The following is a 1134103-nucleotide window of genomic DNA, read 5'->3' on the forward strand; positions in this document are numbered from 1 at the left end:
CTTCTCCACTTTATTGGCCCTTGGGCTGTACTATTTCAGGTCCCATCCAGACTTTTTCTTGACCTCAGCTGGGTTTCCTGGGCTTGTCTGGGTTTTCTGGCAACGTCTGGGGATCAAGGAAAACCTAGTCCCAAAGTCACATGCATGAACCACGTGTGGCAGATGTCTGCAGTGTTTCCCATCACATCCTGTGGCCTGTCTCTCATTTTGGGCCAACCACAGTGGTTAGCTTCATGCAAGCTTATCCTTACCCTACAGGGACAATGCCTAACTTCAAGCAGGAGCTGGCATCTGTCAGCTTTGCTTCTCTGCCAGGACCTTGTTGGGCACCATGGTTATCTGCCCATCCCTTGTGTGAGCACAGCCTGAAGCACCTAGGAATTAGATGGACCTTTCTGTCTCTATCTTATGCTTTGTTCTCACACATCAGTCAGCCACATCTGAGCTTCCCAATCTGTCCCTTAGAATATCACACTCAAACGCATATGCTCTGTCCTTCACTTCTTCCCTATCCACCTGGATGATTCCTGTGTATTTTTCACACCTCCACTCATGCTTTGACTCCTTTGAAGAGCCTTTCATCATTCCCCTACCCACTTCTATCTCTGTTAGGTCCTTCCTCTGTGTTTACATTTCTTTTCTGAATTTTGCCAACATAGAAGTACTTATCATTTTTTCTTATAATTGTAGAGGAGAAAACATAATTTATTTCCTTTCTTAAGTTCTAGTTTTGGTTACCACATACTAGTCAGAATTTTAATTCTTAACTTTAATTCATAGTGAAAATCTAAGCAGTAAACAATTTTTAACTCAGTCATATACTAATAATTTGTGAATACATATTTTATAATTCTCAGAAACATAAGCTTTCTAATGGAGTCATTTTTCAGTGGAACAGGACGTACTTACTAATAGGTCTAGATATCTTTTGTTTCTCTGAAATAAGAAACCTAAAGTAAAAAAGGTTACACTCATTTTTAGTAATATCTTAGCAATATATCTTATTTGGAAATGATCTAGATATTCAATGAATATCAATTATTTAATTTAGCTTAGCAAAAAACTCTAAGGGTATAGTTACTAAAAGATTTGAGAGACTTTTTAAAGTAAACATTAAAAAATTATAATTATTTTTAAAATTTTACTTATAAACTTTAATTTAAATCTATTTTATTTAATTTTAACAATTATGTTTGGAAAATTTTATGAGACTTTAGGCAACTCTGATCATCATCTCCAGTTAAATTTTCTATTAATCATTTTTGTTTTATTGTATGTTAGATTAGGCAAGTATCAGAAAAGCAAGAACCTGAAAGCTAAACATATGAATAGTTTGCTGATAAACTCAGAAGACATACTTATTTTTATTAAACCAATAATATTAAACTAGTCTTATTTACCCTTATTTATCCCAAATGATTTACTCAAGTCACATGAACTGGAAAAATATTTGGGCTTATTTATTTAATTTATGAACACTCATTTATCTTTAAGTTAATTTGGTATCATGTAGAAAATATACAAATGTATGTATAGACATATACATACATGTAGATACAACATACAACCTACAAATGTACACATGCATACATATAAAAGCCAGATAAATCATAGAGTTCAATGTAAAAGAAAATAAAGCTTTACAGCTGACAGGAACCTGTCCATTCACAACTCTTGGGGTTCCAGGAGGAAAAACAGAGGTTCCTCCCCAAAAGAGGAGCCTGTGGTGCCTTTTCTGTTTTCCTCCCAGGATCCCAGCGCTGTTAGAAATCTTTTTTAGGTCTACAGTATTGCAGTCTTTCCTCTTGCAACATTGTGGGTGGCAAGAGGAAAGAAGGACAGACAGAAGTAAATGGAAGAACAAGTCTTAGAGGCAAAAATTACATCAACAAGAGGAGAAACAGACAGAAGTGCATATAGTTGTCATAGAGAAGAAGGGTGTCTTAAAAATATATGCATATACATATAGCCTAAATATCAGCTTTTAATCAAGGTGACTTTTGACTATAGAGCTCTTAAAATCTTTTTATCAAATTTTAGCTGGGCAAATAGCAAACATTGCTGTTTCTTGCCTTTTCCTTTCTTAAATTTACATAAAGAAAGAGTCTTGGAGGTGGGGTATATTTGTTTATTAGAGGTCTAGTGCAATCACTGTTTAAAACTCTTTGTCTTTAAAATGTTTTAATAAACTGTTTCTTTTGTTTTTCTAAGTATGTGGTTCCATTGAGCTTAGGAAAGAAGACTAAAAAAAACAAACAAAAAAGTTCCTATTATGCTCTAAATGTAAGCCAAAATTTAAATCAAAGGTATACCTTGATTGTTTAAAATGAGTAATTTTAGAAATGTTTCTCTCCTGAGCTAAAGGTACCCACTGAGGAAAGGAATTTTGTGGTTGGTTCAAAGCACTTTAACTCTATTTCAAATCCTATCTCAGTTGGAATGCTGCTTATCTAATTCCCTAGACATTTCAAAGTCATGGTTAAGATTTACATCTCCTGGAGACTAAGAAGAATCCCTTAAAAAAAAATACTTCTAGATACAAAAGTCCCAATTTCCAAAGTAAACCTACTATAATTGTTACTTAAAATCAGTAAGTCTTTTTATGGCTTACAACCAGACACAAAAATTACATCCCCTAAGAGGGTGCAAAAATGCAATCCCCTTCAAGATCTGAAGTTTTTCCAAAGATGGCCTAAGAAAGTAAAGGCCTTTATTATTAGCAAGGCAATGAAGGTTGAGACAATTAAGACAAATCCTGAGAGCCAGCACATTTAGACAAACAGACATTTTGGGCCCAGTGGGACTCCCAGCTGGCTACCTGACATAAGCCAGACAATTTATGCCCTCAAGGTGGCACAGACCACAGAAAAAATTTGCTGCTTACAAAGCCAAGCTTCCCAAGAAATAAAACAAGATGAAAGAGGAATCTTACTGTGATCCTCCTACGACAAACCACTCGGAAAGTCAGAGACGAGGAAAACAAAGATCATCCTTACAAAACTAAACATCAATAACCAAATAGGTACTTAAACAAATCTACAAGAGTCACAGATTCAAAGAATTAATTTTATTATTATTTGTAAATGTTTTCCTCCTATCAATCTGAACCTGGAAAGGGAAGGATGAGGAAAATGTTTTACCTTCTTTCTTGGCCAGGTACAACAGATAGAGACCTGGGAGAAGCTGACCTTGGTGAGAAATCTTACTCTTTGCTGCTGCAACTGCCAGTTCTCCCAGGATTTCACCTATAGGTCCTGTAGCAGTCAGGGTGTCTCTGTGGCCCCATCTTGGGTGCCAAATTGTAAAGGAGGAAACATAATTTCTGTCCGTTCCCTTTTTAGATTCTTAAAGAGATGCTGTTGAGACACTCTCCTGAAAACAAAAGTCAGATTAAACAAGTGAGGAAAACAAGCAGAAGTTTATTAACATGTGCTGTACCCATGATGCTCCTGATGAGACCTTTCCTAAGGTCTCAGTTCAAAAGTATTTCTTTCTCAAGGCAGTGGCTTAGGGTCCTTGCTTAAATAATATTTTAACAAACAGCCATAAATCCTACATAGTGACAAGAAAAAGAAGAAAGCATCTTCAGGCTTCCAAAAGGTGGGAAAATATGGGAAGGTAAATTGATGGGGAGAGTGAAATCTGCTCCTAGATCCTCTGGTGCCATTGTCTATGGGCTCTGTCTCTGAGTGTGTTGTTGTGTTCTCTTCGGCAGCACACGTGCTAAAATTGGAACAATACAGAGAAGGTTAGTATGGCCCTTGTGCAAGGATAACACAAAATAAAAAAGCAATAAAGAAGTAAAAGTCTAGTTTAAATTTAAAAAACATATGTATTTTTTTAAAAAAAGAAAGTGTGTTGTAAAGGAGCTTGTCCTTAGGTGGGAGAAGCAGAGAGGAGGGGCAGAGTCTACCTCTGTGTTTTAAACTTTTAACTTTAATTAAAATCCCCAGCATGTGAGAGAGGCATATTTTGCTTATAATTCCTCTTTCTCTCACACATATATTGAAGGCTCTGTAAAGGATGGAAGACTTGTCAATCATCTCTGTGTTTGCATTCATAGTGTGTGACAAACAACTGGCACTGAGTAAATATTTGTTGGATGAATAAGTGAACACATGAATGTGTGGTTTACAGTATGCTCAGTATCCTACTGGCACCAAATATAACCTTTTGCATAAGACCAGTATCAAAATTAGTAAATACTTCATGGGAATTTATTTGCCACATAGAAATCATTTAATAAATGCCAAACCCTTATTTGAACTACAAAAAGAAAAAAAAAATCACTCAAGAGGGTGAGGGAAATGAATATAAATTTAACAAACCTGACCATAAGGGTTTTAATTATTTCATGATTTAATGAGTCCGAGAGTGGGTGAGTGCATGACTGATTGCTTCATAGAACCCATGGGGTTATGGGAAAGGACCAGAGTTAGCTACGGACCAATACTGTTAATTTGAGAAATACTTAGGGGGTGCCTACCTAATGCCAGGTGAAGTATATAATAAGACTGAGCTTATGATGAATAGCTCAGTATTCACCAAGCTGTAATTGCTTTGGAACGTAAAAGAATGTTTACCTGGTTTGAATAAAATTTAAAACTTTAAATAGTATCCTAAAGGGTAAAATTAGAATTTAGGGCAATTGGAGATCCTAGCAATGTATGTTCTCTACTTCCACCTTAGGTTTTGATTGAAGACACGCTACTCGCACCTAATGTCTCTCTGGATCAATTGAATCCTAAGTCTAACCATTAAGGATAACTATGAAAACTAATTATTAGGACCAATATCAATTTTGTTAATGTATATAGGAGGAGGGGGTATCAAAGCACTTAGGAATCTTTTAGCCAAAATCTTGAATTTGTTGCAGCCCAGTCTGAACCCTAAGGTCCCTGTGACAAAGGTAGAATTGCTCTTGCTCTAACGTTGATTTTGTTACTTCTCATCACTGGTCCACCTTTGCAGATGTCTGGAGAGCCAGCTTTATAACAGAAATGTCATGAGCTTTGGAACCAAACTGAGTCTGCCCTTTATTTAAATGTTTCATAAACTTGAACAAATTGGCTTTAATCTTGGAACCTTGGTTTATTTACCTGAAACGTCAGGGCAAATTGTACCACGTGCAGAATTTAATGAGGTCACAGTCAAGTTGGCCTGGCATGGTCCCAAAAGCAGAGGACTGACAAAGGGTCCCCCTTTTCTCTTCCTCAGAATCAAGAGCCTTGCTGTTAGGATTTTTCACCTTAACTCCTGAGTTTCTTGATACTTCTCCCTCTCTGCTCCCCTGGTCAAAAGTTCAATGTTAGTAATCATTAAGAGGCAAAGTAGTTGGGAGAAAAGAACCCAAAGGCAAGAATTCCTTGTCTCTTCTTTGTACTTCTAAGGTCTCCTGAGCTGCAGTTTCCTACCTGAGCTAAATGTGGCTTGAAAGGATGTTGGATGTAGATTCTGGAATTTTCATGTCTGGTTATGTAAAATGAAAAAATCTGAAATGGATGTGGAAATGTCCATTTGTTATTATTATAATCTCACACTTTATCTTCATTTCTGATTGCTATTTAGTCAGCAATAGCTTAGAACATTTCAGCTTTCAGTATCTTCCTCTGTTAAGCAAGTAATGATCTGTAAACAAACACTGCACTAAGTGCTCTTTAAAGGGAACTTTTCACTCTTTTGTGATGTAAGGAATCTTTTATGGCACAAATGAGTACACCTTCTAATTTAGTTTTTAAAAGTAGGATATTTGGGGACTCCATTTACCTATTCTATTTAGAACTTAATTAAATGTGAAAGAATGTGTATTACTTTTCTTCTGTTAGTGTAAAAAATTACTAGAGGTTGGCTGGGCATGGTGGCTCACGCCTGTAATCCCAACACTTAGGGAGGCCAAGGCGGGCGGATCATCTGAGGTCGGGATTTCGAGACCAGCCTGACCAACATGGAGAAACCCTATTTCTACTAAAAATACAAAGTTAGCCGGGCATGGTGGTGCAGGCCTGTAATTCCAGCTACTCAGGAGGCTGAGGCAGGAGAATCACTTGAACCTGGGAGGCAGAGGTTGCGGTGAGTCGAGATCATGCCACTGCACTCCAGCCTGGGCAACAAGAATGAAACTCAGTCTAAATAAATGAATAAATAAAGTAATTAATTAAAAATAAAAAAATAAATTGCTAGAGGTTTAGCAGCACAAAACTTATTTTCCTTAGCTCACACTTTTATAGGTCAGAAGTCCAGTTCAGGAGGGCTCTGCTAGGTTCTATACTCAGAGTCTCACGGGACAGAAACCAAGATGTGAGCAAGCTGGGCCCTTTTGTGGAGGCTCTGGGAGATAAATAGTTTTTAGTCTTATTCAGGGTGTGGGTATAATTTAGCTCCTGTGGTGATGGGACTGAGGTCCTCCTTTCCCTGTTGGCTGTCAGCTGGGGCCACTCTGTGCCCCTAGACACTGCCCACATTCCTTCTCATATGCTCACCTCCATCTTCATACCAGCAACAGTGCTTTGAGGTCTTTCTTTTTACATCTAACGTTGCCTTCTGCTTTCTTCTCCTGTTAAATAAAAAATTATTCAATGACACTTATTAAAGCACATTAATGCAGACTTTATTCGGGGCCATCGCAACAGATATGGGGACTGCAGCAATGAGTTTTCTAATGAAGAGAGATTGGACTCATCTTTGAATACAACATGGGCAAGGGGGAATTTATAGCCAGAGAGCAGGGTGGGAACAGTGGATGAAAAATTATGAAGAGGAAACATCAGGGGTAAGGGAAATTCTGGATGAACTGACCTAACAAGATTCTTGCTGAAGACAGTCCAGGATGTTCAGACATCACCTGGGAGATGGTGGAGGTTGAGGAGTCCAGTCAGATATCGAGGGTGGGGAGTTCTTGCTAAATTCACTAAGCAGGGTTCTTGCTAAAAGTGGATTTTATAAGGAAGTGCATAGATGGGCCTGGGAGAAGATTCAAGACACTGACTAATGTTTGGTCAAGCAAAGAATCTCTGTCACACCAGAGAAAGCTTTGTGCATTTCAGGACTTATGGTTAGATTGGGTCAACCCAAATAATCTCCCTTTTTCAGGATCACCTGTACTATATAACATAACAGAGCCATGGCAATAATATCTTTTCATAGTCACAGGTTCCAGCATGGAATCTTGAGTGCCATTTTTAGAAATTCTGTCCACCACAGGTACATCTCTACAGAAAAATAGTTTTCCGCTCTGTCTCCTCCTTCACGTACCATTCTCCTGAGCGTTCTTCAGAAGGATACTGATATCCCTAGGCAAGGAATCCTGGGAAGTTGAATAAAAGTAGACAAAGTAACAGAAGCAGAGGAGACATCAGATAAAAACTGGGATTTCTCAGCAATTTTCTTGAGTTAACATCATTGAAAAATAGGAGCTTCTGAGGTTGAACCAAACCCAAGTTCTGAAGTATCTCACTAAGACTGAAGAGGAATGTATACCAACTCAAAGTTTCCTTGAATTAGACAGAATAATTTCATTGAGCTGCTAGATTATATAATAAAGCCTGCCAAGCCCCATTTGATTAGAGTGAGCACTCACCATTTGTCCATGGACTGTTAGATTGATAAGTGATACCAAACCAGGCTTATTCTGCCCACACACAGCAAGCCAATCACTGATATGAGTTTTACAAAAGGGAGTTTATTCATGAGGCAGCCAAGTGAGGAAATGGGAGAACATGTCTCCAGTACGTCTCCCTGAAGATGGGGTTTTAGCGATATTTATGGGATAGAGGATTAAGGTGGTCCAGGCATGGGGAAAAGTGATTGGCAGTGGGGAAAGATGATGTAATCGACGGTCTTTGCAAGTGTAGCTGGGGGTCATGACTCTTCATAGGACGCATGTTCATTAGCATGATCTGAGGAAGGAGTTTTGTCCCTCTAATGACAAAAGATAACATTTTAGGCATTTCTGCAGGCCCAGTTGAAGGGTCGGTGGTCTCAATCAGTTGAAACCCGACAAGAGCTGTCCCCCAGCTCCCAAAAAACAAGTTAAAGCAACCGTTACCATAGTGACATACACATCAGATATATTATCTGTAAGGAAGCTAGTGAGAGTTGAGTTACATATTGTTTGGCTACATGACTTTTAGCTATAAGGGTTTAAGATCAACTAGAAGTAAGCAGTTAAAAGCAAGCAAGGCAGGTTAAGTTTGGCTAGCTTAATCAGGTCAGCCTTCAGTTTCACAAGGACCAGAGTACACAGTTATTGAGAAGACTGATAGGCAAGAAAGTTCTTAATTAAAACAAGATGTTAATTTCTTTATAGATTGATTTATATTTTTTTCTTAATTACCCATTTATATTAAACTATATAAAACAGTTTGTCATAGCTAAAGGTGAAAAAATTCATTAAAATCTTCCATGTGCTGTGGGCAAACAACACCTTCACAAAACACAGGATGAGAAGTATCTAGGCCATCATTCCTGATTGTACTCACTCATTTTTCAGTAAGTGCTGAGCACTTACCATGTGTCAGACACTGATGTGGGTATGAGAGAGACAGCAAAGAACAGAATGTGCCCAGATCCTGTCTTCACGAGATTTACATTCCAGGGCCCTGAAAAGTGCGCTGCTGCACAGGTGCTCCTGGGCATGAGAAGCAAAGCTGCTTCCTGCAGAATAGTGACTCTGCAAGAGCAGAGCCCAAGGCAGACACCCATCTCATGCCTGAGATCATGTGTCAGGGCCAGAGCTTGGTCAGAGTGAAGATTAAAAACGAGCTACTATCCCTGGTATATGTAAGAAGTGATTTATTGCCTTCTGCAAATTCCAGAGTCCACCTGAGCCTGCTCTGGGAAAGTGGATACGTTCAAACAGGAAGACTTAACCTAGAGACTCCAAGGTTTATCTAGGGGATATAGGCACTCCATATCATTTAAAATATGTAACAAAATTTTTCTTTCATAGGACTTTGGGTAAGATAGTGCAATTTGAGCACAGGGTTTAACTGCCTTTCTCTCTATTAATTCCATTGGAAAGATTGATAGGTAATAAAAACGGGAAATTTTCATCAGGCCTGTGTTTCTATCAAAAGTGAAAAAAATAAACTGAGGGATTTCTAAATTATACCTTATTTCCATCCAGGGGAAAATAAAGAGGCATGACTGAACCTCCAGAGGGGCATCAATAGGCTGATAAGGCATAGTCAAAAAGAGCATTTGTTCATATACAAACCTCACAGTGAGTTTGGAATAGCTTCCTGGCTGACTGGGATTTGCAGATGCCCAGAGAATGTACTGATGAAGGAACAGTTGTGAAGTGCCATTATGAGCAGAGCCCAGGAGGGAGAAGAATAAAGAAAGCCCCTGCCCCCAGGAAGAAAGCACATTTGCTCTTCTGAGACTGGAGTATGTCCCCAAGAGGGAGGTTAAAAAAAAAAAACCTCTCCATAGTTACCGCAATAGAAAGGGCAAGGACGGGAGGCAACATCAGCTTCGGGCAGCTCTTTTTCTTCTTGACATGGGCAGCCAGTATTTAAAAACAACTGCACTAAGTTCCCTCAGGCTCATGAGCTTGGAGAAAGCAGCCAGTGCAGCCAGCCCAGACTCGTCCTTGATATAGTTAATGGCAACAGAAGCTATCACCCAGCACACACTGCATATATCTCGTTTTTGTCCCATTTAACAGATTATAAAACTGAAGCACACACACAAAAAAACTTCCCTGTAGTACAAAGTTACAGAGCTAGGATTCTAAACACAACAATTAGATAAGGTATCATTTAGAAATACCTAATAGTGAGTTACAGAGCTAGGATTCTAAACAGAGCAATTAGACTGCAGAGGCCAAATTCTTACTGATTATATCATATTACCTCTTTCAGGAAGAATGTTGGGCAATGCTATGACTTTTAGCCAGGTACAAGCAGAAGTGATTGAACAAAGCTGGCTGCATGCTACTCGCCAGTCGAAGATAATGAAGGGGAATATGTTACCCCAAAATATTCCACTTTGGTATATGGATAATTTTGAGCTGAAGGCAATTGTGAATCAACAGATGCAGAAGGAAGCCTTCTTGGAGCTTCCCTTATCTGACTAAAAGCAGAAACTTCTGAGAAATGAGGACCACCATAAATCCTTTCTCCAGGGAAGTTTTATGGTCACGAAAAAGATGGAAAGTCAGCACCAAGATGAGTCTGCCCAAACCTCCCTAAAATAACACTTATCTTCCGTTAGTTCTGTCATATATTTACCTTCACATAATTTACCGCCCCTAAAAGCCCAAAACTCCCCTTTCCTTTATGTAGTCACTTCCCCACAATTTTTCACCTTTTGTTTAAATGGTATATAACTTTACAATTCTACCCAATACTTTGGGTTTTCCTTGCTTGTTGCTGTTTTGCTGTTTTTGTAAAACCCTATACTTGTAAAAATATTAACATCAATAATATTTGTATGTTTTTTCTCCTGTTAATTTGTCTTTTGTCAGCTTAATTTGCATACCCCAACCACTAAACCCAAGAGAATAGAGGAAAAGGGGAAAGTGTTTATTTTTTTCTCTGCTACAATAGGAAGAATCACGGAGATGATACGATCCTGAAAGAATTTCACAAGGTGGTAGCTTCCTCCCCATTCTTCTCGAGCTGAAAAATTACAAAAACATACCTTTCCTTGCCCCCTTGTGTGAACTGCAAGGATTTGGTTAGAGATCATCATAATTTTCTTTTCTTTTTTTTGAGATGGGGTCTTGCTTTGTTGCCCAAGCTGGAGTGCAATGGCACGATCTCAGCTCACTGCAACCTCTGCCTTCCAGTTTCAAGCCATTCCGCTGCCTCAGCCTCCCAAGTAGCTGGGACTACAGGCATGTGCCACCATGCCTGGCTAATTTTTGTATTTTTATTAGAGACGGAGTTTCACCATGTTGTCTGGGCTGGTCCTGAACTACTGACCTCAGGTGATCTGCCCATCTCGGCCTCTCAAACATCATAATTTTCTAATGGATTTCATATTAGTTACCATTTTGCTGACAGACAATACCAGCTAATTTCAGAATTTGGGCTCTAATGGTAAGCAAACCTAGGGAAATAGCACTTCTTGGGAAGATAGTACTGGAGAGTTAAGAAGAGAATCTCTGCCTGTGTCTGGTGTTTTAAACAAGGGAAGTGGCAATCCCAGATGGGGAGGAGAGTGTTCACCAAGGGCCATACTCACTTGATCACGGCAGTGTGTTTTCTGATGCCACCTGGGAGGGCACTGGCAAATGGAAATGTGGAGGGATAAATGGGATCTAAACTTTAATCATAAGGGTGAGACAAACACATCTGGTCTCCATTGCCCAAAGAGGAAACAGAATGGATAGAGATAAGAATGCAGGGGCAATGACCCTTCCTGGCTCTCAAAAGCAAGGTATCCGCAGCCAAGCTGTTTCTGGGATAAAAGGAGAGATCAGAACTGAACCACCCCTGGGTTCAAGTGCCTGCTTCCTGTTTATTGCAAGAGTAAACTACAGCAGTTGCTGAGTCACAGACTATTCCGTCACATGGAGATTATTGTTACCTATCTACTGCATTGGTAGAATTTCATAGGAATGAAATGTAATGGGTATGTCAGCCTGGCAAGTGCTTGTCATGGACACACAGACTCATTCTTATGCTCACCTATCCCTGTTTATTCTCCACACATTAGCACAACACCTAATGTAAACTTTTAAAATCATGAACAGATTAATGCAGTTTCCCCATTTCAACCCTTCAATGACTTGCTATCACCCAGAGAACAAATTCACCATTTTCCCCACAGTCTACATGGTCTGCCCATGGCTGATGTTCCAACCTCATCTTTAGCACCCACCCCCCACCCCCGCTTTGTCTCCTGGGCTTCAGTCCCACTAATGGATCACCGCCACTTCACTTGCCAAGAGTAAGCATAACCAGGGCCTTTGCATGTGCTGTTCTTTCTTACTCAAAGCCCTTCTCCAGATATTTACATGGTTCATTCCCTCAGTTCATTAAGGTCTCTGCTCAAAGGACATGTCTCAGAACATGCTTCCCTGGTTTATCAAAAATAACCATCTTTTTATGCTTGATCTCCTTACCCAACTTCAGTCTCCTTCTGAAACATTACATTATATATTTATTTATTCATCTTTTGTCTGTTTTTTGTAACATACTATGGGTTCCAGTCCTCTCTATTCCAATGCCCAAATCAGTGCTGGCACATAGATAATAAATGTAAGTGATCTTTGCCTTCCTGCTTTCATTCCCTATCCTCTCTGAATGAGACTGCAGAATCTCATTCAGAATATATAAGAATCAGAGTTGTATTTTATAACTAAAGGAGTCTTGCTCCCTCTTCTACTATTATAGGCACCACCACCTTCGCCTATGAAACCCACATTAAGAGTGCATTCTCTGTTCACTTCCTCTTCTGTGTCCTTACAGCATGGAGCTTCCTGAGCTCTGCAACCATGTCCCCTGCTAGGGGAAAGCTGGAAGGAATCAATTGCTCCCCGGAACTGCCTGCTTCATCTTCAGATCTCCTGCTGCATCTCTCTAGTAAGTGCCTAAGTGCAGCTGTGTGCTCTGCAGCCAATGGCTGGTATCCTTATAGGTACCTGGTAAGCTTTATGCGCCTTTATGGCACTCGATACATAATAAATAATAATATACTGCCAGATGATTACTCTATGACTGCTGCTATAATGAACCATTCAGGGGGAAGTAATAACCATGAGCAAATAGAAAAGCAAACAAAGAAACAATCTGTTTTGCTGGACCTAAAATGAATCTAGGAACACAGAGAGATTCATCAGAAATTGAAATATTTTGTTGACAAAGGCATGGAGATAATAGGTGTGTTTAAATGTGCCTTTTTCTGAACAGCTCCACTGTGGTCTGCCAGCACACTGTTCTCCTGACCTCACACTCATGGAGGTGGCACAGGGGGACAGGGGAAGAGAGGAGACAAGCGTGGTCTCCTCATCATAGTTTGTGACCTGAAGCCATGAGTCCAGTGAAAGCTAGTTTTTCTCTGACTCCAACAGGCCAGCAGTTGGGCTCTCAGAAATGAACAATAATGAGGTATGTGATCCTTTAACAGAACCTAGTCAATAAATATATCCTATACTATAATAACTCTTTTTTCAGCCCCTGTACTTGTCAGAGGGACTTGAGGTACAGTGTTTTACAGTCCTTGTCCCATTGAAGGAATATTGCTGATGTCTGAATGTTTAATAGCAATAAAACACAAGGTGCCAAAGATCGGATTCTGTTAAAAACTAATGGCTATACTGTATAATTCCATTTATAGAGCAACCTTGAAATGAAAAAGTTACAATAACGGAGAACAGATCAATGGTTACCAGGGGTTAGAATCAGAGGAAGAGTGTGATTATACAGAGATAGCAGCACGAGGGAGTTTTTTGTAGTGCTGGAAGAGTTCTAGATCTTGATTGTGGTGGTGTCAACAGAAATTTATACATGTGAAATTCCACAGTACTGCACATCATCATCAACATCACCACCACCAACAAAAGCTGATAAAAGTCAAATAATTCCTATGGTTTAATTAATAGTGTTGTAACACTACCGATTTTCTGGTTTTGAAAATGTTACTCTTGTATATAAGATGTTGTCATTGGGGAAAGCTAGGGAAAGTACACACAGGAACTTCCAGTATTATTTTTGCAACTTCTGTGAGTCTTAAATTAGTTCAAAATAAAAATTTGAAAAAAATGCAAAAAACAACAACAACAACAAAAAAAACCCTAATGGATATATTCCAGTTCTGTGTCCTTTGGAGTAACTATGTTTTTGTTGTCTTTCCCATTGCTGTGACTGCACAATCAGGAGAGAATATATGGAGGAGATATTTTAGGACAATGAAAAGTAAATAGTAGCAAATGGGTTGGAAAGAAGACCAGAATTCAAAGCATCACCACATGGTGGTGAGTTTATGCATTTTTTCCCTATGTTATCCCCTAGGCTGAATGCAATTCAAACTGAAACCAAGAGGTGGTTATTGGCACAAACAGAGAGGCCTCCAGGAAAAACTCTCCCATTCTGGCTCCAGGAGGTGAGAAAGGAACTCTGAAATCTCAAAAGGAATGTGGAAATCCTCTGTTGTCAATGTTGTGTTGCTGTTGTTTATCCTCCAAGTAATATCACAGCAGTAGTGGCAGAAGCCTCGCTATTCAGTGGGGTTGGGAACCCAGGAGTGTGGAGAGAGCTACCATTGCCTTTTTCCTCATATATCATCCTTCCACTTGACCCCAGACGAAGTGTAGTCATGGAAGTGCATGGCAGGGCAGAAAAAATAAAGTCACAACACTTTCTCTGGAGGACCAAAAAGAGGAGTGCTAGGGACCCTTTGGAGTCTGTAAAAAGCCACTGGATATACTTTACCTGAGAGACTGTGAAGAGGGAGGACACCAAGAAGACATCCCCCATAAGAAGTGTAAGAAATCCTGGGTTCACTTTCAGTCTGCACATGCATGGATCTGATTCTACTGAGCATATAAAGATTTAGAGGACAGAACTAATAACGAGATCATTGACCAAGTCTCAAATCCACCACAGGGTGGCACACATGTGGGCAAAATCTGAATAGCACTGTGAGTCACTGAGCAGTGAACTGAGATTGAATTCACAGCCCACAGAAGGCAAGTTGAAACTTGTAGTCTGAACCTATTCAGGTTGCCTTGCCACTAAGAGAACCATATCAACATTTGCCATAGAATTTAGATAAGAACCAGAGTACAAAACATAATATTCAAAATATCCAGGAATTAAGCCAAAATTACTTGCCATGGGAAAAAAAAAAAACACAAGGAACTTTCAGTTTGCATGAGAAAAGACAATTAACAGTCAGAAATGTCAAGATGACACAGATGTTGGAATTACCTGATAAAGACTGCAGAGCATCTATTATTCGAAGGGCCTGAGAAGCAATAGTAAACACTCTTGAAAAAAATGGAAAAACGGAAGGTCAACAAATAAATAATATATAAAAAGAAGAATCAAATAGAAATTTTAGAACTGAGAAGTATAGTAACCAAAATGTAAAACTCACTGGATGGGCCTATTAGCAAAAACAGAGAGGGAAAAAATGAAGAGAGCCCCAGAGATCTGTGTGACAATAATAAAAGATTAAAATGCATGTCATTGGAATTTTAGAAATAAAGGAGAATCTTCATAAATATAATAGGCTATTTTCCTCTTCTCTAGTTTTTAAAATTTATTACGTTTGAAGCAAAAATTATAACATTCATCTGATAACGTTTTTAATGTAAGTTGTTGTAATATGAAAACTATAACGTAAAGGAAGGAAGGTAAGGGGACCTACGTGATGTTAAGTTTTCTATATAATGTACTAAAATTCTTAGAAGTTTACAAAAAAAGAAAGTGTATATATTTTAATTATAATAGCAGCCAGTAATAAACAGATAAAGTAAAAACCATAATAGATCAATTAAAACAGAATAAAAGAAACTTAAATGTCAATGAAAACAAAAAAGGAGAAACAAATGACAAATAGAAGTGACAGAAAGCAGACAATGAAATAGTAGAGTTAAATACAAATCTGTTAATAATAATCTTAAACACAGCAATTAGAGAAATTTTCAGAATGGATTTTTAAAAATTACTCAACTATACGCTGTCTACAATAAACTCACTTCAAAGATAACAAAATAGGTAAATGAAAAGAAAAAGGATAGACAATTATGTCCCATGCAAACATTAACCCACAAAAGCCTGATTGACTATACTAATATGAGAAAAGGATATTTCAGAGCAGAGAAAATTACAGGGAGTCCTTGCATATGAAATAACAATAACAATCCTACATGCATGTGTATTTAACAACAGAGCTTAAATATGCAAAACTGACAGAAATTAAAGGACAAATACAAACATTTGTGATTATATTAGGAGATTTCAATATATCACTTAGTAATATAGAGAACTAGAAGGCAGATAGTCAGCAAGGACATTGAAGAATTGAATAAAACTATCAACCAATTGCATATAATTGATGTTTACAGAACACTACACTCAATGACAGCAGAATACCCATTCTTTTTAAGTCCACATGGTACATTTACCAGGATACTCCATAACCTGAATCATTTAAAAAACTTTATGGAGTTTAAAATAATTAAACTCTACAATGTTCTCAGACTTTCATGGAATTAAACTAGACATCAATAATAGAAAGATGACTGAAAAATCAGCAAACATCTGCATATTACATACCCCACTTTAAAATAATCTGTGAGTCAAAGAGAAAGTTCCAAGATAAATTAGAAAAAAAATAGAACTTAAAGAAAATAAAAGCACAAATAGATCAAAGATGTTGTGTACAGTTAAGGAAGTGATTAGACTGAAATTCACAGCAATAAATGCATTTATTAATTAGGAAAGAAGAAAGTTCTTAAATCAATATTCTATGCTTCTAACTTAAAAAATAAGAAACAGAGCAAAATAAATTCAAAGCAAGTTTAAAGAAGAAAAGAGTAAAGATAAACGATAAGAGTAAAAAATTTTTTGTTTAATTCAGACAACAAATATTAAGTATCAATGAAAGTAAAAGCTGGTTCTTTGAAATAATAAATGAAATGGATAAATATCAAGATTGTTAAAAAAAGAGAAAAGATATAAATTACCAACAGTAGAAATGAAAGAGGTGCTCTCACTAAAAATGACATACATATAAGAAGAATAGAGAGTGAATAGCCAGCTCAACTCTATGCACTCTCTTCAATAATTTATCTGAAATGATACAATTCCTCAAAAACTGTAAACTACAAATTCAGACAAGAGGAAATAGACAAATATTCTTACATATATTAAATAATTCGAATTTGTAGCTCAAGAGTCTCCTGAAAAAGAAATTCCAATCTCTGATGATTTCCCAGTGTAGTTATATCAAATATTTTAAAAAATAACATCAGGTGTCGAAAATGTCTTTCAAATAATAGAATAAAAATTTTGTCTACATAATTTCATGAAGCCTGCATCACTCTGTACCAAAACTAAAGCAGGACAGTAGAAAAAAATGAAAACTACAGACCAATATCTTGCATTAAAAGATGCAAGAATTGTCAACAAAATATTGTTAAATTTAATGAAGCTACATAAAAATCATCATAATGACAATGATAATCCACCATGATCAAATGGAATTCATCCCAGTAAAATATGACTTGGTTCAATGTTCAAATAGCAATCAATGTGATCCATCACATTTAGAGTTCGAAGAAGAAAAAACACATTATCAGATCAATTGATGAAGAAAAATAATTTGACAAAATTGAGCATTCATTTATGATAAAAATTCTTTGCAAACCAGGAACAGAAAGGAACTTCCTCAATTTGATAAAAGGTATCTACAAACAAAATCTACAGCTACTATCATACTTAATAATGAAAGTGTGAATGTTTTCTTCTTCAGATTAGGAAAGACAAGGAATCCTTTCTCACTATCCCTATTCAACATAGTACTGGAACTTTTAGCCAATGCAATAGGCAAGAAACAGAAATTATTTTTTAGAAATAAATTAGACATGAATAAATAAAACTGTCTTTATTCACGGGGACATGCTTGTCTGTATAGAAAATCCCAAAGAACAAAGAGCAAAAACAAATAACAGATGTTGGAGAGCATGCAGAGAAAGGGAGTGCTTATACACTGTTGGTGGGAATGTAATTTAGTACAGCCACTTTAGCAAACAGTATGGAGACTCCTCAAAGAACAAAAAATAGAACTACCATTTGATCCAGCCATCTCATCATTAGGTATCTACCCAAAGGAAAAGCAATCATTATATCAAAAAGGTATCTGTACCTATGTTTATTCTAGCACTATTCACAATAGCAAAAATATGGAATCAACTTAAGTATCCATCAAAGGATGATTGGATAAAGAAACTGTTGTATGTATATACAATGGAATACTATTCATCCATAAAAAGAATGAAATTATATCTTTTTGCAGCAATATGAATAGAACTGGAGGCCATTAAGTAAAACAAGTCAGTAACAGAAAGACAAATACCACATGTTCTCACTTCTAAGTGGGAGCTAAATAATGCGTACACATGGGCACAGGGTGTGGAATGATAGAAAATTGAGACTTAGAAAAGTGAGGAACTAGGAGGACATGGACAATAAGAAATAACTTAATGGGTACAATATATGTTATTCAGGTGATGGATACACTAAAAGCCCCGACTTCACCACTAATCTATCCATGTAACAAAATTACATTTGTACCCTATAAATGCATACAAGTAAAAAATGTCTAAAATAACAAAGTTGACAAGGTTGCAAAAAGTAAGTCAATATTGAAAAATTAACCATTTTTTATATACTAACAATGTACAATTAAAACCAGAAATTAAAACAAAAACAATACCATTTATAATAACTCCAATAAAAATGGAAACACTTTGGCATAAATCTGGAAGAAAATCAAATGGAGAATCTGTATGTTGAAAACTATAAAGTACTGTTGAAAGAAATTAAAGAAGACCTAAATAAATGAAGAGACCTACCATATTCAGGCATTACAAGATTTAATATAGGAAAGATATTAATTCTTCCCAATTTGATCTGTAAATGAGTTCAGTACTAACCAAAATTTCAGCAGAATATTTTGTATAGACAAGCTGATTCTAAAATTTATAAGGAAAGGCAAAGAAATTTGAATAACTAGAGTAATTTTGAAAAAGAAATATAAATTCATTCTGAGAAATCATACTGTCCGATTTTAATAATTACTATAAATCAAGTAATCAAGTAATCAAAGCTATGTACTATTGGTGAGGATCAAACATGTAGATCAATGCAACAGAGTAGTGTTCAGAAATTAACCCACACAAGTGTGGCCAATTTATATTTGACAAAGCTACAAAAGCAATTCAATGAATAAAAGTATCCTTTTCAACAAATGATGATAGAACAATTTGACATGCACAGACAAGAAAATAAACCTTAACCTACATCTCATACCTCATATAAAAACTATCTCTGAATTGATCATACCTCTAAATGTAAAGTGCAAAACTAAAAATTTAGGAGAAACTCTTCAGGACCTAGGGCTATGCAAAGAATTAGAATTCTTAGATATGACAACAAAAGCCTGAAACATAAAAGAAAAAAATGATAAATGGGGTTTCATCAAACTTAACAAACTTTGCTCTGCACAAGACATTATCAGAAGGATGAAAAGACAAGCTGCAGACTGAGAGAATATATTTACAAATCACATATCTGACAAAAGACATATACCAGTAGTAAATAAAGAACTCTGAAAACTTGACAGTGAAAAAACAAACAACACATTTTTTCCCAATGGGCACAAGATGTTGACAGACACTTCACCAAAGAAAAAACATGGATGTCAAATAATCAGAGGCAAAGATGTTCAACATCATCAGTGACTAAATGAAAAATTAGGATCGTGATGAAATATCACTGCCACATACTGAACGTCCAGACTATACACTATTGTCAATATCAACTCCTGTCAATGATGTGGAGCTTCTGGAACTCTTGCACATTGCTAATAGGAATGTAAGATGCTGCAGTTGCTATGAAAAATGGCTTCTTTAGTAGCTTCTTCTAAAGTAATCATATGCTTATCATATGGCTTAGCAACTCACTCCTGGGTATTGACTCTACAGAAATGAAAACTTATGTTAACACACAAAAATCTATACAGGGATACTTATATGTCTTTATTACTAATTGATCAAAACTAGAAGTAACCCAAATGTTTCTCAATTAGAAAACAAATAAACAAATAGTGACACATTCATACAGCGTGGGTATCCCTCAGCCATAACAAGAAACAATCACTGATACATGCAAGAACATGGATAAATCTCAAAAGCATCATGCTGAGTGATACAAGCCAGTCTCAAAAAGTCATGTATTATATGATTTCATTCATACAGTAGTCCCCAGAAAAAAAAAAAACTATCATGATGAAAATGGATCAGTGGTTGTCAGAGGCTGTGTGTGAGTGAGAGGTAGCGTATAAAGAGTGTGCGTGAGGGAATTGTTTTAGAATAATAGAATGGTTGTGTATGTTAATTATGGTGGTGGTTACATAGATCTACACATGTATTCAAATTCATAGAAATGACAGTAGTAAAGACAGTGTGGTACTGGCAAAAAAAAAAAAAAAAGACCGATCAATGGAGCAGAATACAGAACCCAGAAATAATTCACATAAACATAGCCTACTGATCTTTGACAAAAGAGCAAAGACAATTCAATGGAGAAAGGACAGTCTTTTCCACAAATGGTGGTGAAACAACTGGACAGCCACATACCAAAAAAAATGAATCTAGACACAGGCCTTACACCTTGCACAAACATTAACTCAAAATGAATCGAAGACCTAAATGCAAAACTATAAAACTTCTAGAGAATAACATATGAAAAAATCTAGGTGACCTTGGGTTTGGTGACTTTTTAGATATAACACAAAAGCACAATCCATGAAGAGAAACTGGATAAGCTGAACTTCATTAAAATTAAGAACTTCTGCTCTGTCAAAGACACTGTTAGGAGAATGACTGAGAAAAAAACAATTGCCTATCAGCTATCCAATGGCTAGTATATAAAATATGCAAAGAACTCTTAAACTTCAAAAATAAGAAAGCAAACAACTCAACTAAAATGGGCAAAAGATCTGAACAAGTAATTCACCAAAGATTTACAGATAGCATACAAAAAGATACTCAACAACACATGTTATTAGTTAATTACAAATTAAAATAACAATGATAAACCATTGCTCACCTATCAGAATAGCTAAAATTTTAAACTCTGACAACATCCAATGCTCACATGGACATGGAGCAACAGAAACATTCATTCCTTGAGAGTGGGATTTGCAAAATGATTCAGCATTTTGGAAGACAGTCTGGTGATTTCTGACAAAGCTAAACATCATTTTACCATACAATCCAGCAATCACCAAGTAAATTTACCCAAATTATTTGAAAACTGATGTCCCACAAAAACCTGCATACGGACGTTTATAGCAGCTGTATTTAGAACTGTCAAATCGTAGAAGCAGCCAAGGCATTCTTCAATAAGTGAATGGATACACTATGATACATCCATACAATGGAATATTATTCAGATTTTTTTATATGAGCTATCAAGCCACAAAAAAGACATAGAATAATCTTAAATGCATAGTACTAAGTTAATGAAGTCAGTCTGCAAAGGCCATATTCTGTACAATTTTAACTATATGACTTCAAATTAGAAAAAACTATAGAGGCAATAAAGAGATGAAGGGTTGCTAGGAAAAGGGTGGATGAGAAGAAGGTAGGCATGAGTAGGTGGAGCCCGGGGGACTTTTAAGGCAGTGAAACTATTCTGTATGATATCGTAATGGTAGATACATAACATTTATATTTGTCAACACCCATAGTACTGTGTAACACAAAGTGTAAACCCTAATGTAAAATATGGAATTTAATTAATAATAATATATCAATATTGGTTCATTAACGATAACAAGTGTACCACATGAATGCAAGATGTTAACTGGGTGCAGGGTATGGGGGAGAGGAGTAGTATATGGAAACTCAACTTTCTGCTCAATTTTTCTGTAAATGTAAAGCTGCTTTAAAAATAATGTATATTAATTTTAAAAGCATAGAACTGTACACTCTGAAAGAAAAACTCTACTGATAATTTCAAAAACAAACTGAAAATAAAAGCAACCTAGGTGTATAATAACAGGTGAAAGTTTATATGTGCACACAGAAAAATCCACTCGTTCATCATTCAACAAATATTTATTTAGATCTCCGTGGACTCTTTATGTCATAGTAAAGTAAAACATACATGCTCAGGATATTACCGTTTTTTCTTCTTCTTCTCTTAGTCAGTTAATTACTGTTGCTTAATCTGTATCTCATGCAACTCTCCGGTCTGTGGAACTGTTTTCCTTCTTTCATAGTCAGCTTAGGTTTTCTGGCTGAGCATTTTCTTCACTCTCTTGCTGCTACCCTTGCCTCACTTATCCTCTTGCCAAACTCATGTGATATGTGTGCTGTCATTCACCTATTTTCCGTCTTCACCTTCTCACATAGCTCAATGAGCGCTGTGGGAGAAAGCCCCGAAGCAGCCCTTGGCATGGTGGTCACTGCATCAGCTCTGACTTCAAAGAGGCGCACAGCACTAGGCAGTATTCCTCTTCTATCTTTCTTGAAAGATTTTACTTCACAATTGTGATTTTTAAATTTCTCCATTTAAAAATAATAGCTGATCCCACCACCCTGTTTGCTCTCAGCAGTTAAGCTTTTGTCACAAGTAAAATAGGAGTTGTCCCATGAGCTCTACCAACAATTTCCACTCTAAACTGACAAACGTAGACTCATCCTGATTCATTGCTCTTTGTTACTGCCTGTTAAAATGGAAAGCTTCTTCCTCAAGGAGTGTTCTTGCTTTCTTGGGACCTCATCCTATCAATTATTTCTCCATGATTTGCTCTACTATTGTCAAAAAATCTCTGTCTACAAACTTTTCCTTAAAAGCATTCATACTTTATTAAATCTTTCCCAGCTTTGGAAGAAAAAAAAAAAAACTTCAAATAAACATTAGAGCTTACCTCCTATCTCAATAAGGGAAACCTTATTGAGAGCCCTTTTCATTTCTCACTTTCTATTCACTTCCTGATTCCAGTCATCTGATTCTTTGCCATGCAGCCATAAAATTGTATTCAAAAAGATACTAATGCTTTCTTTAATACCAAATCTAATTGACACATTTTTATCTTTATTTTCCTTGATCTTTGATCTGCATCTAAAATTTTCTTCCCTTGGTTTCTGTGACTTCATGCTCTGTTCTCTTCCTCATTTTTTTGTTTGCCCTTTCACAGACTCCATTGTCAGCTTTTGTTCTTTTATATTTCATTTATATGTTGGTCTTCATACTGTACACATAGTCCCTGAACAACTTCTTTCTTTCATTCTTACAGATCTGATTATGTATCTTAACTCCAGAAGTCTCACTCTTGAATTTGCTTTATAACCAACCCCCATCAGCATCCTCTACTTATATTTCCAAGAATACCTTAGAATTGAAATGAAAATCAAAACTCTTTATCTTCTCCCCTTCTTCAGTAGTTTCTGCTTTAATTGTCTATCCAATTATCTAAACCAGAATCCTGGGATCTAGCCCTAACATATTCCTCTAATGCCTCATATCCAATCAATTTCCAAGCCCTCTTGGTTTCATCATCCAAACATCTCTTGAATGCGATATGTTACTCTGCAATGTCAATCACAGCCTAAGTCAAACTATCATCATATCTCATATAAATTATGAATTTTGTCTTTTAACTGGTCTCCTGGCTTCAACTTTGTTTGCCTCTGGTATATTTTTTCACACAGCAACCAGGGTTATCTTTCTCAAGCAGAGTTCCGATTAGATCACTCCTATGCTTAAAATAATTCAATGGCTCTTCTGGTATTTAAGCTAAAATATCATCTCCTTAGCAGAGCTCACACTCTTTCACAATTTGACCCCCATCGAACTCTACTGACTCAGCTTTCACCACTTCCCATCCACACTCTATTTCCCAATCAATCTGAACTATGTGCAATTTCCAGGATGCACACAGTTCTATCTCATGTCTACAGGTTCTATCTCAATGCCCTATTCTCAAAGAATGGAACACTCTTGAACTTTTTTTGCCATGCTATCTTCTATTTATTCTTTAATTCTCAGTTCAGATACCATCTACCCTAGATATCTTTTTCTGGGTAAGGACTGCCACAGTACTCTGTATTTATTTCTATCACAGCGCTTGTCCCACTATTGTAATAATTGGTTACTTGCCTACTCTTACACTAGTGGAACTTCTTGAGGGCAAATTTAAAATGCTGCACCTAATTGATCTCCATGTTGCTGTCCAGACCCACAGACGATCAAGGAATGTTTAAAGAAGGAAGTTAGAAAATCAGAAAGGAAGGAAGAAAAGAAAGAAGGAAGGGAGAAAGGGAGAGAGGGAGAGAGGGAAATGATGAAGAAAAAAAAAGGAAAGCAAAGAAGGAAGTACATGCCCTTTAAGATTACAGCTATGTAAAGGTGCATCATACTAACAGATATTTTGTTCCGGGTATGAGATTATGGGTGATTCACTCCTAGTTATGAAACTGTGTTTAAAGTTGTTACATTGTTTCAATAATTAAAATGTTACTGATTTTTGTTCTACAAGTATGTGACAGGTACTCCTGGTATGACAGAGACTGCTCTCTGTTCTTCAAAAGGTGTTTCTTCTTCTTCTTCTTCTTCTTCTTCTTCTTCTTCTTCTTCTTCTAGGCGCAGGCCTAGACTGGGTTTCATAGCCTTCCTCTCTGCCAGTAGGGCCATAGGACCAAGTTCCAGCAAAGAGACTATGAACAGTAGTGACATGTACCACTTCAGGATTTGATCCTCAAAGTCCTCTCACAGTGATCCTCTGCTCTTTCTTCCTGTCTGGAAGGTGGCCAGAGAGAGCATCATGAACCTAAAGGTGGGGAGAAATACAATTTTAAAAAGTCCAAGTCCTTGAGTGATTGCTTGAAAAGTCTCCCTACCAGAAACACTCGATTGGGCTTTATTTGGGTGAGATTGAGTTTCTATGGGGTGAAATTATTGAAGTTTGAGAATTTATCTATATGGCAGTTAAGCTAAAGTACTATACGTGGTGAACAGTTTAACATGGAACCACCTAGATACTGAGATGACCTTGATTTATAATTGGCTTGTTGTAGAGCACATGGGAAGCTGATATCACCAAACCTGATTCCTACAGCTATGGAAGGATAAAATGTATCAGTTAGTAAAAATAATTCTATCACGAACAATTTGAATGTAAGGGAATACTAGATACAATATTGTCCATCCCTCCATATTACACGTGGGAACTCGGAGGTGCAGAAAGGGAAAGCTGAGTCATGTGTTGCTAAGTCACGCACTGCTTTCAACTTTCCCAACCACATGTCAGGATGCCTTGTCTGGGACAACTCACAGTTCATTGATTGTCTAGATAGCAACATGTGTGCTCTGGCTGCCTAGACGCGACACTCCCTTTCAAGCCTCCATGGGCACTCTTCCTGAAACTGCCTCTGTGGTTGAGGAGGATCACCTTCTCAGAGAGAGGAGAATAGTTCTTTGACGAAGAGCATTCAAGGAGCTGAAATTCCCTGCTAGAACATTTAGAACACTTAGTCCTCAGCCAAGAGGGTTCTTGTGACCTTGGACTAAGAGCAAACTTGCTTAACGAGATATGAAAAAATAAAATAAAATAGTATGAGGTAAAAATGAATTAATTAATTTTGTTATATTGTATTTTAAAATTTCTGTTTAGTAAAGAATGCTGTCGATTTTATTAACCAATGACAGACTGGGAAGTGATTGTGGAAAGATATAATCCCTTATTCATTTCTGGTAGAAGTGCAAAATGAGATGCCATTTGGGGCTATCCGATTTAGAAATACCTGGGAGTGTGCATGGAAGTTACGTATGTGCACACTCTATGATTCATCCATATCACAAAGAAAATTTCTGCATAGGTCTACAAGAGGTTGAGTAGAAGAACAGAAGGCATTCAACTGTCCATTGCTAGAAGAATAAAAGTAAAATGGGAAGGATGAATACTGTAATAAAATGGATCACTGAGAATTTATCAGAACATTGATGATCTGCATAGTACAACATAAATAAATAGAAAACAAGCAAGCAAATCACTGAGGGAATTAAGTATAAAACTAAGCTGTATATTTTGTGTAAACAGATATATGTATGTATGTATACATATCCACATATATATCTGCATATAATGTACACTTAAAAACATACAAAATAGCATAAGATTATTTTTCCTTTTTGTCAATAAAATGTTCAGGCATAGAAAAATATACATCATTTAACCAAAAACTTATAAATGTTTCCCTTGGTTTAAAAAATAAAACATTTCAAATAAAATTCAACCCCGTAAGTAATTGAACATTAAACCTCCAAGAACATATTCTCTTATCTCTGGCAAGAGTTTAAAATTAGTCTGCCCTTGCTTATACTTTTATGCTCCTCCTACATATGTATTTGTGCAGAAACAATATACAGTATTATTTTATATGTTTAAAGCTTTCTAAAAAAGATATCATACTGCATGAATCCTTTTGCAACCAGCTTGATTTATTTAACTTTGTGTTTTTGAGTTTTCTCTCTGTTGTTGTTTGTACATCCAGTATGTTTATTTGACTGTACAGTATTTCATTGTGTGAATATACTACCTAGTACTTTCCTTGTCATCATGGGCAGATCATTTCAATTTTTTGACATTACAAGTCATCTTGAAATGAGCATTTTTGTATATGTCTTCTTGTTCACATGTGTATGAATTCACCTATGGTATAATACTAAATCTGAAATTCCTATAACAGTAGTGTTTGCATTTATCTAGATATTGTCAAATGATTCTCCAAAGTGGTGACTCCAATTATATTCTCACTGCTACCGCATGGATGTACCTGCGGTACATCCTTTTTCTTTACTGACATCTCTGCTAACATGTGGCACATTCAGATAATATTGTTAGTTGTTGCCTTATAAAATTTATTTATCTGATGAATGTGAGAAGTCTTCTGAGGTTGAGAATCTTAACATGTATTTATTTACTCTTTGGGGTTTACTTCTTCATATCTTTTTTTTTGTTTTTCAATTTTCATCTATTTTCTTATTGATTTATAGTAATTCTATATACACTACTGAATGCTAATTCTTTGTCAGTTTTGTGCACAGCAAATATGCTTCCTGATCTGTGGGTTATCTTTTCCATTTGTTTGTATTTTTGATGCAGAATATTTTTAATTAAAAGTTTGAAATCCATCTTTTCTTTATGTTCACGTGGTTCTTGATGTATTTGAAAAAGCATTCTCCAATATCGAGGTCATAAAGATATTTGCTATATTTTCTGCTAAACATTTTAAAATTTTACTTTTTACAATTATATCTTTAACCGACTGGAATTGATCTGTTTTTACAGTATAAAGATGGGATTCAATTTTTTTTTCATATGGATAAGCTACTATGTCAGAACCTTTTACTGGAATGATCCCTTCTTCCCAACTGCTTTGTAATGCCAGCTCTGTTGCACGTCAATTTTCCATCTGATCCATATGTTTTCATTGTCTACCATGTATTCAACTGTGTTCTAAGCACTAGTTACGTATCAGTAACAAAATAATTACACCTGATTCTCATTCTGCATTTCCATCCTGTTTCTTAGAGTTGATATCACTGTGTCTAAAACACTGTTTAATGACTATAAGGTTTATTTGGTCATGTTATCTAATAAAAAAGTTCCTCTCCTCTTATTCCTCTTTTTTTCAAATTATTCTGCCATTCTTGCTGCTCTTATCAAAATACACATATACCTAAAATATTAATATATATGAGTACAAATATAATTTCTATAACAAACCTGTGTCTTAGGTTGCTTTCCCCAAAAGCAGAGCCTGAGAAGAATTCTTGTTGAAGTGCTTCTCTTAAGAAAAGAAGAATGAGAGAAGCAAGAAGCAAGGTAGATGGAATACTATCCATCTGTAAAAAAGAATGAAATCATGTCCTTTGCAGCAACATGGATGTAGCTGGAGGTCATTATCCTAAGCAAATTATTAACACAGTGACAGAAAACCAAAATACAGCATGTTCTCACTTATAAGTATGAGCTAAATATTGGGTACTCATGGACATAGACTTGGGAACAATAGACACTGGGGACTACTAGAGGAGGGAGGTAGAAGTGGGGACAAGGGGCAAAAAACCAATTGTTGTGTACTTTGCTCACTAACTGGTGACAGGATCATTGGTACCATAAACCTCAGCATCACACAATATACCCCTGTAACAAATCTGCACATGTACTCCCTGAATATAAAATAAAAGTTGAAATTATTGTTTTAAAGAAGCAAGGTAGGGGTATCTCTCATACAGCTAAGGGCAATAATTCAGTAAAGGGGATTATCGGGGGTCTTACCAGTCAACATTCACGGCAGCTAGGGGATGTGGTGGGGCACCTGCATTATCCACCATAATCTGTAGCACTATTTTTTAAGAATAAAAATATGCTCCAAAACATGTAGATTTTACACATTATGGATAACCTGATGGGAGAGAGATGGAGTTAGAAATAGGTGAAAATTAAAAAAAAAAACTAAAAGAATTTTCCTCTAGATTGTTGAATGATGAAGTTCTATTGCCCATTTCTGTATCTGTGACACAATAAAATATTGATATAAATAAATACGTAGTGATGAAAAAAATACACAATTCCATCCCCAAACACACTCTTACCCTTTAAAAACACTGCTTTGCCAAAACTGAGAAAGCCTTGTGAATAGCTATGGTCTATAATTTAGGAGGTTTTTGTTGAGCTTTTGTAAGTCTCTACTAATGAGTCAGTGTTCAGCCACTGTTCAGTTGTAGCTTTTAATTGCAAACTTTGGGACACTCTAAATTAGGGGTATATGAAGCCAAATTCACTAAAACCCAATGCATGCTGATGGGCTTAGTTATTTTTTCCCAGTGTGGACTTATGCTCAGCCTCAACTCTTACGTATATTTGCATTGTGAAGAAGAAAAAATTTTGCATTTTGATTTATTGATGCTTAAGTCCACAGGCACATTGTTTGCTAAGGCTTGCCTGATATTGAGGCTGTCTCAGGAGTAGTATTTTTATATGCTTGCTATCTTGCAAACAGAATAAAATTTATGTTACACAGTTTAACCATTTTGTCTTGTTTCCTGATCATCCAGATGCATAGTTACCTTACTATAATATCCAGGCTAATATTGTTATCCTCACTACCTCACTTGAAACACACAAATCAGACTCCAGTCTAACTTTCATAAAGGTAGACTAGAATCAGGAGTCCAACAATACTGTGGAAGCAGTTAGCATACATCTCTATCACAATGTAGCATCCAGTATCCAGTACCCAACATACTGCAATATCCAATGCAGTATTTTAATGTCTAAAAGAAAAGGAAATCTAGAAACCATGAGTAAAATTAATGAAACAATAAGCCCTACAGATGTCTCTGTAGAAGTCTGGTGTGATAGCATGAAAGATTCAGACCTCAGAGGGAAGGGCTGGGGGTCTTGGTGCTGCCTCAGAAACAGAACACTTAGCTTTTGGCTTGAATTTACCAGAGGATGAGCTGAGCAGCTCTGCTCAGAATCAGAATCATATAAGGATTGTACCTAAGTGATAGGAAGAAGAGAATACTTACACTCTCTCCCCAGGACAATGAGAAATGAAAAGTAAACATGCTTCTGCCTAGGGCTTTGGGTGGGTAAAAATGTCTTCTGTATCTCCTGTGGAATTAAACTCATAAACTGCTTCATGTATGCAAATGAAATCAAAAGTTTGTCTAATCCTATGAATAAAAAATAATTCACAAATAAAAAAAGGTTAAATCTAGCTCCAAACTGTTGAAACTCGTAGGCTATCTAATAAAAATAAATCAAAGCTATTCATATTAACAATTATAAAAATTAGAATGTATAATATGTCTATAGACAAAAATAGCCTCTTCTGAAGATGTGCTTACATAAAATAAGATAATAATCTACCATGAGAGTCAGAAGACATAACAAACTGAAAATTAAATCGAAAAAGGAAGCACAAAGGAAGTATATGAAGAAAATCAATATGAGATCAAATTAATTAAATAAAAAACAAAATATGATCAAGAGGATTGACAACAAAAATTTATACTTTAAATAGAATTCAAAATTGATTTAGAAATTTGTTAATGCTAATGAATAGAAAAAAGAGAGGACAAATTTCCAAAATCAGAAATAAAAAATAAAAAGACATCAAATTTAAAAATAAAGGATATTATGGTCAACTTTTGGAAAATAAATGTAAAAATTTGAATAAAATCAAAAAGTCTTAAAAATTATTACAACTGACCTAAGATCAAAGAAAATATAAATTGTCCTTTCTCTATTAAAAAACTGCATTCTTAAAAAAACACATAAAAACCTCTTCACAAATAAAAGAGCAGTTTCAGATGGCTTCAAAGCACAAGATTGGCAAACTTTAATAAAAGAATAACACCAAGCTTATAAAAATCTTTCTAAAGAAGTAAAAAAAGTCAGAGCACTGACTATTTTATTTTAAGAAACCAGAGTTAACATGGTATTTAAACATGATGAAGGAATTATAAGAAAAGAAATGTACTGGACAATCCACGTATAAAAAAAAATGAAAACTCTTAAAGATAATATTTCTTAAAAAGTCAGTAATACATAAAAATTATAACATACTACGTCCAATTTAGGTTTATTTCTGGATTGCAATTTGCTTCAGTTTTCAAAAATTAATCAACATAATATATCTTGTTAATGGAATAAAGGATAAAATATATTATCTCAATAAATACCTAAGTATAATTTGATAAAATTCAACCTCTATTGATGATAAAAATTAAAAAGAATTTGAAAATCTAGAATATAAGATTTTTCTTAATCTTTTAAAAAAAATCATCTGGTGTTTTAGCAACCAGAATGTTAACTCTCGTGTGTCCATTCAATTTTATACTGATTTTACCACATTTCTGTGTGATAAAATAAGGAAAGGAAATGAAAACAAATGTATATGAATCAGAAAGTGACAAATAAAACTAATTATTTGTAGATAATATGGAATTTTAAAGTATAATGACTAATTGCAAAATCTATGAAGAATAGAGTAGGAAAATAAATTTCATGATATTCCTATAATGGAATATTACATGACTAGACAAAATGAATGAACTAAGACTTTACATAAAAACAGAGTTGATTCTTTTATAAATACATTGTTGAGTAAATAAACCAGACATAAGAAAGTCTGTATAATTCTGTCTATAAAATTTCAAAAGTTGGCAGGACTAACTTGTGATGGTAAAAGTCTGGATAGTGGTATAATTGAGGAAAAAGAAAAGTGTAATGATTGAGAGGGGACATGAAGGAGGATCATGGGTTCTAGTAACATTTCTTGGAAAATGCAGTGATCATGCCAATCTGTTCATTTATAATTATTCACAAGGTATATTCTTATCATTTGTGTACTTTTCTGTATAATAGAATATGTTTTTAATTTTTTGAGTTTATAATCAAGTCACAGAACAGATATTAGAATACTACTTTCTGTATAAGAAAGGATGATAAATTAATACCTATTTATGTAATCTATCTACACACACAAAACAGGAAGCAATGCACAATTGTTATTTTTAAGAGAACAGAGTTAAAACAAAATTCTCACAGTATAATTTTTATACACTTTTGATTTTGAACCAAAAAAAATTTCACATATTTAAAAATAGACTTGAAAAAGTAAGCCTTAAAAATAAAAAAATCAACTGAAACAGACTTTCTTCTTTTGTTAGTATTTAGAAAATAGAACAAAACCATTGTTTGTACACTATCAACCAAAACAAACTGGTTAAGCAAAAAAAATTGTAGGTTTTATTTTTTTTTCACCAAAGCCTATCAGAAACTTATGAATGCAAATACACTGCATTCCAGAAAAAAAGATAAACATATTATAGAATAAAAGAGACCGATGGCTCACAGGGAAGTGTGAAGAGGAAAATTTCATCACTGGTGAGTTTTAAGAGAAACTGTAAGAACTTTTACAAACTTGCCAGGGCCCAGCGTGAGCCTGCATGATGGTGTGAAATTCTGAGGCACCTGGGCTGCAGAACAAGTCTGCCCCACACACCAATTCTTTCCCAAGTGTCTTCACTGAGTGCTCTTGGGTAGTGTGTGTCAGTGGCAATGCAGGGCAGTTGCTGAGATGCCATTGAGGTGCATGGACCCTCCCCCAAGGGCAAGGCAAGAATACTCCATAAGCAGAGAGGCAGGAAGGGAGCTGAGAGACATGGATTTATCAAGGCAGCCAGGCTTTCAACAACTGAACAGCTGAGGGCAGAGAAAGAGCTGGGAGAAACTATAGTTGGATATTTTACACTCCTCTCTGAGTAATTGATAGAGTAAGTGTATAAAAAAGTAGCAAAATACAGAATTTGAAAAACATTGTCATGGAATTTGACCTAAGTGGTATTTACAGAACACTTCACCTCAAAACTGCAGAATACCCATTATTTTCAATTGCATATAGAGCAGTCACCAAGATAGACCAATATTCTGGGTCACAAAGCAAGTTTTAATCAATATAAAAGAATGGAATCATGTAGAATATATATATTCTCCCACCTCATTGCAAACCAAAAATAAAATGCTAAGCCCCCTACCCCAGCCATATGAATGGATGCCTCCTCTAGGCCAAAGACATTCCAAATTTAACCTAAAAATTTGTTCAGGCCATGATAGAAGGGGCAGTTGGACACGCTTCATTATACCCTCCCCAGTTTTGCAATTCAGGAAAAGCCAGCCAGCATTAACATCAACACAGATCTTAAATCTGATCAGACAATCTATTCTCCTTGAAGCCTGCTACTTGGAGGCTTCATCTGCATGATAAAAACCTTGTTCTCCACAACCCCTTGTCATAACCAAGATATTCCTTTCTATTGATAATAACTCTTTCAACCAACTGCCAATCAGAAAATTTTTGAATCCACCTATGATCTGGAAGCTCCCACAAAACCCCACACCACACCAGATTGGTTAGATCTAGAAGCTGTCCCACCTTTCTAGATTGAGCCAATATAAATCTTACATGTATTTGACTGATGTCTAATTTCTCCCTAAAATGTATAAAACTAGGCTGTGCCACAACCACCTTGGGCACATGTTCTCAGGATCTCCTGAGAGTTGTGTCACAGGTCATTGGTCACTCATACTTGGCTCAGAATAAATCTCTTCAAATATTTTACAGAGTTTGACTCTTTTGTAGACAATAAGGATTTTAAATAAGAAATCAGTGGCATTAAGGTATCCAGAAAATTCCCAAATATTTGACAATTTAGTAATACCACTTTAAATAACACATCAAACAGGGAATTAAAAAAATTAAAAAGTATTTCAGCCTAAGTTATAACTAATATCTAATTGTGCGGCTCATATCTAATTGTGGGACATATCTAATTGTGTGGCTCATAGCTAAAGAAGTGCTTAGAGGAAATTAAATGGCTTTAAATGATTGTATTAGAAAATAATAAAGGTCTCAACCAAATTACCTTAGTTTCCAACTTGAGAAACTAGAAGTAAAGCAAATTAAATCAAAAATAAGTAGAAAAAATTAATAAATGTTGGAATCAATAGAAAAATGACATAAAAAATTGATAACTCAAAACTTTGAAAATAATAAAAAAATTAGTCAAAATCTAGCAATATTAGTTAAGATACAGTGAGAAAATGCAAATATCTAACAACAGAAATAAAATAAACATAATTATAAATTTACCAACATTGAAAAGATAATAAGGGAATAGCATGAAGAATTTAATGATAATAAATTCTTTGACATAAATTAAATGAACAAAGCCTTGAAGAGTAAAACTTACCACAGTTGATACAAGAAGAAATATAAAATAAAAAAATCCCAATATCTACTAAAAAATTCAACACATACTAAAAAATATTTCCACAAAGTATATCCTAGGCCCAGATGATTTTTTTAATAATTCCATGAAATTTTGAGAGAGATAATGTGAATTCTAAACAAATGTTTTCAGAATAAATAAAAAATTCTGCACAATTTTTTGTAGTACTAAAAAGGAGTAAATGGTTATTCTAACACATTTTGTGAAACTTATAAAATACTGATATTAGTACCTGACAAAGACATTGGAAGAAAAAGTTACAGATCAATATCTCTCATGAACATGGACATAAAATCCTTAATAAAATGTTAGTAAACCTTTCCCAGCAATATATAAAAAGAATAATAAGTCATGACCAAATAGAATTTCTCTCAGGAATGCAAGGTTGTTTTAACATCTGTGAATCAGGCAATGTAATTCACCACATCACCAGAATGAAGAGAAAAAAATGATCACTTCAGTAAATGCAGAAAATCATTTGATTAAATTTACAGCCCCTTCATAATAGCTTTCAGGAAACTAGGAACATAAAAGAAATTCCTCATTCTGAATAAAGGACATTTACAAAACAAAACAAAACAAAACAAATCTAGCTAACATCATTCTTAACGGTAGAATATTGAATGATTTTCCACTAAAATCAGAAAAAAGAACATATCTACTCTCTTAGTTTGTATTCAGTGTTGTACTGGAAGTCCAAACTATTGAAAAAATAAAGAAGGAAGGAAAGAAGGGAAAAGGAAATAAAGATTGGTTGGGAAAAAAAGAAATAAAATGTTGACTGTTATTACTTGTAATAATGACTGTGTATGTAAAATACTCAATGAAATCTAAAAATCTACTAGAAGTTAAAATTACATTTAGCAATTTTACAAGAGGCAATGTCAATATACAAAAACCAATTATATTTTTAATACTAACAAATAATTGGCAAAAAGTTATCAATAATATAACTGTATTATGTAAAATAGGAAAAAACAAGTAATATTCAAGTCTCATAAATTGAAGACTATAAAATGTTGACTATAAAATATAACTTAAAAGTTAATATTATATCACTTTGCCATCAATATGAGAGCCTTATTTTGATATAGTTTGATATTTATCCTTGTCCTTTGCACTGTTATTGCCTATATATATATATATATATATATATACACACACATACACACATACATACACACAGGTATATAATTATTGCTTTAGAAGTTATGTCTTCTAAAGAAATTGAGAAAAAAATTATATGGGCTGTCATATTTCTCCATATGTTTTTTTATTTCCTGGGCTCTTTATCTCTTTCTGTTAATCTGAATTTCCATATGGTATCAATTCTCTGCAGTCTGAAGCAATTTCTGTAGCTTTTTGTGTGAAGACATGTAAAGACAAATTCTCGCAATTTCTTTCCCTGGAAATATTTTTATGCTGTTCTGATACTGAAGAATAGTTTTTCTAGTTGTATAAGTTGTGTGTGTGTGTTTGTGTGTGTGCACTTATACACCCATGTACATTTCCTAGCACTTTAAAGGTGGTCTTTTTCTATCTTCTGGCCTCCATTGTTTCTTCTCACAAGTCAGCTGTCATTGAAATTGTTTCCTTGCATGTAATGTACATTTTTTTCTGGCTGCTTTACAGGATATTCAATCTCTCTCTTTCTCTCTCTCTTTCTGTCTTTCTCCCTCTCTCTCTCTCCCTCTCTCCTTCTTCCTCTCTCTCTCCCTCTCTCTCTCTTTCTCTCCCTACCCACTCTCTCTCTTTTTTGCAGCTGGACTATGATCTGAATAGATGTGGTATATTTATCCTACTCCTTAGTACTTGTCATTCTGAGGAGTCAACTGATTAACTAAAAGCTCAGGATTTTCAACAGGATCCTTTCACTCTAGCTGTTTGAACCACTCCCTTTGACGGCCATTACATAGCCAAAGAAATCTCTATTCAACCCACAGTTGCCCAGCAACTTTTGTCTACCTGACTGTGTTTCTGCATATCAGCAATGTAGTATTTGGCCAAAACCTTGAGACCTGCTGCTGATTTTTGAAGTTCCTTCTCTACACAGCTACCTTTTCTCCAGTACCCTGCTTTGCTGTCTCTAGCTGCCTTGAACTTTCAGATCCTCTGATTTCTGTAATCTCAGTTCCTCTAAGCCCCTGAACTTTCCTAGATCGCTACATCCCTGCAAAGCAGTGCAGAGCGTCCCTCTGCAAAATGCCAGGGCAATCACAGGGCTCACCTCATGTGTTTCCGTCTATCTCAGGAAGCATATTGCTGTGTTGCAATGTGATTCCATAATCTAGAAGCTTTGCCTAATATACTTCTTTCCAATTTTTAATATTTATTTACAGCAAGAGGGATTATCTGGTACCAATTGCTCTGTTATAGCAGAAGGAGAACTTTACAAATTTTTGTTTTTCAAGTTTTTAAACATTCAGAAATTGTGAAAGAATATTAATAATTGTTAGCACTTTTCTACTTCTAAAAAATTCTTTTCGTGTACAATTTTTTACAATGACATTTTAAAATAAGTTGCAGGCATAATAATAATTCACTCGCAAATGCTTATATATTTCCTCTGAATAAGGACCTTTTCCAACATAACTGTAATACCATTAGTATAGTTAAAATTAATAATCCCATAGTAACATATAATATGCATTCTATATTCAGATTTACCCATTTGCCTTCAAATTGTCTCTGTAACTGATTTAATTGTTTGGGAATTACAGAAAGGCCTTGTTTTACTGATTTAATTATTTATTCCGGATCCAAGGCCCAATCAAGGCTCATGCATTACAATGCATTTGTTCTTATTTTTCTATGATCTCTTTTAAACTAGAATAGTTTATTGTTTATTGTTTGTTTATTTGTTTCCTTTTAAAGAGTCAGGTTACAGTCTTCTAATTGAATTTTCCACAATTTGGACTTTTCTGATTGTTTACTGATGCTATTGCTCAAAGCATTCCTCTATTTCTGAACTTCAATTAAATTTAACCTTAGGGCTAATGATTTATTTAGATTAAGATTAGATATTTTTGTCAAGAATACATCATAGGTGATATCATAACTTCAAATAACATCTTATCAGAAGTCAAAAATGCCAGGATGTTTCACCATAAAGGATGCTAGTTTGGATCATTTGCTTAATGTAGTTAACACCATCTCTCCATTTTAAGATAATATTTTTCCCTTTATAATCAGTAAGTAACTGAGCAATAATATGTGTCACTGTGAATTTTTTTTCCAAAAACATTTCACCCACGGGTTTTTGTACCCATTGCTAGTATTTTCTCGAGTAAGTTTTTATATTAGGAATTGCAAATTCATGATTTTTAAATTATACATTGATTAGCTATCATTTTTGTAAATACTTTTTAAAATTCCCCATAATTTCTATACTTAGAGAAATTGAAAGCTATTGAATAAGAATTAGAAAAATGTCATTTTAAAAATCAGCATTTACAGGTCATTTGTCCCTTTTGGAGGTATCATGTATAAAATTGTAAGGTTGGGTGTTATGAGGCCAAGGGGAAAGTTCCACTTAGCCCTCCGAAAGTTTGCTGAAAAATCAACTTGCAAACAAATTTGTCTGATCATAGTTTTCTATGACACAGGAGCCTTCAGAAGAAAGGGCCAAAGATACAGGGAAATTGTCCATTTTTGTGGTTAGGTTTAACAAAATGAGGACAGCTGTGTAGAAATATAACTGGACTAAAAGGGTATGATCTAATGCTAAGAGCCTGAATGGGGAGGCAAGGCCTGTCTGTCTAGATTCTTCTGGGCCTCTCTGCACAGCATTTCTTCCTTCAAGGCATGGGGCAGGACCTTCTCTGGAATGGGGTCTTATGACTTACAGTAAAACATGGTAGATCACATAATTTCTTCATAGGCAGTTTTTACACAGAAAGGCGGAGGGAAAATTAGAGTAATATTTCTAGGTTTCACGGCTGGCTTTGAGGAAAAGAGGTTCTGATTTCTATGTCCCACCTCGGGGAGGAAGGATTCTGGCTTCCATGGCTAGCCTCGGGGGAGAAAGAGGGGCCAGAGGTCAGGGAGAGACCTGTGCTTCTGAGGCTGCTTCTAAGGCCTTCATTTTGGGAGTTTGTTTCCTGAGTCCCAGCAGTGTCAAGGTCAGGCCAGTCTGGCTGGAGTTTCCTTCCTCAAAGGTGAGCTGGTAGCTCCAGGCCTCTGAAGCTCCAAGAGCCATTGCCCGGGGCTCTCCCATGGTCTCTGCACTTCCCATGGAGCTGGTTCTGGAGAGGGCCTTTCCTTGTTAATTTGGTTAAAAATGGCCAATTTCCCAGTGGGGACATGTGGGCTTCTGGTTGCAGTGGAGACTAAGGGGTATGTATCCCCAACTGACTAAATGCTTGCCAACCAGCTTCTGTAAAAGCAGATTTCATACCCAAGGGCACCTTGTCTTTTTGGGGCTGATTATCCTCTTTCAAGCCAAGGAGAAATAATCCCTGACAAGCACTCATGAGCATAGCTGCAGCACATCCTGTTCCATTTTATCTTTGCCTTATTTGCTTGGAGTGGTCAATTCCCTCCTTAACAGAAATTGAGAGGAATCAATACCTTCCTTCTTAAAACCAAAACAAAAAACAAAATATCAGGTAAAAAGGTCAGCTCTTCTGAAAATTACTCAGCACCCTGAAGCTCAGACAGCTTAAACTGGAGGAATGTCATCCTCAGCCATTTTTCCAGGCAGAAGGGACTCACCTGTTACTGTGAGCGAGGTGTGTAATGAGGCTTGGAGGAAAAGGGACAAGGAGCTAAAATTATAAAGCATTTTCTCTGAACTTGTTTGCACTGAAGCGTCTCCTTTAATAGTCATTTGCAATATTCTTATTATTTGTCTTGCTTTAAAAATTAAAAAAAAGAGAGAAATTGTTGACAGACCAGGTCACTTGTCCCAAGTTATATGGCTGGAAGGCAGTGGAGTTACATTTGAAAATCAGTTAGCAGAGATAAGGGGCAGTGGGACTTCCAACCCTAGATTTTTCACAGCCCCACTGACAAAGACATTCTTTCAGCTCTATCTAACTCCTTACCCCTACCACCTGGTTTTCAAATGTAATGCCACTGCCTTCCAGCCATATAACTTGAGACAACTGACCTGATTGCTCAATAATTTCTCTTTTTTTCTTATTTTTAAAACAAGATAAATAATAAGAATATTGCAGGTAACTATTAAACGAGACGTTACAGTACAAACAATTTCAGAGAGAATGCTCTATGATCTTAGTTCCTTGTCCCTTTTCCTCCAAACCTCATTATACATTTCACTCACAGTAACCATACAAAAGAGAAATCCCTATTCCTACTTCATATTTAAGGATACCATGGCTGAGAGAGCTAATTGCCTACAGTGACAGGCACTAAGTCACCTTGCCCTCTCTCCTGACCCTTGTCATGAGCCTCTGATGGACTCTGCACTGTTAACTCATTCCCAACTTACTACCTACTGAGGTATTTTCCAGAAGTAGGACCACCAGTGCTAAAACCAGGGCAGTCTAGGGCAAACTAAGATGGCTTTTCACCCTAAATTCCCCCTCCTGGATGAAACTATTATTCCTTTTTTTGTTTATTTTTTTCTTGCTGAGAGGGCATCACATTTACTCTACTGGTTTATCTCAATTAAGTCCTTATTCTTCCCAGAGATAATCCCTGCTACCTTCATACACTCCATCCTGATACCATCTTTGTGTCCTCCTGGTCCTCAGCCATGGTCTCATTTAATTTTGGGTTGTTTAAGCCAAAGAGGAAGATGGATATTTTTCCTGACACGTAGCAATCTCCTGTTAGATTCAAGACTGATTGACCTTGCTCTTTGATCTTCTTGAAACTTGTTTTCCCCAGCTTTATTAAGGTATAATTGGCAGATAAATGCGTAAGGAAAATACGACATATGTGTACAATGGTATACTATTCAGCCTTAAAAAGGAAGGAAATCTTGTCATTTGCAAAAACATGGATGAACCTGGAAGCTATGCTAAGTGAAGTAAGCTAGGCACAGAAAGATCAATACCACATGATCTCACTTACATACGCAATCTGAAATTATGCTCTGTATGATTCCTCTTCATGAGAGGTTTCAAACCCAGGGGACCACGCACCCTAGCAATATGCATCATTACTATCCTGATAGGCTTTGGGCCCCTGAATACTCAGTGCTCTGCTCTGACGTTCCAGAATCTCACTTTGGTCTGGGACATTCCACACATCGGTGGACTGTCAGGCTATATGTCATTTGCTCAGATTTACTAATAAACCCTGAACAACAACAACAACAAAAAAAACCCAACACTGGAAGAGCACACAGAACACACACACACACACACACACACACACACACACACACACACAAAAGAAAGAAGAAAGAAAAAGAAAGAAAGAGTGAGAGAAAAAGAAAGAAAGAAAGAGAGAAAGAAAGAGAAAGAAAGAAGAAAAACCTACTAGCGGTACATGGAGCATGTGGGCCTTATATTTCGTATCAGCTGGGTTCCTGTCACTTTGTGTGATTTTAGACAAGGCATTTACTTCGAGTCTAGTTCTCCTTGCTATAAGAGGGAGTAATGATTAAATGATTTGCTCTCAGGAACAACTTAGAATAGTACCTGCGATACAACAGGTGCTTACTAACACCTAACTTCCTTTTTTCTGTTAAGCTGAGAACCATGACTATTCTTCCCCAGAACTTGCAGGCTGTGATGGGCACACAGAAGTGGGTTTTACTGGATTTCCAGCAGGGTTGGATGGGCCCTCCCGGTACGGATGCAGTTGGTGCCTGTAGGGCCAGCATGAATGCCATCTTGTAGAAGCCAGAGTGTCTCAACTTCTTGTGCAAGACACGTGGTGACCAGACACCCCTGGGAAGAACCCAGAGTCACTCCCAAGTCCACCCGAGTCCTCACTGACTACATAGTGCTGAATGCAAACATGGGTACTAATTGAATAAAGCTTCCTCAGGATCAATATGGCTTCACTCCAAGTAAGCCTACTATTTAAATAAGTGAAACAAAATGCTACTTACTGGCCTCTGCTATTTATCTCCTAATTACGAGCATATTTGGCTGACTCAAAACCAATTTATGTGTAGAAGTCAAACAAAAAGGTCTCATTACTAAAACGTGGACATCCTTTTATGCAAATGAAGTGCTATGATATACAAGGATTTACTATGAACAAACAAAGCTGAACTTGGATGCACATGTGCTTCCAGTCAAAAGAAGTTCCCAACTGGGTAGAGCCCTGGACTGCCTTTGCTATGTGTCTTTTGTGGAGAGGGAAGCCAACAGCACCATCTCCAGCCTGCAGCCTGGCACACACAACAGCAATGGAGGCAGAGCAAGGATATTACACTTGATCTTAGCCAAAAGACTGAGAAGTGATAGAGAGCAAGAATATTGTTGTCCACCAAAACAGCCATGTGAATGACCCTTCCCAATCCCTGGTCTCAGTTGCAAAATCTTCTCTACTCAAAAACCCTGCACATCTGCACATTTTCAGCCACTCACAGTCACAGCCACATTCTGAGGTCATATGTATCATAAAAGTAAAAATATCCACCTACTCCTAGAGAGCTTACCATGTTCTATACTGTGCTAAGTGCTTTATGTGCACTACTACATTGAATTCTCACTACAAGCTTTTGACATAGGAACTATTATTATCTCCACTTTATAGATTAGGCAATTGAGTTCCAAGTTCACACAGCTAATAACTAAGAAACAAGACTTATACACAGATGTGTCTAACATCAAGGTATGTGTTTATATCAGTTGCACAATACGTTTCTTTTCTACAGTCTCTGTTTAACCTTTCAATGTCTGACTAAAGTGTGTCCCTTCACCTGTCCCAATAAAACTGCCCTGATGTGAGCTCATGGAGAACTCCAGCCTTCCAGTCCTGCTCTGTCTTTCCAGCCCATCAACCCCAGACCGACTTCACTTCTTTCCTATCAACCTGGCTGCTGTTGTCAATCATTTCAACTACGTGTTTACTAACTCCCTCAATTCCCCTGAGCCCTTAATCTTTTTCTGCACAGGTTCTCATGATGTACAGGTCTGGATTAATACAATCACCTGTTTTTCCCTTTGCGGCCCAGGGAACATGGAGGCCATTGGACAAAATCTGCTACATGTGTTTGAATTCAACCTTTGTGGAGCTTTCAGTCTCACTGCAAACCCTTTATCCTGCTCAAGTTGTCTCTCTTTCCTCTTCCCTGCAGTGATGACTCTCAGCCTTGTCTTTGTCTTCAGGCTCCCCACCAGGCCCCTGCCCTCATTCTCTCAGCTGATGAATAAGTGGTCTGTGTTGCTGGGAAAATTGAGATCCTTAAGGGTGAACTCCTTCAACTTTTCTCTGAAAATATCCCTTTATCGTCCCTCATTTTTTCCCCACCTGTTGCCAAGATTTCAGATATCACAGTTTTCAACAAGACCTTGCTTTGTCAAAAAGCCTCACCCAAACCTGTGTTGCCACTGAGTGTCCACTGTGTCTTTATGTTTACCATCCAATGTTCCATCGTTCCTCTCCTGAGTCCCCTACAACCTCCCGATGGCCCCTCTGAGAAGAGTCCACTCCTTTTAATGGAAATTGGAAGTTGCTGATAGTGCTTATCATACCTCCTTCTGAAACATCCTCCTCCCTTGATTTCTGTGATAACACACTCTTAATGTTTGGGTGGCTACTTGGGGTATTCCCTTTGACCCTTTTCTTACTCCACTCTCTCTTCACTGAATAGATTTCATCCAAAGACATGAATGCAAATACCATCCATACTCTGATGATTCCAAAATCAATTTCCGAATCTCAGATCTTAACTAAAAACTAGAGATGTGTACTTATATGGCAAAAATGATGTGCCAAGAAATAAACCCAGCCTCCTCCTTCTAAACCTAGTTTTTTGGGGCTAATCCTTGTTTTAAAGACATTAAATTTGATCGAATTACCCAAGGTAGAAACCTAAGAATTATATTTTAAGCCAGGAATGGTGGCTCATGCCTATAATCCCAGTGCTTTGGGAGGCTGAGACAGGAGGATTGCTTAGGCCAGGAGTTCAAGATCAGCCTGGGCAACGTAGCAAGGCCCCATGTCTACAAAAAATAAAAAATAAATATCACATTTTATGTCTTCTTTTCAATTGCTCTCATACATATGCCCAATTGATATTAAATCCCACTGATTTAATTTAACTTATTAATTCACTCGAAAATATTTATTTGAAATTTCCTCCATGTGAAGTAAGTAATTTCAGCTGTAATAATGCACAGTACCAGGGACACCATGCATTAGGTGCAACATAATGACCCTGTGAGTCATGGTGCTACACCATGACTATAATAATAAAGATAATAGGGATATAGAGATAATAATAAGGATAATAATAGGTAATAGGGCCTGCCCTTATGGCTCTTAAAATGTACTGTAGGGACACGACCATAAACAAGATCAGCATTGAACAAGTGAAAAATTGCAAGAAGACATCAGAAGATGATGATTGAGCCAGGAACTGAAGAATGAGGGAAAGAGAAAGAATTGAATAGAAGTCAAATGGCTCCTGCACATAGTACTGTAGGCAAATGCCTTAGGCAGAAGCATCATGGGGCATAATTGCCACCGAAAGACCAGTGTGGCTGAAGCAGAAATTGGAGGAAAACTGTGCAAAATGAGACTGGAAATTAGGAGGAAAGCAGACCATGCAGAGCCTAGACCACATAAAGGAGCTATGTCTTTGTCTGTTGTAACAGCATTGGCAAGACGGTGAAAGCATTTGCAGCTATTCAGCATGAGAGAGAGAAAAAGAAAAGCGAATTTGAATTTTGAAAAATTTTACTCTGGTTACAGTGTGGCAACCAGCTTGGTGAGGAGCAAGGGTCGAGGCAGGAGAATGTTGAGGCAGCAATGGCAATATCTCTGGCAGAAGGGGTGGTGGTCTCTTGAATGAGTAGGAAGGCAACTGGGCAGAAGACAGGTGGATGGGTTGGTGAGTTATTTAGGAGATAAAATCAACACAATGAAGTGTTGACTATGGAAGATTAAGGAGAAGAGGACATCATGTCAGGTTCCTGGCTTTTCTAAGTGGATGGATGATGGTCTCCTTCACTGACTTGGAGAATAGAGAAAGAAGATTATGTGATGGAGGACAGCACTGGGGACTGTATCTTAATTTCAATTTTGAACACATTGGTTTGCAGGGACTTTCAGCCTTCCAAGAAGAGATATGGATTACAAGTTTGAAACTCAGAGGAAGATGATGCTGCATATGAATGCGTGTACTGTCTGTATATAGATGATAAATGATGTCATAATGTAGATGAGAATGTCTAGGGAGAAAAACTTGAGTGAACTGAGAAGACAGACAGCCCGTGACCAAATTCTGAGAACTCCAACCATTCACTGGTTGAGTGGAAGAGAACAAGCTCAGAAAATAAATGGAGAAAACATGGTAGGAGGAGTAGAAGAAAAATGAGGAGAATGCTGTCTCATGGAAGACAAGGTAAGAGAGCATTGCAAGAAGCAGAGAGTGATTATCAGGACCAAAGGTGCTGAGAATTCAAGAAAGAGGTCATATGGGAATACCTCTATTCAGTAGAGCTACTTGGATATGGAATTATGAGAATGAAAGCCACAGTAGAGTGGTTATGAAATAATGTAAAATGAAGAAATAAGATTTTCTTTAAGAAGCTCAATAAAAGAAGAGAGGAAGCGGAGCAATAGCTGGGGGAATGAGATTAGGATTTTTTGTGTATTTAATGGAAATGGTTTGAACAAATTAAAGGCTAATAGACAAATCTAGTTAACAGAAGGAATCTATGTATAAGGGAAAAATAATTAATACCTGTTTCACTGCTCCTGGGAAAGTAAGGGTGGATAGGATCTGGTTTCCAGGATGAGATGTGGCTTTAATCCCAGAAGAAAGTCTACTTTATTATTACAGCAAAAAAAGGGGGAGATATTGAGGACAGATGCAGGTCATTCATATATTTATAATTGGGGAGATAAGTAAATTCTCATTTGAAAACTTTTATTTTATTTTTTATTTTTCTGTAAAGTGGATATGAACTGACAAAAACCAATCCTAAAAAAGCACATAAGGTATATGATTTCATCTATATAACATGCTAGAAATGATAAAATGATGAGAATGAAGAACAGATTAGTGGTTGCCAGAGGCTAAGGAGAAGCAGAGGGAAGTGGATGTGACTATAAAACAGCAACATGAAACATCATGTCGTGATAAAAACATACTTTATCTTGGCTGTATTCACGTCAGTATCCTGGATTTGATATTCTGCTACAACTTCACAAGATGTTATCATTGGCAAAAACTGAGTAAAGAGTACAGGGAAATTCTCTTATTACAACTCCATGTGAATATGTAAGTATCTCAAAATAAAAAAGTTTAATTAAAAAATGTTGAGTAAGGGAGAGGAGGCGTGTTTATGCATTTAAAAAGTGTGAACAGTTTCTGGGGAAAGTAAAGAAAGAATTGGCCAAAAAGTCCTAGTAAGATTTCCAGGTCTCTTAGAGATTGGCAACCATGAATTTGCAAGGACAGCAATCAATCTGTTCTGCTGTGTAGCTTTCATCACCTGCACTCCACCATCTGGGGATAAGAATAGAGAAAACAGGTGGTTGGGTTGTTCAGGATACAGGTGCACCAAGCCAGTGCAATAACAACAGCAAGAAATCAAGGACAATTTTTCTCAGATCCATGTCTGTCCTTTCCATCCTCCCTGCTGGTGCTTTGGTTTAGAATCGTGCTTTTGTATCTCCCTCCTCAACATGTTCAAGCTCTTTCCTGGGCTACTCCCACACCAGCACTGTAATTTAAACAGCTTATCCTTCAAATTCTTGGGCCCAGAAGTGACAACAACTGCAACTATGCCTTCATAGCTTCTTATACATTAGTATATTTTATTTATCAGTGTTCCCTAGAGAAACAGAGCCAAAAGATTGTGTGTATAGATAGACAGACAGATAGACAGAGAAACAGAGAAAGAGAGAGGGGACGGAGGGTTGTGGGGGAGGGACAGAGAGAGGAGAGAGAGAGAGAAGGAGAGAGATGTATTCGTTTATGTATTTTAGGGAATTGGTGCACATGGTATGGATCCCAGCAAGTCCCCCTCTGCAGGTCAGGTGGGGATCCAGGGAAGATGCTGGAGACCATGTTACAGCTCCAATCCAAAGGGACTCTGAAGGTAAAATACCCTCCTTTCGGGAAAACTCAGTTTTTTTTCTTAACACCTTCAATTGATTGAATGAAGCTAACCCTTAGTACAGAGGTTAATCTGATGTTCTCAAAAATCTATTGATTTAAATGCTAATTTCATCTAAAAATGATACCTTCACAGCAACATGTAGACTAGTGTTTGACCAAATACCTGGGCATCACGATCCTAGCTAAGTCAACACAAAAAATTAACCATCACATCCATTATAACTAGAGTGATCACACCATTCATCATTCTAATGGAAGTTATTAATAATTGTTAGAACAATAAGCACAAACTGGGGCTGTCTCTGGCAAACCAGGACATAAGACCATCTTCATTACAGTCTCATCACAATGTGTTTTGATAGCTCCATGGGAGTTCCCATAGATCTCTGTGTCCCTAGAAAAAGTTGGTGCCCTGCACACTGTTGTATTCGAGAAATGTTGACGGCCCCTCCTGGCCCATCTTGGTTTTTATTTGTCTGTGGTCTGTCCTTACCACATAGTCCATTCCAGGTACTCCCACCCATCTGAAATCTCTCGGGCTTATCCAGAAGAGGATAGATTCATATTTTGTTAGCCTCTGCTGACACATCTGAAATGCCTGAAAAGGAATAGTACCCAAAAACAAAAAGAGAAGAAACTATTATCTTCAACTTAAGTGTACACAGGACATGTCCCTGGGCTCAAGACTAGCTGCCATTGGGCTGATGGCCACTCCACTCGGGCCCTGATCTGAGTAGGGTCTGAGAATCACACTCAGTCCTAAGACTCATAACTTGGGGTACCTGTATCCTGCCTTGGCATTGTTCCAGGCCTGCTTAGTTCTCAGTATTCTGGGTGTCCCTCCTCTCCCAGCTTTTAGGTCTTGGCAGGGATTTCTCCGTAGCTAAGAAACTCTACCCCTCTACACTGCAGAATCTTTGTATAATCGTGAGTTCTGTTCTGCTTGTTCTATTCTGATCAAATTGCCTCTTCCTGAAAGCAGGAACTCTGGATCATCACCAAGTCCCAGACTGAAAAACCCACCTAGAACCTAAATTCCTTTGACAGATATGCATAGCTCTTGGAAATCACTCACTGTGAGTGCAGAGAACTGCCGCCAAGCCCCACGGGCAGGTTCCTGCTACTGCTGGCATGTGGCCATGTCATATTGCTGGTTCTAGTTTCCTGTGTCATTGCACTATGCCCATCAGCCACAGATGCATCCAAGACTGGCTACTGCCTCCCAGCTTATTTGAGTTTGCTTTTCTGCTCACTGGGAACCTGTAGGCCCTGCCTCAGGGTCTGTTTGCATTGTCATATGTAGGCTTGCTATGTGCTCAGTTCCAACACCAGTTCTTGGACTCTGCCATACTATGTTTTCTGCCCTCAGTAACTAAAAACCTCCCAATCCATTTAGTCTAAGGTTTGTCCTCCCATTTTGTGCAGCTGCAGGGAGAATGTTTAGTGCAGTAGTTAAGAACAAAGATGTGAGGACCAGACTGACCTAGGTTGCTCTGCGGTCTTAAGCAGGTTACATAAAATCTCCTACTCTCCATCATCTGATCTCACAGTTTTATTGTGAGGATTAAATGATGGAACACGTGCAAAGAGTTTGACATGATGCCTGTTACTGAGTCAGCCCTCAGCATACAAGCCTAATATAGGGTTTGAAATCTGGCCCTAGTGTTCTGCCATTCATCTCCTCTGGGTGGTAACATGCTGGCTAATGTTTTATAATCAGCTCTCTGAGTAAAACAAGGCTCTGATTTATAGTGCTTGCTGATTTCCATGGTGTAAATATTCCCATCATGGCCAATTTCATGGTGCTAATGTGATGTTACTGAAAACAGAGTTGAGAAAAGATACACACAAGAGGTTTTCATGAGCTGGTAAGAGCAGGACGCAGCACACCAGTGACATTGGAGCTACACTGGCCCAGTGCTTATGCTCTGACCTGGATCTTTTATGAGGAACTCATTTCTGGCTCATGCTCAAGAAGCTGTCTCTCCATGATGTGTTAAAGAGCTGTCTCCTTCACATTCTTGGGAGTGATGCTGGATAAAGCATGTAGTCATTTCATCTCTTCAAATAAGATATTACAGATGATTCTGATCTGCTGAGATGCAGCAGCCTCTTCAATTGCAGCCAAGGGTCAGCTCATGATATTGATGGTAAGGACTGCCCTTCTGGGAACTTTCCAGAGTTCTCTACAGCACCTCTGCTTATCTCATAGGTTGCTATGAACACCTGCCTGAAACTTTTACTTCTTACAAGAAGTAGCCCCAGGACTCTCATTTCTGTCTATTAATACCAATACTTCCAAGAGCAACAACTAGAAAAGCTGAATGAAATGAAAGTAACATTTGTTTGCAGGTATTAGGGAGCTACTGAATAACCAAGAGTTAAAGGCCACAGTCTTGTGAGGAACTGCATGAGGCTTTTCCTATTGGTCATTGTCACTTTGGTGTCTATCATGGAGATAAGTGGCTGCCAGAAAATGGAGAAGAACCCAACAATGAATCAGCAGCTAAGCAGCGCTTTCCATGTATCACGAAAGTGGGGAAACGAAGGCTAGAGTCTGGGCCAATCAAGGCAACCCAATCTTGAGGAACCCAAATCCTGGATAGTGAAATGGGGATACTAAGATGAGAGCCACACTGTGTGCCAGTCTTCCTATTGAGGGATTAGGCTATTTGTAAGTTGTTTCGGAAAAAAGACTAAGAAGCAGAGGAATAAAGACACTAAAATGATGAGTAGAGTTTTTGGCCATTTCACTATGCTGGGGAGAAAAAATATGGAGATGAGAATAAGTCATAAAGAGGGGTGTTGGTAAACATAACAGGTGTTCAGGTGTGATCCCTGGAGGGCTACAGTTTACTAGTGGGGATAAAACAGAAGTGAAACAGGAAATTTTCCTGGACCCCTTCATGGGTGGGAACTAGAATGTGGGTGCTGGAGCTAGCCAGTGGCTTCAGAGGCTTCACTCACTGGGATCCACTGCATTCCACCCCTTGTGAGAGGAGCAGTACAGCTGAGCTTGTGCAGGAAGGAGCCAGGGCAAGTGCTTCTGGGCACTGTCAGGAGCAAAATGCTGTGCGGGCCCCATGGCAGCATCTATGGGAGAGTACCCACAATCCCCAAAGCCCCAGAAGGAGTGTTACAGGCAGTGCTCTTTTAGCTTTATCATCCACAGATGGCTTAAATGATTAACAGCTTAGTGGACCCTCTGCCTTTTTGCAAGGGTAGAGGGTCAGCGTGACAGCCTTCTGTATCTTGAGCTCTTGTTCAGCATCCAGGAAAAATCAGGTCACATGAATGAATTGAAGGATAGCAAATGTGGGCGATTTTATTGCCTATGGAAGTGGCTCTTAGTGGGAAGAGGAGTTGGAAAGGGGATGGAGTGGGAAGGTATTCTTCCCCTGAAGTCCCACCATCAAGCTGTCCCTCTGAAGTCAAACTGTTTCTCTCCAACATTCAGCCACTTCCTCTCTTCTCCCCTTCTCTGCTCTCTGCCAGTGGAGCTTGGAGTTTTTATGGGTACAGGATGGAGTGCAAGGCAGTCCAGGTGTGGCTTTGGAAAAGGCAACATTCGAGCAGGAAAACGGGCATGTAAAGTTCTCACTTTGGGCTGTGGTTCCAGGCTTGAGGATGGGGCCCTCGCCAGAGACCCCACCCTTTTCTGCCTAGAATTTCTCTGCTTCCTGTCCCTATCAGAAGTAGGCAAAATCTTTTAAGAAGTGAAACCAGCCTGTAATCCCAGAACTTTGGGAGGCCAAGGTGGGCAGATCACCTGAGGTCGGGAGTTCGAGACCAGCCTGACCAACATGGAGAAACCTTGTCTCAACTAAAAATACAAAATTAGCCAGGCGTGGTGGCTCATGCCTGTAATCCCAGCTACTTGGGAGGCTGAGGCAGGAGAATCAGTTGAACCCATGAGGCAGAGGTTGCAGTGAGGCGAGATCGCACCATTGCACTCCAGCCTGGGTAACAAGAGCAAAACTCCATCTCAAAAAAAAAAAAAAAAGAAAAAAAAGAAAGAAAGAAAGAAAAGAAAAGAAATGAAAGCAGGCTCAAGTCAGTTCCATTCCTGAATAATTGAGATTATCTTTCTTGTTCTAGTTGCCCGCTGTATGATAGAGTAAATTATCTCTGGGAAAAGAGAATGCCATTCTGAGCCTACATAGTGTTTCATACACAATATCTGATGCTCCATAAAATATTACCAAGCATTTTTTAAAGCCTCTTCTGGATTCTAGACCTGCATGTAAGGAGCTTTGAGGTCTTCACTAACAACAAGTAAACAAAAGAAAAATACATAAACTGAAAAATCAACTCTTCTTAGATCTGTCATAAACGTAAGGTCACAGGATAAACCTCCTCCCCAAAAAAAAGAGAGACACACGAGCGTATACAGAGAATCACAACTTGCCAGAACAGAGACCCACAAGCAGAAACCTCTGTGGGAACAAATACTGGGGCAGGAAAACCCAAACTGTAACTGGTGAATTGCTGAAAGCTCAGTGTGGATGAATCTGAGAGTTAGAAACTCCAGTGGGGGCAGGCATACAGAGGCCCCTCACTTTTTATGAGTTTTACTTCCAGGAGCTCTCTCAGGTTCTCAAAGTGAGTATCAGAGAAAACTTTCCTCATGTATTTGAAAATAGAAGGGAGAAGTAACCATTATGAAATATGCCAAAGCATTCTGTTCTTAAAAAGGCCTGTGGTCAATAAAAAATATCTTACCAAAGCCTACTCTTTTGTGGTTTTAACAGAGCCTAACCAACCTGGAGAAAGAGAAAGACCCAACTCTAGCCCCCTCTAGTCAACCTGTCCTACCTAGAGCAGGGGTCAGGGAGACTGAGAAGCCCTTGTGAAGTTCATATTCAAGGGGCATAGGATCACAAAAGGACGAAAGCCTAATAATCACAGAGTGATAGAACACTTCACCTGCCCACCACATTACTAAAGATCTGTTATCAGAATTCCTTTTACTGAGTATGTCAGTCAGGCTTACAACAAAAAGTCACAATATATACTAAAGGCAAAACACAAAACAAAACAACAACAACAAAAAAAACAGTTTGAAGAGACAGAGCAAATATCAGAACCAGACTCATATATTTCAGACATGTTGGAGTTATCAGGCCGAGAATTTGGAACTATCCTTAATAAGCTAAAGGCTCTAATGGAAAAAGTAGAAAATACGCAAAGCAGAGGTAAAATGTAAGCAGAGAGATGGAAATTTTAAGAAATATTCAAAAAGAAATGATATAAATCAAAAACATTGTAACAAGAAGAATACCTTTGATAGAGTAATTCGTAGACTGGATATGGCTGAGGAATGAATCTCTGAGCTTGGGCATATGTCAACAGAAACTTCTAAAACTGAAAATCAAAGAGAAAAACATGAAAAAATAGAACATAATATCCAAGAACTGTGGGACAACTACAAATGATGTAACAAATGCTTAATGGGAATATACGAAGAAGAAATAAAGAAACATAAAATACTTGAAGTAATGACTGAGAATATTCCCCAATTAATGTCAGACACCAAATCACAAGTCCAGGAAGTTCAGAGAACACCAAGCAGAACAACACGACCCTGCTTCTGAAATGAAGAATCAAAACAAGACAAAAATACACTACACCTAGAAAATTTATATTCAAACTGTGGGAAATCAAAAATTAAAAAGTCTTAAAAATAAGACAAATGTAAAAAACATCTTACTCATAAAGGTTCAAGGATAAGGATTAGGGCCGGGCGTGGTGGCTCACGCCTGTAATCCCAGCACTTTGGGAGGCTGAAGCAGGCAGATCACAGGGTCAGGAGATTGAGACCATCCTGGCTAACAGGGTAAAACCCTGTCTCTACTAAAAATACAAAAGAAAATTAGCCAGGCATGGTGGCACACGCCTGTAGTCCCAGCTACACAGGAGGCTGAGGCAGGAGAATCGCTTGAACCTGGGAGGTGGAGGCTGCAATGAGCCGAGATCACACCACTGCACTCCAGCCTGCTGACAAAGCGAGACTCCCTATTAAAAAAAAAAAAAATTACGTCTGATTTCTCAGAAAAACTTCAAGCAATAGAATGAAGTAAAATATTTAAAGTGTTGGGAGAAAAAAACACTAGCCTGGAACTCTGTAGGTTGCAAAATTATCCTTTAAAAGTGAAGGAAAAATAAAAATATTCTCATACAAACAAAAATTGAGGAAATTTGTTGCCCGTAGACCTGCCATGAAAGAAATGTTAAAAGAAGCTCTTCAGAAAGAAAGAAAATGATATAGGTCAGAAACTCAGATCTACATAAACAAAGGAAGATCACTGGAGAACGAAAAGTAAAGATAAAATAAAAACTTCTATTTTTCTTGTTCTTAATTGTTCTAACACATAACAGTTTGTTCCAAATAAGGAACAATTAGGAATATTTTGTTATTATAAGGTACTTGCACTGCCTGTGAAGTGGTATAATATTTCCACTTTCAAGTGGACCTGGATTAGTTGTAAATATATATTGCAAACTCCAGGGCAACCACTAGGAAAAAAAAAAGAAGTATAAATTATATGCTAAGAAAGCAGAGAAAATAGAATTATATAAAATGCTCAAGTGAAGCCACAAAAGACCGAAAAGTAAAAAATAAAAACAAAGGCAATAAATAGAAAAGTTATTAATCCAACTATATTAATAATCATTTCAAACATGAAATATCTAAATACACAATTAAAAAATTGTGAGAGTGGATCAAAATCCCACAAGAAACCCACTTTAAATATAAAGAAACATCATATAGATTAGAAGAAATGGAGAAAGGTATATCATACTAACACTAATCAAAACGAAAAGGAAGAAGCTGCATTAATATTAAACAGAACAGACTTGACAGCAAGGAATAAAATCAGGGATCAAGAGGAGTAATCATAAAGGGATAGATTTGCAATAATATGCAACAATCCTTAACGGGTGTGCACCTAAAATGAGAGCATCAAAATATGTAAGGCAAAAACTGATAGAACTTCAAAGAGAAGTAGATGAATCCACTATTATATTTGTAGACTTTAGCACTCCTTTATCAGAAATGAACAAATCCAGCAGGCAGCAAATAACTAAGGACATAGTCGAACTCAACAGCTCCATCAATCAAGTTGATATAATTCACATCTATAGACTACTTCATCCAATAAAAGTTTAGTACAAATTCTTTTTAAGCTCATGCAAAATATTTACCAAGATAGATCAATATTCTTGGCCATAAAAAAACAACAATTTTTTTTTTTTTTTTTTGAGATGGAGTCTCGCTCTGTCCCCCAGGCTGGAGTGCAGTGGCGCGATCTCGGCTCATTGCAAGCTCCTCCTCCCAGGTTCACGCCATTCTCCCGCCTCAGCCTCCCGAGCATCTGGGACTACAGCTGCCCGCCACCACGCCCGGCTATTTTTTTTGTATTTTTAGTAGAGACGGGGTTTCACCGTGTTAGCCAGGATGGTCTCGATCTCCTGACCTCGTGATCCGCCCGTCTTGGCCTCCCAAAGTGCTGGGATTACAGGCATGAGCCACTGCACCTGGCCCAAATTTTTTAAAAATAGAAATCATACAATGTTTTCTCTCAGAACAAAATAGAATTAAACTAGAAAACAATAATAAAGGTAGGTGAAAAATCCCCAAATACTTAGCAATTAAACAACGCATTTCTAAATAACATATTGGTGAATGAAAAAAATCTGAAGAGAAATTTAGAAATATTTTGAACTAAACAAAAATAAACAGTTCATCAAGAATTGTGGGATGCAGCAAAAGCAGTGCTTTGAGAGAAATTTGGAGCAGTCACTGTATATATACTTTTATAAAAAGAAATATCTAAAGTGAATAATCTACGCTTCCACTTTAGAAAACTGGAAAAAGAAGAGTAAATTAAATCCAATGTAAGTAGAAGAAAGAAATAATAAAAATTAAAGCAGAAATAAATGAAATTTAAAACAGGAAATCAATAGAGAAAATGAACAAATCCAAAAGCTGGTTCTTTGAAAGATGAATAAAATTTATAAAACTCTAGTCTGCTTACCAAGGGAAAAAAAGAAGACAAAAATTACTAATATCAGAAATGAAGAAGAGACATCAGTACGGATCTTATGAACATTAAAAGGATAATAAAAATACTATGAATAACTCAACGCCTACAAATTTGATTATTTAGATAAAATAGAACAGAAAGGCACATGTGCCAAAACTCATACAAGAAAAAGTAGGCAATCTGAATACACCTATATCTACTAAATAATTTGAATCAAAAATTAATAACCTTTCAAAATCCAAAGCCTCAAACCCAGATGGGTTCATTGATCAATTCTACCAAACATTTAAAGAAAAAAATTACAATTTCTACAATCTCTTCCAGAAGATAAAAGCAGAGGACAAACTTCCTAATTCATTCTGTGAGGCCACCATTACCCTAATACCAAAACCAAAGACATTTTACAAGAAAATAAAGGTACAGACCAATATTTCTAATGAACAAATATGCAGAAAATCTCAACAAAATATTTGCAAATTGAATCCAATAAAAAAATTATACATTGTGACCAAGTGTCATTTATCCCAGGTATGAAATGCTAGTTCATTCTATCAAAAGACTAAACAACAGCAACAAAAAGTTCATGATTATATCAATAAATGCAGGAAAAGTACATTTTAAAAAACTTGATGCCTATTCATAATTAAAACTCATGGCACACTAGAAATAGAAGAAAATTTCTCAACTAGATAAAAAAAACCTACAAGAACCTATAACTAAAATTTTACTTCATGGTGAGAAATTAGAATGTTTCCCACTAAGATCAGGAAAAAGATGAGTATATCTCCTCTTACCATTCCTTTTCAAAGTGTTAAAACTATGCAATAAGCAAGATAATGCAGTAACACAAGAAAAGGAAATAAAAAGTATATGGATTGGGAAGAAAGATATAAAACTCTTTCATAGGTGACAGATTTCTTTATGTTGAAAATCTGAAATAACCAACAACAGAACTCCCAAAACTCAAAAGCAATTATAGAAAGCCTTCAGATATAAGGTTAATATACAAATTAAATTGACTTTCTATATGTCAACAATAAATGGAATTTGACATTAAAACCACAATACCATCTACAGTAGTGCCAAAAATATTAAATTACTTGGCATAAATCTAGCAAACTATTATAAGATCTATATAAAAAATGAAAAACGTTGATGAAATAAATCAAAGAACCAGATAAATAGAAAGATATTCTATGTTCATGGATAGAAACACTCAATATTGTCAAGTTATCAGTTCTTCACAACTTGATCAAGAGACTAAATACAGTCTCAACCAAAATCCCAGTAGTTATTTTGTGGATATCAACAAAATGATTCTAAAGTTTATATGAAGAAGCAAAAGACCCAGAATAGCCAACACAACATTGCAAATGAACAAAGTCAGAGAACTGATACTATCAGACTTTAAGACTTACTATGAAGCTACAATGTGTTATTAGCAAAAGAACAGACAAGTAGATCAATGGAAAAGAATATAGAGCCCAGAAGTAGAACCACATAAATAAAGTCAACTAAATTTTGATATAGAACCAAAGGTAACACAATGAAGAAAGATACTCTTTTCAACAAATGTTCTGGAACAACTGAAAATCCACATGCAAAAAAAAAAAAAAAACCCACAAAGAATTTAGACAGAGACCTTATACCCTCACAAAAATTAACTCAAAAGAAACCATAGACCTAAATGCAAAGTACACAACTATAAAACTTCCACAAGATATCATAGGAGAAAATCTACATGACCTTGAGTATGATGATGGCTTTTTAGACACAACAGCAAAGGCAAAATCTATGAAATAAAAACCAAATAAGGTGACTGTATTAAAATTAAAAATTTCTGCTCTGCTGAAGACACTGTCAAGAGCATGAGAAGACAACCACAGACTGGGAGAATATATTTTCAACAGACATATATGATAAAAAGACTATTATCAAAAATATACAAAGAACTCTTATATTCAACAATAAAAAATCAAACAACTCAATTTAAAACATGGGCAAAAGACCTGAACAGACACTTCATCAAAGAAAACATACAGATATCAAATAAGCATATAAAAAGATGCTCCACATCATATGCCATTAGGGAACAGCAAATTAATACAAAGAGATAGCACAACCTATCTTTTAGAATGGACAAAGTCCGAAACAGTGATAGTATCAAATGAGAAACAATAGGAACTTTCATTTATTGATAGTGAATACAGTCACTTTGGAAGACAGTTTGGTAATTTCTGACAAATTCGGTAAACTGTGACAAACACAGTCTTATTATCCAAACCACCAATTGTGCTTTTAGGTATTTACCCAAATGATTTAAAAACTTAATGGCCACCAAAAACCTTCACATGGATGTTTGTAGCAGCTTTATTTGTAATTCTTAAAAGTGTTTTTTCAGGTAGAAGAAAAATATCTCAGAAAGAAACAGAGACATAGAGGAAGAAATAAACAGACACAGAAAAAAATAAATATATTGAAAAGCCCAAATGATTCCTTACTGTATGTAACAATAGTTAAAAAATTATTATTGAAGTTTTGTTGAAAATATATGTAAAATTACAATTATAAAAAATGGAATGGGTTAAATGAAGTTAAGATATTTTAAGATCTTGATTTTGTCTTGGACATGGTAAAATATATATTTATATCTATAGGATAATCCCTTTAAGAATATAAAAATGTACAACCAACAAACTAACAGAGAGAGGATATTGAATAACAAAGCATTATTTTAACTACTAAGAAGGCAAAAAGGGGATAATTAAAATAGAACAAGAGGGAAAAATAGAAAAAAAGACTATAGATCTAAATCCAAATACATCAGCAATTATGTTGAATGTGAATGCACTAATTAAATATTTTAAACACCGTATTAAAACACACACACATACAGACACACACGCAGAGCCTCAAACTGCTTTCAAATGTCGCACCTTAAATATAAGAACACAGAAAAGTTGAAAGTAAGAAATGGAAAGGTATTAATTTTTTCAAAGTTTATCTGTGGATTCAATGCAGTTTCGGCCAAAATCTCAAGAGTAATTTTCCAGAAAATAGCATGATGTTTTAAAATTTATGTGTAAATGCAAAGGACTGACTCACATAACCAGATAATCAAGATTGATGACAAAGTTACATCAACTAAGACAGTAGGACATTAGTGCAAAAACAGACAAAGGGATCAACAGAATATGATATGAAAACAGGCCTACACACGTAAGATCACTATATTCATGATAAATCTGACACTGCAGTGTAATGAGAATGGGACTTTTTTCTATAAATGATTCTGTAATAAACAAATGTCCATATTAAAAACATGTTGTAACCTCTTTCTCATATCATACTAAAAAATTGATTCCAGGCAGCTTGCAGATGTAAATGTAAAGGCAAAACAAACATCAACACAAAACACCCAGAAGAAAACAAAAGAATATCTTTGTGGCCTGGTTTAGGCAGTTTTCAGAAACAGGACATACCTAACACTGAAGGAAAAAAAAAAAGTTGAAAATGAACTTACGTTTAAATTAACAACTTCTGTTCATCAAAAGATACCACAAAGAAAGTGAAAAGGTAAACCATGCTATGGAAGAAAAGAGCTCACAAAAGCAATATACAAATCGGCATACGTAAAATGTGCAATCTTATTAATCATCAGTAAATGCAAATTAAAATCACCATTAAGTGTACCACATTCCCACTAGAATGGCTGAAAATTAAAATATATGATAGCACAGGTGTTAATGAGGATGTGGGACAACTGCAGCTCTCAAACACTGCAGGTCAACTGCATAAATCAGTACAACTATTTCTGAAAACTGTTTAGCAGTATCTACATAAAATTGAACACATGCATACTTGTGACCCAGCAAACCAACAGAACAGCATACATAAATTCACCCAACATGTCCAAAAAATGTTTAATGGGATACTGCTTGTTATAACCCAAAATGAACACAAATCAAAAGTCTATTGACAGTAGAATGCATAAATTGTGGCATATTCATACAAAGAAATCCTGTAAAACAATGAAATGAACTTCATGCAGAAACATAAAGTCCCTAAAGCCAGTGTTGAATTAAAAAAAAAAAAACAGAAAAAAGTATAATTGATTCTATCTCAACGTATATCTAAAATAGATGAAATTAATCAACGGTTCTAGAATTTATAGTACTGATTACCTTCAGAGTTCCAGAGTTGTCAACTGAGGATGTATACAAGAGGAAATTCTATTCTCATTTTGGGTTAGGGCCTACACAAGAGCACTCACACTGTTAAAATTAACCAGCCTCTATACTTATGATTTGTGCACCTTTCTAAGTAAATTTTATAATTTTCTGAAAAAGTATATTATAAAACTGTGACCTTGTAATTGGGCCTTCCATGACCATTTTCCTGTACTGCTAATGGTCATCATTACTGAGCACTTGCTGTATGTCAGCCACTGGCACTAGGTGCTTTAGTCCGAGTTTTCTTTTCTTTTCCTTTCCTTTTCTTTTCTTTCTTTCTTTTTTTTTTTTTTTTTTTTTTTTTTCCCGAGATGGTGGTTTGCTCTTGTTGCCCAGGCTGGAATGTGATGGCGCAACCTCGGCTCATTGCAACCTCCACCTCTGGGGTTCAAGCAATTCTCCTGCCTCAGCCTCTCGAGTAGCTGGGATTACAGGTGCCCACCACCACACCTGGCTATTTTTTTGTATTTTTAGTAGAGACATGGTTTCCCCATGTTGGCCAGGCTGGTCTCGACATCAGGTGATTCACCTGCCTTGGCCTCCCAAAGGGCTGGGATTACAGGCGTGAGCCACCATGCCCAGCCTCCTGGTTTTCTTAGTTCATTATTCAAAATAAAATTGCTGCTCACATTGTTTAGATTTCATAGATATGGAAGCTGATGCTCAGAGAAGTTAAGAGACTTACTCATGGTCATGTAACTAAAAACCTCCCTCCAAAATCACACCTTTCTGATTCCAACACTGACTCCTGTGTAATTCTGTGCCTTAGTATTCTTTAGGGATCCATTCAGAATAGTGGCCTCCCACAGCCAAATTAGAATTATGCAGGATACATTCACACTACCCCAACTGCAAAAAGGCTGACTAGTGTTTTCTCCCTAAATGCCACACCCTCCACACTGCCTGCCCTCACCTGCAAGCTTGCAGTCCTTGGTGGCTGAGACCAAGATCTGGGGAGGTGACAATCTGTCTGATGTGTCTTGTGTCTCCATCTTCGGAACATGTGGGGCAATTCAGGGCAGAAAAAGCATGAGCTTTATTTAGGCTGACAGACAAGATGAATGACCTTGAGCAAACCACTCAATTACCCTGTCTCATTTTCTGCATTTATCAAAAAGAGATTTCTTTAATTTTCCAGGGGGAGAAGGAATTAATTCTCCTGGGACATGCTAGGCATATGATCCATGTGAATTCCTTTTCTTTCCCCTCTCGACTCCCCTAGAGGAAATATATTTTATTTCTTCCCTGCCCCACACCCATTTTCCATCTTTCTCTACTCTGCCTCAGTGGACTCCCTTGCCATCTGCTCTAGGGATTGGCAGGAGATTCGCTGGCAGGAGACCAGTGAAGTCAGAGTATGCACTCCCGCAGCTGGCTGCTTGTAGAGTCACCATTGAATGGCTTATCTCTGGAGCTGGGCTCAGCTCCTGTCAGGCAGTCCTGACCATAGTTAGAACATGTGCTCCCTCCTTCCACCTTGTTGGGCCATCCGCGGGTAAGGGTGTGCTCACTTTTTAACAGAAGTGAGGGCTGCTGTTACTGCCAGCTCCCAGTGGGAGAGTGAGACCCAATACACTCAGGCTTCTCCACTATGGAAGAAAAGAGACAGCTCACAAAAGCAATATGCACATAAGCATGTGTAAAAGGCTCAATCTCATTAATCATCAGTTATCCTTGTGACTTTGCTTTGCCTGTGCACATCTTTCCAAATAGTCTCTCTCCCCAAATTTCTCAGTTTCCCTGTGCCATCTCTTTCTTACCATGCAGGATCCTTACTGACATAGCAGCTCACTGGGTCATTTTCTCTAGAATACAACAAGCACCTTCTATGTGAGATTACTTAGCCTAGTCAGATGACAAGTTGCCAACAAAAGAAGATTCAACTACCTTTGGGCTTCAGGCCTAAGGTAGAGGCAGAAGCTAAAAAAAAGCAGACATGATGGAATAGATGTAAAATAATCCCAGCACATACACAGCTCATTGCTTCAGGTGTGTGCATTTATTTCCCCCATAAAACACAAGGGGTTTGATGCTACCTGAAAAGCACAGGGCCATCACCCCAGGAATCTCTGAAGGTCTTTGTTTTTTGAACTATATGGCCATAAACCTTACCTCTCAAACTATATTCTGGAGGATGCATAGATATCTCCACCAGCTTTGGAGAGCTAATTTTGCTAAAGTTTGCTTCTTTTCGGCTGCAGTTCATCATGAGCATGTCTGAAAGTCAGGAGCTGAGAGGGCACTGACTGAGCCTCTCACAATCAAATCACTCCTCTCTAGGTAAGCCAGGCTGCTTTTCATTTGCTTTCTGATAACAATCAGAGTGATTACCTGAGAGGGTCTCGGGAACAGAAGTGAGGGCTGCTGTTACAGCCAGCTCCCAGTGGGAGAGTGAGACCCAATGCAAGCATTCCAGTTCTAGGGACGAAAATGGAAATGCTTCCTTCCTCTGTCTCAGCAGACAAGCTGGAAGGAAGTGGTCTGTACGTGAATGTTACAAATGAGATGCGTGACTAAGCTAAAAGCCTGAGCAGTTCACACCCAGAGGCAGGATGCTGTAGGTGTGCAAATCACAAGAGCTGCTATTTATAAGAGTGTGTTTGTGCAGGTACCTTACCCACATTATCACTGATCTTCAAAACAGCTCAGGACTCAGAATCCATTCTACGGGTGAGGGGGAGAAGGAAGGCTCAGAGACATTGGTAATAGGATCAAGGATACCCATCTAGTGAGTGGCAAAGAACAGATTTTTAAGCCAGATCTGTCTTTTCCTACTCTGATCTACTGAATCAGCACTAGGCCATGCTGTTTTGCAGGAAAAAAAGTAATTTGCCACAAAGCAAAAGGAAGCATGGCTTTGCTTGTCAAGAGCCAGCTCTGGTCTTTGGGAACTGTATAGGTTCTGCAAGAGGCTCAGCTGGCAGAAGAGGGGAGCTTATGAACTGGGAAAACATCATTTCAGCAATCATGAATCACACATATAGCTCTGTGAATTCATTCTTATCACTTCAAATCCAAAATCATACAACTGTAAAGTCCAGAGCCAAAATGCAAAAGCAGGTCTCACTTATTTTATTGCCATAGCATTTGTCTAGCATTTGTCTCCATCTAAGGTGCACGAATCCCTTCTCCCTGCACCCCTTGCCCAGGGAGCTAGGCCTGGGAGAACAGAGGAAATGTGGATATATCCCAGGCAGGGCACTGACCCTTCCCATCCAAGAAAGCCACAGGGAGGGAAGGGGTTGAAAGCAGGAGGCAAGGTGAAAGGAACCCTCTCTACTTAATGCCAGGGAAACAAACATGAGAGCTTCAGGGGAAGACAGACCAGCCAAAATCCTCTGAAGGAAGATGTGAGCGAGGGAGGTCTCTGAGCAGGTCGACTTCACCATTAAAGTGCAAGCGAGAGGATGCTGGAGGGTGGTGGATTGTCAAGTGGCAGGGCACAGGTGCCAAGCTGGAATAGTAAACACAGTGTTGGGGAGTGGATCAGGTAATACTGGAGCATTTAGAACCAAGATCAGCCCAGGGACTGAGTGTGGAGACAGCCAATTCCCTGCCAGTCTATTATTTCTGAAGGAAGAGCTTGAATAAGTTTATTTCACCCATTTTTTTTTTTTTTTGCTTGCCTCAAATTAAGGATGGGTAAAGCAGTTCTAAGGACTGCAAAGCTGTGTTGTGGGAAGCAACTCCCAATTGCAGCTTTTTTTATGATTACTAACTATGGAATTTTCACCAAATAGAAGATATAGGTATTATTGTCACTAATATAAGAATGAAACAGAGACTCTCAAAGAAGTAAAAAGGAATGTGCTCAAGATGTCACCTCCAATAAGGGCCAGACATAGGAATCCAGTCCAGACCTGGCCCGTTTTAGTGTTCTTTCCTTTGACTTATCTTGGGCACTTTCCTGGGTGCCAGGATCAGGGCACCAGCCCTACCCTGTTGCCCATGTATCTCATGGTGCCCACGGTGCCCTGCCAGTGGGATTTTCCCACCTCCTCTTAGTCAAAGCCACAGCGCCCCCATCTGCAATGCATTTTCTACACTCCCTCCTCGGCTACTGTTCTGCTTTTCACCTCAGATGAGCACCAAAATAAGATTGCACCTAAACACTCACCTTGGAAGAGTGAGATGCAGAGGCTTGCCTGACTCACAACTCTTAACGGAAGTGGCTTAGAGCTTTTATATGAGAATTTTAGGAATATGTGGAAGATATGAACCAGGTTCCTGGAAAAAAGGCACATACACACATGCATACATACATGCACAAGCAATTTGGCAGATAATTTTTGGAGGTTTTCAGGCACCTCTGAGGTCTATCAAGGGACTTTGGTGAAGGAATTCCTGCCCGGGGGAGAATCCTAAAACTCTTTAGAGCACTAGTTAGTCTCAGAGTTTCCCTTAGCTTGATGCACACTTTACCTTCGGCAGAAGGAGGATATGCCTCTTGGGGAGTCTAGGGGAGGAAGGAGATACCCATAGAGGAACAGCCCAGCTTCTGAGTAAACCTGACAGACTGATGCCCTGCCTGGCTTAGGCAGCTTCAGGGGAGCAGATATCCAGCCCAACTCTATGGTTACAAATGACCCTGTTAGCCCAGCCTACCTACAGCCACTGCAGGGGTGCACAAGCGGATACTCACCGACTGCCCTGAAGCCACTGGAGAGAAGGCAGCAGATGTGGAGGCTGAGGTACCTGATAGGCTGGTGACAGGGAAGGTCAGCACAGGTGCAGCAGCTGAGGCACAGTGGGTATGCTCTCTGGGAGGGAGAGCCAGCTGTACTGGCAGGAGTACGCACTAGGGACTCAGACAGACAAGAAAGTGAATCCCAGCACTGTCTCTCACCAGCTTTGGAACCATGTCTTTTTGAGTTTCAGTTTTCCTATCTATAAATCTATTTATAATATTTTTTTACCTTGCATGGCTGATCTGAGAATGAGAGAGTGTTTGTATGTGAGGAGTATAGTACAGTCTCTCAAACACCACACCTGATCAAGAAACGGTCACTGATATGGATGATAATGGGTATTCTTATTAGGAAGCAGGATGTTTTGGAGAATGCTTGGGGCTTCTTTGCATATTTCAGGGATTCTGGTTGCAAGTCAGGATTTTAGAGCAAGGGACTGATGACACAGGAGGGTTTGGTGAGCACACCAGGCAGCTTTGCAGACAGCAGGCCACATTGCAGGAGGTGCTCCTCCCTCCTTGGCAGCTGATTGCAGAGCACCGCTTGGCTGATTGTTGTACTGAGACTGTGCACTGGGCAGGGAAGCCCTGAAACAGCCTCTTTTCTCCCCTGGGTTCTGTTTCTGATGAGCCTATCTCCATTTGCTTACATCACCCAAGCGCATTGCCATGTGCTTTAAAACTCTACATGCATGTGCCTGATATGGTGACTGTGTTTGCATGGACTTCGGTGTTTGTGCATGAACATGTACATATGTGTATATGTGTCTGTGTGTACTTATTTTAGATGTACAAGTCTCCATATGTTGGTGAATATTTTGTTTTCCTCTGAGTTTGGACACCCCTGAGCCCCTGGCAACTGTCTACTTGAATCTGCCAGCAACTGAGCTCTCCTTGGGTCACATTTGGTTGCTCACCCTAAGTAATCCAGGTCTATCTAGTGCCCTCTCTTCCAGATCCCAGCCATTGGCCATTGTAAACTTCTGTGCCCATCTTTTTTGTTTTTTGTTTTTCCTGCAGACAGAATTTCTATTATCTTTTGAGCTCAGTGCTCAATGTCAAGTTCAGAGGTGAGACAATAAAGACAATAAATGCTGGCAGGGGAGGGATGATCAGACATTACAGACAATTGTTCCTTCCTCTTTTGTAGGAGGTGACTATTAGCTCACCTGATTTATCTGGAATAGGTTCAGTTCTCTCATAAGTAATCTCCTCTGACTAAATACCACCACTGAGAGGCAAAAAAAAAAAAAGACAATGATTAAAGTTATTGGCACAGAAGAGGGTTATTTATGTGCAGTTTCTTGGTACAAAGGGTGAGGATAATAAAAATAAACAGTTTTATTAAAAACAATTAATGGCATAAAAGAATATTTTAGATACTAAAAATGTTACATTAGGAACAGAAATGCTGCCTCTTTTATTGTGTCCACAGCAAGGAAAGGTCAGTTAAAATTGTCTGGAGCTTTTATCTCATTTTCTTTTGCCAAGGCTAGGAGTACAAAACAAGCCTCTAGTTAAGACACAGAGGCTAATTCATGAGCAGATACTTTTGGGAGTGAAAGTTTCCTGAAAACGAAGCTGGAGGCACTCAATTAAGTGACCCCTTCACCTTGGGAGCAGAAGGTCACATAGAGACCTGAGTTATCCATTAGACCTTGCCCATCTCTGTTATTTAATAATATTTAAAATATGTTTAATATTTCAATTTTTTATATTTCTATCATCTATTATTAAATGGAATGACTTTTAAATGAAAACGCACAGGCCATAGACTGCGTCCCTCCATGTCCTCGTGGCCTTTAGGACCACTGGTCTTTTCTTCTTTAATGTGTCTGCTTCTCCTTTAGTACTTGAAAAGACAAACATTAGGTATGGAATTAGTTTTACCTTGGCACTATTCAGGGGATTTCTGATTTAGGAACTAGGCAGCAGCTTCTTAAGAAAACAGCCCTTTGTGGTTCCCTGCAGCTGCTCCTGTCCACCCATCTGCTCACAGAATCCAGCGGTGTCTGTTGCCCGCCCCTCAGCCCCAGTCTGAGGAGTGGCCCCAGCGTGGAGAAGCCTGTCCTTGGTTCAGGGCAGAAGAACTAGGGCTGGGCATCCTCCTTTTGGTTTCTAAAAGAAGAAATTTTGATCATGTCAGACAGCCTCCTCAGATCAGCTTTACTGAGCTTGAGGCCGACAGTGGGGCTGTCCCCCACAAAGTCACTGAAGCCAGGGGACTTTTTCAGAGGTCGGCTGAAAAGCACACACATCTGGGGGTGGAGGATCAGATTGATGGCTTGAGGCCTGTAGGATGACTGAGGGCATAAGATGTTCATTGGAGAAAGGTCTCCACAGATCCCATAAGGGCCAAACTTTGAGAAGCCAAGCTGGGGGTCCAGCCAACTTATCTGAGGTCAGGGTGAGTGCAGAGATGAGAGTGGCAGCACAGTCAGCTGACAATTAAAGGGGTGTTCATTCCTCCAGGCCATGGGAACACTTCTCTACGCATGATGATGACCCAGTTCTCTCCTAAGACACTTCCAAGAACGTAATATTTTAAAGAACACTGTTAGGTTAACCAAAAATTAGACTTGCTGCTCAGCCTCTCCCTCACACTGTACCCTGGTTGGTTTCAGGGAACTCTGGATATGCACTGGGTGAGGAGGGCCTGCCCCCACCTCCAGGCATATCTGAGACCCCCTTGAGGAGAGGAGTTTTCCTCATGACTGTCCCTGCCGATAGCACAGAATTTACTTCATGATCTCAGCATGCCCAGAAACAAGCAGACAGTATTTCTTCACCCCAGAGAATAAAAGCATAGGGAGCAAAGACAAGATTTATTATTAAACAACTTTAATCCAAATGCTGATTATTATTTGCAGTGTCTGAAGGCACAAAATATACCTAAAATGTATGGAATAGTCTAAACAGAGTTATAAATCCAAAGAGCAAAGCATGAAAAAAAGATACATTCTGAGCTGACACAGAAATCTGAGTTGGGAAGTTTTTTTTTTCCTAGAGAACTTGCTTGAATATCAATCATTTCCCCTCATGCCAAGGGTAGAAAATTCTAAAAAAAAAAAAAAAACAAAAAAAAACATAAACATGGTGAAGAATAACACCATGAGGTGTTAAGGATTTTGTATAAGCAGAATACTTCTCTTGAAGATGCTGGTCTCTCTCTCTCTCTCTCTCACACACACACACACACACAAACACACACACACAGGCGCACAAACACATCCTCCATCTCCCTCTCTTTCCTCCTTGACACTCATTCTAAGCAGAACCATCCAAGAAGACATCCACGCTATCTATACCCCAGAAGACAGGCCATCTCAGGGGGCGATGAGGAAACAGAGTTGGTGTGAGATAAGGCAGTGAGACCAGAGTTTGATTAAAAAAATAGAGAGATATATATGTGAAAAATTGACCATTCAGGGCAGGGCCCCCAACGTGCTGATGGAAAACAAAGCCTGCTCTTCCTCGGGGTCATGGTAGCCCACCTAGGCTTCTCTGAGCATGCCTGGCTCCAAGGTCCACATGCTCTGATTGGAGAAATGTCAATGGATTGCCTAGGTAGCACGAATATCAGACCATTCTCAGCATCCAGCAATAAATAACATAATTATAAACACTCTCTTCCCCACAGTGCTTTTAGGTGACTGTGTGATTTGGCCGTTCTTTACTGCTCAATCATGTCACTAGGGACTTTAGGAAAGAAATCAATCCTGGGCTAGTTATCACCCTCATAAATACATCTCTCTAGAAACTCTACAAGGCTATAGAAGAAGCAATCAATAGGACTTTGTATTTCTCCATGATCACAGAACCAGGCTCTCAGCTCCCTGATTACTGCTGGCTGCGGGAGCTCCACCTCCTTCAGTGACAGATGTGGGCTGTGTATTCCATTCTGACGGGTCTGGAGATCAGACTAATCTTTGTCTTTAGGAGAGGAACTGAAGTGACACAACTCAGATTCCCCCAGTTCCACTCCTAATGGTTCTTTCCCTGATTCTGTAGTTTAGTTGCCTCAGAAAGGGCAACTGAAGGAGGGGGCGCTGTTAGGTGGTCCTAGGCTTAGAAAACTGGGCTTCCCTGCAGCTGTACCTGCACAGGGATAGGCCTGGAATCTCAGAGGATATCAGATGCCTGAGTGGGGAGGGCCCCTGCTCTGGGTTGGATTGCTGCTTGAAGAGGACTCCAGGTCTGGTCTGGAGAGGGTCGTAAAGCTGGAAGGGAGGGTTTGTGCTGGAGCCAGCCCTGTTTGTTGGACTGCCTACAGGATTTATGACCCAGAGATAGGCCTTTACTTTTGGGGCTACAAGCAACTTCCCTGGTGGATGGGAGTTACACTTATGCTTCTCACCTAAGGGGCAAGACTTCCTCCTACCCAAATAAACATGGTCTCTTTTCTCTATTTCTCAGCATGCCCCATCACCTGGAGTACTGGTCCACCCACCTGGGCACCTCCCCCAACTCTTACTAACAGAATCCGTTTGCCTGACACCACAAAGCATCTATGCCTGACTCCCTGCATCTATGGCCTCACTTCCTTCTCTCACCTGGGACCATGGGTCCAAACCCAAGGGAATATTCTTCCTCTACCTGGCCTTTTGTTCCACCACCTCACCTGGTCCATGCAACTAACCCCACCTCGCAACTCCCTGCCCCCATGGACCTTCTTCCAGACCAACCCCACCTCTGCCCAGTCTCCCTGAGGAAACGATGGAGTCTGCCCTCCTTCCCCCAATATTCTATCACTTTTTGATTCTTCTAATTTTGAAAAGAAAATGAAAAACAAGGCCAACAGGATGATATGAGAACAGCTCAGTATCAAAGCCCTCAATTACCTCACTATGGGTAACTGTCAGCTTCTCTCAGGCCCATGGGGCAGAGGCACACTGCAACACACAGAGCGGTGACCAACTCGTCCCGCAAGATCCAAGACAGGACAGGATAGCCCTGAGTCCAGGGCACCTCCTCAGCCCCAGGCTACCCAGAACAGCCGATCACCCTACAGCACAGCAAGCCCAGTTGGGCCAGCCCAACGCGGGCTCCAAACTCACTCTTTATCAAGCTGAGGGACTAAAAGGGACGAGGGGCCAGGAGCAAAGAAATGGGGCAGCAAGCTGTGGGACAAGGCAGCGAGTGGCATGTGGGGCTCCTCATCTTCCCTTCTCCCCCAGCAGAGAGGGGCTCCTTATCTGGTCGCCCCTCCTGCCCTCAGAAAGGCCCAGGAATGGGGGGGCTCCTTTGGCACTTCAGAATGATCACAAGTAATTTGCCTTTTTATTCATATAGAACAAAATTTACAAAGTCATTCATACAGTTTTTGTGTTTTTTTACTGACTTCGAAAATTGGGAATATTCAAAATACACTTTTACCCCACTCCATTCTGTCATTATTTACACATATGTACAAGAAAAATGAAAGAGTCTCTGTGTATGTGTGTGTGTGCGAGTGTGTGTGGTTTGTGTTGTTGTTTTCTTGTATTAAAAAGCTCTGCTGGTCGGGTGGGTGGGAGGGTGGGCAGGAGGGCAGGCGGCGCGGTCAGATGGAGGTCCCGTGGGAGGTGTCCAGAGCCTCTGGAAGGACGCCTCCAGGCACGGGCTGGAAGGACATGGGGATGGGGGTCTTCACCGGGCTCTGCCGGAACAGCCCCCCGTTGGGTGACCTGTGTTTGCACTGCATGGAGGGCATGGTGGCCGAGCTGCTCAGCGGCAGCGGCAGGTTGCTGCTGGGCCCTGATGAGAGTGTCCGGCTGGTGCCATGGCTGCTCTGCTCTGGCAGAAACGTGCTGACCGAGAGCTGGGTGTTCTGGTACTCCCGTGTCGGCTCCAAGGTCTGGGTGGGAGCCAGGCCCCCCATCTCCAGGGCCGAGAGCTCAATCGACGCTGGGGAAATCTGCTTGTGAGCAATGTCTTCATCCATGAGGCTGTTCATGCGCCGGTGGACCTGCTCCAAGTTCACTTCTTTGTCCTGGAGGGAAGGCACAGGAAGGTCAGGTGGGGTCTTAACAGTGAGTCAAGGCTGGCTTGCTACAGCTCTGGATGTCTGGAGTCACCAGGCCTGGTCAGCCTGTTGGGCTGTGGGCGAGTATCCCTTTCATGTGGCTCCCACCTCCCCTCAATTATATGGACAACCCTCAGTTATCTGGGGAAGCCAGGGGGGAGACATGATCCCTATGTAGCAAAGAAGATGCCATCAACAGGCCTTGGCTGCATCCTACCTTGCCTCTGTACTCAGTTTAGAGTCACTGCCATACCCAGAACCAACCCTTAGGACAAGATGCTTTCAAGAGCAGGCAGAGACAGGAGAAGAAGAAGTCCCACAGGAATAAAGGAAATAGTCCTTGAGCCCCTAAGGTGCCCCATGAATTTGCCACTTAGAGTTCAAGACGATGAAAAGACTTTGTATGATCATCCCCACCTTGCGCAAAAGGAGGTTCAGGCTCAGGAAGTTTCAATGATTCATCAGAGTCACAGGCCCATCAGTGTTAGAGGCAGCTTGGAGGCCTGGAGCCGGAGAGAAGCCCTGCCTCACCCAGTGACCTGTGTCCTCCCTGTGCAATCTCTTCAGGCAGCCCAAGGAGGGGGACATATCCCTGTCTGGAAGGGCAAGGGGGCATGGGTTCCTGGGTGGAGATTGTGAGGAATGGGACTTCCCCAGGGTCAGCTGACCCTCCTGGTTTCATGAGGGTTCAAGGCTATCTAAGTGGGTGATCTCACACCTGATACTGTCTCACCACAGTGGGTGATATCACAGGAAATTACTTGGCTTGTTTATTTGCTTAAGAAAGAAAACAAAACAGAACAAATATTGTTCCTTTCAAATAACTTGATGATTTGCCTACAATGTCAGAATAATTAAAGGCAGACAAACTGCCTGAAAGCTCAAGGAAGACGTCATCTCCTTCCTTGACTTCCCCGCTGTGAGGTGGGCACAGGACCTGGTGCTCAGCAGAGGAGCCATATGAGCTTCCCGGTGAGGTTGAGGCTGCAGGGACTTTGTAAGCAGCATGGGTGCTGATGCGCCAGGGAATGTGGTGACCTTTCCCTCATCTCAAACTCCTAGAGAAATACAGTCCCAAAGCTCAGCTCCCAGGCAACCCTGCAGGTGGTCTCATGTTGGCATCTTGTATTGGAGAAAGGAACCCATCCCCTGTCCACCTTGCAGGCGAGTTAGAAATATTAAGAAATGTAGAAGCCCTGAATATGCCTTCAGAAGGAAAAAGAAGGAATCACATGAATCTAAGAGCCATTCCAGTGACTGCTTTGAGCTTCTGTGGGGATACTGGGAGAGGATTTCCACCCCCAGAAGTTCAACTGAATGATAGGCATGAGCCCTGACCAGATGAGTGCATGAATCACAGGGCTAACCCCCACAAAGGGTCAACTCAGTGTTCCTCAAGCAAGGAGGTGAAGTGCTCTGCAGTTCACTCCTTGCCTCAATGTCCCCTAGCATATAGAAGGTGGGACCACTGCTCTCTCTGCACCTTTATGAGTTCATGGTTGGCACACATGGTTTGGCTTCTGATGAGACACCTGCTGTCAGTCCTAGAATCTTTCCCAGGACAAGAAAACTGACAACACCCATAGGACAACTGACAAGTCATTCCAGGGCAGGAGGAAATCAAGACAGCCAACTGGTTTGAGAATAGAGTATGCTATGGGATGTGGCTCGCTGTCATAGGTGAAAATGACATCAGAAACCATTGGCACAGCCTCACAGGCACAGTCACAACTCCAGTGATCTGAAGCCCACCCACACAAGCAGAGCTCAGCTCATTGGTGCTGGGAGACCATCTCTGAGTTAGGGTCACCTCTGCATGGCAAGTGTCGTCGGGAAATTGGGGGAACTGGCTGGAGAATGCCAGGCTTCTACTTGTCCCAGCTAAATTATTCATGAAATGTTTATGCTGACTCCTTCAAAGGTTTGTAAAATATAGAGCAAACCAAATTCAAGTTATTTTCCTAATTACCTTACACCATGGTGGAGCCAGTTCTGTTCAACTTTGCTACTTTTTGTGTATTCTATTTTATTTGCTTTGTTTTCATTTTGCATGTAAGACTACTTTAGGAATATTTTATAACCGTTATACAGTGTGTTAGTGGCTTAGCGCCACTCAGCGTCAATGATCTTTTCCCAAGGAAGTCTATGGTTTATTGCTTTTAGGGAGTTACTATCCCCACTGGATAACAGTTTGACAGGCTATCAAGAGACAGGTTACCTAACGAAGAGACAGGACCATGATCCAAATAAGGACAGTAAGACTGAAGCTGAATCCGGAACAAAGAGACAGAGAGACAGAAAGCAGCAGGTGCTTCACCTGCTGCAGCAGTGGGACTCTGCCAAACTTTCTTTTCCACAGCCATCCTCCTAGTGTTCTGGGCCTCCAGACAAGCCCTGACCCTTGCCCAGCATCAAGCCTGCATCTCTAGCATTCTTGAGGCTGCTATGAGCTCCTGTTAAACTGTGGATACAGTGTCATCTGTATTAGCCAGAATCAGTGCTACAATCGTTTTGGCGAATATTTGTATCTATAAGGCATGTTCATTTCAAAATGTATGAAGGGCACAAAACAAGTACCAGGGAGTCTGGAAGCTGAAGTAGTTGAGAGAGGAATTCAGGTACTTTTAGGGTTTAATAAGATAACCTTCTGTCTTCTTTGCAGCTAGCAAAGCTTGGAGAAGCCTGAACAAGCTGGTCACCCTCACTGGCAAAGACTTTCATTTCCACGGAAGGGAAACTGATGACCTGGGACCATTGGAAGAACTAGTTAGTAATTAATCAGTTGCATAATCTTCCCTTATCCTCTTTTCTAATTTCCCTTCAGGACTTTAAGGACCCCTTTGAAGATGAAAAGAAAGAAAGTTTGAGTGGACTCAATTAAAGTGGGAAGCAGGTGTCTAGGTTCCAGGGCTGCTGAACTCTGGATTCTGGCAGTTGATAGAGGGCCTGGCCTTTTTTCTCAGTCAATTGAGCACTAGCCCAGGGTGTTCAGGAGATGCTCCCATTTTGTTAGAGTTTGGAGAGGGGGAAAGATTAACTTCCTGTCCAAGAAAGCCACAGGGAGGTAGGAGGTTGGAAGTAAGGGACAAGGTGAAAGAACTCTCTCTATTTAATGCCAGGGAAACAAACATGAGAGCTTCGGGGAAGACAGACCAGCCAAAATTCTCTGAAGGAAGATGTAAGTGAGGGACGTTTCTGAGCTGGATGACTTCACCACTGAAGTGCAAGTGAGAGGATGCTGGAGCATGGTGGATTGTCAAGTGCCAAGCTGGAATAGTAAACGCGGTGGTGGGGAGTGGATCCGGTAATACTGGAGCATTTAGAATCAAGGCCAGCCCTCAGACTGAATGTGGAGATAACTAGTTCTCTGCCAGTCTATTATTTCTGAAGAAAGAGCTTGACTAAGTTTATTTTACTCACATTTTTTTTTGCTTGTCTCAAATTAAGTATGGATGAAGCAGTTCTAAGGACTGCAAAGCTGCGCAGCGGGAACCAACTCCCTACTGCAGTTATCATTCGCCTTTAAAGTCTCCGTGTCAAGACACACAGAAAGTGTCTACACCAAATGGACAAACGTTCCAGGGGGTTTCCTTCCCAACTGCGTATTAAGAAATCCATCCTCTTCACATCAGTGGGACTTCATTCTACTCAAATTCCATCAATTTCCAATAGCTCCAACACGAGGACAAACCCTGGGAGATGAGGGTGCCATCTCAAGTCTCTTATTTTGGTTATTTAACTGAATAAGAAAATGTGTATAACTGTAGCAAATGACTCCTATCTTTCCTGGAAAACAAACGCAGCCATTTGCTGTGTCTCACTATGTGTCCTTTAAGTCGCCTGCTCCTGCTGCTGTCTGTGGGAGCCAGAGCTGAGGTGCGCAGGACAGACCACCTGGTTTGGAAACCTTGGAAGCATGGTCTGCTTGTATTACCTGGGGTCATAGATTTAGCACTCATAAAGTCATGTCTGTCTGTTCCTTCTGTGTCTCCAGCCAAGGAAAGAGGAGACAGGAGTAATCAGCCTACTCAAGGAAAGAGGCAGGAGTGATTTGAATAATTATCTATCTTTTAGACAAAATACTGCATTCTATTATGTTATGCAAATTCAAATAATGGGCTTTTTTATGTGAACTACATCCGTTTACATCCTCATTATCCCAAGGTTTCGGTATTCGGCCAGGTAATGACAGCTGTGAAAACGGACTTGGAAACTTACTGCTATCTTCATTAATTTACTGTAGGTAACTGACCTAGTCAAACATCCCTGAATATGATAAAAAATTCACAGACTGTGTTTACTCGTGAATCCCACTGAATTCCAGCTCTGCGTTTCTCATCCCATATTAAACATGACGACAGATGCACCAACAGAGGTTACTGGGGAACCTCTCCCAGGCATTGTCTTGCAGAGATAAAGTTCTGTAATTAAGCTGCTGTTCACCAATGTGGAAATAATACAGTGTATTGGAAAACGGTAATTAACTAAACTATCATCTTTGTAACAGCCTGTTACACATGGGACTCCTTAGAACAGACTTTGCTTGGAGTCCAACAGCTCTTATTGTAAGTTGGGCAGGAACAAAACTGGGGATGAGGAACTTCCCCCTGACTGAGCTGGCTGTTGGTGGCACTATCCTGTTACCACTGAGACCAACCAGGTGCTAAATGGGACCCAAGGGCTGGGAGAAATGCTACCAACACAATCTTCAGTGTTGTTCCCAAGACTTACCCAACCCCAACGGGCCGGGCTAGGGGTCTGAGAGTATTGGCTGGGTAAGGACAAAGGAGCTCAAGTACATAAGTGAAATGGTCTCAGGAGATGGTGGGCAGTTTTTCAAAGCATCAGGAGAAAGAGTTCTGATCAGTTCAATCGCGGATGTTTTAGGGAGGGCAATGAGAGCGAACCGACAATGACTTCACATCGTGGGTGGTAGCAGCAGGTGCACCGAGGAATGACTGAGGCTAGGGGTACGGCAGCTTGCTGAAGCTCAGGCAATTCCACAGTAAGTGGAAGGTCAGGACGAGAACTCACATCTACCAGGTTCCCAAACCTGGGCTCTTTCCTTTTCCTTTTTTTTTTTTTTTTGTTTGTTTGTTTGAGACAGGGTCTCCCTCTGTCACCCAGGCTAGAGTGCAGTGGCCCAATCTCGGCTCACTGCAGCCTTGAACTCCTGGGCTCAAGCAATCCTCTTGCCTCAGCCTCCTGAGTAGCTCGGACTACAGTCACATACCATCTCACCTGGCTAATTAAAAAAAAAAATTGTAGAGACTGGGGTCTAGCTTTTTTTGCCCAGGCTGGTCTCCAACTCCTGGCTTCAAGCAATTCTGCCTTGGCCTCCCAAAGTGCTGGGATTACAGGCATGCGCCACTACACCCAGCCCAAAACCTGGGCTCTTTTCCATGACACCAGTGTGTCAAGAAATTCATCCTCCCCATACCAGTGAGACTTCATTCTACTCAAATTTCATTACCCCAGTAGCTCCTCACCTTGGAATGTTGGCGTAAATCAGTGGTTTTCATCCTTGGCTGGATATCAGAAGCACAGGTGGAGATTTTAGAAATTATGGCAGTCCAGATCTCCCCAATATGACCCTTTGGGAAACAGGGCCCAAGCATCTGTATTTCTAAAAAGCCCCAGAATTAATCACCTCTGACATGCAGCCAGAATTAAAAGCCATTGATCCAGCTGCAATGATTACACAACAATTTAACATCAGTAACGTCTTCTTTACGGGAGGTCTTGACTAGTTCATTCATTCAATAAACGTGTTTGAGCTCCTACTACCAGATGAGCTAATGTTCTTGGTAAAGCATCTATCTTGGTCCCTGGCACATAGAAAGTGCTCAATACTTGAATTATATTCATCACCCCTTAATGAGAGCTTCCACTCTTCCAGAGAGAAGGCACATTGATGTGAATGCAGAGGTGAGGAGGCACTGGTGGATCTGAAGCAGAGACAGGCAGGTAAACCATTACTGGCAATGTGGAGCACACTCAGCAAGGGGGGCTGCTAGTGGTGGCAGCAAGCAGAGGAGGCTTTGCCAAGTGATCTGGTTTTGAGATACACAGCGGTGTATGGTAAATGTTCCATGGCTTCTCACTGGAGGCCGTGGGCTGAAGCATGCACACTCACTATTCTTACTCTCATGCTAAGCCATTTGCTCCTGAGCATAGTTCTCAGGCCAGGCTGTTTCCAGCAGAAGGGAGAGATTGAGGTTCAGATAATGTAAATGTGTAGCCAGAAGCCAGGAGCCAGGAGCCTGGCCCCAGGTAGAGCACCGAGTCACAACCTTCATTCCCAAGTCCTCTGGAAAATGCTACCTCGGAACCCAATGGGCTCATGCACATACCCAGAGGAAAGGACAGTGCCCTGGCCTTTTGACAAGCTTGCGCCTGGGAGGCAGCAGGGGTACAGAGGTAGACACATCGTTCACATCCCATCTCTACCCTTCTCACTTCTGAGATGGATTTCATCAGGGATGAGGATGCCTTCTTCAACTACCGAAGAGGGCTAACAAGATTGCTCAGCACAGGAAAGGAGCCCTAAGGTGTCACTTGTCTCTCCCATATTCCTCATTGCCTAGCCCAGGACCTTTGGATAGAGTAGCCCCTTGGCCACCAACAACCAAGCATGTCTCTGGGCCAGGCATATCTTTAATTCACTTTATATGCCTTCCCTTGTTGAATCCTCAGTGCAACGCTGTTGGGTTGGCATAAATGAAGAAGAAAAATGTACAGACTGGCAAACTCTTTACATGCAGTTGAAGAAGACATCAAAGGAGTGGAGGCAAGAAAGGGTGTGGAGTTGAAGAAGTGAGGGCCCCTGGGATCTAATCTTTCACAGTGGGTTGGGGCATGCAGACAGAGGCTGCCCACAGCCAGAACAGAGGGGCCATCTGCTTCTCTGCCCCCTGCTGCCTGGCCACCCTGGCCTCAGCCAGCTCCTGTGTGTGATGGAAACCAGGCCAGGGGAGGGCAGGCAAGGCAGAAAGCAACAAGAATTCCAAACTCTGAGCCCAGTGATGGATGACTCATCCGTCACTCCTCATGTCTTCTCCCATTTGTGCAGTTCTCATCTTTATTTCATGAATATTTTATTCTCAGAGCAATGGCTCCACATCCCCCATAAATCTAGAGAGTGGCTCTTTACTGCATCCATGGAGCTTGTGCATTCACCTGCATTGGGTAACTACATAATCATCTGATTCCTTAGAAAAAATATGAGCTGAAATCTACATGAATATTAAGGGGTTGAACGCACATTACTACTCTTCTTCAAGTAGGTGTCTAAACTGTGACGACATCCTAGAGCAAGCCATTAAGCACAACTTGGGCTCCACCCAAAGACAGGTTTCTGGCTCTTAAGAAATACGGCCAATGCCTCAAAATGAAACATTCAAAGATTAACCAGACACTCTCACCTAATTGCAAATGCTGCCCCATTAAACACAGGCAACCAGTAGCACAAAGTAGTTCTGGATTAAATACCATCATTATTTTTTGAAGGTTTTAAGAATATGCTTCTAAAAGACTGTTGTTTTGAGCCGTTTCCTGCCTATTCCCTGCATGATAAAGTCAAAACCTCTCAGTCTGGCATTTAAGTCCTTCAGAGCAGGCCCCGTATCCTTCCCCAGCCTCCCCTGCCAGCATCTCCTTCCTCACGTTGACACTTCAGCCCTTGAGCTCCAGGAGGTATGATGACTTTGTTCACCTCCAGCTGTTCACCCTGCCCAAAATGCAACTTCCTATCTCATCTTTAGTACCAGGGTTTGTATCAATGCTTCAAAGCTCAGTTCTAACAGCTCTGAGCCCCAAGTAGTCTTCAATAACCAGCACCCCTAACCCCTCTGACCCCACCATGCCCTGGCTGGGCTGGATGTCCTCGGTGCTTTTGTGATACCTGCTGATCACTGCAGTACAGCCTGCTCAATGAGTGGAGACTGCTGGGCCCAGCTCTCTGCCACATCTGTGCATGAGGAAGTAAGCTCCCTGAAGGCAGGGGCCAGGTCTCTATAGGCAGGCTTATTAAAGGAAGAAAGGGAGAGAGGGAAGAAGGAAGGGAGACATTGCATTTGAAATTTGGAAACCCATAAAAATATGAAAAAGATGGAATATTTCCATGCAACCCTTCTTAGCAACACCAGAAGGGGTTGGAGGACAGGCAGCTGCTGTGCTTTTCCAACCTGCCTCTCTCCATGTGTCCTCATTCCTATCTGGAAGCAGGTTGGCAACAGGGGCAGGAAGTCCCACATTCTGGAAGCAGGGCTAATGTATTCATCATTTCATAACTGAGATCCTGGACTTATGCAGAAGCCAGAATAAAAGGTAGGATGTTTTACCGGCAAGAAAGGAGCTGTTCCTCACAGCTAGGTTATCCCTTGGTCTCCTGGTCTCTCCATTTTTTTCTCTTTTCTTTTCTGTCTTCCTATCTATGTCTCTTTAACAATCACCAGTCTCTCTCTCTCTTTCTCTGTCTCTCTCACACACATAGACCACAACAATTAACTGTGGGTGGTCCAGGCTGAAATTGTCCAAACCGTCACTAAACTAGGCATTGTGAAGGGACAAAGCTAAAAGCAGACAATGACTTCCCATCCAAAGGACAAGCTCTCCCTGCATGTAGCTCACAGATGATAGGCTAGAGGCTGGGGCTGAGCCTGAACCTGTGTCTCCAGGCCCCCACCCTTGCCCACAGCTGCCCAGAAAGACAAATTCCTGACAGTGCAATTTTCATCCACCTGGAGACCCTCCCCTGCTCCCCTGACACGAGGAGCCTTTGCACAGAGGAAACCAGGCTGAAGACTTAGGGAAAACAAGCAAAACCCAAAACAAACAACACGGAGCGGGTGCAACGTGTGCCAATTTGGGGGCCTGGTCTTTCCCATCCTTCTCATCCTTCTTGGTTCTACTGGGGGTGGCTTTGGGGCCACCCCACCACAGCTGCCCACTGATGCTTCTGTGCATAGAGACCTGGGTGGTAACAAGCAGGTGAAGGGTGCACACTGGTCATGGCGTGGAGGGGCTGACATGATAAGGAGAGGTCAGATATGTGTAGCCTTTCCTTACAACTGCTAGTCAGAATAATTCACTGTCCTTCCCACTGACTTCTTTATACAAAATTTTCCAGTAGCCAAAGAAGCTTGGGACAGAACCATCAACTGTTCCTTTCAGTGCCTTTTCCTCAAAGGTCTGTCTTCCTTCCCTTCTGAGCTCCAGGGGTGATAGGACAGCCACTGAGGCTGCAGCTGGCCCCAGCTTCACATTCCCTTACATGGAGATACACAGAAGGCCGGAGAGGAAGACAGATGTCCCCGAACATTGCAGATGTACTGAGTTAAGCAGTGTCCTTCTTCCAGGGAAGAGACAGCATAAGGACACAGAGCTCACTACCTGGTATAATGCAGAGTCCTGTAAGGAGCGAGGGACGCCCACCCCTGTCCTCACCCCTGACCTGCCAGGAATGCCCTTATGGACCAATGAATGGAGGGTGCGATGTGGCCAGACACCCAGGCCACAGACATGGTGGACCCAGCCTTCCTGTCCAGAGGTGCCAAATCCCTTCCCCAAATCAGTCTGAGAAGGAGCCCGCCGGCTCTTACCTCCTCCTGGCTGTTTTTCTTTCCTGCCCCAGTTTATTTTTTGTGCTCCTTGGACCTTCTACCTCTGAAACCATTTAATGAACTGCCCAGTACTATCTGAGCCTCCAGTAAAAACAAAAACAGGCAAAAAACAAAACAAAACAGAAGTGCTTTTGGGTTTGATGCAGGTTGCTTTACCACTTCCTGTTTGAGGTTTATATCCATCTGCACCCACAGAGTCTCTAAGCAGAGCTGTGGTTCTAGACATAGCTGAGGTCTATGTGGCAGAGAGTGACAGCCCCACGAATGGTGTGGCTGGGCATGTGGAGTTTCTGCTGGCAAAGCATCACCACCAAATGACACTCCTTTCCACCCTTCCTTAGGGCAAAGGTCTCCGGGGGACCTTGGTGAAGGCTTTATTTCAGAAAAAAAAAAAAAATTTTAAAAAAGAGCTTGCAGAACACAAACCCAGTAAGAAGGAAGTGTGGAGGGGCAGAATCAGTTTGCAGTTGGCACACACGGGGAGAAATGTGTGCCCAGAACCCGGAGTATGGACAGAGCTAGTGTCCCCCAGGCTGGGTGCACCCAGGAGGGACAGGGGCAAGGCTGGGCCCTGCAAGCAGGAGGAATATAGGGAGAAAGGAGTGCTGGGAGGGACAGGGATCCCCTGATGTGCTGGGAGAGCAGCGCCCTGTGTCCCTTGGTGAGAAGTAAAAGAGAATCAGGAAGGAATGGGCTCCTCTCTTACCCTACAGGTGGTCTCTCCAGGTCAGGGTGGAGGCACATGGGCAGGGCAGGGTAGGGAAGGGCTCTCTGGCGCTGCCCACGCTGTACCTGCTCTATAGATAAATACAGGACTTTAGTGGCTAAGGCTGGTACTGCAGCACCTTGTTCAAGCATGAAAACATCCCCTACATTTCTTCTCTAGTTTTAAGAACAAAATAAAACAATAACAAAATCCCCCAATATAAAACACTGCTGCCTCCAGACAAGATGACTCAGGTAAATACTAACTAGAAACAACCTGCCCTCCCAATGGCCCAGTGTGACACTCCTGCCTCTAGGTTGCGAAAGGGAGGGCAGGCCCCAGGGTGCTGACCTCCTTGGGGGTCTCCTGGTGGCACCGGTTGCTGTTCCACCACAACTCCAGGGCAGCCACCAGGCAGGCCAGGAGCAGGCCAATGGCCAGGATGCAGAAGACCCCGGCGAAGCTGTGCAGCTTGAGGGATTTGCCGTCGGCCTGGGCGCTGGCATGACTGGTGAGGTCACAGCGGCCCATGTGTGGCCACCACTTCTGCTTCAGCACATCCAGGTCCCCTGTGTCCTGCAGCTCCAGGATCCTGCAAGACACAATCAAGGTGAGCTATAGCCACTGACCTCATCAACTCAGCCACCGGGGCCCTGGCCCCTGCCCCACCATGCTGGCCCCACCACAGACAACATTGAGCCATCCTAGCAGCTTTCTGCCTTAGCTCTTCTCTTCCCAGTCTACTCTCCACACTGCAGGTAAAGTGTTATTCCCAAAACGCACATTAGGTTTTGTCACTCCCCTCCCCAACAGCCCCTCTGCCCTCTCCCACCATATCCCACTGCCCAAGGATAAAGTCTAACAGCAAATCACATAAGGCCCATTACATGGATTCTGTGGCAAGAGCTCAAGATAAAACTAGGAAACAGACATGAAAGAGGCAAACATTTAGGTTGTGGATTTAGGATATTCCTGATCATGAAAATGCTTTCTTTTGAGCTTTCATTACTATATCCTAAGTCTCTCCCACTGGGATTCACCAAATTATTCATACAGTCATTTGATTTGAGGATCTTCTGTGCTTTGCCTAGTATGATGTTCAGCACTACTAAGCTTATGGTCTAGAGATACAATCACTGACCCTAAAAAAATTAGCTCAATCAAAGTGCAGGCAGAGCTGTGATTTAAAAAATGAATGAAAGTAGAGGTTCCAGGAAACACCACATGGTGAGTGCTGTCCACTGGAGGACTAGAGAAATCCTCACTGAGGAGCTAACATGTAAGGGGAAGCTTGAAGGATGACTAATCATAAAACAGCTCACATGGGTCTAGCATGTTCTAGTGCCAAGGAGTATCCTCCATGCTTGGCAAATAGTGTTGAATCCTCATTTGCATGCCAGTCCTTTGAGATGGTTATTCCTATTTTCTCATTTTACAGAGAAGGAAATCAAGGCACGGAGAGGTGAACTGTCTTGCCAAAAGTCATCATGAGGCTGCCAGGGTTGGCTTTCAACTTGGGGGAGGAAGAAACTTCCTAAGACTAAAACACCATGTGAAAGTCATGTCTGGGGTAGCACTTAGCACATTTAAGAAGCAGAAAAATGGCCAGTGAGGCTATTGGGTGGTATGGGAGCAGGCATCAGGTGAGGACAGGGAAGAAGGCAGAGCCCAGAACACAGGCTCTGAGGGGGCATGAGAGGCAGTTTCGATTTCATCATGTGTGCAATGGTGGGACAACCCATGCTGCTTCTATACTCCCCATTGTGGTTTTCTTTGGTTGTGGTATTTTGTCTGTAACTCAGAAGTCTTAACAGAGAGCCAGTGGTAGCTGGTAGTACCCAGACCCCAAACACCCAAGCTTTCCATTGGGGAGTGGAGCTCTTTAAGCCTGATCCATGGTGATATATTCGACTGATATCATCAGTAGAGGTCCCTCTGTGTTCTCTGGGTGTGTGTCGTTAGAGAGCAACAGTTGTTCATAGCCGGGAAAAATTCACTGCCCACTGGACAGTTGTGTGATCTCTACCCTGGACCTGCATTCCAGGTCAACTGTGACCACAGACATGAGGTCTTGCTCAATTCCCACACATGGGCTTGTGTCTGGTGGAGACAAGAGCCACAACCCTGAGGGGGTCCCAAGATGTGTCAGCATCATGGGCCCAGTATAGCATGGCCTCCTGATGGCTGGGAATGGCCTGGCTCAGTGCAAAGATTGGCTTTGGAGGCACCAGACCTCACCTGCACCAGGGACTTGCTCCTACTAAAGATCAGTGTTCTCATCTTTGCAACAAAAACTGTTGACCCCCACTTAGATGAGCAGATCCTTCAGGACAGGAGCTGTGGGTCACTCTGTTTTCCCTGAGCAAGCACAGTGGCTGGCACCACTAAGGCTGTCTGTTGTGTCAATAAATGTGTGAATGTACTAATGAGTAATGAAAACTTGACTAAGATGGCTGTGGTTAGATATTGATATAATGTCCTTTAAGTGCTTAGGGCACTGATCAGCATGTAAGACACAGAATGTGGCTGTGCATTCAGTGACTTAGTTGTTAAGATACATGTGCGTTTATGTGCTTTGGGGTCATGCTTAGATTGCCCCAGAACACTACGGACCTCTCTCATGACACACCACATGGTGAACTGGACAGCCGCAGTGTTGCACCACCTCATATGGATCATGTCGGGCCAACTCCGTGGCTACATGTCTGCCTGTTCACTGGCCTTAATAAGTCTCTGCTGGTAGGGGTGAGGAGGCTGAGCCTCCTGGCAGTTGCAGGAACCGCAGGGACAGATAGGCAGGACCTCAGGGCCTTTGAGGATGTCAGCAGTTGAAAAACTAGCTAGCTATGGATAGACAGTAGAGCTTCGTGTTCATGGATATCCATTCAAATCCAGGCTTGGAGCCTCTCAAATTTAGCTATCTCATCACTAAAGCCTGAGGTTATAATAAATGTACCTACCTCACAGGATATTGTGACAAAATGAGAAGAGGGAACACATACAGACCGTTAGCTCGAGATCCAGCCAGTAATCAGAGCTCCATAAAAGCTGGTTAGTAGTTGTCAGCCTGATGGCCACATTGACCAGTAGCCTTATCCTGCCAGCACTGACATGAGCGACCTTTTATAGAGAACACAGTAGGAGCTGATCATATTACACTGTTTGAATCCTCATAACAGCCTGCAAAGTGGTTCTTATTATGTCTATTTTACATCTCAAAGACCTAAAGCTCAGAATCTAGATGACTTGCCCACTGTTGTAATTAGAAAGTGGTGATGCTGCTCATCAGAGCTGGGTCATTCTGACCCAGGAGGCCATGCTCTTTCCAGAACAGCAGGCTGTTCTTCCGGGGCCAGCTTCTGGCCCAGGGGATGGTGAGGCTCTGGCCAGATGGTGGTTGTGGGGTCAGATCCCCACTCCTCCACTCATTAGGCAGATCCTGTGCAATGTTAGGCAAGTTGCTTAATTTTGCTGACCTTCTCTTCTTCCTGCTCCCTATAATTGTATGCATTTTTTATACCCAATCTTATCCCAGAATGATAGTAAGGCAATTTATACGAAAGCATAACATAAAACAAAAAACCTAAACAAACAAAAAGGAAATTTAAGTATGGAAGGGACAGAGGAAAGCTAAAACAAGTCACGGGTACAAAATGACTTTGAAAATGAGGCTAAACTAATGCACACCATAATAATCCATACTCCCGCTTACGAGGAAGCCAGAGGGATAATAGCCACTTCCTGAAGCCAGTTGTTCTATTTTCCAGACAGATATAATTGCAGGTGCTTTTTTTCATTCAATAGCTGTGGAGCCTGCTACACAGTAGGTGCTCAATAAATGGCTATTAAGTTGCTAAACATTTATTGAATGCCCAATCTGCATGCTGTGGTCTGCAAGCCTGTTTATAGCACATAAGCCCTGCCACACACACACATACATCTACATCCTGTCCTCTGCCAAAGCAAAGGAGCATATCTTTATTGAAGGAAATAGTTTAGTTCCCAGGATGAAGGGAAAGACAGTTATAGCAGTTCCACATAAGGCTGGGACCTGTCATTTATACCAGAACCTGTTTTCTGCAAATGGCATGAGGCATTGCTCTCAGGACCTATCCCTTCATTCCTCTGAAGCTAGAGGCAGCTCACAGTTCTGCATGCACCATACAACAAAGCCCCCCCCCTTTTATTTTTTTTGAGAACAGGGTCTCGTTTTGTCACGCAGGCTAGAGTGCAGTGACATGATCTCAGCTCACTGCAATCTCCACCTCCTGGGTTCAAGCAATTTTCATGCCTCAGCCTCCCAAGTAGCTGGGATTACAAATGTGTGCCACCACATCCACCTAATTTTTTGCATTTTTAGTAGAGACAGGGTTTTGCTATGTTGGTCTGGCTGGTCTTGAACTCCTGGCCTCACGTGATCTGCCCGCCTCAGCCTCCCAAAGTGCTGGGAGCCACTGCACCCAGCCCAACAGAACCTTTTAAAGAACCACTGGCATCAGTAAGTTGGCAACCTGAGGTCTGAGTGTCCCCACTCAAGGGATAATTCCAGCCCAGGAGGAACTGTACCCTACAGGAAAATGAGGAAACTGTGGGAGGCCAGCACAGGCCACTGGTGACATTTCCTTATAATCACAGAGCACGTGCCTTCTGATGAAAGCAAATAGTAATCAATCACTACTTGCCAAAATGACATGGAAACTGGACTAGCCACATTTGATTATGGTGACTATTGGAGTCAGGAGAGCAACCCATGGGGTCTCTGTTGGGAGGTTTCGCACAGGGACCTCACGGTCAGTGAGTGGACAGGTAGTGGGCAGGCCTGTTTCAGAAAGCCTGGTCTCTGGAATCACACACCCCATGTTGGCCCTGGCCCTGGTCCTCTGAAGCCACACAAAGGACATCTCACTCCTTCTGCCCCCAGCAAGGCTTACGATATTGGAGGTGAGCAGCCACACCCCTCCCCACTCATCTCCACCTTCTCCAGGTTGAGTATTCTCAGGTTCTGCTCTGACCTAATGGGAGCCCCCTCTGCTCTGACTCCATTCAGCAATCCAGCCAAGACCTGGGTTCCTGGACTAATGTCTGCTGCCTCTTCTCTCCAGTGTGTCAGTGTTCACTTCAGCAGACTCTCAGGAGCCATCTGAGCAGTGTGAGCACACGGGGACTCTAACCTTTCCTCGCTGGGGCCCCTGTGCTTCCATGAGCGCTGCCTTGGGGTACATGAGCAGTCTTGGTGCTGCTGCTGTGTTGGCCCCATGGGATCTCTTACCATCTGTTCTAGAGAGATGCTCAGAGGTTGATGGTCTGTGGAATCATCCTGAGCCTCCCATCTCAGAAAACCAACTGGTGCGAACCTCAAGAACACCAACGTGTTATAAATCCTGGAGAGAAGCCATTCTTTCTTCGTGCATTTACTCTGAGCAATTGATAAATCACTACTCCTCCTTCCCTCTTGTCATCTCTCTCTGCTCCAGAGAGCAGAGGGAGGAAAAGAATGTATACTTGATTAAATTTAAGGGAAAACCCAAAAGCCTCATTTACCTTAATTAGGCCTATTCTTTTCCTTAGTTTTGCAAAGAAGCCACTGAATGGACTGGTTGCAGGCCCTCCTCCTCAGCCTTCCCTTGATGGGGCTGAGGTCCAGGTACCCATGAGCAGAAGGGCACAATCTGGACATCTAGAGTGTGAGAGAAGGGAGGTCGTGGTGCTTGGAGATCCAGCAGCCACATGGGCATAGCACTAGGGTTCAAGAGACCTGGATTCTACTCCCAGCTCTGCCAGCAGCTGGCTCAGCAACCCAGATATCCTAGTTGCCCTCTTAACTGCAGGATGTTAAAGAAATGGTTTATAAGGACTCTCACTTCTCCAAATAGAAGTTCCTTAGTACTGAAATTCATGCATTAATCAGTCAATGAGTGTTGCCCCTGAGCCTGGCACAATGCCAGCCTTTCCATTCAGATGCTTCTGCCTCATTTTGGATTTGGGTGGACTCTGGCAGAGCCTGCCCCAGGGCTTCTGCACTAGGCTCTGCAGATTCATCCCTTCACCCAGCAAAATGCCCTTCACAGATATGTGCAAGAAGATGGCCCAAGGCTTAGACACCTTGGCGTCAGGAGCCCCTGTTTGCAGGCTGACTATTGGACAAAGGCCACTGAACTACCCATGCCCCACTTCCACCCTTCCTGGCTAAGGCCACATCCCTTCCCTGCCCCAGCAGACAGCATCTCCTTGGACCAGGAAAGTTCTGCCCTACAATCAGAGGCCCCATCCAGCCATGTGCAAATAAATATGGAGACATTCTGCTTCTCTGACCCTACTTTTTTAAAGTCTCCACATTGACTACTGCCACATTACAGGTACATTTCTCTTTAAAAGTGATTAGTAGGCCCTTATCAGATCCTGCTAATTATTCATTTTTCTGGCTAATTCCTCCTCATTCTTCCAGCTTCAGGGGTATCCCCTCCTCTGGGAAGTTCTCCCAGATATCCTGGGTCTGGTGAGATGCCCTTTTCTCCCTGCCTCTACCCTAGCATCCTGAAGACGTCCTTGCCATGTGCTAATATGCCCTAGGCTGGCATTACCTGCTCATATCAGAGATCCCACAGAGACTCTGAGCCTTCCTTGCAGGGACCATATACTTCCACAGGGTCTGAGGGTAGGGGAGGAGGAAGCAGTGGGACATAGTATGTGCTTAGGAAAATGTGACGGACAAAGATGTTTGCACTGGCTCTTATCTTCTAAGAGGTTATTCTCCTACCCTCGACCACTAGAGTCCTGAGGCAGCGGTAGTCACCTCGCTGCCCAAGCCTACCTCTGGGAGAAGAGGTCCCTGTAGGGGCTGCCATGCTGCAGGGCGATCCCGTAACCCTTGCTGCTGATGCTGTTGCCGATGACAGTCACCGAGCAGTCGTCATCCGTCAGGGCTGCGTATTCCACCACGGCCACATCCCACAGGAAGGCGTAGTTCCCCTTCTTTGCCTGAAAGATCAAAATTACCATGAAGTCAGGCAGGCCTGGCCAGCTGTGTCAGCTTTGATTGATGAGCCATCTTGATGGTGGGATTTGAGGGACCCATCCTCAATGGTCTTCCTACCCACCAGACAGCACAGCAACTCTGCTACTGTTTTCTGGCCTACAAATGCCAGCATTGGTTGAGGCCACTCACTTTGACTAGACATAAAAGGTGTGCAGGCCAGCCACAAAACATCTCATGGAGAGGGGAAGGGCAGAGGAGCTAGAGGTGGGCTCTTAAGACGAGCTTCCTGGTCACAGTGCTATGGGCCTATGTCTCAGATTAGAGGGCTCAGCCATGGAAAGTGCAGAAAATCTAGTGCCAGGTGACTGAGATTCTCAGATCAGAAATGTTGGGGAGAATAATAGTTGGGGATGAGGAATAGGGGAGAATAGAACTGTGGCATATCTTACCCACTGATATTTCTACTTAGAACTTGTCTGAGCTCTGCTTAGGGTGAATGTGGAAAATAGCCCTGAATTCAGTGCCGCGGAGTAATGGTGACTTAATATCAAGCACAAGCACATGTCTAGAGCCCCCTGTGCACGAGGAAAAATCCATTAGGGACAGGGCTTGACTGTTATGGTGCCACGCCAGGCTTCTGCCACTTGTATTTTACTGCCCACATATGAAGGTATGCACATGCCTGCACACACCCCTACACATGCACACACATGCCTGTACACACATGCCTGCACACAAACACACCTGTGCACACGCACATACATGTGTAATAAGCACACATACATGCACCCATAAATATGTGTGCACATATGCATGCACATACTCACATGCATATATGTTTGTACACACACATAAACATATATATGCACACACAGGTGCAGGTTTCTGGTGTCACTATCTCCACATCAGTGCAGTGGTGGCAGATTCTTCCATCAGGAACTTGCCTGCAGCGACAGCTAAAGCCCTACTCTGTCGCACTCATCCACAGCAGAGGTTCTTTTCTATCCTGAACAACAATTCTAACTTCGCCTGGAGTTTGGGCACTCGGAGGGAATGCAAGCTGCTTTACTTTCTGGAAGGAGATGCAAACCTGACACTGCCACCTGGCCATCTTAAAACAAAGTAGAATGTTCTTAATGCAGCAAAGTGCCTGCCTTTAATGCTATACTGAGCACACAGACACCCCTTTGCCGCTTCTTTCCTTTTTACCATGGCTCGCACCAGATGATGGGGGCCTCATTATGGGCTTAGTGACAGCACTGAAACATCACAGACAATAATAGGCCATGCTAGCAAGCTAAAGGCTTCTTGACATTGTTGAGGACATTGTCCCTGGCTCCTGCCTTTGTTCAGTTGAGTCTTCATGTCCACTGAGACTTTCCAAAGAGTGTCGTAGCTACTTAGATGAAGTTAGTCAAGATTTTATTTCTTTCAAGACCCCAAGTGCTCGTGGCCCAAGACAGCTTATTTCCTTGTCAGAAGTTCTCCATTAGAAGGATTTGTGGGCAGAGTGTGACCTCCTGCAGTGGGAAGAGCCTGTTCCCAGACATTCAGACAATTTTGCCCAACAACCTTGTAAGAAATGACACACACCTGTGCCACTCATTGACTTTCACCTCGAGGAGCAATCCAAATATTACACCAAGGCTTCAGTCCCCAGCCAATCCAATTTCAGAAGTCCTAAAGGACTTTGACCCAGGTTGCAAAATTACACACATCTCTCTCCTTCCTTGTAGGAAGATAACAGTCCTATAAATTTTTCCTGCTGGCAAACAAGTTTTCTCACAAAAAGATAGACATTTTCAACCTCTTAGTAACCAAGTTTCTCAGCAAAATGTTGACTTATGACCTAATATTTGGCTTTAGTCAGACTTTGGAGCATTTCACATCCATGCTTGCAATTCAACATGACAATCAGACATTGTTATTTGTATGATTTCAAAAGGGTATGTCACGTTGAGGGAAAAATTAAGATAAAGGTTTGTTTCTACATTTCAAGTGATGCTCCAAGAATGAAAACAAAATATGTTGGCTTAGAGAGAATGGAAAGGGACTCCAAGGAAAGCCTGATGTGGCCACTGTAATGGGGCACTTGGCTTCCTTCAAGCCATTTGAGCATTTGTGACTCAGTTTGGGCTCAGGGACAGGTGAGCACAGCTGCATGAAAGCACCCACATTTATAGTCCTGCTGGCCTAAGCTGAGAAAGAGGGAACATCCAGAAGGGATGCTGGCAATGGCTCAGCCTCAAATCCCTGCTAACCAGGAAGGAAGTCCGGAGGAGACAGTAGGAGCTGCCTTCTGGACCTACTGAACACTCCATCTCCCCATCTGCCTATTTGTAAACAGGGACTAAGTTCATCATTATATTTATTTTTCCTTTTTTTAAAAAAAAATATAGACAGTCTTGCTATGTTGCCCAGGCTGAACTTGAACTCCTGGGCTCAAGCAATAGTCCTTCTTCAGCATCTTGAGTTGCTGGGACTAGAGGTTCACGCCACTATGCCAGGCTGCCAATATATTTCTTGTGTCTGCTTGAGGAAGCATGTGGCTGGATCCTGAATCTGCCTGAAAATGCCAAAGCAGGAGCACCTGGAGAGGGTGCTATCCCACGTTTTGTGATGGGAGCTGGAGGTAGGCTCTAGGATGAGCTTTCTCATCATGGCATGGGCTTATGTCTCAGATCAAGGGGCTCACCTTTGGAGACGGCAGAAAATCTAATGCCAGGGGATTGCAATTCTATGGAAATGTAGGGGAGTATAACAGTGTGGAGATGAGAAAGAGGGGAGGATGGACTGTGGTAAATCTTACCCATTTGATATTTCTACTTAGAACTTGACTGAGCCCTGCTTAAGGTGAACACAGGAAATGGCCTTGACTTCAGTGCCTCCAAGAACTGGTAACAATATCCAGCACAAGTACATGCCTAGAGCTCCCTGTGCATGGGGAAGAACACTTTATGAACAGGACCCTGACAGGGCCAAATCAGAAGCTCCAATAGCGGCAGGACAGGCCAGATTCTAGCTCTGTCCTTAGGAAATACCCTCCATTCCTAAATGTCGTCTTCACTTCCTTGGCATCCTAGAGCTTCCTCAGCCTTTCTCTTTCAACTCCATGCTGAGTACAAGGCAGTGCTGAGGCTTTCTTTGGGTCCCCAAGTTCATTTATTTCCAGAACTTTCTGGACTTGCAGACATCTCCCCAGTTTCCAGTGTGTCACAGAGCCTGTCTGAGACATAAGGCCTCTTAGGTCTGACCATACTGTCAGGAACATTGCAGACGCCAGCTCTAAGAAGTTAAAATATCCCACCCATCATGGCCCTGTTGTCTTTATACAGACCCTCTTCTTGTTTCCTTGCAGAATGAGCTCCATCCTGCCCCACAAAAACTCTAAGCTTTGCTTCCTCCTTGTAGGGTCAGAATCAGTTTTCCACGTGGCCCCAAATAATGATGAATTCACCCCCTTATTCTGTGCTACTTATCCACAGGTCTGGCTTCCCCACTACGGGGGGCGGGGGGGAGGACACCAAATATATCAAACATCTGCCTCCAGGACAGCCAAGCAACTCCTCTCTTCCCTGCCCCTCCTGTTGCAAGTTCACCCTCCTCCTTCCTTGAGTCTCAGCATTTCCTCCAATCCCGCTCCTAGGTTCAGACCCCTCCTCTGTGGGTGCAACCTCTTATCTAGCCTCTAGTTCTATTAGGAAAGCATGTCTACCCCTTTCTTGCCTTGCTCCATCCCTTCATCTCCATTTGAGAGATCTTTCACATTAGGAAGCATTTGTCATTTCCTATTTATATTAACTCTTTTCTGTTGAGGATGTTTTTCAGGCTCTGGAAAGGACAGAGCATCAGCAGGAATCTAGCTTCCTTTCAACCTTGTGCTGTGGTCTGGTGCTTGTAGAGGGAGGAGGATGAACCCAGCCATCTCCTTGCAGGTGTCCCAGAGTCCCTTGACCAAGTGTCACAACAGATATTTAGATCTGCTATTTTTTGCCACTTCCTATTCAAACCAACTCCTTCTTCCTGTATCTCCAAGTACTGTCTTGTCCCTACTTACAGGTGGCTGTGGGGAGTGGAGGAGGATAATGTCTGAGAACAGGCATGATAGGTGGTGAGCTGTTTGCAAATAGATTATTGGCATTTATCTCATAATGCCTAAAAGATAAAAGGGATGCCACTGATCTGAGTTCTGCTATTAAAATAAAACAAAAACAAACACTGTATTTCACCTTTCAATGGGTTAAATTACCTTTATCTGGCCTGGCTAGTCCATTTATAATATGAAATGCATTCTGAATTTCCAATCGCTGACTCACCATGGATCAATGCCTTAGCATAAGGCTGGTGGAAACTTAGGCTGGAGACAAGGCTGTGGATACAGCCGAGCTTACTCCAAGCCTTCAGCTGCCTGCAGAGCCTAGGTGGGCATAGACACCCAACACTCCAGGCCCTTTTGACCCCACAGAGCCCTTCAGGACTAGATACGGGGTCCTGGGACTCCAACCACCACGTTTCTTCCAGGAGCTATGAAATGTATTTGCAGATCATCCAAGAAAGTAGAGGTCTGAAAACTAATATGTGTAAGTGGCCAAATTACATTTCTAGCGGTTTCTTAAAAAATTGATAATATCTAGTGGTAAAGAAACTGTGAAAAAAATGTGCGTAATCCTTCATGGCTACCGGCACCACAAAATGATGCAGTCCTTTGGAGAGTAATACAATAATACAGAACACAAATGTTTAAAGCTGCTCATGTCTTTCACCTTTGCAAGTTGGGAATTTAACCGAAAAAGGAACCTAAATATATCTAAAATGCATGACAAATATTCTAAATTAAGAGTTGACTCTAAAGTAAACATAAGGTTTAAATATTTACTATTAGGGAAATAACAATAAATTATGATTCATAAATGTGATAGCATTTTATGTAACAGATGGTAATATAAAGACTTTACAAAAACACTATATATTTATATATATACATATATATGAATACTTAAGGAAAGTGGCAGAAATAATAGGATGAACAGATTATTATTGATAGATACGGTATTATTACTGTTGTGTGTACATGTGAAATGTAATATTCTAAAAGATTGATCATCACCTAATAGAGTGGGATAAGTGATAATTTTCTAAACAAGTGGGTGAAAGTGTTGTGTTTATTTAACCTTGTTTCACAGTTTGTTCTATCATGCATGACACAGACAACTAATCCAATCTGCATACCCCGTGTGCCCCTGGCTCCACTGGAGCAGTGCCCTGGCCCATCAACAGGACACAAAGGCCTGGGAGAGCTCTCAGACCTCTCCAGGACACTGGCTCCCTGATAATACCCAAGCACTTGGGAAAATCTCCTTGACATTTTTGGCCTACTTCTAAACATTTTACTTCATTTCATTCTCCCCTTTTCCTAAAAGAAAAGCAAACAAACAAACATGGTCCAGACAAAAAAAGAATAGATGAGGAACTTTAGTGAAAGGAGGAAGAATATCTTGGCATGAGAAAAAGTCAAAGGCATGTGAGCATCCATCCCTGGGATGCCAGGACAACAGCAGCTAGAGAGACCACCCAGCCTTGTCCCCCAGCAAACACCTTAGCAAACAGATTCCCTTCTCAGTCTACCTGCTCCCTGGGTTGTTGCAAAAGGAAAAAAATTGACATGGTGAGGGAGTCTGGCTCTAACACTTACACATCCTCCCTAACATTTAGCAGAATATGATTGGCCTCTATTTGCTGGAGGAAGGTTGGGCTCTATAAAAGAAGCCACAAGTGAGCTGATTGGATGACTTGCTTGTGTTCCATGACTTCACACTGGCAGTAAAATGAGATGGCATTGCCTTTTGTTGCTCCACTGATTCCACCCCTTTTGGAACTCACTTGGAGCACAACCTTTCAGAGACATCAGCCTTTAAGGCAAGAACCTCATTACGCTATTCCATTCCATCCTAACTGCTTTGGAAAGGGACAAGCAACCACACTGCTCCCCCCAAATGAGAATGCTGGTGCTGCAAACATCAGTCAGAAATGCTATCTGAAAGGAAGCACAGAAGGAAGACAGGTGCCTGTAGTGCCAGGTGCAGGGTAGGTGTGGGGCACCCACTGGGTACCAAGGCCTTCAGAAACCTGATCCCTTTTTTATCCATATAATACTTCTCGAGGGCAGAAGATTCCACCCCATTTACAGACAAAAAGACTGAGGCTCCAAAAAATTAAATGACGTGTCCCAAACAAGCCTGAATTATGAACAGTGGAGCCATGTCAACCTGAGTTACATCTGGCTCCAAAGAAGTCTGTGCTGTCTCCTCTGCCCTGGTTAGACTTATGAAGAATGGACTGGGGAAAATTCACCTACTGTCTTTGCTCTTGGACCACTTCCTAGGGAACATTGCTGGTGACAGACCACACACAAATGGCAATGCCTGTCTTTCCCTAGCTTTAGAAACAAAAGTGTTTCATGGAGTCACTGAAACTCTGGAAGAAGGGAGGACAGGGGGTCTGCCCCTTCTCTGTACATCAGGGACTCTTTGGAAACCTGACACATTCTCATGTACATTCACCATCCGTGCAGAGTGCATTTTGCCTCTGCTTGCAGCCACCATTTATCCTAACGAAGCAGAGTTCAGCCTTTTCAAGCGTCCCAAGTCTTAGTTCCTATAGTCACGTTCATTCAATGGCAACACATTACCACATGCAGCCTGAACCCTGGCTACAGTGTTACCTGTATTATGTATGTACCATGCCAAATTGTAAGATTCAACAGTAAAAACCCAGACCATCTGCAGAGAAAAAGACAATTTTGCAGTCGGCTGGTGGGAGTGTGGCTGGCATGATATTTCTGGAATGGCAATTTGGTGGGGAGAATTGAATGTTTTTAAAATGTGTACATGCAGTGATTCTACCCGTGGGATTTATCCTAAGGAATTATTCAATTTTCAAAAAATGTTTGCATAGAGATTCTTTCAGGGCTACACTGTTTAAACTAGTCAGAAGTTGGAAGCAACCTAAATGCTCAATAATTGGGAATCAGATAGGTGAATGATAGTATTAGATGGTGGAACATTATGTTACCATTAATATGGTGCTTTAAAAGAGCATTGATTGTTAAGGGAAATTTCCATGGGAAAAAAAAGAGGCACCCCTGAGCTATGAACCAGCCTGGGTTACTGAGTCCAACTGTATGAGTTTAAATGCTAGCTCCACGCTTGCTGCCTGTGCAGACAAGTTGTTTAACATCTCTGAGTCTCAGTTCCACTGGATAAACTGGTCCCTACTTCACAGAGTCCTGATGAGGATTAAATTCCTCAATATGTGTGATGTGCTTAGGATCTTGCTTGACATATGGTAAACGCCAAATAAATAATAATCTATCTTATATTGTTTAGTGGAAAAAGAACCTGTTACACTAGAGTATTGACATTGTGACCGCCTCTTAAATTATTATGTAAAACTTTATGTTTGTGAAGAATCAAAAACAAGTGCCAAATACAAGCCATGGTCATCTTTGCGAGGTGCCATCATGGGTGGCTTTTGTTGGTTTTGAACATCTCTGTGTTGCCTATGTTTCCTGCAGCTCAGCAAGCCTCACCTTTTGTGATTACGGATATCGAGGCTCGGCCTCCTTCCTTCTGCACAGTGCAGCAGAAAAAGCAGGGTGCCCATTGTCACAGCCCAGCTCTCCAGTGACCCTACTGTCTCAGGGGCTAAGAATTGTTTCCTAAAAGGACGGTTGGGAGTGGGAAATTCCCGAAGGCAAAACACTGTACCTGGCACAGCATGAGGGCTCAACGCGAGTTCCGTTTCCTGCTCCTTCCTTCAGTTCCCAGATGGTCAGGAGATCCCTCTGTCAGCTGTGATTGAAGCATTTTTCCTCCACCTACTCCCCTCCTGCCAGTCACTCCCCCACCTTCACCAAGTCAGCAACACACTCTGTGTGAGTAAGCAGTGTGTGTGCATGAGTGAGTGCATGCAGAAGAGTGTGAGCATGTGTGTGTGCATGAGAATTGTGTATGTGCATATGTGTAAGTGTGAGGGAGATGTGTATAGATGTGTACATGTGGATGCACGTGAGAATGTATGGGTGGGTGAGTGTGTGTGCATTCAATAATACATGTTAGTGTCTATAGGTATGTATTTATGTGTATGTGTGCATGGGAATGTGTGTGTGTATGGGTGTGTGAGTGTGTGCATGTTGGAATAATATATGTGCAGGTATGACTGTGTATGTGTGTGAATGTATGTGAGGATGTGAGAATTATGTGAGTGTGTACATGTTAAGTGTGAGGGAATGTGTGTGTGTGAAGGTGTGTGTATATATATGTCAGAATTGTATAAATGTGTGTAGGTTGATGAGTGTGTTTATGTGTGAGTGTATGAGTATGTGTATGATTGTGAGCACCATTGCCCCCAGGGAGGCAGCAGAGAAGAGGACTCAGGTACCAAGCTGCTGGAGAACCATGAAGGGTTCAGAAAAAGTGGACCTTCAGCTGGAGATAAAGAGCCCATCTCTAAAGAGAGAACAATGGAGAAAGGTGATGCAGAATCAAAATGATGTGAGGCTGTGAGGCAGACCATTGGTGGGCCCAGCTAGGAGGTTGTCAGGAAACCTGCTACCCAAAGAATGAAAGGTAAAGACTTTTTATCCAGATCAGACTCTGGACCAGCAAAAGGAGGCAAACCAGGACAGGCTCAGTCGGGGGACAAGAGATTGCAGCTGAACTCTCCACAAATACTGAAAAAGCTGCTTTCCTGAGGGTCCACAGGGCGCAAAGTTAATTTGGCTCCTGGCTGCAGCCCAGAGTGAATAGGATGGGAGTGGACAATGAGTTGACACAACCAAAGGGGAGCAAGGCCATCTGGCAGTGGGAAGGCCTCTGGCTTGTGTGGCATGCAGAGCACAGACATGAGGGCAGCCCTTAGCTTTGTCATGAAAGTCCCAGAGAGGCGGCCCATGACCTGGGCAGGACAACCGAGAAGATGGAGGTGTCCCCAGGCTACAACAGTAGGACATGGCTCCTGATGGCCAGGCCCCAGGATTGCTGCAAATGATTGCCTGTCTCATCCTGGTATTCCTGTGTCCTAGAGTAACATAGTCAATAGTGAGGAGGACAGCAGTGGATAGAGAGAATGAGAGTAATTTTGCATCTCAAAAAGGCCACCAATCCCTTTTTTTCCATGAGTTCCTTTTCTTTGTTAGAAAATTTGTATGAATTTAAAGGGTACAAGTGCAGTTTTGTTGCATGGATGTATTGCATAGTAGTGAAGTCTGGGATTTTATTGTAACCATCACCCAAACAGCCTATATTGTACCCTTCATGTAATTTCTCATCCCTTACCCCGATCCCACCCTCCCACCTTTCCAAGTCTCTAATGTCTATTATTCCACACTCGATGTCCAGGTGTACACATTATTTAGCTCCCACTTAAAAGTGAGAACATGTGGTATTTGATTATCTGTTTCTGAATTATTTCACTTAAGAGAGTGACCTCCAGTTCCATCCATGATACTGCAAAAGACATTATTTTATTTTTGTTAATGGCTGAATAATATTCCTTTGCATAAATATACATATATATCACATTTTCTTTATCCAATCAACAGATTGATTTCATATCTTTGCTATTGTGAATAGAGCTGCTATAAACATATAACTGCAGTTATCTTTTTGATATAATTTTCTTCGAATAGATACCCAGTAGTGAGATTGCTGGGTAGTTCTATGTTTAGTTTTTTGGGAAATCTACATACTGTTTTCCATAGAAGATGTAGTAATTTACATTCCCACCAGCATTGTAGAAGCATTCCCTTTTCTCTGCATCCTCACTAACATCTGTTATTTTTTGTCATTTTAATAATAGCCATTCTGACTGGTGTAAGTGATATCTCACTGTCGGTCTAATTTGCATTTCTCTGATGACTAGTGATGTTGTGCATTTTTTTCATATGCTTGTTGGCCATTTGTATGTCTTTGTTTGAAAAATGTCTACTCATGTCCTTTGCCCACTTTTTAATGGAGGGACAGATAGCCAGAATTTGTAAGACACTCAAACAACTCAACAACAGCAACAATAGCAGAAATGCCTTTTCTCTTATGTTATCTGCCCTTTGATTTTTTAACTTCCTTTATAGAGTCTTCAATCCCACTTCACAGACAGCACGGCATGGTATGTTGGCAAGAACAAGGGTTTGGAGACCGGTGGACCAAGTCTTTCTTTAGCATCCTTGGCCAGCTATCTAAGCCCTCTGAGCTGAATGCCCTCATCTAGAAGACAGGAATAGCATGCCCACCTCACACACTTGTCACAGGAAAAGACAGTGTGGAAAGTGCCTGGTGCATTGAAGAAACGCAAACAATAACACGTTATTCTCATGGTCATGACAATCATTACCAGCATTACCTTACAGCTTAAAGTTTGGATCCTGATAACAACGCGAGTGCCTTGCAATAAATAGCACGTGAAATTGTCCTCAACCATCAGCCTAGTAAATTAGAAAAACTGTTAGACTAGGCTGGGTCACAGTCTTGGCCCAATTATTCATTTCATATCAATTTATAAAAATGGAAGAGGGGCACAGATGGTCCTTCAAGTCTTCTCCAGATCTGGTATTCTCAAAGTCTATGCTATAGACTAGTGATTCTCAAAGTGTGTTTTCTGGCCAAGCAGCATCAGCTCACTGAAGAACTTATAAGAAATGTAAATTATCAGGTCCCATCCCAAGATCCACTAAATAAGAGACTCTTGGAACGAGGTCCAAAATGCTATGTTTTAATAACCTTTACAGGTGATCCTGATGCATGCTAAAGTCAAGATGTAATGACTTAGACCAGGGTCAAATAATTTCTGATCTTCTCTTGAACACAGGTTTATAAAGGGAGATAGTATTAAAGCTCTAGGGTGTTGAATTGGAGTACTGAATGGAAGAAGGGAAACCATAGAGTTGAGAGACCAAGGCTACTAAAAACAAATTTTAAAGGAAAGTCACACTGAATATCTTCCTGAAAAGAACTCTACTACTTTATGCTTTACCAGCTATTCTCTTCCCTTACCATCAATTCTGTTCCCTGAATTTCTTAGAAAGTTCAGGATAAACTTCCATAGTCCAAATTGTGTACATTTTCCACCCAGGGAAATTGAGGCTCAAAAAGAACCAAGGCCACAGAATTTGCTATTGGCAGAGCTTCAGTTCCTCCTCAGATCTCCTTGACTGCAAATTGCCTTCCTCTCTGTCACATCAAAAGTTTAATATCAGTAGCCCCAAACAGCCACATTGAGCCCCCTGACCATCCTGTCCTCATGCTGGTTTTTTCCCCTCTTCTGCTGCCAGATTCTTGTCAAGCTTTTGTTAATGACATCTGCCTCCAGCATCTGACCCTGTGGAGACATTATGGCTGCATTCCCTTTTGGGGCCTCCAGCACTTTGGGGAGGAATAGTTTTGTTTATTGAGCCAAAAATTGTCCTAGTAAAATAAGGTTTCTTATATTTTCAAGAAAAAAGAAGCTGGTTTGGTATAAAGGAAAAAGAAAAGTCCTAAGTTGGACAAATCAATGCCTCTTTTCTCAAAATCTGAAATTGTACACTATCAGCAAAACTAGGGACTATAAACAACCTTGTCAGTAGGGCAAAGGGACACATTGATTTTCAATGATTTGTCAAAATTTTAAATTGTCCAAAGACCATGATAAACAATAATCTAATCTGAGTTATTCCATGGGAAAAATTAAGAATGACCTAAAAGAAAGAGCAAATTGGTGTGCCTAGATACAAAATAGATTACAAAGGGAAAAGAATACAGAATGAAGAATGCCATCCCAGGAAATTGAAACAACTTAAGAATACATGAATTCAGGTTACACAGATGACAAGCATACATGTGGTCAAATAGCCCATAAAGCACAGGAAGAGGACTGTGCAGATACTCCCTGTGTGCCATGTAAACACATATGCACACACACACACACACACACACAAGAATGTAAGCTTGACCATGCATGTCCTGTTTGCTCCCCTAGCATGATGTCTGGCATAGAGTTGGTGCTAAGTAAATATGTGTAAAGTGATTGAATAAAAGATGAAAGGATGGCAAGTAGAATCTGGGAAGCCAGGAACCTTGGTCTTGGCTTGACTGAGCTGCTGAATGGGGCACATCCTGTTTGCCCCTCCAGGTCTGCCCTCCACCCTTTTCCACCCTGAAGTCTCTTCCAGAGGCTTCACGGACAGCATCAATGGGCACCCTTGGCCTCAGTTTCTAAAATTCAAGAATAAATAAAATACTAACAAAACAACAATCATGACAATAAGCACCATTTGTTCAAGCAAATGTTCTTAAATTCAGAAGCCATAAGGATCACCTGGAGGGCATTTTAAAACACAGACTGCAAACCTCCCTGTTGCCCAGCTTCTAATTCTTAGATCTGGAGGAGAGTCCAAGAAGGTACATTTCTAACAAGTTCCCACATGATGCTGGCGGTGTTGGAACAAGGCCCACCCTTTGAGAACTACACTGTTAAAATATACTTTTTAAGGTTTTTTTGTTGTTTTGAGATGGAGTCTTGCTCTGCCGCCCAGGCTCACTGCAACCTCCACCTCCCAGGAACAAGTGGTTCTCGTGCCTCAGCCTCCCGAGTAGCTGGGACTACAGACATGTGCCACCACACCGGGCTAATTTTGGTATTTTTTTTTAATTATTTTATTTGAAGGTGTGGGATACATGTGCAAGATGTGCAGGTTTGTTACATAGGTAAACGTGTGCCATGGTGGTTTGCCATACCTATCAACCCATTACCTAGGTATTAAGCCTCACATGCATTAACTATTTATTCTGATGCCATCCCTCCATCCCCCAACAGGCCCCAGTGTGTGTTGTTCCCTTCCCTGTGTCCATGTGTTCTCATTGTTCAGCTCCCACTTATGAGTGAGAACATGCAGTGTTTGGTTTTCTGTTCCTGCGTTAGTTTGCTGAGGATAATGGCTTCCAGCTTCCTCCGTGTCCCTGAAAAGGACATAATCTTGTTCCTTTTTATGGCTGTAGAGTATTCCATGGTGTATTAATTTTTGCATTTTTAGTAGAGATGGGGTTTCACCATGTTGTCCAGGCCGGTCTTGAACTCCTGACCTCAAGTGATCCTCCCGCCTCAGCCTCCCAAAGTGCTGAGATTACAGGTGTGAGCCACCATGGCTGGCTCTTTCACATCGCTTCTAATCTTTACAATAACTCTGATAAGACCTGGTATTATTATTCTTATTATTCAGGAGCCCATTAATTTTCCCAAGATCTCACAGCTGGTAAAAGATGGATACGAGAGCCAAATCCAGTTCTTTCAGACCCAAATCACATTCTCCATTCACTATGCTATGTTGCCTTTAACTGAGTGTTTGACTTTACTGAAACAAAGTTTGAGACCCATGAAACTGTACCCCGAGGCCAAGGTGGCTTTGCTGTCTGAAGCAGCTTCCTCTTAAAGTCTCTTTAGCCATAAAGGGTTGCTGGGAACTGGCAACACGAACTGTGCTGTGAGGACAGAGAAGCAAAATTGCATGCTATCCCAATTAATATTAACGAACATCCCTTCATGTGCTGGGAGACTGTCTCCAGGGGCTTACGTGGAAGAGCCTCATCCTCTAACTCCATTTGTGGCTAAGTATTCCTTTATAGCCTTTGCTAAAATGTCAGAGCTCACACAACAGCCTTGGAGCACTTTGAGGAGCTATAAAGGAGGTCACATTCTGACCAAAAAGATACAAATAGACTCTCACTCCTCACAGCTGAACAAGCTGTGGGCTCTACCTGTTGGAATTTACAGCTTTGTAAAGTCAAAAGAACCATAAAAGTTTACTGGTAGAGGGCTGGGCGAGGTGGCTCACATCTGTAATCCCAGCACTTTGGGAGGCTGAGGTGGGCGGATCACCTGAGGTCAGGAGTTCAAGATCAGCCTGACCAACATGGAGAAACCCCGTCTCTACTAAAAACACAAAATTAGCCAGGCGTGGTGGTGCATGCCTATAATCCCAGCTACTTGGGAGGCTGAGGCAGGAGAATTGCTTGAACCCAGGAGGCAGAGGTTGCGGTGAGCCAAGATTGCACATTGCATGGTAGCCTGGGCAACAAGAGCGAAACTCCATCTGAAAAAAAAAAAAAAAAAGTTTACCAGTAGAGGGGCTTTATAGGGGTAGTGGGGGAATTCCTGCACAGCCCTGATGGGGCACCTCTCTCTCTCTCTCTCTCTCTCACACACACACACACACACACACACACACACACACAGAGACTACAATTTCAAAATATAGGACCCAGAGCAAATCTTAATATCCTCATGTTGTAGAGTGAGGAGACCTATCAGCTGTTTATTGGAACACCCCATCCCGGTGGAAACCACTACTTCTACCCAAATATGTTTTATCTTATTGATGATGACAATGATAATAACAGTAGTAATAACAAAAAGACACAAAAATGGTAGAAAGAGACAGCTAATTTTCAGGAAAATAATTTAGTTTTTTGAGTTTTGCATTCCTTATTTGCAAAATGGAAACACGCCACAAAAGGTCCTCAATGGTGAAGATAAAGTGCATAAGCACAATGCCACACATATTAATTTCTTTGTGAATGTTATTTTCTTCATTTTCTCTTCCTTCTTGCTCCTGAATAAACATTATGCCAATAAAGTGGAAATAAAAATAAGCTAAACAAAAATTGCCAACAATCTGGCTGACATAATAAATCAAAATTATTTTCATCAGAAATTTCTTCTTGATTTTAATGTAATCAAATAACAAAACAATTCAGTTCAAAATGTAAAAACTTAAGTCATAAAACCCAAAGCAATAATATTCAATGGAACAAACAGAATGGAATCAGCCCACATTTACAGCCAGCACTAAGGTGAAGCGTATCAGACCTGGGTACAAAGCAAATTACAGGGCAGAGGAAATCTGAAAAAAAAAAAAAAAAATCAGATTTAAGAGAAGTCAACATCCTCCCACTTCCTCTAATAAGAAGTTTGAAAATAATCAAGGTTAGCATGGTGGCATGGATATTGGTTTGATTCCAGAGCTTACTCTATCAAATTATAAAAATCGTAAAAGAAAGTAATTGAAGAATTCATAATGAGATTTGCTTGGCAATGCTCAAAACCCAAAGCAGAATAATTTAATAAGGGAGGCACAGTGGGGGCTTTCCTTGATATTTGGACTGTATTATCCCAAACCAATCATCACCAAACAGAATTAAACAGCAAGGAGTTATAAAGGGGCCAACTCAGTCAATTGTGTGGCAACTGGCTCTAGTAACTGGTGACTCTGCCACCCAGGCCCAGGGCAGAGGACCCCCTGCCCTCCCCTGCCCCCTCCTTGACCTTACTGCAAGTGGACCCCAGCAATTTTGCTGCTCACTCATGTTTAAGAAAGATGCATATGAATGCTATTTCTATCCACTCTCATTTCTTACTCATTGAACATTTACTTTGATTTTTGAAAGGTTAAGAGACATTGAGTAAGTGCTTTATCCATGCCTACCTCTGCCCTCAGCCAGCCCTGAGGACAAATAAATAAGAGGCAGGCCTCACTCTAGAGAAGCCCCAAGTCTAGCAGGGCTGTGACAGAGCAGGGCACTGAGGGTTGGATGGCATCTGGTGAGGCTGCACTCTGGGATGCACTGTGTGGTAAGGGGAAAGGGAAAGCCCAGGGAAGGCTCAGGAGACGTTAATGCTTCTGTTATGGCCTGAGGGATAACCAGGAACCAGCCTGGCAGGCAGAGAAAGAGACTGGTGCTCCAAGCAGTGTGGGGGAGCTGAAGTTTCATTCTGATCACGAGTTCCTTCCATTTCTGCAGACTGTCACGGGGTAACGACAAGGGCGCTGGAGTGAGAAGAGTTCAATACTGACTCAAGCTTGATTGTCAGCAAGTCCCTTGCCCTCTTGGAACTTCAGTTTCCTCATTAATGAACTGGTTGTGCTGAAGCACAATTGGCTTGATGCATAGGAGAAACTTAACCTCACACCTGATCCATGCCAGGTTTCTCTCGTGGTAGCTGTTGTGATTAAATTAATCTCCTGATTGTCCAAACATTGACATAAGGCCCCAATGGAGGAAAGGAAGACCCAGGGTAAAATAAGAAAGGATACAAAAATCTTTTACTTTTGAAATAATATACTGTCCCAAGTCGGTTTTTGTCTTCTCTTCTAACTCAGTTTTAGGAGGAAAAGTGTCATGTCCACTTTTACATATTAACTGAGTTCAGCACTAGTAAATGAGTTGATGAATAAATGAATGAATAAATGGATAAAAGACAAAATACTTCACAGAGTAAATCACTGCAGAAATCTATATTTAAGGAAGAAATTTACATGTCCATCACTTCTGATTATTGAACAACCACAGACCGCTAAACATTCATGATCTTATTCAATTTCCCCAATTAGCCACAGTTTATAATGGCAACGCTCAGGAAAAAAAGATTGAAAAGAAAATGATTGCTGTTCCACTGTAGTCCCCAGAATTATAAAGCAAAATAAAGCAAAAATGCATGCATACACAAATACCTATGTACAAATATAAACAGAAAAGGGAACAAAAAATCACAATGAAAGATATGAGAAAGTAGAAAAATACTAATTTATTTTTTAAATCTTAAGATAAGTCACAAGGAGTTGATGAAAAAAAACCACTGACAAATAAATATTCTTTTGATCCCAAAACTAATAATGTAATTCATTCAAAGCCCTGCTTTTGGTGATATTCAGTAATACTTCATCAAGGGCTTTCAATGTTTATATCCTTTTTGGCACCATAATTCTACTTTTGAGAATTAGACCTACAGAAATAAATGTAGTAACTGAAAAACATTAGGCATAAAGATGTTCATTACAATGTTATTTATAACTGTAAATAACTGGTAATGACCCAAATGGCAATCAAGAAGGGAATGTTTAAATAAAATTTTTATATCAATTTACATCTATTTGATAAAATACTAGTCACTAACTTTTATAAAGTTTTACCACATTGTCAGAAAAATCTTTTTTATAAAGTTTTACCACATTGTCAGAAAAATGCAGGATGAAATATTTTTATAGCATTATAATTATATAAGACGTTTGTAGAAATTCTAAAAAGGCTAGACAGAAATATACAAGAGGATTCCTGGAACTGCATTTAGGTGGTGAAAAAAGAAATATTTTAAACTTTTCTTAATGGGAACTTATTACATGTAAATCATAAATGTATAACCTAAAGATTTCCTCTCAAAACTGCTTATTATTTTAAAAGTTGATATGGACTGGGGGAGATTTGAGTGGATCTGCCGTTGGGTGGACTGCAGAGTCAAAGAATGTGAAAAAGGTTTAGGCACATTTTAATTGGTCAAGGCCTATAGAATTCAGGAGGCTGAAGCCCAAGACCATGGGAGGCATATTGAAGACAGCAACTGTGAAGCAGTGAAAAGACCACTGCCCTCATTCTCCTACAAGGAAGCTACACATTTAGTAGAAATAAACTACTGCTAAAGCTACACATTTAGTAGAAATAAATGTGGGTTTTGTTCACATGGAGTTCAACTGCTTTTTCCTGCCTCTCTAATTTCCTTTATCTTTCTGTACCTTTTATTTCTTGCTTGCCATTTTGCTCTCACATTCTCACACTTTTATCTTCAAATCAGAAAAGGAGTTGAGGCTTATAGATTATAAAATATGTGTTCCTAACATGACTATCTTGGAAAGCTTCTTCTAACTTCACTAAGCAGAATGTATCCCCGCTCTGGGCATCCATATTCTTTCCCACATTAAATCAATTGCAGCCATTTGCTGTCCTCTAGAACTTAATTCCTTGACAAAAAGATTAAGTCTGGGACTTCATATTTTGAACTAGGTGATAATGAATACACAACATATAAAAATTCACAGGGTGGGGTTAAAACAGTGTTTAGAGGGAAGTTTATAGCTCTAATACTTATATTAGGAAAGAAAACAAGTGTAAAATTAATGATATAACTTTTAACATTAAGAAGCTAGAAGAAGTAAGATAAAATTATAACCAAAGTAAAATAGAAGAAAATATTTTATGCACAAAAAAGTTGAAATCAATAAAATATAAAAACAACAGTGAAAATCAGTGAAGACAAAAGTTGGTATTTTTGAACAGAAAAACCATGCTCATAGATTGGAAGATTCAGTATTATAAAAATATAAGTTTTCCCTGAAATGATCCTTATATTAAATTAATAACGATCAAAATCTCAACAGGCATTTTTGAAGAAATTGACAAAATGATTCTAAAATTCAAGTGGAAATGTAAAGAATCTGAAATTGCCCAATCTTGTAAAAGAAGAACGAAGTTGAAGGACTTACAATACCTGACTTCAGGAATTATTTTAAAACTTCAATAATCAAGATTTTTTTATTGGCATAAGAATAGTTATATGGATCAATGGAACAGAATAGAGAGTCCAGAAATAGACCAACACATACATGGCCAGTTGACTGTCAATCAAGGCATGTAGTCAATTGATTAAATACAAATTATTTTAATAATGGTGATAGGTCAATAGAATAAAATGAATAGGCAAGTTACAGACTAAGAATTATATTTATAGTACTTACATTTGATCAAGGACTTCTATCCAGAATATATAAATTAATGAATATAAATCAGCAATGAGAAGATGGAAAACTCAATAAATATTAACAAAAGACTTAAGCACACATTTTATGAAAGAAGATACATGGATGTCCAATAAGCACATGAAAAAATGTTCAGCATCACTAGTCCCCAAAGAGAAGCAAATTAAAATAATAATCAGATTTCTGTTCATACCCACTAAATTGGCTGCAACCAAAAATACTGGCAACACTAATGCAGGATAGGACATTCAGCAACTGAGACTTACAAGTATATAAGAAGTATATTACCAGAGGTGATGCAAAGTAGCATAACCACATAGGAGGTAGTTAGACAGTTTCATAATGACCCAGGAATTTCACCCTTTCAAATTTAGCAAAGAAAAATGGAGACATATTTCAACAAAGTACTTGTATAATATTGTTCATATTGTCATATTTATGGTAGCCCTGAATTGGCAACAACTACAATGTATGTTAATTGGAGAATAAATAAACAAATCAAGGTTTATTCATACAATAGAATATCATTCCCACACACACAAAAAAAGAAGTACTGATATGCACAACTCCATGAGTAAATCTCATACACATTTTGTTGGGTGAAAGAAGGAAACACAAATACATATATTCTGTATGATTCCATTTATATTAACTACAAGAGCAGGTAAATGTAATGTGTGGTGCTAGAAATCTGCAAGCGGTTGTCTCTGCAGATGAGGAGAAGTGTCTAAAAAGTGACAAAAGAAAAGTTTTGCAGGTGATGGAAATAGGTATCTTGTTTTGGGTGATTATTACAGAATTGCATAAATTGTCTAAACTCATGAAATAGACACTATATGTGTATTTCAATTACACTTCATAAAAGACTAAAGGCTGTTGCCTTTTTAAAAAATCTTTTTCATGGTGGCTCACGCCTGTAATCCCAGCACTTTGGGAGGCCGAGGCAGGCAGATCACCTGAGGTTGGGAGTTTGAGACCAGCCTGGCCAACATGGAGAAACTCCATCTCTACTAAAAATGCAAAATTAGCTGGGCATGGTGGCACATGCCTGTAATCCCCGCTTCTTGGGAGGCTGAGGCAGGAGAATCACTTGAACCTGGGAGGCGGAGGTTGCGGTGAGCTGAGATCACCATTGCACTCCAGCCTGGGCAACAAGAGCAAAACTCCATTTCAGAAATAAATAAATAAATAAAATCTTTTTCTAACATATAGTAGATGCTAAGATAGTTTGCTGATGCCTGCTGAACATATACCTTGTGCTACAATCGACACTGGATGCTTTAGACCCTATACATTGGTATACTTGCAACTAATCTGGACAGACCTTCCGCAAGTATCACAGATGGTACAGAAAGGTGAACACTTGTTCAAAGCCACAGACTAGATGGAGCATAACATTTAAACACACATTTTCTAACTCCTAAAAGGAAGATGCTACTCAAACTACATTTCTTGAATGGATGAGTAAGTTCATAAATGAATGAATAAAGAGAAGATAGTATCCAAGTTGCAAAATAGATATAGGGTCTTTTGAGCAGGTACAAAAGATATAGAGATGAATGATTATCCAATGTGAGTGGCTGAGAGGGAAGGAGGCTTACAAAATCCCCAATCCATACTCACATGGAAGCAGAGAAAGAACAGAATTTCTTGGATCATGGCTACAAGGGCTATTGCTGTTATAGAGAGCAGTATTTTTGCTTTGCACTACACAGGGCTATCTAGTCTACATCCCCTTCCATATCTTGGTCAAACTCTCTTGATCTTTGAATCTAGCATCCCAAAAGTGCACAGAAGTGCCCACCCATATAAGCCTCGCCCTACTTCTCAGTAGGAATTTCCAGCATGCCATGGAACCAGGAGCTGCCACATATGAGGCCAACTTCCTCACCTTGCCCTTTCCAAATGGAGGGTTATCTGGGTGCCAAAGTTCCTGATCGTACTGTGGAAGACTGCCATCCTTCTAGGGATCAGCTTCTCTGCCACAGGTGTAGTCCCTGACACTAAGCAGAGATTGTGTGCAATGAGAGCAACCCTGTTATAGAGCAGAAAGGAAGAGAAAGGGAATAAATGTTGGTGCTAAGAGGTGATGCCCACATGCAATCTAGTGCAAGAGCAAGCATTAGACCAGGAGTGGAAATAAGATTTGTGGGCCCATTTTCTTCCTGCATTTGCATTCACACTTTATGACTTCAGCTATATTTACTGAGAGAAAAACACCACCTTTTGTTACCACCAAATGCTGGCCTAAAAAGATACTTCCCTCTGAAAAATACTATCTCCAGCCACAGGGTCTGAAACAAGCTACTCATCTATTTATTCAAAGGACTGAATAAGCTGTGAAGATTGACATTTAAACTATTAACGCTATATTCTATTTGACAGTGTTATTAAATATTAGGTCTGATTTATGGAAAGGCTTAATCAACTGGTGATCCAGGTCAGCCCTGGCACTGGGCAGAAATTGGGTTATGCTGGATGTTGCTTGATGAAGTTGATCAAGCTAAAGAAAAAAAATCCCATCAGCAATATTAAAGTCTGACTTCATGTGATGAAGTTATTATCATATAAATTTGAACCATTTGCCAGGCCAATTCTGCATCTCCAAGTTTCTGTAATGGATATTTTAATAGTTTGAAAATCAAAAGATAAAGTCACAGACTTCAATAACCTTTGCTATGACACATGGAAGGAGCAGTATGGCTGCTAAACATGGAAGTCAGGCATATATCTTGCCACTTTGGTGTCAGAGAGGGAAGGAAATAAAGGCACAAGCAAAATGTACACAAGGGGGTGGAAACACATTGAGGTGTAGAAAAGACGAGATTACCACCCCATGGGGAGAGGCACGAGTGGAATGAGGTTTTGGTGACCATGCCACTAATTACTCACATCTGTGTGAACCTTAGCCAAGTCACTTAGTTTCTCTGAGGCTCAGGTCCAGTTTCTACATCTTGGAGATAATAATCAAGTAGTCGGTTTCAGATGAAAGTATGAATGCATGTAAATGATCTGGCCCAGTGCCTGGGATGTAGAGATTGCTCAATAGATTTCAGAGGGAGACCAGGCCAGACCAGCAGTAAAGCTGGGTCTCAGTGCAGTGAGGGAGAAGTTTCTAGGCCACCAGAGACAGACCTAGAGGACAAAAAGGGGCAGAGCCCGGATGCTATTCAATGGTGCAGAGCTGGATGATGCACTACTAGAGGCACCTATGAGCTGTTAAATGGTGCAGAGCTGCAGCAGGAGCTTCTTAGCAGAGATGCCTGTGCACTATTTGATTATATAGAGTTAGAGGATATGCTCCCTACTAATGGTGCCTGTGTGCTACGAGATGATGCACAGCTACAGGCAATGTCCCTGGGTTGCCCCTGTCTAGACCAGGAGTCCTCAAACTTTTTCTATAAAGGGCCAGATAATAGATATTTTAGGCTTTGTGGGCCACATATCTTTATCACAACTACTCAACTCTGCTGAAATAGCAGGAAAGCAGCCATAAACAGCATGTAAATAAATGAGTTGGGCTGTTTTCCAATAAACCTTTATAAAAACAAGCTGTAGGTCAGATTTGACCAGGAGTCAGAGTTTGCCAATCCTTGGTCTAGTCTTTCCTTAGGCCTGATAAGTGCATGTGGCTGAGAGAAACGGAAGCAGCCTCTCTCCTCTCTCTTTGTGACACATCTTTCAGGACCAGGAAAATCTTCTCCCTTACAGAAGGTTATCAAGAGACAAGCCTGACAGGAACCCTGGAGCTATTTCTCTTGTCCCTTCCACCATGAAATCTAAAGGGGGTAACCTGCTAACTGATGACAGGAATCTTGTCTCCGATTTATCTGCCTCTGCTCAGTCAGACAGCAAACAGATGACTCATTCAGGAACAATCCTGTATTTATTGAGACTTACTGGGTGCCAGGAAGGTTTGTTGTGAAAATGGTGTGTTGTCGTCTCTTAATAAATAAAAATTCCCTCCCGTTCCAAATTCTTTCATATTTGCCTCATCAAAGCCTGACAAGGTCTCACTTGTCCTTATCTTAGTGGCCACTGGCATGGTAAATCCTTTATTTGCATCTTTTGCTACTGATTTTTTAACATTATTGTATTCATGAGTAAGACTCTATTTCCAGAGGGTTAGTGATTTCCTAAGTGCCACCAATGGACAAGGAGTAGCTAGAAAAATAAGGAAGTGTTTCTCTAATGACTCATCTCCAGGTTTATTACCCTCCAGAGGCTCAATGATGTGTATTGGCATGAAGGAGTGGATCTCAGAGGTGAGCCAACCATGACATGACCCTTCTCCAGTTCTGATACCGTGGACAAGTGATCACTCTAAACAATTCCCCACCTAAATTGGTTTCATGTCATTAAAAGCCTTAGGACTCCCAAGGAGAAAATAGCAGCATACCATTCATACCAACCTCCTTGACTTTTGCAGCAATTAGACATTGCTCCACTACCAAACACTCCCTGAAAATGGAGCTGAGTCATCAAGGAGCAACTGAAAATCAGAAGTGTGATTATCTGTCAATTGCTAAAGAAGTTTCCAGGAGAAGCCCCTCGGTGGGCTTCTCCTCACCTTTGCCAGGCTGCCTACACTGCATGGCAGCAGACTCTGTTTGGGATTTGGAGAGGCTGTTCCTCCCTGAATACTAGGCCCATAATACCCTACTTGCTGGATTTGTTCTGTAGTTTCTGGATTCAAGTCGTCATCCTCACTTAGGGCACAGCCATCTCCAGACTGGTCTGCTCTCTGGGCTCAGGGATTCACAAGGTTACTGAAGCTATAGTCTGGGGGCAGGGAGCAGAGGGGCCGCTCCATAGGAGTAGGGAAGAGGACAGATTTCAGACAAGCATTTAAGTCCAGTAGTCATCCAAACAGGCACACGAAGAAGGAGGATTTGAGAGTAAATCTGAGCTTTTCTTCCACTAAAAAAAATGCAGCACACTTCATTGTCTGACAATACTATAAACTCACTTTTATGACACTAGTTATAAAACCCTTAACATTTGTCTAGTGCTGGCAGTCAGTTTTTTTTTTCTTAGAGATCCAAATGCAAGAGAGAGATTTGTGATCCCAAAGCCAGCTTGGGGTTCATAAAATGAAGGTATCATAAAACTAATCCATCCTATGTACTAACAAAGATTAAATTCTATACCATGAAGTGATAGGCATTGATAAGAAATCCTTTGTTTGCATCGTTTGCTACTGATTTTTTAACATTGTTGTATTCATGAGTAAGAATAAATATCACCAGACGGTGAGTGGTTTCCTAAGTGCCGCCAATGGACAAGGGGTAGCTAGAACAATGATGAGGTGTTTCTCTAATGACTCATCTCCAGGTTTATCACCAACCAGAGGGCTCAGTGGTGTGTGTTGGCCTTTCTGAGGCATAAGCAGGCACATGTCGCCTGCAAAGAGGGAAGGGGTGGGTACTTGTGAGGAGCCCAGCACTGCCTTGCTTGGTCTGGACTTACGCATTTGGAAGAGTAGGGAGGTGAGTAGAATGAGATTAATGACAACCTTTGCTTCAGGATACCCATACATTTCTCCAGGAATGGCTCACTTTTTGAATTAACTCATTAACTAATTTTCTAAAATCTCCTGCTAATCTAAACCTAACACCAACTCTGACTTACCAACAATGTCCTTCTCTCCTCTCTGCTGCTCTGGCTCTCCCACCTGTAGCAACCACTGTGGTGAATCTTGTATTTTATCATTGCTTTGGATGTGTATGTGTATATTTTATACATTTTTAAGAGGGTATAATATTCTGTGCTACCTTCTATTAGTTGACCCGTATGAAATTGCCTTAATGTTTTATTTTACTCAATATTATTCTGCTAAGATTCATCCATTTCATTGTAGACAACATCTTTCTTTATATTGTTAATGGTCATTTGGATGGTTTCCAGGGTTTTGGTTCTACAGGAAGTGCTACTATGGCCTTTCTTGTCTCCAAAAGTGCATGTGGACATTTATTTTGGGTGGATACATTGGAGTGTAATTGCTGGGCCATACAGTATGTAAGTGTCCCATTTTATAAGAGAATGCTAAGCTCTTCTCCAAAGTGATTGTACTGAGCACACCCCCATCAGCAATTAACCAACTGTTACTCCACGTCTTCTTCACCACCTCTCATTTTGTGCCAAACTAATTGGTGTAAAATGATATAATCTTTATGGTCTTGATTTGTATTTCACAGATCACTAATAATTTTGAACATCTCTTCATTTGATTACTGGCCATTTGTGTTGCCTCTTCTGTGGAAGGCCTGTGCAAGCCTCTTGCCATTTTTCTATTAAGTTGTTTGAGCTTTTCTTATTGATATATTCTTGACAGTAATCTTGCATTGGTTATATGTATTGTAAACATCCCCTCCCAGTGTGTGACTTACCTTTCTATTTTATTTAAAGTGGCTTGTAATGAATAGAACTTTAACAAAGTCAGAAGTAGCTATCTTTTTTTTTTCTAAGCAGTGCTTTTTTTTTTAGCATTATGCAATGAATCTTCTTAAGACCCTGTGTGGATGACAGTATTGGCTCTCTCTGAGAGTCAAAGAAAGCCAGGAAAGGGAACGCGAAGGCCATTTGGCCCAGGCCTCACATGCACAAAAGGCCTTAAATCAACATTGTGTTCATTATCTTCAAATGAGGTCACCTACAGCCACAAAGATTCACTGTCAGGGGTGAAAGAAGATCCTTCAGCTTAAGGCTAGAGCACCATCCTTTGCAGTGCAGTGAGAACTACGAGGTTTTAATAAATCTTGTAAGCATGAGAATAGCACAGTTACACTGCATTCTATTGTTATTGTCAAAGTATCACTTTGTTAAATCTAAACATTCAAAATTTATCATGATATGTGTTTTCAGATCATTTAAGTCTCTAAGGAGACCACCAAATGGAAAGTTGCCCAGGCCTTTCTCAAATCCAAGAGTTCCCAAACAAGGAGAATGGTGTGCTCCATTTCACAATGTTGGTAACTTACGAAACTGGAATTCACACCTAAATATGTCAAGCTCCAGAGCCTAGACATCTGCTGTTCAATGTGGCTAAATGGCAATGAAAAATCATCCTGAGCATGGGATCCTGTACAAGTCATCCTGTGAATGACCATCTTCCCAGTGGGCCTCACTCCACATGGCACCACAGCTAGGTGCCCCAGCCTGTCATGGGATAGAGGCTGCACTCTGCCTGATGCCCATGTGTTTCCAAAGCAAAGGGGGACTCAGGCCTCTCTCCCTTGACCCCTCTGGGGCACATCAGGGAGGGGCTGGCAGATTGCTGAGGACCATGAAGGGCAGGGCGGTGGGCTTTACTGGCCCCAGAGCTTGCCCCAGGCTGTCCTGACATCCACTGCTCTCTGCAGGAAGGCCAAGAAGTCACTGGAGTGGCTGGGGGGGCAGCACAGGGATGAGTGTGTGTGTGTGTGTGTGTGTGTGGCAAGGTGTTAGTGCACCTGTGAGGGTATGCATGAGGAGACTCCACAGAGGTGGCAGGATGGGTCTGGGAGGGAAAGGATGGGAGGAGACACTGAGGCAGCCAGTCTGCTCAGAGAGGCAGCGGTCCTGGCCAGGGGGCTGTACATGTCTCTCGCCCCATTCTCTAATGACCTCAGGACAGTAGCCATTGCATGTGGGGTTCACTGGACAGGAGGACCCCACCACCAGCAGCAAAATCATAACACCTGCCTTCATCCCACCACATTCTTCTTCATTGACCTCCAAGGGCTCTACAGCTGCACATGTTGGATAAATGCCAGTTCCCCAGCTTGGAACCCAAGGAGTCATGAGTCAGAGCCACCCGATCCTCAGCTGTATAAGAGGATAATGCTGAATTCGAGTCATTGTGGGAAATTGACTGAAACAAATGAGCAACATCTAACAATGCTGAAGAGCATCATGGCCTTTCTTCTCCCTTCTTCCCTCTGGCACTGGTATCTTCCCATCTGGCCTCCTAAGGCTTTGCCCGGTAAGGCTCTCTGCCCTTATCCCCATCTCTGAGGTACAACTCTTCTCACAGTACGGCCCCAGAGATGAGCCCAGGCCACCTGGCTGACCCTTTCCCCCTTTCCCCGTATGCAGACTTCCTCAACCAGACCCCCAAGCTAACCACAGTGGGCCCACCCTCTCCCCAACACCCTCCCTTCACTCCTGCAACTCTCGCTTGGCACTCTGCTACTGCTTTTGCCAATTGTTCTCACCTCGGGTGGACAGGCCTCTCTGTGTCACCCTCCTATGAGCCCATGAGGAGGGTGGGCCAAAAGTCAGGCTTAATCTGCCTGCTCCTCCCCAGCCAGCACCACTCTGCAAAGTTGGAAGGTCCATAAGAAGCAGAGCAGCTGCTTCTGAAAGGGCATCCACCTAAAGAACGTGTGCGATGGATCGCCTTGCAGGTAACAGGGCTGCTCAGAGGCAGATGCCCCTGGAGGTGTCTCCCACCTGGGGGCTGACCACCCCGTGGCCCTGTTACAGTGCACGTGCCCAAGCGCCAGCTCCTGCCTACCTTCCTGATGCCTTCTGAAGGACTGGACACGCAGTTGTCAGCCCCTCCGTTCTTGCTGATGGTCCGCCAGAGTTCAGCAAATGTGCTGTCCTGCTCCAGGGGGTTGGTGCCCTTGGCTCGGAAGTACTCATATACAGCAGAATCCCGGACAGTGCCATAAGACATTTCCACTTGTTTGGACAGGTCCTGGAAAGTCCTGAAATGCAGAAAGGCAGCGAGGCATGAGTACATGCTGTGCATTGCACACTGCAAGGATACAAATGGGCTGCAAGGCCCTTCTGAACTCCAAGCCCGGCATGGCCCACTATCCACATTCTTCATTCCCCATCCCCCAAAGTTCAAGTCCTTCAGCCCAGAGTGGGACTTGCAGGGCCTCATTCAATTACAGGTGTGTTTTCTCAGTGTAGATTAATTCAATAAGATGACTGGGCACCTAAAACCAGGTTCTTTACTGAACTGGAGGGATAAAAGGATGAGTAAGACATGATTCCTGCCTTCAAGGAGTTTATAGTCCAGCTATAGAAGCAAACATATAGACAGAGAATCATAGTATCAAAGAGTCAGGGCAACATGGGAGGCTGTATGCTGAGGATCTCCAACTCAGATGCCTGCAGAGGCTGGGCAGGAAAGAGGCCTATGTTGGCAAGATGAGCGATAATGATGGCTGGCCTGTGACACTCAGAGACAGCATGAGGAAGAAACGCACTCAGAGACCAACTGACTCAGGGTAAATTAAGAGGCATCCCCTCCAAAGCTTGCAGCTGTGCTGGGGTCTAGCCAAGTATTGACTTCGAATGCTCCCCTCCCCATGACCTCCTCAACCAATTTGGTCTTTGAAAAAATAAAAAAATTGGATTTTTATATCTCTCCTGATTTTAAAATGTTGATAATTATTTAAAAGATGATGAAAAAAAACAAAGCACTTCTGAGGGCCTTGGGTTTGCTCTCCTTAGGGGAGTGGCAGGTGGCTCCAGCCAGGTGCACATTTGAGGGGGGATTTCACAAGGAACGGCCATCAGCAGCCCAAGAGCAGACTTCTGAGCTAGGGGCAGAGGAGGAGACTCCTCTGGGGAAGGACAAATAGTCACAGCAGGAAGGACCAGTCGCTATGAAGATTTTACTTGCCTCAGAAGAGCGTACTTGGCTCAGCGTGTTGACAGAACGTCATGTACCAAACAGAATTGCAAAATAAAAAAAGCCCAGTGGGGAGCCAGCCTCTCTCTCCAGGTTCCAACTTGATCACTCTTTACTTATTTCTCTTCTAGAAATCTCAGTCTCTCCTCTTTAACAACCCACATCATCATCCCTCCCTCTCTCTGAGTCACCATTTCCACAGGAAGAGCCAGTCTTCTCAACTGGATCTACACAACCCTCCATCTTCTGGTCTCATCTCTGGCTGTTCTCCCCACCTGCACACAGCACCATAGCCAACCTTGAAATGAGAAATCCCACACACTCCCCATCCATGGCACCAGGCCACAGTGCTCCCTCTGCCTGGAATCCCTTTATCTCCCTCCTCTAACAACACCTCTACAAGCCCACTGAAAATCCAACAGCCAACAGCTGCCTCTTTCCTTGGGGAGCCATCCGCACCCCAGCCTCCCTGTGCCCTCTCCACACCTTGTGGGCTTCTATGGCAGCATGAGCTCACCGGGACTTCAGAGGGCCATGTGCCAGAGCAGAGACAAGCAAGGGCTCTGGAGTCCAATTGCCTATCTTGCCTGTCTGTCCCCCACAACCAACACCGTGGTCCAGAAAAGTTAGTTAACTTATCTGTGCCTCAGTTTCCAAATATTTTAATAATGGATATAGAAGCAGAGCCTGTAGCAGAGGATTGCTATGAGGATTAAATGGGATTTGTGTTCAGCTCTCAGAGCAGTTCCTGATGGTAACCAGTAGTGATTATTCTGGGTCCCCAGTAGACTATAAGAATTTGGAGGACTGGAGCTGAAGGAGCCCCATTTTTGCATCCACTGCCCTGGACCAACGCTGACAGCAGCCTCCCCGGCCAGCGCACAGAAGGCCCAGCTGTGGATGCCTCCCCTTGCTTCGGAGACACATGCCACAGCACTCCTTAGGTCCCTGCTATGTGGCCCAGAAACAGAGCTCAGTATTCGTTTCAATACATTACAGATGAAAGGAAACATAAAATAACAAATTCAATGAAGAAATCTTTCTAATTATTGTTCATTATTTATATCTAATTGAAGCAAGATGTTCCTTTGCCTGAAGGGCCCCAAGGGTTGTAACTCTGACGTAATTTGCCTGTAATGAAAGGAGGGGGATCTTTTTTTTTTCCACATTTTTAAAATTTTTTCTCATGGTAATACAAACAAACACGAGGCTTTGATGAATGAGAAACATCAGGATAAATTACACAGTTGAGTCTAAATACTGAGCTGCTCTAAATTGCTGCAGTTTTCATGAGTGTGGAATGAATGGGTAACTGCCAGGGATCTCCAAACACTGTTTCATCTCCACATTTGAAATGGAGATTTTCTCTCTCCACTTGGTATTATTCATTAAGGTGCCCACGGCCAGAGGCTCAGGGAACGTCTCTGGTTAACAAGCAGGCAGCCCAAATGTTTATGGCTTCATGTTCATTTCTGTTTTAGTAGACCTCACTGTTCCCACCCCAAAATGCCAACCCCATCTTCTTTGAATCTTACTGCTCAGACCCACGGCCACAGCTTTCATCCATCCATCACCTCTAATAGCCACAAATTTGTGCAGAGGAATCTCTCCCATCTCAGACATGCACTCGATCTTTCAACAAAGGTTTCCAGGCTCACTAATGCCCAGCACAGGGGGCACTACCATCTTATTCCAGGGTGAATAAACTTATGGAAGGCTATCTGGGGCGTTGAACACAAGGGCCCAACTATTCATCCACCAAAGCCATCATCTCCCTGAGGAAGTCATCCTCTTGTCACAGCACCCAGTTTTAGAGGGGACACACAGGGAGGAATAAAGGAGAATGGGGACAGCCAGGCATCCAGACTGCCAAGCCTACACTGGTAGTCAGCGGAAGACAGATGTTGAAGTCAGATAGGACGCCCATTCAAGCAAGTAAGGGAGGCTTCACCAGGAGGAGGCTGTGTTATCAGCACACTCAATTTAGAACTTTTCTGAAGTCAGTCTCTTCAGCAATAACTGCTACAAAGTGTCCAGGTACCCCCACCACAGAGAGATGAAGGAGACATGCCTATCACAGGTGTGGTCTCTATTAACCTCACATGCACGATGCAACTTGCTGATGTCATTCAACCAGTTATTTCACCAACAGTTCCTGAATGTCTACTAGGTAAGGCACAGTGCACACCAAGCAAGGAATACATGGCAGGCATCATCAAGGGGCGAGTGGTCAGAGAAGTAAAGCAACAGTGACCAAACAATATGAGATACATTAAAATACAGGTCTGTATGGGGGATCCCAGAAGCACAGAGAAGTAGCTAACCCATGGGTAGGAGCTAAAGAAATGCTTCCTAGAAGAAGGAACATTAAGCTGAGTCAGAAAGGGTGAGTAGAGGCAGTGAGATGGAGAACCAAGGGGTAGAATGTTCCTGGAAGAGAAGATATTACCTGAGAAGGCATTTGGGTAATGAAAACACATGGCTTATTCTGGACACATACCAGGGAGCAATTCACATCAGCCAAAAAGACGTAGGTGATGGAATTTGACAGTCCTGGGTGTGGATGCTGCTTTGAATGCCTTCACTGTTTGACATAGACCAGTAGCTCTCAAAGTGTGATCCTCAGAGCTGCAGTGTCAGTAGCACCTGGGGCCTTATGAGAAATGCAAATCCTTGGGCCCCACTCCAGACATACTGAGTCAGAAACTCTGAGGGTGGTGCTCAGCAGTCTATGTTTCCACAACCCTCCAGGTGATTCTGATGCATGCAAGCTCCAGAACCATGGACTGGGGCAAGTTCTATAATCTCTGAGGCCTTAGATTTCATAACTCATACCCAACTCACAGGGTTGTTGAAGATTAATGATCACAGACATATACCTGGTACACAGTTAATGTTTAATAAATGCTAGCCCTTCTAGTAGACTGCTTATCAGTAGTTCAAATGGTTGGAGCACTGTGCTCATGTGAAGGAGTCATGGGTAACAGGCCAGAGTAGTCACACCCAGATGGAAGCAAGCATGGGCAAGCCGCATGTCTAAGCTTCCAGGCTCATGTGATTGGAGCCTATCTCCTCAACTGCCCATCTGTCTCCCCAGTGAGAAGCCTATGGCCCATCTTGTTTCCATCTTGCTGCCAAGGTACATGCAAATGCTCCCCCATCAGCCCCCAGTCTACTGCCTTGGCAACAACATACTTTAGGCACTCAGGATACCTAAAAGGATGACTTGCAGAAGTCTGAACCCAGGATGAGCATAGAGACACCAAAACTCCTCTGGCAGGCAATCTGGACTTTTGTTTTGTGGATCGTCATAGTAACAGCCTAGCAGAGGCTACCCTGGGAAAGTAATGAACTCCTAGGCAAGGAACTGCTCAGGAAGAACGGCCTCAAAAGCATCAGCCCCAGGCTGCCAGCCAGAGTCTGCACTGGCTCATGAAATGTCATGGTGCAAGCATGTGTATCACTTGAGCCTCACTTCTGTTTGCTGCCTATCTTCTTACTTCAACTTTTGATAATATTTTGTGTTGGAATCCTCCCCTGACAAAGCCTACCCTCTCCTCCAATCTTACGTTTAAACCAATATCTTCTACTCAAGTGTGTCCTACCAAAAGTGGATTTGGGACCAATGCAAGCTGTTTCTCTGTATCTCCTGACTTGGATTACCGATTTTTGAAATTTCCACATGCTGAAAGCATAGCTGATACCTTTGAGCACATCAGATTGTCTTGCAAAAGGACTTTGTAAGCATCCCTTGCCTCTGAGAACACTGTCCTCTAATTAAACATGCACCTCTAGGGAAGACCCACCATGCATCCTTCAGCTGTGGCTGAGGATATTCTCCCCAGCTTGGTACCACCTCCTGTCCTCCCCACACCTTTCTCCGTAAATCAATCTTACTATTTCCTAGATATATGTTCATTAACAAAGAGATAAATGTGTTTGCAGTATGAGAAAAATCAATAATACAGAATTTATAAATACATCTTTGCATGTTACAAAAATATTTACATTGGCAATGGAGATAAACACTTGCAACAAGAGCAGAATCAATATTCAGTATATGTAAAACGGATTTCAACAATGGTGGGGATGTCATAAGCATGGGCCTGATACATGTGGATCTGGAAGTCCTATTATTCTTCCTTAAGGAGAAGAGAATGTGGTGGAGTGGCTCAAAAGACACGGGAGGGTGGGGATATCCATCCTGGTGACTTGAAACTTTCATAGCTACAGCCTACAGATGCCTTTACTATCATTCCAGCAGTCTTGATTTTCTATCTCATGTCTGGCTCTACAAGAGATGATGCTGCAATCATCAAAGCAATCTGGAGTGCCTGGCTAGGGCTCCACAACTGGCTTCCAGAGGGCACCATGATCCACCCTGCTGCACACTGATAAGCCTCTCCTGGGTTTCTTCCCCAGCGCCCCCCAGCCTCTCTAATCTGTCACCCATGCAGGGGAAGGCTTCCTAGGTGTCTTCCTTCTTTCATTCACTCGTCATTCAAAAAACCCTATTTCCTGTGCATCTGTCTGCATTAGACAGAGCTCTATGTCTGGGGATAGGGCAAGAATGGCACAAAGTTCCTACTTTTGTGGATTTTACATAGTTGAGATGAGACAAAGAAACAAACATCAATGACAACAGCAACAATACAATAACTAGGTAATGCCAGGGTCAGCAAACTTTCTGGAAAGGGACAGATAGTGCCTATGTGGTCTCTGAGGGCCACACAAGACTCAGTCACATATTCTTTGCTTTTGTTTTTGTTTTGTTTTCCAACGCTTTAAAATGTTTTTAAAAAGGAAAAGCAGTCTTGACTTGCAGGCTGTGACAAAGCAGGCTGCAGGCCCTCTGAAGGCCTGTGGGGCATCGTCGGCTGACCCCTGCTGCTATGTAACAAGTGATGAAAAATGCTATGAAGATTAATAAAGCAGAGCAAGGGTGAGCCAAAATGATGGAGGCATTGATTACATAAAGTAGCCAGGGTGGATTTTGAGCCATTGGAGTTGACATCTAGGGCATGTGTTTCTCTAGTATGTCCTCGCACTGGACTAAGAGGAGCAGAGAGGAGTGAACTCGCAGAGGATGGGGCTGAGGCCTGCTGGGGCTGTCCTGCCAAGGAGCTGAGACAGGGTGGCCAAGGAGCCAGCTTATGAGCCTCTCCTACCTTGCAACATTTATCTGGGGACCTTCCAGGAAGTCTGGGAAAGGGGATGCTGGGGTGTACACAGGAGCTGTGGTTAGAATACTGTCTCCGCCAAAACTCATATTGAAACTTAATACCCAATGTGGCAGTATTGAGAGGTGGGACCTTTAAAAGGTGATTGGATCATGAAGACTCTGTCTTGATGAATGGATTAACCCAATCATGGACTAATCAGTCATCATGGGAGGGGAGATGGTATTTTTATAAGGAGAAGAAGAGAGGCTTTAGCTGGGATGCGAGTAGGCTTGGGCCCCTGTCCGTGTGATGCGCTGCACCACCACATGACACTGAAGGGAGAAGGTGCATACCAGATGCAGCTGCTAGACCTTGGACTTCTCAGCCTCCAGAACTGTAAGAAATAAATGCCCTTTTTAAAAAAAATAAACTACCCAGTTTAAGGTATTCTGTTATAAGCAAGAAAAAAAAGACTAAGAAAACAGTTCTCTTTTGTATCCAAAGCCTAGTCAGTGTGATTCTGAGTAGTGAGCAGAGGGACTGCAGATCCAAACACTGTATGAGGACACTTAGTGACCCACAGGGTGAGGGTTTCAGGGCCCACAGCAGGAAAATGCACGCTTCCATAGGTCACAGAGCCCTTCTTCAAACCTATGCCTGAAAGCCAGCCTCGGAGGGCCAGCTGAGGTGTCCTCCCTCCTCACCTTCCTTCCCTCCATGGCGTTTTCTCTCCAAATCCCACTTCTTCAATTGCTATTGAAATTAAAAGACACCCAAAATAAACTGCTAAAAACTCAAAGCATTTGTATATATTTACATACTTGTAAAAAGTAACAATTAATAAATGTAAATAAATATAAAAACAAAAGTAAAAGGGATAAGCAGTGAATGCCTGCAAGACTTCCACTTCTTACAAACACATTTTTGTAAAATTTGCATTTTTATTATGTTATAAATAAAAAATGTGATCTGAACGATTTTAAATATCCTGCTGCTGCCCAAGCATCAGTTCTGGGCCTTGGGAACTGAGCTCTGTGCTCTCTTCTATCCTCTATGTCCACCCTTCCTCCTGGGTTAGCCTCCCATCAGCCAAGATCCATTGAGAGGCAGGAGGTCTCTCTACCAGCCCTATCAAACACCCTGTCCACCAGCCATGAGGAGGCTGTGATAGTTGTATCTTCAGTCCCTACAGCAAGACAAACATGTGAGACTAATTCAAAGTGGTCCGAGGCCATCCCAGGCACTCAGGGCCCATCAGTACTGAGGCTCCCACACCAAGGCAGGCTGGAGTTTCCTCACTTCTGCACCTTCTGCCTGGATTCAACCGAGGCCTGGTGCCCTGGTCCCAAAGCAGACTGTGAATTCCTAAACATAGGCATATGTTATATGTGTTTCTGATTTGCCAAACTCAGCCTAGATCCTGTATGTAAGTAGAGCTCAGTAATAGGAGCTGTGAAAATCATCCTGATGAGGTCAAATAACTGTGGGCCAGGTGCTAAGCCAAGTCAGGAGCTCAATGTCCACACTATTCACTGGGTTAGTTCTGGGGCTTCTATTTCCCCCAGCAAAGGAGGCTTAGTGTAGAGCCTTCAGTGCTTCAGTGCTGCCTCCTCCAGCTCTTCTCGGCGACCCTGCTTTTGGGGTGCCAGCCTGGAAGACCTCTTGCCCACTCAGGCCTCCAAGTCTTCACTCAGGTTCATTACCTGCCTTCTCTGCTGTGCCCTGACTAAAACCTACCCACCCTGAAGGAATCAGCTCAGCTGTCATGTCGTATTGAAAGAGTGGATCCATGCCCACTGGATCCAAGTCCCTGTGTGTTCTGGGCTTGGTCCTATCCTAATGTTTTCCCTTTTAAGCTTCCTGTGCTGTCTGCCCACCTCAACCTTGAGCTCCCCCAGGGAATGGACTCTGTGTCCATCTCTGAATTTCTATCACCCCACATACAGTCTGACAGACATTAGGGGCTGAGTTCATGTTTTCTGGAAGAATGAACTCTGTTTTAAAACAATTTTGTGTTTAGAACTGAATGGCTGAATATGGCTGGGAGAAGATCCAAGCTAAACACCAGCATGGTGATTCTAACTTTAGAATCATGACCACTAGCCTCCAGGAGACCCTTAAAGCTGCTTGAGATCTTCTAAATCTCCCTGTGCACTTCCTCCTCCCACGCTCTCAGATGACTCTCAGACAATGAGGCTGCTTCTTTTTTCCTAAGAAGGGAGAAGCCATCAGTGGAGAACTTTGCTTTTCTAGAGAACTCCCTTCTCAAAAACTAGTGAATAGTTGCCTTCCATCCTTTTAAAATGACAGCTTTGTTTTTACTCCTATGCATGTCTAACTCTGTTTGTCTCCTAGATCCCAGACATTCTTGCCTTCTCAAAGTACATTGCTCTTCCAGTTGTCACCTCTATCTTCCTCACCATGAAATTATTTCTCTCTGCAGATCATTTCCATCGGCTTGAAAATACATACATACATCTTCTCTCTCTCTCTCAAAAAAAAAAAAGTCCTATGAGATGACATCCTCCTCCAACCACCCTTCCAGCTCTTCTTCCGGAGAGTTATCTATGATTACTGCCTCCATTACCCTCTTCCCGTTTCTCAGGAACCTGGCTTACTCCAGTTTTCATCCCTCTGCTGATCTGAAGCAACTTTCGTCAAGGTCATTAATGATCTCCCAAATACAGTGGCCAATTCTCAGTCTTCACATCCCTCCAACCAGTAGCATTTGACAGGTAGCACTCTCCTAGATGCCCTTCCTTCATTTGGCTTCCAGAAATCACTCTTGCTCAGTACTCCTCCCACCTTGGAGGACCTCCTTATCCATTTCCTAATTCTTCTTTCTGTTCTCAGACTCTGAATTTTGGAATCTTCCAGGGGTCAGACCACTGATCCCTGGGTTGCAGGACTTTTGCCACAATCTCATCATGTCAGTTGTCTGTAGATGCATCTATACATTGATGACCGCAGTGGGACACACCAGCCCTGACCTACCTCATCCACTCCTGGCAATCACCTATCTGACCACTTCATTTGGATGGCTAATAGATCTTCACACTAAACATGTTCACACTCGAGCTCTTAAATCACTAACCCCTAAACCATGCCTGCTCTTCCTCTAGTTCTCCCATGTCAATCAAACACTGCTCTATTCTTTGAGATGCTGTAGCCAAGAGCCTTGAAATCACTACTGACCCTTCTCTTTCTTATGTATCGCACATACAAATTTCAGCATTTCCTATCTCTTCTATCAAGATACATCTAGAATCAGATCACTTATCATGACCTTCACTCTGCATCTTATCTGGACATTGAGATAGTCTCTCTAAGAATCTCCTTGCTTCCACCTTTAACCGCTACAGCTATTCCCTGGGAAGGCCAAGCAGAGTGATCCTTTAAAAATCTGTGCCAGATCATGTCACCTCATCATTCAAAGCCCTCCAATGACTTCTTGACTCCAAAGTCAAAGTGTGCATCCAAAGTCCTCACATGGCCTGAAAGGTCCTATGTTATCTGGACCCCAATACATCTGCTCTCGCCATACCAGCCTCCCTGCCCTCCCACCTTGGGGTTTCTGTGGTTGTTTCTTAACCTTATCCTGGTTTACTCTTCCCTCAGATTTGTAATTGGCTCACTCTTTCAGTGTCTAGGTCGAATCAAATGTTACCTTCTCCAGGACGCCTTTGCTGACAATCTTTTACAAAACACAGCACCCCTTACATTATATGATAAAAATACAAAAAAAAATCACAACTTGACATATATGGCTGCTTAATGTTAGTTCCCCTCCTAGAATAGGACTTGGCTGTTTGTTTTTTTGCTGTATCACCAGTGCCTACAACTTGAGTGACCAATCACCCCAGTTTGCTTGGGAACTAGAGATTTCCTGGATGCAGGACTTTCAGTACTCCAGATAAGTTCTAGCCAAATTGTGATAATATGACCCCTACCTACAATAGTGACCAGCTCATGGTAGACACTCTAATGAACATAGGTTATATGTATGAATCATATATGAATGAGCTGGCCTTTAAAAATATCTAGATTTGATATTCTGTTGGAAAAGTCTTCATCTTGGGTTGACTAGTCTCCCTTCAGGACAACTGTGAGTCAATCATCTGCAGAGAAGCAGTCCTAGTAATAGTTTGAGGTGCTTGAACCAAAGAACTGTGGCCCTGAGCCAGGAGGCACAGCACAAAGCTAGGTGGGTCCAGGCTGCCCAGGAACAGATTGCCAAGGAGTCTGGGAATCAGATCTAGTTCTTTGGGCTCCATCCTCAGGGTGCTGAAACTTCATGATCCAGGTTCTTTGTGGGTGCAGTGGAAATCAGCATCCACCAATTGGGAGAATTCTCCTGGGATACAGCTGTTTTCTGCTCCCCTGGCTCCTGTGTGCCTGCCATTCCATGGGAATCCTGCCAGCCAGCAGGACCTGCATGCCAAGAACATGGCTAGCTCTCAGCTCTCAACACCCGCAAATATTTGCTGCCACAAATCAAGACAAAAGCAGGATGCACCATTAACCTTTAATATATCAGTGCTGGGGCTCTTAATCAATTATGAGGCTGTCACAAATGTGTCTGAAATGCAAATCAGGGCAGCAGCCCTTCGGGAGGCTGTGAAGGTGCCTTCTTCCTCTTCTGGCACAGCCTGTGTCATCCTGTGCTCCAGACAAACAGCTTGAGTCTCTTCTCTCCCTGCTAATATTAGTTTTCACCATCTTTCCTTCCCTCTTCTCCTTCCTTTCAAATGTCTGTCTGAACCCTCTAGTGTGTCAGCTTCTCCAGCAGTCACTTGATATACCAGAAGAAAGATACAATGAGACTAACTTCCAGACCCTCTGCTAACACTTGCTTTATACTGCTTCATTGAACCCTGGCAATAGCCCCTTCATAAAGTTATTATTTCTACCCCCCTCATTTTACAGATTAAAAAATCAAGGCTTCAGGAGATTAAGGAATTTATGGAAGGTCACAGAAGCAGCAAGTACAAGAGCTGTCTTCATACTCAGGACTGCTTGATACAAAAACCTGTCCATATTAGTATCATCCTATGGTGATATTAAGTAGCTCATAGCTAAGTGAGGAGGGCGAACAGGCACATGGATCATTAGAAACATCATGCAAAACACAGTGCTAGAATGAAGCACAGAGTCATGGGAACATGAAGTTGAACCTGTCCCAGCTTAGCAGACAAGGAACTGGGGCTGTGGGCAAAGAGGGAGGGTTCGTGGGAAGGGTGAGGCCGAGGCTGAGGCTTAAGGAGAAACAGGAAATGGACATATAGAAGAGAGAAATTAAAAAATGTTCTGGGCAAAGATAACATTGCATTGTTTAAATCATGGATGTGTGTGAGAAAGAGAAATCTTCTGGTAGCTAATAACAGTTTACTAGGAGACAGCAGAAATGGTATATTACTAAGCACTAAGAATAGGATTGCAGGACAATTGTCCATAAAATACTCAGAGGATTGTTATAACTGAGTTTTTGTGGAAGTGCAAAGATAATGGAAAAATGATAAGCTATCGATGTTCCTTAGACAATTATGGGGCCGGAGAATGTGTGAGCTGAGTGGGTGGAGACATTCTATACTGTGGACAGTTAAGGAAGCCACTGCAGAAAGTATGTCACACATGTTTTAGAATGCAGAGCTGAGAAGCAGCTATGAATCCATGTGCTTGCACATGTGTGTGCATGCATAAATGTGCACACCTGTTCAGGCCTGGGTGTGTTCATGTAAGAGTGTATACTCAAGGGCCCCAGGGCAGGAAGAAGAGAGGAAAGATGGAGGAGAGTGCTGCTGGAGGGCCAGGACAATTGGATGAGGGTATGCCATTTGCTATGACTAACTTTAAAATAGAGGAGTGGTTGTGAGTTCCTCAGTGGTTGGATGGGGACCCCAAAGGAGGTGGACTCATGTGGCAGAGAACCCAACCAAAGCAGCTGGTGAAGGAATCACAGCACACAAGACATCTGCCTGCCTGAGTTTGTTTGTGGATCTGAGCAGTCAGCACTCATGGTGCAAGAAAACAGACTGAGGCTCTTCCCTTGTGGGACAGCTGGAGGGAAAATACTAGCACACATGGGCCAGTGATTGAACAATGCAAAACCAGCTGTAATTAAATGTGAAGCTATAAGATGCTAGCCGTTCTGAATCAGTTTGCAGAAAAATCACATTAGCAAGGATATAGACTCTGATGGGAAGTTTAGGAAAGGGAATTGGGAGGAGAAGGTGTGCTCTATCATTGATGAGTCTTGTCTGAGTTCAGAGAATGGGAGGATTCCTACTCTGTGCCATGTGCTGTTACATGGGCTAGCGCATTTCATCCTCAGAACCACCCTCTGTGATAAGCTATTCTTCCCACCTTATGGATAAGGAAATTATGAAGTTTTTGAATCTGGTCCACGCCAGAGCCAAGTTGAGCTTGTTGAGCTGTTGATGCTAAGCTGTTCCAGGCCTGGATCTCCAAGATGCCTGAGCTATCTTCCCAAACCAGCTCCAATTAGGGATGATGTCCATGCCATGGAATGTTTGGTTACAGCTGTTTTTATCTTGGACACCATTTCGCTTGTGGCACCATTAGCAATGCCAGGTGCCAGCCACACCACCCCAAGAGCTCCACATGCCACATAACTTTCACCTGGCATGCTCTCTGGCCAGTGACAGAGACTATCTGCTGCAGGTGCCTGCAATGCCTGCGGGGCATCAATGGGAGCCCACCTATGCCCCAATTAGGACCAGGATACTGGCAGGATAGAGCATGGTCCTGTTTTTCATTCTTTGAGGTAATTATTCATCCCATTGACTTTTTAGGGTTCAGGCAAGACACTCAGGATAACTCTGCCAGTATTGAACAGTGTTTGTCCAATGGGAGCAAAACATCCTGCTACAGAACACCAGATACACCACCATGGAAAGGTTGTTGGAAAGTACACAGATGGACACAAACATCTGGGGATATCCAAACATATCCAGACCTGGTGCCAGTCCCTCTTTCATGGGATCCTTGTGACAGCCCTGGGAGAACAGTCCTAATTCTTAGGACTCTGGGAGGTAAGGTGAATTCCCCAGAGAATTAGAGACTCATACCAATTTATGCAGGACCCTACAGCGGGTCATGAGCAGAGCTGATCACGTATGCCAGGCTGTTCTGGCTGAAGTCTGGTTCTAAACATCAAACCTCTTAAGCAGAGAAAACAAGGGAAGCAACACAGTGCAGTTCAGGTGCTATCACACCAGGAGTCCAGGGCCTGGATTCTGGACCCTGCCCAGGGAACATGGCACTTCCTTGCTTTTAGGAGAACTCATGCTGGAGTGGCAGGGCAGGGAAGGAGTTCAGAACCTAGGCAATGGAGTCAGAGTGTGCTTTCAAATATCACTCTACGTCTTGCTAGCTCTGTGGCCGTGGATAAGCTACCTAACCTCTCTGTGCTTCAGTGTTCTCATCTACACAACAGGAATATTCATGGATTGAGTGAATTCAAGCAGAGCACTAAGCATAGTGCCAGTCTGTGGGAAGCATCCACTAAGTGTTAGCTATCGTTATGAGCTTCAGTTTCCCCAATGATTAAATGAGAGAATGGTGCTACGCCAGTGCTTGTAAACTGCCAACCTGCATGGCCAGTCAAGAAGTGGCTGGTTTGGCTAGCCTCCTGTTTGCCTGCTTTGAATCTGCATTTTTTTTTTTTTTTTTTTTTTTTTTTTTTTTTTTAGCCCGGGCCTGTGATTTCTGGGTCATCACAGTCTCAGCACTCTGGTCTTAGACCGACATTTACATTCTCTGCTTAGCCCTGTAAACACTGTGACAGAAACCCGCTGGACAAGATGATCCGTCAGGCCTTTTCCTGCTGTGATATTTCATGATTCTATGGCCTGGGCTGGAACTATAAGACTTACTTTGTTTAGGATTCTCTCTTCCAGAAAAGCAGCATCATGCACTTTTTTCTCTGAAACACAGCTGTTTTCTCTGAAAACTAGAATCTCATTTTGCAGTGTCTGTTGAGACTCAGAGCTACCACAGGGAGGATCTCACAGAGAACAGACCTCTCATGATTAAAATGTAGTGTGCTCAGACACCAGGAGCTTTGCCTCTGCAGAGTGCTGGCAGCCACCTCCTCAGAAGCAGGGACCCAGGGAGCTTGTCCCCAAGTCACACCAAGGCTACAGCCACAATGCACCCAGTGGGGCAAAGCAAAACAACCACCTTCAAAGACACTAGCTCAGGTCACTGTGGGCTTTTCTGACTCTTAACAACATAATAATGTCCCCATAGTGCCTCGGGATGAAAGGTAATGCACAAAATTTAGCCACAAACCCAAAGCAAAGCCAATGTCTTCCTCCGTGGGAGAAGAGAGACTTCCAGCAGGAAAAGCCAATGATTAATTTTAGGTGGAAGCTGCTTGCCATTCTTCAAGAGAAATGAGCATTCCAAGGGAACCCTCAAAGGACTGTATTATTCCAAGATGGTGCTCTCTTTGCCTGCTGTCTCTCTAGACTACTAGGTCTGCCAAAAACAAGGTTCTCCCTGGAATGGTTTCCTTCTGCCATGTTCACAGGGCATCCAGGCCAGGTAGGAGGAACACAGCCATCTGTGTTTCCTGGATTCAGAGCCGGGCACATCAGGACCAGGCTGTACCTGAATCTTTGCACTGAAATCCCAAGAGTCACTCAGCAGATGTTGCATCCTGATTTGTTTGAGTGGATGAATGATGTATAAGACACACATCTCACTGTCTCATCTGTGTTTTACTCTCCTTTCTCCTATTCCAGAGACAGTAGTCAGGTCAACAAACAGGGATACCTACAGGTCTCTGTACAGGTATTTCTGATGTTCCTTCATGGGTTTGGCTAAACAGGCTGGAAAAGTAAAAGCAAAAGGACCAGAGGGTGCTTGGCTTGAGGAGACCCCCAGGTAGGAGAGGGCTCCAACGCCAGGATAGGGGGCTTCATGGACCACATGACTGCAGTGAAAGGAGCCGCTGGGCCAGCAACGCGGCTGTGGGTGGAGCCATCTCAGCCGAACCCTGTCTCCCTCCGCCCTGCACACTGGATCCCCAGCTCCCTCCATAATACTCCTCCCCACCCACAAGGCCAATGCCAACCGGAGAGAGGCTCCCTTCTCCTTCCAAACCATAGGGCTCCTCTCCCAGGGAAGAAGCCATGTTCCCCCATGCCTGAACTGAGCCTTGTATGACATTTTTCCTGATGCCAGGGCCTAATGGGTAATGTGGCCTACCAGAAGAGGGCTGCACTGTGTCGTAGGAAGCACCATATCCACCATGCCGCCATGACAAGGTTCTCTGTGTGAGGTTGGGATGAATTCTGACCATGAAGCTGTCTGGACAAGCCGTTCATGGGTCCCCACTCTCCTCAGGATGAAGGGACCCCTCCAGATCTGACTCTTTAGGCCTCGAAGGACTTGTCCCACTTAGTCCTCCAGCAGCCGCTCCGATACTTTATGTTCTGTCCTGTGCAAGATTTTGTTTCCCAAGCCCACAGTGCTCTCTCCTGCCTCTGGTCCCTCTCGTATGCCACATGGAACAGTTCTCCTTCCTAAACATGCGGACAACTCCTCACATTCCACATCTTGGGGAACACATCACTACCTTCAAAATTCTGTTCAAGACATTTCCCCTGTGATGGGTTGGAATGCATCCCCCCAAAGTAAATATGTGGCATCCTAACCCCTAGTACCTATAAATTTGATCTCACTTGGGGAGTCCTTATCAGAGGTCATCAAGTTAAATGAGGTCATTAGAGTGGCCCTACTCCAGTACCACGAGTGTCCTTATAAAAAGGAGAAATTTCTACACAGATACCTACACAGGCAGAATGCCATGTGTAAAATGAAGGCAGAGAGCAGGGTAATGCATCTACAAGCCAAAGAACACCAAAATTGCCAGCCACTGTCAAACGCTGGGGGAGAGGTGAGAACAGATTCTCCCTCACAGCCCTCAGAAGAAATCAGCTCTGCCCACATTTTGATCTTAGACTTTCAGCCTCCAGAACTGTGAGACAATAAATGTTGTCTAAACCACTCAGTTTGTGACACTTTGTTCACAGTACCCCTAAGAAACTAATACAGCCCCCATGTGCCCTGACAATCACAGAAACTTCCCTAATCATGGTACTCGTCTTGCTGTGCTGTACTGAGTCACTTCTCTGCCTGCTCCTCTGAATTGCCAACTGCCACTCCATGAAGGTGGAGACCATGCTTTCTCACCCACTTTTTATCTCCAGAGCCTGACACAATGTTAGGTGCATGACAGGAGCAAATGATCTCTTTATTATAGAAATGTAAGAATAAATGAGTGAATAAATGAATAGGATGATTTCTGGTCATAGACAATTGTTGCAACATGGTCATTATGTTGGTTACAAGGTAATGTTACTGTAGCACTGTTACTCCACCAATGCCCAGCCCAATCCAGGTATTGAATGTGCTCTATACTCCCTGCTGGATGAATAAATGAATAGATGAGTCAATTAACCTGTAAAGAGACACCTCCCAGAGTATAAAAGGCACAGTGTCCTTTCCAGCATGATTTCATTCCTGGCGCCATGCTTCTTGAGGGGAACCTTGCCATATGGAATAGTCACTCAATGTTGATGTGCAGCAGAGCATGACATGAAGGCACTGAGAGGCCCGGGAGGGAGTTCTTGACTGGGAGTCAGAGGATCACAACCTCCTTGGGCAATTAGTCTGAGAGTCAACATGTGAGAGCCTCCAGTAAGAAGAGTCATGCTTTAAAAGAATGCCTACTATGTGCCAAGCTCTGGGTAGAATCCTCATGAAACCCATGAAGGACAAGTATGAGCATCTCTATTGTCCAATGAGGAACCCAGGCATATGAGATAGGTGACTTGTCTGTGGTCCTGTAGCCAGTAAGGGGTAGCAAAGATTTCTGCCTAGCAGTGCCTACCTCAAAATGCTCTTCCCTTAGAATCAGAGAATTACTTTAAGACTAACCTTACATCTCAGACTTTTCCATCTCTGTTTCCAGTTTTTTATCTTTTGTAATGTCTGAATGTATTTATGTCTTATTATCCTGCATGGTTTGAGGAAGCATTGTCAACATACCAGCCAACATTAGCTGTGCTTGGAGAACACAAGCAATGAGCTCAGTCTCTTCACTGACAGCCGAGCTTGAAGCCACAGGCATGGGTACCTTGGAAGTGGTAGTGGCAGTGGCAGCAATATTAGAATCTGAAGTTTCATTTCGCACAAAGGAAATGAAATCCAGGAGGGCGCAATAGGTCCCCTCTCTACTTGAAGTCTTTCCTTTCAACTTTTCAACAGGAATGTTTTATTGAGTGATGTATGTTAATGACAAGCATTGGATTTGATTCAAATAAGCTTACATTTGAATCCAAGTTTTGCTTCACACTAGGTATGTTAACTGTTTTCTGCCTCAGTTTCCTCATAAGCAATCAGAACTTAATGTGGTAAAAATTAAATGATGTAATTTGTGGAAAGCACTTAGGCAGTTTCTAGTACAGAATATATTGTATAACACAGTATATATTCACACACAGACTATACAGTATATACTGTATATTAAAATGCAAGTAATTCCTCAATAAATGATACATCATTATTAGAACTATTATTATTAGTGCTACTGTTGTTGTTAAGGTAATTTCCCTTACAGGGTTGGGGAACCAGGTGTGACTGATATTTAAGTAGACTCCTTCTCTATTGGACAAATATATTCCAGTTTCCTTTCCGCACAAGCAAACCCCAACAGCCCCACGGTCACACCTGGGCAGTGACTAGCCCACCACACATGTTTACAGCTGTGGGGTTCAGGATGAAGGGCGTCAACCTACAGATCCAAAGTCCTCTAAAGAGCTACCCTGGTCCACCCTCCCATGTTTCCCTCCTTCTTCCCATGATCCTAAAGGGTTAACATGATAATTAAAGCATGGGATCCTAATTCTTATTATATTAATTAAACTGAAAACTGCAGATGGTGTTTAATAACAACTTAGTCCCAGCAGGTTCCAGGCACTTCACCTAAATCAAACATATCATAAAGCTGGCATGAGACTCACAGAGTCTGGCCCTGCCACATCTGGCCAGGGACACATGTTTTCACCTAGAGCAAAAGGAACACACCATCTCTATTACTTATGCAGATGTGGTCTTAAATTGCTTGACAGTCTGATTCCACCCCACCATCTTCTGGAGCCAAAAATAAAGGAGTATTGATTGCAAAGATTAATAACAGAGCTTAAGAAGAAAAATGGTGCAAAACACCTTTTTTCTCTCCCTTCGTGATATAAACGCCTGCCACCCCTGCAACCTAATTTTGTCACCCAGCACACGGGAGTGTATTAATTAAAGTGACACCAAGGACAGGAAAATCTGAGCTCTTGGGGTGATGACTGGAAATACATAAATATGCATCTCCAAGCTGTCTCGGGAAGGGAGGCACGTTGCCAGGCAAGATCAGCATAATTCCACCAAGGCGAGGGTGGAGAGGAGTGTGCACAGCTTGCACAGCTCACCCCTGGAGGTCAAGGCACTTATTCTGGCAAATGTCTCCTAAACCCAAAGAAAGAAACTAGACAAAGAGCAAATATGTGATTTTTCTACCTGGTCTGTAAAGAACTACACCACCACTTTTGTAAACATCCTCTGATATGGTCTGGAGGGAGCTAATATGAAATGAATATTTATTATGCACTAAATTTCCAGACTATACTGACAGAGATAGAGTGGTGCCATTTTATAGGCAAGGACACTGAGGCCCAGCATGGTTAGTCAATGTCTCAGCCAGTATTGAAAACCAGGTTTGACTAAAACCACACCCCTACACTGATCTGCTGAAACAGAAAGCATGAAAGAACAGGGTGAAATGAACAGACGTTTCTCAGGGGCCAGCTCTAGAACAGTTCTCCTGGAGGGTGTGGATAGGGACCTCCCTCCAGGGTCAGCATGTCCTTTGAAAGGGCCATTTCTTGCTGCCATCCCTCCCACCGGCAGAGGGTGCACTGGGACTTTGATGCCTCTCCCCAGCGGGGGCAGGTACCTGCAACCTTGGGTGGAGAAGTAAGAGATTTAGTTGAGGTTGGCTTGTAAGGCATGAGGGGATGGGGGATGATTTTAGAGGTGCTCATTTTACATTTTTATTTAGGTGAACTTCATTGTAGTCAATAAACCAGTTTCAACAGCCAACTGTACTTTGTGACTGATTTCGGTTACTACAGGGGACGTGACTTCAACTCATCCCGAGCTTCCCCACTGTCATCATTACCTGTTGGGCATCTCCACCTGGACATCTATGGGCATCTAACACTTACGTAGTCTCAACTGGACCTTGTTCTGCCTACCCAAGCTGGCTCCTCTCCCATACAGCTCACATCAGGTGCAGGTGTCCCCATCCACCCAGGTCTCGCACTAACACCTGGGCTGCCTCGCCCCTCACTCTGGCCTTTCTCCCACCTGTCATATTCCAACAGGCCTGACCGAGTTGAGCCCCACAATATTTCGCAGATCTCCCTACTCCTCCAACATCAGTGCTACTGCCCTACTTCAGGAAATGCAGAGAACATTCATTAGGCTATAAAGAGAGGGAACTAAGCAGAGGCAGAGAGGAGCAGACACACAGAAGAGAACCCAGGATCACTGATAACAGCAAAGTAGTGAAGACCTCGCTCTCTGCGGTTATGTGATTGGCGTGACTGTCTCCAGTGTAAATCTGCACCCACATCTAGCACATGGGAAGCCCGTCTATTCTTTATCTGCTCTTCTTCCTGGGAAAAATTTCCCCCGCATCCTCTGGGACTTTCAGGTAGAGGCAGGCATTCTGATATGTAGCAACTCTTTCTAAAATCACACACACACACAGAGAGAGAGAGAGAGAGAGATGAACAATGTCTTTTATTTGTTAGCCTACTCCCCTAGTAGGCTGTTTTAAAAAAAAGAATAAACACAAACAATAGAAGATTATTAGTGAGTTCTTACTCTGTGTAGGGCAGTGTTATGAGTATTTACAGAAAAACCCTTTTAGGTTGTCCCTATTATTATTCTCAGTCTACAGAGGAGGAATCTGGAGCCCAGAAGGTTAATTAGCTTGCCCAAAGTCACACGTCCATTCAATATCGGATCCAGCATGTGAGCACAGGCTGTCTGGCTCCTGCACATGGACTCCTAACCATGCTCCTGCACTTTAAGTTCATGAAGACATGCGACAGGTCTGGCTTCTTCCCCAGTGTGCCCCCAGAACTGAGCACAGCCCCTAGCACATGGTAGGTGGTCAAGAAAAACTTTGTGAGTGAATGAGTGGATGAGTCCAGCCTGTTCGTGTATATCATTGCTTTAAACCCTGATAACTGGTCTAGTAGTATTCTGTTCCCAGCTGTCTGACTAGGCTTCCCCGCTCTGCAGGAAATGACAGCTCCCCTTGCCCTCCATTTCTATGGATTCATGCTGAGCCAGTGCTCTCCCTGGAGGGCACCCACCATTCCCCATCCCTAAGCCCTAGGCAAAGGCCAGCCATGCAGAATCACATACCATCTCACCTGCTGAGTTCTCCCCTTTGTCAGAGGAAAATCCCTGGCTAACCTGCTACGTACTGTGGCTGTTGTTATTATGAGATAAGGTGCATTAGCCATGTGAGGGCATTGGCACGTGCATTCCACAGTCTGTCAGACACAGGAGACTGGGGATGCTTCCACAGGGAGGCTCGGAGAGGGATCCCAGGGAAGGAAATGCAGTCTCAACCTGGCCCTTCCTGGCCAAAAACAAGAACCAGAGTAAAAGAAAGAAATGCACATAGACAACAGTCAGATTCATTCCATATGTGAGCAACGGAGCATCTGCCTCTGACTCTGTGTGTGTTTGTGTGTGTGTGTGTGGTTGGCTACCCTTGTGGGCATCTGTGGGCTGATGTGTGTCCTCTCTGTGTGGAGCTCTGAAGTGGAAGCAGGAAAATGTGCCTATTCTTGACTCCAAATCAAATTTGTCCTGCTTTTCTTAGTGTGTAGAGCCAAGAGAAGCCACTTCTGAGATGTTCTTTAGACGCTACTGTTTAAGGTGAGAGTTTGAACTAAGTTGTCAATAAGCTCACAAACTGTCAGAGTGGGAGGCAAGTTTAGAAATCTTCTTATAAAATCCCTTCATTTTATAGACCTAAAAAATGAGACCCAGAAAGCAGTCACTTTCCAAGGACACACAGCTAATGAGTCTGCCAGGACTCTCTGCCCACACTCAGTGGACTTTGCACAATGCCTGAGGGACTGCTAGAAAACCTGCCATTGCTTAAAGGAAGAATTTATCTCACAGTTCAGCAATGGCAGTAAGACACTGCTTCTAAAGGCAGGTCACCAATATTCAGGCTCTACGCTGCACATCAAAAAGTCACATTGGTTGCTGTGTTCTCAACAGCTCATGATCCTTCCTGTGAGTCCTCTAAGTCAGGACAATGGAGTGTGCTCAAGGGGTCCAGATCACAGGAAGACAGAGAGAAAAAAAGTGACCTGCAGGACACATTGGCAACCACTGTGGACTTGCACTGGCAAAGCCAGGTGTTTGAAAAACATTATCCAAGTTAGAAATCCCCTTGGTTCCACCAGAGGATGACACATGGGCTAATCACAGGATTCCCCATTCTAGGCCTGAGTAAGCATGTGGCCCAAACCAGGCCTGACTTGTCTTCCATGTCCAACGGCTATTTCATAACCATTACCCAAATGCAGGGCACCGTCTTCTCTGTTGATTCCTCCAAGCCCACTCCAAATGGGCAGTGGGTTAAGTAAGTAGGGGTGAAGGATGATGGGAGTTTCCTATTTATTGAGGGGCCCCCATGAGCCAGGCAATGTGTAGAGCACTTTACAGAGAGCATCTCTTCATAATCACCACCTGTGGGGAAGTCAATATTATATCACAGAGGAGTGAACTGGGAATCTGAGAGGGCTCCAAGGGCCCCTTTGGGGTCATGAGGATGGGCATAAAAGGCAGATGATTTCAAATGTGGACAAGTTGGCTGGGAAAATTAGAAGCAAAATACATCTACAGAGAGTGGAGTTCACACTTTCTGAAGCCCCTGGCTTCCTCCTCCATACCCACACCCTCACCCTGGCTCCGGACCCATTTTTCATCCATGACTTCCTCTTGAATCTCGTTTGACTCCCAGCCCCACTTCTCATGACTTGCCCTGCTCTGTGGGTCCTGATTTGGCCCATCCTTAGATCAGGCTGTCTAAGGAAGGACTGCTAGCTCCCATCCCCAGACGGATCTTATCCTGAGGCCCCCTTCTGTGTCCTGCTCCAACTGGAAGCCACCTTTAATATTTTAATTCCATGCAGTAACTTAGATTACTAAAATGGAAGCTCTTTCAACCAAGTTTACTGTTTAACATCTGAGCCTGAAGTATCAGCAATCAGTGAATGGAGCTTAGGGAAAGTAGACTGCTCTGGCTTGATTCTGCTTTTCATGCAGCATCATATTCTGCTGTGTTTTGGCTTACAGTGAGGAACGCTGACACACCTGCATCATAACAAGGTATTTTGTTTTCTTTAAAAATGTGATACAAATATGTTTTTCTAGTTAGTTTATTGAATTGTCTTTCTTGACTTTTTTATTCAGAAATACATATTTATGATTTTTCAAAAATAGTTCATTAATAAATACATCTGGGAAATGCTGGACACGACAGCCCTTCTTGGAGACTTATGGTTCATAATAACACAGGAAAGACTGAAAAGCCCTTTAAAGAAAACTTTCAACTTTCTTTCACCCATCTTTTTCCATCTTCAGAAAACAGAGCTACTAGGAATCCACTTGGAAAATGATATTGTGTAGACGATTCAAAGACCAAAATGCTCTGAAATGGCACCAATGCTGAGACTTGCATTAGAAACAGAGCAGTGAGGATTCTGCCTGCCCCCTGAATGGGATTTCAATGGGCTTTTTAAACAAGCCCACTGTATTTCTATCTTGAATAATTAGCTGAAGGAACACTGCTTTTCAAGAAAAGGAGACCAGGGAAGAAAGATACCTCAGAAAAAGGGTCAGAAATGATATCAGAAGTTTAAAATGGCACCTAGACCCAAACAAACATGAAGGCACAGTCTCTTTCGTCTATAAAGACAAAATTGAGGATGACTGCAAGGGGGAGAAGAAACTGCGAGTTGCTTGAAGCCCCCTCATCTCAGGCCCTCCATCTTCATCTCCTGCTCGTGGCCAACTGGCTTCTGTTCCCACCCTTCAGCCCACAGGGTCCTCCATCTTGCTGGGTCACTAGACTACACAGACCACCACCTCTGGAAACTGCCCTGACCTACATGCCCAACTTGACAATGCTTGACCATGGTTCACCTCTTCATTTTCATTGCTTATTGCAAATTATCTTCCCTCCGCTTTGCCTATGTGCATCCAGTCATAGATGGTTTGCCACTCCTCCCTTAACCTCTGGCCTTCTTACTTGCACAGGGCTGAGATAAGCACCTCCAGGATGCCAAAATGGAAATCTCCTGCTCTGAGAATGCCATCAGGCAATCCTCTTTTTCTAAAACCAGCTCACCTCCTGACTTCCCTATGTCCTATGAGGACACTGCCACCCTCAATCCCCCAAATATAAAGTCTTAGGACTCTTTAATCCTTTCTTTTCCTACCTTTGCCTTGTTAAGTCAACAGAACTCTACTGCCAACACCCTCCTTTCTTTTCATTTCTACTGACACTCTCAGCTCAGTTTCTTTCCCTGTCATCTGACTATGGTAGCACAGGCTTGCCACCTTTTACTGCACTTTGCAGTTACTGTGTTTCTTACAAATTGAAGACCTGTGGCAAACCTGTGTCAAGCAAGTCTATCAGTGCCATTTTCCAATAGCATGTGCTCACTTCATGTCTCCATCACTTTTTGGTAATTCTCACAATATTTCAAACTTTTAAAATTATTACTATTATTATTATTATATCTGTTACAGTGATCTATGATCAGTGATTTTTGATGTTACTATTGTGATTCTTTGAGGGCCACAAACTGCCCATATAAGATGGTGAAGTTCATCAGTAAATGTTGTGTATGTTCTGACTGCTCCACTGACCAGCCGTTCCCTCATCTCTCTCTCTCTCTCCTCAGGCCTCCCTATTCCCCAACACACAACAATATTGAAATTAGGTTATTAATAATCTTAAAATGGCCTGATTGAGTGAAAGGAAGAGTTGTACATCTCTCATTCTTGATGAAAATCTAGAAATGATTACACTTAGTGAGGAAGGGATGTTGAAAGCCAAGAGAGGCCTCTTAGCCAGTCAGCCAAGTTGTGAATGCAAAGGAAAAGTTCTTGAAGAAAATTAAAAGTGCAACTCCAGTGAACATATGAATTATAAGAAAGCAAAAGAGCCTTATTACTGATATGGAGAAAGTTTTAGTGGTCTGAATAGAAGATCAACAGGACATTCCCTTAAGCTAAAGCCTAATCCAGATCAATGCCCCAACTCTCTTCAATTTTAATGAAGGCTGAGAGAGGTGAGGAAACTGTAGGAAAAAAAGTTGGAAGCTAGCAGAGGTTGGTTCATGAGGTTTAAGGAATGAAGCTGTCTCCATATCATAACAGTGCAAGGTGAAGCAGCAAGTGCTGATGGAGCAGCAAGTCATCCAGAAGATCTAGCTAAGATCATTGATATAAGTGGCTATACCAAATAACCAATTTTCAGTGTAGATGCAATGGCCTTCTATTGGAAGAAAACACCTTCAAAGCTTTGAAGAGCAGGTTGATTTCTTGTTAGAAACTAATGCAGCTCATGACTTTATGTTGAAACTAATGCTCAGCAACCATTCTGAAAAGCCTAGGACCCTTAAGAATTATGTTCAATCTACTATTTCTGTGCTTTTTTTTTGGATGGAGTCTTCCTCTGTGGCCAGGCCGGAGTGCAGTGGTGCAATCTTGGCTCACTGCAACCTCCACCTCCTGGGTTCAAGCGATTCTCCTGCCTCTGCCTCCTGAGTAGCTGGGACTACAGGTGCCCACCGCCATGCCCAGCTAAGTTTTGTATTTTCAGTTGAGATTGGGTTTCACCATGTTGGTCAGGATGGTCTTGATCTTTTGACCTCATGATCTGCCCACCTCAGCCTCCCAAAGTGCTGGGATAACAGGCATGAGCCCCCACGCCCGGTCTCTGTGCTCTGTAAATGGAACAACAAGGCCTGTATGATAGCACATCTGTTTACAGCATGGCTTACTGAGTATTTTAAGCCCACTGTTAAGACCTACTGCTCAGGAAAAAAAAAAAGATTCCTTTCAAAATATTATTGCTCATTGACAAGCACCTGGCTACCCAAGAACTCTGATGAAGACGTACAAGGGGATTAATGTTGTCTTCATGCCTGTTATTACAACATCCATTCTGCAGCCCATGGATCAAGGTATAATTTTGACTTTCAAGTTTTATCATTTAAGAAATACACTTCATAAGGCTGTAGCTGCCATAGATAGTGATTCTTCTGATGGATCTGGGCAAAGTAAATTGAAACCTTCTGAAAAGGATTCACCATTCTAGGTGCCATTCAGAATACTTGTAATTCATGAGAGGAGGTCAAAATATCAACATAAACAGGAGTTGGCAAGAAATTGATTCCAACCCTGATGGATGACTTTGAGAGGTTCAAGACTTCAGTGGAGGAAGTAACTGCATATGTGGTAGAAATAGCAAGAGAACTAGAATTAGAAAGGGAGCCTGAAGATGAGACTGAATTGCTGCAATCTCATGATCGAACTTAAATGGGTGAACATTTGTTTCTTACAGATGAGCAAAGAAAGTGGCTTCTTGAGATAGAATATACTCCTGGTGAAAATACTATGAACATTGTTGAAATGACAACAAAAGGTTTAGAATATTCCATACACATAGTTGATGAAGAAGTGGCAAGGTTTGAGAAGTGTGACTCCAACGTTCACAGAAGTTCTACTGTGAGTAAAATGGTACCAAACAACTTCACATGCTACAGAGAATTCTTTCATGAAAAGAAGAGTCAATTGATGTGGCAAGTTTCACTGTTGTCTCATTTTAAGAAACTGCCACAGCCACTCCTACCTTTAGCAATACCACTCTGATCAGTCAGGAGACATCAACTTTGAGGCAAACCCTCCACCAGCAAAAAGATTACAACTCACTGAAGGCTCAGGTGGGGGTTAGTACTTCTGAGCATAAGGTACTTTAAAATTAAAGTATGTATTTTTTTAGACATAATGCTATTGAATACTTAATAGACTACAGTATAATATAAACATAACTTTTATATGCACTGGAAAACCAAAAAATTCCTGTGACTTTATTTATTGCAATATTTACTTTATTGAGATGATCTGGACTTGAACAAATTCCTCTCAGATCACTCTTCTCGATTAATAGATCCATTCTTTTAACCTTAGGTTAAAATGAGTTTGCTCATCTTTCACTTTTTCCACCTTTCTCTACCTGACATAGCAGGTTTAGATGGGACCAGTTTATTGCAATATTCACTTTATTAAGATGATCTGGACTTGAACAAATTCCTCTCAGATCACTCTTCTTAATTAATGGATCCATTTTTTTAACCTTAGGTTAAAATGAGTTTGCTGGTCTTTCACTTTTTCCACCTTTCTCTACTTGACATAGTAGGTTTAGATGTGGCCAGTTCAGATGCAATGTCCTTTGTGTTTCCTTCTATCCATATTTCCAATGGGATGGGTAAGCTTGCTTTTCTCTCTGGGCTTCTTCTTTGGCTTGTGTGCTGTGACTTGCCCAAGAGTTACAAAGCTGTGGGCTCATATGTTCTTCTCCTGTGTTCGCCTAGGGAACAAAGCCTGCCTCTTTCTCCATTTGGTTCTAGATGTCCCATAGAAAGCCCCCCTCAGAACGGGTGCCCAAGAAATGTGTGTTAAGAAGAAATCCGATGAATAAGAGCAGCTTCAACATACCCCACTGCACATCTCAAAGTTCAAGACAGAAAAATTACAGTCTTATTTGAGAGATTAATGGATTAGAAAAGCTTATATTATATCTTTTGTGACATTTTAGAATATTCCAGGAATCATCATATAGATTACATTGATTGATCAAGATGACCATCCTATGAAATCAACTGCAATTAACTATCCTCATTTGAAAGATGAGGATCTGGAGGCTCTGAGAGGTTAAAGGTTATTCAAGATCACATAGTTAATATTTTGTGGTGCCATATCACCTGTTCTTTCTGTAACACAACTTAGTACAAGAGAAGTTAAGAGTGAAAATTGCAGGTTTTTTTTTTTTTTTTGGTGTGCAGCATAAATCCATCCATAGCAGAGTCAAATGGATTACCTGACACTGACCTGCCCAGTGTATGCTAATGAGAAGCTCAATCATTATTAATGCAAATTATAACCAAAGACTCACTATGTCCTTTATCTCAGGAGGAGACATATGTAGGACAAACTCTGGGCATGAAGCTCAGAAATTTAGAGTATCGTTCTGCTTAAACTGCTCATATATTCCATTGGAGTTTATTGGAAATTATTTTTTAGGGCTCATTTCTGGGTTCATGTTCAGTGCACTATCAATAGCTTCACAGCTGTTTTGGAGAAGATAAGAGACCGTCCATCAGGTTCAATGCTGCTGGTTTGTGTCATTTCCTCTTAGGAAAACATTTCGTCTTAGGAAAATTGCCCAGAAAAAAAGAAACCTATTCCCAGGGAAAGTTTTAAGAAATTATTCATACTCTTGGAGGGTCTAGAAGATACCTAGTGATGCTGTCTGCTCTGGGGCTGCACACACGTGAGCTATGCAGCCAGGAGGGATTGATGAGGCACATTAGGGCTAGCAATGAACTCTGCATGATAAGTCTAGAATGGCAGTGCCCTTCTCCTCTCCTTTCTTTTCCCTCCACCCACCAGCTATTCTAGATCCTCCTAGGCTAAAGGACAATGAAGATCTCAGCCTGGGGCAAAATAATGCAGGAGGAGCTTGAACCTACCACAGGGATCCAGGATGACTCCTGGTGAGAAAGGCTGCTTTCAGGAATTCATTGATTCAGTCCTTCAGACTATGCCTCAAGTTCCTTAAGGGAGGTATCTGAGAAAATGACAAAGCAAGCTACTTAAAATGTGTTCATGTGGTGGAAAATGAGCTTGTACCTTTCTTCCCATCTTTATCTCTCTCAAACAGAGGGACATCATAAACACAATGAATTCAACATTCAAACTTCAGAGAGAAGAATAATGTTCTTTCAATGTCCAGCAGGACCCCTGGTATAAAATTGCCATGCAGCCTGGTGTGACATTAACCCACATAGACTAAATTGGAGGCATCAGCTTCAGGTGTTCATGAGAAGGACAGGTTTGCTTTTTGACAGATTAGGCAAAGTCATAGGGCAGGGGTGGTGTCCATGTTGCTTTGGGTGTTCCATGCATTTTGTGAGGGCTGGGACCTGCATGTGAAGATGTAATTGGAAACTGAAGATTCAGTCAGGCCCTGGGGTCAGAATCCCCAAGGCCTTTGGCAAATTCTGCCTCCTGTCCTGCCTGTGTGACCAAGTGGTTTTCGCTAAAAAGGCTGTGCAATGCCACAGGGATCACCTCCAGCAAGGAGATTTTCATGGCAGCAAAGAACATGGATATATCTTGAGTTTCTTCTTATGGAAGGGAGGTCAACCAGACCTGTAGTGGATACTTTTAGTGTTTCACCTCGAATCTTTTTTGGAAGGTTGAGCCTATTCCTTCTGTGAGTGCCAGCAGCTAATGGGGCAAGGACACTGCCCTCCATGGAGGGACCTGCCTCCCCTGGAGATGACCCCCGTCTTATCTCTTCCGCAGCCCACAGCCAGCAACTGACTCACATGGGAATGTCAAAGGCAGCCTCTTTGCCTCAGGGTAGGATCAAATCTGTGGGGCCACTTGGAATCCAGAGTTCTTGCGGGATCAGGCTAGAGCTAGTTTCCACCTGATACCATATTCTTGCTTAGCACATTTTCCCTGCCTCACTCTATTTCCCTCATTCTGCTTCTCCTGAGGTTCCCCCTCCACCCAAGAAACCATTTGTGCTAGAGTCCTCAGCTTAAGTTCTGTTTGTAGGAATCCCAACTACAGGCAAGAAAGCTTCGCAGTCAAACACACCACAATGGAGATGCAGCTTCCAATGAGCCTGCCCTAGCCCTAGAACAGCAAAGGGAAGCTGGGAAGCCATGGACTTTCAAGTTGCAGAAAGCAATGAGGCACAGCACTGAGCACCTTGGAAGCACCCAATAAATCCTGGAGGTCTGACTTGATTGATAAAGCTCCATATTTTCACATGCTTGGTTATTTGCACGTCAGCATTTCTGTTCTCCTCTAAGTCCTCAGGGACCAGTCTCTGCAAGGACAATTAATTTCACTTGCTTACCAGATTTAAGCACAATTAGTCACTGGGTTTGCCATTAGTTAATGGCAGGCAGAGCTAGCAGAACCATCATTTTTATGTTTGGGGTAGTAATAAAATAAATAAGGCCTTAAGAGAAAACCTGACCCTACAGTGGCTGCTGTTTGCAGATGAGCTGAGAAATTAATTTTTCAGCCCCTGTATTTGGACTGAAGATTCTAAACTCTCTTGATGATTTGGGAATGTGTGACAGAGCTCCTCTGATAAACTCAAAATGGGGCAAACTGATCCCCAAAACAGCCAGAGCCTCCTTAGTGTTAAGCCTGGAATCTATTTCTAAAACAAAATCTCAAGGGCCAAACTACTCAACAGGATAAGAGATAAAGTGGGACTCAGGTAGGTAAGTTTTAATTAAGACCAGGGTCTGGGTATGAGGGCTGCTGGCAGGCCAATAATGCACACCCAGCCAGCATGCCTGGCACACAGTGGCCAGCAAGCAGTGGGAAAAGGGACAGGCATGAGGCATCCTTGTGATTCAGTTGAGGGGGAGTAGGGATCAGAGCTCACTTAGTTCCTGGATGCATCAATATGGGGAATTGAGAAGAGAGAAAGGAAAGAGAAACAGTAACTTCAATGGAGCACCTATCATGTGCTAGATACATTAATATAGTTGTCTCTATTAACCTTTTCAATAGCGTTGTGAAGAAGGGATTGATATTTCTATCTAAAACCCAGGGGAAACAAAGCTGAGAAGATACAAACCTACATCAGATGAATACCCAAGTCTACATGATTTTCAGCCCACCAAGGTTGTACTCTCAATACTTTTCTGGAATTGTAGTTAGATGGGAACTTCCCTGGAGAGAATGGAGTCGTAAGTTTGACCGGAGTCTCCCCTACGAAGTAGTGTTTATGAGCTGAGCAGTGAGTGAAAAGAGGAGTGTTGAAGGAAAATAACCTCTAAGAATATTCACGGAAGTGAGAAAAGCATGCACAATGGGGGGAGGTGAAGAGAGACACGCTCCATTTTGTAGCCTGGTGAGATTAAAGGGAAGTGAGTTCATAGAGTGTATCTTGAGACACTAGGGACAGACATGGTGCCAGAAACGCCCCAGACACCAAGAAAGCACCTGTGTCTACAGAAGAAGGGATTTAACTGGCACATATACAGGCAGGATGCTGTATCTCATTCTTTAGTGACTTGGCACTAAAAAGGCAGGAATCTCATTTCTTCACCACCAGCATTCTGCCCCCAACAACCCTCAGACTCTAAGTTGGCCAAAGCTAAGGCAAGACATGGGGTGGCCTTCCTGGCTCCCTAAGAAGCATTTCAGTTGAGGCCTCAGTTGAGCAGGAAGGTCAGGGTTCTGCTGGGAGGAAAGGGGAATGATCACCTTCCTGCTGGACAAGGTGCCCCAGGAGAAAACCTCAACTGGGATGCTTCAGCAGAGGAGTGATTTTTTGTTGTTGTTGATATCCTGAAGGAAAAGACCAAAGGCTGGACATAATTCGCTAATCTCTCCTCCACCGGCCTCTTTCAAAGACACATTCAAAGAGAATTCTAGCTCTGGGCTGTGGTTCTCTTCAGCCCTTTCTCATGCCCTAGGAGCAGAAATTGTTAACTGGGAAGAGTGGACTTCCCCAAGGTCCAATACCCAAAGATGAGGTCTAAAACTTGGCTGCTGTAGTTGGTGGCCCAGGGAGAGGTCCCATCCCCTCATGTGGTCTCTGCACCATATCTCTTCTCTACTTGAGTCTCAACATTATTTTCATTTTCTCTAGTCTCTTAGAGACTTTGCCCCATACATCAGCCCTTCTTTACCTTGCCTCTGGCTACCCTCTGTCTAAAGACATGATAAGGTCCACCTCATCCTAAAATAATTACTGTAACATCCAGATCTCCCTGGACACCTCCCTTAGCTCTGCCACCACCGCCTCTACAATCCTCTTCTCTCCCTTTCCTCTCACCATTAAAGTTCTCAATAATAATATGCCCTCACTTCTGCAACTTTGGTTTGTACTCCTTGTAATTTAAATTGCACCCTGAGCATGCAACTAAATTTTTCTCTCAATGGATAAAGGAGAGGGAACTAAACTCAGCCAAGTCCCACGCTGCTGCTTAACATGCACCATTATAGGTAATCTACACCTGACATAAAACAGACTCTCAAACAACACTGATGATTTAATTTGTCATTTAATCCAGTACTCTTTCTAGCTTCACATGCCCCATCACATCTAGGGATAGAACATTCTTCTGCCATAACTACCATGGCAGTAATTCTCAGTGGTGGTGGGAGGCAGAGTTTCAGAAGCCTCCAGGGAATTCTGCTTATCAACCCCAGACAGACACATCCTTGAAATACCTACTCATTGGAATAGCACAGCATCTCAGCTCCCAGGCTTCTGACCAAGCTCCCAAACCACGGATCTCTCTCATCTTCCTCTGCCATACCTTAAATATGACTCCTGTCGAAGGCTTTGTCTGAGCCCTCCTGATGTCTCAGTCTACAGTATATCCAGTAGGAATTCACTAACTCCCACAATGAAGAATGCATATTTTTGCAGCAGACTTTGAAGGCTCTGAGTTTAGCAGCCCTAACTTTTCCCCGACCAACAGGAGCACATTTCCAGCTGTTCCTCAACCCAACCTAAATGGATCTGGGGAGGCCTGCTGGAGGAGGGAACAATTGAATTGACACTTGCAGGACAGATACAGATATCAATGCCCTGGAGAAGCAGAGGACTAGGGTTTTCCAGGCAGAAGGAACAAGGATGCAGAATATAGGATATGGAGGTAGGGAGCCCTGGTCTGTTAGACTAAATGTCTTACTGGCAGGAGAATGGAAGTGGATGAGGCAAGAATGTTTCCAGAGAAAATACCACCCTACTAGCTGAGAAGAAGCAACAAGAAGCTAGTGATAAAACCAAGGCAGAAAGTATTTAAAAACCAACATCAGGACCCATGACAAACCATCTGTAACAGTCAATGGGGGGATATTAACACACTCCAGTGCCTGCCCTGAGGCAGCCCCACCCCCTGCAAGATGCAGCATGACAGAATTATGCAGGCAGTGACCATGATGGGCCTAGGGAGAGGTGGTGGCCAGTGAGTGCAGGCAGTCACGGAAAGAGTCCTGAGGCCGTGGGCAGGGCATCTCAGGCTCCTATGCATGCAGCACAGTCCCACGTCAGGCCTATACTAACAACCTGCTCCTGCTTTTGATGCCCAAGGCTTCCTCCAGCCATTCCAAGGAAGCCCTGGAGTTCCTGCAAAATACTGAAAGGTAAACATGAGTACAGAATAAGTGTGTGTGCAGTGGCAGGAGGTGCAGAATGAGGCTGCAGGCAGACCCAGAAGGGCCCAGCTTAACACCCTTTGCCCTCCTCCTCTTTCCAGGTCACCTCCCACCAGTGTCCAACTCCACCAGTAACCCTCTGCTGTATTTCCTTCCTCCATTCCAGCTGCCCCTGGCGACTACACCCTCACTCCTTCCCTAGCCCAGGAGTCTACAGCTTCCTTCTCCAGCCTATTCATGCAGCTCATCTTCCCAAAGTGCCACATGATCATGGCCAACTCCTGATGGAAACTCTCATCCATCTGCCATTCAGCATAGAAATCCCTGACCTAAAAAATAGCAGATGCTGGTAAGGATGCAGAGAAAAGGGAACGCGTATACATCATTGGTGGGATGTAAATTAGCACAACCCCTATGGAAAACAGAATGGAGATTTCTCAAAGAACTAAAAATAAGACTACCACTTGATCTAGCAATCCCACTACTGGTTATCCACCAAAGGAAAAGAAGTCATTATATCAAAAAGATATGTGCACTCATGTTTATCACAGTACTACTCACAATAGCAAAGATACAGAACCAATCTAAATGCCCATCAACACGGGCATTATCTTTGACCAGATAAAGAAAATGTGGTACATATACACCAGGAACTACTACTCAGCCATAAAAAATAATAAAATCACTTTTGCAGCAATGTGGATGGAACTGGAGGTCATTATCCTAAGCGGAATAACTCAGAAATAGAAAGCCAAATACCACATGCTCTCACTTACAAGTGAGAGCTAAATAGTGTGTATACATGGGCATAGAAAGTAGAATACCAGACACTGGAGACTCAGAAGGGTGGCACAGGGCTGAGGGAGGAGAAATTACCTTATGGGTACTATGTATTCTATTCGGGTGATGATTACACTAAAAACCCAGACTTCGTCACTACGCAATATATCCATGTATCAAAACTGCACTTGTACTCCCTCAATCTATAAAAGTAAAATTTAAAAAAGAAAGAAATCTCTAATCTCGTATTGCAGGCCCTCCATGATGTGGCCCAATCTCATGTTCAAGTTGGCTCCCCCCATGAGCCCTGTTCTCCACCTAATCTAAACCCAGGAAAAGAGCAAAGGAACTCTGAATCGGGTTCTCTGGCACCTTTTTCATGTCCAACATTGCACCAACATTTTAAAATGTATTATCTATTTTTTTCTAATTCAAACAACACCTATGAAGCAGATATTAGTATTCTTCATTTGTTTCTAGAAAAATAACAAAGAAAAGAAATAGGTTTGGAAAAGTTAGGTTGCCCAAAGTTTATTAATTCTCAAGGCTGGAGCTCAGACCTTTGTCTGACAGTCTCTACATCTTCTCTTCTTTCCCACGACCCGAGGCTTCCCCAGAGTTCACTGTGGGTCCCCACCCAGGTTTACCCCACATGCACTGCCTCTTTACCTGGAATGCTCCATGCACTGTCACTTTCTAAATCTTGCACCTTCTTCACAGCCCAGCCCCTTTCTGCCACCGCAGCTGAGGGTAATTATTCCCTCCACACCACCTTCAGCCCACGCACCTGACACATCACTCCAGGTTGTTCTGCTGGCATTTCCACATCTCTCTCACTTCCCATATTAAACAGCAAGCTGCCCGATGGAGGGTCTTTTGCAAGGACCACAGTAGATGGCCTGCCCTCCCCAGACATGCTCAGCACAGTGTCTGTGCAGAGTGGATGCTCAACCAGAGTTGAACCAATGCTGGGGTACCTCAGGCAATTCACCCAACATGTGCACTCAGTTTCTTCCCCGGCACAGCACATGCACCAGCAAACACTGAGAGAGCACCTGTCCCACCCCTCATGTCTTGGAGTGTTCACTGGGTGGGGCAAGCAGCAGACAGCCACAGATCCTGGATAATAAGAACAAGAAAGACAGACATGCCTTCTCAGAACCAGCTGGCTTCTCTGCAGCAAGGGACAAGGGTCCCAGGGAAGGCCTTGCAGATGGAAGGAAAAGGCAACACGCTGATATGAGAAGGGTATAGAGATAAGTCCCAAGACCAGATCTTCCAAGAGCTGTCATATAACAGTGAGAAGTCTCTTCATTTCCTAGATCCTCTGTTTCCTTCAGTGAAATGGAAAAAATTGCAATCCCCACATTCCAGAGAGTTGGGAAGATGATATGAGATTTGTTTGTAAGACACTTACTACAGAGTCTAGTGCAGTGTGCAGCAATTATGGTCTATGATTAGTAGACCATAGACCTGGTCATAGACCATATGCCTGTTCAACAACAGGCCCTCCAAAAATAGGTAAATACATAAATGAATAAAAAGCTCTGATTTCTGTGGTGTCATTACTCCCACCATAGACAACTTTACCCTAGCAATGTGATGTCACTGACTTGTCACCAGCCAGCAGCACATCACTGCTTGCAGATCACAAAAAATTGCCAACTCACTTTGCCACTCTCTCCACCTCCCTATAAACACAGACAAACATCTTTGGTAGGTGGAAAAATAAGCTAACAGCTGTAATTTCCAACTAGGGTGTGGAGAGGAGATGGAGGCCTCAGATACCCTTCTCCAATGGAGGCCAAGGCCTTCCACAGGCCTGCCTGTGTGGCCTCAGCAACACAGCCTTGGACAGATTGAGTCCCTGTATCTGATGTGCAGCCAAGCTCCTGGAATGTAGCTGCTTGGAAAGAATCACAAGCCTGCCTGTTGTGAGAATCCTCTTTAGATGTGCAAGAAGATTCGCCTTCTGGCATCCCTCCCCAGGGAAGATGGCACATGGCTAGGAAGCCTTTCATTTGTGGTCAGTTTTCACTTTCCAAGGATGTGAAGAACATCCTACATTTCTACTTTTGTTGTTGTTGTTTTTGTTTTTCAATCAGTACTTAAGTGATACCCAATTCCCATGGTGACAGCCTGGGCCAGTAGCCCTCGCACTCAGCTTACCATCACTCTCAGATACACAGAAATTATAACAGAGCTTCCTTCTATCTCTGTCTGAAACTTACTCACCAGGAGAGACCTCACTTTCTAGCAAGTTCTAGAGGCTTGTTATAGGCATGCAGAGAAAAAAAATAGAAACATAAAATTTCACTGGACAAAAATGAAGATGATTATCTCTTACAGGTGGTTTGAGGAATGTGTGAGTGTTAAAGTGAATAGGGAGAACTCCATGTCTCTCTCAGTGACAATATGCCAAAACAATTGACGAGATCTCTAGGCCTTAAGAGTGGAAATTTTTAAAATAGTGCTCTGAAAAAGAAAATAGAAATGAATCTTCACAATACTGTTTTAGAGCTCTTAGATTTGGCATGGGACATAGGCAATGCCTTGAGGACTGGTGAGCTGAAAGATGGCACTGTGGGACATACAAAGGTCATGAAGTCAACTTTGAAGCAAACTGTTTTTCTCCTTTCCTCATTAAAAGCAGCAGTTGTAAAGAAAATTGCCATGAAATCCTTGCAACTTTAGCTTTTCATGCTCACTGGCCATGAACTGCATTGAAGAACTCTGGTAAAATCTGACCTGAGAATAAAATAGAAAACATAAATATTCCTATAACTATTAAGAAAAACTAAATCCATATTTTGAAACCTTTCTACATTGAAAACTTTTGGCCCAGATAGCTTCACTGTAGTGTTCTACCAATTATTTAAGAATGAAATATTTCCAGTCTTCAACACACTCTTACAGATAATAATAGACAATGAAGGTTTTCCCTGTGATAAAGAGTGTCTAACTGCTCATCTATTTTCTCTCGCTGGGCACAAAGGAACACTACATTCCACAACCTTTCTGGCAGTTAGATTACAGCCATGTGACTAGATGCAAATTAATAAAATATGGGCAAAAATTATGTATAAAAATTCCAGAACAGGCCATAAAGTGTTATTTCCCTTTACGTGGAAACTTCAGAAACCATCCATTTAATATGGGAGCCTCACAATATGTGCAGATTCTGGATATCTTAGTCATTTTTATGCCAAGGGGGCAACCTAAACTATAATGGACTATGAAGCAAGCCAGAATTAATTGTGTTAAGATATTTTGGCATTTAATTGTTACCACAAAATAGCTTAGACTAACTTGACAAATATACATGCCCCTAAAACAATGTATACGACTATCATAACTTTCATAACAAAATCTGATAAAGGTGATAAAAGAATGAAAAACTACCAGCCAAACTTGCTTGTAAATATAGAGATAAAAACCCTAAACAAAATATTAAGAAAATTAATATAGCAATTGTAACCTGAGTTTCTTTCAGAAATGCAAAGTTGGTTTAAAATTAGAACTATTTATGTAATTTGTTATATTCATATATTAAAGTAGAAAAAACTATAATCATCTTCACAGATATAGAAAAAGCATTTTATAAAATGTAATATTCATCTTAAGGGAAAGAAAATCCTCTTAGCTTCATAGAAATGAAAGAATTTCTTAACTTAGTAATGGATATCTGTAAAACATATCAAACATCATCCTAAATGGCAAAATACTAAAAGCTTTTCCTTTGAGAGAAGAAACAAAATGCGTAAGTCCACCATACTATTTAGCTCAGGCTGCCATAATACAATATCATAGACTGGGTGGCTTAAATAACTGCAATTTATTTTCTCACAGTTCTGGAGGCTGGAAGTCAAAGATCAGGGTGCTAGCCTGGTGGGGTTCTGGTGAAGGTTCACTTTTGGCTTGCAGACTGCCATATCTTCACTGTAGCCCACATGAGAGAAATCTCTTTCTCTTCTTACAAGGCCACAGTCATTTTGCATTAGGGCTCCAGCCATATGACCTAATTTAATCTCAATTACTTCCTAAAGACTCTGTCTCCAGATATTTACCACACTAGGGGTTAGGGCTTCATCAGATGAGTTTTGGGGAGAGATGTAATTCAGTCTACAGCACCCACGATAGCTTTTATTCAACATTGTACTGGAGGTATTATTTCTTTCATTAAAAGGGGGATAAAATGCTAAAGATTGTAACAAGATCATGATTTTCGCAAATGATATGACTGTGCACACAGAAATTCCAGGAGAATTTATAGTTAAGTTATTAAAATTAATAAGCCTATTCAGAAAAGTAACTGGATTTAAAATCAATACACAAAATCAATTGTTTTTCCATACACCAGCTATATAAATGTAAAACATAAAGTAAAATTTACAAGATATCATGAAAATGTCAAATGCCTTGTAATAAATCTAACACAAGGTGTCTATATCTTTACAGTAAAAACATGAGATAAGTTAAATTGAGAAAAAGAATGCTTCAATAAATAGACTACCAATTACATGGGTCAGAAAACTCAGTATTATAATGTAATTTATTTCCAAGTCAATCTGTAAATTCAATATAATGAAACTATCTACGGTAATTTTTGGTAAAACTTAAAACACTGATCCAAAAACATATATGGAAATGAAAAGATCCAAGAGTAACCAAAATACTCTTGGAGACAAACTAGGTTGGAGACGTGGATATAACAGTTACATAGATTTACTAGGAAGTTAAATAAATTAAAACAGTTTGGTATTTTACAGAGATAGACAGACCAAAGGGAGAGAAACAGTAATTCTAGAAACATGCCTACATACTTTATTTATGACAAAGATGACACTGTGCTGAAGGAAAGCTGTAATTTTCTGATAGGATAGCAATATAGTGTATAGAAAATGTAGCAGAAATAAATATACTATTCATATTAACAATACAGATGTTATGATACATAGTGATGTATTTAATAAAAATGTGCAAGACCTTTATTGAAAAACAATATAAAAGTAACTAAAGAGGTCGGCGGAGCCAAGATGGCCGAATAGGAACAGCTCCGGTCTACAGCTCCCAGCGTGAGCGACGCAGAAGACGGTGATTTCTGCATTTCCATCTGAGGTACCGGGTTCATCTCACTAGGGAGTGCCAGACAGTGGGCGCAGGCCAGTGGGTGCGCGCACCATGCGCGAGCCGAGGCAGGGCGAGGCATTGCCTCACCTGGGAAGCGCAAGGGGTCAGGGAGTTCCCTTTCCGAGTCAAAGAAAGGGGTGACGGACGCACCTGGAAAACTTGGGTCACTCCCACCCGAATATTGCGCTTTTCAGACCGGCTTAAAAAACGGCGCACCACGAGACTATATCCCACACCTGGCTCGGAGGGTCCTACACCCTCGGAGTCTCGCTGATTGCTAGCACAGCAGTCTGAGATCAAACTGCAAGGCGGCAGCGAGGCTGGGGGAGGGGCGCCCGCCATTGCCCAGGCTTGCTTAGGTAAACAAAGCAGCCGGGAAGCTCGAACTGGGTGAAGCCCACCACAGCTCTAGGAGGCCTGCCTGCCTCTGTAGGCTCCACCTCTGGGGGCAGGGCACAGACAAACAAAAAGACAGCAGTAACCTCTGCAGACTTAAATGTCCCTGTCTGACAGCTTTGAAGAGAGCAGTGGTTCTCCCAGCACGCAGCTGGAGATCTGAGAACGGGCAGACTGCCTCCTCAAGTGGGTCCCTGACCCCTGACCCACGAGCAGCCTAACTGGGAGGCACCCCCCAGCAGGGGCACACTGACACCTCACACGGCAGGGTATTCCAACAGACCTGCAGCTGAGGGTCCTGTCTGTTAGAAGGAAAACTAACAAACAGAAAGGACATCCACACCGAAAACCCATCTGTACATCACCATCATCAAAGACCAAAAGTAGATAAAACCACAAAGATGGGGAAAAAACAGAACAGAAAAACAGGAAACTCTAAAATGCAGAGCGCCTCTCCTCCTCCAAAGGAACGCAGTTCCTCACCAGCAATGGAACAAAGCTGGATGGAGAATGATTTTGACGAGCTGAGAGAAGAAGGCTTCAGACGATCAAATTACTCTGAGCTACGGGAGGACATTCAAACCAAAGGCAAAGAAGTTGAAAACTTTGAAAAAAATTTAGAAGAATGTATAACTAGAATAACCAACACAGAGAAGTGCTTAAAGGAACTGATGGAGCTGAAAACCAAGGCTCGAGAACTACGTGAAGAATGCAGAAGCCTCAGGAGCTGATGCGATCAACTGGAAGAAAGGGTATCAGCAATGGAAGATGAAATGAATGAAACGAAGTGAGAAGGGAAGTCTAGAGAAAAAAGAATAAAAAGAAATGAGCAAAGCCTCCAAGAAATATGGGACTATGTGAAAAGACCAAATCTACGTCTGATTGGTGTACCTGAAAGTCATGGGGAGAATGGAACCAAGTTGGAAAACACTCTGCAGGATATTATCCAGGAGAACTTCCCCAATCTAGCAAGGCAGGCCAACGTTCAGATTCAGGAAATACAGAGAACGCCACAAAGATACTCCTCGAGAAGAGCAACTCCAAGACACATAATTGTCAGATTCACCAAAGTTGAAATGAAGGAAAAAATGTTAAGGGCAGCCAGACAGAAAGGTCGGGTTACCCTCAAAGGGAAGCCCATCAGACTAACAGCGGATCTCTCGGCAGAAACCCTACAAGCCAGAAGAGAGTAGGGGCCAATATTCAACATTCTTAAAGAAAAGAATTTTCAACCCAGAATTTCATATCCAGCCAAACTAAGCTTCATAAGTGAAGGAGAAATAAAATACTTTACATACAAGCAAATGCTGAGAGATTTTGTCACCACCAGGCCTGCCCTAAAAGAGCTCCTGAAGGAAGCGCTAAACATGGAAAGGAACAACCGGTACCAGCCACTGCAAAATCATGCCAAAATGTAAAGACCATCAAGACTAGGAAGAAACTGCATCAACTAACGAGCAAAATCACCAGCTAACATCATAATGACAGGATCAAATTCACACATAACAATATTAACTTTAAATGTAAATGGACTAAATTCTCCAATTAAAAGACACAGACTGGCAAGTTGGATAAAGAGTCAAGACCCATCAGTGTGCTGTATTCAGGAAACCCATCTCACGTGCAGAGACACACATAGGCTCAAAATAAAAGGATGGAGGAAGATCTACCAAGCAAATGGAAAACAAAAAAAGGCAGGGGTTGCAATCCTAGTCTCTGATAAAACAGACTTTAAACCAACAAAGATCAAAAGAGACAAAGAAGGCCATTACATAATGGTAAAGGGATCAATTCAACAAGAGGAGCTAACTATCCTAAATATTTATGCACCCAATACAGGAGCACCCAGATTCATAAAGCAAGTCCTGAGTGACCTAAAAAGAGACTTAGACTCCCACACATTAATAATGGGAGACTTTAACACCCCACTGTCAACATTAGACAGATCAACGAGACAGAAAGTCAACAAGGACACCCAGGAATTGAACTCAGCTCTGCACCAAGCGGACCTAATAGACATCTACAGAACTCTCCACCCCAAATCAACAGAATATACATTTTTTTCAGCACCACACCACACCTATTCCAAAATTGGCCACATAGTTGGAAGTAAAGCTCTCCTCAGCAAATGTAAAAGAACAGAAATTATAACAAACTATCTCTCAGACCACAGTGCAATCAAACTAGAACTCAGGATTAAGAATCTCACTCAAAGCCGCTCAACTACATGGAAACTGAACAACCTGCTCCTGAATGACTACTGGGTACATAACGAAATGAAGGCAGAAATAAAGATGTTCTTTGAAACCAACGAGAACAAAGACACAACATACCAGAATCTCTGGGACGCATTCAAAGCAGTGTGCAGAGGGAAATTTATAGCACTAAATGCCCACAAGAGAAAGCAGGAAAGATCCAAAATTGACACCCTAACATCACAATTAAAAGAACTAGAAAAGCAAGAGCAAACACATTCAAAAGCTAGCAGAAGGCAAGAAATAACTAAAATCAGAGCAGAACTGAAGGAAATAGAGACACAAAAAACCCTTCAAAAAATTAATGAATCCAGGAGCTGGTTTTTTGAAAGGATCAACAAAATTGATAGACCGCTAGCAAGACTAATAAAGAAAAAAAGAGAGAAGAATCAAATAGACGCAATAAAAAATGATAAAGGGGATATCATCACCGATCCCACAGAAATACAAACTACCATCAGAGAATACTACAAACACCTCTACGCAAATAAACTAGAAAATCTAGAAGAAATGGATACATTCCTCGACACATACACTCTCCCAAGACTAAACCAGGAAGAAGTTGAATCTCTGAATAGACCAATAACAGGAGCTGAAATTGTGGCAATAATCAATAGTTTACCAACCAAAAAGAGTCCAGGACCAGATGGATTCACAGCCGAATTCTACCAGAGGTACAAGGAGGAACTGGTACCATTCCTTCTGAAACTATTCCAATCAATAGAAAAAGAGGGAATCCTCCTTAACTCATTTTATGAGGCCAGCATCATTCTGATACCAAAGCCTGGCAGAGACACAACCAAAAAAGAGAATTTTAGACCAATATCCTTGATGAACATTGATGCAAAAATCCTCAATAAAATACTGGCAAACCGAATCCAGCAGCACATCAAAAAGCTTATCCACCATGATCAAGTGGGCTTCATCCCTGGGATGCAAGGCTGGTTCAACATACGCAAATCAATAAATGTAATCCAGCATATAAACAGAGCCAAAGACAAAAACCACATGATTATCTCAATAGATGCAGAAAAGGCCTTTGACAAAATTCAACAACCCTTCATGCTAAAAACTCTCAATAAATTAGGTATTGATGGGACATATTTCAAAATAATAAGAGCTATCTATGACAAACCCACAGCCAATATCATACTGAATGGGCAAAAACTGGAAGCATTCCCTTTGAAAACTGGCACAAGACAGGGATGCCCTCTCTCACCGCTCCTATTCAACATAGTGTTGGAAGTTCTGGCCAGGGCAATCAGGCAGGAGAAGGAAATAAAGGGTATTCAATTAGGAAAAGAGGAAGTCAAATTGTCCCTGTTTGCAGACGACATGATTGTTTATCTAGAAAACCCCATCGTCTCAGCCCAAAATCTCCTTAAGCTGATAAGCAACTTCAGCAAAGTCTCAGGATACAAAATCAATGTACAAAAATCACAAGCATTCTTATACACCAACAACAGACAAACAGAGAGCCAAATCATGAGTGAACTCCCATTCACAATTGCTTCAAAGAGAATAAAATACCTAGGAATCCAACTTACAAGGGATGTGAAGCACCTCTTCAAGGAGAACTACAAACCACTGCTCAAGGAAATAAAAGAGGATACAAACAAATGGAAGAACATTCCTTGCTCATGGGTAGGAAGAATCAATATCGTGAAAATGGCCATACTGCCCAAGGTAATTTACAGATTCAATGCCATCCCCATCAAGCTACCAATGACTTTCTTCACAGAATTGGAAAAAACTACTTTAAAGTTCATATGGAACCAAAAAAGAGCCCGCATCGCCAAGTCAATCCTAAGCCAAAAGAACAAAGCTGGAGGCATCACACTACCTGACTTCAAACTATACTACAAGGCTACAGTAACCAAAACAGCATGGTACTGGTACCAAAACAGAAATATAGATCAATGGAACAGAACAGAGCCCTCAGAAATAACGCTGCTTACCTACAACTATCTGATCTTTGACAAACCTGAGAAAAACAAGCAATGGGGAAAGGATTCCCTATTTAATAAATGGTGCTGGGAAAACTGGCTAGCCATATGTAGAAAGCTGAAACTGAATCCCTTCCTTACACCTTATAAAAAAATCAATTCAAGATGGATTAAAGATTTAAACGTTAGACCTAAAACCATAAAAACCCTAGAAGAAAACCTAGGCATTACCATTCAGGACATAGGCGTGGGCAAGGACTTCATGTCCAAAACACCAAAAGCAATGGCAACAAAAGCCAAAATTGACAAATGGGATCTAATTAAACTAAAGAGCTTCTGCACAGCAAAAGAAACTACCATCAGAGTGAATAGGCAACCTACAACATGGGAGAAAATTTTCGCAACCTACTCATCTGACAAAGGGCTAATATCCAGAATCTACAGTGAACTCAAACAAATTTACAAGAAAAAAACAAACAACCCCATCAAAAAGTGGGCGAAGGACATGAACAGGCACTTCTCAAAAGAAGACATTTATGCAGCCAAAAAACACATGAAAAAATGCTCATCATCACTGGCCATCAGAGAAATGCAAATCAAAACCACTATGAGATATCATCTCACACCAGTTAGAATGGCAATCATTCAAAAGTCAGGAAACAACAGGTGCTGGAGAGGATGTGGAGAAATAGGAACACTTTTACACTGTTGGTGGGACTGTAAACTAGTTCAACCATTGTGGAAGTCAGTGTTCTAGATTCCTCAGGGATCTAGAACTAGAAATACCATTTGACCCAGCCATCCCATTACTGGGTATATACCCAAAGGACTATAAATCATGCTGCTAGAAAGACACATGCACACGTATGTTTATTGCGGCATTATTCACAATAGCAAAGACTTGGAACCAACCCAAATGTCCAACAATGATAGACTGGATTAAGAAAATGTGGCACATATACACCATGGAATACTATGCAGCCATAAAAAATGATGAGTTCATATCCTTTGTAGGGACATGGATGAAATTGGAAACCATCATTCTCAGTAAACTATCGCAAGAACAAAAAACCAAACACCGCATATTCTCACTCATAGGTGGGAATTGAACAATGAGATCACATGGACACAGGAAGGGGAATATCATACTCTGGGGACTGTGGTGGGGAGGGGGGAGGTGGGAGGGATAGCATTGGGAGATATACCTAATGCTAGATGACGAGTTAGTGGGTGCAGCGCACCAGCATGGCACATGTATACATATGTAACTAACCTGCACAATGTGCACATGTACCCTAAAACTTAAAGTATAATTAAAAAAAAAAAAAGAAAGAAAGAAAAAAAAAGTAACTAAAGAAAAAAAAAATAAATGGAAAGATAGATATACTATGTTCATGAATAGAAAAACCCATCGCATAAAGGTGCCAATTATCCCCAAGTCTATTTTGATCTTGTTTATGTGAAATGTAAGAAGCTGGTTTTCAATACATATAAAAGAATAATGCTTCAAGGAAGTTCTGGAAAAAATAAAAAAGTGTGACAAGCACAAAAGTATTATAGTGCACAGGAAAAAACAAATAGATCACTGGAGGAGAAAAGAATGCCCAGAAGGAGTCTCAGTTACATACACAGCCCGCTTATGTGATTGAAGAGATACTGGAAATCAGTGGAGATTGTCAAAGTCCATGGACTTTACAGCACAAAAAGTAAACTTGAATGCATATATTTTTTTAAAAAAAAGGCCAGGAATTTGGGGCAACCCAGGATATAATGCAGACTGTCTCATGGGAATCTCACGGTAGTATAAATGAATGATGTGACCACTAAAGGGCATGGGGAAAATGACCTAACCCATCACTTCAGAAAATAGTGTTTTGACTGGAAATTATAAAGCTAAAAAAAGAAATTGTTCATAAACATTGTTCTAGTTAGTAAATTTGATTCTCATGAAAGTAGGGGTTATTATTTTGAAATTGCTTTCCAAATACACTAGGGTCAAACCAATAAGTAAATGGATGATGCATAGTGGGATCCAGGTTTCTGTCTGTTGGAAAGGGAAGTTACAGAGAAGCAAGAGGAGAAAGCAAGAATGAAACATGCAGTACTGGATTAGAGTTGGAGGTGACGGTATAAATTCATATTTAGCTTGGTGAAGGTAACACATGACTGGATAAATAAACAAGCAAGTGTGTACATGTGTATATGGGTCAAGATATATACAGCTACTTCCTAGCTCCACCCTCTGAGAGGACCCAGTAGCAGTGATGCCCCAGTAGCAATGAATACACCCAGAGCCCATGTCTTAGATTTATTACCATTCTTAAATTTAAAAAAAAAAAAAAAACTCCTTGGAAAGACAACATATTCTAGGGCTGGGGCAGGGAACATGCAGAATGGGTTTGGAGCATCTTGTGACAAAAAAGAAGAAAATGGACAGAAAGAAAGGAGAAGAAAAGAATGTGATTGTGGTCAGGCGCGGTGGCTCATGCCTGTAATCTCAGCACTTTGGGAGGCTGGGGCAGACGGATCACAAGGTCAGGAGTTCGAGACCAGCCTGACCAACATGGTGTAACTCCGTCTCTACTAAAAACTACAAAAATTAGCAGGACATGGTGGTGTGTGCCTGTAATCCCAGCTACTCAGGAGGCTGAGGAAGGAGAATCACTTGAACCCGGAAGGCAGAGACTACAGTGAGCCGAGATCATACCACTGCACTCCAGCCTGGGTGACAGAGCGAGACTCTGTCTCAAAAAAAAAGAAAAAAAAAAAAAGAATGTGATTGCACCAAAGGGACCCAGGAGAGCCAATCCAAGAGTCACCAATGGCCAAAGCGAAAACAATTTGAGCAACAACATAACAATGGTACTACTGGATAATAATTTGAAGAATAAAATATTCATAAATCTATACTATTATAAATTAATGACTGAATAAGTACATAAGAGAGAAGAGATAAAGCTTTCATAGAGGAGAATTTTAAATAACTTATGTAGATACTCCCTCCTCTGGGAAATAGAACTTAATATACCTTCAACCTTGAGTGTGGACTGTGCTTAATGACATGCTACTAAAACGCAGAATATGGGAAAGAGGTATACATACCCTTAAATTGGAGAAACCCAGAAAAAGCTATTTTGCAGGTTTTACTTTCCTAAGTATTGTAAATAAAATGTTTATTTAAAAATAAATAGTGTATTGTATTGTATTGTAAATAAAATGTTTGTATTGTAATTACAGTATATTGTAAATAAAATGTTTATTTAAAAATCAGAGGAGGAAAGCATGGACTATTCATTCAATAAGTGATAGTTTAAAAATATTTATCCATATAGGTTAAATGATATTCTCCAAAGTAAATTCAAGATGGATAAAAGACCTATATGTGAAAGTCAATACTGCATAATTTTTTAAATAAATCATATGACCTGGAGTTAGGGATATTTTTAAAGAACATACAAATAGAACAAATGCTAAAAGGAATAATTTATAAAGTTGACTACATTAATATTAAAATCTTTTCATAATAGAGATGCTACAAAGGAAATAAAATATAAGCCACAGACTGGAAGAAAATGATTGTACACATGTAACAGATGTGTAAGATTGATAAGCTTAAAGCAAATGTTATAATTTACCAAAAGCAAAAAACATATGAATAGAAAATGTGCAGAAGAAGCCCAAATGGAAATAAACTTATGAAAAAATACATAGCCTCACTCGTAATCAGGAATCTGGAAATTAATATAGTTAGAAAATAGCATGTGATACCCACCAAATTTTTGAAACTGAAAGATGTGAAATCATCAAATATTCACTGCATTGATAAACAATGTGTACTCTCATACATAGCTACTGGCAATGTAAATTTGCAAAACCACATTAAAGAGCAATTTGGCAATATCTAATAAAATTAAATAGGCCTATACTGATGAGCCAGTGATTCTATTTCAAGGTATGCATTACAAAGAACACATCCATGTGTTGTTCACAAGACATATATAGGAATGCACACTGTAGCACTGTCAATATTGGCATACTGGCAAAATATTGAAACAATCCAAATGCCAGTGGTGAAGAGATAAACATGATATGGTTGTATAGTTAAAATAAACTTTACTATATGGTATCTAAATAAATGGACTAGTCCTATATGTACCAAATGTTGATTTTAAAAGTCAATACATAGAAGATTTCCTACTATTTGTAAATTACATACAGTTCAATACTACTTATACACATTCTGAAGATATTAAAAGTAAGATGATACATATATTAAATATATTTCTGATCTAAAATATCAAAGATATTAAGAAATTAAGAGATAAAATATTTAAAATAATCCTATATTTTATTTACAGATGCATATTATATCTATTTTTGTTTGTTATATTACTTTTAATTTTTTTCACATTAAAGTGTTTTCTACAAAACATACAAAGATAGTTAATGAGATGTGAACTATGATAAAAAATACAGGTATTGAACAAGCACTGAATCTGTTTACACATAGGACCTAATATTTATCAACTCTGGATGATTATGGTTACAAAGAAGAAATATACATTCATAATTTTTGTAACATAAATATAACACCAAACAAAAAATGGAAAGTAATACTTAGGGAAATAGGAAGCTACTTGTTTATGTGTATAATAATCTTATCTTCCACAGTGGAGATTAAAATACTTGAAGCCAATAGTTGAAAGTACTGCAACTTCTTCAGTTTTTCAGATGTGACTTTATAAGTACAGAATAACTTAGGATAATTTAGGAACTAATATTTCTTGTAATAAAAAATATTCAAACTTCAGCAATATCTTTAGTTTTACTTCTATTAATTGTTCCTCAAAGTCAAGTAAAAAAAAAAGTAATGATTTTATTAAGAACAGGTTTATAAGATGACACTATTTTATTCTCTAGATTACCTCTCTCTATCCATCCATAAATAGGCAGAGCCAGACACCTGAAATGGTTTTCTCCAAACTGAAAATATTAATTACTTGGAGAGAGGGAAACATGTTAGTAATTGTTATTTTTTAAAATTTGAATTTGTATGGTAAGAATAAAAATATTTGCAAAAAAATAATGTAACCAGGACCAGGCACGGTGGATCATGCCTGTCATCACAGCACTTTGGGAGGCTGAGGCAGGAGGGTTGCTGGAGCCCAGGAGATTGAGGCTGCAATGAGCTAAGATGGCGTCACTGTACTCCAGCCTGGGTGACAGAGCAAGACTCTGTCTCAAATACCAAAAAAAAGAAAAAATAGTACAATAATTATATTACAAAATATTTAAGGCAATAAAGTACAACATGGCAGAAACAGAGAGTATGAGACAAGGGATTTTAAAAAGAACACAAACGAAGTGGGAAAAGTTCAAGAACAATTTAAGGAAGAGCAGGCTTTCACCTGGAGGAAATATGAAATTTCAAAAAACAAACAAACAAACTGAGGAACTGAATGTGTGTTTTGGGGGAGAGGGGCTAACCTGAAAATAACTGGTTCACTGAGAGTGAAATGACTGTGTTTAAAAGTGTGGGGAATACAGTATATGATTTCAAATGAGGGAGCTGGCTGTGATTGCTGGTATGAGAATAGTGCTGGGAAATCCCAGGAAAATAGGATTGTTCAGTCTATTAAGTCAAAACAGATTCACAGAGGAGGGAGCACAGATTATTGAATGGAAAATTCAAGTTTTCCAGGAAGATGAAGTGAGTAAAGTATTCCAGGATAGAAAAATAAAACAACAAATGCAAAAGCACAGAAAGGAGACAACTTGTGATTGAAACATCAGGTGAGTGAGAAGGACTGGGAATGGGAAGGGGGAAGCCGTGAAGGCAGGCAAGGCTGTCACATCATTGCCTTTAGTGTCTACTGCAGCAGCTTGGACTTCTCACAGGAGATCACAACAGACTTTCTCTTGGGGAGAAAAGGGGCTGCTGGGAAATAACTTGATTAGTCATTAAAAAGATACTCAGAAGGTATTGGGTGAATTTTTTAAAAAGAGACACAGCTGGAGTGCAGTGGCACAATCACAGCTCACTGCAGCCCTGGACTCTTGGCCTCAAGTGACCCACATGCCACAGCCTCCCAAAGTGCTTGAATTACAGGCACGGGCCATCACACATGACCTAGAAATGGATAGATTTAAACACCCCCGAAAGCAGGAAGGAAGCTATCTAGGTGTGTGAACACCTGCTTCAAAAATGAAACAAAGAGGAGACTTTGAGGCATATTTATGAGGCATTCTGCATCTCTAGATGGCAAACGATGTCCTGTGGGAAACAAGGACAGGCTGGGGTTAAGGGTGAATGAGTGGCCAGGTGGATGGTGGTGCTCTTCCACTAATGAATAATGTTGGTAGAATGGTTTAGGGTCGCGCTAATGAGCTCAGTATTGAACAAGTTGAGCCTATGTATCTGGCCTGGACCAGGACCCCACATGTCACACCTTCAGCATTTGGTGGTAATTGAAGCCTTCGGAGTGGGTGACACTGCTCAGGAACCACAGAGAATGGGCTAAGCAGGGAGCAGGATGTGTAAGCCTGGAAATACACATCCCCTGTCCTGTACTTAGGTGGCTGATTATTTTCAGGCAGCTTGTCAGGTTTCATTTATCCTCTTGGTTTTAGCACTTTGTTCCACCCCGTTGATATCATTTAGAATTTTGATTCTATCAGTCAACATATTAACCATCCCAGGCTTTTCAGTTTAAAATGTCTCCATCGAGCATGCACAACTCTCCCAACTTCCTAATACAATAATCATAAAAATGATAAAATATCACACCATCATTCAAAAAATTACAACTTTGTAGAATAGCAAATGTGCCATTTCTTTATAAGCATTTTGGAACTGGTACAGATAGGCTAATACGGAAAGAGCCAGGAACAAAAAGTCAACAAGATAAGATGTAAATGGGAATGGTTAATAGAATGAATTGCAAGGGAAAAATTGAAATTGCTCAAATGAATCCACATGGAAAGTAGAGAAAACAGGATAAATTGTAAGAAGGACACATTTCAAAAACTAGCTCTGAATCCAGAATAAAATAACAAAGAAATGGAAAAAAAAAGCAATAATAAAAGGTCTATAGTTATAGAGGCTAGAGAACACAGCACCACCCTCAAAAACATTCAGAAGTTGCTGATATACATGCAAACAACTATAGTAAATATTATTAAACAAAGCTATAATTGGAAAAAAATCCTCAAATACAACAAAAACCAAAAGATAGCATGGCAATTGAAAGAAGCCACCACATTCCAAGGAAAACCAATGGAAAGAAACAAATATTACTGGTACCCATGCTAACAAAAACCTGTCAAAAAATCCTGTAGGAATATTATTTTTAAAAGGAGGAGGAAGGACACATTCAAAGGAAGAAAAATAACTCAGGTCATTTCTCTCTTGTGAAGTCTTACATGCTAGAGAATATAAACTTGAATTCTACCAGTCAAGTTATTCTTCATATGTAGAGAACCAGAAATGAAACACATCTTCAGAAATGTAGGAGTTTAGAAAATAAAATATCTATGTCCTTTTGTTGAAATATCTAGTGAAAGCACAATTCAACCAATCAAGAGTTAAACTGACAGTAAGAACCTAAATGCAGAAAAGCTGTATGTAAAATGATTCTCAGATTTTCCAAAAAAGATATCAGAAGGAATAACACCCAACTTATCAACATTATCTTATGGAGAAAGGTTTTAATACACCACATCTATTTGAACTGGCTATGAATTAAATCTGCAATAAAATAATATGTTAAAATATAGTCTTATATTTTTGTACTTTGATTTGTGCATTTTTCTTTTGCTTAGATTTAATTGTCTTTAAAGAATATGTACTTTTATAGCAATAAAATTTACATAAAATATATACATCCTTAAAATTGTATATTATCTGTGAAATTGATAGTATGTCTTTGCTCTATTAATCTAAGCCTGATTACTGTTGAATACAATGGTTCTAAGGTCAGCACTTTATGACATTCAACTAAGCAATAATCTGCCAAGTTAACCCAAATATATGTTATTAATGCACTAGGGTAGTTTTTAACCAACTACAAATCTATTTATTCATGTGCCACATTTTCCTTTTTATCCACAGGATCACTATCTAAGACCACCAAACAATGTACTGCTGAAATCAAGACATACCAGGTCTATGAATTATTCTGATTTGCCAGTCTAAAAAGTCTATCAAAAACAAAGAAAAACAAATTGAAAGAGGTTAGCCTAACTCAAGATGATCTGTTCTTCGGGAATTGGTACCACCTTCTAGGGATCACTTTTTCCTTTCTAAGTGTTCACAGATCTTCTTCCAAATAAATCATTTGTAAATGTTGGCACAGTTGCACATCAAATTCACTGGCATATCAAATAAAAAAATTCAATAATTCAATGGTTTCTCAAAAAGTTAGATATAAAACCATCTCCGATACTCTAATAAGCCATTCTGATTTTCAAATATTATCAGCAGTGCAGACACACACACACACACACACATTGTTCCAGAGTCTTGGAATAGTTTTCTAATTGAATCTGGAAGCAGGCTTTTACAAGGCATTAAGGGAAAGATAGATTTATTCATTTATTGAGGACCAAGTGAATGCCAACACAATGCTGAATCATATGATGTCTAATTTAATTAATTGACATAATCCACCACTAAACTAGTTAATTCTATTTTGGAGGTGAGAAAGCTAAGACTCAGATCCATAAAGTGACCATCTAAAATCACACAGCCAGCAAGCCACTGTGCTAACACACAAAAAAATGAACCAATGGTTTTTACATGACAGCAGTGATTCTGCTTCACGTTATTGTCTGTTAATGCCACCCAGTATTCCTTAAACACTGACCTCCTCTGCCAACGAGAGTTTAGAAAGCAATTCTGCCATAACTTTTGTTTTCTTTAGCATTTTTCACCAATTGAAGTTCATTCTTTCACTTGGCCCTATTTACACACACTTTTGAGTGAATATCCCTGTTTTGTTTTATTATTCTGTGCATTACCTCTCAATTTCCTTGCTTGTCTCTTATCCCTCTGATTCCCCAGATCCTCGTAGTGAGCCCCTGGCATCTGCCTGCTGTCCCTCCTCACTGAGATAATTTGTGATTAGACCACTCACACTGCATGATTTAAAGACTTTCCCCTCTTGAATCATAGCTGTGGACCTCAAAATGTTCCTTTTTCTGAAAAATTTGGAATTCTGCTTACCTGAAGAATTAACTAACTACCAAGTTGTGCCTAACTCTGCCTTCTAGTTCGCATCTATTACAATCAATTTCAATAAGACAGTTTCTCTTTCTCCCAAATTTCCCACTACTTGCATTATCAACAAATTATTTTCTTTCCCTCATTTTTAAAATGTGAACAGCTCTGCATGGCCCCAAATGTGCCATACATATTCTGGCTGTTTTCCAAGACACTTGCCCTGGGCTTGTCAGAAGATTGATGGGTCCACAGTCACTGAACACCAAAAGCAATGACCAGCTCATCTAAACTACCTTGTTTCCACCTCAGAGGTTTCTGCAGTCGGGGTCCCACTGCACACTGGGAGACTGTCACTGTAGCCCTCTCGATAGTTCTACATCACACTGTGCAATGAGCTGCCAATGGGGCAGCTTGTTCTCAGCAGCAGTTATCCTTCTTGGTGGTTTCGTCAGTAGCTCCATTTATGCAGCTTTCTCTCTACATCTATTCTTTTCTTCTCACAGCTTTCACAGTATGTTTTCATTATTATTTATTCACCTACTGACTCTAGGGGATCTGAGTCTCTCAAGCTCCACTGTCCATTCATTTATGAATTTACCCAACCCTACTATGTGCTAAGCTGAGTGCCAAGCCATTTGTTTAGCATGGAGAACTATAAAATGAATGGAACACAGTTTCTACACTCAGTGAAGGTATGGTTTAATGAAAGACAGAACTTATAAATGAAGAGTAAAAATTCAATTGAATAAGTTCAGTGATAGAAACAAAAGGAGAGGATGGGTGCAGTGGCTCATAGCTACAGTCCCAGCACTTTGGGAGGCTGAGGTGGGTGGATTGCGTGACCCCAGGAGTTTGAGGCCAGTCTGGGAAACATGGCAAAATCTCATCTCTATAAAAAAATGCAAAAATTAGCCAGTTGTGATGGCGTGTGCCTGTGGTCCCAGCTACGCAGGAGGGAGGCTGAGGTGGGAGAATAACTTGAGCCCGGGAGGCAGAGGTTGCAGTGAGCCAAGATTGTGCCACTGCACTCCAGCCTGTGTGACAGAGTGAGACCCTGTTAAAAAAAAAAAAGAAGAAGAAGAAGAAAGAAACACAAGGAGGACAAATAAATAGTCAAATTTCCAATTAAAGAAGTTATATAGGAGCTGTCATAGAAAATCATAAGAAAAAAACCTACAAAATAAACAAAACTGAATCCTGAAAAATTCAAACACTTGACTAACAAGCTACAGGAAGTAACTGTACTTTGAGATATTCCCCAAGGCCTAGCATTTGAGACATCACAGAACATGCATGTAGCTGTAAAGGTAAGGCTGTAAAGGTGGCTATGATCAAGTGAAGATGCTTTGCTAAGAAAGCTGAACTTTAATCTGAACACTAGAACCACTAGAGATGAATAAGCGATGACTGACCTTATCAGAATTTATTTTACAAAGAATTTTGTACTTACAATATGGAGAAAGACTTGAGGGAGTGAAAAGAGGAGAGAAAAAGATAAGTCAGGAGGTTGGTATAATAAACTAAGTAGTCATCAAGACATAGAAATCACATGTATTTGAGAGATTTAGGGGGTAGAATGGATAGACTCTATTAACAGAGTAGTTCTGGGGTGTATGGAGCAAGTGGATATTTAGAATTATCCCAGTTTCTGCTTAGTCAATAAAATATTTGGGGAGACGGAGAGTGAGATACATAGGTAGAACATAGAGACTTTTTGTACAGTGAAACTATTATGTATAATACCATAAAGATGGATATATGTCATTATATATTTATCAAAAGCAATAGAACATACAGTACAAAAAGTGAGTCTTAAGTAAACTAAGACCTTAAGTTAATAATAAGGTATCAGTATTGGCTCATCAACTGTAACAAATGTGCCACACAAAGATGTTAATAATATACTACAAGGCTATAGTAAAAAAAACAGCAGGGTACTGGTATAAAAATAAATACACAGGTCAATGAAACAGAATAGAGAACATGGAAATAAAGCCACATATCTACATCCAACTGATCTTTAGCAAAGTCAACAAAAACATGCACTGGGGAAAGGGGACACTTATCAATATATAGTGTGGGGAAAATTGGATTGCCATATGCAAAAGAATGAAATTGGACCCTTATCTTTCACCATATACAAAAATCAACTCAAGATGAATCAAAGACTTAATGTAAGACTGAAACTACAGAAATACTAGAAGAAAACCAAGGGAAAACCAGACATTGATCTAGGCAAACAATTTATGTCTAAGATCGCAAATGCGTAAGCAACAAAATCAAAAGTAGACAAATGGGAATTAACTAAAAAGTTTCTGCAAAGCTAAAGAAGTAGTCAATATTGTGAACAGACAACATGCAAAATGGGAGAAAATAAATATTTGCAAAACATGCATTCAATAGGAGACTGATATCCAGAATTTACAAAGAACTCAAATTACTCAACAACAAAGCAAAGAACCTCATTAAAAAGTGGGTAAAGGAAATGAACAAACACTTTTCAAAAGGAAACATACCAATGATCAACAAACCTGAAAAAATGCTCAACATCACCGATTATCAGAGAAATGTAAATTAAACCTACAGTGAGTTACCATCTTACACCAATCAGAATGGCTATTACTAAAATGACAAATGTAACATGTTGGGGAGCATGTGGAGAAAAGGGAACACTTATACACTGTTGGAAGGAATGTAAATTAATTAGTACAACATCTATGGAAAACTGTATGGAGATTTCTCAAAGAACTAAGGATAGAACTACCATTTGATCCCACTACTGAATATCTAACCAATGGAAAACAAATCACTATATCAGAAAGATAACTGTTCACTGCAGCACTGTTCACAATAGCAAAAATATGAAATCAACTTAAATGTCCATCAACTGGTAACTAGATAAAGAAAATGTGGTGTATGTATATATATATATATATATATATATGAATATTATTCAGCCATAAAAAAGAATAAAATCATATATTTTGCAGTAACACTGATGGAAACAGAGGATATTACCGTAAGTGAAATAACTCAGAAACACAAATTCAAATTCCTCATATTCATTTTAGTTATAAGTGGGAAGTAAATAATAGGTACACATGGACAAAGAGAGTGAAATAATAGACACTAGAGAGAGACTTGGAAAAGTGGGAGGGTGGGAGGGAAGTGACAATGAGAAATTACTTAATGGGTACAATGTACATTATTTGAGTGATGGTAAGACTAAAAGCCCAGACTTCACCACTACACAAGATAGCCATGTAACAAAGCTGCACTTGTACCCCTTAAATTAATACAAATAAAAAATAATAACAATAGAGGAAAGTGGAGGGAAGAGAAGATGAATATATGAGAACTCTACTACTTTCCAGTCAATTTTTCTGTAAACCTAAAACTGTTTAAAAAAATAAAGTCTACTAAATTTTTAAAAACATATAGAAGACAAGAGAAATCCTAATTTGGGACTTTCCAGCACCTTGAATATGTCAACTTTAGGTTAGTCCTCAATGAGAGTCATCTTTTCAACAGTCTATAGAGTAAGCCTGTGGAAATGCTGTCTCTTGCCTTCCTTAAGAACTCAGCATCTACTGCAGAAGGCTGGACTCAATGCCCTTGATGTTTCTTTGACAACCAGATGCTGCAGTTCTGGATGTGACATGAAAGAAGTGGGTATGCACCCATCATGGGAGTTATACAACACGCTTGCCCCTTTGGAACCTAGCTTTCCTGAATTATATAATTCTCACTGCTATATTGTGTATGCATAAGCATGAACAGGAATACAAATTTTACAGCCAGGTTGTGCATATGGATGACTTATCACAGCTATAAAATGTGGATGCTATCAATTCATGAATCTCACTGTTCAAAGTGAAACAGTACATAAACTGCAGACTGCATTTCACACAATTCTAATGGATCTCTGGATACAGGAGGAATAGAAGAATAAAAAGAAGTAAAAAATCAAAAGATGTGGAATATCTCCAATTTGACCTTAAGAAAAAGATGTCCTGGCAACGCTTTGCCCAGTAGGATACTGATGTGTATGATGGACACAAACAATTGTCCTCAATCTAAAAATAAATAAGAAAAACCAAAACCAACCAAACAAACAAACAAACAAAAAAAAACAAGCCAGCTGCTCTTTGCATGGCAGAGCTGTAAAGAGCATGTAACCCAAGGAATAGGGAGCACAAAATACATGAATTCAGAATTTATAAGAGACATTCGTGGCTTCCTAGCTATTATGGACACAGCTCAGGGATGCACAATTTGTCACCTTCCAAGGGTGTTTATTCATCTTCAGACATGTCTGACACCAAGAAGGGACTTTATTTTATCCACTGAGCTAAGCTTTATCTTGAACTATTCTACCCAGTGTTCCTAATTCTTTATATATGGACCATAAAGCACAAGTCTGCCTTTAGTAATTAAGTAATCCAATTAACGTATGTATAGGGTATATACACTGTCAGGCACTGTGCTAAGCATTGGTTCTACAATAGGGGAAATACAAATTCAGTCCTTAGATCCATGGATTTTATTGCCTATAGATATGAGTGAATGTTAAACAAAAGTAAGCACATAAGTACATAATTGCACAGTGTAATAATTGCTATGAAATAAAAGTATAGGGTCTATGACATTAAAAAAAATAGAGAAAGGTGATTTAAATTAAGGTGTATCTAGGAAGGCCATTCTGAGGAGGTGACCTTTGAGAAGGATGAGTGAAATTGGCTAGGTAAAAAAGCAGAGAGAAAGGTGCTCTAAAAATACGGACTAACTTACATGAAGAAGAGCAGAAAACTATTCATGATGTTCAAGGAGCAGACAGAAGCTACTGGGAGATGAAATTAAATACACCTAGACAGAGACAGGGCATGCCGAATTTCCATTTTCTCTTATTTTTCTTGGTTAGTCTTGCTTGGGGTTTAATACCTTTATTAAAATTACCAAATAACCAACTTTAAGCTTTGCTAATTTTCGATGTTGTTATATATATTCTAATTTTTTCTTTCAGATTACATTGAACTAAACTTGTCTTTATTTTTCTCTCCTCTTAGGAAGGAAACTAAGAATCCTGAATTTAAGCAAAACTCTTTTTTTGTTTCTAATATAGGCATTTAAAGCTATAAACTTTCCTTTAAGCACTATTTTAGCTGTATTAGATAAACATTTAGCTAATACTTTAGCTAAATATTTATTATTGATAATATTTAGCTAATACTTCAGCAATATTTTAACTACATTATGTTAGTTATATTTCCTGTGAAGTTTCTAGATTGTTTATTTTTATTGATTTTTAAAGTAATTAATTGTAGGGATAGAACATGTTATGTATGATTTTACTCTTTAAATTTACTGAGATTAAACTCTATGGCTCAAAAACTGGTTATTCTTGGTGAATGTTTCATGCACACTAAAAAACTGCATATTCTGCAATTTTGGGGTATAGCGTTCTATAAATGTCAATTATGTCAAGTTAGCTGAGGGTATTGTACAGATTTATAAAGCCTTAATAGTTTTTTGTTTACTTGCTGTATGAGTTTTTAAGAGAATGAAGTTAAATTTTGACTATGTTAGATTTTTCTACTTATTCCACTAGATTTGTCAGATTTTACCTCATAAACTTTGTTGCTCCATTATTAAGTGCATAAATATTTAGACATGTTGTCTCTCTGGTGAATTTGTTCCTTTTATTATTATGCAATGACCCTCTATCCTCTGTAATACTCTATGGCATAAAGTCCATTCTGTCTGATATTGATATAGCCTCACCAGCTTTCTTATGCTTACTGTTTACATGGTATATCTTTACCTTCTCTCTCAATGTATCTGTGTCTCTTTGTGTTTAAAATGCTTACATACAGCATATTTTTCCCATTTTATAGTTATTAATAATGAGAAGACTGGTCCTGTTCCTTTATCATAACAGGGAAGACCTGTTCCTTTATTATAACATGTAGAGAAATTTACACAATTTCTTTTTCATGAGTCCCATTAATATGAACCACCTTCCTTTACAAGTTTATGGTGGCCTGAAGGCAAGAACTGATATGTAGCTCCGTTAAAATATATTTTGTTAGATGCAGCCAATCACTTCAGGCTATTGAAATTTTATAGATCATTTTTTTTATAACCAGAGGCACTGCTTTCCAAAAATTAATGTGGATTAAAAACACTTAGAGATCTAGTCATATACAGATTCTGATCCAGGATATCTGAGGTGAGGTCTGAGACTTCACTTATGCCAGCGATGCTGGTCTATATGGTCCACTTTGAATAGCAAGGATTTACAGTACCCACTAACTTGCAAAGAGTCATTCAGATTGTCTATGTCAGAAGTTACTAACTTGAATGGCTTGATGGTGTACGGTGAGTATGTGAGGGTATAAAGTCAGCAGGTGACAAAAAATAAAAAAACGAATAATACCAAGGGTAATCTGGAGAGTGCAGGTACCACCGAAAATATCAAATTTACAAATTTAAAACATTGTGCTGTCAAAAAACCAAGGATGTCAGATAAATTCAGATCATATCCAACTGTTTATGATTCCTGTTCAATGTCACTACCCACATATCAATTAAAAGAATGAAAGGCTCACATGCAAAACGGCAATGATCCATGTATAAACAGAATTTAAGTTCAGTCTCCAAAGACTGATTTATCCACAGTAGCCCTGCCCAATTCATATTTTCCACACTTTATCCACAAATACATCTTTTAAGACCTTGACACAGGTGTTATTAAAAATCCATACATATTTCTTTTTATCATAAAATGTTCACTTATCAATGGGCATTCAAGTATCCACCATGTTTTTTCAACCTGATAGCTCATTTTTTTTCTTTTTAGCACTGAATCATATTCCATTGTCTGGATGTACCAGAGTTGATGTATCCATTCACCTGTTAGAAGATACCTTAGTTGCTTCCAAGTTTCGAAAATTACAAATAAAGCAGCTATAAACATTTATGTAAAGATTTTTGTGTGGGCATATATTCTTAATTCTTTGGGCTAAATACCAGAAGAGTAACTGCTGTATTATATGGTAACTGTATGCTGTGTTTTGTAAGAAACTGCGAACTGTCTTCCAAAGTGGCCATAACAGCAATGAATAAGACCTTCTGTTGCTTCATATCCTCACCAGCATTTGGTGCTATTGGCGTCTTGGATTGTGGCCATGTTAATAGGTGTGTAGTGGTATTCCACTGTTGTTTTAATTTGCATTCCCTAATGACGTGATGTTGAGCATCTTCTCATGTTTGTTTGCCATCTGTAAATCTTTGATAAGGTGTCTGTTCAGAATTTTTGCCCAATTTTTAAACAGGTGGTTGGTATTTTTTTCATTGTTGAATTTTTTTGTTTGTTTTGGGGTTTTGTTTTGTTTTGTTTTTTTGAGATAGAGTCTCACTCTGTGGCCCAGGCTGGAGTGCAGTGCCGTGATCTCAGCTCACTGCAACCTCCGCCTCCCAGGTTCAAGCAATTCTCCTGCCTCAGCTTTCCCAGTAGCTGGAATCACAAGCATGCACCACCACACCTGGCTAATTTTTGTATTTTTAGTAACTATGGGGTTTTGCCATGTTGGCCAGGGCTGGTCTCGAGCTCCTGACCTTAGGTGATCCTCCCACCTCGGCCTCCTAAAGTGTTGGGACTATAGGCATGAGCCACTGTGCCCAGCCTAATTGTTGAGTTTTAAGAGTTCTTTGTATATGTTGGATACCAGTCATTTATCTTACATGTGTTTTGCAAAGATTTTCCCCCAGTCTGTGACCTGTCTTCTTGTTCCCTTAACAATGTCTTTCACAGAAGTGTTAAATTTTAATAAATTCCAACTTAACAGTGTTTTATTTTATGGATCACGCTTTCGGTCTTGTATTAAAGAAGTCAACACCAAACCCACGGTCATCTAAATTTTCAGTTTATTAGAAGACTTTTAAAAATAATAATACAAAATTAAAAATCAGAGGCTTATAGTAAATTTTCTATTAATAAAGTTTATTTCTTTACATTGAGATAATTGGAAGGAATTCTACCTCAGGATAAATTAGGCTTCTGGTGAATTCAGTCTTTTTATTTTCTCTTCTGAATCTGTGCAGATTTGTGGACACAAGACAAATCTCTAATTATAGATTGCCTATCTTTCCTTAGTTTAACGCAATAATTTATCTTTTCAGAGTATTCGCTTATTTTAGTTTACAAATGTGATGTTTCCAGTGAAAATACGAGCAAACATCTTAAATTGCAGTTTATACCAACATGCCTATTTTACATATATGGAAACTAAACATCAGAATAGTTTCTAATGCCATCCAGCTATGTGGTGACAATTTCAAAATGGAGCTGCCTACTTTCTAGACTACAATCTTCTCTCCCACATCACCCAGGCATGCTGGCATTCTTCAGCCCAGGACTCCAAATCTCAGAGCTGTTCCTTTGACTATGAAGGACTTTTTCAACAACCGTAATGATAATATCTAGCAGATGTATGGCCCTTTCTATGTGCCAGGTAACTTTATAAACTCTAACATAGATATTCTTCCCAATAAGCCTGTGAGATAGATGCTATTCTTATCCCTACATATAGATAATAAAAGAGAAACACAGACAGGTTAAGTGATTTTCCAAGATTACACAGGTAGTAAGTGAGAGAGAAAGGATTTGAAACCAGTCAGTCAAGCTCCTGTGTCTATGCTCATGACAACTATGCCTTGTTGTCTTTCTTAGTCATGCCACTGTCCTCCTCAGGCCTTCCGACCTGAGCCTCTGGGCCAAATATGATCTTTCTGAATGTAGGATGCTACTCACATAGGATTTTTAAACAAAGTATTTCCTAAATGCAGACATTAATGGGTTTAATGATGCATTTCCTAAAGGCACTATTAAAAGGTGCCTGTAGTGTTCGACCTCATGCCAATGCTGCCTTTTTCAAATGACTCTGCTGTCATCATTATAGCAGGTAAACATCTATTAGTAATTGTAAAGGAAATGAAAGTAATTACAGCAGCTTGAGACTGCTTAGTGAACAAAAATGAGATATTCCCTCCTCAATGAACATACCTCATACTCACCCCCAAAGAAAAAGGTAAAAATTGCTTAATGTAATTGATAAGTGAATCTCTGCTCTTTAGAAGCAGAGATTTAGATTTCAGTTCTCTTGGATGCTGGCATTGTCCATGTCTTTTAAGGAATGTATAGATTCCTAAGACTAAGACAGTAATGATGAACATTTATATGGACAGAGTGGATTGCAATCATTATTGAATGGTTTTACATTAGGTTGAAAATTTATAAGTTGAAGATAACTAAGAAAATATGTTTGTAAAGAGAGAACAGGTATTCATCCTTACTCTTTTCAGGTACCTACTGAAATGAACAGGCCATTTTTTTAAATCTGGGGCATCATGTACCATGAACCAGGGAAGGTTGCTACCTACTTATTTAAACTCTTTGGGAGGTTTCTAGGGGAGAAGGAAAAAATTAATGGGAGACAGCAATGGGAGATTCAAATTCTTCTCACTTTGAAAATGCATCATCTCCGTTGATTTCTTCTTATATCTACAGAGACAAAGTAATTCAGAGCAGTAACAATGGAAAATGCCTAGGTTCCTCACAGCTCTGCTGGGTACAGTATGCAGAAATCCTCATTTACCAGCATTTTCCTCTGAACAATAGTAATTTGTCAGTAAATAGCAGAGAATATGGATGCCAAGAAAAAAAAAAAGGTTACAAAAAGTTACACAGTGGTTTCTCTTACTGTTGTTGAGGCTGTATCAATCCGAATGCTAGAAAATGAAACTTTGTCACTGGGGCAAAAAACTCAAAAGAAAAAATTCCACTAAGGCACAGTTTTGATAATGGGGCTTTAAATTTATATCACAGTCTCCACCTGTACTCACAAGCCCAGGTTAAGACTTGAAAGGATGATTCTAACTGCATCCAGATGTACTATTAGGAAATCCAAAGAGAATCAACCCACCTGTTTATGGAAAGAGCTCTCCACATTCAAGGAAGAGTAAACTAAACAAAAACTGAGTAACTCAGGAATGAAAAACCAAACATCATATGTTCTCACTGATATGTGAGAGCTAAGCTATGAGGAGGAAAAACATAAGAATGATACAATGGACCAGGGGACTTGGGGGGAAGGGTGGGAAGGGGTTAAGGGATAGTAAAGTGCAGTGTATACTGCTTGGGAGACAGGTACACCAAAATCTCACTAATCACCACTAAAGAACTTACTTATGTAACCAAACACCACCTGTTCCCCAACAACCTATGGGGAAAAGGACATGAAGATATTTCCAAATTAGAAAACAACAACAATATGGAGACATAAAGGAAGCTATCATTATGAAAGAAATAATACATAAATATGTTTATATAATATTGTGTTAAAGATACTAAAGAATATATTGTTAGAAAAGCATATGCTAAGGAAAACAAAGCTAAAATTTTAAAAATACTATAATTTACTACAGCAAGGACTCTTTATAACAAAACTATAAAATGAAATCCATAAAACATTGGCTGAGAAATGAAAGAAGTACTAGCAGAGTCAAAGCAAGAAAGAATGAAGGGGAAATAAAAATATATAAGTAGAATTTATATAGTCATTAATATTGCTAAAAGGCATGTGAAAACTAAAGAAAATCTAATCTGAAATATGAAAGACAAACCAAGGAACTCCCCAGAATGAGCAGGAAAAGGAAATGAATTGAAAATGATCAGAGAATGTGACAGATGTGGAGTAATCATAATACCAACATATGAAAAATCAATGTTCCTGTAAACAACATGCAAATAAATGGGATATAAATAATAAGGAAATATTTAATAGACGACAAAATTATTGAACTAAAGTGCAAGTTTCTGTTTGCATATACAAAGACCTCACTGAATCCTGAGAATAATTAATGGCATATCAACCAACTCCGGAAGTTTTTAAGTTGAAAGACATTAGTAAGGATAACTACAAAGGAGAAAGCAGAAGAGAGGAGAAGAAAGTGGAAGAGGAAGACGGAAAGCAGAAAAAGGAAAAGGAGAACAAAAAGAGAAGAAGAAAAACAGCAGCATGAGGATAAATGGAGGCGGAGAGGAGAGATGAGAAAAAAGTGGAAAAGGAAGGGGAGGAAAAGAAGGAGAAGAAGGAAGAAAGAGAAAAACAGGGATGTGGTAAGTGAGAAGAAAAAAGGTGAGGAGAAGGAGACGGAAAAGAGGAAGAAGACGGTGAAAAGGAAAGAAAGAGGAAGAAAGGGAGCATAAGGAAAAAGAAGATGAATAAATGAATCAGACAGAAGGAGAAAGGAGGAGGAAATAAGGAGATGAAGAAAAGAGGGGAGAAGAGAGAAAGTTGTGAGGGGGTAAGAGAGAAAGTAAAAGAGGAGAGGAAAATCAATAGGTGAAAGTTTCTCCATTGTATGACACACAGGAAGAAGGCAATCGAGCAAATTCTAAACAATATTAAAGAGGAAAGCTGTGACACAAGAATATTATATACAGATATGTTTTAATTAATGTATAAAGGCAACAGAAAATGTTCTCAGATATGCTGTGTCAGAAATCATACTACTTATTATATTGCTCAAAAAGCTACTCCAGCTGATAAAAAATCCATCAAAATAAAGAAATGAACAGAGGCTAAATCATAGTATAAAGAAACATTCAACAATCATTAAAACAATTGGAGCATAGAATTCAGTCTTAATTGTAACTATAGATATGGATGGGAAAAAATAAAAGAATGTGAAAAGCAAATATATATCTTAGAGAAGCCATATAGGATGTTAAGAAGAAAAAAGGAAACATAGTAAACTGGGTCGAAGATTCTGTAAACAAAGATTAAGTAGGAGGAAGAAGGAGAGGAGGAAAAAAGGTATTTTAGTATTACCTTACATAAGGAGAGATATGAATATATAGTTTCACTGTTAATTCTGAAAGAGAAATGGAGTTGCATGTATTTTTAAGCCTAAAGAAAACCACTGGAGATTAAAAGAAAATGCTTAACTTCAGATAGGAGGTAACTATAGTAATAATAATGGTAACAGAATGCTAAACACCATAAAAAATTTGAAATGCACAAGTGGACATGAGAAAAATAAAATCATATATTTATACTATGATAACTATCGATAGTTAAAAATTCTCCTTTAAAATACAAGATTACAATTTGGCATGCTTTTGCAGTGGCTGGTACTGGTTGTTCCTTTCCATGTTTAGTGCTTCCTTCAGGAACTCTTTAGGGCAGGGCTGGTGGTGACAAAATCTCTCAGCATTTGCTTGTCTGTAAAGTATTTTATTTCTCCTTCACTTATGAAGCTTAGTTTGGCTGGATATGAAATTCTGGGTTGAAAATTATTTTCTTTAAGAATGTTGAATATTGCATAAACTAATGAGCAAAATAACCAGCTAACATCATAATGACAGGATCAAATTCACACATAACAATATTAACCTTAAATGTAAATGGGCTAAATGCTCCAATTAAAAGACACAGACTGGCAAATTGGATAAAGAGTCAAGACCCATCAGTGTGCTGTATTCAGGAAACCCATCTCACGTGCAAAGACACACACAGGCTCAAAATAAAGGGATGGAGGAGGATCTACCAAGCAAGTGGAAAACAAAAAAAGGCAGGGGTTGCAATCCTAGTCTCTGATAAAACAGACTTTAAACCAACAAAGATCAAAAGAGACAAAGAAGGCCATTACATAATGGTAAAGGGATCAATTCAACAAGAAGAGCTAACTATCCTAAATATATATGCACCCAATACAGGAGCACCCAGATTCATAAAGCAAGTCCTTAGAGACCTACAAAGAGACTTAGACTCCCACACAATAATAATGGGAGACTTTAACACCCCACTGTCAACATTAGACAGATCAACAAGACAGAAAGATAACAAGGATATCCAGGAATTGAACTCAGCTCTGCACCAAGTGGACCTAACAGACATCTACAGAACTCTCCACACCAAATTAACAGAATATACATTCTTTTCAGCACCACATCACACTTATTCAAAAATTGACCACATAGTTGGAAGTAAGGCACTTCTCAGCAAATGTAAAAGAACGGAAATAATAACAAACTATCTCTCAGACCACAGTGCAATCAAACTAGAACTCAGGATTAAGAAACTCACTCAAAACCGCTCAACTACATGGAAACTTAACAACCTGCTCCTGAATGACTACTGGGTACAAAACGAAAGGAAGGCAGAAATAAAGATGTTCTTTGAAACCAGTGAGAACAAAGACACAACATACCAGAATCTCTGGGACACATTCAAAGCAGTGTGTAGAGGGAAATTTATAGCACTAAATGCCCACAAGAGAAAGCAGGAAAGGTCTAAAATTGACACCCTCACATCACAATTAAAAGAACTAGAGAAGCAACAGCAAACACATTCAAAAGCTAGCAAAAGGCAAGAAATAACTAAGATCACAGCAGAACTGAAGGAAATAGAGACACAAAAAACCCTTCAAAAAATTAATGAATCCAGGAGCTGGTTTTTTGAAAAGATCAACAAAATTGATAGACCGCTAGCAAGACTATAAAGAAGAAAAGAGAGAAGAATCAAATAGATGCAATGAAAAATGATAAAGGGGATATCACAGAAATACAAACTACCATCAGAGAATACTATAAACACCTCTACACAAATAAACTAGAAAATCTGGAAGAAATGGATAAATTCCTCGACACATACACTCTCCCAAGACTAAACCAGGAAGAAGTTGAATCTCTGAATAGACCAATAACAGCCTCTGAAATTGAGGCAATAATTAATAGCTTACCAACCAAAAAAAGTCCAGGACCAGATGGATTCACAGCCGAATTCTACCACAGGTACAAGGAGGAGCTGGTACCATTCCTTCTGAAACTATTCCAACCAATAGAAAAGGAGGGAATCCTCCCTAACTCGTTTTATGGGGCCAGCATCATCCTGATACCAAGCCTGGTAGAGAAACAACAAAAACAGAGAATTTTAGACCAATATCCCTGATGAACATCGATGCAAAAATCCTCAATAAAATATTGGCAAACCGAATCCAGCAGCACATCGAAAAGCTTATCCACCATGAGCCACCACTTGGGCTTCATCCCTGGGATGCAAGGCTGGTTCAACATATGCAAATAAATAAATGTAACCCAGCACATAAACAAAACCAACAACAAAAACCACATGATTATCTCAATAGATGCAGAAAAGGCCTTCAATAAACTTCAACAGCATTTCATGCTAAAAACTCTCAATAAATTAGGTATTGATGGGACGTATCTCAAAATAATAAGAGCTATTTATGACAAACCCACAGTCAATATCATACTGAATGGGCAAAAACTGGAAGCATTCCCTTTGAAAACGGGCACAAGACAGGGATGCCCTCTCTCACCACTCCTATTTAACATAGTGTTGGAAGTTCTGGCCAGAGCAATCAGGCAGGAGAAAGAAATAAAGGGTATTCAATTAGGAAAAGAGGAAGTCAAATTGTCCCTGTTTGTAGATGACATGATTGTGTATCTAGAAAACCCCAACGTCTCAGCCCAAAATCTCCTTAAGCTGATAAGCAACTTCAGCAAAGTCTCAGGATACAAAATCAATGTGCAAAAATCATAAGCATTCTTATACACCAATAACAGACAAACAGAGAGCCAAATCATGAGTGAACTCCCATTCACAATTGCTTCAAAGAGAATAAAATACCTAGGAATCAAACTTACAAGGGATGTGAAGGACCTCTTCAGGAAGAACTACAAACCACTGCTCAGTGAATAAAAGAGGATACAAAGAAATGGAAGAACATTCAATGCTCATGGGTAGGAAGAATCAATATCGTGAAAATGGCCATACTGCCCAAGGTAATTTATAGATTCAATGCCATCCCCATCAAGCTACCAATGACTTTCTTCACAGAATTGGAAAAAACTACTTTAAAGTTCATATGGAACCAAAAAAGAGCCTGCATTGCCAAGTCAATCCTAAGCCAAAAGAACAAACCTGGAGGCATCACACTACCTGACTTCAAACTATACTAGAAGGCTACAGTCACCAAAACAGCATGGTACTGGTACCAAAACAGAGATATAGATCAATGGAACAGAACAGAGCCCTCAGAAATAATGCCACATATCTACAACTGTCTGATCTTTGACAAACCTGACAAAAACAAGCAATGGGGAAAGGATTCCCTATTTAATAAATGGTGCTGGGAAAACTGGCTAGCCATATGTAGAAAGCTGAAACTGGATCCCTTCCTTACACCTTATATAAAAATTAATTCAAGATGGATTAAAGACTTAAATGTTAGACCTAAAACCATAAAAACCCTAGAAGAAAACCTAGGCAATACCAATCAGGACATAGGCATGGACAAGGACTTCATGTCTAAAACACCAAAAGCAATGACAACAAAAGTCAAAATTGACAAATGGGATCTAATTAAACTCAAGAGCTTCTGCACAGCAAAAGAAACTACCATCAGAGTGAACAGGCAACCTACAAAATGGGAGAAAATTTTTGCAATCTACTCATCTGACAAAGGGCTAATATCCAGAATCTACTATGAACTCAAACAAATTTACAAGAAAAAAAACAAACAATCCCATCAAAAAGTGGGCTAAGGATATGAAAAGACACTTCTCAAAAGAAGACATTTATGCAGCCAACAGACACATGAAAAAGTGCTCATCACTGGCCATCAGAGAAATGCAAATCAAAACCACAATGAGATACCATCTCACACCAGTTAGAATGGCAATCATTAAAAAGTCAGGAAACAACAGGTGCTGGAGAGGATGTGGAGAAATAGGAACACTTTTACACTGTTGGTGGGACTGTAAACTAGTTCAGCCATTGGGGAAGTCAGTGTGGCCATTCCTCAGGGATCTAGAACTAGAAGTACCATTTGACCCACCTATCCCATTACTGGGTATATACCCAAAGGATTATAAATCATGCTGCTACAAAGACACATGCACACGTAATTTTATTGTGGCACTATTCACAATAGCAAAGACTTGGAACCAACCCAAATGTCCAACAATGATAGACTGGATAAGGAAATGTGGCACATATACACCATGGAATACTCTGCAGCCATACAAAATTATGAGTTCATGTCCTTTGTAGGGACATGGATGAAGCTGGAAACCATCATTCTCAGCAAACTATTGCAAGGACAAAAAACCAAACACCACATGTTCTCACTCATAGGTGGGAATTGAACAATGAGAACACATGGACACAGGAAGGGGAACATCACACACCGGGGACTGTTGTGGGGTCGGGGGTGTGGAGAGGGATAGCATTAGGAGATATACCTAAAGTTAAATGATGAGTTAATGAGTGCAGCACACCAATATGGCACATGTATATATATATAACAAACCTGCACGTTGTGCACGTGTACCCTAAAACTTAAAGTAAAATAAAAAAAAAATACAAGATTAGCCTGTAATCCCAGCACTTTGGGAGGCCGAGGTGGGTGGATCACAAGGTCAGGAGATCGAGACCATCCTGGCTAACACAGTGAAACCCCATCTCAACTAAAAATATGAAAAATTAGCCAGGCGTGGTGGTGGGCGCCTGTAGTCCTAGCTACTCGGGAGGCTGAGGCAGGAGAATGGCGTGAGCCCAGGAGGCAGAGCTTGCAGTGAGCCGAGATTGTGCCACTGCACTCCAGCCTGGGGCACAAAGCAAGACTCTGTCTCAAAAAAAAAAAAAAATACAAGATTAATAAAATGGGATCAGAAATACAATACATGCTGATTCCAAGAGAAATACCTAAAGCACAATGATTCAAATATGACAAATACTTTTCAGGTAAACACATAAGAATAGTAATCAAAAAGTGTCATGCCAATATTCAATAAAGTAGATTTAAGGTATACAATGTTAAATTGGAAAATGATCATTTCATATTGGCAAAATATTGAGCCCTAATGAAGTTGTGGCTTATATAAGTGCATAAAGCAAAACTTAAGAGAAGATGGCCAAGCGTGTGCCCAATTCAGTGTTGTGTATGTGTCTGGGTAACACATACACCCATTGCAGTCAGTCACTTGTTTGCAGAAGCAATTTTCAGAAAGGTTGCAATGATCAAAATGTTTCAGATATTTTGGAGGATAGACTGTGCAGTGACCTCCACATATGAAATAGGAAACCCTCCAGATTACAGGGAGGAAAATTGCATGAAGAAGCATGGTATGCCCATGAATCACATGGCTCAGCAGATTATCAAAGAAGACTTTACCACATTTGATTATATACCATATATCAATGAAAGCAACTTGAGAGATTTGAATAGAAAATTTCCTCAAGTTAAAAACTGCAAAGCTAAAATTGAACTACTTGGGTGCTATGATCCACCAAAACAACTTGTTATTGAAAACCCCTGTTAAGGGAATGACCCTGACTTTGAGATGGTGTACCAGCAATGTGTCAGGTGCTGCAGAGCATTCTTGGAAAAGGCCCACTGAGGCTGGGCTTATGCCCTGCTGCAGCCAACAGTGACAAGACCCCACCTGAGGTTCTGCATTTCTCAGTAAGTGTGCTAAAGTGCAATAGTGTTCTACAGCTTGATACCCCAGCTCTTCCTTCAGTTGACTTACTGTTTCTTATCTTAAAAAATAATTGTAGATGGAAATCAGTTGTGTTTGGCTGAACAATAAATAAAAATATTTGATTCAGACAGTTTATGGGGTATATTAAGCATTCTTGGACTAGTTGAACCTTTCACTTTGGCCCAATTACAAGAATAGTGGAACATACAACATATAGGGCAATAAATTAAAGCAAAATAAAGTAAAACATCACTTGAAGACCTATGTAACATCTAAGCCCATCAAGACTTAGAGAATTTAGTCTACCTCTTCAATTAATTTGTGTGAATAGCTTGATGAAGGACAAGTGCCCTCCACTCACCTATGCTGTCTCTCTCTTTTAGCCCATGGAGCTCATAGTCTGGATTAGAATTATTTTAATTCACTCACACCCATAGTGCACAATTGTATATTTAAAAGATAAGAAAGAGAGGAAAATGTATTAAATCAATATTTGGCACTTTTCATACCTCTTAATTTTTGTCTAGGTTATTTCATGAGGAGGAATATAGACCATAGATAAACCAGAATAGAAGTATTCTTCTTTGCTGTTCTATATGTCTGTTGAGTGATATGTCTATATTTACATCCACATGTAACCCAAATGTCAAATACAAATTTACTTTGGTGATAAAAAACAATTTAAAAGTTGAAAAAAAAATACCACAAAACATTGCTAAAAAGAAATTAAAGGCACAAATAAATAGATATCTTATGCTAATGGATTGGAAGACTTAATATTTTAAGATGGCAATACTGTTCAGAATGATCTACTAATTCAATGCAATCTCTAACAAAATTCCAATGACATTTTTTGTAGAGATAAAAAAACCTAAAATTTGTACAAGATTTCAAGGGACCCCCAAATAGCCAAAACGTCTTGGAAAAAAACACAATTGAAGGTCTCACATTTTATGATTTCCAAATGTAATCCAAAGCTATGATAATAAAAAACAATGTAGTATTGGTACGAAGACGATATATAGACCAGTGGAATAGACTAGTGATCCCTGAAATAAACCCTCTTGGGTATGGTCAAATGATTTTCGATGAGGGTGCCAAGACAATTCAAAGAAGAAAGGATAGTCTTTCAACAAATCATAATGGAAAAACTGGATATCCACATGCAGAAAAATGCAGCTGTACCCTTACCTTACACCATACACAAAAATTAACTCAAACTGGCTCAAAGATTTAACACTAAAATCATAAAACTCCCAGAAGAAAACATAGAGGAAAGCTTTATGACGTTAGATTTGGCAATGAATATTATACCTAAAGTACAGGCAACAAGAGACAAAGGGATAATCTGGACTTCATCAAAATTAAAAACTTTTCTGCATCAAAAGACACTATCAGCAGAGTGAAAAGGCAACCTGCTAATAGAAAAATATTTGTAAATCATATATATGATAACGGATTAATATCTGGAATGTATAAAGAACCCCTTCAACTTAATAACAAAGAAAACCCATAAATGATTCAATTAAAAATAGGCAAAGAACTTGAATAACATTTCTCCAAAGGAGATATGCAAATTTGACAATAAACACATACAAATGCTCAAAATTTTAAATTGTGGAAATGCAAACCATAACCACAATGAGATGCTACTTCACATCCATTGAAATGACTATTTAAAAAAACAGACAAACAAACAAAAAGCAGATAACAACAAGTGTTGGCAACAATTTGGAGAAATTGGATTTCTTGTGCATTGCTGGTGGGAATGTAAAATGATGCAGCTGCTGTAGAAAACTGTATGGTTATTCTTCAAAAAAATTAAACATAGGATTACCATATGATCCAGCAATTTTACTTCTGGGTATATACACCGAAGAATTAAAAGCAGACATTGAACAGGTATTTGTACACCCATGTTTATAACGGTAGTATTTACAATAGCTAAAATGTGAAAGCAATCCAAGATTCCACTGATAGATGAATGGATAAATAAAATATGATATATACATTCAACGTGATATTATTCAGCCTTAAAAAGGAAGGATATTCTTACACAAGCTACAACATGGATGAATCTTGAAAACAAGAAAGTGAAATGGAAATAAGCCATTCATAAAAAACAATTGCCATATAATGCTATTAATATGAGGTACCTAGAGTAGTCAAATTTATAGAGACAGAAAATAGAATGGTGGTTTCCAGCATCCAGAGAAAATGGGAAATTAGTTCTTTCATAGGTACAGATTATTAGTTATGCAAGATGAAGTTTTCTGGAGATAGATGGTAATGTTGATTGTGGCAATGTGAATATACTTAGTGCCACTAAACTATACACTTAGAAATTCTTAAAATAATAGGTTTTATGTTACGTATATTTTACCAATAAAAATTTAAATCAGAATAAACAAATAATTTAGTAATATCTTCTAATACCTAAAGTTGTTCTTAAAACTTGTGAAGTTTATTCAACAAGTAAAAAAATAACAAATTTAAAACTAAATATAGAAGATTATCTACTGAATCAATTAAAAGTATTAAAATTAACTCCTAAAAAAGAGCACATCAAACAGTTTTATAAAAGAATTAAGGTCAGGGTGTGTAGGTGGAACAGAACTATATAAGGGCATAACTTTTGTATATTATTGAACTAAGGTTGGTATTAATCCAACACAAACTGTTATTAATTAAGATGTTAATTGTAGTGTCCTGTGCAACTACTAAGAATATAATAATAATATATATGATGTGTGTACATATACATATATATATCAAGGGAGTTAAAATGGTAAAGAAAAAATATCCATTTAACACAAAAGAAGGCAGTAACAGAAAACATGAGGAACACAAATGATGTAAGTCATATAGAAATCAAATAGCAAAATGGTAGAGCTAAGTCCTTTCTTAGAAATTATATTAAATATAAGTGGATTAAACATTTACTTAAAAGTAGAGATTAGCATAATGATTTTAAAAACATGATCCAACTATATGCTCTGTACAGATGCCTCACTGTGGATTCAGACAAGCACATTGAAAGAAAAAAGATGGAAAAAGATATTCCATGCAAGTGGTGATAGAATAGGTTGACTATACTCATATCCAACAAAATAGACACACGTGTACATACACACATATGCACTCAACATTACAACACATAAATATGTTATGTAAATTTTGACAAAACTGAAGGGAGAAATAGCGATACAAGAATACTTGGGGATGTCAATGCCCCACTTTCGACAATGGAAAGATCATCCAGGCAGAAAGTCAATAAGTAAAAGCAGACTTGCACAACAATATAGACCAGATGGACCTAACAAACATATACAGAACATTCCATCCAATAACCACAGAATACACATTCGTTTTAAACTTTCATGGAACATTCTCCAGGATATATTACCTGTTAGACCACAAAACAAGTTTAACAAATTTAAGAAGACTGAAATCATATCAAGTATCTTCACCAGCCACAATGCTATGAAACTAGAAATCAATAACCGGAGGAAAATAAGAAAATTTATAAAATGTGGAAATTAAACACATCCCTGAAACAACCAGTAGATCATACAAAAAATCAAAAGGGATACTAAAAAAATTCTTGGGGCAAATAAAAATGGAAACACAACATACCAAAAATAATAGGATGCAGCAAGAGCCCCTCTAAGAAGGAAGTTAATGTTGATTAAAACTACATTAAAAAAGAAACCTTTTAAATATTCTAACTTTATATCTCAAGGAACTACAAAAAGAAGAACAAACGAGCCCAAAGTTAGCAGAAAGAGGAAAATAATAAAGATCGGGGCAGAAATAAATAAAATAGAGACTAGAAAGACACTACCAAAGGTCAATGAAACTAAGATTGGCTTTTTTGGAAAGATAAACAAAATTGGAAAACCTTTAGCTAGACTAAGAAAAAGGTGGGAAGTTTCAAATAAATAAAATTATAAATGAAAAAGAAGCAACCAATACCACAGAAATAGAAAGGGTCATAAGAGAACACTATAAACAATTTTTCAACAGCAAACTGAATAATTTCAAAGAAATGGATAAATTTCTAGAAACGTACAACCTACTGAGACTGATTGCTGAAGAAATAGAAAATCTGAGCATACTAATAGTGGGTAATAAGATTGAAACAGTAATCAGAAACCTCCCAAGAAAGAAAAATGCCAACCCTTCTCAAACACTTCCAAAAAAATTGAAGGGAACACTTTCAAACTCATTTTACAAGACCACCGTTACACCTTTATATCAAAGCCTGACAAGGAATCTTCAAGAAAAGAAAACTACAGGCTAATATCCCAGATGAGCATAGATGTGCAAATCTTCAACAAAATGCTAACAAACCTAATTCAATAGCACATTAAAAAAAAAAACATATCCCATGATCAAGTGGAACTTACCCCCAGGATGCAAGAATGGCTTAACATACAAAAATCAAGATATGGGATACACTACATTAACAAAATGAGGGAAACAAATTATATATTCATCTCAAAAGATGTAGAAAAATCATTAGAGAAAATTTAACATCTTTCATGATAAAAATTTTCAGCAAATTAAGACTAAATGTCATGTACCTTAACATCATAAAGGCTATATATGAAGCCTATGGCTAACATCATACTCAACAGTAAAAAGCTAAAAGCATTTCCTCCAAGATCAGGAACAAAACAAGGGTGCCCACTCTCACCATATCTATTCAACATAGAACTGGAAGGCATGGTCAGAACAATTAGGCAATACAAAGAAATAAAAGATAAAGAAAATGTGATACATATACACCACGGAATACTATGCAGCCATAAAAAAGAACAAGATAATATTCTTTGCAGCAACATGGATAGAGCTAAAGGCCATTATTCGAAGCAAACTAACAGAGGAACAGAAAACTAAATACCACATGTTTTTACTTATAAATGGAAGCTAAACAACAAGAACACATGGATAGATACAAGAGGAACAACAGAACTGGGACCTATTTGAGGGTGCAGGTTAGGAGGAAGGAGCGTATCAGAAAAAAATGGCTATCAAGTACTATGTTTATCTGAGTGATGAAATTATCTGTACATCAAACCCCCATGACATACAGTTTATCTATAAACAAACCTGTACATGTACCCCTGAACCTAAAAGTTTTTTTTTAAAAAAAGAAATAAAAGACATTCAAATCAGAGAGAAAGAAGTAAAACTGCATATATTTGCAGATGACATGATCTATAAAGAAAATCCTTGACCTCACCAAACAAATGCAGGAACTAATAGTGCAGTAAATTTGCAGGATACAAAATAAACATACAAAAATCAGGAATATTTCTATAAACTAACAACAAAGTATTTGCAAACAAATCAAAAAACAATTCTATTTAAAATAGCATAAAAATAAAATTCTGGTGTATAAATTACACCAAGGAGGTGAAAAATCTGTATGCCATGCTGTAAACTATAAAACATTGGTGAAAAAACTGAAGAAGACACAAATAAATGGAAAGGTATCCTATATTCATGGATTGGAAAAATTAATACTATTAATATGTTAATACCACCCAAAGTGATCTATAGATTTGGTATAACCCATACCAAAATACCAATGACATTCTTCACAGAAATGGAAAAAAAAATCGTAAAATTCCTGTGACCACAAAAGTCCTCTGAATACCAATGCAATCTTAAACAAGAGAAGCAAATCTGGAGACATCACACTACCTGATTTCAAAATATAGTATAGAGTATAGTAATTAAAACAATATAGTATTGGCATAAAAACAGATATATAGACGAATGAAAGAGAATACAGCCCAGAAATAAATTCACACATTTACAGTCAATTGATCTTTGACAAAGCTGCAAAGAACACACAATGGGGAAGACAGTCTCTTTAGTAAATGATGTTGGAGAAACTGAATATCTGCACAGAAAAGAATGAAAATAGACTCTTATTTCACACCATACACAAAAATCAACTCAAAATAAATTAAAAACTTAAATGTAAGAGCTGAAGCTGTAAAACTTCCAGAAGAAAAAAAGTTTTTTGACATTGGTCTGGGGCATGATTTTTTGGATGTGACCCAAAAGACAGGCAACAAAAGCAACAATAGATAAATGGGACTGAATCAAATTTTAAAATCCTATACATAGCAAAGTAAACAATCCACAAAGTGAAGAGACAACTTGCAAAATGACAGAAAATCAAATAATGTGCTAATATCCAAAATATATAAGGAAATCAAAAACTCACTAACCACAAAACAAATAGTTTAATTTTAAAATGGGCAAGGACCTGAATAGACATTTCTCAAAAGAAGACATATAAATGACCAAAAGATATATGAAAAAATATTCAACATAACTAATCATCAGGGAAATACAAATGAAAACTACAATGAAGTATCACCTTACACCTGTTAGAATGGCTATGATTAAAAAAAAAAAAGACAAAAGAAAACAAGTGATGATGAGAATATGGAAAACAGTATGGCAATTTCTCAAAAACTTAAATATAGAAGTACCATATGATCCAGTGATCCCACTTCTTAATACAGAGCCAAAGAAGATGAAATCAGTATCTTGAAGAGATATTTGTCTGCACTACCATGTTCATTGCAGCATTATTAGAAATTGACAAGATATAGAACTAACCTTTTTTTTTTTTTTTTTTCTTTTGAGACGGAGTCTAACTCTATTGCCCAGACTGGAGTGCAGTGGCATGATCTCGGCTCACTGCAACCTCCACCTCTCAGGTTCAAGTGATTCTCCTGCCTCAGCCTCCTGAGTAGCTGGGATTACAGGTGCCCGCCACCATGCCTGGCTGCTTTTTGTATTTTTACTAGAGACTGGGTTTCACCATGTTTGCCAGGCTGGTCTTGAACTCCTGACCTCAGGCGATTCACCAGTCTCAGCCTCCCAAAGTGCTCGATTACAGGCGTGAGACACTGCGCCCAGCCAGAATCAACCTAACTTTTTATCTGCAAATAATTGGACATTATTGTCCCTTTGTAGGGACATGGATGAAGCTGGAAACCATCATTCTGAGCAAACTATCGCAAGGACAAAAAAACCAAACACCGCATGTTCTCACTCATAGGTGGGAATTGAACAATGAGAACACATGGACACAGGAAGGGGAACATCACACACCGGGGACTGTTGTGGGGTGGGGGGAGGCGGGAGGGATAGCATTAGGAGATATACCTAATGCTAAATGATGAGTTAATGGTGCAGCACACCAACATGGCACATGTATACATATGTAACAAACCTGCACATTGTGCACATGTACCCTAAAACTTAAAGTATAATAATAATAAAATTAAATTAAAAAGAAAATGTGATATATTATATATGTACATATATAATGTATACAAATGTGATTATATATTATATATACACATATATAATGTACATAATGTAATTATTTGTATATATTATATATACATATAATATATAAATGTGATACATTATATATAATTAATATATATAATATATAAACAAAATATATTTCCATTGTGACAACATGGGTGAACCTAGAGGATATTATGTTACGTTAACTCAAATATTATATTATGTTAACTCAAATAAGCTAGGCACAGAAAGACACATACTGAATGATCTCACTTATATTTGGAATCTAAAGAGTCAAACTCATAGAAGTGGAGAGTTTATTGGTTGCCAGAGAATGGTGGTTGCCAGGGACTGGAGTGTGGGGGAATTATGAGCTTTTTGTCAAAGAGTACAGAATTTCAGTTAGGTATGATGAATAAGATCTGGAGATATAATGTACAGCATGGTGCTATAGTTAATAAAATTGTGTTATACATTTGAGATTGGCTAAAACAGCAGATCTTAAATATTCTCATCACACGCAAAAAACTGATAACTGTGTGAGGTAACAAATATGTTACTTGGCTTCATTGTAGTAATCATTTCGTAGTGCACATGCAAATGGTATATTCAATGGAAGAAGAACAGTCTTTTCAACAAATAGTGCTGGAGGAATTAAGTGTCTGTATTAGTTTGTTTTCATGCTGCTGATAAAGACATACCTGAAACTGGGAACAAAAAAAAAAAGGTTTAATTGGACTTAAAGTTCCAAATGGCTGGGGAGGCCTCAGAATCATGATGGGAGGCAAAAGGCTCTTCTTACATGGCGTAGGCAAGAGAAAATGAGGGAGAAGCAAAAGCAGAAAGCCCTGATGAACCCATCAGATCTCGTGAGACTATTCGCTATCACAAGAATAGCATGGGAAAGGCCGGCCCCCATGATTCAATTACCTCTCCCTGGGTCCCTCCCACAACACTTGGGAATTCTGGGAGATACAATTCAAGCTGAGATTTGGATGGAGGCAGCGCCAAACCATATTATTCCACTCCTGGCCCCTCCAAATGTCATGTCCTCACATTTCAAAAGGAATCATGCCTTCCCAACAGTCCTCCAAAGTCTTAACTCATTTCAGCATTAATCCAAAAGTTCACAGTCCAAAGTCTCATCTGAGACAAGGCAAGTCCCTTCCACTCAGGAGCCTGTAAAATCAAAAGCAAGCTAGTTACTTCCTAGATACAATGGAGATACAGGTATTGGGTAAATACAGCCATTCTAAATGGGAGAAATTGGCCACAACAAAGGGGTTACAGGGCCCATGCAAGTCCGAAATCCAGTGGGCAGTCAGATTTTAAAGCTCCAAAATGATCTCCTTTGACTCCAGGTCTCACACCCAAGACACACTGATGCAAAAGGTGGGTTTCCATGGTCTTGGGCAACTCCGCCCCTGTGGCTTTGCAGGGTACAGCCTCCCTCGTGGCTGCTTTCATGGGCTGGCATTGAGTGTCTGTGGCTTTTCCAGGCACACGGTGCAAGCTGTTAGTGGATTTACCATTCTGTGGTCAGGAGGATGGTAGCCCTCTTCTCACAGCTCCACTAGGCAGTGCCCCAGTAGGGACTCTGTGTAGGGACTCCACACGACACATTTCCCTTCCGCATTGCCCTAGCAGAGGTTCTCCATGAGGGCCTCGCTTCTGAAGCAAACTTTTGCCTGGGCATCCAGGCGTTTCTACACATCTTCTGAAATCTAGGCAAAGGTTCTCAAACCTCAACTCCTGACTCCTTGATTTCCACATAGGGAGTCCACACCCCAGTAGGGACTCCAACCCCACATTTCCCTTCCACACTGCCCTAGCAGAGGTTCTCCATGAGGGCCTTGCCCCTGCAGCAAACTTCTGCATGGGCATCCAGGCGTTTCTATACATCTTCTGAAATCTAGGCAGAGGTTCCTGAACCTCAATTCTTCACTTCTGTGCACCTGCAGGCTCAACACCACGTGAAAGCTGCCAAGGCTTGGGGCTTCCACCCTCTGAAGCCACAGCCCAAGCTCTATGTTGGCCCCTTTCAGCCATGGTGGGAGCATCTGGGACACAGGGCACAAAGTGCCTAGGTTGCACACAGCACAGGGACCTAGGGCCCAGCCCATGACACCACATTTTGCTCCTGGGCCTCTGGGCCTGTGATGGGAGGGGCTGTCATGAAGGTCTCTGACATGGCCTGGAGACATTTTCCCCACGGTCTTGGGGATTAACAGTAGGCTCCTTGCTACTTGTGCAAATTTCTACAGCTGGCTTGAATTTCTCCTCAAAACATGGGTGTTTCTTTTCTACTGCTTTGTCAGGCAGCAAATTTTCTGAATTTCTATGCTGTTTTCCTTTTAAAATGGAATGCTTTTAACAGCACCCAAGTCACTTTTGAATGCTTTGCTGCTTAGAAATTTCTTCCACCAGATACCCTAAACCATCTCTCTCAAGTTCAAAGTTTCACAAATCTCTAGGGCAGGGGCGAAATGCCGCTAGTCTCTTTGCTAAAACATAACAAGAGTCACCTTTGCTCCAGTTCCCGATAAGTTCCTCATCTCCACTTGAGACCACCTCAGCCTGGACCTTATTATTCGTTTCACCAGCATTTTTGTCAAAGCCATTCAACAAATCTCTAGGAGGTTCCAAACTTTCCCACATTTTTCTGTCTTCTTCTGAGCCGTCCAAACTGTTCCAACCTCTGCCTGTTACCCAATTCCAAAGTCGCTTCTACATTTTTGGGTATCTTTTCAGCAATGCCCCTCATTCAGTACCAGTTTACTGTATTAGTTTGTTTTCACACTGCTGATAAAGACATACCCAAAACTGGGAACAAAAAAAAAGTTTTAATTGGACTTACAGTTTCACATGGATGGGGAAGCCTCAGAATCATGGTGGGAGGTGAAAGGCTCTTCTTACATGGTGGTGGCAAGAGAAAATGAGGAAGAAGCAAAAGCAGAAACCCCTGATAAACCCACATCAGATCTCGTGAGACTTATGCACTGTCATGAGAATAGCACAGGAAAGACAGGCCCCTATGATTCAATTACCTCTCCCTGGGTCCCTCCCGCAACACGTGAGAATTCTGGGAAATATAATTCAGGTTGAGATTTGGGTGGGGGCACAGCCAAACCATATCAGTATCCATAGACTGAAAAAAAAGCCCTCAGCCTATGCCTCAAACTTCATACAGAAATTCACTCAAAATTGATTGTGGAATGAAATGTAAAATGCAAAAATATAAAAATGTTAGGAATTTTAAAACGAGAAAATCTTAAGGATCTCTGGATAGACAAAGACTTAACATCAAAAGAATGATCCATGAAAGAACAAATTTCTAAATTTGACCTCATCAAAATTAAAACATTTTCTCAGTGAAAGACCCTGTTTACATCAAAATATCATGTTGTATACTGTAAATTTTTATTTGTCAATAATACCTCAAAAAGAAAAAAAAATAAGTAAACTTAGCAAAAGATCAGCATAATAGTAAATGGTTACTTGCTTTATCAATGTTTTAGAGGAAAATATTTAGCCAACTAATTATTGAGCTGGGTTCAAACTCAGTCCACTATTAGAGTCACTGATACTTTGTTATTTATTAATTATTAAATGGGAAAATTTTAATTAATTGTGTTCTGTTAATTTTTCAGTTAGTCAATTTGCTCTGAATACAATTCTGAAATCCTTTAGCTGATAATTTTGAAAATAACAAAAACTACAAATGAGAAAAAATTTATATATATAGATGCATGTCCTAGAATAGCTAAAATAATCCTAACAAGATTAAAATGGGAGGAATCACTCTACCCTATAGTAAGGCTTACGCTATAGCTACTGTAATCATGATAGTATGGTGTTGGCAAAGGGACAATCACATATAACAATGGAACAGAATAGACAATTTAGATACATACAAATATGTCCAACTGTTTTCTCACAAAATACAAAAGCAATTCCATGGAGGAAGGATAGCCTTTTCAACAAATAGTATTAAAGCTATTGGGCATCCATAGACCAAAACAAACAGACAAAAAAAAAAGAAAGAAAGAAAAGAAGAGAAAAAAAAAACCCAAAACTCTCAACCTAAACCTCAAACTTTATAAACATCTCAAAATTGATTGTGGACTGAATTGTAAAACGCAAACGTTTTCAGTAAAAAATAAAAGTAGAAAATCTTCGGGGTCTCAGGCTAGGAAAAGACTTGACATCAAAAGCGTGATTCGTGAAATAAATAATTCTCTAAATTGAACCTCATCAAAATTAAAACCTTTTCACGGTGAAAAGACAAGAGTTTGAAAAGACAAGCTATAGAGTGGCAGCAAATATTTGCTGACTGCATATCTGACAAAGAACTGGTGTCGAAAATATATGAAGAACTTTCAAAACTCAAAAGTAATAAGCAATCCATTTAGAAAAGATAAAAACAGATATTTTACTGAAGGGGATATATACATAGCAAATAAGCACAAAAAAAAAGTGTGCAACATCATTAATCATTCAGGAAGTGCAAAATAAAACCACAATGAAGTATGACTCCACACCTATCAGAATGGTAAAATGAAAAATAATGGCAACACCAAATGTCAGGAAAGATGCAGAGAAACTGGATTATTCTTACATCACTGGCAGAAATATAAAATGATACAGACACTCTGGAAAGCAGTTTGATACTTTCTTACAATACCCAACATGAACTTGCCATATGATCCAGCAATTGCACTCTTGGGTGTTTATCACATGTAAATGAAAACTCATGTTCACGCAAAAACCTGCACGCAAATGTTCATGGCAGCTTTTTTCATAATTGCCAAGAATTGGAAGCAACCCAGATGTCCTCCAATGGGGGAATAGTTAGACAAACTGTGGTATATGTGATATTACTCATATGTGGTATATGTGATATAATCAAAGCAGTGAACTACTAATACACACGAAAATGTGGACGAATCTCTAAGGAATTATGTTGAGTAAAAAAACCAAAGCCAAAAGGCATTATTCCATTTATAACACATACTGAAATGACAAAATTTTAGAGATGGAGTACAATTAATGGTTGCCAGAGTTGGGAACAGAGTGTCAGGGGAAGAAATGTGAAAAATATTTGGGTGGTTATAAAAGGACAACACAAAGGATCCTTGTGGTGATAGATCTGTTCAGTATCTTTACTGTGGTGCAGATACACAAGTTTATAAGTGATAAAATAGTATAGACACGAATGCACACATACATATACAGAGACACACAGAGAGATGAGTACAAAAGGGGAACTGTGAATAAAATCAGTCAACTGTATCAGTGTCAATACCCTGGTTTTGATATAATATTAGACTTTTGCAAAATGTTACCATTGAGAAAACTGGGTAAAGGATCCCAGGAGACCTCTCTGCATTATTTCTTACAACTACATATGAATCTATAATTATCTCAATAAAAATGTCAATTTAATAAAGATATTAGACAATATCATACTGAATCTTGAATCCTAGTCAAGGAGTTTAAACTCTTTTCAATAGCTAGTTGAGACCCATAGAGGCTGGTTGAGTATGGACGACTTGATTAAGAGCTATGGATCAAAAGAACCAATATGATGACAGTGAGTGTGATGAATTAAAGGGATGTTACTAAAGGCAGTGAGTCAAAAAACCATAATCAGAGATCAAGTTAGAGGCAATATTGAAGCCAATATTGTACCCAATGAAGTGTACAACAGATCCATGCCTATGACCACTTCAGCAACCACACATCCAACCAAATTCACTCTGTCCAAGTTCTTTTTTTTGTAATTTACACTATTTTTGGGAAACTGATCATAAAATACAGTCACTTCCAAGAGTTATTTCACTATATTGAGCTCATTCTTTTATGCCATAATCTTAACATTTTGTAAACATGAAGACACGTTTTTAGTCTTGGTTTCAATAATTTTATAATCATATAAATGTGCATGAAATATGTTTTCTACTTATTGTGGCAACTGGCATTTTTGAAAAAAATTATTTTAAGGTGTTCAAAGATTGAAAAAAGCATATATTAGACTTCTGGTTTAAATTAATTTTAACTAAATATTTATAAAATTTTGATTAAATAAGTTTGTAATCAATGTTTAAATGTCTGAGAAAATGTAATTTGTTAATTGATTTCTTAGCTTTGTAGCCAGCATTAAATTTTCAGGAAATATTATTTAATGAATTTATACATTTATGTAATTGTGCCTGAGATAAAATACAACAGAAGTGAAGCTCTTCTCCATGGACTAAAGATTCCAGGAGACCATCAGTTTGCAGATCAGGGCTCTCTCCATCATACCACACTGCCCTGGAAAGGTTTACATCCTCTTTAAAGCCTCTCTGAGCTGCTGGCTCCAGATCAAGGAGGAATAGGCTTACCTTATGGGGTTGTCCATCCTGGACACTGTGAGGAAGGCAGCAAGGTTGGCTGTGTAGGAGGAGCACACAATGAGCGTGAAGAGCCACCAGCTGCCCATCACGATGCGCATGGCCACGGAGTTCACGGAAGATTCGCCACCTGCGGGAGGCAGACAAAGTGGATTGGCCAGTGGCTTCTGCTCTCCCTCCCATCCCCAGGGAGGTGTTCTGCCCTGCAGCCAGGCACACAGGCCATCACTCGTGATGGGCTGGAACCAGGGAGGTGACTGTCAGCTGGGTCTGGGCATCTCTGCCAATTCTGGGATAGGATCCTAAAACCATGGATCTTGGACAAGGTCAGAGGACCACAAAATATGAAAAAGTTAGGACTGGGCTTCTAGTGGTGCGAAGTTTGTCAAAACACCAAGGGTTGGGGTCTGAATATCAAAATCTTTCAGTTAGAAGATTCTACCTCACAGTGGCAAGAACTTCTAGGGCTGCAGCCTTATGTAAGATCCCTTTCCAATTTCAAATTCATATATAGCAGACTCGGGAATTCTGTAAATATAGAAATAACTCCTACTACATGGAGGGATCCCTGGCTTTCTTTTAAACCTGAGAAATGAGATGTCCCATATCACTTTTATTAGTATTGAGCCCTCATTAGATGGCTTTTCTTCCCCCAGAATTCTCAGAAATCAGGGCATGAGACTTTTAGTTAGAAGTTTAGCTTCTTTGAGGCCAATTATTTCTCCTTGGTCTCTAAAGTGTTAGGAGAAGAGAGCTTCTCACTGCTTATTCTCCTTACATAACCTCACAAAGCATTTGCCATGGTGCAAACAGGACGAAGACTCACATTAGAAACTTTGCAATTTGTTGCTCCAGTCAAAATGGCACAATCCTATAACTCACTACTGGATAGAAGTACCATCCAGACCCCTCAGAGGTAGGAGAATTCATACCTCAAGAATGGCTGAAGTACTGCTTAAATGATTGCAATACAATTGGGATTTTTTTTCCCCATTAAGTCATCAAATTTAAGCAAGATTCACAGTTTCATTGACAACCTCATGTGCATAGCAATCACTTTAATGTAGGAGGAGAGAAAAGTGCAAAGCAGAACTCCAAAGTTAATTTTATCTAAAGTGGAGAATCAGGAATTGAAGTTGAGCTCCTTATTGTTGTTTCATTTAATTTCTCTCTGATATTATTCAGAGAAATTGGGTGCAGCATGACATTTGTACTGTCCTAGAGATTAAGTAAAATTGCATTTCGAATGACTTTGGTAAAATGCACCTGAGAACTTTGCCAATGGATAAGTTCTTCCAGGCCCCTAGAGCTATTCAAGGATCAGGAAACCAGAAAGGTACCTTGCTGTACGAAGGCTCCATAGACAATCCAGATGGCGCTGTGCAGAGTGGCAGAAGCTGACGGCCTGGGCTGGGCAGCACTCTGAGCCCTCACAGCCTGTATCCTGTTCAACACAAATATCAGCACACCAACCACAGGGATGGCTGCTGCAATGCAGGCCCACACAGCGAAATCAAATGGAGCAAAGAGGGAGAAGATGCTGATTTTCTCCTCAGGCTTCTTAATTAGAATCCCCACTGAATAGTCCATGTACCGCTTGCTGAAGTCCACAACGCTCTCCCTCTCTGGGGTGATGGTGATGGCAGAGATGGCCAAGTCTGCTCTCTGAAAGGCAAAGCCATCTCATTTAGACGGCAGTCCTCAGCTTACTGCTGGGTTCTGCCCTGGGTCAAGGTCCACCCTCTGTCCTTTGAGTTGCTCTGTTCAGAGGAATGGATTTGAGAGCTGGCACCCTGAGAGTCTGAATATTATAAGGAAAATCCAACACTAAGTTGTCTGTTACTATTTCCTTCACCTTACAAGTTTCTCTCCTCTAAAAACTTCAGGAAACTGCTTCTACAGAAAAGAGCCGAGTAAAGTATCTTCATTTCTCTACGAATTATAGTTTATCTTCACTTTGTTGTTTTCCTACCAAACTTTAGCTATCTTCTTTTTATTTTCCCTATGTTTCCCTCTACCCTCCACCAAGAAGGCCCTTCTATCTTCTAGGCCTGTGTGCATCCTCCCTACATGTTAAGACCAGAGGCACACTCCATTTCTTGATCACACCTCTCAGACTCTATTATCCCACATTGATCTTTCTCTTTTCTAAAACACTTCAGAAGTTATATGGTGAGTTCTACAACTATGTTAGACCTCATTAACATATTAGCCAGTGAGTGTTTCATATGTAGACTTCATGCCAGAGAGTAAAATACTGAAAGAATAAAGGGGTCATATATTTATTCCTATCTTCTACCACCCTTAATTCATGGCTTGCAAACCCACAGGTTTATTCTTCCATGGTAAAGCCATGGTGTGAAGAATCTCTCTGGATGTGCCCTACTATGACCTCAAAATTACCTCCCAAGTTGTTTGCTTTCCAAAATGGGCTTCATTTTAAAAACAGATAGAAACCCCATTAAGATGGATCCAGACTGTGAGGAGAAAACTGCCAAGTTTGGGGCGATTACGAGTTTCACGTCCGGATGGGTGGATGCCAGGTGACAATAGGGCTTAGAGTCCTCCTTTAGTCACAAGAGCACTGAAAGGCAGTCATCATAATGATCTGGCCTCTTGACCCTCCAAGTGGGAGGCATCAGCAGAACCAGTTTCTTTTAGAATGACCAATAGTGACAACTGATTCAACCTCCAAGCTCACACTGAGGAAACACACGTGGAAGGATTTTTTCAAGGTTTAATATGTAGGCTAGGGACAGATATACTCATGTCCTAAACAGAAATCTAATACTATACCTTGAGTAAAGGCAGAAAATAGGAGGTGACCCTATCAACACTCTCCTCTTACACTTGTCACACTGGCATCTCTGGTTCTTGCCTCTCTTCTAAAAACTCTAGCATCCAGGGACAATTTTTAGGATTAGGGAAGTTTGGAGCATATTTAAGGGCTTAAAAAGAGATTTAATGGAGCAGGATAGGCTTACAAGACAAAATGAAGGGAAACTAATTTATGAAGCAAGGTTCAAAGGAGGCACAAAGGAATCAACTCATGACACAGGTGGAGGGGTTGTCCTGTGACAGTGGGACAGACTGACAGGGGACAGGGGACACTCCCTTCTGTGGGAGATGGCAGGTGCCTGCAGATGTAAATTTCATGGGAATTAGAGGTACAATTTTATGCCCCAAAGTCTCAGTTTATTTCCCCAGCATAGAAGTACAATCATTTTTTTTTTTTTAGTTGGGAAGGATAGAAGATTCTTAGGTAGCTCAAGAAGAAAGGTAAACTTCTTAAACAGTCTCTGAGAGACATAGCCAAGGAGCCCAACAAAGGACAAGTTAAAAGATTCTGGCAGTACTGAAGGGCCCAGCTGATTTTGGAGACCACACAGGGTTTCTAAAGCAATCTGGACAGATTCACAATTTCCTTCTCTAATTAAGTGCAGCAACCTGGATTTCAGAGTGAAGAGGATAGATAATAGAATCCATTCAGGCTTAGGATGCAACAAAAAAATCAAGAACAGAGGGAGTCACAAGGGATGGAGGGAGGAGGGGTTTGTCTGGCCACCCATAGAGGACGCAGTATCAGAAAGGCACAGAAGCTGCAGAGAAGGATGGGCCTCAAATACACACACTACGTGGAAAGAACCAGACACAAAAGACCACATCTTGTGTGACTCCACTTACACAAAATGTTCACTGAAGCAACTCTATAAGATAGAAAGTAGATTAATGGTTGCCTAGGGCTGGGGGTGGGAATGGCATTAACTATAAGTAGGTATGAAAGATATCAATGGCATGACGGAAGTATTCTAAAACTAGATTATAATGAAGGTTGCACAACCCGGTATCTTTACTAAAAATCATTGAATTGTATATCTAAAATGGATAAATTTTATAGTATGTGAATTTATCACAGTAAAGGTGTTTCTGAAAAAGATTAATAGAAATCGGATGAATGACAGGCCTAGTGTCTGCCTTTACAGATTTAAAAAGCAAAGGGTCTGTGCTGTGAGAGTAAAAGTTCAAAAGAGTCAGAAGGACAACTTGTTGTGGTCATGCAGTGGGCTAGTGATGGTGACATGTAAGATGCTAACAAGATGCATGGGGGTGAACACTGGAGTGGAGTACAGCAAAGGTCCCTGGAGGCAAGGAGTTCAAAGTACTGGGAGTCCAGGGTTGTCCACAGGGATGTCAGAAATTGTCAGAATGGTGGCAGGAGAAATAATGGAGATGGAGGATTTGAGTCAGATGCCACCATGATAAATGATCATGGGGAAATGACCCAGTGTCATGAGATGACAAGAATGGGGACATGGTAAGTTGGCCTCATGCCACGAGTTTCAATGAAGATGCAGTTTCTACGGGAGGGAAGAAGAGTACAATTTAAATAAGTATGAGGACCTGGGGGATGCCACACCATCAACACATAGCAATGTAGACATACACACATGTGTATGAATATCTAACCTGTAGTCTATAAGGGATAGGAGAATGAGCACTCATCAGTACCCCTGGTAGGAACTAGGTTTCTGCTTCACCCTAAACGTGGGGTAGGTTCCTTGAAGGGTGTGCTACAGAGTAGGCACAGTGGATGATAGACTTCAAAGGAATGACAGCAATGGGCAGGGAGGTAACATAGAGTGTCAGAGACAAGGAGATACAAGAGCAGAAATGGATGTAGCAGGGGATTTGAAGACAAAAGAGCCTTTGTGTGGGGAGAATGGTAACTGTGGTCTGTTTAGCTGGTCCCAAGGTTTCCACTGTGCAATTGGTCAAGTTTAGATATTACCCCAGAGGAAGGCTAGGGTGCCCCTCCCCCTGGATCTGCTTTGGGGACCTACCTTGCTGATGAGCTCCCCGATCATCCCGTTCCAGGAGGTGTTATGGAGCTGGTGACCGTACCTGCCATCAGGGGCTTGGTAAATCTCATATTTAAAGCCCAGAGCCTTGGCCAGTGCATCCAGGACATCTATGGAGAACCCTTTGTAGCGCTTGGGCTGTCCTAGGATGTTCTCAGCCACCATCACGAAAGGCTCTTCCTGAGGACAACAGAATGAAGGTTCTCCAATTAAATAACAGGTTCATCAACACATATTTCCAGTGTAATGTTAGAGAGAAAGATCTGATTAGAACATTTGCAGTTCCCCAATTTAGGACTCGAGGCTCAACTTCTCTGCCTTTTTCTAAAAGCAGTTTATGGACACTCAAGGAACAGTGCACAGGATGATCACTCCAATCAGTAGGTCCATACAGAGGAGTGGAGATTCATTTGTCCTGTGTTATGTCATCCCAGGCTCTGCCCCAACCGCTAGTTCCCTGAATAACATGGTTTGTTTTCCTTCCTCCGTTTGTAACATCCATGCAGAGCTAGGACTGTATCCTTAGAATATGCCAAAATTATATGAGGCCCACATAAGAAACATGCAACTTCTCATCCAGGATAGTAAGTGGCGATAAAGCTCTGTGACATTAGGTTGAGAGAAAAAGCATTATATCTACTGGCTATACTAGAAAGTGGATATGGATATGGATTAACTGACCAAGGCCAGACCAGAAGCCAAAGGGTAGGACAGAATTCAAACCCAGAGTTCCGAGTTCAAAGCCATGCCATGCTCACACCTGCACATGTTGTGCTATGCCACATGTGAGCGAGGTGGTCATCTGAAAAATGTCTTGGCACTCCCCACCATTCCCCTTCCTTCTTGTGTGAAACTGAACAAGGGGCCTTTGGCAAACAGCTCCAGGGAGTATAGCTCATTAATTTAGTTGTGTTGGGAATTAGGGTGTAAAGCTTATCTGTGGTGTGCAAACAGAGAATGCAGAAATACTGTTGCCAAAGGTTTCTAAGCCAAGGGAATGCTAGTGTCTGCTGGGAGAGAGGGGACGTTTGGGCACGTGTGACTCAGCCAATAAGAGGCAAGTCTATAACGTCTCCTGCAGTTTTTATAAAAATGTGAAAAAAGCAATTGAAAGGAAGATGTTTTTAAAGTCTCTTACAAATGCAAAAGTCTATGATTCCAGGACACCCATGCAGAAAAGTTGCAACCACCAAACAGTCTTCATTCTGAACTTGTGTCACATGAGCCCATCACTGGTGTTGGGTGCTAAGAGAATGTCCTCCTCCAGTATCTATCTTGGGGTTCTGGCTACCAGAACAACTCTCCTAAGGACCAGTAGTGGGTCTAGATCCATTTTACATCCAAGAACAAGTGGAGCAGCTTGGCCCCCTCTGGTCCTCAGAGGAAGCTGTGAATGAGAAGTCCTTTTCTAGAGCAGCTCAGGGACTTCCTTTGGAAGGCACAGAGGTCCTGGGGCAGAAACTTCAATCTCACTCTTCCTTTCATTATTCACACAATTATTTGAATGAAAGGCATTATGAAAGCTCACAACACTCCTCAAGACTCTCTTCTCCCCAAACCCAGCATTAAACAGAAAGCAGCCTCTGATTCAACAGCCTGGATGGTGTAGCTCCCAGGATGTCCCCATGATCCTACCAAGACAGTCACCACTTTGAGAGTCAATCCTTGGAGGCGGCTGCCCATGGGCCTCTCTTGCAAGCTGCCATTCAAGCCCTTCTCTGAGTCCCATGTCGCCAACTGTGAAGGAAAAATAAAGATTGTGAAGGATGGAACTGGCACCCGTGCACATCATAGGACCTCGGCTCCTACACTGGGATCCTGAATTAGGCAGGTAGGTGAACAGTAGTCCCCTGGAGTTCCCAGAGACCCAGAGCCATTTTAAAACCCTAAAGAGAATAGATATATGGTAGACAGAGTTACATGTCCTCCTTCAGCTCGCCTGGATCTCTATAGAGCTCAGCACAGCCCTAAAATGAAACCAACTGGTGAGAACTTGTCTCTAGAACAAATGTTTATGTCCAGTTTTATTCTGTTCACCCACAGAGGCCATGTCACTGTGATGCCTGCAAAATACCCTCTTTCTTTAATTACTCCTTTGACTTGCCCAGGCCACAAGGCCCTTGAGTTCAGCCATTGCTCCCTCCATGGGTAGGATGAAGCTCAGCAGTAAAGCAAGTAGCAAACACTCAAGTGTACAGCTTGTCTTGCACCCCGGTGCCTATGGCAAGCAGGGTCAAGAGCTTCCTGCCTGTTTTCACTGTGGTGCCAGCTCCCTCATTTTCCTTGATAGGCAGGTAGAGGCTAATGGCAGAGTAAATGTGCTCTGAATCTGCTACATTCTCTTAAGCCTGCAGAGTATATCCAATAGCCAGATGCATCTCTGATAGTCACCCTAAGGTGGTCAAGGAGAACCTACCTTGGCTCAGAAACAATGAGGAGACACAGTTGTTCATGAGACTGCTTCCCCTCCCTGCATCCTTGCAGGGTCTATACAATGACAAAACTTTTGTCTGGGAAACGATTCTCGACTATTAATGGGGAAGACATAACAAAATGCAGATACCCAGCCCCATCTCAAGTCAACTAAATCAGGATCTCAGGGCCTGAGCATAGGAAGTGTTAATGCCTCCTGAGTGCTCCGGATACTGCAGCCAATGTTGAGAACCCCTGCTCTTCTAGGTCACTGGGCCTCCAACTTGGCTGCATATTAGTATCTTTTAAGGGGGCTTTATAATGAAGTGTACTGAAAGTTGGGCCCTACCCCCAGAGCCTCTTATTTAATTGGTCTGTAGTGGACTAGAGATGGATATTTTAGCTCCCCAGGTGATTCTAATGCACAGCCAGAATTGTGAACCACTGCTGTAGATTAAAGCCATGATGCTCAAACTATGATATCCACACAAATCACCCAGGGATTTTGTATGCACTTTCTGATTCTGGGGCCTGAGATTATTCATGTCTAACAAGCTCCCAGGTGATGCTGCTGCTGCTGCTGCTAATCCATGGACCACAATTTAAATAGCAGGGGGCTAAAGGGTCAAACTGCCACAGGCAGTATATACTGTTGTCAGGGAAAATCCATAAGACCCCCTAGTTAACCTGAAGAGAAGAAGAACCCCAGTGGAAAAGTGCTACTGGGGGCCCTAAAGTAAAGAATGCTTCTACTCTGTCAGCATTTCCCATGGTCCTGACATCTGCAGCAGGGTCTGCACACTGAGCCCTGACTATAAGGCCATAGAACCTGAGGAGTCATTCCTCCTGGAAGAGTCAACAACTCTGAGATGTAAAACCATCAGAATAAGAGATGGAGTTCTAGAGTCAGTTTTAAAGAAACCTGGAATTTCCTGTTGTCACCTTGGACATGATACCCACCAAGACCCACTCCATCCTAAATAATAGGGTGCCTTGGTGTGATGAATAAATAAATTAGTAAAAAAACATGGCCATGTACCCCAAAGAACCACCCACCGCCACCACCACTAATTAATTTGGGGGCATTGAGATAAAGAACAAGTGAAGATCTACCCAAAATTCTGCTTAAAGACTTCGAAGATACCAAAATACCACACTTTGGGTAATGATACAGTTAAAAAAAAAAAAAAAAGCAAAAATCATGGCTATTTCTCCATTGGACCTTAAAAAATAGGCTGGGAGCTGTGGCTTATGCCTGCAATCCCAGCACTTCGGGAGGCCAAGGTGGGTGGATCGCTTGAGTCCAGGAGTTCAAAACCAGCCTGGGCAATGTGGTGAAATACTGCCTCCATAAAAAATAAAAATAAATTAGCCAGTGTGGTGGCATACACCTGTAGTCCCAGCTATTTGGGAGGCTGAGGTAGGAGGATCAATTGAGACCAGGAGGTCAAGACTGCAGGGAGCCACAATTGTGCCACTGCACTCCAGCCTGGGCAACAGAGTGAGACCCTGACCAAAAAAAAAAAGAATAAGGAAGGAAGGAAGGAAGGAAGGAAGGAAGGAAGGAAGGAAGGAAGGGAGGGAGGGAGGGAGGGAGGAAGAAAGGGAGGGAGGAAGGGAGAAAGAAAGGGAGGTAGGGAGGGAGGGAGAAAGAAAAAGAAAGAAAGAAAGAAAGAGAGAGAGAGAGAAGGGAAGGGAAGGGAAAGGAAAAAGGAAAGGAAAGGAAAGGAAAGGAAGAAATTGCATTAAGATACAGAATTGGTTCCTACAGCTGGATTAAAATGCTTGTCAGAGGGAAGAGGACAAATTCAGACAAATGGGGTCAAGGGGTTGATTGCCTCTATTCTTTGGATGTTCTACTATGGACTCACTGGGGCAGGAGTGGATATTTATTTGGGGTGCCTGCATCTGCACTCCCATAACTGCTTAGCCCAGGTGCTGGAGCTGCTTAGCCCTGATGTGTGTCCTGCTACTTCTCTTGGGTGTAGGTGGAGTTATAGAGGTCTTCTTGACCATCCCAATGGCTCACAGAGTCATAACAGAAGACATCTTGTCCTAATGATGATGTGACCATTCCAGACACTCAATACTCTTATCCTGCACCAGGACCCAGATTCCTAACATCTGCTGCCAAACCTTCCTGGTACGGTGAAGGGGCATCTTAATTCTCTACTGTCTTGGCTTGGATGAGTGTTTGGAATGGAGCTCTGTGCATCTTGATCAACAAGGCTTTACCTGTCTTTCTAGTGGGATTATAATCAGAAATTAGAATGGAGGATGGAGGCAGGAAGAAACAGTTGGGATGAAGCCCTGAACATCATTCTCTGCTTCTGGCTCACTGCTTGGCTCCAGGATGCACCACCTCAGTCCCCCTAGACCTTTGCAACAGCTTTCTCATTGGTTTTGCTGCTCTCAACCTCTCTTATAGCACATCCTTCAACAGGCAAGTGGGTAGCTTTACAACAAATAAACTCAAATATGAACTATATTAATTAAAATATTCTAATGAATTCCTTTTTCTTACAGAATAAATCCTAAGACTTTTCAGTTTGGCCTAAAAGAAAAGCCTTCCTCATCCAGAGCCAATCCTGACTCTCAACCTCACTTTAGTTTATGTAGTTACAGTACACAAAAATCCCCAAAATCCCTCCTTCTTTCTCAGGCACACCACATTCCCTCCTGATATTTGTATCTAGTTTTTCTCTGCCTGGAATGCCCTTTCTCCTCTTCTGGGTCTGGTAAACTCTTACTTGTTTGTTGAAATAAGATTTCACTTTAGAATGGTTTTAGATTTACAGAAAAGTTGTAGATACTGTACACAGAATGTCAATAGATCCATAAGCCAGTTTTTCCCATTAAGATATAACATTAGAATGACACATTTATCACAACTAATGAATGTTCAGCCCAAAATCCATGATTTATGCAAATCTGCAATAGAAATGAAACAGAAGGACCTCCAGTTCCTTCTACTCTTGGCATAAGTCAGTGAGTCAGCTGTGGCACTGGGGTTTCTTGCCATGTTCTCTGGGGTCAAAACTCTGTCTTCATAAGCTGTCTAGAGCCTCAGGCTCTTAGGCTAGACCTGGCCTTGCTCATTCCCATCTCAGGATCTCCAACCTTGCCTCGAATTCCAGGCTCTCCTCTCCAACATTAATTTCTGTAACTGGAGAAGAAGATGGGAACTTGGAGGTGTGAACTTAGCAGACGTTCATGAGTCAGTAGACCTATGTTCTAATTGTTGTCACCACTTACCTGAGTGACCTCAGATAGCACTTGACAGCACAATGCTTGAAACATAGAAAGAGTCAACAAATATTTTCTCAATAAAGTAAACTTTACTGAGATTCCATCATTTTTTTTCTTTTCTTTTCTTTTTTTAGACAGGATCTCACTCTGTTGTCCAGGATGGAATGTAGTGGTACGATCATGGCTCACTGCATCCTCCGCCTCCTGGGCTCAAGTGATCCTCCCACCTCAGCCTCCCAAGTAGCTGGGACTACAGGAGTGCACCACTACATCCTACACATTTTTCTGTATTTTTTTTGTAGAGATGGGGCTTTGCCATGTTGCCCAGGCTGATCTCAAACTTCTGGGCTCAAGAGATCCACTGGCCTCAGCCTCCCAAAGTGTTGAGATTACAGGCATGAGCCACTGTGTCCAGCTGATTCTATTTTCTTATCTATGAAATGGGAAATAAAAATCTTCCTTGCCTACCAAATTGAGGGGCTGTTCAAAGAAGAAAATAACTTTGAAACAGTCTATTATAAAATAGCTTAATTAAGAATCACAAAGTAAAGAACCAGGATATAAAACCGTATACAATATGACCTCAATTATGTTTTTTTAAAAGCAGTGGTAAAAACGGGAGAAGACACATTAAAATGTGATATGTGGATATATGTGTTACATATAGGTGATGGAATTATAAGTAATCATTATTACCTTCTTTATCCTCTTCCTGATTTTAACAGGATTTTCACTAATAGGAAGTAAAATAAGCTTTTGATAAAAATGACTAGAATGGATGATTAAGCAATATCCTATCACGTGCACTTGTATGAATCAAAACTGCATGATGGGGGAGCAATTGGAGTCAAATTACCTGTCAGTATGTCAAGGCCAATCTGAGAGTCAGAACCCAATAAATCAGTGCTTTGGCTGTAAGGAATTTTGGTCTAGGGGTGCCTCATCTCCTAGAGGGGGCATATGGCTAGTTTGACCAGCACAGCATCTCATATTCTAGGATCTCTCCAAGATGGTGGGAGCTCTGTAAACTGTTGAGTTGGGAGATAGGAAGTGGCCACAGCTGAGGCCCAGATCCATGAAGATAAGCACTCCAAGTAATCTTTCTCTGCTGAGAAAGAGGAGCAGCTTCAAATCATTTTAGTTAATATTCAGACAACCTTAATACGAGAAGGCCATGTAAATTAAAATGGAATTTCATGAAGGAAAAAAAATTCTTCCAAGCCTATTATCATGCTTCTTTCTTTATCTAAAAGTGGTTAGGAATTAAAAGTATTTTTGTTTTGTTTTGCTTTAATACAGACTTCTGTCTCCCTGGCCTTTAGGCATCCTGTACCCTGGTAAAGCAAGAAAAGAAAATACTTCAAAGCAAAAAATCAAAATTCTGCCTTTCAAACACATCAAAGTGCAACTATGTTCCAGGATTCAGGATCCTTCATATTGGGTAGGAAAGTTTATTATTCCCTCACATCAGACAGAAGCCAAGTGCCCCAGGCTGAGTGAATCTCCCCATTTCCACAAAACTGTGTGATCTTGCCCAAATCTTAAGACAAGAGTGGTAAACCTCCATCATTACTGGTCAAGGCCATCCGTCTGCAATCCAAAATATAAGGCCAGAACATAGAAAAGCACGGTTCACAGAAATAATCCAGTGGAATTTTTTTTATGTAAATGAAGGCTTTAAATGGATCACCAGCCTTGTAGTCACCCAAGATTAGGAGAGACATGCATCCCTCCCCCATCCTGAGGGGGTCTGGCGCTCGCCGCTCTGAATGCTCAGGAAAATGTTTCAGTCAATAAAAGCCAAATGAGGCTGATGGGCTTGATAAGTGGGAAGCCAGGAAAAGCTTTTACCCAAAGAAGTCCCAACACTTAGTCATACAGCTCCAGACCATTTCATTTGTACATGAGTGAGTCTACTCTGACTTCCCCTTGTATTTTGCAGACAGAATTTTGTTTACAGGATCGATGAATTTATGGCCGCAAACACCCACTTTTGACAGCTGACCTGTCAAGATCAGTGCCTGAAAAACTAATTTCCAGCACTATTAAACAAAACAAGTACTGCTGCTATTTGATAAGACAGCTACGGTTTTCATTCATTGCTGAGATCTGCTCTACCCAAACCAGAAATGTGGATGGAGCCAGAGGTTACAGCACAATCATCACTTGAAAGGAGATATATGGCCTCAAAATCTGATTATGACAAACAACTGTGCAAGAGATCAGCCAATTGGAGAATATATTTCACAAACCACTGGTCTCAGGAAAATATATTTCCCAAGTCAACCAGGATGTTCTTCAAGTTAGTGTGTCTGAGTTGTAAGATGTGGGGATTTGGGACTTTGTGGCCCTGTCCTTAATAAATGCAGGGTTATTAACCCTAAATGGGACGGGCATCCTTTGGAAGATTGGGCTTTGTGTTCTGTAGACTAGTTATAAAGGCGTCTTAAAGTGTCATTCTCTTTTCATGGGGAGGAAGAATAGAAACGGGTGGCAATCTTACTGTTTTACAGCCCAGAGACAAAATATAACCAATTTCATATAGAGAGCATTGTAAATTCCTGTGAAGGGAAGGAGAGAGGAAGGGAGGAAGGAAGGAGGGAGGGAGGGATGGAGGGAAGGAAGGAAAGAAGGAAGGGAGGAAGGAAGGAAGGAAGGAAAGAAGGAAGGAAGGAAGGAAGGAAGGAAGGAAGGAGGGAGGGAGGGAAGGAGGGAAAGGGAGGAAGCAAGAGAAGGAAGGAAGGAGAGAAGGCAGGAGGGAGGGAAGGAGGGAGAAAGTGAAGAAGGGAGAGAGGGAGAAAGGGAGGGAGGGAGCAAGGGAAGGAAGGAGGGAGGGAGGGAGGGAAGTAGGGAGGGAGAAAGGAAAGAAGGAAGGAGAGAGGGAAGGAAGGAGAGAAGGAAGGAAGGAAGGAGAGAAGGAAGGAACGAAGGAGGGAGGGAGGAAGGAAGGAGGGAGGAAGGAAGGAGAGAGGGAAGGAAGGAGGGAGGGAGGGACACAGGAAGAAAGGAAGGAAGGAGGGAAGGAAGGAAGCAAAGAAGGAGGGAAGGAAGGAGAGAAGGAAGGAAGGAGAGAAGGAGGGAGGAGGGGAGAGAGGGAGAAAGAGAGGGAGAGAAGGAAGAAAGAGGAAGGAAGGAAAAAAGGAAGGAATGAAGGAAATAACCCAAAATCTCATGCTTAATAATATCCAACAAGACAATGGATCAATAAGCTACACTGTCACAATTTTACAGCTCAATGACAAATACTCTGTTGGTAAGCTTGTCTCAAGGTAGTATTGGAAGGCAAAAGGTGAAGATTTTATGGCCATGTCTATCAGACCTCACAACCACATCTGAAATCCCATAAGAGCTATGTTCTCATCAACCAGTGACTGCCATGATCTGAGTGCAGATGGCCCCAGCCTCAATGATGATGGCCATAGTGGGTCTGTCATTATGTCAGTGCATGGGCTTTTCTAAAACAATAAGTCATCTATTAGGGTTTTTTTTTTCTTTGTTTACTTCTATTGGAAAGCAAATGGGCTCAGAGTATGTTTCAAAGGATCACAGCCTTAAATAGGGGTAAGGTGAAAGGGAACTCACTATCTTGAATCAGCTTGATTTGGACATTCGGCCGGCACTGATGTCAGATAATCCATTGCAAGCCTTAACCTTCAGCTAAATGCAGGAACAACATGTTTAGATACAAACACAGCACGTTGGAAGGAGAGCGTGAACATCTGAGGGTAGAATATTAATATTGGTAGCCAGGATTCCTGAAGTAAGGTATAACTTGAGAGTTCATTTTGGGAAGCCCAGCATATCAGAGCCAATGAACCTGGGCCTTGGAGGGTATGGGTCACAGGAGTTGGCAGTCAGAGCCTAGTTAATACACCCACTGAGGAAGAGGCTAGGACCACTCTTGAACATCTCAGGCATGTGTATAGGAAGGAGTGATTATCGCTGTCTGAGATGGAGAGAATTGAGAGTATCCATCTCAGTTAGGACCTTTGCACAAGGAATTGAGCCTTTGGTGAAAGACATACTTTCTTAAAAACAAGTCCTAGAAGGATGTGTGTTACGTGTCCAGAGGACAGAGCTGTAAGAAACTAAAAGAAGAGTGAAATGGAAAGGAGAGCTATCATATACAGGGGCTTTTGAAAAACCTTTAGCAAGGATGGGGAAAAGATACTTCCCAGTGGTGCTGGAGAGAAAGGCAACGAAAACCAGCAGAAATACCTTCTGCACTGGCAAGAGATCACTCATAATGAAGGCAATGGAAATGCTCAAGCTCTAGCTTCTACTACCTTAAAGCCCAGGCCACAATGGTCTGAGTGGGCTCACACAGGATAAAAGGACTGACCAACTCCAATAATGCCATCAATGGAGACTTTTGTCATATTAAGAGCAAGGATGGAGGCAGGCAGTTCCACTTCTGCTTAAGATATAGAAAGGCGTGAGAGGATTTTGGAACAACAACAACAGTATGATATATATACATATATATATATAACCATGTATTATATTCATATATATACAACCATATATATATGTATAACCATACATATATACATATATATAAAGTTAGCCTATAAGAAACTTGCAATTGCAAAACCACCCTTTGAACTGAATTTCAAATGGTACAAAACCACTCCAAGGAGAGACAGGATGCAAGAAGTGTTTCTGCTCTATGGCAGAGCATGGAGCAAAAGCAGGTGGTAGTTATTAAAGTGGGTAAGAAGAAAAAACCCTGGAATTTTAACAATCTTAAAGGTCAAATGTGGGCCAGCAGGACAGTCAGGATCCCCGGGCCCTAGACTCAAGGGAGGCCACATCTACTCATCAGCTCTTCTCCACCAAACCTCCACTGGATGGAGCAGGAAAAAGAAAAATATAAGCTACCATCCAAAAGTTATAGGAAAATATCAAAGATGTGTGTACCCAATAAAGGATATTTATCAGGTATACATAAAGAAAACTTACAAACAACTCATTTTTAAAAATACATAAAGGACTTATTTTTCCAAAGAGGAAGACATGTGATAGGCCAATATGCACATGAAAACATACATGCTCCATATCATGAGTCATCAGGGAAATGCAAAGTAAGGTCACAAGGCAGTACACTAAACCTCACTAGAATGGCTAAAATCAAAGACTGATGTTACCAAGTGTCACTGAGAATCTGGCAGGCAAAATCTGCAGCCACATTGGAAGACACTTCAGCAATTTCCTATAAAGTTAAACATATGATGTTAAGCCCAGCAATTCCACTCCTAGACATTACATAAGGGAGATGTAAACCGTGTCCATACAAAGGTCCATATGTGAATGTTCATAGAAGCTTTATTCATAATAGCCAAAAAACTGAAACTCTCCAAATGTGGATCAGCTGGGTGAATAGATAAACAAAGTGTGAGATATTTACACAACAGAGTACTACTCAGCAATAAAAAGCAACAAGCAACTGACACACACAACAACATGAATAAAGCTCAAAAGCATTATGCCAAGTGAATGAAGCCAGACATAGGAGACTGCGTGCTTTGCCGTGCTGTTAATATGGCATTCTCGCAAAGGCAATATTATAGGTACTGGAAATAGATCAATGTTTGTCTGGAGGTGGGGATGGGAGAAGGGTATCAAATGCAAAGAGGAAGGTGGGACATTTGGGGAGTCTATGGAACATAGACTATGGAACATAATGGAAGTGTTCTATATTTTGAATGGCCTGGTGCTTACATTACCATATACATTTGTCAGAGCTGATCAAACACCCTATACCTCAAATGGATAGATTTATTGCACATACTAAATAAACCATATGGTTTATTTAGATACAAGTATGTGCAATAAATCCAGCCATTTGAAATCACTATATATGTAAAATCATTATATATATATAGCACATACTTGTATTTAAATATAGTTAAGGTTTATTTAGATACAAATATGTACCATACACACAAACACACACACACACAATGATTTGTTAAATGATGGGCCATGTGCTAAGGAGGTAGGTAGTGGCACTAACCTGTCACATGACTAAACTATGACCTATTGGCAAGGATGATAAGAGAAAATGATTGCCAAAATAACATTATAGCCGGGCACAGTGACTCATGCCTGTAATCGTAACAACTTGTGAGGCTAAGGCAAGAGAATCACTTGAGCCCAGGAGATTGAGACTAACCCAGGCAACATGGCAAGACTCCATCTCTAAAAATAAACAAATAAAAAAAAACAGCCAGGCATTGTGTCATGCACCTGTAGTCCCAGATACTCAGGAAGTTGAGGTGGGAGGATCACTTGAGCCCAGGAGTTCCAGTCTGCAGTGAGCCATAATTGAGCCACTGTACTCAAGCCTGGGTGACAGAGTAAGACTTCAACTCAACTCAAAACAAAACAAAACAAAACAAAAGAAAACAAAAATAACATTATGATCAATTTTAGTACTCTCAGGTGACTGTGCTTTAATTACGTGGAGCTAGATGGTATCAAGTGGCCAAAAAATTATCGATCTCAAAGAACTAGATGCATCATTATAAGGGTTTAGGAAGAATATAAGTACAGTTTTAACTGCAAATAGTTCCATGGTGTGTGGGGGGAAAAAATAGATTACATAACATTATATATAGTATGATCCAACTTTTTAAAAGCTTATTTCTCTTTGTGAGATGGTGCACATATAAGCTTAAGCTCAAAGGTAGTTATAAGTAGCTGTTTCTGGCATTGGGTAGAGCAATGGGATTATAAGGAATGTTCATCTCTTGCACTACACAGTCCTATAAGGTTTGAACTGTTTTACCTAGAGGAAGCATTGTTTTTATAATCAGAAGAAAAATGATAAAGCAATTTTCATTTTGAAACTGCAGTGCAATCTAGCTTATGACTGTAATGTTGATTTCGTACCTCTCTTTAATTGTTTCAGGTGTGTTGGTTTTTTCTCTCTAAATAAACTGCAAGTTCCAGCAAAGGCATTCTCTATAGTGGGACAAGCCAGGCTGGAATTCTGTTTCTTCCACAGATGAGCTTGGGGACCTTCGGCAAATTGTGAACTGGTCATATTTGTTCTCTGGGCTCAAGTGTCTTCATGTGTTGCAAGTTCCATCAGATATTAGTTATTGTTATTAATAATATGATCTCTCCTCTTAAGTCTCTATTACGCTCAGGCTCATACTAACAGATTAGGAGATTCTTGTTGGTTTTAATTGACCCAAATTAATGACCCTATGTACACTATACCTCAGTCTGAAGTCTGACAAGACACTTCTGACAGTCAATTCTATGAGTTCTTACATAGAAAAAAGTGGCAGGTGTCTCCCATTACACTCTCTCAAACTCTGGACTGGCTCCTCTCTCTGGAACATCCTTCCCTTCCTTTGTCCTCTGCCTCCTACTCATCCTTTCAATATCATTCTAGAGATTTTTCCTTGTACCTCCACGAAGTACAAGGTAGTTATAAGTAGCTGTCTCCCTTGGGTGAGCCCATGATATCCTGACCATACCCCTGTGGAAATGCCTTTCATAATATATTAAAATTTTACATCTATCTGTTCACAAATACACTGTACTTTTTTTTTTTTTTGCAATGTAGTCTCGCTCTGTCACCCAGGCTGGAGTGCAGTGGCACGATCTTAGCTCACTGCAACCTTCGCCTCCCCAGTTCAAGCAATTCTCCTGCCTCAGCCTCCCGAGTAGCTGGGATTACAGGTGTGTGCCACCACACCTGGCTAATTTTTGTATATTTTTAGTAGTGACTGCGTTTCACCATGTTAACCGGGCTGTTCTCGAACTCCTGACCCCAGGTGATCCACGCACCTCAGCCTTCCAAAGTGCTGGGATTACAGGTGAGCCACTGAGCCCAGCCCACATAACTTTTTGTTAAGGCAGAGACCATCTCTTCTTCATTTTGATTTGCTCAATAAAATCTTGTTTGAAAAACTAATAATATTGATCATCTTCTGGGTGCTTCCTCATTAAATGGCTGGAATTTCATTCTTTTCTTAGACTCAAGGTCCCAGATTATGCCTCATATTTGAAGCTCTGCAAAAGGTTTTCTCACTCAGTGCTGATTTATTTAGAGTGGTTGAAAGTTCCTGGGTTGGATTTTGTCTTTTGCATGATTTTGTGTTGGAAACTTACTTTAAGACTTCTAGTCATGGTAAAGTATTTGAATAATAAATATATATATTTTTAAACTCGCTTGATATGTCTTTACCACTAGGCCCCTGTTAGTGTGTGGTCAGTGGGCCAGGAGCATTGCAGCATGTCTCCATCCCACATCTACTGAATTAGTTTCTGCATTTTGACAAGAGTCCCAGAAGAACATAGGCACAGTAAAGTTGGAGAAGAACAGTTTCTATATCAGGGTACCATCATTTTTTGCTTGGGACCTTTATGAGCTGCCTTAACTATCCTTCAGTTTCTTTTTTATGCACTCCCTATCTAAGCCTCCCTCAATCCAGCTGCCAGTTTTCTCTTTTTCTTTAAGAAAATTGCTTTATTTCATTCTTCTCAAAATTCTCAAGTGGTTTTCAATTACAGTTGGGTCCTCCTTTTCATGGCCTGTAAGACTCACCAAGACCTGATCCATGTCTGCCTTTAACCCCAACCATCACACTTTCTACCTCGCTCACTACACCCCACCGACACTGGCCACCTTTCACTTTCTCTTTCAAGCCAAGGTCCTTCCTGATTAGGAACTTTGTGTATATCCTTCACGTTCCCAATAAATCTTATCTCTGACATTCACATCTCATGGTTGGCTCTTTCTCATCTGGTGGGTCTTGCCTGATGAGTTTTAATCTTGATAAAGGCCTTCTCAGGTTCAATCTTCCTAAGTATTTTAATATTTTTAAACACAAGACCTTGCTATTTTCTTCATACTTCTCAAATATTGAAACTGTGAAAAGCACCTTCCACGATAGGGAGGATGTCTATTTTGTTCACCAGCATACACTAAACATCTGACACACTTTCTGGCACATGGCATGCACTTAACAAATTATTTGTTGAATCAGGAAATAAATTAAAGAACTAGTTGATGGATAGTTCTTTAACTATTCCATAAAGGACCTTGTTTACCATACAGTAAATATTTTAAGTTGTCTGGACCATATGGTCTCTGTGGTCAACTACTCCACACATTGAGTAGTGGAGTTGGGTTCTAGTAGACTTTACTTAGAAATTAAGCGGCAGGCTGCATTGGGCCCAAGGGCCATAGTTCGTTAATTCCTGAATGTTGATACCTTTATTATATTGTTCCCACTGCCTAGAATGTTCTTGCTTCAATTACATATTTAAAAGCACTACCTTTCTTTCAAGGTTCAATTGTCACTTTAAAAAAATTGTTTAATTGCCCTGTTTTCAGGAAACCCCATTTTATCTCTCCAACTAGAAGTGACAGATCCTCCTGCATCTTTAACGCATTATGCTTACCCCTTTTCATGGCACTGATCACATTCATATTTCCCTGACAGTTCCTGCAGCAGATTGTATTTTCTAAAGATGGTTGTGACAATATTCCCCATCCCACATGCTCTTCTGTAATGTGACTTCTCCACCTCCTATCAGGAAGAGAAGTCTAATTACTCTTCCTTTAAATCTGGTCTGAATCTGATGCTGTATGTCTTTGGGACTAGGTCAGAAAGGGCCATACAGTGTCTGCTTAGTTCTCTTGAGATACTTGCTCTAGGACAAAGCTTTTCAACCTGACACTATTGGCATTTGGGGCCAGATAATTATTTGTGGGTTGGGTGTGGGGGCTATTCTGTGCATTGCAGGACGTTTAGTGGCATCCTTGACCTCTGCCAACTAGATGCCAGTAGTGCCTCTCCCCCGACTCCCCGGCCCCCCACCAGTGTGATAACCAAAAATATCTCCAGACATTGCCAAAAACCCTTGGAGGATAGAATTATGCACCCCCCACCACCACCACCACCCATTGAGAACCAATTATCTAGGAGAATCCAGCTGCCCGCAAAAAGTACAGTAACCCTGAGACCACCATGCTGGAGAGACCACCTGTGGGTCCCACATGGATCCCATATGTGTCCAGCCTTCCAATCACCTCTGCCAAAGCACTAGACATGTGAGTGAATCCATCTTAGACCCTTAAGACAGGTGCATAAACTAGCTGAGTGTCATTGAGTGACTTTAGTTAACATTAGAAGAATCCCCAAGACAAGCCCTGACCAAATTTCTGACATACAGAATCCATTAGACATTTATAAATTATTATTTTACAAAATTTGGGGTTGTCATGCAGTAATAGTAACTTGAAAAGAAGTTGGTCCTGGAAATACAGTGTTACTATAAAAAAATATAAAATATGTGGAATTGGCTTTGAGACTGTGTCTAGGAAGGAAGATAGGAGAACCTTAAGGAGACTTTTAGTGGAACCAAAACTCAAGAAAACTACTGTAGGAGTTTAGGGGAAAATATTGGAAGCTGAAAAAGAAGCTACTTTTGTTATTAGGTTGATGAGAAAGTAATTGTGGTTTCTGCCATTAAAGTAATGGTAAAAGCCACAATTAATTTTGCACCAACCTAATATCTAGTGGCAGAAAATTTTAGAAATTTTTCACATGCAGTAATATGGAAAGTAGAAAATCTATTTAATAAACTGGTGAATCTAACTACTGAAGTGTCCAGGCAGAAATTTGAATGATCCTTTGGTTTCTCTTAATTGCATGTCATAATGCATGCATAGGTGCATAGATAGCTCATAGATTAAGTAAAGAAGGGATTCTGTTTTCAAGCAGAATTTAAATAAAGTATATAGAAGATAGAAGTCAAGATTTGTTGGATTCAAAAATAAAACATTTTTTATTCTCAGTGTTTTCTAGCAGAAAATTCCAAAATAAGAGAGGTTCTCAATGCAAAGATCAACTCCTGCAGACTAGCCAGAAAATGTGGACCCATGAAAGGAAGGGTATACCTGTAAACCCTTTCTTAAGACTTCATACATATTTAAAATGCTGCCTTGAAGACTTCTCAGAAAGACAAAAGACCTTCTATAGTCTTAAAGATGTACCTCACAGACCTTCTCTGTTAGACAACAGAAATTCTAAAAATCCCTAGAAGCCTGTTTGGGAATTCAAGCTAAAGAAGAGACTGTCAGAAATATTTGCAAGTGTGGCTTTTATCTAATGTGGTCAACAACTGATAAACTTAATTTTAAAACCCACACAATTTTTAAAGTAATTGTAGTGTCACAAACATGACCAGGTTAGACAAAATGGGTTAGAGACAATGCAGAATAAGAGAGACATTTAGATCCCTGAAGTATGGGAAGGAAATCAGCTGCAAAAAGAATCTACATTTTTTTTTCTCGAAAAGTAAGGATGATTTGGGAAGAATCAAGAGCTCAAAGAGTAGAGTGAAGAAACAAAGAAGCAGTAACAAGTTTTAATTGAGGAATTAACGACATGAGACATGAATAGCTGGATATGAAAATTGGTATTGACCAGTGATCACTATGTGCTTTCCAACTCCTCCTCCTTACAAATGGTAATCCTTATTGCAGTTATCCTATCACTGCCTTACCTTCATATATTGATTGCAAGGGAGTTATATCATTTGTCTCTTTGGATTTAGGTATTCAGGTTGAAAACCATACTTGGGGAGATGTATCCAAGAATCTGTACTCAAAGAGCTTCATCTGTACCTCAACCTGACTTAGATGATAAGATCCTAGACTTTGGGTCAATGCCCTAAATGGTACGAGTCTTTGGGGTTCTTTTAGACAGGGAGTTGAGAGTATTTTTTCCATTCGAGAGGGGTGTGAACCATTATAGCCATCAGAAGCAGGATAGCAGGTTGCATGTTCCAAGTCTAGCAATAACATCATCCTATGCTCTTCTAGAAAGTGACCTTGTCGCTTCCACATTTACATACAAAGCCTAACCTCACCCCTCTCCCTTCAATATTGATTGGTTTTATTTGTAATTTCTAATTGTTGTGGAGGTAACATTTTGTGACTTCTGAGTCTACATTCTAAATGGCCTTCAATTTCCACTTATGACCGTTGCACTGGGGCAAGCCAGCCACCATATAAGAGATTCAACAGCTTGAGATCAGCATGCTGAAGAGGCTACATGTAGATGTCCTGGAATATAGTTCCAGATGATCTCAGTCTTTCAGTAACTCCCACCAAGGTACCAGGCATGCAAGTGAAGCCCTCTTGAACCCTCCTGAGTACAGCTAAGTGACCTCAGTTAAAGTCACCCATCCAATCCTGCAGAATCTATGATATATAATAAAATAAAACATGATGAATATTATATAAAATAATATAATAAAATTATTGCTCTCTTAAGCTGTTAAATGTTGGGGTCATTTGTTAATGCATCAATAATAACAGTTTCTCATGCATTTGCCTTTATGCTCATCTTAAAAGCCTGGGCTGGTTTATTCCTCTCTGTATTCCCACAGCATCTAAAATGCTGCCTCCCATACAGTAGGTGAACTTGTTTACATTCTACAAAGTATTGTCACACATAATATCTCATTTGAGTGTCACCAACACTTTGTGAGTTAAACAGAACAGAAATTTTTATCCTCAATTTTGCTGGTGGAGAGACTTGAGGCTCAGAACGGTTAGGTGATTTGTGTCAATTAAATAATCCAGAGAGCCTGTAAACTCAGAACTTCTGAATCAAAGCCCATGGGGTTTTCCTCACAAAATGCTTCCTATGCACATAGCAGTGACTGTATAGGCATTTTGTTATTTAATGGAGGAAGAAATAAAGGAAAGGCAAGCAGGAGAGAAGAAGGAATAAAAGAGAAAAATGTTCCAAAGGTGGTTAACTTCCACAGTGATGAAATCTCATCTGGACTGGGACTGCTGATGAAGCCCAGAACTTTGACACAATCCTGAGGTCAGCATTTTGCAAGCTTCCATTCCCCTTACATCTTACTTGACATTCTAGGAGCCAGATCATTGCACTGGCACAACCTAGAAACCTCATAGGGCTCAGGCCTCCTTCCTCCTGCCCCTTCCTCTTAGCCCCATACTATAGAGGTTTCTCCAACTGCACAGAAGGAAAATGACTCTCATTCACCCCCAGCACCAGAGTCAAAGAATTATTCTTACCCAGAAAATGGATATAAGCATAACAATAATAAAGCCTACACCAGAAAGTGATTAGTCTATGTAACCTGGGAGTGATATTAGGCAATAGGAACCAAGAGATAGAGATTTTGAAAGCATTTTCTGTTACGGGATAGCAGAAGCCTTGAGCCCAGATGATCTAGCTACCAAGACAGTGTAAGGGGTAAAAGATAGGTCTTCCCATATCTAATTTTATCTTTCATAGTCCATAATCAGAAGGTGAATAGTACTTGCTTTCAGTACCAGTAAGTCTTCTTTAGTTTATACATGTAACTGAGATATGAAGATAACCAAATAAATCACCTTTCTTTCTACAACAGTTAAAAGAGAAAATGATCAGTACATTACTTTGTAAGATTAGAGGGGACTCTGTTTCTGATGAGCTTGAAGGCTGTGTTCAGGGAAATGAGTCATAGGAGTGAGGTGCACCTGCCCACCGTAACTGTGTACATCTCAAGGTCGGCAGCCAAGAGTGTCTGCCTCTATGTGGCCTCCAAAGACCCTGGGCTCAGACATTCAAACATTCAGTAAGAACATCTGCAACTGAACTGAAAGAAATGGAATGGAATGGAGTAGAACATTCACATAATTCCACACTGATTGAGGAGCAGTACAATATAGTGTAATGTGCTTCCACTAAAAAACCTGAGGATCAAGGGTGAGATGCCTGAGAAACATCATGTGGCCTTAGTCAATTCATGTGACTATCCTATGTTTCACTGTCATCCCCTGAAAACCAGGAGCAGAAGTTCTTAATATCTAACCTCTTCACCAGTGAAATCATATGGGTAAAAGAGGGTTGAGAGCTATAAAACTGACCAAAAATTGATATCGTATTAGCAATATTAAAATAATTATTATCTTTGGCAGAATGAATTTGGGCAGACTTCAGTTTGAATCCTACCTCAATTACATACTAATTATGGCTTTAAGGAAGCTAATTAACCCTTTTTAGCCTCAAGTTTTGTTTCCTTAAATTAGAACACATATTAACATTGATAGCAGGTCCTCATGAATTTCAATCTTCATCAATGCTCTAATCGCTTTGAAATTTATATTTCTACATCAGGTTTCTTCCCTGAGCTCCAGACTGAAATGGCCAGGCTCCAGCTTGACATCTCCACTTGAATACCTAATAGACAACTCAGAGTCAAAAATTTCAAATATACAACCTTCCATCCCCAAACTCCTCAAGCACATCACACACTAATCTTTTATTTTCCAAATATTCCATCATCTCAGTTACAAACACCTTTATCTACCTCATTACTTAAGCCAAAGATTTCAGAGTCATCCTTGATTTCACCTTGCACACAAAAGCCATCTGCTAGCCATGTTTACTCTACTTCAGAACTCTATCCAGAAACTGCACCATATCTATTACTACCTCCCAAATCCCAGCCACCATTATCACTTGGATCACTGAAACTGCTTTGTAACAGATATCCCTATTTTCACTCGGGCCTCAAGGTGACAGGCAGTTACTATTCATCAAATATCAATATGTTCTTCTAAATTTCTCAGCTTCATTCCAGTGAGTTTGGGGCCATGTGCCTGAGTTCTAACAAATGGGAGTGTTAGCAATGGGGTCTCTTGCTTCTGGCTCAGAGCACTTAAGAGCCTGTGTGCTTATCCTTCCATCTCTTCTTTAGTGGCAGCCATATAGTTCACAAGTTGATGGGGTAGAATAACAGGATAGATGTTGCCTGGATCCCTGAGTCACTGCATGGAGAAGACATTCCCTAGAGAAACACCTGGCCACATCAGGCTTTCTGTGAACAAGAAATAAACCTCTATTGCATTAAGCCTCTAAAAATAACAGTCTAGCCTATCCTGACCATAATACATCCCCTACATAGGATACAGAGTGACATTTCAGAAACATAAATCATGTTATACTACTCCTTCATTTAAAATGTTCCCTTGGCACCCATTTAAAATAAGATCCAAATTCCCAAGCATAACCTACAACATTCTATACGATCTGACCACTGCCTAGCTAATAATATCCTATCACTTCCTCCTAGTAATCTAAAACAGCCACACTGGCCCACTTTCTGTTCCTCAGACAGTCCAAAACTATTCCCAGTTTAGAGCCTTTGTACATGCTCTCCTTCTGGAAACATTTTCACCCCAGAACTACTCTTAATAGACTTCTTGCATTAGTCAGTTATCATTTTCCCTAAAGGGATTCCTTATCATCCTAAGTAGACTCCCCTACTAAGTCCTTCTCTGTCCTGTATTCCTATTGTGGTTTTCAATAGTATTCATAACTATATAAAATGATCCAACTTATTTTATTATTTAGTTTCTAAACTTTTATAGATTTCTTGTCTATCTCCCCTCACTGGAATATAAGCTGCATGAGGACAGAGTATTGTTTGACCTATTTTCAGCAGGTCCTTCAGCACTTATTAAAATGCCTGGCACAGAGCAGGCACTCAATAAAAATGAATGATTATTACTATCATTACCATAAATTATAAAGATATGCATACCTATTTTTATAGTTAGCTGAATTCCAACAGGAGCATCTATTCTTAGGTGACTAGGGTGTAGATCTGGAAGAATCTTAATACATGATCATACAGCGCTCTCCCTCAACAAAAATTCAGAGAAGATTCAGCTGTGCTCAAAAGCACACAACTCTTCTGACCCATCACCAGGGAAGAATTTGGTCACCTGATCATCAGCTGTGATTGGCTGAAAGATATGATTACTCCTATTATAAGAGCAAGGCTTCTGCCCAACCTCATAGGCAGAACAACTTGCAATGTAAAATGTGAATAATTGAAAGGAAAGAAAACCAGAGCAAATACTTTCACAAAGAGAATAAGTAATTAACTAGCAAGCATGGAAATATGTCCAATCTAATAACATAAAAAGCAAGTTGTCATGTTATGCTATTTCTACTTCGATTTTTGCTTATAAAATATTTTTAAAATGAAATACCTAGCAATGATATCTAGAAATGAGCACAATGACAATACAGGGTAAACTGATACTCTGTGGAAGGTAACATAGCACTATGCATCAAAAGCCTAACAAATATATCTCTTGATCAGTAATTTAAATTCCAGGGAACTATCCTAGGGAAGGACTCCTACAGCTTAATGACAGAAACAAAAGTAATGCACAAAGATGATCATCAGAGAACTAAACATAATGGCCAAAACAAACAAAAAAGGAAACTACCCAAAATCCAATTATATGAGAATTGTAAAGTAGTTACGGTCCACCTCCTGGATATAACAGTAGGCAGCATTAAAAATAATGATCAGAGATTGTATTAACATTAGAAAATATTACGACCCACAATGTTGGATAGTAATTGAATAGGAATCTTGTAACAGTTGAAGAAATGTTCAGGTTGATAGAAATAGAATGTGTTGGATAGGTGGGCCCAGAGGGGGCTCTGGGAGAAAAGGACATGAGATGAGGGAGATTCTAGGTGTTTACATTCTTGCAATCTCAGGAGAGAAGAGAGCCATGAACGTATAAGAATCTAACTAAACGGAGCAGAAAGTCTGGCTGAGCCAGAATTTCGAAGGCACCTCTTCTGGTTGCCCTGGTTACAGGCCCCCTTCTCTTGGTAGTGTTATTATAAATGAGACAAGTCACATGCAAATGAAATGAGCAGATATTAGGGTAGCGCCAGGTTGGCTCTAAGAAGCTTTGCCTTGGGACCAGATTTCAAGAAGAGTTTGAGAAGGGTTTGCACAGGAGACAAAGGTGATATTAGAAAGAAAGCATCACATCAAAGATAAGAAAAGACTGCTGCTGAAAGCTTGAGAAAATCATGTCTTCTGTAATCCCATTGAGATAGCCCTCATCACATCAATGGGTCCACATGGCTTCCCTTGTTCAGTCTGGTCCCTTTCGTCACATGGAAGAGGAAGCCTCAGGACCAAAACTTAGTAGAGCTCAATCTCCCCAGTGGCTTTTGAGGGCCCGTATAGGTAAAAGGTGGGGAATGAAAACTACATTATTTAAAAAAGAAAAACATATATTCTTATTACAACCATATACACATTTAATATTACACATGTATGCACACATATATGTATGGTATGTGGCATGAAGATATATAATAGATCCAAAAATTAATGATTTAAGTAAAAAAATTATTGTTAAATTTATTTAAAATTTAATGCATTTTAAAAACTTTCCATAATGAGCTTGATGTGCTTTTATAATAAGCAAAATTAAGTATTATTTTAAATAAAGTGAAATTTTAAATAATTTTATGCAAGCCCAGGGTTGTGAACTTGCTATGGCCAAGTCAATGACTAGCTGAAAGTAACCATCCCCACATTTCTGCTAGTCAGCCTACTCTGACTAGTCAGGATAGAGCCACATCTGCCTTCCCAAAATGGCCTTTCTTTAATCCACATTATTTAATGAAGCTTGGAATAGACAAACTGTAGAAAGAGTCGATGACCCTCTTGAGTGTATCTTTATGAGCCTTGTAATTGGTATAAGACCAAAGCACATACAATCTCAGCCCTCCGGCCCTTTATGAGTTAGAATTGGTGGGAAACACATCCCAGAGCTGGCCCTGAGTTCACAGTCTTGGAGACACACTCAAACTGGAGAAAGTCCAGAAATGATGACTTGCACTCACAAGGTAAAATTTGAGACATGACTGACTACCTTTGGGATGTGGAAGGCCTTGGAGGTGACCTCATGCCAAGGTCAAAACATTTCCTGTACATGACCCCTATGAAAAAATGCTAAGCCTCACACCAATATACGACTGCTTATTTACAAATGATATGCATATATATACTAACATATTGTGTATATTACAAAATAGATATAAAATGGAATTTTGACAAGTGGAGATACAGATAAATTTTGTTAAATGTCTTGCCTGACTTGAGAGATCATATTGTAATTAATGAATATTTCAAGACCCAATATATACTTATGGCAAGGTTCATTATTAACCACTATAAATTTGATTTGATATTTTAAATATTCTATTGCTAACTTGGAATTTTTAACCAATTTCCTGTAATACCAGAATATACTGTTATTTTTTCTACCTCATAATATGGCTGACAAGGAGCTGAGACTGAGAGTTAAAGAAATGTCCACTCATCCATTTTCATATTATAAGCTATGTTTACCTTTATTAATATTTTCAATCTGTCCATTACTAAAAGGTAACTTTTAAGTTTTTTTCAAATTCCTCTAAGGGTTATTTTAGTTAAAAATCAATATTATACATAAATTCCCTACCAGGTGGATATAAATTATAATACATTACAGCTTATAGAAATCAAATAAAAACTTAGGGCATTCTGGCAAACCATCTGTGTTCTGAAATCCTACTTTTCCCTCGGGTATCTCATGTCCCACACTTCAGTGCTGCTGAGAGTGTGATCCACAGATCGGTGCCAGCCTTCAAACTCTTCCTAGTCTTCAATGAGATAAGCAGAGAAATCAAAAGTGTTTATAAACATCTAGCAATTTCACAGATTACACTATGTCATCTGATTTAACTAGAAGAGGGAGGGACTTGTATTCTGTGTATCTTTAATGTTTTAGAAATTCATTTTATTATACTCTATAAAAATATGGGTTGGTGGAAGGTTGAAAATTAAAATAAGTGGTCCTTTACTGCAAATAGTTGAGAAGCACTGCCATGTGTGGCACATGGGCAGACTGACATGTAGACAGTGAGGGCACTGTCAAGCACACAGCAGGCAAGGCCAGGACCAAGGCCTAAATGATTCGGCTGGTAAAGAGATGACAAGCCACTTAAGGATTCAGAGAGTTTATTACTTACATGGACAGAGAGGAAGAATAGCCAAACATGCCCACTCCCTGTGTCTTCCTACATGCCAGAAAAGATGACACTAAAACCAAAGGGTCTTGGTGACTGTAACTCCAGCTGTGAGATATCCCATTGCTGGGGAGCCAATTCTAGACTTTATCTGGTCCAAATTACTATAACTTCAGTTGTGGGATACTCCATTGCTGAGAAGCCAATTCTAGACTTCACTTAAGCACTTTTATAGCCTACAGCTATGTCCTGATAGGTGTAGGGCAGAAAGCCTCACACCTCATAAAGTGTAATGAAAAACTGTCTCAGGACAGCCTCCCACGGGGAATAGGAAGGGGAGTGGGAGATGGCCTCATAGCAGCTCCTCAGAGGCCTCCCTTCTTCTTGTGTTCCGGAAGGATTGCAAGGTGATACACCAAGACTTTCATTAGCTGTAGTTTAAGCCTTTGCTTGTATGGCCCTTCTGGACACATACAAGGTCATCAGGCAATCATGGCAAAGCCATTCCCCTATAAGCACCAGTGCTAATGCACATAGCAAATATTGTAAAGCTTAAATTCTTAAGTTTTAAGAAAAAAAAACTAAAAAGAAATTTCTAATTTTATCCTCCATCACCCAGTGATGTGACAATTTCACTCATGAGAGCACTGATCTTGTGAAATCTTCATACAAAGCCAGAAATCACATGCCACCAGCCTAAATGACTACCCAGACACTCAACAGATGGGGGGAGGGGACTCACTTCCATCAGAAATGTCATTTTTCAAATGTGGGCAATAGTTCACAGAGTTGTTTCTTCTATCAAAGCATCAATATATTCAGTAATTAAACAAACATTTATTGAAGGCTGCCACATGCCAGAAACTGACAGGCACAGGTCACAGAAATGAAGTATAGATCGTGTCCTAGAGAAATGTCTGGTCTAGAAGGGAGAAAGATAGAATAAAATAAAGTAATTAAAATCATGAGTTACATATGAGAAAAAGGTTTGTAGAATGCACTGAGGAGAAACAGAGAAAAGAGTGATCCTCTGAGCATATGAGACTAGGGAAAGGTATGACAAAGAGAGTGAGATATGATTAAAGTTAAAGAGTGAATAGAATTTCCCCAAACAGAGACTTACATAAAGCTCATTACTGATCAAAGAAAGAGCATATGAAAAGCAATGGTGGTAAAAAGAGAGCATACTATGCTCAGAGATACTCTTTTCCCCAAAAACTTCTCATTTCCTTGACTTACATCCAGTGGGCCAAGAGAAAGACAACAAGGCATAATAAATAGAGGCTGGGTTTGGGAGTCAAACTTTGGTTCAGATTCTAGTTCCTCCCCTTGCAGACTGTGTGACCTTGGGCAGGAAACTCTTTGATTCTATTTCTTCACCCACAAAATAATGGAATTAATGCCTACCTACCTTAAAAAGTTATTTATAGGATTAAGAGTAGGCTGCATATAAAATGACTGGCATATTGGAGGTACTAAATTTATTTTTATCATTGTTATAATTTTTCTTAAAGAGCTTGGGATGCTTTTGAATCAGCCTAGTCTTTCTGGTACAGGATGGCCCTCTTGGAATATGAAGCAGCCCGATCATGAGCCTGTGGGTTTTTAGTCTTTTCTTCTCCCTAGTTCCCCCCACTATTCCTTATGAAGCCTGTTTTGGCCGGCCCTTTTTCATAGGCTAGTAGAGGGGCTGCTAGAAAGGGTCCTAGGACTCCAGGCCTGGTCAAACTTGCGCAAGCATTTCAGTTACCTATTGAAGCAAAACAAACCACCCCCAAACCTAATGACTTCAAGCAGCCACAATGTATTATTTCTAACAGTTCAATGAGCTAATGGAGCCTGCTCCTGGGATTTCATTCAGCTGGAAGATCAATAGGTCCTGGGTTCAGCTGAGCCGGCTGAGATGACTTGGCCTTTCTCTCCACGTGGTTTCCGTCCTTGGTTCTTCAGCGCCTGCCCAGTTCAGGATGGCGTCCAAGGGAACAAAACAGAAGGTGCGTGGTCTCTTGAGGCTCCAGAACTTCTGCAACGTCACTTCTGCCACATGCTAGCGGTCAAAGCAAGTCGCAGGAGTGCCAGGATTCCCAGAGTAAAGCAAAGGACTCTTCTGAAAGGTAAGAGCATCAAATTCACATTGCCAAGGAGGGCGCTCATGCTCTGCTGGCGTGAGAGCGTGAGAAAAGCTGAGGCAGCTGGTACCACTCTCACTTCTCAGCCCTTGAAGTGGCACTTCCGCTCGGGCACCCCTGGGCACTCTGCTGGGGCCATAAGCACACGTGTTGGGGCCCTGACACCCTTGCCCAAGAACCCCATTTCCTGGTGACCTAGATGGAAAAGGTCTGGAACAAACTTGAATTACACAGGCCTCTCCCCTGGCCCCTGAACTTCCCTCATCTCATCCCTAAAACAAGGAGGTGGGACTCATACCTATCAGAGCCCTTCCCACAGGCCAAAGACATGTTGAGACCCTGCCATGTGCTGGACGCCACTGGTAATAGCTCAGGAACCTTCTCTCACTGTGGTCATCTCTCTCCTACCCTCACCACCCATTCTCCTTCAACCCCCACCCACATGCAATAGTCCTCCCTTATCTGAGGGGGATACATTATGTTCCAATACCCCCCCTAGTGGGAGCCTGAAACCACAAATAGTACCGAACCCAATTGCCATCAACTGGAACACGTTTCTGTTCATGTTCTTCTCCCATAAATTTAATCCCTTTTTCATCTTAACTAAGCACTTATCATGCACTGTGGCCGTAAATTTGCAGTTTGAGCTGTGAAGAATAAATTTCTTTTTGCTTCTTCACAATTTCATGGATAGAAGATTCGTTCTCGCCGTAGATCTTAGCAACCTCAGCATACAACTTTTTTCTTTCCTTATTATGTCTAGAGCTTTCACCTTTTCACTTAAAGGAAGCACTTTATGGCCTCTCTGTGGCATATCTGAATTGCCAGCAGCACTAATCTTGTACTTTGGGACCATTATTAAGTCAAATAAGGGTTACTTGAACATAAGCATTGAAATCCTAAGACAGACAATCTGATAACCAAGACAGGTACAAAGTGACCGACTGGCAGGCATTATCTACAGTGTGAATATGCTGGACAAAGGGATGATTCATGTCCTAGGTAGGATGGAGCCAGATGGAGTGAGACTTCATCACGTTACTTAAAACAGCACTGCAGTCTAAAACTTACAAATTGTTTATTTCTGGAATTAACCATTTAATATTTTGGGGCCATAGTTGATTGGTTGACTGTGGGTAACTGAAACCATGAAAACTGAAACCGCAAATAAGGGAATACTACTGTATAGACACAGGCATTTGGCCCTCTGTCCATTTGTCACTTACACTGAGCTAACAGTTTTATAGGTTATGCCAGGTATTGCTCTGAGCACTGTACCAATATAAACTCCTCTAATCCTCAAGACAACCTAATGAGGTAGGCACCATTACTGATTCCCTGTACAATGCAGAGACTGAGGCAAAGTGTAGTTTTATAGCTTAAGGATTAATGACCGCCTTTTGGATCAAAATGTTCTCATAGTCTGTCAGCTGCTTTTGTATAGCCCCCCCAAGGATCTATCTTCTAAAATGTACCTGAGTTAAGCATAGGATCTAAGGCATGGGAAGCAAACCAAGCCAACAGGGGGCAAACTTGGGGCGGCAGGGTTCACCCACTCAGCAGATGCTCCTCTACTGAGCTCAGGCACAGCCTCAATGCCTTCAACTCCCCTTCAAGGTTCTACTACCTAATCTCGCTTGGAAGAGCAAGCCTCTCACTGAGGAACACCTTCCTGGTCATTATCTGTGGATGAGAAGGAAAGTTTTCCCTATGGCCCAACCCAAGCCGAATGCTTATATGGCTACTGCTGCTGCTGTTGTGAGAACTGTCTTCAGGATGCTGAGAGGATCTGATGCCCAATCTGCACATGGGTGGAGTGAGGGCAGAAAATTCTCCCATCTGTCCATTCTGGGAGTTGGCATGCACAAGAAAACAGACATAATGATCTCTGATCAGGGAGGCAATAAGAGACCAGCAAATCTGGGTGGTCTTACAAACATTCAAAGCATCCACAGGATTGTGACTGACCTTGTTGTTAAGGGAAAGTGGGAAGAAACTCACTTTGAGCAGAGTTCAGCAGCATCCTGAATAATGTGACAGAGCCTACTGGGGAACACTAAAGACTAGGAACAGGAGCTGAAGTTGGTCCATGTACTATGTATGGCGGTTGAGCTGAACCAGGTCAAATTCTAGCTGCATCCAAACACACTGTGTGAACCTAAGGATCTTACTGAAATCTCCAAGCCTGCTTTCCCAACTCCAAGGTGGGGACAGTCATTCCTACCTGCTATAAGATTCAATGATAAGCCAACTAAAAAGGGTCTGGTACATTCTTGGAGTTCAGTAAATATTGCAGCATGCTGCTACACTGGCAAGTATTCTAAGGGAAGTGTAAGCTCCAACCAGAACAGAAAGGCCGGGTAGGCAGGGGCCAGGAATTTTATATTGTAACGCTCCTGGCACAGCCTCACACAGGCTGACCTTCCTTGGACATTGAGGCAGTCCTTGCAGATACACCAACAGAGGGAGTAGAGCATGGTGGTTAGAGTGCTCCTCTGCACTTGCACTCCTTGATTCCATTTCTGCATCTGTTACTATCTAGCTATAGCATTTGAGGCAAGTTTTATGGCCTCTTTGAACTTCAGATTTTTCATCTGTAAAGTGAAATCTATAACCATTTTAATTATCTTTTGCTGCATTATCAAATAATTGCAAAACTTAGTAGCTTACAACAACAATCACTTTCACTTGTTTTATTTATTTGCTCACTCTTTTGCAGTTTGGACAGAGTTTGACAACAGCTCATCTCTGCTCCACATGCCATCAGCCAGGGAAAACCACTAGGGGTGGGCAATTTCTTTCCAAGTTGACTTCACTCACATGGCTGGCAAGTTGGTGGGGCTGTGGTTTAGGAGCTCATCAGAGGGTAATTGTTGAGGCCTCAGTTTTCCTCCACATAGCTTCTCCTCATTGTTGAGCCTGGTAGCTTCAGGGTTTTCAAACTTTTTACATGGCATCTGGGTTTCTCCAGAGGGCAAAGTGCAGACTGCCAGGGATCATAAGCACTGTCTCATAGTGTCTCACCATCAGTTCTACCATATCCTGTGGATTAAAGCAGGTATAGCCCTGCCCAAATTCAAGGGTAGGGTACTGCAAAAGTGTGTGGGTACTGGGAGGTATGATTTGATGGGGACCATCAGAATAATAGCTCACCACAGCCTATCTTCCTTATAGGGCTATGGATAGGATTAAATGTACTAGAGCATCTATGGCACTTGTCAAGTTGTGAGTGACCTGCTAGTACTGAAAGGCAGCACAGTGGAGAGCCTCCCACTATAAGCTGGTGGAACAGACTCAAGACAAGCTGCTCCATTCTCACTGCTCACTAGAGGACAAGCTGCTTAACCCCTGTGTGGTTCGAATTCTTCATCTATTAATATAAAACAGAGATAATAATAGCACTCGCCTTGTAGAATTGTTGTGAGGATTAAATAAGCTGATGTTTGTAAAGTGTTTAAAACCATGCCTAGGACATAGTAAACATGATGGAGATCCCTGCCATTATTATAATCCTAATCAGAGCCAACTCCAGTCTCTGAGTCTTGGTCATGAATCAAGTCCCTGGCATCAACACTTCCCATGAAGCAAAGTGATGACTACAGAGGTGTTGTCTTCCACCTTGTTCCTGGCTGCCTCTTGAGGTCACTGAGGGCCTTTCCTGTTCCCTGCAACCCTGGTGCTCCTTTCCAGGCATCCCAGTCTGATGGACCATAGACATTTACTGTTGGATCCTGGACCAGTCCTTGGGCAGCTGCACCGTTAAAACCCTAGAGTCTGGTCAGGTGCTGAATGCAGCTGCTCTTGGGAAAAGACCTGGAGCCCCACTCAAGCTGATCCCCACCACTCTGTCTTACTGAAAAGGATCACACTTGTTGTCTTCTTTTGACTTTATGAACAACCAACTCCCTCTTGGAATATATCTCTCTGACTTTTCCTTGACTGATCAGTGCATGGAAACAACTCTCACTAATCAGAGAGAACTGTCCTCCTGGGTGGTAAAAGGCGATTTGCACAGTGATTGGAAAATAACTTTTTTTATATCTAATCCATAATTAGGTCTTGGAGAAACAAATTAAGTGAAGGCGAAATTATGTTTCTTTAAAGCATGAATACTGATCTGCATAATTATGTACATTTAATGGTTTTAATTTCCAAGGGAAACTATTTTTAAAATGAGTTCGGAAAATGTATTTTTCCCTTCAATTCTATGTCTATAAAGTTAAGTCCCCAGGCTTGATACTGCATTGACCCAACCTGCAATCCTAGCTAATTAGTGATGACATTTTAAACCTAATACAGCAAAAGTATCTTCCACCTCTGAGGGCATCCTGCCATGCCAGGTAAAGAATAAATGCAAGAAAGAGAATCCCCAAAGTGTGGTGCCTGGGGACTTGCTCTCTCTCGCCCCATATCACCATTACATTCTCAAGTCTCCAGGCCTAAGTCTTCTCAGTGGGGCTCTTGATGGTAACAGTTGCGTTATTATGAATATATAAGACAGCATTCTGACATCCATTTTTGTTAGTAGCACCCTATTTTACCTCAGTGAGAGGTGGTGTCATAACAGGAAACTTGCAGTCAGACAGCCCTGCTGACTTAAGTTTGTTTAGGCACGAATAAGATACATGAAAAGTGCTGACCATCAATTGTTTTTGACCTATATAAATGGCAATTTTATATTGTTCAGCTTTATTAGATGCCTGACATATGGCAATAACTCAGTAGATTTTAGGTGTTATTATTATTGTCATTGGCCTGATTTGTGCAACTCACTGTAAGTGGAAATAGTGCTACTGCCTACTTTCCAGGTTGTTGGGAAAATTAGATTAAAGTAGATAAGATAATGTGTTTGTCACTCCCCCTGGCACACAAGCCAGTTTCAAAACAATTTAGCTCCTTCTTTTTGCCCATTTTGGGTTTCCACCATTCATTTTCTGCCAGGTAAACTATAACAACTCAACAGAAGTCACAAAGAGCCCTGCATCCTTTAATCATCAAACCTTTCAGTGTCTTGGAAAAACATATGAGACTGGTCACACACACACAGTATTGGCTAGTGAGACAGAAGTCAACAATGTCAACAATAAGTATACATTTGCAACACATTCTATAGTGTCTCAAGCACAATTTCCTCAATTTTCCTGTTTTATCTTCCCTAAGGGCTCCAGAAAGTGAGAATTATGCCTGGATTTCCTGTTCAGTAGCCATTCTGCTCTACTGCAGCAATTTGAGGTTCCCTGGCTTTGGTAAAATGTTGTTGCCAGAGCATCAGCAGGGCCATCAAACTTTACCCAAAGCACCAAGATTCTCAGATGATAACACAGGTCAGAAGGCATTTCGTCAAAGTGGACAAATCTGCACTCACACCCATGAGCTGTGGCTTCAGCACCATGCACTGAGAACCCAATAACAGCACCTCTAACCTGAAGTTAAAGGCTTTGGTTTTTCAGTCCTTGATGAATTCTTGGCCAGCTCTTCAAAAAACAAAAAGGCTCTGAGCTCAGCTGAGTAAATTAAAAAGTAACTTTTTACGGGTATCCCAGGAAGAAGGAAGCACCTGCCATGCACTATTTCAATTTTTCCACTCAACAGTGCCTGCCTCCAGTTTTACAATTCTCAATGAGCCCCAAAGAAGCTAACCAGTTAGCTCCTGGTCATATATCAAGTGTCATGTGTTAAATACTAATGGTTTTATCTCACGTCCCCAAGCCAAAGATAGCAGCTTTAGAAACAGCTTGTTTGGGCTTCAGCACAATTAGGGATGTGTAGAGAGGAGAAATTGACTCCTGGAGTTCTTTCCAGTTTCTGATCACCCATTCAAACAAGTATTTACTGAGCCCTTTCTATGCAGGTGCTGCATTGGGGACTAGAGAGCCAATGCTAAGCCAAGGACAAGGTCACTGCTCTCACAGTGCCCACGGTGTGCAGAGGTAACAGGCATACAAATTAGCAATTACACCGTTGTGCTGTGCAAGTAAGTGCAGGGCAGCCAACCTAACCCAGCATCATCAGGGGAGGCCCCTAAAGAAGAGGCAATGACAAGGAGTTCTAAACGGTGCTAGCCAGCTTAAGGGAGGAAGCTGGGATAGAGGCCGGGAGACAGATAAAACCACTATGGGTCCCCAGTTGGTCAGCATCCAACAGAACACACTCTGAACACTTTAGGGTGCAAATTGCCATGGTGGCCCCTCTGTCTGCCAGACAGTCCCTATGCCATGCTCCCCCCACACCCCCCAAAATACACACACACTTTCAAAGTCTCATTTGGCAGTTTACTGGATTATTCCAAACCATTCTGCAATTCAGAATTGTGAAGCTACCACAGGAACAGAAAACAAAAGAAATGCTTAAGACAGGGAAACATTGTTATCAGCCTACTTGAAATGTAGTTTGCTCCTCTCCAATATGTTGAAAACATTGAAAAGCCTTCCCAAATATCTCAAACATCTGCTGAGTGGGCCAAATACTTCCTCCCATTTGCTCCACCCACAGTCGCTGTATCCATCATGCTTCAGATTAAGTGACACTCAATTACAACATGTACAATTTTGCACCGCATTCCTCCATCAAGGGCTCATGCTGGAGCAGTCCTTTCCCCACTGTCTCCTGGGTGTGCACAGTGATGTCGATGAAATGCATATGTATGATAATTAAATTTGACATAATTACTTTTCCAAATGATCACTGACACTCCATTGTTCCAAAAGGACTAATCCTCAGAGCTTCCAAACCCAGTCTGGAAATTTCTGGATCTAAATGAGATTTCAAATAATGTAATTTATAATAACCAAGATCCCCAATGAATATTTTAATATATCCTTTCTTTGTTACAGTCATTTGATGGTAAATCCAACTGAATTAGAATTCTCCTAGGGTGTAGAGCTTCCTGTCTGGGGGTGCCAGCTGGGATGTCCCAGACATTCTACTGTGGACCTTGAATGTGTGAGTTGCTCCCCAGTCTGCCCCAATGTGGGAACTGTGCCTCAATCAGCTTCCTCCTTTCAGATAAGCCCTAGACTGCTGCGTGTGCCAGAGAGAGGGCAAAAGGCTGCCAGCTCCCTATCCCTACCTGCTGACCAAAAAAGCGACAGAGGCTTTCACAGACATGAGAAACCAGGAAGAGAGAGGGCAATGGGGAAGAGAAAAAAGTCCCCGTCTTGAAGTCGTAACAACGCACAAGTGATCAACTCAGTTTGGAGCGTGGGAAGAAGTGAGTGCCTGTTGTGAGCCAGGTGACTTGTCAGGTGCCTGATACACATTTGCTCACTGATTTAGCAGAATCATCCTAGGAGACAGACAGGAGGCCCCTGAGTAGCCTCAGCGTTAAAACCTAGTCCAAAGTCACAGCTAGGATTTGCAACTGTGTGTATAAGACTAAAAACCCCACACTATTTCTGGCAACTGGGAAACTGCAGCAGAGCACAGCATCCAGGGAGAATGGAGGGGTGGACAGCAAACAGGCAAAGTCCTCCTGTGGTCACAGCAAGAGTGACGTCCTTCTCCAGAAACTGAGACTTCATTTCTGGGAGAATGGGCATGGCGGACTAGAGTCTTGGTCTTTTTGCCAGTGACCCCAAGTCAGCTGCCCACCTTGCAGTCCTCATCTCATTTTCTTAATTTTCCTACTTGTGCTCTCTGTATTTTACATCTTGGAATAAAGGAAGGCACACCCATCTGCCCAAGGATGCCCACTGAGATAACAGGTCCCAGATACATTTTCTCTTACGAGGAAGAGCAAGCAATACCATCAACTTTTGTGAGGCTGTGAGAGGGCAGGCTGTAGGGGGACCCTTTTGTTCTTCCTCTCACCAAAGCCCCTGGCACACTGATGTCTGACACTCCATTTTCTCATCATACTCTATCCCACTACCTTCTGATTTACATAATGCAACTTATCTCAGGAAATGTTTTCCAAATCCTATGTTGATTTCTCATAACTGTGACAATTTATCTGGTTAGGAAAACTTCAAGTGACAAAACATGACCTGCAGACATCACCAACATGGGTCTCATTTGTAATGCGCATTTTTACCTTACTCACTGGAAATGGACAGCACAAATGGCACTCACATGGTGATGCAGGTATCCCTCCTATTTTTAAGCAGTGTCCTCTGCATTTGTTAGAATCGTCAGTAGACAGATTTGAGTATGTATAACATTTATTAACTGTAACATTAGCTCTGACATTTCAGTTTAATCAGTGTTACTACAGACAAGTAAAGTAATTCTCTTGTACTCGCACATAAACAGTATTATCTTTTCCTTTCCAAAAGGTACCAATTCATGATCTAAGGCACTTGGGAAATAATTTCATCTCTGTGTGGGGAGGCAGATGAAAAAAATCCAGCGAAGTCTCTGAGAGACTCCATTTAAAGATTAAATAATAGATAAATTACAGATGAGGCCACAGAGAAGGAGCCCTCTGGAGACTGCTGGATTTTTCAATATTAGTTCTTAAAAGTCAAAGAGATGTGTTTTCTGCCTGTAAAACTCCAGTTTGTTCAGGAACAGGATGATGAGCCCCTGAAGTGGTGAGTCTTTCCATGAAGAGTGACAGGAGGTGACCAAAATGCTCAGTAAATCCTTCCCAGGCCAAGCGGCAACTGTGTTCAATAATCAGAGGGATCCAGTTTCATTCTAGGCTGCCAAGCACTGACTTCCCTGCAAAGTGATGGTTCTCAAAGGGCAGCACAGAATCCCCCTGAGGAGTGGAATTTTAAGTAGGGGCACATCTGGCAAATGAACTCACCACAGGGCCTCAGGATAAATTCAGAGCCTTCGAATGGCCCCGCATAGCACTTTTTGGTAGCATTCACAAGTCCTCAGTGAGGCCCAAAGTGGGCAGAGAGAGTAAGCCCAGAATGGACAAGGTTCCCCTGGTCCCTTTAAGAACCAGTCATCTTGATGTGGGGAAAGTCAGCCACCTGGGCTGCTGCAGGTGAACCCCGTGCCCTGCAGGGGTCCAGCACAATACAGGGCCCAGGAAATGATGGTTAGACACAGGCACATGTTCTACAGTTATCCGAAAGCCTCACAAACACATGTGGGCTTTATTTCTGAGTCTAAGTTAGTAAACCCATGACTTCAAGTTTATCTTCCTCTCCACTAAGTTAGTACCTTCATGTCACTCTCAAAAAACAGCTGTTTGTGAAGCTACAGTTTACTCTGCACATAGCTTGCATTGTGTTTAACATTGCATGCATGTCAGCCATAGTACAGGCCCATACACAATTCAAGGAAAAGAGAATGGGAAAATTGAAAACAAAACTCAGGGTTACTTAATTTAAAATTCCACTTGTCTGAAAATAGAAAGGGTCATCAGACTATATAACAGAAATGCAGCAGAGATTTTTCTTTGCCCCAAAGAGGACAAAGCAAGTGGTTAGATGGTCTCTTTGAGGATTCCGGTACATCTTTATACCTGATATTTATTTAGAATTTAGGATGGTTGCAGGTGCTGAAAAGAGTAACTGATGTATGAATATATCCCATTTAATCCTCAAAACAACCCCATAATTTTATATTATGTTGTATTATCTCAATTTTCAAGCAGATGAAACTGAGGCTCATAGAAGTTGAATAACTAGTCCATGGTCACACAGCAAGAAAATGGGTCAACTAGGACATGGTATTTGCTTCTGAATTCCATGTGTAAGTGATCATGATTACCCTTAGAAAGCTCTGCATCCAGAGGGAGATTTAGCTGCACGGGCTGGCTTAGGCCTCAAGACCCTCCTGTTGCTCTGGCAATGCTGATTATCAGGGAAGGTCCTAGCAATGTGTTCCCATGTGTCTCCAGTTTAGTAATATTTGAAAAAGTAGGATACAAGTTGAGCACCTCTAATCTGAAAATGCAAAATCCAAAATGCTCCAAAATGTGAAACATTTTGAGCATTGACATGACACAAGTGGAAAATTCTATACCTGACCTCATGTAACACATTGCTGTCAAAATGCAGTCAAAATTTTGTTTCATGCAGAAAATTATTTATGATATTCTATAAAATTACCTTCAGGCCATGCATATAAGGTGTATGTGAAACATAAATGAATCTCATGTTTAGACTTAGGTCCCATCCCCAAGATATCACATTATTTATATGTAAATATTCCCAAATCAGAAAAAATCAGAAATCGAAAACACTTCCGGTCCCAAGCATTTCGGATAAAGAACACTCAATCTGAACTTAACTGGAATCAATTCAGACCACTGTTCCACCCAACTTCCTGTTAGCCACACTTTCTCTTGTATCTACTGCTGTAGGATCCACTGTTAGAAATTTTAGGAAGCTAAGTTTTGGGTCTGAGTTTAGTGGGATACTTTCCCATGGTCTAGTTTCACTTCCATGCATAGAAAACATATTGCTGGCTGCCAGAGGGGGACGATTTTAACTGCTGTCATGCTGACTCAACTGGTCTCATACCACAGAGGTGCACAGGTGAGGTTGTGTCATGGCAGTACATGTGCTGCAGCCCTGGCATCACAAGTATGTGGTGGTAGAGGAGAAACAAGGTTTGAAATAAACCAAGTAAGAAGCCAGCCATGGAAAAATCTTCCAAATCTTCCACCTCACAAAAGAAACTTGGAAAGGTTTCCTTAAATTTGACAATAGGGACTGGGCACAGTGGCTCACGCCTATAATCCCAGCACTTTGAGAGACTGAGGCGTGAGGACTGCATAAGCCCAAGAGTTCGAGACCAGCTTGGGCAATGTGGTGAAACCCCATTTCTATAGAAAATTTAAAAATTAGCCTGGTGGGGTGGCATGTGCCTGTTGTCACAGTTACTTAGGAGGCTGAAGTGGGAGGATCAATTGAACCCAGGAGGTTGAGGCTGCATTGAGCTGTGTTCACCCCACTGCACTCCACTCTGGGAAACAGAGTGAGATTTGTCTAAAAAAAAATGACAATAGTTTTAAATTTACAACACATTACCAATGATGAGAAACCAAACAAAACTTTTCTAAACAACTACTAATAAAAAACTTTCAATCAACCATACCAGAGGAAAGATGAAATAATCTTGCTCTTCTCTCTATGGGACATTAAATTCAAAAGGATTATCATATGAGGAGAGGATCAAAGAGTAGCCAAAAATGACAGGGGAGAAATTATTATGGAACTGTGTGAAAGGCAGATGATTGTGTGTGTGTGTGTGTGTGTGTGTGTGTGTGTGTGTATGATTTTGTTGTATCTGTCAGGTTTTTCATGTTTTTTAGTATATTTTATTATAATTTTTTCTCATTAAATATTCACTTTCATACCTGATTTTACATTCACAATTTCATATTCTTTTCCTTAAAGTAAAACCTTTGAAACTGCATACACTTCAAGTCTTAGAAAGCCTGGATCTGCCCTGCCTGTGTGTAACTAGAGGGCAAGAGCCTTCCTCTGTATATGCCAAGAATATATCCATGCCCCTCTTGTTTCCTGTAGTCAAATCCATGTCTGTCATTGTCAAATTCCAATAAGGTTTATAATTTCTTGGGAATGAACATTAGCACATTTGGCAGAGTTATTCCCAGAACTCAAGATCAGGAGAAGCTGGGCCACTCAGGCACAGCTATTTGTCTTATGAAAGTTATAACTAATATTTCCCTTTTTACTTTGATCGCTAGGAAATGTAGAGCCAAGTTGGCGCAATGTAGCAATTGTATAAACTCATATAAGTTACACTTCTATGAGCCTATCCTCCTCCCACACCATCACCCCCAATCCTATCCCCAACTTTATTAATTTCTTGTCCTCCATTACCTAAGGCTGCAATTCCACCAGTTATTTTTTCTGATCCATTTTTGGGTGTGTTAGCTGACTCAAGTTCTTTACTGAATCATATTCATTAAAAATTCAAATAATTTAAATAGCATATCTAATATACAAGCAGCATGCTTATTTTTATGATGGGAAAAAGAACTTTGTTAAATGAATAGATAGACAAATACAACCTGAAAGTTCTGAGTCATTTTCATTTTGCTGAAGTTTTGGGCCTGTTGTTAATCATTCCATGGGCAAGAGTCACTGGGTCAGGGAGATGGAAAAGGGGCAAGGAGGAATTCAAGGGAAAGCGGTGGGCATTTCTTCAGTTGTCTTTTTGTCTTTTCATATGCTTGACAGCTGGCAATTTCCTCTGACTTCATGCACACACTTCCCAAATGTGGCTCCTATTCCACCTTTGATATTTCTTTTGGCTGCTGCACCCATCCCGTCCTGATGCAGAATCATTTGGCAGAAGTTGAAAAGCATGAGATGTTTGTTGAGAGCTCTCTGCTCACAAAAGGCTATGGCTGGTGCCACAGCTATAGTGACTACACAGGCACATTAGACACATTGAGCCTTTACATTGCTGTTTGCAGAAAAAAATCCTGTTGACAAGGGATGCAAACCACAAAAGCTTGGAAAGCAAAATCACAGAGTTAAGAGATGCATAGTAATCCCCAAACAGAACAGGAAATGCAAACCCCAGAGACTTTGGTGGAAAGTTTTCTCACCTTCCCAGGAAATCCCGAGCTAAAATTGATTAAAAGGAAATGAAAGCTGAGAATGTTTTTTCCATGACCAACCCCTAAGGAAGTGTGGAAAATATGAAGTATTCAATAAATGGTGTTGGAATAACTGGGTGACCATCTGGAAAAATATTAAGTGGAATCCATTTTTCACACAACACACAATACACCAGGATGAATTCCAAAAAATCAAGGATTTAAACACATCAAATTGAAACTATAAAATTTCTAGAAGGTAACATTGAAAAATTATTTAAAATGTAGAGAGCATAAAAGAAGAAAATAGTAATTGGACTACGTGAAAACCTTCCACGTGGTAAAAAAAAAATGATAATAACAAAAAGAAAATCCAAAAGACAAACAATATTCTGATGAAAATATTGGCAATGTCCAATGCAAAGGGTAATCTCTTTGATGCATAAAACTCCTATAAATAAACAAGAAAGGCACAGATCAACAATTCAGTTTTTAACCTGGAAAAATTATAAGACTAGCCATTAACAGAAAAGGAAAACAAATGCCTCTAAAACATTTGAAAAGATACACAGCCTCATACAGGATAAAGAAAAATACATTTTTCAATTATTCTGTGTTACCATTTTTCACCTAACAGGTTGGCAAAAATCCCAGTTTGGTAAAGCACTGCAGTAACAAGGCTATAAGGAAATTGGAACCCCAATGCATTGTTGACAGATATAGAAATTGACCCAACATCTGTGGAGGCAACTTGGCAATATTTAGCAAAGTCACAAACACACATATACAAATCCTTTTAACCAGTAATTATATTTTTAGGTATTTTTCTTAAAGTTATTCTCACACACTTGTGAATTAATATATGGTCAAAGTCAGTTATTCAATACTCTTTTCAGAAGATTGGAAATAGCTTAAATGTCCATCAATTGGGTGTTGGTAAAATAAATCATGCTGTATTCACTCAAAGGAAAGTACTGTACTTGTAAACAAACAAAAAGACTATAGTAATGTACCTGTAAAAAAAGAATCAAGAAGTTCTTTCTGAACTAGTATGAAAATAACTGCAAGAAAAATGGTGAAGAGGCCATGGAATATTATGCAGCCATAAAAAGAGAATAAAATCATGTCCTTTGCAGCAACATGGGTGCAGCTGGAGGCCATTATCCTAAGCAAATTAATACCAGAACAGAAGACCAAATACTGCATGTTCTCACTTATAAGTGGGAGATAAATGTGGGGTACGCATGAATATAAAGATGGCGGGAGCTGGAGCCAAGATGGCTGAATAGGAACAGCTCCGGTCTACAGCTCCCAGCGTGAGCGACGCAGAAGACAGGTGATTTCTGCATTTCCATCTGGGGTACCAGGTTCATCTCACTAGGGAGTGCCAGACAGTGGGTGCAGGACACTGGGTGCAGCACACCATGTGTGAGCCGAAGCAGGGCGAGGCATTGCCTCACTCAGAAGTGCAAGGGGTCAGGGAGTTCCCTTTCCGAGTCAAAGAAAGGGGTGACAGACGGCACCTGGAAAATCGGGTCACACCCACCCCAATACTGCGCTTTTCCAACGGGCTTAAAAAATGGCACACCAGGAGATTATATCCTGCACCTGGCTCGGAGGGTCCTACACCCACGGAGTCTCGCTGATTGCTAACAAAGCAGTCTGAGATCAAACTGCAAGGCGGCAGTGAGGCTGCAGGAGGGGCGCCTGCCATTGCCCAGGCTTGCTTAGGTAAACAAAGCAGCAGGGAAGCTCCAACTGGGTGGAGCCCACCACAGCTCAAGGAGGCCTGCCTGCCTCTCTAGGCTCCACCTCTGGGGGCAGGGCACAGACAAACAAAAACACAGAAGTAACCTCTGCAGACTTAAATGTCCCTGTCTGACAGCTTTGAAGAGAGCAGTGGTTCTCCCAGCATGCAGCTGGAGATCTGAGAACGGGCAGACTGCCTCCTCAAGTGGGTCCCTAACCCCTGACCCCTGAGCAGCCTAACTGAGAGGCACCCCCCAGTAGGGGCAGACTGACACCTCACACGGCCGGGTACTCCTCTGAGACAAAACTTCCAGAGGAACGATCGGACAGCAGCATTCACGGTTCACGAAAATCTGCTGTTCTGCAGCCACCGCTGCTGGTACCCAGGTAAACAGCATCTGGAGTGGACCTCTAGCAAACTCCAACACACTGGCAGCTGAGGGTCCTGTCTGTTAGAAGGAAAACTAACAAACAGAAAGGACATCCACACCAAAAACCCATCTATACATCACCATCATCAAAGACGAAAAGTAGATAAAACCACAAAGATGGGGAAAAAACAGAGCAGAAAAACTGGAAACTAAAAAGCAGAGCACCTCTCCTCCTCCAAAGGAATGCAGCTCCTCATGAGCAACGGAACAAAGCTGGACGGAGAATGCCTTTGACAAGTTGAGAGAAGAAGGCTTCAGACGACCAAACTACTCCGAGCTACAGGAGGAAATTCAAACCAAAGGCAAAGGAGTTGAAAACTTTGAAAAAAAACTTAGACGAATGTATAACTAGAATAACCAATACAGAGAAGTGCTTAAAGGAACTGATGGAGCTGAAAGCCAAGACTCGAGAACTACGTGAAGAATGCAGAAGCCTCAGGAGCCGATGCGATCAACTAGAAGAAAGGGTATCAGTGATGGAAGATGAAAAGAATGAAATGAAGTGAGAAGGGAAGTTTAGAGAAAAAAGAATAAAAAGAAACAAACAAAGCCTCCAAGAAATATGGGACTATGTGAAAAGACCAAATCTACGTCTGATTGGTGTACCTGAAAGTGACAGGGAGAATGGAACCAAGATGGAAAACATTCTGCAGGGTATTATCCAGGAGAACCCCAGCCTAGCAAGGCAGGCCAACATTCAGATTCAGGAAATACAGAGAACGCCACAAAGATACTCCTCGAGAAGAGCAACTCCAAGACACATAATTGTCAGATTCACCAAAGTTGAAATGAAGGAAAAAATGTTAAGGGCAGCCAGAGAGAAAGGTCGGGTTACCCACAAAGGGAAGCCCATCAGACTAACAGCGGATCTCTCGGCAGAAACTCTACAAGCCAGAAGAGAGTGGGGGCCAATATTCAACACTCTTAAGGAAAAGAATTTTCAACCCAGAATTTCATATCCAGCCACACTAAGATTCATAAGTGAAGGAGAAATAAAATACTTTACAGACAAGCAAATGCTGAGAGATTTTGTCACCACCAGGCCTGCCCTGAAAGAGCTCCTGAAGGAAGCACTAAACATGGAAAGGAACAACCGGTACCAGCCACTGCAAAATCATGCCAAATTGTAAAGACCATCAAGGCTAGGAAGAAACTGCATCAACTAACGAGCAAAATAACCAGCTAACATCATAATGACAGGATCAAATTCACACATAACAATATTAACTTTAAATGTAAATGGACTAAATGCTCCAATTAAAAGACACAGACTGGCAAATTGGATAAAGAGTCAAGACCCATCAGTGTGCTGTATTCAGGAAACCCATCTCATGTGCAGAGACACAAATAGGCTCAAAATAAAAGGATAGAGGAAGATCTACCAAGCAAATGGAAAACAAAAAAAGGCAGGGGTTGCAATCCTAGTCTCTGATAAACAGACTTTAAACCAACAAAGATCAAAAGAGACAAAGAAGACCATTACATAATGGTAAAGGGATCAATTCAACAAGAAGAGCTAACTATCCTAAATATATATGCACCCAATACAGGAGTACCCAGATTCATAAAGCAAGTCCTGAGTGACCTACAAAGAGACTTAGACTCCCACACAATAACAGTGGGAGACTTTAACACCCCACTGTCAACATTAGACAGATCAACGAGACAGAAAGTTAACAAGGATACCCAGGAATTGAACTTAGCTCTGCACCAAGTGGACCTAATAGACATCTACAGAACTCTCCAACCCAAATCAACAGAATATACATTCTTTTCAGCACCACACCACACCTATTCCAAAATTGACCACATAGTTGGAAGGTGAGCTCTCCTCAGCAAATGTAAAAGATAAGAAATCATAACAAACTGTCTCTCAGACCACAGTGCAATCAAACTAGAACTCAGGATTAAGAAACTCACTGAAAACCGCTCAACTACATGGAAACTAAACAACCTGCTCCTGAATGACTACTGGGGACATAACAAAAGGAAGGCAGAAATCAAGATGTTCTTTGAAACCAACGAGAACAAAGACACAACATACCAGAATCTCTGGGACACATTCAAAGCAGTGTGTAGAGGGAAATTTATAGCACTAAATGCCCACAAGAGAAAGCAGGAAAGATCCAAAATTGACAGCCTAACGTCACAATTAAAAGAACTAGAAAAGCAAGAGCAAACACATTCAAAAGCTAGCAGAAGGCAAGAAATAACTAAAATCAGAGCAGAACTGAAGGAAATAGAGACACAAAAAACCCTTCAAAAAATTAATGAATCCAGGAGCTGGTTTTTTGAAAGGATAAACAAAACTGATAGACTGCTAGCAAGACTAATAAAGAAGAAAAGAGAGAAGAATCAAATAGATGCAATAAAAAATGATAAAAGGGATATCACCACCAATCCCACAGAAATACAAACTACCATCAGAGAATACTATAAACACCTCTACGCAAATAAACTAGAAAATCTAGAAGAAATGGATAAATTCCTCGACACATACACCCTCCCAAGACTAAACCAGGAAGAAGTTGACTCTCTGAATAGACCAATAGCAGGCTCTGAAATTGGGGCAATAATCAATAGCTTATCAACCAAAAAGAGTCCAGGACCAGAAGGATTCACAGCCGAATTCTACCACAGGTACAAGGAGGAATTGGTACCATTCCTTCTGAAACTATTCCAATCAATAGAAAAAGAGGGAATCCTCCCTAACTCATTTTATGAGGCCAGCATCATCCTGATACCAAAGCCAGGCAGAGACACAACCAAAAAAGACAATTTTAGACCAATATTCTTGATGAACATTGATGCAAACATCCTCAATAAAATACTGGCAAACCGAATCCAGCAGCACATCAAAAAGCTTATCCACCACGATCAAGTGGGCTTCATCCCTGGGATGCCAGGCTGGTTCAATATACACAAATCAATAAATGTAATCCAGCATATAAACAGAACCAAAGACAAAAACCACATGATTATCTCAATAGATGCAGAAAAGGCCTTTGACAAAATTCAACAACCCTTCATGCTAAAAACTCTCAATAAATTAGGTATTGATGGGATGTATCTCAAAATAATAAGAGCTATCTATGACAAGCCCACAGCCAATATCATACTGAATGGGCAAAAACTGGAAGCATTCCCTTTGAAAACTGGCACATGACAGGGATGCCCCATCTCACCACTCCTATTCAACATAGTGTTGGAAGTTCTGGCCAGGGCAATTAGGCAAGAGAAGGAAATAAAGGTTATTCAATTAGGAAAAGAGGAAGTCAAATTGTCCCTGTTTGCAGATGACATGATTGTATATCTAGAAAACCCCATTGTCTCAGCCCAAAATCTCCTTAAGCTGATAAGCAACTTCAGCAAAGTCTCAGGATACAAAATCAATGTACAAAAATCACAAGCATTCTTATACACCAATGACAGACAAACAGAGAGCCAAATCATGAGTGAACTCTCATTTACAATTGCTTCAAAGAGAATAAAATACCTAGGAATCCAACTTACAAGGAACGTGAAGGACCTCTTCAAGGAGAACTACAAACCACTGCTCAATGAAATGAAAGAGGATACAAAGAAATGGAAGAACATTCCATGCTCATGGCTAGGAAGAATCAATATCATGAAAATGGCCATACTGCCCAAGGTAATTTATAGATTCAATGCCATTCCCATCAAGCTACCAATGACTTTCTTCACAGAATTGGAAAAAACTACTTCAAAGTTCATATGGAACCAAAAGAGAGCCCGCATCGCCAAGTCAATCGTAAGCCAAAAGAACAAAGCTGGAGGCATCACGCTATCTGACTTCAAACTATACTACAAGGCTACAGTCACCAAAACAGCATGGTACTGGTACCAAAACAGAGATAGCGATCAATGGAACAGAACAGAGCCCTCAGAAATAACGCCGCATATCTACAACTATCTGATCTTTGACAAACCTGAGAAAAACAAGCAATGGGGAAAGGATTCCCTATTTAATAAATGGTGCTGGGAAAACTGGCTAGCCATATGTAGAAGGCTGAAACTGGATCCCTTCCTTACACCTTATACAAAAATTAATTCAAGATGGATTAAAGACTTAAATGTTAGACCTAAAACCATAAAAACCCTAGAAGAAAACCTAGGCATTACCATTCAGGACATAGGCATGGGCAAGGACTTCATGTCTAAAACACCAAAAGCAATGGCAACAAAAGCCAAAATTGACAAATGGAATCTAATTAAACTAAAGAGCTTCTGCACAGCAAAAGAAACTACCATCAGAGTGAACAGGCAATCTACAAAATGGGAGAAAATTTTTGCAACCTACTCATCTGACAAAGGGCTAATATCCAGAATCTACAATGAACTCAAACAAATTTACAAGAAAAAAACAAACAACCCTATCAAAAAGTGGGCAAAGGACATGAACAGACACTTCTGAAAAGAAGACATTTATGCAGCCAAAAAACACATGAAAAAATGCTCACCATCATTGGCCATCAGAGAAATGCAAATCAAAACCACAATGAGATACCATCTCACACCAGTTAGAATGGCAATCATTAAAAAGTCAGGAAACAACAGGTGCTGGAGAGGATGTGGAGAAATAGGAACACTTTTACACTGTTGGTGGGACTGTAAACTAGTTCAACCATTGTGGAAGTCAGTGTGGCGATTCCTCAGGGATCTAGAACTAGAAATACCATTTGACCTAGCCATCCCATTACTGGGTATATACCCAAAGGACTATAAATCCTGCTGCTATAAAGACACATGCAGATGTATGTTTATTGTGGCACTATTCACAATAGCAAAGACTTGGAACCAACCCAAATGTCCATCAATGATAGACTGGATTAAGAAAATGTGGCACATATACACCATGGAATACTATGCAGCCATAAAAAATGATGAGTTCATGTCCTTTGTAGGGATATGGATGAAATTGGAAATCATCATTCTCAGTAAACTATCACAAGAACAAAAAACCAAACACCACATATTCTCACTCATAGGTGGGAATTGAACAATGAGAACACATGGACACAGGAAGGGGAACATCACACTGTGGGGACTGTTGTGGGGTCGGGGGAGGGAGGAGGGATAGCTTTAGGAGATATACGTGATGCTAAATGACGAGTTAATGGGTGTAGTACACCAGCATGGCACATGTATACATATGTAACTAATCTGCACATTGTGCACATGTACCCTAAAATCTTAAAGTATAATAATAATAAAATAAAATTTTTTAAAAAGATGGCAACAATAGACACTGGGGACTCCTAGAGGAGGAAGGGAGGGGAGAGTGGCAAGTGTTGCAGAACTAACTATTGGGTACTATTCTCACTACCTAGTAATGAGATCCATCGTAGCCCAAACTTCAGCATCACACAATATAACCATGTAAGAAACCTGCACCTATACCCCCCGAATCTAAAATAATAGTTGAAATCATTTAAAAATTTTAAATTTTTTGTAAAAGAATATTGTTGAAAAGGGGGTTGAGAAATATGTATTCCAATTTATTTGGTTTAAAGAACTGTATATGAGAAAATAACAACATTAGGCATCTCTTCAGGCAGGGAGGAAGTGAGGACTAAACACAAAAGAGTCACTCTCTTTGTGGGTGGGGAGCAGGACTTTCACTATATAATAGTTTTGTTCAAATTTTTGCACCACATGAATATATAATATAATCAAATAGTTTAACAATCAAAACAGATTTAACCTAATGAATTTTTTTAAATATATGTAACTGAGATCAGAAAAAAAAAACATACTCAAAAAAGCATTGGTGGTTTCATTAGTTAGCCAGATGGTCTAGTTAGAAGCCATGCACTGAAGAGACTTGGGTTTGTGTCCCAACCTAGGCACAACACCTCCACGTTCTTAACTACGATGCCCTTGCCTGCTGGAGGAAATGGTTGGTGTAAGGCCTTTGCTGCTCCAAGAGAAGACTACAAAGATAAGCAAGCAGCTCTTGATGTTATGGGCCCAGGAATAAGCACTTCACCTATGCAATGTCAAATAAAAATTAATCCTAAAAACAACCCTTTTTATAAGGGACAGAAGTGAGGCTCAGATCAATTTCATGCTTTCCACAACAAAGAACGTAGAGCAGACAATTGATAGCAGAGAAAAATATAAAAGGTTACTAAATAAATATGAAATACTCTCCCACCTTCTCCACTTAGGAGAAAAATAGAAACACACGCAAGACAGTGCCAGGGTCCTGGCTGGGGCAGAGCTGAGGTCACCTCTCCAGGGAAGTGGCAAGAACTGGGGTGGCCTGTGTTGAGACCTCCACATAGCCAGTAGCCGAGGGGAGGCAGCAGAAGGGGAGATCACTGCTTGGAAACCACACCTTAGAATGGAGGGCTCTACCAAGCGCAGCGACCACAGCCCTAACTCAGATTGTCAAGCCTCTATGTCAACAAGCAAATGCTACCGGTGATCCAGGTGCCCAACATCCTCTCCCAACGCAGAGGAGGTTGGCCTGCAAGGGCACTGGCTCTCTGAACTGAGTAAAGTGAGGCAGGGATGAAGCTAACAGCCATGTTCTGGCATAGTCCTCAAATCTCTGCTGTGTCCACTGAATCTCAAGTCTGCTAGTCCTTGTGTGGCTTGCTCACTAGCCAAACTTTCTAGGGACACAGGGAGGCAGAAAGCAGACCACAGTGAGAGGCTAGCAAAGAAATGCATTTGCTACCTATAGCTACAATAAACTGTGGTATTGGCAGCTGAAATCATTATCTGGATAAAAACAAACAGCAAATTTTACAATAAAATGCATTCCTTCCCACTGTAATGGGAAAGGGTCCTATATCAGCACAAACCTCCACCTTCCTCTCTAATTCTCCAACCTAATGTATAATTACAGCTGGGCACCTTCTTCTCTGGCCTACCAACCATGCCCTCTGCCCTAATAAGTGGGCATCTAAATCAGGGAGGTGGGGATGTTCCCAGAATTAGCAGTGGGCAAAGGCCAATGCTACAAAAACCTGGGGTCCACTCTCTCCCCTGGGCCCTCCTTTCTCCCAGCCTGTAATATTTCCAGAAGAGCTTTGCCTACCTCCAGCCTACTGTCCACTCAACAAATCCATTCATATCTGCTAGGAGTCTCCATAATGCCTGTCAACTTTGCTGAACATTGGTATCCTTGGAAGACTTTAAAATAGACTGATGCCTGGCTCCCACACCTGGGCTTATGATGTAAGTAGAATGGGGTAGGACCTGGGCACTGGGATTTTTAAGAGCTTCCAGGTGATTCTAACATACAGCAAGGACTGGAGACCCATGTCATATTGTTGTCTTGTTTTGTTTCTTTGAAGTTCTCATCATGTGTCTTCATAGAAATTACAATCTAATGGAGAAAACAGCCATGATTTCATATAAAAGGAAATTGCCAATTTACTTGCTTTTTGCCTACTAAAGAGACTTCTCAACTGGTCATAGCTCAGGATAGGAGGATGAACCGACCATGGGACTCTCCCAGTTTTCGCAGTGAAAGTCCTACCTCCCAGGAAATTCCTTAGTCCTGGGCAAATGAGGAATGTTGGTTACCACAGCCAAGGACACAACATCACTCAGCAGTGATAGACAGGCATTCAGCAATCATCAGACACTCTTGTATGCAGAAATTTAGTCCTAATTAAAACTAGGGGGATGATATTGAGGAAAGAATAAATCCACACCCCAAATGTATTTCTGTACATGGTCTATCATCTCAAGACTCATTAATTAACAATTCTTGGGCATCTTGGTGTCAGGTTCTGTTGTCCGTGGGATCTGTTGGAAGACACTATGTCCTGTTGTGGAATTCAAGAGATAAATAAAAGACGAAGCTGGAATCAATGGGACTAGAACTACATGGACGAGAAAAGGGGTTCTGAGGAGCACACACAGGGAGCATTGGCACTGGCCCTGGAGGGGCTCTGGAAGTGTCAGAGCAGCTGTGAGAGCTCAGGGGCATGAGATGAACCCGTGTCTGGCACACCTGCTAGACAAGCAGAAACTCCAGTGGGAATCATGATGGGGACCAGGGCCATGCAGTGACAAGGTGAGGAACAGGTGGCTCAGCAAGGTAAGAGGTAGGCCAGAGCAGGGGTTGGGAGGTGGGGACAGCATTGGATGAAGTGTCACTGGGAATGAAATGCCACTCCAGGGCTAGGTTGTCAGGAACCATGTGGTATTCACCCCCAAAAAATATTCATTGTGCTTCCCTTTTCTGCTCATCATTATAGCACCCCAGGATAGTGTGATAAGCAAAAAGATACAGTTCCTGACCTCGGAAAACTCACTTTCTAGTGCATGGGAAGAGGAAAAAACAAAACAATTTCAGGGCAAGGAGACAAGTTTGACCTGTGTGCTGTGCTGATGATTTGTATTTTAACTTACACTCAACAGAAAACCAAGAATTCTCAGCAGTAAAAACAACATAGCAAGGTGTTTTAGAGAAACTTCTGAGACAGAAAAAGTATACGAAAAGCCTTCAAAGCTTCTGAGCCAGCTTCCTGAACACCCAGCCTGGAGGCAGATAGTACAGGTCAGACCCTATTTCCAGTCTGCCATGCTGTGGGATCCTGGGTGAGCTATGCCTCCCTTCTGCAAAATGGGGCCAATATCAGTGCTTAATCATGGAAGACCAGACAGATATAGCTGGGAAGAGTGTGGAATAAAGACAGCATCTCCAGGAAATAATAATATTTAGAGGAGGATGAAGGAGAAGGAAGCAGCTATGAAGTCTGAGAAGCAGCCAAGCCTTTAAACAAAAAACAGTTCTGGAAATGATTTAAGTTGTCATTTTTCAAAATGTTTTCAGTGAAGTTAAATACTTTTCTTTCTTCATGCTGTTCATGCAACCAAGCTGCTGTTGGAGAAAAGTTGGGTGAAAAAGCTCTGCTGCCTGTCAAGGAAGGAAAATGTAGCTCGGAAGCCCCGGCCCAGGAGGACCTTGTCGAATTTGCTGCTGTTTCTCACTCTACGAAGGCCTCCAGGCAAACACATAAAGCACATCAAATGGGAACAAGACTCAATTTTTGTTCCCCTACTTCACTCTACTGGAAAAATCCAAAACCTGCCTTAGGAGAGTGAAATCTCTCTAACTTGATGGGAGTCTTCTCAGTTCTCCTGCCAGGGTTTCATCCCTGCCATGTGGTGCAGGCATCAGATGCTCACTGAGTACCCACTGGCTACTGCATGCCAGGCCCTGTGCTCCCAGCAGACATCACCACTCCCGGATGTTTCAGAAGGACAGACACCCAGGTAACGATAGACTCCTTTGCAAATCAGAAAGGACAGGCTCAACTGATCCTCTCCCGGCCCAGGCTGGGCTTTTCTGTTTTAATCAAAATATGTTGAATACCAGAAAGATTGGACAGCATTTGACAGCATTATCCACTCTACAAGCAGAAATGTGACGAGGTTAATTACATGCCCCTTCCAGGCATGTTCTATGAGTTTGCCCCTGAATGAGCAGTCACTAATACCTCCTAATCTCACACAACAGGCACTGGCAATGCAGCCCTGTGGAGATGAAGACGGAAAGGGAAAAGGAAAGTTACACATGGAAATGATGGGTGCTTTCTACGAAGGCACCATGTGCAGGGAAGCAGTCCTTTGCATTTGGACCTGGTTGGCTTTGCATGCGAGCAGAGTCTGTGGGATGTTGGAAAGATGCCTGCCGGAGAAAGGGAAGGGGTAAATGACTAGGGCAGGTGTAGCACCATGCAGATTCTCCATCCCACCTTCTTTCCAGGCACTAGCCCATGTCATGTGCTCCCTTAAGGCTCAGCAGTGCCAAGTCAAGATTGGATGAAACAAAAGGGGCAGAGCAGCTCTACCTTGCACCATGCTTGGCATTGGGAGGACATCTTGAGATCTTTGTCTAATCCCAGCCCTAGAGCATCAGAGCAAATTTACCAGAGAGGAGAGGAGGATCTGCGAGGCCACTGTCCACTCAGAGCCTTGCTGCCGTGGGCACTGCAGTCCAGATAGACCAGAACCACAGCCATCAGCAGCTGGGATTCAGAACATGCCCAGATGCAATGGCCACCACATCCCCCACAGATTTACAAACCCAGGCCTACCTGGAGGAGGTAGAGGAGGAAGTGGGGCTGGAGTGAGAAGAACTGGTATAATCTGGTGTTACAGAGAGCCCTGTTTCTCATCCTGCACCACTGGGCAGAAGTCCTGTTTCTCCTAATTACTATTCTGTGACCTTGAGCACATTACTTAACTTCACTCAGCCTCAGCTCCCCCATCACTAGGATGTGGATGATAATCCCTCGTATGGGGCTGCTGCTTACCAGTACTGAGCCGATGTTTTCGAAATGCCTGGCACACCGTGGGCCTCATACAAGGTTAGTTATGCCAATGGCACTTCTGAGCCAGCTTCCTGAACACCCAGCCTGGAGGCACATAGTACAGGTCAGACCCTATTTCCACTCTGCCATGCTGTGGGATCCTGGGTGAGCTATGCCTCCCTTCTGTAAAATGGGGCCAATATCAATGCTTAATCATGGAAGTCAAGTCACAGTGGTGTTCTGAGGATTAAATTAGGCATTTGATGCAAAGCCATTCAAAAACTTCCTGGCACATAGTGCTTTATAAATAGCTGTTGCTATTATAATTGCACAAGTGTGGTCTTGTAAAGAGAGACCAGAAAATGCCCTGCCTGGCCCAGGGGTGTGTCCATGGTGAACACCAGAGTGCTTGGAAACCCAGTTTCCAAAGGAGGGCCAAGCAGCCACTGGGCTCAGGAGCCCACTCCTGGGAAGGAATGATTTTCTCTATTACATGAAGTTTCCTCCAATCTCTACAGAGTTTTGGAGGGCTCGCCTGATCTCCCCAACCAGAAGGGGAAATGAAGTAGGTGCTTCTAGGATTAAAAGCTGGCATTTGAATCTCTGCTCACAGATGGAAAGTAAAAGTAGCAGAACCCAATTTTAAAAAATCAATATCAAATTAAGGATAATTTTTCCTCTGCTAGAAGGAGACTAAAGCTAATTCCCCTGGACTTCTGAGTCATAATATCATTTGGGGAAGAACATTTCCCTTCAAATATTGAGACATCTCTGCGTGCTCCCACTATGCCACATAAGCATGATTAGCTCCATCAGAAATTAATCCTTTGTTCCCTGAAATCCATATAGTTACTTTTTTGTAGTATGTCTCTGACAAATGAATAATCTACTTTTGTAAAATACAACATTATTGATTACATGAGCTGCAGTATAGCAGTGGCTGGCCAGTTGCAAACGTGGTGGTTGAGATGATAAAATGCCTGTGTGATGCTGGAGCGTAGGTAACAAGTGGGTGACTGAGGGTCAAACTTTCAGACCACAGCATGTGACTCAGGAAATGCTAACTCATTCCCTCAAGCCTCCTGAGTAAAATCTGTATTTAAAGAGCACCTACTACATGGCTGGCCTCATGTTGGGCATTTTACACAGAGGACAGTGTTATATAAGCCTGTGAAGTAAATATCATGGTCTTCAATTTCCAATGAAGAAAGAGAGATATATTGTACATTTGAAGAAAAAAAAAACAAAAACTAGTTCAAGATCACACAGTCAGTAACTTGCTGGGCCTGGATTTATACACAAAAATGTCTGGGCTTAGAATCCATCATCTTAATCACTAGGCCCTGACAAGCTCTTCCAGACCTCAATGGTTATTTAGGAGGCCAGGAATTCTCAATGGTTTAACATTGGTTTGATCTATTTTTGTTAGTCTTTTTTCTCAAAATTAATCTTCCTAAAGACAAAAAATTAAAAGTTTAATTACAATAAATCCAAATTAATGTTCTCATAATAATTTCATAACATTTTTAAAATGTTTACAAAGCCAGCCAGGTCTGGGAGCTAGTGCAATTAGCCCAAAATCACAATAACAGCAATAATACGAATTACGACACTTAACAACTGACCCTCAGACAAGAAATGTGAGTGCACATGCACACACACACACACACACACGCACTTACACACACAGTAATCAGAATCCACATTGTAACATCATGCAAGGAAATGTTTGGAAAATTGACAATCAATGCCTTTTATGAGATCTCTATAGGACGGGCAGTATCATTGTCTATTGACAGCTTGAAAACAGAATTTCTTCATTCATTCAGCAAATGTTTATTGAGCATGCCAGGCCCTGTTCTAAACCTTGGGGACCCAGCAATTAAAAAAAAAGTAAAAATCACTGCTGTCTTATATGCTGCAATTTAGTGAAGGCAGTCTAATACAGGTGTTATATGGGATGAGCAATGGGAAGTGTTAGAGTTGAAATGTTAAGTGAACAAAAGAATCTCATTGAAGAAGAGTTATGAGTAAAAACCTTGAAAGATAGGGGGCAGTAAGGCAAATGAGTATCAGGGAAAGGGCATTCTGGGCTGAGGGAGCAGCGAGTGCAAAGGCCCTGAGGTAGATGCATGCCTGGTGGGCATAAAATGAGTGCAATACTGCCAGGGCAGCTGCTGTGGAGCCAGGGATGTCACAGGGGACTGGGTCACATGGGCCTCAGAGACTATTCTAGAAAAGATGCAAGTTCAAATTAGTGTACGTGCATGTCTAAATCTTCTTCCAGGAGGAATTTTGGGAAGCTGACCCAGTTAATTGCAATAAAAGACACACATTGACATGGGATCAAAAGAAGAAAGAAAATGAATAAGGATGGAAATAAACTACAGCCAGAACAGCACTAGAAATGCCTAAAAAGATGATCTCTCCACGTCTCCAACAGCTGGGCCTCACTTTTCTTCTCAGCCTCCTAGGAGTCACAGTTGGCACAAACAGGGAAATGCTATTCATCACCAAATGCACCATCCCCAGAGAATAAGTGCCAACAACTCAATCTGAGGGATTAAAACTGTTTTTGGCATTGTAATTAGAAAAGACTGTCTCCCGGGGGATCATATATCCAGACTCTGTGAAGCAAAGTGGACAACAGCATCGCTAGCAGCACCCTTGCAATGAAGGCGACAAGAGGCTTCCCAGACCCTGTTTCTTAGGTAAAGTGCAAGGTGCTCAAACCAGTTCTGCCAAAGGTGCAGAGAGGGCTGGGCATCTGAAGGCGCTACTCTCTGACAGAGAGACTGACCACACACAGGTTTATAATATCAAGAAGCGGGGCAAGACCTCTCATCCTTCATGTAATCCTCACCGAATGGAGTTCCTCGAATCTGATTTTATGGACAGAAAGAGAGACAGTGAGCTCAGGACTGTCGTGGCACTGCCCAGAAACCCACTGAATATAGCTCTTGTGGTTGCCAGGGGAGGACTAACCTCTGAGGCTTCGCAGAAAATAAACCAGAATGGAAATGACATACCTTTGTAGGAGCCAAGGATCTTGCTAAAAACACTTCGTCCTTGTGTCATGAGGTGAGCTGAGGATTACCACTGGTGGGAACAGGGATCACTTTAGAAAATTGCCACAAGTCTGCTTCAGTGCACAGACAAATAGGCAATCAGGGACCTGCCCAAAACTCCCTCTCATCCAGCATGGCCAGAATTGTTTTACTCCAAAAAAATATATAAAGCTGTTGTCACCAGAAGCTTACTTGAGCCAAAATAAAACCTCCCAAGAGTACCCAGAGAAGAGCATTCTTTGAGATAGCCTGGCCACTCCCAGGATGCCACATGTCATGTGGGGGTTATTGGTTAGTTGAGGTTGGGAGATATCGCTGGCATCAGGGGGCCCAGGGCCTTTTAAGAACAAGATCATGTAATGTTCAGCTTCTTTGTGATTTCCTAGGTGGGGCTGTGATGTAACCACTCTCCAACATGTCAAACCTTCAGCAAAATCTGCTACAGATTAAAGAGGAGCTGGGGAACATCTTGCAAAGGAAATAATGTAAATATTAAGAAAACTGAAACATGGACCTTCTCTTGCAAGAATTATTTTGAGGGTCTAAACAGGAATCATCTAGCTCAAGATGTTAAAAGCATGCCAGATGTAAATTAAAGAACTTTTACTTTCAATAGTGGGGTCTTTGCTCATCTCTCTGAGGCTCTGACTACATAAACCAATCCTCAAGCCCATAAACACTCCACAGCATGCACCTCAGGTGTGTCCAGGAGGCTAATGGGTAGTACAGACCTCTAGACAGAGGATCAGAGGCCACAGAGGACAATGGGTCAAGGGAGTTCTTCCTAGGGGACAGAACTAGAGTCTGTCCGGGGCACTCTGTCCACCGCCATGGCTAATGTGCTCATGGGGCTTCCCAGGAATTCAGCAACGCCCTGAATGATGGCCGTGCATCTCCCTTTCCCCCTTCTACCAAGTGGGATGCTTACTGCATTTATCCTGTCCCAATTCTAGGACCGTGTCTGGTGTGCTTTGGGAGCATGGACTGCGGACAACCGTGAGCATCAGTTTGCTTGTTTAAGCTCCTGAGTCACAGTACAGCAAGGAGCCCATCTTAAGCTAATGGAGTCCAGAAGTTCTGGGCTTTTGAATGGATCCAGAGGCTGGGTGGGATTTGAAGGTTGTCTGCTTTAAGGACGAGGTGTGCACGCTCTATGTGAGCGAAAATAAATGAAACATTTGGTAAACACAAGGGCTAACTACGGAAGAGTGTTTTCAGTGGTTATCAAGATTCCTTTTTTTTCTCTGAGCACACAATTGGACTGCATTTTCAGCCTCACTTTCCTGACCCCATGGCCATGTGACTGAGTTCTGCTCAATGAGATGTGACAGGTGACACTTCTAAGTCTGGCTACACAATTGCGGAGGAGATCCCTGATGCTCTCCCTTGTATGTAGATAGCATAATGTCACCCAGCATGGCTTCTGAACCAGTCATTTGATCTGGGGCCTGGCCTGACTGAGAGGCGCATGCACATGCACACACTTGTGCACCCTAGCAATCAGGAACACTCATTTTGGATTTTACACGAATGAGAAATAAACTGGAATGGGATGGAGATGCTTTTAAACTTACAGGCTAAATATTCAGGTAAAGAATTCACTATGCTGGTCTCTGAACACCCCAAACCTTCACTGAAATTCTGCTGTTGCAGCAGCCCTGTGTTAGAAGCTCCTTTACAAATCAAAGGAAAAGAGTTTGGTTCCACAGTGGTTCAGAGCAAAGCAGAGGAAACAGACCCACAGCAGGAAGCAAAATAATCACGAGATGAATTCCATGGATGCAGAAAGAGACAAGAAAAGTGGGGACTAGGATGGGGCTTCCCTGAGAATGACCACAGCTCTGCTGTGGCAGGCTTTGGGTTCCCCTCCATAAGCTGAATGAAATCTCAAGCTGTTTTTAAATATTGAAGGGATCATGACTTCTGGAGTCTAAGGCTTCTAGGCTAGACTGAAATATCTGTCTCCCCCAGTCGCCAAGGACGGGCACTGACTTCCTTTTTCAGTGTTCCAGGGACCTAGTAAATTCAGTAAAGCAGCCTCATTGGACTTCATGGTGAAGCCCCGGTAATAAATGGTTTACACCCAACTTTACCACCACAGCCATCTCCACCCCCAGACTCCCAAACCTGAAATCAGGAACTTTATGTGACTCAGGATAAAACCAAAGACAGATTGGCTCTCCTCCACCGGAAGAACAGGCAACAGCAGCCCAAAGTGCATTAAACAAATGCACACACACACATACCCCCACACCCACACACTACACACACCCCACAGACACAGACACATCACATGCACACACCACATATACACACATGTACATACCATACCCACACACTACACAGACACACACACGTACACATACTATACACATACACATACACATACCACAGACACACACACCATATACATACATATGCACACACAATCTCTAGCCCAGCTACATCATGCTGTATAAAATGAATTTTTTTCATGATATTCCCCCAAGTAGTTATCTTTCCAAATTACAGAGGCAGTGAGACCTGATTCATGAAGGGAAAGCTGCCTGAATCAATAGCCAGCCTAAGTGACACGATATGATTTTAGTGTGATTTCTACATCATTCACCAAGCACTCATTAGGCACCAACCACACACCAGACACTGCACTTGGCATCTGAGAAACTGGGTGCTGAGGGCATGATCCCTGTTCCCAAAAGGGTTTGTAGCAGCTGCCATGCTGGCTCTAGGATTCAAGATAACCTCTTCCAAGGGAAGTCACTAAACTCTAGCATTGATGTGACAACCCCTGCTCTTTCCTGGTTGCTCAGTGGTCCACCCCCTGCAGGCATGCCAGACTCCACAGGGCAGCAGGGTGCCTCAGGAGGGCAGCAAAGGGCTGGAGAGGAGCACATTGGAACCACGTGGGCCCGCAGGGCACAGCTTTCTCCCCGACATCCCTCCCACCCTGCTGCCTCACCCAGGGGCTTATTTCTATTGGCAATCTCAGTAGTGCACATCCACATTTAGATAAGTGGCACTAAAATAAAATGGACTGTAATTATTGTTATAGATTACAGTAATTACAGATGGGAAAGGGCCGATTAGATTAGCGTGCCCCACCCCCCGCCAGGACCCGGCTGATAGGAAGGAGATTTGTGCAGAAGGCAATGAACCTGCTGCGAGCATTGGATGTCACTATGGCCTCCCAGGGCCCAGGCTGCAAAGGGCAGGGCGTGGAGGAGGGGTAGTGGGAGGGAGAAGCTTTCAACCTGAAAATAAACCAGCCATTAAGAAATGGGGCCTCTCTCCAGCCTGCCTGGAGGTCACACCTGTGAGAGCTGGGGGCAGAGCCATGGCTGGGGCTTGCCCCAGGGCTCCCCCTCTGCCTCCCAGCTGCCATCCACCATCTCCCATCAATGCCTTGCAGCCCTGGTTAGAGCACAGCACCCATGGAAGACGACTGTGACATTGAGTGAGTTACTTATACACTCTCTGAGCCTTGTTCCCATTGGTAGCTGAAGAGACCATTCCCATTCATGCAGTGTGGTGGTGAGATCACAGACATAGTGAATCCAGGACAGTCCTGGAAGGGTTTGGTAAATGTGCCTGCCCCTGCCCTGGCCACTCCCAGGTATCCAGTTGGGCCTACTGGTGCTGACATCCTCATTGCCTGGATCTGAACACTCTGTCCTCAGGTCCATCTTGGCCATGCACTCTGCTTTTTCCTCTGAGTCTGCTGTCCACCCGGACCCAGTTCATAAGAGGTCCTGTGGGTGAAGCTAGTGGCCTGAGCAGCTCCTGCCATGTCCCGGGGCTGGGCACCCACCTCCCTGCTGGATTTGAAAAATGTAGGCCTCATTCCTCTCACTCATCCCTCCCACAGGAACTGGAGCTCTGCTTTGAATCCTGGGAGGGAACAACAAGGGGCTGATGTCGTGGGTATCTCCTGCCCAGCCAGCTCCATTTCCCTTCCAAGAGCCTGCCCAGCTCTGTGACATCCACTGCTTCTGAGACACACAGGACCACCCACTCGTGCGGACCACAGTGGAGCCAGGTAAATCCTCAGCTCAGCACACTGCCCAGTTGCATCCCCACCATCACCCAGCCAGCCTAAATGGGTGGGTCTGCTGCCAAGCCCACCCCGCCTTGCCCCTCTCTGCTGCTGTGCCCTGCTGTCATCTGACAGCCAGGGGCCCCCACACCACCAGCCACTCCCTCTCTCCGGTTTCTTTCTACTCCCGATGCTTCTGCTCCTGGGACTGAGAAGGTCCCCAGTAGCTCACAGAATCCATTTCCAAATCCCTCCCCAGGGTCTGGCCCTGGTTCCGCTCTTTGCTCTTGTCTCCTGTTACCCCTGCAAAATACTGAGCACATCGCAAGGATCTGCTAACTCATCGGTCACCCTCTGGAGACTATAAACTTCACAAAAAAAAAAAAAAGAAAAAGAAGTTATTTTGCCTTTTAATTACCCCTTAGCAGAATGTCTGACACACAGCAGACACCAATTAAGAGCTGATGAATGAGGGGGAAAAAAATCAGGAATTATTGACTGCCTAGATGCTTGCCAGCCTTTTCCTTTCATGGTTTGCTCTTTCTCTGTGGGAGAAACTTTTCTTATAAAATATGGCCAAGGCAGGGAGGCGCAGTGAGCCTGGCCAGAAGAGGCTCACGGTTGTCCGCAGTCCATGCTCCCAAAGCACACTTTGGAAGCCCCTCTATTCCTATTAGCACTTAATTATTATGTTTAGGTGTGTTCTTTCTTATGGTCTTGTCTCCCCTAAAGAGTGGGGTCCCCATTAAAGCAGGGATGAGTCTGTCTGCCCACGGTCTTATCTGTAACATCAACCAATGTGGCTGGCCCACAGTGGGGCCAGTGAAGTTTTCTTGGCCAACCTCATGAATTTACTCCACAGTGACAGGCAAACCCTAATTGTTACCACACATAAGTCATTACCCACAGACTTTTTCAGGCCTGAGTAGAGGTCTGGGAAGTCTCGTCGTCTTCTGGGTCACTGATTTATTCTTCCGTTAGGAAAGTCTTGCACTGTGAAATGGGACCTGTTTGCCTCCTCACTGTGGCTAGTTGGAGGTGCACAGGCACATATGGAGTGTCTGGAGCTGACCTCTAGCAACTAATCAAGTCCTTCGCAGATGAGTTGCTGAGCACCAGACTGCACCAGCCAGGAGGGCTTTCAGCTGCTTTGGAGATGTCAGCCCAAGTTAGGACTTGGCTGAGAAATAAAACTAAGCTAGAGAACTCGGGGTCAGTGGGAGGTAGGGTGGGCACATGCATTTGTATACTTAGCTTTCCACCAGTTTCATCTTGCATCTCTGTCCTCATTTTCTCTTTGCCCTAATTTCCCCCATTTCTTGATTAAGAGGGAAAAAAAACAAAAGATACCTCCCATTGTACATTAAGTGTTTCTGTAAACTGTCAGAAATCCTTTTCGGGAAGGAGGCAGAATATAAATAAGTAAATATAAATAAATAAATGAGCTTTGTCTTCTTCCCCCAGGGTGCCCCCTCTGCTTGGATTCAGGTCATCTACATGTCTATTTATGATCTATTTTCAAATTTCAGGATTGTGACTGTGTAAGCAGGAACCACAGAGCTGGCTCTGGAGCCAAGACACCTGCCAAAGCTGACACTGCACAGAGTACCGCCATCCGTGTGCAGGCTGGTGCCCACCCAGAGGGCCCTGGGGAAGATGCCAGAGCAGCCGCAGTGTGGAGAGGACCTGTGAGCACTCCAGACTGGGCAGCACTATCCAGGAGAATCATGGATAATATAAAGGTGTCTCTCTCCCTGGGTCTCAGCTTTAATTTATAGAACATGGCAGCTTGGAAGAAAGACCACCTCTTAGGGTGAAAATGGGTCTCAAAGCTCCCTGTGCAGTGCCCAGATCCAAGTATGCTTCCTATTATTAAACAACCCCTCTGGTGACACAGGCAGGCTTCAGAGGATGCCCTTTCAGCTGTAGCTTTATGAATTCCTTTGCCACAATTAAAGCAGCAAACACTTTCAGGTTTCACAGCTGAGACGAAGGAACCAGGCTGGCTTCAGAACTGCCCATGGATGGGAAAATCCCCCGGGAACCCAGGAGATTTAGGGGCCTCACAGTCAGGGTAGCAGAGGCCAAGAGCAGGGGGTGGGTCCTGAACATCCCCACACTGTGGCACTGTGATCTCATTCAATGCAAACCTACAGTCCAAACACAAGTGCAGTTTGCAAGTCTGAGTGATCAGGCCCTGGGACCCTCTGGCTTCCCCCAGGCTGAAGAGCCCCAAGTTCTGCAGTGGCAGCACCCGCCCTCATGGCTCTTGGCATCCACACCTGCTCTTCCATCTCCGGAGAGCCCTCTCCCTTTTCCTGACTCTGCCTCTGGCCTCAGCTTAGATTTACTTTGTCTGGAAGCTTTTCCCAGTGGGCAATTCATCCTCCTCCAGCCAGGCTGGGACCACTGCTGCATGTTCCTGGGTCCACCCACCTCTCCTATCACAGCGCTCCAGCATGACTGAGCCTGTCCACCAAAGCAGGTGAGGGCCAGCCCCAGATGTGGGAGGACAAGGCTGTGTTTCCCTTCGTCCTCTGTCATTCCCCAGCACCTGACTCCATGACTGGCAGATACCAGGAACTCAATAAATATAGATGGAACAAGAGAATGATTAAATGAGATGACACAGAGGCTGCCAAGCCCCAGCAGTTTGTCACTAGGCAATTGTCCTCAGGGGACCTGGCTCCACACCCAGAGGCCATTTCAGGCCTTGGGAAAGGGAAACTGGAAAGAAACAAACAAGGTCTGCATCTGTGAGGAGACTGCAGGACAGGCAGATGATGAGGGAGATTCAGAGTGGGGCAAAAGGATGTTTCTATCAAAGGAAGGTCCTGTCTGGGCAGAGGGAGTGGGGGGAAGGGTGTGGAGTTCAGGCCGTGTCAGTATGGGGCACCAGGGGATGCTGGGGTCACTAGGTTTGGGGCAGGCCCTGTCCTGAGTCAGACCAGGAGCCTCCTGGCAGGGAGCAGCCAGGCCCTTGGTCCCCTCGCCTTCTGTCTGGGTCAGGTGCATATGAGAATGGTCACCCCCCTGCTCCATGATTGGGCATCTGAGACAGAGAACAGCAGTGGCTGACTGTGCAGGGCCACCCGGCTTCTCAACCACCCGCTCCTCACAACCTCTCAAGTGCCTCGACCAAGCCCTTGTCCTGGCTGCACAGGACCCTCTCTCCCCAGCTCCTCCGCTCTTTAGAGACCAGGCACAGCCCCACTCTCTCTGAGCAGAGTAGAGAAACTTGCTGGGATTTGGTTCTAGCCTTCCTGAGGGCCTGGGGGCAACACACTCTACTGCCCCCATGGTTATCTACTCCCCTTCTAATCCTGCCTTTCCCAGAGACAACGAGTAACTTCACCCCTGGCGATGGCCACCCATGGCGACAGAAGCACACCAGACAGGCAGTGACACCCAATATCGATACCCACCTGGCAGCTCAGGTCCGAGCAGAACACAGATGTCCTCAGATAAGAGCATTTCAGGGAGCCCACAGACAACGTGACTGAGTCCAGGTTGGCCCCCAAATCCAACAGGAGGCCAAGCAAGGCAGAAACTGTGTTGTGGTTTCCAGCCACACCCAGGCCATGAAAGATGCCCCATGGTGAGATGGAGCACAGGACCTGAAGGCAGAGGCCAAAACCCTGACTTGCGCAATGCAGATCTTAGAAGAATTTTCTGAAAGTTCCCTTCCATTTTGAATCCTGAAAATTATGGAGAGATACACATCCAGGACAAAGTGAATCAAAAACTTGGAAAGAGAGAACTCACCAATTCTCACAGAAGCCAAGGACGGCCCCAGCAAGCTCCTGACCCTGGTCCCCAGTCCCTCCCTACACTTTCTGAAACAGGGAGCCAGCTCTCTTTGAAGGTGAATGATAACCAGAAAGAAAGTGACAATACATATATGAACAGAATGTCCCCAAATCATGAGTAAGGGAGGGAGAAGCCAGCATGGGGAGAAAAGCAGATAAAGAAAATGTAACAATCGATCACAAGGAATTATCTCTTAGGGGAAAAAAGATTAATAGTTCAGGCAAATATTCTCCCCAGTCTCAAAAAAGTTACAGAGAACATGGTCTCTTGAAGGAAAAAGAAATCTAAGAAGAGATACAAGAGTTCAAAGAAGAGATTATAAAACAACAGACAGAGATGAAAAGCAAATAGTTCAGCTTAGGGAAGAGACAAAGCCAGGGGACCCTGGGCTTTTGTGCAGGGGGCATAGGGAGAGGGCTGGGCTGTGGTCCAATGGGGAAGATGCAGTGTCAGAAATAAGAGAAGCAGCTGAGTCCCTGGGGCCCCCAGGCAGGAGGCCAGGGAGCCAGCCCAAAAGAATGTCCTCACCTTAGGTTCTGGAAGCCTAAGTGTATTCATGAGCTAGTGCATAACTTAGTTATCTACCCAAGCTGGCCAAACCACAGAGCATGGCTTTCCCCAAATCCTCCTGCCACAGGCCTGGGACCTCAGCCTCCCTGAAACCATCATCTACTCCATTGAAGGATCATGCCTCAACTGCCAGTGCCACCAGAGATCCGCCCTGATGCTCGAAGCTCCTGACGGTGGCAGCAGTCACAGCCACAGCAGCAGGAAGAAACAAGTTGTAGCTGTCAGCTCTAAAATGCAGACAGTGTTGTCCCCATCTCTGGATGATGCCACAGCACTTGGGGCCTCAAATAAATCCTGTATTCATATTTCCACCAGTGGAGGGAGCCCTGGCGAGGTGCCTTTCAATATTTTTAAAATGATTTTCCCTCTTGGCTGCACTTCATAAGTCATCAGACACTGGAAGCCAGAATCCTCTTTCTTGCTGGAATGATTTGTTCTCTGGCAGGATATAGGGTTTATGACTCTGGAGGAATCCAGCTTGAGATCTGAGCTGAGAGGTGCTGAAGGCCTCAGGATCCTGGTCTCTCTCTCTCCACTCCTCACAATGCTGGCTAAATGAAGTGACTGCTGCAGCTCTGTCCAAGCACCCAGATCCATGGGGCAGGTTCAAAGGCAGGGCCACTCCAGACCTCTCAGGAAGCTGTGTTCTTCCTCTCAAGCTCGAAGCCTCTTCCTCCTGGTATCCCAGTGGAATGATGGAAATGACACCCAGAGTCCTGCAGGGAGGAGGCCACAATGACCCTTATTCTGAGTTCCCGTCAGACTACTTACAGGGCTCTGAGAAGGTGGGCCAGCAGAGCAGACAGAGAAGTGTCAGCAGGGGCACTTGCCTGTCACAATGATGGCAGTGAGGAAGGCATGAAACATTTCAGATTAAGTCAGATGCCTACTCCGATGTCATCAGTACCTGCTTCAGGGCTCTGCCACACCCTTGTCCCATCCCTCCCTTAGCTTTTTCATGATACAACTTCTGGCAAGTGCCACATATTAGCTCCAGAGTGCAGGCATGCCTCCTTTCTGGAGCTCAACACTCTCGATGGGCTTTGAAGCCTTTCCACGTCCAATTTCCATCTTCCTCTCCCAAAGGGTTCCATGATCCAGCCATGCGAAATCCACTGCCTCAACCAGAAGCAACTCCTGGCACTTCCATGTGCACTCCTTGAGTGGCATCCTGCAGGGACTCTGCTGGTGCATCTTCTGCTGGATCCTTAGCCTGCCCCCACCTGGCAGCTGCTGTCCATCCAGCAGCACAGGTGTGCTCTCCACAATCAAGCTGCACTTGAACCTCCACTAAGCAATCACTTTCTCTTCTGGAGTCTCTTACCCAGCTCCTCTTACATGCATTGTCTGTCACTGATCTCAATTTTAAGCTCTTGGAGACAAAGACCGTATTTCTTACTCATAACTTTATCTGCATAACCCAGCCCAGGCCTGGAAGAAGGTCAGGAAAGACATGACTGGAGGAATCCAGTTCTGCCCTTGGACCAACAGCTATCATGTGAGTTTTCCACCCTCTTCAGGGTCTGATGGTCTCTGCAGGGCTTCACCATTTGGCATCTCTGCTATGCTCACTGATAGTAACGTTTACAAGGTACGGCACATACAAAATACTCCACAAATGATAGCTATTACTACCACGGTAAAGGTAATGAAAACTATATGAAAAAATAAAAGCATTATTATAGTGAGAATCAATCAACAGTGGGAAGGAAAACTCACTGGTCTTAGGTTGAATGATTTAACCTGGCATTTTTTAAAATGAACTCTGCAGAGCATTCCTGGTATAGTCCTGGGTCCTACCAGGAATGACAACAACAACAAAAGCCCTGCATTAAATGAACTTAGGAAGAAAAACTGGAAACAACAGAATTAAACAGATTTCTTTACTACAGACTTTTAATATGCTAATGTGTATTGTGAATCATGATAAGATAGATTTAACATGCAGCATTTCCCATACTTAGTTCTCTCCGGGGTCTTTCCTTCAAGAAGCATCTCCTTGAAGGACAGCATCTCCGAGCACAATTTTGGAAATGCTGAATTAATCTCTCTGTCAGAACAGGTGTTTCGATGGATTGTTTTTACCCAAATGAAGGCTGTAGATTTTCCACTGCTGAGGTTATTTGGTTAGCCTCTACCCAGCCTGCCATAATGATTTAAATATCAACTCTGTTATCCATCATTTTAGCTGCTTAATATGATCAGTAACCTAATCATTTATATGATTTATAACATAGGACAAAAACAAACACAGCTATTTCCATCCCTGATATTGAATCTCAGAGCATCGGTGCTAAAGAGAAAATGTGTGTCAGGCAGTGAACGTTTTCAGGATCATGTTCACAATAAAGTCAATAATGAATTTTATAAGTGTGTTTCTAATCATGCTCTTGAATGAAAGCCAGTGACATCACACCAAAAATATTTGATGAAATGGATCTTCACAGAGGAAAGCAATTCTCACTGGAAGAATCTTGCTGATTATAAACGTTAGTGTCCAAAGGATTGACAGATTGAATAGCTTTCAGGTAATCTACTAAAAGTGTTGTTTCTCTCAATCTACCTTTGATGGGGGTTAAGTAATGGCAATGGCAAGTTCAAAGTTTTACTTCTAAGCCAGTGCCTGCGGTGCAGCCAGTAGTATTTACCACTGGGTGCTAATAGACCCAAGTGATGTAAAGGCAGCTGATGTGGAGATAAGACCCTGCATTTGCCTCCTGTAATCATAAGACAGTATAGCCATGCCCTTGAGGTCAAACACTGATGTAGAAGTGTGAAGCTGACATACTGCCAAGTGATTGCTTTTCCTGCCTGAAAGACACAGCAAATTCAAGGTGGATTACTTACCAACCTCTTGCACTATTTACATAGGTCTCCAGTTGAAAATGGCAGATGACACATTCTCCCCCAACTTCTAACTAAATATTTATAAAGACACAGAAATGATGAAAATATAGAAAAAAGATGAAGACAATACTGACAGTCATCCCACTGTAAATATTAGGAATTTCCCTTGAATATAGGTAGATGGATATGGATCGAGAAATATAATCACTGGACTACCTATGCTTTTGTTCAAAAGACAGGACAGCCTCGCCACTCTGAATCACCACAGAAGGATATTCTAACATCATTCATTCCTTCTTTGCTTGTTCTTGAAATTGGAGGCCCAAGGTTTATGTCAAATTGAATAGTACATAGCAATTCCTCTACTGTGTGCTTCCTGTTCCTGGGGCAGCCAGACCATTTTCTGCATCTCCCCAAACATATGACAGCAAAAGATTCTAAAAGGTGTTCTGCAGCATGTCAGTCTTACAAGACGCACCTCAGAGAGCTTCATCTAGTCCTATCTCAAAAAGCCACAGTCATCAAAGGCTCTCAGAAGCCATTTAGTAAACAATCCTGTAATGATTTTGTTTAATTCAATATTTCTTAAATGCACTTGAATACAAGGCATTTTTATTTTTCATTTATCATCTATACACATCCTGAAGAACTAGTGTTCCCTGAAACATATTTTCAGAAAATGCTTTAAATTAATTTAGGGAAAACAATTACCAGGAAACAGGAAGACAGAAAACAGGAAGTGGAGGAGAAAGGAGACAGGCAACGGCACGTCGAATCCTGGCACCCATAATGCCCACCAGCAAAGCACATTTGGCCAAGACAGATTAGAAAGAATCTCAACATCTTACAGCAGGGCTTGCAGTTGCTTGCTGAACAATCTAGAGAAAGTGACCATGGGTAGAACAATGCACACAACAGTAAACAACATCTTCCAAATGATTCAGAGGACATGTTTATAATGAAACTGTTATGAAGAACTGAAGGAAGAAAACAGACTGAGATGGAGAGTCACAGGAAGAGACAGAAAAAATGACAAGCTGAGCTTAAAAGGGGAGCTGGGGAGTTAAGGGAGGGTTGCAAACAAAACCAAACCTCTAATCCCAGCATTGGAATTGATGAAGAAAAGACTGGATCAGTCATGGGAAGCCTTCTCTTCCTGACAATGTGAAAGGAATGGTCAGAGATAGCAATGACAAGGACAAGGGGAATGATGTGGAGAGAATAGAGAATAAAGATCAAAGCTGGAATCACAGATAATTCTGGGAAAACTAATGCACAAACCAGAAAACCCACAAAACTTTGACAGGCTCAAAGAAGACACCATTGGAGAAATACTTTTGAATTTTAAAATAATCAACTGTAAGCCAAAGGGACTTATCACACTCTAAACAAAGTTCTTAAAATAAACCTAGACACATTGTGATTAAAATATTAATTGGACAAAGAATACATACTATAACAAATTCTTACAGAGAAAAAATGGTATTAACTAAAAATCTGCTTTATTTCAGACCTTCCATTTTATACCCTAGAAACAACAACAGAAAGGAGTAAATGTCTCCAACTTATGTAATGCCACAAGAAGTGCATTCCGGACTAAGAAGCCCATTGCAAGATATAAAAGGCTCAGAAATAATCAAAAGTGGCTTGCTTGGAAAAACAGCGTGAATATATAATCTAGCCACTCTGAAAATTAAGAGATCTAGATGGGCAAATCATGGTAGAAAAGCAATGACTTTGAACACTGAAATAATTTAAGCTCATAGTTAAAATGATCTAACTCAAAAAAAAAAGAGCAAATAACCTTTCAGAACAATTTGACATCAGACTTTTCAACAGCAACAGAAACATTAGTTTCAATAAGACAATGGAGTAAGGTATTTTAAGGCATTTTAAGTAAAAGAACATTAAATCTGAAATTTTATATCCAGACAAATTGCCTTTCAAACGTCATAAAAATATTTTCAGACATACAAGGAAGGCTTCATTGGTTTTGTCTAACAATGACCCATTTTAGAAAGACTTTGTGATAAAGTATCCAAATAAGAAAAGAAACAAACCTAACAAATGCTGCAGGAGATACATGAAGTAGGAGTGATAAAATACCTGGAAAATTTTATTTTGTCTTTTAAAAGGCTAAGAGCACTCCCAAATGGAAAGGATAAAGTGTATATATAAGAAACCAAAATGGGAATGAAAGAGAATAGCAGGATGATATGGTATGAAGCTGTTAAATTTCTTATTATTGAAAAAGAGTTTTTAAAAAACCTCAAAACACTGGATAATTTAAATCAAAATTTCAAGTTTCCTTTTTTTTAAATTTCAACTTTTATTTTTAGATATATGGGGTATGTGTGCAGGTTTGTTACATGGGTATTGAGCTCACTACTCGGGTACTGAGTATAGTACACAATTGTTGGTTTTTCAATTCACATCCTCTTCACCACCTACCAACTCTAGTAGTCCACAGTGTCTATTATTTATTTCTGTACTTATTTTTATTTTATTTTATTTATTTACTTTTTTGAGACCAAGTTTTGCTCTTATTGCCCAGGCTGGAGTGCAATGGTGCAATCTCAGCTCACTGCAACCTCCACCTCCCGTGTTCAAGTGATTCTCCTGCCTCAGCCGCCTGAGCAGCTGGGATTACAGGCATATGCCACCATGCCCATTGGGGGCTAAATCTGTATTTTTTTGTTTGTTTGTTTTTAGTAGAGATGGGGTTTCTCCATGTTGGTCAGGCTGGTCTCTAACTCCCAACCTCAGGTGATCCACCCGCCTTCGCCTCTCAAAGTGCTGGGATTACGGTGTGAGCCACCACGCCCAGCCCACAGTGTCTATTACAACACATGTTTCTTTCCATCTGTGCTCAATGTTTAGCTCCCACTTATACATGAGAATATGCAGTATTTGGTTTTCTGTTCCTGTGTTAGTTCACTTAGCATTATAGCCTCCAGCTTCATCCATATTGTTGCAAATGACATGATTTCATTCTTTTTTATGGTTGCATAGCATTCCATGGCCAATGAAATACTTTTTAGTGGTGCATAGTATTCCACAGTATATACATATACCACGTTTATCCAATCCACCATTGATGGGTACCTGGTTGATTCCATGTCTTTTCTGTTGTGAATACATGGTGATGACCATATGAGTACGTGTCTTTCGAGTATAATGATCTATTTTCCTTTGCGTATATACCCAGCAATGGGATTGCTGAGTTGAATGGTAGCTCTATTTTAAGTTCTTAACAATCACAATAAATATTATTGTCAGTTTGAAGGCAGTGATTGGAAAAAATATCTGCTATGTCTTCTTTGCAAATTTTGCTTTAAGGAGGCTGAGGCTTTAAGAGTGAAGGTAATAAGAAGAGATATGCAAAGCAATTCTAATAAAAAGAAAAACTAAGTCACTATCAGACAATATAGAAATTAAGGCAAAACAGTATAGAGAATATATAGACAGTAGTGGAATTGTCGGATTATATGGTAGTTCTATTTGTAGTTTTTTGAGGAAACACCAAACTGTTTTCCATAGTGGTTGTACTATTTACCTTTCCACCAACAGGGTAAAATAATTTCACTTTCTACTCATCCTCACCAGCATTTGTTATGTTTTTTTTGTAATAGCCATTCTAACTGGAGTGAGGTGATATCTCACCACGGTTTTGATTTGCATTTCCCTGGTGATTAGTGATGAGCATTTTTCATATACATACTGTCTCTTTGCATATCTTCTGAGAAGTTCATATTAAGATCTCTTGTTCATTTTTAAATCAGATTTTTTTTGTTATTGAGTTGTTGAGCTTCTTGTATATTCTGCATATTAACCCCTTGTCAGATGCATAGTTTATAAATATTTATTTTCTCCTATTCTGCAGGTTGTCTCTTCACTGTTGATTGTTTCCTTTGCTGTGCAGCTTTTTAGTTTGATTTAATCTCATTAGTCTATTTTTGTATTTGTTGTCTGTTTTTTGAGGTCTTACATAAAAAGTTATTGCCTAGACCAATGTCATGAAGTGTTTCTCCCATATTTTTTTCTGGTAGTTTCATAGTTTGGGGGTCTAACATTTTAGTATTTAATCTATTTTGAGTTGATTTTTATAAGAGATAAGGGTCTATTTTCATTCTTCTGCATGTAGATATTCAGGTTTTCCAGCATCATTATTGAGAAGACTACTTTTTCTAATGTCTGCTCTTGGCACCTTTATGAAAACCAGTTGGCTGTAAATGTGTATTTATTTCTGGGCTCTCTCTTTTGTTTAATTGGTCTACATGTCCATGTCTACATTGGTACTAACCTGTTTGGTTACTATTGCTTTGGGGTATACTTTGAAGTCAGAAAGTCCAGCTTTGTTCTTTTTGTTTAAGATTGCTTTTGCTATCTGGGATCTTTTGTAGCTCCATACAAAGTTTAGAATTGTTTTCTTCTATATATGAAAAATGATTATGTTGAAGGAATATCTGCACTCCTATGTTTATCTATGCTTATTACAACACTACTCACAATAACTAAGGTATAGAATCAACCTAAGTGCCTACCAATGGATGAATAGATTTTTAAAATGTGTTATACATACAACACAACATAATATTACTTAGCCATAAAAAAGACTTAAATCTTGTCATTTTCAACAAAATGGATGAACCTAGAGGACATTACGTTAACCCAAATAAGCCAAGCACAGGAAAAATGTCACATGGTCTCACTCGTGGAATCTTAAAAAAGTCAATCTCATAGGAGTAGAGAGTAGAATAGTGGTTACCAAAGTTGGGAGAGTAGTGGGGAGGTGGAGAAGGGCAGAGGTTGTTTATTGGGTACAAAATTAGTTAAAGAGGAGTAATGACTTCTGGTGCTCAGTTGCATAGTAGGGTGACTACAGTTAACGATAGTGTGTTGTATATTTCAAAATAGCTAGAAGAGGGAAGTTTGAATGTTCTCATCACAAAGAAATGACAAATGTTTGAGGTAATTAATATGCTAATTATGCTGATTTGATTATTATACAATGTATATATGTATCAAAACATCACACTGTACCCTATAAACATGCACAATTATTATGTGTCAATTAAAAGACAAAATTAAAAAGTATAGGGAATATAGAAAATCACTACAGAATGTTGAAAGCGTTTAATGAATCAAAAACACATATCTAATTCATGCATGTCTAAACAAGTATGTGCCTAATAAATTAGTCACAAGATATACACATATAGAATTACAAAAAAAAACCTCTAAAACTCTATTAAGTGAGTAATTTCTAAGGAACTTCCTCATTGGTCAAGCAAACCAATGGCCAAAATTATAGAAGATGTGAACAACACAATTTAATGAGCATATAGTTGCGTATCAGACAATATAAAAACACACATCATTCTCAGGCATTTATAATACAGTCCCGAAACTGGATTACATACTAAACAAGAACAAACTATGTTCTTAACCAAAGGTTACAAGATAGAAACAAAAACATAAGATATTGTTACATAGAGAAAAATTTTAAAGTACTTGTAAATAACTCCAAGATCATAGAAAAATCCATAATGGATAGTTCAAAACCATCTAGAACTATAACAACAACAAAACCCCAAAACAACGACCACATAGCTAAATTTATAGACTATAGCAAAAGTGGTAATTCGAGGAAAATATTTAACTTCCAATTCTTATATTAGAAGAGAAGCAAAACCTAAGAATCTATAAAGAGAGTAACATTAATTTCAAAAATATACAAGAAAGGAGATAAGGACAGAAATTAACACAATTATTTATTTACTTAATAAATCTTTATATATTACTTTCTATGTGTCAGGCAGCACGAGTGCTTTGCAGTTATTAACTCTTCTAATCATCATAACAACCTATGAGGTGCATATAATTCCCACTTTACAGAGATAGAAACGGAAGCACAGAGAGTTTAAGTAATTAACACAGAACCACATAGCTAGTAATTGCTGGAGCCAGAATCTGGCTACAGAGTTTGAGCTGTTTCGTTAAAATAGAAAGACTCCAATATACATAAAAGTCAATTATTTAAAAAGAATAACAAAATAGGCAAACCTCTGGGATTATTGATTTGGAGAGAAAGAGAAATAAAGAGAACAAACAAACAATATTATGATTAAAAAAGTGACATAATTAACAACAGAGTAAAAACTAAAATATGAGAGAATATTATTAATTCCTTTATGCTAATAACTTTTAGAAGTTAGAAAATTTGTTTGTTAAAGTTAATGTAAAATAATTCAATAAGAAATAAAACATGAAAATTCTGTTAGCTTTTGAAAAAAATTAAAAGAATTAAAGGTTTTCCCACAAAGAAGTTCTTAACATTTTCATAGGCAATTTTTACTAAATTTACAAGATGCATGTTCTTTTTAGAAATATAAGCAAAAGGAGCATACTGTAACTTGTCTTATAAATCCACTATAATTTTGATCTGAAAAGGAATAAAAATTATTCAAGAAGAAAATTTTACAGGACTATTCATTTTATTTGTCAATATAAATGTAAAATGTCTAAATAAAAGTGTTAAATAAAAATCTTTAAAACAAATTCTAAATAACTAAATACAACAGAATTTATGAATTTTGTTAAACAAATTAATAGAGAAAACCCATGTCATCACCTCACAGAGACAAAGAAAACTTTCCATAATATTTAATATCTTATTTATGATAAAATTATATTAGGAATGGAAAGAAAGTGCTTTATTTTGATAAAAGGGATCTACAAAGTACATTTAATAAACATAACCATAAGTGGGAAAATGTAAATCAACTGCTTTAAAATCAGAACATAAAATGATGTTCAATATTAACAAATCTATTCAACATTATACTACATGTTCTAGAATATACAATTATAGGGAAAAAAACCTAAGAATTAGAAATGTGGAATTAAGAGATATTATTTTCAGATTACGTGTTTATATATAAAACAAACAAAAATAATCTTGAGAAAAACTATTAGCTATAAGAGATGAATTTAGATAGATAAACGAATATAAAATCTCTCTATAAATATTACTTGTTTTTCTATACACCAAACAATTAGAGAAAACATCTTTAAAGGACAGCATTTACAATAGCAAATAAATCTAACAAAAATGTGCAACATCTGTATGAGGAAGTTATAAAAATTACTGAAAGTCATTAAAGAATTTTAAAATGAACTGTTAACCCATGATCAAGGAAAACAAGACATAATATGGTAAACTGTCGCTGAAATTGTTCTATACAGCCAAAGAAATGCTAATCAAAAAAGCAACATTTCACAAGGAACTTGGAGGGAATAAAGAGCCAAGAATAGCTAAGACATTTCTGAAGAAGAACTGGGAGAGAGAACCCAACTTAACAGATAATATGATTTATATGATTTATTATTAAGCCATAGAAATTAAGATAGTTCAGTATTGGTACAGTGATAGATCAACTGACCATCACAATAAAATAGAGAACCCAGAAGCAGACCCACATATATATGAATATGAAAATTTGCCTATAGAAAACAGGAGGCATGATAAATCATTAGGCAAAGGACTACTGGATAAATAGAACTGTGGTAAAATGCTTATTCGTAACCTTTTAAAAATGAAATTGTATGCCAACTCATATTATGCACAAAATTTATCTCCACATAGATTCAGATCTTACCTTTAAAAGGAAAAAAAATTAAATTTTAATAGGAAGAACTCCTAATCCTGGTCATAACAGAGGAACTGGTACTAGCACTTCCACCAATAAATAACTTAAAAGCAGAAATAAATATACAAAAAAAACTGTTTTCAAACACTGGACAAGAGGCAGGGCAGAACTGTGACCGTTGAGAGAAGAGAGACAGATGAAGAGAGTCCTGCAATCTCACCAGAACTCCAAGCAGAATAAACACACACACACACACACACACACACACACACACACACACACACCAAGGAACATTCAAATCAAATTGCTTATTTGCAGGATCTAAAAATCAAAACAATTGAACTCATGGAGACAGAGAGTAATTGGTACTAGCACTTCCACCATAAATAAAAACAGGAATAAATATACAATAAAAACTGTTTTCCAACACTGGACAAGAGGTCGGTTGCCAGAAGGATGGTTACCAGAGGCTGGGAAGGGTAGTTGGAGGGTAAGTGGAAGGTGGGGATGGTTAATGGGTACAAAACATATAGTTAAAAGAATGAATAAGAGCTACTATTTGATAGCACAACAGTGTGACTATAGACAATAATAACTTAACTGTATATTTAAAAATAACTAAAAGAGTATAATTGGATTGATTTGTAACACAAAAGATAAATGTTTGAGAGGATGGATACATTCCCCATGATGTAATTATTTCACAGTGCATGCCTGTATCAAAACATCTCATGTATCCTATAAATATATACACCTATTATGTACCCACTAAAAATACGATTAATTTATTTTTAAAAACCCCACACATACAAACTTAACCTAACTGACATTTATGGAACACCACATCCAACAACTTCAGTGCAAATGAACTACTCACCTAGATTAACTATTGTTTTTCTATCAGACAAGTCTCAATAACTTTAAAACAACTAAAATCAAGCAGAAAATATTCTGTGACCAAAACAAAATTAATTAATAAATTAATAACAAAAGCATTTTCAAAAAAAAATCTCTAAATAAAGAAATTTAAGCAACATACGTGAAAATAACCAATTGGTCAAAAAACTGTAATGAAAATTAGAAAATATATTTTTAGATTTTAATTTTTGTGGGTACATGGTAAGTGTATATATTTGTGGGTTACATCAGATGTTTTGATACAAGCATCAATACATAATAATCACATCAGAGTCAATGGGGTATCCATCACCTCACACATTTATACTTTTTGTTATATTTTGAGCTAAAAAATAATGCACACCCAAATAGCAAAGTTTATGGGACACAGCCAAAGCAGTACTTATTTAAAAAGTTATAGTTCTGAATATTTATATTTTTTTAAAAGAGAAAGGTATACAGTCACTAACCCAAGCTTTCAATTAAGGAGCTAAGAAGAACAAAGTAAGCACAAAATAAATAGAATTAATGGAACACTAAATAGGTGATATCAATGAAATTGAAAAAAAACAGAAAATATATAAAGACAAATTCATTCTTGACAGTAACAATAAAAACTGATAAAACCCTATTTAGACTAGTTAAGGAAGAAAAAAATGAAAAAAAGCATAAATTACCCATCTAGGGAGTAAAAGACAGGGTATCACTACTGATTCGACGAACATGAAAATGATAATAAAAGACTGCTATAAATAATATGCAAATGAATTTGAAAAAATAAAGTGAAAAAAAAAGTTTTGAGATCCAAATGACCAAAACTGACATTAGAGGAACTAAGAATTCTAAATAGACCTGTAACAATTAAAGATATTGAATTCATAATTCAAAAGCCTCATACAAAGAAAATACAGGTCTACATGGCTTTACACAACCATATGGGAACAAACAATACCAATTTCACACAAACAACTTCAGACAGAACAGGGGAAAGGGTACTTCCTAACTCATTTTATATGACCAATGTTATACTCATTCAAAATCAAAGACATTACAAGAAAAAAATCATAGATTAATACTCTTCATCATAATAAATCTAATTCACTTATATATAAAAAAGATATAGCATTATGACTATGTACATATTTGTCATAGAATTGCAAGGTTGTTTTACCTTTCAAAAAAAATCAATCAATATAATTCACTCCTCATTAACAGAATAAGACAACAAATTACCATAACAATCACAATAAAAATTGTATTACATTCAAAGCTGAATTATGGTAAATGCCTCAGCAACAAAAAAACTGGATAAAGCCCATGTTCAAAAAAGCCTTCATTTCACAACATGCTTCATAATAAAAACTGAATACTTTCTAACTAAGTTTGGGGACAAGGATGTCAGCTCTTACCACATCTTTTCAACATTATAGTAAAGGTACAAAAGAAAAAACCACAGAATGAAAAGAAAAGAAAATGAAGGAAAAAAGAGGGTGGGAGGAGAGAGAAGGGAGAAAAGGAAGGAAGAAGTTGACTGCCCTTTTGGTCATATATCTAAAAAATGCAAAGAAGATAAGAAAAATATACTAGAATACAGGAACATACTATACATAATACATAGGAATATAATAATCAAATATAGAAATAAAATTCTAGATCTAATACATATTTAACAAGTTCACAGGATACAAAAACCTGGTATCTGTCTACGCACCATTAGTTAGCCACTGAAAAATGAAATTTAGAACAACTTTTGAAACTGTACAAAACATAAACTACAGAATACTAAATTTAATAAGATATATGCAAGGGCTGTACACTAAAAAACTATTGATGAGAAAAATGAAATAAAACCTAAATAAATGAAAAGATTTGGCATGTTCATGAGTGAAAGACTCAATATTGTTAAGATGTCCAATAAACCCTAAATTGGTCAAAAGATTTAACAATTCCCCCCAAAAAATCCCAGATGTTTTCAGACAATTTGACTCTAAGAAATTATGTGATTCTAAAAATTTAAAGGACTAAGAATAGACAAAATAATGTTTACCAAGGCAGTAAAAGTGAAGAATTTACATCATGTGACTATAAAGCTTCAGTAATGAAGAAGGTGTGGTATTAGCGTAAAGATAAATGTATTTTAAAAACTAAACAGACTAGAGAGTCTGGAAAAAGATCCACATATACATGCTGAATGCATTTTCAACAAAGATCACAAAGTAATAAATTAGGGCAAGAAATGCCTTTTCAATAATTAGATATCATATGATAAATAAATAGGTAAATAAATACCTCACAACACATACAAAACAATAATTCAAAATCAATCATAGCCAGAAAAGTAAAACATAAAACTATAAAATTTTAGACAAAAACATAGGGAAAAATATTTGTGACTTTGGGATGGACAAAGTTTTTTTAATAGGAAACAAAAAGCCATAAAAGAAAGATTGATAAATTGGACCCCATAACTATCATGCTTTAAAAAAGAAAAGTCCATTAAGGAAAAGACAAGCAAGCTATGGTCTGGGAGAAAATATTCACAATACATACACCTAATTAATGAATGGTATCCAGAATATTGAAGAAATTATATAACTCAATAAAAGAAGACAAGCAATCTAATGTTTTAAACGGGCAAAAGATTTGAATAGACACTTCACAAAAGAACACATTAAGAGTTACCAACCAGCACATGAAATGATGCTCAATATTATTAGTCTTTATAGTAGAAGAATTTGAAAACACAAATACCACTATATGCCCACCAGAATGACAAAAATTAACACAGTCATGCCAAGTGTTGGTAAGAAAGTGGAGCAACTGGAAATTCCATACATTTCTGGTGAGAATACAAAAGGATATAGCCAATTTGGAAAACAGTTCAGCAATTTCTTAGACTGTGTTCTTAGACTATGGCTAGACATTTATCATAACCCTAGATATTTAATTAAGACAAATTAAAGCATACGTCCCCATCCACACAAATAATTGCATGTGAATGTTCTCAGAAGCTGGATTTATAATAACCCAAATTTGGAAAAAAAAACAAATTTTCATAAAATTGTGATAATATTCATATAATGAAATGCCACTCAAATAAAAAGGAACAATTCAATAAAAAGGAATAAACAAAACAACGTGGAAAACTCAAAAACATTAGGCTAATTAAAAGAAAATTGATATAAAAGATGACTGTGTACTTTATTTGTATGTTCTAGAACAGATAATATTTATAGTGACAGAAATCAAATCAGAATTTGCCTACAATGAAGGGGGCATTCAATTCAAAAGGGGAATGGGAGAACTTTTTAGTGTCATGGAAAGGTTCTAGTGCTTAAATAGGGTGGTGGTTACCTGTATGAACATATTTATCATTACTAATCTAATCATGCAATCAAAATGGGTGCACTTTAATATTTGTAAATTACATCTCAACAGATTTTTTTAAACTTTACAAAATGTAAGAATATATATTTTACCTTGGATTCAGACAAATAGTACTGCTTTTAAAAGTAAAAAATATATATATTGGTTTATTAACTGTAAAGAAAAATAATCTTGGGCTGGGCATAGTGGCTTATGTTTGTAATCTCAGCACTTTGGGAGGCTGAGGTGGGTGGATCATCTGAGGTCAGGAGTTTGAGACCAGCCTGGCCAACATGGCAAAACACTGTCTCTACGAAAAATACAAAAATTAGCCAGGTGTGGTGGTGCGCACCTGTAGTCTCAGCTACTCGGGAGGCAGAAGCAGGAGAATCACTTGAACCCAGGAGGCAGAGGTTGCAGTGAGCTGAGATCACGCCACTGCACTCTGGTCTGGATGGCAGGGCAAGATTCCATCTCCTCAAAAAAAAAAAAAAAAAAAAAAGGAAAGAAGAGAAAAGAAAAAGAATCTTGATTTATTAAGATTAAGAATTAGTAATTTTAGACACCTTAAAAATATGGAGGGAAGAATGATACAAATATATGAAAGATAACCATGTGACTTAAAATCAAAAAGTTAGAAGCTTCAGAAACTACATAAAGAACTCTCATTAATCAGTTAGATAAATATTCCAGTATAAAAATGAGAAATGGAAATGAATATTAACTGGAAAAAAACATATGTTAAATTAACATATGAAGAGCTGCTCAGTTTTCATAGTGATCAGGGATATGCAAAACATGATCAAAATGTGATACTATTTTACATTCTCTTGAGTGGCATAAATAAGAAGTCTAAATAATAGTAAGGGGTGAAGAAGATGAGGATCAGTGGAATATTGTATTCACTGCTGGAAGTATAATTAATATAACCACATTGGAAAACAAATAGATATTATAAGTTGATTTTTTAAGTTTATTATTCACAAGACTCAGGAATTCCATTTCTGTACATAGTCAAGAAAAACTCTTGTACATCAGTAATATAAATTAAACAACATAGTTGCACATATAATAAACTTTATTAACATAACAGTGTTGAGTTTAAAAGTAAAGCCCAGGAGATACCTTTATTTGAAAGTTCAAAACTATTTAAACTGAACAACACTTCAGGGAAATGGCATGAATAAATATATAATAGAATCATAAAAATAAGGGAAGTTCCCATAGTAAATAATTACAAAATCTATCAAAATGTATAAAATAACTGATTTCAGGCCTTAGATATAAACAATTACAAGGTTACTTCTGCGATAACAAGAAAAACATGGCAGGAGGCCCATATTCACACCAGACATTATTACCTGCAGATATTTTTAAATCAGTTTTGCATGGAAATCAAACACAAGCATGGAATGAGAGTCTCACTAGGTGAAGGGAATAGAAATAAGAGTTCGTGGTACCAAGGTGAGAAAAATTTGTGAAGTACGTTAAGAGAAAGGAACAAGTTGAAATTAAAAAGAAGTCCAAAATATCTCTGTAAAAATTGCATTCAAACTCTTGGATGACTCCTATGACACGTATCTAGCTTGCAAAAAGTCTAAGATGATGTCACTGACCAACTAGGAAAATGGAGAAATGAGCACATATTTCAGAGGTCACAAAGTTCTGGAAATATGTTAAACTTTAGGCCCAGGCAAAGTATAAACATCTCGATGAATAAATGTCAATGACTTTTAAGTGACACATAAGGGAGGTTATGCCTTCAGTGTAAGCATGATCTAAGTAAGAGTGAGGAAAAGGCTAAAATAGAATCCCACAACAAATTGAAAATCATACCTCAATAGGACCAAGATGATTTGTTAGCAACGAAGATGACTTTTAGTACAGCATTTTACAATAATCAGACAAAACTAACATAAACCAAAGATGGTACAATGTATCTCCCACAATGCCCAGGAAACATAAAAATGTACTATTACACATATTAAAAAACAGAAAATGACTGATAATCAAGAGATAAAATAGTCAATAGAATTAAGACCTTAAAAGGTAAAGATATTGAGCTAACAGACCAGCATTTAAAAATAAATATTATGTCTATATTATGCCTGTATGTCAAAGAAAACAGAGGAAATGAGAGACAACCTGAATGAAAAGTTAAAAAATTTGAACAAATAATTTAAATCCACAAAAAATTATAAATACAGTCGAGAATTGTAAAATAAAATATAAAATCGAATATTCACTAAATCGGAATAAAATGGACTGGACACAGCAGAAGATGTGACTCGTTAACCTATAAATATGTTTATACCCGATATTCAACTGATTCACAGAGAAAAAAATAAAATGAGGAAAAAAACAGAGCATAAAAGATACAAGTTCCTGTTAAAAACGTCTAATAAATGTTTAATTGTTGTCTCAAAAGAAGAGAAAGTATCACAACTTAAATTATTAAATTTAATAAAACACATCAAACCAATCCCTCAATAACTTCAGTAGGATAAAAGTAATAAAAGCCACACCTACTTAAACACATTATAGTCATACTCCCAAAACCACACCTACCTAAACACATTATAAACATACTCCCAAAACTCAAACACAGAGAAAATTTTAAAAGCAGCTAGACAAAAAAGTATGTTCCCTTAAAAGGAGCAGCAATAGGATGGATGACTTTCAGAACAAAAATCTGCCTAGACAAAAGGAGTGCTATCAGCAAGATGGGTAATTAGAAAGACCTGCCACACATTTCTCCTTATAAAAAAGGACAAAGTAAGTGAATTAACAACTAAAACTTTTACTGAGACTTCAGAGGGAAAGTGCTGAAGTGTAACAAAGGAGTAGTGAAGTCATTTCAGTGTTCAGAGACTCAAGAGGGTAGCAGAGAGGGGAGCAAGGCACCCTGCCTCTGGCTGAACCATCTCTCTTATTGAGATCAGCTCAGAGTTAAGAGGGACTTCTTCCTGTGGGAAAGGGAAAGCAGAGGACCTGCAGCAGCCCTCACTGCCACTATAGCCCCCCTGTAGTCTTTACTACAGAAGAATCCCACAGTCCTCACAATCCCTCAGCTCAGTCTGGGAGCTGTCTGGAATTCACATGGCTGCATTTCACTGGATTAGGAGCACAAGTTTTGTACTTCCATTATCCAATTACCCAAGCTGCTGGGGTGTGGTGCCATCTTAAAACCAGAGCCACTACTGGAGTGTGCTCTGCCCTGGGGGCCAGTAGCAACTTTGGGCCTCCAACCATGGGATTCTACCATCTTTCTACCCACATGGGTGGCTGTAACACCATGACCCCAGCTGCTCAGAGCCTGGGCCCAGGAATGGCCCTTGCTCCCTTACCACACTACAGGTAAGCCATCCTGGGTCAGCTGAACTGCTGTGCCCCCATGTCCCTGGCCAGATAAACAGTCCAGCAGACCTGACCCTGGCTAGACGCACCCTTGAGCTGCTAAGCAGCTGTGGCCAGAGTTGGAGAAACAGTCTAGCAGACCTGACTCTAGCAGAGAAGGCCCCAAAGCAGATGAGCAGCTGTGTGCCTGAGTCTCTGGTAAGAGAAACACTCCAGCAGACCCATTCCAGGCAGACCTGACCTTAAGCTGACCTAACTACCATGCACCCTCACTCCCAACTGGAGATGAAGCCAGGCAAACCTGCCCCGGCAGACATGCCCCTAAGCTCCCAAGCATCTGCATCATCATATTCCCCATCAGAAAAACAGCCTAGTGGACCTGCCCCAGACAGACATATGCCTGAACTGGCTTAGTGGCTATGCACCCATTACCCTGACCACAGAAATAGCTGAGTAGACCCAACCCTGGCAGACCCACTCCAAGCCAGCCAAACAGGCATGACTCATGTCTCCAGTTGGAGTAATAACCCAGAGACCCTGACCCCGGTGAGCCAGTCCCCAAGCCAGCTGACTCATCCTGAGCACCTGCACCCAAAGTCCAAAATACATCCTGGTGGCACAAACCTTAGTGAACCAGCCCTCAAGTTGGCTGATCCACTGTGTTCATGCATACACCCTAGCCTGAGAAACACTTCAGCAAGCCCACCCCTGAAGAAGCTGTGTCATCACCACCACAAATCCTCACAACCTAGGCCACTGAGGCACTATCAAACATCACTAACATGGATTACACCTGAAGAAACTGCACTACTTTATGTACCAAGAACAAAAGTCAGTACATCCCAGCCAATCGACATATAAAAACCCATCTATAGGAATAAGGCTTTTCCTATGAAACCTATTCTATAAAATTGGAAGAGGCTACTATTCCCTCAGGTGCATAAATATCAATGTAAGGACACAGCAAACTTGAGAAAGCAAGGAAACATGACACCTCCAAAGTAACACAATAATTTTCCAGTAATAGACCCCAAATCAAAGGAAATATACAAAATGCCAGTGAGATACAAGATAATATAAATAAACAATTCAATTAAGTTAGGAAGCCAACTTAGCATCTGCATTAAAAATTCAACAAAGATAGATATTATTTTTAAAAAGAACCAAACAAAAATTCTAGACCTGAAAAACTTAATGAATGGAATAAAAAATACAATCAAGAGCTTCAACAACAGACGAGATCAAGCAAAAGAAAGAATTTCTAAACTTCAATACAGATCTTTTGAAATAACAAAAGCAGACAAAAAAAGAGAAAGAACAAATAAAGAAAGCCTACAGAATTTATGGAAAACCATTAAGTGAATAACTATTTGCATTATGAGCAATCAGAAGGTGAAGAGAAGGGAAGAGGTGAGGAAAACATTTTTGATAAAATAATAGCAGAAAACTTCCCAAGTCTAGAAAGAGAGAGATGGACATCCAGGTCCAGAAAGCTCAAAGGACCCCAAATAGATTAAACACAAACACATCCTCTCCCACGTACATTAGAGCTAACTGTCAATCAAAGACAAAGAGAGCATTCTAAAAGCAGCAAGAGAAAAACAGCAAGTCAGGTATAAGAGAATTCCAATTAGACCAACAGTAGGTTTCTCAGAAGAAATCTTACAGGCCAGAAAAGAATGGAATAATTTATAGAAAGTGCTGAAAGAAAAACATACTGCCAGTCAAGAACTAGGCAAAACTGTTATTTAGAAAGGAGGGAGAAATAAAGTCTTTCCCAGATAAGCAAAAACTACAGGAATGATTCACAACTATACTGGTGTTAAAAGAAATGATTAAGGGAGTCCTACATCTGGAAGTGAAAAGATGATAACTACCATCATGAAAACACACAAAATTACAAAAATCATAGTTACAACAGATACACAAAGGAGAAAGAAAAAAAAATCAAATCTTACTATGACACGAGAATAAGATTACATACATAAAGTATTAAAATAAAGAAAATTACAAACCTGGAACTTGATAACCTGTGGAAATGTGCTTCAAAAAATGATGATCAGGGTGTATGTACAAAGGTGACATATATGTTGTGATAATGGCAGTGATGTATAGTGGCTGTAAAAGCCCTCTTGGAGATAGCAATGATTAGCATTTTATTATTTTTTAATCCTCTTAATTTACTTAAAAGACATAACTGGAATTCCAATTCCGCTAGGCTGGTAGGAATCCATTGCAGCCCAGCCCTTCTGCTAGTTGGAGCTATAATTTCTGGAAAAAAATGCAGAAAATAATTACCTGAGGACTCTAAAGTGTGAGGTGATGCAGGCAGATTGTGAATGAAAGTCAAAACTAAACAAGCAAACAGAAGTTCTCTTTCTCTCTCTCTCTCTCTCTCTCTCTCTCTCTCTCTCTCCCCCCAATCTCTCTCTTTCACTACATATTTGTGTGTGTCTATATATACATATGTATGTGTATGTATGTGTATTAATATGTGTATATCTGTGTGTATATTATATATATATATACACACATATGTGTGTATATATATATTCCCCTGCTCTCTTTCAACTTAAGAGGGCTCTTGCTGTGTATCAGCATGGTGGTAATGGCAGCATTGGTACCTAAAGTTAGCATGGAAACTCATGTATTGCTTTATATTTGGTGAACTTGAATAGAGCAATAGAAACAATTCAATCTGAAGAGAAAAGAAGGGGGAAAAGATTGAAAAAGAAAGATCAGAGCCTCTAGGACTCTGCATTAAATGGTTTAATTGATGTGCCATTGGAGCCCCAGAAGAAGAGAAAAACATTTTCATGCAAAAATATGTAAAGCAGTAATTATAGAAAACATTCCAAATTTGATAAAATATATATATATATTACAGATTCAAGACAGTCAGTGAACTCCAAAAAGTATAAGCACAAAGAAAACTATGTCTACATACATCTTAATCAAATTGCTGAAAACAAAATAAAAAGGAAAAATCCTGAAAGCAGCTAGAAGAAAACAACACATTATACACAGGGGAAGCAGGGTTGGAATCACCATTGATTTCTCATCAGAGGATATGGAAGTCAGAATAAAGTGGAACAACATCTTTAAAATGTGAAACGCTGAAAAAAAAAAAAGAACTGTCAAACCAGAATTTTATATCCTATAAAAATATCCTTCAAGAACAAATGAAACTTACAATCTTCTCACAAGAAGAAAAACAAATAGAAGTTTTACAGCAGGCCTACAATATTAAAAATGTTTTTTAAAATTTGCTTTAAAACATTTTTTTAAAACTTATGTTTAAAAAAATTCAAGGTAAACAATACCAGAGGGAAACTTGCATCTTCAGAAATTAAAGAATAAAATAAATAGTAAATATCTAGGCTATTTTCTTATATCTTAAGTACTTTTAAATGTGTGCAACTGAATGTTGAAATAAAAAATTATATCATCTGTTAGAGCTTTCAGTGTATGCAGATATATATGACATCTATAATGCAAAATAGCATAGCGGTAAGGGAGGAGAGTTATAGGGACCTACATGCTAGAAATTTTCTAAAGTTTACATAAAGTGATACAATATTAATGCTACATAAATCCCTTAAATATTGACAGAAAATACATACCCAAAATGTAAATAAATAAAATGAAAAATTTTTTTAAATTTAAATAATTCAAAAAAGGCAAGAAAAAGGATATGGAGACTGAACAACCAAAAAATTAATAAGAAAATTGTAGACATAAACCCAACTCTATCAATAATTACACAAAATTATACAATGTGCCAAACACTCCAATTTAAAGGCAGATATTGATAGAGTGGACAAAAAGCAATACCCTGCCATGGGCTGCATATACAAGCAACAATTTAAATATAAATGCCAGGCAGATTGAAAAGAAATGGATGGATAATTATGCAACTTATGTAATGTTGTGAAATGTAGCCAAAGCAGGACTTAGAGGGAAATGTGTAGAATTAAATGCTATGTTAAAGAAAGAATAAAGATATAAAATAAATAACCTAAGTTTCTAACTTAAGTAATTAGAGAAAGAATAAATTAAAGCTAAAACAAGCAATAGAAGGAAAATAATAAAGGTAAAAGCAGAAATGATTGAAGTTAAAAACAGAAAAACAACAGAGAAAAATCAATGAAACCAAAAGATAATGTCTCTGAAAAGATGAGTAAGGTTGATAAACCTCTAGTCAGTCTGTCCAAGTAATGAATAGAAATAACACAAACTACTAACATCTGGAATTAAAATAGGACATTACTACATACTTTTAAATGATATTAATGGAATACCATTAATAATTCTATGTCTATAAATTAAACAACTTTGATGAAAATAATCAATATCTTGAAACATACAAACTACTATAAACTACTTAAGAAGAAATAGATAATGAGATAACCCTCATATCTATTAAAGATATTAAATTTGTAGTTAAAAACCTTTCAAAAGGCCCCTATAGTTTCACTGATCGATCAGGAAGAAATAATACCAATTCTGCACAATTTCTTCTAGAAAACAGAAGAGGAGAGAATATTTACCAACTCTTTTTATGAGGTCAGCATTATGCTCATACCAAAACCATTACAGAAAAACTGGAGACCAACAGTTCATGTGAACATAGATGCAAAATTGTCAACAAAATACCAGCAAACTGAAAGGAGCCACATATAAAAAAGATAATACATCATGACCAAGTGATGTTCATGCCCAAAATGCAAAACTGCTTTCACATACAAAAATCAATTGCTGGAATTCACCATATGATCACACTGAAAACCTGAGAGAAAAAAATCATAATCATCTCCATGAACCATTCAACAAAATTCAACATCTATTCATGATAAAAACTCTCAAGGAACTAAGAACAGAAGGAAACTTCCATGACTTAATAAAAGACATCTTTTTAAAAATCTGCAATAATATCTCATTTAATGAAAGACACTGAATGCTTTCTCCCTAAGAGTGGGAACGAGGAAGGAATGCCTTATTTCAGAATTCCTAATCACCATCATATTGGAAGGCATGTAATAAGACAATAAAAATAAACAAAAGAAATACAAGAAATATAGATTGTAAAGAAATAAATAGAACTGTCTCTATTCACAGATAAAACAATTCTCTATGTAGAAAAAACTAAACAGTTATATTAAAATCTACTAGTAAGTAGTAAGTTAGTAAACTAATAAGTAAGTTTAACAAGATCACCAGATACAAACTCAAATTGGACCACAGACTTAAATGTAAAACTTTAAAACTTCTAGAATAAAACATAAAGAGAAAAATCTTCTTGGACTTAGGTTTCTAGAAAGTTTACATATGACACCAAAATCACAATACACCAAAAAAATGTAACTTGAAATTTATCAAAATTTAAGTACTGATTGTTCTGCAAAAATACACTATTAAGTAATGAAAAGGCAAGTCAGAGATGGGGAAAGATATTTTAAAACTCTTATCTAATGAACACCTTCTATTAAGAATACATCTATAGAAAATTAATACTTCAACAATAAAGCAAAACAACTCCTTTTTTGTAAAAAAAAAGCTTACATCATTAGTCATTAGTTAAATGCAAATTAACACTACAATTAGGTATTACTATATATTTATTAGAATGGCTATATTTTAAAAAAATATATTATGATAATAAATTGACAGCACCAAATGCTGGCAAAAATGTGGAGCAAAAAGAACATGAATTCATTGTTGGTGGAAATGCAAAATTATACAGCCACTTTGATAAAAAGTTTGGCAGTTTCTTATGAAAATAAATTATCTACTTATGACATGACCCATCAATTCTACTTCAAGGTATACATCCAAATGAATTAAAACTTACTTTTACATAAATATCTTTACAAAAATTTTGATAATGCCCTTATTCAGAATTGCCAAAAAGTGAAAATAATCAAGATGTCCTTCAAGAGTTTAATGGATAAACAAACCCTGGTACATCCAATGATGGAATACTATTTAGCAAGAAAATGAAGAAACAAATTACAGAACAGCATAAATGAATCTTAAATAGATTTTGCTAAGTGAAAGAAGACAGACCCCAAAGGCTACATACATATCATGTAACTCATTTATAAAATTCTTGTAAAGTCAACCTATAGAGACAAAAATTTGACTAGTGGTTGGTTGCCTGGCTGGTTTTTTAAGGATGTGGGGTTGAATAGAAAGAAGCCACACAAGACAATTTTTAGGGTGATGGAACTATTCCACATGTTACCATGTTGGTGGATACATGACACTGTGCATTTGTCAAAATCTATAAAACCGCACACCACAAAAGTAAACTTTATTGTATCATTTTTTCATGCTTTTTGTTATCATTATTATTTTAACGTTTATTTGAGGTTCGGGTGTACATGTGCACGTTTGTTATATAGGTAAACTGTGTGTCAAAGGGATTTGGTGTTCAGATAATTTCATCATCCAGGTAATAAGTATAGTACCTGATAGGTATTTTTCTCTGATCCTCTCTCTCCTTCCACTCTTCACCCTCAAGTAGACCCCAGAATCTGTTGTTCCCCTCCTAGCAGCCATGTGTTCTCATTGTTTAGCTCCCACTTATAACTGAGAACATGCAGTATTTGATATTCTATTTCTGTGTTAGTTTCCTTAGGACAATGGCTTCCAGCTCTATGTTGCTGCAAAGGACCTGATCTCATTATTTTTTATGGCTGGACAGTATTTCATGGTATATATGTACCACATTTACTTTATCCAGTCTGCCATTGATGGGTATTTAGGTTGATTCCATGTCTTTGCTATTTTGAATGGTGCTGCAACAAACACACACATGCATGCATCTTTATGGTAGAATGATTTATATTCCTTTGGGTATATATCCAATAATGGGATTGCCGGGTCGAATGGTAATTCTGTTTTAAGTTCTATGCCTGTAATCCCAGCACTTTGGGAGGCCAAAGTGAGAGAACTGCTTGGGTCCAGGAGTTCCAGACCAGCCTGGGAAACACAGTGAGACCCATCTTTACAAAAAATACAAAATTAGCCCGGCATGGTGGCATGTCCCTATGGTCCCAGCTACTCAAGAGGCTGAGGTAGGAGGATAGCCTAAGCCCAAGAGGTCAAGGCTGCAGTGGGCCATATTTGTGCCACTGCACTCCAGCCTGGATGACAGAGCAAGACTCTATCTCAATAATAACAACATTAAAAAAAAATTATAGCCAGAATGTCAAAAGATTCCAGGATGGAAAGTTGGCTATAAAAAATAAATTTCAGAAGGCCAGGTGCAGTGGCTCACGCCTGTAATCCCAGCACTTTGGGAGGCCGAGGCAGATGGATCACGAGGTCAAGAGATCAAAACCAGCCTGGCCAACATGGTGAAACCCCATCTCTACTAAAAATACAAAAATTAGCCAGGAGTGTGGCATGTGCCTGTAATCCCAGCTACTTAGGAGGCTGAGGCAGGAGAATCACTTGAACCCAGGAGGCAGAGGTTGCAGTGAGCCGAGATCTTGCCACTGCCCTCCAGCCTGAGTGACAAAACAAGACTCCGTCTCAGAAAAAAAGAATTTCATTGTAGCACAAATGAAAGGCATAACCTCACTGAAGGCAGTGGGGGAAAGGGAGTTGACCTAAGTAGCTTTCGGAAACAGTGATTTGCTTGGATACTCTGAACCTAAATACCAAAAGAATTGTATTTAAATGCTGTTCTTTAGTTGGTAAATTTGGTTCTCACATGCATGCTGATTAGCAGTTCTGATACTCCATGTATCCAAAGGTTGGACAAATAAGTAAATAATTTGTAGATAATGGAAGCCAACTTTCTCACTGTCAAAGAGTGAAGTAACAAATAAGTAAAAAGAGAAGACTAGAATGAATCCTTCCTGATGGATGAGTTAGAAATTGTGATTATTTATACATACATGTATGTGTGTTTATATCTACCTATGTTCCCATCTATTTGTATCTACAAATATACATCTACACACACACGGATGGATGAATGGATAGATAGACAGACAGACAGAAATAGAGATGTGTGTGCATACATGAGTTAATACACATGCATATACTTCCTCACTTTGTCCATTAAAAGGTCCCAGAAGCAGTGATAGCTCAGTAAAAGCAGATACATTAATCTCCCATATTTTAGTTTCTAAATACCACTGAAATAAGCCAGAAACCAATAAAATAAGCCAGAGCTCCTTGGAGACATGGCTAATTCTAGATCAGAGGCAAGGAAAATACAAGATGGGAACAGAGCATCTTATAGCATGAGAAAATAAAGAAGTCCTCAAAAAGGATGAGGGAGGCATGTCCAAAGGAGATAGGAGGCTACTTGACACAGTTCCCGGTAACCAAAGCCAGAAAAATGTAGCAATAGTAATTTTTTTTTTGACAGAGTCTCATTCTGTCGCCCAGGCTGGAGTGCAGTGGCACAATCTTGGCTCACTGCAACCTCTGCCTCCCCTGTTCAAGCGAGTCTCGTGCCTCAGCCTCCTGAGTAGCTGGGACTATAGGCACATGCCACCACACCTGGATAATGTTTTTGTATTTTTTAGCAAAGACAGGGGTTCGCCATGTTGACCAGGCTGGTCTCAAACTCCTGAGCTTGAGTGATCCGCCCGCCTCAGCCTCCCAAAGTGCTGGGATTACAGGAGTGAGCCACCATGTCCTGCACAATAGTATTTGATTATAACTCAAAGATTGGCATAAAAAAATCCATGAGTTCATACTGATATAATGCATGTTTGAACAAATAAATAAATGGGAGGGAGGGGAAGAGTCAAATCCTCATTACGTAAGAATTCCAAGTAAAGTAAGAGGAACAAGGGAAACATCAAATCACCACAAAAAGCACAACAGCAACGATTGCTGCATGCAGGATTCGCTGATAAACACTAAAATTAGTGGGAAAAAATTAAAGGAGAAATAAGATATTTGCACCGTTTCAAAGCATATTCCCCCAGAAGTTTATTAATTATTGTGATTTTGACAAGTACCCACAACTTTTTGTTACTCCCCACACCAAGTGATGAATGTTAACTCCCCTTTCCTCAACATCTCAATATGATCTGGACTTAGTAACTTGCTTCTAATAAATATCATATGAAAAAAACTAGTAACTTTACACTGGGGAAACCTCACAGACACCACCTTAAACAGGCAATCAAGGTTAACATCATATGGATATCATGTATCCCCTGATATGATACAATGAGAAGGGTACCAGGTGGTGTTCTTCCCCAAAATTCATAACCTCCGTCTAATCATAAGAAAACTTCTGGCCAGACATGGTGGTTCATGCATGTAATCTAATCCCAGCACTTTGGGAGGCAGAGGCAGGCGGATCACTTGAGGTCAAGAGTTTGAGACCAGCCTGGCCAACACGGTGAAACCCTGTCTCTACTAAAAATACAAAAATTAGCCAGCCATGGTCGTGGGCACCTGTAATCCCAGCTACTCGAGAGGCTGAGGCAGGAGAATCACTTGAACCCGGGAGGTGAAGGTTGCAGTGAGCCAAGATCACACCATTGCACTCTAGCCTGGGCGAAAAGAACAAAACTGTCAAGAAAGAAAGAGAGAACGAGAGAGAGAGGGAGGGAGAAAGGGAGAGAAAGAGAGAGGAAGGCAGGCAGGCAGGCAGGCAGGAAGGAAGGAAGGAAGGAAGGAAGGAAGAAAGAAACAGAAAGAAAGAAAGAAAGAAAGAAAGAAAGAAAGAAAGAAAGAAAGAAAGAAAGAAAGAAAGAAAGAAAGAAAGAGAAAAGAAAAGAAAACTTCTGATACACTCAAAATGAGGAGCTTTCTACAAAATACCTGATGAATACTCTTCAAAATTGACAAGGTCTTTAAAAAAAGAAAGAAACTAACAATTTGTTATAGATTGGAGGAGGAAAGAGCCACAATGACTAACTGCTATGTGGATTCCTGGAAAAGATCCTGAAAAAGGAAAAGAACATTAGTAGGAAAACAGGCAAAATCATAATAAAGTCCATAGTTTACTTCATATGTCTAGTGTTCCACTATTGGAACGCTAAGGATGTGGGAGTTCTTCATATCCTGCTGCTCAAGGTCATCGCCAAGGTCTGATTTTTCAAATTCAAAAAACTGCAACCTCAGGAATAAATGGGTTAATATATTATTCCAAGGTTAATTTCCCAGATTCGATATATTTATAATTATTGTGTGAGATGTTAAAAATAAAGGAAGCTGAGGGAAGTACATCAAATAATTATTTGTGCTGTCTTTTCAAATTCTAAAATTATTTTTTTAATTATAAAAGCCACAACAAGATACCACTATTATACCATTATACCATTTATAATGGCTGAAAATTTTTAAACTTATCTATACTACACGGAGGCAAGGCTGTAGAAGAATTGAAATGTTAATACATTGCTGAAGGAAATTAAAAATCAAATATGCAGTGTGGAAAACAGCATGGACGTTTCTTTAAAAATTAAGCATCAACAATATGACCCAACCATTCTGCCTTTTTGATATTCATTCAAGGGAAATATAAATATATATCCACATGAAGACATTTTTTACACAAATGCTTGTATCAGCTTTATTTAAAATAGCCAAAATCTAGAAACAATGCAAATGCTCATCAACGGATAAGCAGATAAAGAAATATGGTTTTCCCATATAATGAAATTACTCAACAATAAAAAGAAAAGACCTCTTAACAAACATTAACAGTGTAGATTAGTCTCAAAATCACATTCTAGAAGAAAGAGTAAAAAAAAGCACATTATATATTATATTTACATAAAATTATAGGAAACACCAAATAAACCATTGTAACAGAAAACAGATCAGGCCGGGCACGGTGGCTCATGCCTGTAATCCCAGCATTTTGGGAGGCCGAAGTGGGCAGATCATTTGAGGTCAGGAGTTGGAGCCCAGCAGACCAACATGGTGAAACCCCATCTCTACTAAAAATACAAAAATTAGCTGGGCATGGTGGCAGGCGCCTGTAATCCCAGCTACTCAGGAGGCTGAGGCAGAAGAATCGCTTGAACCCGGGAGGCAGAGGTTGCAGTGAGCTGAGACTGTGCCACTGCACTCCAGCCTGGGTGACAGAGCAAGACTTCATCTCAAAAAAAAAAAAAAAAAAAAAAAAGCAAACAAACAAAAAAGAAAACAGATCAATAGTTAACTGTGGGTGGTGTTAGAGGGAGACATGGATTGCAAAGAAGTACAGGCAAATTTGAGGGTGATCCAAATAATTGTTTATCTTGATTGTAACAAAAATTTGGGTGTCTGTATGCATATATATGTATATGTGTATATATCCTGAAAATTATTAAAATGTGCCAAGTCAATCCTAAGCCAAAAGAACAAAGCTGGAGGCATCATGCTACCTGACTTCAAACTTTACTACAGGGCTACAGTAACCAAAACAGCACGGTACTGGTACCAAAACAGACATGTAGACCAATGGAACAGAACACAGCCCTCAGAAATAATACCACACATCTATAACCATCTGATCTTTGACAAACCCGACAAAAACAAGAAATGGGGAAAGGATTCCCTATTTAATAAATGGTGCTGGGAAAACTGGCTAGCCATAAGTAGAAAGCTGAAACTGGATCCCTTCCTTACACCTTATACAAAAATTAATTCGAGATGGATCAAAGACTTAAATGTTAGACCTAAAACCATAAAAACCCTAGAAGAAAACCTAGGCATTACCATTCAAGACATAGGCATGGGCAAGGACTTCATGTCTAAAACACCAAAAGCAATGGCAACAAAAGCCAAAATTGACAAATGGGATCTAATTAAACTAAAGAGCTTCTGCACAGCAAAAGAAACTACCATCAGAGTGAACAGGCAACCTACAGAATGGGAGAAAATTTTTGCAATCTACTCATCTGACAAAGGGCTAATATCCAGAATCTACAAAGAACTCAAACAAATTTACAAGAAAAAAACAAACAACCCCATCAAAAAGTGGGCAAAGGATATGAACAGACACTTCTCAAAAGAAGACATTTATGCAGCCAACAGACACATGAAAAAATGCTCATCATCACTGGCCATCAGAGAAACACAAATCAAAACCACAATGAGATACCATCTCACACCAGTTAGAATGGCAATCATTAAAAAGTCAGGAAACAACAGGTGCTAGAGAGGATGTGGGGAAATAGGAACACTTTTACACTGTTGGTGGGACTGTAAACTAGTTCAACCATTGTGGAAGTTGGTGTGGCGATTCCTCAGGGAGCTAGAACTAGAAATACCATTTGACCCAGCCATCCCATTACTGGGTATATACCCAAAGGATTATAAATCATGCTGCTATAAAGACACATGCACACATATGTTTATTGCAGCACTATTCACAATAGCAAAGACTTGGAACCAACCCAAATGTCCAACAATGATAGACTGGATTAAGAAAATGTGGCACATATACACCATGGAATACCATGCAGCCATAAAAAATGATGAGTTCACATCCTTTGTAGGGACATGGATGAAGCTAGAAACCATCATTCTCAGCAAACTATCGCAAGGACAAAAAACCAAACACCATATGTTCTCACTCATAGGTGGGAATTGAATAATGAGAACACTTGGACACAGGAAGGGGAACATCACACACCAGGGCCTGTCGTGGGTTGGGGGCAGGGGGGAGGGATACCATTAGGAGATATACCTAATGTAAATGATGAGTTAATGGGTGCAGCACACCAACATGGCACATGTATACAAATGTAACAAACCTGCACGTTGTGCAAATGTACCCTAGAACTTAAAGTATAACAAAAAAAGAAGAAAAAAGTACATTATCAAAATCTCAATTATTTTACTTCAATCATCTCTCAGTAAAGTTGCTAAAAGTCACTGAAATATACACTTGAAATGGGTGCATTATGTGATTTGTAAAATATGACTCAATCAAGTTATTGAAAAATCCATGATATGTTCAAGAAACTTTTTTAAATTACAAAAAAGAGAAAAATAAAGATAATTTGAGAAATAATTAGAATCTAATTAAAACATATATAAACAAAAATAAACAGAAAATTAAAAATGCATAATGACTAAAACCAAAGAGGGGGTAAAACAGTAACATGTGGGTCATGCTTAAAAGCTCCAATGTGTGTAATTAGCATTTCAGAGAGAAGAGAGAGAATTCACCAAAAGCAATATAAGATTAAATACAAACTGAGAATTGTCCAAAACTGATAATATATTTAAATGCAAATAATTAAATAATTCTGTGAATATCAAGCTTGAGAAATGAAAAAAAAACTATATCTAAATACAGTAAGACTACTGAAAACTTTAAAACAGTCAGGGGAAAAAATGTTACCATTTTACTTTCAAATGAGAAATGATAAGACTGACAGTCCCAGGAATGATGGAATCAAGAAGAAAGTAGAATAATACCTTTTAAAGTTATAAAAGATAAATAACTACTAGCTTAAAATTCCACACCCAGTAAAAATAACCATCATCAATGAGTGCTGGATAAATATATTTTCAAAAGAATACTGAGAGAATCCACTGGTCACCAATAAACCTGCATTGAAAGAAACACTAAAGAAAGTTCCTTGGGTAGGAAAGGATCCCAGAGAAAAGTAGAAAGGACTAAGAACAATTGAAAAATTAAGTGTGTGAATAAGTATAACTAGTGATTAAATGATCATTGTTCAAACAATAGCAATGTATTAAGGGTTTTAAAATATGCACAATGAAAGTATATTACAACAATAAGGCAAAAGAGGAAAGGACTTAAAAAGAGTTGATTTTGTTTGTTTGTTTGTTTGTTTTTTGAGATGGAGTCTTGCCTTGTCGCAAGAGTACGATCCAGCAAGAGACTGGAGTGCAGTGGTGCGATCTTGGCTCACTGCAACCTCCACCTCCCGGGTTCAAGCGATTCTCTTGCCTCAGCTTCCCATGTAGCTGGGATTACAGACTCACACCACCACACCTGGTTAATTTTTGTATTTTTAGTAGAGATGGGGTTTCACCATGTTGACCAGGCTAGTCTCGAATTCCTGGCCTTAAGTGATCTGCCCTCCTTGGCCTCCCAAAGTGCTGGCATTACAGGCATGAGCCACCATGCCCAGCCCTTTTTGGTTGTTTTTTAATTCATTTTTTCACATTTTTGAAAATTGCAATAGCTTTTCAGGTACAAGTGGTTTCTGGTTACAAGGATGAATTGTATAGCGGTGAATCTCAGATTTTAGTGCATCTGTTACCCAAGTAGTGTATATTGTACCCAATATATAGTTTTTTATCCCTCACCACCCCCCCACCACCAACCTTCCAGTCTTCTGAGTCTCCAATATCTATTATACCTCTCTGTATGCCTTTGCATACACATAGTTTAGCTCCCACTTATAATTGAGAATGTATATTTGGTTTTCCATTTCTGAGTTAACTTCACTTAGAATAATGGCCTCCAGATCCATTGAAGTTGCTGCAAAAGACATTATTTTATTCTTTTTTGTGGCTCAGTAGTATTCCACACTATATATATACCACATTTTCTTTACCCACTCATCAGTTGATGGATACTTAGGTTGGTTCCATATCTCTGCAAATTGTGTTGCAATAAACATGTGTGAAGGTGTCTTTTTGATGTGATGACTTCTTTCCCTTTGGAAAAAAAAATCCAGACATGGGATTGCTAGATTGAATGATAGGTCTACTTTTAGTTTTTTGAGAAATGCCCATATTGTTTTCCATATAGGTTGTACTAATTTACATTCCCACCAGCAGTGTGTGTTTCCTTTTCACCACATCCATGCCAACATCTGTTGCTTTTGACTTTTTAATAACAGCCATTCTGGCTGGGGTAAGGTGATATTTCGCTGTGGTTTTAATTTGCATTTCTCTGATGATTAGTGATGTTGAGCATTTTTTCATGTTTCTTGGCCATTTGTGTATCTTCTTTTGAAAAGTGTCTATTCATGTCATTTGTCCATTTTTTGATGGGATTGTTTGTTTTTTTTTCCTGCTGATTTATTTGAGCTTCTTGTAGATTCTGGATATTAGTCATTTGTCAGATGCATCATTTGCAAATATTTTCTCCCATTCTGTGGTTTGTGTGTTTACTCTGATTATTCTTTTGCTGTGCAGAAGCATTTGAATTTAATTATGTTAAAATAGGCTAATACTGAAACTTTTCAGTGTTAGTGTGGAAAAGGTAAAAGAATAATTTATGCTAGATTGTAATGAGTCAAATGTATTAGTTAATCTCTAGGGAATTCACTAAAGGAATAGCAAAAGGTAACAAGTTAATAGAGGGGGCAAAAGAACTAATTTTTTAAATGATCAATCAAAAATATGGCAAGAGAGAAATGCAATAGAAAACATAATCACAAAAAGAGAATGGAAAAAATAGCAAAAAACAACTGGACAAAAAATATGTGTGTAATGCACAGAATATTGATTCACAAACTGATTATCAATAACTTATATTTTCGAATATATGTAAATTTAAGTTATGAAAGAGAAAACGGAATAATATTCTTCAATAAATTAAGGTAAAAAAGAAGAGAAAAAAGATAAAATAACAAATAAAAAAGAGAAAAGTGATAATCATAAACCCAAATAAATCAGTCACTATATTGACTGTAAGTAGATAAAATACCCACAATCAGTCTAGGCGCATTGGCTCACGCCTGCAATCCCAGCAATTTAGGAGGCTGAGGCGGGTGGATCACCTGAGGTCGGGTGTTCCAGACCAGCCTGACCAACATGGAGAAACCACCCTCATCTCTACTAAAAAAAAAATACAAAATTAGCCGGGCATGGTGGCACATGCCTGTAATCCCAGCTACTTGGGAGGCTAAGGCAGGAGAATCGCTTGAACCCTGGAGGCGAAGGTTGCGGTGAGCCGAGATCGCGCCACTGCACTCCAGCCTGGGCGACAGAGCGAGACTCTGTCAAAAACAAAACAAAACAAAACCCAAGCAAAAGTCTAGAATTGTCAGATTAGACTTGATTTTTAAAAATCAATAAAATCACTAGCATCCCCAATGACATAACTTCAGACTAAAAAGAAGGGAAAATCCCTGTGAACATGTTCACAGATGCCAGCAACTGTGACCCTCCCCCGTCCCCCACCCTGCTGTGCCGCCAATGTTGCGGGCGTAAGCATGTGCCGGAATGCTGTTACTCCATTTGTGCCAGTGCCCCACACTTGCCAACACATGCATCCTGCCACATTCACCCTGCCACACTGCACCCTACACCCTGCCACACTGCTGTGGCTACTGGCAGGCACAAGTGAGCAAGGATCCTGCTGCCACCATTTAGATGAAGCACTCTGGCCAGCATCTCCCATCAGATCACTGGGCCAACAGAATGGGAACACCTCAGTTCCTCCAGCACAGCAGGTTCCTAACTTCAAGGGGCCAGAGAACAAAGCTGGGGGCCTGGCACCAAGCCTCAAGAGTTACAGCAGGCAGCCCAGGAGTGCTGAGCTGAGGCTTGATCCCCTAAAATCTTCCCAAAATAAAGCTAGTTGACTGAACCCACATTATGCCACAATCAAATCCCCAAGGGCATCAAAGAAAATGAAAGCAAAAAATCTCATTCAAAGGACAACAACTTCAAAGATTGAAGGAATATGAGTCCACACAGTTGAGAAAGAACCAGTGCAAGAACTCTAGCAACTCAAAAAGCCAGAGTATCCTCTTACCTCCTAATGACTGCACTGGTTCGCCAGCAATGGTTCTTAATGAGGCTGTAATGGCTGAAATGACAGACATAGAATTCAGAATATGGATAGGAATGAAGATTATTGAGATTCAGGAGAAAGCTGAAACCCAATTCAAGGAGTCTAAGGAATACAGTAGAATGATATGGGAGCTGAAAAATGAAGTGGCCATTTGAAGAAAGAACCAAATTCATCAGATAGAGCTAAAAAACTCACTTTGAGAATTTCATAATACCATCACAAGTATCAACAGCAGAATCGACCAAGCTGAGGAAAGAATCTCAGAGCTCGAAAAAAAACAAGTTCTCTTAATTATTTCAGTCAGACAAAGACAGACAGAGAGAGAGAGAATTAAAAAGAATGAACAAAACCTCTGATAAATATGAGAAAATGTGAAGAGACCAAACCTATGATTCATAGGCCAAATCTATGACTTGGAGTCACTGAAAGAGAGGAAGAGAAAGCAAGCAACTTGGAAAGCCAATTTGAGGATACTGTCCACGAAGATATCTAACCTTGCTAGAAAAATGCAGGGATTGCTATTTTAACTTCAGACCAAACAGACTAAGCCAACAATGGTTAAAAAAAAAAAAAGATGAAGAATGGCATTACATAATGGTAAGGGGTTCGATTCAACAAGAAGACCTAACTATTCTAAATATATATGCATCAAACCCAGAAGCACCAAGGTCTTCCAAGACCTTGGAAAGAGACTGAGATAATCACATAAGAATAATGGGATAGATCAACAGCCCACTTATAGTATTGGACAGATCGTCAAGGCAGAAAACTAACGAAGACATTCAGGACCTGAACTTGGCACTCAACAAAATGGACCTAACAGACATCTACAGAAATCTCCATTCAAAAACAAAAGAATATACATCCTTCTCATTTGCACATGGCACATACTCTGAAATTGACTACACAATCAGCTATAAAACAATTCTCAGCAAATTAAAAAAAAATGAAATCATACCAAACACAACATTCAACCACAGTGCAATAAAAATAGAAATCAATACTAAGAAAATCATTCAAAAACCATACAATTACATGGAATTTAAACAACCTGCTCCTGAATGCCATTTGGGTAAACAATGAAATTAAGCAACAAATCAAGAAATGATTTGAAACTAATGAAAATAAATATATAACATAGCAGACAGAATCTCTGGGACACAGCTAAAGCAGTGTTAAGAAGAAAATTTATAGCGCTGAATCCCACATCAAAAAGTTAGAAAGATCTCGAATGAACAACCTAACATCATACCTAGAGAAATGAGAAAAGAAAAGAGATCAAAACAACTCCAAAGGGAGTAGAAAACAAGAAATAACCAAAATCAGAGCTGCACTGAATGAAACCGAGATGTGAAAAACCATACAGAAGATCAACAAATCCAGGAGTTCATTATTTCAAAGAATAAATAAGATTGATAGATCACTATCTAGTCTAATAAAGGAAAAAAGAGAGAAGAGCCAAATAAACACAGTCAGAAATGACAAAGAGAACATTACTACTGAACTGAAATGCAAAAAAAAACCCAGTGACAACAACCCTTAGAGACTACTCTGAACACCTCTGTGCACACAAACTAGAAAACCTAGAAAAAAATGAATAAATTCCTGGAAACATACAACCTCCCAAAATTGAACCAGGAAGTAATGGAATCCTTGAACAGACTAAAAATTAGTTGCAAAATTGAATCAGTAATAAAAAGCCTACCAACCAGAAAAAGCCCAGGACTAGATGGATTAACAGCTGAATTCCACCAGGTGTATAAAGAAGAGCTGGTAATATTGCTACTGAAACTATTCCAAAAAATTGAGGAGGAGGGACTCTTTCCTAACTTATTCTATGAGGCTGGCATCATTCTAATACCAAAACCTAGCAGAGACACAACAAAAACAGAAAACATCAGGCCAATGTCATTGATGAACATAGATGCAAAAATCCTCAGCAAAATACTAGCAAACTGAATCCAGCAACATATCAAAAAGGGAATCCACCACAAATGGGTAGGCTTTATCTCTGGGATGCCAGGTTAGTTCAGCATATACAAATTAATGTGATTCGTCACATAAACAGAACTAAAAACAAAAGCCACATGATTATCTCAATAAATGTAGAAAAGGTTTTCATAAAATGGAACATTCCTTAATGTTAAAAACCCTCAACAAACTAGGCATTAAAATAACATACCTCAAAAAAAAAGTCATATATAACAAACCCAGAGCCAACATCATACTAAACAGGCAAAAGCTGGAAGCATTCCGCTGAGAACCAAAACAAGATGAGGATGCCATTATCATGACTCCTATTCAACACAGTATTGGAAATCCTAGCCAGAGCAATCAGCAAGAGAAAGAAATAAAGGGCATCCCAATAGCAAGAGATTGGAAGTCAAACTATCTCTGTTTGTGGATGATTAATTCTATACCTAGAAAACCCCATAGTCTCTCCCAAATGTTCCTTGATCTGATAGTCAAATTCTGCAAAGTTTTAGGATACAAAATCAATACACAAAAATCCGTAGCATTTCTATACAACAAAAATGTCCAAGTGGAGAGCCAAATTAAGAACACAATTCCATTCAAAATATCCCCCAAAAGAATAAAATACCTAGAAATAAAGCTAACTAAAGAGGTGAAAGATTTCTACAATGAGAATTATAAAACACAACCCAAAGAAATCCAAGATGACACAAACAAACAGAAAAATATCCTATGCTCATAGATAGGAAGAATCAATATTGTAAAAATGGCCATACTGATGCCATGCTACTGTGCAATTTACAGATGCAATGCTATCCCTATTGAACTACCAATGGCATTCTTCACAGAATTGGAAAAAACTATTTTACAATTCATATGGAACCAAAAAGAGCCCAAATAACCAAAGCAATCCTAAGCAAAAAGAACAAAGCTGGAGGCATCACATTACCTGACTTCAAACTATACTACAAGGCTACAGTAGCCAGAACAGCATGGTACTCAAACAAAAACAGACACATAGACCAATGGAACAGAATAAAGAGCCCAGAAAGAAAGCCATACACCTGCAACTATCTGATCTTTGACAAAGTAAACAGAAACAAGCAATGGGGGAGGGCCTTCCTATTCAATAAATGGTGCTGGGATAACTGGCTAGTCATATGCAGAAGACTGAAACTGGACCCCTTCCTTACATCATATTTAAAAAATTAACTCAAGATGAATTAAAGACTTAAATGTAAAACCAAAAACTAAAATCACTGGAAAACAACCTAGGATATACAATTCTGGACATAGACCCTGGCAAAGATTTCACAAAAAAGACACCAAAAGCAATTGCAACATAAACAAAAATTGACAAAGGAGACCTCAGTAAACTAAGGAGCTTCTGCACAGCAAAAGAAACTATCAACAGAGTAAATAGACAACTTACAGGGTGGGAGAAAAATTTTGCAAACTATGCATCCAATAAAGGTCTAATATCCAGAATCTGTAAGGAACTTAAATGAATTTACAAGCAAAAGACAACCCCATTAAAAAGTGGGAAAAGGACATGAACAGACACTTCAAAAGATGATATGCACATAGCTAAGAAGCATATGAAAAAGTGTTCCATATCACTAATCATTTAAAAAATGCAAATCAAAACTATAATGATGTACCACCTCACACCAGTCAGAATAGCTATTATTAAAAAATAAAATAATAACTGATGTTCGTGAGGTTGTGGAGAAAAACAAATGCTTCTACACTGCTGGTGTAATGTAAATTAGCTCAGCCATTGCGGAAAGTAGTGTGGTAACTTCTCAAAAATTAAAACAAAATTACTATTTCACCCAGCAATTCCGTTACTGGGTATATATCCAAAGGAATATAAATCATTCTATTATAAAGACACATACACATGTAGGTTCATTGCTGAACTATTTACAATGGCAGACATGAAGTCAACATTAATGCCCATCAACAGTAAGCTGGATAAAGTAAATGTGGTACATATACACCATGGAATACTATGTAGCTATAAAAAAAAATGAGATCATGTCCTTTGCAGAAAATTAGATGGAGATGGAGGCCATTTTCCTAAGCAAACTAACAGAAGAACAGAAAACAAAATACTATGTGTTCTCACTTATAAGTGGAAGCTAAACATTGAGTACAAATGGACACTTGAGTACATGAGGGTGGAGGGTGGGAGGGAGAGGATTGAAAAGCTACCTATCAGGTACTATGCTAATTACCTGGGTGATGAAATAATCTGTACACCAAACCCCCGGGACATGCAACTTACCTATATAACAAACCTGCATATATACCCCTGAAGCTAAAATAAGTTTTATAAGATATAAAATAAAAATAAGAAAAAACAGGTAAATCCACAACCACAATATGAAACAATAAAATGAGATACCGTCTTTTCAAGGGCACATGAAATATTTACCTCTATGGTGGTTATATAGTAAGATGACTGTATGGTGGTCATATAGTAAGCCAAGATAATATTTAAAGACCCAAAATCATTTACAAATTTGCTGATCACAGTGAAAATAAGTCAGAAACTATTAAATGACTAACCAAAAAAACGACTAGAAAACCTTCTATGCTTGGAAAATAAGCAATATGCCTCTAATAAACCCTGGGTCAAAAACAATTTTGTTTAGTAAATGAAATAATGTTTGAGCTGGATAATATTGAAAGTAAAATATGTCAAAATATACGGAATTCCGCTAAAACAGTACTGTAAAGTAAATTCATAGCTTTAAATGAAAGAAAAATAAACACAAAAATAAATTATCTAACCACACATAGCAGGAAGCCAGAAAAAATAACAAATCATAATAAAATATATTGGAAAATAAAATAAATAAGAACAAAGATTAATAAAAATTTTAAACAAAACAAAGTAATAAGGCCAAAATTTGTTTTTTGAAAAGAATAAAGGGATGAAAACAACAAAAATCAGGGTAAGAAAACAATTTTTTTTGTGCCATGATATTTGACAATTTAGATGAAGTGGAAATACTTATTGAAAATCACATCTTAACAAACTGACTCAAGAAATAATATAAAATCTAAATGTATATACTAGCATGTGTGTGTAAATATACATATTCAATGACAGTTTGCTTCACTAGTGAATTATTCTGAACATTTAAGAAAGAAGTTGCAGCAACTTCATACAAACTCGTTCAGAAATAGAGAAAAATACACACTTTTTATCTCATTATAAGAGCCCCAGCATCCAATAGTCTTTTTTTTTTTTTTTTTTTTTTGAGACGGAGTCTCGCTCTGTCGCCCAGGCTGGAGTGCAGTGGCGCGATCTCGGCTCACTGCAAGCTCCGCCTCTCGGGTTCACGCCATTCTCCTGCCTCAGCCTCCCGAGTAGCTGGGACTACAGGCGCCCGCTACCACGCCCGGCTAATTTTTTGTATTTTTAGTAGAGACGGGGTTTCACTGTGTTAGCCAGGATGGTCTCGATCTCCTGACCTCGTGATCCGCCCGCCTCGGCCTCCCAAAGTGCTGGGATTACAGGCGTGAGCCACCGCGCCCGGCCCCAATAGTCTTAATAATAAGACTATTGAATACTAAAACAGAAAAGGACATTGCCACATAAGAAAATTTCAGACAAATTCTCCATGAACATAAAGAAATTATTAACAAAATGTTAGAAAATCAAATGTGGTGATACACAACAAGGATAATAAATTATTACTAAGCATAATTTGAGCAATGAAAAATGGCTCAACTTCCAAAAACCCATCAATGTGAGAGTTTCTGAAGAAGATGATGTAGACTCATTTCTCCCTGCTCTTCTCTGCTATGTACAACTACAAACCCTGGAAATAATGCAAAACGCAATGAAAGGAGAATTCTGAAAGATGGGAAGAGGAAGACAAAATAGTAATGGAACTCAGCGCTAGAGGAAAAACATAGTGACAGGGTGTCTTACGGCCCCCAACAACATAAAAAATGCAACAAACACAGACCTAGAATTTTCTAAATTCCAACCAAGCAACAGAAGATGGTCCAGGTAGGCTCATTCTTCTCCCAGCCAGACCAGACAAGCAATACCAAAAGGACAATCAATCAGAAGTCCTGCTGAAAAGAAATGGCCCAGCCCCAGAAGCACTACCCTTCCACACCAACTACCCTCCACAGCAACCTGGGACTCCCCTGAACCACCATGAGAAACCAGGCACCATGAGCAGCACTGGCAAGGAGATCTCATCATTATTGGACACAGCCCAGGAATCCTCTCTGTCATTGAGGGTCCAAGACTCCACACCCCCACTGAGAGACACTCAGGCAGCTGGGCAGGACCAGCAAGGGTGATTCCACCTAGCCCATAAAAACTCTTCATCCCCATAGGCTGGAATCTTTTCTCCTCCACCCAGAGTCAGCAGGTGGCATTGGCAAGGGGGATCCTGCCACAAGCAGTCCCCAGCCAGGGAAGTGCCCTCCTTTCCCTAGAGGCAGGATAGTCTTGTCACAAGTGCCCTGCCTGGGAAGTGTTCCTCAATCTCACAGGCCATTCTTCAACTACAGAAACCAGGCGGCCCAGCCTGGAAAATCCCTGTCATACTTCTTGGGCATCACAAAGAAAGATCAGAGGAAGCCCCAACAGCACCAGATAAACTAAGTAGACCAAAATACTACCACAAAATAACACCAGCTCCTAAAATTAAGTAGTCACTGAAAGCACAGCAGATAAAAGTAGGCCAGACATGTGTGCTAAAACTAACCAGGATATAACTCCCAACAACAACAACAAAAAAAGATTTAAGCAGAACACACAGCTTCCTAAGACAATATCACAATGTTCAAGATATAATCAAGAACTAGGAAAACCACAACTTGAATAAGAAAAAATGATCAACTGATGCTAAGACCAGGATGGATCAGATGTTTTAATTATCTGACTATAATTTTAAATAAATAATCATAAAAATGCTTCAACAAGCAATTACAAATTCTCTTGAAACAAAAGGTAGAAAATCTCATCAAAGGACAAGAAGATATAGAATAGAACTAAATGGAAATTATGGAACTGAAATATAGAATACCTAAAACGAAACACTCACTGGATGAAATCAATCATAGTGTTTAGATAATAGAGGATAGAGTCAGCAAACTGGAGAACAGATGAATAAAATGTACCCAATGTGACAAACAGAGAGAAAACAGATTGATAAAGAAATGAACAGAGCCTCAAGGGTGTATGGGACAATAACAAGAGATCCAACGCCAACATTAATTCCACTGAAATTCCAGAAAGAGAAGAGAAAGAGACTGAGGCTGAAAGACTATTCAAATAAATAATGATTAGCAGTTTGACAAATTTCGTGGGAGATGTAAACCTGGAAATTCAAGAAGAATTCAAACAAGATAAGCCCAAATAAATCCATGTCAAGACATATCATAATAAAACTTCTGAAAACTAAATTTTTTAAAAGAAATCTTGAAAGCACCTAGAAAGAAACTACCCAGAAGAATACAAAACTACAGTGAATTGAGAATATGAAACTATGGTAATCAGTAGAAAATGGCATAACACATTTAAATTCCTGAAAGAAAAGAACCCTCAACCATAAATTCTGTCTGTCTTTCTGACATAAAGAGGAAATAAAGACATTCTCAGATGAAGGAAGACCAAAAGAATATGTGCCTAGAAGACCAATCCTTCGAGACTGGATAAATAACATTTACTAAGCAAAAAGAAAATAAAAGCATTATTGGAGCTTTAGGAAGTAAGTAAAAACAACAGAAATATGAGTATATACTATCCTTCTTCTTCTGAGTTTTATAAATTTATTTGATAATTGAAACAGAAACTATAACACCATTTGATACTCAAGACAATGACATTTAAAATATGAAAGGTAAAGGTACCTAAATGGAAGTAAGATTTCTACACTTCACTCAAAGTGGCAAAATGTTAACACCAATAAACTGATGTCACATATGTGTATTGTAATAGTCAGAGCAACCACTAAGAAAACTACACAGAGATATACACTAAGAGAAACAGAAAAATTAAAAGCAGAGGAAATATACAATTATGATTTAGCACTTACTTAAATGCTAAAACAACAATATTTATCTTAAGGATGTAAATACGCCAATTAAAAGGCAAAAATGGGAAGAATAGATTTTTTAAAAATCCAACTAAATGCTGTTCGCAAAAAAAAAGTTACTTCAAAGGCAGTAACATGGGGGGTTAATGTCAAAAAATTCAAAAATATACCATGCAAACATTAATTTTTAAAAAGTAGCAGTGACTATATTAACATCAGGTAAATAAAATCAACAGAGATAAAGAGGGACATTACAAAATTTTAAAAGGAAAAATCCATCAGGAAGACATAATGATCCTAAATGTGTATGCTCCAAACAACAGATCTTCAAAATGCATGAAGAAAAAACTGATAAAGCTGAGAAGAAAAATAGGCAAATCCACAATTATAGTTGGGGACATCAACAACCCCATCTCGGCATCTGATAGAACCAATAGATTAACAAGGATATTGAAACTCTGAACAACACAATTGATATGGTTTGGCTGTGTCCCCACCCAAATCTCACCTTGAATTGTAATAATCCCCACATGCCAAGGGTGGGGCCAGGTGAAGATAATTGAATCATGGGGGGCAATTTCCCCATACTGTTCTCATGGCAGTGAGTAAGTCTCATGAGATCTGATGATTTTATAAATGGGACTTCCCCTGCACAATCTCCCTTGCCGACCGCCATGTAAGATGTGATATTGCTCCTCCTTTGCCTTCCATCATGATTGTGAGGCCTACCCAGTCATGTGGAACTGTGAGTCAATCAATTAAACCTCTTTCCTTTAAAAATTACTCAGTCTTGGGTATGTCTTTATTAGCAGTGTGAGAACAGACTAATATAACAATCAACCAATAATATCTAATTGACACATATAGAACATTTATCCCAATATCAGCAGAATATACATCTTTTCAAGTGTCCACTGATTATTCACAAAGATAGATCATATCCTAAACAATAAAGAGACTTCAGTAAATTTTAAAGAACTGATATCATACAGAGTATGTTATCTGATTATAATGGAATCAGACTAGAATTCAATAAGAGAAACACAAAAGGATGATCCTTAAACATGTGGAAAGTAACAATAAAGTTTTAACCTAAGCCATAAATCAAATAGTAAATTTCAAAGGAAATTCTTAGAAAATATATAGAACTGAATATAAATGAAATGCAACATATTAAATTATGTAAAATGCAGCCAAAATAGTTCTAATAGGAAAATTTATAGCACTAAAAGCTTACATTAGAAAAACGTAAATGTCTCAAATAATCTAAGGTTCTACTTCAAGGAGTAAAAAAAAGCAAAATAAATTCAAAGCAAGCAGAAATAAAAAAGATGAGAGCAGAAATTATTAAAATTGAAAATAGAAATATAATTTTTAAAATGAAACAAAATATTGTTCTTCAAAAAATCAATAAAGGAGGGGAGGACAAGATGACCAACTAGATGTAGACAAGTGGAACAGCTCCCATGGAGGGACGGAAATGACTGGTATGCTTTTAACAGATCTTCAGAGGGAAGGCACCGAGAGTGGTTGGAGGAAAGACACACAAGCTAGATTGAAGAGGGAGAAAACTGTTAACTCCACAAGGGCTACTGAGCCCTGGGATTCATTTTTGACCTCAACAGCTTTAGGGGAATGGATGAATTGAACTGGCAAGGAGCAACCCACTCTCACCACAGGCCTCTGGATCCCAGGCAGGAGAGGACCCCTTGACCATCATGGACACTTGATATAGCAGGGATAGCTGATTAGAGAAGTGGTGGGGCAGCAGCCAGCTGATGTAGAGTATAGAGGCTTTGGTATAGGTGCAGCTGTAGTGGAGCATGGCCAGGTACAGCTATTTCCCTAGGCTCAACTTCCTCCTAAATAAGAGACTTTACCTTTAGGGGAACTGTCAGACTTGATCTCTGTAGGGTGGTCTTGCACATCAAACAGGACTGGTCCAACCTGAGCACTCCTTGGCCTGCTTACCTCTCCTGGGGCCCCAGCATCACCATGCCTGCTTATAAGGCAGCGTCAGGTGCCCTGGTGGCACACACCATAGCTTCTGCACCAGAGGACCAAGCCTGACAGGCGGAGAGCTCCAGTGAAGTGGCTCCTGTGGCTGCACACCAGCCCACATGCCACCTCCCCATACTGCAGCTTTCCCTGAGCCCACAGCAACTCCACATATCACATTGTTAGCATGTGTCTGCACAGGTGGGTTTTGCTTTACTTGCCCTGCCAGCATGTGGGAGTGCAGTTTGTCCCCCACCCCACTGCCGACTGTCACTGCAGACAGAGCCTTCGTGGCACACAGCCAGAAAGCCCTGCCTCCACTAGTGTCCCATACTTGTGCTAATGCTGCACAGAGAACAAAGGATCCTCCCACAACCTGAGCAATCACTAGCTTATGGGGGCACAGAGAAAGCACCCAGACCTATGCCAGCCAGCACCTTGTCCCAAACCAACTCCACCTCCAGCACAACAGTGCACATAGTCTACATCAGGGCCCCTCCTACTACCAGCTGCCTTGCCTCTGCCACTATGGTGAATGCCCACAGTGAGACTGGCACCCCTGCACATGCTAACACTCTGTTGCAGCTGTCGCACCTTGGCATCCCCAGCACAGTGGACTCCAAACCTATAGGAGTCAGAGAACAAAGTTGGGGCCCAATACAAGTTCTCCAGAGTTAGAGCATGCAGTCCAGGAGTTGGGAGCTGAGCACTGGCCCCTGAAAATCTCCCAGAAATAAAGCAAGTTAGTGAATCCACCTTATACTACAATCAAGTCCTCAGGGTCATCGAATAGGACAAAAGGAAAAAAAAAAAACCATCCAGAGGTCAGCAACCTCAAAGATTGAAGTTAGATAAGCCCACAAAGATGAGAAAGAATCAGCACAAGAATGCTGAAAACTCAAAGCCAGAGTGTCTTCTTTCCTCCAAATGACCGCATCATCTCTCCAGCAAGGGTTCAGAACCAGACTGAGGCTGAGGTGACTGAAATGACAGAAATAGAATTCAGAATATGGATAAAAACAAAGCTCATGAAGCTACAGGAGTAGGTTGAAACCCAATGTAAGGAAGCTAAAAATCATGATAATATATTGCAGGAACTGACAGACAAAATAACCAGTTTAGAGAAGAATATAACTGACCTTATAGAGCTGAAAAAACACTACAAGAATTTCATAATGCAATCACAAGTATTAATAGCAGAAGACAAAAGGTGGAAAGAATCTCAAAGTCTAAAGACTGCCTTTCTGGAATAAGACAGGCAGATAAAAACAGAGAAAAATGAATAAAAAGAAATGAACAAAACCATCAAGAAATGTGGGATTATGTAAAGAGACCAAACCTATGACTGACTTGTGTACCTGAAAGAGATGCAGAGAATGGAACCAACTTGGTAAATATATTCCAGGATATCATCCATGAGAACTTCCCCAACCTAGCTAGAGAGGTTAACATTCAAATTCAGGAAATGTAGAGAACCCCAGTCAGATAGTTCACAAGAAGATCATCCCCAATACACATAATCATCAGATTCTCTAAGGTTAAAATGAAAGAAAAAATGTTAAAGGTAGCTAGAGGAACAGACCAGGTCACCAACAAGGGAAGCTCATCAGACTAACAACAGACCTCTCAGCTGAAATCCTACAAGCCAGAAGAAATTGGGCACTGATATTCAACATTCTTAAAGAAAGAAATTCCAACCCAGAATTTCATATCCAACCAAACTAAGCTTCATTAGCAAAGGAGCATTTTCAGATAAGAAAATGCTGAGGGAATTTGTTACCACCAGAACTGCCTTACAAGAGCTCTTGAAGGAAGCACTAAATATGGAAAAAAAGACTTACCAGCTACTACAAAAATACACTGAAGTACACAGACCAGTGACACTATAAAGAACCACACAAACAAATCTGCATAATAACCAGCTAACATAATGATGACAAGATCAAATCCACACATATCAACAATAACCTTAAATATAAATGATCTAAATGCCCACAATTAAGCACAAGTGGCAAGCTGGATAAAGAACCAAGATCCATTGTTATGCTGTCTTCAAGAGACCCATCTCACATGCAGTGACACACATAGGCTCAAAATAAAGAAAGGAAAAAAATCTACCAAGCAAATGGGAAACAGAAAAAAGCAGAGTTTGTAATCCTTGTTTCTGACAAAACATACTTTAAACCAATAAAGATAAAAAAAGACAAAGAAGTACATTGCATAATGGTAAAGTGTTCAATTCGGTGAGAAGATCTAACTATCCTAAATATATATCCATCCAACACAGGATCACCAAGATTCATAAAGCAAGTTCTTAGAGACATTCAAAGAGACTCAGACTCCCACACAATAATAGTGGGAGACTTTAACACCCCACTGACAATATTAGACAGAGCACTGAGAGAGGAAATTAAGATATTCAGGACCTGAACTCAGCACTGGATCAAATAGAACTTATAGATATCTACAGACCTCTCTACCCAAAAACAACAGAATAAACATCTTCTCATTGCCACATGGCACATACTTTACAATTGATCACATAATCCAAAGTAAAACACTCATCAGCAAATGCAAAAGAACCAAAATTATAACAGTCTCTCATACCACAGTGTAATTAAATTAGAAATCAAGACAAAGAAATTCACTCCAAAGCATCCAATTACATGGATTGTATGAATGACTTTCTGGTAAATAATAATATTAAAGCAGAAATCAAGAAGCTATTTGAAACTAATAAAACAAAGACACAATGTACCAGAATCTCTCAGACACAACTAAGGCAGTGTTAACGTGAAATTTATAGCACTAAATGCCCACATGAAAAGGTTAGAAAGATCTCAAGTTAACAACCTAACATCACAACTAAAAGAACTAGAGAACCAAAAGCAAACAGATCTCAAAGCTAGCAGAAGGAAAGAAATAACCAAAATCAAAGCTAAACTGAAGGAAAACCATTCGAAAGACCAATGAATCCAGGAGCTGGTTTTGTGAAAAAAATAAAATAAAATAGATAGACTGCCAGTTAGACAAATAAGAAAACAGAGAAAATTCAAATAAACACAACCAGAAATAAAAGCAGCATATTACCATTGACTCCACAGAAATACAAACAAACATCAGAGAATATTATGAACATTTCTATGCATATAAGCTAGAAAATCTAGGAGAAATTGATAAATTCGTGTCACATACACCCTCCCAAGACTGCACCACGAAGAAACTGAAACCCTGAACAGACTAATAATGAGCTCTGAAATTGAGGCCATAATAAATAGCCTACCGACCCCAAAAGCCTAAGACCAGAGAGATTCACAGCTGAATTCTACCAGAGGTACTAAGAAGAGCTGGTACTATTCCTACTGAAACTGTTCTAAAAAATTGAGGAGGAGAAGGGACTCCTCCCTATCTCATTCTATGAGGCCAGCATCATCTTGATACCAAAACCTGGCAGAGATACAACCAAATAAGAAAAGTTGAGACCAATACCCTTGAACCTCAAAATAACAAGAGCCATATATAAAAAACCCACAGCCATCATCACACTGAATAGGCAAAGGCTGGAAGCATTCCCCTTGAAAACTGGCACAAGACAAGGATGCCCTCTCTCACCACTTCTATTCAACATAGTATTAGAATCCCTGGCCAGGGCAATCAGACAAGAGAAAGAAATAAAGTGCATCCAAATAGGAGGAGGAGAAGTCAAACTATCCCTGTTTGCAGATGATATGATCCTATATTTAGAAAACCACATAGACTCTGATCAAAAGTTTCTTAAACTGATAAAGAACTTCAGCAAAGTCTTAGGGTACAAAAATCAATGTGCAAAAATCACTAGCATTCCTATACATCAACCACTGTAAAGCAGAGAGCACAATCAAGAACATACTCCCATTCACAATTGCCACAAAAAGAATAAAATACCAAGGAATACAGCTAACCAAGGAAGTGAAAGATCTCTACAAAGAGAACTACAAAACACTGCTCACAGAAATCAGAGATGACATTAACAAATGAAAAAAACATTCATGCTCATGGATAGAAAGAATCAATATTGTTAAAATGGCCATACTGGCCAAAGCAATTTATAGATTCAATGTTATTCCTATTAACCTACTGTTGAGATTCTTCACAGAACTAGAAGAAAACATTTTAAAATTCATATGGAACCAAAAAACAGCCTGAATAGCCAAGGCAATCCTAAGCAAAAAGAACAAAGCTGGAGGCATCAGGGTACCCTACTTCAAACCATACTATACGGCTACAGTAACCAAATCAGCATGGTACTGGTACAAAAACAGACATCTATACCAAAAGAACAGAAAAGAGAACCCACAAATAAGTCCACACACATATAACTACCTGATCTTCAACAAACCTGACAAAAACAAGCAATAGGGAAAATTCCCTATTCAATAAATGGCGCTGGAATAACTGGCTAGCCATATGCAGATTGAAACTGGACTCCTTCCTTTCACCATACACAAAAATTAACTCAATATGGATTAAAAATTTATATGTAAAGCCCAAAACTACAAAAACTCTCTAAGACAACCTAGGCAATATCATTCAGGACATAGGTATGAACAAAGATTTCATGACAAAGAGGCCAAAAGCAATTGCAACAAAAGCAAAAATTGACAAATGGGATCTAATTAAACTAAAGAGCTTCTGCAAAGCAAAAGAAACTACCAACAGGGTAAACTGACAACCTACAGAATGACATAAAATTTTTGCAAACTATGCATCTCACAAAGGTCTAATATTTAGTATCTATAAGGAACTTAAACAAATTTATCAAAAAGAAAACATTAAAAAGTGGGCAAAGAACATGAACAGACAGACACTTTTCAAAAGAAGACATACAGGTAGCCAAAAATAATATGAAAAAAAGCTCAACATCACTGATCATTAAAGAAATGCAAATTAAAAGCACAATGAGATACCATCTCACACCAATCAAAATGGCTATTATGAAAAAGTCAAAAATAACAGATGATGGCAAGGTTGTGGAGAAAAGGGAACACTTATATACCGTTAGTAGGGGTGAAAATTAGTTCAACCATTGTGGAAGACAGTGTAGCAATTCCTCAAAGACCTAAAGAAAGACATACTATTCAACCCAGTAATCCCATTACTGGGTATACACCCCAAGAGTATAAATTGTCCTATTGTAAAAACACATGCATGTGTATGTTCACTACAGCACAATTCACAATATCAAAGACATGGAATTAACCTAAATGCCCATCAATGCTAGACTGGATAAAGAAAATGTGGTACATATATACCCTAGAATACTATGCAACCACAAAAAAGAACAAGATCATGTCCTTTGCAAGGACATGGTTGGAGCTGGAGGCCATTATCCTTAGCAGAATAGAAACAGAAAATCAAATACTGCATGTTCTCACTTATAAGTGGCAGCCAAATGATGAGAACACGTGGACACATAGATGGAAACACACACTGAGGCCTATTGGAGAGCGGAGGATGGGATGAGGGAGAAGAGCAGAAAAATATCTAATGGGTACTAGGCTTAATACCTGGGTGATGAGATAATCTGTACAACAAACCCCCATGACACACATTTACGTATGTAACAAGCCTAAACATGTATCCCTGAACTTAAAATAAAAATTAAAAAAATCAATAAAAGTGATAAACCTCTAACAAGACTAACAAAAATAATAATAAAGAAAAGACAAATCACAAATGTCAGGAATAACACAAGAGATACTATTACAGATGCTGTAGCCATTTAAACAATAAAAGAAAATACAAACAACATTACACTCATAAATTTGACAAGTTAGAAGAAATGACCAATTATTTCCTACAAACTACCAGAAGTCAACCATGATGAAATAGATAATCTGAATATCCCAATAACCGTTAGAGAAATTTAATTTGTAATTTAAGAGCTCCTGTAAAAGAAATCCCCAGACTATAGTGATTTTACTAGAGGATTATATCAAACATTTAAAGAATTAAAACCAAATTCTACACAATCTCTTCCAAAAGATGAAAAACAAGTGTGTTCCTATATATTTTATGAGGCTAATACTACCCTGATGCCTAAAGCAGATATGATAGTACAACAGCGAAAAAACAAAAACAAAAACAAAACAAAAAAAAAACCCTACACCTCAATATTCTCATGAACTCAGAATAGCAATATCCCCTATAATGTCTTAGCAAATACAATCCAACAATGTGTAAAACGTTTTGGTAATCAAGACAGGGTCATAAAGATAGGCACATTGATCAATGGGATAGACTAGAGAACCCAGAAATAGACCCACACAAATAGCCAAAATGATTTATGGCAAAGGTCCAAAAGCAATTCAACGGAGGATGGACTGTCTTTTAAACAAATGGTGATGAGGCAATTGGATACCTATAGGGGAAAAAAAATGAACTTCAACCTAAACTTCACAATGTCTAAAATAATTAATTCAAAATGGATTATAGACTTAAATATAAAATATGAAAATATCAAACTTTAAAAAAATAGGAAAAAATCTTTGGAATATAGGGATAGGCAAAGAATTCTTAGACTTGACACCAAAATCATGATATATAAAAGGAAAAATTGATACACTTAGCCTCATTAAAATGTAAAACTTTAGCTTTGCAAAAAATCCTCAACAGAAAAGGAAAAGCCAAATACAAATTGCAATAAAATGATTGCAAACTATATATCCAATACAAGACTAGTATCTAGAATATATAAAGAATTCTCAAAACTCAACAGTACAATATAAGCAATCGTCTTAGAAAAACAGCCAAAAGACTTGGACAGACATTTCACTGAAGAGGGTATCCAGATGGCAAATAGGCAAACATGCACATAAAAAAAATTCAACACTACTGACCATCAGTGAAGTGCAAATTAAAGCCACAATAAGATATCTCCGTGCAATTATTAAATAAAAAATAGTGATATCACAAAATGCAGGTGAGGATGTAGAGGCATTTTCTTATGCATTTCATGGCTGAAGTATAAAATGGTACAGCTACTCTGGAAAACAGTTTGGCTGTAATTTTTTTTTAACACTACACATGTAATTACCATATGACACAGCAATTGCACTCTTGGGCATTTATCCCAGAAAACCTGTACACAAATGCTCATAGTGGCTTTATTCATAACTGCCCTAACTGCAAATAATTCAGATGTTCTTCAGTGGGTGAATGGTTAAACAAATAGTGAGGCATCCATTCTTTGAAATAATACTCAACAATAAAAGAGAGAAACTCTTGACACACGCAACAACTTGGATGGAACCTCTAGAAAATGGTGCCATTTTTTTCTAGAGTTAGAAAAAGCCAATAAAAATTATAATACTGTGTGATTCAACATATATAATATTTTTTAAATGACAAAATTTTAGAAATGGAGAATAGAAAATATTATGGTTACCAGGAGGTAGGAATAAGAAGGGCAGGGAGGTATGAGTTAGGTCCATGTGGTCATAAAAGAGAAAATGGGGAAGGAATCTTCTTGGTAACAAAACTATTCTGTGTGTTGGATGTGGTAGGGGATATATCAGCTCAGACAGGAAAATACTGAATACAACTAAATACACACACACACACACACACACACACACACACACACACACAAATGAAACTGGGAAAATGTGGAACTGAATGAGATCCATAGCTTGTATCAATGTCAGTATCCTTATTGTGTTATTGCATAACAGTATCGCAAGATGTTACCATTGGGGAAACTAAATAAAGGGTATGCTGGATCTCTCTATACTATTTATTAAAACTGCATGTAAATCTATACCAACTCAAAATAAAAATTTAATTATAAAATATTCTGAAAAGGAAGAGAAATTAGATGGTATCAAACTTACCAAATATTGGAATATACTATAAAATAATAATAACAGCATGGTATGGTATTGGTGCAATAAAGAGAAATGAGCACCAACAAAAAGGAATATATCAACATAATTTATCATATTAACAGGAAAGAGCAAGAATAAAAATTATATAATTATCCTGATAGATGCAAAATAGCCTTTAAATAAATGTAACACTCATTCTTGATAACACTATTAGTAGACTAGGAATTCAAGGGAATTTTCTTAGTCTGAAAAAAGAACGTCAACCAAAATTATGTAGTAAACATATTAAAGAATAAATTATTATAAATTATCTTCTGATATCAAGAACAAAATAAAGATGTCCACTGTTATTACATCTATTTAATTTGAACTAAAGACCCTAACTAATGCAACAAGACAGGAGAAAGAAATAAAAAAAAACAATTAGAAATGCAAATATAGAAATTTTATTAGTCATAGATGACATGATTGTGTATACAGAAAATCTAAAATAATCTAAAGGTAAACTAGCAAATACAGTTAGTTCACTAGAAATAAGTTTGATATGCAAACCCAATTCTATTTCTATATACACACAGTAACAAGTAGAAAAATCAATTTGAAATTTACTACATATAATCATAAATCAATATCCAGGAATAAATCAAACAAAAGTTATTCAAATCTCTACAGTGAAAGCTACAAAACTTTACTGAGAGAAATTGAAGAAGCCATAAATAAATTAAGAGGGATATACTATATACATGAATTAGGTTACTCAATATTGGTAAGACATTAACACTTCCCAACTTGATCAAGAGTCAAGGCAATCTCAGTCAAAATCCCAAATTTTTTTGTGGAAAATAAAAATCTAATTTTAACGTGTATAAGAAAATACAAAGAGTCAAGAATCACCAAGTCTGTCTTGAAAAATAAGTATGAAGCTTGCTCAGGTTTTCCTCCACCTCCTGACTGACCCTGTGGCCCTGTCTAGTGTGCTTCGCATGCCCCTCTGGGGAGCTGTAACAACCTATCTTTTCAATGGCAGTCGTCCCCTGATTTGTTGGCCTCTCTATACCACTTTCCTTGTAAAACCCAATAATGAATTATCTAAAACTACATACAACAATAATAATGAATCTTACTAACATAATGTTGAGCAAAAGAAGTAAGATACAAAAGAGTATGGAACATTTGATATCACTGATATCAAGTTAAAAACAGGAAAAACCTAATTAAGGGCATTAGATATCAAAACTGGTTGCATTTGGTGGGTGTGGTGACTAAAGGGGTGCACAGGGGAGAGCTCTGAGGGTGCTGGTGATGTTCTTTGATGTGAGTGTTGTCTGTATGTACATGTTCACTTTTGAAAATTCACTGTGATTCACGTAAGATTTAGAAATTTTTCTGTATAAGGGTTATATTAGTAAAACCACTAAGAATTCAGTCACAACTATATTCAGAATAAAACAAGGCATTCCAAAACAAGAAAAAATAAAAATAAACTATCTACCACCTCATATAAAAAGTTTTTTAAAATAGCAATAAAATTGGCCAGGTGCAGTAGCTCACACCTATAATCCCAGTACTTTGGGAGACTGAGGGGGCAGATCACTTGAGGCTAGGAGTTTGAAATCAGCGTCACCAGGATGGTGAAACTCCATCTCTACTAAAATCAGCCAGGCATAGTGGCATGTGCCTATAGTCCCAGCTACTTGTGGGTCTGAGGCACAAGAATCACTTGAACACAGGAGGCAGAGGTTGCAGTGAGCCATGATTGTGCCACTGCACTCCAGCCTGGGCAACAGAGTGAGACTGTGTCTCGAAAAGTAATAAATAAATAAGAATAAAACAATTATTATGCAGCAGGCAGACAGAAAAAAAATACAAAACATGATTAAACAAATTAGACCTAGTTCTTTGAAAAAAAATCAATAGAAAAAACTGCTGTCAAGTCTAATCAAAAAATAAAGCAAGACAACACAAATATGTAATAATAGGAATGAAGAGGGAGATATGTCAACAGCTCAGTATTTTTTAAATTGTTTACAAGTACTATATAGAGCTGTAAGTAATGAATTTGAAAATTCCAGTGAACTGCAAGATTTTCAGTGAAGCAGATTGCTAAAAATGATTAAATGAAATGTAGAAACCAGGAAAGAAAGTTTCCAAGATACAAAAGTAATATCTCCAAAACCAGCAGCTAGCCCAGAAAATTGTAGTCAAATTCTTTCCAGCGTTCAAGAGCTCTGCCTATGCAAGTACAAAAGAATGAGCAATTTCTTTCCCATGTTGTGAAAAGAGCACAAGCCTAACACAAGCTGAACACAAGCATCTGAGAGAGAAATTCTGCCAATGTTACCTACGCATCTAGCAGGAAACCCTCACCTGCTATAACAAAAAAACAAAATGATACAAAATAACACAGTAAGCCAGGACCAATTTCTAGGAAAGGGCTCTTCACTTACAGAATGGAGACACACAGAAAAGAGTACTCTTCTTCTACTTACTGCTATCTTTCTGGGTATGACAGTTTGAACTGCCATAGTCATTCTGAAATTATGAGAAAAATTAAGACTATGCCCTGAGAATAGCCAAGCTGAGATATGAAAAAGACCAGGGCCTTTGGGCTCAGCAGTGAGTGTCTGAATTGGCCAACCCTGAAGCCTTCCTAGTTGCAGTCCTCTTTAATGTGAAATAGTAAGTCTTCCTTATTGTTTAATCCACTTAAGGTGGACATTCTGTTACCTGAAGCCACCACATTCTGAAAATGTACAAATGTGAATTAAATTAAAGCTCAGAGAAAAAAGAAAAATGATTAATAATTTCTAAAAATCAATGAGGAGATATGCAAATTTATATAGCTTATAATAATATGTGATATTCAAGTCAATAGGGAAATGAAGGTCTGCTGTATAAATGGTAGTAGAAACCATTTAGTGGAAAAATGTAAAAGCTAGGCCATCATGTCACAATTTATCCCAAATCCATCCCAGTTAGATGGTAGATTTTGTTGGAAAAAAAAAAAAAAATCAAGCCACAAAAATAACTGGAAGAAAGTATGAGTAAACAGTATCTACTTTGTGAATTGGGTATAAGTTCCTAAAAAACACAAATATAAAAAAATGCAAATGAATAATCTAATTATTTGACCACATACATTTTTTAACGTCTGTATGTGAAAATATTTTTAAATTCAAAGGCAAACTATTTATTGGAACAAAATAGTTGAACACAAATAACTATCAATTCCTTTCTGAAAGAGAGATTATATGTTTACAATGTGCAAAGAACCTGAGGTATAATTTACAAAAATGTGAAATACAAATGACCAATAATTATACTTTAAAATGTACAATCTCACAAGAAATGCAAATTTAGTATATCACTTTTTCATCTTGCTACCAAGCTAGCAAAAATGTTTAATATATATCAACCATATTTTTTAGCATGTGATATAACATAGACTTTATATACTACTCATGGATGTGAAAGTTATTAGGCCTTTCTATAATCAATTTGAAAATATGTATCATGTACATCAGGAGCCTAAAAGAAGTATTATTCTTGTTCTGGTCATTCTACTTCTTAAAAAATATAGTATGGAAATAAATATAGATATAATTAAAATTGTATGTATTTTAGATGTTTATGACAGCACTATTCTATAATAATGTGGTGAAAATACCTAAATATTCATCAGATAGGAAGATGAAATAAATGATGGCTGCCTGTAAGTTGAGTAATGTATTTCCACTGAAAAAATCATAGTTGTAAAGCATAGTTAAAGAAATGAGGAGATATTCCCAATATAACATTTAGTAGGAAGGTCAGGATATAAAATGTATTACAATAAAGAGCAATTTGATAAATATACATATCATGATCTCTATGTATGAAGGGAGAAGAAACAACAAGAAAATACAACAGAAACATTAACAGTATTTAATTCTTGGTTTAAAGATTGTAGCTGACTTTTACGTTCTTCTTTTCATTTATCTGTGTTTTCTGAACATTCTACCCTTAATGGGTATGTATTGATAAAAACACTACCTAAAATGAAATACTTGATTGCATCTTTTCCTTATTCCTTTACTGGGATGAAGCAGCAGTGTTTGTTTCAGTTCTCGGCTCTGTCAAAAATAGTTCTGCACAAGGGTTCAGAACGGTTGACATTTTACTTTGAAAATACACTGGAAGAATGTTAATCCATGAAGAGACTCAAGTTTATTTCTCTTCTGCGACTCACTGTGCACAGCTGGAAGTCTCTATGGGAGCAGCTTAATAGAGACACTGCACAGTCCTCAGACTAGATCCTCCCAGCCCCACCTCCACCCATATCCCCCTCCTCACTGCTGTGCCCACTTCCCAGGCTCCTAGCACCAACTGCTGGAGCCACCAGGTAAAGGTAGCTTCTACTTCATTACGAGTTAGCCTTTTCAACCTGGCTTCACCTCTTACAACTTCTGAACCCGAGAATTTGGGGCAATTTGTAACACTGCATAGCAGATCTGCACGAGAATGTTAATGATGCACTTTCAAGCTCAGGGAGGACTGGGGTCCTATGGCGTGGCAATCCCTGCACAAAGAGCAGTTATTACTCAGTGAATTATCAGCAGACACAAGGCTCTCCCAGGGACGCAACATCAAGGGGGGCATTTGATTCCCATCCAAAGCCAGCTTTTATGAAGAATCAAAATTGACAGAGAAGTTAGAAGAAGCGTCTTAAACTAGTAAAGGAGAATGAGACCCTTCCATTTCCCAGGGAAATCACTGGAACAGGGAGGCTGAGCCAAGGGCAGTGGTGGAAATTTCAATTCAGCAGGCTCCCAGCCAACAGGAAGGGACTGTGATGCCCTAATGCTGGCTGGGGAAGGTTGGAGCAGAAAGTGAGCTGAAGAGGAGACAGGGAGTCACAGAACTGCATCGCCTCAAGTTCAGAAATGATGTTCTGGGTCCTCTGCCAAGCCCCCTCACTCCCAGGAAATCTGCCTTCCAAGCCCAGCACAGCATCATGCTTGCTGGTGCTATGCATCTCCCCAGTCTCTGGGCCTCTGTTTCCTAAACTTAGCTGTGCAGACCCCAATTCCCCACCTATTGCAACCAGCACATGTGCTTCTATGACTGTTTAATACATTTGGGTCCCAGCAAGATCCTGCTTGACCAGACTTTGTAGGGCCAGAGTAAAGCTTGACCCCCTGGACAAAATACTCCTTCAGCCTCTCTTGGTCCTAACTTGATTCTAGAAAGGAGAAGAAAACAGCTGTGTTGTCTCACACCACATCAGGGTCTCCCTCATCCAGCATGCAAGGCATAAAACAAAGCCACAGGCTGTCCAGATGCTCCTGCCTACCTCCCCCATCCTCCTGCCCAAGGACAGCTGCTGCCCTCCACTGAGCCACTGAATCGGGTGGATGCCACCCACGGAAAATGAGGTTCAAAGGGCCTGCGAGCAGTTGGCAATTCTCCCAGGGTTTTCCTGCACAAGGGACCTGGAGTTAGTGGAAGAGAATGAGTTGCCTACACCAGTGCCATTAGGATGGAGAAAGGTGAACAGCTTCAGCAATCAGGTCATGGAGAAATGTTTCCTCTGGGCTATAACTAGTGCTCCTATCCAGGCAAGTCATGCTTGTGGAGGAAAAAAAAGAACCATGTTTTTCTTCTTACAATGATTACACCAACACCAAAACAGCCCTGAAAATAAAATCTTATCAGAGGTGAAGTTCCGCAGATCCCTCTCAGCCCTTGGTCTTTACATGGAGTGGACATCTGCTGCCAGGCATAGAAGGGGAGTTTGGCACTGCCCTGGCACACAGGGCTGAGTGATCCCAGCTGCACCAGCTCAAGGCTGCAAGAGGGAGCCTCCCATCTCTGGCCTTGGCTTTGGAGCTATAGTCTAGGGCACTGTCAGGCTGGAGGCTGTGTTTTAGGCCTTCCTGTGCCTCTCTGCTCTTGTGGAGTCTGAGATACACACGCTCAGAGAAAACACACAGTCCCATTTGCCCAAAGCTGATGCCCTGTGCCATATGAGCATGCTCTCACTGCCAAGTGCTGCACAGTGTCATTACACTGACTGACCCCTCCATCCAATAATTAGGCTCATATTACCTATAACTTTCCTCTGAAGAAACAAAGGTTCAGAAAAGGGAAGTTGTGCAAAAACTCAGGAGAGGCAGAGCCAGGAGCAAAGCAAAGGCCCGGGTCAATGAGACAACATACGTACAATGCACTTTTGGATACTGTGGATGCTTAACAGTTCCTGCCCGCTCCCTACACCCAGCAGCTTCCCACACACACCACCTTTGGAAACGTAACTACAGGTGCCCCTGACAGATCTGTCAGAGCTCAATCATGAGCTAAGGACATTTACATGGACACGTTCATGGAATCCTCTTTTGGAGATTCCTGTCTGAACAAAGAGAAACAAAGCCAAGTAGAAATTTGTGGAGGTCCTGTTACAGTTCTGAGCCCTGAAAAAAACATGACACCAATAGGATAAAAGAAGCATATACCACCCCCCACCCCCAAGACAAATGTCAGGCCAATGCCTGTGAGAGCTGGAAGAGTTTCCAGCAAACCTTTCCCCTGGTGGCACACCCATGCTGGACAGCTCCAAGTACAAAACAGACAATTAATATTTTGCTTGTAGTTACACAGCAAGCTGATGATATAGACCTTTGATTTTTCCATACAAAGCTCATTCACTAAAAACGCACTTCCTGGATGAGATAATTGAATTAGTATTTGTCCAGCACCCTGCAGTGAAAGGCGATCACCCACTCCTTCCCTCCAATGAAGGGGCTGAGTAATCTACAGTCTCTTGATGCCACTTAATCTAAAATGTCTGGGTGACTCACCGTCCCTGAGATTTCCCTCCAGGGTATTTAAGAAAATATCTTGCTACTTAATTTAAATGATTCCTCTTGGTTTAAGTCTTAAAGAAACTGCTTTGTCTGTGTCTCGTTTTGTTCATATATGACATATATAATCTTTGCAGGGAATGCTGCCCCTGCCCAGCATCACAGGATCTAGGAGTCTGCCCAGTCGGCTCCTCTAGCAGCTGTGTACCTTGCATGGCCAAGAGAGCTGCGACTCCTTGGACTCTGACCTTGGGCACTCCTTAGATGACTGATCTTGGCACTGTTTTGGTGTGGCTCAGGACCCTACCCTCAAATTTGCCACCCATCCTCAATTTTTTTCTCCCTTATGTGAATGTCCTTTATTTTTAAGTTACCCCGATTTCCCAGCCCCACCCTTCACAGCCCCGTCTCCCACCCGAAACTACCACTCAGCTCTGCCTCCAAATGCTGCCCTACCCCCATGATACGGTCCTAATCCCTTCTCCTTGGTTCATCTGAAACCCCCTGGCCTTGCTTTAATGCACCCTAGGCCTGAATCACAAACATTTGCTACAGTAAATCCCACTCCCTGCTTTCCAGATAACTTCCCCTTAGCAGCGATAAGCTGCTAGGCAGACAGATAACAACTAGGATATGCAGTTATTAAGGGCAGATTTTAAAATGACAAAAAGATACATTTTAAAATAAAGCCGACTTGAAAATCAGCTTCCCTTCCAACTCAATTACATTCAGGCCTCCTGCTCAAAGCTTCTTATATTGAGAGATTCCAGCTCCCACTGGCTTCAGGGTTTTTGAGGCGCGTTGCCCTGGCAACGTGGAAGGTCCAGACACCTGAAACAGGAAGTGGAGGACATAGTGCCTCCCCCTCTCTCAGGCACCTGAGGTGGCCAGCCTGGCGCCAGGCACAGGACTGGAGGGTCAGCTGCTTGAGACAAGGCAGGGACCTCCACAGCCGGCATTCCCACCAAAAGAAGTAGGTGGGAGACGGAAGGAGCTGGCAGGCAGGACCTAACTTCAAAATAAGACTTGGGGATGAAGGCAAGTGCGCCAGGACCGTGGTCGATGTGAACAGTTATTTTGGCAGCCAGCTACACTTGGCAAGCTTTTTCACACCAGAGTGATTGAAAGAGCCCTCCTTACCTGGTGGGAATCCCAATGCAAGCCCATATCTCTTGTGGTCATGACCCAGACCAATGCTGACCACTCATGCCCATCCCCTCACCAAGTCTCACAGCTTTGGGCATTCCTAACAGACATCATAGGCCAGCCCTGGCTTCCTGGACATTGCAGGTCACACCCTGGCCCTACACGGGAAGTCACAGAATAGTTGCTAGCCGACTCCCTCTAGGATGCCACCAACAAACCTCTGAGCTCCAAAATGCCATCAAGCCATGTATGTCAGATATTGTGTCACAACAAATTACTGAAACTTCAATTATTTATATGACCAATCCATGACTCTCTCCTCCATCAGAGTGGGCTAAAAATCCCCCGCACCGTCCCCCCACATCACACATGGACCCAGGCCATCCCAGTCTCTCCCTGGGGAGCTTGTCTTCTGCCCCATCTTCACTGATGAGCTCTACACGGCTCCCTCCCTGTTCCCCAGCTCTCACACCCTCCACCAGTCCACACATGCATCTTTCTACCCTGGCCCTCAGGAGCAAAACCAAAGAATTCCCCCACCCAGATTCTCAGTACCCCAACATCACTTAGCCCTTGCCTCTCCCTCCACTGCTTCTAGCCAATGGTGACATCAGGCTAGAGGGCTCTTTGCTGAGGGCTTATCCAGCCCCTGCTGAGAGCTCATTACTTGTGAGGACTGTCCTTCATGCTCCAGGCACCATCATTAGCAGAGATATCTTCCTTCGAAGTATGTGAAGTGTGTACGTGTGTGTGTGTGAGCATGTCTGTGAATACATGAGGCTGTGCCTGAGTACATGCTAATCGGTCAATGCTTTCATTATTTCCGGAGAAGACCAAGCCGCTGTGGCCCATCTACACCATGAGTAGTCCCATCTCTGGCCTCTCCTGTACAGGCTATTTCTGGAAGTGCATCCAAGCCAGTAGAGTTGGGCTGGCCCAGGACAGCCAGCCACTGACCACACCAGGATACCCACCATCAGCTCCACATTGGCTCACAGTGACCACATCCAAGGTCCTTCACTTGGATAATTGTTCTAAGCCCTTACTTGCCATGTCGGCCTCTTTGTCCTAGCCCTGTTAGACTCTTTGTGTCATGAGTCCACTTAACTTTGGGGATCCCCACCCTGGATAAAAGGCCACTCTCCACTATCCACAGTCCTGAAAACTGTTCTCTATCACCCATAAGAGGTGGAAGAAGAGGAAAAGTATCACTGGGAAGACCCAGGCTGCCACCTGCACCAGCACCAGCACCAAATAAAAAAGCCAAACCTCAGTCTGAGTTGTTCAACTCCTCTGTCTCTCATTTATCTTTCCGCTGGCCTCTGGCATTTTCCAATTTCCACCCTCCTTGCAGCTCCATTTTCTGTGTGTGGCCTTGTTTCACTCCTGGATCTGGAGGACACTCAGGCTGTAACCTCTGCCTCCTGCCTCAACCACAATTCACACTTGTCCCTGTGATCGGGCTGATTTCACTGCTCTGAGAAAACACATTGTCCTTTATAGCCTCCATGCAGCCCCCTGATCCAAGCAGTAGGACCCAGTTGATACCAGGTACCCCTGCTCTACTCAAAGAGACTCCATTAGAGGCAATTTCTGTTTGGAAACCTCTCTGCACCTACTCCCTAGCATGCCCTATAAACACCAGCCAATGGTAGCATCAGCAGAGAGAGACTAGGAGGGAGGATATCTGTGCTAGTTAACAGTTGCTGGGAGCTCAGGGACCCTGTAGCTGTTGCTGTCTTCGGTGGCACCATAGCAGGAAGATTGGAAGATAGGGAGCCTGAGGCTTACCTTGCGCATGTCTTTGCCAAAAGTCTCACTATAGGTAGTGCCAAGGATTTCAAACTGGACATAGGGATTCGAACTGTCCTCCCGAAACTCCATCACCCCAGTGAGGCCAGTGATGTGGCCCTGCAGAAGAGGAGAAAAACCCATTGGAAAATCTGGTTAAGGTAGAGGATGGAGTCCCAAAGGCTAAGAGGAGCAAGGAAGTGGTCACCAAGAAGGGAGCAATCAGTTTTGAGACCATGGACAGGCTGTAATGAGGACAAGATGGGCTGGTGGTCCTAGGCCCTCAGAGTAGGATCAGTACTTTCTAGGACATTTGCTTATGGGAGAAATCCCTAAGGCTTGCACCTGTCATTCATACCATCTGTATGCTTAGAGTCCCTGCTATGTGCCAGGCACCATGCTAGCCATGAGATTAAACATTGGTAGCTTTTGTTCCTGCCCTCTTGAAGCTTAGTCCTCCCCTTGCAATCAGTTCCAGGGGCTCACCTTAGCCTAACCCAAGAGAAAATTCAAAGGTCAACAGGTGACATATCAGACACATGATGGTAAGTTGCAGGGCAGCAAACATGTGCATTGGAGGGCATAGCAAGATCCCTAGCTTGGATCCTGGCTTTGCCACCTGTGCCACCTTGGGCACATTGCCCATCTCCCAGCTTTGGCCTGAAGTTAATTAGCTCCACATCATAGAACCCACAAAGACTAAAGGAGAAAATATGTGCAAAGCACAGCATCCAGCACAGACTGGCTGTGGTCTCCATGCCTCTCTCTACTGGCTCAGTGGGCTTCACAGGAGAAGGAGGCAGCAGGAGGCTGAGGGAGCCATGGTGAGCCCCTTTCTCTCTCCAAGCCCAGGGTGAGATTCTCATCAAGATTTATCTCTCATAGTCCCTGTGACCCTACAGAGTCCCAGAAACACCTGGCCCAGAAGGGGCCCTGGCTCTGCCCTGGGCTGTAGTAGATTCTCACCTACACTAAAGCATGTTCCCTGCTACTGAAACCACATGCAATTCATTGTGACTAAATTCCTAACGCTATGGATTTCCCTAAATGCTCTTTTGAAGCCTCTAAAAGTGAATTCACTCTAACAAATCATCCATAGATTACTCAATTCACTTCAAATCCAGCTTTATAATTCAGTATCCCTCCTCAGCACATGAGATACATCACAAGCACACATACAGGTGCACTCGTTTCTTGGGGAGTGGTGTTCTGCATAGAGGGGTACCTTGCAGACACGGGATAGGCAGCTGCCTCCATTTCATACCTACTTGCAGCCAAGGGCAAGTTGCTTAACCTCTCAGAAGTTCTTATATTAAATTGAAGACAGTAATGATAGTATGTATTCATGGACCACAGCTCACTTGGCCTGCAGACGCTGGGACAGGAAGAGTGACAAGGAGAGAGGAATGGGGAGGGGCCTACTGGGGCAGCCACACAGAGCCTAGCTTCAGGCCAGCTGCTAGAGGGGAACACAGTGGAGGTATAAGAAGGGGCCTGTCTTTGCCCAGGTTGGGGGTGCCCCCTCACACGTACCTTTTTGATGGTATCCAGCATGGACCTCCCACCATTCCATGGCTTAGTGGATTTCCGTATGCAGTTGAGGCTCGCCATGCTATGCCACTTCCGGTCCTCCAGCTTCCTGTGAAAGGCGTTGGCCAGCATCAGAACACTGTCATACAGATAGAGGTTGGAGATCTGCAAAGACAGAGGCAGTGAAACCCTTTCCACAGGTGCATTTCTAGAGAGCTTTGGAGAAACCCACAGAAAGGAGGAGGAATGCAGGATGCCAACATTAAGCTGTGGTGCCCAGTATCTATGCCAAGATCCTCGGCTTTTAGGTGTACTTTCAAAAACCCAGCCAGCTTCTAGAGTCCTGAGTGGAATAAGACCTTGCCCTGCCTCAGGAACTAGAGTGGGATGTGCATCTGTATATCAACAAGGAGAACCCTTATCTGTAGCTGATTGAGATGTGCACACAGGTAAGTTACCTACTCAGGTAAGGGAGGATGGAGGGAAGGATAAGCAGAAAGCTCAGCGTTGAAGGATTAGTAGGATAAAGGGAGGGCACAGCATTTGCAAGGGCATGAAGGTGTCAAGAGACAGGGCCAGGTATAGCACAGTCCACCAGAGTTTTTTGTAAAGGACCAGCTCATAAAGATTTTGGGCTTAGTAGTCTCTTTTTCAACTGCTCAACCCTACTGTTATAACTTGAAAGCAGCCATAGACAATATATAAACATATGGGTGCTGCCATGTGCAATAAAACATTATTTTCCAAAAGAGGCAATATACTGGATTTGCTCTATCGGCCACCGCTGGCGGATCCTTGGGTTAAAGGAACTGAAAGCAGTTCAAGACGACTGTGTCAATGGGTACAATACAGAGGGAGCAGGATCAAGAGAGAAGCAGGGATTGAGCCCTGCAAAGACTTAGGGACTTACTAAGGAGGAATAGCAACAGAGGTGACTGTAGGGAGAAGGACGCCTTTGTTGGGTCAGTGTACAGGAAGCTGGAGATCAGACCTGGGCCTCAGAAAGACCACTCTGGTCACCGGACACGCCTAGGGTGAATGGTGGCCTGAGTGACGAGGTAACAGCGAGGACGGTGGTAACAAGAGATGAGGATTCTGGTGCCTGCTCTGCAGTGGAGTCACTGCCACCCAGGGAACACATTTGGGATTTGCAACTGTGCCCATCTGAGGACCACCCTTCTGCTTAGTTGTCTGATGTGAGCTCAGTGGTAGAGGAGACACATCCCTGTCTCAGTGCTCTGGAGAGCAAGGCCATGACTGAGAATCTAGGGTAGAAGTGTGAAGAACGACACTACAGCATCGGGGCCCAACCCATGTGTGGGGTCCAGGGTGGGCAGGCCAGGCTCAGCCTCCTGAGTGTGGCTATAGACCCCGATCTGGATGTGGAGGAGCTAGAAAATAGCACCCACCCTCCCAGGGGCCCAGCGGGAGCCCAATGGGGGAGAAGGACAGCCCTGTTCTCGGATGTCACCTTCACACCACCCCAGCCCTCCATGGGGACATTGGAGCACAAAGGAGAAGAGGAGGAGAAGGGAAGGGGGTGAGGGCGAGGTAGCGTCCACCCTCAGTCAGGTTTGTGGCCCCCCACTGATAACTGTTGCACAAACAACCCTCAGCCAAAGTGGGTCAAGGGGACCATTCTCTGAACGCCTAAGCAGCAAGTCGTCTGCTAAAAATATTTTAGAAAAACAAAATCACCAGATAAAAATAGGAGATCATGTCAGCCTCACAGGACTCCTGGGAAGATCAAATAGGCTCCTTGGGCTGCAAAAAGAACCCCTCCTCCCCCAGCCTCACCCCTACTCTCCTCAATATGTCCCTGTACCACAACACCTCTGTGCCTTGTTCTCTGCCTGCAATTTACTTCCTCATGTTTCTTAGTCCAGGTGCTCCAAAAGCAGAACCTTAGATCAGAAGTTAGGTGGCGCGAACTCTCCAGCAACTGAAGCTGAAGTCTGAGATGAGCCAATAGGAGGTGTAAGGCATCACAAACATCTGCCCTGTCATGCCTGTCTAGCCCTCAAGGGCCATTGCCAGCATGTCACATCCAGGCAGAGCTGACTGCCTCCCCTGTAGGTATCCTTGTGCACAGACCATTGCTGAAGAGCTCTGTCCTGTCTGCCACTGTCCTGTCTGCCACTGTCCTCTCCCCCAGCTCTGACCATTGTGGGCTGCATGCCTAGGGCCTCTGCATTCTGTAGGTGTAACAGGTAGGTGGAGGATGGCCAGATGTTGCAGAGGTGTCAAGAGTGTGCTAAAGCAAGAGCCTTGAGCTGAGGGGGAGTAGAAGGTCAGTGCCTGGGCTGACCTTCTTCAGGGGCCTGCAGCACACAAGAGCTTACTTGACAGCAGAGGGAAAACTAAGTACCACCACCCACTGGGAGCTCACCCCCTCACTGCACAGGGAACACCATGACAGAACTGTGCCCTCAGCCACTTGAGGCCTAGAGGAGCATTTCCTCAATGAGCAGGACTAATTCACTCTTTGTTGCTGTCAACTCCCCAGCCCTCAGGAGCCCCCACCACTGCATGTGTTGATGAGTCTTCCTCCCCTCTGGAAAACAAACCCATGATGGAGATGTTGTTATAAGGAATATAAGCCATTTAGAATTGGTTTGTTGTTTTTTTCTTTCTTTTCCCAAGAGAATAACTTGAAGCTGAGAATCCTTAACGATGGGAAGATTTCTCTTCTCAAGACATTCAAGGGTCTACCAGCCACCAACTGATAGCTGATGCTATTTAACCAGCCAGGTCTCTTTGACCCTACTCCCACCCATCCACACACTCACACATCAGGGCAGAGTCCACAGCACCAGCTCATCTGTGGCTCTGACCAGAACCCAGTGGAATCTCCCTTTCACTTCAGCACTTCTATTCACAATCAATTAAGGTACTCAACAAATGTATGAATGCAGAGAGGTCTTGAACAAAGAGGAAAAAGCAGGACATGACTCAGAAAGGCCAAAGGAAGCCCTCAGTCTTCCCACAAGTATGTCTGCTTGGAAGGGTGAATACATCCCAGTTCATGGGAACAGGCTTGAGCAATGCTCTTTTCCAGGCATAGATAGGCAGGCCTTCCCACTGCCCACATATCACCCTAGATGTACCCCTCTTCCATTATATATGTTGCCAGCTCATGAATGTGTTTATCTCAGCAAACTTTGAGCTCTTTAAGTACTATCTCTAGAACTCAGCACCAATCAAAGCACATAGCTGGTGCTTAATGTATGTTTCATGGCCGAACACATGGTAGACACATGTATGCACAAATGGAAGGATAGATGAGTGTGTAGATGTATAGGTAAATGGATGGATGGATGAAGTGATGGATGGAGGGATGGATGGATGGATGGATGGGTGGATGGAGTGATGAAGTGATGGATGGATGGATGGATGGATGGATGGATGGATGGATGGATGGATGCACGGAGTGATTGATGGATGGATGGATTTTCTCAGAAGGCATACACTAACCATGTTTTACAAAAAAGAGAAATTATAGAAAATGGATAGCAGATAAAAGAGATTTTATCCCTCCAACTTTGACTTTGGACAGAGCCTCCTTTGTTCAAACAGCAATTTGTTCTTGTCTAAAACCTCCTCAAAACATCTTCTTGATCTTCCCATGGAGCTGTTTCCATCTACTCCACTTACTCCTAACTCTTCCCTGGTAAGATGTTGTTTCTCCCTGCCTTGGGCATAATCTAACACTGCAGTAATAATCTGTGGCTCCCCCATCTTCTCTCCAACCTCAGCATCCTCACTGAGATGACCTACTTTGTGCAAACTGACTTTAGCTGACAGTTCACTGGTGGGGATGCGGAGGGTAGGAAAGGCCCTAACCTCACAACCTATTCAGAGAAGGGATTCTTGGATGAAAAAAATCACAAGTAGATGGTAGAAAGGCAGTTTATGCTTGGGGCCCTCTCCAGAGCCTGATAAACATAAAAGAAGCCTTTCCTCAGGGAAGATGGCTGGATATCAGTGTCAGGGTTGGTCATGCCAAGCCCCTGAGAAGGAAGTCTGGAAGGAGAGAGGCTCCCAGATGCATGGATGCTCACTTGTCATTGACCACCAGGGGCCAACAGCCCAGGCTGGAGTCACAGGCCACAGGTGCAGAGAATGAGGCCCGGCTTGGAGAAGTCCTTGCCTCCCTCCCTCATATTGTAGGTTATGCACAGTACAGAGTCCATTAGCAAAGGTAAGGCAAGCAAGCAGATGCTGTCACTATTTAAACCCTCATCCCCATGCAAGCAGGAGCCCAGGGCTGTGGGTGACCTAGGAACACTGCAGCATAAAATTCCAGGAACCAAAAAAGCATTCCAGGTAAGAGTAAATTTGAGAAGCAAAAGAGAGGTCAAAGTGTCAAGGCCATGGGCATGGCAGAGGAGAGACCTGGCTGCAAAGCAAAATACCTGGAGCCAGGTCAGAGATGCTAGAGGGAGTGAAGTCAAGGCCAGACAGAAGCCAGGAAAAGGGCTTGAGGCCTTCCTGGGAGCTCATGGGCTCTATTATAAGTGAGGAGAGAGCTGGAAGAGGGACTGGATGGTTTCATTTAGCCACTCCAGAGATTTACGGCAAATTCATCTCACTAATTGCCATACAGTACGACTCTCACACTAGGGTTGCAGCTTAGGCAAGTGGTCTAATAGGATCAGCAACAGCTTTGGATTCATTCCAGCCTGGACCAGCTTTGCTCACTGCCGGACCCCAGGTCTCTACAGTAGTGCATGGATACAGCAAGCACTCAATAAATGTTGATTGAACGAGTGAAGTAGATCTCCACTAGCATCCATTTGCTGAGTGATGTTGAACAAGCTGTTGAACACTCTGAGACTTATCTTGATAACAATAAAATACAGTGTGATCTGGGCCCCTGAAGAGGTACAATGTGGCAGCCCTGATTTACCCACCTGTGGAATGCAGATGGTAATACCCCTGTGTGCCAAGTACTATTCTAAGATCTTTGCATGCATCTTCATCTTTAGAGAGAGCAGAGACAGAAATGAATAGAAGAGGCAAATAAAATATCTATGCAGCTTCCAGATTTCAATATGTATGAGCTGAGAGCTCCTCCAGGGATGTCCCCAGAAGCTGGGGTCAGCACCAGTCTGGATGCAGAACATGAGGACTACTGTGAAAATGAATTTGTATCCTCCAACACCACTCATTCTCTCCCACAAAGCCCCTTGGGTCCCTAAAGCCTTCCAAAGGCACAAAGGGATCATGTCTGACTCCTATAGCTTGAGGGTCAGAGATCAAGCAAGAATCAGCACTGAATATTAATTCCCAGTCCCACCTGAAATCTGCTCACCTGAGCACCCGTGTACATGTCCCTGGCCTCCTCCAGGCCCCAGCAGCACAGCCACAGCTGCCACAGCCCCCAGGGTCTGAGCCACACCTTTCAGGGCTACATGATCTGAGGTGTTGCAGGGCTGCCCTTTAAGGGAAAGGCCACTTCTCTGCCCCTAGGATGTTTCATAAAAGGTACCAACACAGGAAGGCTCAGAGAGTGTGTGTTGTGTGGTGGAGGGTGGAGGGGGAAGCTTTATAATACCCTGACTCTGGTTCCTGAGAGGGAGACAGTGTGGCCTGCTGCAGTCAAAAGCCAGACATTCACATAGCAAGGCTGGCTCAGCCACGGGAGCCTTTGGCACAGTGGATTCTGCAATGAGATCAGCGAGGTGTGCAGGGGAGGTGGGGAAGGCAGGCAGGGTATGGCTGGAACAAAGGCCAGCTGCAGTCCAGCATCCATAGAAGGCACGTGCTCTGCACTCCACCCTCTGACCAGCTCAGGGGTTTCAGTCCTGGGGAAGCTTCCAGATGAGGACTCAATTGAGTGAGGACTCAATGGTCACCTCCCATTTTGGGGGTGGAGTTCAGGTGCCCTTAATGTTCCCTAGGGAGATGGTAACCACTGGTTAACCTGTCTCCAGCCTCAGATCCTCCCTTTCCACACTGCACAGAGTTGCCTTTCTCAGATACACGTCTTCCACATCACATCACCAAGGGCAGAGCCCCAGTCGCTGTTGTCCCCTCCAAGTTACTTCCCAACTTCTTGCCTCTCACCCCTTGCCCCAGGCACAATGAACTCTTCCCCTGCTCTCTCAGGCCTCTGAGCCTGTGCACATGCCAGTTTCCCTAATCAGGACCTGCTACAACGTGGAAATTAAAATTCCCAATTTTGAGAGGTTTATAAGAATTAGGAAGGAACATTTATGAAAGGTCTAACATAAGAAGAAATGCATAACAAATGCATAAATGGGTATTTATGCAATTACTGAAAGTTGAATAACAGTTCTAAACATGTTCTTAGAAACATAAAGTTAAAGAGATGTCAAGGCATTTGCAAAAAAGATGCCTCTTCTTAGAAGACAAGTGGTGGTGGATAGAGGCTGCTGGGGAAAGAGATGGGAGCTCTGTGTGAATAAATGTAGAATTGGCCATCTCCCACCAGAATCCCAGGCTATGCATTTCCCTGAGATAGCAGGATCCTGGCAAGGTATAAATTTCCAACATCAGTTACCCATGCAGGAGGTGGGTCCTCAGAAAGATAATGGGAAAGGTAGGAGGCATCTCTGGGAAGCAGGAGAGAACTCAGCCGTGAGCTCTTGCTGGGGGCTTGCAGCTCTTGAGAGACCCAGATGGACACTCGCGGCTGCTGGATAATTAGAGATGAGTCACAAGAAGTTGACTGAGGACCAGGGATGGAAAAATAGATTTTTTAAAAAAGTTATTACCAGAATTTCTATTACATCAGTAACTATATTTTATTTAGGAAAATACCTTGTGGCAGCAGGAGCAAAGGCCACCAGTGAGACTGTTAAATTGATCTTCATGAGAAAATAAGGAATCAAGACCCAGAGGGAGGAAATGGAGGGAGGGCAGGGAAGCAAGCAAGACGAGGAGATAATGGAGCACTGGGGGCAGGGAAGCAGTGCTCAGAAACACTGCACATTCCCCAGTGCGGAGTGGCTTCGAAGGCTGAATCCTGCTTAAGCAGCTACAATGCAAATGCCCCACCCAACTCCCCATGGCGTACAACACCGGCTCTGGGCTCTGAGGCTCCTGAGGAGACGTGAAGGCTGCCTTAGTCCACTCAGGTCACTGTAACAAAAAAACATAGACTGGGTGGCTTATAAGCAACAAAAACTTAACTTCTCACCATTCTGAAGCCTGGCAAGTACAAGATCAAGGTGCCTACAGATTCTGTGTCTGGTGAGGATGTGCTTTTTGGCTCATAAGTGGTGCTTTCTCATCTTGCCCTGGCAGAGTGGAAGAGGAGAACTCTGGTCTCTTCAGCCCCTTATAAGGGCATGAATCACATTTATGAGGGCTCCACCCTCATCACCTCCCAAAGGTCCCACCTCCTAATACTGTCACCTTGGGGATTAAGTTTCGACATGGAAATTTTGGAGGGATACAAACATTCAGACCATAGTGGATATCTTGTGCAGAAGGGAATTTGTTGTCTTGTTGAAACCAGGAAGGCACTGACTTTCCACCTGGGCAAGCACTGGGCAGGGTAGAGGCAGGCACATTGGAAGCTCAGGTGTTCTGGTCAGTTATTGAGTCCCTGGAAGCAGGATCAGGACCAGAGATAATGAGCATATAAACCCCCCATGAAGTGTGTTGAGCTCCTCAGGAGTGCTGCAGGCTCCCAGGTCGATCCAGCTAAGACCTCTGCCCCCATCAGTGGGGGAGAGGCCCCTGGAGGACAGGAGGGTGTGCCTGCCGGGTGGCCAGGCTGTCTGCCCTCCTGGCAGCAACACATGCCTTCTCTGTAGTAAATCTGAGACTTCAGTCACGTTTTATTAGGGTATTCCAGCCTAGTATTTGTTATGCTCTGGGGCCCAGGGAATTGTTGTGCATCCACATTATCAAGGTAAAAATCATTCTTGGAGGAGAAGGAAGATGAATCACAGGCCAGGGTCAGAACCAGACCATTATCCTCCCAACACCAAAGCTGGAAGTGTAGAAAATGTTTTCATTAAGAAAGGCTGCATTTCCTCCAGGCTTCTGAAGAACCCAGTTTTCTCTTCCCTCTGTCATTAATCAAGCAAAGGGGACTGTTCAGGGAGACATCACAGAGGCAAACAGCAGGAACTGACCTCTGACCAAATCCTCAGACAGGTTGTGGTTGGCCAGAAAAGTTAGACAAGCAGCTGACAGAGGTACCAGCGGGGAGGACAAGTTGACACCCAGATGTCACAGCTTGAGAAATCCATGCCAGGTGTAGTCTCTGCCAAACTGCTGCCAGTCCAGCTGTCCTGGGAGAGGGCATCACAGCCAAGCCTCAGGAGGAAGCAGATGGTAACAGAGGGCACAGTGGATGCAGGGAGCTCTGCTCACTGCTGAATCTGAGGCGACGGTGTGAAGAGTGCAGAGGGCTATCTGTCCACACCCAAGGCTTCCTGGGCTCCAAATGCACACATGGCCGCCTGCAGCCAGAATAGCAGCCAGTTGCAGCCAAGGAGAACACCTGCGCAATTGTCTCCAACAAAGCCTTCCCCACTCTCCATGTTAAATGCTCCCATATGGGTTTTTAGGGCTAAGTAAACCATTGAAAGTGACATGAAATCCAAGGTAGCTGGTATGGGGAGGCTCAGTGAAGCTCCAGAGGACAGGCTTCTACCAACAGATTGACAAAAACCTTTTAGCCATGGAAGAGTACAGAAAACCCTAAAAAATAGGGATGTTAGAGGGAGAGGGGTTGAAATCCTCTAATAGAGTGTGTGCAGCACAGAGGAGGAATGATTCAATCAAGCCATTCGACAATTTTAAAATGCACAAAGAAGAGAAATTTCAACCTGAGGGAGCATTTTATGGTAATACCACATTAGCCCCCAAAGCTTAATTCAGGGATCCGGTTCCACAGTGACCACACAACACAGTTTACATCATTTGCCTGTCACCCCTTAGAAACACATTTGAATATAAATGGGGGGATGGCTATGTGATAATACGCCTCTTACTTCAATTGCAGCCCTGATGTCACAGGGCAGTACAGTTCCAGAGACAGAGTACGTTACAGATTCTCCTCTGAGCAAAGATGTCTGTGAAATCTTAGCAAAGTCTCAGGGTTCTGAGGGACTGGTTATCACTTTTATTACTGGCTGAGTCAGACAAGTCCTAAACTAACTTGTCAAGGAAACAAGAATCAGAAACACACAAATAAGACAGTGCTTTGTGGGGAAAAATAAACAACAGTGCTGCATGCTGGCAAATGCAAAGATTTTGGAGCACTAGGGGTCACATATTTAGGTATTTTTCTTCCAAGGGACTTTCTTTCTGCTAAATAGGAACCAAACTGATTTGCTATAATAGTTCTTGGTTGGCTTTAGAGCACAGAAAGCCCTGACCACAAGCCTCATAGAGGATGACAGAGTTTCTGAGGCCAGCTCAATAGAGAAGCCAAGGGATGGATACTCTTGCAAAAATTCCCTGTTCTTCTTGGTCCTCCCAGAAACTTCTAAACCAGAATGATCTTCCCAAAAGCAGCCATTTGGTGGGGGGGAAGAAAGATGGACTGGAGAGCTCCATTTCCAAAAGGATCTTCACTAATTTCATCAAGACAAAGTTAATAATCCATGACATAATTTTTTTTTCCTTGAGTTGTTCTAAACATGTTGGAGTCTTCTCGATAAATCTCACAGCTAGAGGCTAGTAGAAATTAGTTTGCCTTCCACACTGTCATTAAGAAAGAAAGAACTGGTAATAGCTATGGAGGAAACTGGAAGGCAATGGCTTGTAAATGAGATGAATCTAAAAGCTGCCCAAGTAGTTGTTGGGCAGGATGAATAAATAAATCCACATTTTCCTCTCATGATACTGCCTTGCAAGGAAGCAGATGCAACAAATGGAGACAGAGATTCCTTTAATAAAGTGTTTTACATATATACATATATATATATATATATATAGAGAGAGAGAGAGAGAGAGAGGCATCTAGGGTCAGTTTAACTTGTACTGAGACCTGCATTCTTAATAGATTCATCCTTTAATTCCTTATCAAGGGTCTTCAATGAGCAGGGTCTTGTGGCCTTGTATAAAGAACTACATGAGCCTAAAATACAAAGCCTCTCATCACCCAAGCAAGGAAGCTATGATTGAGTACCCATGGGAGAGATGTGGACAGTAAGTGGTACACAAAGCCTGTGATAAGGGGCTGGAAAGATAGAAACTGCCCTCCCACCTGCAGTGATGCCTTTAAAAAGCATGCTTGGAGATAGGTAGACTAAATCACACCAAAAAAAAAAAAAAGGCTATGTTCACCCTTTCCATGGAAGCCCTGAATGTACCTGTCCACCTCCTCAGTAATGATGATAATAGGATAAGTATCCCATATCTGAAATGCTTAGGACAAGAAGTGTTTTTATTTGGGATTTTTTTTTCAGATTTTGAAATATTTGCATTATATTCCAATTCCAGTTGAGCATCCTTAATCCAAAAATGCAAAATCTGAAATACCCCAATGAGCACTTTTTTTAGTGTCATTTTGGCACTCAAAAATTTCAGATTTCAGAGTACTTCAGATTTCGGATTTTCATATTAGAGATACTCAACCTGTACTGCTAATAGCCAGCTCTGAACTGAATGCTTTCCGTATGTTCTCCGATTTAATTTTAATTATGACTCTGGGGGATAATATTCTAATCCCCATTTTAGAGAGGAGGGAACTGAGGCGCAGAATGATAAACAAATACTAATAATGAAATAATTGGCTAGTAACTAGAGTTATCCGGATATGAACCCAGGTGACGTGATTCCTCTTTTACTGTTGCTGCTATTACTACAAGATTCCTGCAGTGTTGCACTTCAGCTTTGCTCTTTATGCAATGCCTGGGTCTCAGCAGGAACAGAGGGAGGCATAGTGTCCCAGGGTTCCTGGATCTGACACTGCATTTACCTCATTTGATGATGTCCGGCCACATATCTGGGAGCTGCGCCTTTGTTTCTCCTCTCCATGGGCACGTGTCATTTAAGTAGGCCCTCAGCTACATTCCCCTTTGAACCCCTCAGTCTCTCTTTCTCTCTCCTCCAGTGAAAAGACTTTTTGCATCCAATGTGTCTGATATGCAACCAAAGGGCCCACCTGCGCCTTTCACCCACAGCAAAAGGGGGCATCACAGGCCTCAACAAGAAGCACTTTCTTCTTTCCCCTGCTCTAACCTTTGCAGACACTTCTGTGCCATGGAAAGTGGCCCCATCTTTGTTCTTCAAGGAGACTGAGTGCAGTTTAACTAAGACCTAGAGAATGATTTAGGGCATATGAGGCAAGGGTGCCATGTATTTGGGGAGGGAGGAAGCCCTTCAAGGGAGAGAGAAGCTAGAAAGACCCTGCAGGGAGCGAGACCCTCACAGAGTCTGGCCCCACAGAGAGCAAAGGGATTCCCCTCTCCCACTGCACTGGGTGGGAATGGGCACACACTCCCTGAGCCCCATTGTTTAAGGCCATTTCCACCCACATGGAGGCTGGGAATCAGGACTACAGAGGCACAGTGAGAGGAACTTACTTGGCCTTCGCCATTTCTTCCAGACTCCACATACAGGAAGGCAGAATAAACCAGCAGTATCTCAACGTAAACTCTTGCCTTTCACTCTGACTCAGGTGTCCAGGGCTCTTGAGTCCATGAGTGCTGCGGGGACCATGGGTCCACTCTCTTGGCCACCCCTCCACCGCCTTAGAAAGACCCCAGACACTCTGGTGGGCTCCCTGGAGCACAGACACTAGTGGAATGGGGATTATTCCAGCTAAAATCAATGTCTGCTGTGTTTCCACCTCAACCAAGAACACATTTCTCATGTTTACCATCCATTGAGGCATGTTTCCTTTTTCTCTCCACATATGAGATTATAGAGTAGATTCATTCCTTTGGCAAATTTGACACATGTCCACACCCTACTCAAGATTCCAAAAATTCCCTTCCACAAAATGTGCGGCCCCTGATACAGTGAGAGCAAAATGTTATGGGGTGGGGCTGATACTCAGGTGACAGATACAGCCGTCTCTGTTCTGCAACCCCAATTTCTAACCCTCATGCCTGGCTGGGTAAAGATGGTGGAACTAGTTTCAAATGCTGAATGGCAAGCATATCACATGTACAAACTTCTGGGCAATTTCCACAAACCCAAGTGGAAGAAATTTCCTTCTGTCCTGGTGCTCTCACTAAGCATCAGTGAAAGTTTTCTGAGGCACCACATTCCTAACCTAGAAGTGGATTTGAGGCTGCCAGTGGGTACTCTCCACACTACTTCCCTGTTGCTCCCAAACACCCAGAGAGAAACCACCTCTTACACTAGGCACATAGCTCTCCATCGTATTCCAAGGCCCAAGACAAGCTAGTGCCGATTGCACATACTTAGGGTTGAAGGACTGACCAGAAACACTTGGTACCTCTGGGCCTTGGAAGGAACCATGCAGGTGGGGTTCCATGTTATGGTCCTGCTGTCCTGCCCCTCCCTGCTCAGCTGAGCATCCAACAGTGTCCTGGGTGACCCAAGCCTCAGCACTCAGCCAATGTGCTGGGATAGTCCCATCTTGCTTTGCAAGGGTCGTGTCTATATTAACAAGAACCTAAAACAGGTTCAAAATGATCACTTCCCAAAGAAGACTCCATCCCCAGCCCTGCCAGATGAACACATTCCCACAAAGAAGTCATCACAGAGACATAAGAGACAGGAATCTCTTTACCCTCTATGCATGTGACTTTTAAATACCAGAGACACCCGGTGAGCCAATAAGCCCTGTCTGCTGACAACAGGCATAATTGCCTGCTAGTGCTGTTCAGAGACACTGCCCAGTCAACCGGTTTCAATTTCAACAAATGACAGAGCTCTAGTAATTGAAGTTGGTGGCAATAGGAGGCCCCCACATGTCTCCCTTGGCCAAGGGTGTGGGTGAGACTCTTGGTGGAGGGGACTGGGGAGAAGAGGCTGAGCACTGACCTGCAGCATCTGGAGGTAGCCTTCCTGGGGGTCGCAGAGCAGGGAGGAGATGCGGTGGTTGTTCCTCATGCATTTCTGATTGTCCTTTGCAGACGGAAAGATTTGCCGGACCACGGTCATCCTTCCAAGGGCACTATGGACCAGATCCAGGATCTCCGGGTCACTGATTTCCTAGAAAAACAACCAGGCCCATGCTTACCATCCACTCATGAACTATCTCTGCAAGAGACCTATCAGGAGGCGTCTAGGCCAGCAGCCTGAAAAGCTGATGCCAAAGAGGGCAAGGGATTGGGCCCAGGTCACACAGTTCATTAGTTGCTTATTCACAAATAATACTTGCTATCCCTTAGAGGCAAACAAGATTAGTCAACATTTTCCCTGAAGGCTAGAAAAAGACGTTTGAGGCTAAACCACTGGTGCACTGGTTTCCACAGGTGTGAAGCTTTTAGGAACCAATGCCGTAAAAGGTCATGGTAGACATTAGCAAGACAGAAAGGCTAACTTTCCTTTTGGGAGTCACCTACCTGATTCTGACAGGGAAAGCTGGGTTTTTCTGCCATAGTTGATCAATATACAATGAGTTTCCATGAATTCTTCTAGAATTACATTCATTTTACAAAATATTTGCATATGAATTTTGAGAATATATCCATTCATTTATTCACTATTCATTCCACAAAATCTACCTATATCTCTGAAGTTTGTTCTGTACTAAGCACTGTGGATGCAGCCAGGAAAAAATCAGGCCCTATCCTGTCCCATAAATCTCATGGGCATCCTAGGATGGATTATGCCAAGTTCCAGGGCTAAGGAAACCTATGTGCTGTCTATATTGACTACAAAAAGCCCTTTGCTCACATTAGCTCATTTAGTGCTCACAACATCCCATCCTGGTATGATCCACTGTGGAGCATAGAAATAGCAGGGGGAGGAGACCACAGGAGCTCTTTCCAGAACAGGGCTTCCATGAGGAATCTGACAAGGGGTGGACTTGTGATGGTTAATATTGAGTATCAACTTGATTGGATTGAAGGATGCAAAGTATTGTTCCTGGGTGTGTCTGTGAGGGTGTTGCCAAAGGATTTTAACATTTGAGTCAGTGGTCTGGGAGAGGCAGACCCGCCCTCAATCTCAGTGGGCAACATCTAATCAGCTGCCAGCCTAGCTAGAATAAAGCAGGCAGAAGAAGCTGGAAAGAGCAGACTTGCTGAGTCTTCCAACCTCCATCTTTCTCCCGTGCTGGATGCTTCCTGCCTGTGAACATCAGACTCCAAGTTCTTCAGCTTTTGGACTCTTGTACTTACACCAGCGATTTTCCAGCGGCTCTCAGGCGTTCGGCCACAGGCTGAAGGCTGCACTGTGGCTTCCCTACTTTTGAGGTTTTGGGACTCAGACTGGCTCCTCAGTTTGCAGACAGCCTATTGTGGAACTTCACCTTGTGATCGTGTGAGCCAATACTCCTTAATAAACTCCCTTTCATATATACTTCTATCCTATTAGTCCTATCCCTCTAGAGAACCCTGACTAATACAGATTTTGTTTCTGGCTAACAAGTTCTGGAGGAGGAACTTGCTAGCCAAAGTGCCGCTGGTAGGCAGGGCAGGGTTGCAGTTGAGGAGTTGGTGGTGCTGTGGAAGGAAGGTGGAGGGAGCTGCCAATGGCTCCCTGTTCCAGGTAGAGGGTAGAGGCAGCAGGAAGTGTGAAATGCTAAAGCCTTAGATGACCTGGGGAGGGACAGAGCGACTGGCTCCCTGCAGGGAATGCTTATGGGGCAGAGGGAACAGTGGTCAGTGGCAGGGCTAGAGCCCCATTCAGGGCCAGATGGGAGAACAGAGGGTCAGTACACCCCACAAAATGCTAATATTAAGGGAAACAAGGAGCTCTTGAAAGGATCTGGGCTCAAACAAGCCATAGATTTACATTTTTGAAAATCTCTGACTGTGGTAGGGAGAGAGGATTAGAGAGGAACAAAACTGGAGGAGGAGAGAGCAGAGAAGAGAGCACCCTTCTCTGTAGCTGTGTGCAACATGGGAACTACAACAAAAATGGAAACTAACACATACAGACGCCCCTCAACTTAAGATGGGCTTACATCCTGACAAACCCATCATACGTTGAAAATATCATAAATAAAAAATGCATTTAATCCCCCTAGCCGACGAACATCGCAGCTTAGCCTTGCTCAGAATGCTCACGTTAGCCTACAGTTGGGCAAACTCACCCAACAGAAAGCCTATTTTATAATAAAGTGTTGAATATCTCACAGAATTTCTTGAATGCTGTACTGACAGTGAAAAACATAATGGTTTTATGGGTACTAAACTGGGTATTCTACTGAATGTGTATCATTTTCATGCCATTGTAAAGTCAAAAAATTGTAAGTCAAACCATTCTAAGTCAGGAACAGCCTGTATAAGCCAACAATTTCAGTGATGGAAGAGAGGGCTAGCCAGGTTAAGAAAAGCTCTGGTTCACTCTTTCTAAGAAGGGACTAAGTCAGCGGTAAATTACAAGACAAAATTTTAACTACAAATAGCTACATTTTGAAATAGGTCTTAAATCTTTCTCCTTGCATGTGACACATTCCAGCTTTGAGACAATATGATGGTAAAAAGGAAGCTAATGAGGTTGGGAATTAGTGATGAGGGTTTCAAAATCATTTAAACAAGAACATAACATTTTTAAGGGTAAGATGGTAAACAATGTATTTCAGAAACTGTCTTAAGAAGCTGATATGTGTGTGAAGCCTGGTCAGTTGAAACTGCGTGCTGGGTCTGGGAGAAAGTAAAATATTAAGGATTGTATCCTTTTAGGATAATTAATATTTCCTAAATATACTGAATTACAGGGATTTCAAAAGAACTAAAATGCTATTACATATTGGATTTGGGCTTAAACTACTAAACTGTATTTCAGACAAAAGTCTGTTCAAGGGAAGATGATTTTATTAGATTGGAACCGACAGACAGTCAAAGGTGGGGAAATTGACAATGTCCATATCTCAGGACTACCAGATGGAATGGGCCTAGAACACAGCTGGGCTTCAGGGAGCGGAGCAGAGGGCACAGCTGAGCCTGGATGTGCATGCTCAGCTCTGCTCTTAGCTGCCTTGGTGACCAAGGCCCTGCCCCGAACACAGGATACAGAATAAGAGAAATCACATTCTAATCTGAGACAAAGTAAGAATATAAGAAAAAGCAATGAGTAGGTTAGTTAGTTTTACCTGAAAGACAGAATATAAAGGACCTGGGGAGGTCATGAAGACCCTAATTTAAATTATGCACAAAAGAGAGAATCAGAGCCAGTACACCTCCAAGAGGAATTGGATGTGTCTCATGCCTTTCGTTTTTCCCATATTCTCTTGATGGCAGAGGGCACTGTAGGAATAACAGGCCATTTTCCTAGAAGTCCTTTGATTAAACTTCTCCTGCTTCCTCAACTTTCTGGAGGGAGAATCTGCAGCACTGAGCTCTCCCCACTACACCCCAAGCAGGACCCTGGAAATCTGTAGTGGAGTTGACTTACAAAGTTGCACAGTACCTTTCTGTAAACACAACCATCACTTTCCCTGGCAACCTGGGGCAGCACCTGGAGTGAGTGGCTAAGTGGGCCAAGGGCAGCCACCACATCAAGTGGGTTCAGCCCCTGCCCCCAGCTGCCTTAGTCTGCACTGTTTCTTTTCCATTCTACCCACCTGGGAATTCTTGAAGGCTCCCTTTCCAACCCATTAGCTGCCATATGTCTTCCTCACAGTGAGGGTCTGCAGGTACCTTGCAGAACTTCCTGTTTCCCCTAATCCAGTTTTCATCCATGTGCTCTGGGTCAGAGCATGTATGCTGGCTGCCAATGTACTCCTACCCACCTCCTTGCACTTGTGGGATTATTCTTACTGTACAATCCAGAGATATTTGCAATCAGAATCTAACAAGCCACAGAAGCAGCTTCCCCACTTCCTTGGGGGCAATTAAAAAGGTCACTTTTCTCCTTGCGTAAGTCCCAAACCTGTGTGATCAGTCAGTTCTAGCAGTTTCATGCCAGGCCCTGCTCTTGTCCCGTTGGTCCTCCTGGGTCTCTTGTAGTGCCACAGGGGTGAGTATAGGGATGCATCCACTCCCTGCTCACTGATGTCAGGCTGCACACACCAGGCTGCATTTCCTGGCTGCACACATCAGGTCAGTCTCTGTACTACTATGAGACACCCCGACCTCGGGACCTTCTTAAGTGTGCAGAGGGCAATCCAAGTGGCTTCTTGGAAAACAAACTTTCCCTTTGTCCTGGGCAAAGATTCCCTCCAGTAGTGCAGCCAATGAGCAGAAGAAGCAAGATAATGTATACACAACACTATTAGAAGTCAGCAAGTCAGCAGCACAAACAAAAGTAACACATCATACACAGATGCTCACTGAGTGCACGGGCTCAAAGTAAGCCTTTTGTATTTTATTACTTTTAAGTTTATATTGTGAAATATATCTTATGTACAAACATTACATACATTAAATATGAATAATAAAATGATTTCAGTGCGCCTTTCATCAAGCTAAGAAATAAAATATTACCCACATCTTGGTTGGATGCCTCCTTCTCAAAAGCTTACTCCTTCCTCCTCACAGAAGCAGCCTTCATCATGCTCTGATTAGTGTAGCGTAACCCAAATAACATACAGCTTAGTCTCATTTATTCTGTTTAGCTTTGGGTAAGCTAAACAATGTGCATGCCTCTTGCAACTGTGTTCTAACACGCTGTTTCTCAAACTTCGTTGTGTATCAGTATCACTTGGGAACTTAATAAAATTACAAAACTCCAGTCCTGTCCCACTTCAACAACCAACGTCTCTGGGTACCCCATTAGCTTTCCAGATAATTCCAATACTCACCACCATTTAATAACCACTGGTTGAACATTAAGCATTAGTGATTGATTCATGGCTGATAGGTGCAGCTCAGCTCTAGTTTATTCATTTTCAAAGCTGTGCACAATCACATTGTATGACTATATTACAATTTATTCACCCTATTGTTGATTACCATTTGACTGTTTTGTTTGTTTGCCATTACAAAGTTTCCATGTACATTGTCTTGTGCATGTGTCTTGGTGTGCTTGAGTAAGAATTTCTTTAGGATATATATCTAGAATTAAAGTTCCTTGATTAGAAAATAGGAACATATTCAAATTTACTAGGTAACAGCAAATATGTAAAGTGTAAAATAAATTTATATATTTGGGTTGATTTCTGTCATATTATTTATATTCTATATTTTGCTATTTTTTCATTTTTCCTTTTTATAAAGTGGTTTTACAAAGTTATAATCATATGTGGTAAGGGAGTTTCTGTTGCTCTACATCCTTGCCTACACTTGATATTGTATGACTTCCTAATATTTGACAGTCTGGTAAGTATGCATTGGAGCATTGTTCAATTTTATTTTCACTTCCCTAATTCTTAATAAGGTTGAATATCTTTTATACACTTATGAATCATTTGTATTGCCTTTCCTGCATTTGTGCTTTTGTCCAATTTCCACTGAGTTGGTTCTCTTGCATGTTAATTTGTGGGAATATATTTTTTTATTCTAGATACAAAGCCTTTGTCACCTGCTACGGGTATCTTCTCCACGTTCAGGAATGTTTGTTAGAACCAGGCTACAAACCCATCTAACTTTGGTTCTTTGTGGAAAGGCTGGCTTTGTAGCTTACCGTGTGGTCAGTTTGTATTACATGAACGTTTCATGTGCATTCACTGTTCATTTGTTGGTGTCAATGGTCATTTTTAGGTCCATTAAAAATCTGTGTATTTCTCTTTGAATATTGGCTATTTTTAATATATTTTGGGGTTATGTTATCTTATTTTATGTATTTATTTATTTATTTTGAGACAGAGTCTCATTCTGTCTCCTGGGCTGGAGTGCAGTGGCACAATCTCGGCTCACTGCAACCTCCACCTCCCGGGTTCAAGCAATTCTCCTGTCTCAGCCTCCTGAGTAGCTGGGACTACAGTCGCATGCCACTATGCCTGGCTATTTTTATTTTTATTTTGTTTGTATTTTTAGTAGAGACGGGGTTTCACCATGTTGGTCAGGCTGGTCTTGAACTCGACCTCAGGTGATCCACTCGCCTCGGCCTCCCAAAGTGCTGGGATTACAGGTGTCAGCTATCGTGCCTGGCCAAGGGGTTTTTTTATTCGTTACACACAGTATAGAAAGACAGCGCTTGCTGAATTAAATGTTACCATCATATAGATATCCTATTTATTTCTAGTAACACATCTTGCCTTATGGTCTATTGTGTCTGATATTAATATAGCTACATGAGTTTTATTTGGTTAGCATATGCCTGCTCTAACGTTTTCCATCTCTTTGCCATCAGTCTTTCTCTGTCTCACATTTTAGTTGGAATGCCTGTAAACCTAATATACTAGATATTTTACATCCATATTTGAATTTTTAGTAGAAATTTCAATCCATTTATATTGATTATGATTATTTATATATTTGGATTGATTTCTATAATATTATTTATATTATACATTTTGGTGTTTTCTCTTTATTCCTTGTTTGTTTCCCTTTAAAATGATTTGTTTCCTATCTTTACTTATTTACCTACCCTTGGCAGTTATGTTTTCTATGTTATCTTTTATTGGTTATGCTAGATATTTTAATATGCATATCTAATAAAGTGTGAAGTTAATCGGTATTTTTACTCTCTTCTTTAATGTTTACTTCCAATCACCATTATCCCAACTAACACGCTAAAAACCTCCAGTATTTTAATTAAATCTTTCTTTGTATTTTCCCATTACACATTATTTCTATTGTTTGATACAGCCAATATTTATCTATGTAACCAATATCCATTAGTTTATTGGTAAGGCATTCTTTTAGAGACCTCAGACCTTATATCTGGGGTCATCTTCCTTCTCCTGAAGTATATTATTGAGAATTTCCTTTAATTTGGGTTTGTTGGTGATAAAACTCAGTTTTTGTTTGCTGGGAAATGCCTTTATTTTTATCTCACTCTTGAAAGATATAATTCTAAGTTGACTACTATTTTCTCTTAGACATGGAAAGTAATATGGCACTGACTTCTAGCTTCCACTGCTGTCCAGTGTGTAAGTTTCCCACAGCTGCATTAACAAATTATCATAAACTTAGTGCTTCAGAATAACAGAGTTTTATTCTATCATATTTCTGGAGACCATAAGACCAAAATCCATTTCACTGGGCTGAAATCTCGGTGGTGACCAGGATGCCCTCCTTTGGAGACCCTGGGGGAGACATGTTTCTCACTTCTTCCAGCTTCTGGTGGCCGTCAGCATTCCCTGGCTTGTAGCTGCATCATTCCAAGCTCTGCCTCTGTGGTTGCATCACCTCTTCTTCTTTCGTACAGTCAAACCTCCCTTTGTGTTCCTCTTATAAAGATGCTGGGATTGCATTTAACACCTATCCAGATAACCCAAGATAATCGCCCCATCTCAAGATCATTAACTTCATCATATCTGCAAAATGTCCTTTGCTATATAAGGTAATACTAACAGGTTCTAGGATTAGGCCTTGGATATCTTTGGAGTCCATTATTCAGCCCACTGCATCCAGATATTAAGAATCATTTTGGGGTGGAGCCAAGATGGCTGAATAGGAAGAGCTCTGGTCTACAGCTCCCAGCGTGAGTGACACAGAAGATGGGTGATTTCTGCATTTCCATCTGGGGTACCGGGTTCATCTCACTAGAGAGTGCCAGACAGTGGGTGCAGGACAGTGGATGCAGTGCACCGTGTGCCAGCCGAAGCAGGGCGACGCATTGCCTCACTCGGAAATGCAAGGGGTCAGGGAGTTCCCTTTCCTAGTCAAAGAAAGGGGTGACAGACGGCACCTGGAAAATCGGGTCACACCCACCCCAATACTGCGCTTTTCCAACGGGCTTAAAAAATTGCACACCAGGAGATTATAACCTGCACCTGGCTCGGAGGGTCCTACGCCGACGGAGTCTCGCTGATTGCTAGCACAGCAGTCTGAGATCAAACTGCAAGGCAGCAGTGAGGCTGGGGGAGGGGCGCCTGCCATTGCCCAGGCTTGCTTAGGTAAACAAAGCAGCAGGGAAGCTCCAACTGGGTGGAGCCCACCACAGCTCAAGGAGGCCTGCCTGCCTCTTTAGGCTCCACCTCTGGGGGCAGGGCACAGACAAACAAAAACACAGCAGTAACCTCTGCAGACTTAAATGTCCCTGTCTGACAGCTTTGAAGAGAGCAGTGGTTCTCCCAGCACACAGCTGGAGATCTGAGAACGGGCAGACTGCCTCCTCAAGTGGGTCCCTGACCCCCGAGCAGCGTAACTGGGAGGCACCCCCCAGTAGGGGCAGACTGACACCTCACAGGGCTGGGTACTCCTCTGAGACAAAACTTCCAGAGGAACAATCAGGCAGCAGCATTTGCGGGTCACCAAAATCCGCTGTTCTACAGCCACTGCTGTTCTGCAGCCACCGCTGCTGACACCCAGGCAAACAGGGTCTGGAGTGGACCTCTAGCAAACTCCAACAGACCTGCAACTGAGTGTCCTGTCTGTTAGAAGGAAAACTAACAGAAAGAAAAGGACATCTACACCAAAAACCCATCTGTACGTCACCATCATCAAAGACCAAAAGTAGATAAAACCACAAAGATGGGGAAAAAACAGAGCAGAAAAACTGGAAACTCTAAAAAGCAGAGCACCTCTCCTCCTCCAAAGGAATGCAGCTCCTCACCAGCAATGGAACAAAGCTGAACGGAGAATGACCTTGACGAGTTGAGAGAAGAAGGCTTCAGACGATGAAAATACTCCGAGCTATAGGAGGAAATTCAAACCAATGGCAAAGAAGTTAGAAACTTCAAAAAAAATTAGACAAATGGATAACTAGAATAACCAATGCACAGAAGTCCTTAAAGGAGCTGATGGAGCTGAAAGCCAAGGCTTGAGAACTACGTGAAGAATGCAGAAGCCTCAGGAGCCGATGCGATTGACTGGAAGAAAGGGTATCAGTGATGGAAGACGAAATGAATGAAATCAAGCGAGAAGAGAAGTTTAGAGAAAAACGAATAAAAAGAAATGAACAAAACCTCCAAGAAATATGGGACTACGTGAAAAGACCAAATCTACGTCTGATTGGTGTACCTGAAAGTGACAGAGAGAATGGAACCAAGTTGGAAAACACTCTGCAGGGTATTATCCAGGAGAACTTCCCCAATCTAGCAAGGCAGGCCAACATTCAGATTCAGGAAATACAGAGAACACCACAAAGATACTCCTCGAGAAGAGCAACTCCAAGACACATAATTGTCAGATTCACCAAAGTTGAAATGAAGGAAAAAATGTTAAGGGCAGCCAGAGAGAAAGGTCGGGTTACCCACAAAGAGAAGCCCATCAGACTAACAGCGGATCTCTCGGCAGAAACTCTACAAGCCAGAAGACAGTGGGGGCCAATATTCAACATTCTTAAAGAAAAGAATTTTCAATCCAGAATTTCATATCCAGCCAAACTAAGATTCATAAGTGAAGGAGAAATAAAATACTTTACAGACAAGCAAATACTGAGAGATTTTGTCACCACCAGGCCTGCCCTAAAAGAGCTCCTGAAGGAAGCACTGAACATGGAAAGGAAGAACGGGTACCAGCCACTGCAAAATCATGCCAAAATGTAAAGACCATCAAGGCTAGGAAGAAACTGCATCAACTAACGAGCAAAATAACCAGCTAACATCATAATGACAGGATCAAATTCACACATAACAATATTAACTTTAAATGTAAATGGACTAAATGGTCCAATTAAAAGACACAGACTGGCAAATTGGATAAAGAGTCAAGACCCATCAGTGTGCTGTATTCAGGAAACCCATCTCACATGCAGAGACACACATAGGTTCAAAATAAAGGGATGGAGGAAGATCTACCAAGCAAATGGAAAACAAAAAAAGGCAGGGGTTGCAATCCTAGTCTCTGATAAAACAGACTTTAAACCAACAAAGATCAAAAGAGACAAAGAAGGCCACTACATAATGGTAAAGGGATCAATTCAACAAGAAGAGCTAACTATCCTAAATATATATGCACCCAATACAGGAGCATCCAGATTCATGAAGCAAGTCCTGAGTGACCTACAAAGAGGCTTAGACTCCCACACAACAATAATGGGAGACTTTAACACCCCACTGTCAACATTAGACAGATCAACGAGACAGCAAGTTAACAAGGATACCCAGGAATTGAACTCGGCTCTGCACCAAGTGGACCTAATACACATCTACAGAACTCTCCACCCCAAATCAACAGAATATACATTCTTTTCAGCACCACACCACACCTATTCCAAAACTGACCACATAGTTGGAAGTAAGGCACTCCTCAGCAAATGTAAAAGAACAGAAATTATAACAAACTATCTCTCAGACCACAGTGCAATCAAACTAGAATTCAGGATTAAGAAACTCACTCAAAACCGCTCAACTACATGGAAACTGAACAACCTGCTCCTGAATGACTACTGGTGACATAATGAAAGGAAGGCAGAAATAAAGATGTTCTTTGAAACCAACGAGAACAAAGACACAACATACCAGAATCTCTGGGACACATTCAAAGCAGTGTGTAGAGGGAAATTTATAGCACTAAATGCCCACAAGAGAAAGCAGGAAAGATCCAAAATTGACACCCTAACATCATAATTAAAAGAACTAGAAAAGCAAGAGCAAATACATTCAAAAGCTAGCAGAAGGCAAGAAATAACTAATATCAGAGCAGAACTGAAGGAAATAGAGACACAAAAAACCCTTCAAAAAATTAATGAATCCAGGAGCTGGTTTTTTGAAAGGATCAACAAAACTGATAGACCGCTAGCAAGACTAATAAAGAAGAAAAGAGAGAAGAATCAAATAGATGCAATAAAAAATGATAAAGGGGATATCACCACCGATCCCACAGAAATACAAATTACCATCAGAGAATACTATAAACACCTCTATGCAAATAAACTAGAAAATCTAGAAGAAATGGATAAATTCCTCAACACATACACCCTTCCAAGACTAAACCAGGAAGAAGTTGAATCTCTGAATAGACCAATAACAGGCTCTGAAATTGTGGCAATAATCAATAGCTTACCAACCAAAAAAAGTCCAGGACCAGATGGATTCACAGCCGAATTCCACCACAGGTACAAGGAGGAGCTGGTACCATTCCTTCTGAAACTATTCCAATCAACAGAAAAAGAGGGAATCCTCCCTAACTCATTTTATGAGGCCAGCATCATCCTGATACCAAAACCTGGCAGAGACACAACCAAAAAAGAGAATTTTAGACCAATATCCTTGATGAACATTGATGCAAAAATCCTCAACAAAATACTGGCAAACCGAATCCAGCAGCACATCAAAAAGCTTGTCCACCATGATCAAGTGGGCTTCATCCCTGGGATGCAAGGCTGGTTCAACACATGCAAATCAATAAATGTAATCCAGCATATAAACAGAACCAAAGACAAAAACCATGTGATTATCTCAATAGATGCAGAAAAGGCCTTTGACAAAATTCAACAACGCTTCATGCTAAAAACTCTCAATAAATTACGTATTGATGGGACATATCTCAAAATAATAAGAGCTATCTATGACAAACCCACAGCCAATATCATACTGAATGGGCAAAAACTGGAAGCATTCCCTTTGAAAACTGGCACAAGACAGGGATGCCCCCTCTCACCACTCCTATTCAACATAGTGTTGGAAGTTCTGGCCAGGGCAATTAGGCAGGAGAAGGAAATAAAGGGTATTCAATTAGGAAAAGAGTAAGTCAAATTGTCCCTGTTTGCAGATGACATGATTGTATATCTAGAAAACCCCATTGTCTAAGCCCAAAATCTCCTTAAGCTGATAAGCAACTTCAGCAAAGTCTCAGGATACAAAATCAATGTACAAAAATCACAAGCATTCTTATACACCAATAACAGTCAAACAGAGAGCCAAATCATGAGTGAACTCCTATTCAGAACTGCTTCAAAGAGAATAAAATACCTAGGAATCCAACTTACAAGGGACGGGAAGGACCTCTTCAAGGAGAACTACAAACCACTGCTCAATGAAATAAAAGAGGATACAAAGAAATGGAAGAACATTTCATGCTCATGGCTAGGAAGAATCAATATCATGAAAATGGCCATACTGCCCAAGGTAATTTATAGATTCAATGCCATCCCCATCAAGCTACCAATGACTTTCTTCACAGAATTGGAAAAAACTAGTTTAAAGTTCATATGGAACCAAAAAAGAACCCACATCGCCAAGTCAAGCCTAAGCCAAAAGAACAAAGCCAGAGGCATCACGCTACCTGACTTTGAACTATACTAAAAGGCTACAGTCACCAAAACAGCATGGTACTGGTACCAAAACAGAGATATACATCAATGGAACAGAACAGAGCCCTCAGAAATAATGCCGCATATCTACAACCATCTGATCTTTGACAAACCTGACAAAAACAAGCAATGGGGAAAGGATTCCCTATTTAATAAATGGTGCTGGGAAAACTGGCTAGCCATATGTAGAAAGCTGAAACTGGATCCCTTCATTACACCTTATACAAAAATTAATTCAAGATGGACTAAAGACTTAAACGTTAGACCTAAAACCATAAAAACCCTAGAAGAAAACCTAGGCAATACCATTCAGGACATAGGCATGGGCAAGGGCTTCATGTCTAAAACACCAAAAGCAATGGCAACAAAAGCCAAAATTGACAAATGGGATCTAATTAAACTAAAGAGCTTCTGCACAGCAAAAGAAACTACCATCAGAGTGAACAGACAACCTACAAAATGGGAGAAATTTTTTGCAACCTACTCATCTGACAAAGGGCTAATATCCAGAATCTACAATGAACTCAAACAAATTTACAAGAAAAAAACAACCCCATCAAAAAGTGGGCAAAGGATATGAACAGACACTTCTCAAAAGAAGACATTTATGCAGCCAAAAAACACATGAAAAAATGCTCATCATCATTGGCCACCAGAGAAATGCAAATCAAAACCACAATGAGATACCATCTCACACCAGTTAGAATGGTGATCATTAAAAAGTCAGGGAACCACAGGTGCTGGAGAGGATGTGGAGAAATAGGAACACTTTTATACCATTGGTGGGACTGTAAACTAGTTCAACCATTGTGGAAGTCAGTGTGGCGATTCCTCAGGGATCTAGATCTAGAAATACCATTTGACCCAGCCATCCCATTACTGGATATATACCCAAAGGATTATAAATCATGCTGCTATAAAGACACATGCACACGTATGTTTATTTTGGCACTATTCACAATAGCAAAGACTTGGAACCAACCCAAATGTCCAACAATGATAGACTGGATTAAGAAAATGTGGCACATATACACCATGGAATACTATGCAGCCATAAAAATGATGAGTTCATGTCCTTTGTAGGGACATGGATGAAACTGGAAACCATCATTCTCAGCAAACTATCACAAGGACAAAAAACCAAACACCGCATGTTCTCACTCATAGATGGGAATTGAACAATGAGAACTCATGGACACAGGAAGGGGAACATCACACTCCCGGGACTGTTGTGGGGTTGGGGGAGGGGGAAGGGATAGCATTAGGAGACACACCTAATGTTAAATGACAAGTTAATGGGTGCAGCACACCAACATGGCACATGTATACATATGTAACAAACGTGCACATTGTGCACATGTACCCTAAAACTTAAAGTGTAATAATAATAATATTTTTTTAAAAAATCATTTTAACTGTCATTCCCTTGTAGATGATATGCCTTTTCTGTTTGGATGCTTTTTTAGGTTTTTGCTTGTCTTTGGTGTTCTACAGTAGCATGTTATGCTATACCCAGATATGGACTTTTAATTTTTATTCTGTTTCTGATTCTTGGGATTCCTGAGTATGGAGTTTGATTTCTTTCAATAATTCTAGAAATTAGAAGCCTTAACATTGTTTATTATTTTTTCTTCTCCATTATGTCATATTTCATTTTAGAAATCCAATAAAAATATGTAGGACATTTTCATTCTACCTTCCACATATGTTAACTTCTTCATATTTTCCATCTCTTTGTTTCTCTAGGCCTCATTCTAAATAATTTCTTCATATTTTCCATTTCACTAATTCTTTCTGCATATGTATCCACTTTGGTGTTCAACCTCTAAGATTTTTAACTTCAACTGTTAGATTCTTAATTTTCTGATGTTCTGTTCATTTCCTTTTCTATTTTGCTTTTTAAATGCCTTTTATTCCTTGCTCATATTTTCCAGTATCTATTTTTGAAACATATTTAAGCACACTTATTTAATATTCTACGTCAGATACTTCTAAATACGTAAAGTTATTTCAGATCTGATTAAACTGCACTTTATTGTTTCTTGGTTCTCACTCAGGGTGACTTTTTTCTTTCCTTCTTGTTTTCCTTTGTCCTTCTCTCTCTGTCTCTCTCTCTCTCTCTCTCCTCTTCCCTCCCTCTCTCCCATCTTCTCTTTCTTCCTTGTTTTTTTCTGTCATGTACGTAATCTCATTTTCCTTAAAACTGCCTTATGAAGCCTTTGATTCACATTACTTCAAAAACTATTTATGCTGACTTCAAATACCTAACTAGGAGCACTAGTTATCTATAACCACTACAAATCTATAACCACTACAAATTTAAGTTTTCCTTTCAGCTTTTTAAAGACACCGTAAATAGTGGAAACTGGGATCACAAACCTGCATGGGAGTTATCAATTCTGAAGAAAACTCCCCGCTCCATGCAACTCCAGTCAAGACTGAACATTTTCCTTGCCATCTCCTTCTGCATAGTGTGTTCATTTCTCATAATCCTTACACTGAAGATAGAAGTTTCCAGCTTTATGTAGAAATCTCTCATCAGGCTCCACATTTGTTTAGTTCTTAGACTTTATCTCATACGTCCTATTCCTTGCACAGTCATAAGAAAAAATCTCAGAGTTTTCACAGTTGGGCAAATACATGCAAGGCAAAAATTAAATCTGAAGCTCACATATTGCTGGGAGTTCCTATTACCACTTTACATTTGGCCTTCATAGATGTTACTCTTGACGGACTCTATTTTTAAGTATTTTTAAATGTATTATATCTGGCTTTTTTGGTCATTTTTCCTTTTGTGAGTGTCATTCAGGCTAATTATTCTTCCATGAAGACATACTACTAAACCTTTTGTATGGAATTTAAATTCTTTAGCTCATGACCCTGGTCTTTTTCTGGGACACACACCTGCCTCCCAAATAGCTCCCTATATGTTTTGACTTTGTGACTGACTAAACCTCAGTTATTATGCTATAATTTATATTTGTTTCATTTGGCTGCCTCTTCTTAAGTTTCTTGTCATTAATATTAGAAAGAGGGCTATTTCTGAGGGGCCCAAGAGAAGCATGTGCACTCTCCTCCATTTGGCCAAATCTGAATTGTATTCTTGAATCAACTCATTATCGTGACTGAAAGAATGTAAACATTCTGCAGCTTCCACCTTATTTTGTTTGTTGCTTCAGAAATATATCCCTAAATTTCTGTTACTTCCTCTCCTACAATCTAATAGGTTCCACCCATAAATCCTATTTCATCAGTACTGCTCATTAAAGAGATCAGCCCTGTGAGAGATGATGGTAACTTAAGCTAAGGTGGCTGCAAATGGTCATCTTTAGAACTAGGTAAAATTTAGAATTTGGGGCATTAACTGTTGATGAAATTGGAATTGATTGATGGCAAAATACTGATGGATCTACCTCCATTTTCAATGGGAGAAGTATTTGCAATTTAAAAACCAGAATATTGTAACAACAAAAACAAGTAGAGAAGAAATGAGGGATGGAGTTTCAAGTTAACATCATATCCTCTTTACCAGTCATCAGAAAGTGAAAAAAAAGACTCTTTTATTGCCTTATACCATACTTAATAAAAGATTTCTGTGAATACACTAAAATATGAGAAATTGCTTCATGCATTACATAATAAAAAGAATCGCTGTCTCTAATTCTCTACTGAGAATGCACTGAATCTTAGAAAATCTGCATTTTGAATCAAATAAATTAAGAAACCTCTGCAAATCTCTACTTCACTTGCAAAGTGTTAAGACCAAAGAAAAGTTAGAATTCTGAAGAAAAGCCAATCCTCACATCCTCCCAAAAGGTACATGCTTAATTCACTGATTCGAAGCAAAACTGTCCTTTTTATAGTGTGCACTAAGGAAGGGGATAAGATGTGATTTCCCCTGTTCAGAGGGACATGTGTATTCAGCCAGGGTATATGGTGGGCTTCAGGAGGACTTGCCATTCCAAAAAGTGTAAAGTGTGTATGTGCATTTTCCTGTGGAGAAAGCCCATAGACTATATTGGATTTTCAAAGAAGCCTTTAAGCAAAACAAAAAGGTGATGAATTACTGATATGGAGGCTAGTAATGGTTTCTAAAGTGCTCCTTTTTGCTAATTATGAGAACAATAAAAATGATGATAATATCAATGGGATAATTTGGAGACACAAGAGTTTCACTAACTGTCAGATTCAGCTATTTCTTCCTCACATCCATTCAGGCCTCTGATGTAATAACAGAAAAAGAAATAATAGAAGTAATTGAATTAATATGATGGACTACCATGCAGCTAGAAAGATGACTGAATACATCTGCAGTGTTACTTCATCACCTGCACAGATGTGGATGACAGAGTTAAGGAAAGCAGAAAAGAAAGGAAAAGAGGAATAAGTTACAGAGTGATAAATAAATACATTTATAGTAAAGATACATGTATAGTATAATATAATAAAAACTTAGATGAGGACACACCCAGCTTCAGGACAGTAGCTGTCCCTGGGGGAAAAGAGGAAGCTAACCAGCAGATCTGGTGCCTGCCTGAGACTCTTGCCCACTTCCTCCATGCTAGGGCAACCCCAGGGGGCTCTCCCCTCCAGGATACCCAGAACCAGAGCTGTGTCCTGCCTGGTCCCAGACCACCTGGGTTGTCCCAGTTTTAAGAGACAGCCATGGCCCCACTTCTGGTTGTTGAGACATAAGGGGGTTCTCCATGCTGGATTTTTTAGATGGTTTTCTGAATCCTAAGAAGAAGACCTAGAAGAGACAGCACCTTTCTGCCTCTGGATGTTTGAGTCCTGAGCAGAGTCCACTTGAGGGCCAGTCTATCACACTGCAAAGATCAGGGAGCCCGAAGATGCCACTTAGCCTCTGAATTGCCCTACCTTGAAATCTTATGAATTGTCTCTGAACCATTTGTAAAGTGAAGTAATAAATTTTTAGACCATTCAAGGAAATTTGACTCATATTTTTCTGTTACTGTAGTCAAAACAACCTTACTGATTCACACTCTCATGGGACTTGAAATGGGGTACAGGGCAGATTTTCACTGTATCCAAAACAGCCAATTTCTCCAAATATGAGATCTCAAATATGGCAAAATTTCAATGATGGACATGTGGGTGTTTGTTATATTACTCTCTGTATCTTTTAAGCTTCTTAGAAATATTTTATTGAAAACAGAGAAAGAGTAACTGCAAAGGTCTCACTTCAAGCCAGGTTGAGGGACAAAGAGGATAAATTTTTATAATGAAGGGAAATTTTCAAAGCCACAAATAAAATAGTAAGGATCTCTTTTTTTCAAAATATATATTTTGGCAAACCAGGTGCAAAACTCATGCACAGATAAGTTTTTGTCTGATCTGCAAAACTTCAGTAAAATTTTGGAAAGTTCCGATATCAGAGAAAAATATTATTAAACATTTATATAAATCTCTAAACTTATACAGGGCTATGCAATCACATTATTAGTCATTTCCTTTTATTCCTTAGGAAGACCTAGATCTATCAAACATCTGTGTGATACCAGCATTACTCCATTTCTGGAGAAATAATAAAGTTTATTTTCCTCTTCCATACCATGGTGTCAGTAATCTAAGTTGATGACAGTAGAGAAACTTCAGGCAAGGCCAGCTTAAGAAAAGTTGAGAAAATAAAATAATTCAATAAAGACGTGATGACAGAATAACTCCCGCTGAAGTCAACAGGGTTTTCAGAATGTGTGTTGCATTCAGGTCCCTATAGACCACCTAGGGCAAGGCAGACCAAGGCTCCATGGAGATCAGGACATCCTGAGTAGGAAGAGAGGGTGGGAGACAAAGCTTGGCACTGATTACATCTCCAGGACAGAGGACAGTGGAAGAAGGGGCATCTTCTGAGTAGTCATCCTGACCAGAGGCACATCATCTCATTAGCTGCCCCCTAAAAACTTATGGGGTATGCATGAGTCTCCCTGGTTTGCATAGGCCACAGCAACTTGCCAAAGAGGGTTCTTTTGTTTCCTAAAGTGAGATCCATGGGCCAACAGTATCAGCATCATCTGAGAGCTTGTCAGAAATGCAAAGTCTCAGGCCCCACCCTAAACCTATCTCATCAGAATCTGCATTTTAACAAGATCCCCAGGTGACTTATGGGCACATTAATGTTTGAGAAGCCCTGGTCTAAGATATTATGCAGAGAAGTGATGAGCGTAGGGTCTGAAATCAGATGGATTTGAGTTCCAACCCCGCCTTCTCCTCTTCCTGATGGTGTAACTTGGACAAGGCACTTAATTTCTTTGAGCATCATTTATAAATGGAGTAATAGTACTTCCTAGGGTTCTGACAAAGTTCAGTGGCTTTAATTCAATAGGATACAATGTGTCTAGCCCAAAGTTTTGCAGTGAGTCCTCCTTATCCATCTAACTTAAAAACTAAACGTCTTTCTACAACCTTTGATGCCCATCAAAGACCTGCCTCTACCTGGCCTCCATGCAAGCCAGAGCAGCCCTTTTTCTGCCCTTCCCATCATCCCATTCCTCCTACAGCCTCTTCTACACCCTTAAGGAAGCCCATAGCAGACCGTCCCAATTTTCAATTAGCTCTTTACTGTTCCTCACCTCCAAGAAATCTTAGGTACCCTTGACCCCTTGCCAGGACATCAAAACAGGACTCAACAATTCTGTTATGAAATAAATGAGCTATTGTTTGAAAAGTAGTTCAGCTTCCTTTGTTTGTATAAATGACGCAATAGCTTCTGCTCACTGTAGAGCCAGCACTCTGCCTGCCCTCATACTCTGGCTGCCCAGCATTCAGCTAGCAGAGCTGCCTCTCATCCACCTCCTCCATCACAGCCCATTCCCAAGCGTGGGCCCAGTCAGCACAGACAGCAATCTGCAGCAGTCTCCTCTCCCTAAAGACTAGCACGTGGAGGAACAGGCTCTCTGCTCAGTTCTGGCAAACCCTTCCCAGATCTACTGGTTTACTAGGAGAACCTGGTATACCAGCCAGAGAAGTCCAAAGTCCTAAGAACTTTACATTTTGAGAAGCTTACCCCATTTTATCAATCAACTTGTATTTCTTCACATTTTACTCTATTTTGTTCAATCATATTTAACCATAAGCACAAGGTGAACATCTCCCTGCCAATGAGACTAGGGACCTACACTGAGGACAGTGACTCGAGCTCCTCTGGCTGGTTGGTTATTTATAGGTGATGGACGTGTTTAGGTGGGCTGTCTGTGAGATTTATCCATCTTCTCCTCAGTTCTCTCCTCATCCCTTTTTTCTTGTCACCTACTTTTACTTTCTGCTTTCCTTTTGTTTTTACTATTTCCTTTGTCTCTCACTCTTCCTCCCTCTCTCTTTTTCTTTTCCCTCTTTTTCCTTCATCTTCTCTGAGCTTCCTGCTTCTGCCATAGAAAATTCTACCTAGCAAATTCTAAATTCTCAAAACTCCATTTCACCCATCCCTGCTCATTCAATTTCCTTTAATTCCAATGGACTCAGAACATTCAGGGTAGGTCAAAGCAATTCCCAAAACTGGTTTATCAATTGCTAACCTTACTCTGACTTTTTCAGATGTGATATTCCTGAAATATGCTCTAAGTTGCATCTGAAATGTAAACTTCTGCAGGTCTACTTGGATTTTAAAAGCACTGGAATAACTGTTGGGACAAGTTAAAACAGCTTTGCCTGGCATTTGGAGGGACGGCAAATCTAGAGTGTTTGCAGTTCAACAATCAAGGCAGAGGCTGAGTGGGAAGTTATCCAGGTAACGGGTTTCAGCAGTCACAGGCAGAGACATGCCCCTTTCTGCAATCCCCTGCACCCAACAGAGCAATGTGGAAATAGGCCCAGAAAAGGAGTTTCAATTTTGTAACATTCACCAACTTCTCTCCAATCTCCCCTTACCCCTCTCCTCCCAAGATTCTGGTAACCACTGTTCTACTCTCTACTTCTACAAGATCAATATTTTTTAGATTCCACTTGAGTGAGATTATGCAGTAATGGTCTTTCTGTGCCTGGCTAATTTTACTTAACATAATGTCTCCCAGGTTCATAAATATTGTCTCAAATGACAGAATTTCACTCTTTCTTATGGCTGAATAGTATTCTCTTTTGGTTTTATACCACATTTTCTTTATCCATTCATCTGTTGATGGACACTTAGGTTGTTTCCATAGCTTGGCTATTGTCAATAGTGCTGCAATAAACATGAGAGTTCAGGTACTTTGGAGATGTTGATTTCCTTTCTTTTGGATAGATACCCAGAAGTGGGATTGCTGGTTCATAGGGTAGTTATATTTTAATTTTTTGAGAAACCTCTATACTGTTTTCCATAATGATTGTACTAATTTACATTCTCACCAACAGTGTGTTAAGATTCCCTTTTCTCCGCATCCTCATCAATACTTTTTATCTTTTATATTTTTTATAATAGTCATTTTGATAATGAGTGAGGTGTCATCTCATTGTGTTCTCTTTTTTAAATTGACACATAATGCACATATTTGGGGGTATATAATGATGCTTCAATTCATACAATGCATAGTGATCAGATCAGGGTGATTAGCATAGCCATCACCTCAAAGTTTATCATTTATTTGTCTTGGGAATGTTCAATATCTTCCTATTAGCTATCTGAAACGATATAGTATATTATTGTTAGCTATAGTCATCCTACAGCGCTGCAGGACACTAGAACTTATTCCTTCTATCTAGTGAGCCATTGTGGTTTTGATTTGCAATTCTCTGATGATTACTGATGTTAGGAGAAATAAATTCTGGTAATCTATTGACCATCGGGCAAACTATAGTTAACAATAATATACTGTATATTTCATAATAGCTAGAAGAGAGGTTTCTGAATGTTCTCACCACAAGGAAATTACAAATGTATGACATGATGGATATGCTCATTACCCTGATTTGATCATTATACAACGTATATGTGCGTGAACATACCACACTGTACCACCCATAAATATGCACAATTATTGTGTCAATTTAAAAAAAGAAAATGGGTTTTAAGAAATGCATAAAGAAACTCCATTAACTCAGATCTAAAATTCATAAGGATCTTTTGGTCATTCACTGTATATACCCACAATTTTCATTTAGTTCAGGACTACTGTAAATTCTCACAGTGCCTCCAAAACCAAAAGGAAATTGTAAGTGATAATCCATTGCTCTATCTATGCTGGAGTTAGAACCAGAACCAGCTCTTCCAGGGTGAGGTAAATGTCTCCTGTTGTGCTATCTTCCTAGCTCTGAGCACCAGGCCTGGTAAGTACTCATGAAGGAAGAAGGGAAGGGAAGGAGGAAAGAGCAAAGGAGCAAGGGAGAGAAGAAGGAAGAGAGAAAGAAAAAGGGAGAGGGGAGAAAATGAGTTATTTAGAATTACACACACATACACAAAAAGTGAACCTCAAAATTTTTAATATTTTAAACTATGACCTGAGTAGCTATCTCCATAACACAAAGCCAATTCTTTTCATTCTGTTGTTAAATTATTAAAAGCTGGCTGAGCCCTTTAATTCACAGTTTACTCCCCAGGCAGATATTCAAACAGAAAAATAAATATAATAACAGCTGATCCTTCACAGTCCTCATTTGCTTGCCTGTTGCAAACCACTTTAATTATTTTGTTTGCAATACCTATTTGTTTATCTCAGGAGAATATTTAAATCCACTTCTGTTTGTGCACAACTATCCCTACCACTAGGAAAATGAGACCTTATGTTTCACATTAACACCTCATTTTTTTTATCCCTGAGGAGCTGACAGAGAATTATAATTTTAATTGCATATATAATTTAAAATCCTAAAAAATTACCACAAAAAACTTTCCAAAGATGATTTAGAAATAAAATTGCATGGCCCAGAGCCCTTAAGTGTCATGATTCTGGAGTTTATAGCCCTGTATTTAACATATCCAATCCTTACATCTGAACAAGACCCAATTTTGTAGACCCAAGTGTAAAGATAAAAAACATACATTCAGAAGGAAATACAGCATGATAATTAAGAGTGCAAATGCTGGCTGTGGTGGATTAATAAGGGCTGAATTTACCTGTCATATTAAATAACTAAAAACAAACAAAATATATGCAACAAGTTTTCAGACATTGGATAATAGGTATAACTAGACATACATAACTAAACCCCCTGAATCCAGGGAAAGGACCATCTGAAAGGAGCAGGTGCAGCAATCCTTAGAAATAGGCCAAATTAGCAACAGACTAAAGAGATCTGCATAACAAAGCTCCAAAGCAAGTCTTGAAAAATCAAAATATTCAAAGTAATTCAGCTGTGTCCCAAGGAGGGAGAAAGTCTTTAAAGGACTAACAATGAATCAAGCACCCAACCATGTAAAAGCATAATGTCTGGCATCTAATCAAAAATTATCAGGCACATAAAGAAGCAAGAAAATACAATCCATAATGAGGATATGTCAATATCCTCAATCAATCCTCAATCAATCAATAGAAACACACCCAGAAATAATGCAGATGGTAGATGGTAATTAGGAAAACAGGACATTAAAACAGATATTATAAATATTATAAACATATACCATATGTTAAAGAAGATAGAGCAAAACATGCATGATAGGGAGAAAAATAAAAGGCACAAATTGGATTTAACAAATAGAATATGTAATGCCTGAGATGAAAAATACACTGGATAAAATTAACAGCGCATTAGACACTGTAGAAGAAAAGTCAATGAACTTGAAAGTATGGCAACAGAAACTACCCAAAATGAATCATGGAGATAAAAAAAAAAAAAAAAAAACCGGGAAAAAGATCAACAGAGCATTAGTGAGAATGGAATAATTTCAAGCAGCCTAATATACAAGTCATTCAAGTCCATGAGGGAGAAGAGAGAGAAGGGGATACAGAAAAAAGTACTTGAGAAAATAATTGCCAAAAAGTTTCCAAGTTTGATGAAGAGCACACATAATTAAGCACATAACCAAAGAGAGGCAAAGAAAAAATCCTAAAAGCAGCTAGAAGAAGAAGATCCGATATGCAGGGAGAAACAAAACTAAGATTAAGAACTGAGTCCTCATCAAGGCAAGCCTGAAGTCCGTGATACATCTTTTAAGTATGAAAAGAAAAAAAAAGAAAATTATGTTTTTCCTAGATTTTTATATATGCAAAACTAAAGCAAAGGAAAGACGTTTTTAGAAAAATAAAAGGTAAAAAAAAAATCTTCAGAAAAAAACGATAATCTAAATAGTCCTAGATCTACTAAAAAAATAGAATGTGTTCTTAAAATCTTTCCATGAAGGGTATTCAGAGGAACCTTTTCAGACCCAGATAACGTCATTGGTGAATTCTACATGCATTTATGGAAGAAAGAATACCAATTTTACACAAACACTTTCAGAAAATTGAAGAGGAGGAAACATATTGCAACTCATGTCAGGAGGCCATCACTACCCTGATAACAAAACCAGACAAAGGGTTTACAGGATAAGAAACTGAAGCCAATTTTTGTATCTCTGGGCATAGATACAAAATTTACAGATTTAAAATTTCTTTAAAATATCTTAGCCAATACTTTAGCTAAAATATTTTAATTTTGAATCCAACATTTTCTTGAAAAAAGACAAAAATATTCATCCCAGGACTGCAGGTTGGTTTTACACGTGAAAGTGAATCAATTTAGTTCTCCACCCTAACAGAATAAAAAAGACAAAACGTGATTATCTCAATAGATGCACAAAAAATATTTGGCAAAATTCAAGATCCAATTATGTTAAAAACTCTCAGCAAACTAGGAATAAAAGAAAACTTCTTCAACATGATAAAGGATATCAACAATCAACCTACATCTAACATCATCATTATGATAAAAGGCTGAATTTTTTCCCCTAAGAGCAGGAAAAAGGCATAGATATCTGCTACTATTACTTCTACTCAACATTGTGCTGGAGGTTCTAGTCAGGGCACCAGGGCTAGAAAAATAAGTGAGAGAGATCCAGATTGGAAAGGAATAAGAATAGTTCACTATATTCAGGGATGGCATGATAGTCTATATCGAAAAATCCCAGGAAATCTAAAACAAAAACCTACTAGAACTAAGAAGTGAATTTAGCAAGATTAGGAACACAAGGTCAATATCCAGAAACCAGTTGTATTGCTACATGCTAGTAACAAACAATTGCAAATCTAAATGAAAAAAGAAACACCATTTACAATTATAGGAAACTTATTAGATATTTGGAGACTAATTTAACAACAAGACCTGTACACTTAACAGTGTAAAACATTGCTAAAAATAATTAAGAAAGACCTAAATAAACGAAAAGATATGCTTTGTTCATGAATTAGAAGACAATATTGTTAAGACGCCAATTCAACACAATTGAAATTAAATCCTAGCAGGATTTTTCTAGAAACTGACAAGTTAATTCTAAAATGCGTATGGAAATGCAGGGCCTCAACTAGGGTAAGGCACTATCACAAACTTCAGAGTGAATTCCTCTTAAATTTTGTGTCCTGAGTGCCTCACTTGTCTCACCCTAGTCCCACACCTGTGAAAATGTGAAGAACCTAGAAAGGTGAAAACAACATTTCAAAAACAGGACAAGGTACAGAACTTTCTCCTCTTGATTTCAAAGTTAACTGTAATGCTAGTTATTGAGATAGTGTGGCACTGCTGGGACAATAGACAATCCTTCCACCAGTCAATGGTCAATGAAACAGAAAAGAAAGTCCAAGAATAGATACACATACTGAAGGGCAATTGATTTTTGACAAAAGATCCAAGGTAGAAAGGATATTTTCAATGGCTGGTGCTGGAAAAATTAAATAACTATGTAAAAAAATAAAATAAAGATTAATCTTAACCCTTACCTCATATCATATGCAAAAATTAACCGCCAATATACACAACAACATGCGTGTGTCTCAAAATCAATATGCTGAGTGAAATAAGCTCCACAAAAAAAGAGTATAATACAGGTATGATTCCATTGATATAAAATTCCAGGAAATGTAATCTACAGTGACAGAAAGGAGATCAGAGGTTGTCTTGAGATTAGGTAGGGGCAGAAATTATATGGGGCAGGAGGAAATTTTTGTGGGTTATACAAAGATGCATTATCATGATTGTGGTGATGATTTTACAAATGTGTATTTCAAAACTCCAAGTCGTACTTATCAGATTGTGCAGGTTTTTTAAGTGTCAATTGTACTTTTAAAAGTTTATAAAATAACAGCAGTGTAGGCATTGGAATCAGACTACTTTTGCTCAGATCTAGAGCACTCCAAACAAAACAGAACTTGGCCGGGTGCGGTAGCTCAAGCCTGTAATCCCAGAACTTTGGGAGGCCAAAATAGGCAGATCACTTGAGGTCAAGAGTTCAAAACCAGCCTTGCCAGCATGGTGAAACCCCGTCTCTACTAAAAATACAAAAATTAGCCCAGCATGGTGGTGTGCACCTGTAATCCCAGTTATTTGGGAGGCTGAGGCAGGAGAATCGCTTGAACCTGAGAGCTGGAGGTTGCGGTGAACCAAGATCGTGTCACTGCACCACAGCCTTCAACAAACTGGGACTCTCAAAAAAAAAAAATACATATATATATATATATGTAAAATATAACTCACCCCGCACAGAACCTATAACCTTCATCTCCTTTCAACACTTGCTACTTGAAGGTGCTTGTTTTTGCACTAACCGTTGGTCCTCCCTGACATCAGTTTAATCAACTCTCAGCAGCTCCTGTTAGCCCCACCTTTGAAACTCCTGAGCCTGAATCCATCTCACCACCTCCATTTGAACCATCCTGGTCCACATCCCATCATCTCTAATAAAGGCCCCACCTTTTTTCCTTTTTCCTACCCCTTCTCATCCCAACCCCCACGATATATCTTCAACACGGATGTCAGGGTGGTCCTTCAAAAACATAATTCACATCACATCATTTCTCAATACAAAATGCTCTAGTGTCTCCTCAGCTCAATCAGAAGACAAGCCAAGTCCTTGTGGGAGCAGATGCCACAGAATCTCCTCCCACCCATGCTCATATGTTATCACCTTGGACTCTAAGCCACTGACCCATTATTAACTGTCTGTCCACATTTCATCCACAAGCCATCACCATATTTCCCAGTTCTTGTGGTTCCTGGCTATGACTGCTTCTCATCCGGGGTACACATCTCTCCCAGTACTGTGTGGTGTGAGCTGAGGGAAAAAAACCTAATGGTTAACAGAACCCATCTTCCTGCAGCCAATATTTGGGTGGAAGAAATGGCTTTTCATATTAAACTGAACCATTAAGCTAAATTGAAAATTTTCTTTGAGGCACATAGTCTTAATGGTATGAAATTCCATAGTGAAGTACCTGACCCAGATGCAGATGATCCAAGGAAAATGAGAATCAGTTTCTTGACTCCAAAAACGCTCAGCCACAAGGAGGATATAAAAGGGCCACAAGAGTCAAAATTATGGGAAAGAGGATTTAGTGAGAAACATCTCTCTGGGGGAAAAACAGAACATGGACATGTTGTCACTCCCACAAGGGTGAGGAGAGTGCCTGTCCCTCACTGCAAGTCTTCTTGGTGGGGCCATTGAAAAGTTCAACATAAGACAGCCAGGACTTTAAACAAGCAGGATTCTTTGCAGTAAATCATAAAAGCTACTTTACATTGTCTTCCACTGGCTCTTTGAATCTGTTCATTCATTCTCTTCTATTGGATAAGAATTTCATCTGTCGGATGAAGTTTCGTGGCTTTTCTGTCTATTTCTAGTTAACAGGAAGTTCTGTCACTTTAAGTTACAAAGCCAAGTTTTGATTCAGCTATTAAAATGATCTACCCCAATATAATAATCAGAACTTTTACTTGGCTTGATGCGGAAATTTTGACCCTTAAAGGACAAAAACCAACATGTATCTTCCATTAAGTTAGAGCTGGGCTGGTTCAAAGGCAGTACTGCATGAAGGTAACACAGGGTTTGGAATCAGACCAACTTGAGCTTAAAATTCCAGCTTGTCTTTATATTGCTGTGATACCTCAGACCTTTTCTGAACTTCAACTTCATCACCTCTACTGGATTTTTAATAATCTCTCTCTTATAAGGTTGTTGTGTGGATAAAGCTATATAATACTAACACATCTGTGCAAAGGACATAGGCAACCATGTCACAAAATAGAAGTAGACGTGATGATCAATCAAGAAATATTAAAAGTGTTTGACTTAGCTAATAAGCAAAGAAATACAAATTAAACAATGCAGTGCACCTTTTTATCTAAAATATTGGTAAAAACAAATAACAATTTATTATATTCATGTCACAAGATGCAAGAGTAAGATGAGACAGGCACTATGATAAAAGCAGTTCAGACTCTTTGAGTTTCCATACTTTGAAATAGTAATATTATCATCAGAAGGAGACATCAAGAGATCTAGGTATAAGGATGTTGATTGCAGCATAATTTACAATAGCATTAACCAAGCTAAGTTTCCAACAAAGGAGAAGATTTGCATAAATTATGATTCCTCCAATGACAGAATACTAGAAGGTCATTAAATATTATTTCAAATGCTATTTACTGACATGATAAATTGTTAATGATATATTATTAATTGAAAACAGTGAGACACAAAACTGAACATAACAGTAAAATCTCAATGAGGCAAAATAAATGACGTATATAAGGCTGTTTGAAAGGATAATTTATGGGGGGAGGAGCCAAGATGGCCGAATAGGAACAGCTCCGGTCTACAGCTCCCAGCGTGAGCGACGCAGAAGACGGGTGATTTCTGCATTTCCATCTGAGGTACCGGGTTCATCTCACTAGGGAGTGCCAGACAGTGGGCGCAGGCCAGTGGGTGCGCGTGCCGGGCGCGAGCCGAAGCAGGGCGAGGCATTGCCTCACCTGGGAAGCGCAACGGGTCAGGGAGTTCCCTTTCCGAGTCAAAGAAAGGGGTGACGGACGCACCTGGAAAACTCGGGTCACTCCCACCCGAATATTGCGCGTTTCAGACTGGCTTAAAAAACGGCGCACCACGAGACTATATCCCACACCTGGCTCGGAGGGTCCTACGCCCTCGGAATCTCGCTGATTGCTAGCACAGCAGTCTGCGATCAAACTGCAAGGCGGCAGCGAGGCTGGGGGAGGGGCGCCCGCCATTGCCCAGGCTTGCTTAGGTAAACAAAGCAGCCAGGAAGCTCGAACTGGGTGGAGCCCACCACAGCTCAAGGAGGCCTGCCTGCCTCTGTAGGCTCCACCTCTGGGGGCAGGGCACAGACAAACAAAAAGACAGCAGTAACCTCTGCAGACTTAAATGTCCCTGTCTGACAGCTTTGAAGAGAGCAGTGGTTCTCCCAGCACGCAGCTGGAGATCTGAGAACGGGCAGACTGCCTCCTCAAGTGGGTCCCTAACCCCTGACCCCCGAGCAGCCTAACTGGGAGGCACCCCCCAGCAGGGGCACACTGACACCTCACACGGCAGGGTATTCCAACAGACCTGCAGCTGAGGGTCCTGTCTGTTAGAAGGAAAACTAACAAACAGAAAGGACATCCACACCGAAAACCCATCTGTACATCACCATCATCAAAGACCAAAAGTAGATAAAACCACAAAGATGGGGAGAAAACAGAACAGAAAAACAGGAAACTCTAAAATGCAGAGCGCCTCTCCTCCTCCAAAGGAACGCAGTTCCTCACCAGCAACGGAACAAAGCTGGATGGAGAATGATTTTGACGAGCTGAGAGAAGAAGGCTTCAGACGATCAAATTACTCTGAGCTACGGGAGGACATTCAAACCAAAGGCAAAGAAGTTGAAAACTTTGAAAAAAATTTAGAAGAATGTATAACTAGAATAACCAATACAGAGAAGTGCTTAAAGGAGCTGATGGAGCTGAAAACCAAGGCTCGAGAACTACGTGAAGAATGCAGAAGCCTCAGGAGCCGATGCGATCAACTGGAAGAAAGGGTATCAGCAATGGAAGATGAAATGAATGAAACGAAGCGAGAAGGGAAGTCTAGAGAAAAAAGAATAAAAAGAAATGAGCAAAGCCTCCAAGAAATATGGGACTATGTGAAAAGACCAAATCTACGTCTGATTGGTGTACCTGAAAGTGATGCGGAGAATGAAACCAAGTTGGAAAACACTCTGCAGGATATTATCCAGGAGAACTTCCCCAATCTAGCAAGGCAGGCCAACGTTCAGATTCAGGAAATACAGAGAACGCCACAAAGATACTCCTCGAGAAGAGCAACTCCAAGACACATAATTGTCAGATTCACCAAAGTTGAAATGAAGGAAAAAATGTTAAGGGCAGCCAGACAGAAAGGTCGGGTTACCCTCAAAGGGAAGCCCATCAGACTAACAGCAGATCTCTCGGCAGAAACCCTACAAGCCAGAAGAGAGTGGGGGCCAATATTCAACATTCTTAAAGAAAAGAATTTTCAACCCAGAATTTCATATCCAGCCAAACTAAGCTTCATAAGTGAAGGAGAAATAAAATACTTTACAGACAAGCAAATGCTGACCGATTTTGTCACCACCAGGCCTGCCCTAAAAGAGCTCCTGAAGGAAGCGCTAAATATGGAAAGGACCAACCGGTACCAGCCGCTGCAAAATCATGCCAAAATGTAAAGACCATCAAGACTAGGAAGAAACTGCATCAACTAACGAGCAAAATCACCAGCTAACATCATAATGACAGGATCAAATTCACACATAACAATATTAACTTTAAATGTAAATGGACTAAATTCTCCAATTAAAAGACACAGACTGGCAAGTTGGATAAAGAGTCAAGACCCATCAGTGTGCTGTATTCAGGAAACCCATCTCACGTGCAGAGACACACATAGGCTCAAAATAAAAGGATGGAGGAAGATCTACCAAGCAAATGGAAAACAAAAAAAGGCAGGGGTTGCAATCCTAGTCTCTGATAAAACAGACTTTAAACCAACAAAGATCAAAAGAGACAAAGAAGGCCATTACATAATGGTAAAGGGATCAATTCAACAAGAGGAACTAACTATCCTAAATATTTATGCACCCAATACAGGAGCACCCAGATTCATAAAGCAAGTCCTGAGTGACCTACAAAGAGACTTAGACTCCCACACATTAATAATGGGAGACTTTAACACCCCACTGTCAACATTAGACAGATCAACGAGACAGAAAGTCAACAAGGATACCCAGGAATTGAACTCAGCTCTGCACCAAGCGAACCTAATAGACATCTACAGAACTCTCCACCCCAAATCAACAGAATATACATTTTTTTCAGCACCACACCACACCTATTCCAAAATTGACCACATAGTTGGAAGTAAAGCTCTCCTCAGCAAATGTAAAAGAACAGAAATTATAACAAACTATCTCTCAGACCACAGTGCAATCAAACTAGAACTCAGGATTAAGAATCTCACTCAAAGCCGCTCAACTACATGGAAACTGAACAACCTGCTCCTGAATGACTACTGGGTACATAACGAAATGAAGGCAGAAATAAAGATGTTCTTTGAAACCAACGAGAACAAAGACACAACATACCAGAATCTCTGGGACGCATTCAAAGCAGTGTGCAGAGGGAAATTTATAGCACTAAATGCCCACAAGAGAAAGCAGGAAAGATCCAAAATTGACACCCTAACATCACAATTAAAAGAACTAGAAAAGCAAGAGCAAACACATTCAAAAGCTAGCAGAAGGCAAGAAATAACTAAAATCAGAGCAGAACTGAAGGAAATAGAGACACAAAAAACCCTTCAAAAAATTAATGAATCCAGGAGCTGGTTTTTTGAAAGGATCAACAAAATTGATAGACCGCTAGCAAGACTAATAAAGAAAAAAAGAGAGAAGAATCAAATAGACGCAATAAAAAATGATAAAGGGGATATCACCACCGATCCCACAGAAATACAAACTACCATCAGAGAATACTACAAACACCTCTACGCAAATAAACTAGAAAATCTAGAAGAAATGGATACATTCCTCGACACATACACTCTCCCAAGACTAAACCAGGAAGAAGTTGAATCTCTGAATAGACCAATAACAGGAGCTGAAATTGTGGCAATAATCAATAGTTTACCAACCAAAAAGAGTCCAGGACCAGATGGATTCACAGCCGAATTCTACCAGAGGTACAAGGAGGAACTGGTACCATTCCTTCTGAAACTATTCCAATCAATAGAAAAAGAGGGAATCCTCCCTAACTCATTTTATGAGGCCAGCATCATTCTGATACCAAAGCCTGGCAGAGACACAACCAAAAAAGAGAATTTTAGACCAATATCCTTGATGAACATTGATGCAAAAATCCTCAATAAAATACTGGCAAACCGAATCCAGCAGCACATCAAAAAGCTTATCCACCATGATCAAGTGGGCTTCATCCCTGGGATGCAAGGCTGGTTCAACATACGCAAATCAATAAATGTAATCCAGCATATAAACAGAGCCAAAGACAAAAACCACATGATTATCTCAATAGATGCAGAAAAAGCCTTTGACAAAATTCAACAACCCTTCATGCTAAAAACTCTCAATAAATTAGGTATTGATGGGACATATTTCAAAATAATAAGAGCTATCTATGACAAACCCACAGCCAATATCATACTGAATGGGCAAAAACTGGAAGCATTCCCTTTGAAAACTGGCACAAGACAGGGATGCCCTCTCTCACCGCTCCTATTCAACATAGTGTTGGAAGTTCTGGCCAGGGCAATCAGGCAGGAGAAGGAAATAAAGGGTATTCAATTAGGAAAAGAGGAAGTCAAATTGTCCCTGTTTGCAGACGACATGATTGTTTATCTAGAAAACCCCATCGTCTCAGCCCAAAATCTCCTTAAGCTGATAAGCAACTTCAGCAAAGTCTCAGGATACAAAATCAATGTACAAAAATCACAAGCATTCTTATACACCAACAACAGACAAACAGAGAGCCAAATCATGAGTGAACTCCCATTCACAATTGCTTCAAAGAGAATAAAATACCTAGGAATCCAACTTACAAGGGATGTGAAGCACCTCTTCAAGGAGAACTACAAACCACTGCTCAAGGAAATAAAAGAGGATACAAACAAATGGAAGAACATTCCTTGCTCATGGGTAGGAAGAATCAATATCGTGAAAATGGCCATACTGCCCAAGGTAATTTACAGATTCAATGCCATCCCCATCAAGCTACCAATGACTTTCTTCACAGAATTGGAAAAAACTACTTCAAAGTTCATATGGAACCAAAAGAGAGCCCGCATCGCCAAGTCAATCCTAAGCCAAAAGAACAAAGCTGGAGGCATCACACTACCTGACTTCAAACTATACTACAAGGCTACAGTAACCAAAACAGCATGGTACTGGTACCAAAACAGAAATATAGATCAATGGAACAGAACAGAGCCCTCAGAAATAACGCCGCTTACCTACAACTATCTGATCTTTGACAAACCTGAGAAAAACAAGCAATGGGGAAAGGATTCCCTATTTAATAAATGGTGCTGGGAAAACTGGCTAGCCATATGTAGAAAGCTGAAACTGGATCCCTTCCTTACACCTTATACAAAAATCAATTCAAGATGGATTAAAGATTTAAACGTTAGACCTAAAACCATAAAAACCCTAGAAGAAAACCTAGGCATTACCATTCAGGACATAGGCGTGGGCAAGGACTTCATGTCCAAAACACCAAAAGCAATGGCAACAAAAGACAAAATTGACAAATGGGATCTAATTAAACTAAAGAGCTTCTGCACAGCAAAAGAAACTACCATCAGAGCGAATAGGCAACCTACAACATGGGAGAAAATTTTCGCAACCTACTCATCTGACAAAGGGCTAATATCCAGAATCTACAGTGAACTCAAACAAATTTACAAGAAAAAAACAAACAACCCCATCAAAAAGTGGGCGAAGGACATGAACAGGCACTTCTCAAAAGAAGACATTTATGCAGCCAAAAAACACATGAAAAAATGCTCATCATCACTGGCCATCAGAGAAATGCAAATCAAAACCACTATGAGATATCATCTCACCCCAGTTAGAATGGCAATCATTAAAAAGTCAGGAAACAACAGGTGCTGGAGAGGATGTGGAGAAATAGGAACACTTTTACACTGTTGGTGGGACTGTAAACTAGTTCAACCATTGTGGAAGTCAGTGTGGCGATTCCTCAGGGATCTAGAACTAGAAATACCATTTGACCCAGCCATCCCATTACTGGGTATATACCCAAAGGACTATAAATCATGCTGCTAGAAAGACACATGCACACATATGTTTATTGCGGCATTATTCACAATAGCAAAGACTTGGAACCAACCCAAATGTCCAACAATGATAGACTGGATTAAGAAAATGTGGCACATATACACCATGGAATACTATGCAGCCATAAAAAATGATGAGTTCATATCCTTTGTAGGGACATGGATGAAATTGGAAACCATCATTCTCAGTAAACTATCGCAAGAACAAAAAACCAAACACCGCATATTCTCACTCATAGGTGGGAATTGAACAATGAGATCACATGGACACAGGAAGGGGAATATCATACTCTGGGGACTGTGGTGGGGAGGGGGGAGGGGGGAGGGATAGCATTGGGAGATATACCTAATGCTAGATGATGAGTTAGTGGGTGCAGCGCACCAGCATGGCACATGTATACATATGTAACTAACCTGCACAATGTGCACATGTACCCTAAAACTTAAAGTATAATAAAAAATAAATAAAATAAAAAAAATAAATAAATAAATAAAAATAAAAAAAAATAAAAAAAAAAGAAAGGATAATTTATTGGTATATTAATTTGTATTTTATTTTATTATTATAGAAGGAGCAGAAGGAATTAGAGCAATTTTTCTCTGCTTTGCTTCTATCCCTGCCCCTCCCACTTCATTATACACACACCCAGACACACCTACACAGTGGTAAGCAGCACTTATGCCCTAGAAAGTTTATGCTCTTCTTTCTCCCAAGATATTTTCTTTCAAAAAATAGGCAAACTGTCATAATGGTTGGCTGGGAAGTTCTCTGTGGCTTGGAGAATGGGGATAGGTAAAATGGCCTGAGCCAGGAAACCTCCAGGGAAGATGGGGAGGGAACCAGAGGAGAAGCCTTGGATTAACCCATCCCCAATACACTGGCCCCTCAGGAAGGCTTGGCCATAGGCATGGGGTCTCTCATCCTCGGAAAACATATCATCATGCCTGAGGCCCAAAGTGGCTTGGAGTTAATGTTATTGAGTGCCTACAGAAGTCTTTCTTTTTATGATGATGATGATGGTGACAAATAAAATGTTATATATTTATGATGTACAATATGACATTTTGATATATGTATACATTGTGGATTGGTTAAATCAAGCTAATTAATTGATCCATTATCAATTTTTTGTGATGAGAACATTTAAAATCTTTCTTAGCATTCTTCAAATATTCAATACATTCTTGTCAGCTATCATAACCATACTGTACTGAACTGGTAATTCTTTCTAACTGAAATTTTGATTCCTTGGACCACCATCTCCCCAACCCCCACTGCCACTCTGGCCCACGGCATCTCACCCTTCTTCTCTCTGCTTCTATGAGTTCAACTTTTTTGGATTCCACATGCAGTCACACATTGCTTAATGACAGGGATATGTTCTGAGAAATGCGTTGTTAGATGATTGTGTCATTGTGAGAACATCATAGAGGGTACTTACACAGACCTAGATGGAACAGCCAACTGCACACCTAGGCTATATGGCATAGCCTACTGTTCTTAGGCTACAAACCTATACAGCATGTTACCGTACTGACTATTGCAGGCAACTGTAACCCAATGGTATTTGTGTAGCTGAACATAGCTAGACATAGAAAAGGTATAGTAAAAATATGCTATGAAAGATAAAAAATGGTACAACTGTATAGGACACTTACGATGAATGGAGCTTGCAGAACAGGAAGTTGCTCTGGGTGAGTTAGTGGGTGAGTGTTGAGTAACTGCGAAGGCTCAGGACATTACTGTACACTACTATAGAGGCTATGAACACTAAACATAGGCTACACTAAAATTTATTTTTAAAATTTTTCTTCAAAAATAAATTAACTTTAACTTATTATAACTTTTTTACTTTATAAACTTAACTATTTTAACTTTTTGACTCCTATAGTAACACTTAGTTTACAACACAAACACAATGTATAGCTATACAAAATATTGTTTTCTTTATATACTTATTCTATAAGCTTTTTTCTATTTTTAAAATTTCTTTAAAATTTTTTTGTTAAAAACTAAGACACTTAGGCCTACACAGCATCAGGATCAACAATATCACTCTCTTCCACCTCCACATCTTGTCCCACTAGAAGGTCTTCAGGGGCAATAGCATGCATGGAGCTGTCATCTTTTATGATGACAATGCTTTATTCTGGAATATCTCCTGAAAGATCTGCCTCAGGCTGTTTTACAGTTAACTTTCTTCTTTGTAACTAGAAGAGGTACACTCTAAAATAACAATAAAAAATATACCATAGTAAATATATAAGCCAATAGTATAGTCGCCTATTATTATTCTCAAGTATTATGGACTGCACCTAATTGTATGTACTCTACTTTACATGACTGGCAGCACAGTAGGTTTGTTTATACCAGCATCACCACGAACATTGGAGTAATGTACTGCACTATGACATTAGGATGGCTACAAAGCCATTAGGTGACAGGAATTTCTCAGCTCCACTAAAATCTTATGGGACTGCTGTTGTACATAGGGTTCATGGTTGACAGAAGCATCATTCTGTAACACAGAAGTGTATAAGTGAGGTCATGCCATATTTGTCTTTCTACGCCTAGCTTATTTGACTTAACACAGTGTCCTCCAGGCTCATCCACGTTGTCAATAACAAGATTTCCTTCCTTTTTAAGGCTGAATAGAATTCCTTTGTGTAGATAGACCACATTTTCTGTATCCATTCAACTACTGATGGACACTTAGGTTGATTCCATATCTTGCTATTGTGAATAGCGCTGCAATCCACATGAGAGTGCAGATATCCCTTTGATACACTGATTTCATTTCCATTGGATGTATACCCGGTAGTGGGACTGCTGAGTCTACAGACATCTTTCTATGATTGATCTTGTTAGTGTAAAATCCAGGAACCTTTGCATATCCTTCAGGAGGGCAGAAAGGAAGCAATCCTATTATAACTGAGATCAAGTTTCTTGCCATCCCTTTAATTGGGTAAATTTAATTTGTTTTAAGATAATATCTATAAAGCATCCAAAGCAGGGCCTGGCACACAGTAGGCACTCAGCAATGTGTCTTCCCTTGCTTCTGAGGGCAACCCCTCGGCTTGCTATTCTTGCCATGCCCACAGCAAGCAGAAACCTAAACATGGGGAGGCACTTGTTCAGCTCCCCATGGGCCTCACACAGTGGGCTTTTCAGCAATTCTTGAGTAAGAGGAGTATCAGGCGTGAAAGTACCCAGAAGGTTCAGCCCCTCATTGCCTCAGTAGCTGACAAGCTGGCCTCTAGGGCTGCTGGAAACTGCATCCTAGTTCCAATCATTGGCAGTTAAACTGCCTCCTCACTTTCCTTTCCAAAACTGCATAATATTCATTTGGGATTCTCCAGCCACCTCTAAGAGACAGCTGCCTCAATGCATGTAGCATCCCCTGGTTTGAGGCAGTAGGAAAGAGAATGAAAGCTGAGACTACGGTCTCTGTAAACCCTCAAACATCCCTTAAGACACTCACAGAAAGAGGTTCTGGTGGTTTGAACTATCTCCTGCCTCTGCTTCTCTGTTCCAGCTTTGAAAGGACCCTTCCTGGGGAGCTCCACCAGGGGCCTGTAATTTCCCATGCTATGTGAAGGCAGCAGCCACGTGTGAATGTGTGTGTGTACATGTGCGTGCAGGCGCACTTGCTTCTCCTCTGTGTGGTGCATAATGATTATCCAGCCTGGCGAAGGAGGTATAATAACAGGGTAGAAGGCACAGATAATAGGGCCTTTCTGGCACAAGCAGCAAGTTCATCTGAATCCACCAGAATCCATTTGCTGGAAGACAGACGGATAGGAATGCGGAAAGGTAGACACCAACCTTTAGTTTTCAAATACATTTGCTGCATATGGTAATTAAAGCTATTTTTAAAACTCCCTAAGTGTCAGCACTCCCTTTCCCAAGCATTTTTCTGTCAAAACTCTGCAAAACGGCAATACACTTGTTGGGAACAATTGATTCATATCTAAAAACATGGAGTCTGATTCCATAGCAATGGCAGGTTGTCTGTCTACAGGGAGTTGGAACTTGAACTGTAGAGGATCTGGAGTGGCTCCCACAGCCTTGGCTGAGCTGTAATTTAGTGATCCATGGACACATGTTTCTCATCCATGACACTCTAAGCTCTCTGAAGGTGAGGGACTCATCTTTCAAATTCTTATGAGCATCCCTGGTGCTTCACAGGTGTTCAGTACATGTATGACGAATGAACAATAGCTTGTCAAGAGTTATATATCATGGGAGGGAGAGAGGCCATGAAGGAAAAAGATAAGGACCGCTGAAGAATCACAGAGTAAGTTATATGCAGTGTGGAAAGAAGGAAAGACCATAGAAGACATTAATAAGTATCGCAAAAAGTGGAGGAGGCAGTAATTTGAACTGTCTTAAAGGACGCATGAGACTTCAGGAAGAACTAGGGTCGCAGCAGGCCCAGAACAGAACTATAAATGCTGTGACGCGGATTCATAACAAGTAACAAGAGGAATTAATTCCTCAAGTCAGTGTGTTTTTATTTATTAAAGTACAAAGGCAAACTTTCCCACAGGATGTGAGTCACTTGTTACAAAGAAGAGCTATCTTTTATTTATTTATTCATTTTATTTATTTATTTATTTATTTATTTATTTATTTTGAGACAGAGTCTCGCTCTGTCGCCCAGGCTGGAGTGCAGTGGCATGATCTTGGCTTACTGCAAGCTCTGCCTCATGGGTTCACGCCATTCTCCCACCTCAGCCTCCCGAGTAGCTGGGACTACAGGTGCCCGCCACCATGCCCGGCTAATTGTTTTTGTATTTTTAGTAGAGACGGGGTTTCACCGTGTTAGCCAGGATGGTCTCAATCTCCTGACCTTGTGATCTGCCCGCCTTGGCCTCCCAAAGAAGAAGAGCTATCTTTTAAGCGTGCTTGCTGTCTGCCTGACACTGTGTTAGGCCACTTCCTGTATGTTAGCTCATTTAATCTTCATGACTGTCCTAGGAGGTAACTATCACAAAGTCTACTGAGTAAATGACGAAAATATGGCTCAAGGAAGGAAATAAAACAGTCACAGAAGTGGTCAGTATTGCAGCCAGAATCATATCCATGGTGTGTTCCCAAAGACTGTGATCTAAAGCACAATGGTATGTCACTTCTTCCTCGGTCCTGCTCCCAAAACCCATCATCTGTGCAGCTGCAAACACCCTCTCCGCAGGGCTTTTCAAAGGGCTAAAGAATGATACTGCAGAACAACGATGACCTCATATATCTGCAACCATAAATGTTAAATCTCATAGGTTCCTTTACGGCTGAGAAAGAAGAATAGATCTATTGTGATTAACATATAGAAGTGCATTTCCAGTAAATAGGGTTTGTTTCCTTCTGGTATTCCTCATGGGACATACATAAGCTTGTTTGTGTGGGCTTTTGCAAGGCTCTTTCACGTTTGCCATAATAGATTTTAAAAATAAGGCACTAATGTGCAAAATAACATAAAGGGTACAAATCTAATCAAGCAGCTCCCTTTTATCCTCGGGGAATGCATTTCAAGATCCCCAGTGGATGCCTGAAACTGCAGATAGCACCAAACCCTATATATACTATAGTTTTTTCTATCTGATAACCTAGTAGTAGGTGACTAATGGGTGGGTGGTGCATACAGTGTGGAGACCCTGGATAAAGGGATGATTCATATCCTGGGTGGGACAAAGCAGTACAGCGAGAGCTTTCATCACACTATGCAGAACAGCATGCGATTGAAAAACGTATAAATTATTTATTTATGGAATTTTCCACTTAATACTTTTGAACCTCAGTTGACAGTGGGTGACTGAAACCATAAAAAGTAAAACCGCAGATAAGGAGGGACAACTGCAATAAATTAACAGAAGTTTCATAGTAAGACTTTCTATAATACAAACTATATTACTGTTTCTAAGTTATGAAAAATTCAGATATTGCTGGGATTCCATAACTTATTCAGCATTCAACCAGTGCTGGGAGTGAGAGGGAAGATAAGGGGGGAGCCGTGTGGCATCGGGTATGGAGTTCTTAAATTCGAAGTCACTCAGATCTCAAGTCCTGATTCTGCCACTTACTAATTATGTGACATCAAACTGTTTTCTTATCTGTAGGATGGTATAATAGAAGTTGGAGTTCTTGAGGGTTCTGTCCTCCCACCTTTCCCGGCATTCCCCTTCTAGGTCACCCACCCTCCTGGCAGCATCACCAGACATCATTGACCTCTCCTTCCCTTTGAAATGGTTTCTTCACTTGGCTTCTGGGACCCCCACCCCCAACACCTGTCCTCCTCCTCCACCTCAGGCTGCTCCTGGTTAGCATCCATGGTGAGTTTCTCCTCCTTTCTCTGGCTTCGCATGCCCCAGAGGTGCCAGGGTTTGGGCCTCTTCGCATTTTTAGTAATGCAACCCCTCTGTGGTCTCATCCAGTCACATGAGGTTCAATATCCCCTATATGCAGATGCTTCCCAGATTCATATCACCAGCTTTACCCTCCCTCTGAACTCCAGACTCATAGAGCCACACGTCTAGTGTCTACATACCATCTCTGTGTAATGGTCTAATAGGTATCTCAAAATTAACAGATTCAAACCAAATTCCTGATCTTACCCCTGAAATATTCAATCTCCTCATCTCAAGAAATGTCTTCTCTTTTCAGTTCCTGAAGCTAAAAACAAACAAACAAATGGAAACCCTAGAATCATACTTGATGTTTCTCTTTTCTCATAATCCACATCTAATCCAACAGCAAATCTTATCTGCTCCCCACCCCAAATATATTCAGAATCCAACTACTTCTTACCTCCTCCATTCTACCCCATAGTCCAAACCACCACCCTTCCTTTCCTTGATAATCACAATAGCCTGATAAATAGTTTATTTCATCCCTACCCTCCTCACCACCTCACTTACTCTTAAGGCAGCTACCAGGGTATAGTTTCAAATATATATATATATATCCCATCTTTTGCTCAAAACCCTCCTCTTGCTTCCAACTTCACTCAGAATAAGAATCGTGTCTTACAAAGGCCAGAAAAGTTCTACATGACCTGGCCTCCTGCCATGCCTCTAACCCCTCTCCCACCACTCTCTCCATCACTCACTCTGCTCCAGCCACACTGGCCTCTGTGCCATTCCTAAAGCCTGCCCCCAGACTCCCACTCAGAGACTTCACACCTGTTCTCTCCTTCAACTGGAATGCTCTTCCCCCAGATATATGCACAGCATCCTCACTTCCTCACTTCTTCAAGTCCCTGTTCAAATGTTACCTCATCAAATGGATTTCTCATGGGCACCCTATGTAAAGTGGAATCCATCCCTTCTCCCTCTTTTTGACTTACATGATTGTATTACTCTACATAATATCTAACAAATTCATCAAATTATAAATGTAATAATTATCTGGTCATCTGTCTTGTCCCATTCAAAATGTGCTCCACAATACCAGGAGTTTTCTGAGAATTAAATAAGATAATAAAGATGATGCCTATAATTAACCAAGATGGAGTAACAGGGATTGGATTTACCCTCTGACCTGAAATAACCAAAAAGACTAGGAAAAACCTATGAAAAAATAGTTTGCAAGACACTGGAAAATAGGCAATGAAGAATAGTGATCCTTCAAGACAGGAAACAAGGTGAGTTTTATGACTGAACTAAATCTCTGCCTTTAGAGAATTTCCATGCCACAGTGCAGGTGGGGAGAGGAAGCATGCAGAACCCAGTGGACTCCATGTGTTAAGGATATGGACCCAAGAGAATGGAAGAGCAAGGCAGTTAGAGTTTGCAGGAAAGACTACTAGAGAGAAGAAAACTGCACAGAGAGAGAAAAATGTGGTCACTTCCAGAGGGTCCCCCATGACAATACTGAGCAGAGTGCTGACCCAGAACTAAAACAGAATTAGAATTAGCAGACAATTACCTTAAACAGTTATTATAACTACTTTTTTTCATTCAAAATATAAGTAGAGACATTGAAGATTTAACGAAAAAACTCAAACTTCTAGAAATCAAAACTACAATGTATGAAATTAAAAAAAAAACACTGGACAGAATAGTTGGCAGATTAGACATCGACAAACAAAATATCACTGAATCTGAACACATTACAATAAAAATTACACAAAATAAAATAGAAAAAATAAGAGAAAAAGAACATCAGTGACGTGTGGGATAACTTCACAAAAACCTAGTATCTGCGTAACTCAAAATCTCAAGTAAGAGGATATGGAGGCAGACAAATATTAGAAAATATAAAAGATTTTTTTCACATTTTGCAGTAATAATGGATTAAAGTTTTGATGAAAATTATAAGTACACAAGTCCAAGAAGCTCAACAAAGTGCAGGCACACACACAAAAATAAAAACAAGAAGAAAACCATGCCAAGGTACATGATAATCAAATTGATCAAAACCAGAGAAAAAGAAGAAACATTAAAAGAAACCAGAGATAAAGAGCATGTTATATACAGAAAAACAAAAGTAAGGACAATATCAGATGCTTATCAGTAATAATATGAGGAGGAAGACAGTAAGGCAACATTTTTAAAGTACTGAAAGGAAATACTGTTAACCTAGAATTCTGTACCTAGTAAAAATATCTTCCATAAATGAAAGTGAAATGAAGTCATTTTCAGACATACAAAAGCGGCAAGCATTCACCACCAGCAGAACTGTACTATAAGAAATGTCAAAGGAAGTCTTTCAAGCAGAAGAGAAATGATACCAGATCAAACTACGGATCTTCGCACCAAAAATATAAATAGCACCTGAAATGATAACGGCAGAGAAAAGTATTTAAGATTATTTTCTTATTACTTAAATCTCTTTAAAAGATAACTGACTGTTTTAATAAACATAATAACTATGTATTTTTGTGTATATAACACATATGAAAGTAACATTTATTATAACAATTACATCGAGTCAGGAGGGTAACACGGAGGGATACTATTGTAAGATACTTATACTGAAATATATGTGGTGTAGTATAATATCACTTAAAAGTAGATGGTGGTGAATTAAAGATGTATACTATAAATCCTAAAGCAACTACTAAAATTTTTTAAAAGAGTTATAGCTCATAAGCCAATAAAAGTTAAAACAGAATCAAAAAAAATTCTCAATTCACCCATAAGAGGTTTTAAAAGAGAAAAAAGGAATCAAAGGAAATGAAACAAATACAAAATGGCAAGAAGACAGGCTTGAACCTAACAATATTGATGATTACATTCAGTATAAATTATCTAAAATTCCTCAACTAAAAGGTGAAGACTGTTATAATGGATAAAATAGCAAGACCTAAATAAGTGCTGCCTCCAGGAAATATACTTTAAGCATAATGAAACAAGTATGTTAAAAGTAAGACAGTGAAAAAAGGTATTATGCTAACACAAGTCAAAATAAATATAGAATGGCTGCAGTAATCCCAGATAAAGTATATTTCAGAGCAGAAAAAAATACCAGGGACAAATCCTAATTTAAGTCCTAATGATAGAGGGTTAATAAATCAAGAGAACGTAAAAATCCTAAGCATTTATGCCCCTTGAAATAAAGCTTCCAAATATAATAAGCAATAACTGGTAAAACTGAAAGGAGAACAAACAAACTCACAATTAAGGATGAGTATTTTAATACTCCTCTCTAAATAATTGATAGAAAAAAGTAGACCAAATAATCATAGGGATACAGAAGGCGCAATCAACACTCAACTAAAATGACCTAATTCACATTTATGAAACATTCCACACAACAACAGATAATGGATCCTTTTCAAGTATACTTGAAATATCTAGCAGGAAAGACAATATACTGGCTATCAAATCAGTCTCAATAATTTTAAAAGGATCCAAATAATAGAAACTCTATCCTCTAACCACAGTGGAGTTAAATTAGAAATCAATAGCAGAAAGATTTCTTTAAAATCTCCAAATATTTGGAAACTAAAAACATACTTCTAAAACCCATGGGTCAAAGAAGGAATCCAAAAGTAATATAGAAGTATTTTGAACTAAATAATGAAAGCACAACATATCAAGATTTGTGGGATGTCACTAAATCACTTAAGGGGAAACATAGCAAAGAAAAAGACAGGTCTTAAATCAATGATCTCAGCTTACTCCCTAGAAACTAGGGGGAAAAAGAGCAAATTAAAACCAAAGTAAACAGAAAAAAGAAAATAAGGAAGACAAAACAATAAATTAATATAAATGGAAATTGAAAAACAATAGAGAAAATCAATGAAATTGAAAACTGGTTCTTTGAAATGAATAACGTCAATAAACCTCCAATCAGACTGATCAAGAAAAAAAGAAAAGAGACAAGTAATGAATATTATATATGAGAAAAATCACATGTCTACAGACTCAACAAATATTAAAAGGATACTAGTGGGATACTATGAACTTCATACCTATAAGTTTTTTTGTTTGTTTTGTTTTGTTTTTTTGAGACAGAGTCTCACTCTGTTGCCCAGGCTGGAGTGCAATGGCACAATCTTGGCTCACTGCAACCTCCACCTCCAGGATTCAAGTGATTCTAATGTCTCAGTCTCCAAAGTAGCTGGGATTACAGGGGTGTATCACCACACCTGGCTAATTTTTGCATTTCTAGTAGAGATGGGGTTTCGCCATGTTGGCCAGGCTGGTCAGAAGACCCAACCTCAAGTGATGTGCCTGCCTCGGCCTCCCAAAGTACTGGGATTACAGGGGTGAGCCACCATGCCTGGCCCATACCTATAAATTTGACAACTTAGATGAAATGGAAAAATTTCTGGAAAGACACAAATTACCAAACTTACTTGAGAACAAATAGATAGCTCTATGTCTAATACATAAATTTAATTTGTAGTTAAAACACTTCCCTAAAGAAAACTCCATGCCCAGATGGCTTCATTGGTAAATTCTAACAAACATTTAGTGGAAAAAATAATAATTATTTATGAACTCTTTCAGAAACTGTAAAAGAGAGAATACTTCCCAACTTACTTTTGAGGCCAGCATTATGCCAATGCCAAAACTAAAGAAAGACATCAAAAGAAAAAAAATTAAATACCAATATACCTGGTGAACATAGGAGAAAAATTCTAATCAAAAATTTAATGAATCAAATATAATCAAATAGAACAATATATACAAAGGATAATATAATATGAAAAGTAGGTTTTATCCCAGAGATGTTGGATTGCTGTAATGTTAGAAAATCAGTCAATGTAATTCAGCATATTAAAAAACTGCAAAAAGAAAAACCATATGATCATCTGAACAGATGCAGAAAAAGCATTAGATAAAATCCATTATCATTTCCTGATAAAAACTCACCAGTCTAGGAATGGAAGAGATCTTTCCCAATCTGATAAAGAACATCTATAAACAACTTACAGCTAACCTGATACTTAATGAAGAAAAACTGTGTGTGTTCCCTCTAATATCAGGAATACGAAAATGATGTCTCCTGTCACCACTTATATTCAATATTGAACTGGAGGTACTAATCAGTGCAATCAGGAGAAAAAAGAAATAAAAGGTATCCAGATGGAAAGGAAGAGGTAAAACTGTCATATTCCCAGAGGACATGATAGTCAGGAATATTTTCTCTAAGAAAATCTAACGGAATCTATGAAAAACTCCACTAGTTTTAGTAAGTGGGTTTAGCAAAGTTCTAGGATACAAGATCAATATGCAAAAATCAATTGCATTTGTATGTTCTACCAATGAACAATTGGAAATTAAAATTTGTTTTAAAGTATAATTTTCAGTAGCACTGACAATATAAAATTCTAAGGGATAAATCTCACAAAAATATGTGAAAAATCTGTACACTGCAAAAGATAAAACATTGAGAGAAATTAAAGAAAATCTAAATAATTAGGAAGATATGTCTTGTTTGTGGGTGAGATGACTCACTATTTTTATGACATCAATTCTCCCAAAAATGGAGTACAGATTCACTGCAATCCCAAATAAAATACCAGTCAGCTTTTTTTAGAAGCTGACAAGCTGATTTTAAATGTATACAAAAATTTCAAGGACCTAAGATAACCAAAACAATCTTGAAAATGAAGAACAAGGCAGAAGCCTAACAAAATGTAATTTCAAATCGTATCGTAAAGCTAAAGCTATAGTAATCAAAAGAATGTCGGATTGGCATAAAGATAGAAAAAAATAGATCAATGGAATAGAATCAAGAGTCCAGGCAGTTTTCAGATACTACACTAAAAACATAATTCTTAAAAGAATAAATTGATAAGTTAAACTTCATAAAAATTTAAAATGTCTGTTCTTCAAAAGACAGTGCTCAACTGAAAAGATAAGCCACAGGCTGGGAGAAAATATTTACAAAGTATATATCTGATTTTTTAAAAATCTTTTATCCCAATGTAAAAAGAATTTTCAGAACTTAATAATAAGAAAACAAAAAATCCAATATAAATGGGTAAGTTGTTTAAACAGATACTTTGCCAAGAAGATACCTAGATCTAAATGGTAAATAAGCACAAGAAAAGATGCTAGGAAGTATTGTCAGTTATGGGGGAAATGAAAAATCAACATCACAGTGAGGACCATTACACACCCATCAGAGTGACTATAATCAAAAACCCCGACCATACCAAGTACCGAAGAGGATATGAAGCAACTGGAACTCTCAGCAACTTGGCAGTTTCTTAAAAAGTTAACATAAATCTACCATAGGGGTTGGCAATTCCACTTGTAGGTATGAGCCCCAGAAAAAGGAAAGTATATGTCCATACAAAGACTTATACATAAATGTTCATAGTAGCTTTATTTGTAATAGCAAAAAACCTAAAACAACCCAAATGTCCATCAACAGCAGAACAGATAATCATATTGTGGTATATCCATGAACAAATAAATATTCCTCATCAATTAAAAGGAAAGAACTATTGCTACACATTGCAACATAAGATGAATCTCAAAATAATTTCATTGAGTAAAATAAGCCATACCAAAAGCAGAAGAGTACACACTCCATAATTCCACTTACATAAAACGCAAAGATACAAATAATCAGTAGAGCCAGAAACAGATCAGTAGTTGCCTAGAGAGTGGGTGAAAGTGGGCCAGGAGGGTGGCATTCCTGAGGGCCATGAGGGCACTTTTGGGGTGACGGATACGTTCACTACCTCTATTGTGGTTATGGTTTCCTGGGTATATACATATGCCAAATTTAACAACTTGTACACTTAAGTATTGTATGTATTGCATGTCAATTAAACCTCAACAAAGCTGTTACTTTTTCAGTAATAATAATTAAAAAAACATAATGAAGGTGATACTCAAAAACAATGTCTGGCTCCATCTCAGGTCTGATAAATGGCAACTCCTGGTCTTCATTCAAGAGTTCTGAGCTGGGGCTACAGAGGCAGTAAGATATGCTCCCTGTCCTCAAAGATCCCTCAATGAGGCTGGGAGAGAAACAAGTAAAAAGATTATGACAAACGTAATTGTTTTCGAGTGTTACTAAATTAAATTTGAAGATGGTAAATGGTATAGGGACTGAACAGTCCAACAGAATTGGAATCTTCAAAATAAAAGGAAGAAAAAAATCTTTTCCTTCCCTCTCTTTCTCTGGGTCCCAAATAGAGATTTCTTGAAGCTTTGTGATTCAGCATTCATATCATGGTCTTTTTCTTTGTTTTCTTCCATTAGAGCATTAGCATCTTCCTCTCCCACATTATATATGTGGTGCGTAATCTTATTTTCATTTGTTTTACCTTGGTGTGTGCTTTAGGATAGGGAAGATTTGAAAGTCTGGAGTGATGTCTCTGGACTGTTGACAGAGGCCACTCTAAGACAGGGCAAGGACTGATCCCTAAGGATCCTCACTGAGTACTCGTTGGTGACAAACTAGTGTAAGTGATAAGATGGGGGCTGGGGCCTGAGACTCAAGAACAGGAGAGCATCTAGGCAGAAGGTGCTGAAGAAGACCACACACTGGGATGACTTTGTCCTTTGGGTGGCAGATGGGGGGTCTCTTAGGATACAGTCAGATTGTTTAACCCAGCGAGCTCTTCTGTGTGTCAGCCCCTCATGCTAGGAACTTTAGGGAACCTCAGAGAAAAGAGATCAGCTTGTTCAGGGAATCAGGCATGTGCATCAATTCCCCAACACAGCAGAACTGGGGTGAGGCTGTGAAAAAATCACCCTACTGGGGAAATACAGAAGTCCTTTTGGCAGAGGCAATGTTAAGCAGATCCCTGCAAGAAAGGGAAGTCCTAGACAATCACAGATTCAGAAGGACATGGCAGGTGGAAAGAAAAACCCTGCCAAAACCCCAAAGCTAGGAGGGAAAAATAAATGCAAGAAAGAAGTCACTCATCCATTTGCAGGGATGACCCATGAGATATGAACGCAATAGTAAGAAGTAAATAAGGGTGCAAATATGGGGTCAGGGTCATCCTGCAGAGGGCTGCAGCAGGCTGGATGATGTGGGCAGATTTCTTAAAGCTATGTGATTCAGCATTCATATCACAGTCTTTTTCTTTTATCATGCCTTTGTTTTTTCTGTGTCTGAGGAGCCAACCAGAAGGATGGGGACAGTGGTCTCTGAGATCAGGAGCACCAAGAGAGAACCAGGTTTGGGGAGGATGGTAAGTTTGGAAAGAGGTACGCTGAGTTCGAGGTGGTGATGGAACTTCCAAGTGGCCAAGTCAAGAGGATCTTGAGTCAAGTTGGATCTCTGGATCTGGAGCTCAAGGGCAAGGTTTGGAATGGACGTGAGATGTGGAGTCACCGACATACACTGACAATCGGGAAGAAGTGGCAAGGGCCTGCTGACTATACCTCCTCCCTTTTTAGAAGTCACCTCCTCCTGGCCGCTGCTGACCCACAGATCACCTCTTAGAGACTCACTCTCTGAGAAAACCCAGGTGCAAAGGTTATGTGTGCATACCCACATCATCTGTTAAGCATCTTAAACCATTTCCAACAAAGTATGTGTGTGCTTTGGTTCAATGTCTGGAAGAATTCATGTAACAATGGAAGCTGCCCAGCAACAAACACAGTGCTTCAAGTCCCCATCAACCTTGGTTCTTCAAGAGGCTGGAGAGTCATACTGATTTTTCTATAGGAGAATTCCCTGCACAAAGTTCCCAAGAGGCCAGACCCACAGGGATCACCGACTCTCCTGGCATCTGCTGGAGGATGTGTGGAGAGGAAACATTTTACCTCAGCTGCTAAAGAGGCTCCAAAAGTCACCCAGCTCATCCAGAGTCAAGGCTGACTGGGCTTGAACTTGGCAACATCTAATGAATGATCCAGAGAGGTCCTTTCCATCGCTGAAACTCAGGACTTAATTGTTGCCTTTGTCTTTTCTCTGAGGCAGACAGGGAAATGCTTGTCAATGCAATTTGCTCTACACTATGTACATTGACCTGCCTTCAAACAAACCTTTGAAGAATCTATTCCTTGCTCAGGGCATTGAGGATTCAGTGATGAGCTGAATCTGGCCATGCCCTCAAGGGACTCACAGTTCAGTGGCCACCTTGACTAATGGTTCATTTTGTTTTCCACAAGTTCTTTTGAATCCCCTACCCTCTCTAAGGTAATCTGCAACCTAATCAGTCAATAAAAATATTCTTTAAATACTTCTAGCAGATATAAAAACACATCCGCTCTCCAGTGTCCCCACAGTAGTGCCCAGAGGCCTATAGGAACTGTTGGTAGGGCTCACACTCACAAAGCTTCCTCTGCATGCAATTATTTCGTCTCCAAATAAACCAGGTCTGTAATACGTAGCACCAATACTCATCAGAAAGAAAAGAGGGTAGATGTAAAGAAAGCAAAAAAAAAACGTGTGCCCTCAAGTGTTTATTTTGAATCCAGGAAAATGCATAAAACAAATCAAATACAGAGGAGGAAACTGAAAGGCAGAGCCTGTAAGGAATGAGAGGGAGCTGGGGGCACAGCTGGAGGGCCATGCTGGAGGCCCCAAAGACACCTGCGGTGGTCGGGGAGGCACAGACCTGAGCTTGTTTGAGGAACTGAACTTCCTCCAGAGAAGTAGGGAGCAGTTTCAAGAGGTGGGAAGACAAGGACCCAGTGAAGCAGCTGAATTCTGGAGCATGTTGGAAAGTGAGCCAGTAAATGCCTGCCCCTGACTTTCTCTTTTTCTTTATTTTCCCCCTTATTTTATCTCTAGTGATTATATAAGACAAACAGGAAGGTGGCTGAGAAACCATTTGTCTGTGGCTCTATACTTGGATAGCTTAAAAACTGAGCAAAGCCTAAAATGATATCACATTATAATAAGAATAACAGGACTTTTGTGTTCAATTGGGGCCATGCTAAAACCGGAAACAGTAGTCCTGAGTATAGCCGGATCCTAAGGATAAGCCTACGTGTAATTTGGAAAACACCACGGTCCTTAACCAGAGGCTACCCTGGGGTGCCTGGGTGAAAGCTTTCCAACAGGCCCTACCTTCTGATAGAAGACTTCAAAAAAGTCCCTGAGCTGGCACCAAAGGCCAGCCCAAGAGTATTCCCCATCAGTGTGCATACCTGACCCCCACTGACTGACTTCACTGAATCAGATACTGATTGTGAGTTACAGATCTTTGCCAAGGCCATGTGCATGAAGCTACTGTTTGATGGAAAAATTTGGAGCCAGACAGTCCTCAAATAGGATCCCAGATACACCATTAATAGCTGCATGACCTTGAGCAAGTGATTTAACCTCTGGAGACTCTGTTTTCCCATCTGCAAAATGAGGATAATGACAACCGCCACACAGGGCTGTTGATGAGGACTAAGAAGGTAACAAATGCACTGACAAGTGCCTGGCACATAGTAGGTGATTAAGAAATATTAGCTGGCTGGGCATGGTGGCTCACGCCTGTATCCCCAGCACTTTGGGAGGCTGAGGAGGGCAGATCACTTGAGGTCGGGAGTTCGAGGCCAGCCTGGCCAACATGATAAAACCCCGCCCTACTAAAAATACAAAGATTAGCTGGGCGAGCTGGCACACGCCTGTAGTCCCAGCTACTCAGGAGGCTGAGGCAGGAGAATTGCTTGAGCCCGGGAGGCAGAGGTTGCAGTGAGCTGAGATCACACCACTGCACTTCAGCCTGGGTGACAGAACAAGACTCCAGTCTCAAAAAATAAAAAATAAAAATAAAAAAAGAAATATTAGATGTTGTCCCTTGCCTCATAGAAAAGGAAGCCAAGAAAGGAGGAAGATGCGGCTCCCTGGAGGCCCCTCACATTTGGAGGAGGACACACTCAGCTCAGAGATATTCACACCATCCATGTGCACTGCCGGGCTGGCACAGGGTACACTGCTGGCCACGGTGAGACACCACAATCCTCTCAGTAGAAGCCGCTCCAGTGTGGCTCCAACAGGTATACCCCATATCTGACTCCTCCTGATGACACTAAGCCCTGGGTTCCAGCTGCCCCAGTAATGCCAATGTGCCTACCAGTATGGAATGCCCTAGGGGCACCGCACACTGGTTAGTCTGAAGTTAACGCCAGCCCTGAAGAGTGAGTCAAGAGGCACAGACAGGGGGCCCCTGAGGGTGGGTGGGGATTTGGAGAAAGAAAAGAAAACAGGTTAGGAATGTAAAAACGGAGTAATTCTTTTGAAGACTGGCAACAGAGAAACACTGGCTATCCAGTTTGGAGGATTCATCAAAAAAGTAAAACCAGCATCGGACATTTGACTTCAGGGCCACATGGAATGCATCGTTTCTTTGGAACAAAGAAAACTGGACTGTGAAGAGCCACAGAGAAGTCAGCAAACCCCAGAGAATCCAAACTTCTCAAGGATCAAGGCAGCCTCTCACAGGCTCTGAAAACAGGAGGCGGCAGTCATGTCCCTTCTAATTACCAGCACAACCACCTGCACCCCACGGTAAATGGACGGTTACTGCACGTCCCCAACTGCCCTCTGTGGACATGGAGCTAATAAGATGTGAATTCATGGAGGAAAATCTACAAAAAGTGGACTTTGCAAGTAGTTACAATCTGATACTACCTGCACAATTATTAAAATAAGCCACCCAAGACTATTTCAGCCATATTAGCAAAGAACTAATGAGGAAACAGACATCATAAAAGAATGAATTACCTACATAATAAACCTGCATCTTCCAGAATGAAGCCATTAGAAATTGATCAGTAATTTAGGAGCAGCTGAAGGCCATAGCCATGATGAAAGCTTGCACCAGGAACACATTCTGAGTCAGCTTTCAGTGAATATAGCGCACTGAGGTCACACAGGCCACCCCGGTAGTGCTCCTGAAAGGATATGTGGGCAGAGGGGATTCTTTGGGAAAGCTAGAGTGTGTGATTTCAGGCCACTCTTATGCAATGCCTGCAGCGTGGAGGAGGCCAGGGCCAGACAGGGTACAAGTAATGAAAAGCAGGCCAGGCCACCACGATCCCTGGTGTTGCCATTCCTCCCTGGGGCCAAACTGGTGGGATGGTCAGTCATGGGAGAGACTTTCTATTTACTCCCTTTACATGGGTACACTTATCCCTACACGTACTGGTTGCACACACAAACATACTTACACACATGCATGCACACACAAACACACATGCACATACAACTCACACAGCATTCACACAAATTCATATACAGATATATGCACTTTCATACATACACACCCAAACATATACATACACAAACTCACGTATACACACTCATGCACACACACTCATACATACACACTCACATGCACACATAAAATTTGCACATGCACGCCCCTGTACATACACTCAACACATTCAATTCACACACAAAGACACATACACACCTGTACATGCACAATCACACACATATTCACACTCATACATTTATACATGCACACACACAGACACACATATACACACACATACACTTGCACATGCATGCACATACCTGTCACACACTCAAACACATCCACACACATATACACACACCTGCACACAGACACATCCACGAACATGCATGTTCACACACTCACACCTACACACCACACAACTCATACACATACACACATCATAAACACAGACATACACACACACACCTGGCTTCACACTCTCGCACGCATGTGCACACCCTGCATACACACTCTTGCTCACACTCATGCACACCCTTACCATCTTGCATGAAATTCAGCCTTCCTCTCCTACTCATTCCTTTGCCCCACCCCCTCTGCATCTCAATTCATGACGTGCCCTAATTGCTCCAGCCCCTGGCTCCCACTGGCTGCCTCACCTCACCTAGCACACCTCATCCCTGCCACCACTGCCCTCTGACTTTTGACTTCCTCATGGACCCAGGTCAGGATTCTTTCTCTGGTTCCCACCTGCCAGGTGAGCACCCTGCTAGGTCAAGTTCAACTCTTTGAGTTTTTGCCTGGGCTAGGTGGAGCCCCAGGATTCATGACAGCCCCCTAAGAATTGAACCGAAAAGAATCACACTGAGCTTTACAAGGGGCTAGGGGCTCAGTCCAGGCCGTGCTCATCACATTTCTAGAGCCCTTACCTCATTCACAAAGACCCAGTGACTGTCCTTGGAAGCCAGGTTGGTCTCCACGGCCTGCAGAGAGAAAAAGAACGAACATGAACGGAAGCAAGACAGAAGCTGGCAGACACAGGATGATTGCCGAGACAGAGTTTTATAAACATTGTTCTTGGAGAATATTTTCCTCACAAAACATGCCATCCCCCTGGGGCCTGCTCTGGCTGCCTTAGCTGCAAGAAGCTTCATCTGAACACAGACATCTAATTTCCTGCTCTCCCTCCACGCACTCCTGCACCAGCCCAGAGCAAGATTAGACGCTTGGGTTCCTGCAGGCAGCACAGGGTCACAGGCACAGGCACAGGCACAGCCTCCCTTCCCTAGGAATGCCTGCAAACACCTTTCTGCAGGGGCGCTTAGGGGATGAGTGTTATCATTACTCCAGGCTACAGAATCAGGAAACTGGAACGAGGGATTTATGGGGGCTTGTCTAGTCCAGCTGTACTGAGTGACATTCAGGAAGACAGCAGCTCACAGCAGCTTTGGGGCTCCGAGTTTCCTTCAGTTCTTTAGGATCCACAGAACAAAGCTCTTTGTAGCTCCTGGGCCGTAGCCCCATCCCGTAACTCTCTATTAGTGTTTTGTTCTGTTTCTTTATGGCACTTGCCATCTTTGTGCTTGAATGGCTATCAGTTTACTTATTTCTTATTGTCTGTCTCCTCTGCTAGAATATTTCTTATTGTCTATCTCCTCTGCCATTATGTCAAAGGCCATATCTCCTAGGTCACAGCTGTGTCCCAATAGCTGTAACCAGCACACAGCAGGTATTCAGCAAACATTGTTGATTATGCAAATGAAGTGGAAGGCCGAGGCAGACAGAACTCAGTTAATTATTTTGTTTCCTGTATGTGTTTATGAGTGCTTTCCCTCTCCTTCAATTGAAAAGCCAACAGATTGGAAGAATTGGAAGAGACTGATGGTTTCCAAGCATGTCCTGTATGAATACATCCCGTAAGCAGGTGCCAAGTGCTTGCTGAGCCTGGGCACTGAGCCAGGCTGACTATGAACCTGGACAAGAGCTATCAGATTGGAGTCCTGTTTTTTTGTTTGTAATGTAATTTTATTATTCCTTTTATCAAAAAAAATGCAGAAACATAAAAATGCTCAACATCCCATAATCCCATCCCATTAAAAAAAATATGCTGCCATAGTGACAATTCCCCCTTTATCCCTCCAAATTTACCCTCTAAATGTTGTTTGAGGTGTCACCTTCTAGATTTTACAGTTACCTCCGCAAGTAAATAGCTACAAATAGATATCAGACAAGTGTTTTCATTAAAATCAGACCATGAAATACATATCCAGTTAAGACTCTAGTTTTTGATTTATCAGTGTAACACAAATATCTTTCCTCATCAGTACACAGAGATCTGACTCACTCCCAACAAATGAGGCATGGAGGTGTCAGGGCCTGTGCCAACGACCCCACAAATGACCCTAGGTCTGCATGGTGCTGCAGCCTGCAAACTGTCATGCACAGGGTGCATCTCTCTTGCACTGGAAAGAAAAGAGGCTGCAAGGGATGCTAAGCCATGTACCTGGGTATGCTACAAGGCTGTATCCTGAAGACACTTTCCTCCCCTTTCTACAAACTCAGTTAACCGGGCTCTCTCCAGAGAAGCTGCAAGGGCTAAAGAGCCAGAGCTCAAAGGAATCTTCAGTCAAGATAGAGAAAGGAGGACACTTCCGCGTGGAGTCTCAGCCACCCCGTCCAGAGCCTCTCTCCTGTCAACATGCAGACTTTCAGGGAGGTCTTCAAAAGCCTGGAAGCACTGATGAAGAGGTGGAGGGAGAAGTGGAGAGAGAGTGGGCTGAGAATGCTCTGAGCGCATCGCTGGGCTCTAGCTCACCTCGATTCCCAACAATTCAACATTTCCTTGACACTCATGTGGAAGACACTGGCAATACTCTTATCAAATGTGCACAGATGCAAATCTGGAGGATGTCATAACATCTCAGTGGCTGGAACACTGAAATGAATCTAAAGACTTGTGGTTTAGCAAGGCCAAACTCAAAGTCCTACACTCAGTTTCCAGGAGCAAAAAGGCAAATGGGGAAATGAAGTTTGAAAGCAACACTCTTGAGGAAAAACCAAAGGGGACTGCCTCCACCTAGCTGTCACTTAACCACTCTGGTCTCTGTTCCTTCGTAAAAGGAGCAGATAACACTTGCCCCTTCCCGTCTCCCAAGGTATGTAAAAGCACATCGCTGGGCTCTAGCTCAACTCATGGAAAGGAGGGTGTGGGAGGAGTTTGTTCCACCCCTTGAAGGGTTGACCTAACCAGGTCACCCCACTTGATGAAGGACAATGCACACTATAGCCCAGTCATGGAGAGGGACAGTTAAAGTGATCAGGGATGCTTACAGGTGGGACAATATAGGTGTCTTTAAATTGTCATGTGCAAGAGAGATTGGAATTGCTCTATGCATCCTCTGAGTGTTGACCTAGAGCCAATGGCTCCCATAATCAGGGAGGCAGATATCAATTCAATATAGGAGACAACTTTCTGACTTTCCAAGTCATTCAAGATGAAATGGGGTGCCTCAGGAGTAGCGACGTCCCATCCCAGGAAGTGCCTGAGCAGAAGGTGAGCAGTGCTGTCTTTACAGTGCCGTGTATTCTAAGAAGGTTGACCATTTGTGAGAGGTAAAGCTTTATCATGCACTGACATTCTTCAGCAGTGATTCTCCAGTCCGGCTGTGTTTAAGAACCTCCTAGGGAGCTTTAAAAAAGAGGGTCCCCAGGCCCCACTGCTAGGGATCCTAATTCACTGGTAATTGTGCTGTGTCTGAGGTCCTGTGCTGTTTCAGAGCTCTGACCCTGCCTCTTGGCTTCAGGGGCTGAGAGCCCTGCTTCAGAATATGTAGTTCTGTGAATCTGAAGGTCTGGGTATACCTGTGCAGGTGAGAGGTTCTCTGCTTGTCCTGGAAGAAGCCAGCAGTGCAGACAACCTGACTCTGTTGCTGGGAGACCCCAGGGAGCAGGTGGGAGCCTTGGCCACCCTAAGAAGTACTTCCACCTAGTATCAGACCCATGCAGGGAAGATATTGGTGGAGACAATTGATCAGAAAACCCCACAGGACAACTGGTCAACTTTTCTGTCCTACTTTTCCTCACCAATTAAACATCAGCTAATTTGTTAAGCCTCTTTTCCCCACATGGAGATAAATAGTGCTTTTCTGCAGCCTTTTCCAGAGGGTGCCACTCGCACAGAGGCTGAGATAGATGGAGAGAAGGAGAAGCTACAGCAGATTTAGCAGGAACACTGCCTGCCTCCCCCTGTCCCCCATCAACCCGCGCCACTCCAGCAATTACTGGAGGGCTGCCAGCTCTGTGGGAAGAGCCCTAAATGCTCACACCCCAGTGGGCAATGTCCCTCCCAGCACCACTAATTCCCCTTCTAAGTGCTGCCCTTTTCCTTTTCCTCTCCAGCTACAACTGCAGCAGGTGGAGGCAAGTCCTCCCTTTCGTCTGCAGAGTGAGAACACTATAGAGAGTTCCAGCAGGCAGGCAGAGTACATTGGAATCCCAGTTCTGCCACTTCCTGGCTGAGTGCTCCTGGGTGAGCCTTTTCACCTCTCTGAGCTGCAGTTTCCACACCCATAAGGCATTTGAATACCAACAGTGCTACAGGGGGCTCTGCCCACAGTCCCTGTGAATCCTGTTAGCATTTTTTATTACACTGACTCAGCATGTTTGCTCACTCCCAACAGCCAGCCAACACCCCCAATTCAGGCTGCCTGAACCCTGCTTGGCACTCACGGTGCCTTGGAATGCACACCCCTAACCAGGGATCCAGAGTGCCACGAAAACAAATCCCAGCTGCCTTGCTCCCTACTGGGGACTTCTCCAGAGTGTGATCTCAGCTTTTCAGGATGGAGCCAAAATCACCTTGTTTGGCTTCCTTTATGTTCCTGTTCCAAGTCCCCACTTCCCTGCTGTCTTTCTTTTTTTAAGTCCCCATAATTTTTAATAAATCATTGTCACACACAAAAATTCATCTCCAAGTCTACTTCTGCGATGTCAACTTGAGACAAACACCTCCCACTTAGGGTTATTGTGAGAGTCAAATGAAATTACAGGTGACACTTCCAGCCCAGGAAGGCGCTCACTTAAGATGATCAGTCAGCGCAAAGTTCCTCCCGTTCCTTCTACTGGAGTCTCCAGCCTGCTCTTGATTCGATGGTCTCTTGAAGTACACGTGCATAATCCCTCATTCATTCCTTCCTTCCTTCATTCAACAGACAGAGCCCACCCAACCCCAACAGGCCATCCTAATTCTCCTGGGTAGGGGAGTGGACCAGGAGCCTCATCTCTGCCATCATGGATACACCAGGGCAAAAAGACCAACAATCAATACAGCTTTGCAAAGTGGTGGGCACCACCACCTCCATGTGCTCCCCTTCAAGGCATCAGGACGTGGTGTTTCCCTCCCATCTTGGCCACAGTGTGGATCGAGCTGCATAATGCTGTGGGCATCAGCACAGAAGTGATGACCCAGTCAGACAAGCAAAGGGCAGCCCCTGTATCCTGCTGGCGGGGAGGGAAGGGGGGCCGGCCTTCTGCTCAGGGTGGGCTCCCAGCAGGTGGGGTGGCTGGTTCCCTGCTGTCTGCAGTTAGACTTCTCTCCTGAAGCTAGACACTGTGGCTGGGGGACACAAACCCCGTGGGAGCTGGGAACTAGGGCCCAATGAGCCCAAAGGAATTGCTGCGGTGGCCAGATGCCTGCACCCCTCTAAGTTGCTGTGAATCCCACGAGACCTAGCCAAACCACTGGGCCCATCTGCCTGGCTCCTGTGGCCATGATACATTGGCAAACACAGAACTTCAGAAGAAGAGTTAAGGATGTAAGAAGTTGCAAAGCATCCAGCTGACTTCTCTTCTAGCCCCTTTTGAATGGAGGAGACAGCAGATGCTGATGGTGGTGACTGGCGCATGAGACAGCTGCGAGGCTGGGCGCAGTCAGCCAGGGGTAAAAGGCACAGCTGAGTGTCCACACGTGTGTTGACTTATGTGTATATCCACATCTTGACACCCACATTCCACCCTCTGGAAAGAAAAGTGTGCTGTTATAGGCAAACTCCAGCTAAAGAAGGCCGAAGGCGGCTGTTCTTCCCACGTCTCGGGAGCCGACTGTGGAAGGGAATGTGTCTCCCTGCTCGAGAGCAACAGCCCCAATCTGAACCTCAGGTGCCTTTTCCCAGTGACACCCAAGAGCTGAGTTGTAAGTGACACAGGACACCAACAGGCCATTCTGCAGGCCCACTGAGGGCCAGAGGACATTTGGGTCCTGCCCCAGCCACCCTGATCTCACGATTTTCATAGGGAAATAGATGTGGGCCACGTACTGGCTCCCAGCTTCCAAACAGACTCTGCACAGAAAGGAGTCCCTGAGCACTGACAAGAATGTCAAGGGTGGAGGCAGCTCTCCTAGACTGGTGCTGGGGAGAGTTGACAGCTGCCCCTGGACCATATGGTGGTGAGGATCGGTTCTAATATCCAAGAGCTTGGAAGGAAGTAGAGAAGACAGTGAGGCTGAGCGCATTGGAGGAGGCATCTCCAGTCTGGGTCCCCTTCCTCTGTGTCCTTGGCTTTTCACTCAAGACTAAGTTGGAGCCATTTCCAAGGGCGACGAGAGCTTGCTTTTATTAACCACCCCCCAAGATACTTCAATACAACATCTCCTCTGCTTTACAACCCACACACCTCATTTACTCCCAACAACTTAACAAGCCACGCAGTGTTCTTATCCCTGCTTCACAGATGGGGAACTGATACCTCCATCTAGACTCGTATCTTGCAGAAGGTCCCTTAGCCAGTATTCAGCAGAGGTTAGATTTGAACTACGGCCCAACTGTCTCCAAAGCCTGTGTTCTTTCCTTTGGTCATGCTGCTCTCTGAAAGCCCCAGATAACTGTCTGAAAAAGTTTTTGGGTCTGAACCTGGCCCCGTAACAATGGGAACAAAATGGTCTTTTTTCTCATATCTGAGAAAACACCATTATAAGTCACGGTGCTGTCCTTCTCCAGGTTAACTTGTTCTCATAAGCCTGAAACCATTATTCCACTTGCATTTCTTAAGTGTGAGACTGTTTCTCTTTATCTTGGCCTAAAGGAATAGTAAATGGAGTGGAAAAAACCTCCACATGGAAGCCTTCCAAACACATCCCTGAGGATTTATTTTACAAAGTGCAAATGCCACCAATTATTTATGTATGTGTTAATTGTTGACCACTTATCTAGGCATCCCCCCAACACTGGGAGCCTGAGATAATGAAAGCTTGTCAGCAATTAGCATCTTTTTAAAACCCCAACTCTAACATTTGGGAACATTCCCCCCGTGAAGCCCAGGGCCTGGCACTTTCCCAAGGACAGATATTGAGCTCACGTTAAAGGCCCACCGCTGCCTTTGCAACAACATGTCATTTAGGAACAATGCTCTCTGTGCAATGTCACCCCTCCAAAGCATGCAGAAGCGCAACGCCCCTCCATTTGCAAGGAAGGGGTGTAGCTAGCTGCAGGAGGATGGATTATTTGAAGAGCCTGTTTAAAAGGAAATCAGCAAAGCAGACACCATGAGGCCCGAGTTTTCAGAAGTTATGCCAGGAAGCATGAGGAAACCCCTAAAGAGCGGTTATCACAGAACTTTCTCAGCCACCCTGTGTCTCCTGGGGGCCTGCCTGCTTGGAAAAACGTCCCAAGATGCTGACTCAGCTGCTTCTCCTTGCCCCAGCCTTGTCTCTGGAGCCTCTTTGGTCTTTGTTTCACCAGAAAACTGCCCTGAAGTTCTCTTCATCTCCCAAGACTCCTAATTCTGGCTCCATCCTTATTCTTAGATCCCACTGGGGAATCTTGGATCCCAGAAGGTCTCTTTTCCAGTATTTTGTCCCAAGCCTTTCCCAGGAGCCAGCCCCTCCTGATGGTCATCTGTTCCCATCTCACCCATCTCTTTGCTCGAGGATCCTTGAAGTCCAAGGCCCCCACCCTTGGCAGGAACAGGAAACACCCCATCTGGGCAGAGGGAAAAGCAGTTGAACATGGGGGAGTGCATGGGCTCAGGTCACTGAAGGATGGTGGAGACAAGGCAATCACTCCCAGCTCTAGGAAAGCCATCTGAGAAAGCTGTATCAGAATTTACCCTGTGAAGCACTAAACCACAGCTCTGGGGGAGGCTGAGAGGGCTGTTTTCCTGGGAGAAAGCTGAACCTGCCTCTTAGGAGTTCAGGGAAGGCACTGGCTGGGAAAGGCTGGAGGGGAAGGCTGGTTGCAGGCTGGGGGCAATCGCTGGCATTTACAGAACACCTCATCCAGCCCAGACCCTGAGCTAAGCCCTCTACACACGATCCCTCCCTGAGTCCTCACAATGGCCTACTGAAAGAGGCTACTGAGCTGCAGCCTACAAATGGAAAAACCAAGACTCAGAAGGATGAAGTGATTTTCCCAAAGTCTCCCAGAAAGTCAGTGTAACCAGGCCTCTCCAATGCAAAACCCATATGGTTTCTACCGTGTTCCACTGACTTGGGCACCAAGAAAAGACGAAACTCAATCTCTGCATGTTTCATAGGTGTTTAGTGCAAAAACAACAGCTAAGCCAGAAGGTGATTCAGGCGACAGTGATAGTGGTGACTGGATAGTGGGGACCTGGAGAGCTACAGGGCCTTCTGCAAAGTCTGATCCTGGTTTCCAGAGTTTCCTGTCACCCCCTTTCAAAATTCCTGGATCACATGCACCTCTGGTTGTCAAAGGATTTTTTTGCATATGGGGAGTAGCCTCTAGTCCCTCACTAGGAAGTGAGCTCCTGGAGGCCAAAGCCTGGTCTAATTACCACGAAGCCACTTGTGGGACACAGCACCTGGCAGACAGTGAACTTCAAAATGTGCCTACAGAATGAATGAATGGGTGATTCACATTTCCAGAGCTGAGTAGAAGGAAGGCCAGGAGCATAAATAGAAACCTTACTACAGTTAAAAAGAATATGAATGTACAGGTGGCCTTTGCTTTGCATGGTGCATGGTACTCTGGTAAACAAAACCCGTGCATATGGAACTAGTGTCCTCACTTTGCACGAACTTGATTATACACTTGATTTTTGGTTAACATTGTGCCATGTAAAGTTAGTGCTGCCTGTATTTGCAATTAACACCCCCTTTCTACACATCTGAGAGGATCTGAGAAAGAAACAAAGTGAACTTAAAGTGGAGGAATGCAAGATGCCCTGACCTTTAGGAGGTGATGGAAACATGATCAAATTCTAGAGCTTTTCCTCCAGGATACAATTGTTTCTTCATTTGTACTGAGTGTTGAACCTCCTGATGCTAGTTCCCGTATATCATGCCTAACAACATAGTAAGTTCTGGACTAGTTTGGTCAGTCAATGACATTTAAAAAGATATTACTGAAAGAGAGTTCACTGGAAGAGAGAGTGTTCAGCATTAGACTTTTTTGACATTGGCTCAGATCTCTGAAAAACTATTATGTTGCTATGGAAAAACAAGAAAGAAAGAAAGAATAATTGACTAAATTCATGTAAAATTCTGATAGATGTGAACAATTTCTAGTAAATCATTAGACCTCCCTGGCCTCAGTCCTTCTTGTTGACCAAGTCTGAGCTCGACAGCCAGTCTGAACTGCCTTCCCTGTTCATGTGGATGGCAGAAGCGCCCGCTCACAGCCCCGGGGGAATGAAGATTCATTACAGATCATTTGTGGATCCTTCAGATGAAATAGAGGCAGCTTCCAGGGCTGTGCAGGGAGTGCAATTTACTATAATAAAAAGTGAGAATATGCTACATGTGGACAATTTATAAGGAAACGTTAATATCAGCAGAAAAATGAAATGGAGCCTGCTCACAGGCACGATCTGTTTAATAAGATCAACTTGGAGAAGTGAAGCCAGGAGGCGCCAATGAGTATTGGCCGATGGATACTTGGATTTTAATCAATGGTCCATAATTTCCCTGCCACCTGGAGGGCACAGAAACCAAATAAGGCCCCCCATGTTCTTGTTCTTACAGGCATTCAGGCTATGTCCTGATGGGAGGCAACGGAGCCCAGCTTTTCTATCCGATCTTGTCTCACAGAGGAGCAAGACATTCAGGCCCTTGGCAACATGGATGCTGTCACACAACTTCTTTAGAGGACCTGGATGTACAGTGGAACAAATCACTTCTGAGATTATTTATGCCCACCCTGGTTTGGCGGGGGCAGCCACCAGCCTCTGCAGTGTGCACTGTGAACAATCTCATGACTCGGTCCCTGAGGGCAGGGGACACGGCCCTGGGGTGGCAGGTGGCTGTGTTGAGCCATTTCTCATACACTCTGCTGTTCAGCTCCAGCTTCAGGTGATTTTCAAATACAAGCAAAGTCCAAAACTGATTAGAAATGTTTTCTCCTCCCTCATACTGGAGCTTGAGAAGCTGCTGCCTGCATCCAAAGACCAACTCCAGGGACCACAGCACCAGATACTGCTGAAGGAGGGTGTGGAGCCATTTTGGACAGGAGAGTCCCTCCCTCCCAGTGCAGCTGTCAGTCTCAGAGCTCCTGACCCAGAGCGGGTACATCCGCTGGGAGAATAGCTACACCTTCCCAGCTGCTCGATTAAAGCATTAGCGTTCAAGGTTAATGCTGTGACCCCTTCAAATCATGCTCAGGCAAGCCACTTCTGCACATGAATCGAATTCCTTCCCTCAACCCAAATCATTTTTAAAAGATGGAAACATGTGAATTCTTCTTAAGGCAATAAAGTTGAAAGTAGCAATTCTTTACCGAGCTGATAAGAGCTGCTGAGTATAATTTGTATTCTTTTTTACGAGCCTGACTTTTTGGAGAATGGAATAGAAAGAAAAATATCTGCTTTTTAGTTCTGGAGATATAAGCTTCTTCTACCTCATGGTGCTAGGGAGGAACTCCTGGCCCAGAAACTGTCAGGAAACAAGTCTCTGGATTTGTGACACGGGAAAACTAGGGGAGGTGGCCAGTGCACTGGGGGAGAAGAGGTGGATGGTGCGACAGCTAGGGCATAAACGATTGTTTACCTCTTACCTCAGCCACCTGGGCACTCAATTTGGGACTCTGGCTCCATAGAAAGTGACTGAGAGACCATGGGGGGCTCTGAGGTCTTAGGGAGTAAGGAAGAGAGGATATTGCAAATTCAGCAATAAAAGTGTGGGGAGAAGGAAACTATTTTTAGCATCCACAATGTAAATTTTGCTTCACTTTAAGACAGCCCCTCTCCAAGCACAAAGCCCCCATGCAGTTGGGTCCCAGACCTGGGAATGGCCAAGAGCTTAGTTTTTCCCCAAAGCTCTTGGGGACCTCACAGTAAGCCAGGAAATTGCATTTGGCCCTTATAGAAGGTAGAAACAGAATCAGAAACCAAAGATGCCTGCTCTTAGTCCTCAGGGGTGTGGCCCACCTGCCCAACGCCCACCCCATTGCCAGCACAAAGCACCTGAAAAGGCCCCACCCACAGAATGACATGGCTTAGAGAGAAAACTGTGATACAGGGCTTCTAAGGAGACAGTGTGCAGAAGCCTGGAGGTGTGAAAGGGCATTCGATTTGTAGGGACGGTGGTGGAGCCACATCTTCACATCGTGTGAGTGAGGATTTGAATCTAAAGTTACCAGATGAGGCAAAAATCAATTAGACAAAATTAGCCATAAAGATTTCTTAATTCATGGATATGAAATGGTACAGAAAATATCATTTGTGTAAAGAACCCTGTATCTGTTCCCCTAACCTTTATCAATCACTATTTCTCTACAACCCTCAATTAGCTTCATTTTCTTCCCTGAGTGTATTAACTAAATCATCACCCACTTACCTAGCCCTGGTCCCTCAGGCCACTGCTCTAATTCAAATGCTCAGACCACTTTGGAAACTCTTCCTGCCTTGCAAGTTAGGACAGGAAGTGTGTGGGCAAGCTGACCACGTGAGAAGCCCTCTAGACCATGCATGCACTCTCCCCAGCAGGTCCTGGCACACAAACTATGTCAGGCTTCACTATGCCGACTGCCTGTTGAGGCAGATGTGGCATCATCTGGCCTGAGAACCAATGGACTGTGAGTTAAATGTGCACATGATGCATCTCCACTGTTGGTCACCCCATGGCTTAATACCCGAGGTGGGAGGATCAGTGGCATGAGGCATGAGTTATTACCTGAAACACTACCAGGTCCCAGTCAACAGGGTCTTCTGCCAGGCAGCAGAGCCTGGCTTTTACCCCATAAGCTGGGAGTTTCCAGATTGTGTTCCACGGGATGGGAGGGTCTTAGAAGATGTAAAGTTTCTTGTAAAAAAAAAAAAAAAAAAAAAATCTGTGGGAAAGTTGGAGATATACTGCATTTATATCTCCAGCTTGAGAATGACAAAGCATACTAAACAAACAAGTCCTCTTTTCACAGAAACTTGTCAAAATTGGCTAAACCCGGTGTTTATTTTTCAAACGAATCTCCCCAGAATATTCACTTTCTTTGTTCAAGAAACACATCAATATTTCACAGGACACTGAGGTTACAACAGGAACAGAATCAGGTAAATGGAGATGCAGACTTGGGCATCCATGGAAGGAAGTTAGGATGGAAGAGTATGGTCAGATCTGGATTCCAGATAGGCCAGCCTGGCCATGTGGAGGTGAATTTCACAAGCGAGAGCATTTTAAAAATTTGCTGAAAAGTAGTTACAATAGTCCAGAAAAGAGGCAATGAGGACGACAGCAGGGTATGGGGCATTGGCCCAGGAAGAAAAGGATGGAGCTTAAAGCGTTTAGAAAGAAAACATTGATGGGATGGAGTCATAGGTTGAAAACTGAGTAAGGTACAAGGAGAAAAAGGAACCTGATGTGACTTCCAGATGCAGCTGCATAAAGACAGACGCTGGATAGGCTCAATGAGGAAGATGATGATTCATCCCACTAAACTCCCTCAGGCAGCAGGAAGTTGGAGAGGACAATCTTAACAGTTTGGGAGAGACCAGGTGTGGTGGCTCACACCTGTGATCCAGCTGCTCTGGAGAAAGAGGCGGAGGATCGTTTAGGGCTGGGAGCTTGAGACCAGCCTGGGCAATATAGCAAGATTGCATCTCTAAAACACTTACATAAATACATAAAGTTTGGGAGAGATGAGTAATCACAGGAGCGGACAGGGATAGGGCAAGGGCTTCACTCAGGCAAAAGGGAAAGGTCTGCAAGGATAAGGCAGGTTATGCAGCAGCAAGGCAGCCTGCACAGTCCCCGTCCTCCAGTATGGGAATCGGCACTGGCAGGCTTGGACTGCAGACACCAAGTCACTCCAGCTGCAGAACTGGTGACCTGTGAAGGCTGGGAGCTGGGCCAAAAGTGGCACGACAGGAAGCTCCCTTTCCCCCTTGCACCATGACTGATTCACTATTGTGGAGCCCTCACATTCCTGGGGACAGCACAGCTCACACCCAGCTGCCCCACTTTCAAGCCCCAGGGATGTATTTTTTAAATAATGAGTTATACACACAAACATACACCTACATTCCCTGTACTGGTTCAGGGGGTTCCCAGGCCTCACTGGAAGCCTTCATCTTTATCCTTGTAAATGACATGTTACTGGAATCAGTTCACTGCTCTACACAAACCATTCAGAATATTTTGGAACCTCTTCTTGTCTTCCAACATTACCCTCTTCACCTTAGATCATGAGCAAAGGTAAACTTTAGCAGACTAGCACCCTGTTTGATCAACCAGGGAAATATATGTGAAGAGGACTCCAAACCTAGTTCTTGCTTTTCCTCTTTTGCTTTTAAACTCCTTGGATTTCATTGTTTTTTCATCTGCAAAGTCTGGGAGATAGATAGACAAGACTGATGCTTGGGTCTCAATATGTTCGAAAATGCTATGGGGGCAGGTTCCCAATAGTTTGAGGAATCCAGTGGTTTGGGAGAAAAGGAAAGGGTGTCCCACATTGGGGTGTGTGAGAAACAGTTGTAGGATTTTGTCTACCCCATATCAGAGAGTCTTTGGTGTGTGGAGATGCCCATTGTGTGCAAGGCCAGCACAGGACCTAGGCTTAGCACAGCAGATCCCCTTGAATCTTGAGATAGTGACTCAAAGGTTTAACTCACTCCCCACGAGAACAGCAGTGTTGGGGTCCACCGAAGGTGTCTTATCCAGACTGACCCAGGGTAACCTCAGCAACATCTGTTCCATCCAGCCTCCCATGGCTTTCTGGGCCTAGTTCTCCAGCATTCAGCCCACCTCTGTGAGTTGACCAGTGTCATTCGAATAAATTACTTTTATTTCTTATTAACTCCATTCTAAAACTTTATACAAACAATAGGGAAAATAATATTTATTTTTAAAATTTAAATATCAAAAACTGGCAAGAGCCTTGTGCCATATAAGGGTACAATCAAATGTTTTAAAAGGGAGAATAAACTGAGTAATTTCAAAGCACAATGTTACAATTACAGACAATAGTTTCTAAGCCCATTATTCTATACTAAATCTTAACCTTTTAAAAGGCAGAATTAAAAGCCTTCTATTGACAAATGGCAGTCCCTGGTCCTAATGCCACTCCCAGTCCTGCTCCCCAGAGGCAAACACTTATAACTCTTTCATCTGTTTCTTTGGGATTTACTTCCATATTTCTTAATCATATTTAATCATGTTCATACTGCTATACTTGGTTGATCAACTTTAGCACTATCTATTATCTTCCTGATACTGCAGAGAGGACTTAGGTCTCTTAATCCTCTCATCCTTTCATTTCCCTTCCCAGTATTTCCAATCTACCTGTATCACAATTTGTAAATTAAATCAAATGTATTGACTCCATTATGGTTATGATACTATTCACTACTAAGCCAAATAGTAGACTATGATTATATTATTTCCTTGCTTATACAACTTTTGCTTTTTTGCATTAACAATTGCTCTGACTTGTAGTTACTTATAACTATAAATAACTTGCGGTTATTTTTAACTACAAATAACTTGCGGTTATTTATAACTACAAATAACTTGTGGTTATTTATAACTACAAAATTGTTTTATTTATATTTATAGTTATTTATTTGTAGTTATATATTATATTATATTTATAATATAATGTACTTTTCCAAATGCTCAATGCAACAAAATAAGCTTTCCATTTCCTTAAGCCCTGGAGAGAGCCCATTCCAGCTCTCTCCCTTCTCTTGTGTGGACCAGTTGGTCTCCAGTTGGATGAGCAGGGGCTGTCATGAGACTTCCTTCCTGCTCTGCTGGTTGGAGTCTCTGTAACTGCTATTATGCTTACTTTTATCTTTTTTTGGTATTTTGACTTTATTTTTTTTTCTGAAGCCCATCCTACCACAAAAACTTCTTAAGCAAAGATTCACAGTGTGTAAGTTTTTGAGTATTTCCATGTATGAATTTTTTTAACTTTGCTATCATATTGATTGATAGCTTCACTTAGTATAGAATATGTGAATATTAATTCTTCCTCAGAAATAGCACCTCTCCAGTATCTTCTAGTATAGATGTTACTTTTTTTATTTTCTTTTTTTAGACAGAGTCTCACTCTGTCATCCAGACTGGAGTGCAGGGGTGCAATCATGACTCACTTCAGCCTTGACCTCCGGGATCAAGCAATCTCTCACCTCAGTCTCCCAAGCAGCTGAGATTACAGGTGTACAACACTATGCTGGCCTAATTTTTGCATTTTTTGTAGAGACTGGGTTTTGCCATGTTGCCCAGGCTGGTCTCAAACTCATGTGATCTGCAGGCCTTAGCCTCCCAAAGTGCTGGGACTACAGGCATGAGCCACCAGGCCTGGTGTTACTCTTAAGCATCCTAATGCCACTTTGATTCCTGTTCTTTTCATGTCACCTACTCTCCCTCCTCCCCTTTCCTCCTTCTCCTTTTCCTCCTCCTTCCTTCCCTCTCCCCCTGCCCTACCCCTCTACCCAGTGCCTTGGTGTGGTTGTTCTTTTCATCTACTTTGAGTAAAAGCTACATGGTTGGGAGGACTTTTTAATCTGGAGGCACATGTCCTTTAACTCTGAAATATTTTGTTACTTATTTCTCTGATATTTGCCTTTTCTTTATTTTTTCTGTTCTTGCTCTAGAATTTCTACTAGAATATTAAACTTTCTAAATTGAGCCATGCATTTTTATCAACTTTTCTCTCTCATTATATCTCTTTGCCTTTTTGCTTTACTTCAATTGAACTTTTAAAATTTCAGTCATCATGTTTCTCTTCAATTGCTGCTTTGTGCTCTCTGTTCTTTTTCATAGCAACCTGTTCATGTCTTAAGGCTGTAATATTTTTTAATCTCTTTAAGACTAATAATAGCATTGTTGAAGTTTTCTCTTTTTCCTTACATTATTTAGTTTGTCCTGGATCCCTTTGGTATCCCTTTGTGTTGTACTCTCTGTTTCATATAAAAGACATTCCTCAAATGCATAATGATCCTTAATTGTCCTTGCATGTTTAATATGAAGCATTAAGAAGCTCATTGAAGGGTATGGGTGTGACTTGTGGATGGGGGACTTCCTGTCCTTTGCAATGGAAGATTCCCCAATGTCAGCATTTGGAGGTATTTTCTCCAGAGTCCTTCAGTTTCTCCAGAAAAGACTCCTACTATATCCTGCCAGAAGAGAGCACTCCAGCCGCTGGCATCCTGGGAACAGGTCAGAAGAAGCAGCCAAAGGTTCTACTATCGAACATGTCAATCTCTGCTTAATTTTTCCTGGTTTGTACCACCTGCCTAACCTGGGCTTTCTGGAGTTTCTGGGTGCTGAGGCTCTCAGAGGCCTGCCGGCAGAACCAGGCTCACCCCACAATAGTATCTTTATTACCAAGCACTAACACTGTAACATCCTTGCATCTGCTACATCAGTTACCCTTCTTCCATCCACTTTTTTTAAAATTGAGACAGGGTCTCCCTCTATCACCCAGGCTGAGTGCAGTGGCACAATCCTGGCTCAATGCAGTCTTGACATCCTGGGCTCAAGTGATCCTCCCACCTCAGTCTCCTGAGTAGCTGTTACTACAGGCACATGCTACACAGCCTGGTTAATTTTCTTTTTAATTTTTTGTAAAGATGGGGTCTCATTATGTTGCCCGGGCTGGTCTCCAACTTCTGGACTCAGGGATGCTCCTGCCTCAACCTCTCAAAGTGCTAATATGAGCCACTGTGCCCGGCCCTCAATCCACTTTCTATTTTCCAAAAACTGGCCCCAAGCACCTATCCACTGTTGTCTCCTCTTATGAACTCTTTGATCTTGTAGATTTACAACACTTTAACCCTTTGCCATCATTTTAGAATAGTTTAGGGGAGAGCAGGGATAAACATGGGCAACCAATCAGACTTGTCTAATCAATTAGAAGTCAATAAATCCAAAGTCCATCAGAAGTCAATAAATTATCCTTTTCCTTAAGCTAACTAGAGCAGGCTTCTGTTGTTGATGACTAAGAACACTGACTGATGCAAGGTGGCTGGACCAGGGCACAGCAGGGATGAGCATGGCTTGTGCAGGGGCTGACAGAAGAGGGAAAATCGGCAGCAAAACAAAATAAAAGGAATATCGATTTTCTGCACCAAGCCTGGAAAACTAGCTGAGAACCCAAACTCCAAAACTTCTTATATAGAACTTGCTATGGTTAGAATGTATCCCCAAAAAAACATGTGTTAGAAACTTAATTCCCAATGCAACAGAGTTGAGAGTGGGGTCTAATAGAAGGTGTTTGTGTCATGGGGCACCATCCTTATGTATACATTAATGTCAGCATTGCAAGAGTGGTTTCCTTATAAAAGGGTGAGTTTGACTTCCTCTTGCTCTCCTGCTCACTCTCTCTTACCCTCTCTTGCCCTCCTGCTTTCTAACATGGGATGGCACAGCACAAAGGCCCTTGCCAATGATGCAGACTCCTCGACTTTGGACTTCCCAGCCTCCAGAAGTATAAGAAATAAATCTCTGTTCTTTAAAAAACAAACAAACAAACAAAACTTATTTTAGATTTGGGGTATATACACAGGCTTGTTATATAAGTAAATTGCATGTTATGAGGGATGGGTATACAGATTATTTCGTCACCCAGGTAATAAACATAGTACCCAACAGGTAGTTTTTCAATATACTACCTAATATCAGGTATTCTGTCATAGCAGCACAAAATGGACTAAGACATAACTTATTTTCATACACTTTGGAAAGGTGGACCTTCTGGCCAGACTTTGGGATAAAACAAGGAATTCTCTGCTCCAATCTCCAGGCCCTGGAGGCTGTTTGGGGCTGTGTGTTCTTTGGAATCAAGCAGTGAAACAGACACAACTTCATAGCGAATTCTTGATCAAGCCCACAAGTCCATTTTGGGCGCAGGCTCGATTTATCACTTCTAGAAGGGAAGAATGTCAGATGCTTATCCTACAACTTCATTCCACAGCCCATTTATATGAACATACATCAAGCAATCCAAAGAAAGAAGAGGTGCGGAACCATCAGTAACCTCGGGATTGACATTATATCAACAGGATGTGCATGAGGGCTGGAGATTTATAATAGTCTGTTCAAAGAAATAGTTCAAACATACTGGCTCACTTTGATCAACACATCTTTCTAGAAGGATGAATGATTTAAAAATGTACAGAACAGGAGATCTGAGCTCCTTCAACATAAATATAGGCTGAGGGTTTCCTAGGTATCCTGTCCTCAGTGAGGGTGAATTTGCAGGCAAGAAGGGAAGCCACTGATGCTGTCTCTTTCCTCAATCAGATTGGGCTCCACTGTGGGGTTATGTAGGGAGGAACAGATAGTGCATGCAGTCTGTGGATGGGCAAGCTGTCTGGAGGGACCTCTGACGGGAGAAGTGAGAGCAAGCTGGAATAGTAGGAATGGCTTCATGGAGGTACTGGGCTGAAAGAGTGAGAGGTTTGGGTAGACCTAAAGGAAGAAGTAGGTCATTGAAATCCTGTGAAGTCAAGAGAGAGCAAAACATCTCCTTGCCCTCAAAAATAACGTTAAGTATAAAGAAAAGTTATTCTGAGTCCAGTGTGCCCAAAGTATGCCCCAAAATATGGAATGGAAGAACCCTAAGCTGCAGAGATTGGACACACACACACATACAGAGCAAAGATAAATAGCTCATCAAAATGACACATCTCCAGGCTAGCTGTGGATTGGAGCCAGAGTCTGGGCTATATTCTAAGAGTCTAGATTCATATTTAGTGCTCTGGGACAAAAATCATATGTTGTTCTCAACAAAACCACTTTACACATCACTTTCAGTACAAATATGATGAAAAGTGCCTAATTTGTCTTCTTTCCTAATCCTTTTTTTGTAAAATACCTATGTCTTTTAGAGCAGAAAATGAAGTTAGTATGAAAAGGGCAAGGAGAAGCCACAAGCAGACAGGATGCCAGTCACGCTGGCTGGGGCCACTGCCAGGCGTGGCCTGAGTGCCAGGCAGCTCCAGGAGGGAGGAGGTGAGTAGGGACCTCCTGCCTCTTCAGGAGCAGGTTAGTAAGCACTGATCCCCACCCACAAGTAAGTCCTGTAGACTTTGGTTGGGATAAAGCCACCTCGGTACTTTAAGGCCTCCAGAGCTTTTCTGGTTATTTTCATAAAGATAAATTCTAAAGAAAGTTCATGTCATGGAAAAAAAGACCAGGTATAGACTTCATAGAAGTAAGTTTCACAAATTCAAGAGCAAAAGCATCTAATATTGATTACATGCTGACCATGACGGGTCCCGGCTAACAGCTCTATACAGATTACTTCCCTGAATCCTTACAGTAGCCACTTCATCAGGGGTACTATTGTCTCAATTATTAAAGATGAGACAGCAGATGCTGGAGATGTTTCCTTATTCACCCAAGATCACACAGAAAATAAGAGGCTGAGCCAGAAGAGGATCCCAAGTCTGCTCGTGGCCAAAGACCCCTCAATTGCCTCCCAAGGGAAACCGAGGCAGGGTGAGAGGTCACCTGAAGAAGGTAGAAAGCCTCAGAGATGGAGTTCTGACCTAAAGATTACAAATATCCTCCCAAAATCCACCCCAGTGTGGCTGGACAGGGAGCTCTGAGAAGGATGGATAAGGTTGCCCAACCTCTGAACAGAGGCAGCCTGGAGGGCCAGTATACACGCAGAGTATCAGCCTGACCCTCCACATGCCTCAGAGCTGGGACACGGGAGCTGCTTTCGAGTGAATAACAAGTATCTGTGTGCCAGGCCCAGCCAGGACCACAGCTCAGCCCCTCTGTACGTTCACCCTGGCAAAAGAGCCATGGGGACATCAAAAACACCAATCATCATAGCCAATTGCATAGCAATTTCTATATGCCAGGCACTGTACTAAGTATGCTTCATATGTCAATTCCCTTAATCCCCTCAGCAACTCTGTGAGGTAGGTGCTGTTGTTAGCTCTGTATTTCAGATGAGTAAACAGAGGCACAGAGCAATTCTTTCACTTGTCCAAGGTAACAGAGCTAGATAGTGGTAAAGGCCTAAATTTCAACCTGGCAATCTGGTGCCAAAACCAAGACTCTAAACTCTCTGTACACTACCTTGCCTTATACCAAGAACTACTCTAGTTTTGGCATGCCTAATAAATATTTATGAGGACCTACTATGTGCCAGAGCCAGTGTATGAGCTGGGAATACAAACATAACTGATATCATGCCTACCTTTCAGGGTCCATCATCTGCAACACAGACACATACACAGGTATAATGGTGTAGGGGTTCTATGGAGGGGTGGGGTGCACAGGATATTATGGGACCACATATTAGGATACCTAACTCAACTTCAGGGAGTCAGGGAAGGTTTCTTGGAACAGATGATGCTGAACTACATCTTAAAAATTAGATGGAAGTTAGCCAGAAAGACAGCCTAAGAAACACCAAATTTTAATTCTTCTAAGGCTTTTAAGCTCTGCCAAGTCAAATCCCTGGGAAGCTCTAAGCCTGGATGATATCATTTCAGCTCTCCATGGAAAAATTCACACCGAACTAGAATATCACACTGTTTATGCCTTTGGCTTCCAGCCAGAGCTGATATAAGAGGCAGCCACATGAATCGCATTTGCATTGTTTGTAAAACTGCAAGCAAAGACAGTATCCATTATGTTGTTCTATGTCCCTTATCTAGAAACTCATGTGATAAATGCCTTCTAAAAAAGCACCAAACTAAAAAAAAAAAAAGAAAAAGAGAAAAAATAGAAGCCTCACTCCCAATGGACTGGCATTCTTACTTATAGTAAGCATTGAGGGTCATGCATTCTATCCAGTTCTGTTTGTTGCCTTGCCTACTGGGAAGCTCAGAGCAGAGGGCAATGTTAAGAGCTTCCTTTAGCCTATGTTTTTTGGCGTAAGGATCCCTTTCCCCTTGTTTACTTGCCTCTATTTTGAGAGAAAAAGTGGACATTTAATATTTTTATTGAGTTATTTTGATGTTCAATTAAAAAGTATTTGGCTAAGAGACGGTGAGTTTTAGAATGCCATTAATACAATCTCTTCTTGCACTAAGTTAAAAGAGCAGTTATTAAGTTAATTTTAATTCACACTTGTTTTTCAACTCAATAGAATTTGATTTTATAAATTAAAATAATGCTTTTGTTTCCTAGATGTGGCCATTACCCAATTTTACTGATGTGAACCAAGCCCAGACCGACCTGGAGAGCAGCTTCTGGAGGCACCACCAGCCAATATCCTGGTTTGTTCCACTCAAATCCTCACCCAGGCTGTTTTCCTTTACATGAGACCAGTGGTTTTCAACCCTGCACATCTGATTCACCTAAGCAGCTTCAGAAAATCCCAGTGTCCAGGCCTCATCCCAACAATTCTGGCTTAATTAGTCTGGGGTGTGGCCTGGACAAGCATTAGTACTTCTAAAGAAGAGCAAAGATGCTAAAGATAAAGATGGCCTGTGCAACAAGATGTGAAAACTTCCCAGTCTAACATGAAACACAGATGCAGGAGGTCAAAATGTAGAGCAGCCTGGGCCCATTTTCAGCAGGGGAAAAAGGTAGCACCTTCTGATTGGCCCCGGTGGGCATCAGAAAACTAAAACTGTTATTCAAAATACCCACCTGTGTTCATCAGAAAAGGACCATTTCTCTCTGTATCCAGCCGAGTAGCTGTGTTGAAGGTATCACCTGCCCTCCCCTGTCTCATCTCAGTCTTATGTTCTGCTCAGAGTTCACCTTGTGGTTGACCTGACTATATTATCATAGCCCACTGCTCTTGAGGGTCTCCCCTCTTAAACTGTAAGATTCTAGATGATAGGAGCTGAGTTTGATTCATTTTTGTAACCCCAATGCCTAACCCCATAGCTTTTAGCCAGGGGCAATTTTACCTCCACTGCCCTCCTCCCACTGGAACATTTGGCAATGTCTGGGGACATTTGGGGTTGTCAAAACTTGAGGTGAGGGGGTCAAGGGCATCAAATGGGTAGAGGTCAGGAATGCTGCTAAACATCGTACAATGCACAGTTCTGCCCCCACCACAAAGAAGTGCCCAGCCCAGAATTCCAACACTGCCGAGGTTGAGAAAACCAGGGCTAGCTTAATGTTCAACACAAAGTTGACACTAAATATCAGAAAGATATTCACATCAAGAAGTTTCTTCTTCCCATACTTATTCATCATTCAGATAAGGCCAATGTGATCTATCAACATCTCGACTCTCCATCCCAGATTTATTAGCTATCTGGTCTCAATTTGACAAGCCTTTGAGCTTAATATATTCTACAAAGCCATCAACCAACAGAGTTTCTTCCAGAGGTATGAATGCCTCCTTTCCAATTATGATCCCAAAGATCTTGCCAGGGGGAATCTGGATGGGAGAGTCCAACTCTCTAGGGCAAGTTCTCCAGGAAAATCCACCTGAATTAAGGAGAAAAATACTTGGACATATTTTCTACAAGTAAGACCCAATATTGAGGGAAAAGTTCAGCCACACCCATTCCTCCCTAGTGGATTACCAGCATCTAAGTGCTCGGACGGGGTCAGAGTCCACCCTCTACTCTTGCCTGAGTTTCAATACAACATTCTCCAATTTTTCATATTATATATTTCAAAATTAGAATAACAATGAGATAAATCAATATTTTTATTTGAGCACTTACTATATGCTGGGCAGTGTGCTCAGAGTTTTACATGGCTTGTCTCCCGTAACTCTCACAACAACGCTATGGGGTAGTTTCTCTCATGGTTCCTATTCTACAAATGAGAAAAGTGAGCCTCAGAGACATCATAAAATGCCACGATACAAATGAGCCAGGATTTGACCTCAGGGATAGTGAGTAAACATGCTGAAAATATACAAAAGGCTCTCCAATTCTAATCAACAGTATTCTGGGGGCCAATTAAAAACCCAGTCCTCTATGGGTCATCACCAGTAACAATAGATTAGAAACAGGCCAGAAGCTAATTTGGCCAGCCTCTAGCTGGGTAATCACAGGTAGTCATTTAACCTGTGATTTGGAAAGCTATAAAAAATTACAACTTGATAATACCAGCAACAACAATCTCTCATATTCAACCGAAAAAAGTCACATGAACGTATATTAAGTAAAATCCCTTTTTAAAGTTAATTTCTTCAAAATAAATTAATCAAGTAAATTTGAGCATAGTTGTTCAAACCTGCCAAAGTTTGATTAGTTTGTAAACGGATGTTGACACTTGTAGCCCCCTGGAAAACCAAGCCTTGTCAAATGGTTGTCCCTGGAGGCCAACCCTCGGCAGGTGGGTCATTGCTCAGTCCCAGGCCGCCTGGTGCCTGGTCTGTAGGACAGCCTCTCTGCCAGCCCACCTGGACTGCCTCTGGGGGACCCCTGATTCCTCCAACCTGAGTTCAACAAGAAGGTCAAGGTCAGGTCTATGCTTCCCCACCTCTCCCTACCCAAGTAGGTCTTACTGGGCCCCATGATCCAACAGAGATTGCTTTCTTATTAGCTTATAGACAGGATACAACCTGTATTAGCTCTTTATTGATGCTGCCATAAATTACCACAAGTTTAGTGATTAAGCACACAAAGTTTAGTGATTTAGCAAAAACCTACAAAGTTTGGTAGAGTAGATGTCTCACTAAGCTAAAATCAAGGTGTTGACAGGGCTGCGTTCCTGTCTAGAGGCCCTAGGATAGAGTGCGTTTCTTTGCCCTTTCCAACTTCTAGAAGCCACTCTCATTCCTTGGCCCCTTCCTCCATCTTCACAATCAGCAGCAACATGTCTTTCTGGGCCTTTCTTGGGGAGTCATGTCTTCCTCTGACTCTTTGTCTCCCTCTTCCACTTTCACAGTCACTTGTGATTCCATTGGGCCCACCTGGATAACCCAATAAGTTCCCTGTTTAAGGTCAGCTGATTAGCAACAGTAATTCCATCTGCAACCTTAATTTTCTTTCGTCCTGTAACATAACATATTCATTGGTTCCAAGAGTTAAGACAGAGACAGGCTGAGTGTGGTGGTTCATGCCTATAATCCTAGCACTTTGGGAGGCCAAAGTGGGAGAATCACCTGAGGTCAGGAGTTCGAGACCAGCCTGGCCAACATGGTGAAATCCCATCTCTACTAAAAATACAAAAAATTAGCTGGGCATGGTGGTGCACACCTGTAATCCTGGCTACTTGGGAGGCTGAAGCAGGAGAATCGCTTGAACCTGGGAGGCGGAGGTTGCAGTGAGCAGAGATTGCACCACTGCACTGCAGCCTGGGTGACACAGTGAGACTCCCTCTCAAAAAAAAAAAAAAAAAGAGAGAGAGAGAGACAGCTGTGGGCAGGGGGCATTGTTCTGCCTGCCACAACTCTTAGATGTAGTAGCAAACTGTCAGAGGAATTATCATAGTAGTTTCTTAATTGAACGTGAATGCCTTTTGATGGGACATGCCTCTCCAGTTGGTTCAGTCCCCAAGACTCTCTTGTTTTTTCCAACACTCTGCTCTTATTTACATTCTCTGCCTGGCCCACAGAGGCAGCTGAGTTTCTAACCCATGTGTAGTGAATCTTCAAAGGAGGGCCCATCTCACTTAGCTTCAGCTCTGCTCTTAGGAAGCTGAGCTGAGAGGAGTGATATCATATGCAGACCCCCAGAGCTGCTGGCAGCCCTCTCCAAAGCTATTGGGATGAATAATAAATGCAGATTCCAGGGTGCACACACTGATGTGGCTTCTGAAAAAGAAATTGGAGAAACATCCGTTTCTATCGATGTCTGGGTGACTTACAGCTCTGGATATATATCTATGGAATGATTTATCTGAATTTTATAGACCCTAGGCTTCTCCCAACCAAAACCCAGTTACTGCTTCCATAATAACTCATCCAATGGATCGCTTTAAATTTAAAGGGTGCAGGGAGAACTTTGACTGCCTGCACTGTTTAAATCTTGTCTTCTGCGGAGGTTCTGTTAAACTTCTGGATGGCCTGGACAAAAGCACTGTTGACCCATGGGGACAACTGGGTGCAGTGGCATGGGAAACACAAAGAGGCAGAGCCAGACCCTGGCTGAAGAAAGCATCAGCCAGAACCTTGGAGAGGAGAAGAGACCGAGGCAGGGGCTCAGGGTGCCAAAGCAGCCGCTCAAGCTCCAAGAGCTTCCTCAGAAGGGTTACTATAAACCAAGACTGACTACCAATATAAGAACCATTCTGCTTGGGGAAGGCCAGATCACGGGATGGGGAGACTGGAGAAGAATTGTATGTATTAAGGACCCACATATATCAGGTGCTTTTCATCAATCTGTGATGTGTGATGTGTATTCATTTATTCTTCCCACCTTAGGAGGGTTGGTCTTCATAATCAGGAAGATATAGGTTCAAATCCTGGCTGCACTATATGCCAGCTGGGTGTCCTTGGGTAAGTTATTTAACCTTTCTGACCCTCGTTTTCTCATCTGTATTTAGAAATTATGGTCTATACCTCACAGAGCCTGAACCTTTTAAAGTGCGTTTTCGAAGAATATTTAATAGCATGGGAAAATGCTCATTAACAGCATTAAAAGAAAAAAATATAGGATGACACACAAAAACCACATAACTCTAGTTCTGTAAAAAGAATATATACATGTTGAATATATGCATATCTATATGCTGTGAACATATATGCATAGATAGATGAAAGAAAATAAAAGTATTAACGATGGTTATATCTACATGGTGGGAATTCAGATGATTTAATTTTTAAATGTACTTTTTATATTTTCCAAATTGCCTACAATGAACATGACATACTTTGAAATATTTTTCTAGATTTGCATTTTTATTACAAAAGTGATCCATGTTCAGTGTAGGAAATTAAACTTTGTTACCACTGGGAACAGCTTGTTATGAATTCTTCCAGATGTTTTTCTGTGCCTATCTAAATATATATGTACAAGGCATGAATTTCACAGGTCACAAATTCAGGAGGTGTGCAAAAGAGGGCATCTTTAGTTTTTTGTGATTGAATTTTATTTCTATCCCAAGCCCCATTCCACTTAGTGGCAGAAATGGAATTTTAAGCAATGGAAAGTGAGATCAGGCAAATAAGAATGCTCCCAGACAAATAAGAGTTTTCCCTGTGGCTTTAACTGCCTCCTGTCTCCTACTTCTCCCTGGAATTGCATCTTCATCCTAGGGAGCTTACACGGTGCTGAAGTGTGCAGTGGGGCACTGGAGGGGTCATCTTTCCATGCTAGCTTGAACCTAGATATACTTTTCCCCTGCCCTCCGTCTTCAGGATCTATCCCAACTAACGGACTCTTAGATATCCAAGTTTCTCAAATGTACTGATCAACCCAAGCCAAACACACTGGTGCACCCCTTTCTCAGCTGTGAGGCTTCTTCTGGTCCAAGAGACTTGGGTCCTCAGTTTCTCAAAGTCCCCCTCAAGGGGACACGTGGAAAACTTCCAGATGCTATCCCGTGCTCCCCCGGGAGGGGCACTCACAGGCTTTCTCTGTCTAGACCTGCCTCCTACCCCCACCCTGCCAATTTCTAATCTTCTGATGCTGCCTATACCTGGTTCAGAGGATGTTGGTGGGGGTCTCCACCTTCAGAGTTCAGAGGGGTCTCTGACTTTTATGTCTCCAACTATCAGGGGCCTGTGATCCAGACCTTCCTTCCCCACACTAGGGGGATCCCCACCCTAAAGATCCCTTCACAGATACCCATCCAAAACTTAAATGAGAACACTCAGATTCTCCACCCAGCTTCCTCTCCTTCCTGCAGCTACTGTAATCTTTATCTCTTTTGCATGGACCTGGCGGACAGTGAGCCTCGGTGTTCGTGTTCAAGGTTTAAGACATAAACCTGAAGCCAGGGGTCCTTTCTCTCTGCCTTGGAATGGAGACTATGCAAGCCTTCTCCTCAAATCAATGTCTCTATTATAGATTACAAAAGTCTATTTTGAAATTCCAAAGCTGAAATTAACTTTTGTCCTGTGGTCCTATGTGTTGCCTGAATACTGGGAGAGGAGAGGAAGTGAGGCATAGAAAGAAGAGAAAAGAGCAGCTGTTCATATTCAAAAATATTAAATACTACATATGTCTTTGGTTGTGTGAAATAAAGATACACAGCTTAGTAATAGTATGACAGTAGAAGCATATCATACATACTTTCTACAATATTCTTATCACCACTGAAAAATATGCCTTTGAGTTATTGGGCTAATAAATTGTTTGCAATAGTTGAAAACTATTCTATTATTCCATTTTGATATCTAATCATTTGTTTCAAAAATAGAGTTGCTTCCAATTTTTCAATATTTAATGCTTCAATGAACATTCTTGTGCATATCTCTTGCTCACTCGATAAACTATTTCTGGCAGATAAATTCCTAGAGGAAAAATTGTTATGTCAAAGGATATTGCCAAATAGCCCCCTACCAAAAAATTATATATGGGAACTTTACAGAAATAACATTTGAGTTCTGTGAGGGAAAATGATTATTTAATAAGGAAATTTAATAAAGAATGCTGGAATAAATCAAAGATATATAAAATATATACCATATTTTTTTAAACTATATGCCAAACAGATTAAAGCTCTAAATGGAAATAATAAAATATCTATACTGGGAGGGAAAAAAATACCAGAAACATAAGCATTACCTCACCATGAAACTAGGAAGAATTTCTTAAGCCAGATCATTTTTAATATAGTGAAAAATACCATAAAGCAAAAAGATAAATGAAAGATTAGAGAAAATATTTGCAATGTACTGTCCCTTGCTATACTTGGGGATTGAATCTACCCCCACCTATACCAAAATCCAGGCACACTTAAAATCACAGCTGGCCCTGCAGAGCCCACCTCTATGAAAAGTCAACCTATGTAGTTCAAACTCATGCTGTTCAAGGGTCAACTATACATGCCAAGCAACTGGTTAATATCAGTAAATAAAGAGCTCCTTTAGTATTAATAAGAAAATAAAGGAGAATGGGGCAAAGGATTGCAAAAGCAATGCAGAGAAAAAGAAATTGAAAAGGCTAATGTGATAGATCGCAAACAATGGCCACACGATTCTCCCTCCCATCAGGAGAGATGTCTACTTCCCCAAGCCCGGAGTCTGGATTGGCTGTGTGACTTTTTTGGCCAATGGGAAATGAACAAACATAACCTGAGCAGAGCCTTTAAAAGTTCTCAGCACTGGGGCTTGTCCTATCTTGCTGCTCTGAGGAATCCTGCCACAGTAGCCTGTGAACAGTCTCTGTCTAGCCTGGTGGATTATGAGACACACATGGCCCACTGGCCTCCATTGCCCTAGCCAACAGCCACCCAACTGGCAACCACAGGGCCACCTAACTGACCAGTAGCTGACCACAGATCTGTGAAGGAGCTAAGCCAAGACCAGTAACAGAACTTCCCTGTTGAGCCCAGCCCAAACTGGTGGCCCACAGAATCGTGAGCTAAAATAAATGGTTGTTGCTTTAGGCCACTAAGGTTTGAGGTGATTTGTTATGCAGCAAAAGCGAACAAAAATAGCTAATAAACAAATAAAAATGTGCTCAAGCTCACAAGCAGCAAATTTAAGCACAGTATTATTTTTAACCCCTCAAATTGACAAAAATGAAGAAAAATAATAATTTCAGTTCAGCAAGGATGGAAAGAAATAATATTTCTAGTCATTGCTGAGTGCAAATTGCTGCAAACATATCTGAAAAGTAATGTGACAATAGCTATTAAAACTGAAAATACTTATAGCCTTTGACCCTAGAGTTCGACTTTGAGAAATTTATCTTACAGCAGTAAAAAATGTATAAGGATATTTATTGGCGTATTGGCTGTATTGGGGGAGGAGGAATCATCAAAGAAAGGAACGGAGGGAGGTAGTGAGAAAGAAAAGAATGGAAGAGAAAACCTGGGGCAAACATGTATATCTCTCAATAGGAAAATGCTTAGTAAAATGTAGCATGTGCATATTATGGGTCACTAGATAAATACTAAAGGAGTAAATTAGACTTACATTTACTAATTTGGAAAGATGAATGTGATTTACTGTAGAGTTTTTTTTTAAGTAAGTTACAATGTAAGGGATATAGTACAATTCCATTTTTTCTAAAATAAAAACGATGATATAGTTATATGCGTTCTTGCAGAATATTATAATACTGACATGTTTTTATTTTACTGATTTCTTTTATACAGTGGCCCTCCTAAAGACATGGAAATAATGGGTACCCCAGCAGACTATAGAAATAAAGGTTAACTCATGGCTTTGAGTTTCAAATGCTGAGGTCCTCATCCAAACTATGACTGCCAAGCATCCTAACCATGAACACCTATCAGCAAAACCTTTGAAGCAGGTGCTCCGTTATATGTATACTTAGGTATTTAAAAATTATGCACATGAATTACTATAGATTATAAAACATATTAGAATATATAATACTAAAAGATCCAAAAGAAGAAATAAATGATTTTAATAAGTTATGATTTACTGTGATTAATAGTACAAAATCTTTTTGGTATAATTAAAAACATATATGCTCCATTATAAACAATTTAAGTCCAGCAATGTAATTGAAAATGCTTTAATTTTTTTTAAATCTTGGTTTAACCCTTTGTAATACAGTAATTCAAAGCCTGCTTCCAGTTTCCATTTATTTCAATACTTGATTTTAATGGGTACTGTAGCTGAAAGTGGTATCTGTCAGATTTCCAAATGTCCAAACTGAAGAAGTTCTTTGGGGTATTGCTTCCTCAATCTTAGCAAACAAAGAATTTGTCAAAAAGTTGACTAATACATTTCCATCTTCCCAGATACTTCAAACACACTAAAATTTCATGTTTTTAGAAAGTCATTTCGAAGCACATTGAAACCCTTCACTCTGAAAAGTTCTTACACATGGGCTAGAAAATTCTGTTTCCCAGGTTTTTAGGATGATAAAATTTTCATAGTTTTCATAAGCACTTTCAAAACATCCTGAGATACTTCACTGTGGAAGTTTTTTATATACGGATTAGAAAATTCTGTTTCCAAGGTTTGTTTTCTAGTAAGCAGATATAAGGGCTTTAAATTATTATTTATGAGTGACACATATGGTTTTCAGCAACAACAATTAAAAATACTGGAAATATTTCCGACCATTCATTTTCAAAATGCTCTCTTGAACCAAGAATTTATTTCAAAAAGCAATTACTTTCTTATGAATTGTTAAAACATTGAAGGGACAGATAAAATATGTTTAATTTTTAGAAGAGTATCTGCCAGGTAGCATTCAATTGACATTATCTCATTATTACATATAGGGTCAGCAATCCTCAAAGTTTGTTTTTTAATGAGAGAAAAATGTCTTAGCATCAAGTCCCAGACTTTTAAGCACTTTGCCAAAAGATCACCAGTGAAGCTCTGGGTAGTACAAAAGATTTCAAAATTTTCTCCCCATTTCATTACAAGGTACTATAAAGAGTCTGCCATTGAAAGGTCTTGTGTTTTAAAAAGTAATCAGCTAATGGTATCTCATGGCAGATTAAATAGGTTGTGCTCAATGCCCTGAGAAGACAAGCAGCCAGGTAAGGTCACTGCTCTGAACCCTGCTCAGTGTCCACTCCATTCGACCCAAGTGTCAACTCGTGTTAAATATTAGGAAGCTTCACTCCTTTGCTTTTTGACTTAAAAATTAGAAACAGAAGTTCTAATAATTTTCTTTGACACACCAAGGAATCAATTGTGTAACCCACTTTGGAAATCACTGCTCTAAATAATTTATTTGGGAAAATACTTTTGATGCCATGAAGAGAGAAAAATGCTCAGGCAAAAAGAGATGACATGAGAGACTTGAGTAACAGAGTCCAGTGGGGGCTTGGAAAGGGATGCTGTCCCTGCTCCCAGGGCCAAGGCCAGCCCCGGGGATTGCGGGGGGAAGAATCCCCAGGTCAGTCTTGGGCGGCTCTGAGAAATTGTCTTCAGTTTCATTTTGCACTGTGATGCCAACAAGCCCAGTGTTCTCAGGCATCCAGGAAGGTAGACATAAGGGGCCTCCCAGAACCCCACCCACACTCCCCAGTGTGGCCTGTGGAGCTGCCTGGTGACCTGAGAGTCAGGGACAGGCCCATAGTAGGTGAATATGAGAAGCACACAGTCATAAGCTCCAATGGCTCACAATGCGGAAATGTGGATGACTTGGCAAACACAGCAAGTGAGACAACACCAAGTCCAGAAGGAACAGTGTATGGCTCAGAAGAGGCGCGACAGTGATGACAATGAACCAGGGCAGTCCCCACCAGCACTGTCCACCCGCACCATTATTCTCACTGCCAAATCAGAGAGGCTCCTCCAGGAGAAGGGGACAGGGGAAATACAGCATGGCCATGGCTGCATTCTCTGCCCCCACACAGAAGGGGAAGTGCAAAATGAAAATTAAGTTCTGCTGTAGTCAAAAAAGGCTGTGTTGTTTACACTTCTGAATTTGTGGTTTGAGGTAAGTACCCACCACATGCATTGGTACCTTGTTACCCACAGAGAGCTGTGCAAGGATACACTCCAAGCTGTGAACACGGAGCCTGGGACTGGAGGTGGTGTGGGGTGGGGAGAATACTGCTTTACACATCTTTGAACTGTTTTTCTTATTATAATGGCCATTGATAACTTTCGTAACTCAGATAAAATATAATTTAAACATATGTATGTAGAGCACGTATCAGCAAGGCAGCCAGTTTTGGGAACGAAGCTATGGCTACAGATTCCCCTAGAAGACCCAGTCGTTGTCCCAGGGGCATTGTGGTCACCACAGACCCACAAGTGCATGTCCATGGAGAGTGTCGTGACTTTGCAGGATGCTGTGCCAGAGAAAGGCACACAAGAAGCAGCACCTGATGCTTCAGTCAACTTCACAGAATTTTCTAAAAAATGCTTAGTAAAGAAGACCACCAAATCTGCTGAGAAGAGAGGATGCTGAAGAAGTGGTAAAAGCATAAAGCCACGCTATGAAAGCCTTATTTCCTTCTGAAGGGGAAAGAAAGAGGGTCAGACGTCCCAATACACTCAATAGCCTCCTTCGACCTTGTTCTTATTTTGTTCGGTCTATCCCCAGAGATCAAAGGAGAGCGTCTTGGATATGTTGCAAAAGAATTAGGAGAATGTTGAATAACACTGCAGGTGATAAGCAACCTTACAATAAGCCTACCAAGCTGAGGAAATTTTTGAAGATGGTATTGCTTTGCCAGGTTAAAGCCTACCATAGGAGAAAAAGAAGTTGTCCTAAAAGCAATGTGGTATCTTAGACTAGAACTGAGAGCAGAAAAGGGACATTAGTAGAAAAACTAGTGAAATTCAAATAAAGTCTTGGGTTTAAATAGTAATGTACCATTGTCAGTGTCTTCGTTTTGACAAATGTACCATGGCAATGTAGGATTTGATTAGATGAGATAATCAACATCAAGGGAAACTGAGTAAGGGGATAGATAAGAACTCTCTGTCCGTTGTTTAATCATCTAAAATTATTCCAAGTGAAAAGTTTATTTTTAAAAAACAGAGATACTTGCCAAGGATAAAACATCTAGTCCAAGGAAGAGGAAGATGAGGATGAAGTGGTTGAGGATGGAGTTGAGGAATTAGGTAGTCCTTTTGGGAAGCTGCATTGTCACCTGGAGTGACAATTTCCCAACTTAGAAGATGTTCTCTTCTCTGAAGGAATTAACTGCCCTACACACATCTCACTTGGTTTTTTAAAAATTGAAATAATAAGGATGTGTAAGATAATTTTTGTATAGTAAGCCTAGTATTAAGATTAAAACATTATGAACCTGTCTTTTAGAGGTATTTGCAATAGACACTAACTTTGTATCTTACAGTATGGGGCTGTAAATTGACACAGAAATTTAAAGCAGGTCACATATAACACAAACTATATTTGGAGTAGTAGTTTTGTTTTTGATGCAACTTGTATTAACTCTTCTGTGAACTTAATACCAGCTTATAATTGCAAGAAAAAAGATCCTGTTTTTTTGACATTCTGAATGCCTCTAAGTATATACAGTATTTTCAAATTTTAATAAAAACATATGCTTTAAGGAAAAAAAAATATGTAAACTGCTTCCAAAAATCTTGACCATTCTGAAAGGTAATATGATATTTCATTGTTGTCTGAATTGACGTTTTTATTATTAAGTATTAACTTTATAATCAGGAAGATGAACAGAAAAATACACTTTAAGCCCACACAGGAATACACAAACTGGAGAGAAGAGAAACCATCTGGACATGATGCTTAAATTTGGGTGGAGAGGACAAAGGAAGCACTTTCTACGGGAACAGAAGACGTGCTTCTCCCAGGAGGGTACTCTGACAGGTGTGGGGTGTGGGAGGGGAAGGGCAGCAGATAGCCTTTCGTACCAGGGTGTTGTATTGGTTTTTACATTTTTATAACAACAATAACAGTTATTAAAATAATAATAATAATTGCAAAATTTTCAAAAAAGTTTTAGTTGAAAATTCCTTTTTATTCCCCAATCTCATTTCCCAGAAGTAACCACTGGTAACTGCATATTTTTGGGCATCCTTCCAGACCCTTTCTATGCATATATAAGAATATAACTTTAACAGAAATAAATCATATTGTACATACTATTGTATAATTTGCTTCTTTTTGTCATAAAACAATACATCATGAACATTTTCTCACTCTTTGTGTATGTAGACCTAATCCATTCTTTTGGGAAGTGGTATTGTATTTCTTTTTATGGATAAATATTCAATTATTTATCCAAACACCTATTGATTTTCATTTACAGTGTTTCCAGGTTTTTGCTATTATGGATGGTGCTGCCACATTGTTTGTGCTCTGATGAGCACAATCTTTACATCAAACCTTCTAGGCTTCCATCCTGGCATCTCCAAAGACTAACTATATTTTTGAACACATTATTTAACCTCCCTGAAACTCAGTGAATAATCACTGAGAGATAATGTCTACTTTATAGATATATTGCCGGGATTAAATGCACTTATATTAATGACTAAAATAAAATTAGCAAAAATGTCTAGTTGTTCCCCTGATATCTATGTGTTTCTTGTGTGTGTGTCTATAGGGAGAGAGACAGAGAAAAGAGAGATACATATAAAGAGAGAGAGAGAACTATAGGGATGGATGGATGGATGGATGGATGGATGCATGGATGGGTAGCTGGATGGATGGGTGAGTAGATGGATGGATAGATGGGTGACTGGATGATAAATGGATGGGTAGATAGATAAATAGATAGATAACAGAGAGAGAGAGATACCTGGTAGGTAACAAAGCCTAGCATCAAGGCTAGGAATTTTATAAATTAATGATCTTAAATGAACTTAAATTCCTTCCTTTTACTTTCATGGAAATAGGGAGCAGACAAAACACAGTGGCAATGGGAGGTTTACATTCAACTAAAGTATCTGCGTGAAGAGCCATTAAGCCCAGAGCAGTGCACCTGGAGTGACAATTTGCCAACTTAGAAGCAGTGGAGGAAATGCCGCTATTCTGGAGCTAAAGAGACATGGCTCCGGAAATGGAGTGGCAAGAACATTGAGAGAAAGTGGTCCTGTCATTTTAATAGTACGTGCTAGCCAGAGAGGGTACAGCTCAGTGTAATCACAAATGTATCCCAGACTCTAGCCAAAGAGACTGTGAAATGTCCAAAGAAAAGCAAGATGTAACTCCATGTCCTAAGACTTTTAAAAATGATACAGCTACAGATAAGGGAGGCTCTGAGAATCCAAGCTTGACCAGACTGTAATCAATGGTCTTGTCAAGGAGCAGAGGGGGAGAACATCTCAAAAGGCCTGTAAGATAACAAAATATTTAAAAGCAGAAGCACATCCTTGCAGTCACCTTTGATTTGTCCTCTAATTTTAATCAGTTCACAAATCCAGCAAACATTATGCCCTGTACAAACTTCCTGCCAGAGTGATCTTCCTACACCCCGCTTGGCACACCAAGCCCCTTCATCCTCTGTGGCTCCCAGAACAAAGGCTACAGTCCTGGTGCAGCTTCAGAGTCCTCTCAAATCAGGTTCCAGCCGGATATGCACCACTCCTCTCCAAATGCCCTGTGCTCTGACAGCACTGTCACTGATCATTCAAGAGTCTCCTTCCAGGAGTAATACTGTACCATCATCTGACTTGAACCCTGGGCCTGGAGTATATGTGGGAGACGTCTGGAGTTAGGAGCCTGTCTGGCATCCCCATTCCATTGGGAAATGGCCCCTGCAGGACTCCATCTGGCTCTGGTTAGATACCACTCACTAGATCCCACTCCTATCCCCGGTCATTGGATGTTTCTATCCTCTTGTTCACAGTGACCAGCCCACAGGATGGAAACATCTCAAGCAAGACAAAACCAGGTCACTGTCTTCCTTGGGCTGGGGCTGGCAGTTACCATCCTGCCTACCATGAGGAGAACCAGACTCTGGGCTCCAGGAGGGCAAGGGATTTTTGTCTGGCATATAGTACATGCATGTTTGTTGAATTAATAATTGAATGTGATGGGATGGAATCAGAGCAAATAAAAGGACAAGCAGCACCGGTGTGCAGAGAGAGTTCTAAGCATGCACCCTCAGACCTCCCCATTAAGTGTGCTCACATGTTATATTTCTGTATTTCTGCTTATACTAGCTTTAGCTGGGCCTGGAGTATAGGTGGGAGACGTTTAATTGGGGTTTCTTTCACATACAACCAAAACACACTTCCTTACTCATGATCAAAAAGCTCAAATCTCTCCAGGTTCATTTCATATGCTGGTTCTCCCATGCAGTCTTCCCAGATGCTCCCAGGTCAAGCCACCCTCTATGCCTTATGAAGTTTCATTGCACATTATCTCAAACTTCTAGTAACATGTCTTATTTTCTACCTTTATCTAAGGCAATTTATGTACACAACTGCAGCAGACATTGCTGGTGCCCACCCAGACACACCCCAGGATCCCTTTCGCTGGCCCTGCCCCAGGGCCCGCAGGTGATGGCTAAAGGCTCACGTTCACAACCTTCCCTGGAGCAATCAAAGCCCAGAGGTGCCCACAGGGCCCTGTTCCCACCCCATGGCCAATGCTGCTAGAGAACAAAAGCCCATAGGACACTCTGCAGCATCACCTGTGTTCCTGGGGGTGAGGCCGACGCCTTGCCTGAGTAGGTCCATCCCATCCTCCATCTCATCTCCCTAACTCCTTTATGAGCATCTCCCTTTCTCAATAAATAAAGTGCTCACAAATCTCCATGTCAGGCCCTGCTTCTAAGGAACACTACCCGAAGCACCAAACATTCCATCTTCCCAAACAAACCTTTCAAAAACAAGACTTATGTCGATTCTCCTTTCTGTCTCTTATAGCACAGTGCCTACATGGGAATGGCATCCTCTAAGAAACAAACAGGAAGGAAATGCAAGAATAAAGACACAACAGAGCAATTGAACAGAGTTAATAATTTTCAGTAAACAAAGAGGGGCACATGTTACGACATCAACCTGAAAACAGCATGAGGAAGCAAACTCCTAGAACAGGCTAAATCTTCAAAACAATTCATAGAACAACCAAAAATAGCCTGGTTTTGTTTGTTTTGTTTTTTAAGATCCATCCAGAGGAAAAGCTAGACATGAAAAAATTTGCAATGCCATGTTTTAGAAATTATTCTTTCATTAATCCTCTTCAGTGTTTCCCAAACTCCTCAACTTATCTGTGATGAAACAGGCACTTTGATATCAATTGCAATATTACTGCAATGCCTTCAGGTTTAAGTGTGGGATCTGCAACAAACCCATTTTTTAAGGAGATTTTTTGTGTTTGTGTTTTTTTTTCTTCAAGGCTTGGCTCACTCCCCAAAGAAAGCCTTCTGCCACAAGAGGAAAAGAGAGAAAAAATAAAGAAAAAGAAACAAAACAGGGCCTTGCAAATTGAACAACATCTCTATTTCATGGGTTCTCTCTGGTATGATCCCCCCTCCAAACCAATGATCTAGGCTATTATCTTGGGAGAACTGTACACAGTTGATCCTTTAATCACATGGGTTTAAACTGCATGAATTCATTTACACTCAGATTTTCTTCTGCCTCTTCCACCCCTAGAGAGCAAGACCAGCCCCTCTTCTTCTTCCTCTTCCTCAGCTACTCAATGTGAAGACAACAAGGGTAAAAACATTTATGATGATTATTTCCACTTAATGAATAGTAACTATATTTTTTCTTATAATTTTATTAATAGCATTTTCTTTTCTCTATTGTAAGAGTATAGTACATAATATGTATAACAAACACAGTATGTGTTAATTTTTTATATTATCAGTAAGGTTTCTTATCAACAGCAACCTATTCATAGTTAAATTTTAGGGAAGTCAAAAGTTATATGTCTGCATAGTATTCCATGGTGGTACATATGCACCATGGAATACTATGCAGCCATAAAAAAGAATGAGATAATGTCCTTTGCAGGGACATGGATGGAGCTGGAGGCCATTATTCTTAGCAAACTGATGCAGGAACAGAAAACCAAATACTGCATGTTCTTACTTATAAGTGGGAGCTAAATAATGAGAACACATAGAAGGGAACAACACACACTGGGGCCTATTAGAGGGTGGAAGGTAGGGCAGGGAGAGGATCAAGAAAAATAACTAATGGGTACTAGGCTTAATACCTGAGTGATGAAATAATCTGAACAACAAAAGTTATATATAAATTTTTGACTATGTAGGGAGTCAGCACCCCTAACTTCAACATTGTTCAAAGGTCAACTGTAATTGCTAGGATATTTTGTGAGCAGAAACTTCCAGACTATGTATAACTAAAAAAGCCTTCTCCACTTTGCAGAATCTGTGGACTCTATAATATTCCTGGCCTCCCAACATCACACTCAATTGCAAACCCCTCTCCGCTGCTTCAGCCTATGAGGCGTTAAGTGCTTAACCATTTCACAGTCTCTCTGTATAGGTAGTCTCTGATGTGCATGAAGGTACAGGCATAACACCTTCCCAGAACAATTCATGCACACTTTCACAGAAACCCTCACACAGAAATATCACACTGTCTGGTTTTAATATTCATCTTCTTCTTCTCCGCCCTGAGTTCCTAATTCTCAGTGTGGGACAATGTTTTCCTATTAAGCTTTTTCCCCTAAGCCTCATTACCTCTCTGTGGTAGAAAATCATTGCAGTTCTTTGGCTGTCTTAGCAGGAAAGGAAATTAATTTACAAAAGATCCAAATAACAAATCCTTCTGAACTTGGAATTTGGCACTTCATAATCAAGTCAAATGAGAGGAGGGGAGTCTATTACTGTTTAACAATTTACAGGAGTGTCTGAAACTGCCTTGAAATTAACAAACATAAAATGGTGGAAAGAAGGGGAGCCAGTGGGAAGTTCTGGTCCCAGAAAACAACATCATGAAATGCCATTAATGAAGATAGTAACTGGATAGCACTCAGGACAGGAGGATGGCAATAGAGGATGTTCAATTAAATATGAAATCTAACAGAAAGAGGTTTACCATCACTTCTACTATAAATCAATGACTGCCAATTATTGTATCCAGCAAGCATGCCAAGTTACTCTAAACATTGTCTCTCTTTATCCTATGTCCTAACTATCTAATGGACTGAGAGTAACTGGCAGCAATAGGAAATCTTCAGAAATTAAGTCTACATGAAAGCCTACGTCATAAATATAGGAAATACTAATGTTCCTTTTATCAGCACTCCAGGCAACCAAAAAAAGCCTTTATACTTTCTTTATTATAAAAGGAATCATTATAAAAGGGCCAAAGATAGATGGCCCTTGATATATGTAAGGAAGCTGCCCCTAAATTTGACAACATTACTGTATCATATGGTTCCTCATAAGCAGTGTACTCTAGCATAAGCATAAAATAGCAAAATCAGGCAATACTTGTCCTTATACAGCCTCCCAGGTCCTTCCGAACTGGCAGAACTGTGCTAAACCCCCAAAATACAGATCAAGGCAGTAAATTACACTAATAAGTGTTGAAGTAGTGTGAACTCAAACATTTACTAATCTTGTGATCTAGAAGAAGTCACTTAATCCCTCCGAGCCATAGTTCAGTTCCCCATGGTGTTGTGAAATTTAAATTATATCATGGATATAAAATGTCAAACCCACTGCAGACACTTGTTGAACTTGTGTTTTTTCTCCTTTTCTAGTACACACTTTGAAATAGGTCTAAAGGATTGGAGTCTACAGGTACAAGCATACAAAAAATACAAAAATACAAAAAACATGCCATTGACTAAGACTCTTCCCAATGCTGGGCAGAGCAGGCGCAGCATGGAGTTATGAGAACCACTGGATTCCCCCTGGGTGACTCCCAGCTTCTGGGAATGAGATTCCAGGGCCTGAAGGAAAGACTCCATCTCCCTGTCCCTTGGATGGTGCAGGGAAGAACTTACTCACTCAGTAGAAACTGAGACAAAGAAGCTTTTCTGCCCTTGCTCCAGAGTCCCAGCCCTTAGGGTCAGCATCAAGATGGCGAACCTGTAGCCATGATTAAACAACATATGAAGACACCAAGAGGCCCCTCAGAACCTGCATCAGGATAGCCAGCCTCCAGCATAAGAGACAACTTATGGAAGTGCCAAGAACCTGGATTCAATGGCCTCCTCTGGGAGTAAAATGGGTGGAATCAGTGGTAGAGGGTCCAGCTGGACTCTGCCCGGTCCCCTACCTAGGAGGGTCTCTGTAGTCAAAGCAGAAACAGCAGGACCTGAGAACATGAATTCAGCCTCCTTAGGGGTACTATCCTATTCAAAGATGTAGGGCATGTTGAAGGGAAAGTGCTTCCAGGCCTCCAGCTGTGCCTGGGATAAGAAACAACTAGCAACTGACAGGGTTCAATGGGTCAGAAAGGTCTCTTTCGACAGAGCAAGTGGAGACTCCAGGCTGTCCTTTCTCCATGATTCATTTAGTCATCAGACAGTCAGTCAGCACCTTTCCTGAGGTCCCTACAAGCCCACGCTTTGCCCCTGTCTGCCACAGTCACAGTGGACAGCGCAGCTGACCTGTGCCCACAGTCCTAGAGTGGGACTCTTCCCCTTCTGACCCCTGAGGCTTCTCCAGCTCAGCCTCCACCAGAGGGGAGCTGGCCATTGTGCTCCCCTCAGCCCTTTCTCTTTCTCAATTTGATAAGGAAATTAGGATGTGACATTCACAGTAATTTCTCATGAGCTTGACCCACTCGAGTCACCTCCAGGCTCCCCGGCAAAATTGATTCGAGGCCCTCAAAGTGGATGGCCATAGTCCTGATGTGGTTACTCAGGGCATGCAATGTCCAAGCCCCTGGGCAGCCTCACTGGGCAGCCTCTTTCTTTCAGCACTCATTATACTCATATCTTGTTTTCCAAATATTTATTCTTATTTTAATTTTAACCCAAATCATTTCCTGAGTCAGACTGTAAGCCATGGTGTCAAACAGTTTGCACCTGCTGTGCAAGTCCTGCACTCCAGGTGTAAGTTCCTTACACCTGGGCACCTTGACCACTTGAATCTCTAATTGGCTGTGCCAACTCCCTTTCTCAACCCTTCCTATTCCAGCAAGCTTCTGCTAGCCCAACCTCCCCAGCACTCTCTTCTGGAAACTTATAAGCTGCCAATGCTCATTCCTTTCAAAGTTTATGAGGATATTTCCAACTTCAAAGAGGTGAGTTACATAAATGTCATATCTTTAAAAAGTTTAAAACAGATGCTCAGGATTTCTCTTTTCAAATGGGGCAGGTGGGGATTAAGTGCAGTTTTGACCCCAAGGGACCATCTTGGCCTGGTTTGGGCTCATGCATGTGGTCTGATTACTCTAAGCTACCCAAACATTCAGTGGTAGCACAAGGAAAGCCCCTTCACATCCCAGCACTTTGCAAACTCTAATCAAAAAAGCCTCATTGAGATTAATGGAAAATGCCCTTTCTCCCATTGAGGAGTGCAGAACAGAGTAGGCATGGGAAGCGTCAATTTGAAATGGATCCAGCAAGAACCACTGGGCTCTTTAGTGCAAGCAACAGAAATTGATTCTAATTAAAGTTGGGGAACTGTTGGAAGGCATCTGGCAACTCACAGAATCACTGTGTATCAGTCCGTTTTCAGGTTGCTATGAAGACTGGGTAATTTATAAAGGAAAGAGGTTTAATTGACTCACAGTTCCACATGGCTGGGAAGGCCTCAGGAAACAATCATGGTGGAAGGGGAAGCAAACACATCCTTCTTCACATGGTGGCAGGAGAGAGAAGTGCTGAGCGAAGCAGGGAAAAGCCCCTTATAAAACCAACAGATCTCTTGAGAACTCACTCACTATCACGAGAACAGCATGGAGGAACCGCCCCCATGATCTAATCACCTCCCACAAGGTCCCTCCCCCAACACGTGGGGATTACAATTCGGATTACAATTCAAGATGAGATTTGGGTAAGGACACAGAGCCAGACCATATCACACTGCCAAAGCTACAGAATGAAGCTGGGATGTGAGGCAGCTCCAGGGGTTTGGAGAACAAACTACAAAAATAACTTTAGAGTAGAAATGGTGTGGCCAGAGTGTCCTCCAGCCTCACACACCCCATGAATGATTTCCAGCCAGGTCTTTGGTCCTCAAATTTTTAGAGCCCCACGAGAAAGCATTTAAGTGGCCAGGTTAGGTCTTGGTGTTCCCCCCGGTTGTATCAGGCAGTTAAGAAGGCATATCTGGCCCCTTTGGCTTCTGTAAATGGGATAATCCCCCCAGACTACACATAAGGGCAAGATGGAACTCCCCAAAATGAAATCAGAGAGCAGTAGGAAGGAGGAAAGGATGAATATTCTCCCCGGTGAAAATGCAGAAAAGAGTGTCTTGACACCCTGAGCCCACCTGGTAGGGTTGCAGCCCATCTAGAACACCCTGAATCCCAGACAGGATTGGTACGGCAAGACTCCAAGCCTGCTCTGCAGGCCATGCTCTCCCTGCACCCATGCTGAAGGTCAGCAGCCACCCATTCCCAGGTAACTCTTCCCCTAAGCTTGGGAGAGGAGAGGTTAATGGAAAGCTAGGCTGGGGATGTCTATATGCCTGGTCTGGCTCCTCAGGGTGAACGTGACAAGGAAAGGCAGCCTCTGCAAACCTGGCTGTCACCTATCAAGGTGAGACAAGCTGCAAGTACGGACCTTCCCCAAATTGAGCTACTTTTAACTAAAGCAAGAATGGAACATGTGAAACTCCCCCTAAGGGAGTCGGGAGATGTGCCAGCTACTCGGGGCCATGATGGCAAAACCCAGCAAGTGGACAACAAAGGCAAACCTCACAGGCCCAGGGCCAATAACCTCTAGAAACCCCTCTGACCCCTGCTGGGTCAGGTCAACCTGGGCCTCTCCTGGACCCCACATGCTCCTTTGTAAATATTACTGCAGTTTGAATTTTACTTCCATGAGTAACTTTTTACTGATGACAGTCTCTCTCATGGCACCATAATCTCCTCAGAGATAGGAATGCCAGGGGTAAGTCACAAACTACCTGCCCCTCACTCACAGGTGCTCTGCTACACTGAACCCATATGAACACACTAAACAATACAATACCCATCTGTCACCTCAAGGCCCCTTGGTGACACCTGTGATTGTTAATTTTATGTGTCCATTTGACTGGGCCACAGGGTGTCCAGACATTTGGCTGAATATTAATCTGGGTGTGTCTGTGAGGGTGTTTCTGGATGAGATTAGCATTTGAATCAGTAACTAAGTAAGGTAGATCACCCCCACTAATGTAGGTGGGCTTCATCCCATCAGTTGAAGACCTGAATAAAACAAAAAGAAGCTGAGGGTCCAGGCGTGGTGGCTCACACCTGTAATCCCAGCACTTCGGGAGGCTGAGGCAGGCAGATCACCTGAGGTCGGGAGTTCAAGACCAGCCTGACCAACATGGAGAAACCCCATCTCTACTAAAAATACAAAGTTAGCCAGGCATGATGGCACATGCCTGTAATCCCAGCTACTCAGGAGGCTGAGGCAGGAGAATCACTTGAACCCAGGAGCCGGAGGTTGTAGTGAGCCAAGATCACATCATTGCACTCCAGCCTGAGCAATGAGAGTGAAATTCCGTCTCAAAAAAAAAAAAAGAAAGAAAAAGAAAAAGAAGCTGAGGAAGCGGGAACTTTGTCTGCCTGACTGTGTTGAGCTGGGGCATTGGTCTTTTCCAACCTTCAAACTTGAACTGAAACGTCTTTCAGACTGGAACTGACACCGCTGGCTCTCCTGGGTCTCCTGTTTCCTGACTGCACATCTTGGGATTTGTCAGCCTCCAAAAGTGCCTGAGCCAATTCCTTATAATGAATCTCTTCTTCTATGTGTATGCATACTGATTCTGCTTCTCTGGAGGACCCTGACTGATGCAACACTTCTCAATGACACTCCTGCCCAGTCCTGGCCAAACTGAACCCTCCTCTTGGAAACTTTGGCCCTCTCTGTGACCTGGCAAATAAAGGGAACAAGACGAGGTGCAGCAGGGTCTCCAGAGTGTTGCACCAGTGCCTTGGCAGCATCTGCCTTGAGATGTTCAGGGCAATGAGTTGGCAAGGACATCCACCTGTGCACCCACCTGCTGATCCTGATGGAGCACATTTCCATCATCCAGGAGAGTTCCCTGTGCACTGCCAGCCAGTCTCCCACCCGCCCCCACCCGAGGCAACCACTGGTCTGCTTTCTGTAGCTCAAGATCAGATTCACTTTTTCCAGGGTTTCATAGACATAAAATGATACATAAGGTACTCTTTTTCCGGTCTGGCTTCTTTTGCTCAGCATAATGTTTTTGAGATTCATCTTTGTCACTGTGTGTATCACCAGATTGTTTTCTTTAATTACTGTCTAATTTCTATTACTGAGAACATCACTATTTGTTTATCTATTCACCTGTCAATGAACATTTGCATCATTTTCAGTTTTTTGCTTGTTCGATTAAAGCTGCGCTAAACATTCATGTCCAAGTCATTGTGTGGATATATTTTTTTCATTTCTTTTGGGTAATTTTTTTTTTTTTTTTTTGAGACAGGATCTCACTCTGTCACCCAGGCTGGAGTGCAGTGGCACAATCTCGGCTCATTGTAACCTCTGCCTTCTGGGTACAAGCAATTCTTGTGCCTCAGCCTCCTAAGTAGCTGAGACTACAGGCATGTGCCACCACTCCTGGCTAATTTTTGTATTTTTTGGTAGAGACAGGGTTTCACCATGTTGGCCAGGCTGGTCTCAAACTCCTGACCTCAAGTGATCCGCCTGCCTCAACCTCCAGAAGTACTGGGATTACAGGTGTGAGCCACCATGCTCAGCCTCTTCTGGGTCAATATTTAGGAGCAGAATAGCAAAGTCCTAAGGTAATTTTATGCTTAGCTTTCTAAGAAACAGACAAACTGTCCTCTGAAATAGTTGCACAATCTTCCATTTTCACTAGCAAAGCTGGCAAAGTTTTAACATCACTCTGCCCACACAGACAGGTGGCGAAGTGTTCAGGTGCTGCCTGCAGGATGCAGAGTCAGGAAAAGGTTGTGATCATATCATAGTACAGCAGGCCTTCCCTGGCCAGGTCTAGAGCCCTCTCTTTGCTAAAGCTTTATAAGCTTTCTCTAGCCTTCAACACTGAGCTCCCCTCTGCATTTGCTGTGGGCATGAGAGCATATATCCACACAGCACAGCCATGCTAAGGTAGAGAGAGCACTATACATTTCCACCAGCCAAGGCTCAAGGGCCGGACCTCGCCCTACTGACCTGTATGTCTCTCCCCTTGACCCCACCTGCAAGAATCTCTCACCTGCCTTGCATTAACAATTGCCGCTACATGTTGGCGAACAACCAAATGAATGAATCAATGGATTGAGCCTGGTTTAATCACTTCTATCACGGCCACACCAGCCTTTCTGGAATTGGAGCACTGCATTCCACCCATGGGTGCACCATTGTGAGCACTGACCTCACTCAGGGAAAACATTTCTTTTGATCTCTTGAGAACTTTCCTGCTTGTTGCTGGTGGCTTGAGGAGGGAGGAGGGACTTCTGCAGACCCTGCTATTAACCCTGGCCTTCACCCTGAGGACTCACAGAGAGAGGCTCGGTGGTAGAGTCGCACGGAGGCTGGCAAGGAGCTCTCTGTGTGGTGTCTAGGCCTGGAGTGAAGGGCTCCAGGGCCAGTCTCAGGAGTCTCAGAAGTGGGCCCTGCCTTGTTGAATGGCAGTACATCCTAAGCCCAGATTTCTACTCTGAACAGAACAGAGTGATAATAACACATTCACAGTATCGCTCTGAGGATAGAATGAGATAATGTACATGAAAGTGCTTTGAAAACACTAAATTGCTCCCCACACGCAAGCCTCAATTATCACGCGGCACTGGGTTCTCCTCTGAGCCTGCCCCTGCCTCCCTTCACAGCTGGCACCACCAGGCACATTAGCTATGCCCAACAAGTCTCCCACATCTGTCAGCCCGGGAGCTATGAGCAGACCCCCTGTAGAGCCCACCAGGGACCCTGGTATCATAAGCACAGTGAAGCCCAGACCAGTGAGGAGGCCTCCCGCCACTTGGGTCCTGAGGCAAACGAAATCAAGTGGCTTGTGGCCAAAGACCTCAGGACCCACCAACCACTGTCTGTCCTCCCTCCCTTCTGCCTTTCTTCCTTCCTCCCTTCCTTCTTCCCTTTCCTCCTTCCTTCTTTCCTTCCTTCCTTTTTACCTTCTCTCCCTCCTTCTTTCATTCCTTCCTTTTCTGCCTTTCATCTGTTTTTCTCTCTTTCCCTCCTTCCTTCTCAGCTTCCTTCCCTCCTTCCTTTTTTCCTTCCCTGCTTCTTTCCCTCCCTTCTTCCTTTCTTCCTTCCTTCCCATCCTCCTTCTATCTTTCCTTCCTCCCTCTCTTCCCTTCTTCCTTCTTTCCTTCTCCTTTCTCCCTTCCTTCAGGCTTCCCTCCCTCCCTCTTTCCTGCCTTCCTTCCTAAGGACAAAAAGGATGGAAGGAAGAAAAGAGAGAGAGGGAAGGAGGGAAGGAAAAGGAGAAGAAAGGAAGAAAAGAAGAAAGAAAAGAACAAAGGAGGGAAGGAAGGGAAGAATAAAGAAAGGAAGGAAGAAAAGAAGAAAATAAGGAAGCAAAAAGAGCAGAAGGAAGGAAAGAAGGAGGAAGGGAATGAAGGAAGAAAGGCAGAGGGAGGGAGGACAGAGGGTGGTCTGTGGATCCTGAGGTCTATGGCTTGGGCCACTCGCTCTCCTTTGGTCAGGCCTCCTCACTGGTCTGGGTTTCACTGTGCTCATGGTGCAAGGGTCCCTGGTGGGCTCCTACAGGGGTCTGCCACCCTTCCCTTCCCTCCTTCCCTTCCCGGCATTCCTTTCCAGCATCCCCGGGTTCATTGCTCTCCCCTACAAAGTTGCTTAGCATCTGGTGACTGGATGGAAGTGATCTTCCCCTACAGCCTTCTTTCCCAATTTCCACCTTGCTTCTCTACTTAAGGAGACAACCTGAAGCTGCCAGTCCCTAAAAATCAGAAAAAAGCCCCAGCTCAGCTGCATAGACCTCCCAAGCACCTGACAAACGTTACAACTGTCCAAAAGCTCCACTTGAAAATGATGCCCAGAGAAGTTACATTGCCTGGAGCCACGTCAGCTTCCTAAATGGAGAGGGAGGGAAGAAAACATCATCACAGATGTGTCCAGCACAACCTGGCCTCAAGGCACACTAACAGCTCCCAGTGGGGATCCTAGAATGCAAGATGGTGGCTCAAGAGAAACCAACTTGATCAAGGTGCCACCCTTGCCCCAGGGAGACTGAGTGTCTAAAGCACTGAGCAGGGCTATGATAACTGAACACTCTGCTCAGGTTTGGGAGGTACTGGGTTTGGGGAGAAATTTAAAAATTTATGAAACCACTCAGTACTACCCTTCCAGATATCCTTTCTTCCTACCCTCTACACCCATCCTTAATTCAATACACAATTGTTAATGCCTACTCTGGGACAAGCTAGGGAAGCAATGCTGAGTGAGACTTGGTTCCTATGCTTAAACCACTCATGGTTTACAGGGAAAGACAGGCACATAAATGGATAATTTTAAAGTAATATGCTAAGTGCTCTGCTAGGCATAAGAAGCAGGTTCTGTGTGAGCCTAAGAGGAGCTGCCCAACCCAGCCAGGGAAGTCTGGAAGAATGACCTGTGTTGCTGATGCCTGAACTGGAGGTTATTTCTTTATTTACTTCCCTTGCTGTAACTATATCATGGATTCCAGAACATGTTCCTGGAGGCAGTTGAAACTTAGAGGGCCCACGGCTTTCTTCATGGGAACAAGCTACATCTTTCAGCCAAAAAAAAAAAAAATTCTTCTGACCTTTCTTTCATATGAAATTGGGTTTCGGGTCCCATGGATTCTACTACTGAATTATCTCTTCACTCCAACCCTTCCTTCCTCTCTCCACTGCCACTACCTTACTCCTAGGTATTGACCATCACCTCTCTGCCAAGTTAAGAAACCAGTCCTCTTTCCTAAGACTCCCATCCCATTTCTCACTTACCCTCCAATGCACTCGCCACACAGTGGACAGGGTGACTTTTGCTCACTTTCATCTGAACGAGTCAGACTTGTGCTCAAACCTCTGCTAAGGCTCTCATAGCTTTTCAAAAAACTCTAACCTCCTGACACCAGGCCCCTGATGATCTCCCCATCCTCCACTCTTACCACGCCCAACCTGATTCCAAAGCAGCTTCCCAAATCCATGGGGTTATTTCATGTCCATATGTATAAGACTACTCCTTCACCATGATTCTCCTGGTCACACCTTGCCCCAAAGGTAGATATAGCCACTACATTCCTTGAGCCATTACTTCACCCTGGTCATCCTTCTATGTGTGTAACATTTTGTTGCTTTTGTATGCACCTTGTCCCTCTCCTTTTCACATTATGAGATGAAAACAAGCTCTATATCTTATTTCTCATTCTAGCAGCAGCACCTAACACAGCACATGCAGAAATTACTTAAAAGGTCCTCATATCTAACTGAAAGAGGATTTATACATGGCAGAGTAAGGACTTCCATAAATAAGCCCTTCCATAAAAGAATTAAAAAATCACAAGCATCCCTACAGCAATAACAGACAAACAGAGAGCCAAAACATGAGCGAACTCCCATTCACAATTGCTACTAAGACAATAAAATACCTAGGAATACAACTTAAAAGGGATATGAAGGATCTCTTCAGGGAGAACTATAGACCACTGCTCAAGGAAATAAGAGAGGACACAAACAAATGGAAAAACATTCCATGCTCATGGATAAGAAGAATCAATATCATGAAAATGGCCATACTGCCCAAAGTAATTTATGGACTCAATGCTATCCCCATCAAGCTACCATTGACTTTCTTCAAAGAATTGGGAAAAAATATGAAAAAATAAATTTCATATGGAACCAAAAAAGAGACCACAGAGCCAAGACAATCCTAAGCAAAAAGAACAAAGCTAGAGGCATCATACTACCTGACTTCAAACTATACCACAAAGCTACAGTAATCAAAACAGCATGGTACTGGTACCAAAACAGATATATAGACCAATGGAACAGAATAGAGGCCTCAGAAATAATGCCACACATCTACAACCATCTAATCTTTGACAAACCTGACAAAAACAAGCAATGGGGAAAGGATTCACTATTTAATAAATGGTGTTGAGAAAACTGGCTAGCCATATGCCAAAAGCTGAAACTGGATCCCTTCCTTACACCTTTTACAAAAATTAACTCCAGATGGATTAAAGACTTAAATATTAGACCTAAAACCATAAAAACCCTAGAAGAATACCTAGGCAATACCATTCAGGACATAGGCATGGGCAAAGACTTCATGTCTAAAACACCAAAAGCAATGGCAATGAAAGCCAAAATTGACAAATGGGATCTCATTAAACTAAAGAGCTTCTGCACAGCAAAAGAAACTATCATCGGAGTGAACATGCAACCTACAGAATGGGAGAAAAATTTTGCAATCTATCCATCTGCAAAGGGCTAATATCCAGAATCTACAAGGAGCTGAAACAAATTTACAAGAAAAAAACAACCCCATCAAAAAGTGGGCAAAGGATATGAATAGATACTTCTCAAAAGAAGACATTTATGCAGCCAACAAACATATGAAAAAAAGCTCATGATCACTGATCATTAGAGAAATGCAAATCAAAAGCAAAAAGAGACACCATCTCATGCCAGTTAGAATGGCAATCATTGAAAAGTCAGGAAACAACAGGTGCTGGAGAGGATGTGGAGAAAATGAATGCTTTTACACTGTTGGTGGGAGTGTAAATTAGTTCAACCATTGTGGAAGACAGTGTGGCAATTCCTCAAGGATCTAGAACTAGAAATACCATTTGATCCAGCAATCCCATTACTGGGTATATACCCAAATAATTATAAATCATTCTACTATGAAGACACATGCACATGTATGTTTATTGTGGCACTGTTCACAATAGCAAAGATTTGGAACCAATCCAAATGCCCATCAATGATAGCCTGGATAAGGAAAATGTGGCACATATACACTGTGGAATACTATGCAGCCAGAAAAAAACATGAGTTCATGTCCTTTGCAGGGACATGGATGACACTGGAAACCATCATTCTCAGCAATCTAACACAAGAACAGAAAACCAAACACCACATGTTCTCACTCATAAGTGGGAGTTAAACACTGAGAACACATGGACATAGGGAGAGGAACATCACACACCAGGGCCTGTCAGGGGGTGGGAGGCTAGGGGAGGGACAGCATTATGAGAAATACCTAATGTAGATGATGGGTTGATGGGTGCAGCAAACCACAATGGCACATGTATACCTGCATGTTCTGTACATGTACCCCAGAACTTAAAATATAATAAAAAAAAACTTTTTCACAACCCTAGAAATTAACCAAAGCCATATAACAACCTAAGGAGTGTTTATTCAAAAAATCCCAGCTAATCCTTGGTAAGAACATCAGGATTTATGGTACTTTAACTAGATCTACTCCCACCACCTCCTCCCCAGCTCTAGAGTAGCCTTAAAAACCAGCAATCACTCAACCCAGGTGGATAAGAAGACCATCTTCCTTGCAGGTACAAGATGGGGTGGGAACTGAGTTTGGAGCGTCTTAAAAAGTTCCATTCTCCAGGGCATTGTCACAATTTGACGTGTTTCCTGGAAGATCCTTATGCACACGGTGTTGTCATTATTTGACCTGGCTTAAAGCTCACTAGGTAGGAAAAGCCCTGTCCTTAGAGCACTTGTTAAAAACAATCAGAAGCAATTGTTTAGCATCACAAATACCTGAGTCTGTAATAACAGTTAGGAAAAACAACAGCCTGGCCAAAACCTTAAAAGGAAAATAGAGAGAAAGATGCCCATAGGGACATTGGGAAATCTCTGATCTATTCCTGGATATTTAGGACGCACCTGGAAAGATCTCAGAAAGCTCCAATATCTTACTGGCCTTGAGACCATATACAAGTAGAAAGTAAAGAATACAGAGAGTTGTAAGTACCTACATGAGCATCTAAAGCATGCCCCATCATACATACAGAACCCCCAGGAAAGGGTAAAAATTATATTGATTAAAGGCATCTAAAGAGATATCTGGCCAGATACGGTGGCTCACACCTGTAATCCAAGGACTTTGGGAGGCTGAGGTGGGTGGATCACCTGAGGTCAGGAGTTTGAGACCAGCCTGACCAACAAGGCAAAACCCTAGCTCTACTAAAAATATAGAAATTAGCTGGACATGGTGGTGTGTACCTGTAATTCCAGCTACTCAGGAGGCTGAGGCAGGAGAATCACTTGAACCCGAGAAGCAGAGGTTTCAGTGAGCCAAGATCATGCCACTGCACTCCAGCCTGGGTGACAGAGTGAGACTCCACCTCAAAAAAAAAAGCAGAAAGAAATATATTACCACCAAGTATTAGCTGACTACTAAGAAAACTGAGCAGAGACTTAAATGGATACTGACATGGTTTGGCTGTGTCCCCACCCAAATCTCACCTTGAATTGTAATAATCCCCATGCCTTAAGGGCAGGGACAGGTGGAGATAATTGACTACTGGGAGCAGTTTTCCCCATACTGTTCTCATGGTAGTGAATAAGTCTCACAAGATCTGATGGTTTTATAAATGGCAGTTCCCCTGCACAAGCTCTCTCACCTGCTGCCACGTAAGATATATCTTGCTTCCCCTTTGCTTTCTGCCATGATTGTGAGGCCTCCCCAGCCATGTGGAACTGTGAGTCAATTAAACCTTTTTCTTTATAAATTACTCAGTCCCAGGTATATCTTTATTGCAGCATGAGAACAAACTAATACAGATACACACTACAGGTAATAAAGACATCACAAAACTAGTCCGTCAAAGTTACTAAACAAGTATATAGCAACAGCAACACCACCAAAAGAGAAAGAAAGAAAGAAAGAAAGAAAGAAAGAAAGAAAGAAAAGAAAAGAAAGAAAGGCAACAAACCCAGGATAAAGGGGACTTATTTCCAGAGTTGCCACATCATATTATCTAAAGTGTTCAGTTTTCAACAAAATATATGAGACATTCAGAAAAATAAGAAAAAATGCATTCAATATAAATTGTCCCATGGGGGACGGTTGTTGAAATTAGTACCCAAAGACTTTAAGTCAGCTATTAAAAATATTTTCAAGGAACTAGAGAAAATCGTGTCTAAAAAAATTAAAGTATAACAATAGTATCTCACCAAATGGAGAATGTCAATAAAGAGACAGAAATTATATTTTTAAAGAACTAAATGAAATTCTTGAATGAAGCTCAATCAATGCTAAGAAGGAGAACTCAGGGAGACTCATGCCTAAATACACCATAAAACCAAAGCCAGAGATTCTTGAAAGTAGCAAGAAAGAAATGACTCATCACTGATGAGGAATAAGATTGTCATCTGACTTCTCAGCAGAGACCATGGTGGCCAGAGGTAGTAAGATGACATGTTCAAAGTACTGCAAGTAAAAGACCGTCAGTCAAGAATTTTATATCTGGCAAAAACTAACCAGCAAAAATGAAGGAGAAATTAAGACATTCACAGATAAATGAGAATGGATAAAATTTGTTATTATATTGGCTTTACAAGAGATACTAGAAGTCCTTTAGTCTGAAATGAAAAGACAATAGATAATAATCTGAATTAACATACAAAATAAAGAGCACTGATAAAGGTAACAATATAAGTAAAAATGAAGGTATAAATGTATTTTTGTAACTCTGTCCTCCTATTTGATCAAAAGACAACTGCCTGCCAGGTGCGGTGGCTCACTCCTGTAATCCCAGCACTTTGGGAGGCAGAGGCGGGTGGATCACAAGGTCAGGAGATCGAGACCATCCTGGCTAACATGGTGAAACCCCGTTTCTACTAAAAATACAAAAAATTTGCTGGGCCTGGTGGCGGGCACCTGTAGTCCCAGCTACTCGGGAGGCTGAGGCAGGAGAATGGCATGAACCCGGGAGGCGGAGCTCGCTGTGAGCCGGGATTGCGCCACTGCACTCTAGCCTGGACGACAGAGCAAGACTCTGTCTCAAAAAAAAAAAAAAAAAAAAAAGACAACTGCCTGTAATAACACTTTTAAATCTGTATTGACAGGCTTCAAATGTATAAATATGCAATTTCGACAGCAACAATAATATAAAGAAGGGGGAGGAAACAGCTACACTAAAGCAAAGTTTTTGCATAACATTTAAAATTATCTACCATTAATCTGTTCTGGTTTGTTTTAAGGTAACATGTTAATTGTAATTCCCAGGGCAACCACCACAAAAATAACTAAAAAATATATACAGAAAAAGAAACAAGGGAATTAAAATGTTACATTAGAAAATATATATTGAATGCAAAATAAAGCAGTAATGGAAAAAGGAACAAACACGTAAGACATGTAGAAAACAAACAACAAAATGGAAGGTGCTAATCTACTTTATCAGTAATTACATTAAATGTAAATGAATTAAATACTCCAATCAGAAGGCAGAACGACAGAGTGAATTTTTTAAAAGATGCAACCAGATGTAATCTACAAAAAACACACTTTAGTTTCAAAGATATAATAGGTTGTAAGTAAAACAATGGGAAAATATGTACCATACAAACAGTAACCACAAGACAGCTGAAGTGGCTGTACTAATAGCAGACAAAATAGACTTTAAGACAAAAGTGCTATTGAATACAAAAGGAACATTTTATAATGATAAAGTGTCCATTCATTAGGAAGGTATGTTTTATAAACCTATGTTCATCTAACAACAGCACCCCAAAAACACAGGAGGCAAAAAATGACAGTATTGAAGGTGGACATAAATAATTCAATGATAATATTATAGTTGGAGACTATAATATCTCACTTTCCATAATTGGTAGAACAACTAGACAGAAGTTCAATCAGGAAACAGCTTGAAAAACGCTATAAACCAACTAGATTTAACAGATATCTATGGAACACTCCATTCAACAAGAGGAGAATTCTTCTCATGCACACATGGAACATTTCCCCAGGATAGGACAGACTATGTGCTATGCCCTAAAACATGCCTCAATAAAAGTAAAAGGATTAAAATCATACAAAGTATGTTATTTGACCTAAATAGAATTAAAGTAGAAAATCTATAATAGAAGGAAATTTTGAAAATTCATGAATATGTGGAAATTAGACCACAAACTCCTCAATAATCAATGAGTCAAAGAAGAAATTACAAAGAAAATTTTTTAAAACTTTGAGATTAATGAGAAAAAAATACAGAATATCAAAATTTATAGGATGTGACAAAAGCAGTGCCTAGAGGAAAATTTGTGGCTGTAAACACCTACGTTGAAAGAGAAAGAAGGCCTCAAATCAGTAACTTAACCTTCTCCCTTAAGAAACTAAAAAGATAAAGAGCAAACTAACACCAAAATAAGTAAAATTAAGGAAATAAGAAAGATTGGAATGGAAATAAATGAAATAGAGCATAGAAAAATAATAGAGAAAATCAATAAGCAAAGAGTTGATTTTTTTCAAGATTGACAAAATTGATAAAATTTAACTAGATTTACCAATTAAAAATTATAGAAGATTCAAATTACTAGAATCAGAAATAAAAGAGGGGACTTCACTACTGATCTTAAAAAAATAAAAATAAATAGCTGTGTGACAACAAACTAAATAAGCGAACTAGATATATTTCTAGAAAGACACAAACTGCTGAAACTCTCTCAAAAAGAAACAGAATTCCTGAATATACCTATAACAAGTTAAGAAATTGAATTGGTAATTTTAAAACTTCCCACAAAGTAAAGTCAAAGCCCAGATGTCTTCACTGGCGAATTCTTTCAAATATTTAAAGAAGATTTAATGCCATGCCTTCACAAACTCTTCCAAAAAATAGAATAGGAGGGAACACTTCCAAACTCATTCTAAGAGGCTACTATTACCCTGATACTAAAATCAGACAAAGACACCACAAGAAAAGAGGACTACAGACCAGTAACCTTTATGAATATTGGCACAAAAAAATTTCATCAAAATGCTAGCAAAATAAATCCAGCAGCATATAACAAGAATTATACATGACCATCAAGTGAGATTTATCCTAGGAATGCAGGATTTGTTTAACATCTGAAAACCAATCAATGTAATATGCCAGAATAAAGGACAAAAAACATATGATTATCTTTACAGATGCAGAAAAAGCATTTGACAAAATTCAAAGCTTTTCATGATTAAAAACAACAACAACACTCAACGAATTAGGAATAGAAGAAAACTCCTTCAACCTGATAAAGGACATCTATGAAACATCTGCAGCTAACATCATACTGAATGATGAAAGACTCAATGTTTTTCCCCTAAGACAAGGAACAAGACAAGGATATCCACTTTTGCAACTTCTACTCAATGTTGTACTGGAGATTCTAGTCATGCAAATCAGGCAAGAAAAGGAAATTTTAAAACATCTAGAAGGAAATAGGTAGGAAGAAGTAAAACTATCTATATTTGCAGATGACACAGCTCATTTATTTTTTTCAAAGTCCTAAGATATTCACACAAAAAACTATCAAGGCTAATAAATAAATTCTGCAAGGTTGCAGGATACAAGATCAATATGTAAAAATCAACTCTATTTCTATATACTATCATGAAAATAAAAATAAAATTAATGAAACAATTCCATTTACAATAGTATGAAAAGGAAATCAAATTTAGGAATAAAAATAACAAATCTAAGTGAAAACAGATGCACTTAGATGGTTCCCCAGTGACAACCTTTCCCCAGGAGTCATTCAGCTTCAGATCGAAATGTAAAAGGTAAAATAAAAATAAATAAGCTTCTAAAACAAAATATAGGAAGATAGCTTCCTTGCCTTAATGTAGGCATAGATTTTTAAAATAAGACAAAAAGGCAGTAACCATTTAAAAATAATCAATCATACTTTATTAAAAAGTAATAACTGTTGCTCACCAAAAGATACCAAATTTAGACAGTGAAAAAGATGATACAAATGACAAGATATTCATAATACATATGTCCCAAAAAGACCCATATTCAGAATTTTTAGTTTTAAAAATTATACTGTAAATCAAAAAGAAAAAGTCCAACAACCCAATTGAAAAGGTAAAGTGGGAGAAAGTTCTGAACAAGCCTTTTACAAAAGAAGATATCTAAATGGCTGGTAAGAATGTGAAAAATGCTCAACATCTTCAGTCATCAGGGAAATGGAAATTAAAACCACAGTGAGACTCACTCCTGCCTTTGGAATAGCTGAAATTAAAAAGACTACCAACACTGAGTGTTGTTGAGAATGTAGAGTATCTGAAACTTTCATACAGTTCAGGTGGGAAAAAATTCCTGCAACCATTTTGGGATAATGTTTGCCAGCATCTTCTAAGACTAAACATACATCTACTTTATAATCCTGCAATCCCATTTCTAGGTATATACCCGAGATAAGTGGGTGCATATGCCCATCAAAAGACAAGAACAAGAATAAAACAATAAGAGTTTTATTCATCATAGCCAAAAATTAGAAATAACCCAAATTTCCGTTAACAAAAGAATAAATAAATGACCGTATATTCTTACAAAGGAATTCTACATGTCTATGTGGTAACAAATGAGAATCAACCCCTAACAGACACAACAACATGGGAAAATGTCAAAGACATTATGTTGCATGACAGAAGCCAGACATCTCCTGTGGATCTCATGTTGTGTCTCAGCAAAAGCGTTCAAGGTTTTCCTGACCATTTTTCTTTTTTTTTTTTTAACTGGCCCATAATTTTGATGGCTCATAGTGAGCTTGAATTCAACTCACATTCCTAAGTCTCTTTATCCCCCGGCACAGCTAGGACTCATTGTTCTCATTCCATCCTTTGGCACATTTTTTAATCTAATGTTATTTTCACTTGTTAACTGAAAAATGAAACAACCCTAATGGAAATCAAAGGCAATTGGGAAGAGCGTAATTTCCCACAGGCCAGCCATCCCATGAATCGTCAGATTCCAGGTCCTTAGTCATTTATATATTTATATAAATATATTAAATATATTTATATATTTAATTTTTATGTACTTATAATCACTACATAGGTATAATTCTGCTATTTCAATACTCATGATCATATCAGAAATACTTTCTCAGTGCCTTTGCAATCATCATGTTTATTGGCTACACAATAGTCTATTGTGTGGCTATTCCATAATGTACTTAGCTCTTCCCTACACTGAACATTTAGGTTGTTTCCAATTGTTCAGTATGGAAGACAACACTACAATACAATCCTTATATATTTGTGTATTTCTCACTTAAATTACAAGGTTAGGATAAATTTAACAAGTGAGATTATTGGGTCAAACAAATGAACATATTGATGATTCTAGGTATGTTTTATGAATGGTTTTTCCCATTGACACAGCAACCAGCAATGTATAAAGACACCAGTTTTATCACAACCTTGATAGCATTACTACTTTTAATCATCTATAATAGATATAATAGATATAAGATGATTGCATGGATTTCATTTTATTTTGAAATTCACTGGTTATTCCTGAAGATGTTCATTTTGCTATGTTTGTTTTGAAGTCTTGGTATTTAACATAGGGCCAGGCACAGAGCAAGGTGGCACCACGTGACTTTTCAGGTGAACTGAACCTTATTCCTTCCGATGTCACTCGTTCATTCATACCTTTTGTCCAGTGTTAACCAGGTTTTAATTTGCCTATTAATTTGAATGAGGCAAGGTAAATATTCCCATTTTGTATATTTGTAACAAATAATTTTCCCTTCACTTTTTTTTCTGTACTTTTTGTCTTTATAAAGAAGTTTTTACTTTTTGTACATTGGATCTATTTACTTTTTAAATATTTTTACCACTTTAAAATTTAGAGTGTTACCTGAAAAATCATGTAGCCTACTTTTTGCTATTTGTAATTATTTTTTTCCAAATAACTAATACATTCTTCCAACATCCTTCATTACAAATCCTTCTTTTCTCCATGGTATTTGATTCCTCCTTTATCTTCTCTTATTTTATGTATAAGGAACTCTTTCAGATTTGTCTTTCGTTGCTGGAAGTCTCTGTTTGTACCAGTGTTTCTCAGATTTAATTACCATGGGCTTCTATGTTCTAAAATCTGTTAATACTGGCCCCCTTCATTATTTGCTATTTTCTAACTATTTCTATATAAAGTAGCTTTTCCTTTCCAGTTTTATTTTCTAATCATTTTGTAAAAATCTAATAAAACACTGGATGGAAATTTTGATGAGGATTAGGCTACAATTATAAATTGAGAATAGACTTTTTAAGTATTTAACCAAAAGACTACAGTAGGGAATATATTAAGTCTCCTTGATTATTCATCTCTTATTTCTTTCAATGAAATATGGTAAAGAGCCAAAGAGCATGGGTTCTGAAGTCAGATTATGTGGATTTGAATCCCAGCCCAGCTACAAACTGGCAACATATATTAGTCATGCTGCTAAGTGGCAAACAACCACAAAATCTCATTATCACCCAATATAAGAGTGTATGTCTCATATTCGCAGACTGGGGAGTCACCTGGATGGCCCAGCTCCACACGTCCCATTCTTGGGCTCAGTGTGAGGGCAGTGTATACCTGGGGCATATTCTCTTTATCAGAGTAGATGGGTAGGTGGACGCCTGCTTTCTACGGAAAGTCTATGCTCAGAACTTGCATGCTCACTTTTGCCAGCATGCCATTGGCCAAAGCAAGCTCATGACCAGATCCAGTATCAATTGTGTACATAAATAAATTCATCAGTCAATATTTAGGAAATAAATACCTAGGGAAAGTCACATAAAGCCCAAGCCTCAAGTTTTTTGTTTGTTTTGTTTTGTTTTGTTTTTTGTAAAACAGAGATTATCACCTGCCTCTCTCAGGGGGCTGTGTGAGGACTAAATGGGATAATGTCTGAAAACCACTTGGCATTATGCCTGATAAGTAGCAAGAACACAAGAAATGTCAGGTACTATTATTGTTTTTAATTATAGACCAAATGCTGCCATTGACATTTTGAAACTAAGTGGAAGACTTTCAATTTTTCCACATCAGATTTTATCTTGTTATCTCTGACACACTGCACCAGTCATTGGAGATATTTGGGATCCTCATCTGTCAAGCAAATAAATATGAGAGCACTATGCTAAATATGCTCCCCTATATTACCTGGCAGGTTGTGCAGCACTAATGAAATAGCGACCCTCTTGACTTTCTGCAACCAGTCAGTGCTCCACCACTTTTCATGGATGATGGACATGTTGAACGCTACCTAATGCTTCCCAAGTAGCTGGGACCACAGGCACGCACCACTATGCCTGGCTATTTTTTTTATTTTTGCAGTGACAGGGTCTCACTATGTTGCCCAGGCTGTTCTCAAACTCCTGGCCCCAAGCCATCCTCCCACCTTGGACTCCCAAAGTGTTGGGATTATAGGTGTGGGCCATGAGCATGGCCTAAAGCCTTCCTTTGATTGACTTTGATCAGTGAATCAATAACTTCTAGGTACATGTGTTTAAAGTTACACATCAACCTAATTGCCCTGCTTAAAACTCTGTGTTTCTCCATGTTCTCTACAAGGGTTTCAACCAGAGCTTCATACAAATCTAAATATGCCACCTTAGACATTCCCATTCTCATCATTTGCCCAAATGAATTTGTCCAAAATCTCTACATGTGGCTCTGTTAGTCTATCCAAACGTTCTCTGTCTCCATTAGGGACATTCATAATTACTTCCCCACATTCAGTTTCTAATCTGCACAACCCGAAAAGCCATCTTCCCTTATTTTGACAAAAACACTGAGATTTCTCGGGACTTTTTGAAATCCTCCTTGCTGAGGTGCAGGGTGGACAGGGCTTGCGCAGCCTTTCCTGGCTGACTGTGGGGAACTGAAGGGCCATCAATCGGGCCAGCCTGTCACGAGGCTACTCTTACTTCCACTTCACCAAGTGGCTCCTCCAGGCCATCCACATTTAGGGCCAAGAGGGCGATTGTCCTAATTGAATCCTCTACCATACGGGAAACAAAATAAAATCAAAAAGCTATAAGATGCTTGATGAAATCTAGTGGATGGCTCATCTGTGGTTGGGATCAACTGGAGTTTGCAAACAAGAAAAGCTGAATGGCCTCCCTGCAGACAATGAGCAGTGTCCAGTCTATAGTAAGCTACCCCACAACCCAAACTTTTGGAGACTGACTCTTCTTGGTCCAGGCCTATGGTCAAGGGGTCTCCAAGTTGCCCTCCTTCAACTCAGCTCCAGGAGGAAAGGACTGCCCAGCAGATGATCAAGAAAATCGACCCTCAAGGTCAAGCTCTCTCTCTCAGAGGCCACCTTTCCCAAAAACTTAATTCATGCACCCAAAAAGGACAATAGTGGTTTCTTTCCTATAAAATATATTTCATCTACATGAAAAATATTAACATATTTATGTGGTTTTTCCTTATTATTCTTCCAAAACCTGTCATTTAGAACTAGTGTGCCATCTGTGAGAACACCAAGAAACCCCAGCAGAGCTCACCTATGGCTCAGGCACCCTCTGCCTCTGTTCACCTTACCAGCTCATCACGAGGTGGGCAAGTGTTGTCTAATAAATGCCAACACTTCCGCGATGTGTGCCTTGTCTTTCTTACGATCTGAACATCTTTGTGCTATTCTCTTCTCTTTTTTCCCCTTCATTAATAAAAAGCATTTATTTTCTCTAATTTGATTATTGTTTTTTTTGTTCTGTTTTCAAATAACAACAAAATGACCAGAGATCAAACTGTGATCATTTCCTGCAGCAATTAATCTATCTGCAAGGCTGTGTTCTGCTGAGCACTTTGATCTGAGTTAATCACAACTCTGGATGGTGCTCCATCAATACATCCCAATTACTAGCATGGCCTCAAGTCAAGTGATTTTAAGGCACTGCCCCCAGGGAGTGGGGATGCCTCCAGACTGAGTGAAGGCAGGCTGAGCTCCTGCTCACCAGACCCATGTCTGGCTCTCTCCAGAGGATGGCAGCTCCTTCAGGTGAGTAGAAGGAAGGCTACAGATTCTGGCTTCTGCAAGAACTCACCTATGGGGCAAGCCACTGCTTCCTTGTCTTAGAAAACCTGACCTACCCATCTAGCTCCCCGGCCCCTTGCCCCCGTGGCATCCACCTGTGCGTGCACCTCCAGGAGGGTCCCTCACATTCCAGGATGATATGCAGGAGATGTAGCCCTCGTCCATTTCCCCAGTGTCCCTGCAGCAACCTGAGAAGAAGCAGCTGCTGCTCTTGGCTGCAGACCTGAACAGGCTTACCTCTTTCCCTCTGTGTATGCTCTTTGCAAAATTCTGCCTTCAGGCCTGACAGTCTTCAAAAGCCCCACATGACAGGCTAAGACAGGAGTGCTGTGTTTCTAAGGCCTCAGGAAAATATATTACATGGGTGCAGGTTTACTCCAACCATAATGGGAACTTGTCTGCAACTACCAGAGATGGTTTTTCTTCTCCTGCTCCAAATGGAAGGCAGTTAGGAAGGACTAAGCGCTGGCCTGTGGGTTCCAGCACAGTCTTCTACCTCTGACAAGGCCCAGCTTCATGGGAGAGGTGAAGCCCATGAAACCTGTGTAGGAGCCAGGGCTGCTTAAATCCTGGGACATACTCTCCTGATGCATTTGATTTGGAGTTCAGCCCCCTCTGCTATAAATGTGATTAGTGTCTACCTTATAGGGTTGATGCAAAGTCTGAAGAAGACTAGATTTCCAAAAATGCTTAGAAAAGTGGCTGGCATGTAGTAGATGCTCAATAAAGCTTTCCTTCCATCCTAAAGCCTATTGTGGCCAAAGTGTAAATGCTGGAGGTAGCACAGAATCTGTCCCAGGCAGGTAATACAGTGAGAAGTGAGGGGAACAGGTAGGGATGAGCCCATGAGGAGAGATGAGACTTGCCTGACTCAAGGGTGCAGACCCCACCTAAAGGGACTCTGATGTAGAAAATACCATGCCAGCCACGCCACACAAATACACCTCTGATCTGAATTCAGCCCATGGGCAGTGAGCTTCAACTCTGGAGAAGAAAAAAATATGAAAAACAAGGGCATATTCATAGCTATGAAACATTTCTAGCAACATAAAGTGAGCAATCAACCCCCTAGGCTTAGATTAGAGCAAGGCTCCATGCACACCTGCAGAGCCTGGGAGTGCTCCCTTGCACTCACACTCAAGGCTGTCCCTCTCCAGACACAATGCAGTGGGCTGGTCTTCCTTACTGCCCTGGATTAGATCACAAGTCCCTATTTCACATCCAGAAATACCCAGCCAGTCCTTACGTGGCAGTCACTAGCCAATTGAAGACCTCCCCGCCAACCCAGTGAAAATGAAATCCTAAGCTGCTGTTTAAGCACAATGCCAAGCCCAACACTAGTCATGCCCTGATGGAACATGCTCAGGAGCCTGGCAGAGGTCTGGTCTATCTAGTGCCCTGAATGATGGACATGATGGCAGCTGTGATCACAGACACCACTCCAGGGCCCACATGAGAGTGCCGAGGTCAATTGGGCCAGAGGGCCAAAAGAGCCTGAGAATGTATCCAGCTCTCTGAAAACATACTACTAATTTTCCAGGGATCCTCACATACCTGGGTTATCCTTATAGTTCTTGCTTAAGTTCATGCAAAGCCATCAACAAGTGGTCCTGCAGTGGACATTTTTCCAGTCCATGCAGCGTCTTCCCTACCTAACCTGTGATTTTTTAAAATCCCCCAAAGCCACATCCTTGGGGTTCAGGGTCAACACCATGCAGATGCCAAGGCTATTCCATTCACCTCTGACTATCTACCAGGCCAAAGGACCTAAAGCAGCCAGATGATATGTTGCCCAAGCCTAAAAACATATTGCATTTACTTAGAAGCATTTTCTCCAAAGGGACTGGGTAGCTTACCACAAAGAACATATTTAATCAACTGGTACAACATAAATAAAGCATAATAAATTAGAGCCAGGGAAAAGTGAATACATTTGTACAAACCTAAGCATTAATGGACTTGACCTTCCCAGCAGTAAGAGCAAAAAGGGAAACACATTGTTACACTGATCACACTACCAGGAAGGAGGAAGCAGACATTCCCTAAATTCTGAAAGAGATTCCTCCAAATTGTGTAATGGACAATTACTTTAACAGAAAAAAAAAGCTAACACTTCTTGAATGTCTACTACATGCTAGAAACACTGTGAGACATTTGCCATACAGGGTCCTCCCTGCCTGCATGAGTTCTTATTCAAATTAGAAGAAAATGCCCCAATGGGGAAGGCCTGCTGAGCAGCAAGCAGTGTGCTGATGAAGTCCAGACTCACCTCCCAGCCATCCAGGTGCAGGATGCAACCTGCTCAGCTGCATGTGGCAACCCTGTTTACTCACATCCTCCTGGAACGCTTACAGTAACCCTCCAGAGACAATGGTTCCATTTTATATACAGAGAAACTGGGGCTCAGAAAGCATAAGTGTCTTGCCCAGTTCACAAAACCAGTAAGTGACAGCCCCATTCTCTGACTCTGCATGACTTGTTTCTTCTTGTAGGACCCTTGACAAGAGCTGAACTTTGTGTGTGTGTGGTGGGGTGGGGGGCTCTAAAAGGGGCCTGTGAGCATAATAAAGGCCAAGGACATATCTTTCTGGAGGTCTGGCTGCACAGAGCTGAGGACCAACGGTGTGAGTGCACAGAGGAAAGCCCTGCGTGAAACCTGTGTCCTCCAGCCCCCCTCCCATGGCCTCCAGTGCCCATCAGCATCATCTGGAGAGGTCTGACCACCACCTACCCTGTATCTGTGCATCTCCACCAGTGGGACCCAAGAGTGGTGAGGTCTTAGAGGTCCCCAAGTTTTCTATATAAAGAGATGAGGGTGTGTTCATTTGCTAGGGCTGCCATAATAAAATATCACAGACCAGGTAGCTAGATCAAACAACACAAATGTATTATCTCCCAGTTCTGGAGGATGGAAGTCTGAGATTAAGGTGTCAGCAGGGCTGGTTCCCCTGAGGACCAGGAAGGAGGGATCGCTTCCAAGCCCCCCTTTCTGGCTTGTAGATAGCCATTTCTCTCTGTATCTTCACATCATCTTCCCTCTGTCTGTGTCTGTCCTGAATACAAATGTCTCCTTTTCATAGGAAATAGTCATATTGGATTAGGGTCCACCCTTATAACATCATTTTAACTTGATCATCTGCAAAGACCCTGTCTCCAAATAAGATCACATGCTGTGGTACTGGGGTTAGGATTCCAGCTTATCTTTTTGGGATGGGACACAACTCAGTCCATAACAGAAGGCTGCAGCACTGCTGTCCTTGGTGGAGGCAGACACTGGTCCACAGGGCTCAGGAAGAGGCCAGGAGGACAGGCAGAGAATGGGTCTATCCAGTGGCCTACTCCAAGTTACCTTCATCTGTTGCCAAAACAATTTCAGTAGCCTCCTAGCTGATCTTCACTCATGCACAATGGTTACCTTCTATCCAGGCTCCACACAGCAGCCAGAATGAACTTTTCAACCAAAACATAAATTTGATAAAAGCAGTCACTGCTTAGAAGCCTTCAATGACAGTTCATTAGTCTCAGGGGAGAGAGCAAAGCCATTCCATCCTCATTACCTTCCAAATATTGGATTGGTTCCTGGAACGCTCTCCCCTTCCTCCTTCCCCACCTGGGACTTACCTAGACCTGATAACAATGAATTTCTCTTACCCGTCAGACCCCAGCTGGATGGGCTTCTCCCCAGGGTGGGATTCCCCCATGCCCATCTCCTGTGCCACCCACAGCCCCTGTTGGATAGTGTCAGGGCTGTTTTGCTCACCTCTGGGCCCCTACTCCTAGGACAGTGCCTGGCATACGGCCAGTGCTCAGTGTTTGTTAAGTGAAGAAACAGTGGGACTGTGATGCCTTATCCTGCAGTAGGAGTTTTAGATACAAGGAAACATATGTTTCCATATAATAGATGAGAAACTGTCTGTCTACAGAAATGACTTGTCCAAGGTTGCACAGCTAATGCCATTTGATTCCTGATGCTGAGCTCTCAACCGCAAATTTCTGGTTCCCCAAGCTGGGGCTGGGACAGATCCAAGTCCTCCTTCTGCAGCATCTCCGGATGTTTCCTGGCCAGCAGACAAACCTCCCTGCTCCTTCTTCCCTACGGAAAACACACTCGTGTTCCCATATGAGGCCCTGGGGTGAAGGGTTGGTAAGAGAGTAATAAAGAAAACAGCAAAGAGTGCTGGCTGTCCCCAAGTGGGGTCAGAAACAGGGATGTGTCTCCTACATGCATTGTAATGAATTGAGCCCCAAACTTGGAGCCTCAAGATAAGTCCTCAGACCCTGCATCTGCTTCTTAATAGAAACAGGAACTTATGAGAGTCACATGGCTTCTCTGTGCCCTGCTTTCTTCCTCTGTAATACATGAGAACAATGAAGCCCATTTCACAGTGAGGATTTGGGAAATTATGAATACATAAATGTACAGATTGATGCTGGTCACTGTGGGCACCCAGGAAGTGACAGCTATCTCTTGCCTTCCTCCCAGGTGAGCCGTAGCTTGGACAGCCTCAGCGTGGAGGGGCCACTAGCTCCCAATGAAGCCATAGGACAAGGTTGCATGTGGGGATTCACCTCGGTAGCTCACAGCCCGACAGAGGCCCATGAGCACAGAGAGTTGGGAACTGACCAACAGGCTCCAGGCTCTGACCCAGGCCCTGGAAGAAATGCACCACCAGCAGCCAACAGCAATGAATATGCCCCTCCTGCCATAGCAGGTCTAACCCACACCTCTTCAGGCACAAGCTTTCAGTCTGACACACAAGCTGCCAGGACAAGACCTGTTTGGTTTTGCTCTATTTTATGCCTTGAAATATGCAGGCAAAGGACACGAACTGCAGTCACTCCAGGGAAAAGCCTTCGCAGATCATCAGCCTTTGTAGAAGGGAATCTGGAAGCAGCTGGCTGCCAGGGATGCTAACTTCACAAGGGCTACAATGCCTACTTGGCTTTTGATGGGAGCCCAGCAGCCACTAGGAACCTTGGCAAAGGACTTAATGTTGGCCTCCTTCAAATGTACATCAATGTTCATCCAAGCTCTGCCTTCTTGCCCCGGGCTCTCTGGCAGGCTGATGTCCTTACCCTCAGATGCACACATCTGAAAACTTTGTCTAAAGCTTCCCTTTCCTTCACCATTGCTCTCTGTCTTTCCCCACTCCCACTGCCCCTTTGATTCCTGTGTTAGTTCAGTGGGTCGTTCATTCACTAGATGCTCCAGGCACCTACTATGTGTCGGATGCTGTTGCAGGCATGGAGAATAGAGCTGCAGCAAAACACACATAGCCTCTTTTGTTACAAATGCCAACCACCCACTTAACATATGAAACAATGTCAAGTCATGACAAATACGATGAAGTCAGGCAGGAGAGGGACCAGGGAGAAGGAGGAGTGTGCTACTTCAGGCAGGGTGGTCAGGAAAGGCCTCTGTGATGAGGCAGCATTGTGCAGCAGCACCAAGAAGGCAAGGAAACCAGCCATGTGGGAATCTGGGCAAAGAGTGAGAGTGATCCAATGACAGGGGACAGCCAGTGCAAAGGCCCTGAGGTGAGCGCTTGTTTGGCATGTTTGAGAACCAAAAATAAGGCTCCAGGTGAGTCTGGGGAATGAAGTTGGAGACCAGGACAGATGGAAAAATGGCCATTTAGTGAGGGCCTTGAAAGTGATGAAAAGGGCTCTTGCCACAAAGAAAAAAAATTGGGTAAACTATGTGAGATGATGAATGTGTTAATTTACTTGGCTATACAGTAGCCATTTCACTATCTGTATGTATAGCAAAACATCATGTTGTACACCTTAAATATATACTTTTATATTAAAAAAAAACTTTGGATTTTATTTTATGAAACAAAGACCACTGGAAGCATTTTAAGCAACAGTGATCTGACTTACACTTAACAGGATTAGACCAGGTGCTATATGGAAAATTGACTCAAGGGGTCAAGGGTGAAGTGCAACCATCCCGAGGACGCCTGTGGCCATTGTCCATCAGGTGAGAACCAAGGGTGAATGGGGAGTATTGCAGGGGAGGAGGTGGGGAGGGGACCCATGGTGAGCCCAGCCCTTGGCAGCTCTGTGATGTGGGATAAGTTGGGACATCTCTGAGCCTCAGTGTCTTCCTCTATACAGTGAGAGCAATCCCAGTATTACATGGGTATCCAGTAGGAGCATAACAGATAATGTATGCAAAAAGCTGTGCACAGCACCTGACTCATATCAGGACCTCAGCAAAAGTGACTTTCTTTCCCCATCCGCTATCATCTCTATGTTTTGGGAAGAACTTTTTCCATAAGTGGCTATTGTCACTGAAAAAGGAACTCCCTCAGCCCAAGTTTCTCAGCAAGGGCAACCCACAGGCAAAAACAGGAAAACTCAAGAACCTCTTAAATCAAGACTGTAAAAACCTGCATAAAAAAGACAACCTGGCACTTTTATGGCTCCCTAAAAACACTTTAGAAACCTACATGGCATTTCCTCTCAAGACCCTCTATTGTTGATCCAATTAGCCAATTTGGGGCCCAGAAACACACAAATTTCTGGAAACTGGAGTGTGGAAAGCTGCCTGAGTGGAGAGTCAGGCATGGCCTGGACACAGGTCTCTGTGGGGGAAGCAGGTGGGCAGCCTGCTCCTGAGCCCACCCACCACCTTGTCTGAAGTGAGGATGACCGGACAGCCTCTGTTGAGTTCATGAGTAAGGAAATGGAGTCTCTGTCACACATGCTGGTTGGCCCTGGACCTGGTATAAGACGTAGTCCAACCAGAAAAGCTGGGGGAGCCACTCACAGAAGGCCCAGAGGGGAAGAAAGGAGTGAGGCACATGTGCAGATTTATCTGGTGAGATTATGCTACGTGTCCACTGCCCACTGCACGGGGCCCCAGCCTTGAGCAGGCTCCACCCGGCCCTGTGGTAACTCCCCAGTTCACAGTGCTGCACAATCCCGGAAATTAGCCTAGTTAATTTTTGCAACTTCCCTTTAAGATGAACAGGGTGGAAATGATTATCACATATTAAAGACGAGAGAACTGAAGTTCAGGCAGGGGATGTGGCCTGGAGACTTGAACAGAAGGGACTTCCTTCTGGGACCACCCACAAGTCCCAGTTGCCCATCCTCTCCTGGGCCAGGGTGTCACATCCAGGGTTATCAGAGCTGAATGAGCCTCAGGCCCTGTGGATGGTGAGCAGGAACTGGCCAGGCCAAGAAAGCTCCCATAGAGTCTCCAAGGCAGGCCCCAGATGCTCCTCAAGGCTGCACTCCATTGCTCAGGGGCTCTCCCTCCCCAAGCCCTGGTCAAGGGAGGGAGGACCAAGACTCACCATGGGGTCATGAGCTTGGGGGTTGCTAAAGAAGAGGCCCTTTCTTTTCAGGCTTCACCTCACAATATCATTCTCTCCCATGCCCACAGGACGCTCACTCTCATCATGGCCAGCTGAAGTCCTCCTCATACCTGCTCCTTCCCTGCTCCTCCATCTCCTCTGGACACGTGAGTGTCAGCCTGTCTCCTCCCCACCCTGGCCAATGGACTTCAGGAATATAATCTGAATCCAGCCCTCCTCTCCATCTCTCCTCCATGACCTCCCAGCAGCCTCCTCACCTCTCCCTGCACCACAGAGATAGGCTCCAACCCATCTCCCTGGCTTCATCCCTGCCTTCTCATCTCCCTTACTTTCTCACAAGGCTCCTAATAGGTGTCCTGTGCCCCTGAGCCCCCAATCTGGGGGCCTCAGTAAAGACCTGGAACCACTCAACATGGAACGAGAAAGAGACATAACAGTTCTCCTTCCTCTAGACTCTCTCCAGATTAAGCCCAAGGGTCTCCTTCAAGGCCAAGCCAGCAGGCAGGGTGGGAGATTCTAGTCTCCATCTACCACCTGGCCACCTGGGGCCAAGGCATGAGCTGCTTATGTCAAGAAAGCACCCTGGGTGCTGAGAGGTCTGGGCGGGAGAGCCTTCTCCCGCGACTGCGCTGCTCCCCAGCACCTGCAGGCAGGTGGAATGGGCCTGTGTCCAGGACCTGGAGCTGGGAGAGGTGGGCAGGAAACTCACGCTAGTGAATAGAAGTGCAAGGAGCCTTGGTCCTGGCCAAATCCCAGCATATCCCAGCACCTGGAAAGAAACATCAGAGCAAAACGGCCCTCAGAAGCTCTTTCAGACACCAGAACGATGCAGGCAGAGAGGCTCAGGAAGGGGAAGGGAGTGTCCTTCACAAGCAACTGATCAAGACTCCTAGTCCCCTGACAAAAGCACATAGGTACATTCACAGCCCCCACCTTGAGTCCCAGGAGCAAACCATGGGGCACTGGAGCACCTGGTAGGAGCCCCAGTGTTGAGAGTCCTCTGGCTCTTAACACTCTGACTCTTAATTCAATTAGCCCTGAATAACACTCCTTTGGGTGCCAAGCGCTAGGTGATGCTTACTCATTTACACCAGGGTTTCTCAACCTAGCACTACATTTTGGGCTGAATAATACCTTGTTGTGGAGGGTTGACCTCTGCATTGTAGGATTTTTAGCAGCATCTCTGGGCTCTACCCACTAGATGCCAGTAGCATCCCAACCCCCCAACTGTAACAACCAAAAATGTCTCCAGACATTGCCAAATGTTGTCTGGGGAACAAAATTGCACCCAAATTAGAACCACTGGCATACACCATTTAATCTTCACAATAGTAATAGATGTTTCTATCTCAAGTTGCCAAGTGAGGAAACTGAGACTCAGAGAGGGTTCATTGACTTGCCCAACGTCACTAAGCAAGTAGCCATATTCATGTTTGAGCCCAGGCCACTCTGATTGAAAGTCCAGGGCATTTTCTGCCATAAAACTCTATTTCCTGATGCAAAGATCAACACTAAGTGGCTGCCCACCTCGGTCTCCCCCAACTGTAAGCTAGCAGGTGACACCTGAATTTGATCGATAAATTAGGAGCAGCCCCTGTGAATCTAACTAGACGGTCACCTTCAGAGGCCAGAAGCAGGGTTTACAGCATGGTACATGAAGCTCATGGGGCAGGCTCTCCTTGTAGGAGCCACTAGCCATCCTGGAACCCCAGATGCAGCAAGAACCTACATCTGGGTTCCCAGGATGGCCGCTCAGTGCCTAAGGAGCATCTGAAATGCTACCTGCACTCACAGTCACCTCCTGGTTGGGCAGCTGTCTCCCCTGTATGTCCCCACTGAGATCCCCTCTGGTCAGGCCATCTTTCTACTGGGCCTCAACCAACACCTGGGGGTGGTGGGGGTCCCATGTCCAGACATGGCCCCATTGGATCTCCCGGATCTGGCTGCCTGGCCCACAGGGAGAGGCAAAAGAACAACTCAGCTGTTGGCTGTGTTGTTTCCCCAAAGTCAAGTTAGAGATGCAAGGCCTGGTCTCTTGGTACAAATCCTGACAAATTTGGAATATGTGGTTTCATCTCTCAGAACATGAATTCACTCCTCCAAAGAAGAAAAATATTAATACCCACCCCAGAGGGATGTGGTGGAGACAAAGCAAGAAGTTGGAGGCTAAATGCCTGGCACAATGTCTACTGCATTCAAGGTGCTCAATAAATCCTGTTTAATAAAATTCTGAAGCACTAAGCACAACGAGGAGGGAAGTTCTGCATGCCTCCCAGGTGTTCGTAACTTACGGATGGATTGGGTGGATGCATAAATGTACACTAAGAATTCCACGGTAAGTCAGTCTCCCATATTTGAAGCAGCCCAAATTTAACCAAGAAAAACCTGAAAGGTAATGAAGTTGTCTCAGACCGCTTTTGTCTTAAAGGCAACTACCTGCAAATAGCAAGCCCAGAATATTTCCAAATGAGATGCCCTGGGAGAGCCCTTGATGGGCACTGGAGCAGTCAGTCCAAGAGGAAGAAAATAATAATAATCCAGTTTGTTGTCTGAGACATTTGTCTGTGCATTCTGCCGGGGAAATTGTGTTAGTTGCAGAGACAGGCCTGATAGGAGGCCAGCTGGGAAGAGCATCACGTAACAATCAGGTAAATACAGCAGCAGGAAGGAGCCTGCATCGTCGCCAGACCCCAACTGCAACCTGCCTCTCCCGCCAGCCACATTGGAGAAGGGAGTGGTCTGAGCAGGCAAGAGCAAGTCTGTGCCAGGCCCACAGAGGTGAGGAAAGAGACTGAGATGCCAGACTTCCAAAATGTGCCCTGGCTGCCTGGTCAGCTCAGCCTGCATCTGCTCCTATGTCTAAGAGAGGTGCAACATTCATTTACTCACCAAGTGTTTGCAGAGCTCTAGTTCCAAAGAATGGTTCCAGATACTGAAGATACTGCAAAGGACAGCACAGATAGAGCTTCCTTCTCTTATGAAACCCAAGTGGAGTGTTATAAAGAACCGGAGTCTGTTCTGCTCTGTTCATTCCACAGATGGCCCCATTCAGCACTCTCAGAAGCAGCAGCTCCATCACAACCACTACAGCTCCCAGCCTCAGGCACTGACTCCTAAGTGAGGATCCCAGTCTAAGCTGCAGATGAGTCAGGACTTTCCTGCCCCACCCTAACCAGCTCCTCCCCATCTAGGACCAGACTGAAGGCTGAAGGGGACACCACGGGCACCTAGCAGACCCCAGGGCAGCCACTCCATGCCCAGGGCTCAGAGTTGCCCCAGCTCGCCAGCCACCCAGCCCAGTAGCCTCAGGGGTATCTTCAAAGCCAACCCTGGATTGAGTCACGGTCCCCACCTTGAACAGCCTGGACTGCCAGGATCGACCGGCTGGTCCTCACCTTGGCTGAGATGCCTCCCTCACAAGAGGCCTCACCTCCCCTCCCCCAGTCTCACCTCCCACCTCCCACTCTCACTTCTTGCCATAGCCAACCTAATCACCCTCCCAGCCTTACCTCCTCCAAGCCTTACCTTCCCCCTAGCTATATCTTCCCCCCAACCTAATTACCCCCCAGCTTTACCTGCCCGCCAGCCTTATCTCTCCCCAAGCCTTACCTTCCCCCTAACCTAATCACGCCCCCAGCCTTACCTCCCCCAAGCCTTACCTTCCCCCTAGCTATACCTTCCCCCCAACCTAATTACCCCTTTCCCTGCCAGCCTTACCTCTCCCCAGCCTCACCTCCCCTACAGCCTTACCTGCCTTACCTGCTCCTACCCTTACTACCCCTGCAGCCTTACCCTGCTCTACTCCAACATATCCCTTCGTCCCTCTGGTCCTTGGCACCTCCACTTCCTTCTTTCCAGAATCCAGGATGCTCCTCCCATGCCACTGCCCTTTTCCCACATTCTCACCTTTTGCCCCAAGTTTGAGTAGTGCTTCCTCAGGGGCCTTCCCATACCTTGCATCTGAATGGGGTACCCCAGCAACACCATTTCACATCTTCACATCCTCACCTTTTTCTTCATAGACATCATAATTTGTGACTCTTCAGTGTGACTGAGCCATTTTTTGTGTAATGCCTACCTCACCTCTAGCTGAAAACTCCATGAAAGTGGGTAATCATCAGGTTTGTCACCACCAAATCCCCTGTACCTAACACAGAGACCCACATTAAATTCCAGCTCAAAAACAAAAGACCTGCTGAATAGAAATGAATATCTGGCATGCCCCCTCCATCTCCAATTATTCATCTTATTCCTACTCATCACTCACAACTCAGCTCAAGTGTTGCCTCCTCTTCTGACTTCCACCTCCTGCCAGATTTAAGTGACCCCACCCCACTCCCCACTACTCTCCCAATACCCTGCATTTTCCTCTATTGTTGCAGGTGTCACCCTGAGACCCAATCATTGATTAATCTGTCTGATCCTCAGGGGCAGAGGTGGCTTCATTGGACTTTGTGTCCCCTACCCTTCACACAGAGTCTGGCAAAAGTCCAGTGAATGTTGCATGAATGAAATATAAGGATGAATTAAGTAAATATGTAGGGAAGCTTTTTTCAGGCACTTCAGTCTAGAAGCTCTGTAACTACTGGCAGAGGCTCTGTGATCAAATGAATCATTTACAAGAAGAGAAGTAACATTTTCACACTTGCCTGAAAGTCTGCTCCCCAACCTGGGCCTTCCTAGACCCCTGGGCCTAGGGGGACTAGGGAATGACTTTAAGCAGAGAAAGTGTGATCCTCTCAAGGTCACCGTTGCCCATAGGGGATGAACAGCTCAAGCACTGAGAAGTTCCCGGGCCTTGGCTGTGGGTTTCTGTCCCAGGGGTGGCTGAGCCACAGGTTGGTGGTGTGGCCTCTAGATGCACGTGGGTATGGGCACAGGAATCTGTAGGGACTTCACAACCAAAGCCACTTTGACCAAGGGATGCTATCTGTTTATACAACTTGGGAGGATTTTTAACATATCCCCAGGATTTCTTTTAATCAAGGATGGTGAGATACGCAGACACAGAAATGACTCTCATGAAGGAAGAAGTCTGTTGTGGTCACAGAGTCACAGATGTCTAGAAAGAGGAGGCAGGGCACACCTTTTGGGGCCACATGGGGAAGCCCCAGGGTGAGTCAGGTCACAGGGAGCAGGAGGAAAATGTGGACAAGAGCTTTTTGTGCGGTTTGTGAGGGAAGAAACAGGAGAGGCAGATTATGCAGGTTTAGGATTGGCTGGTGTGAATAATTCTAGCAGGCTCTGGGTGTTAGGGACTGTCGAGAGTTGCCTGCTACCTGGCCCTGGGGTGATCAGGGCAGGGGAATAGTGGCTTGGCCAGTGAGAGTTCCACAAAGGCACAAAGGCTGTTGTTGGAGTCATGGGCTTTGGATAGGTTGTTTGGCATGCAAAAAGTGTGTCACAGGTGGGTCATTTGCTGTCTGTAGGAATTAGCTTGCCCTGAGGGGAAGGCTTTCCCTGGTCAGTAAAGCCCCAAAATGTCAAAGCATCCTAAAATCTGGGAAATCAAAAACATGATTAATACAGAGGGGTCCACAGCAGGGGTCCACCCACTGGCCATGGACTGGTACCTGCATTTTCCTCTGTTGAGCCCAACAGAGGTACCAGTCCATAGCCAGTTAGGAGCCGGGCCACACAACAGGTGGTAAGCATCAGGCCAGTGAGCAGGACCACCTGAGCTCCGCCTCCTGTTCAATCAGCATCGGCATTTGATTCTCACAGGACTACAAACCCTATTGTGAATTAAGCATGCGACAGATCTAGGTTGTGCACTCATGAGAATCTAACTAGTGCCTGGTTATCTGAAATGGAACAGTTTCATCCTGAAACTAGCCTTCAACCCCCACTGGTCCGTGGAAACATTGTCTTCAACGAAATCTGTCCCTGGTGCCAAAAAGCCTGGAGACCGCTGTTCTACAGGAAGGGAAAAGAAAGCATGATTTTCTTCTAACTGCTAGGATCTGACAGTTTGTATCTCTGCAAAATTTACATGTTGAAATCCTAACTCCCAAGATGATGGTATTAGGACATGGAACCTTTGGGAGGTGATTAGTTAAAGAGAGTGTATCCCTCATAATGAGTGCCTTATAAAAAAAAGCCCCAGGTTGCTCCCTTGCCCCTTCAGCCCTGTGAAATTACAGCAAAAAGACAGCCACCTGTGAACCAGGAAGCAAGCCCTCACCAGATTCTGAATCTGTCTGCACTTGGATCTAGGACCAGTCTCCAAACTGTGAGAACTAAATTCTTGTAGTTTATGAGCCACCAAGTCTATGGTATTTTTGTTATAACAGTTTGAACAAACAAGACACCTTTGCAAATTATTCAAAAACATGACCTGTTGATCACATTGCCTTAGAAGGAACCCAGGCAAGCAGATGGCCCTGAAACTTAGGCATCGTTAGCTTCACAATACACTCATCTCTGCTCAGCAGAGACGAAATAGCCCTTCACAGTGACACCAGTAAGCCAGTAAATGAATTTTATTCTTACACTCAACAGGTATTTATCAGTGGCCTAACAGATGCAGAGCTTGTATGAGGCTCAGGGGGAATAAGTATGATCAAGGCAGGAATGATCTGCCTTCACACAGGACTCACTTAAAGGAGACAATATGCAGTGAAACAAGGAATTCAACAAATACGTGATAGGTGCTAAGACAGAAACACAGAAAACAAATCATGAGAGACGACAGCCTTTCAACCAAGGTGCCCTTAAGAAAAACCACAAGGAAGCAGCCAAAACCTTTCCAGGAAACCAGAAGATCATGTGCAAAGGCCATGGGGCTCGAAGAGCTCAGAGTGCTGAGGAAGGAAGGAAGAGAGGTCCCCTGCAAGTGGAGAGAGGTGGGCACCCTGCAAGTGGAGAGAGGTGGGCAGTAGAATGCATGGAGGCCTCTAAAAGGAGCTTGGGTTTTATTTTAAGTTGAATGGAACACCTTTGAGAAGTCTGAAACAGGAAGTGATGTGCTCACGTTTATTATAATTAGTTTGTTAGACAATCGGAAACCAATAGAATAAAAATATAAAGACTTTTTTTTTCCTTCAGTCATTATCCCTGGTCCCAGAATGATACCCATAACTTTAAGGTCACTTTTAATCATTAAAAAGTTCATGTTCATTTTACCCCATTTAATGCTTACCTCCACTGTCCCCCAAGGCATGGGTAACCTTTGTTCTGGGGTAGGAAGCACGATCTTGTACCAAGATTCCTCTTGCGCCCTCCCTGCTCCTCGGAGCCTCCACTCCTCTGACCCATGAGGGAAGGGGGCAAGAGTAGACAGATGCCCAGAGTTGCCTGATTGTCTGTGGATGAGGTGAGGTCCCTGGCTTCCTTCTGGCTGGGTCTAGTTCCTTACGATGCTGGTGGATCCACTGATTGAATGTAGAATACAAGGGAAAGGGGGACATGCGGATGATTTCTATTTTGGACTCAAGCAACCAGCTGCCTGTAGAGTCCTTCTGAGAGGTGGGCAAAGTAGGGGAGGAGCAAAGTAGAGAGTTCTTTTTGGGATATGCTGAGGCCAAGTTGCCTGTGAAACATCCAGGTGGATGCGAAGGCTCACAGGAAAAGCCTGGGCTAGAGGCTAACATTCGGAGTAGATTAATGTGCAAGTACTTGAAGCCATTGGTGGAGATAAGACCACCAAGAAAGGAGGGAAGAGACAGAGAAGAGGTGCGGGACTGCCCCTCTGGGGAGGTGGACAGTAGGAGTTTGGGCAAGAAAGAGGAGCCTGCGAAGGAAACTGCCAAGTCAGGAGGGCTCTGGGCTGATGCTGATATCATAGACCAAAGAAGCAAATGTGTCAGGAGGCAGTGCTTCACTGTGTCAAATGTCACCAAGGGGGCAAGGAAGAGGGGAACGAGCAGAAAATTGGAAAATAGGAAGATGGTTAGCCCTGACAAAGGTCATTTCAGGAGAAGGAGGGTGAAATCAGTAGACAAATTGTGAAGGGTGGAAAATCAGACAAAAGGAGAGAAAACAGAATCAGGAGAAACAGAGCAATCACCGAAAGGGGATGTGGAAAATGTGGGAGGAGGGTTGCTTTCTTAGATTAAATGTTCTAAAACAAGTTTCTAGGCAGAGCAGCAATGCAGGAGTGGATAGGAAGAGATTGGTAATGCAGAAGAGAAATGTGGAAAAGAAAAGGCAAAATCCTAGAGGGGAAATTGGGATGGATTCACGGCAGGGGGCAAGTGGCTGTTGCAAGAACACTTACTTCCCTGGGTGTGACAAGATGGGGCAATGAGCCAGCTGGTGCAAGTGCAGGTGGGCTTGACTTTGCAGATGGGAGATGAGGGGGCTCCCATCTGATGGCTAAATAAGGAGGGAGGAGGAGGAGGGGTTGAAAGGAGAAGACAAAGCATGGAAAAGGGGTTTAGGGAAGTACAGTGCAAGCCATGGAGATTTGTGAGGAGCAATACCAAGGAAGACCAGTACCCTGGCTTTGTCATTTTCTACAGCAACACTCAGCACTCAGGCACAGGTATGCAAAAGAGGATGGTCAGGCTTAGCTCATGTGGGAGTTTTGCCTGGTGAATATCACAAAGAAAAGGGAACAGGAAAATTGGGTAGGCAAGGGAGAGATTATTATGGATCAGTATCTTGAAGCCTCACTAAGAAGACATGAAGACAAGGGTTTTGTGAAAACATGCGGGGTTGGAGGTCTCACTAGGAGGTCACTGGGCATGAGCCAGATTGGAGGTGGGAGGAAAGAGTGAGCCAGAGTGTTCAGGGAATGATAACAGAGGGGACAGAGCTGGCAGTGAGGATGAAGAGAGGTGGTAGGGGGAACAAATGGTAAGAGCTAGAAGAAGCTAGAAAGAACTAGAAAGAGGCCAGGCACAGTGGCTCACGTTTGTAATTCTGGTGCTTTGGGAAGCTGAGGCAGGAAGAGTGCTTGAGCCCAGGAGTTCAAGACCAGCCTGGGTAACATATTGAGACCCTGTCTCTAAAAATAATAATGATGATAATAATAATAATAATAATGAGCAGGGCATGGTGGCGTGCACCTGTAGTCTCAGCAACTTGGGAGGCTGATGCAGTAGGACTGCTTGAGCCCAGGAGCTTGAGGCTGCAGTGAGCTATGATTGCACCACTGCACTCCAGCCTGGGTGACCAAGTGGGACCCTGTCTCTAAAAAATAACAATTTTAAAAGTTTTTAAAAGAGCTAGAAAAAGATAGGGTGGTGCAGGAAGGGAAAGAAATGGTTTGCAGGAGATAAAGAAGATAATATAAAAAGGACACCTCCTGAGGGACACGGAATGTGAAGGGAATAAGACTTTCAACTTGACAGGCTATCCCCAGAGGACAACTGGTTTGAGTTAAGGTAGGTAAGGTAAGAGAAGAGGAGGAGGCCAGGGTATTTGCTGGCCTCAGAACAGCAGGTACAGAGGACAAGGGGAGGGATGTGGGAGAGGACAGTGGGCAGAATCTGTGCAGGTGCAGGGGCAGCTTTGGCCAAGGTAAGCAAGGCAGTAGGATGGGAGCTGGCAGATGTGTAGTGGGGAGCAGGCCTCTAATTCTCTGATCAATGGTATGGGCCATCCCAGGACACTGCCTCACATAGGCAAGCCACAGTGCAAGGGTCACTTGTATGTGTAAATATTAGCAAATATTTTAAAAGCATGGACATTTATATCAATCAAATGGGGTCAGGGAAGCAATTAGTGTTCGAAACCCACTGGTCCTAGGACCATTTAATCCTCCTACTGTCCCATTTAATCCTCCTACAAGTCTGCAAAGGAGCTACTACTGCCCCTACTCTATACACAAGGAAAAGCTTTAGAGAAACTAGGTACCCCAGCCAGGGCCCATGACTAGTAATAAGAGAAGAAGAAGGAGAAGAAAATGATGAAGAGCACCATTTAAAATTACTTAGCATTTTACTTCATGTGAGTCTATGCCTAATTGCTTTTACATGAATTGTCCTATTTTATCCTAATGACAAAACTGTAAAGTAAAATTACATTATATACCCGTCTTATAGACAGGAGAATTGTGCCTAGGAGAGTAATGAGACTCGCCCAAAATCAAAGCCAGGGACCCCTTTCCGTCTCTGATGATGTTCAGTAAATGATGTTTCCTTGCATGGCAGCCTGACACAGAAGTCATGTCCAAGCCCTGTCAGGCAGCTGTCCCATCAAATAACCAGTTTAAATATGGAACAGGTGCCCCTGCCACGGAGATGGACATTGCAACTTTTAACCTTGTTGGACTCCTGCCCTGCTGAGCCATCTTCCCTGATGAACCAGCTAATCAAACACGTCCTGGGCCAGGAGCTGCAAACGGCTTTGATTTTTCAAACACACCAAACAACAGGAAAGAAAAATGAGCAAACCAGACCCAGAAAGAGGCTTGACCCAATGCCTGCAAACAGCTCTTCCAGCTCGAGAAACAGACCCTCCATCTGGGTTTACAGATGCTGTGCAGTGACCCACAGCATGGCAGCCTGACCCGCCGGGTCTGCTGTGAGGATCCCACAGTGTCAGCATCTGTGAGTGGACAGAGGTAAGGCAGGGTGCTTTCCAGAGGACAAAGCTCACCTGGCATCAGGCCAACTTGAGATTAAAATTGTTTAAAATCCAGCCCATTAACAGCCAATAATCTCAATCCTAGCACCCGACATCTCTGCCCTTAAATCACACACCTGGAATTAGATGCTGGGGACCACACAGAACCCTAGCTGCCCACTTCAGTGATAACCATAAAACTGGCCAAACCCAAGGGATGCTGGGAGGGCCTGAAATGAAGAAATAGAGGTCCATACTGGTTGGAATATGGATACACACACGCTGCCACTTATTGGTGAGCTGTTAGATACTCAGCACGTGATTACGCAGTTGTGGCAGTGGACAGAATGCTGGGGTCCCCCCGCTGGTCGCCTGGTAGTCCAGAAACCATGGCTGTAACCTTATCTCCAGCTGTCAGAAAAGAGTAGGTAAGATGGCCTGTGCTTTTACAGAGACAGCCTACTATGGACCAGAATTCCCTGCTTTTGAATTCAGTTTAAAGGTTATTGAAGCAATCAAAAGCACCTAATATATAAAATTTATTGAGAATGCAAGACAGAATCTTTAGTCAAAATGCCATTTGGCTTATATTTTTAAACATTTCCACCTGGCTGAAACAACTGCAAATGTAAAATTAACCTTCATAGACACTGTTTGCCTTCACATGCTTACTATAAATGTTTTTAAAGGCACATAGTTGAGTTTTATGTTCTTTCCATTTATTTTCATGTTAGACTTGCGGAGTTTTATGTTAAAAGTTATTTTTCAGAAGTGGAACCCTGCACCTATAGAAAATAATGCTACAGCCATAGAAAATAGAAGCTTCTCTTATAACAATTCAACTTAAAGGCATTATTCAGGAACAAAGTCGTTTCCAATAATCTATCACTAGTCGTGGAACTTTGATGGGATGACCACCTATCAGCAATCCTGTATTTTATTTCTGGGTAGAGCAAGTGTCCTAAGAGAATCCTGGCAAGAGAGGAAGTTCCCAACTAGCAGGCAGCCGGATGCCTCTGCTCCCAATCTGTTGGCTCTGCCTTAGTTTTCAGGGTCTCCAGCCTTGGGGGTGAGGGAGAGTTTTGGACCCCCACTCACATGACTCCATAAAAACTATGCAAGGGGAAAATGTTCCCCAGTTGACTAGGTGTGCATGTCTGATTAAGGAACACTGACTAGGTGTGATGGAGTAAGAGCACCCACCATGATTCTCCCCTGAACATAGTCATAAAACCTGGACAGAATGCATGTGGCAGCTATTCAAGGAGTCTGATGAGTAAACATGAGCAGGCAGATAGGAGAAGAAAACAAGAATTCAAAGAACACCAAACTGGCTGTAAGTTTACCAAGCTTTTATCCTCTAACCCTCTTGACCCCTTGCCCTAGAGGCAGATGCAGCCACAAAAGTGTGCAGCAGAGCAAGAACTCCAAAGCCACAGCTGATTGGAGAACCATCAAAGAGTCCCTCAGAATAGGAAAAGAGTGAGGATGTCACAGAGAAGGAAAATCTCAGGAAAGCAACTCTAACAAGCGGTTTATGAAGTCCTGGGCTCACTCCTGAGCTGCTCACACGTGGATAGGATTCTAATCAGTATATAAAAGCTGTGAATAAAAGATAAAAGACAGATTACCATTAGGTTCCAGACTGGCCACTGGGTGGCACACACACCAGAATGATTAGAAGAGCACAGCAAATGCTTTCAAACCTGAGCTGACATTGGTAACAGCCCACAGGCAACATGCTGGAGCTTGTGGCCTGAACTTAACCTGCTAAAACAAAAATATCAACACCTTTCACAGAATGTAAGTGAAACCAAGAGTCATAATATTCAAAATTCCCAAGATAAAATCCAAAATTGCTCAGAATAAGAACAAGCAAAATCTCAACTCACATGGGAAAAGATAATCAGCAAACATCAACCCAAAGATGACGTGGATGTAATTTTCTGGCAAAGGCTTTAAAGTAACTATTATAAAAATGTTCCAACAAGCAATTGTGAACACTCCTAAAAGAAATGGAAAAATAAAAAGTCCCTGCAAAGAAATACAAGAAACTTTTAAAAAACCAAATAGGAATGTTATGCTGAAGTATACAATAACTAAAATTTAACAACAAAAAAAATTTCACTGGATGGGCTCAATGAAGAACGATGATGACAGAGGAAAGAATCAATAAACTTGAAGACACATCAATAGTAATGATTCAGTCAGAACAAGAGAAATATATTTTTAAAAATGAACAGAGCATCAGGGACCTATGAAACAAAAACAAAAGATCTAATATTTGTGTTATCAGAGCAACCAGTCTTGCCAACATGGTGAAACCCTGCCTCTACTAAAAATACAAAAATTAGCCAGGCATGATGGTGGGTGCATGTAATCCCAGCTACTCAGAAGGCTGAGGCAGGAGAATCGCTTGAACCCAGGAGGTAGAGGTTGCAGTGAGCTGAGATCATGCTATTGCACTTCACCATGGGGGACAAAAGCGAAACTCCATCTCAAAAAAAAAAAAAGAAAGAAAGAAAGAAAAGAAAAGGAAAAAACTGAGAAATAATGGCTTAAAACTTATCAAATTTGTTGAAAGACAAAAATCTATAGATTTAAGAAGTTCTGCAAACCCAAACAGAATAAAACTAAAGAAACCCAAGTTCAGACAAATCACAATTAAACTGCTAAAAACTAGAGACAAAGAAAAAAATCTTGAAAATAATAAAGTCTATATACAATAGATTCTTCTCCTTTTGAGTTCTCTAAAACATGTGATAGCTAAAAGTAAAAACCATAACATAAGCTGGGAATGGTGGCTCACGCCTGTAATCTCAGCACTTTGGGAGGCCGAAGAGGGTTGATCACAAACTCAGGAGTTCAAGAGAAGCCTGGCCAAGATGGTGAAACCCCATCTCTACTAAAAATACAAAAATTAGCTGGGTGTGGTAGTGGGCACCTGTAATCCCAACTACTCGGGAGGCTGAGGCAGAGAACTGCTTGAACCTGGGAGATGGAGGTTGCAGTGAGCCAAGATCGCGCCACTGTACTACAGCCTGGGCAACAGAGCGAGACTCCATCTCAAAAAAAAAAAAAATTATAACATAGTTGGATAAGGTTTTGATGAACGTAGAGGGAACTAAATGGTGGCAAGATTTCTACACTGCACTTAAAGTGGCAAATTATTGATTCTCAGTACACTATAAAAACGTAAGTATGCATATTGTAATCTCCAAAGCAATATTATAAAAATAATCAAAGATACATAGTAAAAATCACAATACATAAAACCAAAAGGAATGGTAAAAAATGTTTTAATAACCCAAAAGAAGGCAGAAAATAGCAAAAGACAAAAACAGAGGGGAAACAGAAAACAAGAAAATGGAAGACGTAAATCTAAAGAAATTACTAAATGCATTAAATGTAAATGGTCTAAACATATCGATCAAAAATTGATGGAATATGTTTTGAAAAAAACAAGCAAACCAATTATATATTGCCTACAAGAAACTCACTTCAAATATACTGATATAGGTAGATTAATCATAAAAGAACGGAAAAACATATTGTGGAAACACTAATCAAATAAAAGCCAGAGTAGCTAAATTAACATCAGACAAATGAAATGTCAGAGCAAAGAAGATTATAATGCATAGAGAAATATTATCTAATGGTAAAGGTTATGTGAAGCAAACACTGGAGGAACTAAAATGACAAATAAATGCATAATTTTATAGACTCCAACACAACTTTCTCAGCAATAGATAGATTTAATAGACAAAAAAATTATCAAAGATAAACATGAACTAAACAAATCCACTAACCTACTAGATCTTATTGACATTTATAGAATACTTCACACAACAACAGCAGAATATGCTTTTTTATCAAGAGCCCATGAAACATTCCCCAAGGAAGTCCATATCCTGTGTCATAAAGCAAATCCTAACAAATGTAAAATAAGTGAATCATATAAAAGTTTTCTGACAATAATGGAATTAAATTAGAATTTGGTATTTGAAAGATAATAAGAAAATATCCGAACACTTGAAAGCACACTTATAAATAATCCATGGGTGAAAAAAAGTCTAAAGAAAAATTAGAAAATATTTTGAATTACATAAAAATGGAAAACACAACACTGCACAATTTGTGAGACACAGGTAAACCAGTGCTTAGAGGGAAATGCATAGCAATAAAATACTTATACTAAAAAAAAGAAAGATTTTTAAAAAATTAACTTAAGCTTTTAGCTTTTATCTTAAGAGACTATAAAAATAAAAGCATTTTATTAACTCTGTAACAGGCAGATGGAATAAAATAATAAAGATCAGAAATCAAAGAAATTAAAAACCTAAAAACAACAGATAAAATCAACAGAACCAAAACTGATTCTTTGAAAACATCAGCAAATTTGATAAAGCTCTAGCAAACCTAACAAAGAAAAGAGAAAGAAAAGACACAAATAACCAATTTTAGAAAAGTAAGATAAAACATCACAACAGACTCCACAGCTATTAAAATGATAAGGGAATACTACAAACAACTCTGTACACTTAAACCTAACAGCTTAGATGACATAGAACACCAACTCATTGAAAAACACAAATAAGGCCAGGCACAGTGGCTCATGCCTGTAATCCCAGAGCTTTGGGAGGCCAAGGCGGGTGGATCACCTGAGGTCGGGAGTTCGAGACCAGTCTGGCCAACATGGTGAAACCCTGTCTCTACTAAAAATACAAAAACTAGCTGGATGTGGTGGTGCACATCTATAACCCAGCTACTTGGGAGGCTGAGGCACGAGAATCAGTTGAACTTGGGAGGCAGAGGTTGCAGTGAGCCAAGATTGTGCCACTGCACTCCAGCCTGGCCAACAGAGCAAGACTCTATTTCAAAAAAAAAAAAGAAAGAAAGAAAGAAAGAAAAACACAAACAACAAAATTTACCCAAGATTAACTCAATAACCTGAGTACTCCTATAAGTATTAAATAAATGTAACGCATAGTTAAAAGTTTTCCATAAAAGAAATATTCAGTACTAGATGATTTTACTGAAAAATTCCACCAAATGTTTAAAAAAGTAACAGCACCAATTCTGCATAATCTCTTCCAGAAATAGAAGAGAGAGGTACACTCCCCACTCATTTTATGAGGCCAGATTTGCCCTGCTACCAAAACCAAGGACAGTACAAAAACAGAAAACTGCAGATGAATATCCCTCATGAACATAGATACAAAAAATTTTAAGAAAATGTTAACTATTAGCAAATTGAATCTAGCAATATATTGAAAAATTAATATGTCATGGCCATGTTGGATTTATCTAAGAAATGCATGACTAACTCAATATTTAAAAATCAAGCAATATAATACACTACATTAATAGTCTAAAGAAAAAAACCAACTTGATTACATCAATGGATGCAGAAAAAAAGCACATGACAAAATGCAGCTTTCATTCACGATAAAAACTCCTTGCAAACCAAAACTAAAAGAGAACTTCCTCAACTTGATAAAAGGTATCTATTTCTAAAACCTATGTCTAACATTATACTTAATAGTGAAAGATTGAAAGCTTTCCCCCACTAAGAACAAAAAAAGGTAAAGATGTTCACACTCACCATTCTTATTCCCCATCTTACTGGGAGCCCTAGCCAGTGCCATAAGGCAAGAAGAAGAAATCAAAGCGTGTACAGATTGCAAAGAAAGAAGTAAAACTGTCCCTATTCACAACGAACAATAATGTCTATATAGAAAACCTCAATTAATTTACAAAACAATTTCTTGAAACAAGAATGAAATTTAGCAAAGTGGCATGATACAAGATCATACACAAAACTCAGTTGTGTTTCCATATACTAGCAATGTAGAATTGGAAAACAAAATCTAAAGACAATACTATTCCTAATAGCTTGGAAAAAAAGTTATAAAACTAACAACTCATGCAGAATCTGTACAAAACACTGACGCAGGAAATCAAAGACATAAGTAAATGGAAAGACAAATTGTGTTCACAGACTGGAAAACTCAGTTTAGCAAGGATGCCAATCCTCTCCAAATTGGTCTATAGGTAACAAAATCCCAAGAGGATTTTTCATAATATGGACAAGCCATTTCCAACATACATATGGAAAGGCAAAGGAATTAGAACAGCTAAACACTGTTGAAAAATAAGTTGAAGAAATCACTCTAATCAATTTTCAGACTCACCATAAGTTATGGTAATCAAAACAGCATGGTATTGGTGAAGGGATAGACAAATGTATCAGTGGAATAGAATAAAAAGTCCAAAAATAGACCCACACAAATATAGCCAATTGGTTTTAACAACAGTGCAAAAGCAATTCAATGGAGAAAGGATAGCGTCTTAACAAATAGTGTAGGAACAACTAGAAATCCATATATCAAAAAAATTGAACCTGAAATTAAGCCTCACACCTTTCCCAAAATCTAACTCAAAATGGACCGTCATTCTGGAAAAGTTTGATAGTTTTAATAAAGTTAAATACACACTTACCATACAACTAAGCAAACCCACTCCTGGGTGTTACTCAACAAGAATAAAAAATTCACACCAGAAAAAGCTTTTAGTGGCACTCTTCATAATTACCAAAAACTAGAAACAACCCACTTGTTCTTCAGCGGGTGAATGGAGAAACCAACTATGATACACCAATGAAATACTACTCTGCAATTTTTTTAAAAATGAACTACTGATACACATATCATTGTGGATGAATCTAAAAGGCATTATTTTCAGTAAAAGCAGCTGGTCTCAAAGGCTACATACTGCTTGCTTCTATTCATATTACAGTCTCAAAATGGTAAAACCATCATGATGGAGAACAAATCAGTGATTGCTAGAGGCTCAGGGTAGGCAAATGCTGTCACTGTAAAGGGATAGTATAAGGAAATTTTTTGATGGAGCTGTTCTGTATCCTGATTGAGGTGGTGATTCCATGAATCTTTATATGTGTTAAAATTTAGAGAACTGCAAACAGCAACAAAATAAGCAAACAAAAAAAATGACACAAACCACACAAAACACCCCATCAATTCTCACTCAGTCTCTCAGAAGATACAGAAGGAAGATTGATAAGACATTGAAAAGGCAGAGGTGGACCTTGAGGACCCACCTGACTTCATGTCCAAATTCCTCCTTCTGAGCCTGGAGCACTGTTTAGCCACTTTCCCTGAGCTTGGTGACTCCTTAGAGTGCTGTTCTTCAATCTTTCTTGTTTGTCAGAGTTTGGGAAAGATTTCCTGAAGGAATTTGGCCTTGCAGAGAAAGGGCATCTGTTACAAATGCAGATTCAGCTTCAGAGGCATCTGTGATTCTGCTACAAAGTTTAGCATCCAATGATCCAGAAAGTTTCCCTATCATTTGTGGGAGATGCCTGACAATTAGCTTGATTGTTGTAACTGAACAGCTGCGTCGAGTGTATTAGTTTGCTGTGGCTGCTCTAACAAAGGACCACAAACTGGATGCCTGAAAAAAAAGAAACATGTTCTCCCACAGTTCTGGAGGCTAGAAGTCTGAAGTCAAGGTGCCAGCAAGGCCGTGCTCCCTTCAAAGTCTCTAGGGAAGGATCCTTCCTTGCCTCTTCCAGCTTCTAGTAGCCCCAGGCATTCCTTGTCCTGTGGCAGTATAACTCCAATCTCTGCCTCCCTCTTCACATGGCCACCTCTCTCTGTGTCCGTGTCATTACATGCATTTCCTCTTTGTGCGTGTCTGTCTTCAAATTTTCCTCTTCTTATGAGAACACAAGTCATACTGGATTAGGATCACCCTCATGAGCTCATTTTAACCTCACAGCATCTACAAAGACCCTACTGCCAAACAAGGTCACATTCACAGTTATCAGGGGTTAAGTCTTCAACACATCCATGAGGTGATACAATTCAACCTAAAATACCGACATTTCATAGAAAATAGACAATGACAGGTAAAACAAGAATGCTGGCATTCATTTGTTTAATGTACTAATAGCAACTGATTCTAAAGCTCACTGGCATTCAGTCCTTTCTCCCTTTATCCTGAATTGCATTTTTTTAATTGCTTGGAAAAACAGAGCTGCCCCTGAGTTGTATGTTTTCCTATAATACAGGCTGCACCTCTTTATGAAGTTTTCAAACCAGCACTCACAGACGTAAAACTTAATGTCTTTTTGCACTTACATTCTCCATTTCCTAAGTATCAGCAAAATCCTTGTTTAACCTCCTAGCCTTTTCACAAAATTATCACAGTGGTTACTGGGCCTGGGAGGAGTATAAACAAATGTCTCTCCACTTACAACCCCCCAGACTCAGCCACATGTCCTACAAAAGAAAGGAGCCATAGTGATTGCTGTGTTATTTTGTTTAAAGGGACTGTGTTGAACTACGCACATATTTTTTAAAAACTGTGGAATTAAGCCTTTTAATATACAGATACAAAAGTGGCATTTCAAAACCGTGGTTAATGAGAATCATTGTGCCTTCCTCCATTGGTTTGTTTATTCCATCAGTAAATATTCACTGTGCACATACTATGTCCACACCTCATGAACTGTGCTGGGGATACAAAGATAAACAGAAAAAAGCCATAAAGACTGATGAAAATTCAGTGTCTTAAATGTTCTCAAGGTACAGCAAGATCTTAGGGTTGGCCCTAACTCCTCTTGCAGAGCAAGGGATGACTGTCCTCCAGCTAGTTTGATTCATTGCACAAGTCAACAGCAAACCCACAAGAGCAAAAAAGGGCTTCCCTTTCTTCTGTCTCCTGAACCCAATGAAGCCCAGAACCAGACTAACCCAGAACCTCCTGGGCATCTGTAGACACTTGACACATTCATTTAACAAATGAAAATGCATACCTACAATGTGTCAAGCACGTGTTGAGCCATGGGGATAGAGTGATGATGAAGAGCCAGGAGGCAGCTGCCCTCACTGAACTTTGTCTAATGAGACTTGCTCTTGGGAAGTCAGGGAGCCAGGAGAACGGGGAGCCCTTGGCACATCAGCTGGATGGGAGAGCCCATGAGGCAGCTGACAGCTGTTCATCCAGATATAGCCCTGATGTCCTAAGAACATGTCAGCTTCTTATTCAAAAACAAGAAGTATTTTTAATTCCCTGGCACTTGTGCCCCATTTAGAATATTACTTCAGTGACTAATCAGGGAAGCCCAACTAATCCAGACTCCTGAGAGCTCAGGCAGCTTCTGAGAGCTGCCAAGGCCACCAGCAGCCAGCAGGACATGTGGCAGCCACTCGTGGAGCCCAGGTGTGCATGAGTACTTCCCATATTCACCCAGCCCAAGTACGCGAGGAGGCTGCCATCAGCAGACACCAAATGTGAAAGCAGCTCTCTTTCCATAAGGGTTTAGAAGCCAATGGCCAATGGGTACCTAAGAAGATATTCAAACATCTATAAATGGAGAAATGCACATTATAAGGAGACACCACTTATACCCATCTTACAGGCAGAGATTTTAAAGTGTAACAGTGTCAACCAAATATTTGCCAGGATGTGAAAAATAAAGTATAACGAACTTGGAGATCCCTTTGGCAATAGCTAAGAAACCTGCCAACTTGCCTGCCCTGTGCCACATACATAGGGCACAAGGAAAGCAACAAGATACTGCTCACTACAGCACTGCCCATTTCAGCAAAACATTAGAAACTCCCCAATGTCTTGCAGCAGAGCAACAGGAAGAAGGAAACTGTGCACAGGAATCCAATCAACTGATAATCCTCACTGCTACCCTGTAAGAGAGGTATACTATTTACACTCATTTCCCAATGGGGAAACTGAGGAACAGACAGGGTAAGTAACTTGCCTAAGTTCCGTACTAGGCAGAGCCAGAGTTCAACCCAGGCCACCTGACCCCACACCTGTGATCTTACTTATTCTGTAATCCTGCCTCTGCAGAAATGTGCAGAATGGACATGGAGGAATATTGCAATTCTCCTGGAGGTTTACACATGTTTGAAAAATGTCCTAATTATCAAATAAGAGATAGATATGCTGCCAAAAAGAGCTTCCCAAAGTCCCTCTGTAATGGTTAATTTTATGTAAACTTAGATGGGCCCAATGTCCAGATACTTGGTCAAACATTCTGGCTGTTTCTGTGAGATGGATGGTTTTGGGATGAGGTTATATTTAAATCCTCTGACTTTGAGTAAAGCAGATTGCCCTCCATGATGTGAGTGGGCCTCATCCAATCAGTTGAAGGCATGAATAGAACAGAAGGCTGGCCTCTCCCAACAAGAGGGAATTTTGCAGCAGATGGCCTTCAAACTTTATCTGCATTATTGGCCCTCTCCTGGGTCTCCAACCTGCTGGCTCACTCTGCAGATTTCAGTCTCTGTAATTGTGTGAGCCGATTCCTTAAAATCTCTCTATCTCTCTCTGTCTCTCTCTCTTTCTACACACACACACACACACACACACACACACACACTTGATTCTGTTTCTCTGGAGAACCCTAGCATCCCCTCCCTCCAGCGCTTGCCCAGTATTGCAGCAGCTGATGGACAGATGAAAAATGACCTCATTGCACTGTTCCTACTTTCTCCTTTCTGGAATCTTGAGACAAGAAGGACAAAGAAGACATAAACTACTGTAACATCACACTCTGAGGAAGCTATCATTGATTCCATTTTATAAGGAGTAAGACTGAGGCTTAGAGGAGCTGAATAACTTACCAACGTCACATCAGGCAAGCAATGAAATATTTTCAGGCTCAAATTCTATATCTTTTCTCCCAAAGTATATGGCAAGGACCTGGATGGTGGGCATGCCTCGGCTCTGCTAGCAATCAAACACAAGTGGACAGATGCCATGAATCCTGACAGCTGGTCAGTTTTGGTACTAGGATCACTGAAAGGAACAGTTCTCCTGCAGAAGACCCTATGATTGACCCACAGTTCCAGCCAGCCAACCACGATGGCTCCCATCTTATACTGGGTGATACCCCCTCCCCCAGGGCATACATTTGTAATGCTTCCCAATAGCCAGCTCCATTCAATAAGTACTTGTAAAATAAATTGAAAAAAAAAGGCAGAACTCTTTGCCCTCTCATAAAAGGCTACCCCTAAGAGAGTAAGGAGAAAGATCATGGGCAAGGGTAAATGTTGTTGGAGAGACTACTGGTTAATCATGTAGATTAGGTAGCAGGGGAACAAGGGTGTGAAACTAGAATATCTAATAACAAAGCACAGGATACCTGGACTACCAAAAAATGAAAGCAAGAACTCATAAAAATCACTGATAAATTAACCACCAGGATGAGATAAGGGATCCCACACTGTGGTCAAATTTTGGTGGGGGTCATAGTGATAGCTCCAAAGCACATATCCAGACTCCTTGATGTCAGACAACCATCGCCATTATCTTGAGTAAGAGCAGACATAGAATTCAGACAAGATACAAGAATGTATAATGTTTTGGGGGATAGCTCACAGTATGATATGGAAGGGTAAGTGACAAAGATTTGCCTGAAAGCAGGCAAGAGAACTATTGAAACACAGGCCCTATCTGGTCTCTGAAACACTTAAATAAATGAAGATATATAACATACTTGTGGATAAGGATATATAATCTTATGTAGACATAAATTCTTCCCATACTTATCTGTATATTTAATGCAATTCTATTCAAGATTCTGACAGAATTTTCATGAACCCTAATAAGCTAATTCTAAAATTTACATGGAAGAATAGCCAGTACACTTCTGAGAAGGAAGAGTGAAGAGGTTTGTTTTATCAAATATCAAAAATTATTATGAATCTATAGCAATTAAGCAATGGTGGTACTAGTGCAGAATAGAATACAAAGTCCTAAAACAGATATTATTCATAAGTAAAAATGTTCTAGATGTCCGAAGTGGCAGGTCAGGTCATCAGACAGATGAGGACTATTCAATAAATAGGATAAGAAAATATGATTATCCACTTGGGAAAAAAGGTTAATTTCAAAACCTAACTCATTCCAAACACAAAAATTAGCTGTAGTTGTATTAAGAACTTAAATGACAGGGCTGGGCATGGTGGCTCATGCCTGTAATCCCAGCACTTTGGGAGGCCGAGGTGAGCGGATCATGAGGTCAAGAGATCGAGACCATTCTGGTCAACATGGTGAAACCCCGTCTCTACTAAAAGTACAAAATTAGCTGAGCGTGGTGGCGGGCACCTGTAGTCCCAGCTACTCAGCAGGCTGAGGTGGGAGAATCGCTTGAACCCGGGAGGCGGAGGCTGCAGTGAGCTGAGATTGCGCCACTGCACTCCAGCCTGGCGACAGAGTGAGACACCGTCTAAAAAAAAAAAAAGCACTTAAATGACAGAAGCTAACTTTAGGACTTTTACATAGGTGAATATCTTTCTGATCTAGGGGTAGAAAAGGATTTTTTTTTTCTTTATGAACACAAGTACATGAGGTTTATTTGAAATTCCAATTTATTACAAGTTCACCCTTTAATGGGGCCCTTCCTCCTTAAAGACAATTAAAAAAAAAAAAAAAAATTCGGGTGTCACTGAAGTGGGAACACAGGATTCTCACTATGAACAAGAACAGACTGGATGTAGGAGGCAGGGGAAGCTGGCGGTGGTGGGGTTATGAAGCTGTGATGTCAGTGCCAACTCCATGCCTATAGAAGGGACGGTAAACTACCCAGCAGACCTGGAGCAATCCCCGTCGTCCTTGGGCGGGAGGATGGGGGAAGCAGGGGTCACACTCCGCAGTTTAATATTGAGAGGCTTGATTCTCATGTTCTAGGAGCTGCAGTCCCCTTGGTGGATTTTAATTTAAATAGGTACAGAAGAACTTGGGTGCTCAAAATTTCCAAATTCAAAGGTGATAAGAAAATTAAACCCTGTTTTGTATTTTATCAAAATCCATCATAAAAGGGAAAGAAGACTACAAAGTTTTGCCTAAATATAACAACTAGAGCTACATTTGTTGTGGGAAGGGGCTCTCAGAGCTTCTCTGCCGCTCTCTCCTCCCACCCCCCCCAACAAAACTGACCACTGGAATCTTCAGGTTCTTGAGTTCCAAGTCTGAGGTCAGAACGGGCATGGGAGGCAGCGGACGCAGCACCGCTCCGCACACCCCCACCTCCAATATTGCTGCTTGCCTCAATGAGCCTCCAACCCAACTGCTCTGCAGGAGAATGGATGGGCTGAGGGAGAAGCCAGGGAAGTTAGAGCAAACACATTATCATAGAAACTGTACTGCACACGTGCCAAAGCGAGATGTCAGGAGTATCTTACAAGATGTTCTTTATACAATATCACTGCTGAAACAAGCAACTTTTAATAACTAGAAAAGTCAATTAAAAAAATTAAATATTTAAATTCTTCCTGCTTTTCTTCTGCTCCCCTAAGAGCTTGTCCGGTATGTGGGAGGGCTGGGCTCCAACACCCCTCTGGCCAGATCCATCAAAGTAAAGGTTATATGCATGATTATAAGCAGGACCCCAGTTTCTAAGTGAAGTGCCTTAGTTTTGTTTTTTTTTGTTTTTTGTGGTTTTTTATTTATTTATTTATTTATTTTTGGTTAGGGGGAGTTGTCACAAAGAAGGGGAGAGAGATTCAAGAATGGCTCCAGGACATGTCCCTTTACTCTGCCAAGATCAACTCAAAAGACCACAAACGTTTCATGATGCTGGTGAATACAGAATTCTGTATGGCACTCACTGATATTGTCACCTGAGAGGAAGATGGGGTAAGAGACAGAGTAGGGGCTTAAAGAAATAAGACTGTATATAAATACAGATTAAAAAAGAAAAATTGCCACCATCTCCCCTGTTGGCCTGATTACCCATGATCCTGCTATGTAACAGAGCAATCCCTCCCCTGGAGACCAGAGGGGCTTGGCACTGTGGTGGAAGCCAGAGTGAGCAGGGCCTTAGGAAAGAAGGCAGGAACAGGAACTGGGTTCACCAGAAAAGCTAGACCCTCAGACTCCTCCTGGAAACCCTCAGAAGGAGGGTTATAGCCCTCTTCGTCCCTTAATATTTCTGGACAAAGACCACCAACCCAGTATCAAGCCCCAGGATTTCTTAAACAAACCAAAAAAACCTGTATAGGATAAATAGTAGATAAATTTTACAATATCCAAATTAATAACTTCTGTTTATCAATGAAAAGCTTCAAGAAAGTAAAAAAGACAAATGGAAAAATAATAGTTGTAACACTTATAATTGACCATGAATTTATGAATAATATATAAAGAGCTTCTATAAATCAATAAGAAAAGGATCTTCTACCCAACAGAAAAATGAGCAAAGACACAAATGGTCTTCTCACAGAAAAGGAAACACCTGTGAAAAATAAAACTGTAAGATCTTTAGTCTCCTTGGTGATCAGAGAAATGCAAATCCAGAACACAATAAAATGCCATTTTATACACATTTTATGGACACAGATTAAGAAACCTCCATGTGTTTCAGAGTATGTAAATCAAGAACATCTCCCATATTTTGCTGGTAGAAGAATAAATTGATACAATCAATTTGGGAGTTTTTTGGTTTAATTTAAATATTCATGTCCCCAGCGATCCAACGCCACTCCAAGAGAAACTCTTGCACATGTATAGCAGGAAGCAGCACAAAAATGTTAATAATAACACAGTTCACAATAGCAAAATCTTGATATCATGTCTAATGCCTATCAACAGGAGAATGGATTACAAAGGAGACACCATTCACAACAGCATCCTATTGTAATATTATATAGCATTCAAAATGCTAATGAGCTCTGGCCACACACAGCAATGATGAGATTGTGTCACAAACCAAGGATTATGAATAATCCAATTCTGAGGTCCAACATATAACCGAAAAAAAAAAGTGGACAATTTTTTTTGAAAGGACACCCATTTCCCTGGTCAGACAAATGCTGTGATCTCATCCTTGCAAGAAGCATAAGTGTTTGTTGCAGAAGAATTTTTTTTTAACAGCAAGCCCCTCTTGATATTTCTCAACTCAATACCACAAATGAAATTTCTACCCAAGCATCCCAGAGTGAGATAAATTGGGATTTAAATGGCAGAGGCTGGGGGTTTAGCTGCAACCAGTTTTATTTATGCATGAATTCAGGCAGCTAGGAGAGGATTCTACAGCCCTGATGATAAAAGTTAACAGGAACATCAAGCTACAGAATTTGGGAAGGAAATGGCTTCTAATCAATCCATCTGCTGGAACCAGTTGCCTGAGATAAAGCCAGGCCACGCTGTTGAAGATGGATAATCGGGAGTTTATTGGACAAATGAAACAGCAGTGATAGAAGAGGTAAAGTCATTGCCAAGAAGGAAGGTAATTATAGCAGGAACAGCAGAAAAAGCTGCTATTAGATTTCAGTTTTCCCAACACTGTTTATGTTCTTTCCCTGCAAAGGCTTTCTCACCCTCCTACAAGAACTTTGGAGAATCAGGGACATGAACATGTTATGTGGAATTTTCCTAACCCAACCTAAGCAGAGGTCTGTAAACTTCCTAAATTCTCTGCATCAGACACCGGAATGGAGAAAAAGGAGAACTAACCCAAAAAGATGGGTCATAGTCATTAGCAGATAAATAGGCAAGAAAGTTACCAGGCTGAAAACCCATGTCTCAGTGATCTCCAAAGGACTGGTACAAAATGAGACCTCTCCACTTCCTTGACTCCAGACAGTGACTTTAAACCATCAGGTACCTCATCCAGGTTTGCATATCAGACACAAAATAGGATCCAGGGCAAAAATACCCAGGCAACTCTCAAACACCCATGAAAAGACAAACTCAGTTCTCTTCTCAGCTCAAACTCTTTCTCCTCCAGGAAGCCATCCTTGACTGCCCCTGGAATCCTTGAAGGGCTTCTTATGCAATTGACAACAGTTTTAGTATATACTCCTATTTTGGCACTTAGAGAATGAGCAATCATTACAATGGCTATCATGATGTTATTAATTCATTAGACAAATATCCATTGAATACTACTTCATACTAGACAGTGTGCTGAGCATTGGGGCTATAGCAGCGAACACAAACACATGCCCATTTTCTTGGGGCCTACTTCATAGGAAGGGAAAACTGCTTCACCAGATGGCCATAATACTGTATGTTTGATTACAAATCAAAGGAAGGGCTATGAAGGGCAGGCAGGGTGCCCAGGGACCAGACCATGTTGGCAGGAGTGGGACTGGGATTCCAGAAAGTAAAGTTTAAATTGATTTCTGAATATGAAAAGGAAGTAATGAGGCCGGGTATGGTGGTTCATTCCTATAATCCTAGCACTTTGGGAGGCCGAGGCGAATGGATTGCCTGAGCTCAGGAGTTGGAGACAGGCCTGGGCAATGATGAAACTCCATCTCTACTAAAATACAAAAAAATTAGCCAGGTGTGGTGGTGTGCACCTGTAGTCCCAGCTACTCGAGAGGCTGAGGCAGGACAGTTGCTTGAACCTGGGAGGAAGAGGTTGCAGAGAGCTGAGATCTTGCCACTATACTCCAGCCTGGGCAACAGAGTGAGACTATGTCTTCAAAAAAAAAAAAAAAAAGTAATGAGTTGAAGGTGTGAAGGTGTGTGTGTATGTGTTTGTGTAGAAAAAAATAAGGCAGAAGAAATATGCACAAAATTAGGCGGCAGATGAATCATGAAGGCCATCAAGATTCCAGTCTTTGCCCTAAATTCTATAGAAACCTTTAAAGGAATTTGGGATAGGGATCTTTAAAGGACAGGGTGGGTGCAGGAGATGACTTTCACATTTTGCATTTTGAAAAAAACTCACACTGGATGAAGAATAGAGATGGTCAAAATGAAAATGTGAGGATTACTTAATAGCCGATTGCAATAAGAAGTAAGGAGAGAAATCTGGGGCTGATATTCTAATCTCATTGAGGGCAAAGATAATGAAAATCTAATTTGGATTCAGAAATGAGGAGCTGGAAGCCAATATTTTTGCAGTGACGAAATAACTCACTAAATTGGCACATGTGATCATCTGAAATAAACTTTCTACTAGATTGGGAACTCCATGAAAGCAGAGATTTTTGTCATTTTTTTTCATCTGCTATACCTAACACCTGGAACAATACCTAGCAAATAATAAATGCTCATTAAATATTTGTTTAGTGAATAAAATGAATTAAAAGCAAAATTTTGGGACAGTAATGCTCGACTCCCAAAGAATATTATGAAAAGCATGAAGAGATTAATGACAATGGCATGGATTAGGATGGCAGCTTTTAAGTGCTCTGTATAAATGAAGGAAAGAGGAAAAAAAAGTCTCAGATCTCTAAATCTGAGGCTCAATGTATGAACTGAACATAAAGGACTGGACCCTGAGAAGACTATTCCAAGGAGGAAAGAACGTAATTTCAGATCAGACTAAATTCACTGATATGGAAGCACTTGCCAGAATTCTAAATTCAATGTCCTAGTACAAGCAGCTGAGAGTGGTTCTAATTGTTTGCTCAGCTATTTAACAGAAATATAAACTCAACAGTGATGAACTCTAAATGAAGTTGAGATGCCAAACTTCTTTGACATAATGTAGAGGAAACAGTCCAAAGACCAAAAAAATATTAAAGTTGATGTATGTCGGCTGGGCATGAGGGCTTACGCCTACAATCACAGCACTTTGGGAGGCCGAAGCGAGCAGATTGCTTGAGGTCAGGAGCTCAAGACCAGCCTGGCCAACATGGTGAAACCCAGTCTCTACTAAAAATACAAAAATTAGCCAGGCGTGGTGGTGGGCACCTGTAATCCCAGCTACTTAAGAGGCTGAGGCAGGAGAATTGCTTGAACCACTGCACACCAGCCTGGGCAACAGAGAGGGACTCTGCCTCAAAAAATAAATAAATAAATAAAGTAGATGTACCTCACCCTACTCACCTATAACCACATTCCCAAAAGCCACTCCCTTCGGCAAGTGTTGATAAATACAAAGATGAGGGGAGTGCTAGCATTTTGGAAAAACATGTTAGTGCCTGGTCTCCACAGGCTATAAAGTGTTGGTCAACTGCAGTTGAAACTAGTGCCCTGATTTCAACAGAGATGGGCAGAGCACCCACACAAACACCAGGAGTAAAGTGTACCTAGCACCTAGGGAATCGGCAGAGCCAGAGGGGTCGTCAGAATGTTCTAACCCATGGAGAGAGCGGGCAGAGGTTAATTGACCCTGACCCTGAGCCTTTTACAAGGCAGGAAGACCTCAACTCACATAAAGCATCACAATTAAGTATCATGAATACTTAATACTTCTTAGCTTTCCCTAAAGGGACCTGAAACTATTTGCTGTGGGCTGAGTGTTTGTGTCCCCCCCAAAATTCAGGTGTTGCAATCCTAACCTCCAGGGCGATGGTATTAAGAGATGGAGCCTTTGGGAGGTAACTGGATCATGAAGTGCTAGAATAGGACTGGGGCTCTTTTAAAAGAGGCTCCTGAGAGCTTTTTTACCCCTTCTGCCATGTGACAACTCCATGACAAAATGCCTTCTATGAACCAAGAAGTAGGCCCTCAGCAGATGCTGAATCTGCTGGGACCTTGATCTTGGACTTCAGTCTCCAGAACTGTGAGAAATAAATTACTATTGTTTATAAGCGAAATCATTTATGGTATTTTGTTATAGCAGCCTGAATGATCTAAGACACTATTTATCAGGATAACTTTGCACTGGAGGAAAGGAAATAATACCACGATCTTTGGGGTATCATTGAATGCTGGATCTTGACTAATCCTAATTCCTGGACATCTGGATCTACCCATGGGTCAGAGTAGGGGCTAATGCAGGTCAAATGAAAAATAGAGTTTCAACCCTAGTCAGTCCAGTGGGACCTCAGACCTATTCAATAGCTGTTTTCCAATTTCCCGAGTGTCTGTTTGGAATAGATATCTTCAGCAATAAGATAAACTTCCCGATTGACTCTCCCTGAAAATCCAGTGAGGGCTAATAAGGCCAAAAGGGCAAAATGTAAACTATTTCCCGCTTCCTACCAAAATAACAACAAAAAAACATGACTACATCCCTAGAGAAATCAGATAAATTTGCTTCCTCATTAACTATTTGAAAGGTACAAAGCAGAGGATTCCACTCACATCCCTATATTAACTTTCTAAGTTGGCAGATACAAAAAGTAATGAGTTATATAGATTGACAGTGGATCATCATAAACTTAATCAAGTGGTGACTCCAATTGCATCTGCTGTTTCTGATATGGTCTCTTACTGGATCAAATCAATACAGACCCTAGCAACTTGTACATGGTTATTGACCTGTCAGTATGTTTTTCCCTTTATCCCAAACAACAACAAAAATTACTAGAAGCAGTTTACTTTCTCCAGATAGCTATAGCAATAAACCTTCACTATCCTTCCTGAGGTCCATAGCAACTTTCTGTCTCTGAGCTACACAGTCCATAAGAATTTGACTGTCTGACCATTTAAGAGAAGAACATCATGCTAGTCCAATACATTGATGACATCATGCTGATAAGACAGACATAGAGGGCATAAGTTAGCAGGTATGAAGTGCCTTGATAAGATAGGTGTATATATGGTAGAAAATAACTTGTATGAACCTGCAAAACTTAGTTAAGTTTTGTGGAAGCTCAGTGCTGTATGGTTTGTCAGAATGTACTCTGCAGAAGAAAAAACAAGATGCTGTCCCCTGCATCCCATGTTATTCATAAAGAGGCACAACACTAGGTGAGCCTTTCTGGATTTGGAGGCAACAGATGCCATATTTGGGTGTGCTGCTCTGATCCACTCACTGGAGAAGTTGAAATTCTGACAACTTTTAATGGGGTCCAGATAAAGAGTAAGCTCTCTACTTTTTCCAGGCTACAGGACAGAGGCTCTGACACTCAGCTCCCACAAGTCAGGATTTAACATGACTCCACTGAGTGAGGATGCTGTATGGAACTCACACAAGTTAAACATGCCAGACATTTATAGGGCTTGGGAGCCAAGTTATGCCCTACTTGGCAAGAAGCTATTCTCATTTTTCATATTGGGCCGTTCCTGACTTTCTAACAGACTTAGGAAAGAAGAAATGCCTAATAATGGAAACCATACTAAATGGAAACCATATTAATGCATAGGCTGAGCCACCCAACATAGACTGGATGTCTTCAGATTCACTGAGTGAGTCAAAAAGTTAAGGATATGCATTAGCATTCCATCATCCAGTACAAGGGCATATACATGGTCATGCCTGTTCAGGCCCTGGAGCCACAAGAAAGTCACCAGAAGGCTTCTCCTTGCCTGCACATTCTGGCCACGCAGCAGGCTCTCTCTCAGCCCACATCAGGACTGCCTTTAGCATGGATGAGAGAAGCAGATTTAGGCATACCACAAAGATCACTCGGCAAGTATGTAGATGCCATCCAGAAGCGCACTGCCATAGCACTACAATTACACTCAGTCAATGGCTCACTTTCTAGCCAGAATGTCATAGACTTAAAAGGAGCAAGTTTTCAGGCTGGGCACTATTCCCTCTGACTTCATCTCCTACTACTCTCCTTCTGGTTCATGTGACTCTGGCCACGCTGGCCTCTTATCTGATTGGAGGACATTCTATTCGAGCCCCATTTCCATGTAAGCCCCCACATCTACTCAAGCCCTCACTTAAGGTCTTTATGTTTACTGTCCTCTCCGCCAGGAGCACCCTTTCTTGAGTTATTCAGATACTTTGTTTCTTCACCTTTTATAAAGTTTTCGCTCAAATGCCCACTTCCCAGTAAGCTTCCTCTTACCACCATATTTAACATTGAGTCCCTCTCAACATGTTACAGCTCCTTTTCCTGTAATGTTGTGTGGCACTTATCATAACATACCATATACCTATTCATCCTGTTTATTATCCATCTCCTCAAAGTCTCATCTGAGCAGAGAATTTTATATTTGGTTCACTGCCTCAGCCCCTAGAACTGTGCCAGTTCCATAGCAGGTGCTCAAAAATATGGGTTGAAGAAATGCACACGGGTGTCAGTCAGCCAAAAAGGAAGAATGTCGTGAACATTTGGCTTTCCTTTGGCTTTCCAGCCACCAAACTCCCTTTCAGTTGGTTAGAAACTCAACCACAGATTTAGTCTTCTTAGAAAGCTCATTCCTCCTACCAAAGATGCTTAATGGGGTTAGATATTTTCTCTCCCAATGCTCTGGCAGCTATGGCAAAAGGTGGAAACAGGATAATCTTACCCAACTTTCTAAATATGATGAAAACTGATACAAAAATGCAAGCACTCTAAGAGAATATTGACACCATGCTAGTGCAAGCCAATGTCCAGCTGTGGAGGAAGTGGCAGGGCGAGTGGAAGTGGCAGCCACGTTCAGCAACAGCCCTACTGCTCAGCCCTACTGTGGCTGAGGGGATCCAACTGCTCTGGGGCCCAGACTCCCTTGGTTGCTGCTTATTTTCTTAATCTTGTTCTCTGGACTTCCCATTGACTCTGTGACCTGCCTAGTGTCTTAACAATCCATCATTTTAGCTGATTAAGTTAGTGGGAGCAGACTTCATCGTTGCAATCAGAACCTGACAGTACAGAAGGTGAGGCAGGGGAAATTATTACAGATATTATTACAGATGTGGCCAGAAAGCAGGAGCTGGAGTCATTTCAGATGATGCTAAGGACCATGATGGGGCTGTGGAAGTAGGAAGCTGAGGGACAGTGGAGGAATGGGTCACTGGAAATCAGGAGGTCAAGGAAATGTGTTGAGGGGTTGCCACATAGACAGGGAAGTTACCGAGCATTATGTCTGGACTTGGGCTGGTGAGGAAGACAGTTATCCAGGGACCAAAGTCTCAGAAGAGTGGTAGGAAGTAAACAAGAGGCTGAGTTAAATAGTCAGACTGACCCCAAAGAGCACCATCTTTTTTTTTTTTTTTTTTTTTTTTGAGACAGATTCTCGCTCTGTTGCCCAGGCTGGAGTGCAGTGACGTGATCTCAGTTCACTGCAAGCTCCGCCTCCTGGGTTCTTGCCATTCTCCTGCCTCAGCCTCCCAAGTAGCTGGGACTACAGGTGCCCGCCACCACTCCTGGCTAATTTTTTGTATTTTCAGTAGAGACGGGGTTTCACCGTGTTAGCCAGGATGGTAAGAGCACCATCTCTTATAAGAGTAGCAGCAATCTCTCTTTCTGAATCCCTAGAGTGTAGGGCGGCAAATGTTTGCTAAGGAATCAAGTGAAGCAAGCCTTCTTCATGTGTAACCATGTAAGTGAGAGTTATGAGTAAGAGTTAATTTCTATGAATTCTCTCTAAATTGGGTAGACTTTTTCTGTCTTCTTCACTCCTATCCCCCAGCAGCCGAGAACAGCGTCTAGCACAAAGTAGTCCTCCATAAATATTAGTGGAATATACAATGAATGAAGGAACTTAGTCTTTCTTTTCTCCATTTCACATCTTTCCTGCTTCTGTGATATTTTATTTTCAATGGCTCTAAAAAATAGTCTTATACCACAATTGCTCTCTCAGATCTCTGCCTCCCATTTCTAAACCCAGCACCCTCTTTTATGTGTATTATTCCATCTCCCCACAAATGGTGAGCAGCTGGGTGGCCAGAACCACATGGTTGAGGGACCCTGGACTTTAGAGTCAGGGGTATTATCTCTCACACTCAGCATCCACAGAATGAGGGTGCTCTGATAAGAGGAGGCATTGGTCTTGAGTCTAGCATGGCCTAAGTCATTCGTTCAATGAACTTTTACTGAGTGCTGTTGTGTGCCAATCATCTGCTAGGCCCTGAAGCAGAAATAGTCTGAAATCCCAGGAAGAAGTTACACACATGTAACTACAGAGATCAAAGGTTACAGACACAAAGTATTGGACCTGCTGCTAAGTATTCCTGGTTTCCAATTTGACCCCAACCACTTACTTGCTATGTGTGATAAAACATTTGTTTGAGACAATAACTCAAATCTCTCCAAGGTTCAATTCTCTCATTTTACCTATGGGAATAACAACTGAAAATAGAATTCCGGGCACATGGGTAAGTATCAAGAGACATGTATAACCTGTCCTTATTCTCCATCTTCTTTCTCTGCTTCTCTGGGCAGTGTGACCAGGCACACAGCAAGTGCTCAGAATTTGAATTGTCAAAGAAGGCTGGACTACAGGGTCTCATGTTATATTTTAGTAAGCACTGACCCCACTTTAGTAAGTGCTGACTTTTGCTACAGAATTGCAGCCATCAGCATGCGGAGACAGAACTAGGCACCAGGCTGCCTGTTGCTCCAGCCTTATTTGCAGAAGCAGGGGTTCTCCAGCCACCTTCCCCAAAACCCTTGAGCAGGCACAACTGGGTCACGGTTCAATATCATAGCCCATTTGGCTGTATTGGCCCTGGTGTCTCCAGGACAAGGGGTAGGTATGGCTGGCAGACATTCAATCCAGAGGGCCACAGTATCCAGCTGACAACACAAGTGTCCTTCCACCCTTGAGTTGTTTGTGTGAATCAAAGTAGCTATCCCTGATGATTGTGAATGATTAGTAGTTCTGAGCATGTTGCAGGTAGAAAAGCAGGTGTGGGGATTCCAAGTAGGAAAGAGAAGGAAGATTTGGGAGAGGATGCAGGTCCAGCCTGGGCCTTGCAAAGGAGGGAAGGAGAGGAGGTTGGCATATCCCTTAGTGCTCACGTGTGTGGAGGCAGTTGCCCCATCTCTGAGCCCAATAGACCATGCCCAGACTCAGTGCTACAGCTGCCTCACCGCAGATTTCCTGTGCCACGTCCCTCCTCCTCACACAGACTCTCCCAGGCACTTCACACCCACTCTCCCAGGCACTTCACACCCAGCTGCAAGGTGCTGTACTTGTCCCACAGCTCTAGGAAAAAGAGAACGATATGGAGCAACAGTTCACATCCAACAGGGCAGTCTGCTCGCCTCTGTTCCAGTGGAGCGGTGATCCGGCCCTGGGCCATGCACCTCAGCCTTCTGATGAGCTCCTTCATGAGCACACAGACTTCTGATGAGCTCCTTCATGCCATGAGCCACAACCAAACCCTGGCATCAGAAAGCTCTCCCTGAAACACACCAAAATTGCCCAGCTTGGTCAGAATTCTGTAAGTGCCTGTAGCAGGTGTGAGGAAAGCAGACTGGCTCTCTGGCCTCCCATAACCCTGTCAGGGGAGATAAGACAGGCTTATGTAGCAAATGCTACAAGACAGACGGCAGCCCATGCCAAAATGTCTGGGGGAACTCGAGTTACACATGCAGTGTTCTCACACAGCATGACAACCTGTCTCTCACTCCAACAAGTCCTAGGTTCTTGATTGCAGCTCCGAGGCCAAGAGCAAACAGCTGGCTTTGTTACATGCACGTGACTGCAGGTGCCCGCGCCTTCCAGAGCTGTTTCTTCCAAACCTCCTGTGAGTGCCTCTGGAGACTACCAGCCCTAAACAGCCAGCCAGAATGCTGGGGCCACAGACAAAGACTTGCTGCTCGGGGAGCTCTGGCCTGTGGTTGAGAGGATCAGCCCCGCCTTCCAGCTCCATCTCCCTGCCCCACCAAAGGCTGTGTGGCAGGAGGCTGCCATGTGTTTCAACAGTTACCACCAGCCACAGACTCAGGGTTTTAACACCACCCATACAATATTGTCTTCTTTTTTCTCATGATGCAACCAAATATTTTTCTGCACTTGGGTAACTTCAAGAGAGGATGCAAATTCCATCCATGATGGGCCTTCTCCAAAAGATACTGACAATGTGGGCTGAGGAGTTTGCAGCTCCAAATCAGAAGGCACAGTCAGGACACCTAACACTGGATTCTGGACTGTGCTTACAACCCAGGACCCAGTGGCTCTTATAGGACAAGATGGTGCCTTTGATCAAGGTGAAGCCTTCTCTCTCCTATAAAAGTACAGAGGAAAAGAGATAGGCAGCTTGAACTAGAGGCCTAGCAGCTGCCTCAAAGCCCACTCAGAAACACAACCAGACCAGGTTTGGCATCTGCACCACAGAAGGGCCTATGGACCCCTGCACACCCGCATCCCCAGCGCTGACAATGCTTGTCCTCACACAGCTGCCCCCTCCACCCCAGCTGTGCTCTGCACAGGCATGTGCCCCCTTGGTATGGTGGTGCTCCCCTGGGAACCTCTCTACAAACCGCCTAATGCCTCAGCCACCTGCTCTCATCGGGATGTCCATAGTGCCCCCATCAGGGAGAGGGCTCCTGGGGGCTGGAGGGCTTCGGGGCATGGGGCATTTCCCCTTTCCTGCCCATGACCCCAGCTCCATTCCAACCACACCCTGGCCAGCCAGGAACACAGGTGGAATCTGTGTTCTCAATTCACAGTTGAGGAAAAGCAATTCACATGCATGCTAGGCCCTTTGCAGATTGTCCATTTAATCCTCCCAGAACTCCACTGGGTGGAAGTTGGCATCTCTGTCTTTCACAGATTAAGAAGCTGAGGTTCAGAGAAGGTGTGTGACTTGCTTTGAGCCACACAGCTAGTGTGATAGCTAATAGTGGCAGATCAGGATTCAAACAGAGGTCTGGCTCCAAGCCAGGTCTTCATGGGCCAAAAGAAGGCAAAAATCTATTTGGCCAAGGCCACGAGGCATCCTCAGCATGTATACCCAGGGCCAGGGTGGTTCGAGGAGCACACTGATGGCAGCAGCCAGCTCACTGGCAGCCCTGGTACATTGCCAGCTTCATCCTAGTGATTGCAGAGGGAAATATGGCCATGCTAAGCACAATGAAAGCTTGGAATGCCCAACCTGAAATAAATTAGCTCTCCTCTAACTGACTTACCATGGGGAAAACCATGACAGACGTCATATATCACCTAAGCCAAATTCAATTTGTACCCATTTATAACACAAACATGTCTCAGGTATAATGTCAACAAGCACATTTAGCATTCTGCACACTCCCCTCAGAGGGCTGGCAGTGCCCTGGCCAAGGTGAGACAGTGCACATCCACTTATGAGCAAACTTGTTCCAATGTGAGGGAAAAATCAGTTTCCTTTAGATAACAGAGTGGGACCTTCACACATTTGCAAAGCGCCAGGCAGGAGCAAGGATGGAGCCTGGCACAGGAGAGGAGCAGAAGCAGAGCCGGCTGCCTAGATTCTGTGTGACTGACAGGATGGTTCCTGGCGCTGACCGACTGAGCCATCCATGCTGGATGTGCAGGAGTCGACACTCGCCCATGCAGCTCCAGCCTGTGGGCCCTCGTGTGCATATGGGCACAGCCCCAGTACAGCCTGTGGGCTCAGGGGAATCAGGCTGAACTGAGTTCCAACCTTTACTGCTTATTTGCTCAGTGACCTTGGCTTCTCTAAGCCTCAATTTCCTGCCTATTAAAATGGAGTCAAGAGTGTGGAGGTGACTGTAGGTCAGAGGAAGTAACAGATGGAGTGGGGAGAGTGGAAAGTGCCTTGTAATTCATCATTAGCTCCATTTCCACCATTTGCAAAATCCTAAAGCATCATCTGAGGTCAGCCAGCACTACAGGCCTCCAGCATCCAAAGCCCACAGGACAGGCAGGCCCCACAGGATAAGGCCTCCCTGAGGAGAAGGGAAGCCCTTCTGGGAGCAGCATCTTCCTGGTTCCTTGTGGGTTTGATGACAGTGACAGCTGACTCTGGAGCCTTTTGTTAAACTATGTTTACTGAAGTTATAATAGACATATAGAAAAGTACAAAAACCCTAAGACTAGTGAATTTTCATAAATGAACACACAGAGATGAGAAAACAGAATATTAGCAGCCCCCCAGAACTCTTGGAGACCACTTTGCAAGGCGTTTTTGTCTTTTCTGATTCTCATATGTGGTTAATTCAACCTGACCTGCCTGCCTGCCTGCCTGGGAGGATGATAAAAGTGTCTGAGAGCCACTCTACAATGCAAAGACCATCATCAAAGCTTGGGAGGAATCCACTTGCAATTGCAGGTGTGATTTAAGGCCTTAATCTCCCAAATGAAAGCCAAGCAAATTTTTAAAAGGCATTAACTCCCTATCTGGGCTTCTCTGGGTTTCCTGGTAAGAATCTCAGGAGAGACTCCTTGGCGAACAGGTGTCTCCTCCCTCCAGCTGAGCCTTTTATTATAATACTATAATGTGCTCAACAATGCTGTGATCTGATCTGATCAGCAGACACCGCCCCTGATGAGTAGGGATTAATTGAACAGATTTCTTTCCCCCAGAAAAAGATATTGATGACACCCTGAGATGTCTGTTTAGGGTTTTTGTTTGTTTGTTTCATTAATTGTTTTTCTTACTCTTTTCTTCTGCTTGAGGCTTTTTGTTTTTTTAAAAGGACTTCATTTTTAAAAGCAGTATTAGGTCCACAGCAAAACTAAACAGAAAAGACAAAGATTTCTATATCCCCTCAGCCCCCACACATGCATGATCTCCACATTATTACCATCCCATGCCTCAGTACCATGTTTGTTACAACTGATGAGCCTACACTGACACATCATTTTCACCCCAGGTCCATAGTTTATATTCAGGTTGATGTCTGGTTTAAACCTGCAAAATTTTCCCATTCACCTGCGTAGTATATTCTGTAAGTGAACCCTGGAGCCATCGGCTTCTCAGACCACAGGCTGCGCTAGACCCTCCCCAGAAGATTTGGAGAGCTTCACCCTCAGGTGTGTCTGCAAAGGGCTTACTAGCTCTTCTTAGTCAGCTGAGGGTGAGCTGCAGCCTGGGTCCCGGGCTGTCTAGAGCAGCCCCATCTAAAAGAAGTAGAATGCAAGCTGCATATTCAATTTAAAATTGTCTAGCATCCACTATAAAAGGGTAAAAAGAAACCGATTAATACCACATTTTACTTAGCCCAATATGTCTAAAATATTATTATTTCAACATGTAATCAATATAAAAACTATTAATAAGACCCTTTACATTCATACAAAGTCTTCTAAACCAGTGTGTATTGTACATTTACAGCATATCTTAATCTAAACGCTAAATTTTCATCAGAAATACTTGATCTGATTTTATATTTTATAAAATGTATCTTTAGAAGAGTCACATAATCAAGTTGTTCCAAACATACTTAAAATTTTTTCTAATACTTGAATCAAGTGTCAGTTTTTAAATTTAAACTAATTTCAATTCCATATTATTAAAATTTAGGTGCTCAGTAGCACCGGCCCCATTTCAAGCCCTCAATGGCCACCTGTGTCTGGTGGCTCCTGAGTAGGACAGTGCAGGGCCACAGGGTGAGGCCAGGGAGGTCCCCTGGTCAGCCATGCTGCCTCCTGCCCATAAGAGTCATTAGCCCCAAACCCCAAAGTCAGTTAAAGGATGAAAAAAAAACACAGGGCAGTTCTGACGCTCTTTTTTTTCCCCAAGGTCTCTGTGAGAGGCTAGCTCAAGGCCACTAATCTACTGGGGAATGGATGGTGTCAAAAATTCCTTTTTTGGCCAGGTGCAGTGGCTCACACCTGTAATCCAAGCACTTTGGGAGGCCGAGGAGGGTAGATCACCCAAGGTCAGGAGTTCGAGACCAGCCTGGCCAACATGGTGAAACCTCATCTCTACTAAAAATACAAAAATTAGCCAGGCATCGTGGCAGGCGCCTGTAAGCCCAGCTACTCTGGAGGCTGAGGTCGAAGAATTGCTTGAACCCAGGAGGCGGAGGTTGCAGTGAGCCAAGATCGCACCACTGCACTCCAGCCTGGGTGACAGAGCGAGACTCCATCTCAAAAAAAAAAAAAAAAAAAAAGATTAAAAAAATTCCTTTTTTAAGACCTGCAAGATTCTTGAGAGACCAGCACCCAAACAAGGGTCATATGTTGGGGGGCCACAGGATATTGTAATCACTGCCTCCTGGGCAGAGCGACTGCAGCTCTCCCAGCCTCCAAACCCCAGCCCAGGGTGCTTGGAGGTCCCTGTAACTCCTCACGCTGCCACCTACCACTCTGTCCTCAGGGGCTCCCAGCTTGGAGAAATAGAGGCCCTGCTGAGGGATGCAGTAGAGAGACCCTGCCCCTTTCCGCACTAAGATCTGACCTAGTCCGAAGGTGAAATATATGTCCCAAGAAAGACTGAGAAAACTAATCAAGGCAGAATAACAGTCATCACTGCAATCCACACCAGCAACCAATATGGCCTGCGGGCTCACTGTGTCCTGTGCTTCACTGTAAGCCCTTACCTTGTTGAACTCTCACAACCCCACAAGCTAAGTACTAATCTGATCCCACTTTCAAAGGGTGCTCTTGAACTCCTGCTGTCTTTGCCCATCCCGTCTCCACTGGCTCAGTCCCTCAGTCCAGTTTTCCCTCTAAACCTTCTCTCAGCAACCTGCTCCACGCCCACTGCTTCTCCAGGTCCCTGTCCAGACCCCTCTCTTGAACACCATTTCTTTATTACCCACTGCTTGCTGACAATACCTGCACACATAAACCGCACCAACACTACACACCCAGAATGCCCAAGGCCAGACTCACCACCTCCCCCTGACCAAACACATTCTTCTTCCTGACTTCTTATGCTCCCTGAATCATGTATGATTTACACAGCCACACACGAAAGAACCCAGGCCTCCTCCCAGACTCCGTCTTATATCTCATTGGTCTCCTACCTCTCTAAGTTCAATTGCATCTATTCCCTTCAGATGAATCAAGTAAGTTCCCTTCCTGTCCCAGCACTACACATGACAAGGGCCTCACCATGTCTCACTTAGGCTGCAGCAAATAAACAGATAAGTATACAAAAATAATAATCATCATCACAGCCATGTCTGTATGCCTAGGCCATGAGTGAGTACTCATTAATTGTGTTAAATTAATGCCTTCCTCTTCTTCCTCTTCATTCTCTCCTCTACAGTGCCTCTGAACCAAGGCCAGCCACTTATGTCTCCAGATGCTGAGGACGGAATAAGAGCTGTCAGATTTCCCTAGTCAAGGGCCCCATGAGCCATGACCAGGGCTGGAATGGGCAGTCCGGGATGAGATCATCCAGTTTACAAATGAGTATGCAGAGACAGACAGACCTGGTTAGCATCCGCAAAATAACTTGCTTATTTCCTCTTTCCCATTCTTCTTCCGCTATCACCCAGCCGTCTGGTGCAAACGACCCATTTAAACACCTCAGAAGTGATGATAAGAAGCAGGATAATAAGGTAGCCAGCCCCCAGTTCCCCAGGCAGCAATCACGGTGTGTAGGATAGAGTGCAGGGGCCTCTCTGTCGCTCTCATCTGTCACACATCAAGTGAGAAAAGATCTATTTTTTCCCCAGGCAGCATGCCTACAACTTCAATTGGCCTAAAATAAGCTTGGCTAAATTTGCTTGTGAGACGCTCTAAGTGGTACACAGTGATCCATGCAAAGTCACTGCGAGAAGCCTCACCATGACGTGGATGGTGCCGGGGCTCCATAAGATGAGCAGATCTGAGCCAGGTGAGGGCTCCTCCCAAAAGTTAGTTTCCCTTGTTCTGAGCCCCACCTCTCTGGCTGGCTGCAACCCAGACTTGCTTCTGTCCACAACTCTGCTTCCCAGCAGCCTCACAGTTAGCCGGCTGGGCAGAGCCTCTCCTCCCTGCCCCTAGTGGTTTCCTGCCCCATCACTCACTTCTGGTCCAGCACGCAAGGGTCTGCCTACCCCTAGCCCAGGGAAACAGTGGGTGGGTATCCCCACCCCTATCTGCCAAGAAAACACCCAAACAGGGAAAACATCCACAGAGTAGATAAGATGAGGCCAGTCATCCTAGGATGTCATCTGGGCCCCAGGAGTCTTTATACCAGGCTAATTCCAGGAAAGCTAGCCTGAGGAGTTTGCAGTGTCAGTCCCAATGTTAGTCTCCCAACCACACACATGGTTTGAAACTGCTTTAAACAGGAATCATGTGATAAGAGAGGCTCAAAATGCAGCAACATGTCCCCATGTGGCCAGAATAGTTTGCGAGAAAGCAGCCCTGATGGAGAAGTCAGTCCACAGAGGCTGGACTCAAATCCTGGCCCCCTCTCACCAGCTCTGTGACCCGGACACATGGCTTCCCCTGGCTGAGCTGCAGACCACGAATAGTAACAGTACCAAGTCTTCCTTTTGGGAGCACTAGGTAATATAATGCATGTAAATGTAGTGGTTATGGTGGTTTGCTCGTTTCTGAAGCATTGTCCTGCTATCAAAACTATGCAGCTTAAGTGCAGAGACCAGGCCTTGAATACGAGTGATTCCAACAAGAGTGACTTGACTCACTTGACTCCTCACTTCCTAGTGATCACTAGCAGCCTTATTAGAATTGGCTTCCCCCTTGTAGCTTTCCTACGATAGTAGTCACAATCAAGGGGTTCCACCAATTGGGAGCACATTCTATGTACCACGTGCTTTCCAAATGCTGTCCTTTCTACCCCAACCACAACCCCAGAACAGGAGCCATTATCTCCTCGGTTTACAAATAAGAAAACAGACTCAGAGAGGGTGGATGTTTCCTTCAGGTGTCATACATATAGTAAGTGGCAGGGCTGAACTTTGAACCTGGAGCAGAACCTGATATCTGTGCCCTGCACTGTGTATACAAGCGGATATCATGCAGCTCAGCCAGCGTGAGACTTCAGCCTGGACAGTGGGGCTTCTCCCTGTGAATAGATAATCAACCCAGTTTTGGGACCTGGAATAATGCCTCTGGCCCAATCACTCCCCTAGAACTCCAGCAAAATTGAATTTTGAGCCTGCAAAATTGAAAAACACACCTGTGTTCTGAGGAACCTGCCTCTAAGCTCTGTGCCTCAGGGTATAGTCCTTCTGTGCCCTGGGGCAGGGGAGCAGCCACCTTCCAAGGCCACACCACCCTCTGGCTTGTTCCTACAGCAAGACCTTCACTGGCACTGCCCTCAAGGCCCAAGGGGGTGTTGCTAACATGCACAACACAAACCCATCCAATCCCAGAGTTTTGATGATAATTCGCTCCAACTAACATATGTGCAACATCTATATTATTGCATAATTTATATACGTTTCACACTATTTGTTTGGGATATAAGCGCCACACCACAAACTATTTGCATATAGATGGAGAGTTATAAACATATGCTCGTATTTGATGAGTAATATCTGAAACACACACGCATACATATTGCTCTTACAAGCACAGAAATGCTTGCTTTCTGCCACAACTTCAAGTGCACAGTGATCCTTTAACAGTTTGTTAATTTTCAAAATTTACAATACTGAATTGTCCATTTCTGAACATATAAATGATTTTCAACTGCTTGATGAGCTGTGGCTGCCAAGTTTCAGAGGAACGGAGGATGAGGGTTTCAAGCAGCTTTACTTCAGAGAAGCTAGGACTCAGGCTCGCTTTTGTTGAAATCTCCACTGGTGCTCGCTGTCAAAGAGAAAGCCATTCCTTCGATACAGTTTGCCATCTACAACCAAGTCAACTATGTCAGTGACAAAAACCTAATATGTACTTAACAAACACACACTCAGCTTCTACTCTTTGCCAGACACTGTACTCAGCATAGGGAACCCAGAACTGAACCTAACTGGTGAGAAGCAACCCAGACCTACCCTGGAGCCAGCACATAGTAAATGCTCAATAAACAACAGTGGCTATGCTGGATGACCAGAGACTGGTGCTTATGGTGGCAGGTCCAGCCCTCATGTGGAGACGTGTGGGGTGTGAATCCCAGTTCAGCACATGCTGGCCTGGGCCTGGAGAAAATGCATGACATGCTCTCAGCCTCTGTTCCTGGCCTGTAAAGTAGGAGAGCACCACTCTCACAGCTGCTGTGGAGACAAAGAAACAACCTGTCTAAAGCATGCTGGGCTAAGTCTGGCCCAGAGTGGGGCCATGGGAGGCAGGACAAAGAGCTCCACTCAGAAGGAGCAGCCTGTCTTGAGGGTCTCCTGGAGTAAAATCCCAGACTTCTCTATCTGATTATTTTCTAATTGTGGGAAAATATACATGACATAAAATCCACAATTTTAATCATTTAAAGTATAAGATGCCACAGCATTTAATACATCAACTGTGTCTAGTTCTGGAATATTTTTATCACCCCCAAAGGACAATCTTATATCCATTAGCAGTCACTCTCCATTTTCCTTTCTCCGCAGCCCCTGCAACTACTCATTGCTCTCTGTCTCCATGGATTTGCCTGTTCTGGACATTTCATATTAATGCAGTCATGGGATAGTAGTCCTTTTTTGCCTGGTTTCTTTCAGTTAGAATAATGTGTTCAAGTTTTATCCAAGCTGTAACATGTGTCAGAACTGCATTCCTTCTCACGGCTAAATACTATTTCATTGTATGGATATGCCACATTCTATTTATCCATTGAGCAGTTGACAAATATTTGAATTGCATCCATTTTTTGGCTGTTGTGAACAGTGCTGTTATGAAACCCTTATCTGATTTTAGTGGCTGAGACAGCTTTAGTTCCAGTTTTTCAGGTGTTATATTCCTGAATTCAGATCATCATATCCTGCTTAGGGAGTCCGGAGCTGCTTCTCCCAAGGTCCATTTGAGACCAAGTTTCCTTCAGGAAAAGCCACAGCTGACGACTTCCAGTCACATACATTGTTTGCCTTTGTTTTGCCTACACATCAGACATCTTGTTTCCTCAGCTCAGGTTTCCTAATTGATTTATTGGCATAAAATCAACACTCACATTATCACAACAGTCATTACAGAAACTGCTCATCATTAACCTGTACCTATTACCATCATGAATTTCTCGTTGGCCGTATATAGACAAGAGAATAAACATTGATGAACACCGGGTTTGTACCAGGCTGTGTGCTGGCTCCTTTATGTACATCATCTGACTAATCCTTCTAACCACTCCTGGAGGTAAGAGTTAATACCCCGTGATGTATGGATGAGAAAATTCGGCTCAAAGATGTGAGGGGACTCTTCTCAAATTACACATCTCACAAGACGCTGAGATGCCATTCACCCACCAGGTGTGTGTGGCTCTAAAGCTGCCTCCTGCATCTCCACCCAATACTTCCTTGACAAATAATTATGAGCAAGGAGCCACCTTAGCCTGCTCCCACTGCATATGTGTGCTGCCCCATCAAACTGTGCACTACAGCAGCTGTGCAAGTAATCAAAGCTTCCATCTTTGTATGCTGTTTGGGGGCAACTCTACCCCTTTCATTCTGGGAAGGTTATGGAATTTTATATACTCATCAAGGCTATGGAATTAAGGTCCCAGGCCATGGGATTAGAAGCCAGGGTCACTGGTATGGACCGATTTACTGTCTGACTTCAGGTGAGTCAGTCCACCGAAGTGAACTGGCCCTGGTCTTCCTACAACAAAACAGGTATCTGTTATCTGCCCTGGAATGCTCTAGAAATGATGAGAACTATCTTTAGATATTGGAATCTTTAAATATTCATGTGCAGATTCACATGGAACAGCTGGGCTCAAACCTAGAGAAGGGGGGAGCATGTGATGCTCAGTCTTTACCAGAGATGACTTGCTCAGGACAGCCAGGGCTCCCCTCAGCATACCTCTTAGCCAGTGCCCAGGGCACTGGAGTATCCACCCTTCTCTCTGAAAAGCCACCTGGTAGGAGGGACTCTGGGAAATGGCCATTTTCATCTCAAATGACAGGTTTGTAACTAAATAAAAATTGTGTCATCATGAGCAAAATATTTATACTTAAAAAAAAGTCCCAGCTCTTCTAGTAGACTTCCAAATTGTAAAATCTAAAGGTAAGAAATGTCCCATGAATTCTGAAGGATGGGAGGCAAGAAAGCTGATTGCTTTATGCTCCCCACTTAGCCCTTACAGGAACCCTTCTGATGCCAGTCCCCAGATCCCTTCTCCTCCCTTAAGCATCCCTCTAATGCTATACTATGGCTATCCACATTGTCTGTGTGCTGGTGAGTCCCCACGTGTACCTGCAGCTCCAGCCTCTCCTCTCAACTCCAGCATAGTAGATCCAGCTGCCTCCTTCAAGCTTCTAATTGGATTTCTCAAATTTAACATTTCCAAAAACACACTGGTTTCCACTTCCCCCCAAAACCCACTCCTCTGTCCTCCTTGTCATTGTAGCAAATGGTCTCACCATTCTTATAACTCAGGCCAAAAGTGATGGCACTGTCCTTGACTCTTCTCTGAAGACTCACATCCAAGCTCTAAGAAGATTCTGTCAATCTGCCTTCAAAATACATCCAAAATCTAGGAGAGGATCACCCAACTCACAGGTATTTGAGAATATGAACCCATGTCTGAGCTCACCTTTAAGAGATCTTATCTGAGATTCCTTGTGGAACAGAGTTCCATCAAAGCCAATCCAAAAGGCCTAATAATCATTCTTGTACTTTATGCAAATAATCATGCCAAGTATAAGACTAAACTTTATTCTATGAACAACATGTCCCATCATAATTTGTTTTTACCAAAAATGAGGACTGGAGAGAGAAATTATACTCCAAAGCTTATCATACATTTGTCATTAAATTCTAGTCACATTAATTATTTTTAAGCTTTTTGCCTATATTTAGACTAACCTTGCTTATTCTTGTGAATCTAGTGGTGATCTTCTGAAGCTTGAAAAAAACAAAAAGGGATGGGTAACGTAGAAATCTGGATCAATATGCTAGTTCTGGGCAATTAACCTGCAAATTCTGCCAGGTAATGAAAGTGAGTAGGGTGTCCATAACCCAGAGGTTTCTCTGTTTGGGAAAATAAAACCAAGGAACTTCATAGACCCCCAGAGGGAAATCCTATATCTTGGCAAGTAAAATTTTAGAGGGAAATAATCTACTATGTTACCCTTGCAGGAATTGCTATACTTACTCTACTATTTGCAGTAGAGCTATACATGGTAGCACCTTCTAACTGAAATATTGGACAGAGAATTTCCATTGCTGTAGAATTTTGCTTAATTCTTCTCTTTAAAGAAGGGATAATAGTTACCAACAAAAAGGAAGCATGAAAGTTTTACTATCACCGAGTCTACTAGAACTTCTTTTAGGTTTTGGTAGTATGTCACACCCTGGCTATGTAAAGAAGGTTATAAAGGAAAGAGATTTTATATAAGAAAGGATCTTGTATGGCAAATGCTTTTCCTAAAGAGAATGGTTGGTTTAAAACAAGGATATTTAGGACAAGACAGAAGGTTTAAGCATGTCTTAGATGGTCTGTGGAAGTCATGAAGGGATTAATAATTGCAGGAAAGATTCCCCAAAGGTTAACAATAAAGTTTCTCTAGCTACCCAAATCCAATACCATTTATCCTAAAAGGAATGTTACTTGTATATTAACGTTTCAGCTACATCTGGTGGAGGCAAAACAGTGTTACTACCCATCAGAATGGTTGACAGCAATCAAACTCCAAATGGTGCTGCAGATAGAACCATGCATGGACATGCCTTCTTCCAGGGACCCTTAGATCAACCCCAGGAGGAGCCCTAGCTGCTATTCTGCACATGATGCCCCTTTTCAGCAGTAAGTAGCCAGAAAGAGTCATCATCCAACACTCCCTAACAGCAGTTAGGGTTACCACTCCAGAGTGGGGAATGATATAGGAGTTAAGAAGAAATCACTTAGGCAGATAGTAAGGGTATGGGAGTCCTCAGTAAGGCTTTCCTTTTGAATGAAAGGCAGCTCCAAATCATTTTCTAACAAAGAGAAGCCTGTAAAGTCAGGCTGCAGACATAGACAAGCAAGCTGGGAGCTTGCACAGGTGAATGCCAGCAGGAACTAAGGACTAGACATGTTCAAGATGGTGGCTCCATCTTCCTTCTCTTTGCCAGCCACGTGTACAGTAAGGAGCAAACAAGATGGTGCCTTCTGCGTGCACTATGTAAACATCATACCTGATCAAACCAATCTGTGAGCCCTATGTAAATCAGACACCGCCTCCTCAAACCCGCCTATAAAATCTGGCACATTTGCCACCAGCTGGTCCTTTCCGCTTGGAGACCCTCGTTTCCATAGAGAGAGCTGTTTCTCTTTCTCTTTTCTTCTGCCTATTAAACCTCCACTCCTAAATGGAAAAAAAATCCAAAATATAAAGAAAATATGGTACATATACACTAGGTAATACTGTGCAGCCATACAAAAGCACAAAATCATATCCTTTGCAGCAACATGGATGCAGCTGGAGGCCATTATTCTAAGCAAACTGATGCAAAAACAGAAAACCAAATATGGCATGTTCTCACTTGCAAGGGGGAACTAAATGTTGAGTACACATGGAAATAAAGATGGGAACAATAAACACTGTGGACTTCAAAAGCGGGGGCAGGAGGAGGAGGGTCAAGGGTTGAAAAACTACCTATGGGGTACTATGTTCACTACTTAGGTGACAGGATCATTAGATGCCCAAACCTCAACATGATGAAATATACCCACATAACAAAGCTGCACATGTACCCTTTGAATCTAAAATAACAAAAATAACAAAAAAGCAAAATGCATCCAGAACCTGACCACTGTTTAGGTTTTCCACCTCTGCCCCCCCTCATCAAAGCCCCTACCACCTCTTGCCTGGGTTGCTTCCACAGTGTTCTCAAAGGCCTCCTTCCTTTCCCTTCTCCCACCATGGTCTGTTCTTCACAGCAGCTCTGCTCAAAACTCTCTAACAGCTTCCATCTTAAAGTACATTTCTTTGTACTTTTGTAATTTCTTTACAAAGTCCCACAAAGCCCTACCTGACCTGTTGCCAAGGTGTTTCTTGCATATGGCAAATACACCCCTGCTCAGAGTCTTTGCACTGGCTGTTCCCTCTGCCTAAATGTTCTTCCCCTACGTCCCATTGGTTCACTCTGTCACCACCTTCAGGCCTCTCAAATGCCCCCATGTCAGAGGGGCCTTCCCTCCCCTCCCCACCTTTCTGTAATATGACCCTCACCCCTATCTTTTCCCCTTACTCATCTTCACCATATTTATATCTATGTGGTTATCTGGTTGTTACCTGTCCCACTTCACTGCAATGTAGGCTCCATGACAAAGGGGGCTTAGTCTGGCTTGTGGCCATCTGTCTCTGAATGGCATGTAATAGGTGCTCATTAAATATCTGTGAGAGGGAGGGAGAAGAAATTTTGCAAACAAAATTTCTTCTCCATCTGGGAGGGAGGTGGGGGGGCAGCCCCCGCCCGGCAGTCACCCCGTCCCGGAGGTGGGGGGCGCCTCTGCCCAGCCGCCCTGTCTGGGAGGTGGGGGGCCCCTCTGCCCGGCCGCCACCCTGTCTGGGAGGTGTACCCAGCAGCTCATTGAGAACGGGCCATGATGACGATGGTGGTTTTGTCGAGTGGAAGTGGAGGAAGTGTGGGGAAAGGAAAGAGAAATCAGATTGTTGCTGTGTCTGTGTAGAAAGAAGTAGACATGGGAGACTCCATTGTGTTCTGTACTAAGAAAAATTCTTCTGCCTTAGGATGCTGTTAATCTATAACCTTACCCCCAACCCCTTGCTCTCTGAAACATGTGCTGTGTCCATTCAGGGTTAAATGGATTAAGGGCGGTGCAAGATGTGCTTTGTTAAACAGATGCTTCAAGGCAGCATGCTCCTTAAGAGTCATCACCACTCCCTAATCTCAAGTACCCAGGGACACAAACACTGCGGAAGGCCGCAGGGTCCTCTGCCTAGGAAAACCAGAGACCCTTGTTCACATGTTTATCTGCTGACCTTCCCTCCACTATTGCCCTATGACCCTGCCAAATCCCTCTCCCCGAGAAACACCCAAGAATGATCAATAAATACTAAAAAAAAAAAAAAAAAAAGAGTACCTCCTTGATACCAGCTAATACCCATTCAGTATTCAAATTTCCCTGATTGTCTCAAAAATGTCATTTCTATCAGGTTTTTAAAGAATAAATCAGGATCCAATTAAAAAAATAAAAATAAATAAATAAATAAATAAATATCTGTGAGAGGGAGGGAGAAGAAATTTTGCAAACATGAAAATTCAAGCCCAGAAACTTAAGCTTTCCAAGATTCAAACAGCTAGAAGACAGAGAAGCTGGAATAGAAGCCTGGCCCACCCAGCTTTGTGGCCTTTGCTCTTTCTTCAATAACGAATTGCCTCTTTGGGCCACATTCTTTGCAAAAATTGAAATCACTGTCCTGAGTCAAGCAGAAGAGCTGGAGACAGATGTAATTTCCAAGAAAAATGTGAAAAGTAAATGTTATGGTAACAAATTGCCCATGATCTAATTATCATCATCAAACATTTCTATTAAGGGCCCATGAGCACTTGCTGCCCGGCTTGGTACGCTCCTCAGAGGGAGAGAGGAGCTAGAACAGCTGGTCATGGAAGCCCATGAGGATGAATGATGCTTCAGTCTCTGGGTCATCCAAGGGGTGGGAAGAAAACAAGAGTTGGAGAAGGCTGGGAATTAGGTGTAGATGAGATAAGAAGTGGACTTCACTTTCAAAAATACAATCAAACTCTGCAGGGAGACCACCTGAAGCCCTTGCAGGGGGGCAGCAGTCTTGCCTGCAGAAGTGTGGACTATAAGGCAGCCCCAAGGAACATCCAGACAGAAAGGAACCTCTGTGTCCTCCCCATAGTCCCAGGAAGATGGGCCACCCGGAGCCCTCTCAGTTGGCCACTGGGCCTCCAGGCTGGACAGGGCTCCAGGCCAGCAAGAATGTCAGCTCTCTCTCCCATCACACCCACAGAACCAGTGGCTCACTAGGGGTCCTAACAAGATGGAAATGGTAACCACTCCTACCACAGCAACAAGTGCCCAATTCCCACCAACCAGCTCCAGTGTTAAACATGCTGGCTGCATTCCCCCTGAGTTAAGGAAAAAGAAGGATGCCAATCAGAGGGTGTCACCCTGTGTCACCTCATCCCCATTGACCCTGGGGCTGCCCCTATGGAAACTGAGGATTCTGTGTCTACACTTGGATTCATTGAAAAAAGTCTTCAGGGGACAATGTTATTCAAATTTACAACTTCAGAATTATAAATTAGCTTATTTTAAGTAAACTTACCCTTCAGAGTAATCAAATGGAAAGCCTACAGCTCCCGCTATGTTGTTAATATTCGATTTTTTTAATGAGGTACTTATAGATGTGCTAACGCAGCTAATGGCATCGAGGTAACAGATGTCCTTGTGAGTTGCCCAGAAAAAGGGAGAAATTTAATGCTGAATTGAGAGTGTTAAATTCCATGTGTGTGTGTGAGTATGTGTGTGCAGAATATCAAATATATAAATATTTTTAAACAAGATCTGTATTTCATTTTCAAAAGTAACCAAAGAAGGCAAATGGAGGGAAAGACACCAAAATTTACCCACCAGCTGCTAATGGCAGGCATTCTGTCAGGCCCTGCACAGAGATCACCTCACTGAATCTTTCCAGAAGCCTGGTGGGTTTAGCTGTCTCCATTTTAGAGGGGAGGAAAATGAAGGCTCCAAGCAGTTGCCCATAGTCACTCAGATTGTAAGTGATAGAGCAAGAATTCAAATCCATTTCTGACTAGTTCCAAAGCAAACATTCTTTCCGCAATACCACACTGCTTCCCGGGAACCAGTTGAGGCTTTGCTTCCTGGTAAGGGGCCTTCCCTGGGCTCCCCTGGCATCTAGGATGTCCCCTGTAATCATTTTATCATGTGATTACAATTACAATGATCTGTTTCCTCTTTGGCCTGCCTCATTGGAGTATGAGAGTTTCTGAAAATAAGGGCCTTGTCTATCTTTTCCTCAGATTGTTCCTGGATGAACAGATGTATGAACAGATGGGCAGGCAAATGGATGGATGGATGGATGGACCTACTGATGAATGGAAGCAATGAATGGACAGATCAATGGGTTGGTGGATGGATGGATGAATGGATAGATCAATGGATTGGTGGATGGATGGATGGATGGATGGATGGATGGATGGATGGATGGATAGATGGTTGGATGGACGGATGGTGGGTGGATGGATAAGTATACAGGTACATGGAATCACTGGGGACTTACTAAATCTAGGATCTAGGCTCCAGGGAGCACAGTCATTTGGAAAGGAGGTTTTTGGGACTGGGCTGTCTTTGGGACAAGATCTCTCTCCCTGGTCAGTGTCTATAACCACCCTCTCACTAGCGGCCTTGATTTTACCTAATCAGTTCTAATAGGCCTGTTATCCCTTCATCATAGCTGGGGCTGAGATTTTACCTAACAGTTCAGGGGTGGATTTCTCTGGAAAGGGAAGCTCCATGCTAACAGATGTTATTCTTATTCGTAGAGCTTTCTAATCCCTTCCTTAGTCGTGCTGAATTATTTGACTCAACAATATCCTGAAGGATTGAGTTCCAAAGGTTGATTAATAATATGTTGCCAAAAAAGGGTGTCTATTTTAAATTTGCAGCCTTTTAATTTCATCAAGTGCCCTCTTGACTATGAAAGCATGGATGGTAGAGAGTGTGCTGTGCAAGATCCAGCTCCAGACATGTGCTCACAGGTCCCAGCAGAGGAGGCACTGGCCACACAAGCACCATCCACTGTGTCCAGAGTCAAAGCAGGCTGGCAGCACAGAGCAGGTCTATGAAGGGTTCCCAGAGTCCCCTCTCAGTGCAGGACTTTTTGTACATTGAATAAATATTTTATTGGTGACCACTGGTGCCAGGCCCTGGGCTAGGCACTAGGTGTGCTTTGGTGAACAAAACAGCATAGTCCAGGAGGGAGACAGATAATGAGCATTAAAGTAAATAAATAAATATGTTTATAATATAACATAATATGGAACATAAATCTATAAATAATAATAAATAGATATAAGGTGAGATACACAGGCCCAGTGAAAATAGCAGGTGCTTTAAGAGAATAAAATAGGGGTGGTAAAATATGGGGAAATATCAGCACACTGGCACCATCAAACACTTGGAATGGGAGGCTCAGGCGAAAGCTTTTGAGAGCCCCCTGCAGCCCACCTCAAGTGGACCTGGGTGTGTCTTCAAAAGGCAGGGCTGTGAGGGCACATCGCCAAATGCATTACAATCAGTTAGGAAAAAGGGAGGGCAGGTGATCAGCCTGGTATATGGAGAAGGAAGCCCAGAGAAACAGAAGTCACAGAACTCATGCAATGCAATTGGGGGAAAGGTGCGTAGGACCCCAGGCTCTAGCCTGCTAAGCCCTGGGCAGACTGGTCCTGGGTGGCTACAACAAGGGACATTACCACTCTAAGACAGTCCGCCTTGGGCTGGGCAGACTCTCCATGAGGCCATCAGATGCTGTCCTGGGATTTCTGGCCTTGGGTCACACATGGGTTTTCTTGGCTGGTTGCTGTGGGTTTGTCCCTAGAAAGGAAGTCCTTCTAAATGTACTGACAAAATCGAGCTTTGAGGCTATCAGTCCAAATGCCCAACCCTGCACCCTGGCAGATTTCCCAAGGAATGCTGCCATCTGAGAAGTTTTGGAACGCAGCCGCAGGCACTGTGACCACATGCCCGTTCCCCTGTTCACCTCGAGCCTGTCACCTCCAGCCCCAAGAAGGACCAGCCAGAGGTACAGAACTGATTTCTCTGGAGGGCCAGGATACCCTCCTGTGGCCCTGTCCTGCCTCCCTGTCCCTGAAGGGCTCAGAAACAAAAGGCTTCAGTGCCACCCTGTGAGACCTTCTCACTGCAGCACGGTGAGAGTGTCCACCAGCTGACAAGCAGGAAGGCTCTCCACCGACCACTTGGTGAAAAAGGAGTGGACGGGGACTACCAGCCTTACAGAGCAGATGAGGATCGACTGAAACACACACTTGTGACCCAGGTAACCCAGACACCAGCCCACGGCTTCTGCAGCCTGGAGGGAACACTCCAGTCCCCCACACTCTGCCACTTCCCATTAGTGGTTAAAACAATGTAGGCTACATTACAAATCAAAATAAGCAACAAAGCATTTTATAATTAGCCATAACTTGACAAATTAATTAGTACAACAGCACAGTGTGTTCCCTGAAGCATGGCTCACTATATTTTGCTTAGAGAATATATGTCACAAATTACAGATGTGTTATTCAAGGTACTTATGCAATCAGAGTGAGTTCTAAAGGTGCCCTTTTGATACCACTTTCTGGAACGGAAAATGGGGCTCGAGGTAGCTAGAAATATCATCGAACCTGCCATCCAAGCTTTGAGCAACAAAGGTACTTGCAAAGATGTGCTTCTTTTCCAGAAAGGGGAACCAAGGCTGTCAAGGACCAAGATCTGGCTTTGGAAAGAGTTAATCACACTTTGTTACTTGAGGTGGTATGAAATAAGGGAACATCCGGGCCTCAAAAAGCAGGGAGCCTGATGATCAAGAACATGCAAGGCTGGAATCCTAACTGCCATCTAGCAGCTGTGTGGTGTCAGGCAAGTTTCTCATCCAGAAAAGGATATAGTAATAATAATACCCACCTTGCAGAGTTACTGTGAGGACTGATGTGCTACTTTATGCAAAGTGTTTAGACCAGGGTCTGTTCCATAGGAAGAAATCAATAAAAATTGCTACTATTATTCTAAGATGTGCTTCCCTTAGAAGGTTCAAGAGGTTATTGTCTTAGGAAGCCTTGAGGTTGGGGCTAAGATGCACTACAGAGACATCCCTTTCCCCAGGGACAGGCCTAGTATTAGCCTTGTTAGTTCAGAAACTCAGAAACTGTTTATCTTTGAGGAATAACCAAGTTCAAAGAAATGGATGCATACACCAAAAAAAAATGAGTGGGGTGGCAGTGAGAGCTATAGTCAATGGTGTGTTGGTAAATGTTTAACATCCAGCTCTCGGGTGGGCGTGGGAAGCCCTGAGTTGTGCATTTGCTGGTTTCCATGCTATAAATACTGCCATTGTATGGGCTGAATGTGTCCCCCCAAAATTCATACGTTAAAGGCCTAATCCTCAGTACTTTGGAATGAAACTGTATACGGAGATAGGATCTTTAAAGAGGTGGTTAAGTTAAAATAAGGTCATTAAGGTGGGCCCTAATCCAATATGACTGGTGTCCTTATAAGAAAAGGAGATTAGGACACAGACACTCATAAGGAAGATCGCATGAAGACATAGGGAGAAGATAACATGTACAATCTAAGGAGAGAAGCCTCAGGAGAAACCAACCCTGCCAACACCTGGATTTTGAACTCCTAGCCTCCAGAACTGTGAGACAATAAATTCTGTTGTTTAAGCCTCCTGGTCTGTGGTGCTTTGATATGGTAGCCCCAGCACACTGATACTCCCACCGTGGCCAATTTCAAGCTACCAGTGTAATGTCTCCAAGTGATACACCATTGGAAGAGATGCATATGATTGGCTCCCATGAACAGCTACAAGCCAGGTACGATTACAAACACCAGCTAAATCTGAGACTCAGATTGAAATCTTGCATCCACTGGACATGCTACAGTCTTTTCTTGGAGGTACAGCTCCTGGGCTGCTGAATCAGAAGCAAGAGGTGACTAATGGGACAAGGGGACTTAGCCAAATGTACAATCATGTGCAGAGCTGCCATGTTTGCTCATGAGCCTCAAAGCCCATTAGCTTTCAGGTGCTGTGCCCTAGACAGGTGATGGCACTGCCAGTGAAACCATACCCTGGAAGTCCAGGGATCAAGCTCCAGGCCCCTTTGCACTGTGTTCAGACACACATGGCCAACATTGGCCTCTGAAATTCCTCTTTGTCTTTTCTTCTGGGCAGACAAACCTCTACTTCCACTTCTCAGTCCTTCTAAATATCCCATCGTGTCATTTCTCTTTAACATAACTTTGTGCATGTCTGTGAGGATCTATTGTGTGTTGGCTAAAGTGATGACTTGCAGAAGATGGTCTTATTTCTGATTTCCTAGTTCTTGAAGTAGGGGAGTCATCTCACAACAGCCCCTACCCTTCTCTTCAACAGGCTAAATCTGTAACTCCAAGCCCTATTCCAAGCCAACGTTATCCTTGTGGTGAGCAAACCAAGCAACAAGCAAGCCCAGCCAATTTCGCTTTCCAAGCAGGTCAGAAATCAACCCCTATTCTCTTCCACCTCTATGGTATATCCCTACCACCACTTCTTTCCTTTAGGTCTTGAACATCTGCCAAGACTATTCCATTGTCTCCTAGCTAACCACTTTTCTTTCATTTCCCCACTTCCCTTCCTTCCCTCATATGCTCAACTAAAAAGAGAATCAGAATGCAAATAGGACCTTGTCATTCCTCACTCCTAACCTCTCTATGGTCATTTTCCCCTATTCCTCCACCCTCAACCTTGGCAGTTCTGGAGTTCATGACACAGCTCATGTCAATTCACCACTCTGTGAATAAATAGTTCCACTTAAAATTCCCTTTTGGTACCTATTGGACTACCTGGAACAGCTCCTCTTCACCCTTCAAAACCCCTTTCTGAGTTTTTCTAGCCCGTGTTAATGAATCATTATGAGGGACCACTTGCTCCCTTTCCCCATGTTTTATCCCAGATTTTAATTAAGAAATTTTACCCCTTAAATGTATTTTTAAAAAGCTGTTGTCCTTTTCTTCACCTTTCACAAGCTTCTCTCCTTGGGAAGAGAAAGGTTTTACCTGCTTGGTGAGAAGGGAAGAGTTTGACAGCCACTGGCTCACCTAACTCTAGTGGTGGCCAGCAAGAGTGAGTAGAAGGGCGAGCTGAGGCCCAGGCTGGGATCCCCCAGCAGTTGACCAAACAAGGATCAGATCTACAGACCAACTGTCTCAACGCGTAGGTCCTAAGCAATGCATTTGTGGGGAAATAGTGGAAAATCCATTTTTGGTCTCAGCTCCAAAACAGGTCTTTAATCCAGCAATAAAATAGAGACGTTTCTCTCTACCTCACTTGTATGTATGCTTCTGAATTAGTGCAGAACTCACAGAAGAGTCAGGTATGAATAATTAGCCCTTGGAAGCCAGAACTTGTGTGACAGGAAAAGACTAGCACATGGAGTGGTAATTATCTGTCAACTTGTCACTCTCCCCCTGTGGATCAGAAGCCCCTGGAGGAGAGGTCTGAGTCTTTTCTCCACAGAACGGGATGCAATCTGAGAAGCACTGAGTGCCTGCCGCATTTCAGGTATGGCATCCACTGTTGTGGGGCCTGAAAAAGCAGAGTTAAGATGGTCTCTGGAAATGGGAATCCTTATACACTGTTGATGGGAATGTAAATGAGTATAGTCATCATGAAAAACAGTATGCAGTTTCCTCAAAAACTTAAAAATAGATCTACTATATGACCCAGCAATCCAACTACGGGGCATATATCCAAAGGAAATAAAATCAGTATGTTGAAGAGATGCCTGCACTCCCACGTTTATTGCAGTGCTATTCACAATAGTCAAGATAAACTTAGTGCCCATCAGTGGATGAACAGATAAAGAAAATGTGGTATATATAAAACAGAATACTATTCAGCCATAAAAAATGATGAAATTTGTCATTTGTGACAACATGGATGAGTCATTACGTTAAGGGAATTAGCCAGGCACAGAAAGCCAAATACTACATGATCTCACTCATATCTTAAAAAAAAAAAAAAAAAAAAAAAAAAAAAAAAAGCTCATCTCATAGAAGTTGAGAGTAGAATTGTGGTTACCAGAGACTGAGGAGAAAAGGGCAAGGGGGAAATGGGGAGAGGTTGGCCAATGAGTACATTGTTAACGTTTGTTATGTTAGATAGGAGGAATAAATTCTTCTGATCCATTGCAAAGTAGGGTGACTATAGCTAACAATAGTTGTTGTTCCCACAACAAAGAAATGACCAATGTTTAAGGTGATGGATATGCTAATTACCCCGATCTGATAATTACACAATGTATGCAAGTGTTAAAACATCACACGGTACCCCCAAAATATGTACAATTATTATGTGTCAATTTTTTTTTAAAGTTGGTCTCTGGGCAACAAGATCCAAGTGCTCAGCAGCCCAAGGTGGGGCTGTCTCCACAATGGTAGAATTCAGGTGCAGCTGCACAACTCGGCTCTCTCTGGGCTCTGCCTCCTTCTGCCTCTCCTCTCCTGCGCAGTTCCTAATACTTGTCCTCTTTCCCACTCAGCCTCTCTCTCACACTTGCTTACATGTGTCATGCAAGATGTGGCTGTCCATTTGTGTTGGTGCTAACCACTTCACTGCACCTATTCATCCACACGGAGACCTCCCAGAGCTCCTTGGTCCAGCCATTATTAAGGCAGGTCTGCTGACATCTGTTTCCTGCAAACCAACCCAGGGTGTGAGTGGTTGGGCAGGCCCTTGAGCCCTAGTGAGGCCTCCTGGAAGGCGTGAAGTCTTGCAAACACCACAACAACAGAGCAAAATGTGCATCTGCTTGCACCATTACTGCCTCCAAGGGCTTAGGGAGAAATGCAAGCATGTTTGAGCTGCAAGTGCATTAGCCACATCCTGTTCCATGATCCACAAGAAAGCTGACCTTATTTAGAAACCTCCCTGGCCAGTGCTGTGTATTGGGTAGAGACCTGAAAAGAGGGGGCTTGCAGGTGCTGATGGATTGCTTTCCATAGTGGGGCCAGTCAGGGGATGCACCTGGAGCAGCCTGAGTATCCTGAGTACAGGGTTGGGAGTCACTCTTCCTGGGTTCAAAGCCCAGTACCCCATCATTCTAGCTAGATAACCCAGGACAGGTCCCCTGACCATCAAGCCTCGGTTTCCTAATCTGTAAAATCTGTTGTGTCACTCAGAGCTATTACAATGTGTGAGACAGAACACTAACATCAAGTCTGTGACCCAAGAGTCACTGTGTAAACCCCAAGATTATCAGCTTTGTCATCTGAAAGGAGGAGCGTGAGTGTAGAGCTGCCTGCTGGAGCCCTGACAATTTCCACCACTTTTCACCCAGGATGTTCACATGTCCCTTACCATGGATATCTGGCCTCATGCTGCCTGCTACTGAGGACCCTGTCAGGCCTCCCACCTGGGTAGGTGAACCTTCCTCTCTTGCTGCCAGCTTTAACCTGGGGATTTATTTAAGGGGACCAATCAAAGCCAACCCTCTTGCTTAGTGGCAGCCCTTTCCCAACCACCAAGCTGAAAGAGGAACAGGTCCACCAGCTCCTCAGACAGCTCTCGCCATGCAAGGGGGAAACTGGGAGGGTCTCCAGAGGGGCCTTATGAGGGCTTCAGCCAAATTCTCTAAAGAAGTTCATCCAGTCCTTAAAGCCACCTTCCTTCCAGAAAGATGGCTTTCACAATCCCCCCTGGGACAGACAGGAGGTTTTTCTGTGTCCCTGGGGTCTCTCCTCAGCTGAGAGAAGTCAGTCTGGCCTGATACTCACGCCTCTGGCCCCGCAGACTCCAGGCTCACAGCCCAAGAGGATGCTGAAGACTGGGAGGCTCCATGAGAGTCAGGGAAGCCTCTGGGTGCACAGTGTGGGCCACAGTCCCTGGAGGAAAGGGATACCAGGAAGAGGGGCTTGACCAGGAGAGATAAAGCCCTACCTGAGCAGAGTCCCAGGACCAAGGGGAGAGCAGGGGCTCTGTGGGCATCAACTGGAAGCTCAGTGGTCCAAGCAGCTTCTGGAGCATGGGGGCCTGGAAATAGCAGGGGGTATTGTAACACCCAAACTGTAGGCTAACAGCAAACTCAAGACCTACAGGATGCACCAAAGAACTCCACAGGAACTAGGGGACTTGCCAGGAGGAGGTGGTGGCCCTGCCCTTGCTTGAATGGCCAAGCTGTACTCAGAGCATCTTCATCTTTATCTCTAAACATCATAGAAAGCCCAAGATGCCAACACAGAGAAAAAACTTTCTGAGAAGCCATCAAGATGTTTATTCTAGCCTGGGCACAGTGGCTTACACTTGCAATCCTCGTGCTTTCGGAGGCTGGGGCAATAGCATCACTTGAGCCCAGGAGTTCAAGATCAGCCAGGGCAACATAGTAAGACCCCATCTCTACAAAAAAGTAAAAAATTAGCTGGGCATGGTGGTGTCTGCCTGTATTCCCAGCTACTCGGGAGGCTGAGGTGGAAGGATCCCTTGAGCCAGTGAGGTCAAGGCAGCAGCGAGCCGAGATCAATCACTCCACTGCAATCCAGCCTGGGTGACAGAGCAAGACTGAGTTTCCAAAAAAAAAGAAAGTGTCTATTTTATTAGACATCAGAGAGTGGAGTTACATACCTTCGTACACACAAAGATATACCTGAAATCCCCAACTGGGGAACATTCTCCCAAGCCCCAAGCCCCTCATCACAGGCAACCAGCCAGGGACTTTCTCCCGGAACTCTCCTCTCTACAAGCCCTTGTCCTCCATCTTGCCAGACCCCTCAGAAGAAGGCTATCAAGAATCTGGGGACAAGACACTGGAAAAGAGCTCCCTCTTTACCTCGATGGAATTAGATTGACATAAGGCAGACCTTCCTGACAGCCAGGGGCATGGAGCTGCACCTGGAGGAAGCCAGGGAGCCCAAGGCAGTCCTCCCCTGGGAGTGCATCCTGCAGGCCTGAGCCTGCAGCTCTCCTGCGGGCCTGTTGCTGGCAGCCTGGTGATCCTTGCCCTCATTACTGGCAGGCTGGGGCCTGGAGGAGCAGGAAAGGGCACAGGTGGGCAGGCTGCAGGCTATAGGTGACCTACCTTGGCTCTGCATCCAGCCAGAGCTTCAATCTGATCTCTGGCAAATTCACAGCTCAATTGAATTCAATAAAACCGCTCCGGAACTGTACAATGCATCATAAATAATCCAACTACAGGATTTTTGAACACTTTAACAGATACAGTTTCTTCTCACATCCTCCACTTGTTTCCCAAATGTCAGCCCTTACACTGAATCTCACAAATCTACAAAAACTTGCATTTTCTAGAACTTTAAATAACTGGATCTTTACCTACAAGGTGAATTATTCCCAAGCGATATGAGCATGTGAGATTTCAAATTTCAGTGATGATTAATGCATGCCAATAGAAAATGAAAATGAAGTTCTTTTAACATGATCATTGAAAGACTTAATAAACATTACCTACATGTGCTCAATAGTAAGAAAGTGAGTTACAGATTATTATATAATACCAGTTTTACATCTGTTTTCAATAGTCCACTAAAGAAATGTCAGATATTTTACCAAGCCCCCACACAGAAACACTGCTCAAGATAGCAGGGTTTTCAAGGTCAGGAAGTGAACTACACTGTGTTAAACTCCATCCCCAGATTCTAGCAAGTGGCAAGCACATAATAAGTGCCATATAAATGTTTGCTGAATGAAGGGGTGAAGTGGCTAATGGCATTTCACTGCGTTGTTTATTTTTAAAATTCTAGGTAAAGACCTGGTTCGTTTCCCTACTTGCTTGCTAATCATAGCGCATAAACTTATAAACCAGCATTGGTTTAATGGTTTTTGACATGCTAGTGAGTGGCTTTACCTCGGTTACATTTTAATTGCTGGTCTTTTTGCTGGTCTTTCTGCAGTGCTAGAACTGGGACATTGCTGATCAACAGAAGATACCCAATTTGCTTAGTAAAGAAGAATTAGACATTCATAAAAGCTACCCTCTCATCTGCATGTCCACCGAGGGTGAATTATAGCCCACCTGGTTTTCCCAGGGTCCTGAGACCTCACCTCCCCTAAAAACCTTACTCAAAAGAGGCAAATCTATTTGTCATATCACAGAGGTGCCGTTACAGGGTCCCCCATGGAATCCCCAACTCTTAGAGATGTGCAACCATAGTATGTGGCAGGGGAAGAGAGCAACATGAGTGATTTCCAGGCTTCAGGGGACCTCGCAGAAATCACACTTTTCTCTGCTAGAGGAGAAGCAATACCCTTTGTTCTTGGGTAGAAGTTGGTGGCTCGTTTTGCAGGTTATCTCATACAGGCCAAAAGTACATTCTGTGTAGACTGCCGAACTGGATGCTGTAGCAAGGAGCCTTGGTGGAGCGCAAGAGCATCCCAGGGCCCTGAGTCAGTGCCAGGCAGAATCACACAAACTCATTGCATATTCATTCCTCAGATGTTTATTGGCAACTACTATGTACCAGGCCCTCCTCTTGACACTGGGATGCAAGGACCACAAATCCTTGCTCCGGCGCAGCCTGCAATTTAGTGGAAATTGTTCATATGCAAAGAGTATGTAGCAAGTGTTGTCAAGAGTCAATACTCTTGATTTGTATTAACTCATTCAATCCACACAATAACACATTGTGGTAGATTCTGTTATTGCTTCCAGTTTCACATGAGGAAACTGAGGCATGGGGAGATTAGGTCATTTGCCCAGGGTTATGCGACTATTAATGGCAGAGTTGGAATTCAAACCCTGACTCTGCTTCAGAAATCTTCACTTGCAACCACTGCAGTGGCTTTTTGGACCGAGGTCTTGAAGCACTGGGTGACCACATCTACACATGCTGGAGCAGTACTGTAGAGCAAAATGGACATACAATGTGTTGATCAACAGAGTAATATGGTAGGGGAAATTATTTTGACAAGCGAGACTGCGATTTTCCTTAGGAAGAGACACTTAGGGCAACAACAGACGAGTCACGTCAGTCCTCAGGGTAGCCTGGCTCCAAAGCTTCAGAGGAGAGGAATGTGGCTTATATAATACAAGAGAAGCATATGGGGCTCCTGAGACCCTCTGGGAGGATGAAGATAAGCAAAAGAGATGGAGAGAGAGTGGGGAGAGAGAGTGAGACAGCGAGATGGTGGAAGGAAGGCGAGGCACCAAGTGGTGGTTGACTGTCTCTGAATACTCCATCCAGCAAATCTTAAGGAACATCTATCAATCTTCATGAGCAATTGTCATAATGACTGGTCATTGGTGTGAAGGCCGTTGTTATGGTTGGAAACAGAAGAGGACTAAGGTTCACATTGGGAAAGGTGTGGTGCAAGACAGAGGCTGCACTGGCTGAAACCGTAGTTTAGAGAGAAAGGATGCCAGTGGTTTACAAACCCTTGGGGAGATCTCTGAGTGAGCTTTGGACTTCCACTGGCCATGGACTTGAGCAGGGGATTTTCAGGTGATTTTGAAGTAGGAGGTGGGACTCAACTCTGGAGTCAGGGCTCAGACACCGGACCAAATTGAGGACTAGCTAAAACAGGGATGGGGCAGAAGCATGCTTTTCATAAGACACACCCACCGTTGTGCCATGTCAGTTTACCATTGCCATGGCAACACCCAGGAGTTATTGCCCCTTTCCATGGCAATGACCTGACGACCCAGAAGTTACTACCCTTCCCCTAGAAATTTCTGCATAAACCGCCCCCGAACCTACAAGTAATTAAAAGTAGGTGTGAATATGACTCCTGAACTGCTCTGAGCTGCTAATCTCAGCACACTGCCTGTGGAGCACCCTACTTTGCAGGAGCAGTCACTGAGCTGCACCACCACCAGAGATGCAACACTGCTGCTTCCATAAAGCTGTTTTCTTCTACCCTACCACCAGCTCGCCCTTGAATTCTTCCCTGGGCAAATCCAGGAACCTTCATGAGCTAAGCCCCACTTGGGGCTTGCCTGCCCTATATCAATTTCACCTAGACCTTAGTGGCCTGTGGCTGAGTTCCAGGTTAATAGTCAGCAAGATCACCTCAGGTAGACAATTACAAATTTCTCTCTTCATTCTCCTCCCAAAGTTTATTGCTCCCCATGAGTTGGTCTAATAAAGATTGGATATAACAGTTAACCCTAGATTCACCTTGACACCTGGATTCATCTCCCCATCCCACCAGAGGAAGAAGGGATTGTTATCTTGACAAGTGAAACTATCGAAAAAGGAAATACCAGTTGCTCATCTCTGGACAATTATCCCTACAAAACTCACAACTTTTGATCACTTATGTGCAATCTCTTTACATCTGTAAGTGCTTTGAATCCCAACAATAATGCCACAAATTTTTAAGCCCATTTCAAAAAAAAAAAAAAAAAAAAGACAGAGACTCAGAGAGATCAAACGGTTAGCAAGCAGTCAAGTGGGGATACCACCTAGGTCTGCAGGGCAGCAAAAAGGCCACATGCGCTCCCCCAGCTCTCTCTAGTCAGGCAGTGGCCACACCAGAGGTTGCAGGACTTCTCCATGGCTCAGTAGCATGTTCTCTGAGCATCAGAACAAATGATTGCCTTGAAACTAATTAGCTGCTCATTCTCAAAACTAATTAATCTTCGTTAAGCTCACTGAAGTCTCACCTTCAATGACTGAAAATACCAAACTTGAGTTCATCATCAAAGACAGCTCCCCAGCAGGAAACATACTCATCTAAATGACTCAGCCTCCTGAGCTACCTGGGCCCTGGTGGGAGAAGGTAGTCTGGCAACAGGCAGAACTGTAATCCACAAGTGTGGAGCAGAGCCAACCCCTGCTTACACAGACTGGAGCTGGGCACACATTATTAAAACATAGGCTGAAAATCACTTATTCTGCTTTAGGTGATTAATAGAGTTGGCTTTTTCCTGGGACATAGAGGCAGCCCTGAGAAATGAGGCAATTATTCCCAGTGAATGGGGATGTTAAGGGACTTGTTGCTAATAGGGTGGTGTGTACAATTTCATGGTTAATTAGTACTTTTGGGGGGGGCAGCGCTACATTACCCAGCCTAAACAGAGTTCCTAACCCTGCCCTCTCCTTGCCTTCAAATTGTTATGAAGTAAACATTAAGGACTGAGGAGATCAAAGAAGCTCTGGGTTAATTGGAACCCAGCAATGATGCTGGAGATGATTTTTGGGTTAATCTCGGAGGAGCCACCTCAGTGCCCTCCATGGTGCAGCAGAAGCACTCAGAGATGTGGTTTCTAGGGGGAAAAAAATGACTTTTAATCAAGACTGGGAAATGAAATTACGTGTCTAATTAGATAGAAACAACCACAAAACCACAAACTAGGGAGCTCGCTGTAATATTGAGCTTCTGTTCTCAGAGGTTAGCAAGAACTTAGGCGTAAACTCTGCTGATGAAGGCATTTGGATTTTTGTTCTCTGGCCGACTGAAACTTCCCAGGAGGAAAATAACAGTTGTTTTGTCCTCATTGGAAACACCCGATGTGGCAATGCGGTGACTGCATTCCCTTTGTCGGCTTCTGCTTTTTGCTCTCCTGGCCCTGACCTCAAGTTCACCATCCTTGCACACAAATGAACATGTGTTCATTTTCCTCACTTTGGGAAGCAAATTCCAGATGCCCAGTGAAGAAGTCAAAGTATTTTGAGGTTCCAGGATCAGAGATTACCACCAGGAAGGGGCTCTAATTTGCATTTATTTCATTTCAAGTTCATAGGCATACGAAGCAGAGTACCATACTTTTTTTAATAGAGAATAGAAGACATTGACTTCTTTGACTTCTAGAGGATCACTTGAGTGCCCATCTTAGGTAAAAGTAGGGCAGAGAGGCAGCCACTCCCTTGGGATTGTGAGTCTATTTACGTAATTACTTCCTTTGGAGCCTTCAAAACCTTACAGAGGTCTCTAAGAGAAGAGGCACCAAAACTCCAATTCCTGCAATTTAATATTCTAAGTTACAGTCACTTGTCAGGAGAGGGCAGAGTGGCTCTTCCAGGCCCAGGAGCAGAGGCATGCCAAAAGATTTGGGAATAAAATCATTTCAAGGAAAAGGAGATCCAGGCTAGGGGCCTGGGCTGAAGCCCCAGCACATGAGGCTCATGGCAACACTCTCAGCTGATGCTAAAGGCCTCTCCCCTCTGGAGCCAGGGTTCTGGGTGAGTGCTTGTGTTTGGAAATACCATGTGAAGGGGTGGAAGCTGAAAATGGTAGATCCACATGGCTTAAAGCCACACTCACTTTTTATTCAGGACACATCCCACTGAAGACTCACCTTATTTATAGTGTCAACATGTAATAATAATAACATTATGGGACACTGGAAGACATGCTGGGAGGTTTGCAAGCTCAAAGGCCCTACAGACCTTGGCTCTTTGGTTCCTTCCCCTTTCTGAAGCTCAGTCCCTTCTCTACAAAATGGAAATGGTAATTGACCTGTCTCCCAGAATGAGTGCAAGAACTGAAACCAGAAAGAGCCCTTCTATGCATCAAGCCTTGTGCCAAGTTCCTACCTATGTTGTCTTGCTTTCTGTCATTCCATGAGCCTGGAGCTACCACTAGCCCTGTTTCACAGATGAGGAGAGGAGGCTCAGGGAAGTTAAGCAACTTGGTACTGAAGTCATTAGCCAGTAAACGGCAGGACTGAGAAGTGAACTCATGTATTGACAACAGGCCTGTCACCATCACATGATGCTGAGTGTCTGAGCAATTGACCAGGCCTCCAGCAGCCTCTTAAGTGGCAGCCACAGCCTCATCCCCGTCTACTCCTACCAACATACTTTGATTAGATGAGTGGGATGGTGCAGGAGGATCTCTTACACATTGTATTGATCCATATCAAATTGTATCTTGTTAGACTTGACCCAACGTTCCAGCAGTGTAGATATTTTTGACCCATAAAATTTCCTCTTAAAGATATTATTTCCTGAATAAGAATAACTGGTGGAGATGCGGCTACTATATGGCCCAGGAAAAGCCTGGCCTGATTGTGAGATTGGGGGACTGAACTAGAAAGCAAGTCCGGCTATGCCACACCAGGAAGAGACGTGCTTAATCCCTGGATAAGGCAAAGGCTGCTTCTCACTGGCACTGAGAAAATCCAGCCATTACCCAGCAATGGGAACCCTGCCAGAATCAAGGTGACTCTAGATGACATGCATTTTCCAGGGCACTAGGCCTGTCAGTGGTTATGGCTGCATTGCTTGGCTTTGACTACCTCTGGGACCAGATTCATCCATGACTCTTACTTGTCCAAGCCTTTGAGAAATACATAACCTCCTCTTGGAGACATATTTGGGCTCTGCCTGCAACTCACCTCTTCTTCTTCTTCTTTTTGTCATCGTTTAAGCCCAGCAAGCTATTGTCAGTGTTTCTTTAATAGAATGTCTATGTTGCCCCTTCCACAGCTGGTTTGCAAAGGTGAGACTCTCCTCCGTTCACAGGGACACATGTGTGTACATGTTAAACACCCACCAGAGAGCTCAATCTGATTTTCTGATCATCCATCTTTGTCAAAATGTGTGGCAGGCAAAGGAGAAATGATGGCATCCATGCACACACACAAACCCAAGTGTGTTCCTACCAGACTCAGCCAGGCGTGATTCCACAGATGGCTCACAGGGATCACTGGAAAATCAAGTCAATACACTTAAGAGGGGTGACCAAGGAGACAGGGCGTCAGTAACACTTTATAAGAAATGTCTGTGTTTCTAACATTTAGCCACTTAAGCATTTTAAAAGGAGGCACACAATTTCTCTATTGGCAAAACCTACTTGGAATTTACAATGCTCAAAAGTATTTGTAAGAAGTATGTGTGTGTATATATGTAGTGTTTAGTATTAAATTAATAAATAATTTTACACATTTTAAACATTTATTTATTTAATAATGTGTGGATAAGTTTTCAAATGTGTACCCATGGCTGAACTTGTATAAGAACTCTGAAAAACACATGAAGAAATGCTGATCCACTTCTGGTAAGCAAAAAACAGAAAATTTAACAAGAGTGCAGTACAAAATCAATATTAAAAGGTCAGTAATTCTCATAGTCAAACAATGATGAATTTGAAGATTTAGCAGAAGGGGAAAAATTTACAAACCCAGATAGCAAGATAAAATACCTAGGAATAAGCTGACCTCGACTGCATAAATCTATATGAAGTCAGTCTCTTAAATAGCAGCAAAAAAGTGCAAAAAAGGGAATGAAAAACATGGAAAGATACACCAAGTTCTTGGGTAGAACTCAATATCATAAAGATTGATTTTCCCTAAACTATAATAACTTATAAATGTAAAGCAATTGCAATGGAATGTCAATAGGCTGTGTTTTGGGCACTAGATGAGCTGATTTTAAAACTCTAAAGGAAAAACAAACAATCATAAGAACCAGGAAAAAAAGTTTAAAAAAAAAAAAAAGAATAGCTGGAGGTGCACAGAGACCTAATCAGACCAAGTATTAAAATATACATATTATTGGGAGGCTGAGGCCAGAGAATCACTTGAACCCAGGGGACAGAGGTTGCCGTGAGCCAAGATTGCGCCATTGCACTCCAGCCTGGGCAACCAGAGTGAAACTCCGTCTCAAAAAAAAAAAAGTATATATATCTATATCTATATATATAGATAGATAGATAGATAGATATTTATATTTAAAAATATATAAAATAAAGCTACAATAATTAAAACAGTGTGGTACAGACATGTGAAAGACCTCAGAAAGATCAATGAAACAGAATACCATTTCTAGAAACAGACTCACATATACACAAGATTTTAGTATACTATAAAATAACAATGAAAATCAATGAAGAAAAGATAAACTTTCAATAAACGGGATTTAGATAATTATATACCAAAAAAAAAAAAAACCTTTAACAGGACCTCAGATTTAAACGTTTAAAATGGAACCATAAAAATACTTGTAAGAAAAGTGAGGGAAATATTTTATAACTTTGTACTAGGGAATGTTTTCCTATGAACTAAAATTCAGAAGACATAAAAGAAAAAGGAGCCAATGATTTTACCATATATAAATCAAAACCTGTTTCATGAAGGGAAAAGGCAAAAAAAATCAATGAACTGGTTCAATATTTTCAACACATGCCAAAAATCAAGGTATAAAACCCCTGCTATAAAGATTTCCCAAAAATCAGTAGAAAAATAGGCAAAGTACATGAACACATGTCTCGCAGAAAATGAAATACAAATAACTCCTGAGCATGTGATAAAATGCTTAATCTTGTTCAAAAGAGAAATGCAAATTAAAACTGTGCTCTCATACTATTTTTATCCATCAGATTGGCAAAAATCCAAAAGTTTGATAACGCATTCTGTTGACAAAACTATGGAAAAACAGGCACGCTTATACATTGCTGGTGGGAATATAAATTGGCACAACCCTTCTGGAAGAGAATTTTGCAGTATCTACCAAAATTACAAATGCAAAAATCCTTTCACTCTGCAATTCCATTTTTATGTATTTATCTTTATAGATACACTTGCAAAAATGCAAACTGACCTAATTGCAAGATTATTCTATGCAGCACAATTTTTCATAGCACAAGAATGGGTGGAATCTAAATGTTATCATTAGGAAGCTGGTTAAGTAGGTTATGGCACATCTACACAATAAACTACTGTGCACCTGAGAAAAATAGGCAAGCCTTTCTAATACAGAAATACCTCTTAAGACGTGCTATGGAATAAAAAAAAAATCAATGTGAAGAAAAAGTATACATAGCATACCTGTATTTGCATACAGAAGTGAAGGAATGTGAATTTATACTCTTATCTGCTTATAATTATTTTAAAAATCTAGAAAATCCCCCTCTAAAAAATTAATAATATATTTATCTGAGGGAGTGGGGAGGGGTGAAATAGAGTGAAGCTTGGAAGAATTTTTACCCAATACCTTTTTACACTGTTAATTTTTGAAACTTTTCAAAAATTAAATGAATATGTTAAAGTTATTTCTTCAAAGACAGATGATGTCTGTGGCCCTACCACCCTGAACACGCCTTGTCTCCACTAATCTTGGAAGTTAAGCAGAGTTAGGCCTGGTTAGTACTTGAATGGGAGACTGCCTGGGAATACCAGGTGCTGTCGGCTTTTTAAATGAATAGACAGATAGATACATATGTTTAAAAAAATGAGATAACTAAATGTTAATGGAACAGATCACAGAGAACACAAAAATAAAAAAAACTCTGGTACTACAGAGATAAAGAACAAAGATAGAGAAGAAGAATGGGAAAGGGAGTCAAACTCTGTGGAACTAAAGCAAAGTGCTAGAGGCAGATAATTGGGATTGTGAAGGAATAAGGCATACAAATATACACCACAACATGTTTGAACTATTCATATACATTATATAAAACTAATATGTATGTGCACATATATGCAGATTTCATAATTCAAAACATTTCAATAGGCAATGAATGCCCTTTGTCCCCAGCAATTGTAGATCTAGAAATCTTTTTAAAGAAAATCACTAAGAATGTGCTCAAAGACAGGTACAAAGCTGTACCTCACACACAAATGCTCAGAAACAGGTGATTAATTTAGTAAGTCATGGCCTCCCATACGATGGAATGCCAAGGCACCAAATTTATGCTGCAGCATATTTAGTGATACAAAAAGATGTTTACCCTCCGCTGCAAAGGTATACACTAACATATTCACTGCAGTTATCCCAGGGAATGGGGTAATGGATGACTTTTATTCTTTTTGCACATTAATATTTTCTAATTTTTCTACAATTAATATATATTCCTTGTGTAATAAAAAACAAAAGTTATTTACAAAGAAAAAAAGAAAAAGCTGAGCTTTGTTGATTGATATCTGAGATAGCTACTCTCGTGGACATCTACTTGTCTCGATTCTTTGCTCCATTTTTTTTTTGTTTTTTTGTTTTTTTTTGAGATGGAGTCTCCCTCTGTCACCCAGACTAGAGTGCAGTGGCGCAATCTTGGCTCACTGCAACCTCCGCCTCCCTGGTTCAAGCAATTCTCCTGCCTCAGCCTCCTTGAGTAGCTGGGACTATAGGCATGCGTCACCATGCCTGGCTAATTTTTTTTGTATTTTTAGTAGAGATGGGGTTTCGCCGTGTTGGCCAGGCTGGTCTCGAACTCAGGAGATCCGCCCGCCTCGGCCTCCCAAAGTGCTGGGATTACAGGCATGAGCCACCATGCCTGGCCTTTACTGCAATATTTTTAAAACTGTGCTATGGTGAAATCCAAAAGCTTTCCTCAGAGGCTTTCCTCAGGGGCTGCTGAGGGCAAGAGAGACAGGGAAAGGGGAAAGATGCAGGATTTGAGGCTGTCCTCCACATGCTGGCCCCCATCCCTACACAGACACACACACACACTTACACATGCATGGGCACACACATGCTCATATGTGTGCATAAGCACATGCTCACACACGTGTGCACACATGCACACACACGTTTACACACATACACAAGCTCTCTTACACACACAGTCAGCCAGAGTAATTCCACTTTCCCATGTTTTGTAAATAGGCCTTCTGCCTAAAATGGAACCTTAATAAAGGAGTCTGTAGATGGAAAAAAAACACAAATACTATGCCATGAAGTTCTGTCCTTATGCCTAGTCCAGGCTCCAAAAAGCCACTTAACTCTCATGACCCCCTGAAAATGCCTTCTCAGAACTCATATAGTAAGCCAGAAGTGTTATCATCCCAGGCAGGCAAAAGAGCAACTCTGAAGGCCCAGAGTGCGATACCACAGCACTCACAGGGAGGCAGAGAGCAGGCTTTTCTGTCTACTCGAGTTGGGGCTGCGGGTTGGGGTGGGTAGCACCCAGCAGGCAAGGTGAAACCAGAGTGAGCATCAGAGACAAGAGAAATTCCTGGAAGGGAGTCAAGCCCCCTCCAGCTGATGCGGTTGGTCTTTGAGAATATGCTGACCCTCTTCTCTCATCAAAGATGACTTGTTGCTGGATTTAGGCAACAAATTTAGGCTGATCTTCCCCTAACTCTAAAAGAAGATCAAAAGCAGTGTCCTGCCAACCCCCTTCTGGGTGAGGGCCCCTCACTTATCCACAGCTTTCCTCCCTGGGTGTAAAGGAGAGAGCAGTGTGCCCTGCAAAGGCTCAGGCCAGAGGGACTTCTCATTTTGGCCCCTGGCTGCATAAAGTGGCTGACCCTGTGTCTAGCTCTGCAAACTCTTAAGTGTAATAATAACATAATGGCAGCTATCTCTTAATGTGTTTTCACTATCAAGCACTATAAGAACACAATCTTATTTAAGCCTCACAGCAAGGATATGAGGTGGTGTAGAAGATTCACTGTAAAAATGGTCCCACTTCCCAGTCCTCTCTGTATCCCTGCTCTTGGCCATGTGACTTTGCAGCTTCTCCCATTAGGGGGTGGGGTCTACATTTCATCCCTTGACTTTGGGCAGATATTGTGACTTTCTTTGGTCAATAGAATGAGGCGGAATTGACGTGCCACTTCTGAGCCTAGATCTCAAGAGCTCCTGCCCATTTCCATTCACTCTCTGGGAATCTTGCCATTTCCATGAGAATGAGCCTGGGCTAGCCTGCTGGGGATGGAAGACCATGTGGAGAAAAGCCACATGAGCCAAGGCCACCCTCAACCAGCCAAAACTTAAGCTGACCACAGACATCAGTGACCTCACCCACGATCAGCCAAGCCTGACCCAGGAAAGCAAACCTACCCAGCTGACGTGTAGTATCACGAGAAATAAAACGTGGTTGTTGCCTAAAACTGCAAGTTTGGGGAGAGTTACACTGCATTATTATGGCAATAAATAACTGGATACAGGTGAGTACCATTATTGCTGCTAAACTCAAGTTGAGAAAGAAACTTTTCTGTTATGGATTGAATGTTTGTGTCCCGACACCCAGAATTCATATGTTGAATCCTTAACCACCCAGTGTGATGGTATTTGCAGATGTAGCCTGTGAGAGATAGTTAACATTAGATGAGGTCATGAGGGTGGGGCCTTCATGATGGGATTAGTGCTCTTTTAAGAAGAGACCCCTGTAATCCTAGCGCTTTGGGAGGCTGAGGCTGGTGGACCACTTGAGGTCAGGAGTTTGAGACCAGCCTGGCCAACATGGTGAAACCCTGTCTCTACAAAAAATACAAAAATTAGCCAGACATGATGGTGCACGCCTGTAATCCCAGCTACTCAGGAGGCTGAGACAGGAGAATTGCTTGAACCCAGGAGGCGGAGGTTGCAGTGAGCCAAGATTGTGCCACTGCACTCCAGCCTGGGCAACAGAGTGAGACTTCATCTCAACAACAACAAGAAGAAGAAGGAGAAGGAGAAGGAGAAGAAATGCCAGAACCAGAGAGCCTGTGCTCTCATTCTCTCTCTTTCTCTCTCTCTCTCTCTCTCTCTCTCTCTCTCATGTGAGGACACAGAAAAGAGGCAGCTGTCTGCAAGCCAGAAAAAGAGCCCTTGCCAGAAACCAACAGTGCCAGTACCCTGATATCGAACTTCCCAGCCTCCAGAAATGTGAGAAAAACAAATTTCTGTTGTTTAAGCCACCCAGGCTATGGTATTTTGTTATGGCAGACTAAGCAGACAAGGTCTCACAGCTGGTAGGTGACAAAGTTAGATTCCAAAGCTTAATAAGGAGTTCACAGCTTCCTGCCCAGCCTCAGGGCTGTGACCAGAGCAGGTGGACTCCACTCCACTTCAAATTTCTCAGCCACACCCTTGGGGCTGCCTCCTGCCTTGAGTTGTCCCAGAATCCTAAATGTTCTAGGCACATGGAATTCCAAGGCTGGAAACAGACTTGGAGGGCATTAACTCCAACTTCCTGGTTCTATAGATGATGATGCTGAAGACCAGATGATTCAAATGAATTGGCCAAGGTTAGACTGTATAGAAAGGCAAAAGAAATGTTGCAACAAAGATCTCCCAAGGAAGTGCTCATTTGTCCAAACCAAGCTGATCTGCTTTTCCAGGTGTAATAAGAACAAGGAAGAATTGTCCTTCAAGAATTCTCATCTCATTTCCAACCCGTGTCCCAAGGGTGCCAATCTTGAGTTCCAGAAGCCAGAACTCTTAGGATCTGCTTATGAATTCCTACTCCCACCTGTCCCCATTCCCAAACCCTTCCCCATAAATCAGACTGCCGAGCCACACAGTTAACATAGCACAGACAGATGGTAGGACCTGGGTGTCTCCTTTACAGCCAAAGAAATGAAGTTGCTTCCGCCCACCAGCATCATTGAGGCAGCAGCTCCCTGCATGCAGCAGACAGAGCCCCCAGGTCACACGCACAGCCTCTGCAAAGCCACGTGGTGGATCTTATAGCAGAGACTGTAGCTTAAGGAGGCTATTTGGCTGTTGCCCATACATATGGCAGCCTGGCAGGCCCTTCCAAGGGCTTGCAAACCACATAGCAATCAGGAGCCCCTAGGGCCTCGGGCCCATCTGCAGTGCAAAGACAGAGCCTCATTTGAGATGCCACGAAGCATCAGAAGATGCCTTGTGCTTCCTGCAGAGCTGGCGAACTGCCCCTCGCCTGGCTTTAGGCTGTGGTAGAACTCTTAGCGAAGATGAAGTTCCTTCAGCACATCCATAAAGGGCTGCTGTCCCTGGGGCTCAGGCTGCATTCCAACCAACAAGACATGGTCCTGGCCCTCGAGAACCCTCCAGTGAGTGGAGAGGACTCTACAGAGGTTTCTACAGGGTTGTGAGCCCACAGAGAGGGCAACTAATCCTGGCTTGGAGAGAGAGACAGAGTAGAAGGAGCATTAAAGAAACCTTTTCAGAGAACAGGACATTTGGGTCTTCAAGGAGATCCCTCCTGCAGTCACTTCTCTGAAGATTTCACAGAAGTCACCTAGGATTCAGGTCAGGAATGAGGTGGATGAGAACTCTGCCTTCTGTGGTACCACATAGTAACCTCCCAGATGTGCCAGGTTCCCCAGTGTCTGGGATGACCTTCTTCTGCAATGGCCAGACATGGCCTGTATCCCCATCCTGCTTAGTGCAGCTGCACTGCATCAACCAAGCCATGGCTCTTCTCAGTTCTTAAATAAAGATGATAACCTTTGACGACACCCTGCAGTCTCAACCTTTGCCTACTCCATTGGCCCTCGGGTGTTCACTGTAGCCCTCCATTGCTGGGTTCCCAACATCCCAATTTCCTTCATTTCCTCGACTAACATCCCTCAGCACAGAGGGATCAGTTTTCCCACTTGGTTCAGTTTTCCCACTCTCAGGTCTCACCTCAAGGACCACTGCCTCAGGGAAGTCTTCCCTGACCCTCCAGTTTCAGGCCATTTCCTCAGTTACTCCCTCTCAGAACCACATCTCTTTCTTTCTCCACACTCTAATGCATCTTGACTTTATTCTCCTGGCCATGGAACTGTTTAGTTAATGTCTGTCTTTCCCACAAGTCAGTAAACACCAGGAGAGTAGGAGCCATGCCTGCTTTGGCTTACGCATGCATGTTGATTATCTAACACTATGCCAGGCATGCGGTGTGCACTCCAGAAATGTTCGTGGAATTCTAACTAGGAGTTTTGCCTTGGGAAATGGAGGATCCACTGTGTCATAGGTTAGGTGTCCCCAGAAGCAGATCTTGGGATCAAAATTTGAGTAGAAATCAGCTTTGGGGAAGTAAAACCAGAAAAATCTGATAGGGAAGTGGGGAAGAAAGGGAGGAAGGAAGGGAGGAAGCTGGAGTGCACAAATGAGACCCCTGGGCCCCCCTTCCTCCCCCAGCCCTCCTAGGGAAAGGAAGAGAGAAAGCAAGAGGCTGGATGGAACACTTGTGTGCAGAACAGGTCAGGTAGAAGCAAGGTAGAACTCAGCTCATTTCTGTGTGACCTTCTAGTTGGTTTGGATGGTTCCGGCCCCAGGTTCCAGGCATGCTGACATGAGAGCTATCAAGTCCAACCTCTCCATGTTCATTACAACTGGTTCCCCATTAGCCCACAACTTCAGCTTCTCCAGTACAGTGATCTTTTAAGATAACTTTCAGCCCACACTCCTGAGTCCCAGAAATACCAAAACTGGCTGATTAAACTAAAAGGTCCAACTCACTCTCTCCAGAGAAAGAAGTGACACATTGTATAGAGACAATGACCACAGCTCGAAGTTCTGGGCATCCATGTACCTTCATTTCCTGAGCCCATCAGATCTGTGCAAAATGACAGAAACTGACAACTGCCAGAGACCTGCGGGAGGGGATTCAAGACCCAAAAAGCAGGTCAGGATGTTAAGATGCCACCCTTCATCTTCCATTAAACTTCTTAATCTGCAGGCACCATGAACTCAGCCAAACACGCAGCAAATATTTTCTTGAGCACCTGCTGTGTGTCTGGCACCATGCTCAGCATGGGGATCACAGCTGTCAAGGGACACCAGGTCCCAGCCCTTGAGGAGCTTATAATTTAGGGGAGGACACATGCATCAATCAAATAATCACCCAAATGCATGCTAAACTGCAGCTGGATAAACGCTAGGAAGAACAGGTACTGGGCCCTGTGAGGACATAACACTGGGCAGCAGATGGAGTTTGAGCAGGGATGACTGATCTCATCTAGGGACCAGAGGAAGTCACCAGAGATGGATATGAGCTCATGAGGAGGAGGAGGAGGCAGGGGAAAAGCATTCCAGCAGAGGAAGCAGCACGTGCAAAGCCCTTGAATAAGTCATGACAAAGCGGACCCATGGAGGATGAGGATCCATGTGGTCTCAGACAAGGCAGGCAAAGGGAGCAGGTGCGGCTGGTCCACAAGCATCCTGAGTCTCTCTGTGTGAGTGGATATCAAGAGGTCTTGCTTGTCAGGGGCCTGATTACATCATGAGTGAGACAGGGTAGACAAAAGTAACCTGCAGGTCACTCCTTAAATGCAAAGATGGTAAAGACACAGTGGGGCTCAGGAAGAGAAAAGAACTGTCTTCAGTTCGCACCTACTATGTGCCAGGCATTCTGCCATACACAGGTATTTATGAAATCCTTAGATTTGCGCATTCATTCGATGTAACAACAATTACCTGTGGAGCCACTGCTACTCTCTGTGACCAAGCAAAAGGCAAAGGTAATTTTTTTTCCAAAATCATCCTTCAATAAGAAGAGTGAGTGAACTTATATTCAAATTCCTGACAAACTCTCCTGTTAAAAGGCAGTTCTCTCATTTACTTTATTTTAACCAACAAAGTACCATTTGGGGAAAAAACATTAGCCTGAAATGACCTCTATCAATGCTAGTTTTGGATGCTCATAAGAGTTTGCTTGATGGAATCGTTAAAAGAGAAGGCAAAGATATTTAACCCCTATTTAATAATTATTCCTGGGTTTGACCTTAGAATTACAAGCTGGGGATGTTGTTCTAAACAAGTCTTTTACAAATCACTTTAAAAAGCAATATCAGAAGTAGTTACACTATGAAGATCATAGACATATACCTAAAGAAAAAAATGAAAATAAAAAAAACACTCTCCTAATATTATGCAAACGAGTATACGTAGCTTGTGATAAATTCTCCAGTGACAGCATTTTACACAAAGCCACGAAGTGTTGGGTCTCAAACAACTATGATGGAAGTGGAGATTCTGTGCCCTGGAAAATTGTGTTCAATGCTACGCACAGTGGCTCTGGCAATGATGGGGCCTGGGAAGGCTTTGAATAAAATTGCTCCATAACTGCCAGAAGGGGAAAAAAAGCAGATTTCTAAATTAAATACCATTTTACATGGCATGGGAATTTAAATATGTATGTGTAACTAAATTAATAAATCAAATGCTACAAATAGACATAAACTCTTTCATCTGCTTCCCTAAGAGTTTTTATGTTCAACTACAAGTTGACCCCCTCCCCTAAATATAGGATTGCCCCACTGGGAAAATGCATAAAGCACTTTCTATTAGGAGATGTTCTGTATTCCAGCATTTATGGGAACTAGCTACAGGGGCGAAGTGAGAAGCTTGCCCAATTCTACCCACAAGATAGATCTGAACCCACCAGCCAGAGCACCCAATGTGGGCACCCAGACTTTGGAGGGAGCATATCCCCAGTATATTGGTGAGAGATCACATCCAGGGAGGCCTTGGAGGCTGAGCAGCTCAGGGGCACAGGCACAAAAGTCACAGCCAGGATTATAGCCCCATCTGCCCTGCTCTAAAGCCCGGGTCACTTAACCATGTCAGGTGTCCCCGGGTGTCGGATGCCCCACCACAGCAGGGCGCTGGCCTGGACTGGTTTCAGCACATGAACAGTGCTCCTGAGTTTGTGGGGAACAGAACCTCAGGCTGTGCCTCACTCAGTCCCTCCAGAGGACACGGCACCTAGTCCAGGCTCAAGACTCCAGCCTCCAGGCCACAGCTACTGCACCATGGCCAGCAAGCTCCTTGGATGCCTTGTACTCTCCATAGACTGGTCCCCTGTCCACAGGCAGCTCCCTCCTTGACAGATGTCAAGGCCTCTGGGTATCCACCTCCCAACAGAGCTGGCAGGCACTAGCAGATCAGTTGACTCTACAATGCACCCCTTTCCAAAGAGAAGGCAGAGCAGCCTCCACCCCGCAGGACTCCCTATGCCTCCCCAGTTGCCTGCACCATCCTTCTAGTGGCCTCTCTCACCTTGGCCCCCATGGCACTGGCCCTTCCTGGTGCCTCCACTATCCTTCTCCCACCCCCACCTCCTGGGGGTACTCTACAGGCTTCACTTTCCACTCACATCTGCAGCACTGGCATCTTTCTCTGCAGAGCTCAGGACCCTCCAATCCAATTACCTTCCAGCAGCTCTGAGCAGCTCCACCACTTGAATTGCCAAAGGCAGCTCAAGAGAACCAAATAACAACTCCCAGCTCCCACTATAGTTCCATGTCTGCAGGGCACTGCAAAGAATCCCTCAAGCCTTGGCCTGGCCTCTGACTCTTCCCTCTTCCCTGGCCCCTTCCCAGGAAGGGATCCAGACAGGATCCTGTCTGTCTAGGACTCCCTTTCCATTGTGAAAGCAGCCACCTCCCAGTAGACATCAGCTTCAAAATAGCAGCCCTGCCGTCTGGCTCGCCCTCTCCAATCTGTCCTGCTCACCACTGCCAGGTTCCTATTCCTCAAAGAAAAGCCAGTGAGATGCAGTCAAGACCCCTCTCCACTCAGCAAGGTGAAGCAAAGCCTGGCACTGTGATTCCAGATGGCTGCTGCTCCCCCAGACCCCTCTGGAGGTCCCCATCATGCAGGACTCACCTGCCTCCCTCAGACACAGCCCGCTTCTGTCCCTCCTGCCAGTGCTCCAAGGGCCATCCCTGCATGCTCAGGCTTCACCAAGACTCCTCCTGCAGGAATCCACCTGGAGTGCTCCCATTCCCCAAAGGCCAGATGCTCACCTCTCTATGTCACGAGCCTGTTCAACCTGCCTTATTTTGTTGTTGTTCTGTTTGGTTTTGTTTTGGGCTTTTAGCAGGCTGAAGGAGGGGTTTTTAATTTCTTTCTCTAGTGATAAGCAGAAAAGAGATGAGGAAGCAGCTTTACTGGCCCAACCAGAAATAGAAACTAAGAGCCCATGACTGTATTCTCTCCCTTAGACACCCCTATGGACATCAGAGAAAGCACCCAACAGGCTGAGCGACAATCCTGGCTTTCCCACAGTCTGCAGATGAGCCCACCATCTGTTCTGTGCCTTCGCTTCTCCAACTGTGCAATGGGGATAGCAACATTCTGGTTAAATGAGGGCAAAACTTTGTTGTGCTTTGCATCTTATCCCCGGCACCTACCTGGGGCTCTTATTCAGAGAATGGCTTTCTGGCTCCTGGAGCCATGTTGCCCGCAGCAGAGAGGCCTGGAAGGGCCTGAGCATCTCATACACACACACAGACACACACACACGCACACTTAAGATGAGGGTGAGGGTATGACGGCCCAGCTCCCTTTGCCTCGGGGACATTCCAGGGTGTAACTCACCCCCCAGAGCACCCGGAGCTCGGTCTGACATCTAGGGGTCTTCTCCGGAGGTCCCACTCAGATTCGCTTCCACCCCTGCTTCCGGCCCTTCCCTGTCCTGCTTTCCCCACCCTTCCCAGACTCCTCTGCGAGCACCTTCTTAGGAAAGACTTGTACCAGAACCCTCATTTCAAGGTCTGCTTGGAAGAAGCCTGCCCTAGACAAATGCCTGCCTTGCTGCACTGTCATGGGGAGTCTGTGTATGAATACAAAGTACCTGGTGGAGTCCCCACCATGATTATTAGCTCCCAGAGCCATCGCCACTATGCCAGTCACCAGCTTCACTCATATCCCACCAGTCATGTGCTCTCACCTACCCTTCCAGACCGTAAGCTCCTTGAAAGGGGAGACCATGGCTTCCACATCTGTGTGAACCCCATGCCCAGCACCCGTCTGGCACAGGCAGGGCTGTTGTGGGTCCTGTGGCCGTGGCTGACCACAAGCCCAGGGCTAACAGCAACCTCTCACTGGGGCCCAAAGCTTTCCCTCACTATCGCTCACTGGGGACAGATCAACAGGACCCCTCTCCCCTTGCCTGAGCATCTCCAAGGTCTTCAGGGTGGTGGGTCCTACCCAGAACTTGGGAGGGACCCACTCTGGGATGAGTACAGGGGTCCGTTCAGGAATCTGTCACAAGCCCCAGCCCAGGAAGAGAGACAGGATGGAGCCTCCACCTCCACCCCGCCTGGCACCCATGTGTCTTCACTACTGAGGGCAACAATGCCACTCCCTCTTGTCAGAGGCCGGACAACTGAGGCAACTGCCCTGGAACACACTTATCAAAAGCAAGGAGAAAATAAAGCCTGAAGTCCATATGCTTGTGCTCAGGTGGAAATGGTGAGTACACACAATGTACATAAAATTGACAAAGTAATAGTGGAAAACCCACAGGTGCTAGAGAAACATACGCCAGCCGCTGGGAAGCATAAAGGAGCTCATGGTGAACTGGACAATGGAGAACATGGACTGATGGGAAATGCCAGAACGGGAACCTGAGAGGGCCCAGAGAGAGCAGCCTGCACTTCTCCAATAACTACAGTGCCCAGACTCCAAAAAGGTTATTTCAAAACTGGGCAAGTGTGCAACAGTGTAAGATACATCTTATCCTCAGCATCATGTTTCAGTAAAAATGAATTGGAAAAGCATCCAACAGTACCAGATGCTTAAATAAATTATGAATAGAACCATAATGTGCTTAACCAATCTGCTATTGTAAGATATACTTTGCAGCTTTTAGAAATAAAAATGTAAGTGAATATATATTGATATGGAAGACTTCCATGATATACTGTGATGTGAAAAGTCAGACCAAAGAAGAAAAAGTAGGAATACTTCCATATTTATAAAATAAAGGATACATGGAACTTTGTAGAAAGTCTAGAAAGAGGGTCAACAAACTCAACTCAGGGGCCTGTTTTTATAAATAAAGTTTTATTAAAGCACACCCATATGCATTTGTTCATGAACTGTCTGTAGCTACTGTCAGGCCTAAGTATAGAGATGAAGAGTTGCAGCAGAGACCATATATGCTACAAACCAACGCTATTTACTACCTGGCCCTTTAAAAAAGAGTGTGTCAACCCCCGATTTAGAAGAACAGATACAAAGATATTAATGATGTTTATCTCAAGGTACTGGGAACTTGTGTAATTTTAAATTGTTCATTTTTTTTCCTTTATGGCTGTTTATATATTTATGTTTTCTCTGCCATGATAATGTATAATCTCCTAAAAAGCACATAGCTTAGAAAAACAATCTATTGGCCTACTTACATTAAAAATAATTTTATCAATGTTCACAAACATTTTTCCCATTTTATAGCTGAGGAACAGAGTTTGAGAAAGTTCTAGCAACTTGCCCAAAGTGCACATGAGACCCAGCCTGAGTCTGTCTGATCCAAAGACCCTCTCAGGACAAGATGTTGAGCACAACGTCTGTGATGAAAAAAGGCCTCCTGGTTCCTCTTCTGGGGAGACAGGGACAAGAGGTCCCTCCCCTAAGGGAGGCACCGCTGCCTCACAGAAGCTGGCCTGGAAGGGATGCAAGTTACCAGAGGTGCTAGGCATCAGAACTCCGCATGGCTCCCTGAGGGCACAGTGCCTGCCTCAGTGTGCTGGGCCAGCTGCAATGTGTATCAAATGTTTCCTCCATCCCAGGACACAGAGGAACCAAGGTTGGTAGGCAAAGCTGGCCATGCTGGAGTCAGAAATCAAATCTAAACCTTCTCCAAGCTCCATGGGCCCTTCCCTGCTACCTCTCACCTCTCCGACAACTCCTCCTTTCCCCTCCCCAGTACCCAGCAACCATGATGCTCCAGCCAATCAGAAAGCCTCACACTTCCCCACTCAGAGCATCTTATTCCAGGCATTTGCACCTGTGGATTCCTTTGCATAAAAGTCCTTTCCCTCCCCAGCTGCCTGGAAAATTCCTATTCATTCTTTAAAAGAAAGAAGACAAACTGAAAACTCGCTGGCCACATGAAGCCTGAAAATGCATTTCCTCAGACCCATGTGGCATCATAAAAATAACATTTTATATTAAAAATTGAGATTCCCATTCTTTCCAGACTGAGCAGAAAATCTAGTAACGCTCATCCCACATTACCATGTAGCAGCCAGAGGCTGTGGCTCAGGAGCAGCTGTTCTCTTTGCACGGGGTGCATGCTTCCCACTTGGCTGAGCACCCCACTAGGGCCACCACCCGGCCTCCCTCACTGGCCTCCATAGACATCTATCTGAGATTGCAACCCTCTGGCAATCCTCTAGCACAGTGGTTCTCCAAGTGTGCTCCTGGACCAGCAGCGTCAGCATCACCTGGAAATGTGCTAGAAATGCAAATTCCCAGGTCTGTCCTAGATCTACTGAGTGAGAAACTCCAAGGTTAGAGCCCAGAAGTCTGTGCTGCAGCAAGCCCTCCAGGGGATTATGATACCTGCCCCTCTGAGAACTTCTGCTGCAGCTCTGTGGACTCTGGTCCAAGCAGCAAGGCCAATCTGTGCCCTCTGCCAGCCTTCTCTACCTCGTACCCCCATCCTTCCGGCCTTGGCTCCAGCACAGCTGAGTCCTGGGCCAGCTCCCAGCCACATGCATTCAAATTCTGTTGCATGCACTCCCCTGCCCTGTGGCCAGGTGCTCTTTACCTGTCTATTTCCTAGCCAGTGGGATCTTTTGGGGCAGGAGCTATTTCTGATTCCTGCCTCCCTAGCACCTAGCACAAAGCCAGGCCCTTAGTCAGGGCTCAGGAACTTCTGCAGAATTAAACTAATTCACTTGGTGATTATTTATACCCCTCTAATTTGGAGCAGCAAGAGTGACCACGAGGCAGCCTCAGCCCTCCTATGTCTGGCATGACAAGGATGGTGACAATCAAATGCTTGCAGCTCCAAGGAGAAGTGATATTTCAGCAGAAGATGAAGCGCATTCCTATTCAAAGCATCTGTTAATCACTCAAGATCCTTCTAGATGTGAGGGGCTACAGAATGAAAGGTGTTATTAATGAAACTGTACAGACTGGGAGGCAGTTCTGAATAGCAGCCCTCCTTCCTAACAATGCCTTTCCCTGCAAGTTAATCCCCTGACATTATTTTAAATTCTTCAAGTGCTGGAGAAGTCATGTAAGTTGTTTTCCTGAGTAGTCACTTAGCTGACAAGCATTTTCTAATTGACAGAACATTCTGAAAAGACAGATTAAAGAGGGGGAAGAGCGGTATTAAGATGGTGCAATTGCCCACACATAGCAGGAGGCTGAGTTGACTGAAATGTAAGACTCAATTCGGAAGAAAAGTTATTTATCACATCCCCCAGCCCGGCAGCCCCTTCCCAGAGAGACGAATTCAGGGATGTTGCTCCACAGTGGCTCCGACCCAAGGACCTGCCAAGAGGGACTGCACACATCCCACAAGCTCAAACCCAAGCTGGGAGTTGAAATCCAGGAGTGATAATAAGAACTGTTACTGACAGTTGAGCAGCTAATATGTGTCTAGAATTTTCCAATGGGCTGTGTGCCAGGGGTATTACAATTTTTAGCCCTAAGAGAGGACACTCATCCCCATTTTCCAGATGAGGAGACTGAAGAATGCACCCAAGTACCCAAGTTCACACAGCTTATAAGTGGCAGAGCTGAGGGAGGTCAAACCCAAGTTTGTATCCTGGCTCTGCCCATCATGCTATGGAAGCTCAGCAAGTTCCTTAACCTCTGAGTCTCTGGCCCATCAGCTGCAAAACTGGGTCCACAATACTCTTGCAGGTGTGATGTGATATAGTGTGATATGCTCAGCAAATGATAACTCAGGTAACAGCCTCTGAAAGCAACACTCTTCTGCAAATTCAAGCCATTGCCTAAGTTAGGAGGCTCTGTGTGCTCTTTCCTGTCATCAGGCCACACCTTCCCCTTTAAGGAAATGTGCCTAGATGTCACTGCAGAGTGGCAATGGGCTTAGATGGCAAACACCAAGAGCCACAGCCCAGAACGCTTGGTAGGGGCCGCGCCGGCACAAGCATCCCATAGGTGCTGGTAGGGCCTGGGGCTTTCCGCGGGCCACTGTCACACCTGTCATGAAGCCCTTGAAGCTACAAAGCCTCCAGATAGGACTCACCTATCAATCACCCCTTCCTTAATAGCGCATAGAGCTGATGGAATCCCCCTTAATGGTCCTCAAACCATGCACACTTTGAACAACTAATGAGGCACGCAGGATGCCTTCGCCATCTAATGTTTTCAGATTTCCTAGCGTGAGATAATGCCACTGACAAGGGAGTATACACTGAGCCGTCCCAAGTACTGATAAGGTGTTAATAAACCTTAGCAAATGCTGATTAGAGGCGGCTCCAGCAGTACAGAGCCTCCGCGCTCTGCATGCACGCTGGAGGGTTGGCCAATTAAACCTGGGGAGCTTCTCAATTTGGAACTGATCCTGAGACAGCAGCAGCCTGCATCTCCACCACTTTTGAGTTACGAGGCAGGTCAGGCTTGCCCTGTGGCTAGTCCAGGATATTGCGCACCAAGGGACTACGTAAGTAAAGAGCGTTTCACAGACCTCACCCCAAAAAGCCAGAGAATCTACAAACTGGGAGGCATCAGGTATTTGGGAATGTAGTTAAAACTTTCTTGAGCATGCTTATATTTACAGCCGATTTTTTAAAACTCTTGGGATAAAAGGTTTTAAAATAGGCAAGGGGAAGGTGACAGGCACTGTGGTTCCCCACCCAGATCCCCTCCACCACCGGGTGTGCCCATCCCCAGTGGCTGGGGCAAAGGCCCCTGAGAACTGCAAAGGCCTCTGCCTCACACAGAAAGGCCTGGAAGGCTATGCCCTCCAACTGGGGTGGCCCACAGTCAGTGAGTGAGCACTATGGGGCACAAAACTCCAGCCCTTTAGCCTCAAGCCATGATGACTCTGTGGTGCCATTCCTATGCCAGAGCTCCCCTTAAGATCAGGCCAAGGCCTGAACTCAGCTGAGACCCTGCTGTGCCAAGCTTCCTCCCCTGCCCCATCCTGCTACCTCCACATCCTTAAGGATTTTACCAGAGAGCTCTCCCTGGATAAATCACTTGTGCAATGCCAGACTCTGCTTCCAAGGAGTCAGACTTAAGCAGGGAGAAAAGGAGAGGGGATTAGAACTACGATTTTTGGAACACTGTTTCTTGCCTGGCTCTGTGTTAGACACTTTCCATTCACTATTTCACTAACGTTCCTCAGCAAACTTGTGGAGTATGGGAAAACGTCGCCATTTACAGATAAGGAAACTGAGGCTCAGAATGGGACAGTGACTTGGCCAAGGTCACATGGCTCCTCAGTGGCAAAGGCAAGATGTGACCCAGGTGTGGTTGATGCTGAAATTCATGCAAACATATTTGCATGTCACCACGTTACTTCCCCATGTTTACAATGGGCTATGTGAAGTCAGGAGAAGAGAGAATGGAGCTCTAAAAAGATCTGAAAATATACACCAGACTGAAAGCTGAAAGACCAGCAGGGAGAGAGAAAACTTCCCCCCACTGAGGAGTTCAAATCACCATTCTGTGCGTTCCTCGCCATCCCCAAATGGAACCTTCACATATTGCTTGGCAAGAAACTAACCACTTGCCACCTCTCTGATTCCCAATTATAAAACATACCCTACATTTTAATTCAGAATGTATATTTCACTGGTCAACAGATTGAGGCAAATGTTCCCACGTGGGGCTCCTGCCTAAAGGAGCTAACAGCTTCAATAAAGGTAAAGAAGCCTACTGCCAGCGACGGTGCCTCAGATACTGTCACACACGCTCCAGCTGAATTAAAATGTGCTCTGTGATGAGCGTCTAGGGAGGCAACTTGCTCAGATGGTGTCACCCAAGGACACAGGCATCCTAAGAAGGCAGATAGCCTCACTCCAATCAAAACAAAACCAACAGTGAAATGTGCCACCCCTTTGTAGGTACTAATTACTGTCCAAGTGCAGGCAGCATGCGTGATCAGGAGTTGGGAGGAAAGAGAGGCTCCTTTCTCACGGGCTTGCCATTCTGCCTCCAATCACCCCCTGCCCAGTGTCCAGCAAGTCCTGCCACAGTCAGAAACTCCAATCTGCTCCACAGGCCCCTAGTCTCCAGCTTGATTAGACCCAACAATTTCCTGGAGAAGCTGTGGGAAGGGGGAGTGTATGCAGACTGCTGGGGAAGGTTAGGTTGGGAGGACTGAGGATGGGCCAGGGAAGGGCAGGGCGTGGAGGTGTTTATGCACTTCAGGCTCCCTAATGACAGCTGCTGGCAGGAGGGGGCTCTGCTCACCTGGGCCAGGTTTGCTGCAAACCTGCCACTGCAGACACGATGATGTAACAGTTGCCAAGGGGGTTCAGAGGTGATGTGAGCAGAATTATAATCAGAACCCAGCTTTCAGGGGCTGGGGACCAGGGGATGGAGCTGCTCCAGACCAGAGAGCCTCGCCCTGAGAGGGCTGCAGTCAAGAGTGCTTCCCGGCCAGGCACAGTGGCTCACGCCTGTAATCCCAGCACTTTGGGAGGCCGAGGCGGGCGGATCATGAGGTCAGGAGATCGAGACCACCCTGGCTAACACGGTGAAACCCCGTCTCTACTAAACATACAAAAAATTGGCACGGTGTGGTGGCGGGTGCCTGTAGTTCCAGCTACTCGGGAGGCTGAGGCAGGAGAATTGCGTGAACCCGGGAGGCGGAGCTGGCAGTGAGCCGAGATCGCACCACTGCACTCTAGCCTGGGAGACAGAGTGAGACTCCGTCTCTAAATAAATAAATAAATAAAAGAGTGCCTCCTTCCCCGACATCCTGAACGGCCAAGAAGCTTCATCAGTAAGACCATGCTGAACCTTGTTTTCAGTGGAAAATATGTCCGGGAAGTTACAAGGCAAGCTAGTCCAGCCAGCGTCTTCATTTCCTGTTAGCCATAACACTCCTCTATGCCTCAGCTGGGGTGTGATGTGTAGATAAAAATCATTCCTGGTGCAGAAGACCCAGAAAGCCCCAAGTGAGTGGTGCATGGGTGAGGGGAGAGGGACCACTCACTCTTGGCCATGGGAAGACAGGGATGCCGAAGAAGAAACTCCTGGGTCATTGTGGGTCATGATATGGTGCCTGTAGAGGGCAATGAGCTTGCAGAAGGAAAGCCAGGAGCCTGGGTAGAGAGGTGCTGTGGATGTGCCAGCTCTTTGGAGTTTGAGAGACCATCTCTCAGAAGTGATGTGGAATGGAAAGCCGATAATTTATGCTTCCTGCATCTCATGCTTACCTCCCCATTGGCCTGTTATTCCTCCTCAGAGCTTGGAAGCGTTTCTGGAATTAAATTCCTCTGGGCTGGGCTAACCAGAGGAGTAACAGCCATCCAGCCTTGGAAGAAGGCATTGGGGCACTGGGAGTGTCTGTGCCAGTTGTGGAAATCAAAGCATGCACCCCTGATGGGAGCAGGGTCAGACTGTGTGGTCCATACCCCTTACCCACCCCCATCTCTACCAGAGAGTGTCTTTCCAGAATCAAACCTTCCATAGGGAGGCTATTTCTTCCTGGCACAAATTAAGATTATTATCTTAAATGCTGCCGTGACCAGGCTGGGATGGGCACAGGCACCAGATGCCTTTTCCTGACATCCATCCTGCCTGCCATTAGTGTCTGGAACAGGAGCTGGTGAAGGGAATCCTGCAGGGTGCTGAAGCTCCTTTCTCTCCACAGTGGACACTGGGAACTATCCATCAGCCTTCTCAGAACCTTCAGGACAGCCCACAAGAGAACATCTCTGTGATATGACCCAGACACTTCTTCCTGGCCCCTCATCCATCCCTGCACACATGCCTACATCCACCCACTCATCTGTGTGTTAAGTAGTCTTTCAACAAACATTCATTGACTATTCCAGGCACTGAGCTAGGCCCAGCTGATACAGAGAGTAACAGGATTAATCCCATCTTGCTTTTACCCTGGAGGAGCTCTCAGGCTAATGGAGAGAAATCAATAAAGAGGGAAGCATCTGGGAAGAGAACCACTGCATGCACATCTCCCTCCCTGCAAGCCACTGAAAAGGCATCCATCTGTGACCTGCATCTCCAGGGGCCAATCCTGCACCTCACCCTGACCCCAAGCTGACACACTGCAGGTGAATTTGAAAAAAGGTGGCCTCTGGGTGTGCAACCCTCAGCTTATCTGCTTCCAGTATTGAGGTAACTTATGTGAATGTTTTTCATTGCTTTGGCTGATTTTAAAATTCCAACAAGAATAACTGCTTAGGAACAGGCTCAATTGGAGAATGCCCCCGCTTCACAATAGGCACACACAGGTACAGACAACCCATATCCAGCCTGTGCTGAGAGAGCTCAATGGGACAGCAGGGAAATGGGCTCACTGTCCTGGGAAGATAGAGCAGACCTGCTGCAACTCAGAATGTCCACCCCACCTGGTATAACTGCACAGATCTCAAATGCAACAGGCTGGTAGCACAATGACTTGCATCCTGGCTCTGCCTTTCATGCTATAGAAGCTCGGCAAGTTCCTTAACCTCTGGGTCTCTGGTCCATCATCCACAAAACTGCGTCCACAATACTCTCACAGGTGCAACGTGATATAGCGTGAGATGCTCAGCAAAGAATAACTCAGATTACAGCCTCTGAAAGCAACACTTTTCTGCAAATCCAAGCCATTGCCTTTTTCTAGTTTTGCCCTTGCTCCATTAAACTCATAAGCCTTCCTTTTTTAGTAAGCCAACATTGACATCTTTCTTTTTACAGATGATAACAAATATTTTCAGAGCACTCATTACCTGCCAGGTTCTGTGCTATAGGCGTGCTGAGGGAGGTGGTGGGGAGGTGGGGCAAGTGCAGCCTTGAAGAGCTCATGGTCTACTTGGAGATACATAAATGATCCATATTGTGGTGCATATAATTTGGGATCTGGTAAAGGAGAGGGAAACCCAGACTACCATGAGAGGAACTGCCCCAGCCAGTGGGAGAGGTGGTCAGGAACAGCTTCCTGGAGGAGGAGGCAGAACCTGAGTAAATGTTGAAGGGTGAAAGGAATAGTGAAGTGAAAGAGAGTGGGAGGCAGAGACACCTGCATGAGCAGATGCCAAGAGAGGGGAGAAGGGGCTGGTGCGAGGAAGAAACTGTGAGTCATTTGCTGTTACTGTCAGGTGAGAGGAAGATGGGAGGAACCGGGGGTGAAGGAAAGGTAGCCTAGTCTCTAAGGGCCTCCTGGGAGCTAAAGGAGCAGGACATTATTCTGGGGTCATCAGGAAGTGTGGATATGTTTTATGCAGAGGAACAAGGTAAGTTTTATATTTCAGACGTTCAAGTTTAAGGTAGTGTCTGGCAACAATCCATACCTCAGTCAACTTTCCTCCAAAAAAAAATCTATCATAGCTCACACGAGGATGAAAATGGTAAACTAAGATTTATCACTAACCAAGGGCCAGGTGCCAGGAGAAGCTTCTGCAATTTGAAACAGGTAGGGAGCTAAAAGAAGACTCATGGGAAAGGCAATGTCCAACCATTTTTTGGGCCAGTCGATGTTTTTTCTCAGACAATACAAGTTATTTCCTCATCTTACCCAGAGGAGTCCATAACTACTCTTTCATTTTTTTTATTTTATTGGGTAAAGAAATGTAAACACATCTCAGGAAATACAGATATGTTTTCAGTAGCAGAGGTAATTAAAGATAGCAGTATAGAAATAAAGTAAGATGAATTCTTTCCAAATTAGTAAGGAGAAAATAATTACCCTCAAAAGCCCAAGGGAGCTCGGTCTGATCAGCACAGTGAACATCTCTCCTTTTTAACGTCAGCTTTTCTTCATGGGTTTTCATCCACCTACCCCACCCCTTTCCACGGTCTCAGACCTAACTCTACACCAAGGAGATAGTATAAGGCCTTTGCTAGTGTACAAAAACAAGTGGTTTACTTGTCCTCACTGCACACACACTGCTGCAGTCTAGGAAAGGCGCAGGTGCCTGTATAGCACACGCTAGTGCCTACACAGCACGGAGGTGAGATGAAATGCTTTTTAATTCTGTTATGTCATCTACCCAATGCCAAAGCCATAATATTTGGAAACATGAAGATAGCTGATGGAATTTTTCCAGAAATTCTCATCCAGATGTGTGGCTTTGTGAGTATTGAGAATAAAGAATAAATAAAGAGCTACAACCTCCACTCATGTTTCCAGTTTGTAAGTTGTTTGTTAGTAATTAAAAAATCTTTGTTTGTTGAAGGGATTTAGGAGGAGGCATTAACACCCCCAGATATTGCAGTAAGTGAAATAAATTCTGATTAAAATGATTAGCCAAATGGAGACTCCAGAAACATCTAAACAGACGAATCCATGCTCATCACACAGCCTTTCTCTCCAACAGAGCACCCCTGAGGGAGGGACCAATTTATTCAGCACAACCTCCTTTCAGTTACACTCCAGCTCTGTGCAGCAGGGGGACTGGTGTTTATTCCCTGTTACACACTGGGGTAGGGTGAAGCCAGACTTCATCTGTGTGCTGGGAGAGTAGCCATCGCACAGAAGCCACTGGCTTCTTCCTGGGACAGTTTTGCTTTCCATTGTGCACCCCAACAGTATAACTTTGTCTGGTGGGTTCCCTGGGGGTGTGGTTATGCAGCCTGGAAACAGGGTTTGCTAGTGATGATGTTTTCTTGCCTCCTGCTGGGATGATCCAGGGGGAGAAGGAGGCTGGGCCCGGCCCTGCTGGCAGGAAGCTGGCATGCACACCTGTCTTCCAGGGACAACTAAGGGCACTCTCAAGCTCCATTGAGCTCCGGATCATAAGGTGGGCACCACTTGATGCCAGTGTGAAGCTGCCCAAGGCACCACGATCAGTGATGAAACATCATCACTTGGCTGGAATCCTCAGAGCAAGATTAAGGACCTGGACACAACAGAGGGTCAGAAAGAAGAGACCCACATGCCCTGCCTGGCTGACAGGACTGAGCACCTGGGCTCTCTCTCCTCTTGCTCAGAGATGTGGACAGTCAGGACCACAGCAGACAGGCGCTCTGGTTTTAAACAAATGCACCCAGGACAGAGCTCTCCATCTGACCAGTCTGGGGGAGGGTGGGGGAAATTCCCATTATTCTGAGTAGAAGTAGCCAAGAAATCAAGTGACAGCCAACCCGTACATCCATTCCTCACCAAACCACCATCGTCCTCCAGTCCTGGAAAACCACACCACTTTGAAGAAGTGGAGATAGCTCAATAGTCCATCTGTTCAAAACAAATAGTAGACAAAAATAAATCCCTCTCCACTTTCTTTTTTATTATTTTCTTAGGTGCGCAAATGTATGGGGTGCGTGAGAAATTTGGTTACTTGCATGTTATGTGTAGTGATCAAGCCATGGTGTCCATCACCCAAGCACAGTATGTTTTTGTTAAGTATAGTCACCCTGCTCTGACATCAAACATTGAATTTATTCCTTCTATCTTTCTAAATGTTTGTACGCTTTAACCCACTTCTCTTCATCCTCCCCTCTCCCTCCCACTCGTCCATCTCAGTCTCTGAGAACTATCATTCTACCCGCTACTGCCACGTGTTCAAATGTTTTCATTCCCACATATAAATGAGAACATGTGATATTTGCCTTTTTGTGCCCGTCTTATTTCACTTAAGATAATGACCTAATTTATGCAATGACATAATTTCATTGTCATTGATGATGAAATTGACATAATTTGCAAATGACATAATTTCATTCTTTTTATGGCTGATTAATAGTCCACTGAGTATACCACATTTTCATTATCCATTCAGCCACTGATGGACACTTAGGTTGATTCCACATCTTTGCTATTGTGAACAGTGCCACAGTAAACATAGGGGTCAAGTAACCCTTTGATATAATGATTTCTTTTCCTTGGATAGAACTCAGCAGTGCTCCCACTTTCTGAGCCCTGAAGAGCACTCTGATGGAAAGGAATGTGTTATTAAAATTTGGCTTCAGCTTTTACACAGAGATGGTGCAGGACAGGGCTCCATCTGCCCTTGAGAAGTGTTCAAATGAATGAATGATGGGATGAGTGTCGATGTATGAATGATAGAGGGAAGGAGGAAGTCATTGAATATTATTGTAGTTGCTGAATGAATGAACAAATGAAGTGCATAATGTGTGAATGAGCACATCAGTGTGGGAATGAGCCACTGAGTATCACTGTGCAGCTGAATGAATGACCAAATGCACAAAAGGAACGAGCAAGCTTCACTAAGCATGACACCCCACAGTGAGAGGCCTGGGAGGAGAGTCCAGCTCAACTCACCCACCATGGTCCCCGTGGAAGGCTCCTCGTTTGTCACTGTCCCACCCTGCCAGTTTGACTCAGTATGAGTTGAATTGTGTCCCCTTCCAAAATTCATATGCCAGAGTTCTAACTGCCAGTACCTGCGAATTTGGCCTTATCTGGAAATAGGGTTTTTACAGAGATAATCAAATTAAAATGAGGTCATTAGAGTAAGCGCTAATCCAACATGGCTGGCATCCTCATAAGAAGGAGAAATTGCGAGACAGACACAGGGAGAAGGCCATGGGAAGAAGAAGCCAGAGATCAGGGTGATGCTGCCACAAGCCAAGGAAGGCCAAAGGTTGAGCAAACCCTCAGCGGCTAGTACAAAGGCAGGGACAAATCCCCCTCACAGCCCTCAGAAGGAACCAATCCTGCCAACACCTTGATCTTGAACTTCCAACCTCCGGAACTGTGAGATGATACATGTCTGTTGCATAAGCCACCCCATTTGTGGTACTTTGTTACAGCTGCCCTAGCAAACTATCCCACAGGCACAGCAAGGTTCCTCCAGGTACTTCCCATGCCCAGACACTGCCCGTGGCCACCACAAATCAACAGGATGGAGGGCTTGTATTGGAAGAGATGTCCAAGGGGAGGCAAGCACGAGGCACATGGCACTTCCTCAGAGAACATGCAGAGGACCCTCTGCTCATAGGCAAACAGAAAACACCACATACAGTGAGGTTGGCCAGGAATGTAAGGAAACTTCAGATGAAATTGTATGTGAAGGGCACCATAGGGCAGCTAGAAATAGGCCTACCACTGGGCCTCCCCAGCACATGAATGGCTGGTGTCTTGACTCTCCCCACAGAGCCAAGCAAGTTGGGGCCAAGACTCATGCTGGTATCCCCAGCTCATGCCCTAGGCATGGCACCTAGTAGGTGCTTAGTAAAGTTTTAAAGGAGAGAGGGAAGCAAGGAGGAAAGACTTGTGAAATCTAAATCAAATGGCCCCTATTTTCTGGGAAAGGCTCACCTATTCTCAACTTGTTATTAGCTGCCGCAAGTTCTATCAGATTAAACATGGGTAGGACATGGGCAAACATTTTTAATAGTGATCTATCTATTTTAATTAATTATAATTGGGTAAATATTCCCTGCTAGTATATCCAAGCCATGATTTCAAGAAAATTATGATTGAGGATGAGACAACATTTAAGTAATGAAACAGTAAGTTTAAAGAAAGAAACGGTAAGTAATTAACAGGTGATATGAAGATATGATAAAAATGTGGAAGTCGGTCATGAATCATTGGAGTTCAGGCCAGCTGGTCTGGGGTACCTGAAGCTCGGCAGCTGCTGCTCTCAGCAACAGTCTGGCCAAACCTGATGTATTAGTCAGGCTTCTCCAGAGAAACAGAACCAGTAAGAAGTGTGTGCATTGAGAGAGGAAGAGGCTTATTTTAAGGAATTGGCTCATGTGATGACGGAAGCTGGCAAGTCCACAGTCTGTGAGGGGGGCTGTCAGACAGGAGACCCATAGATGACCTCATGTTGCAGTTCAAGTTCAAAGGCAGTCCTCCGGCCAAAATCTCTTGTGCTGGTTGGAGGTCAGCATTTTGGGCTATTCAGTCCTTCAACTGATTAGGTGAGGCCCACCCACATCATGGCGAGCAATCTGCTTTACTCAGAGGCCAACTATTTAATTGTTAATCTCATCAAAAATGCACTCACAGAAACATCTAGAATATGTTTGGCCACATATATGGGTACCAGAGCCCAGCTAAATTGGCATAAAATTAACTGTCACACCTGCGAATAAAAGTTAGGGGACCTGCCAGAGAGGAATGAAGGTTCCCCCAGATCTCAGGCTAAATCAGAATAGTAGCCGACATGGCAGTGGAAAAGGGCTCTGTCTTCATTCATTGGCTGTCATAACCAAATACCATAGACTGAGTGGCTTATAAATAATAGAATTTTATTTCTCAAAGTTCTGGAGGCTGAGAAGTCCAAGATCAAGGTGCTAGCAAATTTAGTGTCTGGTGAAGATTCACTTCCTGGTTCTAGGATGATACCTTCTAGCTGCATCCTCACACAGTAGAAAGAGCAAGGGATCTCTTTGGGATCTCGTTTATAAGGGCAACAATCCCATTCATGTAGACTCTATCCTCATGACCTAATTACCTCTCAAAGACTCCATTTCCTAATAGCATCACATTGAGGATTAGGTTATGATATGACATGAGGATTAGGTTACCATGTGAATTTGGGGGAAACACAAACATTCAAACCATAGCAAAACCACTGGCCCTCGCCTGCTCACTCACCTGGGCCCTGCACCAAACTCCTTGCTGCCCTCCCGACCGGCATCCTGACCCCTCCAATTCCTTCTCTAAAACTGACCCACAGGCCAGATCTTTGCATTTCCTGTTCCATGGCTTTTCATTGATACCATCTTTCTTGCTCCAAATCACCTACAGAATAAGCCTCAACTCCTCAGGACAATCTCCAAAGCCCTTCCTGATCTGGTCACCACCAAGTCTTCCATCAAACCTTCTGATTCAAGAATTCCAAAACACACCCACTGCCTGAACACACCCTGCAGTCTGCAGCAGCTACACCTTTGCACACCCCATTATTCCAACCTGGAGTGCCCTTCCCACTTTGAGCTCGGTCCCACCTAAACCTAGTGCACTAGGGCTCCTCTTCCAAAGCATTCCCTGCTCCCTGCAGATGCAATCATGCTATCTGCTACGTCTCCATGTGTGTAGACATCCTGCACAGACCTCCATTCGAACACATATTGTGTGGCTATGGCCAGTGATTCATGTGCGTTGAAAGAAAAAGGAGTCTGTCCCCACTCTAATTTGACCACTGTCCCCACCTGTAGACTGAGAGCTCTTTGCAGCCCTCTGAGAACCTATATTGGGAGCTGAATATTAGGATGGGAAGCTGAGGAATACATAGATTGAAAGCAGACAAATCATGGATGGGAAAAAAAACTCAACCTCAGACCCACACACAGTCTGCATGAAACAGGCCATGGACATTAAGTGACTGAAGGGACAGTGACAGTAAAATGGTTCACTTGGCCTGGCCTACAAAGCAAGCCTAAGAAGCTTTGACTCCAAAGCTCACTGGGAAGGATCCTGTGAGGCTGCCCAAGGGGCTTTCAGGAGCCAACATCCTGACGCATGGCCAGCCTGGCCGCTTTGAGACTCAAGGGTTCTCCAGGACCTGGGCTTAGAGGGAACTGGCAGTGCCAGGGCCGGCACTCATGCCTCCTTTGGCAGGCCTGATCCTGCCCATCCATGGGCCATCTCCAAGGAAATGCATACGGATTGATTTTCATTTCCACAGCTAGAAGAGGTCTGTGATCATACAGCTTATCTTTCCCAGAGGCCAGGAGACAGCGACAACTCCAGGGATATGCTTAGCAAAGCCCTGGAACGATTTTAATGGACGACACAATTGATCCATTTCTGCCTGGGCTTTTTGCCTCCTTCCAGTTTCCTGCTAAAATGCACAGCTGCTTCTTTATTGCAAAGTGTGAAATCTGTAAATTAGAAATGTCCTCTTGGGGACGGTCAGCAGCTGACTGCCCTGGGCACAGACAGTGGGTGGAACGGGTGCTCCGCGGCCTGCAGCAACTTCTCCACAAGCCATCCCCCTGCCCTGCCTCCTCTCATACTCTCATCTCTCTGTCACGTAAACCTGGGACTCCTACCTTCTTTCTCAAAAGACTTCATGTTCTCAAAAGCCTTGCTTCCTGTCTTGTCTTCCCTGAGCAAGGAATAAGACATGAGATTGATAATGGGAACACACAGCCCTGCCTTCAGCACCGGACCCTTCCACTGTTCAAAGAACCCTTGGGGGCCTAGGGCTGGCTGGGCAATGGGAGCCAGGCATGAGGGCTCGGGAGAGGCAGGAAGGTGTCTGGCCCCAGCCTTCTCCATGGAACCTAGGACCCCCAGCCCCCTGGCCTTGCAGCTAAATCCCTGGGACTGTGTTTGCCTTCCCCCAGCACCCAGCATGGGTGCCCCTGAGGGGAGCCAGCAAGGGTTCCTCTCTTGTGCAAACCTGACAGGTAGACTCCCTGGACCCAGCTCTATGTCAGAAGCTGTGTAGACTCAGGTCCACCCTTAAGGGGGCTCAACAGGCACAAGGGAGACCTCCTCTGGCTGGGATGGAGCTACCCCCGTCAGCACAGCACTCAGAAACTGGGTAACAGCCCAGCAGCTGCTCATCCCCCGCACACAGCATAAACAGACTCCCTGTTGTACCCAGTATCTTGAACTGAAGCAGCACAGGTTTCAAAGAGGTGAGTGTGGGGACATGGGGCCCAACACTTCCAGGAAGCCCATTAGCAGCTCAACAGCACCAGCTGAGTCACAGCAGCCTCCTGGAGTGGCCTGCTGAATTACTCAGCCCTGTTTTAGCAAATGGCCTGGATAGGGGCTGATTACCCTTTGAACACAGTTCCGAAAAGGAATCTCTGAAGTCATCCTGGTTCTCCCTGATAAAGGCTGAATGTTCTAGGCTGGTGGGGGCAAGGGCTGCCTGCGAGTCCCTGGGGCTCCGCACTGTAGATGATTTAATCATGCATTTCGCTCCAGGGCTCCAGGGCTCCAGGGCTTAGCCAAATCAAGGGGCTTGGGCACTGGGTTGGAGGGAATAAAACATCCATCAGACCAGGAAGTGAGGGAAATAGAAGCCAGGAAAGAAACCAGGGTCCACTTTGAACACAGCTGTCTCAGTCAGCAGCTCCTTAAAAGAAATGGAATGTGACAGACACCCGGCTCCAAATCCCAGCACCAACCCTGGGTGCCCTTGACCAAGTCATGCAACCTCTCTGGGCCTCCGTGTCCTCCTCTGTCCATGGTGATAAAAAGCACCGCCATCATGCGGCTATTTTCAAGATCAAACGAGCTAATGGGTGCAAAGTGCCCAGAGCATGTCAGACACTTAAACAGGGTCACTTCCCCCTTTGACCTAACAGTTATAGAGTAAATTAACTCTCACTCTTCTTTAAGTGGACGTTATTTCCTTTCTGTATACAATACTCTGGTTAACCTCCCTAGCAGTGGGTGCAAGGGGCAGGAAGGTGAGAAGCAGCTAGCAGGGAAATCTGAAAGGACCAATCGGTAGAGGAGGAAACCCAAAAGGGAACCATGTCCCAAAGGACAAGTGCAAGGAAGTGACCACCATGGCCGAAGGCTGTTAAGAAACGGAGTAAGGGCCTGGCATGGTGGCTCACGCCTGTAATCCCAGCACTTTGGGAGGCTGAGGCAGGTGGACCACCTGAGGTCAGGAGTTCGAGACCAGCCTGGCCAACATGGTGAAACCCCGTCTCTACTAAAAATATAAAAATTAGCTGGGCGTGGTGGCACACACCTGTAATCCCAGCTACTCAGGAGGCTGAGGCAGGAGAATTGCTTGAACCCGGGAGGCAGAGGTTGCAGTGAGCCAAGATCGTGCCACTGCACTCCAGCCTGGGCAACAGAGCAAGGCTATGTGGAAAAAATAAAAGAGAGAGAGAGAAAAAAAAAAGAGAGAGAAAAAGGAAAGGGAAAGGAAAGGAAAGGAAAGGAAAGGGAAGGGAAGGGAAGGGAAGGGAAGGGAAGGGAAGGGAAGGGAAGGGAAGGGAGAAGGGAAAAGGGAAAAGGGAAAAGGGAAAAGGGGAAAGGGGAAAGAAAGAAGGAAGGAAGGAAAAAAGGAAGAAACGGAGTAAGATGAAGCCCAGGGTTTTTCACCACTAGGTTTGGCCCCCAGGAGCAACATCTGTAGGACGCCCGGCATCCTCCTGATTGGAGAGTGGAGTGTCTGAGTGGGAGTCCCCAGAAGCAAACTCTGACACAAGGAGTCAAGTGCAAGAGGTACATTTGTGCTACGCAGGGAAAACTGGGGGGATTAGGCAAGTGGGAAGGAAAAGCAGCACACTAAGAAATCTCCACACAGACGACTGGAGCTTCCTCTAGTAGGGAAACAATGCAGAATTTGGACCGCCAAATTTTACCACCAAGGGACAGGGGACAGGGTATCTACACACCAACTCCAACCATCTCTGATTGAAGAATGCTCCCAGGTAGACTAATTCCCTCTCTTCCAACCTGCTCTGAGTGCAAGCAAAACATGGCCTTTAAGGTTCCAGAAAAAGCCCCAGACACAGAGAGGCAGATGCTGCAGAGCCCACTGACAAGGGAGAGGAGGAGGATGGGCGGTGATCACTGCCAGCATCTGCTGCAGAGGGGTTCCTGAGAGAATGGGAAGAGCTGCAGTGGAAACAGCAAGTAAAGGTAACTATCTCGTTATTATTATTATTATTTTGTGATGGTCTCATTCTGTCGCCCAGGCTGGCCCAGGAGTTCAAGACAAGGTTAACTATTTTGAAGAGTTTTGCTCAAAGAGGAGCAGAGAAATGGGGCTGGGGATGAAAATGGATGCAAAGAGGGCCGTGCAGAGATGGTGGGTATTACAGTGTGCCTGAGAGCTGACTGATATGATCCATTTGAAAAGGAGAAACTGACAATGCAAGAATTCCACCCTTATGTAGGTGACAGGGAATTATTTCTAGTATCCAAGGGGTTGCCTTTAGAAGGAGCACACGGTGTTTCTGCTCAACATCAGACAGAAGAGGAGGCTCATGGCCACAGACGATGGAAGCTGATAGACATGGCAGTGAATGCATAGATCAGCTCTGCCCTCATCATTCCCGTTTTCTCAGTAAATTAAAAAGCAAAGTCATTGTGTTTATAGCAGCTTTGTCCACAATTGCCAAAATGTGAAAGTAACTAAAATGTCCTTCAGTAAGTGAATGAATAAGCTGTGGCACATCCAGACAATGGAATATTATTCAGCACTAAAAATAAATGAGCTATCAAGCCATGACAAGGCACGGAGGAAACTTAAATGCATATTGCTAAGTGAAAGAAGCCAATCTGAAAAGGCGACATACTATATGATTCCAACCATATGACATTCTAGAAAAGGCAAAACTATAGAGAGAGTAAAAGAATCAGTGGTTGCCTATGAATAGGCAGAGCACAGAGCATTTTCAGGGCAGTGTTATTATTCTGCATACTACTAATAATGGTGAACTTATGTCATTACACATTTGTCCAAACCCATAACATTTACAGCACCAAAGAGTGAATCCTAATGTGAACTATGAACTTTGTTAATAAGAATGTACAGATATTGCTTTATTGGTTGTTACAATTATACCACATTAATTCAAGATATCAATAATAGAGGAAATTGGGGGAAAGTGAGGCAGTTACATGGATCTCACTGTACTTTTTCCTCAATTTTTCTGTAAACACGAAACTGCTTTAAAAAGTAAAGTCCCTTAATTTTCTCAAAAAAGGAAAAATAATAGCAAGACGTAACTACAGAAGAAGCAGTTTCAGAGGTTTGAGGGGAGGGAACAAGTGATATAAATAGCCCTGGGCAGTGCAGTAGAATAATCCTGCAGCATGAAGGACCCATTTGAGGGCAGGTGGAGTTCCTAGAGGCCAGTTGCAGCCTGGCTATGTGTTTTCTGCCAACAGCATTCCATTGCCCAGGGGCAGCGGCAGGTGCAGAGCAGGGAGGGAGTTGGGTTTAAGCAAAATTGTGGTTGCTCTAGGCAAGCATGCCTCCTCGGAAATTCCCCTGCACCCTGTCCTCATCATCTCTCACCTGGGCCATTGCAATAACTTCTAACTGGTCCCTCAGACTCCAACCCATCCCCATGTTACTGCCAGAGACAGCCTCAAAGAAAACTCATCCAACAGGGCCACTGCCCCTCTTCCCAAGTTCTGGAGGTGCCCCGTTTCCCGCAGGATAAAGCACAGGCTCCTTCACACAACCCACAAAAACTTTTTAGGCCCCCAGGCCGAAGCTGACTCTCCAACCTCAAGTCCCCACCCTACGCCTCCCTCTGCCCCACCACTCAGTGCTGCCCAAACCATGACTCTGCACCTGTGTACAGATTGTCCCCTCTGCCTGCACCGTCCTGCCCCCTTTCTTTGCTTCCATTCTCTGAAATGTGGCTCAAATGTTTCCTCCTTTGTAGTGTGTTCCCAGCAGGCAAGGACAGAGCGGGTGGAAGCAGCTGATGATCTCAGCTCTGGGTTTCTGTTTCTATTCCTGCAAGGAATTGTCTGCCTTTTCACTCCACTAGACCAAGAGTTTCTGGAGGATGAAAGATGTCACATTGCTCGTCTTTGTCACTACACCCGGCACAAAGCCAGACACATAGTGGGGGCTCAGTAAAGTCTGTGAAATGACTGAGTGAACAGGTGAGTGCAAGTGGACTGAAATGTCACGTGGCCTGGCTCCCATCTGAACTTGGAATTCAAAGCAGCATTTTCTTCTCCCCTTGAACATTATATTCTCATGCAGTTGTATCTAAAGCATCACTTATTGGGAGATGCCCTTTCTGAGAAGGGTACCAGGGCTCTCGTAGCGGTTGAGGACTGGCGGGGAGAACTTGTCCCTGAGTGTGTGGCCACCTGGGAGCTCCATGCCATCGTTTCCATCTTCTAAGCCCAGCGTGGTGTCGCTCATGCTATCTCCTGTGCTGCTGTAGAACAGCAGTGAAGTGCATGGTGGTTTTGCACAATGTGACACACAGTTGGTCTCAACCGCAGCCAGTGAATTTCACTCCTCGCTGTCATGAGACAACTGTTGTCAAGAAGTCTGATCCTTAAATCTTGTTTCAGAAGCAGACATTGCACGAAGCGATGGGGAACAACTACAACTTATATTCCTTTTCCAAGTGATAGTGAAAGTCCATCCTATCTTCAGATCCAAGTCTCTGGTCCGTTCTGAGAAATGAAGGGTGTGTCATTAAATCACAAGGAATATAAGTTATGTCGCTATCTTCATCCCTAGGAAGAAGAATGATAAATCTGCCAGCATTACCTTCAGGAATCAGGTCACCTTGGCCAACACAGCCAATGACCTCCACTCAGCATGCACCCTGCAGGCAGCTTTCCACCTGAATACCCCAATCCAGTGCACACCAAACTCCAGTTCAGCTCGTAAGTTGTACTTGCGTGTTTTCAGCCATGAGACTTTGCAGCAACAGGAGGCTGCTTTCTAGGGTTGCACCCACACCCACAAAAAGCTTTCCAGGTGTCCCAAGGGAAGGGGCCAGGCTTCTTTCACTGCATCCGGAGTCCCTGCTGGACATCAGCCTCGGTCTGGTTGCTGTGCATCCACTCCACAAAGATGTCCTGTGTGCCTCCTGTGATCAGGCCCTGGCATGGCAGGAAGGACATGCACTGAATATCTGGTGTGTCCCTCGGAACTCACAAAGCAGTGACGGGGTAGTAGGTACACACACAAATGCAATCGAGGGAAGCCTAGGGCACTGAAGGAGGCGCCCTAGGTGCCCAGCCAGGCTGTGAGCACCACCGAAGACTTCCTGGAAGAGGTGATGACTGACCTGTGTCTTTAAAAATGAGGAGGCCTTATACTCATTAGGATGGCTACTATAAAAAGAAAGAAAGGAAGGAAGGAGGGGAGGGAGAGAGGAAGAGAGGAAGGGAGAAAAAGAAAGAAAATACGTATTGTTGAGGAGGTGAAGAAATTGGAACCCTTGTGCACTATTGACAGAAATGTAAAATTTCTATCAATAAAAATTCTGCTATAGAAAACAGTATGGCAATTCCTCAAAAAGTTAAAAATAGAAATACCCTATGATCTAGCAATTCAACACTGAACATATACCCAAAAGAAGTGAAAGCAGGGTCTCAAAGAGATACTTGCACACCTACTTTCACAGCAGCATTATTCACAATAGCTAAAACAACTCAAGTGTCCATTGATGGATTAATGAATGGATAAACAAAATGGTGTCTATCCATGCAATGAATATGACTTAGCCTTAAAAAGGAAGGAAATTCTGACATATGCTACAACATGAATGACTCTTAAGAACATTATGCTAAGTGCAGTAAGCCACTCACAACAGAATACTGTATGATCCCACTTACATGAGTTATGTAGAGCAGTCAAATTCACAGAGACAGAAAGTAGAATGGTGGTTGCCAGGGACTGAGGGGAGGGAGGAATGGGGAGTTATTGTTTCATGGGTACAAAGTTGCAGTTTGGGCTAATAAGAAAGTTCTGGAAACGGATGATGGTGATGGTTGCACAACACTGAAAATGTACCTAATGCCCTAAAAATGGTTAACGTGGTAAATTTTATGTTATGTATTTTACCAATACGCATGCAATGTATATTTAAACAAATAAAGAAAGAAGAGGAGTTTCCAGGGAAGAGCATTTCAGGAAGAAACCCCCGTGATAAGCCTCTCTCTCACTGCTTCGATGAGCCCCAGACATGGGAGGGCAGAGACACCTACCTTTGGAGTGAGCAGGAAAAGCCCCTCCAGGAATAGCTGGAGAGGCAGCCTGGAACCTTGGGTCCTCGGCTTGTTTCCCTGGGCTTTCGGGGCTCAGCCAGCATCTGCCTGCCCACAGGGGCTCTGCCCTGCCACTGCCATTCCGTGGACCTCCAGTGCCAGCCTCAGAAGGACGGCGCAGGCACCCAAGGGCAAGAAGTTAGGGTGGAACTGGCAGATGCAGGCAAGTGTGAGAAAATGTGGAAACCAGGCATGAAAGCAGGAAAGGTCGAGAGAGCACGGCTGGTTGGGCCGGCTGAGACATGTGTACTCTCCCAATTGTACTCTCCAAGAGTCCTGGTGCTCCAGGGACCTGGGTGGAGAAGATGAATACCCTCAAAGGTAACCTCCTGCCTGACCCCTAGGAACAAAGTAAATAAAGTTGAGTCTTCTCACAGAATGAAATGGACAGTCACAGGGAACATCTCCTTTATTTCCTGGTCACCAGGAAGGCAGGTGGCAGCTGAGAGCTGTCACCTCCATCCAATGGTCTCCATATCCCTGGGGATCCCAGGGGTCTTCAGGACTTGCAGGCAGGGGACATCAGTCCGAAGCTCCCTGCTGATCCCACAGCCCGTGGCATCAAACCAGGAACAGGCTGGGGAATTAGGAAGAGTTCTGATACTCACCGAGCCCCAAGAGCAGAACCCAGGCTCTCCCACTGCCATCGGGACCCATGGCCTGGGCATTGCCCAGCATCCTGAGCTTGCTTCAGCCCATTCTTTTCTCAGGTCTCCACACCCCAGCCCAGCTGGGCCTTTCTGTTCCTCAAGCTCACCAAACTCTTTGGAGCCTCTAGTCCTTTGCACTCACTGTCCCTTCCCATCAGAGTGCTGTTCCCCATGTCCCCAGGGCTGACCTATGCTCTTCCTTCAGGCCTCAGCTCAAATCACCACCCCCAAGAAGCCCTCCCTGACCACCTAGCTATTCTCCATCACATCCCTTGGCTCCTTCCTGCCACAGAACTCACTACCCTCCACAATTGTCTGCTCCACTTATACCATCTCTGTTTATTCATTTACTGTCTCTCCTCCTTCTACTTTGTGGTTCCATGAGGGCTGGGGTCTGCTCTTGTCTGTTATTTTTGGCCTGGCACCCAGATTTGGCACTAGACACTTAGGAGTCAAAAATATTTGTAGAATGGATGAACAGATGAATATGATCTGCCAAACACTTCCGCACCCATTGTTTTATTGGATCTATCAGGAGATTGCTTTTAAATAGGAACGACTGTTCCCACCCTACAGATGAGGAAAGCGAGCCCAGGGAGACTGAGTGCCACCATCACACAGATAGTCAGCGACAGGGCTGGGACTCAAAGCCACACCTGTCTGAGGGTTCTGCAGAACCCACAGGGGGTTATAAGCAAATGAAACAATTGAGTGTGCCTGTGTGTGCAAGTGTGTATGTGTGTGCAAGCATGTGTGTGCATGTATATGCACAGGAGTGTGCACAAGTGTCCATGTGTGTGCATGGGCATGTGCAGGTGTGTACTTGTGTGCAAGTGTCTGTGTGTGTGCATATGTGCACAGATATATGTGTGTGGACAGTGTGTGTTGGTGTTTGTGTGAGTGTGTGTCAGTGCCCCCAGGCTCCTGAACATGACTTCACTTTGAAAGTCCAGGAGCTCATGGAACAGAAGGAGCTCATCTTTTTCACAGCTGTATGCCCAGGACATTCCACAGGGCCTGCAGTTGAGCATCAGTAAAAGTTGGCTGAACTAATTGCAAACTCAAGAGCTGTACATACATGCACTATCGTTTTAAGTTCCTTTGCTTTCTTGCCTGTGTATGTCAAAGGAATGAACACACCTGAGTCTCTAGAGACAAAATTACCAATAGTTTAGGGTTAAAAAATGAATTTATTTACATGGAAGGCATGGGGCATGGAACCAATACAAGCTTCTGATTCCTTTGTAATGGCTATACACACTTATACACACTTCCCATCTGGGTCTTCTCCAACCTGCCTCTATGCTCACCTCTATATTAGAATATGGATGTATGTGTGTGTGTCTGTGTGTCTGTCGGGGGAGCTCTTGTGTCTGAGCATCTATGTGTCTGTGTGTAATATGTTAGTATGCCAGTATATGGCATGAATGTACATGTGGGTTTGAGTGTGTTTGTGTGTGTGTGTGTGTGTTGTGAGTGTCTGCATAATGGAGTCTGTGTGTGTGTGTCCGGGGTGTCTGTGTATGTGTGTGTACAGACCTGTTGTGATAGGTTGTTTCTGAGACTGTTTATACCTGTGTCTCTACAAGAAGATCCAAGTGTGTGTGTATGTCTGTGTGTGTGTGTGTTTTCTGCCTCCCCTCCAGAGTGAAAACTGACAAAACAGAGACCAGGCCAGCTCTTTCTGTTTTCCTTCACTGGCCACTCCTATGTGTCCAATAAGCACAACCAACTAATTTGTTCATTAACAGAAGGAAAGCTCAAAACACCCTCGGGTCCCTGTCCACACAATCTCCCAGTATCACAGAGATGTGCAGCCCAGCACAGATAGCACAAGGGAGAAGCTCCCATTCCCTACCACATGGCTGCTGGCCCACCTCCCTCCCAGCCCGCGACCACTGAGACCCCACCGTGCAAAGGCAGCCTAAGTTTTCATGGCTCTGTTCAGGATGGTGGTGCAGCCACCAGCTCTGGGTCAGGCCCCTACAGTGCTAGTTCCTCCGCACCCCCTCTGTCCTCTATCTGCTTATGCAGAGCACGTCCTACAGTCAGTGCAGAAGCAGGAACTGTCTGCAGAGCTCCCAACACTGGCCGCCTCTGTCCTCGCCAACAACCACGGACTGTTCCAGCCCCACAAACGCTTCCGTGGCTTTGTATCCATTAAAGGCACAATCTTGCTTAACCAATTAATGAAGCACCTTCTCTCACCCAATTCTCAAGTTTCCCCAGAGCCAAATGTAAACTCTATACAATAATTACACAGCCCGCTGTTTGATAAAGGAAGGCTTACATCTTTAATAATTCTCAATGAAGGAACATCCTGTGAAGGAATTGTTTAATTAAAAGACAACAATGGGATAAAAGGTAAATAAGAAGGAAAAGAGAGAGAGGGAGAGGGATAGAGAGAGAGAGAGAGATCACATCTGTTAATTCAGAACTAAATAAATATCCCCCACTTGAGATTCCTTACTTTCTTAGAATCCAGATATACTTGTTTAGCATGCAAATGTATTCTGTCATTAAACATGTTTGAAAAATGAGCAACTGTACTTTGACTAATTTTGTATCTCTCTGCTTAAAGAACAGCTGTCACGTCCCAGAGAGCATGGGGATCCCAGCTCTGAAACAGTGACTCCGCTTCTCCAGGGCAAATTAGAGATTGCTGGGAGGAACTTCAGCTGAAAACTTTGGGGGTTCATGGTTGAGGGCAGGCCAGAGTGGGGGGACTTCTGCTCCCAGGGAAATGGAGTAGACATACTTTTTCCTTATTCTCCCCACTAAGTGCAACTAAAAAGCCCAAACATTGTACTGAAAACAAACATAAGAAGAGTCTGGGGATTATTCAATGGAGAGAAGAAGGCAGACCAGCTCAGGACCTCAGGACCTGAGGAATGACATGATGTTGAGGTCTGGAGTTTTCTTTTTGCCTCATATTTTGCAGACTTGCAGCAGAAAACTCAGCAACCCAGAAAGATCAATAGATGCAGGCAAAAAAAAATGCTATCAACAGAAGTCCTGCTCTCTCTAGCCAAAGGTCCAGGAAAGGGGTAGGCTACCAAGACAGAAAACTTTCAGATAATTGCCACCACACTCCAGCCAAACACTCCAGAAAGGAAGTGCGGTTTCACCTCCCCAACACCAGCAAAGCCCAAGTGCAGATCCCAGACTCCCCATCTTCACCAGGCTGAAATGAAGTCCCCATTTGCCCAGCTGGGTCATATCCAAAAGGGTTTAGTATAGAGTCAGAACTTATACCACTGCCATAAAGAGTTCACAAACACACCGCCCCCGCACATGGTGTCAGCGGAGGCCATCTGGGGAGCAGTAACGATGCATCCCTACTTCTCCCAGCCAGGGAGGGGTCAGTGGTGGCCTCAGTAGGGAGCTAGAACTTCCACATCTTCCCAGCAGTAACACAGAACCTCCACCTCAGGTTTCAACGGAAACCAAGAGGAGAACCTGGACTTCCACCCTCATTTGACAATAATGAGACAGCAACCCCATCACCAGAGTAGTATCAGAAGAAACCAGCTAAAACAGAAGGCGTAAGGAAGACTCATGAGCCTCATAACGTAATTCCCCAGAATTTCCAGGTTTCAAATGAAGATCACTATTCACGCAAAGATCCAGGAAGAACTCAAACTGAATCAATCAATAGATTCCAGCGCTGAGATGATGAAATCATAAAGAACAATCTGCCAAAAATTTTTAAACAGCTAGCATAAAAATGCTTCCATGGGCAATTGCAAATGTATTTGAACCAAATGAAAAAAGAAAATCTCAGCAAGGAAATACAATATATAAAGAAGGACCAAACAAAAAAAAATTTTTTTTTTTTTTGAGACGGAGTCTCATTCTTGTCACCCAGGCTGGAGTGCAATGGCGTGATCTCAGCTCACTGCAACCTCCACCTCCCAGGTTCAAGTGATTCTCCTGCCTCAGCCTCCCAAGTAGCTGGGACTGCAGGCACACGCCACCACACCTGGCTAATTTTTGTATTTTTAGTAGAGATGGAGTTTCGCCATGTTGGCCAGGCTGCTCTTGAACTCCTGACCTCAGGTGATCCACCTGCCTTGGCCTCCCAAAGTGCTGGGATTACAGGTGTGAGCCACCGTGCCCAGCCTGGAAATTTTAAAACTAAAAACTACAATAACCAAAAATAAAGCTCAGTTGAAAGAAGAGACAGCAGAAAGAATCAGTGACCTAAAAGATATGGCCGTGCGTGGTGGCTGACGCCTATAAACCCAGCACTTTGGGAGGTCGAGGTGGGGGAATCACTTGAGGCCAAGAGATCAAGACCAGCCTGGGCAACATGGAGAAATCCCATCTCTACTAAAAATGCCAAAAAAAAAAAAAAAAATAGTGGGCATGGTGGTGCACACCTGTAGTCCCAGCTACTTGGGAGAACTGCTTGAACCTGGGAGGCAGAGGTTGCCGTGAGCTGAGATCACACCACTGCACTCCAACCTGGGCAACACAGTGAGACTGTGTCTTAAAAAATAAAAAATAAAAAGATATAATAATATACATTACCCAGTCTAAACAACAGAGACAGAATAGACTGAAATTTTAAAAAAATGAACATAGCCTCAGGAACCTGTGAGACTATGAAAAAAAAAAAGATCTAACATTTGTGTCATTGGAGTCCTGGAAGGAAAGGAGAAAGAAGATGGGGCTGAAAAAGTACTTGAAGAAATAATGGCTACAGGGAAACATGACGGACAGGAGGCAGGTCAAGACTGCAGGTCTAGACAGAGCAATACAGAGGCTTGCATTGTGAATTTTAGCTCCAGATTGACTCCAAGAACAAACCAGCAATTCCGAGAGGACCCACAGACCCTCTGAAGGAAGCAAACTGCTTCTGCAGGACCCAAGAGACACCCCAAATACTGTGAATATCCCAACTCCAGAAGTGGGAAAGGGAGACCCTCCTCTCCTGAACACACCCCCACTGGAGAAGCTGAAGGTCTGTTTGTGGGAGAAGTTTCCACCTTTACCTGGAGCTGAATCAAGTTAGAGGACCGAGTGAAATACAGGGGTATAGGAAGCAGCAGAAGGCCCTGGGAGCTCACTGGGTCCCCTAGTAGCCCATTCCTTCCTGGCACCACAGGGATCCATCGGGATGGCAGACAGAGAAGCAGGGGTAAAACTCCACAGGGAGAAGGAATTCTCTAGCTGAACTTTTTAACAATTTGAGCGGGGTGAGAAGACTCCTGGCCAGAACTTGGGGAAGGGCACAAATCTGGTGTTCAGACTTCACAGGCTGGGCAAGAACCAAGCCCTTTTCTCTCCCAGGTGGGAGGCAGATAGCCTTGGGCAAATTTTCAAGCCCATCTCGCACTCTGCCTGGAAACAGACTCAGGGCTGTTGTGGGGGGCACCATGAGTGTGAGACCAGCCCTTCAGTTTGTGTGGGAGTTGGGTGAGGCCTGTGACTGCCAGCTTTCTCCCGCTTCCCTGACAACCTGCATAACTCATCAGAGGCAGCCATAATCCTCCTAGGTACACAACTCCAGTGACCTGGGAATCTCACCCCCATCCCCCACAGCAGCCACAGCAAGACTGGCCCAAGGAGAGTCTGAGCTCAGACACGCCTAGCCCCGCCCCCACCTGATGGTCCTTCCCTACCTACCCTGGTAGCAGAAGACAAAAGACATATAACCTTGGGAGTTCTAGAGCCCTGCCTAGCACCGGTCCCTCTCCACAGTGTTACAGCTGATGCTTTCCAGAAAGCATCACCTCCTGGCAGGAGGCCAACCAGCACAAAAATAGAGCATCAAACCACCAAAGCTAAGGAATCTCACAGAGTCCATTGCACCCTCTGCCACCTCCACCAGAACAGTTGCTGGTATCCATAGCTGAGAAACCCACAGACGGTTCACATCACAGGACTCTGTGCAGACAACCCCCAATACCAGTCCCGAGCCGGGTAGACTCGCTGGGTAGCTAGACCCAGAAGAGAGACAGCAATCACTGTAGTTCGGCTCACAGGAAGCCACATCCACAGGAAAAGGGGGAGAGTACTACATCAAGGGAACACCCCATGGGACAAAAGAATCTGAACAACAGCCTTAAGTCCTAGACCTTCCCTCTGACAGAGACTACTCAAATGAGAAGGAACCAGAAGACCAACCCTGGTAAATGACAAAACAAGGCTCTTCAACACCCCCAAAAAAATCACACCAGTTCACCAGCAATGGATCCAAACCAAGAAGAAATCCCAGATTTACCTGAAAAAGAATTCAGGAGCTTAGTTATTAAGCTAATCAGGGAAGGACCAGAGAAAGGTGAAGCCCAATGCAAGGAAATACAAAAGAATGATACAAGAAATGAAGGGAGAAGTATTCATGGAAATAGTTAGCTTAAAGAAAAAAAATTCAGGAAACTTTGGACACACTTTTAGAAATGCAAAATGCTCTGGGAAGTCTCAGCAATAGAATAGAAAAAGTAGAAGAAACAAATTCAGAGCTTGAAGACAAGGTCTTTGAATTAACCCAATCCAACAAAGACAAAGATAGAAGACTAAGAAAATATGAACAAAGCTGCCAAAAAGTCTGGGATTATGTTAAACGACCAAACCTTTATGTGCATAAAGACTCACATAAACTTAAAGGGTGGAAAAAGGCATTTCATGCAAATGGACACCAAAAGCGAGCAGGAGTAGCTATTCTTATATCAGACAAAACAAGCTTTAAAGCAACAGCAACTAAAAGAGACAAGGAGGGACAGTGTATAATGGCAAAAGGCCTTGTCCAATGGGAAAATATCACAATCCTAAACATACATGCAGCTAACACTGGAGCTCCCAAATTTATAAAACAATTACTAATAGACCTAAGACATGAGATAGACAGCAACACAATAATAGTGGTGAACTTCAATACTCCACTGACAGCACTAGACAGGTCATCAAGACAGAAAGTCAACAAAGAAACAATGGATTTAAACTATACCTTGGAACAAATGGACTTAGCAGATATATACAGAACATTCAATCCAGCAACCGCAGAATACACATTCAACAGCGCATGGAACTTTTTCCAAGATACACAATATGATAGGCCATAAAATGAGTCTCAATAAATTTAAGAAAATTCAAATTATATCAAGCACTCTCCCAGTCTACAGTGGAATAAAACTGGAAATAAACTCCAAAAGGAACCTTCAAAACCATGCAAATCCATAGAAATTCAATAGCCTGCTCATGAATGAGCATTGGTTCGAAAACAAAATCAACATGGAAACTAAAAAATTCTTCAAACTGAATGACAATAATGACACAACCTATCAAAACCTCTGGGATACAGCAAAGGCGGTGCTAAGAGGAAAGTTCATAGCCCTTAATGCCTACATCAAAAAGTCTGACAGAGCACAGACAATCTAAGGTCACACCTCAAGGAACTAGAGAAACAAGAACAAACCAAACCCAGAAAGAAAATAACCAAGATCAGAGCAGAACTAAATGAAACTGAAAAAAAAAAAAAGACAAATGAAACAAAAAGCTGGTTCTTTGAAAAGATAAATAAAATTAATAGACCATTAGCAAGATTAACCAAGAAGAGAGAAAATCTAAATAACCTCACTAAGAAACGAAACAGTAGATATTACAACTGATACCACTGAAATACAAAAGATCATTCAAGGCTACTATGAACACCTTTATGCACATAAACTAGAAAACCTAAAAGAGATGGAAAAATTCCTGGAAAAATACAACCATCTTAGCTTAAACCAGGAAGAATTAGATATCCTGAACAGATCAACAACAAGCAGCGGGATTGAAATGGTAAAAATTACCAACAAAGAAAAGTCCAGGACCAGATGGATTCACAGCAGAATTCTATCAGAAATCAAAGAATTATTGGTACCAATCCTTCTGACACTATTCCACAAGAAAGACAAAGAAGGAACCCTCCCTAATTCATTCTTTGAAGCCAGCATCACTCTAATACCAAAACCAGGAAAGGACATAACCAAAAAAGAAAACTACAGACCGATATCCTTGATGAACATAGATGCTAAAATCTTAACAAAATACTAGCTAACCGAATCCAACAACATATCAAAAAGATAATCCACCATGATCAAGTGGGTTTCATAAATGGGATGCAGGGATGGTTTAACATATGCAAGTCAATAAATGTGATGGACAACATAAACAGAATTAAATATAAAAATCACACAATCATCTCAATAGGTGCAGAAAAAGCATTTAACAAAAATCCAGCATCGCTTTATGATTAAAACTCTCAGCAAAGTCAGCATACAAGGGACATACCTTAATGTAATAAAAGCCATCTATAACAAACCCACAGCCAACATAATACTGAATGGGGAAAAGTTGAAAGCATTCCCTCTGAGAACTGGAACAAGACAAGGATGTCCACTCTCACCACTCCTTTTCAACGTAGTACTGGAAGTCCTAGCCAGAGCAATCGACAAGAGAAAGAAATAAAGGGCATCCAAATCGGTCAAGAGGAAGTCAAACTGTCACTGTTTGCTGACGATATGATCATTTACCTTGAAAACCCTAAGGACTCCTCCAGAAAGCTCCTAGAACTGATAAAAGAATTGAGCAAAGTTTTCAGATACAAGACTAATGTGCACAAATCAATAGCTCTTCTATACACCAACAGCAACCAATCAGTGAATCAAATCAAGAACTCAACCCCTTTTACAATAGCTGCAAAAAATAAATAAAATACTGAGGAATATACCTAACAAAGGAGTCAAAAGACCTCTACAAGGAAAACACTGCTGAAAGAAATCACAGACGACACAAACAAATGGAAAAACATCCCATGCTCATGGATGGGTAGAATCAATATTGTGAAAATGACCATACTGCCAAAAGCAATCTACAAATTCAACACAATCCCCATCAGAATACCACCATCGTTCTTCACAGAATTAGAAAAAAAAAATTCTAAAATTCATGTGGAACCAAAAAAGAGTCCACATAGCCAAAGCAAGACTAAGCAAAAGGAACAAATCTGGAGGCATCACATTACCTGATTTCAAACTATACTGTAAGGCCACAGCCACCAAAACAGAATGGTACTGATATAAAAATAGGCACATAGACCAATGGAACAGAATAGAGAAACCAGAAATAAACCCAAATACTCAAAGCCAACTGATCTTTGACAAAGCAAACAAAAAAATAAAGTGGGGAAAGAAAACCTCCCTAATTCATTTTCAACAATTGGTGCTGGGATAATTGGCTAGTCACAGGAGGAGAGTGAAACTGAATCCTCATCTATCACCTTATACAAAAATCAACTCAAGATGGATTAAGGACTTAAACCTAAGACCTGAAACTATAAAAATTCTACAAGATAACATTGGAAAAACTCTTCCAGACATTGGCTTAGGCAAGGATTTCGTGACCAAGAATAAAAAAGCAAATGCAATAAAAACAAAGATAAAAAGCGGGGAACTAATTGAACTAAAGAGCTTTTGCATGGAAAAAGGAACAGTCAGCAGCATAAACAGACAACCCACAGAGTGGGAGAAAATCTTCACAATCTATACATCTGACAAAGGACTAATATCCAGAATCTACAACAAACTCAAACAAATCAGTAAGAAAAAAAAAATGAACAATCCCATCAAAAAGCGGGCTAAAGACATGAATAAGCAATTCTCAAAAGAAGACATACAAATGGCCAACAAACATATCAAAAAAATGCTCAACATCACTAATGATCAAGGAAATGCAAATCAAAACCACAATGCAATACCACCTTACTCCTGCAAGAATGGCCATAATAAAAAAAATTTTTTTTTAAAAGTAGATGTTGGCGCAGATGTGGTGAACAGGGAACACTTCCACACTGCTGGTGGGAATGTAAACTAGTACAGCCACTATGGAAAACAGTGTGGAGATTCCTTAAAGAACTAAAAGTAGAACTACCATTTGATCCAGCAATCGAACTACTGGATTTCTACACAGAAGAAAAGAAGTCATTACTCGAAAAAGATACTTGCACACACATGTTTATAGCAGCACAATTCACAATTGCAAAATCATGGAACCAACCCAAATGCCAATCAATCAATGAGTGGATAAAGAAACTGTAGTATATATATGCAGCCATAAAAAGGAATGAATTAACAACATTTGCAGTGACCTGGATGAGACTGGAGACTATTATTCTAAGTGATGTAATTCAGAAATGGAAAACCAAATGTCATATGTTCTCACTGATATGTGGGAGCTAAGCTATGAGGACACAAAGCCACAAGAATGATACAATGGACCTTGGGGACTTGGGGGGAAGAGTGAGAGGGGGCAAGGGATAAAAGACTACAAATATGGTGCAGTGTATACATGGGTGATGGGTGCACCAAAATCTCACAAATCACCACGAAAGAACTTATTCATGTAACCAAATAACACCTGTACCCCAATAACTTATGGGAAAAAAAGAAATAATGGCTGAAGGAGTTGCCCACAACCACAGACTGTTCCAGCCCCACAAATGTTTCCATAGTTTTATCTCCATTAAAGGCACAATCTTGCTCAACCAGTTAATTATACTGGACCACTTCCATCAGAGAAGTGGCAGCATTTTGCCCTTACTGGAATAGCCACTTAGTCCAGATACGGATTTGCTATGCCTGCACACAATGCTTCTGCAAAAGCTACCATCCGTGGACTTATCCTCTGTCACAGTATTCCACACAGCATTGCTACTGACCAGGAAACTCATTTCACAGCCAAAGAAGTGTGGCAGTGGGCTCATGCTAATGGAATTCACTGGTCTTACCATGTTACCCATCATCTTGAAGCAGCCAGCTTGACAGAATGATGGGATAGCCTTCTAAATACTTAGTTACACCACCAGCTAGGTGACAGTACCTTGCAGAGCTGGGACAACATTCTCCAGAAGGCTGTATATGCTCTAAATCAGCACCCAATATGTGGTACTGTTTCTTCCGTAGCCAGGATTCACGGGTCCAGGAATCAAGGGATGGAAATGGGAGTGGCACCACTTACCATTACCCCAAGTGACCCACTAGCAAAATTTTTGCTTCCTGTTACTGCAACTTTATGCTCTGCTGGCCTAGAGGTCTTAGTTTCAAAGGGACTGTCCTTGGGCAACAACTCCAGGCTTCCCAGCCTTTGGACTCCAGTACTTACCCCAGTGGTCCCCTGGGTCTTCAGGCCTTTGGCCTTAAAGTGTGAGTGACACCATCCACTTCACTGGTCCTAAGACCTTCAGACTTGGACTGAGCCACACTACCAGCATCCCAATGTCTCTGGCTTAAAGACAGCCTGTCATGGGACTTCTCAGCCTCCATAATCATGTGAGCCAATCCCAGACGATAGATATATAATAGATGATAGATAGATGAGAGAGGATTTATTAGGGGATTAACAAATATATCGAAAACCGCTAAAACTTCAGTTGTAATCAAAGCAATGCAAATTAAAACAGGATGCCATTTTTCACCACTCAGTTAAAGAACATGCAGTGCTGGGGAGACTGGTAAAAGGAACACTTTTATCCCCTCTCATCTATCTATCATCTGTCTACCGTCTATCTATCTACCACCTATCTATCCATCCGTCTATCCATCTGTCTACCTATCTATCTAGCTATCTGTCTATCATCTATCTATCTATAATCTATCTATCTGTATCCTATTGGTTCTCTTTATCTGGAGAACTTTAATACAAACTCAAATAGAAAAATGCCCAGGATATATAGCTAAATGAAAAAAAAATGCATACTATAACCCAATCTTTGTTTTAAAAAAAGAATAAATAATAACTATATGACACCATGTATGTGGGAAAAGGTGGACAGATACATGTTGAACTCTTGACAGTGGTTATCTCTGAAGAGGGTGAGACAAAGCCAAGTCCACTTTCAACTGCATGTGAATCTATCATGGCTGAAGTTAATATAACTTTCTCTTGTTTTTCAACAGAAGAAAAGCATTCCAATCACTTCTTGAGAAAAAGAGACAGTAATAAATAACCAAATGTGAAACAAAAAAAAATTCCAGATATGAAGAAAATACAATCGAGTGGTTATTTTCCAGCATGGCTTATCTTCAGAAATCATCACTTTGTTTTCCACAAAGTGGATTTTAGATAAAAATACCACACAAGATAAGTAGTTCCTTGACTCAGTTTTGCTAACCATGGCACCTCTGTTCCAGTGGCATCCGGCCTCCTTTTATATCCTCAAGTCAATGTAGTTACCATATTATGGTTCTGATATGAAAGGAGTACATGCTTACTATTAAAAGGATGATCTTAAATCACTCATATTCATCCCACCATCACACAACCATTGTTAACATTTTCTGTTTTACCTCTTTCCAGATTTGGCTTTATGCAAAGATCCCTACAGAATCTTACATAGTTGTAATAAAATATGTGCATTCTTGTGTCTTGCTTTTCCCTTAGAGCCTACACAGTCATCTGATGCAATTTGGCAAGCACTCATCAGTCCCTGCAGGATCCTCTATAACTTGGATACTGTCATTGCCTTAACCACACCCCTAACATTGGCTCCTTAGATTATCACCCATTTTTTATTCAGCTGTTTTGAACAACTTCATGCAGAAAGCTTCCTTAGAATAATCCCTCTGGAGCGATTCCTAGAAATTGAATTACTGGGTCAAAAGGTACAAACATTTTTATAGTTCCAGATACTCATTACTAATTTATCTTCCAGAACATCTCCACCAGGTTACGGGCAAGTGTTCATTTTACCAAAGTCTCCCCAGCACTGCATGTTCTTTAACTGAGTGGTGAAAAACGGCATCCTGTTTTAATTTGCATTGCTTTGATTACAACTGAAGTTTTAGTGGTTTTCCATATGTTTGCTAACAAGCTGCATTTCCTCTTGTGATTTGTTTGATCATGTTCTTTGCACGTTTACCTACTGGAAATGATCAGTGTCATACTTAAGCTTCTCTAAGCCCTCTCTTTTGTCACACTTCTGCTACAACTCCCCTATTTATTGACTGCCATTGATGCCCACTTGAAATAATATTAGTAATAAAATTTCAGACCTAAAGAGCACTCAACACAAGCACACTCTGGTTTGATTTTCACAACCCTCTTCTTTGTAGGACTAATGGGATTCGTAATCCCCATTTTACAGAGCAGAAAGCAAAGGTCCAAAGTGATTACACTGGCTTTTCCAGGGTCACATAACCACTAACCACCAGTGTTGGTACCAGAACTTCTTTCAATTTCAGGGGACAAGGTAGCACAGTGGTTCTGAGTCCACATCTATAACCCAGCTCTGCCATCCCCAGGGATAACAGCAATTTCCTCCTGGGGCAGGTAAGAGTCAAATGAATCACAGATGAGGGGTGCTGAGCACCCTGCCCATGGTGACTGCTCTATAAATCCTTCATTTCACAAACATATGCAGATGCTGTTGGGGCCAAGCATCCTGATGAGCACTGGAAATACAGAGACCAGGAGTTCAGAGTCTGGCAGAGAAAACAGACGAACACACCACTACAAGAAAATCATCATGGCAGGGCCCTCACAGACGTGTGTACAAGGCACCGAGAAGCCACGACCCAGGCCCCTTGTCCCTTCACCAGGGCAGAATCTGCCACTCAAGGTCAAATTCATCTTTCTGAAGTTTCACATTGGAGCACAGTCTGGCTCCTCCAACCCAATGTCATCCATAAGGGGTCACAGACCAAATGAAATGACTCTCATAAATTTCCCCACATCCCATCCATCAAGCCCTCCCTCTGTGACTCTCCCCTGGCAGAAGGGGCCTATGCTTTTCCTGAGCATGTGTGTCTGTGATCTCCTCAGACCAGAGGCCCAGCCATCTGTCCATCCTCAGGGTCCGACTGCTTCAGAGTCTGCAGACAGCAGCTTCTCTGGGGTCTCCATGCACAGGGGCCACTGGTGGCTGGGGGTGGCACAGGACAGCCCTCAGTGTTCCAGAGGCCCTGCATTGCAACTGGCTTCCAGATAACTGGGAGGGGTATCTGGGGCCAACTTCAGCACCCTCATGGGGCTGGGGCTCTAATATCATCAGTTATTTTGACTCCTCAGGGACGCTGGTGCAGGGAAGGAGGCCAGAGCCTGGTAACTAGCATGCAGGAAGGTGTGGGGGCAGCATAGCATGGGGAGAAGTGCATGAGCTTCAGGGCAAAGAGACCCTGACTCACCAAGTGACTCTGGGCAAATAACAGCCTCTCCATGCCTCAGCGCCTTATCTCTGAAGCCAAACTTAAAGCAGATCTGGCTTCAAAGGCTTATTGTGCAAAGTATTGTAATCACACACATAACTGAGCCTTGACTCTCCCAACAGCATGTAGGCTGTAGAATATAAGAGCCTCCAATTACCGAGCACTTCTTGTGTGCAGGACTGTATTTGAAACATGTCTCATATATCATCTCAATAAATTCTTAGCATAACCCTATTCAATCATTTAGTCAAATATCTACTGAGCATTTTTCTTAGGTGCTGGAGATATAGGATTAAAAAAAAAAATAAATGTCCTTGTGCTCTGGTGAAACTTACACTCCAGTGAGTGGAAGACAGAAACTAAACAAGATTAATCAATGAAATGTATAATAAGTTATACAGTCAGGAGTGTTAGGAAAGCAATAAAGCAGAGAGGAGGGAGAGAAAATGGCAAGCTGGGGGCTATAGTTTTCACAGGTTGGTCAGAGAAGCCCTCATTGGGAAGGTGATGGGGACTGTTTGGATTATTGGTAATATTCACTCCCCTCCCTGTAGGTGGCGTATACTGCACAGCTTGACTTGCTGTAGCCAATGGGATGTTAACTGGCATAGCACAAGCAAAAGCTTGAAATGTGCACACGCAGGACATGTCTTCTTGTGCTTGTGCCATGGCCAAAAGAGAGTGTCTCTTGGGTAGCTGCTGCTCTTCCAATCTTGGCCTTGCCGAGATGCTGGCAAACAGACCCACAGCTGGAAGCAGAGCCCACCAAGCCCAGCCTGGATGAGGCACCTCCACCAACCTGTAGGGTGCATGAGATGCTGGATGCCAGTGAGACTTGAGGCTGTTTGTTATGCACCATTAAATGGTCACTGATGACTGATAGGGGGACTTTTGGGTAAAGACTTTAAGGAAGTGAGAGAGAAGGGGCTCGTGACTATCTGGAAGTCGATTTTTCCAAGCAGAGAGGAAAACAAGTATAGAGATCCATATGCAGGGGTCCACCTGGCATATTCATGGGACAGCAAGGTGGCCTGGGTGGCTGGAATAACAGATCCAGGAGAGGAGCAGCAGGAGATGACATCAAAGAGAGGATGAATCAGGTAAGATGTTAGAGGTTGAATGACCGTATAATTTATCACCCTAACTAGGACTTGTTTTTTAAATCAAAGTGTAATTTACATAGCAAAATGCATTATTTTGAATGTATAATCTTATGAGTTTTATAAACTTAGAAAGTAATGTAACCAACACCATAATCAAGATACGGAACAGCTCCATTGCCCACAGAAATTCCTTATGGCTCTTTGTAGTGAATCCTCCTATCCCTAGGCCTGGAAAACACCAATGAGTTTTCTGCCGCTATAGTTTTGCCTATCAGGAACATCACATAATTGAAATTATGGAGTATGAGGCCTCTTGAGTGCAGCTTCTTTCACTCAGCATATGCTTTTGAGAATTCTCTCATGTTGCTGTATGTATCAGGAGTTTGCTCCTGGTTTTTTTTTTTTTTTTTTTTTTTTTGAGACGGAGTCTCGCTCTGTCGCCCAGGCTGGAGTGCAGTGGCGTGATCTCGGCTCACTGCAAGCTCCGCCTCCCGGGTTCACGCCATTCTCCTGCCTCAGCCTCCTGAGCAGCTGGGACTACAGGCGCCCACCACCACGCCCGGCTAATTTTTTGTATTTTTAGTAGAGACGGGGTTTCACCGTGTTAGCCAGGATGGTCTCGATCTCCTGACCTCGTGATCCGCCCGCCTCGGCCTCCCAAAGCTGGTTTGTTTTTTATTATTCCTTTTTTTTTTTTTTTGAGACAGAGTCTCACTCTGCTCTGTTACCCAGGCTAGAGTGCAGTGTGGTGCAATCATAGCTCACTGCAGCCTCAATCTCCTTGGCTCAAGAGATCCTCCCACCTCAGCCTTCTGAGTAGCTGGGACTACATGGCATGCACTATGCCTGGCTTGGCTAATTTTATTTTATTTATTTATTTTTTTGTAGAGACAGAGTCACATTATGGGGCTCAGGCTGGTCTCAAACTCCCTTTTTAATGCTGAATAATATTCCATTGTATGGCTGTACCACAGTTTGTTATCCATTCACCAGCTGAAGGACATTGGGATGGCTTCCAGTTTGCGGTTATTACAACAAAGCCGCTATAAGCATTCACAAAGAGCAAACCAGGATGATTTTGAGAATGAATATTTCTTCTGGAACAAAAGGCATAAGTGGGGACCATCCCTCATAGACCAGGAAGTGTGTTCGCCCTGCTTTGTCCACACAGGGACTCCAGCTATTACCCCAGTGAGACAGGAAGACTCTGAGCAGGGTAATGACATGATCAGCTGGAATTTTAACAGGCCACTCTGGCTGCCTCAGAATGACAAGCTGCATGGAGCAAGGTGAGAAGCAGGAAGGCAGGTCAGGAGGCTGATGCCAGCAATGGCTTAGACCAGGGACATAGCCATTGGGGTGGTGAGAAGTAATCAGAATCCAGACACATGGTGTCAGAACTGCTAATGGACTAATTATGAGGGGTATGAGGAAGAAGCAGCAAAGACAGCACCAAGATGTTGGGCCTGGGCAGCTGAAGAAAGGGTCACAGGCCCATTTCACAGAGATGGCTTAGTGTGGACAAGGCATTACCCCATGCCCACTCATTGAGAGGGAAAACTGGGGCTGGTGTTCCAGAGCCCTGCCCGGTGCTGCCACACCATTTTCTTTATGTTAAACACAGAATAATCATTCTTCCTCTAAGGAGGAATGCAGGCCTGATCCCCACAACATAAATGTGCCCAGTCCTGGAAAGGCCCTACCTGGGAGCAGTGCCAAGAGGCCCAGGGGACGGGAGCCAGGCCTCCCCAGCCATGTGGAACCGTGAATCCATTAAACCTCTTTTTCTGTTCAAAACCAGACTGCGAGGCCTATGGAAGGGCAGGTGATATGGTTTGGCTGTGTCTCCACCCACATCTCATCTTGAATTGTAGTGCTCATATTCCCCACATGTCATGGGAGGCACCCAGTGGGAGGTAATTGAATCATGAGGGCAGGTTTTTCCCAAGTTGTTCTTGTGATAGTGAATAAGTCTCATGAGAACTGACAGTTTTATAAAAGAACAGTTCCCCTGCAGACGTTCTGTTGCCTGCTGCCATGTAAGACATGCCTTTGCTCCTCCTTCGCCTTCTGCCATGATTGTGAGGCCTCCCTAGCCATGTGGAACTGTGAATCCATTTAACCTCTTTTTCTTTATAAATTACCCAGTCTCAAGTATTTCTTCATAGCAGTATGAAATGGGCTAATACAGCAGGAAAGCAAGAGGACAAAGTCAGCATGGGCAAGCAGAAGGGGCTGGCAGCTCTGACCACACCCCTCACTGGTCAGCCCACTAAGCCCCTGTGTGCAACAGAGGTGGAGCCAGGATAGAGGACAGCACCAGAGTCGGCTGCCACTCTGCCACCTGAGGCTGACCTCCTGGGGCCAGAGACGAGAGCTGGCCATCAATTCCCTATAGGGCCCAGGTGGGGAATTCTGAGGCCCTCAGTCATTCCCTGTGAGCCTGTGATGAGGCCCGCAGTTCCCTGCCACCCTCTCAGCCTCAGCTTAGTGCCCAGGGCTAGATTCACATTATGCCATGTAAGGAGGCTCAACTGCACCCCCAGTCCACAGGCCTAGGCTCCCCCGAGCAAGCGTCAGCCATGGGAGCTGGAGCCCATGTGGACAAGCAGTGAAACTGCAGACAGGCCCCGGAGGAAGAGGACTCCCGATGCTGCTTATGTAATGCCTTCTTAGGGGACAGGAACAGGCTCCCCTTCATTCCACAGCATCTCACATTCTGCTCCAGCCATGGCTCTTAAACGTTTGCCACAGTGGGGGGCCCTTAGGAAAGGTGTGTGCCTTGTACCTCAAGGGTAGCAAGGACAGAGGGTAAGGCCACCCTGGGACACTGCCCACCTCCCCTGGCCCAACCATGTCACGAGAGAGAGAGAGAATCATTACTAACCACTGTTGGGCTGAACCCCGCACATGGGGCAATCAATCAGTCATCCAGTGACAGATGCTGGGCACAGCCCTCATGGTGTTGCCGCCCAATCTCATTCATCACAACTGTTCCTCCTGGCCTCAGGAGGACAGCTCCCCCTGCCGCACTTCCCTCATAAGCATGGCTCTCTGATGTGGCCTTCAGACTCTCTTCAGCTACACACATGTGTAAGGGTGCACATGTGCATACTTGTTCCAGTCTGGCAGAGAGGTAGGTGCCTTATCCCACGGGGTAGGCACCACTCCACTCTCTGCCCACCCTGTTCTTTAACAAGAACAGGCTTGGAGACATACAGACCAGGGTTCAAATCCAAACCTGGCAGGTAGAAGGGGCTAGTTCCTCTTGCAAAGCTGCTGGCCAGCCCAGCTCAGAGCTCAGGGTGCAGTTGGGACCCCAGACCCAACCACGCCTGCTCTGTGAAGTTCCCTCCAACTCTGGAAGCCAGGCCTCAGCAGGTGCAGGGGTGGCCAGACACCCACAAGAAGGCCCGGCACAGGCATCCCACACCTGTTTCCTCCAACCCACGAGGGGCACAACTCACACCCACTTGCTTAGCCAGGGCATAGGATTCCCTCCCAGGGTAAAGGTCCCTGCTGCAAGGATGGCCCAGACAGGTGCATGCCCACCATGCTCAGTGCTTCACAAGGCCCCCAGCCCTAGCTGGCAGCAGACAGGCAGCATGACACAAAGGGAGCACCAGCTCCTCTGCGGCCAGAGAACATTTCCATGCCATACATCAGGGGCAATCCTCGGCAGACTGAATGCCCAGAGTCATTCCTGCCTTGTTCCACAGGGCCTGGCCCAGCTGCCCCACCCTCCAGGCCCTCAGGACCACAGGGCTCTGCCTCTGTCCCTTCAATGTTGGACACAAACCCACACCCTAGCATGCACCATGGTCAGGTCCAGCTGAATTCAGCCTGGTATCTTATTCCCAGGACCCGGCCTGAGACAGTGCACTGGACCTTCATGCATGGCCGATGAAGTGCCTGGGGTGTGCAACAGAGGACAGGGGGGCAAAAGGTACAGCATTGAGAGCAGGAAGCCAATGAAGCCTGCAGCAGGTGACAAGGCTGTGACAGGCCTCGTGCCCCCGTGTGCCTCCACTTGCTGTGGAGATTAATTCACCTGACAAATCAATCCTACCCACTTCTGACTTCATTACATAGTCACATAATTACACACAAGTTTGGGATTTTTAAGGAAGTGATTTACGGTGGCTCTGAAGATCTGGACAGGGTTAGTGCCATCCTCTTTCCCAGGAAGTTGGAGAAGCACTTTTCAATTTAACGAGCCATGTTTTCTCAAGAACTGTTACCCCAAATACCTGAGGAAAGAGCTGCATGAACTAGGCACTGGGATAGCTTCAGTCTGCCCAAGAAGACAGTGAGGGTGGGCAAGGTTATGCCTGTCCATTAAGGCCTGGAGTGTGCCCACCACAGAGACCAGGAAACTGAGGCCCAGAGGGTGTAGCGCTCTGGCCAAGGTCTCACAGTTGTGGAGCACAGAGCCGGTCAGAAGCATGGCCTCTCTGTTACAGATGCCCTGTTTGATTCTGCACCACGCTATCTCTTCAGAACACACAGCACTGGCTGTTCTTGCCTCCTGCGGCTCTCACACAGTTCCCACACTTGAGTCCTAGCCTTCTGAGGCACACATCTAGATTGGGTGGGGAACACGCTCTTCAATGAAAGCAGAGCCCTAGGGGCCAGCTGCCCCTCCCCAGCAGTGTCCGGGGCACACGGAGCCTTCATTCCCCATTCAGCAAGCACTGAAGCCTCTTCTGTGTGCCAGGCACCAGAGCTGGCACTGTGGAGAGAAAGATGCCATCCCCCCTCTCCAGCAAAGGTTGGAATCTAGGGGAGAGATTGACATCAGTCAAATAAGCCTGTGACAGACAGATCATTGCAGAGTGAAGTCTGCACCCTGAGGGAAAAGCACGGGCACTGTGCATGTGTCTAACTGGCCTGGGCACCACAGGTCACCCAGGAATGCTGCCCTGAGGAGCCGCGATGGGGAGAGGAAAATGATGGTAGAGTTAGCATGGTATGCAAGGGGGACAAGAGGATGGGGGCTGCTTCAGGGAGAGGACGCCTTGTGAGAGAAGATGTTGGAAAGGCCAGTGTTCCCAATTGCAAAGGAGGATGATGATATCCACTGCTCAGCATGGCAGTCAAGACCACGGTCTTGGGGACGATGAGCTCCAGGGTCTGAGAGCTCCCCAAGTGTCTGTCCTTCCCTGACCCTTTGCTCCTGCTCTAGGAAATTTCCTGTCAGCAATAATCCAAATGAGAAAAATCAAACACTGCACATGCAGGTTTACACTGAACAGCGTCAAAAAAAAATTGAAGATTGGAAACAGTCACAATGTCCAACAACAGGAAACATTAGGTAGGGTATGCAATAACAATTCTTCGTCTCAATGCAATCACTAAAAATGACGATTAGAAAGGCTTTGCAACCACACAGGAAATGTTTATCCCAGGATGTTAGGTCAAAAAAGCAAAACACAAAATCTCATCTAGATTATGGGATGGAGGGAGGGGCCAGCTTCAGGTGTAGGAATACAGGGAGGTTCTGGCTTCAGGTGTGGGGATGGAGGGAGGGGCCTGCTTCAGGTGTGGGGATGGGAGAATGGGCCTGCTTCAGGTGTGGGGATAGAGGGAGGGGCCTGCTTCAGGTGCGGGGATGGGAGGAGGGAGCCTTGAGTTCAAGTCAAACTTTTCTTCCTGGGCTGCACACTTGGGCCAAGTCATTCACTTCTCTGATTCCTGATCATCAGAGATGATCAGGAATGTGCAGTGAGAAGAGGGGTCTTGGTGAGGTGCACGGGCATGTCTACGGAAGCAAGGGAACGAAGGGCAGGACTGCATGGCCGCTGGCAATGGAGAGTTCCGGGAATGGGCAGGCTCCAGCATGAGGCCATTGGAGGTGGCGGCTAAGATGGGATAGAGAATGGAGCTGGGGAGGTGAAGGAGCCCAGGGGTGAAGAGGAAAATGAATTGACAACAAGGAGGAGGTGAGGAGAGAGGTGAAGTTCTACGAGAGAGGACTTCTAGATCAGAAGCCTAGATGGGTCTTTGTGGTGACAGAATCCAGACTCCTGTGGAGAGTGAGGGCCAGACCTGCCTACGGAGAACACCAAGTGACACAAATCCTGCATGACAAGTCTAGGAAAAGGAAGCTTTCCCAGTGCAGGCACAGCAGGAAAGCCCAGCCTGGAACCCAGATATTAGGCCTGGTGACAGCTCACTGAGTATTAGCGCTTTGCCTTAGGTGGCACCACGGTACACCTGCATCCTATCCAGGTGCCTTCTTCTCACTGCCCGATAGCTGCTCTGGGAGGGAACCTGGAGCCCTGTGGCCCTGCCCTGGCCCAAACAGCTATTCTGCTGGAGACCTCTGACTGCTGGAGGTGTGCCCTGATAACAATGCACAGCCATGAGGACCGTGATCTGAAGGGCGTCCTTTGGCAGGTACGATGTACAAGCCTCACAAATGTCAGTGGCAAACCCCACAGGGCGGCCCAAACCTTGGCCTAGTTATATTGATACAGGAGGTGGGAAGGGAAGGGCATGGGCCCTTTAAATGATACAGAATGGGGGAAGGGAAGGGTGTGGTCCCTGGCTAGGGCTCCACTCCCCGGCCTGTGCCCATGGACCTAAGTGAAGACAGGCATTTTTGTTTTCCTGCCCAAATGTTGCATTTCCCAAGACCTCCCCTGGCCTGCCATGCCCCTATCCTGTGCCCATAAAAACGCTGAGACCCTAACAGGCAAATACACAGGCAGCTGGATATTGAGAGGAGCTCATCAGCGGGGGAACACACAGGTGGCTGGACATCAAGAGGAGCACTTCAGCAGGTACCGGGAGGCCAGCCAGCCACTGACCAGCAGAACAACGCAGAATTTGGCCAGGGCACTCAGAGGAGAACCCAGGCTGCCAAACAACCCAACTCCAGGGGAAAACCATCTCCCTTCTTGCTCCCCCATCTGCTGAGAGCCACTTCCACTCAATAAAACCTTGCACTCATTCTCCAAGCCCACGTGTGATCCAATTCTTCCAGTACATGAAGGCAAGAACCCAGGATACAGAAAGCCCTCTGTCCTTGCGACAAGGTAGAGGGTCTAATTGAGCTGGTTAACACAAGCCGCCTACAGACAGCAAACTAAGAGAGCACCCTGTAACACATGCCCACTGGGGCTTCAGGAGCTGTAAACATTCACTCCTAGACATCGCCATGGGGTCGGAGCCCCACAGCCTGCCCGTCTGTGTGCTCCCCTAGAGGTTTGAGCAGTGGGGCACTGAAGAAGTGAGCCACACCCCCATCGCACACCCTGCGAGGGGGACAAGAGAACTTTTCCCACTTCAATATAACCTCTTTGCATCCAGCTTCCCCCAGTAAAACGGGGATTTTAACAAAACCCTACCTTGTGGAATTTAGGGGATTCGACAAGATAAACAAAGAAAGTGCTCAGAAAAGTGGTAAGCCTCAAAAGGTTATTAGCTGTTATTATTCTGCCTGCTTGGAATGGAGATTTGTCCTATTTTTCTCCTCTGGGACTGGAAACTTCCATGACAGAAGGTGTTCACACATGCATGCACATACACATGCACACCCACACATGTGCACACAGACATGTACACACAATATTCCAGAAGGAGCTCCATCTCCCCAAAAAAGCAGAATCCCTGGGATGGAGCAGTGCCAGCCCTCACACGCCATCCCCAGCACCAGATTCTGCTCTGCTTTTCTCCTTGGGATTGTTTGCATTTCCTTATCTGCCTCCCTTCTAGTCTTTCTGATTTCCCACTTCCTTTGATTTGCAGGTCCTATGTTTAACAAGATAGGTCTTTGATCACTTTCAGAATTTCACCAGCATGTTTTGAAAAAGGCCCAGGCACCTAAGGGCACACCAATGCCTGTGAGTCTGGCAGTTGTGTTTCGATCACTCAGTTTTCCTGAGTTATCTTAGGGCAGACCCCACCGAGGTTGGCTATCATAAGTGCCCACCCTGTCCGGCTTCCCTCTCTGAGCCCCTCCCCAACCCATGCCATCCCTAGCGTGTGCTGCCTTCACTGAGTTCTCACTGCAGCCCAGCCTGCACACCTCCCACATTAAAGAAACCCAAACATTCGTTCCACCTTCCCTTCATCGACCTTTTCTTCTGTTCTCCTGACCCTTTTTTAAGCAAACGTTCTTCCAGCTGTGGTTATAGATTGAGTATATTTCACAACATGTATCTGCTCTCCTGTTTATCTTGCTTCAAGGTAGTTTCCCTCCTCTGTAAGTCAAAACAACCATTCCCTTAACTCCAGCGAGGGCCTCAGCCTAGCAGCTAATAAGACATGGTGAACAACAGAAGGAAAGAGCAAATCTGATGTGCAAAGAAAATGAAACACTGAGTGTTCAGAAGATGATATGCTCCCGCCACCGCCCAGGGTGAACAAGGCTTACAAAACTCAGCACAGGTCTTGAGCCCCCAACACAAGGGGCCTTGTTAATGGGCTCTAGGAATTGCTGTCATCAGGCTGAGGAACAATGGCCTGCCTCAACATCTCAGTGGCCAAACAGGGCTCTCTCCAAGCCCATGCTGGCTCCCTCTCATGTCTCAACTCCACAGGACAACCACACACATTGCTTTGTGCCAGGTTGCCACTGCAGGCACACCTCAGCTATAAGCCAGGCCTGCCATTGGACATAGCATGATAGTCAGGTCACAGAAGGCCTCTCTATGTCATCAGATCATCTGGGGAGATGTTTAAGCATCTCATTGACTGGCCTCCTCCCTAGGGATCTCACTTAGTTGGTCTAGATGGGATCTGGGCCTTGATCCTAACTGAAAGCTCTCCAGGTGATTCTAACACGCAGGCCAGGATGAGACCATGAGCTTTCAAGAGCTGGAACTCTAGAGGAAGATGGCTGGGGTCCAAATCCTGCTTCTGTGGTCCAGCCTCACTAGGCTTCAGTGTCCTCAGCTACAGCACTCCTCGTAGGTAAAGAAAAAAATGCATGTCAAGGGCCTAGCACAAAGTAAGCATTCAATAAATCTTAAACTCTGCCATTCTTTTTTTTTTTTTTTTTTTTTTGAGAGGGAGTCTCACTCTGTCACCCAGGCCGGAGTGCAGTGGAGTGATCTTGGCTCACTGCAACCTCTGCCTCTCGGGTTCAAGCAATTCTCCTGTCTCAGCTTCCTGAGTAGCTGGGATTACAGGCACGTGCCACCACGCCCCGCTAATTTTTTATATTTTTAGTAGAGACAGGGTTTCACCATATTGGTCAGGCTGATCTCGAACTCCTGACCTCAGGTGATCCACCTGCCTCGGCCTCCCAAAGTGTTGGGATTACAGGCATGAGCCACCGCCCCCGGCCTTCCATTCTTTATTTACCCCCTGGGTCACCCATCCCAGGTCCACTTCTCTCCCTGCTCTACCATGTGGCTCTGCTTTTTAGAGAGAAATGGAAAGGGCTGCTGGGTCTGTCTGTGCTGGCTGGCCCAGGAAGAGGGGAAGATGGCTTGGGGCAGAACACCTGCCACAGGCCTCTTTGAACATCTCCCTACAGCAGCCACCTATTGAGAAGGAGGGCACCATTGCGAAGAGGCAATGGGGGGAAAGCTGGGCATCAGGGGAACTTCCAGCCTCTACCACCCAGAAGCCTGGGGCTCACTACTGCCCTCCTTAGGCCATCACTGAGATGGCCATCCCAGGACCAGGCTTAGCATTCCATGTCTGCTCTCAGGCACCACTCTTCTTCCCCTCTTTCCCAGCTGTAACGTTGGGAAAGAGGCTAGCCCATAGCTTTCATCCTAACAAAACTTGGAAAGAGTTAATCAGATGAGGTGGGCACCCCAGAAGACCCTCAGGTTCAGAGTGTCCATGTGTGTCAATGTAAAGAAAGAATTAACACAATAAGATTTAACAACCAAATAAAATTCTTCACTCATTCATTCATGTGCTTATTCAGTAAACAATTCTAAGAGCCTCCTCTATGCCAGGCACAGATTTGCTGGATGTGGAGAATGCAGACACAAATAAAGCCCAGAGTATCAGTTAGCAATTGCCAAAATAATGCTGCATAACAAACAACTCAAAACTCAGTAGCTAAAACAAGCATCATCTATTCACACAGATTTGTGGGTTGCTTGGGCAGATCTGCTCCTCACTGCAAGTTTGTAGCTCAGCTCAGTGGCTCCTGTAGGCCCCTTATGTTTCTCATCTGCCTTGGACCAGTAGATTTTCAAGAACATGAAGGTGATAGAAACTCAAGAGGACAGGTGGAAACATCCAATATCTCTTTTTTTTACCCAAGCTCAGAACTGGAAGGTTGTCATCTCTGCCTACATGCCGTTGGCCACAGCAAGTCACAGGGTTTTTAATTCCCTACTAAAATCCACCCACCATGAGAACATAGCAAGCATGTGGATGCAGGGCTGTGTGAAGAACTTGGGGCAACCATCCAATCAACCATGCCCAGCCACTGACCTTAAAGACCTCCTCCTGGCCTGGATAGAGAAAGCAATGCATCAGGAATAGTTGCAACACAACATGATTTTGCCCCAATCACTGAAGTTATTTGGGATCCAGAGTATTTTCTAGCCTGAAAGATACCTGTATGTATCTCAGAGAAGGACACCTGTTCCCTGATATATGTGTCCTATAAATTAAACTGGGCAAGAGCTGTCACTCACTTAACAGGTGGAATATAAGGGACTTGGAGGGATAAAGGGGTTAACCCAAGCTACACTCAACTGCCTTCATTATTATTTGCACCTGGTGAAAGTGTTCACATGAAAGAGGATGAGGATCTGGTATTCACAGCTTCCCAGGCTAACAGATACCAATGTTTGGCTGGTCCAATCAGTCATGCCATTGAAGGAAGTCAAAGAACTCAAACTGATAGGAAAAGGCACTGAGGATTAGGTGCAGCCTTAACCTGCTGGAAAGTGCCATTGTTTGCAAAGAAATAGAACCTCTGGATGACATTCCATGGTCTGGGAATATTACAGACATTGTCTTTTCCAAGTCCTCCAGGAATCTAATGAGGTGTAGTCTCCACCCGACAATAAAGACATGGGCCACCATGAGGCTACAGTCCAGGCCCAGAGTCCCACACTGGTGAGTGGCTGAGGCAAGGCTGCAGGTAGGCACTTTCAGGTGTAAGACCTGAGTTGCCACAAAGTGTCTTAGATGACTCAACACAGGAGTTGTCCAAGTCATCCCAGGTGAGGACACAGCACCTCGTCCCTATGACTAGGGACAGGGGACACAGTGCTGGGACCTAGGACCCCAGGTCAAGCCAGGCCAGCCAGGAGCAGGCAGGCTCAGCAGAGATTCCTCATGCCACATCTGCAGGATGAGGCGTGGCCCAGCTCTGTCTCAAAACCTCCTGGAACTAATCTCATTGGCCAGTCACAGGGATATGTATTCTCTTCCCAGCTCCTCAAGTGAACATCTGTTTTTCTCAAAGCTGTGAATGTCACGTCAAGAATTTCCAATTACCTTCCCCTTGGTTTTATTTAGCATCAGTGTACTGGAGGCATAATTAGTCTGAGATGAAAACCTGTATTGTTCCCTTCTCCTCAGCAATGAAATAGGTTCCAAATGTGCTAACAGAGAGGATCCTTCTCCAAAAATGACAAACAGCAAGTGAAGGATGAAAGCAAGAGTGAAATACAGATTAATGACAACTGCGGCCGAGCAGGGGTGGGGGTGGGGGTTGTGATTGTGGTGTCTGCCAGGGGGCTCCTGCTGCAAATCTCATCTCCTCCTCGGCTCCTAATGAGGACGGGCCTTCTCCACAACATAAAAGTGATGCTGATGAAGATGAAAGAGCAATTTCCACTGATATGTTTTCTAACGATACATCATGAGAACCAAGGCAACTCCAGGGACTGCTGATGAGATGGTGTCATGCAGCATTCTTCTCCCTGTGAGCCTGGCCATGCTCACAGCCTGGGGGCTTTGGCTGAGGAATGCATGTTTTGCATTGGCCAGGATTACCCAAAATTAGGGGGGAAAAGATGCACACAAAGTTTATGAGTAGAAGACACCCCTAGAAGTTGGGTATTTAAAGTACCAAGACTCAGAAGCCCTCAATGACCCCAGCCTTTGCCAGAGACTAGACCTTTAGCCTCTGATTTGTCCAATACTTGTTAAAGTGAGGCTTTAAGGGTCTTACTCATCTGATGCATGCAATGATATTTCTTCTGCTTTCATGCTTGCCTTCTTAAAGACTCTTCACAGATCAGCCAGAGGGTTCACTAAAGAGGAAATGGGTCATGTCATTGCCCTATACAAACCCTCCAATGACTTCCCATCACACTTAAAACAGAACCCCAACTCCTCGTCTAGCCCACATAACCCCAGGTGGCATTCTCTCACCCACCTCTCTGACCCCACCATGCTGCTGCCTCCTCTCCTTTCATTAAGCTCAAGCCACACAGGCATTCTCTCTCTGTTCCTCTAACAGGCCAGCTTTAATTCCATCTTGGGACTTTTGCAATGGTAAAGGTCTCCCTTACAAAAGCAAAGGCCTTCTCAGGCCTGACTCCAGCAATCAGATGTTAGCTGAAAAGTCAGAGTGGTCACATAGCCGAAAGTAGCCCCAGTCATGTCTCATTACATGGTTCTGTTCTAATTCCTTACAGAACTCTTCAACACATGATATTATTTTGCTTTTTTGCCTCTCCCTCTCTCACATAAAATGCAAGTTCCATAGGTGTGGTGGCCTCGCCTGGTTTACCCCCTGCCAGACCCCCACACCCTACAGAGCTTCAGGGCATCTGACACACAGGAGGTGCTCAGTAACTACTGATGGACTCAGGCCAGTGGGTGAGCTGGTGGGGCTGGGCTTATCAAGAAGACCACAAAGTTCATGCACCTATCTTCAGATAACGGAGGGGCTGATGGGAAAAGAAAGTAAAATTGCCGTGTAGCCCAAGAACACCAATCCAGAACTAATGGGTAGAAGCCACAGGACAGCTTTTGCCTAACATAAGGTAATTTTCTCACTTCAAGCTACCCAACAACAAAATAGGTTTCCTTAATCGATGGTGAGTTCCCCATGTGCAGAGGTTTATAAGCAGAGGCCACTGCTGGAGCCTGTGTAGTGGAGAGATGAGCATCCTTCTAAGCACCTGAGTCCACGGCATTCACGTTGGTTTCCTCCATCTCGGTGGGATCATAACCCCCTGAAGGAGGGTGGGGCCTCATTCCCCAGCAGGGGCTCTCTGCACAGGGTGAGGCGGGGGTGTCAGATGGAGCACAGGTGTCCGCCAGACATGGAGTGCAGTATACGTTCCTGGCTCCTGTTAAGGGGTAAGCTGGAGGCTCCAGGCCAGGCTAAATCCATGCGGCTACCATGTGGAGGCAGGCACCTTCCTGGAGGGACTAACCTTGTGGTCTATGCTTTCCTCCAGGGACACAAGCCTGGGGAGTGGACAGGGAAGGCAGTGGAGAGGTGGCAGTCAGGGAACACCACAAACTGCCCTCTAACTGTTCCTCTGCCAGTGCTCCCACAGCCCTGTGAAGGAGAACATGACTTCCATCCCGCAGATAAGAAACTCAGGGCTCAGGGAGGTCACATTATTTGTCCAAGTCCTACAGCGGGTCTGGGAGATGCTGGGAGTTGCGCTCACATCTGACTGATGCCACAGCCTGCATTCTTGACAGCTTGACCCCAGAAGGTCAGGCAGCTCCCCTCAGACTGCAGACCTGCCAGTTGGAAACATTCTCAACTCCTCCTGTCTTTCCCTCTCCCCTGTCTTCTGAGAAAAGGAAGCCCCTTAAACCTCCTAGGTCAAGCCCTAACTGGAACCCCACTGAGTTCCGCACTCTGTCATCTGACACAGACCTATTCGGAGGGAAGCTGGTAGAACCAGAGCATTGGCAGGCTCCCACCTCCCAGCGTCAGCAGGCACAGAGCTGTGATGCCACGGTCTCCTCCAGGGCATGGCTCCATCATAAACCTGCATTTCCATCACCCAGTACAGGTACTCTCACAGGAGGCACTCAGCAGGGATGTAGTGACAGCAGGTAAGAATCCACCTCTCTCCCTGCCTGCTCCTGGGATCCAGTATTGGCCCATGTATCTTCCCCATTTCCTCAGGCTTCCTGGACTTTTGTTGGAGGGAAAGAGGAACAGAAAGAGGAGCAGGCAGGAGAAGCAAGAGCTCCCAGGGGCTATGAAAGGTAACATACCTGGAGAGTTTGGGGAGACGGCGGCTTGTGAGAGACAAGGGGAAGAGACAGAAACAGGAGTATTCTAAGAAGCATGGCTGTGAGTTATGAAAAGGATCCTCTTTGACATTCTTCAAAGAACACCAGTAAAGGATTGCTTTGCATGCCACTACTTTCTTTTTCTAATGTGACTCTACATAGACATTGAGGCACCACTGCTGCATGAGGCAGCACTACTTACATTTGGATTACAAATGAATGAAACAATAGATGAATGAATGAATGAATGAATGAACAGATGAATGAAAACTTGGAATCCACTGTTCAGTTCCCTAAGTCCCAAGTCTCTCCTGCCTATGTTAAACACGACAGCAGCTAACACCCCTAGGTAAATGTGCTAGGCACACCTTTAAGTGCTCTACACGTCCTAACTTCTTTAATCTGCCACCTACAAGGTAGGTAATCTCATTACCCCCATTTTTCAGGTGAAAAAAGTGAGGCATTCACCTAAGGTTCTACAGTTAGTAAGAGGTGATTAGACAGAATTCCAACTGAAGCCTGGGTCCTGACCCATTTGCCTAGCCATTCTGCTAACCCGTGAGGTGATCTACTTGCCTAAAAGGACCGACAGAGCCAGCGACCCCAGCACACAGGGCCAGCCCCATCCCAGCTGCTCCTGGCAGAAGGAGCCTGCTGGTCTATTACCTGGGAGGCCAAAACATGTGTACGATCAGGCACTGCTTAACAACATTTCAGTTAACCATGGACTGCATATAAGACAGTGGTCCCAGAAGATTATATTGCTGAATTTTTACTGTACCTTTTCTGTTTAGGTGTGTTTAGATATATATATACCATTAGATATACAAATACCACCGTGTTACCATTGCATTTGGCACAGTCCCATGCTATGCAGGTTTGTAGCATAGGAGCGATAGGCTGTACCATAAAGCCTAGGTGTGTTGTAGGCTGTACTGTCTAGGTTTGTGTAAGTACACTCTGTGGGATTCGTACAATGATGAAATCGCCTAACAATGCATTTCTCAGGATGTATCCCCATCGTTAAGTGATGCGTGACTGTATGTCTTCTAATAGCTCAAGAGTAAACAGCAGAAATATCAACCAAGTGCAGTTGTCACTTTCTTGGCTGTAGTCAGTAAGTGCTTACAAAATTTTATTTCACACAAACAATAAAATAACATGAAAAATAAGTATCTGGAAAACATTGAGCCTGGAGTGTTAAGGCCAAGGCACATCTGCAATGCCTCTACCCCTAGAATCTGTCAGGCAGATACTCAAACAGCAACAAGGCTGCTCTCTCCCGCAACTCCCCAGATGAGCACTCAGGGAGGAGCCCAGGGTGAGAAGCTGCCCTTCCCAAACAGCTGGAAGGATCAGGTGGCCAACTTCAATTTGTCTTAGAGAGAGGCCAAAGGGTCAGAGGCTGCTTGTGGGAGAATGATGGCCATCCATAAGTGGTAGACTTCTCTAGGGCTGAGAGTACCTCTGACTCATCTATTTCCAGAGGTGAGCCCTAGATCTGACACACAAGCAAAAGGCAACATGCAAAAAATGATTGTGGGGTTGACTTGAATTTAATTAAGTTAAATCAAATGCCCCCCACCACCACCATTTATGGGGAGAGGAGCACCAGCAGCCTGAGGACAGACTATGTGGCCAGGGGCTAAGGCTCACCAAAAGGGAACCCAAGCCTTATTCACCTGCCAGCCCAGAATGTAGCACAAGTCTTCAATCCACCACCAAATAAATTGTCCCTTAGAGCCAGGTCCAGAGAGGCAGAGGTGGCCCAAAGAATGATTCTCAGGGAAATTTTGAGTCCTCTCCTGCTAGCCTGTATACCACCACCATCACTGCGATCACTATCACCATCACAACCTTCATCACCATCACCACCATCATTACCACAATCACCAATACTACCACCATCACCATCACCACCATCACCACTACCATTGCCACCACCACCAATAACAACACCATTACCACCACCATTATCACAATCAGCAATACTACCACCATCACCACCAACATCACCATCACCAACACCATTACCAGCACCCCCAATAACACCATCACTACCATCATCATCACCACCACCACTACCATCACTATCACCATCAGCACTACCACTATCACCACCACCAACACTAACACCAACACCATCACCACCATCATCACAGCAATCACATCACCACCATCATCACCACCACTACCACTAACACCATTACCACAATCACCATCACCATCGTGATCAACACCAACATCACCACCAACACCATCACTATTACCACCACCACCAATACTAACACCATCCTACCACCACCACCATTCCCATCACCAACAATAACAACACCATCACCACCATCATCATCACTATCACCACCACCACTACCATCACTATCACCACTACCATCATCACCACCGCCATCACCACTACTATCACTATCACCACCATCATCATCATTATCATCACCACCACTATCACCACCACCACCATCACCACCACCACCATTAACCTCACAGATCACAACTAATTTGACCTTCAAAAAGTGAATTAGAATATCCCAGCTGAATGGAAAGATGCTCAACATCATTAACTATCAGAGAAATGCAAATCAAAAGCACAATGTGATACCACATCACTCCTGCAAGAATGGCCATAATCAAAAAATAATAGATGTTGGCTTGAATGCAGTGAAAAGGGGACACTTTTACACTGTTGGTGAGAATGTAAACTAGTACCACCTCTATGGAAAACAGTGTGGAGATACTTTAAAGAACTAAAAGTAGATCTACCGTTTGATCCAGCAATCCCACTACTAAGTATCTACCCAAAGGGAAAGAAGTCATTATACAAAAAAGATACTTGCACACGCATGTTTATAGCAGCATAATTTGCAATTTCAAAAATATGGAACCAGCCCAAATGCCCATCAATCAACAAGTGAATTAAGAAAATGTGAGACAGACAGATAGATACACACACACACACACACACACACACACACACCACCATGGAATACTACTCAGCCATAAAATGGAATGAAATAATGGCATTCGCAGCAACCTGGATGGAATTGGAGACTGTTATCCTAAGTAAAGTAACTTAGGAATGAAAAACCAAACATCGTTATGTTCTCACTCATATATGGGAGCTAAGTTATGAGGATGCAAAGCCATAAGAATCATATATTGGACTTTGGAGACTCGGGGGAAAGGGTGGGGGCTGGCAAGGAATAAAAGACTATACATTGGGTACAATGTACACTGCTCGGGTGATGGGTGCACCAAAATCTCAGAAATCACCACTAAAGAATTTATTCATGTAACCAAACACCACCTGTTCCCCCAAGAACCTATTGAAATAAAACAAAAAAATTTTAAAAATTAAAATAAAAAAAGAATATCCCATGCTGAAGAATTCCGAACAATGGATGTAGATACTCCACTCTTGAGGGATGGAGTGTAGTTCTCCACTCTTTAAGTGTGGGCTGCAAATAGTGAGATCTTTCCAAAGAGGGCAGCATGGGGGAACAAAGGGTCATTTTTTAGTGGAGAAACCTTGACAAATACTGCCTCAGCCAGGCAGTCAAGGTCAACACCAACAGTGATAAGTCATGTTAATAGTAAGTACCCTTGACATGGTGTGATGAGAATGGCACTACCTCCATGGTCTTCCTTCCCAAATCCATAACCCAAATCTAATCATGAGAAAAACATTAGATAAATCCCAGTTGAGGGGAATTCTACAAAATACTTGACCAGCACTGCTCAAAACATCAAGGTCATCAAAAGCCAAGAAAAGCCTGAGAAACTATCACATCCAAGAGGTGCCTAAGGAGACGTGACAACTAATGCAATGTGGTATCCTGGATAGGATCCTAAGACAAACAAAACAAAACAAAAGGACATTCAATAAAAACTAAGAAAATACAGGCTGGGCACAGTGGTTCATGCTGTAATCCCAGCACTTTCAGAGGCTAAGGCAGTGGATCACTTGAGCTCAGGAGTTCAAGAGCAACCTTGGCAACATGGAAAAACCCTGTCTCTACAAAAAATACAAAAATTAGCCGGGCATGGTGGTGTGCACCTGTAGTTCCAGCTACTTGGGAGGCTGAAGTGGGAAGATTGCTTGAGCCTTGGAGGCAGAGGTTGCAGTGAGCTGAGATCACGCCACTGCACTCCAGCCTGGGTGACAGAGTGAGACCCTGTCTCAAAAACAAACAAACAAAAAAAAACTAAGAAAACATAAATGAAATATAGACTTTAGTTAATAATGTATCAATATTGGGTCCCTAATTATGACAAATGTTCTATAATGATGTAAGAAGCTAAAAATGGGGAAAACTGGGTGTGGGGTATATGAGAACTCTCTATAGTATCTTCATAATGATCCTAAAATTTAAAGTTTATTCAAAAAATTGGAATTTCACCTGAAATTCTATAGGATACACTTCTAAAATACTCCTCTAAAATGTTTCCTCCTCCCCAATTATCCCTTCCTTAGCTCGACGTTATGTTGACGCTCACCCAAATATTAGCACTGCCCTTCCTCCTGGCCACAGGCATCCCATCTAGGGCATCCTGTTTCCTGAGGCCACTCACAGCTTTCAAGAACACAGATGTGAGGAGGCGCATTTATGCTGCAATGGTTCCCACTGTTCTGTTTTTGTTTTTTTTTTTTGGTTTTTTTTGAGACAGAGTCTCACTCTGTCGCCCAGGCTGGAGTGCAGTCGCGCGATCTCAGCTCACTGCAAGCTCTGCCTCCTGGGTTCATGCCATTCTCCTGCCTCAGCCTCCCGAGTAGCTGGGACTACAGGTACCCGCCACCACACCCGGCTAATTTTATTTTTTTTTTTTTGGTATATTTTAGAAGAGAGGGGTTTCAATGCGTTAGCCAGGATGGTCTCGATCTCCTGACCTCATGATCCACCCACCTTGGCCTCCCAAAGTGCTGAGATTACAGGTGTAAGCCACTGCGCCCAGCCAGCTCCCACTGTTTTAAGGACTGATTCTAGCCTCTAGCATGGCATATAGAGTCCTTCCCAGCCTGGCCTCCTGTTCCTCCACATGCCTCTTTTGATGTTGCCATATTAAAATACCAATTGCTCTTTCCTCTAGAAACTTCCTCTAGTGCCCATGCTCTGACCATCTATGCTCCTACCCTTGCTGCCCCACTGTTTTCTCTGGTTGGTCCTTGCCTATCCTTTAAGACTCAGCTCAGATGGTGCTTCCTACAGAAAGCCTTATTTTGCCCCAGGACAAATGTATTGGCTTCAGAGGACACCCTCACAATCCCTGTACTTATACCTATTCTGTATTATCGTTGATTGCTTACTTTCCCTAAGGACAGACAAGTGCTCTCACCTATGTCTCTCTATTGCCAACCTTCAATAAATGTTTATTTAATGATGAGTAAACGACTTTGGAAAAAAAGGGTGGCATGAAAAATCATGGCCCACAATCCAGGGCTTTTGTTCCTGGGTTTTAAATTACAAATTCTGCTCTTCAGAACTCCATTATCCTCACTAGAGTCCTATATAACCACATCCATTATATGGCAATGTAATGGATTACTAGATTTAATTATAACAGAATAATTAATGTCAAGGTATTGTCAGTTTGGACATAAATATTAAATATCACCTTCTATGTAACTATTTTCTGACTGTGATTGCAAGGATTAGAAACACCAGTTTTTGATGAGAAGTGCCTTTGTCGTGGGGGGAGTGATGCCAAGTGGGACATCTGGTTTGCCGGCTGCCACCATCCTCCAAGTAGAATGCCTCCTCCCTGGCTTGAGGCTGGGCTCCCAACATACCTGGCTCTGCCACAGCCTGTCTCTCACAAGTCCTAGTGCAGACCACCACACTTGGCCCTGTGAGTTTCTGGAAGGATCTGTTCAAGTCTCTTGGGAGATCCTCAAGTTGAATATCCCCTTATGCCCTCCATTTCCCTCCGCAACATGAAGTAAGAGCAACCACAAGGAGCAAGGGAGACTCAGGAGTTACAACAAGGTGCAGACAACATCGTAAGTCAGGGAGGGGAAGCTGAGCTGCTGTGGACCAGGAAGTCTCCTCCTGGGCCTCCACCTGTCTACCACATCTTCTCCTCCAGCCACCTCTCAAGCTGTGCTTTGGCTCTGTCCCTAAAGTTGCAATTTCATTCTGCACCTTAACAAAAAATCATCACCACCATCACCATCATCACCACCATCACCATCATCACCACCATCACCATCATCACCATCACTACCACCACCATCATCACCACCAACACCACCATCTCACCATCATTTATCTCCATCGCCATCATCAACACCATTATCATCATCAACACCATCATTATCACCATTATCATCATCATTACCATAATCATCATCATCACCATCACCATCATCATCACTACCATCATCACCATCATCACCATCACCATTATCTCAACATCATTATCACCATCACCATCATCATCACCATCATTATCACCATCATCATAATCATCATCACAATCATCATCACCACCATCACCATCATCACCATCACCATTACCATCATCACCATTATCACCACCATCACCATCATCTTACCATCATTATCACCATCATCATCACCATCACCACCATCATTACCATTACCATCATCTCACCATCATTATCACCATCATCATCACACTACCAACATCTCACTATCATTATCACCATCATCATCACCATTACCATCATCTCACCATCATTATCACCATCATCACCACCATCACCATCATCTCACCATCATTATCACCATCAACAGCATCATCACCATCAAAATTGTCATTATCACCATGACCACAATAATACCAGGGACATTTACTGAGCACTTAGTATGTACGAGGAACTATCCTAAACACTTCAAATGACTGTCTTGTTAAACTCTCATCACATCTTATGATGTAGTCCTGCCACTATCCCTACTTTAGTTATAAGAAAACAAAGGTTTGGAGAAGTTTTATAACTTGCCCACAGCCACCAGCCATAAGGGCAGTGCTTGGATTCTAACACCAAACAAACAACTCCAAAGGCTAGATATGCTCTTACCTGCTCTGACATCTCTCTCCTCAAGCCTGCTCCTTACCTTGATTGCTTTAGAAACGTTCCACTGGATACCCCCGGGCCCCAAATACAACCCTGCAGGGCCTCAGTCTCTGTATCTGAGAAATGGGAGCAGTGACAACAGCCTGGCTGTGGACAGAGTGACAGACCTAAGGGCAACCTGTGCCATAGAAGGGAGACAAATGCAGTCATTTACTAACCTACTCCAAGCCAGGCACTTCCCTACACATTACGTCCTTTAAACTTTACCACAGCCTTGGGGGTAAGCAGGGACTAGCTTCTTTATTTTACCAGTGGACACAGGTTCAGAGAGTAAGCAGAGCTGAGTAACTCCCAAAACCCTGCTCTTTCTGCTGGCCCCAACTGTTCCCCGCTCCCTACCCTGAGGACAGGTACCACATGCTGAGCCAGGGACAAGGTCCCTCTGTCTGACCCTGTCGGAGAAGCAGGATCATTCCCTGCACATTCACTTGAGCAATTAATGAGCCAGGGATGTGCTTGCTTTGCATTTCCAGGGGCTGACGGCCATCCTGGGCATGGCCCCTTATGCATAGGAAGAAATACCCAACAGCTGGAAGAGGAATGAGCAGCCCTGGAGCTGGAATTCCTGCTCAGCCTCTCCCTGGCACTGGAGCTCCACTGGGTGCCTGGATAACTTATACAACTTCCCTTTACCTATCTTCCTTTGGAAGCTAAAACTAGCCAGATTTGAAAGGACACTGTCCCTCATAGAAAGAAACAGTCATGATTTTTTAAATTGGTCACTGAATTAAATGTGCAAATAGTGTTCCCCATTTCACAGATAAATTTATTTTTTCCTCACCTTTTAACTGGCCTCTGAAGTCTCCCAGTATGCCTGGACCACAGCTGCTACCTCTGATGGGACTGACCCTGAGGGCCACCCCTGAGGTGGGAGCACACATGAGGGAGGGGTGGAGACAAGGGGGGAGCCCAGTTGGAACTGTTGGGCCCCACTTTCTGCAGCTTAGTGCCCTGCCGTGCAGGCCTGGGCAGTGCTCAAGTCCAGAGTCCAGGGATACAGGACTTCAGAGCCATGGCAGCAGAACCAAGGGACCCAAGCATCATTGCAAAGGCTCTGAAAGGTGCCCAGCTTTGAGGATGAACCAGGCAACTGCTTGAGTTTTGAATCAAATCATGTCATGATTTTGGTTCCGTGCAATGCCAGGCCTGACTACTCCGCCCCAACACTGCCAGTGCCCCAGGAGATCTGGAATGAACAGTGGGGATGAGGATTGGAGTCTACTGGGTCACAGGAGGAGAAGGGGGACCTACTCAAGACCACCTTGTCCTAAAGGCAAAGCTACAATCCAAACCTAGGGAACAGAGGGCAGAGGGCCATAGCCTGGAACCTACCAGTGATGCTGAGAGTGGAGGGGAAGCAGTTGGGAGCAACAAAGAATGGGATGTGGTGTGGGATGTCCCATATCACTATCCCCCACAATGCCAGTGAGTCCTTTATGGTGGAGGTAGGGGCATCACACAGTTTCAAAGGCCAGTGTGGAAACAGGCAGACAAAGGTGGAACACATGCAAACTCTGCACCCACCCCCACACCCACACATGTCCACACACTGGCATCCCTGATTTGTTTACCTATTGGCACAAGGGCAAACAAATCGCAGCCCTGGGGAGGCAAGGCCCTGCACTGGGCTTGGTAGCAGCCCTGCCTGATTCTCATTAGGTGATGAACGGAAGGTTTGTGTGGTTGGGGTTTGTTATTGCTGTTGCTTTTGCTGCTTCTCCGAATTCCCTGCTGAAAGAAAGAGGAAAGATGCACTGAAAAGGGGCACGTCCTCTCTCAGCCCTTCCACAAGGAGAGTCCTTGGAGCAGCAAGGCAGGCCCATGTGCACACACATTAATAATGTGCAAAGCTCTTTAGGCTGATTGCTTGCTCCTCACAGGAAGCCGCCATGGTGGCTGCCAAGAGGCTGAGCTCACCCCTGCGAACTCGCTCTGTGAGGCACAAAGCAGGAGCCAGCCTGGCTTCCCACACCAAGGGCCCATGCAGGCGGCCTGAGTGCAGGGAGCCCAGAATGAGGCTGCCAGGCAGGGAGCTACCCATCCAGGCCTCGTGGCCCAGGCAAGCAGGGAAACAGAGGGAGCACCTCCCCAGGGTAGCCATTCTCAGCTCCCAGGCTCCCTGTCTGCTGACAACTATAGAGTACAATTCCCTTAGGATTTCTGTGTCCCTGAGCTGCTTCCCATGGAGTCAGAGAGTGGCAGAGACAACACCTTAACCCTGGTCCCTTTCCAGATCATGCTGCTCACCTGCTCACAAACCTCCAGTGACTTCCTATTCAACTGAAACCAAACCCAAAATCTGACAAAGGCCTGAAAGCCCCCAGTGCTTTGATCTTGGACACCTCCCCAATGTCACCTGCCACCACTCTCCCCCTGGCTCACCTGGCACCAGGCACATCCTCCTTCTCAGTGATGCTCCAATGTGCTGAGCTCATTCCAGCCTCAGGACCACATGACATTCCAGATGCCACATTCTCTCTGCAGCAGATCTTGTTTCGGGGGCTCCATCACATCCTTCCAGTCTCTCAATAAACGCCTACTTCTTGGCATCATTGTCCCTAACCACTGCTCTACAGTGGTGCCCCCACCAAACCACTCTCTTCTTACCTTACTGTATTTTTCTTCATGGGGGTTATCACTACCCACATGACTTTTGGTTTACTCATTTATTTGTTTAGTGTCTGACCACCACCTCCACTAAGATGTCAGCTCTTGAAGACAAGGACCTTGTTTGTCTCAGTCCCTTTATATTCTCAGGGTCTAGAACAGAGCCTAGTCCATATTCGCTGCCCAATTAATATCGAATCCATTTCAAGACAGGCAAATGAGACCCAGAAAGGCAAGGCAGTGCCCTATAGTCATACAGGGAACTGGACAGAGCCAGGGCGGGAGCTTATGGAAACCTTAGTCCCAGGCTCTGGAGAGCCCCTGGGTGTGATATGGGGAACTGGGCAGTTCCCTCCGGGCCTGGCTGATACAGCCAGTGACTTGCTGAGCATCTACTCTGCATAGCCCTTTCAGTGAACTTCAGGGAGCAATCATAAGATGAGGTTGGTCCCTCCCTGCAAGTGAGACATGGTTTTAGAAAAACATGAAAATTGAGGCCACAGCCCAATGCAGTAATGTCTGAGCACTGGCCTGGACAGGCTCCCTGGACATGCGGCACCCACAGCAGGGACTGGAGGAAGACAATCTGGCAGTCGAACATAAAAGCACCATGGCTTCCACGTGACTGCCAATGGGCAAGGCTTTGCCACTCAGGCCCTAAATAGGAAGCTACTTCTCATGCTAACGGTCAGGCAGGCCGAAACCCTCCCCACCTCAGCACAGAGAGTGAACCGGCAGAGTCAGCGTGCCCCAAATGCAGAAAGGAAAAAGCTATAAGACCCACGAACTGAAAGCTGCCAGTCCCAGGATAGTTAACAACCAGCAGCAGCCTTGTGGAGTACTGCTAGGTAGAGCAAACCAATACCAATGATCACCACCCATCTAAAGAGCTGGCCTTCACACAGGAAAGACCAAAAGTGCCTGTAATGGTTAAAGAGCTCAGTTCACATTTAGGGTAGAATTTGAGCAATGGTGGATGAAAAGAACAAGAGCTTCTGGCAACTACAGTTGACTCTTGAACAACACAGATTTGAACTGTGAGGCTCCACTTACCTGTGGATTTTTTTCAATCAATGTTTCACTGAATGTGACTGCCTCTCCTTCCTCCCCTTATCCCTCCTCCATCTCTCCCGCCTCGGCCACCCATGAGACAGCAAGACCAACCCTTCCGCCTCTTCCTCAGCCTACTCAACATGAAGATAACAAGGACGAAGACCTCTATGATGAGCCGCTTCCACTTAATGAGTAGTAAATATATTTTCTCTTCCTATGATTTTCTTAATTCCATTTTCTCTACTTTACCGTAAGAATATAGTATATAATACCTATAACATACAAAATTTGTGTTGATCAAATGTTTACATTATCGGTAAGGCTTCTGGCCAACAGTAAGCTTTAGGAGTTAAGTTTTGGGGGAGTCAAAAGTTATACACAGATTTTTGACTGCATGGGGGGTTGGTTCCCCTAATCTCCACATTGTTCAAGGGTCAACTGCATGAGGGAGACCCCTAAGGCAGGTCAGCACCCACCAACAAAAGTAAGAAGGATGTTGGAATCACAGAAAACAGGGGTGGTACCTTGAGGAGCCAAGGAAAGAAACAGCAACTCGGCCGGGCGTGGTGGCTCACGCCTGTAATCCCAGCACTTTGGGAGGCCAAGGCGGGTGGATCATGAGGTCGGCAGTTCAAGATCAGCCTGGCCAAGATAGTGAAACCCCGTCTCTACTAAAAATACAAAAAATTAGCCAGGCGTGGTGGCACGCGCCTGTAATCCCAGCTACTCCAGAGACTGAGACAGAGAATTGCTTAAACCTGGAGGGGCAGAGGTTGCAGTGAGCTGAGATCGTGCCTCTGCACTCCAGCCTGGGCGACAGAGTGAGACTCCGTCTCAAAAACAAAAAAAAGAAAAAGAAAAGAAATAGGAACTCCTAGGACCACTGTGCTAAGAATGACTGCCTATCCTCAGCAAGAAAGAACTGGGAAAGGAGAACAGGGCTCGCTTCACACTATTCTCATAGTTAATGAGCTTAAGTTGACAGTATATATGCAATAAATCAGACATTACCACTTGGCAGCCTGCAAGCCTTATCAGCCCTGCCACAGGCAGAGTTGGCCAACAAAGAGTTCAGCATTTTTGTGATTAGCTACAAACATTTAAAAACTATGAGATTTCACAGAAAGTCCAAATTTCTGGCTCCTCTTGAGACACAAGAAATAGTGACCACACCAGGCCTTCTCAGGGGAATCTTGGCAGAGCCTGACAGTCCTCTTCAGAGAAGGATGTTTCCCCCAGGTGCCTGCAGCTGCAATACTCTCAGTTCTTACAGCCCACCTGCTGTCTGCCTTAATATCCCTGCCTGGATGCCATAGGCATTTGGATTTATGACCTGGCTGTCACGCCAAAGGGTGGCTTTAGCCATTCTTCTCTGACCCTTTGATTGTCTTAACAAGCTCCAAGTTACAGAATTATCCAAGAGTAGTTCATGTGGTAGCCTGGATGGGATGGTCCCACTTGATCATTATAGGGCAGAGAGAAGGGGCAGCTATGCGGCCCCCTTCCCACCCTGCTTCGCTAGGCACAGGGCAGTCTCCAACTGAGTAGTCGCTGTTCTTCCTGAGTGTATGTTTTCTCTCTCTAGTGTAGTCTGGCGGTGCTTCAGGGGCAGAGACCATGTCTTTCTCCCCCAAAGCACCCAGTGTAAGAGGTCCAGGGATGGAGCCCATTCTATCTTAGTGGTGTACTGGCCACCGACAGGCTGCTGAGAGATGCCTTCTCATCTGAAGAGTAACTCTGCAGGCAGAAAGCACCCGCGGCTGTCCCTCCTTCTATCAGCCCAGTAACTAGCACTCCTGAGAAGCCACTAGTAGCTGCTCCTGCTCATGTGCTCCAATAACAGCCCAGATGGGAGGTGCCCTGTGAACTCTCACCCTGCTCCTGAAAAAGATCCGAAAGTGCCTAGCCAGCATCTGGAGCCCAGGCAGCACTTAGCCCTCCTCTTCTCCCCCTCTCTCTTGGACTCTAACATCCTCTCCATCTGAGTGCTGGACCACAAGCTGGTTCTCAACCCCAGCTGGGCTGGCTGGAGATCATGAGCACTTTGTCACTTTTTCCTAGCCCCTCCTTACCACCCGAGGTGCACCCCACATCTGGCTTTCCTCACTTGGCTCTGTGAGCTATGCTTCCTGACACAGAGTGAGTGGGAGCTATCCTTCTGCCAGGCTGGCCACAGCTCCCCATCTCTGAGCCACTGATACCTCCCAATGTTTGACCCCAACAGCCCCAGATTGGTTCTACAATCTCAGCCAAACACCATCCACAGGCACAATAATGAAACTACGATTTGCAGAGCACCACCCCTGCACCAGGCCCTCTCAAGAGCATTCCCTCATTTAATTCCCATGGCAACCCTCTGGAAAGGTGTTAATACCCCAGCTTATGACCAGTAAATAGCCTCAAAAAGATGGCACTGATAGAAGAGTTGGGCTCTGATTCTGTGTCCATTTGCTCCAAGGACAATGCCCCTTCCTCTGTGCCACCAGCAGCCCCAGCCCTGGAAAGAAAAGCATCATAAGCATCATCGTGGCCCCAGCTGAGCATCTGAAAGCCTCAGGTTTCCTCTGTGAAGAGGAGAATGGGCAGAATGGGTGTGGGAGGAGAGGGACATCCTTGGGTGCTCTGCCCTGCCTTTTCTTATTTAAATCGAAGTGGTTCAAGTCCTGCATCTCCCTGGGGTAGGAAACCCTCCATCTGCCCTCCCTGTGCCCATGTACCCAGGGCTTCTTGGATGGGGTTGGGGGAATTCATGTGTGCTTTTCCTGTGATGATCTACCTCCCTCCAGTTCTTTTCTCCCCTACCTTCACACTTGTCTCCTACAGCAGCTCCTTTCCCCCAGGCTCCATGACTCGAACTGTGGATCACAACCCTGTACATTGCTTTCCCCCTGACACTGCTCACAGCATACTTTGGTGATAGTGCAGATATGTGAGTAACGCACTGGGGAGAGGGAGAGGCCACACCACGCCCTGCACAGCAGGCAACAGGGAGGTGAAGCATACACACGCCTGGTAACGGCCCACCAACCTTGCCACTTCTCTCCTAGTTCCACCAACCTAGCAGCAGGTCACCAGCCCAATCCCTAATGTCAAGCACTAGCACATCCCAAACTTCAGAATGTTGACCTTGCCCAGGGTCACAGAAGATTTTTTCACTTTTCTCAACGCCCTTCATGCCCATATCTTTACATTTTCTGAGACTCATCGATCTCCCCACTCACACATCAGTCACTGGGCATGTTCTGGGTACCCATACCCATGTCAAGCACTGTGAGAAAGGAAAAAGGAAAGCCTACACCCCAAAATACCCTGTACTTAGAAGAACGTTGAGAATCAAGTATTAACTCCATTGAGCAGATGAGGAACCAGAGCTCAGAAAGCCACATGGTGAGAAAGCGGGGCAGGAAAGGGGCTGGGTCTGCCTGGACTCTGCCCTTCGCTGCCCTGTAGACAGAAAGCCTATATAAAATGTCCTCAGACTCTCGGGTGCCTGGGAGGTTGTAGAAACTGCTCTTCTAGTTGACCATGGAGACACAGAGGCAGCCAATCCATCCCCTCAGGCTCTCTGCAGATGTGTTGGCCGAGAGAGGACTGGGGGTTGTCCCCATCTCCATATGAGCATTCAGAGGTGTCCAGTCCCCCTCCTCATGCTACCTGCTACTCCGTGGCAATGTTCACCTAGTCTGCTCTGTGTCACACTCCAGGACAAAAATGGGCTCTCCCTTGATCTGTCAATGGCAACAAGCCTCCTCTCCCAACAGCACATAGTAGAAAAAAGCTAGGCTTTGAGTCAGGGTGTTCAGCATTCATAGCCCAGCTCTGTCATTTTTCATCTTTTAGACCATGAGCAAACCCCAAAATCCCCACAGGCTCAAAGCTCCATCCTAGCCCTTCTCTTCCAGCATTGTTGAGAAGATTCGGTGAGTTTCAGGGTCTGAATATGGTGAACTTGATAAATAAAGCCTGTCTTCATCCCTCCCTCTGCTCCACATCCCCCTCTTTATCATGTTCACCCCAAAGTTGAACAATGTTGAAGCAAAGTAAGAGTGAGAAGGCACATGGCCCCAGGTCACCTGCAGAACTGCCACCATCTGCTTCCACCCAGGAAGCTCATCTGCACACTAGGGCCTATGCTAGATGGACAACAAAATGGTCCCAACTCTCCGTCCTTCAAGGCAGCCACTCCCTTGGCAATGTGACTTTCCAGTTCCCCCCTCAAGAGCAGTCTTCCATCTAGAGGAGGAGTCTCTTTCCCCTGCCTGTTGAGCTAACTTCATGGCTTGCTCTGGACAAGAGATTGCAGCAGAAGTCACAATGCACCAGGTCTGAGCTCAGGCTTCAAGTAGCCCTGAGCACTCACACTTGCTCTCCTGGAACTCCGCTGCTGCCACATGAATAAGCCTGGGCTAGTGTGCTTGTCAAGGGGCAGGCTCATCACCCCAGCTTACAGCTGGCCAGTGCCATCCTCACCAGCCAGCCCAGATGCATGAGCCAGCCCAGCTGAGATCCAGTGAATCTAACCCAGGTCTGCTGACCACTAGGTTCATGAGTAACAACACATGCTTACTGTTGCATGACACTGAGTTTTAGGATGGTTTGTTACACTGCACACAGCTAGCTGATGCAGAGCCCTTCTTCTCTCCAAGGGGACTGGCAGCTCAAGCACAGATGGCAGGTGACCAAGGCCAGATTCCTACCAGTGATGTAGACAGGAGGCCAGGAAATACTGGGTAGAAGAGGGAAGTTCCCCAGCAAAGGCTCCACCCTCAAGCCTGGAAACTCACAGCCCTAAATGGGAACAGTCATTCCTGTTTTCACACACAAATGTTGCCTTTTGGCCTGCCATGCCTGTACCCATATAAACCCCAAATCCCAGGCTCCATAAGCAGAAGGGCAGAGGAACAGAAGAGCGACACAGTAGAGAAGGAGAGGAGAGGAGCATCTGAATGTCGAGAGGAGTTCGGTTGGAGACGGTCAGAGAGAAGATCAGCTGCAGGATGGTAGAATTCCAGGGGAATATAGTCTTCCCACTCCAACCCCTTTCCAGCTCCCCATCCATCCTGCTGAGAGCCACTTCCATCTGGCAATAAAATCCCCTGCATTTACCATCCTTTAACTTGTCTGTGTGACCTGATTCTTCCTGGTTGCCAGACAAGGATCTGAGTACCAAGAGGGCGCTGAGCTGGTTAACGCTTAAGCCATCTGCAGATGGCAGGAGCTAAAAGAGCACTGTAACATGCCCACTGGGGCTTTGGGAGTCACAGGCACCCACCCCTAGTGCTACCGTGGGGCCAGAGCCCAAAAGCGCTCACCCCAGTTCCTGCACCTGCCTGTCTGCGTGCCCCCCATCCCGTAAGGAGCAAGCAGCCAAACAAAGGAGCCACATCCCTATCACACGTCCTGCGAGTGGGGTCAGGGAACTCTCTTATCTCACCAGCACCAGGAGAGGGCTCTGTTTAGGGATGCCATGTGCAGAGAATGGCACCAGATGTGGACTACATGGCACAGATAGCTTCTCTGAGATAAATTCATACCAATTTAGATAATCTCTCTCATTTCTGCCTCTCATGACCCGCCCCCTCCCCCTGCATCCCACCACATCTTCTTACAGCTTCCCCGCTGAGCTCCCCAATCAGCTCTTCAGTCAACAAACAGGCTGACTCACCTCAGGCTCAGAGGCGAGGCCCCCCCAAGGCTGAACACCCTTGGGGATCCGGGAGCAGAAAGGGTAATTGAGCCATTTCGGCTGCTGCAGGCTGTTTCCCTTTGTAAATGCCTATTTCTCATGTCTGCTGCCTCCTTGGCCAAAGGGGCTACCTGCTAATAAGCCATAGATACTCTGCAGGGAGGAGCTGACACTCTGCTCTGCTATTTAATGACCCACAAAGGAAGGAAAGGCCACCAGGTGTCTTCAGGCCCATGCTTCAGGTTCACAGTTCTCTTTGACCCCAGACAGGCCTCCCAGACAGTCTCTGTAAGGCTTTCAGCACCCCAGAGCACCAAGAATGGGACGGCATGATTTGAGATGGAACTCAAAATAGAAACAACAGCCAACCAGAAAATAAACACCAGAAAGTCTAGCGGCACTCAGGCCTTTTTCCCTGATGATTGCTTAGATGCTCCTTTGAAATATCAAAAATCAAACATTACATTCTTACAATGTTTTACTTGGGCATTCCTGCTTGGCTGGAGTGTTAAGAATGTGTTTCATTTGCCCAGTGGGCAATCGAAGTTCTAGACAATGTTTGTGTGGGGACAGAAGTCGGTGCTCCTGGGGTCCCACCCTCCATCTGTTTACCAACCATAACGTATGGCCCCTGAAAATGTGATTAAGAAAGATTAACAGGCCCCAGTTCCTGCCCTTAGCATTCCCAGATCACACAAGGAGGGAGATGCAATAGAGGGTCACAGCACAAGCAGTGGGTGCAGGGCTAGCTCTGGGATGAGGTGTCAATGGAGGTGTGTTCAGGAGGCAGCAGGCTCTGAGGGATGTGACAGTGCTGTCATGGAGAGGGGACAGTGGACTAGGATGCCAGAGGCCTGCAAGACCAGTGCTGGTTGACACCTGGACAGAGCTCACAGCAGCTTCCCCAGCACTGCTTTGGAAAGATGAGCAGGATGGTGGGGACAGAGGAGGAAAGGGACAGAGCCACGTAGAGCCTCAAACACAGATCCTAACAGGACAGCTCTCTGTTCCCTTCCTGAACTCAGCCAGGCCCCGCGTTCTGGCTGCCTCTTGAAGCCGCTGAGTTCCAAGCCCATCTGAACAAAATCTAGAAACATTTCTTTCTCGTGACCTTATTTCTAAGAATTTCTAAGAGAAAATGTAAATTTCTCAGACTGGAAGCACTTTTGCTAAAGTGCTAAGGCTTTAAAATCTGTAAACAGTGGGATATAATTAAATGCAAATGCAGGGCCATATTCAAAAATTAATCTCCTATAATTAATTAGTAATTTAAAATATTCTGGTAAATGATACTTAAATGGCACAGAATTATCCTAGCTCTGAGTGATAAAGTCGTCTGCTAAAGATTTACCTTGTTAGAGTGAGAAATATTTGCATATATCATGTGGGACAACAGAACGTTGAGATTGCTAATTTACCTTTGCTATAAATGTATTAAAAAGCACAGTCTTTATATTCAAATTGCGGGAGCTTCACTCACTGCAGCAAACTCTGAGAAGCAATTGATTTGAAGACAGGACTAAACCCAGGCTGGGCTTCTATGAAGGATTAAATTGACCTCCAGGCACACTCCATGCCTGGGAAGCCAATCTGGGAGAGGTGTTGGGAGTGGCCCCTTCCACCTTTTTCCTTAACCTAACTCCATCCAGCCTGGATGAAAAGTGACATCTTGTACCAGAGCAACGGAAAGCTGTCCAACTAACCAGCTTTTCTCTCTGCTGTTCTTTCTCCTGTTCTTCCCTCTACAGAAAGAGATCACTGGTATCTAACTGCAGAGGTCAATGCCATCTGCTGCAACTGTCACTGGGTAGCTGCCATTTCTTTTCCAAAGACAGAATACCTCTCCCAGACTGTTCTGCCACCAGCAATGCTCTCCTCCTGGTGGATATGTATGCATATTGATGTGTGGATCTGCACAGGTGCATGTGTTTGTGTGTGTGTCAGTGCCTGCTGGGCTGTGCCAGTCTGAGGGTCTGGTTGTACCAGTGTATGTGGCTGCTGGTTGTATCATTGCATCAAGCTGTGTCCATGTGTGCATGTGTGTGTGTGTGTGCACAAATGCATGCCTGGTCTCCCACACCTTTCTCCACTGCTGCTTACCACCACCACACACGCTGATCTCTCTGCACCCCACGCTCCACTGCCATGTGCCACAGCTGGGCCCAGGAATGTCCCACCTGCAGGAGCAGCCCTGGCCTGATTTGCTGAGCCACCCAGGCCTAAGGCAGCACTCTTAGGCAAATGTAAGCCTTCCCACTAGCCAAAGTTTTCAGACCAAAGCCCTTGCTCATGTGCCGGCCTAGGAGTTGTTTACCAGCCAAACAGGCAACCAAAGTACACACACGCAAAAACAGCTGACCCCGTTTCTATTGGAAGTAAGAAATATTAAATTCCCATTCATTTAGTCCTTCAACACTACTGTAGACAAGGTCCCATGCTGCTCTCAGGAAATAAAATGGTGAACATCACACAGTCCCTGGCCTACAGGCAGCACGTTCTAGTTACAGGGACAGATTATCCAACATCTGCAGGACATACAGAAACGGATGGTGCCTGGACATCAGGGCTGGGCAGGCTGCCCCGCCTCCTTGTGAACTGGAAAGAAGGAGCAGCAACTCTTCTCCATAAAGAAAACAAACAGTTTAAAATCATTTAATTTTTCCACTCTTTCCAGTGGAACAAAAGACTAGAAGGGAGAGGAGGAAATACAGAGGAAACAAAAGGAAAGAGGGAGGCCTATGTACGGTAGAGACAGTGGCATAGAACCAATAAATAAGAGGTGAAAGGACAAAGCCCTGGAGTCCTCAAAATGCCCACGGACACTGAGAGAGGCCTTAGTGGATGACAGCCCTGGGGCACAGCTGCTCTGCCAGCCACTGGAATGCCCAGCAGTGGCATGGTGTGTGGCCATGACTTTCCATATCATAGCCAGTCTTGGAGAGGAGGAGGCACTGCCTCTGAATTCCATGCCCCTCAGCATTTGATAGGGTTCCTCATCCATAGGAGGCTCCCAATTGGTACTTGCTGGGTGAGTAAGTGATTGGATGATGGATGAGTAGATGGACAGATGAATGGATGAATGGAGAGAGAGGTGGATGACAGATGAATAGATGAACAGAATCCCTCCAGGAAGTTGAGATGAAGCCCAGGGCCAAATGACTGTGGACTGGAGTTCTCCCCATCAAGCCTGACCTGGAGAAGAACAACAATAAGACATGTAAACTGTAGGGCGTTAACCTCTGACACCCTGAAAAGGACCCCAAGAACACATCAGTCCTGAAGTCTGGATTTCCTGCCCCAGGCTAGGGAGCCCTCCCTGCTGACATCCCAGCCTCAGCTCCAGCCACTCCCTCCCCTGCACACCCATGACTGCAACTGCATGACACACAAGTTCCTGAATACAATAGGGATCCCCTGACCCCTCTCTCCAGCCCTTCCTTGTTCACAGAGTTAGTGCAAGTTCATTCCTACAGACCCAGACCCAGAGTCACCTAGTCCAGGAAGCTTCCGTTGACCCTCTGATGATCCCATCTCTCCCTGGCCAGAGGACATCACTCTGTCTTCCGTGCTCTTACAAGACTTGGCCACACCTCTGCCATTACAGGTAAAAGGGTCTGTTCACACCTCAGTCCTCCCCACCAAGCTGGGAGCCCTGTGAGAGCAGGGACAAAGCCTACATGCCCACATAGAACTTGGCACAGGCTGGGGCTCAGTAAATGCTGGAGAAGTGACAGGAAGAGCCATGAGCAGAAGAGAGAAAGCTCCAGCAGCCACCAGCAGGATTCCCAGAGCAAGGCCCCTCTCAGCAGCTGCTGCCTTGGTCACTTCAGCAATTCCATGGGCCATGATCCCCAGCTGGTGAGGAAGCTGATGGGCTTGCATGAGGAGAACATCATAGGTAGTTGTCACTGTGCACTGAAGTCCCACTTAGCAACCTGTAGCCCAGAGAAGAACCAAGGCCCAACTAGGATCCAATGAGTCCAATCCACTCCCCAATTAGGGTATGATTGGAAAGAGACACCCACACTCACATGGAGGGCTCCAAGGTCAAGCCCAAGGCAGAACAGGCCCCCCTGGAGGAAGGGACATTCCATGGCCTGTACCCTCGGCAGTCCCCAGAGTAGCCCCATGGTGCCCCCAGGCCTGGGACCCGGAGACCTGAGTTCTATCACCCTCAGCCCCATCCTCCCTGAGGGGAGCCTCTCCACACCTTTTTAAGATGATGCAGTGTTGTGGTGGCTACTAAGATGGTGCTGAGGAGGCCTCAGAGGATGAATGTGGAATAAAGACTGAGCGAGGGATGTGAGGGGTCTCTAGGTGGGGCCTGACACACAAGCCCACAGGGTCCCCAGGCAGGCCCCAGCACCTTGGCCTGCCACAACTCTTCCACTCACCCACTCACTGCCAAGGCCAGGCTCACAGAACCTACAGGCCCGACAGCACAGCCCCTCGTGAAGTGGAATCACAGAGAGGCTGGTGGTGCCATGTGCCCCCAGGCCAACAGCCACCTTCAGTGAATGAATGCCATTTTGCAAAATGTAAAAGATTCAAGCAGCTCCGTCTTCCTCACTCACTCCCATTTGGCTAGGCTTTTTGAGTAGGGAAGAGGAGAACTTACAACTAGGAAAGCCCCATAGCCCATGCCAACTCCAGCTCATCCGTACCATCCCGGATGCAGCATAACATTGACATGCAATTGATGTGTTGGGGGTGCTGAGGGGACATTTACTCCTCCTTAACTGTGCTTTGGGCTTCATAAAATTCAGGACATGTTCTGGCAGTGTGTCGTCCTTGTGAACATCATTTGTCCTTGTCACAACAAAGAGGAGGTTGGGTCAGTCTGCTCAAGAAGCCCATGCAATGCCTCCAGGTGGTGAGGAAGGCTTCGTGCAGGGACAGCATTCCCAGGTGTTCCTAGGGGACCTACTGGGCTAGCCAGTCAGATAGCTCATGTTTACTCCAGAATCCACCTTTCTTCCCCACCACACTTAGGAGATACGTTAAAATGCTTTGCGTATAAGTACCTGAGAACCTCTGCCAAACCCTGGCCAGAGACAGTGGAACCATATCTTCCCCAATGAAGCCAGCATGCCCTATTTCTCCACTCCAGCAAGTGCAGTGCTGTACGCTGATATTCCTGGAATCATCACAGATGGAAGAGAGGGGCTCTGGAGGGAGTAAAATCTGGACTTGAATCCTGTTCAATGCCTAAGTGGCTATTTGTGTGACCTTAAGTAAGTCGTTTAACATCTTTAGCTTTTCCATTTCCTCTGTCTGCAAAGTGTGAGGATTAGAGAATGCACAAAGGGCCAGAGCCATCGTGGGCACCCAAGAAACCTCAGCTTCCTCCCTACCAATGGCAGGTGCATGAGAACAGGGATCAAGACTCTTATCATCGGCGGAGACTGAAGACTACGGTGGGAGCTGTTGGCCCAAAGTCCAAATGCCATCGTTCCCCTCAATCTCCTGCCAACAATCCCAGGGACTTGACTGACATTAAGAGTCCAGCAAAAGAAACTGTAGAATACTAGAGCGTGGGGGATTTAGAAACGACCTATTGGATACTATTCTCACCACCTAGGTGATGGGATCCGTACTCCAAACCTCAGCATCACACAAGATTCCCATGTAACAAATCTGCACATGTACCCCCTGTACCTAAAATAAAAGTTGAAATTTAAAAATAAAATAATGGTCTGACAAAAAAAAAAGTGGCCACCCCAGAGCCTTCCCCATTCCCATCACACCCAGCAATGCAAGCAGGACAAAGCAAGCCCAGCGAATCCACCACTGCAGGTGTTTGCATAATTAACCACTTGGCAATAACATCCTTAGGCCAGTCTTAGTTATGTGTTAAATCCTCACAGGGCTAGAAACAGGAAGGGGCTAAAATCCTCTAGAACGAAATGCATGAATATGTGCAGTGAAAAGAAAACAGATGCTTCTTGAAAAGCTATATGCTAAATGCTTTATCATAGCTGTCTCCTTCATCCCTTTTAACAGATGAAGAAACAGAGGCTAAGACGGTGATGCAAATGGCCCAAGGTCACACAAATAATAAGTCAGGGAGCTGGGACTTGCCCCCACATCCATTCAACTCCAAAGCCAATAGTCTTTCCACCCCCAAGCTTCACAGCAGAGCAAGAAGGAAAGGAAGCAAGGGGAAGGGGCAAGGAATTGGCAAGAAGCAAGAAGGGAGGGGGTCAGCGATGAGATTAGTCGACACCATCACCAGTACAGAATCCAGCTGGGGAAATACTGCAAGAAGAGCCATCCCCTGAGCAGACTTTTGCAAACGCACAGCTGGGTATATTCTGAGAAAGAATGGACATGTTAGTGCTGCTAATCCCAGGCTGTCCATTACTGGACTGAATCACTTCATACAGGGCAACATGTTCTGGTGAAAATGCCGGGAGCCGACAGGACATCACAGCCTGGCGGACCACCGGCGTGATTCGGGGCCTGATTAGCAGAGAGCATCAGGGCTGCCGGCCAGTTGTACCACATTAAGCATTCCAAATTTTAAGTTCCCCAGCAGTGGGCTTTGGGCTGGCTCCTGATGCATGAGGTAGCATTCTGAGTAATAATTAATTAGAAGGAAAAGCAGAATAAGCAAGCAAAGTACATCAAATGGAATTAGTATAATGTCATGTTTCACTTCAGTTTACTTTCAATCAGAGAGGGCCAACAAGGTGACTGGGGTTGTCTGGAGAATCTGCAGGGAGCCCTTGGCCACCCTGTGACCTGTTCAATCTGCCTCTGCTCCCAGGCATACCACATCCCCAGCTCACCCTCCAAAACCAACCCAGGCCAGAGGGAGACCTGCCAACTCCAGCCTCTCACCTCTCTGCCATTAGACTACCTGGGCCAGCGCCAATCAGCCAACTCATAGGTTATTTCTAGTTTCTTCTCAAATTAATGGATTCTTTACAAATGAATGGATTCTTTACTAACTAATGGATTCTTAAACTGATGGGCCCTGTCTTCATTAGAAGGCTCCAACCCCGAACAGAGATGTTTTTAAAAGAAATTCACACTGATTATTAGCCCAAGTGCCAAAAAAATAAGAACATCTAATGTATCCTTCAACGATAGGCAAAGACACCTCCTCCAGGTGCTAAGAAATCCCAAGGCAGACCTACCCACCTCTGCAGAAAGCTGGAAATTTATTTTATCCCTAGAGGCTTACACCTGTCAACAAAGAGAGGAAAATTAAAAAGAAAAAAAAAAGGGCTGAGTCTTGCCTCAGAAATCTCTGTCAGTGACTTGTAAACAGGCTTCCACCAGCCTCCTCACAGCTTCTCAGAGGCTGGGCAGGCCTTGACTCACCTGTCAGGGAACAATCAGGAGCCAAGTAGTGCTCAGAGAATCCCCCCTTACAGGCTGAGTGCTGTGGGCCGAGCACCTACGGGTCTCCATGTCCGTTTAGGCCATGCGTAAGACTGTGCCCTGCAGCCCACCTGAGCCATCTTCTGCAGAGCCCTGGGCACCAGGCCCCTGAGGCCTCAGGCCCCCATGACCTACCTCGTTGATGAAGGAGTGGGCTCCCTGTGGGCTGAGCAGCAGGATGGCGCGGCGAAGCGTGTCCCGGTAGCGATTCAGCTCCTCTGTCTTCATCGTGGTGAAGAGGCTGGTGAATACGTGGCTAATGTTCTTGTCCACCTTTTGTAAAGAGACGTCAAGGCCCAGCCGCGAGGCCTGGTCCAGAAAGCTTTGAAGCCCACGGATATCTGAGCAGTGGGAGAAGAGGAGGAAAAGAAAAATCATCTTTAAGTGGGAATGCACCGGGGAGGGTGTCTAACTGCAACATGTTCCACCCATGCAGGCCACCACGAAAAATGAGGGTCCAAGTCAGCCTCAGTGATTCCCGTAAACAGAGGTTGGAGGACACCGGCGTAGACCCAGCAGCGCTCACCAGTGTCCAGTCCTGGCTGACTGTCTCCCCCCACAGGTTGGATGCCATCCAACAGGTTCTATGGCCAGAAAGTGCCCTTGATTCATGACAAGCTCTCTTTCTTTCCCTATATGGGCCCAATCACGGCAATTCTGGCCTTCAGGTCACATTTGCTGGCAGTCCCTGGCCCTAGCATCCCCAGTCCCCTTCACCTCCCTCTGCTTCCAACATGAGGCTCCTAGACCAACCATGGCCAGCTGAGGCCCCTGACTGGAGCTGGCCTGGCCTCAGCAGATAGGCAGTGCAAGCCCTCAGTCCCTGCACCAATCCTGCCAATGCACAGCCTGTATCATGGCACCCCAGCCTGCATCATGGCACCCCAGCCCTGAGGCATGGGACCCTGTCTGGCTTTAGGGACCTGATTTTCCTTGATAAAACATTCCTCCTGCCTGTTTCCAGCTGGAGTGACTCTCACTCCAAGTCCAGTCAGAAGCCCACATCCTGACTGGATCAGGGATGAGCAGGGGGTTCAAGGAGGTACAGAGAGAGCCCATCCTGGCATGTTGGTGATCACTGGGAGAGAGGTCTGTCGGCACAAACCACCCAGGGATGAACGATTCAACAAGAAGGGACCTGGAAGCCAATATAGTTGCACTGCACACTGCTACAAATCTATCCTTGTGAAGCCTGAGGGTGCTAAAGTTTTTTCATCCAGTGCCAAAATCATCTCTTAGCAGCAGCCTTGTAGAAGCCATTTGGCTTTCCCAAAAAGAGACATGCCCAGGAACACAGGCAGGCGGGTCTGAGAGTGAGACATGGTCCTGACAATGTCATTTTCAGCCCCTGGGTGCATGTGAGGCTGAAGCCTGTTTCTCCCGAACTTTCCAGTTCCATGAGCCAGTGAATGCCTTTGTTTGCCTAAGGTGGGTCACGTGCAGCCCAGAGTCTCAATCCACAGGCCATTTTTTCACAGCCTTGGATGTTTCTTGCATCTGGCCCATCCTTGCATTCCACCTCCCATAAGCAAGAGCCGTGCCTGAGTCACACCCTCCGAAGGATACTCTAGGTCTGCCCAGACCCACAAGCTGCACTGTCCCCATGCCCTGGGATGCCCACAGGCACGGCCTGGCCCATGCAGTCACCAAGAACAAAATCCAAATAAACAGTGTTAGTTGAACCAGGGTTTGTTCCTAACCTGTCCCTCTCCAAAACTCTCTCTGTACTAATTTTGCAAACTTTCTGGTCTACACTCATGCCAAGTGCCATGCAAGCTGCTGCAGGAGTCCCAGGCTCCCTGTTGTGCCAAGAGGACAGGCTCACCACTAAGCGTAGTCCCAGCTGGACTATGTGACAGGAGCCATCATGGGGAACCAAGCAGCGTGAGGGAGAAGAGCAAAGCACCATGGCCGTCGTAATGAGGGTGCTGGGGGCTGTGCACAGGGCCCCCCTTACCACTACAAAGGGAAAGCCCTAGACTAGGGCCTCAGCACCTGCCACGAACTCCGACACTTAGGACTCAGTACAGTCTGTGAAGCCCTCAGGCAAATCACTATCCCTTTTGAGCCTGAGGGGCTGTCTGTAAAATGGGATGAAAATCGCCAACTACCATTTTCCTGGGACTCTGAAGAGCCACACTTCCTGTGTGGGCCACCTGCTTGTGTCTCAGGAGCCTGCACCTGGGAGTATGGGGAGCCCACCTCCTGGTGGTGCATGGGGTGGGCACAGCAGCATACAAATGAGAACCCTGGGGGCCCTCTAGAGATGGCAAATGCATGATCACCCAACCATGACCTCAGCCAGCCCCTTGTCCATCAGCAGCCTGGTCCCTGGAGCACAGCCATGTGCCCAAACCCACTGGCTTCACAAAGAACAAGGGTCTCGGTGTTGCTCTGCCTACTGTGTCAGACAGGAAGGAGAGCCAGCCCCAGGGCCAAGATGAAGTGGCCAGCACAGGGCTCCCCCAAAGTGAAGAAAGGTAGCCAACTGAGGACAATATGGTGCCTTACACCTGCCCCAGTGCTCCAGGCCCCCAACACACAAGCCCCAGGCTGTCAACACCCTTGGGGTTCCCAGAGAGGCAACTCAGTCTCCATCAGTCTGTTCAGGGCCATGGGGATCTGTAACTCCCAAGCTTCTTGAAAGAAAAGGTGAAGAAGATAAAGACCTCTTCTTAACCAATCAGAGGGAGTAGCAGGGCAAGTGTGTAGAGATGGCTCAGGAGCCCCAACCAGAAACACCAGCACTGGTATCAGCCCCAGTCCTGCCCTCTCTGGAGCACAGCACAATGCAAATCTGTCCATCATAAGCTGGAGGACATCTCAGCACCCAGCGGCCACCCACACCAAAACCAGCAGTGGGCAGCTGTGCCGGGCACATAACAGCCTTCCACGGGTGCCAATGAGGGTTTCTCCCTGGATCTAGGCTGTATATAACACAACCTCTAGCCATATATGGACATTAAAACTTCAATTAATTGAAGAGAAACACAATTACATGCTCAGCTCCTCAGGTGCACTAGCTACATTTCAAGTACTCAACAGCCACATCTGGCTGGTGGCTACCATGTTGGACAGCACAGATATAGTTCATATGAGACGGATCATCACAGAAAGTCCTATTGCCTGGTACTGCCTGGAGAAACCGCCTTTAACCAGTGTGGTGTAAACGATATTCCTAAATATGGGAGACTGGCTGCCTTCAGGCCCCTGGCAAAGGCTCCTAATCCCAGGCTTTTTGTTCTCTCACTGTGAGGACTCCTCTAGCTCCAGCTCCAGCTCCGGCCTCAGCCAAGTGACCTGCTTTGACTATGGGACAGTAGTAAACCTGACGCAAACAGAGGTTGAAAAAGTGTTTGTGCATTTCCATTTCCACTCTTGAACCATGCCACCACCATGAGAACATCTCCAGGCCAGCTGCTGGAGGAATGTGGAGACACATAGAGGAGAGTCAGGCAGGCACCCAGGCAGCCATCCCCAGCTGCAAGCCAGCTGAACTCAGATGCACAAGCGAGCCCAGAGCAGAACTGCCCAGTTGACCTATAGACTCATAAAAAATAATAAATTACTGCTGTTCTAAGCCACTAAGTTTTGGGACGGTTTGTTTCCCAGCAATAACAAACTGATAGATCAAGGTCATTGGATGCATTGTATCTGGTATAGCTTATGAAAACGTTAAGTGAAAGAGCAACGCCTTTACCTTAAAAAACTGCCCTGTCACAGCTTACCTGTGGCACTGTCCACACGGGGCTGAGTGCTAGTCAGCCCCAGGGCAAGGCCACATGTCCACAGGCGGCTTCTGCAGCCCTGCCTCTTCCTTAGAACACCAGTGGTCCTCACTGCCCATGGCCTTGACTGTGACACAGATCCGAGCACAGCTGCAGGATGGGCATGAAGGTGGGACCCTGAGACCTGTCATTTACAAGCTTCTGCTCCTTCCAGCAGCTTCTAAGGCCACTGCAAGTCTTTAAAATGGCAGAGACTGGCCATGTCTACAGAGCACACCTTTCTGCACGTTTACATAAGCATGTGTACCATGAGGGCTTGCATGAGTCCATGAGTATGGTAGGGACACCCATGTGGCCCCAGGGACCTTATGCCTCATGCCAGCATGGCCAGTCCTCTCGGGCTGGGGGAAAAGTCTCCTTCAGTCCCTTCCCTGAGCTCCCTCTACCTAAAACCATCTCAACCCACAGGACTGTTTTATTTCTTCAGGGAATAGGAGACGCCATGGGCAAGTAGCAACTGTCTTGGCACCCATGAGTACACAAGAACATGCAAACAGGAGGACATAAGCCCTCAGAGCTCCTCTGCACCTCCCACTGCTGCATTTCTGGCTTCTATTCCAGCAGCCCCTAATGGGACTGAGGGTTTACGATCCATCAGAAACAGTTTATGCTCCTTCCCAGCGGTGGCTCCTCACACCTGAAATCAGTGATGCTGGCTGAAGCCAGTGTTCCTGAGGGACAGCAGCCCCTGGCTACCACCGCCTGCTCCAGTTGGCTGACAAGGTCAACTCTCAGCCTCCTTTCCCTGAAGCTTCTGTCCAGCTGCACTTGGGGTGGGGCTGGAGGCAGAGTAACAGTGAGGAGTCCAAGCCCATGCTGCAGCCCTCCTGCCACTCTCCAGGAATGGGGCCACGGAACCCCACTTCTCCCACAAAGTCCTTTTCTCCCTTCAAGAAACCAAATTTGTAATGCCACCCTACCCCATCCCCCCAAAAAACCTGACTGTCTGCTGCTGCTGCTCACACAGAGAGAACTCCCCAAGCGGGTAGACAATGAACAGAGCTGGGACTTCCCCCACTGGGCCACACAGTTAGTGCCCCTTCCCCAGAATCCCTTGGCTCCCACAGAGCTCTGGACTTTGTCCCAGGGCCTCCCCAGCAAGCTCCCTGTATACACTGGCCAGCCCCATCCACCATCACCAATGCAGCTTCCACCAACCACACGCACCTCCACCTGCCCCTGGGGAAGTTTGCTGACTGAGGCCTTATCAGGCCTCGCATCAACCTGATCCAGAAAGGGCATGAGAAAGGCAACAGCCACCAGGTCTCCAGGCACCCAGGAGAGGCATGGACTCTGGAAAAGGCCACTGGACACTGCAGGGACAGGGAGGAGCTCCCTAGAGAGGAGTCCTACGCCTTAGAGAAAGGAGGCAGCTCGGGGTGCATGGGCCAGTCCACTCCTGCAAGGAATGCAAGGTGACGGTGCCCAGGTCAGGCCTTGACATCGCCTCTCTGCCTGCCAGCCTCACTGCACCCTCTTTGGGCTCTCAGGGGCCCCATCACCAGGCCTTCTCAATACCCAAGCCTGCCGGAGTCCTGCCAGCACCCACCCATTCCTTCTTCCCCTAGTAGTCACTGAGCACTCTGTGTCTGTCTCTCCCCGGGTACAGGAAAACAAAACTGAATGAACCCCTGGGGTTCTTTATCGCAGAACTTAACATTTCAGAGGCTGAGAACAAGCCAGAACAAATCAATAGCAGGATAGACAAGGAGATAATTTCCAACAGTGAGAAGAGCCCCAAAGAAAATAAATGCTGGATGGGAGGGGACTTCAGGGTGGGATAGGAAAGACCCTGCCTCGGTGAGGAGAAGCAGCTCTGGAAACCCCTAGGAAGAACATTCCAGGAGAGGGGGACAGCACACAGAAAGTTCCAGAATGATGCATCTTTGACATCAAATGAAGAAGATCCTTGCTCACCCCATGACAAGGCTGGACTGTGGAACTGCCAGGAAAGGAAGCTGAGGGTCAGTGGGCACCAGGGATCATCCATGGGGAGGAGAGGACACAGGTCCCTCCCCGCCTCCACACCAGCTTTCTGACACCTGGCCCTGCTTGCCCGGCACATCCTGGCCGCTCGCCCTCTCCCCCTGCATCAGGCTCCATGACTCTGCTCTAAAGCTCCTGCCAAAGTCATCAACAAACAAGGGCCCTCCTCGGTCTTTGTCTTCCACGGTTCTCCAGCATCCAGCCTGCAGTCCTGCCTAATGCCCTCTCCCCCTGGGCTTGCAGGCACAATCATATGCCCCTCTGCTCCCACCCGCTCCCCTTCTCCTCCCTCACACGCTCCCGGTCACACTCCCACTAGTCCTAGGTTTCCCCCTGGTACCACCTGCCATGTCTGTTCTCACGTGTCTGAGAACAGCATCACCACACATGTGCTAACGAAGCCCACATCCTGGACTGGCGGAGGCCTTTCAACTTCTCCTCCTAAACATTTCCCGAGTTCCACTCTCCCTTCTCAGGTTCAGCACTATCACCTCCTCCCTAGGACTCATGCAACAGTGTCCTGCAGGGTCCCCTGACCCTAGCATCTGCCCTCTAATACATTCCACAAGAATGTTCTCTCTTGAGATCATATCTGCTCACAATACAGCCCTCCTCTAAACCTTCAACAAATAACACAATTTATGTAACAGTTGCCAAGAAATTAATATCCTCAAAAGCATCAGTCAATCAAGTTGCAAACAAAAAGTCTTCTAGAGACTTCATTATTGTGCACAAAATAGACTCCAGACATTTTGGGTACCTAAGAGACTGTGGTCCTAACAGCATTTTTTTGAGACAGAGTCTCGCTCTTGTTGCCCAGGCTGGAATGCAGTGGCATGATCTCAGCTCACTGAAACCTCCACCTCCCAGGTTCAAGTGATTCTCCTGCCTCAGCCTCCAGAGTAGCTGGGATTACAGACACCTGCCACCACACCCGGCTCATTTTTGTATTTTTTGTAGAGAAGGGGTTTCACCATGCCTAACAGCATTTTCTATTTGTTTTTACATTCATCACCTGCCTCCACCACGTCCTCCTCAAACCATGTACCTTGGGATCCAGAAAAAGAAGCTCTTTGCCCACTCCTGGACATCCTCCACATACACACACACACACACACACACACACACACACACACACACACCCTCCCTCCACTGGGATGCTCCCAATTTGAAATTTACAGAGCCCTACTCCTCCATCAAGACCCAATTCAAACTTCCCCTCTGAGGCCATCTCAGGTCCTCAAGTTGAAATTCATGCCCCCTTCAAATTTAATAATATTAAATAATATTAATAACGTTAAATCATAATATATGGGTAACAGGAGCTAGGCCTTCCTCATTTGTGTTCTTTATCAAACCCCAAGGCTTGGTGCCTAGAACAGAGTCAGAAACAGTAAAAGTTTATGGAATCAAGTTGAACCACAGCGGGAACCTGCCTGAAGCCCGGCATGACTTCAGCAGCCACACGATGACCACGTAGCCGGTGGAGGCAAAGCCCTACTTGGTAAGGAACTGAAGTTGGGGAAATAATTTTTTCAAAATCTAAGGTTATAATTGTGACTATCCCTCCACTCCCTCTGAAAAAAATCAGATAGTCACTGGGTATTTTTAATACTTTCTTTCTGAAAAGTAATTGAAGCGAAAGAAGACATTTCAAATTGCTTCCCCTACTATTTTCAATTTCTGAGAAAGGCCCAGGCACTGAGAGTACTTATAGAGAATATTTTACCATCTGTAATGTACATATATATACATGAAGGCTGCCACCTCACACGCAGAAGAAATTCACAGTTAAAAGTGTTTTTGGATTATTGGCAAATTTTCCAAAGGCTGAGACACAACTTTGATTCCATAGACTTTTTATTTTTACTTCTTTCTTACCTGAGCCCCCAAAGATATGCTTTGAATTTCTTCCCAGATGTAGTTTACCCATAATTCAAATTCATTTCTAAGAGCCCTGCCCAGCCTCCTCTCTTTCATTGCACATTCCCCTCCCACCACCAGCTCCTAATGTCACCATAGTTGTTGCAAGCGGAGCAGGTATGATGGCAGCAGGGTCTGCCATTTCCAAGAGAACCCAAAGAACTACCTGCTGTGGCTCCAATCACAGGGATACCCTTGCCCTCTGCCCGCTGGAATCCATCTGGAGCCTCACCTCCCCACACCTCACACCTCAGCTTCTCAGCTATGCATTTCCTCTTCCTCCCTTCCCGCCCTCTTCCTTCCTTCCTCATATATTTCCTGAACACTGTCCTGGGCCAGGCCCTATGCTTGGTTCCGGAGCAGCAGAATTTTAAAACTTCACAGCCCTGTCCTGGAGGAGCTCTGGGTCCTGAGGGTAAGACTGACGCTGACCCTGAAGAAAGGAGTGGCTCCCTTCTGCCACTTACTGAGTACCACCTATTGCCAGAATGTGTTCCATTTGCAGACAGTACTTCATAAATAAATGAATTCCCTGCAATCGATCCATGTAGGTGACTCTCTGTGGAAGTCAGCGGGGCACCAAGCAGGCCCAGGGGCAATTCAGCAAAGGTATGGCACATCCAGCAGCTGTTGGTAAAATTGGAAGCAGGCCTCCCCCATCATAGGGTGACAAGGTCCCCCAGAGCCTAGGCAAGGTCTGCGTTCAGGTGAGTAGAATGATGGTGTCCTGCCAGATTCAGCAGCAAAGGGCTACTGCTCTAAGTCTACTTGCCCAAGGTCTCATCTGAGAGAGTCTTGTCTGGGAGGGAGGGCTCTCCTGTCCCCATCACAATCCCAGCTCCCCAGACAACAGTCATGGCAGGCCTGGCCCTGAGGTCCTCCAGAGTGACATCCCATCCCTCACCCCAAAAAGCTCTACCCTCTGTATTAACCATATCATTTTTCCAAAGATACGTACTTATTTATTTTATTTAACTTTTATTTTAGTTTCAGAGTGTACCATATGGAACCAAAAAAGCCAGAAGAACCAAGACAATCCTAAGCAAAAAGAACAACGCTGGAGGCATCACATACTTGACTTCAAACTATACTATAACGCTACAGTAACCAAAACAGCATGGTGCTGGTACAAAAATAGACACATAAACCAATGGAACAGAAAAGAGGGCCCAGAAATAAAGCTGCACACATACAACCATCTGATCTTCAACAAAGCTGACAAAAACAAGCAATGGGGAAATGACTCCCTATTCACTAAGTGGAGCTGGGGTAACTGGCTAGCCATATGCAGAAGACTAAAACTGGACACCTTCCTTATATATTTTACCTTTTGATGCTTTGACATCTGGGGCCTCACTTACCCTGGAGGGCCTGTCTCTCCCTGCGTTAGTAAACAACTTGCTCCAGAGCATGCCTTTTATCTGCAAATCAACCAATCCAGAGCCCAGAACCCCGACCACATTTTATATTGGGATCTCACACTCAGGGCCACTATACACTTGTCCTAATCACCCCAGGGCCAGGTACCAGACAACCAGGGACACCTCTATGCCCCAGAGCCCACTGGGCTTACTCCCACCAGCCAATCCTAAGCCCACCTACTCTGCCTCACCTGTTCCTCCCCATGGAAAGCACAGCCAACTCTTGACCATAGTTTCCCCCCTCCTCCTTTCTGCTTCCCTGTGGGACCTGCTGGCAAGGCAGGCCCTCTTCTCTGGGAATCTGCAAGTATAACAAACAGTCTTTTCAATGGTAGTCATCTCCTAATCTATTGGCCTTGCCATACCTAAATCATAATAAAACCTGTATTAAAACTCCCATACTCCTTGCAGCACTCTGCAATAGCCAAGACAGGGAATCAGCCTTGGTGGTCGCCAGCCGATGGATGGATGAAGAAAACGTGGTGTACATGCACAATGGAATGCTCTTCAGCCTTTGAAAAGAAGGAAATCCTGTCATTTGCAACAATGTGCATGAGCCTGGAGCAGATTATGCTAAGTGAAACAAACCAAACCTAGAAAGACAAATACTGCATGATCTCACTTATAAGTGGAATGTGAAAAAGTTGAACTCAGAAATAGAGAATAGAAAGGTGGTTACCAGAAGCTGGGGAGTTAGGGGACTGGGGAGATGTTGGTCAAAGGAGGTGAAATTTCAATTAGACAAGAGGATAAGTTCAAGTGATCTATTGTATAAATGTTGACTATAGTTAATAACAATATATTGCATATTCGAAAATTCATAACAGACTCGATTTTAAGTGTTCTCGCCACAAAAAAATAAGCATGTGAGATAATGCATATGTTGATTACCTTGAGTTAGCCATTCCACAATGTATGCATACATCAAAACATGTTGTATACCACAAAAAAAAACACAACTTTTACTTGTCAAAAAAAAAGGAAAACACTATCTTCCATGGTAGTCTGAGATTCAGAGATTAGGAAAAGGCACGGAGAAGCAGCCCCACTGCCCTGCTCCCCCAGGGGTGCACAGAATAAGCACAAGCCTGGGTTCACTATCTGGGTGATCCTGGACAACCACCTCTCTGAGCCCATTTCCTCACCTGCAAAGCAGAGCCAACCCCACCTTCCTCCTAGGAGACCTTAGATCCTTCAGCAAGGGGCATACATCACAGCTGGCACAGTGCAAAATAGATGTTCAGCGGCTGTCAGCTCCCTTCCAACCTTCTCATCAGCACAGGGAACGCCCCCAAAAGGGCTCCCAAATGAGCAAATCATCTCTGTTGTTCTAGAGTCTCATCAAGAAGGGAGGTGCCATCCTGACAATCGGGTGACACAATAGAAAACTAAAAAGGTCATCTCTCCCTTCTGTGATAATGGAAATTCCAAAGTTGTAAAGTGGCTTGAAGGGGAAGGTCTGTCATTGAAAACTCTTTGAGAAGGGAAACAAGTTTCTGCCTCTAATAAGGGCTGATAGTACCCAGGAGCCTTCTGCTCAGACAGGTTTCAGAACCAGCCACAGAACCACATAAGAGCAGATTCAGGAAAGGGAATGGGTGGTCTGGATGACTCCGTATGGGCACGTTCACATGGTGTGTTCACACGTGTGCTGTTTCAGACACAGGGACCTTGAATGAGCCATACCCACACCCCCTGCCTGGGGCACTGACAATGGAAGGCTTCGGCTAATCCCACCACATTCCAATTTCCCACCAAGCTCTACTCCTTTCCATTTAAAAAACAAACACAGGGAAAAACATTTTAAATAATCAGGCTGGAAGATCGAGATTAAAAACAATTTAAAATAAACGTCTACTCTGGCACTTTCGAAAAAACACACCACGCTACATTAAGTGCTTTGAATTAAGTAAATTATGCCAAGTAACTAATTTACATAATTATCAAGATTTGCATTTTACACATGTTATGATGAAAATGGGTTTATAAAATAATTCTTCACCAACTTCTGTTCCAAGTTGGGTTCCAGTATTTGGATAAAATTCCACGGTGTTTATCTGCTACTGTCTTTCATGTTTCAAATCTCTGGCTCCTTCAATATTTTCTTTTAATCTGGCAGGTCCCTTGTTCCCACTGCAATAAATAGTCCCTTTGATTTGCAATTCCCTTCCATCAGCTGAGTGAGATCATATTTTTAAGGAATCCATAATATGCTAATGATTTTTAGAATTTTCACAAATAAAGTTTGATTTTCCTGTCACCTTTCACTTACGAGGTATTTGGTAATGATTTTAGCAGTTCTTCCTCCATGATTTGCAGGGATGGTTTTCAGAGTCCTGCTGCTTTGATGCCATTTTTTCAGGATGAGGAATTGGCATGGCATTTCCCCACAGGCTTCTTTCCTGCATCAACAGGCCCCTCGAGGCAGGAGCAAGACCCCAGCTGAAGTCGCCCAGTGAGAGGCTCGCCTCCAGCCCTCAGGTGCTTGGTGCCCTCTCCCTGAGCTGCTGGATTCTTCAATGCTTCATTTCTTTTCTCCCTCTCTGCGGCTTGTGAGGAAGGCTAACCATACCATGAAAGATGAAAAAACTGAAGGCCAGAGAAGTTGAGCTCCTCCTTCAGAACACAGAGGAATGACCCACATCATTGCTTTGAGGGAGCTCTGGGTATTTTTCTGGATTCCTCTTTCATTTAAGTAGAGAAGCAAATCTAGAGAAGTAATTTCCAAGTGTTTGTCCAAACAGCCACATGTGAATTTCCAGGGGCTCCAAAGCTGATGCCTTTGGATTTTGTTAATGCCACAGCCAGATGACATCTCTCCATGGTATGGCCAAACCAATGATGGCGTAATCGTAACAGCATGTTACAGACTGAATGTTTGTGCTCCCCCAAAATTCATGTGTTAAAATCCTAACCCTCAATGTGATGGTATTAGAAGAGGGGGTTTTGGGAGGTAATTAGGGTTATAAGGGCAGAGACCTCCTGGTTGGAATTAGTGGCCTTATAAGACAATAAGAGACTCGAGATCTTTTTCTCTCCACCAGGTGCGCACACTGAGAGAAGATGGCCAACTGCAAACCAAGAAAAGTGCCCTCCCAAGACGTCAGATCCAGCACCTTGATCTTGGACTTCTCAGCCGCCAGACTGTGAAAATTAAATGTGTGTTGTTTAAGCCCCCCAGCATGAGGTATCTTGTTAATGCAGCCCAAGCTGACTAGCACACAGCACGTCTTATCCAGGTCTGACTTCTAGCCAGGCACTATGTGAAGTAATTTGCATATACTGTCTCATTTAGTCCCCATGACACCCTCATGTCTTGCCCGAGTTTATCTAGCCTAGGAAGGGGCTCAAATCCAGGGCCTCTGACTCCAGAGCCAGAGCTCTTTAGTCTTATTCACCAACAAGCTGAAGGCACGTGGGAAAGGATGAGAAGGAGGCAGGTTTGCAAACCCCATCATGTTTGCAATGGTCTGGTTTGCAATGCTGAGGTAGGTGCCTGGCACACACATTTCATCTGAGCCTGAGCACCTGTAGGGAATTACCAGAGTATGCCCATTTCACAGATAAGTCACTGGCTCAGAACAGAGCTGGGATCCAACCCTGGATCTGTCTACTATAAAGGGCTCTGCTCTCTGTGCACCAAGACACAGCAACTCCCATCCCCACCCCAGACCTATCTAGTGGCCACCGCAGGCATATAGAGCTCCAGAGAGACCGTGCAGCAGGCTGGTCAAATGCTGGAGTTTGGCATTTAAGAATGGCAAGAGGAAAACATGATGCATGCCATTACCAGCTGTTAATTTGCAATCAGTATTAATAAGTGACATTACACAGTGAAATGTAGCATCTTCATTAGTTCTGTAAATTATCACTCTGAGTAAAGCCCATTCTACTAGAAAGAGCAGCCCCAACCGAGTTAACTTGGAAGCAACCTGGGCCGGGTTCCCCCTCTGCAGACCTGTCTGAGGGCCACCCAGGGGCTGTCACCCACCCACCCAATGGGACCTCCTGATCCCTGGGACCAGCAGTGTCTCGGGATCTGTGCTGGTGGGGAATGTGTGTGGGGCTGCCCTGGTCACTGCCCACAACTCCCACCCTCTCAGTGACAGGCTGATGGGACTGCCCCACACTATCTTACCCACTCAGGCTTTCTCCAAGCCTATGTCTGGTGCCCAACCAGGCCATGCCCTATCGTGGATACTAGAGAGAAGGATCAGACCCTGTCCCCAACTTCAAAGGAGCCCAACAGGAAACAGACAAGAAAACAGTGTTTGAGGATGTACTAGGAACAGCAGGGAGTGCACGAGAAGGGGTTTGTTTCTCCAGACAGAGGGAAGGTCTCAAGAAAGCCTTCAGAGAGTGGGGAGTTGGAACTTGCAGGACGAAGAGGCATTTTCTGCATGGACAAGAGAGGGAGTATTCCAGACCGAGAGGATGTCAGGATCAAAGGCATGGAACCCAACAGTCCAGCTGTAGACCTGTGTGTGGTTCTGTTTGGGTATGAGGGGTGTGGGACCTTGTGTGCCCACAGAAGGATAGCCACAGTGGCATTTCTGGACAGGAGGGATGCCAGAAAACCCTGAGACCAGGGCCTAGGGCCCAGCCATGCCAAGCCCACCACTCCTGCCCACTGCCTCCTGTCTCTGAGGCAGAGAAAGGATGACAACAACGGAGACACTGCACTGGAGTGAGCCCTGAAGCCCCGCTCTGCGCCCGAGAGCCCCCATAGCTGGAGCAGATGCTGCCTAGCTCTCAGGGAGGCCACTTCAGGGCAGGGCTGTGGCTCCCCCGTGGGAGAAAGAGCCTGGGCTTTGGGGCCTGCCACAGGGGAGGTGGACTCATGGGTAGCCATCTCTGGCCTGGGCATGGCTCTTAAGCTCCCTGAGCCTCAGCCACTGCCTCTAAATTGGGCAGAGTGAGGCTGTCTAGGGGTAGGACCACTGTGAGGGGCACACAGAAGGACAGACATGAAGCACCTGGGACGGAGCCCGTGTGAGGGGCAGGCTGCTCAGAACAGCAGCCCATCCTCTCCAGTGCGGCTGCCACCCCTCACCCGCCTGTGCCTTGCCAGCCCTGACAGGGAGGCTTCTGCCTTCACAGCTTTCCACTGACCTCATGACAAGTGTTCTTTAAATTATGTATTTAATTTACATAATTACTTTCTGATATTTACTCGGGTTTAATTTGTTTCCTCGGGAACCTGTCTTTGAAGGGACAGTGGCAACCAGAGCCAGAAGTGAAGCCACAGCAAGGGGCCCACAGATGCCACCACCCCTCATTGTGGGCCTCCTGACGCCACTTCTGCAGAGGCACCTCACTCTGCCTGAGCTCCAGGGTGCCACAGAGCTTCCCGTGCCTGAGCCCAGTGGGTGCCAGGTCAGGTGGCATCTGGGACTCCACCCCAGGCCTGAGTCTGGGTGCAAAGGAAGGCCTCCCTGACTGACACATTCACTCACACACACACGCTCAGGTATTCCGACTCACCAGTGCTCACACTCACCTGCACTCACACACACTCAGTGGGCTGGAGCCCATCCTACCACCTTGCCAGAGCCTATTGTTAAATTTTCAGGAATTTGCAAGCCAGTTATTAAACATAGCCAGTATGGATTAAATTATATAAACCTATAATTAAATTATATTAACAAACAAAATTGATAAATACACAACGTTCATCATTCCCTAATTATTTTGCTGCATTTTACTATTATCTGCGCTCTTGAGGCTATTAATGTCTATCCTATCTGAAACACCAGAAATAATGGGTGTCATTGCTTCCCAATTCCATGTCTAGGGACATCATGCTGCTCAAGATGGGGCTGGTGGTCAGCAGAGGCCAGGAGCTCTGCAAGAACAGCATGGGGACACTGCTGGATACCCCAGCCCAGGCAGCCAAGCCATGCTAGGAGCAACACAGGTGGCCCAGGGCCTCTGCAACCCCACAGAGCCCCGCCACCAAAACATGCCTGCTAAGCCCCCAAATTAAAGCCACATCAATATTAATTAAGAGGCAGGATCTGCAGGCCTAATGGGGCTGCCTACCCATCCATCACAAACTCGTTACCTCCTGCCAGAACCTCTTGGGCCAGATTACAAATGGGATGTAGGGTGGGGGCGGGGAGGCAGGGTATTATCTTAAAATATAATTTGAATTTTCCTTCCAAAATACCATCCTCGGGCTGATCCATCACATGCCACACCCGCCCAGGCCTGGCACAAGCATGGACTGGACGGTGGAGCCATCCATCACAGGCCGCCGGAAGGCCCTGGAAATGCCAGAGTTGCTCTTGGGCTCCGAGGAAGGTGCAGACAACTGGACTAATAGTATGATCAATGCCAGTGGGGTGGGGCTGCAACCATGGGAAATGCCTGCCCAGACCAATACTGTCCCCTCTCCTCCTCCCAAGGGTAGATGTCCTTCCTGCCAGGAAAGCTGGGCAAGGGGAGTAGGGAAGTGAGCCCCCATTTATGGCTTATGAAGCCCCTTCTTTGCACTGTCCCACACTCTCCCCTTCATTTCCTCCTCACAGCAAGCCTACGGGAGCAGGATTTTCATTCCTGCTTTACAGAGGAAAAAACTGGGGCCTAGAGAGCTTCAGGCACTCTAGTAACAAGGGCTGAGCCAGGAGGTCTGATTCTGTCCAGCTCTGCTGCCTCCAGGAGAGTGATACAACAGAATGTCGAGCCCCAAGGGCCACAGTCCACACCCTGGTCTCCAGAAGGGCCCCTGGCTTCTTGACCAACCTCCATATCCAAGGGGGTCCATCCCAGCAGGAGCAGGTGTCTCTAGAGAGTGGCTGCAGATCCTGGGAATCTTTCTCACCACTGCATACTCCCAGGTCCAAGCACGGAGCCTGGCATGCAATAGCAGCTCAGAAAAGTCACATGGAAAAAATGTTCAAATTAATTACAGAAATGCAATTTCTTGTCCAGGAGTAGAAGCTCGAGTCCAACAGAAGCCCACACCTGAGCTAGGCTGTGCAAACTGAAGAGGAGGAATTGACAGAGCTGCCATCGTAAGCTGGGCAAGAGCACACACCTCTGCTCGCTGCCACCTCTCCAGGAGCAAAACCGGGGGACACCCCAGCAGTGCACCCAGCACTGTACCAAGCCCCACACACTCCCCGTCTCATTTACTCACCCCAGCAAGCCCAGGAGTGCAGGTCTATTATTATCCCTACTTTACAGATAGCAAAATTGAGGCTTGGAGAGGTGAGTGCCAATGCCACAATTCAAGTCCAAGTCAGTCTGACTCCAAAGCCCCTGCCCTGAGTCTTTCTGATATTTAGGAACATGCCTCCTATACAGAAGCCCCTCATTATTGTTAGCCCCCTTCACCTTCCAGAAAATCCAATAATCAAAAATAAATCCACACTCTGCCAGATGCCCTCTGCCCAGGCCAGCACCATGGGCTGTATGGTTTGCTGAAGGCTGGGGAAGGCCCTCTGGTGGCCCTGGGTCTGTGCAGCCCCTGCCTGCAGCCAATAGTTGGTGATCACTTTGGCTGTCGACGGCCGACCTGCCATTCTTCAAGATGTCAACCACACAGCCTCTGCCCGGGACACCAAATGGGCTCTTTCCTAACCCACATCTGCCTTTTTATTTTTTTAACCAACTTTGCAAGAGCAACTGAAAAGGCAGATTCGGATTCTGAGTCAGAGTTTTCATTGCAATTATAGTGATTTCCAGTTTAGAGGGAAATGAACACCCCAGAAAGCATTTAGAGTTAATCCTACCATTCTGGAATAGCAATAAAACTTCCTGAGGCATAAAATATGAGCAATTCATCACAAGCCCTGTCACCAGGATAAAGGGGAGATCCAATTGTCTGTGGGTTAGCACAGGTTCCTGGGGCAATCAGAGGTGTCAGAAGCTCTGGAGGAAGTCCCCCATTCTCGTCTCCACTCCCCTGCCTTTTTCACTGAATATATACATCAGCCCTAAACGAGGGGACAGGTTAATAGTCCTCAGGACTCTCTAGTGGGTGTAGGGGAATAGGGAGGGCAGGAGGGAGGAAAGTCATGAATCTCTAGCCGGGGCTGGGCTATGTGCTTGCCTCCAGGAAGCTCTGAAAATCCACTGGCAGGATGCAGGCCTGAGGAGGATGGGAAGGCAGGGAAACCTCTGAGCAACAGGATGGGTGCAAGGCATCAAGGGTGACCATGCCTGCTGATGGGGAGGACAAAGCCCCCAGACATCCAAGGCAAGTTCCAGTCCGCAATCTGACCTTCCTAGCTGAGCACTGTCCAGCAAGCAGGCTGGAGAAGGAGTCAGATGTAGAGACAGCTGCAACAAGCTGCAAAATTCGGAACTCCATCCACATGTAAATGGTAGGAGAGCCCAAAAGAATGCCTGGCCTCTAGCGAAGGTGTGAGCAAGGGGAGAAGAGAGGGGCAGCAGATGCATGCACAGCTTGTTGCCTGCCCAGCACATCCGTCTTCCTCTGGAAACAGCTCCCTGCTCTTGTTTGGGGGAATGACTCCTTATCCTGCTCCAATCCGATTTTATAGCTCTAGTGGGTGCTGCCATCCATGCACCCTGTGCCCCAGGCACTGGCCACAGCTCATTAGTCCAGAAGAGGTCACATGATTCAGGCCCAGCCTGTCAGAGCCCTTCCCTGATTTTTTTCAAACTGTAACTAAGAGAAGAGGGATGGCGCTCTAGACAAAGCTGGTAGGAGACTCAGGAGGTGAGAGCTGCCATGTTTCTTGTCCAATGGGGGAAGCTGGGGTGAGGGAATTGACCGATATACAGGTGAAGAAAACAAAGGGCCACATTTGGGTCCCTGGTTTGACAAAGCCAGAGGCTCAGATGGCCCTGGCACTTTAACTAAGGTAGCTCAAGGTGAGTTTCTGTCACCCATTGCCAAAAGAGAACCACAAGAGCAAAAGCACAGAAGCAAGAAATGTGTGGCTTGTGATTAATGGTGCTATGTGGCAGCAGATGAGGAAGGGAATGTCAGAAGAGACATCTAGAACAAGTCATGTCCAGGTGATCTCACGTCTCAAAGGCCAGCATGATGGGTCTGTACCCTCAGATAGGAGGGATACCCTAAAGTTGTGGAAGGACATAAACAGGGCTGGGCCAACAGAAGTGGTCTGGAGAGAACAGTGGACAAGAGTGGGAGGTGTGGCAACAGACCAGGCAAGAGAGGATGACAGGCAGGCTCCAAGGGGAGGGGCATCAGGAGTGAATGAGGATGAAGGAGAAGAGGCACTCAGGGAAGAGTGAACAAGCTGACTGTCTGGATGGAGAGAGGGGAAGAAAGGGGAGGCTAGGATGGCTTGGAGGCTTCCAAACAGGACCTCTGGAAGCCTGAAGGTGGCAATAGTGAATCCGTGAAACAGAGAAGGAGGAACAAGCTTAGGATGGAAGCTATGAGTTCTGATGGGGGCTTGTTTACTGTGAGGTATTGAAGCACATCTTAATCAGATGCTTGAAAACTTGAGTCCAAACATGATCAGGACTACAGATGTAATTTTCTGTGTCCTCACCACAGAGGAACAACTGAAGCCACAAATGTGAATGTTGGCCCAGGAAGAGATACAGAGCAAGACAGAATGAGGGCTAAGGACATGGCATGAGACCCAGAAGGCAAATGCCCTCCAAGCAGGAAAAGGGGGCATTTCCAGTAAGCAGGGTGGCCAAGACCACTGGGTACTCGGAGGGCTCAAGGGTGATGAGCTCAAAACGGTGCTGCCTATGCCATGCATGCTGGCAAGGCCCCCAGAGAACTTCTAGTGGAGTGACAAATGGAGAAATGTAAAGAAGGGCTTGTATGCCATGCTCAACCTTTTCTCTCCCTAAACACGTCTCTCCTCCAGGTGCTCACCAGCAGGACCCCTCCCACGGACAGCTTGGAATTGGGAGTATTTCCCAGTAACCTGAGTTCTTAGGCCACCTCTGTGGGCCCCATGGAAGAAAGCAGATGGAAAGTCCAGGGAGTGACAGTGAGGTTACCCTAGGGACAACCTGGAATCCTCCTAAATTATAAACGCAAGTTGACAGCCAACAGTCAGTGAAGGTGTTGTCAGCACCCTCTCCATCATTATGCAAAATATAGGAGATAATAGCCTCCTCGGGACTGTCCATAAGTGTGGCTGCCTGAGCTCCGGCTCCAGCTGCTCCCACAGGTGAGCTGTGGTCTCCCTGAAAGGATGTTGAGCCCCTGGAGCATGGAACCAGCACAGCCTAGACAATAATCAAGAGGATTTTCATAAACAGCATGAATTCTCAGGATTTTCTGCTGTGTCATTTCATGCCAGACTTGTCCCCCCAACGCAGTGCTTCTGCCCTGACACAGGCCTGCTCACAAGCCTCCAGGGCTCCGGGTCCATGGAAGAATTTCCATTCATCGGCCTGAGACTAAGCACCTTGACAGAGGGGAAGGGCCTGGCCCTGGGAGTCAGACAGCCCCGGCCCCAGTCTTGGCTTCACCATCCATCAACTAAGGTGCCTCTCACCTCTCTGCACCTTAGTCTCCCTACCAATGAAAACACTGATTACAATTAAAAGGGGAAATGTATCTCCATTACAGGGCTATTGTGAGAATTAAAGGCCAGGTATTTGTGGAGGTGCCCAGTGAATTGCAGCTACGATGACCATCATCAGAAATTACTCACTCACCTACTAAGCCACTGGAAGCAGCTGATGTGCCACTTACCTGTCCTGGTTTTCACCAGCACCCTGACTCCTGACCTTTCCAAACTCTCTCTGCTCTGTAGGACTCAGCTCCAACCCCACTTGAAAGGGCTCCCAGACCAAAACAAGCACATGTGTGAGGTCACGGAGGTACCACAGAGATGGGAAATTATTCAAAGAGGCAATCTGGGAGGCCATGGGATGAGTCAGGAGACGCTGAAACATGGCTGAGAGGTTTGTGTGACCAATGGGAAGCAAAATATGAGCAGATGTCCCCACTCAGACTGTGCACCCTGAGACAGAGTCTGGGTGATCCCACACTATCCAATGTGGCAGCCACGAGCCACAGGGGGCTTCTGAGCATTTGAAACGAGGTGGAATCAACTGAGATCGGCTGTAAGTGTAAAGCCGAGGTTGAATTTCAAAGCCTTAGTACAAAACAAAGAATGCAAAATATTTCATTAATTATCTTTTTTTTGAGACAGAGTCTCACTCTGTCGCCCAGGCTGGAGTGCAGTGGCGCGATCTTGGCTCACTGCAAGCTCCGCCTCCCGGGTTCACGCCATTCTCCTGCCTCAGCCTCCCGAGTAGCTGGGACCACAGGCGCCCGCGACCATGCCCGGCTAATTTTTTTGTATTTTTGGTAGAGACGGGGTTTCACCGTGTTAGTCAGGATGGTCTCGATCTCCTGACCTCGTGATCCGCCTGCCTCGGCCTCCCATTAATTATTTTTATATTAATTATATGTTGAAATGACAATAATGGGCTAAAAGAAATATACTAATTTCACCTTTTACTTTTTAAATTTTAAATTACATATGTGGTTCACACTATAGAGTCATGCACCACAAAATGACATTTCAGTTAACAATGAACGTGGTAATCCCAAAGGTTATAATGGAGCTGAAAAACTTCTATTGCCTGGTGATATCATAGCCACAGTAACATCATTACCTCTTCTATATTTGTTTAGATACACAAATACTTGCCACTGTGTTACAGCTGCCTACAGTATTCAGTACAGTAACATGCTGTGCAGGTTTGTAGCCTAGGAGCAATAGGCTATCCCATATAGTCTAGGTGTATAGGTGGCTGTACCCTCTAGGTCTGTGTAAGTACACAGTAAGTACAACAATGAGCCCACCTAAGATGCACTTCTCATTAAGCAATGCACAACTATATTTCTGTTAGAGCTGGGCCAGAGCCTTGTCTGTGCCACAGGACACAGCTTCGCTCAGCATGCCTGCTCATCATTCATGGGACAGAGGCAGGGGGCACAGGGCTAAGTCAGCCAGGGTTCAACACTGGACTCCACCCCTTACCAACCATTTGGCAATGAACAATTTTAACCTCTCTCTGCCTTTGTTCCTCATCTATAAAATGGGGATGATAACAAAGCCAACCTCAGAGGATTCTTACGAGAATTAAATCTACATTCAAAGCAGGTAGAATAGTACCTAGCATGTGGTAAGAGCTGAACTAGCTCTATCACCACGACCATCATTATCATCACCTTCACCATCACCTTCATCATCACCACCATCATCATCACCACCACTACCACCACCATCATCATAACCATCAACATCACCACCATCAACACCAGCATCATCATCATTATCATCATCATCATCGTGTGAGCCAAAGCACAACTGTCCATGCCATACCTCCAGAACACCAAGCCCTCAACTGGGGGATTAAGCCAGGATGGGTCTGATTTCTACACAAAGGAGCCACCCATAGATGTGTATGCTATGCTTGGTCTTGCCAAAGCCACAGCTGAGTCCTAAGGCATCCTGCAAATGCTCACTGTGTGCCTCTCCTCCCTCCTGCTGCATGCACCTCACCAAAGCACAAATTTCATTTCAACCATGTAGAATTCCCAGTTCAGTCCAGATCACCTATTCTTCCCCTCCCCTCCCAGCTGCCATGCCTCCTGCAGACCAACTAGCTAGCATCGCCACTCTGGAGTAACTCTTTAGGACCAATGACATCAGGAGTTTGCAGAATTATGCCAACAAAAAGAAAGTTCACTATGTACTTTCTGGCATTCAGAGTGGAGGGGAAGAAGGAGGCATGGTCAACAAAGGGTCAGGAGGCTGAATGGCCAGAAGCCAGCAACCTGCTGGTGGTCACCATTTTCAGATCCAAGTGCCTGCCCAGACATGCTGAGCAGCAAGAAGCTCATCATCAGCAACCCCCAGTGCCATAGGAAGAAGGCCACAGCATGTGCTGAGGGCCTATGATGTGCCAGGAACCATGTGCTCCCTCATATAGCCCTTGCAAGAGTCCTTCCAGGGGGGAATAATAACCCCATTTTTACAGATCAGTAGCCTAAGGCTCAAAGATGTGAAGTGACTTGCCCAGGGTCACACAGGGTATAAGCGGTAAAGCAGGGAATGGAGTCTAGGAGACTCCAGCCCAAAAGCTGTTCTCTTAAAACGGTATAGCCCACTGTCTGAGCACACGCTCAGCGTGCTGGAAACAAAGCATCCTTATTATTAGAGGCCAAAATCCTGCCTTGATCTCTCAACATCTGTTTGGGTGCTCCCCTAAATACTCAAGAATGAGGGTGTTCTTGTGAAAAAGTGTTTACCCAGCTGGCTCTCAGGAAAGCTGTGCATTGTCCCAGGCCTCCCACCTCTCAGCTGATAGCACCAGCAACAACAGACAGGCTACATGATGTGAAATTCCCACACCCTGGCCGCCCAACCCCAGTGACCCAAAGAACTAAGGTGTGAGCCATGCTTTTAGGAACAAGAGACAGCATGAGAAAATAAGCTGGTAGCAAGGAGTGTCAGGAGGGAAATCCGGGGCCTGACATCCTAGCACATTCAGGCACATTCAGGTAGCTAGACGTTTCTGAAGCCTGCATAGGAGGTGGTGTAAGAGGGAAGACAGGGCACTTGGAGGAGTGACTCAGCCTGAGAAGCTGAGTCAGGACAGGCAGCTGCGGGAAGGGGACAGCATTTACGAAGCTCTCACCTGGTGCCAGGCTCTGGGGCAGGCTAATGTGTGCTACCCCCACCGAGCGCTCCTGCTTCTCCCATGAGAAATGCCCTAACCCCATTACACAGATGAGAACAGTGAGGCTCAGTGAGTGCCCTAAGCCAGAAAGTAATCTTAGGAGCTGAGGCTGGGGAACTGAGGGTCTCTGTAGGCCATGAGTGCTTGAGGGAGTCTCCAGGAGGGCTTATCTCTCATCAGTCAGAATCTGCCTTCCCAAAAATGCTGCACATCTCAGCCACATCATCCTGGTTCTGGGCAGGGTTTTTTGCAAGCAGGTGGAGATGACTTGCTGGCTGACTTGCCTGAGCCACAGGCTTGCAAGCAGGTGGTGGTGGTCACAATGGAACTGGATCACTGAAATGGCCGGAGGTGGAGGAATTGATAACAACATCTCAATCCACTCAGAAACCAAGAGGAAAATCAAACAAAAATTACATCCAGCTTCTCCCTGCTAAAACCAAATCAATAGAGAAGGCAGAAAAACAAGTGTGTTGTATTTTGTACAAATTTCCGATTGTCATTGTCTGTTTACCAAAGGAAAATGCTGGTGGTCACCCAGGAAGGGCTCCTGGCAGCTGGCCTGCTCTGGAGGGACGGCAAGACACCCAACCAGTGGTAGGGCAGTGGCAGGGTGTTTTTGCAATGCCATTTCACTTCTAATTAAAATTAAATATTAAACAAATGAATATGTATAAATGTGTCTTGGGGTTAGTAATTTATCCAGATGGACCTCCACACCCTTTGGGGCTTTGGGTGGGTGGTGTCCCAGGCAGCAAGGCCCAGGGAGGAAAAAGGGAAGAGGGTGCAGCCATCACAAGGAGGGAACTGACCCAGAAGCAAAGACAGGAAAAGGGCAAAATCATGGGGCCATCATCACTGTGTCCCTGCTGAGGCCCAGGGACCCTCACCCCATGCAGGGAACAGGAAGAAGAGCCATACATCCCCATCCCAGCCACCCAAAGCCCAGCCACACAGCTCCTCCTTTCCCAAGCCCACTAGGGACAGCTAACTGCAAACTGTGTGTTCTCTCACCTAAAAGCAAGGGGCAGCCAATCTTGTTTTTCTTCAGAAGCTTTCCATGGATAAGGCACATAGTAGCTCAGACTCAATTTCCATTCCCAATTCTGCAAATCCAACCCTAAAAACAGGGGTGTCCTGTGCATAAAAAGGGTCTTGGGGCCAACTTTTCAAAAGTATAGAGGCAAAAAGTCTGTCTGGACCTGGAGCCAGCAGGGTGCACACTGGTGGACAGGTGAGGGTGTTGGGTGGGGTTGTCCGTGACCCACTGCATGGAGAAATCATTCCTCTTGGCTTTACTATTCTTTGGGAGTGGCCTTTGGGCATCTGTCCCAACACCCAGAGAGAACCTTCTGGGCCATGCCCTGTGCACAGGGCTGAGATGGGCTCCTGCAAACAGAGTCCTGGGGTTGCAGATTTCTCTCCAGGCGGGCAGCCTGGCAGGGGGCATATATCTGATCCACCATCATGGGCATGGGCCTGAAGGAGCCTTCTGAAAGCCAGTGACAGGGGGTTGTTGAGTTGGAGAGGCCTGTACTAAGTAAGTAGCACATTAGGGTATAAGAACCTGAGGAAACACAGGGGCTGAGATTCCAAAACTGAGGGCCAGGATGCTGGAGAGGTGGAGGCAGGGAGCGGGAGTGACTCTGTGGACCTCCAATGGGCCAGTACCCTCAGTGTCCTTTATGCATCCCAGGTTGTCATGGGGCAGGCTGGAGCCACTTGGAACAACGGGAGTGGAAGCAGCACAGCCTGGCCTGGCACTTGCGTATGAGCCTGTGGCTGCCCTGGGCCATGGCACTGCCAGCTGTCTCCATCAGGCCCAGGTGAGGCGCTCCATGGCCCATCCTGTCCTTGAGGCCCATAGCAGAGACAGAGCTAGGGGCTGTGGGGCGTAGCTGTCCTATGAGCATGAGCCCCAGAGCAGCATGTTTCGACGCATTTCTTTTTTTTTTTTTCATTATACTTTAAGTTCTAGGGTCCATGTGCACAATGTGCAGGTTTGCTACATATGTATACATATGCCATGTTGGGATGCTGCACCCGTTAATTTGACGCATTTCTTAAAGATCCTCTGTTAACACGTCAGCTGTTAAGCCAGTGATGAAGACTGTGAGCATGATACTTTGGACTGATAGCGTCAGCCACCGACCAGGCAGGCAGAGAAGCGGTCAGAGGCTAAGACTTTGAGCCTTGCCCCTGCAGTTGGCCTCTGGCTGCTCTTCTGGCCCAGAGCCACAAGCAGGGACTCTGTGTGGGAGGCCTGGGTCAGACAATGTTTGTTGAGTCCCCACTCGGTGGCAGGGATGGTGGGGGCAGTCCATCTGTGATCTCTTAATCTTCTTTCTAGAGAAGTATGATTATCCCCACCAAATGGCTGAGAGGATGAAGAACAGAGAGGAGGAAGAGTGGCCCAGCACCCCCCGCTGGTATGTGGTCGCCTGCTCAGCCTCACCCATCTGCTTACATCACCCTGTCCATCTCAGAAGCTACTGGCAAGGCAAGGAAGGGTCTCAGGCCTGAGGCCCCTGCACCACCCGGTGCTGCTCACTCCAGCTGGCCATAGTCCTAGGACCCCAGGTGGGGAACAGCTGTCAAAACAAACCGGGGCAGCACTTTTGCCGGTGCACCAGGCTGGGCAGAGTGGGAGGGGCTGTGTGAGCTCAGTGAATAGATTACCCGCTTCAATTATTTTATCTAACGATGACATTTGTACTGTAAAAGTCAGCACAAAAATCAATGAGTTTTAAAGGACAAAATCTGGGGGAGGCTCCAGCCCAGTGACCTGGAACAGCAGCCCAGGAACCAGAAGGAAAGAGAGGTTCAGAACCATGGAGGTGAGCAAGATTCCCAGGATGCCAGCGCTGGGGTGGCCCACCCCCAGCAGCACCAGGGAGCAGAGAACAAAAGCGCTCAGTGCTGAGGCCCAGCCCTGAACCCCGCAGCCTGAAGCATTCATTCATTAATTCATTCATGCACAGGATAAATATCTACTAAGTGACACTGTGTTCCAGGCAGCCTGCTGAGCACAGTCTTAGAGAGACAGTCCCTGCCCTCACCCAGCACAGTGGAGGAAACAGAAGGGTAATTAAGTCCATAATTGCACAATCAAATAGTTAAATTACAGTTAAACAAGGACAAAGTCTAACTTCGTCAGGGGGTCAGGGAGAGTTTCCCAAGAAAATGAGTTTAAGCCAAGGCATGGAGGAGGAGTTTGCAATGGGTACAGAGAGGTGGGAGAAGGAACAACATTCAGGCAGATGGAATAGCATGAACAAAGCTGGAGGCTTGGCTTCCTCCAGGACCGATGGAAGCCATTCCCTCCAATGTAGTCAGCCCTACACTCACTCAGCCTCTCTCTTGGGGCCCCAAGGGGTAGTGGATGAAGCTGGGGGCACATCAGCGGCATGGAGGAGGCAGCATGGGTGGTGATAAAGCATGTCCTTGGGTGATGGGGACCAGAAGGCAGACCAGGCATCCAAAGGCCAGAGAGATGGAGCAAAGAACAGTGGACAGAAGCAAATGTTCAGTGGGGGGTAGGAAATCTGGGGAGTCCAACAATGGCAGAAGTACCTTCAGCTGCCCTGCTGTGTGCTCCAGAGGCAGACTGTGCCTGTCAGGATGAAAAGTCATGGAGCAGCCACAGGGGGTTTCAATCAACCCCAGCTATGACCAATAGAAGAAAAAAAAAATCTGTGATCCTGGAGGGATACTCACAGTGCACATTTCCCATGCTCCTTTATTACATCCTGGTGGTAGGAGGAGGAGCAGAGTGGGCAGAAAGCCCTGATGAAGAGCTAGATCTGAGATGAGGCCAGGAAAAATGGTTGTGTCAAAGCATCTGCAAGTTGCTGTGTTGCTCGGCGCTCAAGGTTTCTGGAGGAAAATGCCTGAATAGCCCTTTTTCTGTGTAAAGGACCAGGCCCAGGCTAGACCAAGGCAGAGAGGGAAATGGGAGCACACGGACCCTGCAGGGCAGAACTGCAGCATTGCTTGCTGGCCTCCTGGAGACAGAGGGCTGGGAGAAGAGGGGAGGTGCTGAGCCAGGGCTGAGGGCCCATCCCTGCTGAAGCCCAGGGCCAAAGAGGTTGCCTGTGGCTGGCCTAGTCTACAAAGAGGGAGATCCAATATTGGGTGGTAAGTCGTTTCCAGTTCTGGGTTGGGTTTAAGGTTATAAAGACTGGGGCTGGGGTTCTAAGGGTTAGAATTCTTGGAGTTGAGATCAAGGTGAGTGGCCATCCCTCCCTGTTTTCCCAAATTTTAAGTGACAAACTGTCCCACTGACCACTTCCCAGGAGGTGCTCAGGGGAGGAAACCAAGGGCAGCTTCTGTTTAGGGCAAGACGGCGCTGCGAGTGGCTGGCAGGAACCGACATTCAGCAGGGCCTGGGATTCGGGAGGTAAGACTCACTCCTCATTCACACCCCCAGAAATCCTGTGCAGAGCAACGGTTCCCACCACAATCGGAGGAGGCTCCGGTCATGCTGATTGGACATTAGCGCAAAGGGAGATGCCAAAATGCTAAAGACACGGAAACATTTCACATTCATTACGGCTTGGCTAACTATGGAGTAAATGAGACCCATGGATCAGCCTCCATCACATGCATTCTGTTGTTCTCAGCGGTTCTTTATATCACTGTCACTATGTTTTTTTTTTATTATTATTATTCTTTAAGTTCTAGGGTACATGTGCACAACATGCAGGTTTGTTACATATGTATACATGTGCTATGTTGGTGTGCTGCACCCGTTAACTCGTCATTTACATTAGGTATATCTATGATCAGAGTGAACAGGGAACATACAGAATGGGAGAAAATTTTTACAATCTACCCATCTGAGAAAGGGCTAATATCCAGAATCTACAAAGAACTTGAACAAATTTACAAGAAAAAATCAACCCCATCAAAAAGTGGGCAAAGGATATGAACAGACACTTCTCAAAAAAAGACATTTATGCAGCCAACAGACATTGTCACTATCTTAGCAGCATTTACTGAGCCAGGAGGTGCAGCTTTACCTGTGTTTTGCAGATGTTCTCTCACCTAGTCCTCAGGAGAACTTGCAAGGCCTATATTACCATCCCATTATGCAAATAAGCACAATGAGGGTCTGAGAGGATGAGTAACTTGGCACAGCTGGGAAGTGGCAAAGCAGGACCTGCTGCCACAACAGCCCAGTTCCTGGCGCCACAGCATAAATTGGCCTGGCTGACACTTAAAATTTAGGTGGGACCAAATACTCCATCTCTGCTTTCTCAAATCAGGAGGTTTTATGTGAGCAGAATGCAGTTCCCCTCAGTCCTCACAGCCATGTCTAAGCTTTTGCTGGGCAGTCTCTATTTCCACACTATTTGTGGCAGGCTTTGTTGCTGCTCTGGCCCAAGTACCTCCTTACCTCCCAAACAGTTAAGCCTGAGCCAGGCCCCAAGACCAAAGTCCCAAATCTCAAGTGCAAAACCTTCCTGCCTTTGCATTCAGGAACTTACGGGCATTGCTACTTTTCTTCTGCAGCAAGGAATCTGGGGCCTATTGGCAGAAAGGCTGAATGGAGAGCACCCCCCACCCAGCCCAGAAAAGACCCAGCCAACAAGGGTAGAAGGGGAAGGCCTCTCCCTCCCTGCAGCTCTGTCATCTTCCCCACAAACCCCAGCACAATCTTATCAAGGAGACCTGAGGTTTTTCCACAGTCCTGAGAGCACTGATCTATCGGGGGACCAAGGAGCTTCCAATAAAGCAGGACAAAGGGGCCTGGGCCCTGGGAGGGTGTCCATCCAGTCAGGAGGCCAAACCCTCCCTGCTGCTGTCTTCCTGAGGATGAGCATCAGGGAGAAGGGGCCACAGAGGAAGACTGAAGGCCTGAGTGCAGGCCCCACCAAGAAAGAGTGCCTGCCTTCCAGAAGGAACCACCAAGCTGGTCCCAGAATATGTGCTTGCCCACTCTGGAAGAGAACCAAGCATCTCCCCAGGAAGTAGAGGACAGATCCCATAGACCACAGACACCCTGCCCCTGGCTGTTCCCAAGGACCTCAGGATCAGGCAAATGGTGCCAAGGTTCTGTGGGGACAGTGGTTGCTGCGGGAGTGGCGGGCTTTCCAGCAGCAGCCTCACACTTTGGCCAAGATGTCAGGTGTGCACCATCTTAGCTGGTCCTCCCCACGGCCAGGCAGGGTCCATAGCATTGTAGCTGTTTTACAGATGAGGAAACTGAGGTTTTGCTGCCTTCCTGCCCCACCACCACTGCAGAGTCAGCCCTCCTCAGCATGTTCTAGAGACTCTGATGTTAGACACAAAGTAGGACTGATTCTGCCTTTCTCACAGAAGCACCAGACTCAGCTCGGGCAGCTACCACCTAGGATTCCTGCCTGAGGCTCTCAGGAGACATCTGTGAGAAGAAGACGCTGTGCTCCAGCAGAGGAGGCCCAGAGGCAAGCAGTTGTGACCGAGAGAGGCACCAGGCCAGGCTCACAGTGGGTTCTCCAGGACAGAAGGAGCTACAAGAAGCCCCATAGACCCCCACAGCCTTGAGCACACTGTGTGTGGTGAAAACCAAAGAAGAGGGGAAGCTGTTAGGCAGGCTGCTTGATGGAGGCAGACATGGCATCAGTGGTTTGAAATGAATGCAGCCCAAAAACATCTGGACTCCACCAGAGGCACTACGGGGCAAGGTGAGCCTGAATGAGTGGACCTCCCTTCCCTGCCTGAGGCAGTGTGGTGACAGTGAGACAGAGCGTGGACCTTCGAGTCTAAGGCAAATCTTTCTCCTGACATTTATGGGCTGTGTGACTGTAAACAGGTACTTAACCACTTTGAGCCTCAGTTTCTACTGAAAAATAGGCACACAATCTCACCAGGCTGTGTGTGGAGCCGAGGAGACAATGCAGGCAAGGGGCGTGACCCCAGGCTGGGAAAAGTGAAACTCGCCCGCCCTCATGCACTGCACTGAGATGGGAGGCCCTGCCCAAGCTGTGGGCTGTGTTTACCGAGGGCACATCTGAGCCCTGGGAAGCCCTTAGAAACTGGGATCCCATGACAATCTCCAGAACCCAAGAGCCTGCTGTCCACACAACACCTGTGGATGCAGAATCCCCTCTGCCAGGTGTGGGAAGGATTCTGAGCCAAGTGCCCACTGCACCCTGAGGAGCTGCCCTTCCTCACACACCCCAGCCCTGAGGGAGCCTCAGCAAGCCCAGGGCAGAGCGGCGAGTAAGGCTGGCAGGGAAAGAAACACACTCAGGCTTTGCACACAGAGACACATAGAAATACCCAGTCACATACTCAAAGACCCACAAAATACCTGCCTCTGGAAAGACCTTCTTCTAACTCACCCACTTACCCTGGGGGACAGGGCAGCGCAAAGACCCAAGGCAGGTGTGCATCCCGGGCAAGGGGCACAGGTGACAGCACCATTCAGGGAGACTCCCTGGGCACAGAGTATGAGCTGGACCTTGTGAGTTCAGCTCGGTCTGTGGGGAAAGAAATTGAAGCTAGAAAGGGGACCCAGGCCCACAGCTCCAGCCAGGCCTCGCTCCCCACTCTCACACACCTGCATGGGTGCACAATGCCGGTGCAGGAAGGCTGAAGGACAGTGTGTCTGACGTAAAAGATGCTTCAGTGCACTGGTCCAGGCCAATCCAGGATCATGGCAAGAGCTAGACCGGACTGCAACAAGAAGGCCTTGTGTCAGACCTAGGGATTTGGTCACAGCAGACCAAAAGGGCCACAGTGGCCTCTGGAAACACTGCCCTGAGATAGATAGGTGCCTTCCGGCAATGACCTTAGGCCAAACAGATAGAGAATGAGGCAAGTACTGTTGAGCTTGTCAAGCCACGCTGTAGCCCCAGGGGCAGTGGTGTGCTAGGAAAGGTTTAACTGGCTCTCTGGAAGTAAATAAACCCCTGACTTGTAGCATTTACCAACTTCCTTGATGTAAATATTTCCACCATGGTAGATTTCAAGCTACCAAGGGATATTACTAAGCATGGAGTTAGGACGCCAGCTTCCAGCACGCCCCTGCACAGGGGTACCCACATGTGCCCAGTTCCATCATGGGGGTGGTGGAAGGGATGCTGCCAAGGAGAAAACGAGGGTGGGAACCAAAGCCTGAAACCTCAGGGAAAGCAGACAGGGCAACCCATAAGGCCTGGTGAGTCAGCAAGTCAGAAGAGCACAAAATTCCTCTAGCAGTTTCCAGCAGCAGTCCAGCCTGGGATTTCTGAAACATGGTCACTTTCAATCCCCAGGCAGAAGACCCCCACCAGCCAGTTCAACTCAGGAGTCCCCAGAAGATGTCCCATTGCTAGAGGCAAAGCCCTGCCATGGCCTGCAGGAGGAACTCCCCAAAGATGTCCCATCCCGGGAGATTTACCGCTGAAACAGCCCAGCGGCAGCCCATGTGGCTCCACTGGGTCTTCTGAGGATCCCTCTTCTTCAAGGTACAGTCACTTCCTTTGTCCTGCTCAGAGCACAGCTGGAGCTCGCACAGGCCAAGGCGGGGCAGGAAAGCGCCCCGTGCAAGCCACAGGCACCTCGCCCTGGGGTTCTGAATCAGCACTGCCATGGACTCTCAGAAGACAGGCCTTTCCGCCCATCCTTAATGAAAAGCATTATCCCAAGCCACCTCTCCCAAGAAGGTCTCCAGGCAAGCCTGGGGCTTGAGGGAATCACACAGCCAAAGAGGACCACAACGGTGCCCAAGGTGACACTTAGAGCCTGCGTGGCTCTGGCCCAGCCCACAGGACTGGGTTTCTGTACCAGCCCTCCCAGAGCATCTGGGGGTGTCAGCTCCGCAGCAGCCACCTCAGAGCCAGCAGGCGGATGGCATGGTCCAGTGGACAGCGATTCTAATCAGGTCCCTGTCACCCACCATCTGTATGTCCTTGGATGCACCACAAGCCTCAGTTGACTCCCCGGTAAAGTGGAGCTTCTCATAGGATTGTCGTTTGAGGCCTACGGGAGATAATGGCCCTAGCACAGTGCCTGCCCTCCATAGGCCCCATCACAAATGTGAGCTCCCCCAGGAGAGGGCAATGCCCTGTTCTTTAATGAATGGACCTGCTCTTCTCCCTGCTGGGCCTGCCCATCTTTAGGAGGGTCCCCACTTTGCTCCCCAAGGGACCAGTGAACCACAAAGAAGCATTGCAGAGAGCCTGCCATGGCTATGCACAACCTTTCTATTGTCTCTCTCCTACACACACAAACACACCCACACACATACACACACACGCGCGCACGCACTCCAAGTGCCAGAAGACAACTGCTGACATGTTTGGCTGACAAAGGAGGAAGAGTCCTTCTTGGGGATGTGTCAGAGCAGGAGTGAAGCTATTTGGGGTCACGTTCTAAAAGCTGAATGGATTGCTGGATCCGTGCTTCCTGTCTATTTTCAGCCAAATGCCAACCCATTTAAAATAGCATGTTTACTCACAGGTTCTCTTCTACACTCAAGTCAAGAAAAACGTTTACCCCCCACGCTTCCTCCCCCAACTCATTAAGCACTTCTGCTTTTCCCTGCCTTCAGACCGCCACCACCCGTTCAGCGTGACTTCCTTCTGAGGCAGTGGTTCTCAGACTTCAAGGCATACTAGAATCACCTGCAAAGTTTTAATACTCTCTACCCTATACCAGTTACATCAGAGCGTCTAGAAGCAGGACTAAGGCACCTGTATTTTTTGAAACTTCCCAAGGGATCCCAAGGTGCAGCCACTATGAAAAGCATGCTTTGGACCTGCCAGGGCAGCAAGAGCTTAAATTAAAGGGATGGTTCTCATCCTTCTCAAGCTCAAGAGAACCACTAGGGAAGGGACCTGGGGCAACAGAAGCGTTTCTGCCTCCAGCCCAGGGATTTGGTATGCAAGCCTGAAAGTTGGAAAGGAAGAAAATCCCCAAGTCCAAGGCCAACCCCACCAGTTCTGTGGGTCAGCTAGCTCTGTGTCTCTCCCACAACATTTTAGGCAATTAAGGAGGTATTGAAGAAAGAGAGATAAACTAGGGCATCATGAGTCCATTAGATTAGCTACTAACTGGCTTTACCTCTATTAACTGAGGTGGGGACCCAGAGGGTGAAGATGTCAGCAGGGCTCAGGCATTCACATAAGTCCCATGGGAAAAGAGGAGGTTCTGCAGAGGCAGGTAGGGTGGGGGCTGTGCAAGGAAATGCCACACTGTAGACTGTTTAAAAGATTTCCAAGCTTCAAAGACAGATGGTTTTAAAGACCAAAAAGTTGGAGCAATATGAATAATCTACTTTAGGGCCATTTAGAAGGCTTTTAATTCCAGACCAGTATGTGGTCATTAGAAACTTGAAATAGTAATTCTACCTAAACCACTCACTTCCAGAGTCTTCATAGCATGATTCATGTCAAGCATTTCAGAAAGCAAACGCCGGAGGAACACGCTCTTCCCTAAAGATTTCAGCGAAGCACCTGGAGTTAGAAACCCTACGCGGCATGCCAGGAAATACTTTACACACAGTTTTTCATTTAATCCTTAACTCTGTAATGTGGGTGGTATATTTTTTTCAAGCAGCTTTATTGAGATATAATTTACATGTCAAAAAATTCACCTGTCTTAAGTGTACAAGTGAATGGCTTATTATATTCAGACTCTTGCAACCACCACTACAATCTAATTTCAGAACTTTCCCATCAACTCAAAAAGGAACCTCATGACCATCAGCAATTACTCTCTACAGCCCCCTACCCCCATCCCACCCTAGCCCCTGGCAGCCACTTTCTGTGTCTATGGATTCAGCTATCCTGGACATTGCATATAAATGGAATCATACAATATGTGGTCTTTAGTGGCTAGCTTCTTTCACTTGGCATAATGTTTTCAAGGTTCATCGCTACCCTAGCACTCATCAGTACTTCATTACTTTTTGTGGCCAAATAATACTCCATTGTGTGAGTATACATCAGGTACATATTCATGCATCCACCTACTTTATCATCATTTTGCAGATGGGGAGTTACTGCCCCAGGTCAGAGGATTACTGAGTGCAATGCTAGGCAGTCTGCCTCCAGAGCCCACACTTAAGCCTCTATAAACCTCCCTCCCACCGCAAAGTACTGCCCTACTTAATCCCATGGTATGAATCATTTTCTAGCAAAAAATAATATGACTATATTATATGCATGTAATTTTGCAGAAGTATCCAGGGATAAAAGCAATCTGTCCAGGAAACTCGATTGATAGTTTCCTGTTCTCATTAATATTTGCTCATTACTTATCCATCCATCCTGCCATCTGCTCCTCTCTCTAGCCGGCAAGTGATAACAGCACCTAATATTCCAGAAAAGTTAAGGCCGTAAAACCTAAAATAAAAAGCACACAAGATTCCTGTATAACTAAGAAAAAAATGCTATTATATGATTTTATTTTACTTGTTATTATTAAAAAATTTCAAACATTGGAAAAAAGGGTAGTGGGCCTCGTGTATCTCTTACCCAACTTCAATTGTTACCACCTACACCTCAACCACCCCCAAATTAAGTTGAAGAAAATCTCCAGCATCACATCTTTCACATGTATACATTTCAATTGTGTCTCCAAAAGACAAGGATTTTTCCTGTTTTTGTTTTATTTTGTTTTTAACAGACAGAATATCTGTCACCCAGGCCGGAGTGCAGTGGCCCAATCACGTCTCACTATAGCCTTGATCTCCTAGACTCAAGCAATCCTCCCACTTCAGCCTACCAAGTAGCTGGGACTACAGGTGTGTGCCACCATGCTTGGCTAATTTTTATTGTTTTTTGTAGACACAGGGTCTTGCTATGTTGCCCAGGCTGGTCTCAAACTCCTGGCCTCAAGTGATCCTCCTGCCTCAGCCTTCCAAAGTACTGGGATGACAGGCATAAGCCACTGCACCTGGCCTGACAAGAATTTTTTCTAAATGCAATGCCATAAGCATACCTACAAAAAGTAAACAAACCCTTACTATCTTCCAATATCCAGCCAGTATTCATATTTTCCCATGGTCACACACATTTTTTTTATAATTTTTTCAAATCAGAATCCTGACAAAGTCTATACATATAGCCAATTGTTTGATACATCTCTTAAATCACTTTTAGTCTAAACTTTCCTCCTCAGTCTTCTTTTCTTTTTTTTTTTATTTTATTATTATTATACTTTAAGTTTTAGGGTACATGTGCACAATATGCAGGTTAGTTACATATGTATACATGTGCCATGCTGGTGTGCTGCACCCATTAACTCGTCATTTAGCATTAAGTATATCTCCTAAAGCTATCCCTTCCCCCTCCCCCCACCCCACAACAGTCCCCAGAGTGTGATGTTCCCCTTCCTGTGTCCATGTGTTCTCATTGTTCAATTCCCACCCATGAGTGAGAATATGCGGTGTTTGGTTTTTTGTTCTTGTGATAGTTTACTGAGAATGATGATTTCCAATTTCATCCATGTCCCTACAAAGGACATGAACTCATCATTTTTTATGGCTGCGTAGTATTCCATGGTGTATATGTGCCACATTTTCTTAATCTACTCTATCATTGTTGGACATCTGGGTTGGTTCCAAGTCTTTGCTATTGTGAATAGTGCCGCAATAGACATACGTGTGCATGTGTCTTTATAGCAGCATGATTTATAGTCCTTTGGGTATATACCCAGTAATGGGATGGCTGGGTCAAATGGTATTTCTAGTTCTAGATCCCTGAGGAATCGCCACATTGACTTCCAAAAAAGAGCCCGCATCGCCAAGTCAATCCTAAGCCAAAAGAACAAAGCTGGAGGCATCACACTACCTGACTTCAAACTATACTACAAGGCTACAGTCACCAAAACAGTGTGGTACTGATACCAAAACAGAGATATAGATCAATGGAACAGAACAGAGCCCTCAGAAATAACGCCGCATATCTGCAGCTATCTGATCTTTAACAAACCTGAGAAAAACAAGCAATGGGGAAAGGATTCCCTATTTAATAAATGGTGCTGGGAAAACTGCCTAGCCATATGTAGAAAGCTGAAACTGGATCCCTTCCTTACACCTTATACAAAAATTAATTCGAGATGGATTAAAGACTTAAACATTAGACCTAAAACCATAAAAACCCTAGAAGAAAACCTAGGCATTACCATTCAGGACATAGGAGTGGGCAAGGACTTCATGTCCAAAACACCAAAAGCAATGGCAACAAAAGCCAAAATTGACAAATGGGATCTAATTAAACTAAATAGCTTCTGCACAGCAAAAGAAACCACCATCAGAGTGAACAGGCAACCTACAGAATGGGAGAAAATTTTCGCAACATACTCATCTGACAAAGGGCTAATATCCAGAATCTACAATGAACTCAAACAAATTTACAAGAAAAAGACAAACAACCCCATCAAAAAGTGGGCGAAGGACATCAACAGACACTTCTCAAAAGAAGACATTTATGCAGCCAAAAAACACATGAAAAAATGCTCACCATCAGTGGCCATCAGAGAAATGCAAATCAAAACCACAATGAGATACCATCTCACACCAGTTAGAATGGCAATCATTAAAAAGTCAGGAAACAACAGGTGCTGGAGAGGATGTGGAGAAATAGGAACACTTTTACACTGTTGGTGGGACTGTAAACTAGCTCAGTCTTCTTTTCTCCCCACAAGGCAGCACACCAGTATTCCACAGGATCTTTGGAAATCATTGAAAGTTCCATAAAGATGTGTGTGAATATGTGTGGCAGGGGAAGTATATGTGTTTAGATATAGATACAGCAATAGCTATAGGGATGGGTACAGGGAGTAGCCACAGATAGACTGTCTCAACTTGTGGATCTGGTTATTCTCTGTGTATTTCTCTCTCCCCTTTCTCGCTCACTTACTCCCAAAAGGCCATTTCCTCTACCTCTTTGCCCTCAATAAAGAAAAAAAAAAAAAGACTCCAAGAAAGTGGTGGCCTAAGTTACCCTCTGTCTTTATAAAAACATCTCCCTCTTGATACCATGATCCCTCCTTCAATGGCCACCATGCCTCCATACCCTTTGACAAAGAGAATTCCATATGACCTAGCCAGCTGGCTCCACTTCCTCTCTTCCTGCCATCTCTCGAACCCACCCCATCTGCCCACTGCCCCACTGCAACGGCTCTTGTCGAGGACATCACAGACCTTTCCGCTGTTAACCCGGTGGTTGACACTCACACCAATGCACCCCCAGTGCCCAGAGCTGTGCCTGGCACAGGGGAGTGTTTGGTAAATGTTTGTGGAATGAATTCACTTAGGGGGAATGAATCACTATTTTTTTTTTTGAGACAGAGTTTCACTCTTGTTGCCCAGGCTGGAGTGCAATGGCACAATCTCTGCACACTGCAATCTCCGCCTCCCGGGTTCAAGCGATTCTCCTGCCTCAACCTCCCAAGTAGCTGAGATTACAGGCATGCACCACCATGCCTGGCTAATTTTGTATTTTTGGTAGAGACGGGGTTTCTCCATGTTGGTCAGGCTGGTCTCGAACTGCCGGCTTCAGGTGATCTGCCTGCCTCGGCCTCCCAAAGTGCTGGGATTACAGGCGTGAGCCACCACACCCGGCCTAATTTTTGTATTTTCAGTAGAGACGGGGTTTCACCATGTTCTCGAACCCCTGAAATTGTGATCCGCCTGCCTCAGCCTCCCAAAGGGCTGGCATTACAGGCGTCAGCTGCTGCGCCCAGCCAGGATCAGCTGTTGGGCTGAGTTCTGGGCTAGATGCTGGGGATACAGAGGTGAACAAAGCGTATTTCCTGTCTTTGAACACCACGTTCTGGGGCTGAAGGAGGAGGAGAGTAGGATATGGAAACAAATGAATAATAGCACAGTGTTGAAGCATGATAGTTGTCATCAAAAAAAGAACAGAAATAGCACAAGGAGAGTGTATCTAATGTTACCTAAAAGAATGGGGAACTTGGCCTTATTATATTCATCATGGCACGAGGTGAAAGAAAGGCATTTCTAGGCAGGAAGATCAGCATGTGCAAAGGCACTGAGGCCTGAAAAAATGGAGGCATAAGCAAGGAGCAGCCTGTGCATGCACTGAGAGCTAAAGCAGTTCAGCACTGCCGGAGACCAAAGGCAAATGAGTGAGAAGACGAGGAGATGATCGTGCAAAAGAAGGGAGGGGCCAGGTGGGAAAGGGTCCTGGATATCAAGCTGCAAAGCTTGAACTTGACCCTGAGGCAATGAAGAGCTACTGAAGGTTTTCAAGCTTGGATCTGACTAATCAGACTCATATTCCCAAGTCCCCTCTGGTGACCAATGGGGTGAATTAGAGAAAGAAGACATTGGTGACAGAAAGCCTTGATAGGTCGCTATTGTGCCAGTCTAGGTAAGAAATGATGAGGGACTGTAATGGTGCAGATGGAGGAGTAGATGCAAGGATGCTTGAAAAGGTCAGTGTTCAATCACTGAAAGCTGTGAAAAGGTGTCAGCTTTCTCAGTGGCCGTGGCAAAAGTAAGAAACATCATCCAGTGGCAGTGATGTCACCAGCCAAGACAAAAGTAGACCAGATCTGGAGGAGAAATGGTGAGTTCAGACTCAGCATCTGTGAGACAGCCCCAGGCATGCACGGTACAGTTTCCACCATATCACTGTCTGGTGCCCTTCGCCCCCACCCCCTATAGCAGCAAACCCCAACAGCACCCAGGATCCCCACCTCCCCCGAGAGAGATGAACACACCCTCCAGGAACAAGCACTTCCAAACAGCAAGAAAATCCTAGGGAGGAAAAAGCCAGGTCTGCTCCTGAGAACTTACTTGCCTTTAACACTCAGCGAAAAGGGTTATTTAGACCAATTACAGTGCATTGTCTTTTCCCTACTCCCTCCAATTACGGCTGCTTCTGAGCCACCCCGTGGGAAAACCCTGCTCAACATTCAACTTACTTCTCTGGAGGCTTCAGGCAGGAGAGAGAGAGAGAGAGAGAGACAGAGAGAGATCCCAGTGTGTGCATATGTGCATGAGAGACAGAGACTGTGTATGGGGGGGTGGGTGCATGCATTACAGAGAGAGAGACAGAAGCTTTAGCGTGTGCATGCATGTGTGCATGAGAGAGACAGAGATTTTGGTGTGTGTGTGCATGCATGAGAAAAACAGACAGATTCCAGTATGTATGTGCATGAGACAGAGACAGTGTGTGTGTGCACATGCATGACACAGAGAAAGAGACTTTAGCATGTGTATGCATGTGTGTGTGAGAGAGACAGAGATCCATTTGGTGTGTATGAGAGAAAGAGACAGAGGCAGAGAGAGATTCCATTGTGTGTATATGTGCATGAGCGAGACAGTGTGTGTGTGCGTGTGTGTGCCTGTGTGTGCATGCATTACAGAGAAACAGAGACACAGACTTTAGCGTGTGCATGCGTGTGTGCACGAGACAGAGACTTCAGTGTATGTGTGTGTGTGTGCATGAAAGAGACAGAAACAAAGGCTCCAGTATGTGTGTAAAAGAGACGGAGAGACAGTGAGACAAAGAGATCCCAGTCCACCACCGTGAAGAACATACTATGCTCCCCTCCGTGGGGACAAAGCCGAGACACAGCCTTGAGGGGCACCAGGGGTGAGGTGTGAGTTTTCAAGTGAGGAGGACTCTGGCTTCCTGTAAACCTCTGTGCTGAGATTTCACTTCAGAAATCAGCTCCACTCCACAAAAACCAAATCTCCAAAGTCAGTTCCCCAAGTGACAAAATCTTCAAGTGAGCAGTTCTCCTAGTGGCCAACTCACCAGAAACCAGGTCACAAAATCACTTGTCTCCCAAATGACCTCTGGCTGATTTTCCAGATGACCAAATTATTGAGAATTTTTTTTCTTACGTTTTATATCCATCGTGCCCTTCTTTTGGACACAGCCCCAAACCTTCCCCTGCCTGCCTATTTGCACACAAAAGCGGGAGCAGTGGAGGGGGGACAGGGGGAGAAGAAGCAAGGCTGGGTGACAGCAAGTCATTCAGTTAACAGGCTCTCCAGAGGCAACCTGGCCTGATTTTTGGCAAACGGTGCTGGGTTATTAGTGAGGACATTCAGGCCCAGGTTCAAGCTCATAGGCCATTTCATGAGGGTGTTAGGCCCAGGAAGGGCCTCTGCCACAGGGGACAGGCACAAGAGAGCCCATGCGCCACCTCCAGATGACCAGCAGGTGGCTCGTGCATCCACCCCGGGGCGTTCTACACACAGAGAACTACGGTCTCCTTAAACTAAGCAACTCCTCATTTCCATGCATCAGACCCTGGGAGCCACCTCCAGGCCTCCTGGCCCTTTCTGCTTTTGAGAGGCTCTGATTTCACTCCCCTCCCTGAACCCATGGTTTCTCCCCAGCCTCCCTGCTTGATTCGGAGTGAGACCATTTAGCCCAGAGACCCTCAAAGCCAGTGCCATGTCCAGGGAAGCCTTAGAGTGTTTCCTGATGGGGAGAATTTTCTCTGTCGCTTTGAGCCAAGAGCCTTGACCTTGGGCAGGCATTGCAGAGGCTGGAGGGTCTGGTTTACCTTCAGGCCTTGCCCCAGCTGCACACTCCTGGGGCTAATAGGAGAGCTGGGACTGGAGCCATCCCAGGTCCCAGCCTAGCCTGAGCCAAGGATGGGATGGAATGCCTGGGGCTTAGGTCATCAGACCAAAGGTGTTTCCAGGCTCCAGACCCAATCCCCACCCAGAAGGGAGAAATCCCCCCAAGACAGTACACAGGTTTGAGTATGAGCGCCCAGGGCTAAGTTCCCGGGCCTCCACTGGGGCCCACAGCACACACATTCCCAAAGCAAGCCCAGCTACCTTCCTCTTCCTGCCACCAGCTCACAAAGCCAGACTGGCCAGGCTTGTCTCACAGCAGCCCCCACCCATGCCCCAGCCCCGGACTGCAGCCCTCCTCCCTCTTCCTCTCCCTCCATCTTTCTCCTTGCTCTCCTGGGATCAGCCAGACATTTACTCATTCAAATTTCTCTGAGGCTCTCCCCGATGGCGTGCCAGGCAGCTTCACTGAGGTGACCTCCTCTGGTCCTCCACGACCCCAGCAGGGAGTCACTTCCATCCCAGCTTTCAAGGGCGGAAACTATGGCTCAGACAGTTCTACTTACTTGTCCAAGGTCACACAATTTGCAAGTGGAGAGCCACAGAGAACTGCATTTCATTTTCTCTGACAGTTTGTGGGGCCTCAAGTCCCCTTCTGCTCCCTGGGTCCCCAGTCACTGCTCCAACTGGCCACGGGACAGTGTCCTACCCTCTATGGGAACATCTGTACGAACCTCAGGGCCACAGCCAATCAATCACAATGACTCTCCTAGCCCAAACCAGTGCATCATGTCTAAATACACATAAACGTCGGCTAGGATTTCAGCCACTTCAATCCAGGGAGGTCTAACAATGAAACACCACCACAACATGATCCTCCCCAGGGCATCCTCCAGAGGGTCATGAGGAAGCCCATCTTCCCCCGTAAAGTGGAGAGAAGAGGAGGCCCACATTTATTACACACACACCTCAGTCTGAATCCCATGCTGCACATGGGCAGGAGGGAGCCAAAGAATGAGTCCAGAAAGACGCAGAAGGGTCTGAATCCCTTGCAGAGGCCTGAGGCACCACAAAGAAACCAGAGCTCCATCAGCCTATGGCAGAGGCCAAGTCAAGAGTCTGGGAGCCAGTGGGCAGGGCGGAGCAGGAGCAGGCTGGACAAAGGGAGGCCAGCCCAGTGGTGGAGTGGTGGAGAGGTGGCCGCCAGCTAGCTTGTGAGCAGAAGGCTCTGGCTGGTGCACCAGAAGGACACTAGAGAACACCAGGGGTGGGCACCATGCCTGGGGCCCACAGTGATTGGCTCAGCAACTCCTCTCCTCCATGCCACAGGCAGGAGCCCCTCATTTTACCGACAAATGGCATAGAGGCCCAGAGTGATCGAACAGCTGCCCAGGGCCATGCTTGGGCAGGTGTGAAAGTCCTATATCCTCTGTAAGAAAAGTGACTCTAGGACCTCAGAGGTTGTCCTCAGAGTGCCCCATACTGACCACGTCCTAACCATAATTAAAACTGGTGGTCTGCTGAGCAGAGGACAGGCCCTGAGGTCAGGGGCAATGATGCTTTGAAGGACCAAGGTTGCCAGCTCCATGTGCTCCCTGTCCCAAGCTGGGCTGGGCAGAGGCCTGAGCACCCAGGAGCTTTAAAGAACAAAACCCAAGTGCACCCACTTCCTAGGCTTCCCGACATATGCCAAAAGCTGCTCCACAAAAGGCTCCCTCTCCATGTGAGCTGCAGGCAGGAACAAGGCGCTGCCTGCAGCTCACAGGAGCAGGGCTGGACAGAGGGAGGGCCTGCTCCACCACCTGCGGCCAGGCCCGGGAACTGGGCTGTGAACATCCTCAGAGACTGTGACACAAATGGCAATAAGATCCCTGTAGCCCCCTCCTGAAATAGGGCTTGGGGAGACCAGTGCCAGACCAGAGAGGCCAAAGGCTCTGTAAGGGAACTGGCAAGCTCTGGGCTCAGGGAAGGCTAACCTGGAGGGGCAGAGATGGTGCTGAGGACCAGGGCAGGCAAGTGAGGGTCCTTGCTTGGATACTGGCCATGAGGACAGCCAAGCCCAGGCTGAACCTCCCCCAAACACACAGTGCTTGGGCAGGATACAGCCACGAGGCTGTACAAGCCACACACACCCCCAACCATGCAGGTGTGCAGAGCAACCCCCAGTACAGGTGCCAGGAGCAGGGCACGTTCCCTGGTATTTGCTTACAAACCTTCACTCTTATCCCCACAGGTGAACTTGGTTAGCTGCACCCACCCAAGGCCTCCCACTGCAACCATCACCTTACAAATCCAGGAGATCAGGCTGGCGGTGCAGGGCTGCATGGTCTCCCATCCAGCTGCCCCTGAAGCTGTGGCCCCCAGGACCTGGCTCTCCCCTGGGAAATGGAGTGCTTGTTCTCAGAGGTGCAGAGCAATGCTGATTGAATGCAGGTAGGTTGCCTCTTCCAGTGGACACTAACATGAACCCAGAGAGGGAAGCAACAGCTCCCAGCCCCGCTAGTACATGGGAACAGACTTCTCCGGGAGTGATTTAGAGAAACAAGGAGGAGACAGTCACAGTGGGTCCAGGAAAGGATTAAGAAAGAATGCCTGTGCCCATGGACACCTGAGGGGTGAACTAGAGTCATCTGTCCACCCTTCCTTGAAGTATAGACACTTTAGGCATATGGTGAAAAGTATGGACTTTCCCTAGAGAAAAAAACAGAAACACAGACACACACATACTTTTCCATATCTATTTCAAGGAGCTTATGGGGTCTATGAGCCCAGGGGAAGAACCTCTGATTAAGAGAGTCATGTTGTATCCAGGACATTACAAAATAACAAGTTTTCTTAATTACTCAGTGGTACTTATCTTGTTGGCTTTCTTAGTTATTTATTCTCTGTCTCCTATGCCAGGCTATAGCTCCATGAGGGCAGGAACGTTGACCCCCTCATTCTCCATGAATCCCCAGAACCTAGCATGCAAAAGGTACACAATAAATACTCATTGGACGAATACATGAATTTACAACTTAGTGTTGCAGTACTTAGAATTTGCTGGCATGGAGCAAACAACAAAAAGTGAAGTGGGCTTCTTTAAGAGCTTAATGACTTCAGACTCCGCACTCGACCCCTGCATCAATTCCACATCAGTCTCCGTGGGTGCAGACAGCCTTAGAGCTGTGTGCTCGCCCTTCCATTGAGACTATGGGGTGAGACCATGGCTGCATGCAGAATTCCAGGGTCTGCGAGTGCTTCCCCGTAGCCTAACCCTGAGGGGCTGCCCAATGGCCCTGGTGAGCAGCCAGAGAGCTGGCATGGATACCTCTCTCCCGGCCCCAAGCAGGGGGCGACTCCGGGCCATGGAGACTCCAGGCATCAGTGGGGGAGCCTCCACACTGCATGCCATTGATCGCCACTAATGAATTTCTTTGTGGAAAGGAACAAACTGCTCCACAGTGAGACTGGCCAAGGCCGCCCCAGCGCGGCAGCCTGGTGTCTCGGGCATGCTAATTACCGTGCTGTCTGAGTTCATCTGATCGGCTTCTGCCTACCACTGTTCCATAACCGACACACTAATCTGTCCCCACCTGATGGCTTCTGAGCAGGCCAGAGATGTACTAATAAACCTTAATGCAGACTGGTGATAAAGGAAGAAAATTATAACATGGAGATAAAAACTGTGATGTCAGCTTCTAGATTGCAATGCACTTAGCTTCCTTTGTCATACATTTCAAGGACTATTCGTTGAAACTGCTCATTGCATTTCGGGTCCCTGCTATAATATAATCCTGACTGCTCCACCCTTTCTCTCTCGTGTGTGACAGGAATTCCAGCAAGTCAGCACCGCTTGCTTATGTGGTAAATGTTACACAGGTGGATTCTCAAACTAACAAGTCTTTGCAGACCATAAGGGATATGCGATTATTTGAATGAATTCAGGAGTGATGGTTTCTTTGGCATGGACAAAGAACCCCTGTGACGGGCAGCATGGTATCAGGAAAAGGCAACGGAATTTGTTCAACAGCTTTATTGAGGTAATAATGTGCAACATACAATAAACTGCATGTATTAAAATGTAAATTTTTAATGCATTTTTGACACATGCATCACACAATCAGGATACTGAACATACTCCCCAAATTTTCTTGTGCTTCTTTGCGGTCTTTCTTTCCCTATCCCCCACCCCAGTCCCCAGGCAACCACTGATCTGCAATCTGTCACTGTAGATTAGTTTCTATGTTCTAGTTTTGTATAAATGTAATCACACAGTATATACTCTTTTTGTCTTTTTTCACCCAGCCTAATTATTTTGAAATTCATCCATGTTGTTGCTTGTACCAATAATTGATTCCATTTTATTGCTGAGTAGTATTTTATCATATAAATATACCACAATTATTTATTTATTTATTTATTTATTTATTTATTTATTTATTTATTGAGACAGAGTTTCACTCTTGTTGCCCAGGCCGAAGTGCAATGGCATGATCTCAGCTCACTGCATCCACTGCCTCCCAGATTCAAGCGATTCATCTGCCTCAGCCTCCCAAGTAGCTAGGATTACAGGCATGCACCACCACACCCCGCTGATTTTGTCTTTTTAGTAGAGACAGGGTTTCATCATGTTGGTCAGGCTGGTCTCAAACTCCTGACCTCAAGTGATCCACCTGCCTCAACCTCCCAAAGTGCTGGGATTACAGGCATGAGCCACCACGCCCAGCCCAAAATGTTTTAATTCATTCACTTGCCAATGGACATTTTGGTTGTTTTCAGTTTGGGGCTATTATGAATTAAGCTGCTACTGAAATCTTCATGTGGACTTGTGCCTTCATTTCTTTCAGGTAAATACCTGGGAGTAGAATGACTGATATGATAGGTGTATGTTTAGCTTTTTAAGAAACCGCCAAGCAGTTTGCCAAACTGGTAGTGCATTTTACATTATTCCCAGCAGCAGTAAATGAGAATTCCAGTTGCCTCATAAACTTCCTGATGCTTGGTATAGTCAATCATCTTTAATTTTAGCCATTCTAATCATTGCTATGAAATAGCATGTTCTGTGGCTTTAACTTGCATTTTCCTAATCAATAATTAGCATTTCTCCATGTGCTTGTCATCCACGTATCCTCTTTGGTAAAGTGTCTATTCAAATATTTTGCCCAATTCTCACTGTGCTGTTTATTATTACTGAGTTTTAAGAGTTTTTATACTCTATACATGATTTCTTTATCAGCTATGTGATTCATAAATACTTCTCCTCAGTTTTGGCTTTTTATCCTCTTCACAGAATCTTTCAAAGAGTGCAAGTTCTTAATTTTAATAAAATCTGGCTGATCAATTTTTTTATTTTATGGATTGTGCTTTTAGTGTTACATCTAAGAAATCTTTGCCTAACCTAAGGTCACAATGATTTTCCACTGTGTTTTCTCCTAGTAGTTTTATATTTTTAAGGTTTATTCTTGTGTCTGTAAAGCATTTTGACTTATTTTTACATACAGGCAAGGTGATTGTAGTATATTTCTTTTTTCTTTTTTTTTTTTTTTTTTGCATACAGGAAGTTAATTGTTCCAGCACCATTTGTTTAAAAGACTATTTATTCTTTCTTCACTGAATTGCCTTTGCAACCCTGTTGAAATCATTTGTCCATATAAGTGGGGGTCCATTTTTGGATTGTCTCTCCTCTTCCAGTGATCTATCTCTCTATGTTCACACAAAAACACACTGTATTGATTATTGTAGCTTTTTAATGTTTTGAAGCTATAACTTTGAAAAACTAAAACTTTTAGTTTACTGATCATATGATGATCTATGTACAAAACTCAATGGAATCTACAAAAAAGCTACTAGCATTAACAAGTGAGCTTAGAAACACTGCAGTATAAAAACATCAATATACAAAAATCCATTGTATCTATAAACTAGCAATGGACAATTGAAATCTTGTAGTCATGTAGTGAAATTGAAATTGAAGTCGTGTTGTGTTAGTCCTCCAAGTTTATTCTTCCTTTTCAAAGTTGTTTTGACCATTCTAGGTACTTTACATTTCCATACAAATTTTACAATTAGCAATTTCTACCAAAAAGAAGAAGCATGCTGAGATTTCTATTGGGATTACATTGAATCTATAGATTAATTTGGGGAGAACTAATATTTTTAACAGTAATGAGTCTTCCAATCCATGAACACAGTATGTCTCTCCATTTATCTTGATCTTCTTCAATTTTTCTCAGCAGTGTTTTGTAGTTTTCAGTGTACAGATCTTGCTGATTTTTGTCAGATTTATCCCTAAATAATTCCCATTTTGTATGCTATTGTAAATAGTATTCTTCTTTATTTTGATTTCAATTGTTCATTGCTAGTATGTAGATACAATGGATTTTTGTATATTTTTTAGACTGCAATGTTGCTAAACTCACTTGTTAATTCTAGTATTTTTCTGTAGATCCCACTAAATTTTGCACATGGATGATCATATAATCAGTAAATTTAAAGTTTTCATTTTTTTCTTTCCAATCTGGGCATCTTTGTTTCTTTTTCTTGCCTAATTTTCTGGCTAAAACCTCAGCTACAGCACTGAATAGATACAGTGAGAGTAAATATCCTGTCTTGCTCCTGATCTTAAGGGACAAGCATATAGTCTTTCACTATTAAGTATGATGTTCCTCATGGATTGTTTATAAATTCCCTTTATGAAGTTAAGGAAGTTACCTTATATCCCCAGTTTGCTGAGAGTTTTAACATAACTGAATGTTGGATTTCATCAAATGCTACAACATAATCATACGTGTTTTCTTTTTAAGTCTATAATAATGGTGAATTACGTCACTTGATTTTTGAATGTTAAATCAGCCTTGTATTACTGGACTAGGCCCTGCTTGCTCACAATGAAGTATTCTGTTTATATATTGTTACTAATCTTTTGTTGAAGTTCTTATGAAGGACATCAGTTTAATTTGCTTGTCACGTTTTGGTCAGTTTTAGTACCAGGATAACACTGATCTAATAGTATAAGTTTGGAAGTATTCTCTTCAGTTTTCTGGATAAATTGGCATAAATTTGTAATATTTCTCTCTTAAATATTTGGCAGAATTAACAGCGAAGCTATCTGCGTCTGGAGTTTTCTTTCTCTGAGGTTTTTAAACTAGAAATTCAATTTCTTTAATCAGTATATGACCATTCAGGCTTTCTGTTTCTTCTGGAGTATGCTTTAGTAATTTGTGTCTTTCAAGGAATTTGTCTATTTCAGCTTAGTTGTCAAATGTGTTGGCATAAGGTTTTTCAAAACATTCCCTTATGATTGTTTAATGCCTCTCGCATCTATAGTGATGTCACCTTTCTCATTTCTGAAGTTGGTAATTTGTGTCTTCTCTCTTGTGTTTTCCCAGTCAGTCTGTTCAGAGGTTTATCAATTTTATCTTCATGAAAAACCACTCTTTGTTTCATTTATTTTCTCTATTGTTTTTCTGATTCCCACTTCATCATTTTCCACTCTAATATTCATTTATTCTTTCTTTTACTTATATTGGATTTGATTTGCTCTTTTTTCCTAGCTTCCTAGGTGGAAGCTCAAGTAATTTGAGGACTTTCTGCTTCTCTATCTAAGGGACAATGGGGCTTCAAGCTTCATAGCCACCAGTGTTTGTCTTTCTTGATGGGTGACCTTAATCAAGTTCAATAGCCTGCCTGAACCTCAGTTTTCCCATCTGGAAAATGGGGCCAAAAGTACCTAACTTACAGAGGTGTTACGAAAACTCCATGGGGCCAGTTTTTTTTAAACACTAAACTCAATGCTGGCATGCAGTGATTATTCAAATGCTTCTTCTTTCCTGTCCCCATGACAAGCAACCACTTCATCACTTCCTTGGGTGACAACCCCAGAGCACATAAGAAGCACACCATAGCCACAAAACACAGAGATCAATGCAGCCACAAGAGAGTCCAGCAGATCTGATCTATTCATTTAGAGAGAAGCAAACTGAGGTAGAGAGACTAACTCCCAGGCAGAAGCAACTGTTCCTCTGGACTAGCTTTAGAGGTTTGAGCTGGGGAAACCAGGTTTTCTATGACACTCAATGCCTTGGTGGACATCCCAGAGAAGAGCCAAGGAAAGGCAGCCCCAAATCCCTTTTAGCTTTTACCTTATCATTTGACCATCCCCAGAGGACAGAGATCCAGGTGGGTTGTGGTAGGAAAAGTATGGTCATTGGGGGCGGGGTGGGGCTCAGACCTCTTTTGCCATTTGCTGTCTCTGCGACCTCAGAAAAATTACTTCACCTCCCTGAGTCTCCATTTCCTCATTGGTAAAATTGGGTTGATAATAATATCAAGCATCTGATAAGCACTTTCTATGAGACAGGCACTGAGTGTTATTCTGGTGCCAGCTCTCTATACCTTACAAGAAGGCTATGATGTAGATGCCTACAGGCAACCTGAGACATGGAGACATTGAGTATCTCACCCAAGTTCATGCTACCTAGAAAGGCTGGAGGCAGGATTTGAACTCAGACAGTCTGCACCAGAGTCTGAGTGCTAAATCATCATCCAGTGCTGCTAATGACACTATCCTCCCAGGGTTTTATGAGAATTAATGAATATCCCTAAGGGACCCAGCACTGAACGAGACCAGGAAATGTGAGATTCCCAGGAGCAGCCAGAGGCTGGGGAGCCCCAGGAAGAACAGGCGATGTTCTTGGCATCTGTGCAAGCTGAGAAGCACTGGGGCTACTCTTGGGGCTGCGCTAGTTCCAGGGGAGGTATTTATAGTGCAAGAGGCATCACGCCTGCTCAGGCTGAGCTGAGCCCAGAGCTGATTTGCACATGGAATTGGCCATTATCGGCTCATTTCCATAAGGCAGCTACATGGGAGGAATAATTCAAGGAGAAGTTCCCACCACCCATCTCCTAAGGAGCTTTAACTTCACAGTTGCTACATAAGACACACAACTAGAGATGTCAGAGTCACAGGGACCACCCCCAGCCCTGTCCTAATTGATGGAAGGGAAATAAGTCTTGAAGGAAGAGACCCACCAAAAGCCCATTGGTGGGTGATGGAAGGGCTGGGTGAAGACTCCAGGAGGACTCCAGGCCTTTGCCCTGCCCTGCCCTGTCCATCCTCTGCAGCCCTTTATAGTGCAGATCCTCAGTTAGTATTGATGAGTGACAAACATGGTGAAGTGAATAGAGGCGTGAGCCTGTATGGCTCCTACATGGACTGCAGCAAGTTGGGCACTAGTTCTTCATTGCACAGATGGAAAGATAAGTTAATTCAAAGATGCCTAGAAAATAAGCAGAAAAGCTGCATAGATCTAAACCCCACTTTTCCCCTAGCACAAGGCTGAGTCCCTGCATGGCTAGAATGCCTGTTCAGCTATGCTGATGCCATCCCCATGCCAACAAGGGCTCAGGCTCTGCTCCCTTCAGGGACCAGCTCATTCCCCAACAAACCAGGCCAGAGGGAAAATGGGAGCTGCAGCCCACCAGGAGAGCAGCCCTTGCTAGGCCTGGCCTGTCCATATCTTCCATTCTGCCAAGCTACCCCATCCCCCTGCCAGCCCGCTGTCTAAGCCTAGAAACAGGTTCCTTTGCCAAGACCCACTCCCTGAGGAATAGAGAAGCCTCTGTGCCCAAGGCATACAGGAAGAATGCCAGAGGGCTGGGAGGGGTGGGGACAAGCATTTACAGCACCTCCCTCTCTCTCGGGGCCTGAGCAGGTTGGCAGGGCTGCCCTGGGGCTACAGGACACATATCTATTCTTCTCATCATCCATCACCCACCACTGCCAACATCCCCTATTAAAGAATAACCAAAACGGAACCCCAAATGTGCTAGGCACATCAGTAATCCCATTTAATCCACTATCTAAGCTATGGGGATGGTGCCAGTGTTATCTCTGCTTGATAGATGAAGATGCAAAGAAGGTCAGAGTGGTCCAACTAGACAAGTGGCAGAGCATAAGTTGAGCCCAGTTCTGGAATTCTAACCACAAGGAGCCACAGCGGGAACCAAGTGTCTGACACAGGGAGATCTGTGGCTGAAGCCCCACTCTGCCAGGCCCAGGGCTCTCCTGATCCACACCAGTGAAGAAGCAGGCAGATTTGTGAAACACCCATTTTCCACCATCCAAAGCCACTTCCCTCTGGTTTCCTGCATCTCAACACCCACAGGCACCTGCTGGCACTTTCAAAGCTCTACTCCCCTTCTCTAAAAGTGGGGGTCATGTCTGCAGCTCAGATATTATGTGACCCTGGAATCCAGGACTCAAACCAGACTCACTGTCATTCCTTTCAACTCTCTCATGTTCTTTGGTATGATGGAACCCCTGGCCTCCTAGGCTAGTGATGGGACCTTTGGGGAACTTCTGATGTCAACCTTCCCATTCCACCTGGCCTAACTAGTCGGCTTCCAACTCCCGTCACTTCCTGCTACAAAGTGGCCCCATGTGTCTTCTATGCTGTGGTCTCACTGCTACCACCCCCAGTAAGCCCTCATCACCAACCCAGAAGTCCTGACACAGCCTCCTCATTACTCCCCTGCCTGTGGTCTCCTTTTCCCCAGCATCCCTACCCTCTACACACACACACACACACATGCACACACACACACATCATATGCACACATTTCCACTCTATTCCACAAACTGCACTAAAAACACAACTTTATAGATCCCTGACCATGAACCTGCAATAGCTCCCTATTACCTATGCCCTGTTACCTACTATTGACACTTGAGGCCAGAAAGTTCTTTACTGTCAGGGGCTGCCTTAAGCGGGTGCTGTGCGATGTTTATCAGCATCCCTGGCCTCTACCCACTGAGGCCACTAGTACTCCTCCCTATCCCCTGTTATGACAGAGAAACACAAATGTCCCCAGACACTGCCAAATGTCCCCGGGGCCAGAGGTGGGAGGAGGCTCTTGTGCCCACTAAGAACCCCTGCCCTGCAAGGACAAAGGCCAACTCCTAACATGGCTTTCCAGGCCCTTCTCTTTTGCCTGAAAACTCACCTAACCCTCCTTGCTAACACCCCACTCTCTGACCCTCGTGCTTCTCTGTGCTCAGGCTGTTACCTCCTGGGACCTCTGTCTCCCTCTGCCCAAGCCCTCCCTGCCTTCCAAAACCCAGTGCAAGTCCAGAGCATGCCTTCCGTGACTCGGCCCCAGGCTCCTGCCTTCCCTTCAAAACACACTGTTACCTTGAATATCCTCTGTGTCACCATCTAGTCGCCCACCCCCAAGCAGGTCACAAACACTCTGTGAGTGGGACACATGGTGTGATCCTAACCGGCCCTCCAGAATAAGAAGCTCTGACATGTGGCACTTACTGGCCTCCATGGAGTAAATATTCCCACCGGGACTGATTTCTAGTCACTGAAGTGCTGTGACCAAACACAGAGTTGGGAAGAGGTGGCCCAGTGGCTCACACGAGCCCCTGTGCACAGGCTCCAGGGCACCCCACATACCTCCTCCCTTTGCTGCCCCTGGGCCCCACAACAGGTGTGGGGGCCCACAAAGCCTGGCTGTGCTGGTGTCAGGGAGGGGCTGGGCAGTGCCCCATGGCTACAGCCTGGCTCTGTAGCCAGGTCCTCTGACTGCAGTGGCAGTAGCCAAGACCTGGTTAGGTCCCAGATGAACCAAAGGCACCCCTGACATGCCCATCCCCATCCTGCAGGTGTGCAGGGCCCCTGGAGCTCACCTGGCTCTCCCTTCCCTGCACAAGCCAGGCTAGAAGGAAGGCCTCAGGAAGAATTTCACCTTGAGCTGCCCGAGGCCCTCCAGTGAAACCTCATGCCAACTTAGAAGAAAAGAGTTAAATGTATTGATCTTTCTTGGTGACTGTTAGTAAGATTCATAGCTAGCCTCAGACCACATTCATCTGCGCCTCTAACTTTAATGACTACAGGCACTTCAGATGTGTGGGTGTTCACATGCATGTGTCTATGTGCACGTGTGTGCATAGTCGTGCATGCATGCATGAGTGTGTACGTGCATGCATGCATGAGTGTGTACGTGCATGCACACATGCATCTATGTGTGCTCAAATGCATGTGCCTGTGTGAACACATGTGCACATATTGTGTGTGTGAGAGAGAGCTCCAGATCTCTGGGCTTTTTATTTCTGTCACCTCTAACCTAGTTGCTGAATCGCACAATAAGCATCTGCTCAGGCCTGTTACATGCATTTGATGCCACAGACTCAAAGTCAGGTAAAGCAGGCTTTTCACCCTGGAGGAGCTTACTGTCCAGAGGGAGGGAGAAAAGGAAGTCAGTAATTATGGCCCAGTAACCTGGGGTGAGATGCACAGAGGGCATCTGTGGAACCCAGAGAAGGGACAGCCCACCTGGCAGGGGAACAAGGAGAAGAGAGGAAGCTTCCAAAACAAGGAGACGCTCAAATAAGTCTTGAGGATGGAGGAATAGCTTTCAGGCAGTGAGGTGGCTGGTCCAGGTCGGGGAGCCACGTGGGATGGTGGGGTGTGACTGGGACACATTCAGGATGGTGAGTCCCTGGGTGTGGTGGGGAGTGCAGATTGCAGTCACATCCATCCCCCACCCTCCCCTGTTCTTCCCTCTGGAGTGCCCACCCCTCCCCTTCCCAGACTCCCTATCCTGCTGATTACCACTGACCACTGAGAAGCATGGTCAGGAGACTCAGGGACAGGAGGAAGAGGAAGCCAGGTATTTCACCCTCTCTCTGCCTCCAGTGTCTCTGGCCATGGCTGGGTCTTCCACATGCTCCCAGTTCCCTCAGGGTGGCCCCTCTATGAGGTCCCAGTACCCACTGGACAGTCATGGCTCCAGGACCATCTCTCCCATTCATCCCTCGAGCCCTGGGAGTCACTCCAGCCCTGCCCAGTTGTTAGTCTGGGCTGCTTCCACTCCACCTGTCCTCAACTCTGCCAACACTTGTCAGTAGTTCCTCATGTTAAATCCCCTCCTCTGAATGACCTGGAGTGGGCCATGTGTTCCTGATGGCACCCCTGCTGATCCATCCTGCGTCGCTGGGACACAGAGGTCTTGAGGGAGTGATGAGAGAAAGGCCAGGGAGAGACAGACCTTGAAGGCCCTGTGCACTGCGAGAAGGGATCTGAACTTGATCCTTAAGGAGAGGGGGAGACATTCAGGGGTCTAAGCAGGGCAGTGAGTTAAGGAAGGTGAGTTTGGTGGCAGAATGAAGGATGAATGGATGTCTTCCAAACAGTGTGGCACAAAAATGCCCACCACACACAAACACATACAATCCTGTTGCAGCAACACACACCCACAGACACCTGCGCACACACACACACACGGAGGCTCCAAGAGACGACATTCCTCTCCCAACACCCTCAGAAAGCCAAGTGGACCAAAGGTAGAAGCAACCCTTAAGTGTCCATCGATGGATGAATAGATCAATAAAATTCTGTCTATCCACACAATGGAATATTACTCAGCCTGAAAAAGGAAGGACGTTCTGATGCATGCCACAGTGTGGAGGAAAGTAGAAAGCACTATGCTAAGTGAAATAAGCCAGTCTCAAGGAACAAATACAGTACGAGTCCACTTATATGAGGCCCCTAGAATAGTCAAAGTCAAGAGACAGGAAGGAGAACAGTGGGTGCTGAGGGCTGAAGGGAGGGGGAAATGGGGGTCTTTGTTGAATGAGTACAGAGTTTCGGTTTGGGAAGATGAGAACCTTCTGGAGATGAACGGTAGTGACTGCAATATGACTGTACTTAACACCATTGAACTGTGCGTGAAAATGGTTAACATGGTAAATTTTGTGTTGTATATATATTTTTCCACAATAAAACAAAAAACTACAAAAGCAAAGTAGGAACTTCCCAGAGTACAGGTAGAATCCAGCACACAGGACCAGGGCCAACAGGTGATGTTCACACCGATATATGTGGTGATTCCACAGAACCACAAGGGTCTCCAGCAACAAAATCCTTAAAGGCCCCACAGTGAGGATGCAGCCTCCCAGAGCCTGAGTCCCAGGCCTAAGGCTCCACTGTGTGTGGGTCCCTCTGCAAATGGCATGTGTGAGAGGCCAGAGCGTGTGTCTCAGGAGAGCCCGGGAGGATGGGAAGCAAGGAAGACAGAAGAGAAGGTGAGGGAATGAAAAAATGCCTCCCAGTTCCCTTAGCCCCATCCAGCCTCAGCATCGCCTAACTTGGGGCCTCAGGAGCTCACCCTACCTGCATCCTCCACTCTCTCCTCATTCCCAGGACATGGTATCCAGAACGCACTCACCTGTAGCTCAGGGTGGTTGGGGTGCAGTCAGGAGAGTGAGGGCTTGAGATCTGAATCGCCACCTGCAGCTGGGGTCCCCCCAGCCTGATCCTTATTTGACCTGGTGGCAGATGCCTACCTTGTTGAGTTACTATAAAGACCAATACAGGAACTGTGGTTGTGTGCCTGGCACAGAGTAACTACACAGTCAATGTTTGATTCCCTTCCTTTAGGAGAAGCAACGCAAGGCACGTTATTCTCTTTATGATCCATTAGCAAAGCTCAACCACGTGGCCTTTGGTGGGCCTCTAGGCCTGAGGAAACCATGCCAGGGTCTCTAGGGAGAACCTCTATCTCATGATGGCCAATCATCCAGGGGCTTGTGGGCACACCAGAGCTATGAACCTTCCTGCCATAGTACCCAGGGTGGGTCCCTGGGGGACAGAGGCAGCCCCTTCCAGCTCAGATCAACTCTGACAGTTGGAAAGTTCCTTGACATACTGCACCCTATTCTCTGCACCATTTCCTCATTAGTCCCAGTCCTGGGACCCCTCAGCTCACATCAGCCCATCCCCCAGCTCCAGGCCTGTCAGAGACCTCAGAATCCCTCCTTTCTGAATTCCTGCCAGCTTGTCTCCATTCCACCAGAGAGGCATGTCCCTCAGTGCAGGACACACCAAAGGGACCACCCAGCCCTCACCACCTCCCTCCCTCCCTTCCACTGCTCACTCCCACCGCTCACTCCCACCAAGCTGCAGATAATTCAATCCTCAAATCGCTTCTCACAAGAGCTGCTGCCGACCTAAGTGGGCCCTTGCTGCATTTTATCTGGTTCTCTGATTTTGGATTTTGTCCCTGACTTTCTGCCCAATCACACTTCTCAGCAAGATGGCACCCAAGAATGGAAACAACAGGGGCCAGAACAAGGTCTGTTCTCCTCCAGAACACTTCTCCTTTCTCTGCCTTATTTTGGTAACTGGCATCTCATCACTGTATTCTAGCTTCCTAATTTGAAAACAGAATCTCCTGCAGCCCAGCCGCTCTGCTTTCTAGCAATCCAACCCCTAGAAGTACTTAGAGATACATGCATGAGGATGTATCCACGGCTGCGCACTACAGCCCTGTGTGACGGCCAAGAACTAGAAGCCACCTGAATCAAGACATGGAGGAATAAAGCCCACTCTGCAGAATGTTGTGCAACAGGCAAAAAGAATGGGGTAGAACCAAGTGGGCAATATGGAGCAAAAGCTGCAAAGCCCATCAAGTAAAAGCATGTCACCAAACAATGCCCAGGGCATGGTTCCCCTTCTGCGTCTGCAAAGCACTGTATCTGTGTGCACATGTGGCATGTCCAGGCAAGGCCTTTACTCACCTCAAGAGAGGAAGGCAGATAGGTGGGAGAGGGGAACACGTGCCTAATGGGTGCTTGCTTTGTGTTTTAAATGTGTATGTTGTTTTAATTTTTTTCAACAAGAGTATATTCATTTTGTGTATGACTTATGTATATGATACAAATAATTTAAAAGCAAAAATCCCAAAGCAGGGTGGTCTCCCCTTCCACATCTTCCCACTCCCCTTAGAACACAAGGCAGCCCCTCTGCCCTGCTGGAACCCCTCACGTTGGGCTGGTCTCTGCTCAGCCCTCCTCACCCCAACAGGACTGCACTCGGCCACCAATGCTTATGAAGGCCTCCCTCGGCTCTGCTACGGCTCTATGGTGAGCACTGCACAGCCCCCCTCACACCCCTTGTCCCACTTACAGCAGTTCCTGTCAGGGCAGGGACCACGCCTGCCTTGCTCTCCTCCTGAGCCCCACCCAGCACCTGGGAATGCAAAGGCCTTTGGTGGACATTTGTCCAACAGAACTAAACTGAATGGACACATGAAACCTCACTCTGTGGGCAGCAAGGAGTGCCAGAATGCACAACCCTTGCTATGACCCGCTTCAAGTCTGGCCCAGAGGAAGCTTAGGCAGAGGCAAGTCCTATCCCTACCCTTCCAGGAATGGTAAGTTCCAGCTTGGGATCAGCTGAGCCATGAGAGGGCCACACTGCACAGTCAGCGACTGTGCTTGACTGAGAAACAGCCAAGCAAAACCCACTTCTACATTTGCTGTAAAGGTTGAGCTGGAATTGCCATCCATTCTGTCCTTCATGGTCTCCTGTAGAGATCAGGTCCCTCAGGGAGGATTCTTTGCAGTGCTGAGGGGGGCCTGGTCCCTCTGCTTCCTCCCACCCTGTAACCTGTGGCTGCCAGAACAGCATGACCACAGCCGTCCTTGGCACCTCTTGATTTTCTAATGCAGTTGCTTTCTTAACCTCAGTGTCTCTCTAAGAAGACATTAGAAGCCTCTGCAAATTCTCTCTGGATGTGTGAAGGAAATAAACAAATAAGCAAACAGGCAGACAATGCAACCTGAAACAATCAAACCAAAAATCAGAGGCAGCATGCCAGGTTCATGTGCAGCCTCCTACCCTGGCTGGGGGTTGGCAGCAAACAAGCCCCTGCGGCGACCACGCCATCAGGTGGGTAAGAGGATAACTTCCAGCAAGGAACTGGGTACGTGAAGGGCTGAGAGGAGACATAATGTTACCCACATGGCTGTGTCTGGGCGTGACCCCCACCTTTTGGTTCTAAGTGGCCTTGTCACCACTCCCAGAGCCTTCCACAGAAAATACGGGGCAGGCAGCTGCCACCTGGATCAAAACCACCAGGCTTCCTGCAGTCCAGAACTAGTCACACAAGATACAGGCAATTTCATCCTTTTAACATTCCAGAGCAATGCAACCAGAGAGGACGGGCTTCCATTCTTGAGCATCCTTACTACACAGGAGAAAGTTCACACAGAGGACAAGCCTCGACGTCACAGCACATGCCTCACATCAGAAGAGGAAAACCCTATGACAGACACGACAACCTGGCCTCTGAGACCACTAGCGCAGCTTCCCTTCCATGGACCCCTTCACCCTTTCCCATAAGCTGCTGACCCTCCATCCCTCCTCCCTCTCAAATATGCCATGCCACTCACACTCTGGCATTTTAGTCACAGGTTTCCTCCACCTGCAGAAGCCCTCTTGCTCCCAGCTGTAATTCAAAACCCACTGCCTCCCGGGACAGAGTTAGGGCTCTAGGCTTCAGGGCTCCTAGCACAGTTTGTTCAGCGCTTGGCTCAATCACAGGCCTTGTACCCAGCGTTGTCCTGGGTACTGCGGAGGAGTAAGAAAAACGAGAAATGGTCTGGGACCTCAGGGAGTGCAATCACTCTCAAATCCATCACTTCATTTCATTTCATTTCAGCCTCACAGGAACCCTCCACGGTAGGCGTTTTTATTATCCCCACTACTAAAGTGGGAAAACAAAGGATCAGAAAGAGTTGTCAGTGTGCCCAGAAGCATGTTAGAAAAAGATAAAGCCAGGAAGAGAACTAAGTCTTCCAACACAAGCCAGGCTCACCCACCAGACCTCAGCAGCACCATTGCCATCTCACTGTGATTCATATGTGTTTTGTAGTCATTCTTGACTTGAAGCTATGGTAAGAACTTTCTCAGGGGCTGGCCACATCTAAACTACATTCCAGTCCCGACCCCTGGCATACACAGGCAGTCTACACACTTGACCAGGAGGAAGGTATAGACAGAAACACAGCAGGCTGAACAAGCCAGTGCTCTACTGAAAGTGGAGGAGGGAAGGGCTTTGCCTTTGCACATACTTGGACTCCATAGGAAGCATATATTACTGCTGTAATTGGTAAACTCAAGGAAAGAAACAAATGCTTCTGGGCCAATAAATGGGCAATGAAACACCCCCAAAATATCAATTCACTCATTCACTCATCAAATATTTAATGAGCACCTACTAAGCTTTAGGTGCTGTTCTAAACGCTATGGGTCCAGTATCACTCAACCAAGCAAACAAAACTGCCTGTCTGCATGGAACTAGTTGGGGAAAGACAGACATCAAAAGCTGAGTAAATGGGAATAAATTCAATGGAAAAAGGGAGAAAGAGGTGCCAAGAGAAACTAGAGTTCCATTTTTAAATAAATTGGAAAGGGAAGGCCCCACGGGACAGATGGAATTGAAGCAAAGCCCCGAAGGTGCAGCTTGCAGACGTCTGCACGTGCAGGAAGAGTGTCCCAGGCAGAGGAAACAGCCAGCCCAAAGCCTCTGCAGCAGGTTGTGCTGGGCACGCTCACGGAGCAGCAAGGAGCTGGAGCTGGAAGGGAGCAGACAGGGAGCAGGAGGAGGGGAGGTCCCATCTGGACTAGTGGTCCTTCCAGAAGTCTGCAGCCACATCTCGCTGGTACCCTTCCTGGAATTCTAGTATTTAACAACACAACATCTCCCTTGTTCCCTCTCATGTGTGGGGCAAAGGAGGTCTGGGGAGTGTGGGTCTGGCAGGAGGGGGATATCAATAGGAGCCCGCATCGGTCCTGCAAGGGCACAATGGTGTGTGGTGAGAAGAGGAAACAGGGGACGATCTGGACAAGTTCTTGCTCCCTCAACTCCAGCAGGACCCAGCAGCACACCGGGGCATGTGTGGGACTCGGCATAGCCTCACTTTCCAGTCCTTTATGCACGCCTGCATCAGGCGTCTCCTCATGTCTGCAGACGCACTCTGGAATCTGATGGAGGGGTGAGGGAACTTCAGAGTTAATAAACTTTAATCTTCTAGGGCACACTACAATTAACACACCCCAAAGTACAGTTACTTTGTAATTAGATCGAAGAACAAAACCCAAAACACTCATCCAGGTAAAGTTATTGTCAAACTTCTTCCATAGGTTTCCTAGCAATTAAACCCACTTACTCATTTTGTCTGGAAAAAGTATGTATTACTTCAATTTAAACTAATGCCATAATGATCCAATGTGTATTATTAATGAGATCAGGCATGGCAGTTCAGTCATCTGGCCTGCTTTGCCAGGGGCCGCAAAGGAGACGTCAGCAAGGGGCATTGATTAAAGTAACATTTGCCCCGATAATTCCATTTCTTCCACGGAATTTTACTTCAGGAAGACTCTGGGGGTGAGATCCCGACAGATATTTTCTATGAAAACCAGTTAAGCTGTCCAGCTTAGAAGGCATGATGGCTCTTCGGAGCCACCTGTGACTGTGCAAGGAGACCTTAGGGAAGCCTTGGCAGCTCAGCTCCTCCATAGGGCAAGGTGTGTAACCTGCAGGTGAAAGAGCTGACCCCCAAGCTCTCTCTGTTTCCCCAAGCACCAAGAACACAACCAAAATACAGCTGTGTTCTGGGCTGCTGAACAAGCCAGGACTGGGATTCACCAGGTCTGCCTTGGGAAGCCAAGGAAGAATGGACAGCAATGGGACCACCGCTGGGCACAGCTCCAGAGTAGTAAGTGTTAATGAGCAGTTACCACGCGCCAGGTACTGAGCTAAGCCCCTGACATCTATTGACTCATTTAATCCACATGTTAACCCCATCAGGCAGAAAGTAGTATCGTATCGCAATTTTACAAATGAAAAAACTGTTGCACAGAGAGGTTGAGTAACTTGCCCAATGTCACACAGATATGGCAGCGGAGCTGGGATTCAACAAGAAGACTGCTCTGGAGCCCATGCCCCTAACTATTAAACGCAAAGGTTATCCTGAGCCTGACTGGAGGAGCAAACAGCCAAATCTCTTGCACCAAGATTCTACCAAGGTTACCTAGTGCCCACACGCACTGCCATGAGGGAAGAATGTTGGTTCCTACCACTCTTGGTCCCCATGCATGGTTTGTTGTGATCATATAGACCACTTACCATGTGCCAGGCACTCTACTAGTGTTTTGCCCTTACAGCTCAGAAATTACCCTATAGATGAGGAGGCTGAAGCTCAGAGAAGTCACCTTGCACAGGAAGCAGGAGGCAGAGAGGAATGGCGATCCATGCTTACTTTTTTATTTACTCATTTATTTTTTGCACTTGATGCAAAACTCAAAAAGTACAAGAAGTTATGCAGTGAAAAATTCATCTCCCATCCCAGTCCAACCCACTGTGTTTCCTTTCCTTAAACAGCATTTCCTTGGAGTGACCATGTGTGTCCACTCAGATACACACACATAGAAGCTCACTTGTACACAAAGCAACACCCACGTCACCATTCTCACTTCTCTATTGTCAGCTAACAGCACCATGTTTTGGAACTACTTCCACTCAGTACATAAGGAACTAGAGTTTTCCATTAAATGTAAATATCATAATATATTTAACCAATTTGCTGAAGATGGACCTTTAGGTTGTTGCTAATTTCTGATGTCATCAAAAATGCCACAACAAATCTTCGTACATCAAGCAAAGACTCTACCACGGTGTTTGCTCCCCACAGCTTTGCCAAGAGGCTATGAACAGAGCTGTGGACCCTTTGGGAACCAGAGCTGGCCAGCCCCCAACTCACCAGCCATATGGCCTAGAGCAAATCCCTTTACTTCTCTGAGTACAGAACCCACCATGTGGGGTTGCCATTGGGATGATGTGAGCAAGGGCAGCTCCACGCTCTTTCAGGGCACCCAGCATGAAGCAAGGGCTAGAGGGACTGGAGCTGTTACCCCCTGGCATGACGCCTGGATCATCTGGGAAATTCGGGTCCTACCTCTAGCTTAGACTCTGGGACTGTGGTTTGTCCTAACTCGGATCATCATTCCTGAGAATGTGTCAGTTTCTGCCCTTTTGTTTGCAGACAATGACTTCAGACAGGACGCAATGAAAGGACCAGAGCCTTCTAGAGATGAAGGCTTTGCCTTTGTCTGTCTTCAAATCTCTGGATGGGGTATAAAGAACAGGACCCAAGAGTGCCACCCGAGGTAGCAAGATATGGCTCCCAGAGATTTCTGGGGATCCTGAGCATCTAAGGCCTCCTCCGACTGTCTCTCCAGTCTTATCCCTAGCCAATTCCCATATTCCAGCCATATGATCTTTCCTCCTCTCCATTGCCCCCAGACCTTTCCTCTGGAAAGAGGGAAGCAAGTTCTTCCCTCTGCTTAGAACACTCTTCCTACAGCCCTCAGTGCCCTTTGCTTGCCTAACAAAAAATAAAAACTACTCCTATTTAAGCACCTGTTTAAATGTCACCTCCAGCCCCCAGTGCCCTTTGCTTGCCTAATAAAAAATAAAAACTACTCCTATTTAAGCACCTGCTTAAATGCCACCTCCTCCAGGAAGCTCTTCCTAACCACCTTGCCATAGGCTGCACTGAATTTGCATGAGCTTTCTTCAGTTGCCACCAAGAAAAAGACTGGCCCAAAGGCATGGCAAAGTGGAGCAGTGTCAGGGTGGAAGGAATATCAGCCCACAGATGCTGAGAGAGGTAGGCTTGCTAGGCTCGCAGAGGGGCAGGGGAGGGCAGGCACAGCCTGGCCAGGCCCTAGCTGTGGACACCTAGCCAGGTGGACAATATCTGCCCTCCATATAGAGAGGGAGGTTTCAGCAGGAAAATTTCTTTCTGACATTCGGGTAGGAAAGGACTTCTTAAACAAGACAAGCAAAAGAGCTAGCCATAAAAAAAGATGACTACATTTGACAACACTACAATAAAGAATTTCTGTTCACTAAGACAAACAATTAACTTAAAGAAGATATTGCCACACTTAAAAAGAAAAGGCTCGATTTTAAAAACAGGCAAAAAAATCAACTACAAACAGGTGTTTCACAAAAAAGAAAATAAAAATAGCCCATAAAGATGTGAAAAGATACCCAACCTCATCTATCATCAAGAAAATGTACATTAAAATCAAAATAAAATTACATTTTGCACTAGAAACCTAAAAGTAACAAGACAAGTGTTGGTGAGGTTAGGGGACTTGGGGAAATCTCATATATTGCACATGGTAGTGTGAATAGGTAGGAATGCTTTGGAAAACAATTTGGTCTAACCTAATAAAGTGAAATGTGCACTGACCCAAGAGTCCAGCAATTCTGCTCCTCAGAATAGACCCTGAAAAGCTCTTGCACACAAACACCAAAAGACAAATATGAGAATGTTCCTATCAGTATTTTTGGTAATAACAAAATCCTGGAAACAACACAAATGCCCACAGACAATAAAGTAGATAAATAAATCAGGGCATACGGTGCAGCAATAAAAATGATTAATACATCCACCTGCATCAAACGGATCAATCTCAAAAACCTAATGCTGAGTGAAAATTAAAAAACAATCCCAGAAGCATGCAGAAGTGTTATTCCACATATATGAGTCGCAAACCAACCATGGGCCCCATACTTGTATGATAAAACTATCAAGGAATGGAGCTGCAAGCCACTATCCTGAGCCAACTAACACAGGAACAGAAAACCAAATATGGCATGTTCTCACTTATAAGTGGGAACTAAATGATGAGAACCCATGGACACACAGAGGGCAACAACACACACTGGGGCCTATGGGAGGGTGGAGAGTGGAGGGTAGGAGGAGAGAGAGGATCAAGAAAAACAACGAATGGGTACTAGGCTTACTGTCTTGGCGATGAAATAATGTATACAACAAACTCCCATGACATGAGTTTACCTATGTAACAAACTTGCACTTGTACCACTAAGCCTAAAATAAAAGTTAAAAAAAAAAAAAAGACACTGGCTTGGGATCCTCTAAAACAGTGAAATACATGTACAGTGTTTTAAATATATGAGGCATAAATTTAAAATTTCCATGCTTAGATACAACTTGGCAAAACTTCAGACACATAAAAAGAAAAAAAAACTATCAAGGAAAGCGAGGGACTTGTTAGCACACAATCGGGAGAGTGTTTAAGTCCCTCTGTAGGGGAGACATGGTCAGGTGAAGCACACAAGGGCTCCTTGATATTTTTCAAACTGATTGTGGGTTCATCAGTCTTCAGGTTATTAATCTTTTAATTAAACATATACATTGTAACCACGTGTAGCTTTCAATTAAAAAATAATTTTTAAACTAGCACAAATAGACAGTGGCCACTCAAACAGAGCCCTGATGTTTTGTTTCTGTGGAATCCCAGCTCCCAACCCATCCCAGGTCCGCGAGCTAGCCCAGAGACCAAGAAAGGACTGCCGTGCCCTGGAGATGCCCCTGGGCCCCTGGGGCCTAACTTCCAATGCCAGCCCATGCAACATTAGCCAAGTTACTCCACCCATCTGTGTCTTCACTGAAAATGAGTGCCTAGCAAAATACCTGGCATGCGGTAGGGATTCCGTGAATATTTTTTGAATGAAGGAGTCAATGATATCTAAGAGCTCATCATAATTACAGCCTTGATCCAAATTTATTCACTAGAGGGAAATTGTGGATACAGCTACTAGCACCCCCCTCCCACCTCGGCCCCTGCCAATGCATACACACATGAATATCCCAGCATTTGAAGTGGCAACTCAGAAAGTTCTCCGTTCTTTTCGATCCAAACTTTTGGTATTTTAATGTTGCAAATTTTCTCTCTCAAATGTCGTCTTCTCTTTTATTTTTCCTTTCACTGTCATAACAAGCATACAAGTATTTTCAGTGGAATTTTACCAAATAGCACATCTTGTAAACCATATACATACCAACTCCTCTCTCACCCTTCTGCCAAATTCTGTCTTGGAGCCCATGGCTTTTCCTGCTCTGATCTCTAACTCCTGGCTCAAATGTCCAGTCCTCAGGCTCTACCTGGGGCAGGACATTCCAGGGTTTAAAGGGAGGCTGATGGGCAAATGAGGAAGAATCAGGCCTTGCCCCACAAAGGAGGGAGCCTATGTATGATGCTCACTAAAGTGACTGCATCAGCCTAGAGCATGCCATGTCCTTCCAAACTACCTCCCTCTTTCTTGGCATCAACTCTGACTGGCTAGGGACAGGAGCAGGAAGCTAGAGCCTAGTAAGTCCAAATTACAGAAATAGGATGATGCCTTGGCTAAATGCATGGGTACTAAAGTCAGGAAGAACCTTTCTGAGCCTCATTTTCCTCATCTGTAAAATGTAGCAATAATCTGACCTCAGAGGGATGTTGGGTGGCTAGAATGAAGTAAAATACATAAAGGTACTTGCAGATCAGCATTGAAAAAAAGTTGCTATATTCCCAAACCACTTCTGTTTGACTTTGGAAAGAACAGAATAGTCTTTACACTTAATTTGCTTTTGAATTGTGCTCATCTGCAGCTAGTGCTACAGTGAGTCAGGGGGAGGAGGGGCCCTGAGGTGTTCCAGAGGCACCGTTTGTCTTGGCTGTATTAGCAATGTGTATCCACCTAGGAGTGACACTGGGACAGGCCACAGCCAGCCATGCCGAGGGAGCAGCCACACTCGCACTCCGAGGGCTGGATGTGCTGCATCAAACAGCAGATAGGCTGAGCTGCCTTGGCTCACTTGACACAAGCACCTTGGAAATGGGCAGCAGCTGGGCTGGGCATGAGGGGAAAGCCAGGACGAGCACTGGGCACCGGGTTAAAATGTTACAGAAAATGTGTAGAGGCAGAAACCAAGCCTCAATGCTTGTCATATCAGGAGGCCGATGACCAGGGCAGGCAAAGGCAGGAGGTCCTGCACAGAATCCAATAAAAGAGTTCTCTGGCCTCCAGCAAGCGGAGAGCCAGAAGGGCTAGCACCCTGGACAGCGCCATGAGCACACCACTCTGACGCTGTCTTCTGACTGAGAACCCCAGCTCTGGGGTTCTCCGCTCACCTCCACCCTCCAGGTCTGAACCAGCAAACATGACAGGTCTCTGCCAATCCCTCTCTTGCACCATGGAAGCCTCACAGACCGATCATGGTGTTTTCTGCTGCTGAGCCCACACACGGCCTCAGAATCCTTCCCAGCACAGCTCCCAAGCAGCCTCAACCAACCAGCTGCAGTGGTCCTCCAGATGAAAGCTACTGGTCACTTGGTGACTTTATGGAATTACTGATAAGGAGCAGTCTGGTTGGAAACTAACTTCAACCCCACCAAAGGTAGCAAAGGTGTCCATGTCAGAAAAGAGGAACACAGCTTTTGATCACATTGGAGATTCTGGGTGGAGGAAAGAAGAGGGGCGGGGGAGTGTGTCTGTAGAATACAACCTGTTTCCTAGCCTACACCCCTTCCCTGCTACCTCATAGTCAGAGGTCAGACCATCCAGTACCCTTGTCCTTCTCCCCATTCCTCCTTTGTTTTGTGTGAAAATGGCTTGAAAACTCCATGTCCCCATCCATGAATGTGTCGAGGGGCTACTCTATGCCAGGCACCATGCAGGCTGCAGGGCCATGGTGGTGGGAAGCACACAGCCACTCTCCTGGACTTCACTGCATCACCAGGCAGTCCAGCACTCATGGAGGACTAGCCCTCATGAGAGTCAGGACAAGCCAAGAGCAGGCTGAGGGCAGGACGAGCATGTCTGCGAGAGCGTGTAACCAAGCTGCCAGCTCTGTAGGACAGGTGGGGCTCAGGGACACCTTTCTTTGAGGACCTGCATCTTGAGAAGAGTGAGGGTAAGGAGGGTAATAAGAAAACAGGACTTGGGCAAGTGCCACCAGGCCTTGTTCAGTCTGCAGGAGTCACAGGAGCCCAGGCGGGTGGGCAGGCTAGAGAGCTGATCACCTGCCCTCCCAGCGGCTGAGGCTCCCATCAAGGTCGCCTCCCAGGCTCTAGGGGAAAACTGTGTCTGCAGGCCAGATTGGAAACAGAGCAATGGTGCCCAGAGAAAGTGGGGTGGGAAGGGCCTGGGCACACTGGACCACAGCACCCCCATCCCTGGCAGTGTCCATGCCTCTCCACAGGGTTCAGCCTCAGAGCAGGCTGGACTTTGGGGTTAAGCCACCAGCCCCAAGGGTTCTCGGGGAAGGCCTGGCCCCTAAGAGATCCCTGCAGGCAGCTCGGGGCTGTTACAAAGTCTCCAACTCCTCGCCAAGGGCCAGGGACTGAGCAGGAGTGGGAGGGTGGGAGGGAGAGGCCAGGTCCTGGACTGAGTCCAGTTCAGGTCCTGCCCTTGTCCCCATCCACCTCATCTTTATTTCAGCACAGTGACTGTTTGCTCTTTCAATTCTTCCTGGAAGACTCCAAACAGCATATTTGCTCAAGAGCTGAGGACAACATTCCAGTCTTAGAGAAGAAGAGTATTTAGGCAAATGCAAACATATGCTGATTTCTTTTCTTAGTTACATTCTTGGCAAAGAAATTATATCACCCAGAGACAAAATGGGACTTTCGAAGGTCCACCCATTCCATCCTGGCACCAGCCGTGGGGCTGCCAACCCTCATCAGTCTCCCACACCCTCTAACATGTTATGGAGGTGGCTGTGGCTATAAAGAGGTAGCACAGGGATCCTTGTGAAGGAACTGCTCTGTATCCTGACTGGTGGTCATAGGAATCTACACATGTGATTTTTAAAATGCATAGCAGTAAATCCACACCTGCAAGAACACGTGCACTACTGAAATATGAACAAGGCCTACAGGCTGTATCAAATCCTGGTTGCAATATTGTACTACAGCTATGCAGGATGTTACTGTGGGGGAACCTGGGTGAAGGGCACGCTGGATCTCCCTAGGTTGCTCCTTATAATTGCATGTAAATCTAAATTATCGCATAATTTTCAAAAAAATTGTTTAAACACTAAACATGGAAACCATTCTATCTCAGGATTAAGACTAGTCTGTTTTTACAGAGCAGTCATAAGAAAACCTGAAGCCATTTCTCCAAAGCCCATTTTTGTGGTTTCCTAACAAGCAAATTATGATTTTTTTCATATGAGAGGTCTTCAAAGAAGCCATGCCCAGCCCTACCCAGTGTTCCCAACCCCCCAACCCCAGCCTGGCTCCATGACACTCAGGGCATTCCGTCCCCTGACCTTTGCCCCAGCCTGGAACCCTGAAACTGAAGGCAGATTGCGATGGATGGAGGCAAGGAGCCAGGAAGGCCAGGCAATCGTCCAGTGTGAAGGGCACTCTTTGGAGAGGAGACCTCCAGGAGGAACCATGCTGGCCAGCCTCCACCTGTGCCAGCATACAGCCCTTTGGATCCCTGCCAGCAGTTTATTAATATTTTATTGAAACCTCTAAGATGATTCAAACTTCAGCCGTCATGATAAAGTGTTGTTGCTAGGCAACTTTATACCTATCTATGGAGCTGTTGTTGCAGCTCTTCCTGACTCATGAAGCTCGAGGTTTGACCCTATCACCTGGAGGCCCACTCAGCACAGACCACCCCCGACCGGTCCAGGGCCCCACCCACTCTCAGGTCTCCCAGCATCTGGCCATCCCTGTCCCCAAGCAGCCCCGGCTCGCCTGCCGGACAACTCACCATACTCGCTGTCGTAGAACATGACGAACTTCTGCCAGCGCAGCTCTGTCACCAGCCTGAGCATGACATCATTGAGGCGGACGGGTGGTCTCGAAGCCAGTGTGTAGGCCTCACCATCGGGGCTGGGGTTCAGGTGGCATGCGGTGCGTGGCGACCCTCCCGGGTTGCGCTGGACAAAGAGGTGTGGGATGTGCATGGCATCCGTGAGGGACTGCAGGGCATTGGCAGATGCACAGCCAGTGGACGTGACCAAGGCCAAAATCCCCTGGGTCATGAGGTCACAGGCTAGAAAGAGAGAAGAGAGAGAGGAAGGGGTCAGCATCAGGGCGATGCTGCACCAGCTTCAACCTGCAGGCCCCATGCCTGGCAGCTCATGCCCGGGACTCCCAAGAGAGGCTGCCTCCCTCCAGGACCAAGAACCATCCTGGGCAGGCCAGTGGCTCTCATAAGCACAGCCTCACTGACATCCTTGGTGAAAATGCCAGCTATACATTCTTGTACCCATTTAACATGAGAAAATAGGAGTCAAAACGGGCAAAACCATTTGCCCTAGGCTAGTCAGGGAAGGATGGTAGAGCACAGATCCATCCCAAATCTGCCTGATTCACCCCAACTGAGCTGTAAAATTAGCCATCCTGTTTCCCACCTAGGACTATAAGCCCTTTAAGAGCCCAAATGTCATTGTGTTGATCTGTGCATCCTCATGCCTAGCCGCAGGCAGAGAATATACTGTGTGTTCTACAACTGTTGACTGAACTGAACTGATTGGGACTGAAGGGACTAAATGGCTTCTGAAAGTCAGAGAGGCACTTACCCAAGAGGACCCAAGATGTAGGAAAAAAATCGAAAAGAAACCCTAGGTCTTCTGGCCAAATCCAAGTGATCCATATCATAAAGATACTGGGCCAAACCCCAGATGAAGCAGTCGTTCCAGAAGGATTATTCAAAAGCCACTTGACAATAACAAAGAAAGACGCTCCCGCCACTCAGGCAGTTACCACGGGTGCGGAGGAGGAACGCAACGGACGCTCCAGCAGCCGCTTCTAGGGCTGACACGCTCAGGGGCTCATCTTTACAAGTTCTCCTGTAACTGCAAGAGGCGCCCCTTGTAGCCACGTGCGTACACTTTTTTGGGACATCAACCAATTAATAGAAAGATGCACCTCCCAACGCTGCAACCCACTGCACCAGTTTTGAAGCAAACATCTCTTACTAATGGTTTATGCGATGGCAAGGATGTGGAGAAGCAGATGCAGTTTCAAAACACAGGCTGTGAATGGCAGCAGGCCATCTGCTGCACACAGCAGACTTTGAACAACTTTTGACAATGCAGTTCTTTCGGTCAAGAGCCCTTGGGTTTATGTAATGCCTCAGATAAGGCTGGGAGAGGGAGAGAAGAAAAGGGGGAACTGACCCCAGGGAGCAAGGCAGTGGGAGGCAGAGGAACATGTGGGAAGGGGAGGGTCCCCCCACACTCTCCAGCAGCAAAGACCGGCTGCCCTCCATGCAAGGGCGCTCGCCTTGCACCTGCATGAGCACCAGCAGGAAGAGAACCCAAATCCTACGGTTCTCTCCTCTTCAAGGCCACCGGCAGGGGGTAGCTAAACAAGAGATGATGAGATCTTGTGAATCTCACAGTCCCCCAGATGCCCTGGCCCCCTCCTACCCCAGCTCCAGTCTGCTGAGTTCTCTCCTAAACAGAAATCCATTGCGTGCCCTGCTGTGCCCCCCCAAGAGCCTAGGGATAAAGTAAAAGCCCACTCCTGAAAGGGTGGTCTTGCAAGCTCCCATGCCTGCAGCCTCATGCTCCTCACCACACCCTTTTCTGCTACATCCCAACCAACTGCCCACCCTGGACCCTCAAACTCACCTCTTCAATCCTGATGCTCACTCTTGCTTCAAAACTCAGACTCAGCATCCCCAGACTGGCTCATAACCCTTGTGGCATTATCCCCCTTCACTGCACTTCCCTGTCATGAGCCACATGTTGCCTGTGTTACTGGCTGGCTCTCCAACTTGACCCCAGGCTCCAGGAGGACAAGGGTCATGCCTGCTGTGTTCACCATCCTTTCCCAGACACAGGCTAAGCCCAGTTCACAATAGCAGTAAAGACTCGTGCAAGAACACCATGCAAGAATTTCCATGGCCCCAGTCAATAATTCCTCTCTGGGTACCTGTCCAAACCGTAGGAACAGCACTCAATCCAAAACCATTCAGAGGACACTATCCATACTCTTGGAATATTGCTAATGATCTAAAAGATGCAAATAGATGAGTGGTTATGAAAGTGCCCCATTTTCTGAAAGTATATATAGCCTTTAAACTAGTCAAGAAGATACTACAATAACATGGGAAAGTGCCTGTCATAAAAAAGGTAGGTGAAAGTGATAGAAAATTGTATGTATTTTATTTTATCAATTAAATAAAACATCAACATGCATGAAAGAAAAACCAGAAGGAAATATTGCAAAATGTTAAAAGTGACTGCAATTTAGAAGAAACCTGAAAGTGGTTTTCATTATTTTCTATATTAGCCAAAATTTTGTGACATAAACAGATAATTCCTTTTAAAAAGAAAAATAATCCTCTGATAATGGATAAGCAGGAAAACTACATAGGAGGAAGGACTATTGTGTGAGAATTGCCTCTGTGCCAAATTCTCTTGGTGTCCTTTGTACATGTGAATTCACAGTATTCTCAGGACATTTGTGTAGAGTAGGTATCATTGCATCCATTTTCCAGATAATGAGATATGAGGCCACACAATGAACACTGCCACAGACATGGGGAAAATGCTTCTAGGAGGTGGTCACGTGAAAATACCAGGGCACAAAATTATATGCTAACTATGATTACAGCTAGGCAGAAAGCACGCCCATGAAAACAGCAAGAGAAAACACTAAAAGCTAAGGCACTATAACAATGCGTGGATATTTTTTCTTATGCATGCTCTCTTTAATGCCAATACAATACATTTATAATCTTAAACAGCAATTGTATAAAATAAACTGTATATCCCTGGGACGTAAATTGTCCAGGAACTCCAATGCTCAATTGTGGAATTGTCCCATCCCAGGACTCCCACGGAGAGTCCTCCTTGCAGCCATCAGTCACTTTTGGCTCTTGTTGCCCCACCTGCCTGGCTCCCTCCCAGGTCATCATCTGTCCCCACTCCATATATGTCAGGTTCTGAAGTGGCAGAACCTCTCTGAGCCTCAGTTTCCCCATCTGGGCATGCATGCCACTGGCTCCTGCCCTCCTTGTCTCATACATACACTTGGTATCCCTGCCCACCCCCCACAAGCCAGCCCCTGCCCTAAGCACTGTCAGGGGGAAGAGCAGGATGACCACAGATCCCATCTTTGAGGAGCTTAGGATCCACTGAGGAGACAGACTCTGCAACTCAACTGGAGGAAAGAGAAAGGAAGCTCCCTGGGACACAGAGGAGGGTAAATTCATTTGTGGTTGGCACCAGGGCCTCAAAGGAAGGAAGGGACTTAGAACCTTTCAGGGTCTCAGGAGAGCAGCACAAGGTGGGTGCAGAGTGACAACGACATATAGCCGGGCTGAACCCTCACCAGCTACCACCTCACCAGGGGTGGTGGGAAGAGCATTCAGATCTCAAGCATTCATTCACCCAAGTTCCAGTTTTGGCTCCTCCGGTCAGTAGCCACACAGCCATGGGCATGTCCCTTTCTCAGCCTCCATTTTCTATTAAATAGGAATAAGAATCTCTACCCAGCAGAGCTATGAGAGCACTGACTTAGGACGCTGACAGCAAGCGCCAATGCCTCACAGTGCACAAGATGCTGAACAGATGTCAGCCTCCTGCCCCTTCCTTGGACATCCCATCTCTCCATCAAAGTCATGCCCAGGATCTTAAGTATTAGTAGTCACAGGCAAGAGCCATCTCGCCCTCCCCGTGGAGGTGAGCACTGCCGGCCCACCCCTCGTGGAGCCACCTGCAGCGTTGTAAGCGCCAGGCCTCCACAAAAAGGGTGGGTAATTAAGGCTGGAAGCCTCTCCCAGGCGCTAATGGAGAGGCCTGATGTGAGTCAATTTCCAATCCACTGTGAATGGCCTGCTAATTGGGGCACTGTTGAAATGATGGTTATTTGGAGGCTTCTAACATAAAAATAATAAGATCAAAATACATCAGATCAAAGCCAAATCAGCTATTAGCTTAATCAAGGTTGTGTGTGATGGGATGTTACACAATGCATGCCCTGGTTGTTGTGACAGATGCTGAACCCCAGGACTGGGACTGGCCACCTGGCCGGAGTCCGGGGCCTGCCCTGGTCACAAGCTGGGACTGTGGGTGAGGGCTGGTCCTCTCTGGGTTACTGGTTGGCTTTCTCTTTATTTCTTTCTGTCTTTCTTTCTTTCTTCTTGGGGGGGTCAAATAAAGATGATGGCTCCCTCTTCACAGGGCTGCTCCATGTGTGCCATGAAAGGTCTTTATATGTGGACAGCCATTCATGCTGCCTGGCACATAGTAGCAACTCAGAAGCCATCGCTACCTAGGATGATGCTCAAAGATGTTTTTACAGCTCTCTAGAGGATAACGGCTTTTGTTATAATTCTTTGCCTCCATATTATATGGTCACAAAGCTGATGTCTCTCTTGATTACAACACAGGCTTGATGGACTGATAAGGGCCCCCTGAGAATGACCCATCCATCAGCTGGGAAAGTAAGTAAAGACAAACTGTAATGAGCGGCTTCCAGCCCCCTCACCTGCACCCTGTGTCCTGGGAAAGTGGAGGGTCCCCACAAAAGAAAGGGCTACTCAGAGCTCGGCATTGGGGGTGCGGGGGGTGCCCAGACAGCATTCCCGATACAACTGCACAATCCACAGTCACATTCCCACCTGCTTCCCTGGAGAAGATGTTCACATCCCACCCATCCAGGCTTTTCCAGACAGCGGACTCTCAGGGGTGGGACATGTCAGGTGAGGTACTGGCCACTTCACAGAACAAACTCTCAGTAACTCTCACCCCAGGTGAGCTTTCTGATTTCCCTGGTTAAAAAAAAAAAAAAAATCAGAGCACAGAGAGTGCTAGTTGCTTGGCCAGGGCCACACAGCCAGAGAGCAAACAGCAAAGAGAACACCAGACCACCAGGCACCTCTACATCCAATGCTGCAAAGAGAAAGTGGCCAGCAGGGGACAGAACCCAGGATTCCAGGCTGACTCTACCCAACTGTCCCTGGATAGAAATCCCCAGGGCACCTCCCGGCTCAGTGCAGGCCCCAGGGAAGGAGTAGGCAGGCAGGAACAAGGCCTGTCTCCCCTGAAAGCAGATCCTTGACTCATCAAGTCACTGGGTGCCTGCAGGTGGGTGCTGGAGGTGAGAAAGGTGCCTCAGACATTGAGGTCACTCTAGGCACCATCACTAATCCATGCCCACTATTCTCCATCCCCGTGGGGATTTCTGGAACATTCTCAGAACAAGGCTGTGGGAAGCAATACCCCAGAAGGCATGTGTTAGAAGAGACCCACGGTTCCTGGTGCCACCCCCAATCACAACACTGGCCACTGCCAGCTCAGCCTTTCCCTCTGTCAGGTGCCCTGGAGGCATCGCTCCCCAGGCTTGCTCACCCAGGAAGAAGATCTGCCCATGCAGCCCCTGCAACTCTGAGGTCCCAAGCCCCCTCAACCGGCAGCTCCTATGTTAGCTGGCCCCTGGGTGCCACCTTAAAGAACAGCAGGACATTTCCAAATGGATGAGGCAAGAGAGAGCCTCCACCTGGGGAGAAACAACCTGATGCCCTAACCTCAGAGGAACCCAGCAAGGCTCAGCTCCTCTCCACGGGCAGCAGAAAAAAGAGCCAGGCTCTGGGCAAACCCGGGCTCGGCCCTGCCTGCCCAGAAGGAATGGTCTCTCCCCAAGGGAGTCCAGCACCTCTGCCGCCCCCAAGGCTGCTCCACGAGCCACCTCGTTCCTCCAATAATCTTAACCTCCACGAGCACCCACCTGCCCCCAGCCACCCTCATTATCTGTACTCTTCCTTTCTTCCTTTAAATGGGAAACAGCTTTATTAATATTTGAATTCCAATGGCTAATGCTTTAAATTAAGGTAGCATTTATAAATACTTTAGAGCTGATAAATAATTGACCAAATTTAGTATTGTCATAACTCACAGTAAATTATTGATCTATGGAGAATAAATACGTTTCATCTTTTATTAAGACATTTAAAAGGTAACCAAAACCATAAAATGTGGGGGGGATGGGTGGTGGTGCTGTAAGAGGCCAATGCTAGAGCTCGGGCCCTGGAGTGAGCTGGCGCTCCCGCCCCTCCTGCAGAAGACGCCTCCCTCCAGAGCACAGGACACACACTTGACAGGCATCCATCCTGTCCCACAGACTGTGTTTCAGTGATTCTCTGCCCACCTTCCAACTTCCCAGAGACCTGCAGCAACCCTACCTCCTGCCTTGGAGCCTGCTTTCCTCCTCTCCAGTCACTCCATTACAGAATCCCTCTCTTTCCTTATGTAGCCTGGCTGCTGAAATCCCAACTAGGAGTCAACTCAGGGTGGATCAACCTGCCCACGCTCCTCCACACTGCCGGCAAGCAGTGCAGGGCCACAGAGAGTACCACGCACCTGGCAACTTGGTGACCTTGGCCACATGGCAGTCACCCACCTCAGCAGGGCTCCCCACGCTGACACATCTCTACCACCTCCCTCCCTGTTCTTCTTGAACCACCCAGGTTTATTCCCCAAGTTCAACGAATGACTTACATCCTTTTTCATGAATCAGAAGCCATCATCACAAGCTATCTCGCATGACTTCCTGCCTCCAGAGCTCCACACCTCCCTGTCTGTGCTGAAAGCTCAAGAGAAAAGTTTCTCCTAAGGCTGGTCCCTGCTCCTGAGCTCCGAAGCCTCCCTCCTCTGGCCTTTTCCCACACCCAGATCCATCATGTATACCCTCTCTTTATGGAATCATCAACCTTCCTTGCATGTTTGACCCACCCCACTGAACACTAAGCCCAGCCCTATTGAGGGCTCTACCGTTATTTCTCAAGCCCACAAGGCTCCCCCTGGGGTCCTGACCCCCACCCACCCATCTGCCTGAGTTCTCCACTTAATGAGTCCCTTGGCAGCTCAAATTTGATGCATCAACACTGAGCTGCCTAGGGTGTGAGTCTGTTCTTCCCGGTCTCCCAAACTCAGTAAAGTGGTGTCCTATCCACCCACCAGTTCCTAACCCTTCTCTCTCACTGGCCCTCTGCACCCAAGCCACCACCAGGCCTGAATGCTTTATCTCCCAAATATATCTTGAGCCTGTCAACTTTCCTCCACTCCACTGCCATCACCTTGGTCCAGAACACTGACACCTCTCCAGTGGACCCTTACACCTCCAACCTCCCCACTTGTCCCAGATGGACACACTGTCCATTCTACACACTAGTGGACTGGCCTTTATAAAGCACCAACCAGACAGTGCTGTCCCTGCTTAAAATCACATGAGCTTCCCACTGGCCTTAAAACAAAACGCACACCCTAATGGGACCCACAGGCCCAGCATACTCCACACCCTATGCCCTGCGTTCCAGGTAGCAGGCCTTTGTGCAGTAACTCAAGCGTCCCAAGCTCTTGCTCACTGTCAGGACTCTTCCCACACTCTCCCCACTGCCTAAAGTACTTCTGCTACGTCTGTCTGGCTAATTCTCCTTCTCCTGGGTGCTGGGTGGGTAACCATCATTCCCTCTAGATAACCTTCCACACCGTCCCCAATCTTCCCTCACCATGGCTTGCCTTCATGGCACTAACAAACATTTGCCATGTTGGACTATTTTGTGTGGTCTCATTCTGCCCATAAGCAGAAGCACCTTCACTGCTTACCCGCCCCCCTGACCCCCAGCACCCAGCACAGCACAGCAGAGCAAGAAACTATGTAATCTGTGGCTCATGCCTGTAATCCTAGCACTTTGGGAGGCCAAGGTGGGCGGATTGCCTGAGCTTGGGAGTTTGAGACCAGCCTGGGCAACATGGTGAAATCCTGTCTCTACTTAAAAAAAATACAGAAAAATTTACTGGGCATGGTGGCCCATGCCTATAATCCCAGCTACTCGGAAGCCCAAGGTATGGGAATTGCTTGAACCCGGGAGGCGGAGGTTGCAGTAAGCCAAGATAGTGCCACTGCACTCCAACCTGGGCTACAAAGCAAGACTCCGTATCAAAAAAAGAAAAGAAAAGAAAAGAATCCTCCTAACAACTCTGGAAAATAAGCACAACTGGAGTCCAGATTTCGTGGGTGAGACACAAAGTTTTCAAACTTGCCAAGGTCTCACAGTGATCATGTTCACCAAAAGGCAAAGCCATATCCCACAATTTGGAGAAAGGGAGCCAGTTCCTTAAAGCCGACACTCCTTCTAAGGAGGGGTTCACTGAGAGTTTGCAGAGAACCAAGGGGACAGTGGGGAGGGAAGAGGTATGAGCCTGAGGCCTGGCTCAGGCAGCAGCAGCTGTGCAAGTATCTCACCAGGAGTACTACCAGGCTGGGAGCCCCAGCCTCTCTGGCCTCAAGCTCAGCCTAGCCCAGAGAGGCCCAGGGGAGCAGAGCCGAATGGTCCTGAGGAATGACGGACTGTCGTCCAGGGCAGGTGGGCAGCTCATGCAGTCAGGATGCACGAAGCAGACCAGGAGGGTGGGGAAGAGCTGGCAGCACCATGGGATCTCTGGGGCCTCATTCCTCTAACAATTAATGAATCAAAACCAATTCCCTGCTCCTGCAGATTGGAAACACAGGGAACACTGGGTGGGATCATGCTCGCTTATTTATAGCTCTCCATCTCCTCATTAATGACTTTTACTGCTCCGCCAATGAAACGTTAGGCTCCCCAGCCAGGATTCACATGGAAGCCTACACTGTGAAAGTTAAATCAGGACAGTGATGAGTCCTGGGCATGCCTGCACGGAGCGTCTTGGAGAACCTCGAAAGCAATTGAGCAATGGGGCTTCCTGAAGCACTCCCAGGAACCCAAGCCCATACAGCTCCTCCTGGGCTCCCCCTCAGCCCCAGGCCAGCCCACAAGACGTCACCTCCTCACTCTGCCTTTGAATGTCTGTATTCCTCCCTTATCAGCCAACTGGTCTCCCTGCCTCCCAGCCCTTCTTTCTCCAACCCACTCTACAGACCAAAGTCAGTGACAAGCATGCCCTTGAAATATTAGCCATGCTCCCCACTGCAAGTGATCAAAGTCCAGTTTGTGAGATACTCCACCGCTCCCCAGCTCCACACATCACAATGGCACCAGTGTACTTGCCAACCTTCACGTGCCCCATGCTCTCTACATGTAGACATGCCCATTCTAATCTCTATCTTTGCACGTGCTGATTCCCTTTTCCTGAAATACTCTTCAACCCCTACTTTGCCTTTCAAACTTCCACTCATTCCCGAAAATCCACCTCAAATGCCTCTTGCTCTTTGGCATTATTTGACTTTTCCCCTGCTAGGCAAAGTTAACCATTCCTTTTCCTGCATGTCCAGGAATACTTTATCCTAGCACACTTCTATTGCATATATATCATATTATCTCATGCTTAATCCCTAAGGTCACAAGAGGAGGAGCTGAGGCTCATGGCTTTGTGTATCTTCAGGGTCAGGGCCTGAAGCAGAGATATTCAGAAGATATGGAACAATTGAATGAGCTGAGTGAAAGCACAGAAACATCCATACTAGGGAAATCATTTGAAATATCAGTGTTTCAAGGTAAACGAGTAAGTCAGAGAATCAATGGGATGGGACTTATGTTAGGAATGAGGCAATGGAAAATTCTGTCTTGTCCAAGACTAGAGTTAGCCTTCAGCGCACAATGAGAAAAGATCTTGGAATATGGGGCCTCCTACACTTGGTTCAGAATCCAGTCCCTGCATGAATGAGTCAAGAGTCCTGGGCAATTCACTTTATCTAATTCTGTCCAAGAAGGAGGGAGTGGTTCGGGGTCAGAAAAGGACAACGAGAAGCTTGGGAGAAAGCAACGGTGCTGTCCTGGGGCTGGCAAAGGAAGGGAGAGACAAGCAGCCAGATGTGAGAACCCTTGGTTCCATGGGGCCCCAGGCAGGACAACTCAGGTCCCAAGACTATGAAGCACAGCTGGCTCAGAGAGGGTGGAGACTTGGGCAGCACAGGGAGCTCTCTGAGGAGCTCGGCTATGCCCAGGACATAGACTAAGGGGGAAAGAAAGGGACAGGTGTGGCCACATCCAGGGAAGGCTGGGGCCAGAAAAGGATCCCTAGGGTAACCAAGAAGGTGCTTCCAGCTCTGTTTAGAAAAAGGCTGAAAAAGAGGATAAGGTTATGGCAGTGCTCAGGGTGGGGCAAGGACATGCCTTCTGCTGCAGACAAGTGGGAGAGGAGGAAGGGAGCCGTGCCAGGGCCCACTCAACTAATCACTGAACCGCATGGCCTCCCTGGGAAGTGGGTACTACTACCCCATTCTAGACAGGAGGAACAGGAGCAGAGATCCTAGGTTACAGCATTGCCTAAAATCACAGGGGAGCCTGGGTTCAAACCCTGAGCTGTCTCTGATCTCAAAGTTAAGGGACCAGCCCAGGAGACAGTCAGGCCACCGTGGTAGCTGTGTGCCCTCAGGCAAGCCACTTAACCTCCCTGAGCCTCTATCCCTCACCTGTAAATGGATAATAAGAGTCCCACCTCCTAGGGCTGACATGAGGATTAAATGAACTAATTCATATAAAAAGTTTAGAATAACGTTTGTTACATAGTAAGTGTTCAAAAAAGGATCAACTTCTGTTGTTATTCACAGCCCTCTCATATGGGATCCTGTTTTTAGAGACTCAGCCAAGTAGAGATTGGAGGAGCTTGGGGCCAATTCCTTCATTCAGTCTGGGCGGGCAGAGGTAGTCTCAGCACTGTTGAGCAGAAAAGCTCTTGGTCAGACACCAATCATGGCCTGGCCCTAGGAAAGAGGCAGCCGGCTTCCCAGAAATTCCACATGCCTGTGGGTTTGGTGCTCCTGTAAGCAACACCTCGTAAGCAACACCTCTCCAGAAGTCACTGGGCCATGGGAACAGAGAATGTCCACTGCACTCTAAAACAGGCTCAGGGAGGGAGCTACACGGTGGTCTCTCCTCCTGCTGGCCTTTGGGCCAGCTGGTCTCCTGGTAACAGACCACTGAGAAGCCCATGAAGGCCAGGTCTGAGGAACCGGAGCCTGCAGTTAGACTCCTATGGACAGGCCACACCACAGAGCCTGCCTCAGCCCTCCCTGCAGCCCCGGGCCACCGGGCCTGATCCTGTGTCCAATTCTCCCCTACCCCACCTGCATTTGTCTCCTGAAAGACAAGAACATCCAGACAGCAGGCTCCAGCATCCCTCCCAGATGGAGAACTGAGGCTCTGTGAGGTTTCTGGCTCCCCCTCTTCATCTCAACCTATGTCTGACTTTTGTTTTTAGCTTTCTCTGGCTCTCTCATTCTCCTTATCACTACTTCTGACTTTCTGAGTCTTGGTTCTGTGTGTGTGTGCTTGTGCGCGTGTGTGTGTGTGTTCATGCACGCACCAGCAAAGGTATATGCAGGTGTATGGGTGGAAATTACTCCCCCCACCGCAGCCTATGTCCTGCCTCCCTGGTAGGGCTGACTGCTCCAGAGCTCCTGTCTGTGCCAAAGCTCTCGTCTCCACCCTGCATTTGGAAGCTGACCAGGATGCCCCCTGCTAGGCCCTCAGCTGTCTAGTCTCTCCCACCCCAGGTGATTCATGCAGCAGGAGCAAAACTCACTCCTTGGCCAGCAGCCCTTCTAGGAAAGGTTGGAGTGGCCCACCCTGCCAGCCTAACCAGCCCCAAGCCCCAGCTCCAAGGCCTTGCACTAATCCTGCAGCATAGCCAGCAGACTTCCCAGGGCAACCTCCAGGCTTCAGGATATAGCGCAGGGTCTGGAGGCTATGCTGTGTCCTCATCTCTGCACCTGCTGTTCCCCTGCCAGAAGCTCACTGTCCCCTGTTGGCCCCTATCTACCTGGTGAATCCTTCTCATCTACCCAGACAAGTACCTCCTCCTCTCCAGGGACCTTCTTGTTTACCCACAATCAGGACAACACAGGCCCTTCCTCTGATGTCACTTTCTGCTTTATATGTGATTGCAGCTCAGTGTCATTGACTGCTCCTTGGTCCCTGTCACCACCTGCACTGAGCACCCTCAGGACTTGTGTCTCCCTAGCACCCTGCATGGAGTGGGACCCCCAGCTCTGGATGCCTTGGAGCAGCAGGCAGCAACAGGACAAAGCAGGATGTACATCATCCTGGCCTGGCCCTGGTCCACCCACTATCGCCAGGACAGCCCGAGACAGCTGTGCTCACCAGGCAAACCATAGGCAATGGCAGCCAGTCATCACCCTGTGGGTCTGTCTCTGGGGTAAAAGTCACAGGGATGCCCACACTCACCTCGCTCCCTCTACAACTGCCTGGGCAGGTCAGGTGGGAGTGCATGCAGCCCTCTGTGCCGCTCCCTGGCCTGTCACCTGGTGGGGACCAAGACAGAAGCACTGGCCTGAAGCCTGCCAATGGGCAGGTCTAGCCCATTCCCTCAAGGGGAATGTGCCACCCCTGCACCCCCAGCTGCTGGGCTCTTGACCCAGAACCCCCAATCCATCGTCCACCTTTCCTGACTCCATTACCAGGGGACTGTGCCCACCCTCCAGCATGAGTTCAACGCTGCCAACTGCCCAATGGCCCTTAAACCAGGTATTTGGGCTACAGGTCCCTCTTCAAGGGCCATCCCTCCACAGACGCAGCCCCTCCCTCACTCCGCCCAGCCTAGTTGTTTACTGACCTTGGCTGCCAGCAAGCCCCCAGCATGCCTTGCAGCCAAGCCCAGGGAGATGACCTATGAGGGGCAGCACCCCCGCTCCCCTTCTCCCTGCTCTGCACACTACTCCCCTACAGCCCTGGTCAAGTGTGCCCCCCCGTCCCAGAGTGAGGGCAGGAGGGAGAGAGCTGGGGTGAAGCTGGGGAGGTAGTGGGGGTAAATGGAGCGGGTTCCCCCATCCCAGGTCCTTTCTGTTCTTTATATCTTTCTTGTTGTGATTCTTATGTGGTCAAGTGCAAGTGGACTGTTGTCCACATTTACTGGTCAAAATGCTAACTCCAGGGGACTGTGAACAGAATGAGGAAGAGGCAAAGTGACACTACAGAAGCTGAAGGCATCTCTCACAAACTAACTCTGTCCAGCCAGTCCACAGATGCTCCCCCTGGGAGGCAGCCTGGGCTGTGCAAAGAGAATGGACTTGGCAATCACGAAGCCCAGGCCCCAGCCCACCTCTACCACACAGCAGCCCGGAGCCTGGGTTGGTCATGCCTCATGCCTTATTTTGTAAAATGGGGGGAGGGCAGAGAAGAACAGGTCATGGCACCTGCACCACACACAGATGTGAAAATATAGCCACTGGCACAAAATAGATCTTGAATAAGTTCTAAAATGCTAATTCCTCCTCCTCGGGAAGTGTTCATTCATTCATTCATTCATTCATTTACCAATCAAGTGCTAAACACACTCCTTCTTGGCCCCTTTGAAACTAAAAGCCACATTAGTGCAGAGGACGCCCAATGACACAAGAGAAAGGAGGCTCTCCAGAACTCTCAGAGAGAAGGACTGGCCCAGCGGTAAGAGGATAGGTTCTGGCACCGAACTACCCGGACTCGAATCCCTGCTCTGCACCTTACTGCTGTGGGCAAGTCACACCTGCTCCATGCCCTACCCTGAAAACGCGGTTATGATAGTCCTGACCTCATGGAGTAATAATGAGAGTTGAGTTAGTACTGAGGAAGCACTTTGACCAGCACCAGTAAGTACAGGTAACTTACCACCCACTGCAAGAAGAGTGAGAAGAAAGCAGCCTGGCCAGGTTCAAACTCAAAACCAAGCTAGGAGAGTGAGGTCTGGGCTGATGGTCAGACGCCTGGGCATGTCCAAGGCCATCCTCTGCTCATCGGTGCCATCTCTGAGCAGGATGCCCAGGTGCAATTCTGCAGGTGAGGGGTGAGGGGTGCCACACCCAGCCTGTGTCCCACATGCTGCTGGAGCTCTTCTCATTCACCCCAAGTTTTGCATGGGCTTTGTTTTCCAACACCTCATCGCCGTCCTAACAGCCAGCATGACAGCACACAGCCTCTGAAGTTGTTGACATGAGGCCTGTTTTAGAGAATGAGTCAGCCAGGTGTCGGGGGTGCACCATGCACCCAGCACCAGCATCTGAGGGGACCACCCTGGGGGCAAGGGTCTCTCAAGATGGAAAAGTGGATACAGGTGCTGGCTGGCCCCCAAAGCCAGCTTTCTCAGCTTGACCAACCCTGCGCCTCCAGGAGGAGGCAAAGCCATCACGACATAAGCCATGGCCAGCACCTCCCTGGCCATTCAGGCTGGCCCTGCTCCTAATATTTTCTGAGACAGAGCCCAGCTGGCCCTGGGACGTTACCATCTCAGCCCCCAGGTGCTTCAGAGCAGTCGGGGAGAGAAATCGGAAATCTCCTGCAGCCAGCAGGGATGAGAGGGGCTCTTTGCCAGTGATAATGAAAATTTTCACAGTAGCAGATGCTCGGAGAAAATTGAAAAATAATACAACAAAACTCACAAACCAGAGAGGAACTTTAGAGAATCCTGGTCGGTGAGGCTCCATCTTCCCACCAGCACATTTCTAGCCATAATAGACAGATTGGGAGCCACATTCTCCCAGCAGGTTATCAAATTGCCTCCCGGAAACCCCCCACAAATCTCCCCAAGCACGCCGTGCTGGGAACACAGAACTGAGGCAGATCCCAGCACAGGCCCCAGCAAAGGCTATCTGGAGAGGAAGCCAGGCTGTGGGCTGGGGAGTGGTGGAGGTCTGGCAGGTGGAGTGTGGGTGGACAGTCATGTAGCCTGGGGTGTCAAGGGGGCTTCACAGAGGACAGCAGCTGATGCTGGGGCAGAGAAAGAGGACAACCCAGGCCAGTGGCTGCTGTGAGCCAAGGCCCAGCACCCTCCAGGAATGGCCCGCTCACACTGGGGTGAGAGGTTGGGTGATGGCTGTTAGGAGGAAAGGGAGGGTGGAGTCCCCAGAAGTCTTTGGATGATCAGCTGAGGGGCTTTGTTTTGATCCCAGGAGCAGCAGGGAGCCTTGAAGGGTTTCGGAGTGAGGCAGGACCTGCTCAGAGCTTGCTTCTGGGAAGGTGGCCACAGGGAGGATGCAGCCAGAGGGCTGGAGGTGGAAGCCCCCTCCCCCTCCTCCTCCTTCTCCTCCTCCTCCTCCTCCTCACCCGGCAGGAACAGGGGTAGGGAGGGCAGGGGGTGGGAGGCAGCAGGAACAGCAACAGGGCCATCACAGAAACAGGGGACAGAGCCAGCTAAAGCATGGGGGGAAGAAGGGGACAGGCCAAGGACAGACACCAAACCCCAAGAACCCTGAAGCTGGCAGGACTAGGGAAGGGCACCTACCACCCGGTGACCCCCGAGGGTCCTGCATGCCATCTCATGGCATCCTCCCAGGCCTAGAGGGGGGGCCACCCATTTGCAGAGGGGGCACCTGAAGCTTGGCGATGTGAGCCCTCTTGCCAGGTATGATCCACTGCATGGCTAGTGGGGAGTGAGCTAGGACAAGAACTCAGGGCTTCCATGGGGCACACTCTGCCCACCCCAAGCCTGGGCATCCAGGTGCCTCCCAGCCCAGGGGGAAGGCGTGGTCAGTCCTTCAGCCTCCAGTCAGCACCTTAGCTGCCCTCAGAGGCTTGAGGGACTTGGTGCCATCTGAGTGCCCAGGGAAGGGGTGGTGGGAGCAGTGGGTCAGGTGGGGAGGAAAAGCAGGGCCTTCACCCCACTCTGTCCTGAAGAAGCCCCATAGAAACCATGCATGTTGCAGGCCAGGCTGAGCTTAGGGGCCACCCAGCAGCTGGGGAGCACGCCTGTTCACTGAAAAATGGAGGGGCCTCTGAAAGACGCACCCCAGGAGAGGCAGCCTGGCAACCCAGGGCAGTGGAGCTGTAGGAGCCCCTAAGTGCCAGGGCCAGCCACTGGGACAGATCAGATCCAAGACCTCTGAAGGGGAGAAGGGGTGTAAGCATGGGCAAAACTGCATTATACCATTCCCCAAGTTGGAGTGGACACAAGTCACAGAGCCCGAGCACTTCCCTGGAGCCCAGCTGAAGGGGGGCAGGGCACCCCCTTCCTCACCACACCAAGCCACAAGGGCACTAGGGCCACAGTCAGGCAAGGGATAGGAGTGTCAGGTGCACACCCAAAACAGCACCGTCCCCCCCTGGGGTGACATGCGAGACTGCATCCCCCCCTCCACAGCAAGCTCAGCTGGGGTCATAGGGTCCCCACCCCACTGTGAACTATGAGCTCCTGCTGGCTGGGAGAGAAGCCTGGGCATGTATGCTCCCATGCCACTGACCTGCTTCTGGGGAGCACTATGGTACACCAAACCAAGGCAGAGGGGCTCTGAGAATCCCCCCAAAATACCACATACTGCTCATTGCTCTCTGCATTCCCTAAGGGCCTTTTTCTGCAGGGAAAGTGGCTGAGAGCAGGATGGCTAGGTCTGGAGGGCACAGTAGGTTGCTCTGGTGCCCAGCTCCAGCCCTGCCCTGCGCATGGAAGATGGTGCTCCCTTTCTCCACCCCCTGCCCAGACACCTTCCCTGGAAAGAGACAAAGAGATGACAGGCAGGAGGACACAGCTGCCAGGACACACACCAGAGAAGGAACAGGAAGCTGCGGAGCTGTGGCTGGGGGCTTGGCCCCTCCAAATGCCCTGCCTGGCACGCATGCAGGCACACCACCCACAGGCACATGGCCCCCAGCACATGCACACATGGCTGCTGTGCGCTGAGGAGGCATTCCCATGATGGTGCAGGGAGCTGTCCCAGTCACAACCAAGGCCACTGAACCTCTCAGGAGATTTGGAGGGATGATTCCAGGCAGTTCTGGAGGTATGGGGAGGGGCTCTGAGGCCTACCTCTGCAGTGTCTCCAACAAGGGCAGCTCAGCTCAGGCTTTGAGGCAGGGGTACTCCCTCCCTCAGGCCCATGGGAGTGGGCAATCCCCAGCCCAGCTTGGGTCTGCTTTCCAAGAAGTGACTGAGGTAGCACAGACAGCAAGTGACAACTGCATGCTGTGTCTATCACAGACGAAGGACCAGCAGGTGATAGACCAGGGACCAGCAGGTGATAGACCAAGGACCAGCAGATGACAGACCAGGGACCAGCAAGTGATGGACCAAGGACCAGCAGGTGATAGACCAGGGACCAGCAAGTGATAGACCAAGGACCAGCAGATGATAGACCAAGGACCAGCAGGTGATAGGCTAAGGACCAGCAGGTGATAAACCAAAGACCAGAAGATGACAGACCAAGGACCAGCAGGTGATACACTGATATTCCAAGTCACATGAAAGAAGGAAAACCTTCCTGGGATGCCAGGCACATGTTCCCTCCAACTGTACTCCGGTTTCACCCCCTCCAACCTCTTGAACTCCCGGAATCCCCACCCTCCCAAGCTCCCACCCCCGACACTCCCAGCATACACAGATGCACACACCTATTTTCTGCATCTGCTTAAGTCACAACAGCATTGGTTGAAGGAAAGTGTGCTGACTGGCTAAGTGAGCCCAAGTGTCCACACCTACCCAGGCAGAGCCTTACCAGAGAGGGGTAAGCCTCCTCCTCCCCCAGTACATTCTTGAAAGGTGGCCCACACTCCATTCAGCTCATGAGAAAAGAGACCAACCCAAGGCTCCTGGGCTTGGGAGTCCCCAGAGGAGAACAAAAGGAGTCCCAGGCATGAGGATGCTGCCACCCACTGCCCTGCCACAGCTGGATCCATGGCTGCTTCTGCTCTGACAGGTTCTCATGGGGACTGGGCAGGATGGGATGTGGGGAGCACAAAAATAGGGGAGACGCACTCTACTCTCAAAGACCCCAGCCCAGATGGCAGCTGTCCTGCACCTCCATCAACCCGTAGGGGCTCTAGGAAGCTAGAGGAAGGTGTAAGCTGAGGAGACAGCCAGCTGCTATCCTTAGTGCACCCAGGTTTCACCTCCCTCTACACAGCCATCCAGAGCACTGGCCACTAAAATAAGCCCAGCCATTGTCACACCAACCACCAAGCCCATGGCTCTCTGTCCCTTCCTCCTCACCCTTCAAAGTTCAATTCAAGTGCCCCTTCCCCCAGGAAGCCCTTGAGATTTTCCCACCCTCGCAACATCCAGAGCTCAGCTCAGCCGGGGCATTATCACTCTGAATCATCACCCTCTGCCTCCACCACCAAGCTGTGAGCTGTTGGAATTTAGGAACCGTGTTGAGGCCACTTCAGGGTCCCCAAGGCACAGGTGCCGGAGGAATGTTTACTGAAGGAGTGAATGAAACTATTGCATTAGATCAAGCCCAGGTGCAGAGGACTAGTTTCACATAGAAAGCATCGATTTTGCCCTACGGAATCCTGACTCCAGTTTTCCAGCAGACAACCCTGGTGTGAAGACAGAGGGGCGGGAAGGAAGGTGGGGGCTGACATTTCCCAGCCCCTCCCAGGCCGGTGGGGAGCTGAATAGCTCAGTGACTTGTCCAGGAGCCCGAGGTAAACCACAGACTAAGAGCCAAGAGTCATGATTCACTACTTGCGTTTCTCCAGCCATGACACCAGCAAAGGAAACTGCCCAGGATGAGCTCAGCACTTTTTTGCCTTAAATGGTTGAGTGTTTTTTAAAAGGATATAACACCACGGGAAGCAGTACTCAAGGCTGAGAATTACGAATATTTATAGCGTTTAAGCATAATCGTATTCAGATGAGGACTATATATTGCTCACGGCAATTTGCACTCTTCTCAAAGCATATATTTCTGCAGGGAAGGAGGCCCAGTGGCTGGATGTCGGCCTGGAGACAGCAGGGTCCAGAAGGTACAGGAGAGCTGCTAGCGTCCCAGCTCCAGCCCCACCTAGACATGAAAGACAGCATCTGCCAGACACCCTGCCCTGGAGGGGGACCAAGAAGGCCCATGGGCCTCAAGTTGTTGGGGAGAGGAGCAGAAAGATCTGCTAAGGACCAGCTCAGAAACTTAGAGGTCCCCCGGCTCTTTGGGTGACAGGACCCTTTTATAAAGTTCAAAACTGGCTCCTACATGAGGTAGCTGTACTTTAGTACCTGGTGCTGGAGAGCACTCATTGTGACCTCAAGCCAATGTGCCCTCAGCAAATGAACCTGCATGTTATTACAGCAACCATGACATCACGGCCGTGTGTGAGCATCAGGTCACCATCAAGGCTGCAGGCATTCGTGGGGTCTTTTCTACAGAGCTGGGGGCCTCATGGGGACCCACTCATTGGGGCTTTGGAATTCCACAGGCCCGATTCAATTAATAGTCACCTAATGAAGGTGACAAGACCCTGCAGGTGGACAGGTAGGCTGATGGGGCAAAGGACAGAGGCATGAGAAGCAAGAAGAGCGTAAGAACGAAAGGGAAGAAGGACATCCCGGAAGACCTCAGAGCCACGCCTCTGGACAGGGGACCTGCCTGTTTCCCGCACAGACCTACTGGGGATCCTACCCACCCACTCCTGGCCATCACACGTCATACACCTCACTCATATATGCAAAGCTATTGAAAAGCCACCTCCCTGAGCTGACACCCCATGAAGCAGTGGTCAGAGCCCACCCCAGCACACCCTCCCACCCCAGCACACCCTCCCACCCCAGCATACCATCCCACCCCACCACATCCTCACTTCCACCCCAGCACACCGTCACTCCCACCCCAGCACGCCCTCAATCCCACCCCAGCACACCCTCCCACCCCAGCACACCCTCCCACCCCAGCATACCCTCCCACCCCAGCACATCCTCACTCCCACCCCAGCACACCCTCCCACCCCAGCATACCCTCCCACCCCAGCACACCCTCACTCCCACCCCAGCATACCCTCCCACCCCAGCACACCTTCCCACCCTAGCACACCCTCCCGCCCCAGCACACCCTCCCACCCTAGCATACCCTCACTCCCACCCCAGCACACCCTCCCACCCCAGCACACCCTCCCACCCCAGCACACCCTCACTCCCACCCCAGCATACCCGCCCACCCCAGCATACCCTCCCACCTTCAGTTTTCCCATTGGAGTGGGGTGTTGGCAGCAACAGGAGTCACCTTGGGCAGGAGCCCCAAGTCCCAGCCCGGCCTCCTCACCCACTCCCTCCAGAAGCAGCAGTCCCAGCAGAGAGGCAGCCAGGCCTCCCCTCACCCGCAGCCCCCTAAACCAGCTGGCGGTCCTCCCTGAGCTCAGCCAGCTTGCACACACTAACTAGGAAATGGAACTGCCAGAGGCCACCTGGAGACAATTGCAGGGAATTACCAGGCCTCAGCCTTGCTGCTTTTCCTGATTTGGTGCTGCATGCCCTGCTGGCACAGGCCTCCTGCCCTGCAGTTTATCCTTCACTACATTATCAAGCATCTACCAGAGGAGCCACCCTGAGCTGTGCGCCTGCAGCTGGTGGAAAGGGGAAGCCTCCAAAGCCACAGAGTCAAGAAAGGGAGCCTCCCTCTGATATGGGCCTGGGTGAAGCCACCTGCTCTACCAGGGCAGCTTCAAAGTGGGGAAGAGGCTTGAGAGGAGGGACTGAGCCTGGGGAAAGGAGAAGCCTGGAAAGGTGGAGTTGAGAAAAGGAAGACGAAAGACAATGGCAACTGGGGCCGCCCCTCCCCTCAAAGGGGCCCTTCTGGGGTGTATGGTGGGTCATAGGCACTGAGGTGGCCCATGAGACCAGCATTAAGGCAGGGGCGGTGGATAGCTCATAGTACTCCCTAAGAACTTGCTCATAGTAGCGGGGGGCTGCAGCCCCAGCACCAAGGCAGGAGCTCCTGGTCTTTTCATTTTCCTGCCTCCAGCCTTGCCTCTTGGGCTAACTGCTCACAGGAGCAATCTTCCTAAAACCCACACCTGCTTAAGACTCTCAAAGACTCCCATTCTCACAGAACCAGCAGCCAGAGACCCAGCCCCAAGACCCTCATGAGCTCAGCCCAGCCCAGTTCCCCAGTCCCTTCCCAATACCTGCTCCCACCCCATTCCTTACTCTGCTGTCCTCCTCACACGTCTGAGCCCCAGCCCAGGCCAGCCCTCTGCCTGAAGGATGCTCGGCCCAGCTCCCACCTGTGAAGTCCCTGCTTGGTCCTCAGCATGGCTCCCCTCCCAAGGTGAGCTCCTGTGGTGGCCATCCTCCCTCCATCATGGGTGCTCCATGCACCGTTCCCATCACTAGACTGTGAGCCACTGCAGGACCTAGGCCATGCCTCATCTGTGCTTAGCCCCAGGCCCTGCATGGTGCCTGACACATGGTAGATACATAGTAAACACTGAGGAAAATGCTGAATGATGGCCACAAAAGAACAGACAGATGGGTAGGTAGATGGGTGGGCAGATTGATGGGTGAATGGATAGATCAACAGATGGGTGGATGGAAGGATAGTTGGATGGATGAAAGGAAAGATGGTTGAATGCATGGATGGATGGGGGACCGGGTTGGGGTGGATGGATGTGAGGTGAGTGGGTGAGTAGGTGGGTGGATGAATATGTAGGTGGTTGGATGGATGTGTAGGTGGTTGGTTGAGTAGGTGGGTGGATGGATGTGTAGGTGGGTGGGTGAGTAGGTGGCCGGATGGATGTGTACGTGGGTGGATGGAGGGGTGGGGGAGAGGATGATGTGGTGAGGAGTGAATGGGGGTGGCTTGGTGCATGGGAGGGGGTGGGTGGGGTGAATGGGAGAGGAAACGTAGACAATCAGAGGAAGTCTGACCTTGCTCTGGCCTTGGTCCCCCATCCTCACTCCACACCACCCAACCACAAAGGCACTTAGAAGGATTAAGCCTCCTTGATACAATTGGAGCAGCTGGAAATAGCTTTGCGCAGCCTGCAGCCGCTGCCTTCCAGCAATCAGCCTCAATCAACACCCACCTGGCCCTGCTGCCAGTTAATTCCACCTGACACCCTGGCCAAGCATCCCAGAGCTGCCAGGTGTTGGCCCCGTATGAGGGATGGCAGGAGATGGGCCTACTCCACCAAGGCCAGCAGAAAAATCACTCTCCTGGACCCCCCAGTACCCAATGAGAACAACAGTGTCCCAGGAGCTCCAGCCCACAGCAGAGCTTGGGGACACCAAGAGACACCCACACACACACATTCAGGGAGCTGGGTCACCCCTCAGGAAGTGGATGTGTGGGTTCCCTCCTGGCCCGGCCACTCTTTTATACTCACCTGGCAACCAGTTCATTGCTCTAAAGAGCTGGGACCCCAGGAGGGACCCCTAAGGGCATCTTGCATTGGTCTCTTCAACACCAAAGAGGCAACAGCAGAGACTGAGAGAGAGAAGTGTGACCCCTCTAAATGCTCCACTTGCCCAGAGGCACCCTGAACAAGGGTGTGGGTGTGGAGGCAGTGGGCACTCACAGTAGGGAGGGGCTGCCTTGGTCCAGAGTGGGGCTCCATGCCCTCCAAATAGGGACTGCTTGTAGCTGGGGGAGGGTCCCCACATGATCTCCTTTGGGCCTTCTACTTTGTGAACCCTGACTCAGCCCCATTCCCTCAATCTCTCTAGCCATGTCCCTCTGTGCCTCCCATGGGAACCTCAGTGCTTCAGCCTAAGCCAGGCCACCCCACTCTCTAGCAAGTGCCTGGGGCCAGCACTGCCAGTCCCCCTCCTCCCAGGGCAGAGGAGCAGCTAAGTCACCTGCTGGGGCCTGAGGCCACCAAAACACCAGGCAGCACTGCAAGCAGAGTGTGGGGTTCAGAGTAAGGATGAAGAAGCCAGGCTGCCAAGGTTAAAGCCACTTAACTCTGGGACCTTGGGCAAGACACCTAACTTCTCTGTGCCTAATTTCCTCATTGGCAAAATGGGCTAATAATAGCCCCGCCTCACAGGCTGAGTGAGTAAATGGTGTAAATTGCTGAGAGCCGAGCCTGACTCACAGGGCACCCTCTATGAGTTTCAGCTATTCTCATGATCTGGGGGTGGCAGTGGGTGCACTTCTGGGAGTACACAGGCCCCGGTCATTCCAGGGACCCCAGAAGCTTCATTCTTAAGCAGGTTTGTCATAGCCCAGCACTGCCTGGAGTTCAACTCATCTGGCTTCAACCCTTCTGATGGCGTGGCCAGGGCAGATAGCCGGGCGTGCGGGCCAGCCAAGTCCACCTACCCATGCCTGGCATCTGCTGTAGCCTCCTCCACAACCTCCCCCACTTCACTAAGTCCTGCCCAGACACCTCTCCTTCAGATGACCTGCCCTGAACCCCAGGCTAGGCTATGTCCTCTGTAAGACACCACCACACATAGAGTCCTGTCCTCAGGCAGTCACTCCACCATATGGCCACACCTGTCTGCCTCACCTTGGGATCCCCAGAGCCTGGCCCAGGGCAGGCCCTGAGGGTGCTTGTTGACTCAACATGGGACCATTGGTAAGTGAAGGAGTAACAGCCTCCAGGTATCCCCAGCCCCTGCATCCTGCTCCTGGTAGCAGCTCCTCCTCCCAGCCTTAGCCCTCCTGCCTATGGTGACCAGCCAGCCTCAAGCAGCCCACCATGAGCCCAACTTGCCCCTGCCTCCTAAACCTGGCTTCAGGCCCTGCCTGACCTCACCCTACAGTCCCGCCCCATCCCAGAACCACCACCCACCCTACCCCGCCCCAGACTGGGCAATCATATCAAGAACTACGGAGGAGAGAGGCCACCACAGGTCTCCACTTCTCTGGTCACACAGTTGCCTGGGGGAGTTTCTATCACAGATGAGGAAATGAGTCTCCAGTGGGGACAACACGACCAGGAACTCCTGTGCCACATTTGGCTTCCCTCGGAGCTGGAAGTCTCACCCCTCCCAGAAGCCACTCAGTGACAATGCACAACAAAAGGACAGCAGACAGAGCTCAAACGGCTTCTCCTGATCAACTCTGGATAGGCCATCATCAGCACTAAACCTGGCTGAGCATTGAGCCTGGAGCGAGGAAACATGCATTTCTTTCTGTCTCCACACCTGAACTTCCCACTGTTCCCTGAACACATGTCACCTTTCAACATTTTGTACTTTTGCATACCCTGTTTCCTCTATGTGCATAAGTCTCCTCTGACCACTATAAATTCCTACTCATACTTCAAGAGTTTGCTGAGTCGTCACCTCCTCCATGAAGACTCCCCTGATTTCTCCCAGATCTCTCCTCTGTGTTGCCAGAGCTGTCTCCCCCTCTGGTCTGTGAGCTTCTCCAAGCAGGATCATGTCCAACCCATCTATCCATCTCCCACCCAGGGCTGGCAGATGGGCTCCCTCCATGGATGGTGACATGAGTAATACACACACATCTCTGTGCCTGGCGGTGTGGGCAGTGACAGGCCCAAGTGGCCACACTTCTACCCAAGCTGCAATCCCTGGTTCCATGAGACTTTCCCGAGGACCAGGCCTCTCAGCACTGGGCTGTTTCCAAGGTCTCTAAGCACAACTCTGGCTCCAGCAAACCCAAACATCTGTGGTGGTGGCCAGGGACGGAGGGAGAACTGCCTGCCCAGCTAGGCTTCCAGAAGGGGCCTGTGATACACATTTTGCAAATGGCAGGAGACATGCATGTCAGAAAATTGTCCACAATCAATTTCAAATTCCAAGCGGAAATGGTTGGTTTGCTGCTAATTTGCTGGAAATCTGAAGATAGTGTCTCCCAGGAGGGAGGCAGAGGGCCCGGGCTGGTTCCTGGGAGGTCAGAAATGCCCTCTTGACCCCCACCATCTCTGCACACTCAGGGCACAGCCATCTGCCTGGGAAGCAGGGCCAAGTCATTCAGCACTCAGGACAGAGGCTCTGGCTCTGATGGCCCCTGATCCAGCAGGCCACAGGTAACCCTATTCCACACCCCCTAAGTGGACCCTTGTGCCCTGAGCCAGGGCATGCTGCACCAGGCAGGCCCATGGCCCTACTGTCAACCATTCTCTCTCTCCACAAGTATTCAAGCAATGAGACAGCAAAAGCTTTGGATGAAGAGCACAGTCGGGGTCATGTTATCTCTGTAGGCCTCAGCTTTCCCATTTGATAAGTGGGAAGAATAACCTGTCCAAGTGTGTCTCCAAAGGATATTTGCTACCACAAAAGGAAGCAGAGTGAGCAGCTATTATTAACCACCACAGGAGTCAATAGACAGCTGACCTCAATCAGCACCTAGTCTGTGCCTCCTATTGTATTTGGAGACGCAGTGTCTTCAGTTACTCATCAGCAAACCTCTTCACAGTAACATGCATTTAACTGTCTGTCTCCCCAAGGAAGCAAGCAGTCCGGGACCTCCATGTGACCATGATTCCTCAAGGCTGGCACACAGAACACACTCAAAAAATGCTCATTGGGTGAGGGATGGGGTGAGGGTTGCTCCTATACTGCAAACCCTCCCGTGTATCTGCATGGACATTTTTTTTACCTCCCAGAGACTGGGGTACCCTCTTCTCACTGCACTTGGGGATAAGAGAGGAGAAACAAGGGTAGAGAAGTGGGCCGGGAAGCCCTGAATCCCAGCTTCCCTTTCCCTGTTTTCTCCTCTCTCATCCCTAAGTGCAATGAGAACAGAGCATCCCAATCCCACAAGGAAGAAAACTGGGAGGCCAGGGAGGGCCCCAGGGGAATAACGCAGCCATTGTATTAGGGAGCCAGGAGAAAAGGCAAGCCGAGCAGCACTGTTCCTGCACGCTCTGGAATGCCGCTCCTGCTCCCTCAGGAACTGATACACTGAGGGTTCTCTGGCTGGCAGTCACTGGGCATCTCTCTGAGCCTCAGTTTTCCAGTCTCTATAATGGGGACAGACTTGATGCAAAGACTCAGTGAGGTTTCACAAGCCCAAGACTGCACTGTGCCAGGTACAGTCAAGGCAGGAGTCGATACAGCCCAGCTGCCTCTCGTGTTGTATTTCCCACCCATCCTGAATCTACCCCCACCACCACCTGGACAGATCAAACTAGACTCCAAAGAGATACTGAGAAGTGACTGGAATAAGAGGAGGGAGAGAGTTTAGTAAAGGGAAGTAGAGAAATCTAGAGTACAAATGCCCATTTTCAAGTTTTTCTCAAAGAATAGGGAACGCTTTAGCAAGGCTCAGGATGAGACTTCCTTTTCAGGGCATTAACAATTTGTATTTTTCACTATCCATCTTCCTTGCAGTCTTTTGCAGGGAGGGAAAGTCTATAAATATTTTTTTTTTAAGAAACGACTGCATTTTGATGAACTCAGCTTAGCAAGTGCTTTGCATATGAATGGGACCTGATTAGCTGGCACTCTCCCACAGCAGAGTAGCCTGCAACTTCAAGCTTTCCCAAGAGTTAAAAAGTTGAAGCAGCCACATTTATGTGGCTCCTCTAATAAAAAAATCATGCATCATTTATTATTAATGCTCGGCTCTGATAAATACCCTCATCTAAAATTCTTCACTTGCAGGAACTCTTCAGGATAATTTCTCAGGATAACCAAAGAGAGTACTTCAGCCAGGCCTTTGCAGGAGAACGGGATGTCTATGGCAGAGGCTGGGGGACAGGATGTGACACCCACTGAAGTGGCCGGCTGGAGCGTTTTAGGGAAAGCTGAACAGTCTCAGCCACCGAGAGAGGGAAAGCCGTCAGCTGCAGAAGGGGCTCTGCCTCTGTTGTGACCACCTCAGCCAGGTTCGGTGCAGCTTCTGAGAAGACTAGCACTCATATTAATTCCCCAGATGAGATGGCTGGGAGCAAGGGGCCAGTTTCTATAATCCAGAGGCGTCTGCTAATTGACATCAGTCCTCCCACAAAGCCAGGCTGTGGTGCGGAGGCTGTTCCCTGATGGAGTCGCAGATGCTATTAGTGTCCCAGCCAGGCCCCGTTTACAGATGGACACTCCCATCCCCTCTTGCTCTAAATGTTAGGCAGCTGGGCCCCACAGGTGCCCCCTTCTCCAGCAAACTTCCCTCACCCAGGGGAGCTGCCAGAGGGGATGGCCCACTCCCCACCCGAGGGTAGCTCACAGCCAACGTCAGACAGTGGTGGTGGTAGAGGAGGTCACCCCTCCTTCCCTCCAGAGGGAACAACTCTATGTTCCAGAGTCCCTGATCAGGACAGGCTAGACTTACATGATACCACATCCTTCCTTGTCTCTTTTTCCTCTCTAACCTGCTTCCCTCCATAAATCTCAGACACCCAACCCCTGTCCCAGGCTCTGCCTCTAGGGAACATGACTGGAGACAACTGGGCCCTCCAGATCCACTACTGGGACTCTGGAAGGCTGACTGCTGTGGACAGCATGGCCAAGACTCCCTTGTCCCCAGGTCCCTTGGTGATTTGACCAATGGGAGACACAGGCAGGAAATGAGAGGGTGGAGAGGGGGTGGGGGTGGGGAGGAGGGTGGGTGAGGATGGGGGTGCTTCTCCCCTGGCTGCCTCCTTGCTGGGTTGACCGTGGCTGCACTACCTGCTCCAGTTGCTGTCCCCTCTCTGTGCCCCTTCAGGACTAGGGACAGGAACACCTCCTGAGGCCACTTCAACATAGCTGGTGCCCTAACTTTGCCCACACTTCTAGGAAAACTCTGTTCAGGGTCTGTTTTCTACCAGACCTTAGCTGGCCCGGGAGAAATGCTCCATCCCCCTTTTCCTTCCTCCAATATAAAATGGGAGGTTTCATCAGAGCCACCCTAGAAAGAGAGAAGTGGCCAGCTTTCAGGGTTATTGAGACACAAACATCGGGCACGTCTGCCCCCAGCTAATCCCTACACAGGCAGCAGCTCCCACGCTATCAAATGAGCCCTGCTCCCCAGTGGAGCCAAAAGAATGAAAGCCAAACAATGGCATTGGTTTTTCCAGAATCCCTGTGTGCATCCAGACACACGGAAGGGTCTGCACCTCTCACTCATCGGCTCCTTAGTAACTAACAATTTAGGAAGATCCAATGTGAAGCAAGAGATTAAAATTTCATGCATTTTGCTTCAAATATCTACAAAAACTAAGTTTCCTAGGAGAAAAGAGAAAACTCTTTTCTCTAAGCAACACAAAAAGCAAGCCATGGCCCAAGCCCCCCCAGGTTGGTGTTGCGGTGTAAATCTTTAATTTCACTTGCTGCTGTCATCCTCTGACCCCAGCAGCATTCCATAAATATTTAGGCAGCAAGCATCAGGCTTGTTTTCTACTTTGGAATGCTAATGATGAGAATGGGAGGGTGAGAAAGCAGCCTCCATGGTCCATCCAGCTCTGGGCCCATCAGCAAAATACAGCAGGCATACTGGCGACACAGGGAGCCACCGGCTTCCTTAATGAGCCGAGATGCAGTTCATGGGGAAAATCACTACCTGCAGGCGCATTGATGGTGGAACCACCAGCCAAATCAATAGAGCTGGAGAAACCTCAAAGGGAAGGAGGTGCAGGGGAGAGGAGAAGGCACAGTGGAGGGGAGAAAGCTCCACGGACGTGCATGCAGATAGACTTTTTCCCAAAGAAAATGCAGCTGCCCAGTTCAGCCCTCTCGGCCTCCCTACTCCCCGGGCCAGAGCCTTGCCAGCTCTCTCCTTGGGCCTTGCACACTCATACATATACCCTCCTCAAATATTCAGGCCCTGGAGAAGGCCCAGTCCCAACCTCCTAGTCCTCCACCCACCACCAAATGCAACTGTCACCTCCCCTGCGGCTCCCACATTGCAGAGGGCAGAGGTCTCTCAACTCCTGCCCGAGGCTGACCTCTCTGTACCTGGCAGTGTGGACCACAGACCCAGGCCTGGAGAAGGCTGGTCTTGCTTTGAATTCTGCCTTGACCATTTTCTAGTTATGGTCTTCAGCAAGATTATTTTAAACAGCTTTATTAAGGTACAAACTACATACTATGAAATTCACCCATTGCGTGGTTTTGAGTTTTAGCAAATTTATACAGTTGTGCAACCATCCCCACTATCCAGTTTTACAATATTTCCATACCCTCCAAAGGTCCCCTCATGCCTGTTTACAGTCAATCTCTGCTTCCACCCCCAGCTACAGCCAGCTACTCATCTGGTTTCTGTCTCTATAGCTTTGCCTTTTTTGGAAATTGCACATAAATGGAATCATACAACATGTAGTCTTCTGTGTCTGCCTTCTTTCACTTAGAATAATGTTTTGAGGTTCATCCATGTTAAGCATGTATCAGTGTTTCATTCTTTTGTATTTCTGAGTAGTAGTCCACTGAATAGGAATATCCAATTTTGTTTATCTATTCACCAGTTGATGGACATTTGTGTTGTATCCAGTTTGAGGCCATCATACATAATGCTGCTATGAACATTCATGTATAAGTCTTTGTATAGACATATGCTTCCTTTTCTCTTTCGTAAATTCCTAGGAGTGGAATTGCTAAATGATATGGTGAAGTATGTGTTTATCTTTTTAATAAGCTGTCAAACTGTTTTTCACAGCAGCTGCACCATTTTGCATTCCCGCTGGCAGTGTATGAGGGTTCCAGTTGCTCCACATTCTCAAAACACTTGTTACTGTCTTTTTTATTATAGTCATCCTAGTGGGTGTGAAGTGGTATCTGATTATGTTTTGATTTGCATGTCCCTAAAGACTAACATTATTGAACATCTTTTCTGCATGTTTATTTGAAATCTGTATCTCTTTTTTGGTGAAGTGTCTATACAAATCTTTTGCCCATTTTGTATTGGGTGGCTTGTCTTATTGAATTGGAAGACTTGTTTATATGTTCTGGACAGAAATTCATTATAAAATATGTGATTTGCACGTTTTTTCTCTTAGGCAATATTTCAACCTCTCAATGTCTTCACCTGCAAGTTGAAGCATGCCATAACACTTTACCATGTTGTAGTAAAGAACAAGGATGATGAGTGCCTAGTGTGGCACATAGGCCATTGAAAAACGGAGCCACCACTACCATCACTGTCCCCACTTCATCCCTAGAAGTCAAGGTCTGCATGGTCTTGGCCTTCAACTTGAAGTACCCAGTGCAATACAGATGAGGACCCAGGACAGCTTGAGCCCTAGGCCATTCTGGCATCCCCAGCATGTTCCCTCCAGGGCCTGCATACATCATCAATGACACTAGCTCCAGTCTTCACACAGTAAAGTGCAATATCAGCAGGCAGGCCCCATTACGGGAGCACTGAGAATGGAGCACAGTCTCAAAGGGGACAGGTGTGAGTAGGGGAAGGATGACAAGATGTCTTGGCACAGGGGTCAGGAGGAGCAGAAGCACAGAGAAGGAAAATGTGCATGGCAAATCCTGGGTGCCAGGGAAGGGCTACACGCCTGACCCAGCGAGTGTGGCCAGGCCTGGCTCTCAGGGTTAGCAGGAGAGCAGAGAGCAGGAGGCAGAGTGGCACTCTGGGGGCCAGGCCTTGCTGGAGCCCCTGAGCACTGCTGCTGGGAGGCAGACGTGGTGAGATACACTCAGGAAGAACTTCTAATTCCATGGGCCGCCACGACACAGTCCTCTGCTTCTGCTTCCACACTCCTTCCCCTCAGAGACCCAGAGCTCAGGAAAGCCAGGGAGACCTCTGTGCCAGGATCTGTGTCATGAACACTGTGCCATTTCTCACTACGCTCCTGGGAGGAGGTGACATTACCTCCTATGTTAAGGGCTGAACTGTGTCCCCCTTAAAATGCCCTAACCCCCAGTACCTCAGAATGTGAACTTATTTGGAGACAGGGTCTGATATGGTTTGGATTTGTGTCTCCGCCCAAATCTCATGTCAAATTGTAATCCCCCCAGTGTTGGACAGGGGGTTGGTGGGAGGTGACTAGATCATGAGGGTGGATTTCCCTCTTGCTGTTCTTACAATAATGAGTGAATTTTCGGAAGATCGGGTTGTTTAAAAGCATGTAGCACCTGGATGGGCACAGTGGCTCACACCTGTAATCCCAGCACTTGCAGAGGCCAAGGCGGGTGGATCACGAGGTCAGGAGATCGAGACCATCCTGGCTAACACAGTGAAACCCCATCTCTACTAAAAATACAAAAACTTAGCTGGGCATGGTGGCAGGCACCTGTAGTCCCAGCTACTCAGGAGGCTGAGGCAGGAGAATGGCATGAACCCAGGAGGCGGAGCTTGCAGTGAGCCAAGATTGTGCCACTGCACTCCAGCCTGGGCAACAGAGCGAGACTCTGTCTCAAAAAAACAAAAAAAAACCAGCATGTAGCACCTTCCCCTTCTCTCCTTCTCCCTCTCCTGCCATGTAAGACATGCCTGCTTCCCCTTCACCTTCCACCATGATCCTGAGGCCTACCTTAGTCATGCTTCCTGTACAGCCTGTGGAACTGAGTCAATTAAACTTCTTTTCTTTATAAATTACCCAGTCTCAGGGAGTTCTTTAAGCAATTTGAGAACAGACAAATACAGCAAATTGGTATTGAGAAAGGCGGCATTAGTATAAAGATACCTGAAAATGTGGAAGCAACTTTGGAACTGGGTAATTGCCAGAGGTTGGAACAGTTTGGAGGGCTCAGAAAAAAACAGGAAGATGAGGGAAGCTGAATATAAAAGTTTGGAAAATTTGCAGCCTGGCCACGTGGTAGAAAAGAAAAACCCATTTTCTGGGGAAGAATTCAAGCAGGCTGCAGAAATTTGCATATGTAAAGAGGAGCCAAATGTTGATAGCCAAGATAATGGGGAAAATGCCTCAAAGGCATTTCAGAGACCTTTGCAGCAGCCCTCCCATCACAGGCCTGGAGGCCTAGGAGGGAAGAATGGTTTTGTAGGCAAGGCCCAGGACCTGCTGCTCTGTGCAGCCTTGGGACATGGCACCCTGCATCACAGGCACTGCAGCTCCAGCCATGGCTAAAAGGGCCAAGCTGGCCAGGGGTGGTGGCTCATGCCTGTAATCTCAGCACTTTGGGAGGCTGAGGCAGGCAGATCATGAGGTCAAGAGATTGAGACCATCCTGCCCCCCATCTCTACTAAAAATACAACCCCATCTCTACTAAAAATACAAAAATTAGCTGGGCATGGTGGCACATGCCTATAGTCCCAGCTACTTGGGAGGCTGAGGAAGGAGAATCACTTGAACCTGGGAGGCAGAGGTTGCAGTGAGCCGAGATCACACCACTGCACTCCAGTCTGGTGACAGAGCGAGATTCCATCTTAAAAAAAAAAAAAAAGGGTTTGGCACGGCAAGGTACAGCTTGGGCTTCAGAGGGTGCAAGCCATAAGCCTTGCTGGCTTCCACAGGTATTAAATCTGCAGGTGTGCAAAGTGTGCGAGTTGAGGCTTGGGAGCCTCCACCTAGATTTCAAAGGATGTATGGAAATGCCTGGATGTCCAGGCAGAAGTCTGCTGCAGGGGCAGAGCCTTCATGGAGAACCACTACTAGGGCAGTGTGGAGAGAAAATGTGGAGTTGGAGCCCCCACATAGAGTCTCCACTGGGGCACTGCCTAGTGGAGCTGTAAGAAAAGGGCCACCATCCTCCAGACCCCAGAATGGTAGATCCACCAACAGCTTGCAACATGTGCCTGGAAAAGCCACAGGTACTCAACACTCCATCCTCTAGAGCTGTAGAGGCTGAGCCCTGCAGAGCCATAGGGACAGAGCTGCCCAAGGCCCTGCAAGCCCACCCTTTGTATCAGTGTTGCCTGGATATGAGACATAGAGTCAAAGGAGATTATTTTGAAGCTTTAAGATTTAGTGACTGGGTTTTGGGCTTGCATGGGGCCTGTAGCCCCTTTGTTTTGGCTGATTTCTCCCTCTTGGAATGGGTGTATTTAGCCAATGCCTGCACCCCCATTGTATCTTGGAAGTCACTAACTGGTTTTGAGCTTACAGGCACATAGGCAGAAGGTACTTGCCTTGTCTCAGATGAGATTTTGGACTGTGGACTTTTGAGTTAATCCTGAAATTAGTTAAGACTTGGGGGACTGTTGAGAAGGGTTGATTGTATTTTGCAATGTGATAAAAAATGAGACTTGGGAGGGTCCAAGGACAGAATAATATGGTTTGGATTTGTGTCCCCACTCAAATCTCAAATTATAATCCCCAGTGTTGGAGGAGGGGCCTGGTGGGAGGCGATTGGATCATGGGGGCAAATTTCCCTCTTGTTATTCTTGCAATAGTGAGTGAGTTCTCACAAAATCTGGTTGTTTAAAAGCAAGTAGCACCTGCCCTTGCTCTCTTCTCCCTTCTCCAGCTATGTGAGACATGCCTGTTTCCCTTTCACCTTCCACCACGATTGTACGTTTCCAGAGGCCTCCTAACCATGCCTCCTATACAGCCCAGAGAAACAATTAAACCTCTTTTCTTTATAAATTACCCAGTTTCAGGTAGTTATTTATAATAATGTGAGAATGATCAAATGCAGGGTCCTTATAGAAGTGATTAAATTAAAACGAATCAGGAAGGTGGGCCCTATTCCACCTTTATAAGACTGGTATCCTCATAAGAAGAGGAGAAGAGGACACAGGTACACACAGAGGGAAGACCATGTGAAGACACAGGGAGAAGACAGCCATCTACAATCTAAGGAGAGGGGCTCAGCAGAAACCAACCCTGCCAACACCTTGATCTTATACTTCCAGCCTCCAGAACTGTGAGAAAATAAATATCTGTTTTTGAAGCCCACCAGCCTGAGGGACTTTGTTATGGAAGCCCCAGGAAACCAAATATCACATTTCCAGATAAGGAAACTGTGGCTCAGAAGCGGACACTGTACCTGAGGCCCATGGCTGGGGAGAGGCAAGCCTGGCTGTCTGGTTTCGGGGCCCTGGGCCTCCACCCTTTCCACCCCCATCACTCCAGCACACACATCACTAGGACATGAGCTTCCTGGGAGCTAGAACCTGGCCTGGGATTGTGCCTGGCTCACAGGGGCATTCTGGGACCATCTGGAGAATGAGAGTGGAGTGCTGCCTCCTCTGCACTGAGCCCCATGCTGGAGCGCCAGGGGCACTCAGAGGAAGGTGCAGGGAAGGCAGCAGGTCATTGAAGCAGGTGCTGAAAAAGAGCTGCGGCTATTGTACACAAGAGGGCAAGATATGTCCAGGGGCCCACCTCTTGGGTGGGTGCGGCGGGGGCGGGGGTGGGCAGGGCAGAGCTGGGACCCTTGAAAAGCAGATTTTAGCTCCAGAAGAGAAGAGACCAACTGCTCCCCTATGGAATGTGCTGCCCAGATAAGGAGTCCAAGCAGCAGCTGCACGCAGTGGAGCAGCCACCAGGTGCATCAGGGTGAACATAAGAACATGTGGCTTTCCAGCCGTGGCATCAATGCTGCTGCCAAGCAGTGGCTCACTGGTGGTCACCTCAGGTCCCCATCCTCCAGAGATAGCAGCATGGGAGCCCCAGACCAGCCTCGGGGAGCCAAGCACAGAGCAGCAGGAGCAGCCAATGTGGAAAGGCGTGCAAGGTGTCCCTGCCAGGCTGGGTCAGAGCCCCTGAGAAGGCCCCACTGGCCCTGGGGACATGAAGCCTGAATGGACACTGCCTCTTTACCCAAGCACACAAGGAGACACAGCCTGATGCTAAAGTCTAGGCAACAGGGTCTGGGGAGAAGCCACCATTCTTTGGAATCAGTGGCCACTGCCCAGTGCTCTGTGAGGGGTCCAAGGCCCTGTTGCCCACAAGATGCACCAGCTCCCACTTGTTTACCACTCTCAGCCTTGGCAATGAACTCTCACCTTATCTCTGACCCTTCAGTCCACCATGCCCTGGCCCCCCAGCCCCTCTCCTCACCTCACCCAGGCTGTCTATTCCCTGAAGTGACTTTGGCTCCTCTTCGTAACTCCCTCTCTGTCCTAGCCCTTCAGGGGAAAGGCTCCACCCTCTGGCTGGCCCTGGCCATCAGGACCCCTCCACCTCTGGCAGGTTAAGAGTGAGGCACCTTTACAGGGGGGCCCCCTACAGCCGCAGGCTGAGTCCCTCTGGGCAATGCCCCTGCCAAACGAGCACCACCCATCAGTCCACACCACCTCAGGCAGGGCCTCCAGGCCTTATTTGGGCCATGCTCCCCTTAAGCAGAACTCCCCCCAACCGCTATCTGATCACCAGGGAGTTAGTATCACTAACTTAATCCTAGACAGAGTTTGCATAGTTATTTCCACATTTTTATTCAATTAATTATTGCAATATCAATAGATCTTTAATTTTCTCATCAGTGAATAATAGGAATGAGCCTCAATTCCACAATATAATTAATTAGTTATGAGTGATCTAGTGCAAGTTCCTACTCAAAGTCCTACTGAGACAAACCCCCAACCACTGCCCCTGGGAGGCCATCACCTGCAAGAGCCCAGACTGCCTGGATGGAGCAAAAGACACCCCCACCTGACCCAGCCTGGTCAGAGCCCCGGGTATTTTGCTGAGCTCAACAGACCCTCAGGAAGCACCTCCTGTGTGCCAATGCCTATGCTGGGTCCCTGGATGCAAGGATCGAGCTTCACCCCACCCTCAGGGGAATCCTGGCCTCAATGACTCACATGGAAGAAGCAACAGAGACGTGAAGCAGATGGCTTGTAATAATGTGCACTAATTCAATTACACAGATTTTTGCTGAGCATTTACTATGTGCCAAGCCCCGTGCTAGGTTCTGGCAACACAGTGGAACCTCAAGGAAACAATGAGCCCACCTGGCAGGGAGTATGTGGTTGCTAAATCATGAACTGAGCCTTTTGAAGGCAGAGCAAGATTTACCAAGGAAAGAATAAGGTCAGGTGTTCCTGGCAGAAGGAACAACACATACGAAGATTGGAGGAGGACAATGGCATTCCTAGCTTTTGGATCATGGAGTGTTTGGAGCAAAAGGCCCCACAAGTTGCTGATGAGGGTACGGAGGAAGAGGGAGACTGCCTCCTGACCCAGACGCTGACCCTGAGAGCCTCAGGGGGCTAGGCTGAGGGCTGCCACACTTCCCCTCCCAGGACATCCAAGAGAGGACAAGGGCTCTTGACAGTATCCTGAGCTGCCTGCTGGTGGAGGGATGCCCTCATCAGGCATTCACAGGCCCTGGCTCAGCCTGGGCTGAGGCAGGGGGCACTTTTGAAACTTTTGAAAGGGATATAGGTAAGGCAGCCGACTTAAAGAGTGCAAGGGGCTAAGGCCATATAGGAAGAATGGCCAAGCTGGAGCCCCTGCCCATGCCCACCTCCAAAACCCCTGTCCAGGCCACCTCCTCCAAAAGGGCCTCTCCAGCAGTACACTCTTCACACCCTACTCCCAAGAATCAGAGCTCTCCATGTGCCAGATACTGGTGCTTTGCATGGTGACCTTGCTCCATCCTCCGAGTAATGACATCCAGGCCACAGATGAGGAAACTCAGGCACAGAGAGGCAACATGCCCACAGTCACAGTAACAAGTGGTAGGGCAGGGATCTGGTACTGACAGCCGATGGACACTGCTTGTCCATCAGCTCCTCACCCAGCCCCACCTGCCTCACCAAACTCCCCACCTCCAGCAGGCCTACGCTGGGCCCAGGCTCAAGCTCCCTGTGTCTCAGCTTCCTCACCTGTAAAACAAGAGTTATAATAATGCCCACTTCCCAAGATGGGTGTGAAGATGTCAACTCCAGCAGAATGCATATCAACTGTAATTCTCGGTGCTGCTGCTGCTATCTGATAGTGGTGGTGGTTCATATCAAGGAACCCGATGCAGGTGTGGGTGCCATGAGGAACAGGTGCAAACCCAAAAGAAGAGGAAGAGGACCTGCCAGTAGGCAGTACCACCAAGGCCCAGAGGCCTGGCTCTGCAGACCCGTGCTCAATAGGGTAGGTCTCCTCTGGGGGAGGCCAGGATAGGGATCAGGCATCCTCAGATGGAGTCTTTAGGGGCTGAGTTACTCCTGGGTCCTAACCAGGCCTGGAGAGCCAAGCACTGTCAGGCTGTGCCCACCCCTCCTCATTCATTGACATGGCCCAAAGCCACTCAGCTGTCTGGGTCCTGTGTGTCAGATGCCAATGGGAACTCAGCTCCTCATAACCACCCTGTGAGCTAGACAACCCCACTTAACAGATAAGGAAACTGAGGCTCAGACTGGTAAAGAACAAAAAACAATAATGAAAACAGCTAACACAGAGGGAGCAGTTCCTCTATGCCAGGCCCTGGAGAAAGAGTGTCAATTGTATCATCTCCCTTAATTTTCAAAAATAGTCTGAGTGAGGGATTGCTGCTGCCAGTATACAGACGAGGAAATCAAGGCCTGGAAATGAAAGTTGCTTGCCCAAAATGCCAGCGCCACCCATTAACAGCATGGGGTTCACACCTTCCAGTCTGATTCTGGCCAACCTCCATTCACCCGCAGCCCCCAGCACAACGTGGGCAGATGTCACGGCCGAGCAGGGGCCAAGCCGATCCCTCAGAACATTTAATCCAGCCTTCCCCAGTCCTCGCCACCATCTCTGCACACACATGCCACACATGTGCACACAAGCACATGCATACATACCTGCACATACATACACACACGTGTGCTTGTGTGCACTGTGTGTACACATATATACATACATGTATACATGTATGTGTGCACACCTGTATACACATATACATGGGCATGCAAACACAGCTCCTCTCCTTATCTCTCTTCCTCAATTGGGGGCATAATCAGGGTGAGGGTTGATAGTGGGACCTGGCCAGGGAATTTTTTTTTAACTAACTGCACTTCCTACCAATATCCACCAAAAGATGACAACTATGCAGAAACCCTTAGCAAGGTCAGTAATCCTGTCATAGCCCCAAGTTGGTGGGACAGTGGCACAGAGGAGCAGCCCTTCAAGGGGGCAGAGTTGCGGGGCCTGCTGTGTGTGCAAGGCCTGGACACAGATTCAGCAGAGCCAAGGCCTCCCTAATTCCCCTCAGAGGCCCCAGGCAGGCGCCAGAACAGGAACTATTGTCTGGTAAGAGACACGTGGATCTGATGCTCCCGCCCTGATTTCTCTGACTATTACAGATTAAATCGGGGATAATGTCTCTGATCTAGAAATCGGATTCGATGCAGCTTAAAGCCTGCTCAGACATCGCACCATTATGCTAAGCAGCACGCCTGCAAGGAGGCTGCCACCCCCTCGTTAATCATCCCTGGCAGCAGGAACACAGCCAGTCAGCCCCACCTCTGGCTCCAGCGGGGAACACAAGAGGCAGCGAGGCCTGGGCCCCTTTACCCTCTCGTGGATGGACAGACAGAGGGCAGCCATGGCCCCCTCCCTAATGCCACATGCCCAAAGAAATAGCCAAAGTGAGAGGTTTCCTTTCAAGACACCATTTCCGAAAGCCTAAGCTGAGCTAGTCCTCGAATATCCTCAGAGATGTAAATTATGTGGGTTGAGCTAATGAGCTATATACGTATCTTTCATCCCCTAATTAACTGTGGTTTAATGAATTTCTCAGTGCATTGCTGCCAGAATAGCCTTGCAGCCCAAAAGATTTTTTCCCCTCCATTGCAGGTAAATATTTAAAAACCCCAAATTAAAAGGAGCACCAGGGCCCAAAATTGGAGGCTTGATGCTACCCAGGGTAATTAGACCCCTGTCGCACTGATTCTATGTTTTCATTTTTTCCTTTCTCCTCCTGAGGCAATGGCGGGGGACCTTAGGCACTAAGAACCTGGCCTGGTACAGAGCCTGGGGCTCCCTGTAGACCGGTTGGCCTGTGTCCAGCTCCCAATACCTGGAAACTCCTCTCCTGGGCTCTGGGGGAGTGGATTAAGCCAGGGGAGGGAAGAGGGCACACTACCCGCCTGCTTCTCCCAGAGTTGGCACAGAAACCCCTTATGGCAAGTGGGCCAGTGGCCTGGGGAAGTTAGGAAACTGCCCATGCTGGGGCTCATGTCCCAGCACCTACCCCTCAGACAGTCACCTATTCCTACGGCCTGTCACCATCATCACTGCAGCTCCTACTACCATTCGCTTTACTCCATTCCTCCTCTACCATTCGCTTTACTCCATTCCTCCTCTACCATTCACTTTACTCCATTCCTCCTCTACCATTCGCTTTACTCCATTCCTTGGTGGCCTCTGCAAAACAGAGAAGGCCCCACCCAAAGGAACTGCCTCTGACAGTGCTGTCCCCAAGTGGTGAATGGGCATCTCAGGTGGTCCTTGAAGCCACATGAGTGAGCAGCCACCACTCACCTGCCCCAAAGCTGTCCCTGCCCCACCTTCCCATGAGAAGTTTGGGCAGAAAGGAAGCCCCCGCTTCCCGCCGGCCACAGCTGGCCGGCCTTGAGCACTCACAAAGCCACAGGCCAGAGGTCAGCAGAAGAAGAAGGCTGGGGCAGCACAGGAAGCCAGGGAAGGCAGGAAGAGGGAACCCTCATGGTCCCCATTCCAGCTGCAGCAGCCAGCCTCCCTGAGGCAGATGTCAAGAGTGTGCACGCATACTCCCAAACCCACCACGATCCATGCAAAAGGGAGAGGTGAACCAAAAGCTGGGGCAGGCACCCATGTGCCTGGGGGCCAAGACGACCCTGAGTCAGGGAAAAACACAAGGGTCCTTCCCAGCTCTGCTCTCCCAGGGAGCCACGAGGCTGAAAGGTCAGTGCCACCAGAATCTGGGAATCAGGGCCTGTGCTGCTCCAGAACCTCTCTGGCCTTGACTTAGAGCCAGCCTGGAGGGCAAAGGATGCTCTCCCCTCAGCTGCACTCACCAGCCCTGCCACTCCCTGACCCCACTAACCACAGCCAAGCAGGTAAAGCCACAGGGCCCTGTGAAGCCACAGCCCACCTGGGCTCCCTGAGGGCCCTGTGTGGACACTTCTCGCTCTCCCGTGGCCTCTCTCTGAGGACAGCCTGGCCTGTCTGGTATCTGAGAGGAGCCCAGCCCTGGCCACCAACAGAAGGAACAAGCAAGGGAGCTCCTGACAGTGACTCCAGCTGGCTCTCAGCCACCACAACCCGGCCGCACCTGGGCCAGCTCACAGGGAAGAGGAGGAGCCTGAGAATCTGCCCATCCACATGGGGACCATTGAGCCATCTCCCCTTGCTGGCATTCCCTACCATTAACCCGGGCCTCCTCAAAGCCCCTGCCTCCTCTTCCAGGTCCCTCCATCCACCCTCCACCGCCCAGAACCCTGTGCCACCCCCACGTACCTTGCACAAGAACCCCCTCTTGTCTTCCTGACAACCCTGCCACCCACAGGGAATGGCACGGCCTGAAAGCTTATTCTAGGCCTGGTGTTCTCACAGCAGCCACCTCTCCAAAGCCAACCCCCACACAGGGCCTCCCCCAGCCAGTGCTGGCTCCTACATGCCCCTCCCCACTCAACTTCAGTAACAATCACCGTGATGAGTCTACTGATTTGTTCAGAGCCCTTGGACAGCTCACCAAGCTCTGTGGCATCCTTGGATCACTAAATATGGCCCCATAAGAATGACTGATGTCTCCTCTGCACATTGCTTCTCCAATTAGAAATGAGCCTCATCTCTTTTTGGGTCCATGCTGCCTGACACTGTGCCTGGAACACCACAGGTGTCAGTAAATACATGTTGGCTCAATGACTGGATAGACTGATGGTCAGATGGACAGATGGACAAGTGGGCAAGTGGGTAGGTGGATGGACGGATGAGTGGATGATGGATGGATGGATGGATATATGAGTGGATGGGTGGGTAGATGAATAGATGGGTAGGTAGATGGAAGGACAGAGGGATGGACAGATGGATGGATAGATGGATGGATGGATGGATATATGAGTGGATGGGTGGGTAGATGAATAGATGGGTGGGTAGATGGAAAGACAGAGGGATGGACAGATGGATGGATGGATGGATGATGGATGAATGGATGGATGGACAGATGAGTAGATGAATGAATGGATGGTTGGCTGGGTGGGTAGAAAGAGTATAAAAGGATTAACAGATAGATGGATGAATGGATGGATAGATAAATTCTCAAACTAGTCACCGAAAAAGAGACCAAACCAGCCCCATAACGGTGAAAGTTTGGCTAAGCAGTCTCCAAGGGCAGAAGGCTAGAAGGAAAGGCTCTGGGTCTTCCAGTAAGGGGCCATGACTACCCCTAAAAGTTTTTTCAAAGTTGGGAAACTAAGATGAGAGAGGTGGGAGCTAGAGTCTGGGATTGAGAGGGGGAAGTGCCAAGGAATGTGGGAACAAGCACACCAGACAGAGCAGAGACTGGCACCGGCTGGGCCCCTGAGACCCCAGGGAGCACCCAGCCATGAACTAGAGAGGGGATGGCCCAGCACTCCTCCTTCAAGGAGGCCTGGCATAGGCACAGAGCCCAGGCAGAGTCTGAAGGGACCAACTTGAGCCCAAGACCAAGCCCTCTGAACACCAAACGTGTTGGTAGTTGTCTCCAGATCCACCAAGCAGGCCCAGAATGTGGTTATGACCACCCTGACAACCAGATCCCCCTACAACCTCCACAGAGATGGGGGATCAACAAGAGCTGCCCCCAAGGGGCCCAATAGAGGGAGCTGCCCACCCCTCAAACTGCCTCCCACTTCCCCCAGAATGTTCAGAATCACTGCTTGCTTATTAAATTCCTTCCCAATAAACCAAAGCCACTTCCACAAAGTAGGCAGACGGTGCAGACACAGTGGCTTCAGATGGCAAAGGCACCATCTAATGAGGCAGCTCCTGCCAGCGGGAGTCACCTTCACCCACCTTCACCCCCGCAGCAGGCTGGGGCTGCCTGAGCACTGAGGCCCCACGCACAGCACCACCCACTGCCATGCTGGGCCCCACCTCAGCAGGTGGCCATATTCAGACAGATCTACAGAACCAAATTGGGAGAGGGAGGGCGGAGGGATTGCAACCTGGAGTGGTTAAAACAATAATATATTATCAATCAACAAAAAATAACTATGAGCTTCAGAATCAGCAGACTTGAAAGAAGTTTTCTTTCTGCACTGGTTGTACAAAACCTTGGATAAATCCCAATCTCTCTAGACCTCTGCTCCCTGTCTGCAAATCGGGCATGACAATTCTTTTTTTTTTTTTTTTTTTTGAGACAAGGTCTCACTCTGTTGCCCTGGCTGCAGCGGCACAATCTCAACTCACTGCAACCTCCACCACCTGGGCTCAAGCGATCCTCCTACTTCAGCCTCCTGAGTAGCTGGGACTACAAACATGCACCACCACACCCAGCTAATTTTTGTATTTTTTGTAGACATGGAGTCTCGCTATGTTGCTCAGGGTGGTCTTGAACTCCTGGGCTCCAGTGATCCACCTGCCTTGGCCTCCCAAAGTGTTAGGAATACAGTGCCCAGCCTGGGCATGACAATTCTTACCTCTCAGTTGCTATCAAGATTGAAGGAGCTGAAAAAGCAAATCAGCTCACAACACTTGAGCCGTGCAGGCCCTAGGAAACTGGGCCACCCCCACCCTCAGTTTCCCAGGGAGAAGGAGCCAGCCTGTCTGATAGCTGCCTCCCTCACTGGAGGAGCCAAGACTGCCAGGGGGCCGAGATCAGCACTTAACTTTGGTGCAGGGCAGTCCACAAGGGCTCCCAGAAAACCCTCCTGTTCCCAAATACCTTCCCCTTCTGACAGCCATGATGCCTGGAAAGCCACAATTAGGTGGGGAGAGGGTCCCATACTGAGATCTCCCTATTTCTTAGAGGATGGGGGATCCCAGGATGCCCCTCCCTTGGCAGCAGGACCTATGTCCTGGGGTTAGACCTGGGAGATCAGAGAGGGCTTGGCATTTGGCCACCCACAGGCTAGTGAGTCCCAAGGTCACCATCAGTCCTACCTTCAAGGACTTCTCTAGAGTTAAGTCACAGTCTCCTCTGGATCCATCCTTGGACCCTCATATCCCACAACTCATCCTCTCCAGTCTCTGACATCAGACAAATCTACTTGAACACAGACCTGATTGTGCCCCTAGCTTGGCCCTCAGACCAGCCGCACAACAGTTGGCATCCCCTTTGAGGGTCTTGACTACCACCCAAGCTCCTCTCCTACCACATTCCACCTCCATTTGTCTTCCACACACCTCGACTCACCTCCATTTCTACCCCTCCCACACCCTCCCCGCCAACAGGAAGATAGCTGTTTCAGGCCTCTATGCCTTTGCCCAGGCAGTCCCTTCTGCCTGAAACTCCTCTCCCTCAACCACCACTTTGCTAATGCTCAGATGGCCTTCCTTGAGAAAGCCTCCAATCACCACCTCCATCACTGGGCCTCCAGGTCTTCTAATATATGTGTTCTTCTATGTCTATCTCCCCACAATAGAACCTTCCAATCCCCAGTTCCTGGTACAGTAACTCCTCATCAATGTTTGATAAATGGATGGATGGTGGAAGGATGAATGGATGGATGGTGGGTAGATGAATGGGTGGGTAGATGGATGGATAGGTGAGTAGGTGAATGGGGGGTGGGTGGATAGATGGATGGATGCATGGATGGATGGGTGGGTGGAAGGATGGATGAATGGGTGGGTAGGTGGATGGGTGAATGGATGGATGTGTGGGTAGCTGGGTGGGTGGATAGATGGATGGGTGAGTAGGTGGATGGATGCATGCATGTATGAGTCAACAGGAAGGTCACATAAAGAAGAGGCAAAGGCAAAAGTCAGTGGGGACATTGCTTCCAGTGGCCAAAATCTCCTCCATGCAGTCTCCTCCAGACTGGGAATAGGGCAGGTTTCCCTCTGTTCCAGGCATTCAAGGTGGCCCTAAGCAAAGGCAGAGGGTTGGCCAAGGTACCTCTCCAGCATCCCCTCAACATTAAGTTTTCCCCTCCTGCTGCCTTTGAGCAGCCCCTCTGTTTCTACAGTTACCATCCCCATGCACAGGTCTTCTTGGAAGAAGAGCTATTCAGGACAGTTTCAGCATTGCAGTGTATTCATCAGCCAAGAGAAATGGTCTCAGTAAGCAGCAGGCAGCTTGTGTGAGTGTGCTGTGTTTTGGCTCCCAATGGGGCACTCGGCAGGCTAATCTAAGGAATGCTTAAAAATTGCATGTATACTGGGGGGCACCCCCGCCCGGCCAGCCGCCCCAACTGGGAGGTGGGGGACAGCCCCCGCCCAGCCGCCACCCCGTCTGGGAGGTGGGGGGCGCCTCCGCCCAGCCACCCAGTCTGGGAAGTGGGGAGCCCCTCTGCCCGGCCGCCACCCCGTCTGGGAGGTGGGGGGCCCCTCTGCCCGGCAGCCCCGTCTGGGAAGTGAGGAGCCCCTCTGCCCGGCCGCCACCCCATCTGGGAGGTGTACCCAACAGCTCATTGAGAACGGGCCATGATGACAATGGAGGTTTCGTCGAATAGAAAAGGGGGAAATGTGGGGAAAGGAAGGAGAGATCAGTTGTTATTGTGTCTGTGTAGAAAGTAGACATAGGAGACTCCATTTTGTTCTGTACTAGGAAAAATTCTTCTGCATTGGGATGCTGTTAATCTATAACCTTACCCCCAACCCCGTGCTCTCTGAAACATGTGCTGTGTCCACTAAGGGTTAAATGGATTAAGGGCGGTGCAAGTTGTGCTTTGTTAAACAGATGCTTGAAGGCAGCATACTCGTTAAGAGTCATCACCACTCTCTAATCTCAACTACCCAGGGACACAATCACTGCGGAAGGCGGCAGGGCCCTCTGCCTAGGAAAACCAGAGACCTTTCTTCACATGTTTATCTTCTGACCTTCCCTCCACTATTGTCCTATGACCCTGCCAAATCCCCCTCTCCGAGAAACACCCAAGAATGATCAATAAATACTAAAAAAAAAAAAAAAAAAAAAAAAAAAATTGCATGTATTTTTATATGCAATATGACATATTTATGCCAAATTACTGACAGCATTGGGGCCATGGCTGGTCCTCATACCCAAGGCTCAGTTCCCTCATGTCTGCAGGAGCTGGTCCCTCAAGCCTTGCAGGGCTACTACCTCAGCTTTTCCTGGAAAACCCTAGATTTACAGCCCTCTGCTTGCCTCCCTAGAACATCAGGCCCCTGACAGGAGTGGCCTGGGGATCTGGGATCAGGGCTGGGCACTGACCCAGGAAGGGAAGCTCAGAAGCTCCTCCTCCAAAGTTGTCACACTTCAGAATCTGCCAATCACTGCTGACAAGTGTCAGAGCCAGGACCAGGCATCAGCCAGATTGAAACAGGCCTTCATCAGGGGTCAGGAAGCACAGATACCTAGCACCTGTATGGCCTGACATTCATATCTAAAAACACTTTTGATGACCCTGAGCAGCTCAGGGCTGGGCTGTCTTAGAGTGCTCTGTGAGCACAAACCTCCCACAGGAATATCCTGTGAGCACAAACCTCCCCCATGGGATAGGCACTCTCATTGCCTAAAGGAGTCATCTGCAGCAAGACCAGCAGTGGCACCTGCATCTTGGGCTATGGTTAGATGTCATCCTCACTATCACTTGCAGAGGTTGGTATGGGTGTCCCCGTTCCATACATGAGGAAACTGAGGCTCTGACCTTACCTGGAGTTGCTCCACTACTAAGTAGCAGAGCCAGATACAGAGCCCAGGTCCAGCTGACCCACGGCCCTAGGGTGCTCTCCTCTCTGCCTTGGACCTGTGAAGCAGTGCTGGATTCTAGGGGAGGCAGGGCAATGCCAGTCCTCACTCCAGCAGAGACCGGGATGTGGCCCAAGAAGAGCATTAATATCACGCCCAGCCTGCAGTGTCTTCCTTCAGCCTCGGGCTGTCCAACTCAGTCACATCCATCCAGGCCTGGTCCAACATCACCTTCGTTGTGGGCCTCCTGGGACTCCCCAGGCAGTTCATGTGCCTCCTGCTCTGTGCTTCCTCCACTGCAGCAAGCCTAGTACATCCCTCCATTAGAATACTCATTACACTGCACTGTAAGGATTACTTACGGGTCTGTGTGAATGGATCCACAAAGTGCATGAATAAACAGATGAATAAATAAATACGTGGTTTGACACCATCTCTACTTTGGTGTGCAAATTCTGTATGTCTCCAGGAATGGAGAAGAAACTCATCTTCCCCCTAACAAGCTACAGTCAATGACTTCCATTTTTCTACACCAAAGACACTCAGCATCTGTCACCTTTGTTGGTAGCCAAGTGACACCACCTGATGCCTACTGTGGTCGAGTGGTGGAAGGATGTATTTACATAGTTTGTGCTCCCTGAGATAACATTACTGTCTCTGGGGGCCTCTGGCTGAGTGTGAGATATTGGTGCACAGCCTGAATTACCTCCACAATGATTTCATGCTGAATTTGCTGAGTCTCCAAGCAAAGTCATAAATGTAAAGGAGGAGTGTTTCTCTGGGCCTTTGCCACATCTTTCATCCAGAAAATAAGTGGTGATAATATTTGTAATATGTTTACTGACAGAACCAGGGGCTCTGGGCAGATAACTCTTTTATGACACAAAGTACTTAACTAAGATGGAAAATGGCATTACTCATGTTAAATTTAAAATGAGCATTTTGGCCCAGATTGCTAGAAACCCAGTAAATGTCATTAGCTCTCTGAGGTTACAATGAAATCCGAAAAGGGTTACTTTTTGGTAATTACATTTACTGTAGCTATAGAAACCAGGGACATCAGACACAGCCAGGCTGACAGCTCTGTCTTTTCCCCTAAGATCAGCTCATCTGCATGTGGCCATCTCCAAAAGCCGGGTTCCACATCCTGCATCTCTGCATCGGAGGCCTGCTCTTGGGAAAACTGTTTTCCCCACAGGCACCAGGCTGGAGCCCCAGGACACAGGCTGCTGTGATTCTTCATTGGAAACTGATGATAAAAGACAGAGATAAGAACGCTCTTCCTGTGGCTTCTGCATTGAAATGTGCCTCCTGAATGTGTGCAGGGAGTGAGGCTTCCTGGGGCCATCATTCTGTGGCAGATGCATTACTGAAGGCCAGCATGAAATTGTGCAAAGCACTTCCTCAGCACAGAGCTGCACATTGCCGCTCCCCAGCCCATCCGAACACTCCTCCCTCCCAGGCCAAGAGACACACCCACCCAGCCAGGCCCTGAAGCTCCACCCGCCTTCTTGGACTACACTGCAGCATGGGAGGACAAGAAGGCCAGGCCCCGAGGGCATCAGGAAAGGGGATCAGGACAGACACACGAGGGAACTTGGGAGCTGGAGCCACCTTCAGCCTCAGTGGGAAATAGGCCAATGTCCGTGTTAGCCAGCTAGAAGGGCCAGCCCCTTCCCTCTCCACCTGTAACCGTCACCACCTTCCCTCACGATCCATGACACAGCAACAACTCCCTCACCATCTGTGACACTTGACACCGACCCTCACATCTATGACAAAGCCATACCTTCCCTCACCTCAGGTATGTGACTGCCAGTTACTTCCCCTCCATCTGGGACAGGCAGCACCTGCCCTCACCACCTGTACAGAAAGCCAACAGCTTTCCTTACCACCCACCAACACTAACACCTTGATTTGTCACCTGTCACCACCACCCCCTTCCCTTGCCACCCAGACCTACAGCCAACAGCTTTCCTCATTACTGATACCAGGCAACACCCTCCTACACCACCTATGTGCATGACAGCAAACACCTTTCCTTAGCACAGGATAGCAACCAACACTTTCCCTCAGCACCTGTGACAGTCAGCCTCCTCCCTCACAACCCCATGAGACAACCAACACCTGTCCTCACCACCTGTGAGTGCTGACACCTGCCCTCACCAACTGAGGGAGCTAATGCCTGCCCTTGCCTTCTGGAGGTAACCAGAATTTCCCACATCATCTTCATCTAGGCCAGAGGTTCTCAAAGTGGGGTCCCCAGACCAGCAGCACCAGCATCTCCTGGGAACTTGTTAGATTTCAATTTCTTACAAATTCTCAGACAAAGATAGCAAATCAGAAACTTTTGAGGTGGGGCTCTGTAATTGTGTCTTTTGACAAGATCCAGGTGACGGATGCACATAAAATTTGAGAACTACCGTAGCTGCTCCTTAGAATCACCTGGGTAGCTTTCAAAACCCTTGATACTCACGTTGCAGCCCCATAGTGTGGGAGCCTGGAGTCAGTGTTCACACACTCCTGGATGATTCATGCAGCTGGGGCCACACCCTGGCCCTGTGTGCTTCTCCACAACGGCAGGCAGGGCCCAGTAGGCTTCCAGCTGTGCTGCCACTAAAGCAGAGCCGCTGAAGCCTGGGGCTGCCCATCACCTGTCAGATGCCCAGCAGCTCCCCACTGGACCACAGAAATGCCTAGGAGACAAGAGTTCCTGCAAGCGAACCTGGCTGAACCAGTGCCGGCTGCACAGCCCCAGCCAGGGATCCCCAAGCAGGCTGGCCTTGCCTGAGGGACCCTCACTAAAGCAGGGGAAAACCTCCAGGACTCAGGAAGCACAGATAAGGACCAGCCCCTGGAGAAAGCCACATGAGGAAGCCCAGGGCAAACAACTCCAGCCTGAGCCTGGCCTCCACACCCCCAAGACCAGGCCTGCCCTTGGTCATAGCCACTCTCCCTGATCCTTTCCCACTGTGTCTCCTGCTCCATGGGCTCCTCACCCACCTGGATGTCACCCCACACCCTTGTCCCCCACTCCCTGGGGAATCACAAGTATTTAAGAAGGGCGTGCAAAGAAGCAAGCCAAGATGCAAACATGCTTTTCTTTTCTTTCTTTTTCAAATATTCTGTCATGCATCTATATTGTATCTGTACTTTAAAATTAATAATTAAAACAAACTGTGTCCAGAGAAGCTGGACAGAGAAGCTGTCTCTCCATCCCAAGGGATCAATGCCTATATAATTCACAAGACTCTTTGGGACATTAACAAGTAACTGAGTGCAGCACAACTTGGAGGCTGGGTAGCACTTTTAGAGAAGCGCACTAAGGCCAAGGTCAATGTCCCCTGACACTCATATACTAGCCCCTCAGGAGGCCCTCCCTGTGCTCACCACTCTTGGGATGCAGTGGCTGAGCTCCCTTGCCACCTGTGTGCACATCTGGCTAGGCTCTGTGCACCTGTGGCTCGGGTCACCCTTTTCCTCCTGCAGTCGCAAGCTCTCTTGCCCGGTGCCCAGCCTTGTGGCACTGGCAAACTGACACCTGTCATCACCTCAGAGAGGACGTGCACTGCCCCCTGGGGACCTAGGGTGTCCCCAGCACTGTCCCCATAAGGATTTGGTTTGGTCCTATTAGCTAGGATGTCAGAGCTAGAGAGATGGCTGCGTGCACTCACTTGTGCTGGGCTGAGTCGGCAGGTGGACAGACCACTTGAGCAGGAGCCCCAGGGGCCTCGCCTGGGCTGCCCAGCTCCACACACACCATATCTCACCTCCCATGTCCAACACAGTCTGCCCTGTCTTCTGAAGCTGCCGCACCCCCAACCACTACATGGCCTCCCCCATGGTGTGCACAACAGCCGGTAACCAGGGCTCCTGGAGAGGATCCCAGGGTCATTCGGATCACAGCCCTTGCCTTTCCTTAAAATACAGGCATGAAACAGAAATCTTCCAGCTCAGCAGTAGTTGGCACAGCTTTTCCAGACGCACAGGTGGGTCTGTGTGAATTTTGTCTGTGTGTCTTGCTCAGGACAGCCCTGGACAGAAGGGTGACTCCATGGGCCCCCACCCAATAGCTCCAACTCCTAGGAACTCTGACTGCTCTTCTTTCCCCTATTGTCACCCTGAGGCTGCATCTCTGGCCACGGCAGGGGCTCTGCTCCCACAAGGAACAGCCCAGTTGGCTCCCATGGGCATTGAATTTGCTAAATTGATATCAATGTCTCAGGGTGCTGTGGCTCACAGCTGTAATCCCAGCATTTCAGGAGGCTGAGGTGGGAGGATCACTTGAGCCCAGGAGGCTGAGGCTACAGTGAACCATGATGGCACCACTGCACTCCACCCTGGGTGACAGAGTGAGACCCTGTCTCTAAATAATTAATTAATTAATTAAATGTCGTCATGTCCCCATGACTGCAATTAAACTCACCCTGTTGGCAAGAGGGTCCAAAAGTGACGAATGACAGAGAAGCTCTCTCTCTCTCTCCATCCCAAGGGATCTCTCTTTGTCTCTCTCTCTCTCTCTTCATATATGTATATATAATTCACAAGACTCTTTGGGACATTAACAAGTAACCTAGTGCAGCACAACATGGAGGATTAGAGAAGCACATGAGATCACAGCCTGACCTGGTGAGCTGCCTATTCTGCTGGTGTCTCCCGTCCACTCTGTTGTGTGCCCTGCAAGGCTGGCCTCTATGGACTCAGCTCCTGGGCTCCCTTGCCCCTTGGCTTCTACCTGGCTTCAGCCACCAGGAAGCATCAGCAGATCAGAGGGCTGAGCTGGGCCTGGGTTTACAGTAGCTGTGTTCCCCAGTGAAGGACACAGTTCCCACTGGCAGCCCCTCTCTGCCTGCTGCATCCTTCTCTCAGGCTCAGCAACACAGCCCCTGTCCCTTCAGGCCCAGGGATAGTGCATCTCCCTAGCACTGATACCCTCTGAGTGCTTCCCTGTCCCTGCTGGGTTCCTCTGTATTCAAATCTGTTCAGTGCCCCTTTGGAATACGTGATCTGTTTCTTCCCAAACACTGACTAAAGCACCTCAAGAGTCAACAACCTTAGGCTTTGATGCAGAGTTGGATTTCAATGAGGTATTCACACAGTCCTCTCTGAGGTGGGCTGGGTGCTAGTGCAATTAGGTGCATTCAGAGATAACAACTGGCAGAGTCTCTAGTGATAGGCCTTAGGGCTCTATCCTCAGACCTGTCTGCTCAACAGTTTTATGAATGACTGCAGAGGATATTGATTGCTACTGATTCCACTTGAGAGAGACTTAATACAGTGTGTGGGATACAAAAAGATCTGGCCATCTGGACCAATGGGCCATAATGAGCAAAACAGAGCTCAACAGAGATGGATTGAGAGTCACAGATATAGGAACAGGTGGAAAAGACTCAACTAGGAGCTTGTGGGAGAAGATCTGGGTGCAACCACCTTTAAGCTTAATATAAGCCAACAGACTGATGTGGCCACCACTGTGTGAATTCATGATATCATACCCTAGATAAGGAGGGAGAGATCCCCTCCAAACAGTCCAGATGGCAGCTGAGCGCTGAGATCCATTCTGGGCTCTACATTCAGTAGGGACAGTGATACTATGGGGAAGAATTAGAAGGGAATAGCCAGGCAGGTGTATGGGACACAGAACTCATCATGGGGCATGGCTGAGGGACCCAGAGAGGGCCTGGGAGAAGGCAGACTAAGTGTGAAGATGACATGAGCGCCAACTCCAGACACATAAAAGGATTATCTCCAGGAAGATAAAGAACAGGGGAGCAATGCCAAGGACGTTCCCCCTTTAATCCAATTAAAACAGTCTGTAATCCACTGAAACAAAGACTTCCTCAGCAGCACCAACAGCAATGAGCAAAACACATGCCCAGTCTCTAACTGCAGGCTTCCTGCCACCAACCAGGGTGCTGGTTGGTGTCCCGCCTCCAGCCCCACAACTTAGTTTTCTACCCCAGTGAGGCTTCTAAACCCCTCAGCAAAACAGGAAGAAACAACAGAGAAAACTCAAAGTGCAGTAAATAGGTAAAGGAAATAAAAATCCCTACAGTCGAGTTTCAAAATTTCATGAGAATAGCCAACCCTAAAACAGACTCACATATAGAGCATAAGATTTTAGAAAAATACTACCAATTATTTTCAAAGATAAAAAAATACATCAGCTGAATGATATAATTCAAAACAAAATTAATATCTGTATGATTCTAATAGAACCACTGTTGGAAGCTGTAAAAAACAAAATTGGTATTGCCAAGAAACCATACCAGTGAAACAAAGAATATATTTGAGAAATGTATTTGTCAGTTTAAGCTAAGATATGCTACTGTAACAAGCAACCCCAAAATCTCAGTGGCTTAAATCAGCAAAAAGTGATTTTCCTCTCACACTTTTTTTGTAGGTTGTTTATGGTAGGTTGGCTGCAGCTCTGTCCCACAGCATCTTTATTCCAAGACCCAGGCTTGAGGGACAAGCCCCCATCTCTCATGGCAGAGGGAAAAGCAAACCATGTGGCAGCTCTTAGAGCTTCTGTTCAAAAGAGGCCTCTGTCACTTTCACCCTCACTTCATTGGCCCTGGCAAGTCACATGGCCAAGGATGACATCATCAGGGCAGCCTGTAAATCCTCCCACAGAGAGAAGCAGTGGATATTTTGAACAATGAAACAATCTACTCCACATATCCAGACAATAGACTAAGTGGAGGCTTTTTGTAATGTGAAAGATGACACATACAAGAGAAAATGCAGGGAGAACCCAATTACAGGGACACGATTTCCAAAGAAGACATAAGAAACTGATCATAGCTGATCATCAACTCAATAGAAAAATTCCTGGAACTGAACGAAGACCTGAGATTAGAAATCAAAAGGACAAAACCAGTCTTAGTTTATGCACAGAAATTAATGCTAAGTTTCATAACTGAACAATGCTTAAATTTCAAAGAAAAAGAGAGAACCTCTGATGAGGAAAACAGAGCAGCTGTGGCCTCACAAAGGTGGGCGCTGATGGCTGGACACAGGCCAACATGTGCTGCCCAGCTGTGCCCTTAAAGCTGCAGGAGGAGCTATAAGAACATGAAGCTGTTTCCTTTGACGACCCAGCCCCCTGCCCTAGGGCAAGTGGCCTAGCCTGGCCTCTTTGCAAGCTGTCAGCCCTAACAGTTTAACCCAAAAATGTAAAGACAAGATTCTGTTTCCAGACCTCTGCAGTCTTTACCTCTCTCTCTACCTCTCTCTCTCTCTCCTCTCTCCTTAATCTGTACCTATCCATGTTCACTGATGACAACTAATGACTTTCCTCCCTTGTGTGCGTGTAAACAATACGTACAGGAAGTTGAATGTCTCTGAATTATTAAAGAATATCATTAAATTATGTAAATACATCTATATCATTACATACGAGGTTGTATAAATATATTAATTTAAAAATACAAATTGTCAAGGAAAAACTTGGGTACTGCCAACATAGGGGAGTGGGGAATCTGTAAGTTTCAAATCAGAAATGAAGTCAATTATTTCAAATTCAATCAAGTGCAGAGTCCAGTTGCATTCCTAATAACACATGTCTGTGTGTGTGTATGTGTGTGCACGCACATGCGTGTGCAAGTCTGCACAAATGGCAGGGGCAGGGGAGGAAAGACAGCAGAAGGCAAAGGGGAGAGAGTCCAGTAAGGAAAGTGAACTGAGAGGAAGAGGCCAGATAGTGGCCACACTCTGACCTCTTCCATAGCAGGCTCCAAATAGTGATCAAGAAGCCCCTGAGACCCACCAGCAGTCCCTCTGAAGGTTCCTCCATTCAGTGAGAAGCGCCTAGTCACCTGGCTCACTAGGATTTCTCACTGCGGAAGCACATGAGAGCCTAGGCAGTGGTTTCTCCTTGTGAATTAATATGCTGGCTTGTGTTCAGCCAAAAATCAGTCTCTTCTGAGCTTGGTTAGTGTGAACTGGTCTCTAGCTGGTCCTGAGATAACAGTGAGCCTGCCCTCACCCCATGGAACACCTGTGTGGAGTAGTCAGGGCAACAACCAGCCTTCCTCTCCTGCACCTTGTTCTCTGTTCTACCTTCAACAGGGAAATCTGAGTACCACCCACGTGGCTTCCTGCCACTTTTGGGCCAGCATTGGAAAGCACTGATTCCATCCCAGGCACTCAGCTACAGACTGTGGATATTACTTCATGATAATACTTACACCAATCTTTACAAACAGCACGTACCAGTAACACCTTCATTTTAGAAATGAGGAAAGCCAGGCTCAGAGAAGTTAGGTAACTTTCCCTAGGTCACACAGCAAGTGACAAAGCTAGATTTACAAGCCAGATCTGCCTCTAAGAACTTCTATGCTCCCACCACCCCAACCATGTGTCCCACTCTGTCTTCCTGGTTGGAGCTTCATCAATAATCCCTGGACTCTAATGGGACCTTCAGGAGCTCCTGGTCCTCATAGGGATGCAGACAGACACAACTGGAATGGACACCAGTAGCAGATGACATCCTAGAAGGCTCAAGGCAGAGCCCAGGGAGGGCTGTTAAGAGCTGGGCCATCGGAATGAGTAAGAAGGCAGAGGTGGGATGTGAGCCTCCAGAAAATGGAAAATCCTCGCCCAGCCCCACGTCCCCTGAGCCTGATTGGGAATGAGATAACCATGATAACAGACACGGACAGTGATGGAAAGCATGGTCCCCAGAGACACCCCTTCATTCAGACTCCACAATTACCAGCACACACATGCCAAACCACTCGGCTCCAGAGCTGATAAGACAGCCGGTTCCTTCACCTGTGATGGAGGAAATGTTTTGTATTTTCTGCTTTAGCTTTAATTTGGAGCTAAACAAAGACCCAGCAGGTGGGAGAAGGAGTGCTGCCTGGAGAGCCTTCTCCTAGCCTCCTAAACACACGTTCCTCAAACCGAAGAAAAAGCTGGGTGTGGGCTGCAAAGCCCGGAGAAGCCTCTGTGCCCACTCCACAGGGAGCAAAACACCCAGCCACGAGGGCTGGGGCCCCTGCAGCAACCCAGGTTCTATGCTTGGTGCTTCCTCCCCACAACCCTGGGAGGTGGTACTATGATTATCTCGATTTTGTGGATGAGGAAACTGAGGCTTACACAAGTTATGTGACTTGCAAAATAACAGGACAGAACCAAATTTGAAGCTACCCCTATCTGAGCCCAGAGTTCTATGCTGGCAGGGCCTGCAGGACCCCTGGGGGAGAAAAAGGGCCCCCAGGACCTGCCGGCATGGCAAAGGGGTGAGATTCAAAGCTGGCCACAGACTATCCATTGCATAGTGAGGATCGGATATGAAAAGCACTTAGCACAGAGCCTGGCACTGGGCAAATGCTCAGTAGCTGTCATTACTCAGAAGACTGCAAGCACCACAAGGACAGAGACCTCATCTGCTTTGCTCACCTGGAGAGCACCCAATGTACTGGGAAGGAGGTGCTCCACTAACCGCTAGGACCCATATTCCTGCCCCAAGCCAGGAGCGTTTTCCTCTTCCAACCTCTTGGTTAGGTCAGTGAGAAACTCGGGTGGATCAGGTAAGAAGGAGCAAGGCCAAAAGGACAAGGAAAAGGCAGCGCAAGACAGAGGCAACCCACCATCCCAAAGGCCAGATCCTGCTGGATGCAGCAAAACCCCAGGTCACCCACTCTCACCTGAGCAAGGGCATTGAGGTGGCACACACACACATACACATCTGGGCAGCCACCAGCATCCAGGTCATCCTGCTCCCCAGTCAACCCCTGGAGGTCACACAAGGCTTCATTGCTTACCATTGTATCTCAGAGCCTGGCACAAGTATGTGCTCCATAAGCATTTGTTACAGGACATTGGGGCCCAAAGAGCTGTGTGCCAGACATCAGCCCAGGAGCTTCACTCTTCATGCCAGTCTCACAAAGTGAAAGCATTATTCTGGCATCGGCAGGTGAAAACTGAGGCTCGGATAGGTGAAGCAGTGTGTCCAGCGTAACACAGCCAGGAGGTGACAGTGGTGAATCTGGCCCCAAAGCCTGCGCTCTTTACACTGTGCAAGTCACCTTCTAGAAGGAGGAGGAAGCAGGGGAAGAAAGGCGCTGATCTGAAAGCAGTTAGTCTGCCCCTCAGCAGCCTCTCGGAGCTCTGCTCCTACTGAGCCCAGGAAGCCAGGCAGAAACCAAGCACAATGGCTCCGGGAGGCAATGGCTGTCTTTAAGTTTGGCCCAGAGCAAAGCCAAGCTCTCCACTGAGATTCTGATCCCACCCAGCCAGGGGCTTACTAGGCACTGGCCAGACCTTGGGCACCCAGGAAGGGAGGCTTTATTCCCCCACCCACCTCGAAGAGCTTGCGTCCTTCAGTTCGGCCCCCTGGTCCATGCCACAGGGTCTAGGCCCAGCCGGACAGCAGCCTCCTGGGTCCCCACACCCCACGACACCATCTTGGGCATGGATGCTGGCAGAGGGCCAAGAGTGGAGGGCGCCTTCTGGAGGAAGGGAACGTGGCTCCACCCCCAAGCGTTCTCTTATTACGTGCTCTGGACCACAGCCCTGTTAGGAAGGGCCCCTTCCCCACTTCACTGTTAACAAACTGAGCTCAGAGAGGTTAAATAACTTGCCTGAAGATCGCCCAGCTGGCCAACGACACGCAAACCTAGGGACACAAAACGCAAAGCCCTAACCAAGGAACACTGCCTCTCAGCGCACCCTAATTCCAACCCCGATTCTGCCAGACTTCTGCGTTGTCCACACAACTAAAGGTTTGCTCCTTTACCATGGAGGCTTGGCGACAGAGAGCCCAGGAGCCAGAAGCCCTGAGCCCGCCCCCGCAGGAAGCTCCCTGCGCGGCGTTCCCAGGCCGGCATCGCCCGCCCTCCCTCCCCCGAGAGCATAGGCTGCGTTTGTGGGAAACCAGGGCTCAGCGCGCTGGGAGGGAGTCAATTTATTCTGGAGAAAACATCTTTGTTCTGCGAGTGAAGGGGAGCCATTTCCAACAATTTAATGCTCTGTTCGCGGGCCCGGGTGCTGGGGTTGCAGCACGAGGCTTGTTCTTCGAGGCAGAGCCGCACATAATGAGGCTTCTCACTACCGCTCCCCGTCATCGTGCCAAAAACCAGAACGGTTATTTATCCATTAATCTGACATTACACCCCCTGCATTTTATCTGCTTAAATAAATTTGGTGGTTAGAGTGTGTGCCTGGCGGAGAAGCTCCCGCATTCAATTCCCTTCGCGCCACGGCGCGCAACGTTGCCATTGTAAACCGGCCTTGGAGTGGCGGGGCCGTGGTGGGCCAGCGGGGAAATGAGACGGCAGCGGGGAGGATCCCGCCTCTCCCAGCTCGTCAGAATCCAGGCCCAACGGGACGGTTCCCCAGACACTTCGGGGTTCCAGCGTGCAGCACCAAGTCACGTGGGCGCCGTGGCCTTTCACCTGCAGAACAAGCCGCCCCCTTCGCCAGCACCTACAGGCAGCGAGAACAGAGGCCAAACCCCGTCCTAGACCCCACTGCCTGGGCTGGAATCCTGCTGTGCCACTCACTAGTTGTGGGACCTTGAGATGTCACCTCACCTCTGATGCCTGTTTCCCCACCTCCCTCCCCCTCGGGTTGTGAGAATTGAGTCACTATTTATAAAGTGCTTAGAACAGTGCCTGGTACATATCAAGTGCTCAATAAGAGTTGGTTTTAAAATATTAATTTTTAAAATCTAGGACAATTGTTTATGTTTGGAAGAGGCTTTGGAGATGGGCTAGACCACTGGGTTTCCCCACCTCAACCCACTTCACTCAGTTAAGAAAAGTGGGTTTCACTGAATATTTCGTTTGAACAAAGAGTGCCACTGCTTGAAAATATTTGGCTCACATTTTGCAGAGGAGCAAACAGAAAGCCAGAGAGGGGAAGGGACTTGTCCAGGAGCCTCTGCAAGTTCACAGCAGAGCTGGGAGCCGAATCCAGGCTGCCCACCTGCCGGGTCAGGTGTTTTATTGGCAGCATGAGCTCCTGGGATGTTCATTCACCTCATTTTCATTGCCAGTCACGCTGACCCACAGAAGGTACTGCTGGGCACCCTCCTCTCCCATCCCAGCAGCTGCAGTACCACCCCACGCTGGAGCTAAGAGCCCAGCCCCACCAACAGGTGAGACCCATGACCCTCAGACTTCAACACGCCCCACTCTGGAGCCTGGCCAGGCCTTTTCATTTGTCCTTCATTTGTTCTTTCCTATCATCCTCTGGTTCTCTACAACATTTCCTTGGCCCGGAAACTTGCTGGAACTTCCTGCCTGTCCTCCCTACATCTGTCTGCCCCTTGTACCCTGTACCCCTGCCCCATAGGCTGGAGACTACCCCAGAGGGAGGAATCCCGCCACCACTCAGTCCCTTGGATGTGGGCCCCCCTTGGAAGCAGTTTTGCCCAGCTCAGATCCAGCCTGAGCTGACCACACTCTCTAGGAGCCCATTCCTGAACACCTCCCAGAGGCTGGCCACTCCACCTGGAGAGCAAGGTTTCCACAATCTTCTCTGGCTCAGGAGGGCCTGGCCTGATGCCCCACGCTGACTGTGGAGGTAGGTTGGGAGCGAAGTGGTGAGTCTGTAACCAGAGAGAAGAGCCATGTCCCACGCAGGAGCCGCTCTGCCCAGGCAGCTGCAGGCCCAGCCCCTGCCTCCTTCAGAGCAACAGAGAGGCAGGCATGCGGGCAGACAGACGCCCAACACAGAGACCTCCCACACGCTCGTCTGTGTCACCGCCGCCCCTTCCTGGTTGGCCCTGCAGACGAGGAAGCCCTCCAACCTGCAGCCAAATTCACTCCTTGCTGACAAGAGGCTCCTGGAGGAGAAGGGCTGCTCCCCGGCCCCCAGGAAACTCTCTGAACATAGCTATCTGCCATCAAGGCCTGGATCAGCCAAGCAGGAGCTGCACTTGCCCAGCCTTTTCCTTCCTAGCCACACTTAAGCAAGACAAGTGGCATGGGCACGGAGAGGCTCCCCTGGCCACACACTGGGCAGGGGCAGACCTGGGCTACTCATCCTTTCTGAGCAGCTAGCCTGGCCCAGGCCTGCAGACTGAGTGGCCCACCCTGCCCGGCCCCCCATAGGCATGAGCTCCCATACCCCCACCTCAGGCATGGTTCCATTATAACAAATTATCCTCGTTCACCTCCCACTCCACTTCCCTGACGGCTCCCTCTCTTGCCTCTTGTCCTGCCTTTGTCCCATCCTTGCCCCCGACCGATGGCTTCTATTGCAAAAGTGATCCGAGTTCTGAATTTCAGCAGCATTTGATCATTTCAACTGGACCCAGCCCTGATAACCTGTGCCAGGCACTGTGCCAAGTGCTTTAAAATCTAGGACTTAATTAGGTATGACCCTCCTATTTTACAGGTGAGGACACTGAGGCTTGCCCACAGGCATAGAGCTATTAAGTGGCCCAGCGTGGATTTGAATCCAGATGTGTCTGAATCCAGAGCCCCAGGTCTTACCACCAGCCCTGCCACGTGGCTGGCACACCCACAGATGTGTTCTCACCCCATGAGTAAAATCAGACACTCATTCTTGCTCTTGCAGCCATAGAGGTTGGAGGGAAGAGGGCTGAGCCCCTCAGGGGATGGTTTCTGCAAGTTCTGTTCAGGGATCTGTCTTCCTTCAGTGCCACTAACACTCACCTGTCATTGCAGGCAAGAGGAAATCAACATTTTACAGCAATAAAAGGCTGCTCCTGGTTAGGCATCAAACGAATCAATCTTCTCTGACAGTTAATTTTCATTTTGCAACTTTCCCCAGCAACAACAGCAAGTAATGACCCCGAGGATCTGCAAAGTCGCTGATCAGCAGCCCAGCCTCCCATACTCCTGACTCATCCACTGCCCTGGCTCAGCCCCTTGCCACCCATGTCCACCATTCACCTCCCCCTTCAGCCCTCTGAGATCCAGGGGTCTCTCTGCCCAGTGACCCCTCTCAAGAGGCTCAGGTCTAAACTTCCCCGTGGAGCGCTGAGACAAGAAACAGACACACCAGAGCTCACAGTTGAAGCCACCCTGCTGGGGTAGTCACTGAGGACCCCCTGGCCAACAGTACCATCCCATCCTCGCTGCTCCCACCTCCCACCTCATCAGTGATCCTCCCCCTCCTGATAACCCATCATCACTGCCTCTCTAACACACCTATGACCCCAGCTATGACTCCAGGACCTGCCACCAACCCCCAATGCACAGCACCAGTGACGCCATCAGAAAGCTCCTCCAGCAAATCCCTCTAATTCCCGCAAACCTCCTCCCAGAGCATTCACACACGGCATCCCTGCCTACCCCCAAATTCCATCAATAACCCCAAAACTACCATATCTGACCCCCAAATACACCATGCCTTCCCAGCACTTCTACACAGCTGAGGAGCCCCCAGGCTCTGCACCTGTCCCCAGCCCTGCCCTAATCTAGTTCAAGGCTTCCTGATCTTTTACACACCACAGTCAGATGAGAGGATTCTTTCCCAGGGGAGGGCCCTCCTGCCCAACTCCCATGATCCCAGGTCAGTGATGAGTGTCAGCCCAGCTCAGAGCCGCCAGGCCCAATTCTCCAGAACCTACTCTGTGGCCTGGCAAGAGAGATAAGAAAAGGCCCACTGGGCCCCTGGACTGTGGCTCCATGGTGGCCTCTACACCAATTGCAGCAGCTTTCACAGGCTTAGGAAACCCTCTTGGTCCCCTGAACCCTGGGATTCACAGGCAGCATGGAGCTTAAGTCCCCAGAGTTTTCTCATGAGGACTACTACTTCCTGCTGGGCTATAGGATTGGGGAGTGGGACTCCCCCTACCCCTCCACTTCCCCAAAATGCCCAAGACCAGGCAAACACCAAGCCAAGGAGGACTCTTCCCCTATCCCCACAGAGCCTCTGTCCCCAAGAACAAGAGTAAATACCATTTAGTGAGGCTCTCTGTGTGCCTAGCATGGTGCCAGCCAGGCTGACCACTCAGTACAGGGCCACGTCAGCATCACGTCACAGCATGGATTCCCACCCCGGGAAAGTGCTTGGCACACAGCAGACAGCCACAAACATGTATTAAATAAATGAATAGATGGAATGCCTTCCAACTGTTACCTCATGAAATATCTCAGCCCCTGCAAGCTGGATATTATCATCCCAACTTCAATTTGAGGAAACAGGCTTCAAAAGGGCAGCTTGCGGCTGAAAGTCATGTAGCCATCAATGGGCAGAGCCACATTCAAACCCAAATCTGTGCAAACTCAGAGGCTCTGCTGTCTCTGATCCACATACGGTCCCATTCAACAAGGACAACAGCGGTGATGGCAGCTCAACCCAGCCCCGCCCTGGGGCTGCTGAGTGCCCATTTCTTCCTGACACCAAACTGCAGCTCCAGGAAGTACAGGCGGCAGCCCCTACATCTCCCTGGCAACCCAGGAGCTTTTGTTCAGGAAGAATGAAGCTGATTCATCCCCCCAGGGTGAACAGCAGGGTCTAGACCTGTGAATGCAGCCTAGAGCCACCCAGGCTTGATGGATGCATGCAGGGACGTGGCCTTTGCTGGAGTTTCTGGGCAGGCAGTTCCGAGTGCCCACCACACCCACTAGCCAGAACTCCACGGCCATGGCTCAGCTGAAAGACAGCAAAAGGGACATGACATCCCACCCACAATGAAGAAAGCCTTACTCCTGGCCCTGCCCAGCTCTCCAGCCTCCTCCTCTGCCCACACACTTCCATAGGTCCCCAGAGCTCCAGAGACACAGGCCACTAGCCTGCACCCAGCACCGCGCTCTCTCATCCCTGAACCTTTTCACACTTTGTCCCTCAAACTGCAGAGGCCCTTCCATTCTTGCACCTCACTAGGGATTTCTTAGCTTCAAACTGGGGGTTCAGACACTGTTGCCTCTGCAGTTCTCCCTGTGAAGAATGTGTCACTGCTCTGCGCACCCACAGCCCGGTGCTCGCCTGTGTCATGCACAGTCATCTTACCCAGAGGCGAACCTTTCCTGGGTTATGACTGTCCCTTCCCTAGACAGTAAGCTTCTGGAGGGGCCCCTCTCCACCAAGCAGCCCCAGTTTCAGCACAGAAAGACACACACGGGGCATCTGAAAGTCACCACTGATGGGAGCTTTCAGGGTATCCATAGTTAACTGCTACCCGGTATGCTCCCCAACTCCTCAGAGCTAGGCCTGCCAGGGACCTGCTCTGGCCAATAAAATGGAAGCCGTGCGACAAGCATTTCTTCCCGGCAGATGTTTCCAAGCTGGTTCCAGCTTCCCAGTTCCTCTCTACCGGTATCACCAACAGCATTTGGATACTGGCTGCTTGTCAGCCTGTTTCCTGGAGGAAGAGGATGGCAGGGAGCGTAGCCCAGGACCGTCCGTGATGGACATGCAGCCTGAGCAAGGAATCAGTCACTGAAGTGTGGAGGTTGTTTGTTACCACGGGGGCTAGCCCATTTGAACCCATGCAAGGCGTGAGAGAACCATGCTTCCTGCAGCATCCAGGCCAGCACAAGGGTCAGGGACTCGAATAGGAGGCCACCAACACCATTTGCTGGCTTTCTACATAGGCTTAGTGCCAGATATGTCCCTATGATAACCACATGATGAAATCTGAAAAAGTAAGAGGCACGTGAAGCATGTTAGAAAGATTGGGGTTTGGAGCCGGGCGCAGTGGCTCACACCTATAATCCCAGTACTCTGGGATGCCAAGGCGGGCTGATCACTTAAGGTCAGGAGTTTGAGACTAGCCTGGTCAACATGGTGAAACCCCATCTCTACTAAAAATACAAAAATGAGCTGGGTGTGGTGGCACATGCCTGTAGTCCCAGCTACTTGGGAGGCTGAGGCAGGAGGCTTGCTTGACCTGTGAGGCGGAGGTTGCAGTGAGCTGAGATCACGCCACTGCACTCCAGCCCATGTGACAGAGTGAGACTCTGTCTCAAAAAAAAATGAAAAGAAAGATTGGGGTTTGGAAAGCAGACTTGGGTTCAAATCCAAGCTAAGTCACATCTGTGACCTTGGACAAATCCCTTCACCTCTGTGAACCTTGGTTTCCTTATCCTAAAGTAGGTGCAACAAAACCTATCTCCCAGTGCATTCTTAAAATAACAGGAGCACAGACATCACATAAAAAGTGTCTAGAACATTGAGAATTTTCCATTGCTCAGGGTGGCTAACCTTTGATTAGCTCCAAGATGCCTGGAGGGGTGGGGGCAGAATGAACTGGCCTGAGTCCCAAGCCCTGGACTGGGCAGGCTCCAGCACGGCCAGGTAACTGAGGATAGGCTGTATCTAAGATGACACTCACTCACACAGGGCACACAGAGGCCCCAGCTCCTGCTGTGTGGCCTCACTGAGGCCAATACTCCAAGTTATGCACCCAGCTCCCTTGCCCCTTCACCCACACACATTCTGAGAGACGCCATTTCTGGCTCTGCACACTGGCTGACATTGACCCCTGCTAATTAGGAGTTCTCTTGGCCTCGGCCTCTTGCCTCTCCTGGTTCTCAGTCCTTCCTCTCATCCTCCCTGGTCACAGCTGGCCCTTTCCTCAGGCCCCATCTAGGGCTGCTTTCACTCCCCTTTAGTCTCAATTCCCAAGCTGGACTTCTGAGTCAGATTGGCAGCAACTTCTTGGAGGTAGGGGCACATCCTGTTTGCTTTTTTGCTTTTTGCTGTCCCTCTAAGCCCTCTAAGATATGGGACCGACATTTATTGACCATCGCCTAGGTGTACTCCATGGAAACCCTGAAAGATGCCTGTAATACAAGGTCCCATTTCACTGTATTACGGGCACTAAGACCCCCTGTAGGGAAGGGGTCTACAGGGCTCACACATGAGTCTTCTGACCCAAGCTCCTCTCTACAGCCTCCCTCACAGAATTAAACATCCCCTTCCCTTAGTACTAAACAAATCTATCCTTATTTGTAGGTCTTCCTGGAACAGCGTTTATAATTGCATTCAATGAAAACATTTTAAATGAATCTAATTCTTAATAGTTTGGAAACATGGAACATCTGCTTTGTCTGAGCAGCCGAATCTTCTGATTAAAACAATGATAAACTCTTTCCCTCACCCCTTCAGACTGTGGCCTCCTTGAGGGCAGGGGCTATGCATTGTTCCATTCAGTACCCACTGCAGCCTGGCACAGAACAGTGATCAGTAGCAGATTAAATCATTAAATCACTATCCACCTCACTCCAACAATTGCCTCCTCTCTACCACCCCCACCCTTCATTCTCTCCATTCCCTCCATCATTAAATGAGCTCAGATACAACTATTTAAAAAATAATAATAATTGGTCCAGGCGCAGTGGCTCATGCCTGTAATCCCAGCACTTTGGGAGACCAAGGCGGGTGGATCACTTGAGGTCAGCAGTTCGAAACCACCCTGGCCAACATGGTGCAGCCCTGTCTCTAGCAAAAACACAAAAATTAGCCAGGTGTGGTGGTGCGTGCCTGTAATCCCAGCTACTCAGGAGGCTGATGTAGGATAACTACTTGAACCCAGGAGGCAGAGGTTGCAGTGAGCCGAGATTGTGCCACTGCACTCCAGCCTGGGCAATAGAGCGAGACTCCATCTCAAAAAATAATAATAATAATAATAACAATTTGTACTTCTGCTTCTAACCCAGCTAAAGTAAGAGGAATCTAGTTTGCCAATCAGAATTTATTCATGGAATAACCAAATAAAAAAATGAGCAAAATATATGGAGCAATGATTTTTCAAGACATTGGAGAGAAGGCAATGAAGGACAGTGATTCCAGAGGCTAAGATCAAACAAGGCAAGCCCTACAATTTCTTCAGCTGTCTTTCTTCCCAAGGTGACACAGGAGGCAGAGTCTAGCAGATGTCCTGAGTTGCAGATTTGGAGCTCAGAGTCTAGAGACAAAGGCTGCCAGAGTTCACAGGACAGAGTACCAGAGAAGAGTGATGGGCACAGAGAGAGACACCTGGCGAGCTTTCAGAAACTCCCACTCAAGTGTTCAGCAGAGTGTGAGCAAATGCCCCAAAGCCAGGAGAAGAATCATCCAAAAGATTTGAAGGAATAGTATCTGGTACTCTCAAGAACAGTGACTGTTTTCAAACCCTCATGATTCACAGGACATTGGGTAGAGTATGTAGAAAGGTCCTGCCTCAGTAGTAGTAGCTCTGTCCTGCCTAGCCAATAGTAAAAACAAGACCCAAAAGGATCAGACTATTTCCACATAACTGCATTCCAGAATAAAGCCCAAGGATATTTCTAGGAATGCAAAAATATCCATCACAATGTCTGGAATCCAATCAAAACTGATTAGGTATGTAGAGAAGCAGGAAAAAAATTTACCCATGTGAAGAAAAAAATCAATCGATCAAAATCAAACCACAACTGAAACAGATGTTGGAATTAGAAGACAAAGATATTAAAACAGTCATTATAACTACATGCCGTATGTTCAAACGTTAAGTAGAGACATGGAAGATTTAAAATAAGATGCAAATCAAGCTTCTAGAGATGAAAAGTACAATATGTGAGATTTAAAAAATAAACTGAATTGGATTAATGTCAAATTTGATACAGCAGGAAAAAATTAGCAAATTTAAATACATGGAAAAAGAAACTATCCAAAGTTAAATACAGACAGAAAAATAATCAAAAAAGAGAAAAGAAGAAAGAAAGTAATACTGGTGAGCAATGGGACAACTTCAAGTGGTCTAACATATGTGTAACTGGAGTCCCAGAGGGGAGGAGAGTGGGAGGAAACAGAAAAAATATTTATAGAAATAATTCATGAAAAATTTCAAATTTGACAAAAACCATAAATGCACAGATGCAAAAATTTTAAGAAATCACAAGCACAAGAAACATGAAGAAAAATACATCAAGACACATTATAATCAAAATGCTCAAAATCAAGATAAAGAGAAAATCTTAAAGGCAGCCAGAGAAATATATTATGTTCAGAGGAACAAGGATAAGGATGACAGTAAATTTCTTATCAGAAACAATACAAATAGAAGACAATGGAGAAACATCTTTAGTATTGAAAGAGAGAAAAACTATCAACCTAGATTTTTATACCATGAAAAAAAAATCTTTCAAAAATGACGGTGGAGGAGAATGGCAGAGTAGACAGCTCCAAGTTCTAATCTTCCTACAGAAACATTCAAAAAATGAACAAATAAAAAAAGCAGAAACTGCCAGAGCCAACTTTGTCAAAACTCTGGAAAACAGTCAAAGGTTTACAGCAACCAAGAGAACACTTAGTCAAGAAAAAGGCAACTTTAGGAAGGTATTGTGGCATTTTTACTTGCCCATGCCCCATCCCTCCCCCAGCATGATGTTATGTTGAAGTGGTGCCATCTTGAAGTGGTGCCATCCCATGTTCCCAATATAAGACCTTCATCTCTAGTTCTAGAGGGAGCAGAGCAGATATTATTCACAAATTATTGTGACTATCTGTTATAGGCTGTCTGAGGGATACCTGAAGGATTGATACAAGACACTCTTCTATGTTCCCCCTAACTTGGAACTTAGACCAAAAAGTGACAGGCATTACTCACAACATTGCAAAGCAAACTAACAACTCAAAGACACTTGGGACAAAAGACACAGTTGAGACATACAATAGACTGCCTAAGACCTGTGAGGAATAGCTTGGAACATTCTTTGGGAAAGTGGGACACTCAAAAGTACCTATTTATACTGAGGAATTTAGAAAGCTACATTAGGCATAGGGCAAGATGCATGCTAAGAAAAGAAATAAGAAGACCCTAAGCTTTCTCTAGGCACACTAATCTCTTTTTGTTTGTTTGTTTTTGTTTTTTATTATTATTATACTTTAAGTTTTAGGGTACATGTGCACAATGTGCAGGTTAGTTACATATGTATACATGTGACATGCTGGTGTGCTACACCCATTAACTCAACATTTAGCATTAGGTATATCTCCTAATGCTATCCCTCCCCCCTCCCCCCACCCCACAACAGTCCCCAGAGTGTGATGTTCCCCTTCCTGTGTCCATGTGTTCTCATTGTTCAACTCCCACCTATGAGTGAGAACATGCGGTGTTTGGTTTTTTGCCCTTGCGATAGTTTACTGAGAATGATGATTTCCAATTTCATCCATGTCCCTACAAAGGACATGAACTCATCATTTTTTATGGCTGCATAGTATTCCATGGTGTATATGTGCCACATTTTCTTAATCCAGACTATCATTGTTGGACATTTGGGTTGGTTCCAAGTCTTTGCTATTGTGAATAGTGCTGCAATAAACATACGTGTGCATGTGTCTTTATAGCAGCATGATTTATAGTCCTTTGGGTATATACCCAGTAATGGGATGGCTGGATCAAATGGTATTTCTAGTTCTAGATCCCTGAGGAATCGCCACACTGACTTCCACAATGGTTGAACTAGTTTACAGTCCCACCAACAGTGTAAAAGTGTTCCTATTTCTCCACATCCTCTCCAGCACCTGTTGTTTCCTGACTTTTTAATGATTGCCATTCTAACTGGTGTGAGGTGGTATCTCATTGTGGTTTTGATTTGCATTTCTCTGATGGCCACTGATGGTGAGCATTTTTTCATGTGTTTTTTGGCTGCATAAATGTCTTCTTTTGAGAAGTGTCTGTTGATGTCCTTCGCCCACTTTTTGATGGGGTTGTTTTTTCTTGTAAATTTGTTTGAGTTCATTGTAGATTCTGGATATTAGCCCTTTGTCAGATGAGTAGGTTGCAAAAATTTTCTCCCATTCTGTAAGTTGCCTGTTCACTCTGATGGTAGTTTCTTTTGCTGTGCAGAAGCTCTTTAGTTTAATTAGATCCCATTTGTCAATTTTGGCTTTTGTTGCCATTGCTTTTGGTGTTTTAGACATGAAGTCCTTGCCCATGCCTATGTCCTGAATGGTAATGCCTAGGTTTTCTTCTAGGGTTTTTATGGTTGTAGGTCTAATGTTTAAGTATTTAATCCATCTTGAATTAATTTTTGTATAAGGTGTAAGGAAGGAATCCAGTTTCAGCTTTCTACATATGGCTAGCCAGTTTTCCCAGCACCATTTATTAAATAGGGAATCCTTTCCCCATTGCTTGTTTTTCTCAGGTTTGTCAAAGATCCGATAGTTGTAGATATGCGGCATTATTTCTGAGGGCTCTGTTCTGTTCCAGATCTATATCTCTGTTTTGGTACCAGTACCATGCTGTTTTGGTGACTGTAGCCTTGTAGTATAGTTTGAAGTCAGATAGCATGATGCCTCCAGCTTTGTTCTTTTGGCTTAGGATTGACTTGGCAATGCGGGCTCTTTTTTGGTTCCATATGAACTTTAAACTAGTTTTTTCCAATACTGTGAAGAAAGTCATTGGTAGCTTGATGGAGATGGCATTGAATCTATAAATTACCTTGGGCAGTATGGCCATTTTCATGATATTGATTCTTCCTACCCATGAGCATGGAATGTTCTTCCATTTCTTTGTATCCTCTTTTATTTCATTGAGCAGTGGTTTGTAGTTCTCCTTGAAGAGGCCCTTCACGTCCCTTGTAAGTTGGATTCCTAGGTATTTTATTCTCTTTGAAGCAATTGTGAATGGGAGTTCACTCATGATTTGGCTCTCTGTTTGTCTGTTATCAGTGTATAAGAATGCTTGTGATTTTTGTACATTGATTTTGTATCCTGAGACTTTGCTGAAGTTGCTTATCAGCTTAAGGAGATTTTGGGCTGAGACAATGGGGTTTTCTAGATATACAATCATGTCATCTGCAAACAGGGACAATTTGACTTCCTCTTTTCCTAATTGAATACCCTTTATTTCCTTCTCCTGCCTAATTGCCCTGGCCAGAACTTCCAACACTATGTTGAATAGGAGTGGTGAAAGAGGGCATCCCTGTCTTGTAGGCACACTAATCTCTAGGCACAATGCCAGCCTGGCTAAGTGTTGAAGGATTTCCCTAGCACAGAGAAATCTAATGCCAGCCTGGCTAAGTGTTGAAGGATTTCCCTAGCACAGAGAAATCTGCAAAGACTGAGAGAGATGTTTGGGGTATTTTTGTTTTTCTTATTTGTTTGTTGTTGTTGTTTTGTTTTTAGCTCATGGCATTCAAGGAATTATCTGTCAAAACATTAGCCAAACACAAGCTAAAGGATCAGAGACTTCAGTGATCACACAAGACAATGAATACAATCTTTGAGAAAGTTACTAAACAAAGAAGTATACACCCTTCAACAACTAAAAAAAAACAGCAGCCTCTGGGGAAGGAAGACAATATGTTTTCCAGAGTTACCACATTATAATATTCAGAAGTCCTTTTTTAAAAAAGGACACAAAGAAACAAGAAAACATGGCCCATTCAAAGGAACAAAGTAAATTTACACAAACCATGCCTAAGGAAGCCCAGGCATCAGACTTACTAGATAACAACTTTAAAACAACTGTCTTAAATATGCTGAAAGTGGTAAAGGAAGACATGGACAAAGAACTAAAGAAAATTGGGGAAATTATACATGAACAAAATGAGAAAATCAATAAAAAGATTAACATTAATTTTTAAAAGAAGCAAACAGAAATTCTGGGGCTAAAAAGTACAATAACAAAATGAAAAATTCATTAGGGGGTTAAAGAGCAGATTTGAACAGACAGAAGACAGTGAACTTAAAGATAGGACAACTGAAATTATCAAGTCTGAGAATCAGAAAGAAAAGAGAAAGATGAAAAGTGAACAGAACCTAAATGACCTATGAGATACCATCAAGCAGACTAACATACTCATTATGAGTGTTCCAGAAGGAGAAGAGAGAGATAAAGGGGAAGAAGAATATTTGAAGAAATAGTGGCTAAAAACTTCCCAAATTTGATGAAAGACATGAAATTAAAATCCAAAGAGTTCAGTGAACTCCAAGTAAGATTAACTCAGAGACCCATACAGAGATCCTTTATAATCAAACTACTGAAAGACAAAGACAAAGAAAGAATCTTAAAGGCATAAAGAAAGAAGGAACTTGTCATGTACAAGGGATTCCCAATGCATTGGTTTACTGGGAGTGTCATAACAGAATACCATAAACTGGGTGGCTTGAGCAATAGAAATGATTTGTCTCACAGTCTGGAAGATAGAAATCTGAAATGGAGGTGTCAGTAAGGCTGGTTCCTTGTAAGGACTTTGAGAGAAGGATTTGTTACAAGCCTATCTCTTTGGCTTATAGATTGCCATCTTCTCCCTATGTCTCTTCACACAATCTTCCCTCTATATATGCTTATCTCAGTGACCAAATTTTCCCATTCTATAGGGATGCAAGTCATATTGGATTAGGGCCCACCCTAATGAATTCATCTTAACCAATTATATCAGCAATGACTCTATCTCCAAATAAGTTCACAAGTTCACATTCTGAAGTACTGTGTGTCAGGACTTCAACATATGAATTTTTTGAGACACAATTCAACACTTGGTACTCAATACGACTTTTTTTTTTTTTTTTGGAGATGGGGGTCTCACTTTGTCACCCAGGCTGGAGCGCAGTGGCACAATCTTAGCTCACTGCAACCTCTGCCTCTTGGGTTCAAGCGATTCTCATGCCTCAGCCTCTAGAGTGGTGCCCACCACCACACCTAGCAAATTTTTGTAGTTTTAGTAGAGACGGGGTTTCACCATATTGGCCAATCTGGTCTCAAACTCCTGACCTCAAGTGTCCCACCTGCCTCAACCTCCCAAAGTGCTGGGATTACAGGCGTGAGCCACCGCACCCAGCCATCAATAAGATTCGACATCCAATTTGTCATCAGAAATCAAGGCAGAAAGCAGTGGGACGACATATTTTGAGTGCTGGAAAAAAAAAAACTAAAAAACTCAAGAGTTCTAAATCCAGCAATACTGTCCTTTTTCAAAAGAGAGAGCCATTGTGTTAAATGAAAAAAGCCAGTCACCAAGGACAAATATTGTATGATTCTGCTTATCTAAGATACCTAAAGTCATCAAAATCATAGAGACAGAAAGTAGGATGGTGGTTTCCAAGAGCCGGGGGGGAGAGGAAAATGGAGAGTTATTGTTTAACACGTACAGAGTTTCAGTTTGGGAAGATTAAAATGTTCTCAAGATGGAGGGTGGTGAAGGCTGCACAGCAATATGAATGTACTTAAGGCCACTGAACAATACACTTAAAAATAGTTTAAAATGTAGAGTTTAGGTTATATAAATTTTACCACAACTTTTAAAAAGAGAAATTAAGATATGCTTAGATAAACAAAAGCTGAGTGCATTTCTTACCACTAGATCTTCTCTGTAAGAAATGCCAAAGGGAGCCCTTCAGATTGAAATGAAAGGACACTACACATTAACTCAAAGCTGCATGAAGGAATAAATGCAAAGGTAACTACACGGGCAAACATAAAAGCCATTCTTGAATTTTTAGTTTATAACTCTACTTTTATTTTTTACATAATTTAAAAAACACATGCATTTTTAATTATAAATCTATTTTAGTTGGCACATAATTGATAAAGATGTGATTTGTCATAATAACACAAACAAGGAAATAAAGCTATATAGGAGCAGAGTTGTGTATGCTGTTGAAGTTGGTATCAATTCTAATTAGATTGTTATAAATTTAGGATGTTAAGTGTAATCCTGAGGGTAACCACAAGGAAAATATCCAAGGAATATACACAAAAGGAAATTAAAAGGGAATCAAAGTGTTTCACTACCAAAAAAAATCAACTAAACACAAAAGAAGCCATTAATAGAGAAAATGAGGGACAAAAAAGTAATTAACAGACATACTGAAAACAAATAGTAAAATTGTAGAAGTAAGTATATTCTTATCAATAATTACTTTAAATGTAAATGGGTTAAACTATAAATAGTAAAATGGCAGAAGTAAGTATATTCTTATCAATAATTATTTTAAATGTAAATGGGTTAAACTATAAACAGTAAAATGGCCAAAGTAAGTATATTCTTATCAATAATAACTTTAAATGTAAATGTGTTAAACTATAAATAGTAAAGTTGCAAAAGTAAGTATATTCTTATCAATAACTACTTTAAATGTAAATGGGTTAAACTCTCCAACCAAAGACAGGGGCTGGAGTAATAAATTTTACAAAACATGATTCAAGGTAAATGACTCATTTTACATCCAAAGATATAAGTAGCTCAAAAGTGAAAGGATGGAAAAAGATATTACAGACAAATCATAATCAAAAAAGAAGTGGGGTGGCTATAATACTATTTTTTAAATTGACTGTAAGTCAAAACTGTAAGAAGAGATAAAGAAAGTTTCATTGTACATAAATTTTAAAGGGTCAATCCAGTGACCTGGGTTTCTACTTTAAGAATTTGTCTTAAGAAGACCAAATTAAACCCAAAGTAAATAGAATAAAGGAAATAATAAATATCAAAGCAAAAAAATGATAAAATAGAAAACAGAAAAACAATAGGAAAATCAAGGAAACCAAAAGCTGGCTTTTTTTCAAAGATCAATAGTATTAATAAACCTCTAGCCACACTGATCAAGATAAAACAAAAAGACATAAATTACCAATATCAGAAATAAAAGAGATGATATTACTACAGATCCTACAGGTATTAAAAAGATAATAAGGACATATTATGAATAAGAATAAACTCATCAGCATAGATAGAATGGACCAATTCCTCGAAAGACACAAACTACTAATGCTCACTCAAGAAGAAACAGATAATCTGACTAGCCTTATTATCTATGAAGGAAATGGAATTTGAAGTTAAGAACTATCCAACATGGAAAACTCTAGGCCCTGATGGCCTCACTGATGAATTCTACCACATGTTTAAGAAAGAAATGATACCAATTCTACATAGCTTCTCCAGAAAACTGTAAAGGAATGAATACTTCCCAATTTGTTCTATTAGGACAAAATTACCACCATAACAAAACCAAAGACATTACAAGAAATAATAATAACAAACCACATGTGTAATGGACTGAATGTTTGTGCTCCCCCAAAATTCACATGTTGAAGTACTACCCCTAATGTGATGGTATCAGGAGGTGGGATCTTTGGAAGGAAATTGAGTCATGAGGGTGGAGCTCTCATGAATGTTATGAATTCTTTATAAAAGGAACCCTAGAGAGCTCTCTTGCCCTCTTTCCACCATGGAAAGGTGCCACAAGAAGTCAGCAGTCTACAACTCAGAAGAGGGCCCTCATCAGTGCTGGACCATATTGGTATCCCCCTCAGACCTCCAGCCTCCAGAACTGTAAGAAATCAATTTCTGTTACTGATAAGCTTCCAGTTTACAGTACTTTGTTATAGCAGCCTTATAAACAAAGACAACCTGCCAATATCCCTCATGAATTTAGATGCAAAAACTTTAGCAAATCAAATCCAACAATATATAAAAATGATAATACATCATGACTAAGTAAGATTTAACATTTAACTTAACATTTGCAATCAAATCACCATATCACCAAGCCCAAAAAGAAACACATATGATCATCTCATTGAACATGGTAAAGGCATTTGACTATTCCGAAATCAATCCTAATAAAAATTCTCAGCAAACTAGGCATAGAAAGGAACTTCTTGATTTGATAAAGAACATTTATAAAAACCTACAGCTAACATCATATTTAGTGTTGACTGAATAGGATGGTTTCCTCCTAAGATCAGAAAAAAGGATGTTCACTGTCATCACTTCTAACATTTTACAAGAATTTCCAGCCATTGCAATAAAGTAAGAAAATGAAATAAAAGTCATCCAAATTGGGAAAAAGCAAAACTGTCTTTCTTCACAGGTGACATTATCATTTATTTAGAAAATTTGATGGATTTAAATTTTAAAAAAGGCACTAAAACCAATAAGTAAGTTTAGCAACATTGCTAGATATTAATATACAGGCTGGGTGCAGCAGCTCATGCCTCTAATCTCAGTGCTTTGGGAGCGACAGACAAGAGATCACTTGAGGCCAGGAGTTTGAGACCAGCCTGGGCAACATAACAAGATCTCATCTCTACTACAAATTTAAAAATTAGCCAGGCATAGTGGTGCACATCTTTACTCGCAGCTAGCAAGGAGGCTGAGATGGGAAGATTGCTTGAGCCCAGGAGGTCAAGGCTACAGTGAGCTATGATTGTGCTCCAGCCTGGGCAACAGAGCAAGACCCTGTCTCTAAAAATAAATTCAAATAAAATTAAAGATCAATATATAAAACTCAATTGTATATTACAAATTTTAAATTTTAAAAATATGATTCACAATAGCATCAAAAATAGAGTATTTAGGGACTAGTCTGACAAAATTTCCACCATGACAACTTATCCTTCATCTTCTCCCTCCTCTACTTGCTGCTCCTTCAATGATTCCTTGTTCTTCATTTCAGGAGCACAGTCAATGCCAAACTCAACAAGCTCCTCAGTATGGCCAGTAGATTCAGAATAGCAATGGTATCACTTGCAAAGAGAGTTTTAATAGTTAACATGAAGACATTCATTATGGAGAACCCTTGTGAAAGCAGGAGGAGCAAAGCCCTCATAAGTCATTGTAGCAGGGGCTGAGTGGCTTCCACCTCTCCTCCCTTCATTTATTTTACAAAAGCTTTCATCATGCCTTTCCCTAAGGAATCAAGCCCAGACTCTTCAGCACAGCTTTCAAGGCCATGACCTGGCCCCCTACCTACTTTTCCAATGTTCTTTCCCCTAACCTCCTTTCACTGACCCTTTCTGCCAGCTAACTGGATTCACTGCTCCCCATACCTCCCCTATAGTTTCCCCTATCAGTGCATAAAATATCCATGTATTTTCTCTCCCCCATTTTCCCTTCCTCCTTCTTTCCTTTTATAGGTCATTCTCCAGCCTCGATTACTCTTCCGTCTGCTCACATCCAAATCCTTCTCAACCCTTACAGACAGGCTGAAAATACCTGCTTTTCTAAGAAGCCCTCCCTGATTCTGCCAACCATGGGGATCACCCTTCCTCTGAACCTCGCCTGGAGCCAGGGGCATTTTCCCTCTGGGACATGTTCCTTGTCTAATTCCTGTACTGACTGAGAATGCAATAGGCAGGGGGCAGAGCCTACATCTGGCTCATCTATACAACCCAAAGCACCTCCATCAGGGCCTGGCACAGCAAAAGAAACCATTGGTAAGTGTTGGAAGATGGGGGAGGAAGTGGCTTCATCTGGAAAAAGGAAGGAAATGGAACACTTGGATAAAGAGAGGCAAGAAATGGTGTGGTGAGGGGAAGGCATCTTTCATTTACTTCCTGCCTGACGCTGAGCTGCTGGGATTGCAGAGGAGATTGAGGTGCACAGCAGAGCTGCACCTATTGCAGCCAGTGGCTGCAGAGGGGTTACGGGGTACAGCAAGGTGGGCTGGCTCTTCAGGGAGAATTTCTCACCAGAGCTGTCCTGGGCTGGAGGAAAACTGTAACATTTCTGCTGCCTCATCTACCCTTCTCTCCTACCCACTGGGCAGGCGGTTGTGCCTAACCTTGGCTTATTTGGAGTTCATCTGAAAATCAGCATGGGGAACTATGGCCAAAAGCAACTCTGTTGTTCATGAGATCTTCCAAATTCAGGAGAACCATGCCCAGCAGTTAGAGAAAGGAAGCAGGTGCTCTGGGCTCCTGTTGCCCACAGACCCATGGCCTGAGGCCTAGGACAGTATTCCTAGGCCTTCACTGGGCATCAGGATCAGCTGGGGAGGTTTTTTAAAATGTAGATGCCCATGTCCCATCTCCAGAAATGCAATTTCAATTGATCAGAGCTTGAGCACACTTTAAAAGCTCCCCAAGATGATTCTGCTGGGCAGCCAGGTTGAGACCCTGGCCTGGGAAGGACTCCTTCCTCCAGCCCACAGTTGTTCTAGGATGGGTGTAGAGCACTGCTCAGGGAGGGGGCCTCCTGCCTTCTATAAGGTCTGCTTAAATGCCACTCCTTCCCATACTCCTCAGTGGAAAGCACAATAGCCCAGTGGTTAGGTTCAGACAGACACTGGCATCCAGTCATCTGGGTTTGCATCCCAATCCCACAGAGTGGCGCCTTGGACAAGTGATTCCACCACTTAGAACCTTGGTTTGCTCATCTGCAAACTGGGAAGATGATTCTCAGCTTGCATGGCTGCTGGAAGAATGAAATGGGAAAGTGAATTCATGAAGCCCCTGCAAATCCTAGCATACAGCAGATGTTCAAGCAGTGCCCTCCTGCTCCCATCCCAGCCTCTAAAGGTAGAGGCAAGAGGCTTGGGTGTCCCTCTCTCTCCCTGGGTGACTTGGGCAAATCATTGGACCTCTCTGGGCCTCAGTTGCCTCATCTGTAAAATGCAGAAAACCACAGCAGGAGCCGAGCCTTTGTTTTCTTCACTCCACCAGGGAAATCAGAGGCAGGGAGTTTTCAGAGCACAGCCCTTCCATGGATCCAGGTGCCGGCTGAGCCTGTCCTCACAGGGGATCCGTGGTCCATCTCAGGGAACAGTTCAAAGAGTGCAATTCCCCAGCAAGCTCTTGAATCCTCATCAGCCCAGGAAAAAAAGAGGCTGTACTGGAGCAAGTTTGCATGTAAGTAAAGAGCGACCATGAGCAGCAAGACCATTTAAGCATGGCAGTACCCAAGGGTGGGCACGGAGGGCTCTTCCCAGGGAGTTACAGAGAGTGCTGGCCTCTATCACTAGACACACCCTAAATTCAGGGATTGTGGCCCTTCCCTGGGGGCTCCCCTCCCACATCTTCTGAGCCCCCCACTGCCATGGCCCAAGATCAGCCATTATCTCCCTCCTAGATGTCCACACCAGCCCTGCCTCCAACCCATTCTCCACCCTCAGCAGAGAAACCCTCCAAGAGTCACGTCTGTCCATGTCACTCTTGCCACATGTCACTCTGAAGCCACTCAGCAGCAACCCACTTGGCTCACAGTCAAGGCCAACCTCTCCCCGGTGGCATAAGGACCCTTCACAGTCAGGGCCAGGCCTCTGCCCACCAGTGCACCCTTACCCCTGCCATCCCCTACACCTTCTGAACTGCTCTCACTTCCTCTAAGACACCAGCCCCCTACCCTAGGCACCTATCTGCCTGTCCATGTGCCCTCATGGCCTGGAATGCCCTCCCTGCCCTGCTGTGTGCCTGGCCAACTCCTCCAGCTCATCCTCCAAGGCTCTGCTTTGGCACCACCTCCTCCAGGTAGTCCTCCCTGGAGATTCCTCCCCACGTAGGGTTAGGAGACTCTCCTCTGGAAAAGCCCAGCCCCCACACTATCCCTTCCTCTGTGCTATTTGCACAGGTTGGGGAGGGGGAAGGGAGGACTCAGACCTCCTCAAGATAGCACCCAGGCCTTTCACCTCATTCAGCTCCCCACATGTGGTGAGGGGCCCCAGTGTCTAGCCCACTGCCTGGCTGGAAGGAAGGATTCAGCAGGACCAAGCAGATTTTAGTGAAACTGTCCTGCTAGAGAAGGAGGGCCTGGCATCAGGCACTTGGTTGGAAAGAGCTGTGGCTGGGTAGCTTGCCCACATGACACACACACACACACCTGCTGTCACATACACATGCACACACATGCACACACACACCTACCCTTACACACACATGCATACACATATGCAAATAAGGTGTGTACCTGCATACACATATCTGCCCTCACACACACACCTGCACATACAACCTGCCCTTACACACACATCTGTATATACACATCTGCCCTCACACACAACAGCAAATACACACCTGCCCTCATACACACACCTGCATATACACACCTGCCCTTGCACACACACCTGCATACACACATCTGCCCTAATACACACACCTGTATATACACATCTGCCCTCACATACAAACCTGCATATACACACCTGTCCTCTCACACACATCTGCACATACACACCTGCCCTCACACACCTGTATACACATACCTGCCCTCACACATCTGCATATACACATCTGCCTTCTCACACACACCAGCCCATACACACCTGCCCTCACATACACCTGCATATATACACACCTGCCCTCATACACACACCTGCATATACATACCTGCCCTCACACATACCAGCACCTACACACCTGCCCTCATACGCCTGCATATACACACCTGCCCTCATGCACACACCTGCATACACACATCTGCTCTCACACACATACCTACACATACACACCTGCCCTCATACACACACCTGCATATATACACCTGTCTTCAATCTGCCTTCACACACACACCTGCACACAACACGTCTGCCATCACACACACTTGCACACACATTCACCCCTACACACACACAGCCCACCCTTGTCTGGTCATTACTGCATTTTCAATTACAAATGGAGGCTCCTCTAGCAGCTCAGCCACCTCCTAATCAGGCTCTGGTTCACTGAAGCACACAGGAACTGAGAGGTTCCATCTCCAAGCCGTGGAGACTACAAATGCTCCTCTGTGAACAAAACCAGAGCACCAGCTCGCAGGACACACCCACTTCCACCACTGCTGAGCTGGGGGCTGCCCTACCACTGCGGAGTTGAACCAGCTCTTCTGCCAGCTCCCAGGTGGGGGCCAAAAAAGCCGCTGTGCTCCATCACACAGCCAGGCCTCTCAGAGCAGACCCCAAAGCAGCGAATGTGGGCCCGCCAGGCCACAGGCTCTCAGTATGGCAGTCAAGGCAGGCAGAAAAGTTAAGAGAGCGCCCTCAGTAAACGCGGATGCTGTGGGGAAGGCCACAATGCCATCCACTGTCAGGAGCCAAAATCCCAGGTCAGAGTCTGAGGACGGGGCATAGGGTCACAGCAGAGGGAGATGGCAGAGTGGGCAGTGGGCACTGTGGTATAGGGGAAGAAAACTGGGCTGTGGCCACTCAGGTCTGGCTCTACCCTGGTCTGCAGAGTGGTTCAGGACAGCCTTGTCACCTCTCGAGCCTCCATGTCAAGACCTAAACCATGGGGACAACAGTAATGGGGTTGCTGGAAGGTTCAACGAGACCATGCCATGCCTCTCCAGCCCACAGGTGGACAGTCCTCCCTCCACGGTGAGGCAGTCAAGAAGAGGAGAGGAGCGAGCCCCCCAACCCACCCCCCATGGCCAGGGACCTTTGTCTCTACCCCTCCTCAGCCCAGGGGAAGCATCCAGAGTGTCCCTGCAAACACCACACCAGCACCAGTAGTGTCAGACTCCACAGCCTGTGAGGCCCTGCTTCCCCTGAGCCAGGTGAACATCAGTTGACAGCGATGGCTCTGAAGCCAGACACCCTCTCCCGCCTCTGTCTCAGGCTGCTAGCAGGGACTTCCTGGATGGCATGCTGAGGATCGCCCTGCACATGACACTCATGGTGAAGCCCTGCGGTGACATGCTTGCCTAAACCAAATGTGACATTCTTAATGACCCACAAAGAGGATGCAGCCAGGGAGACTCCAGCCACCGCCTGTCACAGAAACAAAAGGCGCAGCTTCTCATCAACATGCTGTTTAAATGCCCCAGCCCAGGGCCCCTGCCGACTGGGTCAACAACACAGGAACCCTGTGCCACCTCCAAGAGACCAGCACTGTGCCCACCACCTGGCCTGCAGTAATAATAACCATATGTCAGCACGCCCACACAGGGCTTCCAGGATGCCAGACACTGCTCTGAGATATGTACCAGAGATGAGGGCGCAGCTGTAGGTGCTGGTGTTGGCATGGCTGTAGGTCTAGGAATAGGTACAGATTAGATGTAGGAATAGGAATAGGAGTAGAAATAGGTCAAGGCATAGATTCGATATATGGTAAGTCCTTACTTAACATCACTGATAGGACTTTAAGTGAAACAATGTATAATGGAAACCAAATTTTTTTCTCATCAACATTGTAATGAAAAGACGTTTGAGCAAAACCTTATTTGAGAACCTGCTGTACATTGTTTTGCTTAAAGTTTCCAATAACTTATCAACAACATTAAGCAAGAACTTATTGTAGATGTGGGTTTAGGTCTAGAAATTGGTATAAGTATAGATGAGATGTAGATACAGATATAGATTTAAATTAGATGTCGGGATAGGGATAGGGATGGGTATAGGGATACGTTAGATGTAGGCTGTAGGTGTAGGTATAAGTAGAGGTTAGAGATAGCCTGTAGGTATAGGTATAGGTAGAGAGAGGTATAGATGAGGCATAGATATAGGTGCATAGGTATATAGAAGTGTAGATGTATAGTTATAGGATCATCTTGTTCCTCACCACAACCCTATAAAGGGACAGATATTTACAGATGAGGAAACAAGCATGACGGTGAGCCTGGACCAACCCAGCACTGACCTGGGTGCTGTGCCTTTATTGAGGACCCAGGAAGGACGCCTGAGGGAGCAGCCTGTGTCCCCATGGGTGGAGATGAGACCGTCTCCATGGCTCCTTCGTCAGCAAAAGATTCCACACTTGGGCATCTTTCCCTTCCCTGCCTTTTTACTAGGTTTGGGAGAACCACCATGGGCTCCACGAATTCCCTGCTTCCTCCCACGAGTGAGGGCACGAGAAGCCAGGCAGGAATTTGCAGTACAGGATGCGCTCCACAAATGGCTTCTCCATGGCATCGCGAGGCAGATAGGAAACACTTCTCAGTGGCTCAGCAAATTGTCAAGATCCTGGAATCAGGTCAGATAGGGGCAGGATTCCATCATAGCCCTGCCCTGCCATGTGACCGTGAGGGAGTTACCTGCCTTCTGCACCTCACTTTCTCATCTGTAAAATGGGACAACAACGGTACCTACCCCAGGGGCAGAGCCTGACAGCTCTCCACTCTGGGCGCCGGCAGGGTTGACAGCTTTCTACTGTGAGTGGGAAGAAGTCAGCACCCATGCAGAAAACCAGAGGAGCAGAAATCAGGGCCCTCAAGACCCATCCCAGCAGAAAGCCCACTGTGGTATGACCACCACTGCCTGGGCACCTGCAAGATCCTGGGCCACAGACATGGCCACCTGGTGTTGCTCCTATGAGCCATGCTCTTATAGGCTGGTCAGGGAGGCAGACACGTGACTCCAGGCAGTGCCGTAGGGACTTGAGGAGCACAACAGAGCAGGACCCTAAAGGCTGAGAAGGTGAGGTCCAGAAGGATGCACAGGACAGCTCTGGAGGCACGGAAGTAGATGGAATGCCTGGGCACAGGAGGTCCTGTGGGGAAGGAGCTGCAGGTGAGGCTGGGGTAGAAACAGGACCAGACAGAAAGCAACCTTGTCATATGAGAAGCCTGAACTGCAGTCCCCAAACTCCCCCCTGTATCCCTGAGGGACTGGAAGTTCCTCTGAGTCAGGTCATTGACTCAATTCTCTCATAACTAAAAGTTGGGTGCCTACCTCAAAGCAAGAGATAATCAGGGGAGAGCCCTGGGCACCATTCCTGGTCCCAGTAATGCACCACTTAACTAAAAGCAGCTGCTGCTATTGTTTTACCAAGTGTCTTCTGCAACAGAGAAAAAAAATGAAAATGAACTACTGCACAGTGCTTGCGCTGGCACCCTGGATCAAATGGGCTTGTGCACCAGGACCAGTCCTGACATCTCAATACTCAGGCCAACCTGCCATGTTGGGTCCTTACTTCCTAGCCCCAGCCCTGACCACAACCATCAGAGTCCACAGGAGAGGGCTGGTTGTGCCCCTCCACAGAGCCTGCCCTGAACAGGTGACCGCGCATCCTCGTTTGCCCAGCACAGCCGTTGAACCTGTTCTTTAGTGAAATTACTAATTTCACTTTAAAAAGTTTCCCAGTTCAAATGGTTTCTCAGTGGTCAGCCTAACTTCTGAGCCACATGGTTTCAGCCCAAAATTCCTGTTGCCAGAGATTTTCTGTGGTTTCCTAGACACTCATATCTAGGATGGCAGAAGGTGGCTGGCATCAGGATCACTAGAGGATGTACCCACAAGACTCCAGGAAATTGCTCCTTAGCCAATAAGGGTCTCTTCCTCCAGCTCCACATGCTCCATGCAGGTCTAGCACCAGCCTTCAAGCCTGCCCAGCCCCTGCCATGCTCTGCCTCCACCAAAGATGCTTGTTGCAGAGTTGTACCATTGCCTCCTGGGGAAAAGGCAGCAGGAAGATGCCAGGCTGCCCGGCAGAAGCTGAGTCTATGGGCACAAAGTGAGGGCAGAGACTCACATCTGCCCACCTGCCACATTCCCCACAAGTCAGGATCTCACTGGCCACGAACCTGTTCACCTGCGAGAGCAGAGTTCAGCAGCGAACACCAAGAGTCCCTCATGTCTCCTGAACAGTAACTCCTCAGCTGGAGCGGTCAGGCATGGCTGACCAAGAACATCCCCAGGGAGCCTGGGAGAGCCCACAGTCTCCAGTCTCCAGAGACAGTAATGGCACCTGCTGTTTGGACAGTGTGTGATCAGTTACAGTTTTGAGGGAGGGGGTTCTCTCTGGCAATGTTCATTCAGCTTAATATGCCTACAAGTAAGGCTTTTATGAAGCAACCACACTGCTATTCTACAATGTGGTCAACATCCACTTCAGCAACTTGGTCTTCAGTTGACTCAGAAACCAGAAACAAGGTGGAACTCTGTGAGAACCCAGGAGTCCTGCTGAACAGCCATGCTGGCCTCTTGGTTGCATTCTGGAGGAAAAGTAGCTTAGTTATGTTGGAGCCTCCTCAAAGCAGCACCTGGGTCTCTGGGTTCCCTCTCAAACATCACCATTATCACCCCAAACCTCAAAGCAGCAGCACTCAAATTGCCAGATAATGTCAATCTGACAGTGGGTGGCCGTCACCTCTTCTTCAGTGTACAGAGACGGCCAGAGCGCTTCTATGAGCAGGGCCGACTGGCTATGCCAGCCTCATGAACACAGCAGGCAGCGCAGGCACCAAGACACCCCATACGAGCATGGGGTGAAGGCTGCAGGAGAACAGAGGCCCCACCACTCCCAGCACTTAGTGGCCTCCTGCTCAGCAATAGGACATGGCCCTGGACACAGCTCACCCCACCATGTCTGTCCAGGCTTCTATGTGAACAAAAATATGTGTAGACACCACTGTTCTGCCTCCCATGCCTCTTCTCCCACTGGGCCCCAAGAGCACAGTCACTAGAGCTACACACTTGAAAGGTGGACTCAGAAGATCCCTGTCACTCAAGGTTGGCAGACCAATGGACCCCCAGTGCTGGTTGGGAGAGACACAGTGAGGCCCAAAGCATCCTCAACTCTCAAACTGTCTAATGAAGACCAATTAATGCCCAGGAACATCAGCCCCAGCCATGAAAAACGGAGGGCTCCAAGAAGCATGAAACTGAGTGAGGAAGAGGGGAAGGGCCTGGAGACCACTGCTGGCAAGGTCATCCCTCGTGTCATTATCCTAATTGTGAATCCCTGAGAAACAGAACATCGGCCAGCTGAAGCAGTCATCACCCCTTCAGACCCCTCGGCTGCCCTTGGTGATTCAGCACAGGCCAAGCCAAGCTCTGCTACCTCAGCCTCTTCCACCTCTGCTTCCAGGGAACCCAGGATGCTGCCTCTCGGTGGCCCAGCCCCCACGCCCCCAACCGCCCCGTGCCACTCTCCTAACTGCAGTTGGCTTAATCTTTCTAAAACATGGCTCTGATCTCCCCAGCTCCTGCTTACCAAGCTCTAATGGCTCCTGTAGGGGGCAGCCACTCATCCATCCTGCCCAGCCTCCCACCCTGATTTTCTTTTGCAGAGCCTCCTCCCTCTACTCCTAGTCCATGACTTCTAGTGAGCTAGCCAGACGCAGTGGCAGCCCACCCCAACGAAACAGAGTGTCCTACTCACCCCAGTTGGTTCAGGGATGGGCAGCCACCCCAGCTGGGCCAATACTATATCCTTAAAGCCTTTGCCTGAGCTTTCCAAACAGGGACTCTTACTTGTGCTGAGACTGTGGACACCAAAGACCAAACAAGCTGGAGTTGTGGTGGTTCCTCTTTGTCACTGGGTGGGAAGGACATTCCTAAGAGTCAAGCCAATGAGAGAAGAAGAGAAACAAGACACTGCGAGGGAGCAAGAAAGAGAAAGCAAGAGCAGGAAGCGTCACCACTAGATCCAGCCATGCCTGAAGCTAGCCCATCCTTGGACCACTTTGTCATATAAGCTAAAACGAATTCCCTTTTTCACTTAAACAAGTTTAACTGGTATTTTTATCACTTTCAACAAACAGTCCTGATTAACACATCTCCTCATGCCTGCAAAAATAAGTGGACTCAATTATAGATAAATGAATAATTTTCCTAAAACATGGAGCCTAATAAAACTAAGAGGAACTGCAAATTGCTCTTGTGAGCACTGAAGAGGAAGTGCCTCATTCTGGCTGAGAGCGTTGGGGTGCTCCTGGGGAGGACACATCAAAGCCATCATTTAAAAGATGTTCCCAGCCAGGTGCGGTGGCTCATACCTGTAATTCCAGCACTTTGGGAGGCCAAGGAGGCAGATCATTTGAGGCCAGGAGTTCGAGGATAGCCTGGCCAACATAGCAAAACTCCATCTCTACTAAAAATAAAAATAAAAAAATTAGCCAGGTGTGGTTGTGCACACCTATATTCCCACCTACTCAGGAGGCTGAGGCAGGAAAATTGCTTAAACCCAGGAGGCAGAGGTTTCAGTGAGCCAAGATCATGACACTGCACTCCAGCCTGGGCAACAGAGCAAGACTCTGTCTCAAAAATAAAATAAAATAAAATATGTTCCAGGTAAGAGAGCCACAAAGATAAAGCATGAAAGACCATGATATGTTTGGGAGAAATAGGAAGTAGTATGAACAATAAGGCAAGAGGCAGTTGTGGAAAGCCAAGAATGAGTCAGCATGGATCATGAGGTGAGGGTCTTTTCCCGCTGTTAATGAACCTAGGCTTTGTTTAATAGACCAGCAAGAGAGAACACCTCCTCAGGCCACAATGCACCCCTGAAACCCAGGACAGAGAGCTGTCCTGGAGAGGAAGCGGCCCAGGGCAGCAGTGAGATCCTGACAGTCCAGGTCCCAGTCCCTGAAAGGCTCAAAGGGAGGAGCAGCAAAGCTCCAGGTCCCAAGAGCTTCCCAGGACCAGGACAGCTTGTGAAGATCCTGGAAGTCTGCGCTGCTCTGCTCCCAGCAGCTCTGAGCCCCCAGAGAGTGTGGCCACCATGGGCCACAGGCACAAGGCCCAGGGACAAAGCAGAGAAGGGGACCTGTGGCGGGGGGTGGAAAGCAGAGCCCAGAGGGCCTCCAGATCCACAGCGCGGTGCACAGAGCACACAACAAGAGGCAGGAAGGGGATGAGACCCCCACTTTCCATCCCCATTGACCTCCATCCCCACTGACTCCTTGCCCTAGCCTGGCCCTAGACTTTGGCCCAGAGACCATGTTAGGACCAGGCTAGAGGAAGGGAAGCTGAGGAGCCCAGGGAAAGCAGAAATGAGTCACTCCCAGGGAAGGCACAGGCTGAGTGAGAGGGACTCCCCAACCCCGGGCAGTACCAGGCTCACCCCACAGCAGCCTCGCCAGTACCAGCCCTGCCTCAGCCCAGGGGCACAGCACAAGACTCTCACTCAGCATTTGGGCTTCAGCACAGGCCATCCACCTCCAGGAAGCCCTCCAGACACCTTCTCCTGAATGTTGGGTTGCCCTGGGCTGCTGTCCCCAACACCACTCTCTCTGTTCATCTCAGCTGGTGCAAGATCACACAGCGCTAAGTCTCTGTTTCTGTGTTGGTTCCCCCACCAAACGGAGAGCTCCGTGGGAATGAGTACCACATCAGCTCATCTCCAAGGCTGATGCAAAGTGACCATTCCATCAATGCTAGCACCATGCCCTGAGCCCATGACACACGGACACAGCACAGCAAGGTCTGGGGCGGGGGCAGGTGGCAGCAATTCAGCACGCGGCCCTGATCGAGGGGTTATCATGCCCACCTGACAGAGGAAATCAAGGGCAAGTTACCCAGCCAGGGCCCTTTGAGAAGGACTCAAACCCAGGCCAGTCTGATTCTCAAGCTAGGGCCTATTCCTCTCCTTCACTGTCATCATCACCTGGAGTCTGGGGCTGCCAGCCCTGGAAACCTGAGCAGAGGAGGCACTGGGGCCCACACACAGGGTCAGGGAAGCCCCTCCACAGACACCTTCCAGGTCAGGCCCACGACAGAGGCTGCAGGCTTGTGCAAGAAAAAGCACGCACCCCCCAGCACAGACTCAGGGGAACCTGACCAAGGGGAGAAGCCACAAGGGCGCCACCTCTAGGCTCTGCCTCCAGCCCTGCTTCCTGCTTTGGGAAGGATGGCGCATCCGCAGGCCTCAGAGCTGCAGGAAGCTCTTCTTTGCTCACCTGCAAGCTTCATTTCAGGAGATTGTCAGGACTGACAGCAGCCAAGATGCACAGGGTGACATTTCCCTGTTGGGAAAATGGATTCCCCTTTTGCCCTGCAGCCACATGCCCTAGGGAAGCATCACCATGCCGGGAAGAAAGTCTCAGTTCTCAGGAAGAGCAGCTCCTACAGCAATTGTTGGTAAACTGGAGTTGAGCTCAGGGATAAGCATCGCCCCTGGCACCTCCTCTGGTCCCATGGAGCAAACAGCAATCTGCTGCCCTGAGGCTGGGGAGGGGTCCTCCTGTACCTCCCTTCACCCCTGCCTTCCTCCCTCTCTTCAGGGCCAAGGCATTTCCGTGTGTGCATGTGAATGTGAGGAGTGTGGCTGTGTGCAAGTGTGGGTGAGTGTGAGTGTGGATGTGGGTGGGTGGGAGTGTGGTCAGGTGTGAGTGTCGGTGGGAGTGGGTGTGAGTGTGACAGTGTCTGTGGGTGTGTGTATACAAGTGTGGGTGTGAATGTGGATGTTAACGTGAGTTTGTGTGGGACTGTATGAGTGTGTGAGCGTGGCAGATGTGAGTGTGGAAGGTAGCTCTGTGAGTGTGGGTGTGAGTGAGGGTGTCTGTGTGAAGAGATGGATGGGGGCAGATGGATGGGCCCTTGTGAAAAGAAAGCCGACTGGGCCTGGGCTCTACGAAAATCACAGACCTCAGACTCCCAGAGGCCCTGCTGCAGACCCAGTCTCTCACTCCTGAGCCTGGCACCATGCCCAGCCCAGAGCTGTGTCCTGTGCCCCAGCTGTGCCGGCGCTGCCTCTGCCCAACCCATGTGCCATTGCAGGTTGTTGTGGGAGGGTCTCAAGAAGCCCAGGGTCTTCCTCGAGCTCCAACTTTTCCCAGCTTTGTTATCACTCCTTCTTTCTTTCCCTGTGGCCCATGCAGGGCTGCCATGGCTGCGGGGCTACACACTCCAATGCCAGGGAGGGAGAAGGAGCCATCGCCTACCTCCCCATGTCTTTCCCTGGCCCAGGCGTGCCAGTCACTGAGACTTGAGGAGAAGGGCCCCCACACTGCTCAGGCCCCTGCGGCTACCCCCACAAGCTGACTATCAAAGCCCCAGAGGAACTTCTTAGTGCCAGCAATGCCTTGGGGATGGGGTAGGCATAGAAGAAGAGCCATTTGATTTGATTACTTGGCTCTGCCAAGCAGAGCCATTTACATGTTAAAGACTTTTTTTGTTATTATTCTGCATATTACATTTCAAACAAAAACCCCAAACCAATCCTCAGAGCAAAGACCCTTTTGTCTTCCCCACAAAGCAACCTGCTGCTTCCAGCACCAGGCCCTGGATTCAGGGCTGCAGCGTCAGGGAACCTGCATCCACACCAACCTGTCAGCACAGAGACACAGACTCAGACGATAGGGAGGGGTGGGGGAGGAGACACTGCAGCTGGGGTGGAATGCATTCATTCATTCATTCATTCATTCACCACTCATTCCTCCCACAAATGTCGTCAGCGCTGTCTCTGGTCCAGGCACTGTGCTGGGTGCATTTGCACCAGACAAGAATGTCTGTATTCTTGGAGCTAAGGCTCTAGTAAAATTAAAAATGGCTGATGGATAAAAAATAACAATAAGATAATAAATAAAAATTTATTGCAATAAAGTCAAATAAAACATTTTAAGTCAATTCAAAAATATGGCTGAGTGGATGATAGAGTATATTCGCGGGTGATCACTGTTATGGGTAAAACTAAATCGAGGCAGAGGATCAGGAGAGCCTAGTGTAGAGGTTGGAGGAGTATGGAGAGGAGGCTAGGCAGGCCTGGTCAGCACCAGAAAGTGAGGGTAGAGGCTTCACGGAGTCCTGGGGCAAGCTCTGGGGTTGAGTCTCTAAGAGAGGTATACCGGTTCTGGTGAAGGCAAGGAGAACAGCGTAAGGTGGCCCAGGGCAGTGAGCCCTGAGGCCTGGGGGAGCAGATGGGCAGCGCAAGGCCTGGCGACTCCTTTGTGAACCCTGACTTTTCCTCTAGCGAGATGGGAGCTGTTGGGAGCTTTGATCTGAGTGAGCTGTGTGCACCAGCATCATTCTGGTGCCATGATGAGAACAGACCAAGTGGGACAGGGCGGAGGCAGGGAGACCTGTCAGGAAGCCATTCCAAGAATCCAGGGGAGAGACGATGGTGGCTTAGCCATGGGGGTGGTCAGTGGGCTGAGCTAGAAGGGTGGGCTCCTGGGGATGGGAAGAGGGGAGAGTGCAGGGGACCCCAAGGCACTGGACCTGAGCACTGGAGGGGGGCAGATGGAGAAGCCTCACGGGGGCTGGTGTGGGCTGAAGCACCCAGCTTGGGGACATGCTTGTGTAAGAAGCCTATGTCATCCCAGTGGAGAAGCAGTAGACAGAGAATCCAGAGCTAACGAGAGAGGCAAGCTGGCAGGACTGCAAAGTCCTCCGTGGGTAGGTGATATTCAAAGGTGTGAGACGGTCAGAAGTCATCAAGAAAAGGAGTACAACAGAAGACAGATGATTAAAGTTGGGGACATGGGACACGCCAGTGTTTTGAGGTCGGGAGATGAGAAGAGCCCAGCAATGGGACTAGGAAGGCGCACCCGCCACGAAGCCAGGAGGAGGGAGGCTGCAGTCCTGAGCCCGGGGAACAGTGGGGGCGGGACAGGTAAGGAAAGGACTGAGATTGGGACACTGGACCAAGCCGCACATAAGTCATGAGAATGCTCATTGGAGCAGCTCTGAGAGTCGTGAGGGCAAATGCCTGACCACAGTGCGCACAGGAGCAATGGAGAGAAAGGCATGAGAGACAGAGCATACAGAACAGCCTTTTCAAGAGCTTCGCTGTAAGTGGGTGGGGGAGCGGCAGAGGAGACGCAGAGGACAGTAGCTGCAGAGGAAGTGGACCAAGCGCAGGAATCTTTAGAGCAGGAGATAACACAGTGTCCTTATGAGCAGATGGAAATAATCCACTAGAGAAGGAAACTTGATGATGAAGGAGAGGAGGGAGAGAACTGCTGGGTGATGGCCTAGAGCAAAGGAGGCGGACGGATGGGATGTAGTGCCCAAGGAAAGGGCGTCTAGACAGGACATGGGCAGGTCAGCAGTGAGCCCGAGCGTTGTCCAGGACACGGGTGGGTAGGCAGGCAGGTGTGGGGATGGAGCATCGCCATCCACTGCCACCTTCTCTCTCCTCAGTGAACCATATAGGGAACAAAACTCTGCTGCTCGGGGCTGTGGCCAGCATGGAGGAGAGAGGAGGTGTTGCAGATGCAGAAAGAGAGGGGAAGGTCAGACGGAGTGGAGAAAGAATGGCCCGGAGAAATGCGATATGACGGCCAAAACTGGTCACGTGGGTGTTCTTTTTTTTTCCACCCTTAGCTGCAGGTTGGGGTTTTGCCCAGTGCTACTGCAGTTCATACCTGAGCTTGGCTTGGTCATCCATATCCCCAGCATCTAACGACATTCTACGGACACTCAACAGGTATGTGAGAGACAAAAGGACCAGGAGGAAGACACCAATGATGGGTAAACTTCGCCCACCTGGCACCAGCACCAACAAGATCTAGAAAGCACCTGCTCACCTGCACTGTGGAGGGGCAGTTCCTCAGCTGACTCAAACACCTCATCCATCCCCCCTACAGACAGTGTCCCTACCTTCTTGCTCCTCCTGTTGCCAGAGAGGTTTGAGGGGCTTAGCTCAGCTCGGCCCTAGCTAGTGCTACTGGGAAGTGGCCAGTTTCCCCATAGCACTGGCCCCACCAGCCCTGAGTTAACTACAGTGGCTCCCACACCATGGCTGGCAGCCACAGCCCATCTCCAATGTCCCCATACACTCTTCAGGGCATCTGAGAACCAACACTCAGTCCCAGTGGCTCACCGTTAAGTGAGACCATTAGCAAAATTCTGTGACAAGAAGGAAAATGCTATGGTATTATAGAAGAAGCCACAGGAGGCAAAACAGATCATCACTGTGGTTATAGCTGTGCCCAATGTCTGTCTGTTTGAGGACAAGTTCTAGAAAGAACCACAGAAAAATTAAAACCATTTGCTTGTTAAGGTGGTGAGATGGTGGTTCCTCCTTTGTTTTCTTTTTAAATTCTGCAATGCTGTTGCCATCTTGGTTATACAATAAATTAAAAGTATGATTTTAAAAAAATAGGCTGGACACACCTTTAATCCTAGCACTTTGGGAGCCTGAGGCAGGCAGATCACTTGAGATCAAGAGTTCAAGACCAGCCTGGCCAACATAGTGAAACTCCGTCTCTACTAAAAATACAAAAATTAGCTGGGCATGGTGGCATGTGCCTGTAATCTCAGCTGCTTGGGAGTCTGAGGCAGAAGAATCGCTCGAACCCGAGAGACAGATGTTGCAGCGAACCAAGATTGCACCATTGCACTCCAGCCTGGGCAACAGAGGGAGACTCCATCTCAAAAATAAATATATAAATACATACATACATGCATGCATACATACACACATACATACATACACACATACATACATACATACATACATACATAAAAATGATTATTCTACTGTATTCTACACAGGCAAAAATACTTTTAGAAATGAACAAGAAGATCTCATTCACAGAAGCAACAAAGAGTATAACTATTTAGAAATAAACTTCACTAGAGATGTGCATGACCCGTGTAAAGAAAACTACCAAACTTTATTTAGAGCTATAAAGATGGCTTGAATAAATAGAGAAAATAACTGTTCCCAGATGGGACTTTATGTTATAAAGATGTTACTTTCCCAAAAGTTAACTTATACATTTAATTCAATCTCAATCAAAATCTCAAAAGGATTTCTCCAAGGAATTATATAAAGTTATTCTAAAATCATTTTGAAAATAGATGAGAAAAATAAATAAAATTCAATAAATGAAAAGAAATGAGAGGAAACTAGATATAAAAATTATTAGAAAGCAATAACAAAGTACTGTAGAACTTGCACAAAAATAGAAATATGGATCAGAATTTTAAAATCTAGAAATAGACCTAATTGCATACAAGAATTTAATGCATTACAAAGCAGGTATCAACAAGCCATGGGGAAAGGAATTTTTGATTAATAAATTGCGCTGATAGTTTTGAGGAAAAGTAATTAGTTCAGAAACACACCTTTCCTCACACATCAGAAAATAAACGGTGGAGAGATTAAGGAGTCAACTAGAGAAGTCAAATGAAAGAAACCTAGCAGGAAATAGAAGGAAAAATTTATCTATTCCTTGGAGGGAGTGATAATTTCTCAAGTTTCATACTGATAAAAGAAAGTATAAATAAAAAGATAATTCAACAATATAAAAAGTACAAAAGCTTTGTAGGAAAGAAACAAGATAACTAAAATTAAAAATAGTCTATGAAACACATTTGTAGCAGTGTGTCAGGCAGCGTTGATAACTATAATATAAGGAGTTCACACAAATCGTTATAAAAAACAAAACTCCCAGAGGCCAGCAGATGAATGGGCTGGACAGAAAGTCCACCCATGGGAAGGTGCTGTTAGTAAACACAGGAAAATCCACCTCTCCAGGAATCCAATGGGAGGTCACTTCACATCTATTAAACAGCAGAAAATGAAAAACAAAGGCTTAATTGCCACATCAAATGCTTGTTGAGTTGTGGTAAAACCAATCTTCTTGCACACTGACAGGAAATGATCTTTTCGAAAGCAATTTGGCGTTACCATTGCAAGTACCATAAAAATGCCCACACTCTTTGACCCAATAATCTTCTTCTGAGAAAATAATTCGTTAGAAAGAAATGACTGCTTCAAAAAGATGTTCAACATGATTTATAATAACCAGAAACAGAAAACAATCTAAACCTCTAACAAAAGGTGATGTTTAAATAAATTAAAGAACATCAATTTAATGGCCAATTTATGCAACCATTGAAATGATAATTATGAAAACTGTAGCAACAGTGAAAAATGTTTACAGTATAATAAAGGAAGTTGCAACCAAAGCTGTAGTTGTGCCATAATTAAAAATATGTCTATGGACCAAGGACTGGAAGGGAATATAGAAAATGAAAATAGAACCATGGAGTCTGGCTCTATTATTTCCATTCTAATGTAATAGCATTTTTGTGTATTACATAAAAACTCAGACAAAGGAGTCTTTTTAGCTATGAGGTCAGCCTCACCTGACGTTCACTCCCTGCACTCCAGAACCCCTGTGCTGGGGGTGTGGGGCTATGGGCAGCCGTGGCCGTTCTTGTGAGGACTCACCCAGGCCTGGAGACCCAGGCTTCTACTGTGCTTCTCCTGGGGTGGCTGAAACGCCCTCCCCACCTCCCTGGAAAGGCCCCTCCTTCAGGACTCATCCTGGAGCTAAACATGACCCCGAGGCTTCCTCACCTCCCTCTCTGTTTCTCAATCCCACTCCACCCCTACGGCACCTGCAACTCTCCCAGACACAGAGTTGCCAGAGTGTCCTGTGCCCTGCTCCCAGCCTGGGGTTTCCTTGAGGGCAGTGGTTCTATCCAGTTTGTGTCTGGAGGCCCGGTGCTGAGCTCTGGCCTGGTATAAGGCTGACATGGCTAATGGTTTGTTCACCACTCACGGATCCCTGGCCTGCAATTTTATGCCAAGCCTGGGTGGCACGTGAGGAAGGAGTGGACAGCATCCCGTCTTCCAGAAGCTCCCGGGCTAGCTGCAGAGGAAAGGAGCTCACATATCTGAGGCACTGGGGGTAGTTCCATGTCCTATTCCATTCCACCCCCACCCGGCCCTATAAGGGGAGCTATCATCACCTCTACTTTATAGATGCCCTCACAAGCTCAGAGAGGTAATGTCACATACAACCAATCCTGCCTGCCTGTTCCATGTGGTACTGCAGGACAAGAACTAGCTTTCCATGTGGGCAATAAGATTTCTTTCTTTTTTTTTTTTTTGTATAATAAATGTCTACATTTATTCATCCTACATAACATAAACTTTATATCCTTTGACCACCATCTCCCCATTCTCCCTTCTTTCCTGGCCTCTGGTAACCATGTCCTGTTCTCTATTTCTTTTTTTTTTTATCATTATACTTTAAGTTCTAGGGTACATGTGCACAATGTGCAGGTTTGTTACATATGTATACATGTGCCATGTTGGTGTGCTGCACCCATTAACTCGTCATTTACATTAGGTATATCTCCTAATGCTATCCCTCCCCCCTCGCCCCCCTCCCCACAACAGGCCCTGGTGTGTGAAGTTCCCCTTCCTGGAAACCATCATTCTCAGCAAACTATCGCAAGGACAAAAATCCAAACACCACATGTTCTCACTCATAGGAGGGAATTGAACAATGACAACACTTGGACACAGGAAGTGGGCAATAAGATTTCAATAGCGCTTTGCCAATGTGGATTGTGAGGGCTTAGCAGAAAGCCAGCAGACAATCCAGGGCTTGTGCCTGTCCCTCCAACACCAAGCAGAGTCAAGGGCCCATGAACCACACTCCCTACCCCAAAGACCCTGGTTCCCACTGACACTTGGGCCACCAAACTGCAAATGGGACAGACCCACGTGCTGGAGTTAGTCTTGGGGACACTGAAATTCGGCACTGCTGACAACCTCCATGAGGACTTTCCAATCCCCTGCCTGGACCTGGCCCAGTGGAATATGTACTTGGCTAAATAGTGTTCTCCAAAAAGTCACATCCACCCCAACCTCAGAATATGACCTTATATAGAAATAGTGTGTTTGCAGATGTCATTAGTTGAGATGAGGTCATATTAGATTAGGGAGGGCCTTACATCCAACACCTGGTGTCCTCATATGAAGAGGAGAGAACACACAGAGACATTACAGAGAAAAGAAGCCCATTTGAGGATGGTGGCAGAAAATGGGGGATGCATCTACAAGCCAAAGAAAGCTATGGCACACCAGAAGCCACAGAAGCTACAAGAGGCAAGAAAGAATTCCTCCCAAACTGGGAGAAGAATACATTTCTGTTGTTGTAAGCCATCCAGTTTGTGGAAATTTGATATGGTAGCCCTAGAAAACTAAAACAGTGGGCTCGATGGCGCAAGCTGGTGGTCCCAGCTACTCAGAAGGCTGAAGCAGGAGGATCGCTTGAGCCCAGAAGTTTGGGACTGCCATCAGCTATGATTGTACCACTTAACTCCAACCTGGGTGACAGAGCCAGAGGGAACAGGGGAGGGAGGAAGGGAGGGAGGGAGGGAGGAAAGACAGGGGAGGGGAAGGGAGGGGAAGGGAGGGGAGGGGAGGGAAAAAACAAAATACCTGGAAAGAGCTTTTCCTTAAATAGAGTTCCCTGCAGCCTCCACCCTCCCTGGCTGATCCTGGCCTGGGAATGGCAAAGACCAGCTTCTTCTAGGTCCACCTGAGCTATCCAACACTTATGAATGAAGCTATGGTAACTGGAGCAGAAGGAAAGAACCCTCCTGAGCTTGGCCTGGGACTCCAAGCACAGCATTTCCCCGGACTCCAGTCCGCTCCACCCTGATGCAGCCAGCCACTTCCCACTCCCACCTGGAGAATGCACCTAGAGTCCAGGGTGCAGTCCGGGAAGCCTGGGCTAGGAAGAAAAGACAGAAGAGAAGACAGAGCTACAGCATCCTGGGGAATGGGAAGGGCAGAGAGTGGGAGCTTTGGAAGCAGAAAGACTGGGTTCAAATTCCATCTCCACCATTTACCAGCTAGGCGGTCTTGGAGAAGCTGCTGAACCCTCTCTATTGCTAGTCCATATGTTTAGGCCAAAATGCACAGGCCCTGGAGGGTCCCCTGCCATCCAAGGAAGGCTAAGGGAATAAGTGCTTAGCTTTCAGGTGCCCCCCACCCACCAGCCCATGGGAGCAGAAAAGAGACAATGAGGCCGGCTCACCACGAGGACCAAGCCACAGGCCACAGACCAGCTGAGAGGTACCTCACCTTGGACCTGCTGCTGGGGGCCCTGGCAGACTCTAGCTCAGAGTGGCTTGTTGATTTTCTGCTTCAGGTTGCACTGAAGAAACATCAAAAATCAATCAGCTCCATCTATCTATCTTTGCCACTGACACCCTTCATTTCCATTCATTTTCCTTCCTGTTGTGCTAATGGTGTGTGGCTAAGCCACAGCATAAAAGAAGATATAAAATTACACAGCATTATCTTTCCCCTGAGCCTGCACACATGTGCTTTTCTCTCCATCTCTGCCAGCTCTTTAAAGGGGGAGCAGACACACATCTCACCCAGATCTAGACCCATTTTCAAGGGGCCTACCATCCAGCAGATGGACCCTTGGCCACAAGGAACTGTTCCAACCTTGTATCCCCACCTTCCCAAGGAAAGGGGGAGCAGGGACCCCCAAGGCCTGAGAATGAGAAAGCCAGTGCATCCAAAAGCCAGTGCATCCAGCCCTCTGCCTCTGAGCAGTGTTTGCCTGAACCATTGTCACCATTGGTCCCAGGATGGACAATCATCACTGATAAAGGACCCCAAGGACCCCTTCTGCAATCAGTTTCTTTACCCTTCTTAAGGCCTCAGTACTATTAAAAAGAGCAGATGTTCACAGCCCTCGGATAACAGCTTTCTGATTCAACAGATCAAACACATTTCAGGTGTCTTCATTGTTTTTGTACCTGAAAGACCCTCTTAAGTCATCAAGGCTATATTTGCACCTCCAAAAATGGGCTCAGACACAGCCATGATTTGCTGCCTGGCTCCCAGGCCACCTGACTGGCCCTCACTCTACTTCTGGCCTTCCCTGGCTCCCGGCCCGCCACCTACTTCTGTGCTAAAAGCCTCACTTGGCTCACACAGCTCCATTTCTTTGACCCTTAGCTTCCCTCCTCACCCTGGCACATGGTCTAGGTCACAGCCAGGCGAGGTCTCTGCAGGATGTGGCCCAGCCTGGCAGGCAGATCCTGGACATGAACAGCAGCTCCTCCTTGAGACTCACTCCACAGGGGCCACCATGCCTTCTTGGGAGACACATCTGCAGCAAGAGGCAGTGGTCCTCGCCCAGCAGAGGAAAAGAAAGGGGAACCAGGGGCAGCACTGATGAGCCTCGGAGGTTTGAGAAGCGCTCTGGGGTACTTTTTGTGAATGAAAACTTCTAACACCTCCTTGGGAATTTGATGCAACCAATGAATCCTCTCCCCACCTCCCCACAAGGTCTATGCTCGCATCCACAGAGCCTCTGCCTACAACCTCGCATGGCCAAGGATGCTCAACCATGAATCGCGGTGAAAGGTTTGTGGATGTGCTTCTTGATATGATGACATATGAAACACACAGCACCCCCAATCCTGTATGCTTACCACAAATGCCTTCCCTGGATCACACTCACCTCCAGACCCAACTTCCAGCTTGCAGGCAATACAGGGGACAGAGGAACAGGTTAAATGTCACCCTAAGGAAGCAATTGGCTAGATTCAGTAGCTGAAACATTCTACAGGACAACTGGCCCATGCTGTACAAGTCAATGTCATAGGAAAGAAAGGGAGTTGTTCTAGACCTTAGTTCTCAAGGTGTATTTCTTGAACCACCAGCAGCAGCGCCAATTGAGAGCTTGTTAGAAATGCAGAATCTCAGGCCCTCCCTGGACCTAGAAGCAGAATCTGCATTTTAGCAAGATCTCCAGGTGATCTGTGTGCACACACAGAAGTCTGACAAACACTCGTCTAAATAGGAAGAGATTTATGTGAAATAATGAATCACATGTGTTGTCCTGGATTGAATCCCAGCTGGAACCAATCAGGTATAAGAGATATTTTGGGGGCAATTAGGGAAATTTGAATATGGATTGTGTTAGACTATATTAAGAAATTAGAATTATTCTGCTAGGCATGAAATGTAGGAAAATGTCCTCCAATTTTTAGGGATGCATACTTAAGTGTTTAGAAGTAAAATGCCATGATGTCTGTAATTTACTTTGAAATATTTCAACAACAAAAAATAGATGAAGCAGATATATGACAAATGTTAACAATGTTTAAATCCAGATGTAAATGGCTATGTCCATTACACTAGTCTATACTTCTCTGTATGTACAAAAATATTTTTTAAAAAATTAGAAATATAAGGAAAGAACCTCTTACTTCATTAGAGTTTTTCTGAACAAAGAGTGGAGCACTGCCCAGGAGGATGTCAGCACAGGTTCTCTCCCCGCATGATAGAGACTGTGCTCAGCAGGAAGGAGGGGCACAGGGAAGAAGCAGGCAAGGGGAGAGCATGCCTCTCTCGAGCACTCACTATCTAAGAGGCATGACAGCTGCAGATATTTATTTTCCTCATTGATCTTCCTGCCATTCCATGAGGTGGTCTCATTAGCTCCCTTTTACAGATGAGGAAACTGAGCCACCTAATGGACATCGCGTTGCCCCACATCACACAGTTATTAAGGGTTGTGGACAGGATTTCACTGACAGCCCTGGGCTCTCTCCAATCCACCAGCAGCTCATCCAGTTGCACAGGGAGCTATTTGAGAAGCCTCACCTGAATCTCTTCTGGGCACTCAGATGTCAGCAGGAGACGCCAGCAGGGCTCGTCCTGAGCCGTTCCTGTCTCTCCTGGGGCTTTTCTGGGCACTCCCTCTAAGATCTGCCTCCACATGTTATCTCCAGGCTTAATTGACCTCACTGCCTCTGACCTTTTAAAGACACACCAGTTTTCCCTTTTTAGTCTCAGGTCACTGGTCATTACTTCTCGTTGCCATGGTTTTTCCTATCTCCATCATTTCCTCCCCTCCAGCTGGAGGCTCTTGCAGGCTGTGAAGCCCCCAACCCTGGTAGTGACTCTCTCTGCTCTTACCCCACTCAGAGGAGGCATCAAGAGAGGCCCAAGGGCCTACCCCAGCTCACTCCATTGCACTTCTCTGCACCTCCTACCTGTCCTGCCTCCTCAATAGCCTGCTTCAAAATGCATTCTGCCCCTCGGCTCACTGTGTGATGTCTCCTGGGAAGCCCAGAAGCTGTGTGTTTAAGATGCACCAGGACAAAGAGAAGGCAGGAGCCCCAACATACTTATGTTGAGAAAGACATCTGGCAGAGGGGACTCCTCCTCTTCCTGCCCCTGGACACATGCTCCACGTGTCCCACCCTCAGCTGCCTCACTCAGCTCCCTGTGAATCCTGGCCCTTGCTCACCCCTGGCTCTGCTGCTGGGGTTCCACAGAAGAACACTTCTGCTCCTGGACCTCTGAGCAGGACCCAGTAGGCACCTGCTAAGCCCCACAGAACTATGCCTCTGTCCACTATCCTGAGCACAGAAGGCATGGCAGATTTCAGGGCTGCTGACAGAGGCCCCCAAAGGCAGAAAGAGAAACTGGGAGGAAGCTAACACACTGGTAAGGTATGACTCATGGCCTGGCACTGTGCTCAGTCCTGCCATATCCATCATCTCTGTCGATCTCCAACACTCCTGTAAGATATGAGCTACGATCTCCATTTTACAGGTGGAAAAATTAAGGCTTCAAGAGGGACAAGGAAACTTGTCTTTGTCAGAGAAGCAGGGGTTAGAACTCAGGCTGGCAAACTTCAAAGCCACACGCTTTCCATGGTCAAGGTGTGGGTGTTCTCAGCCCTGAGCCTCTTGGTCTACATCTGGGTTAGAGCAGTACTTTAAAGCACCTGGGTGGCGTTGTCCCTGTCTGTGGTGGTTAATTTCATGGGCCAATTTTTCTAGGCTATGGGGGCCAGTTATTTCGTCAAACATGAGTCTAGAGGTTGCTATGAAGGTATTTTTCAGATATGATTAACATTTAATCAGTAGATTCTGAGTAAAGCAGATTACCTTCTATAGTGTGGGTAGGTCTTATCAGCTGAAGGGCTTAAGGAAAAAAAAAAAAAAACTGATGTCCCCTGAGGAAGAAAGAATTCTGCCCTAGAATGTCTTCAGACTCAAGACTGCAACATCAACTCTCCCCAGGTCTCCAGCCTGCTCTGCAGATTTCGCACCTTGCCAGAGCCTACACTCATGTAAGCTAATTCCATCTCTTGGGGGAAGCCCTCCCTCAACTTCCCATCATTGGTCAGGAGCACACGACAGGTGCTGAGAGGCAGGGCCTGTGCCTGCTCTGAGATGTGTCCCATAAGCCTATCTCTATTTCTCTTAAACTGATGGGAAGTGACATGGCTGGGCATTGATCTTGGCTTTAGGATTGTGTAAAACCCAAAAGAAAGAGTTGTTACTGCATAACCATGTGATTCTCCGACCTCACTGCCTTCTCCTTGGTCCCTCATGCCTGGGAAGCACTAGAATGTCTAACATCACATCTGAGGCCCCAAAGGCTGTGGAGGCAGCAGCCAGTGGGGAGGAGTGAGGGCCTCTGCATGCAGACATTTCTCGGTTTGCCCTCCACCACCACCATAATAGGAGGAGTGGCAGCATTATCTCTCAGGAACAACAGGAACTGGGGATTCCAATAAGGTCTTCCCCTGGGGCCAGAACAGATGGCTCCCCTGGGATTTCAGAGAGGAGGATCACACAATGCCTCTGGCCCTCTGGGGAGAAAGGAGGGGCTGAGCCTCCCATTGAGCACTTTCTATACTTTGTCTACAATCTTCACAAAAATTCTATAACATTGTCTCCATTTTATAGTTGAGGAACTTGAGGCTTAAGGAGTTAAGACACAAGCCTTCTCTTTCTGAAGACCTTGATACAAGACATTTACAAATGCACATTCCTATGTTCCAGCCCAATTCCGCCCACCATAACTTGGGGGTGATCAGTGCCCCAACATCTACCCTGACTACATTTAGAAACACTTTTTCCTGCTGTCTCTCAGCTATGGAAAAGATGACTCCACCTGACCTGTGGATGCAGAGAGGAGGAAAAGCCTTCAGGGATCGTTCCATCAAAACCCTTTAGTCAAGGCTTTGGGCAAACAAGTGGGTACTAGCCTCTTCTCCAGATCTTAAAAGAAAGAGTCCTCCTCTGAGCTTAGGGACCTAGCTTGGGAGTCCCTCATGCTGGAGCCCCAGGCCCCAGTTGGTCCCCTGCTACAGCTCTGGCTCTCACAAGGACTGAGTATTCATGGGCTCTGGTGGCTTATACAGGGCTCTCTTGAGCCAAAACCAGTGGAGAAAGCTCTTTGTTCAGGTAACATTCCCCAATAGCTTCCTCTCAGTGATTTAAAATAGCTCCTAGTCACATTTGGCACTACCTTATCTGATTCAAGGAGACTTCCAAATCCCACGGACAGACAGGGGAAACTATCTAGAAATTTCCAAGTAGAAACCTGTGGTAACCTGGGCTCAGAAACCAAAGGGACTTCAAGATGAAGGCCTCCTATACTGGGCTCAGTTCCCTCCAATCTCTCCCTCCTGTGATTGCCATGATCTGGCTTCCAGAGGCCAGCAGTCGGAGCAGTGAAGAAAGGAGGAAGGGAAAAAGAGAGAGGGGGAAGAAGGAGGTCCAGCACCCAGGCTAGAAAACAAAGGTGTCCTCCAGAAACAGAGATCCAAAGCCCTGAGGACCATGTTGACATTAAAGAGTCCTAAGGTCCCCTAACAGCTAAAAGTTCCAGAGAGCCAGACAGTTCTGCCTTGCCAGAGCTTAGGATAACTGTGCCTTCCTGGCGCTGTCCGAGGTACTGATCCACCTTTGTTGCGATACAGTTGGTATACCTAACACTGCACATAATCAATATCTATAGTTTGGTTAGTTTGGACATGTGTAAACAGTTGTGTCGCCCTCACCACAGTACAAGTAATAAACATATCCATTACCTCCAAAAATTACCTTGTGTCCCCAGATGATGACAAGTATTGGTGAAGATGTGGAGAAAATGGAAGCTTTGCACACTGTTGGTAAGATTATAAGTTGGTAATAGCCATTATGGAAAACAGTGTTGGGTATTGGCAGTTCTATAAAAAACTAAAAATAGAACTACCATATAATTCAGCAATCTCACTTCTGGATATGTACCCAAAGGAATTGAAATCAGTATCTCAAAGAAATATTGCACTCCCATGTCCATTGCAGCATAATCCACAATAGCCAAGGTATGCAAACAGCCTAAGTGGCCATCAATGAGCGAATGGATAAAGAAAATGTGGTATACATACACAATGGAATTCAGCCTTAAAAAAGAATTAAATCCTGCCATTTGCAATAACATGGGTGAACCTAGAGAACATTATGCTTTGTTATAAGCCAGACATATAAAGACAAATACTGCACAATCTCACTTATATGTGGAAATCTAAAGAAGTAGAACTCAAAAAAGCAGAGCATAGAAAGGTGGTTGCCAGGAGCTGCTGTGGGGGGGGAATGGGGAGATTTTGGCCAAAAGGTACAAACTTAGTTGCAAGATGAATAAGTTCTAAAGATCTAATGCACAGCACGAAGATTATAGTTAATAATAATGTACTGTATACTTCAAATTTACTAAGAGAGTAGATCTTAAGTTTCCTCACCACAAAAAAGAAAAATGTTAACTATATGAGGTGATGATATGTTCATTAGCCTGATTCTGGTGATCACTTTACAATGTATATCAAAACACCATGTTGTACACCTTAAATATTTTTATTGTCCATTATATCTAATAAAGCTGGAGGAAAATCAAGTAAAAACAAAATGTCCTTTGTTCCTTTGTTTTTGTTGATGTTTTTGTGCATATGTTTGTGCACTAAACATGAGATCTACGCTCTGAACAAATTTCTACATATACAATCTCCTGTTTTTAACTACAGGCACCATGCTGTGCAGGGGATCCCCGGAACTTACTCATCTCATACAACTGTAGGTTTATACCCATTGAACAACAGCCCCCTACATCCCCTCCCCCAAGGACCACCATTCTTCATCCCCACTCCTGGCTTCCACCTCAGTGTGAATTCCGCAGTCCAGAATTCTGCTCTCACTCCCTGCCATCCTGCCCATCTTGACTGTGCCACCCTAGACACTCACTTTCCAGCCTGCCCCACCTCCAGAAGCAGTTCCTCTTTATTCTCATGGATGTGCAAACTGAGCCCACCTCTGAGTGGCCAGCTGGGTCCGTCTACCTCCAGACCTGAACTAGGGCCCACCAGACATTGGGATGAGGCCCTAGCCCCTGGCCCCAGCCCCAGAGCCACTTCCAGAATCTGTGGATATTTGGTTGAAACAGGTCATTGCTTCTGTACATCCTGACAGATTGGAGAGGCAAGGAAGTCTATGCCCAAAGGAACTGGTGAAATACAAACACCAAACACCCAGCCTCAGAGTGACTGTGGGTCACTGTTCACAAGCCATAGACTCTCCCATGGGGTGGTATTGTTCAAAAGAGAAATCTACTATGCTGCAGAAGGAAATGTATTAGGTCCAATGAGAAGTATGTTAAATACACTTGGTTAGAGGATCTCTTAATCCATCTCATGTTGCTGTAACAGAATGCTCGAGACTGGGTAATTTATTTAAAAAACAGAGATTTATTCCTTACACTTCTGGAGGCTGGGAAGTCCAAGGTTGAGGGGCCCACATCTGCTGAGGGCTTTCTTGCCACATCATCTCATAGCAGAAGGTGGAAGGCCCAAGGGCAGGAGAGCACGAGAGAGCACGAGAGGGCCTACCTCACTTCGGTAACAACTCACTCTCAATAATGAACCCACTCCCTCAATGACATTAATCCATTCATGAGAGCAGAGCCCTCACGACCTACTCGCCTTTTAATGGTCTCACTTCTTAACACCATCATAATGGAAATTAAATTTCAACATGCGTTTTGGAGAGGACACTCAAACCATAGCAGATGGTTTCTAAAAATATATTTATCTAGTAATTTATGTTTGGATATAGCCTATACTCTATGTCAGTAGGAAGACAATACAGTAAACTAGTGAATTTAGGAAAACTTGTCTTAGTACTTAGAGTTTATAAAGTCACAATAGAGATAAGGGGCTAGGAAGCTTCAGAGCATTAATTTTCTTAAGACAACAGAGTAAGGTGAGTCCCAAAGACACAGCTGGAGTTTGACAAAGTGAAAAATGGGGTCCAGATGAGACAAGAGCCTACAGACAGCATCCTCAGTCATCCATTAAGGGCCCCCCTCCTTATACTAATGATACAATAATTAACAAAACCATAGTAGATAAAGTAACTGAGCAGTGTTGGGTCTTGTCAGAACTACCCTGGAAGAAGTACTGGCATAGTTTGCAGGGAGTTGAATGGTGGGCCAAGAAAGCGGTCATACATAAAAGGGATCATGCCTGCATGCTCATGTGTCCTGGGCACAGTACACAGCTGTTGTGGCTCCCACAGGCATTGTTTCAACACAGTAAAGAATCGGAGAAGTCCACATGGCCTTCTCTGTTCTACGTGGCAGCATCCTGTCCTGGCAGCACCGCGCGGGAGGAACTCTGAACTGGAGATGGCAGCGTTTGTTCTCCCAGTGATCTTTATGGGGGACTTGAATTGCTAGCAGTGTGGCATCTGACCTCCATGGTCACTGCCGTCAAAGAACCATCTAAGGAAGGTCCAATAAGTAGAATGGGATCAATAGCCTTCAATGTCCTTCCTTCTGAAGTATATTTGTCCAATTAGCACACAAAGGTTGTACTGAAGTTCCTCCTCCTACAAAGCCTCACTGCTGGGAGAGACATCCTAAGAGAGGATGCCAGTGCCTCAATGATTTCAGCCTCTGAACTGTGTTTCCTCCAGCCAGGACACAGCTGGCTCTTCTCCATCTCTCCCTCACCACCTTTCCAGAACTCACAGCTTCAAGCCCACCACCACCCCTTTAGGTCCAAGCCGGCTGGCCTGAGGCCACCTGCTAGGGTCAGCAGCCTCAGCTCCACCACCTGCACTGCTTGAATCACTTCTGCTGTTTGCTGAGCCAGAATCCTGTGCCCAGGGCAGTGCTCTCACCCTCACCTGGCTCTCCTACTGGCTCTGACCTGACCCTGAGAAATTTTGAGGCAGCCTTCATACCTTCCTGTCCCCATCCCCAAGCCCAGATTCTTCTAACCAGGCCCATAGCCACTAGTGGGTCTCATGGTGAACAGACATAGCCCAATGCCCCCAAAGCTCTCTCCATCATGCTCTTCTCAATGGACTGTACCTCAAGGGGCTGCTCAGGACAGAGCCACACTGAGATTCTTTATATACTTGGCCATTGTGCCTCTCCATCCCTAGCACTTTCACCAGACCAGCATCTGTCATGGTGGTCCCCAGCCCTGTGTGGGGTAGAGGGGTGGGCAGCAAGCCCCCATCAGCTTCCAACTTGTGTCTGACACCACCAATATGCCTTGAGCCCTCAGGACCCCAATCACAATTGGGTGCATCAGCCAGCCAGTGCCCTTGCTGAGGAGCAGGTACCTGAGTGTTGGGGAGAAAGGCATATATCTACCTGGTCTCCAGGCTTCCCACTGCGCCATGCATGGTTTCTTCAAAGAGGATGGAGACTCCAGAAAAGGCAGCTGATGGCCCTCAAACCTAGACAGACATGCCTGCTGCCCCTCTGTCACCTCAGCCCAGAGACTCCACATCTGCTGGAGCACCCCAGTCTGCTGGAGACTGAAATGCCCCCACATTTATTTTTGGAGCATCCAAAAAGCCAAAGTCAGAGGAATTTATAACTTGGCTGTCTTTGGTAACACCATGCAGCAGTCTGTTCAGTAATAGCCTGTTATCTCTCAGCTCAGATCTCTCCATCTCAGACAGCAGAGGGTACAGGAAGGTGAGCATGACAGATTTCCAGGCAATCCATCCTGAAAGAGCCTCGTGGGTCAAGATGGAGGAGGAGCAGAGTGAGGAGGACATGGGCAGGAGGAAGAGGAGGGGCAGTGAGGACAAGGAGAAAGGAGAGAGGGAGGAAAGGTAGACTGATATTTTCTGAGACTCTCCTCTGTGCCAGCCACAGAACTAAGACACCATATAGTGGTACCTTGTTCAATCCTCCAAGAGCCTACTGAGCCGGAGTTATTCCCTCATTACCATTGACAAAAGGAGGGCTCAGAGATATTAAGAAATGTCCTTAAATCACATAGCCAGCAAGTACAGACTCAGACTGTCAGACATGAAAGGCCATGCTCTTTCCACTGCACGGTGCAGCTTCAGCAGGCAGGAGGAGGATATCCTGGGGCAGCTGGGAGACCTAGTCGGGGCAGCTGGGAGACCTAATCAGGACAGCAGATGGGTGTCACCCATATACTTGCTCCCATAATGCTTTGCTGTATCATGGGGTGTGGCTCCACAACAAAACTTGCCTCCACCAAAGCCTGAGGGAGTTACTGGTTCCCATTTGGGCCTCTCTAGCCAGGCAGGGCAAATGCCTAGACCACACTTGTATGATAAATGTCTAGAGAGGTGCAGGGGCTCCTGAGAACACTGGGCTGCCAGAGTGGAAAAAAAAAATGCACTGCTGCCTTTCTTTTTCTCTTGCTCTCTCTCTCTTCCATCCATCCAACCTGAGAGTTCAAAACTTAACTCAAAAAACTACTGGCAGTTTGGGCATGGTGGCTCACGCCTGTAATCCCAGCACTTTGGGAGGCTGACGTGGGAGGACCACTTGAGCCCAGAAGTTCTAGGCTGCAGTGAGCTATGTGACTAACCACTGAACTCCAGCCTGGGCAACAGAGTGAGACCTTGTCTTAAAAGAAAAGACAAATTGGCAGCCTCACAATCTGTTTTAATTAGCTGATTTTGAAACCCTTGATCTATAGGTCTGAGATTCTCACAGATTATTCAAACCAGGGTATCCACCAGTGTAAACAGAACTGGGGAGCCCACTTCTGCCTTGGGGGCTGGCCTTTGTTTCCCAGCACTTGTAATTTGTGCAAAGTGCCTTGTGGCTGACTGCCACCGCACAGGCTCTTTCTGCTGACAGGGCACTTCTGTAAAGTTCAGGCTGCCTCGGCTACTGTGAAGTTAAATGTGGGTGAAAACAAGGCAAACCTATCTCCAAATGTTTCCAGATGGCTTAGCTCCTTCAAGCCCAGATGACATCAGAGTCATTTCACTTTCAAAACAAATTCCCCCATGCTGGAAAAATGACTTTCCACAGTGGTGCCAAGAAGTAGCTGGAGGAAATGCACTCTTTGGTCTCCCACCCCACCCTAAACACACCATCCCTTTCTTTGCTGGAGCTAATGACAAGAGCACTCACCCATCGCCTCCCAAGGAGCAAGTTCACCCTTCATTAGTCAGCAAAGGGAGGGGACTGCTTTCCTTCCAATCTGCTCCTCCAAAAGGATTTCTTCCCGTCTGCCTCTGGCAGTGGATTCAAAAGCCTTGGTTCTGCCTCCCCGAAGTCCATGGAGAGGCCCATCTTAGACCCCAAGGGCCAGTGAAATAGGAAGCAGTGGGTGCCATGGAAGGAAGGTTCCGATCTTGGTTCCAATACTCACTAGTCCTGCGACTTGGGCAAGACGTTCCACCTTTCTTCAAATCACTGTCGATCACATCTCACAAGGTGACTTGGGAGACTGAGCCTTTTATAAACTATTAGGAGCTATCAGGGCTGTGACCTGCACCACCCCAGGGGATGCCATCCACATAGACTGCAGTGAACAGAGCCTGGAGTGTGTCTTCTGCAGTAGGGGGGTGTCAGTGGACAAACCCCAGTGGCCACATTAGCGGTGGCCCACCCACTGAGGGAGGAGCAACAGGACACCCAAGAGGCTCTGCAGCACAGGAAACCAGGACAGAGGATCCCAAACTCAGGCACGCCTCAAGGATGCCTAGCATCTTGCAGAGCTGTGGCAACGAAACAACAGAGCAGAGCACAGGCAGCATCAGGAGGCCCCAAGCCTTTAGCCACAGCTCAGCTAGCACAGGCTCTAGGGCTGAGAGAGGCCAGGTGGGTTGGACACAGCTGCCAGTCAGGGCTGGGGGAGGAGCCTGGGCAAGAGGAAAGTCCTGTGGAGGGAACTGGGGTTGAGACTACGCAGTGGGGAAAGGGGGATCAGAAGCTGGAACTTGGCAAGCTCTGTTTAATTCCTCTGCCATTAAAATAACCATGAAAATACTAACAGCGATCATTATCCAGCACTAACCATGTGCCAGGCACCAGGCCAAGCTCCTCACACATATCTTCTCAGGTCATCTTCACAACAACCCTGAGATGTTGACAGATAAGGATACAGAGGTTCCTAGAGACTCAACAACTTGTCCAAATCACTCAGCCACTAATTTATGGGTCTGGAATTGGAACCCAGTCCCTCTGGCCCTGTCATGCATAGGAAATGTTAGTGTAATGAACAGAGGACTCTCCAGGCCTCTGAGCTCCCCTCCTCAGATCTCCACTCCCCAGAACTTGAAGTGTGGCACAGGGGCAGGAAGAGCCACCAGGGGAGTCTCCGTGGCAGGGAAGTCTCCCCCTTTAGGCTCAGTTCAGTAGGTCCTTGGCACAAGATGTAATGACGTCCGGGAACTTGCCCGCCTATCACCAAACCCTCTCCCAATCCAAAACCTCAATGTCAAAGCCCAGGAAATTCATGGGAGAGGAACAGCCTTCTCCCCAGCTGAGGAGCAAGTGAGAGCTGGGCTGCACCCTGCGCTGGGGCGTCCCACTCTTCCCACTCATCCCCAGCCCCCAGACTGGCGCTCCTGGTGGCTGGCTCCCTGAGGGACAGCTGGGCCTGTCGGCGCTTGTTGTTTCTGCTAAACTCCATGCTATTACAACAAAACCCCTGTATTTCTTGCAAACAATTTTCCCCTTCGCAATCTCATAAATTAATTCCCTCCTTTCAAGCTGACTGGCTTCCTGCTAATCTAACCACTAACCTATCACCATCCATAAACTAAATGATCCATAAACACTCTCCCATCTCTAGCCTAATGCACTAAAATTACTTTTCGGTTTTTCCTGCTTTATCTTTCTTTGTTAAGGGCAGATCAGGTCCAGCTTCCTCTCTTCTTCCTCCTGAACATGAGTGGCTTCCAGCTCTTCACTCCTGAAGCTCCACTTCCTTGCCCCTCAGATACTGTAGCCAAGAGGTGGAACTGGCTGCTTTCAGCTGGTGCTCAGGGCCTGAGCTGCTGAGGGCTGACTCCTGCCTGCAACCCACCATAGAATGAGCCCCACATGAGCATGGATGGGACAGGTCCCAAGGGTTGTCCCAACCATGAAGTCAGAAACTCCAGATGATGGTAGGTGGCATAAAGGTGGCTCAGATCCCTGAGACAAGGGCTCCTCCCACTCCTTGGGCTCTGGTGATCAGTGGCCATCTGCCTCCCTGACCCCTCAGGGTGGGATCAGCTGTGCTTACAGAGCCTGGCCTGGGGAAATATCAGAGGAATCCCTGGCCTAGCTCAGAGATGGGCAAGGAAGCTTCAGGTGTTCTGGGGGCATTTCCTGCCAGGCCTGGGAAATGGTGGCACAGGTGCCCTTAGAAGGACAGGGTCAGTGGGCTGCAAGAGGTGCCTGCTGCTCACCAGAACAAGACCCCCTGAGGAGGCTGCTCTCTGAAGGTGGCACCTCTTATGAAGTCGACCTCAGCTCTTGGGCCAACAGTCCCCTTTCCCAGCACTCCTCAGATGTGTGCCAGCTGTCCTAGCCCTCTAGGCAGGGCTCGGAATCTGAGGCTGCCATTTGGAGCTCTGCCCAGTGCCCTGAGACCTACTGCAGGAGCATCAGAAAGGCCACATGGTGCAGAGCCAGAGCCCCCAGGATCCATCACAGAGCCACCAAGGCTTTGTGTTAGTCCATCCCATGGGAACCCTCCCTGAAGCCCTCCCCTGCTTGGGCCTGCAGTCAGGACCTCCATGTAACCTGTCCTTCCCAGGACTGACCTTCTGCCCCCGCCCACTGCTGGCATCCGATCCTGTTGTGCCGCACCTAGTTCAGAGCCGCCCTGCTTCCATCAAGCTTCCAGGCTCTGCCTCTGTCAAACAGCATGACCTTGAGCAAGTCACCTTCAGACTCCTCATCTGTGGGGCCCATACCTCCCCAGCTGTCACAAACATGAAACAGCAACATGATGAAAGCACTTAGCACATTGCCTTGTGGAGACCCCATAAAGCAAAGGCCCATTTTCCTCAGCCTTTGTCCTCCAGCCCCCGCCCCCAATAGCCACTGCAAGGTTCTTGCAATTTGTCACCCTGGCCAGGCATAGCCACACGCCAGCCAGCACTCCTGGACCCCAGGCAAGGAGGGCTGAGGCATCAGCACATGGAGCAGAGAAAAGCCCAGGGCAGGAACATGGTCTATGTGGCCCAGGAAGGGGGCTGGGGCTGCTTCCTCTAATGAGTCCAGGGCTGGGGAACTCCTCTCAGAACTACTACAGCCTCTGAGTCACACAAGGAACTGGATTTTGGCATATCTGGCCACAGTTTAATTTTGTATCAGTGAACCTGGTCACCCACCTGATCTGCTTCCTGCCCCACAATGCCTCCTTCCAGCCACATTAACCCATCCACCTGTAGACCCATCCATGCACTCACCCTCCCCTTCATCCATCCATCCTCCCATCCATCCATTCATATGCCCCCATATTTTCCTTCAGCCACCCATATACATCTGCCTCCAACCATCCACCCATCCATCTATCTACTCCCACTCACACTCTATCAACCCAACCATCTATCCAACCATCCCCAACCTCCAATTCATCCAGCCACCTATCCAGCTCCAATCCCCAATAATCCATCCATCTACACATCATCCCACTGGCCACCCACCCACCCAGGCAGCTATAAACTCAGCCAGGTTTTCATCTATCCATCCATCCATTTACCCATTTTTCTAACTCCTATCTGTCAACCCATCTACTCATCCATCTATCCATCTACACATACACCCATCCATCACCTATTCACCTACCTACACACCCATCCCCCACTTTGATGAGACAGAGCAAGACCATCACAAAATATAAGACTAGATAGCCAGGGAACTAGAACTGGTCACAGACAGCACAGCAACCACTCTGGTCCACACTGGGGACCTCCACTCGACCAACACTCCCCATGACCTTCTGGTGCTGCACTCTGGGACATGCCACCAGGTGTGCCCCAGAATCCCCCAGGCAGACTTTGAGCTGCCAATACATTCTGCACATTTGGCCACTAAGGCAGAGATCACATCATGCTCACTGTCCACCCTCCCACACACCCCCACAGCCAGGACTGACAGCTCCTTCATGTCAGGGGCTTTGCAGCCCTGACTTGCAAGGGAACCCAGTCTAAGCCAGTGTTCTCCAGAGTCTCCAGAGATACAACAATCCCCCCCATCAGGCACAGCCTGGCCCCTGAAGCTCTGCACATGCCTGAAACCAGACGGAAGAGCCTTTCTCCAGTGCTGGACCCAGAGGCCCCTCAAAGCTGCCCCAGCCTAGGTGGAACAGCCCAGGCAAAGCCTCCAGGCTCGGGAGGGCAGAGCCCCAGTGGAAGATGGGACACAGGGTGGAGATGGAGCCAGCTCCTAAGACAGCAAGGGGTACCTAGCCTAGAATAAGCCAGCACTGTGAATTTAAAGTCCCAGGGCTCCTAAGCACCAGCCTTGCATCCTCTGAGGTCACTCCTGGGCGCTGCTCACCAGACCCACAAACCCCAACTGACCTGTTCAGCCTCCCATTCAGCTGCCAGATGAGATGGCTGTCTTGCTTTTATATGATTTTCCATGAGACATGGAAAGGCTGGCATTCAGAAGCACATTATTACAAGCTAGTGCTTCTCACCCTGAGTGTGCACAAGAATCACAAGAATCACCCCCACTAAAATGCATATCCTCAGGCCCTTCCCCAAGAGATTCAGTCCAGCTGGTGGGGGTGTTGGGACAGGAATCTGTATAAAAGTACGGCCTTGGCAATTCTGATCCACGTGGCCCTAGGACCACTCAGTACAGAACAACACACATCTGAATCCCCTCAGAAGAGAGCTGCCTAACTCCCCACCCCTTGCCTCTCTGCAGAACGCAGAACTCCCCCCGGACCTGCCCACCCTGGGCATCTGCTCAGAGCTTCAGGGCTCATCCCAAGTCTGCATAGCTGCCCCTTTGTCCTGACCTCCTCATACTCTGATTCTAGATACTTGGCTTGCAGCTCCCTCCTGGGAGGGAGGCCACACCTCCAGGCCTGGCTGGCTCATCCACAAGCCCCCTTCCCCACTCTGAGCAAGACAGACTCCTGCAGAGTAAAGGAAAGCATGTGAGTGGGTGTTCTGTGGACCTGTGAGTTTCTAGAAGTGTTATGAATGACCCAGGAAGAAAGCATTTGTAAAAATTATGACAAATAGCTTTGATGGTGTTTTTCAATTACCCACAATTACATCTCACCTGCTGAAAGTGTGGATTCTCCATACTGCCACATTTCTTGGGAACACACATCTGGCATCCTTGCACCCCACTTCTGCTGGGATGGCAGGAAGAGGAAGAGGTGGGCAGGCCTCGGGCAGCAAGGACCCTACACTCGATTCTCTCAGCCAGTGCTTCTGGCTGGGCCATGAAAGCAAGAGGGTCCCCATTCCTGACTGACTTAAAGAGCAGGAGGTCAAGGGATCCTCCACCAAACTGTGTCATTTTTTAATTTTTATTTTTATTTTTATTTTTAGACATGGTCGCACTCCGTCATCCAGGCTGGAGTGAAGTGGAACAATCATAGCTCATTGCAGCCTTGACCTCCTAAGTTCAAGCGATCCTCCCACCCCAGCCTCCTGAGTAGCTGGGACCACCAGCAAAAGCCACTACACCCAGATAATTTTTTAATTTTTTTTTGTAAAGACAGGGTATTGCCATTGCCCAGGCTGGTCTTGAACTCCTGGCCTCAAGCAATCCTCCCACCTTGGTCTCCCAAAGCACTAGGATTACTGGCACAAGCCACTGCCCCTGACCTGCATCCTTTGACTTATATAGACTGAAGGGCTGGGCTGGGCTCCCCAAGCAGAAAAAAAGGCCCAGGTGCTTGGGGAGCCTCACCCCACTGCCTGCCTCCTCTTCAGAGGCATGAGAAAGGCCAAGGCCCCCTCCAGGCAGGCAGGAAAAGGCAATGACTCAGCACCTGAGTGCTGGTGCCAGGAGTGGCTGTCTAACCTGCCGCAGCTGCTGGAACACAGTGGACCCCAGAAGTCATGGCCCCACCTTGGCTTTAATTCTGCACATTGCATGTAACTCAGACCTAGTCATGGCCACTGCTGCCACACAGAAGCCATGCCAGAGCTGAAAAACACCTTCTGTCACCAGTCAAGCTCCGTGCTCTGCTGCAGTGGCTACTCCGAATGTCCTGCCCTCTGCCTGCCAGGGCCAGCCCACACCAGGGGTCCACACAGGCTGACAGGTTGGGAGTAAAGCTCAGATTGCAGCCCCCTCCTGCTATGAAAAGCCCACTTCTGATGTCCTGGGGACGCCCCAGGGCCTGAGGACAAGAGAACCCACACAGGCTAGGCCTGGCATCCTCCCTGTCCGTTCCCTGGAGCCAGAAGTTGAGCCTGAGGACATGGCAGGGTGAGGGACAGCAGGGAAGAGGAACTCACTCTTGCTGAGACCCTACCATAGGCAGGGCAATCTGCTAGATACTCATTCACTCATTCACTCCCTCATTCATTCATTCATTCATCCATTCATTCAACTAAGCACCTACTGGTCACCAAGCGCTTAAGATTCACCTGAGAACCAGACTTAGAACCTGTTCTCATGGAGCTCCATTCTAGCAGGAGAGAAAGCACTAAAAACTAAACAAGTAAATACATATACATCATGAGTGCCAGGTGAGAAGCTCTATGGAAAAACAGATCAGGAAATAGGAAATGGGGGCTTGTCATGGGTTTTAAGATGGGGCTTAAGGTAGGTCTCACGGAGACAGTGAAGGTAGAAGGGAAGCCATATGAATGTCCCAGAAAGGGCGTTCAGGGTGGGGGGAACTGGGAGTGCAACGACTCTGAAGTCCTGAGGCTGGACCATACCTGGGGTGCTGCAGTAGCAAGGAGTAGGCCACTGTGGCTGAAGGGGAGGCACCCAGGGAGAAAGGCAGTAGATGAGGCCAAAATGAGACAAGATCATAAGGGTCTCTTGGGCTTCGACTCTGAGGGAAATGGGGAGCCATGGTGGGTTGTAAGCAAGAGTCACAGCCTCCCTTTATTTTCAAAGGCTCACTCTGACAATTGTGTTGGGAATAGAAGTATGGAGACCAGCCTGAAGTGCTAGCTTCACCCAACCTGGCCACAACCTAGGGGTGTTACAGTGAGAGGGCCAAGGTCAGAGAGGTTAAGCAGCTCATCCCAGGTCACTCAGCCAGGATTGCAGAGCCAGGAATGCAATCCAGGTCTCCAGCTGTTGCCTCCACCCTTTTCTGCCTGGCATGGGATGAAGGGGTGGGATCCCCTCCCCCTGCCCCAGGCCCCGGGAAAACTCCAGCTACCCTCCCCTCTCCCCCCACTCCTATGGGTAAAGCACCCATCCCACCATGGGGAGCACACTCCAGCTATGACTTTAGGCAAAGAGGTTCCAATAAATAGTAGCAGCTGCCTCAGAGGCTTCCATGATATAATCTGGGAGGTGGGCAATCCTGGTGTCTGCAGAAGTTGCTGACGAGGACAGGGAGCGTGGTGAAAGCACTGCTGATGGCTTTCAGGAGGATCTGCTGTCCAGGGTGCCCAGGGGCTGCCCCTCCTCCTCTCCTCCTTCTACTCTATCAAATTCCCTCCTAGGATCAGATATTAGAACATGAACTGCAGTGACAAGCAGCTGTACCAGGAGCTCCCTAGCTCCCTCGGTGACAGCAGCAGCAGTAATCAAGTAATGAAATGCAATTACATGTTCAAACCAATCACCAATCCCTGCTGCACCTCCATAAGCACAGAGCATCCTGGGGCCTCCCCTCGTGCCTGGGCCCAGCGGCCCAATGTGGCAATACATCTGGCAGAGGTGGGAGAAATAGAGCCGGCAGAGCGCGAAAACTCAATTTATAGATTACGGTAAAGCAAGTTTATGAGCACAAACTTTCAAACTAGCCCTGCTGGGAACAAAATCCATTTCATCTGGCTCTAGCTCTGAGATGAATCACTAAGCGAATGAGGATGGCAGAGTCTCCAGGAAGAATCCTTTTGCACAGGAATGAAGAGGGACACCCAGGCCACCTCCTGAGAGATTACTGTGCATTCCCAAACATTGTAGAGGGTGGATCTCAGGGAGGGCAGCCAGGAGGTAGGGGTGACAGAATGGGCATTTCAAACACACACTTGCACCACGGATGAACCTTGAAAACCTCATGCTAAGTGAAGTAAGCACGTCACAAAAGTACTATATGATTCCACTTGTATGAAATATCTGGAGTAGTCAAAGTCAGAAGGAGAGAAAGGAGAATGGTGGTTTTGCGGGGCTGGAGGAAGAAGGAATGGGGAGTCACTGTTTAAGGGCTATAGTATTTCTGTTTGGGAAAATGAAAAAGTTCTGGAGATGGATGGTGGTGATGGTTGCACAGAATGTGAATTAATGCTACTGAACTGTACACTTAAAAATGGCTAAAATGGTAAATGTTATGTACATTTTAACAAACACACACACATCCTTAGGACTCTACCTTAGGAAAATGTTCCAAATATGGACAAAATTTCAAGCACAAGATGTTCATTGTGGCTTTTTTTTATTATTATTATAGTAAAATGTCGGAGAGAGCCGGGCGCGGTGGCTCACGCCTGTAATCCCAGCACTTTGGGAGGCTGAGGTGGGTGGATCACGAGGTCAGGAGATCGAGACCATCCTGGCTAACACGGTGAAACCCCGTCTCTACTAAAAAACACAAAAAATTGGCTGGGCGTGGTGGTGGGCTCCTGTGGTCCCAGCCGCTTGGGAGGCTGAAGCAGGAGAATGGCGTGAACCTGGGAGGCGGAGCTTGCAGTGAGCCAAGATCGCGCCACTGCACTCCAGCCTGGGCGACAGAGTGAGACTCCATCTCAAAAAAAAAAAAGAAAAAAAGCAAAAAAAACAAATGTTGGTAAGAAAAAGGAAACAGCAAAGTCAATTCAGATGTACCCACCAGCAGAAATATTATGCAGTCATTAAAATAGTGATTATGAAGAAATTTTAATGACCCAGGAAATAATTACCATGGCATGGTAATTATAGGAAATGATGTGCCACATTATAAATCTCTTCTGCAACAAGGTCATCCAGTAAAAATGAATAGAGATCGGGCCAAAATGGTGGCCTGGGGTCACATTCTGCCTCTTCCCAATACAAAACCCTAAAAGTAACATAAACACTTTTTAAAAAATCCATAGCAGTGCTGAAAAACCAGAATGGGGTTCTTTCCTGCAGGAGCTGGATTTTTTAAAAAAGAAGAATGAGGTTCTTACTAGGGCAGGAATCATGAAGAATGCTTGCAAGGCAGAAGGTTGATGGGTTCGGGTTGGAAATGGTACCACAGGGCAAAGCATATCCGGGAGAGGGCTGCCATGAAGCTGGCAGCTCCAATCTGGGAAGCCCAGCAAGTGAGGACCCAGTAGAAGCCCCAAATCAAATGCGAGGGTGGCTGGCAGGGCCATGATGCCAAGCAGTGACCTGCAAAAGCAACTGCCCGCAGGCAGAAGCAGGGAGTAGGGGAGACAGCCCTCGAGTGGCAACAACACACAGGAGGTCAGTGGAGCCCATACCCAAAGACTGGGATCTGCTCCAGCTGGCACCACAGTGCAGAGCTCTCCCCATCCAGTATGTGAGTTCAGCCTCACAGATAGGACAACAGAAACCTTCAAACACAAAGACAAGCAGGCAACCCAGAATCACCCACCTTATTAAGAAGATTACACGTCGAAAGAGGCACACCAAACTCATCTGCTAAACGAACGCACCCCTGAGGACTTGGGTGCTAGGACAAGCAGAATGACACTTTGAACGAGAAAACAGAGAGAGGGGAGAGGCTATCACAACCATTTAAAACGAATGAACTAGATCTGGGAACCAAACATTTCATCATTAAAGTTTAAAAAGGGGCTGAATAGCAGTATGGAACAGATGAAGATCAAATTAGTCACCTAGAGGGCTGAGACAGGAACTCTCCCAGATGGCACAAAAACCCAGAGATGGAAAGGATAAAAGTAAATTAAAAGACATGAAGGATATAAGCTCCAACCACCACCTAAAAGGAATTCCAAAAAGAGACCTGAGAGAATATGGGAAATTAGAAAAGAAAATGCAGAAACACACAAGTCCTCAGATTGACAGAACCTACCACATGCAAAGTAGAATTATGTTTTGTTGTTGTTGTTGTTGTCGTCGTTGTTGTTGTTGTGACAGATTCTTGTTCTGTTGCACAGGCTGGAGTGCAGTGGCATGATCTCGGGTCACTGCAACCTCCACCTCCTGGTTCAAGTGATTCTCCTGCCTCAGCCTCCCAAGCAGCTGGGACTAGAGGCACACGTCACCATGCCCAGCTAATTTTTGTATTTTTAGTAGATGTGGGGTTTCACCAAGTTGGCCAGGCTGGTCTCAAACTCCTGACCTCAGGTGATCCACCCACCTTGGCCTCCCAAAGTGATGGGATTACAGGTGTGAGCCACCTTGCCCGGCCTTGAATTATTTTTTTTTAATAAAAATAAATAAATAAATAAATAAATAAATAATAAAAATAAATATTGGGCACAGAGTGGTGAAATTTCAAAATCCAAGGGACAGCCAGGCACGGTGGCTCATGACTGTAATCCCAGCACTTTGGGAGGCCAAGGCAGGCAGATCACTTCAGGCCAGGAGTTCAAGACCAGCCTGACCAACATGGTGAAACCCCGTCTCTACTAAAAATACAAAAAAAAAAGCTAGGTGTGGTGCCGCACACCTGTAATCCCAGCTCCTTGGGATGCCGAGGCAGGAGAATCACTTGAACCTGGGAGGTGCAGAAGTTGCAGTGAGCTGAGATCGCACCACTGCACTCCAACCTGGGTTACAGAGCAAGACTCTATATGAAAAAGAAAAAATAAAAATCAAAGGGAGAAAGGAAAAATGCCAAATTATCCCAGAAAACAACACAGCCTGCCTACAGAGGAGCAGAAGCTGCAGCGGTAGATGGCAACTTCTCGAGAGCCGGGGTGGCCTCTTTCCTAGCTGAAGGGATGTGGGGCTTCTCTTCACTCAGCCTCACTTTCTCTGCCTGTTAAGTGGGGAGCAGCCCCGACCTCACAGAGTTGTCAGCAGAATTAAATGACTTACTATGTATAAAGCACTGGTGCAGAGCACACACTGTATTTGACTTAGCAGTCACTGTTCCTGAGGACATGGATGCATACAAGTCAATGAAACAATATCTCCAAAGAGCTTAGGAGAGAAATGGCATAAACCTTAAATTCTCTACTCAGCTTTTAGGAAGGAAACAGGCATTTTCAGAAATGTGAAGATACAGAGAATTCACCACCACAAACCCTCTTGGAAAGAATTACCAAACGGTATGCTCCAGCAACCACAAAAATGAATCCAGAGAGCAGAGAAGTGAGTGGCTGCCAGGGGCCGGGGGAGTGGAAATTGGAGTGACTGCTCAATGGGTACAGGGTCTCTTCTCAGGATAATGAAAATGTTCTGGAATTAGGTAGTGGCAATGGTTGCACAACATCGGAATGTACTGGAAGTCACTGAAGTGTATACTTTAAAATGGTTAAAATCATGTGATGTGCATTTTACCACAATTTTTAAAAATGAATCAAAGAACATAATGTGGAATGCAAAAGCAGTAGTGAGAAAAAATTAAAACTTATGATTAAAACTTTATTGAGGCCCAGCATGGTGGCTCACACCTGTAATCCCAGCACTTTGGGAGGCCAAAGTGGGCGAGTCACTTGAGGTCAGGAGTTTGAGACCAGCCCAGCCAACATGGTGAAACCCCATCTCTACTAAAATTACAAAAATTAGCTGGGCATGGTGGTGCACACCTGTGGTCCCAGCTACTCAGGAGGCTTAGGCAGGAGAATCGCTTGAACCCAGGACGCAGAGATTGCAGTGAGCCGAAATTGTGCCACTGCACTCCAGCCTGGGTGACAGAGTGAGACTCATCTCAAAAAAAAAAAAATGGCTTTTATTAACTATTAAAATTTGGAATTAAAATCCCAGCTGGCCTCATGTTAGGCAGTGATACAGCTCGGGGCAGAAGGACATTGAGGCATAGAAAGGTCTCAATTTGTTCCAGGAGACACTGATTATATGTTGAGAGACACGTGTAAACATAAAGGTATCTTTAACATATAAGCAGTCACTAGAAAAACAAACATGTAATGTATTATTGAACCCTTAGTGGATGGCTCTCCACTGGGAGAAAGGGGGAGGGGACTTTTTGGTTGTCACAAGACGGTTGGAGTCTGCTGTAGCTTAGTGTCCAGGGTGAGGGATGCCAAACGCCCTGTGGTGCAGCAAAGACTCCCACAGCCCAAGGAACAGTCCCACCCAAAGGACACAGGGCCGCTGTTGAGAAAACTGCTTTAAGGAACAAAAACCTGGACAAAGAAAACACAGTTGATTCAATAAAAGGCAGGAAAGGGCAAAAGTAGCACAAGAAAGCATAGCAAACAAGAAACACAAAATAAAATGGCAAGGAAAAGTCCAGGCATATCAATCATCTCAATAAAAGTAAATAGATTAAGTTATGCTAATAAAATCTTCAAAAAACAGATGAGATTTTTTTCATCATGACATAACTTTTTTTTTTGACATAACTTTTTACAAAAGATACAAAACAAACACCCAGGAAGGTTCAAGATAATAGGATGAGAAAAACAACACCTAGCAAAAAATAACCAGAAAAAGGGGCTGTTTATCAGACAAAATAGAATTCAAGGTGGAAGCACTCAAAGGAACAGGGAGAGTCCATTTTGATAAAAGACACCACCTACACCAAAAATATAAGTCATGACACTATATGAACCTTGCAACACAGCTTCAAAATAGATAAGGCAAAATTAACAATAATTGAAGGGGAAACCAACCAATCCACAATCTTAAAGATGATTTTAACATTTTTCTTTCAGATTCAGTGAGCAAAAAATAATATGAAAGATTTGCACATCTCACTTGTATACATTTATCTAACAATATTGTATTAAATACTTACATTCTAAGTTCTGGTTTAAAGTTCTGCATATATTAACTAATATCATCCTTACACAGTACCATGAAGTAGGCACTACTGTCCCACGCATTGTACACAATGAAACTGATTTCCAGCAACTCACTCACCATCCTGCGGCCAGCAGGAGGCAGGGCTAGGGTTCGAGTCAGGAACTGGCCCCAAAGCCCGTACACTCAACCTCCACTTATGTTCCCTCTCGAGACCCAAAAGAGACAGCACAGTCTTCCATGTACACCCAACTTTCCACAGTATAAATCTCAGTAAAATCCTTAAGAAAAAGGTATTCAAAAATTCATTGTGCATTAATGAAGTCCAATGCAATAACACTAGGAATTAACAATAAAAGAAACCTCCTTCCCAATCTATCTACTTAGAACACTTAAAATATTCTTTTTTATACCTGCTGGCTTAAAAGAACATAACAAGAGAAATTTCAAACTATTCAGAAATTAATTTGAATTGAGCACCTATTGGAATGTGGCTAAAATCATACTCTTTGTAAAATTCTTGGTAAACTAGGGATCAAAAGTAACAACCCTAACCTGATAAAGGACATCTCCTAGAAACCTACAACAAGCATCACACTTAACTGTGAAACTGTAGAATGTTCTACCACTAAAAATATTTAGCATTGTCCCAGACAATGTGACAGCACCTGAAAAAGAAATATGGACAAGTGTTGAAAAAGGACAGACAAAATTGACATAATTTGTAGCAAATATAAGTATCTACCTATGAACTCCAAGAGAATTAACTAATAAACTATTGGAACTCGTACAAGAGTTCAGCAAAACTCAGGGATATAAAATCAATATGCAAAAATCAATAGCTTTCGTGTATGGGAGCACTCCCAATTAGAAAATGTAATCTAAAAGAAAGCTCATTTGTATTAGAAATAAAATCAATAAAATCCCTGGGGATAAACCTAGTAAGAAATGGGCAGGACCTACACAAAGAAAAACATAAAACTTTACTAAAAGCATTAAAGAGACCCAAAATAAATGGGGAGACACACTATGCCCCGGGTTGGTAACTGTTCATATTATGAAGATGGGAGCTCCTGCCTTATCTATGTATTCAAAGCACCCACTGACAGACATATATTTTCATGTATAATTGCCAACAGTAGTGGATGACAAGTAGCTAGTGTCTACTCACAAGAATTGCATGCGTTTACTGAGCACTTATTTACCTAATCAAATGTATGAAAGTTTGAAGAAGGGTAAAACGGCCTGAACCACATGAACAAATTCTGAAAAATCGGAGGGAAACTTTAATGAAAAAGTAGAAGGCAGCTCAAATCGTCCATAAGACCAAACTTAAAATTTAGAGCCATAGAGAGACCAAAGAACATCAAATAAAGAGAAGAACAATTTGCCATTGGAAGAGAAGCAATGGAGTACTGTTGGACCAAGCAAATGGTGCCAGGTTGCAATAATCAGGGAGCTGAAGTCCCATGGATGCACATAATGTCGGAGGTGTGGGCCACAGCTGTGGGCACATCACGTGGTAAATTGGAGACGAGAGTGGAGCAGGTGCCAGGTTACCCAGGAGGAAACCAGCCAAGTGGGGCCCTAAAACAAGAACACATTTTTAAAAGAATTTTATTTTGGCCAGGCGCAATGGTTCACACCTGTAATCCCAGTACTTCAGGAGGCCGAGGCGGGTGGATGACCTGAGGTCAGGAGTTCGAGACCAGCCTGGCCAACATGGTGAAACCCTGTGTTTACTTTAAAAAACAAAAATTAGCCAGACATGGTGGCAGCGACTGTAATTCCAGCTACTTGGGAGGGTGAGGCAGGAGAATCACTGGAACCCAGGAGGCAGAGGCTGCAGTGCGCCGAGATTGCACCACTGCATTCCAGCCTGGGTGACAGAGCAACACTCCATCTCAAAAACAACAACAAAAAGAATTTGATTTCAAAGTAAGTCATCCTGCGAAAATGAACACCTTTGTTGGACATCCTTACATTTATGCTATAGTTTACTGCTGTTGTTATTTTGAGTTAGATATGGAGCCTAAAATCCCACTGCTTGGAGGATCCAAGGGTCTTGCTGTAACACTGGTTATATATTAGTTATCTCTACCCAGCATGCCCTCATCAGGATGGCAGACTTTACTCTGCCCACTGCCAGAGACCCCACCATTGGACAACAGCATCTTAAAGAATTTCTGCAAGCAGCCAAAAAGCAGAGCAAACCCACATGAGAACAATAGCACTCACAATCAATCAATGCCAATATTGAGTCATGGACACCCATATACTGCTCTTTCGGAAGTTTTATCACTGAGCTCATTAAATGCTGTATCTTACTGGAGAAGAATGCCATTGTTAATTGTGTTTGCAGTGAACTCTTAGGATAAATAAATTAAACAAGATGATATTTCTGTTAACAAGATCTGCTAGAACTGCATGTGTTAGGTAGAAGAGAAGGCTCACAGTAATTAGGTAAATGGAAAAGAAAATAACAATGAGGTACCGCCTATCAGCCATTGGACTGACAAAAATTAAGACTGATAATATCAAGTGTTGGCAAGAATGTGAAAAAGTGGGTGCTCTTCTTACCCTGTCGCTGGGTGTGCAAATTGATTCCACTTTCTGGAAGACAATTTGGCAGAAGCCATTTTTAAATTAAATGTGCATGTTATTCAGACAAGCAATTCCACAACTTAGAGTCCACCTAGATACATAGGCATATATAAGGATTTCCATGACAATATGGTTTGTTATTGTGCAAATTAAAAACAACCTAACTATCTATTAAGGGGGGGGATCTGTTAAATACGTATTCACAGTTTCATGTATGTCATGAAACTCTGTTTGAAATGTGGTGGATTTATATGAAATAGCACAGCAAGCTCACCAAGACATTGGTGCATGAAAAGAAGCAAGTGCAGTAAATATGTGTAGTCAGCATTATTTATATATACAAAACACACAAAAAGAAAGCAAAACTCTTTATTCTGTTATGTGTGTAGGTTACATTTCTCTAAATGTAAACACAGAGGGAAAGTTCTGCTGGAATATAGAGCAAGCTGATTTCAGTTTTCCCTCTGAGGCAGGAAACGGGCCTTTTGTTTCTTTTAATTATTTCTTCAGTCTTTCATAATGAGATGTGTTTGTGTATTATTTGTGACATTTAAAGAAATAAAAGTGTTAAAGTTGAAGGCTGAAGACAAAATTGAGTGAATGGTATGTGCTCAGCCATGTGAAGAAGTCTGCAAGAGGAGAGGCTGGAAGCCGTGAGCAGCAGTGCTCTGCATGGCTGGGTTCCTGGCAGCATTTATCTTGCCAGGTACCGAAGCACTTTCATGGGCTTTTCTGCATGTCCTCATTTTTCCGTGATCCTCGCATATTGCTTTTACAATCAGCAAAATTCAGGAAGCATTTTTATGTGCAGCTGGCTGGTGCCCCACTCTCCATTAAGGAGAGGTTCCCTATAGATTATCTCACATCCCCAGAAATGATTCACAGGTCAAGAGTGAGCCTTGGAACTCTATGTGTGCTTGGCAAGAACCCCGTTCCCCCCTCCACCCCCACCAACATGCTCAGACTCACCTTTCCTGTAAGCTGTGAGACTCCCAGGACTTGGGGACTCTGCATGAGGCCCTTTAGCTCTAAGGCCCTCCCAGGACCCCCGGGTCACCCCATCCCCAGCCTCTACCTCCCTGTATAGCACTTGACAAGAGAGTAAGTCCAAGACCTGGGATTTTGAGGGCTGAACTGGGGACACCCAAGGCTATAAGGACTGAGTGTCTTTCAAGCCCAGAAGCCCTGTCACTATGGGCTGGGTGACCATATCCAAGAAGGCCAGGAGGAAAGCAAAGCCCTGGCTCAGAGAAAGAAGCAGGGGTGTGAGACAAATATCCGCCAGCATCGCCTCCCACATGCAGGGACAGCTTCAGGGCATCCCTCCCGAGCCCTCCAATGTAAACTGATAAAGCGGCTGCCTGGTTCCCTTGCCCTGGCCAGCCCCCCTGACCATAGACATGCATGCTGCCTGCCGCAGGGTCCACCAGGTTGCCTTGGCCAGGCCGCCTCTCCCCAGCTGTCATACCATGGGCCCTCCTCTAGGGCCCTCCAAGGCAAGTGAACATGCTGTGGTTACAAACAACCGCCAACCCCAACTAGCCAGATGTCTACAGCCCATGTGGTTACTGGGTGAATACCCCAATATGCCTCCATGGAAGCCAGGAGGAAGGGGGACCGCTGATGTCCATGGACCAGAGCCTGAGAAGGGCTTTGGCAAGGAGCCCCCTGCCTACTGGTCAAAGGATAGGGGTGGGCCGAGTGTGCAGACTCCCTCAGCTGGCAATGAGAGAATGACCCAAATGACCTTTCTGAACATATATGCTACCTTCTGTGACCATCCCCTGGTCCACACTCACTGACTGACCCCTGACCCCCAACCAGCCAACTGGCAGAACCCAGAGGTCCCAGACACAAAGTCTCAGCAGAGGGGCCCTGCTGGGGGTCTCTGCTCAAATCGGCCTGCCAGTCTACCCCTGCTCATGCTCTGGACAACTCAGAATCCAACCCCAAGGACCCAGAGCCTGGATCTTCCTTATGAAGTTGGAGGTGGCCACCTCCCTTGAAGCAAACCAGGCCACATCACAGTTTGGCATCACTGGTGCCCTTCCAGGCCAGCCTGTGAGGCCAAGCATGACCCACCCCAGATACTGACCACCACGGCCCTCTCCTCAGCTCCTGTGCCACTTCCCACACTCTGATCTCGAGGATGGGCTCCCTCCCTGCATGCTGAGCTAGCCAGCAGGACTTTCCTCCCCTCATTGCCTCCCCACAAAGTCCTTCCCCTCCCCCATCCCAGTAGCGTCAGGCATCAGGGCCTGTATCATGGACGAGACCGTGACTCCCCCAGGGCAGGAGTGCATCTCTGTTTCCTCTGCATCCCCAGCCCCGGGGAGGGCCTCAGCCCTTCCTGCTGACCCCAGACTCACCATTCCCATCTCGGGGGTGGTTCACACCCTTCCCTCTTGCAGTGCGCCAATTTCCCTTCCTCCCTACCCTCTTACCAGCCTTCCTTGGGGCTCCTCTCCCCTCAAGCTCCTCAGGCAGGCAAAGGAGGCCTCTGCAGAAGGCAGGAGGTCCTGGCCACCCCACAAGTTTGGACGCTGGGTCCAGCAGGCTGGCAATGCCACCAGGGCTGGACACGTTTCCCTCTTTCAGTTCCCCTCCAGCAAGCCCACCCACAGCCCAGGGCTCAAGACAGATGGCCAGGAGCAGACCCCTGGAGACTGCACAGTCACACTGATGGTGGCTGCGCCCATTTCCAAGCCCTGACCAAGCACCGGGAACAGCATCTCACCCCGTTCTTGCCCCAACCACAGGCTGCCATCAGGATCCGTCCCCACAGGGCCGAGCAGCAAGTAGAGGCCAAGATCACCTTCATACTTTGTGTGAGGCCACGTAGCCAGGAAGAGGAGAAGCTAGAAATTAATCCTGGTGTGGCTCACAGCAAATCTCAGGTGAGGCCAGATGCCGAGGGAAGTAGGTTTCCTGGCAAATACAAGCCACAAGACAGGAGCAGCACGTCCAGGAAGCCCGCTGCACATGGGCACACCACAGACCTGGTACAACTGCCCTGGCAGGTGATGGCTCATCTCACTGACGTCACCTTGCAGGAGCTTAGCCTCAGAGAGCTGGGGGACCACAGCAAGTTCCCGCAGCCAAGGGGCAGGAGGGCCTGGAGGCCAGGACTAGTGAGCAAGGAAGGAACAGGAAGGGCAGGCTGCATGCCCCAGGCCTCCCCAGGAACACCATGAGAGAAGGGCCGCCAGGGTCCCACCATAAACAATCCAGGGAGGCTGTGGCAGGGATGGCACATGCAGGAGGCATCTGGAAGCCCATCGCTGATCATCGTCACCCATGTAGAGCTGCTGGCTTGGCCTGGCTCACGGGATATGTTGCTAATTCCACCTTTCCCCCACCCCTCACCTCTCTGCCAGCTGGCCAGAGTATCATGGCCTCTTTAAGTGGCTCCTAGGTTCTCACTGGGCATTCCAGCATTGGACTCCCATGCTAGACAGCCCTGGCTGGGGCAGGGGGCATGCACACAGAGCCGTCCTGACAGGGCCTCCCAGCCTGCAGAGCCCCCCTTCCCCAACTACCCAGGGAGGCCACTACCTGCTGAGCCTGAGCAGCTCTGTGTGCAGCCAAGGGGGTGGCCCAGAGCAGTATGTGGGCTTGGTAGCAATGGTGATGCCCCCACCCTCTGCACAAGGTGTACAAAGTGCCCACAAACCCATTGGAAGCTGGAGGGCTGGAGTTAACACAGCGCCAGACATTCCACCAGTGCCCTCCACTGGACAGGGCTGGAGAGACAGAGACTCCTAGTCTCCCCAAAACACTGACTTGGGACCCCAGGAGCAGGGGGAACAGAAAGAGTTCAGACTTTGGGGTCACCAAGCCTGGGTCCCCAGCTCAGCAGTCACTTCTATCCCAGTTCTGGTCCCTGGGGCAGGTACCAAGTGTCTGAGTTTCCATTTCCTCATCTGCAGACAAGTTGCCGTGAGAAACATACACCTACTGCTAGTAACTGGTCTGGCACAGAACAAGCACTCAGTAAAAGCAAAGCCACTGCCTATTCTCCAGCGATGAGCATCCAGCCGCTGTCTCTGCCAGGTCAGACTGGGCACTGTATGGTGTGCAGAGATGCATCAGACACGGGCCTACTGCCTGAGACACTGGCCATCCTGTTGGACAGGAATGACACAGAAAGCAGAAACTGACAGTCAGGACAGACCAGACGGAGGCTGCAGGGCTCAGGGCACGCCTGCAACACCACAGCACCTGCCAATGTGAGACCATTCGTTTCAGAGATGGGAAACCCGGAGTCCAAGCCAGGGGTGACTTCCCCGAGGTCATGCAGCTGGCCAATGGCAGGGTGGGGCCCAGAGGGGCCGTCCCTGGCCTCTCCACCCCCATGGCTGGATTGGCTTCCTAACAGCCCCTCCTTGACCCCTCCAGAATCCAGGCCAACTTCCTGCTGGAGGAGGGGGCTGCCCCAGGACGGTGAAGGGAGGGCAAGAACAGCCCCTGGAGAGGAAGAGGATGCCTTCCTGAAGGAGAATTCTAGATGGACCCCCTAGAATTCAGCGGCATGAGGTATGAAGGGTCCAACCCTCTCCCTGCAGCTCAGAACGCCTCTGAAGGGCCACTCAGCCTCAGAGCTCCCAGGGGACTGCTGGGGCTTCCCCTGGGATGGCCTCTCACCCCTCAGCCTGTGTCCTGCCTGGCCTGACTCCTTTCCCTGCCTTCCCCAGGTGAAGATCCCAATGTCACCCCCAATAAGCCTCCTAAAAGCCAAACTCCCACTTGAACTCAGCTCCCTGGAATTGACACTGTGTCCCAGGCCCCTGCCTCATCCCCTCTGGGGCTTCCTTCCCTGCCTTCCCACAGTGACTCCTGAAGTGATGCCTCCAGCACACCCCTCTCCTCCTGAGGCTTCACCCAGGTCCCCCAAGTACCCCAAACTCCATGGTCTACACCGACCTCACATCTTCCCCTGCTCCTCCCTGACTCCTCATCTCAAAGATGGCCTCCCTGAGGCCCAAGCGTAGACGTGATCTTCACCCTGATCTTCCCCTTCCCTCACTCCAATACCCAGAAGCCAACCTCCAAGCTCCTGCTCTGACCTTCACACAGCCCCTCCTCGCTTCTCCGCCTGGCTGCACCATCAGCCTGTCCAGCCCACCTTCCACCAGGGTGGCCTCCCAGAAACACAAACCCATCACATCACCCCCAGCTTCAAATCCTTCCAGCTCCTCTCTGCTATCAGTACGAGGTCCAGCTCCTGCTCCTGGGAGACCCACCTACCACTCAAACCTCCAGCCTCATCTTCTACCAAATCTCCCATCAGGCCAGTGCTCCAGCAAACCACCAGGCACTCCCTGCACACCCCACAGATGGAGGTTTCTCATCTCTGCTTAGAATGCCATCTCCCACCACCATCTCTTATCCCTCATCTTAGGCAACCTGGTCAACTCCTATCCACATTTCAAAACCCCAACTAAAGTGTCTTTCAGGAAGCCTTCCCTAACTTCACTAGAGAGCAAAACTTTCCCGCCAGTCTATGCTGCTTCTAGGATAACTTCCCACTTATTCCATGAACTATAAATATTTGTTTCCATATCTATACTTTCCCCACTAGACTGGGAACATTTTGAGGAAAGGAGTTGTGCTGGAGCCATCCTGGAATCCCCTGCATTTAGCAGAGAGCCTGCCTTGCAGCAAGCTGTGAACAAATGTTTGTTGAAAGTACAGTTGACCCTTGAACAATGAGAGGTTGGGGCGCTGACCCCTCATGCAGTCAAAAATTTGAGTACAACTTTTGACTCCCTAAAAACTTAACTACTAATAACCCACTGTTGACCGGAAGCCTTACTGATACCATAAACAGTCTATTAACACATATTTGTGCATGTTGAATGTATTATATACTGTATTCTTACAATAAACTAGAGAAAAGAATCATAAGGAAGAGGGAAAGTATATTTACTATTCCACTATTAAGTGGAAGTGGATCATCATAAAGATCATCATTCTTGTTGTCTTCACATTGAGTAGGCTGAGGGGGAGGAATAAGAGGGGCTGGTTATGCTATCTCAGGGTTGGGAGAGGAGAAAGAAAATCCTTGTGTAAATGGACCTACACAGTTCAAACCAATGCTGTTTAAGGGTCAACTGCATAGCTGAATGAATAAATGAATCAACCCACTAGCACTAGATGCCAGCCGCCACCCCCTCCCTTCTCTCCTCTTCCCTCAAGCTGTGCTCTGCCTGGCCAGGGGAAGCCCCTCACCTCCTACATCACTCAGGGCAAAGGCTGCCTCCCCACACCTGGCCCCCTAGTCCCTTGGCCTATCCATCTGCTTGACTAATGAATAGAACAAACTGTGTTCCATTTCCGGGGAATATGCCTGCCTTAAACTGCTTTGAAGAGCATAGCACCTGCTCACATATCAATTAAAATTATAATTAGGTGGTGAGAGTATATAATTAAAATAACACGTTCCATCTCCCTCATTTACTGCTGCTGCTGGCTGTCTAGATGAAGTGAAGCAGTTCCCAGAGTGGATAGGGGTGGGGATCGCCTTTGTCTCCGCATGCACCATGCTTTCCTTCCAGGTGTCTCTTCTGGCACAGAAAGCAGATCCCCAAGGTTGCCCTAAGCAACCCAGTGAAAAGGGTTTTCTGTCACTTGCTCAATTATGACTAACGCTCCTTGCCTAGTTATGGTTCGTGTCACATGTCAGACTTTTTCAGGCCTCCACACCTTTATACCTGAAGTAGAAGAAAGGCATTTAGGGCTATCTGTCTAAATGCCCTTCTTCTACTGTATGCATAAGAAACTCCTACTCATCCTTCAAAACCCAATTCTGACTTTCATCTGTGCTGGGTTCTGGGGACATAGGGGAGAAAGATGCAGTCCCTACTTCAAGGCACACACAATGCTGGGCATAATCATCCCCATGTTCCAGAGGAGGAAACCGAGGCTCCCTGATAATGGACCATGGCTGGGAGGCTGAGGATGTGGCCGGGTCTGCAGAGCCCTCCCACAGCCTCAGTCCCTCCCCACTTCCAGAACACAGGCCTGTTAAATCTCCTGGCCAGCCGGCAGTGCTGGCAGGTAAACCTGTCAAGTGGCATGTCCTGCTAAACAAGAATAGGAGTGTGGTTGGGGAGGAGCCATTTGCTGCTGCATGGTGCTTTGCAGAGATTTTGCTCAACCAGGAGATGTGCCCACCACCTAGCACATCCTGCTGTAATATTTATGAAGTCCCATTTTGGCAGAGCATAGGGGAAATCACTCCTTGCCTTTTAAAATTAAACTCACTTAGACTTTCATTGCTATAACCATTAAAACCAGAGTGTTAGCTACTGTCGGCTCCTCCAAGTTGATTTGCAGCCAGCCAGGGCTGCCTTATCCCTCTGCCTCCTCCAGGATGCCAAGTCGGGGAAAGACTCACAGTTATTGAGTACCTCCCAGGTGCTGGGCACTCTGTGGGGTATTTTACCTATGCTGCCTTGGCATTTCCAAAATGGGCTTTGCAAAGCACTAATTACACAGGATGTTAATAGGTGCTCTGCCAAATAAAGTTCCATGTTCAACTGAGCCTGCAAACACTGAGTTCACAAAAGTTAACGGGCTTCTTTACTGCAGGACTTCTCAGAGCCTTAAATATGCTGATGTATGTAGTGATGTCCTCAAGAGAAGCATCTGGCTGGGTCATATGTATTTGGCCACAGAGGCTGTTTTCTCCCGCAATATTCAGTAAAATCAGTTGTACAGAATTCAATCTGGGACATACTGTTCTATTCTTCCCCAGCCTGGAAAGTGGCCATTGCTGTCCCTATTTTAGATACGAAGAAACACACTCATGAGGTCTCTCTCATTCACTGCTATATCCCCTGCATCCAGCATGGAGACCTCCACACAGCAGGCCCTTGACAAACAGTTGAGAGCTATATGAAGAGATGCCCAGCCAATGGCCATGGAGGGGAGAGCTGGGACAACACTCTGAAAGTATCTGACTCTTTCAAACTCCTCACACTTCCCATGGCCACTTCTCTAAAGCTCATGAAAGAACCCCTCTCCAACCTGCCCCACAACTGGGTAGACTGTGAAGGGACTGGGTATGCAGGCACCTGGCCTGGTCCCAACACAGGGTAAACCCTTAGAGGGGCCCTCTCACCCTAGTCCAGCTGAGTATGGTTTCCATGGGGCCTAACCAGCCAGTGAAGGGGCAGGAATCCAGGAGTCACATGAACATCACACCTGTTGATCCCAAACATTGAAGACAGAAGGGCGGCAGGGGCTGCTCCACTCCACCTTTCTGAAGGCTGTGTCTCTATCACAGACAACTCCAGGTTGCTCTCCTAGGAGTTTGATCACTGGACTTACTTGTCCAGTGTTGTGTCTAAGGAGATTGTTTCACAGTGTTTGCAATAAAATGTACACAATAACACATAGAAACACTAATAGGGTGCACAATGGCAGAGGCAGAGGCTAAAGGCTGATCACTGTAATCCCCAGCCCCTGGCCAAGCACACGCTTAGGAATTGGACAGGATTTCATGATGGAATGGAAGAACCGTGACATCCAGGAAACGGAAGGCTGGGAGTGGGGGCCTCTAAGGATGTCAGTGCTCCTTGCAGCAGTGGCACCCTGGGCTCCGGGTCTCCTCTAGAGCCCAAGCAGGCAGCTGAAGAAGAAATACAAGTGTATGTCCACAACCCGGCCTCCTCCACGGTGACAATTAATGCTGTTTCCCACCATCACCCGGTCCACACCTCCCCATACCCCTGCCGTCCTCTGGGTGCCTGGAACCCCGTGGTGTCCCCACCCAGTAGGCTCCAGGGCTGGTTTTCATATCAGGTACTAAAGCGCAATGATTAGGTGACAAACCTCATTTGTCAGAAGGCAACACGCAGAGTCATAACCAGACCTGGCTCCATGGGAACATGGCTATAAATTGTTTCTGACAGTTGTGTTATTTCATGTAAGCGTCGCCCACTCATCTGTAGGCATTTCCAGAAAGACCCTGAGCCCTGCTGACTGCCTGGCCCACTTTTTTTTTTTTTTTTTTTTTTGAGACGGAGTCTCGCTCTGTCGCCCAGGCTAGAGTGCAGTGGCGCGATCTCGGCTCACTGCAAGCTCTGCCTCCTGGTTTCACGCCATTCTCCTGCCTCAGCCTCCCTAGTAGCTGGGACTACAGGCGCCCGCCACCAGGATGGCTAATTTTTTGCAGTTTTCTTTTTTTAGTAGAGGCCGGGTTTCACCGTGTTAGCCAGGATGGTCTCGATCTCCTGACCTCGTGATCCGCCCGTCTCGACCTCCCAAAATGCTGGGATTACAGGCATAAGCCACCGTGCCCGGCCAGCCTGGCCCACTCTCTATCTGACCGACTCATCGACCAACACTAACCACAAGCCAGCCAGCAGGAACGCAGCCCATCCCCTGTTAGGGAGGCCCCCCACGAGCCCACCGGCCACTCCAACCTGCATGTGGGCAGGACAGGACCAAAGGCTGCCTGGGAGAGTGGCTGTGCCGTCCCAGGCAGGAGCTGGGAGGCTTTGATCCTTGACTTTGTGCGCTCAGGAGTCTGTAGCCCGGGCCTTCCTACAGGGACACCATCCTGTAAGGGGCAGACAGCTTCCAACCACACTGGGCCCCAGCTACAACACCACAGAAAGCCAGCACTCGGGGAGGCACTGACCCGAGTCTAGACCCTCCCACGTCCTGAAATCAGGGAACTCCCATCAGTAGGGGTGGCCTAGACAGCCTGAAAACCACAAGGGAGGACCCCAGAGGTCAATGTCTACAGCCACCAAGGAAGAACTGCTCCTGGTGGTGGCCTGGAAGTTACAGTTCTGAATGTCCAGCACAGTTTATTTGCTCACCTTATCCTGCTAACAGCCTTTCTCTTCCCTTTGGGAACTTCTTTTTTTTTTTTTTTTTTTTTTTTTTTGAGATGGAGTCTTGCTCTATCCCCCAGGCTGGAGTGCAGTGACATGATCTCGGCTTACTGAAACCTCGGTCTCCCAGGTTCAAGCGATTCTCCTGCCTCAGCCTCCCGAGTAGCTGGGATTACAGGCGCCCGCCAACACACCCGGCTAATTTTTGTATTATTAGTAGAGACAGGGTTTCGCCATGTTGGCCAGGCTGGTCTCAAACCCCTGACCTCAGGTGATCCATCTGCCTCGGCCTCCCGAAGTGCTGGCATTACAGGCGTGAGCCACCGTGCCTGGCCTGGAACTTCTTTCTAATTCCACCTGGTTTTGGAAAGAAGTGAGACACGTGGCTTGGGCTGGCCAATGAAAATACTCCTCCCTGATAACACTGATTGGCTCTTGGATGGGCACATGACCCAGGCTGTGCCCGTCAGGATACTCCCATCCCTGGTAACACTCATTGGTTCATGGATAGGCACATGACCCAGGCTGGGCCAATCAGAATATCCATTCCCTTGTTGCACTGATTGGTTCATGGATAAGCACATGAACCAGGGTGGGCCAATCAGAGTCCTCTGAAGACCTCTTTCCCCTCGAGTGGAAAGGGAATGTGGTCTTTTCTCTGCCATTTTTGCTAAGCAGGAATAGTGGATGACGTGGAAGGAGCCTGTACAAAATGAAGTCAAGCAGAGCCACAAAGAGATACTCCACAGCCCCGAATCCAGCCTGCCCTGAATCCCCTTTTGGCAAAGGCCAGGGTGAATTGGATCTTTGTCCTGTACAACCGAAGAAACCACAGCTGGAATTCATTTGGGAAACTTGCTGGTCCCTCCCACCTGAGAGTCCACAGTAACAGCCCCCCAGGGGAGGGGGGAGTCTCGCTCTATCCCCCAGGCTGGAGTTCAGTGGCGCAATCTCGGCTCAATGCAACCTCCGCCTCCCGGGTTCAAACAATTCTCCCGCCTCAGCCTCCCGAGTAGCTGAGATTACAGGTGCACACCACCACACCCAGATAATTTTTGTGTTTTTAGTAGAGACAGGGTTTCGCCATGTTGGTCAGGCTGATCTTGAACTCCTGACCTCAAGTGATCCGCCTGCCTCGGCCTCCCAAAGTGCTAGGATTACAGGTGTGAGCCACCGCGCCTGGCTCCCATTTTAATTCACACAAATACCCTGGGTATTTAATTCACACAAATACCCTGGGTGGCAGGGCCTATGCTTATCCCCATTTTATAGATGAGGTAAGTGAAGCTCAGAGAGCTTCAGTAAGTTACTCAAGGTCAAAAACTAGTCGGTGACAGAGCTGGGGTTCAGATCCAGCTGGTCTGCCTCCAAAGTGCTGTCTCTCACCTCCTCTCTCAATTCAAAGGCAAGCTCCAGGTACCATGTCCACCCTGAACCCCAGCACCCAACACAGTGCCTGGTGCCTGGCCCAAACAAGACACCAGTGAACATCTGTGAAGTGAAAAAATGCTCTCTGCCCTGCCACACCTGGACATCTCCTAGGAGCCTCCCAGGAATCCTGCACTTTCGAGAAACATCTCCTGAGCTGCAAGGGAAGGCAGGGGAGGAGAAGGAGGAGGTATGGGGTGAGAGAAGCCACCAAGGCTGGCAGAGGCCAGGCCAGGGCACCTCAAAGCCCCATGCGGGAAGCCTGGGGATTGGCACGGGCCTGCCCATGGGGAGTGGATTCGGTGATTACCCAGTGCTGGCTCCACCTACACTAATTAACTTGCAGCTCCCAGGGGTGTGGTAGTTCCCACTGCACCCTGTGGCTGGGCTAGGCAGGCAGAACCACACTGCAGGATGCACACGGAGGAAGAAAGCTTAGGCCTTTGCCTCCCGCTGGGGAGGAGAACCTAGAGCCGGCCCTCAGGCATGGCCATGTGAGCAGCCTCACAGGCAGTGAGGAGGCCAGCTGCACCTTTCTGAGGAACCCACGACAGCAAAGGAGGGAACGAGCAGAGTGGGGAGGCTGGGAGTCAGCAGACCAAAGTGACCTCAGGAGGAGGTGTCAAGGTCTGGGGTCTGGCAGCCAGCTCAGAGGTATTTAGTCCTCCATGCAACCTGCATTGATGGAACACCTGCTGTATGCAAGGCACGGCGCTAGAGATGAGGACCCAAAAGACAGCAATCCCTGCCCTCCTAACGCTTCCACTTGGGATAGAGGTGAACGAGCAACAACAAGGTTAACCCATCGTCCAGCCAAGTGGCCTATTAAAAGGAGATGAGAACTACGGAGAAATACAGGCAGCACCAGGAGGACGGGAGGGGCGGCAGTGGGGTGGGGAGCAGGGTGAAATTCTGCATGGATCCCAGGGAAGAACTCACAGAGGCGGAGACAGCAGGGACTGGAGGAGGGGAGAGTGAGCCTCACAGATGAGGGAGAGTGCCCCTTGCAGCAGTTGGGAGGCTCCAGGGGAGAAGGTCAAGCAGCCAAGCAGCGGAATGGAAAGCCCAGGAGTTGCTGAGCAAGGATCAGAGCAAGGGGACACTCAGACACCCAGCTGAGAGCGCGGGGATGAAATGACGAGAGATGCATAGCAAGCAAAGCCCCGAACCACCAAAAAGTCAGTCAGCAACTCCAGGGGAAGCAAAATATCGGACAGGAAAGGCTAAGGCAACGCTTCCCTAACTGGGCTGTGCTGTGTGTTGACACAGGCCTAATGCAGAAAACGTGCACCACGGATCTGACCAGACTGCAGAGCACCGTCATGACCTGCCACCCAGAGGGCAGGATGCAGGGCACAGAGGGAGAGAGAGCCCGCGATTCCCCTCCTCTGAGGCAAGACGCCAATACAGACGTCCACAAGGGGAATATCAAGGGGTGGAGCCAAGCATGCACTTGGGAACTCTGCAGGTGAATACTCCAGGGGCACAGGGGCCTCCGGGGGAGTAAGGCAGGGGAGGGGAGTCACTGTTTCTCTAGACCATAGAAGTCACGGGCTCTTGAAACTATCTGCATGAATAACTTTGATACAACCAAAAACTAGAAGGGGAGGAGGGAAGAAGGAAAAAGGCAGGATGGCCCCGCCTGCTGAAGTCCCCATGGCAGCCAGGGCCTACAAAGAGGGAGCAGAGCAACTGGATGAGGACTGGAGCGGGAAGCTGCCTGGAGGCCGTGGCCCTGGACAAACACCTGGAGGGTGTCAAGGGAGGAAGAGAAAGGCCTTCACTCTGCCTCTCAGGAGCCTACTCCTGCTCAGGCCTCCTCCTAGTCAAGGACCACAGGCAGCCCCCAACCCTGTCCCCCTTGACAGTGGGCCTCTCTGTCCAGTCCCTACAGCAGACAGATCCAGGCTAGCTACTGTAATCCCCTGGCTCTCAGAGGGAGCCCTGCCTTCCCCGACCCCCACTCGCCCTTCTGTCTTTACCTCCTCCTGGGCACTTGTCCTTTGGCCTCTGGCGTTTGCATATGCTGTGTATCCTCCCTCCTCCTTGTTGTTCAGGTTTCATTTAAGAAACCCCCTGCTCCAGGGACTGTCCCTGATCCCCCAGGTCCATCCTTTCAACTTAGTCCCCTAAAACACAAAAACAAAGGGAGCAGAGTGCTTCTAGAGATAGTAAGAAAACCCTACCACCGACAGGGAGCTCTGGATGCCCCAGAGCCTGCACTGCCCACTAAACAGTCCCGGAGGATGGAGGAGAAGATGGGACTAGGATGAGGCCCTGGTGGGACCCTGGGTACTTAGGCGGGTGCCCCTCCCTCACACGTTTCCAGAAGGGCCCGCTTAGGGAAATGCTTAACCAAGGACCTTAAAGGTGGCTTTTCAGCAGCCAGTGAGGGTGAGCATCCTCCCCCACAGGGCTCCCGGCCACGGCTTTCCCTCAGCCTGAGCACTCCCTCTCCTGCGGCTCCCAGAGCTAGGCCCTCCTCACCCGCTGTAAATAACAGACACACTGAGAGAACATGTCACAAAACCACGGCCACATTTCACAACACGTAGTCTCTTGCTATGAGCCTGGCATTTACATCTGCGGAGTTGGTGCCTCGGGCAGTGGGGTAGACGCACAGCCCTGCCCCTCTTCCCAGCCCTGTCTGCCCAGAGAGGGGCCCTGGGCTCAAAGGGCCTGGACCGAGTGGCTTCCAAATGGGGTTTCCAGGCTCAAGAGCTGTGCGCCTGCAGTTCTTAGTCTGTGGAGCCCCAATTTAGGGATCTGGCCTCAGGGACTTTCCAGGGAGCATCTTTGCCTTGGATTCTGTGCCAGAGTTTCCAAGCCCAGCCCAGGGATTGGGATTTTAGGGCACTAATTCTAGAAGTTCTATCGTGAGATGGGGAGCAAGTCCTGAGCTTGAGGTTCTCATCTGGGAGCTTTTAAAGAAGAGTCACCCTGGGCCCTTCCAACTGAGAGGCTGGTGTGACCTTCCGGGCCTCATCCACCTCTGCTGACTCCCGAGTTTTTGCAGAGACTTCCCACACTGTTGAAGGACCCTCAGTCAGTGGGGGCTCCAAACCAAGTGCCCCGTGTGTTCAGGAACAGGGATGAGAGGGGAGTACTCAAATAGGCAGGTCACACGGCCCTCATGCTGCGGGCACTGCTGCACACAGCCAGTGTCGGAAACCAGAGAGGGCTGTAGCTCACAAAGGCCACACAGCAGTGCTGGGCCAGCCAGCAGGTCCAAGTCCAGGTCCCAGTGATGCCTCTACCCCAGGTCCAGAGAACCAAGAAGGAAGTGAGGTGGAAATCAAGATGAACCCAGCTCCTTTCCCAGTACACACACACTCCACTATGTCCTCACCCAAGGTCTGTCAAGCCTCAGAAGTCTTTTGGGCAACTTGGCTGGCCTAACTGGGATAGCCCAACCCAGTTAAGGGGCTGGCTGGGCCCTGTTATATACCCAAGGGGGACTGAGACCCACGGGCTGGCCATGCCCCCAGGACGGAGTGGGAAGGGCAGGCCTGAGGGACATCCAGAGAACAGGAAGTTTGGCCCAGCTGGGCCCATCCTCCAGGAAGCCCTAGGGAGCCCACGCTGCTTCCCTGCCCAGGAGCAGCCTGAGTCGGGTAGCGAGCTACCCCCTCCATGGCAGCATACCCCTCAGCATTGAGGGAGCCCCAGCAGTGGGCAAACCCTGGGTGCTGTGAGCCCAGGCCCGACAGCCCATTCCGGAGAAGGGCTGACCATTGAAAGGTCTTATTTGTCATAAATACAAATGTTTGTTCCTGTGAAAAGCACAGGCTCTTTAAAGATAAAGATCCTGGCGTTCTTTGCTGTATATGCCCAAGGCCAGGGCCAGTCCACAGTAGGCACTCAGGAAATCAATGAACAAATGAATGGACATTTCCTTTATACTATCCCCACTGAAGGATCAACAGAGGACTTTATGCAGCAGCCTTTCAGCCACACAAATGTTCTCTCTGCTGATAGCACTCTCCATCACTTGTGCTCTTAAAACCTTGTTTTGGAGATGTTCAGAATTCCATCCAGGAATGAGGGTTGGGTTTTCTGCAGAGGGTTATTCACCTTCTTCTAACAGAACAGAACCTCCCAGTTCTCATCTTGAGCTACCTCACAGCAAATTTTCTGGATTTCTATATATAAAATAAATCATTTAACAAAAAAATCTGTATCTACAGTGTATGGAACAAAAGAAGATTTCAAAGCCCATTAACTCACAGAGATGGTATGTTACTGGGAGAATATGGGCTGTATAATTAAAACAATTTAAATCCAATTATAAGAAGACAGTGGGCTTTACTGCCTGCTACCATCTCACTAATGGAAAGAAACCCAATATCTTGAGTTTTCTAAAATTACTGTAAAATTATGAATTAGAACACATAGGTACCATCGCTCCACTGCTCTGTATTACTGATAAAATGAGATGAAATATTCCTTGCAGAGAAATATTCCTTGCAGAGAACATAAGCCATTGTTGGCTCAGAGCTCTGCTGGGCATACACAGCCTCTGGTGGCTGAGGCCCCCAAGGTGGGAAAGGAGGTGGTCAGCCAGTGTGAGAGGGTATCCTTTCTGGAGATCCCAGCCTTGAAGTTAATGAGGCGTGAATCCCCACACCTCCCTAGTGAACCATGGCACCCTGTGTCTGATGAGAGAGAATCGCTGTCATGCAGGGGGATGGACAGAATGACAGTCATGGCCCAGCCAGGGACCCCGCCTTGTGCAGCACAAGTGTGTATTTCAGTCTGAACTGGGGGAGAATGTCCAGAGCTGTGATGAAGGAAATCAACAGTGAGAGCACCCCCACTAGCCAATCACCTGCTGGGAGCTGGGGCGGAAAAGCACGTGGCCACGCCTGGCCCTTGGCGTTCCATCTCTGCATCATGAAGGGCCACCATTCATTGGCTGGCCCTGGCTGCCCCTTGGCACCACCCAGGAAGCTCTTAGAGAATACCAGTGCCTGGGCCCTTGCCCAGCTTGTTAAATCAGGCTCTCTGGGGTGGAGCCTGGGCACTGACACTTGACTGAATTCCTGGGGCCTGGGTCTGCTGTGCCCACAGTGGCTGGCACTGGGTCAACCCTCAAGAGACATGTGGGCAGGGAACAAATGGGCACCCACTGTATGCACACCATGTCTTCAGACTCTCAAAACAATTCTTCAAGGTAGATGTGAGTATCCCCATCCTACAGATGAGGAAACTGAGGCTCAGATATGTAGAGGAACATGCACTGACTCGCACAGCCAATAAGAGGCAGAAGAGGGACTCAGCCCAGCCACAGCACTGTCCAGTGTCAAAGATGATTCAGAGACTTCGCCCTATCCCACCTGCCTTCCCCCCAGCCAAGACTGGCCCACATGTGCCCCACACTGGACCAGAAGCTAGGGGAGGAGCAGGGACCAGCAAGAGCCAGGTGCTGCCTCTGAGGCCGTGGTGGTCTAGCAATGCCACCAGGTGCTGGGGAGAAATGGGGCACAGCCCCTCCTATACCAGCCTCTTTTGGGGCCAAAGTACACTTGCAGGATATAATTTACACACACCAGGAAAGCCCTGTCTTGACACCTGAATTTTACCATTAGGTCATTCTAAGAAGTCTAGCAGAATTTGGGTCTCTAGACAACTCTTGTGGCCCATGTCACATCCTCTCAGCCACCTCTCCTCCTGTTGCTGTGGTGACTGGCTGCATACGGGCATCCCTGGGCAGCCCTCACCTCTGCTCAGCAGGGGGCTCTCTGCTGGCACCAGGCGGGAACTGCCCAGCCAAGCTGCTGCACAAACCTGGAATACCTGGGAAGGGAGCAGCACCGGGTCCCTCTGACCAGTGAGGAGTGGGCTGGTGGATAAATGCTCCCACTTTCCCTGCCCAGATGGACAATCCAGATGCATTTTTTGTGGTTCCCTGGAGGGCCCCAGCAGGAATGCGCCCCAGTGGCCCACGGCAGTGACCAATCAGACTGGCCTTCCCTCCCGCCCTGATTCACACTTCCTCTTCCCTTGGCAGATGTTCCAAAGTCCACTGCTGGTGCATGAGCCTTCATCTCAGATGTCTGACATGAGACATCTTCATCTTCATGTCTGCATGGAGGGGCCTCGAGCTGCCATATGTTATGAAATGCAGGTACCCTTGTCATAAACCAGCACCATCTCAACAGTATATGTAATAAAGTCACTCAGAGTGGTGCAGCTTGGGTGGACAGGAACAGGGGACCCTGGGGTGGAGAAGAGAGAGGCCTGGGGCTATCAGACCTACCACCAGGCCTTGGGCAAATTTGGGGGTCTAAGCCCTGCTCCCCATCCAGGGAGAAGCCAGCTAGCCTAGCAGCCTGGTCCTCCTCTCCCCTCTCTGTGGCAGACCAGGCATCTGTGGCCATGGGAGGCAGAAGCCAGGCTTAGGGATGGGCCTCAGCCATGTAGAAGTCCTGAAACCTCCAAGAATGGTACGCGCTGCACCTGGGATCCTCAGGGAGCGGCCCTGAATCCAGAGCACAGATGCCTGCAGAGGCAGGGGTTGGGGGAGCTGACTAGCCTGTGCAATTCTGCCATCCCCACAGGCCTCTCTCCTCACAGCTTAAGGGCCTAGATGGAGGCACATGGCTCTGAGCCCCAGCGATGTCCCCTCCAGTGGCCCACATCCTAGATCCTTTGATGCTCAGGGGTTCAGTCCTGAGCCACTTCTGCCTGTACCAGAGGGAAGCCCTAAGGCCCCTGCAGACTTTGCCAGGATGTCAGCACCTCCTCCATCTATGCCCAGGGACCCTGGACAGCTCACCTCTGAGCCCTAGCTCCAGCTATGCCACTGCCTGGAGTGCCTGCCTCCCTTTCTTCACCTGACCAACCACTGTTCCACACTTAAGACTCAGCTCAGAAGTCACTTCTTCCAGGAAGCCTCCCCTGGTTAACCCCAAGCCCAGGCTAGGTTAGGCACCACCCCTGTGCTCCCACACCCCTGGGCAGGCTTCATTCTCTTGTAGCATGCTTCACATTCTTAGGCCACTCGTCTGTCCCTGCCACACCCAGCTAGTGGCCATAGTATGCAGAGTGTCCAGACACGCTGCTGGGTGTGGCCTGCCAGGGCAACTCCAGCACATGGGTTCTGCCAGCTGGAAACACCCTCTCCGCCCCAGCCCACCTCACACCCCTTAAGAAGGCTCACGTTTCTTCTTGGACCACCACCACCTGCTTTCTCCAGCTGAAATTAATAATTTTAAAGTAATTAAGTCCAGCAAACCATAACCGATTAAGTAGGGACTGGTGCTGGCTGGCAGAGCTGCCATAGCCTCATCTCTGCCCAGGCCTGTGTTTGGAGGGCAGCTGGGTGGGGCCTGGCCCCAGGTCCACCCCCTCCAGGGCCTGACCATCCTGTAGCAGAGATAAACGTCTCTGAGTAGCCAGCCGCCTAATGAGACTGTCAGGGGACTTCTTAATGAGATTAGGCAGGGCCCTAGCTTTGCCTCACAGTGCTAGGATTTCTATTCAATTAATCGTTCAGAGCGGAGCAGACGCTGCCCAGGAGGCAGGAGCCAGGCCCTTGCTGTTAAGGCAGCCACCTCCCAGCAGCAGCCCAGCTTCCTGAAGTCCACGGCAGCCCCAGGCATTGGCCCCACTAGGCAGAAGGATAAACAGAGGCTGGCCAGGAGGATGGGGCAAGGCTGCTGGCCCAGGACTCCTCCTTGTCCCTTGGAACCTGGAGGGAGCTCTCAGGGTTCCCCACAAATGTGCCCATTGGGAGGAATAAAGCAGAGATCCCCACCCACAATGTATGCATGGGGTAAGGAGAGGCCTCGCGGCTGGGGAAGACTGAAACCAGGTACAAGAGCATACATGGCAGCTACATAGTGAGGGCTATGTGTGAGAGGCCCAGGCCCCGTACCCTGCGTGAGCGCTGAGCACAGGTGTCATCCTGCGGGCTGGCACATGTCCCTTACCCCAGAAAGCCTACCCTAACTGCCCAGCCCCACCCTCCTGCCCTGCCCCACCCACCCATGGACATACCACAGAGCTCAAAGCCTGGCCCTTCCCCTCCTTACTCTCCTGTCCCCAAAGAGCTTTCCAGCCAGCATTGTTTGGGTCTCCTGGAGCTCGCCGGAACAACTGTCACCAGGTGTTGCCCTGAGGCTCCCAGTCCAATCCCCCCTTAACGTGACAGGCCACATTCCAAGTGCCTGTGGCAGAGAAGCCCCCAGCTGGACACTGCTGCAGTCTCGGCATCCTTTCTCTTCCTCTCCAAGTGACCCCACCCCCATCTACCGTGCCTCTTTCACTCTCAGTCCAGGGACTGGGCAGCCCCCACCAGTCTGACAATCAGGGTGTTCTACTCCTTGGACACCAGGATTGATTCGGGGAGGAAGCGATTCAGCCCCATACCAGCCCAGTGAGCTGAAGTCCTGGGACTCCTGTGAGACTCTTGTTAAATAATCCCCCTCTTCCAGGGGCAAGTGGCCAGGGGGCTGGGCTCATTAGACATCAGCCTGCAACAGGCAGGAGGCTGCCCAGGAAGGAAACCACACAGGAGAGAGCAGGGACAAGGGGTGTGGAGACGGAGGCAGAGTCCTGTGGATACCATTTGGGCCTTGGATCCAGCCATGCCTGAAGCGATGCAGCCTCTGGCCTTTTCTATTACATGGCCTAATAATGATCCCTGTTTTGCTTAGGCCCAAATGAGAGTTTCTGACACCAGCATGATTATTACGACTCACATGGAGGGTGATTTCAGACCCACAGCAGGTTTCCCTGGAGGTGATAGTCTCAGATGGTCCGCTTTAGCATTCTGACAAACACACACGTGGGCCACAACAGGCCATGAGAGGCAGAAACCCCTATGTGCCACAGGGTGCGAGGCTCAGCCACCTTCCCCATGGTCCCAGTGGGGACCTCCCAGCATATCTAGACAGGCTCCCCCAGGAAGGGACTCTCTGGGAAGATGACCCCTGGACCACCTATCACTGGGGTCTCAGTCCAACAGCCGGTGTGCACTGTGAGCTCTCTGGGACACACAAGTGTGCATGCAGTATGTGTGTGCAGGTCCTCGTGTGTACTTGTCAGAGGTCCAGTCAGGCAGCCACTCAACAAACATTTGCTCCACCCCTGCATGTGCCTAGGCCTGTACAGACCTGGGAGTCCCAAGATGAGGAGTTCATGGTGCTGGTGCTCACAGACTTCAAAGGTGCATGTAGAAGCCAGACACCAAAGACACAATGAATGGCATGACAGCAATGAGGCGGCCCCGGCCCGGGCAGAGGAAGCAGAGCGGCCAGGAAAGGCCTCCTGAAGAGCGTACAGAACTGAGACTGGGATGAGACGGGGCTCTGCGGCACAGGGTGCATGGGTGGAGGCAACCAGGAGAGAGCAGACTGGATGCCAGGCCAGAGGCCAGACCACGAGGACTTGAATGCTGAGCACAGGTGTGACCCTGCAGGCCAGCAGCCACAGGGGCCTGGTGTCGGGAAGATGCCCTGGGGAGCTCTGAGGGGCAAGGCTGAGTGGGGGCCCATCTGCTATGTGCCAGTGCCTGGACTGGCATGCAAGAGCCCCGGCACATCCACGCACGTAGCACGTCCACGTGACAGCGTCCCAGGGCAAGGCCAAGGCAGAGCCACATGCATGCCCCTGCTGGCTGCATCTCACATCCAGGAGCTCCTGGAAGCATTCACCAGTGCCGATCAGTGCGTGCTGAGACTCATCACAGACCTCGCTGTCCTGCCTTTAACAATGTTAATTTTCTTGGCAGGAGCTAAGTAGCCTAAAGCAGTGGATCCCATCCTGGCTGCACTCATGCAGGCTTCTCCTAAGAAAGCTTGAGCATGTACAACTACAGAGCTTCAAAGCCCTTCTAGCCCCTGCTCACCAGGAAGGGTCCAGCTCCTGCTTCCTCGGAGGCCCGCGTGGTGGCAGCAGTGGCTGCTGGCTATGTCCTCACAGACAGGCAATGGTCAGCAGCTCCTGGAGTGCGGAGGGAGGCACTGGTGGGAGCCGGTGGGCAATACCTCCCTGCCAAGCTCACGGCTGTCAGGCTCACCGCCCTAGACCTGCAACAGCTCCTCCCCTTCCCGGCCAGGGACCCTTTCCCCTGCCCTGGCCAGAAAGAGGCAGTGGCCAGGACCATGTCAGCCCCATTTCACCCATGGAGGCTGCTGGGGGAAGAGGGGCTCCTAAGCCACCAGAAAATTCCCAGGCGGGAGAAGAGAAGAGAAACCCAGATTCTGGTGCACAAGCTTATACCGCCAGCACCTGGAGCCCGGGTGAGCTTCTATTTCTTCTGCACGACTTCTCCACTCACCCCCAACTACCCTCTCCCGCCCACACAGGCACACCTCAGGCATACAGAGGCATGGGGCCTCCAGAACTTTCCCACTCCAGCCAGTGAGTGTTGGAAACATCTCCAGCGTGGTTCTCCCCTTTGCACATGGCCTTGGAAGCCCTCATATAAATAGCCATTACCAGGGAGAGGCAGTGCCATCAGCTCCCATCTTTTCTTGCCAGAAAGATCTTCAGTGCAGAAGCTGACCAGGAGGGAAGGGCTAGCACAGGCAGACCCACAGGGGGCAGGACAGGGCTGCTATACATGCAGCTGTGCGACCCCAAGTGGTCCTGAGAAAGAACACCGGACAAGGAGCAGCAGCATGCAGAGGTTGCAGAGAGCAGAGGTCCCATGAGTCCCTCCATCCTGTCGCCCATCCAAGGACTTTTACTGAACACCTCCAACCAGCCACATACCAGGCTTGGCTCTGGGGACTTGGCAGTAAACAAGACAGACACTTCTCTGCCCTCACAAACCTGATGGCCCTCACAAATAAATTAATAACATCATTGCCGATGAGGAAGCCTACAAAGAAGGAAAAGAACATTTTGGTAGAGTAATAGGGGCCCTACTTGGAGCCAAGGGGAGCTTCTCTGAGGAGGTAAGATCAGAGGCATAGCCAAAGGCCAAGAAGGGGCCCAGCATGCAAAGAGCCTTCCAGATAGTAGGAACAGCATGTGCAAAGGCCCCAGGGTAGATGCATGCTTGGCTTGTTGGAGAGATGGGGAAAAGGCCAATGTGGCCAGAGCAGTGAGGTCAAGAGAAGTGGCGGCTAAGACACAGGTAAGTTCAGCTTTTGTCGGGGTCCTTGGGGACTTGCAGCCCCGGCAAGGGGTCTGGATTTGATTCTTAGTGCAATGGGGAGCCATTGAAGGGTTTCAGCAGGAGAGGGAGGTGGTTAGGTTGATTTTTCAGATAACTCTGGCTGCTACATGGACAATGGCCTGGAGGGAAGGGCAGAGGCAGGGGGACACAGGGAAGTGACCTCAAGTGTCCAGGCTGGGGCTGGGGAGATGGCACTGGAGGTGGAGAGAACCACACAAAAGCCAGGTGCGTAGTGGGAGGCCCAGCACGTACAAGGAGAGCACCGGCTTGGCTGCCAGTCCTTCACATTCCCTAAGCAATCCCTGCTTCACTTTGCTTTCTGTGTCATTCCCTGTACTGCCCAGGATTGTCCTGAGATGATGCCCAGACAGCTCTGGGCAGTTTGTAATGTATTGGTAGACACCTCTGCCTTTTTTAAAATTGATGTATAGTAATTGTACATATTTATGGGGCACAGAGTGATATTTCAATACATGCGTACAATGTGTAATGATCACATCAGGTAATTAGCATATCCATCACCTCAAACATTCATCATTTCTTTGTGTTGAGAACATCCAAATTCCTCTCTTCTAGCTGTTTGAAAATATACAATAAATTATTGTTAATTATAGTCACCCTGCAGTGCTCTGGACCACTAGAACTTATGCCTCCTAACCAGCTGTAACTTTGTGTCCCTTAACCATCTTCTCCCTATCTTCCCTCCCCCTGCCCTCCCCAGTCTCTAGTAACCTGTATTCCACTCTCTACTTCTATGAGTTCAATGTGTTTAGCTCCCACATGAGTGAGAACATGCAGATGCCTCTGCTTTTGAACAGGCAATCACCAGGAGCCTGCAGTACAGCAGATGCTGCCAAGCTCACTGCATTCCTTTACCCAGTGAGATTCCTGGGCCAGCTGCAAGCGCCACTCAGGTGACTGTCCATGAGGCTTCTACAATGAAAGGAGGATCAGCTGAAATGGCTCCAGGACCCCAGCCGACTCCGGCATCCTGTGGCTCCGTGAAACACGCACAAGACGGTGTATGTGGATAGAAAAAGTGCGCAGGACTGAGTCAGGTACAGACACACACGGGCTAATGGGATTTCTGGGATTCTTGCAGCACATGTAGGAGCTGGTCTGTGACCCAGGGTCAAGCCACAGGGCAGGCTGGGGAGGTGGGCTGAGGGATCAATGGGTCCAGCCTGCTGGACATTTCTGAGGTCGGTGAGGGCAGCACAGGCCCCCCTACAAGGTGGCTGGGGCTGGGAAAGACAGCCAGCCCTCTAGAAAGTAGGCATGAGATTCGCAGAGCTCTGAGCACACTGGACTAAAGGAGTCAGTGTACAGACCGCATTTGGAGTCAAATAGCCAGCTGCATGAGCATTGGCAGGGGTGTCTGATGCACCCCCTTCTCTTGGGAGAAGATCCCAGAGCCTGAGGATCAGAGGCTCACCCACAGCCACAGCAGGCAGTGATTTGGGAAGCCAGTGTCCTCTTGGGCTTCATCAACATCAGCAGAGCATCCAGAACAAGCAGTGACCATCCCCATCCCTCTGCACTGGCCAGGTGACATCATGAGAACAATAACTGTAGCTGTTCTTTACTGAGCACCTCCTTGGTGCCAGGCACATGCTAAGTCCTCTGTAATCGTTACTTCATTTGTTCCCGAAGACAGCCCATTAAGTGGGGGCACCAGTATCCCAAGTGTACAGGAAGGAACACTGAGGCTCTGTGAATTACGTCCCTTGTTTAGGTACACCAGGGACCCTGTGTGTAAAGAGGAGCAGTGACAAAAGGGGCCAGGCGTGGTGGCTCACGCCTGTAATCCCAGCACTTTAGGAGGCCGAGGCGAGCGGATCACAAGGTCAGGAGTTCGAGACCAGCCTGACCAACATGGTGAAACCCCGTCTCTACTAAAAATACAGCTCAGCATAATGACTGGTTCGAGATGAGAGTCACCCATCCTCAGAGGTACATGGATCTTCAGCTCATGTGGTCCAAGGCTGGATTTGAGAAATTTGGGCACCGTAGCCCTAAGAAGGCAGGGCTGGTCCATGCTCCCCTCAGGCAGTCAGTGCCTGGCCAGGTCTAGCCCCAGGCCAGGGTTTGCTCACAGCCCTTCCCCTCCTGTCTTAGTCTGCTCTGGCTGCTAAAACAAAACACCATAGACAGGTGGATTAAACAACAGACGAATTTATTTTCTCAACAGACAGTTCTGGAAGCTGAAAGTCCAAGATCAGGGTGCCAGCATGGTTGGTTCCTGATGAGGGCTGTCTTCCTGGCTTGCAGATGGCTGCCTTCTTGCTGCATCCTCACATAGCAGAGAGACACAGCAAGCTCTCCGGTGTCTCTTCTTATAAGGCCACTAATCCCATCATGAGGGCCCCACCCTTATGACCCCATCTAAACCTAATTACCTCCCAAGGCCCTGCCTGCAATGCCATCACATTGGGGGTTAAGGGCTTTGACATAATATTAGGGAAAACAAACATTCAGTCTATAACACTTCTAGACCTTCCCCCAGTCTGGCCTTGGCTTTGCATGGCCCCCTCAGCTCTGGACACAAGAACTCTGGCATCTGCTGACCTGTATAGCTGAGACCCCAAGAGGGCCACTCCCTGGGGTGGGCAGGCAGACTGGCTCCCTCTCATCCCACTAGCATGATGCTGAGATGCTACAGGGGACACTGACAATGAAAAAACACCTAAGGTGCTGTCCACAGCCTCCTCCTGACCTTGGCCAAGTTAAGTGACCACCACTGCAATGACCATCCCATTGGATGATCTCTGAGGGCCCTGGGGTCAGGCCTATACATCTGAGGCCAGGAACGTGCCCCAGGAGGGAAAGGAAAATATGTTTATTGAGTGTGCACTACAAACTGCCCTTAGAGCTGAGGATACCACAGGGAACAAAAGCGACCGAGTCCCTCCCTCCCCACAGCCCACAACCTCCAGAAGACATCACCGACAAGTCAAAGGAAACACAAGGCAAGGGGAGCACATGACCAGGCCAGTCTCCTGTGGGTGCTGGGATGCACCCTGAGGATGCCACCTCCCAACTGGGACCTCACGTGAGTCCAGGAGGAGTCTGAGGGGGCCAGCGGAGCTCCGAGCAGCAGCTGGAAGTCTTGGCTCTTTCTGCTAAACATGCCCAGGCAGCATGGGTGTCTGCAACAGTCTCCTTGTATGTGTATGCATGTGTGTACATACACATCTGCTCAGCACTGCCCACCACACCAGAGCCCCCAGAAGCCCTTTGGAGGGCTGAGCCATCACACTGCTGGACTGTCCAGGGCACCTATGGCCATGTTCCTCCCGTTCCAGCAGTGTGATGGCTCAGCCCTCCAAAGCCTTTATCAGGTGCATGGTAGATATGCCCTGAGCTGAGGCTCAGGTCCCTTCGCAGAGCTGGGCCGCAGCAGCAAGCCTTGGGCCAGCTCCAGTTGGGGTTCTGTGATAAGGAGAGACCCACCCTCAGCTCTCCAGGCCCAGGCTGGCAAACTGCAGGACTTGGGGGTGGCCCACGGGGTTGTTTTAGTTACAAGAGCCCTGTGGGAGAGGTGAGTGAGGGTAGGTACCCTGGGAGCCTCCTGGGACACAGGAGGACCAGCATTGGATGTTACAGCCATGGCAGGGAAGGAGTTAGGAGCCCTAGAGCCCAGCCGAATCAAGGCCACCTCAGCATCTGACACTGGCCACTGGAGATGGGGCACTGTTGGGAGGGGGGCTCGGCCCAGAGCTCAGGTCAGGTCTCAGAGCTTTGAGCCCAGAGCCCAGACCAGAGGCCAGAGTGGGGCCACTCCATGGCTCACCACACCTCTGGGCACTCAGATGAAAAGGCAGAAGGCCCACGGCCCCAGGCCAAGAGCGGACCCATGGCAGGACCTCAAGTCTCCACCTTGGACTGAGAAGGAAGAGCACCATGGGGGACAGAGAGCAAGAAGATGGCCTTCCAGGCCAGGCCAGGACCCAGTTTATAGGGGCACAGGCCACAGCAGAGCCAGACCATGGGTGGGCTGGGCCCAGAGCTCCAGGCAGCAAGGCCGGTGTCTCAGCCCTGACCTGGGGGTTGCTAGCACCCAGACAGGACCCAGAGACCAAGAGGTGTCGTGTACCTTGGCAGGGTCCCAGGAGGATGGAAAACATGGTGGCCGGGACACAACAAGAACGAATGCCTGCTGAGCATACTATGTGCCGGCACCCACGCCCTCAATGGGAGAATGAGCCCCAAGGCGCTAAGCACCCCTCTCTCGGGCGCCATGGTGGACTGTTGCTCACCACAGCCTCCCTCCTGCTGGCCATACGTCCTCTCTAGATCCACCACCACAACCCCAAGGCAGGCCCATTTCACAGATGTTGAGACTGAGGGTCAGAGAGGGAATGCGATCTGTTCAAGACCACACAGATGATCAGTCAGATTTGGGAACTGAACCCACACCTGCCTGACCCCTTTCCACCAAATAGAGCAAGGTAGGCCTGCCCTATGGCCAGGTCCCGGGGAGGCAGGGGCAGGCCAGTGGGATTCTGGCCACTCTATGCACTCAGAGCAGACAAGGCCACAGTAAGATGGAAATACCGTGCCGTGACAGGCCACAGGTTCCCAGAGCCCCAGCCTATACAGATGGCTCCAAGCAGCCTCCATATGAGCCATGTCGTCAACACTAACCTCCTTCCCTGCTCTCTTGAGACACCCAGAATGGCTGGGGCTCAACTCCAAGCTGCACATCTCCGCCGCCCTAAGTGGGGCCAAGGCTGTGGGAACGTGCTCACACTGCCCAGCCCAGAACAGGAAGTGAGAGGAGGACAAGTCTCCACCACAGACCACTCAGGCTAGTAAGATCACAGCCACCTCCACCTCTTCACCCAGCCACTGCCCTGTGCTCACCCTGGGCTGGGCTATTCTAGTGCATTTCCTCAACTGATCCTCTCAGCTGTCCTCTATTCCATTTTACAGTCAGGGAAACCGAGGTTGCCCACCCAGAGTCAGAAAGCAGAGCAGGGGTGGGAGCCCCAGTCTGTGTGAGACAGCCACCACACTCCCGCCTCTTCAGCTCCTGGACACCCCACGGATGCTCCAGTGGAGGCATGGGGAAGGGCCAGGCTGAGCACAGTGGGGGACCGGGGTGGGCCAGGTGGAGATGCAGTCTCAGAGCCCAGCTGCCTCATCTAGGGTCTGTCGAGGGATGAGTGTGAGGGAAAACTGGAAAGATGGGGCCATCAGGGCCACATGTCCCACACCTGGGTGGAGGAGAAGGGGCAGCCTGGGCTCAGGACCACCCTAGTCCCCCAGCTAACACCCCCCACCTCACCCACTGGTAACCTACACTGCCTACAGCTTGGACCTAGAAACGGAAGGGGCATCTCATACCCTCCAGACCACCCTGCCCACACCTCAGGCCCAGAAAGGGGAACTCTGGGTTCTCCTTTCTTCAACCGTGGCCATCTGCCAGGAAACTGGCTGTTTACAGGCTGGGAGGAAGGGCTCAGAGAATCTAGCTGAGTTGTTGGACACAGACCCAGCTGTCTTCCTGGGCCCAGTGCCTGTCAGAGAGGGCAGCACCCCAGAGAAAGGGGCTGTCACAGGCCAGCAATGGCAGAGAGATGCGTGGTCTCTGCCCCAGCCCACTGCCATTAGCAGGAGAGGGCTGCCACTTCGTGGGGCAGCAGGGGCAAGGCGTGGGAGTCTATATGAGGGACGGGGCCACAGGGCTGAAGCCGTGGAAAGTGCAGACTTGCCAAAGTCCAGCTACGGGGACAGGGGGAGGTCATGGGTGCTGGTCCTGTCGGTGGCTGGGCAGAGAACCCAATCTTTACCTCATGACTAGCTCAATGGTCCTGAGAGCTGGGCTTGTCCAGGCACTAGTTTACAGAGCACAAGATTGGCAGACATGGAGAAAAGCAGAGGTGCAACCCCAGCCTAGGCTGGGGACCCAGGCTTCCTAACTTCCCAGCACATGGAAGGGCTGCCCAGAGGTCTGCAGAGGAGGGACAAGTCACTGAGTACACAGTGGGGTATCAATGGGAGCCACAGATTCTGCCCAACTAGCATCCCATACCCAAAACCGTGTTTTTGCTTTTTGTTTGTTGCTGTTATTTTAATGAAACGCCAAGGAAATAGGAGGGCTGTTTAGCCATGAATGGGAAAGAGGCAATTCTGTTGCTCACCAGTTGTTTCCAGTTCTCTCTGCTTCCAGGCACATAGTAGGGCTGTGCTTCCTGGATCCCTTGTGACTGGCTGTGGCCACATGGCTGGTTGTGGCCAACGAGTCATAAGCAGAAGTGATGTGAGCACATCCAGGCTGAGCCCCCCAGAGCTCTCTTTCCCTCTGGCACAGCAACTGGCAACAACCAAGTGAAGTGACCATGAGGGACCAAGCTCCCCACTGACCAGCAATGGACACACAGCAGGAGCAGGAAATACTGTGTCATGAAAGCTGCTGGGAGTTTTGGATTGTTTGTTACTGCAGCATAACTTAGTCTCCCCTGACTCATACAACGGGAAACACGGAACAAAACCAAAGGGTGGAGACCCACAGGCACAGCCATGGGTAACCAAGTGTAAAAAGAATCACATCCAGGGATGGAATGGGTTAGAAATTATCTGGGAAGAGGCAGGGCAGAAGGGATGCTCTGAGTTGTTAGGCGACAGCATTTCCTGGGCAGTAGAAGGCTCAGTGAAGAGGGAAGACAGCTGCTATGAGGACAAAGCTAGAGGATTTCAACCTGGCAGCTACAAGAATTGGGGAAGAGAGTCTGTCTGCCATTACAAGAGGTGACTGTGAGTGCTGAGGGACAGCCTTAGCTGGCCCCCAAGAGAAACCTGGAGAAATGGCTCCAGGAGGAAAATTGTCAAAGTACTCATGTCCTAGACCTAGAAACAAAAGGGGCCACCTCATCCCCTCCAGTCCACCCTGCCCACACCTCAGGTCCAGAAGGGGAACTCTGGGTTCTTCTTTCTCAACCATGGCCATTGGCCAGGAAACTGGCTGTTTCTGGGCTGGGAGGGAGAGCTCAGAGAGCCTAGCTGAGATGTTGGACACAGACCCAGCTGCCTTCCTGGGCCCAATGCCTGTCAGAAAGGACAGTATCCCAGAGGAAGGGGCTGTCACAGGCCAGCCCAGGACTAGGAACAGCAGCAGCTCAGAGGCAGTATGACCCGTGGCCTCTCCCACACGCCTGGCATAAGGTGTCCATCTGCTCACTGCCAGTTAAGTCCAACCTCCCAATCTAGAGGGCTAAGCCATGGCAATAAGGAATGAAGGGAGCCTCTTGAACCCAAAATTTGAGGAAGTGGGTGGTGCCGGAGTGTAGTCTATAAAATGAGAAAGTGTGTGTGACCTCATGCATATGTGCACGTGTGTGTGCTCTTGAGTACAGGTGGATGTGTGTGTGCCTGAGTATATGCATGCATGTGTGTGTGTGTTGCACATGCCTGTGTGTGCACCTGCACAGGAGTGACTCCAGAATGAAGGAGAACCCTGACACCTGTGAGTTCAGCACCCTGACACCGTGAGTTCAGCACGGGCTTGTGGGGAATCCAGAGAGGGGACCCAGGGCCTAACACCAGACTATCAATGCCTGCAGCCTCATCCACAGCTGTTATCACTGGCAGTAGCCCTTGAGGGGACCAGGAACAGCAGCTCTCTGTGGGACCCCGGGCGGCAAAGCAAGATTGACTTCAACGAGGGCCTTCCCTTGGGGTGTAGGTAGGCATGGGCCTAGACGGTGAGGTTCTGAAGAACAACCTGCTCAGGCAGAAAAGAGGCCCTGGGTCCAAGCGGCAGCACCAACTTACAGTCTGACTATTCGAACAGCAGTTTCCTCCAGGAACTTCCTTATGCACAAGCAGCAGCCAAGCCCAGGAAAAGAAGCTGACATGTCATTGGAGAACACAGGCAAGTCTGTGGAGGCTCCACAGGCTTACAGTGTGATGCTTCCAGGGTGAGCTTTGTAGAAACAGAAAGGAAACATAGCCATCCATCCCAAGTGACTATAGCAGGCCCAGCGAACAAAAGAGGATGCCCAGCAGTAAGCAAGAGTGCAGTCAAGCATGCAAAAGATTATCAGGGTGGAAGGAAAGTGGAGGTGGACAATGCACATTGGGCGCAGACAGGTGTGCCAACGTGGTAGGAGAATAATGGCCCTCAAAGATGTCTACATCCTAATCCCCAGATCTGTGAATATGTTAGGCTACATGGCACAGGTAGCAGACAGCATTAAGCTTGCAAACCAGCTATCCTTAAAATAGGGAGGGCCGGGCACGGCGGCTCACATCTGTAATCCCAGCACTTTGGGAGGCCGAGGCAGGCGGATCACGAGGTCAGGAGATTGAGACCATCCTGGCTAACACAGTGAAATCCCGTCTCTACTAAAAATACAAAAAATTAGCCGGGCGTGGTGGCGGGCGCCTGTAGTCCCAGCTACTCAGGAGGCTGAGGCGGGAGAATAGTGTGAATCCGGGAGGCAGAGCTTGCAGTGAGCCAAGATCATACCACTGCACTCCAACCTGGGTGACAGAAAGAGACTCTGTCTCAAAAAAAAATAAATAAATAATAGGGAGATTATCTGGGATTATCCAGATGGGCCCAATATAACCACAAAGGTCCTTGAAAGAGGGAGCCAAGCAGAAGAGTCAGAGAAGGAGATGTGATGACAGAAGCCAGGTCAGCATGAGAGGATGTGAGAAGGCCTTGACCTGCCATTGCTGGCCTTGAAAATGGAGGAAAGGGCCAGGGGCTGAGGAATCCAGCAGTCTTTGGAAGCTGGAGAAGGCCAGGAAACAAATCTTTCCTCCAGCCTCCAGAAGGACCCAGATTTTAGCCCAGTGAGACCCATGTTAGGCTTCTGACCTGCAGAACTGCAAGAGAATAAACATGTGTTGATCTAACCAACTAAATTTGGGGTAAAATTTGTTTCCACACCACAAGAAAACTAACACAGCTGAGAGGATGGGAATAAGGGGTCTACAGGCATCTTTAGGAAGACACGGACATCACACTCAGAGAGCCTCTGACGGTGTCTGGTGAGGCTGCCAGCAGGACTGCAAGAGCGTGGCCTTGATGGGACCTACAATTCTCTATAATTCTGAATGGAAGCCAACGAAGATGCCGGAAGCCATCAGAGCTAGGGATGGGGAGCCTCTAGCAGAATGTCTAGATACCAGTGTGTCCAGTGAGGGGCAGGGTGACCACCTAGGAGGTAACAGATATAAACTGAGCAAGGCCTCCAGATGGGCACCAACAAGCTCTCTGTGTTTCATTTTTATTTTATTTCATTGTTTCATTCTGTGAACCACAAGCTATTCTTGGTAATTTTTATGTCTTCCTAGAATCCTTTTGTGCTTATGATAACTAAAAGGAATATTGCCTCACTTGCATGCATTTCTTTTTTCTGCCTCTTTCCTAAACTGTTATCCTTCCACACTGCGACAGGTATATCTACAGCATATCTAATAACTCTCGTCTTTTACTCACAGTAAAAAGTAATGCTGGGAAATGAGAAGACTCGTGCTCAGCCAGTTCTTTTATATAAATTATATGCATTTATATAACCTCCTACTTGAGCAAGCACTTTACAACAATCTGAAATTTTTTTTATTTAACAAATTAGGATCTCTTTTAGTATCTAGAAGACAAATTTTCACACTATTTGTTAATATGGACTTTGCCAGCTAAATCTAAGATGCAACATTTTAGATTTAAATGTCCTTTCTGTGTTATTTGCTAACTTTCAATCCTTATCAAATGGATATTTTATTGTGTGATCCATTGTTTTCCATATATTGACCAAATGTCCTAAAAGGCAGTGCTTGTAAGGAGCTTGTTAAAAGTCATCCTGAAGAAATTGTAAGTATAAATCTTAGGACCAACATATCCAGGCCGAGTTTCTTGTTTTGTTCAGGAATATTTGATTCTGCATATCTCAGCATAAATAGTTCCCTTTTTTAAAAAAAAAGTTTTGAATATTGAGAAATGTATGCAGTTACTAGAAGTAATGTTTACAAATAGTTCCTAGTGATTTCAGAAAAGGCCAATGATGTTAAATGGGAAAAAATAACAGGATATAAAACTGAACAGAATGGGAGCTCTCAAAATGTATAAAATACAGTGGTGGGGGGAAGACTAGAAGGAAATAACACTAGTGCAATTCAGAGTGATTTTGTTCTGCCTCTTGACACTTTCCTGTACCTTCCACATTTTATATAATAAGCACACATTGCCCTTTTTCTTTTTTATATTTTTATATTAATACATGCTCATTGCAGCAATGCATTTCTTTTATAATCAGGGAAAAAAGTAAGAGCTAAAAATGAAAAGGTCAGTTTAGGCCCTCTCTCAAGGAATTCACTAGCTTAAAAAAATAATGTAGCTGAAAATATCAACGGCCTCAAGAGAAGCTGAGATGGATTCACAGTTGGGTCAAGGAACGGAAAGGGAATTACTGTTTACAGAACACCCACCGCAGGCCTTATGTAGATGATTTACACATGTCTCATCTCATTTAATCCTCACAATCCCATGAGGCAAATCCTATGATTATTCCCTTTGAACAGATCTGGAAACAGAAGCTCAGAGCAGAGCTCCAGGGTCACACCACGAGTGAAGACAAGCAAGATGGGAACTGAAACTCTTTAAGCTCCACCAAGCTCTTATCACTGCATGGCACTGCCTCTCAGACCAAAACAGCGACAGCACCACTCCACTGAGAGGTCACTGTGGGCTTGTCCAGTCAATGATGGAGATCAAGCCCCCATCTGCCTTTGCTCTCCATCCCTGACCACGCCGCTACTAAAAGTCTTTTTCTTTCCTACTCAACCTGTATCGACAACCCATGTCCTGCTGCAATGGATGTCCAGGCCCAGCAGTGAGATATAAGGCATTCATCAAGCAGGAATCAAGCCCAGTGATGGAAAAGCACCCCACAGAGTACATCCAAGGAAGGACATCCAGAGAGCTGAGCACCTGCAGCAGAGCCCCAGGCAAGGGAAAAGGAGGCTGCTGAGCACTGCTCTGCCCCTCACAAAGGCCTTCCAGGGCAGGCTCCTCCCATCCCTTGTAGGCATCCAAGGGCTATGCAAGGTCACAAGATAACAATGGATTTCAGTCCACCAGACTCATAAAATGAAAGTACATGCCAGCTTTCACCAGCACAAACTCTCTGGGCAGCAGGCAGCCCACCAACAATACCTGGCCAGTGTCTCTCTCCCTAGACAACTGTCAACCAAGAATCTAACTCCCTAGTTCCAGACATGCAGAAACACTCACTCTCACACCCCACAGAGACTGTGTCAGTCTGCCATCCTTGGAGCCTGACACATTTTTCCAGCTATACAAACAGAGAAACCAAGACCCAGAAAAGGCCCCTGGGTGGAACCTTTGTCCCCAGGACAAAGTTGCTTTGGGGCGCTTACAGGTTGAATCACCCATAGCTATGTTTTGTTTGGCTTGTACTGTGTTGTTTACATTATTTTATTAGTTGGCAATAGCTTTAAATCAAAATTTACATTAAGGTCCAGATTTGGGGCTCCTCTTAAAAAAATAAATCAGCACATCTACAACAGTAGGATTTTCACGCCCAATGGCAAAATCTGTTAAAGCTGTGTGACAGCTTCTCCTTTTAATGGAGATGACCTCTTCAGACCCTGTACTCCAGGTGCCACAGGAACCAGCTGCCCGGTTCATCCTTGTGTGTTACCTGCATGAGGTGGCAACCTTGTGCAAGAGCATCATGTTTAGTCCCTGGGGAACTGCTGATGGGAGCAGACGGGCATCATTCAGGGGCAAAATGAATGAGCTTGGATACTCAACACTGCAGAGGGGAGCCAACAGAAGTGTGTCACCAGACATGGAACACAGGCAGGGTCCCCACCACACCGTGAGCTCCTGGGTCCAGGAAATATGTGCTTCCAAACTGTGGCTTCAGCTCCCAAGCACAAAGAATGAATGTCAACAGAGATGGGGTTTGTGGAGCCAGTGTCAAGGGAACAGGTGGCACTGTGAAAGTTGTAGCTTGTCACCCCAGGTCCCCACCCCATTTAGGGTTCCTTCCGCTAAGAAGGCCCTGCCCTCCCCTGGCTGGAGCCCACCCCAAGCACCTGCAAGGAGCTGTGATAAGGGCACACTGAAAAGAAGTCCAGAAGCAGGGGGCGTCTGGAGACAGAGACTGCTGGTGGGACACGACCAGACACCAAAGAAGGGCAGGAATTCCTCTTCCCTGTACCTCAACAGACATCTGACAATGGACATCTGTCACAGCTGGAAGCAGCAGCTCCCATAATAGGCAGTGTTAGCCTCACCCCCCCCAAAAGAAAACACTGGGACTCCCGGTTTGTAAAACCACCTCAAGAAATCCTTGGACCTTCAGTCCCCAGAAGTAGTCCCCGGTCCCTGCCCCCAGAGCTGGCCCCTTTCCTTCCTCTGCTGCACCCAAGAATAGGAGACCCCCAGAATTCCTCCTTCCAACACAACGACCTCCCCAACACCAGCTCTGACCCCCCAGACCCAGGCCAGAGCCATCATCGAGGCATCCTGTCCTTGCAGGCACCGGGGAGACTAGCAACCCATGTGTACCAAAGCAGCAGGAGGACTCTCGGCTCAACGGGCTTGAGGAGAAAGCACCAGCCAGGAGCTCTTAGCCAGCCCACCTCCCACTACACCCACTGCCCCCTCTACACTTCTCTACCAGTTCCTCCAGCAAGGAATCCCTGCATCCTGCGCCACTAACTTGCCTCAGCACTGAGGGGCGCTGGCCCCAGAGTCCCCATGGTTGCGGGGAGCAAGGCAGAGGGAAGGAGAAGGGACTTAAGCCGGGTAAGTGTCAGAGGCGGAGCCTTAGGCCTTAACCAGGAATCTGGAGGCTTGGAGAAGGAACCAGGGTTCCCGAGCTGAAAGGTTGAAGGGGAGGGACTAGCAGAGAGGAGGGAAAGCAGAGGGGGTTGCTGTCGTGAACGCCCTCGCCTCGCACCTGTGGCGCCTGCCGCGGGGCCCGACCGGAGGCAGTGGCTGTGGACAAGGGCGGCCCCGGCGTAGGCCAGGATTTCCCCGCAGCCGGACCAGCCCAGCTCCGCTCCTTTCCTGGGCGAACAGCGCCCACCTCCGGCCCAGGCGGCGGCGCCTCCGCCCGCGGCGCGGACAGCGAGAGAGAAACCGGCTCCTCCAAACCTGGTGGAGGAGCGCTGCAGAGAAGCGCCGGGCTGAGGCTCTGGGGGCCGCGGGGCGCGAAACGCCGCGCCTACCAGGTTATGCCCGGGAGAAGGAGACAGGTCGGGCTCCAGCCTCTGGGCGCTCCTCACCTCGAAGCGAGGAAAACACCGGGCCACTGAGATCAGGGGAGGTGCGCCCGACACAGGTACCCGGCACGCAGACACGCCCACCCCCAAACACCGAGAAACAAAGACTGCCCCGAGCCACGCACGCCTGCGCAGCCCGCGCTGGGCGCACACCCGCGCCCACACAGCCCGAAAGGCGCCACGCAACCCGCAAGAAGACCAGCTCCCCGCGCTCGCAGGCTCTCCGTGCCGGCCCGCAGCGCAGAACAGTCCCGGCGCCGCTGCCTAGCTGGGCCGGGGAAGGCGCGCCACCGCGCATGGCACCGCGGCTGCCGAGGAACAGAGGGTGCCCTGCGCAGCCCAGCTCGTCCCAACCCCTCCGGTGCCCACTGCTGCGACGCCTCGCAGGCCGTGTCCCAGTGGGCCCTGGGCACAGCGGTCACTCACCTTCCTGCACAGCCTGGAACGGGTTGTTGGCCTCGATGACCTTGATGGAGTAGGTGATCTTCTCGCTCTGCAGGATGTCATCGTTGAGGCTCAGGTCGGATACCGCCAACTGGAACACCCTGTCGTCCTTGGCCGCGTTCTCCTCGAAGATGGCACCTGGAGGAGAGAAGGGATCAAGACTGGACCTGGACAAGAACCCTCTCCCCGCTTCCCTTGGCCCGAGGGTCAAGGCACTCGCAGACCGATGATTGCCAGGTGGTGGGAAGTCTGAACTGGGATTTCAGCTTGGCGGGGTAGATTAAGGCTCTCCCATCTCCACCTGCACAGGAATATGTTCCCCTCCCCCCACCAGCCCTCAGCGCACACGTGCACACAGTTGACATGAGTTACACATGCACATCCCACAGGCTGCCACCAGGTCACACACGTGTCTCACAACCAAGGCACCACATGTCCTAGCCATGCTCCACACAAGGGACTAAGCCAAGCTGGGGTGGCCCCAGGCAGCGCCCAAATGCCTTGACATGGTTCCATAAATCCCATCCCAGGAGCCAGGAAGTTCCCCGGGAGGGTGGTGTCCCCAACCCAAATCCCAGGACAGAATGATGGGTCCTTTCTCCATGCACGTCCCCTGCTGAGTGGAGCTGAGCGAAGCAGGTCTACAGTTGGCTTTCCTGCGCAGAGGGGTCTTCCTTAGGCAGGGGCTTCGGATGGCCTGCAGCTTGGATGACTGTGACGCTGCCCGGCCTGGCGCCCTGAGCTCAGCCTCCTACTCTCCATCCTTCCCCACTCCCATTTCCTGTATGTCTGTCGAGGGGAGTGGGGGAAGGGGACTGTGTCCTAGGCGCCTCCACGTTCAGATCTAGCGGAGCTGGGGGTCCCAGAAGGAGCTGCTCTTGAAGGGCTTTCTAGAACCGCGGACAGCTCCTCCAGGGCGCCCTCCGGCTGGCGCTTTGTGCGCCTAGCACAGCTTCCACGGACCCTGCGCTTCCAGCCGAGATCAGTGCGACCAGCCCGAGCCTAGTCCTGCAACCTGGACAGCTCTGGAGTCAGCCACCCACATCCCGCCTCACCAAGCCTCGAGGGTCCCTGAGGTCCCGGAGCTAGGCCCAGTGATCCCTCGAGCTGGGGGCTGGGTAGGAGGAGGGAGGCCCGGATTCCTCACTACACCCGGAGCCGGCGCCGCAATGCTGACCGCGAGACCCGCACCCCTCCAGGGCGGGAAGCAGGTTTGGTCACGGGCCCCTGAGGGGGAATCGTAGCTCTCCGAGCCCAGGCCTAGTCCTCACCACCCCACTCCACCACCCACCCTCCCCGCTTGTCCCGTCCTCCTCGCCTTCAACGCCTCCCAACCCCCAGTTTCCCTGTGCTCGCTGGTCTTTCCCAACTTCCGGAAAGACGACTGCGGAGGGACTCCCCCAAAGCGACCGCTGTCAGCCCCCCAACTCGGCCCAACTTCCCGAGATTCCTCCCGTGTTGCTCCCAACTCCCACCCACTCCCCCTCGGCGCGCCCACTCCCCCTCGGCGCGCCCCCTCCTCCGCGCTTTCATCTTCTCTCCCGGTTCTCTCTATCCATCTCTTCCCGCTCAGCATCCCCCTACCCCCCGCTGCCCACGCTTCTTCCCTCGGCTCCCACCACCCAGACCGTCTGGGCCCCCAAGACCTGGACCACGCAAAACTCTAGGACTGTCCAGGATGGGGATGCAGTCGCCACAACCAGATACACACGCACTCACACATACACCAAGGGCTACACAGACACACACCGGAGAAGCAGGCAGACACTGTGTCCACTCTAACAGGCTGACAGACAGTCGTGCACGCACCAACACACGCTCAGATGGCCCCACACACCCCAACACCCTCTCACAGTAACACCGACACCGTGCCAGGCGCACACAGCGACACACGCTGACAACACGCACCCACACACATTCACACACGGTTCCGGTCCGGCCTCTTTGATCTTGCCCTGCCAACTTGGCGAGCACCCCGCTGTACCTCCCCCTGCCCCCCGCTGCTCTGAGCTGCGCAGAAGGGCCCTCCCGACCCGCCGACGGCCCCGCTAGGGGCGCGGGTCTCGACGCGCGTCCATCCCGGTGTTCCCCGAAGCGTCGGCCCTAAGTGTCGGTAGAGGCCGCGGGGCCCCGCGCGGAGATCGGAGCCCCGGGGAGCGGCAAGCAGCCAGCGGGAGCGCGGCGCGGCCCGTGCACAGCTCCTCCGCCGGGCGGCGCGGCGCGGCCCTTCGGGGGAGCACCGCCCGCCGAGCCCCTCGGCCCAGGGAAACGCCAAGTTTGGACGCCGCGCACCCTCTGCCCCGTTGGGGCCCCCGCCCAGCCTCGGCCCGGCCGCCAGCCGCGCTCACCGATGTGGATGATGGAGTCGGCCCGCACCGACACGCACTGGCATATCCAGGGGAGAAGCCACAGCGTCAGCGCTTCCATGTCCCCCGGGCGCGCGGCTCATCCACCCGGGCCCGGGGCGAGGCCGAGGGCAGCGCGAAGCGGGGAGGCGCTGGTCCCGGTGCAGTCCCGGGCCGCTCCCCGGGAGAGCAGAGCCCGCCCGTGCGTCTTCCCCCGCGCGCCCGCCCCTGCGCCCTGCGCCCGCCCCAGCCCAGCCCAGCCCAGCCCAGCGCGGTCGGGCTCCCGCTCCGGCTCCGGTGGCGGCTGCGGCGGTGCTGGCAGCTTGAGCCCAGGCCGGCGCGGCGGGGGCGGCCCGCGGCTGTGGCAGCGGCGCTTCCCGCGGCTAGAGCGGCTTCGGGGGAGGCTGAGGCGGTGGCGGCGGCGGCCGGGCCGGCGTGGCGGCTCTGGGCTGGCTGTGTGTCTGAGCCCCGGCGAGGAGCGAACTGCGGAGGACGCCCCCTCCCCTCCCCCTCCCCCTCAGCTCCGCTCCCCCTCCCCTCCCTGCCCGCCTCCCTCCCCTCCGCCCTCCTCTCTACCACGTGACTGCGGAGCCTCAGCCTCGCCGCGCGGCTCTCGCCCGCTCGCGGCTCGGAGGGGGCGCCGGGTGCTCCACGCTCCCGGCCCGGGGGACGCTCGGAGACCGGCACAGCGGCGGGGACCGGCCTGGGCTGCGGCGCGCCGAGCTCTGACGGTTCGGGCCTCCTTCTCCGGTTCGCCAGGGGCGGGAGAATGGAGGAGGGCCGGCCGCTAACTGCCCTCGAGGGGCTCCCGAAGCGCCCTGGCGACCTCAGCAGCCGCGCGTCTCGGGTCATGTCCCCGGCAGAAACAGACCGTTCCTCGTGGAGTGGGACCTGGGGAGCAAGAAGAGAGACCGGGGCGGGGCGCCGGGCCAGGCCCCAGGACAGCTGGGGAGCCAGAGGGGGCCGGCCGCCGCGAGCATCTCAGAGTAGAGCCCGGGCCGTGGGCTCGAACCCTGGCTGGCCGCGCGGACCTCGGCGGGCGCCCATCCCCCGCTCCATGGGCAGCGCGCTCAGCCGGGAGTCGGGCAAGAGGCTCGGACTCTGAAGCCCAATTCATGGCCGGAAACCGGCGCAGCCGTGACCGCGGCGCCTGGACGTGAGGAGCCTTCCAAGCGGCCGGCGGGCTCAGACTCCGACCCTGCACGGAGCTTTCATGTGCGAGCCCGGGCGAAGAGCCCGCTCCTCGCGGCCACAGCGGAACAGGGCTCCCTCCGCCTCCGGTGCCTGCCTCGGGCCGGCCACCACCAAAGAGAGCGTTAGGCTGTTGTGGGCTCGTGCCTGAAAGGGACTGGGCTCCATGTGGCACCCCCAAGATTTCGAGGAGACAGCTGAGCTTCCTGGGGTCTGGGACCTGGCAGAGCCTCGTTCGAAAGCTGCTCCTCCAGCAAGCCTGGGAACGTCCCCGGGCCCTGTTGTCCGCGGAGGGGCCCCAGGACTCCCGCCACGCACCAGGGGGAGAGGCTCCCACCACAGCCCTTGCCCAGAGCTCCCAGCGCAGTGGGCGAGGCAGACACCCAACCAGGTCATCTTTTAAATGTTGGGGGGGACTATGAATGAGCTGTGTATGCTCAGATGCCTGGGTTCTGACCCAGCCTGGGAAGAAGAGCAGGGATGACTTCCTGGAGGAGATGACAGTTGTAAAGACTGAGTGGAGGTTCCCAAGGGAGAAAATAAGGCTTCCAGGCATTGAACAGTGGTGAGCCAAGGCAAAAAGAAAGAAGTGTGTGTCTGTATGTCTGTCTGTCTCTCATGTGGCCAGAGCCAAAGAGTAAGCATTGGTAGATTTCACTTTGGAAAGAAAGATTGGAGAGGATGGGCTGTGCAGAGGGGGCCAGTGGAGGCCCATAGCACTGTGAGGGAACACTGGGTGGGCCAGCTCAGCTGGGCAGGGACAGCCTGTTGGAGCGGAGAAGCTGGATTGCAGAAGTATCAAGGAATCCCATGAGCCAGCAAGGTGACTTCCAGGTTAAGGAGGCCAGGGGGCAAGAAGAGAGGAGTGGTCATATGTCATACTTGCCCATGGGAGTGGCTGAGTGTGGTCCTACACACACACACACACACACACACACTTCTTCCAAAAACCTGTCTTAGGGTCCTTGAGTAGTGAAACCTGACCCACCCCGCATCTCAAAACCCTCTACGCCTCTAATTCTCATTCCTGCAAAATTCTACCATTCACTGGCTGAAATGCTGTAGGGAGAAGAGAAATAAATCATGAGTTTTATTACACATCAGTTTGGTTCCTACGGGGACTGTCTCCACCTTGAAAGGATGGTGGGCGTGGTCTTGACCTGAAGTCCCTGTGGGTCAGGGACTCTCCCCGGGCCTCCTGTTGTTGGGGGTTCTCCAGTGTGTTAGTACAGTGGGCATGTGATATACCCAGTTAGAAGTTTTTCTTTGATGTATGTTTTGCTAGGTGTAGGTAGCATGATTTCAGTGGGATAAGTATTAAGACCTCCTTCCAAGTATTAAGAAGACAACCCACCAACACATAGTTTTGGAATGATTTCCATCAAGTTCCAGTTTGGATGATGAGGTGGGTGATGAGGTTCCTGTGGCTTGGCATCTGAGGATCATGACTCAAGGTGGATCTCATCTGGAAGTTGTTGACCTGGGGCAACCTCACCTTCTGTCCTGGGTGCCTCCTTCCTCTCCAGCTTCCAGGGTGTGTGGTAGTCTGCCATCCCCATATGCTCATTCCCAGATCCTCACCCTGGGACAGTCCACTCAGCCAAGCCAATTTTCCTATCCAGGCTAGAATCCCCTGGACACCTTTTGCGTGGTGACTGTAGGCACTTGCTCAGCTCCTGTTCCTCACAGAGCTGGAAGGCAGGCCCAGAGACCACTGGGGACCTGTACAGACTCACCTTGAGGCAAAATGTGTTTAATCCTCTGCCACCTAAAGTTGGAGTTGCCAGGTTCCAGGGGCATTGGATGTTATTGGTCAGTTGCTCAGACTCATCAAGCCCTTAACAGTTTATTGCTCCTGGCCCAGCTATTCTTGGCCCAACACCCTTATCCCTGATAGCCTCTGGGGCTGCAAATGCCTCTCCAAACCAGGGGAAGCAACTGTACCCAATGAACAAGTTCACCCCTAATGCAAGAATCTAGCTGGAGAAGATAGATTAGAAATCTCTGGGTCATATGACACACATCCACTTCAGAGAGAGAAAAACTGAGGCCCAGAGAAAGGCATCAGGTGAGTTGCTGGCAGGCCCAAGGCTCAGTCCTCTTGGTTTGCTCCTCACTACACAAAGGTGTATTCACAGAAATTAAAACTGAGTCAGTAAATCTTTCTTTTACACAAGCTCAGCCAGCACAGGTGACTGCTTTTTCTAAAGAATTCTTCAGTTTTACTGATTCTAATTACTTTTCTTTAGCACTTACCACATGCAGGCACTGTGCTCACCACCTGACATCTTACCGAGGAGATGGTCATCCCATTTTACACACAAGGAAATTGAAGGTGCAAAAAGATAAAACTGGGCTCATCAGGAATCTCAACTGAAACAACACTGGACGCTAGTAGTTGGCCACAGAAGCTGTAGGTGAAATGTCAAGGCAGAGAGAGGCCTCAGTGGTCTGCTTGGAAGCTACAATCATTATGACTTAAAGCTTTGTCATTCCAGAAATGCAGACCTTTCCTTTCTCCATTGCCTTCTTTCTCATCCCATCCAAAAGATGGACTAAGGAAAGGCCAGCTGGAGTCCTGGCCCTCCAAGTGACCTGCCTCCTGGGCACAATCCTGAGGAGCTACCTGCCTGATGCGGAACCACCAGTGCCCAACCCCTGCAGAAGTGCCCCTCCTGAACCATGCGTCTCCAGGGAGGGCCCAAAAACTCTATCTTCCTCATTCCCTCCTCAGCACAGAGCCCACCAGTGATATGGAAGACAATTCGGCCCAGGCCCTGCCGGCAAAGAAAAATCAAGTCCAAGCCTGGGGAATTTTCTGCAGGCTTTGGCATGGGACCCAGCTGTCCCGTGTACACAGGGTGGAGGCCAACCCAGGTCTTAAGGTCAAGCCCCCAGGAAAGTCTGTAGGCATCTGGGAAGGGGTCTTGCTGCCAGCCTCATCCGTCACTACAGGCTCCAGGGAACCCACTTTCTGCCAAGATCCAAGCTCAGAAAATCTCACTGCTGCCTTCCTCTCTTAACCCATTGGGTTTTTCCTGTTTTCAGTTTTTTCTTGGAGACAGGGTCTTGTTCTGTCACCCAAGCCGGAGGACACTGATGTGATCATGGCTCACTGTAGCCTAGACCTCCTGGGCTCAAGCAATCCTCCCACCTCAGCCTCCTGAGTAGCTGAGACCACAGGCACATGTTACCATGCCCAGATAATTTTCTTCATTTTTTGTAGAGATGGGGTTTCACCATGTTTCCTAGGCTGTCTTGAACTCCTGGACTCAAGCAATCCTCCTGCCTCGCCTCCCAAAGTGCTGAGATTACAGGTGTGAGCCACCACGCCAGATTTGTTTTTTGGTTTTTTTTTTTAAACACCCTTGTTTATTGCTTATTTCATCTGTTCTCCCAGCGCTGTGTTGGCTCTTCAGTTGAATGTGAATTCTCTGTCTCTACTTTGTCTTCCTTACTACCCTTTCTTGCCAACCTCTTTCATCTTATTTTTACTGTTTCTCAGCTTGTATTTATTTTATGTGATGTTCTTTTATATTACTGTATTTTTTAGTTTACTTTTACTCTTGGTAGCCTCGTGGGTTGTTACTTTAAATTTCCCAGGCCAGCAATCTTTTGCATTGCTCATTCTATTAATTCGAGACTTCTATTGATTCATTCCTTGGTTTTCCCGAGGTTAGGGAGAAGGAAAATTCCAGCACCAGCTTGCCTCAGCCACCGGGGCAAGACCCACTGTTATGCCCCTTTGCACCCTTCCCGTGGCATGGTGCAGACACCCACGGTGGGCAGCCCAGGTGAGGGAGGGCTTCTGCGGGCCGGAGCCGTGCCCCATGGGCCAATGAGGAGAAAGGAAATTACACACCGTGTGTCCACCCTAGATAGGAATGCCTCATCTTTCCAGGGCAAGGACCTCTTTACCCCCATTATACAGTCAGGAAACTGGGACTCAGGACTGGGTCTTCAGTCTGCTTAGAATCAACTAGTCCAAAAAGTTACCTGTGTGAAAAACTGCTTCCTTTGCAAAAGCAAGGACCTCCAGAGGTCTCTTTCCTGGACCCAGGCTCTCCAAGCAGGATGGGTGGCAGGACTGAACAGCAGCTCAGGCTCATCTGGGGCTCTCATGCTAACATCCAGGATTCCCCTTGACCCCCTGGAGTCCAACAAGGTTCATCCCTTCCTTAGAACCCTGCAAAGGTCAGATAAGGCAAGCTGGAGTGTGCACAAAGGCATCTCCAAACGCCAAGGGAGAGCAAAGGAGAAGGAAGGCTCAGATCCCAGGAATGACCCCCAGGAGCTGTCATCTCAGTCCCAGGCCTCTGGGGGCAGCCTGTGTCTCACCTCCTGCTAAAGCAGAGATTCTCCAAGTGTGTGCCCCAAAGCCTGGATCTAAGAGGCTCTTCAGAGGAAGCTCGGGGCTTCTGAGGACCCCACTCCACGTCCATAGCCAGCCTTGCACATGGGCGCTCTGAGTCCACCGTTGAGTGGAGAATGGGCTTCTGCTGCTGCAGCTCACACATGTAAAACCACAGCCCTGAAAAGCCTGTCCCAGAGCCCACAGGCTGGCCCAGGCCCTCCCAGGAGACCTGCTGGGCTCCCTGCTTCCCAGCCCCAACGCCTGCCTGGGGTGGCTCTTCTCCTCTCTCTCCAACCTGGGCTCTGCAACTCTGCTGTTTTTGCACTTTGGGGACCACCCTATTCCGCAGGTGACTGGAAGGACTAAGTGGCAGGGTCCTGAATCCTGGCCTGTCTGACCCCAGGGCTGAACTCAGGCTCCTGCACCCTCAACAGTCACTGCCTGACTGTCCCAGAACATGAAGCGCCACAGAGGCTCCTGCCCCTCCCACCACTGCCCAGGGCTCCTCCTGCCCCTGTCGTCTCCTGCTTTGGGTTCCAGGGCTCCACACAGGTTTAGCTGAGACCTTGAGCTGAGTTAAGGAAGGGAGTGTACATTGCAGGTGAAGGGAACAGCAAGAGGAAAGGTATGGAGGTGGAAGCAAGTAAGGGAAGGCTGTGGGGAGAGCAGCAAGGTGGGAAGAAGGAGGCAGCAGAGGTACCAGGGTAGAAGTTGACAGAATGGTCCTGGTGGGAGATGCTAAAGCCAGACATGCTCCTTCCCAAACACATCTCTACAGAGTGAGCCTGGGGTGGCATCATAGCAGCCAGAGACCTGTCAACCATCGTGTCTTCAGTGGACATCCTGGGCAAGAGAGCCACCAATCCACAAAACGGAACTTAAACAGTGGAGTGAGAGGCCTTTGTCCCCTTTGCTACCAGGGAACTCATAGGAGACTGTCCCACCCTGCTTCTACACACAATGCTTTATGCCAGTCATATGTCCTCTGCCCTCCCCAGGAATGAGGCTACAGGTGTCCACACATAGAGTGGGGCCTTGTTGCTCACCAGTCGCCCCCTGCTCCTTGTTTAAGATGAGATACCTAAATGTCAGCCTGCACAGCAGGCCAGGAGCTGCACAGACATTTTGTTCAATGGATGTGACAGGTCCACCCCACCACACCCCTCCTCATCCCATCCTAAGTTGGGAGCAGCACAGGGGCTCCCACCAGCCCACAGCCTTTCAGAGCCGAGTCCCCGACTCTCCCAAGGGATCAGGGATGGGGGAGCTGCATCCACCTGAAGCCCTTGCTCATCCAACAGAAAGCCCCTTCCCACGACCCAGCCCTCCAGCTAAACGCAGCCCCTAATGGATCTGGGCACCCTATATATGGACACACCCATTTCCAAGAGCAGGTTATCTGGCCTGTAAACCTCCTCTTCCATCCGGCAATGAAGTGAAATTGTGATTGATTTTTCCTATCTGGTGCACCATAGTGCATTTAGCACCCTATAAACCTAAATGGGGGAGGTACTACCTCCCAGGAGGCTCCTGGAGACTTGGCTTGGAGCAAGGGCTGCCTGGCACTCCTTCAGATGAGGCAGGGACATGGCAAAGGCCCTGAATCCACTGCCAATGTGCTAGGCAACCTTGGGCAAAGTCCCTGACTTGCCAGAGATGTGTCTGGAAAATAGAGAGGGACCCAGAGATGTCTTCTGTTTTTGGGCTTAGTTTTTGTTTTGTTTTTTGCTTTTTTTTTTTTGAGATGGTCTTGCTCTGTTGCCCAGGCTGGAGTGCAGTGGCATGATCTCAGCTCACTGCAACCTGCACCTCCCATGTTCAAGTGATTCTCCTGCCTCAGCCTCCCAAGTAGCTTGGATTGCAGGTGCGTGTCACCACGCCTGGCTAATTTTTGTATTTTTAGTAGAAAAGGGGTTTCACCAGGTTGGCCAGGCTGGTCTCGAACTCCTAACCTCAGGTGATCCGACTCCCTCAGCCTCCCAAAGTGCTGGGATTACAGGCCTGAGCCACTAAGCCTGGTGGGAGCTTTGATATGAGAGAACAGAAGAGGGAGTGGGAGGAGGCAGAAGCCCCCTGGGAGGCTCTCAGGGAAGGAGGGGAACCTGCATATGCTTAACCCTTGCCAAGCACAAGGCCTGTGCCCCACAGCAGCACACATGCCTCACTGTGGGGACAGGCAGTGGAAGGAGAAGGAGGTGGAAATGGGGAAAAAGGGCCTGCGGATCAGAGGCTGTCGGCAGGCCTGCCACCCAGGTCCTCTCACTGTCTCCAAGACCAGGGCAGATCAACCACCAAGGGAAAGGGAGGGAGAAGCAGCCTCAGCGGTCAGAGGGGAGGGGCAGGGCTCAACCACTGAGGAACATTCACTGTTGCCTGCCGAGTGCCTGCTCACAGCCTGTTGGTGATTGACTCAAGACTTTGTGAGAATGGGACTTTTATCCCCACTCTACAGATGAGATCATCAAGTCTCAGAGCAGTAGTCACTGAACAGTTAATGAAAAATAGCCCCCAATAGATGTCCACATTCTAATCCCCAGAATCTGTAGATGAGACCTTATTTGGAGAGAGGATTTGCAGATTTGATTAAGTCAAACATCTGCAGATGAGGAGATGGTCCTGGATTGTCCAAGTGGGCCCTAAATGCCATCATGAATGTCCATCTAAGAACGACTCAGAGAAGGACAACACAGAGAATACCATGTGATCACAGAGGCAGGGATGGGAGGGGTGCGGCCCCCTGCCAAGGAACGCGGGCAGCCACCAGAAGCTGAAATTTCATACAGCAGCCACAGGAAATGAACACAATGAAGAGGCCAGGACACAGACTGAGATTAGCCTGACATGGCCCACCAGCCCTGCGCATCGGGACAAACCCCAGCTCCTTTTGGGAGAAAGGCCCCAGGGCCAGTGAGTCCAGCCAGCCCAGCATGAGCCCAGGCTGCGCACGCTCACCCCAGCAGCCACACAGCCCTCCTGGACACCAGCAAACAGAAAGAGTTAGGGCAGCCAGCAAGGCAGCCAGCAGACAGGTAAGGCCCTCCCAGGGACAGCCATGGTCCTGCACTCCACCGTGTCCTCTGAGGACTGCACCAGCCTGCAAGGGCCTACAGGACCCAGGGGGATGGAAATTAGTGAGAGAGACCTCCAGGACCAACGCACCCATAGCAGCTGTGTCTGAGCCCGGCTGCGACTGCCTGCCCTCTGCCCTCCATTCCCACATAGCAATCCACCCCAACCTTGTTTCTTAAAACACAAAAAGTCCTTTATTTCTTACACACAGAAGCTTGTTTTAATGTCTTGTTTGATTTAGAAAATGCCAGAAAATGTGAAGAAGAAAATGATGATAACCCATGACACTGCCTCCATGTTCTTCCCAAGTGGCCCATTCTGACCAATGAGACCTTGGCTGAAGCTCTGTTCACATAAAATAAAAGGCAGAGCCTCCGAAGGAGAAAGAGTTTGTTCCTCTGCCTTCCCCCTTCTTCCTGCTGGAAGGTAGACAGGAGACCCGGAGGAAAGCCTGCCGTCCTGTGACCTTCAGAAGCCAAGCAGGGCATGCACAGCCTGCGTTCCAGGAGGGCAGAGCGAGGCTGCTTTATCAGCCCAGGACACAGGAGCCAATCAGACCCTGGTCTTTATAAGCTTCTGCAGTGAATTTCTCAGTTTTTCGTAACTTAACACAAATCCTACCTGATACCACCAACCAGAAATAACCGCCGTTGACATTGTGATGCTCTTCTTCCCATCCTTTTTTCTATTCAAGTATAATTTTGAAAGAGAAACAGACAAAAATATTACTACCTGAAATTATTTTTCACCTCTTTCTTGCCTGTCTCCACCTATAGAAGGAAAGCCCAATAAGGAGGGCGATAGTATTTATCTTATTTACAGTTGTATTCTCAGTGCCTAAAAGAATACCTGGCATGTCTCAAAGATACTCAATAAATGTTAAATCAATTAATTAGTGAATGAATGAACATTTTAATGTGAGCATTTCTCTCTGCTATGAAATTCTCTTCCAAAAATGTGATTTTTTTTACGGCTGATTACAGTTCTATTCCATGGAGCTATCATACATTATTTAATCATTCATTTGCTATTGAATATTCTCCCCAATTTTTACCATTATAAACATTGCTTCGGTAAAAAATACATACACATGCATTTTCAGCTTTTATGCAATTATTTTCTTAGTAGAATAAATACCTAGCAGTGGAATTGCTGGGTCAAAGGTTATGCGTCATTTAAGTCTCTAATACATAGTTCCAAAATTGCCCTCCAAAGCTGTTTTTAAAACCAGTCTACGTTTCCATGGGCAATTCATGAAAGTGTCTGCTTCTCTGCACCTTCAGCAACACTAAGCGTTATTCTTTGTTTCATTCTTGATAAATGAAAAATTGCATCTCTAAGTTGTTTTAGGGTGCATATCCTACCCACTGGGAACACTGACTGTTCTTTCGCCAGTGTGTGGCTCTTTGTGGGGTCACCTGAGGGTAGCGGCCTGCATCTACCATCATCTGTTGAAGGTCTGTGACCATAGAAGGGAGGGTCCCCTTGGCCTATGGGCCAGTGATCAAGCCTCTCCAGGAAATGTTGGGGAGAGTAGCCAAAGGCTAGACTTCTGGAGTCCACGAGATTTCCAGACTGGAATCATCTGGAATCATGGAGCTGACCTTCCTTCACAGGAGGCCGGGCCATCCCCATGATCCCCTGCTAAGGGTCATGGTGGGCAGGACAGACACAAGTCCTAATGTGGACCCAGAGCCTGGTGGTGGGGGGTGAGGGGAGACCTTGGGTAGGCCCAGGCGAGGACTGGACGTTTTTGGGGACTGGCAGGGAAGGGAAGCTAATGCCAGGCCCTGAGACCTGGAAGGCTGTTACGGACTCTGAGATGCCCGAGGGAGTTGAATAAGGAGGAAGGAGGAGCCATCCAGGAAGCAGGCTGAGCACAAGCAAAGGCCCAGAGCAGGTTCAAGCATGGGGTGGGCTCAAGCCCAGATCAGGACCACACGGCCCGCGCATCCTCTCCGCCACACTCCCTCCCCAGAGGCCGCGCGCGCCTGCATGCTCCGCTCAGGCCCAGCTCGTCCGCAACCTAATGAAGGCCGAGGTGGGGGCTGTCCAAACATCTCCCGACCCTCACTCTGTGCCTGACCTGGGCCGCGCCCTGAGCCACCGCGCAATTGCCCACATTTCACAGATGGGGGGATTGTGCACGGACCAAGAATGGTCAAGGGCCTCCAGGCCCCACGAGGGGCCGAGAAATAGCCACGCGCGCCGGGGGTTTGAGGGCTGGAGAACCTCATGGAAGAGGCGGTGGGGCGCCCTGCCCCAAGAGACCCCGGGCTGAACAGAGACAGCGGTCTCCGGCCCCCGTCCCCGCACTACTGGGCTGACGGCTACACGGGCTGGTCTGCCGATTCCGCAGGTGACAGCGCGAGGGACGCAGCGAGGGCGCAGGCCGCCGCGAGGCGCGGTTTCCAAGCCCAATCGCCGGCGCCGCCCAGGAGCAGCCGCAGTGCAATGCTGCCCCCTGCCGGCAACCGCGGGAACGGGCCCCAGGCGCTGCCGCGCGAGCCGCCCCAGGAGGGAGGACCTGTCCCAAGGATAACCGCACCTCTACGTGGTCCGGAAGGCCTGCACGCTGATGGGCGGTGGGAAGCCTAACAGGGCCTGGTCTCAGTGAAAATAACAGCAATAGCCCACATTTACATAGCGTTTACTACGAGACAGGCACTATTTTAATGCTTTGCATACATTAACTCATGTAATCCTCACCCAATCCTTCACAAGGGAGGCGCTCTTATTATTCCCATTTTACAGAGCAGTAAATGGAGGCACAAGAGAGTTATGTAACATGCCCAGCTGGTATGTGGCAAAATAGGATTTGAACCCAGGCATTCTGGCTCCCCAGCCCACGTCTTTGAACTATCTGCCAGTCAGAAAAGCCAGTGGGGGATCCACTTTACACAGCCCAGCACCCCTGTGTAAATTCCTGCGGATTTCTAGAGCCCAACCCCCATGGTCAGCCCCTGCTGCAAATAACAGGCAGGCGTCCTATAGCGTGGATCATTAACCATTCTCCGTCTGGACCACACACGGAGGGACTGGGACCCTGGATTTCCCAGGGGTCTGTTGGAGACTGCCTGAGCCTTCCCTGAGAGCCTTAAAAGGCCAGGATCCAAAGAGGTGACCCCAGTGTCCTCCTCCTCAGGCCATCCAAGATCCGAAGCAGGAAGAGGGCCTGGGTGAGCTCAGCTTTTCTGAAGAGCTCACTGTGTGCAGCATCTGTCCTGGCAGCCTCCAGTTCTTGCCGCTTCCCCCTTACCCTGATTCCTGCCAAAGTTTCAGGCTCAGCTCTGTCAAAACCGTAAGTCAAATTGTGACGGTCCTACTTAAAGCTCTTTACTACAACTCAACAACAAAACCAACCTGATTAAAAAATCAGGCAAAGGACATGAATAGACATATCTCCAAAAATGAGATATAAATGACCAATAAGCACATGAAAAGATGCTCAACATCACTAGTCATTAGGGAAATGCAATAAAAACCACAATGAGATACCACCTCACATCCATTACACACTAATCACAATCAATCGATAAATCAAGCAAGGATGTGGAGAAATTGGAACCCTTGTGAATTGTTTGTGGGAACGTAAGAGGGTGCAGCCGCTATGGAATACAGTAGGCCATTTCTCAAAAAATTGAAAATAGAACTACCATGTGATTTTCAATTTAACCGAAAGGGTCAAAATCTCACTTAAAGAGTATATTAAGTGCAAAGTTCAAGGACAAGTGGTCCAGGAAGCAAAGATTCCAAAGGATGGAAGTCAGTGTAGATCCAAAGTGTAGAAGTTTAGGATCATGCATACAGACAAAGTTTAGGGAAGCTTAACAGAACATTTAACATCTTTTTATGTAAGGCTTAATACATAGTTACAATGATCTGATTAGTCAAGATGGTCTTTTTCTTCTGGGAAAGGTACACTTAACATTCCACACTGAAGATATAACTATCATGGGGTCTTGGCTGCTATCTGGTCTAAGTTAGGTACAGGACAATAAAAAAGGCAGTTAATTTATAACAAAGATCAGTGACTGGAAGGGGGGAGTTATGGCCTCTGGTCTCCCCTAGTCATTTACAGAACAAGAGCAATGAGTAAGAGAGTTAATCTCTTTCTTTTTTTTTTTTTTTTGAGAGAGAGTCTTACTTCGTCGCCCAGACTGGAGTGCAGTGGTGTGATCTCAGCTCACTGCAACCTCTGCCTCCTGGGTTCAAGCAATTCTCGTGTCTCAGCCTCTCAAGTAGCCGGGATTACAGGCATCCGCCACCACACCTAGCTACTTTTTGTATTTTTAGTAGAGACGGGGTTTCACTATGTTGGCCAGGCTGGTCTCGAACTCCTGAACTCAAGTGATCCACCCACCTCGGCCTTTCAAAGTGCTGGGATTACAGGCGTGCTCCACCATGCCCGGCCTTAATCTATAATCTAAGAAGCAGAATTGCAAACAAGTTACATGAATGAGCCTTCCCCCTTGGTATAATAAATTTAGAGGATTCTGAAATTTTATTTTCTTTTACATGATCGAGCAATTCCACTATGGGTATATATCCAAAAGAATTGAAAACAGGTCCTCAAAGAGATATTTGTACACCCATATTTATAGCAATGTTATTCACCATAGCTAAAGGGTGGAAGAAACCCAGGTGTTCATCAACAAATGATGGATAAACTGTGGTCCATCCATGCAATGGAATATTATTCATCCTTAAAAAGGAAGGACATTTTGACACATGTTCCAACATAGACGAACCTTGAGGACATTATGCTAAATGAAATAAGCGCATCACAAAAAGACAAATACTGGCCAGGCTCAGTGGCTCATGCCTGTATCCCAGCACTTTGGGAGGCCAAGGCAAGTGGATTGTTTGAGCTCAGGAGTTTGAGACCAACCTGGGCAACATGGCAAAACCCCTTCTCAACAAAAAATACAAAAAATTAGCCGAGCGTGGTTACACACACCTGTGGTCCCAGCTTCTTGGGAGGCTGAGACAGGAGGATGGCTTGAGCCTTGAAGGCAGAGATTGCAGTGAGCCAAGATCATACCACTGCACTCTAACCCGGGTAACAGAGTGAGACATCATCTAAAAAGAAGAAAAGAAAAGACAAATACTGTATGATTCACTCATAGGAGGTACTTAGAGTAGTCATATTCACAGAGACAGAAAGTAGAATGGTGGTTGCCAGGGTCTGAGGGAAGATGAGAATGGGGAGTTGTTTAATGGGGACAGAGTTTCAGTTTGGGAAGATGAAAAAGTTCAGGAGATGGATGGTGGTGAGGGTTGCACAACAATGTGAATGTACCTAATGCCACTGAACTGTATGCTTAAAAATGGTTAAGATGGTAAATGCTATATTATGTGTATTTTATCACAATTAAAAATAAAAATAATATAAAATCAAACAAACCCTTTGCTAGGCCCTCTGTCTGCAGAACAATGGTCAAGTTCCACAGCACTTAGGCTGTAGTGAATTTCTGCAGGACTGGCCCCAGGCAATGCCCCCTGCCCTGAGAGCTGTGCCATCAAAACAACACGGGGCTGTAGCAGGAATGACCAAGGTCGTAGAAGACCCAGGCCCTGACTATGTCTGATTGGTCTGAAGATGGCCACCTACTCCAAACTAGCCAATCAGCACCCTCCTCCAGAATGCTTTAACTAGAATAAAGAGAATCCGGCCCTCTAGGTGATGGGTATGTAAGATGTGAAGTCAGGCTAGGTGGGCAGACATGATCCTTGATGGGTGGAAGGAACCAGAGAAGCACAGGCAAGAGGTGGTGGCTGTTCCCCTGCCCTCTCTGCCTTTGCAGTGTGAGTTTCTGCCATGTGTTATGGTCACTGGCAACAAAAAGATTACTGGCTAGAACAGAAGCCCTTCAAAGGGCTCCCAACCCCAAAGTGTAAAACAATTCGGTAACACTAATGAGCCACGCTGTTTCCCACCTCTCAGCCCTTGCTGTTCCCTCTCCTAGGAATGCCTTCTTTCGTGGATGGCCCCCTAGAAATGTATGTGGCTTTTAAGATGAAGTTGAAACTCCATGAACCACGAAGTCTTTATTATCTACACCCCCAACCCCATGTGGAAGTGACCCATCCTTGGGCCACCTGTGGCTGCGGCACCCACCATCATATATGTCTGTTCTCACACCTGCCTCCCCTTCTAGCTGGAAGAGTCTCAAAAGCTGAGACTCATCTTGTGTTCCCATTACCCAGGAAAGGGTCTAGCACCTAGTGGGTTCTCAATCAATGCTTACTGAATGAGGACGGAGATGCAAAGTAAATATCATCAACCCTCCTTTACAGAGCACACAACTGAGGCTTAATGATGTGGCATCCCAGATCAATCCCCTACAAGCTGTAGGCATCTCCTTGTCTGATCCTACCTCCCAGCCCTCCCCAACTGCTGAAATCCACCCACGTGACTTTAGAACTCCTGGTCAATAGGAAATTCACACCTGGATCCATCATAGTGAAACAGCAGAAAACCAAAGATGCAGAGAAAAATTGTAAAAGCAGCTAGAGAAGAAAAAACAGATTTCTTAAACTGACAGCTGACTTCTCAACAACAGTACACACATAACAAGGCGGAAGATAGTGGAGTGGTAGCTTCAATGAACTGAAAGAACGTTTCTACCCTAGAACTCCACACTAAGGAAAAAAATGTCTTTCAAGAATTAGGATGAAATAAAGATTTTTCAGGCAAACAAAAACTCTGAGAGTTCAATTAGAAGCAGACGTTCACTAAAGGAAATGCTCAAGGAGCTATTTCAGGCAGAAGGAAAGTGATCCCAGATGGAAGGACCTATGCACAGGAAAGAGTGAAAAGCAATAAGCATTTAAATGCATGGGTGAATATAAATGAACACTGTCTAGAACAGTGATGCCTATGGCATACAAAAAAATAAGAACTAAAATATAAGACAATACAGGGATTGTCTGGGGAATATGGCAAAAGTATTCATTAACTGTAAACTTTGGTAAATTAAGTATGCAGATTTTAATTTTGAAGGAAAACACATACACACAAAAGGAGACAATAACTTTGGATGGAAAATGGTATGATAAAGTTCAGTGAAGCCCAAGAAAATACAGTTGAGCCCAAGAAAGCAAGAAAGAGAAACAGAACAGAAAGACAGATAGCCCAAAATAAAGTGATATTTTAAAAACAAAAATACATTAATAAGTATATTAAATGTAAGAGAATTGAATGCTTTAGTCAAATTGCAAATGTTAGTAAATTGGATTTTTTGTGAAAATCTAGATGTGACAAAAGTCACATTTAGGATATAAAAATAAAGAAATATTGAGAGTAAAAGGAATAAGGATAATGTGCCATGTGAGCATTAACCAAAAAAGAGCTACTGTGGCTATAGCAATATCAGACAAAGTAGACTTTAAGGCAAAAAAGTATTATTAGAGATAAAGAGGATTATTATGTGATGATAAAATATTCCATTTACAAGGGAGACATAAAAATGTTATACTTGTATGCATTTAACAACATAGTCACAAAATATATAAAGTCCAAAATTATATATCTACAAAAAGAAAGACAAATCCAACATCACAGTGAGAGAATTTAGCACAAGTCTCTCAGTATAGACAAGAAAAGCAGTAAAAAGCCGTCACAATTCAGGGAAGAAATAAACCATCTGTAAAATATTATTAACATATTTGATCTAGTGGACACATATAGAATGCTGCACTCAACAAGAGCAGACTACAGTTTCTTTTCAAGCATACATGAACATTTACAAAAAGATAATGTTTAGGCCGGGTGCGGTGGCTCATGCTTTTAATCCCAGCACTTTAGGAGGCCGAGACGGGCGGATTACCTGAGGTCAGGAGTTCAAGACTAGCCTGGCCAATATGGCAAAACCCCATCTCTACTAAAAATACAAAAATTAACCCACTATGATGGTGCATGCCTGTAATCTCAGCTACTTAGGAGGCTGAAGCAAGAAAATCACTTGAATCCAGGAGGCGGAGGTTGCAGTGAGCCAAGATCACACCACTGCACTCCAGCCTGGGCAAAACAGCAAGACTCTATCTCAAAAAAAAAAAAAAAAAGATAATGTTTGATTGAAATAGTATTAAACATGATTTTTTTTTTTTTTTTTTTTTTTTTTTTTTTTTTTGGTGAGATGGAGATTTACTTTTGTTGCCCAGGGTGGAGTGTAATGGCACGATCTCAGCTCACCACATTCTCCGCCTCCAAGGTTCAAGCAATTCTCCTGCCTCAGCCTCCGGAGTAGCTGGGATTACAGGCATGTGTCACCATGCCCGGCTAATTCTGTATTTTTAGTAGAGACAGGGTTTCACCGTGTTGCCTAGGCTGATCTCAAACTCCTGACCTCAGGTGATCCACCCGCCTTGGCCTCCCAAAGTGCTGGGATTACAGGCGTGTGGTGAGTCACTGCGCCCGGCCATTAAACATGATTTCTGACAACAATGTAATTAACTTGGTAATTAATATTAAAAATAAAACTAAGAAATACATTCCTAAACAACTCAGTATACAAAAAGAACATGATAAATGAAAATTAGAAAATATTTACAACAGGCCTGTAATCCCAGCACTTTGGGAGGCCGAGGCGGGCAGATCACGAGGTCAGGAGATCGAGACCATCCTGGCTAACACAGTGAAACCCCGTCTCTACTAAAAATACAAAAAAATTAGCCGGGCGAGGTGGCGGGTGCCTGTAGTCCCAGCTACTCGGGAGGCTGAGGCAGGAGAATGGCATGAACCCCAGGGGGCGGAGCCTGCAGTGAGCCGAGATCGCGCCACTGCACTCCAGCCTGGGCGGCAGAGCGAGACTCCGTCTCATAAAAAAAAAAGAAAGAAAGAAAAAGAAAAAAGAAAATATTTACAACAGAAGAATAACAAAAATGTCACATATCAAAACTCGTGCTTCTCTCTAAGTAGCCTTTTATGTATTTGGAAGATTTATAGTCTTGAAGGAAGGCAGAAAATTAATGAAAAAGTGTCCATTTCCGACATTAGAAAAAGAAACGTAAAATAACCCAAAAAGGTAGAATAAAAAAGTCGAGAGTATAAATTAATAAAATATGAAAGATAATACATGCAATAGAGAAATCAAAATAAAATTTAAAAGTCAAAAGTCATTTCTTTGAAACTATTAACAAAGTTTAAAAATCCTGGCAAGACATCAAAATGGAAGAGAGAAAAAGAGAAAGAGAGAGAATGAAAATAACTAAGCAAGAGTAAGAAAAAGAAGTTAACCAAGGATCCTACAGACATCAAAAAATAAGAAAATAGTATGAACATATATTTGAAAATTCAAATGAAATGGATAAATTTCTCTCTAAAATACAATTTACCAAAATTTATACCAGAGGAAATGGATAACTTGGGCAGTCTTACAATTATTAAAGAAATGTAAATCCTTGAAGCCCAGATGGTTTCATTGGTGAATTCTACCAAACATTTAAGGAAGAAACAATGTCACTGTTACACAAACTTTTCCATAGACCAGAAAAAGAGGAACCAGGCAGGGCGCGGTGGCTCACGCCTGTAATCCCAGCACTTTGGGAGGCCGAGACGAGCAGATCACCTGAGGTCGGGAGTTGGAGACCAGCCTGACCAACATGGAGAAACCCCTTCTCCACTAAAAATACAAAATTAGCCGGGCATGATGGCACATGCCTGTAATCCCAGCTACTCGGGAGGCTGAGGCAGGAAAATCGCTTGAACCGGGAGGCGGAGGTTGCAGTGAGCCAAGATCGCGCCATTGCACTCCAGCCTGTGCAACAAGAGCGAAACTCCGTCTCAAAAAAAAAAAAAAAAGGAAAAGAAAAAGAGGAACCATCCCAACTTCTTTATGATGCCAGCAGAGCAATATTAAAACCTGACAAAGACATTAGAGAAATGAAAATCACAAGCCACTCACTTTCATGAAAGTAAATGCAAAAATTCTAAATCAAACAGCCAACCAAATCAAAAGATATGTAAATAAAATATAAATATATTATAAATATATAATCCATCATGACCAAATTTTATGTATTCTAGTAATGAAAATTGGCTTAACATTTTAAAAAATCATTCACCACATTGTAAAGGATTGAAGGAGGAAAAATATTTGAAAACCTGTGGATTCTATGGAACAAAAAAAGGTGCAGTGAGAAGCTTTAAGAAGACCTACATAGATGAAGGGATACACTATAAATAAATATTGGAAGAACAAATATGATACAGATGTCAGTTTAAATCAGAAATTCAAAAGATGTTTTGTGGAACTTGTAAAGTGAGTCTAAAATGTATTGAGAAGTATAAAAAAATAAGATAGCCAAGACACTTTTAAAGAAAAGCAAGATGGGAGAACTTATTCTGCTAGATGTCAAGACCTATTATAAATAGAAATTCAGACAGTGTGGTATTGACTCAAAGACAGAAGATTAGAATGGAACAGAATAGAGAGCCCAGAAAGGACTCTTGCATACACAAACATTTGCTATCTGGCCAAAGTGGTGCTGCAGAGCAGACAGGAATGGACATTCTTCTTAATAAATGACACTGACATATCCATATGAGGAAAAAGTTAAATTGGATCCCTACTTCACACCATATATTAAATTCCAGGTTGATTAATGACCTAAATAGAAAGAGAAATTCAGAAAGCTTTAGGTGATTAGAAAGTTAGACAGCTCTTATGACCTTGAGGGAGGGGAAAACTTAAACAAGACTTAAAAAGCATTAGCCACAAAGGGGGGAAAAGCTATAAAGAGAGCAAAAACAAAGCCATGATGGGAGAATGTATAAATAAAAAAATAATTCTCCAAAATAAATAATTCTAAACAGAGGGAATATATAACAAACTACAAATCAATATGAAAAAAAGCTACAATCAGGGGAGATGAAAGTTGACTACAAATTCTTTGCTATTCCTCTCATTGAAAGGTGGAATCCAATTCCCCTTTCCTTGAATCTGGGCTGGCCTTAGTGACTTGCTTGACTGAAAAAACACATCTGGGACATTCAACACTAAGTCAGAAGAAGTCCTGCACTTCCACCCAGTGCTTGCAATGCTTGTTCTGGGGCACACCTGAGACTGCCCCACTGTGACGAAGCCATTCCCCAGCTAGCCCTGCCCCCAGCCATTGAGTCATCACAGCTGAGGACAAGTCCTGCTCAAGCTGAAGACCCATGAGCAAAAGAAATTAGTGCTGCTTTTTCCGGTCACAAAATTTTGGGGTGGTTGGCTATGTAGCAGTACGTAATCAGAATAACAACCTAATAGAAAAATGGACAAAACGTTTGAACAGGCACTTTTCAAAAGAAAAAATTCATTTGTGATTAGAGAAATGCAAATTAAAACTAGAATGAGATGCCATTACACATCCATCAAAATATAGGAGTGTAAAATTATGTATCCACTTTGGAAAGAGTTTGGCATCACCTATTCAAGCTGCAGATACACATGCCCTCTGACCCAGCATTTCCACTCTACCCTAGGGAGACTCCTGCACAAGGGCACACGTGACAGACCTACGAACATTCACAGCAGCGCTGTTTGTGAAAGGCAGAATCTGCAAACAACCCAAACTTCCATCTTAGTGGAGTAAGTAAATAGATCATTGCAATATGTTTCTACAATGGACCCCTATGCAGCCATGAAAATGAACAAGCATAGAAAACATGAATGCTATTCACAAACATGACATTGAATAAAAGGCAAAACCAATACAAAACAAAAAACAACTGTATTTAGAGGCCTTCTATTCAAATGAATAGAAATAACAACCAAAACAAGTTTAGGAATGCACTGAGATAGTAAAAAACTACTTTTTAAATATTATCAGTGTCAGCTGGGCATGGTGGCTTATGACTGTAATCCCAGCACTTTCAGTGGCTGAAGTGGGAGAATCACTTGAGGCCAGGAATTTGAGACCAGCCTGGGCAACATGGCAAAACGCCATCTCTACTAAAAATATTAATACAAAAAATTAGCCAGACATGGTGGCACACACCTGTAATCCCAGCTACTTGGGAGGCTGAAGCAAGAGAATCGCTTGAACTCAGGAGGCACAGGTTGAAGTGAGCCAAGATGGTGCTACTACACTCCAACCTGGGAAACAGGGTGAGACTCTATCTCAAAAATAAAAATAAAATAAAATACTATCAATGTAGCCAGAATGGTGGTTATATCTAGAGCAGAAGGAAAGGATTATGATTGCAGAGCAGCACTGGGAAGATATGTGAGGTGTTAATCCCCTTAATTTTTTTAACCTGGGTGGTGGTTACATAGTACCTACTTCATTCACAGAATGGCATATTTGTGTTTTATGCACTTTTCAGAAAATATTGTTAGCCTAAGGAAAAAAGGAAAACTTCCACAAGCTCCACCTAGCTGCAGCGACGTGCACATAATTCGCACCCTCCTGCCCGTTGCTGTGGGTGAAGCACCTCCTGACAGCCAGCACTAGGCCTTGCTCCGCCAGGCCTCCCTCTCCTGCATCAGCCCACCTGCCTCTGCAGGACCTGCACTCACATATCCCTCCAGATGCTCCCCATCTTCCCTTCAAAGCGCACACTGTGGGAAGGCTTGTATAGACTCGCTGTCTCCAGCTGTTCTCTTCTCGTTCTCTCTTGAACTCACTCCAATCAAGCTTTCCCCCCACCATTCACCCACACTGCTCTGTCAAGCTCACTAATGACCTCATGGTGTTAGATCCAATGGTCGCCTCTCAGTCCTCCTCTTGAACTGTCAGTGGCATTTAGGACAGCTGAGCAGCCCTCCTCTTAAACACTCTTTTCACTTGGCTTTAGGGGCCTCCTCCCACCCTCCTGGTTTTTCTCCAGCCTTCCTGGCTGCTCCAGCTCAGTCTCCTCCAGTCCCTCCTTCTCCTATCTCCCCTACCCACCTTTTCTCGGTCACTCTTTGGATGATCTCATCCAGTTCCAATGCTTTAAAATGCCATCTCTACGTTTATGACTCCCAAATCTTGATTTCTAGCCCACCACCCCCAACCCTCCCCCCGTGAAGTCCTGCCTCACTGACACAGCCAGCATCTAACCAGCATCTCCACTTAAAGGTGGAATATTCATCTTCAATGGGAGGTGTAGAAAAAGTGAGCTCCACATCTCCCCACCCCCAAACTGGCTTCTGCTGCCGCCTTCCCCACCCGGCAACTTCCATCCTTTCTGAAGCTCAAGCCAAAAACCTGAGAGTCATCCCTGATTTTCTGTTTCCCTCCTTCTACCCCGCATCCAAGCCAGCAGCAAATCCTGTCTGCTCTGGCTTGGATAAAGATCCAGAATCCAGCCCCTTCTCACCCCTCCGCGACCACCCCCGAGGCCTCCTGCCTCATTGCAAGAGCTCCTAACTGGTCCTGGGATCCACCCGTGCCCCCTGCGCGTGTTTGCAGCAACAGCAGCCAGACTGACTCAGTTACACAGTGTGTCGCGTCCTGTCATTCCTCTGCTGAGAACCTTCCGCCTCCCGCCTCCCTCAGAGGAAAAGCTCCCTCCGCAGGAGGGTTTCCTCTCTATCCTCATCCCCAGACCTCTCACCTCTGCCTCAGCACAGTGGCCTATTTATTTGTGCCCCTGGAACACACCTTTGCACCTACCGATTGCTCTACCTGGGAAGCTCCTCCCCCAGACAGATACCTGCATTCAAGTTTTCACTCACTTGCCCTTCTCAGGGAAGCCTCCCAGACCATCCTACTTAAAACTGCAGGTCCTCTTTCCTGCGGTCCCTATCCCCTTTCCTGCTATGTTTTCCCCTAAGAAATATCACCACCTAACAGTCTATGCTTTTTAAAAAACCTACTTGTGGCCAGGCGCGGTGGCTCACGCCTGTAATCCCAGCACTTTAGGACGCCGAGGTGGGCGGATCACTTGAGGTCAGGAGTTCGAGACCAGCCTGGCCAATATGGTGCAACCCCCTCTCTACTAAAAATACAAGCTGGGCGTGGTGGCGCGCACCTGTATTCCCAGCTACTCAGGAGGCTGAGGTAGGAGAATCGCTTGAACCCGGGAAGCAGAGGTTGCAGTGGGCCAAGATTGTGCCACTGCACTCCAGCCTGGGCGATAGAGCGAGACCCGTCTTAAAACAAAACAAAACAAAAACCTATTTGCTTGTTATCTATCTGCCTACACTAGACTGTAAGCTCCAGGTGGTATGGTCAGTGCCTGTAATGGCGCCTGGCACGTGGAAGAGGGTCAATGTTAATTAAAGGAATGAGGGTGACTTGCACACGCCGCATAGTAAAGCGGCAGAGAACTTGCACCGGGCGTCTCTGACCACCGAGCCTGCGAAGACCTAGCTGATTACGACCAGGAAACTGGAGGGGACATCCAAGGTGGGCGGGGCCAGTGCTGGGAAGCCCCGCCCCGCCCCCGATCCTGTGCTCCCAGGTCTGGGCATTAGGATTCTCTCAGTCCCGGAGCCACGCCGGCTGACCGCAAGGCTCGGGGAGCGCGGCTGGGCCCCTTTTCCCAGGTCCGGGAAGCGCCGGGCCACGCCGGGTCCGCTGGAGAGACAGAGGGCCAGGGTCGCCGCTGCCGCCGGGAGGCGACAGAGCCAGCTGGGCGCACCTGGGTGCTGGCGGCTGCGGAGCCGCGGGGCCCGGTCCTGAGGTCACCTCCCACCCCGACCTCACGCCCCTTCCTGGTCTGACCCATCACTGCGGCCCACCCGGCTGACAGCGCCCGAGACCCGCGGCCAGCCATCAGGGAGGAGCTGCGGGCTCAGGGTGCAGGAACCTTGGGGACGAGATGAAGAATGGGTTAATAACCAGGCAAAGAGCGAGGAGGTGGCTGGGCCTGGGGCGTCTGAAGCTGGGGCTTGGGTTGTTCCTTGAAGGAGCAGACAGAAGGCCAGTGTGGCTGGACTCGCCAGGAGGGCTGCTGGGAGGAGGAGGGGCTGGAGGCCCCATTGAGGATTTGGGCTTTTCCTCAAAGTGCCACTGATACTTTTAGTTGTTTGTCACCAGAGAAACAGGATCAAATTTGTCTTGTAAACACCTCTGACTTGGATGGGAGGGAGAGGGAAATGGAAGTGAAAAGCGTTATTCAGGAACAGGGCCAGAGCCGGCCTGGACCAGGGAGTGGAGGCAGGTGTAGGTGTAGAGAGGGATAGATTTTGGAGTTAGAATCGATGGGACCTGAGGATGAGTTAATTGCAAGTGGGGGCGATTAAAAAAAAAAAAAAGCCAACACAGACTCCAGGGTTCTGGCTTAAGCAGCTGCAGAGAGGAGCTGCCACTTCAGGAAGGGGGAGAGGTCGTTCCAGAAGGCAGTTTGGGGCCATTAAACCTTTGACACTCATGAGATTAGAGCAAATCTGTTCCAATACTTAAATTACTGGGAGAAACCGCTTACCAGGGAATTTCCAGTGAAGTAGCCAGTAGAGGGTCTTACTCCAGATCACAAAAAATGCTACCATGCCTGGTGGGGCTGGACTCCGTCTACGTTGGGTTTGGGCCTGGATAAATGTTGCAGCCAGCCTTGATCCTGGGGAGAGGTATTTAAGGATCGGAACATAAAGGCAGCAGCAAAGGAGATTGTCACATGTATGTGGCGATGGCAGTCCCATTATCTGCCTGCCTGTCCCTGTGGCTGTGTGTGCCCAGTCCAAGGGGCCAACCTTGCCGGCTGCTGTCCCCTGTGAAGGTATCAGGACTCACTGAAGCTGGACTGTGGTTATGATCCTGGACTGTTGAGCCAAAACTGTCTGGGTTTGTAATCCCAGCTCCACCTCCTGCTACCTGCATGGCCTTGGGCAAGTTTCTGTGCCTGTTTCCTCATCTGTAAACTGGGAATAATAACATCTAGATCATATGATTGTGGTGAGACACTCACCACCTTATAAAGGATTTACTACTTGATTAAGAAGAACCACGAACCTGTGGGGACCAGCTCGGAGTGCAGCCACAGATTCCTTAATAAGCTCGTTGGATTTTTAAGTAACATTTTTTTTTTTGCTTCCCATGCCAGATGGAGCTGTCACACTGGCAGGTGGTGCTCAGAGGAGGGGTCAGGCTGGAAGGCACCTGTGTAGGACACGATGCTGGTGCCTTAAGAGTGGAGGCACCACCCTGGGTTGGGCTTCTCAGCCCCCACAGAGCACTTACATCACCTGAGAGTGTTGGAAAAATGCCAGTGACCCTGGCCCTCCCCTGGACGCGATCAGCCTGGGCATCAGCATTTCGCAGAACTCCCTGATGATTCTCGTGCAAAGCTAAGATTGAGAACCTCAGGTCTAGGGAGGTCAGGTGGCGAGAGAAGGGCAGGAGCTGAGCAACTGAGCAGCTGAGCAGGGGCAGGGGAGGGTAGGGTGCAATTTTAGAGGCCAGGCTGAGGAGGAGGAGTGAGCAAGGAGACTGAGACCATGTGGCCCTGGTGCGGGAGTGAATCCAGGAGCAAACTGAAGAGCCTGGAGCTTGAAACAAGGGAAGAGGCAGAGCAAGGGACTGCAGAAGTCAAGGACTGAGATGTGGTGATTCCACGTGGCCCGGGAAGTCCCTGGTGACCTTAGCAGACAGGATGCTGGGTGAAGCTAAAAGCTAAAATGGACAGTAGAGTCACCAACTAAGATTAGAAAACACCTGTAGATATAAACAGGGGAAGGAGAAGAGATAGTAGCCGGAAGGAGTTGTGGAGTCAAGGGAAGTTTGGTTTGTTTTCTTTTTAGGGCCTCCTGGGCCTGTTGGGAGGCTGGGGAAGCCCCCAGGAGAGGGAGCGGAGGGAAGCAGGAGGTATGGGAACAGGTCCTTGAGGAGAGAGAAGATGCACCAGAGCCCAGAGGGGCCACTTCTGAGGGAGGAGGGAAGAGGAAGGTGCCAGCCAGAGAGTGGACTCACAGCTGTGAGACAGGCTCCACGGTCCTCCCAAGACCAGAGTCAGGGGTTTAGAGAGAGGGAACAGCTGGAAGGAAAGGAGAAATGCTCTAAGCGGGGGACAGAACTTAGAGACCTGTCTCTAAGGACAGACTCCACGTCTCCTAGGCCTGGGTTGCTGATAGCAGGAGAGGAAATGGCGTCCCCACCCTGGAGAAGACTGAAGAAGGGGCAGGGCCTAGGCCAGCCCATGTCTATCAAAGCATCAGGGTGGGATGCTCAGAGAAGTGTGCGGATGCAGGGAGCTTGGGGGCTAGAGTCCTTGAGAGTGCCCTGGAAGGGGAGGGGAGCAAGGGGAGGCTAGAGGTGGGGTAGGTGGAGGGGCTGCAAGGGGCAGGGTGGCAGTAGAGGAGAAGGCTGCGACCTGGGAAGCGTCATCACTGAGGTTGGCCGTAGCACTGGAGCCCACCTCCCCCAGTACCTGGCCAACTCCAGGCCCAGCCTGGCAGCTCTTCCTCCTGGAACTCTTTCCATACACTTCTAGAAGAGCTTGGTTCTCCTTCCTGGCTGTGCTCTGTGACCTGAGCCCACCTCAGGTAGAACCCGCTGAAACCTAACCCCTAAATCACCCCTGGGTGCCAGTGCCATCCTGAGCCCAGGTCAGACATGGTCCGGCAGGGCTGGGATGGACGCACGAATGATGCTTAGGAAGTCACGTCTGCATGTCTCAGGGAGTCTGTCAACCTGAACGAGTGAAAGTAGCAAGAACTAATTTAGAGTTATTGAAAGAGGAAGGTCAAGTCCTGATCCCACCTGCCTCTGCTGGTCTCCTCCCTCTGGGTCCTGGGCCCCATGCTGTCACCCTATCCTGGCAGACTGAAGCTGGGGAAAGTGTGCAAGTGACACGTGGTCAGCAAGCACAGCGCCATCCAACACTAAGATGTGGGGCCAGGAAGGTGGACCCAGCTATCAGAGGGGAGAGGGGAATGCTAATTTTTCTTTTCTTTTTTTCTTTTTTGTGGGGGGTGGGGGTACGGAGTCTCACTCTGTGGCCCAGGCTGGAGTGCAGTGGCATGATCGCAGCTCACTGCAGCCTCTGCCTCCTGGGTTCAAGCAATTCTCCAGCCTCAGCCTCCTGAGTAGCTGGGATTACTCCCAAGTAGCTGGCAGGCGCATGCCACCACGCCAGCTAATTTTTGTATTTTTAGTAGAGACAGGGTTTCGCCATGTTGGCCAGGCTCCAGGCTGGTCTCAAACTCCTGACCTCAGGTGATCTGCCCACCTCGGCCTCCCAGAGTGCTGGGATTACAGGTGTGAGCCACTGCACCCGGCCCAATTCTTCTTTTTAAAACGCTCATTTTGTTATTGTATTCTGACAGTGAGATGCACAATGACATCACAGTGTGTGTGCAGCACTGCTTGGAATATGAAGCAAGAATGTGCAATGGAGGACACGGAGGCCAGGGGTGGAGCTGTGGCAGCAAGGGTGGGGCGGGCACTGCTGTAGAGCAGGACATCAAGGTGCAGTGTCGTGGGCATAAGAAGCAAGAGGAGCACCAGGGCAAACAACCACTGGGCTCAGCCGTGCCTCTCACACCTCCTCCCAGGCGTTCTCCAGCACTGGTAGGGTGGGGGGTGATAGACAGTCAGGAATTAAACTTCAAATTATACTCAACTGCAGAATGATAAAGTTATTTCCTTCTTATTTATTTTCCAACTCTTCTGATTATTCACAGGGGAAATAAAAAGTGCTCGTGTAGAGATAATACATTTTCATTATAAAATTTTTAAACATACAGAGAAATAATGAAGTAACAGACACCCTTACTGGCCATGCAGAAATAATCCATGAAATCCCTTTGCTTTGGAGCTCTTTCTCTGTCTGCTAGAAATAAACCACTATAGAGAGAGCTGAGGATCATCCCTCCCCTCCCCTCCCCTCCCCGTGCCCCAGCGGCACAGCTGTTGACGTGTAGTATTGGTTATTGTGTTAGTCAGCTGTAAGGTCTAATTGACTTTTCTACACTTTGATATATGTGTATATTTCCATTAATGATGTATATTACAGCTTCAGTGTCTTTCACTTTACATAAATTATAATAATACTGTGTATATCGTGTTGCAGCTTGCTTTTATCTTGCATCATGTTTTTGATGTTTAGATGCGTTGGCAGATGGAGTTTCATACTGTCTGGCTTTGCTGTTTTGGAGTATTCGATGATAGACAATGCCGCATCTCACTCTCCTGTTCCCCTTCCAGGGCAGAGTTGGTTTTTTTCCACTTCTTTAGAATGGCCAACAGTGCCACAGTGAATGTCTTGGTACTTATGCCCTTGAGAACATAGGAACAGGTTTCTCTAGAGCAGTTACTTACAAATGTCTCTACCTAGAGCAGATACTTACAAATGTCTCTACCACAAAGTATGCAGATATCTAAGTAGGATTAACAAAGTGTTCTCCACATAGTAGGCTGATTCGGATTCCAACAAACGGAGTACACAATTTCCTGTTTCTGCCGGTCTCGCCAGCTTCCCTATGGTTCCCTCTCTGAAAATCTTGTTTTACCCTTACTCCTGAATGATAGTTTAAAATGAAATGTATCATCAGGGCTGGGCACAGTGGCTCACGCCTGTAATCCCAACACTTTGGGAGGCAGAGGTGGGTGGATCACTTGAGGTCAGGAGTTCAAGACCAGCCTGGCCAACATGGTGAAACCCCATCTCTACCAAAAATATAAAAAATTAGCTGGGTGTGGTGGCATGAGCCTGTGTAATCGCAGCTACTCAGGAGGCTGAAGCAGGAGAACCACTTGAACCCAGGAGGCAGAGGTTGCAGTGAGCCAAAATCATGCCACTGCACTCCAACCTGGGCAACAGAGCGAGACTCCGTCTCAAAAAAAAAGGTGACTTCAGACTTTTTAAGTTGTGCAAATCTTACGGGTGTACAGAAGTAAAGGTTTCTTTTTCTTTTTCTTTTTTTAAGGCAGGGAGAATTTTAGCCTGGTTTTTTTTTTTTTTAATTGTTGCTGTTGTTGTTATTTTGTTTGTTTTTTTTTTTTTTTTAGACAGTCTTGCTCTGCCATCCAGGCTGGAGTGCAGGGGTAAGATCATAGCTCACTTCAGCCTCCATTCCCAGGCTCAAGTGATTCTCCCACCTAAGCCTCCCAAGTAGCTGGGACTATAAGCACACCCCACCACACTCAGCTAGTTTTTTTGTATTTTTAGTAGATGAAGTCTCACTATGTTGCCCAGGCTGGTCTCAAACTCCTGGACTTAAGTGATCCTCCTGCCTCAGCCTCCCAAAATGCTTGGATTACAGGCATGCACCACAGCACCCAGCCTACATATATATTTTGTTGTTGTTGTTGTTGAGAGAAAGTCTCTCTCTGTCAGCCAGGCTGGAGAGAAGTGGCACAATCATGGTTCACTGCAGCCTCTACCTTGTAGGCTCAAGTGAGCCTCCCACCTCAGCCTCTGGAGTAGCTGGCACTGACTACAGATGCATACCACCATGCCCAGCTAATTTTTTTTATTATTATTTTTGTAGAGATGGGATTTTGCCACGTTGCTCAGGCTGGCCTCAAATTCCTGGGCTCAAGCAATCTGCCCACCTCGGCCTCCCAAAGTGCTGGGATTACAGCATGAGCCACCACACCCAGCCTATATTTTATTTATTTGAGATGGAGTTTCTTTCTGCCACCCAGGCTGGAGTGCAGTGGTGTGATCTCAGCTCACTGCAACCTCCACCTCCCAAGTTCAAGAGATTCTCCTGCCTCAGCCTCCCAGGTAGCTGGGATTACAGGCGCCCACCACTACACCCGGCTAATTTTTGTATTTTTAGTAGAGATGGGATTTCCCCATGTTGGCCAGGCTGGTCTTGAACTCCTGACCTCAAGTGATCCGCCCGCTTCAGCCTCCCAAAGTGCTGAGATTACAGGTGTGAGCCACTGTGCCTGGATTCAAAGTATCCTTTTTAAACAAATAACTTCATTTTTAAAATGAACAAAAGACCTGAATAGACATTTCCCAAAAGAAGGCATACAAACGGTCAGCAGGTATATGAAAAAATGTTCAATATCACTAATCATCAGGGAAATGCAAATCAAACCATGATGAGATACCATCTCACCCCAGTTAGAACGGCTATTATCAAAAAGACAAAAAATAACAGATGTTGGCAAGGATTCGGAGAAAGGGGAACACTCATACACTGTTAGTGGGAATATAAACTAGGACAGCCACCATGAACAACAGTATGGAGGCGCTTCAAAAAACTAAAAGTAGAACTACCATATGATCTAGCAATCCCACTGCTGGATATATCCAAAAGACAGGAAATCAGTAAACTTAAGAACTCTCTGCACTCCCATGTTTATTACAGCACTGTTCATATTAGTCAAGAAGTGAAATCAACCTAAGAATCCACCAATGAATGAATGGATAAGGAAAATGTGGTACATATACACAAAGAAACATTATTTGGCCATAAAACAGAATAATATCCTTTCATTTGTAGCAGCATGGATGGAGCTGGAGTTCATTATGTTGAGTGAAATAAACAGGTACAAAAATACAAATATCACATGTTCTCACTCAAATGTGGGAGCTAAAAAAGTGGATCTTACGGAGGCACGGAGTAGAATGATGCTTACCAGGGCCTGAGAAGGGTAGAAGGGAGAAGAGATAATGAAAAGTTGGTTAGTGAGTACAAATATACAGTTAAAAGAAATAAGTTCTAGTGTTTGATAGTACAGTAGGGTGACTATAGTTAATAATTGATTATATATTCCAAAATAGCTATAAGAGAAGAATTGGAATGTTTCCAACACAAAGAAAAATGTTTGCGGTGATATATAATCCAATTACCTGAATTTGATCATTACACATTGTATACATGTATCAAACTATTGGGTGTACCCTCAAAATATATACAACCATCATATATCAATAAAACAAAGTGTCCTTTTTAAAATACATTAAATTTAATCTGAAAAATGGCAGTGGTGGTGGAAACATAATTTTGTGCTTTCTGAATCCCCACATAATTATAGTCAGAGCAACAAGACATTAAAACCAAAACCCGTGGACAACATTGCAACAAAACTAAGTGACAGGGTATCCTGTCACCACAAAATGCAAGTGGGTGGACAACAGCCATGACACCTGCACAGCATCAGCATGCGCTGGGGGAAAGCCGAGGGAAGCAACAGGTTACCTGGGCACCTGAGGGCCCTGTTCATCTACAGTGCAGGGGCCGGGTGAGAACCAGCAGGTTTGTCTCACTCCAGATCTTACCAGATCTGCGGTAACATCTGAAGGTCTGTGAATTCTCTCACTGATCTGCCAGGGCTCCCTTCCGGACTGCACCCCACAATGGACAGCAACTGCTGGAAATTGAATCAAAATTAAGCAGGGGCCAGGCATGGTGGCTCATGCCTGTAATCGCAGCAATTTGGGAGGCCAAGCGGGGAGGATTGCTTGAGGCCAGGATTTTGAGACCACTCTTGGCCACATAGTGAGACCCAGTCGCTTTAAACTCGCCCGCAGAGTTCTTTTTTCTTTTTTTTAACAGGATGAGAAAAATAGGAGCTCCAACTCATCTCCAACCAGGGTGAGGCAGGTGAGCAAAGAAAGGTCCTGGCTTGCAGCAAAGAATTTCAGAGCACACTAAACAGTTCAGGGATGCAGAAAATGAGATCTTAATGCAATAATTTTTTAAACAAAATTCAATGCCAAAAAATCCAGGATGAACAAAATATCAAACTTTTAAATAAAGATAGGATATTAATAGTCTTGTACTGAACCATACTGAAGCCTGAGGCCAAAGGAATAATCAGTGATGCTGATCCTGTCTTTATTATAGTGAAACAGTAACATGGTCCATAGCCCTTCTTGAGGATCTACTAAAGCACCAGCCGCAGAGACCAAAATAACTAGAGAAACATCACATTAATGATTGGTGATGATTAACAAATGTATAGTTATTTGTGGAGTGAAGACTAAACGAGGGTTTTAAAAGAGAGATTATGCTATCTAATGGCTTTACCATCTGAGAATGTAGAGTACAAACAAAAATAGGGGGTAGGCTGGGTACAGTGGCTCACGCCTGTAATCCCAGCACTTTGGGAGGCCAAGGAGGGCAGATCACCTGAGTTCAGGGGTTTGAGACCAGCCTAGCCAACATGGTGAAACCCTGTCTCTACTAAAAATACAAAAATTAGCCAGGCATGGTGGCATGTGCCTGTAATCCCAGCTACTCGGGAGACTGAGGCAGGAGAATCGCTTGAACCCAGGAGGCAGAGGTTGCAGTGAGCCAAGATTTTGCCACTGCACTCCAGCCTGGGCAACAGAGCAAGACTCTGTCTCAAAAAAAAAAAAAAAATGGGGGGGATAAAAATAACATATGCAGAAAGAAAAAGTTTTAGGTGTTTTCAGAAATTATAGCTAGTTATGGTATTGATATTGTTATTCTGAACCTGTAAGTATATAAATTGAAATAAAACAAATGACTAATTGGATTCTAATTCAGTTTTTCCTGGTGTCCTTAAGAACCAGGATTCCCAGTGTGGAAGAAAAGAAATACAGGTGTAATCAAGAAGTCCTCCACTTAACTTAGTTGCATCAGTATAAATTCCCAGTGTATTTTATCATATATGTAATTTACAGCTCCTCCATTGAAAAGACCTAGAAACAAAGATCAACCAAGAAGTGAAGAGGATTCCTAGCACCCCAAACTGGTAAGATGTCTTGTCATTCCAGATAACAAGGAAGTGTTCAAAGACTACTAGGGTCACATCTAAAGGACTCAAGGGTTAACCTGAAGAGGCTCCAGCTGCCCAAAGATGGGACAATTTGTATGTTACTACTGACAGTAACTGCAACGTATTGAAATCCATCTAGCACATTTAAATCCTTGGCATCGTGATGGTATTTTTTTTAACTCTTCATTTTGGGAGGATGACAGGGTAGCAATTCGTTATCTTGAAAACGGATAAATAAATGCAAAGAAACAAGCATTTACCCGCCTTTCCTCTGTGAACGGTTCCACTGGGTAACCAAATAGCAGATGAGGAGAAGAGTCTCTTTATAAAATCAACCCAGATGATAAATGAAAAATAAATTATATAATTAGTATATCACCATTTTCATCCCCCAGTGAATTAATGAATGTAAGCATTGGACATCGTCTCTCCTCAGATCTCAAAAAAGAGAGACAACCAGACATTATGTGCCTCCTGACAAAACAGCACTCCACCACCTGGAGTCTCACCAAAAATCTTGAACCTGAGTCTGATCAAGCCTTTGGATCCAGCTGTCAATTTGCAGGAAATGCAGAAAACAGGGAGATGTGTTGAACTGCACCAGGAGAATGCAATCAGTGAAATCCAGACTAGAAATCTCTTCAGATTCTTCCAAGGATACATTGCAAGGAAAAGAAAGTGATGGAGAAAAAAACTACAAATTAAAGAGACTTAAAAGATATTAACAAAATGAGCAAGTCTAATTTATAGCCTGTAGAGAGGCGAACTTGGGTGACAACAATTTTTTAAAAACTCGGGTAAGTAATTACTATGAAAGGCAGGAGAATGGCTACTTTGGGAAGGAGGGAGTCGAGTGAAATCGGGAAGGAGCACGGGTAAGGTATTCTGGGGGAAAGTACTATTTCTTGGCTTGGGTAGTGGTTACAAAGGTGTTCATTTGATAATAATTCACAAATCTTCACATTTGTGTGGCTTTCTGTGTATTGGCGATTGAATTCAAACTCAGAACTGCTAAGGCCAGCGCCCAAGGCAGCCGACCGCAGAGGCGGGTGGGCAGAGTGGATGAAAAGCAGGCGCTCGGGCCTCCAGGCCTGGCGGGGACAGGAATGTGTTCCGGGCCCCTTGCAGGAGACGCACTGCAGGGGGCGCTGCGGGCACACTGAGACCTCGGAGAGGATCACAGCTCCTGGACCTAGCCCGCGACGCGCCCAGAAGCCTCTCTCGCATTCAACTCAGAGCGCGACCGCTCGGGAGGAGCGGGCCCATCCAGCCCAGGGGAGGTACCAGGCCGACTTCCGCGCAATGAGCCCTAGGCGGCCGCGCAGCGGTGCAGTGGGAGCGGAGCTGGCAATCAGCGACGACCCGCGGCTGCGGCCCTGCGGGAGCTGCACCATGCGGTCCGGGGCGAGTCGGCTGACACGCGCGCTCGCGGCGAGTGGAGCCGGGGATCCAGACCCCAGACGCACGGCCGAGGACCGGCAGAACCCGCTGGATTGGCAGCTCAGGAGCGGGAGGGCGGAGGCGGCGGGCGGGGCCGCTGGAGGCCTGCAATCCCAGCGCATCCCGGGGAAGACCGCCCGCCGGTGTCCGTGTGGCCCCGCGCTCCTGGGGTGGGGCCCGCCTCGTCACCCCGCCCCGTCTGTCTCCTGGTCTCGGCTCGCCGCCGCCTCCGATGAACCTTCTCGGCCTTCACCCGAGCTCGCCTGAGCGCGCTCCTAGCCTGGCTCTGGGCTCCGCCGCTGGTCGCACGGGACTTGGGTCGGCCTCGCCCCCTCCCGCTCCTCCCACACCCTCACCTTCCAGGCGGGGAGGAAGGGCTGCAGCCCCACGGCCGCCGGAACGCCCTCCCGACCCAGGGAGAATCAAGGCCAGGGCTCTCCACCGCCCCTTCCATATCCGGGTCCCCGAGGCGGCCTAGGGTCTGTGGTTTGGGGACAGAAGAGGTCGCGATTGGAGCTGGTGGGCTCCCCTAGGGGAGAGCAGGGAGTTGGAGACGCAGCTCGGCCGAGCTTTCCTTCGCCCACCCACTTTTCGGGTTGGAAGACTGAGGCAGCGGGCATGACTGGGGCCCCGCAGTGCCGGCGCCTCTGGAGGCAGAGAGAGCGCCTGGAAGGCGGCGCCGACGCCGCGATGCGTCACTCGCCCACCTACTTACCAAAGCAGGTGACACTCGCAAACACTGGCCCCGCGCCGCCCGCCCCAGGGTGCGGGGGAGAATAAAAAGGGCAGAAGACAGGAGTGGGGCCTAAGGGCGCGCGCGTCCCCCGACCCCTAGCCTCCTCTCCAGGTGAGCGGCGCGCCCCAACCGGGCCTCCGAGGCCACCGCTGGGTAAAGGGAGCGAAGCCGAGGGGGGCGCCCGTGCTGGCTGGGGTCCAAGACCCGGTTTCCTCCGTGACCCAGCAAGTGTCGAGACGTGCCCAGGGACAGGAGCTGGACTTGGAGTCCACTAGGGGCAATCTCCCGCCCTTCCCGCTGCTCCGTGCCAGGCCCGAGCTTGTCTCGAGCCAGAAGGGCCAGCCTCGGAGGAGGTTACAGCGTCCGGGCGGCCGGACGGGAGCTGACAGCACACCCGTGGCCCTGAGCGGCGACGCGCCCTAGAAAGCCCGTGGGCCCGACCCCGCGGGGGGCCCTCCCCACCCCGCCCGGACGTCCTCCTCACGCCGATCCTTTCCCTCTTTCTTCCCCTTGGACCTCTGTCCTCAACTTTCTTCTGTCCCTTTCCTCGAAGGACACCTCTCCCTCCCAGGACTGGGGCCGCGCTCCAGGGCTCCCCCTCCCCCGCCACCCGCGCAGCCCGGCATATGCCTCGACCCAGCACCCGGGCCTCAGAGGAGCTGGGGTGAGGCCTGGGACGTGACAGACTAGGTCCCTGCCCTCTGGGGCTTCCATTCCGTGGGGGAGCAGCAGAAACTGGCGCGTCTACCTTTGCCAGTAGCTAGGAGTGCCATGAGAACAAGGGAAGGGGTGGGAGGGCGTCGCCTACGGAGACGAAGGAAGGCCTCCCGCGCTCACCCGCCTCCGCCTTCGGAGCACTGTGCTTGGTGTCATAACTTTTTACTGAAAAAAAAATTTCAAAGAGAAAATATTCTAAAATAAACAACAATAAATCAGATGAAAGGGGTCAGCAATACATAAAACGTGGTACAATTTATGGTAGAAAGAGGTAAAATCTTATTTCTATTATCCAATGCCAAAGGACACCCCAAATGGTTCTGAGGATACCTTGGGCAGGTGCCAGATTTGGGGCGGCGAGGGGGAGGGAATCAATGGGACTCCAGTTCGATGACTGCGGTTCTTTACCTAAAAAAAAAAAAAAGTACTTGATGCATTGTTGGTGAAACTGAATATATACAAATATATAGATATCTGGTAAGGAGAGCTGAAGACACAAGGAAAAGGCGTTGTCCTGGAGGGGATCCCTGAGAAATGGGGGCGCCTGCCCTGCCCAGGACCCTTTTAAGGAAAGCATATGGGCAAAGCTTCCACAGACTGGGAGGAACAGCAATCAGCAGAGAGCTCAGGTGCTGGCAGGGGCTTCTAAAGAAAGGAGGGAGGGCGGTGGCAGGAGGAGGCGTTCGGTGCAGCAGGAACAGCCTAGGCAGAGGGCACGGGCGGTGGGAATGGCAGCACCATGGCAGGAAATCCGAGGGCTAGTCACCACCGCTGAGATGTGTTCTGATGTCCCTGAGTCTCCATCCCTAAGAGACCTGAGAAAGTCGTCCTTCCGTGCAGCCTGGGAGGACTTCATAGAGCGAAGAGCAGAGGCAAAGGCTGGTGCGGAGAGTGACACAGCAGGGTCCAAAGCAGGACAGTTTGCTTGCAGGCTGGGTTGCCTGTAGCCAAAAAGAGACATAACTCTGAGAGGCAGTGAGACTGAATCACGTGGGTCCTTGAATGCCAGGATGAGATGGTCAGACTTCCGAGGGGCGCTGGCAGCTGAGGCGGGGTGATCCAAAGGGCAGGGGCGGTTTTGGAGCTGGGCTGCAGAAAGCCACATTTGTGGCTGGAGAAGGTGATTTTCCTAAAGGCAAGCCAGAGACTGATTTGGCAAGAGCAGGAGACGCCTCGTGCTGCACGATAAGGACCTGAATGTGGTGATGGGGATGGAAAAGCAGAGGTCAATGGGACAGGTGGTATGCAAGCCAGTGCCAGGGGATATGGGTGTGGCTCCTTTAATCACGTGGGGAAGCCCACTCAGTCTGCCTGGAGGAAGGGGGAGTTTCCTTAAGGGCAGAGATGAAGCCCAGCCAGGTCTTACAGAAACGAGGCTGAGAGCTGGGAATCATTAAGATTGGAGAAAGCTCCTCTTTCCATGTATGTGTGTCTCTCCTTTCTGCGACTCTACCCTGTCCTCTGTGGCTCCGGTTTCTGTTCCCTGTGACTTCATCCTGCACTGGTCTTCCGTTGCCCTGGAGCCAATTCTGACCTCTCATCTCTGTGACCTGGAAGCTCCTGTGTTCCACACTTCTGCTCACAGTTAAGGATCTTGACATTAAAATAACTGGCCGGCACTGGGCCATGTATACACTGGATCATGTGTCCACTCTTGGGTGAGGTCACCCAAGGCTGCCCCTTCCTGAGCTATGGCAAAGCAGATTAGTTCAGAAGTTGACTGACAGGTCTGGTAGAGATGCCAAAGAGAAACAATCAAAGACAACAGTAGGGACAACTCATTCTTACTGGAAAACACTGGTGCACTTCACTGAAAGAAAAGCATGAACTTGGGCATTTGGTAAACTTCAACACCAGGTGTTGTTGTTGTTGTTGTTGTTGTTGTTGTTGTTTTGTTGCTGTTGAGACGGAGTCTGGCTGTGTCAACCAGGCTGGAGTGCAGTGGCTCAATCTTGGCTCACTGCAACCTCCATCTCCTGGATTCAAGCAATTCTCCTACCTCAGCCTCTCGAGTAGCTGGGACTACAGGCACCCGCCACCACACCCAGCTGATTTTTGTATTTTTAGTAGAGACGGGGTTTCACCATGTTGGCTAGGCTGGTCTCGAACTCCTGACCTCAGGTGATTCACCCACCTTGGCCTCTCAAAGTGCTGGGATTACAGGCATGAGCCACCACGCCTGGACAAGAGTTTTTAAAAAATCAACATCCCGTGGCCAGGTGTGGTAACTCATGCCTGTAATCTCAGCACTTTGGGAGGCCGAGACAGGTGGATCACCTGAGGCCAGGAGTTCAAGACCAGCCTGGCCAACATAGTGAAACCCCATCTCTAGCAAAAATACAAAAATTAGCTGGGAGTGGTGGCTGGCGCTTGTAGCCCCAGCTACTTGGGAGGCTGAGGCAGGAGAATTGCTTGAACCTGGGAGGCGAAGGTTGCAGTGACCCACATAGCACCACTGTACTCCAGCCTGGGCAAAAAAAAAAAAAAAAAAAAATCACACATTACTCTCAATGAGAAATGTCAAAATTATTTTTAAACCAGAAGTATATATAGGATGACCTCTATCACTATCTCTATTCAGTATTATACTGGCAATCCTAGCCAGCACAGTAAGAGAAGAAAAAGAAAATGGACGTATAAAAAAGTGGAAAGCCAGAAATAAAACTCATTATGCAGGTGATATTCATATCTAATAGAAAACCAAATAAATCTGTAGATAATTTATTATACTAAGAGCTTATATAAAAATCAATTGCATTTTTATACAACAGCAGTTAGAAGGCATAATCTTTTAAATGTTATGTATAATTTTTAAAATAATACTATTTCCACTAGTAACAAAAAAAACAAGGTATCTAGGAAAAAAGTCTTACAAAAGATGTGTAAGAAAAAAATTTAAAGACTTTATTATAATATATGAAGGACATAAATAAATACAAGAGTATAATGTGTTTTTAGAAAACTCAATACCAAATGAGGTCAGTTTTTCCCAAATTGATTTCTAGAATCTATGTAATTCTAAACAAAAACCCCAATGGTCATATTTGAGGAACTTGATAAGCAGATGTTGAAATTTATCTGGAGGCTGGGCACGGTGGCTCACGCCTGTAATCCCAGCACTTTGGGAGGCTGAGGGGGGCGAATCACTCAAGGTCAGGAGTTCGAGACAAGCCTGGCCAACATGGTGAAACCCCGTCTCTACTAAAAATACAAAAATTAACCAGTCATGGTGGCATATATCCCAGCTACTTGGGAGGGAGGCTGAGGCAGGAGAATTGCTTGAACCTGGGAGGCAAAGGTTGCAGTGAGCCAAGATTGTGCCACTGCACTCCAGCCTGGGAAACACAGCAAAACTCCATCTCAAAAAAAAAAAAAAAGAAAGAAATTTATCTAGAAAAGCAAAGGCCCAAGAAGAGTCAAGTAGCCATGACACAGGTAGGAAGAGGAGGATAAAGGACCTGATTTACCAGGTCAATATTTATAATGAAGCTACTATAACTAACAGTGTGGTGTTGGCAGAAGGATACATAATAGACTAATGGAACAGGATAGAGAACCTAGAAGCAGCCTCAGAAAAATATGAAAACTTGACATCCAACAAAGGTGATTTTGAATACTTTATTAGTTCCCTATTGCTACTGCAACAAATTACCACCAATTTAGTTACTTAAAGCAATACACATTTATTATCAGGCAGTTCTGGGGGCCAGAATTCTAATGTGTCTGCAGGGCTGTGTTCCTTTTGGAGGTTCAAAGGAAGAATTCTTTTTCAGCTTCTAGAGCCAGCCTACATTCCTTGGCTTGTGACCCCTTCCTCCATTTTTAACGTGCATCACTTCAACCCCTGAGCTACTTCTGTTTTTACATTTCTCTGATTCTAACTTCTCTGCCTCCCTCCAATGAGGACCTTCTGATTATACTGGGATCACTACGTAATCCAAGATAATCTCCCCTTCTCAAGATCCTTAACTTAATCATACCTGCAGATTCCTTTTCTCCTTAAAAAGTAACACATTCACAGTTACAGAGATCAGTATGTGGACATCTATGGAGAGCCATTGTTCAGCCTACCACAAAGACCAACAGGGAAAGGACAGAAATGGTGCTGGGACAATTGGTTGTTCACATGGAAAAAACACAAAATTTATATTTTTAATACAAAAAATAATTTCAAAAAGATCACTTAAATGTGAAAATCAAAGTTTAATAGTTTTTGAAACTAATATAGGAGAATGTTTTAACAACTTCGGTAGAGAAGGATTTATTAAATAATATATTAAAAATTGGAATCATAAAAGATTGGGCTGGGTACGATGGCTCACACCTATAATCCTAGCACTTTGGGAGGCCGAGGCAGGTGGATCACTTGAGCCCTGGAATTCATGATCAGCCTGGGCAACATGGCGAAACCTCATCTGTACAAAAACACAAAAACATTAGCCAGGCATGTTGATGCACACCTGCACACTGGTAGTTCCAACTACTCAGGAGGCTAAGGTGGGAGGATTGCTTGAGCCTGGGAAACAGAGGTTGCAGTAAGCCGAGATCACGGCACTGCACTTTAGCCTGGAAAAAAAAAAAAACAAAAAAAAAAACCTTCCAGAACATGAAGGCACATTTCATCATCATTTTAAAACAAAAAAAGAATAAGAAGAAAAGATTAATAAATGCAACTGCATTAAAATGTAGAAGCTCTATTTCGTAAAAGACACTGTACAGAAAGTGTAAAGTCAAGCCACAAAGTGGAAGAATATATTCACAACATATATAATCAACAAGGAAATCATATTCAGAATACGTAAGTATAAAAATCAATAAGAGGCTGGGCATGGTGGCTCATGCCTGTAACCCCAGGACTTTGGGAAGCCGAGGCAGGCAGATCACTTGAGGTCAGGAGTTCAAGACCAGCCTGGCCAACATGGAGAAACCCCGTCTCTACTAAAAATACAAAAATTAGCCGGGCATGGTGTCAAGCGCCTGTAGCCCCGGCTACCCAGAAGGCTGAGACACGAGAATCTCTTGAACCCGGGAGACAGAAGTTGCAGTAAGCCAAGATCATACTATTGCATTCCAGCCTGGGCAACAGAGTGAGACTCTGTCTAAAAAAAAAAATCAATAAGAAAAAGATAAACAACTCAATAGAAAAATGGACAAAAGACCAGTGGTCTGTAAATATGCTCAACCTCATCAGTAATCAGGAAAATGGAAATAAAGATGACACTTGAGATGCTATTTTATGTCTACCAAATTGGCAAAAGATTTCAAATCTGATTGTTCAAAGTGTTGGTGGAAAGATAGAGCAGTAGGGACGCCTTTAGCTACACATAGGAGTATAAATTGGCACAGTCACTTTGGAAAACAAGTTGACAGTATTTTAAACTGAATATGCACACATCCTATAGCCAGATATTTCACTCTTAGGTATCTGTCTAGAGAAACTCTTGTACATATGCATGAGGAGATATTTACAAAATAGATCATAACAGAATTCTTTGAAATTAAAAATCTTCAGAGGGCCAGGCACGGTGGCTCACACCTGTAATCCCAGCACTTTGGGAGGCCGAGGTGGGCGGATCACTTGAGGTCAGGAGTTTGAGACCAGCCTGGCCAATATGATAAAACCCCATCTCTACTAAAAACGCAAAAATTAGCCAGGCATGGTGGTGCACGCCTGTAGTCCCAGCTACTCGGAAGGCTGAGGCATGAGAATCGCTTGAACCTGGGATGCGGAGGTGGCAGTAAGGGGAGATCATACAACTGCACCCCAGCCTGGGCAACAGAGTAAGACTCTGTCTCAAAAAATAATAATAATAATTTAAAAAAATTCTGAGAACAGTCCATATTTCCATGGATGGTCTACTGCATAGATAAACTGTAGAAATTTCATGTAATGAAATATTATCCAGCTGTGGAGATGGATGACCTACAGCTACATGTTGCAATAAAGATAAATCTCAGAAACATAAAAGTGAGTGAGGAAGAAAAAGAAATCCTTAAGAAGATAGCACATTATAAGGTACTATTTTTATGCATCTCAAAAACAGGCAAAACCGAGCAACAAGTTGTTTACAGATCATGTTAGTCCATTTTGTGCTGCTGTAACAGAATATCTGAGGCTGGATTATTTATAAAGAACAAGAACTTATTTCTCACAGTTTTAGAGGCTGGGAAATCCAAGATCAAGGCACCAGCTGGTTTGGTCTCTGGCTCCAAGATGGCACCTTGCTGTGTCTTCCAGAGAGGAGGGACGCTGCATCCTCACATGGCAGAAGGTGGAAAAGGACAAACCCACTCCTGCTAGCCCTTTTTTCTTTTTTTTTTTTTTTTGAGATGGAGTCTTCCTGTGTCACCCAGGCTGGCATGCAGTGGTGCAATCTTGGCTCACTGCAACATCCACCTCCCAGGTTCAAGTGATTCTCTTGTCTCAGCCTCCCAAGTAGCTGGGACTACAGGCACACACCACCACGCCCAGCTAATTTTTGTATTTTTATTAGAGACAGGGTTTCACCATAATGGTCAGGCTGGTATGGAACTCCTGACCTCAGGTGATCCACCCCCCTCAGCCTCCCAAAGTGCTGGGATTACAGTCATAAGCCACAGCACCTGGCATGCTAGCCCTTTTTATAGCAGCATTAATCCAATCGTGAGGTCAGAGGCCGAATGACCTAAACACCTCCCATTAGGCCCCACCTCACATATTTTGGGAGACACATTTAGACTATAGCAGAGATATAGTCATGTTAGCTAACACTATTTTTAAAAGCATGAAAATGATAAACACAAAATTTAAGATAGTCGTTACCTCTGAAGAGTAGAGAGGGAGGCAGGGGTTGGCATAAGGGAGAGGCATGCTGCTCCAAATGGTCACATTCAAGAGCTGAAGTTTGGGGCAGGCTTGCCATGTTCACTATATTATCATTATAACTTACATATGTTATATGTTATATGTAAGTTATAATGTTTTTTGTTTGTTTTTTTGAGGCAGAGTCTCACTCACTCTTGTCACCCAGGCTGGAGTGCAGTGGTGTGATCTCAGCTCGGCTCACTGCAGCCTCTGTCTCCCAGGTTTCAGTGAGTCTCTTACCTCAGTCTCCCAGGTAGCTGGGATTACAGACACATGCCACTACACCCGGCTAATTTTCGTATTTTTAGTAGAGACGGGTTTCACCATGTTGGCCAGGCTGGTCTTGAACTCCTGACCTCAGGTGATCCACCCACCTCAGCCTCCCAAAGTGCTAAGATTAGAGGTGTGAGCCACCGCGCCCGGCCTATTTTTTTTTTAAAGGTAAATCTTGATTTGTTAAAATTAAGTACTTACATTAAGCAAAAAACATCATTATTAGGCAAGCCAGTGACTGGGAGAACATGTTGTCAACACACATATCTGACAAAATATTCATATGCAAAATATATTTTAAAACACCTATATAGCAATTAAAAAACAGCTCAATTAGAAAATAGGCAAATGGCTTGAACAAACACTTCATAAAGAAGATATCTAAATGACCAATAAGTGCATGAAAAAGTGTTCAACCTCATCACTCATGGGAGAAATATACATGAAAACCACAGTGAGATGACACCACATACCAGACAGGACGGCTGAAATGTAAAAGTCTGACAATATTAAGTGCTAGCAAGGCTATGGAGCAGATGGAAATTATCATTAATTGTCAGAGGGAGAGTAATCCATGTTTCTATTTCAGAAAACAGTTGGACAATATCCACTGAAGTTAAACATATGCCCAACTCCATGACCCAGAATTTCACTCCTATTTACCCAAAAGAAATTAGTGCATATAGCTATAAAAGACATGCATGCAACTGTTCATGAAAGCTTTATTCATAATAGCTCCATACTAGAAACAATCTAGAACATATATCTATAAAAGACATGCACGAAACTCTTCATGATAGCTTTATTCAGAATAGCCCCAAATTGGAAAGAAACTGTTTACCAACAAGGTAAATAAATTGTGGTATATTATACAATTAAAAAGAAGAAACTACTGATACAGTGACATGCATGAATCTCCAACATTATGTAGATCAAAAGAAGTCAGACACATACATGCTGTATGGTTCTATATATATGATGTTCTAGAGCAGGTGAATTAATCGATGATGGTAGAAGTTGTAATAGTGGTTGCCTTTTAGTGGGGAAAGGTCTTGCCTGAGAAGAAACATGAGGGAAACTTCTGGGATGATGGAAAATGTTCTAGATATTGATCTGAGTGGTGGTTACATTGTGTATATATATGAAAATTTTTATCGAGTTGTACATTTAAGATTTGCATATTCTACTATATAGTGTTTTTTATTTTTTCAAGTCCACTAGTTCTCTCTTTCAAGCCAATTTCCCCTCCCCAGCATTCCCTGTATAAGAATTTTGGACTTCTTGACATTTGGCCTAAGGAAAGCCACTTGAATCACAGTGAACAAATATAGCAAAGACACTATTATTAGGAGCATAAAATGACTCACAGGGCCGGGCGCAGTGGCTCACACCTGTAATCCCAGCACTTTGGGAGGCCGAGGCGGGTGGATCACTTGAGGTCAGGAGTTCAAGACCAACCTGGACAATATGGTGAAACCCCATCTCTACTAAAAATAAAAAATTAGCCAGACGTGGTGGCACATGTCTGTAATCTCAGCTACTCGGGAGGCTAAGGCAGGAGAATTGCTTGAAGCCGGGAGGCGAAGGTTGCAGTGAGGTGAGATAATGCCACTGCACTCCAGCCTGGGCAACAAGAGCAAAACTCCATTTCAAAAAAAAAAAAAAATGGCTCACAGGATAAACAAGAAACCAGGTGACACAGTTGAGAGGAATGTATTTTGCTGAAGGAATGAAGATAAGTAGAACAGAAAAGCTGACTGCCTCATGAATTCATTTGTTTATTCCACAAACACTATTTGAACTTCAGCCACATGCAGACATCATGCCAACTACTCCTCTAAGGATCAGGCCATCTGACTGATGACCGGAAACAGAACTGGCTTTATCTTCCCCTTCATGTTGACTCAGTTTATCTCTGCTCCTGCCTTAGCCTCTCGCCCTTTCTTCTGTGGACCTTTTCCATCTCATGAGTTTAGCTGACTTGAATCTGACCATGGCCTGTGAATCTGTGAACCCTTCATTTTGGTTCTTCCTAATAAGTATCTGTCTCAGTCAGCTATAGCTGTGTAACAAAGTACACCCAAACTTGGTTGGTCAAAACAGCATTTGTTACTCATGATTCTGTGGAGTTTGGCAGAGCTCAGTAGGCATAACTTATCCTTCTCCACATGGTGTCCTCGGGTGGTTCAACTAGGGCTGGAGGATCCAACACACCTCCCTCCCTGTGTGGGCCTTGAAACAGCTGTTATCTACCAGTTCTCTCTGACTCTCTGCCCTCTTCTCAACAGCTCTTTAAGAATTGCCTGAACACATCCTCTCCTTTCCCATTGAGTTCTTGTAAAACTTTCAGATAGTGGCTACCACTGTCCCTATAACAAACATAAACAGGTACTAAAACCAGGATGCTGAGTTCCACACCAGCGTGAGGAGTCCTCTGTGTTTCTAAGAACCAGGCTTCAGGAAATGCACGGGGATTGTGTGCAGTCTAAGAGACTAAAGCTGGGCTAAAAATATTTTATTGTCATTGTTAAGAAAGAGAAAAAAAAACCCTATCTAGGGTAACCCCAGGTTAGATAAATAAATCAGTCGCTTCTCTTGACACTTTCCCACTCCACCCGGCTTCTTCCTGGATTTCCCATTCCGGCTAAATCTTCATAAATCCAAAGCCTCCGTGCAAACGGAGGTGGAGCAAAACAGAAATAAATGTCAAAGACTGCACAGACAGCATGCATCAGCCTCTGACCCAGCAGATTATTTCAGGAAACACCCACAGTGCTCAGACAGGAAATTCTGTGCACTTCAGAGCTGTGAGCTCACAGATGCAGGGAGCATTGCTGTTACAGTCCAGACTAGAAGAATTGAGGTAAAGCATGGACTGGGCCCTTATCTGCTAGCTGTGATCCTTGGGAACTTGTAGGCCACAGTTCCCACAGCTGTAAAAGAGGAGTGACAATGAATGAGACAGTGCACATAAACCACCTAGTAGGTATTCAGTAGACATTGGCTCCCACTTGGAGCATGGTGCAACCCAGCCCTGCAGAAAGTTGGCCCTGTCCATCCACTTCATCAGCTGTCATGAAACCAGGCCTGGCCAGGCATCGTGGCTCACACCTGTAATCCCAACACTTTGGGAGACCAAAGCAGGAGGATCACTTGAGCCCAGGAGTTCAAGATCAGCCTGGGCAACATAGTGAGACCCCATCTCTACAAAAAGTAAAATGTTGGTCAGGCGTGGTGGTGCATGCGTGTAATTTCAGCTACTCAGGAGGCTGAGGTAGGAGGATTGCTTGAGCCCAGGGAGGTTGAGGCTGCAGTGAGCTATGATCACACCACTGCACCCCAGCCTGGGTGACAGAGCAAGACTCTGTCTAAAAAAAAAAAAAAAAAGGAAATCAGGCCTTTGTGGGCTGTCTGCACCTGGCACTGTTCCTTATAAAGAGGTTGGTTGTTCTTTTTTTTCCCCATGCCAAGCTGTATACACCTGTGGCTCACCCTTAGTACATTATATCACCGTACTCATCATTTGACCAGATAGAAGAAGATTTGATTAAAATGCCATCATGTTAATTTGCTGTGTATGAGATACCTACATGCTCCGCTATAAACAATTCATACACTTCCAGGCAGTGTCCAGAGTAAACCTGTTGTTTCCTTACAAACTTCACACTGCCTTGAAAATTAGGTAAGAGTTTGTCTATTCACACATTATGAACTCTTGATGCATAGACCTGGAAACCCCAAATTGAAACATAAACTCTTCTGTAAGTATCTAAAAATTGAAGACAGTCCAGGCACGGTGGCTCACAAACTGTAATCCCAGCACTTTGGGAGGCAGAGGCAGGCAGATCACTTGAGGTCTGGAGTTCGAGACCAGCCTGACCAACATGGAGAAACCCCGTCTCTACTAGAAATACAAAAATTAGCCAGGCATAGTTGTGGGCACCTGTAATCCCAGCTACTCTACTCAAGAGGCTGAAACATGAGAATTGCTTGAACCCGGGAAGCAGAGGTTGCAGTGAACCAAGATCACACCACTGCACTCCAGCCTGGGCGACAAAGCCAGACTCTGTCTCTAAATAAATAAATAAATAATTGAAGACTGCCAGGCACATTCTAAGTGCTCAGTAAATGTTCACAATTAAAATTAAAAACATTCCTCAGAACATCATCCTGGGCTGGAGAGGCGTGATCAGGCAGTCGTTGGAACAGTAACAGGTGCTGAAGTAAGATGGTTTGCTTTACTCCATTTTAGTTTCTCTTGTGTATGGGTTCTCTGTGTCACTCTTACAACCCTAAAAATGAATGCTATATTTAATATTAGTCCACTTTAACTATATCTGTCTGGACATGGTGGATTGTGCAGTAATTCATGCTTACCATTTCAGAAACTGTTCAGTGATCCAAAGGTTAAATGCAGGATGTGGTTTCTGCAGACTCTGGCATATATATAGCGCATGTTCAGTGCAGGCGAGCTATTTTTATGAAAGCTATGCTTAAATTTTCTCCTTGGATGACAGTAACATAAGACAGAAGAAGTTAGAGTAGCAATATGTGCTTATGTAATATTTGGTTTGTCTTGTTTTATTTTCCATGGGGTGCTATGTAAGTACAGTACTGACAACTATAGTACTGAAACCCTGCAAATTTACTTTTTATTATTTCAGTTTGGTTACCAAAAATTATGTGATGCATCACATGACCAATCATGAAAAAATTCGTGCTTAAGTGCCTCAGAAACTTCTCCATGGTCTAAAGGTTCAACTCAGGATGTGGTTTCCACCCCAAAGCCAGTCCCAGCTGCCACTCACTTTATTTTTTTCTTTTTTTTTTTTTAAGAGTTGGGGTCTCCGCCGGGTGCAGTGGCTCACACCTGTAATCCCAGCATTTTGGGAGGCCGAGGTGGGCGGATCACCCAAGCTCAGGAGTTTGAGCCCAGCCTTGCCAACATGGTGAAACCCTGTTTCTACTAAAAATACAAAAATTAGCCGGGCATGGTGACGTGTGCCTGTAATCCCAGCTACTCAGGAGGCTGAGGCAGGAGAATCGCTTGATCCCAGGAGGTGGAGGTTGCAGTGAGCCAAGATGGCGCCATTGCACTCCAGCCTGGGCATCGCAGCGAGACCCCGTCTCAAAAAAAAAAAAAGGAGCTGGGGTCTCGTTCTGTCACCCAGGCTGGAGCGCAGTGGCACAGTCATGGCTCACTGCAACCTCAACCTCCTGGGCTCGAGCAATCCTCCTTCCTCAGCCTCCAAAGAAGTTGGGACTACAGGATCATGCCACCATACCTGATTAAATCTTTTTTAAATTATCTTTTGAAGAGACAGGGTCTTGCTATCCTACCCAGGTTCTTTCAAACTCTTGGCCTCAAGTGCTCCTCCTGCCTCAGCCACCCTAGCCTCTGGGATTTTAGACCCAAGCCACTGTGCCTGGCCCCTCACTTTCCTTTTATGGCTTGAGTTTTATCTCTATCGAAGTAATAAGTGTGCTTATCTTTAAAAATCAAACGTTTTACAGTGAAAATGCTTACAATTAAAAATAATGGTCCCCTAGCTCTGCAGTTCCCCATTGAGCTCTGTTCCTGGGAAGCACCCACTTCCAGCCCTGGCACCTGCTTTTTTTCTGCCAGTTGATTTAACTCCATATTTTTATTTTATTATTATCATTATTTTTATTTTATTTTATTTTATTTTTGAGACGGAGTCTCGCTCTGTTGCCCAGGCTGGATTGCATTGGTGTGATCTCAGCTTACTGCAACCTCTGCCTCTCTTCAAGCAATTCTCCTGCCTCAGCCACCTGAGTAGCTGGGATTACAGGCGCCCGCCACCACAGCTGGCTAATTTTTGTATTTTTAGTAGAGACGGGGTTTCACCATGTTGGTCAGGCTGCTCTCGAACTCCTGATCTTGTGATCCACCTGCCTTGGCCTCCCAAAGTGCTAGGATTACAGTCATGAGCCACCGTGCCCGGCCTTATCTCCATTTTTTTTTTTCAAGTTGGAGTCTCGCTCTGTTGCCCAGGCTGGAGTGCAGTGGCGCAATCTCGGCTCACTGCAAGCTCCACCTCCCGGGTTCACGCCATTCTCCTGCCTCAGCCTCCAGAGTAGCTGGGACTACAGGTGCCCGCCACCATGCCCGGCTAATTTTTTGTATTTTTAGTAGAGACGGGGTTTCACCGTGTTAGCCATGATGGTCTCGATCTCCTGACCTCGTGATCCTCCTGCCTCGGCCTCCTAAAGTGCTGGAATTACAGGTGTGAGCCACCAGCCCGGCCAACTCCATATTTTTAAACAATATGCTTATACTGCTCTTTCTTGACTTTTCCATTGACTGTCTGCCCTAGAAGACTGGAATTTTCCTCTCCTATGCTGCACACATATCTCCCCAATAAAGCTCTATCACAAGTTTCGGTGAGATCAATACTCAGTATTCAACATTCATGATTACAGCTGTGTAAATATTACCCAGTGAGCCATTTATACTGTACTATGATTGCATTTATTTTCTCATGAAACTTTATTTCCTCTAGGTTAATAATTTGCTTATTTTTCTAAGTATTTATCTTCCCTTCATCACAAGGTGCCAATTGACTCATGAATTGATTCCTAGAACACTCAAACCCATGAGGTCCATTCTCTTAATATATTTTTCTTTACTATGTCTCTCCTGAAATTCTCCTGCTTCTAATGTCTGTCTTGGAACTTTAAGTGGTTTCATCCTTGCTATGAGGAATCAGAATTTATTTTAGCAATTGGTTGAGATAAAAATAAAAAGTTATTTTGAGATAGTTTCAGTAGGACACTGAGTATTCAAACATGAATAAAACCAACTTCCTGCCCTCAACAAACTTTATCTGAACAGGAAAAACCATGAAACAGAAAAATTCGGGAATGCGTACACAGGGGCTACAGGAGTGGCCACCCAGGAAGGACAGCATGGGGTCTCGGAACCCCCAGCTGCTGTGGGAATCAAGCAGACCTGGTTTCAAATTCTGATCCTGCCTGCATGTGACCTCAGGTGGCTAACCCAGACTCACGACACGGGATTTATTTCTCTGTAAAACACAGATACCACCCACCCATCCTCCTAGGATGCTGGAGAAATTATGTCAGAAGAGTTACGTGAAAGCACTCAGCACACGCCAGACCCTTGACATGATCATGCCCTCCCAATCTCAACAGTTGAGTCCAGGGAAAATACTCCTCAAATAAAACCCCAAAAGCCACATACCTTAGGATTTGTGCTGATTTTTCATTTCATATTGCAATTGTCCTCCCCAAAATCACCTTAAATTTTTTTTTTAAGCACTTTCTTTCTGTTGGTATCAATAGCATTGTTACTTAGAAGGGGTCGGCAGAGGGTGCTGAATATTGAGTCATATCTGTTGCCTACTCTGTTGCCCAGGCTGTTGCCCTCACTCTGTTGCCCAGGCTGGAGTGCAGTGGCATGATCTCGGCTCACTGCAACCTCCGCCTCCCAGGTTCAAGCGATTCTCCCGCCTCAGCCTCCTGAGTAGCTGGGATTATAGGCGTGCACCACCATGCCCGCTAATTTTTGTATTTTAGTAGAGATGGGGTTTCACCATATTGGTTAGGCTGGTCTGGAACTCCTGACCTCAGGAACTCCAACCTCTGCCTCCCGGGTGATCCACCCACCTCAGTCTCCCAAAGTGCTGGGATTACAGGTGGGAGCCACTGCGCCCGGGCTTTTTTAGTACATTCAAAGGCTTGTGACTAGGAAAGTAAAAAGTTCAGTCTCACTGGAAAGTGATAACTTCATTTCAGTACATCCCCATTTCAGAGGTCAACTCTCCAGTTTTGCAAATCAGAAATTCCTCGGGGTGGTTGTGAGAAAAACCCGCAGTAAAAATTCTGTTGTTTTCTATTCTCAGAGAAGTTTAGGTTTTCAATCAGGCGATCAGTTAGTGTTACTGAACAGCTAAAGGGATCGTTTTCAAAGCACACCAATCTTCTTTACAGGTGGGCTTAGACTGTCTCACCTGCTGCTTCCTAAGTCTTGGTTGTTAATCAGCGGATAAGGGCTACATTCTCACAACATCTTTGCGCGGTTTGAGTTACTCCCCTGTTCCAGGTGTCTTTAAACACTTTAAATACCCTGAACAGACTAATTTGGATATTGACTGTTTTCACTATTAGCCACTCTTTTCTAAGATCATTTTATTATTTATGTATTTATTTAATTATTTTTGAAATGGAGTCTTGCTCTGTCACCCAGGCTGGAGTGCAGTGGCACAATCTCAGCTCATTGCAACCTCTGCCTCCTGGGTTCAAGCGATTCTCCTGCCTCAGCCTCCTGAGTAGCTGGGATTACAGGCACGTGCCGCCATGCCTGTCTACTTTTTTGTATTTTTAGTAGAGATGGGGTTCACCATGTTGGCCAGGCTGGTCTCGAACTCCTGACCTCAGGTGATCCGCCTACCTCGGCCTCCCAAAGTGCTGGGATTACAGGTGTGAACCACCATGCCCAGCCATGTATTTACTTATTTTTGAGACAGTCTTGCTCTGTTGCCCATCCTGCAATGCAGTGGCACAATCTTGGCTCACTGCAGTCTCTACCTCCTGGGCTCAAGAGATCCTCACACCACAGCCCCTCAAGTAGCTGAGACTACAGGAGCACCACCATGCCTAGCTAATTTTTTTTAATTTTATTTTTAGTAGAGACAAGGTCTTGCTATCTTGCCCAGGCTGGTCTCGATCTCCTGAGTTCAAGCGATCCTCCTGCCTCAGCCTCCCAAAGTGCTGAGATTACAGGCATGAGCCACTGTGACTGGCTGAGGATTGTTTTAGAGAATCAAGACGTTCAGTAAACAGATCCAAGAACCATTCTTAATTTTGCTCATATTCCTAAAGAATGAAGGAGTGGGCTCATTTTAGCATTAACTCATTTGCATGATGCTTGTTGAAATATACATTACCTGTAAACCACACAGGAACTGTTAGCTATAGATAACATGGTTATTATATCCACTGCCTCTGGCAATAAAGAATACTAATCTGCTTCACAGAGGTCAGGTTTCCACTGAGCTATGAGGACTATTCTAACTAACCTAAGTGTGGATTTCTAGCTGCTCTTGAACGTAAGCAGGTCATCATTTAGATATGACTCAATATTCAGCACCCTCTGCCGACCCCTTCTAAATAACAATGCTAGTGATACCAACTTTTTGTCTGTTCATTTGTTTTCCTGCCTTTTTCAACTTATTTTTAATACACAGGAAATGAATAGGTATATTCTCATTTAAAAGAAGTCCAGGCTGGGTGTGGTGGCTCACACCTGTAATCCCAGCACTTTGGGAGGCCAAGGTGGGAGGATCACTTGAGCTCAGGAATTCAAGACCAGTCTGGGCAACAGAGTGAGACCCTGTCTCTACAAAAATAAAAAAAAATTAGCTGGGCGTAGTGGTGCATATGCCTGTAGTTCCAGGTGCATGCCTATACTTCCTATAGGTGGGAGAATCACCTGAGTCCAGGAGTTCTAGGCTGCAGTGAGCTATGATAGCACCACTGCACTCCAGCCTGGGCAACACAGTGAGACCCTGTCTCCACAAAAAAAAAAGAAGAAAAGAAGAAAAAAAGAAAGAAGAAAAAGAAGAAAGAAAGAAAGAGAGAGAGAGAGAAAGAAAGGAGGGAAGGACGGAGGGAAGGAAGGAAAGAAGGAAGGAAGAAAGAAAGAAAGAGAAATAAAGGAGGAAGAGAGAGAAAGGGGGGGGAGAGAGAAATTAAGAAATCCAGATCAATACAGAATAAACACAATTTGCCTTGTATCTCCCTTCATCTCATCCCCCAGAAATAGTAACTATGAGTCTGATATTTAACCTTTCAGAATTTTTCCATCTATGCTCACAAGCATGTATAGAAATTATATACATATACTTTAACTGATAGAACACACTGTACATATGACTATGCCACTTAAATTTCCCTCTTAAAAGTATGACTTTCTCTTTCCTTGTCAGCACAAGAACGAGCTCTTTCTTTTTACTGCTGTGTGATATTCCATGCAAAGAAGGACCACACTTTGTTCAGCAGCAATCTCCTTACTCAGGGGCATTCAAGGAGTTTTCATTTTTCACTATTTAGATGTTGCAGAGAACATATTCATATTTATTCTTTGTGTACAATGCAAGTGTTTTCTCCAATGGATTACAAGAAATAAAATTTCTGGGTCAAAAGATACACATCTTTAAAATTTCAATAGATACCCTCAAGTTGACCTCTAAAAAGGCTGTCACATTGAGGGAGGATAAATAGGTGAAGTACAAAACATTTTTAGGGCAGTGAAAATACTCTGCATGCCACTAACATGGTGGATAGATGTCATTGTACATTTGTTCAAACCCACAGAGCGTAGAAGGCCATGAGTGAGCCTGTTGTAAACTTGGACTCTGAGTGACAATGATGTGTCGTGTTTACCGATTGTAGCAAATGCACGACACTGGTGCAGGATGTTGATCATGGGGGAGGCTGTGCATGTTGCAGGCACGGGGGTACCTGGGAAATCTCTGCACCTTCCACTCAATTTTGCTGTAAAACAAAAACTACTCTAAAAAATATAGTCTTTTTTTTTTTTTTTTTTTTTTTGAATCTGAGTCTTGCCCTATTGCCCAGGCTGGAGTACAATGGCTCGAACTCAGCTCACTGCAACCTTCATCTCCCTGGTTCAAGCAATTCTCCTGCCTCAGCTTCCTGAGTAGCTGGGATTACAGGTGTGAGCCAGCATGCCCAGCTAATTTTTGTATTTTTAGTAGAGACGGGGGTTTCACCATGTTGGCCAGGCTGGTCTTGAACTCGTGACCTCGTGATCCACCCATCTCGGCCTCCCAAAGTGCTGGGATTACAGGCATGAGCCACCATGCCCGGCATAAAGTCTATTTTTTAAAAAGGTGTAACAATTTACACTCACACACAGTTTATGAATGTGCACCTGTGGCTCAACATCCTTACAGAGGAGATGGTATCAATCTTTTAAGATGTGTGATGTATTTAAAAACACTATAGGTCATTATTTGTAAAAATATTGAAGGGGGCTGGGTATGGTGGCTCACGCCTGTAATCCCAGCACTTTGGGAGACCGGGGTGGGTGGATCACTTGACTCCAGGAGTTCATGAGCAGCCTGGGCAACATAGCAAACCCTGTTTCTACAAAACACACCAAAAAATTAGCTGGGGTGGTGGCACATGTCTGTAGTTCTAACTGCTTGGGAGGCTGAGATGAGAGGATTGCTTGAGCCTGGGGAGGTCAAGGCTGCAATGAGCCGTGATCACGACTCTGCACTCCAGCCTGAGAGAGTGAGACCCTGTCTCATTTAAAAAAATTACATTGACGGGGTTCCTACTATGTGTCAGGCCCTGTTCTGGGCACTGGAATTTAGCAGTAATGAAAGACATAAAGCTCCTGCCTTCATGAAGCTTACATGCTAGCAGATACATAATAAAAATATGCTATCTGGCAGTGAGAAGAGGCGGTGAGAGGTAGTCAGATTCTGGGCATAATTTGAAATGGAAGTGAGAGGGTAATAAATGAATTATATAAAGGGAGGTGGTGTCAAAATTGTTCCATGTTTGGTGCCTAGGAGCTCAATGAAGGGAACTGAGCTATGAAAGTCTCATGGGTTACATACAGATTGTTTGGGAGGGTCTCAGAGTATAGTTTTGACATGAGTTAGGAGATGCCTGTAAGACATCCAAGGGGAAAGGATGGATGGGCGCCTGGATGTGTACAGTTAGGAAAATGTTAGGATTGAAGCTACAAATTTGGGAGTCATCAACACATAAGTGGTGTTCCAAGTCATGAGTCTTGGTGGTCTTAGGGGTTATTCCAAGCCATTAAGACCACCAAGAAGTGAGGGAGGGAAAAGAAGAGGCCACAGGCTGAGATCAGGGGTGTGCAGAAGCTTTTTTGCACACAGATGATGGGCTGTTTTCCTAATATAAAGGCAACTTGGTTGTGAGGTGTTCACTTTTTTTTTTCTTTTTTGAGACAGAGTCTCGCTCTGTCACCCAGGCTGGAGTGCAGTCGCGTGATCTCAGCTCACTGCAACCTCCACCTCTCAGATTTAAGCAATTCTCCTGCCTCAGCCTCCCAAGTAGCTGGGATCACAGGTACGTGCCACCACACCCGGCTAATTTTTGTATTTTTAGTAGAGACAGGGTTTCACCAGGCTGATCTCGAACTCCTGACCTCAGGTGATCTACCCACCCTGGCTTCCCAAAGTGCTGGGATTACAGGTGTGAGCCACCGCGCCCAGCCACATTTTTATATATCGCTGTAATTTACTGGCTAACTTTTTATTAGCATTTCACATCCAAGCCATGAAAGATTGGACTACAGTACAATCTTTCTTTCTTACAATGTCCACATCAGGGTTTGGTGTCAGGGACAAATGGGTCTCATAAAATGGGTTGGAAAAGTATTTCCTCTTTTTCTATTTCCTTAAAGAGTTTTGTATAACACCGTTGTTACCTTTTTCTTAAAATGTTGGAAAACTCACCAGTAAAGGTAAATGGGCCAAGTGTTTTCTTTATAGGAAGGTGCATTCATCTGTTTTGCATTGCTATAAAGGAGTACCTGAGGGTGAGGATCTCACTCTTTCACCTAGGCTGGAGTGCAGTGGCTCAATCCGGGCTCACTGCACCTTCCACCTCCTGGGTTGAACTGATCCTCCCCCGTCAGCCTCTCGAGTAGCTGGGACTACAGTTGCATGCCACCATACCTGACTAATTTTGTATATTTCATAGAGATGGGGTTTCACCATGTTGCCCAGGATGATCTCGAACTCCTGGGATAAAGTGATCCACCCTCCTCGGCCTCCCAAAAATACTGATATTAGAGGTGTGAGCCACCATGCTCAGCCTAGTTCTAATTAAAAAAAAAAAAAAAAAAAAAATTATGGCTGGCTGTGGTGGCTCATGCCTGTAATCCCAGCACTTTGGGAGGCTGAAGTGGGCAGATCACAAGGTCACAAGTTCAAGACCAGCCTGGCCAACATGGTAAAACTTTGTCTCTACTAAAACTACAAAAATCAGCTGGGCATGGTGGCATGCACCCGTAATCCCAGCTACTCAGAAGGCTGAGGCAGGAGAATCACTTGAACCCAGGAGGCAGAGGTTACAGTGAGCTGAGATCAAGCCATTGCACTCCAGCCTGGGCCACAGAGCAAGACTCCATCTCAAAAAAAAAAAATAAGACTTAATTTTTTAGAGTAGTTTTAGTTTTACAGGAAAATTGAGTGGAAGGTGCAGAGATTTCCTAGGTACCCCCGCGCCCGCAGCATGAACAGCCTCCCCCATGATTAACACCAGCAAGTCTTTGTATGACAATGTGCTTTCGTTTGTCTTCAGTAAAGACCTAGCAGTGAAATGTATGGGTGATATACAAAGTGTGTGTTTAAGAAACTGACAAACAGGCCAGGGCAGTGGCTCACACCTGTAATCTCAACACTTTAGGAGGCCAAGGCAGGTGGATTGCTTGAGCTCAGGAGTTCGAAAGCAGCCTGGACAAAATGGTGAAATCCTGTCCCTACAAAAAATACAAAAAATTAACCAGACATCATGATGTGCGCCTGCAGTCCCAGCTACTTGAGAGGCTGAGGTGGGAGGATCGCTTGAGCCTGGGAGGTTGAGGCTGCAGTGAGCCAAGATCATGTCACTGTACTCCAGCCTGGGTTGCAGAGCAAGACCCTTTCTCCAAAAAAAAAAAAAAAAAAAAAAAAAAAAAAGAAAAGAAAAAGAAAGAAGAACGCAGAAAAGAAAGAAAGAAAGAAAAAGAAACTGGCAAAGAGTTTTCTGAAGTGGTTCTTCCACCTCACATTCCCCACCAGCAGAGTACAAAATTCCAATAAATCCATGCATTTACAATCAACTCACTTTCAACAAAGGTGCCAGGAACATGCATTGGAGAAAGGACAGTCTTTTCAACAAATGGTGCCTGGTAAACCAGATATCCATATGCACAAGAACAAAACTAGACCCCTATGTCTCGCCATATACAAAAATTAAATCAAAATCGATTAATGATTTAAATGTAAGACCCGAAACTATAAAACTACTAGGAAAAGACATTGAGGAAATGCTTCAGGACATTGGTCTGGACAAAGATTTCTTGAGTAAGACCTCAAAATCACGGCAATCAAAGCAAAAATGGGTAAATTGGATCACGTGAAGCTAAAACACTTCTGCACAGCAAAGGAAACAATCAACAAAGGGGAGAGACAACCTACAGAATAACAGAAAATATTTGCAAACTATTCAACTGACAAGGGACTAAAATAACCAGAATACATAAGGAATCTAAACAACCCAATAGAAAAAATACAAAGAATCAGGTTTTTAAATGGGAGTAGACCTGATTACACATTTTTCAAAAGAAGACATACAAATGGTCATCAGGTATATGAAAAAATGCCCCCCATTTCTATTAAAAAAAATTTTAGGTCAGGTGCAGTAGCTCATGCTTGTAATCCCAGCACTTTGGGAGGCTGAGGCAGGAGGATCGCTTGAGCCCAGGAGTTCAAGACCAGCCTGGGCAACATGGTGAAATCCTGTCTCTATAAAAAAAAAAAAGAAAAAGAAAAAAGAAAAAGAAAAAAAATGCTCAACATCATCGGAGAAACACAAATCAAAACCACAATGAGAGATCATCTCACCCCAGTTTAAATGGCTATTATCAAAAAGCCAAAACTGACGATGCCGGCAAGCCTGTCTCGGAGAACTGGTACACTGCTGGTGGGAATGTAAACTCGTACAGCCACTATGGAAAACAGGTTCCTCGAAAAACTAAATATAGAAGTGCAATATGATCCAGGAGTCCTGAAGTCATCCTCACAGGGTTAAGAAGAATTCTGGACAGAAATGGAGTTATAATCAGGCTGCACTTTGGTCCACATCCTTGTAACTTGAAGTCCCTGTAGCACCGTTGTCTGACTATTTGCATCCCCATTGTTCCTGTAGAGACAGAACTGATGTTAAAACCATGAGGCTATTGTTTAAGAATTGCTCAAGATGTTTTTCAGATCCCCAATTCCACCAAAACACCAGTTCAAAGACCCCCACAGAGGAATAGAATCAACATGAGAATCGTTTCTTCATCCTATCCTATGACTTCACCCTTCCCTCCTGGACCAATCAATGATCTCCACACTTCAGTTCACTCCGGAGCCCTTAAATACCTTAGCCCAAACTCCTCAGAGAAATGCATTTGAACTTTCTTTCCATCTCCTCGTTCGGCAACCCTATAATTAAACCTCTTTATCTGCTGCAACCCAGAGAATATTAACATTCTCAGGGTATTAACTTGCTGGGTACATCAGGTAACAGACCTGTTAACGGTTTCAATCCCACTGTTGGGTATCTACCCAAAAGAAAGGAAATCATCATACTGGAGATATATCTGCACTCTCATGTTTATTGCAGCACTGTTCACAATAGCCAAGATATGGAATCAACAATTCCACTGTGTCTACCAACGGATAAATGGATAAAGAAAAGGTGGTGGCCAGGCACAGTGGCTCACGCCCGTAATCCCAGCACTTTTCAGGGCCAAGGCGAGCGGATCACTTGAGGTCAGGAGTTCAAGACCAGCCTGGCCAACACGGAGAAACCTCATCTCTACTAAAAATACAAAAATTAGCCTGGTGTGGTGGCACGCACCTGTAATCCCAGCTACTGGGGAGGCTGAGGCAGGAGACTCGCTTGGACCGGGGAGGCAGAGGTTGCAGTGAGCTGAGATCATGCCACTGCACTCAGCCTGGGTGACAGAGTGAGACTCCATCTCAAAAAAAAAAAAAAAAAGAAAAAAGAAAAAAAGAAAAGAAAATGAAAATGTGGTATAGATACACAGTGGAATATTATTCAGCCATAGAAAAGAATAATATTGCCAGGCACGGTGGTTCACACCTGTAATCCCAATACTTTGGGAGGGTGAGGCAGGAGGATAGCTTGAGCCTGGGAGGTCAAGACTGCAGTGAGCTGTGATCACATCACTGAATTCCAGCCTTGGCAACAGAGCAAGACTCTGTCTCGAAAAAATAATAATAAAAAAAAAATAAAATCCTGTCCCTTGCAACAACATGGCTGGAACTAGAGAACATTATGTTAAGTGAAATAAGCCAGGCACAGAAAGACAAGTGTCTCATGTTCTCACTGATGGGGGAGCTAAGAAAATTGATCTCTTGGAGGTAGATAGTAGAATGATGGCTACTAGATGCTGGGAAGCATAGCATTCAGGGAGGATAAAAAGGAGCTGGTTAATGGGTGATGGAACTAAAGCATGTGATTAGTGCTGCAAAAATATAGTTAGATTGTAGGAATAAGATCGAGTGTTTGGTAGCACAATAGGGCGACTATCATTAACAATAATTTATTGTATATTTCAAAATAACTACAAGAGTAGATTTGGAATGTTCCCAGCACAAAGCAATGCTAAATGTTTGAGTTGATGGATATTCTAATTACTTTGATTTGGTCATTACACAGTGTACGCTTGTATCAAAATATCACATGTACCCCATAAATATGTAAAACTATTATGTATCCATGAAAATTAAAAATTAAAAAGAGAAAGTTCCAGTTGCTTCACCTTTTTGCCAACACTTGGTGTGGTCAGTCTTTTAATTTTAGACATTCTAATATGTATGAGTTATACACTATCATGGTTTTAATCTTTATTTCCCTAAAGACTAATGATGTTTAGGATTTTTTCTTGCACTTATTTATCTTGCTTATATTTTCTTTTGTAAAGTACCTGTTTAAATATTTTGCCTACTTTTTTTTTTTTTTTTTTTTGAACTGGAGTCTTACTCTGTTGCCCAGGCTGGAGTGCAGTGGCACAATCTCAGTTCACCGCAACCTCCACCTCCCGGGTCCAAGCGATACTCCTGCCTCAGCCTCCCGAGTAGCTGGGATTACAGGCGTGTGCCACCATGCCCGGCTAATTTTTGTATTTTTAGTAGAGATGGGGTTTCGCCAGGTTGGCCAGGTTAGTCTCCAACTCCTGACCTCAGGTGATCCACCCGCCTCAGCCTCCCAAAGTGCTGGGATTACAGGCGTGAGCCACCATGCCCGGCCAATTAAATGCTTTTTGTGCAGTCACTGAGAAGGCCTCATGATTTTCCTCACTTATGTGATAAGTTACATTTGTTGATTATTCTAATGTTAATTCACCATTGCATTCTGTGATAAATTCAACTTGGACATTGTATTAGCTTTTTATATATTTCTGGACTCAATTTTCTAACATATTGTAAAGGAATTTATTATCTATGGTTATTAAGGAGATTACCCTGAAATTTGTCTTTCTCTTCTTGTCCTTTTCTTATTTTTATCGTTATATAGCCTTCATTGAATATTTAGGGGAGTTTCTGAGTTCCCTCTTTTTCAATGCTCCAGAAGAATTTGTATAAGATTGAAATTATTTCTTGATAATTTAGTGGAAATAACTTTCAAAACCATGGACTTTGTGTCCTGTGTGTTTAGAAATCTTTTAATAATACTGATTCAATTTCTTTAGAAATTATAAAACTCTATCCCTTTTTGTGTCGGGTTTTTTTTTTTTTTTTTCTTTTTTGAGACAGTCTTGCTCTGTTACTCAGGCTGGAGTGCTGTGGCATGATCTTGGCTCACTGCAGACTCTACATCCCAGGTTCAAGGGATTCTTGTGCCTCAGCCTCCCAGCTAGTTGGGATTACAGGCGTGTGCCACCACATGAGGCTAATTTTTGTATTTTTAGTAGAGACAGAGTTTCACCACGTTGCCCAGACTGGTCTCGAACTCCTGATCTCATGTGATTCACCAACCTCAGCCTCCCAAAGTGCTGGGATTACAGGCATGAGCCACCACATCTGGCCAGGTTTTTCTTTTTTGCTATATTATTCTAGGAATTTGCCCACTTCATTTAAGTCATAAATTCATTAGCATGCATTTATTCAGAGTAGTTAGTTAAAACTTTTTTAATCTCTAGTGTTTCTGTACTCATATATTGTCTTTTTAATATTTATTTATTTCATACAGGATAGCATGTATTGATTTTTTTTTCTTTTGAAATGGAGTTTCGCTCTTGTTGCCCAAGCTGGAGAGCAATGGGGCGATCTCGGCTCACTGCAACCTCTGCCTCCTGGGTTCAAGCAATTCTCCTGCCTCAGCCTCCCAAGTAGCTGGGATTACAGGCATGCACCACCACGCCTGGCTAATTTTTTGTAGTTTTAGTAGAAACAGGGTTTCACCATGTTAGCCAGGCTGGTCTCGAACTCCCGAGCTTGTGATCTGCCCGCCTCAGCCTCCCAAAGTGCTGGGATTACAGGCGTGAGCCACCGTGCCCTGCACCATGACTTTTGATATATTTTATTTTCATTGTCATCCAGTTCTAATTTATTTTTTAAATTAAAATTTTTATTTTTTAGAGACAGGGTCTCACTCTTTCACCTAGGCTGGAGTGCAGTGGCTCAATCAGGGCTCACTGCAATCTTCGCCTCCTGGGTTCAAGTGATCCTCCCCGCTCAGCCTATCAAGTAGCTGGGATTACAGGCGCGTGCCACCACACTTGGCTAATTTTGTATTTTTCATAGAGATGGGGTTTTGCCATGTTCCCCGGGATGGTCTCGAACTCCTGGGCTGAGGTGATACACCCGCCTCAGCCTCCTAAAAGTGCTGAGATTACAGGTGTGACCCACTGTCACCAGCCTAGTTCTAATTTAAAAAAAAAAAATTATGGCCAGGTGCGGTGGCTCACGCCAGTAATCCCAGCACTTTAGGAGGCTGAGGCGGGTGGATCATTTGAGGTCAGGAGTTTGAGACCAGCCTGGCCAACCTGTGAAACCCTGTCTCTACTAACAATACAAAAATTAACTGGGCATGATGGCATGCACCTGTAATCCCAGCTACTCGGGAGGGTGAGGCAGGAGAATCACTTGAACCCAGGAGTTGGAGGTTGCAGTGAGCCAAGATCATACCACCGCTCTCCAGCCTGGGTGACTGAGCAAGACTCCGTCTCAAAAAAAAAAAAAAAAAAAATTATAATTGATTTAACCCATGAGTTATCAGGTTGTGTTTTTTACATTTCTAAGCATATAGAGGTTTTCATTTAACTGCTTATTACTGTCTTTTAAATAAATTGTTCTGAATGTTTTCACCTTAGATAACATTGCCTGTTCTACAATTTTGTATAAATTGATGCATATTATAGGTCTCAAACTCGTGGTCTCAAGCGATCCTCCCACCTTGGCCTCCCAAAGCACTGGGATTACAGGTGTGAGCCACTGCACATGGCTGTATTATATGTATTTTGAAAATTCAACTTCTTCCACTGAGCGTTATGAATGTGAAATTTCTTCATGTTGTTGATTTAAAAAGTAATTTGTTCCTCTTTATTACTAAGTAGTATATTATTGCATAAATCTATCAATTTGTTTATTGTCTGCGGACGGACATTTGAGTTGTTTCCAGTGTTTGGCTATTTGTTGATAAAATGACTGTGAACATTTTCCACAACTTTTTCTGTTGAATATTTTCATTTCTTCTGGATAAAGTGAAACTGTTAGGTTGAAGAACAGATAAATATATATATCATATATTATATATATAAATATATAAAATATAATATATATTATATATTATATATATAAATATATAAAATATAATATATATTATATATTATATATATAAATATATAAAATATAATATATATTATATATTATATATATAAATATATAAAATATAATATATATTATATATTATATATATAATATAAAATATATATATATATATTTTAGCTGTGGCCCAGGCTGGAGTGCAGTGGTACAATCATGGCTTATTGTAGCTTCAACCTCCTGGGCTCAAGCAATCCTCCTGCCTCAGATGGGACTACAGGCATGTGCCACTATGCCCAGCTTTTATCTATCGATCGATCTATCTATCTATCTATCTATCTATCTATCTATTCATTGGCAAAGATGAGGTCTCACCACATTACCCAGGCTGGTTTTGAACTCTTGCCCTCAAATGATCCTCCTGCCACGGCCTCCCAAAGTGCTGGGATTGCAGGCATGAGCCAGTGCACTCAGCCCAGACAGGCATAACTTTAATCTCACAAGGAATTGACAAAACTCGTCCAAAGTGGTGTTAGGATTTTACATTCCCAACAGCATTAAAAAAAAGTTCCAGTTGTTGATGTGCCACCATTTGGTGCTGTCATCTTTTGAACTGGCCATTCTACTGAATACACAATAGCATCTCATTGTAATTTATGGGTTATTTATTTATTTATTTATTTATTTATTTATTTTTTGAGATGGAGTCTCACTCTGTCTCCAGGCTGGAGTGCAGTGGCAAGATCTCTGCTCACTGCAACCTCTGCCTCCCGGGTTCAAGCAATTCTCCTGTCTCAGCCTCCCCAGTAGCTGGGATTCCAGGTGCATGCCACCACACCCAGCTAATTTTTGTATTTTTAGTAGAAACGGGGTTTCACCATGTTGGCCGGGATGATCTCAATCTCCTGACCTCGTGATCCACCTGCCTCGGCCTCCCAAAGTTCTAGGATTACAGGCATGAGCCACCGCACTTGGCCACTTTTTATTTTATTTTATTTATTTATTTATTTTTGAGATGGGAGTCTCCCTCTGTCACCCAGCCTGGAGTGCAATGGCACGATCTCGGCTCACTGCAACCTCTGCCTCCGGGGTTCCAGTGATTCTCCTGCCTCAGCTTCCTAAGTAGCTGGGATTACAGGCATCTGCCATCATGCCCAAAGAATTTTTGTATTTTTAGTAGAGATGGGGTTTCACCATGTTGGTCAGGCTGGTCCTTGAACTCCTGACCTCGTGATCCACCTGTCTCAGCCTCCCAAAGTGCTGGGATTACAGGCATGAGCCACCACGCCTGGCCAATTTTTATTTTATTTTTGAGACGAGGTCTGGCTCTGTCTCCCAGGCTGGAGTACAGTGGCATGATCTCCACTCACTGCAGCCTCCATCTCCTGGGCTCAGGTGATCCTTCCACCTTAGCCTCCCAAGTAGCTGGGACTACAGGCACAGGCTGTCAGGCTCAGCTAATTTTTTGTGTTTTAGTAGAGACGGGGTTTCATCATGTTGCCCAGGCTGGTCTCGAACACCTGAGCTCAGGCAATCTGCCTGCCTCAGCCTCCCAAAGTGCTGGGATTACAGGCCTGAGCCACCACGCCTGGCCTCGTTCTTTCTTTTTGTAGTAGCTTTATAGTTTTAGCTTTTACATTGAGATCTATGATCCATATGGAATTTTTATGTTTAGCATAAGGTAAGGGTCAAGATTTTTTTTTAAAATATGGGTATTCACTTGTTTCATAACCATTTGTTAAAAATATTTTAATTTCTACATTAAATTGCTCTGGTGCCTCTGTCAAAAATCAGTTGACCGTGTATCTGTTGACCTATTTCTAGGCTCTGCCTTCATTGTATTGATCTTGTCCTCATGCGAATACATGGTCTTGACCATTGTGGTTTTATCGTGAAACTAGAAGGTCAATAGTGTATGTCCTCCAGCTTTGTTATTCTTCAAGATTATTTTTACTATTTTATGTCCTTTGCATTTCCAGGTGAATTTTAGAATTAGCTTGTCAATTCTACTTTTATACAAAGTAGAAGTGTTGATATTGGAAATTTCTGCCTTGTTTTTGATCTTCAGAGGAAAGCATTCAGTGACTCAAGTTTAATTATTGTACACTTTTCATACCTGCTCTCTTCTGAGGGCGGGGATCAAGATTAGTTCCTATTTCTTTCTCTTTTTTTGAGACAGGGTCTCATTCTGTCACCCAGGCTGTAGGGCAGTGGTGCAATCACACCTCACTGCAGCCTCGACCTCCTGTGCTCATGAGATTCTCCTGCCTTAGTAGCTGCTAGTAGCTGGGACCACAGGCGCACACTACCACACCTGGCTAATTTTGTATTTTTTATAGAGACAGGGTTTCGCCATTTGCCCAGGCTGGTCTCAAACTCCTGGGCTCAAGCAATCCACCTGCCTTGGCCTCCCAAAGTGCTGGGATTACAGGCATGAGCCACTGCGTTGTTGCTTGTTTCTTAACCATGAATAGGTGTTGCATTTTGGAAAATGGTTTTTCTGTATCTGAAGGATAATAAACCAATTTTACACTCCTTTGATAAATACCTTGTTGTGATGTATTATACTTTTTATATAGTAATGGATTTGATTTTGTAATACTTTGTTAAATATTTTGCATCTATAAAAATGTTGCTATTTTTTTTCCTTGCAATATCTTTGCGCTTTGTATTGGAGATATATAGGTAAGCCTTATACACTGATTTGGTAAGTATTCTCTTCTCTACTTTCTGTGTAAGATGGATATTAATTCTTCTTTGTGTTTCATGTAATGCATCAATGAAGTCTTCTGGGACAGGACTTACATGTAGATTTTAAAGTACAAATTCAATTGTTTTGAATATAGGGCTAATGAGGCTTTCTGTTTCTTGAGTTAGTTTTGGTAAGTTTGTTTTGCAAGGAATTCGTTCATTTAATTTGTAAAATTTACTGGCTTAAATTATTCATAAAATTCTTTATCTGACCGGGTGTGGTGGCTCACGTCTGTAATGCTTGCACTTTGGGAAACCAAGGCAGGAGGATCAGAGCTAAGTAGTTCAAGACCAGCCTGAGCAACAGAGTAAGACCTTGTCTCTATTAAGTAATACAAATATTTTAATTATAAAAATTTTAAAATTATTTATCCTTTTAGGCCTATAGCATCTGTATTCCATCTTTTATTTCTGGCGTTGATAATTTGTGTTTTTTTCTTTCTTGATTAGTCTTGCTAAGGATTTATCAGTTTTATTAACTACAAAGAATCATCTTTTGGCTTTGGTAAAATTTTTCTATTACTTGTCTTTTATTATATTAATTTCTGCTCATATTTTTTTCCTTGAACTTACTTTAGGTTTAATTGTTCATCTAGCTTCACATAGAAATTAGGATAATTTAAGCCTTCTTAATTTTCCTCTAAGCACTGCTTTAAGTGTATTCCACAAATTTTGATATGTTGCATTTTGTCATTCAGATCATTAAACTTTCTAATTCCCCTTCAAAGACTACTAGGAAGTGTATTATTTTTCAAAGTTTTCTAGATACTGTATTGACTTCTGATTTAATTCCTTGGGGTGAAGATATATCCCCTTTAAGATTTCAATCATCTTAAATTCATTGAGACTTGTTTCATGACCCATCAGATGGTCTGTGAAAATTTTTTGTGCAGTTGAAAAATATGCTCCGTGTAATGTTTTATAACTGTCAATTACGTCAAGATAGTTGATACTGTCATTCAGAACTTCTCTATCTTTACTGATATATATCATATATATATGTATCCTATTAATTCCAAAGGGTGAAATATCAAACTATGATGTGACTTTTGTCTATTTCTCCTTTAAATTTTTAACTGCATGTAGTATAAAAGGTCTATCAGGTATTAGATGCACAGGCAGAATTGTTATTTCTTCCTGTTAGAGACCCTTTCCCCTTAATAGATCTGGTAATATTCCCTTATCTTAAAGTCCATCTTGTCTGATAATACAGCCACTCCAATTTTGTGATTAGTATTTGCATGGTACATCTTTTCCTATCCTTTTGCTTCCATATCATTTGTATATTTGTAGTTAGTGTCTCTTGGCTGTTCAGTTTGACAATCTCTGCCTTTGTTTAGTGTATTTACATTTAATATAATTATTCATATCATTAGGCTTAGTGGACATCTTTGGCTTGTTCCTTACAGGGAAGTGTTTTTTGCTTATTTCTATTCGTCCTGCTTCTCGTTTTCTACTTTTCTTGTTTGTTTTTGTTAGTTACTCCTTCCCTGCCTTCCTTTGATTAATCAAATATTTTCCAGTGTTCCTTTTAATTTCCTCTGGCAGCTCTAGCTATATGTGTCTGCATTATTTTTTACTCATTACTCTAGGGGTTATGATAGGCATCTTTAATTTAGGACAATCTACTTAATATTAATTTTTGCAAGAGGATAGTTTCATTTACCTACATTCGCTATAATACAATTCTAGATAGCAAGACAGGTTCTTATAACTAATAACTAGGCAGTATATAGTTTTATAAACTATACTAGGCAGTATATAGTTTTATAAACTCAGCTGGCTCCTTACGCCAGTACATGGCATTTGGAGTATTCAAACTGCACACAAAGGTTAAACAGGGAAAGAGGTTTGACAAAAACACTCAGTATTTATTCAAATTCTCTGTTCAAAGACATTACCCATAAAGTTATGCATCTACACATCCAATGTCAGGAGACCATGATAGTGAATTGTGCAAGCCTCTTTCAAGACTTTCTTCTACATCCAAGAAAAAACCTGAAGGACATACTTAAAATACTTTTTGAGACGGAGTCTCGCTCTGTCACCCAGACTGGAGTGCAGTGGCACAATCTTGGCTCACTGCAACCTCTGCCTCCCAGGTTCAAGTGATTCTCCTGCCTCAGCCTCCCAAGTAGCTGAGACTACAGGTGCACGCCACCAGGCCCAGCTAATTATTGTATTTTTAGTAAAGACACGGTTTCCACCATGTTGGCCAGGATGGTCTCAATCTCTTGACCTCGTGATCCACCCACCTCGGCATCCACCCACCTTGGCCTCCCAAAGTGCTGGGATTACAGGCATGACCCAACGCGCCCCAACCCCATGCTTAAAATACTTTAATGATTACTGAAGTTTGTTCAATTCCCTCGTTTACTAGTCATTAATATTAACAAGATCAATTTGAAAACAGCAATTGTAGAATTGCTGTTAAAGTAACCCAAGCCCCACTGACCTCAGTAATATAACAATATGCTACTCCATTGTTGTTTAGAATATTTCACCTTCCTGATACAAAATAGTGAAACGATAAAAGCTACCATTGCCAAATTAAGGTTACTTATTTTTATTTATTTTTTCAGATGGCATCTTGCTGTGTTTCCCAGGTTGGAGTGCAGTGTACAATCTCAGCTCAGTGCAACCTCCGCCTCCTGAGTTCAAGCAATTCTCCTGCCTCAGCCTCCCAAGTAGCTGGGATTACAAGTGTGTGTCACTACACCTGGCCAATTTTTGTATTTTTATTAGAGACCGGTTTCACCATGTTGGCCAGGCTGGTCTTGAACTCCTGACCTCAAGTGATCTGCCCGCCTCAGCCTCCCAAAGTGGTGGGATTACAGGTGTGAGCCACTGTGCCCGGCCATCCTAAGTTTAGAATATTGTGCTAATGCTTCACATGTACTTACTTTTCACAACCATGAGGTAGGTACTATCCCTGTTTTTCCTGTTTTGAGGAAACGGGCTTAATGGTTCAAGAATTTACTCAAAGTCAATAAGCATGTATCAGAAAAAGGATTCAAATTTTCTGTGTGATTTGTCTTTCTATATCCATAGCCTGCATCCTGAAACCACTCTTACATACTCATGTTTAAGTGGGGAGAGTAATGGAAACTCCCAGGAGAGATCCTTCAATCTAGTTTTGTGGCTAAAAGCAGTAAGGAGAAGTTGAGGAATCTACTTGTAAATGCAGGATGCCTAAGGGCTGACAATTAAGAAGAAAACTGAAAAACTAAAAAGCAGTGTAAAACCTCAGAAGCAAAGATGTCTTGGATCATACTCATAGGAGCAAAAAATAACCTAAATCAAAACAGTTAAGTATGCCAAGGGCCTAACTGAAAATCCAGTCCCTAATTGGCCTGAGTTGTTGAGTTCACATTATATTCAGATGAGTATTATTAAAAACATGAAGAAATAATAAAATATTTAACAAAAACTGGTTAAATGTGTTAAGTGATAGTGTATTTCCCATTAGAGTCAGCTATATATAAAGTTTGTGACACTTCTGTCCTCCAATAGACTTATGTTAAAGACAACATGTGTATTGAAAGTAGCAATTTTATTTGAGTTAAAATTATTTACAAAAACCCAAAGACATACTTCATGAAACTGGTACAAACTATTTTTTCCTGCCGTTGGCTTTTGCTCCAAAGATCACAGCTGAGAAATACTGTATAAAATAAAAATAGGATTGGATTCAGAAAAGTACTCTACTGTTCTAATTTCCAATTGGTAGTATTTACAGAAATATTTACAATGGAAAAAAGGTTACTTTAAAACTTTTAGTTAATTTGCAAGTCAGCCTCAAGTACCCTAAAATGCAGAGTTCTCTGAGGGTTAAAAACACACAAATGCACTGCAGTTGGTGAAGTGATTATCTCCCCCACCACCTCCCCCCACCAAAATCTGCATCTCTATCAGTGCTCGACAATTAGTTATTATTTAAAAAACAAAACAAAACAAAAAACTGTTAAACACTGAGGTAAATCAATTTTCAAATGATTACCAGTGTAACAGAAAAATGCAGTTCACCCTGATTGTTCTCATCCAAATGTTTTATAATATTCCTTACCATCTGCCACAAGTCAGGTTCACCAAAAATCTGTCCCTTTCCCTAAATCCAATGATTAATAAATATCAATGTATTTTGCATTTTAAAATAAAATATAACTAATTTAATTTTATGCGTATCATTTACCAATATGTTTTTAAAAGTATTTTGCTAAGCTAGCTTTAATACTCAGGGCAAATACAATCTCAATGGTTCCCACGTTACACTGGCGTACTATGTTCTTAAAAGGTGATGGGTAGGGGTTGGGGTGGGTAGAAGGAAGAAAACAATTTGCCTGGAATCAGTTACTTCCTTATAGATTTCCCAACAATCTGCATTATCAAAAATAGGAAGACAATAGAAGGCAGCCACTGCATTTAAAAACATTACAGCTGGCACTGATACAAGAGCCCCGATTTGTCACTTTATACAAGGAAATAACAAAGTCTAAATGGGTAAAAATTAGACTTTTAGCTATTTTCCCCAATACACACCAAACTAATATTTTTATGGCTTCAAGTTTTACAAATCCAATGAAGAAACATGATGTAACTACCTGAAAGGTATTTAAAAGTATTAATGAAAAAGCTCTCTAGAAAGCCTGTATTCAGGCCCAATCAATAAAAAAGGAAAAAAAAAAGTATAACCAGTGGTGTGAACAATAATACAAGAAAAATTTGCAATGTTATGATATTAAATCTATAAAATGTTTTGTGTTCCATAACTGTTTTTCAAATAACTGCTCTATGAACAAAGAATCTGAATGAAAAAAGGGTCTTCTCTAAACCAGCAATTTAAGGCTTTGCGCTTATGCAATTGATCCTGTCACTCTATAGAAGAATATACATGTTATCTGGAAATAGGAATTCCACATTGGTGTTTTAGCTTCCTTATATTTATTGTACTGAACATTAGAAAATATATCTAGAGAGTCTTTCCTCAAAATCTAATAATGTTTTAAGAGCCTCCCTAGCATTAAGTGTAAACTACCCTGGCTTTGACTATTTTGCCTCCTCCTTTAACAGGGCACATCATCTTATATAATATTCCCTCAAACTGTTGTTTTTCTTGTGCCTATAGCTATGACACATTATGGTATGATATTGAATATGGTTGTGGTCTCAAAAGTAAAAAATAGTTCAATAACCCAAACCTAATCAAGAATAAAAAAATATACTATTAATCCCGTGTATCTTTGGATTCCATCTAATTTTAAATATAGACAGTAGTTCAGGGAACAACAACCAAAAAATTCACAAAATTATTAAAAGCTTTATTTACGATTGGAATCATTCAACAAAAAAGCAAAAGCAAATGAGCCTGAAAAAGGAACTAAGCTGTTGTCTAGAATGTCCTCAAAACATTCGCTACCTCAGTAGCTAAGCTGCCTTTGCACCTGGCTGGCATGACAACAGTGGCTCAACATACACAGCAGTTGCACTAACAGCAGCACAAATTTTCCCCTTCAAACTTGCCCAGAATAAAGCAAGAAAACAAGGGGAGGGTATAAACTCTGCCAAAGTAAATGTATTTAAATACTGCATGGAATTGTTAACAGCCTGAACCTTTTCCCTCATTTTTGATAGTTGCAGATTGATGTAGTAACTGTCATTTAGCAAATGCCGAATGCATGACGAAGAAATCAGGTGGCCTTAAAAATCCAAACACGAATGATACTGATGAATGTTCTTGGTATATCTTCAAGGACTTCTTTCATGACTTGACTTTTCTTTGTCTAAGGATAGCTCCAGCATTACCGAGCACCTGAAGCAAAGGTAAAGCAGCTAGCAATGTTCCAAATATTCAATCACTCTAGAGATAGATTTCTGGCCAGTTGTTCCAACAGCACACTGAAAGCAGGGTGAAGGGGAAAGGAAGTAACAGTTAATATTTAACAGATTTTAAGAAGTATAAATAAAAGTTTACCTCTAGATTTACTAAACTGAACACTACAAATCAAAGTACACCAAGATTAAATTGTGGGTTTGATAAAGTTATTTGCCATAACATGCAATGATTACCTTGAAGAAATAGAACACGATTATTAAAATTAAAAGAAAATCCCTTTTTGCTCCCACTTACTATGGCCATAGTATTTTTATGTCTACTGTCAATGTTTTATAAATTTAAAATCATATAAGCTGTAATAAAAGCTACTTACAGTGAGATTCATAAAGCTCAAAAATTTTTTGAGCATCTCTGTCATTATTGAAAAGTCTCCTTCTGGCAGATATTCCCGCACAGTGGTTACATTGATCTGAGGAAACAGAGCAAGAAATATTGGTCAGCTGGCAGAAAACATGAGATTGCACCTCGTACAATGTTGTTGGTTTTGACACACATCTTGGTGCAAATTTTTAAGATCCTTGGAACACGTGGTCATTTATTCTCTTTCCACACTCACTCTGCATGTGATTTCCTACCTCACCCTCAGAAAGAAAGGAGAAAGGTAAAGTTGGCAAAAGCTACAAAGAAATATTTGTGTACACATTTACTTACTTTTTTTTTTTTTTTTTTTTAAATGAAACAGTCACTCTGTTACCCAGGCTGGAGTGCAGTGGTGTAATCTCAGCTCACTGCAACCTCCACCTCCTGGGTTCAAGTGATTCCCATGCCTCAGCCTCCCGGGTAGCCGGGATTAAAGGCACGTGCCACCACGCCTGGCTAATTTTTGTATTTTTAGCAGAGACGTGGTTTCATCATGTTGGCCAGGCTGGTCTCGAGCTCCTGGGCTCAAGTAATCCACGCACCTCGGCCTCCCAAAGTGCTGGAATTACAGGTGTGAGGCAGCATGCCGACCTACTTTCATAAATGCAAAGAAAAAGGCCTGAAATAACAAACTGCACTGTTTAATGTATGTGAGTGTTTCACTGGGGGCCCTGGGGGAATAGGAGAAGAGGGTGAGGACTTTAGACCTGAGAATGTACTCACAAAGCTGCTCATGAAATAAAAAGATCAAAGAAAAATTCACATCCTTCACAGATGAATTCAACTAATTATATAGGACAGGAATTAACTAGAAGCATCTTTCCAAAGGCAATCTAACCTCATCTATGATAGATTCTCAGACAATATCAGGAGAGAAAACCCTTCATTATTAGCAAGAAGCAGCCAAACTATATATAAACCAATCTGTTATATGGAAAACATTACACAACCTGCTTAAAAAACTATTTCATTAAAGAATGCTTTAAATGTTTTACGGAGAATAAAAAGAAAAAATCTTTTAGGAAGGTTCACCTGTAGTAAGGGGCAAAAGAAAGTATACTGTCCCAAGTTTGGGGACACAAGGTAAAGGGTTAAACAAAACCAACCAAAAAACAAAAATAAAACACACAAAAGCTCCCAATTCGACTTTTGTTAGCGGGGGCAAAAAAGGAGAGATGACATATTTCTCTTCAGAAATTTGCCACTACCCACCCCCTTTTTCCTATTCCCATGCCAGGGTACTCGCAAAATTAGAAAGCAGCAAAAAAATGAGATGAATACAGCTTCAGAAAAGATCTAATCAAAACACCGCTAAAGTACTCATGTGCTGAAGATATCAGTTACACACATTCAAACTGATCCTCCCACCAAAAGCTATCACAGTGGTGGGCAAAATAGTGGCTAAGGTGTCTCTAGAGAACTGCTCAGTAGAAAAGTACACCTCTGTAATAGAGAATATATGATTAGCTCCTATATTTTGGATGAAAGCCCCTCATTAATCCAAATCAAACCCTTCTCTATCAACACACTACAGAACATGACATACAGCATTTCTGAGGCAATGGGAGGGACAGTGACAGCATTTTTTAACAGAATATAGCAGGTACAAAAAGAAAAGGCATGATACAGCATGGCCTATTTGAAAAATTTTAAAAGTGTCCAGTAGGTTTGGAAATTGGAGAAGCAGTCTTAAGTCCAGGGTCTTGCAACACTAAACAGTCATTAGTCCCCTTCCTGGCTGTGAGCCAAGGAAGACTGGGCAAGGAGCTACGTGATCAGTAAGTGCTCTGAAGTAAGTTAGCTCCAGTGGCAATGTGCAATGTCCCAGGAATGGGGGGGCAACAAAGCAGGAAGAGCAGTGAGGAGACTGACCCCTGCAATGCACCAGCTGCAAAGTGAGAAGACATGGAGGGCAAGTGAAAATGGGATCAGACCACAAAGCAGCATTTACTGCAACAACCACATGCTTTCTTATCTATCTCTTTTCACTTACACATTAGGTAAACCAAACTTCCTTTACATTTTGTGGTATCAGCTAGCTTTTTGGTGTTAATCATAATAATCTCCAAGGCAACAAATAAATCTGGGGCTCTATGAATTCACAACATTGCCCACAACTTAAGAACATTCTCTTTTTAGAGACAAGATAGATACAGGCAAACACAAATAGGAATTAGCATGGGAAAGATGGCCCAAGATAAATCATATGTGGTAATAACACAATTTCAAGAACGATTATGTAAGAAAGAACGTGACTGAAATATGACTGAACCTATAGTGTGTACAAAACAGAGTATCTAAAAATCTTTAAATTTAAATATTATTTTCATTGCTTTTTTTTTTGAGATGGAGTCTCGCTCTGTTGCCCAGGCTGGAATGCAGTGGTGCGATCTCCACTCACTGCAAGCTCTGCCTCCCGAGTTCACGCCATTCTGCTGCCTCAGCCTCCCGAGGAGCTGGGACTACAGGTGCCCACCACCACGCCCGGCTAACTTTTTTTTTTGTATTTTTAGTAGAGACGGGGTTTCACCGTTTCACCGTGTTAGCCAGGATGGTCTCGATCTCCTGACCTTGTGATCTGCCCACCTTGGCCTCCCAAAGTGCTGGGATTACAGGCGTGAGCCACTGCGCCCGGCCTTTTTTCATTGCTTTTGAGGCCTGCCTCTTCCTCCTTTCCTGTGTGTGATGGGTTTCTGATTTGCTCTTAAAATCTTGTCATTGGAAATAAGAAAAAGGGATATAAAGATCTTGCGGGGCCTCCAGAGCCACGATGAGAACTTTGGTCTTGATCCTGAAATCGGTGGTACCCAGAGGGGCCACACAGAGTGGGCTGTTGTATTTAGGTTAGTTAAAATGTTAAGTATGGAAGAGATGGACAAGATGGATTCAGAAAAACACACAGGACTTAGATACAGAAAGTGAAGAAAAAAAAAAAAAAGGCAATACAAAGAATTAGATGGCTAAAGTAAGGAAACGTGGGTGGGTAGATGGGCCCAGGTACACAGAGCCAGCATGAGTTCCTGCTCAAATAAAGCCATTCATTTATCATTAACTCTGTTCTTCCAGTCCTCCAGCTTCAAAAAGAGATGGCCCCTGTTTCCTGCTGAAACTAACGCCCCCCTCCTATAGGCCTCCACTCTTTGTTCCCTCAATGCCCTTGCTCCTAGAAAACAATCTGCCTTCCATTTCAAAATCTGGCTTTACAAATGGACTTTACACTTAAAAATAATCCACCTATGCCCAACCCCCCATCTGAAAGAGAACACTCACAATGATTCTGCTGGACCCTTCTTCAACAGTTTTACCCTTCATATTTGTTTTTCCCAAGGCAGCAGACTATCCCCTAGTCACAACCTTTCACTTTCAGGCTGACTCAGCCTGATTGTCTAGACATTTGTATTTCTCCTAAGTGAATCCTGATGATCTAATCCACTCACAGTAATCCCATGTTCCCAGCCAGTGACTGGTTCAGACAAAAGCATTGTGACCCAATGCTGGCCAAGATGAGAAGTCTACCTGGTGAGGGGTGAGAGTGGCATGGGGTCCCACAGGGGAAATAAACAAACAGTTGTCTTAAAAAGATATGTATTTCCAGCCAATGTACCTATAAAAAAAAAAAAACTATAGAGGAAGAGGCCCTATTACTGCTAGGCACTACTTAATTTGATGAGACACCTAGCTGTAGTCAGCACGGGACCATAAGGGCTAGCAGAGGACAACATGCGGAGGACAGCAGTTTAAAGAGAGAAATGGGGTGGGCACTGTGGCTCACACCTATAATGCCAGCACTTTGAGAGGTCGAGGCAGGAGGATCACTTGAGCCCAGGAGTTCGAGACCGGCCAGGACAACATGGTGAAACCCTGTCTCTACAAAAAAATACAGAAAAATAATAAAGACAGAAATGATCTGAGCCTCTGATGACCTCAGTGAGGCACTGACATCACCCAAATTAGACTCTGCCATCTTGTTTAAGCCAGATGAGTACAGGTTTCATACTATCCCTTCTTTTACTCCAACCAAAGGCATGTGAACAGATTCATCCATCAAACAAGAGCTTTTTCTTTTCTTCTTTTTTTTTGAAACAGTCTCACTCTGAAGCCCAGGCTGAAGTGCAGTGGCACGATCTTGGCTCACTGCAAACTCCGCCTCCAGGATTCAAGCGATTCGATCCTTGTGCCTCAGCCTCCCGAGTAGCTGAGATTAGAGGCGTGCACTGCCACGCCCAGCAAATTTTTATATTTTTAGTAGAGACATGGTTCTGCCATGTTGGCAAGGCTGGTCTCGAACTCCTAACCTCAAGTGGTCTGCCCATCTCGGCCTCCCAAAGTGCTGAGATTACAGGCATGAGCCACCATGCCCGGCCACAAGAGCTTTTTCATTAGTATTCTGACCTTTGGGATGTACCTTAAAAAGCTCAACAAGTATTTTAAAGTTTTTAATATTATCTACTATTTTGATTTTTAATTTTATTTCATGTATGTAATTCTTCCTTTTTCATGAGATTGAAGCACTGACTAGCTTGTTTTCCAGAACTGCTTTTTCTTACATCTTTAACAGCCTAACTCTGACAGGCACATCCTTCCTAATAAAGCCATAAAGATCAACTTTATTTCACTTTTTAAAAAGTGAAAATCAATTTAATTTACTCCACTCCAGGCCTTACTTAGTAAAACCTATATTGGAAAGGATTAGCATGTAAAAAATGCTATACATTCCCTTTCCAATACAGATTGTACTAAAGTTTTTACTTTAAAACTATTTAGGTAATTTAAATAAAACTACTGGAAATGGCCGGGCACGGTGGCTCACGCCTGTAATCCCAGAACTTTGGGAGTCCAAGGCAGGCGGATCACGAGGTCAGGAGATTGAGACCATCCTGGCTAACACGATGAATCCCCGTCTCTACCAAAAAATACAAAAAAAAGTTAGCCGGGTGCGATGGCAGGCGCCTGTAGTCCCAGCTACTCGGGAGACTGAGGCAGGAGAATGGCGGGAACCAGGGAGGTGGAGCTTGCAGTGAGCCGAGATCGCGCCACTGCACTCCAGCCTGGGTGACAGAACGAGACTCCGCCTCAAAAAAAAAAAAAAAAAAACTACTGGAAATGTTAACACATTTTCTTGCCATTTTTCCTCCATAGGAAACAAACAATTTAAACAACCCTATAATCAGCCAATAGCCTTTGTGGAATAAGTTGGACATTAACGGGGAAACACTGAAGAAATAAATAAGTGAAACATGTAAAGGTATGAAGTCGTTACATTGGAATCTTTCAAAGATACATAAAACATCACTGAACTATGTACTTACTGGACTTTCCTGGCAGAGACACCCAAGAAGTAGTGCTGTGTAGGAGGCCACAATGCAATCCTCCATGTGTTTGCCGGCATGCTGAAGGGCTGAGAGAATTGAAGTAAAGAATTGTAACAGTATTATTAATTAACACAAACCTCACAAAACCAACCATTCTGTTAGTTATCTTTACTTCAAAACTGCTACAAATCAACGAATGATGCTAGGACAACTGGATATCCACAGATTAACAAAAATTTAATCAAAATGAAATAGGGATCCAAAAGAAAAGCTGAAACCATAAAACTTTTAGTTAAAATTTTTGTGTTGCAAAGGACACAATTAACAAACTGAAAAGATTAATCCACAGAATGAGAGAATATATTTGCAAATCATGAACTTGTTAAGGGTCAAGTATCCAGAACATATAAAAAACACTCTTACAACTCAACAACAAAAACAACCCAATTAAAACTGGGCAAAGGGCCAGGCGTAGTGGCTCACACCTTTAATTCTAGCACTTTGGAAAGCTGAGTTGGAAGGATCACTTGAGCTCAGGAGTTTGAGACCAGCCTGGGCAACAGAGTGAGACCTCCTCTCCACTAAAATTCAAAAACCTTTAATGGGTGTGGCGGTGCACGCCTGTAGCTCCCAGCTACTTGCAAGGCTGAGGTGGGAGGATCGCTTGAGCCTGGGACGTCAAGGCTGCAGTAAGCCCTGATCGTGCCACTGCTCTCCAGCCTGGGTGACAGAGCAAGACTCTGTCTCAAAAACAACAAAAACAACCCACAAAACCGGGCAGAAGACTTAGAGATTTCTTCAAACAAGATACACAAATGGCCAATGAGTTCATGAAAAGATGGTCAGCATCATTAATCACCAGGGAACTGCAAATCAAACCACAATGAGATATCATGTCACGCCCACTAGGATGACTAAAAATTTTCTTTTACAATACAAGTAACTTGGAACCTTCATACGTTGCTGATGGGAATGTAAAATAGTGCAGCCACACTGGAAAACAATTTGGCATTTTCTTAGAATGTTAAAACACAGTTACATACAATCCAACAATTCCAACTCCTAGGTATAAATCCAAAAGAAATGAAAATGTATGTCTACAAAAAAACTTGTAGATAACTGTTCAAAAAGCTAAAAAGCAGAAACCACTCAAATGTCCATCAGTAAACAAATAAACTATGGTATAACAATATTATGGAATATTATTTGTCTAAGGAATACAGTATTAACAAATACTGTATCACGGATGAACTTTGAAAACATTCTGCTGGCTGAAAGAAGCCAGTCATAAAAGGCAACATATTGTATGACTCCTTTTTAAATGGAATGTCCAAAACAGGCAAATCCATAGACACAGAAAGTAGATTAGTGGTTGCCAGTGCCCAGGGAGGAGGGGAAAATAGGGGTGATGGCTGCTAATGGGTACTGGGTTCCTTTAGTGGTGATAAAAACAATATTTGGAATTAGTGGTGATGGCAGCACAACCTTGTGAATACATGAAAAACTACTGAATTACTCATTTTTAAAGGATGAATTGTACAGTCTGTGAATTCTATCTCAATAAAGCTGTAACTTTTTAAAAGACTGCTAAAAAACCAAAAATGTTATCACGCCAAAAAAAAAAAAAAAAGAAATGCATCAAAACCTAGTAACTGAGAAAAAGGAAAAGAAAAGTATTACAATATTAAAACTAATGGTGATCAGATTTGGGGAGGAGTGGAAGTAACAGGAGAAAAGGCTCAGAACGAGACGTTGCTGCGGCTTGCTTCCTACTGATGTGAAGCTGAACATATTATGGTCGTCCCTCTGCATCCAAGGGGGATTGGTTCCAGGATGCCAGCACCCTCCAATACCAAAACTGGAGGAGGCTCAAATCTCTGACAGGAAAGGGTGCAGTATTTGCATATAAGTCACATACATCCTCTGGCATACTGTAAATCATTTCTAGATTACTTATGACACCTAATAAAATGTAAATGTTATGTAAATAGCTGTTATACTATATTATTTACTAACCTGTATTATTTTTTCTTCCTCAAATATTTTTGATTTGTGGTTGGCTGACTCTGTGGATGTGGAACCCACATGTATGGAGGGCGGACTGAACTTAAATTCATAACCTTAGTGATACGAAGTTACAAATGGCTATTTTGCAGAACTTGTATAAATGGCAAAAGTTGTATCACAAATTCTGACAACAGTAGATACTCAATAATGTATGATTAGCGAAGATATTACCTCTAGTATCTTTTTTTTTTAATGAGAAAGGGCCTCACTCTGTCACCCAGGGTGGAGGGCAGTGGCACAATCATAGCTCACTGTAACTTTGAATTCCTCAGCTCAAGCAATCCTCCCACCTCAGCCTCCCAACCACCTAGGACTACAGGCTTGTGCCACCATGCCAAGCTAATTTTTTATATTTTTTGTAGGGATGGGGTCTTGCTGGATTGTTGTCTCAAACTCCTAGCCTCAAGTAATCCTCCTGCTTCAGCCTCCCAAAGTGCTGGGCTCACAGGTGTGAGCCACCAGCCTACAGTATATTTCTTACTGTGTTTACCATCTAGTACTTACACTTTGAGAACTATTACTGTAATCTGACAATAGATCTTCAAGTTTAAAGTGAAGCTGAAAAAACAATCTCAAAAACTGAAAACTGAAAAAATCCTATTATGTCTCCTATATGTCTCTTCACAGATGAGTAAAGGAAAGGAGGGCCCCGGAAGGAAGAGTGACTTAACTGGATCTTTCCCGTCACTAGCATGCCTGCCACTGGCATGCACCTTCCTCACTGTGGGAGAACTACCACAAGCACTTAAGTATCAAAGCTTGTCTGGATTGAACTAGAGAGGTCCTCAAGCAATAGCCAGATTAAGACAATCTGCAAATTAAAATAGTTTGAAGAAAAAAACAAAATCAAACCACTATCTTCAATTTAAATACACCATTCAAAGTAAATATACCTTTATTGAGGTCAAGTTCTTCATCCTCCTCCTCCTTCTTATGTTTCTCTTCTGTACCATCAGTCTTTTCAGTTGACACCCACTGTATTTCTCCACTTGTTTCTTGCCACTCTCCACTCTTATCATGCTGAGTGGTGGGAGCATCTTTGATCAACTCATCTGTTTTACTTTCTGCTAGCTGGGCTGCCCGCTCTCGCTCAAGGAATAGCTGATAAAAATTATTTTTGAAGATCATTAAAAAGAGATTGCCAATCAATATGCATATATGCAAATATAAAGTTATAGTTGCTTTTAAATCTATCACTAACTCTAAGATGGTTATGTGATAAAAAGAGGTGAGTATAAGTAAAAGCTTTTGCTCTACACCCTACTGAAAGCCAAAACGAAAGTATAAATGCTGCTAAGATTCAATGAAGTCATCTAATAATGATGCAGGTTGCTTGCAAGAATGAGTCTCAATAATTTCCCTTAATTTGCATAATACAAGAAATTCAAGCAAAAAAATACAAAATTGGAAAATTCTTAAGTCAAAAGGGAATATGCTAAATTCCTTGCCTTCACTTACTTTATTTTCCCTATGCTGGTATAGTACTGACACATAGAAAACACTGACACAATTTGGGAAATGCTCCAAGTTACTAGAAAGAATTGCCTGAAAATCAAATGCCAAGTAGACCTCAAAGATTTGTTGAGTATACAGAAGAGTGGTATATAAACTTCAAAGAGAGATTATATAAAATAATATCTTTCAGAAAATAAAAATTAAACTTTATAGAGAACAGCAATTCTCAAAATTGGTCTAAGAATCCCTACGGATCCTTAAGACCCTATCAGGGAGTAAAGGAGGTCAAAATTACACTCATACTACTACTAAGGGGTCTGCTGACTTGTTTCTTCTTTCACTGAGTGCACAGTGGAGTTTTGGAATCTACATGCCATGTGATTATGTCACTGCTCTAACAGCTAATGTAATGTCTCCCAGTTTCAATTTCTAATTCAGTAAATATAGATAGATAAAGTACATATAAACAACAAAAGCTCTCTGGATTTCCCAATAATTTTCAAGCCCTGAGATAAAAATGTATTAGAAGAGAATGATGGACCCCTACTTATGACTCCAGAAAGAACTGAGTTGTTGGGGGTTACAGTTTACTCTGAAGACACAACTTCAAGGATTACTGCTTTTGAAAAGGCCAAAAAAGGAAGCTAAACACAGCAAGGGCTTTGGAAAAATAAAAAGAATGAACCACTACTATTTCTGGACATATACAAAATGCCATTTAAGGAAATACCAAAAACATCCAGGAACCTGTTAGACTGGCAAAAATCTTGGCAAGAGTATGAAAGAATGGGGACTCTTATAAAAAAAAAGTTTTAGGGGGAAGTATAAATTAAGGGCACAGGAAGTATGTGTTTAGTGATGAGGGTGGGAGGAGTTAGGCATATCAACTTTAAATACAGTACAATATATTCTGACACAATTCCTAAACCAGGAAATTACGCCCACAGACATACTTTGAAAAGTATGGCCTGGCCATGCAGGGTGGCTCATGCCTGTAAATCCTAGCACTTTGGGAGGCTGAGGCAGGCGGATCACTTTAGGTCAGGAGTTGGCGACTAGCCCGGCAAACACAGTGAAACCACCTCTACTAAAAATACAAAAATTAGCCAGGCGTGGTGGCGCAAGCTTGTAATCCCAGCTACTTGGGAGGCTGAGGCAGGAGAATCACTGGAACCTGGGAGTCAGGGGTTGCAGTAAGCTGAGATGGTGCCGCTGCACTCCAGCCTGGACGACAGAGCAAGACTCTGTCTCCAAAAAAATTTTAAAAAAAGAAAAGTATGGCCTAAGATTTAGATGCTATGGTATTTATTTCTGTAATTTTTGTAACAAAATAAAACTTAAAGAAAACAGAAAACCATCAAAAAGTGTATCAGTAGAGGTTTGGTTAAATAAAGTACTAAGGCAGGGCATGGTGGCTCATGCCTGTGATCCTAGCACTTCAGGAGACAAAGCAGGAGGATCACTTGAGTGCAAGAGTTTGAGACCTCAGCTCTACAAATACGAAACTTAGCCAAACGTGGTGGCATGTGCCTGTAGTTCCAGCTACTTGGGAGGCTGAGGTGAAAGGATCACCTAAGCCTGGAAGGTAAAGGCTGTAGTGAGCTGTGACTGGACCACTGTACTTCAGCCTGGGTAAAAGAGTGAGACCCTGTATGTATGTATGTATGTATGTATGTATAAATCAAAAAGCTACTAGTTTGCCGTCATTACAAAGAATGTGATGAACCTACGTGTTGACATGAAGAGCTCAGGAAGACACATTAAGCAAAGAGTGGGTATAGACTAAATACTAGGTACAGTAAGAGTCCATTTATATAAAACACATTGCACATTTTTTTATTTACTTTTCGGACAGGGTCTTATTCCCATTGCCCAGGCTGGAGTGCAGTGGCAGGATCATGGCTCACTGCAGCCTCGACTTCCTGGGCTCATGTGATTCTCCCACCTCAGCCTCCCAAATAGCTGGGACTACAGGCACATGCCACCACACCTGGCTAATTTTTTAATTTTTAGTAGAGACATAATTTTGCCATGTTGCCCAGGCCAGGCTCAAACTCCTGGGCTCAAGCAATCTGCCTGCCTCAGCCTCCCCAAGTGCTGGGATTACAGATTACAGGCATGAGCCACCATGTCTGGCCTGCACATTTATTTTGATATATGCATAAACACTAATTTCTCAGGACAAACACAAAACTATTACAAATGGTAATGTTTTAGGAAATAGATTTGTGGAGTTTAAACCTTTCTGGATCTGACTTTTTTTCCCCCACTATGTATGTGAATTATGTTTGGTTTTTAAAAAATAAACAGATCCATAAATAGGTAAGAAAAGAACAGCTAGAAAGAGGAAAGTTCATGTCAGTAATCAGAACTACCTGTAAGATTCCATTTATACAACATTATCGAAAAGATACGTAATTTGAAAATTACTGGATTCAGGCCAACGTTATCAGTAGCATAAAGGATATAAATCTGAACATGGATTTTTCCACTCTATCTTTGAATAACAGAATTAAGAGCCATTTCTTGACACTTTAAGGTAACTGATGTGAGTACAAGGCAGCACAATTTTCTAAAATGAGTAACAGAACCCATCACCCAAAAGGTATTACAATCGAAAAACAAAAACTTTAAACTGATTTAAAAATGACAAACCATAAACCATAGCAGATAAAAGAAAGACAGAGAAGATATAGGATGATACCCTGAAGGACAAGAGGCTTCTATAACACTAAGTGCAAAAGAGGAATACTGGAAGTGATATTCCCAGGTCAATTAAACACAGTAGGAAAATTTGAGACTATCCCTGAAACAACTCACAAACAGGGATCTCTGAGGGTGTGGGGATGGCTTCTGCAAATGAACCCCTATTATGTGGATAATGCAGATCTATCATCTGTGCCTTTAAACACAGCTCCTGAGGCGACTGACGGTAAGTTTTTATTCATTTCTAGGTTCCATTTGAAGAAAAGTCAATTTTTAAAAGAAAGAGACTAGAATGATAGAAAAAAATAAAACAAGAGATGGAAAAAGATAGAAAACACGTTGGTGGTAGCTAGGAGACAGGGAGGGCAGGTAGGCTGTACAGTGAGCAGCAAAAGGGAATTCTTTTATGGTGACGGTTCTATACCTCAATGTAGTGGGGGAGTACATGAATCTATACACGTAATAAAACTGAACAGAGGTACATATGTTACACACAAACATAAATGAATGCAGATGAAAATGGTGAAACTGAATAAGGTCTAAAGTGCAGTTAACAGTAATGTACTAATGTCAATTTCTTGGTTTTGCTATAGTACCACAGTTATATAAGATGTCACCATTTGAGGAAGTTAGGTAAAGGGTAAATGGGAGGGATTCTTTGTACTATTTTTGTAACTTCCTGTGAGTCTATAACTATTTTGAAATAAAAAGTTTAAAAACAAGTCTACTGAACAGAAAAAAAGAATACTTTTTTTAAACGTTTTTGAGACAGGGTCTCACTCTGTTGCCCAGGCTGGAGCACAGTACTGTAATCACGGCTCACGACAACTTCAAACTCCTGGGTGCAAGCAATCCTCTCACTTCAGCGTCCCGAGCAGCTGGTACTATGAGCATGCACCACCACACTCAACCAACTGTTTTATTTTTTGTACAGACAGGATCTCACTATGTTGCCCATGCTGGTCTCAAACTCCTGAGCTCAAACAATCCACCCACCTTGGCCTCCCAAAGTGCTGGGATTATAGGTGTGAGCTACCTTGCCCGGCCAAGAAATGCTTCATTTAGCAGAAAAATAAATGTTGTCAATGGGATCAAAGTGGTAGGTGCCAAACATTTTCAAATGTTTTTTGCATTAAATGAAATCTCTAAATGGTATCTGGAGACTAAAAGCAGTCTATTATCAACTATTGATAGTAAATTACTACTACCATTTACTATTACTGTTACTGATAAGTAATGATAATCTATCACTAGTTTCACATTTAATTTTGTATTTTAAATAAACTAAAACTTCAAGGCTAGTCAAAACGGAGTATTCTGAGTCTAAGAAGAAAAAGCCTAGGGATTAACTACCTCTTATCTATAGTCAACATTCAATCACACATAATAGAGAAGAACAAAAGAGGATAATGAAAAATGACTTTAAATGGCTCAAAGAAACATTCTCGTTCACAATTTCCCATGCTCGGCTACTTTGTCACAGGGAACAGGTGACAAAGGACTTCCAGTTTTCTGTGGTCCATAAGGTCAAAGTTCTGGACACAGATCAGACGAGTAAATAAATACTAGAGGACACGAAGTGGATGTGATGGGCCTGGATTCTTGACTTTTTTTTTTTAAATAGAGATGGGAGCTCACTATGTTGCCCAGGCTGGTCTTGAACTCCTGGACTCAAGTGATCCTCCCCACCTCAGTCTCCCAAAGTGCTGGGATTACGGGCGTAAGCCACTGCACCCAATTTCATTAATAGAACAAATGTGCCTTTGTCTCTGCTTTTTGGTAACAATGCTTAAGGAGTGATTATAACAGTCGAAAAAAAATCAGCAAAATAAAGTAAGAATGCATTCTAAGCAGTGTACCTCTTACTGATCTACAGAGAAATTATACCACCTTTTTTTTTTTTTGGAGACAGAGTCTTGCTCTGTTGTCCAGGCTGGAGTGCAGTGACATGCCACTTCGGCTCACCGCAACTTCCACCTCCTCAGTTCAAGTGATTCTCCTGCCTCTCAGCCTCCTGAGTAGCTGGGATTACAGGTGCATGCCCCCATGCCTGGCTAACTTTTGTATTTTTAGTAGAGATGAGGTTTCACCATATTGGTCAGGCTGGTCTTGAACTCCTGACCTCAAGTGATCCACTTGCCTCAGCCTCCCAAAGTGCTGGGATTATAGGCGTGAGTCACCGCGCCCAGCCTATACCACATTTTTAATTGGTTACAAATTCTGGTTTAAAATAAGCTTTCACCCTAGACGCTGTGAATATTTAAAAATTGGTCAGGTGTAAAACAGTCCCTTTCTACCCCAGCAGAGACATGCTTCAGGAGTTCTAACTAAAAAGGCCGGGGGAGGGGCAGAGAGGGCCAGCAGTGGATGGGCAAGAAAAGGAGGTAAAAGGTGCAAATGATAAAAGAAATTGGACAAATCCAACAAACTGCAGTTATGAGTTTGTTTTTAAAGTGGTTGCTTACCTGCACTAAAGCCTGGACAGCATGAACTTGTCCAGCTATCCTTAAACTATCATCCCCTTCTCCACTACAGATGGAAGAATCAAAAGAACACGATGTTTCCATGTTGACAAGACAGTGCCGATTCCGAGCACTATACTCCACTAGATTTATCAGCAGACCTAAGCCCTTCAAAAATTTTAAAAGACACATATTATCAGAGATGAGTACTTAAAACAAATGAACACAATATACACAATTTTTATTGGCAACTAAAAAGCTGAATATCAGTGTTCTACCACCTACAAAATGGCTAAAAACCAGTAAGTATGAAAGGCCAAAAAGAAAAAAAGAAAAAAAAAAAAAGAAAAAAGGCCAGGCACAGCGCTCATGCCTGTAATCCCAGCACTTTGGGAGGCCAAGGTGGGTGGATCACTTGAGGCCAGGAGCTCGAGACCAACCTGACAAACATGGGGAAACCCCATCTCTACTAAAAATACAAAAATAAGCCAGGTGTGTTGTCAGATGCCTGTAATCCCACCTAACTGGGAGGCTGAGGCAGGAGAATAGCTTGAACCCAGGAGATGTAGGTTGCAGTGAGCCGAGACTGTGCCACTGCACTCCAGCCTGGGCAAAAGAGTGAGTGAGACTCCATCTCAACAACAAACAAAAAAAGAACAAAAAACAAAACAAAACAAAAAAACCACTGATTTTCCCAAAGAATCATTCCTTTTATTTTTAATTGCCAATTTTAGCTTTTGTACTTTTTATTTTTACATAGGGTCTTTCATGGCTTTCTTTTGCACAATAAGAAGTACGTTCAGCCAGACGCAATAGCTCATACCTGTAATCCCACCACTTTGGGAGGCTGAGGCGGGCAGATCACTTGAGGCCAGGAGTTTGAGACCAGCCTTGGCAACATGGCAAAACCCCGTCTCTACTAAAAATACAAAAATTAGCCAGGTGTGGTGGCACACGCCTACAGTCCCAGCACCTGGAAGGCTGAGGCAGGAGAACTGCTTGAACCAGGGAGGCGGAGGTTGCAGTGAGCCAAGATGTTGCCACTGTAGACTCCATCTCCAAAAAAAAAAAAAAAAAAAAGAAAGAAACACACACAGTAAGTTCATAAGGAAATTCATGAAAAAAAACCCACAATATATTAAAGGGTTGGTTCTTAAACCCAAACTAAGGTTAACATTTTGCACACCTTATTAGATATGATACTCATTTCTGAAAAAGTCATTTCAACTTACCAGCACTCGAATATCAAATCTCTGCTCCTGAGGTAGGTACTTTGGAACCTGAAGCACACAGTTCAGCGCTGTGCCTATGAGACCGTCCTGCTCTCCTGTTTTGGTGCTGCCCCACTCTGAAATAAGAAATGGATACAGGAAAATGGTTACTGATTCTTCCTTAGAACACTAATAATGGAGATTTATTAACATGGATATTAACTTAGAATTGTATAGTCATTCCTCTATTGAAACATACTATTGATACTTCTGGGTCAAGCTACTAGGCTTCTAAAAATATCAACTCTTAAAAGCAATTTAAACCTACACATGAGTAAGTCAAGTACATTATGACAAATAAAAAAATCACTACCCCAGGAAAAGGAGAAACAAAAATAACTTGTTTTCACATGCAATATACATCTTTCAATGAGAAAAAAATGGAAAAAATCTTACCATTATCATTAGTTAAATTAAGCAACACCCCGATGATGGCCCTCATGCAGTCCTCCACTGCTTTGCCTACATGGTTAGTTACATTCTGGTGAGGCAGAGGCTTACTGTCAGCTAAGCATATGCTGTCCTCAGCACGGTTGTACTGCTGAATCAGTTCTTCACAATGCTGTAATGCTCTTAAAAGGAAATAAAATATAGACTATTACAGTAAATAATAATAGGTACACAGCAAATTTCTATTTACTTGAAACTAAAGGCTATCGGATGAAATTTCACTTTATTTTGGAAAAACCTGATACCTTAAAAAACTCATTCAAGGAATGTTAAAATTAAAAACTTATGGCAGAAGTTTATATCTGTACTATCAACATTTACCACTAGTAATCTCTTTATTTCCAAATTGTCTCACATGTTATTGATCTCTCCAATATAAGAGACAGACCACAACCCTTTCTCAAACAGGGCAAATGGTTAACAGCTAATGTTGGACACTTCTGAGGTAGTAAATGTTATTACTACATAACAAATGTTAATGTAAAGACAAGTATTAAATATTTCATACGCATTAGAGCAAATCATTATTTTTATTACCTTCACTACCAACGTTGACAGTATAAATCATTATTTTTTAATTTAAGTTCATTCAAATTGACATGTCTCCTCGACAGTTTTCCAAGGGGATGAGCTACATCTAAGGATTCTCGCTCTCCCTCTCCCTCTCCCTCCACGATCTCCCTCTCCCTCTCCCTCCACGGTCTCCCTCTCCCTCTCTCTCCACGGTCTCCCTCTGATGCCAAGCCGAGGCTGGACTGTACTGCCGCCATCTCGGCTCACTGCAACCTCCCTGCCTGATTCTCCTGCCTCAGCCTGCCTAGTGCCTGGGATTGCAGGCGCGCGCCGCCACACCTGACTGGTTTTTGCTGGAGTGCAGTGGCGTGATCTTGGCTCGCTACAACCTCCACCTCCCAGCCGCCTGCCTTGGCCTCCCAAAGTGCAGAGATTGCAGCCTCTGCCCGGCCGCCACCCTGTCTGGGAAGTGAGGAGCATCTCTGCCTGGCTGCCCATCGTCTGGGATGTGAGGAGCCCCTCTGCCCGGCCGCCCAGCCTGGGAAGTGAGGAGCGCCTCTTCCCGGCCGCCATCCCGTCTGGGAAGTGACAAGCGTCTCTGCCCGGCCGCCCATCGTCTGAGATGTGGGGAGCGCCTCTGCCCGGCCGCGACCCCATCTGGGAACTGAGGAGTGTCTCTCCCCGACCGCCACCCCGTCTGGGAGGTGAGGAGCATCTCTGCCCGGCCACCCCGTCTGAGAAGTGAGGAGCCCCTCCACCCGGCAGCCGCCCGGTCTGGGAAGTGAGGAGCGTCTCCGCCCGGCAGCCACCCCGTCCGGGAGGTGGGGGGCAGCCCCCGCCCGGCCAGCCGCCCCGTCCGGGAGGGAGGTGGGGGGCAGCCCCTGCCTGGCAGCCGCCCTGTCCAGGAGGTGGGGGGGCGCCTCTTCCCGGCCACCCCATCTGGGAAGTGAGGAGCCCCTCTGCCCGGCCGCCACCCTGTCTGGGAGGTGTACCCATCATTGAGAACGGGCCATGATGACGATGGCAGTTTTGTCGAATAGAAAAGGGGGAAATGTGGGGAAAAGAAAATCAGATTGCTATTGTGTCTGTGTAGAAAGAAGTAGACATAGGAGACTCCATTTTGTTCTGTACTAAGAAAAATTCTTCTGCCTTGGGATGCTGTTAATTTGCAACCTTACCCCCAACCCCGTGCTCTCTGAAACATGTGCTGTGTCCACTCAGGGTTAAATGGATTAAGGGCAGTGCAAGATGTGCTTTGTTAAACAGATGCTTGAAGGCAGCATGCTCGTTAAGAGTCATCACCACTCCCTAATCTCAAGTACCCAGGGACACAAACACACGGAAGGCCGCAGGGTCCTCGGCCTAGGAAAACCAGAGACCCTTGTTCACATGTTTATCTGCTGACCTTCCCTCCACTATTGCCCTATGACCCTGCCAAATCCCCCTCTCCGAGAAACACCCAAGAATGATCAATAAATACTAAAAAAAAAAGAAAAAAAAAAAACAAATAAAAATTTGCTAGCAGGGTGAGATGGGACAGAATAAAAGATAGAGCGTAAATCTATAATTGTAAAATACTTAACAGCAGGTGGGATGCATAAAAAATATAGCATCTAGATCAGGGACAAATGGAAAAGAAGGCGATATTACTGCATTAGGTTCCCAGAGGTGCTATACAAACAGAAACATGTTTTCTAAATGGTGAAACAGGTATTGAAATGACTCTTTATCAGAACTATGAGTCTTTTTCGCAAGAGAAATTGGATTTACTAGTTGAATGTTTTTCTCTTCCTCTGGCCACAAAGGATATTGGGGCAACCTGAGAGAGGAATCAATAATGTATAGTCTGATGGACACTCAATGATCAGCCTCATAATCTGACTACATAAGCACAATAAAACAAAGTCAGAGTGTCTTGCAAGCTGTCATAGGGGTACTAAGCTGAGAGAAGGACCTTAGTTAAGGCAGCTAGCACTGAGAGGTTTTGTTCAAGCATTCTATCTTTCTATATTCCATTTCACGTCTACTAAATGGTGTCCAAAGTTGCAAAGGTGGTTCTACTCTAATAAGGTAATGGCGAGAAACTATTCTGTATATTGCATGATGATCAGAATAAAACCCAAAGAAATATTTGTAAGGTAAAGGACAAAATGTGTGTGTCATTAACAACTTTATGATACCAAAAAAAAAAAAAAAAAAAAAAGGATTCTCAAGATACTACCCAAAATAACAAGGAAATATAATCCCTAATGGGTCTAGTATTTCTAAAGACACTATTTAAATCACCAAGTCCACGATTTTTAAGTTTAATACAAATCAAGTAAGCCCACTCTGTCAGTTGATTCTTCATGCATTATATAACACACAAAATTCTTAAAGAAACCGTATCTAATCTACGCCTAGTTGCCCTTTAAAACGGCACGTGTATACATATGTAACTAACCTGCACAATGTGCACATGTACCCTAAAACTTAAAGTATAATAAAAAAAAAAACAACAACAACAACAACAAAAAAAAAAAAAAAAGAAAAAAGAAAAAAAAAACATACTGAGAAAATTCTCTAAAAGTTCTTAATATTTTACAACCCTTTGGTCAGGAAGGTGTTCCTCATGTCTAACCTAAAATAATTTGTTCTTCTGGTATTGAATGCTGGTCAGGATTACCATACTGTCACTGGTAACTCAACTGTTTTCAGGCTGGGCTAAACTGGGGCTTTGAAGACAAAAGGAGGTTCAGCATATGTTATTTAATCTTTCTGTATGCTATCTCCAAATTGATCATGGTTTCTGCTGAAAAGCTTAAAAACCTAGAGATAAGTGCTCTTTTACAAACACTCAATTCTGACCTCTACTGCCACTTCTAAGACATTTGGCCTGAATTTCCTAATCACAACAAAAGAGCATCTGTCATATCAAATACTTCCTCTTACAAGTATTTGACAACTTACAAGGTAGTTGTCAGAGGTTATGAAGTATACAAAAGAGATATTTTTAAATCAGAAACAACATACACAATTTTTCTTAATTTAAAAAAGAAAATGAAATCAGAAACATTTAACTTCAATAATCTTTGGTAAGGAAGGGTAAAAACATGGTAGCAAACAACCAGAATGCATGCGGTAAGAGCACTAAATACAGGCAATGCACAGTGGCTAATGCCTGTAATCCCAACATTTTGGGAGGTCAAGGCAGGAGAATCACTTAAGCCCATGAGTTTGAGACAGCTGGGACAACATAGCAAGACCCTGTATCTATTATTAAAAAAAAAAAAAAAAAAGAGTGCTAAATATATATAAAATAGGCCAGGCACGGTGGCTCACGTCTGTAATCCCAACACTTTGGGAGGCCAAGGCGGGTGGATCACCTGAGGTCAGGAGTTGGAGACCAGCCTGGTCAACACGGTGAAACCCCATCTCTGCTAAAAATACAAAAATTAGCCAAGTGTGGTGGCGCACACCTGTTGTCCCAGCTATTCGGAAGGCTGAGGCAGGAGAATCATGTGAATCCAGAAGGCAGAGGTTGCAGTGAGCCGAGATCATGCCACTGTACTCCAGCCTGGGCTCAGAAAATAAAATAAAATAAAATAAAGAAAAATAAAATATACAAATGCAAGATACAAAACGTACAAATCCAAGACAAAAAAAGGAGATTTTAAAAACCTACAGATTAAGAAAATCTACTGAGACTAGAAATTTGAGACTACTGAAAATTAGAATATTGACTAAACATAAAATATTAAGCAACTAATAATGTGTGGCATGAAAATGGCACTGGGGTTATATTTTTTAAAAGAGTCCTTTTCTTCTAGGCATTATGTACTTAAGTATTTATGGATGAAATAATATCTGGATCTGTTTCAAATAATACAGGAGAGGGAATGGATGAGGTTACAGATGGAAACCAGACTGGCCATGATTGATAATGTGTACATTACAGTTTATTACACTATTTATATTTGAATTCCTCCAAAATAAGAGGTTAAAAAACAGATAAACTAGAGTAAGACTGCAATGGGCCTTTGATAAGGCTGACTTCAATAAGAAAGTTGTACATATATCCAAAGACAATAAGGAATCAGAGATTTGAGAAATTAAAATTATTTTTTCAAAGCAGCGATTTGGAGAAAGTTAACTCCATGTGGTATTGTTCTGGATAGGCTAAAGGCCAGAGAACTAGGGCAGATATCAAGAACTAGGACAGAGATATCAGGAAGAGGTTGCTGTAATAAGACAGAACCAGGACTGGAGACATACTTGGGAATTTTACCTGCACGGAGGAGACAGCATTAGCCTAATTGTGATGAAATGTGGGAAGAAATAAATGTGGAATGGAAGAAGCTACATACAGATATAGAAAAACAGGTCTAAATAAAGTGCAGAAGAAGAGGGCTAGAAAAGTCCATTTAAAACAAGAATGAGGAAAAATGCTTAGTATTTACTATACGCCAAGTACTGTTTTAGGCTTTGCATATTAACTAATTTAACTCATTAACATGTATCACAAATAAGATACAAAAGATACTTTAAAAATCATTTAAATTTAAAAATTTTTATATGTATTTTTAATATACACATATTTTTAAATATCTACTACGTATATATTTCTTACAAACATACAAATTAACTCATTTTACTGTAATAAAAATCCTAGGTGGGTTAGCCACTATTATTATCCCCCTTGTAAAGAGCTTGATTTGTACATTACAAAAGTTATACAGCTGAAATTATCAAGCTGGAATCCACACTGTCATTTTGTGTCCAAAATCTGTACTCTTAAAACTTTTGTTACACAATGTGAACCGATTCATAGAACTCAACAGAGCATTTCATGGAGGAAGCTAATCCAAATTTCTTTCATTTATGGTCAATCCAAATGTTTAAAATAAGTAACAATGTTAGTTGTTAACTAATAAACAAAAAACTTACTTAGCTGATGAAACAATAAGTTGGGAATCTTTATATGCTATCAAGTAGCTTTGATTTTCGGGATTATGCACAGTTACCTAAAAAGGAAGAATATGAAATAATTGTGGCAATCCAAAACTTTCATTCATTCATATAACACCACATTCTGCCTGGTGCGTAAAAGATACAAAGATGAGGAAGAAACAGCCCTTGTTACCAAAGGGAATAATTTCACAACCTACAGGTTCCAGGTGTAAAATAAGAAAGCTAATGCTTTATGAAAAAATTAAGACATCACTGTTATATTCATTCATAATTAACATATTCTACACTACATATTCACTGTAACGAATTGCCAAACACACTGAATGTCAGAATAGAGCAGTCCTCAACTTACAAATAACGTAAAGTTCATAAGTAGATTCATTTAGAACACATTTTTACAAAGAAGTTATCTGTTATCTACTGTGCCCAAAGCACTCTAGAAGACACATGGAACACTACAATTTAATCTATGCCAGGAGTTTTTAATTTATACTATACTACTTTTAAAATAACCTGGTGAACAAACCTATGCATCCTGAAATTAGCTGGCAGTATAAATTCTAATCTATACGGAACTGGGTTAAGTCTTTCGTAAGAGTCAAAGAACAAAATATACTCGCTGCAGTTCAACAGTATCATTCTCCAAAGCCAAATATTATGACAGGCCATGCCTATAAACAATCTGACTCAAATAAAAGTCAAATAAACAAAATGCTAATAACAATTTAAAAATAAAACCTGATTGCATTTCACTATTGTTATCTACAAACAATGTAGTCAATAGAAATTCACATTAAGGAAAAAACAATAAAGATTGGAGGGGCCCAGCAAAGTGTAACGCCTGTAATCCCAATACTTTGGGAGGCTGAAGCCGGCAGACCACTTGAAACTAGGAGTTTGAGACCAGCCTGGCCAACATGGCAAAACCCCGACTCTACTAAAAATACAAAAATCAGAAGGGCATGATGGCACATGCCTATAATCCCAGCTACTCAAGAGGCTGAGGCATGAAATTGCTTGAACCCGGGAAGCAGAGGTTGCAGTGAGCTAAGATCATGTCACTGCACTGTAGCCTGGGTGACAGAGTGAGACTCTGGCTCAAAAAATAATAATAAAAATAATAAAATATTTAAAAAAGATTGGCATATGTAAACAAACAAGCCTAACATTTCATTTGCAGCAATAATACATGTACTCTTAAAATATAAAACTACTCATTTAGCTTGTTTATTAACAACTGGTTGCTCAAAAAATGTACTGCTATTTCTATCTGGATTAACAGAAGTGAACCTCCAGGGGTATATAAAATATTTGGCAGTCTCTCTCTCACACACACAATCACAATTAAGACTGAATAATTTTTGCCAAATAGTCATCCATACTTACACTTTCTAAAACTCGTAAACATCTCTCTGCTCCCCATAGTGAGGCTACCAGTTTCTCTTCATCCTCATCTCTACTTAAATGATCCACACATTCTTTTACTAGGTGAAAAGAAACAAACATAAGTTAGTATTTATCATCAATACTTACCAATAGAATACATTTAGCTAACATTAGAAGCCATCTGTACACACGCTATGAACATGCTGGAACCTCTCTGAACATTTTTTATTCTAGGTTTCATACTGTGAGATTTTGAAATGCATACTCTGTAATTATTTTGTTTCCATAATCCCCCAATATCAAAATGTTAATGGCCTCTTCTTTTTTTTTTGAGACGGAGTTTTGCTCTTGTTGCCCAGGCTGGAGTGCAATGGCACAATCTCGGCTCACTGCAACCTCTACCTCCTACATTCAAGCAATTCTCCTGCCTCAGCCTCCCAAGTAGTTGGGATTACAAGCATGCACCACCACGCCTGGTTAGTTTTGTATTTTTAGTAGAGACAGGGTTTCTCCATGTTGGTCAGGCTGGTCTCAAACTCCCGACCTCAGGTGATCCGCCCGCCTTGGCCTCCCAAAGTGCTGGGATTACAGGCATGAGCCACCGCGCCCGGCCGGCCTCTTCTTTAAATGTTAGAAATTTGCAGGATGCAACTAAAAAATAATAATGATAATAGACATTTCCAAACTGATACAATTATTTTTTGAAGTATGTCAATGGAGTATTTTCTTCAGGCTTTAAATAATATATAAAAACATTCTAAATGTAAATATCATACCTTTATCTACAATATGATCCAGACCACCCAAAAGCCGGAGTTCTTCTTTAAACCAGTCTCCTGCTCGTTTAGAAGTAAGGGATAATAATGTCTCCATAGCTAAATGCCCAGTCTAAAAACCAGAAGCATCGTTAATGAATATCAACTTTTAGCAATAACTCTAGAAATTGTTTCTCGTTACAAAAATTTACTGCATGCTACATGTAGTTTAACACTACTTTTATACATAAAATTGAACTAATTTTCAATTTTATCAGAATAGTCCACATTGAACAAAGTTTTTTAACCAGCTTTTCACAGAGAAAATGTGCTATTAGTCTATCATTTGTCAGTTTAATATTATACATATATATAGGTACTCTTATTTCTACAGTATACAGGTCAAGTGTGGAACTGCTAAGTCAAAGGGTACATGTATTTTTTAACTGTAAATCAATATTGGATTAATTTACCACAATGGATTTAACAAGTAACACTCTCAGGAGCAAAGTGTGGGAGTGCCAGTTGCCCTGAATCTTCAAAAGTACAAGTTATCACTTAACATTTTTGTCTGAGGGTACAAAATGGTAACATACTGCTTTTGTTTGTATTTTTACAACGACAGTAACCTTGAACAGTTTTTCACATATTAACTATGTTTCTACTATGAGACTCCTGTTCATTATTCTTTCCATATTTTCCTGCAAGACTGATTGTCTTTTCTTATTATTTGGTGTATTTTGTCTATTCTGCATACAAATCCTTTGTTCACTTTAGTGTTGCAGACTGACTAGTTTTAAAGGGCATACTGCGGGCTTAGCAGCTCAGATATTCATCATGTGGCCATGATGACAAAACTGTATACAAATAATGCTTTAGGACCACCACCAGAAGAGTACAAAAGCTAAGAGCCACACTCACAACCTGAGTAAAGTTTTTATTGCCCTTTATTTCACTTTGGCTGTTGTTTTTCTTTTTAAAGCAGACAGCCACTTCCCAACAAAGAGCAATTTGGTTCCTGCTGCAATAAAGAACTTCAGCATAACAAAAGAAATGCTTTAACTAGCAAAGACTGACAAGATCTGGTTTTTCTCCCTAAGTTTCTCCCCCTTCAAAAGATGAGAGTTTACATTAAGTCCTTCAGGTCTATTTGAAAAATGCACATAAATTAGATATTTAGAAATACAAATAACAGATATTACCAGTGAAAACCTTAAGACTGCACATTTAGAAGAGATCTAGAAGATTTTAATCTACTTCTTTTAAAAAAGTTGTTCTCGGCCAGGTGCGGTGGCTCACACCTGTATGTAATCCCAGCACTTTGGGAGGCCGAGGCGGGCTGATCACCTGAGGTCAGGAGATTAAGACCAGTCTGGCCAACATGGTAAAACCCCATCTCTACTAAAAATACAAAAATTAGCTGGGCGTGGTGGTGGGTGCCTGTAATTCCAGCTACTCGGGAGGCTGAGGCAGGAGGAACTGCTTGAACCCGGGAGGTGGAGGTTGCGGCGAGGCAAGATTTGTGCCACTGCACTCCAACCTGGGCGACAGAGTGAGATCCCGTCTCAAAAAAAAAAAAAAAGTTGTTCTCCAAGGTGACAAATATAGAACTAGAATCCAATACCACAAAAACAGATACAATTGTGCCCATTTTTCATTCTGTCCCTCAAAGAGTAATTTAGACTGGTTCGTGTGTGTTAATTCATGAGTCATACAGGCAAAGCTGAAGCCTAATGAGGCATTCTTTGTTTAGAAGAAAGGTGATGGTAATTTGATATTAATAATTAAAACTCGAGCCTTTTTAGGAAGTTTTGTTTTTGTTTCTATTGGCATAAAAAGGATTCTTTGATATTTTAGGTTATAGTCAGTATACTATAAGCTAGCATTTAAAAACAGCCTACTAATCAAGCATTTTATTTGAAAACTGGAATAGTACTCAGAATTAAAGCACAGCCAAATCACTAATCAGAAAATAAGAGGAACAGGCCGCGAGGTGGCTCACACCTGTAATCCTAGCACTTTGGGAGGCTGAGAGACAAGGATCACTTGAACCCAGAAAGTGGAGGTTGCAGTGAGCTGAGATCGTGCTACTGCACTCCAGCCAGGTTGACAGAGCCAGAGAGTTTCAAGGCAGTGGGGGGGACCCCCGAGGCAGGTCCTTCAGGAGGTATTCCAAGACAAGACATTGTTATCAAGGGAGATGACACCTCCATGCCTGTTTTACTGCCCCTAAAACCTTCCAATGGGACAAGATGTGGAGGTGGAAGACAGTCATATTGATAATCTTGACCCTGTGTGGACCTTGGTTAACGTGTGTGTGTCGCCTTCATTTTTAACAGAAAAAGTTTTAAAAGTTAAAAAATAATAATTTTAAAAGCAGAAAAAAGCTCACAGAATATTTTTGTAGAGCTATACAATTTGTGTTTTAAGCTAAGCGTTATTAAAAAAGAGTCAACAGTTAAACTTTGGGAGCCAGAGTGTATGGTGTTTATCAAGTCTACAGTAGTGTGCAGTCATGTCCTAAGCCTTCACATACACTCATCACTCACTCACTGACTTACACAGAGCAACTTCCAGTCCTGCAAGCTCTACTCATGGTAAGTGTCCATATGGGTGTATCTTTTTAAATCTTTTATACCATATTTTTACTGTACCTTTTTTATGTTTAGATGCACAAATTTTACCACCATTGTGTTCCAACTGCCTTCAGTGTTCAATACAGTAACATGCTATACAGGTTTGCATCCTAAAAGCAACAGGCTGTACCACATAGTCTAGATGTGTGGCAGGTTATAACTTCTAGGTCTGTGTAAGTACACTCTGATGTTCACACAGCAACAAAATCACCTAACGATGCATTTTTAGAGCATATCTGTCATGAAGCAAAGCATGACTATATTACTATTTTAAATTATCTTTTCATGGCACATCAGCAATACCAATATATTCAAGAAATTAAGCAACTAGTAACAAAACAAACGTGTAAAGGATATTCATTGTACAAAACAACACAGTAAATCTACTGTACAATTTAAAACAAAAATATTCAAGGACAGCTAACATTAGTGGGGAAAAGAGGAATCCTAAAATTGACAACTGTGCTCTGGCTTAATCATATGAGTAAACTATTTAATAGAGTGTAGGAAAGTTTTTATTCTGGTATTTATCATCCTAATAAATTCAACAAAACATAAGACAAATTCAATTATCAAGTTTATCATGTTATTTAACAGCATACCTGAAATGAATCTAAATGTTGAATATAGAAGACAAAAAAATAAAGTCATATTCATCCAACTATGCAGGCAAATAAAAACTATAGGCTCAAATTTATTCTTTTATAGCATGAAAAAAATCAGTAGACACTGCAAAAATACAGAAGTAAATAAAAATTATAAATGTTTTGGACAGGCGTAGTGGCTCATGTCTGTAATCCCAGGAAGGCCGAGGAGGGCAGATCACCTGAGTTCAGGAGTTCGAGACCAGCTTAGCCAACATAGTAAAACTCTGTCTCTACTAAAAATACAAGAAAATTAGCTGGGCGTGATGGCACACGCCTGTAATCCCAGCTATTCAAGAGGCTGATGCACGAGAATCATTTGAACCTGGGAGGTAGAGGCTGCAGTGAGCCGAGATCACACCACTGCACTCCGGCCTGGGTGACAGGGGCAAGACTTCGTCTCAAAAAAACAAACAAACAAACAAACAAAAGTTTTACATGTAGCATACAGACGATATGATGACATGGAGGATCATTGATTTGCCATCTGGGCACAACACCTCTCTCCACAATCTTATAAAGTGAAAAGTACTGAATACATGTCAGTTTTGTATCTTGCTGTTTAAAGTTAAATTGCTCTCCCATCCTCCACCATAACCAGAATCTATTACCACCTCTACCTTAATTAAAATAGAAAATAGAGCAAGAGTCTAAGTCACATCTGGCTAGCACAAAGCATCCTATAAATTTTTGTGGCACATGCTGCAGTCTTCAGTTAAGTAGGTGTGGAGACACTGGCTTTTGTTTTTTTGTCTTTTGTTTGTTTGGTTTTTTTTGGAGACGTAGTCTTGCTCTGTTGCCCAGGATGGAGTGCAGTGGCGCCAATCTCGGCTCACTGAAACCTCCGCCTCGCCTCCTAGGTTCCAGGTTCAGGCGATTCTCATGTCTCAGACTCCCAGGTAGCTGGGAATACAGGCACCCACCACCACGCACAGCTAATTTTTGTATTTTTAGTGGAGATGGGGTTTCACCATATTGGCCAGACTGGTCTCGAACTCCTGGTCTCAGGTGATCCACCCACCTCGGATTCCCAAAGTGCTGGGATTATGGGCGTGAGCCACACCGCCCAGCCTGGCTTCTGATTAATTAACATCTGTTCTGGGAAAGCCTCTAAAATTTCCAGTTTACCCATTGATCCTTGTGTAAAATCAGGTACTTACTGTATATCCTGCCCTTATGTCAAACAACCTTGATGTACACTTCAATAGCCCTACACATCCATTCTGAATTATGCTTTCCATATAGCATATAAATCCCGGATGTGGGGTGTAATGGCATGGGGATCCCGAGACACAGATACGGCTTTTGTTCCTAAGTCCCTATTGAATGTTTCTTTCTAAAAAACTGGATTTATCAGACTCTTTGGCCTCTCAGCTTCCTTGGACTCTGGAGGTACATTTGCATGGACTTGTCCATTGTGAACAGTAGACAATAATAAATGTTTATAGAGTTTTGATGTTGGAAATGTCTGAAAACCAGGTTATTATACAATAAACACTTATTTTTTCTTCTTTTCTTTTTTTTCAAAACCACAGGCCAATTATCTTCTACTGGCCTAGAAGTGGATGGAATCACCAATATGTGAATGGAACATATTGATTCTACAAGTAAAAAGCCAGAAGAAAGCAAAACTGAACTAAAGCAAAAATGGAATAGCCATCTCACACATGGGGCATTGTGATGAGCATTAAGAGCAGCCACTGGCCATGACTGTATTATAAGGAACACCACCTCAGGGGAGGCAAGGTGCCTAGGAATCTTCCTTGTGGTGTCTTCAGGGTTCTTCAAGTCCCACGAAGCAGTTAGACACCCTGAGGTACTCTGGGATAAATAGATGCTTGCTCATTGAAAAGGCAGTTATGGCGGGGGTGGTGGCTCACGCCTGTAATCCCAACACTTTGAGAGGCTGAGGGAAGATCGCTTGAGCCCAGGAGTTCAAAACCAACCTGGGCAACATGGCGAAAACCCCATCTCTACTAAAAATACAAAAGTTAGCCAGATACGGTGGCATACACCTGTAGTTCCAGCTACTTGGGGGGCTGAGGTGGGAGGATCACTTGAGCCCAGGGGTTTGAGGCTGCAGTGAGCTATGACTGCACCACCGCACTCCAGCCTGGGCAACAGAGCAAGACGCTATCTCAAAAAACAATAATTATTACTATTATTATAAAATAAAAATTAAAAAAGAAAATGGTGGATGTAAATCCTCTGAAATGTTTATCCCTGAAATCCATGGAGAATAGGAATTCAAAATTCCTAATAGCCTACATGTAGTTTCTACCCTTTTTTTTTTTTTTTTTTTTTTTTTTTTGAGACAATCTCACTCTGTCACCCAGGCTGGAGTGCAGGGGCACGACCTTGGCTCACTGTACCCTCAAACTCCCCGGGCTCAGGATATTTCTCCGACCTAAGCCTCCTGACTAGCTGGGACTACAAGTGCACACCACCATATCTGGCTGATTTTTTTGTATTTTCTGCAGAGCTGGGGTTTCACCATGTCACCCAAGACGGACCCAAACTCCCAGGTTCAAGCAATCCACCTGCCTTGGCCTCTCAAAATGCTGGTATTATAGGCATGAGCCACTGTGCCCGGCCCCTTTTTTTCTTAAAAAATAAAGAGAAAAGGATTAGACAAAATGCAACAGAAAATGTGCAACTATTTATTGGGCAAAAAGCCTAAATACAGAAAAACTAGTTTAGGAAGTTCAGGCAAGGAATGAAATTATGCTCAGATCTAAACCTAAGAAATTTGCCAAACTGTAAACCAAGGTTAGAATTAAAATAATTTGCCCACAGTCACACAGCTACTGCAACTAACCAAAGACTTTCTGAAAGTAATTCTCATCTTAGAAGGAAGGAAGAAGGAACCCACCGTTATATTTTCTAGATCAAGATGCTTGTTGTGTACAGTTTCACAGAGCCTTCGGATTTTTTCTTTAATTTTGTTCATGTCTTTTTCATTCAGTAGCTTGGCTGACGAAGCATCTTGTTCCAGTTCCAAAAGTCGAATCATTAGATCTAAGCTAGCTCTATCAAGATCCATGTTCAAACGATCTCTACTCAGTATATACATGAGGGCAGCTGTACAGAGGGACAGATTCTTCAACAGGCCAAAAAAAGAAAAGAAAAAAAACTTCATGTAAGCAACTCCTGACATCTCAGGAAATAAGACTATTAATGACTTTTGTTTACAAGTTAATGCTTAAAACTTATATTACTAACCATGTTGGAAACTTCAAAAACGTTTTATTCAGTGGTCCCTCTAAAAAATATTCTTTTCTTTTTTTTTTTTTTTTTTTTTTTGAGATGGAGTCTTACTCTGTCGCCCAGGCTGGAGTGCAGTGGCGCAATCTCGGCTCACTGCAGCTTCCACCTCCCGGGTTCAACCGATTCTCCTGCCTCAGCCTCCTGAGTAGCTGGGACTACAGGTGTGTGCCACCACGCCCAGCTTATTTTTTGTATTTTTTTAGTAGAGACGGGGTTTCACGGTGTTAGCCAGGATGGTCTCGATCTCCTGACTTCGTGATCCGCCCACCTCGGCCTCCCAAAATGCTGGGATAACAGGTGTGAGCCACCACGCCCGGCCCCTCTCTAAAAATATTCTGAAGAAACATGTTTAAAAAATAAAATGCTGTTGCTTAAAATTTTACCTTTCAATGGATCCTCCATACATGAATGCCTGATAGCTCTAAGAATATATGCTGAGTTACATATTTCTTAGGCTATACTATGCTAAGAGTTTATAAAACATTTTTGCAGATATGTGTGTGTGAGTATATATATATAAAAACCTTATTATGATATACCTCATTTTTTTTCTTTTTGAGACAGGGTTTCACTTTGTCATCCAGGCTGGACTGCAGTGGCACCATATTAGCTCACTGTAGCCTTGACCGTCTGGACTCAAGCAATCCTCCCCACCTCAGCCTCCCAAGTAGCTGGGACAACCGGCAGGCGCCACCATGCCCAGCTGATATTTTTGTATTTTTTGTGGATGGGGTTTCACCATGTTGCCGAGGCTGGTCCTGAACACCTGAGGCCAAATGATCCACCCACCTTGGCCTCTCAAAATGCTAAGATTACAGGCGTGAGCCACCAAGCCCAGCCTATTCTTTATGATACAGCAGATAGTCATATTTCAGTTTAAAATCAATAATTTAAATAATAATTTTAAATCTATATCATACCCTTAACACATTTTTTCCCCTGGAAAACACAGCTGTGTTTACATCTGTATATAAACCCAGGATGCTGAAATATACATATTTGGATTTCTTTAAAATAAACCAATCGCCAGGCGTGGTGGCTCACACCTGTAATCCCAGCACTCTGGGAGGCCGAGGTGGGCAGATCACCTGAGGTAAGGTGATCGAGACCAACCTGACAACGTGGTGAAACCCCATCTCTATTAAAAATACAAAAAAATTAGGCTGGGCGCAGTGGCTCACGTCTGTAATCCCAGCACTTTGGGAGGCTGAGGCAGGTGGATCACCTAAGGTCGGGAGTTTGAGACCAGCCTGGCCAACACGATGAAACCCTGTCTCTACTAAAAATACAAAAAAAAATTAGCTGGGCATGGTGACGCACCTCTGTAATCCCAGCTACTCAGGAGGCTGAGGCAGGACAATCACTTGAACCCGGGAGGCAGAGGCTGCAGTGAGCCAAGATTGTGTCACTGCACTCCAGCCTGGGCGACAGAGCAAGACTCTCTCAAAATATAATATAAAATAAAATAAAATTAAATTAAATTAAATTAAAATAAATAAAATAAAATAAAATAAAATAAAATACAAAAATTAGCCTGGCGTAGTGGCAGGAGCCTGTAGTCCCAGTTACTTGGGAGGGTGAGTTGTGAGGATCGCTTAATAAAATAAAACAATCAAGTCTGGTTGAACCAAATAATTTTTTAAATCATTAATAAAATGTCTCAAAATCACTCAGATCAGGTAGTTAAATCAGCACACTCTACTTTTTTTTTTTTTTTTTTTTTTTGAGAGGGAGTCTCGCTCTGTCGCCCAGGCTGGAGTACAATGGCACCATCTCAGATCACTGCAACCTCCGCCTCCCAGGTTCCAGCAATTCTTGTGCCTCAGCCTCCTGAGTGGCTGGGATTACAGGCACGCACCACCACGCCCAGGTAATTTTTTGCATTTTTAGTAGAGATGGGGTTTCACCATGTTGCCCAGGCTGGTCTCGAACTCCTAAGCTCAGGCAATCTGCCCACCTCAGCCTCCCAAAGTGCTAGGATTATAGGCATGAGCCACTGCACCTGGCCAGGACACTCTACTTACACAATCTAAATACTGAAGGTGAAATATTTTAGATAAATGTGAATATAAAAAAAGGTCTTACATTTGGGATATTCCAACACTTGAGATATTCTGTACTTAAACCTATTTCAATATACAGAAAACACAATCGTCTAAAGATTTAAACTTTGAGCCCCCAGAAGTAGAGAAGCATCAGACCAGGTGTCTGATTAAATGTTTATACAGCGAATTATTTTTGGAAATTAGGATGCCATAGTAAAGGCCATGGGGGATCCACTGCCCTTAAAAATCACACTGTAATGTCTAAGTTCACTGTTAACTGCATAACAAAGCAAACGAATTCTCTTTTTTGTTTGTTTTTAAGAGATGAGGTCTCACTAGGTTTCCCAAAATGGATCTGAACTCCTGAGCTCAAGAGATCCTCCCTTAGTCTCCAGAGTAGCTAGGACTTACAAATGCACACCACCTTGCCCAGCAACAAACTAACTTCTTTTTTTTTTTTTTTTGAGACAGAGTCTCGCTCTGTCTCCCAGGCTGGAGTGCAGTGGCACAACCTTAGATCACTACAACCTCCACCTCCCGGGTTCAAGCAATTCTCCTGCCTCAGCCTCCCAAGTAGCTGGGATTACAGGTGCCTGCCACCACACCCAGCTAATTTTTTGTATTTTTAGTAGAGTCAGGGTTTTACCATGTTGGCCAGGCTGATCTCAAACTCCTGACCTGAGATGATCTGCCCACTTTGGCCTCCCAAAGTGCTGGGATTACAGGCATGAGCCACCGCGCCCAGCCCAGAAGATGCAGTATTAAATTAATTATCACCTAATCTGTATTTAGAACATAATTTCTTTAACAAAAATATAGTAAGGCCATCTCAAAATACTACTAATGCTAATAATTAGCAATGATGGTTACTTTCTTCTAATTTTGGAAAATGTTAAACCTAATAACTTTTGTTATGTTTATCATTATGCAAAAGCATCAAAGGCAAGGAAAATGAAGAAATTATTCCTTATCACAATGAGGCCATGTTCCAGATTCAACACTGGACAAAAACGTTTCTAAAAAATTAGGGCTGCATTTCCAAACCAGCTTTTTTCCATTCATTAGTATCAAATAATATTAAAAGATTCTTCTCAGTGCTTTCTGATTATAGAGAAAATTATGCTTACAAAATTCTGTATCAATATACTACATTAGCTAAGATAACAAAATACAATTTTAAAAGTATAAAATGACACATTAAGAAAAAATGTTTTCACGTTTTCATGATAAAATAAGTATTAAGCAAAAACTTCTGGCCGTAAGCACTACAAATTTAGCAAATAAAATGAACTCAATCTATAATTAGGATATATTTATAGAATATTCAGTGAAGATATTTTTGATAGCCAAATAGACTAGTAGTTTTCAACATAAGGCTTCTCAATCTCAGAAACTTAAAAAATACCTGATGGTGCTGGGAATCATCCAAGGTTTTAAAGACCATTGCTACCATCCCATGTGCTCTCAGGTGCATTCGAAAACTGGGCATGGCACATTTAGTAGCCAAGCTAATAACACTACAAGAAAATAGAGCAGGTTAGGGGGGCTGGAAACAGCTAGTACATTAGCTTTGAGTTTGTGTAATACCAAAACCAGCAAACAGGAAGGGGGTAAAAGGGTCAAAGCACTGCCCATACATGATCACAATATAGAAACCATAGGCAAAACACATTATTAAAAATATACTGATGCCTAGTGCATGATTAGGTACACTGTATTTTAAAAAAATAACGTAATTGTCTTTAGTGCATTCCTTACGTTACTACTACCACCATTAAAAGCTTAAAATCTGAGCTGCCTTTCATTAATACTTCTGATAAAAATTATAATTAATTATATTTGATTGGATATACTCCAAATGACTGAAAAATTTAATCAAAATTATAGTATTCAATCAATCCATTAGGAAATACAAAAGATCATCTTTTTGAGCATTTGGGTGCAAATGTAAGCGTCCAGATCACAATATGCTTAAATAAATCTAACTTATTACTCGAACATCAGAGGTAAAAAGAACTTAAAAGATTTTTTTTAAATTATTTACTTTATTTCTTTCTGGTAATTTTTTCTTTCTTGTTTTTGGAGACAGGGCCTCACCTCACTCTATCATCCAGGCTGGAGTGCAGCAGCATGATCACGGGCTCAAGCCATCCTGCCACCTCAGCCTCCCAAGTAGCTGGAACTACAGGCATATGCCACCATGACTCGTTTTTTATTTTTTGTAGACATGGGGTCTCACTATGTTGCCCAAGGTGGTCTCGCACTCTTGGACACACATGATCCTCCCAACTTGGCTTCCCAAAATGCTGGGATTACAGGTATGAGCCACCACCCAGGGCAAAAAGATGCTTTAGCATAATTTTTTTTTTTTTAAGCTCTTGAAAACTGAAGCCTATGCTATACTAAAAAGGCTCTCATCACCCAGCTTTCCCTCTTATCATGCAGAATCAAATTCTTTATAAAGAAATGGATAGCATTTTAACATATCACTGGCTATACATACTACCCCATCATAACAAAATAAAAAATGTTTGGCTTTTTGGACAACACCTAGTTGAAAAAATTTAATACAGCATGCACATAATTGTAAAATATAAAAATAAGATCTTACCTAAGGCAACGTGTGTTTAGAGGCTGAGTGCTCTTTAAGCCACTTAACAAGTACTCAATGTCATCAGTGAACTCTTGATTTTCACCAAATTCTACAACATCGTTGAAGTGCTTCACGTGCTGAACAACAGTATATAACTGCCAAGAAAAAAAAAGTTCACCCCTTTTTAACTAGGAACTAGCATATTTAAATCTATGGGCTCACTGTACTTTACATAAGTGCATAAAATAGTTCGTTAGATGGCAACAAAAATATTTTTAGAACAATGATGATGGTAGGACAAAAGAAGTTTGTGGTTCAAAACTGAGTATCAGTATACTGATATTTGTTGAAGATATTAAAAGGCTAAATGTCACATACAAAAATCTATCGACATGCAGTAAACACTGTATATGGCTGCTTACTTCTTTGTCTTCTCGTCTGCATTTCAGTGCAGTAACTATATCTTGGTAGGGCTGAGTAGGTATTGTCACAGTTTTTATCACTTTGGAAGGTGGTGCAGGAGCCTTAAAAACTCCATCATCTTTTTGATTTGGTTCCTTTGAAGACAGCCTCACCTATTAATAAAGGTATTAAATTAGTTGTTCTAAATAAATATATAAAAATAGGAACGTCTCATCTATCTGGCAAATTCAGCTTCAAAAAAAAGTAAATAAAGCTTTTTAAAAAGCAGGGAGCAGGGAGGCCTCTCAAAGGTCTTTAGAAATACTTTGAATTCCATGCACTAACAGGTAAGACATATGTATATCTGCACACAGAAGAACCACTCAAGGATTCCTTCTGGTCTTTTTTAAACTTTTTATTTCACACAATTTGTCGTTTGTCTCTAGTACCATTAGAAAGACTAAAGAACCACAACTGCATGCAAAAATAGCTTTCATAAGCAGAAAGGGACAGGACAGAAAAACTAGACAGAGTCAAAAGAATTTTAGTAGCACAAGAGTGTGAAGTAGTTTAGGGTAGAAATAAATAGCTATAACAGGAGCATGCTATATTACTACTAATATACAAAATGATTTCTTTATACTATCAAAAGGAGTCTAATCAGTTTAAGAAGACAGGGAACTGTACATTATACTTTAGAAAGACTTCTATCCCCAAATTTCTTATTGTTATAAAGAACTAAGTTACTTGATAACTCCAGATGACTGAAGCTTTACTGTTAACCTAGAAATCATGTATGATATTACCAGTCATTCTGGAGAAAATAAGTTGCTAAGAATCTTTTTCCTAATGTTTTGGATTGAAAAGTATTACTAGAATACAGGAAGAGATTTGCCTCTGAAAAGCAAATTAAGCACTGAAAGCCACTTAGAAATATATATAGGATGTAATACACAACATAGCTCTTATACAAACATCAAATATGGACAATCTTGCTCTTAAACACTAAATACTATAAATTCCATGAAATGTGGGTCATGAGTAACAAGAGCCTTATTTTTTATGGCTTTCATTGTTTAACCTAGCAGCACTAGAATTTCTGCTATCTTACTGACAATCCTCAGTTTTCCAATGAATTAAACTGAAACTAGTAAGTTTCAGTAAAGAAAGCCAAAATAAACTGTTAAATAGAAAAGTCAAAGATTTACAAATTATGAATTAAAAGAGTAACTGCTTAATTTATAGCTTATTAAAAAACACAAAATAAATAAGTACAGTTCACTTACTGTGACACTCTGAGGTTTTACTACTGGTGGCCCAGGCAGTTCTTCTGAATCTGGATGATTCCAATGTCTGGCATTATATACAGCTTTTGTGGGTGACTAGAGAAATGAGAGAAAGATCAACTGATTCCATCCTTATAAAAGACTCTCAACTAAAAATCATAAAGAATAATTTATATGCATAAACATGTCCTAGAAACAGCAGGATGGATACTATCTGGGAACAGTCCCACCATAATTCCCATTCTCATGTCTATGGCAAATATAATCACTGTAGTACTAGGTCACAAAATCAGTAATTAGTGCTCTGTGCAACTATGACTAACCAAGAAAAGATGGCACTTGAAAGTAAACCTAGGCCAGACATGGTGGCTCACGCCTGCAATCCCAGCACTTTGGGAGGCCAAGGCGGGTGGATCACTTGAGGTCAGGAGTTTGAGACGAGCCTGGTCAACATAGTGAAACCCCGTCTCTACCAAAAATAAAAAAAATTAGCTGGGCATGGTGGCAGGCATCTGTAATCCCAGCTATTTGGGAGGCTGAGGCAGGAGAATCACCTGAATCCGGAGGCAGAGGTTGCAGTGAGCTAAGACTGTGCCACTGCACTCCAGCCTGGGTGACAGAGTGAGACTCCGTCTCAAAAAAAAAAAAAAGGTAAACCTCTTGCTAGGCTTACTAAGTAATCAACACATTTAACTCAACATGGGCTGGGCATGATGGCTCATGCCTGTAATCCCAGCACTTTGGGAGAGTGAGGAAGGAGGATCACTTGAGTCCAGGAGTTCAAGACCAACCTGGGTGAGCCCCGGAGTTCAAGACCAACCTGGGTGACAAAGCAAGACTCCGTCTCAAAAAAATTTTAAAAATAGTAATGATGATAATAATAATAGTTCAATGGGTTCTTTGGCAAAACTTTATTCTTCCTACTACCAATTCATGCCTCACAATCTTCCAACAATGGGAATCCAGCAGTTTATGACAGACAATGCGCTCATTTAAAGCAAACCACTGCAGCCAGCTGTGTGCCACCACTCAAGAGTTCTCAAATTTTATCAAGGTAAATATAATACATATACCACATATTCCAAGACACAGTGGGATCCAAAAAAGTACCATGTAATAACATACATGATTTCTGCAGCAAAATATCACACTAAGCAGGACAAAGATGTAAAGTCCCTCACACATCAATTGAGGTTATTGTGCTGCCCTATCAATTGACTTAAACTTCCAGGGGATTTTCAGTTTTAACACTGAATTTCCGAATTGAGAATAAATGACAGTAAACCTACAAAATCAAATCAAGTAAAAGAACAAAACCCTCACTTTCAAGAGAAAACTGCATAATTACAAAGACAAAATAGAAAGGTAACACCTCATCCTCTCTATCCTCTACAAAAGTGACGTTAAATTATGTTTTGAACTTCAAATACATGGTTTGGACAAATTAGAGATTTTCTCTTATGAAACAAATCTTATTTTCACTACAACAAAAATAAGAAGACAAGTGGAAAATCATACTTCAAGACTGTCAAAAAATCTACATTAAAAAACTTAACTATTTCCCCTTACTAGCTGCACTGAAGCAACATAATTAGCATTAAGCATTAGTGTGAACTAATGGTTAGCTTTTAATATATTATCTCTAATAAAGTGGAAAAATTCTCATTTGGATTGTGTACACAAACCCATCATTCATAAATGCCAGGTTTGCATAACATGATGATGCATTAGCAATCTGAAACAATTTATGCACTCATGCAATGACTTGATCTGGCTTCCTGAGACACAACACATAAAGTGGACTGAACATAAATTTTAAAACCAACCTCTCTATTCCTTCCATTCTTTTCAAAGACCAGCTATGTAACTTGTGTGTCTGCTAGTTATGGATCCCTAATTTGAACTACCTTTAGTACCTCAAGCATACTCAGAGCCCAGGCTCTGGTAACAACAGCCTTTTGGCAAGAATGAGTGCCTCAAAGCTCAAGCATTTTACTTCTTTTTAAAAAGCATTGATTGGGCTAGGCACAGTGGCTCATGCCAGTAATTGCAGCACACCTCTAGGCCGAGGCAGGAAGATCACTTGAAGCCAGGAGTTCACAACAGCCTGGGCAAGAAAGCAAGATCCTGTCTCTACAAAAAATAAAATTAAAGAAATTAAAGAAGCAAAAAGAGAAATTATTTTTAAAAAGCACTGACTAGGCCGGGCGCGGTGGCTCACGCCTGTAATCCCAGCGCTTTGGGAGGCTGAGGCGGGCGGATCACGAGGTCAGGAGATTGAGACCATCCTGATTAACACGGTGAAACCCCGTCTCTACTAAAAATACAAAAAATTAGCTGGGCGCGGTGGTGGGCGCCTGTAGTCCCAACTACTTGGGAGGCTGAGGGAGGAGAATTGCTAGAACCCAGGAGTCGGAGGTTGCAGTGATCTGAGATGGTGCCATTGCACTCCAGCCTGGGCGACAGAGCGAGACTCTGTCTCAAAAAATTAAAACACTGTAAGAGTGCCTGAAAGAATATGTGCTGTCGGGTGTGGTGGCTCACGCCTGTAATCCCAGCACTTTGGGAGGCCAAGGCAGGCGGATCGACTGAGGTCAGGAGTTTGAGACCAGCCTGGCCAACAGGATGAAACCCCGTCTCTACTAAAAATACAAAAATTAGCCGGGCATGGTGGTGAGTACCTGCAGTACCAGCTACTCAGGAGGCTGAGGCGGGAGAATCAGTTGAACCCGGGAGGTGGAGGTTGCAGTGAGCCGAGATTGCGCCACTGCACTCCAGCCTGGGCGACAAAGCGAGACTGTCTTTAAAAAAAAAAAAAAAAAAAAAAAAAAGTGCTTTGTAAGTATTAAATGTTATTATTAATTGTTATGTGATGATGTGCTGCTCGGTTTAAGTCTAACACATTCGTAAGAAAACAGAAATATATAGCCTACCTACCTAATAAAGAATATGATAAACAAATGGAATAACTGATGTGTCTATTCATCTCAAAAGTCCTTGAAGCATAACAGCATACAGAATAATTGAACAATTTATATTAAAAGGTCATATTAAAGGAACTTTTGGTTATGCTGTTGAACAAGGCAATTTAGTAATACTATTAGTTTTAAAGCTTTTGATGATGTTTTACCATTTTAATACTAATAAGCAATCTAAAGGGAAGTAGTCCAATTAGAACTTTTTCTTGACTTTTATTTCAGTGTCTTACAAGATTAATATAGGGTTTATTAGGGGAGGAGAGATATTGAAGACACATCTAATTAAAAATTAAAATAAGTAATATCTGTATATGGCTAACATACACATATGGCAGGGAGAGGAAGAAACAGGGAGAGAAAAGGGAACACTGACTGAGCTCTTTACATCATTCCAAAACAGTACAGTAATTCCACATGCTCCTAAGTGAACTGTGTATGTAAAGCACAAAACAGTGGTATGTCACAGGCTAATTTCACTCAGTGGAAGTGATTGTGTGTGTACAATATATGTAAAAATATCATATAGCAATCAACTTTCCATGGAAAATCAAAAATCACCCTTACCATTTAGCAACCTAGCTAAATGTTAACAGTGTCATTCTGATTGCACCACCAGGCTTGTCTTTAATCTTCTTAATTTTATTCTTGTTTGAAAAGCAGATACAGGGCCAGGTACCGTGACTCATGCCTGTAATCCCAGCATTTTGGTAGGCCGAGACAGGTGGATCACCTGAGGTCAGGAGTTTGAGACCTTCTGGGAGGCCGAGGCAGGTGGATCACCTGAGGTCAGGAGTTGGAGACCAGCCTAACCAACACAGTGAAATCCCATCTCTACTAAATACAAAAAATTAGCCAGGTGTGGTGGCAGGCACTGTAGTCCCAGCTACTTGGGAGGCTGAGGCAGGAGAATCACTTGAACCCAGAAGGTAGAGGCTGCAGTGAGCCAAGATTGCGCCATTGCACTCCAGCCTGGGCAACAGAAAAGCAGATACAGGCCGGGTGCAGTGGCTCACGCCTGTAATCCTAGCACTTTGGGAGGTCAAGGTGGGCTGATCACTTGAGGTCAGGAGTTTGAAACCAGCCTGGCCAACATGGTGAAACCCCGTCTCGCGTGGTGGTAGGTGCCTGTAATCCCCGCTACTCAGGAGACTAAGGCAGGAGAATTGCTTGAACCCGGGAGGCGGAGGTTGCAGTGAACTGAGATCGTGCCATTGCACTCCACCCTGAGCAACAAAAGCGAAACTCTGTCTCGGAAAAAAAAAAAAAAAGAAAGAAAGAAAAGCAGATACAGCATATAAACCAGATACCTAAACTTTTTTCTGTATTAAAAAAAAAAAAAATTGTGGCTAAGCATGGTAGCTCTCACCCATAATCCCAGCAAGTTGGGAGGCCAAGGGAGACAGATGTCTTGAGCCCAGGAGTTTGAGACAGCCTGTGCAACACGGTGAAACTCAGTCTCTACAAAAAATACAAAAATTAGCTGGGAATGGTGGCACGTGCCTGTGGTCCCAGCTACTCGAGACGCTGAGGTGGGAGGATCACCTCCGGAGTCCAGGAAGTGGAGGCTGCAGTGAGCCAAGATCACACCACTGTACTCCAGCCTGGGTGACACAGAGAGATCCTGTCTCCAAAAAAAAAAGGATGGATTCTGTGTGCTAGGAAAATTAATGAGAAAAATACTCAGAACAAAATAAGCAAAAAGTTCATAATAATAATCTAACATTCTAAATATTCAGAACCATTTTAGCATATTTCAATACTAGTAATCTTAAATATATTATTCTTTTGTATTCAGTGCTCCAGGGGCATAAGCAAGAAAAACCTCAAATGTGACATTCCATTAAAGCTAAGGAAAAAATATTCCACTGACAAACTGATGGGGCATTTCTTCATGAGAGATAATATAGTTTCTATTAAAACAATGGATAAAAGTTGGTTTTTACAATAACACCACAAAGGTTGTTGTTAACAGACTGGATTACTGAATCACAACTATAAACCGGAGGAAAAGGCCGGGCGTGGTGGCTCACATCTGTAATCCCAGCACTTTGGGAGGCCGAGGTGGGCAGACCACTTGAGGTCAGGAGTTTGAGACCAGGCTGTCCAACATAGTGAAACCCCATCTCTACTAAAAATACAAAAAAATTAGCCAGGTGTGGTGGCACACGTCTGTAATTCCAGCTACCCCGGGAGGCTGAGGAAGGAGAATCACTTGAGCCTTGGGAGATGGAGGTTGCAGTGAGCCAAGACTGCACCACTGCACTATAGCCTGGGTGACAGAGTGACACTCCATCTCAAAAAAACAAAAACAAACAAAAAAACCAAAACAACAACAACAAAAACAGAGGAAAGAAAGCATTCCTTCCTGAAAATCTAAGAGGAAATGACATGTTATCCCCCACTGGGCTGGCTCATAAAAGCCAGGAAAAAAAGGAATGGGTTTCTTTTGTTCTTGTTTTGTTTTGTTTTTGAGACAAAGTTTCTCGCTCTTACTGCCCAGGCTGGAGTGCAATGGTGTGATTTCGGCTCACTGTAACCTGCGCCTCCCGGGTTCAAGCGATTCTCCTGCCTCAGCCTCCCGAGTAGCTGGGATTACAAGCGCCACCACGCCTGGCTAATTTTTGTATTTCTAGTAGAGATGGGGTTTTGCCATGTTGGCCAGGCTGGTCTTGAACTCCTGACCTCAGGTGATCCACCTGCCTTGGCCTCCCAAAGTGCTGGGATTACTGGCGTGAGCCACAGCGCACAGCCAAAAAAAAAGGAATGTTTTTAAGCCATAAATACTTTATGAACAAGAAGAGCAAATTTATTTATGTTTTAAAAACTATGTGCTATATGAAGACAAAATAGTAAGCTGATAAGAATTCATCCAGCTTTACCCACCCAAGCATATCACCAGTAATTCAATCAATCAGCATGAAGTACAACTAAATGAACTCTGAAGAAGTACTGCAATGCATAACTATGTGTGTATGTGTGCACAGTACTTTAGCGGCAATTCAAAAGGGGGAAGTAGAAAAAAACAATTTGGATCTGGATTGTCAAAAATTTCTTTAAAGGATTTATAAAAATCCTTTAAAAAAGACAATTGGAATCAGAAGCAGGAGAAGAAAAGTCTTAACAAAGAATCTTTGAGCTCTTTACAACTTCCTTTTAAGCATAATCATACAATCTCAAATGGTCTTAAACTATAAAAAACATAACACATGTTAAATATCCAGAGTATTGAATTATTTGAAGGAAGACTACAGAAACTCCTAAATTAAAACCAACAGCATCTGTACTATCAAGAATTAGAAATTGTAATATGCAATATGAAACACTGTGTAGAGAATCTAATCCACATCTCACGAGAAGAAATAAAGCTGCAAAGTCTTTCTTCTCTGCCTGAATCAACTGCGTACAACAGGTAGTAATGACTTTTAAAGACAGCTGCCATTTTTATGAAAAAATTGTCAATTCCTATCTTCATGAAGAACAATGCACACCACTACTGTGAGTAGAACTTCAAAAGCATAATTGGTAGCCACGGTTTTATTAAAAGTAGGTAACTGTCACTTCAGAATATCACCAGGAAATAGCATAACTTGGTCATAAGTTCTAAAAAGTCCATGCAAAAAACCATAAAATTCAGTAGTTGGCATTTTGTGAGAACATAACTTAGCCTATAATTCAACAATTAAAACTAAAAGATACTAGTATGAGAGCCATGACCAAAATCAGCTAAAACAACAGTTCTCACAACTAAAAATACCATTAAATATTGATGACAAGTTGTATTAGAAAGATTATCAAATTTAGAAATAAAAAAACCGGAAGCTATAAATATCTTGAGACAACACCACCTGCGATTAGAGAATATCCATTCTCCCCTTCATTTTCCCTTAAGAACATTTAGCTGGACACATGCTCACATAGATTTCTCAACATCTTGATGCTTGCATGGGCATGTGACTAAGCTCTTGCCAATGAAGTGTGAAGAGAAGTGAGGTACACCTTCTGGGTCCTGGCTTCTAGGGATGGTTCATTGCCTTCCCTTCTAGTTCCTTCTATCTTAATCAATAGTCTAGAAATGATAGAATACCACCACACAAGGGAAGCCTGGGTCCCCTACACTGCAGCAATTTGAAAATTGTCCAGAGATAAACAACCAGAGACTGGTAAGCCAGAGAAAAATAAGCTATCTATTAATAACTAATTTGGGATTTCTTTTACAACATCTGAACCAGATCCTAAGAAGCCACCTTTGAACAACAGTAAATTGAGATTAGAAACAAATAATAACAGGACATGCTGAAAGTATAAAATTTTGCCAATACTGGATGTGGGTAAACTATGCACATACAACGTTAAAAAGAAACAATTTAAAAGATATAAACAGTCAACATGTAAGAGAATGGAGGAAGACAGAAACTAAAGAAAAAAATCTAAAACCAATCTTTAGAATTATAAAAATATATACTGGGGAAGATCTACATGAACTGATAGTGATTTCCAAGAAATATTACTAAATTTTAAAGGAGAGACAGTGCAAAACAGGACATATAGATGCTACTTTTTATGTAAGAAAAAAAAATTTTTTTTTGAGACGGCGTTTCACTCTTGTTGCCCAGGCTGGAGTGCAATGGCGCGATCTTGGCTCACTGCAACCTCCGCCTCCCAGATTCATGCGATTCTCCTGCCTCAGCCTCCCCGAGTAGCTGGGATTACAGGCATGTGCTACCACGCCCAGCTAATTTTGTATTTTTAGTAGAGACGGGGTTTATCCATGTTGGTCAGGCTGCTCTCGAACTCCTGACCTCAGGTGATCTGCCTGCTTTGGCATCCCAAAGAGCTGGGATTACAGGCGTGAACCACCACGCCTGGCTGAAAAATTTTAGTCTGTTCATTTTTATATAAAAAAGAAACATAGAAAAGAAAAAGCAGAAAACAATAAAATTGGTTCCCTACAAGGATGGGTGACAGACTGGAACACATCTCAGATGAAGTGACCTCATTAAACTTACCTTTTTATATAGTTTTGACTTTTATAATGTTGTACACATTAAAAAAAAAAAAAAGGTAAGAATGGAAACGGAAAACCCCAACACTTAAAGCAAACCAGAACAAAGAAACCTACTCATATTTCACATGGACAGCAAACACTGTGAAGAGAAGCCAGACAAACCACCCAATGCACTGACCAGTCAAGAGGCAGGCAGGCAGAAATAATCCCAAGTAATTTGTGAACATATTATTTGACTTTATACCCTCAATCTTGGGCAGGGTGGAGTAGGGCAAGTGCAGAATTGCCAAACAATTCCTGAAAATTTTTGTAAATTTACTTATTGTAGTGGAATGGGCAAAGCAATTCTGTACCTATTTAGATATAAGTTGAGTAAATGTGCTGCTGCTGTTGTTCACTGTGAAAAAGACATAAGGCCAGAAAGAACCCTGGGCTCTCACTGTGAAAAAGACAGAAGGCAAGAAATAATCCTGTGAAAATGCATGGATACTGAAGATTATGTGTGAATTCATGATTTCTAGATCACTTATGTACACAGGCATGAATCCACATATATATGTGAAGGTATATTTGTATGTGAATGTATGTGAATATATATGTATGTATGTATGTAATATATGTATACGTGCATGTTTCCTATGCCCGTTTGCTAAAAGCGCCAAGAAGCAAAGGACACACCTAGGGCCCATTATCATAGTCTCTAATACCATTCTCCACTAAAGAGAATCATTACTCCTCGGAGAATGGACCTGATCCCGAGCCTACAGCTGACCAGGTACAAGATGAACCTAGAACACTGTGTTACACCAGGAAGAAAGAAGTTTTCACAAAATGATGGGGACATGGCAGAGGAATCAAACAGCCAGCTTAATGAGGCTCTACTAGCCAAATCAGGACAAATTTAGGCCCCAAATAATTAAATACAGTAATAGATTATAAACCATTTGGGAAAAAGTAGGGATTCACTAAAGAAGTCAAATTCATAGGAACGAAGAGTGGAAAGGTGGTTGCCAGGGGCTGGCAGGTAGGGGAAATGGGATTTTGGTCAAAGGGTAGAAACTTCCCATTATAAAATGATTAGCTTCTGGAGATCTGACTTATAGCATGGTAACTACAGTTAATAATAATGTACTTTACAGAGTCATGTACCACATAACAAGGTTTTGGTCAATTACAAACTGCATATATAACGGTGGTCTCATAAGATTTTAATGGAGCTGAAAAATTCCTAACATTTAGTGACATCTTAGCACAATGCATTAGGCGAGTGTTTGTAGTGATGCTTTTGTAAACAAACCGACTGTGCTGCCAGTCCTATAAGGGTACAGTACATACAGGCCAGGTGCGGTGGCTCACGCCTGTAATCCTAGCATTTTGGGAGGCCGAGGTGGGTGGATCACCTGAGGTCGGGAGTTTGAGACCAGCCTGACCAACATGGAAAAACCCTGCCTCTACTAAAAATACAAAATTGGCTGGGCGTGGAGGTGCATGCCTGTAATCCCAGGTACTCTGGAGGCTGAGGCAGGAGAATTGCTTGAACCTGCGAGGCGGAGGTTGCGGTAAGCTGAGATCCCACCACTGCACTCCAGCCTGGACAACAAGAGCAAAAACTCCATCTCAAAAAAAAAAAAAAAGAGTACAGCACATACAATTAGATACAGTAAGTAACACTTGACAATGAATGACTATTAACAATAACAGTTACTGGTTTATGTATTTACTATATTGTAACCATTTTAGAATATACTCCTTCTACTTGTAAAACAAAAAAAAGTTCATTGTAAAATCGCTTCAGACAGGTACTTCAGGAGTTATTCCAGAAGAAGGCTGGCATCATAGGAGATGACAGCTCCACGTATGTTAGTGCCCTTGAAGAACTTCCAGTGGCACAAGATGTGGAGGTGGAAGACTGTGAGAATTATGATCTTCACTCTGGATAGGTCTAGGCTGGTGTATCTTAACTTTTTAACAAACAAAAAAAAAATTTTTTTTTCTTTTTTTTTTTTTTTTTTTGGCAGTCTCGCTCTGTTGCCCAGGCTGGAGTACAGTGGCGCGATCTCGGCTCCCGCCACCACGCCTGGCTAACTGTATTTTTAGTAGAGATAGGGTTTCACCATGTTGGCCAGACTGGCCTCAAACTCCTGACCTCAGGTGACCCACCTGCCTCAACTTCCCCAAGTGCTGGGATTACAGGCGTGAGCCACCGCACCCAGGCAACAAAAAAGATTTTAAAGTAAAATTAAAAATAATTTTAAAAATAGAAAAAAGCTTACGGAATAAAGATATAAAGAATGAAAATATTTTTGTACAGTAGTACAGTGTGTTTGTTTTAAGCTAAGTGTTATTAACAATAGCCAAAAAGTTTTAAACAAATTAAAACATTTATAATGTTAAAAAGTTACAGTAAGCTGGCTGGCCACAGTGCCTCACGTCTGTAATCCCAACACTTTGGGAGGCCAAGCGGGGAGGATTGCTTGAGCCCAGGAGTTCAAGACCAGCCTCGACAACATGGTGAAACCCCACCTCTACAAAAAATACGAGATCACCAGGGTGTGGTGATGTCCACCTGTAGTCCCAGCTACTAGGGACGCTGAGGTGGGAGGATCAGTTGAGCCCAGGAGGTCAAGGCTGCAATGAACAGTGTTCACACCACTGCACTTCAACCTAGGTGACAGAGGGAGACTGTCTCAAAACAAAAAGCAAAAAGAAAAAAACAAGCCATTACAGTAAGCTAAGGTTAATTTATCATTGAAGAAACTATTATAACTTTAGTGCAGCATATGTGTACAGTCTTTATAAAGTCTACAGTAGTGTCCTAAGCTTTCACATTCACTCACTGACTCCCCAAAGAAACTTGCAATCCTGCAAGCTCCATTCATGGTTAAGTGTCCTATATAGGTGTACCATTTTTATATGTATTTTTACTGTACCTTTTCTAGGTTTAGATACACAAATACTTACCACTGTGTTACAACTGCCTACAATATTCAGTATGGCAACATATCAGAAGCAACAGGCTACACCATATAGCCTAGGTGTGTGGCAGACTATCCCATCTAGCTTTGTGTTCTGTGTGCACAATGAAATCGCCTAATGATGCATTGCTCAGAATGTAACCCTGTCATTAAGTAATGCGTGACTGTAGTACAAAATGGAAAAACAAATGAAATTCCAAACTATGAACACCCTAACACACACACAGGCACACACGCATGTGCGTGTGCTCACTCGTGCTCTCTCTCTCCCCTCCCCCGTCCCTCCCATCTCCCCCCACTCACCCCCCAACCCCTACCCCCCTCCTTCCCATCTATAACTATCAAATAGATGTCAGTGCTTTCCAGCTCCTGATAACCCCTGGCCACATTTTCTCACTTCAAGCCTCATTTCCTGGGAAATAAGAGTAAAATACTTTGAACTTTCAAACTTTAAAGGCACCTATACTAAAGAAAATACGATTAGGCAGGGCACGGTAGCTCACATCTGTAATCCCAGCACATTGGGAGGCCGAGGGAGGCGGATCGCTTGAGATCAGGAGTTCAAGACCAACATGGTAAAACCCCGTCTCTACTAAAAATACAAAAATTAGCCCTAGGACATGGTGGCACCCACCTGTAGTCCCAGCTACTCAAGAGGCTAAGGCAGTTGAATCACTTGAACCCAAGAGACAGAGATTGCAGTGAGCTGAGATTGCGCCACTGCACTCCAGCCTGGGCAACAGAGCGAGACTCCATATCCAAAACAAAAAAAAAAGATTAACAGTGCTTTCATTACTTATTAAAATCCTTCCAGAATAAAGTATTAAAGGAAAAAAAAGCACAAGAATTGGCTCACAGAGAGAAAATAATTTACATTTTCCTAAGCCTTTTTGACTTATATAGATCAATGATTTTAATTACCTGGTTTAATATTTAAGTTAAATACTACCTATATAAAAGGAAGCAATAATGCTTCTGGTTTGGAACAAACACACTGAGGAAATACTAAGACTGCTCAAAATTCCAGTAGGAAAAAACAATTCTGCCTTTTTAAGATACTCTTCTTATTCGTTTTTGTATCCCTAGCACAGTGAAAGTCATGTAGTAAACACCAAATAAAAACAATGATGAAAAAAAGCCAACTAAAACCGACTCCCTCTCTTCCATACCTAGGCCCAGCCAGAACCTGCTCAGCTTCAACAACTCTTTGGATCACCCACCCAGGAGCTGTAAGTGAATGGCAGCAGCTATTAACTTCCACACTTTTGCTAGTTTCCCTCATCACCAATCCAATTGCTACAGTCATTCTTTTTTTCAGGCTTCATATCAATTAATATATCAGGTTTCTAGTACTTGAGAATATAGTGGATCTCACAATACCACGATGACTGGATCTCAAGATAGTCAGTGAGTCCCCATACATATAACAAAGGTAACACTGGGTAAAACTGTTCTGACAGAAAAATATGCTATTTCATGAGAGTGGGTTCTAACTGCTAAAGGAAGATACTGTGTGGAAGGAACATTTGTTCTTGGGTGAGATGTGGGAGTACTTGTCCTTTAAAGTCTCTTCAATTGTAAGATTTTGCTAGTAAGTTGACAACCCGTATAAACTCATTTTATAAAACAAAAAATGAAGTTTATCAAAGTATAAAGCTATATTCAACTTTAAAACTGCAGGTTTATGTAATTACAACATTCTAAAACAACTAAATATGTAACCATGATTTATATTGATAAATTTTAATTGCCCAGAAGCCCACTATCCAGTGTCATATTGAAGGACAGATGGGAAGAAAAAATTAAGTCCAGAATGTTCCTTAAAGAGTTAGACAAAAGATAGTGCTAGAAGGGCCTAGCTTTAAACCACAGGGGAATGATGAAAGTAAAGGTATAGGCTGGGCGTGATGGCTTATGCCTGTAATCCCACCACTTTGGGAGGCCGGGACCGGCAGATGGCTAGACTCAGGAGCCCGAGACTAGCCTGGGAAAAATGGTGAAACCCCATCTCTACAAAAAATACAAAAAATTAGCTGGACGCAGTGGCGTGTGCCTATAGTCCCAGCTACCCTAGAGGCTGAAGCACAGGAATCACTTGAGCCCAGGAAGTCGAGGCTGCAGTGAGACATGATCACACCATTGCACTCCAGCCTAAGCAACTGGAGTGAAACCCTGTCTCAACAACAAAAAAAAGAACGTAAAGGTATAAATATTGGAGAATTGAAACTGAGATTGACGTTATGGTTAGTTTCATCAATGACCCAGCAGCAGTCTTAACTGCAAAACAAGATGGCCAACATCCCAGGTAAAACACAACCAACCCCGCAAGCACTGAAAACCTGTACAGTCAGCCTGACTATACAGACAATGAATGCTTACAAGCAGGGATGACAGGCAGCAGCTGAATGAAAAGGTAGAAGTCAAACCACAAGCAGGGCAAGCAGAAGAAATAATCTAAGTATATCAGCACACATATGACAGCTACAAATAATGGCATGTAGGGAAGCTGTAGCCAGAAATCAGAAACTGGATGACATTTCATGAACGAAAGTACCAAGAACTGCTCAATGATCAAAACCTTACCTAGAAACAATAGGTAGTTAAATCCAGGTATGTTTCAACCCTATTTATCAAATCCTATCTTTCTTTTTCTCACCAGCAAGTGACAACTTTTCTGAATCATCATTTCAACTATGTTCTTACTACAAGTTTTCTTCACCCTCATCTTCTTTCTGAGTCAGCCCTCAATCCTGATATTAACAACAACTCTATATTCCTGGGAGACGTTAAAGGAAATTCTCACAGACACGTATGCTTAAGAGTTAATGCTTTCTGGGCCAGGTGTGGTGGCTCACACCTGTAATCCCACCACTTTAGGAGGCCGAGGCGGGTGGATCACGAGGTCAGGAGAGCAAGACCATCCTGGCTAACACGGTGAAACCCCACCTCTACTAAAAAATACCAAAAAAAAAATTAGCCGGTCATGGTGGTGGGCGCCTGTAGTCCCAGCTACTTGGGAGGCTGAGGCAGGAGAATGGAGTGAACCCGGGAGGCGGAGCTTGCAGTGAGCTGAGATGGCACCACTGCACTCCAGCCTGGGCAACAGAGCAAGACTCTGTCTCAAAACAAACAAACAAACAAACAAAGAGTTAATGCTTTCTAACACAGGGTAGAGGGGTAGGTGGAGGGAAGGGGGACCTCTTGGCCAGACTATGTCAGCAGAACTAAGGTGAGGAAGATGGTCAGCATAGTCAAGAAACTAGTTACATACATGACGATTGTGAAAATAAGAACACATGTGGAGGATAATGGAAACCAGATTTCTCTCGGCGAAGGGAATTAAAATATGGAAAATGAGAAGTCTAGAATAAAACGTGGTATTGGAAATATTAGTGTGAACTCATGGTTCTAAACATACACAGAATGACCATGAAATAGACATGTGTCTGTATATGAAACAGTATATGCATATTTTTACATGTTTCCTAGCTGTCTACTCAGAGAGGGCCTAGAAGCAATGACACTTCAGAAGAAATAACCATACCTAGTGAACAAATATTTATTTCTAAATACCATTCTCCATGAACTGCAAACAGGAATCCTTGAAGAAATGGCTGACTCCAGGACTGGGAAAGTATAGGATGAGCCTGGAACATCTTAGAATGTCAGTAAGGTGCTCGCTTCGGCAGCACATATACAAAAACTGGAACGATACCAAGATTAGCATGACCCCTGCACAAGGATGACACACAAATTCGTAGAGCGTTAAAATTAAAGAAAATAGAATGTAAGTAAGAAAATGCAAAATAGTGGGACACATCAAAGCCAGCTTGAAGGAACATCCACCAACTAAATCTAAGAAGATCAAACTAATGACAGAACTATGATTTAAATAAATACAGTAACAAATGACTGAATAAAGTAGAAATCCATGTTCATACTGTAATAAATAAATGAATACATATAAAAATACATGCATATACTCTAACCTACATGGAGGGGAAGAAAATATCTACCTAACACTACAAGGCCAAATACTAATAACTGTAGAACAAATGCTATAATTAGGAAATCACATTTGGCAACCAATGTTGTAAAAACTGACTCAGGCAACAATCAATGCCAAAACTAGGGGGTGAAGTCTAATGAGGAAAGGTGACGAACCTGAAAAATACCATCTTAACCAAGTGATCAGTTAACATCAGTAGTAATGGTACAAGCTGACATTAAGTACCACCTGATGTGATGCAGCAAGAAAATGGCATCTCCTCTGTATTGCCATCAAAACTGTCTAATCTGAGTCTAATCATGAGAAAGTATCAAACACAAACTGAGGGACATTAGACAAAATAACTGGCCTTAACTCCGCCAAAGATGTAAAAACCATGAAAAGACCAGGAAACACAGATCCCATGGCACACTGAAGGAGAGTAGAGACTTGTGACAACTAAACTAACATGTGATTCTGGATTAGATCATGGGTTCTTTGTTTAGGAGACATGGGGGTGTAGTTTAGTTGTTTTGCTATAAAGAACATTATTGGGACAATTGCTGAAATTTGAATGGGATCTGTGGATTAGACAATGGATTACATCAGTGTTAACTCTTTGGTTTTGATGGGTATTCTGTGGCAGTAAAGCAAAGTGCTCTTGTTTTTATAAAGTACAAACTAGGTATTTAGGAGTAATGGGCATCATATCTGAATTTACTATCAAGTCACACACACATACATATACAGCAATGGGAGGAGGATGCATTTCACTCCCCAGGAAACATTTGGCAATGTCCAAAGACATTTTGGGTTGTAACAACAAGGCAAGAGGGGGGTGCTATTGACAACTAGTGGAAAGAGGCCAGGGATGTTGCTGAATATCCTTCAGTGTACAGGGCCAGCCTCCAAACCAAGAATTATTCAGTCCAAAATATCAATAGTGCTCAGGCTGAAAAACTGTGATAGAACAGGAGGAAAACTCCTGCCACTACAAGTCATAGACTACCTCTTCACCACCTGGAAATGGGGCCACTGGAATTCTTAAATCTAATCAGATTAGAGAGCCAGAAAATCCAGATACTCTCACTGGCCTACCATTAAAATGAATAAAGGTTTTGCCTTGAAAAAAAAAAAAAGGCTACTACGTTAAGACACAGCTTAAGACACAGTTTTGGCTTGGCACAGTGGGAGGCCAACTTTGGTACTTTGGGAGGCCAACTTTGGTACTTTGGGAGGCCAAGGTGGGCGGATCGCTTGAGGTCAGCAGTTCAAGATCAGCCTGGCAAACAGGTGAAACCCCATATCTACTAGAAATACAAAAATTAGCCGGGCATGGTGGTGCACGTCTGTAATCCCAGCTACCTGGGAGGCCGAGGCAGGAGAATTGCTTGTACCTAGGAGGCAGAGGTTGCAGTGAGCCAAGATCGCGTTGCCACACTCCAGCCTGGGGGACAGAGTGAGACTCCATCTCAAAAAAAAAAACACATACACACACACACACACAGCTTTACTCATATTACATTTTTCAAATAAGCTCAGTCCCATAGCTCTTTTTGTTTTATAAATTAGCAATAATTTTCTTAATTTTCTGACACTATCACTTTGCATCCATCAACAGTAAATAGGTCTGCTGCTGACTCAAGTTGCCATGACCTGATTTACTTTAGGCCAGATAGATTCCTTCGTAATCAGGTCAAGTACATGTACACTGCTGCCTTCTAAGCTATGTTACTAGCAAAGAAATTACTCCAACATTAAGTTCATAACTAAGTTAAAAAAACAGAACACAAATAGGTACAAACGACTTCAACTGAATATAGAATTAACATATAAGCAGACAGTATAAAAATCATTTCAACAAATTTTAACACAGTACCATAACTGTTCATCCTAAGTAAACTAAAATCTACGGAAAAAACCAATTGCAAAGAAATGAAAATTCACTCATATTTATTGCTCATATTATTGGAATTATAATTTTGATATATATGTATGCTGTAGGATAAAGCAAATAAGTATACAATTCTGTGATGTTAAATTTGAAGGCCGGGCGTGGTGGCTCACACCTGTAATTCCAGCACTTTGGGAGGCCGAGGCAGGTGGATCACCTGAGGTCGGGAGTTTGAGACCAGCCTGACTAACATGGAAAAACCCCATCTCTACTAAAAATACAAAAATTAGCTGGGCATGGTGGTGCATGCCTGTAATCCCAGCTACTCCGGAGGCTGAGGCAGGAGAAGCACTTGAACCCAGGAGGCGGAGGTTGCAGTGAGCCGAGATCATGCCACCGCACTCCAGCCTGGGTGACAGAGCAAGACTCTGTCTTAAATAAATAAATAAATAAATAAATAAATTTGAAAAAGAAACTATCAATAACATAAACTCATGGTTCTTTTTTTTTTTTTTTTTAAGACGGAGTCTCGCTCTGTTGCCCAGGCTGGAGTGCAGTGGCATGATCTCCGCTCACTGCAAACTCTGCCGCCCGGGTTCGCGCCATTCTCCTGCCTCAGCCTCCCAAGTAGCTGGAACCACAGGCACCCACCACCACACATGGTTAATTTTTTGTGTTTTTAGTAGAAACGGGGTTTCACCGTGTTAGCCAGGATGGTCTTGCTCTCCTGACCTCGTGATCCACCCGCCTCGGCCTCCCAAAGTGCTAGGATTACAGGCGTGAGCCACCACGCCCGGCATGGTTCATTTTTCAACATTATCTCCTAACTCTGTCTGAAGAAAGGCCCTTGATGCGATGAACACGCTCAGCACTCAGATCTTGGTTTCTAAGTACTAATGTCTACAAAAAGAACCAAGGTTCCTAGAAAAACACATGACTCCATGACTTAAAACAGGGAATCTATAAGATGAGCCTGAGCCATCTTATTGTACAGAAGGCAAGGGAAGTGCTCAAAGATGACAGGTTATTTCAAAAGGATACAAGAGACCACTTGAAATGGTTCACACTGGCCAAATATAAAACAACTTCAACTTAAAAAAAAAAAAAAAGCAAAATCAACTATAAAACATTTAGTAAATAGTATTTATTTTTATTACATAAACATGCAAGATAATGTTTTAATACACACAATGATTACTGCAAGCATCCATCACTTTCCAGTTACCCTGTGTGTGTGTTAAGAGCACCTACAATCTACTCTCTTAGCAAATGTCCTATATTATTAACTACAGGTCTCCTACTGTACATCAGATAGCTACATTTATTCATCCTATGTAACTGTAAGTATGTACTGTCTGACCAACACTGCCCTATTTCCTCCCCCTCCTCATCCCTGGTATCCACCATTCTATTCTGTTTCTACATATTCAACTATTTTTAATTTGACACATTAAGTGAGATCATGCCGTTTTTAATATTCTTTGTGTCTGAGTTATTTGACTTAGCATAATGTCAGTAAGTAAAAATGTTATCCAATAAGCAAAAATTACTGAATCTATAGTGATGGAGACAGCTGGAAGAAGGAGAGGGGAAGGAGAAGGAAGAGAGATGAAGGTTCCTCTTTACAAAATTCCAGCTATTAAATGTGTAAGAAATAACGATTAGAAAACTCATCATTCTGTAACTCGAGCAATAAATGATGTAGGCAAAGCTCAACAATGGATACGAAAATGAGGTAAGACAATAATGGGGAATAGGGCATGCACGTGGTACTAGACTAGCACTCTGAAGTTTCCTAACTAAATTATAAAATGAGATATGTACTTTTATTTTGTTGAGAGCTGGTGATCACAACCTTAACTAGGTGGTCAAACAATGCTAAGAGTGGAGTAATTAGGTATCATGAGACTTCTGATGTAAAGCATCATACACAATGCAACCGGTGAAATAGTCTCCCCACCGCCCCCCACCAAAAAGTCTAACCTGAATTTAATCAAACTTCCAGACTTAAATTCTGGTACTTTAATGCAGTGAAGCAACAAATTAAATGACATCAGTAGGAAACAATCAGATAAATTCTGAATGCAGAACTTTCTGTAAGACAAATATCCTGGGCTCTTAAAAAACCATCAGGGCCATCCGGGCGCGGTGGCTCACACCTGTAATCCCAGCACTTTGGGAAGCCGAGGCGAGCAGATCATGAGGTCAGGAGATAGAGACCATCCTGGCTAAGATAGAGACCATACTGTGAAACCCCGTCTCTACCAAAAATACAAAAACAAAATTAGCCGGGTGTGGTGGCGGGCGCCTATAGTCCCACCTACTTGGGAGGCTGAGGCGGGAGAATGGCGTGAATCCAGGAGGCGGAGCTTGGAGTGAGCGGAGATGGCGCCACTGCACTCAAGCCTGGGCGACAGAGTGAGACTCAGTCTCAAAAAAAAAAAAAAAAAATTCAGGACCAAGGGGAATTTTTTTCAAAGGGGGGTACTGTTCAAAACTAAGAGAGACATAACTAAATGATTATGGTTTGGGAAAAAAAATATGAAAAGACATTTTGAAGATGGGGAAAACTGAATACAGTGATTATCAGATTATATCAAAGAATTACTAGGAATTGACTTAAGTGTTATATAACCACAGGCATGAGACCTTTTTCTTAAGAAATGCAGGCAACTTACTTTCAAATAAGACCATATATATATTTAATAAAATAAACTTTCAAATAAGACTGTACATATACTTAATATAAGTATTATACAGTAAATACATATTATAGAGAGGGAGAAAGGAAAAGGACTATGTACAATTATGGTTAAATGCTAACTGGAAAACAATCTAGGCAGAGGGATATGGGTATTCATCTTACTGCTCTTTCACATTTTCTGTATATTTCAAATTTTCATTTATTTATTTATTTATTTATTAAGAGACAGGGTCTCACTCTGTTGTCCAGGCTCCAGTGAAGTGATGTGATCATAGCTCACTGCAGCCTTGAACTCCTGGGTTCAAGTGATCTTCCTGTCTCAGCCTCCCAAGTAGCTTGGACTACAACCAAGCCACCATGCCCAACTACATTTTTTTTTTTTTAAGAGATGGGGCCAGGCACATTGGCTCACGCCTGTAATCGCAGGACTTTGGGAGGCCGAAGCAGGTGGATCACCTGAGGCCAGGAGTTCGAGACCAGCCTGGCCAACATGATGAGACCCTCCCTCTACTAAAAATACAAAAAATTAGCCAGGCATGGTGGCGCTTGCCTGTAGTCCCAGCTACTCAGGAGGCTAAGGCAGGAGAATCACTTGCACCTGGGAGGCAGAGGCTCTAGTAAGCTGAGATTGTGCCACTGCACTCCAGCCTGGGCAACAGAGCAAGACTCTGCCTCAAAAAATATTTTATAAAGATGTTAACTGGCTTTTTTAATGCATTGACATTTGTATGGATGGTGCAAAAGCAATGGTGGGTAAAACTGCTGGTGCCTTAGCACAAATAAAGGTAGGACTTCTAACTGCTACATACTATGTAGCAGTCAAAAAGTAAAATGCCAGTTTCACTTAAAGCCCTTAATGAAGGAATAAAAATAGTTAATTTTATTAAATCTCTATCCCTGAATACACTAATAATCTCTGTGACAAAACAAGTATGCATAAAACACTTCTGCTGCATGCAAAGTACAGTGGTTGTATGGAGAAAAAACCACCACTGTTTAAGTTGCAAGCCAAACTAGCTACTTTGTTCTCAAACATCATCTTTACTGGAAAGATCGACAAACTATGCTGATTCAAACGTGGGAATGTGGCAGGCATTTTCTCGAAAACAAAGAGTAAATCTGTTACCATCAGTTGTTTTCCTTGAAGTATTTGCTTCCAATAAAAAAAAATTGAACTTTTAAGCAAAAACAAATTTTAGAGAACTTGTATCTACCACTGTGAACTTGATAGGTTCCCAGTACTTACAAACTTTTCTGAGTTTGGCAGTGGTATTAATATGGTTTTTTGATACTGTATAATGAAATGTGTCATCATTTGAAAGATTTGCATAATTCATCGTAACCAGTATTTTGCAAGTGACCAGTGTATGATATTACAAAGCATGTATGGGTAAATGCCCATTCAAAATGCAAGATAAAGCAGCAGATTTTAATGCAATGTATGAAAGGTTACTGGCACGGTTTCACATTCCAAGTTGCAACTAATCATCAAGAAACTCCCATTTCTTGAGTTTTGGGGTAGTACTGTAGAAGAATATCCAAAATTACCTGAAAAGGTTATTAAAACACAACTACGTATCACTGTGAAGTCATACAGTTTTCTAGAAATTCAAAGTCTCACCTAAGCACCTGGGAGTGCAAAACTATAGGACAATTACATTGAAAAGATCCCCAGTGGGCTCTTCAGGTAAAATAGGAAAAATAAGGCCATAAAAATTGAACACACTCATTCTTTAGTTATTTAAAAGCAATTCAATCTACAAGAATAAAAGGTACTGGCAACCTCTAATTTTAACTTTAAATAACAAAACACTATAACAAGCTATTTAAGGAATTTTTTACAAAAAAGGCGAAGTCAAATTATTCTCAATACCCATGCTGGACCATATTACATTTTGGGAGGCCAAGGCAGGCAGATAGCCTGAGCCTAGGAGTTCAAGACCAGCATGGGCAACAAACTGAAACCACGTCTCTACAAAAAATACAAAAATTAGCCAGGTATCATAATGCACGCCTGTAGTCCCAGCTATTTAGGAGTCTGAGGTGGGAGATCACCTGAGCCCGAGGACGTCAAGGCTGCACTGAGCTGGGATCACACCACTGCATTCCAGCCTGGGTGAGAGTGAGACCATCTCAAAAAAAAAAAAGAGGAGGAGGAATAAAGTTGGCCCTAACCTTATACCATATACAAAAATTAACTTAAAATAGAACAACGATCTAAACGTAACGACCTAAAACTATGAACTATAGGAAAAAAACATAGACAAAAATGTATGTAACACTGGACCTGGCAACAATTTATTGGATATGACACCAAAAGCACAGACAACAGAATGACAAATTGAACATCAAAATTAAAATGTTTTTGCATCAAAGGACAATATCAATACAGTGAAAAACAACTAATGAAATAGGAGAAAATATTTGTAAACCATATTACTGCTAAGGATTAACATACTACTACAACTCAATAAAAACAAAAAAACTCAATTCAAAAATGGGCAAAGGGCCGGTCACGGTGGCTCACACCTGTAATCCCAGCACTCTGGGACACCGAGGCAAGTGTATCACCTGAGGTCAGGAGTTAGGGACCAGCCTGATAAACATGATGAAACCCCATCTCTACTAAAAGTACAAAATTAGCCAAGCATGGTGTCACATGCGTGTAATCCCAGCTACTTGGGAGGCTGAGGCAGGAGAATTCCTTGAACCCAGGAGGCAGAGGTTGCAGTGAGCCAAGATTGTGCTACCGCACTCCAGCCTGGGCAACAAGAGCGAAACTCCATCTAAAACAAACAAACAAAAAAACTGGGCAAAGGACTTAGACATTTCTTCAAAGATACAAAAATAGCCAGTAAACACATAAAAAATGCTCAACATCACTAATCATTAGTGAAGTGCAAATCAAACCACAATGAGATACCACTTCACACCCATTAGGCTATTATCAAAAAACAGAAAATAGAAGTGCTGGTAAGGATACGAAGAAACTAGGGCCCTCATATGTTGCTGGTAGCAATGTAAAATGGTGCAGACAACCACAGAGAACAGTTTGGCAGTTCCTCAGAAAGTTATAGGCCTACCATACTGACCCAGGAAATCCACTCCTAGGTATATATCCAAAAGAACTGAAAGCAGAGACTCAAACAGATGTATCTGTATGCCAACCTTCACAGCAGCATTATTCACAGTAGCCAAAAGGTAAAAACAATCCAAGTGTCCATCAACAGATGAATGGATAAACAAAATGTGGAAGGCATGGAGGTGTGGTGGTGTGTGTATGTCTCACACACAATGGAATATTCTTTTATATATATACATATATATCTTACATACAATGGAATTTTATTCAGCCATAAAAAGGAATGAAATTTTGACATACCGTAAAAGACAGATGTAACCTTAGAAAAATCAGGCTTAGTGAAATAAACCAGATTCATACAATGTTCGTCCTTTTGTATCTGGTTTATGATGGATATTGTATGATTCTATTTATATAAGATACTTAGAAAAAGCACATTCCTAGAGACAGAGTGGAACAGTATTGACTAGGTGTGCGGTGGGGGAGGAAGTTATTGGTTAATGGGTACAGAGTTTTTGTTGGATATGATAAAAAGGTTTTGGGTATAGATAATTGTGATGGTTACATAACACCGTGAAAGTAATGCCACTGACTTGTACACTTGAGAATGGTTTTAAAAATATGTATATTTTACAATTTTTTTAAAAATGGTTATATCTGAAAAAATGACTTACATATATCCTTTGAAAGACAGTTGCTATGATGTTTATTAGTAACTTTCAAATAAAAAATTAAGAGTTGAGCCCTCCAATAACAAATAAATAATAAAAATCACTGACAGTGCTTTACTTACCCGTTTGGGGCCACTAAAAATCTTTCTGGTATTTTCCTTTGATTTATCTCCTTGTTTATTTATGGGCTTCTTCACACTTTCAGGCACACCAGGCAAGTCCTCTGTAAAATCCAAGTTTTCTGAAATGGTAATCAAAACTATCTAGCTTACTAATATTTCAAATTACCTACCAGACAACCTATCAAGATTATATATACATGAATGAATGAAAATGGGAAGAAAAGAATAAAGGAAATCACAGCACCACAGAGCTGAAAAAATACTCCCTAGTATAAGAAGTTTCATTCTGCCATTCTCCCTTCCTGCTTGTCCCTCCCGAAAGAGAAATCATAAACCTGGTTGCTGTGTATGTGTTCTAGTCTTATTTTATCTCAAATGGAAAAATCAAATCTTTTCCAAAATAATTTTCTTACTTCCGAGAGGTCACATAACTGCTGGATATCTATGGATACTGACACTGGAATGGTAAGGTTTATACACACACAAAACATCATGCGTATCTACCTGTAACATTTTTCAGAACTTTAAATCCACTAAATCATGTTGGCCTTCAAAGAATGCCTGCTAGCAACTACAAAAGCCACATTTAAAACACCAGAAAAGGAGGACAGTTATCCTTGGCAAGAGATTTAAAATGACCTAATATAACAAAGTTTAATGATTTGTCGGTCTTCAAACACAACTAACCAAAGAGTCAGTTTATTTCCCAACTGGTTAAAAATATGTATCTTTCTCTAAGCGAAACAAAATAGGAAAAATAGGAAGACTCTTCTCTATCCCAATGCTTAAAATTTTTTGCTGTTTCACATATGGTATGAAGACTCAAATTTCAACTTTGGGTAGATCAACCAAATGGCCTCTAATTTTCAAATGTTATTTAGCATCTACTTCAAGTTTCTCAAAGGGAGTCTAATTTCACATTTTACATCTTTAAAAGTTGTATTACCCAAGATGTAAATTTCAGCCACAGATTCTCAATTGCAGGGGATAACTTGCTATCCAGGTTAGAATAAAAGCTTATAAGTAAACTACAGCAGGACAAGGGCGCTGGTATTGTATAGCAGTATTTATCATTCTACTGAGGAAACAAATGCCTAGCTGTTCTGCCTAGCCAGATCTTAAGTGACTATAGTAAGGCTGCTGCAAACTTCCAGTCTCCAGAAAAGATTCAAAGACAACACTGGATGTATTTCTTTTTTCTTTTTTTTCGGGGGAGGCAGGGGTGAGCCCCTAGGGGTACTCCTGTGTATGTCTACTTTTGAAGAATAAATTAAGCAAAACTATTTTTAGGCCAAATAAAGCAAAATGGTAGGTAATCTCAAGAATGACTTATATTCTACAAGAGAATTTGTATTTTAAAATACTACTGTAATTCTAATTTACCATGACACTTCTGTGGCCCTACCAGGAAAAAAGCTTTATTTAATATGTAAACCAATCCAGAAAAACTATATTTGGTTAAGAAACCATGTATCCTAGAAGCTTTCACAAATTCTTCCTCACTAGATAGTCAATCCACTTCACAAAGCCCTTGTCAGGTAATGACTTAATTATAGCAGAGCTAACCTATTTCTTTTGTTTGTCTCTCACAGTGGAGACTGAACTCCTTGAGGACCCTTAGTCATTACTGAGTCTACAATCTCGGCACAAATTAAATTTCCACAGTTAAGAGGGAATGCATACTTACCTGGCACTTTTCAATTTTATTAAACCAACTTAGGAGGGTTTGAGAGTGTTCTGAATGTTTATTAGTTTTTAGCCAACCACAAAGAGTTTTTAAATTCTAATCTTCTGGTATTTCCCTCATTATAACCACCTGTTATCAGTACAGTTCCAAAGGTCCAAAATCTAATCTATGGTTTCACTGCATTTGGATTTGTCAAGTGGAAACATCACGATGTTTGGTGTCCCTGCCCCATACACACATATGCTTTAAAATTCTCAAGTGCTAAAGGTTAAATTAAAACTCAAATATGAAGACTCTCCAATCTACAAATTGGTTCCTTACAACTTGGGACCTGATCATTAACACTTGAAATGCTGTACCTTTAGATAAGGTGATTTACGGTTCTAACAGGTACTTTTAATAAATATAACAAGCTAAACTTGAGTATCTAGGAAGAAACTATGCAGCTGTTGATTCAAGCCTGAAAAACACATTTAAAGTAGCCCCCCCAGCCATCAACAGGGAATACATGCCAGTTCCTAGTGGATGCCTGAAACCAGGAATAGTACACCAAAACCTGTATATACTATGTTTTTTCATATACATACCTATGATAAAGTTTAATTTATAAATCAAGCACAGTAAGAGATTAGCAATGACTAAGAATAGAACAATGATTTTAACAATATGCTATAATAAAAGTTATGTGAATGGGATCTTTATCTTATTATACTGTACTCACCTCTTTTTAGAATATGGTTGACCTTGGGTAATTGAAACCACAGAAAGTGAAACTGCAGGTAAGTGGGGACTATTGTACTTATTATACATATTTTTTAAATTCTTACCTGCATTGTTAGTACCAGACTGACTGTCCTGGGAATTATCATTGCTTTCTGGGGGAGGCTGCAAGGAGGGTGATGGAGCTGTTTTAGTTCTTTTTTTGCTTGTCTTTCTTTCTACTTGACAGTCATCATCTTCATCATCTTCGCTTTCACTGAGATCATCAAAGCCAAAATACTTAATTTTGTAATTAGAACTTCCAGAACCTCCTTCATCACCTCCTGTCTCATGATCTTCAAAACCAAAAAATTCAAGTTTAACATCCTTTTTGGATTTAGTATTACTAGGTCGAAATCTAGTAGTGGTCTTAGAAGTTGCAATATCTGCCTTTTTTCTGAGACGACCAGCTTCTCCCAAATCTGCAGGAGTGGATGCAGTGAACTCATCCATGCTGCGTTCCATAGTATCCTGTATGGTAACATTACAAACTGACAAGCAAGATGGATGTAAAACAGTGTAATCTCTAGTCCGTCCAACTGTCCCTCTAAAACTGGTCCCACAACTTACACCCCCTTTCTTTGCCTGATTCAGGCCATCTTTACTCGATTCACTGTTTGCTTTGGCTAAGGCCTGACTGGTGCCGTCCATCAGCTTATCAAAATTTGATGCTCCTTGGGAGGATTTCGTTTTATTGGCCCTACAGTACGTCCTACAGTTGGTTGGCCTAAGAACACTTTGTACAATATCTTCCTCAATGGCTTCATTCAGATTTTCCAATCGATTTTTAAAATCGTCATCCTTCATCTCCAAAAGGGGATCACTATCCAAACTTAAAATACAGTCTTCTGATCTGATGTCTTCAAAATCATTATCCCATTCAAACAAACCAGTTCTAACAGATCCCTTGATTGGAGATATTTCTGATGGTGATTCTGGCCTTTTCCCAAACTGGGAGTTCCAAGTATCATTTGTTTCCTTGATTTCAGAAGCCACTGTAGTTTCTGCATTGGGTTTCTTAGTACTGTCATCAGCATTTTTGTGAATATGGTGACTATTCTTTACATGTTCTTCATGAAAATTCTCCACTTTATCTGTAAAAATAAGTCAAAGGATAAAAACATGAGTGGTATCAACATGAAAGTTAATAAATAACATATATGTGGTTAATCAATAGTATATGATCAATCTTGGAAGAACTGCAAATAATTTTAAGTTGTGAAGAAATTAACATTTACATATCAGACATTTCCTCTCCTATCTTTTCAGTGTATAGCTCTCATGCCTTCTACTGACCTTTCCTCAGGCAACCAAGTCCCTTAAAATTGTAAACTCACAAGAAATTTCAGCAGGGTTAAGCAACTGAATCCATTCAGAATGACATGTAAATGACTCAGCCAAACCTTCTTAGGGGTATTATGGGCTTTTCAAATAAAGATGCTTAAATTAAAAACCATTTAGTAAAACCTAAACCAACTGAACAGTTAATAAAAACCTTCTACCAGTGTTTTTATTTATCTGGGATAGGGCTGCCCATAAGGTATGCTAGTTCTATCCAGAAACCTGTCCATAGGATCAGGTTTCTCTAGCTATTTCTGTTCTTTCTTCTAATCCTAAATGCCACATAATCTCAAGGGAATTTTTAGCAGTAGTTCTGGTGTGTTAGTTAAATGGCTAATAGTGGCTATTTATGCATATCAGCCAGCAATAAATCCTCAGCCTGCCTATTCATCTGGTATGTGGAGAATTCATTTTTGTTGCCTTCAATTTTTACTATCAGAACATTTTTATAACCTTTCCAAATGAGATACAAATATGATTCCAACTGGTATTATTAATTCCCTCAACATTTACTTGTAGAAAAACACTGACAAAATGTATACCCTATGCCAAACAATAAAATTACTTCTACAAAATACATCTACATTTAAGAAAAGCTATTTACAAATCTCAATTAGCATCATCAAATACAGGTGAGAGGGATGCTTTGACATGGACAGATTCACTGCATAATTTTTAATTCTACCCAATAGGTTTTCCTGCCCTCAAGACAGGATCTCACTGTCACCCACACTGGAATACAGTGGTGTGATCACAGCTCACTGCAGCTTCAGAGACCTCCAGGCCTCAAGTGATCCTCCCACCTCAGCCTCCTGAGCAGCACTCCCAAATAGCTGGAACTACAGGTGTGCACCACCACACCTGCCTAACTCCCCTTTTTATTTAACAGACAGGGTCACACTACAGTGCCTAGGCTGGTCTTGAACTCCTGGGCTCAAGCAAACGTCCTGCCTCTGCCTCCCAAAGTGCTACAATCACAGGCATGAGCCACCACGTCCAGCCTCCAAAGGGTTTTAATGTAATTTAACAGGTTAAGATTTGGTAATATCTTTTAAAACTAAAAATGTACATGTGAAAGAAAGGACTTACTCTTGAAGCCAGCAGTTTCATTTACAAGTATTTAGAAATAACTTTCCACGAACACAAAATTACATAAGTAACAAGAAACTCAATACAACACTGTTTCCTGGTTTTTGCTTTCATAAACAATATACCAATTAATAAAGAATTAAATTACCATATAGCAACACACCTGAATACTATGCAGTTGTTAAAAAGAATGAGGCAGCTCTACATTATGTACAGATATGGATGCTCTTAGAGATGGAATGACTAAGGGATAAGGAACAAGAAAAGACTTTCATACTTCTTGAATTTTATACTGCATGTAAGTTGTCTATTCAAAAGCCAAAACATAAAAAATGCCAAAATTGTATATTTTTGGAGTCCTTATCTGTTAAAAAAATATATTTATGAATCAAATACAACATCTAGAATTTACTTTGGTGAGGATAAAAATGAAACAAGACTGGCAATGAATTGTTTGTTGAAGATTAAACAGTTGAACTGTTTAATGGAGATGGAGATATAAATAGACATTATTTTTGTAGACATAAACACACAAATGTATACATCTGTGTAACTGTATACTAGTCTATACACACAAATATATACAGACTTCCTTTACCCTCTTATAAGAAAATGAAGATACTTCCTTTGATTTCTTACCAAACCCATCATTACACAGATGAGAAAAAAAGGCCCAGAGGGGCTAATGACTGCAGAGGTTCTCAATTAAATCAGTAGCCAAAAGAGACTTCATAAAAAAGACCCATACCAAACTATATTACACTACGTCTAGTGGTGGCTGCTAAACACTAAAATGCTAGGCCAGGCATGGTGGCTCATGCCTGTAATCCCAGCAGTTTGGGAGGCCAAGGCGGGCGGATCATGAGGTCAGGAGTTCGAGGCCAGCCTGGCCAACATGGTGAAACCCTGTCTCTACTAAAAACACAAAAATTAGCCGGGCGTGGTGGCGGGCGCCTGTAGTCCCAGCTACTCAGGAGGCTGAGGCAGGAGAACTGCTTGAACCCGGGAGGCAGAGGTTGCAGTGAGCCAAGATCATGTCACTGTACTCCAACCTGGGCAAAAGAGCGAGACTCTGTTTAAAAGAACAACAACAACAAAACTAATTCACTGGCTGGGCGCGGTGGCTCACACCTGTAATCCCAGCACTTTGGGAGGCTGAGGCGGAAATAGCAAATGTTTATCTCACGATGTGCTGAGGACTAAACTTAAACAATGCCTTTAACCTGTAAGAAATCTGTGCAAATGATACAAAGTGGCTTGGAGACCATAACCCATGAAATACAGTTGAGGCAACTAGAAAGGTTTAATTGGTGCAGGGATGGAAGAAAACTGCCATTACATGAAACCTGCCTTTAAATATCTGAATGGCTGTCATGATAAGAAAACAAACTTCACCAGGGGCGGTGGCTCATGCCTGTAATCCCAGTACTTTGGGAGGCCGAAGCGGGTGGGTCATCAGGTCAGGAGATTGAGACCATCCTGGCTAACACAGTGAAACTCCGTCTCTACTAAAAATACAAAAAAATGAGCCAGGCGTGGTGGCAGGCATCTGTAGTTCCAGCTACCCGGGAGGCTGAGGCAGGAGAATGGCGTGAACCCGGGAGGCGGAGCTTGCAGTGAGCCAAGATCACACCACTGCACTACCGCCTGGGTGACAGAGCAAGACTCCATCTCAAAAAAAAAAGAATACACACATGAAAAATGCTTATCATTAGTTGCTAGGGAAACACAAAAGGTAAATTCCTTAATATACCAAGAATCCTTACACATCAGTAAGTCCAATGTCCCAGTAGAAAATGGGGCTAGGGGCCAGGCACAATGGCTCAGGCCTATAATGCCGGCTCTTTGGGAGGCCGAGTCAGGCAGATCACTTGAGGCCAGAAGTTCGAGACCAGTGTGGCCAACATGGTGAAACCCTGTCTCCACTAAAAAGACAAAAAAAACCCAGTCAGGCGTGATGGCACATGCCAGTCGTCCTCGCTACTTGGGAGGCTGAGGCACAAGAATTGTTTGAACCCAGGAGGCAGAGGTTGTAGTGAGCTGAGATAGCACCACTGCACTCCAGCCTGGGCAACAGAGCAAGACTCTGCCTCAAAAATAAATGAATAAATAATAAGCCAAGAACACAAAGAAGCAATTCATTAAAATATATATCTATAATGAATTAAATAACTTATGAAGGATACTCAATTTCACTCACAATTAAAACTCAAAGTAAAACAAAGCTGAACTATATTTACATAAGCCCTCGGTATGTGCCTGGTAGTATTCTAAATACTGTCTATTAATTTATTTTATCTCAAAGCAACCATCAGGCCAGGTGCGGTGGCTCACGCCTGTAATCCCAGCACTTTGGGAGGCCGAGGCAGGTGGATCAGGAGATCAGGAGATCGAGACCATCCTGGCTAACATGGTGAAACCCTGTCTCTACTAAAAATTAGCCGGACGTGGTGGCAGGCACCTGTAGTCCCAGCTACTTAGGAGGCTGAGGCAGGAGAATGGCGTGAACCTGGGAGGCAGAGCTTGCAGTGAGCTGAGATCGCGCCACTGCACTCCAGCCTAGACAACAGAGCAAGACTCCGTCTCGAAAAAAAAAAAAAAGCCACCATCAGGTAAGTACTACTGCCAAGTTCATAATCCCTTACCCACAATTCCAGCATCCAAAAAGCTCTAAAAAGTAAAAAGTTTTCTCACAACACACTTGGAAGCAAAACCCCAACCAAAGGGAGGCTATTTATAGTATTTACCCTACTTAGGGAAGGTATTTTCTTTTCTGAAAAAACACTATCTTTGATTAGAGAACACCACCTCAGATCCTGATAGGGGCGTTAATGTAAACTTTCCAAAATCCAAAATAATTCTAAATTCTAAGACACATCTGGCCCCAACGGTTTCAGAAAAGGAAATGTGAACCTCTAACTCATTCCACAGATAAAGGACAGTGGGCTTAAATTACTAGTTGTTGATTACATGTCTATTAAGTGGTATTTACTCTCTGAAAAATAAGGCAACTTATTAAAAAAAATTGGAAGCAACTTTAAAGTCTGACATTAATAAGGAATTGCTTAAGTAATTTATAGCACATACAGAATTTGACAACATGCAACAGTATTTTTTCAAAGGGTAGGGAGAGGGCCAAAAAGAAAACTGATACAGAATTATCCCCAAGATATTACATGAGAAAGAGTAAGGTACAAAACAGCAGCAAATTATCATTTTGTGGATTTTAATTTTGTGGATTAAAATACACAGGCACACATGTACATACAGATATGTGGAACTGCCTGTATGTGCACAGAACATACCAGAAAGGTTCAAACAAATAACAATGAATGGTCATTCCAGAGAAAACTGAGGTGGCTAAGGAAATGTACTAGGAGGGAAGCTTTTAACCAACACCATATTGAACCATGTGCAAATAAAAGGTATTTTTGTGTGTTTTTTGGGCTTTTTTTTTTTTTTTTTGCAACGGAGTCTCACTCTTGTCTCCCAGGCTGGAGGGCAGTGGCGCAACCTCTGCTCACTGCAACCTCTGCCTCCCAGGTTCAAGCTGCCTCAGTCTCCTGAGTAGCTGGGATTACAGGCACCCTCTACCACGCCCAGCTAAGTTTTGTATTTTTAGTAGAGATGGGGTTTCACCATGTGGGCCAGGCTGGTCTCGAACTCCTGACCTCAGGCAATCCACTCACCTCGGCCTCCCAAAGTGCTAGGATTACAGGCATGAGAAACTGAGCCCAGCCATAAATGGTTTTAAAAATAAAAGTAGGGCAGGGGCTGGGCGTGGTGGCTCACGCCCGTAATCCCTAAGGCATGAGAATTGCTTGAACCTGGGAGGCAGAAGTTGCAGTGAGCCAAGATCATGCCAGTGCACTCCAGCCTGGGCAACAGAGCGAGACTCCATCTAAAAAATAAATAAATAAATAAATAAATAAATAAATAAAATAAATAGATAAATGTATAAGCCCTTTCAATGCCACTTAAGAAACATCTCCTACCCTTATATTCAGACATGTGACATGATGGTCAAAGACATACATAAAAAGACATTCAATATAACATTTATGTGTAATAGCAAAAGACTAGAAACAGCCAAAATATCCATAAGAGACCATTATTATAGTACATCCATGCAATGGAAAACTATGAAACTGCTTTAAAAAAACCAAGGCAGATCTATAAATATAAGATTATTAAAAATCTATAAATAAATCTATAATAATCATATCAGATTATAATGAAAAGATTATAACTTTAATAATTATAATCTTATTAATATTTATAGATCTGCCTTATAATAATAAATATCTTAAAGATTAAGTGTTCTTAAAGGCATAATACACTAAATATATATATATGCATATATGCTCCCATTTGTGTTTTTAAGAATACAAATATAGACATACATGCTGTGCCCATTAAAGACTGTAACAAACTGTTAACAGCATTGGTTTCAGTGGAAGAGAACTCACTTTTCACTGTTAATAAGGTCATGTGGCTGATCACCAGAGGCACCTGAAAGGCCACAGGAAAAACACAGCACATCTTCCTAAGTGAGCAAATCTTTACTCAAAGATTTGAAAGGTAAAAATTATTTTTTAAAACAGTTAAGGCCAGGTACTGTGGCTCACGCCTGTAATCGCAGCACTCTGGGAGGCCGAGGCGGGCAGATCACTTGAGGTCAGTAGTTTGAGACCAGCCTGGCCAACATGGTGAAACCCCGTGTCTACTAAAAATACAAAAAATTGCCATGAGTGGTGCTGCATGCATGTAATCCCAGCTACTCGGGAGGCTGAGGCAGGAGAATCACTTCGACCCAGGAGGCAGAGGTTGCAGTGAGCCAAGAGCCGCCACCGCACTCCAGCCTGGTCAGCAGAGTGAGACTCCGTCTTGGGGGGAAAAAAAAACGGTTAAGCGTTACAATTGGTAATCCAAAACATTTTATATTTTATAAGGCATACCTATAAAATACAAAATTGACATGCAATTTTAAAGATAAAACACTAACCTAAAAACAATTTCAAAAGTACTATTCAGCTTGGCCCACCACACAGAACAGTTCAGGTTATCGCAACCTTCCCTTAACTCCCACCAACACAGCCTGTGGAGAGCCTCACTGCCAACTGCCACAGCTTATCTGCACATCAAGGAGCTTGTTTGCTCCCTGGCCTCCTGCTGAAGCTGCCCATCTCTGCCCTACCCTTGCAGAATAGGAAACACACCACACACCCCAGCCACTCCTCAACCAACGAGCCTTGGGCCTCCCTTCGAGGTGGCAATTAATTATTCAAACTAGAGACACATACCCCCAGAGGTAAACAAAGGCTTTTCAAATATAGGTACAATTGCATTTTAAGGAAATTCACTTCTAAATCCCCAACCTCCAGGTGTAAACTGTTCCAAAAACTGATTTTCCAACCCATCTGGGATTAACCAATCACTCTTCTCCCATATTACAAACATTAATAACAGTGTATCGCTCACCTATCCCTAATCTCATATGGTACATTTTTCCAACTCTTGACATGACCTATAAAGAAATAATGTGATAGATTGTTGGTTTCTGTACTTCATAATTAAGTAAAACTTTCATGTGTGGGTAACAAATCCTTTGCATGTCAGGTGGTTTCCTAAATTAATTGCATTTCACAGAATTGAAAAGATCTAACAAACTGACTCATTATTACAATGAATTTCTATGATTACCACGTGCTTTGTGGCATGTAAGAATTCAAATAGAAACTGCTATAGCAAAACTCTTACCATTCTTATCTTTATTTTGTTAATTTATGGCTTCTCAACATTTACACACATTAAAAAATTGAAATAGGAGGTCGGGTGCAGGGGCTCACACCTGTAATCCCAGCACTTTGGGAGGCAGAGGTGGGCAGATCACGAGGTCAGGAGATCGAGACCAGCCTAGCTAACACGGTGACACCCCATCTCTACTAAAAAATACAAAAAATTAGCCGGGCGTAGTAGCACACACCTGTAGTCCAAGCTACTTGGGAGGCTGAGGCAGGAGAATCGCTTGAACCTGGGAGGCAGAGGTGGCAGTGAGGCCGGTCGACAGAGCGAGACTCAGTCTCAAAAAAAAAAAAAGAAAAAGGAATAACAGGGACATAGTAGTACGTGCTTATAGTCCCACCTACAGCTACCCAGGGCACTGTGGCCAGCGGTTCATTTGAGGCTGCTGTTATGATCACACCTGTGTGAGTAGCCACGCACTCCAGCCTGAGCAACACAGCGAGGCTCCATCTCGACAACAACAAACAACAAAAAATAGGAATAAAATTGATGCCAAAAAACTTTTTTGTCCAAAATCTTTATATACTTTAGCAATAACATTCATTCATATATATATAAACTAACTGAAAAAAGCCCACTCATCTCTTAAAAGATACATTTCCAATAAATTTTATCTTTAATATATACAGCATTCAAGTTTGATTATAGCATTCAAGTTTAATCAAATATTCTGAGAGCATTTGATTAAAAAAATAAAAGCACTGATAACTGTGATTATGATGTAGTACAGAATTATTTTTAAAACAGTTTAGAGCACTACAGTCACATAAAATTCCTAAAAGCTGTAGAGTTTTTTTTTTTCTGTAGAGACAGGATTTTTTAATGTTTTTTTTATGTTGCCCAGGCTGGTCTCAAACTCCTAGACTCAGGCGATCCTCCCATCTCAGCCTCCCAAAGTACTGGGATTACAAGCTTCAGCCACAGCGCACAACTCTTTTTTTTTTTTTTTTTTTTTTGTTGGAGACAGAGTCTTGCTCTGTCAATAAGGCAGTGGTGCAGTCTCCACCTCCCACGTTCAAGTGATATTCTCCTGTCTCAACCTCCTGAGTAGCTGGGACTACAGGCGGGAGTCACCATTCCCGGCTAATTTTTTTATTTTTAGCAGAGACGGGGTTTCACCATGTTGACCAGGCTGGTCTCAAACTCCTGACCTCAAGTGATCTGCCTACCTCAGCCTCCCAAAGTGCTAGGATTACAGGCATGAGCCACCGCGCCCGGTCACAGCCCTTAAAAATTTGAATTTAAATGTATATACATATTTTTGTACCAGCCTCGGCTCTTAAAAATTTGAATTTAAATGCATATACATATTTTTATACCAAGAATTATGAAAAGGATGACCACTAAAAGACTAAACATAAATACTATAATCATTAGGATAAAATTCTGAAGGGGAAGTAGGATAGAAATACAATTTCAAAAAGAACAAGGAACACTATATTCTGGCTATTGAAGAGCATGTTCTTGTATTTTTTTTAAACATACAAAAGTGAACAGTTTCTGGGGCATAATGGGGACTTGTAAGAAAGAAAAATTATTAAAGAAAAAATTTTAAAAAGAGAATGAACAGCAAGTAATTATGGCATTTGCAAGCAAGAAAATAATTATGGGCCAGAAGCACTGGTTCATGACAGTAATACCAACACTTTGGGAAGCCAAGGTGTGAGGACTACTTGAGCTCAGGAGTTCAAGACCTTGTCTCTACTAAAATCAAAAAAAATTAGCTGACTGTGATGGTACACACCCGTGGTCCCAACTTCTCAGGAGGCTGAGGCAGGAGGATTACCTGTGCCCAGAAGATTGAGGCTGCAGTGAAACATGATTGCATTACTGTACTCCAGTCTGGGCAACAGAGCAAGACCATCTCCAAAAACAAAAACAAACAAACAAACAAACAAACAAAATACTTTGAGGGTGAGGAAGGAGGAAGTGATGCATGAAAGAACTTCTAGACTGGCTGGCACAATTCTATTTCCTAACTTAGGTAATGGTTACAGGAGTGTTCCTCTTCTAATAATTAATTAAGCTAGACCCTTTTGTGTGGTTTTCTGTTTTATTTTACAATTTAAAAAAGTTAAAAGAAATCACTATGACATCTAAACTGCATGATATATTTTAAAATGTCAATATTGGCCACGTGTGGTGGCTCACGCCTGTAATCCCAGCACTTGGGGTGGGAGGGGCGGCAGGCCAAAGCAGGGGGATCACTTGCATCCAGGAGTCAGAGACCAGCCTAGGCAACAAAGCAAGACTCTCTCTACAAAAAAAAAATTTTGAAAATCAGCCAGGAGTGGTGGCACGTTCCTATAGTCCTAGCTACTCAGGAAGTGGGGGCAGGAGGATCACTTAAACCCAGGAGTTTAAGGTTGCAGTGAGCAATGATCGCACCACTGTACTCCAGCCTGGGCAACAGAGAAAGACCTTGTTTCTAAAAAAAATTAAAAGGACACCTGGGGTTCATTCTTTCTACCACTTCTTTGCCCTACACTGGACTAAGGGTGCCTCTTTTCCTGCAGCCCTCCCTACTATTTCAGAGCAGGATAGTTTGGGGACACTGATATGCTGATTCTCCAGAGCCTCTTCATAAAATGATTACTCCTCCACCCTGTTATATAGGAGCCCCTTCTTGGCTTCTCTGATTTTCTTGTGTAAGACTAAACAAATAATAATAAAAAGACAACAAAAATAAGTAAGGAAAGATTTAAAAAAAAAAAAAAAAAGTAGTGGCCGGGCATGGTGGCTTACACCTGTAATCCCAGCACTTTGGGAGGCCGAGGCGGGCGGATCACCTGAGGTCAGGAGTCCAAGACCACCCTGGCCAATATAGTGAAACCCCGTCTCTACCAAAAACACAAAAATTAGCCAGGTGTGGTGACAGGCGCCTATAATCCCAGCTACTCGGGAGGATGAGGCAGGAGAATCGCTTGAACCCGGGAGGCAGAGGTTGCAGTCAGCCAAGACTGTGCCACTGCACTCCAGCCTGGGCGTCAGCAAGACTCTGTCTCAAAAAAAAAAAAAAAAAAAAAAAAATTAAAGCCCCTTCTTTTGAGGCTTGTGCTAGTTACCCTCTAATCTTCCTAATACTTGTCATCCAACAACCTCTTATTCAACCTCTTATTCACTGTTCATGTATTTAAGGATTTTACACCATATTTATAATCTACTCCTCCATCCCAATTTTGCTATCACACTGAATTCCACCAAATTCCAACCCTCTGATTTCCCAGTTCTTTAACCTTATCTCATCATCAACCTCCCGCATTCCATCTCAGCCACCAGTTCTCAGTTGCATCCAGAAGCTTGCCGTATATCCTAAAATGCTTCACTTCATAAACATTAAAATCAGATAGCCCACTTTTTTTTTTTTAATCACAACCTACCAACCATCCAACTTGTTTGTGCCAGTACTCCCATTCTTCGTTTTTATTTAAGAAGATTCTCAGTATACTAACCCTTTTCTCCCCTTTCTCCTATTCATTAGCCCTGTCCAGGCACTCAGCATTTTAAATTCCACAGTCTATCTTCTCAATCACTCTCTGGGCAATAATACCCTAAATTCCCTTGCTTCTCTATCTCTTCATTCCACATGCTGACTGACAAAATGTCTATTGAGGACAATTCTAATAATCTTATCCAATATTCTGTATTCTGTCCAGGTTCCAGATAATGGGGCCTACTAGAGGAGGAGGAAAAAAACATACACACTAGGTAGATTAGTGACCATGTGTTTTTAGTGACACCAACTTCAACTAAGGCCTCAATAATGTCCAGAAATTCTACTTTGTCTCTAGACAGCTCATTCTCCCACTTTAAGTAACATCTATCTGAACTCTTTCCTGCTCCCCCAAACCCCCCAAGTTACCCTGCCTTTCTTTGTCCCTTTCAGTAATAACCTCTTTGGTCATTTTATGGGATAAGGGAAAACACACTTTTAGCTATAAACCACCTTCTCTTATGTCCTCCCACTAAGCTCATCTTTTTACTCAACTTTCCTCCTTCCAGCCAAACATAGCACCCCTTCTTCCAAAACGGTTCTCTTGCGCTTTGGATCCCACGCATTAAACCATCCAGAATCCCTCACATCCCTCTAGCTGCCCTTTTTCTTCTCCTCCCCTTCGAACATCTTTAACAAGTTGTAAACACTTGTTACCCCCCATTTCCTCACCCCTTGGATCACTCCAGTCCAAGCTGCAAATCCAAGGTCTGCCTTGCAGTCCTCACTTAAGTTGATGGCAGCAGCATTCCGCGTCAGTCAATACTTTCTGAAATACTTTTACGTTGGCTTCTATAATATATCACTTCCCTGGTTTCCCTTAAGCTGCTCTAGCTGCTCCTACTGAATTTCCTTTTCTAGTTTCTTCCTCTTCTCTCCCTCCATTAGTATTGAAAGTTCTTTTTTTTGAGACAGAGTCTCTGTCACCCAGGCTGGAGTGCAGTGGCGCGATCTCAGCTCACTGCAAGCTCCGCCTCCCGAGTTCACGCCATTCTCCTGCCTCAGCCTCTCCAAGTAACTGGGACTACAGGCGCCCGCCACCACGCCCGGCTAATTTTTTGTATTTTTAGTAGAGACAGGGTTTCACCGTGGTCTCGGTCTCCTGACCTCGTGATCCGCCCGCCTCTGCCTCCCAAAGTGCTGGGATTACAGGCGTTAAGCCACCGCGCCTGGCCAGTATTGGAAGTTCTTCACAGCACAGTCCTAATACTTTTTCCTCTTACACTCTCTTTAATGACTTCAACTAATCCTTTCTTTCCAGATAATATTTATATACTGAATTTCGAATTAATTGTCTCTAATCAAGGCTTCTTATCTCAGCTCCATTCCAGCAAATCTGCCATTGAAACATATCTTACAAACATCTCAAACCCAATGTACCCAAAACTGAACTCAAACTTTGTCAAAATGTTCCCTATCTCAGTAAATGACACTACCATCTGCTCAGCTGCTCACATTACATAGCTGGGAATAATTCCTGATGCCTCCTTCCTCATCACTCATGTCACCAAACTCTGCCACTTCTATCCTTTCTCAGTGCACCAACAGGTCCCAGGTTAAATATCAGCCTTGCCTACGTACCTGCACCCCTAGAACAAGCAAGTAAGCCCATAGAGTGCTACACTCCCGCACCACTCTATATATTTTTTCCTTTTCAGCACACTTGTGATTGTTTATTCTATCTTCCCCAGTACAATGCGAGAAATGCAAGTGAGTCCATCTTGTTCATGGACACTAAAATAATAGCTGGAAGGAGGCATCCCCATAGACCTTCCTATGAACAAACTCAACCTCCTCTACCAGGGGTCTAGGAAAGTTGAGGACTACTTCCTAAAGGCACAAGTGCTGGAAAAGAAAAATTCATGAGGTATCATCTGGCTCGAAGCTCTTTGGTTTTTTTTTTTTTTTTTGAGACAGAGTCTCGCTCGGTCACCCAGGCTGGAGTGCAATGGCATGGTCTCAGCTCACTGCAACCTCCACCTCCCAGGTTCAAGCAATTCTCCTGCCTCAGGCTCCGGACTAGCTGGGACTACAGGCACCCGCCACCGTGCCTGGCTAATTTTTGTTATTTTTAGTAAAGACCGGGTTTCACCATGTTGGCCAGGCTGGTCTCGAACTGCTGACCTCGTGATCCGCCCGCCTCGGCCTTCCAAACCGAAGTGCTGGGATTACAGGCATCAGCCACTCCACCCGGCCTTTTTTTTTTCTTTTTTTTTTTTGAGACAGAGTCTCGTTCTGTTGCCCAGGCTGGAGTGCAGTGGCGTGATCTTGACTCACTGCAACCTCTGCCTACCGGGTTTAAGCGATTCTCCTGCCTCAGCCTCCTGAGTACCTGGGATTATAGGCACACGCCACCACGCCTGGCTAATTTTTGTATTTTTAGTAGAGACGGGATCTCACCATGTTGGTCAGGCTGGTTTCGAACTCCTGACCTCGTGATCCACCCGCCTTGCCTCCCAAAGTGTTGGGATTACAGGTGTGAGCCACCGCACCCGGCTGTCTGGCTTCAAGTTCTAAAAGCATAAAATACTTAGGGAAAATGCTCTGAAAAGCATAATGTATTATATAAAAGTGTTGTCATGTTAGAAGCTAGTTCTTTATCATGACCAGCAGAAGTCAGTAACTCTAAAGTACAGAGGCTATGTTTATAAATTTCATATTTTACCCCATAGCTGGTATTCAATCTGGATCTGAGAAGAAATTTGTTAGTGGTCTCCCATGCGTTTGTTAATATACAAACCTTGAGAATAATACTCCTTTTCCTCAGAAAATCTGAGTAAGAAACAAAAGTTCTGCTTTAGAACAAAATGAATTTACTTAAAATTATAATGCCTCTTTCATAATTTACATAATGTTGAATTTCCATTTATATACACATATGAAAATAAGTAGTAGAAAATATCTATAAAAATCAAGTCAAAAACTTTATTCGGTAAGTATTAAAAATAGTTTGGTCATCATTCTTGTTTTGTTTTGTTTTTGAGATGGTATCTTGCTGTGTCACCCAGGCTGTGACCCAATCATGGCTTGCTGCTGCCCTGAACTGCTGGGCTCAAGTGATCCTCAACTCAGTCTCCCAAGTAGCTGGAACTACGGGTGCACCCCAACACATCAGGCTAATTTTTTTTTTTTTTTTTTTTTGAAGAAATGGGATGTCACTATGTTGACCAGGCTGGTTTTGAACTCCTGGGCTCACGCCATCCTCCCACTTTGGCCTACCCAAGTGCTGGTATTAACAGGTGTGAGCCACCATGCCTGGCCCATCATTCTTATTAAAAAGAAAATTACTTAAGCCAGGTGGCATGCCTGTAATCCCAGCCTCTCAGAAGGCTGAGGCAGGAGGCTGAGGTGGGAGCACTGCATGAGCCCAGGAGTTTGAGGCCAGCCAGGGCAAGACAGCCAGATCCCACCTCTTTACAAAAATCACATCTTTAAAATTAAAAAAAGCAGAAAATTACTTGAACAGAGACAAGAGGGAATCCATAATTTGCCCCTTGCAAAATAACTTTATTTCCAACATCAAGATAAAACTGCTCTTACAGTGACAGTCTCTTTTAAATATACAGCTTTGAAGATGACAAAATTTATCTCATTCACATCAGAATACAACAGCACTGTATGAAAAGAACACTTTGATGTTTCCCAGATCTTCCACTTAACAGTTCAAGTTATTCAACCTCTGAACTGTGTCTTACCCTCAATATAATGGAAATAAAGCCTCCCTTATACAGTTGTGATTAAGGATCAATTGGTATGTAAAAGTAGGAATTTAAGAAATAACAGGGCCGGGCACAGTGGCTCATGCCTGTAATCCCAACACTTCGGGAGGTGGAGGCAGGAGGACTACTCAAGCCCAGGAGTTCAGGACCAGGCTGGGCATACTGAGACACGGTCTCTACAAAAAATTTAGAAATTAGCCCAGTGTGGTGGTGAACCATTGTACTCCCAACTACTGGGGAGGCCGAGGAGGGAAGATGGCTTCAGCCCAGGAGGTAGAACCTGTGATGAGCCATGCACTCCAGCCTGGATGACAGAGTAAGACCCTGTCTCCAAAAAATAAAAATAAAAAAAGAAATAATAGGTCTTATCCACTTCTCTTAAAAAGAAGCTGATTTTCGGTATGATTTAAATATATTCTACACAACAAATACATTCAATAAATAAAGGCAGGTAACTCTTGCTGATACTATCCTTTCAGGACTTAAAAAATAATAATAATCCTCATATCATCTGTACTTTATCCAATGACAATCTCATCTCAGATTACAAGTTCCTGTCCTACTTTAAACTTTCAGTAATAAATCATTTCCCTTTCTAAAAAATCACCTTCAGTTCTAAATTCAAGTTGAAAATCTCCTGACAATACCATCCCTCTAACTTACACAAATACTCATTACAGCTTTAAGCAAATTAAAAAAATTTATTGGCTACAAAACCAGTCAGGCAAATTAAGAGCCTATATTGTAGTTATCTCAATATTTGGCAGGATATGTAGACTGAATCCCAGCTGGCTGGCAAGAAAAGTGTGCCAAGCCGAAATATAAGTCTTTGCACACTTTATTCTAGAGTCCAGATTAAAAACCTGTAGCAAACAGAACAAAGATGAGAAATGGAAGTAGCCTTGCATAAAAGGCAAGAGAAGCCTTCTTTTTGCCTCTACTACAGACGGCACTGATTCAAACCATTAAGGAATACCTGGAGATCTCTTAGAAGGGTGGACCTTTAGCTCCTGCTAACAGTCATTTTTAATTGGCACACCTGACTGAGAACTGACTGGCTTTAATAGCAACTGCAATCAGAAATTTCTGTTTTCAAAATTAAAGATTAGATACAGAAGTATTTGCAGATAGAAACAGAAATCTTAAACTAGCTTTAAAATCCAGGGAGTAAAGGATGGGAAGTGGAGAGAGTAGCGTGCAAAACAGATGCAACAAGATCTGCCAGATACTAACAACTATTGGAGGTGGACAATCAAGTACATGAGGTTTTTTTTTACCATTTTATTTTTGTGTGCCTGAAAAGTTTCATAATAAACGTTTTCTTCTTGTTTAAGGAACAGGACATTTTAGCAACACAACCCTTCCCTGCAGTAACTATTCAGTTTGTAATCTTGTTTCTGGTTCCCTTACCCACCAAGCATCTGTCTGGAAAATGGGAACTATTGTAGGTTTTGCAGGGTTTTTTTGTTTTTGTTTTTTGAGATGGAGTCTCGCTCTGTTGCCCAAGCTGGAGTGCAGTGGCACCACCTCGGCTCACTGCAACCTCTACCTCCCCGATTCAAGCAATTTCCGCTAATTTTTTTGTATTTTTAGTAGAGATGGGGTTTCACTATGTTGGCCAGGCTGGTCTCGAACTCCTGACCTCAAGCGATTCACCCGCCTCGGCCTCCCAAAGTGCTGGATTACAGCCACTGTATGTTTTATAGTGACCTCATCCTAAGTTTCCTCTTCAAGTGAAACACAATTTATTTATTTATTTATTTATTTATTGAGTTGGAGTCTTGCTCTGTCACCCAGTCTGGAGTGCGGTGGCATAATCTCAGCTCACTGCAACCTCCACCTCCGGGGTTCAAGCAGTTCTCCTGCCTCAGTGTCCTGAGTAGCTGGGATTACAGACATGCGCCACCACACCTGGTTAATTTTTGTATTTTTTTTTAGTAAAGATGGGGTTTCACCATGTTGGTCAGGCTGGTCTCGAACTCCTGAACCTCCCCCAAAGTGCTGGGATGACAGGCATGAGCCGCCACACCCGCAACAAAATTTTTAAAAGTACTGTCTGTTATAAAAGTACTTAAAGAATTTTAACAGTGTCAAAAAAATCAACCACATACTCCCCTATAGAGAAAGAGATGCACTTAAAAACGTAATGCCAGGACAAATGACATAATAATTCTGAGCCTGGATAAGCCCTTTTCACTGAGGTGATATAATTCTACAGCAAAAAAAATAGTATGAACGAGAAGGACACTGAACACTCCACTGGAAAGATATGACGGAACTTCACCTGTGCACTTTGAACGAGTTGTTAAAATTTGCAACAGGTTTTTAAATAAAATGCCTAACCATGACCTGCAAAAGACTGCTAAGATTTCTGAGACCCAAGTAGGTACATGAGTACTTGCATCTGGAGAAAAGAGTTCAAAACTTTATCATTCTCAGAAGGGTCCCTAAAGCAAAAAAGGTTAGGAACCACTTGAGATTTAGAGAGGCCTCTTTTATCAAAAATTTAGGTTTGGGTTTCTAAATTTCAATTAAAATTACAAGGTTTTCTGAGTGAGAGTAAAGGCAATGAAAATTGACAGACATAATGCAAGAAAACAGTCTAGGCACAAGAGAAATGACCAGTTTAGAGGGGAGAGACAAAGGAAAAGTCACAAAGTACAAAAGCATCCCCACAACTATAACAAACTTACAAACATACAAACTTACAAATGGTTTATAAGAACAACTAACTTGCACACATTAGAGACAGGATAAGTCTACCATGAAAATTAAATGCACTCCCTCAAATTCACTTCTTATCCTACAGGGAGCTGCCAAGGTTGTTGCAACTCTGGATGACCAAGGGAGAGGAGAAAAAAAGAAATATTCATAGTGCTACACCATTCCCTGACCACTAAGAGACCCTTTGTGAAGGAGGAAGGAAGATGGACAAGATGTTCCTGAACATCTATTTACCTGTATTTTAGTATGTATTTTCCCCTCACAGACCAATTAAAATGGAGTTTGGACTCAGAGTCAGTCCACAGTATCAGCATTAGAACTACATTTTAGCTACATAGACTGGGAAGCAATTATCCCACTTAGCTGGTTGGTCTCACCAACCAACTTCCAACAACAGATTTAACATAAAGATATATTGTCCGCAAAGCTACAGAAACAATTACTTATGAATAACTTCCACATTCCTTTTCCCCCTTACCTAAACGTTCAACTTTATTAATACACTCTGCCATCAGGGCCCCTGCCTGCCAATGATGCCACATTCCTCAAAAGACTATACACTTAAGGAAGATGGAGTCAGCCCCGAGCACTTTCACCACTTGCACAGTTTAATCTTACTTCCTCCAGCCCACCCACCCCACACTGTAGATTATCTGAAAACATCAAGAAATGTCAGGCTGGGCACAGTGGCTCACGCCTATATTCCCAGCACTTGGGGAGGCCGAGGCGGGTGGATCACATGAGGTCAGGAGTTCTAGACCAGCCGGGCCAACATGGTGAAACACCGTCTCTACTAAAAATACAAAAATTAGCAGGGCATGGTGGCAGGTGCCTAAAATCCCAGCTACTCGGGGGGGACTGGGGCAGGAGAATTGCTTGAACCCGAGAGGCGGAGGTTGCAGTGAGCCAAGATAGCGCCATCGCACTCCAGCCTGGGGGGACAAGAGCGAGACTTCATCTCAAAAAGAAAAAAAAAAAAAAGAAATGTCAGTTGGAACAACAAACACAAGCAGAATAGCATTCGCAGAGCCTTGTACAGTGGTTTGACGGACAGTAGGTGCTCAATATGTTGATAATAAACGAATCTCATTCCAGTTCTGCCACTAGCTGACCTTGGACAATCATTTAACCTCTTTGAGCTTCTTATATAAAATGAGAGCTGAGTTAAAATTCATTTTAGTTCAAAAAAAGTTTGATGGGCCAGGCGCGATGGCTCATGCTTGCAATCCCAGCACTTTGGGAGGCCTAGATAGGCAGATCACTTGAGGTCAGGAGTTTGAGACTAGCCTGGCCAACACGGTGAAAACCTGTCTCTACAAAAATACAAAAATTACCTGGGCATGATGGCAGGTGCCTATAATCCCAGCTACTGGGGAGGCTGAGGTGGGAGAATCACTTGAATCCGGGAAGCGGAGGTTGCAGTGAGGAAAGACTGCGCCACTGTACTACAGCCTGAGCAACACAGTGAGACTGTGTCTCAAAAAAAAAAGTTTGATGATTTTAATATACATTTATACATTTTTAGGAGCTGACCTGGAAACAGTTTTTATGCTGTTTATGCTATTTATTTTTTTTTTTTTTTGAGATGGCATCTTGCTTTGTTGCCCAGGCTGGAGTGCAGTGGTGCGATCTCGGCTCACTGCAACCTCTGTCTCCTGGGTTCAAGTGATTCTCCTGCCTCAACCTCCGTATTAGGTGGGATTTAGAGGCACCCGCCACCATGCCTAGCTAATTTTTTGTATTTTTAATAGAGATGGGGTTTCACCATGTTGGCCAGGCTGGTCTTGAACTCCTGACCTCAGGTGATCCAACTGCCTTGGCCTCCCAAAGTGCTGGGATTACAGACATGAGCCACTGCACAGGTCCTTTACGCTGTTTTTTAATGGAAATTTAACCTAAACTTAACTTGTCAACAACGCCTGAGGAGAAATGTGGGCAAAGCAGGAAGGACAGCCAAATTAGAATTAACCCTGAGGATCAAGGGAATGACAATAACAGCTGGCTCATCGTCTCATCCAAGAGTGAGAAAAAGAGTGAAAAAATGCTCAACATTTTTAGTAAAACTATGCAAGGCCCAGTACATTGTACTGTTTCACGTACCTTAACCTTCAAAGGACAAATTCGCCTTAAGAATTCAGTACAGCCAAGTTTTGTCTGTGTTTACTTCCTTTCAAAATAGGAGATTTTTATAACCTCTCATTATTGCTAAACTTTGCCAAGACGTCAAGAACTAAGGTTTCTTTTCAATTACAGTATACTGCCACCCTTATCCTAATGCTGATAGAGTGCTCCCACTTCTCCACCCCACCTCTTCCCTGCACCCTCAATATTAGCTCTTCAGTCTTTTAATTAATTGCACCTTTTTCACTTATTATAAATCTCAAATCCCTTACAGAAGACAGAACAAAATATATCGTTTTAGGAGAGAATACTAGATGCTATATTTACAAATTAACATTTTTAAAATACACCCAGTTTTGTGGTTTAAAATCTATCAATACAGCCGGGCACGGTGGCTCATGCCTGTAATCCCGGCACTTTGGGAGGTGAGGCGGGCAGATCACGAGGTCAGGAGATGGAGACCATCCTGGCTAACACAGTGAAACCCTGTCTCTACTAAAAATACAAAAATTAGCCAGGCGTGGTGGCGGGCGCCTGTAGTCCCAGCTACTCGGGAGGCTGAGGCAGGAGAATGGCATGAACCTGGGAGGCGGAACCAGCGTGGGCGACAGGGAGACTCCTTCTCAAAAAAAAAAAATCTATCAATACAAGTTGCTACTGGCCCCAAACTAATCTCAATTTGGAATCAAGTTCAATTCTTTAAATGTCTCCACTCAATACCCCCTTAATCTTTCTGAACTAGTTTTGGCAGAGAGTCTACCATTGGTAACTAATCCTCATTTTAAATACTCATCTCATTTTCATTATCAATAACCATCCAAATCCTCCACAGTAATAGAAATGAGATACTTTGTGATCCTAACACAACAAAAAGAGATATTTCTTATTGGAATTGGGGTTATAAACTTATGACTGTTCCCAAAATGTACCCTGAGCAACAGTCTATAAATGTTAATATCCAAGTTGTTTTATTATTTCAACCTCCAACTGGTTTCTTTAAAGTTCTTAAATGTCTTTTACAAAACTATCAATGGTCCCCATGTATCATAAGTGCAGAAAGAAAACACAATATATATTTTAGAATTTAAATCATTTAAATAAATTGCTTGCACAAAGCTCTCTTGGCGGAGAATAAAGAAAATCAAAACTTACCTGAAGTTATTAATTTATTACAGCTACTTATGCTTGCATCATCTTCTACAATTCGGTTTGTGCTCTTTTCTTTCCCAAGTAAAGTGTCCTCCAAAGGGAAGCATTTATCAGATACGACAGTGTCTTCAACGACCACATGACTAATTTTGCTATTAGCTTCAAGTACTGAAGTGACCTCTTCCAACTGAGCAGCTTCACTAGATTCTGAATAAGAGGAACCCTTAACCTGGGCTAAATTCTTTGAAGAAACTGGTAGAGACTCATCATCACTATCAAATCCAAAAGGATCTCCAGTACTTTCTTCTTCCACTTTAGGTTTCTTCGGAATTTCTTGGATATCTGGTTTGAAATTGGGCCTCTTCTGCCCTAATTTAGCCATAAATGTGGTCTCTCCCCATTTTGTGCTAAGGGTAGTCCGTTTGTTGGAAAAGACTTCATCGAATTTTGAACTGCCATTTCCACCTTTCCTACTGTATGTTTTCCCAAATCTGGATGTCATTTTGACACCAGTTTCATATTCTCTGTGAAAAAAAATTTAAGAAAACATATAATCATCAAATACAAGTGTTAAACAGTGCATATAAAAATAAAAACCTAGGGATTCTTCCCTCATGACTTTTGACACTCACCACACAGACTTTTAAATAAACAAATATGAGGAAGGGGTATAAAGAAAGGCTGATTTATTACCCTACATGCTTCCATGTCAATTTTCCTCCACAATGAGTACATATTCCTACGCTACTTACAAAGTAAAAAAACTTAATGATTAACCAACTTATAATACGATATCCATAAAGCTAACTTAAAATGAAGCATATTAAGTTCCAAATGAATTAATTTACTATTCTTATAAACATCATTTTTACCTTAAAAAATTATCTGTATAGAGGCTGGGAGGCCGAGGCAGGCAGCTCACTTGAGGCCAGGAGTTTGAGACCAGCCTGGCCAACACGGTGAAACCCCATCTCTACTAAAAATACAAAAATTAGCTGGGAGTGGTGGCACGCACCTGTAATCCCAGCTACTTGAGAAGCTGGGGCAGGAGAACCGCTTGAACTCAGGAGATGGAGGTTGCAGTGATATAATGATAACCTGTATAGGGTAATTACTTATATAAAAAAGCACAGAATGTTAGTTTTTTTCAGGGCCTCAGAAATATCCAATACTTGATTAAATTTAGTTCTTTGAAATTTCACGGCACTAATTCACATGAGAAAAAAGGTCTCCAAAATGGTGCTTTTTCTCATGTTTTACAACCTGCAGCTTTTAACCCAATCTTGAAGATTCTGCTTCTTGGTGTAATGTAATTTGCGCTGTGACTTTAAAAATGTTCCTTAGATGGTCATCTCCCTAGGGAAAGAAACTATCCTTATACTATCTGCCTTGTCCCGATAGTGCTGTGCTCATTTGCTGAGTTATATTTTCTGGGGCTAGTGAGCTCCAGCATATTACACTGTTTCATGGATTAATACAGACATAGAAACATACAACTTTTATTTTCCTTTTCAATTTATAAATGGCAAATCGATTCACCTGATTTATCTACTTCACAGGACAAAAAAAAAATCTTTAGGGCAGTAAATCAAGAGTCAAACATTTTTTAAAACAAGTTACTTGCATTGGTTCTGTGCCTATTAAAAAGTTATAGTACTTTTTAAATATGATCAATCAGTAACCGTTTGTCTAACACTTTGACCTTTCTACAGTTCAAACATGAATACATCGAATATAACTTTAAAAAGTGAACAAGGGCCTAAGGAATGAAAAATCATTACTTTGAAAGCTACAAGAATTGAAATTATATTTGACCTATACTTTTGAATATGTTTTGATCTACACTTGTTTTCCCTTGATTAAATTAAATTCTTACAATTTATAATGAGTCACTGTCTGAGTTTTATATAAATTCAGTAGTAGACCCCCCCCATGTTTGGTGAGAACCCAATTTTAATTTGACAAGGTAATAATTTAGTCATCATACATATCTGCGTTAAGAGAAAACAGTGTTCCTGAAGGAGATGTATTTCATCTTACACTGCAGCTCTAACACTAACAAGTCTTACTGTCTTTCTTGTTAAGTACAGCCTAAACAAAACAGGATACTGGGCAACTACCACGGACAACAAAATAAAAATCGATTCTCTGTTCCTTCAAGAATGTAAAGCTGAGATCCTGCAGGTCTGTAAGTGTACGTACACATACACACCAACAAAGATGGAATGTTTTGGATTCACTTATGTGCTAATCATCTAAAAATACTAACCAAAGGCCAAACCAAAAATCTAGACTTGAGTTCCTTTATGCCAACATCAGAAAAACTGTTAAAATGGTTCTATAACCACAAAGCATTCACTGTTGAAAGTTTAAAGTCTTCAGATGAATACCTGACACTAAGGACTTAATTATTTTATGTGATAAAAAATAATTTTGTGCCGGCTGAGCGCGGCAGGTCACGCCTGTAATTCCAGCACTCTGGGAAGCCAAGACGGGCAGATCACCTGAGGCCAGGAGTTCGAGACCAGCCTGACCAACATGGAGAAACCACGTTTCTACTAAAAATAGAAAATTAGCCGGGCGTGGTGGCGCATGCCTGTAATCCCAGCTACTCGGGAGGCTGGGGCAGGAGAATCAGAACCTGGGAGGCGGAGGTTGCGGTGAGCTGAGATCGCGCCACTGCACTCCAGCCTGGGCAACAAGGGCGAAACTCCGTCTCAAAATAATAATAATAATGATAATAATAATTTTGTGCCAAAAGACCACGTCTTTTACAAATACATAGTGAAATACTGATGAAATAACGTCAGCGATTTTCCAACATTAAGGAATGAGAAGTGTATAGATGAAATAAATTTAATAGTCACTGCTGAATCCAAGCGATGGGTACAGAGAAGTTCATTATATAATATCTCCTCCTGATTGCCTTTATCGTTTCCCACAATAAAATGTCTTTGCAATGGCATTATCTAAGCGTAAAGCACTATAGATTCCAAAATAAGTGTGCAGACGTCCTTGAAGTTAAATTTTAAGTGTTTCAAGTACACAATCTTGCTCAACCTTTAAACTCCAAAGACTGTCCTAACTAAAAAGGAAAGAATGATTGACGACTAAGTCTTTTCGGTCGTTCGGCTTTTGCCCTAGCCCAAAATCAGGTCGAATTTTGAGAGAAGTGCGCTGTGATTAACATAAAAAAAAAAAAAAAAAAAAAGCAAAAAGCCTTTATACTTCACTCCCACCCTAATCTAGCGTCTTCCCGATCCCCAAAGGCTTTAAGGGCTTCCATTAAAGATGGAAAGCGGACGGGACAAACCTGACTAACCAGAAATCCTCACCTGGGGACAGCCGGGGCGCCACGGGCAGTGGGCGCGATGGACCCCTCGGACTGGACACTCAATGCAACTTTTCTCCTCCCAACCCGCGCCGCCCAGGAAAGGGAGGTCACTTTCGACGCCCCGGAAGCCTCTGCCACCGAATCCTTAAGGCAGTGCAAGGCCCCAGTAGCGGCCAGGGGCGGATGAAACCACGGGAAAGGACTCGGGGCTGAAATCAACACACTTGACTGGGTTTGGGGAGCTAAGTCAATCAGCAGTCGCCCGAAAAAGAACCCCGAAAAAGGAAAATAAAAGGGGAAAAAAAGAGTTCTTCAGGTCATTCCCCTGCCCAACTTCCTCAGCGGCCCGGTGGGCGAGGCAGTGAGACTTTCACCGCCCGCTCCCAGCCTCTGCCTCCCCCACCCTCCCGGCTCCCTCCCGGCCTAGGCGGCCGCCCGACACCTCACTTACCCTCGGAGCCTGGCGGGTGCTTTGGCCACGGGCCGCCTCCGCCTCTCCCGCTCCCTACGGCCCGCGGGCGGGCGCGGAACCCTCGCGCGGGAGAGCAGGGCCGGCAGGTGAGAGCCGAGAGAGGCGAGGGGCTCTGCTTTCGGTAAATAGGAAGCCCGGTGGGGGGGGCAGGAGCGGCGGCCCCGCAACTTCCCTCCCCGCCTCGAGCGCCGCCGGCCGGGCCCGGGCCTAGCTCTCGCTGGCCGCCACTGCTGGAGCTGGTAACAGAGCTTGCTGTGTGCCCCCGCTGGGCCGCTGCCGCCTCCTGCGCCGCCGCTTCCGCCGGTGAATGGTCAGCGCTGGAGTTTGAACAGGGCCCTGAACCATCTCAACGCCATTTGCGCTCCCGGCCCCCACCTCCTTCCTCCAACAGCCGCTCGCTCCGTCACTCCGCTTCCCACAGTCCCCGCGCGGCCGCCCGACCCCGCAGCCAATCGCGCAGCCGCTTACTCAAACCGCCGCGCAGGCGCTGCGCCCCGCATGCTCCGGCGCCCGCCATTGGCCCGGCCGCGGAGCCCGACGGGAGTTGTAGTCCAGGTCCGCGAGGTCGCGGGCCGAGGACCGGGAGCGGGAGCGGGCGACTGGCCGGGCCTTCCCGGTCTCGGCAGCCACTTCTAGCTCCCGGCCCAGCCGGGGCACGCAGGTGCCACGGAGATGGGCAGCCGGGCGGGTGGCGCAGTGCAGGCAGCTGTATCAATCGCTTCCCCTCCAGGGACCCGCCGGTGCCTGGGGACCGCAGGCTGTGCAGCTGTGCCGGGCCTGCGGAGGCCGCCGCCCGGGAGCTGGGAGGCAGGGAGCGCGTGGTCAAGAGCCGCCCTCGACCTGGCCTGGTCGGTCCTGGCCCGGCGTAGGTGACGATGGCGGGGACCGCGAGGCGCCGGACACCCGAGGCCACGAGCAGCGTCGCCCCTCGCTTTTTCGCGCCCCTCCAGCCCTGCAGTCCTTCCTCTAACTCCGTCTGCCCCTCACCGATTGAAAGTGGCCCCGAGAATATTGGATGGTATTGAGCAATTATCATTAACTTTGTTGGGTGTGGTAACGGTAATGTGGTTATGGTTTTTTTTTTTTTTTTTAAGACCTACTGATGTGTTGACAGAGTGATCTGGTGTCAGGACTGTAAAATACGCCTATGAAAACTGGGGGAGAGGAATAAAACAAGCTGGCAGAACGTTTTTCATCGTTGAAGCTGCGTGATGCGAGCATATGTGCTCATCATACAGTCTCTTTACTTGTGTATCTGAAATTTTCCATAATAAAAAGTTTAAAGAAGTGAACCAGTGATTGCCTCTAGGGAGGACAGTGAGGTGGCGGATGACGGGAGGAAGGAGTCTTAATTTTTCGCTGTACGCCTTTTTGTGCTATCTTAGGTTTTTCCCATTCAATGTGTTACCTAATTCAGAAAATTAGTAACTTTTTTTTAAGGCTACCATGAGAAAACAGCGTTCTAAAGAGTAGCGCAACCAGTTCCCCCTAAGAGAGGTGCATGATTCGTCGGACTCGGACAGCCTTGGTGTTTGTTAGGCGGTTAATGGCGACCCACCTGGGAAATTAGAAAACTACTAATTGCTTTCAGTGAGAAGCCCGCCCTTCTCCCACAAATGGATAATTTGCTCTTAATGCACCCAGAAGTTATCCAGCTCCCTCCGGTATAATCGGGGAAACTCCAAATAAAGGAAAAATAGTTCAGAGACCCTGCCCCTCTTCCCAAGAGGAATTTAAGGTGGATTTTAGTGTGGTTGGATTGTTTTGCCTACCTGACTGCAGAATTTATATTCTGACATTTACAATTTCCTAAATACTGAATCAGTATTTTTTCTTGTTTCAAAATAAATCAACTTCTTCTGTAGTTTATATGAAAAACAAGTCCATGTCTTCCACTGTGGGTGGGATGCACATGACTGTTTTATTTGGGTCAGTTTTGTCTCTTTTTTTTAATTGGCAGTTTAGGAACTTGTTTTTATCATTTTGTTTAAAGATCTTCCGGCAGAGGTGCAGGCTGCACTTACTATAATTATTTAGATGACAAGGTGGTGGGTGGTAATTAAAGGGTAATTATCATCAGAGGCAAAAGGTAAGATCAAAAAACCAGAAGAGGTGAGGAAACAATTGCAAGATCTTCCTGTAGGAGGGTGTCGTGATCCTCCCAAGACCAAAGGATATGTCTATTATGCCTGGCCTCTCTAGTGCTGGACACTTGGCAGGGTCAGTGCCTGCATGAGGCAGAAGTGGAAGGGCTTATTGTTTAGACTGGTGCCTTTTGAGGGCTTTTGTGTGATGGTTGTGTTAAGTAATGAAACTTAGTAGTGTCAAATTCTTGCCACTCAAAGAATGATCCCCAATCAGCAGTGTAGCATCACCTGGAAGCCTGTAAGGAATGCATAATTCCTATCCCTCACCCCAGCTCCACTGAATCAGAACCTGCATTTTAACAGGATTCCCCCAGCTGATTGGGCCACACATTAAAGTTTGACAAGCACTGATTTAAAGTATACCCATAGCATTTGACAGCAATCTAGTATTTTTCGTTAGGATGAGGGAGAGGAAGGGAGATGATTAAGAACCTCCTATGCATCAGGTAAGATGCTAGGCTGTTCAGGGGCCTTGTCTGCTTCCCAGTCCATTACTCTATCTTACAAGTAAGGAAATGGGAAGACTTGTATGTTACAACTAATGAGGGAGTCAAACTTTTTCTTAACGGTTGGATACCCTTTAGTACTTGTTGGTGTTCTTGAATCTGGTAGAAAGTGGTACATGATTTGAGAAGTAAAGTGTGTGTGTGTGTGTGTGTGTGTGTGTGTGTGTGTGTGTGTATTTAGTCTGTGGAAGCTTAGTATATGAATATTAAGCAGAGCTCTTCTGGGCTCTGTACCCTTGTGTGGCTCACACTAAAGACACTCCTCGGGCCCCTCCTGGAGGGAGTTCAGACTCCTGGCCCTGCAGGCTGTACCACCACCTTAACCCCTTACCTCCCTGCTTCCACTGAGGCAAGCAAATGCCCTGAAGTCCCCTCATTCCCTTACCAGGGCCCTGGGTTCCACACCAGAATGAGCAAACAGAACTCCAGTGTGGGTAACACATGGCTGAACAGCTTTTTGTTGTATTGTTTTTGTTTTCTTAGTTCTCTCAGCTCAGGCTCCATCCTCTGCCCATCCCCCTGGCCACCCTCAACCCCTAGAATGGTTGTCTCCATTTCATGAGAATCTTCACACTAACATCAAGTAGCCAGTAGGTGCTTTTGGTTTTGCTAGAATGCCTGTGTGCAAGCTCTCAGATACCTGATTTTCTTTCCCCCACTGAATGTTGTGTTTGTCAGAAACTGAAATCATGTATCGGAGCCAAGTTTGTAGTACCCTTAGGAGGGGCCTCTGCCCTCCTGTGTGCTGCCTGGGTGAGGACAGAACCCCCTAACCTGGAGCTCCACTTGAGTGGGCCCATACCTGTACTTTCCTCTGAGAAAAGAAAATCCTGCAAAGAAAATAGAAGACATCTGTTCTGCCATTGCCATGCCCTTGTTCTAGCCCAGACATGAGAACTGTCAGAATTGGAGTTACTAAATAGAACTTTTAGTCTTTTTCTGATAATGTGTAGTAAAGTGTATTACAACTTATAGAATTCTATTTAGGGAACTACAGGTCAGAAACTACCATATTGGTAGCAGTCAATTTTTCTTTGCCATCGGATGTGGAATAAAATGTTAAATTGTACACTTGCATGTTGTGGTTATATTACAAAGCTCTACGAGATGTGGGCCAGGCCCTGCCCTTTGGTCATGCAGCCCCAACTTTCTGCTCTGCCCACACCTGACTCCTTGCTGTTTCCCCACCTTAGAGCCTTTGTATTTCCTATTCCCTCTGCCCACAACTCCCCCAGATACCAGCCTGCTTCAGTTCTCTCCTCTAGGTTTTCACTCAGATGGGACTTTTCAATGAATCTCCCCTGACCAACCTATCTTAAATTGTTGCAACATCCTCACTCCTAAATGTCACTGTCCCTGCTTTACTTTCCTTAAGGGCATTTATCTTCCCATCTAACATGTCAGGCGTTTTGCATGTTTATCTTAAATGTTGTGCTCCCTCTGAAGGCAGGGATCTCTGCCTGTCTTGTTTTCTGCTGCAACCCTAGCACCTAGAAGACTGCCTGGCACAAGAGTAGGTGCTCAATAAATATTTGTTGAATAAAAGCACCCATTTATTTCCTTCTTTCATGTAAAATTATATATATATATATATATATATTTTTTTTTTTTTTAGACGGAGTCTCGCTCTGTCACCAGGCTGGAGTGCAGTGGCGTGATCTCGTCTCACTGCAATCTCTGCCTCCCTGGTTGAAGCGATTCCCCTGCCTCAGCCTCCCCAGTAGCTGGGACTACAGGCGCACACCACCACACCCAGCTCATTTTTTGTATTTTAGTAGAGATGGTGTTTTGCATGTTGGCCAGGATGGTTTCGATATCTTGACCTTGTGATCCGCCCGGCTCAGCCTCCCAAAGTGAGGCTACCATGCCTGGCCACATTTTTTTTTTTTTTTTTTTTTTTTTTTGGTGACAGAGTCTCGCTCTGTCGCCCAGGCTGGAATGTTAGTGGCACGATCTCCAATCACTGCAACCTCCACCTCCAGGGTTCAAGCCATCCTCCCACCTCAGCCTCCCAAGTAGCTGGGACTACATGTCCATGCTACCATGCCCCACTAATTTTTGTATTTTTGGTAGAGATAGGGTTTCACCTTGTTGCCCAGGCTGGTCTTGAACTTCTGGGCTCAAGCCATCCACCTACCTTGGCCTCCCAAAGTGCTGGAATTACAGGCATGAGCCACTGCCCCTGCCTATATCTTGAAAGGAAAGTGATAAAACTATCAACAGTTTCACATAACCTGGTAGCTCTAATAAAATGTTAACTGGGTTTTCACAATTGGGAGGGGAGTGCTTTCTGGAGAACTTTTGTTCTTGCCTTGGATAGGTTTTCATTCTGAGAATTGAGAAAATGAGTACTCTTATAATCCCAATTATCATATTTCCCAGGATAATTGGAATATGTTCTCTGGAGATAGTGACATCCTCTGGGGAATACACTGCTGTCTAGGTAGATGAAACACAAAGCAAAGGAAATTCTCTAGGAGCACATTGCCTGACAAGGACCGGTACAAGCAACCTCGAAGAAATCTGGCTTCCTGACCCTTGTCCTGGAAACAGCCCTTTTTTATTCAGGATCCTCACCCTTAATACTGTATGATACCCCCCTAGTCAAACACCCTGAAGGGTCCTCCTGTAATACTAAAATCCAAAGTTCTTAATGGTGAAAAGGCCCTGCATGATCTGGCCCCTGAGTACTCCTATCCCTTCCTACCTTGCCGGGCCTGCCTCTGTCTACTACTAGAACACGCCAAGCCAGCTCCTGCCTGCGGGCCCTCTTCGTACTTGTTCCCTCTGTTAGTCCTCAAGAGACACACACAACTCATTCCCTGCATGCTTTCAGGTCTTTGCTCAAGTGTGTCTCTCAGTAATGTTTTCCTTGGTCATGCTATTTAAGGTCATCCATCACCCTGTATCTCCTTTTCCCTGCTGCTTTTCTCCATAACATAGTCATTACGTTTGCTTTGTGTATGAACTTGTTTATTATCTATTTCGTTTCACAAGAATATAAACTCCATGAGGACGAGGATGGCTGACTTTTGTTCATTTTATATGCCAAGCACACCTAGAATAGTGCCTCACACACAGAAAGTGTGCTATAAATATTTGTTGACTGAATACCTGGATTAATTGAAGCTTTAAATTGTGTTCAGCGGCCAGGCACAGTGGCTCACGCCTGTAATCCCAGCACTTTGAGAGGCTGAGGCGGGCGGATCACGAGGTCAGGAGATCGAGACCATCCTGGCTAACACGGTGAAACCCCGTCTCTACTAAAAATACAAAAAAATTATCTGGGCGTGGTGGCGGGCACCTGTAGTCCCAGCTACTCAGGAGGCTGAGGCAAGAGTATGGCATGAACCCAGGAGGCGGAGCTTGCAGTGAGCCGAGATCACACCACTGGACTCCAGCCTGGACGACAGAGCGAGACTCCGTCTCAAAAAAAAAAAAAAAAAAATTATGTTCAGCTTACACCTGTAATCTCAGCGCTTTGGGAGGCCAAAGCAGGCGGATCATCTGAGGTCAGGAGTTCGAGACCAGCCCGGCCAACATGATGAAACCCCATCTCTACTAAAAATACAAAAATTAGCCAGCCGGGTGGCAGGTACCTGTAATCCCAGCTACTTGGGAGGCTGAGGCAGGAGGATCACTTGAACCCAGGAGGTGGAGGTTGCAGTGAGCCAAGATCACACCATTGCACTCCAGTCTGGGCAACAAGAGCAAAACTTTTTCTCAAAAATACTAATAAGTTGTGTTCAACTCTTCTATATCTTTAATAATTTCTTTTGTCTGCTTGACCTATAATGGCAAAACATGCATGAAAACCTCCCACTATAAGAGTAATCTTTTTCATTTCTCTCTGTAGTTCTATTTTTCTTTCTGCATTTTGAGGCTATTTTATTGGGCACATACTGTACAAGTTAGAATTGCTATCTCTTCCTGGTAGAATTGAAAGCTTTTAAAGTAATATGGGAGATAAATTGCAAAAATTGCCTCAATTTTCCACTCACTCCTCTCTGTAGCCACACCTTTTGCAATGTGACTTGGCAGCTCCTCCCAGAATCTCAGCTGGATTTTAACTCACCTTGGCCTAAAGAAAATGACAGAAGTGATAAAGTCCTGAGCCTGAGCCTTAAGAAACCTTAAACGCTTCCACATTCTCTTTGGGATCCCTGCTTCTGCCATGAGAACAGGGCTGGGCTAGTTTGATGGAAGATGAGAAGCCACATAGAAAAGAGCTGAAGTCTTCCCTGACCTGTGAATAGCCAGCAGACCCCAAACATGTAAGCCCAGCCAGGAGCAGCATGGCCACCCACCTGACCTGCAGCCACCCAAAGATGTAGATGTGAGCTCACCTGGGACTAGAACTGTCCTGATGACCTGTAGGCCCATGAGTGATAATAGCTACTTATTATATTAAGCTTCTGAATTTTAGAGTGATTTGTTATACAGCATTGTGACAATAGATAATTGATAACAACTAGTGATTTTCCCATTGATAATGCCTCCTTTTTTGGGGTCTCAGCCTCCAAAAGGCTTTCCTGACTACCTAGGCAATCTGAAGCAGCTTCCCAGTCTCTATCATAACACTGGTGTATTATTAACACCAGTCTCCCAAATTATCTCTTTTTTTTTTTTTTTTCCAGATAAGGTGTCCCTCTGTCACCTAGGCTGGAGTGCAGTGGTGCACACACACACGGCTCACTGCAGCCTTGCCCTCCCAGGCTCAGCCTCCTGAGTAACTGGGACTACAGGCAAGAGTGATGCCCAGGGAAACATTCAAAAAATGAATTTTTTTTAGAGATGGGGTCTCACTACATTGCCCAGGCTGGTCTTGAACTCCTGGCCTCAAGGAGTCCTCTCACCTGGGCCTCCCAAAGTGCTGGAATTGCAGTTGTGTTGTTTGTTTTTGAGACAGGGTCTCCGTCGCCCAGACTGGAGTGCAGTGGCACAATCTCGGCTCACTGCAACCTCTGCTTCCCAGGCTCAAGTGATTCCCCTGCCTTAGTCTCCTGAGTAGCTGGGATTACAGGCATGTGCCACTACCACCTGGCTAATTTTTCTATTTTTAGTAGAGACGGTTTCACCATGTTGGCCAGGCTGGTCTTGAACTTCTGACTTCAAATGATCCACTGCCTCGGTCCCCCAAAGTGCTGGGATTACAGGCGTGAGCCACCACGCCCGGCCGCCCAGCCTAGTTCTTTATTATCTGTCTTCCATGTTAGAATGTCAACTGTGTAAAGGCAGAGACCTTGTCTGTTCTGCTCTCTGCTGTATGCTCAGCACCCAGAACAGGCTGCACAGTCCAGTGTGGTAGCCATGAGCTGTGTGTTCACTGAGCACTTGAAATATAGCTAGTCCAAGTTAAGAAGTGCTGACAATGTAGAACACACACTGGATTTCAAAGGCTTCCTACAAAAAAAGAAAATATTTGGCTACTTTTTACACTGATTAAATGTTGAAATGATTTTTTTATATCAAGTTAAATAGAATATGTTATTAAAGTTAATATCACCTGTTTCTTTTTACCTTTATTTAATGTGGGTACTAGAAAAAATTAAGTTACCTTTGTGGCTTGCATTATATTTATATTGGCAGCACTGATATCAAAGCTCAGTAGCTGGGCGCAGTGGCTTGTGCCTGTAATCACAGCACTTTGGGGGTCCGAGGCAGGGTGGGTGGCTTGAGCCCATGAGTTCAAGACCAGCCTGGGCAACATGGTGAGACCCTGTCTCTACAAAAACTACAAAAATTAGCCAGGTGTGTTGGCACATGCCTGTAGTCTCAGCTACTCAGGAGGCTGAGGTGAGAAGGTCGCTTGAGCCTAGGAGATTGAGGCTGCAATGAGCCGTGATTGTGCCACTGCATTCTAGCCCAGGTGACAGAGCAAGCCCCTGTCTCAAAAAAAAAAAAAAAAGCTGAGTAAATATTTGTTAAAGAAAAATATTAAAAATGAATTTACTAAAAGAAATGAGCTGTCAGGCTGTGAAAAGATATGGAATCTTAAATGTATATTGCTGAGTGAAAAAAGCCAGCCTAAAAAGACTACATACTATATGATTCTAACTACTGTATATGATGTCTGAAAAAGGCAAAACGATGGAGAGAGTAAAAAGATCAGTGGTTGCTAGGGGTTCAGGAGGAGGGGAGAAGAGAGATGGATACCTGAAGCACAGGGGACTTGTGGAGTGGTGAAAGAATTCTGTAATACTCCAGGCACACTGGCTCATGCCTGTAATCCCAGCACTTTGGGAAGCCGAAGTGGGCGGATCACCTGAGGTCAGGAGTTCAAGACCAGCCTGGCCAACACAGTGAAACTCTGTCTCTACTAAAAATACAAAAATTAGGCATGGTGGTGCATACCTGTAATCCCAGCTACTTGGGAGGCTGAGGCAGGAGAATTGCTTGAATCTGGGAGTTGGAGGTTGCAGTTAGCTGAGATCACACTACTGCATTCCAGCCTGGGCAACAGAGTGAGACTCTATCTCAAATAAAAAAAAAGTAGCTGTAATACTGAATCAGTGGATATATGACATTATAAATTTGTCAAAACCCATAGAACTATACAACACAGAGAATGAATTCTGATGTAAATTAAGTTAATGATGTATCAATATTTTAACAAATATACCACACTAATGCAAGACTTTAATAATAGAGGAAACTGGCCGGGCACGGTGGTCACACCTGTAATCCCAGCACTTTGGGAGGCTAAGGCGGGCGGATCACCTGAGGTCAGGAGTTCAAGACTAGCCTGGCCAACATGGCAAAATCCCATCTCTACTAAAAATGCAAAAAATTAGCTGGGCATGGTAGCGTGTGGCTCTAGTCCCAGCTACTTGGGAGGTTGAGGTGGGAGAATCGCTTGAACCTGGGAGGCGGAGGTTGCAGTGAACCAAGATAGTGCCACTGCACTCCAACCTGGGCGACAGTGCAAGACTCCATCTCAAAAAAAATAAATAATAGAGGAAACTGGGGAAGGGGGTTGGGGAGGGAGGTATATGAGAACTCTGTACTATGTGCACACTTTTTCTATGAATGTAAACTTGTTCTAAAAAAGTCTATTTTTAAAAAATGAGTGTACTGTTCTTGCACAGCCCCCAGAATGATATTTCTGAAACATACATTTGAGAAATCACTTCCCTCTCCTAAAAAACAAAAAAATTTTTGCTCCCCACCATCTATGGGAAATAAGTTCATATCCCATAGGCATGAGTAATTTGCACTGGCATTTATGGTTATGTTCCACCCTGCCATACCTCTCTTTCCCTCCTCTCCTGACTAGCTGGGCCAGACTACTTGACTCCATGCCCAGCTCATGCAGTCCCCTCTGTCTAGAACTTCTTTCTCCCTCTGCACTTGTGGAGCCTTACACTTATGGAGTCATACACTCTCCCGTAAATGAATCAGTCATCCTCTAGTCCTTGGTTCCACCAGTTCTATGTTAAAAGAAGATACGGGCCAGGTGCCATGGCTCATGCCTATAACCCAGCACTTTGGGAGGCCAAGTTGGATCACTTAAGGCCAGGAGTTCCAGACCAGCCTGGTCAACATAGTGAGACCCTGTCGCTACTAAAAATTTAAAAATTAGAGCCAGGCCTGGTGGCTTACACCTGTAATCCCAACACTTTGGGAAGCCGAGAAGGGTGGATCACGAGGTCAGGAGATTGAGACCATCCTGGCTAACACGGCGAAACCCCATCTCTACTAAAAATACAAAAACAAAATTAGCTGGGTGTGGTGGTGGGCGCCTGTAGTCCCAGCTACTCAGGAGGCTGAGGCAGGAGAATGGCATGACCCCGGGAGGCGGAGCTTGCAGTGAGCCGAGATCACGCCACTGCACTCCAGCCTGGGCGACACAGCGAGTCTCTGTCTCAAAAAAAAAAAAAAAAAAAAATTAGGCCAGGTGCGGTGGCTCATGCCTGTAATCCCACACTTTGGAAGGCTGAAGTAGGTGGATCATTTGAGGTCAGGAGTTCAAGACCAGGCTGACCAACATGGTAAAACCCCATCTCTACAAAAATGCAAAAAAATTAGCTGGGTATGGTAGTGCACGCCTATAGTCCTAGCTACTTAGAGGGCTGAGGTGGGAGAATCGCTTGAACCCGGGAGACAGAGGTTGCAGTGAGCTGAGATTGTGGCACTGCACTTCAGCCTGGGCAACAGAGTGAGACTCCATCTCAAAAAAAAAAACGAAACCAAAAAATTAGCCAGGTGTGGTGGCATGTTCCTGTAGTCCCAGTGAGGCAGGAAAATAGGGTCTGGAGGCAGGGAACAGAAGGCCAATTCACACTTTAGCTATAACAGGAAATATCCTCTCCATAGGGCATACGCCATAAATGACTTTGTAACTTTACTTCATCCTCTCCATTTACATAGGGTGTACCCGAAGTAACCAATGGAATCCTCTGGGGGTATTTAAACTCCCAGAAATTCTGTAATGGGGTCTTTGAGCCTCATGCTCCAGCCAACTCCCACACCATGGACTGTACTTTGATTTTCAATAAATCCCTTCATTCCTTCCTTGCTTTGTTTGTGCGTTTTGTCTAATTATTTGTTCAAGACACCAAGAACATGGACACCCTCCACTGTTAACATATTTCTGTTAACACCAGCTACTTGGGATGCTGAAGTGGGAGATCACTTGAGCCCAGGAGTTGAAGGTTACAGTGAGCTATGATTGTGCCACTGCACTCCAGCCTGGGCAACAGAGCTAGATCCTATCCATCTTGAAAAAGGTTTAAAAAAATAAAAAGATACAGCAAAGCAAACATACGTTTTGGTCATTTTTGTGCTTCTTTCTAGTAAGAATTTAGAAGATGGATATGGGCCAGGCACAGTGGCTCACACCTGTAATCCCAACACTTCGGGAGGCCAAGGCGGGCAGATCACCTGAGGTCAGGAGTTTGAGACCAGCCTGGCCAACATGGCGAAACCTTGTCCCTACTAAAAATACAAAAATTAGCTGGGTGTGGTGGCTGGCGCCTGTAATTCCAGATACTCGGGAGGCTGAGGCAGGAGAATCGCTTGAACCTGGGAGGCGGAGGTTGCAGTGAGCAGAGATGGCTTCACCGTACTCCAGCCTGGGCAACAAGAGTGAAATTCTATCTCAAAAAAAAAAAAGAAAAAGAAAAAAAAAGGGGGTCTATATATTCTATATATTAATCTTGGAAATGTTGAAAAAGAATTCTGATAGCCATGAGTGGGCGAAGAATTAATAACCTTGAGATGGAAACAGTGGAAGCAGAACAAGGCTATTGAATGTCAGGGAAAATCTGCTTGGGCTCACTTTCTAGGTGAGAGGCAGCAGGACACCCAGTTAGGAACAAGATCCCAGCAGTGAGGCCCTGCTCACTGACTGCTGACTGCTTGCCCATAATGACATCAGGAGAGAAGCCTCTGGGGTGTCACCTGCTCTGAAAGCCAATCTGCTTCTGAATGCTGCTTGCCCAAGCGAGGATGCCATGGCCATACAGTTTCAGGTATTTAACTTCCAGGGCATGACTGAGTGGAGGTGGAGGTGGCAGCAACATTACCGATGTTGCGGTCTCTACCTCCAAACTGTGGAGCCTCAGAAAAGAGTGTGAGAACAAAGGCAAGCTCCAGCTACTCAGGAGGCTGAGGCAGGAGGATCTCGTGAGCCCATGAGTTCAAAGTTACAGTGAGCTATGATCATGCCACTGCACTCCCACCTGAGTTACAGAGCAAGGCCCTGTCTCTAAAAAAAAAAAATTTTAATAAAAGAACAAAGGCAAGCAGCCTCCTAGGTGCTGAGTTGCTTTATTCTTACCTAGGGAGAAGGCTACCATTTACTGAGCCCTATTCTTTGCCAGCCACAATGCAGATTTCCCTGCATTGTAATTTACATTGTTATTTACATTGTCATTGATGTCTTGTCTCCTTAACAGAACTGCATCATCCTACCACTTCTCTGATAAGAATCTTAAGGAATACTGTACAATGGTAAATGACTTGCCTAAAGTTACCCAGCTGATTAATGTGACAGAGCCAGAGTTTTAAACCAAAACTCTCTTTCTCCAAAGGTTCCAGGCATGAAGCATGTGCTGTCCTGGGCCCTGAATATCAAGCCAGGTAGAGGAACCCCATCCTTCTGTTGTCATTTCAAGCAAGAGGCTCAAGCCTGGAGGAGTGAGGATTAAGATCGAGAACTCAAAGCTGTTTGGAGGAAGAAGCCAAGTTCAAGGAGGAGTGAGGAACGGTAGGTGGAGATGCTTTGGCCTGGGGAGAGATCAGGTATTTGTGAGCAGCAAAGGTAGGGTGGCAGACACATCTACCAGGCCAGGTTATTGAAGTCAAGGTCACAGTGCCTTGTCTTAACCAGGCCATGTCTCTTTTTGCCCTGCCCACTTGGTTCTTCACAGCATCCAGATGTATTGCTGGGGCCTGGAGGGAGCTCCTCCACCATAAGCGGCTCTTCCTCCCTTCACAGCATCCCACAGCTGGGCCATGGGCTCTGCAACTGGCCCTTGGGGCAAAGAAAAGGGAGGAACTGTGCTTTCTGAGAAGTGCTCAGGAATAACCTGGTGAGGGTTTCTTCGTGTTAGGAACTCCAGCATCTGAGTGGGCAGAGGAGCTCTCCGGCTTGCCCCCATTCCTCTGATGCGCCCCTAGCCTGGCCCATAGTTTGGGTTGTTTGGGCAGCCCTGCAGATTCTCTGAGCTGAGGGGCCTCTCTCTGGAGAGTGGGAAAGAATTCTGGCCTTTGTGTAACTGGCTTTATTATGTATGAATGTTGGCTCCCTTGGTTGAAAAATGATCACTCTATTGGGTTCTCCCAGCTTGAGGCGAAACCTTTTGGAAGCTCAGGAAGCTTGGAGGATTTCGTGGATTACAGAATGTTGAAGTTGGAGAACTGTAGAGGGGCCTAAAAAATTTTCCAGAATCAAGACGGTGCCTGATGCCCTACCTAGCCCCTCTCCAGCACACAGGAGCCCTGGGCCCTTGGCAATCATGTCTGCGCAGCTTGGACCCCATATCCAAAAGGGGAGCACACCCCAATTTACTCTCACCCCACCAGGTGAGTGGAGGGCAGGTGACCTGCCAGTTCTCGGAAGAAGCCAGATGACTGACTTTGGTCGCCTTATCACAGGTTAATCCATGAGAAGAGCTTGGAACAGCGCCCGGCAGTGTCTCAGCGCACCCAAAGTGTGTGCAGGTATGATTACCATTGCCAGTAGCTGAGCTGGGAAAAGGATCTGACTAGATAATTTTGGCAATAACTCGACAACTATCCAATGTGGACAGGGAAACGCATGCCAAGGTTTCTAAAAAGCTCCCGCTGTGACACTCTCTGTGTCCTCCCCGGGCGTGGCGGCCTCCTGGCCAGGGACACCCGACCCGGCGTGGTCCAGGCTACCCAAGGACGTCCCGAGGCGTGGCGGAGACTTTGGCGGCTGAGTGCAGGCCGGGCTGCGGCCCAGCGGGACCTGGGCGAGGCCTGCGACCTGGGCGGGGCCAGGGTTGGGCTCTGCCCGAGCTGCGCCGCAGCCGCCCCGCCCGGGCCTCCCCGCCCCCACCTGTGACCTGGATTCCGCGGTTCCTGCGCGGGGGTGGAGGGTGTAAAGGACACGCGCAAATAAAGGTCTGTGGCCCAGGAAAACTTCAAGTCCTGAAATCGGTGCACCAACGATACTTTAAGGCGAGGGGTCGGGGCTGTGTAATCATTTACCCGGTTCGTCCGTGTACACCGGCCTCTCTAGCTTACACCAACACATGTTTACTGGGTTCGCACCCAAGCCAGAGGCGGTTTGTTTAGTAATCCCACAGACGCTTCTGCCCGTTTTCTAGGAGACGGATCTGGGCCGAGGGGAGGCTTCAAAACATTAACATTTCTTTTTTCTTTCTTTCTTTCTTTCTTTTTTTTTTTTTTTTTTTTTTTTTTTGAGACGGAGTCTCGCTCTGTCGCCCAGGTTGGAGTGCAGTGGCGCGATCTCGGCTCACTGCAAGCTCCGCCTCCTGGGTTCACGCCATTCTCCTGCCTCAGCCCCCCGAGTAGCTGGGACTACAGGCACCGGCCACCACGCCCGGCTAATTTTTTGTATTTTTCGTAGAGACGGGGTTTCACTGTGTTAGGATGGTCTCGATCTCCCGACCTCGTGATCCGCCCGCCTCGGCCTCCCAAAGTGCTGGGATTACAGGGGTGAGCCACTGCGCCCGGCCAAAACATTAACATTTCAAATAAATGCCCCCGGATTTGGGGGCGGGGTGCCTTAGGCTGCTTCTCCCCCAGGACTCCCCTTTGCACTGGGGTCACCCTGGGCATTACCTTGGGGCTGCCTGGGCCGCCTTTGTTGCGCAGGTGACCTTCCCGGCCGGGCCAGTGTCCCGGCTGCTCTGAGGGACAGTCCTGGCTCCGAAAGCGGGCGCCGGCGCTGAGCCAGGGCCCGCTCGAGATCGCATCGTCTCCGCTGTCAGTCGTTGTCCGCGCGGTGCTGGGGCCTCCCGGGACCCGGGAGCCGCGGCGGATTAGGCCGCCCGCCCCAACCTGGGCTTTGATCTTATCTGAGACTGAGTCCAAAAGGGCTTAGCAACCGCAGCCATGGCAGCCCCAACGACGTGAACATCCGCACCTCTGAGCCTCCCCCTGAGAAGTACCTTCGAGGTGAGGCCTGCGCAGCCCCAGGAAGAGGGTGTGGGCGCAAACCTGAGGTGGGGAGCAAGGCCCGCCGGCTACACGGTTCCTGCCATCCTCGCTGCGCCCTTTCTCCCATGCTTGCGGCCTCCATCCAGCAGAAACTGGCACAGCAAACCCGACAGCCACAGACCTGTGGCCCCTTCCTTCCCTCCTCGCCTCCTCGGCAACCCTTGAAAGCACTCGAGTACGAAGTTATAATTGCAATTATAATTAGCTGAGTCCAACTTGGGCTTCCCCAGGTCTTGGCTTCCGTTAGGACAGTGTCCCGGGTCTCCCTGTCCTGCGCAGCCCCAGTTCCCAAGAAATAGTTGAATGAATGGATGTTTGCATCCCGCACCCAGCCTCAGGCTGTGTACTCCTTTCTCCAAGCACAGAGATTCTTCTGGAAGGCCCCAGGGATGGTGGAAAGGGAACTAGGCGTGAGGTTTGGTAAAATGAGGACAATACCAGCACCCCTCCACCTCCCCTTCCGAGAGAGGGATTTAGGAGGCACAAGTGAGATAGCCACACGACTCCTGACCAGTTGGCAAGCAGAAGGTCCTGGGCAACCTGGGTTTCATCTCGTGTTGTCCAGAAGCCGCAGTGGGTCTCCTGATGCAGAGCCTGCGTGGCAGTGTTGTTACAGTGGGTAGCGGCAGACATAAGCAGGGCAGGAGAGCCCCACCTCCAACCCTAGGAATATCAGAAGACCATCACGTGATCGTCAGGAGGCTGTTAAGCTGTCTAAAATAGTAATTGATCTCATCCAGCGCCAGAGAAAGGCAGTCTCCCCAATAGATAGAAAAACCCAAAACTGGTGATCAGCTTCCTAATTAGATCTCAGGAGTTGGGCGAGTAGGCTCAAGCATGTGAACTAAGAGACAAAATGGTGGAGTTGAACTGGCATATGAGTTCTCTCTGGGAACACTCAACTGGTAAGAGAAAAACACCTCGTGAGCATGCACACCACTTCAGTAAACACACTGTGCCAGAGGCCCCTCCCAAGTACTGGCAGGCCACCCCAAAGGAAGAATCAGGGGAGAAGGGATGCAACCACCCCACACACCCACCAAGCATGCCAACTTATAAGATTCCAAGTCAAAGGCCAAACCGTGCACTTGAATCTCTCAAGTCGCCCACTTGGCCCTCTTCCAAGTGTACTTTTAATTTTGTTCCTGCTCTAAAACTTTTTATTTTATTTTCATTATTTTTCGTGTGAGAGTCTTTATCACCCAAGCTGCAGTGCAGTGGTGCGACCTGCACTCACTGCAACCACCACCTCCCAGGTTCAAGTGATTCCCCTGCCTTAGCCTCCCAAGTAGCTGGGATTACAGGCATGCACCACCGCGCCCAGCTAATTTTTGTATTTTTAGTAGCCATGGGGTTTCACCACTTTGGCCAGGCTGGTCTTGAACTCCTGACTTCAGATGATCCACCTGCCTCGGCCTCCCAAAGTGCTGGTGTGTCCAGAGTTGGTTCGTGGTCTCGCTGACTTCAAGAATGCAGCCGGGGACCTTGGCAGGTGAGTGTTACTGCTCCTGAAGATGGCATGGACCCAAAGAGTGAGTAGTAGCAAGGTTTCTTGTGAAGAGCAAAAGGACAAAGCTGCCACAGCGTGGAAGGAGACCCAAGCGGGTTGCCACTGCTGGCTGGGGGGTGGCCAGCTTTTATTCCCTTATTGTCCCCACCCCACCCACGCCCCCCACCCCCACCCCCACCCACGCCCCCACCCCCACCCACAACCCCACCCCCACCCACGCCCCCATGCCCCACCCCCCACTCCCCCCTCCCCCACCCCCCTCCATGTTCCGTTTCTGTCCTATCAGAGTGTCTTTTTTCAATCCTCCCCGCAGATTGGCTACTTTCAGAATCCTGCTGATTGGTGCGTTTTACAGAGTGCTGATTGGTGCGTTTTACAATCCTCTTGTAAGACAGGAAAGTTTCTAATTGGTGCCTTTTATCATCCTCTTGTAAGACAGGAAAGTTCCCCAAGTCCTCACTGGACCCAGGAAGTCCAGCTGGCTTCACTTCTGACTGGGATTACAGGCATGAGCCACCGCACCCGGCCATGTGCTTTTACTTTCATTCCTGCTCTAAAACTTTAATAAAACTTTCACTTCTGCTCCAAAACTTGCCTCTCTCCCTCCCCAAAACTTGCCTCTCTCCCTCCCCATCTTATGCCACTTGGCGGAATTCTTTCTTCTGAGGAGGCAAGGATTTGCCACCACTTACAGACTTTGGTGCCTACATTCCCTGGTGCTAACAGCCTCAACCTTTGAGAAACAGATATGTTTATTTTATTTTATTATTATTTTTTAACGAGACGGAATCTTGCTCTGTCGCCTAGGCTGGAGTGCAGTGGCACGATCTCGGCTCACTACAACCTCCGCCCCCGCCCGGGTTTAAGCAATTCTCCTGCCTCAGTCTCTGGAGTAGCTGGGATTACAGGCATGCGCCACCACACCTGGCTAATTTTTGTATTTTTAGTAGAGACGGGGTTTCACCATGTTGGCCAAGCTGGTCTTGAAGTCCTGATCTCATGATCCGCCCACCTCGGCCTTCCAGAGTGCTGGGATTACAGGTGTGAGCCACTGCGCCCGGTCAAGACATGTTTTGTTAAGTCTCTGTCACCTGAAAAATGTGCATGTCCTTCTGGTTTTGTGTGCACCTTGTTTCAGGCTCCCCCATGAAGTTTGCCCAAGCCCAGGTTTAGGAATCTTGTTCAGCATCTTCCCGATACCCACTTCCCTGCTTGTGCCCCTTGCTGGCCCACTTGCTGTTCCCCAGCAGGCGGCTTGGGCTGTACAGCTAGTTTCTTACTAGCAGTGAGCTTGGCTATGGGAGTATCCCCTTTCTCTACACCCATCCCGACCCAAATTATTTCCTTTCACCCTTCCTCCGCGGCAGCCAGGGGTCCTCACCTCCCAGCCTCACCAGCAACTGGGTGAGCCTTCTGATGTGGGGCCCACTGCCTAGGGGTTGTCTCCGTCCCCATGGCTGACACACTCCTGGGGCAGGGCCTTGACTTCACTTTATATCCTTCCCTCTACCCCGTTAGGCCAGTGGATTCTCACAATTCATAGCATTACCTTGCTGACTGGGCAGTACTCCAGGACACCTGTGATGACTTCACTTCCGAGGTAATCCGCCAAATGTTCTTTTGACTGGAGATGCCACCAAGAAATCTCCAGACATTGGAAGGCATGCATAATAAATCCTAGGACTCAAAAACCTTGCAGGATTCTTCCACATAAAATGAGTGGTAAGGCTGGAGAACTACTTTGGGGCTTCCCACGTTGAGGGCTCTGCTTATATCCTGTGGGCTGCTCCACAGCAATGGAGTGAGACGCTCAGCAGATGCTGATGGAGGCCTTTCATGTACCAGGCAGCAGGTTGGGGGCTGGAGGTCTCCAGAGCAAGTTGGGGCTGGGGAATCTAAAACAGCCGGCAGCCATAGTGTCTGTTTTTCAGAAACACTTCCTGCTCTTCCTGAGCCGCTCTAAAGGTTTAAGATTTCTTTCGGCCCCTCCCACAACATTAGCTTCTCCTTCCTTTGTGCACTTGTTTCATCAGTGCCCACCTGAGCCAGGCTGGTACCCACCTGAGCCAGGCTGGTACCCACCTGAAGGAAGGCCGCCAAACAGCATCTAAGCCTGACTGACAAAGGAAAGGCAGGACAGGGATTCTGAGGTTGGACACAGGCCAATCTGAGGTGCTTGGCCCTGGGGACGCAACAGTTTTTTGTTGTTGTTGTTGTTGTTTGAGACAGAGTCGCGCTCTGTCGCCCAGGTTGGACTGCAATGGCGCTGTATCAGCTCACTGCAACCTCCACATCCCAGGTTCAAGCGATTCTCCTGCCTCAGCCTCCTAAATAGCTGGGATTACAGGCACGCCACCACAGCCAGCTTATTTTTGTATCTTTAGTAGAGACAGGGTTTCACCATGTTGGTCAGACTGGTCTCGAACTCCTGACCTCATGATCCTTCCGACTCGGCTTCCCAAAGTGCTGGGATTACAGGCATGAACCACCACGCCTGGCCCGCAACAGTTTGTTTGTTTGTTTGTTTGTTTGAGATGGAGTCTTCTTTGTCACCCAGGCTGGAGTGTAACGGCACCATCTCGGCTCACTGCAACCTCCGCCTCTGGGTTCAAGTGATTCTCCTGCCTCAGCCTCCCAAGTAGCTGGGATTACAGGCGTGTGCCACCACACCCAGCTAATTTTTTTGTATTTTTGGTAGAAACGGGCTTTCACCATGTTGGCCAGGCTGGTCTCAAACTCCTGGCCTCGAGTGATCCAACTGCCTTGACCTCCCAAGGTGCTGGAATTACAGGCGTGAGCCACCGTGCCCGGCCTTCAACAGTTTTTAAATTAAAAAAAAAAAAAAGGCTGGGCACAGTGGCTCATGCCTGTAATCCCAACACTTTGGGAGGCCGAGGTGGGCGGATCACGAGGTCAGGAGTTCAAGATCAACCTGACCAACATAGTGAAACCCCACCTCTACTAAAAAAATACAAAAAATTAGCCAAGCGTGGTGGCAGGCGCCTGTAATCTCAGCTACTAGGGAGGCTGAGGCAGGAGAATTGCTTGAACCCGGGAGGCGGAGGTTGCAGTGAGCCGAGATGGCGCCACTACACTCCAGCCTGGGCGACAGTGCAAGACTCCGTCTCAAAATAATAATAATAATAATTTTTTGACGATCATTTTTGTTCTTTAGTGTAGCAAAATATAAAAAATAAAAATTATACCTAGCTATCTCTCAGATCTTCATTCTAATACCATTCTCTAATAAAAGGAACTAGGGCCCCTAGGAGAAACTGCTGATTCTAGGACTGGGGGTAGGAAATACATAAGATGATCCTGGAGTACCTTGTAGTGTCAGAAAGTAAGGGAGTACTAAAAAACAAAAACCTAAAAATCCAATGCTGAGGCTATGTCAAAAAAACAAATGAGCCAGGCGCAGTAGCACACGCCTGTAATCCCAGCACCTTTGGGAGGCTGAGGCGGGTGGATTGCTTGAGCTCAGAAGTTCAAGGCCAACATGGGCAGCATGGTGAAACCTCATTTCTACAAAAACTACAAAAATTAGCCAGGCATAGTGGCACATGTCTGTGGTGCCTGTCTGTAGTCACTGTTACTCAGGAGGCTAAAGTAGAAGGATCGCTTCAGTCCAGGAGGTTGAGGCTGCAATGAACCAAGATCGCACCCCTGCACTCCAGCCTTGGCAACAGAATGAGACCCTGTCTCAACAACAGCAAAAACAAAGACAAACGGAAAAGAGCTCCCAGTGGCCAAAGCAGGAACAATTTAAGAAACAAAATCAATAATATTGGATTATGAACCAAAGTATCAAATAAATATCTGTGAGTCTGTACCAATATAAATACATGATTGAATAGATAAAAGGAGAATTACAGATAAATCTCCCATGCAGAAGAATACCAAATAATTAATATGGCTACTGTGCCCTCAGGGAAGGGAACATTACTCCACACTCCTTCAGTGTAGGTTGTACTTAGTGACTTCCTTCCAAAGAGTACATATAGAAAAAGAAAAAAAAAACTGCATGGAGAAACCTGACAAATACTACCTCAGCCGAGTGATCAAGTCATTGATATGTCATATTGATAGGTCATTTTGAGAGTATATACCCTAAAATACAAAAATTAGCCGGGGGTGGCAGTGGGCACCTGTAATGCCAGCTACTATGGAGGCTGAGGCAGGAGAATCACTTGAGCCTGGGAGGTGGAGGTAGCAGTGAGCCGAGAGAGATCAAGATCGCACCACTGCACTGCAGCCTGGGCAACAGAGAGAGACTCCATCTCGAAAAAAAAAAAAAAAAAAAGAGGAGAGTATGTACCCTTGATATGATGTGATGAAAATGGGACTTTGGGACTTTGATTGGGCATGGGGGCTCACACCTGTAATCCCAGCTCTTTGGGAGCCTCAGGCTGGTGGATCACGAGGTCAGGAGTTCAAGACCAGCCTGGCCAATATGGTGAAACCCCGTGTCTACTAAAAATACATAAGTTAGCCGAGTGTGGTGGTGCATGCCTGTAGTCCCAGCTACTCGGGAGGTTGAGGCAGGAAGAATTGCTTGAACCTGGGAGGCAGAAGTTGCAGTGAGTCGAGATCACGCCACTGTACTCCACCCTGGGCGACAGAGCAAGACTCCATCTAAAAAAAAAGAAGAAAATGGGACTTTACCTTGTGGTTCTACTCCTAAAAATCCACACCCTTAGTTCAACCATGAGAAAAACACCAAATAAATTCTATTAGATATCCTACGAAACACTGAACTTGGCCGGGTGCAGTGGCTCACGCCTGTAATCCTAGCACTTTGGGAGGCCGAGGTGGGCAGATCACTTGAGGTCAGGAGTTCAAAACCAGCCTGGCCAACTGGTGAAACCCTGTCTCTACTAAAAATACAAAAAAATTAGCTGTGCATGGTGGTGGATGCCTGTAATCCCAGCTACTCAGAAGGCTGAGACAGGAGAATCACTTGAACCTGGGAGGTGGAGGTTGTAGTGAGCTGAGATCACGCCACTGCACTCCAGCCTGGGTGACAGAGCAAGACTCTGTCTCAAAAAAGAAAAAAAACAAAACACAACACAACAACAACAACAAAAACACTGAACTTAAAGTACCCCTTAAAATTGTCATGGTCGGCCAGGTGCAGTGGGGTCATACCTGTCATTCCAGCACTGTGGGAGGCTGAGGCAGGTGGATAGTTTGAGCTCAGAAGTTCAAGACCAGCCTGGGGAACATGGTGAAACCCCATCTCTACAAAAAATACAAAAAAATTAGCCAGTGTAGTGGTGCACACAGGTAGTCCCAGCTACTCAAGAGGCTGAGGTGGGAGGATGGCTTAAGCCCGGGAGGTGGAGGTTGCAATGGGCCAAGATCAGTCCACTGTACACCAGGCTGGGTGACAGCCAGACCCTGTCTCAAAAAAAAAGTTGTCACAGTCATTAAAATAAGGAAAGTCAGACAAACTGTCCCAGCTAAGAGCAGCTTAAGGGGACGTGACAAGTAAATGTAATATGGTATCCTGGATGGGCTCCTGCCACATGAGAAGGCTATTAGGTAAAAATCAAGAAAAGCTGAATAAAGTGTGGACTTTAGTTAGTGATATTATATCCATATTTGTTCATTAATTTTAACAAGTATACCATACTAAGGTAAGATATTAATAATAGGGGAAACTGGATGTAAGGTATATGGAAATTTTCTGTACTATTTTGTCAATTTTTCTGCATATCTTTTTTTTTTTTTTTAGATGGAGTTTCGCTCTGTCCCTGAGCCTGGAGTGCAGTGGCGTGAGCTCGGCTCCCAGCTCACTGCAACCTCCGCCTCCCGAGTATCTGGGATTACAGGCGCCCACCACCATGCCCGGCTAGTTTTTGTATTTTTAGTAAAAATGAGGTTTTACCATGTTGGCCTGGCTGGTCTCAAACTCCTGACCTCAAGTGATCTACCCGCCTCGGCCTCCCAGAGTGCTGGGATTACAGGCATGAGTCACCATGCTCGGCCAATTTTTCCGTAAATCTAAAACTGTTCTAAAAATAAAGTCGGTTTATTTATTTATTTATTTAGAGACAGAGTCTCACTCTGTCACCCAGGCTGGAGTGCAGTGGCACAATCTGTGCTCACTGCAACCTCCGCCTCCCAGATTCAAGCGATTCTCTTGCCTCAACCTCCCGAGTAGCTGGGACTACAGGCACGTGCCACCACACCCGGCTAATTAAGTCTGTTATTTTTAAAATTACATCTGTTTCTTTGGGTTTGATTTTTGAGACGGAGTCTTGCTCTGTCACCTAGGCTGGAGTGTAGTTGCACAATCATGGCTTACTGTAGCCTTCACCACCTGGGCTCAATCAATCCTCCTGCCTCAGCCTCCCAAGTAGCAGGGACTACAGGCATGCACCACCATGCCCAGCTAATTTTTATATTTTTTTTTTGTAGAGATGGGTCTCACTGTGTTGCCCAGGCTGGCTGGCTATTTTTTTCTGTTTTCTGTAGAGACAGGGGTCTCACTATGTTGCCCAGGCTGGTATCAAACTCCTGGACTGAAGCAATCCACTCACCTCAGCCTCCCAAAATGTTGGGATTATAGGCATGAGCCACCACACTTAGCCTAAAAGCTACATCTGTTTTAATATGAACTACCTAGTACCTGGCAAGAAGATGGGCTGAGGGGAGGTCCTGCAGACTGAAGCCTCAGAGCCTCAGAGCATCCACCTCTGTTAGTGCATCCAGTATTCCTGACATAGAAAGATGAATATTATCCTATTTTTTTTTCCAGACAGGGTCTCACTCTGTTGCCCAGGCTGGAGTGCAGTGGTGCGATCTCGGCTCACTGCAATCTCTGCCTCCTGGGTTCAAGCGATTCTTATGCTTCAGCCTCCTGAGCAGCTGGCATTACAGGCGCCTGCCACCATGCCCCCCTAATAATCCGGCGAGGGATACTATTCCTTTTTAAATGACTGGCAGTTAGGACTGTTTGTTTTGTTTGCAGCAACCATGTAAAGGCAAAGCCACCCATGTGGTTTGGAAGGGCAGGAACTGGTCCTGTGCCAAGCTGTGCCTTCTCTCTCTGTGGTGGAGGGGGTGGTGGGGCCTGCAGGGAACTGGGCAAACTCAGGCCCTGCCAAAAGGGATGACAGATGCTCCCCTCCAGCTGACAATAGCCATGGGACAGAGAGGACCCAGAACTGCCAGATCTTTCCATATTTCAAAAGAAATGATTAATCTAGCTTTTCATGTGAAGTCTCCTGATTTTTAAATGTTGCCAACTAATTCTAATTTTATTTAAACACTGCTCACTATATAAACAATATTCATCTAGCTCACTATACAATACACATCCAGGCAAGTGCTACCTAGATTGAGTTACTCAAGGGTGGGATAATCTGGCTTTATTCTTTCTGTGACCCTCAGGACCCTGCACAGCACCTGATGCGTGATTCCTACTCCAAAATATATATGGAATAGTGAACAAAATAATACAGTTAGGGAAATGAGACATAAATATATTGACATTTATTTATTTATTTTGATATGGAGTTTCACTCTTGTCATCCAGGCTTCAGTGCAATGGCATGATCTCATTTCACTGCAACCTGCATGTCCCGTGTTCAAGCGATTATCCTGCCTCAGCCTCCCGAGTAGCTGGGACTACAGGCACGTGCCACCATGTCCAGCTAATTTTTGTATTTTTGGTAGAGGCAGGGTTTCACCATGTTGGCCAGGCTGGTCTTGAACTCCTGACCTCAGGTGATCCTCCCACTGCGGCCTCCCAAAGTGTTGGGATTACAGGCTTGAGCCACTGTGTCCAGCCTATATTGACAATGATCAAACATGAATAGAATGGGTTGTGACACAAATCACCACCATGAATCTTCGTGATTCTCCCAGCAATTCAGTATTGATTTTGATTTACAATTTTGGCATAGATAATTGTCTCCAGGGGTTTCCACTTGGATGTCTTCATTGCATGAACTAAGGGGGTATTGTGATTCTCACAATAGCTATATATGGCTATTCAGGAAAGTGGGAATAACTCCAGAATAGTTTTGAGCATGTATCAGTTAGCTTAGTCTAAGTTATACTGAAGTAACAAATGACCCAAATGTCAGAGGCTTACAATGAAAATTTTTCTTTCTCATACTGTATGTCCATCTTGGAATAACTTCAGCTCTGCTTCAGGCCATCTTTATTTGGGTACCCAGGCTGACAGTAGGCCCAATCTAGATGTTGCCAGAGGAAAAAGAGAGATGGCAAACCACACACTGCCTTAAACCTTCTGCTCAGAAGTGACATGTCACTGATGCTCACATTGCATTGACCAAAGTAAGTCTGCCCTCTATGGAGGATGGATGTGTGGTTTTTCCACCGGGCAGTAACACACTATATCACAATGGGCCTTTCTGGTCTCTGATATCTGGCGTATCTCCAGGCCTGATGTCATTGGGACGGGTAAAGCCTATAGTGCCTCAGAGTCAAGCTAAAACACCATTTGTCACCTGATCACCATAAACTCAATTTCTACCAGTGGATCAAAGAGGTGTTCTGGATCCCCAGAAAATAGAGTTAGAGCTCATTATAGTGTCCCATAATCTCAGATAAAATTATTTTTTTCCTCCACTGCACAGTTAATCTGGAAAAAGCTTGTAGGCCTGTAGTGGTTAATGTTATGTGTCAACTTGACTAAGCCGTGGGTTGCCTAGATATTTAGTTAAACATTATTCTGGGGGCCTGGCACAGTGGCTCACACCTGTAATCCCAGCACTTTGGGAGACCAAGACAGGCGGATCAGGAGGTCAGGAGTTTGAGATGAGCCTGGCCAACATAGTGAAACCCCATCTCTACTAAAAATACAAAAATTAGCCGGGCATGGTGATGCACACCTGTAGTCCCAGCTACTTGGGAGACTGAGGCAGGAGAATCGCTTGAACCCAGGAGGCAGAAGTTGTGGTGAGCCGAGATCATGCCACTGCACTCCAACCTGGGCAACAGAGCAAGACTCCATCTCAAAAAAACAAAACAAAACAAAACAAAACAAAACAAAACAAAAAACATTATTCTGGGTATGTCTGTGAGAGTGTTTCCAGATGAGATTAGTATTTGAACCAGTAGACTTAGTAAAGCAGATGGCCCTCTCCAATGTGAGTGGAACTCATCCATAAACTTTACTGTTTCTACTTGACTGTCTGTGACCTGGGACATCAGTCTTCTCCTGTCTTTGGACTGAGTCATGAACTAGAACTTACACCATCAACTTTCCTGGGGCTCCAGCTTGTCGACTGCAGGTCTTGGGACTTCTCAGCCTCTATACTCATGTGAGCAAATTCCTTTTAATAAATCTCTTGCTGGGCATGATAGCTCATACCTGTAATCTCAGCACTTTGGGAGGCTGACATGGGCAGATCGCTTGAGTTCATGAGCATCCTGAGCTAAACAGTGAAACCTCCTCTCTACAAAAAGTACAAAAATTAGCAGGGCATGGTGGTTTGTGCCTGTAGTCCCAGCTACTAGGGAGGCTGAGGGTGGCAGGATGGCTTGAGCCCAGAAGGCAGAGGTTGTAGTAAGCTGAGATTGCACCACTGCACTCCAGACTGGGTGATAGAGCCAGATCTTGTCTCAAAATAAATAAATCTCTATGTGTGTGTACACACAAATGTATATATATGTATATATATAAACGTATATATGTATATGTATGTATATATGTATATATACACATATATGTTATATATACACACACCATATATATATGTATATATATATTTATTTATGGTTCTTTTTACTTGGGGAACCCACATTAATACAGATTTCGGTACTAAGAAGTGGGGTGTTGCTGTAACAAATACCTAAACATATGGAGGCACCTTTGGAACTTGACAGTGGGGAGAGGCTACAAGAGTTTTGAGGTAAGTATTAGAAATATGGGCATTAAGGGAAATCCTGTTGAAGTCACAGGCAGAAATAAGGAACGTGTTATTGGAAACTGAAGGAATGATGATCCTCATAATAAAATGGCAAAGAACTTGGCTGAATTTCAATGTTCCTGGGTTTTGTGGAAGACAGAACTTGTGGGTGATAAAACTGGATATTTAGCTGAGGAGATTTCTAAGCAAAGTGTTGAAAGAGTGGCTTGGTTCCTCCTCATTGCTTACAGTAAAGTGTAAGAAGAGAGAGATGACTTGAAAAAGGAATTGTTAAGCAAAAAACACCAGAACTTGAAGATTTGGATGGTCTTCAGCCTGTTTGTATTGCAAAAAATGAGAAAGCTTGTTCTGAAGGAACACTAAGGGTGTGACCAGACTATAACTTTGCCAGTTTGAATAAAAAGGGACAGATATGGGATGAAATGAAGAAAAACTGTGGGACTTCTTAGATTCTGTAAGACAGGACAATGGAGCTATTTGGCTGCAAAATGTGTGTTTTTCTTGAAAAAGTTGGAAAAATGACCTTGAGAACCCCAATGGCGATTCAGAGACCTGCCTCAATTTCAACTGGCTAGATGGCCACCACTTAAAGTCTTGGGGATGGAATCATCATGCAAAGCCTTCAGACTAGGCTGCCCAGAGCCTTGGAGGTCACACCCTGCCTGGCAGAGCTGCAGAGGCAAGACCACTGTCCCAGTGAGCCCTCAAGATGGACCAGCACCCCAGTGGGTCTACACAGCACAGCATCAAACCAAAGAGGATTATTCTCAGACTTAAGATCAAATGGAACACACCTTGCTAAATTTTGGACTTGCTTAGGTCGCATCACCCTGTCCTTCTTTCCTATTTCTTTCTTTCTTTTTTTTTTTTTTTTTTTGAGACAGAGTTTCGCTCTTGTGCTGGAGTGCAGTGGCACAATCTCGGCTCACTGCAACCTCCACCCCCTGGGTTCAAGCAATTCTCCTGCCTCAGCCTCCCTGGTAGCTGAGATTACAGGCATGTGCCACCATGCCCAGCTAATTTTGTATTTTCAGTAGAGACAGGGTTTCACCATGTTGACCAGGCTGGTCTCGAACTCCTGACCTCAGGTGAGCCACCTGCCTCGGCCTCCCAAAGTGCTGGGATTACAGGCATGAGCCACTGCACCTAGCCTCCTATTTCTTCCTTTTGGAAGTTGTAATGTTTATCCTATGACTTTCCCATCATTGTATTTGTCTGGTTTCACAGGTTGAACACTGGAGAGGAATTTTGCCTTAGGATGAAGAACACCTCAAGTCTCACCCATACTAGTCTAGATGAAACTTTGGACTTTAGACTTTAGAGTTGGTGCTGGACTAAATTAAGACTTTTGGGACTGGTGGGATGGGATGAATGAATGAAAATTACAGTTTGAGCTACGGTAAACCTCAGTGCACTTTTAGGGTGCCAGGGGCATAATACTATAAACTGAATGTGTTCTCCCCAAAATTCATATGTTGAAACCCAAACCCCCAATATGATAGTATTTAGAGATGTGGCCTTTGGAAAGTAATTAGGGTTAGTTTAGGTCATAAGGATGGGGCTGTCATGATGGGATTATTGGCCTTATAAGAAGAGGAAGAGAAGGAGATCTCTCTCTTCACATACATGCACCTCGGCCATGTGAGGGTATAGCAAGAAAGCAGCCATCAACAAGTCAGGAAGAGAGAGATGTACAGCCCATCATGTTTCTACAGGTTCAGGTATAACTGAAAAACTCTAAGTCTGGCAAACAGAGGCTTGACTCAAGCCATCATGATAAAAAGAAACAGTTTTTGTCCCAATTTCCAAGCCCGAGTCAGCTCTCAGGTCCAGAGCCCCTTGAATAAATGCACCCTGAAGGAAAGAGCCTACAATAACTTTCTGAGTATACAGTGTAGCATTTCCTCCAAGCCTTTCCTTAGGAGGCCTTGTGTTAATCAACTTGGGCTGCTAAAACAAAATATGATAGATTGGGTGGCTTAAACAACAGAAATTTAACTCTCAGAGTTCTGGAGGCTGGGAAGTCCAAGATCAAGGTTCTGGCTAATTCAGTTCCTGGTTAGGTGATTTTTTTTTTTTTTAATTCAAATCATTTTCATTCTGTCATTCACATGAGGAACCCTGGTTGAGAAAGGTTGCACTAAAGTATTAGGGGATAATCACATCAGCAACTTACTCTCAGATGCTTCTTGGTTGGGAGGCGGGGGGAATCTGAGATTATTTCAAGTCTAAAAAAAAAAAGAAAGACAAAGAATATGCTATAAATTCTCAATCTAAAGCATGGTCCAGTGACTCTCTGTGATTGTGTTAAAAGAATAGCTACAGGGCTGAGGTAGCCAAAAATTAGACCTGAAATTTGAGCAATAGTTTGATAAATGACAGTATCGGTTGAATTCATAGCCTCACCAAGTTCCTTAGGTTGAAGTAAAGGCAATGATGAGTAAATAGAAGGATTCTCAAAAGTGCACTGAGGCTTACAGTACTGCAGTGAGCCTTGGTTGTCTGAGGAGTCACCTTGCCTGAAGAGTTCTTAGAGACCTCACTAGAGGAATGACCTGCCAGAGGAGTTGAATTCTGTACATCCCCACCCAGTGCTGAATCCAGACCTACTACTAGAACTGTGGTTCTCAATCTCAGCTGCACATTGGAATCACCTGGAAGGCTTAAAAAACACTGGATCCTATCCCCAAAAATTTTGATTTAATTGGTCTGGGTTCTAATGTATTTATTTATCTATCTATTTATTTTTATTTATTTATTTTTGAGACAGAGTCTTGCTCTGTCACCTAGGCTGGAGTACAGTGGCACAATCTCAGCTCACTGCAGCCTCCACCTCCTGAGTTCAAGTGATTCTCTTGCCTCAGCCACCTGAGTAGATTACAGGCATGCACCATCATGCCTGGCTAATTTTTGTGTTTTTAGTAGAGACAAGGTTTTGCCATGTTGGCCAGGCTGGTCTTAAACTCCTGGCCTTAAACTCCTGGTCCTTAAACACCTTGGCCTCCCAAAGTTCTGGGATTGCAGGCGTGAGCCACCACACCTGGTCCAATTATTCTTTTTGTTGTTGTTGCCGTTGTTGAGACAGAGTTTCACTCTTGTTGCCCAGGCTGGAGTGTAATGATGTGATCTTGGCTCACTGCAATGCTGCCTCCCAGGTTCAAGCAATTCGCCTGCCTCAGCCTCCGGAGTAGCTGGGATTACAGGCATGCACCACCATGCCCGGCTAATTTTGTCTTTTTAGTAGAGATGGTGTTTCTCCATGTTGGTCAGACTGGCCTCGAACTCTTGACCTCAGGTGATCCGCCTGCCTCGGCCTCCCAAAGTGCTGACATTACAGGCATGAGCCACTGCGCCTGGCCCTAATTATTCTTAATACATTTATTTATATGATCATTCTCCTGTATGTTACCCAACTTCCAATACTGCTGCCACCCCCATATAAGCACAGACACCCTCCTCAGACACACTTGGGCTTCAACTCCTCAAGCCAGCCTGTCTCTCCCACATGGATGCCTTCTTTATCCTGCTCGGGCTCTGAACATCTATGCCCGGTTTCCCAGCTCTGTGTATGTCCTCCTTACTCTGCTCAGGCTTTGAGACCACATACCAGCCTGCCTCTCCACATGAATGCTCTCCATAGCAGTCTTAAAATTATTTGATACATCACTCTTCAAAAGGTGCAGCCTACTTCCCCTCCCATTCATTGTGGGCTGGATTTAGCAACTGACTTTTAATGAATACAATATGATGGAAATGATACTATATGACCCTCTAGGCTAGATTGTAAAACGGATAACTTCTTTTGTCTCACTCTCTAGACATGCTCACTCTAGAAGAAACTAGTTGCCATGTTGTGAGGATACTCAACAGTCCTGTGGAGGGGGCCACATGTAGAAAGACCGCATGTGGAAAGAAACTGACTTGCTAGCAGCAACTTTACAGGTATGTATGAAATAAACCACCTTGGAAGAAGATCCTCCAGCCTCTCAGTCAAGACTTAAGAGAATTTCAGCCTTCAATCATTTAATCTGCCAGCCAGGACCCCAGACACTGCAGAACAGAGACAAACATTCCTGCTGTGCCCTCTCTGAATTCTTGACCCACAGGAACTGTGAGACAGTGAAAGATTATTGCCATTTTGACCTTCTAAGTTTTGGTGTAATTTCTTTCTTTTTTTTTTTTTTTTTAATTGAGACAGAGTCTTGCTCTGTTGCCCAGGCTGGAGTGCAGTAGTGCAATCTCCACTCACTGCAACCTCCACCTCCCAGGGCAAGTGATTCTCCTATCTCAGTCTCCCGAGTAGCTGGGGTTATAGGTGAGCACCACCAGGCCCGGCTAAATTTTTTGTATTTTTAGTAGAGACAGGGTTTCACAATGATGGCCAGGCTGGTCTCGAACTCCTGACCTTGTGATCTGCCCACCTTGGCCTCCCAAAGTGCTGGGATTACAGGCATGAGCCACCGTGCCTGGCCTAGTATAATTTCTTATGCAGTAAGAAATAACTAATACACTTTCAGTACCCTGCTCAGAATCTGTTATGGTCTGAATGTTCCCCCAGGATTCGTGTGTCAGAAACTTAATCTCTAGTGCAACAGTGTTAAGAGGTGAGGCCTTCTTGGAGGTGTTCAGATCATGGGGGCTCCACCCTTATGAGTGGATTAATGCCTCTGTAAAAGGACTTGGGATGGGGGTTCCTTCCCTCTTACCCTTCCACCTTCCACCATGTGAAGACACAGCAAGAAGGCCCTTGCACAATGCCAGTACCTTGATCTTGGGCTTCCCACCCTCTAGAACTGTGAGAAAAAAATTTCTGTTTTTTATAAATTATCCAGTTTCAGATATTCTGTTACAGCAGTGCAAAACAGACTAAGACAGGATCTCATACTCTCACCAAGCTACTCCTCTGCAGCGATGCCCTTCTCATCCTTCTCATGCTAGATCACCCTCCTATGTAAACACCCTCCTCATCCAGCTCAAGTCCTGACTCTGAAGGCCATGCAGCCCTCCTATCGTAATGCCTTCCTTACCCCACAAGGCTCCAGCATCCCGCTCCGTGCCTCCATAGCTCCCTCCTCTCCGGGCACAAATGCCTTTCTTGCTATATCTTACCTAATGCCCTTAGGATTAAACTTTTCGGGAAACAAAGAAGATAAAAGAAGGGAAGGATTGCTTATCAACCTCTTTCCTTAAATTGCCCAGCAGAGTTCAAATCAATGGTGACACCCATAGTCCTTGAATTACTCATTTCCTGTATGCTGTTTTGGGTGGCAGCCCCTGGATCCCTCAGAGCCTTGCCTCAGTGAGTACTTCATTAAAGGCAACCCTAAACAACAGTTGCATCGCTTCTTTCATCACCTCGTGCTGTAACTTACAAGTTCCCATCCCTAAATGATTATTGTATTAGTTATGTCTTGATGCATAATACATTACCCCACAGTTTAGAGACTTAAAACAACACACACTTGCGATCTCACAGTGTTGGTGGGTCAGGAATCTGGGCACAGTTTGTGTCCTCTGTGCCAGCTCTCACAAGGTGGCAGTCAAGGTGTCAATTGAGGCTGCGTTCTCATCTGAAGACTGGGGATGGATCTATGTTCAAGCTCACTCACCTGCTTGTTGACGGGATTCCGTTTCTTACAAACTGTTGGCAGGGATCAACCTCAATTTCTTGCCATTTGGAGCTGTCCAGCATGTCAACTTGCTTCATCAAAGCATGCAGACACAGAAAGTGTAGAGAAAGACAGAAGTCACAGTCTTTGATAACCTAATCATGAAAGTCATATCCCATCACTTCTGCCATATTCTTTTTGTTAGAAGCAAATCACTGGGTCTGGATTACATGGGTGAACACCAGGAGGCAGGAATCTTGGCGAGCCATCTTTTTTTTTTTTGAGAGAGAGAATCTTGCTCTGTTGCCCAGGCTGGAGTGCAGTGGCATGATCTCGGCTCCTCTGCCTCCCGGGTTCAAGTAATTCTCCTGCCTCAGCATCCCAAGTAACTGGGATTACAGGCATGCACCACCACACCCGGCTAATTTATGGTGAGCCATCTTAAGGGCAACCTACCACAGTAATCTTCAACCCTATCTAGGGTAGAAAACCAGTCGCATGTCTTCTCCATTCCCCTGAGTCTATTGCTTATACCTTATACCTCCGTATGAATTGCTTTTCTATGTAGGATTCTTGGTTACAAAATTAAAAACTGATTCTGCTTAACTTAAGCAAAAATGGTCTCTATAAAATTAGACTTAGAGGCTGGGCACAGTGGCTCACATCTGTAATCCCAGCAGTTTGGGAGGCCGAGGCAGGCAGATCATAAGGTCAGGAGTTCGAGACCAGCCTGGCCAATATGGTAAAACCGTCTCCACTAAAAATACAAAAATTAGCTGGGCGTGGTGGTGCATGCCTGTAGTCCCAGTTACTCAGGAGGCTGAGGCAGAAGAATCTCTTGAACCCTGGAGGTGGAGGTTACAGTGAGCCGAGATCACGCCACTGCACTCCAGCCTGGGTGACAGAGCAAGGCTCCAGCTCAAAAAATAAATAAATAAATAAATAAGACTTAGAATTCTAAGAATCTTTTTATATTCTCAAAAATGACCACTAGGTATGTAGTGAATACATCATGGTTTTTGTTTGTTTGTTTGTTTGTTTGTTTGTTTTCTTTAGAGACAAGATCTCGCCATATTGCCCAGGATGGTCTCAAACTCCTGGGCTCAGGCTATCCTCCCACCTTGCCCTCCCAAAGTGCTAAGATTACAGGCGTGAGCCACTGCACCCAGCCCATCGTGGTTTTTTGAATGAGTGAGTGAAAGGATAAATGTAAAAGTGAATAAATTAACAAAATCTCCAGTAGTAAGTGCGTGTTATCTGGTGGCATATTTGGCTTGGGAAATCCCTTAAAAACGGGAGCTGTTTTATTTATTTATTTATTTAGGTTTTGTTTTTGAGACAGAATCTCACTCTGTCACCCAGGCTGGAGTGCAGTGGCACGATCTCGGCTCATTGCAACCTCCGCCTCCCAGGTTCAAGTGATTCTCTTGCCTCAGTCTCCCAAGTAGCTGGGATTACAGGCTCATGCCACCATGCCCAGCTAAGTTTTGTATTTTTAGTAGAGACAGGGTTTCACCATGTTGGCCAGACTGGTCTTGAATTCCTGACCTCAAGTCATCCACCCACCACGGCTTCCCAAATGCTGGGATTACAGGTGTGAGCCACCGCACCCAGTGGGAGCTGTTTTAATAACAGGATATCTATGCATTCACTTGGAAAGTTGTCAACAATATATTATGAGGTGACAAAAGTATGTTCTAGAACATTTTTTAAAATTCAGATACATTTAATTCCAAGAAGTTGTCAACTTTTCAAGTGTCGAATAACAAAATCCAGGGCAAGGTCGTGGTGGGGCTATCGATTGGTGATTTGGAGATTTTTAAGAGGATTAAAGAATAGCAGTCTCACAGGAGGCATTGGACACCCCAAAGAGAATCAATATTGGTGGCTCCACCAGTCCTCTGAAAAAGAGAGTTTATCAATTTTTTATTGCTCCGCATACATTATCCCAAAATGTAGTGACTTAAAGCAACAGCAGTCATTTTATTACCTCACTCTGTTCCTGCAGTTGACTGGACTCAGCGAGGCAATTCTTGCTGGGATCTTTCAGGCAGTTGTAGTCAAGCCACGGTTGGGGCCTGCAGGCTTCCTCACAGCTGGGGTTTCAGCTAGATCACCTATATATGCCTCTCTCTGTGTGGCCTAGGTTTCCTTGCATCACAGCACCTGGATCTATGTATGAGTGTCCCAAGGAGAGAAAGCCTGGGTGGCAGCTGATCTGCTCTTATAACCTGGCCTCAGAAGTCATGTTGCGTCAGTTCCTCTGTATCCCATTTGTTAAAAGCTAATTACTAGAAGCAGCCCATATTCAAGGGAAGGGAAATTGGACTCCATTCTTTTTTTCTTTTTCTTTTTTTTGAGATGGAGTTTCACTCTTGTCACCCAGGCTGGAATGCAATGGCACGATCTGAGCTCACTGCAACCTCTGCCTCCCAGGTTCAAGCAATTCTCCTGCCTTGGCCACCCGAGTAGCTGGGATTACAGGCACCCACCACCACACCTGGCTAATTTTTGTATTTTTAGTAGAGATAGGGTTTTACCATGTAGGCCAGTTTGGTCTCGAACTCCTAACCTCAGGTGATCCGCCCACCTCAGCCTCCCAAAGTGCTGGGATTTCAGATGTGAGCCACAGCGCCTGGCCTTAGACTCCACTAATTGATGTAAAGAATCTCCAAGGACATGTGGACATATTTTAAAAACCACCACAGGAGCTATTAAGCTGGCTGCTCTGGGCTCTGCAAGTGAAGTCTTCCCAGGCAAATGCAATGACAGCTGAATAATGAGGAGGGTGCATACCAACTTTAGGAAACACAGACATGGGGACAGACCCTGGCCATGCCATGGTCTAGGGCATGGGGCACAAGCAGAGTTCATTTTCTACGCCCAGTGCTAGATCTCATCTCAGGTGCCCAACTTGCTTGCTCTTCAAGCCGGCTCCTTCTTGGGCAGTGCAATCTGATCTGGCAAAAGAAGCACAAGCTTTGAATGCAGACAGACCTGTTTCCAAGCCTGGTTATGCCACCTACTAACACTCAAACTTGGATGAGTTACTCCCTATCTCTTTAAGGATTCTATCAGTCAGGGTTCTGCAGAAAACAGATGACACCCTCGATTGGGTAATTTGAGGACAGTTTAATAAAAACACTATTTACAAAGGTGAGGGTAAGGTGTAGAATAACCATGAGGGATAGTGCAGTACTCTGGGACTAGGAACAATAGGGCCGTTGCCTCCCCTGGGCATAAAGGGGCCAGCGAGGGGAGTGGTTTTCAGAACCTGGAGACAGAGAGACTGTGTGCAGGGCACACCTGTATGGAAATGGGACCTTCAGTGCTGCCCACAGCCAGTCAGTGGAGGCTCTGCAGAGGGAACCAGGGAGCGTGCACTCACCTGCGGCCTGTCACCTCCTGCTGGTGCCAGGGGAAGCCAGAGGAGGAAGGAGCTTGCTGATGCTGTCTCAAAGGCTCAGCTTCTAGGGGTTGAGTGGAGAGCCAATCTGGAGGGGCAGACAGAAGATACCCAACACAGAGATTACATGAAAAAAGGTATAAAACCAGCCTGGCCCAGAGAAGACACTCCAACTCCCTGCTCAAATGTTTACTTAATAAAGAGAGCAAGTAACGGTGCAGAAAAGGTGCTGGGCTTTACTTTGCATAATAATGCACACAAGTCAGCCGGGAGCGGTGGCTCACGCCTGTAATCCTAGCACTTTGGGAGGCTAAGGCAGGCAGATTACCTGAGGTCGAGTCCGAGACTAGCGTGGCCAACAAGGGGAAACCCCATCTCTACCAAAAATACAAAAATTAGCCGGGCGTGGTGGTTTGCGCCTGTAATCTCAGCTACTCAGCTACTTGGGAGGCTGAGGCAAGAGAATTGTTTGAGCCCGGGAGGCAGAGGTTGCAATGAGCAGATATCATGCCATTGCACTCCAGCCTGGGCAACAGAGCAAGACTCTGTCTCAGAAAAAAAAAAAAAATGCACACAAGTGTGTCTTAACACAAAACACTTTGGTGAACATTTATAATTTGCCCCCAGGAAGGAGGAAAGGCAAATGTATGCTGTTTGGCAGGCACACCACAGCGTAGAGCAGCATCCAATGGTAAATACATGGGAAAATATGGGAATTCTAGATATTCCCATGAAATCAACTGTTACAAACCCAAGTAATGGTTTCCAGGCAAATTGGACAGGTTTGTCTAGGCCTCCTGGAATTTGGATGCCACGTTTCTTTTCTTTTTTTCTTTCTTTCTTTCTTTTTTTTTTTTTTGAGACGGACTGTCCCCGTGTCGCCCAGGCTGGAGTACAGTGGTGCGATCTCAGCTCACTGAAACCGGGTTCAAGAGATTCTCCTGCCTCAGCCTCCTGGTCTCGAACTCCTGACCTCAAGCGATCCACCAGCCTTGGCCTCCCGAAGTGCTGGGATTACAGGTGTGAGCCACCACACCTGGCCTGGATGCCACGTTCCTAATCACCCTTTTCTTGGAACCCATCTGAGGATGTAACCATGTAAAAAGTGCCAGCAGAGGATTCAGAATAAATTTCAAAACCGCAGTGAGCCATGCTGCCTGACAAAAATGGGAACTGACATGTAGTTTTCACCTATCAGCCAACCTCAAGGAAGTGTCTGCTTCACTTCTGTCCTTCCCTTTTCTTATTGGAAATACAATATAAGGACATAAATGGTGTTTTTAAAAAAGAAAATCGCTTGTAATCCCACACCATCAACAGCTCCTTTTTTTGCAAGTGTGCTTTCTGTTCTTTGCTCTTGTAACTTCATATTATTATATAGTTATAGACTACTTACTCCACTTGTGTTTTTCAACAAAGACACCACAAAGACTTCATAATTATGAATCTTTAATCACTGAGTAATATCCATTGAGAAGATATACTATAATTTATCAGTTATTCCCTTACTGTACATTTATTCTGCTCTCCCCCACCACTGATTTTTTTTTCTTTTATAAAAAAAGTTTTCAGCCGGGCATAGTGACTGAAAAATAAAAGTTCTCATGGACTTTAAAAATTTTTTATATATATTTATTTTTTGAGTTGGGGTCTCCTTCTGTTACCCAGGCAGGAGAGCAGTGGCGCAAACATAGCTCACTGCAGCCTGGAACTCCTGGCCCCAAGCCATCTGTATTAGTCAGTTTTCATGCTGCTGATAAAGACATATCTGAGACTGGGAAGAAAAAGAGGTTTAAAGGATTTACAGTTCCACATGGCTGAGGAGGCCTCACAATCATGGTGGAAGGCAAGGAGGGCCAAGTTACATCTTATATAGATGGCAGCAGGCAAAGAGAGAGCTTGTGCAGGGAAACTCCCATTTTTAAAACTAGCAGATCTCATGAGACTTATTCACTATCATAAGGACAGCATAGAAAAGACCTGCTCCCATGATTCAATTAATTACCTCCCACCTGGTCCCTCCCACCACATATGGACTGTAGTCTGGGTTCTGTATGAATTTGAACATATGGGAATTCAAGATGAGATTTGGGTAGGGACACAGCCAAACCATATTATTCAGCCCCTGGCCCCTCTCAAATCTCATGTCCTCACATTTCAAAACCAATCATGGCTTCCCAACAGTCCCCCAAAGTCTTAACTCATTTCAGCATTAACTCAAAAGTCCACAGTCCAACGTCTTATCTGAGACAAGGCAAGTCCCTTCCACCTGTGAGCCTGTAAAATCAAAAGCAAGTTAGTTGCTTCCTGGATACAATGGGGGTACAGGCGTTAGGTAAATACAGCTGTTCCAAATGAGAGAAATTGCTCAAAACAAAGGGGCTACAGGCCCCATGGAAGTCTGAAATCCAGCTCCAAAATGATCTCCTTTGACTCCGTGTCTCACATCCAGGTTATACTGATGCAAGAGGGGGATTCCCATGGTCTTTGGAAGCTCCACCTCTGTGGCTTTGGAGGTATAGCCTCCCTCCCAGCTGCTTTCATGGGCTGGCATTGAGTGTCTGCAGATTTTCCAGGCGCATGGTGCAAGCTGTCGGTTGCTCTACCATTCTGGAGTGTGGAGGACAGTGGCCCTCTTCTCACAGCTCCACTAGGTGGTGCCCCAGTAGGGACCCTGTGTGCGGGCTTGAACCCCACATTTCCCTTCTGCACTGTCCTAGCAGAGGCTGTCCACGAAAGCCCTGCCCCTGCAGCAAACTTCTGCCTGGGCATCCAGGTGTTTCTATACATCTTCTGAAATCTAGGTGGAGGTTCCCGAACTCAGTTCTTGACTTCTATGCACTGGCAGGCTCAGTACCATGTGGAAGCTGCCAAGGCTTAGAGCTTGCACCCTCTGAAGCCATGGCCCAAGCTCTACATTAGCCCCTTTCAGCCATGGCTGGGTGGCTGGAGCAGCTGGAACATAGGGCACCAAGTTCCTAGGCTACACACAGCATGGGGACCCTGGGCCCACCTCAGCCTCCCATAGTGCTGGGATTATAAACCTGAGCTACTGTGCCCTACCATGGACATTTTTTTTTTTTTTTGAGACAGACTGTCACTCTGTCACCCAGGCTGGAGTGCAGTGGCGCAATCTCAGCTCACTGCAACCTCCAACTCCCAGGTTCAAGCAATTCTCCTGCCTCAGCCTCCCAAGTAGCTGGGATTACAGGCACCTACCACCACGCCCGGCTAATTTTTGTATTTTTAGTAGAAATGGGGTTTCACTATGTTGGACCAGGCTGGTCTCGAACTCCTGGCCTCAGGTGATCCGCCTGCCTCGGCCTCCCAAAGTTCTGGGATTACAGGCGTGAGCCACTGTGCCCAGGAGGACATTTTTATACAACAAAGTTAGTCCTTCTTGAGGCTTATTTTCCCAGAATGGCTGCAGTGGGATTCAGGGTGTGAGATGGTCAGGGATCTGGCCTCTGCTCTAAGGGTTGGCCTCTCCCACCCCCACCCTCCCCAGGTCCCCACTGCAGCGTGATTCCTCCTCTCAGCACAGCCACTGCTGCACTCCAGCAGTGGCTCAGACAACACTGAATGGAAAAGCCCAAATTAGAGCAAAGGGGACCCCAAACAAAAATATTATTTGACTTTACAGAACCCAGAGCCCAAACACCTAAAAGTTTTTTAATCACAACACCCTACCCTGAAATCCCAGGACTAATTGAAAAGCAAAATTGGCTACGTGCAGTGGCTCATGCCTGTAATCCCAGCACTTTGACAGGCCGAGGTTGGAGGATCACTTGAGCCCAGGACATGGAGACCAGCCTAGGCAACATGGCAAAACCCTGCTTCTACAAAAAATGCATGGCCGGGCACAGTGGTGCACCTGTAGTCCCTGATACTTGGGAAGCTGAGGTGAGAGGATCTCGAGCCTGGGAGGCAGAGGTTGCAGTGCGCTTTGATCACACCACATACCATTGCACTCCAGCCTGGGCGACAGAGGAAGACCCTGTCTCAAAAAACAAAAAAAAAGAAAGAAAAGCAAAATTGGAGTTTCAGTCCCCTTTGCCCAGCAACCCAGCCCTGAACTACAGTGTCATGCACGTCCATGTGAAGAGACCACCAAACAGGCTTTGTGTGAGCAACAAGGCTGTTTATTTCACCTGGGTGCAGGCGGGCTGAGTCCAAAAAGAGAGTCAGCAAAGGGTGGTGGGATTATCATTAGTTCTGATAGGTTCCGGATAGGCATACAAAGTATCTTCTTCAGGGTGGGGGGCGGGGGGGCGGGGTGGGGGGGCCGGTGGTGGGGAGAATATTACAAAGTACCTTAAGGGTGGGGGAGAATATTACACAGTACCTTCTTAAGGGTGGGGAGAATATATCGTATCAGTTAGGATGGGGCAGGAACAAATCACAATGGTGGAATGTCATCAGTTAAGGCTATTTTCACTTCTTTTGTGGATCTTCAGTTGCTTCAGGCCATCTGGATGTATACTTGCAGGCCACAGGGGATATGATGGCTTAGTGCGGGCTCAGAGGCCTGACATTCCTGTCTTCTTATATTAATAAGAAAAACAAAACAAAATAGTGGTGAAGTGTTTGGGGCAGTGAAAATTTTTGGGGGTGGTATGGAGAAATAATGGGCGATGTTTCTCAGGGCTGCTTCGAGTGGGATTAGGGGTGGTGTGGGAACCTACAGTGGGAGAGATTAAACTGAAGAAAGATTTTGGGGTAAGGGGTGGTATTGTGGGGTTGTTAGGAGGATTTGTCATATAGAATGATTGGTGATGGCCTGGATGCAGTTTTGTATGAACTGAGAAACTAAAAGGAAGACACGAAGTCCGAATAAGAGAAGGAGAAAAACCGGTATTAAAGGACTAAGAATTGGGAGGACCCAGGACATCTAAGGGGGCTCAGCATAATTATTTGCTTGGTTGGTGAGTTTTTGGGCTCTATCCTTGAGTTTTTTTATGTTGTCATATACCAGGCCAGATTGATTTAGGTAAAAACAACACTCTTCATTAAAAATATACAGAGTCCTCCTTTTTCAGCAATGAGTAAATTGAGGCCTAGGCGATTTTGGAGGAAAGAGAAATGCAAAGCCAGCAATTGTTTCTTAAAGAAGGATTAGAAATGGCTAGGAGAGAGTGAGTGAGATTGATAGTGTGGTGGAGATAGCTGGGGAGAGGTAGAGGGTGGCATAAGAATGGGAATGAGAATAAGAGTGAGTATAAAAGTAAAGAATAAGATTTCATCAGGGTGAAAGTGTTGGAGTGTGTCCTGTCAGCAAAGATCATCTATCCACTCCAAGAAGGAGTCAAGAGTGGAGGATTGGGGATAGATATTCACGATGGAAAGGAAATGAGAGGTTTTAAGAGGTGGGCTAACAGCTTGTAACCTACATGGAAGAGGTTATGAAATGATGACAGAATAGAATGGGCCTGTGAGGCTGGAAGGAGATATTTTCCTTAGTCCAAGAACCATTTGCCTTGTGTGGGAAGAGATTGATAGGTGGAAACTTCAGTAGGAGAGTAAATAGGAGTGACCAATGAGAAGGAGAAAAACTGGCCATGAGGGACAGAAGTTGAAATGCTAGCTGCTTCTTTAGCTAACTTATCAGCATAAGTGCTGCCCTGAGCGATAGGATCTGATGCCTTTTGATGGCCCCTGCAGTGAATGACTCCAGCTTCCTTTGGAAGTAAAGCAGCTTTGAGAAGAGTTTTTATTAAAAGAGGCATTAATGATGGAGGACCCTTGCATAGTGAGGAAATTTCTTTCTGTCCATATAACAGCATGGTGGTGCAGGATATGGGAGGCATATTTAGAGTCACTATAATACTGCGAGATACAAGGAGAGGGCCCAAGTTAAGGCAATGAGTTCGGCTTGCGGAGAGGTAGTGGAGGCGGGCAGAGCGGTAGCCTTGATGATAGATGTAGAAGATACTATAGCATAGCCTGCCTCTGCTGGTGAGTGGCGATTAGTCCTGGTGGAACTGCCATCAATAAACCAAGTGTGATCAGGGTAAGGAACAGGAAAGAAAGAAATATGGGGAAATGGAGTGAATGTCAGGTGGATCAGAGAGACACAGTTATGAGAGTCAGGTGTGGTATCTGGAATAATGTGGGAGGCCGGATTAAAGTCTGGGCCAGGAACAATGGTAATTGTGGGAGACTCAACAAAGACTGAGTATAGCTGAAGGAGCTGGGGGGCAGAAAGTATATGCATCAAGTGTGAGGAGGAAAATAGATTTTGAAAGTTATGGGAACTGTAGAGAGTAAGTGGAGCATAGCTTGTGATTTTGAGGGCCTCTAAAAGTATTAAAGCAGTGGCAGCCGCCGCCTGCAGACATGAGGGCTATGCTAAAACAGTAAGGTCAAGTTGTTTGGACAGAAAGGCTGCAGGGCGTGGTCCCCACTCTTGTATAAGAATTCTGACCGCAGAGCCCTGTACTTTGGCTGTGTGTAATGAAAAGGGTTGGGATGAGTTAGGGAGAGCTAGCGTGGGAGCAGATTTTAGGGCTGTTTTTTAGGGAATGGAAAGGGGAGTGGGGAAAGGATTTAGGATTTATGGGGTCAGCTAGGTTTGTCTAGAACAGAATGGGTTGTGGAGGGAGGTATTGAGGATAGGAGAGTATATGGGTTTGGCACCACAGGGTGGATAAGCAAGATAATTTGGCTGATAAGGCACAGATCCTGAACTAACTTGTAAGACCTGTCTGGTTTTTGGACAGGTAAAATGGGGGAATTTTAAGGAGAGTTTGTAGGCTTTACAAGGCCATGCTGTGACAGGCAAGTGATAACAGGCTTTAATCCTTTTAAAGCATGCTGTGGGATGGGATATTGGCATTGAGCGGGGTAAGGGTGATTAGGTTTTAATGGGGTGGTAAGGGGTGCATCATCCGTCACCAAGGAAGGAGTAGAGGTGTCCTATACTTGTGGATTAAGGTGGGGAGATACAAGGAGAGGATGTGAAGGAGGCTTTGAACTGGGGGAAAAGGCGGCAATGAGGTATGGCTGTAGCCCAGGAATAGTCAGAGAAGCAGATAATTTAGTTAAAATGTCTCGACATAATAAGGGAGCTGGGCAGGTGGGGATAAATAAAAAGAAGTGCATAAAAGAATGTTGTCCAAATTGGCACCAGAGTTGGGGAGTTTTAAGAGGTTTAGAAGCCTGGCCATCAATACCCACAACAGTTATGGAGGCAAGGGAAACAGGCCCTTGAAAAGAAGGTAATGTGGAGTGGGTAGCCTCCGTATTGATTAAGAAGGGGATGGACTTACCCTCCACTGTAAGAGTTACCCAAAGCATCCGTGATGGTCCAGGAGGCTTCTGAGGTGATCGGGCAGCATCAGTCTTCAGCCGCTAAGCTGAGAAGATCTGGGAAGGAGTCAGTCAGAGAGCCTTGGGCCGGAGTTCCAGGGGCTCTGGGAGTGGCTGCCAGGTGAGTTCGACAGTCCGATTTCCAGTGGGGTCCCGCACAGATGGGACATGGCTTAGGAGCAATCCCAGGCTGCAGGCATTCCTTGGCCCAGTGGCCAGATTTCCGGCACTTGAAGTAATATCCTGGGGGAGATGGTCCTGGAGGAACGCCTGGCCACTGCAGTTCAGACGTTTTGAAATTCTTGTGTGCTGGAGATGTGGCTGGGGTTTCTCTCACAGTGGAGGCAAGGAATTGCAACTCTGAAATACGTTGCTACTTGGCTGCCTCTATTCTATTATTGTACACCTTGAAAGCGAGGTTAATTAGGTCCTGTTGTGGGGTTTGAGGGCCGGAATCTAATTTTTGGAGCTTTTTCTAATGTCAGGAGCGGATTGGGTAATAAAATGCATATTGAGAATAAGACAGCCTTCTTCTGGGGTCTAGGACAGTAAAATGTCTAAGGGTGGTTGTTGCCAAATGGGCCATGAACTGGGCTGGGTTTTTATATCTGATGGAAAAGAGCCTAAATGCTAACTGATTTGGGAGAGGTCAGATAAAGAAAAAAGGAGCATTAACCTTGATTATGCCTTTAGCTCCAGCCACCTCTTTAAGAGGAAATTGTTGGGTAGGTGGGGGAGGGCCAGTCGCGGAACGAAACTGTAAGCCAGACCGGGTGTGAGGAGGGGAGGTGATAGAAAGATTCTAGGGTTGGGGAGCAGAGGCTGAGGAAGAAATGGGACCTGGCTCGGCCTGGCGAGGAGCAGCCTGGGGAGAAGGGGAAAGGTCAGATGAGTCTGTAGAAAAGAAGGATTCAAAGGACTCAGAGCTTGGGGTAGAGACTGAAGGAACAGACAGGAGAGAAAGAAGAAAGATTTGGGACGAGTCTCATTGGGAGCAGAGATTAGGGAAGGACCAATGTGTGAAAGAATGCCTGGACGTCAGGCACCTCAGACCATTTGCCCATTTTTCGACAAAAATTATCTAGATCTTGTAGGACAGACAAATCCAAAGTGCCATTCTCTGGCCACTTGGAACTACTGTTGAGTTTGTATTGGGGCCAAGTGGTATTGCAGAAGAAAATAAGGCATTTAAGTTTTAGGTCAGGTGCGAGTTGAAGAGGGTTTAAGTTGTTGAGAACAGAGGCTAAGGGAGAAGATGGGGGAATGGAGGGCGGAAGTTTGCCCATAGTGAAGGAGGTAAGTTTAAAGAGAAAGGTAGAGACACGAAGGGGGTGGGTGAGTAGCCCTGGGCTGCAATGTGGGTGAGCAGCCAAAGCAGGCGTCTCTGCAATTGACTTGCCACCAAGGGAATGTGGGTGAATGACCAAGGCAGGCGTCCCTGCGGTGATCAGACACCAGTGAAATGTGGGTGAATAATCCGGCATCCCCGCAGTGATTAAACACCAAGGGAAGACTGTTTTCCCAAGTCCGTGACTGGCGCCGGAGTTGTAGGTCCATGGACAAAGTGTGTCTCCTTTGTCTCTACTAGAGAGGAAAAAGAACTGGAATTGGAACGACAGGGAGATTGAAGGGTAGCGAGAGAGGAAGATTGAAGGGTAGCGAGAGGCTGGAGAGGAGTGAAAAGACAGCTTACCTGATTTGAAATTGGTGAGATGTTCCTTGGGCTGGTTGGTCTGAGGACCCGAGGTCATAGGTGGATCTCCTCACAGAGTGAGGGTGAGGACAGGGGACCGTTCTCCCAAAGGAGTCCTCCTGTCCTGGGTCTTTGGCACCAAATGTCACACACATCTGTGTGAAGAGGCCACCAAACAGGCTTTGTGTGAGCCACAAGGCTGTTTATTTCACCTGGGTGCGGGCGGGCTGAGTCCGAAAAGAGAGTCAGCAAAGGGTGGTGGAATTATCATTAGTTCTTACAGGTTTGGGATATGTGTACAAAGTACCTTCTTAAGGGCAGGGCGGGGAGAATATATCATATCAGTTGGGGTTGGGCAGGAACAAATCACAATGGTGGAATGTCGTCAGTTAAGGCTATTTTCACTTCTTTTGTGGATCTTCAGTTGCTTCAGGCCATCTGGATGTATACGTGCAGGTCACAGGGGATATGATGGCTTAGCTTGAGCTCAGAGGCCTGACATACAGTTTCCTTGGATTCAGGTTTCTGAACTTTAGACTTGTTGCACAGAGGTGATATTTTCCTGTGAGAGAGTCCAGGCCTGGGGATTTCTGAGTATTTTGTTTTCAACCTTGTGGAAGAAAGATGAACTGCATTTCTCTCTGTCATGGGTTTTCTGGCCCTAGTTAGTGACCTGATGAGGCTGGGATCCAGGCACCTGGGTATGAGCCTTGAGCACCTCTGAACCTCAAACAAGAGCAGGACTCATTCCTGGGTCCTGACCAAAGTGGAAGTCTGCAGGATCTCTGGGGGAGGTCCTTGGACAGGAAAAAGCATCAAAAGTAAGCCATGCATCTCCTCAGGGCCCGGCCCCACGAACCCCTGAGAAGGGATTGTCGACAAAAAGCATCAAACTGTAAAATATTTGAAGAGATTTATTCTGAGCCAAATATGAGTAACCATGGCCCGTGACACAGTCCTCAGGAGGTCCTAGGAACATGTGCCCCAGGTGGTCAAAGCACAGCTTGCTTTTACACATTTTAGAGAGGCATGAGCCATCAATCAAATACACTTAAGAAATACATTGGTTTGGTCCAGAAAGGTGGGACAACTCAAAGCGGGGGTTTCCAAACTATAGGTGAATTTAAACATTTTCTTTCTTTTTTTTGAGACGGAGTCTCACTTTGTTGCCCAGGCTGGAATGCAGTGGCGTGATCTGGGCTTACTGCAACCTCTGCTTTCCAGGTTCAAGCGATTCTCCCACCTCAGCTTCCCGAGTAGCTGGGATTACCATGCCCAGCTAATTTTTGTATTTTTAGATTTCGCCATGTTGGCTAGGCTGGTCATGAACTCCCGATCTCCAGTGATCCACCCACCTTGACCTCCCAAAGTGCTGAAATTACAGGCATGAGCCACCACGCCCGGCCGAATTTAAACATTTTCTGGTTGACAATTGGTTGAGTTTGTCTGAAGACGTGGGATTGATGGAAAGGGAATGTTCAGGTTAAGGTAAAAGGTTGTGGAGACCAAAGTTCTTTTAAGTCTTATAGTGACTGCCCTTAGAGACAATAGACGACAAATGTTTCCTATTCAGATCTCAGTTAATGTCTTTAGAATTAGGAGGGTCTGGAAGAAGAACATCTAGCTATGTTAATAGAGATTCTTTACAGAGGCAGTTTTCCCCTACAAATAACGGCTTTGCAGGGCCATTTCAAAATATGGCAAGTAAACATGTTTTGGGGTAAAATATTTTGATTTTCTTCTTTTTCTTGTAATATTATGCCAGAGTCAGGTTGGAAAGTAAATCATGGCCGGGTGTGGTGCTTCAAGCCTGTAATCCCAGCACTCTGGGATGCCGAGGTGGGTGGATCACCTGAGCTCAGAAGTTCATGACCAGCCTGGCCAACATGGTAAAACCCTGTCTCTACAAAAAAATACAAAAATTAGCCAGGAGTGGTGGTGGGCGCCTGTAATCCCAGCTGCTTAGGAGGCTGATGCAGGAGAATCGCTTGAACCTGGGAGGTCGAGGCTGCAGTGAGCCAAGATCGTGCTACTGCACTCCAGCCTGGGTGACAGAGCAAGGCTCCGTCTCAAAAAAAAAAAAAAGAAAAAAGAAAAAAGAAAATAAATCATGATATATAGGGTTAAATAAAACCCATCTGGTGAAAATTTATGATTTGTAGGGCATGACTCCCCAGGCCCCTTAGATAGGAATCTGGGCAGCCGGGCGTGGTGGCTCACACCTGTAATCCCAGCACTTTGGGAGGCAGAGGCGGGCGGATCATGAGGTCAAGAGATCGAGACCATCCTGGCTAACACAGTGAAACCCCGCCTCTACTAAAAATACAAAAAATTAGCCGGGCGTGGTGGCGGGCGCCTGTAGTCCCAGCTACTCGGGAGGCTGAGGCAGGAGAAGGGCGTGAACCCGGGAGGCGGAGCTTGCAGTGAGCCGAGATCGCGCCACTGCACTCCAGCCTGGGTGACAGAGAAAGACTCCGTCTCAAAAAAAAAAAAAAAAAAAAGGAATCTGGGCAAGATAAAAAAAAAAATCAGAGTTTAGTCTTCAGGCTGCAGTGCTTGTCTGGTCATGCGTGTGCCTGTTGGTGTCAGAGTGAGCAGGAACTCTCAGGGAGCTGCATTTAGGGATTGCCCTGTCCTTCAACTTCTGCTTGGCCTTGGCCTCAACTGTCCTGTGCTGAGAGCTGGCTCCTGAGAAGACCCTGCACCCAGTGTAGTGCTTGGGTAGAGCTGACCTGGCAGAGGCCCTTAAATCCTGAAGTTTCCCACATGGCTCAAAAAGAAATCCCTCCAGAGGCCTCTAAGAATATGGATGTGTGGGCCAGGATTGAAGCAAAGACAACTACCTTCTCTTTCCCTTTGGGGAATCCTGGCACTGACCAGCCTGCTTTGTTCTGGGATTTGTCTTTTCAGCTGTGCATGTCTCATTTAAGGAGCTTGGGTCACTTCAGACAGAGGATACTCTTGTAACCACCCAATGGGTTCACTTTGCCCACTGCCTAGACAGAGCCAATTTATCAAGACAGGGGAGTTGCAATAGAGAAACAGTAATTCACACAGAGCCGGCTGTGCAGGAGACTGGACTTTTATTATTACTCAAATCAGCCTCCCTGAGCATTGGAGGATCAGAATTTTTAAGGACAATTTGGTGGGTGAGGGGAGGGCAGCCAGTGAGTCAGGAGTGCTGATTGGTTGGGTTGGAGATGAAATAATAGGGAGTTGAAGCTGTTCCTGGGTGGGGACCTTAGATGAGCCACTTTATAGATCTGGGTGGTGCCAGCTGATCCATCAAGTGCAGGGTCTGCAAAATATCTCAAGCACTGATCTTAGGCTTCACAATAGTGATGTTATTCCCAGGAGCAATTTGGAGAGTCAAGTAGCCTCCAGCTGCATGACAATGGCAGGGCAAGTCCCCAGGCAAGAAGGGAGTTTGTTTTGGGAAAAGGCTGTTAATCATCTTTGTTCTAAACTATAAACTAAGTTCCTCCCCAGAATTAGTTCAGCATACCCCCAGGAAAGAAGGAGGACAGATTGGAGGTTAGAAGCAAGATGGAGTTGGTTAGTTCAGATCTCTTTCACTGTCTCAGTTATAATTTTGCAGTGGTGGTTTCACTCTCCCCCTACCACTTCCATGGCTGAAGGGCCTGTGATGTCAAGTGTGGGGGAAATGCTGCTGGACCAGGTCACACAGGCTCCTTCTAGCGAAGGATTTCTTCCACACCATGGTCTGAGCTGAAAGATGATTCAGGAGTACTTTGCATTTCTGGAAGGAGAGGATGCAATTAGGCAAATCCTGAAAATGAGATACATGTCATCAATACTAAAGACTGTGTATCTAAGCTAAGTCCTGCAATGCTGGGGAAACATTTTGCTTTGTTTAAAAAAAAAAAGTGCTTGGGCCTCGGAAGGGCCAGGATGTGGAGTGGAAAGCTCAGGGTCAGATGGGCTTAGGTGTGCATCTCATGCTTTGTGAGGTTCATGCATTAAAATGATACCACAATAAGATACCAACTCTTTTTCTTTTCTTTTTTTTTTTTTTTTTTTTTTTTGAGACAAGAGTCTTGCTCTTGTTGCCCAGGCTGGAGTGCAATGGCGTGACCTTGGCTCACTGCAAACTCCACCTCCCAGGTTCAAGCAATTCTCCTGCCTCAGCCTCCCAAGTAGCTGGGATTACAGGCACCCGCCACCACACCCATCTAATTTTTTGTATTTTTAGTAGAGACAAGGTTTCACCATGTTGGCCAGGCTGGTCTCAAACTCCTGACCTCAGGTGATCCACCCACCTCTGCCTCCCAAAGTGCTGAGATTCCAGGCATTAACCACTGCACCTCTTCATCCCCATTAGGACAGCTATTATTTTTACAAAGTGTTGGTGAAGATAATAGAGAAATTAGAACTCTCATACATTGCAGTGTGAAAGGAAAATAAATCCTGGGGCCCCTAAATATCTAAGCTAAAGGGAAAAGTCAAACTGGAAACTGCTTAGGGCCTACCTGCCTCCCATTCTATTCAAAGTCATCCCTCTGCTCACTGAGATAAATGCATATCTGACTGTCTACTTGAGACTAATCAGATACTCAAAAGAATGCAACCATTTTCTCTCTTTTTTGGGGGGAGGGGGGACAGAGTTTTGCTCTTGTTGCCAGGCTGGAGTGCAATGGTGTGATCTCAGCTCACTGCAACCTCCATCTCTTGGGTTCAAGCAATTCTCCTGCCTTAGCCTCCCAAGTAGCTGGAATTACAGGTGCCCGCCACCATGCCTGGCTAATTTTTTGTATTTGGAGTAGAGACGGGGTTTCACCATGTTGGCCAGGCTGGTCGCGAGCTCCTGACCTCAGGTGATCCACCTGCCTAGGCCTCCCAAAGTACTGGGATTACAGGCTTGAGCCACCACGCCCGGCCCATTTGTCTCTTATCTACCTATAACCTGGAACCATGCTTCCTGGCTTTGGCTTTGGTTTTCCCACTTTTGATTCCAGTTGTCCCACCTTTACTTCCAGTTGTCCCGCCTTTCCAGAACGAACCAATGTTCATCTCGCCTATAATACTGATTGATGCCTCATGACTCCCTAGAATGTATAAAACCAAACTGTGCTCTGACCACCTTGGGAACATGTCATCAGGATCTCCTGAAGGTGTGTCATGGGCACGCATCCTCAACCTTGGCAAAATAAACTTTCTAAATTAACTGAGACCTGTCTCAGATTTTCGGGGTTCACAGCAGGTGGGGATATAAAAAGATGAGCTGCTATGGAAAATAGTATGAGTTTCTTTTTTTTTTAGATAAAGTTTTGCTCTTGTTGCCCAGGCTGGAGTGTAATGACACAATCTCGGCTCACCGCAACCTCCGCCTCCCGGGTTCAAGCAATTCTCCTGCCTCAGCCTCCCAAGTAGCTGGGATTATAGGCATGTGCCACCACGCCTGGCTAATTTTGTATTTTTAGTAGAGACAGGGTTTCTCCATGTTGGTCAGGGTGGTCTCAAACTCCCAACCTAAGGTGATCCGCCTGCCTCGGCCTCCCAAAGTGCTAGAATTATAGGCATGAGCCACTGCATCCAGCTGAGAGTTTCTTAAAAAGTTAAATATAGCATTACCATATTATTCAGCAAGTCACTTCTGGGTAGAAACTCAAAATAATTGAAAGCAGGCCGGGCGCAGTGGTTCACGCCTGTAATCCCAGCACTTTGGGAGGCCGAGGAGGGCGGATCACCTGAGGTCAGAAGTTCAAGACCAGCCTGGTCAACACGGTGAAACCCCATCTCTACTAAATATACAAAAATTAGCTGGGAGTCGTGGCGGGTGCCTGTAATCCCAGCTACTCGGGAGACTGAGGCAGGAGAATCGCTTGAACCCAGGAGCCGGAGGTTGCAGTGAGCCGAGATCGCGCCATTGAGCTCCAGCCTGGGCAACAAGAGCGAAACTCCATCTCAAAAAAAAAAAAAAAGCAAGCATATAGAGGTTACCAGGGGTTAGAGGGAAGGAATGTGGGGTTACTGTTTAATGGGTGAGGGGTTTTTGGAATAAGGAAAAAATTCTGAAAATGGATACTGGTGATGGTTGAACAACATCGTGAATGTACTTAATGCCACTTAACTGTACACTTAAAAATGGTTAAAATGAAGGCCAGACATGGTGGCTCACACCTGTAATCCCAGCACTGTGGGAGGCTGAGGCAAGCGGATCACCTGAGGTCAGGAGTTCGAGACCAGCCTGGCCAACATGGAGAAACCCCATCTCCACTAAAAATCTCCAATAAAAATTAGCCTGGTGCATTAGGAGATATACCCAATGCTAAATGACGAGTTAATGGGTGCAGCACACCAACATGGCACATGCATACATATGTAACAAACCTGCACGTTGTGAACATGTACCCTAAAACTTAAAGTATAATAAAAAAAAAATTAGCCGGGTGTGATGGCATGGGCCTGTAGTCCCAACTACTCGGGAGGCTGAGGCAGAAGAATCGCTTGAACCCAGGAGGCAGAGGTTGCAGTGATCTGAGATCTTACCACTGCACTCCAGCCTGGGCGACAGAGCAAGACTCCATCTCAAAAAAAAAAATGGTTAAATGATATTAATAAAATTCATATTATGTATATTTAATCACAATAAAAAAGATATCAATCCTTTCATTGTAGTTTTATTGGGGATTTGGGAAGAGTGAAATTAGCTACACATATTTAATTCACTTTTTTTGTTGTTGTTTTGTTTGAGACGGAGTCTTGCTCTGTTGCCCAGGCTGGAGTGCAATGGCACAATCTCCGCTCACTGCAGCATTTGTCTTCTGGGTTCAAGTGATTCTTCTGCCTCGGCCTCCCAAGTAGCTGGGATTACAGGCACACATCACCACGCCTGGCTAATTTTTGTATTTTTGGTGGAGATGGGGTTTCTCTGTGTTGGCCAGGTTGGTCTGGTGATCCACCCACCTTGGTCTCCCAAAGTGCTGGGATTACAGTTGTAAGCCACCGCGCTCAGACAGCAGCAGTCTTTTGTCATACACACGAGAAGAGCAACCACACACACCCTCATCCCTGAAGTCCTTTTTCCTGTCTTTTGAATTTCTTTCAAATTTCGAAAGCAATATAGGAATTCATGATTGTTACCAAAAAAAATCTCAAATTGTAACTGTGTGAAAAAAGATCACTTTCACACATTCTCCATCCTTTTTCCACCTTTACATTTCAACCTGCAGTCACCAACTGGCTGAAACCATCACTGGCTTGTACCTGTCAAAGCTTCCCAGCAAGCTTCAGATAGCAGCCTGAGCCAGGACCCAGGTCTAGCAGCCTCTTCTTAGAAAAGACTCTGGTGTTCTCGTGTCTGACTCCCACCCCTACTGCTGCCTTGTCTCTCTCTCTCTCTCTCTCTCTCTCACACACACACACACACACACACCCCAGCAGCAGCAGCAGTCTATTGTAAGATTGAAGGAACTGCTGTATCCTCTTTTCTCTCTCTCTCTTTTTTTTTTTTTGAGACGGAGTCTGTCTCTGTCACCCAGGCTGGAGTGCATTGGCGCGATCTTGGCTCACTGCAACCTCCATCTCCCAGGTTCGCGTGATTCTCCTGCCTTAGCCTCCCAAGGAGCTGGGATTACAGGTGCGTGCCACCACGCCCGGCTGAGTTATGTAGTTTTAGTAGAAACGGGATTTCACCATGTTGGCCAGGCTGGACTTGAACTTCTGACCTCAAGTGATCTGACCACCTCCATCTCCCAAAGTGCTGGGATTACAGGTGTGAGCCACCACGCCTGGCCCTGTATCCTCTTCTCTCTTTCTTTTCCACCAGTGGTATCAGTCTGGAGATTCCATATAGTTTGTGGGTTCCTTTGTTTGCTTGAATTTCCAGATGGAGAATCCCTGACACAATCCAGATGCATCAACCAGGGTTACTAGTTGCAAGCAAAGCATCCGGAACCAACTCCAACAGGTTTAAGAAATGGAATGTATAGAATGAATACGAAAAGAACTGGAAACTCAGACCTGGGAAATAGGTCCAAGGGAAGCTATGCAGCCAGAGTACAGCAAAAATTATGCCATAAAATGAGACCAGTGATAGGAAATAGGGCCAGTGCTGCAACTACTTGGTGTCAACAGGGGACCCGGGACATCACTGCTGGACCCACTGTCAGCCCTGGACTCCCTAACATTTGTTCCAGGACATCTCCACTGCCCTACAACGTGGATGGTGCCCTTGCTGTGGTTGATCATCCTAGAAAGGATTCTTTGCAATACAAGATCCCAGTTCAGATCTGGGCAGGATGCAGTTGATTGGTCAAGCCTGTATTATAGATGCCCATTTTCTATGTGCGAAAAAGCTGGAAAAGCGAGTGTCTGGTCTTACGGCTTCTGTAGTTGAAGATTAAGGTCTTGTCTCCCAACAAAAGGCAGCCTTAAAAGTCAATACTCCATTTCACCCATCTTCACTGATATTTTCTCCAGCCTCCTGAGTTACTGTACTAATCACTGCCCAGACATTACATTTCCTTGTAGTGCACAGCACAGTTCCTGAAGATTTAAAGAAAAAAATCAACTGAAGAATGATTTCTGATGCTGACAATGAAAGACACTTGCTTGGATGGAGGCAGGGTGTGCACATGTGTGTGTATTTGTGTGTGTGTAATAATTTTATGGCATCCTTACTATATTTGATATTATTATTGATTTTTTTCAGGTTGTTATTTTTATTTTTAGAGACAAGCTCTCGCCCTGTTGCCCAGGCTGGAATGCAGTGGCATGATCATAGCTCACTGCAGCCTCAGCCTCTCATGCTCAAGTCATTCTCCTGCCTCAACTTCCCACATCACTGAGAGAACAGGCATGAGCCATTGTGCCCAGCTGGTATTTTAAATTTACATTTTTGTATAGGCAATATACTCACCTGGTTCAATACAAAAATTTTCCTTCTTAGAAGTCTTGCTTGCACCCAAGTCACCATCCAGCCCATTACCTCCCTACTGGCCTTTGGTAGAGAACTACTTTATTGTGAATCTTTCCAATTTTTGTTTGTTTTGTTTTGTTTTGTTTTTATAGAGACTGGGTTTTGCCATGTTGCCCAGGCTGGTCTCGAAGTCCTAGACTCAAGTAAAGTCCACCCACCTTGAGTGGAGGCCCACTCAAGTAAAGGCCTCCCAAAGTGCTGGGATTACAGGCCTGGTTTTTTCCAGTGTTTGTTTATGCAAATAAAAGAAAATATAAGTAAGTATGTATTCTTATTTCCCTGTCTTTCTTACAAAAACAGGTAGCATGTTATTTTTACTGTTCTGCATCCTGCCTTTACATTTAACAACATGTTCTTGAGAAAAAAATTTTTTGGGGGGATAAGGGTTTCACTCTATTGCCAGGGTGGAGTGCAGTGGCATGATCTTGGTTCACTGCAATCACTGCCTCCCAGGCTTGCATGATCCTCCCACCTCAGCCTCTCAAGTAGCTGGGACTACAGGGAGTGCACCACCATGCCCAGCTAATTTTTGTAGTTTTTGTAAAGGCAGGGTCTCACTATGTTGCCCAGGCTGGTCTTGAACTCCTAGGCTCAAGTGATCCGCCCGCCTTGGCCTCCCAAAGTGCTGGGATTACAGGCATGAACCACTCTGCTCAGCCAATAAATTTTTATATCAATATATAAAAAACTTTTATTACTTTTTTACTTTAAAAGTACTTTCATCTGGGCTGGATGTGGTGGCTCACACCTGTAATCCCAACACTTTGGGAGGCTGAGGTAGGCAGATCACCTGAGGTCAGGAGTTTGAGACCAGCCTGACCAACATGGTGAAAGCCCATCTCTACTAAAAATACAAAAATTAGCCTGACCATCATGGTGAAACCCCATCTCTACTAAAAATACAAAAATTAGCCTGACCATCATGGTGAAACCCCATCTCTACTAAAAATACAAAAATTAGCCTGGCCTGGTGGCGTGTGCCTGTAATCCCAGCTATTCAGGAGGCTGAGGCAGGAGAATCACCTGAACCTGGGAGGCAGAGGTTGCAGTGAGCCCAGATTGCACCACTGCACTCCAGCCTAGGTGATAGAGTGGGACTCCTTCTCAAAAAAAAAAAAAAGAAAAAAAAAAAAAACTTTCATCTACTATATAGACGAATTATGGTTTATTCAACCAAACAGAACAGATGGACGTTTAGGAAGTTTCCAGTATTTTGCTATTAAAAACAATTTAGCAATAAGTAAACTTTATCTTATAGTAAATTGTAGTAAATATAGTAATACAGTAAATAATCTTATAATCAGTAAATAAATTTTTTAAAAACCCAGTCTTACAGTAAATACACATTATTTTGTCCATATGCAGGAATATCTGTCAGATGCATTTTTAGAAGTGGGACTGCAAGGTTAAAGTCTGTGTACATTGTCATTTTGGTGGATAGTGCCAAATTTCCTTCTATGGGGGAGGTGCCAGTTTGCACCCAGACCAGCTATGCATGAGGCCTGTTTTCCCACAATCTCAAAGTGTGCTGTCAGCCTTTTGAATTTTTGCCAATCTGATAGGCGAGAAACTTAATTTCAGTGTGGGTTAGATTTGCATTTATCGGCTGATGCCTGTAATCCCAGCACTTTGGGAGGCCAAGGCGGGCAGATCACTTCAGGTCAGGAGTTCGAGACCAGGCTGGCCAAAGTGATGAAACTGGTCTCTACTAAAAACACAAAAATTGGCCTGGCACGGTGCCACGTGCCTGTAGCCCCAGCTACTCAGGAAGCTGAGGCATGAAAATCGCTTGAACCCAGGCAGCAGAGGTTGCAGTGAGCCAAGATCACTCCACTGCATTCCAGCCTGGGCTATGGAGCAAGACTCCACCTCAACAAAAAAAAAAAAAAAAAAAAGAAAAGGAAAAAAAAAAGAAAAAGCATGCACATAGTTTTTAGAAAAAGCAACGCAAATTACCCTTAAACCTGTGAAAAAATGTTTAGCTTCACTCATAACAAGAGAAATGCAAACTTTTTTTTTTTTGAGATGGTGTCTCCCTCCGTTGCCCACTGGAGTGCAGCGGAATGATCTTGGCTCATTGCAACCTCTGCTGCCTGGGTCCAAGCGATTCTCCTGCCTCAGCCTCCTGAGTAGCTGGGACTACAGGTCACCATGCCCAGCTAATTTTTGTATTTTTAGTAGAGATGGGGTTTTGCAATGTTGGCTGGGCTGGTCTCGAACTCCTGACCTCAAGTGATCCGCCTGCCTCAGCCTCCCAAAGTGCTGGGATGACAGGTGTGAGCTACTGTGCCCGCCCTGCATTTTTCTATAAAACTAGTGGTCTTTGACTTCTTGATTTCTAGAGGTTCTTTTGGTGGTGGTGGTGGTGGTGTTTTTGTTGGTGTTTTTTTTGTTGTTGTTTTTTGGTTTTGGGTTTTTTTTTTTTTTTTTGAGAGAGAGAGATAGGGTCACACTATGTTGCCCATGCCAGTCTTGAACTCCTTGAGTCAAGAGATCCTCCTGCCTTGGCCTCCCAAAGTGCTGGGATTATAGGAGTGAACCACTGTGCCCAACCATTTTTTTTTTTTATTGTTAGGTTGTAAGAATTCTTTATATATTCTGGAAATAGTCTTTATCAGACATATATAATTTGCAACTATTTTCTCCCATTTTATGGATTGATTTTTCACCTTTGTTTGTTTGTTTGTTTGTTTGAGTCAGAGTCTTGTTCTGTCGCCCAGGCTGAAGTGCAGTGGCACAATCTTGGCTCACTGCAACCTCTGCCTTCCCGGTTCAACTGATTCTCGTGCCTCAGCTTCTCGAGTAGCGGGATTATAGGCATGTGCCACCACACCCAGCTAATTTTTGTATTTTTGGTACAGATGGGGTTTCACTTTGTCGGCCAGGCTGGTCTCAAACTCCTGACCTCAAGTGATCCACCTGCCTCGGCCTCCCAAAGTGCTGGAATTATAGGCATGAGCCACCATGCCCCCTTGACTTTTCACATTTTTGATAGTGTTTTTTAAGTTCCAAAATTTTAAAATTTTGATGATGGCCAATTTCTCCTTTTCTCTTTGCTTGCTTATGCTTTCGGTGTCATATCTAAGTAAGCATTTCTTTTTTCTTTTCTTTTCTCTTTTTTTTTTTTTTTTTTTTGTGATGGTGTTTCGCTCTTGTTGCCCAGGCTGGAGTGCAATGGCGCAATCTCGGCTTACTGCAAACTCCGCCTCCTGAGTTCAAGCGATTCTTGTGCTTCAGCCTCCTGAGTAGCTGGGATTACATGTGCCCACCCTGATGCCAGGCTAATTTTGTATTTTTAGCAGAGATGAGTTTCGCCATGTTGGCCAGGCTGGTCTCAAACTCCTGACCTCAAGTGATCCACCCGCCTCAGCCTCCCAAAGTGCTGGCATTACAGGTGTAAGCCACCACGCCCAGCCTGTAATTTTTTTCTTAATAGCCAGACATAATGCACTAGGTGAAAGGAGCTTCTGTAAATGGGCCTTTAGTCCTGTGGTGGTAAGGTTTATAAGGAGGGGAAGTATTCTGTAGTCCTGTTTCCATCTCAGTCTTTTTGTGAGCCTGTTTCTCTGGACTGGGAACTTCAGATGTTTCTCTCTCTCTCTTTTTTTTTTTTTTAGACTAGTTCTTGCTCTGTCACCCAAGCTGGAGTGCAGTGGCACAAACACAGCTCACTGCAGCCTCGACTTCCTGGGCTGAAGCAGTCCTCTTGCCTCAGCCTCTGAGTAGCAGGGACTACAGGTGTGTGCCACCATGCCTGGCTAATTTTTTAATTTTTATTTATTTTTGAGACAGAGTCTCACTCTGTCACCAGGCTGGAGTGCAGTGGCACGCTCTCGGCTCACTGCAACCTCTGCTCCCGGGTTCAAGCGATTCCCCTGCCTCAGCTTCCCGAGGGACTTCAGGCTAATTTTTTGCATTTTAGTAGAGACAGGGGGTTCACCATGTTGGCCAGGATGGTCTTGATCTCCTGACCTCATGATCAGCCCATCTCAGGCTCCCAAAGTGCTGGGATTACAGGCGTGAACTACCGCGCCTGGCCAATTTTTAAATTTTTTATAGAAACAGGGTCTCACTATGTTGCTCAGGCTGGTCTTGAACTCCTGGGCTCAAGCAATCCTCCCACCTTGGCCTCCCAAAGTGCTAGGATTACAGGGGTGAGCCAGTGTGCGCGACCTTCTCAGTTTTTTTCTCCCCTCTTCGGTGGGAGAGGGTGGCTAGAGTGGGCCTGGATTGGGTATTTGCTACAGTCTTGTTGGATTAGTTGCAAGTTTTCTGCAATGTAATTAGCTCATTTATGCCTGAGGTTGCAATTTTTTGAATTTTTGCAATGAGACCGTGGCGATGACCTTAAGAAGTAAGATATAAACAAGTCCCACATGCTTAGCGTTCCAATAATGGAACACTAGGCATAAATAATCAGGTAAGGAGACCTATGTCATTTATTTATTTATTTTTAAAGTCAGGGTCTCCCTCTGTTGCCCAAGCTGTTCTCAAACTCCTGGCCTTAAGCAATCCTCCCTCCTCAGCCTCCTGAGTAGCTTGAATTACAGGCATGCGCCACCATGCCCTGCTCCTGCATAATTTAGAACAGTTGTCTTACTGAAGTCTTCACCCATCTCTGGGTCTATTCCCTCTTGGTGAACTTGGTCCTGTACTTCAATAGCTTTCTCACAGTCATCTATCAATATTATGCCTTCAGTTTCCACCAGAAGACTTCATTTTTTGCTCCATAAGTTATTGGTAATCAAGTTTTATATCCCTCATCTTATTTGAAATATTGGTTGAATTCACCATTTTATATGTCTTTCAAAATATTAACTTACTTTTTCTTTTTGGGGGCTTAATTATTTTTTTCTGGTGGAGCTGTATCTACCCATTAGAAAAACATGACCTATTAGCATAAAAGTGAAGTAGAAAGCTTGTTTTGAGCTTAAAAGCTGAGCTATTCATTGAGTGCTCCACTGTCAACTGAGATGTAGGAGTATTTCCCGAACTGGTTGCACAGCCACGGGACCCTTAGGCAGAGAGCCCTGCTCCTGAACCCACAGAGTCTAAGGCCGCAACTGGCATTGCCTCCCCGCCAGCACCCATGCTGGGCAGATGCCCAGTCTCTTTTTGTTGTCTTGGAGCAGGGGTCAGTAAACAACAGCCTGTGGGCCAAATCTGGCCTGCTGCCTTTTTGCAAATAAAGTATTATTGGAACACAGTCACATCCATTCTTTTACATATAATTTATGACTGCTTTCATGCCACAGTGGCAGAGCTGGGCAATTGTAATAGAGATCAAAAGGCCTGCGGAGCCTAAAATATTTACTATCTGGCCCTTTACAAAAAAAGTTTGCCAAGTCCTGTTGTGGAGAACTGGAACTGTGAAGGAAGCTTGGTAGTTTCCTCTTTCTAGGCTGTTCCAAAGCTCTAACCTGGCATGAAGGGGCCAGCTGGGGTGTGGTCATGGCCCTTCTGCCTCTTTGATCCTGGCTGATTCCCATTTCCTACTTGCTAACAAAGAACAGTGTCTTAGTTTGAGTAGCCCCAGGAGCCGACTCTGAGACAAGGATTTAAGTGAAACCAAGTGATTTTAGAAGGGATCCCTTGATACCTCAGTAAGGGAAAGGGGAAATGAGACAGGGAAGGAAGTCAACGAAGAGTTTGTCATGAAGCAAGTTACCACTGTGGGCAGCTGGAGCTCTGTTCCACTATGGAGCCCTGGAAGCCAGTGTGAAACACTGCTTCAGTGCTATTGCACCTGAAGAGAGAGGAAGCTGGGATATTTATAAACCAGCTCCTGCCAGTGATTAAGTAAAGGGATGCTGCCAGGAGGCATTAATTGTCTGTCACTCTTGGCCTATGTTTTTGTTCTTGTTTTTTTTTTTTTTTAGTTGTTGTTGTTGTTGTTTTGCTTTTTTGAGGCAGAGTCTTGCTGTCACCCAGGCTTGAGTGCAATGGTGCGATCTTGGCTCACTGCAACCTCCAACTCCCAGGTTCAAGTGATTCTCCTGCCTCAGCCTCCCGAGTAGCTGGGATTACAGGTGTGCACCACCACGCCTGGCTAATTTTTTGTATTTTTAGTGGAGACGGGGTTTCACCATGTTGACCAGGCTGGGCTTGAACTCCTGACCTCAGGTGATCTGCCCACCTCAGCCTCCCAAAGTGCTGGGATTATAAGCATGAGCCACCACACCCAGCCACTTCTGGCCTGTTTTGAAGAAGAGAGAATGCTCTCAGGCAATTAGATGCAAGTGCTGGCATTTGGAAGTCAAGCCAGCAAGCAATGAAATGGTAAAGGTTAAGAGGGTGCAGGCAGGATACCAACAGCATCTGCTACAAGAAAATACAGATACCAAAGTGGCTGTGCCCAAAGATCCTCAGGGTGGAGAGTATGATTTCCAGAAAAAGCAAAACAAAACAAAAGAAAAATCCTCTGGAAACATCTAGTTGAAGAGGTCTGAGTGTGCATTTCTGTCTGTGTGATCCTGGCCAACCTCCCTCTACTCACAGAGGTTCAAGGTGCCTATCTGTGAGGCTGAAATGATATGACTGGCCTCCTCCCTGACTTGGGGAGGGGCACATGACTCAAAAGACGTTCAAAGATATAGGCACTCAAGTGTTGGAATGTTTATTTTCTCCCCAAATGGGAATTCTATTATTTTTACTGGTAACAAGAAGTTATATTGTAAATGGGGTTTTGTTTGTTTTTAGACGGAGTCTTGCTCTGTTGCCCAGGCTGGAGTGCAGTGGCACGATCTCGGCTCACTGCAACCTCCACCTCCCAGATTCAAGCAATTCTCCTGCCTCACCCGCCTACCCCCAGTAGCTGGGACTACAGGTGTGCACCACCATGCCCAGCTAATTCTTGTATTTTTAGAAGAGATGGGGTTTCACCATGTTAGCCAGGCTGGTCTTGAACTCCTGACCTCAAGTGATCCGCCCACCTTGGCCTCCCAAAGTGTTGGGATTACAGGCATGAGGCACCACACCTGGCCATAAATGGTATTTTTAAAATCCAGAGCTGTAGAAAGTAGAAAATTCTAAATGCACCCCAAAGCTAGCCACGCCTAAATGTTTAATGTAACTTTCCAGATGTTCAGTGTATATACAAATTTATATTTTTACATATAAACATAATAGTTTTGTTTTTTGGGGTGTGGGGGATGGAGTTTCCCTCTTGTTGCTCAGGCTGGTGTGCAATGGCACGATCTCAGATCACTGCAACCTCCGCCTCCCAAATTCAAGCAATTCTCCTGCCTCAGCCTCCCACGTAGCTGGGATTACAGGCATGTGCCACCATGCCTGGCTAATTTTTTTGTATTTTTAGTAGAGATAGGGTTTCACCATGTTGGCCAGGCTGGTCTCAAACTCCTGACCTCAGGCGATCCACCTGCCCCAGGCTTCCAAAGTGCTCGGATTACAGGTGTGAGCCACCTGGGCCATAGGGAACATAATAATTTTTTTTTTTTTTTTTTTTGAGATGGAGTTTCACTCTTGTTGCCCAGGCTGGAGTGCAAATGCAATAGCGTGATCTCGGCTCACTGCAACCTCTGCCTCCTGGGTTCAAGCAATTCTCCTGCCTCAGCCTCCCGAGTAGCTGGGACTACAGGTGTGTGCCACCACACCCGGCTGATTTTTTTGTTGTTGTTGTTGTTTTAATAGAGATGGGGTTTCTCCATGTTGGTCAGGCTGGTCTCAAACTCCCAACCTCAGATGATCCACCCACCTCAGCCTCCCAAAGTGCTGGGATTACAGGCGTGAGCCACCACGCCATGCCACATAACAATTTTTAATCTGCTTTTTGTTTGTTATTTGACAATATACTGAGGGCATATTGGCATACATTGAAGGATATGCATGTACCTTATACTTTTAATAACTACATATGACCGGGCATGGTGGCTCATGCCTGTAATCCCAGCACTTTGGGAGGCCAAGGCGGCGGATCACCTGAGGTCGGGAGTTCGAGACCAGCCTGGCCAACATAGTGAAACCTCGTCTCTACAAAAAAAAAAAAAAAAAAAAACCAGCCAGGTGTGGTGGCATGTGCCTGTAGTCCCAGCTACTTGGAAGGCTGAGGCAGGAGAATTGCTTGAACCCGCGAGGTGGAGGTTGCAGCCAGCCAAGATCGTGCCACTGCACTCCAGCCTGGGCAACAGAGTGAGACTCTGTCTCAAAAAAAAAAAAAAAATATGATTTCATCGTATGATTGGTTACACCATAGTTTAACCAGTCTACTGTTGACGAACTTTTATGATTTTTCAATTAGCCTATATAATAAATAATAATACAAGGAACATTCTGGTATATTTATTTTTGGTTAGTTATGCAGATGTTTCTACGGGGTAAATTTCAAGATGTAGAATTGCTTGATTAAAGAGTATGCACATTCAAGAATTTTGAAACTACCGTCAATTGAAAGATTGTATAAAAGTACTTGTCCAGTCACAGAAGGTGAGGGCCAGTTTCACCTCACTAACAGTAGGCATTCTTAGTCTTTGTGAATTGTATTTTTCACATCTTTTGCTCATTTTTCCATTGGAGTACTAATTTTTTATTTAGTAAAAAAAATTAGAAAAAAAATTAGAAAAATTATATAGAAAAGAAAAGAAAAAAGAATTAGTTGGGGCAAAGGCAGGGGACAGAAAGGGCTTTATCTTTATCTCCCTTAATCCCCATCAGCTCCCCCTCTGGCCATCCTCCTTCCCTGCTCTCATCAGTATTCAAATACATAATTACATAAAATTTCTGTTGTTTAGCAGTAAAATGTGTAAATAAAAGTGTCTTTGGAAAGCTGCAGTTTGTGCACGATTTCAATGGAAAGGTTGTGCGTGCTATTTAAATATAGCTGTGAGGAAAGCCCCTCAGGCCTCCTCTGGAGTGGCAGTCGGCTGGAGGGGAGCAATCCCTCTAAAAGGTGACCTGGATCCCCAGCCATGGTGGGCAAGCCTAGCTCTGGGGTGGGACATTGGTGGAGGGAATGTGAGGAGTTTCCCCGTCTCTAGCAAACCCTCAGATCCATGAGACCCTGTGTGCCTTCCAAACACCCAATCACCTGTCACCAGCATCACTTGTAAATGACAAAAGGAGGTGCAGAGTATCTGCTTGAAATGCCACACCCAGCCCTGGCTTGCAGCCTCACCAGTGAGGACCCGGGAGGAGAAAAGAGGTGCACCCTGCTGGTGATGGGTGTGCGAGCAAGGGTCCGGCCAACCCTTTGCTGATCTCCTGGGCAAGCTTGAAGCCCCTAGTTGCAAACCTCAGTCAATCCATCTCCTATTGTGCTTTGTTTTGAGAAGAAGATTTTAGTTTTACGGTGCGGATGTGGGTTTCAACACCATAATGGGTTAACTTCTGCACAGAAAATTTGAAAACTAGAGGCTTTGTTCCATCTTCAAAAATTTAATGAAAATGTATCTACTAGGTATTAAATCACTTCCCTGCTGCAAAGCTCAGCCCATCAGATTTTACAGAAGCTGTGGAGGATGAATTGTGTTCCAAGGACAGAGATGTATTCTGGCTTTCCACTGGGCCCAGCCTCAACCTGAAGCTGGCAGAGGAGAGTCCTTCTCTCCCAGGTGTCCCCCACACCTGCAGGACACAGGGTGTGCCTTCAGGTCAGTCAAAAGAGGTCCTTGAAACTTTTTCATTTCTCAATATATTTGTTTAGACAGAAGACCCTTTTTACAGATGTAGTCACTGAGCCCTGAGGGCTGCCGTACCCAGGCCAAGGTCATGTGGACTTGAGGCCAGAAGGCACAGCAAGAGGACAGGAGGCCAGTTGTCTTTCTTTGGCACTGGAAGACTTCCCAGTGTTCTGGTTGTCCTAATACCAGGGTCTCTCCTCCATGTCCCTTAGCTAAGTGCTTTAATGGAGACAGAGCAACCCAGGATAGCCACACCAAAGGCCCTGGCCTCAGAGGCTCAGCCTGCTGCTGGCTGGGGAAGGTGGCTGACAGAGGCTTCCAGCCCCCAGCTCCCTACAGGTCGCTGTCCTATGGACTGGGCCAAACCTCCCTGGGCACACCCCACCCCCACCTCCCACCCAAACCAAGCGCGCAGTGCCCTGAGAGCCTGCACTGTGAGAGACAGCCTGAACTAGAATGGCCTGCTGAGCACTCTAACATCAAGACTCAATTGCCGCCTCCTCCCCTGGGCCCCTCAGCGGGAACCGGTTGTTCTTGTGCTTCTATTGGAGCAACTAATTACATCTATTATTGGAACAATTAATTTGTTGTCCATGTGACTGTTCCACTGTGGGCTCCTGGAAGGCAGGACCTATTTCGTGTACCTCTTTGTAACCCTAGATGGAAAGCAACTTGCCCAGCACAGGAGGACCCAAGTGACGCTTTCCCCTGCCACCCCTTCTCTGGGCAGTTTCCTTTAGGCGTGGTCTCCCTCCTGAGGCACCACAGTGCCACCCAGTGGCAGAATTGCAGTACTGAGCTCTCTGGGGAGGGCTCTTCTGCCCCACACCCTGCTGGGGGCTACTTACAGCAGGGGTTGAAGGTGAGTAAGGGGTCACCGTCCTGGCAGGGCCCTCCTGCATGCCACAACTAAGGTCCAAATGGGGTTGAAATGGCAGAGAAACACACCCAGTGCCTTTGTGGGCTCCATGTATTGCGGTATCTGCCTGAGGCTCATGCGGTTTCTCTCCCTGTCCTTTTTTTTTTGTAGAGACAGAGGTATCCCTATGTTGCCCAGGCTGGTCTTGAACTCCTGGGCTCAAGAAATCCTCTCACCTCAGGCTCCCAAAGTTCTGGGATTACAGGCATGAGCCACCCCGCCCAGTCCTAGTTTGTATTATTATTCCTTAGAGAACAACACTGCTGGAGGCAAGGGGCATGTCTGATCCATTTTATCCTCACAGGCTGGTCTGTGGCAAAAACTTAAAAGTACTGCATCTATGCAATGCATAGGAACAGCCAGCCTTTGATTGGGTCTTAGCAGAGGGAGTCAGGGTGAAGCACATAGGGTCTGGCATGCGAAGACCTCCATCCCAGTCCTGCCTGACACTTTCTCACTGTGTGGCCGTGGGCATGTCCCACCCTTTTCTGGGCCTCAGTTTCCCCATTAGTAAGTCAAAGGAGTTGCACTAGACTGTTACAAGGCTGCTCTGATCCTCCTGGGACCTCAGGACTCCTGATCTCAGAGGATGGCCTAGTTTTTCTTCTCTGAACCATTCCTACCCTCAAGCCTTTTCCTCAGATTGGCAAGACTTAGTTACAGGATGAAACTTCCTTGTTCTGGGAGATAGATAAGAGCTGTGTTCCAGAGAAGGAGTGCAGTTGGCCTGGAAGCAGAGGAGCAGCCCTGGGGCACGGGGAAGGGAGGAGAGGATCCTGTGTTCCTAGGAAGGATGTGTCTATTACAGGGTGATGCCAGGGAGCAGAGATGCCTCAGGCCTGGATTCAGATGGAGAACAGAAAGGGGGCCCCAGCTGTGCCAAAAGGGGATAGGGCCACCACTACACACTAGAGGAAATGGACAGTGGGCGGGGAGAGTGGCAGGGACACAAAGTGAGCTTTCGGCATTTGCATCCTGTGTCCAGCCAACAAATGTGTGGCATTGCTCCCAATAGCGAGGGAAGTGACTTCAAAGATGAGTAAATGGAGTGATTCTTCACCTGGGGAGGAGGGCGGCCCAGCTCTCCGGGAGGAATGCCAGAGTATCAAATGGGGCTGGGAGGCTTTTAAAGATAAAAGGAAACATTCAATAAATCTAGGATTTTAATAAAAATAACAACCAAATACAAAGCTCAGCCAGTTCTCTCAGAGATGCACAAAAGCTGGAGTGAGAGAGTGTTGCAGTAGGAGCCTTGGTTTAAATCTCGAGAAGAGGCTGGGGACTATGGCTCATGTCTGTAATCCCAGCACTTTGGGAGGTCAAGGCGGGAGGATCACCTGAGGTCAGGAGTTTGAGACCAGCTTGCCCAACATGGCGAAACCCCGTCTCTACTAAAAATACAAAAAATTAGCCGGGCGTGATGATGGGCGCCTGTAATCCCAGCTACTTTGGAGGCTGAGGCCGGAGAATCACCTGAACCTGGGAGGCAGAGGTTGCAGTGAGCCGAGATCGCACCACTGCACTCCAGCCTGGGTGACAAGAGGGAAACTCTGTCTCAAAAATAAATAAATAACTAAAAATAGGCCGGGCGCTGTGGCTCTTGCCTGTAATCCCAGCACTTCGGGAAGCCGAGGCAGGCATATCACCTGAGGTCAGGAGTTCGAGACCAGCCTGACCAACGTGGTGAAACCCTGTCTCTACTAAAAATACAAAAATTAGCCGGCCGTGATGGCACACGCCTGTAATCCCAGCTACTCAGGAGGCTGAGGCAGAATAATCGCTTGAACCTGGGAGGCAGAGGTTGCAGTGAGCCGAGATAGTGCCATTGCACTCTAGCCTGGGCAACAAAGCAAGACTCTGTCTCAAAAAAAAAAAAAAAAAAAAAAAGAGTTGCCACTAGGGCCCTGGACCTCCTTGCCAGCTGTTGTGGGCCCTGTTTGTGGAGATCGTGGTGGGGGCAGGCCATGTCTGCAGATGGGCAGGCTGTGATTACACCTTAGGGTCCAAACTCCCATCACTCTCTGAAGTGGCCCTCTATAATGATGCTTGGGCTTTTTCTTAGACATTTTACTTCTGGCTGGGTGTGGTATCTCACACTTGTAAATCTCAAATGATTTGGGAGGCTGAGGTGGGAGGATTGCTTAAGGCCAGGAGTTGGCGACCAGCCTGGACAATATAGTGAAACCTGGTCTTTAAATGCATAAATAATAGAGGCCAAGCGCAGTGGCTCATGCCTGTAATCCCAGCACTTTGGGAGGCTGAGGCAGATGGATCACTTGAGGTCAGAAGTTCGAGACCAGCCTGGCCAACATGGTGAAACCCTGTCTCTACTAAAAATACAAAAATAAGCCAGGTATGGTGGTACACATCTGTAATCCCAGCTATTCGGGAGGCTGAGGCAGGAGAATCACTTGAACCTGGGAGACAGAGGCTGCAATGAGCCAAGATCGCACCACTACACACCAGCCTGGGCGACAGAGCAAGACCTTGTCTCAAAATAATAATTAATAATAATAATAATAATTCTAAGAATCCTAAAGAAATAGCACTGAATGTGCACCACAATTTATTTATAAGGCTATTTATCACAGCATTCTTGGCAACAGTGAGCAATTGGAAGTAACCTAAGCCATCAGCAATAGGACAGGACACTAGATCCATGGAACCATATCCTGGGCAGCCACTAAAATGGCGGTGACAGAGAATTGTGTGGGGAGTTTGAATGTGGTTGTGTAGAGTGACTGGTCACCTTTATTTGATTATTTGTACCCTTTCCAAATTTTCTACAATAAAAATAAATAATTGTTGTAAACAGGCAAATAAGTATTTTAAAGAATTTACCTTTGCTTAAGATCAACCAATCTAGAATCAAATGAAGCTGCATTAAAAAGCTTATTAGTAAGTCATCTGTGATTCAGATATAATGAATGCCTGTGAACATACTAGGGGATCAACTTGTTCTCTACTGTCTCCTTTCATCCTCACCATACTCCTAAGTTTGGTATTATTATCCCCAGTGTACCAATGAGGTCTCGGGCTCAGTGGGTGGTGACTTGGCCAAGGTTACATGACAAGCTTAAGTGAAAGAGACACTAACTCTGACCAAGGTGTTGAAGAAGACTTTGACCTCGGCCGAGCGCGGTGGCTCACGCCTGTAATTCCAGCACTTTGGGAGGCTGAGGCAGGTGGATCACGAGGTCAGGCGATAGAGACCATCCTGGCTAACACGGTGAAACCCTGTCTCTACTAAAAATACAAAAACGTTAGCGGGGCATGGTGGCGGGGGCCTGAAGTCCCAGCTACTTGGGAGGTTGAGGCAGGAGAATGGCGTGACGTGGGAGGCAGAGCTTGCAGTGAGCTGAGATCGCACCACTGCACTCCAGCCCGGGTGACAGAGCAAGACTCGGTCTCAAAAAAAAAAAAAAAAAAAGACTTTGACCTGAAATTTGGAGCAGCGGAGATGTTTGTTTGTTAGAAGAGCTCGGGTGCATCAGGGACTATTCCAGGAGAACAAGAAGAACCTAGAGCATGATGCAAGCATATTCGGTAGGACCTTTCCCACAATGTCCTAGGCAGTTTTGCTGGGGCATCCTAGGTGTGGCACCAAAAGTTGCCCATCAGGATGTGTTATTCTTGCAAATTTCTTTTTTTTTTTTTTTTTTTTTGAGACAGGGTCTCACTCTGTCACCCAGACTAGAGTGCAGTGGAAAGATCTTGACTCACTGCAACCTCTGCCTCCCAGGTTCAAGCGATTCTCTTGCCTCAGCCTCCCGAGTAACTGGGATTATAGGTGCCCACCACCATGCCTGGCTAATTTTGTATTTGAGTAGAGACAGGGTTTGACCATGTTGGCCAGGGTGGTCTCAAATTTCTGACCTCAAGTGATCTGCCCTCTTTAGCCTCCCAAAGTGCTGGGATTACAGGTGTGAGCCACTGCGCCTGGCCATTCTTGCACATTCGAATATCATGAAGCATTTTCCTAGCTTGAAAGCAAGATAATCCATCACTACCTATCCTCTTTTTGGTCTACTCTTCCCCCATCACAGGCTACATTTGTATATCTGTCTTAGTCCATTTGTGTTGCTATAAAGGAACACTGGGGCTGGGTAATTTATAAAGAAAAGAGGTTTCTTTGACTCACAGTTCTCAGGCTATACAAGAAGCATGGTGCTGGCATTTGCATCTGGTGAAGGCCTCGGACTGCTTCCATTCATGGGGGAATGTGTCACGAGAAAGGAACAAGAGAGGAGGAGGGGCCAGGCCCTCTTTAACAATCAGCTCTCACAGGGACTCATAGGGAAGACTCACTCGCTCCCAAAAGAATGGCACCATGCCATTCATGAAAGATCTACCCCCATGACCCAAACACCTCCCATTAGGCCAGACCTCCAACACTGGAGATCAAATTTCAACATGAGATTTTAAGGGGGGCAAATATCCAAACTATATCAATATCTTAATGAGAGGTCAGCTTGATATAAAATAATGTAAATGTTAAAAACGTCTCTTTATGGCCAGGTGCGGTGGCTCACACCTGTAATCCCAGCATATTGTGAGGCCGAGTTGGGTGGATCACCTGAGGTCAGGAGTTTGGGACCAGCCTGGCCAACATGGTGAAACCCCGTCTCTACTAAAAAAAAAAAGAAAAAATTAGCTGGGCGTGGTGGTGGGCTGTAATCTCAGCTACTTGGGAGGCTGAGGCAGGAGAATTGCTTGAACCCAGGAGGCGGAGGTTGCAGTGAGATCGAGATCATGCCACTGCACTCCAGCCCGGGCAACAAGAGCAAAACTCTGTCTCAAAAAAAAAATGTCTATTTAAAGTTGCAAGGGGAGAGGCTTGACTTGGACAAAGTAGAAGGAGACAGGAGGTTCTATAACTAAAAACAGAGTGACTACCCTTGGGACCCATCTCAATTTTTTTTCCCTAGACAGTCTTCAGACTTCAGTAAAATTAAGTATGTGAGAGAAGACACTGGGAATATTGGCTTAGCTGAGAGAAGTGAACACCCTGCCAAATGAAAATGGGTGGGACTCCTTCCCAGCAAAAGCCCAGTCACTCCAGAGGGCCAGCAAGGGAAAAGCCAAGTGTTGCCTGGAAACCAGGTGATATGATTTGGCTGTGTCCCCACTGACATCTCATCTTGAATTGTAGCTCCCATAATCCCCACATGTCATGGGAGGGACTGGGTGGGAAGTAATTGAATCATGGGGGAAGGTTTTTCCTCTGCTGTTCTCATGAAAGTGAATACATTTCATGAGATCTGATGGTTTTATAAAGGGCCGTTCCCCTGCACATGCTCTCTTGCCTGCTGCCATGTAAGACGTGCCTTTGTGCCTCCTTTGCCTTCCACCATGATTGTGAGGCCTCCCCAGCCATGTGAAACTGTGAGTCCATTAAACTCTTTCCTTTATAAATTACCCAGTCTCAGGTATGTCTTTACTAGCAATGTGAGAACAGACTAATACACCAGAGTTCACAGAAATAATGCAAAGTAGCATTTCTGATGCCTTCATTTAAATTTTCAAAAATATTTATAAATTATCCAAATGACATAATCACATTGTCAAAAAGCTGAAAAATAGAGAAAAGCAAAATCACATACACAATCTAATGCTTAAAGCAACCACTGTTGACATTGTTGTGTCTCATCACTCATATACACCCACCCATGCTTCCCCATCGTGGTAGTCACCTTTGAATCCAAGCACTGCCACTTGTGGGCTGTGTGACCTTGGACAAGTCACCTCTTATCTCACTTCTGGTCACTGTCTATGAGACTGTGTACCCTTTCCTCCATGGGAAGCTGTGGGCTGGAAAACCGCTCAGGGAATGCCCCGGGAGGTGGTGAGGGGCTGGGGGCTGGAGGGAGACCTGCATGCAGATCATGCAGTTGCCACGTCCTAGCAGTTGGTCTTGTTTAGGATTTCTCCGCCCTGGCACTCCTCCCAGGTGGGGCTGGATAATGCTTTATTGCGGGGGCTGTCCTGTGCTTTATAGGGTGCTCAGCAGTCTCTCCACTCTCTACTGCATAGCACATCCCTTCCCCAGTTTTTTGTTTGTTTGTTTGCTTGCTTTTTAAGACAACAGTCTTGCCCTGTTGCCTAGGCTGGAGTGCAGTGGCGCGATCTCAGCTCACTGCAACTTTTGCCTCCTGGTTTCAAGCGATTCTTCTGTCTCAGCCTCCCAAGTAGCTGGGATTACAGGCACATGCCACCACATCTAGCTAATTTTTATATTTTTAGTAGAGACAGGGTTTCACGATGTTGGCCAGGCTAACCTCGAACTCCTGACCTCCTGATCTGCCTGCCTCGGCCTCCCAAAGTGCTGGGATTACAGGCATGAGCCACCACACCCAGCTGACGCTGACCGTTTTCAGGAGGAGAGGCATGCTCTCACTGAAGACAGTCATGACAGAGCTGGAGACCTTACCGGCCCTTCCTGAGAGGGCTCTTCTGGGGACGCAGAGACTGTGGGTTCTGGCAGGAGGAATTTAAGCACATGCCCCTTCACAGAGAGTGGGAGCAGGGAAGGGACCCTGTGAGATGCTCATGGACCTCTGAAGGGGACTTTAAGTCTGAGTGGCACCACCCTGTTCCTCAGATCCCCTTTTCTGTACACTCTCCTGTCCCTGAGAACCTCCCCTGACCTCAAGCTGAGCAGGAAGGTGGGAGCATGCCCTGCAGTCAGTCAATGCCCACTCGGAGCTGGGTTGGGAGACTGCTCCCTGCGCTCCTACCCAGCACCTCTAGGTGTCCACGGCGTCCAGCGCTAGGCCCCTGGGTTGAAGCACAAGTCCCTTGATAACCTTTGCTTCTGCACAAGTAAATGCCCTTTTTCCTGATGTCAGCCTTACGGCACTGGGGATTTTCCAAATGAATCTTTCTTGAGACAAGGAGCAGGGAGTGGCCCTTCCCTGAGTCACTGCTCTGGTGGACTCTGGGTTGGGTAGGCTTAGTGGGCCCACTGCTGCTCTGGTGAGCCCAGCACACCTACTGCCCTCACCTGCCCCACCCCTACCAGCTAGCCCACCCTCTCTGCTGGCCTTTCCCTCAGTACCTGAGCCCAGGCTTGACAACACCACCAGACCATACGCCGCAGATGTCATCTTCCCAGTGGTATCTCTACCTCCAATCTCTTTCCAAAAGTGCCATGACCCAAGGGAATGTCTGAATTTTAGTCATGGACAGAAACCAAAGGTCAAAATCAGACAGTATACCTCTGGCAGGAAGCAGGGAAGTGGTGAGAATTCCAGAAGCTCAATGGTGAACTTGGATCTAAAGGGACAGGAGAGGGCGTTGGATAATGAAGGCACATGAAGTGGGGGGGTACCGTGCAGGACAGAGGCTGTGCTCAGGTGAAGGCAGTGGGGCCTGTTTATGGGGTGTGATGTCAGGCCCTTGGGACAGGCCTGCTGGGCCCTGAGGGGCAGCCCAGGGCCCTGCTCCTGTGCACACTGATAGCTCAGCATCCACACCCTGGATAGAGACCTCCAGCTAGGACAATGTCAGGACTTGGTGGCCCAGCAGGCTTCTGGAGCAATGCTGGCCAAGTCCTTCCCTAAACAGCATTTTTCCATGAGTGACCCTGGGCTCCCCTGCCTATCACATCTCCTTCAGAGAACCACAGTGCACATGCACAGACTAAAGGCTCTTTGAAATCCTGCTGTGTGGCTGGGCGTGGTGGCACACTTCTGCAATCCCAATACTTTGGGAGGCTGAGGCAGGAAGATTGTTTGAGCTCAGGAGTTGTAGACCAGCCTGGGCAATATAGCAAGACCCTATCTCTACAAAACATTTTTTTAAAATGTAGCTGCTCATGGTGGTACACACCTATAATCCCTGGTATTTGGGAGACTGAGGTGGGAGGATTGCCAGAACCCAGGAGTTCGAGCCTGCAGTGAGCTATGATTGTACCACTGCACTGCAGCCTGGGTGACAGAGTGAGATGAAGGGAAGGGAAGGGGAGGGGAGGGGAGGGGCAGGGCACAGTGGCTCATGCCTGTAATCCCAGCACTTTGGGAGGCCCAGGCCGAGGCGGGCAGATCACCTGAGGTTAGGAGTTCGAGACCAGCCTGACCAATGTGGTGAAACCCCATCTCTACTAAAAATATAAGAGTTAGCCAGGCATGGTGGTAGGCACCTGTAGTCTCAGCTACTTGGGAGGCTGAGACAGAAGAACTGCTTGAACCTGGTAGGCAGAGGTTGCAGTGAGCGGAGATCATGCCACTGCACTCCAGCCTGGGTGACAGAGTGAGATTCTGTCTCAAAAAAAAAAAAAAAGAAGAAGAAGAAAAGAAAAGAGAGGGAAGAAAGAAAGAAAAGGAAGGAATGAAGGAAAAGGATGAAAGAAGGAAAGGGATGGAGGGGAAAGAGAGAAAGGAAAAGAAAGAGAAAGAAAGAAGAAAAAGAAAGAAATAAAGAAAAAGAAAGAAAGGAAAGAAAGAAAGAGAAAAAGAAGAAAGAAAAGGAGGAAGAAAGAAAAGAGGGAGGGGGAGAAGGAAGGAAGGGAGGAAGGAGAAGAAGAAAGAAGAAAAGAAAGAAAGAAGAAAGAAAACGAAAGAGGGAGGGACGGAAGGAGGGGGAGGGGGAGGGGAAGGGGAGGGGGAGGGGGAGGGGAGGGGAGGGAAGGGGAGGGGAGGGAAGGGAAGGGAAGGGAAGGGAAGGGAAGGGAAGGGAAGGGAAGGGAAGGGAAGGGAAGGGAAGGGAAAAGCAAGCTTCCTAGGAAGTCAAGGGAAAGGAAAAGCAAGCTTCCTAGGCAGGACAACTCAGCAGAGTCATGGCATTAGGAGAAGACATGATGCAACAGTCCGTGGAGGTTGTGGTTGCCAGGGAAAAGGGGCAGAGGGAGGTTGAAATATACAAAGTTTATTGGAGGATGACATAAATGTCCTGGAATTAGATAGCAGTGATGGTTCTATGACAAGTTTGTCCAACCAGAGGCCTGCAGGCCACATGTGGCCCAGGACATCTTTGAATGTGGTCTGGCACAAATGTGTAAACTTTCTTAAAACATTAGGAGATTTTTTGTGATTCTTTTTAGCTCATCAACTATCGTTAGTGTTAGTGTATTTTATGTGTGGCCCAAGACAATTATTCTTCCCATGTGGCCCAGGGAAGCTAAAAGATTGGACATCCCTGTAATGTACAAGATTGTGAATATACTAAAAATCTCTAAATTGTACACTTTAAAATGGTTAAAATGGTAAATTTTATGACTTGGCGAATTTTTTTTTTTTTGTGATGGAGTCTCACTCTGTTGCCCAGGCTGGATTGCAATGGCGCAATCTTGGCTCTCTGCAGCCTCTGCCTCCCGGGTTCAAGTGATCCTCCTGCCTTAGCCTCCCAAGTAGCTAGGATTACAAGCACGTGCCACCAGGCCCAGCTAATTTTTGTATTTTTAGTAGAGATGGGATTTCACTGTGTAGGCCACTGACCTCCTGACCTCAAGTGATCTGTCCACCTCAACCTCCCAAAGTACTGGGATTACTGGCATGAGCCACTGCACCCAGCCAACTTGTGAATTTTGTCTCATTTTTTGTCATTGCCTGTTTTGGTTTTGTTTTGTTTTGTTTTTTGAGACACAGTCTTGCTATGTTACCCAGGGTGGTCCTGAACTCCTGGCCTCAAGCAACTCTCCTGCCTTAGCTTCCCGAGTAGCCGGGACTACAGACAGTGCTAAATTTGCCCAGCTTAAATTGTATCTCAACATTTTGAAAAAAGTTAAAGACACCACAATCCATGGTGACCTGACAAGAAGGAGCCAGGGAAATAAGCACCTGACAGCCCCACTCCCACTCCACTTTCCAGATTCCCGCTGGTGCCTCCTGCTGACAGAACCCACCTGGGTCAGGGCACTGACACACAGTGTGTTTGGATCTGCCTCCCAAGGGACAGGGCAGGGTGGAGAAATGCAAGGGTACACCTGGGGAAGTAAATAGAAGGATATTCAGTAAAGCTCCCTTGGGTAGCATTTTAGAAGTTTCTAGTAACATTGACACATTGACACTGTACATGTAATGTAATTCAGCAGTTGTTGATACAAGTCAGGGCCTCCCTGGGAAAGGAAGGAATGAGGGGGCCAGTGAAACCAAACCAAGTTGGAGACCTCATAAAGTTCAGGTGCTGGGGTGCACTAATTCTCCCTATTGACTCAGTCATTGAGTCACTTGACTTGTGATTTGAAGAGCTGAAAAGAAGGAGTTCTTCCATTGGTCAGCCAAGCCCTGGCTGGTAAAGAGCAGATATCCTTACCTACAGGCCCATGGCAGACACAATACCATGTGCTCACCAAACCGATTTATTTTTCTCCTGGGCACACAGGAGAGCTATGCTTCCCAGCCCCCTAGCATCATGTCGAATTCTGGCCAATGGAATGCGGGGAGAAGTGATGTGTGCCTTTTTCAGGGGTGGCTCTTCAAACTTTTCATGCAACCGTCCATGTTCTCCCCTTGTCTACCAGCTGGCTGGATGCAGGAGAAGAGTCCAAGATTCCTGGGGACAGTGGAGTTACTGGATAGAGAGCTTGAATTCCTGACTCATTGCTTGCAGGAGAGCTGCTTAACTGGGCACATCTGGGTTGGACTTGGCATGAACCAGTGGTGAGAAATGAGTTCTCAGTCCAACAGCCAACGGGGAATTAAGGTTGGCCAACAACAACATGAGTGACCTTGAAATGGGAGCCTCCTCCAGTTGAGCCTTCAAATGACTGCAGCCCGTTGGTGGCACATGCCTGTAGTCCCAGTTACTCAGGAGGCTGAGGCCGGAGGATAACTTGAGCCCAGGAGTTTGAGGCTGTAGTTATGACATTATGATTGTGCCTGTTAATAGCCACTGCACTCCAGCCTGGGCAACAGAGTGAGACCCCGTCTCTTAAAACAACAACAAAAAAAACCTGCAGCCTGAGCCAATATCTTGTCTGCAACCTGATGAGAGATACTGAGGCAGAACCCAGTTATGCTGCTCCTGGATTCCTGACCCCCATAACCGTAGATAATAAATGTTTGTTGTTTAAAGCTGCTAAATCTGGGGTTAATTTGTTATGTGGAGATAGATAACTAATACAGTAATACAGTTCATTTGTCATTTTTTTTGTTTGTTACAATGGGTAAATCTTGGACCCATTTTGGAACCTGTTTTCATTCAAGGTGTGAGGTGTAGACCAAACTTTCTTTTTTCAAAAGGATAGCCAATGGTCTCAATAATATTTATGGAATATCTATCCTTTCCACAGACTTAAAATGCTACTTTCATTTACTACCTCTGGTATTATAGTGAAGCTGTTGGTGTCTTGGTATCTAGACTCTCTTTATCAGGATGGTACACAACCCCCAACCCCTTGTAGCTGACAGCTCATATTCGCATTTTTTTTTTTTTTGAGATGTTCAACTTCTCTGCCAACACTTGCAAGGCCCTCGCCTTGAGGCTGGAAGACGAAGGTGCGGTCTGAGGCCTCCCGTGGCATAGCCCATGTGAATTTGGGGGAGCAAGCCTGGCTGAGTGTTCCTCCTGACCTGGCTGGGACACCACCATGCACCCAATCCACCTTGAGCCCTGCTCGCCTTCCACGTGCAGCTGCTGAGGACAGAAGGAAAGTAAGCACTCCAGCCCGGCTCTGCCTTCTCCCACCGCGCAGACTCTGCCTCGGCACCTGCAAGAGGAGGTCACTAGGAACTGACACCCCTGGCACCTTCACCGATACCCCGTTACCTGCTGTGTGCACCCGGACCTGAACAGATGCGCTCCCGCCTGGCTTAGCTCTCTGTGGCTGTTCTCCCTCCTTTCGGTCATGCTCCTTAATTGGACTCCCTCCAAGGCACTGTTGGTTCCTCTTTTGTTTTGTCTTTTGTTTGTTTGTTTGTTTGTTTGTTTGTTTGTTTTGAGATGGAGTCTCGCTCTGTCGCCCAAGCTGGAGTGCAATGATGGCAAGATCTCTGCTCACTGCAACCTCCACCTCCCGGGCTCAAGAGACTCTCCTGCCTCAGCCTCCTAAGTAGCTGGGATTACAGACAGGCACCATCATGCCCAGCTAATATTTTTTGTATTTTTGTAGAGACAGGGTTTCACCACGTTGGCCAGGCTGTTCCTGAACTCCTGACCTCAGATGATTCCTGCCTCGGCCTCCCAAAGTGCTGGGATTATAGGCGTGAGCCCCTGTGCCTGGCAGTTTTGTCTTGTTCTTAAGGAAGATTCAGCCTCACAGCACAAGCATCGGCTCATAGAGTAGAAATTTCCCAGACAGAGAGCCTTTTAAAATAAAAATATATCTCTTTGAATTACCATTTTGTTGCTACAGCAATGCTATAGCAATATGAGGAGTTGGTAAGGGGTGGGTGGGTATTTTTCCAAAAAGAAAGATGTCTTGGGGCGTATTAATTGCCCTGCCCAAATGTTCTCATTGCAGTGTGACCACATCACCAGCAGTTGTCTGTCTCACTTACAGAAATTCAGAAATGCTGGCATCATCAAGACATTCCCAATGATGAGATTTCTGGGTGATGTAAATCCACAAACTTTTAGGCTTTGCTTTAGTCAGTGCCCTGGCAGGAAAAAGATGATGCACTCAAACTGAGTAATTGGAGGAAGCTTTGATAAGAGACTGTTTAGAAACCTGTGCACAGGGCCTAAGGACTCCAGCAAGGGCTACTGCAGTGCCTCAAGGTTGGGAACAGCTTGACCAGGAGGGGCAGGAGATGGAAGAGATTATGGAAGAGGAGAGTGTAGTATATGGAGAGGGACACTAGACAAGGGGTATGGCATTTGGTGAAGGGACACAACCAACTTATGGCAGAGGGCACAACCCAGCAGGAGGAAAGCTGGAAATACTCACCTGCCCTCACTTATTCCCTTCCACCCATCTCCTGTGGTCCTTCCCGCTGGCCAAGCCCAACTGCAAGTGTTACAGGGAAGGGGTCTCGATCTACACCCCAAGAGAGGGTTCTTGGATCTTGTGCAAGAAAGAATTCAGGGCGGGTCCATAGAATACAGTGAAAGCAAGTTCATTAGGAAAGTAAACGAATAAAAGAATAGCAATTTCATAGGCAGAGCAACCCCAAGGGCTGCTGGTTGCTCATTTTATGGTTATTTCTTGACGATATGCTAAACAAGGGGTGGATTATTTATGCCTTTTGTTTTTAGACCATATAGGGTAACTTCCTGACGTTGCCATGGCATCTGTAACTGTCATGGCGCTGGTGGGAGCGTAGCAGTGAGGACGACCAGAGGTCGCTCTCATGGCCATCTGGTTTTGGTAGGATTTAGCTGGCTTCTTTACTGCAACCTGTTTTATCAGCAAGTTCTTTATGACCTGTATCTTGTGCCAACCTCCTATCTCATCCTGTAACTTAGAATGCCTTAACCGTCTGGGAATGCAACCCAGTAGGTTTCAGCCTTATTTTACCCACTCCCTACTCAAGATGGAGTTGCTCTGGTTTAAATGCTTCTGACAGAGCACATGAATGCAATCTGTAGAGTGGGTCTGGAGGACAAATGAAAGTCATCTAGCACAGACAGGTGGCTGAAATAAGCAAGCTACCAATATACTATTTAATGTATTATTTAGTTACTCCTCAGGAATTACAATCACATTTGTTGGATATATAGCTTTTCCACAAAATGATTAATCTTGATCCAATCACTTCTTAAACGCCCCACCTCCCAATACTGCCACACTGGGGATTAAGTTTCCACGTGAGTTTTGGAGGGGACATTCAAACCATAGTACTAACTTAGACGAGGAGGAAAGCCATCTCTGATGGAAGGTACCGTGATCTTGGAGGGGCCACAAGTAACTGAAAAATCATGTTACCCAAACCTTTGATTTTGTAACATAACTTAGAAAGTAAAGCTCAAAAAAATTTTCTGAGCTGGTGGAGTTACGCAGAGGCCAGGGTGAGAAACCCTGGGAGGACAGGGGAGTGGATCAGTCAGTGTGCAGCAGGAATCAGATGACACACTAAAACAGGGAAATTGAGGAGAATTTACTGAATGGGATCATTTACAATTGTACGGGCAGCTTCAAGAGAAAACAGCAAAATGGTGCAGTCTCCTGGGGCTAGTAAGAGGAGGAAGCTGTTGGCACCCCTAGGCCTGAAAGAGCAGGAGCTGGAGGAACCTGGATAGGGAAGATATAGAAGAGGGCCTCCTCAGGAGGGGATGAAGCAACCATGGTGCCCTGGCCTGGACTGAGTTAGGAGGGTAAGTACTCCAGCCTCACTCCCCTCCTGCCCTCTGCTCTCTTGCCTGTGCCTCCAACAGGAAGCAAAGAAACTTTGCTGTAGTCCACATGTCAGCAAAACTATAGCCAGGAATCCAAATTCAGCTTGCCACCTTTTACATGACCTTTGAGCTGAGAAATGCTTTTTACATTTTTGAATGGTTGACAAAAACACACTCTTACCATACAACTCAGCAGTCATGCTCCTAACCCAAAGGAGCTGAAGACTATGTCCACACAAAAACCTGCATATTCATGTTTATGGCAGCTTTATTCATAATCAGCAAAACTTGGGAGCAAACAAGATGTCTTTCAGTGGATGAATGGATAAATAAACTGTAGTACATCCGAACAATGGAATATTATTCAGCACTAAAAAGAAATGAGCTATCAAGCCATGAGAAGACACGGAGGAACTTTAAATGCATATTGCTAGGTGAAAGAAGCTAATCTGAAAAGGTTATACATTGTGTGATCCCAACAATATGATATTAATGTAAAGGCAAAACTATGGAGGCAGTAAAAGAATTAGTAATTGCCAGGGGATAGAGGGGAAGAAAAGATGAATAGGTGGAGCACAAAGGATTTTTAGGGCAGCAAAACTATTCTGCATGATACTAAAATGATGGATACATGTCATTATACATTTGTCCAAACTCATAGAATGAATAACACCAAGAGTGAACCCTGATATAAATTACAGACTCTGGGTAATAACAATGTCTCACTGTAGATTCATTAATTGTAACAAATGTACCAATGTGGTGGGAGATGTTGATTTGAGAGAAGACTGTTGTGGGTGGGTATATGGGAACTCTGCACTTTCCACTAAATTTTGCTGTGAACCTAAAACTGCTCTAAAAAATAAAGTCTTTTTTTTTATAATTCCACTAGATCACTGGAAAAAAAATTAAGTCTTCTTAATCAAAAGAAGAATAATATTTCATAACATAAAATTGCAGGAAATTTAAATTTCTATGTTCATAACTAAAATTTTATTGGAATGCAGCCACGCCCAGCCCATTTGTTAATATTTCTATAGCTGCTTTCAGGCTACAACAGCAGGGTTGAGTAGTTGCAACAGAAACCATATTCCCACAAAGCCTCAAATATTTACTAGCTGGCATCTTACAGAACAACTGTGTTCTTGTCTATCCACTTTCCAAGGCACAGAGTGGATTGAATGTCGAAGGCAAACAGAACATTTTCAGCCAGAGTATTGGTCACAAAGGCCAAAGAACTGTGTCAGGTAGTTGTGATGTTTTTACTTTTAGCGCAACCCATGCAACTTTTAGACTGTTCCATTCAAGTTACCAGAATCCCATTTAGGCACTGAGGTCTCTCTGCTTTTTTACCTCAGGGCTTACAGTCAGTGGATAATTCTCTAACCTCCCCATCCTTTGGTGGGCTCATTGTAGAAGTACTTCAGGGGATCGGGTGCAGTGGCTCATGCCTGTAATCCCATCACTTTAGAAGGCCAAGGTGGGCGGATCACTTGAGGTCAGGAGTTTGAGACCAGCCTGGCCAACAAGGTGAAACCCCGTCTCTACTAAAAATACAAAAATTAGCTGGGTGTGGCAACGCGCACCTGTAGTCCCAGCTACTTGGGAGACTGAGGCAGGAGAATTACTTGAACCTGGGAGGTAGAGATGGCAGTGAGCCAAGATGGCACCACTGCCCTCCAGCCTGGGTGACAGTGTAAGACTCCACCAAAAAAAAAAAAAAAAAAAAAGTACTTCAGGGATCCCCAGTGGGAATGAGCTCAGTTGCCACACCAGCTCATCACCTTGCCCTTAATTAGCTTTCTTGCCTTTGTTTTCTCTCTTTCCCTCGCCTACGTTTCTGCTTCCTGACATAATTTCCTAAGTAAACTGCATACAACTTTTCTCAGGTCTTGGTCTTATGGGAACTCAAAGTAAGAGAATAATATTGTTCTATGTTGTTTAAAGCATTGCTTAATTATTTGGAATTCCAAACACATGCAAATTTTCTACTTATATTTTTGTTATTGAGCATTTAATTATTTTGTGATCAGAGACCATACTCTGTGGTTACTTCAAGCCTTTGAAATCTATTGAGACTTGTTTTATGGCCCAGCATATGGTCAATTTTTGTAAAAATTCTTTGTGTCCTTGAAAAGAATGTGAATTTTGCAATTGTTAGGTGCAATCCTTTATATATACATGTTTTACCAAGTTAATTGTGTTATTCAAATCTTATATATCTTTACTGATTTTTTTTTCTGATAATTCTGTCCATTCGGAGGTGTGTGTTAAAATCTTCCACTACGTTTGTGGATTTGTGTATTTCTTATTATAGTTCTCTCAATTTGTGCTTTATATATTTCAAGGCTTTGTTTATTAGGTACATGTAAGTTTAGAATTGTTATATCCTTTTGGTGATTTAAATTTTCTACGCTTATCACTGAAACTCTTTTTTGCATTAAAGTTTTTTTTTCTGATATTAACATACTATTTTATCTATTGTTATACAACAAATCACCCTAAAACTAGCAGCTTAAAACAATAATGACATAGTTTTGCTTATAAATCTATAATTTGGGCAAGACTCAGTAGGGATAGTTTCATCTCTGCTCCATTTAGTGTTAGCTGGGTTGGCTCAAAGACTGAGGACTGGAATCATCTGAAGATTTATTTACTCGTGTGTCTGGTGGTTGTGTCTGGTTGTGGGCTGGAATCCTAGCTGTTTGTTGGCCTGAATACCTACATATGGCCACTTCTTGGTTCCCAGGGTCTGCATTCTTTTTTTTTTTTTTTGAGACGGAGTCTTGCTCTGTAGCCCAGGCTGGAGTGCAGTGGCATGGTCTGGGCTCACTGCAAGCTCCGCCTCCTGGGTTCACGCCATTCTCCTGCCTCAGCCTCCCGAGTAGCTGGGACCACAGGCGCCCACCACCACGTCTGGCTAATTTTTTGTATTTTTAGGAGAGACGGGGTTTCACCGTGTTAGCCAGGATGGTCTCGATCTCCTGACCTCGTGATCTGCCCACCTCAGCCTCCCAAAGTGCTGGGATTACAGGCTTGAGCCACAGCGCCTGGCTGGGTCTGCATTCTTAGAGAAAGAATCAAGCAGAAGCTCTATTGTGTTTTATGACCTACCTTCTAAAGTCATGCAGTACCATTTTCACTATATTCTGTTCATCAAGGCAGTCACAAAGGCCTGTCTAAATTCAGGAGAAGGTGAAATAGACTCTTAATGAAGGAGTGTAAAAGTTCTGGAAGAACATGTAGAACCAGAAATATTACTTTTGCATTTTTGGAAAAACACAATTTTCTACATATAACTATACCAGTTTTATTTTGATCAGTATTAGTGTGGTATACCTTTTTCTATTCTTTTACTTTCAAACTTGTTATATCCTTATGTTTTAGATGTGTTTCATGTAAACAGAATATATTTGGGTTTTGCTTTTTCATTCAGTCTGACAATCTTTGAATTTTAACTAAAACATGTAGTCCATTTACATTTAATGTAATTATTTGTGTATTTGGGTTCAACTCTACCATCAAACTATATGATTTCTATTTGTACTGTCTTCTTAGCACTCCTTTTAAAAAGTATTTTCTTGTGTTCTTTTTGCATGAGTTAATTAATTTTAAATTAAGACATTCATGTTTATCTTAGATATTATGGCATGTATCTCTGACTTATTAAATACTAATATTAATTAGAATTTTACCTCTTCCCAGGAATGCAAGGACCTTAGACTATTTTAACCCCATTTACCACATATACAATTTTTGTGCTATGTGATAGATTTTAATTCTACATTTCTTTAAAACCCTACAAGATTTTTTTTTTTTTTTTTTTGAGACGCAGTCTCACTCTGTCGCCCAGGCTGAATGGAGTGCAGTGGCTTGATCTCGGCTCACTGCAAGCTCCGCCTCCCAGGTTCACACCATTCTCCTGCCTCAGCCTCCCGAGTAGCTGGGACTACAGGTACTCGCCACCACGCCTGGCTAATTTTTTGTATTTTTAGTAGAGACAGGGTTTCACCGTGTTAGCCAAGATGATCTCGATCTCCTGACCTTGTGATCCGCCCGCCTCAGCCTCCCAAAGTGCTGGGATTACAGGCATGAGCCACCGCGCCCGGCAAAACCCTACAAGATATTATAATTGTTGTCTTACACAGCCAATATTCATTAGACTTATCCAAATATCTACCATTTCATTGGTTTTCTTTTCTTCCTGAATCTCCAATCTTTCTTCTAGAATCATTTCCCTCTGTCTGAAGAGATGAGACCTGTTTAGTTTTTCCTTCAGTGTGGTCTTCTGAAAGCAAATTATTTTGTTTTTGTTTCCCTAAAAATGTGTTTATTTAAACTTCATTCTTGGCTGGGCATGGTGGTTCATGCCTGTAATCCTAGCATTTTGGGAGGCTGAGGCGGGTGGATCGCTTGAGCCCAGGAGTTTGCGAACAGCCTGGGAAACATGGTGAAACCCTGTTTCTACAAAAAATACAAAAATTAGCCGGGCATGATGGCAGGTGACTGTAGTCCCAGCTACTCAGGAGGCTGAGGTAGGAGGATCACCTGAGCCCAGGAAGTTAAGACTGTGGTGAGCCATGATCATGCCACTGCAATGAGTGGCATGAGTTTGGGTGGGAGAGTGAAACCCTATCTCAAAAATAAAAATAATATTTTTTTTGAGAAAATCACCCTCTGTTACCCAGGCTGGAGTGCAATGGCACAATCTTGGCTCACTGCAACCTCTGCCTCTTGGGTTCAAGCAATTCTCCTGCCTCAGCCTCCTGAGTAGCTGGGATTAGAGGTGCCCACCACCACACTCAGATAATTTTTGTATTTTTAGTAGAGATGGGGTTTCACCATGTTGACCAGGCTGGTCTCACACTTCTGACCTAAAGTGATCTGCCCACCTCAGCCTCTCAAAGTTCTGGGATTACAGGTGTGAGCCAGTGTGCCCAGCCAAAAATTTCATTTTTGAAGGATATTTTACTAAATATAAAATTCTAAGTTGTTAATTATTTTCTTTTATCACATTAAACATAATTTCACTGTCTTCTGGATTTTGTAGTTGCTAATAAGAAATCAGCTGTCAGTCTGTCTGTTCCTCTGAAGATAATCTACTTTTTTCTGTTCTGCTTGTTTTTAAAATTTTCTCTTTATTTTTGGTTTTCTGCAGTTTTACAATGAAGCATCTGGGTGTGATTTATGTTAATGCTGTGTATGGCTGGATGTAGTGGCTCACCCCTGCAATCCCAACACTTTGGGAGACTGAATGGAAGGATTGCTTGAGGCCAGGAGTTCAAGACCAGCCTAGGCAACTTAGCGAGACCCTGTCTCTACAAAAAAAAAAAAAGAAAGAAAGAAAATTAGCAGAGCATGGTGGCTCATGTCTGTATCCCCAACTACTCAGGAAGCTGAGGTGACAGAATCACTTGAGCCTGGGGGTTCAAGGCTGTAGTGAGCTATGATCACACCACTGCACTCCAGCTTGGGTGACAGAGTGAGACTCTGCCTCTAAGTAAATAAATAAATTAAGTACTGTGTGTGATTTTGGGGGCTTCTTGAATCTGTGGACTGATATCTTTCATCACCATTTCTGCATCATGTCCTTGAATCATCAGTTCTGGAAGTCTCATTCATTATTCAAGTATTGCTTTTGCCCTATTTCTTCTTTCTTCTGGAATTCCAATTAAATGTATATTGGTCTTTCTTACTGTGCCCTCTATGTCTCTGATCTTCTCTTCCATTTGTCATCCGTTTATCTCTCTGTGCTCCATTCTGGATGAATTCTTCTAACTTGTCTTATTTATTTACTCTGTTTTTAGACTCATCCATTGAGTTTTTAATTTGTGTTATTATGTTTTTTAGTTCCTGAATCTTCAATGTCTGTTTTTATAGTTTCCAATATTTTGCTGAAATTTTTGAGTTCAGTTTTTAACCCTATGACAATAGTAAGACAGTTTTTTCCCCCTCATCTCTGTCTAATAATTCCACTATCTGGAGTATCTGTGAGCCTCTTTCTGTTTTCTATTGTTCCTGCTTACTTTTGTTCTTATTTTATTTCTTGTTATGCCTGGTTATCTTTGATTGTGTGTTAGAAACTGTACTTGAAAAATTTATTGGAGCAATTTTAGTACTAGGATGATATCATCTTCCTTTAGAAATGATTTTCATTTACTTTTGCAAATGTGTGGGGACATTAGCAATCCAGGACCATTGTAATCCATTTTAGTGCTTGAGATTTTTCTGAATCACCCAGATTTCTTGAAACTGAGCTACGGTAAAGGGGAAGGCTAGTTTACTTTTTGTTTACTTTTACTTTCAGGGTTTAGTCAATCAAAATTCCACTTCTAAAGTATGGGGTGGTTTTCCAGAGTTACCCTTCCCTTGGAAAGGCCGAGCCTCCTCAGTGTTTTAACTACCTTTTCTGATTGACAAAAGTGGCCCAAATGCTGAGCTCTTCTCTCTGGATTTCTACCAAGGGATATTGACCCTTGACAATTTCTTGCAACTTGTTAGCTTTTCTTTGTTTTAGAAAGAAGCTTTTTGTTTGTTTCTGGTTTGTTTTGAGACAGAGTCTTACTCTGTTGCCTGGGCTGGAGTGCAGTGGCACAATCTTGGCTCACTGCAGTTTCCACCTCCTGGGTTCAAGCAATTCTCATGCCTCAGCCTACCGAGTAGCTGAGGCTACAGGCATATGCCACCATGCCTGGCTAATTTTTGTATTTTTAGTAGAGACAGGGTTTTGCCATGCTGGTCAAGCTGGTCTAGAACTCCTGGCCTCAAGTGATCCACCTGCCTCAGCCTCCCAACGTGCTGGGGTTATAGGCATGAGCCTCCACACCTGGCCAGAAGCTTTTTATATTCCATATGGATTATTTCAGTTGTGTTTGGTGGGAGGGTAGTTCCAAATTATCTAGTTAACTATTTCTGTATGTGAAAGTTCTCTACTTGCTCTAACATTGAAGAATACCTTGGTATCTCTTTAGGGGACTGATGAATGCAGGAGGACAAATACCACAGATGATCTGCAATCGTATATAATAATACAAAGTAGACTGATTTTGAGTTTTTTTCTTGTAATTCAATACTGTGGCCCTTAAAACTGTACATAATAATTTGCTCCAGAATTTCTGATCCCAGAAAGCTGCCTATGGAAATAATTAATTATAGATGTTTGAAATTATTCATTTATAAAGGAATTTTTAACAAAACTGGTAATTAACAGAAGACTAGTTAAAATAAAATAGGCTTCTCTCATAGGATAAGATATTGCACAGCCATTAATACTATAGGATAATATCTAATGGCATAGAGAAGTCATACCATAATGAGAATTGAAACTAGTCAATCATAATATGAACCCTTTTAATATAGTTACATATGCTGGAAATATCACTGAAAATATATTGACTAAAATGCTAAAAGTGGTTATCTCAGGGTTGTGAGATAACTAGTGCTTTTATCTACTGCCTTTTGCTTTTTAATATTTTTGTAATTTTGAAAATTATATATTTATAATTTTCTAAAATGAACATTTATCACTTTTGTAATGGAAAGTGAACTACAAAATAAAATGCTACAAGTGAAACCAGATGTTTTTATTATGTTGTGTTGGAAAATTTATCAATGTAAATAGCCCATAATTTAGATTAAAGAAGCCTTTTTGAATATCTAATATATGTCAGCCTCTTTCATACATATATTTTCACTAATGCTTATAAGTGCTCAATTTTCAGTCACAATGTAGTAATTAGTAATTGAAACAATCTGGACTCTGTTCAAAAGGAAGTCAAGTGGACAGATTGATTGGTACAAGGTGAATGGTATGATTTTCGTAGTCAGCAAATTCCTCCAACAAAGGCCAGATAATGGGCAAGGTGAGCTCTTCCAGACATTATAATTTACCCTAATAGGATAGATGTTGAGTTATAAAAATGTCATAAATACTGTAAAAATGAGAAATATGAGAATGGAAAAATAACAGCAATATTCATATACTCTACTGCAGCAATAGTTAACATCTTGGAATACGCAGGTGATTGGATTATTGATTCCAACCATCTGCTTCCTTTCCTGTAAGAGGATTATACATGTGATCTGCAGTGGCTTTCCAAAGTCAGAGTATAGTTCTTTGACCTGCTTTGGCCAATGGGATGTGAACAGGAGTAATATCCACCACAGATGAGCCAAACCTTTAAGAGCTATTAGATGTTTCAGCTCTGTCCTGTTTGTTTCCCTTTGCCACAAGAATGACATGTCCTAAAAAGAGGCTGCTCCTTCAGGCTAGCCCTGGAATGAGATAATACATGAAGCAGAGCCACCACCACTGATTTGCAGACACCAACATGCAATGTGAATGAGAAACAAATGTATATTATAGTAAGCCATGAGATTAGGTGGTGGGGGGTGCTGTTTGTTATCACAGCAAAGCTGACTAATACATTGTTTCCTCAAAAATACAATAGCAGCTCTCTTAACCAAGCTCCACTTAACTGACTTTCCAGATTGACACATGTTCTCCTTTCCTCCCTTTTTTTTTCTAACTTTTCTTTTGAGAAAGTCTTACTCTGCTGCCCAGGCTGAAGTGGAGTGGTGCGATCATAACTCACTGCAGCCTCGACCTCCTGGGCTCAAGAAATCCTCCCACCTCAGCCTTCCAAGTAGCTGGGACTACAGGCATGTGCCACCACGCCCAGCTATTTTTTTTTTTTTGGAGATGGAAACTTGCTCTGTCACCCTGGCTGGAGTGTAGTAGTATGATCTCAGTTTACTGCAACCTCTGCCTCTTGGGTTCAAGCAATTCTCCTGCCTCAGCCTCCTGAGTAGCTGGGATTATAGGTGCAAGCCACCACACCTGGCTAATTTTTGTATTTTTTAGTAGAGACGGGGTTTCGCCATGTTGGGCTGGTCTCTATCCCCTGCCCTCAGGTGATCCACCTACCTTGACCTCCCAAAGTGTGGGATTACAGGTGTGAGCCACCATGCCTGGCCAGCCAATTTTTAAATTTTTTGTAGAGGTGGGGTCTCACTATGTTGCCTAGGCTGGTCTTGAACCCCTGTGCTCATGTGATCCACCTGCTTCAGCCTTTCAAAGTGCTGGGATTACAGGCATGAGACACTGTACCCAGCTCTCTTGTCTGTCTTTAAAACATATTGACAATGTCCATGGCACATTGCATACTCAAAGCTTGTAGGCCACTCTCCAGGATAGGTGCTCACTGCTGCCTGATCAACTGACCAAGTGCAAGTCCTAATCCAGATCAAGACAGGTGAGAGGGTTGTGCAATAAACCAGTTTGAGGTTCTGGAGTGGTTGGCTGTGACGCAGTATCACATAATTGTCAAGTGAGAGAGCTTGGGAATAAAGCTATGCAAGACCAGATCCCAACTCTACCTTTAGGGGGTGTGTGCCTTTGGTCAAATTATTGAGAGACAGGACTAGCTGGATTTTCTAGGCCGACTAAGAATCCCTAAGCCTAGCTGGGAAGGTGACTGCATCCACCTTTAAACACAGGGCTTGCAATTTAGCTCACACCATTCAGGTGGTAAAGAGAGCGCACTAAAAAGCTAATTAGGCAAAAACAGGAGGTAAAGAAATAGCCAATCATCTACTGTCTGAGAGCACGGTGGGAGGGACAATGATCTGGATATAAACCCAGGCATTCAAGCCAGCAACGGCTACCCTCTTTGGGTCCCCTCCCTTTGTATGGGAGCTGTTTTCACTCTATTAAATCTTGCAACTGCACTCTCTTCTGGTCCGTGTTTGTTATGGCCGGAGCTGAGCTTTTTAGCTCACCGTCCACCACGGCTGTTTGCCGCCTTCGCAGGCCTGACGCTGACTTCCATCCCTCCGGTTCCGGCAGGGTGTCCGCTGTGCTCCTGATCCAGCAAGGTGTCCATTACTGCTCCCGATCTGGCTAAAGGCTTGCCATTGTTCCTGCACGGCTAAGTGCCCAGGTTCATCCTAATCAAGCTGAACACTAGTCACTGGGTTCCACAGTTCTCTTCCATGACCCGTGGCTTCTAATAGAGCTATAACACTCACCACATGGCCCAAGATTCCATTCCTTGGAATCCCTGAAGCCAAGAACCCCAGGTCAGAGAACACGAGGCTTGCCACCATCTTGGAAGCTCTGGGAGCAAGGATCCACCGGTAACATCACTAACACAGACACCAATGTTGAGAGTTACTGGTTTTCAAAGAATTCAAAGAATCTTTCAGTGAAGAAGAAATTGTTATCTGGTTTTTATAATGCTTCTCATACTACAATTACCTAAGTTTAAAAACCAAACTTTTGCAAATATTTTATTTTGTTTTATTTTTCACTATGGAGGATGTCATACTTAAAATTAGAGAAAATGGCATAATCCTCCCCCAGGTACTCATGACCTAGCTTGACTAATCATCAGCTGTGGCCAATCTTGTTTCCCCTAGTCACTTGTCTCCCTATTCCAACACATACACATGCTTACTCCCTGTCTTCTCTTCAATTCTTGCACTGGGCTGTTTAAAGAAAATTCTAGACATCGTAATTTTTTTTTTTTTTTGAGACAGCGTCTCTGTCTGTTGCCCAGGCTGGAGTACAATGGCATGATCTCGGCTGATTGCAACCTCCACCTCCCAAGTTCAAGTGATTCTCCTGCCTCAGCCTCCCAAGTAGCTAGGACTACAGGCATGTGCCACCATGCCTGACTAATTTTTTTGGATTTTTGTGGAGACGGGGTTTCACCATGTTGGCCAGGCTGGTCTCGAACTCCTGACGTCAGGTCATCCGCCCGCCTCAGCCTTCCAAAGTGCTGGGATTACAAGTGTGAGCCACTGCGCCCAGCCTGTTGCTATGACTCTTAAAACTTTTCTCAAAGTTTCCCTCTTTTTTTTTTTTTTTTAACATAACCCTTGTAAATCCTTTGTCCATGAGTAATCCGTTGTGACCATGTTGCAAATGTCAGGGTCCTTAGCTTTTCTCACCCTTTAGTAAACAGTGCTTTGGGTGTTCCCTTGGTGTCAGGCCAGCCTCACACCTCTGGTGAGTGGTCACGCAGGCAACCATTTCCACCTACGTTAAGTGCATCATCTGAAAACTCATTTCCTTGAGACCTTTATGATAGTAAGTAGGGAACTGAACTCCTCAAGGCTTTTTGGTCTTGGTCTCAAGAAAGGAGGTTTTCAAGAAACCTGTTGGATGACTCAACATGAGGCTCCAGGGGTGATAAAGACCCTGAGGTCCCTGATCCATGTAGAAGTTTTAGAAATAAAATTGTTTCAGAAAATGTAGAATGGGCAAATGCAGCATGTATAAATGGAAATATTACTTTCTATGATATGCAATTTAAAGTGTGAGTAACTAAATAAACTAGGTATACATAAATATAACTATTTTTTCTTTTCTTTTTTTTTTTATTTGTGACAGAGTCTCGCTCTGTCTCTCAGGCTGGATTGCAGTGTGCAATCTCGGCTGACTGAAACCTTTGCCGCCCAGGTTCAAGCAATTCTCCTGCCTCAGCCCCCCGAGTAGCTGGAACTACAGGAGGGCACCACCAGGCCCAGCTAAATTTTGCATTTTTGTAGAGATGGGGTTGGCTTGTCTCTATACCATGTTGACCAGGCTGTTCTCGAACTCCTGACCTCAGGTGATCCACCCACCTGGGCCTCCCAAAGTGCTGGGATTACAGGCTGAGCCACTGCGCCCAGCCAACATAACTACTTTTTCTATGACTCAGAAGTTTTGTATACTTGTGATGAACTAAAGTTGGAAAAACTGAGCTTTGCATAAGGAGCAGTCTTGCCTGGGGTTACATAAGGTGCTGTTCCAGTTATAAGACAGACTCGTGCCCTGAGACGGCCCCGCCTCCCCTTGTCCTGCTACGTTATGTCTTTGACTTTGTGAAGTCACTCCTCCTGTCACTGCCCTTGATCAGGTCTCTCACATGCCTCACATAAAGAACTCTGTGAAGATCCCCTGGATTTGGTCCCTGGTTATTGGCCATCCCCTGGTACCATCCGGTTTACCTGCTTTTATCTGAGTCTCTGCTGGCTTCCCACCGACTCACTTCCCCTAGCTGCACACACCCTTCATGCTACGTGGGAGCAATTGTTGACATGAAAATTCAAAAAGATGAGACAAATACAACTCCAACAACCTCAAGCCTCAAGAGTCAGAGAGTTAACTTCCTTTTCATTTCCTCCCTTAGCCAGGAGGGGTGTTCCAGTGGCTTCTGCTTGGCTTTTCCTACTGCAATAGACTTATCCTCTAAGTCAGGGAGCAATTCCATGGCAGTGAGGCCATCTGCTCCATCTACACATCCAAAAACTGGAGAAATGACCCTGAATGATTGCTGCTGCCCTATGCCTTGGGGCTGTTGTTGACTCTGATCAGTTTCATTTATCACCTGATACTGTGAGAACCCTGATTGGTGAACCAACCTGGTGGTCTGTGTATCAAGGAATTGGTTTTATCACAGAGCCACGGTCAATTGTAACAGAAAATTTTGGGGATTACTGTTCACTTGGCACAGTTACCTGCCAAAATCATCACAGATTCTTTTGTGGAAGACTAGCAGAAAGGTACACACTATGTACTTGTCCTATTAAAGCTCGCCAGGGGCCTCTTAAGTCTGGAAATGGAATGGGTGAGGGGCTGCAACTCTCGTGAAGCTGGGCCTCAAGTTACCAGACCTAGGTACATTTGATTATATGGTTCATATGCAATTGGAGTAATGCTGTTGACCAAATATTTCCCATGCTCCACCTTTGGGGCACATGGTTAGTTGCACTTCCTGGTTCTGTTGTGGTTGGGTGGGACCACATGGCTAGTCCTGGCCAATCAGTTGTAAACAGATGATGTGCGTCACTTCAGGGCCAGAGCATCTAATTACCAATTTATCACCCTCTGGAGCTCTCTGTCTTTTCGTTTTTGAGTTGGGCAATGTTCAAGATTATGACTGCTCCATCAGCCTAGTTCCTAGCATGAAAAGATGGAAAGTGAAGAGGCCCCAGCAACAAATAAACATCCAGCATGAATAAGAAATAAATCTTTCTTGTTATTATGTTATTCTATGTTATGTTATTCTATGTCATTATGATTTTGACATAGCCTAGCATATCTTGATTGATACAAAAATTGATGCCTAGAGATGAAGAGTCTTTACAAAAACCAGGTTTTGTGGCATTGGCTTAGGGATCAGGTGATGGGGCAAGGGAACTAATTTTGGAACTGGTTTTCCATTGGTACATTTGACAAAACCATCACCCACAATAACTTGAAAGGTAGATAATAAACCTTGCATGCTTGTAGCTCCAGGAGAAGAGACTAGAAAACAAAATATTACTGTTGGCTGCATATGACATGCTAATTTAAGGAAGAGATGTACCAAGAAAACAATGAATTAATTTGTAGGGCAGGAATGGAAGGGAAAAGAGAGTATAGAAACTCAGGAATTTGCAGGATTGAGAGTCGATTTTTTTTTTCTTTTTTTTTTGAGATGGAGTCTCGCTCTGTCGCCCAGGCTGGAGTGCAGTGGCACGATCTTGGCTGACTGCAAACTCTGCCTCCCGGGTTCACGCCATTCTCCTGCCTCAGCCTCCCAAGTAGCTGGGACTACAGGCACCCGCCACCATGCCTGGCTAATTTTTTGTATTTTTAGTAGAGACGGGATTTCATCGTGTTAGCCAATGTGTTTTATTTCCAATTAATAAACTATAGAATTTAGAGGAAGTTTAAACAACAAAAAAGACTATTAGAACTCATATTTCAGGCAAGGATCCAACCAAGATTATTTCTGTCACATCCATCATTAAAATCTCTGAATAGATTTAGTTGTCACCCAGTAAATCCTCTCAACTGGATGTAATGGTTCAGGAAGAAAAGAACAAAAGTGCTGCCCTCTGTATTAGTTTGCCAGGGTTGTCATAATAAAGTACCAGAAACTGGGTGATTTAAACAACAGAAATTTGTTTTCTCACACTTCTGGAGACTAGAAGTGCAAGATCAAGGCGTTGGCAGGGTTGGTTTCATTATGAGGCCTCTCTCCCTTGCTTCTAGATGGCCATCTTCTTATTTTGTCTTCTTATTGTCTCTCCTTCATGTGTGTCTATGTCCTTTTTTTTTTTTTTTGAGATGGAGTCTCACTCTGTCACCCAGGCTGGAGTGCAATGGTGCCATCTTGGCTCACTGCAGCCTCCGCCTCCTCGATTCAAGCAATTCTCCTGCTTCAGCCTCCCAAGTAGCTGAAATTACAGGCACATGCCACCACATCCAGCCAATTTTTGTATTTTTAGTAGAGCTGGGTTCTCACCATGTTGGCCAGGCTTGTCTTGAACTCCTGACTTCACCATGCCTTGGCCTCCCAAAGTGCTGGGATTACAGGCATGAGCCACCACTCCCGGCCTTGTCCTAATATATTTTTATAAAGACACTGGTCATACTGGACTAGGGTCCACCCCATTTACCTGATTTAAACTTAATTATCTCTTTAAAGACCCCATCTCCAAATACAGTCACATTCAGAAGTATTGGGAGTTAGAACTTCAACATGTGAAATTCAGGAAGATATAATCCAGCCAATAACACTCTCTCACTGTATTAGTCCATTCTCACACTGCTATAAAGAACTACCTGAGGCTGGGAAATTTATAAAGTAAAGAGGTTTAATTGACTCACAGTTCTGCAGGCTTAGTAGGAAGCATGACTGGGAGGCCTCAGGAAACTTACAATCATGGCAGAAGGTGAAAAGGAAGTAAGCACCTTCTTCCCATGGCAGAGCAGGGGAGAGAGAGAGAGTGAAGGGGGAAGTGCCATATACTTTTTTTATTTTATCTTATTTTATTTTATTTTATTTTATTTTATTTTATTATACTTTAAGTTTTAGGGTACATGTGCACAACATGCAGGTTTGTAACATATGTATACATGTGCCATGTTGGTGTGCTGCACCCATTAACTCGTCATTTAGCATTAGGTATATCTCCTAATGCTATCCCTCCCCTCTCCCCCCACCTCACAACAGTCCCCAGTGTGTGATGTTCCCCTTCCTGTGTCCATGTGTTCTCATTGTTCAATTCCCACCTATGAGTGAGAACATGTGGTGTTTGGTTTTTTGTCCTTGCAATAGTTTGCTGAGAATGATGGTTTCCAGTTTCATCCATGTCCCTACAAAGGATGAACTCATCATTTTTTATGGCTGTATAGTATTCCATGGTGTATATGTGCCACATTTTCTTAATCCAGTCTATCGTTGTTGGACATTTAGATTGGTTCCAAGTCTTTGCTATTGTGAATAGTGCCACTATAAACATACGTGTGCATGTGTCTTTATAGCAGCATGATTTATAATCCTCTGGGTATATACCCAGTAATGGGATGGCTGGGTCAAATGGTATTTCTAGTTCTAGATCCCTGAGGAATTGCCACACTGACTTCCACAATGGTTGAGCTAGTTTACAGTCCCACCAACAGTATAAAACTGTTCCTATTTCTCCACATCCTCTCCAGCACCTGTTGTTTCCTGACTTTTTAATGATTGCCATTTTAATTGGTGTGAGATGGTATCTCATTGTAGTTTTGATTTGCATTTCTCTGATGGCCAGTGATAATGAGCATTTTTTCATGTGTTTTTTGGCGCATAAATGTCTTCTTTTGAGAAGTGTCTGTTCATATCCTTCGCCCACTTTTTGATGGGGTTGTTTGTTTTTTTCTTGTAAATTTGTTTGAGTTCGTTGTAGATTCTGGATATTATCCCTTTGTCAGATGAGTAGGTTGCAAAAATTTTCTCCCATTCTGTAGCTTGCCTGTTCACTCTGATGGTAGTTTATTTTGCTGTGCAGAAGCTATTTAGTTTAATTACATCCCATTTGTCAATTTTGGCTTTTGTTGCCATTGCTTTTGGTGTTTTAGACATGAAGTCCTTGCCCATGCCTATGTCCTGAATGGTATTGCCTAGGTTTTCTTCTAGGGTTTTTATGGTTTTAGGTCTAACATTTAAGTCTTTAATCCATCTCGAATTAATTTTTGTATAAGGTGTAAGGAAGGGATCCAGTTTCAGCTTTCTACATATGGCTAGCCAGTTTTCCCAGCACCATTTATTAAATAGGGAATCCTTTCCCCATTGCTTGTTTTTTTCAGGTTTGTCAAAGATCAGATAGTTGTAGATACACGGCATTATTTCTGAGGGCTCTGTTCTGTTCCATTGGTCTATATTTCTGTTTTGGTACCAGTACCATGCTGTTTTGGTTACTGTGGCCTTGTAGTATAGTTTGAAGTCAGGTAGCGTGATGCCTCCAGCTTTGTTCTTTTGGCTTAGGATTGACTTGTAGATGCGGGCTCTTTTTTGGTTCCATATGAACTTTAAAGTAGTTTTTTCCAATTCTGTGAAGAAAATCATTGGTAGCTTGATGGGGATGGCATTGAATCTATAAATTACCTTGGGCAGTATGGCCATTTTCACGATGTTGATTCTTCCTAGCCATGAGCATGGAATGTTCTTCCATTTGTTTGTATCTTCTTTTATTTCATTGGGCAGTGGTTTGTAGTTCTCCTTGAAGAGGTCCTTCACATCGCTTGTAAGTTGAATTCCTGGTATTTTATTCTCTTTGAAGCAATTGTGAATGGGAGTTCACTCATGATTTGGCTCTCTGTTTGCCTGTTATTGGTGTATAAGAATGCTTGTGATTTTTGCACATTGATTTCGTATCCTGAGACTTTGCTGAAGTTGCTTATCAGCTTAAGGAGATTTTGGGCTGAGACAATGGGGTTTTCTAGATATACAATCATGTAGTCGGCAAACAGGGACAATTTGACTTCCTCTTTTCCTAATTGAATACCCTTTATTTCCTTCTCTTGCCTGATTGCCCTGGCCAGAACTTCCAACACTACGTTGAATAGGAGTGGTGAGAGAGGGCATCCCTGTCTTGTGCCCATTTTCAAAGGGAATGCTTCCAGTTTTTGCCCATTCAGTATGATATTGGCTGTGGGTTTGTCATAGATAGCTCTTATTATTTTGAGATACATCCCATCAGTACCTAATTTATTGAGAGTTTTTAGCATGAAGGGTTGTTGAATTTTGTCAAAGGCCTTTTCTGCATCTATTGAGATAATCATGTGGTTTTTGTCTTTGGTTCTGTTTATATGCTGGATTACATTTATTGATTTTCATATGTTGAACCAGCCTTGCATCCCAGGGATGAAGCCCACTTGATCATGGTGAATAAGCTTTTTGATGTGCTGCTGGATTTGGTTTGCCAGTATTTTATTGAGGATTTTTGCATCAATGTTCATCAAGGATATTGGTCTAAAATTCTCTTTTTTGATTGTGTCTCTGCCTGGCTTTGGTATCAGGATCAGGTCTCATGAGAACCCATTCACTATCATGAGAATAGAAAGGGAGAAATCTGCCTCCATTATCCAATCACCTCCCATCAGGCCCCTCCTCCAATTTGACATGAGATTTGGGCAGGGACACAAATCCAAACCATATTACTCACCAAGCATGATGGGCTCCTTGTTCCTGGTACCAAATAGATAGATAGGTGGAGCTGTGTCAAGAAAAGAATGGTGGGCCAGGCTTGGTGGCTCATGCCTGTAATCTCAACACTTTGGGAGGCTAAGGCAGGCAGATTGCTTGAACTCAGGAGTTCGAGACCAGCCTGGGCAACATGGTGAAACCCTGTTTCTACCAAAAAATAATAATAATAATACAAAAATTAGCCAGGCATAGTGGCATGTGCCTATATTCCCAGCTACTTAGGCTGAGGTGGGAGGATTTCTTGAGCCCAGGAAACAGAGGTTACAGCGAACTAACGTGCCACTGCACTCCAGCCTAGGTGACAGAGTGAGACCCTGTCTCAAAAAAAAAAAAAAGAAAAGAAAAAAAAGGGAAAGAAAAGAACTATGTGCTGGGAGCAGTGGCTCATGACTGTAATCCCAGCACTTTGGGAGGCTGAGGCGGAAGGATCACTTGAGGTCAGGAGTTCAAGACCAGCCTGGCCAACATGGTGAAATCCTGTCTGTACCGAAAATACAAAAAATTAGTTGAACGTGGTGGTGCACACCTGTAATCCCAGCTACTTGGGAGGCTGAGGCATGAGAATCACTTGAACCCAGGAGGCAGAGGTTGCAGTGAGCCAAGATCATGTCATTGTACTCCAGCCTGGTGACAAAGTGAGATTCTGTCTCAAAAACAAAACAAAACAAAACAGAAAACTATTAATATGCTGTTGCAAATGAAGCCGATTAGAATTAGATAGTGCCACATAAATAAAGAGCCTGGATATGACATTAAATGTTCCTTAAAAACCTCCAGCATTCTTTTTTTTTTTTTTTTTTTGAGATAGAGTCTCGCTCTGTCACCCAGGCTGGAGTGCAGTGGCATAATCTTGGCTCGCTGCAACCTCCACCTCCCAGGTTCAAGTGATTCTCCTGCCTCAGCCTCCTGAGTAGCTAGGATTACAGGCATGTGCAACCACACCTGGCTAATTTTTGTATTTTTAGTAGAGATGGAGTTTTGCCATGTTAGCCAGGCTGGTCTTAAACTCCCAACCTCAGGTGATCAACCTACCTCAGCCTCTGAAAGTGCTAGGTTACAAGCATGAGCCACTGAGCCTGGACCAAAAAAACCCCTCCAGCCTTCTATAGACAAGAAACAAGCTCAGAACCCTGCTCAGCTTCCAAAGAGTGCAGTCTCCAATGCCCACTCCTGAAAATGCCAAACAGGATAATAGAAAGGGAGGGACCCTTTCCCAGAAGCTAGTCAAAAGGTATAGAGAATAATGAATTGGGAACCCCTCCTAAAGATAAGAATAAGTGTCTAATTCAAGGAATATTTTCTACACACAGGGCAGCAGGACCTCACAGTATCTTGCCATGGACCAATGTTCGTTCTGTATCTTCATTCATTCCCTTTTGATGGAATGTCTTTGTGGTAACCTCTCTCTGTTCCATCATTGTGTATTGGATTTGTAAGGAGCAGATAATTTGTCTTTTTAGTTCACAGAATCTTTCATGTTGAAATGAAAAGTCACTAGACAGTAATTTTCAGTCATACAAAAATATAAAGATCTCTAGTAAATGCATGGGCAAATATAGAAATCAGTATTATTGTAATTTTGGTTTGTAAATCACTTTTTATCTTCCACAGGATTTAAAAGACAAATACATAAAAATTACAAATCTATATTAATTAGTACACAATGTATAAAGATGTAATTTTGACATTAATACCATAAAGTAGGGGAAAGAAGAGCTTTATAGGAGTGTTTGTATGGTATTGAAATTAAGTTTGCATCAATTTAAATTAGATTGCTATAACTTTAGGATGTTATATGTAATCCCCAAGGTAATCAAAAATTGTTCTATCAAAAAATATTGATATAACTAATGCAGGAACAGAAGGCCAAACACTACATATCCTCACTTGTAAGTGGGAGCTGAACAATGAGAACACATGGACACAGGGAACCCTGGGGCCTGTTGTGGGGGTGGGGCATTGGGGGAGAGAGCATGAGGAAGAATAGCTAATGCATTCTGGGCTTAATACCTAGGTGATGGGTTGATAGGTGTAGCAAACCACCATGGCACATGTTTACCTATGTAACAAACCTGCACATCCTGCACATGTACCCCAGAACTTAAAATAAAATAAAATAAATATTGATAGAATAAATACAAAAGGAAATGAGAAAGGAATCAAAATGTGGCACTGAAAAAATGTAACTAAACACAGCAGATGAGAGTAAAGGAGCAAGTAAGAGCCAACAAAGCTATAAGACATACGAAAACAAATAATAAAGCAGCAAAAGCAAATCTTTCCTTATCAGTGATTACTTTAAACATAAATGGGTTAAAATCCCCAGTCAAAAGGAATAGAACGGCAGAATGGACTAAAAAAAAAACATGATTCAACTGTATGCTGTCAATAAGAGACTCATTTTAGAGCTAAGGACACAAACAGATAGAAAATGACAGGATAGAAAAATATATTCCACGCAAATAGTAACTAAAAGATTGACTGGGGTGGCTATAATGAAATCAGACAAAATAGACTTCAAATTAAAAATGGTTACTAGAGACAAAGGAAGACATTATATATTGATAAAATGGTTAAAACAGCAATAAGATATAACAATTATAAACATATGAACCAAACATCACATCTCCAAAATATATGAAGCAAACACTGACAGAATTGAGGGGAGAAACAGACAGTTCTACAATAATAATTAGACACTTGGCCAGGTGCAATGGCTCATGCCTGTAATCCCAGCACTTAGGGAGGCTGAGGCGGGCAGATCACCTGAGATCAGGAGTTTGAGACCAGCCTGACCAACATGGAGAAACCCCATCTATATTAAATACAAAAATAGCTGGGCGTGGTGGCACATGCCTGTAATCCCAGCTATTCGGGAGGCTGAGGCAGGAGAATCACTTGAACCCAGGAGGCAGAGTTTGCAGTGAGCTGAGATCACACCATTGCACTCCAGCCTGGGCAACAACAGAGAAACTCCATCTCAAAAAAATAAAAATAAAAATAACTGGACACTTAAATATTCCACTTTCAATGATGAATACCACAACCAGATCAAAGATCAATAAGGAAATAGAAGACTTGAGCAATACTGCAATGGACAGAATGTTTATGTTCCCCCAATATTCATATCTTGAAATCCAACCCCAAACATAATGGTATTAGGAGGTGGGGACTTTGGAAGGTTAGGTTATGACAGCAGATTCCTCATGAATGAGAACAGTGCCCTTACAAAAGAGACCCCAGACAGATCCCTCAGTCCTCCAACCACATGAGGTAACAGTGAAAAGATAGCTGTCTACAAGGAAGCAGGCCCTCACCAGACGCCAAATTTACTGATGCCTTCATCTTGGACTTCCAAGCCTCCAGAACTGTGAGAAATAAGTTTGCATTGTTCATAAGCCACCCAGTTTATTATGTTTTGTTGTAACAGTCTAAATAGACTAAAACAAACACTATAAACCGACTGAACCTAACAGACATGTATAAGAGAATATAACATTTTTCTCAAGAGCACATGGAGCATTCTGTAAGAGAGACCACATTATAGGTCACAAAACTAGTCAATAAATTTTAATAGATTGAAATCTATTAAAGTATCTTTTTTATCACAATAGAATTAAACTAGAAATCAATAACAGAAGAAAAGCTGGAAAAATCACAAAAACATGGATATTAAACAACATACTCTTACATAACCAACGGATCAAAAAAGAAATCACAAAGGAAAATACAAAATATCTTGAGACAAATGAAAACAAAAATGCAGCATGCCAGGCTGGGTGTGGTGGCTCAGGCCTGTAATCCCAGCACTTTGGGAGGTCAAGGTAGGCAGATCGCTTGAGTTCAGGAGTTTGAAACCCACCTGGGCAATATGGTGAAACCCCGTCTCTACCCAAAACACAAAAAATTAGCCAGGCGTGGTGGTGCATGGCTGCGGTCCCAGCTACTTGGCATGAATTGGTGGGAGGATGGCTTGAGCCTGGGAGACAGAGGTTGTAGTAAGCCAAGATCGTGCCACTGCACTCCAGCCTGGGTGACAGGTAATAATCTGTTTCAAAAAGAAAAAAAAAAGGCAGCATGACAAAACTTACAGGAGCACTCCTAAGAGGGAAATTTATAGCTATAAATGATTACTTAAAAAAGGAGAAAGACCTCAAATCAACAACCTAACTTTACACCTTAAGGGACTAGAAAAAGCACAAATTAAACCCAAAGCTGTCAGAAGGAAGGAAATAATAGTCAAGCAGAGACAAATAATACAAGAAATAGAAAACCTATGGAAAAGCACTGAAGACAAAAGGCCAATATTTTATCATTTCACTTATACGAGGTACCTAGAATAGGCAAAGTCATAGATTCAGAAAGTAGAATAGCGGTTACCAGTGGCTGTTGTGAAGGGAGAATAGGGAGTTATTGTTTAATGGGTGCAGAATTTCAATTTTTAAAAATTCTAGAGATGGTTAGTGGTGATAGTTGCACAACAATTTTTTTTGTTTGTTTGTTTTTGAGACAGAGTCTGGCCCTGTCGCCCAGGCTGGAGTGCAGTGGCGTGATCTCGGCTCACTACAAGCTCCGCCTCCAGGGTTCACGTCATTCTCCTGCCTCAGCCTCCCGAGTAGCTGGGACTACAGGCGCCCACGACAACGCCCGGCTGATTTTTTGTATTTTTAGTAGAGACGGGGTTTCACCGTGTTAGCCAGGATCGTCTCGGTCTCCTGACCTCGTGATCCACCCACCTCAGCCTCCCAAACAATGTTAATATACTTAATGCCACTAAATTGTATACTTAAAAATGGTTAAAACGATACATTTTATGCCATGTGTATTTTATCACAATTTAAAAGATCATTCATCAGGATCAAACAATAGTCTTCAGTTTTGCTCCATGCTTTCAGATAAGAATTTAGGGAACTGATTTTGTCATTATGTTCTAAGTTATACATTTGGAAGAAGTGACCCTATGCTGGGTTGTTTGAATTCCTCATACCCCTCATAATAATCTATGGAAGATGGTATGTGTTCTCCTAGAATCTCGGCCTCAATTGGACACTTAATTTTATTTGACTAGAAGCAAGAACTTAACTCTTTTTTATTTACTTTTAATTTTTTCGCTGCTCTGAAGGTACATCAGGGAACTTAACTCTTTTGTAACTAGATGCAAAAGGCTACTAGATTCCCACTCTGGAATATGAATGAGAATTTCACTGTCCTATTTTCATGGTGTCATGATTGCCAAACACCTTTTCTTCCCTTGGAGTTTTAGCCCTCAGTCCATTCTTTTTTACCACTTTCTATGTCATTTGAGATTCTGGGATACAAAATAAACAAACAAACAAACAAAAACCCCAGCCAATTCTGAATAACTGAAGCAAAGTATATTTATGAATTGGAGGAATAATCTATTTTGAATATGCTTTCCAAACAGATGGGCTTGTAAATAGAAGTGACCAAAAGAGCTATAGAGGATAAAGAAGAAGGAAAGAGGAAATGTAGCAAATGTCCTCTGCTCATCAGCTACACTGGCTGTGCTGAAAGGCTTCTTTTTTTTTTTTTTTTTTTTTTTTTTGAGACAGATTCTCACTCTGTCCCCTAGGCCGGAGTGCAGCGGCATGATCTTGGCTCACTGCAACTTCCGCCTTCCGGGTTTAAGCAGTTGAAGTGATTCTTGTGCCTCAGTCTCTGGAGTAGCTGAGATTACAGGCACGCACCACCACGCCCGGCCAATTTTTGTATTTTCAGTACAGACAGGGTTTCACTATGTTGGCCAGGCTGGTCTTGAACTCCTTACCTCAGGTGATCCACTCACCTCAGCTTCCCCAAGAGCTGGGATTATAGGCATGAGCCACTGCACCTGGCCATGTGCTGAAAGGCTTCTGACTTATCCTAGTGTTCTTGCAATATTAGCTCAATTTTCAAAGATTCAGAAAAAAAAAATCTGATTGATCAAACTGAGGTCACGTGTCCAGCATCCTGGTTCTACCATAATCTATGTGCTACTTCAGTAATTGTTGACAGAAAATCGACAAAAAATTATATATATTTATCAGGTGTAACATGATATTTGGAATAAGTATACATTCTTTCCATAGGAGATTTTAAAAAAGAAATACGTATATATTGTGGAATGGCTGAATTGAGCTAATTAACATTTATATTACCTCATGCACACATAAACAGAAAAGAAAAAAAAAGCAGATATATTTCCAACAGGCATCCAATAGCCTTTATGCCATTGTGTGTTGTAACTCTCTGAGAGATGGAAATGGTATCTGGCATTTCCCACACTTCTGAAGCAGGGTCCCACAGAGAATAGTTTGGAAAAACCAAAGTGAGGAGGTAACTGGACTTTTCCTTCCACATCTAGATTATCTCCCTACACGGAGTAAGCAGTTCTATCCAGCATGCACTTGTGGAACTACCAGGAACTACCCATTTCTACGGGCAAAGGATGCTTCTCAGGGACCTCTGGTTTTTGCAGCTCTCCCACCTGGCATTCCATAAAGGTGGTTCCCACACCCTTGCTGAGGCCAGCATTCATCCTGGGCCACCTGTCCTGTCTCACCTCATACCAAATTATTCACTGATTCTGATATACTGGCCTCCAACCTTGCACAGATCTTTACTTAGCCTCATCTCACCCCTTATAACTGAAGCTGGAAATTGTACTTCTCACTTCCTCTGAGGTACATTGAATAACTAGTCCCAACTCTTTAACCCGCTCTGCTTTCATATTCTTGAAAGAGCCTCATTGTTGGGAGTCAAAAATCTCCAGCTCTGAGGATTTATTTATTTACTCTTTTATTTCTGTTCTTTTTTTCTCAGTGTGTTTTGAAGCTTAAAATTTTTTTTAATTTTTTTCATAGAACAGCCAAATCCAATTTTTTAATTTTAATTAAAAAAAATTTTTTTTCATAGAACATGAAGCTTTGTTATTATGTATATACACATTTAGGATTCTCATGTTATCTTGATTAATTAACCCTTTTGTCATTATGAAATGTTCCTCTTTATCTATGGTAATATCCTTACCTTAAGATGTCTTTGATAATATTAATAGTATAGGCATGCCAGTTTTTTTTTTTATAATTAGTGGTTTTAGGGTAGAGCTTATCCATTTTGTTTTCAACTCGTATCTTCTGTAAATAACAGTAATGTTTTGCTCTTTTATACAGTTTCCCAATTTATTCCTTTTATTTAATTTGTTTTTCACTTAATGTAATTTTTATGTGGTTGGGTTTAAGAATACAATCTTGCTATTGGTTTATTTGTGCTATTTGTTCTTTGTATTGTCTCTCTTGGTTTCTTTTGGGTCAATAGGGCATTATTTTTTTAGTACCACATTTCATTTCATCTCCTTTATTGGTATTTTATCTACAGCTCTTTCTACTATGTTTGTAGTAGTTTCTCTGAAGATTACAATATGTAAACTTAATTTATCATGTCTACTTTTTCTTTTTTTTCTTTCTTTCCTCTTTTGAGACAGAGCCTCACTCTGTTGCCCAGGCTGGAGCGCAATGGTATGTGTGATCAGGGCTCACTGCAACCTCCACCTCCTGGGTTCAAGTGATTCTCGTGCCTCAGCCTCCCAAGTAGCTGGGACTACAGTTGTACACCACCACACCCAGCTAATTTTTGTATTTTAAGTAGAGGTGGGGTTTCCCCATGTTAGCCAGGTTTGTCTTGAACTCCTGGCCTCAAGTGATCTGTCTGACTAGACCTCCCAAAGTGCTGGGATTACGGGTGTGAGCCACTGTGACTGGCATAGCAAGTCTACTTTGTATTAGTATTATACCATTTCAATTATAATGTTAGAATCTTAAGACAGGATACTCCCACTTACCCTCTCTCATTCTTTTCCTTCAAATAATGAATAATTTCATGTTGGAATTATTCAAATAATTTTCTCCCCCCACCTCCTTGTCTAATCCTTTCCTTCTGGGGCTCTGATTATAGGTATATTAGATGGCTTTACAGTGTCCCACAAGTCATTGAGATTCTGTTCAATTTTCTTTTCTTATTTTTTTGGCAGAGTCTCGATCTATCGGCCAGGCTGGAGTGGAGTGCAGTGGCGTGATCTCGGCTCACTGCAACCTCCATCTCCCGGGCTCAAACAATTCTCCTGCCTCAGCTTCCTGAGTAGCTGGGATTATAGGTGTGTGCCACCACGCCCAGCTAATTGTTGTATTTTTAGTAGAGATGGGGTTTCACCATGTTAGCCAGGCTGGTCTCAAACTCCTGACCTCAGGTGATCCACCCGCCTCAGCCTCCCAAAGTGCTGGGATTACAGGTGTGAGCCACCGTGCCCGGCCTCTGTTCAATTTTCTTGATCTCTATTCTTTGTTCTTCAGTTTAGATAATTTTTGTTGACTGCCTTCAAGTTCATTCTTTCTTCTGCAGGTCTAATCTACTTTTAAGCTCTTTCAATACATTTTTGATTTCAGATATTGTATATGTTTATTTTAGGATGTGGTTCCTTTTTTTAGTTTCCATATCTCTCCTTAGTTTCCATATCTCTCCTGAAATTCCTGTCTTCTTCTTTTTTATATTTATCTTTTCCCATACATTCTTTAATATATTTATAATACTTTAAAATTCTTGTGGGCCAATTTCAACACTTGTGTCATTTGTTGGTCTGCTTCTAGTGACAATCTCCCTCTATATTGTAGGTCACATTTTTCTGCTTTTTATCATCGCTAGCAAGTTTTTATTGCCTTCTAAATATGTGGTTGATACATTTTAGAGACTTTGAATTCTTCCATCTTCCGCTTAAGAATTTTTTTTGTTCTTGGAGGAAGTTTAATCACAAGCACATCATTTTGATCCTGCGGAAACTTGATTTTAGACTTTTCAGGGCAGGTCTATTTCAATTTTGCCTTTAGTCCTCAGGCATAGTCCTTAGTCCTGGAAGTAGCTGTTACTCTTAGGTGTGTCCTTTCTGGGGTTTTAATGGAAAGCCAAAGTGTTTACCAAGCTTTTCCTTTTTAAAAAGTAATTAAGTTTTTTGGCCAGGCACAGTGGCTCATGCCTATAATCCCAGCCCTTTGGGAAGCTGAGGTGGGTGGATTGCTTGGAGCCAGGAGTTCGAGACCAGCCTGGGCAACATGATGAAACCTCATCTCTACAAAAAAATATATAAAAATTAGCTGGGCGTGGCCAGGTGTGGTGACTCACGCCTGTAATCCCAGCATTTTGGGAGGCCGAGGCGGATGGATCATGAGGTCAGGAGTTCAAGACCAGCCTGGCCCATATATAGTGAAACACTGTTTCTACTAAAAATACAAAAATTAGCTGGGCATGGTGGGGCACACCTGTAGTTCCAGCTGCTTGGGAGACTGAGGCAGAAAAATCACTTGAACCCGGGAGGCAAAGGTTGCAGTGAGCCGAGATCATGCCACTGCACTCCAGCCTGGGCAACAGAGCAAGACTCTGTCTCAAAAAAAAAAAAAAAAATAGCTGGGCGTGGTAGTACACACCTATAGTCCCAGCTACTTGTGAGGCTGAGGCAGGAGGATCACTTGAGCCTGGGAGGTGGAGGTTGCAGTGAGCTATGATCACACCTCTGCACTCTAGGCTGGGTAACAGAGCAAGACACTGTCTCAAAATAAATAAATATTTAAAATTGACAAAAATTATATGTATTTATCATGTATAACATGATATTTGGAATATGTACAGATCCTTCTGTAGGAGATGAAAGAAAATAAAAGAAATATGTATACATTGTAAAATGGCTAAATTGAGCTAATAAACTTTTATATTACCGCATATACTTATCATCTTTTTTTGGTGAGAACACCTAGAATCTATTCTCTTAGTGATTTTCAAGAATATAATACTGTACTTTGTGACTAACTATAGTCTCCACATTGTAAATAGATCTCTTGAACTGCTTCCACCTGTCTAACTGAAACTTTGCCTCCTTTGATAACCATGTTCCTTACCCCCACGTCCACCTCCCAAGATCATCTAATGTGAATTGATCATTCAATAAATGTTGTTAAACACTTAAAGAGCTGATTCTGATCTATTTTTATAAGAGATATCACTTTTGCCAAAATCTCGGATATTAACTTAGAGCAAAGATTTAATAGTTTTTAAAAATCAGCCATAACAAAATAACAAAAACAATAATATAAACAAAACCAAACCTACCAATCAAGAAATTATAGAGTCTATTTTCATAATTTCATAGACTGCCCAAGCATTTCAGCAAAACAAAGCCACACCGAAAAATATTGACAAGTTTGTATGCATAAAACTGTAAATCTTGTTTATGGGAAAAAATGCAATAAGCAGAGTTAAAATTTAAATGACAAGCCAGGAAAAAATATTTGTGATTGTGTATGACAAACAAGAAGTTAATATTACTTGATGGGATCTGAGCTCTGCACTGTTTCTCTAGCACTGGGCAGCTGTTGAAACCTCTTGTCAGTGCTTGCTTTCCTCTGGATTCCTTGGAGTCTTGCCCTGTACTGGTGCAGCTTAGGAGTCAGCCAAGAATTCGAGAGGAGTTATATACAGATTTGGGGGTTCTCCCTCTGTTGGTCTCTTCTTTCTGGAATTCCTCCCCCCCCCTCCTCAATTTCAGCTGCTCTGGAAGCCCTGATTCTGGCCTGATTCTTCATCCCAGCCTGTTGGCCTCTTTCTGCTGGAGTTGTATCCACACCTCACCTCACTCCCACCTACACCACTCCAGATCCCCAGCACCGCAGAGTCTGGGGGGTAACCTCAGTTACTGATCAAAATCAGTTCTTTAAATGTTTAACATTTATTGAATAATCAATCCTTTATTCACAGTTTAAAAGTGTAGCTCTGTCATATTTAGGTGACTAGATGTGCTGATTTGTTTCTGATGTCTGTTCGTTCTGTTCCCTTAATCTGTTTATTTATCCTTCTGCTAGTCTCACAATGTTTTATTACAGTAATTTTCTTGAAGGAAAATTTGTATTATTTTAATTATTTTTATGTACAGAAAACTCAACAGTGTATATTTAACCCAGTTTAATGGCAAATTCTTTAGCCTTTGCCTTTTTGAGCTTGGCGATGCGAACCACAGACTTGGGACCCAGGACATTGCCGCCCCAGTGACGGCGGATCTCATCGTATCTGTCGTTGTATTTGGTCCTGATAGTTTCCACCAGCTTAGCCAAAGCGCCTTTGCCTTCCGAGTTAACCTGTGTGAAGGCGACAGTGGTGCAGGTCTTCCTGTGGACTAGATGGCCCAGTCTTGCCTTCCCCTTGATAATGGAGTAAGGGACCCCTATTTTACGACACAGGGCAGGCAAGAAGACAACCAGCTCAATGGGATCCAGGGCTTTCTTGTTCTCCACCAAGGTGGTGACGGTATTAACTCCTGCTTGAAGGACAGATGGTTTCTTAGTGGGGACGTCCCCTTTGCCAGCAGCTTTCTTCTCGGCCAGGGCCAACAGCCTCTGCTTCTTCTCTTGCTTTGTCTCTGGTCTGTACTTGTGAGTAGATGTTTGGTGGTCCAGGGCCTGGGTGAACTGGTTAATCGCAGAAGGCACTTTCAGCTGCTTACAGAGGATGGCTCTCTGCCTCTGCAACCTGATGTAGCGGGGCCATTTCACAAAGCGGGTGAGGTCTCTTTTGGGCTGGATGTCCTGTCCAATGACAAAATTCTTAGGCCTGTTCTCAAACGGGGGATTCACCACTTTCTTGGCCTCCTGCTTCTTCACGACCGCAGGGGCCGGAGCCACCTTCTTCCCTTTGGCCTTCTTTCCTTTCGGCATCTTGGGCGGCAGGAGGAGAGACTATTACAATAATTTTATGGTACTTATTTATTTGTGTCTGGCAAGACACGGGCCTCTGCTTGTTCTTTTTTTTTTTTTTTTCTTTTTTCCTAAAATTTCTCCAGGGTTTGCATGTATTTAACCCTGAAGATCACATTTACAATTAACTTCTCAGGTTACAGACACTGTTTGTGCTTATGTTCGTACTGCATTAGATGAAAGGTTATTTTGAGAACCTGGATACAGTACGGTGCTTTGGAACTCGTGGGAGAGTACAGGGGACGGGATGGGCGCAGCGAGGTTGCAGGGGGCTTCCACTGCTGTGGTTCCGGCAGCAAAGCCTATTTAATGGGATCCACCACTTTTCTAAGGCACCTGCCCTCCTCGTTAGCCCGCGGCCGCAGACTCCAAGGCCCCGGGATAGCTGGGGTCAGAGAAATGCAGGGCTCTGGCCAGAGGGGCCCTCGGCAGCGCCCTTTGGTTCCCGTGAGGCCCAGGCAGCGGTTCCAGGCCTCCCGCTAGGGCCGCTCTCAGACTGGAGGGCGCGGAGGATACACGGAGCCGTTTGCCTGGGTTCGCGCTCGGCTGTCCTAGCTCACGGGGCGACCTCGGAAACGTCCAGCGTCTGCCCTGTCCCCCTGCGCCGCGTCTGAGCAGCCAGCCCCGGGCCAAAGGGTCGCGTTGGTTGGGGCGTGGGGCAGCTGGAGGGCTGCAGGTCCCCAGCGCCGCCTCCCGGGCAAGGGGCGGAGGCGCGGATCGCTGAAGTCAGCCCGCCCCGGGTTCCGCGCCCTGGAGCCCGAGTGCGTCCCAGGGCCCGCCGCACCCTGCGCTGGCCGGCGGCCAGTCCCCCAGCCTGCGGCTCCAAGATGCGCTTAACGCCGTCTCCCATACCCCAGAACCCTCCTTAGAAACAGGCTTACCCAGCCACCCATTCCCCATCCCACTCCCCACACCCCTGCAGGGCCAGCCTCAGGGGTGCATGGATTTATTCCGCAGGTGCAGCAGGAACAGAGGTCAAAAAGCTGACATCCTGGAAGGATGCCTTCCTATGTCACGAACACTGTTACCTAAGCCCAGCTTTCCAATAGTTTTATCATCATGGCACACAGAAACCATGATAGTCTATGTAAAACACACTACGGCTAAGCTGATGAGGCTTTGCAGAGGGCCAGGGAGCACAGACCCAGGGTCTCCAGCTACTTCCAGCCATGCTCAGCTCCAGGAGGGCTAAGGAACTCAATTTCTGAGCTCCTGAGCCCACTTGGGAAAGCTCTTGCCTGGACTCAGTGTCTCTTCACCCCACCTGATCACATGCCTCTCCGCAGTCAGGCACGTGATGCCCAGCCCCACTCCCACTCCTGGGAACCTCTATCTTTGTGTCATCAACAGGTACTGGACTGAGGAGGGAACCCTGCCCTTTCATGGACTCAGAGGTGCCCAAGGCTCACACCCAGGCCCCTGGATCCCAGCCTCTTGTGGCACTAACCAGAGGCAGGGGCAGGAAAATCCGTGACAGAGAGAAATGCAGTTCAGTTTTCTTCCCCGAGGTTGAAAACAAAATACTCAGAGATCCCCAGGCCTGGACTCTTTCTCACGGGAAAATATCACCTCTGTGCAACAAGTCTAAAGTTCAGAAACCTGAACCCAAGGAAACTGTAGTTCAGGGCTGGGCTGCTGGGCAGAGGGGTCGGAAGCTCCAATTTTGCTTTTTAATTAGTCCTGGGATTTGCGGGGGAGGGTGCTGTACTTAAAAAACCTTTATGTGTTTGGGCTCCGGGTTCTGTAAAGTCAGATAATATTTTTGTTTGGGGTCCCCTTTGCTCTAATTTGGGCTTTTCCACTCAGTGTGGTCTGAGCTGCTGCAGAGCGCGGCAGTGGCTGTGCCGAGTGGAGGAACCACGCTGCAGAGGGGAGCTGGGGGGGGTGGGAGACTCCAACCCTCAGAGCAGGGGCCAGATCCCTGACCAACCCACACCCCGAATCTCACTGCAGGCATCTTGAGAAAATAAACCTCAAAAAGGTCCAATTTTGTTGCACAATTATGTTTCTGGAGACACTTCCAGGTCATGGATTACCACAGTCAATGAAAACATCCTCACACTTTCCCCCAGTAACTAAGTGGGCTACAATATAAATAATAAAAACCCAGCCTATTGATTAGTTAGCCATTTTTAGAAGACAGAGCAAAAACCAGAAATCCTTATCAAAGACTGGTGCTGCGTTAAGCCAGCAATTCTGTTCGTTATGGCCAAACGGGGTCCCCATCTCTGTTTTCACAGCCTATGGAAAAGGGGAAATTCCAAAAAATACACGGCCTCATATTGTGTCTGTATGGAAGCAACAAACTATTTTTCCTTTGTGCTCACATCACAAAAATCAGTACAGAAGACTTCTGTGACCAAAATGTGTGGGGGTTTCTCCCCATCAATAAGCAAGCAATCAGTTCCGCAGCAGACACCAGCTGGAACCTCCAGTTTAATTCCGACACTACCCAACTGGAGATGGCATCAGATCCCACAGTCTGAGGACTCAGTCCTCAAGACAGCCCCCATTTCCGATGCCAATGGGAAGCCACCGGCTATTTTACCTCTGCTTCTGACCAACCCATGCTAAATCAGGTTCCCATACCCCTTCTTTGGATTCCATTAATTTGCTAGCACAGCTCACAGAATTCAAGGAAACACTTTGCTTACATTTACTCATTTACTATGAGGGATATTACAAGGGATACCTATGAAGAGATGCACAAGCTGAGGCTTTTGGGAAAGGAAGGTTGCGGAGCTTCCATGCCCTCCGACGCCACCCTCCAGGAACCGCCACGTGTTCAGCTCTCCGGAAGCTATCTGAACCCTGTTCTTTTGGGTTTTTTGGAAGCCATGATTGATTAAACCACTGAACATTGGTGATCAACTTAACCTTCAGCCCCTCTCTCCTCCCCAGAGGTTGGTGGTGGGGCTGAAAATCTCAATCCTCTAATCCTGCCTTGGTCTTTCTGGTGACCAGCCCCATCCTGAAGCTACGTAGGGGCTGCCAGGCACCAGTCAACTCAGTTGCATACAAATGACACTTATTACTTAAGAGATTCCAAGGATTTTAGGAGTTATGTGCCAGGAAACAGGGACAAAGACCGAATATATATTTCACAATATCACCAAATCTCAGAAACCAAACTAAGGGGGCCAAGGGAAGTTTGGGCTCCTCTGAGGTGGCCTTGGAGGGCTGTTGAGCAACTCCACCATGTTCTTTCCAGAATATAGGGGCCCCTAAGCCTCTTGGCTTCTACTTTGGGGCTTTAGCTGACAACAGGAAAAGTCCCTTTGTACATCTTCTTAATAAGATTCAACCGTGTGAGCCTTTTATTTATAATCATTGAGGTAAATAGCAGAAGAAATACTAATGGGTTGAAAGTGGAACTAGTGTCAACCTAAAATAATCAAAAGGGTCAGAATTTAGTATTTTTGCTGAGCGCCATGGCACATGCCTGTAATCCCCGCACTTTGGGAGGTCGAGGCAGGTGGACCACCTGAGCTCAGGAGTTTGAGACCAGCCTGGACAACATGGCAAAACCCTGTCTCTACCAAAAATACAAAAAATTAGCTGAGTGTGGTATGCCTGTAGTCCCAGCTACTCAGGAGGCTCAGGTGGGAGAATCACTTGAACCTGGGAGGTGGAGGCTGCAGTGAGTTGAGATTGCACCACTGCAGAGTGAGACCCCATCTCAAAAGCAAAAACAAACAAAAAAAACTAATTTTTTTTTTTGGTAGAGACGACGTCACACTATGCTGCCCAGGTTGATCCCAAACTCCTGGCTTTGAGTGATCCTCTTGCCTCAGCATTCCAAAGAACTGGGATTATAGGCATAAGCCACCATGCTTAGCCAGAGTCTAATTTAAAGAGAGTTTATTGAATCATAAAGTTTGAGGAAACACCCAGAAACACCAACTCCAAAGGAATGGAGACAGCATTCCAATGTAGGGAAGTTAAGTTTTCCTTTACAGAGACAGAGGCGTTTTTAGCAGGATTACATTTTTCATACAAGGTTGACTCATGCTTACAGCACTTTGCCTGGTAGTAGGCAGTGTTTTTTGTCAGGGAAAGGTACATTTTGCATTTTTTACAGAGGATGCAATAGTCATGTTTTCTCTCATCTCATCTAAGCAAAGCAGAACAATGAAGAAGAAATTATATAACCAGGGTCATTAAGAAGGCAGGTTTTTGTCCCTGATGTCATTTAATTCTCTCTAGTCATCATACAGAACCAGAAAAATAAGAAATTGAGTAAATCTATAATCTGAGAAACTAATCTATTATATAATCTGAGAAGCTAATCTATAATCTGAGAAGTTATAAACATATATGACTCAGGTCACAGCCACATCTCTCTCAAGGTTTAAAGTGTTTTGGGGGTTCCAACAACATTTTTGTTTCATTTTGTTTTGTTTTGAGACAGAGTCTCACTCTGTCGCCCAGGCTGGAGTGCAGTGGCGCGATCTTGGCTCACTGCAACCTCCGCCTCTCAGGTTCAAGCTATTCTCCTGCCTCAGCCTCCAGGGTAGCTGGGATCACAGGCACATGCCACTAGGCCTGGCTAATTTTTGTAATTTTGTTACAGACGGGGTTTCACCATGTTGGCCAGGCTGGTCTCGAACTCCTGGCCTCAAGTGATCAACCCACCTTGGCCTCCCAAAGTGCTGGGATTATAGGCATGAGCCAGCACTCCTGCCCCAACAGCTTTTAAATTATATTTATTTTCACGTTTTCTCCCTCCTCTTTTCACTAAGAACTTTGGAAGAGAGCATTGTAGATGAACTCAATAGTTTGGCTTCTTTTATGCTCAGGAATTTAGTCCCATGTCATTAGAAAGCCGAATTCCTAGGATGTCATAGGCCACTGGGAAGGGAGGAATGGACAAACTATGAAGCTGATGGAGTAGTAGCCAAATTTAAAGCAACATGAAGGAAGTGACTTTGTGACCTGAGTCAGGTTACATGAGTATTTCAGTTAATATCATCTTTCAAGTGGCCATTATTTTAGCCTTTCTAGTCACATTGACTCAATTGTAAAGAAATGTTATTACAGCAGTGTGGACAAAAACAGTACAAAACACAAATGATTATAATTCTCAGAACAAGGAACAGTTTTTGTCACCAAGTTTCCCAAGATCCAAACCAGCTAGTTAGCCAGTTGCTTGGAGAAGGTTTGGGATCTGAAAAGTTTGTTATTTGGATTTTCATATTAGCTATTAATTTAGTGATATTGTTTGATTTATCAGGGATAGAGACACAGTATTTAGTTTTTATGATAGCTCAGGTTCCCCTTGGGTTGTAAGAAGTTTGTCTAAAGCTATATAGCTTTGTAATACAGGTTTTTTCATGAGAATAACTTTATTTAATCAAGATATTCATGTGGCTATTATTTAGGGCATTTTGTGCATGATTGGCTAGGGTCTCTACATGTCAAATGCCACCTTCAATACCCAGTTGGGCAGAAAGATGGCAGCTAAAGGATCATACCAATGGAATACAGAACAAATCCAATGAAACTATAAATGAGGACAGTTTGTGGGGTTGAAAGGGTATGAACTATGTGAGCTCGTGCCCAGGCATAACCCAAAGAACACTGTCCTAACCATCTCAGGGGGTATCACCTTCCAGTGAAACAGTTCATTTAGGAGGCTCAGCCTTCTTCACATGTGAATCCAAGAGTCTATATCTTCTAATTCTGCAGTGTAAGGGTTAGTAAGGAGTACCTGATAAGGTCCATACCACTTTGGTTTAAGTGAGTTCTTTTAAAAATGTCATTTCCAATGGATGAAACCTCCTGGTTGAAGTCTGTGGTGCTTGAAATTGTCTGCCTGGAGCTCACTGTGAAAAGATTCATTTTCCAATTCATAATTTTTAGTTAATTACATAATAAGGCCATTGTAATGACTAAATATGCCTCCCTTTATTATTAAAGACAAACAATTTCCTAGAGATAATTCCTTAGATAATAACTAGTGTTTACCAAAAGGTGTTGACCTTAGATTAAGCAGAACCAGAGGAAGAGCTTTTGGCCAAGGAATTTTGAAAGCTTCTGTTTATTTTGCCAGTTAGGTTTTGATCATTCTGTTAGTGCATTTCACAAACAGAAATGACAAGAAATTTTTTTCTTTCCTTCCTTCCTTCCTTTCTTTCTTTCTTTTTTTTTTTTTTTTTTTTTTTTTCCTGAGACAAGAACTCACCCTGTCACCCAGGCTGGAGTTCAGTGGTGCAATCTCAGCTCACTGGAGCCTTTGACTCCTGGGTTGAAGCGATCTTCCCACCTCAGCCTCCTGAGTAGCTGGGACTATAGGCACACACCACCAAGCCTGTCTAATTTTTGTATTTTTTGCAGAGATGAGATCTCAGTATATTGCCCAGACTTGTCTCAAACTCTTGGGCTCAAACAATCCTCCCACCTCAGCCTCCCAAAGTGCTGGGATTACAGGCATGAGCCATCACACCCGGCTGGAATAATTTTTTCTAAGATAATTTTATTCACTTCTAAGGCTGCTGTTTTTCAGCATGGAAATTCTTCTACCCAGTGAGGAATTTCCATGCAAATTATTACCAGAATATGTTTGTATCCTTGTGATGGTGGCAACCGAATGAAATCTAATTTCCCTACCTGGAAAGGGCCTTAGGGAAAGGAAAATTTCCTTGGGAACTGTGTAATGGCTTCCCTAGGTTACATGTTGGACAAATGTGACAACAATCATGTACTTAGGAGCTATAGTCAAAGAAGGTTTCCAAATGTATTGTTTTGAAGCAACTGTTTTGATTAAGCAGGGCTCCAGTGAGTTAGGTCACGTCCATGGGTTAAGAATGATGACTGTATCAGCAGGAAGCATAGGCCTGTAGCTCAGCCCGTACCTTACTTCATCTTTGGAAGAGCATGTTCCCCCTTTACTCTTCCAATTTTCCTGCCCAGATTTTGGAGCTCTGGATTGAGTTAATTTTCTGTCAAATTCAGGTGCTTCTTTAAAAGTTAATATAGATTGCTTTTCCTGTTTAGATGCATTTAGAGCAGCTCTTTTTGCCACCTGATCAGCTAGCTGATTTCCTTGGCTTTCTGGTGTATCTGATTTGGAATGGCCTGGATTTGTAATTATGGCCAGTGATTTTGGTAATAATATAGCCTCTAACAATGGTGGAATGAGGCATCCAGTTTTTTTGACCAGAAGATGTTAAAAATTATCTCTGTTTCCATAGCATTCCAAAATCACGGGCTGCTCCAAAGGCATATCTACTGTCTGTATGAATATTAGCAGTTATTCCTTTTGCCAATTAGCAAGCCCTGATCAATGCAATTAATTTTGCTTGTCAAGTCAAGGTGGTTTCTGGAATGTAAGTACTTTCTATTTCTTCAAAGATACTATAACATAACCTGCATAATAAGTCCTAGATTCATCCTGTAAGTAAGAATTACTTGTAAACCAAACATCAGTATTGGTAAGGGGAGCCTTTTGCAGGTCCATCCTAGGAGAGAAAAAAGTTGATCAGTTAAGGCTATGCAATCATGGGGCATTTCATCTGAAGGTGAGGGAGGAGAGTTGTAGGATTCAGACTGTTGCTCCTAGAGATTGCAATATAAGGTGCAGAAAGAAGAACTTCATAAGAAGCCAGTCTATTGGTATTAGTACTAACAGAATAATGATGAGTGTGGTGTGATTTTCTTTTTTCACAAACCCAATGTTTTAGGAGTGGTGTGAATTTAAGATGTTTCCACAGAGAATGGAACAGACAGTGAGCAGAATTCCCATGACCATTTATTCCGTTGTTCTTTCTAACTGAGCAGTGGCATCATTGCCCTTATGCAAGGTGGCAGTCCTTTAGCCACAGGGTCCAGTTGCTGACTGTAGTATCCTATGGGTCTGTTTTGGTCTCCATGTTTTTGTGTCAGATGACCTAAAGTGTTTTTTTGATTTTCATGAACAAATGGTGAAAATGATATAATTCAATTTCCTAGAGCTGGGATATCTATAAGGCTGTTTTTTGTGATTTTTTTTTTCTTGAGACAGGGTCTTGCTCTGTTGCTCAGGCTAGAGTGCAGTGGTGCAATCACAGCTCACTGCAGCCTCGACCTCCTGGGCTCAAGCAATCCTCCCACCTCAGCCTCCCAAGTAGGTGGGACTACAGGTGTGTGCCACCACACCTGGCTAATTTTTGTATGTTTTGGAAAGACAAGGTTTCACCATGTTTTCTAGGTTGAGAACTCTTGGCCTCAGGTGATCCACTCATCTCAGTTTCCCAAAGTGTTGGGATTACAGGCATGAGTCACCACACCTGATCGTTATAAGGCTCTTTTTGATCTCTTCCAATGTTAACTGATTTTTCCTCAGTCCACTCCAGGGTGCCAGACTTGTCTTGTTTTAAAGAGTATATAAAGGTTGAATTTTTAGGGAGAAGTTTGGAACTCAATTCCTACAGTATCCTTCTGACCGAGAAATCTCTTTGGTTGTTTTTTAAGTTATGGGGGTAGGGAAAGCCAATATTTTTTTATACTGCCTGGATGGATGAAAAGACCTTCCTTTGATATTAAATGACCTAAGTATCTTATTTGTTTTTCTCTAAACTTAAATCTTTCTTTTGAGGTCTGTGTCCCTTTAAGCTCATTGTTGTAAAAAGTGCAGCCCATCTTCTATAGAGGCTTTGCCTAGCCTCTGAGCAGAGGAGTAAATCATCTACATATTGTGAAAAGTGTGTTGGGATCTCAATGTATCCCTGGAGCAGGATGTCCATGTGTATTGTCTGTTTTCTCAAGTGAAAATGAAAACAAATTGACTGTCTTTATCCACAGAAGTACTAAAGAACACACTACATAAATCTATTACAGTAAAGAACGTGCCTTTGGTAAGAATGGCATCAACACGTATGGAGGTTTAGCACTCCTGGATAATGAGGAATGACTATGTTGTTAATTGTTCTCAGATCCTATACAAACTTCTATCCTCTACCATTTAGTTTCCTTACAGGAAGGATTGGAGTATTACATGTACCTCTTTTTATATAGCCTGGAACTACAGGTTTTATTCCTATTATAGCTTCTACTTTTAAAGGGTACTGGCCAGATGTGATGGCTCATGCCTGTGATCCTAATACTTTGGGAGGCCAAGGCAGGTGGATTGCATGAGCTCAGGAGTTTGAGACCAGCCTGGGCAACATGGCAAAACCCCTTCTCTACAAAAAATACAAAAATTTAACTAGGCATGGTGTTGTGCACCTGTGGTCCCAGCTACTGAAGAAGCTGAAGTGGCAGGATTGCTTGAGCCCAGGAGGCAGAGGTTCCAGTGAGCACAGATCACATCACTGCACTCTAGCCTGGGTGACAGAGTGACACCCTGGCTCAAAAAAAGAACAGTTCACAGTTAAGTTACATAAACATCTGTTAAACTTAACAAAGTCACTCAATCCATATATGATGAATTTAAAATACTTTAAAAATAAATAAATAGAGGGTATTGCTTAAGGTTTGGAAGGTGTTTTGATGGATCTATTTGAACTTTGATTGGGGAAGCCAAGATGATTATTCCAATATCAGCAGAAGATTTTAACCACAATTGATCAGGTACTACCTTTAGCAGGTTTTGTAATTTTCATTACTCAATAATTCAGTGTCTACTATGGCAATATAGATTGCAATTAAATTAGATTTTGAAAAACTTTTTATGTCCAGTAACTCAGTTTTATCATCTAATTCTAAATACATTTTCCCTTTTTGGGAGAAAGAAGTGTATTATATAATTTTAAGTCTTTTTCTATAAGATGGATGGGAGCTGATTCAACCAAAAGGAAAACATAAGTCCCTTGTAAGTGACGTAGCTGAAAAGCTACAGGCTGAGATTTATAAACCAATACAGGAGTATTTGTGACACCCACCATTTGAATTTTTTGTTTACTCCAAGGAATGGATCTTGTAATAAGGTGAGATTTATTACAGATAATGTGGCTCCAGTGTCAACAAAATCTTGTGTTCATTCTCCATTTAAAATAATTATGTTTCCCAAAGTAGAGCCAGGGTCATAAGCACAAATTTTTAATTTAAATTTCCTGAGAAAACCAATTTCCTGGTCCTGGTGAGAATCAGGAAATTCCTGAACTATGTCTTTAAGTTTTACCTTTGACCATGATTGAGAAACTAGGGTAGGTTCTCCCCTACCAGACACTGGCTGTTTGAGAAATGGAGCTGGAACAGTAGAAGCAGAAGGAGGAGGAGGTAGATCTGGGCAAGGTACTAAAGGATAAAGAGAAGGAGGAGATAATAAAGGATAATAAAGAATAAAGAGACAGAGGAGCTGAGGGAGGAGGATAAATTTCAGCAGCTTTAATTCAGAATTTTTTAAGACAACTTTTTGTTCTCTTGTAAAGAAATAACTTTATTATAACCTCTTTAGAAGCTTCCAAGCATCATTGAAAATAACTCTCCCAATTATTTTGTTTTATCTTATAGCTGGCCTTTTCTCATTGAGCACACAATTAAATTAGTTTAGGCATTTCAAAGGTACTATATTTTGTCCATTGCAAATGTTAGGATTTTCTTGGGTCAAGTAAGACCATTTTTCCAAATATTGACAGGAGGTGGTGCCATAAGTATTGTACATAAATCCAGCTGGAGTTTCTAAAGATGGATTCTTTCTTAAAGAGGACTCAGTTTTAGATGGAAGATGGACCATAATTTGGATTTTCTTTTTAAGTGACCAAAGACTCAAAGAGAAAGATGTCTTATTTTTTAATTTTTAAATTTTATTTATATATTTATTTTGAGATGAAGTCTCTCTCTGTCACCCAGGCTGGAGTACAGTTGCACTATCTCAGCTCACTGCAACCTCCGCCTTCCAGGTTGAAACGATTCTCCTGCCTCAGCCTCCCAAGTAGCTGGGATTACAGGTGCCCACCACTATACCTTGCTAATTTTTGTATTTTTAGTAGAGGCAGGGTTTCACCACGATGGCCAGGCTAGTATCAAACTCCTCATGTTGGGCTCCTTCCCCCTCGGCATCCCAAAATGCTGGCATTACAGGCGTGAGCCACCGTGCCCAGCTGGGAAAGATGTTTTGGATCTGGTATTCTGCTTAACAGGGATTACTCCTCGAGGTGTCACCCATGAGTCACTTCTACTCTCTTATGTGTTTCAGTGAAACCCAGACATTTCTGGAGGCTTAGGGCCCTGGGATACCAACCCTTCATGTATGCCCAACAGGTTAATCAGATTTCCCTGTATGTTCTTCCTTGGGGTTTCCCTGTAGGACCCTTACACAGCAGAAGCTATGACCTCTGACAGTCCTGTGTGGCCTCAGTTACCTAAGGTGCCTTTCAGCTGGGAGGAACAGTGGCCGTTATTTAGGACTTTCTCAGGTCAAGTAAATCACATCCTCAGACAAAGCCTTTAATGAATTTTTGGTCACTCAGAAAGAAAATCTAAATGTCAATTTTAACCCAGGTCCAAAACCTGGTCAGTTTAAAACTGCACATTTAGCTTAAGCCTCAAGCATTCACTTTCTCTTTTTAAAAAGAAACTGCTTTCTATTTAACCAATTTTTTTTGAGACAGAATCTCACTCTGTCACCCAGGCTGGACAGTGGAGTACAGTGTGTCAGCTCCCTGCAATCTCCACCTACTGGGTTCATGCAATTCTCGTACCTCAGCCTCCCAAGTAGCAGGGACCACAGACATGCACCACCACGTTCAGCTAATGCTTTGTATTTTTAGTAGAGATTGGGTTTCACCATGTTGGCCAAGCTGGTCTTCAACTCCTGGCCTCAAGTGATCCAACCGCCTCAGCCTCCCAAAGTGCTGGGATTACAGGTGTGAGCCACTGCACCCAGCCCCAAATTTTGAATGGGAGAAAAGTTGCAAACTTTAGCAAGCAAAACAGACAAAATCTTAACCTCAAAAGAAAGTGAAACTACAAACTTGCAAATAACAGAATCTCTAGAGAAATAACAATAAAGTGACTACCTCAAAGCCAAAAGTTGAGCTTCAATTCTAGCTCTGTTGAGTGTGGAATTGGGTTGCTTGAATAAAGTCTGAATCTCAGCCAGAACTAAGAAGATATGAAACCTGAGAGAAGTCTTACCAGAGACCCCCGCCAGCTCTGATGAGGTCAGACGAGTAAAAGCCACTCATGCTGGTACTAAATCTCCGAATGCCAGCAAAGCAATGAGGATCGCAGGAGGCTTGTTTCAGGTCCTATCTGCAGTTGCCAAAATGTCAACTTAAAATAATCAAAAGGATCAGAGTCTAATTTAAAGAGAGTTTATTCAAATACAAAGTTTGAGGATGGCCCACTCAGGAGCATCAACTGCGAAGAGATGGAGGCAATGTTCTGAAGTAGAGAAATTAGGGTTTCATTTATAGATGCAGAGACAGAGATGTTTTTAGCAGGATTACAACATTTTTCATATGAAGTTGGCACATACTTCCAGCAATTTGATTGATGATAGGCAATGCATCCTTTTTGGAAAGGGTACATTTAGCATTTTTAATATAATGGGTGTAACAGTCATGGGTTTTCTGTCATCTGGTTTAGGCAAAGTAGGACAACAAAGGGGAAGTTAATCTATAACAAGAGTCACTGATTAAGAAGGCAGGAGGCTTTTGTCCCTGATATAATTTAATTCTCTCTAGTCATTGTACAGAACAAAAAAATAAGAAAACAAGTTAATCTATAATCTGAGAAACAGAAGTTGGAACCATATGTGACTAAGATCACATTCACATTTCTCTTAAGGTTTGAAGTGGGTTTTTTTGGGTTCCAACAGCTTTTAAATTATATTTATTTTCACACAAGAAAGCAGGAGGGATGGGACCAGAAACTGCCTTTCAGTGCTATTTCATTTTTAAAGAATGTGCTTGCATCAAGTAGATCACAAATTAAAACCACAACAAACCCAGAAACTCCCTTGTCCTGATAGGAGTTCTCATGCATCAATCTCATCATGTGGTGACTCGCCCCTGTCCCCTGCTGGGGACACAGAGTCCTTGGCGGGGGCACATGTCTCTTCACACTCGTGTGAAATCGTAGGCTTCTGGTCCTTGGGGAGAAGTTGTGAAGTTTTTGCTACCAGAACTAGGATTCTAGGAGGCTTTTAGATGACCAGGAAGAGGCTGAGACTCCTGGTGGGGACTCCTGCTGGGAAGTTTCTGGACCACAGCCCTCTTGGTATGAAGAGAGCAGAGGACAGGACCAGGCTAGAGCGTCCGCACTCTGGGGCTGGAAATGGGGCCCAGCTCTGGGCCTCCACAATCAGTGTCAAATGTAGGGGCAGCCCCAAGCATTGGAAGTCGCCCTGCACCCTGGCAGCTGCTTCTTGGTCTCTGTCTCCCATGCCGTGCTCTCTGCCCCAACCTCCTAGGAAGGCCCAGCAGCTTCCCACCAGGCCTTCAGCAAAGACTGCTCCTGTCCCTCCAGTGAAACACTGCCCCAAAAGTCACTTGCCCACTCAGGCTGTGCCATGGGGGCAGCTGCCACACTCTGGGGTTCCTTGGTCTCCCAAGGAGTCCCCACCCTCACAGAGTGTTGGTCAGCTCTTCTGGCTCTGAGGAATTGCAGTTTACCTAAGGAAATGGGAAGGCCAGAGTTGCAGCCAGGTGCCGGGGCTTAGGGGTCTGGATGGACAGGTGAGGCCTCGAGGACCAGGTAGTTCTTTCAGACTCAGGCTGGCTTGGGGGACCCAGGCAGAGTGAACAACCAGGCCTGCAGGGGGCCAGGGACTTGGTGCAGGGCAGAGCCTAGGAAGGAGCAGCTCATAAAACCCCCAGGCAGTTCCTGGGGAGAGCCAGAGGACTCTATCCCCACCGTTGCTGCCCTAATCATGGCTTTGAACACCCCTCATCTCATTGCTCATAGCTCTTAACTTTTTCTGTGCCAGAAACCCCTTTGGAGTCCTGTGCAGCCTATAGAGTCCTTTTTAGAGGTGCTCTTATTTTATTATATTTTTAAATCTTTTTATTGAGACAAGGTCTTGCTCTGTCACCCAGGCTAGGTTGCATTGGTGCATTGGCATGATCACGACTCACTGCAGCCTCAACCTCTCAGGCTTGAGCAATCCTCCCATCTCAGCCTCCCAAGTAGCTGGGACCACAGGCATGTGCCACTATACCCAGATAATTTTCTGTAGAGATGGGGTCTCACTATGTTGCCCAGGCTGGTCTCGAACTCCTGGCCTCAAGTAATCTTCTCACCTCAGCCTCTCAAAGTGCTGGAATTGCAGGCATGTGCCACTGCACCCAACCCCAGAAGTGCTCTTTTTTTTTTTGAACTAGAGTTTTGCTCTGTTGCCCAGGCTGGGGGCAATGGCGCAATCTCAGCTCACTGCAACCTCTGCCTCCCAGGTTCCAGCAATTCTCCTGCCTCAGCCTCCCTGGTAGCTGGGATTACAAGCATGCGCCACCACACCTGCCTTAATTTTTGTATTTTTAGTAGAGACAGGGTTTCACCATGTTGGCTAGGCTGGTCTTGAACTCCTGACCTCAGGTGATCTGCCCACCTTGGCCTCCCAAGGTGCTGGGATTACAAGAGTGAGCCTCCGCGCTGGGCCTAGGAGTGCTTTTAATGCGTAAGATAAAATACATAGGATTGTAAAGTAAGCCAGTGACATTAAACTGTTGTTACCAAAATATTAAACAATAAATTTGTAATCAGGTAAACTATGTGCTTCTTCATTTAATGAACCAACCACAGAATCTGGCGGCAGGTCTACGCAGGACTGTGATTTTGATGTAGTGATGAACAAAACCAATATTGCAAGTTATCTGCAGCAACTCTGCTGTCATATAGAAGGAGTGATGATTCCCAATGGTCACAAAGTCCCAGGAAGACTACTGCGGGGGTTTTGCCCTTGTTCATAATGGAGGGAAAACCTACATTTCAGCTAGAGGTTACTGCCCTGAATTCTACCCACAGACCCCAGGCCTCCTGGCCCCTCCTATCTCATAGCTTCAGCTCTTATGCCTGTCTGCCCTTGGCACCAGGTGCCTGGATCCTTCATCACCACTGCTTCCCCACACTCTTCAGAGGCTTAGGTCCTGGCAGAGGCCTGAATCCAGCTTGGGCCCCCACCCTGCAGGTCGTAGAAGAGGGGAGAGTTTGCTCCCTGGCCCAGCCACAAAATAACAACAACATCCAGAGCAGAGATGGAGCTAGGAGCCGGGGGAGCTGGAGCGAATGAGGCGGAGGAATGGGAAACACATGTGGATCCATGTAGGTATGTGGCTGAGGCTGGCTATGGCTTTGTGTTACACTGCATTTTTAAAAAATCCCAGTGTTTAGGCTATATCCCAGGCCAACTAAATCGGAGTCTCTGGGGGTGGGCTATCATTAATAATCCAGGTGGCATAAATTTTTAAATTCCCAGGTAATCATCTGGGGGGTGTGCTGTACAAACATAGAAGCCCCATGGGCACCGGGATGTTGCCTGTCCTGCCTCAGCAGCCCCTGTAAGATTGGAGCCTGGATTCTGGGTGAGGCATAAGCTGAATACTCTGCATGCCTTCTTATGAAGCCACTCAGAAGCCCTGAGAGGCAGGTGTTAGTATCTCCATTCTACGGGTGAGGAAACTGAATCTCGGAGCTGTGTGGTTCCTTGTCACTTCCCAGTTCCCTGTAGCAAATATTGGCAAGGCTGGGATGCCCACCGAGGTTGACCTGATCGTGTTGGGCCTGATGGGAGATGGAATTTACACTGTTTTTACAGCTTGGGGAGTTTGCTTGCAGTGCTGACATGTCTACAGTCACAAATTCAAATGCAGAGTTTTCTTTTTTTCTTTTTTTTTTTTTTTTTTGAGACAGAGTCTCACTCTGTCACCCAGGCTGGAGTGCAGTGACTTGATCTTGGCTCACTGCAACCTCTGCCTCCTGGGTTCAAGCAATTCTCTGGCCTCAGCCTCCCAAGTACCTAGGACTAGAGGTGCCACCACCATGCCCGGCTAATTTTTGTATTTTTAGTAGAGACAGGGTTTTGCCATGTTGGCAAGGCTGGTCTCAAATTCCTGACCTCAGGCAATCCACTCACCTCAGCCTCCCAAAGTGTTGGGATTACAGGCGTGAGCCACCGCATCTGGCCCAAATGCAGGGTTTTCATTCAGACTCTTGCGGTGCCACTCATGCACTGCTGAGATCAGCGAGGGGTTGTGGGGCAGTCACGGAACAGACCCAGAGACACATCTCTATGCCTGAATGGGTCTTCACTAAGAACATCTCTGATGTTTCCTGTAGATTTCCATCCTGCTTCATTTGTCTTTTACACTTCTCCTCTCTGCGAGGTCAGAAATTGCCTTGGGCTATCGTAAATCAAAGTGGGTGACTCTATCCCTCAGACAAATGCCCCACTTTGTAGGGAATGACTCAGACACTTGATTATGATCAGCTACAATATTTTGAGAAAGAAAAGTGCGGTTCCAACAAGTTACCAAAAGGGTAGGAAAGTATATAATCCATGGGTCTCTGTGCCTCTCTCTGTGTACCCCAAATTAGAGGGCTCTGTGTGCAAACAAGGACATGTCAAAGGTGCTAAGGAAAGAATTTCTTTTTAAAAATCCAGTAGCAAGCTCTCGATTTCTGCTGGGTGTGCCCAAAGCATGTGAAATACAGGACCACCCACTGGCTGGGGTTTTTTTTTACATCCAAATGCCTCTCTCGGGAGTAGTAAATTTTCACATAAAAGTTTGTTCTTTTAGCCTTCCTCATGTTTTCCTCAGCCATTCTGTTTCCTAATTCCTCTCTCTCACCTGATCCCCTCAAAAGAAGCCTCCAGCAAAAGGAGGAACAGGCCATTCTGGGGCATGGCTGTGTCACCCCTCTCCATTCTACATTAGGTTCGCCTGGGGTGGCCATGGTGTCTTAGGCAAACTGGAGTGTGGCTCAGTGCTGTAGGAGTTTAATGAATGCACGGCACTCAGATGGGTATGACGTTGGAGCCCCCCAGACTGGACTCGCTGAGATGATACATGCAAACTTGGCAGGCCGGGCACTGGGGACAGCCCTGAGCCTCCGGGATCAGCACCCCAGGCCAGGAGATGTGGGTGCCATCAGCGAGAAATCAGGTGGTAGCACAGGTGCTCCCGTCAGGACAGGAAATGGCCTCTCCATGCTGTGCAGACTACTATCCATCATCAGCCCTCCTTGGAGCCGTGGCTCTGTCCCTGCTGGTTTCCTTTGGCCAGTATAGGCTGCACAGGGGGGAACGCAGTGGGAGCACTCCTGAGTGGGAGTGAGGGGAGGGAGGAGCCATGGAGAGCAGGGTGGGCCACGGGGACTGACAAGACCTCAGAACATTAGCAGGGCTACTGGGTCATTTGGCTGGCTCCCAGCGGGCAGGCCCACACTTAGGAGGCGGGGGTGGTGTCCCCAGGCCAGGGGCAGGTAAAAGGGCAGAGCTGCACCTGGGGTTCTATGGTATAAGGCAGCAGAAAAGTAAGAGTTTTCCAAGTTTCTGTGTTTTTAACTCCTCCCCTCAAGCCATAGGGAAGAGGGTCCCATCCCGAAAGGGTTTGCCAGCTTCCAGAGGAGGGAGGGAGGCCCCAAGTGAGCTGCTGGCCAGATGCCTACAGGACTGTGCTTGCTAAGACATTTAATATTCCCCTGGCAACAGCTCCTGGGCGTTTCCTAGGAGTCTCTGAATAACCAGATAGCCTCTTCCAGCCCCGGGATGAGGAAACCAATCCCCAGAAGTGGACAGGATGGGCATGGCATGGGAGGGGCATAGCAGTGTTGCTTGCTGGGCTGGGCTGGGCTGGGCCAGAGGGCAGGGAGCCCTGTCTACTCTCTGGACAGTCAGTGCTGTGGCCAGAAATACAGAAATGCAGGGGCCAGGAGCCTCCAGGGCACCTAGCTTTTCTATCAGCTCTTCTTGCAAGGGCTTTCAGAAAATATCTACAGGGGACAGGAATAATGGGGCCCATAGGCCCATAAGTAAAGTCAGCATCCGTCGGGGGTTGTGGGCAGTGGCAGGACGGCTGGTTGATTCCAGTCCCCCAGAGCGCGGTTATGCGTCTGCCAAGGGCCCACTACTGAGTCATTTCTAAAGAGCATACTTCCTGTCCCTGCTGCCCTGGCCTGGACCTCGACCCTCTCTGCAGCCCCAGGGCAGCTCTCGGGCCTCCTGCTCTTGTGGCCCTGCTACTCCCCTGAGGATGAGGGGCTAGAAAGCTTTTCCCACCTCCAGCCATGCCAGCGAGGTGTGAAGAGCAGGCGGCAGTCAGTGCGGAGGTGTGGGCCAGGGCGACACGTACTACTGTGCACACTCAGCCCTCTGCGTCTCCCTGGAGCAACGAGGGGCAGAGCAGAGGTGATGGGCCATAGACTCCTAGGCCAGGCTGAGCAGAAGGGTGGCTCAGGCTGATCCAGAGCCTGGCCAGGCAGAGAGCCGCCAAATGCTGCCCAGCCAAGAGCCCCTGTGGGTTACATGGGAGGGCTGACCTACAGGCCATGGGCCGGGGACACACCATCTACTGGCTACGGTGGCAGATGGGGGTGGGTGGAAGGAAGGACATCACGTCTGTAGTGACAGCTGTCGTGTGCTCCATCAACCTTGCCCTGCTCTGCTCTCTGTTGCGGGAAACACATCTCCCCAGTTTCCTTCCCAGGCTTGTGGGTAGGCCTGACCATGGTGGGGCTCCTGAGGAAGATGGGAGGCCAGAGCGGGCAGTGAGGGCCCCATGCCCCTGCTCTGCTCACCGCACACCTCTCCAGCAGCCAGCCATGCCTCCTCATGAGTGCCCTGCTTTGGTGGCACCCAGCTGGAGAGGCCCAGCCCCTGGAATCACAGCAGCCCCTTCCTCCTGTGGTCCTTCCAGCCTTGGCCACAGCAGTGCGCTCCACTGGCGCTAATCTCTGGGGTGCCTCAGTGTCCCCTCAGATCGGCTCTTCCACCACCTGTTACCAACCCCCGAAGTCCTCCCAAGCATCTACACCATCACCTCTCCCATTTAACATTAGGATGGACACACCTCGTGCGTCCACACCTGAGTCACAGGTCTGGGAAGTCTGAGTTTCTAACGAGTTGCAGGAGGGGTGCACATCAGCAGCCAGTCCTCCAGCCACACTTTGAGAAGCAAGGACCAGGGAGATTTTGGATTTCCTGATACAATGTGTCAGGTGCTCTACTAGGCAGTGGGTCTCAAAGGTGAACAAATCCGACCTGTTTGCATTCCAAGGAGGGAGACAGACATGGTCAGATGACAATCACTACAAATGACACTATCACTATCCATGGATGCTCCGAGGGATGGACAGGAGGAGGTGAACAGCAGGGCCTTTGGCAGTCTGGGGGAGGTGGTATTTGAGTTGAGACCCAGAGCAGGGGACAGGCGAAGGTTTCAGGAGCAGTGTGTGAGCAGAGGCTGGGTGACCAAAGGAGCTGTGTGCCTTCGGTGGTCTGAAAGGAGGCCAGCCTGGTCTCCAGGCACGGAGTTAGGCAGATTCAGTGGCTCCTCCTCTCTCAGCAAGAGAAGACTCACCTGAACTCAGCTCCCCAAGGGATCAGGCCTCCTCCTCCCGCAAGGCCTAATCCAGCCTAATCCAGCAAGGTCTCCAGGTGCTGGCAGCTGGAGCTCTCAGACACCTCCCCAATCAGCTGGCAGTCACACGCAGACTGCCTGGCGCCTGAGCTCGGCTGCTTGTCCCACAAACAAGGCTACTCTGAAGCATGCATGGAAAAGGGGTAGGAGCAAGGGCAGGTCCCTGGGGACACTGAGTCCCATGCAGTGACAGCAGCCTGGCCCATGCACGCATAGAGGAAATGGCGTGCCTCTTCTTGCTGAGCCTCGGTGTATGTGCTTCCCCCTAAAGCCCACTTCTTATCCCCACATACCAGGTGATGTAGTACCTCCCTCCACCCGCCTCGCCACGTTTGGGCTCTGTCTCTGTCTTAAGAGCTGTGGAAGCCACCAAAGGGTTAAGTGTGGGATTATGTGGAATTTGTGTTTCCACCTGCCTTTAGGGCTGCAGCAGGAAGCAAGGGCTGGAAGGGAGGAACCAGAGCAAAGTGGGGCCACGGAAGGGGAGATGTGGCTGGCTACCTTAGCCCCACTATCAGTGCAGGGGTCCCTGGGACCATCGGCAAACCCGGCACCAAGCACTGAGGTCAGCCTGCCCCCGGGAATGGCACCGGGGGAGGAGGAGATGCCCAGGACAGTCTCCGAGGGAGTGGGCACCAGCCAGAGTGGGGACTGGGAGGACTCTGAGGACCCCTTCCACACTTTTCCCTGCGTTGAGATTCTTGGATGGCACAGGCCCATGAGACCATCAACGATCCCAGGTCTCAAGAGGCCGGGCCCCACCCTGAGCCAAGCTTGCAGAGGAGGAGAAGTGCTGAGGGAAGGTGAGCACAGCCAGGCACCCAGGAAGACAGGAGCCACCTGGTCGGAGGGGAGTGATGGAAGGTCAGGGTTCCCACCCATCAGACCACAGCTTCCAGCCAGGACAGCTTGGGCAGCAGTAGTCATAGGAGACATCTGGAGGCTAAGGCTTCCCACGCGGCCCTCCTGGCTCCATTGGATGGCAGGCTCCAGGCAGACGAGCTGCCAGGTGGGTGTGGGGTGCAAAGGTTTGGAGCAAGAGCGCCATGGGGAGCCTCCCCAGTGGGACAGAAGCACAGGAGTGAGGGGGTTGGGTCCTGAGGAGATCTCAGTGTCACCCGCAAGGGCTGCAGTACACGGCCCATGGAGAAAGGACATTGTCAGGTGAGACGTGGGCTTCCAAAGGCCCCAGGCTGGGGGCTCCGAGTCCTCCGATCTTTCCCTGAGGTGCTCCTTTGAGGCCTGTGGCACCCTGGGTATGTGGATTCCCGCCTCATGTGTCCACCTGACAAGCACTTCTCCCCTGGACTCCTGTGCCTGCTCCATCACCTGCACCCTCTCTTAATTAGCAGGTTGGAGAGTGGGGTCCACATTGAATGGGACGTTGTGTTGACTCAGAATTGCTCCCAGCTGCGAGGAATTGTTAAACCCCTACATTAAAACGCAAGCAGCTGGCATTGAGCCTAGGGACAGAAAGAAAAGCCGGCCCCAAAGCCGGGCCCTCAGCCTCACCCTGCCCCCAGGGAGGCCTCTGTGAGCCAAAGCCCTGAAGTGGAAGAGCCTCAGGAGGAGGGCAGTCTGAGCCATGGGCTGGCAGCTGCAGGAAGTGCAGCTCCCGCTCCCAGTGAGGCTGCTCCCACTTCTCCTGCTCAAACCTGGGGCTCTGGGAGAACTGTTTGTAAAGACTGGGGGAACTTCTGGAAGAGGAGTGATATCTCTGTCCACTCCAGGGCTCCAACACTCCCAGCACTGTGCCAGGACATGGCCCCCACTTAGGATGACCGCTGCCTGGTCGGGCTCCCCTAAACGCAGCCTCTGTGGCAGGCCTAGCCCGAGCAGCCCTCCCTGGAAGCCGTGTGTTCAGCTTCCCTTCTCTCCAGCTCCTACTGCCTCCTCTAAGACAGGGCAAGGGGCAGGCCCGGGGTCCCCTCCACTTCTGACATCCAGTCAACTTGGATCAGGCCTGCAGGCCTGGGTGAGTTCCTGGGACTCTCCCAATAAGGTTTTAAAAAATCTTTATACTTTAAAAATTTCTGCCGGGCCCAGTGGCTCACGCCTGTAATCCTGGCACTTTGGGAAGCCGAGGTGGGTGGATCACCTGAGGTCAGGAGTTCGAGACTAGCCTGGCCAACATGGTGAAATCCTGCCTCTACTAAATATACAAAAATTAGCCAGGTGTGGTGGCGAGTGCCTGTAATCCCAGCTACTCGGGAGGCTGAGGCAGGAGAATTGCTTGGACCTGGGAGGCGGAAGTTGCAGTGAGCTGAGATTGCACCATTGCACTCCAGGCTGGGTGACAGAGCAAGACTGTCTCAAAAAAAATAAAAATAAAAAAATAAAACTGTCTTATCAAAAAACAAGCAAAAGCCACCTCGTGATCTGATCTCACCCTAATGCTACATCCTCTTAGTGTCTCCATCTGTGAAAGGGTGACCAGCCTTGGTTCTATGCAGGGTGACTGTGAAAATGCCATGGCTCATGGGGGCCAAACATGGTGGTAGGGCCCACTGTGAAAAGGGTGAGGCTGGGCTGCACAGGCTCAGCTGCCCACAAACAGCTCTGGGGGCTCTTGGGATGGCTGAGGCTGCTCTTGATGAGCTCAGGGAAGAAACACAACAGAGACTGGTCAAAGGAGAGGACACAGCCTTCTGCCCAATGTCCAGGAGCCCGAGCCCAGGAATCTCCCTTGAAACACACACTCTCACACACACTCTCACACACACACATGCTCTCACTCACTCACACTCACACACACTCACATGCACACACACTCACATACACATTGACACCACTGTCAGCTCAGAAATCTCCCTTGAAACACACACACTCACACACATACACATTCACACCACCATCATCCCAGAAATCTCCCTTGAAACACATACACACTCACACACACACACATTCCCAACACCATCCCAGAAATCTTCCTTGAAACACACACACTCACGAACCCTCACACACACACGCACACATTCATGACACCATCCCAGAAATCTCCCTTGAAACACATACACACTCACATACACATTCACGCCATCATCCCAGAAGTCTCCTTTGAAACACACACTTTCACACACTCACACACACACTCACACTCACATTCACACCACCATCATCCAGAAATCTCCCTTAAAACACACACACTCACACACACATTCATGCCACCATCATTCCAGAAGTCTCCCTTGAAACACACACACACACACACACTCACACATACACATTCACGCCACCATCATCAGACCTTCGTAGATAGACACCCAGGGACCTTGGTCTGAGTGAGCTGGTGGCATGGAGCGACTGAGCATGTGCAGCTCCCGCACCGCTATATAAAGATGGGGATGAACTCTGTGGCTGTGAGTCACCATAATCGCGAC

At 44.3% G+C, this 1134103-nt stretch overlaps 3 protein-coding genes, 2 long non-coding RNA genes and 2 other non-coding genes across 15 annotated transcripts; 3 read left to right on the top strand and 4 right to left on the bottom strand.

Annotated features, from left to right (window-relative positions):
- The first annotated feature begins 3701 nt into the window (after nucleotides 1-3701).
- LOC112441046 (U6 spliceosomal RNA) lies at nucleotides 3702-3804 on the top strand. The gene has a single exon (XR_003029029.1). It is a non-coding gene; the product is annotated as a U6 spliceosomal RNA (small nuclear RNA).
- A 64198-nt stretch (nucleotides 3805-68002) lies between these two features.
- On the bottom strand, nucleotides 68003-845977 carry GRID1 (glutamate ionotropic receptor delta type subunit 1). Of its 4 annotated transcripts, XM_034931019.3 has the most exons (17): nucleotides 845388-845619; nucleotides 843022-843177; nucleotides 685934-686218; nucleotides 618384-618589; nucleotides 395190-395243; nucleotides 342091-342261; nucleotides 329146-329307; nucleotides 327613-327732; nucleotides 203620-203721; nucleotides 201967-202164; nucleotides 198466-198790; nucleotides 197117-197255; nucleotides 113167-113362; nucleotides 85889-86055; nucleotides 79429-79669; nucleotides 79078-79168; nucleotides 68581-68715 (listed from the first exon to the last, which is right to left on the bottom strand). In XM_034931019.3, the coding sequence occupies exons 1-16, from the start codon at nucleotides 845464-845466 to the stop codon at nucleotides 79079-79081; spliced, it is 2691 nt and encodes an 896-aa protein (XP_034786910.1). In that variant the 5' UTR covers nucleotides 845467-845619; the 3' UTR covers nucleotides 68581-68715; nucleotide 79078. The 4 variants fall into 4 exon arrangements, with proteins under 4 accessions (XP_063463849.1, XP_034786908.1, XP_034786909.1 ...); XM_063607779.1 differs by lacking the exons at nucleotides 79078-79168; nucleotides 845388-845619 and adding an exon at nucleotides 845961-845977 and having other exon boundaries at nucleotides 68003-68715; XM_034931017.3 differs by lacking the exon at nucleotides 79078-79168 and having other exon boundaries at nucleotides 68003-68715; nucleotides 845388-845870.
- Nucleotides 845978-872484: 26507 nt separating this feature from the next.
- On the bottom strand, nucleotides 872485-886088 carry LOC117974666 (uncharacterized). The gene is made up of 3 exons (XR_004664749.3): nucleotides 879357-886088; nucleotides 876095-876186; nucleotides 872485-875457 (listed from the first exon to the last, which is right to left on the bottom strand). It is a non-coding gene; the product is annotated as an uncharacterized LOC117974666 (long non-coding RNA).
- Nucleotides 886089-913450: 27362 nt separating this feature from the next.
- Nucleotides 913451-1004550, bottom strand: WAPL (WAPL cohesin release factor). Of its 6 annotated transcripts, none has more exons than XM_055093091.2 (20): nucleotides 1003461-1004550; nucleotides 1000691-1000789; nucleotides 999679-1000199; nucleotides 978303-979328; nucleotides 975789-975889; nucleotides 952370-952465; nucleotides 951104-951256; nucleotides 950700-950836; nucleotides 949494-949605; nucleotides 945649-945876; nucleotides 939518-939629; nucleotides 938742-938839; nucleotides 937332-937408; nucleotides 931839-932014; nucleotides 931404-931519; nucleotides 930175-930339; nucleotides 924442-924649; nucleotides 921479-921567; nucleotides 916123-916218; nucleotides 913451-915811 (listed from the first exon to the last, which is right to left on the bottom strand). In XM_055093091.2, exons 3-20 carry the CDS (start codon nucleotides 1000175-1000177, stop codon nucleotides 915746-915748), a joined length of 3555 nt encoding a protein of 1184 aa, XP_054949066.1. In that variant the 5' UTR covers nucleotides 1000178-1000199; nucleotides 1000691-1000789; nucleotides 1003461-1004550; the 3' UTR covers nucleotides 913451-915745. The 6 variants fall into 6 exon arrangements, with proteins under 6 accessions (XP_054949066.1, XP_008951796.1, XP_003828252.1 ...); XM_008953548.6 differs by having other exon boundaries at nucleotides 975789-975907; XM_003828204.7 differs by lacking the exon at nucleotides 1000691-1000789.
- LOC112441043 (U6 spliceosomal RNA) lies at nucleotides 967001-967104 on the top strand. The gene has a single exon (XR_003029026.1). It is a non-coding gene; the product is annotated as a U6 spliceosomal RNA (small nuclear RNA).
- Nucleotides 1004551-1020577: 16027 nt separating the features above from the next.
- On the top strand, nucleotides 1020578-1040977 carry LOC117974466 (uncharacterized). The gene is made up of 4 exons (XR_010113205.1): nucleotides 1020578-1021339; nucleotides 1021817-1021898; nucleotides 1034025-1034148; nucleotides 1040084-1040977. It is a non-coding gene; the product is annotated as an uncharacterized LOC117974466 (long non-coding RNA).
- A 68891-nt stretch (nucleotides 1040978-1109868) lies between these two features.
- LOC100973842 (large ribosomal subunit protein eL8-like) lies at nucleotides 1109869-1112073 on the bottom strand. The gene has a single exon (XM_034931758.3). It carries the CDS (start codon nucleotides 1111183-1111185, stop codon nucleotides 1110427-1110429), a length of 759 nt encoding a protein of 252 aa, XP_034787649.1. The 5' UTR covers nucleotides 1111186-1112073; the 3' UTR covers nucleotides 1109869-1110426.
- Between the last annotated feature and the right edge of the window lie 22030 nt (nucleotides 1112074-1134103).

Source organism: Pan paniscus, chromosome 8 (assembly GCF_029289425.2).
Source record: "Pan paniscus chromosome 8, NHGRI_mPanPan1-v2.0_pri, whole genome shotgun sequence".
NCBI lineage: Eukaryota > Metazoa > Chordata > Mammalia > Primates > Hominidae > Pan > Pan paniscus.

Excerpts from the sequence above, each read along its gene's own strand:
- LOC100973842 (XM_034931758.3), bottom strand. The coding sequence starts at position 1,111,185 with ATGCCGAAAGGAAAGAAGGCCAAAGGGAAGAAGGTGGCTCCGGCCCCT.
- GRID1 (XM_034931017.3), bottom strand. The coding sequence starts at position 845,466 with ATGGAAGCGCTGACGCTGTGGCTTCTCCCCTGGATATGCCAGTGCGTG. Across the intron at positions 843,178-845,387 it reads CGACTCCATCATCCACATCG|GTGCCATCTTCGAGGAGAAC; the intron begins GTGAGCGCGGCT and ends TCTCTCCTCCAG. Across the intron at positions 198,791-201,966 it reads TCGGGGAGCTCATCAGCAAG|AGAGCAGACTTGGCCATCTC; the intron begins GTAGGTCCCCAA and ends TTTGCCTTTCAG.
- WAPL (XM_003828203.7), bottom strand. The coding sequence starts at position 1,000,177 with ATGACATCCAGATTTGGGAAAACATACAGTAGGAAAGGTGGAAATGGC. Across the intron at positions 975,908-978,302 it reads GTCTGGTACTAACAATGCAG|AAAACTTGGATTTTACAGAG; the intron begins GTAAGAATTTAA and ends TTACCATTTCAG. Across the intron at positions 931,520-931,838 it reads TAATTTAACTAATGATAATG|AGTGGGGCAGCACCAAAACA; the intron begins GTAAGATTTTTT and ends TTCTTATTTCAG.